The following is a 1,153,433-nucleotide window of genomic DNA, read 5'->3' on the forward strand; positions in this document are numbered from 1 at the left end:
TTTTCATGCTTACCATCCATGTTAAGTGCTATCTGTTGTTTCTCCTGATTTGAACTTTGGGCAAAAATGAATATGCTCAAGAGTTACAGGTGCAGTTGAACAACTTCTGGTGGGATGTTTCTCTAGTTGTGGCATCTGTATAGAATTAGGGAGTGTTCAGCATGAGAAGGTAAAACTCACCAACTTTCCAGAAGTTAAAAAAATTAAAAATTAAATTAAAATATTGTAATAACATTTGACAAACAGAAAAATATTGAATTTCTGAAATTATAGTTATAATCTCAGTGAGATTGTATTGCTTTACCTTTCCCCAGAATAAAAACACCTGGTTCCATCTATAGTTTGAGTTACTGGTCAAGTTTTGGTTTCTTTCACTTTTGTTGTTGTTTGTCACCAAGTTGTGTCCGACTCCTTGTGATCCCATGGACTGTAGCCCCGCCAGGTTCCTCTCCATGGGCTTCTCCAGGCAGGAACACTGGAGTGGGTTGTCGGGCCCTCCTCCAGGGGACCCTCCCAGCCCGGGGATTGAGCCTGCATCTCTTTCATCTCCTGCATTGGCAGGTGGGCTCTTTACCACTAGCTTCACCTAGGAAGTGTATTACTTACTATTGAAAAAAATCTACTTGTACATCGGCCAGTGAAAGTCAAACCTGTATCATTTAGTATATACCTGTCAACCATTTGGTTTGTGATAGAAATGTTCTCTTTGACATAACCAAATTCCTCATTTGAAATGTGACCCCTTCATTCTCATAGTGTACACTTCATGTGGACAAGTATCTCCTTTCTTCGCTGACCATTTCTTTATATGTATGCTGAGTCACTTGAGTCGTATCTGACTGTGACCCCATGGATTATAGCCCACCAGCCTCCTTTGTCCATGGAATTCTCCAGGCAAGCATACAGCAGTGGGCTACCATGCCCTCCTCCAGGGATCTTCCTGACTCAGGGATCAAACCTGTGTCTCTTATGGCTCCTGTATTGGCAGGTGGGTTCTTTACCAGTAGCACTATCTGGGAAGCCCCATTCTTTATGTAGCTGAAAATCAGCTTCTCAGAGACTCTGAGTATTAGACATAGCCTATCCTTTGTCTGCCAGTTATAATATGGTGGGGCTCTTATCAAGGGCCTTTTCTTTTGCTATTCAAGGTGAGATATTTGAATCCTGTGTAGAGAAAATAGTAAAGTTAAACAGTTGGTCTCCAGTGCTGCACCAGTGCCAGCTTCCGCCAGCCTGGCTCTGATAAACCACCATTGCTGGGCTTCCCAATTCTTAGCCTCTGGAGCTGATTTCAGCCTTGCCCATTCCCAAGCCTATTGCTCTGGCCTGCTATTTCTCAATTCTTTGAGCTCCTGTTACCATTCTAATAAGCTTATTTTTATTTAAATTGGCCAGAAATTGGTTTGGTTGACTGTAACAAAGATATTAAGAAGAGGTGGCAAGAATACACAGAAGAACTGTACAAAAAAGATCTTAACGACGAAGATAATCACAATGGCGTGATTACTCACCTGGAACCAGACATCTTGGAATGTGAAGTCAAGTGGGCCTTAAGAGAGCATCACCACGAACAAAGCTAGTGGAGGTGATGGAATTCCAGTTGAGCTATTTCAAATCCTGAAAGATGATGCTGTGAAAGTGCTGCACTCAATATGCCATCAAATTTGGAAAACTCAGCAGTGGCCACAGGACTGGAAAAAGTCAGTCTTCATTCCAATCCCAAAGAAAGGCAATGCCAAAGAATGCTTAAACTACCGCACAGTTGCACTCATCTCACACGCTAGTAAAGTCATGCCCAAAATTCTCCAAGCCACGCTTCAGCAATATGTGAACCGTGAACTTCCAGATGTTCAAGCTGGTTTTAGAAAAGGCAGAGGCACCAGAGATCAGATTGCCAACATCCGCTGGATCATGGAGAAAGCAAGAGAGTTCCAGAAAGACATCTATTTCTGCTTCAGTGACTATGCCAATGCCTTTGACTGTGTGGATCACAATAAACTGTGGAAAATCTGAAAGAGATGAGAATACCAGACCACCTGACCTGGCTCTTGAAAAACCTGTATGCAGGTCAGGAAGCAACAGTCAGAACTGGACATGGAACAATGGACTGGTTCCAAATAGGAAAAGGAGTACGTCAAGGCTGTATATTGTCACCTTGCTTATTTAACTTATATGCAGAGTACATCATGAGGAATGCTGGGCTGGAAGAATCACAAGCTGGAATCAAGATTGCTGGGAGAAATATCAATAATCTCAGATATGCAGATGACACCACCCTTATGGTAGAAAGTGAAGAGGAACACAAAGGCCTCTTGATGAAAGTGAAAGAGGAGAGTGAAAAGTTTGGCTTGAAGCTCAACATTCAGAAAACAAAGATCATGGCATCTGGTCCCATCACTTCATGGGAAATAGATGGGGAAACAGTGGAAACAGTGTCAGACTTTATTTTGGGGGGCTCCAAAATCACTGCAGATGCTGATTGCAGCCATGAAATTAAAAGACGCTTACTCCTTGGAAGGAAAGTTATGACCAACCTAGATAGCATATTAAAACGCAGAGACATTACTTTGCCAACCAAGGTCCGTCTAGTCAAGGCTATGGATTTTCCAGTGGTCATGTATGGATGTGAAGAAAGCTGAGCACCGAAGAATTGATGCTTTTGAACTGTGGTGCTGGAGAAGACTCTTGAGAGTCCCTTGGACTGCAAGCAGATCCAACCAGTCCATTCTAAAGGAGATCAACCCTGGGTATTCATTGGAAGGACTGATGCTAAAGCTGAAACTACAATACTTTGGCCACATCATGCGACGAGTTGGCTCACTGGAAGAGTCTGATGCTGGGAGGGATTGGGGGTGGGAGGAGACGGGGACGACAGAGAATGAGATATCTGGATGGCATCACCAACTCGATGGACATGAGTTTGAGTGAACTCCGGGAGTTGGTGATGGACAGGGAGGCCTGGCGTGCTGTGATTCATGGGGTCACAAAGAGTCAGACACGACTGAGCGACTGAACTGAACTGAACTGAACTGAAGAAAAGAAACTTGACCTGATTATATTAAAAAATTATTGCCATTTCCTGCAACATCGAATGAATTCCAGATTATTCATTTTTTATATTGATGAAGCAACATGTTTGATATTTTAGTGCAGAAACTTAACCTAATAACTCTTTCTGGCTGCACAGATAGTCAGTGCTACTAAACTATGTCATCTAATACACTACTTCTAGTTACATCATGTCTCAAAAACTTGGAGCTAAAATTTTTTAAAAGGTCTTTTCTCCTGTAATATGAAATTTTAGCGCTAAATGTTACAGGAAATCACCATTTTCCCTTCACGTCTTTGCCATCAGTTCTCTCCCAGGCCATAAGCCGGGCAGCTAAGGCAGCCAGAGCTCGGCCCCTGATGAGCCTTGAGAGCCTGAGCTTTGACCTGGAGGCACCACAAGTTCAGGAGAGCTACTGACAGCAGCTCCAGGCTGCTTTACAAAAGCAACTCCAGTGCTTCCCTAATGCCCACAGGGCCTGTGCTGATGATCCCTAGCTCTTTGCTCTATGGCCCTCCATCACCAGGGAACATTTCCCTCTTCTTCCTTCACAGTATTTAAGAAATAAAAAGTCAGATTTTCCTGGCTAAAAAAACAAACAAACCAATTTACACTGTACATCAGTGCTTTCTTCCAAACACAAGGTGAAATATGTGGTAGGATACATATATATTTGTAATTCTACATTTTGTGCTATTAATATTTGGTGACTTACAACAAGTTCACTGGGTTAAAGGAATTTGGCTAGTGGCATTATTATGGGCTGCATATTTGTGTCACCCCTGATTCACATGTTGAAATCTTAATGCCCAGTGTCATAATATTAGGATGCAGGGCTTTTGGGAGGTGGTTAGACTTAGATGAGGTCATCGGGTGGGATGGAGCCCCCATGATAGGTGTAGTGTCTTCATAAGAAGAGTAAGGAACCCAGTGCTCTCTCTGTTGTATGAAGATACAAGAAGATAGCTGTCACTTTTAGACCAGAAAGATGGCCTTCACCAAAAACCTGACCATGCTGGTACTCTGACCTTTACTCCAGACTTCAGAACTGTGAGAGGTAAATGTTGTTGAAGCCGTACAGTCTCTGGTTACTCAGTTACAGCAGTCTGAATTGATCAAAATAGATGTGTTCTGTTTTCTTTTTAGCCCAATGCTTTTCACTAGCTTCAGAGACTTCTCTCCAGCAACATGATTTCTATGTTTTTGCAAGAAAGTGTGCAATAATGTATATTGCTTCTATATTTTTGTCTCCTCTCCTTATGAGTACTGGAGTGGGGTGCCATTTCCTTCTCCAGGGGATCTTCCCGACCCAGGGATCGAACCCGGGTCTCGCGCATTACAGGCAGACGCTTTACCATCTTAACCACCAAGGAAGCCCTATTTAGTAATAGCGTTCACTAAATATTTTCCTCAGGAACATTATTTTGTAATTTTTCTGAAACCACCACCAACAACAACCCACAATTGGTTTACAAAAGAGGCTGTTGTGCTTTGTTTGGATATGAAGCAGAAGCCTTGACAATGTTTTATAATTCAAACTGCCATGGAGACCAGAAGGGATTGAAACACAGGTCCAATAAAATTCAATATCAAGGCCTATGTAAAATAACCATTACCAAAGCCTATTTTGTGTTTGCTCTGCAGTCATATTCATTATGTATGTTTATGATATTTTCTACAACATTTTGATTAATATTTTCTTTAGTACTATTATGCTTCAATAAACTAACTCTCAACCATATTATCTGCTCTTGGGGCTTAGCAACCTCACATTAGTTGCAAGAGAAATGCAACTAAAACGCAACAGAAACAATAAAAATTCAGTAATGACAAATGTAAGTAGTAAGCCCACAGCTGATGTGGAAACGTGTTCATTGAGATGAACTGAGGTCTATTAACTGGATGTTAGTTCTGTTGACTAATCAGCATAGTCTGTAGTGGATGTGTACTCTTAATGCTATAATAATTGGTAAGAACTTTAGAGACTTCTTGTTAGCAAGTAAGAACTTGAATGCTCTTGAAATTCATAGATAAAATTATATCTAATCTTTGTGAAATGGTTGCAAAGAAACGTAATTTTTCCTTGGAAATCACCCACAGATCACTTGGTTATTCATAGAGGCATTTTGAAGAACATACTTTGAGAGAGTTTGGATTAGAACAGTGCTTTCCATGCTCGTTCAATCATACACCTTTTCCAGTAAAATCTTGACTATAAATGTTTGTCTATTAGTGATAATTATATATGTTTACTTCTCTTGCAAAATTTTATGTACATTTAAAACCAACACAAAATTATAAAATAAAAACAAAGTAAATTATGTTTTAAAAATACTTCATATTACTGACACAAAAATGTGCTTTCAAATATTTATCTTTAGGTATAGTATTTTACTAAGCTCTGTCTTGTTAAATATACTTTATTAATTTTGGAAACTATGCTCAACACTTTGTGAAATAAGGGCTAAAAGGCTTGGTTTTAATTTCAGTTTATTTTGATATTTGGTTTTAATGGATTGTTCTAACTGTGTAGAAATGTTTTCTCACAAAGATATACAGATCCCAAAGGAGGAAGTATAACTTGGGCCATATTTAAAATTTTTGATAAAATTTTTTACGCCTACTGGGCAATTTCACAAATGTTGTATTAAAAAACTGCTTTTTTCATGTTTATTTGTGCTTTCTGTAATGGTATTACTGTTAATCTATGGCTTCTTTGCAGGAGTCTTTTCAAGACACTTCATTTTTATGAAAATGAGCTTGTCAGAATTATATAGTCTGTGAATTCACTTAGCTAGCCACTCATGAATGGTGATGCATAGTGATGCATCCAGATACATGAAAAGTATGAGTGAGGGAACCATGGGCATTCACACAGTGCTTATCTCAAGAAGTCATGTGATTCAGAATTAGTGTCAGGCCACATGGTAATTCGGAGAAGGCAATGGCAAGCCACTCCAGTGCTCTTGCCTGGAAAATCCCATGGACGGAGGAGCCTGGTAGGCTGCAGTCCATGGGGTCACACAGAGTCGGACACGACTGAAATGACTTAGCAGCAGCACATGGTAATTGTCAGTAAGACTTAGTTTCTTCCCGTTTTCTTTTTAAAATAAAGCAATGATTCTGAGATTTTCTTCCCACACTATTATGTATCATTTTGCACACTTCTTGGAATGTCTGCACACTCATTTTGGAAACTACTTCCTCCATCTGTATCTACTGCTGCATCTTGGGATCCATTTAGGCCTGGGAAGTAGATGTTCTTTACAGCCAATTCAAAAGCAAATAGTTGTAAAGGTTATTATCAACTGCTTATCTTCATTATTTTCATTAATAGAACCTAGCATGACTTTTCACTCGGCATATGGTTCACCCAGCTAGAAACTGCCTTTTCCACCCATCTTGCAACTGGCCACTGGTGTGTGAGTGGAAGTCATGTGTGCAACATCCAGGTCATGGACTTAAAAAGACCTCTTTGCACTCCACTTCTGCTTTCCCCTTCCCACTCAACTATAAATCGTGACACTGGAGCATCCAATCTGGAGTCAGTGATGGGAATTATTTGCTGAAGAGAGTAGAGACATCCTGTCATGTTAAAGAGAAATAAACTTCTGTTTTATTTGAGCTATTGTATTTTGTGTTTTCTTATTCAAGAAGCCTGGCATGTTTATCCTAATATAGCCCAACATTTGGATGGAAGAAGAATTTTCAAGGGACAACATTTGCCCGTAGCTTTCTCACTAGTGCCTAGAACCAAATGCAAGTGAATTTTGGCTCATGTGTTCTATCTTGACTGCAGATGATAGAATCAGAACAAAAGGGTTGACTGTCTTTGTGGTGCTGGTGTAGTCTCTAAGTCATGTCCAATTCTTGAGACCAGGCTCCTCTGTCCATGGGATTCTCCAGGCAAAAATACTAGGGTGGGTTGCCATTTCCTTCTGCAAGGGATCTTCCTGACCCAGGAATCGAACCTGGGTGTCCTGCATTACAGGAAGATTCTTTACTGACTGAGCTACGAGGGAAGCCTAAGCTTCCTAACTAGCGTTCAGTTCAGAGCCTCTTGATGAATGTGAAAGAGGAGAGTAAAAAAGTTGGCTTAAAGCTCAACATTCAGAAAACTAAGATCATGGCATCTGGTCCCATCACTTCATGGGAAATAGATGGGGAAACAGTGGAAGCAATGGCTAAATTTATTTTTCTGGGCTCCAAAATCACTGCAGATGGTGACTACAGCCATGAAATTAAAAGACGCTTACTCCTTGGAAGGAAAGTTATGACCAACCTAGATAATATATTAAAAAGCAGAGAAATTATTTTGTCAACAAAGGTCTGTCTAGTCAAGGCTATGATTTTTCCAGTAGTCATGTATGGATGTGAGAGTTGGACATAAAGCTGAGCGCCAAAGAATTGATGCTTTTGAACTGTGGTGCTGGAGAAGACTCTTGAGAGTCCCTTGGACTGCAAGGAAATCCAACCAGTCCATTCTAAAGGAAATCAGTCCTGGGTGTTCATTGGAAGGACTGATGTTTGAAGCTGAAACTCCAATACTTTGGCCACCTAATGTGAAGAGGTGACTCATTGGAAAAGACCCTGATTCTGGGAAAGACTGAGGGCAGGAAGAGAAGGGGACGACAGAGGATGAGATGTTTGGATGGCATGACCGACTCAGTGGACATGAGTTTGGGTAAACTCCAGGAGTTGGTGATAGACAGGGAGGCCTGGCGTGCTGCGGTTCATGGGGTCACAAAGAATCGGACATGACTGAGCGACTGAACCGAACTGAATGCTAGTTAGGAAGCTTAGGAATTTTCAAAATACTCTCTTATTTTTAATCCGCAAACAACTTTAAGAATTTGGAATATTTATCCCTATTTTACAGATAAAATATGTTTGTCCAGAGAATTTGAAGGCTATACAGTTACTAAGGAAGAAGATCCAAAAATCCAAAGTCCTTGATATCTTTTCATTCTGACTGCCTTCCTAGATCTATTTTTTTAATTAAGTATAGTTGATTTACAATGTTGTGTTAACTCCAGGTATAAAGCACAGTGACTGTTATACAAATATATAGATATTATATTTCATCATGGTTTACTATAGGATATTGAATATAGTTCCCTATGTTATACAGTACCTTGTTGTTTATCTATGTTTTATATAATAGTTTGTGTCTGCTAATCCTGACCGCCTCGTTTGTCCCTCCCCCACCCCTCTCCTTCCTGACAACCACAAATCTGTTCTCCATGTCTGTGAGTCTATTTCTATTTTGAGATAATTTCATTTATGTCATATTTTAGATTCCACATATAAATGATATCACATAGTGTTGTCTTTCTCTGACTTACTGCACTTAATATGCTAATCTCTAGGTCCATCCATGTTGCTGCCAATGGCACTATTTCATTCTTTTTTATGGCTGAGTAGTTATATCTGTTTTAAAAATAAAAAGTGTAACTTGATGGGTGAGAGGCCAAAGACTTGTCATTTCTTTTTAACAAAGGAAATTTCTGACTTTTTAAAAGGTACCGAAGCTCTCTCTCATTATGAATCTACCCGACAAAGAAACAGAAAGGCAGTTTAGTTTGACATATCCAAGCCATTTACTCCATCAAGATGAATCATGTTTGACCTGAAAACTTGATCAACATGATCTGCTGCTGAGGTCACCGTCACAAATAAATACGTCAAGAGAAGTAACACAAAAATCCTTTGATTTACGTCAAGTGCATTAATTTTCAGAGTTGGATGGATAATTTAAAGGGCCTACAAGATTCTCCATGGTCTATTCACTTAAGCTTAAATAAAGGTGAAGACTATGATACAGCAAGAGGGAAAATGCACTAATATCAGACATGCGTAATACTTTCCAGTCAGCTCTCAGGTTCCTCTCTTAGTCCTAAAATACAAGTTCCCTTAATCTCAAGGAAATCAGAGTTTCAAATGAGGAGATGTTTTTTATGCCTCTCTGGCCATGTAGCTTAAACCAGCTTTATGACAAGGCTCAGTAACAGAAACCAAGAGAACACATAGAAACCAAGTGCAAACTGTTTTTGTTTATTATAAACTTACTGATAAAATGGCACAGGATGCCATTAGTCTGTCTTGGACCCTAGCTCAGGACTATATTCATCACTTGTTGGTACATTTCATTCAAGTTTGACCATGACTTGAAGGGTCTCTGCAGATCATAAGATTGCCACAGATCAGCTGAGAGTAACTCTGTTCTTACAAATCCAACCCCCCACCCCCTGCCCCAGCCTTTGATCGAACTCTCTTGATTACAAATTGGTCATCATTATCCCTTCTTCTGCCTTTTATGATATTTAAAGAACAGAAAAAGCAGAAAGATCAACACCAAACTACTAGTAATTTTCACTTGTAACATTCAATGAGGTGTAGGCATTGTGTCAGCTTTTCAAATATTCCAGCAAAAAATTGTTCATTATTACATACAAACACGGCAACTCTTTTTCTTGGTCCCTCCACTACCAAAAAAATATCATGAGAAGAATATGGTGATTGGAGAAGCAGAGAAGGTCTGGGTTAGGCATACACAGGAAAAATCATATATGTGAGTATCCTAGATGTGTGGAGCATGGTGTTAATGAAATCTGAAAGAAGCAATAGGAAAGAAATCAAAATTTGTTTGGCACAAGGGTGATGAGGAACCACTCGTATGAAGAGCTCAACCATGGGACCATATTTCAGGAGCAGTTCACTTATTCCTAGAACCACTGCAGAACAAGGCAAGACCTCAGAAACATCAGGCGATACATCAAGATTCACTGAATTGAATTCAGTTACAAGAAGGATGTGGTTTTAGAGCTCAGCTAGGACACCAGCTGCTGCTGCTAAGTCACTTCAGTCGTGTCCAACTCTGTGCGACCCCATAGATGGCAGCCCACCAGGTTCTCCTGCCCCTGGGATTCTCCAGGCAAGAACACTAGAGTGGGTTGCCATTCCCTTCTCCAGTGCATGAAAGTGAAAAGTGAAAGTGAAGTCACTCAGTCATGTCCGACTCTTAGCGACCCCATGGACTCCCCCGTCCATGGGATTCTCCAGGCAAGAGCACTGGAGTGGGGTGCCAGTGCCTTCTCCTCAGCTAGGACACCAGAGAATCCACTAATTCATACATTGACTCATTCTTTCATTTCAGTCTTTCAGTCTTATTCATAGAGTACCAACCTACGTGGTAAAAACTAGGGCAGAATACACACAAGGTTAAGCAAGACAGAAGAAAATCACTGTTCTTAAAATTTATATGCTGATGAATGACTAAGGAAGGGTTACTTTGATTTTGCTAAGTCACATCTGATTCTTCGCAGTTCCATGGACTGTAGCCAGCTAGGCTCCTCTGCCCATGGGGTTTCCAGGCAAGAATACTGGAGTGGGTTGCCATTTCCTACTCTGGGGAATCTTCCCAACCCAGAGATTGAATCCACATCTCTTCTGTCTCCTGCATTGGCAGGTGGGCTCTTGACTACTAGGGAAGCCCATAGGGATGCTTTCAGTTCAGTTCAGTCGCTCAGTCGTGTCCGACTCTTTGCGACCCCATGAGTCACAGCACTCCAGGCCTCCCTGTCCATCACCAACTCCCAGAGTTCACTCAAACTCATGTCTATTGAGTCGGTGATGCCATCCAGCCATCTCATTCTCTGTCGTCCCCTTCTCCTCCTGCCCCCAATCCCTCCCAGCATCAGAGTCTTTTCCAGTGAGTCAACTCGTCGCATGAGGTGGCCAAAGTATTGGAGTTTCAGCTTTAGAATCAGTCCTTCCAATGAACAGCCAGGACTGATCTCCTTTAGAATGGACTGGTTGGATCTCCTTGCAGTCCAAGGGACTCTCAAGAGTCTTCTCCAGCACCACAGTTCAAAAGCACCAATTCTTCAGCGATCAGCTTTCTTCACAGTCCAACTCTCACTGGTTCGAGTAGGAAGATACTGAAAGGAAAGGGCTTCAGCATCCTTAGATTTGAGCTTTGGAGAGATACGCCAGCAGAAACTCTGGCAGATTCTTTCACTGCCTACATCTTCAGAATGGAAGGTTAAGAAATTACATAGTTTGTGTTGAAAAATCTAAATCCAGGTAGAAAATTCAGTCTCCCAAGTCTTCTTATTGTCATGATAGAATTGTGTCTTGATGTTCAACATTCCCCTTGACTTTGTTATTATAGATCTAGACTTAAATGAAGCACAGACGGAAAATGTATACTATTTTGCTCCACTGGTGGTTTTTAGAAGTTGTTGTTCAACAAAGACTCTGCTCAAGCATGGCAGATCTGTTATGACAGTCAAACCTTAATGTGGTCCTTCTGACTCATCACTTATTATGGTAAGTTCTTACTATATTCAAGCTCCATGGGTTGAGAGATTCAAACTTAAAGACAAATATCTTATATCGGCTATTGAAATATAGCTTTCATATTATCTCAATTCCTGTAGCTTTGATAAGCTGACTTATTTATTCCACTTAACCTTATTTTTAATACCAAAATAGTGAGCACCCGTTCAGGCAGTTTCACTTGATAACAGTAAAATCAGAAACTTCACTAGCCAATCAAACATCTTGTTGCTTAATGGTGAGGGAAAGGGCCTTTATTTCCATTTCATTAAAACGTTGACTGCTACTTTCCTTTCTTAAAGAAATAAATTCTCATGGAATTAGCTGGCAGTTTTAAAGACTCTTATGCAAATTGGTTGCAGAGCTTCAGCAGTTATAAAAGAAGCTGATAACTATGGAAAGTATGAAGAACAGGAGTGCTTTGACTTATATATACATTTGTGGCTGCATTTAAATGTTGAATATGAACCAATAGCTTTGTTAGGAAAAAAAAAAGAGGTTTCTGAAGTATATGCAGTGAGCAGAATGAAACCAGTATATTTGCAAAGAAAATATAAGGGGAAGGAAGACAAAATAAATATAGTGGGGTCATGGAAAAAATACTGCAACAATAATATATCTTCAAGGGTTAAAAAAGGAAGGCACTGGGCGAGAAATAACGTACCCATGACAACTTGGGTAGTTTCTATTTTCCTTTGTTAGAAACAATGGATCATACCACGATGCTCAAATCTGTAATAATAGCTTTTTATCACAAGAAAGTCATTCTGGATTTGTATTTCGGTTTATACATTTACGTGCTGTTTGTCTGTCTTTTGATGAATGACCTATCCATACTTTGGAAATGTGGATCTTATTTTCAAAAACTATTCTTAGGGAAAAGAATGGTATATTTTGAGGGAAAAAAAGAGCACAGACAAAAAAGCACAGCTTTGCTGACTCTGGCATTCTTAGCTCATTTTTCATTTGTTTCAATTATAGAATCTAATTAAACAATAACCCTTTCACATTTCGTTGTAAGAAAGATTATGTAGCAGATGCCAAGGTTAATTATTGGACAGTTGACTCTACCAATGAATGGAGGATGTTGTATTTGGATTTGTATGAAGAAAAAAGTATAAACTTACACTTTTTGCCTGTGTGAAGTCATATCAGAAATGTATATGGCTACAAATAAACAATGAGGAATAGAATTCCCTGCCTCCAGGATCTTTAGCTGGGCTTGGCATGCACCAGTTGTTTCTTAGGGGGAAAGCTTAGTTAGCTTGTCTCAGTGCTAGATTGAGTCTACATTTAGGTGTGGACTCTCATTCCTAGGAGATTAGAATCCAGACAATGAACAAGAGCCTACAATACAAAGCACAACTTTACTATAGAGATTACAAAGAAGTCAGGATTTGGAGTCAAATGAAGCTGGCTTACTTGTGTGGCTTTAGATATACTGTACACATCTTCTGGACCCTAGTCTCTTTAAAATGGAAAAGTTGGATTCAATGGTCTTTAAAATTTTCCCTAACTCTAAATTCTGCAACTTGTTATTGTTATTATTTTTTTTTACCATTTTGTAATAGAGTGTAATTGCAACAATCAAAGATGGAAGATGAACAAATATAAATATTAAGAAGTAAATGATGTGAAAACACATTCAAGAAAGTAGCTGTACTCTGTTAACTAAAAGTTAACTGAGATGAACTGATCAGTTTTGTTCAGCCCAGACCTCGGAGCACCTGTGAAGTGATGTTAAATCATGGTTCTGTAGAATCCAAATCTTACATTTCCAAATCATTGCTCAAAAATCACAGTTCTGTGGCATTCATATGTTTCATTTCACCAAAATACATTTTTGCCTATGATTATTATATGTTCTGTTATATTTATCTCCATAATAACTGAATCGCCTACTGGGTCTTTAATAAACCACCTGCTTTAGTTGCTAAGTCGTATCCAACTCTTGCGACCACATGGGCTGTAACCCACCAGGCTCCTCTGTCCTTGGGATTTTCCAGGCAAGAATACTGGAGTGGGTTGCCATTTCCTTCTCCAGGGGAATCTTTCTGACCCAGGGATCAAACCCAGGTCTCCTATGTTGCAGGCAGATTCTTTACCAACTGAGCGGATGTCCACAAACCACATTTTGAGGATTTTTACTCCAAGGAACTTATACAATTTTCCCTTTGAGGCTATGGAATCTAGATCCAGGTAGTTAGCCGAGTTTCCACCTTGAGGTCACGCAGCTAGTTAATTACAGCTGGCAAGGGCTTCAACCTCCTCATCCACCTACCTCACTATGGCACTGGCCTCTCACTGCATCATATACCTACAGCCCCTGCATAGATTACTGGCAGTCTGCCTGGATGGCCAGCAGCTCTCAAACGCTGGGGAGTATCAGAGGAAACTAGAAGGCTTGTGAAAACACAGGTTACTGGGCCCTACCCTAGAGTTTCTGATCCAGTACTTCTGGGGAAGGGCTAAGAATTTGCATTCCTAACAAGCTCCTAGATCAGGGGTCCCCAACCTCTGGGATCTAATGCCTGATGATCTGAGGTGGAGCCGATACAATAATAATAGGATAAGTGAAGTGAAGTGAAGTGGCTCAGTCGTGTCCGACTCTTTGTGACCCCATGGACTTTAACCTTCCAGGCTCCTCCGTCCATGGGGTTCTCCAGGCAAGAATACTGGAGTGGATTGCCATTTCCTTTTCCAGGGGATCTTCCCGACCCAGGGATCAAACCTGGGTCTCCTGCATTGCAGGCAGACGCTTTAACCTCTGAGCCACCAGGGAAGCCCAATAATAGGATAAAGTGCACAGTAAATGTAATGTGCTTGAACCATCCTGAAACCATTCCCCAACCCCGCCCAGGTCCATGGAAAAACTGTCTTCCTCGAAACCAGTCCCTGGTGCCAAAAAGGTTGGGGACTTCTGTCCGAGATGGTGTTGCTGCTGGTAGAGACCTCTGGCCCTTGGAGAGGTGTCCCAGTTCTCTCTGATAGTTCTCTAAAAGAGTGCTTCCCAAATTTTAATAGGCCTGCAGATCACTTAGGGATCTTGTTAAAATGCAGTTCTGCCTTTTTGATGAATTCATAGATAATGCCATTGCTGCCTGGATCAGCTGCGCATTGAAGAAAACTCCAGATCATGCTCAGCTGCCAAGTAAACACCAGGAGGACAAACTAGAAACATGTTGGTTGGGCCAGAAACATAGAATCCTTCAACTGTAGCATCACTTCCATGCAACTTGTTTTAAAATTCTGCCTTTGAGACCCTTCCTGGTCAGTCCTGTATTTATTAGGAAAGTGAAATCAGGTGTAACTTTAGGCCACTGGCATTTCAGAAGTGTGAGTGAGATGGAGTTTGGGTGGCCATACTATTATAATCACACTGTTTAACTTTAGTAAGAGATTTGCTTCTGTTTCTACTCATAAAAATCCCATATCGGCTCAGTATTTAAAAACAATGCAGTCTACCACTGTGTAAATCATCTTCCTCATGCTATGAGCTTCTTGAATAATGAGACATTGTGAACAGCCTCATCTCAGGAGTGTTTCTTGAGGGATCACCATTCAATCATGATTTAAATAATGGTTATCTTAGGTAGCCAAAGAATCTGATTTTGAAAGTTATTGAGTGTATCTCTTTAGAAAACAAAAGAAGACAAAAACAGAACATGAAAAAAATCCATTGAAGGTACATATTTGATGGTCTAAGATAGCCAAGTTAAATCATTTCCACCATCAATTTCAATTAAGAAATGATTGTTGACTAGAGAAATGTCTAAGAAATATTCTTCCTGGCAAATGAAAGTTTCAAATACATTCTCAAGAACATTTTAATAAATATATTCTTTTACTTGAGCTGTCACAGACAATACCGTATAAAGTTCTGAGAAGACAAGCCATATGATCATCTCCATAAATGTTGAAAGTCTTTAAACCCCATTCTAGATAAAAACAGAAAGCATAAAAAATAAGAATTGATGTATTATACTTACTTAATGTATGATTTATGTAAATTATAAATTAATCTGATATATAAATTATGTACATATATAATTTTATTTCTACCTATCTCTATATTTCTTAGCCCTAAAGCCAGAATTTTACCTAATGTTGAAACACTAGAAGCATTTCCATAATAATATGAAGAAAAGAATGTTCTTACTTAATACTGTACTGGATATATGAGCTAGTGGAAACATATAAGAGAGATCTATTAATGGCATAAAAATTAGAAAATAAGTAAAATTATTTTATTTCTATTTGCACAGAATATGGCAACATACCTGAAAATTCTACTAGAGTATCAATGATAAATTCATCTTTTATGACTGTCAATAACCAAAACAATAAAATAATTCACATATGCAGTAAGATGTAAAATTAGCATACAGAGATCAACAGTCTTCACATACATCAGTTAGAGCCAGGATAAGATATAGTGGTTGAGAAACCTCATTCAAAATAAAAGAAGATAAAAATAGTTAAGATAAACCTAACAAGATTATGTACAATTTATATGAAAAATACTCTAAAACTTTTGAAAGACACAAAATTTGACTTGGATAAATGAAAAGACATGTCTTGTTTTGGGACAGGATTACTTAGTATCGTAAAGATGTTATTTATTATTTTAGTGAAATTCCAATAATGACCTGAACAACCAGTTTTTTTTCTGAAACCAGACAAGTTAATACCAGAGTTCATGTGCAAACACGAACATAAGAGAATAGTTAAGAAAATACTAAAATAGAAAAGTTATGAGAATTTCACTGGTGGTCCAGTGGCTAAGGCTCCGTACTCCCAATGCAGGGGGACCCAGGTTTGACCCCTGGTCGGGGAACTAGATCCCACATGCCACAACTAAGCGTTCACATGCCACAACTATTAATCCTGAGAGCTGCAACTAAGACTCTGTGCAGCCAAATAAATATTTTTTTATAAAAGGTAAATTAAAAAAAAGAAAAGTTATGAAAGATGTGGGACTAGTCCTCTAGGCATTAAAATGTAAAAATAAAACTTCTGTAATTAAAACAGTAAATTATAAATAGACCAACAGAATCAAATAGAAAATTAAGATAGACCCAAATACACAAGAGATGATAAAGGTGTCATCTCAAATCTGGACTTGAGATGACAAAAGATAGACAAAGATGGACTTTTTAATAAATGCTGCTTGGACAACAGTATAGACATCTGCTGCTGCTGCTGTTAAGTCACTTCAGTCGTGTCCGACTCTGTGTGACCCCATAGATGGAAATCCACCAGGCTCCCCCATCCCTGGGATTCTCCAGGCAAGAACACTGGAGTGGGTTGCCATTTCCTTCTCCAATGTGTGAAAGTGAAAAGTGAAAGTGAAGTCGCTCAGTTGTGTCCGACCCTTAGCGACCCCACGGACTGCAGCCTACCAGGCTCCTCCATCCATGGGATTTTCTAGGCAAGAGTAATGGAGTGGCTAGGAAAAGATAAAGTTTGCTTTATGTGTCACACTGGGAACAACTCCAAATGGATGGGAGATTTAAGTGTGAAAAGTGAAAACATGTAAGTTCGAGTGGCTGACTTCCTCTGTAATCTGAGAATAGGTAAAGGCTTTCTGACTATGGCTCAAAATCTAGATGTGATAGAAAAGATAGATAAATTTGATTACCTAAAAGTAGATAACTTTGGTATTGTAAAAAAACACCATTCAGTTTTGAAAAAAATGATAAATAGGAAGATAATAGTAAGACATTTAGAAAAAGAACCAATATCTCTAATGCATAAAGAACTTTTAAACATACAGAGAAATATTTTACATTCACTAGGATGGTGATAATAAAATAAGACAGATAATAACAAGTGTTGGTGAGACTGTAGCAAAACCAAAATCCTACATTTCAGTGTGAATGCAAAATGACATAGAGCTTTGGAAAATAGTCTAGCAGTCCTTCAAAATGTTCAACATAGAGTTACCATGAAAGCAAAAGTGTTAGTCATTAAGTCATGTCCAACTCTTGCAAACCCAGGGACTATAGCCTGCCAGGCCTCTCTGTCATGGGATTTTCTAGGCAAGAGTACTGGAGTGGGTTGCCATTCCCTTCTCCAGGGGATCTTCCTGACTCAGGAATTGAACCTGGGTTTCCTGCATTGCAGGCAGATTCTTTACCGTCTGAGCCACCAGGAAAGCCCATATGACCTGGCAGTTCTACTCCTAGTTATGTATCCAAGAGACTTGAAAACATATGTCCACCTCAAAATTTGCACACTAATGTTCATTGCAGCATTATTCAAAGTAGCTAAAAAAAAAGTGGAAACAACCCACATGTTCATCATCTAACACATGAATAAACAAAATGTGATCTATTCAAACAATGGGCTTGCCTGGTGGCTCAGATGGTAAAGGGAGGGAGACCTGGGTTTGATCCCTGGGTTGGGAAGATCTCCTGGCGGAGGGCATGGCAACCCACTCCAGTATTCTTGCTTGAAGAATCCTCATGGACAGAGGAGCCTGGCGGGCTACAGTCAATGGGGCCTAAAAGAGTTGGACACGACTGAATGACTAACTAAGCACAGCACACAGCACATTCAAACAGTGCAATATTATTTGACAATAAAAAGGAATGAACTTCCAAGACATGCTACACCATTGGTATTGGTGGTGGTGGTGAAATGCTCTTTGCTGTTGCCTCTGCTGGCCATTTGGTCGTTCAGTCACTAAATCATGTCCGACTGTTTGCGACCCCATGGACTGTAGCACGCTAGGCTTCCCGGTCCTTGGCTATCTCCTGGAGTTTGCTCTGACTCATGTCTTGAGTCGGTGATGCCATACCAGCCATCTATACCGTGGCTTGTGCCTTTGCCCCTGAGTTACACAAAGACGCTTCAGGAAGAGAAATTCTTTGTGCCAGTAGCTCAGGGCAAGGGCCGAGAATCTGCCGGATGAATAGAGATCACTGGCTTCCTCAGGCCAGGATTTCTAGAACTCAGAGAGAAGCCTGAGTCCCCAGCTCTTCTGCATCAAGATTTGGCATTTGCTCTCCTTCAGCAGATCTGGGTCAGCAGCTACATTCCCGCCTCCTCCCGGCTTCACCCACACCTGCTTCCTGCAAAGGTGGCCTGTCTGTCAGGATCCTGGTTTAGTGGTGCCTCTCTGCCACTCTGGGCTGTTGGGTTGTGGGGTCAGAGATGCTCAGCTAGTCTTCTTATATTCCCAACTCCAAGCAAGGGACATTCGCTTGCTGCCTCTTGCTTTGCCACTTACTTTTGGAGAATTCCTCAGGATGCCTGAGATCTGCATGGAAGTACATTTCTTCTTAATGTCCTTTCTTGACTTGGTTTTAAATTTGGTGGCTGTTTTATATAGATTCTGAGTGAGGCTGTGGTGCTTTCTAGTATCAATATTTTTTTCCCTCTGTTTTCATTCTTTGTCATCTTCTCTAGGTATCAGTGAGTGGAATGGTGGGAGGAATTCACTTTATAATTCTGTTTTATCTCTCTCTTGCCACCTAACCCCCTTCCCACACACTCACCCTGCTATCATCAAGTTGATCTTGAGGGGGCTGACTCTCCATCTTATACAAAGATGAGGCCAGACTACTTTTCTTCTTCTTTTCTACCTTTTCTTCTTCTGGATTCATTTTTTCACGTTTCTTTCTGTCTGTCTCTTTCTGTTTTTAATACATACGCTCAGATATATATGCTCACTCCAGTGTTAGATCAGAATAGAAAATAAATTTCTTATTTAGTATAAGGTAAGTAGTACAAGCAGGTTTTAGAAAAGGCAGAGGAACCAGAGATCAAATTGCCAACATTCGCTGGATCATGGAGAAAGCAAGAGAGTTCCAGAAAAACATCTATTTCTGTTTCACTGACTATGCCAAAGCCTTTGACTGTGTGGATCACAATAAACTGTGGAAAATTCTGAAAGAGATGGGAATACCAGACCACCTGACCTGCCTCTTGAGAAACCTGTATGCAGGTCAGGAAGCAACAGTCAGAACTGTACATGGAACAACAGACTGGTTCCAAATAGGAAAAGGAGTACGTCAAGGTTGTATATTGTCACCCTGCTTATTTAACTTCTATGCAGAGTACATCATGAGGAATGCTGGGCTGGAAGAAGCACAAGCCGGAATCAAGATTGCCGGGAGAAATATCAATAACCTCAGATATGCAGATGACACCACCCTTATGGCAGAAAGTGAAGAGGAACTCAAAAGCCTCTTGATGAAAGTGAAAGAGGAGAGTGAAAAGGTTGGCTTAAAGCTCAACATTCAGAAAACAAAGATCATGGCATCTGGTCCCATCACTTCATGGGAAATAGATGGGGAAACAGTGGAAACAGTGTCAGACTTTATTTTTTTGGGCTCCAAAATCACTGCAGATGCTGATTGCAGCCATGAAATTAAAAGACGCTTACTCTTTGGCAGGAAAGTTATGACCAACCTAGATAGCATATTAAAAAGCAGAGACATTACTTTGCCAACCAAGGTCCGTCTGGTCAAGGCTATGGTTTTTCCCGTGGTCATGTATGGATGTGAGAGTTGGACTGTGAAGAAAGCTGATCGCCGAAGAATTGATGGTTTTGAACTGTGGTGCTGGAGAAGACTCTTGAGAGTCCCTTGGACTGCAAGGAGATCCAACCAGTCCATTCTAAAGGAGATCAATCCTGGGTGTTCATTGGAAGGACTGATGCTAAAGCTGAAACTCCAATACTTTGGCCACCTCATTCGACGAGTTGACTCACTGGAAGACTCTGATGCTGGGAGGGATTGGGGGTGGGAGGAGACGGGGACGACAGAGAATGAGATGGCTGGATGGCATCACCGACTTGATGGACATGAGTTTGAGTGAACTCCGGGAGTTGGTGATGGACAGGGAGGCCTGGTGTGCTGTGATTCATGGGGTCGCAAAGAGTCGGACACGACTGAGCGACTGAAGTGAACTGAACTGAAGTAGTAAATGGGCTTCCCTGGTGGCTCAGCAGTAAAGAATCTATCTGCAATGCAGGAGATGCAAGAGACACAGGTTCCATCCTTGGGTCAGAAGATCCCCTGGAGGAGGAAATGGCAACCCACTCCAATATTCTTGCCTGGAGAATCCCATGGACAGAGGAGGCTGGTGGGCTATAGTCCATAGGGTTGCAAAGAGTTGGACATGACTGAAGCGACTGAGCACCCATGCACAAGCTGTAAATACTTGTAGGTTAGCAATGAAAAACTCTAAGATTTGATGGTGAAACAGAATTAGAGGAAATAAGTAGCATGAAAATTTTTGCTGAGACTGACTTAAGTATTGCTTTTTGAACTCTATCAGCTGAAGTGGGCTTTTCCCCTTTCTTTAAATCTCAGTTCCAGCTGATTACTTTGCAGCTCTGATGTTGCCTAAATAAGGAAGAGATTTGGAGAGCCTATGTAAATGGACTCACAATATCCTTTGAAGGACAGTGAACATGAATGAAGGACAATGACAATGATTTTTTAAAGATATTTCTAAAAAGTATAGATCCTTTTCCATTCAATTGCTCTGTCATTCAGAAAATATAGATGAAAAGAAGATATCATGTATCTTTGCTGAATAGTTGTGTCTTTTGGTTTTCATTTTTTTCATGTGAGATGAATGTTAGAAAAGTACTTTAAATACTAAAGTCATAGAATACTTTTCTGATAGACCGTATTTCATCCTAATCATTTGCACGGTTACGGGCCATTGGAAGGGCTTTAGTGTTTCATCTGTGTGAAATAAGGAATAACTGTAGGGTTTTGAGGAGTGACATGATCTGACCTAACAAAATCACTATGGTTGATGTATATAGAGAATAGATATATTCTATGAATGAATATAAAATTGGAAGATCAATTGGATGCTACTGAAGTAATTCAGGTATGAAATGATGCTGACTTGGACCAGGGTGGTAAGAGGTAGTACAATTAGGAATATATTTTAAAGTAAGATTTGCTAGTAGACAAGATGAAAACTCCCTTCTGGACAGATTTCACTGAGATGTTTAGTAGGCATCCAAGTAGAGAAGTTGAAAAGCCAGTGGGACAGAGGGATCTAGATTTCAGTGGAGATTTTGAACTGAAAATATATTTTGGGTGCCTCTGGCTTAGAGATGGCATTTAAAGCCATGAATGAGATTGCAACTAGGGAGTGTATGTGGAAGGAAACTGAAGAAATCCTTGGGCACATCCAGTTTCAGAGTTTGAGAGGTACACAGGGACCATTTAATGAGAGGGATCAAGGCCAAAGAAAAACTAAGGGAATGTGAAATCCTGCTGTAAGAAGGAAAGGATGATCAACTGTGTTAAATCCTACTGATGAGTCATGTAAGACCAACAATGGGTATTGAGCCTTAGAGTTAGCAATGTAGAGGTCCTTGGGGATCTTGAAAAGAGCTATTTATCATGACAGGTGTAGAACTTCTCTGGTGATCCAGTGTTTAAGACTGTGCTTCCAATTCAGAGGGCTTGGGTTCGATGCCTAGTCTAGGAACTAAGATCCCACGTGCTGTGTGGTGTGGCCAAAAATAAGTAAAAAAAAATAAATAAAATTAAAAAGTAATAAGTGTATGTTTTCATTTAATCAGCGTCTTCTCTTCCATTAGTAGCCAAGTATCATTAAAACGAGCTTCCCTGATAGCTCAGCTGGTAAAGAAAGAATCCACATGCAATGCAGGAGACCCTGGTTTGATTCCTGGATCAAGAAGATCCCCTGGGGAAGGGATAGGCTATCCATTCCCGTATTCTTGGGCTTCCCTGGTGGCTCAGATGGTAAAGAGTCCTCCTGCAATGTGGGAGACCTGGGTTCGATCTCTGGGTTGGGAAGATCCCCTGAAGAGAATGGCATCCCACTCCAGTATTCCTGCCTGGAGAATCTCCTTGGAGAGAGGGGCCTGGTGGGTTACAGTCCATGGGGTCAGAAAGAGTTGGACACTACTGAGTGACTAAGCACACACATCATCAAAACACTGTATCTTCTTTGGTCACCAGAATATCCATTATTTAGCTTAATAAGCGCTTGTAAATGTTTGTTGAATGAGTGTTTTCATTAAAGATGGAACAAATTTTAACTTCTATTTGAGACCCACTTCTGAGCTCTTATGTCATTCATAAAACATTCAAAACATTCAGGGAAAATTCTTTCCCGGATTTACCATAAATTTACTGTAGATTTATGTGAATATGGACCAACCTCTGAGCTTGGCCTTGGAATTGCAAAAATAAATCAGATGGGGTCAGTCTCCCAAAGAAGTTAGTCATAGCTGGGGAGGCAGACAGACGAATGGACAATTAAAATGCCCTTGGGTTCATGTAGTGATAACAGGGAAGGGACTCTGTGAGGGGGTAGAAGGTGTGCCAGGTGGGCTGGGGGATGAGGGCAGTGGGAGCGTGGGGAGGTGATGATATCTCAGAGCCACATCTTTGAGCCTAGTTAGTGGACATTGCCCAGGTGAAGGCTTAGAGGAAAGGCAGACCTCAGAGTAGCCCATGCTGCATGTCTGGGTGTGAGGAGCCACACCCTGTACATAAACGCATATTCCTTTCTTTGATTTGAGCCCATCTTCCCACTCCCATATCTCCCATTCCCTCCAGCTCTAGCCTAGGTTTTTAATTCCTGGTTTGTTTTGCTTCCTTTCTTCCCTTTTCTCTGTTCTGCCTCCTCATTTATGGCTGACCTCTCTTCCCAGCACAGTGCTTTCTTCGATTTCCTCTACAGAAACTCATTTATTTTATTTAAACTTGAGTTGAATCTAATTAACTTCTTCCATATGCAGCCCTGATGAGCATTGCCCAGACTTTCATGCTTCTCCTCCTTTCAGAGGGGCCCCAGACCTGTACTATTCCTCTTTCCTTCTCTGCAACTTCATCCTAGCTTTATTCTTCAGCAACATCCGACTTCCTGAAGTTTCCTAAATGTGCCATCTTGTTTAAATCTTCTCAGCGCCTCCTATGCCCAAATTGAGCTTCCTTCCCAACCACCCTCCCTTTCTCTGGTGAGTTGAACTCACTCTTATTTTGCAAGATAATTTATACATCACCTCAACTACAGTGTATTATGAAGATAGACAAAGTTAGGTTAAAGTAACAAACGTCATCAAAATCTGTGTAAGTTAACATAGCAAAAGTTTATTTCTTGGGTCTGTATAGGTCTGGGAGATGATCTTGTGATGATGTGTTTTTCGTGGTGGTTCAGCATCCCTCAGGATCTTTCCATCTTGTAGCCAATCCACATCAACAAGTGCTTGCATGACCACTGGGAAAGGTCAAGACTGGATGGAGAATTGTGAACTGGCTCTTAAATGCTCCTGCCTGGAAGTGACACCTGTCATTTCTGAACACATTTCAATGGCAGGTGTCCATGCATATGTTCAAAGAGAAAAGTGCCCTGAAGGAAAAGAGAACCAGAAATCTTAGTGATTGTTAGTAACTTTTATCTTAGGGGATATATTGGTAAATGGTATTTGTGGGGACCCTGGTACTGGAGAAGACTCTTGAGAGTCCCTTGGACTGCAAGGAGATCCAACCAGTCCATTCTAAAGGAGATCAATCCTGGGTGTTCATTGGAAGGACTGATGCTAAAGCTGAAACTCCAATACTTTGGCCACCTCATGTGACGAGTTGACTCACTGGAAAAGAGTCTGATTCTAGGAAGGATTGGGTGTGGGAGGAGACGGGGACGACAGAGAATGAGATGGCTGGATGGCATCACCGACCTGATGGACATGAGTTTGAGTGAACTCCGGGAGTTGGTGATGAGCAGGGAGGCCTGGCTTGCTGTGATTCATGGGGTTGCAAAGAGTCAGACACGACTGAGTGACTGAACTGAACTGAACTGAGAGGAAATTTTGCTATTGTCACTATCATCAGTAACTTATTTACTGGGAACATTACATAATTTCCCTCTGCCTTGTTTCCTCAGCTATTAGGGTCATGATGAGAGTAAAAGTGCTTAGAACTTAGCACAAGTTGAGTTATCAAAAAAGTCATTATTGATTTGTACTATGAAGCCTTCCTTGAGCTGTCCGCCTCATCCCTTCTTGCAGAGTGATGTATTTTCTCTTTAACGTTTTCACTCTTCCTTGTGTAAAGCCAAAGATGGTTGCCTTTGTCTCATAATGTATTATTTTTAGATGAGAGTGTGCATTCCTTAAAACTAGGGTTCTGTCTGTTCAACATTGTATTCTGGAATCTAACACAGTGCCTGCCATAGAGGAGGTGCTCAATATACTTCACATACATGAATGAGTAAGTGAATAAGAAATGAATCAGTGAATGACAGCTCTCTGTGCTGGGGATCAACAATGTTTGGCCTTACAAATACCTCCTACCCATTTTTTCCCCCCTAGAGTTCTACTCTTTGGTGATATTATCACTCCTAATCTGCTTGTGTGTGATCTATGGACAGAATGGAAGCATTCTTGAACTGGATATTGTCATCTTTACAGGTATGTTTTCTCCCCTAAAGAACTCAAACTACTTTTTCCCTTGGTGTGGTCCACAGACTAATGGCTTTGGTATCACCTGGGATGCCTGTTAGGTATAGAATTTCAGACCCCACCCCAGAATTGCTCAATCAGAATTTGCATTTTAACAAGATTCTGGCTGATTTGTATGCACGTTAGCATTTGAGAAGCACTGTTTTACAGTTCTAACTCAAGGTATCAGAATGAGCTTCTATGTCCCCTATGCACGTGGGTGAGAGTTAGGGACTGAGAGGATGCGGTTATCCTAAGGTTGTGTGGGGTTGATACTGTTAACTCTATCTGTTACTGAGGAAAAGAACTTGCTTCTAATTGATCTACTATTAGCAGACTATGTTTAGTGTGGGGGGAATGATGGATTTAGAAATGCCTTGCTCAGGAAGTTGAGGGGTTTGCCAGCTGATTATTATTTAATGCCAACTGGTTTGTCATTTCTTCATCACTGGACATACAAAGCATACCTGAGAGATTTCCAGATTTGGGAAAGTTATGGAAGTAACAGATGGCTTTTACCAGATGGTTTCATGATATGTAAAGTTGAGCTGTTTCTTCGTAAATTAGTTGACCTTAACATTATAGAAATCTTTATATAGGTTCTGTGCAATTTGAGAAAGAGATCAGGCAGCTGGGCTTCCTATATATCCATAAACTGGGCTTGTTATCCTATGTAAAGACCTTGAAAACAGTTTTCAAATTTACTCACCAAGTGTATTCCCTGCTGTAAGCATCTTTCATGTGAGTGGTTGGGAGTGATGTGTAATATCTACCTTGGTTCAAGGCAGACCAGGGGCATACCACAGTGGATTCACATGTAAGTGAAGAACAAAAAGGAAGCCAATAGTCTAGTCAAAGAATGATTGGTGCTGCTTAAAATTTGTTATTTCAGGAACCATCCAATGACAAATTTTACAAGAAAGTCCTATTTTCTGATCTGTCTTGAAGCTCCATGTAGAAGGAAATCTCCCATCATCCCTCACAATGCGTAACATCATTCAGTACAGTCAACATTAGCACATTATATGGGGAAATTTTCCTTTCTATATGAAAAATAGCCAGAAAATTTCCCGTAGCTTCAGGATGCATTTGGTTAAAGGAACCAACGCAGGATTCCGATGTGATTATGTATAAGTGTGGTCCATGGCTTTTTAATAGCAGACTCTGCTGACGAATAATCAGGCTAGATTTGAGTCTAAAAATTGCTCCCTTGTTCTTAGTAGCTGTGTATTTCTGGCCTGCTGAGATTGCTGTGCTCATTTTGTTTCTCTCACAGATAAAAAAGTCATTAAAGATTTATGGGATAATATATTCATAAATAAGTGGTAAACATTCAATATTATCTATCAAATAAAGAAGCACATGACAATTTTTATCACATTTTTTTTTGCCTCCTTAGCATGCTGTGCTGTGCTTAGTCGCTCAGTTGTGTCTGACTGTTTGCAACCCCATGGACTGTACCCTGCCAGGTTCCTCAGTTCATGAGGATTCTCCAGGCAAGTATACTGGAGTGGGTAGCCTATCCCTTCTCCAAGGAGTCTTCCTGACCCAGGGATTAAACCGGGGTCTTCTGCATTGCAGGCGATTCTTTCCCAGCTAAGCCACCAGGGAAGCCCTTATTCCCACTAGAATAGCTATAATTAAAAAGATAAATGCTGTCAAGGATGTGGGGAGTCAGAAAACCTATATTCCTGTGAAAATGTAAAATTATACGGCCAATTTGAAAACAGTTCGGCAGCTTTCACAAAGTTAAACATAAATTTACCATACATTTCAGCAATTTCATGCCTAGAGATCTATCCTGGGTCAGTGAAGACATATACCCATGCTAAAAAAATTGCATACAGGTGCTCATAGCATCATTATTCCTAATAGCCACAAAGTGGAAATAGTGCAAATGTAAGAAAATGTGGTATGTTCATACAATGGAATATGGTTTAGCAGTGAAAAGAAACGAAGTACTGATATGTGACAACATGGATGAACCTCAAGAGTATTATGCTAAGTGAAATAATATTATGCTAAATGTGTGTTTACATAAAAAAATCCATCACAAATGTATAATAAAGATGCAAAGTGGATAACTAGCTGCTTGGGACATGAGATATGGGGTGAAGACATGGATTAAGAGCTAATGGGCATGAGGGATGTTACTGGTGTGATGAAAATGTTCTAAAATTAGATTGTAATAATAGTTGAACAACTCAGTGAATTTACTAAAAAATTGTTGCACACTTAAAATGGGTGAATTACGTAAGTATGTAAATCATACCTCCATAATTTTTTTTGAAAATCATGTGAATGATTAAAACAAGTAAAATCTAGGTCTTGTATGTCATCTTGATATCCACTTGGGTTATTATTGTTGGAACTTCCTTGTAGTCTTAATATTCCTACAGGTCCCAAATGATCCCCAGCCTCCATCAGAACGTCTCTCTCCTCATCAACATTTGCAGGATGCAGCTGTAAACCCAGGCAGATTATGCCCTTTGCAGCTAGAAGATGTATAGAAACTTTCTAAAAAATAGTTATCATGCTCCAACTGCTGATGGGCCTGAAATTCACTCTTCTCCTTCTTTCATCCTATTCATATTTCAGATCTCAACTCAAAGCATACATCCTCAAGGAGTTCTACCTTCTTCATTATGCACCCTTGCCTGCCTTCACATTCATAAACTAATCCTTTTGTTGCACTGACCATCTGTTGTTTAGATTTTTACTTTGTTCCAGCCAGGGATGCCATTTGTTACATTACTTTTAGCACAGTAATTCTCTGATACAGTGTCATTAAAATTTATTAAATACTAATTACCTAGGACTTTGTTACACATGTAGATTTCTATGTCTTACCTATATATATATATATTTCTATGTCTTACCTATATATATACATAGTGGGTGACTTACAAATGACTCATTTTGATGAGCTCAATTATGCTTGTGTGTATGTAATATGTAGTCCATGTACTGGTTTTGAAACGTAGAGATACATCGCTGAGGATGGAATCCATTAGGAAATTTTTTTCAGTGTAAGTTTATTGAGGTATATTTTACACACCCTATCATTCACCTATTTAAAGCACAATCTTATGATTTTTTAAAGTGAAATATAGTTGATATGCAACATTGTGTTAGCTTTAGGTGTACAGCAAAGGGATTCAGATTTATATTTCTGTATAGGTATATGTGTATATTAGTGTGTGTGTGTATATATGCGTGTGTGCAAGCTGAGTTGCTTCAGTCGTGTCCGACTCTTTGAGACCCCATGGACTGTAGCCACCAGGCTTCTCTGTCCATGAGATTCTCCAGGTAAGAATACTGGAGTGGGTTGTCATGCCCTCCTCCAGGGGCTCTTCCCAAGCCAGTAATCAAGCCCAAGTCTGTATGTCTACCTGCATTGGCAGGTGGGCTTTTACCACTAGAACCACCTGGGAAGCCCGTGAAAGTGAAAAGTGGAAGTGTTCACTCAGTTGTGTCTGACTCTTTGTGACCCCATGGACTGTAGCCCACTAGGCTCCCCTGTCCGTGGAATTCTCCAGGCAAGAATATTGGAGTAGAGTAGCCATTCCCTTTTCCAGTAAATCTTCCCGACCCAGGGACTTAACCTGGGTCTCCTGCATTGCAGGCAGATTCTTTACCATCTGAGCCAGGAAAGAATATACATATATATTCATATTCATATAAACATATGTATATAAATATTCTTTTTCAGATTCTTTTACATTATAGGTTATGACAACATATTGAGCAGAGTTCCCTGTGCTATACAGTAGGTTCTTATTGTATATCTATTTTATATAAAGTAGTGTGAATCTGCAGAGAAGACAATGGCAACCCACTCCAGTACTCTTGCCTGGAAAATCCCCTGGATGGAGAAACCTTGTAGGCTGCAGTCCATGGGGTCGCTAGGAGTTGGACACGACTGAGCGACTTCACTTTCACTTTTCACTTTCATGCATTGGAGAAGGAAATGGCAACCCACTCCAGTGTTCTTGCCTGGAGAGTCCCAGGGACGGGGGAGCCTGGTGGGCTGCTTTCTATAGGGTCGCACAGAGTTGGACACAACTGAGGCGACTTAGCAGCAGCAGCAGCAGCAGTTTGAATCTGTTAGTCCCTAAATCCTTGATTTTTTAAATTAAACTTACCAAGTTGTACAGCATCACCATGAGTTATTTTAGAACAGTTCTATCACCCTGATCATCTTTCTTATGTCCCTTACTTCTACCCTCTCCATCTGCATCTCACTACCCTGCTCTTGGCAACCACTACTCTACTTTCTTTTTCTATAGATTTGCCTTTTCTGAATATTAAAAAAAACTGGAATTATACAATATATGGTTTCTTCTACCTGGCTCCTTTCCCTGAGTATAATGTTTGACAGCTGGTTGTTTTAGAACTGGAATGTCAATAATAAGTGAATGAAAAGGCCCAGGACAGACATCATGACGTGTATCAGTGGCTTCTTCCTTGTTGTTGCTAAATAGTATTCTGTTGTATGAGTATACTACATTTCGTGTATCCATTTGTTAATTGAGGGACACAGATTGCTTCCCGTTTTTGGCTATTATGACTAATACTGATATGAATATTCATGTGCAAATTTTTGTGTAGGTAAATATTTTCTTTTTTCTTGGGTAGATACCTAAGAATGGAATTGCTGGGCCTCATAGTAATTTATTTTAAACATTATAGGAAATTATCAAACAGTTTTCCAGTTGGCTGTATAATATTTAACATTCCACTCACAGTGTGGGAGGCTTCCTGATTCTCCACATTCTAGCCAACACCGGTCATTATCTGTATTTTTATCATAATGGTATCTCATTGTGGTTTTAATTTACCCTACTGATTAACGGCATTGAGAATCCTTTCATGTTCATTCATTTATTGTTTTTGGTGAAATCTCTATTCAGATCTTTGGGCCGTATTTTGATTGGCTTGTTTTGTGGTTCAGTTGAAAGGGTTCTTTACAATGATGCATTCTAGTACATGTTCTTTATCAGATGTGTGTTTTGTGAATACTTTTTCTGTTTATGGCTTGTCTTTTCATTTTGCTAATGGTATATTTTGAAATGCAAGAGTTTTGAATTTTGAGGAAGTTTATTAAAAATCAATTTATTGAAAAATTTTATGGACCATGATTTTAGTGTTATATTAAGAAATCTTTACCTAACCTAAGTTCTGAAATATTTTCTCTTATATTACCTTCTAAATGTTTATTGATTTAGGTCTTTAATCTATGATCCATTTTGCGTTCATTTTTGTGTATGATATGAGATAAGATCTAAGTTCATCTGTTTTGCATGTAGATATCCAGTTGCCCCAAAATCATTTGTTCTAAAGGAAAATGAGTTTTATATGTAAAAAAATGATATGTCTATTTTATGCCAACACCACACTGTCCTGATAACTGTAGTTTTAGATTGAGGGTGGCTCAGAGGTTAAAGCGTCCGCCTACAGTGCGGGAGACCTGAGTTCGATCTCTGGGTCTGGAAGAACACCTGGAGAAGGGAATGGCAACCCACTCCAGTATTCTTGCCTGGAGAATCCCACGGATGGAGGAGCCAGGCGGGCTACAGTCCACGGGGTCGCAAAGAGTCGGATGTGACTGAGTGGCTTTACTTTCAATTTCTTTTCACTTTCTTTGAAATCAAGAAGTCAAAGTCTTCTTACTCTGTTCTTCTTTTTAAAACTTTTGGCTATTCTAGGTCTTTTGTGGTTTTGTATACCTTTTAGGATCATCTCATCAGTTTCTGGCAAAAAAAGACCTAGTGGAATTTAAATAGATATTGTCTTGAATTTATAGGCCAACTTGGGAACAACTGTCATCTTATGATTAGTGAGTATTTAATTTAATGTAGATGGACTGTCTGTCCAACCATTTAGAAATTTCCTCAGCAATATTTATAATTTTTAGTGTACAAGTCTTCCACCACTTTTGTTAAATTTATTTCTATGTATTATGTAATTTTTAAAATCTCACTGGAGTATTTGGGATCTATCATGATCAGATATGGTTTTAGACCTATATACTTAGATATGATCAGTGGTTATGTCTGATAATGTAATAACAAGTAGCATAGTTTAAAATTTTATTCATATTTTCCAAATTTTCCAGAAGTTTCCTGAATTCTTTTTCTAAAGTTAGTGATGCCCCCAAACATAATAAATCATCAATATATAAAAGGAAACATGTAAAAGGGAAAACCTTGATAGTAATTAAAGCAATTATATACTATACTCTTACTATATACCAAGAATCTTTCCTAAGTTCTTTACATATATTACTTCATTTAATCGTCTCAATGACTTCATGAATTATCTCTATTATAATCCCCATTTTGTTGATATGGAAACTGAGTCACAAAGCAGTTAAGGTACCAGCCCAAAGTCTCAAGGCTTGTAGTAATCTGGACTGGCTCTAGATTCCATGCTCTTAGCCACTGAATATTGGAATAAAATCTACCAAAATATTACTACTAAATATGTCTGAATAGGTTACAATAGATAATTTAATTTAAACCACCTTTTGGAATTTTCTAAATAAGTGTGAATACTTTTGCAGATAGAAAAAAAAATTGAAAGTATCATAAAATAATTCAGTGGTGGACTCCATCATTTGGAATACTTTTCCTTACCTGTTCTATTATCCTGAAATTCAGTCACCTGTGGTGACCCAATGAGTTTAAAAACATTTTGTCTTTCTTTCTCTGTGAAATACCTAATCTATTACTGTAATCAAAATTTCACATTTAAATCTTGTATTACTTTACCCACACCAAAGGCCATCCCAGTAGCAATTTCTGTAGTGTAATAAAAGGAAGTGCATGTTAACATATTCAGACAAACAAAACAAATAAGGAAAGCAAAGAAAATTCAGGTATTAAATTTTGTTTTGAAAAAGACATACAACTCATTTTCTTTCATTCATACACTGTTAAATGAACTCCTATGTAACATTTAAACTGACATTTTCACTCATGTTTCTTCTGTTTTTGTATCTTGTTAGTGAACTGGCATTTTAATGTCCCAAAGTCATAAGGTCACTAGAAAAGCCTTGTAGACTATAATTAAAAATCGCTATTCCTTTAGCTGTTTTGCGCAGCAAAGGCATAGGGCACAATCTTTTAGAGACATTGTTCCTGAGATGAGAATAAAAGATTTTGACCTTTTATTGCAGCATTCATGAGTCGGAAGAACTTCATTTATTTTAGGTAAAGAGCAAATGGAGCATTGGCTATTTTCAGTAATTCAAGAGCAGCTGAAGTCACCTATGGCTTGCCAGTCAATAGTCTTTTGTAATGTTTTCCATTTAGAAAACTATTGTACTTGTCTTTAAAAACATTAGTGGCTCTTAGCTAGCAATTTGAACACACACACACACACACCCACCCCTATGTGACAGCAGTCCAGGCACTGGTGAGCTATCGGTATAAAGAACACTACCCTAATGTGTGAAAAATTTCCTCTTTCTCCCCCAGAAAAGACATACTCTTCAAAGCTAAGAAATCATTCAAAACTTGACTTTAAATGTAACTAACTAGAGCCTCGAGACTCCATCTAGTTCAGTGTTTTAATGTGGGGGAAAAAAGGCCTAAGGTCTATTTGATATTAAATGAACTCTATAAACACAATAACATTGTGCTTGCTCATATATAAAATTAAGGGCATGGCTAATCTCGGCATTGATAGTCATTGAAAAGTGGTAAGCAAGGATTTCCTCAGTTCCATCTTAGTCAATAAGTCACATATTAAAGCTATATGTAAGTGGGAAGAAAGCTAAGCTCACTCTCTGATTTGTTTAAACCACATGCAATCACAGACACCTAAAAAATATGGAAGTTCACAAGGTGTTTTAGTATCTTGAACTCTACAGCCTAAGAAGAAGAAAATCTTAGTATAGGAAGTTCAGTTACTAGGATTCACCACTGCTGCTCTAAACGGTCGATATAAATTGCTGCATAATTAGCCCAGCTGCAATAATCCATTGATCTAGGAGACAAGCTGCAGAGAACCGAAGCCATGGTTCAATGCAGCCTGTTCTGGAACACCTCGGTAAACATGTGCCTGGCAGACCTGAGCGGAAATACTCGGGGATGTAGCTTTGTCATGTGGTTTGTTTGTGCCTTGGAAGAGAGTGCAGCGATCATTAAAAAGAGAATTCAGAACAAATAGAAATGTCTGTTTCTAAAGGTTTGAAAGTATGTGAGGGTGGGCTTGGGAGTTTATTACTCCTGGTCAGAAAGAAAAAGTCAATGCCTCCCTTAAAAGAAAAAAGAAAGACTTAGGGGCGATGGAGATAGTGGGGGTGGGGGAGACAATGTGTTGAATTCTATAACAGCATGGAAAGAGAAATTCCAAGTGATATTAATAATGTGTGAAAATTATGTAATTTCTGAAGGCTACCCTTGGAGCAATCCACAATTTGTTTTTAGAATCAGACGTGTCAGACACATTTACACAAAACCAACTTCCTAACTCATCAAAGATAGAAACCTTGGAACTACATGCTGGATATGTCATCTCCAAGAAATATACAATGATTGTTTTAGAACCAAATTTCTATCTTATTGGTGGCACATGTAATAATTCAACAAAAATCTCAAATAGAAATAAAACAGAGCTCCTTTATCATAGTATATTAAATGTGATATAAACTATGTACAAGATCAAGAATAAAATTAGGAAGATTCAACACAGTTGGGCAAAGCTACCATATTCAATGGGCTCCTTTTAAATTCTGCTGTGACTAGTACAGAAATGTCATGGAGTAGTGAGGGTAAGAGTGATCTTTGTGTGATCACTGACAGAAAAAACCTTTATGAAATCTAATTATGTGCAGAAAGAAGCTGCATAATTTATTTTGCACTAGATTCTTCAGAAAAATCTTAAATTCAAACATAAAGCCTCCAGAGTCAATGTGTTTGGAAGAAATGAGATGAGCTCGTTAGGGTAAATCTGGTTACCAGTGGATGACTGACCAACATAATAAATGCTCTTTTGGGAATAGAGGAAATATTTGAATCAGAAAAAGTATAGTCTTGTGTATGTACCTGATTTAAAAGGAAGATGTAAGATATTATTTAGTTTCTATATATGAAGTTGATAGATATTGTTATGTTCCTAAGAAATGACATGGACCTCTTTGAGAATTTGGCATAATGATCCAAAGCAATGTCATTAAAAAGTCTTTATCAGTATATCATGAGATTGGCTGCAACATGTCCAAATTGCCTGCATTGGGATTGGGTATGTTGATAGAGTCTTTATGGTGGATGGAATAAAGAAGGCAGCAATCAGTAAGGGAAGGAAAAGGCCAACCTAATAAGCAAAAAACTGCGTGGAAAGACTAAAATAAGGAGAAGCAGGTAATAGTAGTCTAGGAAAGGAGTTCATATCAAGGGGCAGTTTTAATATCAAAGAGTTAGGAGGAGGATATTTGTCTAACAGACAGAAAGGAACTATCCTGATGGCACTAGTGGTAGATAATTCACCTGCCAATGCGAGAGATGCAAGACAGGCAGGTTCGATCCCTGGGTCAAGAAGATCCCCTGAAGTAGGAAATGGCAACCCACTCCAGTACTCTGGCCTGGAAAATTCCATGGACAGAGGAGCCTGGCGGGCTACTGTCCCTGGGGTCACAAAGAGTCAGACACGACAGCACACATGGAGGCAGAGGAGACAGTCTCAGTTGAGTGCTCAGTCGTGTCCAACTCTCTGCGAGTCAACTGCATGGACTGCAGCATGCCAGGCTTTCCTGTCCATCACCAACTCCTGGAGCTTCATCAAACTCATGTCCATTGAGTTGGTGATGCCATCCGACCATCTCGTCCTCTGTCGTCCCCTTCTCCTCCCTCCTTCAATCTTTCCCATCATCAGGGTCTTTTCTAAGTAGTCAGTTCTTCATATCAGGTGGCCAAAGTATTGGAGTTTCAGCTTCAGGCATCAATCCTTCCAATGAATATTCAGTCCTTTAGGATGGACTGATTGGATCTCCTTGCAGTCCAAGGGACTCTCAAGAGTCTGCTCCAACACCACAGTTCAAAAACATCAAATCTTCGGTGCTCAAATTTCTTTATAGTCCAACTCTTACATCCATACATGACCACTGTAAAAACCACCGCTTTGACTAGATGGACCTTACTTGGCAAAGTAATGACTCTGCTTTTTAATATGCTGTCTAGGTTGGTCATAGCTTTTCTTCCAAGGAACAAAAGTGTTTTAATTTCATGGCTACAGTCACCATCTGCAGTGATTTTGGAGCCCCCCCAAAATAAATAAAGTCTGTCACTATTTCCATTGTTTTCCCATCTATTTGCCGTGAAGTGATGGGACTGGATGCCATGATCTTAGTTTTCTGAATGTTGAGTTTTAAGATAACTCTTTCATGTTCCTCTTTCACTTTCATCAAGAGTCTCTTTAGTTCTTCTTCGCTTTCTACCATAAGGGTTGTGTCATCTGCATATCTGAGGTTATTGATATTTCTCCTGGTAATCTTGATTCCAGCTTGTGCTTCATCCAGCCCAGCATTTCTCATGATGTACTCTGCATAGAAGTTCAATAAGCAGGGTGACAATATATAGCCTCGACGTACTTCTTTCCCGATTTGGAACCAGTCTGTTCTTCCATGTCTGGTTCAAACTGTTGCTTCTTGACCTGCATACAGATTTCTCAGGAGGCAGGTGAGGTGATCTGTTATTCCCATCTCTTGAAGAATTTTCCACAGTTTGTTGTGATCCACACAGTCAAAGGCTTTAGCATCATCAATAAAGCAGAAGTAGACGTTTTTCTGGAACTCTCTTGCTTTTTTGATGATCCAATGGATATTGGCAATTTGTTCTCTGGTTTTTCTGCCTTTTCTAAATCCAGCTTGATCATCTGGAAGTTCACAGCTCATGCACTGTTGAAGCCTGGCTTGGAGAATTTTGATCAATAGTTTGCTAACGTGTGAGATGAGTGCAATTGTGCAGTAGTTTGAACATTCTTTGACATTGCCTTTCTTTGCGATTGAAGTGAAAACTGACCTTTTCCAGTCCTATGGCCACTGCTGAGTTTTCCAAATTTGATGGCCTATTGAGTGCAGCACTTTCACAGCATCATCTTTTAGGATTTGAAATAGCTCAACTGGAATTCCATCACCTCCACTAGTTTTGTTTGTAGTGAAGCTTTCTAAGGCCCACTTGACTTCACATTCCAGGATGTCTGGCTCTAGATGTGTGATCACACCATCGTGACTATCTTGGTCATGAAGGTCTTTTTTGTACAGTTCTTCTATGTATTCTTGCCACTTCTTCTTAATATCTTCTGCTTCTGTTTTTACATTTCTGTCCTTAATTGTGCCCATCTTTTCATAAAATGTTCCCTTGGGATCTCTAATTTTCTTGAAGAGATCTTTAGTCTTTCCCATTCTATTGTTTTCCTCTATTTCTTTGTATTGATCACTGAGGGAGGAGACAGTATAAGTGCAGTCAATATACAGAATATGGAAAGACAGACAAGTTGACATTAGGAGGCCCCATCGGCAGGTAGCAGAGTTCCAATCACAGGACCCCACCCCCGACCCCTGAAAAAGCACTGGAATGGGTATTGCAGACTGGCTTTTACAGAACCAGTTCCCACCTCTTTCTAGTGTGGCTTCCTATATTTTGGAGGCTGGTGAGCTAAAATCTACATATCCCACATTTCTGGATGTGATTTATTCTCTGACAGCCAAATGCCTTTACAGAAGACTAAAACCCAGAACTGAAATAAGAGTGGAGGGAATGAGATGTGAGGCTCCTATTTTTGCTGGCGCAGACTGAAGTGGAAGTGATTTGATCTTGAGCTAGCAGCTGTCATCATGACTTCTTGCTTCATCAAGCAGCTTCCTGATTATGGCCAGGCCAACAGAAGTTCTGCATTATGACTTAAGAGTTTTTATCTGAACGATCAGACCAAATTCCCTTCTGTTTATAAACAATTTTATAAGCCATTTAATACCGTGTAAAACAAATGCCTTTCTGCTAATACAATCTGGCATAGGTTTTGTTCTCTATAATTGAACCTTCACAGGGTAATTACTGGCTATTGTGATCATAAGCAACAGACTCTCAAAGAAATGAGATTCTTAGGTTGGTTAGCTTACCAGTTTGAAATTAAGGCAGCTAAGATTCTACTAGTATCGTGAGATAGACACTGGTGCATACTGGTAATGTATTAACTTCAATCATCACCTGGGGTTTTGTAGAATAAGAGACCTATCAATGTCAGGGTTTTGGTGGCTTAAGTGATGCTAGTCATTATGGGAGAAAAAGGGATGTAAGGAATGTCGCGGGGTACGTGTAGTGGAGTCTTCTATGGGTTCCATAGAATGTAAAGTTGTTGTTCTGTCACTAAGTAGTGTCTGACTCTTTGTGGCCCCATGGACTGTAGCAAGCCAGGCTTCCCTATCCTTCACTGTCTCCCAGAGTTTGCTCAAACTCATGTCCATTGAGTTGATGATGCCATCCAGCCGTCTCATCCTCTGTTGCCCACTTCTCCTGCCTTCAATCTTTTCTAGCATCAGAGTCTTTTCCAGTGAGTCAGCTCTTTGCATCAGGTTGCAAAAGTATTGGAACTTCAGCTTCAGCATCAGTCCTTCCAATGAATATTCAGGGTTGATTTCCTTTAGGATTGACTGGTTTGATCTCCTTGCAGGAACTCTCAAGAGTCTTCTCCAGTGCCACAATTCAAAAGCATCAATTCTCCAGTACTCAGACTTCTTTATGGTCCAACTCTTACATCCATATATGACTACCTGAAAAATCATAGCTTTGACTACGGAACTTTGTTGGCAAAGTGATGCCTCTGCTTTTTAATACACTGTCTAGGTTCATCATTACTTTTCTTCTAAGGAGCAAGCATCTTAATTTCATGGCTGCAGTCACCATCTGCAGTGATTTTGGAGCCCAAGAAAAGAAAATCTGCCAGTTTCCATTATTTCCCCATCTACTTACCCTGAAGGAAATTATAAAATAAGATTTAAAGTGTTCTCCTTAAGGTATGGTCAGAGTATCAGAGAACTTCCATGGCTACCTGCAGGAATCTCCTTTGTTTTGTAACTATTGAACTGCCCAAAAGTTAGGGCCAGAAGTTGGAAACAGCCATATATGTGCAGGGTGGATTCACAGACTTCATGTCTCATGAGAACAAGGCATTTGGGGAAAAGAATGGGACCAATAAAACTGAAATAGAGAATTCTGTAGATCTTATGACTCTGAATACCTGAAAAGCCCACATCCTACCAAGTATTCCTGGAAAGCAGAAGCAAACCTGTTTCCCATTTCACTGAAGCTGCCTCTTTCTTGCCAGAAGTCTCTGTGATGTCTTCACGCAATGAGTTCAATCGGTAGGAATGCCAGCCCTCCCTGAGCCCTACACCCCAGCACTGCCTTCAGAGCCTTAGCTAGAATCCAACCCCAGCCTGCTGGTGTGGTGGCAGATACAGTCAAAGCTGGAGAGAAAGGTTTATACAACAGAAAGAATCACAGGATTTTGCTCATTTGTGATGGCGAAAACCTGCAATCTGTGTGGAAGTGATTTCTGAGGATGTCAGACCAAGAAGAGAGAAGCTTAATTTTAGATCAGGTTGATTATTTTGCATTGGGTGCACTTGCCAGAGATTCTGAGTTCAATATGCTCACTTGAGCAGCTCAGAATATTTGATAGAAATGTGGGAATGGTAGCCAATAGCTATCATACTCGTAGCCATACCCACAGCCCTAGCCAATGCTTAAGTTATGATGCCAGAAATTTCTCGGGATGATGTAGAGAAATGAATGTAAAGATAAGGAAATATTGGGGTATCTTTACAATGTGTGAATCACTCATCTGCATCTAGTCATGTCCCCCAGGGGAGACTAAAGTACCATTCCTTCAGTGAGGCACTACCTTCATCAAGAAATATATATCTATATATCTGCTAATCCCAAACTCCCATTCCATCCCTTCCCTACCCACCTCCCCCTTGGCAACCACAAGTCTGTTCCCTAGGTCTGTGAGTATGCTTTTGTTTGTAGATATGTTGATTTGGATTGTATTTTAGACTCCACACATAAGTGATATCATATGATGTTTGTCTTTCTGATGTGCTTCACTTGGTAAGATAATTTCTAGGTCCATCCATGTTGCTGCAGATGATGGATAAACAAGGTCCTACTGTATAACACAGGGAACTATAGTCAATATCCTGTGACAAACCATAATGGAAAAGAATATGAAAAATAATATATATATGTGTGTATGTGTATATATATATAGTTTGTGTGTGTGTATATAATTGAGTCATTTTGCAGTACAGAAGAAATGAACACAATGTCATAAAACAGCTATAGTTCAATAAAATTTTTTAAAAAGAAATACCTTGAAAAGTCCCAGAGTGACCATCATCCGAGGGTAGGAGCTACTGCTAAGGAAAATGGCTCCCTGATTTCTCTGGGGGTGACGGGGTCCCAGGTGGCAAAGTGCAAAGACGGAACATGGACAGGACCAAAGACCACGGCAAAATGGCTGTGGTTACCATAATAGGCAGCAGAGCTGGAACGATGATCATGGGTTTTGAATGTCACTGATGTTTGGCAGTGGGAAATGGTATAAGATGTACCTAAGACCGAAATAAATGTGTAGACCTATTATAATCCTTCTTGATCTGGGTAAACTGACCCCAAAACAAAAGCAAAATTCTAGGTGACCTGAGTAATTCTAACCCTTTACTAGTTTATAGACCCACAGCCCATAACGAAGGCACTCTATGATGGTGCCACGAGCACTGTTCGTCTTCTTTCTGTTCCCCTAAAAAGGACAGTCTGACATATTCTTGCAGTCACCTGTCAGGAAAATGGTTGTCCCCGGAGAAAGGAACCACCCAGATCTCTGTGGGATTTGACATGAGCTGTGGCTAATGAGAATTCCTCGGGACCCAGAAATACCAGTGTGGTCCCCTACTCAGAGGAGACTTGCTGAGGTTATGGAGTCTCCATGGAGACTTGGTTTGGGTTTACCTCAGCAGTGGGTCAGCATGGACCTCCTGGTGATTCATCCTCTGATTAATGTCCTAGTTCCCATATGTATAGTTGGAATAGATGTCCTCATCAACAACTACACGCTGGCTTCTGGACTTGTGGGATGAAGGCTCTAGATGAGCAAGGGGAAGCTTCTGTTCTCAGATGGCATCACATTCGTTAACTTAAAGCAATACCACACATCCCTGGAGGAATTGTAGAGATGAGTGTTAATATCAAACCCTTGAGTAAGGCGGGGATTATAATTCCTATTACATTCCCCAACACCCCCTCCCGCATCCTCATGAAGCTCTCCTGTTTGACCAGTGAGAAGACCGATGGGTCTTGAGAACAATATCAATAGATTATCAGAAGCTTAATGAGAGGGTGATTCCAATGAAAGCTGCTTTTCCATATGGGGTTGATTTTCTGAAGCCAGTGCACACAGACCCTGATGCTTGATGTGGAATTGTCAAGTTGGCAAATGCTTTCCTGAAATTAAATACCCCAAGAGACCAAGGGCTTGCCTGGTGGTAAAGAATCTGCCTGCCAATGCAGGAGACATGGGTTTGATCCCTAGGTCAGGAATATTCCCTAGAGAAGGAAATGGCAACCCACTCCAGTATTCCTGCCTGGGAAATCCCATGGACAGAGGAGCCTGGCAGGCTTCAGCCCACAGGGTCTCAAAAGTGTCAGATACAATTTAGCTACTAAACAAGAGACCATAGATGCAGTTTGCTTTTAACTAGCAGAGGGAAGCAATGGACAACCAGCTGCATCAACTCTCTGGCTCTGTGGGGTCATTTAGTTCAGAGATTGGCTAACTTTTCCTGTAAAGGGCCAAACAGTAAATATTTTAGGCTTTGTGGACCACGCAAAGTTTCTGCTGCATGTTCTTCTTCCTCTTTTTATTTTTTTACTCAACTCGACAAAATGAAAACTACTCATAGCTTGCAAGCTTTACAGAAGCAGGCTGCAGGGCGGATTTGCCCTTCAGGCCATTATTTGCTGGCCCCTGATTTGGTTCCTGGGCTGCTTAGCCATCTCTCTAGTCCACAGGATACCACTCTGCTCTATGACGTTGATTGAACTGTAGTTAAGAACCTAGGAGAGAGCAAGTAGCCCTGGATATCTCGGTAAGACATATTGATGTCAAAAAATGGAAGAGAAGTCCTTGAAAAGTTCCATGGCCTGTTTCCAAATCAGAGAGCTGATTTTCAAAAAGTCGTTTTTCATTCTAGGTTTTGGAACCTGGGAAAACCCTTCAGGAGCCCCGGACACAAGCTCTGAGAAGGATGAACAGTAAGTGTGTCTTGAAGCTGGCCTCTCCCATGTGGTGTGGCTGTCTTTGACTCCTTCTCACCGAAGGCCTCTGGAAGAGAAATGGCCGAGTCCACACAGAGGTGTCAAGTGGCTCCAGCTGCAAGGAGAGAAGAAATACAGTGGCTGGGAACCAGGCACTTGATGAAATAGGTCCCTGCAGTATTGATTTTGAACCTCTTTCACCAGTTAGCCATTTTGATTGAGGGTATTGTCTGACACTGGGATAGAAAGAAGTCAAAACTTGCCTTGAATTTTATTTCTCAGATTCCCAGGGAGGGGGAAACATACTTACACATAGATAATATAAAAATAGCTATGTTCCAAGGGAATTTGAAAGAAACATTCAGAGATTGCTGAAAACCATATAATTTTGTAGCTGTACAGGCAGAGATGACTTTTCTTCTTTATTCATTTTAAGAACAGTTTAAATTGGTTTGTGCATAATAAAAATTTAGCCTTTCATCAATAGTTGGATAAATAAATGGCAGCCTCCCTGGAATATAGATTATCAAGGGACCATCATACTGTGCTTTGCTATTTCATGTAGTATACTTTCTCTTTCGAAACTAATAAAAGCTACAACTGCATGCTTTATTATGAAAAACAGAACAAAAACTGGCCAGTGTTTTTCTTATTTCAGAAAGACAAAGCTCAACAATGAACAGCATAATAGGAATTTGACCTGAACAGTAAGAGATTTGACTTTCTTGTTGCCAGGTTGACTTAACCCCATCTGTAAGCGTGATCAGTAGTGATGACAGGTACTTGAACCACTTTCCTTGATTTCATGACCTTTAACAGAAACATATTTCACTGTATGTGTGTATGTTTTCACCAAAGCCATTTTCTTATATATTTGAATGTGCATTTGTTCCATTGAGGATCTTTACTAGCCTGGTGCCCAATATCCCTAGTCTATAGTTCCCTGCTTTTGGAAATGATGCTAGGTTGCCCTTTGTATGCTCCAGAGAAGCATGGATACCTGATCAAAGACTAGTTTAACCATACATTAGCAATATACCAAGTAGTCTGCTGGTCTGTCTTCTTAATAGCAGAGAGATTAATTCTCTTAGTTGATCTGATGCTATCCTTTGCAATTCAGACTGAGAATGCAGAAAATCAATTCAATTAGTGGTAGGAGGGCAAAGAGGAACCTCCAAATAGAAGCATAGACAATGAAAGTTGCTGAGAAGTATTAATGCTCAAAGAGAAGGATTCAGATAAGAGAGCAAAATTGTGATTCTGAATGGTGGAATCCCCCAAGTTTTCTCCACCCCTCCACTCCTAGTTGTCTAGTATAAACTGACCAGGATCCAAGGAACAGAGATCCTAGTGGCTTTCCTTTTAGAGAAAAATGAGAGGTACAGAGAGGGGACCCATCAAACAGGCCAACACTATGGATTCCTAGTATTTCACATCTGCCCCATGTACCTCTGTTTATTTTAAATATCACCCAAATGCGTGTGGCTTCTCCAGCTTCTAGGATCATACTTCTTTGCAATTAAGATGTGTGGGATTTAAAAAGTACAGCAGACAAGTGAATATAACACAAAGAAGCAGACTCACAGACTTAGAGAACACACTGGTAGTTATCAGTGGGGAGAGAAAGAGGAGGAGCGGTTTTATAGGGGTAGGGGATTAAGAGGTACCAATTATTAGGTATAAAATAAGCTACAAACATACACTGTACAACACCCGGAATATAGCCAATATTTTATAATAGTGATAAAGGGTGTATAACCTTTAAAAATTATGAATGATTATATTGTGTGCCTGTTCAGTTCAGTCGCTCAGTCGTGTCCGACTCTTTGCGACCCCATGAACCGCAGCGTGCCTGTAACATACAATATTGCACATCAACTCTATATGTCAATGAAAAGAGTTTAAAAAGGAATAGCTGGAGCTGGTATCCCACTTGATATTTCAAAGTCTAGTATTGTTTTGATCCAAAGAATGCCTATCTGTTCTACCGATTTGTTCTCGTTTAGGGAATCCTGTCGACCAATCATCTTCTGGGTCTCTTCACGGTAACTTAAGTTCTTTCTCCATATCTTCTGGCTTCTCCACACTGTTGCTGCCTTTGGATCCACCCAGAGACAGGACAGAGTCACCCAGGCTCAGCTAAGATCCTGCTGTTGTGTTTAACTACACTTCACGACACATGATGGACGCAGAAAGAATGACAACGGATGAAAAACAAGCAAAGAACAGGAGACTTCTTAGGACTTCTTCTAAAGTGTGAAGACCACATCCTTCTATGGGGGTAGCTGGAATGTGGGCATAGGGACATAATCGGGTGGACAAGGGAGGTGACATGGTAGACCAACATGGTGCAGAGAGCACTCGGCATCCTTGAACGAAAGTCCTTTGATCTGAGCTTCCTGCCTGGAGTTCAGTCGCCCCAAAGTCTTCTGAGTCCAACAAGAGACAGATCTAGTTTCTCTCATCTACCACTCCTCACCTCCAGTTCAAAGCTAGCCTCCAGGAAACATAATCCTCTTCAGAGATGTAGTAGGGCTTGGGATGAAGATGACCTTTTTCATCGTTATGTAGAGCTGTTTGCTTCCTCACTATTTTGAATGTGCATTGTAGAATAATATTCTTTTAGGCTTTATCATTACCACCAGTGGATTACCACCACTTTATCAAAATCCACCAGAGTACCTTGTTCCCCCCAAATCAAAAGCAATCTGACATGTGGTTCAAGTTAAGCTTCCATTTGGAGAACTTGATAAAATGTTCACAGTTCTAAAATAGTGGTGTTTCTTGGCTCTCTACTCCCAATCACCTCTGAGTACCCTATTAAGGTTTTTTTTGTTTGTTTGTTTTTGTGTTTAAATAAAACATGCAAGTCTACTCTCAGCTGAAGCTTTCCATTACAAAACCAGAAAAGGCTAACTCAGGGAGGTTTTCATTTTTATGTTATAGAAAGCATAAAATGAGTCAATCATTTGTTTTCATTATAACTTTCAGGAAAATGAAATTCAGCCTTATAAAATGTTACTTCATTTTAGACCAAATAAAATGGTTGTCTTTTCACACTGATGAATTTCCTCAACCTTTTCCTAAGGTTTCAAACGATCCTATTTGCCCACAAGTGCTGTGTTTCAAAGGAAGAGCACTTTTGAGTTATCTATAATGATTTCTCGGCTTTTACCTTAGAGAATATTGCAATGCGTTCTGCGTGAGAAGCTTATATTCTATTTACAAAGAAAAAATATCTGTAACTTTATGCTTTGCTGGAATATGTTTTAGAAACCAATACTCGAGTGTACATGAAAAAGTTACTCTGGAATTTCTAAAGTCTTCAAAAAGTTAGGGATCACACACACACACACACACACACACACACGCTTGAGCATATACACATTCATTCATCAATTTGTGTCACATGGGATGAGGTTTTGGAAATAACCCGTATGAATTTACTCTTCATGGTAACTCACATTCTTTTTCTGTATCTTCCCTGGCATTATTGTTACAAGAAAGGGAAATACAAGTGCTACCAGAAAAAGAGGAGGCTATGAGGTAGGAGCCTTGATGAACAGGGTAGCAAAGCACAAAACCAGAAGGGGAGAAAGGGCAGGAGATGAGAAAAGGGAAGGAGACGAGAAAAGGGCAGGGATAGCCCTGTGACTGTCCTGCTTCTCCCTTAGAGGTTAATCTTCAAGGGAGGGAGTACATACACTTTCTGAAGAACCCCTAACATGGCCCCTCTCAGAGAAGTTCCACACTAGGGGAATGTGTTAGAAAGCCTTGACACAGGAAGTTTCTGGATGGATGGGCCATGGTTTCTCATGACCTTCATGTGTTACGTGCGGGTCTAAAGTTCCTGATGACCTTGTGAGGAACACAGAAGTGCTGAGAGAACCGTGGGTCAGAGATGTCTCAGGACTAAGTAAACCCCCTTCTAAGCGGAAGGTCCCAGAGAGGTGAAGCGGACCCTAAAAACTGATAGATTTTTCAGCAAGTGTAATGAGAGGCTCCAGTTGGATAGAAATTGATTTAAAATTAAATAAGTGTGGGCTTCCCTGGTGACTCAGTGCTGGGGAGTCTGCCTGCCAGTGCAGGAGACATGGGGTCAATCCCTGGTCCTGGAGGATCCCACATGCCACAGAGCAACTAAGCCTGGCATGCCACAACTGTTGACCCTGTTCTGTAGAACCCGGGAGCTGCAACTACTGAAGCCCACGTGCCTAAGGCCCGTGTTCTGCAATGAGAAGCCACTGCAATGACAAGTTTGTGCATCTCAGCTGGAGAGTAGTCCCCACTTGCTGCAACTTGCGCAAAAGCCCAAGCAGCAATGAAGACCCAGCATAGCCAAAAATAAGTAGATAGATATAAAACACTCTAGATTCCCAGTTCCCAGAGTTTTCTGGAACTTTTGTATCTATTGTATGAAGCTGTCTAAAACATGGTTTCTCCTCTTAGGAGGAGCTTGCCACCCAGTGAGGGAGACACATGGGTAAACAAACCCAAGGCAGTAAGTGGTACCACTGAGGCCGGCTCATGGTGCTGGGGAGGCGTGGTCGCCTCAGAGAGCTGGAGAAGACTCTTGAGAGTCCCTGCAAGGAGATCCAACCAGCCCATCCTAAAGGAAACCAATCCTGAATATTCACTGGAGGGACTGATGCTGAGGCTGAAACTCCAGTACTTTGGCCACCTGATGCAAAGAACTGACTCATTGGTAAAGACCTTGATGCTGAGAAAGATTGAAGGCGGGAGGAGAAGGGGATGACAGAGGATGAGATGGTTGGATGACATCACTGATTGATGGACATGAGTGTGAGCAAACTCCGGGAGATGGTGAAGGACAGGGAAACCTGGCGTGCTGCAGTCCATGTTGTCGCAAAGAGCCGGGCACGACTGAGCGACTGAACAACTCCTGGGAGTGGGTGAGGAGAACTGCTCTGGTGGGTGAGGTTTTCTCCACGCACCACGTACTGAAGGTCCTCCCTGTGGAATCTGTGCCAACCTCATTTCCTGAAATCTCTCACATATCAAACAGCACCTCCTTCGTGAAGATTTTTCTGATCCTTCCAACGAGATTTGATTTCTCGTCTCTTGATTTTCATGGCACATCAGCTTAATCTCTCTACTTGCTTTATGCCTGTTTGAAGCCTTACCCTGTCCTTTCAACTAAGTTTTATGCTCATCCCTGTGTTGCCCCTGCACCCGCTGTGGACAAGACAATAAATGTAATGTTCAAGTGAATTGAGTAGTAAAGAAATAAATGGAGAGGCTAGGTTTAGAAAAGTCAAGTCTAAACCTAGTAAATGATGTGCTCTCTGAAGACAAATTTTAATCCTCCTTCACCTCTTTATTCCCAGAATTTAGCACAATTCCTGGCGAACAGTAGGTGCTCTGGGAATGCTTGTTACAAATGAATAGGGAAGGGAGTTGTAAAGATAAACTGGGAGTTAGAAGTGGCTCTGCAGAAGGTTTATATTTCAAGCTTTTTGGAAAATTCTCCTCTCAGATGCCAAGACTTTAGGCAGATTCTTCAGAACCATGTGACTCTTTACAGGTGCCAATCAATATCTCTGTGACAGATGTCAGGTTGTAGGTAATAGTGAAAATCAGTTCAGTTCAGTCACTCAGTCGTGTCTGACTCTTTGCGACCCCATGAATCACAGCACGCCAGGCCTCCCTGTCCATCACCAACTCCTGGAGTTCACTCAAACTCATGTCCATCAAGTCGGTGATGCCATCCAGCCATCTCATTCTCTGTCGTCCCCTTCTCCTCCCACCCCCAGTCCCTCCCAGCATCAGAGTCTTTTCCAGTGAGTCAACTCTTTGCATGAGGTGGCCAAAGTATTGGAGTTTCAGCTTTAGCACCAGTCCTTCCAATGAACACCCAGGACTGATCTCCTTTAGGATGGACTGGTTGGATCTCCTTGCAGTCCAAGGGATTCTCAAGAGTCTTCTCCAGCACCACAGTTCAAAAGCATCAATTCTTCGGCACTCAGCTTTCTTCACAGTCCAACTCTCACATCCATACATGACCACTGGAAAAACCATAGCCTTGACTAGATGGACCTTTGTTGGCAAAATAATATCTCTGCTTTTGAATATGCTATCTAGGTTGGTCATAACTTTCCTTCTAAGGAGTAAACGTCTTTTAATTTCATGACTGCAATCAGCATCCGCAGTGATTTTGGAGCCCCCCAAAATAAAGTCTGACACTGTTTCCACTGTTTCCCCATCTATTTCCCATGAAGTGATGGGACCAGATGCCATGATCTTTGTTTTCTGAATGTTGAGCTTCAAGCCAACCTTTTCACTCTCCTCTTTCACTTTCATCAAGAGGCTTTTGAGTTCCTCTTCACTTTCTGCCATAAGGGTGGTGTCATCTGCATATATGAGGTTATTGGTATTTCTCCCGGCAATCTTGATTCCAGCTTGTGCTTCATCCAGCCCAGCGTTCCTCATGATGTACTCTGCATATAAGTTAAATAAGCAGGGTGACAATATACAGCCTTGATGTACTCCTTTTCCTATTTGGAACCAGTCTGTTGTTCCATGTCCCGTTCTAACTGTTGCTTCCTGACCTGCATACAGGTTTTTCAAGAGGCAGGTCACGTGGTCTGGTATTCCCATCTCTTTCAGATTTTTCCACAGTTTCTTGTGATCCAACAGTCAAAGGCTTTGGCATAGTCAATGAAGCAGAAATAGATGTTTTTCTGGAACTCTCTTGCTTTTTCTGACAGAATGAGGTCCACTGGAGAAGGGAATGGCAAACCACTTCTGTATACTTGCCTTGAGTAACCCATGAACAGTATGAAAAGGCAAAAAGATAGGATACTGAATGATTAATTCCCCAGGTCGGTAGGTGCCCAGTATGCTACTGGAGATCAGTGGAGAAATAAATCCAGAAAGAATGAAGGGATGGAGCCAAAGCAAAAACAATACCCAGTTGTGGCTGTGACCGGTGATAGAAGCAAGGTCCGGTGCTGTAAAGAGCAAATATTGCATAGGAACCTGGAATGTTAGGTCCATGAATCAAGGCAAATTGGAAGTGGTCAAACAGGAGATGGCAAGAATAGTGAAAATAGCAAGTTGCAAACATATACATCAGAAGGTTTCACATTGAAACTCTCATTGTGCCCCTTCCCTGACTGTGTTCTTCAGTCTTGGCAAGAGGGTATTGGTAGCCGCATGGGCAACATGGGTGTCAGCTCATTTTGTGTCCTTGTAATGTCATGGGGGTCTATGAGGTAGGTACTACTTTCCCCATTTTTCAGATAAAGTGACCCCAAAATTTGAAGGCACTCATCAAAGTTCACACAACCAGTGAATGGGAACATCATGATTGAGCCCTAATTTGATTTCAAAGTACAAATCTTGTCTTGATGAACAAAAACAAATTGTCTTTTTTCCCCCCTACACTGAGCAGCTTGAGGGATCTTAGTTCCCTGACCAGGGATCAAATCCAGTGCCCCCTGCATGGGGAGTGGGAGCACAAAGTCTTAACCACTGGACCACCAGGGAAGTCCCACAAATTAAGTCTTGATGGAGAGGGGTCTCTGGAGATGGAGATACAAGTTTACTTGGGAGATACAGTTTGGTCCAATTCTGCCTTACTCTGGTGATCAAAATTGGTCTGTTCCAGCCTAAGTCAGTTCACGAAGAGATGACAGAACTTGATTATACCAAGGAAGAAGGGAGCTGGGATAGGAAATTGACAGGCATATTGGATGTAGGGAAGTTTTTGAAAATAGGGTGAAAAGAATCTGTTTGTATGTTTAAGAGTGGAATGCGAGAGAGATACACTGATGAACAAGATAAAAGAAAATATTCAGAAATATCACTGCAATTAATGGCCCTGATCACCACAAGCCTTCCCTACAAATATATCTGACATGTAAGCATCTCCTTCATTTTATGACACTAGTGACATAATTAGGTAATAAAAAGGTGTTTGCTTGAAAATGGGGAAGAAGAAAAACAATTAACTCAGATCCTTTCATTTTGAAACTTCTGTTAAAATAAAATGCTTTTTATTTCTCAAAGTAAAGCAGCATAATACTGTCACCTCTATGTGAATGTAGCTATCTTTACCTAGTGATTGTCTATAATTTCTCTATTTGTGATTCTGTTCTTCCTCTGGCATTTACTAAACACAAGCACATGAGCTATTGTGCTGTAACTTATAGACACTACTCTTTCAGAAAATAGAATTTCAAATAATACGTTAGTGGAAAATTATATATATTAACAGGTATTTTTTCAGTTAAAAAAGATTCTTCATAAAACCAGATCCCCTAGGGTATATATTCTCGGTCTGAGTTCATAGATGGTACATGCATGCCTGGGTGCTCAGTTGCTCAGTCATGCCTGACTTTTTGTGACCACGTGGACTGTAGCTTGGTAGGTTCCTCTGTCCATGGTATTTTCCAAGCAAGAATACTGGAGTGGGTTGCCATTTCTTTCTCCAGGGGATCTTCCCGATCCAGGGATCAAACTCATGTCTCTTGCATCTCCTACACTGGCAGGCGGATTCTTTACCATCGAGCCACCTGGGAAGCCCTCATGGTGCTATTCCAAGAGATTTACAGACTTCTTGACAGTGTGTTAAAAATGTGAAGTGTAAAGGATCTATTCTTAAAAGTCAATAGTCCCTAAATCTCAGGTACAAAAAGTGAAACAGTTTTCTACAGTAAAATTAACTTAGAGGCACTCATTTTTACTCAGAAACAGAAAACTTCATTTAGTTTTCTTAGTTTTCTCCAGTCATCTAAAGCAAACCTTTCCTGGTTTAAAACTTACCAGTTTTAGGTACTTTTGTTCCCTCTCTCTCACCACTGGGGTAGCTTGTTGGTCCTGGGGAGACTTTTGGAGCATCATGACATTGGGGGACACGTCTGGGTGTTGATGATCTCTCTCATCTTCTGCAGAGATGACTTGGCCTCTGTTCTCCAGGTGTGAGTGACACACGACATTGCTCTCCGGCACAGCCACTGACTATTCTGAAGTCCCTGCTTTGGCCCCAAGCCTGCTCTGTGCCATGCCATGGAATGGTCGCCACATCTCTGCATACCGGTCACCAGACCACTCTGTTGCTTGTCCTGTGTCTGTTTGCCCTCCTGGTGGCCTTTTCCATGTCTTGATGGCACTCTTTCCCCACTAACTTCCAAGCCTCCTGCAACTTTCAGGCACCACTTCATCACCACTTAGGCACTATGAGAAAGCCCAGGGGCTGGCAAGGCTGTGTGATGCTAGTGGTGAAGAACCTGCCTGCCAATGCATGAGACGTAAGAGACGTGGGTTCAATCCCTGGGTTGGGAAGATCCCCCGGAGGAGGGCATGGCAACACACTGTAGTATTATTGCCTGGAGAATCCTTTGGACAAGGGAGCTTGGTGGATTACAGTCCATAGGGTCTCAAAGAGTTGGGCACGACTGAAGTGACTTAAGTGACACGCATGCAAGACCTGGTGACATTTATATTCCTACTTTATACCATTGTGTTCTGGGTTTTTCTCAAGATTGAGATTTTCCAAAATATTCCAATGGAAAAACTGGACGCAAATTTCATTACTCTTGGGCTGTCAATATGAAGGGGCGATCTCTATTTCAGCCCCATTCTCAGACTGTTTCTGGAGTTTGATTCATGTCAATTACGGCTGAATTGTGCCCCTGCCCAGTTCATATATCGAAGCCCTAACCCCTCAGAATGTGGCTGTCTATTTGGAGAGAGGGTCTTTACAGAGGTGATCAGACTAAAAATGAATCTGTTAGGATGGCCTCTAACCCGATCCGAAGTGGCCCTTCTAAGAAGAGGAAACGATACAAAAAGAGACAGCAGTGCTGGCACACACGTGCCACGTGAGGACACAGAGGTAAGTGGTCATCACCAGGCTAAGGAGAGAGGCTTCAGAAGAAACCAGCTCTGCCAGCATCTTGATCTTGGATTTCCAAACTCCAGAACTGTGAGAAATTTATTTCTGTTGTTTGTGCCAGCTAGTTTGTAGTGTTTTGTTGTGAGAGTCCCAGCAACGGGCTTCCTAGGTGGCACAGTGGTAAAGATTCTGACTGCTAAGCAGGAGACACGGGTTTGATCTCTAGGTTGGGAAGATACCCCGAAGAAGGGAATGGCAACCCACTCTAGTATTCTTGCCTGGAGAATCCCATGGACAGAGGAGCTGGACAGGCTGCAGTCTTTGGGGTCACAAGAAAAAGTCCAACACGACTTAGTGACTAAACAGCAGCAACAGCAATCCTAGCTTCTCCCCATTGTTAGTTTCTCCTGTCCTTCTGAGAACTCTGTCTTCTTGCCTTACCTCCACTCATTTGGATTCTTCAGGGCAGGAGTTGTGGGTGAGGACTCTTTCCTCAAGTTCACATATGCTCCAGCACTCCCCACCCCCAGCTTTTTTTTTTTTTTGGCTGCATCACATGGCATATGCAGGATCTTAGTTCCCCCACCAGGTATCAAATCCGTGCCCCCTGCATTGGGAGCTCGGAATTTTAACCACTGGACCACTAGGAAAGTCCTCCTGACCAATTTTTTGACTTACTGGGCATTTTGAATCTTTTGTTGAAGAATCTGGAGTCCTTGTTTCATTTATTCAGATGTGATTGATTGGAGGAAGTCAAAGGAAACATGACGTGTGAAGTTACAGATGTCAAATAAACGTTATCTATCGTCCTACTATAAATGTGTGTTCATCCAAACTAGTATATATACAATGGATAAACAACCAGGTCCTACTGTGTAGAAAAGGGAACTATATTCAATACCCTGTAATAAACCATAATGGAAAAGAATATGAAAAAGAACATATGTATAACTGAGTCACTTTGCTGTACAGCTGAAATTAACACAATATTGTAAATCAACTATACTTCAATAAAATAAAAAAAAAATGTGTGCATCTGCTTATATTATTTTCTAGGGAAAGTCCACAGCCCTCTTCAAATTCTCAAAGTGGTTTCTGACCAGAAAAAATGTTACGATTCACCATCCAATTATATTTGATATATGATTTGATTTCAAATATGATTTATATACATTTTAGAAATAACTCTTATGTAAATGAGAATGCAGAATGTTTATCTTTGATAAATGTAAATGATGTCACACTCATTTCCTTCAGTTAAAAAAATAATCTCTTATTCAATTTGCCATGAAAAGAGGCGCTAAAGTAAACTCTCTGTGAAATGCTTGATGCTGTCCTCATGCTCATCTAGTTCCACGTCGAGAGGTCATAAAATCATTGTTACTTTTGGTGGGACCAGCATCTCAGGGTACCCCCATGAGCAGGAGGCATTATCTGTCACTCAGGATTTAAACATGCACATGCATTCTCCTCCCCGCCTCCTTCTGCCTTTGTGCCATTATTCAGAGAACAGCAAATGTTCAGAGATGCCAGTGGTCAGGGGAGGGGGTCAGGAACCCCTCCCCATGTTGTGGGACTCTTTCCCTTCCCTTCCTGCCTCAGCCCACCACTATTATCCACCTGATTGCTACAGTAGTTGCTATGGGAATGCAACTTGAGCATGCCCTCCAGCCATGATTGTCTGGATTGGAGTTTGGCGGTCAATCATGGTTCTTCCTGGAGAGTTTGGAACTGGCCCGTGGGTCATGAGGTTCAAGATCTGCGAGTAATCATGTAATTTAGTGCACACCAGAGAAGCAGAGAAACTGTTTAGGAGGAGAGAGAGCAAAGGGAGAGAGAATGGAGCAGGTAGGGTAGGGGGAGAAAAGGAAAGGGAAACTCGTTAATGCATGTCTCTATTTCCAAGTTGTCACTGACGCCCAGTTGCATTCTTATCCTTGGGCTCCATGGATAGCTAAGTGTCTTTACATTAGTTCCACCCCTTTTACTGAAGTTGGGTCAAATTTCTATTTCTAATAACATCTCCCATGGATTTAATTACACATACACCTATGCACACACAAGAGATGATCTTATCGCTGGAATATCAAAACAACTCTCCTGATGGTTTTTAAAAATTGGGATGAAAACTGACTTGATCTACAAAGTTACCATTAGTATAAATAAACTGATATGGTAAACAAAAAACCACTATGCCATACTCAGTGCTATATTTCAGAGGAGACTTTTCATGGTGAAGGCTCACAAAAGTGGAGAGTTGTCCTTGTACCATAGCTATCTCATAGGAAATAAAGTCTCCAGGAACAATGAATCTATACAAAGAAAAGGCATGAGCTACTTCCCTGAACAAGGAGGGTGTGATGCCAGCCCTGCAGATTCTGTGGTGATTTTATTGCTTTAGACCGCAAGGTAACTACTGGGAATCACCTTTGACCTGTGTCCCTATAAAGATATATCAAAAGGAAATGAAAAATATTTTGTCCTTCATTGGCAAATGGAGTTATGTTTTGAGGGCACAAGTGGCTAAAAGTCCAAGCTTTGTAAAAGTGGACGCTGAATGAGTTTAATAAGCCACAGAAGAATCTGAATCTGCCAGGCTTATTCAAGGGAAACACTGCCAAGTAACTAAAAAAGGTAAATACCAGGCTGATGGATGGATTTTTAAAATGTCATGTGGTACATGTATTTGCTTCATCCTCTCTGCCTAGAATTTAAACTTCCTAGATGATATGCATAGGTATGTTGCCTTTTCCCCAGCAGCCCTGTGAATGGTCTGAAAAAGGTCTCGGTCAGCATGAAGAATGTCTGGGTTTTAATTACAAGAGCGTTTTCTGGGTATCTCACTTTAAGTGTTCATTTCCACAAAGACAGCTGCTGCATCTGTTTTACAGCTCTGTCTTTTAGAAGGAAAGGTTTAATACTTCTGGCACTGTGGCAGTCTTCATGGACACACCTCCCAGCCCCACACCCCCACACCCATCCCCCCAAATCTCCATTTAAAGTTAGAAGACAGCTATGCCAAACATCTTTCCAATTTAGTGGCAAAACTCTGGCACCCTGATGTTCTGATATTCTTTCACTATTTCTGTATTTTATTAATAAAAAAAGGCTGAAACTCTTGCCCAGTGAGAAAATTGCCTCATCTTGCCAGTAGATCTCTACAAACAGGATTTATCATTGCATCGAGTCCCAAGGATGACAGAGGTTTTTTTCTTTTCTTGAGAGGAGTGTGTTCTGTACTAGCCCATGGAGGGGAAATTTCACTCTGTAATGGGCTCCGCAGGTGTGATCCATACCCTCGCAGGGCCTGCATGGACTGCTTGCCTATTTTGTTTCCGCTTCTCTCCATCCACCTAACCTATGATGGTAGCTCAGTATAGCAGAAAGAGCTTGAGGAAAAAGAAGGGGAAGGGCTGCAAGGTGAGAACGGGCCAAGCACAGTTTCTGGTCCATAATGTTTATTAATTCATTCCGTAAACATATATGGAAGCGACAGCATGTTAAGCGTTGTTCCAAGTTCTGAGGAAGACCGATGGGGGGAAAAAAAAGACAAAACCAAACACCCAAGTCTCTGCTCTCATCGGCAGAGCTTCGACTCTAGAGGCAGTTCAGTGCCTGCACAGTGAAGGGACGCCTAGACTCAGGCAGTGACAGCAGCGGGGACAGCTGGGGGCAGCTCCAGCTTCGGGCTTTGTATAACTGTTGAGTCCTGACTTAACCCAAATCGACTTCTCCATCCCAACTTGGGGAGTCCGGTCTCTGCGGAACAAACTGTAAGCCATACGAGCATTCTCACTTCTTTTTTAAAATGTAAATTTAAAGTGCTGGTTGGGAGGGGAAAAGCCTGAGGGTGCCTGTCTGGACTGTCGCTCGCCTTCCCGACACCCCCATTACCTCTGAGCCGCTGAGTGGCAACCTCTCCAAGAGAACCGCCAGGTGGCACCTGTAAGGCGCAGATGGGAGAGCTGTTTGCCCCGCACCCCACAGCCCGGAATAGCCCGGCTGCTGGCCTTAGCCTGCGGGCTTGCAGGCTAGGCGGTGGAGGAGAGTTAGCCTCCGTGCAGCCTGCGCGATTACGTACCCTGTTTTCCCGACACCCCAAACAACGCTGAGTGTAGATCTGTCCCCAAGCGCCCGGGCTGCTCGAGGCATGTCACATGCTTGTCGGGAGCGGCTCGGCCTCAGTCACCGAGCCGCGACGTGGGGGCTGTTGGTGGGTACCCAGGTCTCCTTCCTTAGACTTCATCCCGGGCCGCGGCGGAGGAGTGGCGAGAGACAGGGGTCCCGGGGCGGTGGCAGGCAGAAGTCCCGGGGACAGGGGGCACCTCCTCCCACTCTCCCCCGACCCCATCTGGGTCTGAGCCAGGATCCGGGGCGCCTCCTCCCGCGGCTTAAAAACCCTGCGGTTTCGGTGGCCCCAGGAGCAGCGTGCCGGCCTCGGATCACCCCCCCCATAAAGCGCTCCGCAGCGGCGAACCCAGCAGCCCAGCCCGGGCACCGTCCCGGCTCGCAGAGGGGCGCAGCAGAGGGCCGGGGAGCAGCGGGGAGGCTGCCCGCGGAGCCCGCGTGTCGGGGTCGTGGTGGATTGGGTGGCCGGGCCAACGAGTCCACTCATCGGTGGCGGGCAGCGAGCTGCGCCAGTTTGGCGGCTGTGGCTGCCGTCGCTGCCTCTATTCGGCCGCCGGTGACATTGGGAGGAGACCGCGGGGAAAGGGCCGAGAAGGAGGAGCAGGGCGGTGGGCAGAAAGTAGCGGTTGTGCCAGGGGGCGTGTGAGCCGCCGGAGAGGCGGCCGCGCCGGCGAGAACTTCTCCCGGGCGCGCGCGGCCGGCGAGGGGGCTGTGTGCGCGGCGGGACCCGGGAGCCCGAGGGAGGCGCGGGAGCCTCGGGAGCCGCCGCCGCGCCCTGCGCCCTGCGCCGCCGCGCCCGCGGCTCGCTTCCTCCGGGTGCCCAGCCCCGGGTGCTGAGGCTCCGCTCTATAAATAGCAGGTCACTGCTCCGGCTCGGCGCTCACAGGCTCGCCCGCGAACGCCGGAAAGTCAGCCTAAAAGTGTCTGCTGCTGCCGCCGCCCCCCACTCCGCCTCCGGGAGAGGTAATTACCCGCCGGGGCCCCGAGGACGCGGAGGGGGCTTTGGCGGGGTGGGCTGCGTGATGGTGGGGATCCGGGGTGGCGGGGACGTTGGAGCGGGTCTGAGAGCGCGGGAGCACGACCTGGCTGGGGTGAGGGGTGCGGGGGGCAGAGCTTGAGTCTGGCATCAAGTTTCCAGCCTGGCGGCCCCGATAGCCCCATCCAGAGACTCGATCCTGAGGGGCGTGGTGTGGTGTGCTGCCTGGCCTGGGTTGCCGGGGTGCCCCTGACACCCTCGGACCTTCTGGCCTGGAGCCCCTTGGCCGGGGCCGCGCGCCGGTCCAGGCTCACCGTCGCCCGCACCCTCGCTCGCTGGGCCCGGCGTGAACTCCGGGCGCTCAGGGCTCATTGACCTTCCAAGGCTGCGCCCACCCTCGCGGTCCTTTTGACCAGGCTGCGGGCGCCCGGGGGGCGCGCTCTCAGCCCCATCCCGGCGGCTAAGCTGCCGCCGCCGCCCGCCTGGGGAGGAGTCGCCTTCAAGGCAAGGACAGGGGCTGGGAGGTGGCAGTAAAGATGATTGCTACTGGGGTCTCGGTTGCCCCAAGTTTTGTTTTTTGCCTAAAGAGCCCCTCTCCATGACCACCCCCATCCCACTCCAAGAAACTCAATTTTGGCAAAGAAAGCCGGGGTACGTCTCTTATTGGCCACCAAGCATCTCTTGAGAGGGGTCTCAAGTAAAGGGTTAGAAAGCGAGGGCAGTGGCTGGAGGGCGGGGGGTCGTGGTCGTGGGGGGGAGTTTGGGGGCGGCGGCGGGGAAGCATGGTTGTTCGGCGTCTGAAAACTGCGCTGCAGAGTCCGCGGGCGCGCTGGCACCTCTGGCAGAGAGGGCCAGGCCGGGGATGTTAGGAGCCAGGGGCTGGTCCCTGAACGGACTTTCTGGCTTGCAGCTGGGACTAAGATCAGAAAGCTGGAGCTCCAGGTACCTGCTTTTGCCTCTCCCGATGCCTCTGAAATCTCCCTTTTAGGGGGTGGTTTCTGCCCTTACGCTGTGGAGAGGCACTGCCAGTTACTGTCTGGGGACAAGAGGTTTATAAGGGAGAGGATGTGCATATTGATTAGATTGTTGCTGCTGCCCCAAACTTACTGGAAAAACCTGGGAGGTTTTTCTATTACTCTTGTCTTAATAATGCAGATTCACTTTGCCTGTCTCCCCCTAACCCCCGCAGCCGGAGCTAGGTTTCCTCCCTCTTTCTGAGGTGTGTTCTGTGAGGTCATTACATTACATTAGGACTTCTCTCCAGGTGTTAAAACATCTTTTCCTCTCGTGATAGAACTTGTTTGTAAAGGTGTGGGTCTATAAACTAAGTGAAAACCTGGCAGACAGGGGAGTAGATTGTCCTCTTCACCTCAAGAAGGGAACTAGGTAGCTTGTTTGTAAGGGTCGAATTACATTTCAAAGACCCTGCTTGTAATAGGGATTTTCTTAATGGATCCTGGAACAGCAATAGTAGTAATCTGTCTGCGCTAAAGCGGGCATATAAGGCGCAAGGAACCACCAAGAGGGCAGCTGGCTAGTGCAAGAAGTTAAGTAAAAACAGGACTTGGTAAGTGGGCATTGCCTTACTTAATAGACAAAGAAACGCATTACCTTGTGTTCCTTTGTGGTATACTCTGGTAAGGTAAAGCATTGATGTATAAAATTAGAGTAACTGACCAATGGCTTCCTGATACTTGCTTGAGCACTAAAAACTGAACCTCTCGGATCTGTAGTAATATACAATACCACTGCAATGGAATGCTTTTTCAGGGTCTTTCTTTAGAATGTGATTTAGAACATTGTCCTTGAAAGGTTATGAAATGTGCATGGGAAGACAGTCTAGATCCTTAATGTTGTTCGGAATACTATGTGCTGATTGAAATACTGCTCTTATTTTTGAAGACTGTCTCTGTGATTAGGAAAATCAATACTTATTTGTGATAAATTAATGACCGGTTAAGATGTACTTATTTATAACTGTGTTTTGCTTTTGATCCTTTGATAAAGTATAAGAAAAACCAGAGAGACCAAGTTTAGTCTAGTTCTTCAAGCTATTTAAGGAAACACATGGTCAAAGTTATAGGCAGAAAGTACTTTCTAAATGTTGGGTTTGAGCTTCACTTTGGGGATGCAAATTGACTGAATGACTTCATATCTCCTAAGAGTTTTGTCAAAATACTCATAACACAGACTCATCAGTTAAATTTGATTATAAAATAATGCTATTATATTTGAGTTGTGTCAAATGGAAAAATCATTACGCTTAGAGAAAAGCCAGATATTTGTTCTAAATTGTGCAAATGGAAAGTAATTCACTTCCTTTCTGAGACCTGGGAGTTTCTTCTAGTACAAGTAATATTAATCCCCACATGGTGACAGAAGAAACTTTCACTACTTTAAGATAAAACCCAAGAGGGCGATTCTCCTAAAGACAGAGAAAAAAGTGCAGACTGATCTTGTATCTCTTAGCAACCGAATAGATGTCAGTTAACATCTGAGAATACAAAGTTAAAAAAATTATGAGATAATTAGTGAGTGAAATCCTTACTGAATATCTATTATATTTTCTTATTTCATAGTGCAAAATCCCCAGCCAGTCCTAATATTATGTATACAAATATCATAATTTTTGTAATCTGTGTGGAGTAAATTCTTGCCTTTCATAACCATGGGAATTTTAATAACCAGAAATGTGCCATTTTAAGTAATCTCAAGTTTAATATTAATGTTCCATTTATTTGAAAGCTGTACTTGTCTCTTCTGTGTTCTATACCTTAATTTTTCAGCGTATCCTATTTATCTTTCTGAAGCCCAGGGAATCTGTTTTACAGCCATTTTGTTACTACTTTTTTAATATTGAGTTAGGAATCTTTGATTATAGAGCTCTTTAGGACACATAAATATACACAGTTTCATATTCAGGCTAATAAATGAGGTTCTCAGACAAATAATTTTAGTTTAAACATTTATTTTCAGATAAATCCAAATGATGATGCTATGATTGCATTTTTGAATGCAAGATGCACATAGCTTTTGTTTTCCAAAACTTTAAATGCTGTATGTATGTACCTAAAAACACATTAAGATATGGGAGAAAATTTTAAGGAATCTCAGAGTCTCGGGTATAATTGTCATTTGAATTAAGACTTGTTAGTTCATTTACTTTATATGTTTCCATGACCTTGTAGACCCAACAGGAACATTTTAAAATACCTGTGAAGTTTCATTATTTAACTATCTCATTTGCGTACCTGCATCTGCTGTGGAATTTTCCTTACGTAAGGCACAATTGTAACTGCTGTCTTGCCTCCTAGAAGTAGCTTGTCGTACATGGTATACCATAAGGCCCAGGATCATCCAGCAGTTGCAACTTCAGACTTTGTTTTTTCCAACTGACTTTGTAATTTTACTGAACACTGACAGATATAACCCCAACATAGTAGGAAGAGTTGAATTTCAGTGTAAAATGAGTTCTTGAATCATGTTTTCCAAACTGAGTTTCTTAAACTGCAGTATTTGGAGTAAATTCTGTCTCCTGCATTGGCAGCCATGCCGGCTAGGTGTCCTTACTGTGGGGTAGAGGCCTCAAAATAGACCCCAAAATAGACCTCAAAATGACTAAGTGGAACAGACTTGGCAGCATTTATTTGGTTAAGCTGATTAAAGGAAGTCGTGAGAAGTTGTCTAGATCATGTGGCTTTGATCAGACATTCCTTTGGGGATTATCTAAATTAATGATTTCAAGAGGTTGGAGGCAAGGAGAACTTCTCCCTCTGTTCCCTCTCCCCTGGCTCCCTCCCTCTGCCTCTCTCTATGTGCTCTATTTTCAACGTTTCCAAGAATGGAGAAGTTCCTGGGATATACAGGCAAGCCCTAATACTCACTCTGATTTTGAATTATCAGAGTAACAACAACAATGAGAAAAGCTTCCCCAGATAAACATAAAATATAGTTCTTTAAAACTTCCATACAGGAGTTATTTTAATACAGCCATTTATTTATAGATGATAAGTACTTTAAAAGGAGAACCTGAGATTATTCTGGGTCTCAAGAGAGAGTGTGATTTTTTTTTTTTTTTTAAGTAAAGCAGCAATGATTTAAAGGGAATCCTCTGAGCAGTTTTTGCTACAATGAACAAGTGACAGAAATATGAGTCTTTTACCTTTCACCTAAGTTCTTAAGATAAATAGTTACAGTGCATTAAGTAGAACAAACTGGGGACTACCATTGTAAAGCAAATAAAACGTACTCCCTTAACCATAGCCAGGTTCTCGATAGCAGCCCTTTCTTTAATACAGTCTTTCATGTGTTTCTCATTTCATTTTCTTGGGTCTTTACTCTTCTAGCCAAAAGATCAGAGACAGGCTCGAGCAATCAGCACAACTGAACCACAAAAATTATTCACTGCAGTGAAAATAAAGTATAACTAAAAACCAACGACATCTTAAATGATAACCCGTTGAGGAGGGGGTCTATGACCTTAAGAAAGCTTGAAAGTTTCATTTGTGATTATTTAACATCCTATGAAGCCCTTTTGAATATTTTCACATGCTGCAAACTTGCTAGATAACCACATATTCCACTTTGAGTACTGGCGTATATCACATTCATAATAGAATGTTACATACTTGATGCATAGTATTTAAAAATAACCTTTTAAAAATTTCATGTCTTCATTAACAAAATCCATAACTTTTTATATTTACTAATCAAATATTTTTTACCTAAATTTATGAGACAGTGATGATTTTATGGTATGTGTAATTTCATTTCTCCCTAATAGCCTTCTTCTTTTCAGAAGTTATGAATGAATATGTTCTAGAGCTGTCTTTTTGGATAAGTTTGCTTATCCAAATAGAGCATTTCTGCTTTCCAGAAGGCGTCCATTTGGAGAGGACACAGTTACCACTAGGTGGCAGTATGCAATGCTTAGTAGCCACGGGTCCCTCTATTAATAATTGCAATATATTTATTATTAAAGCTTTTCTTTTAAACAGAATTTATTTATATCATGAGCAAGTTAATGAAATTAAAATCAACAGGCAGCTGAATCTTTAGCAGTAGCAGTATATTTAGAAGATCTATTGTTTGTAATACTTTAAAGATTTGATTGTAATATTTAACACACTCTGCTTTTATGTGAGGTCTGCTTATGTGAGGCATGGCTAGGAGTTAATTGACCTAAACGTGCCAGAATTCTACTTATGACCAGCTGAAAGAAAGAGAAAAAGAAAATTAAGTGAACACAATAGAAACCCACCCCTGGCAAATGGTCATTCTAAAACAGACATTGTATTAACCGTTTGCATTAATCTTAATCCTCTCATTAAATGAGCTGAGCAGAATTTTTTTCTAGGTTTTGAAAGCTGTAATTGTTCATTTTCTCTGTCTTACTGCCTTTGGGACAATGCAGAAAAGAAAAAAAAAAGGTGCAGATTGTCTCACTGACACTTTGGCAGTTCCCTAATGTCCTCTATAATAGTGATGGCCTGGCCACCACAGTGACCAAATTGGATTAGCCATGTAGCAGTGTAATTTACTTTATTGTGACAGCTGAAATTTATCCAACCTACTTCTTGGTTAATCTGGATGTCGGCATCCCTTTCTTTGGCTGAATGATTAAGTCATGGACCAGGACAGAATTAAAATTTATTCCATCATCTGTGCAGCGGAAGGGAACCTATGCATTGGATAACCACCTGATTCAAACCTCTTCATGATCAATATGGTAGGTATTTCAGCCATGTTTATTGGATGCAGCAGTTGTGGGAATGGAAACCAAGGGACAAATTGATCCATGTAAAGTGACGTAATTAAGAAATAATACTTCTTTGAAAGCATTTTACTATGTAAAATTTTAAACATAATAAAGAGAGTACCATGAGCTCTTACATTCCCATCAGCCAGCTTCAACAATTGTCAAATCATGGCCATTCGTGTTTCATCTACAATCTCACTCACTTTTCCCCTCCCGCAGTTTTTGGAAGCAAATCCTAGAAGTTTTATTAAAGAAAATATACTTGTGAAGCAGTTATTTACTGCTTCATAGGTATCATATGAAGGGTGATTTTAAAAAATTACTGAAGTAAGAACACTGCATATTTCACCTAAAAAATTTAGGAATCTTGGCATGAGATAAATGATGCACAAATTATAAATTTGTTTCAGGAAAATATGGCAGACTGAATAATTAAGGAATAGATTTCAACTTAGGTTCTTGGTCATATTTTTTTAATCAACAATGGTGTGCAATAGGGATGGCCCTGGTGGTCCAGTGGTTAAAAATCTGCCTGCCAGTCCAGGGGACACAGATTCGATCCCTGGTCTTGGAAGATTTCACATGCCATGGGACAAGTAAGCAAGTGTTCCACAACTGCTGAGCCTGCATCCAGCAACGAAGACCTAGTGCAGCCAAAATGAATACATAAATATATATTTCTTAAAAAGCGTGCAGTAATGTTCCTTGAACATGGTAGGTAGTTCAGTTCAGTTCAGTTCAGTCACTCAGTCGTGTCTGACTCTCCGCGACCCCATGAATCACAGCACGCCAGGCCTCCCTGTCCATCACCAACTCCCGGAGTTCACTCAAACTCATGTCCACAGAGTCGGTGATGCCATCCAGCCATCTCATTCTCGGTCGTCCCCTTCTCCTCCCGCCCCCAAACTTTCCAAGCATCAGACTCTTTTCCAGTGAGTCAACTCGTCACATGAGGTGGCCAAAGTATTGGAGCTTCAGCTTTAGCATCAGTCCTTCCAATGAACACCCAGGATTGATCTCCTTTAGAATGGACTGGTTAGATCTCCTTGCAGTACAAGGGACTCTCAAGAGTCTTCTCCAACACCACAGTTCAAAAGCATCTGTTCTTTGGCGATCAGCTTTCTTCACAGTCCAACTCTCACATCCATACATGACCACGGGAAAAAACATAGCCTTGACTAGACAGACCTTGGTTGGCAAAGTAATGTGTCTGCTTTTTAATATACTATCAAGGTTGGTCATAACTTTTCTTCCAAGGAGTAAGCGTTTTTTAATTTCATGGCTGCAATCAGCATCTGCAGTGATTTTGGAGCCCAAGAAATAAAGTCTGACACTGTTTCCACTGTTTTTCCATCTATTTCCCATGAAGTGATGGGACCAGATGCCATGATCTTTGTTTTCTGAATGTTGAGCTTCAAACCAACCTTTTCACTCTCCTCTTTCACTTTCATCAAGAGGCTTTTGAGTTCCTCTTCACTTTCTGCCATAAGGGTGGTGTCATCTGCATATCTGAGGTTATTGATATTTCTCCTGGCAATCTTGATTCCAGGTTGTGCTTCTTCCAGCCCAGCGTTCCTCATGATGTGCTCTGCATATAAGTTAAATAAGCAAGGTGACAATATACAGCCTTGACGTACTCCTTTTCCTATTTGGAACCAGTCTGTAGTTCCATGTACAGTTCTGACTGTTGCTTCCTGACCTGCATACAGGTTTCTCAAGAGGCAGGTCAGGTGGTCTGGTATTCCCATCTCTTTCAGAATGTTCCACAGTGTCTTGTGATCCACACAGTCAAAGGCTTTGGCATAGTCAATGAAGCAGAAATAGATGTTTTTCTGGAACTCTCTTGCTTTCTCCATGATCTAGCAGATGTCGGCAATTTGATCTCTGGTGCCTCTGCCTTTTCTAAAACCTGCTTGAACATCTGAGAGTTCACGGTTCACATATTGCTGAAGCCTGGCTTGGAGAATTTTGAGCATGACTTTACTAGCGTGTGAGATGAGTGCAATTGTGCGGTAGTTTGAGCATTCTTTGGCATTGCCTTTCTTTGGGATTGGAATGAAGACTGACCTTTTCCAGTCCTGTGGGCACTGCTGAGTTTTCCAAATTTGCTGGCATATTGAGTGCGGCACTTTCACAGCATCATCTTTCAAGATTTGAAATAGCTCAACTGGAATTCTGTCATCTCCACTAGCTTTGTTTGTAGTGATGCTTTCAAAGGCCCACTTGGCTTCACATTCCAAGATGTCTGGCTCTAGGTCAGTGATCACGTTATCGTGACTATCTTGCTCGTGAAGATCTTTTTTGTACAGTTCTTCTGTGTATTCTTGCCACCTCTTCTTAATATCTTCTGCTTCTGTTAGGTCCATACCATTTCTGTCCTTTATTGAGCTGATCTTTGCATGAAATGTTCCCTTGGAATCTCTAAGTTTCTTGAAGAGATCTCTTGTTTTTCCTATTCTGTTGTTTTCCTCTATTTCTTTGCGTTAATCGCTGAGGAAGGCTTTCTTATCTCTCCTTGCTATTCTTTGGAACTCTGCATTCAGATGCTTATATCTTTCCTTTTCTCCTTTGCTTTTCGCCTCTCTTCTTTTCACAGCTATTTGTAAGGCCTCCTCAGACAGCCATTTTGCTTTTTGCATTTCTTTTCCATGGGGATGGTCTTGGTCCCTGTCTCCTGTACAATGTCACGAACCTCCGTCCAGAGTTCATCAGGCACTCTATCTATCAGATCTAGTCCCTTAAATCTATTTCTCACTTCCACTGTATAATCATAAGGGATTTGATTTAGGTCATATCTGAATGGTCTAGTGGTTTTCCCTACTTTCTTCAATTTCAGTCTGAATTTGGCAATAAGGATTTCATGATCTGAGCCACAGTCACTCCCAGTCTTGCTTTTGCTGACTGTATAGAGCTTCTCCATCTTTGGCTGCAAAGAATATAATCAATCTGATTTCGGTGTTGACCATCTGGTGATGTCCATGTGTAGAGTCTTCTCTTGTGTTGTTGGAAGAGGGTGTTTGCTATGACCAGTGCGTTCTCTTGACAAAACTCTATTAGACTTTGCCCTGCTTCATTCCGTGCTCCAAGGCCAAATTTGCCTGTTACTCCAGGTGTTTCTTGACTTCCTACTTTTGCATTCCAGTCCCCTAGAATGAAAAGGACATCTTTTTTGGGTGTTAGTTCTAAAAGATCTTGTAGGTCTTCATAGAACCGTTCAACTTCGGCTTCTTCAGCGTTACTGGTTGGGGCATAGACTTGGATTACTGTAATATTGAATGGTTTGCCTTGGAAACAAACAGAAATCATTCTGTTGTTTTTAAGATTGCATCCAAGTACTGCATTTCGGACTCTTTTGTTGACCATGATGGCTACTCCATTTTTTCTAAGGGATTCCTGCCCACAGTAGTAGATATAATGGTCATCTGAGTTAAATTCACCCATTCCAGTCCATTTTAGTTCACTGATTCCTAGAATGTCTATGTTCACTCTTGCCATCTCCTGTGTGACCACTTCCAATTTGCCTTGATTCATGGACCTAACATTCCAGGTTCCTATGCAATATTGCTCTTTACAGCACCGGACCTTGCTTCTATCACCAGTCACATCCACAACTGGGTATCGGTTTTGCTTTTGCTCCGTCCCTTTATTCCTTCTAGAGTTATTTCTCCACTGAGCTCCAGTAGCATACTGGGCACCTACCGACCTGGGGAATTCCTCATTCAGTAGCCTATCATTTTGCCCTTTGATACTGTTCATGGGGTTCTCAAGGCAAGTATACTGAAGTGTTAGGTAGCGATTAGTACGTGCTTGATAAACCAAAGACTGCGTTAGGCTTCTTATATTAAAACCAATATCAACTGTCTGCATACCTTGTCATCACAGTTTTCTTATGTAACATTTTACTTCTAAAAAGGCAGAGAGTGTAGATACAGCAGACCCTTGGCATGTAAGAGTTTAGCTTGAGTCCATTCTAAAGGAGATCAATCCTGGGTGTTCATTGGAAGGACTGATGCTAAAGCTGAAACTCCAATACTTTGGCCACCTCATGCGACGAGTTGACTCACTGGAAAAGACTCTGATGCTGGGAAGGATTGGGGACGGGAGGAGAAGGGGACGACAGAGAATGAGATGGCTGGATGGCATCACCGACTCGATGGACATGACTTTGAGTGAACTCTGGGAGTTGGTGATAGACAGGGAGGTCTGGCGTGCTGTGATTCATGGGGTCGCAAAGAGTCGGTCACGACTGAGCAACTGGACTGAACTGAGTCAAGATTTTACCATCTGTCTGAAATTACTGAAATTACTTACACGTAGTAATCTATAGTTTTGCTGAAGTGTGAATTTAAATCACACAGTCCTGGAAACTGATCTTTCAGTGAATCTAGCCAGTGGCCCAGCAGTCATACCTCCAGGTTACTTTATGGTCCAGGTGACATGGCAGATCACTTTCTAGAACTAATTACCCCTGGTGAGTGTGTTTAAGGATTTGGCAATCTGAGAAATTGTTTGGTCCCTCCCCTTTGAAAATATCACGAATCTCCTAAAATATACCTGTTGAATATTGTGTTGAGTTGAAATTTTAAATGAATAGGATTTCTTCAGATTTCAAAAAAATTGACAGTAACCATTATGTATAAATCTTTGTGATATTATATAAGAGAAAATATAATTCCATGGTAGAGAAAGCAAGTAGTTTGTATCTAAACAGTTTGTGCCATGCCATATTTTTCATATGTATAAATTATATAGGCAAAAAGCCCCTGTATAATTTTCTTAATACTAGACACACAATTTTTTTGGCTGTTTTGAAATTTACTATAATGTTTTCTTTCCTGGGCTGTGTTTGAAAGACTGCCTCCCAATTTATTCATGCTATTCATATTCCGATTTCCCATTTTATGTTTTGGGTGGGAGTGAAGAATGGTACATACTCAGAATAGTGTAACAAGAAATAATTGAGCCAGTTGGCTTCCAGTTGATTTCTTTCTTTCTTTTTTTTCTACCCTTTTATGCCCCCAGATTATAAATGTAATAGGTCTCTATTGGGGAAAAATAGATGGCAAGTAGAGAAAATGCTTAAGAGGCAGAAAAAAAAATCAGTGGAGGACATACTGTTAGCATTTTATCGTATTTGTTCCTAGAATCCTGTGATTCTAGAATTTTGTCATTCTACAAAAGTTGAGATTATAGTATGTGTGTGTGTGTGTGAGAATGTCTTCTGACTTGTTCCACTTAGAATTCTGTTGTTCAATTGAGTGTCGAATTTGATTGAGTACCTCCTGTGTTCTGGGCTTCCCAGGTGGCGCTAATGATAAAGAACCTGCTTGCCGGTGCAGGAGACAAAAGAGATGTGGGTTCGATCCCTGGGTCAGGAAGATGCCCTGGAAGAGGGCATGGCAACCCCCTCCAGTGTTCTTGCCTGGAGAATCCTGTGGACAGAGGAGCCTGGTGGGGCTACAGTTGTAGCAAAGAGTTGGGACACGACTGAAGCAACTTAGCATGCATGCACTGCTATGTGCTAGGTACTATGCTAAGCTCTATTCTGGTTTACAGCAATGAATGAAAAAGAAAATCACTTTGCCCGTGCCTGTAAACACGTCTCTAACCTCTTTTTTAGTTAAAATTTTTGTTATTATTTAGTTGCTATTTAGTGGTTAGGCATACAAATCACACTCATTACTTTAGCTATTTCTGCAACTTTGACTTTTACACTATTGGCATTTTTTCCCGTTAACACACTGTGATAAATCTTTTCTGTATGACCTCATTTTCTAATATCCCTTGTCTATCATTTTACTGTTTTCTTAGGAATGATTCCTAGAAATAATATACTGGATAAAAGTATGAACCTTTCAAGAATTCCTCATACATATTGCAAACTGCATTTTTTAAAAGACTGCACCCATTTCATTCTCCCTGGAAGTACAATAGTCACAGCTCCATCCTCACCGGCATTGAGGGATATGATTATTTTTTATTAAGTTTGTTATTTGGAGTGAGGAAGACAGTTGTAACAATATCAAACAGAACAAAAACACTTATTGTGCACCTTGTATAGGCCATTCATCACACAAGAACTTTATCTGTATTAGCTCATTTAATCTTTGCAACCGCTATTTAGAGGAGAACACTATTACCATCCCATTTTAAAAGTTAGGAACTTACTTTTTTGAGAGGTTAAGTGACCTCTCAGAGATCCAACCAGTCCATTCTAAAGGAGATCAATCCTGGGTGTTCATTGGAAGGACTGATGCTAAAGCTGAAACTCCAATACTTTGGCCACCTCATGCGACGAGTTGACTCACTGGAAAAGACTCTGATGCTGGGAAAGGTTGGGGGCAGGAGGAGACGGGGATGACAGAGAATGAGATGGCTGGGTGGCATCACCGACTTGATGGACATGAGTTTGAGTGAACTCCGGGAGTTGGTGATGGACAGGGAGGCCTGGCGTGCTGTGATTCATGGGGTCGCAAAGAGTCGGACACGACTGAGCAACTGAACTGAACTGAAGTGACTTCTCCAAAGTCACATAACTAGTATGTGGTTGAATTGGATCTTGGACCAAGATTGATTTTACTGTAAAGTCCAGGCTTTAAAGTACTGCATTCTTCCACTATTGTTTTTTTTTAAGTGAGGCTGAACATAATTTTGTTTCAAAAATCCAGCTTTTAAAATTTAATTTGATTTATTTTACGTGTAGTTGATTTACAATGTGTTAGTTTCAGGTATACAGCAAGGCGATTCATATATGTATATATATAAATGCACATGTGTATCCTTTTTCATATTCTTTTCTATTACAGGCTATTACAAAGTATTGAATATAGTTCCTTGTGCTATATGCACTAGGTCCTTATTGTTTGAGGTTGAACATTTTTGAAATGTTTATTTTCATTTGTATGTTAAATATATTTTTTCCTGTTTGCATATTGGGACCTTGATTTTCTTTTAATCAATTTTAGTATTTTTTTATACTGTATTTTTGTCATTTGTTATCTGTATTGCTTTTCTTTCTTATATTTTTAAACATATGAAAGTTGAAAATGTGTGGCTTGAATGGCATATTTCTTCCATTGATTTTTTTTTTTTACTTAGACAATACTTTCTCATTTATAAAATGGATTAACATTTACCTAAATTATTCTTCCCTTAATTTGGAAGTGGATTGCCATTTCCTCCTGCAGGGGATCTTCCCAACCCAGGGATAGAACCCACATCTCTTGTGTCTCTTGCATTGGCAGGTGGATTCTTTACCACTGTGCCACCTGGGAAGCCCTAAGAGCCGTACTAGACAACAGTCATTTTGTACAAGTATTTTCCTGTTTCAAGACTTCTTCTTCAAAATGACCAGGGAGTTAGGCAATATGTACTGTGTTCCATTGACCCACTTGAGCTTTGCTCATTCATGTTAAGTGTTTGGCTTAATGGCATCTCATTGTCCAGGAAAGGGAGGCACACATGAGGCTTGAAAGCTTCCCTTCCCCATGACTGTGCTGTAATCTTTCTCTAAACATGATTTTATTTTAAATTAGTTTCTTAAATTACTCTAAGAAAATACATTCAGTGTAAATTTTTAAAACATCAAAATGCAGTAGTTCTACTTCTTCAACAGCTCACCAAGGAGTTATCATAAAATTGTTCAAATATAATGTATATGTAATGTCTTGTATATAAAAAAATACAATCCAGCAACATTGCTCCGTTTGATATTTGGTTTCCAGTTGTCAAAGCTGGTTAAAGTACCTCCAAGATCATCAGTTTTGGCACATTATAATGCATTGACAGGGTTGGGTAACTAGCCTGAGTTGTAGCTTATTTGTTTAGGTCTGTACTCCAGTGATATATATATATATATATATATATAGATAGATAGATATATATTAAAGTGAATGTCCAGAAAGATTTTCATATATGCAATTAGTTTCTGTCTTTTTAAAATGCTACAGAGCTATATACTCCAGCTCTCTTCCACTGACCCTGGCATATAAAACAATTTGCTTATTGGGATCATGCAGAAGAGGAAGCCTTGCTTTTATGAACATGAGTCCTCCAGGTTTTCTTGACGCCAAGACTTGTTTATCTCAGGCTAAGGACAGGAGGTGCAGGATACGTGGGTTCAGTCCCTGTGTTGGAAGAACCCCTAGAAGAGAAAATGGCAACCCACTCCAGTATTCCTACCAGGAAAGTTCCATGGACGGAGGAGCCTGGTGGGCCACAATCCAAGGGGTTGCAAAGAGCACTTGAGCATGCGCAATGAACCCCACAGCTGCTGGTGCTCTGTCTCAGGGAGCTGCAGATGGACAAGGAGGAGAAGTATTGTGTGGGTGGGTGTCTTTAGCTCTGCTCATCCGTACCTCTGATTCCAGTTATATTATTTTCAGTTATTCTGCACAGTGACCTGTACATGTCGGTTACATTCAAGTTACAGACACTGGGTTGTGGTAAGAACTATGTTCATCTCTGTGTTTAGAACTATAAGGACTTCGCTATGGATGGGTCACTAAGTCAGATTCTAGTAACATTCATTTTCCATTTCGTAGACTAGATCATTGAGCTCAACAACAAATGAAAACAAGTGAAACAGTTTCTCATAATTTGTTTCTGTTAAGACTTTCTGATTTCCATGCTTAGGTTTCTATATTTCTCTTCAGTTGAATGCTTGAAGCAATGGTGCACTAGCAGTGATGAAAATCCTTTCAAAGCCTCAGGGAAGTCTTTCTCCCACTGGTTTAAATTTCCCTGTCAAAATTTCTCAGGTAATATGATACTGAGGAAAAGTGTGTGTGTGAGAGAGAAAAAGATTGACCAATGTAGAAAGGGCAGAGCAAACACACTACAGTGGGGATCATAAATCACAGGACACTTGACTTGGGATTCCAACCCTTACAGACCTATATCTCCATAGTGTTTTCTGCATCCAGCATAGAAACATTAATTATAATTTAAAAATGACTTAAAAAATCACTGAAAAATACTCTCAGTGCAAGAAGTTACCTCTAGTGTAACTATTTCCATGCCCCATTTTAGATGACCAAGGTTTTATTTATTTATTTAAAGTATAAAGTGTTGTGTTAATTTCTGCTATGGTGCACGGTGATTCAGTTATACATACATATGTTGTTGTTTAGTCTCTAGGTCATGTCCAACTCTCTGTGATTCCATGGACTAGCCTTCCAGGCTCCTCTCTCCATGGGATTACTGGAATGGCTTGCCATTTCCTTCTCCAGAGGATCTTCCTGACCCAGGGATTGAACCCGAGTCTCCTGCATTGAAAGGCAGATTCTTTACCACTGAGCCACCAGGGAAGCCCCATACATATATTTATATATATTCGTTTTAAAAATAGTTTTTCTGTTATGGTTTATCAATGGGATATTGAATGTAGTTCCCTGTCCTGTACAGTAGGACCTTGTTATTTATCCATTCTCCAAGGAGATCAAACCAGTCTATCAGTCCTGAATATTCATCGGAAGGACTGATGCTGAAGCTGAAACTCCAATACTTTGGCCACCTGATGTGTAGAACTGACTCATTGAAAAAGACCCTGGTGCTGGGAAAGACTGAAGGCAGGAGGAGAATGGGACAACAGAGGATGAGGTGTTTGGATGACATCACTGACTCGATGGACATGATTTTGAGCAAGCTCTGGGAATTGGTGATGGACAGGGAAGCCTGGTGTGCTGCAATCCATGGGGCTGCAAAGAGTTGGACATAACTGAGCAACTGAACTATTTAATAGCTTACATCTGGCAACCCCAACCTCCCACTTATCCCTCCCACAACCTCCTCCCCCTTGTCAACCACAAGTCTGTATTCTATGAGGGTGACTAATGTTTTGATTTGCTTAGACCAATGTGTGTTTCAGTGCGGGAATCTGAAGAGACCTGGGCAAGTGGGCTGATTGTTTACCTTATTGTCACAAATGTTTAAAAAGTATAGACAGATTAATAGGTAGACGTTTTCATATTATCTATTGTACTCAGTAGAAAGGAGAGAGAGTTTTTGGTATCTAAAAGTTTTACTTGAACATTCTATGAATAATAATCACTCCAGAGAAGGTACAAAATCTAGACTCAGGTTGTTCTTTTCTGGCAGAAACTGAGTTTTTGTGTGTGTGTTTTTAAAATTTATCTACTTATTTATTCATAATTTATTCCCATAATACTTCCAAAAATGATTTGAGATGGTTTACAGTAAAACCATGTATAAAAATACCGAGTTTTTACAGTTCAGTTCAGTTCAGTTCAGTCTCTCAGTCGTGTCCGACTCTCTGCGACCCCATGAATCACAGCATGCCAGGCCTCCCTGTCCATCACCAACTCCCGGAGTTCACTCAAACTCATGTCCACAGAGTTGGTGATGCCATCCAGCCATCTCATTCTCCGTCGTCCCCTTCTCCTCCCGCCCCCAACCTTTCCCAGCATCAGAGTCTTTTCCAGTGAGTCAACTCGTCGCATGAGGTGGCCAAAGTATTGCAGTTTCAGCTTTAGCATCAGTCCCTCCAATGAACATCCAGGATTGATCTCCCTTAGAATGGACTGGTTGGATCTCCTTGCAGTATAAGGGACTCCCGAGTCTTCTCCAACACCACAGTTCAAAAGCATCGATTCTTCGGCGATCAGCCTTCTTCACAGTCCAACTCTCACATCCATACATGACCACGGGAAAAACCATTGCCTTGACTAGACAGACCTTGGTTGGCAAAGTAATGTCTCTGCTTTTTAATATGCTGTCTAGGTTGGTCATAACTTTCCTTCCAAGGAGCAAGCGTCTTTTAATTTCATGGCTGCAATCAGCATCTGCAGTGATTTTGGAGCCCAAAAAAATAAAGTCTGACACTGTTTCCACTGTTTTTCCATCTATTTCCCATGAAGTGATGGGACCAGATGCCATGATCTTTGTTTTCTGAATGTTGAGCTTCAAGCCAACCTTTTCACTCTCCTCTTTCACTTTCATCAAGAGGCTTTTGAGTTCCTCTTCACTTTCTGCCATAAGGGTGGTGTCATCTGCATATATGAGGTTATTGGTATTTCTCCCGGCAATCTTGATTCCAGCTTGTGCTTCTTCCAGCCCAGTGTTCCTCATGATGTACTCTGCATATAAGTTAAATAAGCAAGGTGACAATATACAACCTTGATGTACACCTTTTCCTATTTGGAACCAGTCTGTTTTTCCATGTCCAGTTCTAACTGTTGCTTCCTGACCTGCATACAGGTTTCTCAAGAGGCAGGTCAAGTGGTCTGGGATTCCCATCTCTTTCAGAATGTTCCACAGTTTCTTGTGATCGACACAGTCAAAGGCTTTGGCATAGTCAATGAAGCAGAAATAGATGTTTTTCTGGAACTCTCTTGCTTTCTCCATGATCCAGCGGATGTTGGCAATTTGATCTCTGGTGCCTCTGCCTTTTCTAAAACCTGCTTGAACATCTGGGAGTTCACGGTTTACATAATGCTGAAGCCTGGCTTGGAGAATTTTGAGCATGACTTTACTAGCGTGTGAGATGAGTGCAATTGTGCAGTAGTTTGAGCATTCTTTGGCATTGCCTTTCTTTGGGATTGGAATGAAGACTGACCTCTTCCAGTCCTGTGGCCACTGCTGAGTTTTCCAAATCTGCTGGCATATTGAGTGCAGCACTTTCACAGCATCATCTTTCAAGACTTGAAATAGCTCAACTGGAATTCCATCACTTCCACTAGCTTTGTTCGTAGTGATGGTTTCCAAGGCCCACTTGGCTTCACATTCCAAGATGTCTGGCTCTAGGTCAGTGATCACGTTATCGTCACTATCTTGGTCGTGAAGATCTTTTTTGTACAGTTCTTCTGTGTATTCTTGCCACTTCTTCTTAATATCTTCTGCTTCTGTTAGGTCCATACCATTTCTGTCCTTTATCGAGCCCATCTTTGCATGAAATGTTCCCTTGGAATCTCTAATTTTCTTGAAGAGGTCTCTTGTTTTTCCTATTCTGTTGTTTTTCTCCATTTCTTTGCATTGATCGCTGAGGAAGGCTTTCTTATCTCTCCTTGCTCTTCTTTGGAACTCTGCATTCAGATGCTTATATCTTTCCTTTTCTCCTTTGCTTTTTGCCTCTCTTCTTTTCACAGCTATTTGTAAGGCCTCCTTAGACAGCCATTTCACTCTTTTGCATTTCTTTTCCACGGGGATGGTCTTGGAGCTGTGTCCTGTACAATGTCACGAACCTCCGTCCAGAGTTCATCAGGCACTCTGTCAATCAGATCTAGTCCCTTAAATCTATTTCTCACTTCCACTGTATAATCATAAGGGATTTGATTGAGGTCATATCTGAATGGTCTAGTGGTTTTCCCTACTTTCTTCAATTTAAGTCTGAATTTCACAATAAGGAGTTCATGATCTGAGCCACAGTCAGCTCCTGGTCTTGTTTTTGCTAACTGTATACAGCTTCTCCATCTTTGGTTGCAAAGAATATAATCAATCTGATTTCGGTGTTGACCATCTGGTGATGTCCATATGTAGAGTCTTCTCTTGTGTTGTTGGAAGAGGGTGTTTGCTATGACCAGTGCATTCTCTTGACAAAACTCTATTAGCCTTTGCTCTGCTTCATTCCGTGCTCCAAGGCCAAATTTGCCTGTTACTCCAGGTGTTTCTTGACTTCCTACTTTTGCATTCCAGTCCCCTAGAATGAAAAGGACATCTTTTCTGGGTGTTAGTTCTAAAAGGTCTTGTAGGTCTTCATAGAACCGATTAACTTCGGCTTCTTCAGCATTACTGGTTGGGGCATAGGCCTGTAGTTCAATACTAATGTAAAAGACATGTTTTGGAACTTGGCTTAAAGTACTATGCCTTAAAAATTAAATTTGAGGATATGAATACTAACCAGTACAAGATCTGAGGTGCTATAGGCAGAAACACATATTGGAATATTTAAAATCACTACCAAGTCTCATGATTTTGGATACAAATGTAACAATTACTTGAGGTGATAGGGTTTCCATCAGACTGTCTGGGTGAACTATCATGTGTAGGACCCAATAGACAAGAATTCTGGGCCCATCCAAATGAGGCTGGTGGCTTTCTTTCACAGTTGTGTTTTTGTTTCTGTTTCCACACATTCTAGTGTTAGATACATTTGTGTTGCTTTGAAAACACTGTTCAGTTCAGTCGCTCAGTCGTGTCCGACTCTGCGACTCCATGGATTGCATCACGCCAGACCTCCCTGTCCATCACCAACTCCTGGAGTCTACCCAAACCCATGTCCATTGTGTCGGATATGCCATCCAACCATCTCATCCTCTGTCGTCCCCTTCTCCTCTTGCCCTCGATCTTTCCCAGCATCAGGGTCTTTTCAAATGAGTCAGTTCCTTGCATCAGGTGGCCAAAGTATTGGAGTTTCAGCTTCAACATCAGTCCTTCCAGTGAATACCCAGGACTGAGCTCCTTTAGGATGGACTGGTTGGATCTCCTTGCTGTCCAAGGGACTCTCAAGAGTCTTCTCCAGCACCACAGTTCAAAAGCATCAATTCTTCAGCTAAAGTATTTTAAAATGCTGTTAAATAAAGCCTTTACTGTAAGCCTTTGTTCCTCCAAAAATAGACTACAGTGATTTTGATAAAGTCATTGTAACCTTTCTGAGCCTTTCATCTGTTAAGTATAGATAGTAATAATTGTCTCACAGATTTTTAAATTAAGTAGGACTGTATGCAAAAACTATAAATTATAATTTATAAAATACACATAAAAACATGGTATTAAGTGTATTGACAACCACTAATGTAATTCCTATTACTCAGAATGATCATTTGGGACTCAGAATGACCATTTGCGACAACCACTAATGTAATTCCTATTACTCAGAATGATCATTTGGGACTCAATTACAGCTTAACATGTAACCAAGAAAACTATGTAGCTTCACAGTCCACTCAGATGAATTTTAATCCATAGCTTCCTTATCTATAAACTGATTCATTAACACCCGCCTTATAAAGATGTTTGGAGAAGGAAATGGCAACCCACTCCAGTATTCTCATCTGGAGAATTCCATGGATAGAGGAGCCTGGTGGGTTATAATCCATGGGATCGCAAAGAGTCGGACACAACTGAGCGACTGATATACACACACACACACACACACACACACACATAAAGATGTTATGAGGATTAAATATAGTAAGAATAAAATCACACAGTGTCAGGCCATAGTGAGTCTTCAATGAGTAGCAAATCTTCAAATTATTTTATTACTATAATAAATACCTTTTATATGAATGAATGAGGAATGGATATATTATAGCTATCTAACATTTTATTTTCCAAAGTTTTTGTAGTTAAATTTTAAATGAAATCCTAGTGTATAAAGTAGATATAAAAATAATATTTTATTAGTATAGATGTATTTTGTGAGGTCACATTCTAAAAATATGCTTATGGACAAGATCAATCAATGAAAACAAGAAAGTTCCTTTGTGGACTGCAAATTGCTTAAATCTAGATAATAGTTGCACAATTATACTGACTCCATCTTGAAATTTATACTTTACCTGTTTTCTTTTTATATTTTGGTGTCTTTGATTTTGGTTTATTTGGTGTTTTTCTTCTGTTTTTGGTTTTTATAGAGTTTCTTCCTCTAGGTTATAAATTTATCAAGAATGGGGAGTATTTTAAGTTTATCTTTTGGACCCAGTACCCAGTAGAATGTATCACACATGGTAGGTCTCAAAAACACTTTGTGGATGAATGAATAATTAGCATAGTTGGGCTTATTTTAGCTGAAAAAGGCCTTGTGTTTTTAAAGGTGTTAGGGTATGAAAAGGAAAGGAAAGGAAATAATAAAATGACTAAAAATAATGCCTTCTTTTTTTAAAAGAATAATTCCTTCTTGATGAAGGTCTCAAAGAACTTTATAAGTAAAGTTCTTGCTATACTAGGGAAGACTCTGGCCTTTGAAAGCTGTGTGTGTGTGTATGCATGCATGTGTGTCCTCCTTCATGCATGTGGGTTTGTAACAGTGATGAGGGAGAGAGTGGAGAAAACGAAGGGAGAAGGCATTTGTGCAGAACCCACCATGAGCCAGACACTCGCCAAGCACACCGCCTTGAATATTATCTGTTCTCAGGGATTTTTGGTGCATCAGAACCTGCTAAAGTACACCCGGGAAATGTTGATCATACTTTGACAGGTAGACTGTGGGAAACAATTACAAACTATTTGTTGAACTGTGGGGTCAACTGTGTTCTGTCTTTTTCAGGTAAAGTAATTTGTTGAGTTCTTTATCACCCTTGTCTTATCCATGAGAACCAGCAAGAAAAGGTTGAACTAAATTGGAAAAAAAAATAAATCCTCATGGGAACTCACAGATTTCCTCTATCCTGATAAAAATAATAATCACTGGCCTTTATTGAATACTGTGAGTGTTTTACTTACATTAACTCTTTCACATCCCACAACTGTCTGAGCTAGGCACTGGTATTACCCCCATTTTACAGGTGAGAATGCTGAGGCCAGAGAGGAAATGGATCAAACATGCTTGCAGTCATTCATTGAGGAAATGGTAGACCCAGAATTCTGAGCAAATTCCTTAAGCATCCACCCCTCAGGACCCTACTCTTGCAGTCTGATTCTTTGAATATCAGCTGCAGAAGTAACAGGAAGTCTGATGTTCTTGCCAGTTCCATGTCTGGGTTCTTCACTTCAGCTTCAATTGATAGGAGAGGAAAATGCACCCTTGAGCTGTGGTGCCAGGAGCGGGGCACACTCTCCTTATTGTGGTCAGGAATGGAAGAGGGAGGCTGGCTAAAAACAATGTAGGTATCTTCATTGGAGATATGAAGGATCCTTCTCTTTGCCATTTGTTTCTTCAAGTTGGGGAAAATAGTGATTATGCCAGGCTCCTCTGTCCATGGGGTTCTCCAGGCAAGAATACTGGAGTGAGTTGCCATTCTCTTTTCCAGGGGAACTTCCCAACCGAGGCATTGAACCTGGGTATCCTGCATTGCAGGCAGATTCTTTACTGTCTGAGCCACTCGGGGAGCCCAATTTAGTTCTAGTTGGATCCATTTGTTGAGCATGTGTTGTGCTGTGCTATTCTGTGTGACCTTGTGGACCTAGCCCCCCTGGCTCCTTTGTCCACGGGATTTTCCAGGCAAGAATACTAGAGTGGGTTTCCATGCCCTCCTCCAGGGGATCCTCCGAACCCAGGGGTTGAACCTGTGTCTCTTACGTCTCCTGCATTGGCAGGTGGGTTCTTTACGACTAAAGTTACCTGGGAAGTCCTTGTTGTGTATACACACACACACACACACACACACTCATACACATACTGCCTGCTGCTGCTGCTAAGTCACGTCAGTCGTGTCCGACTCTGTGTGACCCCATAGACGGCAGCCCACCAGGCTCTCCCGTCCCTGGGATTCTCCAGGCAAGAACACTGGAGTGGGTTGCCATTTCCTTCTCCAATGCATGAAGTGAAAAGTGAAAGTGAAGTCGCTCACTTGTGTCCGACTCTTAGCGACCCCATGGACTGCAGCCTTCCAGGCTCCTCCGTGCATGGGAGTTTCCAGGCAAGAGTACTGGAGTGGATCGCCAGTGCCTTCTCTGACACATACTGCCTAGAGATGCTATAATGATTATGAGCATAAAATTGCCCAGTGATTGGAAACCCCTAATCATATACTTTGAATATTCTAGTCAACATTTTCGTGGCCTAAAAAACATCCTAGGTGGAAGGGGACATTTGCTGTATTTTTCATGAGAGTTGTGGCATCCAGCCTGCTTCATTTACACGGTCACTTTATGTGCTCTGAGCACACTTAAGAATTTTACCGGTCACTGAATTTTCTACAAGAACATCTCCCATATGTAGAAATCAGTGTTCACCTCTGTAAAATCTACTGGTGAAAGCCCACAGTAGAAATTGTCAGCTTAAGGTAGAAAAACCACTGCACGGGCTGGATTGCTTTTCCCTCCTGCTGTCTTAGAAGATATATCTTGAGCACGAAATGTATTTTATTTTTAGGAAGGATTTGTTTATACCGTATGGTGCCAATGCTGCCAGGGTTTATTTGTGCCACGGCTGTTTATAGTACAGATACTGGGGGACTTTATCTGCACTGTAAAAACAATTTATTGGAAGAAAATGAGCACACCTTGGGTGACAGCTCTTCATTAAGATAAACGTGCATTAAATCTCAGTCTGTGAAGAATCTTGTGTTTCTTAATGGAAGGTGGTGTTGTAAGCCAGCGTTGCATGACCATTGCAGATTTATTTGCTGGTCTCCATGGGGTGGCTCATTCGCTGATCACCCAACATACAGGCTTAATCTTGGGAAGAGGAAAAATACGTGTTTGGTGAAATTGGTGTTTTCAGCCTGATCATAATTCATTGAAAGCATGAGGGGATCTGCATGAACCATGTTCTTGAAATTAATGGGGAGCAAGAAGTCTTTCTTCACTCTTGTGAATCCTTGTAGAAGACATTTACAGAGAAATTACTGGAGCTGCGCCCCCGTGGGGAGATTAATATTTTAATATGCAAAAGCAGACAACTCTCAATTCCTTTACGCCATGGCACTTGGAGCTGCGTGGTCTTACTGCTTTATTTTTCCCTGAAAACTCATCTGCCTAAACACTTTCATAGACTCACATAGAGCCACTAATGCCAAGTCATATCCTTGGTCTAGACCTGAGGATTCTGCTCCATGGCACCACCAAGCTATTTGTGACCTCGCTGTGGTGGAATAAATGGCCAGGTTGAAGATACTGAGATTTTCCTGCTCATCCATTTGAGTTTAGCAAGGAGATCCAACCAGTCCATTCTAAAGGAGATCAATCCTGGATGTTCATTGGAGGGACTGATGCTAAAGCTGAAACTCCAATACTTTGGCCACCTCATGAGACGAGTTGACTCACTGGAAAAGACTCTGATGCTGGGAAAGGTTGGGGGCGGGAGGAGAAGGGGACGACGGAGAATGAGATGGCTGGATGGCATCACCGACTCTGTGGACATGAGTTTGAGTGTACTCCGGGAGTTGGTGATGGACAGGGAGGCCTGGCGTGCTGTGATTCATGGGGTCGCGGAGAGTCGGACACGACTGAGCGACTGAACTGAACTGAACTGAACTGAACTCGATTTACCAGCATCAGAGTTAGGCACTGGAAAATGATGTTAGGGAAGGGTGTGTTTTTAGGCTCTTTTACCACTAATTTCCAGTAAAAGGAAAAGCCGACGAAAGCATGGCCTTTAAAAACGCACCATCGATCTACTGTACCCTTGCATCTTGCTACCCTTCTTTCCTTTTTCCTGCCTGACTAAACTAAACACCATACCTCTGCACCCAATCCTGTCTCTTTCTGAAATCTCAGGGTTCTCTACCTGGTCATCATTTCTCATCTCCTGTATTTTTGCTTCGCAGACTCCTTCCGATTAGCAGTGAACACACACAGGATTTTCACATGTTAGAAAGAATAGAACATTGCCATTTGCAGAGACATGGGTAGACCTAGAGACTGTCATGCAGTGTAAAGTAAGTCAGAGAAAAACAAATATATAATATCGTTTATATGTTGAATCTAGAAAAATGGTGTAGATGAATTGGCAAGCCACAATCCCATGGATGGCTGAGCCTGGTGGGCTGCAGTCCATGGGGTCGCTACGAGTCGGACATGACCGAGCAACTTCACTTTCACTTTTCACTTTCACACATTGGAGAAGGAAATGGCAGCCCACTCCAGTGTTCTTGCCTGGAGAATCCCAGGGACGGGGGAGCCTGGTGGGCTGCCGTTTATGGGGTCACACAGAGTCGGACACGACTGAAGTGACTTAGCAGCAACAGCAGCAGACATAGAGACACAGATGTAGAGAACGCATGAATGGATACCAAGGTGGGTAAGGAGGAGGGGTTGGAGGAATTGGAAGATTGGGATTAACACGAACACTACTGATACTCTGTATAAAATAGATAATGAGAAAGGTATTGGGTAGCACAGGGAACCCTCCTCATTGCTCTGTGTTGACCTAACTGGGAAGGATATCCTAAAAGAGGGGATATGTGTGTACACAGAGCTGACTCACGTTGCCCTACAACAGAAACTAACACAGTGAAGCAGCTATGCTCCGTAAAAATTCAAAAATAAGATAGAACGCCCTTCTCTACTGTGCACTCTGCCCCAGCTGTGCTCATTTCTCTTCCATGAGAGAGCCAAGCATCTTAGAGGAGATATTTAACATTTCCTATGCTTTCCTATTTCATTGTAGTCTGGGCTTCTATTCCCACAGCTCCAGAGAAAACTGTTTTGGCCAAGGTCACTTAGAGACTCTGGGTTATATTTCACGAGTGGTTCTCTTGTCTTTGACCACTTGGCAGTATCACATCTATTAACTATTCCTTTAAAAAAATTCTTTCTGATTTTCTTGATACCGAATATATATGTACATAAATATATGTATGTATGTATGTATTTGATTATATGTGGGCTTCCTAGGTGGCTCAGTGGTAAAGAGTCTGCCTGTCAGTGCAGGAGACATGGGTTTAACCCCTGGGTCTAGAAGATCTCCTTTAGGAGGATGTGGCAACCCACTCCAGTATTCTTGCCTGGAGAATCCCACGGACAGAGGAGCCTGGCGGGGCTACAGTCCAGGGAGTTGAAAAGAGCTGGACACGACTAAGTGACTGAGCACACATTCAGTTCAGTTCAGTTCAGTCGCTCAGTCGTGTCCGACTCTTTGTGACCCCATGAACCACAGCACGCCAGGCCTCCCTGTCCATCACCAACTCCCGGAGTTCACTCAAACTCATGTCCATCGAGTTGGTGATGCCATCCAGCCATCTCACCCTCTGTCGTCCCCTTCTCCTCCCGCCCCCAATCCCTCCCAGCATCAGAGTCTTTTCCAGGGAGTCAACTCTTCGCATGAGGTGGCCAAAGTATTGGAGTTTCAGCTTTGGCATCAGTCCTTCCAATGAACACCCAGGATTGATCTCCTTTAGTTTAGATCTCCTTGCAGTCCAAGACACTCTCAAGAGTCTTCTCCAGCGCCACAGTTCAAAAGCATCAATTCTTCGGCGATCAGCTTTCTTCATAGTCCAACTCTCACATCCATACATGACCACTGGAAAAACTATAGCCTTGACTAGATGGACCTTTGTTGGCAAAGTAATGTCTCTGCTTTTTATTTATTTATTTATTTATTTTTTCAAAAACAATTTTAGGGATCTTTACTTAAAAACAACCTTATCTTAAAATGGAGTAACTTTGGTTTTACGTGTCTCTGCTTTTTAATATACTATCTAGGTTGGTCATAACTTTCCTTCCAAGGAGTAAGCGTCTTTTAATTTCATGGCTGCAATCATCATCCGCATGCAAATGTATAAAAAGTGTATTTTTTGGGGGGATTCTGCTGGGTCTTCATTGCAGCAAAGGCTTTCTCTAGTTGCAGTGAGCAGGGCCTTCTCTAGCTGTGGCACATGGGATTCTCTTGTTAGAGCTCATGGGGTCTGGAGTTGCAGCGTGTGAGAATAGTTGTCCCCACTGCATGTGGGGTCTTAGTTCTCGATTAGGGATCCAACCTGCATCCTCTGCATTGGAAGGCAGATTCTTAACCACTGGACCACCAGGGAAGTCCCCCAAATGTCTGTGTATTATAAGAAAGAAATAATCAGCATGCTTGTACCCCTCTCTCCCAATTCTGTCACTCTCTTTGACTGGAACCGCAATCAGATCCAAGTTGATTCATTTAGATCAGCTTGGGTAGATTTGACCTCTTATAATATTGATTATAACCTTTGTACACATGAACACAATGTATCTCTCTCTTCTTAAGAGAATTTTAATACAGTTTAAACATTTTCTCCATAAATGCTGCCTACATCCTGTGTTAGTTTTATTTTGGGGTATCTCATTTTTATTGTAGTTGTTCAAAATGGTATCTCTTTTGAAATAACATTTTCAAACTATTTGTTAATGGTGTATAGAAATATTATTGATTTTAATGTATTGATCTTATAATCAGCCACTTTGCCAAAGTCTTTTATTCTGACATTTTATTTTCTGTAGCTATGCTATTTTCTAAGAATATTTATTGCAATAAGAGACCATTGCTGGTAAACGCTCCCGGTTGCTGTTTACCTTAAAGTGCCTTTATTTGGGGCTTGCTATTGAATAATAGCGCTGTACAATTCCAAGCCGATAGTTTTCCTCTCAGCACTCTGATATTGTTCCACAGTATTCTGGCTTCTGTTGTAACTAGTGAGAATTTTGCTGTCAGTATAATTGCCATTTCTTTGTAGTGATCTAGCTTTTCTTTCTGGTTAGGATAAAAAGAAACCACAAGGAAGAAGGCAGACACTCAGGAATACCGGCAACGGGGCTCTCAGAGAGGAAGGTGCTGCTGGGAACTGGAAGAAAGGAGGGTTGTGTAACACAAGAGCCCGAACCCTCGGTTAAAAGGCATCGCCAGTCCCCGGGGCTTCCCAGGAAAAGAGCCAAGACCCCAAACACCTGTATTCACTCCCCTTCCTGCCAAACCCCTGCCTGTGCTCCACACTAACTAAACCCAAGCAGAAGCCAAGGGTAATAATATAATTAACGTTGATGATGAATACACATCAGGTCCGTGTAGGGGGCAGAGAGCTTGGTGGTAAAGGGCGGCCAGTGCGGATCTGGAGGATTCAGCGTAGGTGTTTAGTCCATTGTATTTAGTTTTCTCTTCACATCTGTCTAGTCATTTTAGTCACTTTTGTTCCTTTCTCAAATTTCAATCCTATCTTTTATTTCTTTAGGCATCTCATGCATAGTTGTTTATATTAAATCTGTTAGGTCTGATATCTTAAGCCTTGAGGTTCTACCGCTTTTGATGTTTCTGCTAACTCTTGTCATGATGGCTTTTTTTCCCTTAAGTTTATATTCATTTAAAAAAAATTATTTATATTTATTTTTAACATGAGCACATTTTGGCTAAAATCTGTGGGGTTATTTACGTTTTTAAATTTTATTATTTATTTTTGGCTGTGCTGAGTCTTCTCTGCTGTGTGCTAACTTGCAGTGAGCAGGGGCTAATCTAGGTGCGGTGTGCGGGCTTCTATTGCAGTGGTTTCTCTTGCTGGAGCATGGGCTCTGGAACACAGGCTCAGTAGTTGGGTGCACGGGCTTAGTTGCCCCACAGCATGTGGGATCTTCCCGGACTAAGGATCGAATCTGTGTTCCTCCTGCATTGGCAGGTGGATTCTTAACCTCTGGACCACCAGGGAAGTCCCAGTGTGATTCTTATGGGACCTGAGTGGAGGATCTTTTCTCCAAAGAGGAATTGCATTTATTTCTGTTACATACCATGGACCTCCACAGCCTTCTCTGTATGAGCATGTCATTTAAACCTCAGAGTCTTATGAAAGAATAATTATAAATACAAATACAGTTTTTCTCTTTGTTGATGTGTGGAAGTTTTCCAGCCCGTGTTTTACAAATAGTACTTCATTTTTGAGAATTGCAGTTCTGTATGGGGCTTAGAGTCCTCTTCCACCCAGGACACAGGTCCCAGTACTTAACACCTATTTCCTAAAGCTGGACCTTGGATTTTGCAAGGTCTAGTTCCCTGCTATTAATGTTCGTCATACTGTTTATTTTAATTTGCCATTGATGGATTTTCTTTAATGTCTTGTGGATTCAGCATTGTAAATATCATTGCAGTTTATCTAACATCTAAGATTTTGATGTAGAAAGAGATTTCCAGTTCTCCTTTTTATTTTTTTAAAAACTTCTTGTCTTGCCCTGTCATCCTTCCAAAAGTCATTTCTTTGCCTCTCCTTCAGACTCAAGATACTTCAGAGTTATGTCCAATTCTCTCTTCCTGCATCATCTTACGTATATAAATCAATTATTACTTTAATTCACAAGCTTTGAAATCTCTCTGTAGATACGGATTTTGTTGATATTTTTTCACCAGTATCTTCCCAGTGTTCAGCATCATGTGTAGCACAATAGTAAGTGTCTGGTTCGTACTTGTGAATGAATGCGTGAACGGAAGAACCATTAGTGTGGTCTCCATAGAGATGATTCGATTCTTACTCTGTCCGTGAGAGGGTTGGAACAGTTATGGTACTATGATGGATACATACCTTCATTTTACTTAACTTTCTTGAAGTTTACACTTCTCTTGAGGAAATATTTACCTTTGGGTTTGTCTCTACCTTCATGCTGCAGGCAATGAACTCAGCTTCATATTGAGCATTTTTACCTCTCTCTTAAATATATGTTTGTCCATAATAAACATGGACATGTAGAATTCTTAACAGCTTTAGTTGGTAGTGGGATTTTTCTGTCTGCTGAGGGCAATGTATTATATTTGGTATATTGTAACAAGTTAATTGTAACTCGGTTGGCCTTTTTTCCTATTAGTATGAAGACCTTCTAGTTTGCATGTGACCCCAGATATCCCTAATGGTAAAGAATCCACCTGCCAATGCAGGAGACACAAGAGACATGGGTTTGACCCCTGGTTTGGGAAGATCCCCTGGAGTAGGGAATGGCAAACCACTCCAGGATCCTTGCCTGGAAATTCTATGGACAGAGAAGCCTGGCAGGCTACAGTCCATGGGGTCGCAAAGAGCTGGATACGACTGAGAGCACATTTTAATTTTTGTAAATTTAATGCATTTGATGGTTGGGCTTGAGGACAGCTTCAAGTAGAGCAGATAAAATAAAATTAACTTCTGCTCATATTCAGAGCAGACAACACCTGAATATACAGAAAAGGACTTTAAATGCAGAGAGGTAGCAGGCTAAGGTGAAATCTGTCTTGATCAATGTTGCTTTCTGTGATAATAACACAGGACTGGGTTGTATCTATGAGATCAGTCCCACAAAGAAAAGGATGGAGAACAAGCTCCTGCAGAGACAAACCAAAGACTTACCCTCAACATGAAGAACTTCTGGTTTTCCCAAGCAAGTGCTGACTGACCTTGAAAGTGAGTAACTATTAGAAGCAATGACACAGGATCTGATTTGTATTTTACAAGAGCCTTGAAAACAATGGTGGGGATGTTGACTTCGGGAGTCACGGGTCCAGGAGAAAGGTACCAATAAGTCCATGGACAAAGAGATGCTGCTATCATTTTCAGGAGCTGCACAAGTAAAGCTATTTCAACAACAGCGACAAGATTCCAGGAGCTTTTAAAGATGAAAATCATCATTGTGCTTTACCTTGGCTATGTTGAAGAGTTTGCTGGGTTATTCATTTTCTCTGTATGTCAGAATCTGGTAGGTTGAGTTTGTGAAGACCATAATGGAGACAGCTCTGGTCAAAGTGAATAGAAACACAGGCTGAGCTTGCTGAAAGTTTCTCTAGAGAAACAGCATTTGAAAGTAACTGTATTAAAGATGAAGACGCTATAACCAAAATATCAGAGAGCTCGAGCCTGTTCAGGAGAGCAGATGCTGTGAAATTTTAAGGGATGAGAGTGGGAAAGTTTTCCATTCATTTTGTTTGTGTTTGAGCTTAAGAAAACAGTTTAGCATTAGGAGAATGGAAATGGGGTGTAGGGCTCAGCAAGGACTAGGACAGAGGGTTTTGGGAACAGCTGGCAGAATCTCCAGGAGCAAACCTGAAGGACACTAACCTCTCAGGTAAAATGACTGAACTCACATTATTCATTTTTTGGTGGCATTGTCCTGATGTATATGTGAGCACGTGCCAAGTCACTTCATCATGTCTGACTCTTTGAGACCCTGTGGACTGTAGCCCACCAGGCTACTTGGTCCAAGAGATTCCCCAGGCAAGAATATTGGCATGGGTTGCCATGCCCTCCACCAGGGGACTGAACCCACATTTCTTATGTCTCTTGCATTGGCAGGCAGGTCCTTACCGCTCGCACCATTGGGGAAGCCCTTCCTGATGTATAAAGATATTCAAAATGAAGAATTCATTTAATGAAATTGAAGAGTATATAAGCCTCATTCCCCTGTGCAGCCAAATACATTTAATCAACTAAAGTTTGGGGAAAGGATTTACCGTCCTGAAATTTTGGCTGTGAGACCTGGAAAAAGAAAAAAGAAAGTGCGGCAATTATTTCTCATACATATGTATATTTCACAGATGAATTTGTTAACTTTCATTCCAGCTACTTGCATTGAAGTGCTATTTGAGCCTGTTCATGGAAAATAGGCCACATAATCAAATAAAAAAGGAAGCTTGGTGTCTAGGGCAGGGTGTGTAAACAAAGAAACATGTGAAAAGAGGCTGTTATTTTGCACATCTGTAAAATCAAGAGCTTGAACAAGGGGTCACTGAGCTCCCTACCAGTCTGAGCATTATATAGCTCTGAGAGTCTCCAGTTTGCATTTTATTTCCTGTTTCTCCTTTGCTGTGCCCCACACCACAGGTACACAAGGTTACTTAATATTTCCCAAACATAACCCTTGCTCATTCATCCTTCTCACAGAGTGTTCTTCCTTCCCAACTCTGTCTCTCGAAATTCTACTCATTCTTTAAGGTGCAACCCAGGGCATCTGTCGTTGTTCTACAAAGCTCTCCCCTGGTTTTCCAGCTGACAGTGACCTCTGAAAAATCTGTGCCCCAAAGGACTTGTGGTTCTGCTGTCATGCTTTTCTCATGCTTGTTTTTTGGTTATTTGTTTACATTCCCATTGTCTAGATAATACACTTTTTGAGGTCAGAGATTCCATTGTTAGATTCTTAATAATATAATATAGCATTGTAGACTTGAAAAAATATTCATACCCTAAAAGTTGAGAGTTATGTTTTATTCAGTGGAAATTTTTAGCACTTCAAGCCTAGGAGACAGCATCTTAAGTAACCCTGAGAGAACTGCTCTGAGGAGGTGAGGGGAGAAACCAGATTATATAGAAGTTTTGCAACCAAGGGCAGGGAGACTGAGCATCAAAAGGTTATTGTAAATTAAATCCAGACATCTCAAGGAATTCAGTGTTTTCCTATGTATGCAAAAGTTCACTGAAATCATTCCTTTGGTATGCACCTCACCTACAGGCGGCCAGTATCCTGTATTTTCACATCCTGAGTCTCCCCAGGTCTCCCTAAAGGCAGTGGCTGCAGTGTGATGGATACTAGATCGCAAGATATTCTTTCCTTCCTGAGTTTCCTCAGGGCTCACCAGTTCACATTCCATGGTGGCCACAATTGCTGATGACTGTGAAAATCCTTTGTTTACTGATATGGCAGGAAATATTTCAGTTCTCAGAATCATGTTTTGTACATCATAGGCCTTTTCTCTTTACACAGTGAATTGAAAAGTTGAATAAAGAAAGTGATTTGCTGGTAGATTAAAACCAACTAGATAAAATTATAGCAAAATCTTAAATTTATGTAATATATTTAGTGAAAATAATAAAATTTTGTACTCTAGACTCTAAAACAAGTAAATGGGATTTATTTTGGCATTTCCAGATGATGAGAAGTTGGATTATCAGTACTCACATTAAAGTAATTCTAATCAGCGTATCACCTCTTGAAAAAGTATTAAGGCTTCTAGGAGTCAAATGAAAGAAAATAAGATATCACATTCACAAAATGCAAATAACTTGCCCTTTAAAATATGTCAAAAGGAACATGGTTCCTGGAAAAATCTGAGATGAACTTTAGCCCATCAAAAGATATGAGCACACAAATCTAAGGTTGTGGTTCTGTTACACAAAATTGCCTTGTTTTTCCACTCTGGTATATTTCCCGGCTTTAAATTCTTTGACATGAAACAGGAATGGCTTAAGAAAGTCCTCAACACTATGTCAAGAAATGTATCTCCAAACCCAAACAGAAAAATTTCCATTTTGAGCTATTTCCAATTTATATAATTAAAATTAAGGTTTATATATATATTTTTAGTTCTGAATTTTTCTTTAAACAAAGAAAAGCTTCTATTTTTTAAAAAAGAATTGTTTCCATTATCAACTGAAAAAAGTTACACATTGTGAGAATTATGAGTCATGTATTATTTGAGGCTGAATGAAGACTCTAGCCTGGGAGACAGATGAGCCTCGCAGAGGGAGCCGCTCCGTGGAGGTAGTGGGGAGGTCAATATACATGTGATTTTGATGAAGAGCGGTATGTGCAGTCAGACACGTTTTGGCAGAAGCTTACTGCTGGTCACAAGAAGGTTGCTACTAGTCATGAAGAGCAGATTCACCGTTTAATTATTCACCGATTAATGATTTTAGCTCTTTTCTAGAGATGAGAAGATGCAAGAAATTTGGCTTGTAAAACCTTGTCCTGAAAACAGCTGGGGGTCTGTTCTGCCAGTTTTTCCCAGGGCATAGAGTCCCTCATTTCTAATCTCCACCCGGAACTCCTTTTAGGTTGTGTTGAAGGTCAGCAACTGCAATGGCCAGTGACTTCATTCTTACAGAACCAAATGGTGAGTGACACTTTTTAGTGGGCAGTACAAAGCAGAATAATGTTGGGTTTATCAAGATATCTTTTTGAGAGACAGGCGTTGAACTTCCGTATCTGAAAAGGGACTGGGGAAAATGAATTAGCATGAGATCGCCAAGACACCTCATAACCAAAGAAATTCACTCTTCTGATATTGTGGAGAAATAGCTTTTGGATTGTGCCTTTGGAGGGGATGACTCATACCAGATAAGCAATAGCTCTTGGAGCTGCAGTTAGGGTTAATTCTGAATGCCAAAATAGTCACTTATTTAATTGAGTAGGTTGAAGATGACACTTAACAACCAACTGCTTTAACGTGTTCTGGAGTGTTTTAAAGCGAAGAGGATTTAGAATAAGGAAAACATGGCTTAGGATAAGAGCCCAGAGGGCTAACTGCTCCTGCCTGGTGCAGACTTTGCTTTTTTTTTTCTTTCTTAAACTTTTTATTTCATATTGGAGTATAGCTGATAACAATGTTGTAATAGTTTTAGGGGAACAACAAGGGGATTCAGCCATACATATATATGTGTCCATTCTCACAGGAGACTGTCAGAGCAGGGGAACAGCTTTTATCCTGAAACACTGTAAGTGCAGATGAAACAATCCAAAGTCTGTTTTGTCCTCAAGGCACAATAGATGTTAGCAAATTAGTGTTGAAGGTCATTTGGAAGAGAAACTATTTAGTGATTTAGATAAGCTGTAAACAACAATAAAGCATGTTAATGAAAAGTTATCTTCATTTAAAATGATCAAGATTGATAGAAGTTTTGTCAAAGCATTTCAAACCCTACGTCCTAAAGTAGTGTCATTAGCTCTACTCCAGTGGATTGTTTCAGCAGTAGGTAGGCCCTATCATGTTCTCATAGTGTTTTATATCTTAATTGTGTGTGTAAGTCAGAAGAAACCCTACACTTTCAGAAGAGGTATGAATACTGTGAAAGAAAAAAAAAGGCACATCATGATACTGTGCTGCCACGGAAAATTTCCTCTCTCATGAATTATCTGGAGAAAACGTTTTGAGAAACTGTAAGGTGTCAGCTTTAAAAATTCATTTTTAATTTTTAAAATTTTTACTGAAGTATAGTTGATTATCAATACTGTGTTTCAGATGCACAGCAAAGTGATTCTGTTACACATATATGGGTATATATCTACTGCTTGCTTACTTGCTAAGTTGCTTCAGTCATGTTCGACTCTTTGTGACCCTATGGACTGTAGCCCACCAGGCTCCTCTGTCCATGGGATTCTCCAGGCAAGAGTACTGGAGTGGGTTGCCATGCCCTCCTCCAGGGGATTGTCCCTACCCAGGGATCAAACCCAAGTCTCTTACTTCTCTTGCACTGGGAGGCAGGTTCTTTACCTGAGAAGTCTGCATATATCTATATTCTTTTAAAAGTTTGTTTTCATTATAGTTTATTACAGGATACTGAATGTAGTTCCCTATGTGTACAGTAGAACTTTATCAGTTTTATATATAGTGTGTAGATACACACACACACACACACACACACACACAGAGTTATATATATAGTCTGGATCTGTTAATCCCATACTCCCAGTTTATCCCTCCTCCTTCTCCTTTGGTAACTGTAAGTCATCAACTTTTGAATGAGAGAATATTTGAAAACATTGTAGTGAATATATATAATCATTAGTACCCTTCACCAAATACCCCTGGTTCCCTGTTAAGCTAGCACAGGGTTACACTTTCTAGTCCTTTGTGTTTAGGTAACCAAGTGACGAGTCTGACCGGTGACTTATGAGTAAAAATGGTTCTTGTGTCACTTCTTTCCCTGAGTACTTGGTTGGCAGTGTGGCCCACTTCAGAACTTTCTTTCTCGCCTTGCTCTAGCCACAAACATATTTTGAGATGGTAGCTACTCCATCAACCCAGATCCAGTATTAGGAGGTGTGAAGCAGGCAGTTGCCCAGACCAGCCCATGATGAGTGTGTACAGTGAATGAGAAAGAAACTTGTAAGAAGATGAGAATATTTAGCATTGTTTGTTTGTAGAGTGTGACTTCCCTGGTGGCTCAGACGGTAAAGCATCTGCCTACAATGCGGGAAACCTGGGTTCAATCCCTGGATTGGGAAGATTTCCTGGAGAAGGAAATGGCAACCCACTCCAGTACTCTTGCCTGGAAAATCCCATGGACGGAGAAGCCTGGTAGGCTACAGTCCATGTAGAACTTTGCATATTTGTATGCAGAAGGAATTCTAAACTGTAGGACCAGGTTAGGAGACTATCTTAAAAAAAAAAAAAGATGATGGGATGTCCAACTTCACTGGTATAATTGAGAGAACCTGAGTCAGGTTTACTGTGTCCAGGAGGCAATATAACCTCAAGAATAAGGGCTGCCAGGTCCTCTAAGAGGGTGAGCCACTATTTGCCCAGCTATGAAATGAGTACCATCTTAGTACTCACCTCCTGAAGTCTTGATGATTAAATAACATAATTCACTGGAAGGGCTGCATACAGTGCCACATGATAAACTGCAGGAAGCTTTTGCTTTTATTATTTTTTTATTGTTACAGGTGTAAGGACCTTGAGTTCTTCTGGTCATTTGAGGAATCACTTTGATTACATCTCCGGTAGCTGTCCTGCTTTTCCTTGAAGTCTGTGGCAACAGGGAACTTGCTGCTTTCTGAGGGAGGCAGAAACTTCTCCTGGAAAGGGTCGCTTCCCGTAGCTTCTGCCTATTGGTCCTCATCTTGGCCCTATGGGACACTCAGGGCAAATCTAATCTTCCTTCCACAGAATGGTGCCAGTTCCTTTAATCACCCTTTCTTTGTTAAATAAATTTAAAAAAATTAGTTTTTATTGGAATATAATTGCTCTCCAACGTATCAGCTTGTTGTTGCTGCTGTTGTTCAGTCACTAAGTCATATCCAGTGCTTTGTGACCCCATGCACAGCAGCACGCCAGGCTTCCCAGTCCTTCACTATCTCCCGGAGTTGCTCAAACTCAGGTCCATTGATTCAGTGATGCCATCCAACCATCTCATCCTCTGTCGCCTGCAGTTCAGTTCAGTCACTCAGTCGTGTCTGACTCTTTGCAACTCCATGGACTGCAGCATGCCAAGCTTCCCTGTCCATCACCAATGCCTGGAGCTTACTCAAACTCATATCCACTGAGTCAGTGATGCCATCCAACCATCTCATCCTCTGTCATCCCCTTCTCCTCCTGCCTTCAATCTTTCCCAGCATCAGGGTCTTTCCAAATGAGTCAGTTCTTTGCATCAGGTGGCCAAAGTATTGGAGTTTCAACTTCAGCATCAGTCCTTTCAATGAATATTCAGGGTTGATCTCCTTTAGGATGGACTGGTTGGATCTCCTTGCAGTCCAAGGGACTCTCGAGAGTCTTCTCCAACACCACAGTTCAAAAGCATCAATTCTTCAGTGCTCAGCTTTCTTAATGGTCCAACTCTTACATCCATACATGACCACTGGAAAAACCATAGCTTTGACAGAATGGACCTTTGTTGGCAAAGTAATGTCTCTGCTTTTTAATATGCTGTCTAGGTTGGTCATAACTTTTCTTCCAAGGAGCGAACGTCTTTAAATTTCATGGCTGCAATCACCATCTGCAGTGATTTTGGAGCCCAAGAAAATAAAAGGCTCTCACTGTTTCCATTATTTCCCCATCTATTTGCATGAAGTGATGGGACCAGATGCCATGATCTTAGTATTTTGAATGTTGAGTTTTAAGCCAGCATGTTTACTCTTCTCTTTCACTTTCATTAAGGGGCTCTTTAGTGCCTCTTCATTTCTGCCATAAGGGTGGTGTCATCTGCATATCTGAGGTTATTGATATATTTCCCAGCAATCTTGATTCCAGCTTGTGCTTCATCCAGCCTGGCATTTTGCATGATGTACTCTGGATAGAAGTTAAATAAGCAGGGTGACAATATACAGACTTGACGTACTCCTTTCCCAATTTGGAACCAGTCTGTTGTTCCATGTTCAGTTCTAACTGTTGCTTCTTGACCTGAGTACAGATTTCCCATGAGGCAGGTAGGGTGGTCTGGTATTCCCATCTTTTGAAGAATTTTCCACAGTTTGTTGTGATCCACACAGTCAAAGGCTTTGGTGTAGTCAATGAAGCAGAAGTAGATGTTTTTCTGGAATTCTCTTGCTTTTTCTATGATCCAATGGATGTTGCCATTTTGATGTCTGGTTCTTCTGCCTTTTCTAAGTCCAGCTTGAACATCTGGAATTTCTCAGTTCATATACTGTTGAAGCCTGACTTGGAGAATTTTGAGCATTACTTTGCTAGCATGTGAGATGAGTGCAACTGTGTGGTAGTTTGAACATTCTTTGGCATTGCCTTTCTTTGGGACTGGAATGAAAACTGACCTTTTTCAGTCCTGTGGCCACTGCTGAGTTTTCCAAATGTGCAGGCATATTAAGTGCATCACTTTCACAGCATCAGCTTTTAGGATTTGAAATAGCTCAACTATTCCTGTTGCCTTATTGTACAACAAAGTGAATTAGCTATATGTATACATATATCCAGGCTTCCCAGGTGGCTCTGTGGTAAAGAACCCACCTGCCAAGTAGGAGACCTGGAATTCAATACCTGGACCAGGAAGATCCCCTGGAGAAGGAAATGGCAACCCGTTCCAGTATTCTTTCCTGGGAAATCACATGACAGAGGAACTTGGCCAGCTACAGTCCATGGGGTCACAATAAGAGTTGACATGACTTAGCAACTAAACAACAGTGATACATATATCCTCTCTTTTTTGGGTTTCCTTCTTGTTTAGTCACCACAAAGCAGTGGAGTTCCCTGTGCTATACAGTGGTAGTAGTAGCTCAGTAGCAAAGTCATGTCCAACTCTTGTGACCGCATGGACTGTAGCCTGTCAGGCTCCTCTGTCCAAGGGATTTCCCAGGCAAGAATACTGGAGTGGGTTGCCATTTCCTTCTCCAGAGGCTCTTCCCTACCTAGGGATTGAACTTGGGTCCCCAGCATTGCAGTTGGATTCTTTACCATCTGAGCCACCAGGGAAGTCCAGGGAAAAATTACTACACAGTAATTTTTCATTAGTCAGTGTTTAAGTGATGAACCTTCCAGATGCCTTTACTTCTTCAGATGCACTTTGATGACCTACACACAAGACATCTGAACAAGTGACAGCCCTATCTGTTAGTAGCCAAGTTAGCATTTAGGGAGTGCTTGCTACCTGCCAGGCTGTGTCCTCCCCACAATTCTGTGAGGTCATTTTTATGATTATCTCTCTTTTGTATTTAAGAAACTGAGAAAAAGTAAAAGTACATCATTTTACCTGAGAAAAAGTAAAAGTACGTCATTTTACCTATTCACAAGGCTATTGACTACGTATGAAACACTTTGTATCTATAGTTATAACTGGCAACTCACAGAAGAAACTGTAAAAATAAAAAATATGTTAAATAAGACTACCTAGTTGATGGCAATTTGCGAAAGAAAAGATGAAAATAATGATATATTAGTTAATCAGATAAGCCAGTAATATAAGAAATGTGTATTATTATCAGGCAGATTGGTAACTTCTTGGATTATTCTCAGCAGCAAAGAAAGAACATTCTCCACCAAAAAGAATATAGCCACCTTGTGATGTCATTTTAATTAAGGCAGTGTGTATTTCTAACATAATGTGTGAAAATAGAAAACTGACTGAAATATAAACCTAACTTTCCATGAGCAAGTGGTGTATAAATCAAATAAATAAATTCACTGAAGAGAATTTAAGCTCAAGAGAATGTAATAAATGCTATATCTTCATTGAAGCTTTTTATGTTGTTACTAAAAAATGTGAACTAAATATAAAAAAAGAAATTGACCAAGTTGTCAAGAGGCATTATAATTCCTATGGGAAATAACTGACCAGACAGAAGCAGGCTTGCATATTGTGAAGATAATTCACATGGTTTGCTAATAAAATGCAGGAGACAGATTAAATTCTTAACTGACTATAGCCAATATAAAGTTATAATAGAAACCATGAAATAGGGTCCTCTTAAAATCCATCAAATACCCAAGGCCAACTTCATAAAACAAGCAAAAAAAAAAAAATGTTAGAATCAGGGGACTCTGATTTGGCTAAGTTATTTGAGAGTCAATTTTTCTACATTAAAGAATTAAAAACAAATGCACACTACTATCGGAGAAGGCAATGGCAAGCCACTCCAGTACTCTTGCCTAAAAAATCCCATGAATGGAGGAGCCTGGTGGGCTGCAGTCCGTGGGGTCGCTATGGGTCGGACACGACTGAGCGACTTCACTTTCACTTTTCACTTTCACGCATTGGAGAAGGAAATGGCAACCCACTCCAGTGTTCTTGCCTGGAGAATCCCAGGGACGGGGGAGCCTGGTGGGCTTCCGTCTATGGGGTCACACAGAGTCGGACATGACTGAAGCGACTTCAGTTGGACTGAAGTCGTGTCCAACTCCACTGTAGAGTATAGGGAACTCTATACTCAGTAAAGAATCAAAAAAAGAGTGGATATATGTATATGAGTAACTGATTTACTTTACTGGACAGCAGAAACTAAGATAACATTGTAAATCAACTCTACTCCAATACAAATTTTAAAAATTAAAAAAAAGGATGTTAAAAAATAATGTACCTGTCAAAAGCCATAATGAAAAAGAATGTGAAAAATATATATATATACATACACACAACTGAATCAATTGGCTTCACACCAGAAAAGAAAGAAAGTGTAAATCAACTACACTTGAATTAAAAAAAAAAATTAAATGCAAAAAAAAGTAAAACAAATGCACAAGGAAAAGTCAGCCAACCAACTATATGTGCAGAAAAGGAGCAAAAAGAAATTGTGTTATAGTACATTGCAGGCATTCACTGGAATTGAGCATGCCCAGTTCCCTCCCCAATACTGTTACAGCATAAATGGGAAGTGAACTTGTCCACTGAAACAGGAAGTTCCTCCTTTGCATACAGTATCATCAGAGATGATGATATCATTACTCAGAACCTGATCAATTCAAGTGACCTTAAAATGAGGTAGGATTTATTCCAGTTTAATGTAATTTAAACTGTTCTAATTTGGGGTTTGAAGTCAATAGCTGACCTGGACATGGACTGTTTTATGTTGGACTTTCAAAAGCAGAGCCTGGGACGTGGACTCAGGTGCCATGATTTGTTGATGGGATGCTTTTCTGGAAGAAACCCTAAGGGAGGAGGTGAGGGAAGGGAGAAGACCTGAGCAAAGAGGGAGTTTCAGGTAAATTTTAGTCTTGGCTAAATGTGGGGTAACTTCTAGCCTGGCTAGGTGTTGACTCACAGTGAGAATGAAAAGAGACATTGTGTGGGTATAAACCACGACACAGATCCCGCCACATCTTGAGTGGTCATCCAAGGATGCCAGTCACCGACTGTGGAGTGTGTGTGTGTGTGTGTAGTTGTGTGTATGCGTATGTCCCTTTAGGGTATTGGGGGAAGGGCATGCGAGAACTTCCTTAGTGAGGTGGCTCCTATCTACCCTGATCCAGTAAGGATAGACAGGGCATCTGCATAGCCTTTGCCACAGATACATTTTAAAATAATACATGTATTTATCTGACTGCCCTGGGTCTTAGTAGCACTCAGGATCTTCATTGCGCCATGTGGGACCTTTTATTGTGGTGCATGGACTCTCTAGTTGTGGCTCTGGAGGGGCTCAGTAGTTGCTGCATGTAGGTTTAGTTGCTCTGTGGCATGGGGGATCTTAGTTCCCTCACCAGGGATTGAACTCATGTTCCCTGCATTGCAAGGTGGATTCTCAACCATTGGGCCACCAGGGAAATCCCCGCGTATACATTTGTATTTTAGTTTTACCAACTTGCGACGGTCTGCAGAAATACCTTTCCCATGTATCTTGCTTGAGGGAGAAGGAAAACAGCTAGAATTTTCAGCCTAAAAGTGATACTGGTGTCTCATTTACATTGGTAGAGAGCTGTGGATTTGGATGCCATGGGAAAAGTCTTCATTTAGATTTCTGGTTTGATAATTCCCTGCGACTCACTTTGAGTTTTCTATTGCCATTTAAAGACCTCCCACTTTGTATGGCTCATTTCTTTCCCTGTTGCTTGGTGAGGGACTCAGATGCTAACCAGAGCCTCCGTTCAGCCTCTATGGGGTGTAATTCTTTAGAAGTTGATTTGAAAGAAATGAATCAAACATCTCAGTACCTGTTCCCCAGGCCATGTGATAAGAGTTGCTGAGCCCTGGTTGCAGCTCCTTAGGCCTCATGTGAAACTATTTATTCAGACTTCAGAATCTATTTACTGTCATCAGCGTATACTGAAACTGAAAGGAGCTCAGTCGTGTCCGACTCTTTGCGACCCCAGGGACTACATGATCCATGGAGTTCTCCAGGCCAGAATACTGGAGTGGGTAGCCTTTCCCCTCTCCAGGGGACCTTCCCAACCCAGGGATCGAACCCAGGTCTCCCGCGTTGCAGGCGGATTCTTTACCAGCAGAGCTACAAGGGCAGCCTGTCATCAGTGTCTCGTCCCTCCTCAATTCCTGATTTTGCTTCTCCTGCAAAGTGCTTAAGTCCAGGATGGCAGGGACCATGTATGTCTGAGTCCCTCTTGCTTCTAGAGTAAATACCAGCTTAATCCCAGCACAGAGGGCAGAGCTGAGAGGCAGTTTCCTTAAGAAAGATTCATTCTGAGGCCGTGAGAACCAGGGGCTGTGCGTGCGTGTGTGCTCAGTTGCTTCAGGTGCTGAGTGTGCAGCCAAGTCCCTGTCTCCATGACATTCACACGCTAGTGGACCAGAAACTCAACGTATATCAGGGGGAGAGATACAGTGCGACGAAAACAAAACAGATGGAAAAGTTAAGGAATGTTGGGTGGTTGCAATTTTAGATAGACTAGTGGAATGATTGAGGGGTGACTGACAGCCACAGGGCCTTGGGGAATTGGAGAAAAGAGAGTTCTAAGCACTGGGCACAGCACACGCAAGTAGGAAGAGACACCTTACTGGGAGAGAAACTGGTCTGCCACCGTGCAATGGGACTGGGGCAAAGCCCAAGAGTTTACCCAGCATCAAGTCCTTTTCTCTTGCTAAAGTTAGATTGACTTTTATTGTAATATTGTCCTGCCATTTTTACAACTAAAATTTGAGGTATACAATTAACCTTAAATTTTGGTTCCTATAGCAATTGTAATTCTACTGAAACATAGATTTAGTTGGTAATGCATGTCTACACATGTGAAAGCTTCCCAGGTGGCCCTAGTGATAAAGAACCCACCTGCTAATGCAGGAGACATAAGAGATGCAGGTTCGATCCCTGGGTTGAGAAGATCCCCTGGAGGAGGGGAACCCATTGCAGTATTCTTGCCTGGAGAATCCTGTGGACAGAGGATCCTGGCCGGCTACAGTCCATGGGGTTGCAAAGAGTCAGACACGAATGAAGCGACGTGGCATGCATGCAGGCACGAATCCACACATGTATATTTAAATTGCTTTTCTTGCTTTGTAGAAAAACCAGGGCCTTGAAGAGCCTCTGATAAGAAAAAGCTATGGAAATTTTACTTTGGTAGAAATGCAAATAATGGAGTCAAAAGCTGGCCTCATGCTGTTTCTGGCAAAGCAGGCCTTGCACAGTGAAGGAATGATGGCCTTTGAAATTTGGGTGATGTCAGAGGGGAAATGAAATGCTGGCAAGGGAAGCGGGTTAGAGCAGACCCCAGGGCTACACAGAGTTCTAGATGTTTCTCTCCCACTTTCACATGTAGTGCCAGGAGGAGCTGCTTTCATATTGGCTTTTCATTATTTAACAGCACTGAAGTTTCCTTTTTTGGAGGCAATTTTTGACTATGAGTTTTTTCCGTACCTTGTTGCTGTCTTAATATTTGTGTTTTTTCTCCCTTCCCCCCACCTCTTTCTCTCTCCCTTTCCCTCCTCTTTATGGAAAGTTGGCTGTTCATTTATTTATTTTTTAATTCTAGTCAAAATAAACCCCCAAATCCCCTGGGATAAGTTTATCTAAGACGTTCCAGTTTCCTGGGGTCTTTTGTTGTTATTTTGGTTTCCTTTTTATATCAATATATAGCAGTCATAAAAGAGGTTTGGATGTTTTAATTTTTTTTTTTTTTTTTAGTTCAGACACATCCGGAATATAAAGTGGCACAAGTATGATGATGGAAGAGACCTGGGAATGTTAATGTTGTTTAAAACGGATTTAGATCTACTTGAAAGCTGACTTCCTGGGTGTTGTGCTGCCGAGAGTCTTAATCCCTGGCTCCCTGGTTTCTGTGGGTTGGCATGCTAAGCGTTTAATCACTTAGTCATCATTCTACAGAAGGGCTTGTTGTGCTCCAAGTGTTATTATAGTCAGGCTGTCACCTCCCTGGATGTACTCCTTGGAACGGGGATGAATTGGACACATGAAAGGTATTTAACAACTGGGGAATGTCTCAAGCAGCTGCATATTCAAAGATAAAAGTACTTCCTATGCAGTCTGACTTAGAAAAGATTGGATGTTCCAAGATTGTTGTTTGTGCTTTATAATTTTACATCAAAGACAAATATTTTGATATGAAAAGCCTAGTGAGTATCAGCATTTTAAAAAGTACTACTTAAGCTGAATCTAAAAGACCCTGATGCTGGGAAAGATTGAAGGCAGGAGGAGAAGGGGACGACCGAGGATGAGATGGTTGGATGGCATCACTGATTTAATGAACATGAGTTTGAGCAAGCTCTGGGAGTTGGTGATGGACAGGGAAGCCTGGTGGGCTGCAGTCCATGGGATTGCAAAGAGTTGGACCTGACTGAGCGACTGAACTGATGCAAACTGGTATATGTAGGATGGGTAAATAACAAGGTCCAATAGTATAGCACAGGAAACTATATTCAATATTCTGCAATAAACCATAATGGGAAAGAATATGAAAAAGATTGTATACATGGAAAAGAAAATGAAAAAGAATATATAACAGAATGTGAGCTTATGCTCAGTTGCTAAGTCGTGTCCAACTCTTTGCAACCCCATGGACTGTAGCCCACCAGGCTCCTCTGTCCATGGGATTTCCCAAGCAAGAACACTGGATTGGGTTGCCATTTCCTTCTCTAGGGGGTCTTCCCATCCCTGGGATCAAACCTATGTCTCCTGTGTTGCCTGCCTTGGCAGATGCATTCTTTACCGCTGAGTCAATAACTAAATCACTTTGCTATACAGTAGAAATTAATACAACATTGTAAATCATTTATACTTCAGTAAACTATATGGAAAAAAACTACCCAAACTGAATCCATCCTTATAGAAATTCTTGTCTATGTGTATACTTATCTGGCCCACTGTATTAGTTTCTAGGACTTCTGTAACAAAGTATCACAAATTTGATGACTGAGAACAATAAAAATGTATTCTCTCACGGTTCTGGAGTTAGAAGTCTGAAATCAAGGCAGAGCTGTTCTCTTCCTGAAGGCTCATAGAAGGGTCTTTCCTGGCCTTCCTCACTTCTGGTGGTTGTTGGCGGGCCTTGGTTTGTAGACGCATCACTCTGGTCTCTGGCCCTATTATCAGTCTCATGGCGTTCTCCCTGTGTGTGTCCCTCTGTGCGTTTTCTCCTCTTTACAAGGACAGCAGTCATGGGGTAGGGGCCCGCCCTGATCTAGTATGACTTCATCTTAATTTAACCAATTAAATCTGCAAAGATCCTATTTTCATATAAGGATGAATATTTTCAAATTCATCGTGAGATTCAGGTAGACATGAATTTTGGGGGACTCTATTCAACCCAGTAACCACCACCCTCATTCCACTAGATTATATGCCTTTTTGAAAGACAGGCCTATACCTTAATTTTTTAAGTATATCTACAGTGGCACCTGAAACTCAGTAGATGCTGCATAAATGGTGGTTAAATGAAATAACACATTTACTTTGAACATTCAAATGTACCATGAAGAAAAAATAACCAGAGATTCAAATGGTACCCAAGAACATTTCTCTATATGTAATACACACAAAAATATATACATAGATTATATATTAATATTTTTATACATGATTTTTTGAAGAAGTTAGGCATTATGGAATATTGTTACTATTTTTACTATTTTTCTTTTTACGATGGAAAACAGTTCAAGCTTGAAGGAAATGACTAAGTGGATCCTTTTCCTTTCTTACACTAAATTTTAACTTTTCCTATAACAACATATTTAGCATACTGGTATGGAAAGTATGAACACATACTTGATTAAATATTTATAGAGTATCATCATCATGCTCTTGATGAAGTCATCTCGTATGAAATGGAAATTGGCTACTTTGGAGTTTAACCTGCTTTATTCTGTTCTGAGAATGACCTCCTTAAGTTACTATCCTAGGAATGTGTGTTCACGGATGCTCAATTGCTCAGTTGTCTCCAACTCTTTGCGACCCCATGAACTGTAACCCACCAGATTTCTGGGATTTCCCAGGCAAGAATACAGGAGTGGGTTGCCATTTCCTTCTCCAGGGGATCTTTCCAACCCAGGGATCTTTTGTCTTCTGCATTGGCGGGTGGATTCTTTACCATTAGCACCACCCGGGAAGCCTGGAGAGTGGCAAAACATTCCTCCAATAAGATATCTGTGCCTAAAGACTCTATCACAGTACAAAGGTGGCAACAGTATTTCCCCAAGAGGGCCCACCCAAAAGAGAAGCAGAAGATGCATTTCTGTTCTGATCACTTTTATGACATGTCTGTTGCCATGGATATAATCATGGTGACACAAATTTAGCATTATGACTTCCCAACAGAAAGTAGAACTTCCCTTTCTTTACACAGTAGATCTACTGTGATCTACAAGATCTACTGTAGCGGGGCTGGGGGAGGTATCTGCTTTGAGTACAAAGTCAACAATTTAGAAAAGTGGAGAGAAAACAAATGGGGAAAAATGAGTCTTCCTGTAGTTGATTTTTGTCTATCTTTTAAAGCCAGATATCTTAATTTTTGAATTATGTCTATAAAATATACACCTGACTTGCAATAAACAAAAGGACAAAGATAATGAAGCTAATACATATAAAGACGTATGTGGAATTAAGCCAACATTCTGTCAAGCTTACCTAATTTGTCTTTGTAAGCTTAAATATCTAACGACAACTAGATAGAAAGACAGTTCGATTGGGATACCAGGTTTGTTTTTCTAATCACAGCTTATGTTTAATAGAATCAAAAACATGAAAGGTAATTGCTTCATTCAACTGAAATGTGAGGGGCATGATCGATTTGTATTTGTATGGCTTTCATTAAAATAAACTATTTTAGAACAATTTTCGATTTATGGAAAAATTACGAGGTAATACAGAATTCCCAGGGACCGCATACTGTTTTTCCTATTAATAACATCTTACATTATTATAGTATGTTTACTCAAGTTAATGAACCAGCACTGATTCATTATTATTAACCAAAGTCCATACTTTATGCAGATTTCCTTAGTTTTTATCTAATGTTCTCTTTCTGTTCCAAGATTCCATTCAAGATATCACACTACGTTTTAGTTGTAATGTCTCCTGAGGTTTCACTTGGCTGTGACATTCTCCTCAGACTTTACTTCTGTTTGATGACCTTGACGATTTTGAGGAGTGTTAGTGGGGCATGTTGTAAGATGTCCCTATGATGGAATTTGACATTTTCTCATGATTGCACTGTGTATATGGGTTCTTGGGAGGAAGGCCGTAGCAGTGAAATGCCATTCTCATCATATTATACTATCTACATCTCAGCACTGTGGAGTTAATGTTGATCGTTTGTTGAGGTGGTGTTTGTCAGTTTTCTCCACTGTAGATTTATCCCCATCCCCATTTCCATATTGTATTCTTTGGAAGGGAGTTGCTATGTATAGCTCACACTTAAGGAGTCCTGTGGGGCAGCAGGGCTGGCCCATCTTTAGGGGCTGCTCCATCTTCTTGGGGATGGAGTATCTATTTAGGTTACCTCCTTCACAGGAGAACTGTCTCTTCTCCTTTATATATTGATTTATTCAATAATTTATTTATATCAGTATAGACTAGTGGATTGGAGAAGGCAATGGCAACACACTCCAGTGTTCTTGCCTGGAAAATCCCATGGACAGAGGAGCCTGGTGGGCTGCAGTCCATGGGGTTGCTAAGAGTCGGGCACGACTGAGAGACTTCACTTTCTCTTTTCACTCTCATGCATTGGAGAAGGAAACAGCAACCCACTCCAGTGTTCTTGCCTGGAGAATCCCAGGGACAGGGGAGCCTGGTGGCCTGCCGTCTATGGGGTCGCACAGAGTCAGACACGACTGAAGCGACTTAGCAGGAGCAGCAGCAGACTAGTGGATGGGCTTCCCTGGTGACTCAGCAGTAAAGAGTAGCCTGCAATGCAGGAGACCTGGGTTCAATCCCAGGGTCAGGAAGATCCTCTGGAGAAGGGCATGGCAATATACTCTAGTATTCTTGCCTGGAGAATCCCCATGGACAGAGGAGCCTGGCAGGCTACAGTCCATAAGGTCGCAAAGAGTTGGACAGGACTGAAATGACTGAGCACCCCCACACAGGGACTAGTGGATATTTATTTTATACTTTGGATTATAATCCCATACTACTTTATACATGTATTTCCTCAAATTGTTTCAGCTTAGGCTACTGAGAACTCTTTCACTGGGTTCCTGTGTCCTGTTTGGAGTTGTAGAAGACCAAGTTGAGTTTTAATAGTCTATGACATTTCCTTCTCTCTTCATAAAATAGCTATATAAAATAATTTTGTTCAAGAGGACAGATTAATTTCACCATGGTGTTAGTGAGTAACTTAACCAGATAGTAATGTCTATTTTTTATTTTTGTTTTTATTTTTATCATAGCATTTGCTGATTTATACCATCTCTCAAGAAAAATACATAAAATTTTGCAATTTATGTTAATGTATGTTCGTCAATTAAGTCACACTGTAGGCAGTTTTTTTTTTAATGTCTTGGATGTTGGGGAAAAGACTGGGGGTGTTGATAGTGAAGGACCCTCATCTTTACCACAGTTGAATTTTACCACTAGAGGGAGTTCAGTTCAGTCCCTCAGTTGTGTCTGACTCTTTGTGACACCATGTACTGTAGCACGTCAGGCCTCCCTATCCATCACCAACTCCAGGAGTTTATTCAAACTCATGTCCATTGAGTCGGTGATGCCATCCAACCATCTCATCCTCTGTCGTCCCCTTCTCCTCTTGCCCTCAATCTTTCCCAGCATCAGGGTCTTTTCAAATGAGTCATTTCTTCGCATCAGGTGGCCATAGTACTGGAGTTTCAGCTTCAGCATCAGTCCTTCCAATGAATATTCAGGACTGATCTCCTTTAGGATGGACTGGTTGGGTCTCCTTGCAGTCCAAGGGACTCTCAAGAGTCTTCTCCAACACCACAGTTCAAAAGCATCAATTCTTCAGCACTCAAGTTTCTTTATAGACCAACTCACATCTGTACATGACCACTGGGAAAACCATAGCCTTGACTAGATGGACCTTTGTTGGCAAAGTAGTGTCTCTACTTTTTAATAAGCTGTCTAGAGGGAACTTCACCACAATTCCCTCTGGTCTTCCATCGACATTGTGTTTTTTCTTGAGGATCTTGTAGTTAAAATATGATCTCTTCCATAGAAACAGAAAATGTGTGGTCCTCCTCTCTCCCCTCACCTGCTTTCTTAGCGTTCTTTCCCCCTTTTTTCCTTTTTGCACGATGAAGAGGAAACACCTCATTAGAGCAGAGACTTTGTCCTATATTCCAGCCACTGCCCATTTGCAGCCCCACCTCAGCCTGCAGCTGAAAGCACTGGCAATGTGATCCCACCTGGGGGAAAGGTCTCCACCTCTTTGGTGGGTGACTTTTTCCTTCTCTCAGGGGAAAGGCCAAATTGGGAACAAACCGGTGGTTTGGAGCGGAGTGTTTTTAGGGTTTATAGAGAAATTGCTATCCTGATTTTAAAGTAGTTACTGCCATGCTTTATGTGATATTAGAATTTCAGTTCAGAATATAAATGCTGCCCAAAGACACAAAGTACAGCATAATAAAAGGAAGTGACGGATCAGAGATGGAGTCCTTCCCTTGTTACTTTATTGTTTTTCGGTGTATAGGGCACTGACATATTGTAAATCATTGATTTAGTATTCATTTATTTTGTTGTTGGCACTATGATCTCTGAAAATGAAACTTTTTATTAGCTTAGATCTATAATGTGTGTCACAGGAAAGCACTTCCAACTTCTTTTATGTGTTACTGTTTATTTCTTGATCCTTTTATTGTCAGTGACAAGGCATAGAGCAAAGCTCAACTGAATAGCACAAAAGACCGATACCTCACTTAGTAACATAAGGGTGATGGAAAGGCATGGATAAATTGAAATTAGAGAAACACTGTGATATACTTACTTCATTAACAAGTCCGGGCTCTGTCTATCCTGAGATTTTTAGCTCCATGTGATGACTTGTCAGGAGAGGTTTTCCCTAAAAGACCCATTAACATTTCTTTACCTTTTATCAAATGAATGGTGAGCAATGATGGAGCAGGTTGCTATAAAATGTTCAGAAAATTATGTTAATTTCCATTTCGAAATGACATACTGTTTATGAAAACTTTAAAGGTTGCATGATACTATTATTTTTACTTATTATTGGCTTGGGAAATGAATAGAGCATGTATAAGTCTCCTTGATGGGTTCAAAGAGAAGGTCTTGGGAAACTCCCTGTACAGTGAGACTGGTTTGAAATTTCGCTTTGAACATTTTTAGGAGTGAGATCACAAGCACACAAGGAGAAGCTGAGGGAGGGCATATGGCATTAAATACCTGGATGTACCTTATCTTATGGGTATGAATTTGCTGTTGATCATAGGAAAGCCTTTCATTTCTTGGCCTCTAAATGATAGATGAAAAATCCTCCATCTGTGACTGGAGAGATGTTCCAGAAGGGTGCTCTTCTGATAATTATGAAGGGCTGTCATGCTTTTACATATATACAATCTGTCAAATTCATATAGCTGAAGACGTTGGGAATGGTCTATGGATTTTAGAAGTCTTTACTGCTCAAAAATGCTTTAGTAAAATCAGGTGTACTGATGTCTTTTTCCCTTATTTGTTATGAATATGTATAAATAAGACAGCAATGAGGTAACATAATTGTTTGTTTTCCTTTCGTGGTAGGCTAGCTGTTGATTAAACCTTTTAAGCCTCCCTGCTGTTTGTTTCTCAAAATGAACAGGCTATGATGTGTCTGTTACCACACTTTAGGCAAGAAGACCAATGTGTGTGCAAGAATGGGATCAAACAGAATATGGTGGCATTAATGAAACGTCTGTATTTATTACAAATCCATAATACTATTTTCTAACTTTAAAGGAGGAAAAACAAAGCAAATCCAAGAAACCTGGTGATGAAGCAACCCTCATGGCTTAGTGAGTCAGAAAATGCAATGTCTTCTCGAACCACAGCCGAGGGGGGCAGTGCTTTGGGGCAGTGTAGGGCTTTCAGGCACAATCCTGAAATGCTGAAGATTTATCCACTGTCAGGGCTAAAATACCACAGGTGTGTGGCCACATGCATCTTGTTAGGTATATCAGATTTTGAAGAGCCCATTGTTATTAGAACGGAGGGTTCAACAGAGAAGTGCTATAAATATTGGGATTTTAATTTTTATCAAGAAATTCTCTTATTAGATTTTAAGTTTGTTTGAAAGCAGAGACCAGGTAATTCTTCACTTTTGTACCCTCCACAAAATTCCCAGAGTGCCTTACACTTAGTAGATTCTCAGTAATTTCTATGTGTGCATGTGAAATGGAATTGTTGACTTTGATTTTAGAGGGCTTGGGAAATTATATGAGGGATTCCCTGTTGGCTCAGATGGTAAAGAATCTGCCTGCAATGCAGGAGACCTGGGTTTGATTCTGGTTCTCTAGGAAGATCCCCTAGAGAAGGGAATGGCTACCTACTCCAGTATTCTTGCCCTGAGAATTCATGGACAGAGGGGCCTGATGGGCTACAGTCCATGGGGTCACAAAGAGTTGGACATGACTGAGCAACTAATAGTTTCACTCGAAAATTTTAACTACTGGTTGAGTATATATTTATTCAATTATTTCGTCATATATTGTATAATATTTTGAGTCCTTTCATGTGCCAGCACCATGCTTTTCTTTGGGGATATGCTGGTAAGCAAATGTTGATATAAGTGGGGAGTTGAGAGTTAAATGAAAAAGTTAATATTAAAATAATATTTTGAATAATATCTTAAATAATACCCCCAAATTAATACTTATACTAATCAGATGGTCAGATGAATTAATCTATAAACCAATCCACAAGAAAAAAATTTATATATAATTATTTTATTTTCTAATTTAACTGACATGTATCAAAATATAGCTTGTCTAGTGATGCAAGTTATAATTTAAATTCATTTAAATTTAACAAATCACTCTTGCTGCTGCTGCTGCTGCAACAGTGAATCACATAAAACTTTTCCAATGACCTCCTCATTCAGTTGGTTCAGTTCAGTTGCCCAGTCATGTCTGCCTCTGCGACCCCATGGACTGCAGTACGCCAGGCCTCCCTGTCCATCCCCAACTTCTGGAGCTTATCAAAGTCATGTCCATTGAGTCGGTGATGTCATCCAACCATCACAGCCTCTGTCGTTCCCTTCTCTTCCTGCCTTCAATCTTTCCCAGCATCAGTGTCTTTTCCAATGAGTTACTTCTTCGCATCAGGTGGCCAAAGTATTGGAGTTTCAGCTTCAGCATCAGTCCTTCCAAAGAATATTCAGGAATGATTTCCTTTCGGAGGGATTGGTTGGATCTCCTTGCTGTCCAAGGGATTCTCAAGAGTCTTCTCCAACACCACAGTTCAAAAGCATCAATTCTTCAGTGCTCAGGTTTCTTTATAGTCCAACTTTCACATCCATACATGACTACTGGAAAAACCATAGCTTTGACTATTTGTTGGCAAAGTAATGTCTTTGCTTTTTAATATGCTGTCTAGGTTTGTCATTGCTTCTCTTCCAAGGAGCAAGCATCCTGTAATTTCATGGCTGCAGTCACCATCTGCAGTGATTTTGGAGCCCCCCAAAATAAAATCTGTCACTGTTTTCATTGTTTCCCCATCTATTTGCTGTGAAGTGATGGGACTGGATCTCATGATCTTCATTTTCTGAATGTTGAGTTTTAAGTCAACTTTTTCACTCTCCTCTTTCACTTTCATCAAAAGGCTCTTTAGTTCCTCTTCCCTTTCTGCCATAAGGGTGATGTCATCTGCGTAAATGAGGTTATTGGTATTTCTTGCGGAAATCTTGATTCCAGTTTGTGCTTCATCCAGCCCGGCGTTTCACATGATGTACTCTGAATATAAGTTAAATAAGCTGGGTGACAATATACAGCCTTGACATAGTCCTTTCCCAATTTGGAACCAGTCTGTTGTTCCATGTCCACTTCTAACTGTTGCTTCCTGACCTGCATGCAGGTTTCTCAGGAGGCAGGTCAGGTGGTCTGGTATTCCTGTCTCTTTAAGACCTCATCATTAAGTCTCCCCTAGTCAGCACATCTATGCAGTTGGAGTGCAGCTGGCCTTATGGCCTTTGGTCAAAGCAGGATACACACCTGGATATCAAACCATTTCTTTTTGACCCAGACTTGGGGAGATGCTGACTTGGCTCTGGTAACAACATGTCTACTAATGCTGCCTGTCCCAGCATCCACACCCCACTCTGCCTGCATTGTGCTACTTGGAGGCGGTGACAGCCACAGCCCATAACTTCCTGCCAAGGTCACCCCTCGGTGCACTAGGCAGGTATGTGGGTGGATGTAGGGTCCACGGATTCACCAACACTACACCTGGTCCCATTCCCAGCCTCTCCTGGAACTGCCCGTGAGAGTATCCTTAGGGAAGTCCTAGTTTAGCATTATGGAGAACTCAACAATGGAGTCACAGTAGATTAATATTTTAACAACCAGTGTTAAAAAAAAAGCTAGCATTATATGCTGGTACCTATCTACATGTGTGGCTACTAAGTCGCTTCAGTTGTGTCTGACTCTTTGAGACTCTATAGACTGTAGCTCATCAGGCCCTTCTGTCCATGGAATTCTCCAGGCATGAATAGTGGAGTGGGTTGCCATTTCCTCCTCCAGGGGATGTTCCTGACCCAGCGATCGAACCTATGTCTTGTATGTCTCCTGCATTGGCAGGTGGGTTCTTCAGCACTAGTGCCACCTGGGCAGCCCAGTACCTATATAATATCTTTAATTTTAAAATTGCTAGAAAAGAGCTTATTTTTGGTCTGGACATGTATAATCAGTAAAATCAGAAAGAAATACTGTTAAACTAATGTATCTTTGTTGAATGACAGTTTGTATTCAAGGCAATTTTTGGGAGGGAAGATAAGAGAATTAGGGGTTTGGTATAAGTATAGGATACATATGACAACAACAAGATTTGGTCTTAGAAAATTTCCATAGTGATGTTGGGATCATAGCATGGGGTTAATAGCAGCTTTACATACAAATATACTTACAGTATGAGTGTAAAGCTTTCAAGTTATTCAGCCATATATTGACGTGACAATAAAAGTGTTTGAGAGAGTCTTTTGTGTTCTCTAGGAATTCAGTAGATGTTGGTTGAGCTGATTTTATGAAGCCACTGGTACAGCACTGAAAATATGACTGTATATATTAGCTGTGGTCCCATAACTGAAATGTTAATCTCAGTAGATTGCTGTTCATATTTATGGCAGTAAAATATTTATATCCTAAATCAATGAATAAATAATGCTGATGGAACAAGATTGTAGTTCAGGGTTATGAGTAAAAGAAGCTAATACAATAGGAACAAAACTTTATGTGTGGATACATAGTGTCCGACTGAACTGAACTGAACATAGTGGGAAAATGTGAACTAATTTATAATTAAATGACAACATTATTAATAAGTGTTTGGATGATAAATTCTTTTTTGTATTTTGTGGTAATGTATACAGAACATAAAATTCACCATTTTAACCACTTTTAAGTCTATAGTTCTGTGGCATTACCTTCATTTATATTGTTATGCAATTTGGTGGTAAATTCTTATTAAGACCAACGTCATATTATATACTGGAGAAGGCACTGGCACCCCACTCCAGTACTCTCGCCTGGAGAATCCCATGGACGGAGGAGCCTGGTGGGCTGCAGTCCATGGGGTCGCTACCAGTCGGACACGACTGAGCGACTTCACTTTCACTTTTCACTCTCACACATTGGAGAAGGAAATGGCAACCCACTCCAGCGTTCTTACCTGGAGAATCCCAGGGACGGGGGAGCCTGGTGGGCTGCCGTCTATGGGGTCACACAGAGTCGGACACGACTGAAGTGACTTAGCAGCAGCAGCAGCAGCAGCATATTATATACTGTAGGTGTTTTTTTGCTTTTGTTTTTAATATGGGAAAACTAAGTATTTTAGAGTCACCGACTACAGCTCGACTGAATCTTGTTGATCCAGGAACATCAGTCACGAGGAGGATACCTGGGAAGAATACAGATAACTTGGTGCAAACTTCAGCACTTTGAAATGAATTCTAGTGTATATTCTGGGATGTTAGTGGAGTTTTTTACTTTGCATTTGAGCCGGTAGTTTCTTCAGGTGATGACAGATTACTATTAATAGTTTGTGGGTGGAAATTCAGTCTATGAATCCATCCTCAGTACATATATGTCAAATGGCCAGCGCCTGATACATGTTACTGTATCGGGAAATACATGGAAATGGGTAGGAAGTCTGTTAAAGGAATAAACGTTTGTCCTGAATATAATGTTGTAGGTATTAAAGACTAATGAAGTTCTGGAGTGTTTCTTAGAGCAGCTGGATATTTAGAAGACGTGTTTTTCAGAGTGAAATGAACATTAATTGTAGGTATTAAGGTAATATACAAAGTTGTGATTAAAGTTTGACACTCTTAATTAGTCTTATTACATATCTTTTCTTATACTACATAGATGGAAATTAAATGAGAAGGAATGTGATTTTGTTTTAGAATCTTAAAGTTTTTATGTGTTTTTCTTAAAATGAAAACATTGGCCATTTTCCTTTTTATTACATTAGAATTCTTTCAATATGCACTGGATTTCAGATCACATTTCATTGATAAAAATCTATTTACTGGGAAGATTAAAGTTTCTTTCTTTAGTAATAAGATTTTCATCCAGAATGACTGGTAAAGTCACTTCTTATGTAAATATTTTTAAAAATTAAAAAAAATTAAAATTCCTTCTGTCCTTTTTGCTAACCATTCTGAATGCTCAAGTCTTATTTTTTGAAAACTGTGCTATATTTATAAATCCACAGATATTTAGGATAAAAAGGTTAGCTGCTTAGGCATTGTGGTCTCATAGTAAATGATATGGACAATTTTCATTCTGGACTTCTTTGGATCTTCAAAATCTTCATTATTTTCAGTCGTGAATTATATAAATAGCTATTCTAACAGCATTAAAAAAGAATGCATTCCAAAAAGATTTCTTATATGGCAAGTCCTATAGTGTCATGATAACAAATTAGTTGGAAAGAATGATAGGAGTTTACGTTTATATTGTCAAATTAAAAAGAAAAAACTCTAAATTTTAGTTCCTTCAGCATCACTATCACCTAATGTACTCAGTTTATATTTTTATTAATTATGTGTGCATATTAGTCATCTAAAGTGTCTTGTTGCACTGAAAAAAAGATAAGTATAGTTGAGATTAGGTTCTATTTCTCATTAAAAGTTGTATAATTTTTTCCTCCTGATTATTGGATGATTCTTTGAATCTTAAAACAGGTATATTATAAATCTTCTGAGAGACTTTTGTCATTTTCTTATGTATCTTCATCCGATTTTCAATTTGAGAAGTCTTGAGATTTCTCTGCATTTTTACTTTCCACTTAGAAACTTTCAAGCAAGAATCCTAGGAAGTTTTACCTGTTATGAAACCCTATTTGGTGATTCTTTCAGCATTTGTTATTTGGTAGAATAAAAGAACAGAAAGAGAAACTACTCCCCCTGAAGAAAGAATCTAGTTAGTAGGTGGATGGTTTGTTTTCTGGGAGTGTGTATGTGACTGTGTGTGTGTATGTATGAGATCATGAACGTGAGCGACAAGACTCCTTGGGGAAATGCATAAGTCTTATATTTTAGGTGGTGGTGAGAGATGATGGAACTTGTCAACTTAAGTATTTATAACAAAGTTGAAAAATCAAAATACCATCTCTGGTATCTACAGAGCATGTGTGCTAAGTCTCTTCAGTCGCATCTGACACTGTGACCCCATGGACTGTAGCCTGCCAGGCTCCTGTGTCCATGGGATTCTCCAGGCAAGAGTACTGGAGTGGGTTGCCATTTCCTTCTCCAGGATATCTTCCTGACCCAGGGATCAAACCCATGTCTCGTACCTCTCCTGCATTGGGAGGTGAGTTCTTTACCACTAGTGCCACCTGGGAATCTACAGAAGCCAGAGTCAAGCGAATTTTGAATAACATATAGATAAATCTTGGCTTTCATGTAATTCTAGTATAAATGTTGACCTATTTAGATAAAATGTTGTTCCAAAATGCTAGAGCTGTAGGTGTATTGATTCCTACACTATTTTATTTTTCAAGTTGTGGTATTATCAGGGAAAAGTTAGATGCTGCTGCACTCATTGGCTATTGGGTGGCACTATAGGAAATTAACTGTGCACATCATTGAGTAGGAAACCAAGATGAGTCTGAAGGAAATATCATTCTCATTATGCATCAGTAGACAATTGCATTTTTCATTTTTGTTCCTTCTAAATTTTGCCCATTGCTTGGCTGGTGGGCACATGAATCTGGTCCTAATTTTCTCCCTGCTGAAAGCTTTTCTGGCTTTGCATCTATCTTCCAAGGATGGGGGTATAAGCTGTTAAGGTGTTTGATAATTTGCTCTTTGCTCTCTCTCCTACTTGTTTTCTTAAGATTTTATACCAACATATGTTTTAGAGACAGATGTTTCTTTCCTTAAGAATTTATTTAAATTTTTGAATAAATAATGCTTACATAGAATCCAGTGTCCGCAAATATAAAATATTCTATCAAAAGTCTCAACTGTCTTTTCCGTTTGTCCAGATCCATCAGCCCTAAGAGATAAAAATCATCCAGAAAAATTTTGTGTTTGTATGAACTAATGCACGCATATATTTGTATGCTATTTTCCCCCTGTATTTTATTCAGCTTTAATTTTTATAGTGATGTATAGGTGATTTACAGTGTTGTGTACAGCCAAGTGATTCAGTTATACACATATAGACACACATTCTTTTAAAATATTCTTTTCCATTATGGCTTATCATGGGATGTTGAGTATGGTTCTCTGTGCCATACAGCAGCACCTTGTTGTTTACCCATTCTGCGTATAAAAGCTTCCATCTGCTAGCCCCACCCCCCACTCTATCCCCTGCTCTCCTTTGGCAACCACCAGTCTGTTCTCTGTGTCAGTGTTTCTGTTTCATAGATGGTTTCATTTGGGTCATATTTTCGATTCCACATGTAAGCAACTTCATACAGTATTTGTCTTTCTCTTTCTAACTTATTTCAGTTGGATGGATAATCTGTAGCTGCATCCATGTGGCTTCAAATGGCATTATTTTGTCCTTCTTAGGCTGAATAGTATTTCATCGTACCGCATCATTTTTTTTTTTTTTTACTTTTGATTTTGTATTGGGTTATAGCTTATTACGGAGAAGGCAATGGCAACCCACTCCAGTACTCTTGCCTGAAAATCCCATGGACAGAGGAGCCTGGTAGGCTGTAGTCCATGGGGTCGCAAAGAGTCGGACATGACTGAGTGACTTTACTTTCACTTTCCTGCATTGGAGAAGGAAATGGCAACCCACTCCAGTGTTCTTGCCTGGAGAATCCAAGGGACGGAGGAACCTGGTGGGTCTATGGGGTCGCACAGAGTCGGACACGACTGAAGCGACTTAGCAGCAGCAACAACAGCAGCAACAGCATTGCTAATTAACAAAACATGTTGTGATAGCTTCAGATGAACAGCAAAGGGACTCAGCCGTATATATACATGTATCCATTCTCCCCCAAACTTCCCTCCCATCCAGGTTGCCACATAACATCAAGCAGAGTTTCATGTGCTATACAGTAGGTCCTTGGTGGTTATCCATTTTAAATAGGGCAGTGTATACATGTCCATCCCAAACTCTTTAACGATTCCTTCCCCTCTATTCTTACCCTCTAGCAACCATAAGTTTGTTCTCTGTGAGTCTGTTTCTGCTTTGTGAGTTCATTTGTATCATTTCTTTTTCGATTCCACACATAAGGGATGTCATGCGATATTTCTCTTTCTCTCTTTGACTTACCTCACCCAGTATGACACTTTCTAGGTCCGTTCATGTTGCTGCTGCTGCTGCTGCTGCTGCTGCTAAGTCACTTCAGTCGTGTCCGACTCTGTGTGACCCCATAGACGGAAGCCCACCAGGCTCCCCCGTCCCTGGGATTCTCCAGGCAAGAACACTGGAGTGGGTTGCCATTTCCTTCTCCAATGTGTGAAAGTAAAAAGTGAAAGTGAAGTCGCTCAGTCGTGTCCGACCCTTAGCGACCCCATGGACTACAGCCTACCAGGCTCCTCCATCCATGGGATTTTCTAGGCAATAGTACTGGAGTGGCTTGCCATTGCCTTCTCCGCATGTTGCTGCAGATGGCATTATTTCATTCTTTTTAAATGGCTGGGTAATATTCCACTGTATATATGTACCACGTCTTCTTTGTCCATTTCTCTGTCAATGGACCTTTAGGTTGCTTCCATGTCTTGACTATTGTAAACAGTGCTGCAGTGAACACTGGGGTGCATGTATCTTTTTGGATCATGTTTTTCTTGGGATATATGCCTAGGAGTGGAGAAGGCAATGGCAAGCCACTCCAGTACTCTTGCCTAGAAAATCCCATGGACAGAGGAGCCTGGTGGGCTACAGTCCATGGGGTCGCTAAGGGTCGGACAAGACTGAGCAACTTCACTTTCACTTTTCACTTTCACACACTGGAGAAGGAAATGGCAACCCACTCCAGTGTTCTTGCCTGGAGAATCCCAGGGACGGGGGAGCCTGGTGGGCTTCTGTCTATGGGGTCACACAGAGTCGGACACGACTGAAGTGACTTAGCAGCAGCATGCCTAGGAGTGGGATTGCAGGGTCATATGGTAGGTAACACCATTTTTAGATTTTTAAAGAACCTCCATACTGTTCTCCATAGTGACTGTACCAATTTACATTCCCACCAACAGTGTAGGAGGGTTCCCTTCTCTCCATACCCTCTCCGGCATTTATTGTTTGTGGAGTTTTTGACGATAGCCTGGTATGAGGTGATTTCTCATTGTCGCTTTGATTTGCATTTCTCTGCTAATTAGTGATGAACCTCTTTTCATGTGCCTACTGGCCATCTGTATATGTCTTCTTTGGGGGAATGTCTATTTAGGTTTTGACCCGTTATTTGGGTGTACCATATCTTCTTTATCCATTCATTTGTTGATGGACATTTAGGTTGTTTCCATGTCTTGGTGATTGTGAACAGTGCTGCTACAAACATTTCCTTTTAAAGCAGAATGTAACATACTATCCACACTCTTCTGTACCTTGCTTTTTTACTTGACAATATATCTTGGACAGTTTTCTGCATGAGTGCTTTGGCCAGAATAGGTTATTATGTTGATCCTAAAATCTCTGTGCCTTAAAATAACATAATTTATATTTCACTCACATTGCATGTCTATTGTGAGTCATCTGTAACCTTGGTCAAGGTCACTGTCTCTTGAGAATTCCGGCTGATTGAGCAACATTTATCTGGAACATTGGCGAGTTAAAGATGGGGGGAGGGTGGGGGTGGGGGTGGGATAGCTTAAAAAAATCATGTCTTTGCTCTTAAATCTTCTGACTGAAAATGACACATGATGTATATGCCTACATTTCATTGACAAAGTAAGTCATACCTTTCCCCAGGTTCAACGAGCATGGGGATATTTAATTCTCCTGTAGGGAGAAGTATCACAGTAGGGAGTTTTGACTAACTGGTGAATGGTAACCCAGTCTGCCCCAATCAGTATTAAAGACCTCAGTATCATTTTTACAGCTGCACCACATTCCACTAAATGGATGCAATATAATTTAACTACTTTCTTGTTAATAGACATTAGCTTTCTTTTAATCTTATTACAATAGTCCTGAAAGGCATTGTTTCAGGAGCATGAGCACCTCGCTGGGGTAAATTCTGAGCAGTAGAATTACTGAATCATTGATATATATATTTGTAATGTTTGTAATATTGTTAATTTGCCCTCCAATTTATACCAGCGGCACATGAGACTGTATTTTCTTTTTATGCTTACCAATAATACAATGTGTTATCAAAACTTCTGGAACTTAACAGATCTGTGAGGTATAAATGGTATCCTGGTATAGTTTTTTTTTAAACTATTTATTTATTTATTTGGCTGTGCCAGGGTCTTAGCTGTGGCAAGTGGGAACTTTGATTTTCATTGGGGGCATCCTTGGGCTGGGAGGATTCCCTGGAGAAGGGAATGGCAACCCACTCCAGTATTCTTGCCTAGAGAATTCCATGGACAGAGGAGCCTGGAGGGTTGGAGTCCATGGGATTGCAAAGAGTGGAACTAACACTTTTCTTTCATGCAGCGTCTCTGGTTGTGGCATGTGAACTCTTAGCTGTGGAGTATGACTTCTGGGTCCCTGCCCAGGGACCAACCATGGTCCCTTGCATTGGGAACACAGTTTGAGTCACCGGACTATCAGGGGAGTCCCTATCCTGGTATAGTTTTAATTGAATTTTTCATAATTGAGATTAACATATTTAAAGACAGTTTGTATTTCTTTTTCTGAACTCCTTGGACTTCTATTTTGCTCCTTTGATTGGTTGAATCATGTGGCAATACTATATTGTTTAGATTATTGAGGTTTTATAATATGTTTTAAAATCTGAACAGTCTTGTCTCACTGCTCTTAGTTTAGAAAGCTTTCTTCTTATACTTGTTTTTTTTCCTATTAACTATAGAATCACCTTATTTATTTTCAGAAAAAAATCTCTGCTTGTATTTTATTGGTATAATTTTGAATGTATACATTAATCTAGGGAGAATTGACATTTTTACAACATGCATTCTTTTTTTGTTCCAGCTGCCATTTCTACTCACGTTTAAGTTTTGCACATTTATTTGAAAAAGAATTCCTAAGTACTTCATCTTTTGTTTTGTGTAATTGTTTCTCTTGTAAATTGGACCTTCTATTCCATTATATCTTTTAACTTTTTGTACATATGAAGATTATTGCTTTCTCTGTGTTACTTTATATACTGATACCTCTCTAAATCTTACGTTAATTTTGGTAGTTTTTCATTTGACTTTTTAACTCCAGTTTCATAATCCTCTCGAAAAGTGAAAGTGTTAGTTGCCCAGTTGTGTCTGACTCTTTGCGAACCATGGACTGTAGCCCACCAAGCTCCTCTGTCCATTGAATTTTCCAGCCAAGAACACTGGAGTGGGTTGCCATTCCCTTCTTCAGGGTTTTTTTCCCGATTCAGGGATCAAACCTGTGTCAGGCAGATTGCAGGCAGATTCTTTACCCACTGAGGCTTCGAGGTAGTCCATAATGCTCTTATCTCTGGAAAATTATAGTTTATTCTACTCATTCCTTTTGTGTTAATAATTTCTAGTTTAACTGAATCCACTAATATATCCCTTGTAATGTTAAGTGTTAGTGGTAATAGTGAGCACCCTTTTATCTGATGGTAGTGGAATGCATCAGTGTTTCCCCACTAAGAATGTTCTGGAGGTAAATCTTAAGAATTTAGCCATTACTTTCTAATTTGTTGAGTATTTAACAAGAATATATATTTATTTGTCAGTGGCTTTTCGGTTTTGATAAAGAATTCCATGTGACTTTTCTTCAGATATACTAAGCAATCATTTTATCATTTTTTAAAAAATCAATTGAATGCTAACTATGTTTCAGGTACTCTTGTTGGCGTGCAGGATACAGTGGTGAACAAAGCAGAAGCCTGCTCTTTTAGAGTTTCTATTGTGACAGGAGAAAGAGACAATAAATAAAAATTGTGATGTATCAGTACATTGAATCAGTTGTAGAAGGAGATACAGAAGTGTTGTAGAAAAAAAAGAATCAGAAACATCAGGGGTGGGGGTTGAAGAGTTGCAAATTTAGGCAGAGTGGGCAGCCTAAGCCTATGAGGAGGGTGTCAAGGAGGTGAGGGATTAAGCCCCATAGATAACTTGTGTACAGTGTTCCAGGCAAAGGGGATATAGCAGTGCAAGTCCTTTAAGGCAGGAACATCCCTGGACGGTTTGAGAAACAGCAGTGTCCAGTGTGGCTGGAGCTGTGTGACTTGAGTAGAGAGGGTAAGAGACAGAGAATAACCGTTTAATAGATCGCAAGGTTATATAAACCAGTGGCCCCCAATCTCTTTGGCACCAGGGGCCAGTTTCGTGGAAGACTTTTTATTCCCCTACAGACTGGAGAGTAGAGAGAATGGTTTCAGAATGGTTCAAGTGCATCACATTTATTGTGCACTTTATTTCTATTACTGTTATAACAGCACCATCTCAGATCGGCAGGTATTAGATCCTGGAGGCCGAGGGCCCTTTAGGTTATGTAAGAATTTATGCGTTTTACTCTAAGTAAAATGGAAAGTCTTTGGAGGTTTTGGAGCCGAGAAGTGACACGATCTGACTTAAATACTAAAGTGATGTGGTCAGTATAAGCAGTATTAGTGCATTTTCTCAGATTCCATGGTCTCAGAATAAGCCATATTTGATTGTGATGTATTAATTTTCTTTTTGAAGAAGTATTGATGGATTTTGTTTGCTAATATTTTCTTTAGACTTTTACATTGAGGTTGGTCTTTGGAGTTTCTGTGTGTGTGTGTGTTTTGAGTAGTAAATGTATCCTCAATATTAATTTCAGAATTTTGTTTACTTCATAAAAAGAATTGAAAGATTTTGTTTTTCTGTGTATTGCAGTGCTTACAGAGAATTGACATTATTCTTTTAAAAAAAGGTTTCCTGGCATTCCCCTGGGAAACCAGAGACAGATTTCTTATCTCTATTCCTGTCTTAGACCACAGAAGGGTTCTATGTCACAAATTCAAAAGTAAAGAGTGAGGATAGGTAGGTTTAAAACTTTTTTTAAATGAAAAACTACAAAGAAAATCCATGAGTTTTTCCTTATACAGCAAGGAAACTGAAAATGATTTTGCTGATAATTTTTCAGTGATTCTCATGTCAGATGCAATCAATAGAAAGTCTTTGAACATCTGTGTGATTATTAAAGTAATATGAGCTGAAATTATATTATACCTGTGGCCAATTTATGAGTACTGCAAAAACCCATTTTAAAACTTGTATATTATATAAGGTGCTTTAAAGAAACGGTTCTTGATATTTCCTACCTTCCGTTAGTCAGTTCAGTCGCTCAGTCGTGTCCGACTCTTTGCGACCCCATGAATCACGGCACACCAGGCCTCCCTATCACCAGCTCCCAGAGTTCACTCAAACTCATATCCATCGAGTCGGTGATGCCATCCAGCCATCTCATTCTCTGTCGTCCCCTTCTCCTCCGGCCCCCAATCCCTACCTTCAGTTCAGTTCAGTCACTTAGTCGTGTCCGACTCTTTGTGACCCCATGAACCACAGCACACCAGGCCTCCCTGTCCATCACCATCCTACCAATTCCTTCATTCAGTTTTATTATTTTTGCACAGAGAGGATGGTCAGTACTATCTTTTAAATTATTGTTATTTTCTGATTAGAAACTGAAAGAAGAGAAGGGAACCCTCAGATTAAAAGCTGGAGGCTCATAGCTTTAGTAGGCTGAGCAAGCTGACATCTTGGCTCACATTTCAAGATACTATCCATAAAATGAAATCATTATCTTGGAAAGATATCTGCACCCTCACATTCCATGCAGCATTATTCACAATGGCTAAGGCATGGAAACAACAAAAGAAATGTTTATCAGCCATAAAAAAAGGAGATCCTGCCTTTTGTGGCGGCATGGATGAACCTGGAGGACACTGTGCTGAGAAATAAGCCAGACACAGGATGACAAATACAGTATGATCTCACTAACACGTGGAATCTTAAAAAGCTGAGCTCATAAACGAAGAGAACAGATGACTGACGGTGGGAGGAATGGGGAGGTTGTAGTCAAAGGGTATCCAGTTTTAAGACAAATAAGTTCTTGGAATCTAATGTACAGCATGGTGACTTTAGTTCACAATACTCTTTTGTCTACTTGGACATTATTAAGAGAGAGCTTAAATGTTATAATCAAAAAATGGTATAATTATGACATGATGGAGATGTTAACTAACTTTGTTTGTAACATATAGGTACATTAAGTCATCACATTGTATACCTTAAACTTACCAATGTGATTTGTCAGTTCAGTTCAGTTCAGTCAATCGGTCATGTCCGACTCTTTGCGACCCCATGAATCACAGCACGCCAGGCCTCCCTGTCCATCAACCAACTCCCGGAGTTCACTCAAACTCATGTCCATCAAGTCGGTGATGCCATCCAGCTATCTCATTCTCCGTCGTCCCCTTCTCCTCCCTCCCCCAATCCCTCCCAGCATCACATCTGAATAAAACTGGGGAAAAAATACTTTCCATATCAGTAGGTGAACTGTTTCAGGAAAATTTTGGTACCTACTGGAATGCTTTCAGTTTCACAAATAGGATTCTCGACCAAAGTGGAATAAACAATGTGGGATTATTTTCCTCCAGTGACAACTGACGAGATAGGTGACTCCAGGATTGGGTTCAGCAGCTCCACAAGTCCAGACCTCTGGGGAGGCTTCTCTTCAATTCTCTTAACTTTCCCTCATTCTCACAATGTGGCTGCCATAGTACCAAGCATGAACATCTTTTCAGCAGTATTCAAGAAGAAAGAGGTGAGCATTTCTTTACACATTTCTTTCCTCTTTTTATCAAGAAGAAAATCTTTTCAGATACATTTCCTTGGAAATGAGTAGGTCAAATGCCTACTAAACATTCTCTAGCAAAAGAAACTATGATTTCCATATATCAATCATGATTTATTCTCTGGGGCTTGATTTCTGGCCCAAACCTGAACCAAAGTAGGCTCCTATTTAAGGGATCCCACAAAGAGAAATGTCTTCTGAGTGGGCATTCAAGTGTCGGCCTCAGTACTAAGAGCCAAAGCCTTAGTGACCTTTGCGAGGGGAAGATGGAATTCTCTGTTTCATTTCTGTATCCTCATTTCCACAGGTCACCCAATTCAAGAAATCATTCTATTGCTTCCCAGCAGGGTCTTCATTAATCTATTATATAACCTGATGGACATGACCTCATTTCTCCAGTCAAGCTATCTCTCCTGAGTTCCAGATCCATGTATTTATCTAGTTATCTAATTCAAAATTAGGCTTTATAAGGATGGATCATGATTACAAAAACTCTAAAACTACTGGATTTATTCATTTTTACTCCATTCTGCTCCTCCTCCTGGAGTTCCTACTGCAGAAAATGACTCTACTGTCTGGGGTCACTTGACTCCTGTCTCTCCACTAAAACTCGTATCTAGCCACTGAGTTTTGTGATTCAGAACTTCTAAATCTCTCTCAGGTCCAATCACCTATGGCCATCTGTATTAGTTTGCTAGGATTGATATAATAAAATACTGTGGACTGAGTAGCTTAAAAGCAGATTTCTTTTCTCACAATTCTGGAGACCTGAAACCCAGTATGAAGGTGTATCAGAGTCGAGGCCTCTCTCCTTGCCTTGCAGATGGCTGTCTCCTTGCTGTCTTCATATGATCTTTTCTCTGTGCACACATATCCTTGGTGGCTCTCTGTGTGTCCGCATTTCCTCTCCTTATAAGACTCCCCGTAGGGTTGAATTAAGACCTACACTAACAGCTTCATTGAATCTGTTCACCACTTTATAGGTTCTGTCTCTAAATGCATCATGTTCTGAGGTACGAGGATTTAGTGCATTAGCATCTGACTTTTGGGGAACACAATTTAGCCCATAGCACCTTTCCAGTTCTACTGTCTTAAATTTGGTCATCATTATCTCTCGTCTTGATTATTGACTGAAACCACCTCTTTTCTTCCATTTATTTGTAAAATTCTTCAGCTACAATGTCCTTTAAAATGACACCCTGTGTTTAAACATTTTCAATGTTTTTTTTTTAATGGAAAGATATCCCATGTTTATGGATTGGGAAAATCAATATTGTTAGAATGTTTAAACTACTCAACTGGATCCACAGAGTCAAGGCACTCCTCTTCAAAATACCATTGACATTCTTTATTTTAAATAGAGCTAGAAAAAATAATCCTAAAATACTTTCTTTCTATGGAAAGAAAGTGAAAGTGTTAGTTGCTCAGTTGTGTCTGTCTCCTTGTGACCCCATGGATTGTAGTCTGCCAGGCTCATCTGTCCATGGGATTTCCCAGGCAAGAATACTGGAGTGGGTTGCTATTCCCTTCTCCAGGGGATCTTCCTGACCAAGGGATTGAACCCAGGTCTCCTGCATTGCAGGCAGATTCTTTACCATCTGAGCCACCAGGAAAGCCCTTAAAATACATGTGGAGCCACCAAAGAACCCAATTACAAAAATCATTCTTGAGAATAGCAAAACTGGAGGCATTGTAAGTTCTGATTTCAAACTATTTTGCAAAGCTACAGTCATCAAAATAGCATGATATGTTGCCTTTCACATTCATGATTTTTTTTACTACTTTAACCTGGTATACAAAGCCCTTTGTGAACCTCTCCATCTTTATCTCTGAACAATTTTTCTTCACCAAATCCATTTTCCTGCCATGTGGGTCTACTTTTAGATCCTGTAAGTGATGTACTTTGCAGACTCTGGGTCCCTAAACATCCTCTTTGTAACATACTCCCAATGTAGAGTAATGTCCTATTTTTTACTCATTCCATCATTTTGAGTTATCACTACTATCCAAATACTTTTAATCACTTAATGGGAATTTCAGAATTGCCAAGCATAGTACCAGGGCAGAAATGCTAAAAGAGACTCCTAACATAGAACCCCTCAGTAATTAGCAGAAATCCCTGAAACAGATGTTAACATCATACTGCTAACATCCCATGGTGTTTTCAAGGTTATAAGCTAAATAATATGACATCAGTTAGTGTTTTTCCTTTAGAACTTAAAACACTAAGAGTTCATTGAATATCTTTCTTTCCTTTCAGAAATCTGCATATAAACCTCAATTCTTTAATACCTCTTGAAAAAATGACTCTGTAATACATCTGGTGATACGGTTTCCATTTGGTTAGTTATATACACCATTACCTTGGCATAAGGAGGACCATGATTTGTTAAAGGAACCCTTTTAACAGCTTTGTAAATAAGCACTGGTGCTTTACCATTGACTCTGAATCTTTACTTGCTGAACTGCTTTCATAGAGATACAAAGTGAAAGTCGCTCAGTCCTGTCCGACTCTTTGTGATGCCATGGACTATACAGACCATGGAATTCTCCAGGCCAGAATACTGGAGTGGATAGCCTTTCCCTTCTCTAGGGGATCTTCCCAACCCAGGGATTGAACCCAGGTCTCCCGCTTTGTAGGCGGATTCTTTACCACTTGAGCCACAAGGGAAGCCCACTATAACTTTAATATGTTTAAATACTAATTGATTTACCAACCTTAGGCATTACTTCTACTTCTCACTGTGAAATATAGTTGTTTACCTCATTTATACAACTTCCTTGCCTTTTCAATTTAAAATACGTATTTTAGAAAGGTTCTTCAATTGTGTATCTGTATAATTTTGATAATGCATTTAATTTCTACTTTTCTCCTCTAGTCTTTAGATAAGGTCTCTTTATTCCTCATGATGAGTAGGGAGGATATTAATACCTTCCCTCTCCTGTATACTTCTTTCCAGTTCCATCTGCCAACCTGTTGGCTCTAAGTTTCCTTGTATATTATCCGGGTAGATAGCATTTACATTCTGTTCTGAAACCACAATCAGTTCCTTCATACTTTAAGAATCTAAGTAGATTCTAAAGATGATGAGTTAAATTACTTTTCCTTCTACCCAGTTACCCATCCCTCATGCCTCTTGAATCAGCCTAACATTAAGTCTAATGAATTCTGTTGTGATCTCAAATTCCACTATCTGCTAAAAGTCACAGCACATTTTGCTTTGCTTTTATATGAAAAATAGCTTTCTTGTAGAGTTTTCTATCTTTTCTGATGTTTCTATTCCTCCCTCTCCTTTCCTCCCTTTGGTAATTGTAAGCAACCTTTTCACTATATCATTAATCTCTTTTGACTAAATTTTATAGTGATTGGAATCTACCTCACTTTTCTTCTTTGAGATTTTCTACTGGTGGCCGTGGGCTTTCCCAGTGGCTCAGCAGTAAAGAATACGCCTGCCAGTGCAGAAGATGTGGGTTAGATCTCTGGATTGGGGAGATCCCCTCGGGAAGGAAATGGTAATCCACTTCAGTATTATTGCCTGGCGAATCACATGGACAGAGGAACCTGGTGGTCTATAGTCTGTGGGTCTCAAAGAGTCTGATACGACTTAGCAACTAAACAGCAACGCCTGGTGGCCCTGTGTCTGCTTGTCCTGAGACGAGCTGCTTTCTAGCCTTGCTGCATGGCTATTTTTCCTTTCACTGTGCTTGGCTTTTCTGTTGTTGTTGCTATTTCTTACACCTTTCTCTTTCTCGATTTCCATTCTTGTTTTGGTGAAGCATCTTCAATGATTTCCTCTGAAAGGTGGATGTGAGATAAATGTCCTGAATTTATGATCATCTGAACATATATTTCTTTACCTTCTAATATTTGAAAAGAGATAATCTACATGCCAAATTTTTTTCCTTAAACTCTGAATCAAACATTGCTCTAAATTTATTCCCTAGCATTTAATGATGTCAATGGCAGAATGACTGTCAGGCTTTTTTTTTTCCCCCTTGGTGAACTTTTATTATTTTTTTCACTTTGGAAATATTGAGGATATTCTCTTTTTGTTGTGAAGTATAAAATGCCATAAAATTATGTCTCTCTATATATATTTTCTATTGTTATTTCTTGACCTGGAAAGTTTGGTGACCACTGCTCCTGTGAAAATGCATATCTTGTCTTCATCCTCTCGAACTTTAGTCACTTAAATATAGACTTCCCCTCTCCCCACCCCCACCCCAACCCTTTGCTGTAGATCTTTTGTTTTCTCTTTGCTCTGGGAAAGTTCCTTGACTTTGTCTTCTGGTTTTTCTCCTGGTAACATTTGTGGAAACTTTTTTCCCCACTCAGCATTGGTCTCTCCTAAAGAAAGGGTCTTATTGTAAACACTCTGTACAGGAATGGGTCTTATAAATGGACAGTCTCTGTTCAAGGGTGAATGAAAAGATAGCGTCCTCTTAAGCACTCATGAATGCCGGGGTGCTTAAGTGCCTGCTTCAACACCAGTAGTCTAGTTTCTGCAGCACTTATTCAGATCTTCAGAAAGAACTCTTAGTTTCTTTTTTCTTTTTTTTTTCCTGGCTGTAAATGTTATGCCGCTGGAAGCTCTGCCTCTCTGCCTTGGCAGGAGGTGGAGGTCTCCTTAGTCAGACTTTCACTTAACTTCCATGTTCAGCAATTTTTCTCCTACATTTCTTCCCCCTACCATCCATCCCTGCTGATTTCTAGCCCAGAGCATGTTCAGGACTCACTCCCTGGCTGTGGATTTTTCCATTCTGTTTCATTCAAAGCACATTTCTCAGCTGCTTTCCAGCTCTCAGAATTTTGGTGAAATCTTTTGACTGCTGAACCTCTGATTCCTTCTAAAGATTTAGTCCCTTTCATGTTGGTTTTTGTCACATTAATGGCACTGTTGTCTTGGAACAATATGACAGAGCCAAACATATCTGTCTGTGTACCCCTTAGTTCAATCATTTTAAAATCTGTCATTCATTCTTCAAACATTTTTTGAGCACATATAAATGCTCTTGTCACACGGAGCAAAAAGATTGGGTATAGAACATTGATCAAACTAAGATCATGGCATCTGGTCCCATCGCTTCATGGCAAATAGATGGGGAAACAGTGACAGACTTTATTTTTTTGGGCTCCAAAATCACTGCAGATAGTGACTGCAGCCAGGAAATTAAAAGACCCTTGCTTCTTGGAAGAAAGGTTATGACCAACCTAAACAGAATATTAAAAAGCAGAGACATTACTTTGCTAACGGTCTGTCTAGTCAAAGGTATGATTTTTCCAAAAGTCATGTATGGATTTAAGAGTTGGACCATAAAGAAAGCTGAGCACCGAAGAACTGATGCTTTTGAACTGTGGTGCTGGAGAAGACTCTTGAGAGTCCCTTGGACTGCAAGGAGATCCAACCAGTCCATCCTAAAGGAAATCAGTCCTGAATATTCATTGGAAGGACTGATGCTGAAGCTGTAACTCCAATATTTTGGCCACCTGATGCGAAGAACTGACTCACTGGAAAAGACCTTGATGCTGGGAAAGATTGAAGGTGGGAGGAGAAGGTGACAACAGAGGATGAGATGGTTGGAGGGCATCACTGACTTGATGGACATGAGTTTGAGTAAACTCCAGGAGTTGGTGATGGACAGGGAAGTCTGGCATGCTTCAGTCTATGGGGTCACAAAGAGTCAGACACAACTGAGCGACTGAACTGATAGAACATTGACAATATGTGACCCTTACCCTCAAGATGCTCACATTCATGGTACATGAATATTAAAATACATTTCAAAGATGAGGGGCCTTTTTTGGGAGGAATGGATATAAAAATGGAACGAACGTGGAGCATTGTATATTTCCTTCATCTTAGAAAGTATCCTTAAAAACAATGGCCTGAATTAGGTGAAAGTATATGAGGCATATTGAATAGAGGCTGTAACTGTGGAAAGTTTATAAAGAGGGTTTGTAGTGACACCAGTAGGATATATGAGATTTAAAAAGTAGCTGAATAAAGTCATAATTCATCAACTGATTTCATTATTAAAAGTTATTTTACTTTGGCTGCGAGGATGTGGGTTCTTAGTTTCCCAACCAGGGATTGAACCCATGCCCCCTGCATTGGAAGCTCAGAGTCTTAACCACTGGACAACCAGGGAAGTTCCACGTTTTGTTGGTGGTACTGTAGAAAGGATTAAAGCATTGGGTAGTCAGAAAAGCCATAGATTGTTTTGGTCACACTGGAAAAGACTCTGATGCTAGGAAAGGTTGGGGGCGGGAGGAGAAGGGGACGACAGAGAATGAGATGGCTGGATGGCATCACCGACTCAATGGACATGAGTTTGAGTGAACTCCGGGAGTTGGTGATGGACAGGGAAGCCTGGCGTGCTGTGATTCATGGGGTCGCGGAGAGTCAGACATGACTGAGCGACTGAACTGACTGAACTGAATAGGAGATATGATGATATTGATGATGATAATGTGCTATGTCCCTTTAGTCATGTCCAACTCTATGCGACCCTGTGGACTATAGCCCCCCAGGCTCCTCTGTCCATGGGATTTCCCAGGCAAGAATACTGGAGTGGATTGCCATTCCCTTCTCCAGGGGATCTTCCAATCCAGGGATTGAACTGGCATCTCTTATACCTAAGCTGCATTGGCTAGCATGTTCTTTACCATTGATGATAATAATAAATTAACAATCATTAAGCACCTACTATGTATCAGATATTATTCTAAGATCTGCTCTGTTTCCACACAACCTTGTGAGGTAGATGTTATTAAAACTTTTTCTCCGAACCATGGAAGCAGAATTTAAAAGGGCAAGTTATCACTGCAAGGACATTAAGGGGACCTTAGATAGCATTCTCTTTTATATTTTGTTACCTGTCACACAAAACTAAAACTATAAAGTATGCATACTGTTGTAGAGAGTAAAAATACAGCAATGTCTTGCATATCTACCACTCGAGTAAGAGGACCATTGCTTTTGAGGCTCCTTGGATGCATGTTCCATTGTCATCACCATCTATGCTTCCTAAGAGATAAATACGTATTTCCATGGATTTTTGTCATAAAATTCTCTTGCTTTTTCATCACAGTTTTACCATATATATTTCTATCCCTAAACCTATATTGTTCAGCTTTTCGTGTGTTTGGAGTTATAAATGAAATCTGCGTTGTCTTCTATAACTTTTTTTTCCCACTGGCCTTCTGTTCCTGAGATGCATTCATGGTGTTACATGCACTTGTAGTTTGTTCATTTTTGATGCTATACAGTGTTCCACAGAATGAATATACCACACATTTATTTATTTAACCCATTTTACTCTTGGATTATATTTTGCCCCTGAAAAGAATGTTAAATGAATACTCTTGTGAAGTGTTCTTTAAGGTGTGTGTGTAAGTATTTCCATATCTATCTAGCTAAGCTAAGGATTCAACTCCTGGTTTCATATATACTTATATCCTTGTGTGTATATATAAAGCCAGGAGTTGAATTTTAGCTTATAGTATATGCACACACTTAATCCTACTATCTAATGCCAAATTATTTTTCAAATTACAATCTCCACATTTTTAGGTTATTTTTTGTTGCCTCTTTTGCCAAATGCTGCCAGTTTTCTTATTGTCTTTTTGATTAATTTGCATTTGTGCTTTGTATATTTTTATCCTCACATTTAAAAATATTATACGTTACCTCCCAGTATGTGACTTGAATTTTCATTTCCTTTTTATATCTTTCAATGAACAGAATTTCTTAATTTTAAAATAATCTAGCACATCAATATTTTCCTTTATGATTTGGGTTTTATATGTTTAAGAAATCATTCCCTGCCCTACAGTATATATTCTATCTTCTTAAAATTTTACTCTTTGGTCTTTTATATTCAGTTCTTATATACACAGAAATTTTTGTGTATAGTATCAGGTCAGATTTAATGTTATATATATATTTTCTCCTTTTGCTCAGCCCTTTTTATGGAAAAGTTCATTCTTTTTTTTTTTTTAACTGATCTTCAGTTGAGGTCTGTAATAAATCAAGCTTCCATATCTTTGATTCTAGGTGCTTTATCCTATTTGTGTATCTGCAATCCACGCCATATTCAACTACACCTTGATAAACTTAATACTTCATGTATAGCTTAAATATACTTAGTTCTTTGCATCTGGTGAGACACATTCTTCTACGCTGCTTTTATGTTTCTTTCACTATTCTTGCCTTTTGCTCTTCGGAGATCAATCCTGGGTGTTCATTGGAAGGACTGATGCTAAAGCTGAAACTCCAATACTTTGGCCACCTCATGCGACGAGCTGACTCACTGGAAAAGACTCTGATGCTGGGAGGGATTGGGGGCAGGAGGAGACGGGGACGACAGAGAATGAGATGACTGGATGGCATCACTGACTTGATGGACATGAGTTTGAGTGAATTCTGGGAGTTGGTGATGGACAGGGAGGCCTGGCGTGCTGTGATTCATGGGGTTGCAAAGAGTCGAACACGACTGACTGACTGAACTGAACTGAACTGAGATACATTTTAGAGTGCACCTTAATTACCTAAGACCAGTATCCTGTTTTTTCCCCCTCAGTTCCCCTCGGGGTGCACCATTGGGGTTATGGCTTGAAGACTCAGTAGCGGACGACATTCATTGCTAACCAAAGTGGCAGGCAACACATTTGTTTTTCGTCCATCTAAGAAAGTTTTAAAGTTTTGTCTCTGTAGGTTTTGTGTAATTTGTCTTGTTAATTTTTTAGTGCTTTTAATTTATTCACTATAATGATTGATATCTTATTCTTAAATGAAATTTTATAGCTGATTGTTAGTGGTTTGGAAACATTTCTGGATTTTTGTAAGTTAATCTGTATTTCAAAACCTTGCTAAGCTCTATATTAATTCAGGGTTTCCTATTGATTCTAATGATTTTTCATGTAGATGATCATCTCCATTACATGTAAGATTTTATGCTAGCTAAGTCACTTCAGTCATGTCCGACTCTGACCTCAACAACTGTAGCCTGCTAGACTTCTCTGTCCAGGGGATTTCCAGTAAAGAACACTGGAGTGGGTTTTGCTTCTTTCTTTCCAATCCTTTTATCTCACTTTTATATTAAATGATAATAGTTATCTTTATCTTGCTTCTGAAATTAAAGACTGAATCAAAAAAATTCTCTTAAAAAGTGTGATATTTACTGTAGTATTTAGAAATTAAGCATATTATCAATTTTGTTGTTGTTTAGTCACTAAGTAATGTCCAATTCTTTGGAACCCCATGAACTGCCAGGTTCCTCTGTTCATGGGGTTTTCCAGGCAAGAATACTGGAGTGGGTTGCCATTTCCTTTTCCAGGAGATCTTCTGGACCCAGGAATCAAATCCACGTCTCCTGTATTGGCAGGCAGATTCTTTACCACTAGGTCACTAGGGAAGCCCACTATCAAGTTTATGAAATGTTTTATTATTTTCTTTTTTTTTTTCATGTATAGGTTGTTGAATTTGAGAAATACCTTTTTTTTAACCTGTTGAGATAGTTCTTTTTCATTTAGTTTTCTTTAATTTTTGAATAAAGCTTTAATATTTTTCATAACAGTTTTGCATATATTTCATTAGATTTATTACTAAGTACTTTGTGTTTTTTATGCAACCTTCATTACATTTTCTAATTCCTTGTTGCTGGTGTTTAGAAATGCAATTGATTTTTGTATATTGATTTTGTTTTCAGCAACCTTGCTAAAATGTTTTGTTAATCTTAGTAACAAATACAATCTACTAAGCACTGCACCTCATTTATTTATTTTGCCTTTTCTGTTTGACTTTTGGGATCATAGTTTTCTATGCACAGTGGATTAGAATGCTTAGGATTGCTGTCATTCTAGGACTTCCAAGCGTCTGAGGAAATTCTTACAGATAACATTTTGTTACTTGCAAGGTCTTAACTTTAACAGCTGCAACAAATACATCATTTGCTTTGTTTTGTCCTTAATGCTTGTTAAAATATGTGCCCTGTTATGTTAGTGATGTTAGTTACCAACATAGTTAGTAGTTACCTTAAAAGAAGTGGCCTGTGAGCAGTTCTGCTTCCCTGTTCAGATTAACCTTTACTGAGTTTCTGTTCTGCTGATCCAGGTGATGGGCTGAGTGCTGAGGATATGAGAACGGTGAAATCTATTCCTGTCTTCCCAGTAATTTGTGGGCTGGTGGGCTTTTGGGGAAATATCTTCCTGATTAATTCTTCTATGTTGCAAAGGGCAATTTAGTTTCTTCAGGGAGCTTTGTTTCTGACAAGCAGTTACTGGAAGCAAAACGCTCTGTGTGGGTGTTTCATGCTTTTTTAAATTTCGTGTTTAAACAAATAAATGTGTGTGGTGTTGGCCAATGTCGGGTTCTGTAGCATGTTTGCCTTTCACTTTTTTATTTCATATGGCATCTTGGGACACTTGAAAAAGTTAGATCAGTATTTTTCCAGAAGAGAAGTTGGATCTTTCCGCTCCTGGGTTTGGTCACAGACTTTGTCTGGTGTGAAGACTGGGTGTGCAGAAAGCTTTGCAGGACCCAATCCATTTTGAGATCACGTTTGGAGATTTTAAATCTTGTATTTCTAAAAATATCTCAGGCACTTCATTTTAAGTATTGGACTTCAGAGCAATGGTTGAATTGAGTTTGGTATTGTTGTCACGTCCACACTTTACCAGAGTATGCTCTGTGGTTTGGAAAGGCTGTTACACTCAGGTATGGACTGATTTTTCCATCTGGCATGTCTCTCAAGATATCAACCACTCTAATGTCAATGACAATATGCCAAAAAAAAATCTGTTACCTTCTCTGAGCCCATGAAGTAATGCTTTTCATTTCTTAGACAGTGATTCTGTGTAACCTCATCTGAAAACAGTTTTCTTAAACTAAAAGGAAAAAGACCTTGGGGACATGATGGACTCAATAATCATACTTCCATTTAATGCAAAATCATGTGGCATCTAAAAACATTTTCAAGAAATTTTTAATTCCAAGTGAAAATGTTTATGATAAAGTACTAAGTGAGAAATAAATGAGTCTTAGTATTTTTCTGTTGCCCCTCAAACAAAGTTCTCTAATTTGGATGTGTTGTTTTGACAATTGGGGGGAAATTTTCTAACAAAATTAATAAAATATATTTTTAAAAACCCATCTCACAGACACAAGTATAACCAGTGAGATTATATGTGAGACATTATGGGGTTAATTACTGTAGAACTTAAAAAAAAATCTGAAATTCACTTTAAACAAGTTTCTCTTGGTCACTGCTATTTGAAGTTTATTTTATAGTTTCTATTAACCATACTTGGGTACTAGGGTCATTGGAGGTAGGCTAATGAATGCCAGAAGGCAGTGTGAGCCAATACAAGGGCATCTGGATGTGGAATCTGTGTTTAGGAGGATCATATTGATGGTAGCTGGTTTAGGAAATAGTCAATGGGTGGGTAAGTAGCAGAGCCCAAGTCTCAGGATCCAGGCTCTACTGTGGGGCTGTGGATCTGGAAATGATTCTAGCTGAGAAGGAAGACAAAACCAGGCCACGCCTTTTTTTTTTTTTAATTGGGATATAGGTGCTTTACGATATTGTGTTAGTTTCTGTTGTACAGTGAAGTAAATCAGCTGTATTATACATATATCCCCTCCCTCCTGGTCCTTCCTCCCACCCCTCTAGGTCATCACAGAGCACCAAGCTGAGCTCCTGTGTTATAAAGCAAGTTCCCACTAGCTTTCTGTTTTATACATATCAATCTCCCGATTCGTCACCCCATTCCCCCTGTCCATTCTCTATGTCTCTGTCTCTGTTCTTGCCTTGCAAATAGGTTCATCTATGCCATTTCTTTTAGATTCCACAACAAGCTAATAAAAAAATGGGTGGAAGACCTAAACAGACATTTCTCCAAAGAAGACATACATGTGGCCAAGAGGCACATGAAAAGATGCTCGACGTCACTAATTATTAGAGCAATGCAGATCAAAACTACAAACTATCACCTCACCCTGATCAGAATGGCCATTATCAAAAAAGTCTACAAATGAAAAATGTGAGAGGATGTGGAAAAAAGCGAGCCCTTTTACACTGTTGGTGGGAATGTAAACTGATAGAGCTACTATGGAAAACAGTGCAGAGATTCCCTAAATCTAGGAATAAAACTACCATATGACTCAGCAGTCCCAATACTTGGCATTTACCCTGAGAAAACCATTAATTCAAAAAGAAGGCCATTCTTAATCTCTTGGGATGTAGTATAGGGAGCCAAGGTATAGAGAGTACTAGAGGGTTCTTCTGTAGAAAGACGTGGGCAAGATATTGAACCGATCACTGTGTTAGAGCTTAGTCATCAAGAAGAGATGGCTATTCTGCTGACAAGAGCATGGAATAAGCCTACTGGATGGAGGTCTTGGCCCTCAGCTACACATCACAGACGTCTTCAATCTAACTCCTCCCCAACTGATCTCTGCCTTGCAGGCCACCCTGTACATATACCCGTGGTAAAGCCCATCCTGGAATCTGTGTGGGCAGTGTGCTTAATGCTGTAGGTGGAATCCCAGTTTAATTTCTGCTGTTATAATCTGACTTTCTAGTGTGACACTATTTCCTTTTCCTGGTTAATTGCCCCAAGCACAGGGTATTTGCTGAATTGCTGAAATGAAGCACAAGCCCTTCTAGAGCAATAATATTTAAAAGTCCCACTCCATACAGCAGTACTTTTCTGAGATAAAGTCTTTGATTATATGAAATTAAGCTTTGGTGATAAAAACTAGTAACTCCTGCCATTTCTTTGGCTTCTGATCTTGAGCATATTATGTCATTGTTTCAAGTTTCTCTTTTCCTTTCCATAAAAGCATGATATGTTTTACCCTGGCTGTGAAGTCTAATGTCAAAGATAGTAATGTGTGTGAAAACATATGGTAACATTTACATAAATTTCAAGTATTGTTATTTAATGTAGAGCATTCTGAAATGTGGGCGTGTTTCTAAGAATGTGTAATGGAGTTAGTGATTGGCATTGGGGACGTAGGATTGAGGTAAAGTGTTAAAGTGTGGTGTTTTCTTATTAAGTACTGTGCCCACTTGGGTTTTGTACTTCTCCCTTTCAAGCTTTTAAAGGAGAAAGGAAAACAGGGCAGTCCCCAAAGGATCTCAATCAAAAACAACATTCTCTTTTGCACCATCCAGAAATAGACATTTGTATAAATGTTAATAAATAAGGTGGTTTAATAGTCACTCAAAATATCAGTTTTCTGTCCCAGTTTGTGTTTCTTTTCCCCATACAGGCCCACTGGCTGTGAAAATGTATTTATTAGAAGTTTTGCAGGTCTTCTAACCTTTTAAAGAACATTCAAAGGTTACCTACTAAAAGATGCAGCAGAACCAAGAGACAATCCCTCTTGTATAAGACTCTGGGAACTCAAATGTTAGTCTTGGGTCTATCTTAGAGTCTGTTTTCTTAATACTGGCCTTTTGGAGCTCCTTCTTTTACTAATTCCAAGAATGGTGAAAGGTTAAGTAACATTATATTTGAAAAACATCTTGAGCTTTGTGGATTAAAGATACATGATTAAAGTTATTAACATTGGCTTTGAATTTATGAAGTGTTTATTGGCTGGGGTACCATAATTGTTATGCTTCCAGCCCCATGGGTCAGCATTCTTGGGGACATTGCAAGTGGGGGTAATGTTCAGATTTCTTATGCTGACTTTAAGACTTTGTATACTTACAAGAGCTTCAGTAGCTCCTATGTGAGTTTCAGGATTTTTCTCTGTGCCATCTGAATTTCTCTACATCTCTGCCCTCTCTCTCTTCAATTCTGTGAATCTTGTACTGATTTCTCTATGACACATTTTCTATTTTTTTATTAATTAATTTTTATTGCAGTGTAGTTGCTTCACAATGTTAAGCTTCTATGGCACATTTTCTGATTGTTCAAATCTACACCAGTCTTTCTGAACTTACACAGCGCTTATATTTACTTGATTTTTACTGTATTTTTACTATTATTCTTGTGTATGATTATGTCCCTTCCTCTTCCCCTCAACTTGACAGTAGGTTCTGTTTGTTTGTTTGTTTTAGGCCAGTCACTATCTCCTATAGGATTTTTCACCCTTTAAACACCAATATAAGATTTTTCTCAAAGTAGGATTTAGAGAAAGCTTTGTCATTGACTACTCTAATCCCCAACTACTGTTGTGTAAACGGAGGCACAACTGATCGCTCAAGGTCAAAAACTAGGCTGGGAACATGGGTAGGAATGGAACCCGGAATATAAGACTTCTAGTCACCCTCAACCTGACATTTAAAAAAAAAATAAATTTATTTATTTTGGCTCTGCTGGGTCTTCGATGCTGCACAAGGGCTCTCTCTAACTGCAGTGAGTGGGGGCTACACTCTAGTTGTGGTGCTCTGACTTCTCCCTGCAGTGGCTTCTCTTGCTATGGAGCACGGGCTCTAGGGCCCACAGGCTTCAGTGGCTGCAGTTCCCAGGTTCCAGAGCACAGGCTCAATAGTTGTGGCACATGGGCTTAGATGCTTCGCAGCATGTGGGATCTTCCCCGACTAGGGATTGAACCCATGTCTCCTGCATTGACAGACTAATTCTTTACCATTGCGCTACTACAGAAGCCCCTGACATTTGTTTTAATAGGACTTTCAGTTTTAGGTCTGTTTTAGATTTACTTCAGTACTGAGAAGGTAGTATAGAGAGTTGCTATATACTCCTACATATAACTTACCCTGTTATTAATATCTTAGAGTAATGTGGCATGTTTGATATAATTATTGAACCAGTATTGATACATTATTATTTTTTTAAATTTTATTTATTTTTTATTGGAGGCTAATTATTTTACAATATTATATTGGTTGGTTTTGCCATTCATTGACATGAATCTGCCCCGGGTGTACATGAGTTCCCCTTCCTGAACCCCCCTCCCACCTCCTTCCTCACCTTATTCTGGGCCAGTTCAGGATCGATGCATGATACAGGATGCTTGGGGCTGGTATCTGGGGATGATACATTATTATTAACTGAAGCTCATATTTTACTTACATCTGTATGGTACATGGGTTTTGAAAAATGCATTCTGTCATAAAGCCACCATTATAGTATCACACAGAACACTGTGGTTAGTGGTAGTTTAGTTGCTAAGTCATGTCTGACTCTTTTCGACCCTGAGGACTATAGCCTACCAGATCCTTTTTTCATGGGATTTCCCAGGCAAGAATACTGCAGTGGGTTGCCATTCCCTTCTCCCAGAGATTTTCCTGACTCAGGGATAGGATCTGGGTTTCCTGCATTGCAGGCAGATTCTTTACCAACTGAGCCACCAGGGAAGCCCTGCAGAATAATCACCCTAAAAATCCTCTGCACTTCACCTGTTCATCCCTTCTTGTCCCCTTCTGAACTCCTGGCAACCACCAATTTTTTTCCCCCAATATCTTTGTATTTTGCCTTTTTTCAGAATATCATGTAATTGGAGTCGTACAGTATATTATCTTCTCAGGCTATTTTCTTTCACTTAGCACTGTACACTTAAGGTATTTCTAGCAGTTTCTGGCTCCAGCAACTTTTGTTCTAGGTAAGCTAGTTTGGGGCTGTGATTCTCTGTCTTTGCTTGTCTCTACAGATTTTGGGGTGGTGGCTTGTGACCTTGGTTCTCTGATTGGCCTAAGAATAGTTGGTAACTTTTAGTTCCCTACCCCTCCCAGCTTGTTTTCTTTCTAGAAGCATGGAACCCGTGACTTCTAAGCTCTTTACATGCAGAAACCAAAAGTCTCTGGCATTTCTCTTAGGCTTAAAAATCCTATAGCCTCTTCTTCGAAATCTATTTATCTCTTATTCTTTTTCAGTGATACATCTTTACACACTACCATTCCTTCTCCTCCATTCTTTAGTTAATTAATTAATTTGCCCTTGCTGTGTCTTAGTGGCGGCATGCGAGATCTTCGGCTGTAGCATGGAAACCCTTAGTTACAGCAAACGGGATCTAGTTCGCTGACCAGGGTTTGAACCAGGACCCCCTGCATTGGGGATGCAGAGTCTTAGCCACTGGATGACAAGGGAAGTCCCTTCCTTGCCACTCTACCCTGACGATTTGCCCCTCCAGACTTAGCGCTTTATGATGCTGAGCCCACTTGAGAAATTGGCAACAAAGAGGTGGGGAGGTTTGGGAGAAAGCATATACCATACTACATGAAGCGTTATTAAACTCTCTGGTCTTTCTGAATACATATTTTTTTTCGTCATTTCAACCTGTTGCAGAGTACACAGAGCAGTCTAAATTTCTGTTTATCGTAATCCCAGGGTAGCAAAATGTGGTGTTTAAAAAATAATCTGCCACAAGGGATGCATAAAAATAAAACTGGAAACTAAGAACTGAGATGAGGGGAAAGAAAGCCAGGTCAGTAAGAATTGTCTCTGTGTGGTTCTCTAGTCCTTCCTTTAACATAAATATTTCTAATATAGAAGATACCAAACTTCATTTAAAATAAGTTTGTGGACTTCCCTGGTGTTCCAGTGGTTAAGATTTCGTGCTTCCAATGCAGGGGACGTGGGCTTGATCCCTGGTCAGGGGACTAAGATCTCACATGCCGAGCAGTATGGCACCCGCCCCCCACAACAAATAAGCAAAACAAACGAACAACAGCAAAATAAAATAATGTTGCTTTTGAAAAGGTTAGCAAAACAAAAAAAGAGGAAGTCAGTCAGTACAGCTGAACCACTGACTGGCAAGTAAGCAATGGCCTTTCTGTAGTAATTCTTTAAAGGATAGTAATTAAATGCTTATTGTAAGTGCTTGTTTTCTAATGTTAAGTCCATATTCGTGAGGTTATCTTTTATTTCACTGTTATATCCTACATGCTTAATGTTGTAATGCCAGTAGTAACACCTCATATATATTTTATTGAAGTTTAGTTGATTCACAAAATTGTGATAGTTGATTTACAATATTGTGTTAGTTTCAAGTGGATAGCATAGTGACTCAGTATTTTGACAGATTATACTCCATCATAGGTTATTACAAGATAGTGTATATAACTCTCAGTGCTATATAGTACATTCTTCTTGCTTATCTAATTTATATCTGTTAATCTCATACCCTTAATTTGTCCCTCTCTTTTTTCCTCTCCCCGTTTAGTAATCACAAGCTTGTTTTCTCTATCTGGAATTCTGTTTTGCATATACATTCATTTGTGTTAAATTTTAGATTCCATATGTAAATATCACATAGCTTTTTCTTTCTGACTTATTTCAGTAAGCATGATATTCTCGAGGTCCATCAATGTTGTTGCAAATGGTGTTATTTCATTCTTTTTTATGCCTGAGTTATATTCCCTTGTATATATAAGCCATGTCTTCTTAATCCAATCATCTCTGGATGGGTACTTGGGTTGCTTCCATATTTTGGCTATTGTAAATATTGCTGCTGTGGACATTAGGATGCATGTATCTTTTCAAATTAGTGTTTTCATTTTCCAGATATATACCCAAGAGTGGAATTTTTGGATTGCATGGTAGTTATTTTTTCCTGGGAACCCTCTGTACTGTTTTCCAAAGTGGCTGCACCAATTTACATTTCCAGCCAATAGTAAACAGCTTAGATGAAGACTCACATCCTAATTGATAAAGATACTGTCTCATGGAATCTCACTGATTCTTTTTTCCTTGCTAAGTCGTCCATCCAATCTGATTTTTTGTCTTTGATTAAAAAAAAAATTCTCAAGTTTCATTAAATCATAGATGGGAAATATTTACCTAATCCAACCACAATCAAACATTTCCTATTTGCCTCTTATATGTGCCAGTGAACCCACTCCAGTACTCTTGCCTGGAGAATCCCAGGGACAGGGGAGCCTGGTGGCCTTACGTCTATGGGGTCACACAGAGTCGGACACGACTGAAGTGACTTAGCAGCAGCAGCAACAGCATGTGCCAGTGAAGGGTCTGAGGGTTTCTGGTGACAGGAAAATCGCCTCCTTATAAGACAACCCACTCCATATTAAATATCACCTCCTTATAAGATAACCCAGTCTAGACTGAACATCACCTTCTTTTAAGAAGACCCATTCCCTATGGAGTTTCCTTCATAAAGTGACTGAAAGTGGTCGCCTCCTGTTTCTTTCTGCACAGGATGCATGTTCACAGCAGGATAGCCAGTGGGGCGGGAAGAGGTGAGCCTTGCCAATCGGACTAGATGAGCAATAGGAAGATGACTCATCATCAGAGGAGAACTTGGGGGGGATGGGCAGAGTGCATGTTTTTATTGTCGCTGGTTTGGTTTTTTGTGTGAGTGGGAGAGGGGAAGTGCCCACCTAGCCATCTCTACAGGATATATCTCTAAATGAACAACCTCAACCCAAGCCTGCTTTCCTAACAGCCATTCTTATGCCAGCATTCAATCCTACCATGGTCTTGTGGAAAATCTGCCGAGTTTTAAGACTCTCTCACACACATGTAAAGAACCACAGCAATAACACCATGCTTTGTTACATTTTTTTTTTTTTTAGCTCACAAATTCAGTGAGTTTTATGAGATTGATTTCTCCAAAGCCTCTAAGGTCTTGAGATAAATGAGCTCATAGACTCTGTCTCTAGTCTCATTAATTTCATATTCGCAACTGAAAAAGAAACAATCACACAGCTTCTGACACCTTTATGAGAAGTACATTAAGACCAAATTCAGTCTAGACAGAATTGAATTTTGGTTTAAACTGAAAATCATGTTACTGGAATTTATTAATGCTTTAATTCCTTAGTGCTAAATGGATGTGTCCTCAGCGTGTATCAAATCAAATATAATTTTGCTTATCTGTCCTACATTCCTCACCATTTTTTATTTTGAACAAGTCCTGTTGATTATAGACCTGAAAATTTATTTAAATCCAGCTCCTTCTCTCAGTTCTCCCTGATATTCAGCCTTAGTTGAGATTCTCATTACCACACTTTTGGAATTTTGTTGAAGGTCAGAAATGAGAAGCCCTACTTGATTGTATCAGCTGTAAAGATTCAGCTACTTAACATTATGAAATTGACATTAATAAACTGTGAAAATCATGTTCACTTTCAAGAAAAAATGTAATTCTCTCTAAATGCTCCTGAACTTGTTTGAGCTGTCATCAAGTTGCCAGAAGTTGCCCTATTCTTTCTTTCTTTGTGTGAAAATAAAAATAGTGGTATTTATTTAATAAATACAAGCTCATTTCTCTTGAAGGCACTGCAGGCTATGGACATTTCTCAGAGCTGCCTTAGTTTCTTAGTTTCTGGCCTAACTTTCCCCAGGTCTAATCTTTCCTGCTTTATTGTCCCTTTTCTGCTCTCTGCCACTGTGACCCTAACATGGCCACATGATTTTAAACAATCCTCTAGCTTTGTTTTTAAATCTTTCCTGTTTTCTGGCTTTCATTTTTTTCCCCTTTGTTCATTTTTCTCTTCTTGTAATCTACTTTTCTGTTCTTTAAAAGAAGGGGTGACGAATGGACCTGGTGGTAATGACTTTGCATTATATGCATATATAAAATTATAATGATGTAACCTGACTTGTACATCAGTATACTTTTGATATAATATAATATACTATTATAAACAAGGTTTACCTAAAAAAGCCAAATACAGCTTCCGGATCTCTTAGAACGTGAAATTTTAGAGCATGGACCAGTCTCTCATGGTTTCAGCCACTACCTTTTATTCAATGAACATGGAACATAGGAAAGGAGGGGAAAAATGTCACACTGTATTGATCTCAGTGTACAGTGTTGGTACAAAGTAATTATAGTAAGTCCCCTGCATACAAACAATTTCCATTCTGAAAACATGTTTGTAAGTCCAACAAAATTAACCTAGGCACCCAACTAACACAATTGGCTATATAGTACTATACTGTAATAGGTTTATACTACTTTTCACACAAATAGTACATAAAAAAACACAAAAAATAAAACCTTTTTAATCTTACAGTACAGTATCTTGATATGCAGATGACACCACCCTTTTGGTAGAAAGAGAACTAAAGAGCCTCTTGATGAAAGTGAAAGAGGAGAGTGAAAAAATGGACTTAAAACTCAACATTAAGAAAATTAAGATCATGTCATCCGGTCCCATCACTTCATGGCAAATAGATGGGGAAACAGTGGAAACAGTGGCTGACTTTATTTTGGGGGGCTCCAAAATCACTCCAGATGGTGACTGCAGCCACGAAATTAAAAGACGCTTACTCCTTGGCAGGAAAATTATGACCAACCTAGACAGCATATTAAAAATCAGAGACGTTACTTTGCCGACAAATGTCCAACTAGTCAAGGCTATGGTTTTACCAGCAGTCATGTATGGATGTGAGAGTTGGACTATAAAGAAGGTTGAGTGCCGAAAAATTGATGCTTTTGAACTGTGGTGTTGGAGAAGACTCTTGAGAGTCCCTTGGACTGCAAGGAGATCAAACCTGTCCATCCTGAAGGAGATCAGTCCTGAGTGTTCATTGGAATGACTGATGCTGAAGCTGAAACTCCAATACTTTGGCCACCTGATGTGAAGAGATGACTCATTTGAAAAGACCCTGATGTTGGGAAAGATTGAAGGTGGGAGGACAAGAGGACGACAGAGGATGAGATGGCTTTATGGCATCACCAACTTGATGGACATGAGTGTGAGTGAACTCCGGGAGTTGGTGATGGACAGGGAGGCCTGGCGTGCTGCAGTCCATGGCGTCACAAAGAATCGGACATGACTGAGTAACTAAACTGAACAGTACCTTGAAAAGTACAGTAGTACAGAACAACAGCTGGCATACAGGGGCTGGCATCAAGTGAACAGGCAAGAAGAGTTACTGACTGGAGGAGGGGAAAGAGGTGGGGGATGGTAGAGCTGAGGGTCACTAGCAGGGGGGCACGGGAGATGGAGGGCAAGCTGCATGTGACAATGTATGCTGGACACGTGAACTAGCTTACATGATTGGACACGTGAGCACATTTTGCATCTTTAAACTTCACAATTTGGAAGTTCATATGTAGGGAACTTACTGTAGTAGTCATAAAGCTGGTAGTCATAGATTTGTAGAAAGAATAGAAAGAAAAATTTTCTTCTAGGATAGTAAACATATATCACTAATGCATCATTGTCTTTTTTTTTTAAATAATCTTTGGTCTGTACTACTGATTGTTGTTGTTTAGTTGCTAAGTCACATCTGACTTTTTATGTGACCCCTTATGGACTGTAGCCCATAAGGCTCCTCTGTTCATGGGATTTTCCAGACAAGAATACTGGAGTGGGTTGCCATTTCCTCCTCCAGGAGATTTTCTCAACCCAAGAACCAAACCCACATCTCCTGCATTAGTAGGTGGATTCTTCACCACTGATCTACCCTGAGAGCCCAGTAGATTATGTGGACCCCAGATTATGTGAAGTTTGTATTCAGAGTTTTTTCATAAATGACTTACTTGGGAATTTATATAATTAAAACATTGTTACAATATTTAGGATCCTAGATCAGCCTGCAAAACTCCATTTAACTGATTATAATGAATTTAAGCTATAATTTTAATAATTCCCATGTTTGTTACTGGCATTTATAAAGTCATCTTAGAAAATAAATTTTGTCTTAGGATGCCAGGGACATTTGGCTGTCACTAAGTGACTGGGTTGGAATGGCTTATGGCAGTGGGTTACAGAAAAATCAAGGGCACATTAATTTTACTTATGCACATAGAAAATTACTTTTTCTGTTTACATGAAAGAAAATAAGTTGGTAAATCAGGTTACTTGCCAAAAGCTACATTGGTTCTTTCACTTATGGGGTTGGGCAGTGTAAATGCTCCGAATTTAGATGCTCAGCCATCTTTTTCAGTATGAAACCCTCTCTCACTCAACCTTAAAAGTCATGTGTTCTCTGTGCAGAAACTTACATGCTGCAGAGGTCAAGAGTAGCAGTTTATAAAATCCTGTAGACTCAAGAAAAAATGATATGCAAAACAAACATAACTTTGTACACCCCTGGAAAGCAAACTGTATGGAGATCTTTCTAAAATAATGATTATTAATGAATAGTGGTGAGTTGTATGCTTGCTGTGTCAGAATCACCAGGCAGAATCTTCTTCAGTCTACCCACCTGCCGCCTTTCTCACAGCTCTGCCTTCCAACCCCCTCACTTACCCAGTCAAAAATCTCTGTTGTGGTGTCATTGATACAGATGAAAGCGTGTCACATTGTTTGGGAGTAGTGGGTGGAAGAGAACTCTCTAACTACCAGTTTATGCAAGGAAGGTCATAAGATGACATAGATCTATGTTGGAAAACCTTGAGATATTCCTGAATCTGTGCTGTGAATCTTTATGTAAAGTACCAGTTTGTTTAAACTAATAAAGCAGGATGAAGATTCTGAAGACAAGCCTCAAAAGAAATCATCACCTTTTGGCTTTACCTGTCACCAGTGTGTCTTGAGACAACTGAAGTTATTCCAGTATCTGTGTTTGGAGGGAAAAAACAAAAAGAATAAGAAAGCATGTGTGTGTTTTGAGGCTGGTAGTTCAATAACAGTCAAACAGAAAGGAAGATGTAAAAAGCAAATGTTTATTGAATACTTCTGCTAGGCCAGGAACTTCCACAGACACACACTTCACAGTATTATGTGCTGCCAGTTGCTGCATGCCTGCATTTTTTGCAGAGTTCATGGAGGCTTGGTTTGAATAATTTGTTCAAGGCACACCTAATACAGTAGTAAGATCCAGCTTCATGACCAGTTGCGTAGGCCCTGTCCTTAGATGGGCTGCATGCTTGGTTTAATGCTCTGCTGTCACCATCCTGAAATTTCTTAAAAAATTTTAACATGAGGCCCAATATTTTTGCTTTGCACTGGGCCTGACAAACTACACAGCCAGTCTTTCTGCCTGCCTGTGTTGAGGTCTGCCGTGGAGGTCCCTAAAGATGCACGCTGAAAACGCCTCAGCCCTGCTGTTGTTCAGTCGCTCAGTCACGTCCGGCTCTTTGTGACCCCATGCTCTTCAGCACGCCAGGCTTCTCTGTCCATCACTGTCTCCCTGAGTTTGCTCAAACTCATTTCCATTTGAGTCAGTGATGCCATCCAACCGTCTCATCATCTGTTGCCCCCTTCTCCTCCTGCCTTCAATCTTTCCCAGCATGAGGGTCTTTTCAAATGAATCAGTTCTTCACATCAGGTGGCCAAAGTATTGGAGTTTCAGCTTCAGCATCAGTCCTTCCAATGAATACTCAGGACTGCTTTCCTTTAGAGTTAACTGGTTTGATCTCCTTGCAGTCCAAGGGACTCTCAAGAGTCTTCTCCAGCACCACAGTTCAAAAGTGTCAGTTCTTCGATGCTCAGGCTTCTTTATGGTACAGCTCTCACATCTGTACATGACTGCTGGAAAAACCATAACTTTGACTATATGGACCTTTGTTGGCAAAGTGATATCTCTGCTTTATAATACATTGTCTAGGTTTGTCATAGCTGTTCTTCCAAGGAGCAAGCATCTTTTAATTTTGTGGGTGCACTCACCATCCATATTGATCTTGGAGCCCAAGAAATGAAATATGACACCATTTCCATATTTTCCCCACCTATTTGCCATGGACTGGATGCCATGATATTAGTTTTTTGAATGCTGAGTTTTAAGCCAGCCTTTTCACTCTCCTCTTTCACCTTCACCATTTCTGTGAGTTAGGAATCTGGGCACAGCTTAGCTGGGTCCTCTGCTCAGTGTTACCAGCCTGCAATCAAGGTGTTGGGCAGGCTGTGTTTCTTTTTGGAGCTCAGGGTCTTGGTTTTTAGAATGTTGAGTTTTAAGCCAGCTTTTTTCAGTCTCCTCTTTCACTTTCATCAAGAGGCTCTTTAGTTCCTCTTCACTTTCTGCCATAAGGGTGGTGTCATCTGCATATCTGAGGTTACTGATATTTCTCCCAGCAATCTTGATTCCAGTTTAGGTTTCATCCAGTCCAGCATTTTGCATGATGTATTTTGCATATAAGTTGAATAAGGTAGATGACAATATTCAGCCGTAACAGACTCCTTTCCCAATTTGGAACCAGTCCATTACTGGCACCAGGACCCAGGGACCCCCTGGGAGACTGAGCCAGACCTGCCTTTGAGTTTTTGAGTGTCTCCGGTAGAGGCACAAGTCAGCAGTGGCCTGCTTCAGGGACAGGGGTTCTGGCTGTAGCAGACCTGGGAGGTGTGGTGTGTGAGCCCCACCACAGAGCCACCGAGCAGACCACCCACAAACGGGAGAACGGTTATACCAAAGAAGTTCTCGCACTGTTGGAAAAGTTCTAGGGTCCACAACAGATTAGCCAACCTGGGGATCTGGCAAAGGGACTGAGAAACCCCAGGGAATTTGACTTTGAAAGCCAGTGGAATTTGATTACAGAACTTCCACAGGACTGGAAAACAGACTCTTGGAGGGCACAAACAAATCTTTGTGAGCACCAGGACCCAGGAGAAAGAAGCAGTGACCCTACAAGAGACTGAGCAGACTTGCCTGAGAGTGTCTGGGAGTCTTCGTCGGAGGCATGGGTTGACAGTGAACTGCTGAGGGGTCAGAGACACTGAAAACATTAGTCCTGGCATAAGTACCCCTACCATAATTTGGCCTCAGGGAAGGAACATAGCCCCACCCATCAACAGAAAATTGGATTAAAGATTTATTGAACATGGCCTCACCCATCAGAGCGAGACCCAGATTCCCCCACAGCCAGTCCCTTCCATTAGGAAGCTTCCACTAGTCTCTTATCCTTATCCATTGAAGGGCAGACAGAATGGAAACTTTGTTAGCTTTCCAGGAAATATGCCTTGGTTTCTCACTCTATCCTCACTATTCAACAAGTGATTCATGGACCAGCAGCGTTGCCACCCCTGGAAGCTTGTTAAAATGCAGAGTCTCAGGCCTCGTGCACACCTGCTAAAGGAAATCTTGCATTTAGTAAGATCCTGGGTAATTTATAGCATGTTAGTGTTTTGAGAAGCACCATGATACGTCACATATTGAGCAGCATTACTTCCTCTGTGGGCTGCACCCAGCTTGTTTTTTCTTGGCCGAGCAAGTGGGTAATAGACTTTAACCCACAGCTGGTAACAATCTTGAGAAGAAATAGTAAGAGCATGTCAAGCTGCTTTAAATTAATACATGTTTCCAGGGTCAGACAAATTACATCCTTTGGATACAGAAAAAAATTTATAGCTGTGATTAGAGAAACACCATCAGTAATCTCTGAAGAATCACAGGGAACCATAGAGGTTCCATTTTTTTTTCCAAAGAAAGAAAAAGATAAATTCTGAAAATCACTGGGTAATGAATCTGACAGCAATTTCCTACAATATTCTGGAAGGAATTATTAAACAGGTAACTTGTCAGATCTTAGAAATAGAAGTGGTGATTACCAGGAATTATGCTAAATTAACTTCATTTGTTTTTCTTATAATGTATTTCTAAGAGTGGGAGGCTCACATAGGCATGGTTTTAGATAGGTATTTACAAATCTTCTAATAATATCTTTATAGATCATGTGCAGAAATGTACAGATAATATCACAGCCAAATTCATGGTTTGTTGAATGATTATTGTTAGTCACTAAGCCACGTACGACTCTGTGACACCATGAACTATAGCCCCGCCAGGCTCCTCTATTAATGGGATTTCCCAGGCAAGAATGGAGTGGGTTGCTATGCCCTTCTCCAGAGGATCTTCCCAACCCAGGGATCAAACCCACATCTCCTGCACTGGCAGACGGGTTCTTTACCACTGAGCCACCAGGGAGGCCCGAATGATTATCTACTGTAAGTTAAATGGCAAATATGAGGGAAGGTGTTGATAGTAGGTCTGTATGTCAATCATGTTTCAGTTATAGAAGAACTCCTAGGAATGATATGAAATAAGGAACTGGTTATAGGCACTGATTATTATACATTGATCTTACACAATTCTGGGAACCGGTTGAAGTGTTTATGTACTTTCCCTGGATCTGAAGTCAGCATGGCAAGAAGTCAGGAAGAAAATATTGATGAGAAGTTGGTGAGAGCACGGACAAACAGGAACATGTAGGAGGACGAACTGAATCCTGCTTCATTCTCTAGGTTTCCAGTTTCTGTGATGCAGATATCTGGCAGGAGAAGCAAAGGTCCAAATGAGCACCTGGCCTGGAAGTAGGAGAAACTGAAGGAGTTGTGGCTCTGGCAGGCGCTGCATCCAACGAACTCAGCCAACTGATTCATAACCCATCTGACAGTTCAGTTCAGTCGCTCAGTTGTGTCTGACTCTTTGCGACCCCATGAATCACAGCACGCCATGCCTCCCTGTCCATCACCAACTCCCGGAGTTCACTCAAACTCATGTCCATCGAGTCAGTGATGCCATCCAGCCATCTCATTCTCTGTTGTCACCTTCTCCTCCCGCCCCCAATCCCTCCCAGCATCAGAGTTTTTTCCAGTGAATCAGCTCAGTCCTTCCAATGAACACCCAGGACTGATCTCCTTTAGAATGGACTGGTTGGATCTCCTTGCAGTCCAAGGGACTCTCAAGAGTCTTCTCCAGCACCACAGTTCAAAAGCATCAATTCTTCAGCGATCAGCCTTCTTCACAGTCCAACTCTCACAACCATGCTGCTACTGCTGCTGCTGCTAAGTCACCTCAGTCGTGTCCGACTCTGTGTGACCCCATAGACGGAAGCCCACCAGGCTCCCCCGTCCCTGGGATTCTCCAGGCAAGAACACTGGAGTGGGTTGCCATTTCCTTCTCCCTCACAACCATACATGACCACTGGAAAAACCATCGCCTTGACTAGACGGACCTTGGTTGGCAAAGTAATGTCTCTGCTTTTGAATATGCTATCTAGGTTGGTCATAACTTTCCTTCCAAGGAGTAAGTGTCTTTTAATTTCATGGCTGCAATCAGCACAAAAGCATCTGACCCAACCCCAGGCTTCCATGCTCAAATAAGGCTGCTGTGTCACTTTTGCCTTCTGATGTCACCTAAACCCCTCCTGTGGCCAGTCAGCTCAGAACCACGAGGGAAAGGAATTCTGGGAAATGTAGTTTCTACTTAGCCAACTTGACAGTTCAAAGCTAATACCAGTTGCAAGCTTTGTTCTTAGCCTTACTGATTATTTTCAATAATACAAAGTTGTGAATGATAACACATGCTGGATGGTAGGATTCAAAGGAAAATCTCAATAAACTGATATCTCATCTTTCAGTTCAGTTGCTCAGTCGTGTCTGACTCTTTGTGACCCCATGAACTGCAGCACGCCAGACCTCCCTGTCTGTCACCAACTCCTGGAGTCCACACAAACCCATGTCCATTGAGTCAGTGATGCCATCCAGCCATCTCATCCTCTGTCATCCCCTTCTCCTCCTGACCTCAATCTTTCCCAGCATCAGGGTCTTTTCAAATGAGTCAGCTCTTCACATCAGGTGGCCAAAGTATTGGAGTTTCAGCTTCAACATTAGTCCTTCCAGTGAACACCCAGGACTGATATCCTTTAGGATGGACTGGTTGGATCTCCTTGCAGTCCAAAGGACTCTCAAGAGTCTTCTCCAACACCACAGTTCAAAAGCATCAATTTTTCGGCACTCAGCTTTCTTTATAGTCCAACTCTCACATCCATACATGACCACTGGAAAAACCATAGCCTTGACTAGATGGACCTTTGTTGATAAAGTAATATCTCTGCTTCTTAATATTCTGACTAGGTTGGTCATAACTTTCCTTCCAAGGAGTAAGTGTCTTTTAATTTCATGGCTGCAATCACCATCTGCAGTGATTTTGGAGCTCAGAAAAATAAAGTCAGCCACTGTTTCCACTGTGTCCCCATCTATTTGCCATGAAGTGATGGGACTGGATGCCATGATCTTTGTTTTCTGAATGTTGAGCTTTAAGCCAACTTTTTCACTCTCCTCTTTCACTTTCATCAAGAGGCTCTTTAGTTCACATTAAATGTAAGAGGCCCCTCTTAACCACACTCAGAGAACTAGCATCTCAGCCTTCAGAATCATCCTGTGTTCTCAGATCTTGTCTTATTTTTCCCTATTTTTCTTATCAGTATCCATTGTATGTAGTTATCGGTTTATTTATGTTTTTTCACCTCCACCAGAATGCAAGTTTCACAAGAGGGCCTTGCCTATTTTGCTCAATGCTCAGTCTTCCGCACCTAGAATAAAAAGGCACAAAGAACGCACTCAGTAAATATTTGTTGCATAAATCTATAATGAAATTTAAGAGTATACATAACTTCATATATTGAGAAATGAAAAGCCACCTCTATAAGTAAAGAATAATTCATGAGAGAAAGTAAACTTGAGGCTTTTGTTGATAGCAAGTACAAATTTCTAATCAAATTAGAAAATTAACAGTGTTATATTTATATTAGAAACCCAGAGTAAAGTTCACATTGTGCTCTATATGGAAGGAGAAGAGATGCCCTATTTTTAAAAGATAAAGAGCTGCCATATCAATGGGCTAAAGAAAAAAAAGGTATGTGATCGTATCTATCAATGCAGAAAAAGCAGTTGACAAAATCTGATACCCATTTATGATAAAAAAAAAAAACTCATCAAACTATGAATAGAGAGGAACTTTCTCAACTTGATAAATAGCATCTTCAAAAAATCTACAGTCATCATTTTACTTAATGGTGAAATGCTGGGTACTTTCCTCCTAAGATCTGAAACAAGACAAGGATGTTCACTATTACCAGTCCTAATCAACCTTATACTGGAAGTTAATACAGTAAGACAATAAGAGATAATCAAAGGTATAGAGATTGGGAAGGACTTGTTTGCAGATGGCATGGTTGTCTATGTAGAATTCCAAAGAATTGACCAAAAAAAAAAGAAAGCCCAGAAGACATAATCAAGCATAGCAAGTTAGCAGGATACAAAGTGGATAAACAACATCAATTGTTTTCTAATTGCCAGAAATTACACTACACTTTATTGACAATAGCATCAAAAATGAAATGCATAAATGTATAAATTTAAGAAAAATAGATACAGGTTCTACAAATGGAAAACCATAAGACTCTGATGAAATAAATAAAAACATCTAAAAGAGATAATCTGTGTTGATAGATTAGAAGACTCAATATTGTCAAGATATCAATTCTTCTGTTTGAACCATGCATTCAATGTAATCTCAATCTATATCCTAGAAATCTATTTTCAAGTTTATATGGAAAGATGGGACACCTTGGATAACCATGTAACACTGAGAACAAAATTGATGAATTTATACCAACAGATTTCAAGACTTACTATATAGCAACAATAATCAAACAAGCATGGAGTTAGTGAAAAAACAGACACATAGATTAATGAAATAGAATATTCATTTATCTCACCCAGAGATAAGCTAATATAAATTGGTCCTTGACAAAGAAAAAAAGGCAACTCAATGGATAATAGATAGTCTCCAACAAATTGGTGCAGGAGCAATTGGGCATCCATGTACAAGAAGACCAATCTAAACACAGACCTCAGACCTTACAAGTTTTACAAAAATTAAAGCAGAATAGATCAAAGAGCTAATTTCGAATTGTAAAAGTACAGAATATAATGTAAAATGTGAAACTACAGAGCTTTTAGAAACTAACATTGGAGGGAATTCCTTGACTGTCTAGGGCTTAGGACACAGTGCTTTCACTGCCATGGCCTGGGGTTCAATCTCTGGTCAGGGGAACTAAGGTTCCACAAGCCATTCAGTATGGCCAAAAAATAAAACAATGCAGGAGAATATCTAGGTGACCACGGGTTTGGTGGTGACTTTTGAGATACAGTGTCAAAAGCATGATCCATAGATTAAAAAGAAAAAAAGCATTATCAGTTGGACTTCTTAAAAATTAAAAACTTATGCTCTGCAAAAGACACTTGTTAAGAGAATAAAAAGACAAGTCATAGATAAGCAGAAAATATTTTTAAAACACATATTTAATAAAAGTATTTTATCTAAAATATATAGAGAATTTTGAAATTCAAAAATCTGATTTTTAAGGGCAAAGGATCCAGACCGATACCTCACTAAGGGAAACATACAGATAGTAAATAAGGGTATGAAAAGAAACCCAACATCACTTGACACTAGGAAATTGCAAGTGAGAACAGAAATGAGATAGCATTAAGGCATGTAGGTTGAATTAGCAAAGTGTTGGAGATACTTTAAACAATTTTGAATTAAATTATAAGGGTGGATACCTGACACTGTGCACTTGTCAAAATCCAAAGAACTTTCCAGCACAAATGAACCTTAATATATGCAAATTAAAAAAAATTGTTAGTATGTTGGGAATATTTTCAGCGTAGAATGCAGATTTTAACAAAACACATAACTGTATTATAGAAGTATGAAACAGCTTCCCTGAACAGGGTAATGGGAAAAGGTACTGATTAAGCAACTTTGCAAATGAGCTGAATTCATAAAACTAAAGTTAAAAAATATCATGCATAAGCACTGAATAAAGTTGTTTCTCAGCTGGGGACAGGTTACAATTTGGGTGTTGCTTTACAAGTATGCAAAGAAATAGAGGAAAACAACAGAATAGAAAAGACTAGAGATCTCTTCAAGAAAATTAGAGATACCAAGGGAACATTTCATGCAAAGATGGGCTCGATAAAGGACAGAAATGGTACGGACCTAACAGAAGCAGAAGACATTAAGAAGAGGTGGCAAGAATACACAGAAGAACTGTACAAAAAAGATCTTCATGACCAAGATAATCATGATGGTGTGATCACTCACCTAGAGCCAGACATCCTGGAATGTGAAGTCAAGTGGGCCTTGGAAAGCATCACTATGAACAAAGCTAGTGGAGATGATGGAATTCCAGTTGAGCTATTTCAAATCCTGAAAGATGATGCTGTGAAAGTGCTGCACTCAATATACCAGCAAATATGGAAAACTCAGCAGTGGCCACAGGACTGAAAAAGGTCAGTTTTCATTCCAATCCCAAAGAAAGGCAATGCCAAAGAATGCTCAAACTACCGCACAGTTGCACTCATCTCACATGCTAGTAAAGTCATGCTCAGAATTCTCTAAGCCAGGCTTCAGCAATACGTTAACCTTGAACATCTAGATGTTCAAGCTGGTTTTAGAAAAGGCAGAGGAACCAGAGATCAAATTGCCAACATCCGCTGGATCATGGAAAAAGCAAGAGCGTTCCAGAAAACATCTATTTCTGCTTCATTGACTATGCCAAAGCCTTTGACTGTGTGGATCACAATAAACTGTGGGAAATTCTGAAAGAGATGGGAATACCAGACCACCTGACCTGCCTCTTGAGAAATCTGTATGCAGGTTAGGAAGCAACAGTTAGAACTGGACATGGAGCAACAGACTGGTTCCAAATAGGAAAAGGAGTATGTCAAGTCTGTATATTGTCACCCTGCTTATTTAAGTTATATGCAGACTACATCATGAGAAACGCTGGGCTGGAGGAAGCACAAGCTGGAATCAAGATTGCCGGGAGAAATATCAATCACCTCAGATATGCAGATGACACCACCCTTATGGCAGAAAGTGAAGAGGAACTCCAAAGCCTCTTGATGAAAGTGAAAGAGGAGAGTGAAGCAGTTGGCTTAAAGCTCAACATTCAGAAAACAAAGATCATGGCATCCAGTCCCATCACTTCATGGGAAATAGATGGGTAAACAGTGGAAACAGTGTCAGACTTTATTTTTTGGGGATCCAAAATCACTGCAGATGCTGATTGCAGCCAGGAAATTAAAAGACGCTTACTCCTTGGAAGGAAAGTTATGACCAACCTAGATAGCATATTCAAAAGCAGAGACATTACTTTGCCAACCAAGGTCCATCTAGTCAAGGCTATGGTTTTTCCCGTGGTCATGTATGGATGTGAGAGCTGGACTGGGAAGAAAGCTGATCGCCGAAGAATTGATGCTTTTGAATTATGGTGCTGGAGAAGACTCTTGAGAGTCCCTTGGACTGCAAGGAGATCTAACCAGTCCATTCTAAAGGAGATCAGTCCTGCGTGTTCATTGGAAAGACTGATGCTAAAGCTGAAACTCCAATACTTTGGCCTCCTCATGCGAAGAGTTGACTCCTTGGAAAAGACCTTGATGCTGGGAGGGATTGGGGATGGGAGGAGAAGGGGACGACAGAGGATGAGATGCCTGGATGGCATCACCGACTCTATGGACATGAGTTTGAGTGTACTCCGGGAGTTGGTGATGGACAGGGAGGCCTGGCGTGCTGCGATTCATGTGGTCGCAAAGTGTTGGACATGACTGAGTGACTGAACTGAACTGAACTTACAAGTATACTGAAATTGAACAGTTAGGTAAGTGGGGGAAGAATGATGGGAGCCAGATTTCTCAAAGTTGGAGTGGAAATTTACAGATAAGCAAGGAAGGAAGCTAGAATGATTCATGTAATGGATTAGAATTGGAATCATCAGTATGAACTCCTGTTGAGCTTAATATAGGTACAGATAGTTACATAGAGAAGTATTTTTAGTTATGCATATAACATGAGTTAAGTATACACATGTATTTTTTGTTCTGTGAGCTGAAAGGACTTAGAAGCAACTTCACCCCAATAGCAGCAAGCATATCTTAGTTCTTTTTTTTTTAAATTATTTATTTACTTCTCTGTGCTGTTTCATCATTGTTGCATGGGCTACTCTCTAGTTGGGATGTTTGGACTTTTCACTGTAGTGCCTTCTCTTGGAGCGGAGCTTGCACAGACTCTAGGGTCCTCGGGCCTCAGTAGTTGAGACTCCCAGGCTCTAAAGCACAGCCTCAAAAGTCGTGGTGCACAGACTTAGTTCTCCCACGGCACTTGGGATCTTCCCTGAACAAGGATCGAACCTATGTCTCTTGCAGTAGCAGGTGGATTCTTCATCACTGAGCCATCAGGGGAGACCTAACTCTTAGTTCTTGTTTTCTAATACTATTCTTTAATAAATAAACAGACAAATACATAAAATATGGCATCTAGGGGAAATGGTTGATTTTAGATTTCAGGTATGAAATATATTAATACAGATTGAGTCCAGAGAATGTTATAATGCCTGAAAATAAGGAAGTACTTAAATAAAATCAGACAAAAGCCCCCAGTGATGAGGGTATTTCAAAGAAATAAAACTGCCAAATAAAAGCGCTCCCAGTAACCAAAGCTGGAACAATTCTAGGAACCAGATAAAGAAAACAGTACTAAATTATAACCCAAAGTATAAAATAAATATCTGTAAGTCTGTAAAGATGTAAATAAATGATGTAATAAATAAGTAAATGAGGGTCCAAGACAAACATCCCCTGCAAATGAATTGCAAATAATGTATATTGACATTCCATCCTGAAAGAAATGAGGCTTAACCCCCCAGTCTTTAAATATGGGCACTGCACTGTGATGTTCTTCCAAAGAACACAATATGTAGAGGCGGATGAAGGGAGAGTAACTTTGTGGAGGAGAAACGTGATAAACACTACCTCTCTAGGTGATCAAGGTGAGCTTCAACACTGATGTCATGTTCATAGTATGTACTTTTGACTTCCTGTGTTGAAAGTGTCACTTTACCGCCCTTGTTTTTATCCCTGAGTCCATAATCCCAGTGTAACCATGAGAAAATTTTCAGACAATCCTGACTGAAGGATAGGACATTCTACAATATATTTGACCTGTATTCCTCAGAAGTATCCAGGTCATTAAAAACAAGGAAACTATCATAGTCATGAGGAACCTAATGTAATGTTATGTCTAGATGGGATCCTGGACATGGGTAAAAACTAAGGAAATCTGGACTTTAGTAAATAATCATGCATCACTGTAGGTCCACGAATTGTGACAAATGTCGCATATTAATATATATGAGATACGAATAATAGGAGAAACTGGGTATGCATGGTATACAGAAAATCTCTCCTCTACCACTGCAATTTTTTCCTGAAAATCTAAACTACATTTAAGAGAAAAGTTTCATTTTAAAAAAGACAAAGTGCAGAAGATAAAATCAATGAGTGACTCTTGTAGCAAGGTTAGAGATGGAATGGCTGATTTAAAAATATAGAGAATATGTATGAGGTACTGATAATTGAATATTTGCTTAGGCAGTAATTGTAATTGAAGTACTGATCATTTTTGCCTTCAAATATTTCAGATGTTGACCGTAAAGGCATCATGTGTAGTTTCCAATGGCTTAAAAAGAATAAATTGATTAAAATTACATGAAAGCAGATTTCAACTCAGATTGAAAGAAGACTTTTTGGATGATCCGAGCTGTCCAAACATGACTAATCTGCCTTTGGAGGGAGGCAGAGCACTTCCTCCTTCTGATCTTCAAGCTGAGGCTAAAGACTTGTCATGGTGAAGAACAGTTGGAGGAGAATGTGGCCGAAGGTGTCTTCATCACAGATGCAGTGAGTTCATGTGTGTTACCCAACACCAGTGCAATCGCATTGGTTCACGTGGCCACAGGCAGGCCTCCGAAACAACTTATTTTCTTAGGATGTCCAGATGGCAAGTTTGTCTCTCATCGTCTTGGAATTACACCCTCTAGATAGGAAGGGAGAAATGATTGTGGAGCACTGTGAGAAATGAGTTTAAGGAAAGCCTCTGAGATTACATTTATGGACCTGCAGTCTTCTCTTAAAAATAACACTAACAAAAAGGGAAAGAAAACAAAATGGGCCAAGTGACACTAGTAAGGAATCCACCTGCCAATGCAGGAGACTTAAAAGACATGGGTTCGAGCCCTGGGTTGGAAAGATCCCCTGGAGGAGGAAATGGTAACCCACTTCCATATTCTTGCCTGGAAATCCCGTGGACAGAGGAGCCTGGTGGGCTACAGTCTATGGGGTCACAAAGAGCTGGACACGACTGAGTGACTAATGCTTTGTTTTTCACTCTTCTTTTAAAAAGAACACAAAATATGAAAGAAAACAGAATGGACACATAAAACAAACTACCCACAGTAGTTTTATACTGGGTATTATCATCCCGGTTTTCAAGATTACTGGCAATAATGATGCTTGAAGCCATCTCCCTTGATGAGGGATAACATTTGAAAGGTGTGTGTGCTTGGTAAGTCGTCACTTCAGTCATGTCTGACTCTTTGCGACCTGTGGACTGAAGCCCGTCAGGCTCCTCTGTCCATGGAATTCTTCAGGCAAGAATACTGGAGTGGGTTGCTATTCTCTCCTCCAGGGTATCTTCCAGACCCAGGGATCGAACCCATGGCTCCTGCAGCTCCTGCATTACAGGCAGATTCTTTACTGCTGAGCTATGGAGGGGAAACCTTTTGAAGGGCAGGCATTCACTACTCTTTTACATAGGACCAGACGGCACTTAGCCTTTGGAAATTCAGGTCAGTTTCATTCTCTTTTGAAATGAATAGCACCAGCAGAAATTTTGGTTACTGCCCTTCTGCTGTGCTGTGCTGTGCTGTGTTAGTTGCTCAGTTGTGTCAGACACTTTGTGACCCCATAAACTGTAGCCCGGCAGGCTCCTCTATCCATGGGATTTCCCAGGCAAGAAAACTGCAGTAGGCTTCCATTTCCTTCTCCAGGGGATCTTCTCCACCCAGGGGTTGAATCCGGGTCTCCTGCATTGTAGGCAAATTCTTTACTGACTGAGCCACCAGAGAAGTTCTCCATTGTGTCTGCTCTCTAACAAATGTATACGTTGAATATGAGGCGAACTGTAGGCCTTCATATAAGAAATAATTTAGCCATTAGATCTCAGATCAAGCAGTATGTCAGGGGACGTCCCTGGCGGTCCAGTGGTGAAGACGTGCTTCCACCGCAGGTCGTGCAGGTTCAGTCCCTGATAGGGGAACTAAGATCCCACAGGCTGCATGGTGTGGCTAAACAGTTCAAAAAGAGAAATATCTCAGTGTATTTGCTATAGAGTGAGTAAGATTTGCATATGTAAATGGGTGTGTGTACATATAGCCTGTGAGATTTTTAATAACAAAAACATCTATTCAGAGAGTTGTACCACATTGAAATGTAAGTACATAAGTACACAGTAAATAGTCTGTCATTTGTAGACTCTGTATCTTTTGGCCGTGGTTTGCATGCCAAGAGTAAATGTAAATAAGGTAATTTTTTAGTAGAAGATCCTGACCTTTGGATTTTATGTCTACTTTCATTCTATACTAGTGTTCTAATTTCTTTGCTGATATTAATTATAGTCAAATTAATGTTATGGTATATGACAAAGGGCAAAAGACAGTCCAGGCCTGTTTTTTATTGAGAATTTGCAGGCATAGCAGCCTGGCCTCTCTAACCCATCTCTGTCTTATCTCTAGTCTAAGAGGGTTTTTAAAATTTTTTATTTTTATCTCCAGCATCAGTTTCTAAGAGTATCCATTTCCTAGATTCAGACCCCAGGGGCAATGGTACTCCTAGCACAGGTCTTCAAAGCATCAGCTCCCATGGTATCAACAGGCTTTCATACTTCATCCACATTCTTCCCTGACCTCTTTGGAGTGTCACTTTCATTATTTGTGTCCTTGTAGTTCTCATTACATAGACTTTAAACTCCTTTACCACTGGGGACAGTGTTGTGTGTATTTGTTCATTCCTTCCAGCTCCATGATGGTGTTTTGTATTTGTTTTTGTACCTCCCTGCTATTGCCCAGCCTGGCCCTTCAACCCTTTCCCTCTTCATCAACCTATTATTATCCACATATTATTTAAGGGTCGTTTGAAATGTCATAGCCTCTGAGAAACAGCTTGTTCAGTTGGAATTAATCACATCTTTCACTGTATTCCCACTCCACTTTGCTTTGGTCTCTTTTACAGCTTTTCCCTTCTGCTGTGTATTTTACTTATTTGTGTCTCGCACCCACCCCAGAAACACACACATGCACACACTCTGTTGGCAACTTCTTGTAGACAGCCATCCTATTTATCCCAGTACAAGGACTGGTATCTGCTTTACACATTGCTGCTGCTGCTAAGTCACTTTAGTCGTGTCCAACTCTGTGTGACCCCAGAGATGGCAGTCCACCAGGCTCCCCCGTCCCTGGGATTCTCCAGGCAAGAACACTGGAGTGGGTTGCCATTTCCTTCTCCAATGCATGAAAGTGAAAAGTGAAAGTAAAGTCGCTCAGTCATGTCCGACTCTTTGTGACCCCATGGACTGCAGCCCACCAGGCTCCTCCGTCCCTGGGATTGTCCAGGCAAGAGAACTGGAGTGGGGTGCCATTACACATTGCAGATGCCTCATAAATGTTAATTGGATGACACAACTCAACATCTAGTTAATAACTATTCCCTCATTGAAAGGACTGATGCTAAAGCTGAAACTCCAATATTTTGGCCACCTCATGCGACGAGTTGACTCACTGGAAAAGACTCTGATGCTGGGAAGGATTGGGGGCAGGAGGAGAAGGGGACGGCAGAGAATGAGATGGCTGGATGGCATCACTGACTCGATGGACATGAGTTTGAGTGAACTCCGGGAGTTGGTGATGGACAGGGAGGCCTGGCGTGCTGTGATTCATGGGGTCGCGGAGAGTCGGACACGACTGAGCGACTGAACTGAACTGAATGGCTCAAAAAATTCTATCCCTGGCTTGGACCTCCCCTTTACCTATCTTGTACTCATTCTTCAATTATCTGCTTATCTTCAGTTGGCTTTCTAATTAGAATCTCCAACTCGCTATGACCAGGAAACTTCTGCTGTTTTTCCTTATTCTCTGTGTGTGCACGCTCAGTCATTCAATAGTGCCCGACACTTTGTGACCCCATGGACTATAGTCTGCCAGGCTCCTCTGTCCATGGGATTCTCCAGGCAAGAATACTGGAGTAGGTAGCTATGCCCTTTTCTAGGACATCTTTCTGACCCAGGAATTGAAGCCAGGTCTCCTGCATTGCAGGCAGATTCTTTATTTTCTGGGCCACCAGGGAAGCCCCCTTTTTATTACTGAGTCTTCCTTATCTCAGTATAAGTGAGCACCACCTGTAGTGCTGTTCAGGCCAGACCTGACAGTAAGCCTTGATTTGCCCTTTCCTCATATTGTGTATCAAATTCATTAGTATGTCATGTCAGTTCATTACCCAAATATATCTTGAATCTTATACATTTTCACCATCTCCCTCTCCATAGTCCTTGTCCAGGCCACTGTGGTCTTGCCCCTGTGTTGGCACCATTATCATTTTACCTCAGCTACACAAGGTCCTGGAGAAGGCAATGGCAAGCCGCTCCAGTACTATTGCCTAGAAAATCCCATGGATGGAGGAGCCTGGTAGGCTGCAGTCCGTGAGGTTGCTAAGGGTCAGACACGACTGAGCGACTTTACTTTCACTGTTCACTTTCACACATTGGAGAAGGAAATGCCAACCCACTCCAGTGTTCTTGCCTGGAGAATCCCAGGGACGGGGGAGCCTGGTGGGCTTCCGTCTATGGGGTCACACAGAGTCGGACACGACTGAAGTGACTTAGCAGCAGCACACAAGGTCCTAATCAGTGCCCTGGCCTCCATTATTGTTCCCCCCGAAATAGGTTCTCCACACAGTAGCCAGAGAAAGCTCTCTATGGCGTACATCAGACCATGGCATTCCCATTTGAAAGCTCCCTAATGGCTTCTACTTAGAATGAAATGAAGACTTTTACTTCCATTACCTAAAAGCCCTCATAATCTGTCCCTGAATACCTCTGACTTTCCTTCTTTCTCTGCCCTCTGTTCACTGTGCTCCAATGACATACTTCCTTCCTGTCCTCCAGACATGGCCAGGTAGTTTGTTCCTGCCTGGGAATATTGTTTTTGCTGTGGTTTCAGTTCAGAGCCTCGTACGACCATGTCCTGACCATAAGGCCCCTCAATCATCCTCTTCCATGATCTCATGTCTTTCTAGCACTTACTAGGTGCAGTACGCTCCCCTACTAGGCTGTGATCACTAGTATCTAAAATAGCACCTGCCTTAATTTGTATTACTGGTTGACTGATAGGCTGATGCAATCTTGTTGGAGTACTGTTGCTTTACAATATTGTGTTAGTTTCTGCTGTGCAGCAAAGTGAATCAGTCATACATATATTCCCTCTTCCTTGAATTTCCTACCCGTTTAGGTCGCCACAGAGCCTTGAGTAGAGTTGCCTGTGCTATACAGTAGGTTCTCATCAATTATTTATTTTATACCTGGTAGAACATGTATTGGAGAAGGCAATGGCAAGCCACTCCAGTACTCTTGCCTAGAAAATCCCATGGACGGAGGAGCCTGGTAGGCTGCAGAACATGGGGTCGCGAAGAGTCAGACATGACTGAGCGATTTCACTTTCACACACTGGAGAAGGAAATGGCAACCCACTCCAGTGTTCTTGCCTGGAGAATCCCAGGGACGGGGGAGCCTGGTGGGCTGCCGTCTATGGGGTCACACAGAGTTGGCCATGACTGAAGTGACTTAGCAGCAGCAGCAGCAGCAGAACATGTATGGGCTTCCCTGGTGACTCAGCTGGTACAGAATCCACCTGCAATGTGGGAGACCTATGTTCAATCCCTGAGTCGGGAAGATCCCCTGGAGAAGAGAATGACAACCCACTCTAGTATTCTTGCCTGGAGAATCCCCATGGACAGAGGAGCCTGGCGGGCTGCAGTCCGTGGAGTCGCAAAGAGTTGTACACGACTGAGCAACTGAGCACAGCAGCAGACTGCCAATCCCAGTCTCCCAGTCCAGTATGTTTGTTCTCTACATCTGCATATCTATTTCTGCATTGCAGATAAGTTCATCTATTGGCAGCCCATCTTGCATCTCTAGATAGTTGGTTCCCTTTTCATGGTTAAGGGTTTTTGCCCTGTCTTGTGGTGACTTGTGCACCTCACAGCTGTTTCCTGTGACCATGAACCCCTCAGAGGTAGACACCATGCTTGTCTCACTACTGCTGGTCAGAGAACTTGACTCAGAGTTGTACCGAAACAGATGAGCAGGTTATGTTTTCCCTTTAATCCCATAATCACTTTTTTCTCCCTCATTCTTTTTCTAATGGAATTGCTTGTTAGTTATAGGAAACTTAAATTCCTATTAGAGCCTTTTAAAACTGAGATTGGAGAATTGATGAGGCCTATCATTGGTAAAAGAAACTCTGACCTGAGGTGCTTGCCTAATGAAAGAATGTACTAGGAGGACAGTGGGAATAGTTTTACTTAATGGAGAAGATGAAGATTTGATGCCCAGGGTAGCAGTTTATTAGGCAGGAAAACCAGTGCTATCAGTTCATTGAAAAAATGATCTGTCATAAGAGTTCATCTGCTCTACAAGCTGAGAGACCAGCTTAGGTAGTTTCACAAATTATGGCCCTTTTACTTATATGAGTGTGATTAAATTAAGATTTATCTTTATTGTAAAATTTTATAACGTATCACTTGATATTTTAAATTGAACGATGACATGGACCTTCATCAGTGTATTTACTCCTAACCAAGGGGATGAGTTCAGGTTTCTAGGCAAACTCTCATGACCAAGAAGCAATCTGATCTTGTTAATAAAAAAACAACAAACAGACTATTAGCAATTTTCTGCAAGCATAACCCAGTTTGTTTTTAGTGTTTTCAAGTTAGTTTTCTCACATCACACACTGTACTAGATTTTGAAAGTTGACCCCAAAGAGCTTTATTTTTCATTTCTTTTGAACCTCACCCAAGTACACATTCACTCCAGACAGGTTCTGGGCCTTGTGATAATGACTTCTGATCCTGAATAAAAATTAGAAACTCTTTCCAAGCTGTCCTTCCTTTGTGCTTCAGACAACCTCATTCCTCCACTCCCATGTCAAAGCTCCTGTTTCCTTAGTGTCTTTCTTCCAACTAGATGAATGAAAATAAAAATAGATTTGTCGATGAGTAATGATACCTTCATGTGTGGATCCACAGGTATTTGCACTTTTAAAATAAAAATTCCTAGAGGGAACAATATTTTAAGAGTAATAAATTATCTATGGGGTCACACAGAGTCGGACACGACTGAAGTGACGCAGCAGCAGCAGCAGCAAATTATCAGTGGTGGAATTTTAGACACCGCATTAATCCATATCATATTTCAAAACGCCCATTATGCACCTAATATCTAATGAGGATAGGGTAAATTAGTGGAGATTTAAAAAATAGTTGCATGTAGTTTACCTTATTAAAACATCACAGGTTTCCTTATTAAGGTCCAGTTTCAATTCGATGCCCGGAAAAGTACTTGAAAGTGTCCTCCAATGCATCATGGGAACCTCTGTGCCCTTCTCCCGTCAGCATGGCCCTTCTCAAGTTAAGTGTGGAAACAAGCACAGCAGCTATGGGCTACATGAGCTTGGTAGAGCCCTCAAGATTGACATATGCAAGATGAACTCATTGTTATTTTCCTTCCTTTCTCTGAGACATATGTTAGTTGCTGAGACATAAGTTAGTCTCTCAGTCGTGTCTAACTATCTGCAACCCCATGGACTGTAGCCTACCGGGTTCCTCTGTCCATGGGATTCTCCAGGCAAAATGCTGGAGTGGGTAGCCAATTCCTTCTCCAGGGGCGGGGGTGGGGGGGTTTTTCCCAACCAGGGAACCCAACCCAAGTCTCCTGCATTGCAGGCAGATTCTTTACCATCTAAGCCACCAGGGAAGCCACATCTGAGACATAGTCTCTTCTTCATTTCCTGTCTTTGTTGAAAACGTCAGCAAACAATCATCTACTTAAGCCAGAAACCTGGAGGTGATCTTAAGAAAAATGATTCTTTCTCAATTTCCAGATATATCTATTCACCAAAACTTATAAATTCTACCTCTTATCCTCACTGCTGCTCATGTAGATTAGTGTTGACCTTCCTTACATTGACCTTGGGCTACTGAAGTAACCTTTCATTGCCTGCAGAATTAACACAAAACTGAAGCAAAAACTCTTATTGATCCTTCATGATCTTGCTTTGCCTCTCGTGGCACAGCTTTGTTACCTGACATTCATCCATGGAAGTGTATAATCCAGGTGTTTTGGTTTTGCCTGAAATGTTACTGACTTTTAATCTGTCTTTTTCCAGATGTAAGCAAAGCTGTCCCCTAAGTATAGCTATGACACAGAAAGTTAAAATTAATAGATAGTATGGGTACTGGAACTTCCAGAAACCTAAGTACAATTACAAATTAGATAACAACAGGGCTAAGGGTCTTATTAGGTTCAAATAATTGTAGGTAAAAAAGGAAAGAGAATTGTGCTATTTACTAAAGAAAATTCCCTTCCCAAGGGTGATCCATTCCATAACCACCCCTTGAGCCCTTACTGTTCTTTAAAAGTTCCATGTTCCTTCTTGCCTGGTGACACTTTTATATATGACATTCTCACTACGTGAAATTCTTCTCCTCCTGAGCCCATTCTTACTTATCTGTCAAGATTCTGTGCAGACACATCTTCTGTGAAACCTGACTGTTCTGATATTTGGACAGAGTGGGTTTCTCCCTATATTGTGTAGCCGTTAGACTCAATGTATTCCTTTATCAAAAAATGCATTGCTTTGGGTGACAAATGCCTGATTCTTTGCTGCCTCTAGTAGACATTGATGAGATTGAAAGTCTAACTGAACAGGACACTCTGGGGCCTTCCTGGGGCAGACCCCTTCCCCCATGTCCTCTGCCTGCCTCTTGTTTGTAGAAAAACTGTAATCTCCCAGGCTTCCCCTGAGCCAGAAAATAGTTGGCTAAAAAATTAATGAATAAAAGGATGTGAACATGTACTGACAAAAGTAGCAGTTGGGCCAGTAGAACTGATAAGAATTTAAACTGTAAATCAGCCATATAGCAGTCCAGAATCTTTAGTTCCTCCCTGAAGTACATAGATTACAGTACCGGATACACATTCCTGAGTTGTTTTACAGATACTAAAACCCCCCATCAAATGAAAGAAGTTTGCTTCCTTCTTCTTCATGCTCTTCTCATGAGTATGGCCATGCTTACGGTCATTAAGCATTAGCTTGCATGACCATGAGCATGCAGCCCCCAGACCACTGGAACCTGAGAACTGATCATTTGAACCCCGGTGATACGACCTTCTTACCTCATCTTCAAAAATCAGAGAATTTTGCATGAGCTCATCACACACCCTTCATTCAACTTGCCCTTAAAAATTCTTCCCTGAAACCCATTGGAGAGTTTGTGCGTTTTGAACATCCACTGCTTGCACTCCTTGTTTGGCACCTATGATCAATGCTGCACTTCCCTTCACCACAACCCGATGTCAGTGGCTTTACTGTGTCTGGATGAGTGAATCCAAAGTTGGCTCAGTAACAAGAGCAGAGTCTGTGATATTTATTTATTTATTATTTTTGTATAACTTGGTACACCATACCTGGCATCTGGTAGGTGCTTCACAAATATTAAAAGACTAATCATCACAACTCACATGAGTTGATGTCTTCTTATGTGATTCTAACCGTTTCAACATGAATGACTTATTAAATCCCTACCACAGCGCTTGGAGGTGAATAATATAGCCGGTGCTTTCAGTGCCGTGTCAGTGTTTTTTTGACTTAACTCTGATCTCAATCATTGCTTTGTCAGATAGTTTTGTGAGAGCTCAGACTCGTGCTGAGGGTCTCACCTCAAGCGCTATGTGTGCCCATCTGCTTTCTGTCTCAGGCCTTATCCACAGCTGCAGGAAGCCACCAGATCTGTTTGTGAGCCTAGCACCAAAGTGAAGGGGATTTAACATCGTCAGGGCAAGCCTCGGCGGAAGCTGCCTAAGAGCTGGTGGGTAAATACTGCAGCTTCCCCACCAGTTCTAAGAGGCGTTTTGTGTGCTCTCTGAGGTCTCAGCTGAACCAAGCCTCCATTGCTTATGGAAGCAGCTTTGATAATGTGCTCTTGCATAGCGCTCTCACGCTTGTTATTTCTTACTCCTTCCAGAGGCATCGTTCAAGCAAACAACTTACATAAGATCTCATCAGGCTCTATTTTGGGGGAATCCAGATTAAGACAGGTACTACTGTTATCCTCATTGTATTGGAAACAGAGGCACAAGAAGGCTAAATATCTTGCCTGAGGTCTTACATCTGGAAAGTGAGAGAGACAGGGTTTGAACTCAAATGGTTTCTCTGCAGAGCTCATTTCCTTGAGCTCTCTTGCATCCTGAGAAAGGATTCTAACAGATGCTAGGGCTTTCAGATTGAATGATATCAGTCACCTACACTAGTTGTGTTTACAACTTGTTGTTGATAGATTATAGTTTATATTCTTCCCTTAGGTTTAGAGTACAAAAGTATATTGCTTCTTTGAACTTTTTTCCCTTTCCAAGTAAATTCCCAATATTAAGTTCCAGAGTGTTTGTTCCAGGGGAAAAAGAGTTCAGAAGAGTGACAGTGTGTGTTAATCACTCAGTCGTGTCCGACTCTTTGTGACCCCATGGACTGTAGCCCACCAGGATCCTCTGTCCATGGGATTCTCCAGGCAAGAATACTGGAGTGGATTGCTATTTCCTTCTTCAGGGGATCTTCTTGACCCAGGGATCCAACCCAGGTCTCCTGCATTGCAGGTAGATTCTTTATCATCTGAGCTATTCCAGAGGAAAAAGAGTACAGAAGAGTGACAGAGGAGACATTAAAGTATTAATACTTACAATTCTTAAAAACTCCATTTTTTCCTTGTGTCTTTGAAATTTCTCTCTCCTGATTATACTATTAACAATTACAAGTGTGTTCTTGAGAGGAACAAAAAATATAAAGGAACAAAGAAATATTTGGTATGTATGCAGTTACACCCGGACATAGCTATTATTTTGTCACATTCTCTCTCAATAATACCATAGGTAATCCCACTGAAATGAGCATACATGGGTTTATAGATGCATATATTGTGTGTCTGAAATTTCTGGAAAATATAAGTAAATTACTATTTATACTGCTCATTAATTTTGGGCTCTTTCATATTATTATTTTCACTTTCTCTTGATTCCTTTCTTCCTTTTGGGCAGTGTTGTTAACCATTAACCCTGACATTAGAATCAGCAGGAGAGTTAAAACTCCATTTTAAAGATTTCATGGTGGAGGCCTCTGAATAGTGGTAGGGAAAGAAGAGTAGGCATTTAGATCACCATCTGAGAAGCCAGCATCTGAAGCACTGAATAGTTCCATGTCCTTGGGTGACTCTTCTATTCCCCAATCTGGGTCTCCATATCCTAAGGTGCAGAAGAAGAATAAAGAGTTTATTCTACATGTGTAGGTCATAGAGACTAAATCTCATGGGCAGAATAAAGTGGCTGCTCTTACATTCTTTTGGAGCCATTGGACTCACTTAAGAATCTGCTGCAATCTCTGTATATTGTCCCCACTGATCCTTCCCTGACTCCAAATGCATGTAAGCAAGTGCAGGAATGATTCCCCCATGTAATTTGAGGAGCTGGTGTCATCTGTAGACTTTCTGGGTTTAAGAGCCCATGACCATGACTTCTAAGTTCCACTTCAACTCTAGCTTTCTATGGTCTTAGGTAAGGAAGCACTCTGAATTCACCCTGTTTAAGATTTTTCTCTAGGAAAAGAATTTATGCCTTTTGCTAACTACCCGACTCACCATGAACAACTTATTAATAAAAGTCCAGGTGATTTCTAAATAGACATTAGCAAGAAGAAGCAAACATTTGTATATTACTTATATCTTATTCTTTTATTTTTCTATGTTTGGATATCTTTTAAAACCGTGGCAGTGGAATATGTAAATGACTGACAGATGGGCTATGCCATATAAATAATATTTGCTGTACAATATAAATGAATTAAAAAATATGAAGATTGTGAATGAATAAAAAGGTATTCTCATTTATTTCCATCCAGTGTCTAAATTTAGAATATTCATGGAAATTTTGGTCTGCTCTGTACTTTTCTATAGGAGGCTATATTGATTCAATATCTCTATTTTCTTTAGGGAGAAAAATCTCATTAAGTGAGAATCTAATGGTCTGGAAAAAAACAACAGACCAACCTCGATGAAGTAATGTATTTATTGAAAAAAACAGAGCACCTCATTAGCTGGAAATGAATGGTAGTTTTGATTTACATTGTATTCACCCTGTGTTTTCATGAAACTGGTAGCTTTTGCTGACAGTTTCCTATACACTTTTTGTGAGCTGAAATCTTAGCTTATAAAAGAGAGATAATGATGATCAGTAAAACAATGCTCAATTTTAATTCAGTTGACATAAATAAAAGAAAGATGGCATAATATGCTATTGTACTGGTTTAGTTATTGTTTCTCTTCAGAATGATAGAAATTGTGATGGTGTTGGCTTAGGTGGTGCAGTGGTAAAGAATCTGCCTGCCGATGCAGAAACCGCAGGTTCGGTCCCTCGGTTGGGAAGATCCCCTGGAGGAGGGTATGGCAACCCATTCCAGTATTCTTGCCAGGGAAATCCCATGGACAGAGGAGCCTGGCAGGCTATAGTCCATGGGGTCGCAAACGGTCAGACACAACTGAGTAGTGAGCACATACATAGCAATGAAAATCTTGTGTACTTTTTCTGAATCTAACCAAAACGAATTCTATTTTCTTAGATTTGGTGTACACCACACTGGATCTCAGGTCGATTGGAGCAGGATGAGGAGATCCATCTATTCCAACCACAGGGATCACCTTCCACCATTCTACTGATGCTCCATTACCGCTCTTCCTGCAAATACCAGTCTGATTTTCTGTGTTGTGTTTGGGAAGATTGTTTGCATGTAATCCACCACTCAGTGTGGCTTAGGACTCAGGACAGACTTAGGTGACCATGATTCTGGTATCATTTTTCACGGTATTTCAGATCCCAGTCCTTCAGCCTCCAATATCATTTCGGCTCGTAAAGCACCTTATAGATTTCACCTGCCCTGTTTGTCCCTCAGGACCTAGGATTAGTCATTTCTGCCTTTCTGTTGCCTGGCTAGTCTCTAATGTTGGATCACCGCATTATTTGCTCTCTCCACTGCCAGGTAACCAGGCTTTGTCGCAGAAGGCCATGGCAGTTTGTGGACTGGAGTCTCTGTATTATCATGCTCTCTCCTCTCGGCTGTGTGCTCGGTGTGTCTGTTATTTATTCACTGTCTGTGCTGGGTCTTTGTTGCTGAGTGGCTTTTCTCTGGTTGCAGCGAGCGGGGGCTCCTCTCCAGTTGCAGCGTGCAGGCTTCTCCTTGTGGTGGCTGCTCTCGTTGTGAAGCACGGCTTCCAGGGGACACGGCCTTCAGTAGCTGCAGCTCCCAGGCCCTAGAGCACTGGCTCAGTAGTTGTGGCACAGGTGCTTATTTGCTCCGTGACAGGTGTGAGATCTCCCCAGATCAGGGAGCGAACCCGCGTCTCCTGCATCGGCAGGCAGATGCTTTACCACTGTGTCACCAGGGAAGCCCCTCAGTGTGTTTTAATCTCCTGTTTATCTCTCACAGCCTTTCTAGAATATTTCCATGAACAGTTGCACCAAATAATTTTCCCTATTTTTCAAACACTTAATTCCTTATTGCTCCCAGCACAGATGATGTACTCCACTTTGAGATTGAGTGTGTCCCCTGTTTTTATTCTTAATTTTTTTAGTGGAATGTAATTGCTTTACAATGTTGTTGGTTTCTGCTGTACAGTGAAGTCAATCAGCTGTATGTATACATATATCCCCTGTTTTAAATTTCCTTCTCATTTAGGTCACCAGAGTTCATTGAGTAGAGTTCCCCGAGCTATACAGTGGGTTCTCATTAGTTATGTATTTTATCCCTAGTTTCAATAGTGTATATATGTAATCCCAATCTCCTGATTCATTCCACCCCCACCCATTTCCTCCCTTTGTTCTCTACATCTGTGTCTCTATTCCTGTTTTACCAAGAAGCTCATCTATACCATTTTTCTAGATTCCACACCTATGCATTAAATAGGACATTTGTTTTTCTCTTTCTGACTCACTTCACTCTGCATAACAGTCTCTAGGTCCATCCACAGTTCTACAAATGACCCAGTTTTGTTCCTTTTTATGGCCGAGTAATGTTCCATTTTGTATCTATCACATCTTCTTAAGCATTTCTTAGGTTGCTTCCATGGCTGTTGTAGGTAGCGCTGCAATAAACAGTGGGAGTGCATGTGTCTTTTGGAATTATGGTTTTATCCAGTTATATGCCCAGGAGTGGGATTGTATGTTCCCTGTTTTAATGAGTTAGCAGTCCTTCACTGCCCTTCTCACCGAGTCCAACTTCTTTACCGCATATTCAAGGCCGTTCACGATCTGGACCCAACATCCATGCTCTTGTGTCTGTATTTCAGGGTCTCCAATTTCTTAAGTTTCCTGAAGGATCTCAGGATAGGTTCTGATCATCACTGATAGGGGAGGTGAAAGGGTGGGAATAGAGACATGCATAATAGAGAAACCCTTGGCGATCAAGAGCATCTCCAGAGGACAGTGGCTCTCTGAATTCTTATATGCTCTGGGGAGAACAGCTGGTTCCTCTTTGCTCTTGGCAAAATAAGATGGTTATATTCACAGGGTGGGATACCAGTATAATCAGAGCCCCAACTAAGTTATTATTTTTGTTTGAATGTAACTATAATATCAACAGCTTCTTTGATGTCAGCACAGTATGGTGCTGTGCTAGCTATTTTTTGACAGTTGCCTTGAATTTTTCATGACTGTATAAAGTAAGAAATGACCTTTGAGGGTTTCAGTATCTGTTTGATGTATGTGTTCATTCATATCCTTTTTCAACCACCATTTTAAAAGGGTCAAGAAATGAGCACAACAATTTTAGTCAGAAAAAGAGCCCTTACTGTTTTCTTGAGTTTATTTGTACTTTTTTACTTACAAAGTACAGGATTAGTTCAGTCTATGTTTTGGATGTGAATTCTTTATTTTTGATTGTGTACACATGTGCACATGTATAATTTTGTCTGACACATGGAAAAGGGAGATAGGAAATATCTTGAGAAGGTAATAAGGCTTTTTCTAGGGAAGAACAATTTATGCTCTCATAAATTAAGTAATAAAATTAGCCTTTTGTCATAACTTTTTGAGTTTGAAATAAAGCATCTTAAAACTGAATAAGCTCAAAGAATTTTAAACAGTAGGAAAGAACTTTCAGAAAGCTGTCAGTGAATATGTTTAACCATTAATTTCCTAAGGAACTTTCTTTTTGTTTCTTTTCTGTAAAGTTGGAATAATTTCATCTCTCTTGACAATTCATTTGTTAAATGTTTTTGTTGATTTTTTTCATTTAAAATTCCCTTTTCCTAAGCAAAACTTGTATTATTTTACTTGGAAAATGTCCTAGCTGAGGAGAGATGTAAGCATAACAATTGAAACTTAGTTAAAATTAGTTTTGGCATAATTCTAATTCCGGTGACGTAGTTAGTACGTTGATTTGTCATAAAGAGTTTCTGACTTAAAGAATAAATATTCTTTATTTCTCCTTTAGTAGAGCAGCAAGTCCAAGTTGAATATGTTTATGGTCTGAGAGTTCTTCCTTAAGATATGATGTTATATTATAATTCTCAAGGTCAGTTTCCCTTCTTAATCATGTATCAGTTTCTCTGGCAAAACTTGAATTCTGCATCTGCAAGGGTAACATCTGGGCTGTCTACCGTGTGTTACATTGTTTATTCTTTTGGTCTTACACCTTATTGCTGCTGCTGCTGCTGCTAAGTTGCTTCAGTTGTGTCCGACTCTGAGAGACCCCATAGACGGCAGCCCACCAGGCTCCCCCGTCCCTGGGATTCTCCAGGCAAGACCACTGGAGTGGGTTGCCATTTCCTTCTCCAATGCGTGAAAGTGAAAAGTGAAAGTGAAGTCGCTCAGTCATGTCCGACTTGTAGCAACCCCATGGACTGCAGCCTACCAGGCTCCTCCATCCATGGGATTTTCTAGGCAAGAGTACTGGAGTGGGGTGTCATTGCCTTCTCCATTACACCTTATTCAGTTCAGTTCAGTTCAGTTGCTCAGTCGTGTCTGACTCTCCGCGACCCCATGAATCACAGCACGCCAGGCCTCCCTATCCATCACCAACTCTCTGAGTTCACTCAAACTCATGTCCACAGAGTCGGTGATACCATCCAGCCATCTCATTCTCGGTCGTCCCCTAAATCCAAACAATAAATTAATATAATAAAAGAAATAGTATTTCTTTTAATACTGTCTGTTTTATAAGTAAAATATGTTGATGAGTTTAACAAAATTATGAAAGTCTGCCATTTGTGCTGACAAGTTAGTATACTTGGGTAAAGACCTTGAGTATATTTAATGATGAATTTTCAACCAGTATTCACAGTATTTATTCAGGGTGCAAGTAAGAGTGTAGTTGCAAACAGGTAAAAACATGCTTAGAGAATTTAAATGACTTCTCCAAGATGACACAGCAGGAAGCTAAGATTTCATTCTTGCTTTGATAGTCTTTTCTCCAAAGTACACAATCTCTTGAAATGTATGGTATCTTCCGTCACCCACCCATATAAACTGCATTCTACTGCAATGATTATAGATAACATAGTTGTTATCCCTCTCTCATGGAACTGTTTGCAGCAGTGGATTAGATCTACTCTATCCAGGCAGGGAAATTCATGGAAAAATTTGGGTGGCTGGCTGCAAAGAGTTTCTGAAGAATTGCTTCACTTCTGACAAGGTGCCATCAGGCAGCTTTAACCAGAGGAGAGTTAGCTCAGGGCAGCTGTTTTTAACTCTTGAATAAATTCACCTTGGGCCTTCCTGGTGGCTCAGATGGTAAAGAATCTGTCTGCAACGCAGGAGACCCCGATTCAGTCCCTGGGTTGGGAAGATCCCCTGGAGAAGGGAATAGCAACCCACTCCAGTATTCTTTCCTGAAGAATTCTGTGGACAGAGGAGCCTGGCGGGCTACACTTCATGGGAAGAGTCAGACAGGACTGAGCAACTGACACACACATGTACTCACCTCATTACGGAGACTCCCAGAGTTACACTGAGAATCTAAATCACCAGGATGATCTACCTTCCCAGGGTTCTTCTTCTAAACTTTAACAAACCCTGTGCATCTGTGTTTGAGCCTGGGCATTTGGGGAATGCAGTTGGAGAACGGATGTGAGTGTGGTCATGGATTTCTCTCTGATTTGTTATCGGCCAGAGTGTTGCCCGAAGCCCCACGGCCTCTCACATGCTTCCAGAATGCCAGCAGGATGCAGGCTGAGAGCCAGGGCACCCGTCTCAGAAAGGCAGGGTGCATAACTGAACCGATGAAAAGCGTGGGCATGCCTGTGTGCGCCTGACGTTTGGTACGGTGAACTCTCTCTGCCCGAGACAGCCAAGGGCACTGACCCCCTAAGCCGTGGTCTCAAGTTATGTAATGCATTTTTGTTTTAAACTAAATTGGATCAGGGTTTCTTGTTCAAAATAGATCAGAAATGATCATTTTTGGTGAGCATGCTGCACCTGGCTAGCTGCCACGTCTATGCAGCTGGCTTTGTGTTCTGAAAGATTTTGAAATGGTTTATGTTCCACCATTAGCTAATACTGTGTTTTCATGTCTTTACCTATGTGTGATTGATTAATATTTGAATGGATACAAAGTCAGAGCTAACCCAGCTTTCTATTTTAACAGGACATTCATAATACAATTCACTTAATATAACACCTGACAAAAGGACTGTGTAAACTGTCTACCTATGTCAGTGTGTGAAAAATAGAAACAAACTTTCAAATGAATTTTCCTCATATAGAATGAGCTTTAAAAATCACTCAGAGCAATGACAATGAGAACCACTGTGAACATTTTTTTAAATACAAAATTAATTGAAAATATAAGACCTAGTCATGTGAAATTCTGTTATGAATGCTAAAATGGAGATACATTTCTCTATATTGGCCACATGCCATTGTGATGTATTTGTGTAAAAAGACATTCATGGTAATGATTTAAAATAAATCATATGTTATACATCTTCTCTGTTTTCAAAATGGGAAATCAATATGAAAAAATATCCATAGAGATCTGTGCACAAAACTTCATCTAGCTTTTCAACTTGTCCAAAGAACTGAGGTCTCCTGCTGTCATGGCCCTGAGATGAAATGGAGAATATTGCAGGATACAGTTAAAACTGTTGCAGATGTGTATTTTTTTTTTAATGACAATGAAAAAGATGTTAGGTTTATACTGTGTTTTGGAAAACATACTAGATGCTATGTCCTGGCTTTGAAGGCTCTTATAGTTTACGTATGCGTGTGTCTGTCTGTCTGTCTGTGTGTGTACAAGATGGGGGCAGTACGAATAAATAAGAGATGGAAGGACATTTGCTCTGTGCTATGTTAGGGTCAGCACAGAGTGCTAGGGCTAATAATCATATTGGAGAGGGCGTACAGCCTGGTTTTGGGGAGGATGTTCAGGGAAGACTCTCAGACTTGTCATATGAAACTTAAAGAGTGAGTGCAATTTAAAATAGCCAGGAAATGGAAGCAACCTAGGTATCCATCCACAGATGAATGGATAAAGAAGTTGTGGTACATATACATAATGAAATATTACTCAACCATGAAAAGGAATGCGTTTGACTCAGTTCTAACGAGGTGGATGAACCCAGAGCGTGTTACATGAGTGCGATAGGTCAGAAAGAGAAAGACAAATGCCGTATACTAAAACACATATATTGAGTCTAGAAAGACAGTACTGATGAACCTGCAGGGCAGCCATGGAGATGCAAACACAGAGAACGGACTCATGGACAAGGAGGTGGGGGTGACACGAATTCGGAGAGTCGCGTTGAAACATATACATTCAGTTCAGTTCAGTTTAGTCGCTCAGTCGTGTCCGACTCTCCGCGACCCCATGAATCACAGCACACCAGGCCTCCCTATCCATCACCAACTCCTGGAGTTCACTCAAACTCATGTCCACAGAGTCGGTGATTACCCTATGTAAAATTAGCTAGCCAGAGGAAATTTGCTGTATGATGCAGGGAGCCCAAATCTGGTACTCTGTGACAACCTAGAGGGGTGGGATGGAGTGCAAGGTGAGAGGGTGGTTCAAGAGGGAGGGGACATATGTATACCTGGGTTTGACTCATGTGATATATGGCAGACCAGCACAATATTATAAAGCAATTATCCTGCAATTAAAAATAAATAAATTTTTAAAAATGCACAGGTGCAAAAAAAAAAAAAAAGAGTAAGTGCAATTCAAGCAGAGCAGCGGAAGTGGGAGTGGAGAGTGGTAATTGACAATAAAATGCTTCTTGCTGTAGTAACACCATTACTGGGCCAAAGGCAAGAAAAGAGAGCACAGTTTGTTCAGGAAACACTTTTCTTCAAAAAACGTATTTTCAGTGGTTTTACATCAAATTTATTGTAAGAACAGTTGGAATAATTAAAATACAAACTTCACTTTTATTTTTTGCAACTGACTATCTTTATATATTGTACTTCTTTATACCATGACTATTTCATTTTTTTCAGTCAATTGTTGAATGTATTTTCAGCATAATTTATTGCTTCTTAAGAGTATTTTGGCTCTTCAGCATAATTGATTTCCTCTCTGGAACTGGCTGTGAAGGCTTTTATAAATGTTGACACTAACTTCAAGTATATGGCTGGTCATTCATGTAAATTGCCAATTTATTTAAAGCAATAACCTTTCACAATAATTTGCATATTTTGCTATGTTTCTCTACCAAGTTCTCTGATTTTACATTCTTTTCTATGTATCTCTTTTGTGGGTTGAAAGACTTTTTTTTTTTTTTTTAGTCTTTTTCACATGTGACATGCAGAGAAGCTGTTAAAATGATTTATTGCTGGTTCTTAATATGATGGCATATGAACAGCATTTTCCAGATTTATTTGTTTAGGGACTGTGTTCTCAACTCTACGATACTATCTACTTAATTAGAAATGTAAGTTTCTGGATATTTGCAAATTTTGGCAGTTGAATATTTAGTGACTGCACTGACAGATCTGTGCTTGGCTTTCATTATTTAAGTATTATTCAAAAATATGAAAGCAAACATTTTCTGGTTTTCTTTTTTTAGAGAAGAAAACAGAGAGCTATTCTTAAAAATATTTTCCTGAATGTTTTTCCTACCCCTTGGAGAGCTGGCTCAAGAGTGCACATGTTCTTTTCTTGTTTCTAGTTAACTAATTTCATAGCAGAATTGCTTCATGGTACAATTAAGTTGGGGACTGGAATGCAAAAGTAGGAAGTCAAGAAACACCTGGAGTAACTGGCAAATTTGGCCTTGGAGCACGGAATGAAGCAGGGCAAAGGCTAATAGAGTTTTGTCAAGAGAATGCACTGGTCATAGCAAACACCCTCTTCCAACAACACAAGAGAAGACTCTACACATGGACATCACCAGATGGTCAACACCGAAATCAGATTGATTATATTCTTTGCAACCAAAGATGGAGAAGCTGTATACAGTTAGCGAAAACAAGACCAGGAGCTGACTGTGGCTCAGATCATGAACTCCTTATTGCGAAGTTCAGACTTAAATTGAAGAAAGTAGGGAAAACCACTAGACCATTCAGATATGACCTCAATCAAATCCCTTATGATTATGCAGTGGAAGTAAGAAATAGATTTAAAGGACTAGATCTGATTGATAGAGTGCCTGATGAACTCTGGACGGAGGTTCGTGACATTGTACAGGAGACAGGGACCAAGACCATCCCCATGGAAAAGAAATGCAAAAGAGCGAAATGGCTGTCTGAGGAGGCCTTACAAATAGCTGTAAAAAGAAGAGAGGCGAAAAGCAAAGGAGAAAAGGAAAGATATAAGCATCTGAATGCAGAGTTCCAAAGAATAGCAAGGAGAGATAAGAAAGCCTTCCTCAGTGATCAATGCAAAGAAATAGAGGAAAACAACAGAATAGGAAAAACAAGAGACCTCTTCAAGAAAATTAGAGATTCCAAGGGAACTTTTCATGCAAAGATGGGCTCGATAAAGGACAGAAATGGTATGGACCTAACAGAAGCAGAAGATATTAAGAAGAGGTGGCAGGAATACACAGAACAACTGTACAAAAAAGATCTTCACGACCAAGATAGTCATGATAATGTGATCACTGACCTAGAGCCAGACATCTTGGAATGTGAAGTCAAGTGGGCCTTAGAAAGCATCACTGCGAACAAAGCTAGTGGTGGTGATGGAATTCCAGTTGAGTTATTTCAAGTCTTGAAAGATGATGCTGTGAAAGTGCTGCACTCAATATGCCAGCAGATTTGGAAAACTCAGCAGTGGCCACAGGACTGGAAGAGGTCAGTCTTCATTCCAATCCCAAAGAAAGGCAATGCCAAAGAATGCTCAAACTACCGCACAATTGCACTCATCTCACACGCTAGTAAAGTCATGCTCAAAATTCTCCAAGCCAGGCTTCAGCAGTATGTAAACCGTGAACTCCCAGATGTTCAAGCAGGTTTTAGAAAAGGCAGAGGCACCAGAGATCAAATTGCCAACATCCGCTGGATCATGGAGAAAGCAAGAGAGTTTCAGAAAAACATCTATTTCTGCTTCATTGACTATGCCAAAGCCTTTGACTGTGTGGATCACAATAAACTGTGGAACATTCTGAAAGAGATGGGAATCCCAGACCACCTGACCTGCCTCTTGAGAAACCTGTATGCAGGTCAGGAAGCAACAGTTAGAACCGGTCATGGAACAACAGACTGGTTCCAAATAGGAAAAGGAGTGCGTCAAGGTTGTATATTGTCACCTTGCTTATTTAACTTATATGCAGAGTACATCATGAGGAACGCTGGACTGGAAGAAGCACAAGCTGGAATCAAGATTGCTGGGAGAAATATCAATAACCTCAGATATGCAGATGACACTACCCTTATGGCAGAAAGTGAAGAGGAACTCAAAAGCCTCTTGATGAAAGTGAAAGAGGAGAGTGAAAAGGTTGGCTTGAAGCTCAACATTCAGAAAACAAAGATCATGGCATCTGGTCCCATCACTTCATGGGAAATAGATGGAAAAACAGTGGAAACAGTGTCAGACTTTGTTTTTTTGGGCTCCAAAATCACTGCAGATGCTGATTGCAGCCCTGAAATTAAAAGACGCTTGCTCCTTGGAAGGAAAGTTATGACCAACCTTGATAGTATATTAAAAAGCAGAGACATTACTTTGCCGACCAAGGTCCGTCTAGTCAAGGCAATGGTTTTTCCCGTGGTCATGTATGGATGTGAGAGTTGGACTGTGAAGAAAGCTGATCGCCGAAGAATCGATGCTTTTGAACTGTGGTGTTGGAGAAGACTCTTGAGAGTCCCTTATACTGCAAGGAGATCCAACCAGTCCATTCTAAAGGAGATCAATCCTGGATGTTCATTGGAGGGACTGATGCTAAAGCTGAAACTCCAATACTTTGGCCACCTCATGAGACGAGTTGACTCACTGGAAAAGACTCTGATGCTGGGAAAGGTTGGGGGCGGGAGGAGAAGGGGACGACGGAGAATGAGATGGCTGGATGGCATCACCGACTCTGTGGACATGAGTTTGAGTGAACTCCGGGAGTTGGTGATGGACAGGGAGGCCTGGCGTGCTGTGATTCATGGGGTCGCGGAGAGTCGGACACGACTGAGCGACTGAACTGAACTGAGTAATAAATTAATAAATAATGCTTAAATAAAATTATAAGAAACTCTAGAGAATATGTTGGCTCAGGTTTGGTAGAAATTACTTTTGGGATCTTGGGCAAGTGACTTAAATTCTTTGTAGCTCAAATTTTTCATTTCATTCATTTATTTAATCAAAAAGTATTGACTATTCACCATGTGTATGGTGGGACATTTGATTTTGCGAGAATTTAGTGGGGGAATGTTAGAAATTAGTAGAAAAAATATGCATATGAAAGTTGTTATATGCATGTATATGTTATATGCACATGTACACACACATGCTTAGTAAATACAAAGCAGAAAGTGTTAATATTGCCAAAAGAGATAGCATAGAATGCAGTGGCTCTTCTAGGGATGGAAAACTTGACTTCAAATTGATAAGGAAAGAGACTCAAAGAGGAAGTATTTGCACTGGTCCTTGAGTTTGAATTTAGAGATATGGAAAATAGAAGAAATCATGTCAGAAATAGTTTTAGAGATGGAGGAGCAGATTTAATATAAGGTTTAGAGTCACGATAACTTGTGCCTAGAAGGAAATAAATAGTTCAATTTAATTTGATTATAAAGTGAATTAAAGGTAATGAGGAAAAATATAGGTTGAAAATATAGGTTGGTAAAGAGCATGCTGCTTCTGCTGCTGCGTCGCTTCAGTCGTGTCCAACTCTGTGCGACCCCATGGACGGCAGCTCATCAGGCTCCCCCATCCCTGGGATTCTCCAGGCAAGAACACTGGAGTGGGTTGCCATTTCCTTCTCCAATGCATGAGGGTGAAAAGTGGAAGTAAAGTCACTCAGTCGTGTCTGACTCTTTGAGACCCTATGGACTGAAGCCTACCAGGCTCCTCCGTCCATGGGATTTTCCAGGCAAGAGTACTGGAGTGGGTTGCCATTGCCTTCTCCGGGTAAAGAGCATAGCATAGCAATTCTTAAATACAAAACAAGGAATTTCGTATCCATTTTATGGATCTTAAGAAATCATTGAGGGTTGTTAAAAAAAAGAGACTTTGTCAAGACAACATTTTGTTTCTTATACTTAAAATTTAAATATTTAAGTTAGATATTTAATTTCTCAAAAAGTTGGTTTCCTCATCTATAAAGTAAGACTAACAAGATGATCTTTCTGATTTGTCATAAGAATGGAGATAATGTGTATATAGTAGCTGTCAGCAACTGTTATCCATAGGACGAAAGACTTTTAACATGTGAATTCCAGTTTGCTTTCTGTGCTGGGTTTCTGTGATCTTTCTGTTGTGTATTTGCTCTAAGTGTCTTAGACTCGCAGAGTCAAAGGTAAGCTCAGAGGTGTTCTAGTCCACTTCCTGTTGAGGGCAGGTATCTCCTCTGTAGCCTTCCTAATTGTGTTCCACAATGTCAGTCATTTGACCTCTTGAGCAAACTTACAATTATGAGAAAATTGCTATTTTTCAAAGCAGTCTTTTCCATTGTTGACCATTTAAATGGTTTGAAAATTTTTCTTTATATTGATCTGAAATCTGTCATTTTCTAACTTCCTGTATTAGTCTCTAATCCATTATTTCAGAGCTATCAAGCAGTAAACCTCTTTCACAGTTCAAATCTGAAATATCCAATGTGTGTGTGTAGCTTCCTTTCATGAATTCCTTCTGAGTGCTTCCACTTCTACATCAAATATCCTTGGGTCTTTCATCTGCTCATCATATGACATAATTTCAAGACTCCTTACTCTCTTGGTTGGCTTTCTCTGTGTGCATTTCAACTTTTAAATATCTCTTTGAAGTTGTGGGTCCCAGAAGTATATAAAGTTCCACTGATGAGACCTATATAGAGATCAGTTCAGCCGATCTTGCTTGATCTGGAGTCTAGACCAGTTCATTGACTGTATTCATGGAATTTTACAAAATGCACAAAGCCAGAGAGCCAACTCCAAAATATCCCAATTCACTGGGCCTGGAGTTAGGCCCATACATTTACATTTTTTTTAAAAGACAGAGATAATTTTGATATCCCGCTTGGCTTAAAGCCATCAGTCCAGAAACCATGTTCAGTAGTGTCTAGAAGGTGGATTGCATGATGTTTACGGTGGTCACAGAAGCATTATCTCTGTGTCCCGAGGTCAGGAGCAACTACTTTTTATGCCTTTCCTAAATTTGTGCACTGCCTTTTCTAGGACCTAGATCTAAGGCTTTTACATTTATTTCTACTGCACCTCATCTTGGGCCTTTCCCGCCATCATTCTGTCGATCCATAGTGTGTTTAACCTCACATGCTGTATACAGATAACTTTTAGGATTCGTTTGTTCTGGGTCGACACTGCAGAATGATAGACGTGACAAAAGTTACAGATTTGGGCCTGTCCTTATCTATCAGTACTCTTCTCTGGTGAGTGGTATGTATTGCTCTCACTCTTTCATTTTTTGGCATATTTATCATTTGCCCTAATGCTTTGAGTTACCTTTCCTAAGTTATGATAACATATGCTAATAGAGTTGAAAGCTGATGGAGGATAGGTCTTGGAATGATGTAAAGTGAGGACAGAATACCCCAGCCTGGCACGAAAATTACCAATCATCTTTTAGCCCTTCACGTGCATCTCATAAAATGAAACTTCTGTAGCTCTATTAGGCTATAACAATTTGGCTGCAAGCCTCAGGAACCCCAACTTAAAGTGTCTTAAATAATGAGTATATTCATTATCTTACATAGCAAGAACTCCAGGGGCAGGGCAGTCCCAAGGTTAGTTAACTCAGCAGTTTTCTAATGTCACCAAAATTCGACTTGACTTTCCTCTTTGCACTCTGCCATCCTCAGCATTTTCTTGCAGACTAACTTTTTTTTCATGGTCCCAAGATGGGAGCTGCAGTTAGAACAATATGGAGACGTGACAGTATGAAAGAGCAAAAAGGAGCCCTTTCTCCTCCATTGTCTCTTTAGAATCCTCTCATTGGGTGTCCTCTTCTGTCTCACTCTCTGCTGCCTGAACCAGTGTAAAGCAGACACTGGGAAAGGGAACTGGATGAACTGTGGCTTACCCCCAGGTCTAGAGATGGAGCTGGATCTAAAAAGGAGGCCACTTCCCCGTGAAGCTGATGGAGGGTTTGAGAGTTGGTCATTATTGAGATTTAATAAACATGACATGCAGAAAATTGGGATTCTGTGAGTGATGAAGAAAGTTGGTGTGGGAAATGATTTCTGGGTAAGCAAGTACTAGTGTCAACAGCATTTTCTGTCTTTATAGAGTAGGTGTTGTTATTGTATCACTGAAAACCAGAATAGTGAGATGCTAAGAGTGTTGGCTTGTTGCTGAAGATCAGATGACCATTTTATAGGGCAAAGGGAACAGAACAAATCATTCTACTGACCACGTGGTAACATTTTCTTTTTCTCCAAAGCCAATTGATTAAAACCTAATTAAAAAATAATTTGTGTGTGACTCTAGATTAATTGTCTATTTGTGATTGTCAGTCGTATGTACACATGCTCCATCCTTGCTGAGAAGGGACGACCTTCAGCTCTTAGAAGCAACAACTCCTCCATTTTTAATTTTTTCCTTCAATCTGACAGCCTTAGAACAACTCTTTTAAAAGGAGTTAAAACTATAGCTTTACAATTGGGAAGTAATGGGGAAAAAAGGACTACTTGAGATCCCTGACAGAGGAAGAGAATCTGGAAGAGAAAATATAATTCTTCAAAGAGCTGGATAATTAAATGCAAATTAAAAATTTATTTCAAAAGTTATAAAAAGTAAATGGAATATTATTTCCAATTGATCCCAGTGAAATCTAGAGTCTGGAGACTGAAAAGTTGCAGTAGACTTACAGTCTGAGGAATTCATGAACTATAAACTACTCAATGCCATTTGGAAAGAAAACCCTAGGTGAGTATAAGTCTGGGGCTATTACTTGCTTTCGGTGCTAACTTGGGGAAAAGACTCACAGATTTATGAGAACAGATAGAATAGAAATGTGTGTTATGCACAGAAGAAAATGAAATAAGTAACAGGAACAAGAGTTTCCATTTACTGTAACCTTCGTATGTGTCAGAAACTTACTTGCATTGTTTCATTGAATCTTCACAACCCTTTGAGACAGGTGCAATATGTATGAGACAGGTATAATTATGAAGAATTATGTAATTTTAAATTGTAATGTGCCATACAAATGCAAGATATTTTTAACCCAGTATTTTCTGCACCCCCTGTCAGTCTATTGTTGGGCGTGCTGACTCTCCCCCATTCTAAGGTGAGTGCACAAAAGCCCATGCATAGGTCAGAAGTTAGCTATATGAGAATCACTACACAATTTTACCTGATACATAGCCTCAAAACCTCATTGTATTGAATAAATCCAGTTCAGCAGAAATGACTTACAAAATGAAATTCACAGCCATATCACACCTTGAGACTGAATCCTTTCATACTGCAGATAGACATAAATTTTTAAATTGGCAACTAGTATATGAATCCCTTTAATGCTTCAGTATTTTTGAAGTATTAAGATTTTTTTTTTTTTTTGTTTTGGAAAGGAATACATTTTGCTAATTAGCATAGAACAGCATTTAAAATCCTGCCCCAGGAGTATTCAAGCGTAGATGTGGCATAACTGTGGAGAAAAGATACATACAGCTGATGGTAAATATTGGTGTGGATGAGGGGAGAGGTGGATAAAGAAGGAGCAAAACAGTAGGCATACGTTTCAAAGTGCACTCGGGTAGTTCAAATACAAACGTGGTATCTGGGTTCCAAGCAGTTACTTTCACTTCTTTTCGGCACTCAGGGTCACCATTTCTTCAGCCCAAATAAAGAAGCTCATTAGTAAAAGATGTCCCAGAGAACAGCGCGACTCATTTACTTGAGAAATCACATGCAAAAGAAACCCCTAGCTAATAATATTTTGGAGTTATTTTTGAGAAAAGAAGATACAGGGGAATGGTTAGAGTTATAAAAGGAAATTCCAAATGAAAAATTCACACTCTTCATTCCAGATCAGCTAGTTTGGAAAGAAGCACTATTTCCACACAGGCCATTAAATATGACCTTACTTGGACTTGTACCCTTGCTATTCTTCTTAATTTTTAATTGCTAAAGGTGGAAAATCACTCACTAACGTGGTGCCTTCTAGGGTTTTCTGAGGAATTAGTAAGACCTGGCCTGGGCAGTTTTTCAGGAACATTACACAAAAAAGCATTTTAGATTTTTTTGTACCAATTTACACAAAGAGAAAATGATACGGATACAGTTCTTGAGTATTTTCTTTGTCATACATATACTGATATCAAGTTCATCTCTCTTTTTTTTTCCATGGGGGAAACAATTCATTGAAAAACATTTCATTGTTTCCCTGAGAAGCATATTCTACCCTAGAAGAACTTACAACAGTAAAATTTATCTAGAAAAGAAATTTGTGAAAGATTTGACATTTTCTCTCTTTGAAAAGATGTGCATTTACAACTGTCCCTAGATCCTAGCAAGCCTCAAATGGAGCCAGAAAGGGATAGGAGAGAGAACCGATGTGTACATTTGTTGTGAGAGGCTCTCCTGGGCTGACCCGGACTTCATCATGTCAGCTGGACTGCTGATATCAAGATAGTCAACAAGTTGACAACAAACCAGTTTTGGTTTCACTTTTATAAAGTGAAACCTAACAAATAATCTAAGAGCCTCAAGGTGGCTACCAAGTGCTGGATATACTGAATTGTTTTGACAAGGATGACCAAAAACACACTACATCATCACTGCTGACTCCCATGTGCTGTTAAAAGTTGACCCTTAAAAAAAGTAAAGATTTGACGGAAAATTTACATTATTTTATTCGAGTGAAGAATGACTGGTTGATGTTAGACCAACTCTGATTGTCGTAAGCATGACCAAATAAAACTAGTGCTATGAGTATCTTGAAACTGTTACATCTTAGTAAAGTGTTTATTCTGACTAATGAATTCCTGATTTAGACATTTATAGGTCTGCCAGAATGAAAGCTTTATCGTATGCCCTGAGACTTAAAGCTCTTGTCTGCGCAGAACTGTTTATACCTGGGCAGGGGGTGGCAGGAATAATTGACAATATTCTACACTGGATCTCTAAATCCTAACTCTGTGCCTGGCCCAAAGGAGATTCTTAGGAAATGACTCCAGGATCACTGAATTCTAGGACTGCAATGTTACTACCTGCTGTTCCTTACATTTTTCATAGGAAAAAAATAAAGAGAAAATTTGCTGTTCTTCAAAGGCTCAGAATATGGAGGAGAATGTGGCCGACAAGGTAGACACACCTGGCCCTTCTTTGTTGGGAAATTTACAGGAGGTAAAACCTCAGCTGTCTAGTCATCGGGAAGTGATCGTGTTGAGTACATTATCAGAAGAGTTACAGTGGATCCTTAAGATTCCTCTACAACTCTTGAAAGCTGAAAGCTGCATTCTGTGGCTCTTCCAAGGACAGAAGAAGGGCTCATTAAATTCAGTATTTCCCCAGCTAGTTGCTTAAAATCAGAGAGTAAAACAGAAAGGATGAAGCTTCCTTCTCTTCCAGCAACCAGCAGGGAGTTTCACTTCTGACACATTAAAAGATGCAGAGTTCCAAGCCTCAGGGATGGGGACTTGGGTAGAGATTCAGGCTGTGATGCTTGAATCTAGACAAGCTGCAGCTGAAAAAGATCTATAGACAGGGAAACTGAGGACACGCCTAACCCCTGGACTGTCTCTACTTAGGAGATTTAATGCTGATCTTCAGGAGAAGATTATCAGCACAGCCTGCTCCTGGATCAGAATTTTTTTCCCCAGACCTGCATCCCTCTGACTACAAGGCAACTTGAACCTCCTAAATCTCGGCGCTCCGCATGGAACAATTTAATTTTCTTTCTCAGCCTCATGTGATGCAAGTCACTGATCTTTATACCTTACTTGGCTAGCTTCCATTCTACAGCTCTGAAAAACGTCCATATTCTTAAGCAGGTCTTAAACCTCCACTTGGATGTCTAAAGGCTTGTGGTGTTTGTGTTTTAGACTTCTGCATTACAAGGCAGGCCCCCTGGTAGAAATGCATCCATGCTAAGTCGCTTCAGCCGTGTCCAACTCTGCGACACTATGGTCTGTAGCCCACCAATCTCTTCTGTCCATGGGATTCTCCAGGCAAGAATACTGGAGTGGGTTGCCATGCCCTCCTCCAGGGGATCTTCCTGACCCAGGGATCGAACCATGTCTCTCGAGTCTCCTGCATTGGCAAGTGGGTTCTTTACCACTAGCACTACCCTAAAAATGTGAAGTTGTTTAGAAGAGAAATTTTCTTATTAAAAATATATTTCAGATGCATCTTAGGTGGGTTTATTATAACAAAGACTAGGTGGTTTATAAACAACAGAAATTTATGTCTCACAGTTCTGGAGGCTGGAAGTCTGAAATCAGGGTACCAGCATGGTTGGGTTCTGGGTTTCAGGTCGCCGGTTGCTGACCTTTCATTATATCTTCATGTGGCAGGAGAGTGAGCTGGCTCTTTGGCCTCTTCTTATAAGGGCACTAATCCCATTCATGACAGCTTTGTCATCATGACATAGAAGAAGTGAAGTTGCTCAGTCATGTCCAACTCTTTGCGACCCCGTGGATTGTAGCCTACCAGGCTTCTCAGTCCATGGGATTCTCCAGGCAAGAATACTGGAGTGGGTTACCATTTCCTTGGCCCTACCTCCCCAATACCATCACATTAGGGATTCGATTTCAACATGGAAGTTTGAAAGTTAGCAAAGAGCCCATAAAAGGATGTATGTTGTTGTTTAGTTGCTAAGTTGTATCTGACTCTTTGTGATCCAGGAAGGGGTGGCAGAGGATGAGCTGATTAGATAATATCACTACCTCAATAGACATGAATTTGAGCAAACCCCAGGAGATAGTGGAGTACAGAGGAGCCTGGCCTGCTGCAGTCCATGGGGTCACAAGGAGTCTAACAGGACTTAGCTGCTGAACAACAACTACTACAGATTTATTGCAGAGATCAGCTAATCAGTGTATTTCTCCCAAGCTCTCTCTATATACTTGGAGGTCATTGTCATTATTGGGCTTATATTTTGACTGTTAGCCCCATTACTTTATTTTTTAATTTTTTCATAGCAGGACATGGTCTTTTTTTTTTATTATTATTTTACAATATTATATTGGTTGGTTTTGCCATACATTGACATGAATCCGCCCCGGGTGTTACAATAGCAACATCAAAACTTCTATTTTTACCCTGTAATTTATACTGTTCCTAATTCTCACTTTTAACACTTGACAGGGGAAGGTACCCCACAAAGTTCTGATTATGAAGCCCACCCTGGCCCCGCTTTTATTATCATCTTCCTTTGTGATATTTCTTAACATCACGTCATTTTTACAGTTGTACTCCAAATATATTCTGTGTCTATAGACTACATCTAGGATCTTTCTACAGTGTTGGTACTTTACATCGTTTGTATGTGTGTTAGTCACTCAGTTGTGTCCGACTCCTTGCAACCCCATGGACTGTAGCTCGCCAGGCTCCTCTGTCCTTGGGATTCTTCAGGTAAGAATACTGGAGTAGGTAGCCATTCCCTTCTCCAGGGGATCTTCCAGACCCAGGGAGATTGAACCCAGGTCTCTCTCATTGCAGGCAGATTCTTTGCAGAGTCTAAGACACCAGGGAACTCTATTAATTCCCGACTCTTCTATTTTTTAAACTCTTTTCCTCATTAAGTTCTCTCATCTGATATTTTGCATATTATCTCCCTGTTTCTAGACTCTCCTATGGGTTTCACAAATTAAATGATCTACAAGATAGGAGCAGAGGTCATAACCCTTCCCTCTTTATGTACTTCCAAAGCTCCCTACTACCTATGAGAATAATGTTGAAATTCCTCATGGCATCCATGCTCATCATCTGACTTCACAGACTCCTGTTTCACTAGTTTCCCTAAGGACCAAACAGTCTGATCAGACTCATCTGCCCAGGGCCCCTCAGAAACGATCCTTCAGCCTGCCTCCTGTGTCTATGCCGCCGTCACCACCTGCTCTCAGACCCTTTCCATTGATTCTTGGTGATCTGAAGCCCATGCTGACTTTGTCCCAGCCTATTTCCCCTGACTCCCCTCAGGGGCTTCATCCCATCCTGTCACCTTGGGTAGGAGACTTCTGCTCCCCCCACAACACCCCCCCCACAGAACTCCAACCCCTCCACCTGCATCTGCCCTGCAGAGCCATAGCCATTTGGTGGAACGTGTCTGACTCTTTGCGGCTCCATGGACTATAGCCTGCCAAGCTCCTCTGTCCATGGAATTCTCCAGGCAAGAATACTGGAACTATTTGGTAAGTATCATAAAATGGTACAGAGCAAGATTTTTGCCTTTTCTCCACCATTTTCTTACTGAAATACATTCTTTTTAAAAAAATAGAACTCTTGTTCTGTCAAGGTCATTTTAAAATGTTTCATTTTTCCTGAGTGGTGCAATTGAGTGGTGCAACTAATTTTCTTCTCTGTATACTTTTGTATTTTCCAAGTAGTCTTTGCTAAAAAAAAATGATGCAGTTAGTATTTATAGCAATAACAACGAACCCTGACTATGTGACCAGCAACCATATAGAATAAGTATTTCTATGCCCATTTTGCATGTCATGTAATTTATTTGAATATTTGAAACTTACCCTTCTGTCTGACTTCACACTGAAGCTTTTTACCTGTTATACTCTTTTCAATAATCATGGAAAAAGAGAAGGTTTAAGCACTTTTTCTTTTACATTTTTGAGAGCATTAGTAATGTCTCATAATTTAATATCAACTGTAAGGACATATATTTGCCATTCCTTTGTTCTGGTTCATGATATTTTGACCACAGCAACATATAGATATCTCACTCCACATTTTTTATTTTTTCCCTCATTTGACTAGCATGCCTCCTATTGAAGATGACATCTGTTACTTTCCCTTGATCCTGTGAGTAGGGGCTTATGACTCTTCCAACTAATAGAGTGATGAAAGCATAATTCTGTGTCTTCTGAAGCCGGGTCACAAAAGCATATGGCTTCTACCTGGTTCTCTATGTCTCAGCACTGTCACAGTGCTGTGGGTGGATAAATGCTAACAATAAAGAGGGTAAGGATTCATTCTGGGAATTAGAGCAGAGCAGACAAGATTTTAAGAAAGAAGTATTGTTTAATTTCATATAAAAAAAGACATGTATTTTGAGGAAACAAAGGGAAAGAAATGTCTAAAAAGTAAATATGAGAAAAAACTGAAGCAAGAAAAGAGATCGAGGGCACTCTTTAAGACATGTTTATTTAGGCAGCACACCAAAATACTTTGTAACGTTGTTGACCAATGAGAGTGAAAGTTAATGACGGGTGTAAGTGCTAACAAGACAGATGCATTGTTCCTGACACTTGTCATTTTTAAAAGCAATATAGTAGAGGGGCTTCCCTTATGGCCCTAGTGGTAAAGAACCCGCCCGCCAATGCAGGAGATGCAAGAGACACAGGTTCGATCCTTGGATTAGGAAGATCTCCTGGAGAAGGGCATGGCAACCCACTCCAATATGCTTGCCTAGAGAATCCCACGGACAGAGGAGCCTGGTGGGCTTGTTTGGATGTCTTTGTGGTTAATCTCTACTTTTATTGTGATCAGAGTTAAGAGTCTAAAAAGAACTTAGTATTTAGTCACTTTGGGTAAATATTCCATGTATATTTGAGGAAAACATATTATCTCTTTTATATTTATAGGGCTTTATTATAATATTTATATCATTTGCATGTTATTAAATAAATATATATTATATATTTCTATCATTTGTGTTCAAATATTTGGCATATTTATTCATTTTTATTTCTTTGTTATACTAAAGTACTCAAAGACATTTTAAAATACGTTGTGTGATAAAATCTCCCATTATGATAGTGTGATGGTACTATTTCATTTTGTCCTTGAAATTCTATTAAGTTTTATTTTATAAAGCAAGGTGAATGCAATTTTGGATTTATTCATTGTCATATTTTCAGATGACTTGGATACTTTTTTCATTAAGTAGAGATCTCACTGTTTCTAATACTGTTCTTTGGCTTAAAATGTATTTTGTCTGACATCAGGTAGTAATATGGCTACACCTCTTGCTTCAGTCTTTTCATTCATTTAGTATATTTTTATGCATTATTGTTTCCTAATATATTTGAAATCCCTTCTGCTATTATTTTGTCCTTCGTATTTGCCTTTGTTTTTCTTATGCTTCTGTTTATTTCCCCCTCTTTTTATTATGTCATATTTTTGTGGGAAAGTTTCTGAGAATGAATTCAAATTATTTAATAGAAGGAGGAATATCATTCAATTTCTATTTCTTCTTGATTCAGTTTTGGTAAGTTGAGGTGTTTAGAGAATGTGTGTATTTTCTCTAAGTTGTTTATTTACTTGACATAAAGTTGTTCATATTTCCCTTTTCCTTTAAAATCTGTAGAAGTTCTAGCAATATCTATTATTTCATTACTAATTTTCTTCATTTGTTCCTCTCTGTTATTCCCATTAGTTTGCTAGGGGTTTATCAGTTTTACTAAACTTTTAAAGAACCAGCTTGTGTTTTTAGAATTTTTTCTCTATTTGTCTAGTGTTTCTTTGGTTTCTCTATTGTTTGTCTACTTAATGTTTCATTTTTTTCTTGGTTTCTTTGGTTCTTTAGTTTTGCCTGTTTAATATCCTCTATTGCTTGTCTATTTAATGTTGCTTTGGTTTAATGTTTGATTTTTAATATTTCTTTCTTCTCTTTATTTTGAATTTAATTCTTCCTTTTTCAGATTCTTAAGTCAGAAATTTAGATCTTATTTTATCATATGGGCACTTAAAGCTATAAATATCTTTCTAATGAATGCTTTAGTTATATACCATAAATATTGCTATTTATGTTTTCATACAGCTTGTACATTTTGTAGTTTTCTTTACCATTTTTTTCTTTGGCCCATGGGTTATTTTGAAGTGGGTTATTTCATTATTTATTTTTCTATATTAGATAACAGTTATATATTTTAAATTTAATTTCAATTTGAGAAGAGAACATAGTCTGAGATTTCTTGTTTTTTTAAAATATATTGAGGTTTATTTTCTAACTGGCATAGATCATGGAAAATATTCCATATGTTCTTGAAAAGAATGTACTGAGCTTGTTGGATATAGAATTCTATAATTATCAACTAGGTCAAGATGGTTATGTTGTGCTGCTAAGTTTATCTTTTTATTGACTTGTCTATCTTTTTATATATCAATTATTGATAGAGGGGTATTAAAAATCAATAATGATTATGAGTTTGCTTATTTCTCTCTCTAGTTCTATCATTTTTGCTTCATGAGCTTTGAACCTGTATTATTAGGTGGATACATATTTAAGATTCTCTATCTTCTTGATTATCTATCTTCTGTTACCCAAGTGGCACTAGTGGTAAAGAACCCACTTGCCAGTGTAGGAGATGTAAGAGACAATGGTTCGATCTCTGGGTTAGGAAGATCTCCTGGAAGAGGGCATGGCAGCCCACTCCAGTATTCTTGCCTGGAGGATCCCATGGACAGAAGAGCCTGGTGGGCTACAGTCCATAGGGTCCCAAAGCGTTGGAATACACACATGAAGCAACTTAGCACACATGCATCTTCTTGATGGATTGACCATCATAACACTGTGAAATATCCATCTTAATGTATTTTTGTCTTGAATATAATTTTGTCTTGAGATCTGCTTTGTCTCACACTAATATAATGACAACAGCTTTCTCATGTTTCCTGTTTATATTGTAGATATTTCCCTGTTCTTTCTTTTCGACTTATTTATCTTCTTTAAATTTAAATTGAATTCTTTTGTTGGCAGCATGTAGTTGGATCTGATTTTTTAATTCAGTCTTGTAAAATCTGCTATATAATTGGAGTATTTAGTCCAAGGGTTGGCAAACACTTTCTGTTAAGGGCCAGACAATAAACATTTTAGACTTTGCAAGTCATATGGTCTCTGTTGCAACTACTGAACCCTGCCAGTGTAGCACAAAAGCAACCACTGATAATATACAAATGGATAGACAAGGCTATTTTTCAAAAAATATTTACCAAATAAGTGTGCAAGATTTGGCCTGCAGGTCATAGCCTGTAGGGCATGCCTGGCTTGCTTCATCTGTTTAGTCTGTTTCATTTTGTTTCCTTTCTATTTGTGTTTCATATAATTATTTATATTAGTGTCTTTATATTTATCTTCATATTTTAAAAATATATATTATTTTTTGGCTGTGCTGTTCTGCATTGCTGTGAGTGGGCTTTTTCTAATTACAGGGAGAGGGGGCTACTCTTTGTTTCAATGTGCAGGCTTCCTAGTGCCATGACCTCTCGGTGTGGAGCTGAGGCTCTAGAGTGTGGTTCAATAGTTGTGGCACTTGGGTTTAGTTGCTCCAAGGCATGCAGAATCTTCGTGAACCAGAGATCACACCCATGTCCCCTGCATTGGCAGGCAGATTCTTAACCACTGGGCCACCAGGGAAGTCTTTATCTTCAAATTTTTTCCATTTTTCCCTTACAGTTTTAGGTTTGTCCTTTGTTGCTTCTTTCCTGACTACTTTGGTGTAATTGAGTATAATACTCAATTACATATTTATGTCCTTTCTTGCTTCTTCTTTCTTTTGTTTTAAAAATTTATGTAGTATTCACTCCAGGATTAACAGTATTCTAATCCTTATAACTTCTGTTTAACTACTCTTGGATTCTATTTAGACTCAATATTATTCAGTTTAGCACCCAATTCTTCACAATTCCACTTTATTATCTCATATTTGATGCTTCTTAATTTCCAGCTCCTATTTCCATTTTCAAGATATTAAACTCATTCAGGGGCTTCCCTGGGTCCAGTGGTTAAGAATCTATGCTTCCACTGAAGGGGGTACGGGTTTTAGTCCAAGTTGGGGAACTAAGGTCCTGCATGCTGTGTGGTACAGCCAAAAAGATAAAAATAAACAATTCTCTGAGCTTGTAACATACCCTTCCTTTCTGTATTCCTTCAGCTGTCTGTGGGTAGCCTCTAAACCAACAAATGAATGAACAACAATATTATACCCATTCAACAGTAGAGTTCCATTAACTTGTCCCTTATCTATTTTGCTATTCTTTGCCTATTTTTTTTCATATGTTATAAACTCTGCCTTACAGTTTTATTGCAGTTACCTTTTAAAGAAATAAGGAGAATAATATAATTTCTTATATAACTCCCTATTTACTTTTTTCCAGTATTCATCTTTCTTTCCTGGAGATCCCCTTTTCATATGGCACAATTTCTCTTCTTTCTTTAAAATTTCTTGTAGTTTATGTTTGCTGCAAATATGTTTTCACTTTTTTAAATAAGATGCCTTTATTTTGCCTTATTTTTGAAGTATTTTTTTTATTAGATATAAAATCTTCAAATAATTTTTTTTCCCCCCAGAATGTTAAAGTTGCTCTTCCATTGTTGTCTGGGCAACCTTGTTCAAATGAGTAGTCAGCAGTTGTTTTTATCACTTTTCTTGTAGCAATGCGTCTTTTTCTTTGACTGCTTTATCTTTTTTATTTTTTTTCCAGCAGTTTCACGACACTGTTCTTTGGTACAATTTTCTTCTATTTTATCATTGTTGGGGTTTCCTCAAATTCTTGACTCTGGAAATTTAATTTTTTTTCCCATCAAATTGAGCTTATTTTTAGCCATTATTTCTTTAAATACCTATATGTCCTATTGTTCTTTCTGTCTGAGGCTTCTAGTGTACATGTTTGGTTATCTGAATTTGCACTCTAGGTCTCTGGAATCCTGTTCATTTTTTAAAAATGTTTTGCTTCTGTTTTCCTTGCTTGCATAATTTATGTGGATTTCTCTTCAACTTCACTGACTTTCCTGCCATCTCCAACTTGCTGTTAATCCCATTCAGTTACTTTTGTAGTTCATTTATTATTCTCCTTATTGCCAGAATTTCTATTTGACTTTTTAAGTAGCTTTCATTTCTCTTCTGAGATTTACTATCTGTTCTCTCATTAAGTTGGTATTTTCCTTTAATTCCCTAATTAAAGGGAATTTCTTGAATATCTACTGTTTGTTTCTTTGAATATCTATTTAATATTTACTTTAAAGTCAGTATCTGTCATATACAAGAACTCTGTCACCTCTGGGTTAGTTGAGTTTGATGTATTCACTGTATGTCATATTTTCCTCTTTTCCTTTTGTAAACCTAGTAATAAGTGTATACTGACATTATTAAATGGTTATAGTAAAAGGAGGTATTACTGAACTAACTGCACTCTGGGTGGCGTGGGTGCCAATATCCACGGTCGCTGCTTGAGCTCAATGTCTGTTTCATTCTCAACTAGCAGCAGTGACTCCCTAAAAAGTCTCACGTATTCTCGTCCTGCACTTGTATAGCCCAGTCCTTGCCTGAGAAGTTAGAGGCAGTGATACTCAACATCTGAGACCTCACTTCTCCACAGCTTCTTCCTTTCTGATTCTTTGCCTTTCATATTACATCTGCTTCAGCTTCCTTGAACTCTAATTACTGCTTTCTAAGTGTAGTAGGGTCATGTGCTTTGCTTGGATCTCAGCTTGTTTTACTGAGGCTGGAAAATCATTACTAAGGAGAGTATTGGGGAAATGGTAGAGCTTTTCCTTAATTCATGAAGTGCAGTTTTGTGCTACTTGTATATTGTCCAGAGAGATTTACCTTATATATTTTGTCCAATTTTATGGTTGTTTATAGTGAGTGGACTATTGCAGGAATGGTTACTCTATTGTTGCCAGAAGTAAAAGTTTCTCAGGCTTCCTTTCTGAGTGAGGTTTTCTGTTCTTTTATTCCCTCTTTGCTGATTTGAACTTAATATACCTGAGTTCTGTTTTTTAGAGATTGACCTTAAAATCTTTGCATGTAGTTTAACTTAAAGTCTAAAGTTAATTAATCTCTGTTGACTACATCTCAGCAATGCAAGATATTACAACTTAAATTTTATTATCCCTCTTCTTTTTTTTTTGTAAAATATTTAGTTCCATTTTATTTTGTCATTCACTGAATTAAGCCTTATTATTAATATTATTTTAAAAACAGACATTGTTGGTTAAGTTTAACCACATGTTCACTAATTGCTTTCCCCCTTTTTTTTTAAGTTCCTTTTGGGTCTCAGACTTCCCAACTGCTATTTTTCTTTCTGCCCCAAATCTTTTCTTTACATTTTTTTTCTTTTTCGTTATGGGTCTGTTGGCAGTAAACTGTTTTGATACCTTTGAATGTTAATTTCACCTCTGCTTCAAATTATAGTTTGAGAATAGAAGTCTTAACTGACAGTTTTTTCACTGTTAGAATGTATTGTTTTCTAGTCTTCTGGCATTCCATTGTTTTGAAAATCTGCTGTTGATCCATTTATCATTTGTTTGTAATTTGTTTCCAAGAGTCAAACCCATGATGGGGAATCTTGCTTTTTGTCGAAATAAGAAAAAGAGAATTAGGAAAGCCATATGGGACAGGAAAAGCAGTTAGTCAAAGACATGCATTTAGTGAAAGATCAACCTGATTTCAGGCTTCCATTGTAGCTCAGCTGGTAAAGAATCCACCTGCAATGCAGGAGACCCCAGTTCAATTCCTGGTTGGGAAGTTCCCCTGGAGAAGGGATAGGCTACCCATTCCAATATTCTTGGGCTTCCCTGGTGGCTCAGATGGAAAAGAATCTGCCTGCAATGCAGGAGACCTGGGTTTGATTCCTGGGTTGGGAAGATCCTCTGGAGGAGGGCATGGCAGCCCACTCCTGTATCTTTGCCTGGATAACCCCCAACGACAGAGGCAGTCCATGGGGTTGCAAGAGTCAGATACAACTAAGCACAGTACAGAACAACCTGATTCCAGAGGAAGCTCTGAATTCTAAGGGTACCAGACAAATGTCTCACGTTTGGACCTTTAGTGTCCCTTGATTAGTCATTCTTTGAAAGTGGGCTGTTCCAAGAAGGAGTATGGAAGCTGAGATATTTCCAGTAAGCTGAAAGTAATTATCAAAAGAAGGGTACATGTGAGTTCACTGGTTGAGAAACAGGATATGGGCAGGGAACCAACAGCGTCTGCTAAAGTAGTCAGTCTTTTATTTCTGGCTGTTTTTAAGTCTTCTTTGTCTTTGCTGGTATTCAACAGTTTCACTATTGTTTATAGGAATTTCTTTGTTTCCTGGATACCAGTGTCAATTCTGAAAAACTTTTAGCCAGTTGTCTTTCTTGGTACTGTCCCCTCCAGGTGGCAAAATTTAGGAAGAGTATTGGTGTTTTTCTTTCTGGCTTACTTCACTCTGTATAATAGGCTACAGTTTCATCCACCTCATTAGAACTGATTTCAAATGTATTATTTTTAATGGCTGAGTAATATTCCAATGTGTATATGTACCGCAGCTTTCTTATCCATTCATCTGCTGATGGACAATACAGTATACTAACACGTATATATGGAACTTAGAAAGATGGTAACGATAACCCTGTATACGAGAGAGCAAAAGAGACACAGATGTTTAGAACAGTCTTTTGGACTCTGTGGGAGAGGGCAAGGGCAGGATGATATGGGAGAATGGCATTGAAACATGTAAATTATCACATGTGAAACGAATTACCAGTCCAGGTTCGATGCATGATACAGGGTGCTCGGGGCTAGTGCACTGGGATGACCCAGAGGGATGGGATGGGGAGGGAGGTAGAGGAGGGTTCAAGATGGGGAACACAGGTACACCCATGACAGATTCATGTCAATGTATGGCAAAACCAATACAATATTGTAAAGTAAAAAAATAATTAAAAAAAAAATAACAAAAAACTGTCTAAACAACTCTGTAAATAAACTGCTCCAAATGCCTCAGTTTGATGAATGAATTAAAGAATTATAGTTCTTAATCCAAAAAAAAATTCTAGGAAGAGTAGATTTTAGAGTATGTCGATTCAGTCATGTCTGACTATGTGCGACCCTGTGGATTATAGCCCACTAGGATCCTCTGTCCATGGGATTTTCCAGGCAAGAATACTGGAGTGGGTTGCCGTGTCCTTCTCCAGGGGATCTTCTGGACCCAGGGATCGAACCCACGTGGCTTATGTCTCCTGCACTAGCAGGCATGTTCTTTACCACTAGCACCACCTGGAAAGAGTAAATGCCTCCGTAGTGTTTTTGCCCTAGCAGCCTCGCTTGACTCACCCTAGGTCTGGCCTTGGTTTCTCCTCAATTCTCTCTCATGTTTCTTTCAGTTTATTAACTCTCTCTTCATTGTATCTATTGATATTGTGATTTTATTTTTTCATGAATTTACTTTTTAAAAAATTACAGTTGGTTTTTATACTTTATTTTCCTTTGTCATGGTTTTCCCTGTTTTATATATTCAGAGATTTTTAGATCATTCATTTTATGTGGTATATCTGGAAATTACAGAATCTGAAGTCCTTGGCAGTCTAATTCTACTTTTTAATGCTTCTTTGGATTCTCCTTTTTGAAGGCCCATTTTCTCATCAGTTGTGTAATTTTGGATTATGAACTCATTTTTTTTTTTTTTTTTTGGTTTTTAAAAAAATCTCTGGGAATCCTAAGAGGTCTGAAATGAGGTTACAGTACTTTGGAGGAGATTTAATTTGCTTATTTAATTTCTCTGCTTGAAATTTTTCAGAATTTGTAATCAGTGTAATCCAAGCCCAAAACCCATGGATGAAGAACTATGATTTATGCATTTTTTAGAAGATTTATTTTCTTCTTTTCTACTTCAAGCTAGGGATTTCACAGATCACTTCCCCTTGTCACTTTCCTTTGGGAGAAGGCATTTAAAATTTTTATACCCTTTTGGACTTTTTGACCTTCTTAATTCAACTCCCTTATTTTCAAACCTAAAGTCTTTTCTACTATTTCCTGTCAAGCTATTAAAATCCAACACTTCAAGATGCTAGTATTAGTAAACATCAGCAGTGTCCTAACGATTTTTGCATTTGGATGCTACTGTTGTTTCAGCTCTGTTTTCATTTTGGCACTGTAAGATCATTCTTATTTCTTGTGAACTCAACAATGCATTTTAAAATATGTTTGTTGTATTCTAGTACACATTCTCGATGTTTTGAGACAGTGGGCTTTTTAAAATTGTTAGTGTCCATATTACCAGAAGCAGAGATATCCTGATTGAGCACCATATAGTTTTTATCTTTGTCCCCCTTTTTATTCTGTAAAACTTTGGTAGTAGAATATGGAGAAACTCAACTGTAATTTTCTTTTTTTATAGATTGTTTCCTTTTCTTACATTTAGATATTGTTCAGGTTTTCTTTCCACAAATACTTCCAGCATCATAAAATTTTCTTCTGCTGTGAGTTTTGTTGTCTTTATGCTCCACCAAAATCATTTATTCCTAGAATGAGAGTGGAAAGTAAGAGTTAATTTAGGTAAAAAAATTTTTAATGTTAATTTCCAAATTTTTGAACAAAGTTTTACACTTGGTTTAATAAATTGAGGCATAGAAACCATGTACAAATGTGGCTATCTGACTAATCAGATTATCTTTCCTTATCCTAGGGAGCTGAAGTAGGTATAAGATAAAATAGAAAGCCTGTAAAGGGATATAAAACTTCTCTCCTTGGGCCAAGTCGAAAATATGAAAATGGCCAAGTGCTCTTTATAGCTCTCCTAAATTGTTAAAGATTATGAGTAATAATATATAGGAAAAAGTTATCATAGTAATTAACTTGAGCAAGACACCAATAAAAGTGTTCATAGCAGTTTTCAAAGATAATATGTTCAGAGATACTATCAACATTTTAAAATTATTTTTTCTTTCATCACTTTTAATCCAATGGACTAATAATGGAATATTTAAGTCTCCTGCACAGCTGACACAATTAAAATTAATTCTTTTTTTTTTTACTGTCTAATAATCAGATCATACTCAAACATTCTTTATTTTGCTGTTTATTGGCAGGATATTAAAGAATAATTTTCCTTGATGTTATGTACTCAAATAAATTAATCTTGCTTCAGCTAGCTCATATGTTGGAAATTCATTCAAGAACCAATGCAAAGAGATAAAGTCATAAATAATTGATAATTTTTTAAAAGACATGGGTACTGGTGGGTACATTAAAATAGTAAAAAGTATTTTGTTGTTGTTGTTGTTTAGTTGCTAAAGTCACGTCCAACTCTTTTGTGACCCCATGGACTATAGCCCACCATGCTCCTCTGTCAATGAAATTGCCCAGGCAGGAATACTGGAGTGCATTTCCATTTCCTTCTCCGGGGGATCTGCCTGGACCAGGGATCAAATCTGTGTCTCCTGCATTTCAGGTGGCTTTTTGTCTCACTGAGCCACCAGGGAATTTTGTACTACAAAATTTTTCTTATTTTAGGATTGATTTTTTTTTTTTGGCTTTAATTTACTGTTTTTAAGCTTATTTTGATGGTTTTCCATATGGATATTTTTCTTTGAGGGTTTCATTAATTATTGTGTTTGATTTCATTTGTTGTTGATGGTGGTTGTTTCACCAAGAAGAATATCTGTATTACTACTAAGATATCTTTCTGGAACCTTTTCAGGTCAATTTATATAAAAAGCCAGGAAACCCTAGGGCACCTTATATGTGAATACCTGAAAACTAAAAAAATCTGAGAAGAATTTACAAAGGAATTGAGATCAATGTTGCACTATAATATAGCATAAAATCTACCAGGATTTAGAGCAAACAGGAGCTATTCCGCTATTGATCTTTTAATTTAAGAGCCCTCTTAGACATTTACAAGGCTACACACCAGAGGTAAAGCATGTCAGCTCTGCCTGTCTGTTTCCTATTGATGGCATTTGTAGTCACTTGTAGGGGATATAACACCTTACAAACAGATAGTTTTACAGACAGCCCTAGAAAGGAACCTTCTGTTTTAAGCCCTCAAGAGTTAATTTAGTAAAATTCAGTAACGGCAGGTGATAAAGCTGATAGAGATAGTGAAGCCTTCAATAATAATTTTAACAGACCAGAACACTTAGTAGTAAAATTGGTGAGTATCTTTCACAAAACCTACAGAAATAAATTAGCTGAAGCAAGGATTAAGAAGGGCTTTCCAATTGGCACAGTGGTAAAGAATCTGCCTGCCAATGCAGGAGACCCAAGAGAGGTGGGTTTAATCCCTAGGTTGGGAAGATCCCCTGGAGAAGGAAATGCAACCCACTCAAGTATTTTTGCCTGGAAAATTCCATGGACAGAGGAGCCTGCTGGGCTACAGTTCATAGGATTGCAGAGAGTAGGACATGACTGAGCACACAAACACACTCACAGTCACACACACAGACACAGACACACATGGATTAAGGACCCCTTCAGTTTAGAATATCTTACCTAAAGCAAGTTTCTTAAACTTTAATATTCCTGGAAATCACTTGAGGTTTTTGTTGGTTTTCCACTGGACTAGGGTGGTGTCTGACATTCTGTATTTCTAACAAACTCTTGGAACATGGAGAGTCTGCTGGTTTATGAACCACCCTTTGATAATAAAGGGCCTGGAGTCTGAGAATTTGACTTTGGTAACAACGTGAGATAAAAGATGGGAAAATATACAATAAAATATATAAAACTCAATTCAGAGACAAGTGCTGAATGTTTATCTGTGTTTAAATGTAAGTGGCAAGATACATGCAAATAGCTTTAAACTCGTAGGAGATAGTGCTTTAAATTCAAAGTATAATTTGTTTACAATTCTAATGAAGACATGAAAAATGCAGAAAATGGCAAAGATATCTTTAAAACACATAAAAAGATAACATAAAAACAGAAAGTTTTTATACAACATATGTATAGAATACAATGAGAAGCTTTGTAGTAATAGTTAATATATTTAAATATTAAGACCTTAAGGATAGAATATTTGTTTAGTAATGGGAACTCACTGGAAATATTCAATATCAGAGATACATTATCTGTGGAACAGTCAAGGGAATGGGATTGGTGACAGCTACCAGCCTTCAAATCCTGCTTTTGCTGACTAGCTCTGTGGCTCAGGTAACTTCCAATAACCAAGCTGTCTTCAGTTTCCTCATCTATCAAATGGGATGATAGTGTACTTAGCTGTTAAAATTGTTGTGTGTGTTAAATGTGTAAGACTGCAACTCAGAACAATGCCTGATTTATATTTGATGACACTAAATGTTTAATTTTGTTTGCATTCTCAATAATGAATACTTCTAATTCGAAACCTGAATTTTAAAAATAATGTTCAAAAAGTCTATTTTCTTGCTCAATTGCCTATGGGAAAATATTTTGATCATTTATTTGAATAAACAATAGTTAAGTGAAAATTTAAAATTAAGTAAATTATCAGTGAAATTAAAGTATATTAATTAGAAAAGACGGTTTTCATCAACTGAGAAAAAGTTTAAATATTAAAAAACAAAAGGGTCGAATTTAATTATTCCCAGTATTCAGTCTTTTGTATATTTTAAACATGGCATGTAGCTTTTTTGTTACCGTTTTAGTTCTGCCTTTCCTCTGGCATAGATTAAGCATATCTTTCAAATGCCCGGGCCTGATTATTATTACCTTTGTGGTTTTCATTATTGATACTTAACTATGTATAATTATAATTCAGAGTTGAAAAAGACTTTTCTATCTTTTGCTTGCAGATACATATAAATGTATTGTGTTTCTTCTTTTATATTTTCTTTCCAACATTTAAATGCAGATAACTTCTAAAATCCTACAATTCTAAACCTTTGTTTTGTTTGTGTTTTTCTTGTCTGAAATAATTGTTTCATAAACTAGTAAGCAAGAGGAAATTAGAAAGGGTTCCAGTTGGTAGCAATTTTAGTATTTGCAAAAGAAAATGTCAAAGGTCAGACTTAACATTTAAAATCAGCTCCAGGTGTTTCCTGGCTGACAGAGCCCAAATTAAACTTTTTTTCTCAAACACAGGTACTGTTAGATATGCAAATATGTTTTAAAATGGAATATGCATGCATTTTATGCATGATTCCCTTGTATTAAACGAAGTCAACAATGAATAAGCAATTTGAGAAGGAATGTTATATGTTAAAAATAAGGGAAATGGCTTGTGTTCCAGGGAAAACACCAATGTTCTATCTCCATCTGCTGTTCTTTGGATGTCTGTACCTTTTGACTACATTCAGTCCCTCCTGGGAAGGCTGCACCTCTGGTAGCCACAAATCTGATCTTTTTCTATGAATTTGTTTCTTTGTTTTTAATTATTATTGACCTGCAGCACTATGTTAGTTTCTGGTACATAATATAGTTATTTGATATTTCTATACACAAGTTCTTAATTTTAATGTAGTCAGACTTACAGTGTTTTCCATTTATGGTTACCACTTCCATGCTTTTTAAGAACCATTGTCTACCCCAAAGGGAATGCTATTCTCTTCTAAAACCTTTATTGTTTTATCATCTACATTTAGATATAAAACCTTCTGAAACAGATTTTTGTATGTTGGAAATAAGATTCACTTTTCATCACCAATGGATTATAATTCAATCAGTATGATTTAGTAGAGAGGTTGCCTTCTTATCACAGCTCCACATTGTCAAACTTGCCATAATTTACTTGTATAATTAGTTTTCATGATTTGTGTAGGTTTATTTCTGGACTTTCTTTCATTCCATATATCTGTTTGCTTTTGTACCAATTACACACTTTTAATTGCAAAAGTTTCAGAAGAAGTTTGATAGCTCCAGTTTTTTTTTCTTTAATATTGCCTTGGCTAATCTTGGCCCTTTACATTTCTGTATAAATTTGGTTCATAAAATTTAAAATAAAAAAAGGATTTTGATTATGATTGCAGAGACATTACTTTGCCAACAAAGGTCCGTCTAGTCAAGGCTATGGTTTCTACAGTGGTCATGTATGGATGTGAGAGTTGGACTGTGAAGAAAGCTGATCGCCGAAGAATTGATGCTTTTGAACTGGGGTGTTGGAGAAAACTCTTGAGAGTCCCTTGGACTGCAAGGAGATCCAACCAGTCCATTCTAAAGGAGATCAATCCTGGGTGTTCACTGGAAGGACTGATGCTAAAGCTGAAACTCTAATACTTTGGCCACCTCATGCGACGAGTTGACTCACTGGAAGAGAATCGGATGCCGGGAAGGATTGGGGGTGGGAGGAGAAGGGGACGACAGAGAATGAGAAGGCTGGATGGCATCACCGACTCGATGGACATGAGTTTGAGTGAACTCCGGGAGTTGGTGATGGACAGGGAGGCCTGGTGTGCTGTGATTCATGGGGTTGCGGAGAGTCGGACAGGACTGAGCGACTGAACTGAACTGAAACATGTAATTGAAATTTTTATTTTAAAATATTAACTGAATAGCAGCATTAATTGATACGTATAATAAAAAGAAAAACTGGACTCCAGGTGAGAATGTAGGAAGATGTGGTGGCATTTCAGAAGGTGTTATTAAAATGGCAATTATTGCCTCTGCTCAGTCCTCACATGAGTCATACTCTTGAGTAAATATCTGCCACTCTGTCTTTAGTTTTCTCATCTGAAAAATGATGTCATTGTACCTGATACCTTTTGGTTTTTTTTTTGGGGGGGGGGTAAGGTAGATGAGCCAGACAACCTTTGGGTCAATGGTCAGTGCTTTCAGACTTTTTTTCTTTTCTTCTTTTTTTCCCCTATGGCATTGTGACTGTGGGCTGCAATGGGCCTCTTATGATCTCATTTTGGGTGAGCGTTGTATGGGGGCCATGCCCACCTTGGACTCCTGTGTCCCCTGCTCAGCGTCCTTGGGAACTTTGGTCTCCCTGGGACACCATATACTGGTTGTGGGATAATGGGATTCTGTCTCAGGTTCATGTCTTTTTTTTTTTTTTCCCCTTATTTTATTTATTATGCTCAAGACTTTTGGGGCTTCTTGAATCTAAAGTTTTATAACTCATGAGTTTTGAGGAAATCTGATCCTTTTACCTCTTTAAACGCTGTCTCCCATTCTCTGTTATCTCTCTGCACCCCTGTTAGATGAATACTGGAGCTTTTTCTTGTTTTATTTTTGTAAATTTTTTTTTTTTGGGCACTCCATGCAGCACATGGGATCTTAGTCCCTTGACCAGGAATCAAACTGGCACCCTCTGCAGTGGAAGTGAAGAGTCTTAACCACTGGTCCACCAGGGAAGTCCCTGGTTCATGTCTTTAGACTTTTCTCTCCCTCCTCTGCTGCTGCTGCTGTTAAGTCGCTTTAGTCGACTCTATGCGACCCCATAGATGGCAGCCCACCAGGCTCCTCCTCTAAAGCCCCCTAATTGCTTCTATGTTGTGTTAATGCAGAATGCTTTTTTCTCAGAGTTCTCTCCAATCTGTGCCCTGAAAAGTAGTCTGTTAGTCCCAAAGCTCCTGTGACCATGTTCGTGTGGGGTTTAAACTTAGACAAGGAAAATAATGACACAGTGTTTGACCTCCTCCTCTTCTGTCTTCTACTCCATGCAGCTCTTGAGCCTGGATAGTGTTCCTTATCATTTGCATTATACCCTACATTTACTCTGCTCTTAGTATTGCAGAACTCTGTCGTCTGTTTCTCTAGGTGTGCCTTCTAATGCATTGGTGGCTCAGAGGTTAATGCGTCTGCCTCCAATGCGGGAGACCCGGGTTCAATCCCTGGGTCGGGAAGATCCCCTGGAGAAGGAAATGGTAACCCACTCCAGTATTCTTGCCTGGAGAATCCATGGATGGAGAAGCCTGGTAGGCTACAGTCCACAGGGTTGCAAAGAGTCGGACACGACTGAGCGACTGAACAGAACAGAACGTGTTTTTAAAGATCCTGTTTTCTCTAAGGAAAACTTGATATACAGTACTGTTTTCTTGCTTTGGACCCAGAATTCTTTTTGGATGTTAAACTCTAAACATCTTTGTTTGTTTTATCTTGTATGCATTCACGCAAGATGCTTTAGTCATGACCCTATGGCCTGTAGCCTGCCAGGCTCCTCTGTCCATGGAATTCTCCAGGCAAGAATACTGAAGTGGGAAGCGATTCCCGTTTCCAGGAGATCTTCCTGACCCAGGGATCGAACCCACATCTCTTTTGTCTCCTGCATTGGCAGGCAGGTTCTTTACCACTAACACCACCTGGGTAACCCTTTTATTTATCTTATGACATTCCTAATCCTTAGGTAGAGAAAATGCTACCCATGGAGTCAGACATAGAAAAATGAAAAATCTTAAATGTAGATCTATTTCAAAGTAATAGCATCCTTGTTATATAATGGCCTATTATCTCTCTCGTATATTACGTCCCTCTGCCTCTTTCCTATCTGACATTTCTGTTCAAATGTTCTTTACATTTTATGCAACAATAAGGATGTTATGCAATTTCTATCAAAGAACATGGTGAGATATTTATGCTATAGAAGTTACTTCTTTTTATATTTATAAATAGATATTTAATACATACAAGTGGCTGTGTACTATTAGGACTCTCTTCACATGTGCTGAATATTGAATTAAGCACTAAAGGGAATAGACAAGAAGTGCAAGTTCCTAACAATCTTTTAGGAACTTAAAATATAGTTGGGGAGACGTGATAATGCAAGACAACCCAAGAAAGCAATATAAATTATAGGCATTTATTATAATTGCTGCTACTGCTGCTAAGTCACTTCAGTCGTGTCCGACTCTGTGTGACCCCGTAGACAGCAGCCCACCAGGCTCCTGTCCCTGGGATTCTCCAGGCAAGAACACTGGAGTGGGTTGCCATTTCCTTCTCCAATGTGTGAAAGTGCAAAGTGAAAGTGCAGTCGCTCAGTCGTGTCATTATAATTGCTATACAGGGTCAAATAATGAAGAAATCAGCAGAGTTCAAAGGACCTGGGGATCACTTTCTGGAGAAATTGGCATTAAATCTTTGGTAGGGTGGTAACTTTGGAAGATGCTGAAAAGAAGGAATTGAACCATCAGCAGAAGGAATAGACATGGAGAAAGGAAATGGGACAGAAGAACATGGGAGCCATGAGACACTTTGCCTGACTGAATAGGAGACGTTGTATTTAAGAACAATGTAAAATTCACAGAATGTTCAGGAAACTAAAAAAATCCAGTAGACGTTTTTTAAATTAATTTTTTATTGGATCATAGTTGCTTTACAATGTTGTGTTATTTTCTGCTGTATAGCAAAATGAATCAGTCATATGTATACATATATCCACTCTTTTTTAGATTTCCTTCCCATTTAGGTCACCACAGAACTTTGAGTAGCATTCCCTGTAAACATATTTTGCAATTTGTAGCTGCTTCCCCTATGGGTCTTCTAAAGCTCAAATTGCGAAAACTAATATCACAGGAAATAAAATTGGAAAATTTTGAACTCTTAAGGCAATAGCTATCAGACATTAAAGTGATATATGAGACACATTACCTTGTATAAATTCCCTCAAGCTGGTTAGATGACCCCTGCATTCCTAATACAAAAGGGGTGGAGAACCTGGAAATTAAAGGCAGATTCCTTTGGTATGAGCTGAGGCTCCAGGAGACATGTCCACAAGGAGGCAGGTTGAATAGCATTTCCACATTTCTCCTCTTAGTGCTAGAAAGATATGCATCAAGGAGATTCGGTGAGAGTTTAACGTGTACCCCTTGAAGTTTTGGAGGTGGCAGTAGAGACAGTGCTGATTTCTGGTGACTCTAAAGGCCAAGAGATGAGCTTGTGAATAGCTCATGGTAGAGCAAACGAGAGATGCTGCAGGGGGGTTAGCCATTTTCCTGGGGTTCGTTGGAGAGTTCCCTGTGGAGCAGATGTGCGCCTTGAATGTGAGAGAGCCACCCTGAGGCTGTCTGGGTCCTGTCCCCAAAGACTGTCTGAAGGCTGAACTGGTCTCAGCAGATAGAAGCTAAAGGTGTTTTGCAGTTGTGGATGTCATAAGTGATAAAGTGAGATGTTTGACTCCTGTCAAGGGTTGTACAGATGAAAGAAAGGTCCCAGTGATTGGAGAAGTGATTCCAGTCACTGAACCTGGAAAAGCATCCATTGGTTAGGAATCAGTTCTAAGTAGATACCAGCCTTCTTAGGTCAGGGACCAGAAAGTTAACTTTCCTTCTCCAGTGACTACTTCTTTCCCCAGCTGCCCTCTTTGGCTCCACTCCCATATTCCAGAGGCCTTGGAACCAAGGTGACTAGCTGGGGACGAAGGACCTGGGGAAACAGCAGAGGACCTTCTTCTCTGGCTTTTGGTTTCTACTGTAGCAACCTATGGAAGTTAGACAGTTTAGAGAAAGACAGCAATCATATGATATTGCTTGTATGCGGGATCTTCAAAAAGGGTAAACATGAACTTATCTACAAAGCAGAAATAGGTACAGTTGTAGAAAATAAACTTGGAGCTACCGGGGGTAGGGGGGAGTATTGGAAGATTGGGATTGACATATCACACTACTGTACATAAAATTGATAACTAATAAGGACCAACTGTATAGCACAACTGAGTAGCCATTTTAGCACAGGGAACGCTACTCAGTACTCTGTAATGGCATATGTGGAAAAAGAATTCAAGAAAGAGTGGGTATATGTATATGTGTCACTTATTTACTTTGCTGCCCATCCGAAACTAACGCAAGATTGTACATCAACTATACTCCCATAGAAATGATAATTTTATGTATTTGGTTTTGGCTGTGCTTGGTCTTAATTCCTGTGTGGGTTTTTCTCTAGTTGTGGTGAGCAGGTGCTACCCTCTTGTTGTGATATGTGGGCTTCTCATTGCAGTGGCTTCTCTTGTTGCAGAGCAGAGGCTCTAGATCCTGGGGGCTTCAGTAGTTGTGGCTCTCAGGCTCTAGAACACAGACTCAATTGTTGTGGCACACGGGTTTAGTTACTCTGCAGAATGGGGATCTTCCCAGACCAGGGATTGAATCCATGTCTTCTGTATTGTTGGCACTGAATCACCAGGGAAGCCCTACTCCCTTAAAAATTAAATGAAAAAAGAAAAGATAAAAAAATAAAGTTTAAGTTACCTTTCTATATGTAGCTGGGTATTCTGATTTCTAATTTAAGATTATGTTTGGTGAATCAATATAAGTTTTTTTTTGTTTGTTTTTTTAGAAGTCTCAAGTGATCAGGGTATGGATAAAGGCCTAAGTCTTATTGGCTCAAAAGATGCTGCATTCATTTCCTGGGGCTGCTGTGACAAACTCCCACAATCTGGGTGGCTTGGAGCAGGAAAGGTTTATTCTCTCACAGTTCTGGAAGGTAGAAGTCCAAAGTCAATAGGACTTGGTCAGTAGGGCAATGTTGTATCTAAAAGCGCTAGAGGGTCGTTTGTTCCATGGCGTTCTCAGCTTCTGTTGTTGCGGACGATCCTTGCATTCCCTGGCTTGTAGTTACATCTCTGCCTTCCTAGATACATGGCCATCTCTTTCCGTGCCTCTGTCTTCATGTGGTATTCCCCCGTCTGTGTGTATGTTTTTGTATCTCATCTTATAAGGACACCAGTCACGTTAGATTGGTGTCTACTCTGTATAATGTCATCTTAACTTACAACTGTCCCCATCTGCCTGCCAGACTCAGTCTTTCCAAGTCTTCTCTCTTGTAAAAATTTTGTGGACCAAACAAGACTGATGGTCAGTCAGTGTACATCAGTTCAGTTATTCTGACTGATTTTTTAAAGATTGTTTATTATTTTTTCTCAAGTTTTTATTTCATATTGGAATTTACTTGGTTTACAATGTTGTATTAGTTTCCAGTATACAGCAAAGTGATTTAGTTATGAATATACATATATCTATTCTTTTTTAGATTCCTTTCCCATATAGGTTATTACAGAATATTGCATAGAGTTCTCTGTGCTATACAGTAAGTCCTTGTTTATCTATTTTATATAGAACAGTATATATATGTTAATCTCAAACTCCTACTTTATCCCCCCATACCTTCCCCTTTGATAACCATAAATTTGTTTCCTCTGTCAAACTGTTTTTGTTTTGTAAATAAGTCCATTTGCATCATTTTTTTAGATTTCACATATAAGTGATATCATATGATTTTATGATTGTTTTTTAAATGACCCTTTCCTGACTGCATAATATCCTTTCAATTCTTTCTGTTGCTTCAGCACATTTTGTATTGTTTAATGATGGTATTTGCATGAATTTCTTGAAATAATTGTCTACAAATGTTTCCTCCACTTGACAGTGTTTTTCTTGAGTCCTTTTTGTTTATAATGGTTTCTTTAAAATCTGTTGACTGCAGTAGGGCCTCACAAGATGTTGTTTGAATTGAATTGAGTATTCACAAGAGTAGACAAGGGTCAGCTGCTTTAAGTGAATCTTGAAGTATCCCAATTTCTTGGAGGACATCTTTAAATTAAAATCCTCAGTAAAGTCAAGGGAAGCCACTGCAGGGGAGTTAAAGCTTACTCATCCTCCTGAAATGCAATTTAATCTTTTTCCCTTACCTGCCCAAAGTCCTAAAACAACTCTGTATTTCCTTTGCCCTCATTGACTGATTAATGAATCACCAAATGAAGAACTATCCAGTATGGTGTGGTTTTAATCATTCCACCATGTGGCTCACTAGGGCAGTGATTTTCAAAAGGGTTGCAAGATTTTTTTAAAAGGAGAACAATGATAGTAATAGTAATAATGATGTTCATAATTATACTGACTAACATTCAGTAGGTCTGTGTCTTTTCTATGTACTTGTCTTGTTTATTTATCTTATCAATTCTACAAAGTAGGAAGAATTACCTTTCTGATATTACAGATGAGAAAGTAGGTTTATACAGTTTCATTCCCTTCCCTAAGTTCACACAGCTAGTAAGATATTGCGGTGATTGCAATTATATGATTGTTCTTCTAATGACTGTTCAGTTCAGTTCAGTTCAGTTCAGTCGCTCAGTCGTGTCCGACTCTCCGCGACCCCATGAATCACAGCACGCCAGGCCTCCCTGTCCATCACCAACTCCCGGAGTACAGTCAAACTCATGTCCACAGAGTCGGTGATGCCATCCAGCCATCTCATTCTCCGTCGTCCCCTTCTCCTCCCGCCCCCAACCTTTCCCAGCATCAGAGTCTTTTCCAGTGAGTCAACTCGTCGCATGAGGTGGCCAAAGTATTGCAGTTTCAGCTTCAGCATCAGTCCCTCCAATGAACATCCAGGATTGATCTCCTTTAGAATGGACTGGTTGGATCTCCTTGCAGTATAAGGGACTCTCAAGAGTCTTCTCCAACACCACAGTTCAAAAGCATCGATTCTTCGGAGTTAATCAACATTGCTTTTAACTGTTAATATTTCTTCAAATAACTTTCTTAAGAGGAGATTTTAAAATTCTTACCTATCTATGTGACAGTTCTTTTTGGAGAACTCTTGCTCAGACTTGAATTTCTTATCCTGCAATCTGAACATTCAGATAATGATGCAATAAAATCTTTTATGGGACACTCCTCAAGATGGTTATATGCTAAGGGAGGGAATAAGATATATTTTCATAACTTTTGACTCCTATCAAGTACTTTCCTTCTCGGAGCAGCATAGAAAAACCCTGAAATTGCAGCTCATAAGGAGGGCAATCTGCAATTATTTACTGAGTCATCCCAACAATATCTCATTTTATCATTTTTGTGGAAAGGCATAATAGGAAAACACCCAAACTTGTGTGAACATTTTAAAAGCCCTCCTCACTAGGGGAGGGAGGAAACTGAGTTTAGATAATTGCAAATTCCATTTCAGTCTGTTATATTCCAAGTAAATGTTCTGTCTCAATATGGATTACATCTTATCTTTTGAAATGATTGAAGCTATTGCTTTTCCTTGCTGGAGTGCTGGTCTTGTTCCCATGTGAGAAGAGAGAGAGAGGCAAAGAAAACGGGGCTGAGGATCTGTGGCAGTCACCCATGCTCTCAGCTGCAGGGGAGAAGGGACCTTTGGGGAAATTATTTGGCATTTAAAGCAAGTGGTTCCCAAGGCAGCTGCTGAATGGAGCTGAATATTTTGTTAAATGATTTTCTTCTCTGACCTTTATTACTAATAAATCTTCTTTAAGCATTTATAGAGTGAAAAGAAAGGTTGTTTTTATTAATCTCTTTTCTCTTTGCCCACAGAACCCAAAGAAATGGTGTTGCCTGGCAAGAGATTTGCTATACTTCATGAAAAATCAGACCAAGGTAATGCTTATTTTGAATTGATATATATTTTTTCAGTCTGTTTAACTCCAATGCATTCAACTAGTTGGTTTTTTCTTGATTCCTAGTTTTAGCTATTGGATAATCAATCAGAAAAGTAAATCATTATCTGAAAAGTAGAAGGCATGATTTTTGATGATCATCATACTGAGGAAGTAGACAGTAAATTTTAAAATATATATTAGCTTAAAGCATTGTGGATAATGATTAATTTTCTGACACTACGCTTGTATTTGTTTAAATGGGTGGATAGGATCTTGACTAGAAGATTGTACTCCAGGGGTCCCCAAACCCTGGGCCATGGACAGATACTGGTCTGTGGCCTGTTCAGAACCAGCTGCACAGCAGGAGGTAAGTGGTGGGCAAATTAACAAAGTCGCTCCCCATCAGTCCCATTACTGCCTGAGCTCCACTTCCTGTCAGATGAGCGGCAGCATTAGATTCTCATAAGTGAAGTCGCTCAGTCGTATCCGACTCTTTGCGACCCCATGGACTGTAGCCTATCAGGCTCCTCCGTCCATGGGATTTTCCAGGCAAGAATACTGGAGTAGGTTGCCATTTATTATTCTCATAGGAGCACAATAAATATAATGCACTTGAATCATCCCAAAACCACTTCCCCACCCATGGGAAAAATTGTCTTCCACAAAATCTTTGGTCCCTGGTGCCAAAGAGGTTGGGGACTGCTGTTGTACTCTGTTTGGAAATAACTCCAATTAGTGTGTCATGTTTACAAATAATAGACAATGAGAGAATTAGTAAATTTTTTATAAGATTTTCTTTTTATTTAAGCATTAGTCAGATGGTTTTATATATTGTTTCTTGAATAGGCAAAAAAGTTTTAGTACAAATTCCTGGAAAAACTTCATTGAGTTTGATGGAGACACTCTTAGGCAAAGCATATATTTTCTTTGGAAAGACTGAATTATATCATGCAGTTGTTGAATAGCATGCCTGATTATACTCAACAGATTGCATGTTCAGTTGCTAAATTTTCCAACTGAGTGTGATTTATTTATATATGTGGGCCCTCGAATGTGAACACTCATGCAAATATTCTAATGACATATATGCATAAACAAAGCAGAGCATAGATGCAGATATAAAATGTATGTTTCATGAATAAAGAGTTTGCTGTCTCAAAAGAGTTTTTACTAGAAAGTTTTTACTAGTTTTTTTACTAGTTTTTACTAGAAAGTTTCTAGAAGGTTAGACTTATGATGGGGAACTAAAACCATCTATCGATATTATCTACTTATATAACTGTGAAGAATTGATGTCACTTTACATATATGAACATACATAGTGGATTTGTTGAAATGTAGAATAGGCTGCATACTAATTGGAGCCAATTGGGTTCTGTTTTTGAGAAATTGATGAATTCCTAAAAAAAAAAAAAAAAGTGCTGAAACAAAGGAAGCCTTTGAATTAAATGGACATCAGTAGAAAACTAGGCTCTGAACTTTAATTTGCAGGGGAGCAAAAATAAATTGCAGGTTTGAATTACAAACTGGGGTGTTTCTATTTATTTCCGGCTTTAGTTAATGCTTCAAGGGAAGCATAAACTCTTTAAGGAAGTAACTTCTCTCCTCTAATGGGGATTTTTGATTGTAGGCACTCTATACTAAAATGTTTAATCAAACTGTAAGGTATTTTTTAATGGCTAATGAAATCAGTTGAAGGTTTGCTTTATCAAAAATATTAACTGTGACTCCTCAAGAAGAGCATTATAATAAAAATCGATATCTAGACAGTATATAGAAGTGGTTGAAGCTGAGCACTGTGATACAGGCACAGGGCTATGGATGGTAGAAAGCTGCTGATTGAGAGGGCATTAATGGAAGATGACACAGTAAAGACAGAGAAGGAAACACACTGAGGTGGAGATAATGAACAGGGTCAAGGGTCCACGCCCTTCACAATGAAAATAAGGATGAAGAGAGGATGCACCGACTACCCAGGATGTATTCATGTGAAATGTTTCTTTTCTCCAGAGGTATGTATATACTAATACATTCAATCTTATTAGACTTTTATTTCATTTATTTAAGATAGGGATAAACTTACTCCAAACTGAATGTAATAAAGAAAGAGGTGAGGCAAAGGAGGGAAATTCCCATTAATGTGGCAGAATGTCCAGCATTGTGTACCTGGAGTAACAAAATTTGCTTCTTCCCAATGTGCAAATAAAACTGGACCAGTTTTGTATGTTGGCAGTCCAAATGATTTGCTCCGATAATGCTCCCAAAGAGATTATGCTATAGCATACTGGTGTCTGTGGGGAGGTTGGGAGTGGGGTGTGAAGGAAAAACTGGGGTAGGAGAAATGGTGTTCATGTCATTGCCCCTCTAGGTTGGTCCTTTGGACCCATTGAAATAGGGGTGTTGGCAACTTTATAAAAAATTCCTGTTAATAAGGCAAAGAGTGGTAATATTCTGATGCTCTGTCTCTATTATCCTAAATGGTATATATGCATTTCAGTTTCAATGTTTAAATAGTAGAAGTTCAAGGCATAAAAGTAAAGCTGCTATTTTTGGACAAATGGGACCATTCAGCTTTTCTCAGTTCCGCGTGATGACTAACACACTCACTTTGAGTACCATTAACTCTGGCAATGGGGCTTGGAGAGCAATCTATTGGGCTAGCAGGCACTTTCGTGTGTGCAGATACCTGCCAGTTCTACATTTGACTTTTTAAAAAAAGGTTTAAAAATAACTTTTCACATAGTGTTTTATTATGTAAAGTCTCCAATGTCTGTTGATTACAATGTTCTTAATTTCCAAATAGAGGCAACTTTGCCTAATCAGGTTAAAATACCCTTCTCTGTACCTAGTAAGATTATGCACAGAAATAAAGACTGTTATTCTGTTCCATTTTAAACAGGTTTATATGTCCTCAAAATAGATTGAGTTTCAGTTAGGAAAATCCGATGCCTATAATTTATTTATATTAAATGTTAGCCTCATATACATTTAACTTCCCTATGGGAAAGTGAAATGGGATATTAAGGACTCAGCAATTTTTTGATGTACTCTATTGTCTATAAATGGGAGAAGGCAATGGCGAGCCACTCCAGTACTCTTGCCTAGAAAATCCCATGGATGGAGGAGCCTTGTTGGCTGCAGTCCGTGGGGTCGCTAGGGGTCGGACACGACTGAGCGACTTCACTTTCTCTTTTCACTTTCACACATTGGAGAAGGAAATGGCAACCCACTCCAGTGTTCTTGCCTGGAGAATCCCGGGGACGGGGGACCCTAGTGGGCTTCTGTCTATGGGGTCACACAGAGTCGGACACGACTGAAGTGACGCAGCAGCAGCAGCAGCAGCAGCAGCAGCAGCAGCAGCAGCAGCAGCAGCAGCAGCAGCAGCAGCAGCAGCAGCAGCAGCATTGTCTATAAATAGGTTGAAATCTTGGCTTAATATAAATGCATTGTTTGAGAATCAAAAATTAACTATCATAAGACTGAGTGTACAGCATTATTTATGCTCTAGAGCACTAAGAAATAAGTGATAAATATATTGCTTAGAGATTAGTTTCATTGTGGTCTATTATTATTGGCTATAGAACATTCTGTGATATAATATATATTGACATTTTTTAAAGGATAAAATTCTTTTGATATTTTAAGAGCTTATTGTAATTATATTTTATATTAATTATTGCAAACTACTGTTAAGTAACAATGGCAAGTAAACCATCAGATTTGCAGGTTGGTCAATCAGTTAAAGGCCATGAATCACAATGAGAGTTCGAAATACCTCTGCATGTGTGATGAAAGTGGTGCTGTAATTGTCGTGGTGCTTTGACTAATGCATGGACAACAGACACAGTGCTTTACAGAAATAGAACTATAACATCAGACAGTCATCTCCCAAAGAGAACTTAAACTGAAAGTCAAAGAATAAATCATTGAACACCTTCATGGAGAAGTGATTAAAAAGTAATTCTGAAAGGTGAATTTACATAAGGAAGAGATGATAATTTCCATGAATTTGCCTTTTCTTAAAAATGAGTTTTGTTATTTGCTAAAGTTCTTGGTACTCTTTACTCTTCTGAGAATTAGATTCAGGAGATACTCTGTCTTTTTTAAACTAAAGAAAACTCCCATGTATTGTGTTAATGGAATAGTCATACAGAAGCCATTTGTTGTTATTGTTTAGTTGCTAAGTCATGTCTGACTCTTTGCTCACCAGGCTCCTCTGTCCATGGGACAAGAATGCTGGAGTGGGTTGCCATTTCCTTCTCTGAGGGATCTTCCCAACTCAGGGATCAAAGCCATGCCTCCTGCATTGGCAGGTGGATACTTTACTGCAGAGCCACCAGGGAAGCCCTATGGAAGCCACAGAGCTGTCTTCTACTAATGTTCACATTCTTGCATTGTTTCCCCACCTGTTTCTCACCGTGATTGTTTCTCTCTTCCTCCACTATATACCCTAAACATTCCTGTCTTTCCTTATGCTGGAAACTCCATTTGAAATGCCCAGTCTTCTTTCTTCCTATTTCAAAGCCTGCATAGCCTTAAAACTGCTCTTTATGGAGCCTTCTGAATTTCTCATCATTGCTACAAATGTTTCTCTTCATTAACCCATATTTACTCTGTCAAGTAACCTAGATACACTATCTGTCACACTGTCACTGATTTATGAATATTGCTATATAATAGCTCCCTTGTGTGCATGTATTTATGCATGTATGTATATGTACATTATACACTGTTTTATTTTGTGTAAAGGTACACACTGACATGGGACCTTCTTTTCCTTTGGTGTGATTGTGAAAGAAGGTTCTTCTGTTACTCTCTTCTACTCCCACTTGTGAGTGAAGTAGACAGGCTTTGAATGAGTGAGATCCTTGCATCTCTAAGATACCCATCGAAGGAATATTTAAAAGGAGGTTTGAGAGGGAGGGGTATATGCATAGCTGATTCATGTTATTGTACAGCAGAAACTAACATAACATTGTAAAGCAATTATCCTCCCATTTAAAAAAAAAGGCTAAAAGATTCCTTTGTCCTAGGAGGATTATAATTTATCAATGTTTTATATTAATTAGGACTAATTTAAGAACTTTCTCTCCCTTTATGATATCTTTTCAATGTGACTGATACATAAAATCAAATATTCTAATTTATAAAGCAAATAATTTCAACTATTGAAATACATTTCCTTCATCAAAGGGAGGTTGCCTATTTCAGAGGCTGTCCAATTCAGTTACCCGTTGGCTCTGTGCCATTTTGCACGTGCCATTGGAGAAAACTCAAACCCAAGCTACTCAATGAAGGCAGTTTTGCCTAAGAGCAAAACACTGATCTATAAGGACACTACCTATTGCATATCTTACATCAAAATCAACTGGGGAAAAAGTGATATTATAATTTGCCACCTCAATCAACTTAATATTTATCTACTGTGTTCACTGATTTGATGACTGAATCGGAAATCCACTCCAGTATTCTTGCCTGGAGAATTCCATGGGCAGAGGAGTCTGGTGGGCTGCAGTCCATGGGATCACAAAGAGTCAGAAATGACTGAGCAACTAACATTTTCTCTCTCTTTTTTTTTTTCATGTATGAGTATGTTTATCCTTTTCTTTCTCTGGATGTATGTTTTTAAAGCATTTAAAAATTATGCCACTAGATGTCAGCAGCAACCTCCTAGGGTTCCTGTGGCCTTAAATTGTACCAAAATTGGTACCTGATTAGAACATCTTATCTGAGAATAGTAAATATTCATTTTGCAAGTTTAAAAAATATTTTTAGATATGAGGAAGATAAAACATTATATAATATTTAGACATTATTTTTCAACTGGTTTTTGTTCACGTGACAGGTTACTTTTTTTTCTTTAATGTATTTTTAATTGGAAGATAATTGCTTTGCAATGTTATATTGGTTTCTGCTGTGCAACAACATGAATCAGATACACACACACACACACACACCCTCCCATTGAGCCCCCTTCTCCCTCTCATCCCAGCCCTCTAGGTCATCAGAAAGCACCAGGCTGAGTTCCCTGTGCTATACAGCAGCTTCCCACTACTTATCTATTTTACACATGACATATGTCAGTGCTATTCTCGCAATTCGTCCCACCCTTACCTTTACCCCACTGTGTCCAGGAGTTCATTCTCTGCATCTCCGTCTCTATTCCTGCCCTGCAAATAGGTTCATCAATACCATTTTTCTAGATTACACCTATATGCATCAACATATGATACTTGGACGGGTTACTTTTGCTTCCAGTATTCTCTCAACCAACAAGATGGCATGAAGAAACATGTGTGAGGCTGAGGAATCTGTCAGAAATTGGACCTGATGCCAGAGCTTGAAATTCCTGGTTTAAGGCCTTGTGATTCATTTATGCTGTGATGGCATGGGCGTTTGTGCTCTGGCATGTTTCATTCTATTTCTGTATTAGCATTTTTGGAGCTGTAACCTATCAGAAGATGTGTGCTATTAATTTTTCAGCATCCACATCTGTGCACAGTTTCCTTAGTAATGTCTAAACGTTCCTGGATCTGTGCTCTTTTATTGCAAGATACTCAGAACATTTTGATAGATGCCAAACACCCATGATACTCTTTCAGTTCAGTTCAGTTTAATCGCAAAGAGTCAGACACGACTGAGCGACTGAACTGAAAAAGTATTATGGGTGTTTGCTCACCAGTTGACAAAGAAGACAATCTAGAAATATGAAAAGAATGCTATAAACTATTTTTCATGAATTATAATACATGTGATTGTTGAATCCTTAAGATAGCAGTTTACAGTATCACAAATATTCTTTTTTCCAGCCATTAATTATAAATTATAGTACGGGCCAGTGTTCAATAGATACTATTACATATTCATTATTTTAAATAATGCAGTTATTATTTGGTGAAATGAGATTCATATTACTGGGAAGATTCAGACTAATCTGTTGAATTTTATTTATCAGTTGAAATTCAGTCTTAGGTGATTGGCTATGAGTTGACCAAGCATGAAGCAGATTTTTAAATGATTATGAAAAAAGTAGAGTTGTTCCAAATGGGAACAACTCTTTTGGAAAAATTCTGCTTTCAGAGTATTTTAAAAAAAAAACACCTTAGCAAAAATTGGAAAAGAGAACTGTGAAAACATTTCCTTTCCTGAAGCCAGTTTTACCAAAGAAAATACTAATGTAGATGGTACACCCTTATCACTTCTAAGATTTAAAAAATTGCTTTAGTTGGTTCAGTGAGGGGGCTAACTCAACTAGTCCATAGGCTAAGGAAATAATTCCTTTCATATTGAAGTTGCTATATTTGAGAATTATTGGTTTAAGAGATTATCAGCAAGTTTCTTGTTTTTTGCATTCCTGTTTTAGAACTACCAGTGAAAAAGACTTAACCAAGATTTTCCCCCAAGCATGTGGTTGTTAGTCTTTAGTTATGCTTGTAGGCAATGGGGCAAGCATATGAAATCATGTAATTTGACCCATGTAATTTCTTCACATGGAGTAGGTGCAGTGAGTGCTGCTGATACGCGGAAGGTATGTTATTAGCCAGATGTTCAGTTAAAGCACACTCAACATTGAACTGGTGCGGAAGCACACGGCTTGCTCCACCATTGCGGTACAGTCTGCACTTGGAGTACTTACCTCTCCATCAGGGAGTCAGGGCTGGCGTGTGACTGGGGCGTCTGCCTTCAGTCTGTCCCTTTCTTCACCTTTGGGAATAGTTCCGTGACTCAGATGTAGTCTTTTGAGGTTAGAGATGCTGACAGTTTCAGGCAGACTGTTACAGCTCCAGATTAAGAAACTGACACCCACCCACTCCCCCCATCCCCGCCACCCGCCTTCCAGCGCTGCTGGTGCATTTCTCCTCAGCGTGTTCATTTGCCTGCGCGTTGTCACAGATCAAGTTAAAGCAGACAGAAGGTCGGTTTCCCTTTGGGTGGTTCCACAAACCCAAACAACTCTGTCTAACATTCAAAGACCACTTCAGGACTTCACTGGCAGTCTAGCGGTTAAGGCTCCATGCTCCCAATGCCAGGAGTATGGGTTCAATCTTTGGTTGAGGAACTAAAGGTCTTGCATGCCACCACTTTGTGAAGCCAATAAATAAATGCATAGAATAAAGTTGTTTAAAAACAAAAGAAGGACCACTTCGCGGCTGGTGCATCCCAGATTCTTCCAACCTCCTTTCCATCCGATTCCTCTTCCAGGTGTGGTCTCCGAGCCCATGCAACCTGCTTGAATCCAGGCCTGTGTATGACTGACTTATTTCTACCTAGGTGACTTTGCATTTGCTCTTACATTTTTCTCCCCTCCCAATTTGTTATTAATTTCAGAGAGAAGAATGTAGTAGGGACACTTCCCAGGAGCCAGTTGGTCTGGTTTGCATTCAAATCCCAGATAGGTGATTTATTAGCTTGTTGCTGCCTGACCTAATGCAGGCTGTTTAACCCATGGGAGATCTTATATTTGTTTCTTCTAGAAAACTATGAAAAAATACTTAAATAATTTGAGTTAATGTTAATATTAACTTAGCATATTAATGTTAACTTATAATAACTACTGACACATAGTAAGTGCTAATATATATTAGCTACTATATATCAAATCTATCCAGTCAGTCTGAAAATTTGCTTCCATAAAACTTAGTCTGAATGCTTATCATTCTTCATACAATGATTATTAATCTCATTGGCATATATTTGCAGTTTTACCTGCCCACCTGTCAGTATTTTTATATTTGATGATCTGTACAATTTGGTATATTATTTTCCTCATCAAAAAATAAGATAATAATACTTGCCATAGCCAGACCAAGGGTTATTGTGAAGACAAAGTTGGAGGGACTTCCCTGGCCATCCAGTGGTTAGGACTCTGCACTTCTCATGCCGGGGTATGGGTTTGAACCCTGGTCAGGGAACTAGGATCCCATATGTCATGTAGCATGGCCAAAAAAAAAAACAAGGGGATAGCAGAACATCCAAGTGCAAAAATCAATTAGAAACTGAAATGTGTTGAGTTCAGAAGAGAAGTTACAACCTGAGATGGAGTTTTGCTTGATGCTGTTTAAATGAATAAATGACTTATCTGAAAGAGAAAGTGCAGACAGAGAAGAATAGCCATGAAAGAAACCCCCCACCGCCCACCCACACACCATTCATACGCACACACCAATCAGAGGGGTGAACCTCACAGTCATGTATTTCTACAGCTTTTGTAAAAAAAAAAACCAAAACAGGTGTGTAATAATGTTTTCTTGGAGCTAATGCATTTATTATTTTAAAATCCACAGTTGAAAGTAGCATCAGACATAGAAGTATTATGTCCGAAAATACTAGGACAGATAACATTTCTCATCCTAACTTTTGACCTGATGTAAATGTCATAACATCAACAATTAATCATGCAACAAAATTATTACTGCCCATTTTCCATGGAAGAAGTTTGATGTTTGATCTGATTGGTGATATGCTAGCTCAGCATACGTCAGATATATCAGTACAGGATGTGTGAAGGGCTTTAGACGATCATGGATTATCCTTTTACTGTGATGGAAATAAATAACTTTCCATTACTATAATATACTTAACTTTTGACACTTTTCTTTCTAATTTATTAAAATGGCTAAAAATTTGATAGGTCAGCATTCTCTGTAGCTCTCACAAAACTTATGGTAGACATCTCATTTTCTTTGGGCTGCTGGGAAACCCTTTCTGGGAATGCAGGCAAATTATGGATAATAATAATAGCAAATATTTATTGACTGCTTATTTGATGTCAGGCACTGTTCTAAACACAATATGAAGCATTAGGGTGTACTGTTACCTCTGTCAGTTTTGTCATTATTGCTGTGGAACACTTAATGAGCAAAACTTGTTGGCACGGGTATGCAGATTATATGGGTGGTTTACCATGGTCTCAGCTGGGATTCAGAGAAGGCAATGGCACCCCACTTCAGTACTCTTGCCTGGAAAATCCCATGGACAGAGGAGCCTGGTAGGCTGCAGTCCATGGGGTCGCGAAGAGTCGGACATGACTGAGTGACTTCACTTTCACTTTTCACTTTCATGTATTGGAGAAGGAAATGGCAACCCACTCCAGTGTTCTTGCCTGGAGAATCCCAGGGACGGGGGAGCCTGGTGGGCTGCCGTCTCTGGGGTTGCACAGAGTCAGACCTGACTGAAGCAACTTAGCAGCAGCAGCAGGGATTGCTCATGTTCTCTGCTGGAAAGTCAGCTGTGGGTTTTTGCTGATCTTGGCTGAGTTCTCTCATGTTTCTGGCTAACATACTGAATGGTCTTCCATTGTCTTACTGTGTTCTTTTGAATGGTGTTGCTCTAATTGGTCAGACATGAGAACTTCTGCTCTAGTTAACAGGGCTGTGTTTCATTTACATTCACAGAAAAAGTCTGCCTTTTGTAGCCTGAACTGCATTCTTTTCTAGGCCCTGGACATGTGGATAATGGTTTATTTTCTTGGCTACATTAGTGTTCTTTCTTTAGTCCTGCCTGACTTTCAGAACAATTCAATTCACAGAAGTTATCCTTGTAACAAAAGATACCGCTCTGAAAATACTTGAGGGCTATGTTCTCCCAGCAGAGAGTCCTCATTGAGCACACAGGGCTTCTGTTGACTTGAAAGTGAACTCTGGTTGTGGAGTGGGTATTACTGCCTTAGAAAAGAAAAAGAATAACTTCCAGGCAAAAGGGCCTTTCTTCTCCCTAGGTGTAATTTTTCTTGAAAGCTTGTTTATTGATTTTCCTGGTAACAACTGAGCTTGCAAGCTATAAAAGAAAAAAAAAATAGAAGCAGGAAAATAATACCAACAATCAACAAGTTTATTCATCAGCTCTATCTCATGTAGCCAGTCACACGGGACTATGAAATGAAATGTACCATATGCCCTAATCCTAGTTTTATTACCGAGTTCATAGAATTTAGTTCATGAGAAGGGAAAGCAAATGCTTCAACTTTCAAGCGAGGTTCTGTTCCCATTAAAAGGGGACTGTGACTGAATTAATGTCATCGTGTGAGCAGAGTGCTGAAACTGGAGTGGACTGAAGTAAATATGGCTGCTTAATGGGATGGTACCTGGTACAATTAAAATGGTGTTGATTTTGATCTCTGATCAGTCTGTCACATTGCCTGAAATAACCTCCACTAGCAGTCCATGGGGTTGCTAAGAGTCAGACACGACTGAGCGACTTTCACTTTCCCTTTTCACTTTCATGCATTGGAGAAGGAAATGGCAACCCACTCCAGTGTTCTTGCCTGGAGAATCCCAGGGATGGGGGAGCCTGGTGGGCTGCCGTCTATGGGGTTGCACAGAGTCGGACACGACTGAAGCGACTTAGCAGCAGCAGCAGCCGCATTGATCCTATGGGAAAACATCTTCTGAAATTTCTGATCCATGTGATAACACTTAAAAAAAGTTCTATGATTAGGTAATTTTGGAAAATGCTGAATTTTATATCTCCCTCCTGTAGTTTTATGACACACGTTAGAATATTAGTCTCTGAAAATCCTACTGTAAACAAACCTGTTTGACTTTGTTTAATGCATCATTTCCTCGAGTTCATGGACCATGGAACCTTTTCTACTTTAGTGCAGTTTTGTGTAATACTCATTCCACCCAGAGGCTAGGTTTCAAGGAAGCTCAGTTCAGTTCAGTTCAGTTCAGTCACTCAGTTGTGTCCAACTCTTTACGACCCCATGAATCACAGCACGCCATTGCTTTAGAAGAAACCATGAAATCCTAAGAGGGCTTGCTTTAGAACACAAAAGTTAGTGGGTATGAGTAACACTGTCACCATTGGCATCCATCCGTACTGACTGTGTGTGTGTGCATGCGCACACATGTGCTCAGTTGTGTCTGACTCTTTGTGACTCCATGGAGTAGCCCACCAGGCTTCTCTGTCTATAGGATTTCCCAGGTAAGAAATACTGGAGTGAATTTCCTCCTCCAAAGGATCTTCCGGAGCCAGGGATCAAACCCGAGTCTCTTGTGTCTCTGGCATTGGCAGGAGTATTCTTTATCACTAGTACCACCTGGGAAGCACGAAGTGGAGGCTTCCTGGGGAGTCAGATGATGGTCAGCCACCTCCTGCAAGGTCTTTTCTGGGCCGTGAGGCTTTCAGAGCTATGTTTCCAGGAAGGTCAATTTTAGAAGGCATCAAAAGATAGATGGTTTGCTGAAGAAAATTTTACTAGCCCCTTCCAGATAGTGTTCAGTCACTTCCTTCCCCTTTGCAAATAACCGTTTCTCAGAATAGTAGATCCTATCACTCTTTTTGCTTTCTCACTAACCATTCCCTCTTTCATCTGGAATAAGCTTTCATTCAATCTCTCATTCCAGTAAAACTCCTCTTTCTCAGATAGCTACTTTTTTTTCTTTCTTCTTCTCTTTACCAAATGTAGTGACTTATTCCTGGGTGAACTGATTACCCTCTAGAATTTTGGTTTCTACAACTTTCAAGTTCCACATTTGTATCTCCAGCCCAGGGCACTCATTTTAGGCTTCAAAATACATTCCTACACTCAAACTTATATAAAAAATTGATCTTACAAACTTGTACTCTAAACCTCTTCCTCCTGTAGACCATTGGAAGAACCACTATTTACCTAGTTGCCCAACCCCAAAGCCTAGGAATAGGAATGGTTCTTAACTTCCCCTTAGTCACATTTCTCAAGATATTATCTCCTCTATCTGATAATCTACATCTCCTTCCTTGCCTTAGGTTCTAGAGTCAAATCACAATGCTTCTGCCTGATATCTGAGTGATCTTTAGCAAGGTTTCTTATCTGTTGTGCCGCAAAACCTCATTTGTTCACTGGGGATAATAGTAATGTCTAAGTGAATTATTGTGAGCTTGTAAAAATTAAATTGGAAAAAGTAGAAGAGTAGAGAGAATATTAAGTTGATTAAATTGACATTTTTGTTTCCCTAATGGAAGGAAGATATAGTTATTTATTAATAGGTAGAAATTCTTAATGGGTTAGTTAGTGTTTTTACAGGGGCAGATGTATTTTGAAATGCTATAATAATAAATTCAACAATAACGAGAAAAACTAAAGTTGTGGTTTGGTTTTAATTCAATGGAAATTTTTATTAATATTTTTTCTTCTTTCATTATGCACTTAAGGGCTATTATTGGGAAATAAAGGAAGGGACATGAACTATCTTTACCATCCTTTAGGCTAAAAGAATTGATTTTATGTCTGATGAAGCAAATAAAAAAGAAGGACCCCAAAATAGCATTTCTAGGACATTTTAATTATCTGTTCAATCAGGCCAGTGTGAAGCTATCTGTATCTTATAGGGTTAACCAGCAGGAACATTGTAAATACAGGATGAAACCCTGGTAGTCAATTTCAGACAGTTTCCTATATATGTCTCTTATTTTTTACTTGATGGTGAAAAGCCCTCTTAAAAATTGTATTATACATAGGATAGTGCATAGAATAGTGTCGGAGAGCTACGGAGCCACATGTACTGAGGCCTGCTGCTGCTGCTGCTGCTAAGTCACTTCAGTCGTGTCCAACTCTGTGTGACCCCATAGATGGAAGCCCACTAGGCTCCCCCGTCCCTGGGATTCTCCAGGCAAGAACACTGGAGTGGGTTGCCATTTCCTTCTCCAATGTGTGAAAGTGAAAGTGAAGTCGCTCAGTCGTGTCCGACCCTTAGCAACCCCGCGGACTGCAGCCTACCAGGGTGCTCCATCCATGGGATTTTCTAGGCAAGAATACTGGAGTGGCTTGCCATTGCCTTCTCTAGTACTGAGGCCTACCCACCCTCAAAAGAAGAATACTTGACTGATGATCATCATTCCTTCTTTCAGTAAATTTTAATGGCTTCCTAGTTGTTGTTGTTCAGTTGCTCAGTCATGTCCGACTCTTTGCAACCCCATGTACTACAGCATGCCAGGCTTCCCTGTCCTTCATCATCTCCCAGAGCTTGCTCAAACTCATGTCCATTGAGTCGGTGATGCCATCCAACTGTCTCATCCTCTGTCATCCCCTTCTCCTCCTGCCCTCAATCTTTCCCAGCATCAGGGTCTTTTACAATGAGTCAGTTCTTCGCATCAGGTGGCCAAAGTATTGGAGCTTCAGCTTCAACATCAGTCCTTCCAATGAATATTCAGGACTGATTTCCTTTAGGATGGACTGGTTGGATCTTCTTGCAGTCCGAGGGACTCTCAAGAGTCTTCTGCAACACCACAGTTCAAAAGCATCAGTTCTTTGGCCTTGACTAGACAGACCTTGGTTGGCAAAGTAATGTCTCTGATTCTTAATATGCTGTCTAGGTTGGTCATAACTTTTCTTCCAAGGAGCAAGCATCTTTTAATTTCATGGTTGCAGTCACCATCTGCAGTGATTTTGGAGCCCCCCCCCAAAAATAAAGTCTGTCACAGTTTCCACTGTTTCCCCATCTATTTGCCGTGAAGTGAAGGGACTGGATGCCATGATATTCAGTTTTGGAATGTTGAGTTTTAAGTCAGCTTTTTCACTCTCCTTTTTCACTTTCATCAAGAAGCTCTTTAGTTCCTCTTTGCTTTCTGCCATAAGGGTGGTGTCATCTGCATATCTCAGGTTATTGATATTTCTCCTGGCAATCTTGATTCCAGCTCGTGCTTCATCCAGCCCAGCATTTCGCATGATCTACTCTGCATATAAATTAAATAAGCAGGGTGATAATATGTAGCCTTTACGTATTCCTTTCCCAATTTGGAACCAGTCTGTTGTTCCATGTCTGGTTCTAAATGTTGCTTCTTTTTTAAAATAATTTTTTTAATTGGAGGCTAATTACTTTAAATATTATAGTGTTTTTTACATGAATTAGCCATGGGTGTACATGTGTACCCCATCCCGAACCTGTCTCCCACTTCCCTCTTCATCCCATCCCTCAGGGTCATACAGGTTTCTCAGGAGGCAGGTAAGGTGATCTGGTATTACCATCTCTTGAAGAATTTTCCACAGTTTGTTGTGATCCACACAGTCAAAGACTTTGGAGTAGTCAATAAAGCAGAAGTAGATGTTTTCCTGGAACTCTCTTGCTTTTTTGATGATCCAATGGATGTTGGCAATTTGATCTCTGGTTCCTTTGCCTTTTCTAAATCCAGTTTGAACATCTGGAAGTTCTCAGTTCGCATACTGTTGAAGCCTACTGTTCACGTGCTGTTGACGGCCTCATGGTATGGACACTAATTCCTGATGAGTGGGATATGAATTCCTTGTCCTACTGGATCTTATATTCCAGTAAGAAGAGACAGACAGTAAACAAAGTAAAGAATGGAACTGTATTTAGACAAGGACTGTGGAGATGAGTACAGCAGGAAAGAGGGACGAGGTGTCTTGTACAGCATATTTAAAGAGAGAGGCTTGGAAATTCTCACTAGGAGGATGCTGTTTGAACAAAGACCTGAAGGAGATCATGGGGCCCGTGAGTGGTTCTGATCAAAAGAATGAGTCGATCTGACTTTCCTTTTACCAGGATTGCTCTGGCTACCCTTTGAGAATAGATACAAGGGGAGATCAGTCATTAGTGAAGTGAAGTCACTTAATCGTGTCCAGCTCTTTGCAACCCCATGGACTGTAGCCTACCAAGCTCCTCGGTCCATGGGATTTTCCAGGCAAGAATACTGCAGTGGGTTGCCATTTCCTTCTCCAGGGGATCTTTCTGACCCAGGGATCGAACCTGGGTCTCCCGCATTGTAGGCAGACGCTTTACCATCTGAGCTATTAGATTACTGCAATAATCCAGGCGAGAGATGGTAGTGGATGGGGCCAGGGAGGTATTGTAGTATTGGAGGTGGTAAGTGGCAGGGACAAAGTTCGGTCTTAGTATGCATGGCATCTCAGAGGCCTGTGTTCTGATCTGCAGAAATGCCAGGATTACCAAGGAAGCCTGAGAGACGGAACAAAATCTAGAGAGAGACACCAGGGAACTAGCAGGAGAATCATTAGAAAGTGATGTCACAGAAGCCAAAGGCAACCCAAGTAAGAAGGAGGTATGGAAAATATTCAGCATGGCAGAGAATTCAACTATGGGTCTGAAGGGGGTCCCTCAAATCTGACAAGTAGAAGGCTGTGGGTGACATTATCAAGAACAATTTTATCTGATTCACTAGAGCAGAAACAACCAATTGAGACTGGGAATTAAAGGTGTAGACAGAGAATATAGGTTACTCATTCACAACTAAAGGTTTTATATATATATATATCTCCCAATCCACAGTTCAGTTCAGTTCAGTCGCTCAGTTGTGTCTGACTCTTTGCTACCCCATGAATCACAGCACGCCAGGCCTCCCTGTCCATCACCAACTCCCGGAGTTCACTCAAACTCATGTCCACCGAGTTGGTGATGCCATCCAGCCATCTCATTCTCTGTCATCCCCTTCTCCTCCTGCCCCCAATCCCTCCCAGCATCAGACTCTTTTCCAGTGAGTCAGCTCGTCGCATTAGGTGGCCAAAGTATTGGAGTTTCAGCTTTAGCATCAGTCCTTCCAGTGAACACCCAGGATTGATCTCCTTTATAATGGACTATTCTGTGGTTCATTGTACATGTTCAGTTCAGTTCAGTCGCTCAGTCGTGTCCGACTCTCCGCGACCCCATGAATCACAGCACGCCAGGCCTCCCTGTCCATCACCAACTCCCGGAGTTCACTCAAACTCATTTCCACAGAGTCGGTGATGCCATCCAGCCATCTCATTCTCCGTCGTCCCCTTCTTCTCCCGCCCCCAACCTTTCCCAGCATCAGAGTCTTTTCCAGTGAGTCAACTTGTCACATGAGGTGGCCAAAGTATTGCAGTTTCAGCCCCAGCACCAGTCCCTCCAATGAACACCCAGGATTGATCTCCTTTATAAAATGGCCTGGTTGGATCTCCTTGCAGTCCAAGGGACTCTCAAAAGTCTTCTCCAACACCACAGTTCAAAAGCATCATTCTTCGGCGATCAGCTTTCTTCACAGTCCAACTCTCACATCCATATATGACCACGGGAAAAACCATTGCCTTGACTAGACGGACCTTGGTTGGCAAAGTAATGTCTCTGCTTTTTAATATACTATCAAGGTTGGTCATAACTTTCCTTCCAAGGAGCAAGCGTCTTTTAATTTCATGGCTGCAATCAGCATCTGCAGTGATTTTGGAGCCCCCAAAAATAAAGTCTGACACTGTTTCCACTGTTTTTCCATCTATTTCCCATGAAGTGATGGGACCAGATGCCATGATCTTTGTTTTCTGAATGTTGAGCTTTAAGCCAACTTTTTCACTCTCTTCTTTCACTTTCATCAAGAGGCTTTTGAGTTCCTCTTCACTTTCTGCCATAAGGGTAGTGTCATCTGCATATCTGAGGTTATTGATATTTCTCCCAGCAATCTTGATTCCAGCTTGTGCTTCTTCCAGCCCAGCGTTCCTCATAATGTACTCTGCATATAAGTCAAATAAGCAAGGTGACAATATACAACCTTGACGTACACCTTTTCCTATTTGGAACCAGTCTGTTGTTCCATGTCCAGTTCTAACTGTTGCTTCCTGACCTGCATACAGGTTTCTCAAGAGGCAGGTCAGGTGGTCTGGGATTCCCATCTCTTTCAGAATGTTCCACAGTTTATTGTGATTGACACAGTCAAAGGCTTTGGCATAGTCAATGAAGCAGAAATAGATGTTTTTCTGGAACTCTCTTGCTTTCTCCATGATCCAGCGGATGTTGGCAATTTGATCTCTGGTGCCTCTGCCTTTTCTAAAACCTGCTTGAACATCTGGGAGTTCACGGTTTACATACTGCTGAAGCCTGGCTTGGAAAATTTTGAGCATGACTTTACTAGCATGTGAGATGAGTGCAATTGTGCGGTAGTTTGAACATTCTTTGGCATTGCCTTTCTTTGGGATTGGAATGAAGACTGACCTTTTCCAGTCCTGTGGCCACTGCTGAGTTTTCCAAATCTGCTGGCATATTGAGTGCAGCACTTTCATAGCATCATCTTTCAAGACTTGAAATAGCTCAACTGGAATTCCATCACCTCCACTAGCTTTGTTTGTAGTGATGCTTTCTAAGGCCCACTTGACTTCACATTCCAAGATGTCCGGCTCTAGGTCAGTGATCACGATATCATCACTATCTTGGTCGTGAAGATCTTTTTTGTACAGTTCTTCTGTGTATTCCTGCCACCTCTTCTTAATATCTTCTGCTTCTGTTAGGTCCATACCATTTCTGTCCTTTATCGAGCCCATCTTTACATGAAATGTTCCCTTGGAATCTCTGATTTTCTTGAAGAGGTCTCTTGTTTTTCCTATTCTGTTGTTTTTCTCTATATCTTTGCACTGATCACTGAGGAAGTCTTTCTTATCTCTCCTTGCTATTCTTTGGAACTCTGCATTCAGATGCTTATATCTTTCCTTTTCTCCTTTGCTTTTCGCCTCTCTTCTTTTCACAGCTATTTGTAAGGCCTCCTCAGACAGCCATTTCGCTCTTTTGCATTTCTTTTCCATGGGGATGGTCTTGGTCCCTGTCTCCTGTACAATGTCACGAACTTCCGTCCAGAGTTCATCAGGCACTCTGTCAATCAGATCTAGTCCCTTAAATCTATTTCTCACTTCCACTGTATAATCATAAGGGATTTGATTGAGGTCATATCTGAATGGTCTAGTGGTTTTCCCTACTTTCTTCAACTTAAGTCTGAATTTGGCAATAAGGAGTTCATGATCTGAGCCACAGTCAGCTCCTGGTCTTGTTTTCGCTAACTGTATACAGCTTCTCCATCTTTGGTTGCAAAGAATATAATCAATCTAATTTCGGTGTTGACCATCTGGTGATGTCCATGTGTAGAGTCTTCTCTTGTGTTGTTGGAAGAGGGTGTTTGCTATGACCAGTGCATTCTCTTGACAAAACTCTATTAGCCTTTGCCCTGCTTCATTCCGTGCTCCAAGGCCAAATTTGCCTGTTACTCCAGGTGTTTCTTGACTTCCTACTTTTGCATTCCAGTCCCCTATAATGAAAAGGACATCTTTTTTGGGTGTTAGTTCTAAAAAGTCTTGTAGGTCTTCATAGAACCGATTAACTTCGGCTTCTTCAGCATTACTGGTTGGGGCATAGGCTTGGATTACTGTAATATTGAATGGTTTGCCTTGGAAACGAACAGAAATCCTTCTGTCGTTTTTAAGACTGCATCCAAGTACTGCATTTCGGACTCTTTTGTTGACCATGATGGCTACTCCATTTCTTCTAAGGGATTCCTGCCCACAGTAGTAGATATAATGGTCATCGGAGTTAAATTCACCCATTCCAGTCCATTTTAATTCACTGATTCCTAGAATGTCTATGTTCACTCTTGTCATCTCCTGTTTGACCACTTCCAATTTGCCCTGATTCATGGACCTAACATTCCAGGTTCCTATGCAATATTGCTCTTTACTGCACCGGACCTTGCTTCTATCACTAGTCACATCCACAACTGGGTATTGGTTTTGCTTTCGCTCCATCCCTTTATTCCTTCTAGAGTTAGTTCTCCACTGAGCTCCAGTAGCATACTGGGCACCTACTGACCTGGGGAATTCCTCATTCAGTATCCTATCATTTTGCCCTTTGTTACTGTTCATGGGGTTCTCAAGGCAAGTATACTGAAGTGGTTTGCCATTCCCTTCTCCAGTGGACCACATTCGGCTGTGGTCCATGTGATCAGATCGGCTAGTTTCCTGTGATTATGATTTCACTAATTTACTTAGTTTCTCATGACATAATTATTCCTTTTAAATGTGCCATGTCCTCTATTTTCTGTTCTCTTCTATGTAATTTCTTTTAAAAAATGCTAGCAGTAATCTACTAGATTGATTTTATAGCCCACTCTTGGGTCTTGACTCATGATTTGAAAACACGGTCATGATCAAGTTAAAAGATAGCCCATTATAACCATTGCCCACATTCCCTTCATGACTGTCAGTCTCATATTTTCTCCTTTGTGTTGAAACTTTCAGAAACACAATTTCTTTTACACATACAGAGTTTTTATTCTTCCATCTGTAGTCACAATCAACAGAATAACTTGTTCAAACTTATTTGACTATTGCTAAGACTTCGTGGCTGTGCTCATAGATAAGTTTTGTTTTCCTGCCAATTAAATCATTTGTACTTGTTTCCCTATTTTATTCTGTCTCTATGACATGTAAGCAGGAGATCCATTACCCATGGCAGGGTGAGTCAACTGTGTTGAGAAGCTTTAACCTCAGTTGGGATTTGGAACAGACCATTTGTGAGCAGTGTTTGATATTTAACTAGGAGAATAAATGTTTATCAAATAAACGGATGACATTAAGTAATATTTTGGGGGACATCAGAGGACTTAGTGTAGATCAGTAAAAATAATGATTGCTCCCTGTTCTATAAATCTATGCTAATAGTAAAGCTTATAGAACAGTATGAAAAATATGCTTTACTTTAAAGGAAATCAGAGGTGGGGATAGTAGGCAGTCAAAGGAGGTTTGTCCCCCTCAAAGGTGAAATTGTTGCTAAGTTGAGCATAAGGATGATGTTGAAGATTTTTGAGAGAAGGAGATAATTAATAGAGTTGATATATTAGGGGCAATGGTGGAAGAATTCCACTGAAGGATGGGAAGGATCACCTCTCCTTTGAGGCTGGATGGTTCCAACGTTAGTTAAGTTTGTAGGTGGAGAATGGGAAGATGAGATGATTGTTTACTAATGTTGGTGGTTTTCTTTATAAATTAGTAATCAAGATCTTCTGTTGAGAGTGAGAAAGGTATTTGTTAGGAGAGTGCTTGAGAATAACATTGAATTTAGAGTTGTCATTTAGTAGGAGGAGCTGATCCAAGTTCAGGGTATTGATGGATGTGACGGGTTGGTACAGACCTGTCTGCATTCTCAAATTCTCTCTTCTTTGCAATTGGTTTAAAGCCAAGATCATGAATTGATAATTCACAGAAGCTGGATAGGGTCCATAAATTTGTTTTGTTTGTTCTCTATTATATTAAGTCAGATTTTAAAATTAGTAGCTTTACTTGCAAATTTAGCTTTCCAGATTAAAAAAAAAATCCAGAAGATCTGGGAATATTTCACTGGAACTTAATAATGTCTGTTTCCTTTAGTAAAGGCCTGAATTGTCCATTCACTCAGTAATTCTCCCCTCTCCCCAGTTCCTGCCAATTACACAATGTGAATTTACCCATGCCATTCACTTAGGATGCTTGTCTGGACCCTGTAGGCATATGAGTGTAAATTCCCTGCTTTAAACCTATGAGATTTGTCTTTGAAAAAAAGTAGTAAAGGCAGGCTTACTTATTTAGCCTCAGCCTAGTCAGCCTAAGGTGGTTGCAGCTCGGTGGATTAGATGGTTTTTAAGGTCTAGTTACCAACCCTGAAGACTGAGCTCTAGGGATTGATTCATGTCAATCAAACACTTGAGAGATTTCCCATTAAACATGTACTCCTGAGTAGGTGGATGATGAACAGGGTACCCCTTTCTGGGTGTAAGGCTATTCAGCAGTCTAAATCATTTATTCATGTATTGATACACTCTCCCCAAATTGTTATTAAGTATCTACCGTGAGTCAAGAAGCATGCAAGTTTGTGGATTTACAAAGATAAATGAGAAATAGATAGGTATCTCTAGATAGATAGATGAATATGCTTCCATCCCTCACAGAACTTCAAACTCAGAGCAGGAGACAAACAATTTAGTAATCACAACAGAACAATGCTCTAGGCATTCCAAGATGCTGTGGGTATTCATAGTCAAGGCTGTATGTATGAATGCCAGAACCTGACTGTACTGATATTAACCAAAGAGGAGTGGGAAAAGATGTTCAAATGAAGGGAATTGCATTTGCTAAATTTGGAGATATGAGACCAAGAGAGAACTGACAGAAATTACCCATGACTATAACATAGAGGTCAGTAATAAAAACTGAGAAATAAGGCTGAGAAGGTGAGAGAGACCAGGTCTCGGACATTCTGGTAAACCTCTTACTGGACTTGAATTTTATATCACGTGCAACAGGCGCCACCAAATGGTTTATATTTGAGTAGTGACTTTACTAGATTTCTGTTTCTGAAAATCGCTCATTTTACATTGTGGAAAATATATACCAAGGAGAAGGCTGTCAACTTGAACATACTATCTAATATATACTGTGGAGAAGGAAACGGTAACCCACTCCAGTATTCTTGCCTGGAGAATCCCATAGACGGAGAAGCCTGGTAGGCTCCAGTCCACAGGGCCGCAAAGAGTTGGACATGACTGAGCGACGGAACGGAATATATACTGAGTATTTAATGCTTTCCCAACACTATGACAAGGTTTCTTGCATTATATCACTTAATCTTATAATAGTCCTGTGAGACTGGGCTTTATAAGTGTTCCAGTTGTAAATGGGAAGAAATGAAAGTGTCGAAAGATGAAGCAAATTGTTTCAAGTAGCATAACATATAAGTGGCAGAATTAGGATTCAATCTCTGCTTGGAAACCTTATGCCCTTAACCATTAGGCTGCATCTCCTCCATTCACAGCTATCAATGTGATAAATGGTCCATAGAAGGGCTGACGAGAGAGGTAAAGAGCTTTTTGGAAGTGAGAATATATGATTGACTTGTTTTTTTGTGTGTGGGGGGTGGGTAAGGGGGCTTGATGAGGGTTAAAAGGAGAGAAGGATAATATCTATACTTTTAACTGTATCCATTAACTTGGTGATGAGCCAGTTTGTGGGAGATGATAAATTCATTTGAATTTGTTAGACTTAAGATGCTGAGGAAGTTACAGGAGCTACAGGACAGAAGTGTGATCTGGATTAGCAATAGAGAACTGACCGTCCTAGACACCTACATGTTCACCAAATCCAGGGGCATGTAGGACACTGCTCAGGAGATGTATTTAGATCGGGAATAAAAGATGACCTAGCAAAAGAAGCAATTCAGGAATAGTCACAGGAAAAAAGAGCCCATAAAGGACACTGAGGATAATAGTTGTTGGAAACCCAGAAGAGTATAGTGAGTTTCAAGAAAATAATGGTCAATGATTGCAAATGCTTCTGAAATGCTCAGTAAGAGAAGAACTGAGAAATTCACTGGATGTAGTGATAGTCAAGTGACATAGTAACAATGAGGAGCACTTTAGGGGAAAGGCAGGGGCCTGGAGTGCTGCAGTTTGTGGGGTTGCAAGAGTCAGACAGTAGTTAGTGGCTGAACGACAGCAATAGCAAGGGGCAGAAGACAGATCACCGTGGATTGAAGAATGGGAGTAAAAACTACATAGTAAACGTTTATTTGTTTGTTGACATTTATTTAAGACATTAGTAAATGGAAGGAATGAGGGTGGTGGCATAGAGGAATAGGGATTTTAGAGACAGCATTCTTGTCATTCCTATAAGCAAAAAGGAATCTTCAGCATGTTTACCTGTTGATAGAAAAGAGTGAATAGAAAAGGAGAAGGTAAAAGATTCAGGGAAGAAGGATATGCAAATAACTGGACTTTCTGAACAAGTGAGAGATGGTAACATTCAGAGCATTGGTGGCAAATTAATTTTAAGTTTCCCAGGATAATTGTATAGTCATCCTGGACTACCATAACAAAATTATAGTAGACTGCATGGCTTCAACAACAACATTCATTTCTCATGTTCTGGAAGCTGAGAAGTACTAGATCATGAAGTGAATGATTTAGTTCCTGATGGCGGCCTCTTCCTGACTTACAGATAGTGGCCTTCTAGCTGTGTGCTTAGATGGTGAGGCCAGGGGCAAGCTTTCTGGTGTCTCTTCTTATAAGGGCACTAATCCTATTGTGAGGGTTCCAGCCTATGACCTATTATCTCTCAAATGCCCCACTTCCTAATACCATCACACTGGGGATTAGGATGTCAGCATATGACTTTGGGTGGGGAAACAAATTCTGAGGAATGTTGGTAATTGCAACATTCTTTTAGGGACAATGGGATATGATGCAGGTGATTCAACTACCTCAGAGAATATAAGCTGCATATTTACTCTATGCATAAGCAGTAAACTCTGTGCTGGTTTGTTTAGACTTATTGCCAAATTTAGGAGCTCATTTTACTTTTGTTCTGAAGTTTTTGTTCTCCCTAGGCTTCTTAATAATCCTTTTAGTGCTAATCCTGCCATCTTTGCCCCTCATGATATCTCCTTAACAGTAATTCTGGCCATAATAGTTTTGTGGTCTAGCCATTGTTTCCAACTAACTTCAAAACATTATTATTGTAAAATATATACTCATCTCTTTAAAAAGTGAAAATGTTTTATTAATTAAAAATCCAGGGACTTCCCTGGTGGTTCAGTGATTAAGAATCTGCCTTTAATGCAAGGGACACAGGTTCGATCCCTGGTCCGGGAACTAAGATCTCACTTGCTGTGGGGCAGCTAAGCCCCCATGGGCCACAACTGCTGACCCCAGGCATTCCAGAGCCCATGAGGCACATCTGGAGAGAAGTCCACGTGCTGCAACTAGAGGAGCCTGCTTGCCCCAGCAAAGAGCCCATGTGTCACGGCAATGACCCAACGCAGCCCACCCCCTCCACCCTGCAATATCCCATATTTCAGATGCAGATTTGTGGCTTTGTTCAGAAGAGCCAAAACCACGGGCAGCCTCTTCATAAAACTTCTTGAACTTAAAGTCTTGATTTCAGGTGGGGGAGTTGATGCAGACACTTTTGTCCCTACCAGTTGGCAGTTGAGGACAGTAGAGTGTCCCATGTATGTTAACTAAAGAATGAGTATGCCTTCGAGAGGCTCACAGAGAGAGGAGAGAAAGTAATAGGCACTGTACCCAAGCTTTTTGTTCTTTTTACAAGTTCTCCCTTTTAATCATTGCATATCATTATTTCCCTTTTGCAGATAAGGGAATCAGTGCTAAAAAGGGTTAACTAACTTGTCCACGGTAGCAAAACTAAGAAGTTTCTTAATCAGGCTTCAACTTTCATCTTTTGTCATTCCAAAATAAGTGCACTAGATATACTAGTCTTCAATAAGTATAGATATGTGCCTAGTCACTCAGTCATGTCCAACTCTTTGTGACCCCATGGACTATAGCCCATCAGGCTCCTCTGTCCACGGGATTCTCCAGGCAAGAATACTGGAGTGAGTTGCCATGCCCTCCTCCAGGGGATCTTCCCAACCCAGGGATCAAACCCAGGTCTCCCACATTGCAGGAAGTTTCTTTACCATCTAAACCACCAGGGAAGTCAAATAATACTGGAATGGGTAACCTGTCCCTACTCCAGGGGATCTTCCTGACCCAGGAATAGAGCCAGAGTCTCCTGCATTGCAGGTGGATTCTTTACCAACCGAGTTACCAGGGAAGCCAATTATAGATATAAACATTGCTTTAAAAAAGACCTTTTTTCAGTGTCAGCTGACTTTATATGGAGCCCATGACAAGATTAGTAATTCTGTGGAACCAAATTAGGAAAAAATTATTTGCAAAATATCCATCTTTATCCAAAAAAAGTTATATTTTGTCAATCCAAAGTAAATCCAAATACCATGTTTTTAAACACTCATCTATTGAAGAAACAGTCTCTTTTTATATATTTTGTAATAAATAAATAAGACAAAGACTGGTAAAAAGAAGAGATTATTTGTTTCTTCCAATTTTATTGAGGTATTGTGGACATACTGGGCTTCCCTGGTAGCTCAGTGGTAAAGAATCTGCCAGCAATGCAGGAGGCGCTGGGTTTGTGGGTTTGATCCCTGGGTGAGGGAGATCCCCTGGAGCAGGAAATGGCAACCCAGTCCAGTATTCTTGCCTGGAGAATTCCATGGATAAAGGAACCTGGTGGGCTACAGTCCATAGGGTTGCAAAGAGTCGGACATGACTGAAGCGACTGAGCATGCGCACAGGGAGGCCTGGCGATGTTTCAGGCGTACAGCATAATGAGTTGACTTACATACACTATGAAATGATGGCCACAATAAATCTAGTGAACATCCATCATCTCACACAGATACAACATCAACAAAATAGAAAAAAGATTTTTTTCCCTCATTCTGAGACCTTGTAAGATTTACTCTCCTTACAGGAGAGTAGATCACTTTAGAGTAGCAGAGTGGAGTAGATCCTTTTAAAGCTGGCCCCATCAGTAAGAGCTATATGAACTACACACATGAGTTGTCTAACGGTAAGAGACACTTTGAACTTAAAAGGATAATTTAATAAGGAACTAAAGCTTACAGAGACTGGGGCTCCAAAAGCCCAGAAAAGATGACAAGTGACATGTGTGGTGTTAAAAGGCAGGGAAATCTTCAATGAGTAGGGCTGTTAACAGCTCTCAAATGCCTGACTTAGGCTCGACTTAGGTGAGCTTTTAGTGTTAGTGGGAGCCTCCTTCCCAATAAGCTGATTGGATGTAGTTCCTTTTATGTTGTGTAGTCATAATATTCTAGATAGTCCTTATATTTACTCATGTTTGAGAAATCGAGGTAGTTTGCTGTCTACCTACAGCAAACTTACGATAGAAGTTCAGAAGGGCTAACCCCCCACAGTCTCAGATTTTCAGTCTCTCCATCGTTGACTCTGTTCTCTGCATATCAGTGAAGGTACCAGCCTCTTATTTTTGAAAGCTTTGAAAGCAAGCAATGGCTTATGAAGGCATCTGGCTGGAGAAATGGTCAATTTCCACTTTGTTAAAAGTAGATGCGCTATTTCATATATTTCAGTATAGAGTCAGTAAACAAGAAAGCAAAGCTCTTTTCCTTTCTTTGTAATATTGCCTTTTTTTTTTTTTCTGGCTACTCTGTGCTTCTTATCTTTTTTTTTTTTTAATTCCTGGGTATTTCTGGGTATCATTTCAGCCTAACTCCCCCTGGTGCGGTGTCGGTGCCCTTGGTTTGATGGAGTCTATGAGGCATTCTTTCGACGATGGCCTGGAGTTGGCCTTTGTGACTTCGTTGGCTGTACCACATCTTATTAGGGACTCCTACTGTGCAGACACTGGATAGGAGGGAGCGTGGTAGTGGGATGGATGTCTTTTCCTCTCTCTTGCCTTACCACAGTCAGGAAATAATAATGACAGAACTCGAGGGTCATCTGCATTTTCCTGACACATTCAGGCAGAGGCTGTGTTAGCAGTGGCATGCAGACCAGACTGTTCTTGTTCTGTGACTTTTTCTGTGATTCTTGCTGTCTCCTTGGGGTCCCCTTGTTCCCATTAGTTTTTTAAGACTGGTTTTCTAGCCTCTCATCAGCCCTGCATCTCCCCAATAAATTTCCTTACAGCTCAAGATAGCAGAGCCAATTTTCAGTCTGTAACTGTGGTATGCCACCTTAACATTTTCTGAGATAACAAATGTTTAAATCATCTGAGTTTTCAACATTTTGCAATATTTTAGGTATCATATTGATTAAATATTCTTGGCCCAGATAGTTTTTGTATTGAAAATTGTCACAAAAGTATACATTCAAGACATTTCACTGATGCTAAAACACAAAACCACACATCATTTCACAGAAAGGTTATGTGACCAGATTCTAAGAAAAGATTATAATCTGAGGTAGAACAAAGCACTTGATGCAAAAATTAAAGATTTTAGTTTCATGAGAGTGACCCAGGAGAAAATCACAGGATTCATAAATTGGGCAAATATGCCATGGCTTGCTATTTTCTTAAAAATAAGAATACTCTTTTTTTTTTTTTGGTAAAGTAATAATGAAGGGGATTAATAGAATTTGAAATTGATATCTGAAACAATAGACATTCTCTCTCCTACAATGGGAAGAAGAACAGAAATATACAGGTCTATAGAAATCTGATTGGTCCCATCTTTGAAGATATAATTCCCTAAGGATTGAGTTGAAAGAATACCAGATACCTTACAGAGAAGAATTATTAAAACCATATTTAATTCAGTATTGTACACTTATGAAAGAGAAATCATACAGTCTATCTAGTGCATTTTTAAGTTAAAATGGCAGCTTATAATTTGATGAGTTCACTTTAAATAATAAAAGGCTTGCATAAATACTCCTATTCTGAAGCCAGATTATTCATTTTTGCCTGTCTAACTACCCCACATTTTGTGGCTTTGGAAGTTACAACTTGACATCACCATGCATGTGTGCTTAGCCACTCAGTCATGTCCAACTCTTTGTGACCCTTTGGATGGTAGCCTGTCAGGCTCCTCTCTCCTTGGGATTATCCCGGCAAAAATAGTAGAATGGGTTGCTGTTTCCTGTCCCAGGGAATCTTCCCAACACAGGGATCGAACCCAAGCCTCCTGCTATTCCTGCATTGGCAGGTGGATTCTTTACCACTAAGCCACCAGGGAAGCAAGAGCCTGTAGAGTTGACCCATAATAATGGAACAGATGAAGGATGTACAGGTACAGATGAAGTTAAGGGGTTGAACATGATGTGGGCACTTGCATGTCTTCTGATTGCTCATATTTTCTCATTGAATGAGGAAGGGAGGTCATTAGAGAAACAGAAGTATAGAGGAGAAAGCTTCAGATATTTAATAGGAAACAGAGGTATTGGATAGTCCTCAAGACATATGGAAGTGTGAATGGACCAATGCTTTATAGTATGATTGCCTGGCTATCTTAGGAACCTACTAAGATGGACATCGTGGGTCAAAAGTGGCACCAGTCAGCATAGTTATAAGATTTTCTTCAAACAGACTCTACTGCACAGAGAGGAGTACAGATGGGGACTTGGTTTTCCCAAGTGTGTGGTTTTCCCAAGTGAGACAGCGTGCAAGAGTCAAGGTAGTTTGGGGTGTAAATAGGAGGTGGTATTTACTAACTGCTTTTCAGCTGGGTGAGAGAAGAAGCGAGGCAATGAGGAGGGAAGGAGAGCTGAGAAGGTGATAGTACAGTTAACTGTAGGTACTAGGTGCCAGACTGAGAGCTGAGCAGGACTATCAGGTATCAGACCGCTGCTGCTGAGGACAATGTGCTGTGCTTAGTTGCTCAAATGTGTCCGACTCTTTGGAACCCCATGGTCTGTAGCTCGCCAGGCTCCTCTGTCCATGGGATTCTCCAGGCAAGAATACTGGAGTGGGTTGCCATGCCCTCCTCCAGGGTATCTTCCTAACCCAGGGATCAAACCCAGATCTCCTGCGTTACAGGCAGATCCTTTACTGTCTGAGCCTCCAGGGAAGCCCAAGAATACTGGAGTGGGTAGTCTATCCCTTTTCGCAGGGAACTTCCCCACCTAGGAATCTAACTGGGGTCTCTGCATTGCAGGCAGATTCTTTACTAGCTGAGCTACCCAGGAAGCCCGAATAAGACAATAAACTAAAGTAAAAATTAGCTGCCAAGGCTTTAATCACTTATTAGGAGAGTGTAAGTAAAAGGCTAACCCATGAGGAAGCAAGGACACCCTTTTTCCATTTCTTCCAGGGCTGGCTGAGGATCCTGTGGATCAACACAGATGTGGGGGGAATCACTTTACTGCCAAGGGAGCCGTGAACAGCAGGTTTCTCAATTTTATGGATTCGGGGAAAGGGCCCAAAGGGAGGGCTAGGAGTGAAAAAGCATGGAGTCAGAGTGGATACAAGTACCTTCAAGGTTCCCCTTTAACAGAACATTGTAAATCAGTTGTACTTCAATTTAAAAAATGAAGAAATTTAAAAAAAAAAGGTTTCCCTCCTTCCAGTAAGAAGGTCCAGAGGTTCCTGAGGAAAGTCTTAGCTAAAGATCCTAGTAAAGAGGCCTCTGGGGGCCTCCCCAGTGGTCCAGTGGCAAAGACTCCAGGCTTCCAATGCAGGGGGCCCGGGTTCGATCCCTGGTTGGAGAACTAGATCGCACATCCCTCAACTAAGACCCAGCGCAGCCAGATAAGTAAATGTTCAAGAAAAAAAGAGCCCTCTGAATGAGGGTGCAGAGCTAAGAGGACAGCATGCCAAAGAGCCTGTGGCCAGCCTTGGGGACCTGAGCCCTGGACTGCACCTCCTCTCTGGGCCTGTGAGGCATCAGCTGTGCATCCCGTCTGAAGTGTGGAGGGCAGCCTTCTCCCGAGCCCTGGCAGGGTAAAGTCTTTGAAACGGCCAAGGGTCAGGCCTGAAAGATCACACGTAGAATTTTTGCCAGGAGCTGAACTGCTCAGTAGATCCTGATTGCAGTCTACAGAGAGTGAGTGTAGAAAATAAGGAAATGAGATGCTTGAAATTGAAGTTTGGAGGGTCGGGATTTTGGTAATGATGAGATCCAGAGTCTGGCGATGGAAATGAGAGGTCTAAAGAAGGTGAGAGAAAAATCAGGAGAGTGAGAAGACAGAGTCACCTCTGTGGAAATTGAAATCTGGGAAAGTTGTGACAGGAAAAATGCTGGAATTGAAAAAAAAAAATGATGACCTCTCTTTTCAGTGCTAAGATGTGTCAAAATTTATCTCCTCTGTGTGTGTGTGTGTGTGTATGTGTGTGTTTTCCTGTGAAAAATATTTTATGAATAATTTGTTGATTTGAAATCACGATAACATTTTATTATGATTTTTTTTTCAGGATGTGAGATCTGTGACTTCCTTGTTTTCTTTAGCGACAGGGTGTGTTCCTGCTAGCAGTTGGCCTTATGAGATGCCTGTGGTTGCTTATCTTGATTTAAACCAAGGTTCAGTTTATCCTGAGTGGTTTACTTTTTTCTTTTTTTGTTCCACCTTTATTGAGGAATAGTTGACGCATATTTGAGACAGTGTATGTTTAAAGTGTACAGTGTGGTGTTTTGATATACATATACATTATGGAATAATTACCAACATCAAGGTAATTAACATATCTATCACCTTACTTAGTTAACTCTTTTCTGTGTGGGTGGGTGTGGAAGAATGCTTAAAATCTGCTCTATGCAACTTCCTTTTTAAAAAATATTTGATCATTTTTCAAGTCTTTATGGAATTTGTTACCATACTGTTTCTGGTTTATGTTTTGACTTTTTGGCCGTGAGGCATGTGGGATCTTAACCCCCCAACCAGGCATTGAGCCTATGCCCTCTGCTTAGAAAGGTGAAATCATAACTACTGGAACACCAAGGAAGTCACTCTTGGCAACTTTGAATTAACAGTATTGTTAACTGTGGTCACCATCCTTCATGTTAGATCCTCGGAACTTATTCTTCTTATATCTGGAAGTTTATCCCTTTGACCTGTGTCTCCCATTTTCATCTCCTCTCATCCCCTGGCAACCAGCATGTCTGTTTATATGAAATCATTTTTGTTTTGTTTTAGATTCCACATATAGTTGATATCACACATATTTGACTTTGTCTGGATTATTTTAATTTATTGTAATACACTCCAGATTTATCCATATTGTCCCCAATAGTAGGATTTACTTCTTTTTTGTGACTGAATAAGATTTCATTGCCTGTATTTACATACAACATTTTTTTATCCAGTCATCCATCGAAAAAATGTTTAGGTTGTCTTCTTTTCTTGGTTATCATGAATAATGCTGCAATGAAGATGGAAGTACAGATTTATCTTAGAGATATTCATTTCATTTCCCTTGTAGAAATGAAATGAGTGAAACCTGGATGGAGGATTCCTAGATCATATGTTAGTTCCATTTTTAATCTTTTGAGGAACCATCAAACTATTTCCATAATGGCTGTACCAATTTGCATTCCCACCACCCGTGTATAAGTATTCCTTTTTCTCCACATCCTGGTCAATATATGTTATAGGCCGTCTTTTTGATCATGGCTGTCCTAATGGGTACCACGTATTAGCTCATTGTGGTTTTGGTTTACTTTTCCCTAATGATTAGTCAGGCTGCATGCATCCTAAGTTGCTTCGGTCATGTCCATCTCTTTGCGACCCCATGGACTATAGACTGCCAGGCTCCTCTGTCCATGGAATTCTCCAGGCATGAATACTGGAGTGGGTTGCCATTTCCTATTGCAATGATTAATGATACAGAGTCCCATTTCATCTACCTCTCGGCAATTTGTATGTCTTCTCTGAGAAAATGTCTATTCAAGTCCTTTGCCTGTTTTAAAAACTGGATTATTTGCTTTTTTGCTATTGAGTTGTATAAATTATTTATCTGATTGGGATATTAGCCTATTATCAGAAAAATGATTTGCAAATATTTTCTCCCAATCTGTGGGTTAGACCAGGTGTTTTTTAAACAGATCAGAATTTTAATAGCCGATTCTCGTGCATTACTCTTTGTAAATTCAAGCATGTGTCACATTCTGAGATCTGGTCTTAACATATATAGCCTTTTATTTTCTGGGAATTTGAAATTCCCAAATAAAAGCTTTAAAATTCTGTTTATCTGATAAGGATAAGGATGTAGTTATTAGTAGTAATAGTAGTAGTTGTGATATATGAACAGAAAAGAACAAGGCAGGGTTGAATTAAGTCACTGCCTAGAGAGTGATTTGTAATGTCTTATATCTAGTGGCTCAGATGGTAAAGAGTCTGCCTGCAATGCAGGAGACCTGGATTCAGTCCCTGGGTAAGGAAGATGCCCTGGAGAAGGAAATGGCAACCCACTCTAGTATTCTCGCCTGGAGAATCCTATGGAAAGAGGAGCCTGGCGGGCTGGAGTCCATGGCGTCACAAAGATTTGGACATGACTGAGCGACTAACACACACACACACACACCTCTATATAAGAAGTTTTAGGGACTTCCCTGGTGGTCCTGTTTTTAAGACTTCACCTTCCAGTGCAGGGGGTACAGGTTGGATCCTTGATTGGGGAACTAAGATCCCACATGTCTTGTGGCCAAAAAATCAAGACATAAAACAGAAGCAGTGTTGTAGCAAATACAATAAAGACTTCTTAATTTTTTTTTTTTTAACCCACTGCCTAGTGATCTGGATTTACACTTAGTCTCCAGTTTGGATATCTACGTATGTTTAACTCATGACACTAGGAAATGTGGCTGCTGTATTCCGTCTATACTTCACACATCTCTGATCCTTGTCTCCTGGATTTCTTGTGGGTTCCTAGTATAAACTGACCACATAAATTAATGAAAAGTCATGAGTTTTGGTTATGTATCATAGGATATATGTGTACATCCTATAGAAAAATCCACTAAGAATATGTTGTCTAAACCTTTTTCAGTTGAGATTGATTGATAATTTTATCTAATTGGATGGGATTTTTAGAAGATGAACAGGAAATTATCATGTGATCAACACCTACTGCCGGAAACAGTAAACTTGGCTTACCTATTTTGTTAGAATATTATTTTGATTTAAATGCTAATATATATCATTCACTTTCAGAGTTGCAACCAGACTCTTTTTTATTCCTGGTGACTCCATACATTTAGGCAGTTTTTCTGGAAGTGAGGTTGCTGTCGGTGGTGTGGGTTGAGGAAAACTTAGCCGTATCTGAGGGGAAGGGAGATTGGAGTTGTTTGCCCTGTGCTTTGTCACAAATATTTTTTCATTAGAAGTCTATCATGTACATGCCTCTTTTTCCTGGAAATTATGAAGTATTGTATAACAGATAGTTTAATAACAAGCATAACTTGTTACGCTGCTTATCACTGACAACAGCATTAGACGTTTAAGATGTGATTCTAAGAAGTTTGTTGTTTTTTCTAGTTTATCATTGGGATAATAAACTCTAACTGATATACTTTGAAACTAAGAGAAAGTGAAAGCTTGCCAACTTCCCTATTGTACTTTATTCTCTCAGACTCACCATTTTCAGAATAAATGCATACAAGGGAGTATGCTGGGCTGCACACTGAGATTTTATCTGCTTCCTTGCTGGAGGAAAGTGCTTTTATAAAAACAAGTAAAGTCTGTAAAGGGAGGTAATAGAATAAGTAATTTTACAATAAAAGGATGGAACTATAAATCTACTTTTGCTTGGATATCCTTTGTGTTACCCAATTTGGCCCATCACTAGGACCCTCAGTGGGCTACATGACAAAAGCCTTGGTGAATTGAGAGGCACAAAAATGGATGACTGTCTATCGCCTAAATTTGAGATGTTAAGTGAACTTCGTAAGTAGTAGCTGATGGTGAGAAAGAGGGAGGCAGGGGTTGAGTGGGCCCTGCAGACACCAGGATAGGATAGCCTCAGTGGGTGTAAGCAGAGAAGTAAGTGATGAAGTTGGGTAGACCCTGATGGTGTGTTTGTTTAAGAGGCAGATCTTGGGGCTAGGTGAGTGTTTGTGTCACAGAGTTAGGCACTGGGTCAATTAATGCCTTGCACAGATGTGGATGTATATTTTATCCCCTCAACTAGGTATTATTCTCTTTGAGGGTGATAGCCTTGTTTTACAGTTCTCTCCTGGAGCTGCTAGGCAGTTACGAAATGAGATTGGTTATTGTATGAGAATCTCTTGTGAAGTTCTTCTGTGGATTTTTGACCTCTTAAGGACTATAGTCAGTGCTAGTAAGTCTAGGAACACCCTCTATCTTAGAAGGCATGGAACAGGGCAGAGAGGAAATGACCTGTTTTAGGATCAGAATGCAGTTTGATTCACTCATTAGACTGATGTCATTATCTGCTTTCCTTGACCCCAAACACTGTCTTTCTAGATTCCTAGTATCTTCCTAATCTTTTCATCTTCCAAGCACTCCTCTGACACTCAACATTTTCCTGCTTGATCCAGGGCACCTGTCTCGCTCTTACAGTCCCTGCTTGTTCTCCTACAACTTGACCTCTGACTTGAGTGACAGTGTCCAGGTTTTGGTTCTTCCTGGCCCATCCCATCAGATAGTAAAGAATCTGCCTGCAATACAGGAGACCCAGGTTCAGTCCATGGGTTGGGAAGATCCCCTGGAGAAGGGAATGGCTACCCACTCCAGTATTCTTGCCTGGAGAATCCCATGGACAGAGGGACCTGGCAGGCTACTGTCCATGGGGTCACAAAGAGTTGGACACAACTGAGTGACTAACACTTTCACTTCACTTTCAAGTTAACATCCTAATAAATATTGCTTTCATTTGTGTGAATGGCATGCATATAGCCATTGAGACCTCTGTTGAACAGTTAAGGTTTGGTTGCAGTTGGCCCTATGGATGGATAATTTAGTACTTTGCTGAACAGAGCACTGAAGCTGTCTTAATGAGCATTATGTAACTGATTTAACACACAGTTCATGAAATCATATGTGTTGGATAGTTTCCCACCTTTGAGATGTGCTACTAAGCACATGATGCAGTGTCTTATTTTTCCTTCAACTAGTTATTTCCAATCATAGACTTGAGCGTAGTATTTTAAAAATGAACTGCTCAGAGAATAGTATTGAAACATACACATTACCGTATATAACATAGATGGCAAGTGGGAATTTGCTGTATGATGCATGGAGCTCAAAGTCTGGGCTCTGTGACATCCAGAGGGGTGGGATTGGGAGGGAGGTTTGAGATGAAGGAATACGTGTGTGTCTGTGGCTGACTCATGTTGATGGAAGGCAGAAACACTCACAGTGCTGTAATTATCCTCCCATTAAAATAAAATACAATTTAAATTAAAACATAAAAACAGGCTCCCAATTTATAGATAATTGCATGAGGAATGTGACAATCACATACTTGATCCTTTGCTTAACAATATGTTAAGGACTCAGACATTCAGATCTTTTACATAGAAAAGAATGTTTTCAGCATTAATAAGACTTCTCTCAATGTATTAATTTTTTAAGTTTACTTATATGGAAACAAAAGAGCTGTTTAGTTTTGGCAGAATCATTTGTTTTGAACTTTCTGCCTAACAGAATGCATGCTTCATCTTTGGCAGGGCTGTTTGAGAATTAGCTCCATATTTGGGACTCTTCAGTTTCCTGGCTCACTGGACCTTGATTTCAGAACTTTGTGGAATCCTGAAATAGTGATTTTGATGTCTTCATAAAGGGGATTATTTTGCAAGTAATAATTTATAGATTATTTAAATAATTTATAGATTATTTTATAAATTTTACTGCACAGAAATAAGTTTTTTAATAGTAAAAAAATAAATTCAAGTAGATGGATAAGAAGATGTTCTAGGTAACACAGAATTAGTCACACATGTCCCTTCCATAGGACCTTATTTTCTTACTGGGTCAATAGTAAAATATAGTGCGTTTTTAAATAAGAGAGTGGCTGTTTCTTAAGACTTTGCTCCTACAAGAGAAAAAAGATTTTCCTGAGGAACTTCAGCTTACATCCTTGTGCATATAGTAAAAGCAAATATATTAATTAAGAATATTAAGTAATTTAATCAGAGAACATTTTGTTAAATTAAGTCCAAGAACATTTTTAGGTTCACTGTAAATCTGCTGGCAAAGAGAAGGGAATGAATTACAAAATGATGGGAAGGATACTTCCTATTAATATTCTATATTATTTTTGTCTTCAATATTTATTTCTCTTCTAGTATTGTTCATTTATCTGTTTCTAGTAATCTATTTGGAGAAGGAAATGGCAACCCACTCCAGTGTTCTTGCCTGGAGAATCCCAGGGATGGGGGAGCCTGGTGGGCTTCCGTCTATAGGGTCACACAGAGTCGGACACGACTGAAGTGACTTAGCAGTAGCAGCGTAGCAGCAGTAATCTATTTAAACCGTAAGTCATGTGGGAACCCGGCCTGATTTATCCAATTTGTGGCTTCTGAATGAGGTTTGTAGTGAGGTAGAGAAATCATTTCTTGTGGCCCATAAGTTTTCTGTTCTGTGTGAAGAGCCAGTATTAGCTTGTTTTGAGAACACTGGACAATTCATCAACTTTAAGTTGAAAGGGGTTCTTAGATTATCAGATCCATCGCTTCCATTCCAGAGGAGGCAGTGGGGCCCAGGAAAGTGATGGGCCCGCCGGGCTGGTGAGTGACAGTCAGACGTGGAACTCAAGCCTTCTGATTCCCCCTAAGTTTATGCATGTGGAGCGCCACTCAGTGTCTCAAAGGAAACGCACAAACAAAGGGGTCTTTGTAACCCAATGTCAGTAGTTTGGGATTTTGTAGTCGGTATGTATCCACCCCGCATTCTCTGTTTCCTGAGTTGGCCTGAAGAAGTTTAGAGAAGAGAGATGGCAAGCAGAGTACTACGTAGTCAGAGGATAAATCGAGGCTCTCTGAGTCAGGTAACTAGGATGCGGAGACTGCGTTTCTCCATCTGGATTGTTGATGGATAGGTAGGTGCAATCTCATTAGTGATTTTGAGACGTAGGGTACCTGCTCTGACATTTCCTTCGGTGCTTTCCCACCTCTTGGTGATTCTCATAGATGTGTATCACTGTGAGACCTTATTAAGTGCACAGCCTGAGTATTACAGGATTAATCAGGAGACATTTTTCTGGTAGCATCTGTTTTCTAAACATGGACTTTGTGGCATCTGTTGTAGTATGCTGTAGATCCTGAATACTAAATCCCACAACAGCAAAAAGCCTGCTCTTGTAGGCATTTTGGACTCACTGCTTTTTTTCTCTTTCAAAATGCTTCAAAACCACATGGAAGTCTTGATGTCAAAAGGGCTATCATTTCCCCTCTGAGTTTTTTCGCTGGACTTTTAAGAGTTTGCTGGAAAATGTGGTGACAGTTATAGCTGAAGATCATGTCAAGATGAGAAGGAAATGAGACGCATTCGGGGATTGAGAAGCGCTTAGAGCTTCATCATCTCATGGTGATAGATTTTAACAGATGGTTCCTGCTGAGTTCTTCATTTTATCAAGTCCTGCAGGTCAGCTGGTCATCATGGACTGAATCGTAGGCTTTGTGATAACTGAGAATTGTATTCAGAACTTGAAACAGCGGTGGAAAAAAGAGACCAGTTGTTGGCCGTAAACACCTTCTGAGTATGAATCTCTAAAAACAGCTGCTAGGGAAAGGTCTGGGACCTGTGATTCCAGGTCTCTGGAGGTGGGTGAGTGGGCAGGTGCTGGAGGCCCTTCAGACTAATTTCCATCCCCTGCTGTCCTTTACAACACAGTCAATTTCACTATTCACTGAGATATAAAAGTCAGTATTGGGAGCCATTTAAAAAGTCTAATTTTTTTTTTTTTTTTAATGAAGTTGATGGCACCAGGGAGACGGTTGGAGAGATGGGAGGTGACCATTTACAATGCCTTCTCTGGTCCTTTTTGCCAATTTTCAAGCAGTTCCCTGCAGGGGAGCCAAGTTTCTTTCAAGATTGTTTCAATGTTAAATTGACACTAAATCAAGAGCGCAGTAAGCCCCAACCTAGTCTTTTTAAGGGAAGAAAATTTTGAAGGCAGCCAGGTCCCTTGTGGGGAGCTGATGCAGAAGAGCGGAGACAGCAGATGAAATCACTGTTGAAATTGGGGAGTGGGAAGTCAAAATTAGAAGACTTTTGCCTTATTTCAAAATACATCTTTCTCTCCTTGTATGTCTTCCTCGCTGCACTCTTGTACTCTTTGTTTTATATGGTGAATATTTTCTCTAGTCTAAAAAGAACAAAACTGACCTTTGAAACATTTTTCTCTGTGTTGTATTTAGGCCAAAACCCTCTAGATCATGTTACCCTACGTGCCGGCACTTTGTTGGCTCAAGTTCTTAGGCAGTGATTGCGTGCTTTGTAGCACACCTGAGTCATATATTAATGGATCGATAAAAGATGCCCTATTGTGTCTTAAAAGGATATTAAGAACTGGATGCTGACCTGGAAAGGCATGGTGCTGATGGTGACCAGATCTCTTAGCAGCAAAATACAGCTCAGCGTGTCACTCACTTTCTTAATAATACCCAAAAGCAGTACAAAAGACAAAACATCATGGAAAGGATTATTAAATATATAAATGTCACTTCACTTTATCTTGCAGATGGTAGTTCATATCTATCTCTCTTTCTTTTTTTTCTTTTTTTATTTCTCTTTCTTTTCTTCCTCTCCTTTCTCTGTCCCTTCCTTCCTTCCTTCCAGTTTTGCATGATAAAGAAAGTTTGACTTTTAAAATTGCATGAAACCAAACTTAGTACTGGTGAACATAGCTCTATAGGAAAGGAGGCAGATAAATACTGTTTTCTAAAGAATTCCTCCACCATATATGAACATATGCATTTATGTGAAGCTGAATTTTTTTTACTCAAAATGTTTATCTCTAACAACTGTGATACTTTTTAATGCTCTAATGTGAACCATATTGTGTCCCATACAAACTATATTATCAGTTAGGGCTACTTCTTTAAGAAGTTTAGTATCACAGATCTTGAGACTTGATACTATTAAATAGAATAATATCATTAGTTCTTCAAATATTAATAATTCATAGCCCTTTTGTTCCAAAATGATCCTGAAACAGAGCCTGCTGAAGGAATCATAATTTCCTGGTTTAAATGTAAGCAAGTAGATTATCATGGGTAGCTTGGCACTATCTATTGAAAGCACTTCTAACATATTTTTTGTGTAAGATACTGTAATTTGAGAAAATTTCACTTATTACACAAAAATTTATTGTCTGCTAGTGTACTGGGACCTCCACTTGAAGTACTAGTCCTTCTCAGTAGAGTATACCAAACAAATATATTAATTAATTTCTGTGAGAGATATTTTTTCCTATTAGTGTCTATACAAGGTGCAGTTGTCACACAAAAGAGAACCATTGGTTTCCTGAGATGGCTCAGGACGTGTACCACAAAAGAGGAGACTCTTGGAAGAGTAATACTGGCCAGATAAAAATGCTATCCCATTTTTCCCAGAGAAAAGAAAATAACATGTACAGATACTGGAGTCAAGAAACATCGTAGTGTATTTGTGTGTGTGTGCTCAGTTGCTTCAGTCATGTCTGACTCTTTGTGACCCCATGGACTGCAGCCCACCAGGCTCCTCTGTCCATGGGATTCTCCAGGCAAAAATATTGGAATGGGTTGCCATGCCCTCCTCCAGGGGATCTTCCCTGGAATCAAACCCATGTCTCTTACGTCTTCGGCATTGGCCGCTGAGTTCTTTACCACTAGCGCCACCTTAGGGGCATGTGTGTGGTCCTGAAGTGTTTCCTGTTAGAATCTTGCTCTTATTTCAATATTCATAAAGAAAACAAATGATATTGCCTGCAGCAGATGTGAGATAGCTGATAAGGAAATAGCCTTCAGTTATTTACTAAAGACGATCACTTAGTAATGATTACATAGCTCATTCTCATAAAATGACTGAGGAAAACGTCCTGAGGATAAAATTATCTGAAATATAATACTGTAAGATGAGAAAAGATGATGAGCTAGAAATGACAGGTGTCTGTAGGAGAAGGCTGAGTGCAGCCTTGCTATCCATCCATGGACTGTGGGTCATGGGAGGGTGAATAGGTCACCTATGCTGTCAGCTTAGGGTTGTGTTTCTGTGAGGCAAAGAGCCACAGAATAGTTAGTCCTGTCACAGTGGGACAGGTGTTCTATAGGATGAGATGGAAGGGACTGCCTGGAGAGGGAAGTAAAGAATGGGGGCGGGCAGGGCAGAGATTAGTATGGGGACAAGGATAATGTCTTCCTGGGAGGACAGGTGGTAGCTGAGCCTGACAGGGATGAAAAGTGTGGTGCCGGGGTATGTATATGGAGAATCCCACAATATCCCGCACTGCTGGGAACATCTTAGCAAATACCATCCTTATCATTCATCATTCATAGTCACCAGGACTTGTCTTCTGTTCCTAGCAATTTAGATACAGCAACCAAGAGGCCCTCCACGCCTCCCACTTTCTTGCTATTTCTGGTTGTCATCTCCCTGTCTGGCTTTGCCCTGCAGAACCCTCACACATTATGTTACCTGGACTAGCCCTAGGTTTTTGTTTTCCTTCGAGCGTTTCCCTGAGCAAGGACAATCCACTAAGAGAAAGAATTAGAAACTTCACTCTCTCCACATCCCTTTTTGCTTTGGATCCAGGAAAAAATAAAGCTGAATTTGTTTCTCAGCTCAAGCAATTCTAGAAAATGTTATGCTCTGTGTGTCCAAACTCCAATCAGAGCTTTATAGAATTTTCGGTGGTTAATTTCTGTCTTTCTCATTTTTTTTTTCATTGATTTAGTTTGTACTTTGGTATTGTAGCTATTTTAGGAAGTCCTTTGAAGCCTTTTTGAAATGAATTGAAAATTACTAAGTAAAAGTAATCAAATGCTCTTTCTAGTCTTATGAGTCCTTTGGCATAATCCTCTCAGCTCCTTTCTGCCTTAGAGCCAGTTTTTTGTCAGTGGGTCAATTTCACATCTTCTTCTATCTGATGTTCTTTTTTAGTAACTCTCAACACTGTTATCTTTCAATTAAAAAAACTCCCCCATCTTACTAGTTGCAAAACTTTTTGTTTCTCCTCACTTTTCTCAAGAATCCTGATTTTTTTTTTCTTCTGAAATCATCACTGTTTCCATTGATCAGGAAACAAAACCTTTCCTTACAAAAGTTTTTCGTCTTCAAATCTGTTTTATTCTTAATAACAAGTCTTAGTCAACATCCTATAACTCCTACATAATGAATAATTTCTGCTGTCCAGTTTTTCTTGGGTCAGATGGCCTGCTTTCTAATTTCTAGAGGGAAAGGACATAAGGGGACATATAATCTTCTCTTTGTTGGAGTTATTCTTTATTTAAGAAAGATTTATTTTTCCAAATTTTAGATTGCATATTGAGCCCAGGATAAAGTAAAGATAATCATTTATAATTGAAGTTGTTTGGGGGTACATGTTATGCAACCAGGGAAGCTCCCACAGAGGGCCAACTGGACTCAGACTGGTTCTCAACTCAGACTTCTTTTCTTGGCTTTGATGCGTGATACAACTATATATTGCTTTTCAAGTTGGCAACCAAGGTTATCAGAATCAGTGTTTCCCTTCTCAGTGTTCTTAACTTAACAGTTGGTGACTTTTTCATTCCTCCCTAAGCTTGTCTTGACTTCCACTTTCCATTAATTGAGAACTAGAATATTCGCTTAAGCATTTAAATACTCTAGAGAATTTAATAAACCCTTATGGGCTATCTAGGGAACAGACGATAAAGTCTTGAAAGTCTTGATATTTCCTGTCTCAATTCCAATTCTTAGGTTTGGAAAATCAGATCAGCATCTTAGGGGTTCAGTTGCATCCAGTGTTGAAAATAAGCTTTCTAAGATACAGACACGGATAAGGCAATGGCAACCCACTCCAGTATTCTTGCCTGGAAGGTCCCATGGATGGAGGAGCCTGGTAGGCTGCAGTCCATGGGATCTCTGTGAGTCGGATATGACTGAGCGACTTCACTTTCACTTTTCACTTTCACGCATTGGAGGGGGAAATGGCAACCCACTCCAGTGTTCTTGCCTGGAGAATCCCAGGGACGGGGGAGCCTGGTGGGCTGCCATCTGTGGGGTCGCACAGAGTCGGACACGACTGAAGTGACTTAGCAGCAGCAGCAAGATACAGACATGTGCCTTGTAGTTTGTTTTACTAACTTCAATAATCTATTTTTGAATCTATGGAGCATTTATTCTATAAAATTAATCTCTTGTTACTATACAACAGTAGATGATTTTCATCGGCTTACCTATTTAAGTTGGTTGTCTTGATAAGTATTTTTTAAATACTATGGATACATTTACAAATACATAGAAACCTATTGGAACCTAGAGAAACTGTAATTGATGTGGAAATTTACAAATGAGTTTAGCTTGGTAGGAGACTCTTGACCGTTTGTATTTTTAGAAGTGACTGCAGATAGTGGAATGGAAGAACCCCATATAAAAAACCCATACTTTGAAATTTTCACCATGGAGTCACTAAAATATTTATTGTTTATAAAACATTTTTTCACCCTTGAACAGTCTTTGAAATATTACTCACTAAAAACGTCTCCCCAATGAAGGATTGTTCTAAAGTGCAATTGGCTTTTCTCCTCTTCTCTGCAGTCAAGGAGGATCTATAAAATGGTAAATATTCAAATGTTCTTGTAAAGTACTATATATTTTCCTGTCTCAGGCAAGTAGAGGACTGTGTTGGCAGAAGTCAGCTTCTGCGTATTAAGTAATATTGCCATGGCTTGTAAAAGGGAAGCAGCATATCTAAAGCCGTAGTGTACCTTTGATATATCACTCAGCGTTGCTCCTTTCAGAATTATAGAAGACATATTTAAGTCTGAATCAGGGAATAATGTCAGAGAAAATAAATATCCACTTTTTGGGGGCAGCAGTTTAAAATATATTAAAATTTAGAAATGTTCATAGTCACACATGCATTCTTTGATTTACTCCCTTCTATTAATATATAAACAACATGTGGTGCTCAAACTGACCTTTTGAGGTTTGGATTATCACTCTGGCTAATTTTTTTGTAGTCTTATGTTAATTTAGTCTAGTTATAATTTTGCCAAATAATTAGTATCAGAGAAGTATCTTTTTTCTCTTGTAGGAATAACGCAACCAAGATATATTTTAGTTCAGTTCAGTTCAGTCGCTCAGTCATGTCGACTCTTTGCGACCCCATGGACTGCAGCACGCCAGGCCTCCCAGTCCATCACCCACTCCTGGAGTTTACCCAAACTCATGTCCATTGAGTCAGTGATGTCATCCAACCATCTCATCCTCTGTCATCCCCTTCTCCTCCTGCTTTCAATCTTTCCCAGCATCACGGTCTTTTCAAATGAGTCAGTTCTTCGCATCAGGTGGCCAAAATATTGGAGTTTCAGCTTCAACATCAGTCACTCAGGACTGGTCTCCTTTAGGAAGGACTGGTTGGATCTCCTTGCAGTCCAAGGGACTCTCAAGAGTCTCCCCAACACCACAGTTCAAAAGCATCAATTCTTCAGTGCTCAGCTTTCTTTACAGTCCAACTCTCACATCCATACATGACTACTGGAAAACCATAGCTTTGACTAGACGGACCTTTGTCAGCGAAGTAATGTCTCTGCTTTTTAATATGCTGCCTAGGCTGGCCATAACTTTCCTTCCAAGGAGTAAGTGTCTTTTAATTTCATGGCTGCAGTCACCATCTGCAGTGATTTTGGAGCCCCCCAAAATAAAGTCTGCCACTTTTTCCAGAGGAACAAGAGATCAAATTGCCAACATCTGCTGGATCATCAGAAAAGCAAGAGAGTTCCAGAAAAACATCTATTTCTGCTTTATTGACTATACCAAAGCCTTTCGCTGTGTGTATCACAACAAACTATTTGCCATGAAATGATGCGACCGGATGCCATGATCTTAAGTTTTCTGAATGTTGAGCTTTAAGCCAACTTTTCACTCTCCTCTTTCACTTTCAAGAGGCTTTTTAGTTCCTCTTCACTTTCTGCCATAACGGTGGTATTAACTGCATATCTGAGGTTATTGATATTTCTCCCAGCAATCTTGATTCCAGCTTGTGCTTCATCCAGCCCAGCGTTTCTTTCTCATGATGTACTCTGCATATAAGTTAAATAAACAGGGTGACAGCCATGATGTATTCCTTTTCCTATTTGGAACCAGTCTGTTTTTCCTTGTCCAGTTCTAACTGTTGCTTCTTGACCTGCATACAGATTTCTCAGGAGGCAGGTCAGGTGGTCTGGTATTCCCATCTCTTGAAGAATTTTCCACAGTTTGTTGTGATACACACAGCGAAAGGCTTTAGTATAGTCAATAAAGCAGAAATAGATGTTTTTCTGGAACTCTCTTGCTTTTCTGATGATCCAGCAGATGTTGGCAATTTGATCTCTTGTTCCTCTGGCTTTTCTAAATCCAGCTTGAACATCTGGAAGTTCATGATTCACATATTGCTGAAGCCTGGCTTGGAGAATTTTGAGCATTACTTTGCTAGTGTGTAAGATGAGTGAGATAGTTTGAGCATTCTTTGGCATTGTCTTTCTTTGGGATTGGAATCAAATCTGACCTTTTCCAGTCCTGTGAACACTGCTGAGCTTTCCAAATTTGCTGGCATGTTGAGTGCAGCACTTTCCCAGCATCATCTTTTAGGATTTGAAATAGCTCAACTGGAATTCCATCACCTCCACTAGCTTTGTTCGTACTGGTACTTCCTAAGGCCCACTTGACTTCACATTCCACGATGTCTGGCTCTAGGTGAGTGATCACACCATCGTGATTATCTGGGTCATGAAGATCTTTTTTTACAGTTCTGTGTATTCTTGTCATCTCTTCTTATCTTTTGCTTCTGTTAGGTCCATAGCATTTCTGTCCTTTATTGTGCCCGTCTTTGCATGAAATGTTCCCTTGGTATCTCTAATTTTCTTGACAAGATCTCTAGTCTTTTCCATTCTGTTATTTTCCTCTGTTTCTTTGCACTGATCACTGAGGAAGGCTTTCTTATTTCTCCTTGCTGTTCTTTGGAACTTTGCATTCAAATGGGTATATCTTTCCTTTTCTCCTTTGCTTTTCGCTTCTCTTCTTTTCACAGCTATCTGTAAGGCCTCCTCAGAAAGCCATTTTGCTTTTTTGCCTTTCTTTTTCTTGGGGATGGTCTTGATCTCTGTCTCCTGTACAGTGTCACAAACCTCTGTCCATAGTTCATCAGGTACTCTATCAGATCTAGTCTTAAATCTATCTCTCACTTTCACTGTAAAATCATAAGGGATTTGATTTAGGTCATACCTGAATGGTCTAGTGGTTTTCCCTACTTTCCTCAATTTAAGTCTGAATTTGACAATAAGAAGTTCATGATCTGAACCACAGTCAACTCCCAGTCTTGTTTTGCTGATGGTACAGAGCTTCTCCATCTTTGACTGCAAAGAATATAATCAGTTTGATTTCAGTATTGACCATCTGGTGATGTCCATGCATAGAGTCTTGTGTTGTTGGAAGAGGGTGTTTGCTATGACCAGTGCGTTCTCTTGGCAAAACTCTATTAGCCTTTGCCCTGCTTCATTCTGTACTGCAAGGCCAAATTTGCCTGTTACTCCAGGTGTTTCTTGACTTCCTACTTTTGCATTCCAGTCCCCTATAATGAAAAGGACATCCTTTTTGGTTGTTAGTTGTAAAAGGTCTTATTTAATTAAACACATTTTGGCTCTTCATTGCAAGCTGAAGTGATTGTGGCCGAGTATTAAGGATGCCTTTTCAAAACTCATGTCCCTGAACACTTGGGGAAATGCAGTGAAATATTAATGAAAGATATAAAATCATAATTAAATCATGATTTTTATTTTTAGATTACCAAGCTACCATTCTGCCACTTTTCTAAATTCTCAGGCCTTTGTAAATTCTGTGCCTGTTGAGATATTTGGAAATTACTAGTAGGGGAGGTCTTTTGCCTAAGTAGGAGTGGAGAGATGGAGGAAGGAATTTTTGTAGTAACTTAGACTGAACTCCTGTCTGAAAATGGTTAACTTAGATTGAACTCCTGTCTGACAATATTGTTATACATGTAGCCCTGTAAATAACTAATTGTATGCTCTTGGACAATTTATATGAAACCTTTTTGGTATTAATATATCGAGTCCCCACAATGGGATCATGTCTGTGTAATCCTTTCTTGTAGAGCAATTCATGAAGGTGTGTATGTGCATGTGTGCTAAGTAGCTTCGTTGTGTCTGACTCTGTATGACCCTATGGACTGTAGCCTGCCAGGCTCCTCAGTCCTTGGATTCTCCAGGCAAGAATATTGGAGTGGGTTGCCATGCCCTCTTCCAGGGGATCTTCCCAACCCGGGGATCGAACCTGTGTCTTTTATATCTCCTGCATTGGCAGGCAGGTTCTTTACCGCTAGTGCCACCTGAGAAGCCCTCACGAAGGACCAGATTGCCTTTTAACAATGTCCGGTTGTGTGTGTTTTCCTAAAATCCAACTAAATCTTGGCAAACGTATCCACGGGGCAATCTTGTTAGTAGCAGCTCCCTCCACTTGTCACTTGTAAGCATGCTAACTGCAAAAATTCCAGAGAAAGTTTTATGATGCATACTAATTGAAGGAGCTTTGCAATGGACAAACCCAAGTTATACCTTTCCAGATTTATTGTCTCTTCATCTTCTTGTATACCCTATGCTTTAGTCTACTCAAATAATGGCCATTCCAGGAACACACCATGCTCTCTTTTGCCTCTGTATGTTTGCCTGGAATGCCCATGAAGCCTACTGCTGCCTGGCAAATGTATAGTCACATTTCCTGACTCAATTCAAGCACCAGTTCCTCTGTGAAGGTTTCCCAAATTTCCCTCTCTCTTCTCAACAAGCTTTGGCTCTGGAACTCCCTTGTTTAGGTCACTCTATACTAACAGGGCTTCTCTGGGGCATTAGACAATAAAGAATCTGCCTGCAATGCAGGAGACTTTGGGTTCGATCCCTGGATTGGGAAGATCCCCTCAGTAAGGGAATGGCAACCCACTCCAGTGTTCTTGCCTGGAGAATTTCACGAACAGAGGATCCTGGTGAGTTACAGTCCATGGAGTCCATGGGGTGGCAAGAGTCGGACACTGCTGAACAACTAAGCCACCATAGTAACACTTGTTTTAATAGTTAATAGATTGTATTCAGATCTGCTGGTTTGTTTACATATGTGATTCCCCTATCCCCAGGTCTTCCAGCCTAGAGAATAAAGCGTAGGGTCACAGTAACTTGACAGAAAGGCATTTGTCTCACCTCTTTCCCAACTGTTGGTAGGCATGGGGTTGTCTCCTATAAGCCTGTTAAGTAGTCCTTTTATCTTCCAAGTTGTAGACAGTATTTCTCTCTTCTATAGCCTGTTCACCAATGCCCCTTGGAAACCACCAAAGACCAGTACCCTTTGCTTTTCCTCTTCTCTTCCACATGGAGGCTGGTCTGGTGTTCTGTGTAAATCACCACGCTTTGTCTGTGCACCAGTGCCCTTCAAAAGGCTCCCTGATGGTGAAAGTTATTTCCATCCCTCCGATCTTGTGGTCTATCCCACTGTCATTAATGGTCCTGATTTGTGCTGTCAGTGCCTGAGCAAAGTTATTATAAAATAACTCTTCTAGTCCCCCTCCTCTTCCACAGATGCACAAACAAAATACACTGAGAAAATATTTTCTCTTCTTCCAAGGCTACACATTTAAGTGAAGGAGTCTGTGTGTGTAACATGCATGTACTCTATTCAATTGACTCAGGAAGTTCTAGGGCCATATTGCTAGGCAACCAAAAAATAATAAGAAAATTTTTGGCTCAGTTAGCCTTCATTTACCTACAATAGTCATCTAACTCAAAACCCATGAATTAAATTCTTCTGAGAGGATTTCCATTTATCATGTATGTGTGTGTACATATACTCATAATATATAATCATTGTGATGCTTTTATTGTAATACTTTCTTCCCTGCCACCCCAAAATATTAAAATATTCTTGTTTTTGGCTTCTTTCCAACCCTAGTGATTGATATCTTATAGGTACCAAAATTATTTTCTATTAATATTGAGCTTTCAAAACAGAACACTTCCTTTGATGATGAAATACCAGATATCAATTCCTTGTCTGTTTCTCAGAATCCCATGTTCAGAGTCCCTGGGAGGAGGAGATTTTCAACTTCACACACCAATACTCTACAGGAATATTTTCTACTCCTTGTAATAGTGAGAGTACTTTCTTTTAGTTTTTCAAAGAATTATACACTTGGTTCAGAAATTGGTTGTTATAGTCATTAAATAACCAAATTAAGACTTTTGAAACTTGGTAAGATATGGATACAAAAGGAAAGAGACTTGGTCTTTTTATAAATTAAATTAATTTAAATTCATTTTCATCTTTGAAAGAGTTCACAAAAGCTGCCAAAGTTGGTATGGAAAGACAACTTTAAGAGATCTGGAAAAGTTTACAAATTTATATTTATTTTATATCAAATGTTTTTTTTTTACAAATTTATGTTTATTTTATATCAAGTGTTTTATAAGTATTTTTATATTCTCACTTCAGTATTGGGGGTCCCCAGGAATACCCCTTATACGCAGACTACATCATGCGAAATGCTGGGCTGGATGAAGCACAAGCTGGAATCAGTATTACCAGGAGAAATATCAATAACCTCAGATACACAGATGACACCACCCTTATGGCAGAAAGCGAAGAGGAACTAAAGAGCCTCTTGATGAAAGTGAAAGAGGAGAGTGAAAAAGTTGACTTAAAGCTCAACATTCAGAAAACCAAGATCATGGCATCTGGTCCCACTTCATGGCAAATAGATGGAGAAACAGTGGAAACAGTGAGAGACTTTATTTTGGTGGGCTCCAAAATCACTGCAGATGGTGACTGCAGCCATGAAATTAAAAGATGCATGCTCCTTGGGAGAAAAGCTATGACCAGCCTAGACAGCATATGAAAAAGCAGAGACATTACTTTGCCGACAAAGATCCATCTAGTCAATGCTATGGTTTTCCAGTAGTCATATCCAGTAGGGGTATGAAAGTTGGACTTTAAAGAAAGCTAAATACCAAAGAATTGATGCTTTTGAACTATGGTGTTGGGGAAGACTCTTGAGAGTCCCTTGGATTCAAAGATATCAAACCAGTCCATCCTAAAGGAAATCAGTCCTGACTACTCATCAGAAAGACTGATTTTGAAGCTGAAACTCCAATACTTTGGCCACCTGATGCGAAGAACTGACTTATTTGAAAGGACCCTGATGCTGGGAAAGATTGAAGGCAGGAGGAGAAGGGGACGACAGAGGATGAGATGGTTGGATGGCATCACTGATTCAATGGACATGAGTTTGAGTAAGTTCTGGGAGTTGGTGATGGACAGGGAAGCCTGGCATGCTGCAGTCCATGGGGTTGCAAAGAGTCAGACATGACTGAGCAACTGAACTGAATGAGGTTAAAATAATCTTAAATTTCTCATATCCACGAAAGGGCTCACAACATAAGGATGCAATGAAGATTTTAAAAATGAAGGAACTAAGTTGTTCTCAGCAGTCACAAATGTGAATGGAAATACTGCGAGAGTCATCGTCACACAGCATGTTTCCATACATGGCAGCCCTTGGTCCTCTGATTGGTCCACATCTCACTGTTGCTCAAAAGAAGCCAAAGGAAATGACAGATAAGCGGACAGATCATGTTTTAAAGCGGGGACGTGGAGAGTCTGCTTTTCGTCCGTGTGCTCCACAGCACGATGCTGTGAAACCAATCTGTCCCCAGCCCACCCCCACTCTGTCCCCCATCCCGTGGAGGATTTGGTGCATACAGGAGTCAGTGGGATAAGCTCTTCTGCTCGATTAATGCACATGTTTCGTTTTCCACAGCAGCATGTCACTTCTCTCTTAAAGAAGCCATAAGGAAGAATGAAATAATGCCATTTGCAACAACATGGATGCTAGAGATTAGCATACTAAATGAAGTAAGTCAGACAGAGAAAGACAAATACCATAGAATATTACTGTTCTATGGAATCGAAAGAATTATATAAATGAAAACGTGAAAGTGTTAGTCTCTCAGTCATGTCCAACTCTTTGCGATCCCACGGCCTGTATCCCGCCAGTTGCCTCTGTTCCTGGAATTCTCTAGGCAAGAATACTGGAATGGGCTGCCATTCCCTTCTCCAGGGGATCTTCCCAACCCAGGGATCGAACCTGTAGGCAGATTCTTTACCATCTGAGCCACCAGCCAGAGAAACAGACTCATAGACATGGAAAACAAATTTATGGTTGCCAAAGGGGAAGCAGGGGCAAGTTAGGAATTTGGGATTGACATATAATTTTATTACATATAAAATAGATAAGCAATAAAAACCTACTGTATTGCACAGGAAACTATAGTCAGTATCTTGTAATAATCTATAATGGAAAAGAATCTGAAAAAGAACACGCACACACACTCACATATAACTAAATCACTTCTCTGTATACCTGAAACACTGTAAATCAACTGTAAACTTTAGTTAAAAAAAAAAAAGAATCTGTCTCTTCTGTACATGGGCAGAGGCATTGCCAGCTTTCTTAAAACTGGAGAGAAACTCTAAAGATGTTCAACTGTGGAGTCAGTTAGAACAGCGGTACCAGTTTCACTTTGGGTATGCGGCCAGTGTCTTGATATAAGTCAGATTGTCAGTGAGTGAGTCATTGCTATTTTTATATTTTATCTATGTTTTACTATTAAATCAGATATAGAGCAGTGCTGATAAATTAGTAAGAACTTATTCATTTGGACTCTGCTGAACTTTAAGTTCTCCTTACCTCCAAATGCTTGGGACTTAATTTTATAGAAAAATTATTCGTTTGCATAACTGATAAATTCATTGTTCATTGTTTGGTGCTTTCATTAGAAACCTTTGCAAATAATAATAATAATAAAATCTTTAATAATAATTGTAAAAGTAGAAAATTAACATTTTTGTCTTAAATCAGCTTTAATATCATTTTAACAAAAATTGTGCAGATAAGCAGGAAAAATATTAGTAATCACACTGCTTTTTATCCCTGAGACGGGTGGACACATTGAGTAAAGAATTATTGATTCAGTGTTGATGAACCTGAGTTTATCCTGAAATTTCTGCCTTAATTTGGGAATAGCTAGAGTTTAACCTCTCTTTACTCATTACAAACCTTGGTGGGATTTGAGCAGCCATAGGAAATACAGGTTATTGACCTTTTCCTAACAAAGTTATCTCTGCATACAATTTAATTAATCCAACAACTCTGTTTCACCATTTCTGTGCATGGCAAATAATAGGTGCTACTGGAAGGAAAAATCAATAGTGTTTTGGATAAATATACACAAAATATTCGTGTTCATCAGGGTAGACTCTAAAGATGTCCAGCTTCATATAGAAGCAAGACAATACATTTTATTTCCAAACAAATATTATGTATTTTAAATGTAAGCAAAATTCTGAGGCTATCTTTTGTGTTGTCAGTCTGATTATTTCCTCTCCAACTGAAAAATATGAAACTATGATTAACTTGTGCTTCCTCATATTTCATGCCTGGCATGAAAACAGTATTTTAGTATGCAGTGGTATAATACTTCTAAACATTAAGGACTCATTTCATCTCTCAAATCTTGTTGTTTTTCTACATAATCAAAATAGTTACACCATGATAAGGCAAGTTGGATGTCTGAATAGGTTTGTGACAGAGTAAATGCAAATAATTTTTTAACGGTTATTCATTAAGATAATTAGAAATACTGAGTCTGTCATTCTGATATGACCTTGTATAATGTAAAATTAGTGTTCATTTTGATAATTAAACTGTAATATTTATCTCTCTTAATATAACATTTTATCTTAGTAAAATAAGTTGTTTATTTTGTCTTGCAAATTATTGTTAAGTTTGATTTTCATCCAATGTTGAATCCTGGTCAGTTAAATAAGAGAGTTATTCTATAACAGAGAGGCACATGAAAATGTCAGGGTGGTAATCCAGTTATCAAACTGCCTGAGTTCTTCCTGTGAAACTTGCTCTGCAAATTGTCTCATTCATTTGTTTATATTAGAGTGACACTTTGTTTTAGTTAAAGATTATGATGGGGAAATGGTGATAACATTTTAATGAAAAAATAATATTGTAATTATATTATCATTGGCATAATTTAATGACTTTTAAAGGATCATTATTGTATTTGCTACCTGTTGTAGAAATAGGACTTGTTTTCCAGTGTTTATGTTTTTATTGACATTAGTGACAAAGTCTTCCAAAAAGAATGTGATAAACACTTTTAGATTGGGTTGTTTGTTTTTCTGGTATTGAGTTGTATGAGCTGCTTGTATATTTTGGAAATTAATCCTTTGTCAGTTGTCTCATTTGCTATTATTTTCTCCCATTCTGAGGGTTGTCTTTTCACCTTGCCTATAGTTTCCTTCTCCAAAGAATACATACAGATGTCTAACAAGCACATGAAAAGATGCTCAACATTGCTCATTATTAGAGAAATGCAAATCAAAACTACAATGAGATATTACCTCATACCAGTCAGAATGGCCATCATCAAAAAATATACAAACAGTAAATTCTGGAAAGGGTGTAGAGAAAAGGGAATGCTCTTGCACTGTTTGTGGGAATGTAAAGTGATACAGTGACTATGGAAGATGGTTTGGAGATTTCTTAAAAACTAGGAATAAAACCACCATATGACCCAGCAATCCCACTCCTAGGCATATACCCTGAGGAAACCAAAATTGAAAAAGACACATGTATCCCATTGTTCATTGCAATACTATTTACAATAGCTCGAACATGAAAATAACCTAGATGTCCATCAACAGATGAATGGATAATGAAGTTGTAGTACATATACACAATGGAATATTACTCAGCCATAAGTAGGAAAGCATTTGAGTCAGTTCTAATGAGGTGGGTGAACCTAGAACCTATCATACAGAGTGAAGTAAGTCAGAAACAGAAAGATAATATATTCTAATGCGTATATACGGAATCTATAAAAATGGTACTGAAGAATCTATTTACAGGGCAGCAGTGGAGAAACAGACATGGAGAATAGACTTATGGACATGGGGAGAGGGAGGGGAGGGCAGGATGTATGGAGAGAGTGACATGGAAGCTTACATTAGCGTGTGTAAAATAGATGGCCAACAGGAATTTGCTGTATGGCTCAGAAAACTCAAACAGGGGCTCTGTATCAACCTACAGGGGTGGGATGGGGAGGGAGTTGGGAGGGAGGTTCAAAAGGGAGGGGACCTATGGCTGATTCATGTTGAGGTTTGACAGAAAACAAAAAAATTCCATAAAGCAATTATTCTTCAACTAAAAAATAATTTTAAAAAGTGTGATAAACCTTTCATATTTTTAAGATGTCATTGTTATTTTACATTCCCTGCACAAGGTTAAATTGGGGAGGTATTGTTTTAATACTCAACGGGATAGAGAGAGAGGAGGTGAGAGAGAGACGCTGTCTTGCCAAGTATTTACATTGAATATTCTCTCCGGGGAAAAAGTGTCAAAAAACTAGAGAATTCGTGGAAATGGAAAGAATAAATTAACTTCTTGTAAAATCATTTTCCACATCATTAGAATATTTGTTTTCAAATGTCAGAAGCAGATGAAATAATTTTACTACAGATATTGCTTCGAGGATGAGGCTGAAACTCACAGAGCCGTGCACCAGTGCGAGGTACAGGACTTCCCCAAGGTGTACAGCAAGGTGGGGTTGCTCACCGAGCAGAAAGAATGGCATGCCTTATGACTGAACTTTTGAGTTGTTTCTGCTTGGATGCAAGGCAGATTAAAAAATGACATTAGAACAAATCAACAGTCTTTGCCTTCTGCTATAAAGCTTCTCATTTTTGTTTTCTCTTTTCCTCTCATAATTAACAACTTTCATTTCTTTGGCATTTGCAGATATCCACCTCCTTGAAAAGTCTTTCAATTGTTTTTTCCCTTCTTTTCTCTCCTCTCTTTCTTTTTTGGCCATCTATTATCCAGATGTTTGCTTTAATGCCAAAATTAATGACTCTTTAAAATTTACTCTTTAATTTTAAGCTTTAGACACCTGACCTTTCCTGCCTTTTTAATCTCTTGCTCTCTATTTTTTTAATCTTTACCCAGTTGTCAAGAGCAGCTAATTAATTAGCATCCACCATGAGAAGGAGGAAGAGTTTCAGTTGCTTGAAATGCCTTTTATCTTGCTGTTGAATTGTATTTAGAATTTTGTAAAGTCTAATTTGGCTCAGTGGGCTCTTCCATGTTTGTTAAATGAAGGACATGTTCCTAGCTTCCTTGGGTTAAGTGGAAGCAGTTGCTCTGAATAGGACGGTTCTCTTCTTTACGGGATAATAGTGGTATAATGCCTGTGCTAGGAAAGGGTATTGACTTCAGATCTATGGTTCATTAAAAGACCATACGGACTAGAAAAAATGATGTTAGTATAAAAGTGTGTTTTAGACTGTTTAAAGGGCTGTGCAATTACTGTCAATAGGAGTATATACTGATTAAAACTATGGAAAAGTGGGATTTTCTGCTTGTAACCTGATATTAATATGTGTTAATAATAACATACATTGTATATAGATTTGAGTAAAAACTCAGTCAGCCCAGCAGTCTTTCCCTATGAATGTATAGTCTTGGGGCTGGATAGGATTATTCCCCTTGACTCCTGGAAAGGGGTTTGCTCAAGAGAATTTACTAAGGAGTAAATGATACTTGGATTTTCTGACTGTTGTGAATGTCTGGGAAGAGTGTCTGATTTTCCTGTGGATTGTGGGTTCATGTCTAAGTACGCCGAGTTGCCTGACAGCTGTGGAGTAGACCATGAGGAAGGAAGGAAGGCCATTTCAGTCCTCTTTACTTTATCCAGGTAGTGTGAAAGCCTCTCCAAAGTCCTAAGCCTAAAACTCAAATGAGGTGCCCGGGGATTGGAAATAGGAAGATAATTGAAAAGACATTTCTAGGATTAGCAGCGTAGTTCTAGGACTATGTTTGGTGATTTAGCACATCTCTAGTAAAAACAATTACTTCCCCAGATACCTTTTTTAAAATGACTTCAGTTCTCAAATTGCCGGCAAGTAACTTGTTAAAAAGAAAAAAAGAAAAAAAAAAGAGGCTTAAATTATGTACTTACTGGAAATCATTTAATATCAAGCAAGAGTCTTTGGTTCTATAATTTTCCATCTTTTTTTCATTTTTCATGGTTATTTAAAGATGAATAACCAGTTATAAATAAAGATTCAGGTTGTTTGGCAATAGTTCCTTTACAGGAGGAACTAAATGCCTTTTTAATTTGGAAGCAAACTGGAAACAAATGATCATGTTAGTTGAAGTGCTTCCCTTGGGGGATGTGATGGGTAAGAATGGGCAATAGGATTTGGCATGAGGTAGGTAATTTTGAAATGCGGTCTAGCTAAGAAATATTTTGATTTGCTTTCCTGTTGATTTCTTGGCCAGGGTTCCTGGCACAAAGTGAGGAAATCAAATTAATAGAATTTGTGAAGTTTTAATATTTTATGTTAAAATGTCATTTTAAAATTAGTCTAAAAATAATCAAGCCTAGTTTGAATTCACCAACGAAGACCTATAATTAGATTTATGCATTGTGAGGTTATGGCTCCAAATCAGAACTCAAAGTAGACAAAGAGTAAAGCTAGCTGAAACCAGCCAGCCAGTCCATTGCTGAAAAGAAAATAGGCCAATGAGAGAAGCCATGTCTTCAGGAAGAGTTGCCATCCATTTCTAAATTTAGTTGTTCAAGTCTCCATGTCTAGATAAGACCATGCATTCGTACATGCTAAGTCACTTCAGTCTTGTTCTACTCTGAGACCCAATGGACTATAGCCTGCCAGGCTCCTCTGTCCATAGGATTCTCCAGGCAAGAATACTGGAGTGGGTTGCCATGCCCTCCTCCAGGGGATCTTCCTGACCAAGGAATCTACCCTGCTTCTCATGTCTCCTGTATTGGCAGGCAGGTTCTCTACCACTAGCATCACCTGGGAAGCCCAGATAAAACCATAGTATATTCCATTTTTTTTCACTGTGCGGAAGTTTGGTTTATTTATTTTTTAAGAGATGATATATTGTTGTTTGTTGGAAATTTTATTTATTTGCCACATCAGGTGGCATGCAGGATCCTAGTTCCCTGACCAGGGATAGGTTTATTTTTGTAATTAATTGAAGAATTGTATTTTTGTGTTGAATAATCATAAAAGTTTATACAATCATATAGAAAATACTTACCTTTTTCTAAAATAATTCAGTTTTTTTCTTATTCCAGTTATCCCCCAAACTTAATGCTACCTACATCTCATAATTTTAATTCTCATTTGTATCTCCAAAATAAGACAAGACAGTTACTGTATGCTATGTTTTCATAGCACTGGTAAAACTTTGGCCTTGCTTTGAGTCAGTTTTCACATTTACTGTGAAATTCAGGTATTGATTCAGGTATTGATTCAGGTATTGATCAGACTTCCATAAGCATAGATAATTCAGAATTGAGTAATTAAGGTAAATGCTTTCAAAATGTTCATATAGCACTTTAGAAATAGGTCACAGATCATCATTACAACCTTAAAATCATAGTGTATCTATTTAAAAAAAATGTATTGACATAGGGAATACAATTGAAAGATGTACAGTTCTTATTTCCTACTTGGCTGACTTAAGGTTATCTTGGTATAATGAGTGTGATCATTAGTGTTTTCTGTGCAAAGATTGAATCTGATAGAGATACCCTGAAGGGTTATTCTTTGGAATAGTGTTTTCTTGCTAGATGAGGATGAGAACTCAAACCTCTGTATGGATTGATTGCTAATGGTACCAGGGAAGAGATTGCCTGTTCTTAAATACACGCCAACTAACATTACCCCTCTAATGGCATTTATTTTAATTAGTACATGAAACCTCTCTATAACAACTATTTTGGAATACCTGCTTTAAAACCCTGAAATAAAATTCAAAAATAATGCAACCTATGTTCATAATTTAAAAAATCAATCTGATGTCATACATGGGTGGATGAGATATCCAACTTGCTTAATGCTGCTCTAACTCCTGGTCAGTTACTCATGTTTATAGTAAAGCCTTTTGAGGACCAGCTGTCTAACATTCATTCCAGTATAAAATATGTTTTTAAAGTTTATCTCATGAATGAATATGTGACAAATACGACTTTCCTTTCACTAACCATTCTTACATTGAGCTTTCAATCTCTTTTATACTCAGTCTTCTTTTTTGGAGAATCACATCATAGAATCAACTGTGTAAAGAAATGGCAACCCACTCCAGTATTCTTGCCTGGAGAATCCCATTAACAGAGGAGCCTGGCGGTCTACAGTCCATGGGGTCACAAAGAGTCGGACACAACTGAGAGATTGAGTCCATCATGGATTCAACATCTTTTTGAGTCAGATAAACCTAAGGAATACTCATCTCACCATGAACATTTTGAAAATGAAATGAAACCTAGTGATGTAAACTGATTTGCCCAAATTCACACACAAAGTCAGTTGTCTAATGAGAATACATGCTGACCCTAGAGTCTATACCATCTAAAAACATTGCTTACCAAGAGGAACTTAAGTCTTTATAATTAGTTTGATCAGTATCAGATACTTAGAATTAAATGTTTCTTCGAACAAAATAAGATTGGTTTTATTAACTAGCAGGAACCAGAAGTGTTGCAGGACTACAGGACTGTCATCACCTCTCTGGGTGACTCACTTCTTCTTCCTAATGGCCAGTCAGCAGGCCTTTTAGGTTTAATTCAGCACACCGTCAACATAGTCTTCTAATAAATAATGTCATGATGATCTGCCTTCATATTGATATTGCCTCTGGAAAAAGCAAATTTATGTTGTCACCACCATTGATCTCAACATGACAAAATTCTTTCTTCATGTACTTTACAACTTTGACAGGTGTATATTAATATTTTTTCTTAAAAATTTATTATCAGAATTGGGGCAAAACATTGCCAAACTCAATACATTAGGTCATTGGTACCCAATCAGGAGTGCACATCGTAAACACCCAAGGAAGCTTTAAGACCACATAGGGCTAGACTGCACCTCAGATATATCAAAAGAGCAACATTAGAGATGCTGTGCATGCAGGTGTGTCTTAGGACACATTGCCTAGGTTCCAGATTCTGAGTAGGTTTATATTTGGGGATTTACTGCAAAGTACTCTTGGAAACAATTTCTGCAAGAAACTGGAAGGATCAGGGTGGGCAGGGGGAAAGGTTGAACAGAAATGTAGTTACATTAGAGGGAGGCCCCAGACAATACTCTGGTGGCTCAGACCGTAAAGAATCTGCCTGTAATGCAGGAGACCTGGATTTGATCCCTGGGTTAGTAAGATCCCCTGGAGAAGGAAATGGCTACTTACAGTATTCTTGCCTGGGAAATCCCATGGACAGAGGAGCCTGGCAGGCTACAGTCCATGGGGTTGCAAAGGGTCTACCCCTTTGCTCAGCAACTAACACTTTCACGTACTTTGAGGCAGTTCTGTAGGGAGCTTTGGAATAATTCCAGATTCGGCAAGGATGTAGGACTCAGTCATTGGAAGCAGACTTTCCTGGGTGGAAATGTGACAGGGATGAGACAGCTCCCATCTGCCTTCTGGGTCACGGGCTGTTAACAGCCAACACTCCTGGCAGCGAGGGAGGTGAGTGCCTGGGCCTGACAGGTTATCTTGGTCCTGCTTCATCCAGATTCACTTGCTTTAAGTAGTAACTCACCTCATCTAGGAATGGGCTCCTCCTGGATCATCATTGGCTTTTTTGTTTTCCTGGAGAAATTTTAAAAAAAGAAATTCAGTCTGGTCAATGTCAGTCCTGCCCTTGCAGTAGGATGTGTGGCTATGACTGATACTCATGGTCTCCATCAGCTTGGACTCATTCTAGATTACATCCACCCTTGTCTGAAACATCTGCCAGTCTAGCTGGCTTCTAGATGGCTTACCTGGTGAGCTGATCTATATACCTGAAGGGTCGGAGACCCTGATTCCCATGCCCTGCACAGGCCAGTGTACACCATGGATTTGCCAGTTCACCATCAACGTTGGGTAGGAGAGGACAAAGAAATGCCCATCATTATCAGGTTGCAAATTTATTATTCTCTTCCCCCACTGAGTAACAGTATCCCTACCTTGTCAAGACAAACAGAGTCAGTATGTGACTCTTTTCCTGTCTACTGGTGTTTTGACATGAAGAGCCCAGAGTGACCATCAGCATTTATAGGTTAATATTCAACAGGACTCTTTCCAATGATATCAGTGTGGGGAATTCCATGGTGGCAGTCCAGTGGTTAGGACTCATAGCTTTCACTGTCGAGGGCCCAGGATCAATCCCTAATCAGTGAACTAAGATTCCGCAAGCTGTGCAGTGTGGCCACAAAAAAAAATAAATAAAAGAAAGAAATTATATCAGTGCCGCTTTATAAATTATATACATTTTATAGGGTCTTTCTGGGTGACTCAGACAGGAAAGAATCTTCCTGCATTGCAGGAGATGCAGGTTTGATCCCTGGGATGAGTAGATCCCTTGGAGAAGGAAATGGCTACCCACTCCAGTATTCTCACCTGGAGAATTCCATGGACAGAGGAGCCTGGTGGACTATAGTCCATGAGGTCTCACAGAATCAGACACGAGTGAGTGACTGTCTCTCATATATTTTATAAGTCACACTGATGTCTTTACCTTAAGAACTAGCACAGGAGGGTAAAATCTAATCACAGAATCTAGGTGGTGGGTATTTGTCTGTTCACTAAAATTCTTTCAACTTGTCTGTGTAAGTTTTAGTCGCTTAGTCATGTCCAACTCTTTGCAGTCCCATGGACTGTAGCCCATTATGTTCCTCTGTCCAAGGGATTCTCCAGGCAAGAATACTGGAGGAGGTAGCCATTCCCTTCTCCAGGGGATCTTCCCAACCCAGGGATTGAACCCAGGTCTCCCTCATTGCAGGCAGATTCTTTAGCATCTGCTGCTGCTGCTAAGTCACTTCAGTCGTGTCCGACTCTGTGTGACCCCATAGAGGGAAGCCCACCAGGCTCCCCTGTCCCTGGGATTCTCCAGGCAAGACCACCGGAGTGGGTTGCCATTTCCTTCTCCAATGTGTGAAAGTGAAAAGTGAAAGTGAAGTCGCTCAGTTGTGTCTGACCCCTAGCGACCCCACGGACTGCAGCCTACCAGGCTGCTCCATCCATGGGATTTACCATCTGAGCCACCTTTAATTTTTTAACTAAAAGAATCTGATGCTAGGAGGGATTGGGGGTGGGAGGAGATAGGGACGACAGAGAATGAGATGGCTGGATGGCGTCACTGACTCGATGGACATGAGTTTGAGTGAACTCCGGGAGTTGGTGATGGACAGGGAGGCCTGGCGTGCTGTGATTCATGGGGTCGCAAAGAGTCGGACATGACTGAGCGACTGAACTGAACTGAACTGAACAATTTTATAATAAAATTTTGCAGAAAATATCATAAGGCTACTATATTGAAAACAGAAAAAAAATCCACAATGGAAAAATAGTAAATTCTGGAGCTATTTATAAACATTTAAAATACTGGAAAGCAGGTTGTTAATATGAAGAAAAATAAAATTAATCCTATATAGGAAAAAATTGATGTGATCTCAATCAATATAAAAATATTTTTATACAAATCAGATTGTTGATTTCAAAAGTTGATAAGGCAAAGGAACTAAAAGACCTGAAATGATTTTTTTTAAAGGTAGACAAAAGACTCACTATTTAATTTCAAGACTTAGTATAGTAATAAGTAATACAGAGAGTGTGGTACTAGAAAAAAGGTAGACATACGGATGAATGAAAAAGATTGGGAACTTCAGAAATAGGCTTTCACATACATAGACAAATGACTCTGACAAAAAGTCACACTCAATTCACTGGAGAAAGGTAGTCATTTCAAAAAATGATACTGGAAAAACTGAATATCCATATGCCAAAAAATGAACTTCAACTTGTACCACATACAATACACAAAAGTTAACTTTGTATGAATCATGGACTGAAATGTAAAACCTAGACTATAAAACTTGTAGAAAAATAATAGGAGAAAGGATTTGTGACCTTTGGTTATGAAAATATTCCAAAACCATGATTTATAAAAAAATTGAAAATAGACTATCAAAATTAGAATCTTCTGCTCTTCAAAATACACTCTTAGGAAAATGAAGACAAGCCAGGCCATGGATGGGGAGAAATTATTTGCAAAACATGTATCTAGTATGGGTTTTGTATTTAGAACATATAAAAGATTGTCAAAACTCAGTAAGAAAACAAAATAGCCCAATAGAAAGCAAAATAACTAAAGAGACGCTTTGCTAAAAGATATATACAGATATAAAATAAGTACTTGAAAAAGTGTTCAATATCATTAGAAATTAGGGAAAAGCAAATTAAAAATCATGAGATACTACTGTATATCCATTAGAATGTCTAATTTTTTTATTAAAAGGAATATAAAGGACCATACTTATACCAAGGACTGGCAAGGACCCAGACTATCTGGAACTTTCAAACATTGCTGGTAGGCAAACAGAATGGCCACTTTCAAAAGAAATTTGCAAGTTTCTTGGAAAGGTAGATGCACTCTTATCCTCTGCACCTGGCAGCCACTCTCTGAGGTTTGGCTCTAGAGAAATGAAAACTTAGATTCACACATAAATACAATAAAACTTGTATGTGAATGTTTATAACAACTTTATTCCAATGGAAAGCATTCAAATGTCTTGCAGCTGGTTACTGAATAGACTATGGTACTTCCATACAGTGGAATACTACTGTATCAGTAATAAAAGAGAATCAACTATTGATACCTGCAATAAAGTATATTACACTAAGTGAGAGAAGCCAGGCTCAAAAGATTATATACTGTATGATTCTACTCTGGAAAAGGTAGATCTGTAAGGATAGAAACCATTGAGACATGAGGCATTGAGCACCATCTGGATTTAATTATTAAGCAGCATGAGGGTATGTTTTGGAGTGATATAATTATTCTAGATCTTGATTTGATGATGGTACTTCAATTATATGCACTTAACAAAACTCAGAATCATACACTAAAAAGGGTAAATTATGTAAATTATACCTTCAGTTCAGTTCAGTTCAGTCGATCAGTCGTGTCCGACTCTCCGCGACCCCATGAATCACAGCACGCCAGGCCTCCCTGTCCATCACCAACTCCCGAAGCTCACTCAAACTCATGTCCATCGAGTTGGTGATGCCATCCAGCCATCTCATTCTCTGTCGTCCTCATCTCCTCCCACCCCCAATCCCTCCTAGCATCAGACTCTTTCCCAGTGAGTCAACTCATTGCATGAGGTGGCCAAAGTATTGGAGTTTCAGCTTTAGCATCAGTCCTTCCAATGAATACCCAGGATTGACCTCCTTTAGAATGGACTGGTTGGATCTCCTTGCAGTCCAAGGGACTCTCAATAAAAATTTTAATTGGTTCAATGTGACTTTTATTGTATTCCCTGGTGAAAACGTTATTTTCTGTGAACTAAGATTTCTGTGCCCTCGGAGCCTAAAGTTATGAGGATGATAAGCAGCAGTTATTTCCCAAGTGTCACTGGCAATGATGGTAAATAGGACTGCAGCTACTTTTATCCCTTTTTTTCCTGCCCATATTTTCCACCCAATTGAAGTTGCAATATCATGCAGTGAGATTGCATTTGACATAGGTCTTGAAAAATGACTAGAGTTGCAACGGATTTACAAAATTGGACGAATTTCCAGGAAGAAGAAATTGTAAGAGCCAAACCATGAATGCAGGAAATGCATTAGTTGTTTCATTGGAGCACTAAGTGTAGGTAGGAACATATTGGGATAAAGAACGCAAAGGAAAGTTGGGCCATATGATGATGTCATGCAGAAGAGAGGATATGTAATTCTATAATCCATTCAAGGCCTCTGAAAGATGAATTGGCTGATGGTCTTTGCACACTTTAGCAAGACTGGTGGGTCAGCTCTAAAGCATTAGTGTTTTTACCTATATCTACATTTTCATCCCCATCTACTGTTCTGGAACTAATTATCTTTCTTGTTGTATGAAATTCAAGGTTTATCATAGCTTTTTGGGTTTCCCTGGCAGCTCAGCTGGTAAAGAACTCACCTGTAATGCAGGAGACCCCTGGGTCAGGAAGATCCCCTGGAGAAGGGATAGGCTACCGACTCCAGAATTCTTGGGCTTCCCTGGTGGCTTAGATGGTAAAGAATCCAGCCGCAATGCAGGAGACCTGGGTTTGATCCCTGGGTTGGGAAGATCCTCTGGAGGAGGACATGGCAACCCACTCCAGTATTCTTGCCTGAAGAATCCCCATGGACAGGGGAGCTTGGCAGGCTACAGTACATGGGGTTGCAAAGAGTCAGACACGACTGAGCGACTAAGCATGCAGCACATAGCTTTTCAGATGAATTTATATTAGGATAGTCTTGCTTTTTTTCCTGGCACTAATATATGCAGAGTACATCATGAGAAACGCTGGGCTGGAAGAAGCAGAAGCTGGAAACAAGATTGCCGGGAGAAATATCAATAACCTCAGATATGCAGATGACACCACCCTTATGGCAGAAAGTGAAGAACTAAAGAGCCTCTTGATGAAGGTTAAAGAGAAGAGTGAAAAAGTTGGCTTAAAGCTCAACATTCAGAAAACTAAGATCATGGCATCCAGTCCAATCACTTCATGGCAAATAGATGGGGAAACAGTGGAAACAGTGGCTTATTTTATTTTTCTGGGCTCCAAAATCACTGCAGATGCTGATTGCAGCCATGAAATTAAAAGACGCTTGCTCCTTGGAAGGAAAGTTATGACCAACCAAGACAGCATATTAAAAAGCAGAGACATTACTTTGCCAACAAAGGTCCGTCTAGTCAAGGCTATGGTTTTTCCAGTAGTCATGTATGGATGTGAGAACTGGACTATAAAGAAAGCTGATCACTGAAGAATTGATGCTTTTGAACTGTGGTGTTGGAGAAGACTCTTGAGAGTCCCTTGGACTGCAAGGAGATCCAACCAGTCCATCCTAAAGGAGATCAGTCCTGGGTGTTCATTGGAGGGACTGATGTTGAAGCTGAAACTCCAATACTTTGGCCACCTGATGTGAAGAGCTGACTCATTTGAAAAGACGCTGATGCTGGGAAAGATTGAGGGCAGGAGGAGAAGGGGACAGCAGAGGATGACATGGTTGGATGGCATCGCTGACACAATGGACATTGTGGGTGGACTCCAAGAGTTGGTGATGGACAGGGAGGCCTGGCGTGCTGCAGTTCATGGGGTTGCAGAGTCAGACATGACTGAGAGACTGAACTGACTGAATCATATCTAGATATCTAGACTTTCCTAGGACAAAGATTTAACCTTGAATTGTAATCCCAGCAGTTTGTTCCTGAACTGTACTCCTAAACCCAGTTATCTCTACCCAATCATCTCTAAAGGCTTTTCTGGTTGCTCAGATGGTAAAGAATCTACCTGCAGTATAGGAAACCAGGGTTTGATCCCTGGGTTAGGAAGATACCCTGGAGAAGGGAATGGCTACCCACTCCAGTATGCTTGCCTGGTGCATTCCATGGACAGAGGAGCCTGGCAGGCTACAGTCCATGGGGTTGCAAAGAGTCAGACATGACAGTAACTAACACAGAACTGGAACCCAGCAGTCTGACCTTAGAACCTGCACACCTGACCTCTTTAATGTCCAGGTAGAGGTCATATTCAAACTGGTCAGTTTCGGCACAGTATGGTTATCGGGCTTGGTTGTTGGGACTTTGTGGAACAAGATTCTCTCAGTATCATGATAGGAACCTGATGGTGAAAGTAGCTTCCAGTATGTGGAACAGTCCTGAGAAAGTGAGTCTGGACTCTGGGGAAAGACACTGGAGGACAGATGGGGAAATGAGGAAAACGTGAAACACAAAGATTGGACAAGCATAGCGGGAATGGAGAAATAGGGCTACAGTTAGGCACAGTTAGCACTCCTTCCAGTTATGCCATCTAGGCAACAAGTCTTACTGATGATCCTCATCTGGTTCTTGAGCCTATTTGGATGTCAGGAAGGTCAGCATTGTTGCCAGAATACTGGCTCTAAGTGTCTGACCGCAAAGACTGACCCTGGCTCAGGAAGATTGCTGTTGAGAAATACATCATGTTCAGTGACATCCTTTATTTGTAAAGTCCATGCTTAACTATAGGGGTGGGCATTTGCTGTGTGTTTTTATAGCAGCTGCACTCCAGCAGCCATTAAAATCTGACAGAACAGCAGGAAAATAGCCTCAGGCTGAGTTGACCTTCCATTCAAATCAAATGGCTTGTTTATCAAGCAAATGAATATTAAGGGTTATTAGTTCTCATTAAGGGATTTTAGCAAATTAAAAGGTTGATTGATAGCCCTTATCTGTACCCTTTTGTTCCCCATGCCAGTGCTGGTGATGTCACTGGATGTTAATGAATTACAGGAAAGAAAGCACCTGCAAACACACAGAATAGCAATTGCATATTAAAATTTTTTCTTTCCAAGGGCTGAATCTTAGAACAGCCTCAAAAATGTTACAAGAAGGAAATTCATTTGATTGATTTTTGCTGCTGCTGTTAAAAATACCATTCTCTGTTAAGTCTAGATTCTGAGCTATGATCCTAATTAATTTATTTAGGAAAAAAAAACAGAAAAAAGGCTTAATTTTTGTTATTTTTCATTTATTTACCTCGTCAAATCTCATCTTTTATATCAATGAAATGACTGATTTTAATAACTGATACCTATTTTATATTTTAAAGGTTTTCTCTGATTATAAAATAATATATTTATTTAGAAATATGAAAATATGCTATGAACATTGAAAAAATCACATGAATCACTATGAATGTTTTACTTTATTTCTTCCAGTCTGTTTCTATAATGTATATGTCATAATATGTGTTGTATATAATATAGATGTATTAAACTTTCTTATATGTGCATTTAATATATTAGTTTAATGTAATATGTCATATCTATTATATATTTTATTAGTTGGGCTTGTAATATACACATAGTTTGGTTTTTGTTTTTTTATTTACTTTGCTGTACCACAAGACAATCATTAATAAACTTGAGTGAGCCATGATTTTAATGGCTGTATAATGTCATTCAATTTTCTTTGAATTCATTTAATTTTTTTGTTGCCAGTGGTGGCTTTATTTTCCATTACTTTTTAGCTTCACTTACTTTTAAGCTCTTGCTCATCTTTTTGTTTTTAAACTCTTCTGTTATTTTCTCTTGATGTCTCATAAATAGATTTAAAAAAAAATTAATTTATTTGAATTGGAGGCTAATTACTTTACAATATTGTGGTGAGTTTTGCCATACACTGACATGAATCAGCCATGGGTGTACCTGTGTCCCCCATCCTGAACCCCCTCCCACCTCCCTCCCCATCCCACCCCTCAGGGTTGTCCCAGTGCACTGGCTTTGAGTGCCCTGCTTCATGCATCGAATTTGGACTGGCGATCTGTTTCACATATGGTAATACACATGTTTCAATGCTATTCTCCCAAATCATCCCACCCTCGCCCTCTCCCACAGAGTCCAAAAGTCTGTTCTTTGCATCTGTGTATCTTTTGCTGTCTTGCATATAGGGTCATTGTTACCATCTTCCTAAATTCCATGTATATGCGTTAATATACTGTATTGGTGTTTTTCTTTCTGACTTATTCACTCTGTATAATAGGCTCCAGTTTCATCCACCTCATTAGAACTGATTCAAATGTGTTGTTTTTACTAGCTGAGTAATATTCCATTGTGTATATGTACCACAGCTTTCTTATCCATTCATCTCCTGATGGACATCTAGGTTGCTTCCATGTCCTAGCTATTGTAAGCAGCACTGTGATGAACATTGGGGTACACGTGTCTCTTTCAATTCTGATTTCCTTGGTGTGTATGCCCAGCACTGGGATTGCTGGCTCATATCGCAGTTCTATTTCCAGTTTTTTATGGAATCTCTACACTGTTCTCCATAGTGGCTGTACTAGTTTGCATTCCCACCAACAGTGTAAGATGGCTCCTTTTTCTCTGCACCATCTCCAGCATTTATTGTTTGTAGACTTTTTGATAGCAGCCATTCTGACCAGCTTGAGATGGTACCTCATTGTGGTTTTGATTTGCATTTCTCTGATAATGAGTGATGTTGAGAATCTTTTCATGTGTTTGTTAGCCATCTATATGTCTTCTTTGAAGAAATGTTTGTTTAATTTTTTGGCCCATTTTTTGATTGGGTCGTTTATTTTTTTGGAATCGAGCTGCATGAGCCGCTTGTATATTTTTGAGATTAACTCTTTTTCAGTTGCTTTGTTTGCTACTATCTTCTCCCATTCTGAAGGCTGTCTTTTCACCTTGCTTATAGTTTCCTTCATTGTTCAAAAGCTTTAAAGTTTAATTAGGTCCCATTTGTTCATTTTTGCTTTTCTTTCCATTATTCTGGGAGGTGGGTCATAGAGGATCCTGCTGTGATTTATAGATTTTTAAATTTTTCTTTAGCCTAATCTGAGATTATATATATATATATTTATTCTTTTATTACAGATGTAAAAGTGTGTTTCTTGCAGAATAATTAGAAATCATAGATCAGAAATTATACATTATAATCTCCTCCCCCCAACTGTTAGTGTTTTGATGTATACTTTTAAATTTTTATATATATATTTAACACATATATACTTTTTTAGCAAGCAAAATATTTTAACTATGAGATCCTATTGTTTTTAGTGCTATTTTTTTACTTAATATTCTGAAATTTTTTATCACTTCATATAGTTAATGGAAATATTTTAATGATATTGTATGATTTAATGAGATTGTATCTCACTATATCATAATTTTTTTTCTATAAAAAATAAATTTTGTTAAAATGAGCTCACATTATAAAAGCAAAATGAACCTTTGCTAATTTCTTGGCATCATCTTTCTTACTGCATATGGCACTGTAGACAATAAAACAAAATCAGAGACTAGTTGCTCTGCCTGAGGCCTGTGAAACTGACAAACGGGCCACAAGTCGGCATCTTTCATGTTCCTCCCACCACTGACCGGGTGCAAAGCTGCTGATACTCTCACTGCTCCTCAGCCTGTTGCTTTACCTGCCTGGCTACCCAGGCCTGGGGAAGTATATCATAATTTTTAAATAGATTCCTTTGACTGTTTACATTATTTTCATTTTTGCAATGGTAAACAAAACTGCAGTGAATAACTTTGTAGCTGCCTTAGATACATGAATCATTATTTCTTTAGAATGCAATCTTAGAAGTGAACTTTTTGAGAAAAAGGTGTATGAAATACAGAATTTGGGTTAAAAAATGTGAGTTAATTTCTTACTACAGTTGTCTTGTTTATATTTTCTGTTTACCATGCTTTCTTATAATTTTGTTTTCTCTTAGGTCTCTAAATTTTTTATTTTCTCTTCATGAATTAAAATATTTACATCCTATCAGTATTTGCCTTTAAATTAAATGAATGCTTAAAGCTTTATTTTTATATTTATAAACACTAAGTATAAAACTTACTATTATTTTCTTTTGTTGTCTGTTTCATGGTTGTGAATAAAAGGGAATTAATTTGATTTAAACAAATTTCTGTTATTCTCAAGTGTTAGAATCTGTCTGACAAACCATGATGGACCCTCATATTCCCCAGTCTGTATATGTTATAGGATCAGATTTTGGGCAGCAACAACCTCATCCAGGTGAGACTTTTGTGGAATATTAGACAGAAAGCTGACAAGGGACATAGCTTACATGGATGCAGTAGGAAGCAGAGATGGCAAAGAGATTCAGGGTCCAGCAAGCAGGCAAATAGTTTTCAGTGGAAGTGAGCAGACCTGGCTCAGATACAGAACACGATGTGCCTCAAGAACAGTAGAACCAGGTAGATGAGTCACAAGTCAGGTTCTAAGAGCCTTGATGAAAATATTTTTATGGGGCATGGCTTAGTCCTCTACCATCAAAGTCCTGACATGAATGGCATAGATGGTGGTGTGTAGGAAAAATCAACAAGGTGCTCAGTTAATGTCTTTCAAGGCAAGGGCCTCGCATGCTTTCCTCTGCAGCCCAGAACTGAAGCTGTTGTGAGCCTGGTGGATCCCTCAGGTGGAGAATTGGAATTCTCAGGCCTGAGAGTTAGGTTCTTGACATTCCCCAAGTAAAATGAAGTTATACTAATTACCTCAAAGAACACTTAAACCTGAACCATTTCTCTGATACATTTTAGTTCTTTGTCATCTTTTTGGACTATCTGGAAATACTTTCCCAAGATAAATAGCTGACATAAGCAAGCATTAAAAAAATGCATCTCTTTTTTTATGTTCTCATATTCCATACTCTTTAATTTTATCAGAGAAAAAAATTCACTGATTGAAAGGCTTCTAATTTTTTAATAGCTTTATCTGAAAAATCTAAAAACTATGGTGACAGTTGCTATAGAAAGTTTCAGAAACAGATCAAAACAATTAAAATAGTCTTTCAACTCATAAATGAATACAAATCTCAAATTTATTAGTTTTTATTTATGAAATAATATGTGGTCTATTTAAAACTTTGAAATATAATTATTCAGCAAATTCAAATAGACTTTTTAAAAATATACAATTAAATGGCTGTCTTAAAACAACTTGCTTCCTGTATTGAAAAAAAAAAAATCTAGTTGTTCAAATAGTCTTATTCTCTAAAAGAAGATACATTCTTTGCATTGAAATGTTAACTCAGCCCATTCTTAAATATATCACCCATTTACTTCTCAGTCTCGTTTTAATTCTAGACTACTATGTTAATGTATAATTGCAGATTTCCTTGAACTTCTCAATTTAATCAGAAAAAAATGAAATTAATATAATTTTGTCATCCTTCTATCTAACAAACCTGTTCTGATTATCTTAATTTATTGGCATAGATGGTCTTCCCAGGTGGCTCAGTGGTAAAGAGTGTGTCTGCCAATGCAGGAGACATGGGTTCAATTCCTGGGTGGGGAAGAACCCCTGGAGGAGGAAATGGCAGCCCACTCCAGTATTTTGCCTGGAGAATGCCATGGACAGAGGAGCCTGGTGGGCTATAGTCCATGGGGTCACAAAAGAGTCAGACAGAACTTAGTGCTTAAACAATAACAACAAAATTAGCAAAGATATTCTTTACATTTCTGAGTACTTGACAGTTATCAAGTGTGTCACATCTTTAATTTGACTTAATATTTTAGGAGATACTGAAGAAAGATATTAACCATGTCAAGGAGGATCAATTTGAGATGGGATAACTTGTTTGAGTATTTCTGGACGAGCAAAACATTAATGACCTTTGTTGCTCTCTCACACTCTTATCCTCAACCACATTTTTAACCTCTTCAGTCTCTTAGTTACCAACAAGGAAAGCTATCTCAACAAGGGATTCCCAACCTGTTCCAATAATTTTTTAATCATTAATGAAAACAATCACCACTGCCATTTTTAAATGTTTGTAATTATGAAATGCCTTTCAGTTGTTTTAATTTTTCAATGTTAAGACCAACCCATCTATTTTAGGATTGTAACCATTTATCTGACCTTTTGCTAGCCAGGAGTTAAAATAAATATGAAGTCAGACAGAAAAAGATAAATATCATATGATATTACTTATATGTGGAATCTTTAAAAAAAGATACAAATGAACTTATTTACAAAACAGAAACAGACTCACACATGCATACAGAACAAATTTATGGTTGCCAAAAGGGAAAGGTTGGGGGAGGAATAAATTAGGACTTCAGGATTAACATATTCACATTACTATATAAAAAATAGATAACCAACAAGGACCTACTATAAAACACAGGGAACTTTACTCAATATTTCGTGATAATGTAAATTAGAAAAGAATCTGAAAAATAATGGATTATATATATATATACCTGAATCATTTATTTATCTATACACCTGAAACTAGCACAATATTGTAAATCAACTATACTCCAGTATAAAATAAGAATTTTTTAAAAAGAGAAAAAAACTAGGTATTTTTTCTTACTTCGTTCTAGTTGTAGGATTCCCAGGTAGCTCACTGGTAAAGAATCTACCTGCCAGTCAGGAGATGCCTGTTTGATCCCTGGGTTGGGAAGATTCCCCTGGAGATGGAAATGGCAACTCACTTCAGTATTCCTTCCTGGGGAATCCCATGGACAGGGGAGCCTGGTGGGCTACAGTCCACGGGGTCACAAAGAATCGGACATGACTGAGCGACTGAGCACATATGCAGTTGTAGGGTTATTCTAGATAGTCCAATTAATGAACACCAAATTTTCTTTGCTTCTCACTTCTGTAAGAGTCCTATGTGGGTATTCCTGATTAGCAGACAGTTTTTCTCCGAGAGGTTACTCAGGGAACTCTATCTTTCTGCCTTTTGATTCTACCATCTTCCAGCACCTCTCGGGTTGCTACCTCCAGATCTATCTCCAGCTTCTTTAAAGCTTTAGGATGGAGATAATATAGTCTTTCTCATCTTCCCTTGTTGAGAACTAGTTACATGGACAAACCTAAACTGCATCTCTGACTGAGCAAGTACATCCTGGAATCAACACCAGGCTATGAAATAGAGAGGGCAAACTTTGGAGGGGGGGGTGGGCAGTTAGTCATCAATGCCATCAGAGATTAAATTATGAGAGGGCTTCCCTGGTAGCTCAGACAGTAAAGTGTCTGCCTACAATGCGGGAGATCTGGGTTCGATCCCTGGGTCGGGAAGATCCCCTGGAAAAGGAAATGGCAACCCACTCTAGTACTCTTGCCTGGAAAATCCCATGGACTGAGGAGCCTGGTAGGCTACAGTCCATAGGGTCTCAAAGAGTTGGACATGACTGAGTGACTTCACTTCACTTCACTTCAACAAGATAGGTTCAAGATTTTGCAGGGAAGTTTTTAAGAGCATGACTACATGTATGCAAAGGGTCAAACTGTGTTCAAAGTCTCCCAATCTTTTGATTGATTGTGTTTTGGAGTCCTGTCTGCCTCTCTCCTTATCTGATCAGCTAGAAGACTTGAGCTCAAGGGACTTCATGAGCCCCATTTCCTAACACCTTCTCCCCAACTGAGCACCTACTGATAGCTTCAGTTGGACTGTCTCCTGCTTTGTTATAAAGACTTCAGCATCTGTTACTTCAGATGGAAGTGGCAGCGTTACTACTTCTTAGTCAGCAGCTGTTGCACTACAGGTTAAGGAGAGCTGAAAGATTTTTACTTTAAATAAGAATCCTTAAGATCTGACAGAGCATGAGAGAAAGACCTGTTCATGCTTTTAAAGGATTTTTCAATGGTGAGAGAATTGCTAAATTAAGCCCCCATCAGTTCAGTTCAGTTCAGTCGCTCAGTCGTGTCCGACTCTTTGCGACCCCATGAATCACAGCACGCCAGGCCTCCCTGTCCATCACCAACTCCCAGAGGTCACTCAAACTCATGTCCATCGAGTGGGTGATGCCATCCAGCCATCTCATTCTCTGTCGTCCCCTTCTCCTCCCACCCCCAATCCTTCCCAGCATCAGAGTCTTTTCCAGTGAGTCAACTCATCGCATGAGGTGGCCAAAGTATTGGAGTTTCAGTTTTAGCATCAGTCCTTCCAATGAACACCCAGGATTGATCTCCTTTAGAATGGACTGGTTGGATCTCCTTGCAGTCCAAGGGACTCTCAAGAGTCTTCTCCAGCACCACAGTTCAAAAGCATTAATTCTTCGGCGATCAGCTTTCTTCACAGTCCAACTCTCACATCCGTACATGACCACTGGAAAAACCATAGCCTTGACTAGACGGACCTTTGTTGGCAAAGTAATGTCTCTGCTTTTTAATATGCTATCTAGGTTGGTCATAATTTTCCTTCCAAAATATGATATTGCAAGTGGAAAAACTCTCAAACATTACCTAATACAGAGATTGTAGCCTGTTTTCCAACTGTACCTCATCTTGTTGAAAATTAATTTAAAGACTGAATGTCAGGAATCTGACTGAAATGTTTTCTGAGGAAATTAAGCTCATTTTCTCTTGTGTTATTCTTCCATAGAATTAAGACAATTGCTGGTTATGATATTTAGCCCATTGAAGTTTATTATGCCATTGCACATGTTCTTAGTCTCTTGTATAGCCTAGTTTTATTTATTAAATTTTTTCTTTTTTATAATTTTTTATAGGATATTGGATATAGTTCTCTGTGCTATATAGTGGGACTTTGTTGTTTATCCATTCTGTATATAATAGTTTGTATCTGCTAGTCCCAAACTTCCGAAACAATCCTCCCTTGCCCCCAACCTCCTTGGCAATTACAAGTCTGTTCTCTATATCTGTATGTTTCTGTTTCATGGGTAAATTCATTTGTGTCATATTTTATAAATGAATAATATAAATATCATATAAATGATATCATATGGTATTTGTCTTTCTGACTTACTTCCCTTAGTATGATAATCTCTAGGTCCATCCATGTCACTGAAAATGAAATTATTTCATTCTTTTTAAGGCTGAGTAGTATTCCATTGTGTCTATGAACCATATCTTCTTTATCCATTCATCTGTCGATGGGCATCTAGGTTGTTTCCATGTTTTGGCAATCGTAAATAGTGCTGCTCTAAACACAGAATGCATGTATATTTTTAAATTATAGTTTTGTCTGGATATATGCCCAGGAGTGGGACTGCTGGATCATATAATAATTCTACTTTTAGTTTCTTGAGGAATCTCCATACTGTTCTCCATAGTGGCTGTACAAATTTGCATTCCCATCAATAGTGTAGGAGGGTTCCCTTTGGATGAGATAATTTTAAAATCTTCTCCAGGAGTATAATTTAATTTTGCTCTCAGTCTTTAGCGTTGAAGTGTCAATTTTACCTACAGCTTGCCTTTCAGAATTAATCCAACAAATATTCTCATATTATATCACTGTCAATATTTAAGAATAATATTAGCTTTCTAAATGATATTAAGTCTTGCTTTTGAAAACCAACAAAAATATACAGGAAGCCAATAAAAGTACAAGTGAAAATAGCAGAGAGAGTAGTTGGAAGCTCCCCATGCCCTTCATGTGGACTTTCAATGGAATAATGCATGTAAATGATAAAAATCAAGTTACATTAAATTTATAATCCACAGTATATTGCCACAGATTCCAATTTTTATACTTATATAATTAACTGTGCCTCTCATTAACTTTACAGAATCCTTTTAAGTCTTATTACTTAACCATAGCTTCATGAAGTTAATTATGGAAAATGTAAGGCAAAGGTATTTTTTTAAAAGAATTATAACTCATTCAGGTGCCTTAAAACACTTAACATTCAGGGTACACAAAATTAGCTGCACTTGTCAGATAATTTTTCAAGTCAGATATTAAAAATGAGCATGCAGAGGATTCTTTCACTTAGATTTGGGCAATTTTGAAAGAGTATGTGGTTCATCGGAACCATGGTGTGCTCCATAGCAGAATGAGAATTCACCAAGGACAGAAAATGTTCATCTACTGTTGCCTGTAAATGAAAAGTTTAGAAAATAAAATGACAAGAACTGTCCAACTGTGGAGATAATGGAGCTTACCTACTGAGCTGGACCACTAGGTGAGATGATTTTCATAAGTATCATTTCAACCAGGAAAATTGATGCTGTACAGTAATGATAAAAGGATTCACAGGAGGGTTTTTATTTACTGTTGTTGTAGTCGTTACTGGTTTTTAAGAAGTCTGAAACCATGCTGAAATGCTATGGATCTGAAGACAAAAAACCTGAATTCTAGACCAAACTGGTAACTTCTCATCCTACGTGTAGTTGCTATCAGAACTGAGTAAGATATATCTGAAAGTGAATTGTGCAGGTACTAGGTTCAGGAACCCTTTCAATTACATGTTCTCTCTTTCTTTATTTTTCCCTTGGAAGCTATGAAGGATTGTATTCCCTTATGGTGGTGCTGGGATTGATCTGTTGTGAAATTTTTTAAAAGATTTTTTTTTGATGTGGACAATTTTAAAGTCTTTATCAAATGTGTTACAATATTGCTTCTGTTTTTATGTTTTGGTTTTTAGACCATGAGGCATGTGGGATCTTAGTTCCCTGACCAGGGATCAAACCAGCAACCCTTGCATTGGAAGGCAAAGTCTTAACCACTGGGCCACCTGGGAAGTCCAGATCTGTTGTGAATTGTGCTTCTTTGGATATTTGTGTCATTTCACACTTCAGAACATTATTTTGAGGACAGGGTCTTCTCCTTACTCACTATTTTATCTGCCTCATTGCTAACCACAGTTCTTCCAAAGTGTCCTTAAAAATATTTGTTGTTTTTATTGTTCAGTCACTCAGTCATGTCTGACTCTTTGGAGTGCTACAGTCCATGGGGTCGCAGACTTCCATGTCCTTCACTATCTCCTGGAGCTTGCTCAAACTCATGTCCATCAAGTCAGTGATGCCATCCAACCATCTCATCCTCTTCTCCTCCTGCCCTCAATCTTTCCTAGCATCAGGATCTTTTCCAATGAGTCAGCTTTTCACATTAGGTGGCCAAAGTATTTGAGCTTCAGCTTCAGTATCAGTTCATCCAATGAATATTCATGGTTGATTCCTTTAGGATTAAATGGTTTGATCTCCTTGCAGTCCAAGGGACTCTTAAGAGTCCTCCAGCACCACAATATAAAAGCATCAGTTCTTCGGCACTCAGCCTTCTTAATGGTCCAACTCTCACACCCATACATGACTATTGGAAAAGCCATAGCTTGACCTTAATTGAATAATTGAGTTTCAAGTGAAAAAGAAATTGTAGCCTGGACTTGGTTTTCTCCTTCGTAGTATTAGGTAGGAGAGGCTATAAAGGCTTCCCAAGAAGGGAAAGAGGGAAGTTTGGCTTTGAGAATAAGAACTAGAAAATCCAAAAGGATGTGGAGTGGGAAATAAACAAAAAAAATTGATCAAGCAAGCCCTTGACAGTTCCTTGAAATGATACAATTCTACCCGCGTTCTGAGTGTGTGAATTTCCTTAAGATTTATTTATTATTGTTCTATTTGCAAGGAACTGTGTAGAGCAGAGGTAAGAGAACATTGCACTTTATGGTCTCAATTTACTAACTCATTTTATGTATTTTGCTGCTAATTTAAGGTGATTTCATTTCATAGCCTTGAGTAAAGGTATATTTTGCAATTTAGTATAGTAGTCAAACTACTATAGAAGGGGATGATGCTGAGAAGTAATGAGTTCCTTTATAAGAAATTTCTCTTACCTCGTTTCAAATCGTGAGGCATTTGGAAGTCTATAGTAGAACCTAACTGAGATGAGCACGAGCGAGGGCCAGAGGGAGGAGGCAGGAGGGAGGGAGAATGCATGAGCATGCCTACAGTCATTAAACATTTATTTAGGACTTAAGCAGTAAATAAATCATTTCCTGCAAATGGTGGAAAAGAAAATAATGAAGGACTAGAAAGAACTACTTATCAGCATCTGCTCTGAGCAAGGTCCTTCGTGCAGTATTCTGCAGTCTATCTTACTTGATTCTCAAACCTATCCAGGGTAGAAAGTACTGTTACCTCCACATTATTTACAAGGAAATTGGGCTTTGGTGAAGTAACTTGCTTAAGGTAACTGTGGTGATAAGGGCAAGAGAGAGGATTAGAACTCAGATCTGTTCCCCTTGATGTCCAAGCTCCTTCAGCTGCTCTGAGCTCCTGCCATAGCTACGAAGAAGCATTTGAAGGTTCACTGAAATCAGGCAGGGCTATCGGCAGGACTTCACTTGAACTGTATGCTCCAGAGACCACAAAACAGATAAACCATCTCTGATGTCGGCTCTTATTTCTCCACACACAGCTGGGCAGGATTTAGGCAAAACTGTGATGTAGACGAATATTGTTTCTTATCCCAACTTGTCATTATTGACCTTTCTATTTTTTTTTTCTCGGCATCTCTTTCTTCAGGTCCTGTCTTCTTTGTACCAATAAAAGCAAGAAGGAGTTGGCATCAGGCATTATATGTATAGTCCCTATGCTAACCACATTTTGTTTTTAAACTGTTTTTATTTAAAAAAATGATATATGTACACAGTTAAAGTGTGCTCAAAAATACAACTAAATAAATAAACAAAACAACTCAGCAGGTCACTGCTCCACCCCTCCTGGCTCTTGAATCTCACTTTCTTGAGGTAAACAGATACCTTCAACTATTTTAGGTATTTCTTTTGGTAGTTCTTCCCTTCGCTGCTAACAGCAGGCCTAAACAGTTACATCTTTAATTATGCATTTAAATCTAAATGGTATCTACTCATTTATCTCCGTGAAAGTTGGGGATTTAGTTCTCAAATCTTCCCCTTCTTCCTATCTACTAGTAAAGTTATAATCACAATCTTTGGTAAAATCTTGTTTAGTTTTACATGCTATTCACAGCTGAACCACCTCATGTATTATAATTTCATTTCTTTTCTGCTGAAGTTCTTGTTTTTCTTGGTTTATGGTTTGCACTGTCCATTAGGATGGGTACAACTGCTGAGAAAAAGAGCAAAGTGGTAGTGGCTTGAGAAATGGGATTTATTTCTGTCCTATGCAATAGTCTGAGGAAGAAGTCCGGAGTTGATATGATGCTTCCGGTGACAAAGACCCAGGCTCCTTTCATTGTATTGTTTCATCAGCCTCAACACCTGGTTTCCACTTCTTGCTCTAAAAATGCTTCATTCTATCTTGGCCAGCCTGTCTAATTTTCTAGAAGTGGAAAATGAATAGGGTGTGCTCCTGTGAATTTGCAAACATCACATGCCATTCATTGACCACCATTCAGACTCATGGCCACAGATACATATTTCAAAGAGGATAAGAGATTTGTCTTACTAGCACAGCTACCTATTTCAGTTCAGTTCAGTCTCTCAGTCGTGACCGACTCTTTGAGACCCCATGAATCACAGCACGCCAGGCCTCCCTGTCCATCACCAACTCCCGGAGTTCACTCAAACTCATGTCCATAGAGTCAGTGATGCCATCCAGCCATCTCATTCTCTGTCGTCCCCGTCTCCTCCCACCCCCAATCCTTCCCAGCATCAGAGTCTTTTCCAGTGAGTCAACTCATTGCATGAGGTGGCCAAAGTATTGGAGTTTCAGCTTTAGCATCAGACCTTCCAATGAACACCCAGGATTGATATCCTCTAAAATGGACTGGTTGGATCTCCTTGCAGTCCAAGGGACTCTTAAATTGGGGGTTTTATACTAAAGGGAAAAGGGAGAAAGAATATTTGGAACATACAACTGTCTCCACTGCCTTGTTGCCCACTCAACATTTTTAAATTTTATTTATTTATTTATTTTTCCTTTATTTTAATTTATTTATTTCTTAAAATTTATTTTATTGGAGGCAAACTACCTTACATTAATGTATTGGTTGGTTTTGCCATACACTGACATGAATCCGCCCCGGGTGTACATGTGTTCCCTTTCTTGAACCCCCCTCCCACCTCCCTCTTCCCCATATCCTTCTTCCATGTCATCCCCGTGCACCAGCCCCAAGCATCCTGTATCATGCGTCGAACCTGGACTGGTCACTTATGATAAAATACATGCTACAATGCCGTTCTCCCCAATCATCCCACCTTCACCCTCTCCCGCAGAGTCCCAAAGACTGTTCTATATGCCTGTGTCTCTTTTGCAGTCTCGTATACAGGGTTCAGGTTACCATCTTTCTAAATTCCATATATATGCGTTAGTATACTGTATTGATGTTTTTCTTTCTGGCTTACTTCACTCTGTATAATTGGCTCCAATTTCATCCACCTCATTAAAACTGATTCAAATGCATTCTTTTTGATGGCTGAAAAATACTCCATTGTGTATATGTACCAAAGCTTTCTTATCCATTCATCTGCAGATGGACATCTAGGTTGCTTCCATGTCCTGGCTATTATAAACAGTGCTGCAATGATCATTGGAGTACATGTGTCTCTTTCAATTCTGGTTTCCTTGGTGTGTATGCCCAGGAGTGCGATTGCTGGATCATATGGCAGTTCTATTTCCAGTTTTTTGAGGAATCTCCACACTGTTCTCCATAGTGGCTGTACTAGTTTGCATTCCCACCAACAGTGTAAGAGGGTTCCCTTCTCTCCACACCCTCTCCAGCATTTATTGCTTGTAGACTTTTGGATAGCAGCCATTCTGACTGGTGTGAAATGGTATCTCATTGTGGTTTTGATTTGCATTTCTCTGATTATGAGGGATGTTGAGCATTTTTTCATGTGTTTGTTAGCCATCTTTATGTCTTCTTTGGAGAAATGCCTGTTTAGTTCTTTGGCCCATTTTTTGATTGGGTCACTTAGTTTTCTGGAATTGAGCTGCAGGAGCTGCTTGTATATTTTGGAGATTAATCCTTTATCAGTTGCTTCATTTGCTATTATTTTCTCCCATTCTGAAGGCTGTCTTTTCGCCTTGCTTATAGTTTCCTTTGCTGTGCAGAAGCTTTTGATTTTAATTATGTCCCATTTGTTTATTTTTGCTTTTATTTCCAATATTCTGGGAGGTGGGTCTTGGAGGATCCTGCTGTGATTTATGTCAGAGAGTGTTTTGCCTACGTTCTCCTCTAGGAGTTTTATAGTATCTGGTCTTACATTTAGCTCTCTAATCCATTTTGAGTTAACATTTTTTAAAACTGCCTCTGCTATGGCATAGAGCTACCCATTTAATATCACCTTTACATCCTAATTACCAAATCCTGTGACCTCTTTTTGGTCAGTAGGAAATTTCTTTCACTGAAATTTTGTCCAATTCCATTGACTAAATTTTCTGAAACTCCCCTACTAGAGTTAACAAGTGTCCTTCCCTTGTTTATATTGCTATAATTGTGAGAGGCAAATTTTAAAATTACTGAATGGATTTATTGTCTAATATCTCCTATATACTTTTATTTGTTGACGACTAACAGCTTGCAATGTCAACACAGTTTTAACTATTATTAATACATCTTGACTTTCAGTAATTATATAATCATTTATAACAGATTTTGCATATACTTTTTTTTCTCAATAGAATAAATTAATACTATAAAGCTAAGGTTCTGTTTATTCTTTAAATGTAGTCACAAAATAAATGAAAATTTTTCATGGAGTTGAATTATCTGTCATTTTATGTTGGTGTGTGCCTGCGTGCTCAGTCGCTCAGTCATGTCTGACTCCCAAGGGCTGTAGCCCACCAGTTTTCTCTGTGGGTTCCCATTTCCTCCTCCAGGGGCTCTTCCCGCCCCAGTGATAGAACTTGTGTCTCCTGTGTCTCCTGCATTGGCAGGCGATTTGTTGTTGAAGTTAATTAAAACTAGTTGACAATAATATTCTTTTAAGCACCAAAGTTTGGCAAGAAATCTTGACTTAAATTTAAGTTTTAGTAATCTAAGCACAATGCATAATCCTGTGATGTTATTTCAGATCTAATTGGTTCATAATTTTAAACACTTTGAAGAGAAAGAAGAAAGAATATCATTTGCTGAATCTTTGAAACTCTGGTTAGAAAATATTCTTGTAGTATATTTTATATACTACAGGAGTATATATATACTCCTTTATATATACTTTATATATTATATATATTTATATATATAATATTTATTTATATATATCATATATTTATATACTTTATATATTTTTATATTATATATTTTATATATACAGAAGTATATATAGTATACTCCTACACATAGTTGATGTAGAATCCTGCTGTTATCTTGGTTTTCTTGATTATGTTCTGTCCACTTGTGACTCAATGAAAAAAGTCACTCAGCATTACACTTACTGTTTAGTAACTTGTTGCTCTCTATCTTAGCTTGACATTTTATGAAATCTTCACCCAAACCTCCACCCTGCTGTCTGTTAAGTATTTTCATGGTAAGCCTTGAGAATAGATCAGGCAAATAAACCTAAGTTTAATGTATTCCAAATAATGAGGTGAGATGAGGATTGAATGAATTGTTGTTATGGTAGATCTTACCTTTTAAAATTTTTTTGAAATATAGAAAAAGTACAGAAAATTGCACATACATAAACACACACACACATAAAACAAAGTCCTTAATGACTGATCAAAGTGACTACTCTTGTAACTAGCCAGCCTCTTTGTACTCCCATTCCCTTAAATACAATTGCTAGAGTTACGTTGATTTAGTCACTTGTTTTTCTTTGTCGTTTTACCTCTGATGTATCCTTACTAATCATTTTGTATAACCTCTCCTGTCTTTGAACTTTATTATGTAAATTCTGTGAAGCAAACACTATTCTATCCCCTTTTGCTTGTTTATGACATTCATCATGTTATTGTGAGTAGCCGCAGCTTTTAAAATTTTTGGTGCATTTTATTGCATGATTCAGGTCAGAAAAATCCTCTGGAGTAGGAAATGGCAACCTATTCCAGTATTCTTGTCTGATAAAATCCATGGATAGAGGAGCCTGGCAGGCTATTGTCCATGGGGTCACAAAAGAGTTGGACACGGCTGAGCACACAAGCACGCAGGCATGCAAGATGCCACATTTTAGCTATTTAGTCTGCTTTTGGGAAAATTGCAGATGATGCTGCTTTAAAGATATTCTCTGCATGTCTCCTGGGGGCATGTGTGCACATATCCTGATGAAAATATACCAAGGAATGCAGCTATGCCATCCTAGGTTACAACTGTCTGCAACATTAGTAGATATTGTCCAAATGTCTTGGACAACATTAGTAGACATTAGTATTGTCCAAATATCTTGGACAATATTAGTTGACGTTAGTAGATATTGTCCAAATGTTTTCCAAAGTGGTAGTGATTTATATTCCCATTAGCAGTGAGAGTTCCCACTGCTTTACATCCTCACCAATACTGGTGATAGGAATCTTTTCAAGTTTAGCCAATTTTAGTTCTTGCATGAACACATCTAGACTGGGTGTATAGTGATATCTTGTGGTTTTAATTAGCATTTCCCTGAAGACTAATAAGCATGGGTGCTTTTTCATATGGTTATTGACAATTTGGCTATCTTCCTTTTGGAAATGCTATTTAAAGGCCCTTAACCCTTTTTCTATTGTGTCAGTTGTCTTCTGTTTATTTTTTTTAATTGCTGGGAATGCTTGATTGTGTTTCAAAAATCTTCTCCAGCTTTCTGGCTAGCCTCTTTACCCTTTTAATGTAAATTTTAATGAAGAGAAGCTTTTAATGTTGATGCAGTCCAATCTATCCCTCATTCATTTTATGTTTAGTGCTGTTTAAATTCTTTTAAGAAATGTTTTCCTTTGCTGAGTTGTTGATGTTATATTACCATATACTATCTTTTAAAAGCTTTGCTGTTTTAGCTTCCATATTTAAACCATTTAAAAATATAGATATGTAATTATTCTACTACAAGATATTGAAAAAATTAAAAAGTTGTCTTTATCCCACAGCTCTACAGCATCCACTGTTGCAGAATTCAACTATACGAATCTTAATAATTCTTGTCTGGGCTCTCTGTTTCATTCTGTTTCTCTATGCTTGTGTCAATCCTTGTGTCAATACCACATCATCTATTCTTAAAATAATTTAATTAATTTATTTATTTTTGGCCATGCTGGGTCTTTGTTGCTGCATGGGCTTTTCTGTAGTTATAGCAACCTGGGGCTTCTCTCTAGTTCTGGTGCATGGGTCTTCTCATTTCCATGGCTTCTCTTGTTGTGAAGTATGGACTCTAGGGCTTGCAGGCTTTAGTAGCAGGACGTGGGCTCAGCAATTATGGTTCCCAGTCTCTAGAGCACAGGATCAATAGTTGTGGCTCATGGGCTTAGTTGCTCTGAGGCATGTGGGATCTTTCCGGACAAGGGATCAAACCCATGGCTCCTGCATTGGCAGGCAGATTTTTACCACTGAGTCACCAGGAAAGCCCCTGTATAATCTTAATTACTGTAGCTTTATAATAAGGTTTGATTATCAACAGAAAATCCCTCCCATCTTGTCATTCTTCTAAAAGAGTATCTTAGTTCTTCCTTTGAGATTTTCATATATATTTTAAAATTAGTTTGTTAAGTACTACTAATACTAGTAAGTAAGTAAGTGTTAGTCGCTCAGTCGTGCCTGACTCTTTGTGACCCCATAGACTGCAGCCCACCAGGCTCCTCTGTCCATGAGGTTTTCTGGGCAAGGATACTGGAGTGGGTTGCCATTTCCTTCTCCAGGGCATCTTCCCAACCCAGGGATCGAACCCGGGTTTCCTGCACTGCAGGAAGATTCTTTACCGACTGAACTATGAGGGAAGCCTAGTAACTACCTGTTGACATTTTATTAGAATTACACTAAATTTATAGAATTGCAAAGTATGTTGTTAACTGGTTTGCCTACAACACCTCTAGTGTACATCTCTACTCCTGGTATCCCATGTAGTTTAGTATTTGTCTGAAGTTTTGCATCTTTTAATTATTATTATTATTAAATTACAATAAGCAGGAAAGTTTCCCAAGACTTCTATTTTTTAATTTAGTTCTTGCATGAACACATCTAGAACTGGATAAGGCACATGTACAGTGATAAGAATTCCCACTTTTACTTGTGGTTATATCTGGAAATAAATGATCCACTTCTCTTTTCTCAGCTAATTCCGGTTACAGTGTTATTAATATCTCCCATTCAAAGACAGGAAGCAGGGTAGTCACTGATAAAATGAGGTGAACTCAAGCATGAAGAGCTAGAAACAGCTAATGCACTCTGATCCAGGATGGTGGTGGGAAACTAGTATTTGACTTTTTGGTCTTTGGCAGGCACCTTCTGTGCCTATGGTATACTTGACAGATTATACCTTACAGAAATATTTGTCAAGAACAGTGCTTTGAAAAGAGGCAGAGTTAATACCTGTGAAAGTATTCAGGAGGGCGTATTTTAACATGAACAACTCCATGCCCACAAACTTTATAACCTAGATGAAATGGACCAATTCCTTGAAAGACATAATTTGACAAAGTTTACTCAAGGAAAAATACAAAATATAAATAGGCCTATATTTATTAAAGGAATTGAATCAATAATTCAGTTCAGTCGCTCAGTCGTGTCCGACTCTTTGCGACCCCATGAATCACAGCGTACCAGTCCTCTCTGTCCATCACCGAATCCCGGGGTTCGCTCAAACTCACCTCCATCAAGTCAGTGATGCCATCCAGCCATCTCATTCTCTGTCGTCCCCTTCTCCTCCTGCCCCCAATCCCTCCCAGCAACAGAGTCTTTTCCAGTGAGTCAGCTCATTGCATGAGGTGGCCAAAGTATTGGAGCTTCAGCATCAGTCCTTCCAATGAACACCCAGGACTGATCTCCTTTAGAATGGACTGGTTGGATCTCCTTGCAGTCCAAGGGACTCTCAAGAGTCTTCTCCAACCCCACAGTTCAAAAGCATCAATTCTTCGGCGATCAACTTTCTTCACAGTCCAACTCTCACGTCCATACAATTAATACCCTACAAAAACAGAAAGCACCAAGCTCAAATGGGTTTTTGGGTGAATTCTACCAAACGTTTAAGGAATTAATTGCACTGTTCTCTACAGTCTCTTCCAGAAGGTAGAAGCAGAGGGAAAATACCCTCACTCATTCTATGAGGTCAATATTCTTCTAATGCAAAACAAACAAAGACATTACGACAAAAAAAAAGAAAACTACAGACCATCATGAATATGGATGCAAAATTCCTCAACAAAATATTATTAAATCTAATAATATGTAAAATAATTATGCATCATAACCAAGCAGATTTATCCCAGATATGCAAGCCTGGTTCAACATTCAAAAGTCAATTAATGTCATCCATCACATCAAATTATGAAAAGTTTTATGATCCTATCATAAGAGATATAGAGATCACAAGAGATATAGAGAAGTAATTTGACAAAACGTAACTTCCCTCATGATAGAAACTCTTAGCAAACCAGCAATAGAGGGGAATTGCCTCAAAGCATCTATAAAAACAAAGCAAAAACCCTGCAACTAACATCATACTTAATGACGAGAGACTGGAAGCTTTATGACTGGTAGCATAGCAAGGTTGTTCCTTCTCACTTATACTTTTCAGCATTGTACTGGAGATCCTAGCTAGTGCAGTTAGACAAAAAGGTGAAATAAAAGGTAGACAGACAGGGAGGGAAGAAATAAACCTATCTTTCTTCTCTGATTATGTGATCTTCTATGTGGAAAATCCTAAAAATCAGAAAAAACACTCCTAGAACTCATAAGCAATTATAGCAAGGTGGAAGGGTACAAGGTTAATATAAAAAGTCAGTTGCTCTCCTACAAATCAGCAATGAACAAGTGTAGTTTGAAATTAAAAGCACATGGTGGCGTGCTGTGATTCATGGGGTCACAAAGAGTCGGTCACGACTGAACGACTGAACTGAACTGAACCACTGTATTAGCAATCAAAACAAACATTTGCTATAAATCTCACAAAACATATATAGGATTTTTATGTAGAAAAACTGCAAAACTCTGATAAACTGATCAAAGTAAAACTAAATACATGGAGAGATATGCCATTAATTAAATAGAAAAACTCAATAAGAAATTGAGTTAAGAAGTCAGTTTCTCCCAATTTGATCTATAGTTTCAAGGTAATTCCAATCAAAATCCCAGCAAGTTACTGATTCTAAAATTTATATGGGAATGCAGAAGACCCAGAATTGCCCACTCAATATTGAAGGAGGAAGAACCGAGTAGAGAGATGACATTACCTTACTTAAAGACTTACTGTAAAGCTACAGTAATCAAGATGGTGTAATATTGGTGAAAGAAATAGATCAATGAAAGAGAAGCTAGATTGGAAATACACTCCCATAAATGTAGTGAACTGATCTTACATGAAGGAACAAAGGCATACAGTAATACAAAGATGATCTCTTCAACAAATTGTACTGGAACAATTGGAGATTCATGCACACAAAAAAATGAATCTAGATACAAATCTTAGAGGTGTTTCAAAAATTAACTCAAAATAGTTCAGATACTTAAATGTAAACAAGCAGTGAAACAATCTAAATTTGGAGTTTTTATTGTGGATCTTAGTTTTCTAATAGTGATGTGATTATATGCGTCATTTTTTTTCTTTTTTAAGTAATTTGCATTTCTCTGGAGTAATTAAATTTATTTACATAAAAATATTTCTAATACCCTTTTTTTCTTTTCATGTCCTCAAGCTCTTTAGTGATGCTTCTTCTTCAGTTAATCTGTTTTATTTATCTTATCATTCCCTCTAGCTTTTTATTAATTGGGTATGTGTTAGTCCCTCAGTGTCCGACTCTTTGCAAACCCATGGACTGTAGCCTGTCAGGTTCCTCTGTCCATGGAATTTTCAAGGCAAGAATACTGGAGTGAGTTGCCGTTTCCTGGAGTGCATAGCTGTTCCCTTCCCCAGGGGATCTTCCCAACCCAGGGTTTGAACCCAGGTCTCCCACATTGCAGGCAGATTCTTTACCAGCTGAGCCACAACGGAAGCCCAAACCTACTGGAGTTGGTATCCTATCCTTTCTCCAAGGGATCTTCCTGACCCAGAAATTGAACCAGTGTTTCCTGCATTGCAGGCGTATTCTTTACCAGCTGGGCTATCAGGGAAGCCCTTCTTCATATATATTAAAGCTATTAAAAAGCAGAGACATTACTTTGCAACCAAGGTCCGTCTAGTCAAGGCTTTGGTTTTTCCAGTGGTCATGTATGGATGTGAGAGTTGGACTGTGAAGAAAGCTGATTGCCGAAGAATTGATGCTTTTGAACTGTGATGCTGGAGAAGACTCTTGAGAGTCCCTTGGACTGCAAGGAGATCCAACCAGTCCATTCTAAAGGAGATCAATCCTGGGTGTTCATTGGAAGGACTGATGCTAAAGCTGAAACTGCAATACTTTGGCCGCCTCATGCGACGAGTTGACTCACTAGAAAAGACTCTGATGCTGGGAGGGATTGGGGGCAGGAGGAGACAGGGACGACAGAGAATGAGATGGCTGGATGGCACCCCTGACTCGATGGACATGTGTTTGAGTGAACTCTGGGAGTTGGTGATGGACAGGGAGGCCTGGCATGCTGTGATTCATGGGGTCACAAAGAGTCGGACATGGCTGAGCAACTGAACTGAACTGAATAAAGATATTATTTTTATAACATAGCATCAATATTTCGCTATATTCACATATATCTTATTTTCATTTCTTTTTATTTCTTCCTCTATTTCTAAACTTACATTTTCATTGATCTGTATTAGTGTTTCCTTTTTATGGGTCTGCTACTTATGAATTGTTTTTTAGTTTTTATTTGCCTGATATATCTCTATTTCACCTTCATTTTTGAAGGATATATTGATTTGGTAGAGAACTCTGGCATGTATTTTAAAGAACATTAAATATCATTTTATTTTTTCCAACTTCCTTTTTTATTCTGTTGAAAAGTTAACTGTTAAAATAATTGTTGCTGATTTGAAGTTAATCCTTTCTTTTCTACCTCTTAAGGTATTTTTCTTCATCTTTAATTCTTTGTTAGTTTACTGTTTAGCTATCGGCGACATTCTATTTTTTGTAGTTTAAGTTGCTATAGTCTTTTGAATTTGTAGCTTACTTGGTATTCTTTCATATAATATAGTTACCCTTTTCTTCTCTTTTTATTTTGCTCCTATTTTCCAAATTATAGATCTTCACCCTCTGTATTTCTAGTTACTTACTCTCCTTTTTGATATTTTTCTACTTTTTTTCTCTTTATGCTTCATTAAACATAGCTTCTTCCAACTCATTTTCAAGTTTACTGAGTATTTTTGTAGCTGTTGCTATTTTGCTTTTAAAATCACCCATTGAGTTTTTTATTTTAGTTTTCATACTTACTGTTTCTAGAATTTTTATGTTATTATTCTCTAGACTTCTACTTGTCTGCCAGAATGTATGAGCTCTCTTTCTTATCTCTCTGATGATATAAGCCTAGTCACTTGAAAGTCTACTGTGATATTTTGAGGTCACATTAATCCGTTTCAATTGTATCTGGAGAGTTTTATCCCTACTGACTTGTTGCCTTATATCCTCATTTTGGTTTATACAGTGAAACATTATTTTTAAATTGGAAAAATAGAGTCCTGGCATGATATTATTTTCCTCCTGAGAGGATTTATATTATCTACTTCCAGGCACCTAATGGCTTTGATGAGACAGGAGTGCCTTGAATCCATTCCAGTCGTTTGTGGAGCCAAGCTTCAGATCCTGTGAGGGGGTTTCACTTGTGGTTCATTGTTACCTCAAACATTAAGCCTTTTCGCGTCTGAACCTAAAGAGGCAGATTCATTTATCTCCCCCTCTTAGTAAGACCTGGACTTCACTCTCGTTCTTCCATATGCTGATGAACTATATAGATTGATTCTTAAATGACCCTTCAGATTCCTTGAAAAAGTGGCCCTTACGTCAGACTTATCTTCCTGAACCTCTGTCTTCCCCTGTATCTTGGCCTTGTAAATTTTTTACTCTTTTGTTTGCATGTGTGTGTGCTAAGTTGCTTCAGTCATGTCTGGTTCTTTGCGACCCCATGAACTGTAGCCTGTCAGGCTCGTCTGTCCATGGGGTTGTCCAGGCAAGAATACTGGAATGGATTGCCATGCCCTCCTCCAGGGTATCTTTCTGACCCAGCTCCTGCTTTACAGGCAGACTGTTTACCATTGAGCCACCAGAGAAGCCTCCTTGTTAGCTCTACAAAGTTTTAAAATACGTTCTTTTTTTTATGACACTTTATTCAGCTTTTCTAGTTGCTATCAGTGATAGTATTAATTTGTATTAATCAGTTCATGATAAACAGAAGTAGAAGCCTTGGTCAAGTTCATTTAATTTACTTGTTAAAAAACTAAATACTGCGCCCCCAAAGCATAAAATGCCACTGATGTTTTTAAAAATTTAAAATAAAGTACCTGCAATTTTTTAAAGCATTTTATTTGGCCAAAAATAAAACATTCAAAATAAAACACAGAATTATTGGTTTAATTCTAATAGAAATATGATTTTAATTAGCTTGGATATAAAAGTATTGGCTTATCTGGCGAATTATTGAAAAGGGCTATAAAAAGCTTACTCTTAGTAATGATTACATTTAAAAAGCCAAAATACTATTGGAATGACACTTTCCCTTGATTCTGTGCCTTGTATGCTTTTTAGATGTTGACTTGGCGCTATGGCAGATAAGCTTTGTCACCATGGCTGGGAACACAACTTGCAATAGTGTTAAGTTTATATCCTTAAATCTTGCCACCAGAAGAGGGAAAGAGACTTTTCCTGGACACCATTCCTCCCTGCCACCAATATCCAATAAGAAGACTCTGAGGAAATGGCTAGCTTAGGTTCTATGCCGATCTTTGAATCGTCACTGTTGTCCATTTCTCCAGTTTGGCTAAGATCCTATGTTCATCACAGATCCATCACTGTGGTCAGTTTCTTTAGAAGGGCTTATTCTTACTGGCTACAGCAGGTGTCAGCCATGTGGTTAGGGTCTCTGTGAAGAATGAGGAAGAAGGTCAGTTAGTTATAGGAAAACAATGACTGCTTTTTTCTGCCACATAAAACCTTTTACAAGTAAGTCCCATTTTGCTTCCAACATCACATTTTACTCTTGCTTCTTTTATACATTTTTCCTTATCACAGTAAACTTGTCAGCCTTTTCTTCAAATCTGCTTTGCCTTTTTATGAATTTATGTTGTTTTCTTGCCTAAAAATACCTTCTGTTACACAACCTGTCATTGTCTACCCATTTTTAAAGACACGGTTCAAGGATTACCTCTACATGCATTCTCTTTCCCCCTTCAGTCAAACACACACACACACAGATGCATATGCTCACCCACTCTAGAGTTTCCTTCAACCCCTCAGGAAATGTTCTCTCCTTGCTGAAGCAGCCCTTCTATATCCATCTTGTTGACATCGATCCTGTTATGTGTAGTCTATTACATCAAACTCTGATCATCTCCAGTTAGTTGCCATTTCTTATATACTTTGCCACTGTAAAAACAGGCTGTAAACATTTGTTGAATGAGTAAATGAAACTCAACATCCTCCAAAGTTTAGAATTCAGCTCATTATGGTAAAGAATCTCCCTGCAGTGCAGGAAACCTGGCTTGGATCACTGGGTTGGGAAGATACCTCGGAGAAGCGAATGGCTACCCACTCCAGTATTCTTGCCGGAGAATCCCATGGACAGAGGAACCTGGTGGGCTATAGTCCATGGATTCACAAAGAGTTGGACATGAGTGGACGACTAACACTTTCACTTCCTTTCTTTCATTAACAGTCAACACTGAATGACTTTCTGTTTCCCTGGGAAGCAGTTCTGCTGCTGCTGCTGCTGCTAAGTCGCATCAGTCGTGTCCAACTCTGTGCCCACCAGGCCCCTCCGTCCATGGGATTTTCCAGGCAAGAGTACTGGAGTGGGGTGCCATTGGGAAGCAGTTCTAATATATGCCTAAGAACCTCCTCATTTTCTCATCAGTCTAGGGTCAAGAGAGGAACTGCTGAGCATGCTCTTTAGCCATTGATTACTTTTATTTATTTCGTTAGCCCTGTAAGAGAACACCATGCTGTCATCTATGTAGTAGTTTATATTGTTTGTTGGGTTATTAATTGTAAGAAAGTTGGTTAAATCCTGCTTTTATAAAAGAAAATGGGTGAAAAGAGAATAATAAATGAAATTGGAGAGGGGTTTTTTATTTGCCTCTTATTGATATATTTTGACTGAATCGTAATAGATTATTGCTCAAGAAGGACATATTTTGTGTTATCCCTTTTATATTTTGTTGGTGCTGCTACATCCCCACCCCCGCCTCACCCGGCCCACAGGATGCCTTTGCTGTTGTGTTTGGGGACCTCCTTGGAAAGAATCAATGTGTCACAGAGAATGAATACACTCTCTCTGCAAAGATACAAAGCATTAGGAATTCCACAATACAATGCAGTCATATTCCCAGGTGGGGCTTGTGGTAAAGAACCCATCCGACAATGCAGGTCGAAGAGGCACTGATTCGATCCCTGCATCAGGAAGATCCCCTGGGGAGGAAATGGCAGCCCATTCCAGTATTCCTGACTGAAGAATCCCATGGACAGAGGAGCCTGGTGGGCTGCAGTCCATAGGCTTGTACAGAGTCAGACAAGACTGAAGCAACTTAGCACAATCTTATGAAATGCTAAGATGAATCAAAGAAAAACATAAACAGCCTGAACACCCAGAGAATAATCACAGCAAGAGAAATGGTGCTCTAGAAACTGACACATGTTTTGAGAGTAGTAAGTTTGCTGAAGTGCACGGATATTCCACAAAGGTGCAAAGATGGAAGAGTGTCATTCAGATCATGCTCTAGTGTCATGGTGGAGGGCTCTTCTACAAGGGAGCTGCGTACTGAAAGATTCAGTGATAGCAGACATGGCCCACTTGCACACGTGTCTCAAGCAGAGTCCTTTAATCATACCTTAGTTACTTGAGGCTTTCATTTGGATGAGCGATGCATGGATAAAACATAACTTTATGGATGCTATTGGATGAAGAAATATAATGCAGAATGGAATAAATATTCATCCTAGAGCATTAAGTAATATTTATTTATTTGAAGATATTTCACCAAATGTTAAGGACAATTAGTTTTTTTTCTGCCCCTTGGGGGAGATAAGATTTTTAAAGTGCCACCTTTATAGTTCTGGTTTCTCATTTCTTAATTAGTAAATTCAGCGTGCAGGTTCTATTCCAGGCTAATTTATACACTTCCGGAAGGAACGGCCTCTTAAATCCACAGAGTGTTGAGGTGGGGAGCCCCCAACCACGTCAGATTCGTTTCACATATGATAATATACATGTTTCAATCCATTCTCCCAAATTATCAAACCCTCGCCCTCTCCCACAGAGTCCGAAAGATAGCTCCACACATCCGAGTCTCTGCTGTTGTCTCGTATACAGGGTTATCGTTATCCTCTTGCTATATTCCATATATATGTGTTAATATACTGTATTGGTGTTTTTCTTTCTGGCTTACTTCACTCTTTATAATAGGCTCCAGTTTCGTCCACCTCATTAGAACTAACTCAAATGTATTCTTTTTAATTGCTGAGTAGTACTCCAGTACTCTTGCCTAGAAAATCCCATGGATGGAGGAGCCTGGTAGGCTGCAGTCTGTGGGGTCGCTAAGGGTCGGACACGACTGAGCGACTTCACTTTCACTTTTCACTTTCACACATTGGAGAAGGAAATGGCAACCCACTCCAGTGTTCTTGCCTGGAGAATCCCAGGGATGGGGGAGCCTGGTGGGCTTCCATCTATGGGGTCACACAGAGTCGGACACGACTGAAGTGACTTAGCAGCAGCAGCAGCAGCAGCAGCAGTACTCCATTGTGTAAATGTACCACAGCTTTCTTATCCATTTGTCTGCAGATGGACATCTAGGTTGCTTCTATGTCCTGGCTATTATAAACAATGCTATGATGAACATTGGGGTACATGTGTCTCTTTCAATTCTGGTTTCCTCGGTGTGTATGCCCAGGAGTGCGATTGCTGGGTCGTATGGCAGTTCTATTTCCAGTTTTTTAAGGACTCTCCACACAGTTCTCCATAGTGGTTGTACTCGTTTGCATTCCCACCAACAGTGTAAGAGGGTTCCCTTTTCTCCACACCCTCTCCAGCATTTATTGCTTGTAGACTTTTGGATAGCAGCCATTCTGACTGGTGTGAAATGGTATCTCATTGTGGTTTTGATTTGCATTTCTCTGATTATGAGCGATGTTGAGCATCTTTTCATGTGTTTGTTAGCCATCTGTATGTCTTTTTTTGAGAAATGTCTATTTAGTTCTTTGGCCCATTTTTTGATTGGGTCATTTATTTTTCTGGAATTGAGCTGCAGGAGCTGCTTGTATATTTTGGAGATTAATCCTTTATCAGTTGCTTCATTTGCTGTTATTTTCTCCCATTCTGAAGGCTGTCTTTTCACCTTGCTTATAGTTTCCTTTGCTGTGCAGAAGCTTTTAATTTTAATTAGGTCCCATTTGTTTATTTTTGCTTTTATTTCCAATATTCTGGGAGGTGGGTCTTAGAGGATCCTGCTGTGATTTATGTTGGAGAATGTTTTGCCTATGTTCTCCTCTAGGAGTTTTATAGTTTCTGGTCTTACGTTTAGATCTTTAATCCATTTTGAGTTAATTTTTGTTTATGGTGTTAGGAAGTGTTCTAGTTTCATTCTTTTACAAGTGGCTGACCAGTTTTCCCAGCACCACTTGTTAAAGAGATTGTCTTTTCTCCATTGAATATTCTTGCCTCCCTTGTCAAAGATAAGGTGTCCATAGGTGCATGGATTTATCTCTGGGCTTTCTATTTTGTTCCATTGATCTATATTTCTGTCTTTATGCCAGTACCATACTGTCTTGATGACTGTGGCTTTGTAGTAGAGCCTGAAGTCCAGCAGGTTCATTCCCCCAGTTCCATTATTCTTTCTCAAGATTGCTTTGGCTATGCGAGGTTTTTTGTATTTCCATACAAATTTTGAAATTATTTGTTCTAGCTCTGTGAAAAACACCGTTGGTAGCTTGATAGGGATTGCATTGAACTTATAAGTTACTTTGGGTAATATATTCATTTTCACAATATATATTCTTCCAATCCCTGAACATGGTATATTTCTCCATCTATTAGTGTCCTCTCTGATTTCTTTCACCAATGTTTTATAGTTTTCTATACATAGGTCTTTTGTTTCTTTAGGTAGATATATTCCTAAGTATTTTATTCTTTTCGTTGCAACGGTGAATGGAATTGTTTCCTTAATTTCTCTTTCTATTTTCTCATTATTAGTGTATAGGAATGCAAGGGATTTCTGTGTATTGATTTTATATCCTGCAACTTTACTATTTCATTGATTAGCATAGAAATACAAGAACCTATTCTTAGGTAATCTTTAAAAACTTTGAACAGAGTTACAGATTTTACCATTTGTTATAAACTGATATATATATACTTTAACCAGAACCATAAGAAAATTAGTATTGTGTGAATTCTGAAGCACTTTCAACACATTGTAGGAATAATGTGGACTTTCTTGAGGTTTACACATTCATAAGTGAATGGTCTGTATCTCGTGCCTTTGTTGGTTTTCTGTGAGCTGTAGTTTCTGGGAAGTGAGCAGCTCTCATTCCTGTAACTCTTGTAATCCAGTCATTCGTGTGCCTCCTTCATGAGGATCCAGTGTGGCTGTGGTGCTGTTATCCCTCTGATAGGAACTCTGACTCAGTGTAAAGCCCCAAAGCTCTGTTACTTATTTTTATTTTATATTGTACTACATTTTATTTACAGTGTTGTGTTTGTTTCAGCTGTATAGCAAAGTGATACAGTCATATATATATATATATATATGAATTAACAAAAGCAGTTCCCATCTTTTGATGGGATGCTCATGGTTTATAACATAAATGGCATTATTTTGAGAGAGGGATAACTTAGGTATGGCATTGGGGTTTTTTTTCTTTTTGCTGCTTGAGGCAGTTGTAAAATAACTTAATGTAGCTTTTTACAACTGTGTATTCTATAGTATTTTTTTCATTTGGTGAAATTTTAACTGTTAATGTTTTTGGCATTGTGCTTTGTACCATTAAAAAAATTTAAAAAAAAAGATTTTTAAAATGGGAAACAATCGGGTAGATGTATTAGTATTTTTAAATTATTGTGTAAAAATTCCTACCAACTCAATGTCTTAAAACAATATCCATCACTTGTTCATGGTTCTTTGGGACAGCCGTCTGGACGTGATATAACCAGGTTCTTTGCTCAGGGTGTCATGAGTGTGAAATCAAGGTGTAAGATGGGCTGAAATCCTACTAGGAGCTCAGGGTCCTATTTGGAGCTCATGTTCTTGTTGGTGGAATCTGGTTATTTGTAGCTATAAAACTGAAGTCCCTGAGTTCTTGCTGACTGTTGGTTGGGAGTTGATCTCAGCTTCTAGAGGTTGCTCTCGAGTCCTTGCCAGATGGCTCTCTCTGTCTTAATAGCCTGAATAGGAGAATCTCCCTCATGTCAAATCTCTCTGACCTTGGGAAAGGCCATGTCCCTTTAAAGGGTTTACCTAGTTAGATCTCTCCCTTTTGCAAATATCAGAGCCAACTGATTGTTAGCGTAATCATGTGGATGATAGTCCATCCTATGCACAGTTTATCCACATTCAAAAGGAGGGAAATCTACAGGGCATGTGCATTAGGAATGGGACTGTTGGAAGCCATCTTAGGATTGTGTTACACAGGATCTCTGTTTCAGGAAGGTGGTTCTGCTGAAGTATGACTGATAGACAAGACAGGTAAGAAGACAAAACCCATAGGTGTCATCTTGTGTGCCAATTCCAGTCACATGATGGGGGCTTCCTGGAGCATGGTGCTGATTCACCAAGACAAGAATGAACCTTGTAATTAAGCAAGGGAGTGGGCAGCAGCAGCAGATGCTCTGTACATTTAACCCCCTTGACTTTTAGAGGACATGCAGGTAGTCCTGGATATGGAAAATATCACCTGGAATCAGAGCAGGAACAATAGGAAAGAAGATGGATGAGATACACACACTGTGAGGCTGTGACAGACCTTGGGCAAGGAAAGCAGAGGGAGCAGTGAAGCACAGTGTGAGGCAGTTCCCATAGACTGCCCCCAGCAGTCAGAGTATGCAAGCGTCTGGGACAAGAGGACACTTAGGAACCTACAGAGGAGTCTCACAGTCCAAAGCATCCTTCCTGGTAAAAGCCAATTCTTAGCACAGATTTTTTAAATTAAAAAAGCGAGTCTGAGTGTCCAAATCCTATGGCACCTTATGTTTTCTATAGGGGCCATAATCGGCTGTGACAATCTTTTTTTTTTGTTCTTACTGCATAGCATGTGGCAATTTAGTTCCCTGACCAGGGATCAAACCTGCCCCTGCTACATTGGAAGGTGGAGTCTTAACCACTGGACTTCCAGGGAAGTTCCCTAATCTTTTTTCTTTTCTTGGATCATCATTGACCTTCACTGATGTTTCTTTTCTAAGTAACATTGCTTTTCCAGGGAGATTTCCTGATGAGTTCCTTTCTCCTTCTTCACCTAGGCAATCTCTTGGGCTCTTTTCTCAAAATAAGGCAATTTATTTACTAGGATTGAACTACAAAAATTTCCATTTTTTATTTTGTTTTATGTTCCATCTCTTTATCTTCCACAACCCCCTATAGTTTTAACCATTGTAAAAAGGTATACCATGCTCATGGAGATGTTTAGAAGCAGCTGGGTACTTGGGTTCAGAGCTTGGGAGAAAGAGATTAAGGGCTGGGAGCTTTCTAAAAAAAAAAAAATGTAAACTTTCAGCATATCAAAAAGTTTAACTTCAGCATTAAAAAGAAATCTCTGACTTAACTGCATTAGTGATAGGAAATTGGAATGAAAAGTCACAGTGTTAGCAAAGTGGTTTTATTTATATTCTCATTTGTAGCCCTATCTCATTTTGAGATTCCAGGAGCCCAGAGAGATAAGCTTACCATAAAAATAAAAAACTACAGCAGCAACCAATATTTGGGCATCTACTCTGTGCCAAGTCATTTATACGTGAGGCAATAATGAAGGCATTGTTGTTTAAGCAAGTGGACCCTGGAACCAGATTGTTGAATCCAAACCTCAGTTTCCAGCATAATTATATGATATGCAGATGATACCACTCTGATTGCAGAACATGAAGAGGAACTAAAGAACCTCTTGATGAGGGTGAAAGATGAGAGTGAAAAAGCTGGCTTAAAACTCAACATTCAAAAAACTAAGAATGTAGCATTCAGTCCCATCACTTTATGGAAAATAGAAAGTGAAATAGTGGAAGCAGTGACAGCTTTTATTTTAGGGGGCTCCCAAATCACTGTGGATGGTGACAACAGCCACAAAATTAAAAGTCGCTTGCTCCTTGGAAGGAAAGCTATGACAAATCTACACAGCATATTAAAAAGCAGAGACATCACTTTGCCAACAAAGGTCCACATAGTCAAAACTGAAACTGTGATCCTTTGGCCACCTGTGAAGAACCAACTCATTGGAAGAGACCCTCATGCTAGGAAAGATCTAAGGGAAAAGGAGAAGGGGATGACAGAGGATGAGGTTAGGTTAGACAGCATCACTGACTGAATGGACGTGAATTTGCGCAAACTCTGAGAGATAGTGGAGCACAGAGGAGCCCGGCATGCTGCTCTGACACGAACAGCAGAGGGGTTGCAGAGTCAGACACGAACTGGTGACTGAACACCAACAACCATAAAGTTACTTACTTCACCTTCTGTGTCTTTGTTATCTGTATGATTAGAGCAATAACAACAATTGTCTCTGGACTTTTCCTGCAGACATATAAATTATACTATTTACAGCACTTAGAAGTGTCTTATATGTAGCGGACACTAAATAAATGTTAATTGTTATTTTTAATGCATCATAATATTTCATCTACATAATTATTTATTGAGGAAGAGAGGAGTTTTCTGTTTATGAGTGAGAAAACTAAGATCCAAAGATGTTGGAGTTGCAATTTGAGTTTCACTGTGAGACTCCTTATCATGTCCTTTTCACTATGCTGTGATCTTCTGAATTTATCCCTTGTATTTGTGTTAAATACAGATGATTGACATTAAAAATATATTTGTTTTCCTCCTGAATGACTTTTTTTGGACTAAATATAATTGACCCCATCATGAACTATTTATAATTGACCTAAATAGATATAATTTTCTAAATTTTTAGTAGAAACAAATAACTTACCTCTCTACTGGTTGCATTCTCATATACATAAAAATCCCTTCCTCCCCGCCCCCTTGCCTCTGTCTCTCTGGCAGATTTGGTCCATGACAGGAAGAAAGATTTATGCTTTATTCTTATTTCCTTATTTTACATTGATATTTGATGATGGAGAAATTGCATACAATAAAATAGTAGGATACCAAATACAACAGAATCAGTGAATAGTGGACAAAGGGATTAAAATGTCCTCATTTTGTTTTTGGTTTTCTCCTGAAAATAAATGATAAATTGTAGTATGAGAAATTTATATACACTAGATAAAACACCAGCTTCTTCAACAACATTGAAAGTTATTTTTTAGATGTTTTCAATTTACTTCTTGTGGTGTGCAGTTCTAATGAGTTTAAGCATATATATATAGGCTTCTGTAAATACTAGTACAATCAGGATACAGAGTCATTCCATCATCCCAAAAAAGCTCCCTTAAAGGTTATGCTTTAAGTGAGTCTTTGGAAAATAATAAATAAAAAGGTTAATCTCAGATATACAAACAAGAATGTGAAAATAATGAAAAAATAAGATTTCAAAACCTGAATACAGTTTAAGTTCTTCTCCTTCTCCTGACTCTGTGGCTAATTATCTGTATGATTCTGTAAACATCCTCTACTTTTTAAAGCCCCAGTTTCTTCATCTTTAAAATAAGGAAGTGAGGCTAACTGAAACCCTATTACTTTTACTTGGTTTCAAATTCAGGAATTAAGATTCTGTGTTAAATCACATGAACCCAAACATTTCAGAAAGAATCCTTACTTTAATTGCTAAATAAATAAATTTTTCCATCCCTTTTTTATGATCTGCTTCTGAAATGTAGTCTTTAATCTCATGTTGATATTTATTTCATCTACCCATTGGAAAAATGACTGCAAGGCATAAAGTGTATAGCATCACATTTTCCTTAATTCCCTCTAGAATGTGTGATTTGAATTACGCTGTCAACATTGTGATGACACTTTGCTATATTGTTACTTCAGTGTGATATTTTGATTGCTAAATTGTAATAATTTTTAGTAGCCAGTCCAGCGAGAGAAGATGAATCCTGAGAAATGACAAGTGACATGAGAAACTCCAGCTGTTGTGTTGTTCTCTCTATTGCATTTCCAGGAAGTTGTGCCCATGGGATCCACCTTGGCAAGGTAGGTAAAGGAAAATGTGTTTGTGCTCTACCCAGGGTTTTCTATAGGATTTCTGCTGTGGCTGACAGATTTAACAGTTGATTTAGTCAGTGCACTTTCTGCCTTTCATCTGTGCCCTTTCTTCTGAATTCCAAGAGATACTGCTTGGAAACAAGATACTTGGTACCTAGAATAACAACAGGTTTTTGTTTATTGCTTCAAAGCCTCAATTTTATGAGATTAGTGGGAGTGTTCCCTCATTAAGTCAGGAAATTTCATCTCCCCTGGTGGTCATTGATCTCCCTCTCTGGGTGTGAAGATCTGGCCTGAAGGTGGCTCCCTGTGGTGAACTTCCCATTGATGTTGGGCAGTCTTGCAGTGGGGAGGTTGGAGGAGGGTGGGGGGCACAGGGCAGTGAGTGATGGTGGTCCCTGTCTTAGGGTGTTGCTCCTCCCAGCTGCCTCACTGAGAGGATATGACTCAGAGGGAAGGTGAGACAGGGCAGCTATGAATCTGTGCAAGTTGGAGTGAGTGTATGTCAGTTACGTTCGCGTCTTTGCAACCAGGGATGGGGGCAGTCTACTTGTTTTAGTGTCAATTTGTCCTAATTGACAGTGGCTGTAGGCACAGAGCCTTCTGGTAGGCTAATAACTCCTGGTACTCAAAGAAAGCCAAAGAGTGGAAGGGATGATGATAACAAACTAGGAGTAGAAGGGCTCTTGAACTGAACACATTTTGGTCAGTTGAGGGGTTATTTTGACCACTGAGTTTAAGTAGGAGTTTCTATTATCAAACAATCTTTCTAGAGCTTGGAGGGTTGCAGAAGAAACTGTCTATTTAGTACAGCAAACCCGTGTTAACTGTGGAATCAACCTTGGAGGACTCAATCATTTGCAAGCAACTCTAAGTGTCATGACATAATTTTTTAACTGCAATTTAAGGTATGGATGTGAGTAATATGCATTGTGAGACTGCTGTGTGGGACTAAGCCGTTAACTGGTGGGTGAATCTAGCCTACTGCCAGCATCTAAATATTGATACTTCTTCCATTCTTCATTTATTACTATATAGCTTTTTGTGTAATGATTTAAACATTTTTCTTTGTGATGTGTGACAGACAGATATATTCAGAGACCATGAGTTTCTGGACAGAAATTTTGTGAAAAGTTAGTGTTGGTCACTCAGTCACGTCTGACTCTTTTGCGACCCCATGGACTGTAGCCCACCAGGCTCCTCTGTCCATGGATTTCTCCAGGCAAGAATACTGGAGTGGGTTGCCATTTCCTTCTCCAGAGGAACTTCCCGATTCAGGGATGGGACCCAGGTCTCCTGCGCTGCAGCAGGATTCTTTACCTTCTGAGCCCCTAGGGATCTATATGTTGTGAACTTTAGATTTCCCAAGGATCTATAGCTATAGCACTTCCAGATATTAAGAGTCTGCTGCAGTGAATTTAGTGTCTGAACTATGGTAACCCATCTGTGATTATGTGAAAGTCGCTCAGTTGTGTCCAACTTTTTGAGACCCCGTGGACTATGCAGTCCATGGAATTCTCCAGGCCAGAGTACTGGAGTGGGTAGCCGTTCCCTTCTCCCAGAGATCTTCCCAACCCAGGGATCAAACCCAGGTCTCCCACATTGCAGGTGGATTCTTTACCAGCTGAGCCACCAGGGAAGCCCATGGTTTAACCCACTAAACACTATTAATTCAAAGTAGAGATGACTTTGGTAGTTGCATGTAACAGTCCTTGAGCCTTGTAATCTTTTTTTTTTTTTTTAAGCCTTGTAATCTTGATCCTTTTTTATTGTACATCCTATCAGAGAAAAAAGTCCTTCATATATTATGTATATTAATTTGCATAGTATAAAAATGCCATATTAACTAATCTATATATGTCAGTTAAGCTTAGATTCAGTTATATACGAAAGAAAAATTACTTTTTTTTAAAAAAAGAGGGTCTTAAACTAGATGACATTTTATTTTTCTTTCATGTGAAATCTGTAGGTTGACAGTTGAAGAATATTTGGTAGCTCCAAAAGGTCATTGGGTGAAAAAAACCTTCTTCCAGAACTTTTTCCTAATGTGGGTTTTCTTCATGGTATAAGGTTGCTGCTGGATCTCTAGCCATTATAGTCACATTTTAAGCAGCAGTATTGTGATTACATCACAGTGCCCAAAACTTAGCTGCCAGGAAGACCAGAAAATGACAACATTTATTCTAAGTGACACATTGAACTAAAAGTTGGGGGTTTGTGACTAAGTGAGAAAGGATGGATATTGCTGTAGGTAATTAGAAATCTCTACCCAATGTATGTTAAATGTTGTGGAGCGTAATTTTTCTCTTAGTTTCTTTATATAAACACTAAATATACTTTTACTTTGCCAACAAAGATGCGTCTAGTCAAAGCTATGGTTTCTCCAGTAGTCACGTATGGATATGAGAGTTGGACTATAAAGAAAGCTGAGCGCCAAAGAATTGCTGCTTTTGAACTATGGTATTGGGGAAGACTCTTGAGAGTCCCTTGGACTGCAAGGAGATCCAACCAGTATATCTTAAAGGAAATCAGTCCTGAATATTCATTGGAAGGACTGATTCTGAAGCTGAAAATCCAACATTTTGACCACCTGACTTAAAGAACTGACTCACTAGAAAAGACCGTGATGCTGGGAAAGATTGGGAGGAGAAGGGGACAACAGAGGATGAGATGGTTGGGTGGCATCACTGACTCAATGGACGTGAGTTTGAGTAAGCTCTGGGGGTTGGTGATGGCCAGAGAAGCTTGGTGTGCTGCAGTCCATGGGTCACAAAGAATCAGGCAGGACTGAGCAACTGAACTGAACTGATCTGAAATACAAAAAGGTTTCATATTTTCTTTCTGTGTACAAATGTATCCTCTTAAGCATTTCCCTGGTGGCTCAGACAGTATAGAATTCACCTGCAATGCAGGAGACCAGGATTCAATCCCAGTGTCAGGAAGATTCCCCTGGAGAAGGAAATGGCTACCCACTCCAGTATTCTTGCCTGGAGAATCCCATGGACTGAGGAGCCTGGAGGGCTGCAGTCCGTGGGGTTGCAAAGAGTGGGACTCTATTAAATGACTAATCATGTGGGCCCTCACACTGAAAGCAGAAACAACATGGATGGTGACCTGCTTTTCTATACATGGGCCATTTTCAAGAGAGCCACTGGAAGACAGTACCTGAATGTGGCTAGTTGAGTGGGGCTGTTGATGGCACACCTGTATTTGTAACGAGTGTGTGCAGTCCTGCATGCACTGTAGAGTGGGCTGCCAAACCCAGTCCTTCAATAGGGAACATCCAGAGGAGAACTGAAGCATTTGATAAGTTTGGTAAGGTTTTGCACATAAATGAAGAAATAAAATATACTTATTTTATAAATACTCAGGCAAGATAAAGTGTTTAATTCCTAGTTATTGTGTGTTCTATGCTTGTCATTACTTGCTTTTCCTTGGAGCAAACAAAACAAGATCTGAAATATTCTAGATTCTTATTTGTGTATCCCATCATATATTCTGTCGTGGTCCTGAAAAACTTAGGAACAAGGGAATCAGCATCAAGATCCTAGTAAATCTGAGAATTAGTGATCCTGAGTCATATTTTTCTTTAAGTAGTCTTGCTTTGGTGTGTCACTTTCCAATTTGCAAAGTGTTCAAACGTATTTTTTTTTTCTCAATTGAGACTCAAAAATATCCTTAGGGTAGTTTGAACAGTATGAGACTAATATAGAATCAAATAACTTCAAAGTAGGTGATCACATGTTCTAAATTTTTAAGTACGCAAGACATGAAGCAATTTTCCCAGTGCCACACAACTACTAGGAACATACCTGAAAACACACATCTTCTGACACCTGGGAAATATTCTTTCCAAGAGTTTATTTTTATTTCAGTTCAGTCGCTCAGTCAGGTCCGACTCTGTGACCCCATGCATTGCAGCATACCAGGATTCCCTGTCCTTCACCATCTCCCTGAGCTTGCTCAAACTCATGTCCATCGAGTTGGTGATGCCATCCAACAATTTTACCCTCTGTCGTCCCCTTATCCTCCTGCCTTCAATCTTTCCCAGCATCAGGGTCTTTTCCAATGAGTCAGTTCTTTACATCAGATGGCCAAAGTATCAAAGTTTCAGCTTCGACATCAGTCCTTCCAATGAATATTCAGGACTGATTTCCTTTAGGATGGACTGGTTTGATCTCCTTGCAGTCCAAGGGATTCTCAAGAGTCTTCTCCAACACCACAGTATAGAAGCCTCAATTCTTTGGCGCTCAGCATTTTTTAAAAAATGGATTTATTTTAATTGGAGGCTAATTAATTTACAATATTGTAGTGGTTTTTGCCATACATTGACATGAATCAGCCATGGGTGTACATGCTCTCACATCCATACATGACTACATGGCTTTGATTAGATGGACCTTTGTTGGCAAAGTAATGTCTCTGCTTTTTAATATGCTGCCTAGGTTGGTAATAGCTTTTCTTCCAAGAGGCAAGCGTCTTTTAATCTCATGGCTACAGTCACCATCTTCAGTGATTTTGGAGCTCAAAAGAATAAAATCTGTCTCTGTTTCCATTGCTTTCCCATCTATTTGCCATGAAGTGATGGGACTGGATGCCATGATGATAGTTTTTTAAATGTTGAGTTTTAAGCCAGCTTTTTCACTCTCCTCTTTCACTTTCATCAAGAGGCTCTTTAGTTCTTCTTCCCTTTCAGCCATAAGGGTGGGTCATCTGAATATCTGAGGTTATTGATATTTCTCCGAGCAATCTTGATTCCAGCTTGTGCTTCATCCAGCCCGGCATTTCACATGATGTACTCTGCATATAAGTTAAATAAGCAGAATCAGACTATACAACCCTACATACTCCTTTCCCAGTTTGGAACCAGTCTGTTGTTCTATGTCCGGTTCTAACTGTTACTTCCTGACCTGCATATAGATTTCTCAGGAGGCAGGTAAGGTGGTCTGGTATTCCCATCTCTTGAAGAATTTTCCACAGTTTATTGTGATCCATACAGTCAAAGGCTTTGGCATAGTCAATAAAGCAGAAATAGATGATTTTCTGGAACTCTCTTGCTTTTTCCACGATCCAACAGATGTTGGCAATTTGATCTCTGGTTCCTCTGCCTTTTCTAAATCTGGCCTGAACATCTGGAAGTTCTCAGTTCACGTACTTTGAAGCCTGGTTTGGAGAATTTTGAGCATGACTTTACTAGTGTATGAGATGAGTGCATATGTGAGGTAGTTTGAGCATTCGTTGGCATTGCCTTTCTTTGGGATTGGAATGAAAACTGACATTTTCCAGTCCTGTGGCCACTGCTGAGTTTTCCACATTTGCTGGCATATTGAGTGCAGCACTTTCACAGCATCGTCTTTCAGGATTTGAAATAGCTCAACTGGAATTCCATCACCTCCATTAGCCTTGTTCATAGTGATGCTTTCTAAGGTCCACTTGACTTCGCATTGCAGGACGTCTGGCTCTAGGTGAGTGATCACACTATCATGGTTATCTGGATCATGAAGATCTTTTTTGTATAGTTCTGTGTATTCTTGACATCTCTTCTTAATATCTTCTGCTTCTGTTAGTTCCATACCATTTCTATTTTTATTTACCCAGAGATATAAACTTCAAGTATGAGAGGCATTTACTGTTAAAATGTTTCACTTTATCCTGAATGTTATTTATTTATCCTTTGTAATTTCAGTAAGTGCATAATCTTAACAGTGTTGACTCTATTAGAATTACAGCATCTAGAATGGCGGTCACTAGCTACTTGGACTGTTTCAGTTGACTAAAATGAAAGCTCCACTTGTTCAATCCCACAGGCCACACTTCGGTGCTCAGTAATCAGGTTTGGCTAATGACTTCTGCCTCCAACAGTGCAAATTATATAGCATTTCCATCTCATAGAAAGTTCTATTGGACAGTGCTATGTTAGCTGTTGCTGCTGCTAAGTTGCTTCAGTCGTGTCTGACTCTGTATGACTCCATAGACGGCAGTCCAACAGGCTCCTCTGTCCCTGGGATTCTCCAGGCAAGAACACTGGAATGGGTTGCATTTTCCTTCTCCAACGCATGCATGCATGCTAAGTCGCTGCAGTCGTGTCTGACTCTGTGCGACTTTATGGACAGCAGCCCTCCAGGCTCCTCTGTGCACAGGATTCTCCAAGCAAGAATACTGGAGTGGGTTGCCATTAAGGCTATCATATCCTTTACTCTAGGTGAAAGTATGAATAAATTCTTGTTTCAGCTGGTGGATTGGGGTGGCAGGAACAGTGAACAAACTAACAGTATCTAATGGTTTAGAAAATAGTTGACTCTTCAAGAAATATTTTTCCTATTCAAGAGAAAATGAGTATGTATAAAATTAGGATAATAAGTGCAACTAAGCAGATAAAATTTTTTTTTCAGGAAACCATCAGCACAATGGATATTTATAGATGGTACCCTAGATAAGCTTTTTGTTTTGGATCATATTTTTTAGCACTGATAAAGTATTTTGAGAACAGTGTTCATTTCAGGTCCCTTTCAGTGAAGTTTTAAACACTTTGAGTTAATATGCCACCCAACAATGTGAAGTTGAGCAGGTTAATCTCTTAGAAAAGGGGAAAAGAGACATAAATACCTAGAGAAGAACAGGAGAGAAAGCTGAGTTCTGTCTTTTAGGATAAAAACTTACATTTATATATATATATACATGTAACCATATGCTTATAGGCCTTCATTTTGATTGAGCTGAAACCTTCAGATTCATTTCTGTGACTTTTACATGGCAATATTGGGTCTCTGACCCAATATTAGGATGCTGAATTGAATTAGCCTTGCACCAGTTATTAGGCAGCTTCTGTGATCTCAGGCTTCTACACAGCCTCACAGCCTTAAGGTGAATTACATTAAGACATCGGAAAATTGTTGGAAGCATTAAGGAGGGAATCTAGTTGAGAGGCAAGCCACAGGAAAAAACAGACAGGAATGAAGTAGTAAGTAAGCATGAATTCAGAGTAAGAAAACCTCAACATAGCATGAGAAAAGACCTTTCACAAAGCAAGATTTGAACTTCCCTTGAAGCATAGGGGATTTTAAGAGAGAGAAGGAAAGGTAGGCTCTTCTGGATCAGTTATGAGGAGTCACGGAGATGTATGTGAATGTGCTTGTATTTTGGCAAGGGTGGAGGTTAGGAATAGACCTTGGCAAGGCCTGATGGGATCTCAAAATGTGAGCTTAATTGGTGATGATAGCATTGACTAGAGAGGCAGGATATAGCATGGATAGAGCAGAGCTTGAGAGTAAGTGGGTTGGCTGTGGATGCTGCTATCAAAAGCAGCTTTTGCTGATTTTTTTTTAATGCTCTCCAGTTTTATTTTTTTATAATTGGAGTATAATTGCTTTACAGTCTTATGTTGGTTTCTGCTGTATAACAATGCAAATCAGTCATAATTATATATATATATATACACACACATATATATATATCTCCCCTCCCTCCCTGTGTTATAGAGCAATTTCCCACTAGTTGTCTTATTTCACACATGGTCGTGGGCTTCCCCAGCAGCTCAGCAGTAAAGAATCTTCCTGCAATGCAGGAGTTGCAGGAGACGCAGATTCGATCCCTGGGTCAGGAAGATCCCCTGGAGGAGGGCATGGCAACGCACTCCAATATTCTTGCCTGGAGAATCCCATGGACAGAGGAGCCTGGCAGGCTATAGTCCCTGGGGTCACAAAGAGATAAGACTGAAGCGACTCAGCACACAGTGTGCATAAGTGCATATATATGGCTATGCACATTGAGGATTATCAGTGTCACCCCCTGAGCTTGTCCTACCCTCATCATACCCCGCTGTGTCCACAAGTCCGTTCTCGACGTCTGTGTCTCCACTCCTTCCCTAAAGGCTGATTCGTGATTGGAGAGGGACGTGACCAAACTGGTCTTTCAGGATAGTGAGTTTTGAAGGGTGCTGTTCCAGGTGGATCAGGTGGGGAGCAATGATGGAGACCAGAGGTTACTACCGTATCGTAGGAAGTCTCTAAATATTTTCTGAGCACCTAGTATCTTTCAGGCATTGTTATAGACACAATAGAGACAAACCAGAGACTGATTCTGAGAGAAATGGGTGGAAGAGTTCAAGGTAGTAAGAAAGGAAAGGGCTTCCCAGGTAGCTCAGTGGGTAAATAATCTGCCTGCAATGCAGGAGATGAGGGTTCGATCCCCAGATCCAGAAGACCCCCTAGAGGAGGACATGACAACCCACTCCACTATTCTTGCCTGGAGAATCCCCTGGACAGAGGGGCCTGGCGGGCTACAGTCCATAGGGTCGCAAAGAGCCAGACAAGACTGAGCGACTGAGCACACAGGCAAGAAAGCAAAGAACAGTTCCAAGGTTTATAAATCCTTCCTATGTTGGCAACACAAAAAAATGATTTTGTTTTTTGACCATTTATTTCATGTTTGTTTGTCATCCCTTGTTTTCTCCAAACTCATTATAATGTTGAAGGTATGATATTTCTGTGGCAGTGAGTAAAATAGCTGTTCTTTTATTGGCTTTCACCTAATGCAAGATGCCCAATGAAGGGAAGAAGTCTTGGTAATTCTCGCAGCAAACTCCAAAAGGAAATCTCTACCTTTATTTTAGGAAATCTAATGGGAGGGCCCGAAGTTACTACTGCTGCTGCTACTGCTGCTAAGTCGCATCAGTCATGTCCGACTCTGTGTGACCCCATAGATGGCAGCCCACCAGGCTTCCCCGTCTCTGGGATTCTCCAGGCAAGAACACTGGAGTGGGTTGCCTTTGCCTTCTCCAATGCATGAAAGTGAAAAGTCAAAGTGAAGTCTCTCAGTCGTGTCCGACTCTTCGCGACCCCATGGACTGTAGCCTACCAGGCTCCTCCATCCATGGGATTTTCCAGGCAAGAGTACTGGAGCGGGTTGCTGTTAATAATTAGAAAGCATCAGGCACTAGGTGATTCATTCATTCATCCTCAAACAAACCAAAACACCCCACAAAGCCTCTTAAATGCTTCCCTATGCCCTGAAGCTGTGGCAGTAAATAGGTAATGGGAAATTGTTGGGGAGATTCCCTGGGGTACATAGAACCCTGTTCCATGCGGATGCCTGGCCATGCTTCATAGTGTCCTTGTCCATAGAGGGGGCTGTGACCAGTTGCACCTTAGAAATATAACCACCCATACTGAAAGATTATCAAATATTTAATAACTGAGGACGATAATAGAAGGTTCTTTCCTTCCCTTCATCCCAAGCAGGATATATGACTTGAAACCTCCTAATGGCAAAAGCTAATGTATTTTCTTAAAAAAATGTATCAGTTCAGTTTAGTTGCTCAGTCGTGTCTGACTCTTTGCGACCCTAAATTTGTCTTCTCTATATTTATTCTGTGGAACAAAGCTGATATCATGTGCCAAAAATAGCAAGTTGTGCACAGAGGTTTCGCGTATTACTAGTTTTTAATTAGTTTTGTACATAGACATCTGAAAAAACAACTTCAGCATTCTCTAGTTTTTATTTTGCATCACAGTCAGACCAGAATCCAGTGTACACTCTCTAGAGACCAAGAAATTCCAGTACCAGACCAGTGTTAGTGTCAAGCTTTGCATCCACCAGGATTGAAATACTTGGAACATGTGAAGCTACATCACATGCATAAACACACATGACAATTTATAAAAGCTTCATATTAATTTATCCAAGTAGAGCGCGCTCAGAGAACTACCACGATAGCCTTTACTGTAGTTTTTTTATGTTCACATATACTCAATTTTGTGGCTAATTTTATGTTTAAATAAAATGCTTGTCTGCATTCTATATATTTCCATAATATTCAACAAAAAAGGGAATGATTAAATAAATTGTTGGATATCTATAAGACGGAATTTACACAGTATTAAAGTTTGTATTTTTATCTTTTGTTGTTTTTTTTATTCTTTATTTTTATTTAAGGGCATAAGGGATATACTCATGCCAAAACATTGAGTAAAAAATGTGAAAGTATAATATTATATTTTCATTGTAATACCGTGTGTGTAAGAAGAAAAAAGAATATTGCAAAATATAAGGAGTTAATAATCTTGTTAAAATGTTCTATATATTTTATTTTTTATATTTATTCATTTGTTTATAGTTTTAGACTTACCAATTCTACATCGAGTGTACAATCTTTTCGAATAAGGAGATAAAAGCGAAATTATAATTTGAAAACATTTTTAGTTCTTTTTCCCCCCTCTTTTAAAGAATTTACCTCTGATTTTCACTTAAAGGTCTTACCCATGTGCCACAGATAGTCGACATTGTCATTGCAGTACTTCTCATTTTATAATTTGATCTGAGTCCAGAGTTAACAGATTTCAGTATTCTTTCTCTAATGAAATGCTCATTTTGCCAGCAGCTTCCTCGTGGAATTTTATCACTTTCAAGGCCAGAATATTACATGTGAAAAGACTGAAAAATTCCTTTAGGTAAACAATCTTGAGATCCAAAATATCTGACAATATGTATTTGAGCAACTAGCTGTGTTGTAATCTGATATTTTAAAATTGTTTAGTTCTTCTTGATTCAGAAAGTTTGTCTCATCTCTCTCTCTTTGTATTAGAATAGTACTCATTTCCAGAACAAATTTACTGTGGAGTTAGGGGCATTTTGTTTGTTTGTTTTCAAACTATATTCTGTTAAAGGGAGTAAACTCCTAGCTTGGTGATACTTTACTCACTGTTGCCTGTTACAGCACTAGGTGTTCCAGAAAAAGGCATGGTAGGTGTAAAGATAAATAGTAGCCTTAAAGGTAGATGGTGGATATTTTACCCCAGTGAATACAAATTGTAGTGAGTTACCACTGCTTCGTAAATGACACTTACCATGCTATTCATTGAGTCTCCCCAAAGGGAAGATGCTTTCAGATAAAAGGGTTTACTGTGGCACAACTCTGCTTTTGAAACCTGCTGACAGTCACCTTCCAGAATTGAATCCTGTGTCAGAGGGGATTATTTAGTTTTTAGGATAAAGGGGAGGTCTGAGTGGCTCGAGGAGTCAGTCAAGTAAAAAATTACCTAGGTCTTTGTTATATAAAGGGCTTCCCAGGTGGCGCTAGGGATAAAAAAACCCACCTGCCAATCCTGGAGATATAAGAGATGCAGGTTTGATCCCTGGGTCAGGAAGATCCCAAGAAGAGCATGGCAACCCATTCCAGTATTCTTGCCTGGAGAATTACATGGCAGAGGAGCCTGGCGGGTTACAGTCCATAGGGTCACAAAGAGTCAGACAGGCTGAAGCAACTTAGCATGCACATGTGTCATCTAAATTTGCACATTTACCTCAACTATTTTTTCTTTGGTTATTATCTGAAAAGCCTATAGAAGTTATTGTGAAATGTTTAAGAGCTGATATTAGCCTTGTCTGAGCCCTGAATCCAGTAAATGTTGGCACCATTGTCTTACATAATTCTCTACCCGTGGAATCATGGAATCTGCAGGGTATATTAAAACCCTCTTAGTTTGGGAATTAAAGTATATATAAATAAGCAGAAAACTCCACAAGTTCTGGTCTAAGACAGTCCTTGAATTGGAGTCCTGATCTATTTGGGAAAAGTAGGGCAAGAAATTTATTCTTCCTGGTGTCCTGTACATGTTGATGTTATAAGAGTCGGATGACATGATGTAATTCTTCCAGCTCAGTACTCAGGTTCATCATAATAGAAGCTTTTAATGAAAGAAGAGTGACTCTGGAGCCCAGGCAGTAAAAGGTGTTGTTTGTTTGAGGGTAACTGAGTTGACATTAATTTTGAAGGGCAGAACAGAAAAGCGGAAAATCATGCCCTTTTAATCTGTGCAGTGTGAAACCTGTAGGGATATGAGAGTGGATCTTGATGGTACAAAGTCCCCATTTTATGCCAAACAGCTGACAGGGGCAAGCTTGCTGCTTTAGCTGGTAACAGAGAGGCCATTTGCTCAAGATTGTGGTGGTTTTAAAACCTGCAGAGTCTTTAAAACTTGGTGCCTTGGATAAATCCCAATTGGCTTTATTGTAGTTACTAGACTACAAGTATGTAAAGAACTGTGGAGAGAAAAAATAATTTAAGTTTTTGTTACAATTTTCCTTCCTTGTGTAAGAAACCAAACTTATTGGCTTAAAGCAAAACATGGTTCATTTTCATGGTTGTAATTCTGTGGGTTGCCTAGGTAGTATTTCTGTTGGTCTTTCCTGGGATCAGTCATTTAGGGTTGGAGGTTTGCGGGGTGGCGCTGGCCTCTGCTTGGGGGGATTGATCTTGCTGCTGAAGCTTTCATTCTCAGCTTTTTTACGTAAATGTGGTCTCAGTGCATGGTTCTAAAAGGACAAAGGATTGACATATATACACTATCATGTGTAAAATAGCTAGTGGGAAGCTGCTGTATAGCACAGGGAACCCAGCCTGGCACTCTGTTACGACCCAGAGGGCTGGAATGGGTTGGGGGAGGGGGCTCGAAAGAGAGGTGATGATGTGGTGTGACTATGGTTGATTCGTGTTGTTGTACAGCAGAAGCCAACACAATGCTGCAAAGCAATTTCCCCCAATTGAAAAATGTTAAAAAAATAAATTAAAAAAAAGAGTGAATTGCTTATCCTCTAAAAGAATAAAACATAGAAGTAGAAAGGAAAAAGCTGCTGTTACTGAATTTAGGTTTGGCTGCTTGCCACTCGAAAAGTCAATACTCCAAGACAAGCGTTGGTAGAAACGGAAAGGTTGCTTTGTTCAGGAAGTGGCAACCTGGGGAGAAGGCGGACTCATGTCCAAGAACCAGCTCCAGAGATTCTGCTCAGCCATCACAGTTTTTAAAGCTGTAACAGGGATGAAATCTCAGTTAATCACTGAGAGTCATCACCACCCCCTACTGTGTGCAGGCTTGTTTGCTGACTTGTCCACTTCTTGTGATCTTTCTTTAGATTTTGTCTTGTTCACCCAGCTGGTTTGGGAGATTACTGAAGGGAGAAGATCTGGCCATTGTTAGTTACTTATGCTTCATTTCTACTTCTTTGATCTAAAGAAATAATCTACAGGCTATGCAAGGTATTGTATGATCAAAAATTAGAAAGGTATGCTTGGACTGGAGATGAGTAGAGCATGGGGGATCCTGGTTTAAAAGTGAGGTACAGTATAGCTTTGGTGAATTGACAAGACCCAGGGATTTCCTGTAGAGAGATGCTGCCTGCAGTGAACTGCCTGAAAAAAGCTGCTTACACTGCCAAGTCTCTAGGTATCACCAAACATCCCTTCCTCCACATAATATTGTTGGTCAAGGTAAATCACAAAACCAGTTCAAGTTTGAGGGGAGGGAAAATAAACTCTACCTCAGAATAAGTGACAGAATCACATGGCCAATGGTCATTGTTGGAAATGGCCATCTTTGGGGGAAAAAAATCTTTTTCAGCATTTCATAAGGAGAAAGGGTGGATTTATGACAAGGAAAGTGATGCTATATGACCAGTAGGTGGGAACCTGCTAATGTGAAGCGTGAAAGGAATGAGGACCCTGGAATGACTGTCCGATGGCTTGCACACTGCTGGGTTGATTCTTTACGATGGCTAGGATGGCTATATGTCCAGATTTATTTAAGACAGTGAAAACAAAACAAGAGTTCTCCTTTATGTTTCAAAATATCCAACTTTGGTTAATGCATTTAACATTCTCATTAAGTATAGTTCAACGGTATACATGTTGTACCTTGAGATTCCATCATGCCATAATAAAAAGCATTTTGACTAACCTCTGACATTTCTGCCCCACAGTGGACACTTTGTTGCAAGAATGTATCTGAAGAAGGGAGGTTAGAAAAATGTTCACCATCTCAGGGACTTCTGTCCCTGATTTATTAGTTTGTAGCTATGGAAACTGTTAGCAAGAGGATGCTATTGAGTGAGACTTGTTTGCTGGAGCTGCCCAGGGGCTAACTTCATCCAAGAGAGAATCAGAAAGAAATAGGTGGAGGGCAGAGGTATCACTAAGATGGGAAAGACTCAATATCTGTCTCCCTGTCACTGAAAATCAGGGGATATGTGAAGCCTCACATACTCTTAAAGTGCAAGTTCCACTTGTGATTGCAAAGATATATCTAAATGGGCACTTTACTTAAAGGAAAACACATATAAAACAAAATAATGACACCAGCGGCAAAGTCATTATACCTAAGGGTCAAAGAAATCAAAGTGAAGCAACCTTAAGACAGTGTTTTGTGTTATTATATATGTCCTTTTTCTGCTTGCCAGAATACGAATATCTAAGCATTTGATATGTCATATGTAATTAGTCAAGCTTCCCCAGTGGCTCAATGGTAAAGAGTCTGCCTGCCAATGCAGGAGATGGGGGTTCAATCTCTGGGTCAGGAAGTTCCCCTGGAAAAGGAAATGGCAACCCCCTCTAGTATTCTTGCCTGAAAATCCCATGGACAGAGAAGCCTGGTGCACTGTAGTCCATGAAGTGGCAAAAGAGTTTAGACGACCTAGCTCCTAAACAACAAAATGTAATCAGTCAACGTAAAGTAGTAATGAAGTGCCCCAGGTTCTGAAGTCAAAGGGACTGGGTTTTGTTTCTGACGGATGAACCAGAGGAATGAGAAGGGAAAGGAGGTGGGAGGGGGGTTCAAGATGGGGAACGTATGTACACCCGGGGCAGATTCATGTCAGTGTATGGCAAAACCAATACAATAATGTAAAGTAATTAGCCTCCAATTAAAATAAATACATAAAAAATTTAAAACAAAAGATCTTTCTTTCTAATATCAGTCTTCAATAAAATGAACCAAGGCTCTTTGGAAAAATGGTTGAGTCTAACGCATACATAAAATGGACCTAGAATATCTTGTTCTTACAAAAATCAAGAAAGACCCAGCAGTAACAACACAGAACAGTAACAACTCCCCACCCCATACACAAACTCATAATGCTGAGAATCTATCAAAGGGGTCACCAGAAAGAACTTTCAATGGCTGAAGCTGGAATAATTTGAACGACAAAATAAAATAGTGTTGGATTATAACTCAAACAATAAAATAAGCACTTATGAATCCATACAGATAGGAAGAAATAATTGAGTAAATACATAGGGAGAATAGATAAATCTTTCTTGTAGTAGAAGTGCAAATGGTTTGTGTAGATACTCTGAAATCTTTCTTGTAGTAGAATTGCAAATGGTTTGTGTAGATACTCTGCCTTCAAAAAGGTGACATGGATCTCTCACTTCTTCAGTGTGGTCGGAAAACCGTGACTTTCTTCCAAAAAATCACTGCATGGAAGGGAGGAAAGAGGAGAAACTTTACAGTCTAGAAACCTGACAAGAAGGTGCCCTATCCAGGGATCAAGGTCGATATCAACAGTCGTGTTATGTTGATAACATGTATCCTTGATGTGCTGTGGTGAAAATGGCTTTTCACCTTTGTGGACTTCTCTCAGTCCCAGTGTAATCATGTGAAAAACAGTTGGGACAAATTCTAGTTGATAAACACTCTGCAAAGCAGCTGGCCAATCTTCCCTGAAAGAGATCACCGAAAACTGGGAAAGTCTGAGACAGTGTCTTAGGCAAGAGGATCCTAAGGGGACAGGATGCCTAAATGGAATAAAAATGTCCTGGATGAGATTCTGGTTAAGAATTAAGGAAGACATTAGGGAAAATCTAAGGAAGTCTGAATGAAATATACACTTCTGATAATATTGGGTTGGCAAAAAAGATCATTCCAGTTTTTCCAATAAGTGCAAACAAACAAACCCAAACAAACGTTTTGGCCAACCCAGTATCACTCAATCAATATTGGTTCATTAATATTACAGACACATATGCCGTCTGAATGTAATATGTTAATGAGAGTGGAAATCGGGGTGGGGATCCATGGGAACTCTCTTAATTATCTTGGTAATTTGTCTATATATATGTGAAAGTATTAAAAAATAAATAATTTATCTTTAAAAAGCTTTTTAGAAACAAAACAAGATTTATTTTCTTTTTGTTCATTCTCTATACCTGTCAGAATAGGAGAGTATATGTGTAAGTTGTTTCCATCGTGTCCTACTCTTTGTGACCCCATGGACTGTAGCCCACTGGGTTCTTCTGTCCATGGGAGTCTCCAGACAAGAATACTGGACTGGGTTGCCCTGCCCTCTTCCAGGGGAGCTTCCCGACCCAGGGACTGAACCAGCATCTCCTTCAACTCCTGAACTGCACGCTGATTTTTTTTTTTTTTGCCACTGAGCCACTGGGGTAGGAGAGTACAGAGAATATCAGACAAGGAGGGAGAAGGACAGAGTATATATCAGGTTTCTAAGGCAGAAGACTCTTGAGAGTCCCTTGGACTGCAAGGAGATCCAACCAGTCCATTCTAAAGGAGGTCAATCCTGGGTGTTCATTGGAAGGACTGATGCTAAAGCTGAAACTGCAATACTTTGGCCACCTCACGCGACGAGTTGACTCACTGAAAAAGACTCTGATGCTGGGAGGGATTGGGGGTGGGAAGAGAAGGGGAGGACAGAGAATGAGATGGCTGGATGGCATCACCGACTCTGTGGACATGAGTTTGAGTGAACTCCAGGAGTTGGTGATGGACAGGGAGGCCTGGCGTGCTGTGATTCATGGGGTCGCAAAGAGTCGGTCACTACTGAGCGACTGAACTGAACTGAACTGAACTGAAGGCAGAGACAACAGGCAGGGGATGGAGAGAATCTGTGAATTGACCGAGAAATTGAAGTTTTCATTTTGATTGAAACAGAATTTTTTAATACCTAATGATGCAATTGTCAATACCTGAACCCAATCAGAAAAGACTATGGGGTGTTTCAGAGGTGTTATTCGGGGAAGAAAGGATAATCCAAAAGAGTGAATTTTAAAGCTATCTTATGAAACAGATACTATTGTTTTTTGATACAAATCCCCAGCTATTTCAATAAACTGGTTCCATGAATATTTGGAATATTATTGGAATAATATTGGATGAATGCATACATCCACACACATACAGGTATTTCAGTTAACTGTGCTGAGTCTTTCATGCTGTTTTTATATCCAGCCTATCTTGCAATTATCACTAGTATGTGTTTGCATTCACTTATTTGCTGGGGGCTTTGTCTGGAAACTGGAAGGTGACTCAGATGGTAAAGAATCTGCCAGCAATGCAGGAGAGGCAGGTTCGATCCCTGGGTTGAGAAGATCCCCTGGAGAAGGGAATGGCTACCCACTCCAGTATTCTTGCCTGGAGAATTCCATGGACAGAGGAGCCTGGCGGGCTACAGTCCATGGGGTCGCAAAGAGTATGTATGAAGATCACATTTCACTTGTATGGACACTGTAAAGACTTTATGGAGGTTTTGTTTGAGGTGAGGGATGGAAGAAGACAGATGGTAGGATGGGATGACAAAGGATCGCTTCTCTGTGGAGTTCTGTGGACTGTGATCTCATTTGGAAGCAGAGGGAAGGCTTGCTGCTGCTGCTAAGTCACTTCAGTCATGTCCGACTCTGTGTGACCCCATAGACGGAAGCCTACCGGGCTCCCCCTTCCCTGGGATTTTCCAGGCAAGAACACTGGAGTGGGTTGCCATTTCCTTCTCCAATGTGTGAAAGTGAAAAGTGAAAGTGAAGTCGCTCAGTCTTGTCCGACCCTTAGCGACCCCTCGGACTGCAGCCTACCAGGCTCCTCCATCCATGGGATTTTCCAGGCAAGAGTACTGGAGTGGCTTGCCATTGCCTTCTCCGAGGGAAGGCTTAGGAGACTGAGATTCTAGGGAGAGGTGGTCCTCCAGCTGGTGCGGCTGACCATGGCCCGAGTATAAAGTGTATCACAGAGCTGGGAAGAAGACTGTGTTACCCAGCTCCACAGGGAATCGGGGAGTTTAGCAAGTTGAAGATGTAGCAGCTTCACAAGCATCAGTTGGCAGCTGCCGTGGCTCACGACCAAAGTGTTCTCACAACGGCTTCGTTCTGAGAGGTGGTGGTAAGGCTCCCTTTTTCTAGTAGGATTCGGACTGGAAGTGGGAGTGGAAGCTGAAGAGGAGAGGGAGAATGACTGCAGTTGGCAAAGTCCCTTTTCTAGAGTCTCAAAAGTCATTGATGGCATCTCTGAGAGGGACTGACTTCTTGCTTAGGCAGGTGGGGTCTTGGAATCAGGGTAGTTTTGGTCTAAAAATAAATATGACCTCATTCAGAGCAAAAAAAGTAGCAAGGCTAGCTGGAGATACACATATATTTAATTCGATCCTTGGAGGTAAGAGGCACATTATTATTGTTATATCTATTTTTCAGATAAAGAAAATGAGGTTTAGATAGTTCAGATGAAGGTCACACAGCTCATAAAGTAGTAAAAGAGAGCCTCCATCCTAGTGGCTTATTCTCTGTATTATAGATGTATAACCCAATATAAATGGTAATTAATCTCTGGTTAGGAGAAATTGTACATTAAACACCGATAGCAAAATGTACAGTAAACTGCCAAGCTCATCATGTGTTATGACACGATCATGTGGACTGTTATTCATTTTGGTTTTATAGGGATCTATGGGGGTAGTTGATGTTTTTTTCTGATTTTTCCTCAGCTGTCACAGATGAGCAAGTGTGAAACATGCCAGATAGGGGATGTGCACCATGCTTCCCATAAGGGCCTTGGCCCATGCCCATTTGATGAAGAGATGTACTTTATACTCACTATTCTGTTGAAAAGGTTTTTTTCAAAAGAACTTTTCTCTTTGGTTAGATCATCTTCTTTATAGACTGATTCTGCTACTATTAATAACTAGCGCTATCCCCTGTATGAGTCATTGATGTTCTCTTTGGAACCTCTCTAGTTCCAGGTGACATAAATTTTAATTTGCATGCTCTCTGCCCAGCTTCTCCTACACACATGGCAAAATATTGTTTGAGCAATCTACTTAAAGTTTCACAGACCTCTGGTTCCCTGAGTTTCTTTCCACCCACTTGAACTGATTTAGGTAAAGCAAACATAAGGGCATATGCTTTTTTCTCGTGCATATTTTTGTGGTTTCACTTGACAGCTTTGTTAAATATAGGGTACAGATTCTCGGTCCATCTTCAGTCTTTAAAAACGAATTTATAATTTTGTAACATCTTCTTTTTCCCAACCGGTAGCCATCCATGAGCAGATGTATTTTCTTAACCATTTGATGATTGTGTTTTTTAGCCAATTAGGGAAGTGAGTGGAGAAGGTGTTTAAGAACACTAGGGCTTCTACAGTAAAAACAAATTGGCAGCAGCAGGTGTCAGGTGTTTGGGAAGAGAAGCAGTGTGTACAACACATGCTTGCCAAATTGCTGGCTCCCACAATGCACAGCAGTGGTGTATCTCTTAATGGTTTTTTAAAGTAGGCTGTTCCTTCATTTGATTAATATTCTTTTATTTTAACACAATTACTGAATATGGTTAGCCTCACTCATGCCAGCCATTACCTCTTATAATTTTTTAAATTGATTAATTTTTAAAATTGAAGTACAGTTACTGATTTACAATATTGTGTTAGCTTCTGTTGTATAGCAAAGTGATTCAGTTATACATATGTATGCATTCTTTTTTATGTTCTTTTCCATTATAGTATATCACAGGATATTAAATATACTGCCATGTGCCTTACAGGTCCTTTTTCTTTATCTATTTTGTTTATAGTAGTGTGTATATATTAATCTCAAACTCCTAATTTATCCCTTCCTTGTGCCTCTAGTAATTTTTAAGTTGCATCTACTGTCCCATCCTCAATTTGTGTAGATTCAGCACCAGCTGGTTACAGAAGTCATATCCTTGCAATATTCTGGGACCATCTCACGCAAAGAACAATGTGCCTGCACTGATGCCCAGTTTAGAATAATTGTAATGGTCCATTTTCCAGGTAATCTGAACGAAGATAAATTATTGGAAGTAATGATTAAGGGAGGAACAGAATTCCTCTCTATTTCTTTGTAGCACACATTTTCTGGAGAATTAATTGTTGCCTGCTGACCTTAAGATGATTTGTAGGATAGCGTATCAATCAATAGCCTGTGAATCTGACAGTAACTTAGGTACTTTGTTTGCTTGCCCTTCGTTGACTTCCAATAGGACTTGGGAGCTAGATCTGAGAGATAACGGCTCTGGGGAAATACCTGAGTGCTTTTCTTTGTGCAGTACAAAACTTGGAGAAAAAGTTCCTAAAACTCTTTAAGGAATATAGAATGTGTCCTTATTTTTGTCCTTCCAGATTTCATATCCTTTCTTCAAAGAGCCAACAAAAGTATATTTTTCTGAAACTGATGGATTTTTCTCAGCTCTCTTTTCTTCAGTCCTGTTCTTTACACCCCAAATAATAACAAGATACGCTACTCTCTGCCCTGTCTAGCCCCTATTCTACACTTATTTCAGACATAGTTCTTCCTGAAAACTCACAGTGATGAAGTGAGAGGAGAGATAGTCCAGAATTACTCTTTGATCTAAAGATGAATCCTGTATATAATGTGCAATTAAGACATGTCCTGAACCTGGACTGGATGTTATATAATAACATAAAATTCCATGTAACAGTGAGTGAATTTGGGCTTGCTGAATTGTGAAACTTCTAATCTGCCCCAGAAGTTGAAATTGTGTTAGAGGTGGATTGAATGATTGTGACCTTATTTGTTTAATATCTCTCTCTCTGATTTAACTTTATCCCATAAAAAGGAACAGATTCTGCCTTCTCTGAGCCTGCCAAAATGTTTCAGGCATTTGAGGGACAGGAGAGGGGAAAAAAAAAAAAAAAGAGAGAAAACCAGATATTTAGCATGTTTTTTATCTTCTTCTAATCTTTGAATATAAAAACAGATCATATAAATATATTCTTTGTAACCTGCACTGGGATATTTTTTCTTGGCAAAAACTAACACCTGAATTTTAACCACAGCTGTCATGTGAAGTCTTAAAGTCCAGAGAAGGCAATGGCACCCCACTCCAGTACTCTTGCCTGGAAAATCCCATGGACAGAGGAGCCTGGTAGGCTTCAGTCCATGGGGTCAGCTGTTCCCCAAATTAACTATATCTCTTAATTAGAGATCATTAATTTAAAAAAAGTTTCTAACTATTAAAATTATATACAGATGTAAGTTTAATACAAGAAGCAGCACAAAGAGAGGAAACTGTATATTGGGCTTATTTCATGTTAAGATAGCTAATATTTGCAGAATGCAGATGATGTGCCAAACTCTAAGTGCTTTACATTGTTTTAACTCATGTCACTTTTGCAGTGACCTGCAAATGCAACAACTCCTTGATGCTTTTGAAACTGGAAAGTTGAATCTAGGTCAGCACAGCTAATAAGTAGCCGAGATGGGATTAGAACTCAAGCATGTCATCCCTACCCAGGCCCTTCACGCCTGAGCCTACTTTCTTGATCACAGCGCTATACTGGTTAATGCTTGTACAGGTCAGCTGCTAGACGGCATAAGCAAAAGCTGGATTCTTCATTCTATGACCCGTTGCTTTCTGCATTCTGTCCTCAGGTCCCCAAACACACCAGTGTCTGTCTTGCCTTGAGGGTCTTTGTACTTGCAGTGCCTGGTTTGAAATCACTCTTTTTCCTTGCTCTTTATATGGTTGTGATCGGGTCTTTCCCATCCTTATGACCTCGGGTGAGATGTCTCCAACTCTGGGAGAACATCCTTCACCACCCAGCATCAAGTAGGTTTCTTTCTCCCCCAACCCACTGGTGTCCACCTTTCACTGGCATTCCCATTCACAGCCTCTTCCTGACATTTGTACATTTCCATAACTCACATTATGAATGTGATGTGTGCTTGTCTACTTGCCTGTTTACTATCTACTTCCCCACTAGTCCAGTGTTCCCTTCTTAGATGGCTCCATGAGTGGAGAGACCATGTAGATTTGTTCCAGGGAATCGATAAATTGTGTTAGATGAACTAAGGCAGATGTTCAATACAATGTTTAACACACTGAGTTTAGCAAAATTGTAGCTATTGCTTGTATGTGTGTATATATTGGTAGGGATAGATTACAAAACTAAGGCATGTTTACAGTTCAGTTGTGAGTCCACAGTCATGAGTTCCCTGGAAACTTAAGAGGGACATAATTTCTCTGAGAGTTAAATTTTGCAAGAAAATGGAATGGGTCACAGTCAAGATGGGTAAATCACTTTAAAGAGTGCAGACAAAGGAGACCCGATAGTAAGTTGATTGATGTTGCAACATTTATAAAAGCTAGAATTGACTATTGAGTGATTTATGCTCCCTAAAATTCCTGTGTCAAAAGCCAGTACCTTGGAATGTGACTGTATTTGGAGATGGGACCTTTGAAGAGGTGAATGAGTTAAAGGTAGGCCCTAATCTGATCTGACTGTTGTAAGAAGAGGAGATTTAAACACACAAAGAAACACCAGGAATGCGTGTGTACAGAGGAAAGACCATGTGAGGTGGCCATCGCAAGCCAAGGAGAGAGGCCACTGCAGGAGAAACCAAACCTACCAGTGCGTTGCTATTGGACTTCTGGCCCCCAGAACTATGAGAATTGGGGTATTTTCAGTGATTTATAATTTAAGCTTGTTTCAATATCGGTGGTCAATATAAAAATCACATGACATAACTCTTGTCTTACAAGAGTTTTTCTATCTACTACAAGAAACGGAAATGGGGGGATCATGAGTTAAGATGGAGCTGATGGTGTTGAGAAAGACAGTTGGTTAAGCATATGGAAGGCAGCAGTAAGCTGTCAGAGGGTAAGCGACAGCTCCGTCAGCTGCCAGTCATGAAAACTTGAGCACATTAGTGTGGTCTTCAGTTCTGACTTTCCTTATCTGTAAAATGGGCATCATGTCTGTCCCCGTTTCTAGAACCAAGTTTGCTTCCATGTGTAGTGTAGGGTAGCGCCTTGAACTTAATAGGCATTGACCTTTTCCGCCATTTCTCTCTCTCCATATCACCATTTCTATCTTTTTACATAAAATGTTTACAAAGAGTATGAGCCTTACAACAGAAAGGAGAGCACATTCTGCCAAAGATCAGATGGTTCTTTCTGTTCTCTTGGAATTGTTCCAAGACAGCATTTTGTTCTCTTGTATTTAAAAATTCTGGATTTGGATTTGATATTTCTATTCCAGCAGGTGTGTGTGGGGTTGGGGCTGATAGGTAGCAGCGTGGATAGGTAACCAGAGGTGCTACTTCCAATTTTAAAAGTTTCAGACACCAGAGTGAGGGAGGAAGGTGGGAATGGTGGAGACAGGGAGATTGGGCCTAAAAAGTGACTTTGGTCCCTTTCTTTCCCCTGGAGGCAGGATTTGTGCATTCCTTTTAAAGCTTTGCTGTTTCTGCTTTAAGTTATCTATAATTACTGTCCTTATTGCCAGTAGGCTTTTATTTTTCTTTTGATAGATTATTCTCATTTGGTCTCCTTTGTGCAAAAAAGGAAGTTAAAGGTGTATCAGGAAAAACAATAGGTGGTAACATAGAAAGTCGTATCCCCAATCTTACCATTGTATAACGCCATGGTAAAAGACAACTTTTTATGAAAAAATCCCTTTATTTCTGGAATTGAGCTGCAGGAGCTGCTTGTATATTTTGGAGATTAATCCTTTATCAGTTGTTTCATTTGCTATTATTTTCTCCCATTCTGAAGGCTGTCTTTTCACCTTGCTTATAGTTTCCTTTGCTGTGCAGAAGCTTTTGATTTTAATTAGGTCCCATTTGTTTATTTTTGATTTTATTTCCAATATTCTGGGAGGTAGATCTTGGAGGATCCTGCTGTGGTTTATGTTGGAGAGTGTTTTGCCTACGTTCCAATCAAAAAATTGGCCAAAGAACTAAACAGTCATTTCTCCAAAGAAGACATAAAGATGGCTAACAAACACATGAAAAAATGCTCAACATCCCTCATAATCAGAGAAATGCAAATCAAAACCACAATGAGATACCATTTCACACCAGTCAGAATGGCTGCTATCCAAAAGTCAACAAGCAATAAATGCTGGAGAGGGTGTGGAGAGAAGGGAACCCTCTTACACTGTTGGTGGGAATGCAAACTAGTACAGCCACTATGGAGAACAGTGTGGAGATCCCTCAAAAAACTGGAAATAGAACTGCCATATGATCCAGTAATCACACTCCTGGGCATACACACCAAGGAAACCAGAATTGAAAGAGACACATGTACTCCAATGTTCATTGCAGCACTGTTTATAATAGCCAGGACATGGAAGCAACCTAGATGTCCATCTGCAGATGAATGGATAAGAAAGCTTTGGTACATATACACAATGGAGTATTTTTCAGCCATCAAAAAGAATGCATTTGAATCAGTTCTAATGATGTGGATGAAATTGGAGCCAATTATACAGAGTGAAGAAAGCCAGAAAGAAAAACATCAATACGGTATACTAACGCATATATATGGAATTTAGAAAGATGGTAACCTGAACCCTGTATACGAGACTGCAAAAGAGACATAGGCGTATAGAACAGTCTCTGGGACTCTGCGGGAGAGGGTGAAGGTGGGATGATTGGGGAGAACGGCATTGTAGCATGTATATTATCATATGTGAAATGAATCACCAGCCCAGGTTCGACGCATGATACAGGATGCTTGGGGCTGGTGCACGGGGATGACCTGGAGGGAGGATATGGGGAAGAGGGAGGTGGGAGGCGGGTTCAAGAAAGGGAACACATGTACACCCGGGGCAGATTCATGTCAATGTATGGCAAAACCAACCAATATATTAATGTAAGGTAATTTGCCTCCAATAAAATAAATTTAAAAAAATCCCTTTATTTCAAATGTAAAGACAGCTTATGTTTGGGCTGATGAGATGGCATTTCCAAAGATTAAGCATTTTTATTTCTGCTCTTTACTATTCTGGATCATGCTCCACTAGAATGGAGATCTCATAGGTCTGGGATTTTCATCTTCTTTGTTCACTGCTACATTCCCAGCCCAAGTACATTCCTGGTGAGCATTAGAAGCTCGATAAATATTTGTTAAACAAATGAATTAGCTGGATGCTGAGTGGAACTGTAGCTGTGTTACCTGTGCGATATTAGGAGACCACCGATGATATCCAGGCTACTTTAAAAGCTAGGAGCCCCTGCCCTTTACCACAGTGGGCGTGTAACACCTACGGAAGGGCACAGGCTAGGACTCAGTCTCACAAATGCAACTGAGCACACACTGAATGTAATTTTCATAAAGCACCTTGAATTATCTGAGCAACCGGGTGGGTGATATACACAGGAGCCAAAGAGGTCAAGGGTGTAATGGTCGAGCATAGTGTCATTACGTCTTTTTCCCCTGGTGACACAGTCGGTAAAGAATCCACCTGCAATGCAGGACAGCTGGGCTTGATCCCTGAGCCGGGAAGATCCCCTGGAGAAGGAAATGGCAACCCACTCCAGCCTTCTTGCCTGAGAAATGCCATGGATAGAGGGACTTGGCGGGGCACAGTCCATAGGGTCGCAAGAGTTGGACATGACTTAGCGGCTAAACCATCACCATCAAATAGCTCATGCTTGTACTTCTATTTTCATGCCAGCTTTTCCAGGACGATCTTTACTCAGACAGGCATGCGTTTGAGGCAGATGATAGTTACCAATAATAGTAATATTTATTGAATGTTTTCAATATGCCTTCTGTGTCCTAAACACTTTATAGTCTTTTATTTAATACTGATAAAGCCTCTGTGAATTCCTCTCATAGCTGTTCTGATCACTTCACCTTATTGATGAGGAAATAGGACTCAGGGGTATATACATTATCATTTTATTACTATTATTAATAGCATTTATGTTATTTTTTACCTGTAGGACTTTTAAATTTATAATATAGCATCAAAAGAAATAGAAAGACAGGGAGGTACAGTGGAGAAAGCAGATGGCTGGTAGGAAACCTTGCTGCTGCTGCTAAGTCACTTCAGTCGTGTCCGACTCTGTGTGACCCCATAGACAGAAGCCCACCAGGGTCCCCCGTCCCTGGGATTCTCCAGGCAAGAACACTGGAGTGGGTTGCCGTTTCCTTCTCCAGTGTGTGAAAGTGAAAGTGAAGTCGCTCAGTCGTGTCCGACCCTTAGCAACCCCACGGACTGCAGCCTACCAGGCTCCTCCATCCATGGGATTTTCTAGGCAAGAGTACTGCAGTGGCTTGCCATTGCCTTCTCCAATATAGTCAAGGAAACCTTGATTCAGTTAATTAATCTTGGTTACCTCACAGCCCACCATAGTCACATCTGTTAAATCTGAGTAGGTCTTCAAAATACGCAGTTTTTTGTTTTTTTTTTTTAAGGAAGATGGTAACAGTGACCCTATATGCAAGATAGCAAAAGAGACACAGATATAAAGAACAGACTTTTAGACTCTGGAAGAAGGCGAGGGTGGGATGATTTGAGAGAGTAGCATTGAAACATGTATATTACCATATGTGAAACAGATTGCCAGTCCAAGTTCGATGCATGAAGCAGGGCACTCAAAGCCAGTGCACTGGGACAACCCTGAGGGGTGGGATGGGGAGGGAGGAGGGAGGGGGGTCAGGATGGGGGACACATGCACACCCATGGCTGGTTCATGTCAATGTATGGCCAAAACCACTACAATATTGTAAAGTAATTAGCCTCCAATTAAAAGAATTAATTAAAAAAAGAAATGCGCAGTTGTTTTTTTTAAAGTGGCTTTAGCTCTTGTTTTGGTTTTCTCCTTGAGTGACTCTGCCTACTGCTTCTGTCCAGTGGCAACTCTGCTTGTTTTATCTTTTCTCCTTTCTATTTTTTTCCTTTTGTTTGGCTTCTCATTGTGATTCTGCTGCACGATGAGCGGACTGGGATTTGAGGCTGAACTTAGAGCCAAAAATAACGTGGCTAAAACTTCCTGAGGGAAACCATATTCCACAGTAAATTTCTCTTCTTTTGACCCTTATCAGAGCTGAGAGTTATTTCAGCCAAATTAAGGATTAACAAGGCTTTCGTTGGATAGCCTGAGGCTTTCGGTGCTAGCTAAACGTCATTTAGGGAGACCATTCTGGCTTCCATGAAATCTGCATTTTCATTTGTTCGTTCAGGCATTCACCTGGCCCCATAACATTGAATGAAGTCTGTCTGGAGCCAGGCCACAGTGGCTCACAGTGGTTGTCACTCTCCGTGTGTCCAGGGAGCTATGGAAGTGAAGGCAGGAGACGTCTTTATAAAGAAACAAAATACCTAATAGTTTGCTGTAGTAAGTGCCCTATAAGAAGCCAGCACTAGTTAATATGAGGATAGGAGAATGCTTGCTAAGTTCTAACTAAAGAGACAGAGAAGGCACTATGGAGAAGAGGATATTTGAGTTGAGTCCTGACAATTTTGAAAAGTACCCTGTTGATAAATTGGTGCATTTTCTGTCTCCAGTGACAGCTGAACAGAAGGTGACATGAGTACATGGTGTCTCAGGGGAGCCTCTCATTCCCTAATCTCTGTGTCACTTTCTCCAGCCAAGGGAAGGCTGAGAGTTACTGCAGAAACAACATTTAACGACAGGAGGGCCTCCTCATGATGTCCACGTGACGGGTAGAAAATAACTGCATGGGATTGTGAAGGAAGAAATGGTGCTCAGCTGTGGTGCTGTGGGAAAGCTTGGAGGAACAGTGGATTTGAACTGGACCATATGCAGATGAGGGCTTCCCAGGTAGCGCTAGTCATAAAGAACCCACCTGCCAATGCAGGAGGCATAAGAGACGTGGGTTCAATCCCTGGGTTGGGAAGATCCTCTGGAAGAGGGCATGGCAACCCACTCTAGTATTCTTGCCTGGAGAATCCCATGGACAGAGGAGCCTGGTGGGCTACAGCCCATAGAATTGCAAAGAGTTGGGCAGGACTGGAAGCAATTTAGCATGCACACACGCGTATGCAGATAAAAGGCTATTGAAGATTCTAGATCAGGAGACACAGTGAATAAGAAGGCTTAAGAATATTCCAGTTGAGAGGTAGAAAGTGCAAGGGAAGGAGGCATTCCTCCAGACAAAGATGGAGGAGAGTTGAAAGACTGACTTTGCTGGAGTAGAAAGGTTAGCTGTAAGCAGCTGGGTATACTATTGGGTATAGAGGAACTCAGATTTTATAGTATCGTAAGTATCATATTAAGGCATTTGGCATTGATGACAGTCCTGGTTAGAATTTTGACTTTGGCAGTTTTTAGCTGTGTGGCCTCAATTATGTTTCCTAATTTCTCTGAACTTTACACCTGTAAGATGGGGATAATACCATTTTTCCTATCAGCATGTTTAAAGTAATTGACTAAAAGAATATACACACTGGAGAAAGGAGGAATAGTGTGTGCTTTGTGTGCGTGCTCAGTCATTTCAGTCATGTCCGACTCTTTGAGATGCCATGGACTGTGGCCTGCCAGGCTCCCCTGTCCATGTGATTCTACAGGCAAGAATACGGGTGTAGGTTGCCATTTCCTCCACCATGGACTCTTCCCGACCCAGGGATTGCATCAGCATCTCTTCCATCTTCTTCATTGGCAGGTGGATTCTTTGCCACTGTGCCACCAACTTTATATGTGTGTGTATGTATGTATGTATGTGTGTGTAAGCATTTCTGTAAATTGTAGAATTCTATGCAAATAAATAAACATGTATAGCAAAGAAGTTATAAGCAGAGAGACACGAGACAATGGAGAATGTAATTGTCAGTGGAATTCTAGATGGGTTTAATGAGGAGGAGATTAAAGTCAAGACCATAGATAGCAATGGCAGTGATCCAGTAAGAGGGCCTCTCAGAAATCATTTGTGGCCTTCTCAAGTTAAACTCGGTCAGCCTATGGTTTAGTGCAAGGAGTCAATAATGGTATGCTAAACCCTGCTCCCTCCACACACATCTTTTTCACCAAACTAATATAGCTCAAGCCAGATTTAATAGCTGGAGGTTTAAAAAAAAACAGACCTTGAGAGTCAGATGGTGACTGATACTTCCCCCCCTCCCCCAGTGTGGTTTAGAAACAGGCTGGGGGAGATAACCCCTCTCTAATCAGGTAGTCAGGTGTATGGTTGATTTCTAAAATGTCTGCCCTCAGGCCAGAACCATGATAGCCTGCCTCAGGAACAAAATTCTCTGCTTCCTGCAATGTTATTTTAGGAGCAAAGAATCACCACTCACCTGTGCCAGAAGCAAGCCGTAAATGGATGTGGGGCCCTGGGCATGGAAGAAAGGGAAAGGTTTGTTTAAATAACAAAGGGACTGGGTAGCACAAGATGCACAGTACAAAGTACAAGAGGGATGCTTTCTATTGAAGAACACGTCTGTGTCCTGAGGACCCAGGCCACACTGAACTACTCAGAAAGACAGGCCAGATCGATGGAAGAAGCCACTTCTGAACCCTCTCCCCTTGGGGGTTCTCTGTGGGTTGGCATATAACACATTACTCTGATATTCTTAAGGCTTCCAAATATGTGCTTGGCTGGCCATCCCGTGCGGTCCTTTCCCCACTGCTAGTCACTGGCACATAAATATGTAGTTCTCCACTGCAGAAAGCAGGAGAGCACAGAGAGCAGTAAAAAGGGTAGATGAAACCAATGGCAGAAGAATGGTTTGGTTTTGTTTGGCTTTACCAACCCTTTTTTATATGATAAAGATCTTGGTACTGGGATTGGGCACAGTACCTCCCCTGCATATAAACGTTCAAGTTGTGAACTTTTAAACGTGCTTTCCATCAATGTCAGGCATGAATGAAATTGCCGCTTGTCCTTCAACAGAGGATGAGACGGCCGGATGGCATCACCAACTCAATGGACAAGAGTTTGGGGAAACTCCAGGAGATAGTGAAGGACAGGGAAGCCTGGCGTGCTGCAGTCCGTGGAGTTGCAAAGTGTTGGACTTGACTTACTGACTGTACAGCAATGACTCTGTCTCCTGCTGTTGATGCTCCTTCAGCTCTGCCGACTCCCACATCCTCTCCCTCCTGTAGTCCGTCTTCTTGCCTGTTTGCTTGATGCCAGCCCCTGTATGCCAGCTGTTGTACCATACTACTGTACTTTTCAAGGTCCTGTACTGTAAGATTTAAAATATTTTCCTTACTTTTTGTTTATTTTTGTTATTACTTACGTGAAAAGTATTATAAATCTGTTGCAGAACAGTACTATATAGAGTGCATGCGTGCTTAGTCGTGTCTGACTCTCTTTGCAACTCCATGGACTGTAGCCCATCAGCCTCCTCTGTCCATGGGATTTCCCAGGCAAGAATACTGGAGTGGGTTGCCATTTTCTCCACTAGGGGATCTTCTTGACTGAGGGATCAAACCACAGTACTATAGCTGATTGTGTTAACTGGTACTTAGTCTAGCTTTATTGGACTTACAATGTGCTCTTGGAATGGAACTTGTGCATATGCAGAGAACTTAACTATGCGGCCATTTCCTTTCCTCCTGCAGGAACAGGGAGTTTTGGAGGTAAGGATCGCATCAGCTAGAGACAGTTGTGTGTGGGGGGACAGTCACATCTTGTGTAGCCCACCCAAACCAGCCAATCTGCCCTCCCTGCCACTGTAATTCTTTGAATGTACATAGCAAATATATATATATATGTATAATATATAATCAGTTCAGTCGCTCAGTCATGTCTGACTCTTTGCGACCCCATGAATCACAGCACGCCAGGCCTCCCTGTCCATCACCAACTCCCAGAGTTCACTCAAACTCATGTCCATCGAGTCAGTGATGCCATCCAGCCATCTCATCCTCTGTCGTCCCCTTCTCCTCCTGCCCCCAATCTGTCCCAGCATCAGGGTCTTCTCCAGTGAGTCAACTCTTTGCATGAGGTGGCTAAAGTGTTGGAGTTTCAGCCTCAACATCAGTCCTTCCAACGAACACCCAGGACTGATCTCCTTTAGGATGGACTGGAATATATAGATATAAATATATATCACATGTAATATTAATATATTTTATCATAATATATAATATGCAATGTTTATTATATTCTATATGTAATATATAATTATACAATAAATAGTATATAATTATACAATAAATAGACAGTATATAATTATACAATAAATAGACAGTATATAATTATACAATAAATAGACAGTATATAATTATATGATATATAAATATATATATATATATATATACACACACACACATATATAGGGCTTCCCTAGTGGCTCAGCCATCAAGAATCTGCCTGCAATGCTGAGAGATACAGGTGATGCAGTTTCAATATTTGGGTTGGGAAGATCCCCCAGACAAGAAAATGGCAACCCACTCAGTATTCTTGCCTGGAGAATCCCACGAACAGAGGAGCCTGGCGGGCTACAGTCCATAGGGTTGCAAAGACTCAGACATGACAGAGCGACTGAGCGCTATATACATATATTTATTGAGTGCCTGTTTAATGCTTGTCAGCCATTCACTGACAGTTTATGTAGTGCCAACCATGAGACTCAAATGTGGAAGGTACATGAATATTGTCCTTTCCATTTTACAGTAGAGCAAAGAAAGGTACTGGAAGCATAACAATCTAGCCTAAGGCCAGAGAGTTAATGAGGGGAAGCTGGAACATTCTCACCCAGATAAACAATTCTGTACAAAAAAACCTCTCAAATCACTAAATCCTTGCTTATTTATCTCTGTCTGTACTAGTCCCACAAGCAGAGGAGCAGGGAGAGTCCTTCGCCTTAAACAATAATTACAGGCAGATTTCTCACCGCCTTGTGCTTTTTCCAGAGTGCAGTGTTGTGGTTGTGAGAAGCCATGTTGTAGGTCGATGTCTTTCGACTTCCCACCAGCTCCTCGGTATTGCCAAGAGGTTGAGTCTCCTTTGCTGCACCAACATCACTGTCACGCCTCACCTACTCCTGGAGGAGACTTCAGGAGCGGAGATACCCCAGAGCTTGTCTGCACAGGTATACTTCACTCTAGGCCTCCGTGTACCAGTGCCCAGCTCCTCTCAGAAAGCTGATGATTTTAATTTTCACAATGCATTGAACATTTTCAGTGGATAAAGGAACTAGTGTAATGAGGGCTCTAAGTTAATTTTCAAATGAGTGCTCAGGGATTAAAAAAAAAGAGAGAGAAAGAGAAAAGTCTGGGGCTCCTGGGATGTGGTTGTTTAGCAAGAGAACATATTATTAATATCATTAAAAATTGGTCCATTATTTGGTATGAAATGAAATACCTATAGAAGCAAATATGGTTTCTTTCTGTTCTTTAACAGTCACTGAAAAATGATGTGACTTCTTTAGTATATATTTTAGTTCTCGTAGGGAGACGATAATTAATTTTTCCTTAGTTTTATTTACTCATTACTTTTTGCTACCTTCTGTTTTGGATAGAAGGGTCTTATTGATTCTTACACATAGCTATTCACTACAAACAATAAATCGTATTTTGGAGGAGGAGGGAGGGAAAATAATGTTGATTTTATTTTCTTACCTATACATTTCCTGTATAGAGGATATTTTTGAATGAGAGGTGGCATTCATTTTATATACAATATGCATATATTTGTATATATCAGTCCAGCACATGCAGTGGGCCTAATCACTGTCTTCATCACTGGTGGCAGGAAAGCGTCTTTCATCTTTTATGTTGACCTGTGTTTTATATGAAAGCTTTTCAGGAAAGACGTGCATATTCCGTAAATTACAGCATACTAGAATGTGAATTTGGATGTTAATGCTCGCTCTGAAATTCATCTCAGAATATAATCCTCAGCTTTTAAGAATAACCTACATTGTAGAGAAATTTTTATGATTTATATAGGAAAGAAAGGAAGCGATCACATAGTATAGTGGTTAGAGTAAAGATACTCTTATAAACTGTTTCAGTCCTGACTGTTTTGCTCACTTTTTCCATCTGTAAAATGGGCATGATAACAGTGCTTAATGCATAATGTTGTTATGCAAATAGAGTTACTTCATAGCTATAAAGTACTTGGATTGGGCACATAGCACTATGTGGTTGTAAGCAAACAAAAATAAGTAAATTACTCCTTGAGAGGTTGGGAATATATTGAAGCACACATAGGAACATGATAAAGCAATACAAATCCATTATTATTTGCAGTGGGAGGTATTTTTACATGTTAATTTGCTGTTTATTTTTGTGTTTCCTTCCCTAGTAATGTGGTCTTTTGTAGTTCTTAGATGCTGAAATTTGTTTCTTTTTTCTTTTCTTTTTTAAGTTTGCTACATACTGTAAAACCTGAACATGGCAGATGGTTTACAATGCCACATAAGAAGACTTTTTTCCAATTATGTTTTCATCAGGCTAGTGGCCCTGCTGTGATGGCAGTAAATGGTTATGGCACTGCTATGAAATTGATATTGTCTGTTCCAGAACTGAACAAACACTGGCCAGAATTATCCTTCACTTTTTCCAAATGTAAGGTCAGAATTGAGATAAATAAAGGAAGACTGTGTAGTTTTCCCTTTTTTCTTGCCATCCAGGGGCCATTTAGAATTTGTCAGACAGCAGGACAGAATGTGGGTGTGTTCCCAGTAAAACAAAAATATTCTTTGTTTTTTTATTAGTTTATTTATTTTAATTGCAGGATAATTGCTTTGCAATACTGTGATAGTTTTTGCCATACATCAGTATGAATCAGCCACAGGTATACATGTGGTCACACCCATATACAAAGTAAAAATATAGGTACGTGTGTGCCAAATCACTTCAGTCTTATTCAGCTCTTTGTGATCCTGTGGACTGTAGCCCACCAGGCTCCTCTGACTATGGGATTCTCCAGGCAAGGATACTGGAGTGGGTTGCCATGCCATCCTCCAGAGGATCTTCTTGATCAAGGGATCCAGCCTGCGTTTCTTATGTCTCCTGAATTGTCAGGCAGGTTCTTTACCACTAGCGCCACCTGGGAGCCCATCAAAAATGTAGATGGTATTTTTAAATAATTCATTACCTTGCTCTCATTCACGTAAAAAAAAAAAAAAAAAAAGGTAAACATTGCAACCATCTCGTTTATTTTTAAGTTCTAGTTGCAGAGGACCGGTTAGCTTTGAAAAGGTCAAGACTACTGACCTATAAGTATTCATAATCCTTTTGCAATTACCATAGTAATTTGTTCCATATGCCTATGAATTGTTTCTCAGAGTTACTGGATTATCACCTACTGAGAAGTTAAAAAATATTTATTTGGTATTTTTTTATTCAGCTGAGAATCAATTCTGCCTCAATCCTGAGAAGCACTGAATTACACATTAAGGTATGTCTGATCAAATAATAGCATCTTCAGTGGCTAAGTGCGATTATCTAACAAGATTGTTGATGCATTTCTTCTGCTCTTAATATATCAGTGATGGGAAAACGATGAATGGTTTTTATGAGTTGTCAATTTTGTGTGTTTTCGGAAAAATCCATTAAGTGTCCAATTTTCAGTAACTTGTTTGGGTTGCTTAGAAATGTGCGTGGTATTATTGAGAGAGAGAAAGGACATGTTGATTGGTAGCAGTGAAATCCAACGTCCAGGCCCTTTATTTCTTCACTTGGTTGGTTTTTTTTTTTTTTTTTTGCTTAAATATTTTTTAGTGTTTTATTGCTTAAACATTTCTAAAGCTCATTTTTATATGAGGCAAAACAGAGTTCCTGCGAGCAAGCTGGTTCCTGGGTAATTCAAGTATTCAGGTAACACTGTGGGGCAGACTTTGGACTTTGGTGACTCACCAGAAATGAAGCTTTAGATTGCACAAAGGCGGGGCAGGGAACCAACTTGAGAATAAAAGAAACAACTTCCTTGGTAAGATCAGACTGCTTTTTCTCCCTATAATTTATAATTCTACCCAAAGGCAAAAAGAAAGCAAGAAAGGAAAAGGGAAAAGAATAATCAAAACCAAACTAAAGTCAGAAACAATGAATGCAGAGCAGAAATGTTCAGTCCCAAGCTTCCAGCCTCTCGCATTTTAAATCTGGGACTGTAATCCTTTAATTGAAGCTTTGCTCTGCTCCTGAGCGTTCAGCTGTTACTAACAAATTTCATGGAGTGACTATTTTGAAAACAGGGTTGTTTTAGGCAAGCAGTGTCTTAAGTAAATTTGTGTTTTAATTGCAAGAAGGTAGAGTATGATTTGAGAGTACCCGAATTAGAAATGGTTTTTATTCCTTTTCAGGTGCATAAATAAATAAACGACAAGAATGAAACACCTTTCCTAGAGTATGTAATGAACTGTGGTTGGAGAAGCATTTAAGAATGTGATTACTTTGGCTGTGGCAATTTAAGAGGAGAGTTGTGTTTATGCAGGGATATGCCTTTTTATGTGTACTTTTCTCAATATGCATATATTTGTTTCATTGTTAGTTACAGGTATCAGAAATAAGGAAAACATATTTAATGAGAGTAAACTTACTGATTTCAGCACTATAAATTCTTTAAATATAAATATAAATTCTTTTAAAGAACTATGATGAGAGATTTTTCTTATTCCTACTACCCTTTCTGAGGAATGGATGGGGGGGCACTCTGATCCCTCTGGTCTCGTCGCCCGCCTTTAACAGAAGGATGATGGGTGAAAGTGGGGTGGAATGTGCGGGGAGTGGGATGGGAACAGCACCTGTCCCCAGTGGGAGGGAACTGCTGTTATCGTCGTAGTTCGTGATCAGCAACTTCTGCTGGGGTCCTCATTCCTGTCAAAGCTCAGTGATGCCCTCAAACCCAACAGGTTGAGTGATAGGTCTCCTGTCCACCCTCAGAGCTGACCTCAATTATGTTGCTTTTTGTGGATTCAAATATATTCAGAGAATGAACTCCTGTTCAATGTAAATATTCAGGATTCAACACTTCTGCCAGCTAATACAGAGCATTGAAATTTAAAACTCTAGCTCTGGGGATTACAGGGGATTCTGTATTAACCTATAAGGGGAAAAGAATCTAAAAAAGGAGTGGACATATGTATATGTATAACTGATCCACTCTGCTGTGCTCATGAAACTAACAGAACACTGTAAATCAACCGTGAAGTTGTGTGTCTGTGTGTGAGAGAGAGAGCATGCACTTAGTCATATCTGGCTCTGCAACCCCATGGACTGTAGCCTGCCAGGCTCCTCCATCCATGGGATTCTCCAGGCAAGAATACTGGATCGGGGAGCCATTTCCTTTTCTAGTGGATCTTCCCAACCCAGGGATCAAACTTGTATCTCTTGCATCTATTGCATTGGCACATGGGTTCTTTACCAACTGAGTGATCTGGGAAGCCCAGAATCAACTAGACTTCAATAAAAATTAAAACAATAACAACAAATTGGAAGACCTGATAGAAATTCAACTACTTATACCCAGGCTTTTCCATCTAGCCTATGTATAAATATTTGAATGTGCAGGACTAGATACATGATCTGTAAAATTAGAGTACTTGAGTGAGTAATATCTGAGGTTGACTAGGCGCTGCCAGTCAAGTAACAGTTGAAAGTCTTAGGAGGTTCTGAAATATGGCCTTTACTTTCATTTAAAGCCCAACGGGACTCATAGACAAAAATGGAACTTACCTTACTCTTTTACATTGTTTTGAAAAGAATGGCTCATAATTTTGTAAAAAGCCTGATTGTTTGTGGATTTAGAAATGGATAAATGCTGATGTTTGCAATTTTAAAAAAATCTTTTGCATGCCTGCTGAGTCTCCTCAGTCATGTCCGGCTCTGTGACACCCTATGGACTGTAGCCTGCCTGACTCCTACTGAAGTAGGTTGCCATGCCCTCCTCTAGGGGATCTTCCTGACCCAGGGATCAAACCCATGTCTCTTATGTGTTCTGCACTGGCAGGCAGGTTCTTTCCCACTGCCTGGGAAGCTCTTTAATCCTTTGGAGAGTCTCAATTTATGCAGCACTTCCTCTAGGTAATGGAAACTTCTGAATTGGGAAGTTCAGTTCAGTTCAGTCACTCAGTCATGTCCGACTCTTTGTGACCCCATGAATCACAGCACCCCAGGCCTCCCTGTCCATTACCAACTCCCGAGTTCACCCAAACTCATATGCATCAAGTTGGTGATGCCATCCAGCCATCTCATTCTCTGTTGTCCCCTTCTCCTCCTGCCCCCAATCCCTCCCAGCATCAGAGTCTTTTCCAGTGAGTCAACTCTTCGCATGAGGTAGCCGAAGTATTGGAGTTTCAGCTTTAGCATCAGTCCTTCCAATGAACACCCAGGACTGATCTCTAGAATGGACTGGTTGGATCTCCTTGCAGTCCAAGGGATTCTCAAGAGTCTTCTCCAACACCACCGTTCAAAAGCATCAATTCTTCGGCGATCAGCTTTCTTCATAGTCCAACTCTCACATCCATACCTGACGACTGGTAAAACCATAGCCTTGACTAGACGGACCTTTGTTGGCAAAGTAATGTCTCTGCTTTTTAATATGCTATCTAGGTTGGTCATAACTTTCCTTCCAAGGAGTAAGCGTCTTTTAATTTCATGGCTACAATCAGCATCCGCAGTGATTTTAGAGCCCAAAAAAATAAAGTCTGACACTGTTTCCATTGTTTCCCCATCTATTTCCCATGACGTGATGGGACCAGCTGCCATGATCTTAGTTTTCTGAATATTGAGCTTTAAGAGGCAGAGGAACCAGAGATCAAATTGCCAACATTTGCTGGATCATCAAAAAAGCAAGAGAGTTCCAGAAAAACATCTATTTCTGTTTCATTGACTATGCCAAAGCCTTTGACTCTTGGATCATAATAAACTGTAGAAAATTCTGAAAGAGATGGGAATACCAGACCACCTGACCCTTAAGAAACCTATATGCAGGTCAGGAAGCAACAGTTAGAATTGGACATGGAACAACAGACTAGTTCCAAATAGGAAAAGGAGTATGTCAAGGCTATATATTGTCACCCTGCTTATTTAACTTCTATGCAGAGTACATCATGAGGAACACTGGGCTGAAAGAAGCACAAACTGGAATCAAGATTGCCGGAGAAATATCAATAACCTGAAATATGCAGATGACACCACCCTTATGGCAGAAAGTGAAGAGGAACTAAAAAGCCTCTTGATGAAAGTGAAAGAGGAGAGTGAAAAACTTGGCTTAAAGCTCAACATTCAGAACTGGGAAGAGCTGGGTTTAAATACCAGTTCTGCCCCTTACTGGCATTGTGACACTGGCCAAGGTATATGTGTTCTTCAAACTCAGTTTCTTAGTGGAAGATGCACCCATTCCTACAGGCTACATCTCTTCCCACTGACAGCAGGCTGATCTTGCCTGCTCCCTGATAGATATTTAATTTAGAATGTTCTGAAGACATCTCAGATATCTGTACAGAACAGAATTCCTTGACCTTCTCCTTCCTTGATCCACCTGCTACCTAAACACCCAGGCGCTCAGTCTAGTAACACACACCTCCTTTTTCCTTCTTTTCCAGCCCCTTCACATTCAGTGAGTGCAAAATTAATTTCTATTTTTCTTCCCATTATTTCTTGGCTTGCTCTCCTCTCCTCCATTTCAAATGCCATTGACCTAGTAGAGATTATTATGACCATGTGCCTGAAATAATGTTACAGATCCCTATCAAGCATCGGTGCCTTCTCCAGCTTTCATTTCCACCCTCTTCATTTTGTATTTTACCCTCTGCTGCCAACTTAATCTCATTGAGACACAGCTGTCATCCTGTCATTTTCTTCTGAAAAGTCTTTCAGTGGATCTCTGTGAACTGAATCAAGGCCAAACTGAAAGTACATCTAACACGTGAGTGTACCCTAGTATGTCTACTACTAGGTCAACGAGGCTCTGGCAGTCGATACATTTTCTCTGACACGTCCTCCTGTTTAAGTTCAGGTTTTACATTTTTGGCAAAGACACCAAAAAGTGAGGTTGTGACCTTCTCCAAACATCAAGTCAGAAGGGATATAATGTCAATTTGTTCCATTACTGAAAATGGTGACTTTGATCCCTTGGTGAGGGTGATGTCTGTCACTTTTCTCCACTGCAAAGTTACTGTATTTCATTGTATTTAACAAGAATCTCCTGGAGAAGGAATTGAAGGTATCTATGTAGCTTTTATTTATCACCCTTTACCACTAATTTTGGACAGGGAAGCCTGACATGCTGCAGTCAATGGGGTCACAAAGAGTGGGAGAGGAATGAGTGGCTGAATAACACCAACCACTGATTTTAGCATCTGTTGGTGATTCTGCTGCTGCTGCTGAGTCACTTCAGTCGTGTCTGACTCTGTGTGACCCCATAGACGGAAGCCCACCAGGCTCCTCCATCCCTGGGATTCTCCAGGCAAGAACACTGGAGTGGGTTGCCATTTCCTTCTCCAATGTGTGAAAGTGAAAAGCGAAAGTGAAGTCGCTCAGTCGTGTCCGACCCTTAGTGACCCCACGGACTGCAGCCTACCAGGCTCCTCCATCCATGGGATTTTCTAGGCAAGAGTACTGGAGTGGCTTGCCATTGCCTTCTCCGAGTTGGTGATTCTAGCCTAAAACAATTATGTCTGTAGTGTTTCCCAGTTGGAAATTTATCGTAAGGAAAAGTTTTCTCATTTACTCATCCATTCTTCTATTCACACATTGTTTATACTAGTATGGACAAATGAATTTGTTTTATTCCACAGGTTTTAGCCTATCATAATCATGATTTTGTTGACCCCTATATCTTTTTAGATTATACCTATCTGTCTCTCTCTTTTTTTCCAGCATTTTGATTTTGTCTGGCACCGCAAGGTATTTTAGGCCTTTCTTGTACTTTTCCTGTACCAGTTTTGCAATTAGAAAAATGACTTAAAAGACTAATAGTTTTATTTCATTGGAGCATGGTGTTTAGAAACCAAGATTTGAGCAGTAGATGGGCTCCTTTAGTACTGAGATATCACACTACCTGAACAACACTCTTGAAAATTGTTCAGTTCGGTTAAGTTCAGTCGCTCAGTCGTGTCCGATTCTCCGCGACCCCATGAATCACAGCATGCCAGGCTTCCCTGTCCATCACCAACTCCCGGAGTTCACTCAAACTCATGTCCACAGAGTTGGTGATGCCATCCAGCCATCTCATTCTCTGTCATCGCCTTCTCCTCCCGCCCCCAACCTTTCCTAGCATCAGAGTCTTTTCCAATGAGTCAACTCATCGCATGAAGTGGCCAAAGTATTGCAGTTTCAGCTTTAGCATCAGTCCTTCCAATGAACACCCAGGATTGATCTCCTTTAGAATGGACTGGTTGGATCTCCTTGTAGTCCAAGGGATTCTCAAGAGTCTTCTCCAGCACCACAGTTCAAAAGCATCAGTTCTTCAGCACTCAGCTTTCTTCACAGTCCAACTCTCACATCCATACATGACCACGGGAAAAACCATAGCCTTGACTAGACAGACCTTTGTTGGCAAAGTAATATCTCTGCTTTTTAATATACTATCAAGGTTGGTCATAACTTTCCTTCCAAGGAGTAAGTGTCTTTTAATTTCATGGCTGCAATCAGCATCCACAGTGATTTTGGAACCCCAAAAAATAAAGTCTGACACTGTTTCCACTGTTTTTCCATCTATTTGCTATGAAGTGATGGGACCAGATGCCATGATCTTTGTTTTCTGAATGTTGAGCTTCAACCAACCTTTTCACTCTCCTCTTTCACTTTCATCAAGAGGCTTTTTAGTTCTTCTTTACTTTCTGCCATAAGGGTGGTGTCATCTGCATATCTGAGGTTATTGATATTTCTCCCAGCAATCTTGATTCCAGGTTGTGCTTCTTCCTGCCCAGCGTTCCTCATGATGTACTCTGCATAGAAGTTAAATAAGCAAGGTGACAATATACAGCCTTGACGTACTTCTTTTCCTATTTGGAACCAGTCTGTTGTTCCATGTACAGTTCTGACTGTTGCTTCCTGACCTGCATACAGGTTTCTCAAGAGGCAGGTCAGGTGGTTTGGTATTCCCATCTCTTCCAGAATATTCCAGTTTATTGTGATCCACACAGTCAAAGGCTTTGGCATAGTCAATGAAGCAGAAATAGATGTTTTTTCTGGAACTCTCTTGCTTTCTCCATGATCCAGCGGATGTTGGCCATTTGATCTCTGGTGCCTCTGCCTTTTCTAAAACCTGATTGAACATCTGGAAGTTCACGGTTCACATATTGCTGAAGCCTGGCTTGGAGAATTTTGAGCATGACTTTACTAGCGTGTGAGATGAGTGCAATTGTGCGGTAGTTTGAGCATTCTTTGGCATTGCCTTTCTTTGGGATTGGAATGAAGACTGACCTTTTCCAGTCCTGTGGCCACTGCTAAGTTTTCCAAATTTGCTGGCATATTGAGTGCGGCACTTTCACAGCATCACCTTTCAAGATTTGAAATAGCTCAACTGGAATTCCATCATCTCCACTAGCTTTGTTCGTAGTGATGATTTCTAAGGCCCACTTGACTTCACATTCCAAGATGTCTGGCTCTAGGTCAGTGATCACGTTATCATGACTATCTTGGTCGTGAAGCTCTTTTCTGTACAGTTCTGTGTATTCTTGCCACCTCTTCTTAATATCTTCTGCTTCTGTTAGGTCCATACCATTTCTGTCCTTTACCGAGCCCATCTTTGCATGAAAAGTTCCCTTTGAATCTCTAGTTTTCTTGAAGAAATCTCTTGTTTTTCCTATTCTGTTGTTTTCCTCTATTTCTTTGCATTGATCACTGAGGAAGGCTTTCTTATCTCTCCTTGCTATTCTTTGGAACTCTGCATTCAGATGCTTATATCTTTCCTTTTCTCCTTTGCTTTTCGCTTCTCTTCTTTTCACAGCTATTTGTAAGGCCTCCTCAGACAGCCATTTCGCTCTTCTGCATTTCTTTTCCATGGGGATGGTCTTGGTCCCTGTCTCCTGTACAATGTCACGAACCTCCGTCCAGAGTTCATCAGGCACTCTATCTATCAGATCTAGTCCCTTAAATCTATTTCTCACTTCCACTGTATAATCATAAGGGATTTGATTTAGGTCATATCTGAATGGTCTAGTGGTTTTCCCTACTTTCTTCAATTTAAGTCTGAATTTGGAAAAGGTTGTGAAAAACAAAGACAGAGGACATATTTCAAAGTTAAAGAGACTCAGAAAACATGACAGCTAAAAACAAAGTGTGATTTTTGGATTGGATCCTGAACCAAAAGAACTTTGATGGGGTAAGTGGAGAAATGTAAGTTCTGTAAGTTGTATAATACTGTATATTATATAGAACCTTCCTGTCAGTGCAGAAGCTGGAAGACTCAGGTTAGATCCCTGGGTTGGGAAGATCCCCTGGACGACGAAATGGCAATCCACTCTAGTATTCTTGCCTGGAATATTCCATGGACAGAGGAGCCTGACAGGCTATAGTCAATGGGGTCAGAAAGAGTTGGACAAGATTGTACACAGACATATTGTATTATAATATTATACATGTTTATCTTCCTGTAATAGTCAAATCAAAATAACATGACCATTCATATTATTATTTATTTAAGAAGTAATTCAGATCTCTGCAATTGAAAAAACTGATCTAAATTAAAGGCAGGATAATTCAGAAGAGAAATAAAATTATACTTGATGTTCTAAATATACCACTTAGGATTTTTGAAAGAAATTATCATGTATACCCCAAATTATCTAATTAATCTCCTTTTGATGAACATTTACATTGTTTCAAATTTTTCCTGCTGATGTTATACATTAGTGGTATTAACATATTTCTACATACATTTCCAAACATTTGAAAATCTCCTTGGGATATGTTTCTTGAAGGTTGGTTAAATAATTTATAGTACAGCCATAAGCAATATGAAGTCATTAAAATTATGATATAGATCAGCATTTGGCAAACTACAGCCTGTGGGCCAGATCATCCTTGCTCATTTATTTACATGTTGTCTAAGGCTGCTTTCACGCTATTGAACAAGGGCAGAGTTGAGTAGCTGCTGCTGCTGCTAAGTCACTTCAGTCGTGTCCGACTCTGTGTGACCCCATAGACGGAAGCCCACCAGGCTCCCCCATCCCTGGGGTTCTCCAGGCAAGAACACTGGGGTGGGCTGCCATTTCCTTCTCCAGGGACCATATGGCTCACAAAGCCTGAAATATTTACTACTGGCCCTTTACAGCAAGCATTTCCCAGCTCAGATATAGATTATTACATGTGGGACGACAGTATTCTCTGAAAAGGACACATTTTTGTTATGTTTGTTACTATAGTCATATATATATATATATATATTCAAGTTTTAAAAATAAGTGAAGTAGAGTTGATTTACAGTATTATATTAGTTTCAGGTGTACAACATAGTGATTTAGTATTTTTACAGATTATACTCCGTTTAAAGTTATTACAAAGCAATGACTATACTGTACGTCATATCCTTGTTGCTTGTTTAGTTTATGCACAGTAGTTTGTATTTCTTAATCCCATATTCCTATCTTGCCCTTCCCTCTCTCCACTTGTATACACTAGCTTTCTGTAAGTATGTTTCTATTTTGCTATGTACATTCTTTTTAAAAAATATTTAGATTTCACTTATAAGTTATAACAAAGTATTTGTCTAACTTATTTCACTGAGCATAATACTGTGTAGGCCCATCAACTTTCTTGAAAATAGCATAATTTGATTCTTTTTTATAGCAGAGTAATATTCTATTATACATACATGCATGCACACACATATATGTATATGTATACACACACACACACATCTTTATCCATTTGTCTGTTGATGGACAAATGAGTTGCTTCTGCATCCTGGCTGTTGTAAATAATGCTGCTATGAACATTGCGGTACATGTATCTTTCTTAGTTAGTGGTTTCATTTTCTTTGAATATATACCCAGAAATGGAATTGCTGGATCATATGGTAGTTCTGCTTTTAGTTTTGTGAGGAGCCTCCATACTATTTACCTAGTGGCTACATCAAATTACCGTCTCACCAACAGTGGACAAGGGTTCCCTTTTTTCCAAATCTTCTCTAATATTTGTTATTTGTAGAATTTTTTATGATGGCCATCCTGATAAGTGTGAACTTGTATCTTATTATTTTGATTTGCATTTCTCTAATAATTAGTGTCTGACTCTTTGAGACCCCCGTGAACTATACAGTTCATGGGGTTCTCCAGGCCAGAATACTGGAGTGGGTAGCCTTTCCCTTCTCCAGGGGATCTTCCCAACCCAGGGATCAAACCCAGGTCTCCCACATTGCAGTCGGATTCTTTACTAGCTGAGCCATAAGGGAAGCCCAGTGAGCATCTTTTCAAGTTTCTGCTAGTATATGTCTTCTTTGGAAAAAATATACTCAGGTCTTCTGTCTGTTTTTAAGTGGGTCGTTTGATTTTTTTGAGTCGTATGAACTGTTTATTTACAACTCAATTGTATGAGCTATTTATGTATTTTGGATAGTAACCTTTTGAAAGTCATATGATCTGCAAATATTCTCTCCCATTCATTAGGTTGTTTTTTGTTTTGTTGATGCTTTTCTTTACTGTGCAAAAGCTTTTAATTAGTTTCCAGTTTTCTTTATTTTTGCTTTCATTTATTTTGCCTAGGTGTCAGACCCAAATAAATATTGCTGTGATTTATGTCAAAGAGTGTTCTATGTATATTCTCTTATTGGACTTTTATGGTTTCAAGTCTTACATTTAGGTATTTAATCCATTTTGTGTTCATTTTTGTACATGATGTGAGGAAATGTCCTAATCTCATTCCTTTCCGTGGAGATGTCCAGTTTTCCCAGCACACTTATGGAGGAGATTATCTTTTCTCCATTCTATATTCTTGCTTCTTTTGTTGTAGATTAATTGACCATGGGTATATTGGCTTATTTCTGAGTTTTCTAATCCATTGATCTATGTGTCTGTTTTTGTTCAGTACCATGCTGTTTTGATTATTATGGCTTTGTCATATAGTCTAAAATCAAGGAGCATAATACCTATAGCTGTTTTATATTTTTCAAAATATTTTATATTTTTCAAAATATGTTTCATATTTTTCTTTGTCAATTCAGGGTCTTTTGTGGTGTCATATGCATTTTAGGATTATTCTAGTTATGTGAAAAATATCCTGGGTATTTTGATACAGACTACTTTAAATCTATAGATTGCTTTGTTACACATATTACCTATGAACATTTTAACAGTATGTATTCTTCCAATCCAAGAATATTGGATATCTTTCCATTTCTTTATATCAATTACAATTTCCTTCACCAATATTTTGTAGTTTCAGACTATAGGTCTTTCACCTCTATTGTTAAGTTTATTCTTAGAAAATACCAGTAATTTATTCTTTCTGATGTGATTTTAAATGGGATTCTTTTTTTCCCACTCTTGCCCTCCTACCTGACTCCACATATATCTTTCTTACAGCCTTGGTTGTACAGGAGTCTTTCTGCCAGTTTCCAGTTAGTTTTCAGTAAGAATTGTTCTACATATAGAGGTACTTTTAATATATTCATGAGAAGATGAGTTTTGTATCCTTCTACTCTGGTCATCTTGATTTGATCTCCTCTGTGTGTGTGTGTGTGTTTTATATATATGATGTTGTTCAGTCACTAAGTTGTGTCCAACTCTTTGTGACTCCATGGACTGTAACCCATCAAGCTCCTCTGTCCATGGGATTTTTCCAGGCAACAATGTTAGAATGGATTGCCATTTTCTTCGCCAGAGGATCTTCCTGACTGAGGGATCGAACCCTTGTCCCCTGCATTAGCAGGCAGATTATCTTTGAGCCACCAGAGAAACCCCATATGTATGTATGTAATATGTACAATTTAAATCAAAGATCCGTGTAATTTAAAATTATTTATGGATAGAGAGACTCTGCAAGGTTGTTTACCAAAGTTCCTAAGTAGGTCTTTTTTTTGCATATTTGTTTATAATTTTCTGTATACTTTACACTTTCTTAAAAGGGTTAGATGAATTCTGTTTTCACATTTTTGTTTCAAGGTCAACACTGAAACCACACTCTTCAGTCTTCTGCACCCAAAATTCTAGTGAAATGAGACTGGCAGTGATCACAAGAGACTTTGAATGACACATTCTAATTTTGACCAAACATTTTAGTTTGCCTGGATTTGTGCCGATTTATGGGTCCTGGGAATATAATTTCACTGTCGCCATTTTTTTCTCTTCACTCTGTAGTATTTTCTCCCAGCTTCTTAACCTGCTATTCATCTTTCGTGTGTCCTTCAAGTGTTTCTGTACTTTTGGGTTCTGCCATTGGCTTTATCCCTTCTTCTCTATTCACTCTCCTGGGAACTCCTCAGAACTCTCCCCAGCTCCCATAGTTTGGTTTATACCTGTACACTGATGACGCCTAAATACGTACCTGTAACTTCCAAACTAGTGCTTTCTGAACGTTTCAGAGCTATTTTAAATCTAATTTAATCTAGGTGCCATCCTTGATACATCCCTTCCCCTCCACCTCCATTTCTTCAGTCAACCCAAATCCCTGGCATTTAGCCTCCTAAATATTTCACACTGGTCTCCAGTTTTTACTTCCACTGCCCTCATTCAGATTTTCTTGTCCTTGTCTCTTTCTCTGAGTACCTACCAAACTCAGCCAGAAAAATCAGTCTTAAATACCAACCTGAGAATAATACAGGGAGTGCTGAGTCACTCTCTTTTTGAAATCATTTCAGGAGACCTCTCATCTCTGAGTGATTTCTTTTTTAAGTGTGGCCCATATACAACTACATCAGACCCTCCTGGGTTATATATTAAAAACAGAAATTCAAACAAAATTTGAAGCCCAAAGTCTAGACTCCATCACCAAGTTATTGGATCAAAATTTATGGGTGAAAGAACCCTAGAAATTTCTATTCTTAACACCACCAGATGATTTTCATGTGCTTTCATGTCTGAGAATTACTGTCCTAGGCCGATATCAAGACTCTTCCATCCAAGGTGTTTATGAGCCCACCAAAAGCTTTCATGGTCTGGTTCCTATTAACTTCTCTATTCTCATATCTTGCCATTTCCAAACTAAAAACTTATATTCTACTAATGGAAATGCCTGCATCTTCCTTCTTGTGTGTGTGCTTAGTCAGTAACGTCCGACTCTTTGTAACCCTGTGGACAGTAGCCCGCCAGTCTCCTCTGTCCATGGGGATTCTCCAGGCAAGAATACTGGAGTGGGTTGCCATGCCCTCCAGGGGATCTTCCCAACCCAGGGATCAAACCCAGGTCTCCCGCACTGCAGGCAGATTCTTTACCGACTGAGCCATCAGGGAAGCCCATCTTCATTCTTACACCTTGCTATTTAACTTCTGTAGGCATTTACCACGGAGAAGGCAATGGCAAGCCACTCCAGTACTCTTGCCTAGAAAATCCCATGGATGGAGGAGCCTGGTAGGCTGCAGTCCGTGGGGTCGCTAAGGGTCGGACACGACTGAGCGACTTCACTTTCACTTTCACACATTGGAGAAGGAAATGGCACCCCACTCCAGTGTTCTTGCCTGGAGAATCCCAGGGACGGGGGAGTTGGTGGGCTTCTATCTATGGGGTCACACAGAGTCGGACACGACTGAAGTGACTTAGCAGCAGCAGCAGCAGGCATTTACCATTCCTTGTAACTGAAGTAACTCTCCCCCCTTACTTCGCCTGGCCCACTCATTAGTAAATTTCAAGTCCTCACTCAGGTATATATGCTGCAAGTCTTCCTGACATCTCCAGGGTGGACTGTGCTCCGGAGAATTCTGTCTCCTCAATGCACTATTAGTGGACTTTGTCATTTTGCCTGGTGAATAGTTCATACTCAACAGTGCTTTGGCAAATTAAGTTAATAATACATTTCTATGAGGCTTCTTAGAATATATGGATTCTGTCATCTATCTTTTGTTGTGTAACAGATCACCACAAAACTTTGTGGCTTAAAATCACCACTGCTTATGTAAGCTCATTATTCTGAGGGTTGGCAGTTTGGTCTCTGATCACCTGGGTAGTTAACTGGAGTTACTTCGGCATCTGTGGTCAGCTTCTGGTCAGTTAGGTGGCTCTGCTTCTAGGCTTGGCTTTTTGCTGGCTGGAGGAATTGCAGTTGTTGTGCAATGGTTCCCTCAGTGTTTTGAAAGCTAGACCAACCAGACTTGGGATTTGTTCAAAATGGAGGTGGTAGGTTCTAAAAGAAAGACAGAGAGAGGTTTAGATTCAGAACTGATAAAATATTTCTGCCATTTGCTATTAGCCAGAGAAGGTTATAACACCAGCTCAAATTTAAGGATGAGCAAATAAACTGCACTTATTGATTGGAGGCACTACAAAGTATTATGGCCTCTTTTGCAATCTATTCCATGGATCTATGTATATGAATTGATGATTATCATTTACAATGATAATAATATAATTATAATTAACATAATATATTATATTAATTATATTAATATAATCACAATTTATAGTTATAGTTATTATCTCCATAATGGATGGACAGTCTACCCTGGAGATTATATAATTATAATATAAGATGGATTATAATTTTTCATCATTGTCACTGCTCTTGCCTTATAAATACCCTTATTTCTTTAATCCTCAAACCATTTTATTGCCAAATGTTGATTTTCTTTTTCCAGCACTATCATCTAATTCTTCTTCAATTATCCTATTCTGGAGTACTGTTTGCATCAATTCATGAGCAATATAAATAAGCATGTACCATTTAGTTAATTACTTGGATTTGATTTAAGTCTTAAATGAAGCCAGCATTCCGAGGCGCAGCAAATGACAGACTCTTAAGTATGAGAGTGGACATGCTGCCAAAAAGAAAACATATCATTCCTGTATCCTTGAATTTTACCTTTCATTTTCAGCTTTACTGCCTTAAGAAATTGACAATATCTAGCTTTCATTCTGCCATATCAGTTGACCTATTTTCTGTTTTGAAAGTGATATTCATCTTTTTGCCTACTGGAGGATCTCTTCACTGCTCAAAAGACCTTTCTCTAAAGGGCAAAGCTGTCTAAGGTCAAGTCCGTTGGCCTCTGTCCTGGTAAGGTAAGTTATGCTTTGAATTAGAGCTCTCGCTCTGAACCCTAGCGTTCATCATTAGAGTCTGCACCTTTCTGTCCTGATTTCCGTGATTCGTCTGGGAACTTTAACCCCCTTGGCATTTTATTCTCTCCCCAAACCTTAGAAGGATGTAACAATATTGAACATTTCCAAATCACATAAGAGAGAATGGCATGGAAATTATTAGGCAGGCTTTTCAGTTTTCTTTCTTTGGGATTTATTTATTCATTTATTGGCCTTAATGCATCTTTTATTTTCCTTCCCATGGATTTTAAATTAAACTTTCAACAATACTTGATTTTTTTTTTTCTTTAGCACAAAAACTGTTTTTATATACGCGCTTGGGAGCTGGAAAATTCCGTTTCCAAAACGCATAAGAATTTCTTTCTTGTTTTCAAGGGCGTTTTAGTCACCAGTGTTTCCCTGCTCCTGGTCTCATGGAAGCTTAGCATCCAAGCCTGTCATTCACTGAGGGGAAAAGGTCCTAGAATTTGCTTTGTGACCTGGGAGATATGGGATATAAGTGTGTGTTACAAAACTTAATGCATAAAGCTGCTACTTTTGATACAGTCTGGCTCATGGAGAGATGAGATTTAGCTGTTTGTAATGAGAATTTGATGTGACTGGAAATTGAACAGACGCATCTTTTTATTGAAGGTGTTGAGCCTTATAACAATCATTCAGTGGCAGAAGTTATTATTTTTCACATTACTTTTCAGCTATAAAACCTTTCAGGGCCTCATAAGAAAATCCCTCTCCTTGTTCAAGCAACAAAAATTTGGTCCCTTTTTCTTTATATCCACATAAAGCAAAACAATGTAGTAACATATCCCACGCATCTCTTTAAAGATCTGTCTCTGTTTTTCTCTGTGTTAAAGATCTTCTTTTTCTCTTTCTAGGTCAGAACTATCCTCTCATGCAATCTCATTTTCTGTCTTTTTTCCCCTGTGAGAATCTCAAGGAGAAAAAAGAAAAAGCAAGAAAAGAGAAGAAAGAAATCTAGGCAGGATGCTGGAGACTTGAAATGCACATAGAAATTTTTTTGAAAAAACATTTTTTTTATACTTTAGTTAGAATATTTCTTAACAGTGTGTGTGCGCGCGCAGACACACACACACAAACACTTCAGTCTTTACAGATCTTTAGAGAATCAGTACCAAAAAAACCCCCAAAAACCTCAAATTAGATATTTGAACTAAAGTTAGGAGAAAAGCATTATCTTTCCCGCTCCATTTACAAATCAACTTTAGAAACTTGAACACGTCATATAGTTTTTCTCTTCCAGTTTTTTTTGTTTATAAAATGGGTATCTATTCAAGTGAAATAATTTTCTGAATTGATTTCTGTTTCAGAAATATATTTTCATCTCAAGTCTCTTTTTTTGTTTGTTTTTTAGCAGTACTCTATGTTGGGCTTCCCTGGTGACTCAGTGGTAAAGAATCTGCCTGCAATGCAGGAAATTCAGGTTCGATTCCAGGGCTGGGAAGATCCCCTGGAGAAGGAAATGGCTTCCAGATCCAGTATTCTTGCCTAGAGAATACTGTGGACAGAAGAGCTTAGCAGACTTCAGTCCATGGGGTCACAAGAAGTAGGGCATGACTGAGCGACTAACACTTCCTTTCACTTTCTTTTCTACTCTTTGCATTCTTTCCCACCAGAAAATAGATTTAGAAAAATTAGTGAGTAGAGAATTTTTTCTAATTTTTAATTTTTTGGCCTTCTGTTAGCTCTGATAAAAAATATTTTAAGTTCTAATATTCTGTGTATTTGTGAGTTACATCATTAGTGAGTTTGGCTTTAACATGTATATTCTGTAAATTTAAGTGTGGTCTTATTGAATATTGTTCTCTGGAATTTATATTGCTGGTTTGGCAACTACTCCCTGGAGAACAACAGGTGATATTACAAAGGTCACTTCAGTTTTCACCAAAATGATAGTAAGGATTTTATGAAACTGGGTGAGAATGATTTTGAAAATCAATACTAGTGTTTATGAGCTTTTGGGATTAAGAAGTATCTTAAATCCCACAGACAGGCTGGCTGCTTGCCCTATGCTCATGGAGCCTTAGAGCTATAGAAGGGAGGACTCAGAGTTGTGATCCTTGTGGGGCACTGGGTGTGCTTGGAAGAGACACATGGCTGGGGCAGAGGAGGCTTTTGAAAGATGTCTCTCAAATGACAGTCTTCAGCTGTTGAGAATTAGATCTCACTAAAACATTTCACTTTTGTGGTGATCTCAGTAGAGAAAATATTGCTTGATAAACCCCATTTGGGAAATTAGAGAACAGCTGTTTGATTACTTGGCTTCCCTGGTGGCTCAGTGGTAAAGAATCTGCCTGCCAATGCAGGAGACTAGGGTTCGATCCCCAGGTCAGGAAGGTCCCCTGGAGGAAGCCATGGCAACCGACTCCAGTAGTCTTGCCTGGAGAGTCCCATGGATGGAGGAGCCCAGTGGGCTACAGTCCACGGGGTCTCAGAAGAGTTGGACATGACTTAGCAACTAAAAAATACTTGATTACTTGTATTCCTTGCTGCTTTTCTGATGTGAGGTGCTACAGAGACCATACCCAGCACCCTGCTCAGATGTCTCCAGGAAAATTTAATGGACAGAACTACAGCCATCCTAATCTTATTGTAGGCTTTTCAAGTGTATAAAAGCCTTATCTGTGAGTTAAATGTAAATAAATAACTCAAAGCTTTTTCAACATGTAATAAGAGGAAGAAGAGCAAGCAATAATAAAGGGTAATTCAATAGCTTTCTTTCCTCATTATTTTAAATGTCCTCTTGGCAAGATGTTCATTTTATGCACTAAGAGTTTAAAGGATCCTAATGCCAGGTCTGGCTCAGTGGTAAAGAATCTGCCTGCTGAAGCAGGAGACTCAGGAGACGAGGGTTCAATCCCTGGGTTGGGAAGATCGCCTGGAGTAGGCAATTGCAACCCACTCCAGTATTCTTGTCTGGAAAATTCCATGGACAAAGGAGCCTGGTGGGATATAGTCCATGGACACAACTGAGCATGCATGCATCCTAATGCCAGGTCTAGAAAACTAGTGCTTAATTCATATATGTATTGAATTGTCAAGGATTTACCTGTAGAGGGCTATGATTACAAGATTAAATATGTGTAGAAGTGCAGGTTTAAATCACAATATTGATAAGACAGATGCGTATAATTTTCTGTTTGCAATTCTACTGCTGTATTGAAGCATTAAAAGTTGGTATTAAGAAAATATTGTAGGTATTTTATGCTTTTGAATGTTATATGCGATTATCCATAAAGATGAGAGGCAGATCCTCCACTTTTAATCTTGGTTCATTAAATACAAAATAGACATTACAAACTAATATTAAAAAAGTATTCTCCTCAAACCACCAAAATGAAACAAAAATAGAAGTGTGAAATAAAATTGAGTTAGAACAAACTCTGGGGGCTAGTAAAGGACAGGGAAGCCTGGCGTGCTGTAGTCTATGGGGGTGCAAAGAGGTGGACGTGACTGAGCCACGGAACAACCACCGCCACGCTCAGATGCCTCAGGTTCACAGTTTTTAACACGTGCACTGTCATTTCATCATTCCACCAGTGCATATTCATTCATTTTTTATCACACTTATTGCAGACGGCTTTGCTTATTGTCAACTAAAAATGAGAAGCATTGTCACAACTGCAGGTGCATTAGCCCTTCGGCTCATGCAGCAACTGGGAGAATTCCAGAGCTGTGTCACCTAGAATCACTGTGGCCCAGATGTCACTAGCATTACCAGCCTCCAGGTCTCCTGCCCTTTGAACCACGTGGAAAAACTAGGATTCTCACTTCCTTGCAGATGGGCGGAACCTTCTGTGCACCTCTAGCTAATGAGTTGTAAGAAATGATAGAGTCAGTTCCAAACTGAGGCTGTGAAAACCCTCTGTGAGCCTCTGGTTCCTCCTCACCTGCCAGGAAATCAAGAAGGAGACTCGGTCCTGAGAAAACTTTAAGAAGCTGAGGATTCCTTTAGCCTAATTCCTACCTGAAACAGTTCTTTCCCACATCCTAACACCCACTGAGGTCATCCCAGGTGGCTCAGCAGGTGAAGAATCTGCTGCTTGCAATGCAGGAGACACAAGAGATGTAGGTGTGATCCCTGGGTCGGAGTGATACTCTGGAGGAGGGAATGGCAACCCACACCAGTATTCTTGCCTGAAAAATCCCATGGACAACAGTCCATGGGGTTACAAAGAGTCAGACATGACTGAAGCAACTGAGCATGCACGTGTGAAACACCCATTGAATACTTAAGAGGGGAGGAAATAAACCTTTCTTATGTTGAGCCACTGAGATTCCCTGGGAAATTTGATAACAGAAGCACAACCTAATCTACCATAAACACTAGGTTGGTCAAAATGTTCATTTGGGTTTTTCCATATGATTGTATAGAAAAGCCAAAATGAAATTTTTGGCCCATCCAACAATTCCAATGGATTGAATAATTTCCTTACCTTTAGGCTTCATATTTTGGTAATAACTGTTTCTAAAAGAAACATATTTCCTCCTTAACTTGCAGTTTTCATCTTTCTTCTTTCCTGCTGCCAAAATCAAATTGTGGTCAGTGTCTTATTTGGGTCAGGATGATGAAATCTGGAAGACGCTAGTGTGGAAAGGACAGGGGGCAGGACAAATAAATACTGTGGATCCAGAGGAGCAAGCAGAGCTGGTCTAAATGTCAAGCTACAGCAGGCTTCATGGGCAACGAGGGGCCTCAGTGCACAGACGGGGCTCAGAACTTGGGGGTCAAAGTGGGAAGAAGGCTCAGACAGAGGAACGTGGCCTTGCTGTGGGGTCATCCACAGTTTTGAGATGGCAGAGAAGGTGGAGAATTCCGAAGGAAAGACTGTGGACAGTGCTTCAGGGTGGAAAAAAGCAAGTGTGGCTGTCTTGGTTGGTACCAGGGATATGAATCAAGGGCCTGACAAGGAAGCAGAGCCTCTGATGGACAAAAACTGAGCAGTGAAGTCACACCCAGACCAGAGCAATTGTGCCTCACTGAAAGCAGAGGGACTTTTTGTCTCTGAATCACTTGTTTGGAGTTCCTGGTATGTCTGGGGGCAAGGCCAGAACCTAGAAGGGGAAGGATAGCTGATCCCACAGATGACCAGAGACTCTGCAAGAACAGACATTAGAGACTACCCTACCCTTTCTGATGGACCTATTTTGGGGATCTCAATTCCATTTTTCATTTTATATGGAATTTATCTCAGTTTCATCTTATATTTCATCATGCATGTGTGCTAAGTCATTTCAATTGTGTCTGACTCTTTGGCACCCTATGGACTATAGCCTGCCAGGCTCCTCTGTCCATGGGATTCTCCAGGCAAGAATACTGGAGTGGGTCACCATGGCCTCCTCCAGGGGAACTTCCCAAACCAGGGATCAAATCCATGTCTCTTACTTCCTTCTCCTGCATTGGCAGGTGGGTTCTTTACCAGGGGCGCCACTTGGGAAGCCCTATGTTTCATCCTGGATAGTTCCCATTCCCAGTTCTGTAGTTTGTTTTACTGTTTATCAGATGCCTATGGTGACTGGCCACAATTAGGGGCTTCTAACCTATCACAATGTTGTCTGGACTGCTAAGAAGGTACCTTGGAGCATGTGTGTGTCATCGGGAGTTTGTGTAGTTTATTTGGCCTCTGACAGCTGCCTGGGTGACAGCAGTGTGTCCTGTGACCTCCCTGACTGTTCCTTCCCCTGTGGAGGCCTTGGGTCTATTTGTGGGAGGTAGTGGCGGTGGGTGGATTCGATGAACTGCAAGGCCTCTGACTTTGGTGAGTCTGACTTTCACAGAAGTTCCATTTCTGGGAACTCAAGGCACTCGATACGTTCTCCTCTTTGCCTCTTTTCTGGGTGGTTGTTAACATCCAGTCCGGCTCTGACTTCTATCCCTTCTTGATTTTTCTCCCCGCCACAACCGTTTCTCTGGGTTTCCTGTCAGCAGCCCTCCGCTGGCAAGCCGCCAGCTCCCTCCAGCTGTGTCAGCCCTCTGAGTGCTTGAGAAGATGCTCCGCCTGCGGGAGGAACCTCTCCAGGCAGCTGCTTTGAACGCCTCTCTTGGGCTGAGCAGCTGCGTCAAAACCTGGCTCGGGCCGTGATGCGGGAGGCGGCTGCTGCCCCCGGTGGTCAGCTTTGTGTGGTTTTGATACATCACAAAAAGAGAAGAAAGAGCCCCTTCCAGCCCTCTGTCTTCCTGCTCCTCCTGCCTGAATATATGGGGAGGGAGTGCAGGTTTCCCAGGCGTTAGCTTAGATAATCCAAAGGCAATCAATATTTTCCCCTGCAATTTGTTCACCTCCTCAGGCCTTTCCCTTGTCGTTCTAACCACTCAGCTCGTCTTTCTGACTCAGAGTGAAAATAAAACTGCCTTAGGTGACATAAAACTTGCTTTCCTCAGATAACACATCAGCAGGAAATCTCCAGTGCATATCCTGCCCTCCTGTCAAATTTAATTTATCCCAGGCAGAGCTAATGGTCTTTCTCTCTGTGACCCTGGAAGCTTTTTCTTCCCCTGTGACCCCATTTTGGTCAGTGGTATCAGCTTTCTTTCCAGTCTCCAAGTTTTGGGTTCTCTCTCTCTTTTTTTTAATACTTCTTTCCTCTTCATCCCTCGCACCTAGTCAGACATTAAGTTATTTCACCTTTTTCCCAGATTGTCTCTAACATTTGCCCTTTTTTCTGTTTCAGTTCCCATAACCCTCATCAATATCCTCACTTAAAAAGCAGCAACTCTTTTTCTCCAGTCACACTCATGCTGGATTCATGGACCTCAGCAGTGATCTGTCTCAATGAGCAGGAGGTGATACATGGGGCCCCGCTCTGGGTCAGTGGCAAGGGGCACAGAACCTGTGGGGCCAGGGAAGTAAAGAGGAGACTCTTGTGGGTTGTGTTCAGGAACTGCATTTTGATGCCATGAGGTTTCGTGGACAGAGCCCTCCCTGACTCGCAAAGGCCCTGGGTTCTGATTGCAGCTGCAGCACTTCGCTTATAAGAAAAGGAAACTGAGCATCAGTTTCTTTACCTTCCACTCAGAGGATTAAAATCATGTCCATCTCTATAATCCTGCCTCCATGTCCCCACAGGTCACCCACAGCTAAGAACTCTCTTCTTTCCTCATCAAATAGGAAAAAAATAAATAGATGCACTTTCTGACAATAGGCGGACACATAGGAATGTTTTTTCCAATTAACCTCAAGGTCTTCACCCTATTAAAGTTGGGCCTGGAAACTATAAAAGTCAACTGCAAAATGCCCGTTTACAACTCGTTGTGCGTGCTCAGTTACTCAGTCACATCTGACTCTTCGTGATCCCTTGGACTGCAGCCCAAGGAGCAAGACAGCTCCTCTGTCCATGGGATTCTCCAGGTCAGAGTACTGGTGTGGGTTGCCATTTCCTCCTTCACGGGATCTTCCCAACCCAGGGATCAAACCCAGGTCTTCTTTATCTCATGCATTACAGGCGGATTCTTGACAACTGAGCTGCTGTGGAAGCCCTTAGCACTAGCTAGCATCTAATAAAAGCATGAGGTGGACTGCGTTGTAACCACGCTTGGCAGAGCGTCCCTGCTTAGAGTCTTTCTGGTTGCCCTTGCTCTCCACCTGGCAGTTGCTATCTTTACAAATGTGCTTACGGGTTCTCACCTGGGCTGCTGAACTAGCTTTCTAAATACGGCGTCTTTGCCCTGTTTTGTCAGCCTCCAGGGTGTCCTTCACGGTGCGCGTGAGTGTCCTGGGAGCAATTGGCTTTGCCCTGACGGCTGAAGGAGCTTGTGCTGGTTCTGCCTCCCGCTTTCTCTCCCAGCCCCTCTTTGTCTTGATCCTTGGGTCGCCCTCCTGCAGCCAAACAGTTGGATTCTTTACAGCTTCTCCTTTTAGCCTTCCTCACTTGTGATTATGACAGTGGACAGATGCTGACAGCCCCACTGGGTCCTTCAGATCCCGACCTGGGTGCCATGGATCCCAGGAGGGTACACAGGGCTTCCTAGGTGTAGGGGTCGAGGCAAAGCTTCCCAGGTAGAGGAAATACCATCTGCTGAGGCTTGGAGGCAAGAGGGGACGTAGTGTACAGGAGGCATCATTCTTCTTTGCTCTGTGATATTTGGTTATAAATAGGTTTTTTATCATGAAGTGCTCCTGTATCATTGAAAAAAAAAAGTCTGACAAATCACACTCTGATGTGTTTTTCTTCTCCCATTTCATTAAAATGCTGATCTTGACCAACTAAATTATTTTCACACCTCAATAAAATCCATCAGCGAGGTTGAAAATTAAAAAAAAAAAAAAGTCAGTTTAAAGTACAGACTGGGTGGAGCCCGGAGTGTGAGGGGTCCTATGGTGAAGAGAGGGCAGAAAAGGAAAACAAAATCAAATCCTGAAGTGCCTTGGCCCCTGGTTGAGTGTGTCTGTTGTTAGCTTACAAGCCGCAGAAATCCATTGAAGGATTTAGGTAGTGGGTACTTGGAATGTGATGTAATAGTCTTGCTGCAAACCAGGGAAGCCCTCAAATTTTTTTTTTAAGTTTTTTATTTTTAAGCAAGTGCAGGAATCCAGTTAGAGGATTTTTATAATATATATATTTATAAGAGCTGTGTTATACTATCCTAGGGAGGAGGAAATGGCAACCCAGTATTCTCGCCTGGAAAATCCCATGGACAGAGGAGCCTGGCAGGCTACAGTCCATGGGATCTCAGAGTCGGACAAGATTGAAGTGCCATAGCACATGTTATCCTAAATGAGGAGAGAGAAAGTTAGAGTAGGAGGTGGTAGCCCCACTCCAGCACTCTTGCCTGGAAAATCCCAGGGACGGAGGAGCCTGGTGGGCTACAGTTCATGGGGTCGCGAAGAGTCGGACACGACTGAGCGACTTCACTTTCACTTTTCACTTTCATGCATTGGAGAAGGAAATGGCAACCCACTCCAGTGTTCTTGCCTGGAGAATCCCAGGGACGGGGGAGCCTGGTAGGCTGCTGTCTCTGGGGTCGCACAGAGTCGGACACGACTGCAGCGACTTAGCAGCAGCAGCAGGAGGTGGTAGAGGAGACGGGAAAGTTGACTCTGAAGCTCGTGAATGGACAGAATTGGTGGGACTGACTGATGGTGGGCCTGGAGTGCAAAGGAGCAGGAGAGGGCAAGTTAGGGGGCGTGCCCGTGTGGACTGTGGAGCAGGACTGCCTGTGTTTAAACACCAGTCCTGCTAAATGTTAGCTGTGTGATCTTGGGCAGTTAAGTCACTCTGAGTCTCAGCTTCCTTATATCTAAAATAGAGGTAACTCTTGTTCCTACACTACAGAGTTACTGTGATATTAAGAATTAAGTGATAAAACACTTTAAACAGTGCCTGACAGATGGTAACCATTAAACAAATGGTAGCAATTGTCAGTTTTATTCTTTATTTCCCTAAGAATCCACATTGTTTCCTTCTGTAAATTCTCCGTAGTTCTTGGTATTGTAGTTTCCACAATCCCTAACTTTTGGTAATATGTGAGGCTTACCAAAGACTCCAAAGTCTATATGTGGGAATCCAGTTTCTCTGACACTGAGCCCTGATAGTGCAGGGTTCCAGTAAGTACGTTCCTTTTCCTTCCATAATGACTTTGAGGTTCAGGGAATACTATATATGTTGAGGTTAATTTGTTTGAAGCAGGTAGGGACCTCTGTTGTTTGTTATTTCGTGAGGGAATCTAGCCTCGCTGCTCCGAGTATGGACCCCAGACCATCAGCCTTAGCACTGTCTGGGAGCTGCTTAGAAATTCAGAATCTCAAGTTCTCCCGCAGACCTACTAATCAGACTGCATTTTCACACCGTTTCTTGGTGGTTCTTGTGCACATCAAAAGTTAAGCGCAAGCACTTCCCAGGTGGGCCAGTGGCTAAGACTTTGCCTTCCAGTACAGGGGCTTCCCTGGTGGCTCAGAGGTTAAAGCGTCTGACTCCAATGCGGGAGACCTAGGTTCGATCCCTGGGTTGGGAATATCCCCTGGAGAAGGAAATGATAACCCACTCCAGTATTCTTGCCTGGAAAATCCCATGGACGGAGAAGCCTGGCAGGCTACAGTCCACGGGGTCACAAAGAGTCGGACACGACTGAGCAACTTCACTTTCACAGGGGTATGGCTTTGCTCCCTGGTCAGTGAGCTAAGATCCGGCATGCCTTGCTGACAAAAAAACAAAGCATAAAGCAGAAGCAATACTGTAACAAGTTAAATAAAGACTTTAAAAATGGCCCACATCAAAAAATTCTTAAGTAAAAAAAAAAAAAGAAAGGAGTTAGGAACATATCTTGGGAGCCCATAGAACATTGTATGTGCTTGGTTTTCTGCCACAAGCATGCGGTGTCAAATAGCTTCCTCACCCAGATTCTGTCGGCGAGATTTTAGAGTTCTTTGCACATTTTTTCTGTGGTTATAGTAGAAAATCCCATGACTTAATTAATTGGTTGATGCTGAGTTATTCCTTCTCCTCTGAAATAGGCACCCCACAGTTTGGCCATCATATGCTCCCAGGACAAAACCAGGGCAGGGATTTCAACTGGGAACTCAAACAGTCTGTTGCATCAGGGCTCAGATGAATCTGAATAGGATTGAAACTGAAACCCCAGCCTCAGCTCTAGTATCCCTTCCCTCAAAAGTAGATGAAATGGGCTCAGATCACTCCTCTATGTCCTAGCTTACGCCTTCTTGCCATCCAGATTTTTGAATTTTGCTCCATGCAATTGGGGCTTCCCAGGTGGCTCGGTGGGGAAAACCCTCTTGCCAATGCAGAAGATGCAAGAGACTCAGGTTCGATCCGTGGGTCGAGAAGATCCCCTGGAGGAGGAGATGGCAACCCACTCCAGTATTCTTGCTTGAAAAATTTCATGGACAGAGGATCCTGGTGGGCTACAGTCCACAGGGTCACAAAGAGTCAGACACGACTGAGCAACTAACACACACATACACACACCCTCCCATGTAACTGACACTCTCTTGGCCATCTGCCATGCCCAGCTTCTGTGTTAGCTGGGTTGGTTTAGTTTGCGGATCAGTGTGCCCATCCTTGCGTGCTATCCTCCTACTCTGTGTCAACACAGATTAAAAACAAACAAACAGAAACACTCACACAGGACCTTCTGTGTGTAAGACGAATAACAACAGGTTTGGGGAAATGGAAAGGACTTACATCACAAACACAAACAGTTTAATGGTAGAATATTAGCCAATCCTTGCCTTAAGTACCCCTTGGACATTTTTTACCATTCAGATCCAGCTTCCTGCCTCATCTTTTTGCCCTTCCCTCTCCCCCCACTTACTTCTGTGCAATCTCAGAAAGGAAATTGGCGGAAGAAAAATGCCCCATTCTTTCCATTTTTAGTGCAATATAGTCCAGTATTTAGGCTGCCTTTGTAACCCAGACTCTGCTGAACCTTTGAAAAGACTGCCTGTGATGCCAAGCAGTCAGAAATGGTGTGAACTCCTTCAGAAACACATGGGCTGGGTATGGGAGATGGGGGGCTTGTCCAAGGAAATTGGATGTTGTTGCCAAAGAAAGGATGTGTGCCTGCTGGGCAGCCACAAAGCAATAAATGTGCACTGTGGGAAGAGTAGCCTTCTCTTCCCTCTGTTTCTGACTCATTATCATCTTTCCTTGGGTAGAATATTTATTCACTTGTGTTGTCACTTACTGGTGGTTATTAAGTACCTAACAGGTACGAAACCACCATTCAGGGATTTATATACTTTGACTTTAAAAATATGATGGCATTAGCAAGATAAGTACTATCATTGTCACTTTACACTTGAAGACCCCGGGTTTGTGCAATTTATGTGGTTTAGCCACAGCGGCACAGCTAATTAAGTAAGTGCCTATGTCAATTATTTACATCTGTCTTTCCTAGACTATGAGCTTTTAAGAAAGCAAAATCCATGTCGTCTTCATATGTGGCTTTGAAGTGCTTGGTCCTATGGTCCGTTATAGCAGCTCAATCATTGTTTGGTTTAAGCAAGTACTTTAAAGCACAAGAGATGAGAGGAAAACCTAGCTTCTTGGCTGTGGAATTAAAAATTCACACATGCACATATATATTTCATGATAGAGATGAGAGAGGTAGGGGAGGAAAAATCTTGAAAAGAGTTCTGTTCAGGTAAGCTCCCTCATCTCAGAGCAGTTTAACTCTCCCACCTCCAAGGGATTCAGATAAAGAATGAGGTATGGCTGCTTCCGTGAGCCACTTTCCTACCAAGATTACTAACATCCTGGCTTGCTCATTTTGAGTTCACAGACCTTAATTATGTAGCACACAGCATGAATCATCCTGTCTGTTCCTACAGAGAATACCAATTTGTCTTGCAGACAGTGCAGCAAAGCTACCACAGGCAAACGTGAGGGAGAAAGTACCACAGACCCTCCCCTGCCCACCAGGCGGGGAGCATTTCCTCTCTGAGGTGATAATAACCTGTCCTGTGACCCCCGCTGGGAGTGCAGAGCTCTGACACTTGATGGCTTTTGTTCTGTTTTTTTTTTCTTAATTTTTTTTTTTTGCCTTGTGTGGCATGTGGGATCTTAGTTCCCTGATCAGGGATCGAACCTACGCCCCCTGCATTGGAAAACACAGGGTCCCAACTGCAGGACTATCAGGGAAGCCCCTAACACCTGATGGTTTTAATTACAGGCAATGGCCTTGCCATTGTATCAACCTGGACAAGTCATTTGCCCCCCGAGGCCCCCAGGCATCTCATTTTAGACAAAAGGGTGATTTTTTTTAAAGTGGGAATTCGTTGTTCCGTTGGAACAGGCTCCAATGCAGCTGGCTTCTAAAATGCCATTTCCCCCGCTACTTACTACACTGGGCTGTTGCCTTATCTGTTTATTGACATGGGAACCAAAGCAGAAGGGAACACTTCACCCACCTGGAATTTAGTAGCTCTGAAACCTCAGAGGCTCAGGGACAAAGCCAGGAAAAGCTATTCTCAGGAAGTGAACAAGTAAGACTCATGAACTGTCACAGCCCCCGGCCTTATACCCAAAACCTGTTCTCCTCGGTTAAGACAGACCAGCAGGTTACTCACCCAGATCTCTGTGATATCCGTCTCACCATCTAAAGCATGAGTTCTCTAAGTCAGGTTCAAACTTGGATTGATTGAGGAGCTATAAAAGGAAGCAGGCATCCTCTGTCCCTGCAACTGTATTTACTTTCAAAGTACAGTAAGTCCCCTACATAGGAATGAATTCCATTCTGAGAGCACATTTGTAAGTCCAGTTTGTTCAGAAATCCAACAAAGTTAGCCTAGGTACCTAACTAACACAATCAGCTACATAGTACTGTACTGTGATAGGTTTATAATACTTTTTCACATAAGTAATACATAAAAATCAAACACAAAAAGTAAAACATTTTTAATCTAATCATACAGAACCTTGAAGAGTATAGTAGTGCGGTATAGCAGCCGGCATACAGGGGCTGGCATCAAGTGAAGAGGCAAGAAGAGTTACTTACTGGAGGAAAGAGAGAAGAGCTCGAAGACTGTCTTCAAGAGATGAGGGCAAGCTGCAATTTCATTCACACCAGACATTTATGAAACGCATATTAGCATCTTTGAAAGTTCACAACTTGAAGGTTCGTATGTAGAGAACTTACTGTATAGTCATGCTGGACAGGAGATAACAGACGGCACAGTATCCCTGCCGTTCACATTCCTCTTATTTGCCTCCCATGGCTCTCTGCTTCCTGGGCTATCCTCCTCCTTGGCATCTTTTTGGTTCTTGCTTCTCCTCTGCACTTTGGTTCTGCACCTTAGGCTCCAACATTTGGTTAGATGCCCCCCCCCGCCCCGATTGAGATTCAGTTAGTTTACCCTCTACCTTTCAGTCACTCTCCTAAATTTTCCCTGAGTGCTCCCCAGATCCTGACTTCTACCCCTCACCATATGACCATGGGCTTCCTATGCCCTCCCTCTATGCCAGAACGGCACTGGTCATCACCAGAGGGCACTGTCATGGGCTGGAGGAAATTGAATAACTAGCCACAGTGAGGAGGGTGAGCATAGAACCTAACAAGAGGGATAGAGAAAAACTATTAACAAAAAGAGGAATAATGAAACGCCCAGGCTGTGGTGTACAGTGTGGGGTTTTTGAAATGTTACTGAGTCTAAGCTGGTACGTTTGCACGGGACAGGCCAATGATCAAGAGACAAGCTGTTAGGACGAGAACAGTGATTTTATCCAAAAAGTGAGCAAACCACAAAGACGGTGAACTCGCATCCCAAAGAAACATCTTGTGTGAGTTAGAGTTCAGGCTCCTTTTATACTAAAAGGGGAGAGAATAAAGTCAAACATTTCCATCAGCCTCCAAAGGCGATGTGTTAATTTCATCCTCCTTTTGGTCATTCACAGGTGGGCCTGGTCAGATGTTTCCTGTAAGCTAAACAAAGGTATTTTAATGCTTATTACCTGGGAGGCAGTATTCACAGAGATGGGCCATTACATACAATAGAATTTAAGCTTACAGGCAACACCCCTTTAGTGATTTACTTGTAGTATAAGACAAAGGTTCGTACAGAAAGGACCCTGAAGAAGTTGGGAGACCTGAGGCGGGTCACTGTTACATATTACATCATATTGCTCCTGTCTCGTCATTAGCCTCATCTTTAACTGAAAAGTCTAGTCATGCTCTCAAGTCCTCTTTAATGCTGACATTCAGTCATTCTAGCGCCCATAGAAAGAATACATTTCTGAGGGTCCCACAGACATGATTTAATTGCAGCCCAGTGTGATAATTAATATTCACCATAATAACTCTGGGTCATCAAGGAAAATGACATTATGCCCAATGTACTTTTAAGAAAGACCTCATAAAGTTTAATACATTTTAGAATGATTTTCTGTCAGCATGTTAAATGGAAAAAGCATATATTCTATTTGCTCCCATCCTGTTATGCTGAAAATATGCAGTCTAGAATGATGACACTTTTTAGGATTCTGTAGAGTGCAGCATAATATATCTATATAGCACTTGATCAAGATAACTGCTTCATACTAAAGTGTTTACCAATAACAGAAAGATTTTCCAAGTTAAACAATTGAGATGGATTGCCATGGAGGCAATCAGGTTTGCTTTACTATTAACACTTATTTCACTTTTCACTTTCACACATTGGAGAAGGAAATGGCAACCCACTCCAGTGTTCCTGCCTAGAGAATCCCAGGGATGGGGGAGCCTGGTGGGCTTCCGTCTGTGGGGTCACAGAGTCGGACATGACTGAAGTGACTTTGTAGCAGCAGCAGCAACACATATTTGAAATTTCAACACATTAATTTCATGTCATATTGTCTTTCTTCTACAAGATAGACCCATCTGGGTTGACCTTTTCTCTGACTAATTTATGTATTGATTTTATCACTTACTTCAGGAAGGAGATTTTTCCTTTGATGACTTAATTTTTTTTTTTCCTATCCATTTACACATTCTTCTCCCATTCAAGTCCTTACAGAATACTGAGCAGAGTTCCCTGTGCTATACAGCAGGTCCTTGTTGGTTATCTGTTTGAAACAGAGCAGTGTTCTGTTTGGATGTTGATATTCTTTGAAGTGTTTTGACTGTTGTTGCATTACTGACAGAAAAGCTTAAAATGCTCAGATCACAGCTTAGAATTTTCACCCATTTGCCATCAAGTCATTAGTCTCTCAGTGCTGAGTGCTGGAAATATTGCTTTGTAGTGACTGGGGTGAATGACTTGGTTCTTCCAATTTTTAATATTTCAGGGAGAGAGCCCTGCAGTCACAAGAGAGGAGTTTGAGACAGTTTTTACCTTTCAAAGTTGTTCTCTGGGCTTCTCTGCCAACTTACCCCTGACCAGAGTCACAACCTGCTCCCTCTTCAACTGTGACCTGTGTTAATAACAATCCTTAGCTTTTACATCTCTTTGCAAAAAACACTGATGGATGTTTTAGCTTTTTTTCTCAATCTTTAAGAATGCAGTCTCTCAAATAAAATATGGTGCTGATCAATGCCTGAAGTTGGGTTGTGGCTACGTGAATATTACAGAACCAGTGATTTTCTATGGGCTCCCATAATATTTAAGGGCTCCCCTGGTGGTTCAGTGGTAAAGAATCCACCTGCCAATACAGGAGTTGCAGGTTTAGTCCCTGGGTCGGGAAGATCCCCTGGAGAAGGAAACGGCAACCTACTCCAGTACTCTTGCCTCCGAAATGCTATGGATAGAGGAGCCTGTAGGACCCCAGTCCACAGGGTCACAAAAGAGTCAGACATGACTTAGCTACTAAACTACGACAACAAAATTTTAGTGTCAAGAGACCAAATATATGAGATTCTAAATTGGTCTCCAGATTTGTTCTCCACAGAGAGGAAGCATGATACAGTAGAAGCAAGAAGATATTCTTTTAGTATAAATAATCGGTGCTGGTATTTTCCTTCCAGAAAAAGTAAAAGCAGAATCTTCCTACCAGCAAGAATATGCCCCTCTCTTAGCACTGTGTCCCTTCAGCCAAGTCACTTACCCTTCATGGTCTTTAATTTTCCTGAGATGTAAAGTGAGGTATAAACTCGGTGACCTCTGATGGCCCATTTGGCTCTATCACTCTGAATCGCTGGTGAACCACAAGATGAAGGTCGCTCTTCTTTTGCCAAATGTTGCTAATTGGGTTGCAGGGGATCAGTGCAGACTGATGGGGGTACCCTTAGGTAGTTACGGTAGTTAATGTTAAACTGTTGCCTGGACAATTCTGCAAGGTCTTGAGGGTCCAGAAGCTGAAAGGTCCTTCAATCCATCTGAAAGAGCCCCAGGAGCTCAGTGGGAGGGTTGGAGTATATGCAGTATTTAGTCAGAAGGTTTATTTTTAAAAGGGTCTGCCTAGTATTCTCAAAGGCTTCTGAGACTCCAGAAATATATTTGCATATACATTATTGATTTGAGTGTAAATTCTCTCTTTGATTTTGTAAGAAGTAACTGTTCAGCTTTTTGAGGGCTTATTTGCTGTCCTATTTGCCTTGGTAAAAAGGTACAAAAAGTATTAAAAAAAAAAGCAATGGAATCAGGAAAAGAGGAACAAATAACATATGTATTGCTATACGGTAGGAAATGTACAGACAAAAGTATGATTTGAAAGAACATAGTCCAAACTACTCCAGACGAGATAATATCATGGGATCTTAATTTTGAACAAGAGCATAAGATGTTAATAATGTTTGCATCAGATGGTAAAATTAGAGGTGATTTCTATATTCTTTATTTTCATATTATTCAAAAAGCATGTATAATTTTTATAGACTGGAAACTTGTATGGGGAATAGAACATTCCCTTAGGTTTTTTCTATGTACTTAAGAGGGTGTATTTTGTCCAAGTTGCATCACTGTTGAGTCATGTGACCATTTTTTATTTTAGGATGAATAAAAAGCATTTTAAAACTTACTTCAAAACATTGAGGATTCTATTCTGACTTAACAATAGTAGATTACAAATATATTACTGAACAACTTTTAAGCACTTCCACTTTCACTGTTCATGTTGACTGTTTTTAACATCTTCATGGCAGCATGACATTAGAATCCCTCCAACTGGTAAGTGGCTTATTAGCAAGGGGAGCCTTCACTGTGCCCCTTCAGTCTCCTGGATTTCTCATTTTGGGACATTTACTGTGGTCAGATTCTATCAGTTGTATTTTACTGTATCCAATAAACAATTCTAGTTTCAATGAAACAAATTGACTCTGAGAAATGAATATCTCAGTCATTTCTTCTGAAGTTTACCGCCCCAATTACTTTAACTAGAAGCCATTTTTGCATCTGCACTAGATCTAACATCTATTGTTGCTTTCACGGGCAAGATTGGATAGTATGTGACAGAGGATGTAACTGAAGGTAAGGGAAGCTTTCTGAGAACTAGAGCTTGGAGCTCTCCTGACAGCTGGGGCTGGAGTTCTGCAAGCATGAGTGTTTCTTCTTTGCCTCCGTTCCTCCGTGACTGACACTGAGATGAGCGTTTTATCTCTACATCCATCTCTCAGTGACGTTGAGTGAGTTACTCCGCCACCTCCTTTGTGCCTTGGTTACCTTCTCTTTAGAGAAGAGTAACGGCGACAGTATATTACCTACCTCTTAGGGTTGATGAGAGCATTTATGCACATTGCCACTATAAAGCCTTCAGGACATGGCATTTCTTTGGCACCAAAGAAGTCCTCAGCTATTAGCTATTACCATTATTATTGTCATAATAAGGTTGAGCTGTAAATACATCAAATCTTCACCTTATAGGTGCTGCCTCCTTGATATATTGCATAATTTTTTAAAGGTTTTTATTAAATTTGTTGCAACATTGCTTCTGTTTTATGCCTTGGTTTTTTGGCCGTGAGGCACGTGGCATCTTAGTTCCTTGACCAGGGGTTGAACCACTACCCCTGCATTGGAAGGTGAAGTCTTAACCCCTGGATCACCAGGGAGGCCCCAATGTGTTGCATTCTAATCCTGAAAGCCCATGACTCTTTGGGTATTAACATAGATACATTTATATAGACCAATTTTTCCTACACACCTGTAATCAGGGGCTCTCAGATTCATATTAAAGAATTCCGTAAATAGTAAAGTACAACCGCCAGAATGTAACTGTAAAACCCATTGGACTTTGTTTTCCACCGTCCATGTAAAATATATTCAGTAGGAGAAGTGTTTCCTCCATTACTGGATGAAACTTTCAACAAGTTTATTACTCTTGGATAATAAGTACTAGGATCACTTTATACAAAAAATACAGTCTCGATTCAGAAAGTAGGCTGTCTAGTCTAATATATTAGTCCACACTCAATCTTTATTTGGTCCCTCCTCCAGCTGCGGCACAGTTTTGGAGGGTCGCCTGCCTGCAGGAATTGATCAGTCCCTTCCATCTTCACGTCAGCCCCTTCTTCCCTCCTTCCCTCTCTGATGGTTGCTTCCAACCCTCCCAGAGTCAAAATAGGAAGAAGCGGGGAGGGAGCATCAGGGCATGGAGACCATTCTTTCTTTCTTTTTAAAAAGTAATTAATTGAACTTTAAATTGAAGGGTGATTGCTTTACAATGTTGTGTTAGTTTCTGCTGTACAGCAATATGAATCAACTGTAAGTATATATATATATATATATATACCCCCTTCCTCTTGACCTTCCGTTCCCCGACTCATCACACCCCTGTAAGTCATCGCAGAGCTCTGGGATGGGCTCCCTGTGTTACACAGCAGCTTCCCACGAGCCATGTGTTTTACACGTGGTAACATATGTATGTCAGTACTGCTCTCTCAATCCATCCCACCCTCACCTTCCCCCTCGTGTCCACAAGTCCATTCTTTATGTGTGCATCTCTATTCCTGCACTGCAGATAGGTTCATCAGAATCATCTTTCCAGTGTGTGTGTGTGTGTGTATGTATGTTAATATATTTGTTTTTCTCTTTCCGACTTTCTTCACTCAGTATGACAGACCTTAGGTTTATCCACATCACTACAGATGACCCAATTTTTCTCCCTTTTATGGCTTAATAGTATTCCATTGTATATATGTACCACGTCTTCTTTATCCATTCCCTGTCCACGGACATCTAGGTCGCTTCCATGTCCTGGCTGTTGTAAGTTGTACCGTGATGAACACAGGGGTACATGTGTCTTTTTGAATTATGCTTTTCTAAGAGTATATGCCCAGTAGTGGGGTTGCTGGGTCATATGATAGTTGTATTTTTAGTTTTTTAAAGAAGCTCCAGACTGTTCTCCATAGTGGCTGTATCAATTTACTTTCCCATCAGCAGTGAAAGAGGGTTCCCTTTTCTCATCATCTTCCCATGGAGACCATTCTTTTTCAAGTGACAGCATCATAGCTTACTTTATTTTTTGTCCTCGCAGGAAGGGTTACAAAATTTTTCCTTCCATGGATGCTTCTGTAGGTTCTTTAGAAGGTTCCCTCTGATGGCAATGTCCCTGACTTGGAGAAAGGGTTCCATCCATCCAGCTGGTGAAACCACTCTGCCTGTGGTAACTCTGCTGCATGGCCTCTTTCTAGTCTCTTTCCCCTGTCTTTTTGTTAATGAGGTAATAGTCCTTCTTGGCCAGCTCTTCATGATTCACAGAGAACACCCACAGATTTGTTCTGACGAGCTCAGAGAACCAGGGTGATTCCAACCCATCAGTAACACGGTGATTATGCCGCCAGAGCAGTTACTCATTCCATCTCTCTCTCCTTGGACTTTCCAGGAAGAAGTCAGACCATGCTCCATGCTCCCCCGACACCCAGCACAGATAACCTGCAGTAGTCACACTTCACAGGCTTCCCAGGTGTCCGAGGAGCCTGGCAGACTGAAGTCCATGGGGTGGCAAAGAGACACAACTGAAGTGACTCAGCGCGCACGCACACACAGTCACACGCTACTCTTTCGAGGAACCCCCTTGAAGAGCCTCTCCCTAGGTTTCAGTTACAGGGTGCAATTTTCTCCAAAGAAAACTTCCACACAGACTTTTCTTCACTTTTCTTCTTCTTCCCCATATTAGACCTTTGTGTAGAATGGGGGCATCCATAACCTTGTGGCTGGCTCTTGGGGGTCTTTTATGAGGCTCCCCCTGGTGGACATATCTGCAGTTACATTGATGCCTTTTATCTTGAGCATCTGTTGTCTCAGTGAGGGAGACCCGGGTTCGATCCCTGGGTCGGGAAGATCCCTTGGATAAGGAAATGGCAACCCACTCCAGTACTCTTGCCTGGAAAATCCCATGGACGGAGGAGCCGGGCAGGCTACAGTCCATGGGGTCGCAAAGAGTCGGACACAACTAAGCATCTTCACTTTCTTTCTGGAACAGATAAGACTTTTTCGTATAGTTTTAAAATAGTTCAGAAATGTTTCGATAATTTTATCCAACATGAAATTATTGAAACATTTGCTAAGGCCACAGAAAAACCTATGCATTTTAAAGTTTGGGTAATGTTTGATGATCTAAAGAGGAAAAAGTGCTCAGCAATGAAGAACAGCAAACATTACTGAGCATCATTGGGAACTTTTTTTTTCCTTTTAATGCTGACTCTACACTTGAATTCTAAAATTAAGAAAAAAGAACACATATTACAATGAAGTAAAGTGACCTTTTTAGCTACACAGCTTGAAGTTTCACTAATGGGTTTAGCTCCATCAGAAAAGTTCCATTTCATTTTCTGCTTATCATACACAAATGTAATAGATTATAATGCTAAAGGGGAATTAATCGTGTGACAGTGGAAATAGTTTGCATAAAATTCATTTACTTGAAAATTACTCATATTTACCAGATTTGCAGTTCGCTAAAGAAGTGGTATGATACCAGCAGAGTTAAACCATAGAACACAGCGCACCACTAAACTTAATTAGAAGCAGCATTTATGCAGTGATTGAAATAGAAAGATGGGAAATGTGGACAACTCTAATGTTTTCTGTTGGGATTAAGGCATTTAAATGTAAGAATATTATGCTTTAATTTGTAAGTGTAAACAGGATGCACTTTAAATCATGAAAAAACACTGATACTTTAGAAATGGGCTTCCAGTTCCAATGAATGTAATTTTTTAGACCCAAGAAGTATGATATTTCCAGAGGGATTCTTTCACTCTCGATAGTGAGAAAGACACTGGTTTTGAGCATGTAAATATGCATTTCTTTCCTCTCTCTGAACATCTGCTACCTTTATTTTATTATACAATCAAACCAATTGATGCTCATTTTGAACAAGGAAAATTTACAGTGTTTATACGGTGTAAAAGACTTATTCATTCAGTGAGTTTTCATTGGGATACACAGCATCTTATTTTGTCTTACTGAGTTATGCGTGTTACAAGAATACAATCTAGTTATTATTGATCTGGCAAAATGACTTCATTGGTTTACAATATTCCCAACTCAAAAAGGAAATGAGCTTCATATGCAATTTGTTATTTATAAAAAGTATCCAAGAGCTGTGGATCTGGAAGTCAAGATTCATTTGAATCCTAAGAAGAGAACAGTATTTCATAAAATTAGCTCTTTAATATTTGACTCTATGGTCCCGATTTATGTTTCAGATGCCATCCTAAAAAATGCTTCATATGTATTGAGGGCAAGGAAGATTAAAGATGGGCAGAAATTTAAATTTTATGTCAGAGATGAGGTTAAAATAATCTGCTAGTTTTTCTTATAGTTTTCATATATGAAAATGAGATGATTTATTCATTTTGATAAATAGGACTGTGCATTGTCTCATGGAGGAGGAAGGTTTTCATTATTCTTTCAGTCAAGATCTAATCAGGAGATGGAAACCACACATTAATTTGAACAGAAAAAGTTTAATGGAAGGAATGATCAACTATAAGGGAGGATTGGAACTAATAATATGAGAATAGTGAGGACTTCCCTGGTGAGCCAATGGCTAAGACTCTAAATCCAAACTCGGGGACCTGGGATCGATCCCTCAATCAGGGAACTAGATCCTGTATGCCAGCAACTAGGATTTCACATGCTGCAACAGATGAACATCCTGCCTGCTGTAACTAAAATCCTGTGTAGCCAAAATGAATTAAAAATGTTTTTTAAAAAAGAATAGTGGACAGAAGGAATAGTCACTTTCTCTAGGGCTGAGACAGAGCCCTCAGGAAGACTTTCCTCCTTTCTGCCTTCAAACCTGAGATTCAGACCTCCATGGAGAGGGCAAAACCAGATCTTTACAGGACAGTAGAGAAATTACTGAGGTTCCTTGCTGGCAGAACTGCCCAGACATGTGCCCTCTGGAACTTGTGGGAAATCTACCTTCTCAATCGGAAGGTGGATCCCCAGAGGCACTCTGCTACAGAACAGCCTGAGAGTTCTGCCAGGTTAAGCTGCTGGGGTGAGTGGTGCTGGCCATCCTGATCTTCAGGAGCTGGATGCAGTTGTCATGGCAACACCTCCCCAGACAAGAGATGTCTCTAAGCCAACCTATTAAATATATTATAATCCCTATATCCCTCTCATTCTTAACTCTTCTTCTTGATGACAAATTCTAGTTTTTCAGCATTCATCTAAAATCTGACCCACTGAAGCAAGCAAAGTACTCCACATAGTAATCTTGTTATTTAACCTCAATTTTCTCCCCTAAATTTGTACGTATATATGTATTTATCTTAATGAAGTTATATATACATTATATATACATATATGTGACCCCATGGACTGTAGCCTCAGTCCATGGAATTTTCCAGGCAAGAATACTGGAGTGGGTTGACATTTCCTTCCCCACGGGATCTTCCCGACCCAGGGATCGAACCCAGGTCTCCTGCATTTGCAGGCAGATGCTTTACTGTCTGAGCCACCAGAGAAGGTCATATATATATGAACAACTTACATAAATTTGTATATTTTATGCGTCTGTGCTCAGTCACTCTGTCGTGTCCAACTCTGTGGGAACCATTAGACTATAGCCCGCAAAGTTGCTCTGTTCACGGGATTTCCCAAGCAAGACTACTGGAGTGGGATACCATTTCCTTCTCTAGGGGATATTACTCACCCAGGGGTAGAGCCCACATTTCCTGTGTCTTCCGCGTTGCAGGCAGATTCTTTACCTGCTGAACCATATGTAGTTACTTTATATGTGTGTATAAATATATACATATATATTTTCTAAGGAGAGAAAATCGAGGTGTTCTGGCCACAAAGCCAATATATATGACAGTGTGTGTTCCCTCTTTACACACACACATACACAGATATATAATACACACGAGTGTGTAAAGAAGAAACACACACTTTTATACACATATCCACACCTGTATACAAGGACATACACATACATGTTGTTCAGTTGCTAAGTCGTGTCTGACTCTTTGCAGCCCTATGGACTGCAGCTTTCGTGGCTTCCCTGTCCTTTAACATCTCCTGGAGTTTGCTCAGACAGGTCTATTGAGTTGATGATGCCATCCAACCATCTCATCCTCTGTTGTCCCCTTCTCCTCCTGCCTTCAATCTTTCCCAGCATCAGGGTCTTTTCCAATGAATTGACTCTTCATATTAGGTAGCCAAAGTATTGGAACTTTAGCATCAGTCCTTACGATGAATATTTCCTTTAGGATTAACTAGTTTGATCTCCTTGCTGCCCAAGGGACTCTCAAGTCTTTTCCAACATCATAATTTGAAAGCATCAACTCTTCGGCACTCAGCCTTGTTTATGGTCCAACTCTCACATTCATACTTGACTACTGGAAAAACCATAGCTTTGTCTATATGGACCTTTGGCAGCAAAGTGATGTCTCTGCTTTTTAATATGCTGTCTAAGTTGGTCATAGCTTCTCTTCCAAGGATCAAGTGTCTTTTAATTCCATGACTGCATTCACCATTCACAGTAATTTTGGAGCCCAAGAAAATAAAGTCTGTCACTGTTTCCCTGTCTATTTGCCATGAAGTGATGGGACTGGATGCCATGATCTTAAGTTTTTTGAATGTTGAGTTATAAGCCAGCCTTTCACTCTCCTCTTTCACCTTCATGAAAAGTCTTATTTCCTCTTCACTTTTTGCCATTAGGGTGGTATCATCTGCATATCTGAGTTGTTAACACATATCTTATGGTGCATTAAATAGAATGATGCACATAAAGCACTAAATATCACCTCTAGCAAACAAAGATACTCAACACATGTCTGTTACTTTCTTTGTTGTTTAATCAAGGAGAACTTCCTGTAGACACAGATTGCCTCAGACTTCACCTAGATGACAGGAGTATATCTACGCCCAGATTGCGGCTGAACGCTACAATAGTTGCAGAAAGCAGACAAAGGAGCGGGAGCTCAAGCTTGGACATTAGAAACTCTAGTAGCAGGATTGCTGGGTTTTTCAACTCAGGTTCAGAGTCTGCACACCTGTGAGGCTCTAGCCATGAGAGGTTTACTCAGGGCCACCCTATCCAGTCTCCATATGAAGGTATCTTTGAGTCACACAAACTTGACCCCACTATTTGGAAATGAAATAGGCTAGGCTCAAGAAATAAAAGGCAAATATCTTTAGGGGGGTGGGTTTTTATTTTTTAGGATCTCCGCTTCCATTTCTGCCCAAGACATTCAGGACAAAAGGTGATGTGATCACACAGTGTCTTTTCTGATTCTGAATTGATTAAATAGTCGTGGACAGTTTTTATTCCATCCTATCCAACTGGATGAGCTTTGATCCCAGGATTATCCAGAAATCCCTTCTTGGCTACTCGATGGATGTAATTACAATGGACCTTTTAAAAGGCTTCCCTGGTGGCTCAGAAGTTAGAGTCCACTTGCAGTGCAGGAGATCTGGGTTCGATCCCTGGGTAGGGAAGATCCCCTGGAGAAGGAAATGACAGCCCACTCTAGTATTCTTACCTGGAAAATTCCATGGACAGAGGACCCTGGCAGTCTACAGTCCATGGGAATGCAGAATCAGACATGACTGAGTGACTAACTACACATGCATACTCAATGGATATAAGTACAAGAGACCAGTTGAAAGAAGAGGGCAAGTCTCTCCTTGCTGTCAGTTGCAGGATCTAAATTCTACTGGTCACAAAATTTAGAGATGTAAAAATGTAATGTTATTTTTTTATGCTTATCAGTTTGGAACCTCTCTTCTGCCTCATGGCAGCAAACATGCTCATTGTCATGCCAAGTCGCCTCATTCGTGTCTGACTCTTTGCGACCCTATGGACTGTAGCCCAGCAGCTCCTCTGTTCATGGGATTCTCCAGGAAAGCACACTGGAGTGGGTTGCCACTTCCTTCTGCAGGGAACCTTCTCAACCCGGGGATGAACCTGATGCTGTTATGTCTCCTGTGCTGGCAGGTGGGTTCTTCACCTCTAGCGCCACTTTCACTGATCATTCCATATAAACTCTATTTTAGTTTGAACTCAATCAGTTCCTAGTCATTCTCCACCCTTTTTCCCCTCCACTGTATGCAGTACTTATGTCCTAGAGGACTTTTATCACATTCTGGGACAAAAGCTGGGGGCCATGGGGACCTGTGTCTCATTGAGCCTCTGACCTGACCATGCAAACAGTTATCTGATCCTCAGTGGCAAGCTTCATTATGGCATCTCCTGATATTTTGCAGCCTGACGAGAACAGTGTGACCCAATATCATTTTCTGCTGCAATATCCACGGTCCTGATCCTAAAGCCCTTTATAGATTCATCAACACACTCTTTTTCTCTCTTTCCTTTCCCTTCCTCCCTCTTAAGACATGTGTTATTCTTGGGACACAAAATATTTGGCTGTTCTTCTATACCATTCTCTTTTGTGTCGAGACATTCCCATACGACTTTGTTCCTGAATATTCCTAAGAATCTCCTCCACCCTCTGAAGCCTACGCCAGTACAGTGGGGTATCTTCATGCCCTGATACACCCAAGGATTTCAAATAAGATACTGGACACAGATTCCCTCTGTATTCAATTTCCCCAACATATCTGGAGCAAAAAAAAAAAAAAAAAGGACAAAGTCAAGGGCTTTTATTTATTTCCCTAAAGCATATCTTTTATGTTTTCCAAAGTCTTTGGTTTTTTTGGTCAGATAAGTAATTAAATATATATATATATATATATATAAATTCAAACATTTTATACTGTTTGGTTTGTTTTGTCATAAAAATTCCTCCCTAGGCAAGATAAATCTGTAAGCCAATCTATTAAATATATTATAACCCCTATGTCATGGCATCTGGTCCCATCATTTCATGGGAAATAGATGGGGAAACAGTGGAAACAGTGTCAAACTTTATTTTTTTGGACTCCAAAATCACTGCAGATGCTGATTGAAGCCAGGAAATTAAAAGACGCTTACTCCTTGGAAGGAAAATTATGACCAACCTAGATAGTATATTAAAAAGCAGAGACATTACTTTGCCAACCAAGGTCCGTCTAGTCAAGGCTATGGTTTTTGCAGTGGTCATGTATGGATGTGAGAGTTGGACTGTGAAGAAAGCTGATCGCCGAAGAATTGATGCTTTTGAACTGTAGTGCTGGAGAAGACTTTTGAGAGTCCCTTGGACTGCAAGGAGATCCAACCAGTCCATTCTAAAGGAGATCAGTCCTGGGTGTTCATTGGAAGGACTGATGCTAAAGCTGAAACTGCAATACTTTGGCCACCTCATGCGAAGAGTTGACTCACTGGAAAAGACTCTGATGCTGGGAGGGATTGGGGGTGGGAGGAGAAGGGGACGACAGAGAATGAGATGGCTGGATGGCATTACCGACTCGATGGACATGAGTTTGACTGAACTCCAGGAGTTGGTGATGGACAGGGAGGCCTGGCATGCTGTGATTCATGGGGTCGCGGAGAGTTGGACATGATGGAGCGACTGAACTGAACTGAACTGAACTGAACCCCTATGTCCCTCTTACTCTTAATTCTTCTCTTGATCATCCATTTTAATTTTTCAGCATTCCTCTAAAATCTGTCCCTCTGAACCAAACCAAATGGTCCAGATATAGTTGGGAAGAATTAAATGAGACTAACAGCCCATGAATTGAAGAGTGCACGTTTATTAATATAGCCTAATACTGCATTAATGTCAGCAGCTGCCTCAAATATTGGCTCATTAAAGTCTTGGAGAACTAACACCTGTACATTTTTTTTCCATATAAATTGCTTTCTTGTTCTTACATATGCTATTGAATATCAGAAACAAAGCTTAGATAGAATATTAATTGTCTACCGTGGTAGCTGTTACAATCTTTGGAAAACATGACTCAAGTCTTTTAGTAGGTTTTCTGATTCATATGACTTCGTGTTACCTGTAAATGTGTATGTGTGTGTGTTAGTTGCTCACTCATGTCTGGCTCTCTGTGACCCCCATGGGCTATAGCCCGCCAGGCTCCTCTGTCCATGGAATTCTCCAGGCAAGAATATTGGAGTGGGTTGCCAATCCCTTCTCCAGGGAATCTTCCTGACCCAGGCATTGAATCTGGGTCTCCCGCGTTGCAGACAGATTCTTTACAATCTGAGTCACCAGGGAAACCCCTTATCCTCTGTATTTGTATTCAAATCACTGATGAAACAGGACCAACCCAGGTGTTGCTGCTGCTGCTGCTGCTAAGTCACTTCAGTCGTGTCCGACTCGGTGTGACCCCATAGATGGAAGCCCACCAGGCTCCCCCATCCCTGGGATTCTCCAGGCAAGAACACTGGAGTGGGTTGCTATTTCCTTCTCCAATGTGTGAAAGTGAAAAGTGAAAGTGAAGTTGCTCAGTCGTGTCCGACCCTTAGCGACCCCACGCACTTCAGCCTACCAGGCTCCTCCATCCATGGGATTTTCTAGGCAAGAGTACTGGAGTGGCTTGCCATTGCCTTCTCCGACCCAGGTGTTACATAGATGCTAAAAGCTCATTATTTCCCAAGTGACATTCTAATTCAGAAGATACTGTTTGGTGCTCTGAGCAGCAAGAACGTCACAGTCATTTGCTTTATTGTAGATTCACATAACACATTAGATTTTAAAAATTGAGGCATCTACCAGTATACAGTAAATATTTAAAATTTTCTCTATTAAGAAATCAAATGTATTTTGATGAGGAATGGTATTTTCCTCAGCACATCTACATATTCAGTAGTCTTTCTCCATAGCTTTTTGGCAACATTATTTTTTTTAGCGTTGATGCAGCCAATTTATTCAAGTCTAGAAGTACACACTTATGTTAATTTGATACTGAAGTTAAAAGTTGTGCTTAAAACAGTTATGATGAGGCTAACAGCTTTAGCAAATAACCTCCCAAATCCTTGTGTCTTAATACAGTAAAAGTGTATTGCTTGCTTATGTCACTGCTAATGGATGGTGAGGACTCTGTTCCACGTAGTCATCCAGGGATACTGTCACCTGCAATCTGAATGCCCCTATCCTCACCACATGGCCTTACAGGTCATTTCAGAAGGAGACAAGATTACGGAGAAGGTCCACTGGCTACATAGCCGCCTTAGTCCAAAGACTGCTCATCTTACATCCTCCTGGCCAAAACTTGCCATGATGCTGACCTAAACAAAAGAGGACCCGGAAGTGTCACCCCCACCCGGGCACTGCTTCCCATCCACAGCTCTGTACTATGAAAGGAAAGAATACCTTTTGGATCATCAGCTGGTCATTTATGCTCTAATAAAGAAGAGCTTGTTTTTGTTTTTTTTCTGTTGTTATTTTTGCAACAGAACTCTGGCTAGGAAGAGAATTGCACTTAGAAGGAAAATTTGGATAGCTCTTTAAGGCAAAGAGTAGAATGTCAGGCTTTTGCTAGCAAAACCCAAAAAACCCCGCCAGAATTGTAAAGATATTCTTTTGTTTTGCTGATTATTGAGACAGAATTTGCTTTCTTAGCTTGGGGCTGGGAGCTGGGACAGCTGAATTATCTTGATTGATAGAGAAAAAGAGAGAAGACGGACATTCCAAGAGGAACTTTAGGTATTAGAGGGATAAGGAGGTCTGATAAAGACTGAAGGTAGGACAGGGAAGATTAACACCAGGGGAGGGCAAGAAGGCAGGACGCTTTTGAAAATTAGAAAAGTCTTGGACTGATGGAGTGGTAGTGGGAATGGGGGTGGAGAGAACGAGAGCAAGATTTTTGGAGAATTTGAAATAATGCTTAGATACGTGTTTGGCACAAGAGAAAAATAATACAGGACAGAAAGAGGCATTTGTATAAACCTTACACTCTGTAAACGGAATTTCAATGTCATTAAACATGCTTACAGAGTACACATTATTTTTTCCTACATAATGGCATTTTATCATTAGAGTTCACTGCAAGAAACAGAAAACAACTCTGGGTACTTTAGGCAAAATGGATTGGACACAAAGATCAGTGCTTAGAAAATCTTTAACAGGCTGCAGGCATGAAAGTCAGGCAACCACCTGGTGCCTTTGGCATCAAACTTTTACACCACCCCAGCTCGAGAGGTCAGGAGATGCTGCTGCCATAACCACACTGCTGCCAAGCCTCCCTACGCCCACCAGGCCAGGGAGGAACATGCAGCTGAGTGGCTGCTGACACCCACGCGTGTAGGAGCCCATCTGCCCCTTGCAGTGGCACCGTCTCCCTCACCTTCTCCACATCTCAGGATGAGACATCTCCTTGGCAGAAGTGAAATTGCATCCCAGAACATCAGAGCCAAGGGAGCAGAGAAAGTTAGATTTTTGCCTTCTTTGTTCAGCAATTCTGACAAGAAGCATAACATAGGCAGGTGATGAAAGGGGATCCGGAGTCGAGCACAGATGTTTTATTTCCCTAGTCAATGCTTTTCCCCCTCTGGAATCAGTCATTTCATTAAAAGTTCAGTAATGTATTTTCCTTTTATATGTTATTTTACTGTTTCTAAAAGCTATCTAAAATGTCCTCACTTGATTTATCTGAAACATGTGCCCCCTTCTCCCGGGTGTTGTTTAGTCACTAAGTCATGTCCAACTCTTGTGACCCCAGGTACTATAGCCCTCCTAGGCTCCTCTGTCCATGGGATTTCTCAGGCAAGAATACTGAAGTGGGTTACCATTTCCTCCTCCAAGGAGTCTTCTCAACCCAGGGACTGAACCCACGTTTCCTGCATTGGCAGGAGGATTGCCTGGCAATCCGATGCTGCATTGGATTCTTTACCGCTGAGCCACCAGGGAAGCCCTGTTAGTCCCCACTTTTCCTGAGAAACTCTTTAATCAAATATGCCAAACAGGAGCACAAAACACACACCAGATTCAGAGGAGCAGTGTTAACGCTGGAGCTGGGGATGATGTGGGAGTTTATTCAGTTTGGTCAATGTTTTCCTCACTGGGCTCTCACAGGAAACTTCACTGTGGGAACCAGGGGAGAAACTTTGAGATTCACTGGTCTCTATAAAATAATCTAGGTTTTGTTCTCACATCGGCCAGACACAGTGTGATAATGACTGGAGGAGGCCAGGGCAAGGAGGCCACGGTAATCTGTGTTCTTGACTCCTGACCAAATCTTTTGATTTTATTGGTCGGTTCAATCCGTCAATGCAGCTGTCCTCAGCTACTGTGACCTCCATCATGTATCAGCTATGGCAACTTACCCCGTTGATGGACTGGTTGACAATACAGATAAATCTTTAAAAGCAGAATTATTCTGCCTGATAATATTCTTCATTTGAATATGCTTTGAATCATGTTCTGCTTCAGTAGGAAATAGTTTTGTGGTGCTGTTGTATTGTCCTGTGGATACGCAAGGTAAATGCCATCTGGCTGTTTATAACTTCTCCAGGCACACAGGTATCTGGGTGACAAGCTTGGCAAACAGCTAACTGGTGTGGTGAGCAGCCTGACGCTGGTCTTGTATTCTCAACCTGGAGATCATCCAAACTTCTTGCTCGGAGAATGAAGGAACATTTCTGGTCTACATACTATCATTGAGCTGTTATCACAAGTGACTGTCTCCTCAGCATGATATTTGTGTGTGTGGTTTTGGAGGGGGGTATGTATTGATACCTTATTTTTTCTTATTCAGAAAAGAGGCCTGAACAGAGCTAGGATCAAGTTCATAGCATTTCATCTAATTTCTAACCTCAGTGTGTGTCTCTGTCTCAATCTCTTTTTTTTTTTAACTGATTCTTTTTCTGTTTATTGGAAAAGAATGTGTGGTTTGTAACTATGAAGGTTCTTCTGTCATATCTAAGTGGAAGGAAGTGTTATTTCAATTTGTTTTTTAGTCGCTAAGTTGTCTGACTCTTTTGTGATGCCACGGACTATAGCCCACCAGGCTCCTCTGTCAATGGAATTTCCCAGGCAAGAATACTGGAGTGGGTTGCCATTCCAGGAGATCTTCCTGACCCAGGGATCAAAACTGTGTCTCCTACATTGCAGGTAGATTCTTTACTGCTGAGCCACCAGTGAAGCAGGGAAATCATTTTGTTAAAATAAATCTGGGGGAAGTGTTTTTACCTTCCTTGACCTTCATGCCCATGCTTACAATATGGATATGTGAATGGATATTATTTATCTTGAAAATAGTTTAGAATTTCAAATTGGTTCATTCACCAAGGAACAATTTATATGCTTCTCAGTATTTATAATAAGAGAACTCTTCAAATTCTTTAAGGTTATACTTAGATTGAGTCATATTTTATTAAACTGGAATATTCATTCAAGGGATTCTTTTGTGATATCACAAAGAATTATGGTACCTAGTGTTACAGATATTTAGGCAAAAATAATGTGTTTGCTTAAAAGATTATAGCTTGCTCTCATATACATATATATTTGTGTGTGTGTATATATATATATATATGATCCTGAGGAATTTACTAGATCACAGTTAGAATGTCAACATTATTTTTTACAAATTTCTACTCTGTTGCAAGACATTATTTTTAAAGTATTACCATTTTTAACACACTCTAGACTGTTGGTTGCCCTTTTTGTCATGTGGATTGAACCAGTTTAGCAGTCAGTGCTGAACATGTTCATGTTTGAAAAATAATGCTTACAGAGAAAAGGAGTATAGAAAGCCACTTACACAAGGACTTAGGGGCATGGTGAACAGTCACAAGCAAGCTGTAGTTTTGGGTGCCTCTCCTGTAAAGGTCATTAGTGATGATCATTTCTCAGAATCCTCAAGTTTAGGTGAGGGTTTTGTTGTTGTTGTTTAAGGTACAAAATGTTTTCAAGAAAGGACTGGGAAGAATACATTTTTCTGAAATAAGAATTTATACATCTTGAACTCTAGCTTACTTTGAAACTAAGATTTGAACAATTACAGGTAAATCTTGGAATAATTATTAAATATTTCTAGAGTTCACATGTTAAGATATTTTTCATCTCTCCTGTGTGTGTGTGTGTGTGTGTGTAACTTCTGCTCTCTGAGACTATTGCCTTCCATTTGTTTCTTTTAGGCAACATCATATATGTCCTCAGCTTCCATCTAAGCTATATTCTTTGGCTTCTCTTTTAAGAATCTCACCTGCCCGTGTTTCCACTGAGGCACTATTTCTCCCATTCCCCACATGCACCTCTAGAAATCTACATCTACTGATCATCCAGGACTCAGCAGCTGTCAGTTCAAATGTATACCACTGTGTTTACTTTGAGAATTTTCCTTTGCTGTCTATGAATTAATTTGTCTTTTTAAATTAAGCACTATTAAATCCCTTATTTCCTGGAATCTATGCCTAGTAAACTCTTTGAAAATTGTTTGGGATGGCTGGAGTGGTGTTGGATGGAGAATGGCAAGTAGGAGTGGAAAGTCACATTAAAAGAGGATCAAGTTTCGACCATTACACTCATCCAAGGTCAGCCCCATTCAAGCCTCAGCTGGAGGTGCTGGGAACTGACTACATATGCTGAAGTTCTAGATGACTGCAGCATGTCTAAGAGACACGGGCTATTTCATTTCCTCTCTGTCTTCTCTCTGGAGTTCAGTGTAATAACCAAGTTCAAGGGGCCAAAGAAGAATTCCAAAGGAGTGGTTTGTTTGTTTGTTTGTTTTTGGTGCTGTGTGGCCTGCAGGATTTTAGGTTCCCAGTCAGGGACTGAATGCGTGTCCCTGCAGTGGTAGTTTGTGCGTGATCAGTCATTCAGTCATGTCTGACTCTTCACCACTCTATGGACTGTAGCTCACCAGGCTCCTCTGTCCATGGGAGCTGAGTCTTAATCATTGGACTGCCAGGGAAGTCCCAAGGAAAATTTCTTTTCAGTGTTGAGGAAGTGGCTTGTGACCTCTGCCTTTAACATTAAAACAGTATATTTGAGTTCAATAAAAACTTATCTTTAGGTGGACTATGATGGTTGTTGACATTTACAACACAATAGTGTTCATCAAGCCAAAATAATACTTCCAGAGTTAATCCCTAAAAAAATCACCCTATATTGTCTAGACTGTGAATCCTTTTCAAATACCTCTAACTTGATCTGTAAAATTTATCTTATAGATGGTAATTATTGACTAGTATGATCTGTAAGAGTGCTCACTATAAACAATAGATTAAATTCTAAGAATTACATTTGGGTACCATAGTTTAGTTTTTAATCCTTAGAAGATTTGAAAGAAGATGCAAGGTTTTTTGTAAAACATCAAATTTGGCTAGACCTTATACTGGTTGTGCCAGCGCAGAAAACACACTAGGTAAAAATCTTCAGCTCATTTCAGGTACATTAGACAGAAATAATGCTTGACTGTCTACATTTTGTGACAACACCACAGTTTTAAGATCATAATGACAGGAGCACAAGTGAGACAAAAAGTTAACCTTTAAAAATTTCATGAAATAGCAATGAAATGTCAAACAACGAGAAAAAAACAGAGGTTTAAAAAAATGTTTCACTGAGTAATTTTATATTATTTATTAAATTGCATCAAGTTCTATCTTTACGTCCAACACTATCTTAGGTCTGGGAATACTGAGATTCTTACAGTCTAGCAGGAGACACAGGCATATAAACAGTTACCAAAACAGTACATTTTTTTTCATTAATTTAATTCTTAATCTTTCCTGGGAGTGATCAAGGTTGACTCTTAGGAGGAAGTGAATGGCATCTTCAAGTAGGTATAGGGGTTTTCTTGCCAAATGGGCAATTCTAAGAAAAAAAAAACAAGGAATATTTGGAAAATTATAGATGAGAAAGAATATGAGGAATCTTGAAAACTGTACCCTTATGAGCTGAAATGTAGACTTTTGCAAATGATAATTGGTGATCATCAGTTCATGGTATATCGTGTGTATCTACTTCCTTGACTAGACCTTATCCTATAACCACAGAATCAATGGTATTGTTGATTTCATGTACTCATTCAACTGATTTTACTTGCTCTTTTTGTTTTGTCTTTCTTCATCATGTTTTCCAAAATCAACTGATCTTATGAATGATAATACACATGCAAAGAAGAAGCATGTTGAACCACTTACTCCTAAAAATGTGATTTGTAGTGTGCTTAAATTTCACACAAATTAATAGGTCACATATATAGAAGCATAATTTTAGGTACCAGAGGGCAGTGCATTTAAGAGATGAGGAAAGTGAGGTGGGAAAAAATTTCAGCGACCTGTCCAATTGACCTAGTAGATCCTTGCCAGAGGCAGAAAAGAAAATCAATATCGTTTCCTCCAATCTGGGTTATTTTCCTTGCTTAGAATCAGTTCATTGATAATAGAGGGATGGAGTCATCGGGGACATGGTAGCCTTCCAGGTGCTGAGGCAACCCCTTCCCATCATGCATAGCACTGCCCAAACTTCCTAAGTTCTGAGAGAGGCTCGTTGGTGAATTGCAGGAAGAGGCAACTTCAGCTCTAGAAATGTCAGGGCACACTCATCTACATGCAGCTGCCACTTCTTTGGATTTGAAAAAATAATCATTTTTCTACTTAGAGGGAAGTAAAATCCTAAATTGTAGAATGGCAGAAAATGATGGTAATATTGTCTTTTGTTAATTTTCAGGTGATTAATTATCAGTTGAATTAATGGACATTTATCTTTTCCCTGCTTAGAAGTTGTTCAGTCCCAGTTTTTAGAAGTTAAAATCAGAAATGCTTTCTGGAATGGAAAATGGAGAAAAGGAGGGCAGTTAATTACCAACGCATACACAGAAAACAGATTTAGCAAATCAACTAGCATTGTTTATAGAAATTGAATTTAAGACTTTGTTAGATTTCATGAATCAAGGATTGAATGCTTACTTTAATCCTTATACAGATAATTGGGAAATTTAGTTCTATATTATTAATCTGCCAATAATTTTACTTGCCCTTAAAGAAAACAGTGATGAGACCTCTCTGTTCTGATGAGTCCATCTTGTACCCTGGAGAGGAATGCTGTCAGAGTAGACCAATCCACATCAGACTTTAAGACAGGGCCATCCTCACCCATATCAAAAGTCAGTACCAGATTGGGGATATGATGGATGCTGTGGACATAAAGAATTTGAGAAAATAGTGGGTTGTCCACTCAGTGTTTCAGAAGGAACTGCAAATATAAATCTGGAAATCAGGGGAGGGTTAAATATGTAAACTTACAAATCTTCCTTTTGGGTTAATAGTAGAAGCCTGGAGATTAGATGAGATTTCCATTGAAAAAGAGTATGGAGTAGAAAGAAAGAGGATGTTTGTAAATTAAACTTGGGAAATGTCTCAGTTCAGTTCAGTTCAGTTTAGTCGCTCAGTCATGTCTGACTCTTTGCGACCCCATGAACCACAGCACACCAGGCCTCCCTGTCCATCACCAACTCCCGGAGAAATGTCTATACGCCAATAATTTATGAGCTCAGACAATATTTTATTATAGCAGTTACAGATTATGGAGCCCCTACTATGTTCCAGGTATTTTGTGTGGAATAGCTCATTTAATCCTCACAACCCTAAATTAAGTGGTATTATTAGCCTCGTATTAGAAATAAGGGAATTGTTACGGCTTAGTTTATTTTCTTGCATTTCTTCTTCATGAATCAAGAATAGCAGCCATGGGAAAGCAAGCTGCTTACTCTTGTTGCACTGCCATACATCTTGCTCTCATTTATGTCCAGATTCTTCTAAGGAGAGTTAAGAGACTTGCGTGGGCAAGGAAATAGTGCTTTGCCTGAAATATAGGAAGTCCCTGCTCAGAGTTTTATTTTTACTTAAATACCATGAAAATTGTTGACATTTCTCTGGAAGAAAGAAAAACAAATTTACCCTGTTCTGTGTAGGTGGATACACTAAACTCTCCCTCAGCTTTGCTTGGTCTCTGAGTTGTTACTTAATTCAAGGGACATCAACAGACAGAGGACAAAAGATGCGATTCTAGGTGCTCAGGGACTTCTGTTGAATCATCAACTGACTCAGGATGTTTCCAATGTTTGGCATTGCTCAGCAAATTGTGCATAAATTTAGTCATTTCTACCATCTCTCAAGATGGTACAAATGTACTCCTTTAGATAATATAATAAAAGATGTACTCCTTTTAGATAATACATGAAATGGATGTTCTTTCAGATATTTTAATATGAACATATGACTGGAAAACACTAGAGAATGAACTCTGACTTCCATAGGGGATGCATTTGAAGAGGAAATGGTATTGTTTTCAGTAACCAGGAAATTGCTCTGTACCTGTGAAAGACTACTTACTCCAGTGATTATAGAAATGCATACAGGTTTTCTCTCTCAGGTTAAAAAGCCTAAAAGGAAATTTAAGAGAGCTTCAGAGTAAGGAATTATAATGAATTAAAATCTGATAACTTTCTACAATTTGTGTATCCTTTGCTCTCATTTATTCTATGAGCCCATGTTGTTCTTTAATCACTAAGTCATGTCCAACTCTTTTGTGACTCCATGGGCTGTAGCCTGCCATGCTCCTCTGTCCATGGAATTTCCTAGGCAAGGATATTGGAGTGGGTTGTCATTTCCTCCTCCAGGGGATCTTCACAATCCAGGGACTGAACCCTAATCTCCTGCATTGCAGGCAGATTCTTTACTACTGAGCTACCTGGGAAAACCCATGATACCCATATATAAATATAAATAAATCATTATATGTATATGTCTATAGTCACGGTATAGAATTCAAAATAATTTCTGATGACTTGAGTTTACAGATGTTTATCACTCGGGGTTGGCTAGGTTATATTAGATAAATGAACACGTTCAACTTGGGAAGACTTGGAAGAGCAAAGGCGTACTTCTCACTCATGATGCAGGTCCACAGTGGGTTAGCTGGGGCTCCAATCCATGTCTTTATGATTAGAGATCCAAAACGATGGCCTTTCTACCATCTACAGAATGCCAGTGCAGCATTGTTGGAAAGGAATATTGCCAACTATGCATGAGCTGTTCAGTCAGTTCAGTTCAGTTCAGTTGCTCAGTCGTGTCCGACTCTTTGCGACCCCATGAATCACAGCACTCCAGGCCCTCCGGTCCATCACCAACTCCCGGAGTTCACTCAAACTCATGGCCATCGAGTCGATGATGCCATCCAGCCATCTCATTCTCTGCCGTCCCTGTCTCCTCCTGCCCCTAATCCCTCCCAGCATCAGAGTCTTTTCCAGTGAGTCAACTCTTCGCATGAGGTGGCCAAAGTATTGGAGTTTCAGCTTTACCTTCAGTCCTTCCAGTTAGTGACACCCATAACTTCTGATATTTTGTTAGCCAACGCAAGCTCATGGCCGTGTCATCTTAATAAATGCAGTCCTACTGTGTGCACAGAGAAGGAATTTGGTGACTGTCACTGATGACTACCACACTAGCTCTGGCTCTAACAGTGTGTTCAAAGAGGCACGTGTCGGATCCAGGCGTTCATGAATTGTCATCACAGTTTTTAAAGGTGGATTGTATTCCTGCTGCTTCTATGAACACATTATTTCACTTCTTTTAGCATTTTGCTAATGAGGTCAAAGTGAAATTTTTAGTTTTAGCTTCACCCCGCTTTGTTCCTGAAAATCAAACTAATTTTCAAAGTCTAGTTTTTTGAAAAGGGTAATATGGGAATTTTTGAAAGTATAATATGGGGAGGGTGATTGAGAATGGATTTCCTCCTTCTTAAAAATGTCAGAAACAATTCTTGCTATGTTAATGGGGAACTGTTGGGTCAGCCTGAACTGAAGCTCGACATTATTTATTTTGCTGTGTCACATCTTAGTTGTGGCATGCAGGGTTTTTCATTGCAGTACACAGACTTTTCAGGTGTGGTGCGTGGGATTGGTTGCTCCAAGGCATGGGGAATCTTAATTCATCGACCAAGGATGGAACCCACATCCCCTGCATTGCAAAGTGGAGTCTTAACCACAGGACCATGAGGGAAGTCCCTTGACATTGTTTTTATTGCTTGATTTTTTTTTCAGAAGTATTTTTGTCTATTTTAGAATCCAGGGAAAACGTGGTTTCTGTTTGTTAATAATCAAGACAAAAGGTTGAAACCTTATTGTTTGAGTCTTTAGTGCAGATAAAGATCAGACAAAGAGTCCATGTCCAGTCCCTCTAGAAAGATGTGTCAACTTGTCCTGCATTGATTTGAGAGCAGACAGTCTTTTGAGCAGAGCCTTATGACTTCTCCAGAGCAGCAAGAACCTTTGTCTTGTGTGTGTATATATATATATATATATATTCAGACAACCGAAATTGAGCTCATTCAGACTGTGAGACTGATGATGTATTTATATGTGTTGAACATTGACCTCCAAAGATAAAAGGGTGAATAGCACAATCACTTTTTACACTTGTCATTTTGGACACTGTAGCACTGAAATGATTTTCTGATTCACTTATTCCTTGAGGCTTTATTTTTTGACATATGGTTCATTTGCTTTCAAAGCTCATTAGTTAGTGACATCTGAATCTCTTAGCACTACTATAAAAATATACTAATACTTATCATTAGAGTTTACAGCTGCTAATGTACAGCAAAACAAAATTATAAGATTTTCTGGAAACCCATGAGGCATTGGTGGTAGTTTAGTCACCAAGCCATGTCTGACCCTTGGGACCCCATGGACTGTAGCCTGCCAGGCTCCTCTGTTCACCCAGGAATCGAACCCAGCTCTCCTGCATTGCAGGCAGATTCTTTACCGACTGAGCTACAAGGGAAGCTCATGAGGCATTAGGTCAGCAGATAAATGGCCTTTGAGTAGAGTTAAAAGATCTGAATTTACCAAGCTTCTTTTCCTCCACATATCCATTTTATAATCACAGTTGATTATTTAAATATATAGATGTCGAATTAAAGAAGAGCTAAGAGAGGATGGTAATAAAGAGTGTCCTGGAAGTGGGGCAACCTGTGCAAAGATCTTGGATGACTGGGAGCAGAACTAGTCTGGGAAATGACTAGAGCAGTGACAAGAGCCAAGAGCAGTGAGAAACGAGGGGTCTCCAGCTGAAAGGGTGGAGAGGCTACTTGCAGGCGTCTACCGGTCCCCAGTGGTTTTTCGTTACCCTGTGAACTTTTGGAAGCCTTTATTTTTTTAAAAATCTTCATTTATTTGGCTGTGCTGACTCTTAGTTGTGGCATGTGGGATACAGTTCCCTGACCAGAGCTCCCTGCACTGGGAATGCAAAATCTTAGTCACTGGACCACCAGGAAAGTCCTGCCTTTATGAGTGTTTAAGCAGAGGGAAAATATTATGTGGCTTGAGTTTAGGGGAGGAAGATTCTGACTGCTCTGCAGAGAAGGATCAGAGCTGGCAAGACATGCTGAAATCGGGTGAGTAGAGATTGTACCTCCCAGGCTACAGATGGATCTAACTTGGGTCAGGATGGTGGTGGTGGCAAGGGATATAAGTGGATGTGTCTAATGATAATCAGAAAATAAAATTAACATGGTGATAAATTGAAAATAGAGATTGGCTATCTATAACACAATTTTCTAATTCAGTGTGGCTTGACTCAGAATTTAATATTTGGCTGTTGAAACAAAAGTAAATTAAAACAAAAAATATTATTTATTTAAAGTGTTCTCATGCATTAAAAAGCACATACATAATATATGTTCTCAGTAGTTCTATTCAGCTTAATCAAGGCTTTAATATCAATATTTTGGAAAGAAACCAAAGAACGGAAGTTTCGAGATGGCACTAGCAAATGCTGGCTCCTTTGTGGAGAAACAGCCCTCTTCTTACCAGTATCATGGTTCATTTTGTAGAATCTTTACCTTTAGCCTGAGACTGTGGAGTTGACAGCAAATATGACCTTCACAAGGGCTTGTTAAATATCTACTCAAGAAATTTTATTCCGTTCAGAGAAGGACAGGGCCATTTTACTCGTGTGGATTAGATAATAATAAATCATATTATAATAACATTGAAAGCGACATCATCAGCTTGGACTCTTAAAAGGGAAATTGCTTCTTGAAGACTGCACAGATGTACAGAAGCAGCTACTTGTGCCAGACTTGCCTATTGCCCTTCATGTTTTTGGTGCTAAGTAAGCATGTTTTGCTTATGTGAGGTTCATCTTTCTTCTAATTAATAGCCAAGGGCTTCCCTGAGTCCCAGAGTTAATTTTCCAAGAAGACCTGTTCTTTCTGGTACAAACATCTTAGAACTGAAAAGTTGGTTGGAGTCTTCCCGCCTTCTCTCCCTCCCTTCCTCCATCTCTCCCTATCCTTTGAAGAGCGGTCACTTTTTTCGGTAAGGATCCTTTCCCACCCAAATCATCTAATCCATCAGTATTGATGGATCCATCAGTATTGACTTAATTTTCTTTTTTCCTAATTTTATCTAGAATCCAGACAGTTCTCATTACTTCCACCACTGCAGTTCTAATGCAAATCAATATCATCTCCTTTCTATGTTATTTCAGACTTCCTGATTACTCTTCAGGGTTTTAACCTTGCCCGGAGGGCTTCCCCGGTGGCTCAGCCATGAAGAATCTGCCTGCAGTGCAGGAGATGCAGGAGACTCGGGTTCGGGTGTGATCTGTGGGTGGGAAGATCCGCTGAAGGAGGAAATGGCAACCCACGCCAGTATTCTTGCCTAGAAAACTGCATGGACAGAGGAGCCTGGTGAGCTACAATCCATAGGGTCCCAAGAGTCGGACACAACTGAGCACACACACCCACCACCATCTGGGGTCATGTTCTCCCCACAGTAGTCAGTGATCCCTTAAAAACATAACTGACATTGCAACATAATTAACTGGCACTGTGGCTGCCCATCTCAGAGCAAGGGCGATGTCTTTCTCACGGCCCTTGGCAGTCTACCTTGGGTACACTTAGCTCTCTCTCTCTGACCTCGTCTCCTCCCCTCCTCCTCCTCAGCCACACACTGGCCCACCTGTTGCCTCTCAGATATTCCAAGCATCCTCCCATGTGAAGGACTCTTCAGTTGCTATTTTCAATGCCAGCAAGTTCTTCCTCCAGACCTCATAATTTCTTCCTCTTATTCAACTCAATCCTTGCCTGATCAGACAGGCCTTTCTCTAAAGCAGCACCTCTCACATCACGCTCAGTAACTTCCTCCTGCCTTTTCTCTCTTCTCTCCCTTTACATGTTCGTTCTATTCCTCCTTCAACTGGAAGGTAAGTACTCCGAGTTGGGACGGTGCCTTTTGTTCTGATCAGTATCTCCAGCATTTACAATAGCTCCTCATAGCTAGCAGATGGACAATTATACTTGTTTGAAGGAACAAATATTGTTCTAATCCATATTTTGTACAAACTGGAAACTGATTAGCCCCTCGAGATTTCCAACACTCAGAATTTAAGACTTCTGATTTCTAGAGCTCTCATAAAATACATTTGCATTGAACTGAGAAACTAAATTTGTGGTATTTGTTTTAATAGCATTGTGAAATTAGCCTCATGAGCTTAGAAGCCACCTCATAATCCTTTCAACTCAGTGTTCCTAATGTCTATGGAGGGGAGTTGGCATATCTAGTGGTCATTTGTATTGTTCACTGCTTATTTATGGATTTCCTTTTCATTTAGGAAAAACTAAGTCCCTGTTGGCTTGAATGAGGTGTGGCCATGTAGCTTTCTTAGGAAGATGACTAGTAAGTAAGAGTTGCATATGTAACTTCCAGGTAAACTTTATAAGCCTTTGCAGATTTTTCCATACCCCTGTTTTTCTCATTCTTGTGAGGGTAGAAGCTTGATGAGATAGTCTCTGTGAGCCTGGTTTCCTGAGGAAACAGTGAGCACATCCCCTCAGCTTCCACCAGTGAACTTGTAGTGTGCCTAATAAATAAATCATCTTGTTCAAACTGCTCAGCTTCTGGGATGATTGTTAAAACAGCAAAATCTAGCTCGGTGGTTCGCAAATGTTTTTTTCTTAGGATCCGTAGCACTCTTAAAATGTATTGAGGAACTCAAAGAACTTTTGTTTATGTGGATTATATCTAGCAATATATATAATTCTGGGAATTAAAAGGACATTCATTTTTTAAAAAATTATTTTTAATTGGAGAATAATTGCCTTACAATGTTGTGTTGGTTTATTCCATACAGCAGCGTGAATCAGCTCGAAGTATACATATGTCCCTTCCCTCTTGGGTCTCCCTCCTACCTCCCCTCCAATCTCACCCCTCTTGGTTGTCACAGAGCACCAGGCTGAGCTCCCTGTGTTATACAGCAACTTCCCACTAGCTATCTTAAATAATTCATCTAAAAGTAACAATATAAATATGTTTAATGTAAGCACTCTATTTTTCAAATAAAAATAATTTCATGAGATATGCCTTTAATATAGTTGTAAATATTTTCAATGTTTGGCTTAATAGATATTGGCTAGATGATCATATCTGCTTCCCCTGTGGTAAGACTGTTGCCAATTATTGTTGTGGTTGAAGTACATGGGAAAGATCCAGCCTCAGTTACACAGTTGAAAATGAAGTATTTTAATACCCTTTTCAGATATTAGTAGATATTCTGCTTTTACACCACACTAGCACTCTGTGTTTTTAGATGGTATCCATGACTCAGTGGACATGGATTTGAGCAAACTCCAGGAGATAGTGAAGGACAGGGAAGACTTGCGTGCTGCAGTCCACAGGGTTGCAGAGGGAGACAAGACTTAGAGACTGAACAATAACAGAGCTCTGTATGTAGTACTTTATTAAAGACTGATTGCAAGATGTAATTGAAACCATATTAATGAACTTTTCATACTGTTCCAAGAGTTCCTTTGGTCTGCATTGCATTTTAAATGAATACACCCATGATTCTGTAAAAAGCATCCATTGGTCATTTGAAAAACATTGGCTTTCAGAGCACTTTCGAATATTAACACATTTCATTATATAATATCAAACTCAACATTTTTTTAATTGCTGCAAAAACTTTTAGCAAAGGTTTGATGTATTGAGAAACTCGTAAGACTGTTACCGGTTACAAGTTTTCCAAACTTCTAGCATTTGTTTAAATATTTAAGTTCTATAGTGTGTTGAGTGTTGTTGTTCAGTGGCTCAGTCACGTCTGGTTCCTTACAATGCCATGGACTGCAGCACCCCAGGCTTCCCTGTCCATCACCATCTCCCAGAGTTTGCTCAAACTCATGTCCATTGAGTCGGTGATGCCATCCAACCATCTTATCCTGTGTCGCCCCCTTCTCCTGCTGACCTCAGTCTTTCCCAGCATCAGGGTCTTTTCCAATGAATCGGTGTATTGGGTATCAACATTGTTTTCCTTGATTGACAAAACTGACTTTGTTCATTTTCAGTAAATATTCAGTTCTGCAAATACATAAAAAATGCCCAAACCTGAATTATTAAAGTTTGTTGGTTAATGAATCTTTCAACTGAAAATGGCTTGTAATGAAGAGAGAAGTTAGTTCTTTTTGTAACACAAAAGTCACACAACTGCTTTTTCCAGAGATGACCATTGTAGATGGCAGTTTCTGACTTGACTCTTGATGATCCCAAGCCCCTAGGGATTCATGCTCTTGTGTAATTCTCTTCCCTCAAGTATGAGGTGGAATTAGCAATTTGTTTATAACAAATAGAACATGGCAAATACATAAATGATAAAGCAAAAGGAAGAACACATAAAGAAACATAGGGATTATCTTATATTTAAGAATAATAAGTGTGACATGTTCCAAGTTCCTAAAGATTGATTTTAGTTTACTAAACATGGATTCCCAGATGTTACAAGGCAGCCAGCACTAGTTTAAAATGAAGGTGGTTTTCCCTTGTGCGTGCTGCTCCCAACAATGCCACAGCAGATTCACTTATCTCACAGGTCTACACAATTGATCTTTGTTATCATGGTTGAGCTGATCCTTTGCAGTTGAAACTGACATATTTTATGGCCGAAATTAGTATACTGGCCAGGTCCCTGATAGGCTATTGTAATGAAATCTCTTATTATTTATTACTTCTGTCTCAAAGAATCAATAGGACTCTAAAAAACACTATGGAGAAATCTGAAAATTGGTAACTGTTTTCTGTGGCTGGCTACTGCTCACCTCTTTTGTTTTTTTAACACTTAAACCTATTGGATTCGGGATGAAATTTGTTTTTTAAATAAAAGTACTCTTAAACAGTACAGATCCAGCATATTCTTTTCAGGTCTTTTGGGGGGCAGAGAAAGGTCACTAGGTATGCATATATTGATCACTGTTTTATATTTAATGACCAGGGATTCCTGCTATTAAAGCTGTGTTCTAAGCTATTACTATCCTCATTTATTATATATAAAGCTCTGTAAATGTACATGGTACTTAATGTGAGATGAAATGGTGCCAGACAAATTGCCTTCCCTGAGGAACCTCCAAGCTGAAAGCAGGAGAAGAACAATGTGGGAGGGAGATTGGGGGAAGGATGGAGATTAATTAAGGCTTGCAGACTTGACATGGCTTTGCTGAGGAGATGGACTGCAAGGAGAACCTGAAAGCTGAGAAATGATTCTGAGATTGGGAAGCCATTCAGTAAAGCAAACCAATAACTGGGAGCAAGCAAAGACATCAGGAAGGGAGACTTTCAGACTTTCATGTAAGAAATCTACGTATTCAGCGCTGACGTTTCATGCACTCCGTGTTTATCTGGTTTCTCAGCATCACCTCTTATCATCACATTCTAAGCCCCTGCGTCTCACACTTGAGAGAACTTCAGAATCACCTGGGGGTGGGGAGCATTGTTGAAATCCTGGGCCAAGTGTCAGCGTCACTGAATCAGGAGGACTGGGGTCTTGAATTTGCATTTGTATTGAATTCTCAGAAATTACTGCTGCTGGAACCACACTAAGAGAACATCTGTGTCTTCGGCCCCTCTTACCTTTCCCTGCAAGCCTCAGCTTAGCATCATCTTCAGCTCTCACCTTGATAGTCAGAATACCCCAGATGTATCATTTCTCTTTCTCAATTAAATGTCTGTATGACACAATACAAATAAATAGCCCTTGGAATACAATCTTCAGTGAGAAAGATAAAACTGAAAATTTTGGAAGAAAACATAAGACATCAAAGTACAAGCTTTAGAAAATTGTAAATCACAAAATCTCATCAAAATACAACAAAAGAAATAAACAAAATGAAAATTAAACCATAAACCAGGGAAATTATTCATGGCCTATTTGAACAATGAAGGATTAGTTTAGGAAATATAGAATCAACTCTGTTAAATCTTCCCACTTCACAAAAAAGGAAGGTCAGATGGCCAAGGTGGTTATGAAGATATGTTCAGATTTCAGAACTAAAAAGGGATATTAGCATTGTATATCAGCACATTATAAGTTCATACACATCAGATTCATATAAAGTTATATCTAAGTATCTACACATGTGAGTCCCTGAGAATTCCTGCAGTGTGTTGGCTGGTGTATAACTTAATTACTTTGGAGAGAAGTTTGAAATACTGACTAAAGATAATAACATAGATTGTTGTTCAGTTGCTAAGTCGTGTCTGACTCTTTGCCACCCCATGGACTGTAACCTGCCACGCTCCTCTGTCCATGGGATTTCCCAGGCAAGAATACTGGAGTGGGTTGCTATTTCCTTCTCCAGTGCATCTTCTCTACCCAGGGATGGAACCCGAGTCTCCTGTGCCTCTTGCATTGGCAGGCAGATTCTTTACCACTGAGCTGCCAGGAAGCCCCTCATGATGCTGGGATCCATGACCTAATTCTATTTCTAGGTATATACTCTAGAACATCTCTTCAACAGACACAAAAGGATGTATGTGCAAGAATGTTCACAATGATGTTGGTTATAAAAGGAAAACATTGGGAATAAGCCATGTGTACTTAATAGGTTGGATAATTTTTGTGGTCAAAGAACATAATTCCTCTAATAAAATAGATGTTGTTGTTCGTCACTTAGTCATGTCCGACTCTTTGTGACCCCATGGACTGTAGCCTTGCAGGTTCCTCTGTCCATGGGATTCTTCAGGCAAGAATACTAGAGTGGGTTGCCATTTCCTTCTCCAAATAAAATAGATGAACTTAACCTATATGCATTATTATGAATCTGTCTCATAAACATAATATTGAATAAAATTAATACATTACAGTATGTACAAAAGTGATATTAATTTATAAACTTAAAACACAGAGAAATCCTATATATCTAAGTCAAAGTAAATATATGGACAAGAACATACATCAATTTTAGGGTGATGGTAACCAATGGGGAAAGAAGGAGGAAAATGGGATGGAGGGAAAGCCTTAATGGCATAAGTCCTCTTTTATTATTATTTTAATAAAAAAAAATCTGAACCAAATATACTACATTAATGTGACAAATACTTGTGCTATCTTTCCTCTTATGAAATTTTCATCATCAAAAAGAGACCATTTTAACAAAGGCTTCTATGATTGAAAACTTTTTGAATATTCTAGTTTAATCAAAGTAAAATCATTTAATTTGCTACAAAACTTTTGTCATTAATATGCTAATAGCCTTTGTGAATTGCCAACATTGTAATGTTTTATGAAATATTTCCCAAACTTATTTGACCATGGAAGCCTTTTTTTTTTTTTTTAATAAAACATTTGTTAACATCTCATGGACCTTTGGGGAAATGCTGTTACACATCATAGCACTTAATCTTTCCTAATCATTTCATGTAATTTAACTTGATTTCTCTGGTTCTATTTCCATCTCCTTGATGTCAGTGCCTAAGTCTCCTTCCTTTTAGCTAGGCATAAAATGGACATTCAGGGAATTCTTTGATGGCATGATTTTTCTGAAAAGTTATTGTGCAGATCATTATATTCAGTGTAGGTTTTGATGGAGTAGAGATAGTAAAAGTAGTTCTTGCATACAATTTTATATGGAAAGAAAAAATAAAACTCAAGAACGCAAAGAGCAACATAAAGGTTGATTTTTAATTTTCAAACAAATGGAATGCATTGATCCCAAAACATTGCCAGAACTGATTGCTGAAAACTTTTATTTTTAAATTTTTTATCTCATTCAACAGATATTATAAAAGAGAAATGACTGCTTTGAATATATAAGTAGATACAATCCAATACACAAGGGTTTTCAGATTAAATCATCAGTGATTTCTCAGGGTAAAATAACTCAATCCTTCTGAAGTGATATTAAGCATAAATCCACTCACAATTTTATTAAATATGTAATTCATTTAAAGATTTGTAAATACTAAGTATGTCTTAAATTCCTTGGTTCACAGATATAATTTTGACACGATGTTGTTTAGTCACTAAGTCATGTCTGACTCTTTGTGACCCCATGGACTATAGCCTTCCAGACTCCTCTGTCCATGGGATTTCCCAGACAAGATTACTGGAGTGGGTTGCCATTTCCTTCTCCAGGGGTCTTACCAACCCAAGGATCGAACCTGGGTCTCCTGTGCAGGCAGGTTTTTTACAGTCTGAGCCACCAGGGAACAATAAATTGATTAAGCACAAATTTTTTGACTAATGCTTTAGGTGGCGCTAGTGTTAAAGAACTGGCCTGCCAGTCCTGTTTTATGCAGGAGACATAAAAGACATGGGTTTGATCCCTGGGTCTGGAAGATACCCTGGAGGAGGAAATGGCAACCCACTTCAGTATTCTTGCCTGGAGAATCCCATGGACAAAGGAGCCTGTCAGGCTACTGTCTATAAGGTTCCAAAGAGTCGGACACGACTAAAGCAATTTAGCATGCATTAGTCAGTAGTATGTTCTCCCAAGGTGTTGTATTTAAACTGAGATGTTAGTTTTAGTGAGACAGGTCATTCTAATTTTATTATTATTTGATATTGATAAAATGAATTAATTTAATAATTATATTTGGTTCCACAGGACCTGCATTTAAACTAGGTCAATGCTGGTCTAGTAGAACCTGTATTAAAACTAGAACAATTAGTATTATTCTAATTTGAATATTTAATAATATTAGAATATTTAAGAATATATGCATATTGATATTCTTAATATGTGAGAATATTCAGATTTGCATAGTACTTCATTGCATTCTCTGGCATGTTTATTTGAAAGTGTCACTCTCACAACCCACTCTTTGGTCTTCTTTTACAGTGAGAGTGTTAGTGTCTCAGTTGTCTCTGACTCTGTGTGACTCCATAGACTGTAGCCCACCAGGCTTCTCCACCCATGGGATTTTCCAGGCAAGAAGACTGGAGTGGGTTGCCATTTCCTTCTCCAGGTGATCTTCCTGACCCAGCGATTGAACCGGAGTCTCCTGCATTGTGGGCAGACTCTTCACTGTCTGAGCCACCAGGGAAGCCCCTTCCTTTAAGAGGTTTCTTTAAATATAACTTGGTAGCATACTATTTCTGGAGAAGGCAATAGCACCCCACTCCAGTACTCTTGCCTGGAAAATCCCATGGACAGAGGAGCCTGGTGGGCTAAGAGTCGGACACGACTTCACTTTCACTTTTCACTTTCACACATTGGAGAAGGAAATGGCAACCCACTCCAGTGTTCTTGCCTGGAGAATCCCAGGGACGGCGGAGCCTGGTAGGCTTCCGTCTATGGGGTCACACAGAGTCGGACACGACTGAAGTGACTTAGCAGCAGCAGCAGCAGCCCCAAAGAGAGGAAGCCCATCTTTTGAAGCTTTGAAGTTAGACATTGACTTTTCCTCTCTAGTTATGAAAATCCTAGATGGCTTCCCCCCCGCCCCACAGTAGAAGGCTTTTTGTCAACATTGAAATTTTGTTATTTCCTGTAGCCACCTTCATTAATTATTTTAGCTACATCTTCTGGATAACCTGCTGCAGCTTCTACAGAACTTGCTTCACTTTTATATTATGGAGTAGCTTCTGATACCTTGTGAACCAACTTCTGCTGGCTTTAGACATTTTTTCTGCAGCTTCTTCACCTCTCCCAGTCTTCAAAGTATTGAAGAGAGTTAGGTCCTTGCTCCAGATTAGTATCTGGCTTAAGGGACTGTTGTTACTGGTTTAATTTTCTGTCCAGGCCACTAAAACTTTCTCGCGTCAGTAAAAAAAAGCTTTTTACATTCTTATCACTTGTGTGTAGCATTGGAATAGCACATTGAATGCCTTCAAGACTTTTCCTTTGCATTTACAATTTTGCAAATTACAATTTGGTGCAAGAGGCTTACCTTTCAGCCTATCTTGGCTTTCATTATGCCTTCCTCACTAAACTGAATCATTTCTAGCTTTTGATTTAAAGTGAAAGGTGTGTGACTCTTCCTTTCTCTTGAACACTTAAAAGCCATTGTGTGATTATTAATTGACTGGATTTGAATATTTTTGTGTCTCAACAATATTTTTATTGTTTGTAATTGCCCCCAAACAATTATAATTGTAACATCCAAGATCACTGATCACTGTAACAATTATCAGTTATATATAATGGAAAAGTTTGAAATATTACAGGAATTACCAAAATGTGACACAGAGACATGAAGTGAACAAATGCAGTTATAAAAATGGTGCTGATGTATTTGCTCAGTACAAGGTGAAAGTCACTCAGTCCTGTCTGACTCTTTGTAACCCTGTGGACTATAAGTCCATGGAATTCTCCAGGCCAGAATACTGGAGTGGGTAGCCAGCCGTTTCCTTCTCCAGGGGATCTTCCCAACCCAGGGATCGAACCGAGGTCTACTGCATTGCAGGCAGATTCCTTATTCCCAGCTGAGCCACTAGGACAAGTTTGCCACAAACCTGCAGTTTTTAAAAAATGCAATAAAGCACAGTAAAATGAAGTATGCCCATAGGTGTGTAAGATCTAGTTCAAAGAGTTAAGGAGTTAAAACTCATCAGAGTGTTTCAGAAAAGCATTTTGTAATTGTTGTTTTATAATCATTATCCTTTATACCATTTTCTATTTGGTAAAATTCTGCTGCTATTTTTTGAAGATAAAATAATTAATCTCATTCTTTTAGAATTTTCATTTTGGTATAATTCTTACAGCTTTAAAAATTATTTTATGGGCTTGTATAAAAGAGAATTTCTGACCTTTGCATAAACTAAATTTGTATACAGTAAAACCTCATTTGAAATACAATTTGATATTATTATTTTGATTTAGAATTCTGATTTAAGAGAAATTCACATCAATACTATCAAAGTAATCTGTGTTTTCAGGTGTTTTACTGTATTGGAATCTAATACTGAAAACAGTTTTCAAGTGGTTTTGCTAAAAAATTCTACACATACTCAAAAGTTTTTAGAGATGTGATTTTTCATGTTATTTCAGGCTTGGAAATATAGTGATAAAAACAATAAATGTATATTTTCTCTAACTTTATTACTTTTCAATGTTGATCTGAAATGTTAAAGGCAAGTGGGGAACAATGATTTATTTTCTGCTTTGGGTGCTTCTGGTAATATTAGTTCTTTAGCTCTCTTTGTATAATGTATTAATAATCACAGTTGATCACAAAGTTACAGTGAATAATTGAAATTTATCTGCTACTGAAGAAACTGATACTTAGGTTACGTGTACTGCTAGACAGTCACAGTATTTCAGCAAGATGTTCCTCTTAATCAGGCAGCTTATTTGTTTCACTATCAGTTGAGATAATGTGACTCAGTTCCTGAAGGTAACAGGATTTAAGGGCAGGCCATTAACTCACTGCTTATAACTGTCTGGGTAGTAAAATGATATCAACCAGTATTCCACTTATGCTGCTGTAAGACAATGAAATAAGCTCCTGTGTTATAGATACATTAGAGTTCTATGCATTATGAAGATCAAATACGTGCTGTTTATTTCTGGAAACACTTTCTTGGCTGAGGACATTCTTTTGGACAGACCTTCATTATTTGTACAGGTCTAACCATGGACATGTATATCTTGGAGTATCAGTTCTTTAAAATTGTGTCATTATCAAAGTGTGCACACCCTCCTGTTGCTCCTAGACATTTTGCCATACCCTTGGACACAGGGCTTGCTTGAAAATGTGTGTGTGTAAGAAGGTTGGGAGAAAGAATATGTATACAATCAAGGTAAATTTTGTATAGAGTAGAAAATCAGAATAAATAGTATCTTAGTTCTATATAACAAATTACCCCTCACCCCCAAAAATCTTTGTGACATACACCAGCAAACATTTATTATCTCAAACAATTTTTATGGGCTCGGAATTTAGGAGTAGCCTAGCGGAGTGATTCTGGCTTGAGATTTCATGAGGTTATAGTCAAGATGTTAATTTGGAGTTGCATTCATCTGAAAGCTTGATGGGGGAGTAAAGATCTGCTTCTAAGATGACTTAATCACATGACTGGCAGTTGATGCTGGCTCTGGTAAGACATTTCAATACCTCATCATATGGGCTAATCTACTGAGCTACTTGAATGTCCCCTAAACGTTGCAATTACTTTCTCCCAGAGCGAGTGATATAAGAACAAGCAGGAGTCAAATGGCTTTTGTGAACTAACCTTGGAAACCACACACTATCATTTTAGAATATCTTATTGGTTACACAGATCAAACCTGACCAGTAAGGGAGAGATCTGTGTGTGTGAAGACCAGAAGGTGATGATCACTGGAGATTACCTTAGGGGCTAGCTGCCTAATATAGGTGGGAGGGGAAAGAAATAGCATCAGTAATTGGAAAGAGACACTATATCTTGACTTTGTTTTAGGACAGTGTGGCTCTCAATCACTTAAAATAATTTTTGACTGTTTCTTCAAGGCAAAGTAGCACAGAGTTTTTTTTCTTTTCTTTTATATATTTCTTTATGCATATCAATCACTTTTGTTAATGCCAATCACTCTGCCAATCAGGTTATACAGATAATTATCATTTTATAGTGTAGGAGTTCTGGCACATCAAGAAGGTGGCAGAGTTATAATTAGAGGAGTAAGATCTACAGTTCCTGTCTTTTAAGCTTTGGTCATGATTATGGTTTCCTGTCAGGCCTGAAGTACCCTGAGACATTCCCCAAATGCTTATTGCTGAAATCTGTCAGTGTATTACCCGTTCATCTCCAGCCATTTTTCTAAGAAACTGTAATTCAGAGATTTCAGTTCATTTTATCCATCCCACTAGTAATTGTATATGCTCACAGATTTTTACGACCTTTGTGAAATCTTCTGATGAACTAAAGACAGTGAGTAATATACCTCCGCAAACATTTAGCTTTGTAAACATCAAATAATGGTAAAATGAAATGCATCCTTCTAACCAAGACAGAAGAACTGTAGTTATAAAGTTAGACTTTCAACATGAAAACCAGGGTAGAACAGTGAAGAGTTAACATCCCTATTAAAGTGGGTTAGGGAAGAGGAGTTGGAGAAGGTGATGGCACCCCACTCCAGTACTCCTGCCTGGGAAATCCCATGGACGGAGGAGCCTGGTAGGGTGCAGTCTATGGGGTCACGAAGAGTTGGACACGACTAAGCAACTTCATTTTCATTTTTCACTTTCATGCCTTGGAGAAGGAAATGGCAACCCACTCCAGTGTTCTTGCTTGGAGAATCCCAGGGATGGGGGAGCCTGGTGGGCTGCCGTCTCTGGGGTCACACAGAGTCAGACACGACTGAAGCGACTTAGCAGCAGGGAAGAGGAGTAGGTAGGGAAACATACTTTTTTTGAATTATGGCCCAGGGTATTCTTGCATCCTTTTCAGTGGAAATAGCCTCTATTGTCACCACAGAGTGAGCTGTTAAAGTAAATGACAAGATCAGCTTGAGACGTTTTGGAGAAGAGATGTTAAAGTCAGTTCAGATGCTCACACTCTTTGTTTGAAGTCGAGGCATTTTCATAAACATGCATTGTTGCTGATGAATGGCTAATTAAATTGAGAGAAAAACAAGGATGCACCTGGTGTCTTTCTGCACCGTGGAATCACATTTCCTGGAAGTATTACTACCTGGTTCCAAGAAGTCAACTGTGTAGTGTTATCAGCTTCATAGATCAGATATATTGCATTTAACTAGACTAAGTGTGTCTGCTTTATGACACTTGAGTCAAAAGGTAAGTAAGGTCATTCAACTCAAAGAGACCAACACCCATCATGAATAGTCTGTTACTGCCTGCTGCCTGACATTCAGGATGCTTTAATAGACCCAAGGACTGTCATTAGAGCAAAAATACTGTTCTGCAGGATGTAACATTGTTTTGCATGTTTAAATTTTTTATATATATTCATGCATGTGTGCTAAGTCACTTCTGTCATATCTGACTCTTTGCCACACCAAACACCCACCAGGCTTTTCAGTACATGGGATTCTCCAGGCAAAAATACTGGAATGAGTTACCATACCTTTCCAGGGAATCTTCCCATCTCAGGGATCGAACCTGGGTCTCTTATGTCTCCTGCATTGGCAGGCAGGTTCTTTACCACTAGCATCTCCTGGGAAGCCCAGATATATTCATACTATTGTATTTTTTCTTAACTAGTTTTATTCATTTCAATATTAGATCTTTGAGATTTACACATCTTTAATCTGGCACTTCTAGTTCTTTCATTTTAACTACTGTACCAAATACAAATGACAAGGCTTATTGCTGAAATCAATGTAGACACAATAGAAATAAAATTATAAACTTCCTAAGTATCAATAAACTTGAAAATCTAAAAAAATAAATAATAATGCTTTTCTGTTTGTCGATCTCAATTTCTGTCCTCTAACAAAAACCAAGAAAACTGAAAAATAATTTTCACATTGACTTTTCGTAGGGGGAATGGAGCTCTTTTTGGACAGCTGCAGCATTTATTTCCTGGACCTGAGGTGCAGAAAGTGGAAAGTTGGGATAGTGAGGGTTATGCTGTCTTTTGTTTTTTGGGTCCAGTCGTATGTAAACTGTTGGGTTGACCAAAAAGTTCATTTGGTTTTTTCTATAAGATATTTGGGCAAATCCAAATGAATATTTTGGCCAACTCAGTAGATGGAGAACGGAATTCTTTGTTCAGATTCCTGGAATAGTGGCTTGAGGAAAGTTTAATAAAAGACCGTTTACAATGATGTGGTCAGGGTTTGGGGAAAATAACAGTTATGGTTCTGTGCTATGGCAGTTGTAACAGTAGAGAACTATTGCTATCTCTAAATCTTTAGGGGCAGAGGAAGGAAGAGGAAGGAAGTCCAGAGTGAAGTGAGTCATTTGGCAGGAATCGCGGCATCAACAGAGGGAGACAGCTGACCACTAGTGACCTGACTGAGAGACCTGTGGAAATAAATATCCTGACTTTACCCTCCCATTGACCTCTGATCTCTAACTGATTCCAGATGTGGCTGGAAGCCCACTGATGCTAGGCACAGAGCAAGGTCGAGAGGTGTGGTGGGTAGTACCAGAGGGACCAAAGGAAGGTATCAAGTACAAGGGCATACTTATAATTGGCAGAAATCAGAACAAAATGTAATCTGTTCTCTTTTTCCTGACTTCACTGAAACTAAAAAGCTAAGTCATTGTGTGGTCATTTCTAGAGCTTGAGATGACCTGGATTTGAATTCTAGCTCTAATAATGACTTTCTGGGCTTCATCTGTCATCAAGCTAATAATGGTTCTGAACCCCTCAGGTTGCCGTGGAGAATAAATAAACTAATGTAAGCAATGTGCTTTGGCCAGTGCCTGACACATAGTTTGACATGTCTTTGCTACTATTATGTACATGAATCCCTTGTAGTATCCTGTAGCTAGGCTGGAGTCCTGTTGTTATTTTTCAGTATTCCTTTTGTGTCTGGCTATAACCTGGGGTTAAACATACAAGCTGCAGTAATTGAATTTAGATCCTTAGGAATTTCATGTCCAACCAAAGGAGGCAGGGAACATGTCCCTGAATATCTTCACAAGAACCAGAAGGTGTGACCAGTTTCTTTTCTTTCTTTCCTTTTGGCCATACCATGAGGCATGCAGGATCTTAGTTCCCTCACCAGGGATCAAACCTGTACCCCCTGCAGTGGACACTCAATCTTAACCAGTGGACAGCCAGGGAAGTCCCCAGTGGCAAATTTCTTTTCTACAGAAGGTGACTGAGTTGACCCCATGGGAATTAAATTTGTGTTGGAAAAGAATTTAGTCAACTGTTCCTGTTTCCCCCAATAAATGAATCCCGTTAGGATTTTCAGTGTGCTTATTGCACAGAATGCTAGAGATGAAAATGAATCTTTGACTTGGAACTGTGCCTTTTCTTGGAATTTATTGTCTAATTAAGCAATTTTCCAATAAAGCAGACATTTAAATTTTCACAGGAAACAAGAAACAGCAATGATAATATTAAGAACTAGCATTTGTAAATCACAGTACAGTTTACAGTTTACATTTCATGGATTAGTGGTTTTCTAGTTTTGTTTTAGCCATGGAATCCTTTATACATCATGTAATCTCAAGCACAAGAAAATGGAGCTTTCTGGTCCACCCTCTTTCAACTGCTCTGAGGTAATGTCAGTGGAGGAGGCTAGTGTAAAACCTGCGTTTTTGTCTGCTTCTGGATTCCTTCCCTTCCTTGGGTACAGAGTTCAGTCATCCCCCTGAATTTTTTAGTTCTATTCCAGATGAAGAGTTCTGGGTCTCAAGACAGGCTTCTCCGAGAGTATTTGTGTTAGTGAGAAGGAAGTGGTCAATAGCTTAATGGGGGCTTTGGGAACAGAAGGAAACATGGAAGAGAATTGAAAGGACCCTTAGCGTCTTTTTTTAAATGCCCCATTGTGATTGTGTTTGAAACTTGACGTGACATCTCTGGCCAAGGGTTAGTGGAGTTTGGGATTTCCAGTTCCCCCAGTCCCACCTTGTATAATTCGTCCAAGTGAAAATGGATGCTCTTCTTAGCAGGCCACATGCAGTGTCCTAAGCTGTAAAGTTTCAACATGCTAAAGTGTAATACGGCATAACTAGACTGTCTTAACTGCCATGTAGTAATATCTTCATCCATACAATATTTAAAATAATCTCATTGGGTGTGTGTGTGTGTGTTTGTGTGTGTGAATTTATGCTGTTCCTCTCTTCCTCTTTCTTTACCTACCCACTTATTTTTTTAAGTGTACAGATTAGAAGCCAATGACTCCCTAAAGTATTGTTTTTATCTTCTTATCTTTTGGCCATGCCACGTGACATGTGGGATGTCACATTCCCCAACTATGGATTGAAACTTTGCCCCCTGTATTGGGAATGCAGAGTCTTAACTACTGGACTGCCGAGGAGGTCTCCTACCCTACCTGTTAATTAAAGGTTTGTGTGACAGCCTCTAAGCTGAGTTCTCTGTGCCAAACTCATATAATTTTGACTGTGATAAGGAAATTGTGTCTGATCTAAGTAGCTTAGATCAGGTCTTACTGTTAGAATCTGTCCATAGCTCATACTCTTAACTGCAATACTAAACCACTTGTACAAGCTTGACACAAGTCAGCTCCAAAATTGATAAGAGCAATGATAACAGCAACATAAAGTTGAACTGCAAAGATTCATGGTAAATTTATGGTAAAAAGAAAGTCCAGCACATATTTTGATCAGATTATATTATAAATTCTAATTATGTCTTTGGTTACAATCTTTAGGAAGGAATTTGGTCATATCCAGTAGATCCAAGAACTTTCCAGTGGTATAGAATATACCTCTCAATGCAGGTGACGCTGGGTTGATCCCTGGGTCTGGAAGATCCCCTAGAGAGGGAAATGGCAACCCAGTCCAGTCTTCTTGCCTGAGAAATCCCAGGGACAGAGGAGCCTGGTGGGCTCCAGTCCATGGGGTTGCAAAAGAGTTGGACACAACTGAGCAACTAAACACTATTTGGTCATATCAATTCTCTTGTGATTGGTGAGCAATGTGATGAAGGAATTGGCCTCTAAGTGCCTGTGAGGGAAAGGATGAAGGAAGATTGAGATCTGGCTCAGGAGAAATCATGTGAGGACTGGTAAGATAGAGACATTTTCAAAGTTTGCTTACTTTTTGCCTGTACCTTCAGGAGGATCTATTCCTGGTAATGAGGAATTTCCAGGTCAGTATCATGAGTCCATTTCTCTTACATTTTCATGCACTTGAGCGTTTCACATGGCTGATTCTTGCTTTGTAATTCAAATCTAAGCTCAAACACTGTCTACTTGGAGAATGGATATCTCCCTCAGAACCTCCAGGATTTCCAGAGTCAGAATCCCATGAGTGTTAAAGCAACTCATGACCTCAAATTATCTTTTTGATTTAATTTTTTTTTATTGTCTGTTTCTCCCCACTAGATATCAACTCCACAGAGCAGGAATCTCATTTTTGTCCCCTTCCATGTCTTCAGAATCTAGTACCTGGCACATAGAAGGCAGTGTATAAATATTTGCTCATTAAATCAATACTCTGAAGCTCTTGAAGTGCTCTGTAATATTAAGAATTTCAGCCATATACCAATTCAAATCAGGTTTATAGAGTTAATGCAAATTTTAAATTCTTAAAATATAGTATGAATAAAATGAAAGAGCTGCATACAGAATTTTGAATTCAGTGTGACTAACTAAAAGCTTGACAGAGAAAAGCTTGTAAAGATGTTAGATATTACATATGGTTGCTACAGTGTTGTGTTATGAGTAATTTTCTCCTTTAATATGTAACAGTATACTGAGTACAAATATTTTATAAGGAAACATAGAATAATTAAGAACTGAAAACATCCAAAGTGGATCAACAATAATGTTACAATGCCATGGATTTGCTTTCAGACGTATTTTTCAGTTAAATATTAGACTACTTAGATAGTCAGGATAATTACAATGATGATGAGAAACGGTAGGAAAGAAAGAATCAAATAGAAAATTTGGGGGCAGTGGAGATTTGAGAATCATTTACCATATTTTGTTTTTGCATAAATCTGCACAAGCTCAAATAGTAATGTTCACATTATCAGTCTTTTTTTGATCTTTTAGAAGCTGGGGTATAGAGAAAGGCACAGAGTGTCAACCAAGATGACTTGAAAATGTGTTATATGGACAAATGGCAAATTGTGACAATATATCAGTAAAGTTTAATAATACTTTGTTTCCAGTGTGTTTACATATGGGGTCAAATTTTTTGGCCTGACTTACAAGTCCGCCAGCTGAACTGTATGTCAGTGAGGGAGGAGACGTGTCTTTTCAGGCACCTTTTTATCCCCAGGATCTATGGTGGGTATATGGTGCCTAAAAGATCCTCAACTAAGTTAATATACTAATTATGGTATTTTAAAAATAATATTAAATATATTGGAGCTAAACATTATTTCTTCTGTTATATTAAGATATTCTTATGCCAAATTTAATATCACTGTTTTGATTTTAGTGAAAAAGTTGCATAACCCGTGACTGAACCTTCTATTTGACCTGGAGTCGATTGCATGGGTTAGCAATATTTAGCTTCCTATCTTAGAAATGTATAAATGACTATGGTAAATCAAATTATATCAACTTAAATGTACACACATGGAAATGATATCAAAGTCCTGCTTGAGTATTATTTTAAAAAGTATAAAAATTAAAAAAGCTATTTCAGAAGTGGCTTTAAACCTCCTTCTAAATGTTATATGTGGGAAATGGAAAGGTGGTTCTTCTGCTCCAACCAATTCTGTTTCCAATTATGAAAATACATCCAAATCTGTTGTAGTGGCAAATGTCATGGAAAAAAATCTTTCCATTTTTTCTATAAGACATTGATTCTTAGCTTGAGCTGCGTGTTAACATTACCCAAGGAAACATTAAAAAATTACTGATGTCTAGTTCCCAGCCTACATTTTCGTGCTCTGGGGGCAGAATGGGCATTTGAGTATTTAAAAGCCTCAAAGGTGGAACTTCCTTTGCAGTCCAGTGTTTAGGACTCTGCGCTTCTGCTGGAAGGGGCGCAAGTTCAATTCCTGGTTGAGGAGCTAAGATCTTGCATGCAGTGCAGCACAGCCAAAAAATTAGGGGGTGGGGAGTTTCAAAGGTGTTTCTAATGTACAACCAAGGCTGAGATTCACAGAGTAGATTGTTAGACTTAGACTACTTAGACTATGGTATTGTTTTCCAAACAAGTAAACATCCTACTTAGACTATGGTATTGTTTTCCAAACAAGTAAACATCCTAACTTTGGTTAGCCCAGAAGCTATAACTGGTACTAAGTGTCCCATAGAAAAGTTCCTTCCAGCCTATGTCTATAGATGATTTCTGGATGATAAAAAGTTTGCCCTTTTAAATGGACTGTCCAACCGATCATTTGCCTTCATGTTAATGTTATTGTAAAGTGTGATGATATGGACTTTTCTGCTCCTAATGTTTATTTTTTAAAAATTCTTCTTAGCAGTTTGTCCTGATCTGTGCCTCACTGAGGTTACCCTTAATGTTCCCGTTTGGAGAAGTACATTAGTGAGAACTGGCACTTTGAAGATTTTATTCTTCTACTCAATTTTTAGAATAAAATTGAAAAATGAACTTATGAGTTAAAGTAGGAATAGCATATTGAGCTAACCAAAGTGTACCCTCTGGAGCTCATAAAGAGGGAAGAAATTTGAAAATTTAATTCTACTCTGATAGGAATAGAAAACTAAGCAAGATCTCTCTCATTTCCCAGGATCTCAGAAACCCAAGTCATGTTCAATTTGGAACTGACAAGTCTATCTGAAGGAAAAAATAGTTTAGAAAATTTGGAAGGAAGTTATCCATTGTTTTGGTGGTTTAAAAAACATTCTTCATATACTGATTTAGTAGTGAATTGTTGAGTAGCAACTTAAGGGATTTCACACTTTTATTGCTCATAGACTAATACATTTTAAAATATAGCTCTTGAGAAAACTCAAATAATCTTTTAACATATTGCCAAGAAAGCACAAAACACACATAAATAATAGAACCTCTAAGTGTAGGACAAATAAAAATAAGGCATAATTTCTTAGGTCTATTGCTCAATGTGGAGTTGATGAGAAATCACTAGAGGCATTCATTAAATAAATGAGCTAAACTCATTTACATCTGAACTACATAGAATCACTTGAAGACAGTTTGTCCAGATACAGATTCTCTAGCTGTGTGAAAAAGGGAAAGAGGGTAGGTGTTTAATGTTTTTTATTGTGTGCTTGCCAAATAAAATGAGATCAGTGTGTCACAAGTGAATTAAATGCACATTTGTTCTTTATCATTGCTATAATAACTGCTCATACAATAATTACTCATAACTTTGAGTAAATGAAATAGAAATCAGGTAACCCATTTAAGTTAACCTGCCAGCTACTATGAAAGCATTTGTAGACTTAGTAATTTCTTTTAAGGGGGCCATGGGCTAACTTTTGTCAGTAAGGTATTGATAGGTGGTGGCAATCTGTATTGGATTAATCATAATTCTTATTGTGTACCCAAATTTATTGAGCTAGTCCTCTAAAGGAGATAATGGCAGAGTGGCAGTTCATTAGCCCCTATAGGCTAATTAAACATCTAATTAGTTTCTAACTAGGAAATATCTTCATGTGATTATGAGTACAGAGTGATTCCAGGAGCCCACAAATTGAATTATCTGAATCTTAATTTCTCATAAAAATAATGGTGTTTGAAGAGATAATGTGGTCTCAAAATCTTAAATGATAAACTTTGGACTTAATTCAGTTCAGTTCAGTTCAGTCGCTCAGTCGTGTCCGACTCTCCGCGACCCCATGAATCACAGCACGCCAGGCCTCCCTGTCCATCACCAACTCCCGGAGTTCACTCAAACTCATGTCCACAGAATCGGTGATGCCATCCAGCCATCTCATTCTCCGTCGTCCCCTTCTCCTCCCGCCCCCAACCTTTCCCAGCATCAGAGTCTTTTCCAGTGAGTCAACTCGTCTCATGAGGTGGCCAAAGTATTGGAGTTTCAGCTTTAGCATCAGTCCCTCCAATGAACATCCAGGATTGATTTCCTTTAGAATGGACTGGTTGGATCTCCTAGCAGTATAAGGGACTCTCAAGAGTCTTCTCCAACACCACAGTTCAAAAGCATCGATTCTTCGGCGATCAGCTTTCTTCACAGTCCAACTCTCACATCCATACATGACCACGGGAAAAACCATTGCCTTGACTAGACGGACCTTGGTCGGCAAAGTAATGTCTCTGCTTTTTAATATACTATCAAGGTTGGTCATAACTTTCCTTCCAAGGAGCAAGCGTCTTTTAATTTCATGGCTGCAATCAGCATCTGCAGTGATTTTGGAGCCCAAAAAAACAAAGTCTGACACTGTTTCCACTGTTTTTCCATCTATTTCCCATGAAGTGATGGGACCAGATGCCATGATCTTTGTTTTCTGAATGTTGAGCTTCAAGCCAACCTTTTCACTCTCCTCTTTCACTTTCACCAAGAGGCTTTTGAGTTCCTCTTCACTTTCTGCCATAAGGGTAGTGTCATCTGCATATCTGAGGTTATTGATATTTCTCCCAGCAATCTTGATTCCAGCTTGTGCTTCTTCCAGCCCAGCGCTCCTCATGATGTACTCTGCATATAAGTTAAATAAGCAAGGTGACAATATACAACCTTGACGTACACCTTTTCCTATTTGGAACCAGTCTGTTGTTCCATGACTGGTTCTAACTGTTGCTTCCTGACCTGCATACAGGTTTCTCAAGAGGCAGGTCAGGTGGTCTGGGATTCCCATCTCTTTCAGAATGTTCCACAGTTTATTGTGATCCACACAGTCAAAGGCTTTGGCATAGTCAATGAAGCAGAAATAGATGTTTTTCTGGAACTCTCTTGCTTTCTCCATGATCCAGCGGATGTTGGCAATTTGATCTCTGGTGCCTCTGCCTTTTCTAAAACCTGCTTGAACATCTGGGAGTTCACGGTTTACATACTGCTGAAGCCTGGCTTGGAGAATTTTGAGCATGACTTTACTAGCGTGTGAGATGAGTGCAATTGTGCGGTAGTTTGAGCATTCTTTGGCATTCCCTTTCTTTGGGATTGGAATGAAGACTGACCTCTTCCAGTCCTGTGGCCACTGCTGAGTTTTCCAAATCTGCTGGCATATTGAGTGCAGCACTTTCACAGCATCATCTTTCAAGACTTGAAATAGCTCAACTGGAATTCCATCACCTCCACTAGCTTTGTTCCTAGTGATGCTTTCTAAGGCCCACTTGATGTCATTTATTTCTCACTCATTTATTAAGTAGTCAGTGCTGAGGTCCCTACTTTCCTTTCTTATTGCAGCTTTTAAGTCATCATCATATACAGGGAGTTCAATATAAGTCAGACTGTGCATCATCTAGTCAAGTCTTTGCAGTGACATGGAGAGGCAGGCATTATTTTTCCTCTTTTATACCCATGAGAAACCTAGCCCTGAGAATTAAATAACCAGTCCACTCTGCCATAGTAAGGAAGTAATAGAACCTGCACAGCATCAGCTGTAGACACATCCTCCGCCAGTGCAAAATATGGATTCACTTGGTATTAAGGTAATTCAATATTAAATTTTATTGGTTCTACTCCTGTTTCTCAGTGATATTCTTTTCCAGAGTTATAGCTGTCTGTGGGTTCTGCATCTTGTAGAGCAGACTGTACTCTGTAGTTTTATATCAGGAACTTGAGAACCCACAGATTCTGGAATCCCTGGAACCAATCCCCTGAGGATACCATGGGATGACTGCATAGTTATTTTTCAGTTGCCAGCTTGTGTTGTTTTTAGGACCAATAACCTAACTTATTCTGACACAAGCCTTTGTGCACAACCTAATTTTTTTGACAAGGCTGAGACTTAAGGAAGAGTGCTTTTAAAATCCTGATTATTTTTTATCAGAGTTCCTCAATTATGCATTTTTCACATTTGCCCCAAATTGTTATTTGTTCCGAGGGGCTTCCTTGTACACTGTACAACAATAAGCAGCATCCCTGACCTCTACCCATTTCGTGCCAGAAGCAAACCTCCTCCATCTCTCCTCCTCAATCGTGACAACCAGGGATGCCTCTAGACTTTACCAAGTGTCCCCTATTGGGCAAAATTGCTCTTGGTTGAGAACCGCTGGTTGACAGGGTCAAGAAATTTTATTAAAGATTTTACTAATCACAACTATGGCCATCAGTATGCTATGGCTGAAATACTTTACAGTGTTCATCAAAGAATGTTTGCCCTGGGTGAGGTTGAGCAGGCAAGGATGGCTCTAATAAAGACTAATGCAACTGTGAAGAGAAATCACGCTTAACTCCAGTGAAACAAAAGGCTGGAGAGCTTTTCAGCGCTAGTGGAAAGGTACTGGAGGACACTAGGCAGCAGGTTGGTCTATGCACAAATGATGAAGGCATTTGTGTTTACTAATTGATGCCTGTGGAAATTAAAGTCTGAGCACCAAAGAATTGAGGCTTCCAAACTGTGGTGCTAGAAAAGAGACCCTTGAGAGTCCCTTGGACAGCCAGGAGATCAAGCCAGTCAATACTAAAGGAAATCAACCCTGAATATTCATTGGAAGGACTGATGCTGAAACTAAAGCTCCAGTACTTTGGCCACCTGATGTGAAGAACTGACTCATTGGGAAAGACCCTGATGCTGGGAAAGATTGAGGGCAGGAGGAGAAGGGGATGACAGAGGATGAGATGGTTGGATGGCATCACCGACTCTATGGACATGAGTTTGAGGAAACTCCAGGAGTTGGTGATGAACAGGGAATCCTGGCGTGCTGCAGTCCATGGAGTTGTCGGGAGTTGGACATGACTGAGCGACTGAACAGCAACAGTGAAAGTTAGGTCTCCACCTACCCACAGAGACTGGTTGATAAGGGAACTAGTTTTCCTGATTGCATTTCAAAAGGATGGTTCAGAGGTCCTTGAAAAAGACCTTCCTGGGATGTAAAACTGGCAAGAGGCTGGGAGAAGATTTACACATCAAAGAGGTAGAGAAAGAATGACAAGTTTTCTAAAGCAAATAAGGAAAAAGAGGTCAGGGGCCTATCCTCAGAAAACATCTGAAGTTTAGTCAAGCTGAGGAAAATATTAAGGCCTTCTTCTTCAGGATTTTGATAAGCTTATGGACTTAGCATGAATCTAGGACATGCCATTATTAAGTCAGGGGTTGGGTTGGGGTTTTCGCATCTGTCACACACTCCAGTAAAGGATGTCTGTGGAAGGGTTGGGTCTGATGTTGGTGCCAGGGCCTGATCATGGCCCTCAACCTATGCCTGCCTCAGTTTCCATATATTCATCTTATAGGGGTGACCATGGCACAGCCAGGGTTCCATCAACTCTGGGTTTCAGCTTCCACTGCCCTCAGCAAATGATGACCATTCCTTTTCTAACCTGAGATCCGTTTTGAACAGCTCGAAAGACAGGTTTAAATAACAGAGCAGGTGGCATCTTCATTATCTTTCATTCCCAAGGCTGGACACACAAACAGCAAATGGCTGATAGTAGTTTGCTTTGTGTACTGATGACATCTGGGCTTCTATTCTCTCTCTGTCTCTTAAGATTTTTGGCCACACCCAAGGGCACATGGGATGTTAGTTCTCTGATCAAGGATCGAACTTGGATCCCCTGCATTGAAAGGTGGAGTCTTAACCATTGAACTGTCAGGAAAGTCCTGGGTCTCTATTTTCCTGAATGGCCATCTGTATCAGAGTTATCTTGACTCTCACCTGGGAAGTGCACAGGAAAGCAGACAGTGTCCTGCTTCCTGAGGGATGATTTCTGAATTTATCCTCGAGAAATATTGGGGCACAGCAGATGTGGCATGGTCCTGGATTCTGTGACTGATTTCAATGAGCAGTTCATTCCACAGCAATTTAATCAACTAGTATTTAGCATTTATCATAAGTAATATGCTGTGATTTTGTTTAGTTGCTAAGTAGTGTTCCAGTCTTAGCGACCCCATGGACTGTAGCCCTCCAGGCTCCTCTGTCCATGGGATTCTCCAGGCAAGAATACTGGAGTGAGTTGTCATGCCCTCTCTTAGGGGATCTTCCCAACCCAGGGACCGAACCTGCGTCTCTTGCTTGGCAGGAGGGTTCTTTACCACTGAACCACCTTGGAAGCTAAAGCTAGGAAGAAAAAAATAAGACTCTATGCCTGTTTTGAAGGAACTCACTGTTTCAGAGAAGTCTGACTATATTCATGGCTACAACTGTATAATTGATTGGGTGTTAAGTCTATGGGAATGCAGTAAAAAAAAAAAAAAGATTAATACAGACACATTATGAAAGAAATTATGGAAACAGGGTCATGGAAGGTGACATTAGAACGATGGGAAATTTTTGAGAGAGCAACAAATATGAACAATGTCAACCAAAGCAGAAGGGAAGAAGTAATGGTTTCTTATGTCACCAGTTAGTAAGACACGATCAAGAAATGGCCTTATTTCTTCTCACCATTGCCTTCCAACAGATTTTGTTGGATGTCCTTCTCTGCCACTGGTGACTCTCCCAGAAAAATCCCATATCTTTCCAGAAATAATATTAGAACAATCATTTGATATTAGAACTGTCATTTTATGATAGAACTATGGAACAATCACATAACTTTCACCTCTAATCCAATTTAAGTCATCTTTTTCCAGCTGAATCCTGACACAAGAATTCCCTAGACCAACTGTGGGGAAGGAAGGATGGACGAATTATCTATTTTTGTTGTTCTTCCTCCATTTTGTTCTGACACTCTCTTTTTCCCCAGAGCTGAAGTCTGTGAGTCCTCCAGGGTTGGGATGGGAGGAAGAAACAGAAGGAAAGGAACAAGTTATTTCCTACCTGGGGCTCTAGTAATCTGGCACACTGCCCTTTGTTTCAGATGCCCAGTCACCAGCTCCTTCTGTAATGGGATGCTTCTTGAGTGTAATCTGAAAGTGGGGAGGTGAGAAGCTCAACATGTTCCTCAGCTAACAAGCTCCTTAAAAGCTCCATTATTTTAATCCACTTTATTTAGACTGGTGATAGACAAAGAAGGTAAAGACATGTTTAGATTTATCTCCGCACGTCCGGGTGGGAGTGTCTGGCACCTCTATTTAGAATGTGTGAACATTTATCACCTGCTGTCCTCAATTTTAGGACCTCAGCCAAGACTCTTAAGACAACTGAAACCTCCTGTTAAATATCCTGCTCCTTTTACATTTTCAGAATGTTTCCTCTTTATAGCGCATGTACGCATCGATGGCAACAGGCTGCACTAGACAAGCCAGGGATCTGGAACCAGACACAGCTGACATCAAAACAAACTTTAACATTGGTTTAAACTATGGGAATATTAGTTCCTTTATCTACAAGATGAGGGAGATACAGCATACTTTTCAACATTACCTTGTATAGCATCATGCCTGGCAGGTACTAGATTATCAAAAAATGTGAGTCACCATCTTCCATATTGGATCCTAATAGCACCTCTGAGTAGGCATGGCAAGAATTGTTTGAGAAACAGAATGTCTGGGAACAGGAGAATTATTGCGCTTGAGTGAAAGACAAATTTTGAGGATCTTTAAGATCATATAAAAAGGTTTTAACTTTCTCTGCTACCCAGTCAAAACCTAGGAAGGAGAATTTAAAATATAGAAGCATGGTTCCAAGTCATGCGTGAACTTCAAAATCATCTTGCTGTCCGCCTTTGCTCATTTTGTCTAACAAGGACCCACAACTGGTCCGTTTGCAGTACCTATAATAAGAATGATGATATTCATAGCCAATATTTATTAACCACTTCATATGTATCAGGTATTGTGCTAAGCAGTTTAATTACATTGTTGCATTATGTTTTCACAGCCTTATTTCACAACTGTGAAAATTTTGAGTTTGGAAAAGTGAACAATGCAGTGCAGTGGAAGTCTCACCTCCAGTCCATGGTGGGGATGGGTCATGAACTCTGCTGCTGCTGCTGCTAAGTCACTTCAGTCGTGTCCAACTCTGTGCGACCCCATAGACGGCAGCCCACTAGGCTCCCCCGTCCCTGGGATTCTCCAGGCAGGAGCAGTGCAGTCAGTGCCAAAAGCTGTGGGCCCACTGCCTCCCAGTCATTTCCTGAACTTATCCACAGAAGCTTTCCTAATCACCGAGGAAAGAGCTTTAATGACAACGGAGTGATCCATTCATCCATCCTAAGTCACTTCAGTCGTATCTGACTGCGACATTTTAAATTTTTTAAAATTATATTCATATATGTAATTTTGCATATTGTTTCCATTTTTAGTAGTCTTTTATTCTTTTTTGGAGGGGCCTGATTTTATTTTATTTTTTTTTTACTGTTCTCCTCCATCTTCAACACAAATCATCGTATTCAGTTCAGTTCAGTTCAGTTCAGTCGCTCAGTTGTGTCCGACTCTCTGCGACCCCATGAATCATAGCACGCCAGGCCTCCCTGTCCATCACCAACTCCTGGAGTTCACCCAAACTCATGTCCATCGAGTCAGTGATGCTATCCAGCCATCTCATTCTCTGTCATCCCCTTCTCCTCCCACCCCAATCCTTCCCAGCATCAGAGTCTTTTCCAGTGAGTCAACTCGTCGCATGAGGTGGCCAAAGTATTGGAGTTTCGGCTTTAGTATCAGTCCTTCCAATGAACACCCAGGATTGATCTCCTCTAGAATGGACTGGTTGGATCTCCTTGCAGTCCAAGGGACTCTCAAGAGTCTTCTCCAGCACCACAGTTCAAAAGCATCAATTCTTCGGCGATCAGCTTTCTTCACCTTCCAACTCTCACATCCATACCCACCTACAAAAGCATGGTAATTCTTGGTGGCGTCCTAATAGTGATCCTTCCAAGTTTCCATTTTAGATGCTACTAGAATAATATAAATATATGTGATTTGTAATCATTTATATGTATATTTGTAATCACTTCTGTTGCAAATAATTGTGTTTTGCATATTTTTATGTCCCTTTGTCTCCCAGTTCAACAATACAGTATGGTGTAGGGAGGAAGAAACCTTTTACTCCACCCATCTCGGGTTCATTGCCTGTGTGTGAATGCTCAGTCACTGAGTAGTGTCTGACTCTTTGAGACCCCATGGACTCGAAGGGTTCCGTAGCCTGCCAGGCTCCTCTATCCATGGGATTTTACAGGCAAGAATCCTGGAGTGGGTTTCTTTAAATTAGACCGACAAAACAACATACTAAGAACAGAAAAACAGTGTATTAACACATTCCATTCACTTTATATGGGAGAAATCTTAGTGATAAGTAACTCAAAGGGATTGCCAGAATTTGGACTTAGATGGCATCCTATCAAAGCAAAATAATTTTGTGGAGAAGGGAGAAGACAAAGGAAAAGGACTTTGAACTTCTAGGGGTGGCAAATTGAAGGAAGACAAATTTATGGGGAAGCGCATGATAGATAAGTCTAGTTAGTAAGATGTGTTCGTGTAGACTCTTCAGTGTGATCTTATCTCCAGTGATAAAATTAGTATTCCCTTCCTGGTGTGAGAAGAAGGGAGAGGACATCTTCACTGGAGGAGTGCATATTCTGCTTTCAGGTGGGTAAAGGGAAAACAGAGAACTTCTCTTCTTCAGCTCAACATAATCTGTATGCAAAGTGGCATTTTACAGGGTGGCATGTTCTGCTGCTCTTCAGTGGAAGTGCTTCTAGGTCAATTGGTAAACCTCTAATTCACTCTCTTTAATAGCTGACTAATATCCCGTTGTCTGATATGTCATCATCCACTCAGCCATTTCCCTATATATGGGTGCTCATTTAACAAGGCTTCTGTTGTTTGTTTCTGTGTTTATTTTTGGTCAGAGTGAACAAAAGAGCAATAATCATCCCATTGTGGTGGTGGTTTAGTCGCTAAGTTGTGTCCGACTCTTTGGGACTGTAGCCCGCCAGGCTCTTCTATCCATGGCATTTTCCAGGCAAGAATACTGGAGTGGGATGCCATTTCCCTTCTCCAGGGGATCTTCCCAACCCAGAAATTGAACCTGTGTCTCCTGCTTTGCAGGCAGATTCTTCACCACTGGGCCACCAGAGAAGCCCTAATCATCAGGTACATAAGTGTTAATGAACTGGGATTTTTATTCTATGGAGCATATTCCCAGGAGTGGGAACCATAAATGCATTTATAATTCTAATAGATGTTGCTGTATTGCTTTCAAAAAAGCCTGCAACACTTTGAACTTCCAGGAACAGGGTAGAGGGCCTTTTCCTCCCACATCCCTAGCTTTTTTTCTTTTAATCTTCAGAAGTCTGTTAGGTGTAAAGTGATATTTCATTGTGCTTTATTTGCATTTCCCCAGGGATAGGCAGATATAAGCATCTTTTTTCCTTGTTAATTGCCCTTTCATAGTGTTTTGCTCTTATTTTATTCAGCAGCTTGTATTTTTCCCATTAATTTTAATACTTTTAATACATTTGTAGATTATAGATAATTAATCCTTTGGTCTACCATTTGCTTGGCATTTGTCTACTGACTTGTTTGCCTGATTATAGTTTTCATATAATCAGATATACATACTTTGTGGGATTCCAATATTGAACTTTTTCATAGTTAAGTTTATAAGTAATCAGGAATTTAGTTTTTTATATGATATAAAATCTTCCCTGGGTTGGGAAGATCCCCTGGGCTTCCCTTGTGACTCAAATGGTAAATAATCTGCCTGCAATGAAGGAGACCTGGGTTCAATCCCTGGGTTGGGAAGATCCCCTGGAAAAAAGCATAGCAACCCACTCTAGTATTCTTGCCTGGAGAATCCCCATGGACAGAGGAGCCTGGGGGGCTACAATCCATGGGGTCGCAAAGAGTCAGACACAACTGAGCAACTAAGCACAGCACATGATATAAAACAGAGATTAGTTTAGTTCAGTTCAGTCACTCAATCGTGTCTAACTCTTTGTGACTCCATGAACTGCAGTAGGCCAGGCCTCCCTGTCCATCACCAAGTCCCAGAGTCCGCCCAAACCCATGTCCATTGAGTCAGTGATGCCATCCAACCATCTCATCCTCTGTCGTCCCCTTTTCCTCCTGCCCTCAATGTTTCCCAGCATCAGGGTCTTTTCAAATGAGTCAGCTCTTCTCATCAGGTGGCCAAAGTATTAGTCATATTTTTAGGTAACTAATTATGCCCGCATTTATTTAATAATCTACTCTTTCTCTAATAATCCATATAGTAAGATCCATCTCTATGCTCTCATTCCATTGATCTAGTTTTGTTCTTTACCAGGTCATGGTAGTAATACACTGGTTTTATCATAAGTTCTTAAGTACCCCATCACTGTTCTTCTGTTACATGATTTCATTAGGTGTTGTTGGACATCTATTTCTCTTATAATTCACAAATTATTTTATTGAATTCTATTTAAATTCCTGTTGAGATTCGGTTTGTAATTCCATTAAATGTGTGTGCTAACTTGGGAGGGAAATGGTCATTTTCATGATATTATGTCTTCTCACCCAAAGACCTTCCTATTTGGTTCAGATTTTGTTTACTATCTTGTAATACAATAGTCTGGTGGCTCAGATGGTAAAGAATCTGCCTGGAATACGGGAGACCCAGGTTCAATCCCTGGGTCGGGAAGATGCCCTGGAGAAGGGAATAGCAACACACTCTAGTATTCTTGCCTGGGAAATCCCATGACAGAGGAGCCTGGTGGGCAAAGGAGTTCATGGAATCAAAAGAGTTGGACGCACTGAATGACACTTTCACTTTCAATGCAATTGTATGTTTTTCTTCATATATCATGTCTTATGCCATTTTATTACTTTTCTCTGTACTTTGTAATGTTTATATATAATAAATGGTATAATTTTCCATTTTTTAAGTTTATCATCGCTAGAGAAAATAAAGGCTAAAGGCTGTTTTTTATATATTGCTTCAAAATACCCGGTGCTCCTGTATTAACATTAACAATGACCTTCACTTTCTCAGAACCCATAATCAGAGCATGAGACAGAGCTATTTCAGCCTACTCTGTATTCTTTGTTCAACTTACCTTCCCTCATCTTAAATGCCAATCCAGTTATTTGGTTACAGTATTTTTCTAAGCATTTTCTTCATATATAGTGTATGGGTAGTTACTGTCATTTCTCAAATACTGCTTTTTACCCTAATGGGTGATGGATATTGTGGTTGGTGAAAGGATTCTAGTGTTGCCAGGCTTGCCTTTCAGTTAGTTCTGAGTTTTATTCTTCTGTCCATGAGATTCCTATGAGAAATCTCATACTGTTCTGGTTTTCTTTTATGTTAGCTAGCTTGTTCCTTGTTGTTTTAAGCTCATACATTATTTTTTGTTTTCAGAGTTCTGAATTTTTAATTGCATAGGCCTAGGAATATATATTTTCTTAGCAATAAAGTCTGGAACTTGGTAAGGCATTTGAAATGTCCATTTAAAGTATTCTTCACCTCAGAAAAATTATCTTCTACTATGGTTCAGTTATCATTTTGCCTTCATCTGTTCTTTTTCTGATATTCCTGTTATTTGAATATTAGGTTGTATCTCTTCTCCAAATCTCGTATCTGTTATTTTTTCCCTCATATTTTCCATCTCAATGTTTGTTTGCTTGTTTTGCTCTGAATTTTGTAATTTAACTCTTGATCTTCCAAGCTACAGTTGGTAGCCACAGTTGTAGTTCCAGATGATGATACTTCACTCTTTCATTCTATTTAATGAAATCTTTAGTTTGGAAATCAACTTTGTTAACTCTGTGTGTGTGTGTGTGTATGTGTGTATACACACCCACATGCATCCACAAACTTTCCTGAGCTTAACTAAATTTTATTCAGATATCCATTTATCTTTTCCAGAAGTTCTAATTTTCCGTTTACTCTGATTTTCTCTTGTCTCTGGTTTCCTATTTCCTAAAGTGGAGTGTAAGTTTCCTTCATTATATCATTGTGACTCACGTTTTCTTATCAGGATATTCTGTGGAAGGTGACAGGCATTGCAGTTTCTACATCTTTGGATATGCGACATAGGTGTCAACAGCTATCAGTTCCTAGATGGACTACTGGAATTTAGCAGGCAGATTGGTTAATATGATTAAGCCCTTTGTAATTACTAATTGGTGCTTTTCTAAGTCACCCCTTACAGATATTGGGAGATAGAAACACTATATATATTTTATTGTCGGTGAAAAAAAACTCTAAAAAAGCCTAAGTGAGATCATGAAATCTACTTCTTAGTAGAATTTTAAATGCACAGTACAGTGACTGTAAGTCAAATACTGTACAATAATCTCTATAACATTTTTCTTTTGCATAACTGAAGGTTCAGTTCAGTTCAGTTCAGTTCAGTCGCTCAGTCATGTCCAACTCTTAGCGACCCCATGAACCACAGCACGCCAGGCCTCCCTGTACCTATTAAACAGTAACTCCCCAGTTTTTCCTCCCTTTGGCCTCTGGCAGCCATGATTCTGTTTACTGCTTTTGTGAGTTTGTTTAAGATACGTCATACACATGGAACCTTGCAGTATCTGTTCTTCTATGGCTGATTTATTTCACTTAACATAGTGTTCTCAAGGTTCATCTGTGTTGTTGCTTATGACATTATTTTCTTCTTTTTAAGAATCTTAAAGAATTGTTGGCACACTAATGTTCGTTGCAGCATCCATCCATGGATGAATGGAGTAAAGAATATGTGGTATATACAGATAATGGAATGTGTCGTGCCTGGTAGTCACTCCATCCTGTCCTACTCTTTGAGACCCTTTGGACTGTAGCCTACCGGGCTCCTCTGTCCATGGGATTTTCATGCAAGAGTCCTGGAGTTGGTTGTCACTTTCCTTCTCTGGGGCATCTTCCTGACCCAGGGATTAAACCCGTGTCTTCTGGGTTGCAGGTGGATTCTTTGTCTGCTGATTCACTGGGGAAGTCTGACAATGGAATACTATTCCGGTTTTAAAAAAGAAAGCACTATATTCCTTTTTTAAAAAGACTTCATTTTTAAGAGCAGTTTTAGGTTCATAACATAATTGAGAAGAAGGTACAGAGATTTCCCATATATCCTCCACCTTCTCACACACATGGCTTCCCCCATTGCCAGTGTCATTCACCATCATGGTACATTTGTTTCCAAGGGGGAGCCAACATTAACACATCATAATCACCCCAATCCCATAGCTTACCTTTGAGTGCACTCTTGATATTGTACATTTTATGAGTTTGGACAAACGTATTATGAGTTATGCTCATCATAGTAGTATTATACAGAATAGTTTCACTGTCCTAAAAACCTTCTGAGCTCTGCCTATTCACCTCTTGTTGCCTCTGCCTCCTGTGACAACCACTGATGTTTTTATTATCTGTATTGTTTGCCCTTTACAGAAAGTGGTATAGTTAGAATCCTCCAGCATGTGGGCATTTCTAAATTGGGTTCATTCACGGAAAAACATGTATTTAAGCATTGCTTCATGGCTTGATAACTCATTTTATTTAGCATTGAATAATATTCCACTGTATGAATATACCACAGTTTATCCACTCATCTGTAGAAGGACACATTGGTTGCTTCCAAGTTTTGGCAGTTATGAATAGAGCTTCTATAATGTTTGTGTACCAGTTTTTGTGTGGATAGAAGTTTTTAGTTCCTTTGGGTAAAAAACAAGGAGTATTTGGATCAAACGGTAAGAATATGTTTAATTTTGATAAGAAAATTCCAAACTGTTTTCCCAAGTGGTATACCATTTTGCATTCCTTCTAGCAATGTATGAGAGATTTCCTTTTGCCCCACATTTCTTGCCAGCATTTGGTGTTGTCTGTATTCTAGATTTTGACCATTCTAATAGGTATGTAGTGATATCTTATTGCCACTTTATTTTGCATTTCTGAAGTGACAGAAAATGTGTGCCATCTTTTATGTGATTATTTGCCAGCTGTATATCTTCTGTGGTGAGGTGTCTGTTCAGATCTTTTACCCATATTTTAATTAAGTTGACTTCTTATTATTGTTTCAAGAGTTCTTTATGTATTTTGGGTAATAGTCCTTTGTCAGATATGAGCTTTGAAAATATGTTCTGGTGGCGTGTCTTCTAATTCTTGATATTATCTTTCGCAGAGCAAAAGTTTTAAGCCTTGAGAAAGTCCAGTTTATCGGTTTTTTCCTTCATCTGTGTGTGTCTAGTATATCTAAAAAGCCATGGGCTAGGGGCATCTATGTTTTCTCCTATGTTGTCTTCTAGGGGTTTTGTAGTTTTGAGTTTTACATTTATGTCCACATACATTTTGAATTAATATTTGTGAAAAGAGAAAGGTCTATATCTAGAATAATATTTATTGATTAAGTATATCCAGTTTTTCCAGGACCATTTTTTGAAGAGTGTATTTTTTCTCCATTGCACTGCCTTTGCTCTTTCACTGAAGATCAGTCAACTGTGTTTATGAGGGTCTATTTCTGGGTTCTCTGTTCTAGTCTATTATTTTATTTTCTGTTATTTTGCCAATACTACAATATCTTGATTGCTATAGTATTACAGTAAGTCTTGAAGTTGAATAGTGTCAATCCTCAAACGTCATTCTTTCCCTTCAGTATTGTGTTAGCTATACTGAGCCTTTTGCTTCTTCATATAGTGATTATAATCAGTTTGTCAATATCCATTAAAAAAACTTGCTGAGATTTTTTTATTGGAATTGCATTGAATCTATATGTCAAGTTGGGAAGAATTGACATTTTGTCAATATTGAGTCTTCTGTTCATAGAGAGGGAATATCACTCCCTTTATTTAGTACTTCTTTGAGTTTGTTCATCAGAGTTTAAAGTTTCCCATATATAGATCATGCACATATTTTATTAGATTTATGCCTAAGTATTTTATTTTTGTGGGATACTAATGTAAATAGTTTTGTGGTTTTAATCTCAAATTCCACTTGTATGTTATTGGTGTATAGGAAAGCATTTGGCTTTTGTGTATTAACCTCATACCCTGCAACCTTGCTGTAATTGTTTATTAGTTCCAAGAGTTTTTTGGTCAGTTTTTCTTTTTATTTCAGATTTTATACATAAATGATCATATTATCTGTGTACAAAGACTATTTGCCTTTCTTTTCCTGTATTCATACCCTTTCTTTGTTGTTGTCTTATTCTATTAGCAAGGGCTTCCAATGCCATGTTGGAAAGGAATGATGAGAAGGGACATCCTTGCGATCCACCCATCTGGGAAGGTTTCTTATTTCTTACAATTAGGTATAGTGTTAGCTGTAGGCTTTTTGTGTCTATTCTTTATCAAGTTGAGAAGGTCTTCCTCTTTTATAATATTCTGAAAGTTTATGTCATGAATGAAAGTTGAATTTTGTCCAGTGTTTTTTCTGTATCAATCAATATGATGATGTAATTTTTGTTCTTTAGCCTGTTGATGTGATAGATTACATTAGTTGATTTTTGAATGTTGAACAAGTCTTGTATATCTGGGATAAATCACAGTTGGTTATCATGTGTAATTCTTTTTATGCTTTTTTGATAAATTTGCTAATATTATGATGAGGATTTTTGCATCTGTTTTCATGAGAGAGATTGGTCTAGTTTTCTTTGTTTTTGTTTTTTTGTAATGTCTTTGTCTATTGTTGGTATTAGAATTATGCTGGCTTCATAGTAAGAGTCAGATAGTATTCCTTCTGTTTCTGTCCTTTAAAAGAGATTGTAGGAAACTAGTATAATTTCTTCCTCAAATGTTTGGTAGGAAGGTTCATCACTGAACTCTTATTATTTCTTGCTTTCTCTTTTGGAAAATTTTAATTATAGATTCAGTCTCTTTACTAGACACTGGCTTATGCAAATGGTCTACCTTTTCTTGGCACTTTATTTCTTAATGCTTACATTTCAAAGAGAAGACTCCTTGATACTTGAGAAAGACAATTTTTTTGGTTGTAAAATTGGCCAGAGGCTGAGAGAGGATTTATATATCAAAGAAGTAGAGAAAGAATTTACAATTATTATTGCTCCTTGAAAAACCAAGTTCTCAAGTCTCTCTGTAATCTTCTGGCCTCAGGGTCTCAATCTGCCTAATGTATTTTCTCCATCCCAAAATACAGGGGACACCAAAGTTTATTGAAGTCAACCTTCTCAGAAGTATGGATGTTTTAACCACGTAGTTTGTCTCCAAAAACACAGTTTTTGGTCCTACTCTTGGCCTTCAGTGAAGTTCTTAGAATTTCACTAAGCTTTATCCTTTATGGAGGAAAATTCATACATGTTCTCCCATGCATGGCCTTCCTAGCTTCTGGGAGTTCTAGTTATTGGTTTGACTCAGAATTGGCAAAAACCTTAGAGCTTGATGTGAATAGAGAGGAGCTCCTGAGTTTCTTTCCTAAGACTCAAGCAAAGCATTCTTGGGGAAGCCTAGGTCCAGGCAAGGGACTTGGCCTTTTGACTCTCATTAGTCATGATGGGCCTTTGGTCAGATTCCAGGCTTAGGGTAGTGAAAAAGAAGTAAAGATATTTAGGTAGGGGTGGGGTGTGTGTGTGTGTATACGAGTATGCTAGGTCACTTGAGTAGTGTCTGACTCTGTGATCCTCGGACTGTAGCCTGTCATGCTCCTCTGACCATGGGATTCTCCAGGGAGCAATACTGAAGTGGGTTGCCATGCTCTCACCCAGGGGATCTTCCTGACCCAGAGACTGAACCCATGTTTCTTATGTCTCCTGCATTGGCAGGCAGGTTCTTTACCACTCTTTCAGGGCTTAAAGGGATTTAAATACTTTCTTAACAGCCTATGGGTTTGATCTTTTTTTAATTGGTTAAAGTGAGGAATACTTGGAGAATTGTTGAATTGGTAACTCATGACCTCTGAGCGGTGATAAATAACAACGTTCTCAGAAGAGCTGTTTCCATGGGCTGTCTGAACAGTTACACATTCAGTTTCCTGCTGAAAGCAATTCCTATTCCTATGCAGTAAATCTCAGAAAAAGCAAAACAAAAAAAATAGCATGTAAATAAAATCATTAAAAAACCCACAAAGTTATTGTATAACTTGAGTAAAATAACTCATTCTTAGTTGGTTTCAGTGAGTCTGTTCAATAAAGAAGACCATAGGGATTGATAGCCACCTGGCTCTCTGTTGGTAGAGCATGAGACTCTTAATCTCAGGGTTTTGGGTTCAAGCCCTATGATGGGTGAGGTTTTGGGCTTTCTTGGTGGCTCAGTCAGTAAGGACTCTGCCTGCAATGCGGGAGACCCAGGTTCTATCCCTGGATGGGGAAGATCCCCTGGAGAAGGGAATGGCAACCCACTCCAGTATTCTTGCGTGGAGAATCCCTATGGACAGAGCAGCCTGGCAGGCTACAGTCCATGAGATCACAAATAGTCAGACACGATTGAATGACTAACACACACACATAGGTATGGATACATCTGTGTGTGTATATGTATGCTCAGTCATGTCCTTCTCTTTGCAATCCTGGGGACTATAGCCCGTCAGGCACCTCTGTCAATGGAATTTTCCAGGTAAGATTACCAGAGCGGGTTGCCATTTTCTACTCCAGGGGGATTTTCCCAACCCAGGGATCAAACCCATGTCTCTTGTGTCTCCTGTATTGCAGGTGGGTTCCTTACCACTAGTACTACCTGGGAAGCCCCATAGATACAACACAATTAAGCTATTTTGTTTTATTTTGTATTACTTTAAACCATTGTTTCCTGATTAAACCTCCTTTTAATCAAGCGTCATGTGCTAACAATGTCTCCTTGTTCTCAGGTTATTGGTTATTGTTATTTTGCATGGTTGGGGCCTTTATTAAATATTATTTTTCTTCTCTCTCTCAGTGCTGGATTGTTGGCTTCTTCATAAGTCAAGTAAACAACCCGAACTTTTCTCAGTGGGATTAAACCTCAGTTCTAGCTCCCTAGATAGGTTGAATGGTTTTTACAGAATAGACATTTTTTTTATCCTCAAAGATCCAAGGCAGATCACAGGAATAAAGGAACAGCTTCTACATTATGCAACTTCAAAGATGCTGATAACTAGTCCTTACAGGGAGAAAAGCCTGTCTGAATAACTTTTCAAAATGCTATGTACATTTTGTAAAATTGTTTCTTCTCTTAAAACCGGAGCCTAGATATTTACAAAGACACACAGGTTTGCCTTTAGTTTGCTCTTTATATATTTGACAATTCTAACTCATAATTTTGTCTTCTAATAATACATTGTGAAGATTATTTTTAATATAAACCAGAGCATTTAAAATGAATTGTAGATTGTTAATGACAGTAGCTGGAGAAGGCAATGGCGAGCCACTCCAGTACTCTTGCCTGGAAAATCCCATGGATGGAGGAGCCTGGTGGGCTGCAGTCTGTGGGGTCGCTGAGGGTCGGACATGACTGAGCGGCTTCACTTTCACTTTTCACTTTCACACATTGGAGAAGGATATGGCAATCCACTCCAGTGTTCTTGCCTGGAGAATCCCGGGGACGGGGGACCCTGGTGGGCTTCTGTCTATGGGGTCACACAGAGTCGGACACGACTGAAGTGACGCAGCAGCAGCAGCAGCAGCAATGACAGTAGCAAGGAGAGATAAGAAAGCCTTCCTCAGCGATCAATGCAAAGAAATACAGGAAAACAACGGAATAGGAAAAACAAGAGATCTCTTCAAGAAAATTAGAGATTCCAAGGGAACTTTTCATGCAAAGATGGGCTCGGTAAAGGACAGAAACGGTATGGACCTAACAGAAGCAGAAGATATTAAGAAGAGGTGGCAAGAATACACAGAAGAACTGTACAAAAAAGATCTTCATGACCAAGATAATCACAATAACGTGATCACTGACCTAGAGCCAGACATCTTGGAATGTGAAGTCAAGTGGGCCTTAGAAAGCATCACTATGAACAAAGCTAGTGGAGGTGATGGAATTCCAGTTGAGCTATTTCAAATCTTGAAAGGTGATGCTGTGAAAGTGCCACACTCAATATGCCAGCAAATTTGGAAAACTCAGCAGTGGCCACAGGACTGGAAAAGGTCTGTCTTCATTCCAATCCCAAAGAAAGGCAATGCGAAAGAATGCTCAAACTACCACACAATTGCACTCTTCTCACATGCTAGTAAAGTCATGCTCAAAATTCTCCAAGCCAGGCTTCAGCAATATGTGAACCATGAACTCCCAGAAGTTCAAGCAGGTTTTAGAAAAGGCAGAGGCACTAGAGATCAAATCGCCAACATCTGCTGGATCATGGAGAAAGCAAGAGAGTTCCAGAAAACCATCTATTTCTGCTTCATTGACTATGCCAAGGCCTTTGACTGTGTGGATCACAATAAACTGTGGAACATTCTGAAAGAGATGAGAATACCAGACCACCTGACCTGCCTCTTGAGAAACCTGTATGCAGGTCAGGAAGCAACAGTCAGAACTGGACATGGAACAACAGACTGGTTCCAAATAGGAAAAGGAGTACGTCAAGGTTGTATATTGTCACCCTGCTTATTTAACTTCTATGCAGAGTATATCATGAGGAACGCTGGGCCTGAAGAAGCACAAGCTGGAATCAAGATTGCCGGGAGAAATATCAATAACCTCACATATGCAGATGACACCACCCTTATGGCAGAAAGTGAAGAGGAACTCAAAAGCTTCTTGATGAAAGTGAAAGAGGAGAGTGAAAAGGTTGGCTTGAAGCTCAACATTCAGAAAACAAAGATCATGGCATCTGGTCCCATCACTTCATGGGAAATAGATGGGGTAACAGTGGAAATAGTGTCAGACTTTATTTTTTTGGGCTCCAAAATCACTGTGGATGCTGATTGCAGCCATGAAATTAAAAGACGCTTACTCCTTGGAAGGAAAGTTATGACCAACCTAGATAGTATATTAAAAAGCAGAGACATTACTTTGCCAACGAAGGTCCGTCTAGTCAAGGCTATGGTTTTTCCAGTGGTCATGTATGGATGTGAGAGTTGGACTGTGAAGAAAGCTGATTGCCGAAGAATTGATGCTTTTGAACTGTGGTGCTGGAGAAGACTCTTGAGAGTCCCTTGGACTGCAAGGAGATCCAACCAGTCCATTCTAAAGGAGATCAATCCTGGGTGTTCATTGGAAGGACTGATGCTAAAGCTGAAATTCCAATACTTTGGCCACCTCATGCGACGAGTTGACTCATTGGAAAAGACTGTGATGCTGGGAAGGATTGGGGGTGGGAGGAGAAGGGGACAACAGAGAATGAGATGGCTGGATGGCATCACCAACTCTATGGACATGAGTTTGAGTGAACTCCGGGAATTGGTGATGGATAGGGAGGCCTGGCGTGCTGTGATTCGTGGGGTCGCAAAGAGTCAGACACAACTGCACGACTGAACTGAACTGAACTGAACTGAACTGAATGACAGTTGACTTTCTCACAGTCATAGCCATCTTCAACTTTTAAGGCAGCTATAATTCTCTCAGTTAATTTCTGTGTCACATTGCTTTGTGGGAAGTGACCTACCCATTAGAAGAATGATGTGATTGGTAAAGCCTGGTAGATATGATTTCTGGTCATATATAGCTTGGATTGGCATTTTTGTATACTGACTTATTCCCCTGATGAAATCACCCAAGAAAAGTTAATATAAAGATAAAATTGCAGTATAGTAATAAAAGTTATATCATGATTTTAAGTCCCTTTAAAGCTCATAAACATAACTCATATATATATATATAAATCCTTTTACTACAGTTTTGTCTTTTCATTTGTAAATACCTTTAGCATTTTCTGTGCCAGTAAATCTGATCTGTGCCTTACTTGGCCATAACTGAAAGTAGTCTATTTCAGCTCATTTTGAAATATTTTTTCATTTTCTCTACATGCTTCTGATGGGTAGTGATTGGGCATGTATTAGTAGAAATAAGCCTTTGCATCCTTCTGTCCAGCACAAAGTATACTGTAGGCTTTTAGTGCAGTGACTGAAGCCAGTGATAATGTACTGGTAGGAGAAGAAGTCTGTTGTTGGAAGATATTGTTGTTTCAAGATAATGTTTCAGAAGTCAATGAAATAAAAGGAAATCAAGAATTTAGACATGGTTTTCCTTCTGTAAGTGCAACTTTGTTTGCGGGTATAATTATTTATAACTGACTCTTTGGTTTATTTATCCTGTGTCTAATCAATAAGGCATTTGGTTAAAATATACTCTAAGTAAAAAAAAATAATAATAAATAAATAAAATATACTTTATGTGAGGCAGAGATTAGAACAGTATGACACATTTTGTGGATTTAAAGCCAGTTTAAAACTGTTGGGGCTTGTTAGTCTCTTCCATATCAATTTGAGATTTTTATCATTAACAAATGTAGCCTTAACTCTCTGTTGCACTTTAAAAAAATGTGAACTCTCCAGAAGACAGTGTTATAAACACATGTTAGACTGAAAATTGGTTTTATTGACTATCAAGATAATTTGGGCATATTGCATCACTTGTTATTTTGGCTTTCTGTGATGCTAATAGTTATAGTTAGAACTGGAGAGTTGAAGCTCAACATTGTTTATTTATCACCTGGCATTACTCATACCTGGGGTAATAGAATGTGACATGGCTAATAAAGTGTCAGTGAAAAAAACCTCTTTAGGATGGGCATGCTGAAGAAATGTGGCAGCCACAAACATTCGTATGTGGTATTTTGTGGAAAGCCCACACAAGGCAGAAACAAAACAAAAAATAGCTTCACCTCATTAATTACAGACCAGTCTTACTCTGATTATATAGCTGTAAGCATTCTAAAATACAAACATCCCTTTTTCATTCTGCTTTGTTGTTTTTGTTGTTTATAGTATTTACCACCTTTTAATTCTATCTCCAAAGAATAATAGTGAATCTAGGTTTTTCCTAATTTGTTTTATAAATATCAGCCACAAAGTGATATTTCACATCATTATATTGAATACTGACAGGTAAACCTATTGATAAGGAATTTATTGTTGTGATAAAGTTAAGGTTTAATTATCTACTCTAATGAACTGAAGAAGATATACGAATACCTCAAAGTATGAGTAATCTAAAGGAATTTGCATGCTATATTTGGCATGTGTGTGTTCTCAGTCGTTTCAGTCATGTCCTACTCTTTGAGACCCTATAGACAGACTGTAGCTCACCAGGCTCCTCTGTCCACGGAATTCTCCAGGCAAAAATACTGGAGTGGATTGCCATTTCCTACTCCATGATATTTGGTATAGTTGAAAATAAAGCAGAAAGAACATAATATATGGGAATGTATGTAAAATATATTTAGATAAAAAATTTATCTAAACAATAGGAAAAGCAATACCGTAATAAAAATGTGGCAAAAGTCTTAGAAAACATATCAGTTCAGTTCAGTTCAGTTCAGTCTCTCAGTCGTGTCCGACTCTCCGCGACCCCATGAATCACAGCACGCCAGGCCTCCCTGTCCATCACCAACTCCCGGAGTTCACTCAAACTCATGTCCACAGAGTCGGTGATGCCATCCAGCCATCTCATTCTCGGTCGTCCCCTTCTCCTCCCGCCCCCAACCTTTCCTAGCATCAGAGTCTTTTCCAGTGAGTCAACTTGTCACATGAGGTGGCCAAAGTATTGCAGTTTCAGCTTTAGCATCAGTCCTTCCAATGAACACCCAGGATCGATCTCCTTTAGGATGGACTGGTTGGATCTCCTTGCAGTATAAGGGACTCTCAAGAGTCTTCTCCAACACCACAGTTCAAAAGCATCGATTCTTCGGTGATCAGCTTTCTTCACAGTCCAACTCTCACATCCATACATGACCATGGGAAAAACCATAGCCTTGACTAGACGGACCTTTGTTGGTAAAGTAATGTCTTTGCTTTTTAATATATTATCAAGGTTGATCATAACTTAGCCAATTAAAAATATATAAGTGGAAATTTTCCTACACTGTGGATGGAAATGTAAATATTGATAGGAATGGTCACTTTGAAATCTGTTTGACTATAGCTACTAAAAATGAACACATATGTACCCATGATCCAGCAATTCTATTAATATATACTTACTAAACATGTATTTATCTATTCACAGACATTTACAAGAATTTTCAAAGCAACACTGTTCATAGTAGCCAGAAAGTAGAAATTTCTCAAATACACATTAATGATAGAAGGAATAAATAAATTTTGGTATAGTCATGCAATGGAATACTCAACAACAATAAGAATCAGTTCAGTTCAGTTCAGTCACTCAGTCGTATTGACTCTTTGCAACCCCAACCACTGCAGCATGCCAGGCCTCCCTGTCCATCACCAACTCCCAGAGTTTACTCAAACTCATGTCCATTGAGTTGGTGATGCCATCCAGCCATCTCATCCTCTGTCCTCTCCTTCTCCTCCTGCCTTCAATCCTTCCAAGCATCAGGGTCTTTTCAAATGAGTCAGTTCTTCACATCAGGTGACCAAAGTTTTGGAGTTTCAGCTTCAACATCAGTCCTTCCAGTGAATATTCAGGACTGATTTCCTTTAGGATGGACTGGTTGGATCTCCTTGCAGTCCAAGGGACTCTCAAGAGTCTTCTCCAACACCACAGTTCAAAAGTATCAATCCTTCAGTGCTCATCTTTCTTTCTAGTCCAACTCTTACATCCATACATGAGAATAATGAGAACAATGAGAATAATGCTGAGCAAAATTAGCCAGACGAAAATAAATAATATATATTATATAATTCCACTTATATCAAGTTTAAAACTGGGCTTCTTCTTCAAAGAAGAATGTGGCAAGCCACATGAGGCCAAGGATACTGATGACAGAACTAGAAAAGACTTTTGGACTTTGTGGGAGCAGGCGAGGGTGGGATGATTTGAAAGAATAGCATTGAAACATGTATATTATCATATGTGAAATAGATCACCAGTCCAGGTTTGATTCATGAGACAGGGCGCTCAGGGCTGGTGCACTGGGACGACTCTGAGGGACGGGATGGAGAGGGAGGTGGGAGAGGTGTTCAGGATGGTGGACACTTGTATACCCATGGCTGATTCATGTTGATGTTTGGCAAAAGCCACTACAATATCGTAAAGTTATTAGCCTACAATTAAAATAAATAAATTAATTAAAAAAATAAAAATGAATAAAAAGAACTCGAAAAGATAGATAAATTACAAAATCACATTTTCAAAGATATCTGAAAGCTATAGAATCAGTGAGTGCTTTTGCGCTGGAAGTCCAGAGAAAGGAAAACATTCCCAACTTGAGCTGAAGATAGCAGCTGTTTCCATGTGGCTTTTCCCTACAGGGCCTGGAAGCAAATTTGGAAAACTCAGGAGTTGCCACAGGATTGGAAAAGGACAGTTTTCATTCCAATCCCAAAGAAGGGCAATGCCAAAGAATGTTGAAACTACTGCACAATTGCACTCATCTCATATGCTAGCAAAGTAATGCTCAAAATTCTCCAAGCCAGGTTTCAACAGTATGTGAACCATGAACTTCCAGATGTTCAAGCTGGATTTAGAAAAGGCAGAGAACCAGAGATCAAATTGCGAACATCTGTTGGATCATAGGGTAAAAAAAAGAGTTCCAGAAAAAAATCTACTTTTGTTTTATTGATTACACCAAAGCCTTTGACTGTATGGATCACAACAAACTGGAAAATTCTTCAAGAGATGGGAATACCAGACCATCTTACCTGCCTCCTAAGAAATCTGTATTCAGGTCAGGAAGCAATAGTTAGAACTGGACATGGAACATCAGACTGGTTCCGAATTGGGAAAGGAGGACATCAAGGCTGTATATTATCACCCTGCTTATTTAACTTATATGCAGAGTACATCATGAGAAATGCCAGGCTGGATGAAGCACAAGCTGGAGTCAAGATTGCTAGGAGAAATATCAAAACCTCAGATATGCAGATGACACCACCCTTATGGCAGAAAGCAAAGAAGAACTAAAGAACCTCTTGATGAAAGTGAGAGAGGAGAGTGAAAATGTTGGCTTAAAGTTCAACATTCAGAAAACTAAGATCATGGCATCTGATCCCATCACTTCATGGCAAATAGATGGGGAAACAGTGGAAACAGTAGGTGACTTTATTTTTGGGGGGCTCAAAAATCACTGCAGATGCTGATTGCAGCCATGAAATTAAAAGACGCTTACTTCTTGGAAGGAAAGTTATGACCAACCTAGACAGCATGTTAAAAAGTGGAGACATTACTTTGTCAACAAAGATCTTTCTAGTCAAGGCTATGGCTTTTCCAGTAATCATGTATGGATGTGAAAGTTGGACTATAGAGAGAGCTGAGCGCCGAAGAATTGATGCTTTTGAATTGTGGTGTTGGAGAAAACTCTTGAGAGTCCCTTGGGCTGCAAGGAGATTCAACCAGTCCATCCAAAAGGAGATCAGTCCTGGGTGTTCTTTGGAAGGACTGATGCTGAAGCTGAAACTCCAATACTTTTGCCACCTGATTTGAAGATCTGACTTATTGGAAAAGACCCTGATGCTGGGAAACATTGAGGGCAGGAGGAGAAGGGCATAACAGAGAATGAGATGATGGGATGGCATCACCGACTTGGTGGACTTGAGCTTGAGCAAACTCTGGGAGTTGGTGATGGAAAGGGAAGCCTGGCGTGTTGCAGTCCAGGGGGTCACAAAGAGTCAGACATGACTGAGCAACTGAACTGAACTGGAAGCTATGGAGCAAGGATTGACTGAAGAAAAGTACTATTCCCGCAAAGTCATATTAGTCACTCAGCATCAAAGCAATGAAATTAGAGAGATTAGGGCTTCCTTGGTGGTCCAGGGGTTAGGGATCCGCCTTGCCATGCCTGGGACATCAATTAGATCCCCAGTCCTAGAAGATCCCACATGCCTTAGAGCAAGTAAGTCCACACCCAACTACTGAGCCCATGCTCTGGAGCCCAGTGTGCTGCAACTACTGAATCCCTGGTCCCTAGAGGCCATGCTCCGCAGGAGAAGCCACTGCAATGAGTAGCCCACACACCGGAACTGGAGAGTAGCCCCCATTCTCTGAAACTGGAGAAAGGCTGTGCACAGTAATGAAAACCCACCACAGCCAAATAAAAATAAATCTTTTTTTTTTAATTATTAAATTAGGTACATATTGTCATACATTTTATTTTATTTTATTTTTTGTGCGTGTTTTTTTTTGTGTGTGTGTGTGTGTTTTGCGTGTGTATGTGTTTGTCATACATTTTAAAACTTTCATGAAACTAAAGCAATGATGCCAAAAGCCTTGGAAAGGCAGAGTGAAGTTACTTTCATTTCAAACTCATCATTTAATAAAAGAGTTGAAAATCCTAGTGGTCAAATGATAGTGGCTACTTGACAGTGAAGAGCTGCTAGAACCTTTTTTCATGTTGAGGGGCACACCTAAGGGTTCTGGGGTAAGTGAAGGCTGAGAACCCAGGATGAGTACCCAGGATGGCTGCAGGCAGGGGAAACTAGTGGAAGACAGAGAAACCTGTGGAAACTTTTGCCTATTTTTGGTCAGGTTTGGCAGAACTTGGTATTCTGCCTTTTCAAAGATTAATATGGAATTTATATTATTCCTAATTTGCATCATTATAAAACAAAATATTTAGTATGGACAAATATATGTAGAACCTGGTGTTCTAATGCATTACTAATGGTGCTCTGCTGCTGCTGCTAAGTCACTTCAGTCGTGTCTGACTCTGTGTGACCCCACTGACGGCAGCCCACCAGGCTCCCCCATCCCTGGGATTCTCCAGGCAAGAACACTGGAGTGGGTTGCCATTTCCTTCTCCAATGTGTGAAAGTGAAGTCACTCAGTCGTATCCGACCCTTAGCGACCCCACGGACTGCAGCCTCTACCAGGCTCCTCCACCCATGGGATTTTCTAGGCAAGAGTACTGGAGTGGCTTGCCATTTGATACAATTATTATGGAAATAACTATATATATATATATACATATATATACACACACATATATGTACATATATATATATACACATGCTTATTATAATTATAAATATATATATATATATATATATATGTATGGCTTTTACAATTTTACCCTCTTTTTGGTCTCAAAGCAGAATTGAGGATTTTCAAGAACCAGAAATATTTTCCTTCCCCTTGATCATTCAATTTTTGGGAATCAGTGTCAAGGAAGCATTACTAAAGTTTTTAAGAGATACATTTATAACTTTATGTATAATATTTAACTAACATTTATTGGTTGATACAACATTTTTAATTTAAAGTACAATATTGGAACTTTGTAGAATATTAGTGATTCAGATGCTTTTTATACAAGACTTCTTACATACATAGCAAATTAATTGGATTTTTACTTACCCTCCTGGTGTAAACAACTGTCAACCTGGACAAAATATAGTAAGCAACTGTCTACAGTCATTGGCAATAGTCCAAGAATTTGGTCCTTACTGAAGGGAAAAGAATGTCAGTTGAGCCTCACACTCTTTTGAAATTTATGACTTGAAGTAGGGGAATGATCCTGAGAAGAGAGTGAAGATTTAATACAGAGGAAAAGACAGATTGAATGTAGAGCTACAGTATCTGATTCAAAGACAGAAATGTGCTGAGGGCCTACTAGTAGACTGGAGGTGCCAGAAATTGTGCAGTGTTAGAGGAGACGACAGTCCGCTTGTCCAAAGTAGAATAATGCTGATGAATACCTGAACCAGTTGAAATCCCAGAAAAGTCATGCTTTGCAAGTAAGGCCCATACCATAAAGGGAGGACCACATCATAGGTCTGAAGATAAAATAAAGTAAATCCTGTCTAACAAAGAATAAAAAACAAGTTTGATGAGATTAAGAAGAATAAACTCATTATTTAAAGAAAAGCGCCTTGCTCAAGATTGCATTAATTGTAAGATATACAATATCTATCATAAAGTAAAATAAAATGTGCATTATTAGTCATGTGAAGAAGGAAGAAAATGTGTCCCAGAGCAGAAAAAAAAAAAATTTTGTCAACAGACACGGAAAACTAAATGACTGAGATGTTGAAAATAAAACACTAAAATTAGGTGTTATAGCAGTCTTTTTATAATAACCATTTAAAGTAACTATCATAAATATGTTCAAGGGTTTAAAGCAGTAATAGAAAAAAATCAGTAAACACACAGGGATTCTCAACAGCAAATTTGAAGCTAAAAATATCCTACTGAAATTCTAGAATTTAAAAGTACAAAATTTAAACTTTAAATACCTTACTGGATGGGGTAAACAGTGTATGGAAACTGCAGAAGAAAGGATAAGGAAGACCAATAGAAATAAACCAATTTGAAGAACAAAGAGACATTTTTCTAAATTTTAATAAACACAGTCTCAGTTACATGTGAAGTGATGTCAAAAGGTCTAGTATCTAAAAATAGACTCCCAGAATAAGAGGAGAAAGGGTGATAAATGTCTGAATAAAGAATGGCCCCAAAACTCCCCAAATTTTCTGAAAATAACACAATTAACCTATAAAAATCAAGAACCCCAGAAAAGCCACAAGTGGGATGAATGAAAAAGAAATCATGCTTAGTCATATGATAATTAGACTGCTGAAAATAAAGGAAGAAAACTGAGAGCAACCAACAAAAGCGTGCACATTTCACTTAGGAGAACTGTAATACGAATTAGCATCAGTCCTTCCAATAAACACCCAGGATTGATCTCCTTTAGAATGGACTGGTTGGATCTCCTTGCAGTACAAGGGACTCTCAAGAGTCTTCTCCAACACCACAGTTCAAAAGCATCAATTCTTCGGCGATCAGTTTTCTTCACAGTCCAACTCTCACATCCATACATGACCACGGGAAAAAACCATAGCCTTGACTAGACGGACCTTTGTTGGCAAAGTAATGTCTCTGAAACTGCAATACTTTGGCCACCTCATGCAACGAGTTGACTCACTGGAAAAGACTCTGATGCTGGAAAAGGTTGGGGGCGGGAGGAGAAGAGGACGACGGAGAATGAGATGGCTGGATGGCATCACCGACTCTGTGGACATGAGTTTGAGTGAACTCCGGGAGTTGGTGATGGACAGGGAGGCCTGGTGTGCTGTGATTCATGGGGTCGTGGAGAGTCAGACACGACTGAGCGACTGAACTGAACTGAACTAAATACGAATTATGAATGGTTTTTGAAAATCAGAAACAATGACATATAGAAAGAAATGGATTAATATCTTTGAAGTTCTACAGAGAAAACAAAACTCAAATCTGATAAGTATATATGTGCAGTCCATGGGGTTGCAAAGTGTTGGACACGACTGAGCATGAGAGATCAACTCTTATTATACAGACATCTACATATGTTATGGTAATAGATGGGAAAGTATGTAATATGGGAACAGTAACCTATAATGAGAAAGCTGATGCAGCTATATTTAGATTAGACAAAGTAAACATCAAGAGGATTGTTACTTGAAAAAGAGAACTATTTCATAATGATATGAGGGTCAATAGGTCAGGTGAGATAACTATACTACATATGTATGCATCAACATATGTGAATGCATGCTCAGTCCCTCAGTCATGTCAGTCTCTGTCACCCCATGGACTGTAGCCCACCAAGCTCTTCCATCCATAGAATTCTCCAGGCAAGAATGCTGGAGTGGGTGGCCATTCCCTTTTCCAGGGGTATGCACCCATAACAAAGTTTAAGATACATGAAGTATAAATTGACAGAATTAAAGAGACAATATACAGATGCTCAATCATAGTAAGCATTTTTAACAGGCCTCCCCCCCAACAATTGAAAGACCTTCCCTCCACAAAGCAATTCTTCTCCTGGTGGCTCAGATGGTAAAGAATCTGCCTATAGTACAGGAGACCCAGGTTTGATCCCTGGGTCAGGAAGATCCCCTGGAGAAGGGAATGGGAACCCATTCCCGTATTCTTGCCTAGAGAATTCCGTAGACGGAGAAGCCTGGCAGCTACAGTCTGTGGGATTGCGAAAAGTTGGACACGACTGAGCAACCATCACTTCACATTACAAATTTGAAAACACCATCTATCAAATTGATCTGATTTATATTTGTAGAATGCCCTTCTCAACATCTGCAGAACACACACTTCTCCAGTACTTATGGAGTACTTGCCAAAATAGACCATATGCTGAACCGTAAAAGAAGTTTCAATACCTTCCAAAATTCCCTTTTACAGAGTAGTTTCTCTGACCCACAATATGTGCAGTAGAATTAAATTAGGGGGAAAAAAAAAGTTATCTGGAAACTGACCAAATATTTGAGATTTAAGTAGCATATGACTTAAGTTTCTCATGGGTCAAAGAAGGATTTCCAAGGGGAAATTAGAAAATGCTTTAATTTAAGTAGAAATAAAAACAAAACACATTAAATTTGTGAAATGCAGCCAGAGCAGTGTTTGGGAACAAATGAACACTTTTAAATGCTTATATTAGTAAAGAAGGAGTACTTAAAATCAGTGACCTAAGTTTTCACATTAAGAAACTAGAAAAGAGAGAGAAAAGTAAAACCAAAGTAAGCTGAAGGAAGGAAATGATAAACACAAGACAGAAAAGCAATAAATGAAAAAAGACAAAAAAGTTAAAAGGCTAGAAGTTTTCTTTTCTCAAAATCAAGTTGCTATATCCTTAGCAAGACTGACCAAGAAAAGAGCAAGTACAAATTATTAGTACTGGATTTGAAAGAGAGGGTAATAGTACATGTCCTAAAGATATTAAAAGAAATATAAGGAGATATGAAAAATGAACTACTTCAGGCCAATAAATTCTACAGTTTGGTTGAAATGAATATTTTCCTTAAAAATCAAAACTTATTGAAACTGACATAAGAAAAAATAAAAGATATGTCAGTCTTGTATCTGATAAACTATAATTCAAAACTGACATAAGAAAAAATAAAAGATATGTCAGTCTTGTATCTGATAAACTATAATTCAAAACTATAATTCCCATAGAGAAAACTTCAGGCCATTGAGACTTCACTAATGAAATCTATACATATTTAATGAGGAAAAATGTCCAATGTCATACAAACTTTCATAAAATATAAGGAATGAGCACTTCACAACCTACTTTTTGACACATGATTCTAAACCTAGAGGCATTAGAAGAAAAAACATTCTATTATCCCTCATGAACAGAGACGAGAAATCCTCAACCCAATATTGGCAAAGCAATTCCATTATACATAAAAAGGATAATTTGTTATGAGCATTTGGAGTTTATCCCAGGAATGCAAGATTAGTTTAACATTCAAGACTTAATCTTATATTGTACCACATTTGCAGAAGAAAGGAAAAAATTATATGAACAACAGAATAGATACAGAATAAGCGTTTGAAAAACTCAATACCCATTCATGGGAAAAACTCTGAAGCAAACATCAGTTTTAGTTAATGATGAGATTGTAAATGCTTTCCAGCTAAGATCAAGAATAAGCAAAGTATGTGATTCTATTCTACATTGTACTGGAGGTCCTCGTCAATATGAATAGATAAGAAAAAGATATAAAAGTAGTAATAATTCAAAGGAATAATTAAAACTGCCTTTATTCTTAGAAGATACATGTATGAAGGAAATTTTGACAGATCTGAAGTTAAACTATTATAAACAATAAGTTAATATAAAAAGGTTATAGGGGACAAGGCCAATTTTACACAAATCTATTTCTATACATGGGGCTTCCCAGGTGGCTCAAGTGGTAAAGAATGCTCCTGCAGTACACGAGACTCAGGTTCAGTCCCTGAGTCGGGAAGATCCCCTGAAGAAAGATGTGGCAACCTGCTCCAGTATTCTTGCCTGGAGAATCCTATGGACAGAGGAATGGGGAAAAGATAGGAATAGTGTCACATGAATGGGTGACAAAAATGATACACATATGGAAAATGCTTAAAATGACAAATTGTCAGGAAAATGTAAATTAAAGCCAGAGTTATTGCTATCTGTAGGCTCACAGACTAACACCGCCGCATTTTGTTGACTGTGAAGCAAATGAAATTCTCACATTTTGCTGGTGGGCATAAGAACTGGTGCAACCCCTTTAAAAACTCCACGATCTTAGTAGCTTATTGAAATAGAAGTTTCTTTCTTGTTCATATAAATTTCAATTTGGCCATTCGTGGTATGTATTGTAGAAAATCACATCATGATATAGGGATCTAGGATCTTCCTCTTGTGGATCTGTACTTCTTGATGTCTTCCTCATTCTGCCAGGAGAGCGGGAGGGAGAACACAGTGGATTGGGGAAGAGGATTTTATGGCTCAGGTCTGGGGTAAGTGTCCAGACAGACCTTCTGTCTACACTCCTTTAGTCAGGTCTCAGACATGTGGCAACACCCAGCTGCACAGAAGGGTTAGAGGTATAGTCTAGGTGTGTGCTTATGAAAAAAGGAAAAGGGTTTGGTGAATGTGGAGCCACTGTCAGTCTTACACACACTTCTGTTCAGTTGTGGACAGATATGGGAGGCCACTTGCCTAGTGAGGAAACACTTTTTTGGGAGTTTAAATGTTAGTTCTAGTAGTAAATGCATGCTCCCTTGGACAAGAAATTTAAAATATAGTGGGTTAAGGGTATGGGATTAGAATCAGACAGATTCATTGAAAAGTCAATTTCTTAACCTAGTTGAATCCCTGATTAAATCAGTTCACGTGGTGGATATTATAAAGTAAGTGACTATTTGATACACTCACTAGTTTTTTAAGACTGAGTTTTACATTGTAAAAAAGTAACTCATGATACCTGTTCCTATTCATTTTAGGAATGTCCTGATGATCAAATGAACTATTTGAACTATGTTATGAGAAATAAATTATTTTCCTTCTTAGCTGACAAAGGAGTATTAATCTATATAATGTTCACATAAACTCAGGTTTTGGAAAAGAGCCCTTTTTACATGAGTATCATTATTTACTGATATTTGAGGCTCAGAAATACAGACTTTCAGTCTAAAAGTTAAATACCTAAGGGTTTTTAAATTTTATTTGTTTTCTCTTAATGAGAAAATTTCCACTCCAATGAGATGTTTCTGAAAACATTTAAATGAAGGTTGAGACTGTGCCTGGTTTCTGATTGCTTTGTTCTCTTCTGTCAGCTTTCTGGCCTAAGATCAAATTGTTCTCTATCAAAGTAACTTTATATCTCCCCTTGTGTCAAGTGAAAAAAAAATGTATCTACGCATGCTTTCTCTGAAAGCTATTTACATCCTCTGGAAAAGAGCAGACTCATTTGCTAAAAGCCCACACAGAACCAGGATTCTCTGATGAGTAGTCAGGGATCTCTGTTTTAGTCCCTACATGACAAGTTAACATTCTGATAAAAACTATAGCCCCCCTCCCTCCTTGACTGGGTAGATATTTTAAACATAGAAATCATTATTAATCAAAAACTTAATATAGGACCCCTAATTGTAATTCTTTTTGTAATATCTGAACAAAGAAAATTTCTTCTAAGCAATTCCTTAATGTTCAGATGTTTTCTTTTAGAAAATTACATATCAGCTATTGCTTAAATTGCTTTTTTCAAAATATTCTGGAACTTAATTGGTTGTATACTCAGGCCCTTCTTATTGTAGTATTTGGATGCCTTAAGTTATAGTTATTAGAAGTTGTGGCTTTAAAACATAAAGACAGGCTATATCCAAGGTTTCCCTTAATAACTGTCTACGTTTTTCATATGTTATCAGATAAATTATCAGATATGTGAATATTCCAGATATATGTCTATTGGTGTTATTAAAATACTGATAATTTTATTTCCTCAAAGCATATTTGTCTGTCCTAATATGGAGTTTTTAAGCAAATGTATATTAAATTTGTAAGTTATATTGACTTCTAAGATGCTTATTTTTTATGTTGGTATTATTCCTCAGCTTCTGTTTCCAAGTTAGCAAAGTGTCAAATTTTAATCTAACTCTATAGGGAAGCCCTCACACTTCATTTACCTTCTGGCTTTAGATGCTGTTTTCCGGATCTGCTTAAGTTTTGAATATTCTTAAAAACAGTAATAAGCACTGTACATAGTGTTCTAAGGACTATTTTTCTGAAATTCTTTATAATAGACCTCTTATAATGTACAACATCTCTAGTTCTTATCAGCTATTCTATCACTAACATTCACAATTCATATTCTCAAGAAGGAGTCTAAAGATTTCCAGACCCCCATGTCAGCCTTTTCTAGTTAATTTTGAGTCCTAGATTTCAGGGGTTTGCCATCTCTGCAGTATCACATTTTTCTTAAATGTCCAAAAGTAATAATCTTGAGTCCTCATCTATACAGTAGCAAGAATTTCTGAGGATCTCTAGAGAATGTTCTTGAATTCCACAGAACTGTTCTGGTTGCTGTTTATTTCTTTAAACCATCCCACTGCTTTTAATCATATCGTTGTATTAATCTTGTCTTAATTCCTTGCTTTCTAGTTTGATCAAAAAATAAACATAGGCTCTACCTAAGTTCATAAAACACGGGATTTCAAGTTTACAAATTTGACTAAGATTTTAGGGGAACTATGATGCAAAACATGGAAACTTTAAGGATGAATAACAGGTATAACTGCTTCTTAAGTCCATTAATAATATCTACTCACAGAGAGTTCTTACTTGCCTTTGCTCTATGAACCAAAAAATGCCAGAGGAGGTATTTTGGGAAAGTGGTTATTTTAAAAAAAAACAAAACAAACTTTTCCAATCTTGACTCTTTTATATTTTCTAGTGTGCTTTGAACATAATGCCATTCACCAAGTGGAGGCTGGTTTTCCTGCCTGAGCACCATTATTATGTAGTCTGAATTATTTAACTAACCTGTTGTCAGACCCTTGGCATTGACCTGTGAAATAGAAGCAAAAACAGCATGAATCCAGTCACTATCCTTTGACCACTATTAGTTTTGTGTTCCTAGAGATTATTATGCTCCTCCAAACTAGAGTTCTCCTTTTATGGGACCCTTATTTCTGGGGCCGATGCATAAAATAAACCAAAAATTAAACTGGCATCATAATCTCTGCTCATACTGATGATAACCTTTTATGCAGTTAAATGAAATATTGAATTATTTATTTAGGGAGCGAATCATCTATGGGCTGGTCATTATTCGAAATGCTAGAAATAAAATGATGATTAAAAGATACACAAAGTCTTCTTCCTTATGAAGCTTACAGAGTTTACACCCTAATGGGAATTGTAAGCTGTTCCCTAATGAATAGCACAAATTAGGATATGATGTGTCACAAAGGAGAAATACTAGGTGCTATGAAAGCAAATAATCAGAATTGGACTAGCTCAAGAAGGTCAGGAAAGACCTTAATCTCAGTACAAAGCACTTTCATATGATTTACTTCTCTGACACATGGCTGCCTTAATATAAGCCAATACATACATAAGTCCAACAGCATCATTCAAGTAGTTTCAGAATAAAGAGAGTCCACCAGAAAGACACATTTTACATTTTACTTTTGAAGCCATTAAATGTCAGCTATGTTGAGTGTTGCCATTCTGAGGGGAGGAGGAGAGGTGATCGATAAATTATTTTTCTTTTCCTTCATGTTTTGGAAGGAACTTATTAGTAGGCACAAATCAGACAAATGGAGCTTTAAATAACAGCTTTATTACTAATAAAAGCTTGAGTAGATGATGTGACATACTTGATGCCAGATGGAGCTTCTAATACTTCACTCTGAAATTAAACTTAGCCTCTTAAGCAGACAGAGCTGGACAAATGCAGATGGACCGTGCCTGGCTTGGGGCAGATCCCACTCTTAGAGGCTTAGTACAAGGTCGGAAGCAGAAAGCATGCACAGTTTCTAATGATTTGAAACAGAGTTAGAAGTCCAGGAGGGAGGAGAAGGGCAAGAGTATTAACCTAGTGCAATTCCATCCCAAATAGAGTCCTCCAGGGTGGAAGCCATCCCACAATGAGGCTCTTTCTGTTCCTTTAATGCATGTGGCTTGATGATTGGCTCCACGTCTCACCGGAGTGAAATCTGGCCCCTATGCAAGAGGATGTTGTTGGTTCCCAGGAAGTTCTGTTCTTATAAAGTTGAGAATGATGTTGCTCCTTTGTGTATCTGGTGGACAATTTTGTTTTTGCTTTTAAAGCTGCATTGCAAAATATACAGCAGCCACTAGCCACATATGGCTCTAAGTTCAAACTAACTGAAATCAGATTTTAAAAATTTAGTTCCTCAGTAACGCCAGGCACATTTCAAGTGCTCAATAGTCAGATGTAGTAGTGGGTACACTCCAGAACAGAATGGGTTAGAACATATTTGCACCATTAAAGAACCATCTGTTGGACAATACTCTGCTGAATAGGGTAGGGTAGTGCATTAGTGAATTCAAGGATTTTGCTGGATCCTGATGCTAAAGCTGAAACTCCAATACTTTGGCCACCTCATGTGACGAGTTGACTCCCTGGAAAATACTCTGATGCTGGGAGCTATTGGGGGTAGGAGGAGACGGGGACGACAGAGAATGAGGTGGCTGGATGGCATCACCGACTCGATGGACATGAGTTTGAGTGAACTCCAGGAGTTGGTGATGGACAGGGAGGCCTTTCGTGTTGTGGTTCATGGGGTCGCTAAGAGTCGGACACAACTGAGCAACTGAACTGAACTGAAGGCAAAAATACACTCATTTTTGGGGGGACTATTTTATTTATTGATTGAGGTATAGTTTCTATACAACATTATTTAAGTTATAGGTGTACAGTAAAGTGGTTATATTTAAAGGTTATACTCTGTACATGGGCTTCCCTGGTGGCTCAGACAGTAAAGAATCTGCCTGCAATGTGGGATACACAGGATTTGATCACTAGGTCTAGAAGAACCCCTTTAGAATGGAATGTCTACCCACTCCAGTATTCTTGTCTGGATAATCCCTTACAGAGTACTCTGGTACGTTATATTTCATAGGCTCGCAAGGAGTCAGACATGACTGGGTGCCTAACACTTTTGCTGTCTATTTATAGTTATTATAAGATATTGGTTTATATTCCCCATGTTGTACAACAGATACTCATGGCTTATCCTATACCCAATAGCTTAAGCTCCCATTCACCCGCCACTCTAGTGTGCCTCTGTTCTTAGCTCTCCCCACCGTAGCCACTGCTTTGTTCTCTGTATCCATGAGTCTGCTTTGTTTGTTGTATAGTCCCTAGTTTGTTGTCTTTTTCAGATGCACATATAAGTTATATCATACAGTATTTGCGTTTCTCTGTCTGATTTATCTGCTTAGCATAATCCCATGACAAGATTTTGTTCTTTTTAGGGCTGACTCTGATGCTGGGAAAAGTTGGGGGCGGGAGGAGAAGGGGATGACAGAGAATGAGATGGCTGGATGGCATCACCTACTTGATGGACATGAGTTTGAGTGAACTCTGGGAGTTGGTGATGGACAGGGAGGCCTGGCGTGCTGTGATTCATGGGGTCGCAAAGAGTCGGACACAACTGAGCGAATGAACTGAACTGAACTGAATATCTCATTGTATATATAATCTTTTTTATCCATTCATTAAGTTGGATTAGTGAGGGTTTTTTTGTGTTTTTTTTTCCATGTAGAAAATACCCAGAAGTGAAATTGCTAGATCATGTGGTAGATCTATTTTTATTTATTTATTTAGAGGAATCTCCAAAATATGTTCTATAATTTCTGCCGTGCCTGTGTGAATTTATATTGGCACACAGTGCACTAGAGTTACTTCTGCTCCACATCCTCAGCAACACTTGATATAGTTCATTGTCTTTTTGACCATTGCCATTCTGATAGTTGCAAGATGCTATCTCATTCTGATTTTTGATTTGCGTTCCCCTCAATATTAGTGATTTTAAGCATCTTTTCCATGTGACTGTTGGCCATCTGTATATCTTCATAGAGAAAGTATCTATTCAGGTCCTCTGCCTGTTTTTTAATTCAACTGGCTTTTTTTTTTTTGATGTTGGGTTGTATGAGTTATTTATGTATTTTTGATATTAACCCCTTATCAGAAATGTCATTTGCAAAGATCTTCTCCCATTCATTAGATTTCCTTTTCATTTTGCTGATTAGTTTCCATTACTGTGCAAAAGATTTTTAGTTTAATGTAATCCCATTTGTTTATTTTTGTTTGTTTGTTTCCCTTGACTGAGGAGATGTATTAAAAAAAAATTACTACTAAGACCAGTGTCAAAAGAGCATACTTTCTATGTTTTTTTCTAGGAGATTTTTAATTTCAGGGTTCACATTTAAGTTTTTAATCCCCTTTGAGTTTATTTTTTATGTGATGTAAGAAAATAGTCTAGTTTCATTCTTTTTCATGTAGCCTTCCAGTTTTCCCAAAACCATTAACTGAAGAGGATGTCTTTTCTCCATTGTATAGTCTTGGCTCTATTTCATAGAGCCATATGAGTGTGGGTTTATTTCTAGACTATTCTGTTCCATTGATCTGTTTTTGTTGTATTAACATATTGTTATTATTACTATATTTTTGTTACACAGTTTAAAATCAACTATATAACAAAATTATAGTGTGATACCTCCAGCTTTGTTCTTTTTGAAGAGTGTTTGGCTATTTAGGGATTTGGGGGTTCTATACAAGTTTTGAGATTATTTGTTCTGATTCTTTGAAAAATGCCTGTGGTGTTTTGATATGCATTGCATTGAATTTGTATTTTAAAAATATTCTTCCAATTCATGAGCATTGTGTATCTTTCCCTTTCCTTGTGTCTTCAATTTCTTTTTTCAGTTTCTTACAGTTTTCAGATCTGCTTCTTATGTTGGACCCTTTTGTTCTATACTTCTTGTACACAGCACAGATGGGTTCGCTGGATCTAAGTGTCATTTTTCTTTCTGACTTTTGTCCATGCTTTTGCTTCTCTGTCATACACCTTGGAATTTTTAATTCAGGGGCTTCTTTTGTGAGAGAGATAAACCCATCCTATTATAGATATACCAAAAGCATCTAATATTCACATTAATTTTGTTTATCTTCATCTCCCTGAATGGCATAACATTATTTCAGAAGCATTTTGTCATCTAATTAAACAACATCTATATAGACCCAGATGAGCTCTTTCATTATCACCCTTGTATTTTCTTTAGTATGTCTCCTCTAAATTGTTTCTTCTTTTGGAGTCATTGTTCATAAGTGTCTTGAACTTGTCCCTTTAGAGCAGAGATATGCTGTTAAACTGGTTCTCTAAAGAACGAAACTAACAAAAAGTTCTGGTTTTTAGTATTTGCCCATTTTGTAAATAAATACTCCCATGGCTTATTTCAAGCTATTAACGTGGTACTACTAAGTGCAGATTTGGGGAGATGTGACTCACATGGGCTTGAGCCGCAGCTCTGACACAGCACTGCTTTAGGGAAACACAATGGCAGCCTTCCATCTACAATTATGGAACCACGTTGAAATCAACCCAGTAACATTCTGAGTTTTGACACTGAGCTTTGTGCCTTTGCTATTCAAACATAACCTCAGTTTCTGAAATCTCTTTCTAGAGCTGTTGGGGTTTTCAAGGTGTGCTTTTCTTATTGCTCTTGTTATGAACTCTGCAATAGCATGCATCTCAATAGCTTTCTGGATCCCACCTTCCATAGGATAATTCTATTCTTGGTCCTTGATCCTATTATTTTGGCCTCACTACTTTGGATCTCAACCAGTCCTTCTTATATGGAAACAACTAAAACAAGGATGATAATGATATATTATTTTTAGGCATCAGCCTTGAAAATAATGAATCCTCAAAAATGCTTATCTGCTGTGATAAGAGTTTTATATAGTTATTTCATTCTGCACCTCTAATCTAACATTTTTAGCGACCAATACATGGTATCTCTTAACGTCCTTCCTTTCAAAGAAAGCATCCTATCAGATTTAGTCTGTTTCTTTTATTTTTTTTTTTAAGACTCTAAGTCCTAAGTTATCTTTGACAGACTGTAATCATGGGTTCACTGAATCTCTAGCTGGCTCCTTGCTTTTGATATATTGAAAAAAAGTGTTTTTATTTGCTTTGACATTCCTTGAAAGGTAATCTTCAAAGTTGTTTTTGAGGGAAAACATTTTATTCCTAGATAATACTCCATCTGTAGGCTATTTTCAGGGCTTTCCTGTCATCTTCACTCTGTTCGTCTGACCACGTTTTGAAAGATGATCTTTTACAGGGATGGTTTATGGCATTTGACTTGTAGTATTTACTGCTTGTGTGTGAAGCTGCTCAAAAGAGCAAAATTTCAAAGCTGTGTTATATCCAAATTGACAGAGCTGGTTGAACTTTAAACAAATAAAAGTATGTACCATTTCTCCTACAATAATATCATCATTTCCCTTTATTAGCCATGCCTATAGTTTTGAATCACAGCATGCATTTTTCCCGGGTTTATAGTAAGGAATCTGGTATGCAGTCACTAGGATTCTTGTAGACTATTGACTTTCTCTATTTTAATTTAAAATGATTTTGCAACTAATACCCACGTATTGCTGCCATGTTTTTATCTGCAATATTTAACGGTTTCTCTTGTTTCCTCACTCTCATGAGGGTGCTAAAGGTAATGTTACTTGATGATTATTACTTTGAGGCTCACTCACCATTAATCAGTTTTTACTACTTCCCACACACTGCTGCTGCTGCTGCTAAGTTGCTTCAGTCGTGTCCGACTCTGTGCGACCCCAGAGACGGCAGCCCACAGAGCTTCCCCGTCCCTGGGATTCTCCAGGCAAGAACACTGGAGTGGGTTGCCATTTCCTTCTCCATGCATGAAAGTGGAAAGTGGAAGTGAAGCCGCTAGACCGCACAAATAGAACAAATGTCCTTTCCTAAAAGGTTTTCACTACATCTTCTAAGAAGTAGATTCCAATAATCTCTCAACTTGCTGGTGCTAAACCATAGGCCTATCAATTTATGTTTGGGTAATTACAACCACATTGCATTTTAGTCTGAAATGTGATTTAAAAGTTTTACCTTAGATTCAGTGGAATCAGTCATCAACTTTTTCCCAAAGCTGATGAAATCAAATCATCTGGGAGCTTTTTCAAAATGCAAAATACCCCAAATATTCTGACTGAGGCTCTTGAATCCCCAAGTAATTCTGGTATGCTGCTGCTGCTGCTGCTGCTAAGTCACTTCAGTCGTGTCCGACTCTGTGTGACCCCATAGACGGAAGCCCACCAGGCTCCCCCTTCCCTGGGATTCTCCAGGCAAGAACACTAGAGTGGGTTGCCATTTGGTATGCAACATGTTTAAATACCCCTTGTTTAATGTATAGATCTGTTGACCTTTTCAGTCATATGCTCAATAACCATTTAATTTCTTAACATGTATGAAGAGATGTGATAGTGACAAGAGTCAGAAAAAGTAGATCCGTCATAAAAATGAAAGATATAACATTTATAGCAGCATGGATGAATAGAGAGATTGTCACACTAAGTGAAGTCAGCCAGACAGAGAAAAATAAATATCATATGATATTGCCTTTTTGTAGAATCTTAAAAGAAAACCCCCGAAAGACACAAATAAAGTTATTTCCAAAACAGAAAGAAACACAGAGACAGCAAACAAACAAGTTTGTGACTAGCAAAGGGAAAAGGGAAGTGGAGAGAGGGATAAATTAATAAGTTGGGATTAACATATACACACTACTTACATTAAAAACATAACCAACAAGGACCTACTGTATAGTGTAGGGAACTCTACTTAATATTTTGTAATAACCTATAAGGGAAGAGAAGTGTGTGTGTGTGTGTGTGTGTGTGTGTGTGTATTTGAGAAAAAAATCAAAATTTTATTGGACTTTGTTACACTTACTGTATAGTTTAGTATTGCTTTTATTTCAAATGATATAAGGTGGGGGCAGGGAAATTCTAGAGAAGGGAAAGGCTACCCACTCCAGTATTCTGTCCCTGAGAATTCCCTGGACTGTATAAATCCATGGGGTTGCAAAGAGTCTCACAGGACTGAGCGAATTTGACTGAGTGACTTTCACTTTCACTTCAAGGTAGGAGATGGTACATGGTAATGTTTTTAAAGTTAAGGACTTTTGGCAAAACCAACCAATATAATATTGTAAAATAATTTGCCTCCAATAAAAAATAAATTAATTACAAAAAAAAAAAGAAAATAAGACAGCATGTAGCAAGCATGTGAACACGAAAAAAAAAATAATAATAAAGGTTTTAATCTGGCTGGCCCTGCTTTAAGAAAGATGGACTTTACACTGTCAAAATGAGGAACTGTACCTCCCCTGTCTTTCCTCCAATCCCTGACAACTTGATCTCTGTACTATGGCATAGAAGTACTGGTCTAAAAGACGACAGTTCAGTTATAGGATTGAAAATAACAATCCTACTAAATCTCTTTTCTTATATGACTTCTATGTTATATTCAGTTTCAGTTCAGTTCAGTCACTTAGCTGTGTCCGACTCTTTGCAACCCCATTAATCGCAGCACGCCAGGCCTCCCTGTCCATCACCAACTCCCGGAGTTCACCCAAACTCATGTGCATCGAGTCAGTGATGCCATCCAACCATCTCATCCTCTGTCATCCCCTCCTCCTGCCCCCAATCTCTCCCAGCATCAGAGTCTTTTCCAATGAGTCAACTCTTCACATGAGGTGGCCAAAGTATTGGAGTTTCAGCTTCAACATCAGTCCTTCCAATGAACACCCAGGACTGATCTCCTTTAGGATGGACTGGTTGGATCTCCTTGCAGTCCAAGGGATTCTCAAGAGTTTCTCCAACACCACAGTTCAGCTTTCTTCACAGTCCAACTCTCACATCCATACATGACCAATGGAAAAACCATAGCCTTGACTAGATGGACCTTTGTTGGCAAAGTAATGTCTCTGCTTTTTAATATGCTATCTAGATTGATCATAACTTTCCTTCCAAGGAGTAAGCATCTTTTAATTTCATGGCTGCAATTACCATCTGCAGTGATTTTGGAGCCCCCTCCCAAATAAAGTCAGCCACTGTTTCCACTGTTTCCTCATCTATTTCCCATGAAGTGATGGGACCAGATGCCATGTGAATGTTGAGCTTTAAGCCAACTTTTTCACTCTCCTCTTTCACTTTCATCAAGAATGAGAATATGTCATAAAATGCCAGAGACATTTCTGACATTTCTCATCCAGAACTGCTTTGGTCCTGGAACTCTGTTGTCTATTCTTTGTGAAGGGCTTGCAGATAATAATCACCACATTCTGATTATCCTCGTCTTCACCTGTTTGTGATACCAATTTTACCAAAGCCCTCAATACCAAATCATTCATTTTCTCCACTTCATTATTTAGTCTCTGGCATCGGTATAGACAAATCTTTGTCAACTGCCTTGGTCTAATTGAAACCCACAGAATCTTTATACTGGGCTGTCATGGAGATGGCCGGTTGTGCATCAGAGATCCTGATTCCTTAGAAAGGAGTAGTGTTATGGCTGCTCAAGCCATCTTGCCCTCAGGCACATAATGTGAGAATACAGACCTGGCTCGTATAGGGCTTTCTGGTGATCCTTATTCTCTCTTTTCCCTAGTCTCCCTGCTGGAATTCCATATTCAGGGTGACTAAGGCACTTGCTTGAAAGATGGTGAGGTCTTCACCAGGTCTTCAGATATGTCTTCACATCTTCTGAATGCAATTATCTGTTGATGATGTCAGTTTCCAAGAATACACACACACAAAAATGCATACCTGCTGGTGATCAGATGGATAACTAATGGTGATGTGCATTTGATTTCAATCCCATTTAATATTTCTCTTTATTGGTTAAAAGGAAATCTTAAATACAAATACAATGACACTGCTCAGTAGTTTTATTTTAAATTTACTTAATCTGGTAATGACTTAGAGATCTAATTCTTTATTAGAAATCCAGTCATTAGATGTTAAGAAACTAAATTATTCCTTAAGGGATGGAAGGACCTGAATTTTATCGATGATACAGGATTTGTTAGCAGAACCAGGACTTAGAATCTGTATTGCCAGATTCCTAGTCTTGAATGGTTTTTACTATTTCATTTTGCCTAGCTTCTTCAAGAAAAAACAAAGAAGTAGAAATATTTTCTTTTTCAAAGCAGTAATGTGAATTTTGTATTGGGTTCCAAATTTCTTTTAAAACAATGGCCCAGTACAAGTTCGTTTTCCTCTGATGGAAGTCAAAGAAATGATGAGTTTGTGATCTGAAGAGAGAGAAGAGACAGTTTCTATGATCTAGCAATTCACATCTCTGCTTTGGAGCAGAGGGGAATGACAGACTGATACTGAATCAAAGTATCAAGTGTGTGCAGTAGATATAAAAGTCTTTTGAGTTAGGTTTCTATACAGTGATTCTAAGGCATTGATATTGCATATCCAAGATGGGAGTATAAGGAATTCTCAGATGTTGGAGATGTACTCAGAGAAAATTTTGTAAATAAATATATTTTGTTTCAGTTTTAAAGAAGAACTTTCTAATGGTCAAAGATAACAAGAGACAGAATTTCTGACATTTTCTTCCTGAGACAGGGAACTACTAAACTCAGTATCAGTGATTGTGGTAGCTTGGTCAGGGAGGAGGGGTAGAGGTGTTTCAGCTGACAGATGGGTGGCAAGACGACATGACAGTTTTTCCACAGTGATCTTTGCAGTCCCTTTCTAGCTTGAGATTCTGAGATATGCATGTGAAGTTTGTCATTTAAGGCTGTTAACTGCTGAAGATATGTTAATTGGTCAGAGTTTCTTCTTTTTCTTAACACGTCATCTTTTCTTTAATGAGTAATACATGCTTTTCCAAAAAATTTGAGGACTCCTACAAAGTTGAAAGAAGGAAAATTTCGCTGTAGTTTTGTCATCTGTCTAACCAGTTATGTCTGTTGTCATAGCTGCAAACACAGAAAAGAGTCTAGCTAGTTTAAGAGAAAAGGAATTCACCTGAAAACATTAGGTAGGACTGACTTTTCTATCAGGGACCCAGTAGGCCTGCTGACAATGACCTACAGTGATTTTATGGGCCCATGAAAATATCTTAATTTCTTTTAAAATCTGAAGGAGAAATAATTTTTAGGTTGGAAGAATTTTTATTATATGGTAATATATCTGTCTTTATAACAACACAGTTATAAAGTATGAATATATACATATATACAGATGTGTCTGTGTGTCTGTGTGTGTGATGGAGGAGAAGGCTGATGTAGACAGAAGTGCACAGGATCCATTATAGTCTTAAAGAACATTGACTCAGGCTCTGACGCTGCCCACTCAAGAACTCTAAGCCCAAAGGATACACATGAGCACTGACTGCTCCTGGACAAACCCCTAGTTCCTGCCCCTGGCACAGGATCCACCGCCTTCACCTGAGTCTGATGGTGGATCTTTGACCTCCACTACCTCTGATGGCAGGCAGGGATCTCAGCTCTTAGAATGGATTGCCAGATAGATTCTGTGAAGCATATGCTTCTAAACTGAAAATTTTCATGTGCGTGAGGTATAGTGTATAATTCTAATTCAAAAAGATACATTCACCGCAAAGGTCCGACTAGTCAAGGCTATGGTTTTTCCAGTGGTCATGTATGGATGTGAGAGTTGGACTATAAAGAAAGCTGAGTGCCGAAGAATTGATGCTTTTGAACTATGGTGTTGGAGAAGACTCTTGAGAGTCCCTTGGACTAAAGGAGATCCAACCAGTCCTTCCTAAAGGAGATCAGAGATCAGTCCTGGGTGTTCATTGGTAGGACTGATGTTGAAGCTGAAACTCCAATATTTTGGACACCTGATGCAAAGAGCTGACTCATTTGAAAAGACCCTGATGCTGGGAAAGATTGAGGGCAGGAGGAGAACGGGACAACAGAGGATGAGATGGTTGGATGGCATCACCGACTCGATGGACATGGGTTTGGGTGGACTCTGGGAGTTGGTGATGGACAGGGAGGCCTGCCGTGCTGCGGTTCATGGGGTCGCAAAGAGTCAAACACGACTGAGAAACTGAACTGAACTGAACTGAACATGCACCCCAGTGTTCCTTGCAGCACTATTTAATAGCCAAGACATAGATGCAACCTAAGTGCCCATCGATGGACAAATGGATAAAAAAGATGTGGTGTATGTGTATAACAGAATATTACTCAGCCATTAAAAGAAAAAAAATAATGCCATTTACAGCAGCATGGGTGAACTTAGAGATTATTATACTAAGTAAAGTAAGCCTGATAGAGAAAGATAAATATCACATGATATCACTTAATGTGTGGCATCTATAATATCATACAAATGAACTTATCTATGAGACAGAAACAGATTCACAGACTTAAAGAATAGGCTTGTGGTTGCCAAGGGGAGACGGAGTGGGCAAGGGATTGACTGGGAGTTTGGGACTAACAGATGCACACTATGATATATAAAATAGACTTAAAAGGACCTACTATATAGCACAGGGAATTACGTTCACTATCTTGTACTAAACTAAGATAGAAAAGACTGTGAAAAAGAATATATAACTGAATGGTTTTGCTGTATACCAGAAACGAACACAACATTGTAAATTATACTTTAAAAATAAATTTAAAAAGTGGAAGCCTTGTACAAGTGTGTGTTATCAGAAAAGCCTTCATAACAGGCCTTTACCCTAGCATTCTCACCACGTATCTATCCATTCATGGATAACTTAGTCTCTTAACATGTAAAGAAGACTGCAAAGTGGATTTTGGGCATCCATCATTGTGATGTGTAAACATGTAATGTAAACATTTACCAAATGTAGGAGAGATGTTCCAAAGGTAGTGAACAGCCAAATCCATCACACAGTAATTGCTGCCAATGTATTGATGTATTAGCATATGGACTTTCTGGTGTGCATATGTTTTGGTTTTGTTTAATACTTCAAATAAAAGCTATATCTGTGATTACTGAATATGTGTTATATAATATTTGATATTAACACTGTTTGAATTATCTAATTTGACTTTAATTAAAAATAAAAGTCTTTTAAATAGACAATATTGTTACTACTGTTCCATTTTATAAATAAGGAAACTGAGACTTGAAGAGGTTAAGTTGTTCATGGAGATACCGTTAATGAAGATAGGATTTTATGCTGAGTCTTACCTACTACAGTCTACCTGTACAGGGGTTCCCAGTCTCCAGGATCTAATGCCTGATAAGCTGATGTGGGGTTGATGTAATAATACTGGAAATAAAGTGCACAATAAATGTAAGGCACTTAAATCATCCCAAACCATCCCCCACCCCCTGTTGCTGTTCAGTTGCCCAATCGTGTCTGACTCTTCATGACCCCATGGACTGCAGCATGACAGGCCTCCCTGTCTCTCACCATCTCCTGGAGTTTTCCTAAGTTCATATCCATTGAGTCAGTTATGCCATCTAGCCATCTCATCCTCTGACATCCTCTTCTCCATTTGTCCTCAATCTTTCCAGGCATTAGGGTTTTTTCCAATGAATTGGCTGTTTACATCAGCTGGCCAAAGTATTGGAGCTTCAGCTTCAGTCCCCCACCCCCTAGTTCATGGAAAAATTGTCTTCCATGATACCAGCCCCTGGTGCCAAGAAGTTTGGGTACCACTGATATACAAGATATACACCTTTAAAACTTGCATTTCACTTTTAATAGTTTGCATAAGTCTTTCTAAACCTGAATTCTAAACTCTTCTTTTTAATGGTGACATACTATTCCACGAAATTAAAATAACAATATTTTCAAAGATTCCTCTATACTTGAATATTTAGGCAATTTCTAAGTTTTATCTACTGTGGAATTCTTTATGTATACACCTTTTCTCCCCCTCTATTTAGGATTACTTCCTTAGATAGAAGCTCAGAATTAGAATTACTAGATCAAAGACCTTGAGTAACAGGTAAATTTGGCCTTGGAGCACGGAATGAAGCAGGGCAAAGGCTAGTAGAGTTTTGCCAAGAGAACACACTGGTCATAGCAAACACCCTCTTCCAACAACACAAAAGAAGCCTCTACACATGGACATCAACAGATGGTCAATACTGAAATCAGATTGACTATATTCTTTTCAGCCAAAGATGGAGAAGCTCTATACAGTCAGCAAAAGAAGACCAGGAGCTGACTCATGATCTGTGACTCAGATCATGAACTCCTTATTGCCAAATTCAGACCTAAATTGAAGAAAGTAGGGAAAACCACTAGACCATCCAGGTATGACCTAAATCAAATCCCTTACGATTGAACAGTGGAAGTGAGAAACAGATTCAAGGGATTAGATCTGATAGGCAGAGTGCCTGAAGAACTGTGGTTAGAGGTTCATGACATTGTACAGGAGACAGGGATCAAGACCATCCCCAAGAAAAAAAAAGGCAGAAAATCAAAATGTCTGTCTGAGGAGGCCTTGCAAATAGCTGTGAAAAGAAGAGAAGCAAAAATCAAAGGAGAAAAGGAAAGATATACCCATTTGAGTGCAGAGTTATGAAGAATAGCGAGGAGAGATAAGAAAGCCTTCCTCAGTGATCAGTGCGAAGAAGTAGAGGAAAAAATAGAATGGGAAAGACTAGAGATCTCTTCAAGAAAATTAGAGGTACCAAAGGAACATTTCATGCAAAGATGGGCACAATAAAGGACAGAAATGGTATGGATAACAGAATCAGAAGATATTAAGAAGAGGTGGCAAGAAAACACAGAAGAACTATACAAAAAAGATCTTCATGACCCAGACAATCACGATGGTGTGATCACTCACCTGGAGCCAGACATCCTGGAATGAGAAGTCAAGTGGGCCTCAGGAAGCATCACTACAAATAAAGCTAGTGAAGCTGATGGAATTCCAGTTGAGCTCTTTCAAATCTGAAAAGATGATGCTGTGAAAGTGCTGCACTCAATATGCCAGCAAATTTGGAAAATTCTGCAGTGGCCACAGGACTGGAAAAACTCAGTTTTCATTCCAATCCCAAAGAAGTGCGATGACAAAGAATGCTCAAACTACCGCATAATTGCACACATCTCACATACTAGTAATGCTCAAAATTCTCCAAGCCAGGCTTCAACAGTACGTGTACCATGAACTTCCAGATATTCAAGCTGTATTTAGAAAAAACAGAGGAACCAGAGATCAAATTGCCAACATCTGTTGGATCATCAAAAAAGCAAGCGAGTTCCAGAAAAATATCTATTTCTGATTTTTTGACTATGCCAAAGTCTTTGACTGTGTGGATCACAGGAAACTGTGGAAAATTTTTTAAGAGATGGGGATAGCAGATCACCTGACCTGCCTCCTGAGAAACCTGTATGCAGGTCAGGAAGCAACAGTTAGAACTGGACATGGAACAACAGACTGGTGCCAAATTGGGAAAGGAGTACATCAAGGTTGTATATTGTCACCCTGCTTATTTAACTTCTATGCAGAGTACATAATGAGAAATGCTGGACTGGATGAAGCACAAACTGGAATCGAGATTGCCGGGAGAAATATCAATAACCTCAGATATGCAAATGACACCACCCTTATGGCAGAAAGTGAAGAACTAAAGAGCCTCTTGATGAAAGTGAAAGAGGAGAGTGAAAAATTTGGCTTAAAACTCAACATTCAGAAAACTAAGGCCATGGTATCTGGTCCCATCACTTCATGGGAAATAGATGGGGAAGCAGTGGAAGCAGTGTCAGACTTTGTTTTTTTGGGTTCCAAAATCACTGCAGATGGTGACTGCAGCCATGAAATTAAAAGGCATTTGCTCCTTGGAAGAAAAGTTATGACCAACCTAGACAGCATATTAAAATGCAGAGACATTACTTTGCCAACAAAGGTCCATCTAGTCAAAGCTATGGTTTTTCCAGTGGTCATGTATGGATGTGAGAGTTGGACTGTGAAGAAAGCTGAGCGCCAAAGAATTGATGCTTTCGAACTGTGGTGCTGGAGAAGACTCTTGAGAGTCCCTTGGACTGCAAGGAGATCCAACCAGTCCATCCTAAAGGAGATCAATCCTGGGTGTTCACTGGAAGGACTGATGCTAAAGCTGAAACTCCAATACTTTGGTCACCTGTTGGGAAGAACTGACTCTCTTGAAAAGACCCTGATGCTGGGAAAGATTGAAGGTGGGAGGAGAAGGGGATGACAGAGGATGAGATGGTTGGATGGCATCACTGACTCAATGGATATAAGTTTGAGTAAATTCTGGGAGTTGGTGATGGACAGGGAGTCCTGGTGTGCTGTAGTCCATGGGGTCACAAAGAGTCAGACACGACTGAGCAACTGAACTGAACTGAGATCAAGACTATGAAAACATTTTTTGAGAAGTCACAGCCCCACTTTTATTTATTTTAATGATGAAGAAATAAGCCCATTAATTTATCTATTCAATATTCGAGACATTTCTTGCATGTCTCCTCTGAACTGGGTATTGTACCTGTAATGAATATTTGACCAGCAGTTATCTAAGGGGTGCTTTGGAATAGTGGGTATTCAAATAGTTTGCCTGAAAGCATCTTGTATGAATTTTATATAGTGAGAATTCTTTCAAGATTATCTGCAACAGGATAGGAATGCTTTTAGAGCTCTTAAAGGTTTTAGAAAAGTGGCATTCAAAACAATTTCAAAATGGCACCAGGAATGAACATTTTCTCTTCATTGCCAATTTGTTAGATGAAATATTGTTGATCATTGTTTTAATGGTTATTTCCTCAGTACTAATGAAGTTGAACATTTTTCCATATGTTCATTAATGAGCTCTTTCTTCATTTTGATTTTGGTATTTAGTATTTATATAAAATAGATTTTGGTGTATTGCATTTGCTCCAAATAATTTCACATCTGCTTTGCTTTTTAATTTTTTCTTTTTATCGTTTTTACCTAGGGGAGTTTTTTTACATAGTCCAATCAACCTGTCTTATTCTTTCTAATTTCTTTTAGCACTTATATACTTCAGAAGTAGACTTGTCCTCTCCAAAGAGACATATAAATAATCAATTCCATTTTAATTTATTTTTTATGTTGCATTTCATTTGTATTTAGTTCCATAATATGTTTGTAATTTATATCTATATCTAATGGGATATATTAGTTTTTTGTTGCAAAAGATAGGCAATTATCTCAACATTACTTATTAAACAATTTCTTTTTCATTAATTAGTAGTGTCCATTTTATGATACCCTGAATTTAGATTTCTTTTCTGTATGCATTCATAAAGTCCTATGCCCATTTGTATCAATTTCTATCAAAATGAAATAGTTTTTCCCCCTTCAAATTTTCTGAGGGCAGGAATTGTGTTTTCCCTTCAATATCTAGCATAGTGCTTGGTATATGATGGGCATTAAATATATGTTGAATAAATGCATAAAATAGGATATTTCTGGGATATCTTATATGTCAATTTCTAAGCCAGTTCTGTACTATGTTAAATGTTGTGTCACAACAATGTGTTTTATCATTAGCTAGAACAAAACATCTCATTAATATTTATATTCAAAATTTTCTTCATGATCCATGAGTCTTTCTTCAAGTATACTTGAGAAAGTTTTGACAGACTCTAAAATTACCAATACTAGAATTTTGATTGGAATTACGCTAAAAATATAAATTAATTTCAGGAGTAGTGATATTTTTGTTGTAAGTACTTTCCTACTCGTGCATGTGTTATAGTTCCTTATTTCCTTTATAGCTTTTAATAATTTTTTTTACAGAGTTATTCATAAGTACTTTGTTGGTTTTGTTGTTACTGCTGTAGTGAGTCAGGATGGTTGATGCCACTGGGAGCTGCATTTATTTATTTAAAAAATTTTACTTGCTACCCTTATGGCAGAAAGTGAAGAGGAACTCAAAAGTCTCTTGATGAAAGTGAAAGAGGAGAGTGAAAAGGTTGGCTTGAAGCTCAACATTCAGAAAACAAAGATCATGGCATCTGGTCCCATCACTTCATGCGAAATAGATGGGGAAACAGTGGAAACAGTGTCAGAGTTTATTTTTCTGAGCTCCAAAATCACTGCAGATGCTGATTTCAGCCATGAAATTAAAAGATGCTTACTCCTTGGAAGGAAAGTTATGAGTAACCTAGATAGTATATTAAAAAGCAGAGACATTACTTTGCCAACCAAGGTCCATTTAGTCAAGGCTATGGTTTTTCCAGTGGTCATGTATGGATATGAGAGTTGACCTGTGAAGAAGGCTGATCGTCGAAGAATTGATGCTTTTGAACTGTGGTGTTGGAGAAGACTCTTGAGAGTCCCTTGGACTGCAAGGAGATCTAACCAGTCCATTCTAAAGGAGATCAGTCCTGGGTGTTCATTGGAAAGACTGATGCTAAAGCTGAAACTCCAATACTTTGGCCACCTCATGCGACGAGTTGACTCACTGGAAAAGACTCTGATGCTGGGAAGGATTGGGGGCAGGAGGAGAAGGGGATGACAGAGAATGAACTGGCTGGATGGCATCACCGACTCAATGGACATGAGTCTGAGTGAACTCCGGGAGTTGGTGATGGACAGGGAGGCCTGGCGTGCTGTGATTCATGGGGTCGCAAAGAGTCAGACACGACTGAGCGACTGAACTGAACTGAACTGAACTGATTGCTGTTATATAGAAGTTATTATTGCAAATTTATCTTGTATCCTGAGACTTTTCTTGAGTCATTTTCTAAATTCTTATAGAAAATTTTTTTTAGTTTTTTAGTTGATGTGAAGATTGTCAGCACTTGAGCATAATCTCATTTTTAGCTATTGTAAATTCTATTTTGTTTTTACAGTAAGGGGTAGAAATTGAAGACCAAAAGTAAGATTTTAAAAGTCTGCTTTTAGATATATAGCCAGTGGGAATTTGCTGTATGATGCACAGAGCTCAAATCCAGTGCTCTGTGACAACCCATAGGGGTGGGAGTTGGGAGGAAGGTTCAAGAGGGAGGCACAATATTGTAAAGTAACTATCCTCTAATTAAAATTTAATTTTTAAAAAGTCTACTTTGAGATAGGGTTTTATTGAATAAATAAATTTATTTATTGAATAAATAAATTTTCACATCTATTTCAGAGACAGACAGATTCTAGTAATTTTACTATGTGTGCATATATGTGTGTGTATGTTATATATAATATCTGTGAAACAGGTTTTAACCCGGGATCTTTTAGGGGACAAATACTTGAGTTTTTCAGAAGTAGAGAGGATCTCCATACTGTACAACATCCTGAAATATATGTCATTTCTTCCTAGTCCTTTCTAAACCCCACCCCACTTAGCTCTTGCCTTTGGCATAGTATCCCCAAACCTCTCACTGATGGGAATCTTGGCCTGGAGTCACCAGGCTGTCTGAGATCAACAACAAGGCGTCTCAAGCCCAGCATGCTTTCATGGGGCAATGTGGAAGAGGCAGTTATCCAGCTCTGACTTTGGCTATATCCCCAACACACCAGAACTCCTGAGTAGAGGGAAAATGTGAATCATGAGAGCCTGCCATATTTAGGGCCACAGGGGATGGATATAGGAACACAGGAAGCATAAGATGGAGGCCAGTAGAGGCTACTCCATTTTTAAAATATTGCCTAATTTATTGCTAGTCAATAATATTCAATTTAGTTGAAGTTGTCTAAGATAGAATTTTCTATTTTCTAAAGAAAACTTTATGTCCTAATTAAGGCCAATATTCCACTTGATCATTTATTGTGAAGGCAATGATAAGTGTTAAATAGGGGTTTTGTTTGCATTCACTCTGTGGGATATTTATTTAAGACAACCCAGCACTTTGGTGGGTTTAGGTAAATTAGTTCTTGTTTAGTTTTGGGAGCTGGGAAGTAATAAATAACAAGATAAAAGGGACAAAACAAGTATGAAAGACTCAGGCTCACATAACACCATTGATTCTTCTGCATCATAAACTTTTATTCTTTGCACTTTCACATTATCCAGTTTACATTCCATGTATTTCATCCTCACTATGTGAGGGATTGCCATTTCCCTGCATTTTTTACTTGTACTTTTGGAAGTTGTTTTAAGGACTGTTTAGACGCTCTGAGACTACACTGGCCTCTGAACATCCACACTGCAAGGTAGACTCCTGACTTTTGCGATTGTCATGACACTTAAGAATATCAAGAGATGTACAGTCTGAATGATAAGAACAAGATACAGGAATCCATATGTGTATAACACTGTCCAATGCTTAGTTTAGGGTGAATTTAAAAAGATAAGATAATGAATTATGGTTTATTTCCAGTGTTAGAATAAGTGGAATGAATAAAGCTACTTCACACACCTAATGAAAATTATTAACTAGACCAAAGTGTTTTTTGCAGAGTCTACCTGAAAAAAGCTTAATATAGTGAACTCATGACTTTTGTACATAACTGGCATATTATTTTAATCCATTGTGTTTAGAAATCAGTAGATGGTTTACATTTTCTCTAATAGCAACTGATTAGTCTCATGCTTTCTCCTGTTATGAAACTATTTTTTCTAACACTTCAAGGCAATTCTGGATCTCTTAGACTCAAAATATTATAAATCTTTGGAAAAACCGTGATAAAGTGTTCTTTTTCCTCAAATTAAATAAAACCTGGTGTTTGATTTAAAGCTAACTCTGTAGTTTTCATCCCTCTGTATTAAAAACCATATAGAAAGAAATGTATGAGGATGTGAGTGAGAAAATCGTAACATCACATCTGCATTGTTGACATGACTGGGAGGAAGTTTGTTTAGAATAAAATACAGCAGAAAGTACAACTTTAACTCAATAAAAGTTATTGCTCTTCTGTTGACAGACAAAATGAAATTTGGTAATTGATGGTACATTTACAATTTGAAAATTATCATCCTTGATAACAAAATAAGAAAAAGAACCAGGTGGCATTTTTTGATACACATACTGAACAGCAGATAATAAATATTTTGATAAACCACATATCATAGTGGTGACAAAATGCCTAAACCAGATCATTGGGTTCAAATTTAAATACTGACACTTAAACTAGCTGTGGAATTCTGGGTTACCTCAGAATTCATTCTCCAGTTCCTTTCTTTGCCAATTCCTTCCCTGGTAGCTCAGTCGGTAAAGAATCTGGCTGCAGTGCAGAAGTCCCAGGTTCAGTCCCTGGGAAGATCCCCTGGAGAAGGATGGCTAACCACTCCAGTGTTCTTCCCTGGAGAATTCCATGCACAGAGGAGCCTGGTGGACTATATAGTCCATGGGATCGCAAAGAGTCAGACATGACTGAGCGACTTTCACTTCACTTCACTGTCTATATTGTACAGGTAATAGTATCTCACAGGGTGGTTTTTTGGGGATCCCAAAGGCCACTGTTAGTCTCAATTACTTGTTAGAAGGGTTCCCAAGATTCAGAAAAGTTGTTATACTCACAGTCATAGACTGGTATTGGCATATATACACTACTGATGCCATGTATGTAATGGATAACTAATGAGAGCCTATGGTATAGCACAAGGAACTCTAATCAATGCTCTGTGGTCACCTTAATGGGAAGGAAATCCAGAAATGAAGGGATATGTGTGTATGTGTAGCTGATTCACTTTGGCCATTTTGGCTTAGTTCTTCTGTGTATTCTTGCCACCTCTTAATCTCTTCTTCTGAGAGAGAAGAAGAGATTGTTACTGTTTCTGTCCTTTATGTGCCCATCCTTGCACGATGTTCCCTTGATATCTCCAGTTTTACTGAATAGGTTTCTAGTCTTTCCCATTTTGTTTCACTTCTCTGTTTCTTTGCATTGTTCATTTCAAAAGGCCTTCTTACTGCTCCTTGCTATTCTCTGTAACTCTACATTCAACTGGGTATATCTTTCCCTTTCTCCCTTGCTTTGTGCTTCTCTTCTTTCCTCAGCTATATGTAAAGCCTCCTCAGACAACCACTGGCCTTCTTGCATTTCTTTTTCTTTGGAATGGTTTCTCTGCCTCCTGTACAATGTTACCAACCTCTATCCATAGTTCTTCAGGCACTCTGTCTACAACATCTAGTTCCTTGAATCTATTCATCACCTCCACCATCTAATCATAAGGGATTTGATTTATATCATACCTGGAGAAGACTCTTGAGAGTCCCTTGGACTGCAAGGAGATCCAACCAGTCCATTCTAAAGGAGATCGATCCTGGGTGTTCATTGGAAGGACTGATGCTAAAGCTGAAACTCCAATACTTTGGCCGCCTCATGCGAAGAGTTGACTCACTGGAAAAGACTCTGATGCTGGGAGGGATTGGGGGTGGGAGGAGACGGGGACGACAGAGAATGAGATGGCTGGATGGCATCACCGACTCGATGGACATGAGTCTGCGTGAACTCTGGGAGTTGGTGATGGACAGGGAGGCCTGGCGTGCTGTGATTCATGGGGTTGCAAAGAGTCGGACACGACTGAGCGACTGAACTGAACTGAACTGAATGGCCTAGTAGTTTTCCCTACTTTCTTCAATATAAGCCTGAATTTTGCAATAAGGAGCCGATGATATGAACTGCAATAAGTTCCAGGTCTTGTTTTACTGACTGTAGAGAACTTCTCCATCTTTGGCTGTAAAGAACATAATCTGACATTGGTATTGACCATCTGGGCAACTGTCCTTGTGTCCTTGTGTAGAGCCGTCTCTTGTGTTGTTGAAAGGTGTTCGCTATGACGAGCATGTTCTCTTGACAAAACTTTGTTAGCCTTTGCCCTTCTTCATTTTGTATTCCAAGGCCAAACTTGCCTTGTTATTCTGAGTATCTGTTGACTTCCTGCTCCTGCATTCCAATCCCCTATGACGAAAATGACGTCTTTTTTTGGTGTTAGTTCTAGGAGGTGTTGTATGTCTTAAGGGCACTTGCGTATGTGCATGCTCAGTTGTGTCTGACTCTTTGCAATCCCCTGGTCTGTAGACCACCAGGCTTCCCTGTCCGTGTGATTCTCCAGTCAAGAATACTGGAGTGGGTCACTATGTCCTACTCCAGAGGCTATTCCTGATCGAACCCATGTCTCCTTTGTCTCCTGCACTGGCAAGCAGATTCTTTACCAGTGAGTCACCTGGGAAGCCCCTAAGGGCACATGGGGATGCCCTTAATTCTCTCAGCCACCATGTGTGACCACATGTGTGAAGTGGTCACATGTGGTCAGCCAGGGAAGCTCAGCTGACCTCTGGTGTCTAGAGTTTTATTAGAGGTCAGTCACAGAAATTTGCAGCAGTAGATGACTGACTTCACTATTTGGACTTCAGTCGCACCTCTTCAAGCAAAAACAGGTGTTCACCATAAATGTATCTGGCCCACCTGGAGTAGCAGAAACACGTATGGAGACTCTCTTATCAGTCAGCCTATTCTGAGAGCTCAGAGGTCATCTTCCAGGAGATGGACTAAGGCCAGTTCTGAAGGAGGACCTTTCTTTAGAAAGGGTAGCATTTCAGGGACTCAAGCCTGCTGAGTTAACGCTTGCCTGCCCAGTAGTTATGAGGAATAAATGAGTTGATCCAATAACTTAGAACAGTGCTTGGTGCATGTAAGCAAATAAATGAGTCAGCTGGAGTCCTTTCCTGTATACCTCTGTGAGCTGAACAAAGCAGATTAAGTTGAATACAAAGAAGAAATAGCTGTATTCCATGGATCTTGTGATCGTAAGTCCTCAAGTTTGGAATAATGGGCATTACAAGCAAATTAAATATTTTACCTAGGAAAGAGGCATTCCTATAGATGAAGCTATTTGCAAAGCAGAAATAGAGACACAGATGAAGAAAACAAACATGTGGACACCAAAGGGGGAAGAAGGGGATGGGATGAATTGAGAGATTGAGATTGACATATACGCATTATTGATACTATGTATAAAATAAATAATGAATGAGAACCTACTGTATAGCACAGGAAATATACTCAGTGCTCTGTGGTGACCAAAATGGGGAAGGAAATCCAAAAAAGGAGGGGCTCTGTGTATATGTACGGCTGATTCACTTTGCTGTATAGCAGACATTAACACAACATTGTGAAGCAACTATATGCCAATAATTTTTATTTTTTAAAAAAAGAGAAGTTCCTGGTGAAACACCAAATCCTAACACTTGTCTTTTTGTTCTTTGCAGAGTTCTGAAATCAGCAAGGCCGTAATAAAAGAGTAGAAGTATTTGAAGAATACAAGAAAGCAGGTACGAGAGTGGTTCTCAATAATCAACCCATAATATTGATTTAGATTGATGATTTATTCAAACCTACAGCCCCCATTATAAAAATATTTTACAAAATTGCATCTTTGATGTTTTAGAATGTGTGTGACTACATATACTAGATAGATGATTATATCTTAAAGAGGAACTTATTTCTATGTATACATTAAATCAATTTTGAGGATTTCAATTAGGCCAGGAAAAGAGAGACATGGACTTCCCTTGTGGCTCAGCTGGTAAAGAATCTGCCTGCAATGCGGGAGACCTGGGTTCGATCCCTGGGTTGGGAAGATCCCCTAGAGAAGGGAAAGGATACCCACTCCAGTATTCTGGCCTGGAGAATTCCATGGGGTAGCAAAGAGTTGGACACGACTGAGCGACTTTCACTCAGGGAGATATGTGAAGGAATTAACTATTAATTATTATTTATTATTAAATTGACACATATTTATAAAAGGCCTGCTCTATGGCAAACACTAACCTATGAGGTATTTGGTGATCATAAATTTGGACAAAACAGGCATAGTCTATCCCTGCTTTCATGGTGCTTATAGTCCTGTGAACATGACTTGAAATAAGTAGACAGGTATCGATATGTAAATAAAAACTGTGATAAATGCTATGAAGAGAAATTCTGTAGGGAAAATACTGGGAAAGAAGAGAGGAATCTGTTATAGATGGACTAAACAGAGGGTGTTTCTATGGAAGATGGTGTTAAGCTAAGAGCTGAAGTGTAAAGAAGAGAGTCCCAGGTAGACAGAACAGCAGTGAATAAAGAACATAACTGAGAAAGATTAAGGAAGATCACAGAGAGAAGCAGAAGATGAAGCTGTGTTGAAAAATGAGATGGAGATTTCCCTGATGACCCAGTGGTTATGGCTCTATGCTTCCAGTGCAGGGGATACAGGTTCGATCCCTGCTCAGGGAACTGAGATTCCACATTCCCTATGGTGCAGCCAAAGAGAAAGGAAATGAATGAACATGAATATGGCAATCAGCCTAGTCCCATAGGGTCTTAGTGGTTATGGTAGAAGTGTCTTCAAACCAGCTTTGCTTGGCCACTTCTTGCCCTTGGCATTTCTGTCCTATATCATTTGGTCTTTCTTCTGGTCCCCCGGGTGTCGATGGGATTTTCCAGGCAAACATACTGGAGTGGGTTGCCATTTCCTTCTTTAGGAGATCTTCCTGACCCAGGGATTGAACCCAGGTCTCCGGTATTGTAGGCAGACGCTTTACCATCTGAGCCACAAGGGAAGTCCGGGTATATTAATAGAAGCTTTCAAATCTACCACCCAACCCCACCCTCCTACATCTCCTGCCAATGTACAGCATAAAAAGCTTATGACTGTGCAGTGAGGTTCTCAGTGAGTCTGAATACTAGTTCCATGATCTGTTCTATAGAAAATGGTTCGGGATCAAAAAGGTTTGGAAATTTCTGAATACTGTACCACTCTTAGGAGCTTTAAACACACATCAACATAGGTTCTGGGAAGTTCTGTAGTATATACGTGTATGAATGTGTTTGTGTATGTGTGTGCACCTTTAGTGAGCTTGCTATTACTTAACCATTATTTCCAGGTTTACATTAGGAACTGTTTTAGAAGTTTCTGTCTTAGAAATATGTATTTTAAGGGGTTCCTTATCCTCCTGAGGCTGGCCTGCTTTTAGGTAACTTGACCTGTTTTATGGCTTTGCATATTAAATTGTGTTTAATAATTTTCCAAAATCTGGATAATTCGAGCCAGAAAAGAAAAAAGGTTTGATTCAATGGTTTAGCTTTTCAGGCAGAAGATTTTTCTTGACCTGAATTATATGGTTAATTGCTTCAAATCCTGATTATACTTTGCATGTGAAAATAATACCTGAAAGTACCAATAAGGAGTACTGAAGTAAAAGCTTACTAAGTAGTTTTCAGTGTTAATGTTAGTAATATTTGTTCTATTAAATCAAAGGAAAACCACACACAAAAAAATAGTATCTGCATCTTAGCTGCTCTGAATCTTATTCCTCTCCACTGAAAGTGCTTATTCTCCTTTATTTGTAAAAGTCACATAATTTTAAAAGTGAGGAAGATATCCTGGGTTAGTGCCTACTTTAGAATCTAAAGAAATGATTTAGTTTTGCATAAAATGTGGAGATTCTGTATTTGCAGCAATAAAAGTTTTAAGGACTCATAGTGTTAGAGTTCGGAGAAGGCAATGGCAAGCCACTCCAGTACTATTGCCTAGAAAATCCCATAGATGAAGGAGCCTGGTAGGCTGAAGTCCCTGGGGTCGCTAAGGGTTGGACACGACTGAGCGACTTCACTTTCACTTTTCACTTTCACACATTGGAGAAGGAAATGGCAACCCACTCCAGTGTTCTTGCCTGGAGAATCCCAGGGACGGGGGAGCCTGGTGGGCTTCCATCTATGGGGTCACACAGAGTCGGACACGACTGAAGTGACTTAGCAGCAGCAGTGTTAGAGTTAACCTAAGGTTATCCCAGAAGAAAGGTTCTCAGCATGTGTCAGAAAGAACGCTGACTTTTTTAGATCAATTCAGTATCTTTCAATTCAGTTAAATACTCAGTTAACTATTTCTTAAAAAAAATCTTGAAAACTTCCCTAGTATTTATAACTTAGAAACAAAAAAGCCTTGTTTCATCCTCAGAAAGATGAGACAGCTGTCCCTTAATTACTACCCTTGTCGTTTGCTTTCTACTAGAGATGTGTTTCAAATTTGAAAACTAATTAGAAATCTTAATTGAATATGGCTTAAAAAAAGAAAAGAAAGTAAAATGATTAACATGAAAACATAAAACAGGGAAGAAAACAGAGAAGGTAATATTATAGCCAGATTGAATAATCACCTATTTTAGAATGAGTTGGTGCCTGGGGAACATGCTTTCTGGCATGAAATTGAACTTTACTGTTTCCTTTTTCAGAAGGAATTTTCACAACTAAATGACAATTCTTTTAATTTCTTAAAATTGTTTTCAGGGACTGTATTTTGCTCAGTATAAAAACAATGGATTTTTAAAGTGTTCAAGCTGGAGTTAAATCCCTTCTCCCTAACTCATTCTCTGTCTGACCCCGGACAAATTTTCAAATTGTTCTCAATCTCAGTTTACTGATTAATAAAATGGGTATTTTAAGATGTCCTTTAAAAATATCCATTCTACAATATGGTTTCTTTTGCATTTGTCTCTTGACGTACACACTGACTAGATATGTTCACTTCTAGAAAGAAGGGAAAAAAGAGAAAAAGTGAAAAGGAAACAAAACTAAATTTGAGAATGTACATTTAATATCTAGCACAGAATATTGCCAATACCATAGATTCAGAAATTGCTTATTGATTCTGTGCCTTGGTGGCAAAGACTAGAAGGCAGATTCACTAATCCTTTTACCTGAGCTATTTGCGTTATTTTTTTTTTTTATTGTGAGTAGTTTGGATTCTGCTGTCCAGATTGTAAATCCCAGTTAAAGGTCTAGTGACATATTGCTTCTGAATTACTCACAGTACTTTGCCTGTTGCTCATTTATTATTTGTTTAACAATAGGCATAATTGTTGCTCAGTTATTATTTGTTTACTTAGAGTGAGGCAGTGAACTAACAGGGCAGCAAGTAGGTAACGCTGATTACCCTATCTTCTGCTTTACAAACACCGTGTCTAACATTGGAAACAAGTGGTTATGCCTCCCTGTGGATGATTTCATTCAAAGATAGTGTACCCACTTCCTGTTGCTGCTCCAGGCACTCTGCTCCCATCAGATGAGCTAATTTCCTGTTATTTGTGCATATTCTACATTTGTAGCTTTAGGTCTTTTTTCGCACTGCCTCCACTTTCGGTATTTTTCTTCCTTATTTTCTCTCATTTTCCCTCCCTCTTCCCTGCCTTCCCCTCCCCTTTCCTTTTATCTGTACCCACCTTTCTGGTGTATAAATCTCTTAGTGAAGTCGCTTAGTCCTGTCCGACTCTTTGCAACCACGTGGACTGTAGCCAACCAGGCTCCTCCATCCATGGGATTCTCCAGGCAAGAATACTGGAGTGGGTTGCCATTTCCTTCTCCAGGGGGTCTTCCAGACCCAGGGATCGAACCCAGGTTTCCCGCATTGCGGGCGGACGCTTTAACCTCTGAGCCACGCAGCTCCTCCACAAAGCAGTCACAGGTTATCTGTTGAGATTATTATATTACGCACTTTGCTTTCTGTTTTGTTGTGTATTGTGTTCAGGCACTGTTCCTTGTTGCCCATTCATTAGTATATAAGGTGACGCTGAACACAGAGCCAATGAGAGCCCAGCCACACTGTATATTGATGGCTCTTTGCTTTTACCCTATACTCTATTTTTGTTACCCTTTAGCAAAGAGCTCAACAAGGGACTGGACCTCTGACAGTGTTTGCTGCTTAACTAAACACTGGTTACTGAATTACTGGTAGTATGAATTTAGGCCATTGAGCGCCAGGTTGCAGTCACAGCAGTTGTGAATCCAGTTGCCTTTCTAAATGTTTTCTTAGTTGGGACAGCTATGGACCTTGCAGTCAGGAGCCTAGCTCTGCCCCTAGTGGTCAGTTTGCAAAAAACTGACATCTTTACAATAATGAGACTTTCAATCCATGAACACACACACGCACACACATATATATCTTCATTTGATTTTGTCTTATTTCTTTTATCAGTGTTCTGTAGATTATAACATAAAGATTCTGTACATATTTTGTTTGATTTTGTTTCTAACTTTTTGCTTTTAGTCCTATAATAAATGGTACTTTAAAAAAGTTTATTTTTCCATTTTCATAGCTATTTTGTAGACAATCAATTTTTGTATATTGACTTTATATTGCACAACTTCGATAAAATTTTTTATAGCTTTTTTGGTAGATATTTTTGGCTATTTTCTACACAGGCAATCATGTTGTCTGCAAATAGATACAATGTTAGTTGTTTCTTTCCAATCTGTATGTCTTTTGTTTTTTCCTTGCCTGATTGCTTTAGTTATGACTTCTACTGTGAAATTGAAGAGGAAAGGTGGCAGTGGAAATTCTTACCTTATTCCTGATGTTAGTATCAAAGTACTGAGTCTTTTGTTTTCTAGTTATGATGGTAACTGTAACACTTTTGTAGAGTTCCATAATCAAAGTTCTTCTCTTTCATTCTTAAGTTGCTGAGAGTTTTTTGTTTGTTTATTAAACAATTTTCTGAATGAGAGTTTCTTTTTTCTGGATGTTGAATTTTTGTCAATTACTTTTTTTGCATCTTTGAGATGATTATATGTGTTCGATTTTTGAATGTTGCATTCCTGGATAAACCCCTCCGTATACCAGTTCATTCTAGAATGAACTATTTTATATACCGTTGAATTAGATCTGTTATAGCTAAGCTTTGGTTGATATTTTTTTATGAGTCAAATTTCATGAGCATATTTTTCTGTATTTTTCTTTTCTTATAGCATCCTTGATTTTGCACTGGGATAATGCTGGCCTCATAAAAGAAATTGGAAATTATTCCCCATTTTTGGTTTTCTCAAAGAGTTGTATAGATTTTTATTATTTGCTCTTCAGATTTTTAGTACCAGTCATCAGGAAAGTCATCTAGCCTAGAGTTTTGTTTGTAGCTTTTAAATATGAATCCACGTTTTGTAATAGGTACAGGACTATTCAGCTTATACATTTCGTCTTGAGTAAGATTCGGCAGTTTTTGTTCAAGCAATTTGTTCAATTTATACTTTTAAAAAATTGAAGTATAGTTGATTTTAAATGTTGTGTTACTTTCTGGTGTATAGCAGAGTGATTCAGTTATACATACACATGTATATTCTTTTTCAGATTCTTTTCCATTGTGGTTTATTACAATATACTGAGTACAGTTCGCTCTGCTATATAGTAAGGCCTTGTTTAATTATTACATTTATTTTCATATTATTCCGAATATCTATTTATTATTTAAGTTCTGGTTTGTAGTTATGTCTCCTCCTCCATTCCTGATATTGATAATGTATAGCTTCTCTCTTTTCTCTTGGTCAGTCTGGATAAGTTTATCAATTTTATTTATCCTTGCAAAGAAATAGCTTTTGGATTTATTGAATATTTTTCAGTTGTTTTAATTTTCAATCATACTGTTTTCTGCTTTAACTTGTATTATTCCCTCCCTTATGGGAGAATGTAGTCTTTCTAGTTTTACTAGAAAACTAGTTTAACTAGAATGTACTCTTTCTAGTTTCCTAGGTAATTTGGATCATAGATTTGAAACTTTTCTATTATTAATATAATAAATTGTTATAAGTACTTCTATCATTGGTACATTCCACAAATTTTGTTATTATTCTTTACTTTCATAATTCAAATTATTTTCTAATTACTTTTATGATGTCCTCTTTGGCCCAGTGGTTATAGAAGAGTGTGTTACCTATTTTCCTAATATTTGTATTTTTTAGATACTTTTCTGTTATTGAATTCTAGTTTAATTATATTATATTCTGAAAATATACATATATGAATTAAATTCTTTTAAACTTGCCACAATTTTTTGGCTCATGTCAAAAAATAAGAACTTCCTTCAGGTCTGAACTGAAAGAAAACAGAGGAAAATGAAAAATCCCCCACATGTGGTTTACCTCTTTACATTTTAGTTCCCTCTCACAATTTTCCTGCTTTTGTTTATTTTTCAAAATGCTCAAGTAGCTTGCTTTTTGGATCTACTTGTAATCAGTGAGGCATATAATATTCAGTTTCCTTGGTCCATTTCTGCTAGAAATGCAATACCTAAAATTTTGCATATATTTATTTAATCCTCTCCACAATTCGTTGAACAGGTATTACCATTTTCCCAACTTATGATGAAGAAACTAAGGAATGGTTTGATTTAGTTAATTGCCCTAGATCCCAAAGGGGCAGAACCTCGGCAGTATGGGTCTGGAATAGCTCTCTTCACCACTTTGCTATGTCACTCATGCTAAATTACTGGAACAATAAGTGCCATTCCTTCCCAGGTGGCTCAGCAGCAAAGAATCCTCCTGCCAACGCAGGAGACGCAGGAGACATGGGTTCAGTCCCTGGGTGGAGAAGATCCCTGGAGAAGGAAATGGCAACCCACTCCAGTATTCTTGCCTGGAGAGTCCCATGGACAGAGGAGCCTAGCCAGCTACAGTCCGTAGGGTCACAGAGTCAGACACAACTGAGCAGCTAAACATACAAGCATGAGAGGGATTCAGATATGCATACTAGACTAACATAGAGTTAAATTATAAAAGACCGTAGAACAATAGCAAGAAATAGTCAAGTCAAACAGAGACACACTTAAGAACTTGCCAGACAAAGGGAAAACAATTGATGAAGAAATTCCCAGAGTAGTTGACTAATGGGAAAGGAACCAGGCAGTATTAAGTGCTAAAATGTTTATGGGAGGGAGAGAGGGGTGTGGGGAGTAGGGAGTTGGAGAGAGGAGGGAGAGGAGGGTGAAGAGGTGGATGTTATATTGCTTATGCTATTTAAGGGTTGAAAATTAGTACTTTGGACAGAATATAAAAAGAAGCTTTTCCATTTAAACAGGTTATTCTATATAGCAGATTCTCAATAAATACCTGTCACATGAATTAATGATTCCAATATTTTCTTTCCTTACTACTCTTTACATGAGAAGTGAAAACAGCCCTAAAGGTTGGAGAGCCTTAGCTTGAGACTGTAAAGATGGGACAGGAAAAAGATTTATTCAGTATTCAGGCATAAATCAATGACTTCAGTTCAGTTCAGTTCAGTCGCTCAGTCGTGTCCGACTCTGCGACCCCATGAATCACAGCACGCCAGGCCTCCCTGCCCATCACCAACTCCCGGAGTTCACTCAAACTCATGTCCACAGAGTCGGTGATGCCATCCAGCCATCTCATTCTCTGTCGTCCCCATCTCCTCCCACCCCCAATCCTTCCCAGCATCAGAGTCTTTTCCAGTGAGTCAGCTCTTCGCATGAGGTGATCAATGACTTACTTTCACACAAAACCGTACTTAAATTCCATACTGTCTCAGTAATAACCCTTCATATATTCTAGCTGAAAGAAGCTTCTCTGGTGGCTCAGTGGTAAAGAATTTGCCTGCAATGCAGGAGCTGCAGGAGACATGAGTTCGATCCCTAGGTTGGGAAAATCCCCTGGAGGAGGGCTCGGCAACCCACTCCAGTATTCTTGCCTGGAGGATCCCATGGACAGAGAAGCCTGGCGGGCTACAGTCCATAGGATTACAAAGAATCAGACATGACTGTGGTGATTCAGCATGCATCCATGCTCTAGCTGATCCTAGATTAGCTTATATTTTAAAGGGAATTCACTCAGGTAATCCATGATTTCTTTAGTTGCATGAGAAGCACCAGAGAAACTAAATGAATTTGCAGGTGGAACAACAGCTTGGAACTTCACTACTCAGCCTTGTTCTTTTTGTTGATATTCTTCCCAATTCAGATTTAACAATTAAATTTTATTTTTTGAGTACCTATTGTTTGCTCTTATTGTAGTGCAGGTTTATTGAGTAAATATTTTAAGGTAGAATGTGTGATTGTGTACACATTTGAGTGTAAAGAAACTGCTTTCAGTGAGAGATTTCAGACTTATCATCTGTATGCAGTAAGCAGTATGATGGAGAAATCTTAGTTAGGTCACACTATATTCTTTGTAGATAACCTCAGGCACTCTATGAACATCTCTGGAGAGTTAGAGCAAAATTGTAATGATCACAAATATGCATTTATTCTTGCCTGTCATAATAAAAAGCAGAAGATAAAATTTTAATTAAATTCATTATCTTACTTTGAAATTTCAGATTTCAAAAGAAAATGAGGAATTAATCATCAGAAACCACAGCTAATTCAGTCAATACTAATTTGAACCTGAAATGTAGTCTCAAAAGGAATTCAGTTGGTTCTTTGAATGAATAACTTCTGATGTCTATATTAGAAATGGCCTGAGGATATAGCCAAAGCTTCAGTTTTAGTTTTTCTCAAACACATAGTATTTAACTGGCCTTGAGTGGTTGTGTGGGACATTAAGGACTTTGCAGTATTTGACGTTGCTGAGACAGCACTTCCTCAAAGCCCTCTTTAGTACGTGTGAAGGAAGAATCAACCTCCATCCAAATTAAACTTCTCTCTGCACGCCTCTGCTTCTTGAGATAGGCTTGAGATGGACTGCTTGGAGCCATTACATTTGGAATATGCAGCTGCCGAATAATAGTATCAGGAGAAAAGCTCTGTCATCTTAAGTATAGACAGTAGGCTCCTGTCATTTAGATAATTTTCAGATGTCAGAGAAGGCCATTTTAAAATACCCAAGCATCTAGTGGATTTCTATAAAACTGTCTTGTACCATTTTTTTTTAACCTCTGCTGTATGATAGCAATTTTAAAAAACAAACAATGTATTTAGGGCTGGTGACCAGTTTTACAAGCTTTTGTTAAATAAGCCAAATGTCATGTGTCACATGAAGTATTTATAGAGAAAAATTTCCTTGAAATTTCAACCTTTTCTGGAACATTCGATGAAAATTCCTATCCTTTGGATGATGTGTGAGAAGCAACCGGAAGTGTCATACTGTGAAAAGAGAAAAGTCAAAAAGAGAAGAGCGAATATTGTATATTAACCCATATCTGTGGAATCTAGAAAAATGGTATAGATGATCCCATTTGCAAAGCAGAAATAGAGACGCAGAGGTAGAGAACAAACGTATGGATGCCAAGGAGGGAGTGGGGTGAAGGAGGAGATTGGGATTGACACATGAACACTATTGATACCACTGTTTAAAATAGGTTACTAATGAGAACATACTGTATAGCAGAGGGAACTCTGCTGAGTGCACTGTGGTGACCGGAATGGGAAGAAAATCCACACAGGAGGGGATTTATGTATTCTTGTGCCTGATTCATTTTGGTGCTCAATAAAAACTGACATAGCATTGTAAAGTAACTATGCTCCAATAAAAAATAATTTAAAAAAAGAGAAGGTTAAAAGCCCACCTTAGAACAAAATAACATCTAACCAAACCCAGAGTGGCTGCTAAGCCTGTGGAGCTTTTCTGTCCCACCTCTGGGTCTCAATGTTCTCATCTCTTAAATGGAATGACCCCTAGTTGCCTTAAGTCTCAATTCTGTACCGTGTTAGAACATTTTATCTCAGTGTTTGAAAGAGTGGTTATAGTAGACATATGTAGCCAACCTCTTGCAAAGAGTTGACTGAGATTAAAACAAGCATATTTTCACATATTTACGTTGTAATTCTTCAGATTGCTTTCCTTTTTATGAGGACACAGAACACAGTATAATAAGTCAGGTGGCAGACTCACTATATTCCCAAAGTTGTTCCAAGTGCTTCCTGTTAGGACCTTTGATTATTGTTAGATATTTTAAATTCTGGGCTTCCCTGGTAGTTCAGACAGTAAAGAATCTGCCTGCAGTGCAGGAGACCTGGGTTTGGTCCCTGGGTTGGGAAGATCCCCTGGAAAAGAGAATGGCACCCACTCCAGTATTCTTGTCTGGAGAATCCCATGGACAGAGGAGCCCGGCGGGCTACAGTCCCTGGGTTGCAGAGTCAGACATGACTAAGCGACTAAGATTTTAAAGTCTGGTGCAAATCTGTTGTGGTGCTGAAGTGTTCTGAGTTCTCAGGGTTAAGGATGCCTTATCACCGGCATTGACAGAGCCTCCCTTTCTTATTTCATATACAGTGGAGATCCGTGTCATTCTTATCCTAAACTGAAACAAATGAGCAGCAGGCAGACTGACCTCTGAAAGTGAGCCAAAGGCATAAATCTTTACTATGCTTGTTCTAGGGAGTTCTCTGTATTGCTTCTTTGTGTTCTGTCCTTCTGAACATCAAGAATTTGCTAGTTTCAGTGACTTCAGTGATTTAGAATTATTTCTTACCTTATTATTTGCTTAAAGTGGTGCTTCTCAAGCTTGAATATGCATTAGAATCATCTGTGCTATGGTGTGAATTCTAATTTAGTAGATCTAGGGTCTGGCTTAAGGTTCTGCGTTTCTCACAAGCTTCTGGGTGATGCAGATACTGCAGATCCAGGAATCACATTTTGAGTGGAAAAGCCTTCAAATAATGTTGCTTTGTGGTTATGTTCGATCCATCTGTCTTCTATTTCATGTCTGTGATGCTTCCTCCTGTTAAAGGAATCGTAGCTAACTAATTCAATACTGAGCCCCCGAAGCCGGACTTCTGATCAAAGTGGAGCCCTGACACCTCGCATCTTTATTCCTCTCATGACAAAGCATCACCTCACCAAATTTAATATTAGTGGTAAAACCATACTGATGGCCTGGGGAATTCAATTGTCCTCTGACGCAATTGGTTAATTGGTTTTCCTGGGCAGAATCATTGCTCTGATAGGCCTTATCCTCTGTCTGTTGAGGACCCTCATGAGAAGACAGGATTTTGACCTTAAATATATGCTTGATTTTGTTTTTTAGGTAAAATATTTGCCAAATTATGCCATTTTTTCCCAAAGAAAAATTTTTCCCTGAAATCATATTTTTAATTCTGCAATTACTTTTGAAAGATGAAACATAAGCATAAATCCCTGTTACTGAGAATATGGTCCTGGTTGAACAAATGTGAATGTAATTCTCTTGCAGTAATGGTAGCCTTCAAAGTACTTGACATTTCCCATGAGGGGAAAGGAGGTGAGAAGGCAGAGATAAATTCCATCTGGTTCGTATTCCTTCTTTCACCTCTTCTTGTCCCCAGATAGCATTTGGCTGATCCTTGGAAGTTCAGCCGATCCATGTACACATTGCAAATTGTGGATGTTTAGAAGGTTTTAAAGTGATTTAGCATCCTGAACTATATCTGCTTTATCAGAATGAAGTCCTGGCTCCAGAAGGGTTTGCAACACTAACATGAAGTGAGCAGTTTAGAAGCTTGGTTACTGAAAGGCTATTTGTTGTTGTTCAGTCACTAAGTCGTGTCTGACTCTTTGCCACCCCATGGACTGTAGCCCGCCATGGGATTTCCCAGGCAAGAATACTGGAGTGGGTTGCCATTTCCTTCTCCAGGGAGACTTCCAGAGTCGAGGATCGAACCCACATCTACTTCGCTGGCAGATTCTTTACCACTGAGCCACTTGGGAAGCCCATGAATGATTATACCGTCAAAATAATACGTGCATGTCAGTCACTCAGTTGTGTCCAACTCTTTGCGACCCCATGGACTCTAGCCTGCCAGGATCCTCTGTCCATCAGATTCTCCAGGCAGGAATACTGGAGTGGGTAACCATTTCCTTCTCCAGGACGGAACCCATGTCTCCTGCATTGCAAACATGTTCTTTACCACTAGCACCACCTAGACTGCGCTCCATCAACAGAACAGAAATTTGCTGTTCTAGTTTTCTTTTTTTTTTTTGAGATGGATGGAAAATAATAATTCATTTGACACATCACATCAAAGCACTGTTTGTAAACCTAAATGAAAGTTGCAGGTATATAGTGTCATCAAGCCTCCAAATACTCTCCTTCTGGACTTCAGCCTGAACAGGCCAAGAAGCATCTTTAACCAGAGGTTCACTTAGAGACAAAGAACAGCCCATAGGATGACGTCTCACACCCCTGTCATCCTGGATACATCCTAAACCACAAGAGCCTCTTGTCAAGTATCCTGACCCGTTATTTCATTCCCATTTTGCCATGAGCTTAGTTGGCTATGACTCAATCTTCCTCGGATCCTCTCACTTTTGAAAATTACATAAGGTCTTTGGAGAATTTTTTTTTTCTATGAAAAATAGTCCCACTTGCTTTCTACCTTTTGAGAAAATATTTTCTCTTTGTCGTCATGGGGACCTGCTTTTCTGCAGTTTTCTGCTACCTTGCTGCCTGTTGTAATGGAGACCGGCCACATACACAGAGCCTGGAGGCAGGGCTACTGTTCTCCAGGTGTCATGAGAGGCCTCCTAAGCTGTTATGCCTGGCTCTGCCACACCTCCACCCCCGTTGATCCTGCTCATTGGCCAAACTGTGGTTCTCTTTACACTTTTCTACCAGACACAGGTCTTCTCTTGGCCCACGCGTTCTCTTGGGCCATTGCAATGACCATGGGAATAACCCCACCTAGCATCCTTCCTGGCACCGTTTCGTTGTCTTATGGACTCTAGTGACCACGAATACCACCCTGTTTTGTCTACCCATTTATCCCATAAAAGTTCCCTGGACTTATCACTTAGGACTAAATTCTTCTCTCAGCTTCCAATATGTCCCATCTTTCCCCTTAATGACTTCCCAGTCCAGCCTAGAAACCTGTCAGCCACGTTAGTATTACATCCTTGGCTTCACCCTTCTCTCACTGCCTCTGTAGATGGAACCCCAGCACTATGTCAACTGAACTGTCCTTCTTCGCCAGGCTGATAAGCCCTGCTGGAGAAAGTCACACCTAGTTAGACGGAGGTCTCCATAAACCTGTGTCTCCAGGCTCAGATGGACCCATACAACTGTCCCACCGGCTTGTTCCTCGCTTGGAAAGACTAGCACAAGATCATCACTCTTCTCAAAGCTCTGCGTTCCTCCTATTTCCTCTCAACACATTAACATAATTTAGTTAAATCCATGAATATTTATGACATACCAAAGTCACAAAGAAAAATATAGTAGATGTTTTATACCTGTTACCCAGTTTTGTTTTTTACATGAGAGCTTTCTTTTTTTTTTTTTAAATTTTCTTGGCTGTGCCACATGCCATGCAGGATCTTAGTTCCTTGACCAGGGATCGAACCTGTGCCCCCTACATTGTAAACCTGGTCTTAACCACTGGCCCACCAGGCAAGTCCTTACCCAGTTTAGTAAATCAAGCTTTCTCAGTAGAGTTGAAGACCCCTTCGATCCCCCTCCTGATCACATCTCACACACCCTTCCTCCCAAATATCGTAACAATTCTGCTTTTAGTGTTTACTGTGCATTTCTCCATGATTATACTTATGATGTGTATGGACCCCTGTGCAATACAGAACTGGAATATTGTATGTTTAAAATTTTTCTATAAGTGCCATTGTCTTTCTTTCTCCCTCTCTGTCTGTCTTAGGGTCCTCTTCATGCTTTCTCTTTTCTCCATGCTTTGTGAAGTTAATCAGTGTTGATACTTGAAATGAAAATTCATCCTATATAGGAGGAATCGACCACATTATAGTTTTCTAGTTTCTTATTGACGGGCCTATTTCAATATTTGTTATTAGAAGTTGATTCATTGTAAACATCCTTTGAATTGTCTTCTGGTATGCATTTGTTTAAATTTTTCTCAAATGTATGCTTCGAAGTAGCATTGCTTTTCACCTTTACTAGTGTTACCAAATTATCTTCCGTTATGATTGGGCATCTTCAGTACATGAAAGTTTCTGTTGCTCCAAATCCTCATTGATATTTGAGGTTTTGAGACTTTGAAATTGTTACTTCTTGATGGTTATGGAATTTTAGTCTGCCTTACCATGATAACTAGTAAAGTTCAAAATCAATATGTTTCTTGGAAATTTGTGTTTAATATTTTTGAGTCACTTATTTACATGTTTTGCTAGTTTTTTCTGTTGGGTTTGTTTTTCTGACATTCTTAAACTCTTCTGGAAACTAAATCTTTATTGGTTATCTTAATTGCACACATAATTTCCTTTTTCTACTTGTTTTAGGCTTTATTTCCTCCTTTTCTATTTGTAAGGGAAAATTAAGATCTCTGATTTGATATCTACTTTTTTATAAGCATTTAATACTCTAAATTTCCCTTCAAACATATTTTGATATGTACTGTAGTTATTTCATTCTGATTCTAATGAGTGTGAGTGTGTATTATATACACACACTTGTTTTTATTGCAATTCTCTTCAATTTGTTAAGGTTTGTTTTATGATCTAGGATATAATATTAGTGAATATTCCATGTATACTTTGAAATAAATACATATATTCTGTCGCTGTTGAATTCATTGTATTATAAATGTTAATTAGGTCAAGTTGTTGGCAGTGTTATTAATCCTATATCCTCACTGATTTATGTTTACTTTTTCTATCTGTTACTGAGAGAGGGATGTTGACATCTCCAAGCATATCGTTGTAGATTTGTCTGTTTCTCCTTTAGTTAACTTTTTGCTTCATGTATTATGAAGCTGTTAGGCACATGTGTGCAATGTCCCTTTTGATATTCCTTGATGTGAAATCTATTTTAATTATAATAATATAGTCACTCCAGTTTTCTTTTGATAAATATTTGCATGGTTTACATTTTTTGATCCTTTTACTTTAACCTGTGTATGTCATTCTATTTAAAATAACTCTGAAGCATATATTTCATGTTTCAGTTCAGTTGCTCAGTCGTGTCTGACTCTTTGTGACCCCATGGACTGCAGCACGCCAAGCCTCCCTATCCATCACCAACTCCCAGCGCTTACTCAAACTCATGTTCATTGAGCTGGTGATGCCATCCAACCATCTCATCCTCTGTTGTCCCCTTCTCCTCCCACCCTCAATCCTTCCCAGCATCAGGGTCTTTTCAAATGAGTCAGCTCTTCTCATCAGGTGGCCAAAGTATTGGAGTTTCAGCTTCAGCATCTGTCCTTCCAATGAGTATTCAGGACTGATTTCCTTTAGGATGGACTGGTTGGATCTCCTTGCAGTCCAAGGGACTCTTAGGAGTCTTCTACAACACCACAGTTCAAAAGCATCAGTTCTTTAGCGCTCAACTTTCTTTATAGTCCCAACTCTCACATCCATACATGAATACTAGAAAAGTATATAAATTTCATATTTATATGAAGCATAAATATAACTATGAAGGGCTTCCCGAGTAGCTCAGCTTGTAAAGAATCTGACTGCAATGCAGGAGACCCAGGTTTGATCCGTGGGTTGGGAAGATCCCCTGGAGGAAGGCATGCAACCAACTCCAGCATACTTGTCTGGAGAATCCCCACAGACAGAGGAGCCTGCTGTGTTACAGTCCGTGGGGTCATAAAGAGTCGGACACAGCTGAGCAACTAAGCATAAAACAGCATGAAGCATATAGTCAGGACTTCCTTTTTTATCAAACCTGATAGTCTCACTCTTTTTTTTTTTTTTTTAGTCTCACTCTTTTAATTGAAGTATCTGTGTCTGTGTGTGTGGATTGTTTGCATTTAATGTAATTATTGGTGTGGTTGGATTAAGAGCAAACATTCTACTTTTATATATTTTAGTGATATAATTGTATACTATCATTTTAGCATGAAAATGAAAGTGAAAGTCACTCGGTCGTGTCCACCTCTTTGCAACCCCATGGACTGTAGCCCACCAGGCTTCTCGGTCCATGGGGATTCTCCCGGCAAGAATACTGGAGTAGGTAGCCATCCCCTTCTCCAGGGGATCTTCCCAACCCAGGGATCGAATGCTGGTCTCCTCCATTGCAGGCAGATTCTTTACCATCTGAGTGATCAAAGAAGCCTATAATTTTAGTGTAAAAGCAATAATGACTCCCGTATCTTCACTCTCATCATCTTGCTACTGATGTTATTTTTTACATATGCTAGAAGCATATAGTACATTGCTACTCATTGTGCTTGAGACCAGTGTTTGGTAGATACTAGTCTGCAGGCCAAACAAATTCTGAATTCCAATTATTTTTGCAAATAAAATATTAGTGTCACATGGCCAGGCCTACCTGTTCATGTATTTTCAGTATTTGCTTTCACACTGTAGCATCAGAGTTGAGGAAGATTATGACAACCTCTGCTTTGGGAAATTATCTTTTATAATTACTCAAAGTAAGAAAAGATGAAATGAACATTTATTTTCCTTTATACCATTTATAGTGCTCTTCATTTCTTTTGCAGATCCAGATATTTCTCTGTTATGTCATGCTTGAATAACTTCCTTTAGTATTTCTTGCTGTGCGGGTCTGCTTGTAATGAATTTGTCACTTTTTATTTGTCTGGGCAAAAGTCTTTGTCTCTGTGAATTTGTACAGGTTATTTTTACTTTGTATAGAATTTTGGTCTGATAGTTTTTCTTCTTTCAGAACTTTAAATATGTCACTTACATAGTTCCTAAGCAGCCTCAAGTACTTTTGATAGGATTGTAAATTGGTAGCTACTATGGCAAACTATCGGAGAAGGCAATGGCAACCCACTGCAGTACTCTTGCCTGGAAAATCCCATGGACGGAGGAGCCTGGTAGGCTGCAGTCCATGGGGTCGCTAGGAATTGGACACAACTGAACAACTTCACTTTCACTTTTCACTTTCATGCATTGGAGAAGGAAATGGCAACCCACTCCAGTATTCTTGCCTGGAGAATCCCAGCGATGGGGGAGCCTGGTGGGCTGCCGTCTATGGGGTTGCACAGAGTCGGACACGACTGAAGCAACTTAGCAGTAGTAGCAGCAAGCAGTCCAAAATGTTTTCTTTTTTCTGTCATTCTATATGTACTTTGCATTTTTTGCTCTGGTTACCTTAAAATTTTTTTCCTTAACTTTGGTTTTTAGTAGTTTGAACATGATACATATACAAGTTTTTTTTTTTTTTATTTGCTTGTTTGATTATTGGGGTGTGTGTGTATGTGACTATTCTACTTGGTGCTTTCTGCACTTCCTAGATCAGGGTTCTGATGTCTTTAAATATTTTTGTCTTTTACATTCCTAGCATTTCCATTTGATTCTTTCCAATACTTTCTGCTAAAAATATCCATCTGGTCATGCAGGTTGTCTACCTTTTCCATTACAGTTTTTAGTGTATTCTCTTTCTGCTAACTCCAACTTCCTCATCATATGAGTCTGGTTTTCTTGATCGCTTATTTGCTTTTCTCCTGACTGTGTTTTTATTGTTGTTGTCTTGAGCTCTTGGGTCTTATGGATAGGGCTTTCTCAGCGATTCTGTCCATCTCTTAGAAATAGAGGATCTGTAATGAAACAATCCCAGGAAATTTTCCTCCCCCATCTCTTGTTTCCATCCCCTAATCGCAATGAGTTTTCACCTGTGCCCTGATGGCAACAGTGTTGGCCATTTTTGTTCTGGAGAGAGGCAGGTCCAAGTGATGTGCTATGTTTTTACTGCTATTCGCCTCCCACAGTCCTGCATTACCAAGGATGCTTTCTTCATATCCTATTCTGCTTCCAGTCTTTCTCATGAGCATCTGGTGAGGTTCATGAAGAAAAAAGTCTGTTGGTGGATACAAACTGCCTTTGAGTTTGTGGCTCTCAGAAGCTGTATATGCTCATGGTAACCTACCCTGACCTTTAGTAAGTCATTAAATATTTTGATTGAATTTCCATTTAAAACTTGTTTGGAGCCTGACATCCCTTCCTCTAGTGAAAGACAGCTCTGCTCTCTGGAGGAATTTATCTTTGCTAAGAGCTCAGGATGGTTGGTTGCTCTGAGACCTCAGCTTTCTGCTTACTTAAGGAAAAGTTAGGATTTTATATACTATTCAGCTTTTTCTTGAGTTTCTGGTAGGAGTAATAATCTTTCCATTCTTGTAAACAGAAACTGAAAACTTCTGTGTTCCAAACGTATTTTCCCAGTATATAAATTATCTCACACTTTATATGGTATCATTTGCTTACAGAATATATTTCTTCTAATGTAGTCAAATTTATTAACATTTTTCTTTATGAACTGTGCTTTTGAGGTGAAGTTGAGACAACTTTACTTACCCAGAGTTCACAAATATGTCCTTTTCTTGAAAGAAAAAAAAAAAAGCTGAAGCCATGGAGTGACTATCCTTAAGTTTCTCTCCCTTACGTGTCAGATCATAGCTAATTTTCTATTTACCCCTCCTTTCATTACAGCACATAATAGCGTCCAGAGTTTCCTTGCCCCATCAATCATTTCCTTTCTCCTTAATATTTAATTCCTCTTTATTCTTTTGGTTATGTCCTCTCAGTATTTAAGTATGCACACGTGTCCCCATTCTTTAAAAACAGTGAAGTTATCTTTTAACCAAGTGGCGTTGTTTATCTGAGAAACAATGATGTTGTTACCCTTAGTCACTCCTCTCTGCTCTCCCCACCACTGCTGGTCCCTTTCCCGGGTGACATCTCTTCTTGCTCTCTGAAATAGTTTTGTGCCTTAAGGTTGAATCCTCTGTCATTCTTCTTCTCACTGCATGTCCTTGCTTTCTGTAACTTCATGCATCCCTTTGACTTCAACCATTCGTCAGCAATAATTGACCAAAAATATATTTTAAGAGCCTTAATACCTCTCCCATGATCTAGACCCATATGTTCAATTGCTTTCTGAATATCCTAAGGCATCTCAGAAGCAACATGTTTAAAATCAAACTCATCATCTTTGACTGCAATTCCTTCTTCAAGTTCCCCACAAATGAACGAGTTCCTTTCTAAGAGCATGTTTGTAAGTCCAACAAAGTTAGCCTAGGTACCCAACTAATACAATCAGCTGTAACACAATCGGCTATATAGTGCTATACTGTGATAGGTTTATAATACTTTTCACACATAATACATAGAAAACAAACACACACGAAAAAGAAAACATTTTCAATCTTACAGTACGTTTCCTTGAAAAGTACACTGGTATCGCACAACGGCTGGCATACTGCAGCTGACATGGAGTGAACAGGCACAAAGAGTCACTGCGTGGAGGAGGGAGAGGAGGTGGGAGATGGGTGACCTGAAGGGTCATCAACAATGGGAAATAGAGGACAAGCTGCAGTTTCATTCCCATCTGATGCTGATGGAATGCACGTGTGCATCTTTGCCATTTCGCAACTTGAAGGTTCACATGTAGGGGACTTACTGTATTCTGCTGCTGCTGCTAAGTCATTTCAGTCATGTCCGACTCTGTGTGACCCCATAGATGGAAGCCCACCAGGCTCCCCTGTCCCTGGGATTTTCCAGGCAAGAACACTGGAGTGGGTTGCCATTTCCTTCTCCAATGTGTGAAAGTGAAAAGTGAAAGTGAAATTGCTCAGTCGCCGACTCTTTGCGACCCCATGTACTGCAGCCTACCAGGCTCCTCTGTCATGGGATTTTCTAGGCAAGAGTACTGGAGTGGGGAGACATTGCCTTCTCCATACTGTATTCTACAGATAGCTTAATAGTCCAGACTATAATGGGTCCCATGTGAAATTTCTGTCTTCCTTTATCTCGACTCTGATATCACATCTAATTCCATCACCAAGTCTAGGTAATTCTATTTAGTAATTGACTTGAATCCAGATTCTAATTGGTTTGGATCCAATTTTCTTTTCTAGTTATCTACGTCTATGTTGGCATGAGTTCTTTTTATTATTTTATTTTTCTAGAATATTAGAATTGCCTTCAAACAGGTTGATCTCCTTACTGAGTTGTCACATTCTAGTATATTTTCCACTTTGACTTTCAATAAACTTTTTAAAGGGGCTTCCATTGTGGCTCAGTGGTAAAGAACCCACCTACCAATGCTGGAGGTGCAGATTTGATCCTTGGGTTGGGAAGATGCCCGAGAGAAGGAAATGGCAACTCACTCCACTATTCTTGCCTGGGAAATCCCATGGACAGAGAAGCCTGGCAGGCTACAGTCTATAAGGTCGCAAAAGAGTGGGACAGGACTTAGCTACTAAAAAACAGCAACAAAAGCTTTCTAAAAATCAAATATAACTGTGTTATTCTGCTTAAGGTATATTTAATGTGATTTATTTCTGCTTTAAGAATTGTTTAGTCTCTGGCTGTTTTAAACTTTTGTGTGGTATGTAAAAACCTCAGTCTATTTTTATGCATGATCTCCAAACCAAAAAGTTTCCAAACAGACACAGAAAAGGAACTACTGTACCTAACCATAACCCTAGGTAAAGGCTATATTTATCAGCTGGAAATGCTTGGTTTTTACTTTGCTAGTACTGTAGCTGATTCCTTCTGAGGTCTGTGCCTTGCTAAAAACTATCAATCCTGAAATTTGTCCTCAAATGCAGCAAAAATAGAAAGAAAATGAGTAGAATCATAAGAAGTTGTCAAATAATCTTTGTTTCAGAGGTCTGGCTCCATTCTCTCTAACATTGAGTTCATTTTTCAGTTTTGAATGGGCATGCTTAAAATGGGACTGTGTTAGTGGGTCTTTGGCCACCTCATGCGACGAGTTGATTCATTGGAAAAGACTCTGATGCTGGGAAAGGTTGGGGAGGGGAGGAGAAGGGGACGACAGAGAATGAGATGGCTGGATGGCATCACCAACTCTGTGGACATGAGTTTGAGTGAACTCCAGGAGTTGGTGATAGACAGGGAGGCCTGGCGTGCTGTGATTCATGGGGTCGCCGAGAGTCGGACACAACTGAGCGACTGAACTGAACTGAACTGAACTGTGGGCATCTTAGTTTAGTCGTCTCTGCTCACCCTCAAATTATACAAGTGCACGCAACCCAAACATAGAATTGACATTTGTTAATTATTTACATTTGGTGTACTGGGTTGTTATTTTGCTAGGATTCATCCATATTGCCTTATTTAGATCTCCTTTACAATTTTTAAAATGACTGATCAGGATTAGGGATTGAGTCTTTGATCAAAGTGTGTAGTAAAGTTAACAAAATCCATGTATCTGAGTCCCACATACTTCGCGCTCTTCCACAGATGTTAATGCTAATGCATTCCACTAATGCTAATGCATTTGTCATAGGTTCTTGAAAGAATGTGTACAATAAATATGTGCCTTTCCTTATTAAGAAGATATCTAAATTTAAATAATCCAACAAGAAAATATTACCTTAATTTAAAATATAATTTTCTACCCATATGTTACCCCTCCCCCAATTCCCTCTCACACTGGAAACTACTAATTTGTTTTCTGTATCTGTGCGTTTGCTTCTTTTTCTTTTTAATTATTATATTCACTAGTTGGTTTTATTTTTTAGACTTCAATTCAGTTCAGTTCAGTCGCTCAGTCCTGTCTGACTCTTTACGACCCCATGAATCACAAGCATGCCAGGCCTCCCTGTCCATCACCAACTCCCAGAGTTCACTCAAACTCTTAACATTCAAGTAATGTCATACAGTATTTGTTTTCTTCTGTCTGACGTTTCACTTCGCATAGTGTCCTCCAAGGTCATCCATGTTGTTTCAAACGGCAAAATTATATATATGTGTGTGTGTATATATATATATATTTCCACAGTGGCTGCACCAATTTACATTCCTACAAACAGTGTATGAGGGTTCCCTTTTCTCCACATCCTCTCCAACGTTTGTTTGTGTTCTTTTTGATGGCAGCCATTCTGACTGGCATGAGGTGACAGGTCACTGTGGTTTTGATTTGCATTTCCTTAATGATCAGTGGCGCTTGGCATAGTTTCATGTGCCTATTGGCACATCTGCATCTCCTCTTTGGAAAAGGTGTTTATTCAGATCTCTGTCCATTTTTTAATTGGATTGTTTGTTTCTTGATGTTGAGTTGTACGAGCTGTTTATATATTTTGGATACTAACCCCTTATCCGTCATATTGTTTGCAAATGTTTTCTCACATTCAGTAGGCTGTCTTTTCATCCTGTTGATGGTTTCCTTTAAGTTCAATTAGGTTCCATTTACTTTTGCTTTTGTTTCCAATATCGGGGTAGGGGATTAAGGGATACAAGCTATTATATATAAAATAACCTACAAGGATATATAGTACCTCACAGGGAATATAATAGCCAATATTTTATAGTAACTATAGATGCATATAACCTTAAACATTGTGAATCACTATGTCGTATGCCTGTAATTTATGTAATATTGTACACCAACTATAACTCAATTAAAAAAATAAATTATCAAATTAATGGATTTGGTCTTATTGATAATACTATAGCCTTTTATCCCAGCAAGTATTCTTAGTTATATCCTTAAAAGCCAATGTGTATTTATCTACAACCTTATTGTGATATGTTCTAAAGATTCAAGATGCTCTCTGGATTTAATTTTTGCCAGATGACATTTAAACACTAGAGCTGAATTATAAATGAAGTTGCTTTGTTAAAAATAACAAAGAGTGAGTTTGTGAACTTGTGAAGTTGGAAACTAAATCAGTATTCTAAACCAAACTATTGCTGCTATCTCATTAAATAGCTTTGGGTAGACGTTTAAAGATTTTTATACATTTTAATTCAGGTGGTAACTTGAATTAAAACAACATTGATTTTTTTCCCCCTAATTCATTCTTGGTCATGTATAACATACTAAAAATCAAAATGAATTTAATACTATTTGAATCTGTCTGTGTAACAGGGTATTAAATATTTGGAAGCTTTCTTTCCCCATGCTAATTTTCATCGTTTTGCTGTTCCTTTCATTTACCCTGGAACTTTAGCTTTTTAGAATTATTATTCATTCTTTTCACCATATATCCCAATCATTAAACAATTAAACTTTGATCAGGCAGAGAAGCAAGAAACTATATATAATGATGAAGTTGGAACTTCCCTGAACAACCCGTTAGCTCATCTTGGAAGAAGAGTATTGTGCCAAATGATCTTAATGTGCTCATGAATAGTGTTGTAACAAAAGTGGGTGGAGAGATAAGCATGAAGGGCAGTTCTAATGGAAGGAATGATAGTAAGATATACCTTGGCTGAACATGCTAATGTTTTGTCAAGATGCTATCTGCTCTTGCTGCTAAATTATGTACATATTAAGTTAGCAGCTCCTATAGCTATGTGCTATTTTACAAAATGAATTACAAGAGAAAGAGTGTGCCTCTCAGGATTTAGAAGTATCTCATATGACAGTAAAATGATTACACAGAGAATACCCACTTAACCCGGGGTTTATGATACATTAACTGTGTGGATAGATTCTGAAAATAAAAGTGGGAGAGGCGGGAAGGAAGTTCATGTGAAGGTAGCTGTAGGCTCTACCTACCTTGAGTTTTTAGCTTTATACTGAACTCGGAAGTAACTGAGGCTTTTGCTGTTGCTGTTTCCTAAATGCAGAATTTCAGAGTGGGAATATCAGGACTTTAGCTGAAAATACGCCTATATTAAACCAGGAATCTTTGGCCGTGGCTTTTGGGCACAAACATTGGGAAGATTTAAGGAACTGTGAAGATTGATCATGGAAATCAAAGAGGAAGGAGCATCAGAAGAAGGCCAGAACTTTCTGCCTACCTCCCAGGCAAATGACACCGGGGACTTTCAGTTCACAAGTGAGTATAAATGCACCCCCAAATTAAATAACTTTGTTCCTTTGCACTATTATTTCAGTGTTCTAAGTCCCTGATATGTCTCTCCTCTTTTATCCTGGGTGAGGTAGATGATAGTCTATGAAATGGTTCAATATCAAATAGAACCATTGTTCTTGAATGTGTATTAACAGTATATAGTTTCTTTTTCTGTTAAAGATTTTGATCTTTATTTGAAGGTCATTGGAAAACAAAGGCAGTACTTGAATTTTGAAAAAATCACTCTGGATGTTGATGGAGTCCTGATTGTGGATGCACAGAGAGGGTCCGAGACACCATTTAGGAGGCTATTGTTGCACACTTTCTGCTGAACATATTTGTATTCTCATGTGGAATTATTTTTTGAAACCTAGAAATTTTCCCTTTGAAACCAAAGACATTTCAGTTGAAAACTTTAGGGCACAATGATTACACTAGCTGCTTAGCGGTTGCTGCCATACCTAAGTCACATCAATAGAGCAAGCAAGCTTGGCTAATTGGCCAGGATTAGCATTTGAACCATGAGCGTTGGTTTTTGTGCTGCTCAAGTAATGAAAATCATTGGAAGAAGTATGTTTTCTCTCATGTTTAACATTCTAGAGTTTGGGTTAGATTGTTTACCATAAATTTTTTTATAATTTATTTATTTTAATTGGAGGCTAATTACTTTACAATATTGTAGTGGTTTTGCCATACATTGACATGAATCAGCCATGTGTTTTATTTTATTCAAAAAATTCTTATCCAGTTATTTAGCCCTGGCAAACATATGCCTAACCTCTCATTTCATTTACATTATAAAAATAATCTTGAGAAAATGATACTGGGTTGGATGAGTTTATTTGAGTAATTTGATTGTCAGAGCTTACAGCAGAATTGTTAATAGCCTTTAAAAAAAAAACTACGGTATTTGAAATTAATAAAAACCTACCTAATAATTGTCTATCTAACCCCTCTTAGAAAGTCTAAAATTGTTAAATGTCAGTAGGAAATAAAAGTAAACATAAATGCAAAAAATATGAGCTCTGTACTTAAAAAACAGATGGTTTTTATACAAAGAGATGGTTCTAATAGTTGTCCACTGAAAAAATAATGCACAACATAAGAGTTATGAGTTATATTTTATTGGGGCAAAATGAAAACTATAGCCCGGGAGACAGCATTTCAGATAGCTCTTAGAAACTTCTCCAAAGTAGGGGGAAAGGTCAGTGTACATGTGGTTTTGGTGAAAGAGGAGTACATGCAATCAAGCACATATTTCTGCAGAAGGTTTTTGCTATTCTCGTGAAGGTCACTGCTAGTTATGAGGAGCAGATGTCACCATGAAGGGTTTTATCTTTTCTAGATATGAGGAGATGCAAGAATTGGGCTTATAAAATTGTTTCCTGAAAATATCTATCTGAAAACCTCTTCTGCCATTTTTTGTTTGTTTGTTTTCCCCAAATCACAGAGTGCCTCATTTATGATCTCTACCCTAAATTCCTTTCAGGGAATACTGAAGGTCAGCAGCTGCAGCAGCTCATGATTTAATCCTCGCAGAGGTGGATAGCAAGTGCCAATCTGTAGTGGACACAGTATATTCATGACTAAATGCTAATAAATAAAAGTTTTATCTGATGAGTGCACCAATAAACAAGGAGAAGATTTTTATAATACTCTTTGTTTCTTGGTCGCCCATGAGTGGTGACAAATGACATCCCAGTCCTCAGTCACTCTTTATTTTTTGGTGTTGTTGTGCTTACTTTTTGTAGTTTTATTTGGTTTTATATTTTTTATGATCTCTCTTTTTTTCTTGAAGTACAGTTGACTTACAATATTATACTAGGTGAAGGTGTACAACATAGTGATGCATTAGTTTTATAGATTATATTTCATTTGATGATACTAAAAAAAAAAAAAAAGGCTATATCCCCAGTCAGCCACTCTTGTTTCGGAAGCTCTGAAACAGATTGTGGTCTTAACGAATCCATCTACCATTTTATTACTTGCCACAGCCTTACCTTTCTATCTTCTAACCATTAGATGTTCCCATTTCCTTACCTTTGTTCTCAAACTTACTTTCCCTCCCACTTCATCTTAAATCATTTAGCCATGTTAATAGATTTTTTTTAACTGCCAAAAAAGGAAAGAACATTTAGCAGAATACTGATTTGAGCTATCAATAAATTGGCAGAATAACTGCCATCAGCATGTCCTGAGTAACCTAACTAGAAATAGCTCTTTAATTATTTACTATTAGCACAAGATTGAAATGGTGTGAAAGCGAAATCTGTTTCAGAGAAGACTTGGATGAGCTCATCCTTTGTGAAGTTTCCATCTCTGTCGACATATATACAAAAGAAACAGAAACAGTTGAAAAATATGTTTTGCATTTTTCATACCTTACAGAAACAATATTTCTGTTTTATGACCATGGAACTAAATAGAGCAATCAAATCTTTAGCCATACCTAGTTTTGCTATAAATATTGCATCCTGCCCTGAGAATTGACTTGTTATATATGTCTGGATGATTAACTGAGTTTATTTGTTCTGCCAAATAATGTGTTTAGACATTGTGGGCAGGGAGAAAGTTATATATGTTCACATAATTTTGATGAGTTAAATATATTCAATCTGAATTTGTGCCTATTATTCATAGGTATTCAGAAGACTCCAAATGAACCACAGTTGGAATTCATCCTTGGTAAGAAATTCTTATTTATTTATAGCTATAAATGTAATAAGCCTTTTGTACATATAGTTTACAACTTTAGGTATATTACTGATATCATTGTTACTTATATTTTCTAATATTTCGTGAATATTGTTCTGTAAAAAAAAATCATTCTATAAGGTAAGGGTTATTTCCCCCAGTTTATAAGTGAAGAATCTGAGCTATGGGGCAGATCAGCTTATGACCCAAGGATTGAGGACTTCAGAGGTGATGGGTTTGTGTCTGTCAATCAGATCTGCTGACCACAAGTCCTTTGCCCAACACTCATTCTAATACAGGGACTGAAGTTTGTTGCAAATCGTTTCTCAAAATCCACGTGTCTAATTACTCACTCCTTGGGCTGTTGACTGGGCTCATGTAGAGTTATCCTCTGTCCTTCTTTATGACATTTACAAGGTCTGTGCTCCCCTTTGGGTCTCACTCACTCAAAAATATTCCCTTGCTCTTCCATCTTGATATTGTGGAGAGATCCTTGACTTTGAGAATTTAATTTTAATTCAAAGCTTTAACTTGCTTAAGCAACTCTAAGAATCTGTCACATGTAGAAATTTGTGAATTTTTCAAAGGATGAATTAAAAATGTGCACCCCTACAGCACTGTAAATCAACTACACTTCAATAAAAACAATTCTTGCTTACATAGCAGTGGTTTAAAAAAAAATGCATACCCTGAGTCTGGTCCACCACTTAGCTAGTGAGTAGGGATTTGAATTGGGTATGACTGCAAAGTACTATTAGGGAATTAGTTGCAAAATGGCATTTAAAGGGGGTAAAAATATGGTTCCTATGAACTATTTAGAGAGACTTTTCTTCTTCTTTCATTGTTCTGAAGTACTTGGAAAGGTCTCTAATATTTTTGCATTTATTTGTATGAAATTTCACCAGATATATTTTAATATCCAAATCATTGAATATAAATACATACATATTTTATGAACTTATGCGCAAGTTGAAACAGATGTTTCCACTATCTGTAGCAGTTTGTAGTGATTTGAAGTTCCAATTATTTTAGGAATATATATTTTTATTATATAATGAAATGTTTCAAATTTACATCCTTCACTCAAAATATTACATTTTGAAGCATAATTTATTGAGAAGACAATCATAATTTTTTTTGGTTTTGTTTTCTTTCTCTTTCTAATAGGTTTTATTTTTTGAACAGTTTGCAGCTCACAGTAAATTTGGACAGAAGATAGAGTGGTTTCCTAGGTACTCCCATGCCCCTACACATGTATGCTGCTGCTGCTGCTAAGTCGCTTCAGTCGTGTCTGACTCTGTGCGACCCCACAGATGGCAGCCCACGAGGCTCTGCCATCCCTGGGATTCTCCAGGCAAGAACACTGGAGTGGGTTGCCATTTCCTTCTCCAATGTGTGAAAGTGAAAAGTGAAAGTGAAGTCGCTCAGTCGTGTCCGACTAGTAGCGACCCCATGGACTGCAGCCTACCAGGCACCTCTGTCCATGGGATTTTCTAGGCAAGAGTACTGGAGTGGCTTGCCATTGAGCCTCCCTGATTATCAACATCCTCCAGCCAGAATGGTACATTTGTTACAGTTGATGAACTTACAGTGAGAGATTATTGTCATCCTAAGTCAATAATTTGGGGCTTCCTGGGTGACTCAGTGGTAAAGAACTGGCCTGCCAATGCAAGAGACACAGGAGACCCAGGTTCAGTCCCTGGGTCAGGCAGATTCCCTGGAAAAGGAAATGGTAACTCACTCCAGTATTCTTGCCTGGAGAATCCCATGGACACAGGAGCCTCGTGGGCTATAGTCCATGGGGTCACAAAGAGTCATACACGACTGAGCGACTGAGCAAGTCCATAATTTACATTAGGGTTCATCCCTGCAGTTACATATTATCTATGGGTTTGGACAATGTATAAACATGTGTTCATCATTATAGTATCATAGTTAGCATCTTCACTGCCCTCTAAGTTCTCTGAGCTCTGCCTAGTCATCCCTGTCTGTCCGGTAATGCTTGGAAACCACTGATAAAGATATACTTTATTTATTTATTTATTTGTCTAGAAAATTCTCAGATGTTGTCAAAGAAAAAATCCATTTTTCAGAAAGGGAGCCAAGTATCAAAAAAGACCTTGGCACCTCTTGACTCTCTAACTATAACTTTTGTTACTTGAGACTTCGCTTACTTATCTTTTATTTTTAAGATAATATATTCTTTTTTTACCTTTCAGCAAGACTTCTGAAAAATGAAGATTTGTTAGAATCATTAAGAGTATTTCAAAACCCAAAGAAAGCTTTCTTACTTGAATCCTGGAGAATACGGGAAATCTGAATTAGGCAGAAGTAATTGGAATAGAGGCTGTTAGTCAAGCATGGAGACAGAATGCATGGACCAAATACCTATCTTCTATTTCAATTAAAGTTACCTGTCTTTTTCAAAGACCTAACTATACTACTTGTTTTGAAAGTGCAGTCAAGTTTGGGAACAACGCTGTCATCACTTACATTTCTGGCTTGAATCATAAATTTAAGAGATGAGCAGCTCTTGAGAATTTATTCTTAATAGTATTTCTTCCATTTAAAAAAACAAACTTTAATTTTCATTTTTCATATCTATTCAAAAAATACACTAGAATTCTTAACAACAGGTAATTTTATTTTGTCATATGGCAGGAAATCATTGATGAGTAAACAAAAGAAAGTTATCTAGAATCTTCAGGGAATTGTGTTATTGATCCTGGAATATGTATTTACTAAACTGTTTGTTATGCTTCTTAGCACTTTAAAAGATCCTAACTATACCATTTCTTCAAGAATTTTTTAAAACTATTCTTTCAAAGACATCACAGCCAAACCCATGTAGGTTTTAGTGTATATTTTTGTCAACATTTTTTTAAGTTTTTTTAAAATTTCACAAATTATTCAAGACTTCATCTATCATATAGTTAGCTTCATTGCATAATTAATAAGTGAAAGAGTAATATTTTCTTAAATATTTTTTCATTGTTTAAGAATGTGCATATTCAATTAATGAGAAAGAAAGCAAAGCATCTTACTACAAAAACTCTAGAAAGAAAATGGAATAAAGGATGTAAGAGACTTTTTTCCAACTAATTTTCCAACTAAAATTTTCTTGGGGGTAGATTTTCTTTTATTGAAGTATAGTTGATTTACAATGTCATGTTAGTTTCCAACGTACAGAAAAGTGGTTCAGTTATATATACGTGTATATACATATATATATATATATATATATATATATACATTTTAATATATTCTTCTCCATTATAATTTATCTCAGGGTATTGAATATATCTCCCTGTGCTATACAGTAGGACTGTGTTGTTTATCCATCCAGATAATTTTTTTTTTTACATTTGATTCTTGATTCTGTACTAAGGTATTCAAATAAATTGAGAGCTTCAGGGCCTTGCTTTTTAAATTGGGAACAGCCACACTCATTTTGTAGGTGTCATATTATTTTGTATGAGTTAGTTTCCATCAAGGATTTATTTCTGTCTAGTCTATATTTTTATAAAATCATTACATCTTGCTGAAGTGCCTCAGCTACATCTTTATTCAGTTAATCAGGTGGGAGATGTCTAGTCAATTGAGCAAGCTGATTGGTTAAAAATATCTTGATAGTAAAAGATAAGCATGTACTGATAAGATGAGAATCTCATCAGTTCAGTTCAGTTCAGTCGCTCAGTCGTGTCCGACTCTTTGCGACCCCATGAATCACAGCACGCCAGGCCTCCCTGTCCATCACCAACTCCCAGAGTTCACTCAAACTCATGTCCATCGAGTCGGTGATGCCATCCAGTCATCTCATTCTCTGTCGTCCCCTTCTCCTCCCACCCCCAATCCCTCCCAGCATCAGACTCTTTTCCAGTGAGTCAACTCATCTCATGAGGTGGCCAAAGTATTGCAGTTTCAGCTTTAGCATGAGTCCTTCTAATGAACACCCAGGATTGATCTCCTCTAGAATGGACTGGTTGGATCTCCTTGCCATCCAAGGGACTCTCAAGAGTCTTCACCAGCACCACAGTTCAAAAGCATCAATTCTTCAGCGATCAGCTTTCATCTCAGTCCAACTCTCACATCCATACATGACCACTGGATAAACCATAGCCTTGACTAGACGGACCTTTGTTGGCAAAGTAATGTCTCTGCTTTTTAATATGCTATCTAGGTTGGTCATACAGTGGAAGTGAGAAATAGATTTAAGGGACTAGATCAGGTAGAGTGCATGATGAACTCTGGACGGAGGTTCGTGACATTGTACAGGAGACAGGGACCAAGACCATCCCCATGGAAAAGAAATGCAAAAAAGCAAAATGGCTGTCTGAGGAGGCCTTACAAATAGCTGTGAAAAGAAGAGAAGCGAAAAGCAAAGGAGAAAAGGAAAGATATAAGCATCTGAATGCAGAGTTCCAAAGAATAGCAAGGACAGATAAGAAAGCCTTCCTCAGGGAGCAGTGCAAAGAAATAGAGGAAAACAACAGAATAGGAAAAACAAGAGATCTCTTCAAGAATATTAGAGATTCCAAGAGAATATTTCATGCAAAGATGGGCTCGATAAAGGACAGAAATGGTATGGACCTAACAGAAGCAGAAGATATTAAGAAGAGGTGGCAAAAATACACAGAAGAACTGTACAGAAAAGATCTTCACAACCAAGACAGCCATGATAACATGATCACTGACCTAGAGCCAGACATCTTGGAATGTGAAGTCAAGTGGGCCTTAGAAAGCATCACTACAAACAAAGCAGGGGAGGTGATGGAATTCCAATTGAGCTATTTCAAATCCTGAAAGATGATGCTGTGAAAGTGCTGCACTCAATATGCCAGCAAATTTGGAAAACTCAGCAGTGGCCACAGGACTGGAAAAGGTCAGTCTTCATTCCAATCCCAAAGAAAGGCAATGCCAAAGAATGTTCAAACTACCGCACAATTGCACTCATCTCACATGCTAGTAAAGTCATGCTCAAAATTCTCCAAGCATGTGAACCGTGAACTTCCAGATGTTCAAGCAGGTTTTAGAAAAGGCAGAGGCACCAGAGATCAAATTGCCAACATCTGCTGGATCATGGAGAAAGCAAGGGAGTTCCAGAAAATCATCTGTTTCTGCTTCATTGACTATGCCAAAGCCTTTGTCTGTGTGGATCACAATAAACTGTGGAAAATTCTGAAAGAGATGGGAATCTCAGACCACCTGACCTGCCTCTTGAGAAACCTGTATGCATGTCAGGAAGCAACAGTCAGAACTGTACATGGAACAACAGACTGGTTTCAAATAGGAAAAGGAGTATGTCAAGGCTGTATATTGTCACCTTGCTTATTTAACTTATATGCAGAGTATATCATGAGGAACACTGGGCTGGAAGAAGCACAAGCTGGAATCAAGATTGCTGGGAGAAATATCAATAACCTCAGATAGGCAGATGACACTACCCTTATGGCAGAAAGTGAAGAGGAAATAAAAAGTCTCTTGAAGAAAGTGAAAGAGGAGAGTGAAAAGGTTGGCTTGAAGCTCAACATTCAGAAAACAAAGATCATGGCAACTGGTCCCATCACTTCATGGGAAGTAGAAGGAAAAACAGTGGAAACAGTGTCAGACTTTATTTTTTGGAACTCCAAAATCACTGCAGATGCTGATTGCAGCCATGAAAATAAAAGACGCTTACTCCTTGGAAGGAAAGTTATGACCAACCTAGATAGTATATTAAAACGCAGAGACATTACTTTGCCAACAAAGGTCCATCTAGTCAAGGCTATGGTTTTTCCCGTGATCATGTATGGATGTGAGAGTTGGACTGTGAAGAAAGCTGATCGCTGAAGAATTGATGCTTTTAAACTGTGGTGTTGGAGAAAACTCTTGAGAGTCCCTTGTACTGCAAGGAGATCCAACCAGTCTATTCTAAAGGAGATCAATCCTGGGTGTTCATTGGAAGGACTGATGCTAAAGCTGAAACTGCAAATACTTTGGCCACCTCATGCGACGAGTTGACTCACTGGAAAAGAGTCTGATGCTGGGAAAGGTTGGGGGTGGGAGGAGAAGGGGACGACAGAGAATGAGATGGCTGGCTGGCATCACCGACTCTGTGGACATGAGTTTGAGTGAACTCTGCGAGTTGGTGACGGACAGGGAGGCCTGGCGTGCTGTGATTCACGGGGTCGCGGAGAGTCGGACACGACTGAGCGACTGAACTGAACTGAACTGAGGTTGGTCATAACTTTCCTTCCAAGGAGTAAGCGTCTTTTAATTTCATGGCTGCAATCAGCATCCACAGTGATTTTGGAGCCCCCAAAAATAAAGTCTGACACTGTTTCTACTGTTTCCCCATCTATTTCCCATGAAGTGATGGGACCAGATGCCATGATCTTCGTTTTCTGAATGTTGAGCTTCAAGACAACCTTTTCACTCTCCTCTTGCATTTTCATCAAGAAGCTTTTTAGTTCCTTTCACTTTCTGCCATAAGGGTGGTGTCATCTGCATATCTGAGGTTATTGATATTTCTCCCAGCAATCTTGATTCCAGCTTGTGCTTCTTCCAGCCCAGCGTTCCTCATGATGTACTCTGCATAGAAGTTAAATAAGCAGGGTGACAATATACAACCTTGACGTACTCCTTTTCCTATTTGGTACTAGTCTGTTGTTCCATGTACAGTTCTGACTGTTGCTTCCTGACCTGCATACAGGTTTCTCAAGAGGCAGGTCAGGTGGTCTGGTATTCCCATCTCTTTCAGAATTTTCCAGTTTATTGTGATCCACACAGTCAAAGGCTTTGGCATAGTCAATGAAGCAGAAATAGATGTTTTTCTGAAACTCTCTTGCTTTCTCCATGATCCAGCGGATGTTGGCAATTTGATCTCTGGTTCCTCTGCTTTTTCTAAAACCTGCTTGAACATCTGGAAGTTCATGGTTCACATATTGCTGAAGCCTGGCTTGGAGAATTTTGATCATGACTTGACTAGTGTGTGAGATGATTGCAATTGTATGGTAGTTTGAGCATTCTTTGGCATTGCCTTTCTTTGGGATTGGAATGAAGGTTGACCTTTTCCAGTCCTGTGGCCACTGCTGAGTTTTCCAAATTTGCTGACATGTTGAGTGCAGCACTTTCACAGCATCATCTTTCAGGATTTGAAATAGATCAACTGGAATTCCATCACCTCCACTAGCTTTATTCATAGTGATGCTTTCTAAGGCCCACTTGACTTCACATTCCAAGATGTCTGGCTCTAGGTCAGTGATCACACCATCGTGTTTATCTTGGTCGTGAAGATCTTTTTTTTTCAGTTCTTCTGTGTATTCTTGCCACCTCTTCTTAATATCTTCTGCTTCTGTTAGGTCCACACCATTTCTGTCCTTTATCGAGCCCATCGTCAATAGTATTTCTAGTGGCTGACTGCATTTAAATTGTGTAATTCACCTGTACACTTATAGCTCTGCTTCCACGTGTCTTTTCATTGTTTAACTTGAGTATATAGGTACCTTTTTTATTTTCGCAAAGAGAAAAATAAGTAAAAATCCAAGAGGACACAGATTTTGTTTACAGTTTAATAAAATTGTTTTATTTCAACAAACCTGGCATTTAAGAAGAGGGATCATTTCTCACAATCAGAACATTTCCTTCTTGAAACCATTGTTGGAAATTATATATAGAATTGAGTCATTTGACAAAGATATGAAAGAAAAGAAATTCCTTTGAACTGTTTTTTAAGTTTAGCTCCCTGATAATGCTTATAACATTTATTGTCATGCCTCCATTTACTACCTCCAAAGTCAATAGAATACTTAAAAGAATGTTTTCCTATTTTTATATGGACACCACATGTATCATGAATCCAAGGCAATAGTCACTAATGCATGTTAATATGTAGCAGAGAATGGCATGTGTGTAGGTGCATATGATTCTTGTGTTTTTCATTCAACAGCATGAGGTCACGTTCTTGAAATAACTTGCATGCTGATGACTGATACCTAATGAAAGCCAAGTGAGCAGTCGCAGGGTACATTGAAGCACACGTTTTATACATGTCAACAGCCTTGGTGTCAGTTATGATAGGAATGTGGCGACATGGTGGTGGGAGTGAATTCCCTAACAAATTAAAGTAATTCCTTCATCTAAATTTTACTGGGGGCATGGAAAACTTAGAAAGTACTCTCAGAAAGTATTAAGTATGTGTCGACAGAAACAGGGCAACTCTATAGACTGTGCCTGGGGGGGAGGGAGTTGGTTTGGAGAACAGAGGGCCTATTTGGGGCCTACTTTGGACATAGCGATTCGAGGAAGGCCTCTGTGTGTCCAGAGAGACTTGTGCAGGGTGTGCAGGCTGACTTGGAAAGTGTCCATACTGAACATAAGACCCAAGTGCCTTTCCCAGCCTGAGGGGGCAGACTATAGTAGATACTCACGCAGCGGGTAATAGGGTTGGAAGAATGAGAATACTGGGGCTCGAGGGTAGTAACTCAGGTTGTTGGTTTGGTCAGGCATGAAACCAAATTATGAGTTGAATTGGTCTTGAAGTGAAAGTGGAAATTGCAAATAGTGAAGGACTGTTTACTGGGCTACTAGAATGTCAGAGTCAGAATAGGACAATGATAAGCGAGAAGAGGGGCTGAGCCAGTGAGTTCCTGCTCCCAGGCTGCTTTAGTCTCCCTCACCTTCACCTGTACTGAACCTCTGGACAATAGGATCAATCCTGGTGCCTGGGTGTTGCTGAGACTCTAGTGAGTAAGGGTTAGAGACAGGTCGGATGCAACAGCAAATGATTGTTTGATTCCTCACCTTTTTTGATGCTGTTTTCTCTTTTAAGAATGATAAGATGATTTTTATTTTCCCAGAGACTTCTTCCTCTTGAATTGAAAAATGCATCAGTTCCTTTCTACAGATTTTATTAGCACAGAAAATAAGACTAATTTGAGGTTCAAATTATTTAATAGATCCTTGCTTTATATCTGTTTCCTCTAAAGTCAATAAACCCATATTGATTCTATAATTTTATTAGTAATATAGTGAGAACTATATCAGATGAAAATCAATAATAGGCAATGCAGAGTTACCACTGCAATGTAGTCATATGTCATCATACATTTTCAGATAGCTAATCCTCTTTTTAAACAATATTTATTTATTTATTTGGCTGCACCAGATCTTAAAATAGTTGCAGCATTTGGGATCTAGCTCCCTGACCAGGGTTTGAACCCAGGACCCTTGCATTGGGAGCATGGAGCCTTAGCCACTGAACCACAAGGGAAGTTCCCTGACAGCCTTCTTGATTTCTGTTTCCTCATCTCATTTCTTGACTTTTCTTCTAATACTGCAAATATAGAACCAATAAAGGAAAGTTTGAGCCACTCTACTTTATCCCCAACTCAGAGTCAATCAGCATGTGTTGTTTATTTTTTATAGTGAAACATATATATTTTGAAGATGGAAAACTATATAGTCATTAAAAACCATCTGTCAAAAGGATATTTTATTCAACAAGGAGATGTAAGAGTTGTCAAAGCAGGCTAACAAATTGCATGCACAACAAAACCCTTATTTAACTGTGTCTGTGGCAGAAAGTAATAAGATTGGAAGGAACAGGCACGATAGACTTTAATCATAGTTCTCACAGCTTGGTAAAATTTCTGTTTCCTTTGTTATGCTTTACCAGAGGAAAGTATAAGGGTATTTTATTAAATATTCCAAAGTTTCTGCAACATTCTCATATAACTGTCTTAACTGTTCGTTTATTTAAATAAACACCTAAATAAGCTGAACAAGAAAAGGGGGAATATTTGAAGGGGTAAAGTTCTGCTCTTTGCCTTCAATTAACTCTTGAGATCCAACCAGTCCATTCTAAAGGAGATCAATCCTGGATGTTCATTGGAGGGACTGATGCTAAAGCTGAAACTGCAATACTTTGGCCACCTCATGCGACGAGTTGACTCACTGGAAAAGACTCTGATGCTGGGAAAGGTTGGGGGCGGGAGGAGAAGGGGACGACCGAGAATGAGATGGCTGGATGGCATCACCGACTCTGTGGACATGAGTTTGAGTGAACTCCGGGAGTTGGTGATGGACAGGGAGGCCTGGCGTGCTGTGATTCATGGGGTCGCGGAGAGTCGGACACGACTGTGTGACTGATCTGATCTGATAGCTAAAGAGGTCAAACTAGTTTTAGTTTAGGTCAGCCTAAGACTCCTGAAGTCATTAAAAACATCCTTAAAAGCTAAGCTATTTTTCAGGGTCTCTAAGAATTGGAAGGACTGATGCTAAAGCTGAAACTCCAATACTTTGGCCAACTCATGCGACGAGTTGACTCACTGGAAAAGAGTCTGATGCTAGGAGGGATTGAGGGTGGGAGGAGATGGGGACGACAGAGAATGAGATGGCTGGATGGCATCACCGACTCGATGGACATGAGTTTGAGTGAACTCCGGGAGTTGGTGATGGACAGGGAGGCCTGGCGTGCTGTGATTCATGGGGTCGCAAAGAGTCGGACATGACTGAGCGACTGAACTGAACTGAACTGAAGAATATAAAAAGATCAAACTAATATGAAAAAAAGTAGTCAAAGGCTTTTCAAGGAAGATGTGTTGTGCTTAGTCGCTCAGTTTTGTCCGACTCTGCGACCCCATGGCCTGTAGCCCGCCAGGCTCCTCTGTCCATGGGGATTCTCCAGGCAAGAAGACTGGAGTGCCTTGCCATGCCCTCCTCCAGGTGATTTTCCCAATCCAGGGATCCTGCACTGCAGGCAGATTCCTACTGTTTGAGCCAGCCAGGTCTCCCTTCCAAGGAAGATTTAACTAAAGCCAGTTTGTGAAGGAAGAAAACAGTACTCGAACTGGGAGGAAAGGAGGAATCACATTCTAGACCAGGAGAGCAGTAGATGTTTGGTTCAGAACAAGATGAAGACTCTGAATTTAGAATACACACTTACACCATGTTCATACAATACGTATTATTATACCAATTTATGTACAAAAAGCCAGCCATCTTGTCTTCCTAGAAGAGAAAATAAAATCTGTATTCTCAAATAGATTTCTTGATTCATCTGCCTCCTGGGTCTTTGAAATCATGGTATGTACTGAAAAATCAGTGATTTCAAGTACTTCATAGAAAATTATTTCACATTTACTCTGTAAGCCACATCAGTTCTGCCATATATAATGTGACTAAATAAACAAACTGAAGTATACCCTTGTAGAAACTCTGTTTTCTCTATGGAAATAGAGATTTTTTTTAAAAAAAAGTTTTGTGGACAGGCAACCCACTATATACCTGGTTAGGTACATGATGTGTCCCAGCCTAGAATTCAGTGATTAAAATTCATTTCCCTCACAGCATTATGTCATGGTACAAAGGCAAGATGTCCTTGGGTTAGTAACTTCAAATATTGAATGCCACTATAGCATTCAATAAGGACAAGGAGAATGCTGATTCTAAAAACTTTGTTCTTCTGTTGGATCATATATGTGATCTACATACTGATCTTAGATTTTCTATAAACAGCTACCATATATCTCACATCCCAACTAGGAAAAAAAAAAAGTCATGTAAATCATGTGATCAGTTTTCTGTGTTCAGAATTTGAAAATGTGTATAAAATATGCCCAAATTGACAAGCAGCACAAAAATTGTCTCATCTCTTTATAGAGGCGGCTTTTATAGCTTGCTAAGGCTTTCGTTAACCTGCATGTCAGATCCATTCATAGTTTATGAATAGCTATAAATCAGTCATTGTTTTATATGTTTCTCAGAAAGAAAAAAAAAATTGAGGAAGGCAAACTTGCCAGTTTTCTCCTGTGTTCACACTTCTCTCCTGCTGATCTGTGTTTTATAAATGATCATAAAGCTCTGACTTTTTTAAAGCTCCAATGGGAGAATGGAAGATTTTACTATATCTTTAGTATTTTTACTTTCTATGTGGCTTTATGGGTAAGCTAAAGGGAATACTAAGCATAGAGGTATATTTTTGTATTTAATCTATTGATAAAAATATTAATAAAAATATTACCTCTTCATATAAGCTGCAGGATGATTTTGCAAGCAAGAGAAGCAACTCTTAAGAATGCACTTGCTCTGTTTTGTTGCCTCATTATAAGTTCATCCCATTTTCTTTATTCCTATAGTGTGATACTTCCCTTATTAAGCATTGCATTCCATTGAGCAGTAATTTTGAGGAGCACCTTCTAAGCATAAGGCATTATGGGCACAGTAAAAGCTACTGGTTTTTGAGTACCTGTCATGTGCTTCCCTCTTTGCAAACAAGATGCTATGTTTTTCCTACCACAGTTCTACAGGATAATAACATGAAAAATAGCATACAGAGGGAGGTAAGTCAGAAAGAGAAAAACAAGTATCATGTATTAACATATATATTAATATATGGAGTTCAGAAAAACATTACAGATGAACCTATTTTCCAGGAAGGAATAGAGACACAGAGAACATGTATGTGGATATGATGGGGGAGGGGCAGGGATGAAGCTAGTGGGAAGTTGCTGTAAAACACAAGCTCAGCTCAGTGATCTGTGATGATCCAGAGGGTTGGGTGGGAGGGAGACTCAAGAGGAAGGGGATATATGTATACATATGGCTGATTCACTTTGTTGAACAGCGAAAAATAACACAACATTGTAAGGCAATTATACTCCAGTTAAAAAAATGTGTTGTTGTTCAGTTGTTAAGTCATGTCAGACTCTTTTCGACCCTATGGACTATAGCACACCAGGCTCCCCTGTCTTCCACTATCTCTCAGAGTTTGCTCAAATTCATGTCCATTGAGTCGGTGATGCCATCCAACCACCTCATCCTCTGTTGCCCGTTTCTCCTCCTGCCCTCAATCTTTCCCAGTATCAGGATCTTTTCCAATGAGTCAGCTCTTCACATCTGGTGGCCAAAATATTGGAACTTCAGCTTCAGCATCAGTCCTTTCATTGAATATTCAGGGTTGATTTCATGTAGGATTGATTGGTTTGGTCTCCTTGCAGTCCAAGAGTATTCTTTAGCACCACAATTCAAAAGCATCAATTCTTCAGCATTCAGCCTTCTTTATGGTTCAGCTCTCACATCCATACATGACTACTGGAAAAACCACAACTTTGACTATATCAACCTTTGTTGGCAAAGTGATGTCTCTGCTTTTTAATATGCTGACTAGGTTTGTCTTAGCTTTCCTTCAAAGGAGCAAGTGTCTTTTAATTTCATGGCTGCAGTCACCATCTACAGTGATTTTGGAGCCCAAGAAAGGAAAATGTTTCACTGATTCTGCTTTTTTTCCCTTCTACTTGCCATGGAGTGATAGCAAGTAGATCTTAGATGCCATGATCTTAGTTTTTTGAATGTTGAGTTTTAAACCAGCTTTTTTGACTCTCCTCTTTCATCCTCATCAAGAGGCTCTTATAATAGTTTCTCTTCATTTTCTGCCATTAAAGTGGTATTATATGCATATCTGAGATTATTGATATTTTTTCCCAACAATCATGGTTCCAGTTTGTGACTCATCCAGGATGGCATTTCACATAATATACTCTGTGAGGAGTTAAATAAGCAAGGTTTCAATATACAGCCTTGTCATACTCCTTTCCCAATTTTGAACTAGTACGTTGTTCTATGTCTGGTTCTAATATTGCTTCTTGACATGCATACAGGTTTCTCAGGGGACAGATAAGGTGGCCTGGTACTCCCATTTCTTTAAGGATTTTCTTAAAAACTCTGTTAGCCATTGTCCTGCTTCATTTTGTACTCCAAGGTCAAACTTGTCTGTTGATTCCAGGTATCTCTTGACTTCCTTCTTTTGCATTCCAATCCCTTATGATGAAAAGGACATCATTTTTGGTTTTAGTTCTAGAAGATGTTGTAGGTCTTCATAGACCCAGTCAACTTCTGCTTCTTTGGCATCAGTGTGTGGGGCATAGGCAGCTTACTTCAGTGTTGAATGGTTTGCCTTGAAATGTTGAATGGAAACAAACTGAGACCATTCTGTCGTTTTTGAGATTGCACCCAAGCATTGTACTTCAGATTCTTTTATTGACTCTGAGGGCTACTCCATTTCTTCTAAGGGATTCTTGCCCACGGTAGTAGCTATAATGGTCATCTGAGTTAAATTTGCCTATTTCTGCCCACTTTAATTCACTGAGTCCTAAGATGTTGATCAATGTTCACCTTGCCATCTTCTGATTGACTACGTCCAATTTATCTTGATTCGTAGACCTAACATTCCAGGTTCCTATGCAATATTGTTCTTTACAGTATTGGACTTTCACTACCAAACCCATCTAAAACTGAACGTCATTTCCACTTTGGCCCAGCTGCTTCATTCTTTCTGGAGCTATTAGTAATTGCCCTCTACTCTTCCCCAGTAGCATACTGGACACCTTCAGATCTGGGGAGCTCATCTTCTGGTGTCATATCTTTTTGTCTTTTCATACTGTTCATGGGATTCTGACAAGAATACTGGAGTAGGTTGCCATTTCCCCCTCCAGTGGACCACTTTTTGTCAGAATTCTCCACAATGATGATGATCCCCCCATCTTGGGTCACCGTGCATTGCATGGCTCATAGCTTCATTGAGTTACACAAGCCCCTTTGCCACAACAAGGCTGTGATCCATGAAAGGGAATTAAAAAAAAAAATAGCTAACATTTATTGGCTGCTTGTTCATTCAATGTACATTGTTCTAAATAATTTACATATAATATTTAATTCTCACAATTCCATTAGTAAGATAAATGCTCTATTATCATCTTTGTTTTATAGGAAAAGATACTTAGACATAAACAAATAAATTAATTTGAACCCAGGGGTCTCTCATATTATCTTCAATGGAAAGATGAAAAATCTAAGATTCCCAGCGATCAACTTTCCAAATATCTTATGGAAGATGAGTGACAGAGTCAGGATCCATGTTGAGTTTTGTGTGATCTGAAGCTCCTGATTTTAACCATCAGGCTGTAAGAGGAGCAGGATTTCTGCTGGTTTAGAAGAAATACAAGAGACAATTCAGGAGAAGGTGGTAGCTAACTACACGAAAAAAAAAACCAAAAACCTACAGCTCGTTTCCCAGGGTGATGGGTTTAATGCTCATTTACATTTTCCTCTTTATTACTTATAATCCCACTCTGAAAATAAATTAAGGCTCTAGAAATCCTCTTGCAATATTTTACAATTGTCACACATACATAGAAGCTTGTTTTAAAATTCTAAATGAATACAAGTCTTTAAACATTATTGGAACACTTGCAAATTTTCTCTGGGTATCAGGAAGAACTGAGTCTTACTGGCTTTGGAACTAAGCTAGAGTGAAACTCAGGGAAGGTTCAGGCCATGCTGAGCTGGACACAACAGGCTCTGTGTCATGCTGTGCCCCTGACAATTGCCTACCTACGCAGAGCTTACAGACACAAGAATTTGCCTGACTTGTCTTTCTTGGTGCTATCTCAATTTTGACAGAATTGAGTAACTGGCAGTACTTTTGAAGAGATATTTTTTCAGAACAACAGTGAATCAGCACAACAACCAGAATAGCAGACAATGATTTTGCATTCCGGGTTCAAATTTCAGACTGTGATCTGAATGGGGAGGTAATGGGAGTGGGAAGACTGCTCTTGCCTTTTAGCAATGTGTTTGTTACCAGCTGGCCATGCAGCCTTAGAGAAATGACACAATGTCTCTGATTCTCTATTTTCTTTTCTGTAGAATAGGAACTGGTGTCAGTAACTACCTGCTATAGTTCTTGTTAGGATTAAATGAATTATTACATAGAAGCACCTGAAATGATATCTGTCCCAATATACTTGATGATCGGTTAACCTTTGCTACTTTGGATATAACCTTGGTAAATCTACTAAGCGAGTACTTTTTTGAACAGGGGTCTTGAGACTGCATTTTTGGGCATGGCAGTTTGCTATCACACATTGAACTCCTAAGTGCCTGGTGTTGAGTCTTACTGGCTTTGAGGCTACACTAAATGAAACTCAGAGAAGTCTCAAGCCGTGCTGAGCAGAACCTGTAGCCGTGCTATGCCCTTGACAGTTGTCTACCTATGCAGAGCTTACAGACACAGGAATCTCCTCAATGTGTCTTTTCGCATTTTATCTCTGATCTTACAACAGACCTGCCAGGCACTGCTTACTATTCCCCTTTCACAGGTGAAGTCAATCATTTGCCTAAGGGCACAGGGCTTGGAGTGGAGGAATATCAGTTCAGTTCAGTTGCTCAGTCGTAACCGACTCTTTGAATCACAGCACGCCAGCCCTCCCTGTCCATCACCAACTCCCAGAGTTCACTCAAACTCATGTCCATTGAGTCGATGATGCCATCCAGCCATCTCATTCTCTGTTGTCCCCTTCTCCTCCCGCCCCCAACCTTTCCTAGCATCAGAGTCTTTTCCAGTGAGTCAACTTGTCGCATGAGGTGGCCAAAGTACTGCAGTTTCAGCTTTAGCATCAGTCCTTCCAATGAACACCCAGGATTGATCTCCTCTAGAATGGACTGGTTGGATCTCCTTGCAGTCCAAGGGACTCTCAAGAGTCTTCTCCAGCACCACAGTTCAAAAGCATCAATTCTTTGGCGATCAGCCTTCTTCACAGTCCAACTCTCACATCCATACATGACCACTGGAAAAACCAAAGCCTTGACTAGACGGACCTTGGTTGGTAATGTCTCTGCTTTTTAATATACTATCTAGGTTGGTCATAACTTTCCTTCCAAGGAGTAAGCGTCTTTTAATTTCATGGCTACTATCAGCATCTGCAGTGATTTTGGAGCCCAAAAAAATAAAGTCTGACACTGTTTCCACTGTTTTTCCATCTATTTCCCATGAAGTGATGGGACCAGATACCATGATCTTTGTTTTCTGAATGTTAAGCTTCAAGACAACGTTTTCACTCTCCTCTTTCATTTTCATCAAGTGGCTTTTTAGTTCCTCTTCGCTTTCTGCCATAAGGGTGGTGTCATCTGCATATCTGAGATTATTGATATTTCTCCCAGCAATCTTGATTCCAGCTTGTGCTTCTTCCAGCCCAGTGTTCCTCATGATATACTCTGCATATAAGTTAAATAAGCAGGGTGACAATATACAACCTTGATGTACTCCTTTTCCTATTTGGAACCAGTCTGTTGTTCCATGTACAGTTCTGACTGTTGCTTCCTGACCTGCATACAGGTTTCTCAAGAGGCAGATCAGGTGGTCTGGTATTCCCATCTCTTTCAGAATTTTCCGCAGTTTATTGTGATCCACACAGTCAAAGGTTTTAGCATAGTCAATGAAGCAGAAATAGATGGTTTTCTGGAACTCTTGCTTTCTCCATGATCCAGCGGATGTTGGCAATTTGAATATAGATTCTTAATTCCAAAAGTCATGTTCTTTGTGGCCAATTACTAAAAGTTCAGAATGGGAGAAGGGAAGACCAGAAAAGGTTATCTAAGACCAGCGTCATGTTTTTGTTCTGCTGAAATAATGAGAGATTTAATTGAAGGACGAGAAAATGAACCAATTAGAGCTTCTATTTAAAAAAATAATGTTTATGTATTTGACTGCTCTGGGTCTTTGTTTTGGTATGTGGGGTCTAGCTCCCTAATCAGGGATTGAACCCAGGCCCCTGCATTGGGAACTTGGAGTCTTAGCCACTGGACCACCAGGGAAGTCCCTTAATTAGAGCTTCTTAACAGGACTGTCATGTGAGTAGTGGTTTCTGGTGACTCAAGATTTAATGCATGCTGCCTCTGAAACACACCTGTTGTTATCGCCACTGGTCATAATCCTAGCTTGGTATCCCTTAGGAGGTTGAGATTCGTGGCATCAGTTAATAAACGAAAAGTATGTAAGAGAACAAATGTCTTCTTTGGCCTCACTTCCTATTTGCCAGAAGTGTACCATTTAACTGAATTTTGTTGCTGTGAATTATATAAAATATACCTGTTCTTCTGTTCCCATCTCTTTCTAAATAATATACCACAGGAACATTTAGTTAAGGAAGGTTGGAATTGATTATTCTACATGGCTGTAGCAAATCATTTGTTAAATTAGAGGGGTTTTTAACACGTTCACATTCTACCTTCTTTATCTGTCTCTCGTGCATGATCAACATGGTCCATCCCATGAATTTATCTTTGTGTGTGATTTACCTAATTACTGTCTTCATTCCATTGTCTAATCACTGAAAATGCTGGAACAGGTCTACCTTACAGCATCTGCTGCTGCTGCTGCTAAGTTGCTTCTGTTGTGTCCAACTCTTGTGTGACCCCATAGACAGCAGCCCACCAGGCTCCCCCGTCCCTGGGATTCTCCAGGCAAGAACACTGGAGTGGGTTGCCATTTCCTTCTCCGATGCATGAAAGTGAAAAGTGAAAGTGAAGTCACTCAGTTGTGTCCAACTCTTAGCGACCCCATGGACTGCAGCCCACCAGGCTCCTCCATCCGTGGGATTTTCCAGGCAAGAGCACTGGAGTGGGGTGCCATCGCCTTCTCCACATCTGTTGCTACTTATGGGTAATTGAGGGATCAGGACTGCCTTGCAGCTTGGTTCATTAGGAAGTTGCTGAGGTTATGAGGGAGCAAGGTCCCATGATGCTGTCGTGTGTGTGGCTGAAATTTGTCAGTGCAGCTTCTTGCCGAGCAGATGGCATCCAAATATCCTAGGCTACCTGGGAACCAAACCTGGAAAAATACCTGGTAGAGATGAAAGAATAGTCCCTCTCCATGTTCCCCGTTGGGCTTCCCGGCTGGCTCAGTGGTAATGAATCCATCTGCAATGAGGGAGATGCAGGTTCAATCCCTGGGTCAGGAAGATCACCTGGAGGAGGAAACATTCTTGCCTGGAGAATCCCATGCTACAGCCCATAGGGTCAAAAAGCGCTGGACACGACTGAGCGACTGAGCAGGCATGTCCACTGTACCGAAACAGTCTTCTCCGAAATGCTTCTTACTTGAGCTTTGACTTTCTGCAGTTGGCACTGGTGGTGCTCTTCCGGTTTTACAACAGCAGAAATTGACTCTCAGAGGGGTTGAGTGACTTACCTGAGCTCCTGTATCTGGTACAGGAAAGCCCACAGTTTTTCTAGTGCTCAGCCCCTTACTCTTCCATTGCCTCTACTTGACCATGACAGAGACTTTGCTCTTGGCTGTCAGGGGGTAGGTGGCAGAAGTCAGCTTGAACAGGCAAGTTATTCCCACATCAAAACTTGTTCAAATTCGGAGTATCAGTTTTACCCTAATATTCACAAAACTTGAAACACCTTCTTGCTCTAAACAGTTTCAAAGTCCATGACTTTAAACAATACTTATAGGTCTTTAGCTCCAAAATTTGTAATTCTTGCCTTCACTTCTCTTTTTTCTTTCTTTTTTAATTGAAATGTACTTGATTTACAATGTTGTGTTACGTTCAAGTGTACAGCAAAATGATTCATTTATACATATATATATATGTTATTCTTTCAGATTCTTTTCCTTTATATGTTATTGCAAGATACTGAGTATACTTCTCTGTGCTATATAGTAGGTCCTTGTTGGTTACCTATTTTATATATATTGGTGTGTATCTGTTGATTCCAAACTCCTAACTTATCTCTTCCCCACTCCTTTCTGCTTTGGTAACCATAAATTCATTTTCTGTGCCTGTGAGTCTGTTTTTGTTTTGTAAATAAGTTCATTTGTATCATTTTTTTAGATTCCACATTTAAGTTATATCATGATCTCTGTCTGACTTGCCACTTAATATGATAATCTTCCTTCTCCCTTTTTCAACTGGCCAGTAAATATCCCCACTTGCTCATCTAGAAGGTCTTATTTTTTAAGGATATCAAATATTTATTGAATATTTATTACATTCCAGTACTTCACCAATTTTATCTCATGTATTCCTCATAATAAGTCTGATTAGGCACCATTCAGTTCAGATGCTCAGTCGTGTCTGACTCTTTGCAACCCCATGGACTGCAGCATGCCAGGCTTCCCTGTCCATCACCATCACAAATGTTGAGTTTAGTTTTTAGGCACCATTATCGTCTACGTTTTGGAACTGAATTATGGAGAACCTGAGGAGTTGAGATTTGAATCCAGGCAGGCTCGCTCTAGAGCCCATTCGCTTTGTCACTGTGGATTCTGCGACCTTCGAGGAATTAAAGAAGGAAAATGTACTTTTGGCTATTTCAGACACCAAGAGTCATTTTGTTGTTAAGGGGAAGAAATGCCCTGGACTTAAATGAATCAAGGAAGATGCATGAGAAGGGAACACACCTTTAAGACAAAGGTTTCGAACCAGAACTCTCCCTCATTTTTCTATTTCTCATTGTATCTTTAATTCTGTGTCTGAGAGGTAAACCATCAGATCTTAGGATCTGGTCCCTGGAGCACTTGGAGAAGGAAATGGCAATCCACCCAATATTCTTTTTTTTTTTTTCCCACCCCAGTATTCTTGCCTGGAGAATCCCATGGACAGAGGAGCCTGGTGGGCTACAGTCCATGTGGTCACAGAGTCGGACACGATTGAGTAACTAAAACCCCTCTGGAGCACTTCCTTCCTCTAATTTTGATCCTTGCTCTGCATGTCACAGTATCATTTGCTCAAGACACTTGACTTCCTAAGAGGTATTTTAAACTCAAGATAGTTAAAACATTGTTTCCCATTTCTGTCCGTCAAACATTTCATTTCCCTAAAGATACCCATCTCCTTAAAATATGTCACCATCCATTCAGTTCAGTTCAGTTGCTCAGTCATGTCTGACTCTTTGCAACCCCATGAATCGCAGCACGCCAGGCCTCCCTGTCCATCACCAACTCCCGGTGTTCACTCAAACTCATGTCCATCGAGTTGGTGATGCCATCCAGCCATCTCATTCTCTGTCGTCCCCTTCTCCTCCTGCCCCCAATCCCTCCCCGAATCAGAGTCTTTTCCAGAGAGTCAACTCTTCGCATGAGGTGGCCAAAGTATTGCAGTTTCAGCTTTAGCATCAGTCCTTCCAACGAACTCACAGGACTGATCTCCTTTAGAATGGACTGGTTGGATCTCCTTGCAGTCCAAGGGACTCTCAAGAGTCTTCTCCAACACCACAGTTCAAAAGCATCGATTCTTCGGCGATCAGCTTTCTTAACAGTCCAAGTCTCACATCCATACATGACCGCTGGAAAAAACATAGCCTTGACTAGATGGACCTTGGTTGGCAAAGTAATGTCTCTGCTTTTTAATATGCTGTCTAGGTTCGTCATAACTTTCCTTCCAAGGAGTAAGCGTCTTTTAATTTCCTGGCTGCAATCAGCATCTGCAGTGATTTTGGAGCCCAAAAAAATAAAGTCTGACACTGTTTCCACTGTTTCCCCATCTATTTAGGTTATGCAAATCCTCAAAGTCTCTCTGTTGATTTTTCTTTTTCCCTAACCTCATGTCAAATCCATCATCAAGTCCTACATTTTCTGTGTTGAAAATATATTTGGAATTTGACCACCTCTATCCGTTGCCACTGACAGCATTCAACTCTTAGCAGCTGTCAGCTCTCACCTGGGCTGGTTACCAAGTCCTCCTGGGTCTACTTGCATCTGCTCTTGCCCCTTCACACTCTCTTCCTAGTGAACGAGCCAGAATAAATAATTTAAAAACAGAATTGTGATTTCTTTACTTCCATAGTTAAAACCCTTCAGGGGCTTCTAAGTGAAATCACTTAGAATAAAACCGACAGTAAGACAAATATCACATGATATCACTTATACTTGGAATCCATTAAAAAATAATATAATTGAACTTATTTACAAAACAGAAACAGACACACAGGTTTTGGTAACAAACTTACGGTTACCAAAGAGGGAAAGCAGGAGAGGACTAAATTAGGAACTTGGAATTAACATACACACACAAATATATATAAAATAAGTAATCAATAAGAACCTACTGTATAGCACAGGACATTCTAGTCAACAGTCTGAAAAACCTATATGGGAAAAGAATATGAAAAATAATGAAATATATATATATATATATAACTAAACGACTATGCTATACACCTGGAACTAACACAACATTGTAAGTCAGCTGTATTCCAATAATTTTTTTTTAAAGAAAGAATAAAATTGAAATATCTTACCACACTCTAGATGGGTCTTGGGAAGCAGGCCTTTCCCTGCACTGATCTTCCAGCTCACTCTGCAGCCTCACTCTCATCCTTGTGCATTTTCTTTTTGCTTCTCAAATAGGCCAGACCGTTGAGTCTTGACATTTGTTCTCCCCCCATCAGCTGGTCCTCGGTATGTTTTAGATCACAACTCAGATTTCACCTCATCAGAGAAGCTTTTCCTGATCCATGCTGCCCCCAACATTCTCAGTTTAATCACCCTGTTTAAAATTCTCACTAAATTATTATTTTTTTAACTTTATGTCTTGCTAGACTCTAAGCTCCATGTAACAAGGAACTTGCTTTCCTGTTCACTGCTATGAGGCTGCCACATAGAATCATGCAGGGCACATTGAGACATTCAGTAAATATCCATGAACTGAACGTAGGCATGAAAGCCTTTGCTTCTTGACTCACATTGCTTCGGAAAATAAATTTCTAGATTTAGAAATGATCTTGAAATGTTTTATAGTTGTTGCTAACACAATTGTTTGTAAAAAGCAATTCATTTTAGTATTCTCAGTGAAGACAATTATTTAACTGTTGATATTTTGTTGTTAGCAAGTTATATTAAGAAGGGCAGAACCTGACTGCCCTTGGGGTTCATCTAGGGAAAACCGACAGTAAGAATCAGTCTCGGGCTGAGTTGATCAAGTAGGTTCTGTAATTAGACTGGATAGTTGACAGTTGCTTTCTGTGTGGATTTTATGCCCAAAATTCTTCACAAAATGACTTCAAGATTCCTGTATTATGATAGCATCAAGAAGTATACCATTCCCTGTGAAAGTATTAGTCGCAGTCGTGTTCAACTCTTTACGACCCCCTGGACTGTATGTAGCCTGCCAGGCTCCTCTATCTATGGAATTCTCCAGGCCAGAATACTAGAGTGGGTAGCCATTCCCTTCTTCAGGGAATCTTCCTGACCCAGGGATTGAAGTCTGGTCTGCTATACTGCAGGCAGATTCTTTACCATCTGAGCCACCAAGGAAGCTCCCTCATCTTCCTAGAGAGATGCTCTTAAGAACACACACACACACACAAACAAATAACAAGAAGCATAACAGACAACTAAATAGCAGAAATGGACTGAGGTCCAGAGATTTGAGCCTCAATTGAGCCTACCATGTGTGAACTTAAACAGAGGCAGTCAAGGACAGCATTTGAGAACATGGGCTGGGCTGCCTTTCTGAGCACATTTGAATCCTGATTCTGCTACTGGCTTCCTGTGCAGTTCTGAAAAATTCATCTTTCCTGAGCTATTTTGTGAATTAAATGAGGTAGTGTACTTACAGCACGAAGAATGCTGCCGGGGTATAAATCACTGCTTAAGTGATATCTTAAAATTTCTATTCTGGTTAATCCCTTACCTTCTCTGAAAATGTGAGTCCTTATCTATAAGTAAGTTGTATATAGTCATTCTTATTTCACAGAGTATTTGAGCTATGAAACATGAAAGGAAGAAGCACATTATTAATACATCATTAGGAAATTAATGTATCTTTTTGCCCTACATATTTAATTAGATCTTCACAAGCACCCAGTGAGAATAGCTATAATTTATTGTCCTTATTTCCTGATGAGGATACTGAGATTCTATAACAAATCCAAAGTCATTTGGTCCTGACCCTGATCATGTACTGCACAGAGCAAGAAAGAACTGCCAAGGATACCTGGTGGGTCAGATGGTAGGGACCACCTGCAGTGCAGGAGACCCTGTGATCCCTGGGTCAGGAAGATCCCCTGCAGAAGGGACTGGTTACCCACTCCAGTATTCTTTCCTGGAGAATTCCATGGACAGAGAGAGGAGCCTGTTGGGCTACAGTCCATGGGGTCACAAAGTTGAACACAGCTGAGCGACTAACACTTTCGCTTTCACCCAGAGCAAGAAAGAACTGCCAAGGAGACCTGTTTTGAAATTGCTGAGAAGGTGGTTATTCTCTAGCTTAGCTGGGGTAAGGTAAACAACGGGGCCTTTGTTCTGAAACTTCCTGTACAGCTAGGGCTTTGAAGCCTTCTACATGCAACTCACAGGCACTCTGCTGAGCTGGAGGCTCTCCTTGAAGGTCCCAAATATTATGAAAAGTGTGTTCTTCATTTCCTTCAAATTCTGATTCTCTCAGAACCACTCTGTCCCACTCTCAAGCTGTCTGATCTGGGCTATTTCCACATAGTGTTGAACTTGTGGATTTTGCTCCAAATAACTAGACACTTTCTGCCCTCAAGCTAGCCCACATTTGATTTCTCACCCGCAGATTCACTGTCTTCTCCTCTTTGTATCATGTCTCCTGGTTCACTAGTCATTTCTAGCTGTAGCTTATCTGTACTAAGCTTGTGCTATTTCCTGTAAGTCAACCATCTTATGATGGGAGAATGGACCCTCTTAAATCTCCATATTCAACATGAATATTTAGCTTCTCTTTTCTCTACAAAAGAATCACACCTATGCTTGATGCAAGGAACCCAAGAAAGACGAGGACTGATAACTTGCACCTCCACAAAGGATGCTCTAGATAGACAATACAATGAGAGGTTCATTAACCATCTATTCCCATCACTCCTCCCTTCCCTTTCTTGTTTCCTGATCTAGCCTTGTCTCGCTTTGATTTAATACTTTAAATCTACTTGTCAAATATTTGGCATTACAGGGAGTTCCATAAGCTATTAATCCCACATATAACTACTAAGTCCAATATATTTGTGAGAAAAATATACTCACAATTTAAAAATTACCTTAATTTAAATTCCACCTTCTAAAACTTAAGCCTTTGAGACTTCCCCGGTGGTTCAGTGACTCGGATTCTGTGCCCCCGATGCCAAGGGCCCTGGTTCCATCTCTGGTCAGTTTATTAGATCCCACAGCTAACGATTCTGAGTGCTGCAATTTAAGACCCAGGGCAGCCAAATAAATAAATCAATGACGTCCTTTTTAAAAAATAAAATAAACCTCAAGCCCTTGGGTACAGTATACACAATGTATTTTCTGTAGCATTTTGGTTCAGGAAAGCGTGGCTAGAAATTGCCTCATGCAGGATTTAGTGAAACCCAGATAGTGAGTCAGTGTTTTGTGCGTGAAATCATCCAGGTTCAACAGCTGCTTCCCGCTGTGCTTGCTACTTCCCACCCAAACAAATGAACCTCAGATTTTCTCAGGGGACTGTCAACCCCCGAAGGCAACATCCCAGATTCCAGTTTATTTTTTCCTTCTTCAGACTTTCAGATTCCTTCTGGACATATTTCTGTGTCCTCAGTTAGAATTTAGGAGCTTTGGGCACAAAAGTTCTCTTAGACATCCACGTTTGGCAACTCAGGCTCTGGCTTTTCTGCCATTCCTCCCGTAACTACCTGTCTCCACTAACCACTCTGGCTTCATGTTTTGGTTCACAGGTAAATCAAGGAAGCCGCCCCTCTCCACTCACCACATGTGCTGCTGGATCCATGGGTGGGCTCAATGCTTTTCCTGAACCGGAACCCTAGTTCTGGAAAAATACTGTCATCTTGGTCCCTGGATGAGTTAAAGATTTAAGGTTGTTCCCTGTGTTTCTTCCCCTTCTGCAACCCTAGTTGTAACACTACAGATTTCCATGAACTGACTCACAATATTTCTTTTAGTATTCAGGGGGACCTGCCTCTATTCTCAGAATAACATCTTCATCCCTTCTTAAGCAGCACATATGTTCCTGCTGAAAAGAGCAGCAGAAAGCTGCAGGCCCTTATATCTGACGTGGAACAGGAATTTGGAGCCTAAGTACTACGAGCCAAGTCTGAGCAAACTATTAGGCAATGACGCCAGGCCAGTTTGGGGTTGACATCATATAGCATGGGAGATCAAAATCAGAAGAGATACAAGCACAGACTTGTTTTTAATTCAATCGCTTGAGGACAGAGTCTCAGCCATCTAGGTGCTATTCACGAAAACAGGGAAATACATGAGAGAAGCCGGGGGAGCTGGGGACAGACTGGAGAGTGAGAGTCTTTTGATACTGACAACAGTGAGTTGAACCAGATTCGCTCTTTTCATGTGCAAATACACTGTCTTCTGTACAGCTGGCACCTTCCTTGCTCCAGAGCACAATCAAAGCGCATTTCTCAAGAGCACCATTGTTCCCGGCAGAGGTTACTCTTTTCTTTCTCAATAGGTTCTTCAGTGATACTTAAATTAGGAACTAGAATTGAGTGGGTTAGTTTATTTTAGTATAATATTCCCAACTGTAGAAGTGAATTTCATCTTCTTGGCCATTTTTTAGTTCAAGCTAGTATGTTTTTATTTAATGCACATATACACATAATACATAGTGATGTATTTTGATGTTGTTCTCTTACAGGGGAAAAGTAACAAATTTGATTTCAGGATCTATTTCTCAACAATCTGAATCTGGCTTTTGTTTAATATATAAGTAAGTCAGTTGTAACATAATTTAGAAGCTACACTCAAATCTCAGTGTGGCAAGAATTCTGAGGCAAAATTTCTATAACAAGATCTCTTCAATTCCCTCATGCAAATTATTACCTGTATTCCTCAGTAACTCTGTCATCTGCTTCTCTATGGCATTAGCCTCATTGTTTCCTCAAGTTTTATTTGGATTCTACTGTCAGAGTGCTGGTCATCTTAAAATTCTTGTTGCAAAGCTAACTCACCAGCGAACAGAGGACCGGACAGAGCAGAGTGATGTCAGTAACAAACAATTAACTCAGGCTCCTGAGCTGTGGGTAAAAAATAACTAACTAACTAACTAATGAGTCCTCATGATCTACAGATCTGACTGATTAGCCAAAAATGTGCATACGGAACTAATGGAATCATGCAGTGTCAATAGGCATGTTATTGTCCTGGACTCCAGCTAACACGAGCAAAGTTTAAGTCCAATCCACCTGCTCCGTAATAAGTATACAATAAATTGTGTTTTCTGCTTCCCACCCTCATCTTCTCTACATGCTTCCCCTATTGTCTTAATTAAGAAAAACCTTAAAATTTGTATTATATTAGCATTTTTTTTTCTTTTATGGTTGCACTGCTTGGTTAGTGGGATCTTAGTTCCTGACTAGGGTTCAAACCATGCCCCCTGCGGTAGGAATTCCCTATATTAGCATTTTATTGATGTAGTATGGGGCAAAAATTCTGGGATTATTTCAGTATGTCTAAGGAATCCTTTCATGAGGATGCCTTTATGTATTAGTTTATTTATTTATTTAGTTTGTGTGTGTATTGATTCCTTGGACTGATTTCTTATCTTTCAACCTTATACACTGAGGTGCTTTTTTGCCCTCTAACTTTTTAGAAACCTAATATTAATACTGTTAGTTTAAATTACATGGCTATAATTATCCTCCCTGAAAGTGAGATCCTAATTTTCAATTAGGAATATTAATATTTTGAACTCAGTATCTTTTTTTTTCTTTTTTTTAGATAGTTGACATTTCTTTCTTTTTTTTTGTAATTTATTTTTTATTGGAGGCAAATTATTTTACAATATTATATTGGTTGGTTTTGCCATACATTGACGTGAATTCGCCCCGGGTTTACATAAGTTCCCCCTCCTGAACCCCCCTCCCACCTCCCTCCTCCCTTTATCCTCCCTCTGGGTCATCCCCGCATGCCAGCCCCGAGCATCCTATAACATGCATCAACTCTGAACTAGTGATTCGTTTCACATATGACAACATACGTGTTTCAATGCCATTCTCCCAAATCATCCCACCCTCACCCTCTCCCACAGAGTCCCAAAGACTGTTCTATACATCTGTGTCTCTTTTGCTGTCTCGTATACAGGGTTATCATTTGCATCTTTCTAAATTCCATATATATGCGTTAGTATACTGTATTGGTGTTTTTCTTTCTGGCTTACTTCACTCTGTATAATAGTAAGACAAAGGAAAAGAAAACTATGGGGGGTGGGAGAAAGAAAAATAAGCCCAAATTTTCTAATCTAATAGTCCGATTTTTACACAGTCCTTTAATTTTCTCAACCAATATTTCTTATGTAGGTAGACATGCGTAGCTCACATACTCTTTAGAGAAGTGTGTGTAAATTAAAATCTCCCACACTGCAGTTAAGGGGAAAGGTGCACATTTTTGTTTTACCTCTATGAAGACTTAAAAAAGTACTTTCTTAACTGAAGGGAGATGCTGTAGTTTGTTAAGAGAGATGTATTCGTGACCCCAGTAGTCCCAAGTCTAATAAATATACAAGTGATGGTTTTGATAACCTCATCTTTCAGAGTGATGAGAGAAACATAGGTTAGCAAAGACATCATCTGAAATAGAAGAGAACACACAGCAGACATTTGAGAAAGCAGAAGAGTACACAAATAAGAAAAACAATGCCAAATGAGAAAAGTTTCAAAGTAGTCTCTATCAGTTGAAAATAAACTAAAATGAACAGCGAGGGCAAGATGTGGTGCTATACTTAATGAATTAGAGACTTTTCAAGATTCTACAGGAAATAACAGAATAAACACAGAAGAATATTATTAATGAGCATAAATCAGCTTAGCATGATATAGAGCCATGTTTTTCTAGGAGTAGCCTTAAAAATATATTCATAAGTGAAGAGTATGTTCCCAACACATGTTCCTGGTATGGATATTAGTATGAGTTGGCCTTCTGTGATGGCTCAGCAGTGAAGAATCCACCTGCAATGCAGGAGAGACAAGAGATGCGGGTTCAATCCCTGGGTCTGGAAGATCCTCTGGAGGAGGAAATGGCAACCCACTCCAATATTCTTGCCTGGCAACTCCCAGGAACAGAGGAGCCTGGCAAGCTACAGTCCATGAGGTCACAAAGAATTGGACACAACTGAGCGACACACACACACACACACACACACACACACACACACGCACACTCAGCACTGTACTTTCTGCCCTCTTACAGCAGACAATTGATTATCATGGAATGCAGTGACCTGGAAACAAAGCAGTGTTGTCTTCTGAATCCACTCAGGAGATCTGAACTACAGAGGTTGACATCCTAGTCTTCAGAAAATTGTTGTCTTAAAATTCCTGACAGGAAGGAAAAATAAAGAATGGAAATGGAGAAGAAACTAAGAACAGGAAAGCATATAGTACTGGCTAAGTAATTAGAGGGGCTATTAAACTTTTGAAATGTTACAGATATCTCAATGTATGATGCAAATTGATTTAATCTGGATGGACCCACTGGCATGCAATGGTAACTGTGAAACCGTGGAAAGAAGTCCAGTGATTTATTGGACTGGAAACATATCCCAAAGTGGTGTATCAGGTGATAGATAAATGGCATTTTCTGGACTACAAGGAACAAGGATATATATATGTGACATTTTTGAGAAAGCTGACCAAACTCTAAGAATTTGAGAAGTAAATAGAACACTGCCTTCTCGGCAGCAAGAGGCTTACTCACAGCCTTAGGGAAATGACCGATTCTCTTCAGGATGGGAAAATACAAATAGTGCTATTGGTGGAGCCTGGAGCTAGATGGCTATTTCCCTAGATCCCTGTTTGGATAAGGCCACTTTTCTCTTCAAGATGCCCCCTATCCTCTGTACCCTGGTTTTGTTTGGTTTTTTTTTGGTCCCTTGAGGGACAAGGGACAAAACAAAGGGTCTCTTCCTTTTTCCCTATAAAGAGTCAGGGGAGGGAGGCAGTGTATAAGAAATGAGAGAAGAAGATTTGTTTCCATCAGGCTATACTGGGTTTGAGCTGTAACATTTATTTTAATTGCAAGAAAAAGAAGCTTTATAGGCATTCAGTCTTCCTTTCTTGATGAAGGAATACACAGAACAGAGGAGCAAGTCTTCCCATGACCCCTTGGGACATCTCAGTTATTAATACAATGTCTCCTTATGGACCAGTTGTTTTTAAATAAAGGGACACTAACCTCCCAGACAAATCCATGCTTAGAGAATGAGTTTACCATTTACATGTAATACCTTTGAGGGCAGACAGAAAATAAATAAAACTTTTCTGCTTTTTTTGGCTTCTCATTTGGAAGTGCCTCATCAGAGAGGAAATGAACAAGTATAAATGCACATCTGGTTTCACAGAAGGCATATTCATGCTAACTATGGTTTCTGAAAATAACAGATGATCCAGTAAGGAGTATACATTTTATTTTGTGTTTATCTATGTGGAAACAAGAAGGTACCAAAATATCACAGATATATAAAATAAACATATTAACAAAAGAATAAGATTATATCAAATCAGAACCAACTTGGAATATCTTGAGAATTTAATTACTATAAGAATACTAAATAGATACAATCCATTTTTGTGTCAGCATATAACTATATTCATATTAATCTTGGTAGCTTGGCTGGTAAAGTATCCATCTGCAATGCAGGAGACCCTGGTTCGATTCCTGGGTCAGGAAGATCTGCTGAAGAAGGGATAGTTTATCCACTCCAGTATTCTTAAGCTTCCCTGGTGGTTCAGCTGGTAAACAATCCACCTACAATGTGGGAGACCTGGGTTCGACCCCTGGGTTGGGAAGATCCCCTGGGGAAGGGAACGGCTACCTACTCCAGTATTCTGGCCTGGAAATTCTATGGGCTGTACAATCCATGGGGTCACAAAGAGTCTATATTCATATTAATCTTAATTAAAAAGGACCTATTATGTGCCTAGCATTCTACATATATTACATCATATAATCTTTACAACAACTCTTTGAAATCTGTCCTTTGACTTCTGTTTTACAGTTTAGACAATAGAAGCTGAAAGAGAGTAATTTATCCAAAGTCACATAATTCCTTAGGCCAGATCCTAGTTCAAATGCAATTTTATCGCGAGTTAAAAACAAACAAAAAACATGTCTTTATTCTCTATTTGCTCTCCTGTGTGGTTTCTCCTCGAAGCCTAAGCTTCCTTTGGCTAATTTAAGAACAGAATTGTAGAGCTGTGCGCTCTTGTCAAAGTCCACTCCTCTGCTTGTGGCTGTTGCTTTTTTCTAGAGGGCAGAGGATAAACTCTGCTTGATGCTTAACATTGCTTAACATCTGCTTAACACTGAATGGCAAGAAGAGAGATGAAATGGAATGGGGCAAGAAAAATGACCTGACTTAACAGAAGAAAGTTCTTAAGGGGAAAGAGACCATTGCTTGGAGTTGACCTTGAACTGGCACTGCCCCAGTGGCTCAGGCCGCTGCTGTTGTGAAAGGCTGTGGCAGGCATCTCTGATTACCCAGTGCAAGTCTGAGGACAGCTAGGATTTGGCCAGTGCTGCTGAATTCAAAGGCACCTGAACTGACAATTGTGTTCTACTTCAAACGGATAATTTCTAGGACTGAGTTCTCTGAGACAAGGGTCAGGAGACATTTTTCAGCTTCCATCCCGTGTTGGCTAGAATGTAGAATGGATACAGTGACTCAACAGACTTGACGTGATTTAAAAATGATGACTGAATGAAACAAAGTGGATATTTTATAAAGACACACACACACAAACAAACAGTATTTTGGGGTGGACAGACTATTAATCCAACAAGAACCCAGAAACCCTTGCCCTTTAGCTTCAAGGTTTTTGGATAGTAGAGAAATCATAGGAGCAATAGATGATCTGAACTTTCTCCCTAAGAACCTAAGCAGTAGCTTAAGCATGTCGACTGGGGTTGGCAACTTCTGGTCCTTAGGCCAAATTTAGTCACAGATCTATGGATTTAACTTACACAGTGACTGGAATTTCAAGCTTTGGACAAATCCTCAAATGAAGCCACAGTGGGCATTTATTTCTTCAGGCAATAGATTTGGATGGCAGGCCCGTCTTTTGACACAGCTTAGATTTCCTGTTGCTCGCTGCCTATCCCTCTCCAGAGATACTGAAGTGCCCTTTGTTTTTTATCACTAAACCTCTACTGAGGATTCCCTTCTAGCAGAGTGAGCGCTATCTGGGCCCTGTACAAATCTGAGCTGGAGACGCCTGTGAACATCTCTCATCAGCGTTGACAGTGGGAAGTACAGCCTCAGGTTGCCAGTAACTATAGCCAAGTTAACAGGAAAAATAGTCACTCGTAGTTCTTTTATTTATTTTATTTCTAAAGAAAAGTTTAAAAGTGTAAGTTTTTTTTAAAAAAAATCATTGCTTTCATATTATGATTTTTCCTCCCTTTACTTTAAAAAATAAACAATTCAGTGGACCCAGCACATTTGAATCCCAAACTATCAACATCTTGTATATTTTAAACATTTTGGACTCTGAGGATGCTTTTAAATAGTCTGGACCAAAACAAAGCCAGTAAAAAGGTAGAAATAAAAGTAAAAATCTAATAATGAATGAATGATGGCAGAGAGGCATTTACTTGTTGCTACCCTTTGATTCAAGAATTCTTATGTAAAACCAAATGATTGAAGTAAAACTCCAGAGTGTTCTTTGAGTCCTGTGAATTGAGGAAGGCCATTTATGCAGGTCACTCCCTCCTAGAGTAGAGTTTTGTGTGGGTAATGGGTAGTGTGCTAAGTGTGGCTAGAAAATTAATATGACATTTTTTGATTTCTAAAACCAGATTTTGCAGGCTTCTTTAGTGGATACTGAAAAGTTACTTGGCAGATTATTCTTTACAGTGATCCAGTGAGTAACACCTCTGTGAAGCAATTCAAATGCTCATCATTTATCACCCTACCAGTGGGACAGTTTCAGTATGTATAGATCCATAGCATGTATGGGTTTCACTTTGTGAAATGCAATGACTCATGTACTGGTTTGGTACTTACAAAGAAATACTGGACCTAGTGAGAGCTTTTAAGGAGTGGTCTGAATGTAGCTGAGTCAACAAAAACCATTTTACAGAAGAAAAAAATACTAAGTATTGGTAAATATTGATATTTATATTTGTAAATGTTAGTATAATGATATTAGTAAACTTCATTTCATATAGAAAAGTCCATTCATAAAAGGGTCCTAATTTATTCCTTACCTCCACCCCAAGAAATAGATGAAGAAACTGAGCCTCTAAGATTTTGTGACTTAATGGCATGTAAGTAGAAAATGAGGAATTTGGGAATATAGCTCAGGAATTCTAACTGATCTCATATCTTGCCTTATAAGATTAGGGAACAGTAAAATCTCTGGTCTGTTGGGAAGGAAAAGATATGAGCACTCAAGATGTGACTTTTAGTTGTTTTCTAGACCATATTTTAGATTTAAAATATAAAGAAATACAAAGTGCCATTAAGATTATTTTCATTTCATCAAAATTGGGGGTCTGACAATTGGGTTTGATGATTCTGTCAAATTGGGTTTTGACAGAACATTTAGGTTTAATGGAGATAGTCTTTGTTTTTCTTTAAAAGTCAGTCTGAGAGGTTCTCTGATAAAATTGAGAACAGTCTGTCACTTCTGAGAACTAACCACATCCCACAATCAAGTATGATAAAAAAAATCAGAAAAGAAGTAACTTATTTTGAGCAAATGTGGTAAGTCCATAAGGTAGAGATGAAGCTACCAGCAGGACGTGAACAAAATGCGTGTGTTTGGAGCAAACTGGCTCCAGCTTCAAAGTCTATGGACAGATATACGTCAGTATCAGTAAATGAAGAGAGAGCTGTCCACGGTGAGCAGAAAGCCAAGAGAATGAGTGATAAACATTCATTAGGCAAGTAGAGGAAATGATCAAAATAACCACCAAAGAACAGTAAAGTCTAAATCTATCTTCTTTTTCTTTTTCCTTCCGGTGATATGTTGACATTATTGAAACCTTGCATCAGTATTTTCTAAAACTAGATCTCCTGTGTTAGACAATAAAGAATTATGGCAGTAGCTCTCCCAAAGAGAGGTCCCATTGTGCGAGAAAGGGATTTAGTATGCCAAGAAATGAAATGGAACTGTTGGGGTATGATGTAAGAAAACTATGAGAGAGTTCTAGTGTTGAAAATGTGAGTGCTTAATGTTTCTAAGCCTCTAATTCATAATATGTAAAACTTAAATAATAATTCAAGGCACCATTTTGAGAAATAAAGAGACAATTGGCAAAAAGACTCAAAACTAGTGATGGCTAAATAAACTGTGGCTACTATGTTTCCACACATGCTTTCCTAAGCTTTCTTGTATGGTTAGAGGCATATAGTTTAAATAAGGAAAAGAAAATATAACAAAAATACCGTGCAGGATTTAAAGGATCTCAAAGTTTATCAATAAGTTAAGAAGTTACATAATTTACCCAGCATTGCTTAGCTAGTAGAACCAGCTGAAAACCAGCTCTGTTTCATTCCAAAACTCCTGCTTTTTCCCTCTGTTCCAGTCTGCTTCTGTAAATGAGCTAATTTGTAAGCAAAGAAAAGGTGATAATTACATTTATAATTTCCTTTGCTTTCAAGTTTAAGCCCTAGAACCTCTGGCCTAGTGGATGAAGGTCTTGTGTACTGCTGAAGAGTAATAATGTATTTTAAATACTTGTGTCCTTCCCTCTTTTTTTCTTGCAAGGGTCAGAGGTGTGAGGTGTGGCTAGTATAGAGCTCAGCACACGCTCCCCATGAATCCAGGACTGGGGGTTACTTCTCAGTCCCAACCCCAGTGTCAGCCTGCCCCCAGCCACCAGCTCAGTCTAATTTGAACCTTCTCCTCTAGTGAAGGGGTGGTTCAGATGGTAAAGAATCTGCCTGCAATGTGGGAGAGCCAGGGTTGGATCCCTAGGTGGGGAAGATCCCCTAGAGAAGGGAATGGCTACCCACCCCAGTGTTCTCACCTGGAGAATTCCTTGGACAGAGTAGCCTGGCAGGCTAAGGTCTGTGAGCTGGCAAAAGTCTGACAGGACTGAGTGACTAACTTTCTCTCGAGGGGACACTGCATGATACTTCACTATCCAAATACAGGTAGTAAAATTACTGTTTCAAAGCCAGAAAGGGAAACACCTGAGGAGATAATGGATTTGCTGAAAAGGAATATGTTTTGGATTTTTCTTCCCCAAATTGTGGGAATGATATGTGGGTGGAGAAAATATTCAAGTAAATATGGTATGGTGAGGAGCCTCTGTAATATGAGCCTGGTATCTCAAGGGAAAGGTCCTACTGGGTCTGTGGCCCCCAGGCAAGAATTAACCCATCCTTTTTCCACATTTCTGCCTCCCAGGCTTGGCTAGAATCTGGACAGAGGAGCTTTTAACCCCTCCTCTTCCTCCTCTGCCCTTTGCCTCAGGCTTGTGTGCAGCTGAAAGGCAACCACCCAGCCCTGAATCTGTAGGACTGCAAGAGTGAACGGATAGTGACTAGATAGGTAAATACCAAGTGTGCCTTCTGACAAGTGAACTAATCCAGCCAGTGTCAATAAGGAGCAGCGTAAAGTTTCCCGGATGTGGCCCCGGGAATTTACTTAGTCTAGGGGTGTGAGTTAAAGTCGGGGTTTAATGACTAATTAAAGTCACTCAAAGGCCCTGAGACGTGTGTGCAGTCATACAGGAGAGTGAGGATCCCGGGGCAGTGGAGACTCGCAAGAGCTGCGAGTGTGGCCAGTGGAAATGCATTCTCAGTTCAGCTCCGCAGCACGTGACTTCCTATTTCTGTAAGGTACTTCCAAGGGACTTCCTCTAAAATCTGCCCAGAACTCCCAGAAGATTTCATTCAGCGCGCCGACGCTTCTTCCAACCCGGGACAGAAGTTTTCCCTGAGACACGGTGTTAGTTTCTTTTCTCTTTCTGCTTTGCCATCGGCAGCATGCAAGGATCTCGTGGCTCCTGTCCGTGATCGGAAGCTGAATACACTGGTCCAGATCTCAGTAATCCACCCCGCGGAGCAGGGTCTGACAAGATACTCCAGCACCGAAATTGTTGAGGTGAGCGTGCTGTGTGCTTGCAAAGCACACTCTCACTATCTCTAGGTTGCTGTCTGGATTTGAGCAAACAGCTCAATTACCTTAGATCCTGGCTGACAGCTGTGCTGAGTTACTGTCCTCTGTCATTTAGCAAGGCATACCTGAGCTTTAAGCATGCATTTGTAACTGACCAGGATAAACAAATGGGGAAAGAACTTGCCCTTTTAAAAAATTTTTATAAAAGACCTTATTTTTCTTTAGTAAGTAAAAGGAAAATCCCCACTTTGAATCTTTGGATAGAGTACTAAGTAGAGAAAAAACTATATATAAAATTTTAATTAAATGAAGTATCTTCGCAGGGAAAAAAGAAAGTTGTAAATTACCTAGAGATGTTTAAAACTGTTTTTGCCCTTCTCATTTTTTTCTGTTTCCTTCAGACTGTCTGTGGAAACTTCATATTCTCTGCCTTTCGTGTGTGTCTTTATTTAAAGTATGGTGTTTTTCAAAGAAAGGTAGATGATTAATTGGAGACACTGTAATGTTTCTAGGCAAAAGGTGTAAATATTACTCATCCGATGAGAGATTTCCTATTTACATTTATTGTTGCTTATATAACGTTCAAAATGTGTTGGGAGGAAACTTGTTATTGTGTTGGATCAGATTCAAAAGAGGAAGTGTTTCCCTTTTGATTATTTTGTTCTCATCACACATATTTCACTGCCTTACTGAATGAGGGCTACTTAGTCTCTGGCATTAAAGAAAGTGTCCTCTGAACGCCAAGATTCACTTTTCTTAGGCTTGGGAGCCCTGTCTGTTTTGAAGGTGGAGTTTCTCTGCAGGAGTTTAAGTCGCCTACTCCAGACTAGGCTTGCTAACTGCCGTTGGTGGAATAGATGATTCAGACAAAACTCCACACATTTTACCAATGGGAGTGACCCAGATCTTACACATAGCCCTGAATCTGTCCTTGGGAAACTTTAGGTTCCAGTGCTGGTATCATTTCTAGTTGTAACATTTGTAGTTAAAGTTGTGGTTGAATAAGCAAAAATAATCTTATTCATTCGAAGACAACCAAAATTGGAAAATTGTTCATTTATATGAAAACTATTTTCAAGCATTATCCCAACTTGATTATTTTAAAAATATTGTCAAGATTTAAAATCAATTATGTATTTTGACACATTGATTTGAATATATATAGCTGTTGTTGATTGCTTCATTCACTGTGTGTTTTGCACAGCATCTAACATGGTGCCAAGCAAAAAGCAGTATTAGTTAAATAAAAGGAAGAAAGAATGAATGACTTCAGTTTCCAGAAGCTTCCATAAACAACTGACTTACAGAACTCTAGCAAACATCTCCATGATATTCAACACTGTGCATACTTAAATATAGATGCAAAATTTAATGTTGGATGTCAGCTCTCTAAAAATGAATTCTGAGGCATGGAAATACTCTGTGCACTGCATCCTGAGATAGTAATTTCATAGCCCCAAATCCATCATATTTAGTTTCTTTCATTAGTTTTCAAATCAGTCAGAAAAAAAAATACAGCTGAACATCTAAAAACAAATGAATGCTATCAGAGTGTGGCTTTCAGTTGAATCATTACAGAAAGGAAATAAATGGACAGCATAAGATTAGCAAGTGGTTGAGAAAAGAGCTTCATTTTTAATTTGATCAGTCAACATCTCAGGTTATTTGCATAAGTCACAGGTTATATCCATTAAATGTACGCTAAATGTAATGACAGCTGACCCTAAATGCTTCTGCATGTAATGAAAATAAATTATTTTTCAAGATTCTTAGCAGCTCTGACAAGGATGCAAGGCTTGCTACTATCTACAGCTCTATCAGTACTTTGGGGCCCTGGGCCATGTTATTGCCCATGGGCATTCTTTGGCAATTCAGATCTCTCTTCTAATAGAATCATTTCCTAGAAAAACAAACAGACCCAGACACTCTCTGCATTCTCATGTGTCACCACAGGCTGCCAAGTGCAGTTGCTGCCTTATTGAATCAAAGTTGTCTGCTTATGCTGTTACAGGGAACAAGAGACCCACTGTTCTTGACTGGTGTCACATTCCCATCTGAGTATCCCATCTATGAGGAGACCAAAATAAAGCTAACAGTCTATGATGTCAAGGATAAGTCTCATGACACCGTAAGTACTTGAACTTAATTTCTTTCTTTGGGAAAAGAAATAGGCTTTTCCAAACTGTCGGATTTGTGATGTAACTGGCATTTTTCAAAGAGGTGCTTTGTGCTGTGTTTATGCTTGTCTTATGTTTATGGTTTGCTGGGATTTTTGGCTTCCTGCCACACTGGCAATTGGTTAGGAGCAAAAGCTTTCAGAACAGTTTTTTCTTCTTTTTCAGGGAGGCTGGCTTCATGTGTTAGTTTATATTTTGCTGTTGCTGCTTTAAGTGTTGTTGAAGACATAACATTGTGGGCAAAAAGCAAATGGAAGAGATTAAATAATACATCAGAACTTTCTAATATTGTCATTATTCTAAAATGAGATTGATAGTGTTCTGCTTTCACAATTTATTCTTTTACGTATAACCCTAACTCCCTCTATTCTTCTCATGTTCGTGGCACCAAAGCAAACAGATGAGGAAGTAACTGTCAGCACTAGGCAGAATTGGCCTCGTTATAGGAAGGTCATGTCAGGTCCTGATGGTCTTTTGTTCTAGGTTCTTTAGTTTTCCTACAGGGTCTGAATTTTCCTCCTCCTGAATCAGTGGGTTCAAGTGAGACCATTAGGTATCCAGGCACTGTCACCCGAGGTCACTCTGAAAATTTCAGGACAGGAGAGAATGCTATCGGTAAGTATTAGGAAGGGGATGGTTTAACGGGAGCCCTCTTCTTTAAATCTTTCCCATGAGAATGATTGTCTGTTTTCAATGCTTGGAAGTAGGGAGCTGTGGGGTATTGATGATCCACAATGAAATGTAAGTCAGGAAACACTTTGAAGGCAGGTAGACCAGTAGGTTCTGGGAGAATTCTGCTTGAAGCTGCTGGGCTTGGAGAGTCACTCATAACTGCATGAGGGGAAGTGCAGCTTTCATTTCTGCCCTCCCGAAGCATTTTTGTCTTGCTCGTGAGTCTTTCTTTCCTTTTCATTCTTTACCACAAGATATATAGCATAGGTAGATGGTGGGGATATGTAATAGAGAAAAAAATTCTGTCTTGAAGGCATTTCTACTCATCTTAGACCCAGAAAAGTTCATGTCTTTAAATATGCAGAAGAAATGCCCAATGAAATGCACAGCACATGCATGGTAAAGAAACAGTGATGGCGGTCAGGTAGAGTTGTCAAGGCAGCCTGTCTGGTTCCCGTTCTGCTCACTAGCTTTGTGACTCTGGGAGAGTTGAACCTCATATCTGTTTACCTGGGGGAGAAGTGTTGTAGAGATTAAATAAGTTAATATATGTAAAATATGTAGAAGAACAGCAGCTACAGAGCAGTAATTGCAAGCTTGATTGCTGTAGTTATTGTTTTGGCTGCTGTCTCATGTCTCTCATAAATAGTAAAGATCAAATAAAAGAATATTAACCAAAGTTTTATCCCATTTACTACTGTGTTTTTCTAAGTAATCCTACATTTATTATGTATGATCAAAAGGGAAAGATAAAAATATGTTAAGAGATGAACATTGGGGTTAAAGCTGGCAATTAAAAAGGTTTTGCTTTGAAGTTTTGTTCTTTTCTTTTCCCTTTCTATGCCCTTTCCTTGATTTTTGAAGGGACATGGAAAAGGAGTAGACTGTGATTGGGAGAGCTGGGCCAAAGATTACACACAAAGCCTACAGCATGAAATTCTTTTTTTGTCTTCTGCCAAGGAGAGAGGGAAATGGAACAAAAGCATAAAATTGGGGAAAAGGGAGATACGGTTCAAATGAAAAGTAGGAGGAGGTGGCACAATTGTGCAGAGAAGTAATAAGCAGGGAAGTGATCAGGGTGACGGGGAAAGTAAAGCAGAAACTCTGGGATTTTATGTTTTTTTCCGAGCACATGATCAAATTTAGTGCTCCCAAAGTCCCAAGGTGTAGACAGGATGAAGAATATGGAAGGGTCAGAGGTATGGAAACACTATGCTACAGAGATGAAAATATTGAGCTCTTGGGTTGGTTAAGTCCTCAGAACAGCAGAGTTAGAAATGTTAAATACCAAAGGTGTTTCTCTCCCGTTCAATCTGCCTCCTTTAAAATGTTATGTATGTCAATGCTCTAGGGATAGATAATTAGGTTACTCATTAAGTATGCTTTTTTTTGGCTTTTATTCTGGAAACCTATTAATTAGGGTCTTTTAAAGATTTTCTTCCTTCATCTAGAGGTGTTATCACATAAAAGTATTGAATGAACTGGAATCCCTGCTGTTAAATAAGACTTGTGAAATTTGAACATACTTAAGAAATGCAACCAGCTTTCATTTATGAAATGCTGTTAATTAAAGCATAACTTCTTCCTTAAAATAACTAACAATTAGTTCTAGTGATGGAAGTGTAAATAGAAACATGGTTCATTAATATGCTAATATTCTCCATGTATGTGTAGTCTTTATCCTGGCACCTTTCTTCCTTTTTTTTTTAAATTGGAGTATAGTGGTAAAACCCACCTGCCAATGTAGAAGACATAAGAGATGCTGGTTTGATACCTGGGAGATCTCCTGAAGGAGGGCATGGCAACCCACTCCAGTATTCTTGCCTGGAAAATCGCGTGGATTGAGGACCCTGGCAGGCTACCATCCATAGGGTTGCAAAGAGTTGGACATGATCCAAGTGACTTAGCATGCACGCATAGTTGATACAAAATGTTAGTTTCTACTATACAACAAAGTGAATCTGTTATATATACCTCCACTCTTTTAGTTTGTTTTCTTTCCCTGTATAGGCCGTTATAGAGAATTGAGTAGAGTTCTTGTGTTGTACTGCTGCTGCTGGTAAGTCACTTCAGTCGTGTCCGACTCTGTGTGACCCCATAGATGGAAGCCCACCAGGCTCCCCCATCCCTGGGATTCTCCAGGCAAGAACACTGGAGTGGGTTGCCATTTCCTTCTCCAATGTGTGAAAGTGAAAAGTGAAAGTGAAGTCACTCAGTCGTGTCTGACCCTTAGCGACCCCACAGAGTACAGCCAACCAGGCTCCTCCATCCATGGGATTTTCTAGGCAATAGTACTGGAGTGGCTTGCCATTGCCTTCTCCGCTTGTGTTGTACAGTGGGTCTTTATTATCTGTTTTATACATAGTAGTGTATATATGTCAATCTCAATCTCCCAACTTATCCCTCCACCCTTCTCCTCCATAACTTAAGTTTATTTTCCATATCTGTGTCTCTATTTCTGTTTTGTAAAAAGAAAAGTTCATTTGTACTTTTTTTTTTTAGATTCCGCATTTAAATGATATCATATGATATTTGTCTTTCTCTGTCTGAATTCACTCAGTATGATAGCATCTAGGTCCATCCATGTTGCTGCAGATGACATTATTTCATCTTTTTAATAGCTGGGGCCCTTTTTCTTATTTAAGTTTCTGTTGCTGTTCTTTTATTTTTTTATGGAAGTAAATACAGAATTGGAAAAGGGAGCAAGTGAATTTAAAGTACGGTTTAGATTAGGGGCACTTACAACCCTAAATATTTTAAGATCATATTACTTTTAAGGTTATGAAATGAGATTATGAACATTTATGTATTTTGGAAAATCAACAAATAATGTGCAGGTATTAAAAAGTTGGTTTAAATTTTTGATCCCAGTAAACCATTCATCATATTAGGACAGGACAATGAGATATTCTTTACTTGCTGAATATCAATTAATTGAGTCAGCTGACTAAATTTCTTGTCTTTTTCTATTGAATTCATTATTGCTTGGAATTAACCAGTCAAATAGATTTGTTACTTTGCAATCTCATGTTTGTTTACATACATATTACTATTAGAAGTTTTTAAAGAGATAATGATATTTTATCTGTGCCCTTGATGTGGCTATTATCCTAACGAGACCAAGTAGTTATAATTAACAACTACTTGGTCTTGTTAGGTTCTTTGAACATAAGATTGTCTTTCACAGTAGCTTCAGCAGAAATGCAATCAGTCATTGTAAAGAATGAGAAAAGTCTGTTAATTCATAATGACTCTTGTTTTCTTCTACCATATTCTTCATCCTTCCCATTCATAGCAATCAGTCTCCCTCTGCAGCAGATGGATGGATAATGCTTGGCAGGTAGGGGGGCAGGGAAGGGGGGACATGGGTTCATTATTAGGATTAGAGTCACCTTTTTGATATTTGCCCTACCATAAGGAAAGTATCCAGGGCTTCCTTGGTGGCTTAGCAGTAAAAAAAAAAAAAAAAAAAATCTGCCTGTCAGTGCAGCAGACGTGGGTTTAATCCCTGGGTTGGGAAGATCCCCTGGAGAAGAAAATGACAACCCACTCCAGGAGTCTTGCCTGGGAGATCCTGTAGACAGAGGAGCCTGGCGGGCTACAGTCCATGGGGTCCCAAAAGAATCAGACACGATTTAGCCACTAACACTCTTAAAGATTGAAAATGAAGCCCATGGCTAAAGTATGAGAGCCTAAATTGTAACAGTGAAGTTGATGTCTTCTGGATATATACTGGTTGTATGCTCTATTTTAGCAGTCTGCAAACTGAAACAAGACAGACAAAAGTGTTTTTAGCACATCATTTACAGTGTTCAGCCCTAGGGAATCAAGCTGGGAATCTGGGTCTTTCATATGTTACAGCAAAACTCAGAGGAAGAAGAAATTTATGAATGAAAAGGATATCACCATTAAACTTTTCTCTCTTTCCCCTTTCTCCCAAGCAACACAGTGTTTTGGAAAGTACTGAACAAGGTTCTTTTAATACCCAGCTGAGGACCTCCATCTATCTATAAACACCTGATTAGGTCACAAAACTGTTTTTGTCTATGCTAGAAATTTAAACTGCTAATGTATTTTGCAGGAGGGTCCATTGACTTCACTCCTTTTGCTCTAGAGTTACTAAATGTTTGCTGTCTCTCCAGATTGCTAGATGTTTAGCTTGTAGGACAGAGTCCCATGTTCAGTAGACACTGAACACGTCTCAGGTGAGGACCTGTGTCCTAAGACATTTTTTATTGCCTCTCACTGAAAACTCCCTATTTGTACCTTTCAAATTGTACCTTTCAAAAAAATTGACCATATCTAGATTGGGTATTGATTTATTGTATTTTGTGTGTTATGTGTACAAATAAGTTTAGTTCTAGTACACTTCCCTAGGCAGAATTATCCAGTTCAGTTTTTGTGTTTTTCAATGGAAAATAAAACCATTTTCTATTTAATATACTTTGACTTGGCTTGATTTTCTTCATTGGCTTCTTGAAAGTTTTGTGTCTAATTGTACTTATTGAGATAAAGTTTGTGGCTGTCCTTCTCTACCTGGAAGATTTGGCACACTGGATAAGAAAGAAGAAATTAAGATTATTGTACACGAAGTACATACCAAGTGCTATGATGCTAAAGCTGAAACTGCAATATTTTGGCCACCTCATGCGACGAGTTGACTCACTGGAAAAGACTCTGATGCTGGGAAAGGTTGGGGGTGGGAGGAGAAGGGGACGACCGAGAATGAGATGGCTGGATGGCATCACCGACTCTGTGGACATGAGTTTGAGTGAACTCCGGGAGTTGGTGATGGACAGGGAGGCCTGGCATGCTGTGATTCATGGGGTCACGGAGAGTCGGACATGACTGAGCGACTGAACTGAACTGAACTGAACTGATGTGTAATTTTTAGCTTCTTTCTTAAGCTCCATAAAACTTCTTTGAGGGAAGTATCGTTATGTCCATTTTAGAAGTGAAGAGATTGGGATTCTGAAAATATAAGTAGGTCAAGTCAAAGATGTAGATGATTCCATGCCATACTATGGAACATACATACATCGTTGATAGGATTTCTCCCATTTTTCACTCCCACAGTATGATATTTTTTTCTTCAACTGATAACTTTAGAAGCATCCTTCATTTTGGAGCCTAAAATTTGATTGAGAAAAAAGTCAGTATTCAAATACAGGATTAAAAGCTTATATCCAAACATTTTAAGCACTTTAAGTATGTATAACTAGCTGCAGATGTCTGGAAAACTTTTAATGGAGTGACAAGTTACTGTTCATGAAAAAAAAGAAATAGCTGCATTGCTTGTTTTGAAATGCCTAGATCTGTGTCCCAACTTTTGCTTTTGTCACCCTGGCCTTGTTTTCTCCTTCTCTTTTATGAATGCTATGTGGTCTTCTCAACCTCTCCATTCACTCAGCGTTGGCCTTTCGGAATACTCACCTTTATGTTTTGCTTTTTTTTAGTGATTTAAAATAATTATTAATTAATTTACTTTTGGCTATGTTGGGTCTTGTTTGTGGCACCCAGGCTCAGTAGTTGCAGCACAGACTCAATTGCCCCGTGGCATGTGGGATCTTCACTCCCCGACCAGAGATTGAACCTGCACCCCCTCTTTGGAAGGCAGATTCTCTTTAAGTTTGGCAGAGTTCACAAGAGGAGTTATGTATTCCTTATGAAAGGAAGCGTTCCAACATGTTGCCATCATTAATAAATACTTTTTCTTCCTTTCTACCTGTTGATAAGTGGTTTATATTTACAAAGAGCATATTTATATTTCACTGAAGTGTAATTTACACATAATGAAGTGGACAGACCTTAAGCATTCAGTTCGCTGAGTTTGACAATGCACGTGACCATGTGGCCTTTACTCAAGATGTAAAACTCATTCCACAGGCTTCCCTTGTGTCCTGCAGTTAGTTACCACCACCTCCCTGATCCTGAGGCAATCACTTTTCCATATCTACCAACCTAGATTTGTTTTGCGTGTTAAAATGTTTGTGAATGAAATCACATAGTGTGTGATCTCTTGTATCTGGTGTTTTTTGTTCGGCGTGTTTTTGAGATTCATTCATGTTCCTCGGTGACTTGATAACTGAATGATATTCTATTGTAGTGATATGCCACAATTTATTCAGTCTCATATTGATAAACATTTATTTGCTTCCAGCTTTCTAATAACAGTGATGATGAACATTTGGGTGCAACTATTTGCATGAAATTGGGCTTTTATATTTAGAGGTAAATACTGAGGAGCATAATAGTTATCTTGTGGGTCAGGTACATGTTTAACTTCTCTAGAAACTACTTTTCAGAATTATTTGCAACTTCATTCTCCTACTCTTAGTAATGCTTGAGAGTTCTAGTTACTCTACCAACAATGGTGCTGTCAATCTTTTTCTTTTAACTTTATAGTGGAATGAAGTGGTGGCTCATTGTGGCCTTAATTTTCATTTTCCTGATGACTAATTATGCTGAGCACCTTTTCCTGTGCTCATTGGACACTCTTCTTTTTTTTAAAAAGCACGAAGTTTCTGTTCAAGTCTTTTGCCTATGTAAAAAAAAAAAAATTGGTTTTCTTTTTATTGTTGATTTTTAAAATTCTTCATATTTGGTGGATACGGTGTTTTTGTTGAATATGTGTTACAGTTTTTTTGTTAGTCTTTGTCCGGCCTAAATAATTTCCTTGATGTATTTTTTCATCAGAAATTTAAAGTCCCGATTAAGTCTGCTTTTTCAATATTTTTACTTATAGTAAGTGTCCTGCCCTCAGAAATCTCCCTAACCTCAGGCCAGGAGACTATTCTCCAGTGTTTTCCTCCAAAATATTTTATAGTTCTAGCCTTTACATTTATAATAGGTTTAAGCTTCATCTCAAATTATTTTTTGCAATAAATAGGAATAAGGTAAGGATTAGATATTTTCTCCTGTGTAGATATCTAGTTATTTCAGCATCATTTATTAAAGATGCTTTTTTCTCCACTGAATTTAGTTGGTGCCTTGACTGGAAAGGCAGTGTCTACTAATATATGTGGTTCTGTTTCTGGATGCTCTGTTCTGTTCCATTGATCTGTTTGTCTAGCTGTGTGCCAATGACATGATTATTGTTGCTTCATAGTAAGGCCTGCCTGAAATCTGGTAATTTAAATTCTTTATCATTACCAGCTTGTTTTTATTGAGGTTGTTGTTTTTGTCAATTCGAAAACCTTTTATCTTTCCATGTAAATTTTATTACAGCTTGTCAGTTATATTAAAACACCTTTTGAGATTTTGATTTGAATTGTATTGAATATGTAGATCAATTTGGAGAAATGGAAAAATATTAGTCACTCAGTCATGTTCGACTCTTTGTGACCCCATGGACTGTGGCCTGCCAGGCTTCTCTGTCCATAGGATTCTCCTGGCAAATATATTGGAGTGGGTTGCCATTTCCTTCTCCGGGGATCTTCCCAACCCAGGGATTGAACCCAGGTCTCCTGCATTACAGGCAAATTCTTTACAGTCTGAGCCAACAGGGAAGCAGGGGAGAAATGGACATCTTAAAAATATTGAGTCTATTGATCTATAACTATGGTATAGATATCATTCCATCTATTTAGGACTTTAAACTTGTATCAGCAATATATTTGTGCTCAGTATACAAGACATAATATTTTTAGACTTATTTCTAGGTTTATGACTTTTTATGATTAACTGTCATTTGCTAATAGGTGGAGATATAATCATTCCTATATATTGACTTTGTATCCAAGGCTGCAGCCTTGTGAAATTCACATATTCTAAAGGATTTTTTTCATGGATTCTGTAGAGTTTTGTAAAGCACACAGTCATGTTATCTGTGAATAATGAAAGACTGATGTTTCCCTTTCCAGTCATTGTACATTTTATCTTTCTCTGTTGCGCTAACTAGTTAAGACACGGTGGTAACAGTGGAAATCCTGGTTTTGTTCCCGAACTTAAGGGGAAAGTGTTTAATAAATCACCATTAAGTATGATATTGTCTTAAACTGTTAGTCGCTCAGTTGCGTCTGACTCTTTGCCACCCCATGGGCTGTCGCACTCCAGCCTCCCCTGTCCAATGAATTCTCCAGGCAAGAAAGTGTTTAATAAATCACCATTAACTGTGATCTTAACTGTAGTTTATTCACAGATGCCTTTTTGTCAGATTGTGGAATTTCTCTTCTATCTATAATTTTCTGTGTGTTTTTATCATGAATGTATTGGATTGAGTCAATTATTTTTTTCTTTTGGTGTGTGTGTTGAGATGCTGAAATGTTTTTCTTATTCTGTTAGTGTAGTGAAATACTTAACTTTTGTATGTTAAACCAATCTTAGATTCCTGGAGCAATTTTTTTTTCTTTAATTCACTGTTCTACTTCTTTTCCAAGCTTCATTCTAGTACGTGGGGGAACCCACCCTTGCCTTGGAGAAAGTTCTGTGCACTCTAGCAGTGAATCTCTCTCTTTTATCTTTTTAAAGATTTTTTGATGTGGACCATCTTTAAAATCTTTATTGAATTTGTTACAGTATTCCTTCTGTCTTATGTTTTGGCTCTTTGGCTGCGAGACATGTTGGATCGTAGCCCCCTGACCAGGAATTGAACCTGCATCCCCTGCGCTGGGATGCAAAGTCTTAATCACTGGGCCGCCAGGGAAGTCCCTCTCTCTGCGCTCTTTCCTCGGTCCTTCATCGGAACGCCCTCCTCCATTATACGTCCCATGGGGAAAGTAGGTGGATGGGTGAGACGCAGGCTGTGGCTAGGGCTCTTAGGAATTCCGATTTCTCACACCAGGTCACGTGGGCTCATTAAAAGTTCATGACAAGTTCAGCTGGTTTCTATGAAAGATCTTCTTTTTCCTGCCACTCAGCTAACGGTGCCACCAGACCTGGACGTGACTTTCTCTATGAAAGGTCCCTCGTCATCTGGATTTCATTTCATTTTGGTTTATTTATATCCTCGGTTTTCTGTTGCATTTAATAAAAGCTCTGATTTAGTGACTTATCTGACTTCTTCTCAGTGTAACAATGGGAGTGACGATCTTGCAACTTTTTGCATCTTAACCAGAAGCAGAAGTGCTGCTTGTTTAACTTCTTCCCATCTGCGTTTAGGCTGCTCTCTGAATATCTGCATTTCTACCTCTGTCTTTAGTGCCCTCTTTGTAGTTTACATGCCAGGTGCATTCCATTCTGTGCTCCTCTTTACAGGTTTTTCCTTTTCTCTAATATTCCAGTTCTTTCTTGGTGCCACTATCCTCTGCATGGGCATGGTACTTGTTCTGTATCATCTGTTCAGCGATTTGGGGTGTTTTTTTTTTTTAATTCTGACAATAGAAAAAAAGATATTCATCAATACCTCTTCACTTTCCAGTAGAAAATGTTGTTTGCATGGAGAAACCTGACCCTTTGACAATAAAATAAGAAAATGAGTTTACTCATGAATCAAAACGAGCTTCTTACAACGGTTTGGGGTCCATAGAAGGGTGAAATAGCCACATCCAGACCAGCAAAACTGTCATTTCAGTATTTTCACCATTGGCTGTCTTCAGATGTGTGAGTTATGGAAACGTTGTTGAACTCAGCCTGAAAAAGAAAATAAAAACCCAAACTGGGATTAATTTGCTTTTTTTCCAGTTGAAGTCAAAATGGTTAGTTAAGGCTTTTTCCCATTCTCTTCCCCAAGTCGGGCAACTATATTCATGTTGATCACAAAGGATAATCCACCCTGTGTTCCCTAATGGAATGCTGAGATTAGTGGAGTAGTAATCCTTGTGAGATTTAGAGAGTTCTTCCAAGTTTAGAAGTAGGGTCAAAAATTTGAGCCAAGTTATTTGAAGAGGTGGCCCTTAGAAAAATAAATCCACATGACCACGAAACAGAAAAAAGTATTCTGTTGTCCTGTACACAAAATCAAAGGAGCAGTGTGATCATCAGTCTTTGCTTATAAACTGACAAAAATTTTAAAGACCATTGCTGGAAGGGTGTGGGAACAGTGCCCTTTCTACAGTGTTAATTGAATGCAAAATTTTACAGCCTAAAAATAATCTGCCAGCATCTATGCAAATGAAAGGTTAATGTCCACTTTGATTTAGCAATTTTGCTCTTAGCTCTCACCCTTAGAGATACAAAACTTCCAGTGCTTAAGGATATATGAAGAATGTTTGAACATTGCTGACAATAGTGAAAAATAAGAGAGAAAGTGTGAATAAATTCTGCTGTGTCCAAACTAGGGATATTATGAAGCCTTAGGGAAAAAAATGATTAGTTTCTTAGATCTCTAAAAGCAGACTAGGAAGGAGATCCATGAGGCATTGCATACTTGGGAAAAGCAAGATGCAGAAAATGGTGTGTAATAGAATTCCATTTTTTGAAAATGAATAATAGAAAATGCCTTTATATATGTATATATATTGTGTTTATAGTTAAGCAATATATAACTGTAAATGAATGTCATGAGTATATAGAAAAATATAAGAGGATAAGAGTATGTAGAAAAATATAAGAGGATAAATCCAGTGGGTGGAATATGGGAGACAATTAGATAATGAGAGAAAAAGAAAAGAAACAGGAGAGTGTGAAATAAAATAATAGTATAATCAAACAGCACCGCTAATGGATTTTCTGAAAGACTTCCTTATTTTAATGAAACAGAATGAATGTAGTTTTAAAAGGTAAGTGTCATGTGTATTACTTCCATGCAGAATACATTGTTCTCAGAGAAATGTCACTTTTGCATCCTGAAATTTCAAAACAGGAGGGCTGCCAGTAGCCTGCATGGGAGGAAACTGCCAGGAACAAGTGGCCACCTAGAGGAATGCTGGCGGGTGCTGGGGGAGATAGAGGACCGGAGGGACCTGTTGTCAGGGGGACCATCTGTAGGGAATGAAGGCAGCAGCTGAAAACCTCATCAGGCCAATCAGAGCAGAAGAGGAAGAAGAGGACCATCATTTGCATTACTTGATGAGGTTCTGGGAACTCCCTGAAATAACTAGGGGAACTTGTAGGGCACTCAAGGACCTGAGATGGCAAGTGGGAGCTCCATCTTCTTATGCCCTTGTAGTCAGCAACCTGGAAAGTGAAATCATGCTTCCAAGCAGATCTAGGAACACTTCTTTATTTGTCTGTCCGTCCATCCATCTATTTATTTACTTATTTATTTATTTTACCTGCTAATGCCCGTCAAATGATCTAATAACTGGCCACTGGGATTTGTGAGCCTAATTTGCACCCTAAACTGAGAGAGAGTTTATTTCTGCTTGCCTTTATTTCCCTCTGAGATACTGATCTCATTCTGATCGTTTTCAGGCAGTTGTGTGTTGTTACCATTTGTCCAGTGACTTATGCTGTGAGCGCCTGGCTGGCCAGCTTTGTATTGTTCATGCAGCAGCCTTCTTGGCACAGCTGAGGGGCAGGTGGAAGCTTAGGGAACATTCTCTCTGATGGGGCTGATCCCTGAACAGCCCAACATGGGCCCTGAGGACACATGTCTTGCACCGGCTTCCCATTCCTGCTTGCTTTTGCAAACCTGAAATGTGATATGTTGCCAAAACATTTCTCCTTGTTAGAAAGGAGCAGAATCTGGTGTTTTAAACGGTTAGTCTGCTTCAGCTCAGAATAGCTTTTAATTACCTTAAGTTTATATACGCGGCACAGCGGGAACAAAGGGAAATTCTAAAGAAACTTAGGCTTTCTTTGGAGTTATTTGAATGGAATGATCATTACAACTAGTTTCCAGCCGGTATTTAAATTCAGGTGAAAAGTATTTTTAAACATATGGAGAAAAATTATGAGTATATACCAAAGCAGAAGGTGAGGCCCCATTCTGAAAAAAGTTAAAGGACAGCTGGTTCTGCATCACATAGATTTTCTTCTGAAATTGCCATTAGATGAGTGACTCAGGTTTCATGGCAATAAGTCAGTCCATCTTCTAAGATGTAATTTCTTGAGCTTAACACCGAGAGGGCAGCTGTCCTAAGAAATTCAGTGTGAGTTCAGAGACACTGGTATTTCGCATAAACTTGGATATAGTTTTTTTTTTTTTTAATGTGGACCATGTTAAAAGTCTTTATCAAAAATCAAATTTGTTACATTATTGATTCTGTCTCATTTGTGTGTGTGTGTGTTTGTGGGTTTTTTTTTGACCACGAGGCATGTGGAATCTTAAGTTTCCTGACCAGGGATCGAACCTGCACCCTCTGCATTGGTTTAATCCTAAGGATATTTAAACTTTTAAATGATATACTGATTTTATTTTTAAACTGCCATTTTAATTTTTTTTGAAAAGGTCACTGATGGTCATCTTAGCATGTTGGAATATGGGAAAGCAGTTTCTCAAGAAAATCTTTATCGGATAGGATTTAAATGTAAACAAGAGCTCATCCACCTCACCCTGCCTTCTCCCACTCAAGGAGTTTGGAGCATGTGTTATGGCTACAATGTTTGCTTTTCATTCCTGAGTTTCAATTGAGGCATATTGAAGGTGCATAGTGGCTTTCTCTGGCCTCTGAGTAACAGAGAAACTGAGGGCTCATTTTAGAAACTCTGGTTGTGTGCTTGTGTATTCAAATCTATACATATGTTTTAAACATGAGTATGTACATAAAGTAATAGACACAGATTTGTATGTATGTGTACATTAGGTTAAGACTTCAAACTTTAAATTCCAGAATCAAATTCACTTGGTCCCAAGCAAGGCCAAAAAATATGCTTAAGGTAGTGTTAATATTCAGATAATTTTCTTCTATCTGTAAAGAGAACTTTTCAGTTAGTGTAGGCTCAAAGGCAGAAGCATGTCTTTCAAATTCTGCTTATTGGCTTCTCCATTCTGCTTTCCCAGCACACACATGTAGTAGTTGCTTACCCTTGGTATTAGCATCTTCGACTTTGAACTTGTAACCTAAACAAGTATCTGAGAAAAGACGATACCAAACTGGAGATGAATTATTATGAGACTGTAAAAGCCATTTGAAAAGCACACCAACAATGCAAGAACATGGTTTCTGGGAAAAACCAGGTTCACATAGTATCAGAAACAAATGTAGCAAGGACATTTTCAAACTTGGGGTCAAGGATACAACTCCCTGTCTCTTCAGGTATCCCTACCCAATCATGATACTGCATTGAGAACAGAGAACCTCAATTTAGAATCAGATGCTCTAATCTCAGATCATCTATTTAGTTGTGTGGCTTTGGGCAGATTATCTTCTTGGAATCTCAGTTTCTCCAGCTCTGAAGTAGAGACTGTAATACATGGACTATAGCCCATCAGGCTCTTCTGTCCAAGGAATTCTCCAGGGCAAGAATACTGGACTGGGTAACCATTCCCTTCTCTTGGGGGTCTTTGCCATTCAGGGATCAAACCCAGGTCTCCCACATTGAAGGGAGGTTCTTTACCATCTGAACCACCAGGGAAGCCCCAGACCCTGTTCTATCTACTGCTGGAAGGAAAAAAGGCTGACGCATGTAAATGTGCTTTCAGTTCAGTTCAGTCGCTCAGTCGTGTCCGACTCTCCGCGACCCCATGAATCACAGCACGCCAGGCCTCCCTGTCCATCACCAACTCCCGGAGTTCACTCAAACTCATGTCCACAGAGTCGGTGATGCCATCCAGCCATCTCATTCTCGGTCGTCCCCTTCTTCTCCCGCCCCCAACCTTTCCCAGCATCAGAGTCTTTTCCAGTGAGTCAACTCGTCGCATGAGGTGGCCAAAGTATTGCAGTTTCAGCTTCAGCATCAGTCCCTCCAATGAACACCCAGGATCGATCTCCCTTAGAATGGACTGGTTGGATCTCCTTGCGGTACAAGGGACTCTCAAGAGTCTTCTCCAACACCACAGTTCAAAAGCATCAATTCTTCGGCGATCAGCCTTCTTCACAGTCCAACTCTCACATCCATACATGACCACGGGAAAAACCATTGCCTTACTAGACGGACCTTGGTTGGCAAAGTAATGTCTCTGCTTTTTAATGTATTATCAAGGTTGGTCATAACTTTCCTTCCAAGGAGTAAGCATCTTTTAATTTCATGGCTGCAATCAGCATCTGCAGTGATTTTGGAGCCCAAAAAAATAAAGTCTGACACTGTTTCCACTGTTTTTCCATCTATTTCCCATGAAGTGATGGGACCAGATGCCATGATCTTTGTTTTCTGAATGTTGAGCTTCAAGCCAACCTTTTCACTCTCCTCTTTCATTTTCAACAAGAGGCCTTTGAGTTCCTCTTCACTTTCTGCCATAAGGGTAGTGTCATCTGCATATCTGAGATTATTGATATTTCTTCCAGCAATCTTGATTCCAGCTTGTTCTTCTTCCAGCCCAGCGTTCCTCATGATGTACTCTGCATAGAAGTTAAATAAGCAAGGTGACAATATACAGCCTTGACGCACTCCTTTTCCTATTTGGAACCAGTCTGTTGTTCCATGTACAGTTCTGACTGTTGCTTCCTGACCTGCATACAGGTTTCTCAAGAGGCAGGTCAGGTGGTCTGGTATTCCCATCTCTTTCAGAATGTTCCACAGTTTATTGTGAGCCACATAGTCAAAGGCTTTGGCATAGTCAATGAAGCAGAAATAGATGCTCTTCTGGAACTCTCTTGCTTTCTCCATGATCCAGAGGATGTTGGCAATTTGATCTCTGGTTCCTCTGCCTATTCTAAAACCTGCTTGAACATCTGGAAGTTCACGGTTCACATATTGCTGAAGCCTGGCTTGGAGAATTTTGAGCATGACTTTACTAGCGTGTGAGATGAGTGCAATTGTGTTTAGAAACTAAAAATGTAATAGAAATGAAGGTGTCTTCATTGTTTATGACAGATATTATTCTTGCACTCAGGGCATTCTTTCCCAAGTGACAGCAGTATATTTTCCAGAGAAGGGTTACTGCTTTTCTGGTGTCAGACTACTCGAGATTGACCCCGTTTCCATAAATTGATCAGTCTGGGTATCTCCTCCGTGTTCTCTTGAGATGATGTGTGGCTAGGTGCTGGGCCTGTGCTGTTACACCAGAGCTGTTTCAGTTTGAAACAAGAACAGCAATGAATAAGAACCAGTTTTCTCTGTTCTTATTTGAGTATGTTATTAACCCAGTACTCTATATTCTGATATTCCAATATTCACTTCCTGAGTATTTCTTTCCAAAAATGGAGAAAAACAGCAAAACACAATGTAGGAACATGCCCACGTTTTTCATTATGAGACTCATTTTGATACTTGACTCTCATCTTCTGTCTTGGGTTTCAAAGGACCTTGCATCTATGGGTCTGTCTTCTAAAACCACACTTGAGAAAGAATGAGAAAAAAACCCCAAACTCTTCTTCTTATAAGATTCACTTTTCAAATCACACTTATGCCAGATGGGCTGACCAATGAATCACCTTGTACCTCTTTTTCAGTCGTACAACTCTGAGTCATCATCCAGTTTGATTTTTAAGACATCATTCGAACTGCCCCAAATGAAAGGCTTTTATAGGATTCTTGACCTTGGATATAGCAGAAAGTTAAAGTGGAGAAGAGAGTTATTTTCTACTTTCCTTACAATTTGCTTTCTGTCTCAAAACATTTGTTAAGCAGAAGAAGCAGGATGTTTCTTCTCTAGTCTGACCTCATGAAATTCATGAATGCTTAACTAGATGAGATTGTCTGAAGGAACTTCTGAGACCATAGCCACCTAAAAGTTATGAAAAGAAACTAATTTTTTTGTGTGTGTTTTCTTCTGCAAGGAAAATAGCTTAACCATTTAGACTCCCAGAAACACCAAAGGTAAAACAGAAGAAAAGACTTACGTGTGATTAATTAATTAAATATCAAACCAGAGTACAAATGTTTTTGGATGGCAGATGAAAGGACAGGGTTATCTTACCCTATAGCCATACAAATTATTTCACCTTTTACAGCAGTGCTGATTGTAACTGGGGCATCACAGAACATAAAGAACAAATAAATGCTATAAAATTTAATAATTACAAAGAATTTGTACATGTAGTATTACAGTTGAACATTTGAGAGACCTGGTTGTGTCTGAGAACTGGAAAGTAATTTTAAACAATTTGCTCAAGGTCATATTGAGATGTCAGCCAAAATTTCAGTCTTCTGATATTGAATCTGTTGGACTGTGGGAGATTTTGCAGGAACAGTAAGTTTCCTAACTCTATGAATAATTTGAAGTTGATGATGACTTTCAATCAATCTGCTGCTGAAGGTAACCACCCTTGTAAATGTGGTTAAGAACTTCCTCTTTACATTGACCTCCAGGAAAGGGAAGAAGGAGAATTTACATTTTGAAGGATCTGTCAGTATCTAGACTATCTTAGCTAATGCATTTTTCTCTAGGGTCAGTGAAACTGACTCCTGGTGCTAAAAGCAGTGATGACCTTTCTGCTGTTCATTTCAGTTTGGATAAGCCTACCTTAGGTTGCCCGGTAGTAGCTGTAACTGTGTTAGTGTTATTCGGTACCTGTCTCAAGTTAGCTGAGTGATAGCATGTGAGGCTTCAGTGTCAATGAACAGGCATCCAAGAGGAGCTAAGCCAGGTTGCCAAGTGAGCATGAGAGCTTATTCCACGCTGCTGACAATGTAATGATAAAAATAGTCAAATGAAGAAAATTGTGTATCTTAATGCTGTTTCCTCCAATTTCAAGTTCCTAGAGATTATTTGCTCTGCACTGTTTAGTCATATCAGTATTTATTAATTCACATAAATGCAGTTAGTCTGTAAAATGTTGGCTATATCAAAAAAGCATAAAAATATAACAAATGCACAGGATTCTTTATATGATTTTTGTTATAAGTTTCACATGCAAATGAGATATCCATGTAGAAATATTTAAGTAATCATTTGGAAATAGGTGCACAGAATTAGTGGAAGGTGACAAGATTCGTATTGTTTAGAAACACCTAACCGTCTCTTAAAAAATTATTTTCTATTTTTCTCACATAGCAAAATAGAAAGGGAGAAAGGGAGTATTATTCTAATCTCTCTCCTCAGAAAAGGAAATTTGTCCTTTTTTCTTGTGTCTCATTGGTAGAACTGTGACCCATAGTCACCCAGTAGTAGCAACGGTAGTTGATAAAACAAGTATCTGTTCTTTTAAACTTTCTTTATTTGAATGTACAAAAAAGAAGCAGGTTGGAAATGACTTTTGCATTAGGAAGTAACCACAGTACTTGGAACAAAGGTTTGGAAGACACCTTTACAGAAGTGATTTTTGAAAATGAAAGACTCAAGAAAAAGAGAAATAGGAGAAAATAATCAAAGTCCAACAGTTGGAAACCATGACTTCCGGTGAATAAGAGATGACTAGCTTTTAGTGAAGATAAGGAACAACCTCACATCCATTAAGATGGCTACTGTCCAAAACACCGGAAAATAACAAGCTAGGATATAGAGGGGCTGGAACCTTCATGCACTGTCAGTAGAAATGCAAAGTGGTGCAAATGCTACTGGAAACAGAATAGAGGTCCTTCAAAAAATTAAAAATAGAATTACCATGTAATCCAGCAGTCCCACTTCTGAGTATATGCCTAAAACATTAGGCATATTAGGTATATTAAATTTAGGTATATTAGGTATATTCCAAAACATTGAAACCAGGAACTCAGAGATATCTGCATGCCCATGTTCAAAGCAACACTATTCACAAAACCAAGAGGTAAAAGCAACCCAAATTTCTGTCCGTTGTTGAATGGATAAAATATATACACATATACAGTCAATAGAATATGATGCAGTCTTGAAAAAAGGAAATCCTGTCACATGTCACAACCAGATGTGCCTTGTTGACTGTGCTAAATGAAATAAGCCACTCGCAAAAAGACAAATACTGTATGACATCATGTATATGAGATATCTAAAGTAGTTAAATTTGTGGAAACAAAGTAGGATGGTGCTTATCAGGGGCTGGGGAGAGGGGAAAAGGGAAGTTGTCATTTAATGAGTATAGAGTTTCAGTTTTGTGAGACAAAAAATGTTTGGAGATCTGTTTTACAACAATGTAAATATAATTAACACTATTGAATTGTCTACTTACAAATAGTTATGATATCAGTTCAGTTCAGTCGCTCAGTCATGTCTGACTCTTTGCGACCCCATGAATCACAGCACTCCAGGCCTCCCTGTCCATCACCAACTCCTGGAGTTCACTCAAACTCATGTCCATCGAGTCGGTGATGCCATCCAGCCATCTCATTCTCTGTCGTCCCCATCTCGTCCCACCCCCAATCCTTCCTAGCATCAGAGTCTTTTTTAGTGAGTCAACTTGTCGCATGAGGTGGCCAAAGTATTGGAGTTTCAGCTTTAGCATCAGTCCTTCCAACACCGAGGATTGATCTCCTTTAGAATGGACTGGTTGGATCTCCTTGCAGTCCAAGGGACTCTCAAGAGTTATGATATAGCTTGTGTTTTTTCCTCACATTATTATCATTTTTTTAAAATCAGTACCTTAGATTTTCTGCTATGGTAGGTTTGGGCTGGGAACCAAAAAGTTGAATTTCTTACATGTTTCCAGGTACTGCTGATACTGGTGGTGCACTGGTCATACTTTGGGAATCACTGCTGTGATGTAAGACTTATCACTTAACCCCATAATCCTCTGTGTAAAGTCTAGCTCTCCTTTAGACTGTGAACTCTTAGAAGGGATACCATCTGGGTTATCTTTGCATCCTCAGGTTCTAACCCACTCTTTGTGGTGAATAAAAAAGATAGGAAAAACAAACAAACAAACAAAAATGAAGGGAACCAGATAGTGTAGTGCCCTGAAAATCAAATTAGGGGAAAGTTTTAATATAAAGATGAAGGTCAGTGTTGCCCAGTTCTCAGACATACCAAGAAAGGTGAGAAAAGACCACTGGATTTTGTGATTGGGAAGTTACTAACCTTTCAGAAAATAGTTGGAATCCAAGGGATCATGAATAAGTGAGGTGCTAAGGTTGTAAAGACTGGATATCAAAAAGAAGAGGAGAGAAATGTGAATGAACACACAAAAAGGTTTTAGTTTGGGGTAAGTTTGAACACATTTGTAAAGAAGATCTGGGCCACCTAAGTAATTTATAGGTATGCCCAGGAATTCTGGGGTTGTGGGAAATAGGAGTCCAAGACAGTGAGCTAGAAATTTCTTGCTTTTACTAGAAATTCCTGGTTTGTTATTATTGTTATTTAATTATAAAGTTTCTTCTGCAGCAATATTTATGTTACAATCTTTTTCTTGGATCAGTTTACCAAATGAGAAATAATGAAATACTTGGCTTGAACCTATCTCATTTGGGTAACAAGAGGAAATGACGATTATTTTTATGATGTGTTTGGAGATTCTGGTGGGAAGGAAATTGTGTTATGTGAAATTCACCAGTTATAGAACTTCCTTAAAGAAAATATGATGAGTGTTGCCTAATCATTTCTCAATGAAAATGCATTTAACTAGTTTGGCAAGTTCCAGGATTACAAAATATTTATGATAAAAGAAAATCATATATGATTAGAAAGAATATATATGAAATTACATTCAGTGATGGCTTATATGCTCTTTTCCCAGAGTATCTCAAAAATAGTGCAAGACAGAACACCCTCCTCTCTTTTGAGGGATATTCTTCTTTATTCTACATCTTCCAAAATGTTTACCAAAATGATTTTACAAAGAAATCCAGATCATTGGGAAAAAAAGTTACAAGGAAAATGTTAGCTTGAAAAATGTATTTTTGTTTGGAATGTTAGTCTCCAAGATGATGGCTTAGATGGTGAACTGTGCCCCTCTGAACCAGGGTTTATTTCCGGGTTTTGACATTTACTGAATGTGTGAGCAGGGGCCAGTAACTTAATCTTTCTTGGCCTCAGTTCATTTGGCAATGAAATGATTATAGGAGTAAATATTACACTGAGTGGTTGTAAGGACGAAATGTGATGACTGGTGTAGATTTTCTGGTGTAGCACCTGGCATGTAGAAGCTGCTCAGTGCAGGCTAGCTTCTACTGCTGGGGTTCTCAGTGTGATGGAGACGGTGATGGTGGTGGGGGTGATGGTGGTGGTGGTGTTGGTGTTGGTGATGAGGGTGGTGGTGGTGGTATTGGTATTGGTGATGATGGTGGTTTTGGTGTTGGTGTTGATGATGGTGGTGGTGGTGGTGGTGACGATGATGGTGGTGGCAGTGTTGGTGATGATGATGGTATTGGTGTTGGTGAAGATGATGGTGATGGTGGTGGTGGTGGTGATGGTGGTGGTATTGGTGTTGGTGAAGATGATGGTGATGGTGGTGGTGGTGGTGATGATGGTGGTGGTGATGATGGTGGTATTGGTGTTGGTGAAGATGATGGTGATGGTGGTGGTGGTGGTGATGGTGGTATTGGTGTTGGTGTTGGTGAAGTTGATGGTGATGGTGTTGGTGTTGGTGATGATGATAATGGTGGTGAAAATGATGGTGGTGGTGGTGGTGGTGGTGGTGGTGGTGGTGATGATGGTGGTATTGGTGTTGGTGAAGATGATGGTGATGGTGGTGGTGGTGGTGGTGGTGGAAGTGTTGGTGATGATGATGATGGTGGTGGTGGTGATGGTGGTGTTGGTGTTGGTGAAGATGATGGTGATGGTGTTGGTGTTGGTGATGATGATAATGGTGGTGAAGATGATGATGATGGTGATGGTGGTGGTGGTGGTGATGGTGGTGGTGGAAGTGTTGGTGATGATGATGATGGTGGTGATGGTGGTGGTGATGATGGTGGTGTTGGTGTTGGTGAAGATGATGGTGGTGGTGGTGGTGGTGATGGTGGTGGTGGAAGTGTTGGTGATGATGATGATGGTGATGGTGGTGGTGGTGGTGATGGTGGTATTGGTGTTGGTGTTGGTGAAGATGATGGTGATGGTGTTGGTGTTGGTGATGATGATAATGGTGGTGATGATGATGGTGGTGGTGATGATGGTGGTATTGGTGTTGGTGAAGATGATGGTGGTGGTGGTGGTGATGGTGGTGGTGGTGGTGATGATGGTGGTGGTGGTGGTGGTGATGGTGGTGGTGATGGTGGTATTGGTGTTGGTGTTGGTGAAGATGATGGTGATGGTGTTGGTGTTGGTGATGATGATAATGGTGGTGATGATGATGATGGTGGTGATGATGGTGGTATTGGTGTTGGTGAAGATGATGGTGGTGGTGGTGGTGATGGTGGTGGTGGTGGTGATGATGGTGGTGATGATGGTGGTGGTGGTGGTGGTGATGGTGGTATTGGTTTGGTGAAGATGATGGTGATGGTGGTGGTGGTGATGGTGGCAGTGTTGGTGACGATGATGGTGGTGGTGTGTTAGTGATGGTGATGGTGGTTATCATGATGGTGCTGGTGATAGTGCTGGTGGTGATAATACTTTTTTGTATTTCACCTCTACAATTAACTTTGAAAAAAGTTGTTTTTTGTTAGTTTGCTTTAATAACTGCAGAAAGAGTCTCATCTGGGTATGTGATAAAACCTAGTATTTCTTACATGACTCTACATTTTTCTCTTTAAAGACATGTGAGTGAACATGCAGGAATATTTTATTTCTGTTTTGTATGTGCAGTCATCATCATCCTTACCATAATAACAATACCTTAACAAGTACCACTCTGTATAATGCTCTGTTCTCTAGGCTTCCCCTATTTACTCATTTAAGCTTTACCAAATACTGAAAGATAGATACTGAGTATGAGCATCATTTTCCAGAAGAAAAAAAATAAGACACAGAGGGGTATAAAGCTCTTAAGTAGAACTGTCCAGATATAAACCAGGGCATTTAGTTCCAGAGTCTGTGGTCTACTTAATCACTATGTTTTAAATGACCAGAAATAGCATGGTAAATAATACTTATTGTCTAGATACCTATTATATTTTACCACAGAAGTATTTTTCCTTGTATAGTTTAGGTCTCAAAGGGAGAAATTCTAGCAATTTCACTAAAATAGATTTTTCACTAAGTGTTCGAGATTTATGGTCTTAGGGTTTCAGCACCTTAAAAGGTCAAACGTTGTTACTCTATTCATCTTCTCAAACACTTTCTGCTTTATAAAAGGGCACCCATCTATTCAATATAGATGCAAGAGTAGAATTTATGACACGTACAGGTCTTGGCTCTTCAATCATCGTTCTTTCCACTATACTGCATTGTGTAGAGTCAGAGTTTCAAAATAGCAATTGTGAGAGCCTGCAGCTATTTGCCTGTTCTGGCAAAGAAAAGAAATGATTCCATTTAAACTGCTCTATATTTCAAGGAGAGAAGTGCCCTGCATGCCCTTGTATTTATTTATTTACTTGTAGGTGGATCCAGAGGGTAAGTCCTTGGTATCAGGGCTGAGATCAAGGTATTAGTAAAATTGACTTAAGCCATCTTGTGAGATACTGTTTATGGTGATAGCAAGTAAAGATGTTCAGGTATTCACTTCCAATATGGGAAGGTGGAGCTAAAGTGCCTTCCGGGAGAGGAAACACTTTTGCTGATGGTAGGGATGAACAGGATGTCATCAGCCTACTTATTTGTTCTTTAGAATGTGTCTGGCAGCCTAGTCAGAGATACACATCCCTACCAATTGTCAGAAGACTGACTGAAAACAAAACAAGGATTTGGGAAGGGAAAACTGCCTGTCATTGAAACCCTGACAAGCCTCTCTGCCCTTTTCCATTGCAGAACCAATTCCAAGTGATATTCGCTGCCTGTTTTGCTGTTGTTTTTAAATCTCGACTTTAAAACTTGACTTTATTCAGTGTACAGTATTGTATTCTGTAAACATAAGGCTTGGGTATCTAGTCAAACTCTGAACTACTTTTATCAAGGTGATATATTTTTTAGGAAAATTCAAAAGACATTTAGAACTCTGCAGTAACTCTGTGGGGACTCATTGTGCAGAGGTTGATGTATTTCATGAGAGTAGGTGATTTTTCAGTGCAACATTGTCCCAGGCTGATAATTGACTACTATGAAGGCATTTATTTATATCTGGAGCATGGAGATTGGGGATAAACAGATTTGGATGTGAGTACTGAATGTCTGTGAAGACCTTGAACAGTTAACGCCGGGTGTCAAGTTTTTCTCATTTGGGGAGGCATGAATAAGAAAATGGATATAAGCTGCAATATTGTCTACAAAAGCTAATATTGTCTATGTAATCAAAGTATTTATTTGTATTGGCATATGAGTATGACCTGTCAAAAGTTTCGTAGCCATGTGGCCTAAGCCAGGCCTAGGAAACATTAACTGATCTATCAGGAATTTGTTTGTCCTGGAAATACTGGAGGTGAAAGCCCTATTTTTAGGACATAAGATGAAGTTCTCATAAATTTTGTTGTTTCTTGGGAAAAATCTGTTTGCTAACAAGAGGGGAAATCAGAACCCCAAGAGTCCAGACAATACTTAGTACCAGGAGCTAGGTATCCTTGAACAAGAATCACCCCTGGATACTTCAGAGGAGCTGACAGATTCCAGCGTTCCCTATCTTTCTCCCTTTTTCCTTTCTTTCCTCCCTCCCTCCCTTCCTGTTGGCCCTTCCTCCTCCTCCTCTCTATGAGAAACCTGTGAGAAGCATCCAGACTCTTTAACCTGGCACACACGTTTCTGCTGGAAGTGACCAGGTGTATTATCTCAGCGAGTGTTTTCCTTTATTCTTCTGCACATCCTGGGAGTCCTGTATTGAATAAGATAGTTTGAACTATCAAATAAAATGTAAGAATAGTAAGTCCAAAGACTTATTATTCTTGGATTACTGGGCATCCCATCACCTCTGTTCCTGTATAGACACATTTTCACCAATTCTCCTCTTACACTCATCTGCCTCGTATTTCCTGGGCAGCTTCTTTGGGAAGCACTGCTTGATGCCTTTTTTCATTTATTTATGTCATTATTTTCTCTGATACCATAAGAGTTGGTACAAACTTATATTTGAGCAATCACTTGAGTACTTTGAGCATTTTGTTTCTTTGCATGCCTAGATCATATGCCTTTTGACTTACAGGTAGTATTTTTCACCATTTCTTAGCCTCACTGTCTCTCAGATTATGTGCTTTTTGAATAAACAATAAGTATACACTTTTTTTCATAAGTAGTTGCATGCTATATGCGTGTGTGCTTAGTCAGTTCAGTCATGTCAGACTCTTTGTGACCGTATAGACTGTAGCCCGCCAGCCTCCTCTGTCCATGGGGATTCTCCAGGCAAGAATACTGGAGTGTGTTGCCATGCCTTCCTTTAGGGGATCCTCCCAACGCAGGGATCAAACCTGTGTCTCTTAGGTCTCCTGTATTGGGAGGCAGATTCTTCACCACTAGTGCCACCTGGGAAGCCCTCCATGCTATACAGCCATTCAGTTCAGTTCAGTTGCTCAGTCGTGTCTGACTCTTTGCGATCCCGTGAATCACAGCACGCCAGGCCTTCCTGTCCATCACCAGCTCCCGCAGTTCACTCAAACTCATGTCCATCGAGTTGGTGATGCCATCCAGCCATCTCATTCTCTGTCGTCCCCTTCTCCTCCTGCCCCCAATCGCTCCCAGCATCAGAGTCTTTTCCAGTGAGTCAACTCTTCGCGTGAGGTGGCCAGAGTATTGCAGTTTCAGCTTTAGCATCAGTCCTTCCAATGAACACCCAGGACTGATCTCCTTTAGAATGGACTGGTTGGACCTCCTTGCAGTCCAAGGGACTCTCAAGAGTCTTCTCCAGCACCACAGTTCGAAAGCATCAATTCTTTGGCAATCAGCTTTCTTCACAGTCCAACTCTCAGATCCATACATGACCACTGGAAAAACCATAGCCTTGACTAGATGGACCTTGGTTGGCAAAGTAATGTCACTGCTTTTTACTATGCTATCTAGGTTGGTCCTAACTTTCCTTCCAAGGAGTAAGCGTCTTTTAATTTCATGGCTGCAATCAGCATCCACAGTGATTTTGGAGCCCAAAAATATAAAGTCTGACACTGTTTCCACTGTTTCGCCATCTATTTCCCATGAAGTGATGGGACCAGATGCCATGATCTTAGTTTTCTGAATGTTGAGCTTCAAGCCAACTTTTTAACTCTCACTCTTTCACTTTCATACAGGCATTAGTTATTATAAAACATCAAGGAAAAATACATTAATTACTAATATTACATGATTGAAGAAATAGGGGTGTCATTGTCCGAAAGTTTGAATACTAGAAGGAAATTATTATTTGGTTTTGGAGACACTGAATTTTACTTGATATTGGTACTAATGAAAACACTAGAATTTAATTCAATGTGTGGAATAAGATACAGAGAAGAATCATCACTTGACGCTAAACTGTGTGTGACTGTAATGTTACAGTGTTACTTGTAAGATATATTTGAAAAAATAACTGTTTTAATTCCAGAATCAAGGACAATGACCTTTGTTTTAATGGATGATTTTGTATTTGTAATTTGCAAGAAATTGTGTGCTAGAGAAAATCTACTCCTCCATCCCTTAATCTACTCAAATCAAGATAAGAAAAATCATGCAGTTATTAACCAGACAGGAATTATTGAGCTCTCATTTCTGGGTGGAGATGGAAATAATTAGGTGGAAAACGTGATATAAAGGCATCAAATATGACCTCCCTTCATGACTACATATACGTATGAACAAACTAAGGGAGAGGGAAAGTGTAAGTGAAAGTCGTTCAGTCGTGTCCAACTCTTTGTGACCCCATGGCCTATTTAGTCCATGAAATTCTCCAGTCCAGAATACTGGATTTGGGAGCCATTTCCTTCTCCAGCTGATCTTTCCAACCCAGGGATTGAATTCAGGTCTGCCACATTGCAGGCGGATTCTTTACCAACGGAGGCACCAGGGAAGCCCAAGGATACTGGAGTGGATAATCTATTCCTTGTCCAGCAGATCTTCCGACTCAGGAATTGAACGGGGGTCTCCTGTCTTGCAGGCAGATTCTTTACTAGATGAGCTCCCAGGGGAGGGAGGAGGAGGGAGAGAGAAATTAGACAGTGCAGCCCTCGTTTCTGTTCCTTAACCCTTGCTGGGGTTCGAGAATTGTCTGCTCCCCGCTCCTTCCACCATTCCTGTCTGGTCCTGCAGAACCACTCCTGGCTCCGTCTTTCAGCAGTCCCCTGAAAATCTGATCACTCCCTTCAGCTTTCCCACCACTGGTGTTGAGGACCAGTAGCTGTGGCTGCATTCCCCGGTGCTCCCCTGGCCCTTCTTTAGGTTCCTAACCCTCCTGTGACTCTATAACAATCCTTTTTTTAATCCTCTTCAGTTAAACCATTTTGAGTGTGCCATCTGTTTCTCCCTAGGCCCCGATTGATGCAGCGAATATGACTTGCTTTAGACAGGAAATGTCTTGTTTATTACATAGCCTTTCGCTGATGACGAAATCTTCAAAGTTTAGGACATTTACATCGATTCGCTCTTTCCTCCATACTGACTATGCCCTATTTATCTTTGCCCTTCTAAGTTTGGATCAACTCTCAGCACATTGCATTCTTCATAGGATGCTTTAAGGATATCTTTGATCAGTTGAACTGATGTAAATTCACACTGAATTCTTACTTTCATTTCATCGGACATCATGAGTAATAATGCTGAACAGCACATAGATTGTTCAGTGATAGTTTGCCTACCTAACCCTAAAATTGTTATTTGTATAATCACATTGCCCTTTGTTTTTCCTTTTTCATATATGATTTACCTTAGTTATTCTCATTCAGAAACTAAATTAATGAGTCTTTTAAATTAGAAATTGCTGCCTCTAGTATTTTATTAGAGCCATTTATTCTTTAATATTTTATGCAAAATTATGGTTGTCAGTTTATAATATGGGAAGACACTTTTTAAAATTACTATTGAATTAAAGAAAGATAGGGTCAGTTTATGTAATCAGGATGCGAGGTCAAGTGGTCAGTAAGGAAAGTATTTGATTATTTGGACCATTAGTCATTTGGAGAAGGAAACCACTGTAAAAATGTAATGTTTTTTAAAAATAGTGATATACAATCTTTAATGATGTTTTGTGGTTTTATGCCTCACTGAATCTTGGCTGCTTTAGCAAGGCGCATGCATTATAATGAGCTTCTGTGTGAAATGACTAATGTTGTGAATACACATTGCATTTAATTGATGTAGCCACATGTCTGAAATAAATGCTCCTTGTAGTGTTAAGTACAAACCTCTCCAGATTCCTCAATGTGCACTGTCCCCATCTGAGTGTAAAAGTAGGAATCTGAAAACTGCAGGTTCTGCTGAAAGAGAGGCCTACTGATGTTCACTTCTTTTTATTTCTTCTTCTGCCTTTTACTTATGGGTTGCTTGTATTCCAGTAAATCATCTCTGTGCATGCGTGTGTGCTCAGTCATGTCTAACTCTTTGCAACCCCATGGACTGCAACCCACCAGGCTCCTCTGTCCATGAGATTTCCCAGGCAAGAATACTGGAGTGGGTTACAAATCTTCTCAGCAGAGAAGCATACATATTAATATTATTAATAGTCTCCTTTCCCTGCTAAAACCTTCATGGTGTCTGTTGATTTTGCTTCTGTGTCTGTCTAGTTTACGGAGAAGGCCCAACTCAGTGGGGAACACGCATGAACTGGTTTTATTTTTCACCAGTTTTGCTCCCCTATTGTGTTATGTCAAATTACTCTTCCCAGCTGGGTAGCAGATTCCTTAATGACATCCTAGGCGGATGTCTGAACTCTGAAGTCACTTCCCATTACTCAAATTCTGTGCACTGGAAAATTCCAATCTCGTTTCTTTGAGAAAACTTTCCCTTCCAACATCATGGATGAGACTCCAGCCCCTTGACACATGGGGAGTGGCCTGGCTTGCTTGTCCACTCCCCCTACCCCTTCTTCACCTGCCAGCCCAGGGCAGGATTGGTTGGCCAGCCTTTGGACCCTTTCTTCCTCTCATTATCCCTGTGTGCTTAGGTGGGAGCAGAGGGAACTCTGCTCAATGCTCTGCGGTGACCTCAATGAAAAGGAAATCCAAAAAGGAGGGGATCTGTGTTTTGGGTCAGCCAAAATTATTTGGTTTTTCTATAAGACCTTATGGAAAAATTCAAATGTACTCTTTGGCCAACTCACTGCATGTATAGCTGAATCACTTTGCTGTATAGCAAAAACTAACGTGATATTTTAAATCAACTATACTCCAGTAAAAATAAATAAAATCAAAGAAAAAAGGAAAAAGAAAAGTTGTCCCTTACTAATGAGAACTGTTGTATTTCCTCTTGGTCCATTACTGCTGCTCCCCAGGCTGTGGCTATCTTCCTATGGCTATTACTGGGTAGCTACTTCTCTCCTGAGTAGGGGTGGGAGAGTGCATGGGTTTGTTGAAGGTCTCTGTGGGGCATCAGGGCGACATCCCTTCTGCATGGGTTCCTGAACTTATCCTATTCAGGTACCCCATAGCCTCTGGCAGCTTGGGACTGTCACCTGGCTTGCAGTTCTTCTCTGTGGGTTGCCAGCAAGATGGTTTCAGTGGTCTTCCAAGATGCCCATTTGACCATTGGAATCAAGTACTGCAAGTACAAGCTACGACACCCAAATCACCTCCTTCCACCTTGGTATTTTGTCAGTTTCCTTTTCCTTCCTGTAGGAAGATCCAGGGAAGATCAAGATACCTTGTAGTAAGGGAAACCAGTGAGGTACTAGAATCCCAACCTCTAGTACAGATTCTCTCTGATCCATCATATTTAGCTTGTTTAATGGGGGCAGATTTTAATTTCCCGTTAGCTCAGGAATCTATGACTCTTGAAAACCTCTTCCTTCTCTCTTTCCCCATCTTTTTTAGTAGACAGGTAGGTGAAATCAGGAGGGTAAAGTGAGGTTTGGTGGTGGTAAAATCACTGCAGATGCTGATTGCAGCCATGAAATTAAAAGACGCTTACTCCTTGGAAGGAAAGTTATGATCAACCTTGATAATATATTAAAAAGCAGAGACATTACTTTGCCAACAAAGGTCCGTCTGGTCAAGGCTGTGGTTTTTCCCGTGGTCATGTATGGATGTGAGAGTTGGACTGTGAAGAAAGCTGATTGCCGAAGAATTGATGCTTTTGAACTGTGGTGCTGGAGAAGACTCTTGAGAGTCCCTTGTACCGCAAGGAGATCCAACCAGTCCATTCTAAGGGAGATTGATCCTGGGTGTTCATTGGAAGGACTGATGCTAAAGCTGAAACTCCAATACTTTGGTCACCTCATGCGACGAGTTGACTCACTGGAAAAGACTCTGATGCTGGGAAAGGTTGGGGGCGGGAGGAGAAGGGGACGACAGAGAGTGAGATGGCTGGATGGCATCACCGACTCTGTGGACATGAGTTTGAGTGAACTCCAGGAGTTGGTGATGGACAGGGAGGCCTGGCGTGCTGTGATTCATGGGGTCGCAAAGAGTCAGACACAACTGAGCAACTGAACTGAACTGAAGACTCCTTTTACTGTCTTACAAGGGCTTCCCCGGTGGCTCAGCGGTAAAGAATCCACCAGCAATGCAGGAGCTGCAGGAGACCTGGGTTCAATATGTGGGTTGGGAAGATCCCCTGGAAAAGGAAATGGCAATTGCCAGTATTCTTGCCTGGAGAATCCCACAGCCAGAGGAGCCTGGTGGCTAAGGTCCATAGGGTCTCAAACAGTGGGACATGACTGAAGCAACTTAGCATGCACACACTGTTTTAGAAAGCTCCCAAGATAAGAAACCCTTATTATTTGTAATTCTCTTTAGAATATGAGCTACTTATATTCTTTCCATTCTTAAAATTAAACATTAATCACCAGTTTGACGCAACAGGAAGAGTCCCATTTAAGATCTTGTTTCCAGGTCTCATATTCCTGTGGGCAGAGGCACCAGAGAGATGCCAGGAAGAACCATATTCCTCTTCTGGAACCTCTTGTCTCACTTCCCATCCCCCACCACATCTCCCCAGGAGATTCTGTTACCCAGATCAGTAGAAGGAGCCCTGGGAAGGAAACAGGGACCTGGAGTCTAGTCTGACCTCTGCAGTAGCTCACTGGGACTACACCCTTCCTCACCTTGGATAACCCATCTTGGAGAATGCAGGTGGAGCTGCTGCTCTTGCTTATCTTTCAAGGTCGTTGGAAATGAATGAGATAACATCTGGAAACCCTTTGGAAGAAATGTGATGCATAAACCTAAGTGGGATTTATATGAAGCAACGCCCTAATGTTTCTTCCATCTGATGTGATGTCTTCAGGCTCTTCTAAATGTAATAGAAAGATCCCCAGACTCAACGAGATTTGACATTGTGGTTCCTGTTGACTTTGAACACTGATTATTTCTTTAGGCAAGTTATGTCATCTCTTGACGTTTACTTCGGTATTTAAAAAAAAAAATGTGTAGCAGAATAATGGGTTTATTTTCCCCTCAGTTCAGTTCAGTTCAGTCGCTCACTTGTGTCCGACTCTTCGCGACCCCATGAATCACAGCACGCCAGGCCTCCCTGTCCATCACCAACTCCTGGAGTTCATTCAGACTCATGTCCATCGAGTCGGTGATGCCATCCAGCCATCTCATTCTCTGTCGTCCCTTTCTCCTCCCACCCCCAATCCCTCCCAGCATCAGACTCTTTTCCAGTGAGTCAACTCGTCGCATGAGGTGGCCAAAGTATTGGAGTTTCAGCTTTAGCATCAGTCCTTTCAATGAACACCCAGGATTGATCTCCTTTAGAATGGACTGGTTGGATCTCCTTGCAGTACAAGGGACTCTCAAGAGTCTTCTCCAGCACCACAGTACAAAAGCATCAATTCTTTGGCGATCAGCTTTCTTCACAGTCCAACTCTCACATCCATACATGACCATGCGAAAAAACATAAACATAGCCTTGACTAAACGGACCTTTGTTGGCAAAGTAATGTCTCTGCTTTTTAATATACTGTCTAGGTTGGTCATAACTTTCCTTCCAAGGAGTAAGCGTCTTTTAATTTCATGGCTGCAATCAGCATCCGCAGTGATTTTGGAGCCTCCCAAAATAAAGTCTGACACTGTTTCCACTGTTTCCCCATCTATTTCCCATGAAGTGATGGGAAAAGATTCCATGATATTCGTTTTCTGAATGTTGAGCTTCAAGTCGACCTTTTCACTCTCCTCTTTCACGTTCATCAAGAGGCCTTTGAGTTCCTCTTCACTTTTTGCCATAAGGGTGGTGGCATCTGCATATCTGAGGTTATTGATATTTCTCCCAGCAATCTTGATTCCAGCTTGTGCTTCTTCCAGCCCAGCATTCCTCATGATGTACTCTGCATATAAGTTAAATAAGCAGGGTGACAATATACAACCTTGACATACTCCTTTTCCTATTTGGAACCAATCTGTTGTTCCATGTCCAGTTCTAACTGTAGCTTCCTGACCTGCATACAGGTTTCACAAGAGGCAGGTCAGGTGGTCTGGTATTCCTATCTCTTTCAGAATGTTCCACAGTTTATTGTGATCCACACAGTCAAAGGCTTTGGCATAGTCAATGAAGCAGAAATAGATGTTTTTCTGGAGCTCTCTTGCTTTCTCCACGATCCAGCGGATGTTGGCAATTTGATCTCTGGTGCCTCTGCCTTTTCTAAAACCTGCTTGAACATCTGGGAGTTCACGGTTCACATATTGCTGAAGCCTGGCTTGGAGAATTTTGAGCATGACTTTACTAGCGTGTGAGATGAGTGCAATTGTGCAGTAGTTTGAGCATTCTTTGGCATTGCCTTTCTTTGGGATTGGAATGAAGACTGACCTTTTCCAGTCCTGTGGCCACTGCTGAGTTTTCCAAATTTGCTGGCATATTGAGTGCAGCACTTTCACAGTATCATCTTTCAGTATCTGAAATAGCTCAATTGGAATTCCATCACCTCCACTAGCTTTGTTCGTAGTGATTCTCTCTAAGGACCACTTGACTTCATATTCCAAGATGTCTGGTTCCAGGTGAGTGATCACGCCATCATTATTATCTTCGTCGTGAAGATCTTTTTTGTACAGTTTTTCTGTGTATTCTTGCCACCTCTTCTTAATATCTTCTGCTTCTGTTAGGTCCATACCATTTCTGTCCTTTATCGACCCCATCTTTGCATGAAATATTCCCTTGATATCTCTAATTTTCTTGAAAAGATCTCTTGTTTTTCCTATTCTGTTGTTTTCCTCTATTTCTTTGCATTGATCACTGAGGAAGGCTTTCTTCTCTCTCCTAGCTATTCTTTGGAACTCTGCATTCAGATGCTTATATCTTTCCTTGTCTCCTTTGCTTTTCACTTCTCTTCTTTTCACAGCTATTTGTAAGGCCTCCTCAGTCAGCCATTTTGCTTTTTTGCATTTCTTTTCCATGGGGATGGTCTTGGTCCCTGTCTCCTGTACAGTGTCACGAACCTCCGTCCAGAGTTCATCAGGCACTCTATCTATCAGATCTAGTCCCTTAAATCTATTTCTTACTTCCACTGTATAATCATAAGGGATTTGATTTAAGTCATATCTGAATGGTCTAGTGGTTTTCCCTGCTTTCTTCAATTTCAGTCTGAATTTGGCAATAAGGAGTTCATGATCTGAGCCACAGTCAGCTCCCAGTCTTGCTTTTGCTGACTGTATAGGGCTTCTCCATCTTTGGCTGCAAAGAATATAATCAGTCTGATTTCGGTGTTGACCATCTGGTGATGTCCATGTGTAGAGTCTTCTCTTGTGTTGTTGGAAGAGGGTGTTTGCTATGACCAGCGTTCTCTTGGCAAAACTCTATTAACCTTTGCCCTGCTTCATTCCGTGCTCCAAGGCCAAATTGGCCTGTTACTCCAGGTGTTTCTTGACTTCCTACTTTTGCATTCCAGTCCCCGATAATGAAAAGGACATCTTTTTTGGGTGTTAGTTCTAAAAGGTCTGTAGGTCTTCATAGAACCGTTCAACTTCGGCTTCCTCAGCGTTCCTGGTTGGGGCATAGACTTGGATTACTGTAATATTGAATGGTTTGCCTTGGAAACGAACAGAAATCATTCTGTCGTTTTTAAGATTGCATCCAAGTACTGCATTTCGGACTCTTTTGTTGACCATGATGGCTACTCCATTTCTTCTAAGGGATTCCTGCCCACAGTAGTAGATATAATGGTCATCTGAGTTAAATTCACCCATTCCAGTCCATTTTAGTTCACTGATTCCTAGAATGTCGACATTCACTCTTGTCATCTCCTGTTTGACCACTTCCAATTTGCCTTGATTCATGGACCTAACATTCCGGGTTCCTATGCAAACATTGCTCTTTACAGCATCGGACCTTGCTTCTATCACTAGTCACATCCACAAGTGGGCATTTGTTTCGCTTTGGCTCCATCCCGTCATTCTTTCTGGAGTTATTTCTCCACTGATCTCCAGCAGCATACTGGGCACCTACCGACCTGGGGAATTCCTCATTCAGTATCCTATCATTTTGCCTTTTGATACTGTTCATGGGGTTCTCAGGCACTCAAAGTGTCAAATATATAGGAAATAAGAGTAGTCTGTAAGACACACAGTGTATTTTGAAATATATCTAAGTGCCTCTGTATGAATATATATTGATATAATATAGCTCTATATGGGCTTCCCTGGTAGCTCAGCTGGTAAAGAATCTGCCTGCAATGCAGGAGACCCCAGTTCAATTCCTGGGTCAGGAAGATACCCTAGAGAAGGGATAGGCTACCCACTTCAATATTAATGGGCTTCCCTGGTGACTCAGTTGGTGAAGAATTTGCCTGCTATGTGGGAGACCTGGGTTTGATCCCTGAGTTGGGAAGATCCCCTGGAGGAGGGCATGGCAACGCACTCCAGTATTCTTGCCTGGAGAATTCCATGGACAGTGGAGCCCAGCAGGTTAGAGTCCATGGGGTTGCAGAGTCGGACGTGACTGGGCACTCAGCACTTTTATTCATGGTTAACTTTGACCTTCTCCCAGGGTACCTTCTTCAAACTCTTAACACTCATTGGGAATTTCCCTTTCTCCAAATTCCCATAGCATCTATGCTGTGTTTATGTCACCTGTTGCCCTTTATGGTTATTGGTATACATGTTTTTTCTTTTGCATTAAGTCTGTGTCTTTTGGTGGGGGGCAGGAGACTTTATTTTTAAATTTTTTGGCCATGCCATGTGGCATGCAGGATATTAGTTCCCCAACCAGGGATTGAACCTTGCCCCTTGCGGTGGAAGTACAGAGTCCCAACCACTGTGCCGCCAGGGAAACCCCTGTGACTTTCTTACGAGCATGTTCTGTTTCCTTTTACATTTCCTACACCACCAATCATAATACCTTAACCAAAAGAAATAGAAGACAAATGTCTGTTGACATAATGGCTTTATAATATAGTTCATAACATTGATGCTCATGAAAGTAATTATTTTATTCATTCTCTTGTCCACGGATATTTATCTCCTACTGTGAGAGTTGACAATATACAGCTGTAAATCAGGTGTAAGTGTTCATTACTGTCATGGAACTTGCAGAGGACTCAGAGAGACACAAACAAATCAACAGATACATAATATAATAACAAATTGTAATCAATGCTAAAGAAGACGTAGGATTTTGAGAGATTAAAAGGAGGGAGTTTAATTCTACCAGGGATTGTTAGAGAAAGCATCTTTGAGTAGGTGATATACAGTTGGAAACTTGGAGGAAATCCCTTAGCATACATACCTACTTTCATCTCATGGACTGAAATTTGATGCCAATTCTTAACTACTAGGAACTGGCAGTTTTCTCAGCTTTCCAACAAAATTGGGGTTCGGGCAATCAGAAAGAAGTGCCAAATTAATACGAGGTGGGCCAAATAGGTAGGTGCCTGTCCCATCTACCTGAACTAGTTATAGCCTTTATTAGAGATTAGGCTAAGGATGGAGTAGGGTCAGGGCTTCCCAGGTGATGCTAATGATAATGAACCTGCCTGCCAATGCAGGAAAAGTAAGAGATGTGGGTTTGATTCCTACGTGGGGAAGATCCCCTGGAAGAGGGCATGGCAACCTACTCCAGTATTCTTACCTGGAGAATCCCATGGACAGAGGAGCCTGGTGGACTCCGTCCATGGCGTCACAAAGAGTCGGATACAACTGAAGCGGCTTAGCACGCACACACAGGTATAGGGTCAGCCCATGGTCAGTCTTAAAGGTATTTTCATTTAATTTTATCTGATTTAGGTAATCACTGATTGGCTTTAAGTAGACATGAGACATAATTCTATTTGTGTTTTTAAACGGTTACATTAGCTGCTATGTGGAATATGGACTGAAAGGGGATAAGAGTAAACAGAGCAGATGTGGTGGCTGGACCAGCACACTGGCAGTGAAATGAAGAGTTGTGGTTGTGTTTTAGACACACTTAGGGGACAAAAGCAGCTAGACTTAGGATAAAGTAGTTGAGATAAAAAGTAGGCATCAAAGATGACTCCCAAATGATGTACACAAAATATGGCAGACACGCAACACTACATAAAATGACAGCTGCGTTTCTATAAACATTTCCTATGGGTGCCTACTCAGCTACTACAAGGATTTTGAGATTTTTAAGTCACTAATAGAGATTTTGAGTCACTTGGGTAGATTTTTCAAACTATTTACATGGCTATTGGAATTTATTTTTTCTCAGTGTTTTATAAATGGTAATCATTTTTGTGTGTGTGTGAGCTAACATAATTAAAAGCATTCCATCTTTGTAGTTACCACAATCATCATCTTCAACCATTATCTAAAATTTTATTTTCCTTTCCCTAGAGCGTGTAGATCTCTGACCTGGATTCCAGGGGATTTGCAGAATTAAGAGAGACATTATCCCATCCCTGAAATGACCTAAATTTTTCTTAGCCTACAGAGGGATTTTAGCATTAATTATTTTCAGTGTGTCAGTAACTACACTTGGCTTTGTCATGTGAAGTAGTCCTTGAAAGTAAAGGTGTCTGAGATGTATTTTCAGGGTACTTTACAGTGAATTTCCCTGGTTCCAAATGTGTATACTTCTGTGGTGATGACTGTCTTACACCTTGACTGTTGACATCTTTCCATCCATCACAAGAGTGGATGGTTTAGGTGACTAGGTGCTTCACAGGGACAAGACAAAGTACTGAATATTGTTAAAAAGTGTAAGTGAACAGATTTTGTAATTTGACCTCATTTTTATGTCTGCTGGTTTACTGTCATTTGCCCTCCTATAAGTGGCCTTTGGGATTATTCATCTTAATTACTGGCAGGTGTATAATATGCTTATATTAAACATGCATAATATGTTTATATTATATTAACTTGTATTAACATATATTTATAATGTGATTCATGGGGTCGTGGAGAGTCGGACACGACTGAGCGATTGAACTGAACTGAACTGATAATGTGTTTATATTATAGTCAGAATTCATATACAAGCTACCAAAGTCTTGATCTTAGGGTATATGATGGGGTCCATTTTATGGTTAAAATTACCTCAAATAACATTTCCTTTGATATTTCTTTAAAATTCCTTTTTCTATATGAAATTGAACTCAAAAAGAAATATATTGTGACATCCTAGTATAATTTTAAAGATGGGAAGTTTCTTTTTATAATAAATACTAAGTAATGATAGTTATCGGGCTTCCCTGGTGGCTCAGAGGTTAAAGCATCTGCCTCCAATGCGGGAGACCCGGGTTCGATCCCTGGGTCGGGAAGATCCCCTGGAGAAGGAAGCGGTAACCCACTCCAGTATTCTTGCCTGGAGAATCCCATGGACGGAGAAGCCTGGTAGGCTACAGTCCATGGGGTCGCAAAGAATCGGACACGACTGAGCGACGGGACGGAACGGAACGGAATGATAGTTATCACAAGTCCTATTTTATAAAATGGGCAAAAAAGCCAAAACTAAAGAAAATGGGATTAAAGTTCAGCATGACCGAATAAACTTTGACATAAAAAAGAATTTCCTGCCAAAGGGTTATTTTAACTGTACAAGTTATTAAAGTGGGTTAGGGATTCTAAGACCCAGAGATCTTTGAAAAAATTGAATCAGAATAACACAAAGCATTACTCAAGTAGATACAACCAAGGTTTTATTTTTTTAATCCTTGTCTCAGCATAATTTACTAATGATGGTGGCAAAAGGAGAGAATGATATTTAATATGTTTTGGAAAACATGCAGAATTTTATTTGATAAAAGGTTTCATCATTATAGTATTTTTACTACTTTGTTTTTCCTTTGCTACAATCAATAGGAAAAAAGGAATGTGCTGTGGGTGGTGAAAATTGGAAGAATGCTAGATGATAAAAATGCAAGAATACCTGTATAAAAGGAGAACTGAAAAATGTAAACCGGTGAGAGCAATAATAATAAAACTTTTATTAGGCACTTAAGTTCCAGGAATTTATATTTTTTTAATTAAAGTAGAGTTGAATTACAAAGCTGTGTTAATTTCTGCAGTACAGCAAAGTGACTCAGTTTTATATAGCTATATATAAATGCACATATATGTAAATGTATATAAATACATATATATGTGTATACACACACACACACACATATATATATACACATATATATATATATGCATTTATAGTGTTATTTTCCACTGTGGTTTTTCAACAGATATTGAAGATAGTTCCCTGCGTTACATAGTAGGATTTTGTTGTTTATCCATGCTATATATTATAGATTGCATCTGCTAACCTCAAACTTCCAATCCATCCCTCTCTCATATAATTATCTTTTTTTTTTAAATTTTTATTTAATAAATGGTACACAGCACAATGCCAAAAACATTAACAGTTAAAATTTCACCAAATGAAAAAATACTATAGAATACACAGTTGCAAAAAGCTACATTAAGTTATTTTAAAACTGCCTCAAGTTGCAAAAAGAAACAAAACCCAATGCCATACCTAAGTTATCTTATTTATTTATCTTATTTCTTTAGTCTTCACAATAACAACGTGAAGGTAGCTACTATTACCACGACTGTGTTTACAGATAAGGGACGTAAGGGTGGGTAGGTTGAGTGTGTAGCCCACATTTGCACAGTTGGTTGCTAGTGGAGCGGGGACTTACCTAAGCAGTCTGGTTCCACAGCCTGTTCTTTTCCAGTATTCCTTACCACCTCGTCAACAAAGGTAAGAAATAGTCCTTTGGCTGGATTCTGAAAGACTATTTCCTGGTCTCGTGGACAATATGACATTCGCATGTGCAGTGGTTGACAGTGTCAACTGCAGCTACTATGTGAAGCCCCTCAGAAAGCTAATGACATCCAACCAGGATATTTTCCTGAGGGACTTAGTTTTTTCAATTCTAATCGGACCAACCATTGCCGTCCATAAGTCAGAGGGACCACTTAAATACAGATGCTATCTAGAAAGGGAAGATTGCTTGCTTGGAATGATTGCTCCAACAAATACAGGCTCTCAAGTGACTCTAAAGTGGCCTTCTCTATCTAAGTGAGAGCCCGGAAAAACTGAAAATTTGGCTGGATTGAACAGTCCATAGGGGAGAGGAACAGTGTGAGTTGGCGCTGGAGTGGTGGGTAAATGGTGAACCATATCGTTACTTGAAGGTTAAGATGAGGATTGAGGACCTGATCTAATACAATAGAAGCTCTTAAAGGAGCTTTTGGTTTTGATGAATAAATCATGTTCCAAATTTTCCAAGTTTATTCTGACTGCAGACTGAAGAATTGTTGGAGGGGGTCCTAGTGGACGGAGAATGATAACTCAGGGTACCTGGAAGAAATGGGTTATGTCATTTATTGGTCATATAAAAGGAGGAAAGATAATAGAGATTTCATATGTTTTGGAAACATTTTCAAAGTTGGTTAAATGTTGCCTTGATGAAAGATGTTTCAAGAATGGCCTCAGGTTTCTGCAGTGTAGGATGTTAGAAGACTCTCACAATAAAAATCTTGTGAGTGGCAAAACAAAAAGAAAGTGGTCTTCTCATGACTGCTTGGTTGAGACACAGGAATTCTGTTTCTAGGTGGATACTTGAGATGGTTTTAAGCATTCAATTCCCCAGGCAGGCCATTAAAGAGTTTGGTGCCTGGAGATATATATTGGTAACAAATGTTTTAGGTGACTCTCATAATCAAGGCATCACCTGAGAGGTTTAAAAAATAATTGAATTCTTGATCCTACTAATTCTAATTTAATTGGTCTGGAGTGCAGACAGGGCATGAGCAGATTTTTTTCAAGTTCCCTAGCAGATTCTAATGTGCAGCCAGATTTGAAAATCTTTGCTTTAGAATGGGGCTGCTTAGCCAGTGTTACCTTCACATCATTGCAGGGAAATTGGAAACAATCTTCAATCTATGGAGATTTGATTCCTTTAGCCCTTGGGGTATTTGTGTGTGTTTGGTGAGGTAGAAATGATTGGTCTACTTTAAATTTCTAGGAGTAACATTTTTCCTTTACTGCAATTCACTCTATAAATATTATCACTTTTTAGGTCTGTCATGATGTAAAACAGAATAGTATGCATAGCCACAGAATAGGGCATCTGGCTTTAAAAAGGAAAGAAAACAAAACTCTCCAGGTAATTATCATGTTCAGACAGGGCTGCCATCCAGTCTCCTAACATTTCTTTGCAATGTGGTTTTTGTATTACTATAAAATTGTAAGAGATCTAAATGTCCATTCACATAAATGAGCAATTTGTATATTCACACTATTAAAGCAGTTAAAAATGAATGAACTCTTTATGTATATTGTAAAAAAAACCAGATTTTTAAAATAAAAATTACTCTCCAAGTGACTATCAATAGAAAATTGGCTTAGAAGATGTGATGTATGCACATGATGGAATATTATTCAGTCATAATAAAGAGGGGAATATTGTCATTGTCAGCAACATGAATGAATCTAGAAAACATTGAGCTTAGTGAAATGTCAGACAGAGAAAGAAAAATGCTATATCGACTATTTGTGGAATCTTAAAAAACACAAATGAATGTATATACAAAACAAATAGAGATAGACAGCAAATTTACAGTTTCCAGTTGGAACAGGGAACAGAAGGGACAAATTAGGAGCACGAGATTAACAGGAGCTACTATACATAAAATAGATAAGCAACAAATATTTATTGTATAATAGAGGAAATTATACCTAATATCTTGATATAACCTATAATGAAATATAATTTGCAAAAAAGTTAAAAATAAAAAGTCATGGACGCACCCACACACAGGAATATTAATAACTAAATTCAGGACAGATATTATTTTTGGAATTGGAGAACAATAATTGAGATCAAGAAAAGACATATATTATGCTTAATGTGTTTATCTACTTACTCCTTTAAAAGTAGAAGTAAAGTGAATATGGCAAGTGGCTTGATTCAATTAATTATAGATACAGGAATATTTTTACATTGTGTTTTATTATCCCTGTCGTCCTCTGTGTGTTTGATATTAATTACAAATTAGTTTACAGGTCAGTGGGTGAGAATGACTATAGACCAAAGCACTGTATCATAAAAGCATGCCAGAAAGGACCACAAAATCACCGTAGTCATGACTCATATTATATTCATGAGTATAAGGGCTTTCCTAGAGGAAGGTGAAGTCTTGTCTCCATTGTCCACGGGTTACATTGCTTTTGAGGTTTGTCTAAGGAGGATAAGGAGGCTAGAGTGCCTGGGTGTGCCCCCATCCCCTGCCCACACCATAGAGGTGATAGACTGCATGAATCTCTGGTGACTTGATAGCCTGCTTTGTCTTCCCGGCTTCTCATCGCTCTTACAGAGCCAGGGCTTTGCCTTCTTCTGACTTCTGGATCCTTCCACAGCACTTCCGCCCCACTCTCTTTGTCAGTGTGCCTATCTCATTCTGCCTTCCCCCGACTCCTTACTCAGCCAAGACCATAGAATGTGTTTTCAAAAACGTCCTCAACAGAGAACATAGGGTAACCCTCGAGTCTCTCACCATCTTCACTTGACTCATCCTGATTTCCAGCTTGGATGATTCCCATTGTTCAATTCGTTTCCACTCCCTAGACTGTGAGCAGGGCTGGAGAAATTTACAAAATCGAGCTGAGTAGATTCTCCTACAGAGGCATGCGTCTGCTCTTCACTGCTCCTTCACCACTGTCCGCCTGGCTTCTCCTGCCTTCTAACTTCCCCAGTGATGATGGTGAAGTTTCCAGACTGATTAAGTACCCTGACAAAGCACAGCGTCCTTCTCTAGAAACTAGAATCTAGATAACGGATATACTAAGGCTATCCATGTTTTGCTCAGATTTTCTCCTCTTCATTTCCCACATTTATATAAGATTTATATTCCTGACTTGACCTCTGTCTGTAAGAAAAGTAGACCAACCATCTCCTTAAGAGATGTAAACTGTGCATTGGTGCTCTTGGTATTTTCCGCTCATGGTCCTTGACTTTAGTGTTCTTGTGTAGTTTATCTCAGTAGGTACCTGACCTCTTTTCCTATCTGCTCATTTCCTCTGTAATCAGCTCCATTCATTGCTGCCAGAATAGTCTTCCTAATTAATAAGATACTAGCACTTTATTTCAGTTCCCTTCTGCTGCTGCTGCTGCTAAGTCGCTTCAGTTGTGTCCGACTCTATGTGACCCCATAGACGGCAGCCCATCAGGCTCCCCCGTCCCTGGGATTCTCCAGGCAAGAACACTGGAGTGGGTTGCCATTTCCTTCTCCAATGCATGAAAGTGAAAAGTGAAAGTGAAGCCACTCAGTCGTGTCCGACTCTTAGCAACACCATGGACTGTAGCCTACCAGGCTCCTCCATCCATGGGATTCTCCAGGCAAGAGTACCTTCTAAAACAAGGTAAATTCTTTGTAATGTGGCTCTGAGGTGTATTTATACTCTTGTCCCATGAATTTTCTCTTTTAAGACCCTACCTTCTTACAAAGGTATATCGTTCACTTTTGTTTAATTAATACTCTCCTCTCTCTTTTATCTAGAATGCCTTGCTCCATGAGTCTATAAAAATGCAGTGCAAGCATCATTATATTTTTACATTTTTTTAGATTCCCCCAATGTAATATCTTCCTCTTTTGAATTTGGATTGTAATTTGTGCTTCTATCTTTATCATTTTGAACATTGTAAACTAATTGCTTGAATAGTCCTTTTTGTTTGGTAACAGTCTTAAAAATTCTGGATGAATAAAGCAACATAGTTCTTATTTTTGCAGACCTGTAGCATCTACCAGAATATGTGGCAAATAAACAAAATGTGAATTGTATTAGATCATGCTTTCAATTTCTCTTGAGGTTAGGAAAGAATTCTGTAGGAAGAAGAGTGATCAGACTGTTAAGTTGAAAAAGGTTTCTCTTCACGAAGTTAATTGGCCTATTTGAGGATCAAAGCCTTGACTTCATTAGCCCTATATTCTGATGTACTGAACTTCACAAAGTTTGCGTGATACACTCTGCCTGCCTTGGATGCCTTAGTCTTGCCAGAAACTGGTAACTTGTGAATCTCCTTTGTGTTGTTATATAAAGAATCTCTGTGCAAAAACATAATTGCTTTCCTCAGCTGAAAAGGTCATGCCTTTACATAGTAGATAAGAATATGTGCTTCGAAAATAAACTGACAAAATCTATTTTAGTCCCTCCTTCTGTCCCCATTATTATGACTGGGGATTTAGTGGATGCCAATTAGAATGTAGACATTGAATAAAAGCCTAGCAATGGCATAGTTTCTGTTTATTAGAATTCAAAATAATGGGTGATCTGAAAGCATAAGTCAGTGACCTGTAGTGTCACCTTTGTCCCTAAGGAGATATTCTGTTGAAAACAAAGGAAATGACATCTGCATCTTATTTAACCTCCTAACTTCTTTTGTCTATCTGGGAGTGGTAGATTGCACACACACACATATACATAACACGTCTTTGCAACTCCTCCAAAATGAGGTGGGGTCTAAATATTTTCCCACCCTTTGAGTCCGGTCTGTCTTTGCAGTTTACTTTGACCTGCACAATGCAGCAGAAATGACAAAACAGGACTTCGGAACCTCTATTTCTGTCGGCCTTATGACTTCTACTTTTGCCCTCTTAGTCCATACTTAGTTGTTCAGGCGTGTCCGACTTTTTGAGACCCTTTGGACTGTAGCCCACTTCTGTCTGTGGAATTTTTCAGGCAAAAATACTGGAGTGAGTTTTTCTCCTCCAGGGGATCTTCCCCACCCAGAGATCGAACTTGCATCTCCTGTGTTTCCTACATTACAGGTGGATTCTTGACTCTCTGAACCATTAGGAATGCCCATGTCCTGCCAGCATCATGTAAAAAGCCCAAATGAAAGATTTCATAGAGAGTCCTGGGTATTACAGCTTTTCCACCCATTCTAGCTGAGCCCTCAGGCTATAAAGTCATTTAAAGCATCCATCCCCAGCCAAGCCACTGATTGACTGAGTCACCCACCTTGAGTGGGTCCAGATGAGGTGAACAAAGCTGCCTGATTCACTAACACAATGCATGGAATGATGCATCACTTAAGTAAAGTCATTAAGTATCATGATGGTTGCTATGCAGAAATAGGTAACAGTTACAATAGACTTGCATGAGTTAGGTGTATTGAGCTTGATTCTCTTAACTCTGGAGAGTGGGCACAAGCAAAATTTCCTATTTACCTCGTAGCATCTAAGGTAAACCCCAAATCAAGATCATCCCAATGAAGGACTGGACCTCTCTGATTTGCAGTTTCCTGATTTGTAAATTGAGAGCCTTGCATTAAATGCATTTAAGATCATTTTTGGTCTATATTCCAAAATATCAACTCATTTTGATAGCTGGATTCTCTGAAAGAATTGGAATTCATGTTTCTAATGTTCTTCTTTGTCCTTTTCCTGAATTGTTCTGGCCAGTTTATTCCTTGATCATATGTAATAGATGAAAGTTACAAAATAGAAATTGTAAGAGTTCCAACTATATTGAGGGGCAGGAGTGCTTTTTACTCTGCCTTTCTTTGAAAATCTTGTTCCTTCTTCATATCGATAAGCTGTATTCATCCCAAACTCTTCTGAATTGCCACATAGTTACAGGGTGGGGGGAAGCTACAGGCACAGGCAGGCAGATGGTTTATGAAAGATGTCTGTGCATTCCACTGAATTTTTAGTTGTGAGAGTCAGTGTGCACATTTGCTGAGCCCATGACCCAAAGCTCTAAGAAAATTTCGTCACACACAATATGCAGTATGCTCCACTAAAGGCAGATTGTGAGTATGCTTCTGGGGTTTGTCTGTTTAGGTTGGTTTGGGCTGGGCAGCTGTGTCCCAGGTCTCTTCAGCCCACTGGTCATATATATTTGATGTGAGTTCTATATGCTCGCTGGATGTTTGGGGTTTTGCTCCGTGACCCTGAGTGGCATTACATCAATGAAATCACCCAGTGGAGAAAAATGACTTAGACTGCCAGTAGTTGTTGAACATAATTGCTCTTAGGACTGGAAAGAAATTGATGAAGATGCAGTGCATAGAATCCTGGAGCCAGAAGGCACCGAAGGAACTATTTAGTGAGAAAAGTGGAACTCTTAGAGCAAAAGGATATGCCCAGAGTCACCACACTAGCTAACGGTATTCAGTGCAGTTTAAAAATAAGCGCACCATACTATTGCTGCATACTATTAGAAATCAGAGGAAGATCTCAGGTGATGTGATATGATGACATTCATCAGGAGTGATGTATATTCCTTTGCACAGTATTTTTCCCTCACAACATGGACATGGATGGCTGAGCAAAGATGGTAAATCAGATATGTGTATACGTGTGTGTGTGTGTGTGTGTGTGTATCTGTATGTACACAAAAGAGATGGAAAGGAATTTTCTAGGGCAGTGATTCATCCTGTTTGCCATGTGGAAAAAATAAATAGCATGAAGAGAAAAATAATCCCTTTGACAACTTTTGACCCTCCAAGAGCTCCAGTCCTATAAAACTTGGGCCAGTCGATGTTCTGGAGTCCAGCTAGCCAGATGATTCTCTCATAGTGCAATGGAGATTTCTCCTTTTAACTTAGGCTTTAGGAAAATTAAGGTGAAGAGCCTTGAGTTCCCCCTAGAGGCTAATACTTATACATGCAAGTTGAAGAGCACTTCTCTCTAGGGAGCCCTGTGGTTCCAGTCTAGACAGTTTTCTAACTAACGTATCAGCGTGCTCTGTATTCATTACTTTTATAGATGTTAACAGAATGAAGGTAGAATATCCACAGTTGTACCTCATGACGTAAAGGTTGGAGTCATAGACATTGTTTCTTTGACGATGGACATTAAAAAATAACTTTAGATGACTTCTAACATTTTAACATGTTCTAGGTGGTAGAACATTTGGTTTCTCTGATATGAAGTATTGGGTCAAAGTCAAACTGAGTTTGGTGTAGTTATCTGAGTAGTGAAGGGCTTCCCTGGTGGCTTAGACTGTAAAGAATTTGCATATAATGCAGGTGATCTGGGTTTGACTCCTGAGTCGGGAAGATCCCCTGGAGAAGGGAATGGCAACCCACTCCAGTATTCTTGCCTGGAGAATTCCACGGACAGAGAAGCCTGGTGGGCCACAGTCCATGGGGTCACACAGAGTCAGACATGATTGAGGGAATAACACCTGAGTAGTGAGCTGGGACTAGTAAAGTCATGCTCAAAATTCTCCAAGCCAGGCTTCAGCAATATGTGAACTGTGAACTCCCAGATGTTCAAGCAGGTTTTAGAAAAGGCAGAGGCACCAGAGATCAAATTGCCAACATCCGCTGGATCATGGAGAAAGCAAGAGAGTTCCAGAAAAACATCTATTTCTGCTTCATTGACTATGCCAAAGCCTTTGACTGTGTGGATCACAGTAAACTGTGGAACATTCTGAAAGAGATGGGAATACCAGACCACCTGACCTGCCTCTTGAGAAACCTGTATGCAGGTCAGGAAGCAACTGTTAGAACTGGACATGGAACAACAGACTGGTTCTAAATAGGAAAAGGAGTGCGTCAAGGCTGTATATTGTCACCTTGCTTATTTAACTTCTATGCAGAGTACATCATGAGGAACGCTGGGGTGGAAGAAGCACAGGCTGGAATCAAGATTACTGGGAGAAATATCAATAACCTCAGGTATGCAGATGACACTACCCTTATGGCAGAAAGTGAAGAGGAACTCAAAAGCCTCTTGATGAAAGTAAAAGAGGAGAGTGAAAAGGTTGGCTTGAAGCTCAACATTCAGAAAACAAAGATCATGGCATCTGGTCCCATCACTTCATGGGAAATAGATGGGGAAACAGTGGAAACTCTGTCAGACTTTGTTTTTTTGGGCTCCAAAATCACTGCAGATGGCAATTGCAGCCATGAAATTAAAAGACGCTTACTCCTTGGAAGGAAAGTTGTGATCAACCTTGATAATATATTAAAAAGCAGAGACATTACTTTGCCAACCAAGGTCCGTCTAATCAAGGCTATGGTTTTTCCCGTGGTCATGTATGGATGTGAGAGTTGGACTGTGAAGAAAGCTGATTGCCGAAGAATTGATGCTTTTGAACTGTGGTGTTGGAGAAGACTCTTGAGAGTCCCTTGTACCGCAAGGAGATCCAACCAGTTCATTCTAAGGGAGATTGATCCTGGGTGTTCATTGGAAGGACTGATGCTAAAGCTGAAACTGCAATACTTTGGCCACCTCATGCGATGAGTTGACTCACTGGAAAAGACTCTGATGCTGGGAAAGGTTGGGGGTGGGAGGAGAAGGGGACGACAGAGAATGAGATGGCTGGATGGCATCACCGACTCTGTGGACATGAGTTTGAGTGAACTCCAGGAGTTGGTGATGGACAGGGAGGCCTGGCGTGCTGTGATTCATGGGGTCGCGGAGAGTCAGACACGACTGAGCGACTGAACTGAACTGAACTGAGTGAGCTGGGAAACGCCACCCTCTGTAGGCCACTTGTCATCAGCTGAAGTCCCTAGGGATCATTTGGCACCTCACGGTGATAGGATGCCGTCTCTCATGCAGTAGTCTATACCAGAAACAATCAGATGCTGTCATTCAACATTAGAGTCTTGGTGGTAAATCATGGTCACATTGAGGCTATAAAAATGGAGGGGAGGCTGCTTTATCATAGGTGTTTATTAATAGGCATTTCTTATTTGTTCTCCATGAGTGAGGTGTCATTAGCCATCAAATGGGTCCTATCCTATTAAATTAGCAGGTAAGTTTGTTAAATTCTTGGTGAGACAGAGGGACATATGACTTGAGAATATTTTCCAGTGTTGAAAAATAGTATCTGCCGTCATTTATCTCTCTATTTGAACTTTAAGAGTAAAAATGTAGTTTTCATATTATATAGAATATAGGCTTTAACATATAGTATAGGAACTGCAGATTTGGTTGTGCTTTTAACCTATTTCTTCCCTGTGTTTCAGCCCTGAGGTTCTAATAAGGGAGGACGAGTATAAGTTGGTATATTTGCTTTTGAACCTTCTGTTTTCACTTTTTTGTTGTTGTCTTAATGCTGCCATTGTGGAAGAAGGCCATTTGGAAAGCATGTCTGGTTCTTTTTTCCGCTTAATCAGTCTTTGCTGGTAGCCCCTCCAGCTGTATGGTAAAGGAATTCCTGTAATTTACAGGAACACAAAGCAACCTTTGGAAACACATCCACTGAGCAGACAGGAGGAGTAAAACACACTATTTGGCCAAAAAAAGTAAGGAAGTCCATGTCTAGAAAAGCTTGCTGAACATCCCACCAGGAAATATTCATTACTTTCATTTTAGAAGCAGCTTCCGAGATCTGTTTTCATATTTATAGAATACCTGGCAGCAAGCAAATGTAATCCTGAAAGCTACGTTTTATTTCGTAGTTTTGCTTTTTCATCCACTTTTAAAACTGTATAGGAAAGAATGGGCTCACAAGCCTGGTTCTGACATTCTTCAATGGGCTCTAATGGCATGGATCATGACTGTTTATTACACTACAGGAAGGAGAATACTTCTTAACCCAAATTCTCAAAACTATCAAAATGGATTGATATTGAAGAACTTTGACCTAAAAATTAACTTGGGGCTTTGTCCAAAGATCTGACTTTTAAATACCTCTGCTCATCTGAGACACCATAGGTATTTTTACCTATGTTTGTTTTAATTGCACATGTGGGGTACCTAGGAGAAGTACTTCATTCAGTTTACACATAGAAGCAGTTTCTAAGAAAATAGTGCCAAGACTGAAGTTCAAATCCCAGGTGATCCTTTCCCAGGGTTAAAATGTTACTCTGTGAATGTTTGTGAAATGCTAACAGTAAGGCTTTCTGTAACTGCCCCTGTGGAATTATTGATCAGGGCTCAGTCAGGAGACAGAAACCACACCAGTTATTTGAACACAGATATTGAATATAAGTAATTAAGTAGGCATAGTGTTTATATCTTTATTTTTTATTGGAGGATAGCTGCTTTATAACGTTGTATTAGTTTCTGCTGTACAACGAAATGACTCAGCTATATGTATACGTACACATGTGGTATTTTTAACAAGGTTAAATTACCACAAAGATGGCAGCTACAAGAGGTGGCTTTTGTCTCTAGAGGTATCAGAACAGCTCCAGCTGTTCAGTCAAGAGTTTGAAATGATTGAAGCTTAGAACTGTGGAGGAAAGGACCAGTGAGCTAAAATTTGTTGATGACCTAGTGATGTTGATGAGCTTAGGCAAAAAATTCTGTAGCCTGAGCGTCACTCTGCAGAGGGCAGGCTAGCCTGGGCATCCCTGAGAGGGCTGCCTTCAGGCCGCAGATTTTGGAGTATTGCAAACTGGTTTTAGCTTGTGCTACAGCAAGAAACAGCTGGTCCTGGGGTGCAGAAGTGTAACGGGGTCCATGCTCTTGAAAGTGTTAGTCACTCAGTCATGAACAACTCTCTGTGACCCCGTGGACTGTAGCCCACCAGGCTCCTCTGTCCATGGGATTCTCCAGGCAAGAATACTGGAGTAGGTTGCCATGCTCTTCTCCAAGGGATTTTCTGACCAGGGATCAAACCCGGATCTGCATTTCAGGCAGATTCTTTACCGTGTGTGTTCTTAGGAGCAGCAAGAAGGCTACCAGCTCACAGAAAGGAATATGTTTCTTCCTCCTCCAGGCTTCTTAGACTCCATCTACTACTCCCTGGTAGAAAAGGCTAACAGAGCCAGTTGGGAAAGCAGAAGCAGGGTTGTGAGAGTTTCAGCCTCAGCATCACATGGCAGGGTGCAGACAATGGATTTGAAGTCAAGAGGTGGAATCGTGGCACAGTTATATGTAAAACAGATTTAAAAATACTGCTTTGAAAATTAAGGTACAGATGTGGATTATAATTTTAAAAGGTAGAGATGGAATTTTGTAATCATTTATATTTTAGCTCTTTTAGATCTTGAAAAATATATTTCCTGAGATATTAAATGACTTCTGTGTTGTTCACAAATCATACCAACAGCAGGGTACTTCATATTTACACCATTGTGGCCCTCTTATGATTGAGGCTCAACAGCTTATTAATAGTATGCTTATTTGGCTACAATAAAGTATGGTGACTGCAGCCATGAAATTAAAAGACACTTGCTCTTTGGAAGAAAAGCTGTGACAAACCTAGACAGTGTATTAAAAAGCAGAAACATCATTTTGTGACAATGGTCTATTTAGTCTAAGCTATGGTTTTTCCAGTAGTCAAGTATGAATGTGAGGATTGGACCATAAAGAAAGCTGAGCACCAAAAAATTGATACTTTCAAACTATGGTGCTGGGGATGACTCTTGAGAGTCCCTTGAACAGCAAGGAGATCAAGCCAGTCAATCCTAAAGGAAATCAACCCTGAATATTCATTGGAAGGACTGGTGTTGAAGCCGAAGCTCCGGTACTTTGGCCACCTGATGTGAAGAGCTGAGTCACTGGAAAAGACCCTGATGGTGGAAAAGATTGAAGGCAGGAGAAGGGGGTGACAGAGGTTGAGATGGTTGGATGGCATTGTCGATTCAATGGACATGAGTTTGAGCAAGCTATGGGAGATGGTGATGGACAGGAAGACTGGTGTGCTGCTGTCCATGGGGTTGCCAAGTGTCAGACATGACTGAGCAACAGAATTGAACTGAAACACTCAGAGAAAGGCTAAGAGAGTAGGCTGGTTTTTTTTTTTTTTAATTTTTAAATTGTGTAGTTGATTTAAATGTTGTGTCAGTTTTTGGTGTACAACAAAATGTTTAGTTATACATATATATGTATTATTCTTCATATTTTTTCCATTGTGTGTTTTTTTAATAGGATATAGAGTATATTTTCCTGTGCTATACAGTGGGACCTTATTGTTTTTTTTTTTTATATAGTAGTTTGTATCTGCTAATCCCAAACTCCCAACTTACGCCTTCTCCATCCATTTTCTCCTTTGCTGATCATGTTTGTTTTTTATGTCTATGAATCTGTTTCTGTTTTGTAAATACATTTGCTTGTACCTATAAGAGATATCCTATAATATTTGTCTGTGTCTAACTTACTTCACTTGGTATGATAATCTCTAGGTCCGTCCGTGTTTCAGCAAATGGCATTGTTTCATTTCTTTATTATTGAGTAGTATTCTACTGCATATGTTTACCACATCCTCTCTATCCATCCATCTGTTGATGGACATTTGGGTTGCTTCCCTGTCTTGGCTATAGTAAACAGTGCTGCTATGAGCATTCAGTTCAGTTCAGTCACTCAGTCGTGTCCGACTCTGCGACTGTATAGACTGCAGCACGCCAGGCCTCCCTGTCCATCACCAACTCCCAGAATTTACTCAAACTCATGTCTATTGAGTCAGTGGTGCCATCCAACCATCTCATCCTCTGTCGTCCCCTTCTCCTCCCGTCTTCAATCTTTCCCAGTATCAGAGTCTTTTCAAATGAATCAGTTCTTTGCATCAGGTGGCCTGAGTATTGGAGTTTCAGCTTCAGCATCAGTTCTTCCAGTGAACATTCAGGACTGATTTCCTTTAGGATGGACTGGCTAGATCTCCTTGCAGTCGAACGGACTCTCAGGAGTCTTCTCCAAGACCACAGTTCAAAAGCATCAATTCTTTGGTGCTCAGGTTTCTTTATAGTCCAACTCTAACATCCATACATGACTACTGAAAAAACCATAGCCTTGACTAGATAGACCTTTGTGGGCAAAGTAATGTCTCTGCTTTTTAATATGCTGTCTAGGTTGGTCATAAATTTTCTTCCAAGGAGTAATTGAACATTGGGGTGCGTGTATCTTTTCAAATTAAAGTTTTCTCTGGATATATGCCGAGGAATGGGATTGCAGTATCATATGGTAACTATTTTTAGTTTTTTAAGGAACCTTCATACTGTTTTCCATAGTGGCTGTACCAATTTGCATTGTCACCAACAGTGTAGGAGGATTCCCTTTTCTCCACACAGAGAGTAGGCTGTTCAACAGTGGAAAACAAACTACCACCCAAGTTCCTCAGTTTTGCATCTCACAATAATTTTCTTTCTATGGCTTATCGTATCTAAGAGCATAGGAAATAACTCTGATTATGGTGATAATAGTCTGTCCTACAACAGATTAGTTTCATTTTTAGAGTGTATTGTGTATCTTAAAAGAAGAATAACTTTTATTTCTGTCTTACATTTAAGAGAATAAACATATTATGGTTAGATAGTAGTGATCATGGCTTGATTTTTTTGTACAACTTTTTTTAACAATATTGAGTTCAGGAATATTTGAAATTATTCAAGCATAAAATTCTTAGTTTGTCTATTTTTAAACCATAGCTGAAAATAAAGAAGTGATGTGTGATTCCACGGTGGTGAGGTAAGGGGATCAAAAATGTGAGGTTTATACATGACAATTCTTGATATTATATTCAGATAGAGTGATTACTGTTTTTCCTTTTTTCTCACAAAATTTTCCACTTCAAAGAGTGTTTTGTGGCTGTATAATAAATCTTTATAAAATATTTTCATGCATTATTAATACTGAAAAATGGCCTATGTTTTATATTTTCAGTGAAATATAATATTCCTATGCCTTTGCCAGAAGATGGAAAAGCTGATCCAGAAGATTCTCCTTGTGTCTAAATTACTCTTTCATTTTAAGTTATTTGCTATGACAGTAGTATGACTTTCCTCTCTTAGAGGACCATTTAGTGCTAAGCTACTATAACAAAGTAGATCTTTCTTCCTAACGACCTAACTTACAAAGACAGTTCAACAGGCAACATGAAAAATAGCATCCCTTTTATATCATCTTTCTTTTTTCTCCTCCTTTGGAAAGTGATTCACGAATGTTTCTTTTATCACTATATATGAGATGCTGTTATTCTCTGAGGAGAAAATGGGGGAAAAAAGGCATGTTGAGAAAGGGCTCTCTTCTGTGATGTCAAAGTTTCTGTCGAAATTAGTGTCTCATGCTGGCAATGGACCCAAGTTAGTTTATTTCAACTCATTATAAATAAAGGGCTATTGCTGTAACAATCTTGATGACCAGACAGCGTATGTAGCAGAAACTGATAAAGAGCCAAATGTGGTGGAAATTTGGAAAAGAAGTAAGAAATCCAGAGGAGTGTAAAAAGCCCAGGAAAATAACATCTGCTCTGTGTTCCTCATTGGTGCTGGCAAGGCTGAGCTGTAAACATTAGCTTCCCCAAAGCAGTAGCCTCCAGCTCCCTGCACTGAGCTGGCTGTGAAGTGCATGAATTCACTCTTTCTTCCCACAGAACAGCCCTTGGGAGGAGGTGCTCACTGAATTTGACAGGGGGAATTCTTAAGACAGAGAAGGCTTTGCTCTGCTAACCATCTGTGGCTATAGAACGGAGGACTCTTGCTTCAAATTGTTCACTGGGGATATTTTAAACAATCATCGCCCACTTCTGGTTGGCCACCCTGGAGCTATGTTACTTGAAATTAATGTGTTGTCAAACTCATATTAAGAATGACATTCCTACATTTCCTTATATCCCAGACTTGCACTTGTCCATTGTAATGGTGAAAAAAAGAGAATAGACAAAAGGCTTTCTACATCCTGATTTTGAGTGTTTCCATGATCATCTGTGTCGAAATGGAATTAGAAGGCAGGGCAGGTGACTGGTACTGGGGCTCCAGACTTAACTGGATTTGGGTCCACAAATGATTGGTGAATGATTATTCCTCAAAATATTCCAGAAGAAAAAGATTCTGCTTAAACAATGTGAAAATAGAAGTGACTGAAAGGAAGATGCCTTCAGTTCAGTTGATCACTTGTGTCTGACTCTTTGCGACCACATGGACTGCAACATACCAGGCTTCCCTGTACATCACGAACTCCCTGAGCTTGCTCAAATTTATGTCCATCGAGTCAGTGATGCCATCCAACCATCTCATCCTCTGTCGTCCCCTTCTCCTCCTGCCATCAATCTTTCCCAGCATCAGGGTCTTTTCAAATGAGTCAGCTCTTCGCATCAGGTGGCCAGAGTGTTGGAGTTTCAGCTTGAGCATCATTTCTTCCAATGAATATTCAGGACTGATTTCCTTTAGGGTTGACTGATTGGATCTCCGTGCAGTTCAAGGAACTCTCAAGAGTCTTCTCCAACACCACAGTTCAAAAGCATCAATTCTTCAGTGCTCAGCTTTCTTTATAGTCCAACTCTCACATCCATGCATGACTACTGGAAAAACAATGGCTTTGACTAGACAGACCTTTGTTGGCAAAGTAATGTTTCTGCTTTTTAATATGCTGTCTAGGTTGGTCATAACATTTCTTCCAAGGAGCAAGCATTGTTTAATTTCGTGGCTGCAGTCACCATCTGTGGTAATTTTGGAGCCCCCAAAAATAAAGTCTGATACTGTTTCCCCATCTATTTGCCATGAAGTGATGGGACCAGATGTCACGATCTTAGTTTTCTGAATGTTGAGTTTTAAGCCAACTTTTTCACTGTCCTCTTTCACTTTCATCAAGAGGCTCTTTAGTTCCTCTTCACTTTCTGCCATAAAGATGATGTCATCTACATATCTGAGATTATTGATATTTCTCCTGGCAATCTTGATTCCAGGTTATGCATCATCCAGCCCAGTGTTTCTCACGATGTACTCACATATAAGTTAAATAAGCAGGGTGACAATATACAGCCTTGACGTACTCCTTTTTCCTATTTGGGACCAGTCTGTTCCATGTCTGGTTCTAACTGTTGCTTCCTGACCTGAATACAGATTTCTCAAGAGGCAGGTCAGATGGTCTGGTATTCTCAACTCTTGAAGAATTTTCCACAGTTTGTTGTGATCCAAGCATAGTCAATAAAGCAGAAGTAGATGTTTTTCAGGAACTCTCTTGCTTTTTCTATGATCCAGTGGATCAGGCAATTTGATCTCTGGTCCCTCTGCCTTTTCTAAATCCAACTTGAATATCTGGAGGTTCACAGTTCATGCACTGTTGAAGCCTGACTTGGAGATTCTTTAGCATTAATTTGCTGACCTGTGAGATGAGGGCAGTTGTGTGGTAGTTTGAACATTCTTTGGCATTGCCTTTCTTTGGGATTGGGATGAAAACTGACCTTTTCCAGTCCTGTGGCCACTGCTGAGTTTTCTAAATTTGCTGGCATACTGAGGGCAGCACTTTCACAGCATCATCTTTTAGGATTTGAAATAGCTCAACTGTAATTCCATCACCTCCACTAGCCTTGTTCATAGTGATGCTTCCTAAGGCCCACTTGTCTCCACATTCCAGGATGTCTGGCTCTAGGTGAGTGATCACACCATCGTGGTTATCTGGGTCATGAAGATCTTTTTTTGTATAGTTCTTCTGTATTCTTGCCACCTCTTCTTAATATCTTCTGCTTCTGTTAGGTCATACCATTTCTGTCCTTTATTGTGCCCGCCTTTGCATGAAATATTCCTTGGTATCTTGAATTTTCTTGAAGATATCTCTAGTCTTTCCCATTCTGTTGTTTTACTCTGTTTCTTTGCATTAATCACTGTGGAAGGCTTTCTTATCTCTCCTTGCTATTCTTTGAAACTCTACATTCAGATGGGTATATCTTTCCTTTTCTCCTTTGCCTTTTGCTTCTCTTCTTTTCCCTGGTGGGCTTCCCTGGTGGCTCAGATGGTAAAGAGTCTGCCTGCAATGCGGGAAACCCAGGTTTGATCTCTGGGTTGGGGAGATCCCCTGGAGAAGGAAATGGCAACCCACACCAGTACTCTTGCCTGGAAAATCCCATGGACAGAGGACCCTGGTAGACTATAGTCCATGGGGTTGCAAGGAGTCAGACATGACTGAATGACTTCACTTTATTTTTCTTTCTTTTTTTCCTCTCTTCTTTTCTCAGCTATTTGTAAGGCCTCCTGAGACAACCATTTTGCCTTTTTGCATTTCTTTTTCTTGGGGATGGTCATGATTACTGCCTCCTCTACAATGTCAGGAACCTCTGTCCATAGTTTTTCAGGCACTCCTTCAGATCTAATCCCTTGCATCTATTTGTCACTTCCACTGTGTAATCGTTAAGGATTTGATTTAGGTCATACCTGAATGGTCTAGTGGTTTTCCCTACTTTCTTTAAGTCTGAATTTGGCAATAAGGAGTTTATGATCTGAACCACAGTCAGCTCCTGGTCTTATTTTCGTTAACTGTATAGAGCTTCTCCATCTTTGGCTGCAAAAAATATAATTTATCTGATTTCTGTATTGACTGTCTGGTGATGTCCATGTGTAGAGTTCTCTTGTGTTGTTGGAAGAGGGTGCTTGTTATGACCAGTGCGTTCTCTTGGCAAAACTCTGTTAGCCTTTACCCTGCTTCATTTTGTACTCCAAGGCCACATTTACCTGTTACTCCAGGTATCTCTTGACTTCCTACTTTTGCATTCCAGTCCCCTGTGATGAAAAGGACATCTTTTTGGGGTGTTAGTTTTAGAAGGTCTTATAGGTCTTCATAGAACGGTTCAACTTTAGCTTCCTCAGCATTACTGGTCTGGGCATAGACTTGGATTACTGTGATATTGAATGGTTTGCCTTGGAAGTGGACAGAGATCATTGTTTTTGAGATTGCACCTAAGTACTGCATTTTGGACTCTTTTGTTGACTCAGGGCTACTCCATTTCTTCTAAGGGATTCTTGCCCACAGTAGTAGATATAATGGTCACTTGAATTAATTTCGCCCATTCCAGTCTATTTTAGTTCACTGATTCCTAAAATGTCAACGTTCACTCTTGCCATCTCCTGTTTGACCACTTCCAATTTAACTTGATACATGGACCTAACATTCCAGGTTCCTATGCAATATTGTTCTTTACAGCATAGGACTTTATTTCCATCACCAGTCACATCCACAACTGGACATTGTTTTCAGTTTGGTTCTGTCTCTTCATTCTTTCTCGAGTTATTTCTCCACTCTTCTGCAGTAGCATACTGGGTACCTATCGACCTGGGGAGTCCATCTTTCAGTGTCATGTCTTTTTGCCTTTCGTACTGTTCATGGGGTTCTCAAGGCAAGAATACTGAAGTGGTTTGCCATTCCCTTCTCCAGTGGACTGCATTTTGTCAGAACTCTCCACCTTGACCCGTCTGTCTTGGGTGGCCCTGCGAGGCATGGCTCATAGTTTCATTGCGTTAGACCAGGCTGTGGTCCATGTGATTAGATTGGTTAGTTTTCTGTGATTGTGGTTTTCATTCTCTCTGCCCTCTGATGGAGAAGGATAAGAGGTATATGGAAACTTCCTGATGGAAGAAACTTGGTGGGGGACTGAAGATGCCTTGCTGCTGCTGCTGCTGAGTCACTTCAGTCGTGTCCGACTCTATGTGACCCCATAGACGGAAGCCCACCAATGCCTTAGCTTCATTTAAATGGCAAAGGTCAACCCATCTCTTATTCCCTCTTGAGGTAATGGTGGAACAATTGACTCAGAGGCTAATGGGAACAAAGGGTCCTCCTTGGTGACCTTTTTGCAAGTGCAGTGTTGGGATGGGAATCTTTGCAGTGCCCCCTCCTCACATCTAAAACCCTTGCCCCATCCCACCCCATTCATAAGAAGGTCTTCGGGATGAAAGAATATTGTTCACGAGATGGACCACATAGTTTACCTTATGGAGGTACACTTTGTCCAGATGTGTGGACATGTGTGTATATGCCCAGTCACTCAGTTGTGTCCTACTCCCTGTGACCTTATGGACTGTAGCCCACCGTGCTACTCCCTCCGTGGGATTTTTCAGGCAAGAATACTGGAGCAGGTTGCCATTTTCTCCTCCAGGGGATCTTCCCCACCCAGGAATTGAACCCGCATCTCCTCCACTGGCAGATGGATTCTTTACCACTGAGTCACATGGGTACATATGCAGCCACATAGTGAAGCTGTGATTCTGTTTTATAATCATACAATAGAGTTTATGGATGGTCTGGTTGAGATGTGCTGTCATGTTTTGGACAATTGTAGTTTCCTGATTCTTCCTTCCTTTCTCCTCACAGTTCAGGAAATTGCTGTGATTTAGGATGGGAATATTTAACTTCTGGGTGCAAGTATGGTGACCCTTGCTACCCTTGAGAGGAGATTGTCCCCTTTTTCTGAACCACTTCTGCTCTTAGACATGTACCTAGATCTAGAAAAAAAATATTCTCCTAGTGCACTCTCCCCATCTCATAAATGCCTTCCTACTTCATTTTTAGTCTCTTATATTCTGATATCAAAGAGGTCTCAGGAGAAATGTCACATGGAAATGATTTGTTCAGATATTTTAATTAATGACTTACTTTTAATAATGTTTTTTATTGAATTTGAATTTTTTCATTGTGATTTTTCCACTTGGAAAATTAAGCAAAAATATTAGCATCATTGCTAATTTAGTTGGGAGTGAATAAATTAATTTCACTGTGAATTTTTTTGACCCCTGAGACTGGTGCTCAAACCAGTATTGACTTGGCATGCTCCAACCTGCCTTTTGTGTTTCAGCCTTGATGCAGTACTGCTAGTGCTTTGTAATGATAAGGACTCCACTTTCCCCTCTGACCACTGGTCAGTAGTAGTCAGGTAATTAGAGTGTATATAGCACTTTCCTCTGAAAAACTAATACACACTAGTCCTGAATCTCTAAGACTCCCTGTGTTACCCCTATTAAGCTGCTAGGTAAAGCATATTTGTCCTGGTGGCTGACACAAGATAAATATTCAATAGATATTTGTTGAATATCTTTGGAAAGTTGAAATTAAAGTGACATCAATTATTTCATTCAAACTTAAGCGCCCATTTACTTAATTTGAAAAATGTATTTTTTACCATATGAACTCACAATGGAATGGCATTAAACATAATGAAATCAAAAGTCATTACTCATTTTTTCCCTCCTATTTTAAAGATCTAGGCATTTCTAGACCACACATTGGATTACAGAGAGGTTGCTTCAACATTCTTAGAAGGGGCCGTAGCTCCACCAAGAGAAATGAGTAGTTAAAGCAGCTACAGATAGCTCTTAAGCTTGCTGCGTGTGTGTGCTCAGTTGCTCCAGTCGTGTCTGACTCTTTTCGACCCAATGGACTATAGCCTGCCAGATTGCTCTGTCCACTGGACTCTCAAGGCAAGAATACTGGAGTGGGTTGCCATGCCCTTCTCCAGGCACCACCTTTTATGTCATTTCAAGTGGGGAGGAACTTGGCGGAACTTGCTTTGCCTCTCAGAATGTCATTATTCAGCACTTTTACACTAATGCTACTACTCAGCATTACAGCTTTAATGTTAAAAAGTATTTAGTCCAGCTTAAAACATATATTTCAATAATGTAGATAGTGTTGGCTTGAATTATTTAATATTTGTCTTAATTTGGTATTTTTTTGCTGAGTTTCTAGAACCATAATTCCATTTTGGGAAATTTATTTTGCTAGAAAGCTCCCAAGCTCTCTGTTTTACTTGTTAATATTATTTACTAGCTTTTTTTTTTTTTTTAATACTATTGAGTTGTTTTCTGTTCTTGACCTTTTTTACACTGTTTTGTTATCATTTTTCATCCAAATATCTCTTACTTCCTTTGTTTATTTGATTGGGAGTTTGGTTTATGAAAAAGACTTTTATCATTTTCCACTTCATCAATATGTCACTTTTCTTTCTAGTCTCATTTTGGCTTCTTGTCTCATGCTATTTAATGTTTGAGGATATTTGCCTTTTGGATTCCTTCTGTAAGCCTTCTCACTTCCAGAGTCTCTTTAAATTATGGAATAATAGAGGGCAAGAGTCTAAAAGAAAACAAGTGAAATGAAATAAAGCGAATGACCAATTTATCTTGGAGTTCTAATGCTTAGATTTACTTGGGAAGCCCACAGGGCAGATCCATCTTCTCTTCTTGGAAAGGAACAAGCGTGTGTTATTTATGTGTTAGTTCATAAATTCCTAAGCTGCAGAGACAGTGTCTATTTAAATTACATCCGCAGCTCAGCACTACAGAAGGTGATGATAACGTTGTCCGATAAATTAGAGCTACTGCTGTTAGTGCCTTTCTACAAGCCCATTTCCTCTTCGCTGTGACTGTATCTGCATGACTCAACTGCAACTGGGTGTTTACATTAGCAAACTGAGATGGGCAGCTGAGATGAAAACCACTTAGCCCAAACTGCCCATAGTCACATAACAGAAAATGAAAGATCTAGAAGCCATTTTCCCAAAGGTTCCCTGCCTAAGCTGCTTCCCAGGCGGCTCCATGATAAAGAATCCACCTACCAATATAGAAGACGCAGAAGTGGGCTCAATCCCTGGGTCAGGAAGATCCCCTGGAGGAGAAAATGGTAGCCCACTTCAGTATTCTTGCCTGGAGAATTCCATGGACAGAGGAGTCTGGTGGGTTACAGTCCATGCGGTCGCAAAAAGCTGACATGACTGAGTGACTGGAATATGCACACATCCCTTTCTAAGCTAGGTATACACTAAGAAGATGAAATATTACCAACAGTAGGGAAAATGGACAACTGTAAGCTCTAAATCTATGGCAACATAAGCCCTCTGTTTCCTTTAATTATTCTGGTTCTTTTGGTCATTGTTAAATCAAACATATATTACTGTGACTCTGTTTTCTTTTGAAGACCACCAGAAGTTATGGGACCTGGACAATTGAAGCTTGACTTGAATTAAATGAATGATATGCCTCTGCTCAGATTCTACATTTTTTGAACTAATATGGCTCTGGTTCATGTGTCAGTGTACCACCAAGTACTCACATGTAGTGTTCCCAGCCCAAAATGCCATGCACGAGGAGTGGTGTAACCACATGCCCTTATTCACTCTTGGCATTTGATAGGCTCCTGTCACAGCTCTATGACTGTATGGTGTATGTGTTTCTCTACATTTTTTCCTTGTCATTATTTTGTAAATGCTTTATTTTTCAACAATATTTCCCCCCGACTCTGGCTTTTTTTAAAAGTCAGGGAATAATTCTATAACAGTGAATTTTGATCCTCCTTATCAAAAAATGCCTTCTTTTTCTAGAGGTCTGTCACCTGTCGTGTGCCTTGTAATAGAATCTAATTAGTTATGAGTGCATCTGCTACTCTGTAAATGTTTCTGCCTCTACTCCCAAATAATATTATGACTCTGCAATGCATATATGCCGCCATAAAAATTGTTTTATTGTGCACATTTCCCCAAATATAAGTGAGTTAGGTGCACTTAAACGTTATTAACTTGTGAATTTAAGACTTCATAGAAATAAGCAGAACCAAGCAGTTAGCTTGGCTAAGAAGAGCTTATAAAGCACTTCTGTATGAATCAAATGAGAGAAGGAAATGACAGACACCAAGAGAACGTTTAATTTCAAACACTCCACCTAGAGTAACTGTTGTTCTGTACTAACCAAGTGACACAAAATGGCAGGAAAAAAAAATTGAAATTGAACTTTGGCCACCTCATGCGACGAGTTGACTCACTGGAAAAGAGTCTGATGCTAGGAGGGTTAGGAGTGGGAGAAGATGGGGACGACAGAGAATGAGATGGCTGGATGGCATCACTGACTCGATGGACATGAGTTTGGGTGAACTCCGGGAGTTGGTGATGGACAGGGAGGCCTGGCCTGCTGTGATTCATGGGGTTGCGGAGAGTCGGACATGACTGAGCGACTGAACTGAACTGAACTGAACTTACATCTTTATATTTTAAAGAAAAGCAATCAACATCTTAAGTAATACGAACATTTATCATATTGTCAAACAAAGCTCTGCCCTTGTTTCTTGAGTGTGTTGCTGGAAATGGAGATGAAGTTCTTGATCTGTCTGATATATATATTTTTCCATTGATGTAAATTTGCACCTTGCAGAAGCTGTATGCTCATACAAAGTTACTTGGGAACAGATATGATGGAAATAGGAAAACTTGATACATCTACATTTCCTATTCTGATGCCACCCTTCCAGTGGCTAAACCTTGTAACTTGGGTAAAGGACCTATACAACTCTTTATATAAAATATACATTATATAAAGGTTTGTATGTTTGCATACACACATACACATATACACACAAATTTTCATAAACACACACACATTTATTTTTTCCCTCCCTCTTAGCTTACCTGTTTTGCAGCCTGGGTCTGGCTAGAGTATATTACTATTAAAGAGAGTAACGTTCTCTCCATCTGCAAAGTTTTTTTTCCTTATTTCTGTGATTATTTCTCTTTAAATGACTGCTACTGCTGCTGCTGCTGCTGTCACTGCAGTCGTGTCCTACTGTGCAAACCCGTGGATGGCAGCCCACCAGGCTCCCCCGTCCCTGGGATTCTCTAGGCAAGAGCACTGGAGTGGGTTGCCATCTCCTTCTTCAGCACATGAAAGTGAAAAGTGAAAGTGAAGCCGCTCAGTCGTGTCCGACTCTTAGCGATCCCATGGACTGCAGTCCACCAGGCTGCTATTCTTTACAAATCAGTGGCTATTTTAGAGAATGTGAGTGGACTAAAACTAAATGATAAGCATTATAAGAAAGGTAAGCAGATACACTCAATATTAAGAATGGCTAAATGCAGACATCTTGGAAGCATTGGAAATCTCACTGTTAATAATTAAGTTGCAGCTTATTACTTAGCAAAACTGATACTCAATGAGCTATCTAGGACCAGAAACGCAATAATAATACTTATAATTTTATGTTAAATGTGTATACTGCCTTGCTGTTTCCAGTGTGTTTTCACTTGTTTTATTGCTTCTGAGCCCTAATCAAAGGAAAAAGGAAATGTTTTTACTCTCTTTCTCAGGTGGCACTAGTGGCAAGCAACCCGTCTGCCAATGCAGGAGACAAAAGAGACCCGGGTTCAATCCCTGGGTTGGGAAGATGCCCTGGAGAAGGAAATGGCAGCCCACTCCAGTACTCTTGCCTGGAGAATCCAATGGACAGAGGAGCCTGGCAGGCCACAGTCCCAGGGGTCACAAAGAGTGGGACAGACTGAAGCAAGTAGCACTTAGCACTGGAGATAAATGGTCAGAGAGATTAAGTAGTTTGACTGTATTTGCAGTTAATTTGTGGCTAAGCTATCAGTAATAACTAAGGAACTTAACATTCCAATTGATAAGGAGACAAGTAGATCAGAATATAGGATAAATAAAAGTAAGCATAAAGGCCTTTGGGGTGGTTTGGAGCTATTAGTCATTTTTCTATCCAATCAGCTGGGAACTCTGATTATGAAATTCATATTTTAAAAAACAGGCAAAATTCCAATTCCCTAGTTTAGTTAAAAACCAATTTATGTTAGTTTGATTTATTACAAGCTTTCAGATATCTAAGCCTTCACAGGGGTAGGGATTTACGTAAACTCAGAAGCAAAGATTGCTCTTCAGTTCAGTTCAGTTCAGTTCAGTCGCTCAGTCGTGTCCGACTCTCCGCGACCCCATGAATCACAGCACGCCAGGCCTCCCTGTCCATCACCAACTCCCGGAGTTCACTCAAACTCATGTCCACAGAGTCGGTGATGGCATCCAGCCATCTCATTCTCCATCGTTCCCTTCTCCTCCCGCCCCCAACCTTTCCTAGCATCAGACTCTTTTCCAGTGAGTCAACTCGTCTCATGAAGTGGCCAGAGTATTGCAGTTTCAGCTTTAGCATCAGTCCTTTCAATGAACACCCAGGATTGATCTCCTTCAGAATGGACTGGTTGGATCTCCTTGCAGTCCAAGGGACTCTCAAGCGTCTTCTCCAGCACCACAGTTCAAAAGCATCAATTCTTCGGCGATCAGCTTTCTTTACAGTCCAACTCTCACATCCATACTTGGCCACTGGAAAAACCATAAGATTACTCTTAGAATCCATTAAATAAATGTCCTATTTCTATCTTTCCCTTCATCTCTAGAACATCACGATCTTTGTCATGACAATAAGAAATGCATCCCTTAGAATGGGCTCTGCAGTCTACTCAGTTCTTGAGATCCCTGGTTAATTTACTAGTTAGGATATCAATTTTGGTGTCACCTGTTTGGTGATATTGGAAAGCATCCTCTTATTCAACAGGTGTAAAATTGTTTTACATCAGCTTCTATGCTTTTTACATTCAAATTTCTTCTAATTCAGAATTATGAGCTGACAGGATTGGAATGAACTCTGTCATCTTACTGATGATTTTTCTTCTAATGAAATCGAGGGATGGATGCAATTTTGCACTTTTAAGTTAATGACGTTTGTTTGTACTTGACACACTTAAAGTACTAGTCACTCTTAGCTTCACATTTCTCTACTAATTACAGGGTTTCTATCAAAATTTTTATGACAGTATTCCCTTATAAAAATGGTATATAGAACCTTTGGAGTGAGATGACTATTCCAGTTTTAAAAGCATCCACAAAATTAATAATCCATTCAGTGGTGGTACTTGCTTTTTATTGATAATTAAAATGATCTGAAATGAAAATGAGAGTAATAAATAAAGCTCAGTGTCAGAGATCAAGGTAGTAAGCAACATAGTTCAGACTGCCATTAAAAAACATGAATGCTTTTTCGGCACAATTTCTCTATACAAAGTGCAGTCTGTTTTGAAATTATTCTGTATTATGAAAATATTCATAGTCCTATAAAAATTTCCTTGTAATTTTATTTCAACCCCTTTTGCAAATGTATGACAATTCTTGTATTTTGGCAGAAGAGGCAGCTGTGTTTTTCATGCACCTTAAGCTGTTATAAACATCCCTACCCTTAGAATGGATTCCTTGATCCTCTGCGTACATAGCTACCAAGAGAAATCAAGTACCTAAGAGTTGAAAGAGGTAGGGAGGGCTTGCAGGAATAAAGGGAGGTGCTCAAGACCAATCTCTGCTGTTTCTCAGTTTTCTTTACTGCTGTTCTAGAAATCAGGTGTAATAAAATTAAATCTGTCAGATTTTTGGTTAATCAGTACTCTCACCTCTTCCTAAGGCCTCTTCTGGTATTCACTCTTCTGAGATTTAACTTTCTAGGATACTGGTAGTAATAATGGTACTACAGATTTTTGAGAGCTTTCCATGAATGAGTTCAAGTGTGTGTTGCAAACAGAATTGCATTTAACGATCACAGCTACTCTGGAAGGTTCTGTCATTTGTATTTTACATGTAAGGGATCTGAGGATTAGAAAAGTGTGTGACAAATCATCACGAATTTGGCACCTTCAAATGATACATGTTTATCTTTATTGTTCAGTCACTCAATCGTGTCTGATTCTGCAACCCCATGAACTGCAGCACACCAGGCTCCCCTGCCCACCATCTCCCGGAGCTCGCTCAAACTCATGTCCATTGAGTTGGTGATGCCATCCAACCATCCCCTTTTGTTCCCTTCTCCTCTTGCCTTTAATCTTTCCCAGCATCACGGTCTTTTCCAGTGAGTTGACTCTTCGCATAAGGTGGCCAAAGTATTGTAGCTTCAGCATCTGTTCTAATTAATATTCAGGATTGATTTTCTTTAGGATTGACTGGTTGGATATCCTTGATGTCCAAGGAACTCTCAAGAGTCTTATCCAACACCACAGTTCAAAAGCAGAAATTCTTCAGCACTCAGCCTTCTTTATACTCCAACTCTCACATCTATGCATGGCTATTGGAAAAACCACAACTTTGACTACATGAACCTTTGTCGGCAGATAGAGTCTGCTAAAAAAGTATGCTATGTAACGTACTGTAGTCATAGGATGACATCTTAATTGCCTCTGTCATGTAATATAACAATCTTAAGAGTGACATTCTGGCACCTTTGCTATATTCTAGATTAGAAGCAAGTCACAGGTCTTGTCTACTCTCAAGGCAAGGGGATTATAAAAGAGACGAACACCAGGGATCAGAGATCATGAGGGGCGCATTGAGGTCTGTCTACCACATTAAGTAGATTAACCAGGTCACACAGCTGCTAGGATTCAGAACTAGATGTTATTGATTTTAATGTCCATGCATTAACTACCATATTTTCCCATCTACATAAGATCCAAAGGAATTAAAGCACAACTGTATATCATTATGGTCTGCATGTACTTGATGAATACTGTCATTAATTAATTATTGATATATTGTTAATTAATATCAATATTGTCTGTGCATGATTAGTTTTTAAAAGAATTACTTAAGTGATCTATTTTCCACATTTGGAGACATTTGCAATACTGTCTATCCCTTAACATTAATCTATCCCTTAAAATTAAATATGTGTATGATTTAGCATACCTATTTAGAACAATAAATATAGTGTTGAATAAATACCAAATAGCATCAACATAAAGACAGCAATTATTGCTTTCAAAAATTAATGAGTGGGGTCAAGGGAGATTTTCTAATGAAATAAGTGTATTTATATATTCACTAGTAAGCACAGTGGAACCTGTGTAGTATCTTTCTATATAAAAGGTGTAACTTAGTTTTTATTAAACTCTTTCTGTAAAGTGGTGAATGCATTATGAATTGTGCTTTTAGCTCCTAAAGTATGATGTTGTAACTGTGAAGTTTTCGCTGTCTAGGTATTTTTTAGGACTAGAAATGAATAAGAAAAAGAGCTGCAGTTCTTTTTTTCTCCAGATGATATTTAAAGACCTGTTAGAAAAAAATTCCTTCAGGATTTGATGCCAGCTTTAGGGGACCTTCCGATTACTTCCTGTTTAGTTGCATTGATAGCTAAGAGAGGAGAAAGATAGAGCCCGAGGTCCCTCTACACTGGCTTCTGGAGAGAAGGACCCTATATGGGTTTGTGCTTTTATAAGGAAGGGGAAGATCCTTCCTTTTTAAGTAGTGGCTGCCTCTCTTATCCTGGAGAAGACAATGGCAACCCACTCCAGTACTCTTGCCTGGAAAATCCCATGGACAGAGGAGCCTGGTAGGCTGCAGTCCATGGGGTCTCTATGAGTTGGACATGACTGAGCGAGTTCACTTTCACTTTTCACTTTCATCCATCAGAGAAGGAAATGGCAACCCACTCCAGCGTTCTTGCCTGGAGAATCCCAGGGACGGTGGAGCCTGGTGGGCTGCCGTCTATGGGGTCGCACAGAGTCGGACACGACTAAAGCAACTTAGCAGCAGCAGCAGCAGCAGCCTCTCTTATCCAGTGTTTTCTCTGTTACCTGTTACAGCATCCAGTAACTTGGGAAATAAGAGACCTTTAGACTAAGCCTCCCTGTCTTGTTTCTATGGAATTTAGACTGCCTTCACTGTGTGAGAACCGGAGGGAAAAGGCCCTGCTCTACTCCCATCTCTACCAGATACTGCTGTTGCTGCTGCTAAGTCACTTCAGTCGTGTTCGACTCTGTGTGAGCCCATAGACGGAAGCCCACCAGGCTCCCCTGTCCCTGGGATTCTCCAGGCAAGAACACTGAAGTGGGTTGCCATTTCCTTCTCCAATGTGTGAAAGTGAAAAGTGAAAGTGAAGTCGCTCAGTCGTGTCCGACCCTTAGCGACCCCATGGACCTACCAGATACTGCAGCTTACAAATTTCCAGTTAGTAATTTCAGTTAAGAAAATCTCTCTTCTCTCTGATGTGCTTTTTGTGCTATTAAATATATTCTGGTTTAAGAAACTTTATTTTTTTTCCAAATTTTTATTGGAGTAGAGTTGATTCACAATGTTGTAGTTTCTGCTGTACAGCAAAGTGAATTAGTCACACATCCATCCACTCTTTTTTAGATTATTTTCCCATACAGGTCATTACAGAGTAGAGTTTCCTGTGCTATACAGTAAGTTCTTATTAGTTATCTATTTTATATATAGCAGTGTATATATAAAAAGACTCTCATGTCTAAAGTACATAAATAATAAGGCTTTTCCTTCAGAGGACAGCTTTGTAGCTGCAAAATAAAAATATTTTTTGTAGCATCCTGAGGTATTTCTTCATGTCGCTAATTATGATTTGTTCCCTTTTTACAGTTAAATAGTTGCTTTTTTTCATTTGCCTGAACAACGACTAACAGGAACAAAAGTCTTTGTTATTTAATATGATATCAAAGCATGAGAAAATAAGAAACCTGTGCAGTGGGGAGTAGATAAGCATCAATAAAGGTGCCTTTTTTCTTTAGGGAAAAGTGAAAAAAAGAGAAAAGAGGAAAAAAAAAAACTGAATGAAGTTCAGGGAAAGGGATTTAAAAAATACAAAACCGTAAGAAAAAAGTACTCTGAATGAAACCAGGAAGCATGGAGGTCACTTGAAACATAATTCACTTTCCTGCACTAAAATAATGTCCCCTTTCAGTTTCCAAGTGTGGAGGTGAGAATGAATGAGGTAAGCATGAGGCTTCAAGAATTGTTGTGTGAGGGAAGTGCTTTTCACCAGACCTGTGAATGCTGTTCAGCTGGCAGGTAATGATTGGAGTCTACCACCTAGTCCTGGTTAAAACAACCCATCGTCCAAGGGGAAGAGTAATTCTGTTCGTTGTTATTTATTACATTCCCAGGGCCCAACATAATTTTTATGTTCCTTGACTCTTCCGTTAGCTCCATAGAAAACAGTACTCATGCCTGTACTCATGCGTAAGCTCGTCCTTTAGATGGGAACCCAGGAAAGCATCATTTTCAGGACTCCACCTCAATACTTCGTTTTGTTTCTCTTTTGTGCACATAAGCATGGCTATTAAGTCTGTATCAGTCCCAGTCCCAGTAGAAAACAGATGGCACTCGCAATTTAGGATAATTCCAGTAGGGTTTATTTACAGAGAGACTGTTTGCGAAGTGGAACCTGAAAAGAGTCGTGTGGTAACATGGTTGAATAATGGTAGAGCTGTTATCATTGCTGGGCCTGAAAGAAAGGAGGAGGGAACAGTTTCCAGAAAACAGTAAGAGAGACTTGGGTAGAGAGGGCCATGTCGAGCAGAAAATATAGCATAATCTAAAAGTTGAGGATTATGTTTTAGTCAGTGGACATTCTGAGGACTTCAAGTCCAGGACTCAACATCTCATATAACTCTGAGAGTCTGTTCTAAAGAGGCAAGGGGAAGCCAGGATATATATAAGAATTTTGCAACAAAGACCAGAGGTGCTAAGTCACTTCAGTCATGTCCGACTCTTTGTGACCCCATGGACTGTAGCCCACCAGGCCATGGGATTCTCCAGACAAGAATATTGGAATTGGTTGCCATGCCCTCCTCCAGGGGATCTTCCTGACCCAGGGATCATATCCACATCTCTTAGGGGGTCTGCCTGCATTGGCAGGCAGGTTCTTTACCATTAGCGCCATCTGGAAAGTACTAAAGACCAGATATAAGTGAATACAAGTGAAGTCGCTCATTCATGTCTGACTCTTTGCAACCCCTAGCCTACCAGGCTCCTCCGTCCATGGAATTTTCCAGGCAAGATTATTGGAGTGGGTTGCCATTTCCTTCTCCAGAGTATCTTCCCAACCAGGGATTGAACCTGGGTCTTCTGCATTGCAGGCAGATGTTTAACCATCTGAGCTACCAGGGAAGCCCAAAGACCAGATAGTTGAAATCAAAAGATTATTGTTAATTAAAGAAAACCTTATATCTCAAGTTAAGGAATTTAGCCTTTGTTTGTTTGTTTGTTTAGTATGATTTATTAAGCTGTGCCTTAGTACAGATGCTGTGGCTTGCCCATGGTGCTGTTAATGTACAAGGCCCTGACATTCTGCCAATTTTTCTTGAGCAATGACACCAGGAAGTTGACAGCTAAGTGGATGTTGTACACAAGCTCATCATCTGTCATCTTCACGTGGCCAACAGCCACTGCCAGACACAGCGCCTTCTTCATCTGGAACTTGATCGTGGACTTCATCAACTTTGGCCACCATGTTCTCATTGTGGGTCAGCAAGAAAGGGAACTTGCCAGCCTTGTTCAGGCCTGGGCCCAGGATTCGGGGGATCTGCTTGATCAGAGACTCTGAAGCCAAAAAGGCATCATATTTCTTGGCCAGCTTCTTGACCAGTTTCTTATTCTTGTTGAGTTTCTTTAGCACCTTGATGTCCATGTGGGGGATATCCACAGCCTTGGCCTCATCACATTGCTGCTGGTCCCGCAAGACACACACCGAGAACTTGGGGCAGGGAGTGGACTTAAGCCTGACTGTGCCTGAGGCTTCTGAGGGTCATAGTTCTTCAGGCTGATCTGAAGCTCCCACCATCTCCAAAAACTTTCTGCACTTGCGCTGGTTCCCCTGCAGGACTTCCCGCACCCCCTCGTAGAGGGTGTCGTGGGAGACTTTGCTGCTCATGGTTCCCTACACCGCGATAACCGGAAAAGAGCAGCCTTTTTTAATAGAAGGAAATGGCAACCCACTCCAGTATTCTTGCCTGGAAAATCCCATGGACGGAGGAGCCTGGTGGGCTACAGTCCATGGGGTGGCAAAGAGTCGGACACAACTAAGCGACTTCACTCTTTTCACTCATGTATGGAAAGATACACGTGAGTCTGGACTCGCTGGAATCATTCTTTCCTTATGGACCTCTCACCTGGGGCCAGTGTCCTGCTTTTCTCTGCCCTGAGCCCCTCAGGGCTCACCCTTTGGGCAGCTGTAATGCGTTCTGTGTTTACTGATAATGTTCTCCTGATTAGAAAGAATTCAGAGACAGATGTGTGTGGGGGGACAAATGTATACCTATGCATGATCCGTGTTCATGTATGGCAGAAATCAACACAATATTGTAAAGCAATTATCCTCCAATTAAAAATAAATAAATTAGAAAAAAGACACAGAAGGTGGTTACAAAGGAAAAAAAAAAGAAAGTAAAGTGAGAATTTATTTAAACAAGAATATGATCTCAGAGCAAGAATAGGCAGGCAGGTGAGGAGCTCTGCCCTGTGTTTCTTTGGCAAGCCAAGCCAGTTATGAGGGGCATAATGACGGGTGGAACATTCACTGGAGAAGGAGGAGTTTGGGGGTCCTTTTCCCTGATTTTCATCCCAGCTCCATTTTCCCAAGAGGAGGAGGGATTTTTGTCTATATTTAGCTTAGATCAGCAGTGTCATAGCTTAGGTGCTCAACAGATACTTCTCATCTTCAAGGTTAATTTTATTGTAATGAGAGCATAATAAGCAACAGGTTACATTCAAATACAGGAAACTCTAGTCTTTTCCCACCTTTCTTTGTTTGCTTCCAGGACACTTATGACCCAGAAGGTGTGATTTCTTGTCAGTCAGGAGGTTCCTGCTCTTGTCTGCCCTTGCACCCCTGCTGTTTACAAGATGCATGAGTTCTTACCACTTGGCCCCTGCCCCCAGTTCTTTGCTCACACCTAGCTACCTACTTGCTGTAACATAAATAAATGCCTGTAATTGGCAGGCAGTATTTTTCATTTGCAGCCAGTTTGGTCAAGGAACATGGCCACCAAAAGTTACCTTGCAGAAAGAAAAGGTTTAGTTGCTCAGTCATGTCTGACTGTTTTCAGCTCCATGGACTATAGCCCACGAGGCTCCTCTGTCCATGGAACTCTTCAGGCAAAAATACTGGAGTGGGTTGCCATTTGCTTCTTCAGGGGATCTTCCCAACCCAGGGATCGAACCTGGTCTCCTGCATCGCAGGTGGATTCTTTACTGTCTGAGCCACCAGGGAAGCCCTTGAAATAGCAGGCTTTCTTTAATTAACAGTGATCTTTTGATTTCAACTATCTGGTCTTTAGGGCTTTCCAGGTGGCACTAGTGGTAAAGAACCTGCCTGCCAATGCAGGCAGACATAAAAGATTGCAAGTATGATCCCTGGGTCCTGAAGATCCCCTGTAGGAGGGCACGGCAATCCACTCCAGTATTCTTGTCTGGAGAATCCCATGGACAGAGGAGCCTGCCAGGCTAAGGTCCGTGGAGTCTCAAAGAGTTGACACGACTGAAGTGACTTAGCATGTCTGGTCTTTGTACTGTCTGAGCCACCAGGGAAGCCGCTTTCCTTGGAAAGGAAACTAAGGGTAAGTAATCCTCGCCTCCTTTTCCCCTCTGGGCCCTCCAGTCTGCTTCCAGGGCCCCCCACCATGAGAATCCAGCTGGAGGACAAAGAAGCCCCTAGATGTGTTCCAGAGCTCAGCCCCCAGGGGCAGGTGGGAAAGGTTGGAAGAATAAACAGGACCTGGCGCATTTGGTACAAATTCCAGCATATGGAAATTAGGAAATGATAACAGTATAAATTAATAGCAAATAGTTAGTACTTTTGAGGCTTTGAAAGCCTTACTTTATGAAAGCCTTACTTTTCTGATTTTGAAAGGTGGGAAAAATAACTCACTCATTAGTAGGGCCTATATCAAGGCAAAGAAGCAAATTTCTATATGCAGGCAGGTTATTTATTTTTCAAAGTTGTCCTTGTTATAAACTCCTCACACAGCTGGATGGTAATCTGTCATGTGTCACTTAATCAACTGGATTTTTTAAACGTAAGTGATTGTTAGATATAGGTCAGTATCGACATATCAGGTTCTGTGACAGGGAAGGTTTCCGACACGTATGGAGAGTCTTGAAAATATCTGCAAAGCGGCTGACACAGGCAATTTTAGGATGAGATAGTTGAAAACAGGTAAGTAAGTGCTGACAGATCATTTCCAGAATACAAAATTGGAGATAATGATATTGGATACGTTCTGGAGATGCCTTTTAAAGTTGTATGGTTATATACATCTTTTTCCTCTTCTTGTCATAGTGCTTTCAAATATGAACATTTAAGAGAGTCAGGTGGAACAGCTGCCATAAAAAGGGTGAAAGATAAGTTATAGAGGAGAGAAAACATAAATATATATTACAAAGGATTAAAAACCAATATATATATATGTATGTATGTATGTATGTCGGAGAAGGCAATGGCAAGCCACTCCGGTACTATTGCCTAGAAAATCCCATGGATGGAGGAGCCTGGTAGGCTGCAGTCCGTGGGGTCGCTAAGGGTCGGACACGACTGAGCGACTTCACTTTCACTTTTCACTTTCACACATTGGAGAAGGAAATGGCAACCCACTCCAGTGTTTTTGCCTGGAGAATCCCAGGGACGGGGGAGCCTGGTGGGCTTCCGTCTATGGGGTCACACAGAGTCGGACACGACTGAAGTGACTTAGCAGCAGTAGCAGTAGCAGCATGTATGTATGTATATAAAGGACATCTAGTTTAGTCCAGTTCAGTCACTCATCGTGTCTAACAATTTGCGACCCCATGGACTGCAGCACACCAGTCCTCCCTGTCCATCACCAGCTCCTGGAATTCACTCAAACTCATGTCCATTGAGTCAGTGATGCCATCCAACCGTCTCATCCTCTGTCGTCCCTTTTTCTTCCTACCGTCAACCTTTCCCAGCATCAGGGTCTTTTCAAATCAGTCAGTTCTTCGCATCAGGTGGCCAGAGTGTTGGAGTTTCAGCTTCAGCATCAGTCCTTCCAATGAATATTCACCACTGATTTCCTTTAGGATGGACTGGTTGGATCTTCTTGCAGTCCAAGGGACTCTCAAGAGTCTTCTCCAAGAACACAATTCAAAAGCATCACTTCTTCAGCGCTCAGCTTTCTTTATAGTCCAACTTTCACATCTATACATGACTACTGGGAAAATCATAGCTTTGACTAGACAGACCTTTGTTGGCAAAGTAGTGTCTCTGCTTTTTAATATGCTGTCTAGGTTGGTCATAACTTTCCTTCCAAGGAGCAAGGGTCTTAAAATTTCATGGCTGCAGTCACCATCTGCAGTGATTTTGGAGCCCAAAAAATAAAGTCTGTCACTGTTTCCACTGTTTCTCCATCTATTTCCCATGAAGTGATGTGACCAGATGCCATGATCTTAGTTTTCTGAATGTTGAGTTTTAAGCCAACTTTTTCACTGTCCTCTTTCACTTTCATTAAGAGGCTCTTTAGTTCCTCTTCACTTTCTGCCATAAGGGTGGTGTCATCTGCATATCTGAGGTTATTGATATTTCTCCCGGCAATTTTGATTCCAGGTTATGTATCATCCAGCCCAGTGTTTCTCATGATGTACTCTGCATAGAAGTTAAATAAGCAGAGTGACAATATCAGGCCTTGATGTACTCCTTTCCTGATTTGGAACCAGTCTGTTGTTGCATGTCCGGTTCTAACTGTTGTTTCTTGACCTGCATACAGATTTTTCGAGAGGCAGGTCAGGTGGTCTGGTATTCCCATCTCTTGAAGAATTTTCCACAGTTTGTTGTGATTTACACAGTCAAAGGCTTTGGCATAGTCAATAAAGCCGAAGTAAATGTTTTTCAGGAACTCTCTTGCTTTTTTGATGATCCAACGGATGTTGGGAATTTGATCTCTGGTTCCTCTGCCTTTACTAAATCCAGCTTGAACATCTGGAAGTTCACGGTTCATGTATTTTTAAGGCCTGGTTTGGAGAATTTTCACATTACTAGCGTGTGAAATGAGTGCAAATGTGCAGTAGTCTGAACATTCTTTGGCATTGCCTTTCTTTGGGATTGGGATGAAAACTGACCTTTTCCAGTCCTTTGGCCACTGCCGAGTTTTCCAGATTTGCTGGCATATTGAGTGCAGCACTTTCACAGCATCATCTTTTAGGATTTGAAGTAGCTAAACTGGAATTCTGTCACCTCCACTAGCCTTGTTCATAATGATGCTTCCTAAGGCCCACTTGACTTTGCATTCCAGGATGTCTGGCTCTAGGTGAGTGATTATACCATGTAATTATCTTGTTGTGAAGATCTTTTTTGTATAGTTCTGTATATTCTTGCCACCGCTTCTTAATATCTTAACAAGTCAATAAAAATAAGACAAATAATTGTAGGAAAAAAGACAAAAGATTTGGACCAGCACTTCACCAAAGAGAAAATTCAGGTGACCAGCAAACGTTTGGGAATCAGCCTCATTAAACTGAGAAATGTCAATTAAAATTATGATGAAGTATAATTACACATCCACTGATGGCAAAAAAATTAAAAATCTCATTATTTCACATATCTATCAATAAAGGTGTGAGGCTTTCATGCAGTTGGAGGTAAATGATATAACCATTTTGAAAATCAATTTAGCATTCTAGTTTAGTGAAAGATGTGATATCTAAAGATCTAGCAATTCTCCTGGGTAATTATCCTAAAAAGTGATTTTGCACATGTACTCCGGAATATGGGTAAAGAATTTTACAATAGCAGGTTCATTCCAGCCAGTACATGGAAATAATCCAAATATTCATCTAGAGTAATAAGGGTAAATAAATTGTGGTATAGTCATATAATAAATTACTATCTGGCAATGAAAATAAATGAACCTTAGTTATATGTAGCAACTTGGATAAATTGCAAAAAAAAAAAAAACCCAATGAGTAAGCAAAGCAAGTCACAGTGATATATATATATATATATATATAGCATTTGTGTATTTTATAATAGGTAAAAATATAGGGAAAAAGAAAGTCCATGTGTTCTTGTTTAGTGACAATGCTGTTAAGAAAGGAAAAGGACAGCAGTTATCTTTCATGGACAAGGTAGGTGGTACTGGTTACACTGTTGTTAATTTGTACATATTAAACTATACACATGTGGTTATACAGTTATGCAGTCTCCTTTCTCCAAAAATAGATTAACAACTTTTGAAAAGTCAGTTGACTCTCCATTCTGTGTGTTCTACAGTTTGATGATTGATTCTGCCTGTCTCCCAAGGGTGTTTAAAGGCACGATTTTTAAATTTTGGATTTATATTTTAGTGGCTTAAAAATAAATAAGACTGACATAACAAAAAATGTGAATAAATATTAAATGTCAACTAGATTTGTATATTTATTCACTTCTGATATATGAAAACAAAGCCATCCTTAAAGGTATACGTGAGAAACTTGATCTCATGAGACAGAAAAACAAGGCTGCTATTAACAGCTAAATTCTAAGGGGTAAGATGAGGTGAGGAATTAACACAAGATCGTTGTTGTTTAGTCTCAGTAGTGTCTGACGCTTTATGACCCTATGTCCTATAGCCTGCCAGGCTGCTCTGTCCGTGGGATTTCCTCTCAAGCAAGAATACTGGAGTGGGTTGCCATTTCCTTCTCCAGGGCATCTTCCCGACCCGGGAACAAATCCATGTCTCTTGTGTTGGCAGGTGGATTCTTTACCACTGAGCCACCTGAGAAGCCCTTAACACAAGATAGTTTGGAATAAAAAAAATAACAGGACCAGAGGTGAACTGGGGAAGAGAAGCATCCTGTACTACAAGCAAACATTAGGAACCAGCTCACTAGCATTTTTTTGGTTGTGTGTTGAAAAATTTAATCTGAGTTACTATAAATAAAGAAAATGGGAGAAGTGAAGAAGCTCCCATGGAAATGGTCAGATGCCTTTCCTTTTATAACTCCTCCAGCTGCTTTGGGAATTCTTGGATCCTTAGCGAGACTTTTTTTTCCCGCATTTTTTCCCAGAAAGTCGCAGACAGAACATTAATCAGACCAAGTTATAGACATCCTCCTTGGGAGGTCTTAGAAGGCCAAACTTCTAATGGGATTTCAGGGGAGCAGTTGCCATGGGTATGGTTGCTCCCTAGAGAATTTGCTTCTCCATCCTTTATTTAAATGAAGCTCACCAACTACCCAAATGCAGTATGCATTATAAAACAAAGCAAAACCAAACAAAAACAAGTGAGTTTTGTACCTGTAATCACAATAAGATCATGTAGTTTTGCTGTTGAATTTTAGAGTACTTACGTACAAGTCCTTTTCTTAAATATGGGAACCTCATTGTAATGTAACATCATAAAATACATCTTTATATATTTTAACTAAGTGTACTATTGTTTTCCAGTCTTCCTGACTGCTACAAAAAAGAATTTGAAAAATAAAGGCTAGAAAGGAAAGGTTTGGTCATTTAGCAAACTCTCCTCCATTTTGAAAGAATGAATCCTTTGCATCTTAGCTTCTGAAAGCTTCATGTACTTAGGGATCACCTGAGAACCTTGTGAAACAAAGAGTCTAAGTTACAGTCTGGGGCTGAACGTGAGATTCTGCATTTCTAGCAAGTTCCTAAAGGATTCCAATGCTTCAGATCCAACAACCTGGCTTTGAGGAGCAGGGACACGGAGAGTGAAGGCCTCTGATGCAGTCAGACCAGATGCTCAAGAGGCACCTGAGGCGGCTGCTTCCCCAGGATCTGTTTCCATCCTTCAAAGTTTTTCTTGTGGCTACTTGTCTGCCATTTTATAAGTTTTTAAAATAAAAACATGGAGCCTGGACCTAATTTTGTTCTAAGCTAAATTGCGAGATGAGGGAGATATTGATCAAAGGGTGAAACTGAAAGTTGCTCAGTCTGTCTGACTCTTTGCGACCCCATGGGCTATACAGTTCATGGAATTCTCCAGGCCAGAATACTGGAGTGGGTAGCCTTTCCCTTCTCCAAGGGATCTTCCCAACCCAGGGATTGAACCCAGGTCTCCCTCATTGCAGGCAGATTCTTTACCAGATGAGCCATGAGGGAAGCCCAAGAATACTAGAGTGGGTAGCCTATCCCTTCTCCAGTGGATCTTCCTGACCCATGAATCAAACCAGGGTCTGCTGCATTGCAACAGATTCTTTACCAACTGAGCTGAACCTGGACCTAATTTTGTTCTGCACTAAATTGTAAGATGAGGGAGATGTTGATTAAAGGGTATCCACTTCCAGTTCTAGGATGAAGTTCCAGGGGATGTGATGCACAGCATGGTGACTGTAATTAACACTACTGTATTGCATACTTGAAAGTTGCTAAGAGATGATCTTCTATCACTTTCAGAAAAGGTAACCAAGGGGAGGTGATGGATGTGTGAATTAGCCTGATTACAGTAATCATTTCACAATGTATATCAAATCTTTACATTGTATACTTCAAATGTGTATAATTTTTCTCAGTTATACCCTAGTAAAGCTGGAAGAAATGGAATTTTTTTTTCATTTTGCAATACTTTTTCAAGTTGCTGGATTAAATTATTTCTAATGTCTTTTCTAGCCCCAAGGCACCTTAGCTCATAAATGATAGAACACTCTGATGGGGGTTTTCATGATGATAAATGTGATCCTGTCTTTTTTTCCTATTTCTTAACTTTCCTCACTATAAGTGTTTTTCTCCTTCTTTAATAAGGTTCCCTATTCATTTCTCAAGGACATCGAGAAATATTTCTCTTTTGCTTTAAGAATAGCATTTAATGCTCTTCTGTTCCATTTCTCTTTTTTATGAATATTAATGTGCTTAGGAAGGCTTGTTATTGTTTAGTCACCAAGTCATGTCCAACTCTTGGGATCCCCATGGACCGTAGCCTGCCAAGACTTCTCTGTCCATGAGATTTCCCAGGTCAGAACACTGGAGTGGGTTGCCATTTCCTTCTCCAAGGGATCTTGGATTGAACCCACATCTCCTGCTTGGCAGGTGGATTCTTTACCATTGAGCCACAAGGGAAACCCTGTAGGAAGTCTGCTAATCTATTATTACAAAACCTGTACTAAATGTCTAGCCATATTTACCCCTTCCCCTTTTTTTATTTCAAAGAAAGGGAAAAAAGTAAAAAAGCCTCATAGAGCTGTCAGTTTCTTTTTTTTTATAGTATAAAATTGTCTGAAGTCCCTGAAACGTGATAATACAAGCCCAAACTGTCATATTGTGTAGCTTGGTTTGGAATAAGCTGTGAAATAAAACTTGTACAAAACAGCTGTTCTAAAAGTTAGCTTTACTTAAGGCGACAGAATTATTGGCATGTCAATTCCCTTAAAGAAATGTCTGTTTGCTTAATTGAAACAACTATTAAAAATTCCTTAATGGAAGATTTTCTTAAGAGTTTAAACTCTAAAAATATTTTATTTGAATAAGTCCATTTATGGGTTAGGACATATACTCACAACCTTAGGTTTTTTCCCCCAACTTTGTGGTACGTTTAGTGACAACACTTTTCTAAACACTGATACATAACATGGTCTGTGTCCTGTAACCTTTACAATCAAGAGATTCTAAAGTTAGAGAACATTTTGCAGCATCCCAATACTAGCTACCAGGGCACTTAGAAACTAACCCTAAAGCCCTGATATGTCATGAGACCAGTTCTGATTAGCCAGATTCTTCGTGTGCTTCTCTGTCTTTCCCATGGCCAAAGTTTCCATTCATTTTTAAAGAATTTCTCAGAAGCTACTGGGAATCTGATTGAATAGATAGTACTGCTCACCTCTTAGCCAGATATTTGAGGTCCCTGAGTTTTAAACTTGATTAAAACCATTGATTTCTCAGACATAGAATACAAATTTATGGTTACCAATGGGAAAAAGAGGAGGAGGGATAAATGAGGAGGTTGGGATTAACATATACACTGTATATAGAATATTGGAGAAGGAAATGACAACCTACTCCACTCTTCTTGCCTGGAGAATCCCAGGGACGGAGGAGCCTGGTGGGCTGCAGTCCATGGGGTCGCACAGAGTCGGACACGACTGAAGTGACTTAGCAACAGTATATAGAATATGTAAAAAACAAGGACCCTACTGCATCACACAGGGAATGATACACAAAATGTTGTAATAACTCATAAGAGAAAATAATCTGAAAAGAATACATATATATATAAAACCAAGCCACTGTGCTGTACAACTGAAACTAACATGTCACTGTAAATCAATTATGCATGTGTGCGTGCTCAGTCACTTCAGCCTTGTCTGACTCTTTGCTAACCTGTGGACTGTAGCCCACCAGGCTCCTCTGTCCATGGGATTCTCTAGGCAAGAATACTAGAGTGGGTTGCCATGCCCTCCTCCAGGGGATCTGCCCAACGCAGGGATTGAACCCACATCTCCCTGAATTGCAGGTGGATTCTTTACTGCTGAGCCACCAGGGAAGCCTAAATCAACTCTACTTAAAAAAAATCATTGATTTCTGAGATCCAGTCTTATTCCCTCTGATATGAGACTAAGGATAATTTTACTTTCAATTATTAATGTTAATAGAGTGGTATTGTACTTAGTTTTTCCTGGAATAGATGCCCAAGCCGACTGCAGGCAGGCTCACAGTATACTGAGATCTCAGTTGACCTGGGTCGCAGGTTCCTCTGCTGTGTAGACTTCTCTACCATGATCCCATAGTTGGTGCTGGAACCTGCTTCCACCAGCCCTGGAGAGCTGATCATCCACACCTCTTCCCAGCTCCACAATCCCAAGTGGTAGCTTGTAATGGGCCAGGGTGAGTATTTTCACCATGGAAATTGGCACGTTCTAGAAGTCATAGCTTCTCCTCCCATCTCCAACCTCTGAGAATCAGTTGTTAAATCTTTACCTGGAAACAGCTCCTCTTAAAGGCAGAATTCTGTCTAGGATGATCTGGTGCCAATAATGAGCGCCCTTATCAGAGAATATTGCAGGTTTCTTACTGATAACATCAAAGGGAAATTCACTTTCAGAAGTGGGAAAAGTGAAAGCACAACTTTTGATAAAAAGAACTCATGAAATTGTCACTTGGTTCTCTTGTCCCTGTGAGTGGACTATGCATGGCACTCTTAGTTTTAAGCAGTTCACTCTCAAGTGCCCAATCTCATTAGCTCCAAAAAGCCTGCCTCTCTGGACACCGAGGCAGCCAGTATACCAACTGTAAACTCATTTTAAGCACAAACGTGCATTAAAAATGATGGAGACACTCCCAACTGCTAAGAGTTTTAAGTGTTAAAGATTCTAGGTTGTAAATGTCTCCTTGAGGCAGTAAATTCCTTTGACATCCAAGAAGATATATATTAAAAGCTTTGAATGATCTGAAGAAATAGGAGTATTTTGGCATTTGTTGAATAGTTCCTTTTTAAATTGAATTGCTTTACTGAATATGAGTGTGCGTCCTATGGATGTGTGTGTCTTTGGTTAAAATACACAGAAAAGCTTTAATTAGAAAATGAAAAGTGCATCTCAAAGGCAGCTTCAGTGCAGATGAACAATGTTCTACAGCTTTAACTTCAAAAAATCTAGAGTTGGATTTCCAAGATATATTTTTTAAATTTTTATTTTTATATTGGAATATAGTTGATATACAATGTTGTTAGTTTCAGGTATACAGCAAAGTGATTCAGTTATACAAATATATATATATATATATGTATATGTATTCTTTTCCAGAACTTTTTCCTCATCTAGCTTATTACAGAGTATTGAGTAGAGTTCCCTATACTATACAGTAGGTCTTTGTTGATTATCTATTATACATATATAGTATATATATACAATATATATTATATAGATAATATATATATTATCTATTTTATATATATATAGTAGTGTGTGTATCTTAATTCCAAACTCCTCCAAGATGTGTTTTAAGTCAGGCCCTATGAGGTACAAAATCTTGCTTACATGAAAAGAAGCTTTTCAGAAGTCCCATTTACAAGTGTCTAGTGCTGAAAATGACCTGCCTCTTGAGAAACCTGTATGCAGGTCAGGAAGCAACAGTCAAAACTGTCCATGGAACAACAGACTGGTTCCAAATAGGAAAAGGAGTATGTCAAGGCTGTATATTGTCACCCTGCTTATTTAACTTATACGCAGAGTACATCATGAGGAACACTGGGCTGGAAGAAGCACAAGCTGGGATCAAGATTGCCGGGAGAAATATCAATAACCTCAGATATGCAGATGACACCACCCTTATGGCAGAAAGTGAAGAGGAACTCAAAATCCTCTTGAAAGTGAAAGAGGAGAGTGAAAAGTTTGGCTTGAAGCTCAACATTCAGAAAACAAAGATCATGGCATCTGGTCCCATCACTTCATGGGAAATAGATGGGAAAACAGTGTCAGACTTTATTTTTTTGGGCTCCAAAATCACTGCGGATGCTGATTGCAGTCATGAAATTAAAAGACGCTTACTCCTTGGAAGGAAAGTTAGGACCAACCGAGATAGTATATTAAAAAGCAGAGACATTATTTTGCCAACAAAGGTCTGTCTAGTCAAGGCTATGGTTTTTCCAGTGGTCATGTATGGATGTGAGAGTTGAACTGTGAAGAAAGCTGAGTGCCGAAGAATTGATGCTTTTGAACTGTGGTGCTGGAGAAGACTCTTGAGAGTCCCTTGGACTGCAAGGAGATCCAACCAGTCCATTCTAAAGGAGATCAATCCTGGGTGTTCATTGGAGGGACTGATGCTAAAGCTGAAACTCCAATACTTTGGCCACCTCATGCGATGAGTTGACTCACTAGAAAAGACTCTGATGCTGGGAAGGATTGGGGGCGGGAGGAGAAGGGGACAACAGAGAATGAGATGGCTGGATGGCATCACTGACTCAATGGACATGAGTTTGAGTGAACTCCGGGAGTTGGTGATGGACAGGGAGGCCTGGTGTGCTGTGATTCATGGGTTCGCAAAGAGTCGGACACGACTGAGCGACTGAACTGAACTGAACTGAACTGAGTGCTGAAAAGAAGGGGTTTGGTTTCAAAATTAAAGATGCTGTTCTTTCTTTTTATGATCTTCCATCCATCCATCATTATTTGCCATTCATGGATCTTTGAATCCTTGCTTGCTGATATGGTTTAAATGCAAAGATGAAACAATGAAAATATTCTCTGAATTGTACTGCCATGGGTACCTGCCAGAAATGCTGAATCCATCCATAAAAAATCCTACTCGTAGGGATTTCTTCAGTAATTATAATTCTGTTACCACTCAGTTTGCTGATAATTTCTTTTCAGAGAATTGAGTCCCTTCATGCTTTAAGGTAGATGCTTCTTCTGAAGATTCTTCTGTTTCAAGAGCTGTGCTATTCTTTAATATTTGTAATGTAAATAGTACATTTATTATTTATCACTAAATGTATTTAAATATTCATCCACAGATATTCTTATGATGGTTGAGCATTATTATCCTTAGAGATTAATGTAATTACACATGCAGGAAATTTAAAAACTACTTTTCTCTCAGTATCAAAGTACTTTCTATCAATATTCAGAAACAAATTAAATGACTCAAGGTTACCTAAACAATTATCCTTCTAAAACCTAAATATGTAACTTGATCTTGTCTCTAAAAAAGTAAGGCAGTCATAATAAAACTCTAATTTGCAAATAACTCCTAACTGTTCATCGTTTCCACTCTTGACTTTCTGTAGTCTGCTGTCCATATACAATCAGAATATTTCTAAAGTGTGAGAAAGATCACATCTCTTCTTCGCTCAAAACCCTGCTATAGTTTCCTATTGGAATTAGAATGTAGACTTGACTCTACCAAAGCCTCCCTTCCTTTTAATCTATCTTCTTCTTCTACCTCCTCCTTCAACTACTCTTGTTTCAGCCACTCTGGCCTCAGGGCCTTTGCACTTGATGTTGTTTTTGACTGGAACACCATCCCACCTTATTTTTCTCTGGACTGGCTTCTCTTCTTTAGTAGGTCTTAAAGTCACCTGCTCAGAGAAATTCACCCTCACCACTGGACATAAAATTCTCCTACCCATTTAACTCTTCATTCCATTGCCCTATTTTACTTCTATACACACTTACTAATTTACCCATTTTGATGTTTCCGTCTCTTCCTGTTGCTAGAATGTAGGCCTATAAGTTGATTATTCCCTTTTCACACTCATGTCCCTCACACTTAGAATGACAGATCATTGTGGGCAAAGGAATGCAGGGAGATGGAGAAAGACAAGTTCAAGGAATCCATAGGGATTCAGAGCGACTAGATGAGTGAGTTCATGTAGTAAACATCATATCCATCTCTGAAAGAGATTCTATGGCAGAAATCTTCTTTAAAATACTAAGACTGAAATATTCTCCAGAATCGCAAGGGGTTTTTGTTTATGAGGATTTTAATAACTGTGGCTATTAACCACATTAAAAATTAAAACTTAGAGAATTAAAAAAATATGTATTAATTCACTTAAAATAGCTAATAATAAATCTATTATATGTTAGCATATATATTACATGTTTTTTTTTAATTAATTGTTTTGAAAAACTGAAAAGAATATTGGGAGAATGCCATTGGTTTACATTGGTTTAAGTAAGTCTCTTAATGTCTAATTAATACGAGAGACCTATGTTGTCATCTTTCAGTCTGTAGGCAAACCACATTTTTTGTTGCATCTAGGAAATTCTACTCTGTACTGTACATTTATGAAAGTAGAAAGGATTAGAATTATTATGAAAATGGTGTTGACCTTGCAGATCCCGTGATTGGACCTTATTAGCATACTGCTGATCTGGAGTTTGAATAAGATGTAAACTGGAAACTTCTCAGGTGGTCCAGTGGCTAAGACTCTGTGCTCCCAATGCAGGGGGCCCAGGTTCTATCCCCCTTCAGGGAACTAGATCCCACATGACACAGCTGAGAAGAAAAAAAAAAATCCCACGTGCAGCAATGAAGATCCAAGACCCCGAGTGCCACGACTAGGACCTGGCACAGCCAAATAAATAAATAATAAAAAATAAAAGATGTTCAATGCAGGCATTTTGTGTCCCCACAGTTGTGTCACAGGATTCAATGGGCATCTGGTTTGTTACGGTAAGAGATGTCCTCCACTAATGAGATTGTGTTCCCAAGTTTGGAAGCCAATCCTTAAATAAATCTTTTACAGAAACATAGTTTTTCATCATTATTCTCTTCTTATGAAGATTTTACAGCATTCAATTGAACACTCTGCTGTTTTAAGACAACCCTGAGTGCATCCCGCAGGAGACCTACAGTTCAGTTCAGTCACTCAGTCGTGTCTGACTCTGCGACCCCATGGACTGCAAGACACCAGGATTCCCAGTACAACACTAACTCCCGGAACCTACTCAAACTCATGTCCATCATGTCGGTGATGCCATCCAACCATCTCATTCTCTGTTGTCCCCTTCTCCTCCCGCCTTCAATCTTTTCCAGTACCAGGGTCTTTTCCATTGAGTCAGTTCTTTGCATCAGGTAGCCAAAGTATTGGAGTTTCAGCTTCAGCATCAGTCCTTCCAAAGAATATTAAGGACTGATTTCCCTTGGGATGGACTTGTTGGATCTGCTTGCAGTCCAAGGGACTCTCAAAAGTCTTCTCCAACACCGTGGTTTAGAAGCATCAGTTCTTCAGTGCTCAGATTTCTTTGTAGTCCAACTCACATCCATACATGACTACTGGAAAAACTGTAGCTTTGACTAGATGGACCTTTGTTGGTAAACTGTCTCTGCTTTTTAATATGTTGTCTAGGTTGGTCATAACTTTTCTTCCAAGGAGCAAGCGGGGTCTGCTGTCACCATCTGCAGTGATTTTGGAGCCCCCCAAAATAAAATCTGTCATAGTTTCCCCATCTATTTGCCATGAAGTGATGGGACTGGATACCTTGATCTCAGTTTTCTGAATGTTGGATTTTAAGCCAACTTTTTCACTCTCTTCTTTCATTTTCATTAAGAGGTTCTGTAGTTCTTTGCTTTCTGCTGTAAGGATGGTGTCATCTGAGTATCTGAGGTTATTGATATTTCTCCCAGCAATCTTGGTTCCAGGTTGTGCTTCATCCAGTCCAGCATTTCTCATGATGTTCTCTGCATATAAGTTAAATAAGCAAGGTAACAATATACAGCCTTGACGTACACCTTTCCTGATTTGGACCAACTCTGTTGTTCCATGTCCAGTTCTAACTGTTGCTTCTTGACCTGCATACAGATTTCTCAAGAGGCAGGTCAGGTGGTCTGGTATTTCCATCTCTTGAAGAATTTTCCACAATTTGTTGTGATCCACACAGTCAAAGGCTTTAGCACAGTCAATAAAGCAAAAGTAGATGTTTTTCTGGAACTCTCTTGCTTTTTCGATGATCCAGTGGATATTGGCAATTTGATCTCTTGTTCCTCTGCCTTTTCTAAATCCAGCTTGAACATCTGGAACTTCATGGTTCACGTACTGCTAAAGCCTAGCTTGGAGAATTTTGAGCATTACTTCACTAGCGTGTGAGATGAGTGCAATTGTGCAGTAGTCTGAACATTCTTTGGCATTGCCTTTCTTTGGGATTGGGATGAAAACTGACCTTTTCCAGTCCTGTGGCCACGGCTGAGTTTTCCAGATTTGCTCGCATATTGAGTGCAGCACTTTCGCAGCATCATTTTTTAGGATTTGAAATAGCTCAACTGGAATTCCATCACCTCCACTAGACTTGTTCGTAGTGATGCTTCCTGAGGCCTACTTGACTTCGCATTCCAGGATGTCTGGCTCCAGGTGAGTGGTCACACTGTCATGGTTATCTGGATCATGAAGATTTCTTTGTACAGTTCTTCTGTGTATTCTTGCCACCTCTTCTTAATATTTTCTGTTTCTGTTAGGTCCCTACCATTTCTGCCATTTGTTGTGCTCATCTTTGCATGAAATATTCCCTTGGTATCTCTAATTTTCTTGAAGAAGTCTCTAGTCTTTCCCATTCTATTGTTTCCCTCTATTTCTTTCATAATAGTGTATCTTTTGAGAAGTATCTTCCCTCATCCCAATTTGAGATGCCACAGTCACATTTCCCTCTGCTGCTGAGAAACTGCAAAGTTTTGTTTCAATTTCTCTACATTGTCTTTGGTCCACCGTAGTGAATGTGAACTCTTGTTTTAGCCTAAGCTGCAAATGACAGAGCATTGGAGGGGTTGAGAGCATTGGTTTCAGAACACAGATTTGTGTTGAAATGCTTGCCCTTTTATGGATCAGCCACGTAACCTGGGGAGAAAGTTAACTTGTTTTGGAGTTTTGTTTTCAGGCAGGTTGAAGGGAACTTCAGGTGTTAGCCTCAGCTGTCTCATAAGGTGGTTTGTGGAGTGAATGAGAAGGGAAAGCAATGAAAAACAATTCTGAGTGATTAGAAACCATTAATAAAAGGAATGGAAAGACTTTTTTACATTACGCTTTTTTTTTTTACATATTACGCCTACTCCTTGGAAGGAAAGTTATGACCAACCTAGATAGCATATTAAAAAGCAGAGACATTACTTTGCCAACCAAGGTCCGTCTAGTCAAGGCTATGGTCTTTCCCGTGGTCACGTATGGATGTGAGAGTTGAACTGTGAAGAAAGCGGAGCGCCAAAGAATTGATGCTTTTGAACTGTGGTGCTGGAGATAACTCTTGAGAGTCCCTTGGACTGCAAGGAGATCCAACCAATCCATTCTAGAGGAGATCAATCCTGGGTGTTCACTGGAAGGACTGATGCTAAAGCTGAAACTCCAATACTTTGGCCACCTCATGCAACGAGTTGACTCACTGGAAAAGACTCTGATGCTGGGAAGGATTTGGGGTGGGAGGAGAAGGGGACGACAGAGAATGAGATGGCTGGATGGCATCACCAACTCTATGGACATGAGTTTGAGTGAACTCCGGGAGTTGGTGATGGACAGGGAGGCCTGGCGTGCTGTGATTCATGGGGTTGCAAAGAGTCAGACAGGACTGAGCGACTGCACTGAACTGAACTGAAAGAATTTTTTAAAGCATTTTCAAAGCTTCACCAGGTGATTCTCAAGTGCAGCCAATGCTTAGACCTAATGACTGAATAAATTATTAGATGTCGGGTTGGCCAAAAAATTTGTTTGTTCAGATTTTTCTATAACCTCATGCAGACAAACCTGAATGAACTTTTTGGCCATCCAATAGTTTGGTGGAATTCCATAGAGAAAGAAAGTGATGTGATAATAGAATAGGATAGACGACCACAACACTTCATTGGATAGATACGATAAAAGCCTCTTCCCTCTGTGTCTGTGTACTCCGCTTTTTTCCAATTTGTTGAAAAAAATGTACTTTGTGAATTGATCTTATCAATCAATTGCTCTTTACTCTGGGCTTGGTGATCTTCTTTTGATTGGGGTTATGAAAAACTGAGTTATAAATGAACTCTTAAAATACTAAGCGATATCACAATAATTTCGTTTTAAAGCTACCTAGAAATTATTTAGCCTTTACAGTGCTGGGACTAATTCACTGAGCAACATATTAATAGACGTGTGCTTGTGTTGATATTACTGTACTCTGTCTAATGGCTCATTCATTAACTCATGACTCTGGTCTTAATTGGGGGCTGTTAATATATTAAGGATGGTGTTTTTGAGTCTGGTAATGTGATGAATTGTGTCTGTTTCTATTCCCTGAGGCTAATAGATTTTTGGTTTTGGAAACTCATTAAACAGCCCTAGGGAAGACTATTAAAGTCACCATCAGTCTGGGCTCAGAAAAGGCACACTGTTGTGGAAGGGGTGCAGATGCTTTAAGCAGAGCATTTCAAATCTGATCTGTAACTTGCTACTGAAGTGGGCAAATCACTCCAGGTTTCTGAATCTGAGTTCTCTCATCTGTAAAATGGGCCAGAGAAAGTAATATAACCCTGAACTAAGGAATTAAGTGAGATAATACAAGTAAAAAAAAATTGATACATGTACCTCTAAAATATTTAATGCTTAGGGGAAAGAAATAATTACTTCCATTGATTCCATTATCCTCTTTATCAATTATAGATTTGTATTATTTCTTTCTAGGGTAGAAAGTTTCTAGGGTAGCACATATTCAACCCAGGTCAACCATGTCTAGTGCTGGGGTCAAGAGATCAGCTCCTATTGACTTTCTTTTCCTTTTTCAGAATGATGGTACAATTATTTTTGTATGTTGGAGAAGTGAAGAAATAGAGGAAGGGAAATGAAAACAGTGATGGAGGTTTGACCTTACCAAAAAGCTATTATTATGGATATATTATACTTGAATTGAGTGTTCTATGTCCTGAAATGTTAATATTCTCATATCGGGCTTTGGAAGTCAGCAGGAGTTGAATTCTCAACTATAATGAGCAGTTGTTTAGCAAATTATTAGTTCATATCTTTGGTGCCTGTAAACACATTTTTATATTCTGTTTTTGTGGTATAAAGAGTCTTTTATTCTTTATTTCTGTTTTAAAAATAGCTAAATATCTATTTTTTAGTTTATTTTTTATTGGAATAGAGTTGCTTTACAATGTTGCATTAGTGTCTGCTGTACACCAAAGGGAATCAGCCAGACATATATCCCCTCTTCCTTGGATTTCCATCCCATTTAGGACGTCACAGAGCATTGAGTAGGGTTCCCTGTGCTATACAGTAGGTTCTTATTAGTTATCTATTTTATACAGAGTAATGTATATTTGCCAATATCACCCTCTCAAAAAAAAAAAACAAAAAACTACAACTTTGGCCTTAGGTTGTACAGCTCTTAGAATTTTGTCCTGTTTGTTTTAGGTGAGTGCCCAGGGCAAGACTTGACTCTGAGCTGCAGTGCAGGACATCCCATGGGGTCTGACCATTGCTGCCTTTCCTAGCCTGGTGACCCTTTTAGGAGGAGCCAGGAGTAGAGAGTCTGAAAGGCAGAAGGATTTACTCACAGAACAGCAATAGAGAGACCTTCTTTTGATTTCATGAAAACTAGACCTCAGTTTTAGCATCTCTTATTTTCAGCAGAGCTTATATTTTTCAGTGACTCTCCAACAAAGGAAGAGAACATCCAAAGATATTTTGGCTATTCAGTACTTTTTTTTTTTTACCAGCTTATAATAGATCTCTGTAAGAGCTGGAAAGGGAAATGGTATAAAGTGTGGATAATGGCAGGGATAGCCAGAGTTATATGACTCCGGAGCCACATTTTCAGTCACCATTAATGTAAAGAACCACATGACTCCTATATAACTGGTAGAATTTAGTATAATGTCACATTCATTTGGTGAAATTAACAGTCTTAAGGAGCCACCAATTAAGCATAAAGGGATTCATGTTACCAGAAGTCAGTGATGTGAACATCACTGCTCTAGAGACATGGGAATCCTCTAAGATACTTTTGAACTTCTTTTTTTGTATGGGGGTATAGCAAATTAACAAACACTGTTGTAATAGTTTCAGGCAAGCAGCAAAGGGTCTCAGCCAAACATATACATGTATACATTCTCCTCCAAACTCCCCTCCCATTCAGCCTGCCAAATAACACTGAGCAGAGTTCTGTATGCTATACAGTAGGTCCTTGCTGGTTATCCATTTTAAATATAGCCGTGTGTACACAGCGACCCCAAACTCCCTAACTATCCCTTCCCCATGCTCCCATCCTTCCCCACAGCAATCATAAGCTCGTAAGTCTGTGAGTCTCTTTCTGGTAGACCTCTAAGATTAGATGCATCCAAACTAAGAGTGTTTACATTTTTCTCACTGTGATCTCTTTTTGCTTGGAAATCTCTAGAATGTTCTCATGTACATCATTTACATGATATGCTTTGACACGTGGAAGATGATCATATTTGCCTAGCAAAGGCCAAGATTGCAAGTCACACTCATTGGATCCTTTTTGGATAGTGTTCAGGCTTCAGGATTAACTGCTTTTACTAAGAGAACTACCTGCAGTTATCCATTTGTAGCTGGTTTACTGAAGACTTCACTCAGTAGACAGGGCTTCCCTGATGGCTCAGACTGTAAAGAATCTAGCTGCAATTCAGGAGGCACAGGAGATGTGGGTTTGATCCCTGGGTCAGGAAGATCTCTTGTAGAAGGGCATGGCTACCCACCCCAGTATTCTTGCCTGGAGAATTCCATGGACAGAGGAGGCTGGAGGGCTACAGTCCATAGGGTCACACAGACTTGGACACGACTGAGTGACTAACAGTTTTACTTTCACTTTACTCAATAGACCAACATATAATGGCATCCTTTTCCTCCTCCAATCATATTTAACTACTATGCTCTGTTGATCTTTTTTTTTTTTTTTTCATTTTGTAATTGTGTGTTTGGAAGATTCCTTAGCTTTTGAGGTAGCTTTCAGATATTAAAAAATTTAGTTGGGTTAGGATGAGGTTGTTGGGATAAGCAGCTGTCTCTGACACCACATGAGTCAGATGTTACAAAAGTCATATTTGAAAACATCATCAAGCCATGATAGTAGTAAAAACTAACATGTTTGTGCTCAGTCATGTCTGCCTCTTTGCTACCTCATGGATGGTAGCCTGCCTGTCTCCTCTGTCCATGGGATTCTTCAGGTAAGAATATTGAAGTAGGCTGTCATTTCCTCTGCTAGGCGATCTCCCCAATGCAGGGGTTGAACTTGCATCTCCTGAATTGCAGGCAGATTCAAGAGAAGAAACTAAAATTCCAGATAAAGGAGGACCTTTCAGAGTTGAGCTACCAGGAGCATGTGTATTTTCCTTCCCAGGCCTTTGGTGATTCTGAGAGTGGGCTAAAGAACAGGACTTTACCTGGACAGAGGGCTGCTGCTCAGAGAAAGAGAAATTCGCCAAGCTTTCAACAGTTGTATTGGATGGCGTGAGAAACTGAGACTTGAGGGTCCTCAAATTAATGGTCATTATTTTCTCAGAAGAGACTCACTGAATCTTGACCCTGGCAGGAGCCAAAGAACCAGCCCAAAGGTTTATAAAAAAGCAGATGGAAACCTTCCACCATTTCACAGTGTTTAGGAAACAAAGGGACCAAAACCAAGCAAGAGCCCCAGTCCTAGAGGGAGTGATAAATTGATGCTGAGGAACTAAAAAGCCATTTCTCACCTTGGAGCAATGAACAGATTTTCTCTATGTAGCTGGAAGCCTGAGTATCTGTCTTTAGTAAACACAAGGTGGCAGCTGGCCGGCTCAGAACCCAGTGGAGATTTGAGTTTTCATGTGTAGCTGAACAAACTTAGAGACCAAAAGCCATCAAATACATGGCTGTTCTGTCTCTAAAGACAGATGTTGAAGCTGAGGTCCAGTACAAAGTGGTTCACTGAGACATCTGAGAATCTCTAGCATCCTTTCAAGGCTTGAGGAGCAAAGACGAATAAGGCTCTCCACTGAAGGCCATACCCCACAACACAGATAGACTGAGTGTCTTAGTTTGCTAAGGCTGCCATGGCAAAGTGCCACAGACTGAGTGGCTTAAATAGCAGAAATTTATTTTCTCACATTTCTAGCCTCTGGAAGTCCAAGATCAAGGTGTCAGCAGGGATGAGGTTTTCTAAGACCTCTCTCCTTGACTTGCAATTGACCACCCTCCTTGCGGATTGTTTTTTTTTCTTTGATTTGGACCATTTTTAAAGTCATCATTGAATTTGTTTCAATATTGCTTCTGTTTTATGTTTTTGGTTTTTTGGCCTCGAGGCATGTGGCATCTTAGCTCCCTGACCAGGGATCACACCTGCACCTGCCTCTGTTGGAAAGTGAAGTCTTAACCGCTGGCCCACCAGGGAAGTCCTCTGCTATTCTTCCCTCGATCATCCCTTTGTCTTTGCACCTCTGATGTGTCTTCCTCTTCTCATCAGGGCATTGGTCCTATTGCCTTAGGACCCCATCCTAGTGGCCTGTTTTAAACCTAATTACCCTGTCTCCAATTGTAGTCATTTCCAAGGTGCTGTGAGTCGGGCTCCAGAATATGAAACTGAAACTGGGCTGGGGAGTGAAGGGTTAGGAGTTAGGGTTAGAGAGTAGGGATTCAGCCTGAAACACTGAATCTTTCCAGCCATCTCTGTCCCAAATCAATCCCCAACTTGATGACCAGAGCAGCCTCTCCTCCATAGCATGATACAGCAAAGCATAACAAAGGAAAGGATATTTCTGAAAGCAAATAGTATCTGGAGCTTTTATAGATGCTTGACATTTAAGAAAATTACTAAGTGCCTTCATAACCACAAGACAAATTCCCTTCCTTATTAGGCATTTTTAGGTGCAAATGAGCATCTCCCATTGTCATCTGTGGCTATTTCATTCATAAGCATTCGTGTGTGTGTGTTCAGTGCTAAGTCATATCTGGCTCTTTGCAACCCCATGGACTGCAGCACACCAGGCTTCCCTGCCCTTCACTATCTCCCAGAGTTTGCTCAAATTCATGTTTATTGAGTCAGTGATGCTGTCTAACCATGTCTTTCTCTGCCGTCCTGCTTCTCCTTTTGCCCTTAAACTTTCCCAGCATCAGGGTCTTTTCCAGTGAGTGGGCACTTCACATCAGGTAGCCAAAGTATTGGAGCTTAAACTTCAGCATCAGTCCTTCCAAAGAATATTCAGGGTTGCCTCCTTTAGAATTGACTTGCTGTCCAAGGGACTCTCAAGAGTCTTCTCCAACACCACAATTGGAAAGCATCAGTTCTTCAGTGCTCAGCCTTCTTTGTGGTCCAACTCTCCATAAATGACTACTGGAAAAACCATAGCTTTGACTGGATGGGCTAGACCTCAAACTTTAGCAGGCATATGAATTACCTGGGGATCTTAATGAAATGATTCGGGATGGCTTCCCTGGTGGCTCAGACTGTAAAGAAACTGCCTGCAATGTAGGAGACCCTGGTTTGATCCCTAGATTGTGAAGATCCTTTGGAGAAGGGAATGGCTACCCATTCCAGTATTCTTTTCTAGAGAATCCCATGGACAGAGGAGCCTGGCAGGCTATAGTCCATTGGGTCACAAAGAGTCGGACACAACTAAGGGACTAATACTTCGCTTTCAATATGTCTGGAAGGGGCCTGAGATTCTGCATTTCTGTAACAAGCTTTACGGGATGGCTCTCAGACCATCCTCCTAACCAGCTGCAAATCAGTGAGTGATGACTGTGTATGCTAGAGTTTAAGAAACATTGCCCAGTAAATAATGCCTAAGATTGCTTCCAGCTCTGAGATTCTGTTAGCTTTTTTTAAAAAAAAAAACATTATTTTTAAAAGGTAGTCATATTCTATCTCTTTGATTATAAAACTGCTTTTTTGTGAACTTGTATGGAGGGGAGCCAGACATTTCTGTTGTGGTCAGATTTCCATCCGTTTGTTATAGTAAGGTTATTCTTTATCTCATTCCAAGTGGAACAAGTAAATCTGATGATTTTATATATTTTAATTTGGGATACAGAGAATTATAGTAACATTTTTGTTAGAAAAAAGGGCATGTTTCAATGACACATCCGTTACAAGAGACCTCCCTGGATGTGACAATAGTCTGCAGAAAGGATCTGGGTTTTCCGCTTGTTCCAAGTATGTTTCTCCACAACTTCCCCTCTTCCTTCCAGCCGAGGCCCTGCTGGGAAAGAGTGCTTCTTCCTCACCTACCAGTGAAGTCCAGGCTTGGAAACCTTGGTGCGTGGCCTGTTCTTCCCTGGATCTGGATACCTAACAATAGCCTAGCACCATTCACATATGAAAAAAATACAGCAGTCACCCTCCTCCTACACTTAGGGAGCAGTGCCTAGACTCTTTGTGACAAGGGTGACTGATTTAAGAGCAGCTTCTTACATCAACTTGTGGAGTGCTTTATTCAGCCACAACAGGGGTAGCCCAAGTGGTCTCTCAATTGAACAATTAGCTCATGAACGAGTCAAAAAGGATTTGATGAAAGGGTGGCACTCACTATATGCTACCTGATTTTCCTTTGTTTCTTTTTTTCAGGGTAAATTTAGTATGTAGAAGGTTGAGCTTATAAAGTTGATAGAGAAGGAAATGAATTTGTTTTACAGAAATCTTAAGAAATATTCAAGATGGAATATATAATTTTCTACATGACCACTCCTAGGAATTGATCTTTCTTGCTTTATTTGTTGATATCATAAAAGTCCAGACAAAAGGAAGTTGTAAGAACTTTAAATATGTAGCCAGGCAGACATTCTTATGTCCCTGGAGGGGATGGGGGAGGGGTATGGTGAAGCAAAACAGGGAGAAGAAATGCTAATAAGACCAAAAAAGGAAAAAAGAATTTATAAAGAAGACCAGAAAATCTCAGGAGGCATGACATTGCTGATGAACTGGAATATTCCAGATGCTATAGAGACAGTCATTGCTTCATCCCTTTCTCACCAAGAGGTCTCTGCTGAATCTGTCCAAGGTTTATTTATGGTTTTTGTTGGTTTTTTTTTCAGTGACATATTCCTCTCTCAGTCCTGTCCCCGTCTCTCTGTTCTCTGCTTGCTCTCATCTTTTCTCTGTCATCTCTTCCTTCTCTCTCTCTTTTTCTCGCCCCCCGCAATTTTCTCTCTTCTTCCTTCCCTTTTTCTCTCTTGCTTTTTCCTCCTTTTCTCTCTGTGTCACATGCTGCTCTAAGTGCTGGAAAGATGCCTCACTCACAACCACCTATGGAGTCTCTTATTAACCCCATGTTAGAGATAGCTGCGGAGAAGGCAATGGCAAGCCACTCCAGTACTCTTGCCTAGAAAATCCCATGGATGGAGGAGCCTGTTAGGCTGCAGTCCATGGGGTCGCTAAGGGTCGGACACGACTGAACGACTTCACTTTCACTTTTCACTTTCCACTTTCACACATTGGAGGAGGAAATGGCAACCCACTCCAGTGATCTTGCCTGGAGAATCCCAGGGAAGGGGGAGCCTGGTGGGCTTCCGTCTATGGGGTCACACAGAGTCGGACACGACTGAAGTGACTTAGCAGCAGCAGCAGCAGAGATAGCTGACGTAAAGGGAAAAGACAACTGGCATGAGGAGGTTAAATAATCTCCCAGCTTGACTCTGGGCAGAGTTTGAATGGTCCAGGAGGGGACTTCCTTAATGGTACAGCGGCTGAGACTCTGTGCTCCCAATGCAGGGGGCCTGGGTTTGATCCCTGGTTGGGGAACTAGATCCCGCATGCCACAGCAGAGGATCCCGCATGCCACAGTGAAGATCAAAGATCCCACGTGCCACAACTTAGCCCTGGCACAGCCAAATAAATAAATACATACTTTTAAAAAAAATTTCCTGTTGTCTAGAAATTGTATACAACTCCAGTACCATAACATGATAGATTGATCTCTCTCCCAAAACAGAGTTGACTCTTGTGTCCTTAGAAGCCCCATGTTAGAGTGTCTTCTGAATACTCACTCTTTTCCAAACACAGATGGGCTTTTATGACTCCATGCCTGCTACATAACACCTTCTTTGCTTGGCTGCCTTCTCCTTTGCCTCAAACTCCTCCTCACTGTTCAAAACCCAGACCTCCTCTGTTGCGAAGCCTTTCTTGATGCTTACAGGCAACATCAGTTACCCTTCACTCTGCATTAAGACAAGAATGTACCCACATTTTCATTTTCGAACTTACTACATTGTCCTGGATTATTCATATATTTATACTGCCCACTAGACTCTAAAGTCCCCAAGAGAAGGAATGGGACCTTATTCACTGACAAGCCCAGTGTTTTCACTGTGAGGAGAGATGTATATTATGTAAGAAAAGCATGATTGATTTGTAACCTATATACTGTCACATCAGTGGTATTGATCTTAAATATATAAATTAAAACTCTACATATAAACTAATTTAAACAAACATTTCCTATACAAATTTGACTTTATAAAATTCAAAATTGGTTTATTATTTTGTCTTTCAGTTCCTCTAAATTAGGAGTTCCGCTTGTGATTTAAATGTGCCACGGCACAGGAAAATATGAAGTACAAATACTTTAAAAAAATACTTTTATTATGTAAAGTGAAGTTCACTCTGTCTTTCCTCCCCTTTGCACATTTGCGCACAGACAGGCAGACACACACACACACTGAATATGGTCAGTGAATAGCTTTAGACATTTTCCTAGTTTGCAACCTTGGGTTAAGAATCTTTTTTTCTCTATGCAGTTTATTTATATTAATAAGGTATAAGTGTTCTACTGATAAAACCAGTATAAATTTAGGAGTTTAACGACTATGATGCAACAATTGTCAGTATTTTTATGTCTTTGTCCAGTATTATATTGCATAGTGTATATATATTTATACACGCGCTCGCTTTATGCAGCCCTATGCATGTTTGCTCTCACCATTTTTGTTTGACTTCTTTTGCTTTCTTTCTACGTTCAACCATATCTCCTTGGTTAATGCTTTTTGGATGTCAAATGTTTTCCTAAAATGATGATACATATACACATATGTGTGTGTGTGTATGTATGGGTTGCATATATGTGAATATTCACTATATGTATTTCTGTTATATATATACATATATAGTGTGTGTGTATATATACTCAGTATATAGTCTGTATATACATACACACACACTGTATTTAGTCTTCATGTACATACACGCACACACATTATATTGCAACTTTCCATGTATTAATATATAGCTTCTGAGTTTCCTTATCCTTTGAGGCCAGCTAATGATTTCCAGATAATGAGACTGAAGGTGTATCTGAACATTCTGGACCAAAGAATGTTATGCAGCTACCAGCCTGGAAATGCCCTTAACTAGTGAGCACTCTGTCATGAAATCCTGAGTTGAGTGTGTTCTGTAAATTATGTTGTTTACTCTGTTGGGATCTCTCCTGTCATTATTTGGTGCTCTGGTGAACGATTTTGAGTTGTGATGACTGACAAATTGTACAAGTGATAAGGCTGGATCTGTCATAAAGAAGCAAGGACTATGATTGCCATTGCTGCACCTCCAAAGGGATTTTGTTTAAATGACCCCCTAAAATGCTGATCCATTATACGTTCCTGGGTTCTTCTCTCCCATCTGTCTCACCAGCCCTCTGCTCTCCAGTTAAGCACAATGTTCTTGTATATTGCTCTGTATTCATTTAACTTGTTTATCACATCTTTGCTATAAATTTAGATATAGTACATTTAGGAGTTATGTTTTCTTCCTGCTTTTACTAGCTTTTTCTTAAGTGAGAAAGATAATTGTGATTTCTTTTTATCTGAAAAAAATATTTTAGTAGAGAATCATAGACTCAGTTGCAATACATCAGAGTCAATATCCTGGGCCAGGAAAGAACCCAAGATAGTTTGAAAGGGCCTCAGGTAATTGTAATGTACAACCAGGGTTGAGGATCACTCCTCAGTAGAAGAAATATATCTACTTATTATGTAAAGGGTTGATTTTTTTCACCTGGAATGCTTTTAAAACATAAGAAAATCTTCCCCAGCTGACTATTTTGTACTTTTTTCCTCTTTGGGGCTTCCCTGGTGGCTGAGTGGTAAAGAATCTGCTTGCAATGCAGGAGACCGCCTACCCTGCAGAAGACAGAGGCTTGATCTCTTGGTTGGGGAGATCGCCTGGAGTAGGAAATGGCAACCCACTCCAGTATTCTTGCCTGGGAAATCTCTTGGACAGAGGAGCCCAGTGGGCTATAGGCCATGGGGTCACAAAAGAGTCGAACATAACTTAGCAACTAAACCACTACCATCATTTTTTCTCTTCCACAATTAAGAATTAGTTTTCAGATGAATCTGAATGCGATTATCTCAAAATTTGGCTGAGACTTCTTAAGTGAGAGGGGTATCCTAAAAGGACGGTGCATCTTGGTATATATATGTATAAGCATGCATGGAACAACATTCTCTAAGTCACTCTGTTCTTTCCCTGGAATGCTGAATGAAGGTTGCTTTTCCAGGATATTAAAAGTGATTCACCTAAAGCCCTGATATTTCTGTATTTGACAAGGAGTGTTGAGCTGAGGATTCAGGCAGCTCTGTCTACTTAGGGACATCAGGAATTTCAGGAACTATGAAAGGACAGCTTTGTAGCTGCCCATGGTGGAAGCTCTACACAAGTACCTTCACTAATGATTAACCACAGAGTCTGAATTGATGCCAGATAAAGGAAAATGAAAAGGACACCTATGTGATGCTTCTGCACTGGTTTCTACCCTGAAAGTGGTTCTTCACTGGTTTCTACTTCTGAAAGTGATTCAGAAAATGTTTGTTTTTCTCCTTAGGTTCGAACCAGTGTCGTACCTGAACACAAGGATCCCCCACCAGAGGTTGGGGTAAGTGTTTCTTATGTTTCCAAAAGGCATACACATTGCTTCTAAGCTAATCATTTGGATTTTTCTCTGGCCCGCTGCGTGGTAGCTGACAAGGAAAAGTGAGTTAAATTAACTGGGTGTTACTATGCAAGAAGACATCGTCACATATTTGCTGAATTGCATGGACTTCATTCCTTTTCTCCTGAAAATCATCATGATGTGAATTCATCTTTAGTTCAGGTGGCTAGAGAAAAGTCTAGAAATTGCCCTGCAGGAAACTGAGATGCCATTTTAACCAACATTCCTGGACTAACAGGAGGCTGGGAAATTGAAGATGTGAGCTCTCCCTCTCCAGCAAGGAGACAGAGAACTAACTGACCATGGGACTATGACTTTTCTGTTCCTTGCGGCTTCAGCACTGTTGAGTTTAGTCGTTTAGTCATGTCCAACTCTTTGCAACCCCATGGACTGCAGCACTCCAGGCTTCCCTGTCCTTCACTATCTTCCAGAGTTTGCTCAAACTCACGCTCATTGAGTCGGTGATGCCATCCAACCATCTCATCCTCTGTTGATCCCTTCTCCTCCTGCCCTCGGTCTTTCCCAGCATCAGGGTCTTTTCCAGTGAGTCAGTTCTTCACATCAGGTGGCCAAAGTATTGGAATTTCAGCTTCAGCATCAGCCCTTCCAATGAATAGTCAGGGTGGATTTTCTTTAGGATTGATTGGTTTGATCTCCTTGAGCGTGGGTGAAAGAGAAACTGCCACCAAAGTATGGCCCAGTGTTGGGAGATCCAGCTAAGGTTTTCCTGCTGCATCAGAACCATCACCTCTCCAGGTTTTAGAATTTGGGAGAACAAGAGGTTAATAGGTGATTTTACTTAGACAAGGTGGGGGAAGCTCTTGAAAAGATAGCCCAGAAGGCTTGTCCCTGGGATCTAGAATTCAGAAAGGAAGAAAAAGTCCAGAAATAAGTTGAGTCTAAGAGACCCTGTGGCTGAGCCAACTAAAAGGCGTATTTGAAATTCCCTGAAGTCCTACATGCAATTAGCAGCCTTCTTCTGGTGGGTGTGGGGAACCCTGTACTAGGTAGCGTTCACTTCCTCATTGGCCACAGCTGCCATTCCAACTGGCTAAAGGGAGCCATCCAGAAAGCATGAACTGGCTGAGAAGTGAGTCAGCCGCCTTTGCATCTGTTAGCTAAAGCGAAGAAAAATGATGCTTCCTGCTCGTTCACACTGAACACTGACTTCAAGTTTCTTCCTAGGGCAGGTTGAATAACTCCGATTCAAGTGAATTTTCATGCTTTGTTTCCTGCCTGTCCTTTTAGCTTCTTTTGCTCTTCTTACTTCACCACCAATGTCACTGCCAAGACTACAGGGGCTTCTATACTTTTCCCCAAGGGACCAGCAAGTCCTTCCAGCCTCAGACTTCCCTCCCAGCAGGCCCCAAGCAGTCTCCCTGCCCAGCTGCTGCTCCCTACTGATGCTATCTCCCATTCCAAGATTTTGGTTTGCCAACTGTCTGGTATTTGTTTCAGTTCAGTTCAGTTCAGTCGCTCAGTCGTGTCCGACTCTCCGCGACCCCATGAATCACAGCACGCCAGGCCTCCCTGTCCATCACCAACTCCCGGAGTTCACTCAAACTCATGTCCATCGAGTCGGTGATGCCATCCAGCCATCTCATTCTCCGTCGTCCCCTTCTCCTCCCGCCCCCAACCTTTCCCAGCATCAGAGTCTTTTCCAGTGAGTCAACTCGTCGCATGAGGTGGCCAAAGTATTGCAGTTTCAGCTTTAGCATCAGTCCCTCCAATGAACATCCAGGATTGATCTCCTCTAGAATGGACTGGTTGGATCTCCTTGCAGTATAAGGGACTCTCAAGAGTCTTCTCCAACACCACAGTTCAAAAGCATCGATTCTTCGGCGATCAGCCTTCTTCACAGTCCAACTCTCACATCCATACATGACCACGGGAAAAACCATTGCCTTGACTAGACGGACCTTGGTTGGCAAAGTAATGTCTCTGCTTTTTAATATACTATCAAGGTTGGTCATAACTTTCCTTCCAAGGAGCAAGCGTCTTTTAATTTCATGGCTGCAATCAGCATCTGCAGTGATTTTGGAGCCCAAAAAAACGAAGTCTGACACTGTTTCCACTGTTTTTCCATCTATTTCCCATGAAGTGACGGGACCAGATGCCATGATCTTTGTTTTCTGAATGTTGAGCTTCAAGCCAACCTTTTCACTCTCCTCTTTCACTTTCATCAAGAGGCTTTTGAGTTCCTCTTCACTTTCTGCCATAAGGGTAGTGTCATCTGCATATCTGAGGTTATTGATATTTCTCCCGGCAATCTTGATTCCAGCTTGTGCTTCTTCCAGCCCAGCGTTCCTCATGATGTACTCTGCATATAAGTTAAATAAGCAAGGTGACAATATACAACCTTGACGTACACCTTTTCCTATTTGGAACCAGTCTGTTGTTCCATGTCCAGTTCTAACAGTTGCTTCCTGACCTGCATACAGGTTTCTCAAGAGGCAGGTCAGGTGGTCTGGGATTCCCATCTCTTTCAGAATGTTCCACAGTTTATTGTGATCCACACAGTCAAAGGCTTTGGCATAGTCAATGAAGCAGAAATAGATGTTTTTCTGAAACTCTCTTGCTTTCTCCATGATCCAGCGGATGTTGGCAATTTGATCTCTGGTGCCTCTGCCTTTTCTAAAACCTGCTTGAACATCTGGGAGTTCACGGTTTATATACTGCTGAAGCCTGGCTTGGAGAATTTTGAGCATGACTTTACTAGCGTGTGAGATGAGTGCAATTGTGCGGTAGTTTGAGCATTCTTTGGCATTGCCTTTCTTTGGGATTGGAATGAAGACTGACCTCTTCCAGTCCTGTGGCCACTGCTGAGTTTTCCAAATCTGCTGGCATATTGAGTGCAGCACTTTCACAGCATCATCTTTCAAGACTTGAAATAGCTCAACTGGAATTCCATCACCTCCACTAGCTTTGTTCGTAGTGATGCTTTCTAAGGCCCACTTGACTTCACATTCCAAGATGTCTGGCTCTAGGTCAGTGATCACGTTATCGTGACTATCTTGGTCGTGAAGATCTTTTTTGTACAGTTCTTCTGTGTATTCCTGCCACCTCTTTTTAATATCTTCTGCTTCTGTTAGGTCCATACCATTTCTGTCCTTTATCGAGCCCATCTTTGCATGAAATGTTCCCTTGGAATCTCTAATTTTCTTGAAGAGCTCTCTTGTTTTTCCTATTCTGTTGTTTGCCTCTATTTCTTTGCATTGATCACTGAGGAAGGCTTTCTTATCTCTCCTTGCTATTCTTTGGAACTCTGCATTTAGATGCTTGTATCTTTCCTTTTCTCCTTTGCTTTTCGCCTCTCTTCTTTTCACAGCTATTTGTAAGGCCTCCTCAGACAGCCATTTCGCTCTTTTGCATTTCTTTTCCATGGGGATGGTCTTGGTCCCTGTCTCCTGTACAATGTCACGAACCTCCGTCCAGAGTTCATCAGGCACTCTATCAATCAGATCTAGTCCCTTAAATCTATTTCTCACTTCCACTGTATAATCATAAGGGATTTGATTGAGGTCATATCTGAATGGTCTAGTGGTTTTCCCTACTTTCTTCAATTTAAGTCTGAACTTCGCAATAAGGAGTTCGTGATCTGAGCCACAGTCAGCTCCTGGTCTTGTTTTCGCTAACTGTATACAGCTTCTCCATCTTTGGCTGCAAAGAATATAATCAATCTGATTTCGGTGTTGACCATCTGGTGATGTCCATGTGTAGAGTCTTCTCTTGTGTTGTTGGAAGAGGGTGTTTGCTATGACCAGTGCGTTCTCTTGACAAAACTCTATTAGCCTTTGCCCTGCTTCATTCCGTGCTCCAAGGCCAAATTTGCCTGTTACTCCAGATGTTTCTTGACTTCCTACTTTTGCATTCCAGTCCCCTATAATGAAAACGACATCTTTTTTGGGTGTTAGTTCTAAAAGGTCTTGTAGGTCTTCATAGAACCGATTAACTTTGGCTTCTTCAGCACTACTCGTTGGGGCATAGGCCTGGATTACAGTAATATTGAATGGTTTGCCTTGGAAACGAACAGAAATCATCCTGTCATTTTTAAGATTGCATCCAAGTACTGCATTTCGGACTCTTTTGTTGACCATGATGGCTACTCCATTTCTTCTAAGGGATTCCTGCCCACAATAGTAGATATAATGGTCGTCTGAGTTAAATTCACCCATTCCAGTCCATTTTAATTCACTGATTCCTAGAATGTCAACGTTCACTCTTGCCATCTCCTGTTGGACCACTTCCAATTTGCCTTGATTCATGGACCTAACATTCCAGGTTCCTATGCAATACTGCTCTTTACAGCACCGGACCTTGCTTCTATCACTGGTCACATCCACAACTGGGTACTGGTTTTGCTTTTGCTCCATCCCTTTATTCCTTCTATAGTTATTTCTCCACTGAGCTCCAGTAGCATACTGGGCACCTACTGACCTGGGGAATTCCTCATTCAGTATCCTATCATTTTGCCCTTTGTTACTGTTCATGGGGTTCTCAAGGCAAGTATACTGAAGTGGTTTGCCATTCCCTTCTCCAGTGGACCACATTCGGCTGTGGTCCATGTGATCAGACTGGCTAGTTTCCTGTGATTATGATTTCAGTCTGTCCGCCCTCTGGTGCCCCCTAGCAATACCTACCGTCTTATTTGGGTTTCTCTTACCTTGGTCGTGGAAAATCTCTTCACAGCCGCTCCAGCAAAGTGCAGCCGCTGTACCTTACCTTGGACGAGGGGTATCTCCTCGAGGCCGCCCCTCCTGACCTTGAACGCGGAGTAGCTCCTCTCGGCCCTCCTGCGCCCGCGCAGCCACCGCCTGTTGGACGTGGGGTAGCTCCTCTCGGCCGCCGGCCCTGGCCTCAGGCATGGGGTAGCTCCTCTCGGCCGCACCTCTTTGCGTGGTTCGTTGCGCCAGGGCCGGCGTCTCTCGCGTCGCGTCTGCGCCGCCGGGGCCGGCGTCTCTCGCGTCGCGTCTGCGCCGCCGGGGCCGGCGTCTCTCGCGTCGCGTCTGCGCCGCCGGGGCCGGCGTCTCTCGCGTCGCGTCTGCGCCGCCGGGGCCGGCGTCTCTCGCGTCGCGTCTGCGCCGCCGGGGCCGGCGTCTCTCGCGTCGCGTCTGCGCCGCCGGGGCCGGCGTCTCTCGCGTCGCGTCTGCGCCGCCGGGGCCGGCGTCTCTCGCGTCGCGTCTGCGCCGCCGGGGCCGGCGTCTCTCGCGTCGCGTCTGCGCCGCCGGGGCCGGCGTCTCTCGCGTCGCGTCTGCGCCGCCGGGGCCGGCGTCTCTCGCGTCGCGTCTGCGCCGCCGGGGCCGGCGTCTCTCGCGTCGCGTCTGCGCCGCCGGGGCCGGCGTCTCTCGCGTCGCGTCTGCGCCATCTAGTACACATCAGATATCAGTGAAATGGCAGTTATATTGCTGAACTATATCTCAAGCATGATAAGCATGAACCTAAAGAAAAATAAGTCAGCATGCCTTGGGGGCTTCCTTGGTAGCTTAGATGGTAAAGAATCTGCTTGCAATTCAGGAGACTCAGGTTCAATTCCTGCATCAAGAAGATTCCTTGGAGGAGGGAATTACAAGCCACTCCTCCAGTACTGTTGCCTAGAAAATCCCATGGATGGAGGAGCCTGGTAGGTTGCAGTCCGTGGGGTCGCTAAGGGTCGGACATGACTGAGCGACTTCACTTTCACTTTTCACTTTCACACATTGGAGAAGGAAATGGCAACCCGCTGCAGTGTTCTTGCCTGGAGAATCCCAGGGACGGGGGAGCCTGGTGGGCTTCCGTCTATGGGGTCACACAGAGTCGGACACGACTGAAGTGACTCAGCAGCAGCAGCAGCAGCAGCCAGTATTATTGCCTGGAGAATTCCATGGTCAGAGGAGCCTGGTGGGCTACAGTCCATGGGGTTGCAAAGAGTCAGACATGGCTGAGCAGCTAACACTTTAAAGCACCTTGATAGTATATTAAAAAGCAGAGACATTACTTTGCCAACCAAGGTCCGTCTAGTCAAGGCAATGGTTTTTCCCGTGGTCATGTATGGATGTGAGAGTTGGACTGTGAAGAAAGCTGATCGCCGAAGAATCGATGCTTTTGAACTGTGGTGTTGGAGAAGACTCTTGAGAGTCCCTTATACTGCAAGGAGATCCAACCAGTCCATTCTAAAGGAGATCAATCCTGGATGTTCATTGGAGGGACTGATGCTAAAGCTGAAACTCCAATACTTTGGCCACCTCATGCGACGAGTTGACTCACTGGAAAAGACTCTGATGTTGGGAAAGGTTGGGGGCGGGAGGAGAAGGGGACGGCAGAGAATGAGATGGCTGGATGGCATCACCGACTCTGTGGACATGAGTTTGAGTGTACTCCGGGAGTTGGTGATGGACAGGGAGGCCTGGCGTGCTGTGATTCATGGGGTCGCGGAGAGTCGGACACGACTGAGCGACTGAACTGAACTGAACTGGCTTTCTAACATTCTCAAAATACATGGTATTCTGATAGGGAAGAATTGCCATGCCTTGAGAAGCTTTGAAGGACCACTGGTTAATATACATCTCATCACTCCTCAGAACATTTTTTGGATACTGAGAAAATTCTTGAGGGTTTAAGTTCTTGGTCAATGTGTCAAGCACTCTAGCCACTAAGTACTCCTATTTTAAAAATGAGCTAAACATTTTATTATAAGTCTTTCAAATATGTTCCACATGTTTCTTTGCATTCTTCAGCAGCATCTATTAGATGCACCCACACCTTTGTTGATGACTTAGTCAAGCGGATACCAATTTGTGCTGTGAAAACTGTTCAGGTATATTCATAATAAAGATGTAATTTTATAATATATATGACTTCACCCTAAAGTGCTTTTTAATGTTTTTTTATAGACTCTTCATCACATTGTAATAGATTTCCTCTTTTTTTTCTTTCTGATGTATTTTTTCAGCCCAAATATTTCATGTATGCTGTGTCCCTCCCTGTGGGGTGGGAGACTGTGCAACAGTGTCTGTTAGGGTTGAGAGTGAAGAAAAAATACTTGTACAAAGGTACGAAAAAAGCCCTGTCCTATAAGTTATTTGTAGGAGATGTTATATATCAGCCTCACGATATCAACTTCCAAGTTTTCAAAGACCTTTTACAAGTTACACCACAGTTACTCTATATAGTTTTATGAGAATAGGACCGAGTATAATGGACATATCCATTTAACCTCAAAACCAGCACTGTCTAATAGAAATACAATGTGTGCTACGTATAAAATTTAAAATTTTCTAGTAGCCCAAACTTTTAAAAGTGTAAAAAGATACAGGTGAAATTAATTATAATATTTTATTTAACCCCATCTATCCAAAAATATTAGCATTTCAAAATGTGATCAATGTAAAAATCATTAATGATATATGTCACACTCTTTTCATATGGCATCTTATAACTCTGATGTGTATTTACATGTAGAACACATCTCAATTCACAATAGCCACAAACTAGTGCCCAAGCTGGATAATGCAGCTCTGGACAGCACTTGAAAAAATTTGGGAGGTTCATGCAAGTTGAAGTATAAAGAAAACCTATCACTTGGCATAAAGGCTTTGTGAGATGAACATAGGTGTTGGAGGTATGCATATAGGGGCAGTACTTCCACCGGGTTCTGGTGTAGTACCAGGGCACCAGACTGCTGAGGACCTGCTTCAGGGAAGTATGCAACCGTGCTGAGCACCTTGGATGTCTGTGACTCGAAGAGTTCTTGCTGGGACTGGTGGGATGGACTGTTTATCTGTAAACTCCCCATAGAGCAGGGCTAGGGATTGACACATATGTCTTGCTTTCTTCACCCTGCTTGATATCACTCTCCAGCCAGGTGGATGATTGAAATCGTGCATCTAGCAACATAATAATCATCTACTTTGGGTGCTTGCATCAGAATGATAATTGTAAGTGTTGCATCATCATGAGCAGGCAAGAAAGGTCAGAGCCACACAGAGTGGGGGCAGGGAGCCTGTCAGAAGGAAAGGGGATTGCCACTTGTCCTGGAAATGAGGCCCGCAGCATGAGGCAGGGTGAAAGAATTCTGGACTGAGGAGTAAGAAACCTGGATTCTAACTTGGCCTCTGCATATTAACTAGTTTTGTGATGGGGTGTGAGCCAGTTAACTCCTATGGGTCCCTGATTTTTTTCTACAGGCGGGCCATGTCTCCACAAGTATTAACTTTCTTTGATTTCATCCAGACATTTCTTGGGCTCTGATAAACATTCCACATGATCTAATAAAAATTTGAGTTAGAAGAAATCATAGCTATCGTGTACTCAGCACTATGAACTGCAAGGGACCACATAATATTCATCTCTCTCTTTCACTAGGGTGTTGTTCAGTTGCTAAGTTGTATCCACCTCTTTGCAACCCCATGGACTGCTGCATGCCAGGCTTCTCTGTCCTTCACTCTCTCCTGGAGTTTGCTGGAACTCATGTCCATTGAGTCATAATGCCATCCAGCCATCTCATCCTCTGTCGATCCCTTCTCCTCCTGCTCTCAGTCTTTCCAAGCATCAGGGTCTCTTCCAGTGAGTCAGCTCTTCACATCAGGTGGCCAAAGTATTGGAGCTTCAACTGCAGCATCAGTCCTTCCAATGAATATTTAGGGTTGATTTCCTTTAGGATTAACTGGTTGATCTCCTTGCAGTCCAAGTGACTCTCAAGGGTCTTTTCTAGCACCATAATTTGAAAGCATCAGTTCTTCAGTACTCAGCCTTCTTTATGGTCCAACTCTCACATCTATACACGACTACTAGAAAAACCGTAGCTTTGACTACAGACCTTTGTCGGTAAAGTGGTGATTCTGCTTTTTAACACACTGTCTAGGTTTGTCATGGCTTTTCTTTCATGGAGCAAGTGTCTTTTAATTGGCTGCAGTCACCGTCTGCAGTAATTTTGGAGCCCAAGAAAATAAAATCTGCCACTCTTTCGATTCTTTCCCTATTTATTTGCCATGAAGTGATGGGACCAGATGCCATGATCTTAGTTTTTTGAATGTTGAGTTTTAAGCTCGCTTTTTCACTGTCTTCTTTAACCTTCATCAAGAAGTTCTATAGTTCCTCTTCACTTTCTCCCATTTGGCAGAAACACTTATTTTTCACTAGAGTTTATTTCAAGTTATGTTTTGCCTGAATCTGACTTTTATTTTTAAACATGTGTTTTCCTTTTTTATAACTGGAATTTCTCTCAGACGTTTTTTAATACTCTGCCTTTTCCAAAAATACTTAAAGTGGACTTATGTTTAAGTCATCTGACTTCTGGGCATATTTTCCTTAAGCACTATATAATCTAATATTTATGAAATGGTTTCTATTTTCCCAGTAATGTACTAAGTGCTTTGCCTAGATTACTTTAATTCTTATAACAGTAACTATGAAAAAGAACTATTATCATATGCAACTGTTTCATACAGAAACTAAGGCCTAATGTGGTGGAATAAATTGTACAATTCCTAGGTTTGTGAGAGAGAAGACAGACCTACAGAGCTCTTCAATGCCTGTCAGTGGACAACTAGCCTGGGGGCTTGGAGAAATGATTTATTTGCCCAGATTTTAATTTTTGGATATAATCCTGAATTTAGAATAGCACTTCAGACCTCCAATTCTAGTGTCACTATTATTTTTTTAAAATTTTCCCCCTAATATTGGAGCTTCTACTTTAAAACCTTTAGGCTGAGAATTTTAGAAACAACATTGAAGGAGAAATAAAAATGTTCCCTAAATTACACGTGGAATATAGGAAAGGTTGGGGGTGGGAGGAGAAGGGGACGACCAAGAATGAGATGGCTGGATGGCATCACTGACTCTGTGGACATGAGTTTGAGTGAACTCCGGGAGTTGGTGATGGACAGGGAGGCCTGGCGTGCTGTGATTCATGGGGTCACGGAGAGTCAGACACGACTGAGTGACTGAACTGAACTGAACTGAACTGAAAATAATTTTATTAAATTATATGATTATGATTAAAATGGCGTAAGATAAACTAACTCTGTTCAGTTTTTCTTTTGCATTAGCACTGTATGCTATTTCCCCTCCATGGGAATTCAAGTTTCAGAAATAGAAAAGACTACTTTCTCCAATTATTCTTTTACCAAGAGTCCAGCGAATATTCATGTAAATGAATGATATGTTTTCCACCTTCTGAGGTGTGTAAGGTCATAATCTTATTAATATTTTTATTGAAGTGAAGCAAACACATAAAAACCTGCTAGAAAGTAAATGTATGGGCAAGTCCCTTGTTCAGTGTTGCAATGTGAAATTATGCACTGTCTGTAAATTGGGGGATTTTATTAATGCCTTTTATTTTAATTTTTATTTTTAATTGAAGGAGAATCACTTTACGATGTTGTGTTGGCTTCTGCCATACGGAAACATGAATCAGTCATAAGTATACATGCATCCCTTCACCGTGAGCTTCCTTCTCACTGTCCTGCATCCCACCCCTCAAGGTAGTCACAGTGCATTTTCTGCGACATGAAGTCCTAATGTATAGTTATTTTTAGAATAAAATTAAAACATTTTAGAATATATAACACTTCTTCTGGTTTGACATGGTTTCATAATACCATTGGGCTTCCCAGGTGGCTCATTGGTAAAGAATTCGCCTGTCAAGGCAGGAGACGCGGATTTGACCCCTGGGTTGGGAAGATTCCCCGAAGGAAATGGCAACTCCACTCCAGTATTCTTGCCTGGGAAATTCCATGGACAGAGGAACCTGGTAGGCTGCAAAGAGTTGGACATGACTTACCGACTGAGCACGCATAATGCCTAAGGTGATTTGTAATGGCTTGTATGATTTCTGTAAGCTCTCTCTCAAAGGATAATATCCTTTGATGTTAATCATGGCACTGCCAGTTGTGATGGAAAGGACTGACTGGCGAGCATCCTTTTTTGGCACACTGCAAGCTCTCACAGTGCAGCAATGGGTGTAGCATACAATCCCTATGTTCTGAACGATGGACTGAGAAGATGCATGAGCTAGGGGCCTGCTTCCTCAGTAGCTCCGGGTCTGTGGGCAGGAGAGACATCAGTGACTTGTGGTCACAGACTACTTGCAGCTGTGTCTCTTCGTGTGTCTGTGGAGCATTTCTGAAAATAGCCCCTCCACCTGTTCCTTCCTACATTCCCGTCTGGGACATCTGCCACATTTTTGCTGAAAAGACCACAATAACATGCATGGCATGTGCAGTTTGTTTTCTTAATTCTAAAATCATCTATACCTTCAAAATCTCAAAAGGCAAAGGGAGGAAATAACTTGAATTTTGGGGACACTGCCATTTCCACTGAGTTAAGCATTTTCTTCAAGTGAGGATAATGAGTGAGGGGTGGAATTTAAATTAAAACCCCTAACTACCAGTGAACAAGTAAGTGAGACATGTCTTCAAAGTACTTAAATGCTAAAGTGAAATTCACTAACGTAGTGCACAATCTGCAAACTAAAAAAATTGTTTTGATTTCCCACAGTTCAGTGAACTGTGTGCTCAGTTGCCCAGTTACGTCCGACTCTTTGTGGCCACATGGACTGTAAGTCCACCAGGCTCCTCTGTCCATGGGATTTTTCCCGGCAAGAACACTGGAGTGGGTTGCCATTTCCTTCTCCAGGGTGTCTTCCCAACTCAGGGATAGAACCTGTATCTCTCGCATCTCCTGCGTTGGTCGGCAGATTCTTTACCACTGAATAGTTTGTAAATACCTGCAGGAGGATTTCTTCTATGTATCACAGAATAACTTACTTGAAAGGTAGTGTGGATGCCATCCGTTCATTCATCTGTCGTCACTCACTATCGCACACCTAATGTTAAGCAGTGTTTGATCAGAAAGCAAAACTCATCAGGGAACTTCAAATCTCAATTTTTGTTTTGAGGGAAGGGCAAAACAGGCAATTAAATACATAATATTTAAGTGACAATAGAAACAATACATCAGGATAAGGGATGGAGACTAGCAGCGTTGGGGAGGGAGCCCTTTTACACAGAGACAGCCTAGTAGGCCTCTGCTGAGGTGGTGTAAATGCTTTTGTTCAGCTGGGAATCTCCTCTACCAGCTTGGCCCCTTACTGAAAAGTCACCCTAAATTTCCTGAAGCTTTGTTCATACAGCTCATGGACTTCTTTTCTGCCTTGATTCACCCTCATCGCTCATGTCATCAGAGCTTGCTTCCACAAATCTTCTGTTCTCACATAACATTCTTCATCTGATAATTTAGTCTTCTGTGATTCTGGATTTGGGACTTGTCTAAACCACGTCTTTCAGTTTCATGTGAATCGATTGGGCTTATCATCACTAACACACCAATATCTCCAACTTGACAACCAAGTTGTATCTCAAATTTTTGCCTTTATGACTTTTGAACCAGTTCTTGTAAGTTAAAGCTTTGAAAAGAGAAGAAAAATTTTGACCTGAAGCTTTTCTTCCCCATGGCCAGCGATCCCTTTGTGTAGGTGCAGCCTTTTATGTATGGAATAATTGCACACTTCCCTCTGAAAGGACCCAGTTGACTTAAACCTGGCATCTCATTTTAGGGCAGGCTGGCAACAGACTTATGAAGAGAGAATGTTCTGGAAGATGTAGTGTGGACTTCTTGTAAAGTACTGCATTGTGTTAGGCAGCAGTGGTATGGGTAATCATATGGGTTTGCTATTTTTATGTTTACATCTTGACCTTGAAAGGAGAATGAAAAATCCTATTTATGGTATACCGTAATATTCTGACTTTTAAATCACACGCAGCTAGGAATATTAAAAAGAGATGAAAGGTTTTTATCCTGGAAAAGAAAAACCAATTTAGCATTTTATTCTTCATATTATGAGTCAGAGAAAGTAGAAGGTAGATATATTCATAGATAGCCAATACCTGGTATGATAGATTTAAAAAACAATTTTAGAAAATGTAACTAAATAAGTACCCTTCTTTTTTGCATGTTGGAATGAAATTGTCCCATGACAGTGTAGAAATAACAAAGGAAACAAATACTTTTAAACATTGCTGTGATGGGGGAGAAATATAGCATTTCTATTTATAGCTTGTACAGAGTCCCACATAAAAATAGCTTCAACTAACAGATTTGCTCATATCTGGAATACAAAGTTAGTACTGCCCATGCCTTGAGGAATTCTAATAAGAACAAGCACGGCATTGGTAAACATTGAATGTTTGTCATCTTTTCTTTTATACGAGTTTTCTTATGTGGAGTTTGTTTGTGGAAAAGTCCTGGCTTCTCTGTTGGCTCTTTTGTTATTTTCCAGGCTCTTCATCTCTGTTTTTAGTGAGAAGGATGAATTCACACCCCTTCAATCTCACCCCGTGAAGTAGATTTATGTTATTGACAGATGTACTTTAGTCAGTGGAATATTTGTCGGGCTGATAGAGTTAACATTTCATTCTTCTAAAAACTAATTTTGTGTGATTGTCGTGATACAAAATATTAAGGATCTCAAAAGTTAATAGAAACATTCTTTCTTATTTGCAGCGAAGTTTCCTGGGCTATGCCAGTTTTAAAGTCGGGGAGCTACTGAAATCCAAGGAGCAAGTGCTGGCTCTGAGCCTGAGGTAGGTCTCAATGCTGTTAAAGTTAACAGTCCATCATATTTATGGAATGCTGGTTGGGTTTGAGAAGTTGCAGTTCTTACAGATGTTTAGGTGTCAGCTCTCAAATGGCTTATGTTCTCTACTGCAGTGAGTTACCAGGAAACAGCAATTATTCAAGTTTACATTCAGGTTTGTGTTTCACACTGTCAAAGGTTATCAGTTCTTATAGGGGGAAAAATGATATTATTAACAAACTAGTGGTGGCTGGAGGGGAAGGGGTGGTGGGGGGGATGAAAGAATTGAAGAAGATTAAGCAGTACAAACTACCAGTTATATACTATATAAGCCATATTCTTTACCAGCTAAGCCACAAGGGAAGCCCATATAAGCCATAGGGGTATAATATTACAGTATGTGGAGACAGTCAGTATTATAATAGCTTTGTATGGTGCTTAATCTATAAAAATATGAAATCACTATGTTGTACCCTTGAAGCCAATATAATATTGTAAGCAGACCTTCTTCAGTATAAGATTAAAAAATAGAGTGATGAAACTTTAAATGAAACTTCAAAAAATGATGAAACGTCAAAAAAATAAGGGGAGGAAACTCTTTGAAAGTAAGAAAGTAAATAGAAATGATGGGCATGTTATTAAATACTATTTCAAAATTATGTTTTAAATCAGGTGGTCTCTTGGTTTGAAATATATTTGTTAGAGGCAACTGGCAGATTTATGATAATAAAGGGTAAGCTGATTATTCTTTTTTGAGCTTATTTTGTTGCTGTACAATTAAATATAAAACGTAAGTTAAAGCAGATTCATATAGAGACACAGAACAGATTTAGATATGATTTGGGGGATGATTACAATGGTGGTTTGGATGGTAAATGGTGACTCAGACGGTAGAAAGCCCAGATGGCAATGCAGGAGACCTGGGTTCCATCCCTGGGTTGGGAAAATCCCTTGGAGGAGGGCATGGCAACCCACTCCAGTATTCTTGCCTGGAGAATCCCCAAGGACAGAGGAGCCTGGAGGGCTACAGTCCATGGGTTGCAGAGTTGGACATGACTGAGTGACTAAGCACAACACGGCACAATTTCAGAAGACGATACAACAACCTTTAGGAAGTTGCACAGTATTTTAATACGGAGAAGAGTATTAAATAATCATTTTTCTTAACTTCCTTATAAGTTAGAAAAAAAATAGTATGCTGTTTTCCAGTTATATAATAACTTTAAAATTATGTATGCTTGGAGAATACTACCTTACAATATTTATACAGTATATATAAAGATAAAAATTATACAGAGCACTGTTTGTAAATCTTGGATGATTTACATAAGGGAACAGGCAATGTGTCTTAAGTGTGTTTGCCCTCTGCCCAGCCCCTGAGGATTCATTATAACCAATTTATTTCAGTGTAGATGCCACGGTTTATGGTGGAATATGTACTGCTGGCTCTCTGCTTTCTGATTTTTCCTGATCCTTATAGATTTGCATTTTGACTTAGATGATTTAAAATAATTTAAAGCAATTCACAGTCTTATGGAAAAATAAGTTTTGGTGGCTCCTACAGAGGCTGGTGTATTCTCTTTGGCTTCTTGTTGGCTGTTATTTTTGTTGTATTTTATTGAGGAAGGCATTTAAAAATCTTTGTAGTTTTGTGATGTTATTCCTGATAGAATTTTGCTGTGGTTATTTTCCATAGGAAGTGTGTAAGTGCCAGCTAAAATATCTATCCATCCTTGTCACTGATATTCTAGACGATATCTATTATCCATCTAGCATGGCAGTTAGATTTGACCTGAGTGCCCCAGATTCATGATATGAGATGTCAGACATTGAGATTGTTGAGAACCACTAGCAGGTCACAGGTTTTCTACGTATGCTACATGACATATTATTACGTATTCCTCTCCTTGCTGAGCACTCCGTAGTGTTGATTGTATCGTAACTGTTGTTAACATCAGCAGCCCACCGCACAATGTTTAGATACTGGCTTTGGGAAGGATATCAGGAGCCAAGAAATCTTTAGTGGAAGGAAAATACCTAAACATACTCTTCTTCTTAGAGGAAGAGTAGGAACAGGTAGATCTAGTTTAAGGTATTGTGAAGTGAAGTCGCTCAGTCATGTCCGACTCTTAGCGACCTCATGGACTGTAGCCTACCAGGTTCCTCCATCCATGGGATTTTCCAGGCAAGAGTACTGGAGTGGGGTGCCATTTACACTTAGGGTAAAAAAAAGTAACATAATTCTAGATTTACAGGAAATCAAGACACTTTTGATTTTAAACTCCTGATTCTTATTTATTTGATTTTGATTGTATAAAAGGAAACCAAATTAAGCAACAAAACACTGCATTTTCTGGAAACAATAAATTTTGATATGGCTAGGTTACTGTTTTTTTATCCCCCCATTTTGCGTTTTGCCAAATTTGTGAATTTCCTTGCCTGTGAACAATACACATTATACACTTACTATAACCTGTAGATTTCTGGTGCTTTGTGTTTTTACGTCTATTGTAATTGGTCTTTTTTCCACTGACTTGGCAACCTCTGAGGTACTGAGTCAGAAGAGTGTTAGATCAGGGATACACACGTGCTTACGTGCTAAGTCGCTTATCATGTTCCACTCTGCGATCCTGTGGACTGTAGCTGGCCAGTCTAGGGGATTCTTCAGGCAAGAATACTGGAGTGGATTGCCATGCCTTCCTCTAGGGGATCTTGCTGATCCAGGGATCGGATCCATGTCTCTTACATCTCCTGCAGTGGCAGGCAGGTTCTTTACCACCAGTGCCACTTGATCAAGGATAAGAAGCACTGTGTTTTTTTTTTTTTGATTATTGGTTTTGTGTTTACTATGCTTTTACACAAATATCTCACTTTTATTCCTTCTATTCTCCAGTCGTTTTTAAAGCAATAGAATTCTCAGATTTCTGTTAAAAAAAAAAAAACTTCACAGAAATAAGGGTATACTTGTTGGCACCATTGTTGGATGGCAAATATCCCTAGAATCTGTCTAGTTTTTTTGTGATCACTGTCCCTTTGGGTTGCTTCATTTCAGATAATTCAGACTAAAGCTCCCAAAGTCATTTCATGGAGTTTAATAGTTTAATGTGGCCACTGTATCCTATGTGGTGTGAACTGGGATTTTTGAGTTTGAGGTGAAATTTTTTTTCCACAGAAAACTTAAAGGGCAAAAAGTGTGTGCCTTATTTATAGACTTAAATCAGATTTCATGAAATATGACAGTGCATTTTTGAAATTGTAGACTAAAACCTGTTTGCTTATATTGGGGAGAATGAACCATTATGTGTTTTATGCTCTAATGAGTATATTAGAGATGTTGTTTCATTGAACCTTATCAAATTAGCCTATGATATTATGATTTTTGTCATTTTATATACTAGGAAACTGAGGTATAGAAAAAGTTAAGTAATTTGCACAAAGTTACAATGCTGTTACATTGCAAAGCCAATGCGTGAAGCCACATATTTCTGTCTGCAAAGCCTGTGCTCTTTTTTTAAAAAAAAAAAAAAAGTTTTTTTGGAATTTTTCTTTCTTTCTTTTTTTTTTTTGATGTGGACTATTTGTTACAATATTGCTTCTGCTGTAATGTTTTGGTTTTTTTGGCCTCCAGACAGGTGGGATCCTAGCTCCCCACCGCTGACTTAACCCACATCCCTTGCATTGGAAGGTGAAGTCTTAACCACTAGATTGCCAGGGAAGCCCAACCTGTGCTCTTGGCGACCCACTTTTTGTCTCCTTTGACAGAAGAGAAAACTGCTCTAGTTAAAACATGTCACACATTACATGACTTAGTAATGGCAGAACAAAGCAAGGACACAGGTCAAGGACCACTTGTTCAAAGTGTCTTCCACATTGATTTCACCACTCATTTTTTAGCAAATGAAGACCTGATGAGTCCCAGTGGCCGTGGAGAACTCAGGAATGTTAGCCATAATGGAGTAAGCGAGAATCAGCCTGCTAAGTTAAGGACAAGTGGAGACTGAGGGCAACCCGGGCAATCTCTTCTCACCCCAGAACCATGACCCTGTACCTGGTTTACTGACCCAGCACTTAACAGTTACTTGCTCTGCTAACCTAACCTGAGTCTCTTGGAATTGTAACAAACCAAAATTTAGAACAATGACTGAACAGCAGAATGGAGAAGCAGATCTTTCTCTGGCACTGGCGCTAGAGGTCAGAGGAAAAATTACATTGCTCATAAAGTGGTCAGACAATCACAAAGGCAGAAAAAGTAGGGGAGGGTAAAAATTCTTTTCTAGGAAATCCTGCTCAGAAGAACTGAGACAGATAAGAAGTACTGGCTTAGCCAAAAAGTTCATTCGGGTTCCCGTAAGTTGTCACCAAAAACCCGAACGAACTTTTTGCCCAACCCAATAATTTGACCTTGTCTGACCTTTGCTGCCCACCTCCATGGAGTTTGGATTTCATTCAGTTCTTGCTCATTGAGCGAGCATTTATCATGAATTTTTCATATGCCAGCTATAGTGATAGGTTCTTTACAGATTTTTAAAAATAGCAACAGAGTTCATATTTTGCAGTTGATACTACTAATAAGAATGATGACAAAAAAATCCCATTATTCATTGAGCATCTGCTAGCATGCGAGGGATGTGTTGGGTGCTTCTCCTACACTTTTTAATGTAGTTTCTGCAGTTTTATCATCCTAGTTTTATAGAAGCTTGTCTGATTCCACAGCTGCTGATGGTAGGATTAGAATTCAGTTGCGTCTGACTCCAGAGCTTCCTCTGCTTTGGTTTTCCTGCCTGATAGGAAACAAATGATCCCATAGAATCTTTACCCTGTTCTCTACTTTATATTCTATCTTCTGGAAAATTTTAGGGACCTCAATTATTTTTTCTTAGTACTTTAATCTTAAAATTCAGTTTTAAGTGCCTGTGACATAGTAGAGGTTCAAACATATTTTGCTGGGATTTTGATTCATGATGATGACTTTCTTATATTTTTATGGATGCTAAATGTGAATCTGGTGCCATTTATTTCCGAGTTGGAGACACCTAAATTAGTGAACATTATGCAACCTAAGTATTAGAGTATATCTGAGACATGTAACTTCCAGAGTAACAGTGAGTGATGGATTGTAATTTGCTTGAAAAGCTGAAAGCCTTACTTGGAATTCACATTTATTTCAGTGTAGGTCACATTGTCTTGTCATGGGATATTTTCAGCTCATTTTAACAACTGTTCTGTTATTCCTTTTGTAATCTTCTACATATAGTCCCCCCAAATTAAGCAAACATTTATGTAATTTTATCATAGTGGATGTGAGAAAATATTCTTGAATACAGAAGTATAAGTGTTTACCCATAAAAAGAGAATTTATATTTCCTTTTCATTTATTACTTCTTCCACATATACAGTAGCACTGTTATGTAACATACAACATAAAACTTCAATGATCCTGCATAGACATATGGTGTTATGTTTTATAATGTACAGATGTAGGGTAGGGGCTATGGAAGAAACAAATAATAAACTTCTACTGTATTTAAATTTTTCCTATTTTATGTAACATTTTTATGTATATATTCATGCAAATACTTCATAGATTATATGGATAGATATGTTTTTATTATTGCAGGACTTTTACTTTCTCACAAACCTTTACTATTTATTTTACATTAGTGTCAAATGCATGTGTTTAGAGGTGGTAAGATACAAATTTTGGAGTCTTTAAAGTTTTTATTTTTTGGCGTTTTGCTTAATTTAGCCTCCTCACACACACACAGCACATACACATATTTCAGTTTTGTTTCTAAAAATGGAACAACAGCAGATAAAAGCCCACATATTTTAAACTGAATCTCCCAAAGGCATGCTCTTAATTTAAGAGCAGGAAGCAATATAAGGAGAGGTTCCTTAGGCTGTAACATAACAGTTTTCCACACAAGCATATGCAGAGTGATTAAAAAAAAAAAAGAGTAATTGTTACTGGCCTCTTGCATGCTGGGAGCCAGGGCCTGTTCTGTAGGCTGTAGGGCAGCGGGTCAGAATCAGTCTGTAACTATGACGCATGAATGCATCTGAACTCCCACAGTAGCCTGAGACCAACCTTGGCCATATATTGACAATAGAGTTTTAACTGATCAATTTATTTTTCGTTTGAGATAAAATTAAACTTTCTTTATGGGTTTCCTACTACTACTCTTTTCTTACATGCAAATAATGCTTACTTTAAGCACCAGATGCAGTCTTTAAAATTGTATGTGTGATGAATACATTCATAACAACATCTTTTCTTATCAGCATTTCCTTGGACTTCAGAGATGATTTATAAGATCACATACCAGCAAGCATCTTAACAGTCACGTGTATTTTGAAAATGTTTTATTCACTTTTAAAAGTAGCTTTTCTAGCTACTAGAAAGTAGAATTACAGTAAAAAATTCTTCTGGTTTCACCACACTAACTTTTATGCATGTCTAAAACATTCTCTATATTAAATAAGGGCAATGGACATTGATTGGTGCCCAAAAAGCCTGCTTTGAGAGGCAATAGCATATCAGTGATTATTTTACTAAAGAGATTATTTACTAAAATTATGAAAGGCTCCGATGGAAAAGTTTGAGGATTAGAATAGCATGAAAAAGTTAACTTAATTGATGTGCTTGCCTCGAATTTTCTAAAAATGCCCATCCTAACCCCTGAAAGCAATGCATAAGAACACTGCATTTTTTTCCTTTGGGAGTGAGCAAGCAAGAAAACATGCACATTAGTATCAAATGCACGCTCATGTTGGATTCAGATGCACCTTTATGTGGAACGCCTCAAATCATCGGAATGTTTTATTCACCATGCTTTTGACATGATTCAGAATGAAGACCTGAAGCTCCTCCAAGAGGCTGACTGAAACCTCATAGATCCTTGTGTGATTTGCTCAGTCGCTTCAGTCATGTCTAACTCTGTGAGACCCCATAGACTGTAGCCTGCCAGGCTCCTCTGTCCATGGGATTCTCCAGGCAAGAATACTGGAGTGGGTTGCCATTTCCTCCTCCAGGAGATCTTCCCAACCCAGGGATCAAACCTGTGTTTCTAGAATCTCCTGCATTGCAGGTGGATTCTTGACTACTAGCGCCACCTGGGAATAGGAAGATATAACTAGCACTATTTGAAATTTATGATGGATTAAGCATTTCAAATGTCTCACCGTATTGAATCTTCTGATAACCTTGCCTGAAAGGTGATATTATTCCTGTTTTACAAGCAAACGGAGTAACAGCAGTATGACTTCTTAAGGTGACACAGCTCGGGCAGCATGGTAATTAGAAGAGGGGTTCTTGATATCAAGGATTTCCTAGAGAGGATATATTTTGTTTAGAATTTTAGAATGAAATGTGTTTAGAGACGAGAAGAGAGGTTGACACCTCAGCTTCTTCTTGGGCCCCTTTAGTGACCTGAGACTCAAACTCAGGAGGTCATACATCTCTCCCATTTTCCAACAGATCATTGTTAGAAAAGTGTTCCTATTTGTCCTAGATTTTATCTTCTTGCTTATTCCTAGCTTTCCTTCATGGTGTTAAGTAGGAGAAGTCTCACAATAGACATATGGTGTTGTGTTTTGTAATATACAGATGTGTGGGAAGGGCTCTGAAAGAAATTAACAGTGAACTTATACATTCCCCCCCCTCCTATTTTATGTAACTTTTTTCAGTGTGCATATTCATGCAAATACCTCTTAGACTGTATGGATAGACATGTTTATACATTTATATTATTTTCAGGCTCTTTTGCTTTCTCACAGATCTTGACTATTCACCATTGTTTTCTCTATGATCACATTGAAAGCAGCTTTTTTTGCCCAGTTGTAAATCTCCTATCCTTTTTTTTTTTTCCTTGTGAAGTAACGTAATATATTAACAGTAGAAAGAGCACCTGACTTTCCCACCAGCCTTGGGTTCCAGTCCCAGCTGTGTCACCAGCTGTGTCACCCCAGGCATGTCGTCTATCCTCTAACATCTGTTAATGGGAGTAGTAACAACCTCCCTCCCGCTGTGACTCTGGGTAATTAATAAAGGCAGTGAAGTTCCACGCATTGCCACGTGTTAGAGAAAAACACTCTATAAAGATTGTTTACCGTTCTTCTTGTATTAAACTTACTAATTCCTTCACCCATAGCGTAACATTTTCTTTAGTTTGCTTATTTAGTTTGTTGAAGGTCTTTCTTAAAATGTGACATCTACAAATCTCTAAATTGGGCAGTGGCAAAGAGATTGATCTGAACATTATCTTATTTTTATTATCTGAAGAATGGGTGCTTCCTTGAAATCCAAATTCTGGCTTTAATTACACTAATTCCAGATTTGGCTTCTTATCAGATACCAGATACCAGCAAGAGATCTAGGGAAAGTATTTGGTTGGTTGAAACAGGCAGCATTCTGATAAGAGTAATGAAAAGTCCAAAAAATTTTGACTTGAAATTTTAGCAATATAGCATTGAAATCAGGGTAGAAATTTGTAAAAGTGACACAGAGTGTCAGTTGCTTTTAGAGCTGACTGATGCATTTTATTGCTGAATCTGTGATAAAATGTCTACAGAAATAAATTCAAGTGATGTTTCTCGGGACTGGAGTGTGAAAAGGACGGGAGACATTGAAAACAGAAGTAGGGCTATTTGCTTCTGAAGCTGACTCTGTTCTTATATGTAACTGTATTAATGCCATTTAGGAACAAGACCACCTAAAATTATCAGAAGGCTGTAACATGAGCCACTTTGCAATCAAGTGACAACATGACATTACTTTATTATAAAATCAGGGAATGCAAAGCATACAAATATTGTGGACTTAGGATAGTAGAGTAGAAAGAGTCTGGGGTTTAGAGACATGCTTGAGCCCCAGTCTGGGCTTTTTTATTGCCTAGCAGCATGACTGAGTACTCTGAGACCCAGTGTTCTTGTCTGTGAAATGGGGATGACAGAGGTGCCATGTGACAGCCTCGGTTCCCGTGAATTACTAACGTGAAACGTTCCTGACATAGTAAGTGCTCAATAAATGTTAGTTGTGGATTTTATTTGTTTTTCTTTTATTGATCAGCTTCTCTGGCCTTAGGGTTTTTGATGTTGTTTGCGTTATTCCCACCCAGACGAGAACTAGATAAATGGTACTCGACCTATCTGAAATAGTACCTGATGCAAAGCAGGTGTTCATCATGCCCGTCACCTATTACTAAAATTATCACCATCATCAGTATTATTATTTCCCTCTTCATCCATGTAGCCTGTCTTTCATTTATAATTTAAATGGCTCTGCAGTGCTATAGTCTGCATTTTTCTTTATGTTCCTAATCCATTTTCATGAGGCCAGAGATATGACCATGGAAACCAATTAGCACTTCCTTAGTTTGCATTATTCAAAAGATGTCGTATTTGTCAGATTGCAAATTAGAGTTTTTAGTCACTGAAGATACAACACGTACTTAGAGTACACTTCAATAGCTCCTCAATTTGTAGAGAAAAGCCTGCACTCTTCCGTCTTTTAAAATGCAAATCACATAAAGTTAATATCTGTACACAAAAACCTACCTGCTTAAGAAGTTTGAGAGCTCATTTATCTTTGAAGATAATATACAGGAGTGATTAGGCCTGTAAGGTATTATATTTGACCTGAAAATTTTATATTGGATTTGCCTGTATTTACCAAAGTCACTTTCATCATTATCACCCTGTATTTCTGCTGCTCTAGATGCATTTATATCATCTTTTTCCAAAGAATGTTCTTTAGAACACCGATATCCCTTCAGTTATTAGTATGTGTTCTTTGAGTGAAGAAGTTTTATGTCTAGTAAGTTTGAAATGTTATATTTTAAAAAATGAAGTAGGTGACCTGATTGTAGGACTTCTCAGAGTCTTCATTATCCTCATGTCCTGCAGGGGCTCTCAGAGACAGTGTTGTCTGTAGCTTTTCTTTAATCTGAACACAAGAAGCTTTCCTCATGCAACCCCTTATCAGATGCTTATCAGACACTGTGGGTTCCCAGGTGGCGCAAGAGGTAAAAAAAGGTACCTGACAATGCAGGAGACAAAAGAGACACGGGTTCGATCCCTGGGTTGGGAAGAGCCACTGGAGAAGGAACTGGCAACCTACTCCAGTATTCTTGCCTGGAGAATGCCGTGGACAGAGGAGCCTGGCAGGCTACAGTCCATGGGTCATGAAAGAGTTAGACATGACTTAGCACGCATGCATGCAATTTACAAATAGACACTGTGTTCCAAGAAAAACAGCTGCATAGTTCAGAAAATGCTGCTTTGGAACAATATAAACAACCAAGCCTTTCCCAGAGAAATCTTTGAGAGACTTGTATATGCATTCATCCACTTTTCCCCCGCTATGAATGTTTCCTCTAATCCATGCCTCTATAGACAGGTCTTCTCCAAATGACCCCTCACTGCTATACACATGCCGTGCACCTCCATACTTTCTGCTCCACCCACATGCAGTTTCCACCCCTGTTTCTGCCATCCCCCACCCCAGTCAGTATGCATGTTAACCCCGTGTCTTTTTACGCCCATGTCATGGCTTATATAGACACACGTTTGTGAAATTCATCCACATGAATATGTGGACAGAGAAAAGAAGTGACTTTACATACTCTCTCTTTTACAGTCATTGACAGATTCTTTTTAAGGTTGCTAAATGCACACACACTTATTTTCACAACCACCTAATATTACAGCTGACCCAAACTGAATTTATGCCATTTTCTGAAAGTTCTGCCTTTAAGCGCTTGTCCTTTCTTGGTTCAACTCAGGACCATTGTGTGCTGTGTGATCAGTCACTTCAGTCATGTTTGACTCTTTGCGACTCCATGGACTATAACCTGCCAGGCTTCTCTGTCCATGGGATTCTCCAGGCAAGAATCCTGGAGTGGGTCACCATGCCCTCCTCCAGGGAATCTTCCCCACCCAGGGGTCGAACCTGGATCTCCTATGTCTCCTGCATTGGCAGGTGGGTTCTTTACCACAGGTGCCACCTGGGAAGCCCAGAACCACGAGGTACCTTAACTATAGCCGCAACTAGAAATCCCAGCATCCATTTTCAATTCATCTTTTTCTACAATTTTTGTAAGATTATGCTCTTTTTCTGCCTTAAAATTTATTTCTTACGTTCCCCTCCCCGACATGAACATGAGCAGAAGTGTGCAAAAACTTCAGCCAGAAGATACAAGATAGTCAGTGCTTTTTCAGCTTCATCTGCAGCCACACAGGTTACCCTTGACACTGATCACCACCTCCTTTGTTGCTTATAGTGGCTTATGTGCCCATGACACTTTATAAAGGCAGAGTCAGAGTCCCCATATTTCTTTGGAAACCCCTTTTCTCAGGGTTTCGAGCTTGGTTTCAAAACTTCAGCTCACAGAGGAGCACGGCACTGTCTGCATGTGTAGATGGGGCTCCCAAGGTTCTTCCACACACTGATGTCCTGTTATTTTCCCTCCCTCTTTTTGTATCCCTTACCTGGGGTGGTTTTACCCATCGAAGTCCCTAGTGTTCTCCATATTCATTAGTGAACTAATGAGAGGTAGAAGTCTCCAGGAGGGTCAGTGGAAAGGCCTGGTCTTCTTCCCACGTTCCTCAATGTTCTAAGAGCAAATTGGCCGTTTTCCTATCATTAGGCTTTTGAAGAAGCAGGTCAGAACTCATGGTTCCTGCTGCAGTTAACAGGCTTAATGATCACAGAAGGTCACTGTTCTTAACTGTGTTCCTAGTGAGATTTGACTTTGCTTTTCCATTTACACACTGTCAGTTTTACTTGCAGTACCTGATTGAGCTGTGCTGGAGGTAGCATCCTTGCAGAACTATAGACAGTTACCCCAATAGTGTGCTCCAGACTGGGAGTCTCTACCCTAATCCATCAAGTGAGATTCACTAATGTCTGTTGTTCTGTGGTAAAGCATGGTGCCTCAGAGTAACAGTGTGGTTGAATGAAAGTGTTTGCAGCAAGATTTCAGGTAGGTGAAGAACTTTGTCAGGGAAAGGAAGACAAGCATGAATACAGTTTTATAATGGAAGATAGGAAAGCTAGAAAATATTCAAAGTCATATGATAAAAGATTTTAAGAAGGCAGAAGAGAAGCATGAGATCACAGATAAGAAGATGTAGAGTGAGGGAAGAAAAATGGGCCCGCTGATTTTGCTTCACTTAATTACTTTTAATACCAGCATAAGCACATGCTTTTTCTCAAGGCTGTATTACAATAGGAGTTGGTGGCTTCTAGCAATGGGCCCTGGAGAAGGAAATGGCAACCCACTCCAGTGTTCTTGCCTGGAGAATCCCAGGGACGGGGGAGCCTGGTGGGCTTCCGTCTATGGGGTCACACAGAGTCGGACACGACTGAAGTGACTTAGCAGCAGCAGCAATGGGCCCAGCCTGTCAGTGACCTATTAGGTCCCTTTACCTAGGTCCTTAAGCTTATTAGAATTTGATAGAAAATGTTAGGTAATTAAAGATTCTTTTTACACTTCGTCTGGCACTGATGAGTTTATTACATTATGGAACAGTTTACTGTCTTGAATATAAATAGGTTTATAAATCAATTGAAATCATTGACCCAGGTTTAATTAGACCTGATCTAAGTGCTGCTTAGCATGTGTTACAATGTGATAAGCAAATAGAATGACCAGTTTGACTTGTAGATACATGGTGTATGCTACTTCTTTCTGATGTTCACACATGCAAATTGCACAATGAACACATTCCTTTAGAACTCAATATAGAATTGACTGCTAAAACCAAATTTAGGGTGCTGTAATAAACTTGGTCTAATCCTCATCCATCCACTGAAGACCAGACCAGATAACTAGAATTTTATTTTCTTTTAATCTCCCTCAACGTCGATGCAGACTCTCTAATTCAAAGTAGGTTTAAAAGTTTCAATCCTAAACTCAGAAATGGTGTACAGTGGGAATTATTTTTCTCTTATCTAGAATCGAATTGAAGATGTTTCAGGGATTTACACAGTAAGGAAGAGACTATCTCTTAACAGTTTTGGGGTTTGCTTCTTTGTTGGGAAGACTGCCAACCAACACTAAATTTCTGGGCTATGGAGATTTGCTTCTAGTACCAGTAAAAATGAATTGCTTCTATGACCTAGTGATATGGCCTTTAAAGTACTTTAAGGATTGGCCTGTGATTGTAACACTGGGAAGTTAGAATGCCATTACTGTCACCAGAAGGTAATTACTTTGCTTACATTTCTTCATCTGTCTACTAATGGTAATAATGACTCTGAGATGAGCTTAGATTATGGATTTTTAGGAGGGACTTTAAGAAAAGAATCCCTTTATAGTTTAATAGGAATAAAAATGTGTTTTCTCCTTCTTTTTGTTTTTTCATTCCATCTCTTCTTCCCTTGAACCCCCACTAGTCCTTGAAACAAATACTTTTCAAATGATGTTTTCTTTCCTGTTAAGTTCATTTGAAAAATATATTGTGATAATAAAGGCTATGTGAAATCTTTTTATGGAGAGGAAATGGTAAAATAATAATAATAATAGTTGTTTTTATTGTATTTGTTATGGCATTTTCTCATTTTCTCAGAGATTATTTTTATAAATTCTTTGACTTTGAAGATGCTTCTCATTGTTCAGTCACTCAGTTATGTCCGACTCTGTGCAACCCCATGGACTGCAGCACGCCAGGCTTCCCTGTCCTTCACCATCTCCCAGTAGTTTGCTTAAACTCATGTCCATCGAGTCGGTGATGCCATCCAACCATCTCATCCTCTGTCGCCCTCTTCTCCTCCTGCCTTCAGTCTTTCTAAGCATCAGGGTCTTTTCCTGTGAGTCAGTTCTTTGCATCAGGTGACCAAAGTATTGGAGCTTTGAGTTTCAAGGCTCAGGTAAATTTAAAAAATGTAAGTGTATATTTTTTGGAGAGTGGATTCCCTTCTTTACATCCTACAGGTACATTCCTCAATGAAACTTTTACAGACTTTCAACCTGCTGCCTTCCATGCAGAGATGGAATCAGAAGGGAATACTAATGAATTTCTAAGAGATGAGGAGGGTTTCCTTCTGGAACTAATTTTAAGAATGGAATCTTAGGCAATTCTGAAGCTACAGGAGAGGCTGAGAACGTGCAGCAAGCAGCATTTCATAATAGCACATGAGCCACTGGGGAAGCCCCCAAATAAATACAGTACACTCAAATATGGGGTGATAGTTCATGTTACAGAGAGCTCATTTGTTGGCTTTCTTATCCCTGTGTTGAAGAGACTGTGATCGCCTGTGCAACTTATACTCAGGAGCTTCCAAAGTATAGTGTGAAGATATTTTGTACTGAGTTCAGTTCACCTGGGAACTACCACTGGAAAGAAATTTTGGGGGGGCCTCTGAAGAGAGCGGTGGAAATGGTTGAGAAAATGAGGAATTCAAAGCAGAAGTATCTGGGAAGCACGCCATGTATCAAAACATTGCAGATTCTATATGGAAGGAGGGTGGTGATGCTTATCAGAAACAATTCACTCAGTACACAAAGAAGGTACCTCCAAACACAGAGATCTGTGAGAAAGATTATGCTGCTGAAGGAGAGGCTCCAAGCTATGAGAAGACACCTCAGAAAAAAGTTTAAAATAAGAGGTGGTGGGACTTCCCTGGCAGTCCAGTGGTTAAGACTTCACACTTCCACTGCAGTGGGCACAGGTTCAATCACTGGTCGGGGAACTAAGATCCCACATGCCGTGAGGCATGACCAAAGAAAAAGATGTGGAACTATCTCAAAATATCTATTGCTCTGAAGATCAGGTAATTTAGAAAGCAAGTTTCCTCCAGGCTTTGGAGTGGCCTAGTGAGAGTTCAACCAAAATTTCACATTATGAAGGATTTTCCAGATAAGGGCAATCAACTTACTGACCAAGAAGCTGAAAATAAATCCATTTGAAATTTACCACAATTTCCTTTTTTGGTTTTCAGAAATAATTTTTTTTTTAAAGTTAGGGCCCCCAAAAAAAAAAAAAATAGGGTCTTTCTGGTAGTCAAATGGTTAAGACTCCAGGCTCTCAGTACAGGGGGCCCAGGTTTGATTCCTGGTCAGGGAACTAGATGCTGCATGCAGAAACATGCAACCCAGAAGCCCATATCTGGTGCCCATATCTGGTATTTCAGATATGGGCTTCTGGGTTCTACTGTTCTTTGGCAGCTCTCAGCACTGCTGATGACTCGTGAGGAGGCTGTGAGCCTTTCACTTGGCCTCTCTTGGCTTCAGTGTCTACAGAGTGAATTGGGTGATTCTTAAGCTTACTTTCTGTTCTAAGCATTCTCTGATTTTATGCAATCCTGATACTAAGTTCTGAGGAGTTAGAATAAAAGAGAAAATAGCTGCATCCAAGGCTGTTGAAAGCTAGTGAAACTTATTTGGAACACAAACTTCAATTCAGTTCTCAGATATGTACACAAGGATATAGAACAGTCACTCGAATTGAAAATCTTAATTCCATGACTTAATTTTTATCGTCTTTCTACTTTCTGTTAGCATGTCAGTCTGCCAAATACCAAAGTCCATTTGTTTTCTTATATGGATTGTTTTTAATGATGTGATAAAGACATTTTAATTACTAATAGATATGCTTTCCTGTAATCAGAAATTTTAAAATAATGTTTTAACAGGGAGACATCTGAAGAACAAGTAATTGCTTTCTCCTGTACTTTATGTTGAAACACTGATACAGAACATTTGATTTATTCCTGCTGATCTGTAGAATCTATTTAGCATGAATAAAAGCAGTATAGTGTTTCCATGGGGCTTCCCAAGTGGCTCGGTGGTAAAGAATTCGCCTGCTGATGCAGAAGATGCAGATTCAATTCCTGGGTCTGGGAGATCCCCTGGAGAAGGAAATGACAATGCAATCTAGTATTCTTACTTGGGAAATCCCTTGGACAGAGGAGCCTGGCAGGCTACAGTCCATGGGGTCCCAACGAGTCAGACATGACTGAGCACACACACAGTGAACAGTGAACTGTTTCCATATAGCAGCGTGTCTTGAATTTTGCTTTAATTGCTTTTCTTCCTTTTAACAAGAAAAGTTCTGTAGAAATCTTTAGACTCCTTTAACTATAGGTTAGTCACATTTTGACCTCGAAAATAATTACCTGATGATTTAGTAAACCATTATAAAGATTGTAAGCAGAACAAGTTAAAATCAGAAAATGAGAAATTTCAGGTCTGTAGAGTAATTTTAATCACTGCTGCACTATCTGCCAATATATATTTGCCTAGCTAAACTGAGTTTCCTTATTGTAGCTGACCTGTACTGTAAGATGACCTGGATTCCTACGTCATCTTTTTTTATTTTTTTTTAATTTATTTTATTGGAGGCAAATTCAGTTCAGGTCAGTTCAGTTCAGTCGCTCAGTCCTGTCTGACTCTCCACGACCCCATGAATCACAGCACACCAGGCCTCCCTGTCCATCACCAACTCCCGGAGTTCACTCAATTACCTTACATTAATATATTGGTTGGTTTTGCCATACATTGACATGAATCTGCCCCGGGTGTACATGTGTTCCCTTTCTTGAACCCCCCTCCCACCTCCCTCTTCCCCATATCCTCCCTCCAGGTCATCCCTGTGCACCAGCCCCAAGCATCCTGTATCATGCGTCGAACCTGGACTGGTCACATATGATAATATACATGCTACAATGCCGTTCTCCCCAATCATCCCACCTTCGCCCTTTCCCACAGAGTCCCAAAGACTGTTCTATATACCTATGTCTCTTTTGCAGTCTCGTATACAAGGTTAAGGTTACCATCTTTCTAAATTCCATATATATGCGTTAGTATACTGTATTGATGTGTTTCTTTCTTAATTTGAAGGATAATTGCTTTACAACATTGTGTTCGTTTTTGCTATACAACTACATGAATCAGCTGTGTGTGTGCACTCAGTCATGTCCGACTCTTTGCAACCCCATGGACTGTAGCCTACTAGGTTTCACTGTCCATAGAATGTTCCATGAAAGAGCAGTAGAGTGGGTTGCCTTTTCCTACTCCAAGGGATCTTCCCAACTCAGAGATTGGGCCCAAGTCTTTTGCATCTCCTGCATTGGCAGTCAGATTCTTTACCGCCGCGCCACCTGGGAAGCCTGTGTATACATATATCCCCTGCCTCTTGAGTCTCCCTCCCATCCCCACCTTGCCCATTCCACCCCTCTAGGTCATCACGGAGCACCGAGCTGAGCTCCCTGTATTATACAGAAGCTTCATACTAGCTGTTGATTTTACACCTGGTGGTGTATATAGGTCAGTGCCACTTTCCCAATCCATCCCACCCTCTGCTTCCCCCACTGTGTCCACCACTCCATTTTCCACATCTTTCATCCACATAGCTGCCCATCATGTTGCCTGTGTGTCCACTCCCTGGCGCTGGTGCCCTCTGCCCCCCAACTCTATTCTGATCCTTGAGCTTCTTCCTCAGCCCCATTCCCTAGCCCCAGTCATTTCACTTTAACTGGAAGCTGACTGTCTCCCCTGCAGCCCTGCCAAGTGGTTGTCCTTCATACCTTTTGTGGGATGAACAAGAAAATGGGACCATCGTCATACAGCCACAAGGAAATAAATTCCCCTAATAACCAGAATGACCCAGGAAGTGGGTTCTTCCGAAGTCTCCATGTGTGAGTGTGGCTCTGCCTACATCTTGGCTTCAGTCCTATGAGACCCTGAGTAGAAGACCTGGTTTGGCTTCTCATCTGTAGAGACTGTGAGATGGTAAATGGGTGTTGTTGTAAGTTACTGGGTTTGTGGTATGCAGGTCAAGAAGCAACAGTTAGAACTGGACATGGAACAACAGACTGGTTCCAAATTGGGAACAGAGTACCTCAAGGCTGTATATTGTCACCCTGCTTATTTAACTTCTATGCAGAGTACATCATGCAAAATGCCAGACTGGATGAAGCACAAGCTGGAATCAAGATTGCTGGGAGAAATATCAATAACCTCAGATACGCAGATGATACCGCCCTTATGGCAGAAAGCGAAGAACTAAAGAGCCTTTTGATGAAACTGAAAGAGGAGAATGAAAAAAGTTGGCCTAAAACTGAGCAGTCAAAAAACAAAGATCATGGCATCCGGTTCCATCACTTGTGGCAAATAGATGGGGAAACAATAGAAACAGTGACAGACTTTATTTTGGGGGGCTTCAAAAATCACTGCAGATGGTGAAATTAAAAGACACTTGCTCCTTGAAAGAAAAACTATGACCAACCTAGACAGCATATTAAAAAGTAGAGACATTACTGACAAAGGCTTGTCTGGTCAAAGCTATTGTTTTTCTAGTAGTCATGTATGGATGTGAGAGTTGGACTATAAAGAAATCTGAGCACTGAAGAATTGATGCTTTTGAACTGCGGTGTTGGAGAAGACTCTTGAGAGTCTCTTGGACTGCAAGGAGATCAAACCAGTCAATCCTAAAAGAAACTAGTCCTGAATATTTATTGGAAGGACTGATGCTGAAGCTGAAACTAACACTTTGGCCACCTGATGCAAAGAGCTGACTCATTGGAAAAGACCCTGATGCTGGGAAAGATTGAAGGAAGAAGGAGAAGGGGACAAGAGAAAATGAGATGGTCAGATGGCATCACCAACTCGATGGCCATGAGTTTAAGCAAGCTCCAGGAGCTGGTGACGGACAGGGAAGCCTGGTGACCTGCAGTCCATGGGATCAGAAAGAGTCGGACATGACTGAGCAACTGAACTGAACTGATGCAGCAATGTAAAATTCATGCATGGCTCTCTGACTTAGTCTTCTAGTCCTGTCTCTCTACCTACCCAGCTTTAGCCTCAATATGGTTTGCTCTTGGTTGAATATGGATACTGTGTTCCACTGTGTTCCTTTAGACCATCTGCTTCTTCTATCTTTAAGATCTTCTCCTAAGAAAGATATATGGCTCACTTCCTTATATGTTTGTTTAGTATTCGTTCAAATGGCATTGTTTTAGAGGTGCCTTTCATACATATCTAGACGTTATATATATTGTATGTATGGGCTTCCCAGGTAACTCAGTGGTAAAGACTCCACCTACCAATGCAGGAGGTAAAGGAATTTTAATGCATTTTTAATCCCTGGGTCAGGAAGATCTCCTGCAGAAAGAAATGGCATCTCACTCCAGTATTCTTGCCTGGGAAATCCCATGGACAGAGGAACCTGGCTAGAGCCCATAGGGTTGCAAAGAGTTGGACACAACTGATCGACTGAGCACACATGCATGCACGTGTGTGTGTGTGTGTGTGTGTGTGTAATCTCAGTGGCGCTAGTGGTACAGAACCCGACTGCCAATGTAGGAGACAGACACAGGTTTGATCCCTGGATAGGGAAGATCCCGTGGAGAAGGAAATGGCAACTCACTCCAGTATTCTTGCCTGGAGAATCCCTCAGACAGAGGAGCCTGGCGGGCTGCACTGTAGTCCATGGAGTCCCAAGAGTCAGACACAACTTAGTGACTAAACCACCACCACCACAACAAAAAATCCAATACAATATATATAATTCAAAATTTGAATAGTAAATATTGACCCATCACTAGCATTTAATACTAATTATTTAATTATCAAATCCTCTAATCTTCCATGCCTGTTATCTTTGCAATTTTTTCAGAGTGGCTTAGAATATTTTGATTTTTTTGTAGAGAGTTTTTGCTGCAGAAGCATGTCCATGTTTAGTAAAAAAAAATATATATATATATATATATATATATATCTTGCTTAACTGTCTTCCAAGGTTGTTTATACTTGGTCTTTGAAATATTTGTATATTTTGCTTTTAAAAATGTCAGCATTAAGTCGGACTTCCACAGTAATCTACATATAACGTCCTATAATTCCTTTCTTGCTACTATTCTCTTCCTCTTCCAATGGTCTCTGCTTAATTTTGTAGTGCTCTTTTCCTTTCAACATTTTTCTTCCCCTTAAAGTTTAAACAAATAAATATAATAACATAAACTAACAGAAAACCTTAGCAATAATTTCTCTTTGTGGGTCTAAACATGAATAAATTCAGACATGAGTGGCCAGTTGGTTTACCCCATGAATAAGAGTCATTGACTTGGAAATTTCATTGCACCTCCTGCAAGAGCATTTTACTCTGCAATCTCTGATGAAGTACCACCCCACATTGTTCAGGTAGAACATTTTTCTCTAGCACATGGCATTTCTATGTCAGCAGATATTTTAGAAGCACGACATGGGATAAATTGACACTTTGACTCTGTCATTTTAAATAAATGTTGCCACAAATTAGAATATTTTGTTCACATGGAAGGGAATAACCTTTAGTAATTTGGTTTTGTATTCCCAGATTAAATGGCTATTAATTTGTTATTCATTCATTACCGTAGAAAACAGCTATGTCTTTTCTCATTTATTCTACTTAGTAAATGAACATTCAGTAAAATTGACGTTTTATTGTTGTACAGTTCTGTGAATTTTGACACATATAAAGATTCTTGTAACCATCACCCCAATCAGGATGCAGAACTGCTCCATCAGCGCAGAGAAACTGCCTTCTGCTGCGCTGATGATGCACGCCTCCACCCACAGCAGTCTCACAACCACAACGTGTGTTCTCCATCACCATAGAGAAATGCTTTCTGAGACAGTCAGTGAATCATGGATTACAGATCCCTCCTAGACTGGCTTCATTTATTCAGTCTAATGTCTGAAATTCATCAAGGTGTGGTGCATATCAGTAATTTTTTTAAATTGCTGAGTAGTACTCTAAGATATGGTTGTACAACTGTTTGTTGAACCATTCATATGAAAGTGTATTTTGGCTGTTTCCTGTGTTGAGTGATTATGAATAGAGCTGCTAAAAGATTCATGTGTAGGTATTTCTGTGACCTTAAGTTTTCATTCCTCTAGAGTAAATACCTAGGACTGGAATTTCTGAGTCAGATGTTCAGTGTGTGTTGAACTCTGTTAGAAACTGCTGTGCTGTTTCCCCCACCAGCAGTGTTTGAGTGTTTCAGCGGTTCTGCATCCTCACCAGACATTCTAAGCTATAGCATGATGTCTCATAGTGCTTTTAATGTTCATTTCCTTAACGGCCAGCGATGTTGAACAATTTTCCGTGGGCTATTTGTTATCTATATACCCTCTCCTGAGACACTTCTGTTCAACTTTGGCCATTTGTTATTTATGTTGTTCATTTGCTTACTGTTGACTTTTGAAGGCTCTAGTGTTTTTTCGAAGCAAGTTTTTTTTTTTTGTTAGAAACTTGATTTGTAAATATTTTTCTTGCAGTCAGCAGCTTGTCGTTTTATTCATGTAAAAGCGTATTTTACAAAAGTTGTCAGTTCTAGTGAAGTTTATCATTTTCTTCTTCTTTAGATCAGGCTTTTGGTGTCATATTGAAGAAAAAATTGACAAAGCTCAGTTCATGAAGACTTTTCTTCTTTGTCTTCCTTTTAAAGTTTTATATTTTTTGTTTTGCATTGAGATCAGTAACCATTGTTTTGTTACTTTTGTTTCAGTTGTGAAGTTTTAAGTAGTATTTCATTTTTTCTCCCAAGTGAATGTTTGTTCTAATATGATATGTTGAAAGGACTATGTTTTTTCCATTGTACTGATTAACTTTGTCAAAAAGAGTTGGCTATATTGCCTCTGTATTCTGCCTCATTTATCAGTATATCTGTCCTGTTGTCAGTACCACACAATTTTGGTTACTATAGATTTCCAGTAAATCTTAAAAATCAGTTGATTTAATTTCTCCATTGTTGTTGTTCTTCCTGTAAATTATATGAGCCATTCTATTTACTTTGCCTTTCTTTATAATTTTTTGAATGAACTTGTCAATATATATAAAAAATCCTTGCTGGGATTTTAATTGATATTGCCTTAAAGCTGTAGATCAATTTAGGAAGAATTGACATCTAAATAAATTTGTTCCAATATGTGAACACAGTATGTCTCACCATTTATTTAGAACTTTTAAAATTTCTTGCATCAACATCTGTCATTTTCAGCATATAGATCTTGTATATTTTTGTTAGATCGATACCTAAGGATAGATTTGTTTTGGACTTACTATAAATGATTAATATATTTTTTAAAAATTTCAGTTCCTAATTGTTAATTGCTGTTACTTGTATGCTGACCTTATGTCTTGTGAAACTTCACAGTTTCAATATCACTTCTGTTTTCAAAACTTTCATAGTGTTATTCATACCTGTCCTTCAAGTTTGTCACCCAGGTGACAGTCTGGGACCTGGGGGTAGTGTAATCCATAGATTACTTCTCAAAGTGTCTCATACATGATTTAGATCCGTGCATGCACAGCTTGAGGTGACCCCAGCAGTCCATGAAAAATATTAAGGTGTTCCTTCCTAAGCTCCCTCCTCTCTACACTCTCTCTGGCACACCCCCATTTCCTGTCGCTTCCCTGAAAGGGAAGGATCAAAAGATTCTTTATCCAGAAAGCTGGGGTTTGATTTTCACTTCTCTGCCATGCAACTACACCCTCTTCTGAGGCCAAGACCTAGGGGGCATCAGAGAGAGATGGAAAGTAAAGGACATTCACCCCATCCCCTTGGGATCCCAGCTCCAGTCAGAGAGGAAACCTTCCTTTCCTCATCCTTTTAGGCTCCTGCACTTCCTCCTAGCTGTCATTTTTGTTGCTGCCACCACTGGATTGTTTGGGGGCTAAGATCCAAGAGAGTAGAGATAAGAAAAGTAATTTCATCACTGTTCTGAATTTTAGGAGACCTCTTCTCTATTCTTTGAGCCAGACTAGAGAGCTTCTCCTGGAGCTTTCTTTGTGTACACCATGACCATCTCTGTGCTTGGGGCTGTGTTAAGTCTAGATCATGAAATATGATAGGGAAAAAAATGGTAAATTAACTTCTGGGTCAGTGGTATTTAAAATTCTGATCTTCTTCCCCAGTGTGCCTGGCACTGTTTACTTTGAGTCCTCAAATAGCTGCTCTGTTCAGTCTGTCCAAGTTTTATAGCTTCATCCATTGGGTACAAGAGTATGGTGTGTGCTTCTTCTGTCTGACTTGCAACATCTTACCTACCAAAGAGCAGATGATGGTGACCTGTCAACTTGAATGTAGCTTTAGTTGCCTGGGAATCCTGACAAGGACATATGTGAGATGCCAAGGTGTTGTCTCACCTTGCTGATGAGGTATTTATTGCATTTAAAGAGATGGCTGTTTCTAAAATTTAAAGGAATACTTTATGCTTTACATCTAGCATTGAATCACGTTTCCAAATACAGCTCACTCTATGTTGATATATATGTATATATTTTAATAGAGTCATGAGGAGAGAACTATTTCTTTAGCTTGTTTGTACTGAGGCAGTTATTCATATTTGGATAGTACTGTTTTCAGCAGTAAAGAGGAATTTACAAGCCAAATAGTCTGAAAAACTGATAGTCAATATATCTATGATGTGCTCTTGGAACTTTGTGGCCCAGATAAGTATATCAGTTGTACTCATTACCATACATGAAAACAATTTTGGGGGCCATGCTGTGTGGTTTGTAGGACCCTAGTTCCCTGACCAGAGACAGAACCAGTTCCGACAATGATAACGTCAAGTCCTAATCCCTGGACTACCAGGGAATTCCCACAAAAGCATTTTTATATTTAAACTTAAGATCTTTTACACTGGGACACATAAATCTTGTGAGATAAGTAGGATGGTTTACTACGTTCATATTTTATAGCCCATAAATCTTAATAGAGGCTGAATTGCCCACTCATGATCACATAGTTGTTTAAAGAGCCAACATTGTAACCAAGGACTCTGTCACTCAGATCACTGTGCTTTTCACTAATATCATACTCAATCATTTACTGGTGTGTGATGACATGGATCAGTTTAAACCAAAAATACTGAGCTGTCCATAACCCTGGATAAGTTTTGAAAGACGGTCTACACTTCAAACTCTCTGGGTAGACGTTGGTCAATATCTAAGGAATTGTGGCAGAGAAAATAAAGCAGTGATAACTGGTCTTTAAGAAGAAAGCCTGACATGAACACGAGGGAAGAGAAAGATTCTGGAAGATGGGAAGTAGGTCCTTCAAGTGCAATGAAAGAAATTTGGTGAAACTCATTAAGATGTTGCCACTGGAAGGGACCAAAAAAAGGGGGGTGTTCTAGGGGAAGAATCAGTAGGGTATAGTGACTTATTGGATGGGAGAGACAAAGCACTGGTAGAAATGGAATATTCTTTGGTTTGGGCCTTTGAAGAATGATACACTACTGATGTTAGTTGGGGTTTGGGAAGAGGATGAGTTAGACTGCAAGCTTATAGAATGGAAACTTCTATCAGGACAAAAGGAATGTGGAGTTCTAGAACAGGAAACCAAGTAAGAACAGGACCTATAGAATTGTGGTAGAGCCTCACAGATAGGAAAATTGCATCCCATAACATTGGAGAAGGAAATGGCAACCCACTCCAGTGTTCTTACCTGGAGAATCCCAGGGACAGAGAAGCCTGGTGGGCTGCCATCTATGGGGTCGCACAGAGTCGGACACGACTGAAGCGACTTAGCAGCAGCAGCAGCAACAATGGATGAAATTTCTGGAGATAAGCTTATAATGAGAAAAGAGAAGAAAACAAAAGACTGAACCTTAAAGTATGTAAGCTATGATATTAAGAATTACTGAAAAGTTTTGAGTATTAGCTTGTATTATATGGCCTCTGAAATGTGTGAAGTTCAGCCAGAAGAGAGGTGTGTTTAGTCTTACATACTTAAGTAGAATTCTCACTGCTCTGAGGCCCAATGCATTCTCTAGAAAGATAGTCTGAGTCCACTCACTCACTAACTCCATTTGTTTACTTACAGCCTTTGCTTGTTTTTCTGTCCAGGTGAGATTTTCATTGCCCAGTTGTACGTCCAGCTGGATTAAATGTAGGCATGTCTCCCAGATGATGATTCCTGTGCTTAGTCCCACGACTACTTTATATTCACAGAGATTGACAGTGCTAATGATGGTTTTCCCCTGGATGTTTACAGAGTCATTTGTATCTCTGTGGCATTTCCAAAATAGAGGAGTTATTTGCATGTTGCTGTTTAATATTTCCATAGTATTATTTTTTTTTCTTTTTGCTCTAATAAGGATGGTACAATAGGTGATAAAGAAGTTTAGAGGAAAAATGTCATTACATTGTCTTTTGTTAGAAAACTTTCACACTCCTTTTCCTTCAGTCTTCTAAAATGTTTATATGCTTCAGCATGTGAGGTTGAATATTTCATTAGGAAGCATTAGGGGAGTTATTTTAAATGTTAATCACTAATGCATTAAGCATGAAAACCTAAGTGATAAGGAAGTATAGATTTGCTTTGCTGAAAATTTCCCCTTCTCGGTCTTCCGTCTTGTTGGCATGGTTAAATATTTAAGTGTATATGCTGAGGAAAATAGGAACTTGATGTTGTGATTGAAATAATGTAGGTGCCATTTACTACTCATCTTTTACTTCTCTTATAGCTCTCTGCATTAAGCAGTGCTAATGACCTGACAAGAGGCTGAAATGACATAGTTTTTTTTTTTTCTTCATATAGATTGAGATGTTTATTAATGTGTCTTGTTCTTGCTGCTACTGCTAAGTCGCTTCAGTCGTGTCCAACTCTGTGCGACCCCATAGACGGCAGCCACCAGGCTCCACCGTCCCTGGGATTCTCTAGGCAAGAACACTGGAGTGGGTTGCCGTTTCCTTCTCCAATGCATGAAAGTGAAAAGTGAAAGTGAAGTCGCTCAGTCGTGTCCGACTCTTAGCGACCCCATGGACTACAGCCTACCAGGCTTCTCCATCCATGGGATTTTCCAGGCAAGAGTACTGGAGTGGGGTGCCATTGCCTTCTCCCGTCTTGTTCTTATGACCATATAAATTGCTAGGAAAGTGTATGAAGATTACTTTTGTTTCTTAGTTCAGTGAAATATGTATCTTTGTGAAAATGCCAAGATGCAGTGTCATAATGGCAGTAAAATATATGAGGATACATTGAATATTGGCTTCCATGGTGGCTCAGACTGTAAAGAAAATGCTTGCAATGCAGGAGACCCGGGTTTGATCCCTGGGTCAGGAAGATACCCTGGGTAAGGAAATGGCTGCCCACTCCAATATTCTAGGAAATCTCATAGACAAAGGAGCCTTGTGGGCTACAGTCCATAGAGTTGCAAAAAGACTCGGACATGGCTGAATGACTAACACGCAGTATAAGAAAAACTCATCCTTGTATTTGGCTAGAAGTATTAAGTTACTTTCGAGGTTTGGTATGCATTTTGTTTGCTTCATTTGTTTGGAGGAAATGTTGGAAGGGAAGGTGGAGAGTGAAGAGGAAGGAGAGACTAGGATTTGCCTGAGATTTTCCCCAAGGCTGTTATCAGCCCATGATAGCCTATAATGGGATCATATGATGGAATTCCAGCCACTTCAGGGCAAGACACTCCAGTGCTGATGTAATAGCTCTCAACGGACAATTATTATTATTATTATTATTTTGTAGTAACGGAAACTGAAATTCAGAGAGCTAAGTGATAATGTTGTATGTCACATAGCTAATGAGCAACTGAGCTGGAAAGAGGTTTTTGGTTTCTTGACTTCACTTTGACTTTTCACTTTCACACATTGGAGAAGGAAATGGCAACCCACTCCAGTGTTCTTGCCTGGAGAATCCCAGGGATGGGGGAGCCTGGTGGGCTTCCGTCTATGGGGTCACACAGAGTCGGACACAACTGAAGTGACTTAGCAGCAGCAGCGGCAGCAGCAGCCTAGAATATATACGTTCTTCAATGTATCTCCCATGCAGATAGGATAAATTTCCATTAGATAAAATTCAGTAGAATTTTCATGCTGAATAATGGTTAAGTAGTTATTAGAGGGGCTTCCCAGGTGGCTCAGATTGTAAAGAATCCTCCTGCAGTGCAGGAGACCTGGGTTCAATCCCTGGGTCGGGAAGATCCCCTGGAGGAGGGCATGGCAACCCACTCCAGTATTCTTGCCTGAAAAATCCCACGGACAGAGGAGCCTGGCAGGCATGGTCCATAGGGGAGCAAGGAGTTGGACGCAACTGAAGCGACTTAGCACACACACGTGCCCACAATTATTAGTAGCCTTCTAAACCTAATGAGTGATAAATTGAAAGCATCATTAATCACTTAAGAATGAATATTTTCTAATTTTTTTTAAATCGCTTTTGAAACAGCCTTTGGAAACATGAGATAGGTATTTCGATTGTGATTTGCCTGATTGAGGTGAAGTGTTGAATATCCATGCTCTGTGGGTAGTAAAGTGTTATAGGATAAATGGAAAACTGCCTCTACTTTTCACATTGAAGATCACTGACAGGATGACCCTTGCTTTTGGGTCTCTTGACATCAGCTCTTCAGTTTATAACCTAGATTCACCACTCTGTCTCCCATAAATCTCGGATGAAGAAGCATGCTTTAGGGTACTCAGAGATTCGTATACAAAATGAAAAAGGAATTTTAGAATCCCTCAAGAATTCCTTAATCTAAAATGACACAGAAACACAGCAAGCAAATGCTATGGGGAAAAATGGCACCAACGGACTAGCTCAACATAGGGTTGCCATGAACATTCAGTTTGTAAAAAGCTAACACAATAACTGTGATGCTCCAAAAAGAGCAATAAAACAAAGCATGGTAAAACAAGATATGCCTGTATTTAAAAAGTAAACAGATAGTTTTTTAAAGGGACTACCTCACCGACACAATGGACATGGGTTTGGGTGGACTCCGGGAGTTGGTGATGGACAGGGAGGCCTGGCGTGCTGTGGTTCATGGTGTCACAGAGTCGGACACGACTGAGCGACTGAACTGAACTGAACTGAAATATAGCTACAGTTGGGGAGCTTATTCCCATAATACCATAGTGTGGTGCTTCTTCATCTAACTGTAGCACTTTGAAAGGTTCAGTTGCATTGTAATTGATATGAACTTGTATTCTTTTGCACTACTAGGAATGTAAACTTTATCATGTCATCTGTCATTACAAAGTCTTTGTATCTCTAATGAGCACTTCGACATTCTTGAGATGCATGTGGCAAGCAATCCTATAATCTTTTAATACAGTCTTTGATGCCCATTTTAATACAATTCTGAACTGAATTCAGTTCTTTTCAGAAATTTTACTAAAATAGGCATTGAAAACTAAAAGATTATAGTATTTCTTGCTACAGGCATGGAGAAGGAAATGGCAACCCATTCCAGTATTCTTGCCTGGGAAATCCTGTGGACAGGAAATCCTGTGGCAGGCTACAGTCTGTGGCGTCACAAAAGAGTTGGACAGGACTTAGTGACCAAACAACAACAAAGACATTAATGACAATAGCAATTTTGTTGATACTTCTACTACTGCTGCTGGGATGACGAGACAGGGAAAAGGAAGAAGCACTTGTCTTGTGTAAGTCATCATGCTGAGAACCTTGCATAAATCATTGTCATCTCCAGTTTACAAAGTTTCACATGGTTAAGTTCCTGTCCAATGTCATAAAGCTGGCAGATAACTCAAACTCCTGAATTCAGACTTTCACCGATTATTGCAAATATTGGTTTGTTACTCAGTGCTGGGAATGAGGCTATGAGAAGTCTGGCCTCTTTTTCAAATCACTGTGACATTATTTAGTTTAGTTCAGTGAAAACATTCAGAAAGTTATACACAAGCTTTGTATACCTAGAAATTAAGCAGTTTGCTTAAGCAAAATTTTTAAACAATGCCTATGGGAAGAAAAAGGTGTCTTTAATTGTTATTGACTATCAAATTGTGGGGAGGAGGAGTCTGCAGATTTCCAGAAAAAACTATGAATAGTACCAGGGCTTTTATTAATTTCTTTATTTAACTATCAGATACTGAATAATTGGACAGAGATACGTCACATTCATGATTTATGTTATTATATAATTTTCAAGTTGGAAAACGGTATAATTAATTGTTAAAATTATTTCAGAATTGGAGTTTAAATAGTTTTTTTTTTGCAATATCATAGATAATACTGTCATCTGCATACACATCTTCTCTATAATAAATACTTAAAATTTTCTATATTAATTAAAATAATTGAGTTAATATTATGATTTACACTGATTTAAAAATCACCAAGAAGCATTTTATTTTACATTTAATAAGAACCTTAATACACTATTTAAGTAAATCACTTTTAGTTTTCTATGTATATAACCTTTATTTTATTACATTATTGCATTCCCTATGTATAGGTCTCTAGAATTTTTCTAATTTGGTTTTCTTAGAAGCATAATTCAAAAGGTGTGTTTAAATTTGTACTCTATATATTTTGAGAAAAACTTTTCATGATCTGGTAAAAATTGGATTTCTTTTTCATCTAACTTATTCATTATTTTAATGAGTGTTTTAGTAAACTATTTGTACTGATCTTCCTATTCCTCTTCTGATACCTCTAATAATAAAATAGTGACATTTTGAAGGAATTGGTTGAAATATACCATTTATATTCAGATTAAAATGTAAAATAAAAATATAAAATGACTATAGTCAGTTAGGCTTAGAGAGAAGCCACAGCCACACCCCACGAATGGATGACTTAACTGGCTATCTTCCAAATAAGTTTAAAGGGAAGCGTATCATTGTGTCTTACAGTGTTCCCATGACATGATGCCATCATTTATTCTGTATATTTTATTGCCCAGAAAATAAATTTGAGACTCTTAAAGGATTGCTATTAACTTTATTTTTGTTTTCATTATTGATGTTAACCATAAAATTTGTGTAACAGTGATTATGATGAAAATCTTAATATAAAATTATCATTTTCATTAAGTAGAGAAGACTACTTTAAGTCAACAGATTTAAAGAGGATACAAACCTTGGTTTCTGGTTTTGCCACTTTGTTTCCATGAATGAGTCTATCTTCTTGAGTCTCAGTTTCTTTATCCTCTGAGAAAGAAAAATGATATTAGGAAAAAGGCATAAAATCAGAGTTTATAGCCAATGGCTGGGTCATGGAGGAATATAAGGTTATTTTTACTCTTTTCTGTCTTATTCAGAGATAGTGTCTGTGACAGATGTGGACAATATCCCATGAGACTGGTACAGAGGAGACATGACTGATGCTGCTGTAGGGACATGGGGTTATCAAATGGAGCATGAATCCATAGTCTTGGCTACTCCTGAAAGCCTTGAGGTGATTTACCTTCATGAGGTGGCTTTTGACAGTCCATGCACTTACCATGCTTAATTTTCTTTGGAAATTAAAAACAACACCAACATGATATACAAGTTTTGATGTATAAAAAGCAGATTTGTTCATTACAACCGATGCAGGTAAAAAGCAGTTCTAGTGGTTTTCAGAAACAAACATGTTTGGATATACTTTCTGGAAAGAGAAGAGTCTTACCTTTCATTCATTTCATTTATTTTTGGTTGCAGAACCTCAGATGGTGGCAAAGTTGTTGGCACCATAGAAGTCAGTGTCGTGAAGATGGGGGAGATTGAGGATGGGGAAGCCGACAACATCACGACAGATGTGCAGGGACAAAAGGTAGGGTCCCAGTCAGCTCACTGCACAAATTAAATTAGAAACGATCAGCTTTGCCAGCTGCCTGGATCACCATCACCTCTGTGGGGTATGAAATCTCATTATTCAAAAGCTAAATGAGAAATCAGCTTTGGAATGGGAGTACCTTAAGTGTGTCTCATCCTCACAATCCAGACGGCCTGTTTGCATGAAACTATGCAAAGCCACGCACCATTCAAAGCACCTTTCTCTTCGCAGCTGGCTCTCTGTGTTGGCATAGCCTCTTCTCAGTTAGAACAAAAGTATTGATCGCTGTTATATTCTGCAGTAATTAGCCCTATGTGAGATGCACAGAACATTCTGGGAGGCCTATTGCCAAAAGTAACCACTTCTCTGCTCTCAAAATTCTCTTTGGAAAGCGATATAGTTTGAGTTTGGGTTTTGTTTTCATGTGAAGGAGGACAGATTGAACAACTCTGTGCCTTAGGAAATTATGGAGAAAGAAGCAGGAAGTGGTAAATGGGCTGGGGAATGCTGGGGGAGGACTCTGGAGGAGGAGGGGCAGTGCCAGCTTCCTTGAAGTCCAGAGTAAAAGCCCCAATATTGTCATGATCCAGGATTTTTATTTCCTTTCTACTTTCTTTTCTTTAAATAGAGATACCAAAATATTAGTCTAAATTCCTGATTTAGGAAGGGAGATGCCTATCTCACTGAGGGACAGGGGATCAAGTTATCAACTAATAGTTATTTCCCCCCTCAGTTCAGTTCAGTTGCTCAGTCGTGTCCAACTCTTTGCGACCCCATGAATCTCAGCACGCCAGGCATCTCAGGGAAATGAATTTGTTTATATATTAGAATGCCTGCCTTTTCATAAATGAGCATTTTTTAATAACATGATCCATTGTGACTTATTTTCTGGCTTAGTGTCCCCTATCTGGGAGCATATTTTAATTTTTGGTACAGAGGAAACATCTAAACATCTCTCTAGTACAAGAGAGACAGTACTTATCTAGCACTTAACAAATTATTAACATTACCAAAAAAAAATAATCTAAACTGACTTTCAAAAAACATGCTGTTCTTGGTCTGCATAGGCTAGGGTCTTACCACTTCCCCAAGCCTTATTCTTCTTTGTTCTCTACTCTCCCTCAGAATGTATTCCAGGTCATGAACATATTTCAGTGAGGTCCAATGTTTGAATCAGGTTGCTGGCAAATGGCAGAGCCATGTTGAAGTTGTGCAACAAACTGTCTTAAGATTCCTGTCTTAGGGCTGGGTTCTGTCATTCAACCCTTATTAACTCTGGACTTCTATGTAAGACTCCTATTAGTCACCACCACGCAGATGCTTGTGTGTATCAAGATTAGAGAGGAAGGATTTGTAGGTTAAGAAGGTGGGGAGGGTGTGGGGGGAACAGAATGAACTAAAGGCAGAAATAGGCAGATAATTGTGCCTGAACCCATGGAGACCAGGAGCTAAAACACTTCCCATTTCAAAGTAAGCCTGCTTTCCATTTTCCTAACCTATTACCAGCCACCTCTATTTTTTTCCCAAAGCTGGCTCACCCCTTGACTCCTTTACAACGTTGCTATTATGAGATAGTACAAATTGAGTCATGTTCTTTTCATAAATGGAGAACTTGATACTCAGGAATATGCCACACTAAAGTTGTACATAATGTTTCTGATTTAGTAATAAGAACTTAAAAAAAAAAGTTAACTGAGCTGTTCTAGAAATAGGTGGCAGTGTCAGCACGTACCATGTAGCTGTCATAAGTGGGCTAAAATGCTAACCACATCAAGCATGGTTGGTTTTAGCTTTATCCTGTCTGCATTCTTGACCTTTTGCAAAGTTTTTTTATAAAGTTACTATAAACCCTGTTGGCAGTCCCTAGGGACAGTCATGAAGAGCACATCATAAGGTCCACTCTGCACAATATTTAGAAGAGTTATGTGGAAAGAACTTCATCTCAGTGTTCTTCACAGTGTGGTCAGAATCATCACAGTGTTTGTTAGAAATTCAAATATGAGGACCCTTTTGCAGACTTGCTAAATCAAAATCTCTATGAAATGTATTAACATGGTCTGTTACTAATAGTGATTTAAACCTTGAAGTTAGTCAGTGGCTGAAATATATGAAAAGACAAAGTAACTGAGATTGAGGTTATCCTAAAACCACATCCCTCTCCCTGGTTTGCACAAATGTGGGAGAAGAAATGAAACAACTCTTTGCACCATCAGATCAGATCAGTCGCTCAGTCGTGTCCGACTCTCCGCGACCCCATGAATCACATCACGCCAGGCCTCCCTGTCCATCACCAACTCCCGGAGTACACTCAAACTCATGTCCACAGAGTCGGTGATGCCATCCAGCCATCTCATTCTCCGTCGTCCCCTTCTCCTCCTGCCCCCAACCTTTCCCAGCATCAGAGTCTTTTCCAGTGAGTCAACTCGATCACATGAGGTGGCCAAAGTATTGCAGCTTCAGCTTTAGCATCAGTCCCTCCAATGAACATCCAGTTGTGTGCTAAGTGGCATGTGTTATCTCTTATATGTATTGAGCAGATAAAAAATTAGTACCTATATGAACCTGCTTGGGCTGCCATAATGAAATGCCATAGACTAAATGATTTAAACAATGGAAATGTATTTCTCACAGTTCTGAAATGCTGCTGAGTCCTGATCACAGTGCCAGATGATTCAGTTTCTGGTGAATCCTCTCCTCCTGGCTTGCAGATTTCTTGCTGTGTCCTCACAAGGCTATTCCATGACACAGATGCATAGAGGGAAAGAGAGAATTCTAGTGCCTCCTCCTCCTCTCGTTAAGGACATGAGCTGTAGAATTAAGGTCCTCCTCTTGTGACCTCATTTAACCAATCCCACAAAGTTCTTTTCTGCAAATACAGTGACATGAAACACTGGGACTTCAACATATGAAGTCCGAGGAATGTGATTCAGTCCATAATAGTACCTCAGATGTAAAATGCTGCATTTTAATCTTGAGTCTTACCCAACAACCAAAGCATGGACTAAAATTATAAATGAAAAGCCAATCTCTTTCCTCTCACATACAGTTACTTGTTTCCTGAAACTATATTATTATGTTTTTTTCTTTCTTTAAATCAAAGAAAGACTGTGCAGTGGGTCCTTCACCATATTATACTGGTTCAAACTTCTATTTGATACATACAAACACAGAAATAGAACACAAAGTGTTAAAATGACAGAACAGCAGAAAGAAAAATTCACAAAAGAAGGACTAACATTGTCCTTTTACAAAGCTAACATGTAAGGTGAAAAACATTAAGTTTATAAAAATTTATTTTTTAAATTTTGGGTTATGTTTCAATCCTTTGTTCCTCTCATAATCAATATGGCAGTAAATCCTGTTCATTTTGACTTCTAAATAAGTTCAGAATCTGACAATTTGTGACCCCTTAAGGCACTGTGACCTACATTGTCTGTCACCTAGATTTTTGCAGTAGAGTAAGTCCTTCCCGTGGTCATGTATGGATGTGAGAGTTGGACTGTGAAGAAAGCTGATCGCCGAAGAATCGATGCTTTTGAACTGTGGTGTTGGAGAAGACTCTTGAGAGTCCCTTATACTGTAAGGAGATCCAACCAGTCCATTCTAAAGGAGATCAATCCTGGATGTTCATTGGAGGGACTGATGCTAAAGCTGAAACTGCAATACTTTGGCCACCTCATGCAGCGAGTTGACTCACTGGAAAAGACTCTGATGCTGGGAAAGGTTGGGGGCGGGAGGAGAAGGGGACGACTGAGAATGAGATGGCTGGATGGCATCACCGACTCTGTGGACATGAGTTTGAGTGAACTCCGGGAGTTGGTGATGGGCAGGGAGGCCTGGCGTGCTGTGATTCACGGGGTCGCGGAGAGTCAGACACGACTGAGCGACTGAACTGAACTGAACTGAAAGTCCTCTACATATGAACAAGCTTCATTCTGAGAGCACATTCATATGTCCAATTTTTCGTACATCCAACAAAGTTAGCCTAGGTACCCAACTAACAGAATCAGCTACGTAGTAATGTAATCAGTTTATAATACTTTCTACACAAATAATACATAGAAAACAAACACGAACATAAAATAAGGAAACCATTTTTAATCTTATAGTACAGTACCTTGGAAAATGCAGTAGTACTGTACAATGGCTGGCATAGGAGGGCTGGCATCGAGTGAACAGGCAAGAAGAGTTAATGACTGGAGGAGCAAGAGGAGGTGGGAGACGGTAGAGCTGAAGGGCCTTCAGCAGTAGGAGACGGAGGGTGAGCTGCAGTGTCACTCCTGCTTATGTTGATGGAACGCGTGTTTGCATCTTTGAAAGGTCACAACTTGAAGGTTCATGGTTGGGGAACTTACTGCAGTCTCTTGCACGTCTCCCTGACTCCCACCAGCCTCCTTCCCTGCGACACCACTGTCATAGTCTGTTCTCAGCAGAGCACTTCCTAAAACGTAATACAGAATGTGTCATTCCTCAGATGGCCTCTCATCTCCCGGAAGACCGACTGAGCTACACGGGAAGCCCCGATACATCCAAATCCTCATTTAAAGTCCTGCAAGTGTTGGCCCCCTTCACATCCTTCACCTCCGTTTCCGCTCCTCAGTTTTGTCCATTTTGATCCAGCCACATTCTCTTCTTTGCTGATCCTTGAACATTCCAGATATATTTCCAACTTGGGTCCGTGAACTTTGTTATCCCATCTCTGCATGTAGCATTTTCCCCAGTACCTGTGCTCCACTCCTTGACTTCCTCTGGTCTTTATACAAAATCACTTTCTCACCGAAGCCTTCTCTGCCACCATATCTAAAACTGCAGTGCCTGCCGGAAACACCCTCTCTTCTCTGAGTTGTTTTGTCTTTAGTACTTATTGCTGTCCAACCTTATGTGTGTTTTTTTATTTATCTCATGTATTATTTCCTTCACTTGAATTAAACTTCCTGAGAGAAAGTTGTTTTGTTCTTTCTATCCTCAGTGCCCAGAACTGAGCCTGACAGAAGGAAACTGAATCAATGAATAAATGAAGTCAGTATTACTTTGAAGAAATTAAATCCAAAATTGTCTCCTAGATGGGAAAATATTTGGCTACATATCGCACTGTACAAGGGCTTCCCTGGTGGCTCAACCATAAAGAATCTGCCTGTCGTGCAGGAGCCACAGGAGATGCAGGCTCATCCCTGGGTTGGGAAGATCCCCTGCAGGAGAGCATGTCAACCCACTCCAGTATTCTTGCCTGGAGAATCCCATGGACAGAGGAGCCTGGTCGGTTACAGTCCATGGAGTCGCAAAGAGTCGGGCACACTAAGTGACTGAGCACACACACACGCTCATCAATAAACCAAGTAGGCACAGATGCCACCTTGTGAAGTAACAGTAAAAAATAAGCAATATATTATTGATCAGATGGTGCTATTTGTTATAATGAAAAAAGGACTAGAGAGTCCTAAGCTGTGGCCATTTTAAACTGGATGGTCAAGGATAGATTCACTAGTAGTATATTTGATCTGAAATGTGCAGGAAATAAGGAATAAGAACTTTGGATTTCCAAAAGGAGAAAGAATTATAGGTAGAGTGAGCAGCAAGAGCAGAGGTCCTGAGATGTCCGGATGCTCCTTGTGTTGAAGGAACAGCAAGAAGGTCAGTGTGACTAGAATTGAGGGGTCAAGGAGAGAGTGAAAGGAGTTGAGAACAGAGAGTCATGAAGCAGGGAAGATGGACTGTATACTTCCTTGAAGCCCATTAGACTCTGGGCTCCGTGTAAAGATAGTTGAGACAAGTGTACAGGTGTGAAGTCTGATTCATATTTTAAGAGGACCTTCTGGCGGCTGTATTGAGGCAAGGACAGCAGAATGAAACCAAATTATTATGAAGATTCAGGGTAGAAATGCAGGTGAGCTGAATCAGGGTGATGCTGATGGAGAAAATGAATTGTGGCCATACTCCAAGAGAAAAGGATAGCTAAAACATAGAATTACCGTTTTTTCAAAAGCACAGAGAGAAGCAGGTGGAGGAAGATGGGAGCTTCTGAGATGCTGTAGTTGACATTCCTCTTAGATATTTAAGTGTATTTGTATCTAAACAGCTAGAGGTTCAAGTCTGGAATTCAGGTGGGCTGTCCAAACTGGAGTTATGTATTTGTGAGTCACCAGATATTTGGATGGTGTTTAAGACATGAGACTGAATGAGATCACAAAAGCATAGCTATTCTGTTTTACACTTTTGAAATTTATATTCATGTGGATTTCATCTACTGACATTTACTGAATTTGTAACTATACTACATATAATTCACTTATTTGAATTATATCTGTAGACATTTATCATATTAGAAAGTCAAACAGGAAATGTTTAAAACAGAAGAGTATATAAGTACACATACCATTAGCTATCATGTGACTGGGTGATACAGTCTAGAAAATTCTACCGTATGCTTATAAGAGAAAGAGAAGGAAACAGACAAATAATATTTTAGTATTAATTTGAAAATAAAGTTGTCTTTACCCTGTGCTAGATGCTACAAAGGATACAAAGACAAAAGTTATCAGGGGGACTTCTCTGGTGGTCCAGTGGCTAACACTCTGAATTTCCAATGCAGAGGCCATGAGTTCGATCCCTGGCCAAGGAACTAAGATCCCACATACTGTGTGGCCCAGCCAAAAAGTAAAATAAATTAAATGAATGTATCTTTAAAAAAAGTCATCAGGAATTTCCAGGAGACTCCAGAATAACTTTGAGAACCGTGATTGATGGAATAAACTAACAGATGTGAAAGCACTTAGCCATGAAGTGTTGGTCTTGATGGATTCATACAGAGCTTTATGATTATTGTTCATGCAATATTGCTAATTTTCTAGATCAATGCGTAGCAAATTGATATGTTAGCTGAGAGTCAAAATCATTTAGCTCCAAGGATTTTACATATCTAATGTTTTTTCTGCTTGGCCACACTTACTATCAAAAGATACTTTTTAAAATTATTAATCACAATCAATAGGGTTATGGTGCTACATCTGGTACAAAAAGCATGTGGTGTTTTGCTGTTCCTGCTCAGAATCACAAATGTAGAGTCATTACATTGCGAGGGCACGCCATGCAAATGTGTAATGCTGCAAATATCCATCATTATCATAGCAATGAACAGTATAAATGGCTGAACCTTCTTAAGCACAATTTCCACCTCATTTCCATCTTTGCATTCTCTGTAGCAACTAGCACAGTGTAACAGTGACTCTAAGGTCAAGTTAAAAAAAATTTTTTTTAATATAACTTAAGGAAATAAGGTTCTTGGCCTGGAGAACTTTCAATCTAAATAGTGACACAGAGTATACACTTCAAGAAACAACTGAAGAAAGCAATAGCCAGAGTCCAAATATGAAAGTATTAATTTGTTAAGTGTTTATTAGATACTTTCTGTTTATGTTCAATGGACTTAAATCTTGAGAGCACTCTGAATAGTAGAACTTTAAAATACAGTAACATTGCAAAATAAGAATATTAGTTTAAAATGTCCTCAATATTGGTTTTCCAGTGTGGATGGAAGATATGAATATATAAAAGTCATATGTCTGTATTCATTTGGTGAAATGAAGCAGGCCTTTAGTTTGGAAACAGAAAGTTATCTTTGATTTCAAAGAGGCAGGACTGCCTCCATGAAAAGAAGCAGTTTCTCAGGATAATAGCCTGGTTTCTGGGAAATATGGACCTCTTCACTAAAAAAGTTTAATCTCAACCATCCCTACAAGTTATATTGTAGATGATGATATTCTTTTGGAAAGGAAGATGATTAGAGCTGTGTACCTAGTTATTATGTGGAAGGATGTCAAGGGCAAAGCCTGCAAGCATTTGAGGACCAGTCTGAGAACACTGAATATGATTGGACAGGAAATAGCCATTATATATGAATATAATATTTACCAAAAATTACTTTAACAGCCCTATGTAGGCTGAAAGAAGTAGAGAAAATATTGTAAATAGGAGAAATAAAGAATTTTAAATGTGTCTAAGGATCCTTGTACATTGCTGTGGTGATTTGGAAAGTGCATGTACAAAATACCTGTGGATTAATAAAAGGAATCACCTCTGACTTCTGATTGGTTGCGAAAATGATCTAGAGAACACTAAATTTTAAGAATTATTTGCAGTTATTCATTCTTTTAGTGGGATCTCAATATAAGCACTAAAAATTTTAGGAAAGCACGTTTTTCTCCATCTAGAAATTTCCTGAGTTATGTGATGAATGTTATGACAGAAGAATGAGTAGTAGACTTTAAGAATAAAGAAAGTAAAATTTAAATCAATGTTTTAAGTTTTTTGTGTCCCTTCTCAAAATACTTGAGAGACATACACTTTGCTATCATGAACAATGACCTCTGTGGCTGCGAATCTCAAAGCAGGGCCAGTCCCTGGAGGAGAAAGGGAGGTGGGTTTCTGTGTCTCTCTGTGTCTCTCGTCTCTCCTGTCCAGAGCAGTGTCTGTTCTATAAAGGATCATGAGCTGAATCTATTTATCATGTGTTAATAGATCATCTATTATCTCTAGATTAGCTTGTTTATAAATTACTTATTCATAAAGTGGACATCAGCTTATTTATTAAGTACCCTCATCCTTTATGAGCAAGTGTTTGTATCTTTTGCCAGAGACAAAAATTCTCCTTTTGCATTGTAAAATTAGATGCTACAATATATTTTCTCCTTTATTCACAGTTACCTTTACTTAAAAGCTAGAAAATAATTTGCTTTTTATTGATCCAAAATCGACCCACCCAGGTGACAGAAATACAAAGCCATTCACCTTCTCATAGGTGATTTGCTGTAATGGGGAACCTATTTCTAGCATGTTAGGGAGAGTTCTTTTTCACAAAGAAAGTAAAAATTTTTGAGAGTCACTTGGACTGCAAGGAGATCCAACCAGTCCATTCTAAAGGAGATCAGTCCTGGGTGTTCATTGGAAGGACTGATGCTAAAGCTGAAACTCCAATACTTTGGCCACCTCATGCGAAGAGTTGACTCACTGGAAAAAACTCTGATGCTGGGAGGGATTGAGCGCAGGAGGAGAAGGGGATGACAGAGAATGAGATGGCTGGATGGCATCACTGACTCAATGGACATGAGTTTGAGTGAACTCCGGGAGTTGGTGATAGACAGGGAGGCCTGGTGTGCTGTGATTCATGGGGTCACAAAGAGTCGGACACGACTGAGCGGCTGAACTGAACTGAACTGAAGAAGTCTTTAACTCAAACTGAAATGTAGTCTATAATTGCATAATAAAGTCATATTATATGTAAGTAAATAATCCCAAGTTAAACTAGGTTCATCGTAAAGATACAGCTCAAAATAGTTTTTCAAAAATGTCTTGTTCAAAACTTTGTGAAACTGTGTGCACGGCCTCACGTTTTGCAAGTAAGAGAACCTCACTCCTTATTTGATCGTGTTCAAATACGTTTCCTTTCTTCATTTTCCTCCCTAGTGTGCACTGGTTTGTGAATGTTCAGCCCCAGAAAGTGTGAGCAGAAAAGATAACCTACCTTTTTTGAATGCAGGTATGTACCTCAGTTTTGGAAACTTTAAGTTCATTTCATGGGAACATACATTTTAATTTTCTAAGAAGTTGATACTGAACCTGGAGACCATTCTCAGAGAACCGCTGTAAACATTTATTAAATATTGGTAATAATGGGAGTTAGCAGTGTAGGGGTAAACTTGACAATTCCATAAAAAAATATATTTGTATATCTTGGCTAAATGGCAAAACAAATTCTTTTATCGATTGGATTTTGTTTTATCTGAAAGAGATGTCATTTCAGATGATGGAGGAAGTATTAGAAATGTGAAGCTCGTAACTAGTTTGACTTTCTAATTCTAGAATTTAAAGTTGTTAAAATAGTATGTATATGGATTCAGTAGGAAAAGTTCATGCATTTGTACATTCCAGTGTGTGTGTGAATATATATATATATGTATATATGCATATACATGTGGTGTTAATAATGCTAATATATTTGAATTTCAAGAAGGCACTGAACAGTGTGGTAAATGATGACTTTGACATCTGATACAGTTACCAAATATGTGATATTATATATATATATGTACCTCATGGAACTAATTTTTGAATGATAACATACGTTGTGTTACCAGTAGTGATAATATTAGCAAATAATGATTAGTACAATGGCAGGCAAGATGCTAAATGCCTCGTATGCCTTGCCTTCCCTTGTTTTCTGATATGTGATATGAAGGTACTATTATTATCTCCATTTTATAGATGAGGAAATTGCTCAAGATTACTACTTAGCCATAGCAGGTCCAACATTTAATCCGGTTTTAATCCCAAGGCCTTTGCTCTTAATTACTAGATCATGCTGGTACTAAAAAAGCCATTAATTAACAAGCTGGTATAACAGTAAAATAAACCTTAACATTTCCCTAGACTTACTATGTTGTGCATTTCAACAGTGACATGGATAGCATGAAAATCAGATTGAGTGATAGCAAACTTCAAAGTTACTAAGACAGAACCCCTAAAGAATGAGCAGTTTTCCCCTGCAGAAACCCAGTAATAATAAGAGATGGAGAAAGACATGCAGCATTTTAAATCAAAGAACTCAAAATAAAGTATAGCAACCAAAAGCCCATGAATTGTACTTAATAGAATGGAGGATTAAACCAAAGAAGAGTAGCTACTTGTCAACCTAGGACCAAATGGCATGTTTTAAAAAATGTTTATTAAGGATATAATGTCAGGGAAGGGGCTAGCTGCACAGCTACACCAGCCAGATTCCATAAAAATAATTGATAAGGTATCTATGTGGCTAAAATAGCTAATGTATCCTCAAAGGGTTTTCCTTATATATGTTTTTTTCTTTTAAAAGCTGACCAAGCCTCTAAACCTTGATTTCATTATATCTAGATAATCTATTTAATTCTCCAAATGTCAATTTTGAGAAGTAAAATTGAATGTGAGAGATATTGCACTCATGTTAAATACAGTTTAAATGAATCAAATTATCATCAAAATCATCTACACTGTAATTATAAGACACTTTTTAAGTGGTTCACTCATGTGAACCTTGTAATTTTTTTATGCACACAAAGGGAAATGCCATTTTAAAATACTGATTGGTTTAATATAAATTTCAAAGAGAAAGATAAAAGTGGCTCTCGGAGTGGAAAGAAATATATCACCTAAGGAAGATGAGACAAAGGGAACATGAGAAAAATAAATCTGCGCCTTCTGATCCTTGTGCCATAAAATCTGCAAGGCATGAGTTTTGGAAGCCTATTAACTCTTCCAAGTATCTAGGGTATGATTCCTAACCTTTGATTTGTGATATGACAGAGACAAGAGACATGGACATCTTGGGAGCAGCTACATTCTACAATTTAAATATACTCAATAATGGAGTTAAAGAGGATTGATTACCGCTTTCCCTTTTCCTGGAGCTGACGGTTTTGGTGGTGATTCTACACTTTATTCCGATGATTTTTTTCTGTGTCCTTGGTCCAGGCAATCTGAAAGTGCCTAGAACATTTGCCAAAAATATTTTCTCTCTATGAAATTATTGTTTTTAATGCAGTCTTATTTATTTGGCTGCACTGGATCTTAGTTGCAGCACGTGGAATCCCCATTGCATCTTGTGAGAATCTTCGTTCCCTGATCAGGGATCGAACCTGGCTCACCTGAACTGCCGGGCAGATTCTTAACCACTGGATCACCAGAGAAGTCCCACAGATATTTCCTATGAGCCTTCTTATATTAGGGAAAGTGAAGTCGCTCAGTCGTGTCCAGCTCTTTGCAACCCCACGGACTACAGCCTGCCAGGCTCCTCTGTTGATGGGGTTTTCCAGGCAAGAATACTGGAGTGGGTTGCCATTTCCTTCTCCAGGGTATATTAGGGAAAGAGAAGACAAAATGACTGTCAAATGTTCTAAAAGATTGATTTAAAAAAGCTATTTTAAAATACAACTAAGTGCTATATGTAAAATGCTTCTGTTCATAATCTTAAAGTGTATCACACATGTATAGAATATGTAAGTTGAATATGTACCCGTGACTTTGGTCTGTGTGTACCTTGGTCTTTTGTTCTATTTATTTATCCGTCTAAACTCAGCAACTTTGGAATTAATCTATTACATTCCCATGAGGCCCTTTTTCACAATCTGTAGGCGGAGAGAGCTATTGACATTCTTCCCAAGCCTTTATATTCATGTATTATATGGAACTTGCCAGTCTCAAGTGAGTTATGAAGTTCTCACTGATTGAGCGCAAGAGGATGTCATAGCTCATAGCTGCTCTTCACTATTCTATTTATATCTCTAGAGGTTTAATGAATAACTCGGAAAATTCACTTATCTATTGTGAGACTCCAGAGAAAAAGCTCTTCCCTCCTGGGTCTCACCGTTTTCATGCCATGTTTGCCTCTCAAGTTGCACGTATGTGTTGGGAGCCGGGAGAGGTGAGGGCAGGGGGAGAAAAAAAGATGAGGAGCAGGAGAGGGGGCAGAATTTACAACTCCATAAAAAAGATACATAAGTACTTTAGCTATATAGGAGAAAATAAATTCCTTTCAGCTGTTGGACTTTATGTTCTCTGAAAAAGGAAATGAATTAGAAGATGTAGTATTAAGAATTGTGAGGGTCTCACAATTTATCAAAGTTGTTGAAAAGTTACCTGTTTAATTATCGGTGCATTCATTTAACCAAAATGGCAGTGAGAACACTTAAAACTATGTGTTGTTGGGGTGTTGGATCAGGGATGAGGGTAGGGAAAGTTAATTTTGAACACAGGGAAGTATAAACAGCCAAGTCTCTTACCTGGTCACAGAGTTGGGTGTCCATTAACTGAAGCGCCTTTGTCTTCAGCGAAACAAGAACACGTGGGCTCTGGTGGTATTAATACCAGTGCACTGAACAGTCTCTGTGAAGAACTGGTGTCACAGCTTAGATTTGCTAACAGCAGTGTGACCCTGACGGACTGGTCAGTCTCTTTGGGCATCGATACTTTTGGGATGACCAAACTGACCTTGACAGTTTTTGATTTCCTTTTTGGCCCTCCATGTCTGAAATCTAAAGAGCATAGTTTAGCTTTTGCTATGTTTTCCTTCCTTTTAGAAATATTTCATGAAAGTTTTCACTTTCATCAGTTTTACATGGAGTCCTATATCCAATTCTTTGTCACTTACAGTTGTCTTTCTCAGGAGTTATTTATATTTAATAAGCCTGGCCACAAGTAAACTCTAAAAAATTTTGTTAAGATCAATAATTCTCTCTAGATTTCCTAAATCTACCCATTTTCTTTGTTAAAGTATCATGCTACACAATACTTCAGCCCATGGACTTTGGTATTATCATGATCAATCTGAGAAGCTAATGGACCCTGTCATCATTTCCTATTATCTTCACATTTTGTGTGAGTTTCCCTCTGTCAGCAAGCTTTCGATCTGATCCATCATCTTTCCTGGTTGAATTCTACACTTCTTGAGTCATGAAATTATCTATGATATTTTTGAAGACCAGTTTCATGCTCTATATTAATGTGTATGCTGTCCATCCTCTTCACAGAGGGTGTATCTGACAGAGATGAATTCCATAACTGTAAAAAATCTAAATCTCAATGTGAGGACTACCCTGTTTTCAGTCCTAAATACAGGTACTTTCCCCCCTATTTGGAGAGTTTATTGGTGTTTATCTTTTTGCCTCACAGATGAATCTGAAAATAGTTAACTGTATCTTTTATTCTTTTCCCCCAAATAGGCTTAAGCCATCTACTTTCCCAGGTGGCACTAGTGGCAAGTAGCCTGCCTGCCAATGCAGGAGATGTAAGAGAAGTGGGTTCGATCCCTGGGTTGGGAAAATCCCTTGAAGGAGAGCATGGCAAGCCACTCCAGTACCTTGCCTGGAGAATGCTATGGACAGAGGAGCCTGGTGGCTACAGTCCATGGGGTCACAAAGAGTTGGACAAGATTGAACTGACTTAGCACGCATGCCCTCTTGCTTTACTGAAGTTGCCTAATTATGAGCTGTTTAAGAAGAAGAAACATTGCTTATTTATTTCTGTGTCTCCAGGGACAGAAAGCAATGGGAACTCAGCAGATATTTGTCAAAAGACTGATAATGGATGTATCATACCACGTGAATTTATGCTTCAAGCACAGAAAACTGCACTGTTATTCTTCTGTCCCTGAGAAAGATGTTCAAACTGAATTATTTCTGTATAAAATGATTTATTACTTTCCCTAAAAATTACTGTTAAATTCTCATTTTTAATTTTTTTTCTGCTTCATTTGGCACCATGTATTTTAATTGCCTTTCACAATACCACATAACTGAACTAAGAACAGGCAACATTCTCCTCAATACACCCCATCTAAAGCAACTGGTGACTGAATATTTTAAGAAATATTCTGAGAGACTTTGAAAAATATTTCTATGTTCATTTTGAGTCCTAAGGAATTCTGGCCAAAAAAGCAAATCCCTTTGTTTTTTCTATTTTTTTCCCCTTTTCATTCATGAGGTACTAAATTAACTACCTTGTCAAATTTTAGATCATATCAGTTTATAATAACAAAGGTATCTCTGTGGTATGTTCTTTGTGCTTAATTGTATCCGACTATTTGCAACCCCATGGACTGTAGCCCACCAGGCTCCTCTGTCCATGGGATTTTCCAGGCAAGAGTACTAGAACAGGTTGTCATTTCCTTCTCCAGGGAATCTTCCTGACCCAGGGATTGAATCTGCATCTCTTGTGTCTCCTGCGTTTGCAGGGGGCGTCTTGACTAATGTGCCACCTGGGAAGCCTCGTATGTTCTTCATACTAGTTAAATAGATTTGCCCTTGTATTTATAACTCTGTGATATATAAAATATAGGACCATCTTGGCTTATAACATTGGCCTTTTATCCCTATACTCACTCACCAGATTTCTTTGCACTTTGTTGTTTTAATAAACCCAGTGGAGCCCATTGCCAACGCAAAGAAAAAAACCGTAAAGATGAGAGTTATGTTTTATTAGGCAGACTTTCACAGGACTTTGAGCCTGGGCGACAGAAGTCTCAGATCACTCAGAGGGACTGCTTTGAAGAGCCAGGATGTGTGGGCGTTTTTGCGACAAAGGGCAGGGAGCCAGAACATTAAAAGATTATTGATAATTAAGGAAAACCAGACATCTCAAGTTAATGAAATCAGCCCTTTTCTGTGTATGAAAGTGATAGTGAAGTCGTTCAGTCGTGTCCGACTCTTTGCGACCCCATGGACTGTAGCCTGCCAGGCTCCTCTGTCCATGGGATTTTCCAGGCAAGAGTACTGGAGTGGGTTGCCATTTCCTTCTCCAGGGGATCTTCCCAACCCAGCGATTGAACCTGGGTCTCCTGTATTGCAGGCAGACGCTTTACCATCTGAGCCACCAGGGAAGATGCAAAGTCTGGGCTCATGGTAGTCATTCCTTTAAGATGCACCTCAGCTATCTGGGGCCAGTATCCTGTGTTCCCTTGTCCTGAATTTTCTCAGAGTACGGAGTCTGGCATGACTGCTGCGGTTGACAGCTAGATGGCAGGCAATTTTTGTTCTCATTCGGAGTTTCCTCAGGACTCTCCCTCGAGATGGCTGTCATGTGATGGCTTGATGTCTGTAACATCTTTTGTTTACTGATATGGTTGGTGGCATTAGTAATTCATACCATTAACCTTGCTCTTTTGGAATTTTCATGTTTTCTTTACTGTGTATTAACATAGAGTGTTAAGTAGCTTGAATGGAAGAGCAAATTTCATTATCTATTAATAGAAATCAATGAAATCATCAGACACCTTTAATACTTCAGCTTTCTTCCTGTTTTAAGTTTATCACCCTGTCTATTGCCCACCTTATGTAAACTAGAAGGAAAATAAAGGCAAGAAGATTATATAGCCAAAAAGGTAATATTTTGTGGACAAATAAGAGAAGGACTTTCAGCTCTGGTGTTCCTTCCTTCATTCTGATGCCTGTGCTCTTCATTGAACGGAGGTTTTTAGTTATGTCCTTCCCTCTTGCATTTTCTCCTCTCAATTTACATAGTCAGGGCCATTCTGTTTTCCTACTAGGGAAAGTAATGATTGGCTTCCCAGGTGGCTCAGTGGTAAAGAATCCATCTGCCAGTACAGGAGATGCAAGAGACGCGAGTTCAAGCCTTGGGTCGGGAAATCCCCTAGAGAAAGGAGTGGCTACACACTCCAGTATTCTTGCCTGGGAAATCAGGAGATAAAATGAAGGTTAAGAAAACAGCACAGTCATGGCCTCCACAAAGTTTACCCTTTAATGTGGGGGCACAGAGCAGTAAACAGACAATTCTAGCACAACTCATAAGAACCATGATAGAGAGGGCGATGTGGAGTACCAAGGAGAGACACCTGTATGGAGGGAGCAGGTGGAAGTCAAGGAGGACCTCCTGGAGGAGGTACTAGTTAAGCTGAGTTTAGGGGATAATTACCTGTAGCTAGAAAAAGGAGCATTCATTTGAGATTCAGAGAATGCCTTAAACAGAGGCAAAATGCCAAGAAACAACTTGAGTTCCATGAACTGCAGGTCATTCCAGGTGTTCATCATAAAAGATGAACCAGAAAGGGACACTTTTCTAGATTTTTCCTTTCCTTTAATGACTGGATTAGAATTATTGTTGTTGTTGTTCTGTCACTCAGTTGTGTTCAACTCTTTGCAACCCCAGGGACTGCAGAACGCCAGGCTTCCCTGTCCTTCACCATCCCCAGAGCTCGCTCAGCTCACACTCATGTCTATTGAGTCAATGATGCCATCCAACCATCTTGCCCTCTGTCATTCCCTTCTCCTCCTGCCTTCCATCTTTCCCAGGATCACGGTCTTTTCTAATGAGTCGGCTCTAAACATCAGGTGGCCAGAGTATTGGAGTTTCACCTTCAGCATCAGTCCTTCCAATGAATATTCAGGACTGATTTCCTTTATGATTTACTGGTTTGATCTTCTTGCTGTCCAAGAGACTCTCAAGAGTCTTCTCCAATACCACAGTTCAAAAGCATCAGTTCTTTGGTGCTCAGCCTTCTTTATGGTCCAACTCTTACATCCATACATGACTACTGGAAAAAACATAGCTTTGACTCCATGGACTTGCCAGCAAAGTATAATTTCTCTGCTTTTTAGTATGTTGTCTAGTGTTTGTCATAGCTTTTCTTCCAAGGAGCAAATGTCTTTTAATTTCATGGCTGATCATCTGCAGTGATTTTGGAGCCCAAGAAAATAAAGCCTGTCACTGTTTCCATTGTTTCCCCATGTATTTGCCATGAAGTGATGGGACCGGATGATTAAACAGAACAAATCACTGAAACTAGAATGAATGAAACAAATCACTTCTCTGACCAACCAAAGTTGAAAATACAAATTATTCACTCTGAACTCACCAATTATCACCAGTTGGAGACTGCTGCTGCTGCTAAGTCACTTCAGTCGTGTCCGACTCTGTGCAACCCCATAGACGGCAGCCCACCAGGCTCCCCCGTCCCTGGGATTCCCACAAATATCACCTTTAGTTTTATTCTGACATCTGTAATACTTTTTCTTGTTTATGGCCTTGAATTGAAGATGGAGTGCTAGGGGCTTGTGGGCTTGGCTACACAAGGGGAGCAACACTTTTCCAACTCAGCTTATATCCTATTTCTGTTCTTATGTTTTTGATGCTTTAAAGCAATAACATAGTATAGACTGTATGACACACCTAAAGAAAAGTAATTTTAAAATTTGGGGGAATTCATTTTTTAACAGTTTATTTCATCTTCATTATTTTAAAAAGGGGTCTCTTTTTGCTGATTTTCAGAGCTCCTGTCATGTTTTCTTATGTTCTCTTTCCTATAATCATGCTTAGGACAGTATTTTCATGATTTCTATTTAGGTTTTTTTTTTAGATCTCATTTAATCTTAAAAATAGCAAATCTACATTTAAGATGTATGTATATAAATCTAAGATATTTTCAACTACAAATGAGAGAGTGTCATTATCTAATTGGATTACCCAGACTTATCTTCTCTAAGTATTATCCAGCATTTGGAGAAGAGGCAATGCATGTACATTCAGCTGAATAGTGAAACTATTAAACAACTGCATAATTAAAAGCTACCAAACGAACAGATTCTCTACAGGAATCTACAGGACATTAAAATAGTGATTTTGTAAAGATTGAAACTAATAAAGTCAGATTTCATTTATATATGTGATTTCTACCACCTTCTGAAAGCAAGAAATTGCATGAAGATAATCACAGATGAGGGCTTTCCTGGTGGCTCAGACGGGAAAGAATCCTCCTGCAATGCGGGAGATCTGGGTTCAGTCCCTGGGTTGGGAAAATCCCCTGGAGAAGGGCATGGCAACCCACTCCAGTATTCTCGCCTGGAGAATTCCCATGGACAGAGGAGCCTGGCAGGCAACAGTCCATGGGGTTGCAAAGAGTTGAACACTACTAAGTGACTAAGCACAATCACAGATAAGCATTGTCTGGAGAACTAAAGATAACCTGATGAGTTAACTGTTTCACATTTTGATGATCCCTTCAACCCTGAATCCATATTCCCAACAGTAAAGTGAAAGTGTTAGTTGCTCAGTCATGTCTGATTCCTTGCAACCCCATATAGCCCACCAGGCTCCTCTGTCCATGGAATTATCCAGGCAAGAATACTGGAGTGGGTAGCCATTTCCATCTCCAGGGAATTTTCCTGACCCAGGGATCGTACCCGGGTCTCCTGTATTTCCAGAATTCCTTATCTAATCCTCTGATGTCCCAACACATAGAGACGAATCAACCCTACGATACCTCTCTGGTTTATCTTTTTCTGCCCCAGGTTGCTTGAACAGCCATCTTTTTTTATGTGCCACCTATGTGTTGGCTTTGTTGAAGATATCCTTGGCATCTTTACCTTGATAATTTAGAACTGGAGCACTTTGCTTCCACAAATGCTGAAAGCCGTAGAAAAGCAGGTGGTGTGCTGCCTTATTTAAAAGGCCCTTTACAGTGTCTGGAATAAACAATCTAGACATTTGAGTTGTGCTGTAATTTTAGGAGAAACAAATCTGTCATTTGCTTTCTGTCCCTGTGTTCACCTTAGGGGGTAGATCTCAGAAGGAATGTATTCAGATCTGGACTAGCTTAGATCTTTATTCTTTTTATATATATATTTATTCATTTTAATTGGAGGCTAATTACAATATTGTAGTTAAGTCATTATTGGAACCATGGTGGGATCTAAAATCTCTTTACTACTATTCTCTTGGTAGAATCTACCACATGATATTTTTAGCAGTTATTCTGGCAAATGCAATGGAAAAAAGGAAGATAATATATGCAGGGCTCTCTAAAAATAACTTATAATAGATGTTAGGTAGCAATGGCAAGCCACTCCAGTACTCTTGCCTAGAAAATCCCATGGACGGAGGAGCCTGGTAGGCTGCAGTCCATGGGGTCGCTACAAGTCAGACATGACTGAGCGACTTCACTTTCACTTTTCATTTTCACTCATTGGAGAAGGAAATGGCAACCCACTCCAGTGTTCTTGCCTGGAGAATCCCAGGGACGGGGGAGCCTGGTGGGCTGCCGTCTATGGGGTCGCACAGAGTCAGACACGACTGAAGTGACTTAGCAGCAGCAGCAGCAGCAGTTATTGTTAGTGTGTTCAGTCACATCTGACTCTTGGGACCTCATGGACTGTAGCCCACCAAGCTCCTCTATCCATGGAATTTTCCAGGCAAGAGTACTGGAGTGAGTTGGCACAACCTGCTCCAGGGCATCTTCCTGACCCAGGAATCAAACCCACGTCTCCTGCACTGGCAGGTGAATTCATTACCACCAAGCCACATGGGAAGTGAGTTGAGCTTATTATATGGTCAGCAACGCACCTTTTATATGCAGAAACATTTGGCATTGGTGGAAAGCCAGAGTTGAAAGTGGTGGGCTCATTTCCACAGCTGGAGTATGTGTGCAGAATTGTTGAACTGTGTCTCTGCTATAGGGCAGAAGCATTTCTAAAATGACAAGAGCATTCATTATCAATGCTTGATACTTCTTTTATGTGAGGATGGCAAAAATCTCCCCACTATGAACCCAGCAAAACGTGGAGCTGACATCTTCTCTGATCTGTTTGTAAGCAGTGGAACAAATTTCATGGTAATTAAAAGTCAGACCATATATTGAATTTTTAAAATTTATTTATTTTTAATTGAAGGGTAATTGCTTTATAGTATTGTGTCGGTTTCTGCTGTACATCAGTATGAATCAGCCATAGGGATACATATGTCCACGCCTTCTTGAACCTTCCTCCCACCTCCCATCCCATCCCCTCCTCTAGGTTGTCGCACAGCACCAGTTTGAATTCCCTGAGGCATACAGTAAATTCCCATGGGCTATCTGTTTTATATATGATAGTGCATATGTTTCCATGCTACTGTCTATGTTCATCCCACCCTCTTCCCCCCCCAGCATTGTTCGTAAGCCCATTCTTTATGTCTGCATCTCCACTGCTGCCCTGTGAATATGGTCATCCATGCCATCTTTCTAGATTCCATATGTATGTGTTAATATACTTGGTATTTTTCTCTTTCTGACTTGCTTCACTCTATACAAGAGGCTCTAGGTTCATCCACCTTATTGTAACTGACTCAAATACGTTCCTTTTTCTGACTTAGTAATACACTGTATATGTGTACCGCAGCTTTCTTATCCATTCCTCTGTCGATGGGCATCTAGGTTGCTTCCATGTCCGAGCTATTGTAAATAGCGCTGCAGTGAACAAGGGGATGCATGTGTCTTTTTCAATTATGATTTTCTCAAGGAATATATCCAAAAGTGGGATTGTTGGGTCACACAGTAGTTTTATTCCTGATTTTGTAAGGAATCATCATAGAGTTTTCCTCAGTGGTTGTATCAATTTACATTACCACCAGTAGTGCAAGAGGGCTCTCTTTTCTCCATATCTTGTCCAGAATTTATTGTTCATATGTTTTTTGATGATGGCCATTCTGACCGGTGTGAGGTAATATCTGACTGTACTTTTGATTTGCATTTCTTTAATAATGAGCAGTGTTGAGCATCTTTTCATGTATTTGTGAGCCATCTATATGTCTTCTTTGGAGAAATATCTGCTTATATCTTTTGCCCACTTTTTGATTGGGTTGTTTGTTTTTCTGGTATTGAGTCGCTTGAGCTACTTGTATATTTTGGGAATTAATCCTTTGTCAGTTGTTTCATTTGCTATTATCTTCTCCCATTCTTAGGGTTGCCTTTTCACCTAGTTTATAGTTTCCTTTGCTCTACAAAAGTTTTTAGGTTTAATTGTGTCCCACCTGTTTATTCTTGTTTTTATTTCCATTACTGTAGGTGGTGGGCCATAGAGGATCTTGCTGTGATTTATGTCACAGAGTGTTCTGCCTATTTTCCTCTACGAGTTTTATAGTTTCTGCAGACCATATACTGATTTTTATTTCTAAGTCTTACTCTGTTATATGACATTTTAGGATACAGAGTAGATGGTCTTGCTTTTAGTAGGTTTTCAATAAGCAATACTGCTGCATCAAACTGGGGTGAAAGTGGATTCCACTATGTCTGCATTGAGACCCTTGTAACTATATAAAATTTAGTATCGATGTTTAGAGATTTATGAGTTTCAAAAGCTTAGAATGTATATCATGAAGGTTAGATTGGAGACATTATTGGGAATTTTGGGAGGTAAATCAAGTGGCCTGATTTTTTGTTTATTATTTGCCTCAAGTGTTTTCCTTAAAAACTAGCAACATTTTCACTGGGTGTTGGACCTTGTGTCTGGGGTGGTCACAGGAGAATTCTGGAGCGCATTAATCATACTGTCCTTAATTTCTACTTATGTTATTTCAACAAAGGTTTATATTTAGAATACATTGAAGAGCATTAAAATGAAAACAGTAGAATCAAAAGTTGAAGGACTGGTTTTGAGATAAATAAAGAATATTATATTTTGCAACCTAATTAATATCCAACCAGTCCATTCTAAAGGAGCTCAATCCTAGGTGTTCATTGGAAGGACTGATGCTAAAGCTGAAACTCCAATACTTTGGCCACCTCATGCGACGAGTTGACTCACTGGAAAAGAGTCTGATGGTAGGAGGGATTGAGGGTGGGAGGAGACGGGGACGACAGAGAATGAGATGGCTGGATGGCATCACCGACTCGATGGACATGAGTTTGTGTGAACTCCGGGAATTGGTGATGGACAGACAGGCCTGGCGTGCTGTGATTCAAAGGGTCGCAAAGAGTCAGACATGACTGAGCAACTGAACTGAACTTCTAAAAATAATTATTATTTTATTAAAGGTAAGAAAAACCCAAGGATTTTTAACCATGGTTTGGAAGATACAAAGATTCTGTGTAATCTTGAAAACAACAGAGGTTAATAAGCAGTTCAGTTCAGTTCAGTCACTCAGTCGTGTCCGACTCTTTGCGACCCTTTGAATCACAGCATGCCAGGCCTGTCTGTCCATCACCCACTCCTGGAGTTCACTCAAACTCACCTCCATCGAGTCAGTGATGCCATCCAGCCATCTTATTCTCTGTCGTCCCCTTCTCCTCCTGCCCCCAATCCCCCCCACCACCAGAGTCTTTTCCAGGGAGTCAACTCTTCACATGAGGTGGCCAAAGTATTGGAGCTTCAGTTTTAGCATCAGTCCTTCCAATAAGCAGTACATGTACTAAATACAGATAACCCAAGTAATTGAATATTTACTTAGATTACAAAGGGAAAATTTGGACAGAGGCTGAGTGTTTATCTTACTATAAAATGATTTCGTTTATATTCCTGACCATGTTAGTTATATTAGAATTCCTAATGACCTATACATGATTTAACCTGACTTACAATATATTGAATTGCCTACATATATTATTTTCTTTCTTTTCCAAGTCTATGGCAGTAGAAGTTTTAGTAAAATTCTTACATCTTTGAAGTATTGTCACCTTAAAGATGAATTAAATACCATAGTTTCTTTCATGGATTGTAGTTTTATGTATTTCATATAAAAGGAACTATATCTGATAAGGGCAAATATCCATAATATGTAAAGAATTCGTACAACTCAATAACAACAATAAAAAATTCTGATTAAAAATGGGCAGAGGATTTGAATAGATGTTTTACCAAAGAAGACATAAAGGTGGCCAGCAAGTACATGAAAAGTTACTTAACATAACCAATCATGAGGGGAATGCAAATCAAAACCATAGTGAGATATCATCTCACATCTGTTAGAAAGGGTATCAAAAATACAAGATATAGCAAGTGTTACTGGCAAGGATGAGGAGAATAGGAAACTTTTGTGCACTGTTGATTGCAGTGTTAACTGGTACTGCCACTGTGGAAAACAATATGGAGACTTCCTAAAAAGCTAAAATAAGAACTACTGTTGCCTCTTCTGCGTATTTATCCAAAAGAAATGATAATATTAATTCAAAAAGATACATGCATCCCAGTGTTCATTGCAGCATTATTTTCAGTGGACAAGGCATGGAAACAACCTCAGTGTCCACAGATGAATGGATAAAAAAATATGTGATACGCAGATCATACACACACTGAGTAGAATATTATTCAGCCATAAAAAAGAATGAAATCTTGCCATTTATGACCACATGGATAGACCTTGAGGGCATTATGCTAAGTGAAATATCAGACAGAGAAAGACAGCTACTGTATGATTTCACCTGTATGTTGCATCTGAAAAGAAACCAAAGCATAACAAATTAAAAAAAAAAAAAAGAGAGAACTCATAGATACAAAGACAGATTGGTGGTTTCCAGAGGTGAGGGACAGGGGATGGGAGTGAAGATACCAAAACAAGCAGGTTTTTCGTTATAAAATAGTTGTGAGGACATAATATGCAGCATAATAATAATTATAGTTAATAATGCTGTATTGCATGTTTGAAAGTTCCTGAGAGAGATTTCTAAAGTTCTCATTGCAAGAAAAATTTTGTGATTATGTATGGTGACAGATGTTAACAAGACTCATTGTGGTAATCATTTAACAGTATATACAAACACTGAGTCATTACATTGTATACCTGCAACTAGTATAATATTATGTCAATTATAATTCACCAAAATGAGAAAGTGTAATTAGCCTTAAATATGGTCTTTCTTATAATCTGTTTCATAAGACTTAAAGGTCATGTTTATGGCAAAAATATAATCCTTTTGGACATACAATACTGGATTTAAAATATTGTCTCTCAACATACTGGAAATATACTACTGTTTTCTGGCTTCTGTTGGTGTTTTTGTCTTCCTTCATAGCTCAGTGGGTAAAGAATCTGCCTGAAATGGAAGGAGACCCAGTTTGATTCCTGGGTCAGAAGATCCTCTGAAGTAGAAAATGGCAACCCACTCCAGTATCCTTGCCTGGAGAATCTTGTGGACAGAGGAGTCTGGCAGGCTACAGTCCACATGGGGTTGCAAGAATCAGACACTACTTCGTGACTAAACCATATTGGTGTTTTAAAACAGCGCACATTCTAGATAATACTTATAGGAAATAGAGAAATGTACTGGGAGCTTTGAATCTGGTTATTGAAGAATGAGATATTTGCTATCAAGGTTTCTGATGTACTTTTTAAAAAAATTTAATTGAAAAAGCACAAATGCAAAGAAATGAACAGAGGAAAATTTATGCGTCGAACCTGGACTGGTCACTTATGATAATATACATGTTACAATTCCATTCTCCCCAATCATTCCACCTTCACCCTCTCCCACAGAGTCCCAAAGACTGTTCTATATGCCTATGTCTCTTTTGCAGTCTCTTATACAGGGTTCAGGTTACCATCTTTCTAAATTCCATATATATGCGTTAATATAAATACTTTAAAAAAAATAAAATAAAATAATGCTTGGCAAAAAATAAATAAATAAATATTTTAAACTATAAAAAAAATAAAATAAAAAATAAAAAAAATTTAATTGGAGGCTAATTAATTTACAGTATTGTAGAGTTTTTTGCCATACACTGACATGAATCAGCCATGGGTATACATGTGCTCCCTATCCTGAGACCCCCTCCCACCTCCCTCCCCATCCCATCCCTCAGGGTAATCCCAGTGCACCAGCCGTGAGCACCCTGTCTCACGCATCGAACCTGGACTGGCGATCTCTTTCACATATGATAATATACATGTTTCAATGCTATTCTCCCAAATCATCCCACCCACGCCTTCTCCCACAGAGTGCAAAAGACTGTTCTGTATATCTGTGTCTCTTTTGCTGTCTCGCATATAGGGTCATCGTTACCATCTTTCTAAATTCCATATATACACATTAGTATACAGTGTTGGTGTTTTTCTTTCTGACTTATTTCACTCTGTATAATAGGCTCCAGTTTCATCCACCTCATTAGAACTGATTCAAATGTATTCTTTTTAATGGCTGAGTAATATTCCATTCTGTATTTGTATCACAACCTTCTTATCCATTCGTTTGCTGATGGACATCTAGGTTGCTTCCATGTCCTGGCTATTGTAAACAGTGCTGCGATGAACACTGGGGTACATGTGTCTCTTTCAATTCTGATTTCCTCGATGTGTATGCCCAGCAGTGGGATTTCTATTTCCAGTTTTTTAAGGAATCTTCACACTGTTCTCCATAGTGGCTGTACTAGTTTCCATTCCCACCAATCGTATAAGAGGGCTCCCTTTTCTCCACACCCTCTCCAGCATTTATTGTTTGTAGACTTTTGGATGGCAGCCATTCTGACTTGTGTGAGATGGTACCTCTTTAACAATGATAATGTCCAGACTGAACCACTGAGAATGGTGGTTGCAGAATGGATGAATAGTTCCTCATTTTAATGCTCAGAAATATATATGTATGTGTGCATATATGTGTATGTATATATGTTTATCCAAGTAATAAATGTGGTACAGGCTTTTTGGCTTCCCAGATGGTGCTAGTGGTAAAGAACCTGCCTGCCAATGCAGGAGACACAGATTTTATCCCTGGGTCAGGAAGATCCCCTGGAGGAGGGCATGGCAAGTCACCCCAGTATTCTTGCCTGGAGAACCTCATGGACAGAGGTACCTGGCAGGCTACAGTCCACAGGGTTTCAAATGGTCAGACACTGAAGTGAGTTAGCACACATGCATTCACAGGCTTTTGGAACTCTGAAAGGTGTTTTACTCTATACATTGAAGAGACTTGGGCCACATTCCAGGCTGGGCATTATTAAAGTCTTACATCCACTTCAATATCAAATTCTGTTTTTAGTTAGCTTTATTGGTAAACTGGAGCCAAATAATCATAGATACTTGACTAGTGATTGATGTGATATTTTGTTGTTCACTAAACTTTGATGTATTTCTCTTACGTTCATTGTCCAACAGCAGTGGAGATAAAACCTTGCCCTGAAATATAGGGCTTGGTAGTGCAGCAGGAATGCTGGCCTCATAAAAGGTGTCTCAAGTATTATCTTAATATCTAGTCTTACACTTTTTCTTTTAATCTTTTAAAATCCTTAATGACATGACCATGTTACTTTCCCCCTAATCACTGCCCATCCACCCTAAATATTCACTTTGTTCCATAGTCTCCCTGTTCTGCTTCTAATAATGTATGGTTTCAGGAAAGTGTGTTATTGACTTAGTGGCACTGAACTATGAATAATATTTGAATTTTAATAGATCTTAAACCAGGAATAAACCTTTTAACATTTAAGAAATAAGTCATTTTTGGTAGTAGGGTCATTTAGAACCTTTAATAAAACATATCAGTTGTCACCTACTATGTAAGTGGGTAAAGTTGACTAAGAGTGATTGGAAGAAATTCAGAAATATATTTTTTCAAAGTATGTATGATATATAAGTCCATATATTTTCATCTATAGTTATAAATACATATACTATAAGAAAATCTTTAGACAGGAAAAGAATTATTGGGCAGTATATCAGAGAACCACAGTGGCCACTTTATGAATTAGAATTTGATGTATCACTTTTTAATTTAATAAAGACTGATGTCCCAGAATCTACTGAAAAAAATAAGGTGTATGGAGAAAATTCTTAGGAACTCAAATACACTATGGATTATAATAAATTTTTTCATCAAATAAATAATTAGAATAGTAGCCTGATTAATGATTTTGTTAATTGATCTTTATCTAATGGACATATCTTTATAATCTGACTATTAACCTTGATTTTTGTCTCCTTTTCCAGTGTTAAAGAACCCAGTGTGTAAATTATACAGATTTCCCACTTCTGACAATAAGTGGATGCAAATCCGGGAGCAGATGTCAGAAAGCATACTTTCTTTTCATATTCCTAAGGAATTGATCTCTCTTCAAATCAAAGAAGATTTGTGTAGGTAAGAGAAAATGGTTTATGATTATCTCTTACATTAATTACCTTTTCTATAAAACACTTTCTCTTATTTTAGTCTTCTTTTAAATTTTTATTTTATATTAGACTGTCATTGATTTACAAGATTGTGTTAGTTTCTGGTGTACAGCTAAGTGATTCAGTTATACATATGTGCATGCATGCTAAGTGGCTTCATCTGTGTCTGACTCTTTGCAACCCTGTGGACTGTAGCCTGCCAGGCTTCTTTGTCCACGGGACTTTCCCAGCAAGAATACTACAGTGGGTTGCTATGCCCTCCTCCAGGGAATCTTCCTGATTCGGGAATCAAACCCATGTCTCCTGCAGCTCCTGCATTACTGCTGAGTCACTGGGGAAGCTCATATATACACATATAACCATTCTTTTTCAGATTCTTTTCCCATATAGGTTGTTACAGAATATTGAGTAGAATTCCCTGAGCTCTACAGTAGGACCCTACTGCTTATCCATTTTATACACCCAAATGTATTATCTGTTAATCCCAAACTCCCAATTTATCGCACATTTCACCTTTTCCCTTTGGTAACCATAGTTTGTTTTCTAAGTTTGTGAGTTTTTCTATTTTATAAGTAAGTCAATTTGTTACTTTTCTAAGATTCTGAATATAAGCAGTATAATATATTTGTCTTTCTCTGTCTGACTTATTCCACGTCGTAAACTATGATACTAACATAAAAATCAAGACTGGCGTTGTCCAGTATGTTTGGCTGCTAGAACTGTTAATCACTTGCAATATGAATAGTTCAATTTGAGATGTTACATATGTGTAAAATACAAACCAGTTTTCAAATTCTTCACACACAAATGAAAAAGACCAATTTCATAATGAAATGTTAAATAATATTTTGGCTATGTTGATGTAAAATACAGTATACTATTAATTTTATATGCATCTCTTTTTGCTCTTTAAGTATGACTACTGAGCAATTTTTCATCATGTATGTGGTCCTCATTTATAGCTTACAGTACACCTTTTTTTAATTTATTTTTTTTATTGAAGGATAATTGCTTTACAGAATTTTGTTGTTTTCTAGCAAACCTCAACCCGAATCAACCATAGATATGCATACATCCCCTCCCTTCTGAAGCTCCCTCCCATCTCCCTCCCCATCCCACCCCTCTAGGCTGATCCAGAGCCCCTGTTTGAGTATATTAGCCATACATCTAATTCCTGTTGGCCATCTATTTTACTTATGGGGATGTAAGTTTCCATGTCACTCTCTCCATACATCTCACCCTCTCCTCCCCTCTCCCCGGGTCCATAAGTCTGTCTCTATGTCTGTTTCTCCACTGCTGCCCTGTAAGTAAATTCTTCAGTACCATTTTCCAAGAGTCCGTATATTTGCGTGAAAATACAATATTTATCTTTCTCTTTGTGACTCATTTCACTCTGTATAATAGGTTCTAGGTTCATCCATCTCATTAGAACTGACTCAAAGATGTTCCTTTTTATAGCTGAGTAATATTCTCTTGTGTATATGTACCACAACTTCTTCATCCATTCATCTGTTGGTGGACATCTAGGTTATTTTCATGTTCTAGCTATTGTAAATAGTGCTGCAATGAAAAATGGGATACGTGTGTCTTTTTCAATTTTGGTTTCCTCAGGGTACATGCCTAGGAGTGGGATTGCTGGGTCATATGGTGGTTTTATTCCTAGTTTTTAAGGAATCTCCACATGTCTTCCATAGTCACTATATCAATTTACATTCCCACAAACAGTGCAAGAGCATTCCCTTTTCTCCACACCCTCTCCAGCATTTATTATTTGTAGACTTTTTGATGATGGCCATTCTGAACAGTGTGAGGTGATATCACATTGTTTTTATTTCCTTTTCTCTAATAATGAGCGCTGTTGATCATCTTATCATGTGTTTGTTAGCCATATGTATGTCTTCTTTGGAGAAATGTCTGTTTAGGTCTTTTGCCCATGTTTTGATTGGGTTGTTTGTTTTTCTGGTATTGAGTTATATGAACTGCTTCTATGTTTTGGAAATTAATCCTTTGTCAGTTGTTTCATTTGCTATTATTTTCTCCCATTCTGAAGGTTGTCTTTTCACCTTGCTTATAGTTTCCTTTGCTGTGCAGAAGCTTTTAAGTTTAATCAGGTCCCACTTGTTTACTTTTGTTTTTATTTCCATTACTCTAGGAGGTAGGTCATAGAAGATCTTGCTTTGATTTATGTCATTGGGTGTTCTGCCTATGTTTTCCTGTAAGAGATTTATAGTTTCTGGTCTTACATTTAGGTCTTTAATCCATGTTGAGTTTATCTTTGTGTATGGTGTTAGGAAGTTGTCTAATTTCCTTCTTTTGCATGTAGCTATCCAGTTTTCCCAGCACCATTTATTGAAGAGGCTGCCTTTGCCCCATTATATATCCTTGCCCCCTTTGTCAGATATAAGGTACCTATAGGTGCATGGGTTCATTTCTGGGCTTTCTATCTTGTTCCATTGGCCTGTATTTCTGTGTTTTTTGTACCATTACCATACTGTCTTGAAGACTGTGGCTTTGTAGTATAATCTGAAGTCAGGAAGGTTGATTCCTTCAGCTCCATTCTTCTTCCTCAGGACTGCTTTGGCTATTTGGTGTCTTTCGTGTTTCCGTATGAATTGTGAAATTTTTTGTTCTAGTTCTCTGAAAAATGTCTCTGGTAATTTGATTGGTATCATATTGAATCCGTAGATTGCGTTTGGTAATATAGTCATTTTTACAATATTGATTCTTCCTACCCAGGAACGTGGGATATCTCTCCATCTGTTTGTGTCATTTTTTATTTCTTTCATCAGTGTCTTATAATTTTCTACGTACAGTTCTTTTGTCTCCTTAGGTAAGTTTATTCCTAGATATTTATTTACTTTTGTTGCAATGGTGAATGGGATTGATTCCTTAATTTCTCTTTCTGATTTTTCATTGTTAATATATAGAAATACAAGTGATTTCTGTGTATTGATTTTGTATCCTGCAACTTTACTAAATTCACTGATTAGCTCTAGTAATTTTTTGATACTATCTTTAGGGTTTTTTTATGTACAGTATCATGTCATCTGCAAACAGTGAGAGCTTTGCTTCTTCTTTTCTGATCTGTATTCCTTTTATTTCTTTTTCTTCTCTGATTACTGTAGCTAGGACTTCCAGAACTACTTTGAATAATAGTGGGGAAATGGGCACCCTTTTCTTTTTTCTGATCTTAGGGGGAATGCTTTCAGTTTTTCACCATTGAGAATGTTTGCTGTAGGCTTATCAGGTATGGCCTTTACTATGTTGAGGTAGGTTCCTTCTGTTCCCATTTTTTGAAGAGTTTTTAATCGTAAATGGGTGCTGAATTTTCAAAGGTTTTTTATGCATCTATTCAGATTATCATACGTTTTTTACCTTTCAGTTTGTTACTATGGGGTACCACATTGATTGATTTACGTATATTGAAGAATCCTTGCATCCCTGGAATGCTGCTGCTGCTGCTGCTAAGTCACTTCAGTCGTGTCCGACTCTGTGTGACCCCATAGACGGAAGCCCACCAGGCTCTCCCGCCCCTGGGATTCTCCAGGCAAGAACACTGGAGTGGGTTGCCATTTCCTTCTCCAATGTGTGAAAGTGAAAAGTGAAAGTGAAGTCGCTCAGTCGTGTCCGACCCTTAGTGACCCCACGGACTGCAGCCTACCAGGCTCCTCCATCCATGGGATTTTCTAGGCAAGAGTACTGGAGTGGCTTGCCATTGCCTTCTTCGCATCCCTGGAATAAACCCAACTTAATCATGGTGTATGAGCTTTTTGATGTCTTGCTGTATTTTGTTTGCTAAAATTTTGTTGAGGCTTTTTGCATCTATTTTCATCAGTGATATTGGCCTGTAGTTTTCTTTCTTTGGTTTTGGTGTCAGGGTCATGGTGGCCTCGTAGAATGAGTTTGGAAGTGTTCTTTCCTCTGCAGTTTTTTGAAAGAGTTTTAGAAGGACAGATGTTAGCTCTTCTCTAAATGTTTGATAGAATTCTCCTGTGAAGCCATCTGGTCCTGTGCTTTTGTTTTTTAGGAGATTTTTGATCACAGCTTCAATTTCAGTGCTTGTAATTGGGTTGTTCGTAATTTCTATTTCCTCCAGGTGCAGTCTTAGAAGTTTAAACTTTTCTAATAATCTGTCCATTTCTTCCAGGTTATCCATTTTCAGTTCAGTTCAGTTCAGTCACTCATTCGTGTCCGACTCTTCGCGACCCCATGAATCACAGCACGCCAGGCCTCCCTGTCCATCACCAACTCCCGGACTTCACTCAAACTCATGTCCACAGAGTCGGTGATGCCATCCAGCCATCTCATTCTCTGTCATCCCTGTCTCCTCCCGCTCCCAACCTTTCTTAGCATCAGAGTCTTTTCCAATGAGTCAACTCGTCACATGAGGTAGCCAAAGTATTGGAGTTTCAGCTTTAGCATCAGTCCTACCAATGAACACCCAGGATTGAGCTCCTTTAGAATGGACTGGTTGGATCTCTTTGCAGTATAAGGGACTCTCAAGAGTCTTCTCCAACACCACAGTTCAAAAATATCAATTCTTCGGCAATCAGCTTTCTTTTTAATAGTCTCTTTTAATCCTTTGTATTTCTACATTGTCTGTTGTAACCTGTCCTTTTTCATTTCTGATTTTTTAAATTTGATTCTTCTTTCTTTTTCTTGATGAATCTGGCCAAAGGTTTGTCAATTTTTTTTTTATCTTCTCAAAGAATGAGCTTTTAGTTTTATTAATCTTTACTGTTGTTTCTTTCATTTCTTTTTCATTTATTTCTGCTCAGATCTTTATGATTTCCTTCCTTCTACTAATTTTGGAGATTTTTGGTTGTTCTTCTTTTTCCAGTTCTTTTAGGTATAAAGTTAGGTTGTCTATTCAATGTTTTTCTTGTTTCTTGAGGTAGGATTGTATTGCTATAAACTTCCCTGTTAGAGCTGCTTCTGCTGCATCCCATACATTTTGAGTTGTCACGTTTTCATTGTCATTTGTTTCTAAAAATTTTTTTATTTCCCTTTTGATTTCTTCAGTAACCTTTTTGTTTAATATCCATGTGTTTGTGTTTCTTAAAATTTTTTTCTTGTAATTGATATCTAGTCTCATAATGTGTGGTCAGAGAAGATGCTCGATACAATTTCAACTTTCTTAAATTTACTAAGGTTTGATTTGTGACCCAGGATGTGGTCTAGCCTGGAGAATGTTCTTTGTACATATATAATACACCTGAGAAGGTGTACTCTTCTGCATTTGGGTGGAATTTCCTGAAGATATCTGTGAGATCTATCTCATCTAACGTATCATTTAAGACTTGTGTTTCCTTATTAATTTTGTTTCGATGATCTACTCATTGGCATGAGTGGGGTGTTAAAGTCTCCTACTATTATTGTGTTACTGTCAGTTTCTCCTTTTATGTCTGTCAGTGTTTGTCTTAGGTATTGAGGTGCTCCTATGTTGGGTGCATAGATATTAACAATCGTTATGTCTGCCTCTTGGATTGATCCCTTGATCATTATGTAGTGTCCTTCCTTATCTCTTGTAATATTCTTTATTTTAAGGTCTATTTTGTCTGATATGAGGATTTCTACTCCAGCTTTCTTTTGCTTCCCATGTGCATGGAATATATTTTTCCATCTGCTCACTTTCAGTCTATGTGTCTTTAGGTCTGAAGTGGGTTTCTTTTAGACAGCATATATATGAGTCTTGTTTTTGTATCCATTCAGCCAGTCTGTCTCTTTTGGTTGGAACATTTAATCCATTTACATTTAAAGTAATTATCGATATATATGTTCCTATTGCCATTTTCTTAATTGTTTGGGTTTATTTTGTAGATCTTTTTTCTTCTCTCATATTTCTTCATGATGTAAGTCCCTTTAACATTTGTTGTAAAACTGGTTTGGTGGTACTGAATTCTCTTAACTTTTGTTTGTCTGGAAAGCTTTTTAATTTCTCCATGAATTTTGAATGAGATCCTTGCCAGGTATAGTAATCTTGGTTGTAGATTTTTTCATTTCGGTACTTTAAATATACCCTGCCATTCCCTTCTGGCCTGCAGAGTTTCTGCTGAAAGATGAACTGTTAAGCGTATGGGGTTTCCCTTGTATGTTACTTCTCCCTTACTGCTTTTAATATTCTTTCTTTGTGTTTAGTCTTTGTTAGTTTGATTAGTATGTGTCTTGGTGTGTTTCTCCTTGGGTTAATCCCGTATGGGACTCTTTGTGCCTCTTGGACTTGATTGACTATTTTCTTTTTCATGTTGGGGAAATTCTCAACTATAATCTCTCAAAAATTTTCTCATACCCTTTCTTTTTCTCTTCTCCTGGGACCCCTATAATTATAATGTTGGTGCATTTGATATTGTCCCAGAGGTCTCTGCGGAGAAGGCAATGACAACCCACTCCAGTACTCTTGACTGGAAAATCCCATGGACGGAGGAGTCTGGTAGCCTGCAGTCCATGGGGTCGCTAAGAGTTGGACACAACTGAGCGACTTCACTTTGACTTTTCACTTACATGCATTGGAGAAGGAAATGGCAATCCACTGTTCTTGCCTGGAGAATCCCAGGGTTGGAGCCTGGTAGGCTGCCGTCTGTGGGGTGGCACAGAGTCAGACACGACTGAAGTGACTTAGCAGCAGCAGTGGCAGCAGAGGTCTCTGAGACTATCCTCAGTTCTTTTCATTCTTTTTACTTTATTTTGCTATTCAGAAGTTACTTCCACCATTCTATCATCCAGCTCACTGATTCATTCTTCTGCTTCAGATATTCTGCTATTGATTCCTTCTAGAATATATTTAATTTCAATAATTGTGTTGTCTCTGCATGTTTATTCTTTAATTCTTCTAGGTCTTTGTTAACTGATTTTGGCATTTTATCCGTTTTGTTTTCAAGGTTTTTTTTTTTTAAATCTTCTTTACTGTCATTTTTCTGAATTCTTTTTCGGGTAGTTTGCCTATTTCTTCATCATTTATTTGGACTTCTGTGTTTCTCATTTGTTCCATCATTTGTGTGGTGTTTCTTTGGCTTCTCATTTTAAATATATATATATATATATATTTTTTTTTTTTTTAACTTATTGTGTTTGAGGTATCCTTTTCCCTGACTTCAAGGCTGAATTCTTTCTTCCTTTTGGATTCTGCCCTCATAAGGAAGGTCCGGTGGTTTGTGTAAGCTTCTTATAGGGTGAGATTTGTGCTGAGTTTGTTTGTTTATTTGCTTGGTTTTCCTCTGAAGGGCAAGACTGAGTGAGGTGGTAATCCTGTCTGATGATGATTGGGTTTGTATTTTTTTGTTTGTTTGTTGTTTAGATGAAGTGTCCTGCACAGGGTGCTACTGGTGTTGCGATGATGCTGGGTCTTGTGTTCACGTGGTTTCATTTGTGTGAGTTCTCACTATCTGATATTCCCCAGGGTTAGCTCTGTGGTAGTCCAGGGTCTTGGAGTCAGTGCTCCCGCTCCAAAGGCTCAGAGCTTGATCTCTGGTCAGGAATGAAAATTCCACAAGTGGTTTTTTATGGCATTAAGTGAGATTAAAGCAAATACCCAAAAATGAGAAACCAAAGATGAACCCCAAACATATGGCAGTTACAAAATCAGGCAAATGATAATTAAAGTAATGGAATGTACACATATGCATATATACCCATAAGCAAAGTCAAAACAGTCCAACTAAAATAAAGTACAGTAGATTGACCTGGCAAACAAAGGAAATCAAAAATTATATTTACCAGTTAAGAACAAAACTAACTAAAGCACAAACTGGAAAACAAAACTAAAGCAAAGTGCCAATTGGGAAATAAAACAATGAAAACAAAACTAACAAACATGTTGAGAGGAAAGGAAAGAAAGAAAGAAATATATATGCAAAGTTAAATAGAGGTGGATAAAGAAGATTTATATACATTAAAGATTAACTGCGAGGGGAAAAGAACAGTATGAAAAGCAAAGGGATAAAAGTAGAAAAAATAATAGGTTTTTTAAAAAATTAAAAATTAAAATAATTAAAAATAGGAAAGAAAAGAAAGAAGAAAAGAAAAGGAAAACTCCATAGAACTGCAAGAGCCCATGTAAACACAGAGGTTTATAACAACAGTAAAAAGTGTAATTAAATATACATATATAATATACACCCATAAGCAAAGTCAAAACAGTCCAACAAAAATAAAGTACAATAGATTGACCCAGTGAACAAAGGAAACCAAAAGTTATACTACCAGTTAAGAATAAAACTAACTAAAGCACAAACTGGAAAACAAAACTAAGTAAGGTGCCAGTTGGGTAATAAAATAATGAAAATAACACTTAACAAATGTGTTGAGAGGAAAGGAAAGAAAGGAAGAAAGAAAGAATAGATATCCAAAGTTAAATAGAGGAAGATAAAAAAGATTTATATACATTAAAGATTAATTGAAAGGGGAAAGTTCAGTTCAGTTCAGTTCAGTCGCTCAGTCGTGTCCGACTCTCCGCGACCCCATGAATCACAGCACACCAGGCCTCCCTGTCCATCACCAACTCCCGGAGTTCACTCAAACTCACGTGCACAGAGTCGGTGATGCCATCCAGCCATCTCATTCTCGGTCGTCCCCTTCTCCTCCTGCCCCCAACCCTTCCCAGCATCAGAGTCTTTTCCAGTGAGTCAACTCGTCGCATCAGGTGGCCAAAGTATTGCAGTTTCAGCTTTAGCATCAGTCCCTCCAATGAACACCCAGAATCGACCTCCCTTAGAATGGACTGGTTGGATCTCCTTGCGGTACAAGGGACTCTCAAGAGTCTTCTCCAACACCACAGTTCAAAAGCATCAATTCTTCGGCGATCAGCTTTCTTCACAGTCCAACTCTCACATCCATACATGACCACAGGAAAAACCATAGCCTTGACCAGATGGACCTTTGTTGGCAAAGTAATGTCTCTGCTTTTTAATATATTATCAAGGTTGATCATAACTTTCCTTCCAAGGAGTAAGCGTCTTTTAATTTCATGGCTGCAATCAGCATCTGCAGTGATTTTCGAGCCCCAAAAAATAAAGTCTGACACTGTTTCCACTGTTTTTACATCTATTTCCCATGAAGTGACGGGACCAGATGCCATGATCTTTGTTTTCTGAATGTTGAGCTTCAAGCCAACCTTTTCACTCTCCTCTTTTACTTTCATCAAGAGGCTTTTGAGTTCCTCTTCACTTTCTGCCATAAGGGTAGTGTCATCTGCATATCTGAGATTATTGATATTTCTCCCAGCAATCTTGATTCCAGCTTCTGCTTCTTTTAGCCCAGCGTTCCTCATGATGTACTCTGCATATAAGTTAAATAAAAGAACATAGGAAAAGCAAACAAAGGAATAAATGTAGAAAAATAATAATAGGTTTAAAAATTTTTTTAAAGAGAAAATTTAAAAAAAAAACGGAAACCTCTACAGAACTGCAAATGCCCAACGTAGAGGCAGAGGTTTATAACAACAATAAAATATGTGACTGAAGAAAAAAATAAAGCTCAAAAGATTAATTAGATTTCATAGTGCAAATAAAATCAACAACTACAACATAGGTGGGGGGAAATAAAAAGAAAAAGAAAGAAAAAAAATCCAAAGGAATCCACAGAGCAAGTCAAAACCTAAGAATAATAAATGTTTTTCTTGAGTCACTGCTGTCAGAGTCCTTTCCCTCGCTGGGAGTCACAGTCCATCTCACCTCCCTAGGATGCCCTCCAACACTGTGCTGGTCTCTGGACCTGCTGTGGGGGCAACTCAGATTCTAATCTGGTCCTACTCCTGTGTGTTCTTGCCTCAGATGTCCACAGCTATCAGAACTAGTGCATTTTCTTTTGTGGGAGCTTTCAATGTCCTTTTATATATTCCATAGACGGAGTCTGCCTAGTTGATCATTTGGATTTAATCTGCAGCTTGTACAGCTGGTGGGAAGGTTTGGGGTGTTCTTCCTTAGCCACACTGCCCCTGGGTTTCAATTGTGGTTTTATTTCCATGTCTACCTTTGGGTTGTCCACTGCGGTTTTCTCCTGAGGCTGCCCTGGAGGACTTGGGTTTCCCCCTGTGAGGGCCAGGTCTGGAGGTGGTGCATCTGCTTCGGTTGCAGGTGTTCTGGCAGCATCAGGTACTCAGGGCAGTTGGTGGCTAGGGCAGCAGGAAATATAGTGCTCTAGAAGGGTATGGCAACCAGTTTTGGCCAATACACGCCATTATTCTTGCCTGGAGAACCCCCCTGACAGAGAAGCCTGGCAGGTCCCAGTCTACAAGGTTGCAAAGAGTTGGACACAACCAAAGTGACCCTGCACGCATAGGCATAAGTGGGTTTTTTTGTTTGTTTTTGCCTGTGGCAGCTCTGCCCCCATGAGAGTTGAGTGTGAAGGTGGTGTGGCTGCTTGGCTTGTGGGGACCCTGGCAGAGCAGAAGTTATGGCCCTATCAGAGTCTTTTTTCAAGCCTCTTGTAGCTGGCTGTAAGAAGGCTCCTTTAGCCAGTCTTTCTCTGTAGCTCCGCTCATTCAGGCACTTAGAGGGAGGGCTCCTTTTCCTGGGGTCCTTCTCTGTTGTTCGGCATGTCAGGCACAGAGAGGGGCTCCCCTGGCTGGGGTCCTACTCTATAGATTGGTGCATCAGGCACTTAAAGGGGCACCCTGGGTGGGGTCCTACTCTGTAGATGGGCCTGTCAGGCACTTAAAGGGGCACCCTGGTGGGGTCCTACATTAATTCAGTACATCAGGCGTTTGATGTGCCAGCCTCTCTATTGTTCAGCTGACAATGCTGGTGTGTGGGGAGAGAGAGGCTGTGGTGATGGCTCCAGCCCCTAAGTGTGACAGCAGTATCGCCTTGCTTCCATGGCTGCCTGGCTTTCCACCACAGAAATATTCCACCACAATCTCCTCCCTCACATCCCCTCGATCCATCCCTCCGCAGTCAACAGCAGCCTTCACCCTGGGATTGCTCCACAATCCCTAAACTCCAGTTCCCAGCCACTGTGCCTTCCAGGGGACCTGCATCCCTGTCCAGGGCATGCATGGCTGCAGCAAGGACTGTCTGATTCTCATTCCATTTAGGCTGCCACAGATCAGCTGTTTCACTCTCAGCCTTAAGTGTTTCTCCTCTGACTCAGACAATTGCCCCGATGTGGGGATCACACCCCTGCTTCAGTTCCCCCTCCCACTGAGGGCAGGTCCAGTCCTACTAACACTCCTCTTTCTCCCCCTAGTTCCTTGTCCTACCAAGTTTTGTGTGGTTCTGTATATTTACCGCTGCTCAGGTACTCCTGTCTGCTCTCAGCTTATGTTCTGCACGCGCTATTGCGTCTGAAGGTGTATTCCTAATGTATCTGTGGAGAGAGATGTACTCCACATCCACCTACTCTTCTGCCATCTTTTTCTCCCTGCATTGCACCTTTTTTGTGTAAATCTATTATTAAAATGTGTTGGAAAAAATTCAATGATGAATCTTTAATATTTTCTAAAGAAATGTAGAGAAAAAGTCATACTGAAGATTCAAAAGAGAAATAGGGAAACACTGTAAGAAATCTGGCTAGTGATCTCAGTAGAATGTAAGGAGGTATGCCTATTATGAAAAAGGAATCAGAAAGATCTAAATTAAGGGCCATCATGTTTGGAACTTCCCTGGTGGTCCAGTGGTTAAGACTCTAGGACTCTGTGTTCTAAATACAGGAGGCCTGGGTTCAATCTCTGGCCAGGGAACAAAGATCCTGCATGTTTCACAGCATGATCAAAAAGAAAAAAAAAAAGACACCTTTGGGGAAAGTGCTAGTTCAGTTCAGTTCAGTTCAGTCGCTCAGTCGTGTCCGACTCTTTGCGACCCCATGAATCACAGCACGCCAGGCCTCTCTGTCCATCACCAACTCCCAAGTTCATTCAAATTCATCTCCATCAAGTTGGTGATGCCATCCAGCCATCTCATTCTCTGTCGTCTCCTTCTCCTCCTGCCCCTAATCCCTCCCAGCATGAGAATCTTTTCCAGTGAGTCAACACTTAGCATGAGGTGGCCAAAGTATTGGAGCTTCAGCTTTAGCATCAGTCCTTCCAGTGAACACCCAGGACTGATCTCCTTTAGAATGGACTGGTTGGATCTCCTTGCAGTCCAAGGGACTCTCAAGAGTCTTCTCCAGCACCACAGTTCAAAAGCATCAATGCTTCGGCGATCAGCTTTCTTCACAGTCCAACTCTCACATCCATACATGACCACTGGAAAAACTATAGCCTTGACTAGACGGACCTTGGTTGGCAAAGTAATGTCTCTGCTTTTTACTATGCTATCTAGGTTGGTCATAACTTTCCTTCCAAGGAGTAAGCATCTTTTAATTTCATGGCTGCACTCAGCATCCACAGTGATTTTGGAGCCCTAAAAAATAAAGTCTGACACTATTTCCACTGTTTCCCCATCTATTTCCCATGAAGTGATGGGACCAGATGCCATGATCTTAGTTTTCTGACTGTTGAGCTTCAAGCCAACTTTTTCATTCTCCTCTTTCACTTTCATCAAGAGGCTTTTTAGTTCCTCTTCACTTTCTACCATAAAGGTGGTGTCATCTGCATATCTGAGGTTATTGATATTTCTCCCGGCAATCTTGATTCCAGCTTGTGCTTCTTCCAGCCCAGCGTTCCTCATGATGTACTCTGCATAGAAGTTAAATAAGCAGGGTGACAATTTACAACCTTGACATACTCCTTTTCCTATTTGGAACCAGTCTGTTGTTCCATGACCAGTTCTAACTGTTGCTTCCTGACCTGCATACAGGTTTCTCAAGAGGCAGGTCAGGTGGTTTGGTATTCCCATCTCTTTCAGAATGTTCCACAGTTTATTGTGATCCACACAGTCAAAGACTTTTGCATAGTCAATGAAGCAGAAATACATGTTTTTCTGGAACTCTCTTGCTTTCTCCATGATCCAGCGGATGTTGGCAATTTGATCTCTGGTGCCTCTGCCTTTTCTAAAACCTGCTTGAACATCTGGAAGTTCATGGTTCACATATTGCTGAAGCCTGGCTTGGAGAATTTTGAGCATGACTTTACTAGCGTGTGAGATGAGTACAATTGTGCGGTAGTTTGAGCATTCTTTGGCATTGCCTTTCTTTGGGATTGGAATGAAGACTGACCTTTTCCAGTCCTGTGGCCACTGCTGAGTTTTCCAAATTTGCTGGCATATTGAGTGCAGCACTTTCACAGCATCATCTTTCAGGATTTGAAATAGCTCAACTGGAATTCCATCACCTCCACTAGCTTTGTTTGTAGTGATGCTTTCTAAGGCCCACTTGACTTCACATTCCATGATGTCTGGCTCTAGGTGAGTGATCACAAAATGCTAAGAAGAAAGAAATAATGGAAAGAATAATGAAAATTTAAAATGCAGCAGGCAAAAAAAGTCCAGAATCAGAACAGATTTGAAACTGAGAAATCACATGAGTTGTGGAACATAAACAGTTCTCAAATACTAAACAAAGGTGGGAAAACGTTCAAAATGATGAGTGGGAAGATGTTAGATGTTTAGGGCAAAAAGCTGGAAACTACCAGAAAATTTTTGCATTCTTGTGAAAGAACAATTCATGCAAAATCATGAAAGAAAATGTATGCAGTTTTTATTTCTTTATATGCTGTTGAGAAAATCAGGCTAACCTTAATATTTCTCTGCAGAAGTCTATGGAGTAATATCTACTGATTATTGAGAGAAAAAGGCTATCTCTCCACTTTATTATATAGGGTCTGGTTATAATATCTTTTATGAATGAAGACAGTGGAAATGGCATACTTAAAAGCACAGAAAATATCATCCAGCAAACTTTCTTAGAAAGTCTGCCCTTGAAGATTTATGCCATCCAACTGATAAAATATTTTAAATTATTTTATTTATAATATAAAATACTATACTGTAATCATTAAATTATACTATAAAATTAATATGCATAATATAACAAATTAAGAATGTAAGAATAGGACATTATCCTGCAAAAGAATCTGAGACTTTTTTCTTGGTTGGGTGGAATCTCCAACGTAAAAAGAACTTTACTCTGAAGTTCTTTTCTTGGCCTCTTTTTTTTTTCTCTTTTTAATTTTTAGTTGAGTATTGATAGAGTTTCCCTGGTGGACCAGACAGGAATCTGCCTGCAATGCAGGAGACATGGGTTCGATCCCTGGGTTGGGAGGTTCCCCAGGAAAAGGGAATGTCAACCCACTTCAGTATTTGTGTCTGGAGAATTCCATGGACAGAGCAACCTGGCAGGCTACAGTTGATGGAGTTGCAAATAGTCTGCAAGACTGAGCTACTAACACATTCACTTTCATAGTTGATTTCCAATGTTGTGTTTCTGCTGTACAGCAAAGGGAATCAGTTTTACATACACATATATCCACTCTTTTCTTAGATTTTTATCCCGTATAGTTCATTACAGAGTACTGAGTAGAGGCCCCTGTGCTATATACAGTATGTTGTTATTGATTTCTTTTTAATGCATAGCAGTGTCTGTACATCAGTCTCAACCTCCCAATTTATCCCTCTTCCCTTTCCCCCTGGTAATCAGAAGTTTTGGGGCCCCCTGCTTTTTTATATCTGTGACTCTATTTTGTTTTTATAAATAAGTTCATCTGTACTATTTTTCTCGATTCCACATATAAGTGGTATCATATGATATCTGTTTTTCTGACGTACGTCTGTCTGTATGACAATCTCTAGGTCTATCCATGTTACTGCAGATGGCTTCTTTTAATCCTAGTCTCACTCACATCCTAGAAAGGTTTGCTTGCCTCAACTTTCCTACCAACAGCACAACTTTAATGGGTTTTCTTACCTTGTTTGACGAAGACTGTGGGTGCCATTGTGCCCTTATCTTTCAGCACTTGCAAAGGGTGCAAAATGCTTCATTTTTAGCTTGGAAATCTCTAATGAAAGAGTCATTTTTAAAAAAACTTGGAGTCTTTTCTTCAACAGAGAAAAATAAGTTGCTAGGGCAACTTTATATTATGGTCATTTTCATTGCTAAGAAACAGAAACAATTATTTTCTGAATCTTTAAAATAACCATTAACCAAATTATGTCATTTTAGTTGGTGAAGAGCAGTAAGTAAATGAGCGGCAGATAAAAGCTGCCATTAAGTCCCTTTTTATATTTTCTTCTGCACAGGCTCTGTGGATGCATAGAGATAGTTACAGATGGGTAGGCAGACACATAGACATAGATATGCAATCTTTTTTTCCTCTCCTTTTCTTCATTTCTCCCTCTTTTATTTAAGGAAAGTTAGTAAATACAGTATGAATTTAGCTGTATAACAGGGGTCACAAAAAAATCTCCTTAAAGGACCAAAATAAACATTTTGCAAAGGTGAGCTGTTCCCTCTCAGTTACCAAGATGATCAGTTTATAAACATTGTCAGCCCTCGACTTCTGTGAAAGTCTGGATTTTGAAAATCTTATACTTTCTTTCATAATCCATTGACTCTTGCAATCTCTCTTTTCATACTAGATGTAAACTTCTCTACAACTTCAAGTTGGTGTGTTTTTGACATCTCCCTCTAGGAGTGTTTGGGTTTCCCAGGTGGTGCTAATGGTAAAGAACCTGCCTGCCAATGCAGGAGACATAAGAGAAGCATGGGTTGGATTCCTAGGTCGGGAAGGTCCCCTGGAGGAGGGCATGGCAACTAACTCCCGTATTCTTACCTGAGGAATCCCATGGACAGAAGAGCCTGGTGGACTATAGTCCGGGGGGTCCCAAAGGGTTGGACACAACTGAAGTGCCTTAGCACATACACACACATAGGAGTGTTTAGGGTATTGTTTGAATATTTTGTGACATGACTTCCCTTCATTTACCAAGGGGGTAAAAAAGGGAAAATTGAAAAGATTACTCTGATTGACATCAGCTTCATAAACTCTCAGGTAGAGATTTCCTGAGTTTGAGTTTGGATTTAATTATAAAAGAAAATAGCAAGTAAAGTAGGAAATTAAAGGAGTATTAAGTATATGTCTAGTCACAACAGTCTTAAAAACAAGGAATTATTAGTAGTTCATAAATTATTTAGCTCAATAAGAATGATATCCCACTCATACATTTAAGCGTATTATTCTTTTTATTATTTTGACGTTGGTATACACTTAACAGGCTAAGTGTGACTCTGTTTGCAGGGACCATGTGTGTGCATGGTTCACCTCTCTGCATAATGTGTACTATAATTATAAAGAGGAAAATGTTACTTATCCCACCCATCGTGACATGGAGTGTAAATGTCATCAGGGACATAATGGTGCAACAGCTACTCCATCACCCAAACACAATGTCTGTCATTGCATTCAGCAGCCTTCTAAAACCTCTCTTGCTATTAGTCTCTTAGTACACGTTGATCTCAAAGTGAATCACTTATTAAATTTGAGATTGTACGTACACAGAGTCTGAGGGCAGTGATCGAGTTTAAATTCTTTGGGTCCTCCCTCTAATTTGCCTAAAGCATTAATGCCTTCTGAGTTCAAGTTCAGCTGCCTAACAGCATTTGCATTGGCTGTGAAGTGTTTCCACAACACTACACATTGAGTTTGATATTACAGTTTAGGTCGAAAATATTCACAAGCAAGAAATTATAGATATCAAGTTATGTTTACTGCTATGAAGAAAGGCTTGTGTGCTTAGCAATTTTCTGCTTCTTTGCTCTTGAAGCAATATTTTACAGATATGTAAAATATATGGTACTTTTTTTCTATAAAATATGTTCACTATAGACAACAGTGAGAATATAGAAAATATAAAAAGGAAAAAGTAAATCACTCTCAACCCACTACCCAGATGAAATACTGTGTCTTTATTTTCTACATCTGTCACATTTTCATCAGCCTCACTATGGAAAGCAGATTTTTGGTCCCCACAACTATCATGCCCCCATACCATGTTTAATTTTCCTTCCGCATCTGAGTTGTATTATGAATAACCTGTGAATCTACTATATAATGCTAAAAATGCAGGCTATTAATTATTCAAAATTATTACATCTTAATTTTGATTGATACATAAACTAGAAGGAAAACAGACTAGAATTATACTAAACTATTAGTAATATGCACACTAACATAAACAAAGATTATTTCTGGATGGTGTATTTAGAATGTAATTTGTTACACAGCAGTAGAAAACAAATGTGATAAACTCTGAGAGAGAGTTAGTTGCTCAGCTGTGTCCGACTCTTTGTGACCTCATGGACTGTAGCCTTCAGGCGCCTCTGTCCGTGGAATTCTCCAGGCTAGAGTACTGGAGTGGATAGCCATTCCGTTTTCCAGGGCATCTTCCTGACCCAGGGATCGAACCCAGGTCTCCTACGTTTAAGACAGATTCTTTACCATTTGATAATAATTTGTACAAATAATAGACTACTTAGACTGCCAGTTAACTTTATCTTGGTTTCTTCTTGTTTAGAGTTTACTTTCTGTCTGAACATCAAAGTCTATTTTAAATTTATCTCTCCTTCAAATAAAAAAAAAATTTTGAATGACTGTTTTTTAGGAAAATTGCCAGCTATTTAGAATTTTGAGTTTTCTTCCTTCTCTTCTTCAAGAAAATGTATAGTAAATGAGGATGGGCTTACTGTGTTCTCATGACAGCATCCATAAGAGAGATTCTTGATTCTTTGCAATGTCTTTCCCTTTAAATTATTCTCCCTCAATTAATTCCTTAGTAAATAACATTCATTCTTCAAACAGTTCAATGCAGAAATGTAAAATATAAATATTTTTATATTGTCTCACTACATCTATCCATATTCAAGTTTAAGTGTCAGTGTCTCATCATTCTAATTTCACAGTTGCTCTTCAATTCATTTATTTTTTACATTTCACGCCTTCCATTCAAATCCCAACCACAATCATTTCTCCCCTGTGATGGTATAACAATCTCTTAGAGCTTTTCTGCTGGTGACCTTGCTTCCTCAAAATCGATGGTTCACTTTTTTATGGATAAATGATACAAATGAACTTATTCAGTTCAGTTCAGTTCAGTCGCTCAGTCGTGTCCGACTCTCCGCGACCCCATGAATCACAGCACGCCAGGCCTCCCTGTCCATCACCAACTCCCGGAGTACACTCAAACTCATGTCCACAGAGTCGGTGATGCCATCCAGCCATCTCATTCTCCGTCGTCCCCTTCTCCTCCCGCCCCCAACCTTTCCCAGCATCAGAGTCTTTTCCAGTGAGTCAACTCGTCGCATGAGGTGGCCAAAGTATTGCAGTTTCAGCTTTATTACAAAACATAAATAGACTCACAGACACAGGAAACAAATTTACGGTTACCAAGGGGTATATTATGGTGGGTTGATTAGGAGTTTGGGATTACCATATCAGTTCAGTTCAGTTCACTTCAGTCGCTCAGTTGTGTCCAACTCTTTGCGACCCCATGAATCACAGCACGCCAGGCCTCCCTGTCCATCACCAACTCCCGGAGTTCACTCAAACTCATGTCCATCGAGTCGGAGATGCCATCCAGCCATCTCATTCTCTGTCCTCCCCGTCTCCTCCCATATACTCACTACTATATATAAAATAGGTAAACCATAAGGACCTACTCGGAGAAGGCAATGGCAAGCCACTCCAGTACTCTTGCCTAGAAAATCCCATAGATGGAGGAGCCTGGTGGGCTACAGTCCATGGGGTCGCTACTAGTCGGACAAGACTGAGCAACTTCACTTTCACGTTTCGCTTTCACACATTGGAGAAGGAAATGGCAACCCACTCCAGTGTTCTTGCCTGGAGAATCCCAGGGACGGGGGAGCCTGGTGGGCTGCCGTCTATGGGGTCGCACAGAGTCGGACACGACTGAAGCGACTTAGCACCTGCAGCAGCAAGGACCTACTGCATAACACAGGAAACTATAGTCAATATCTTGTAATAGCCTATAATGGAAAAATATCTAAAATAACTATATGTATGTGTGTGTATATATATATATAAAACTGTATCACTTTGCTGTACACCTGAAAGTAGCACAGGACTTACCTTGTGGTCCAGTGGTTAAAACTCCATGCTTGCATCTCAGGAGGCATGGGTTCAATTGCTGGTTGCAGAACTAAGATCCAGCATGCTGCATGGTGTGGCTGAAAAATAATAAAAATTAAACTATAAAGGAAATTAACACCACATTAAAAATTAACTATGTGCTGTGCTTAGTCACTCTGTCATGTCCAACTCTTTGTGACACCATGCGCTGTAGCCCACCAGGTCCTCTGTCCATGTGAGTTTCCAAGCAAGAATACTGGAATGGGTAGCCTTTCCACTCTCCAGGGGTTCGTCCCAACGCAGGGATCAAACCCAGGTGTCCCACATTGCAGGTGGATTCTTTACTACCCGAGCCACCAGGGAAGCCCAAGAATACTGGAGTGGGTAACCTAATCCTTCTCCAGAGGATCTTCCCAACCCAGGAATCAAACTAGTCTCCTGCATTGCAGGCAGATTCTTGACCAGCTGAGCAATTAAAAAAATAAATAAGAAAAATTCACGGTTCCCGTTACAGACTCACATAATCAGTTTGAAAATGTTGTAATAATGCAGATTTCCAGCAGGAGTATCAAGGAGACACAGCCTTCATGTGTAACCTCTTGAGAGCTAGACTGAAATTATGTGTTGGGAAGGAAAGAGGGGGAGGTTCTTATTACCAAGTTATCAGAATAACACTGTGCTTCTAAGAAGTTTACTACATGACTCCATAATCATGATATATGAGGGATGTGGCAGTATAAAGCAGCCCAGGTCTTTGACCTAGCCTCCTTGATGGATGTGGGGCGGGGGGAAGACAACTGGTTTACCATGGGGTTATTGTAATGGAAAGAAAAGGAGAGAGTGACCTCTCGAAGGCAGCGCAGAGATCCTAAACGCATGGAAGGTGCATGTGCCTCTGTGTGCGTCTTTACGTGCCCCTTTGCCTGTGTTTATAGTACCTCAAGTTTTACAGTCCCTCATCGTGGGTTGCATGCAGCAAGTTATGTAGGTCTTGCCAAACTACCACCTATAAAATTTTTATAGCTTGTTTTAGTGTTGCCGTGTATTTTATGTTGAGTATTATCTTTGGATTTTGTACTACTTCAAAAGTTTGCTGTGCTTAGTCTATGTTGAAATATCTAGTTACTAGAGGTCATCATGGAACTTGTGGCACTGAAGCTCTGTGACAGCTACACGTACCATATTAAATGATGACGTGCACACGTGTATGTTTAGATGGGAGGCTTGGGTGGTCATCGAGTGTTTGTTTTGTCAAAAATGTACACTTTTCTACATTATAGTATGATCAAAAACTTATTATGGCACAGCAGTTTTAAGAAATGAAGTATTTCATGAAGATGAACCTCATGGTCCATAAAATTCCCTAGGGAAAAATTAGTTTGATTTATATCATGTGTTTTTCTCCTTTTCTCCTGCTTCATTTCTTCTCTTTGTATTTTTTTTTTCCCATTGGTCCCAGGGGTAAGGAAGGAGAGAAACTTCCTTGTGTATAATTTTGAGAGTCTGAAAGAAAGGATAGGAATAATTTATAGCAATTAACTTTAAGACTTTCTTAGGTTTTATTTAAGACATAAACCTTTGTGTGTACTAGACAGAGGAACAATCCTGTAAATAAACTATAAAACATCTGGACCAAATGTTTTAGTAGGAAAAATGAGATAGAATTGGGGACATAACATCTTTAAATAAAAGTTTTCCTAGCACTTCTTTGAGTTGGACACGACTGAGAGACTTCACTTTCACTTTTCACTTTCATGCATTGGAGAAAGAAATGGCAACCCACTCCAGTGTTCTTGCCTGGAGAATCCCAGGGACGGCGGAGTCTGGTGGGCTGCCGTCTATGGGGTCGCACAGAGTCGGACACGACTGAAGCGACTTAGCAGCAGCAGCACTTCTTTGAGAGAATGTGAATGCTTTCTCTTAGGTATTAGTGTTTGTAAATATTGTACATATACTACATTCATGATAATAAAAAATTTTTTTCAATGAAGATAAACACCTTTTTGTTTAATACTATATATTTCAAATATTCTATACGCTTCACTTTCTGAGCCATATTACTGACCTATGACAAGTATAACTATCTATTGAAAATCTAATCTTAAATCTATTGCTTGAATACAGGATATTCTTATATACGCAAATAATAGTAAGATACTTTGAAATCCCAGGTTTAAGCCTGTTTGCTGCACAAAGTTACATTTTAGAGACATGTTCTGTTAATACATGCTCACTTAAATATTACCATATACCTTTAAATGGGTTTTCTAAGCATTAAATATAATTTGAAAGAAATGCTGAAGATTTTTAATTTTCTGATCTTGCACCTTATCTTAAAATATTTTGTGACTATTGCATTAAAAAAGGGTTATATTATTTCAAACTGATAATGCTACAGGCTGTCATTTAAGAAATGTTGAAAGCATTCGCTAGGAATTGTGAGCTAGAACTAAAATCCATTCAGATAAATTCTACTTCAGAAATATCCTCATTGTACAAAAAGTTTTACAGTAGAATTTTACCACATAGTGAGCCACCCTGTTCACTGGACGTGGTTGTGCGTGTATTAGCATCCCAGTCGTGTTCAACTCTTTGCAACCCGCAGGCCATAGTCCCCCAGGCTACTCTGTCCATGGGATTAAATCATCTCAAGTATAACTTATGTACTGTCTTTCAAAATTTTTCACCACACAAGGTTTCTCCTTTACCCAGCCTGTAAGGCAAGTTAGGGCTCCTCACCCTCTTCCCACATCTCCAGTTTCACCTATGCTTTGTTTATTTTGGCCTGGCTGAAGCACATAACTTTTGAGAGTCTATTGACATTTGCATACTCAGATAAAATAAAGGCACACTGAAAATCCTTACTGACCTGAAAGAAACAGTGATTAATGGGAAAAGCAATAGGAGCAGCTATACTGTTTAGGTTTCATAGATAACAAATAAACCTCGAGCTGATGAATCTCATAGATGTTTTATCTCTTCTGCTTTATCTTTGTTTCTTCCTGTCTCTCTTGCTTGCTTTCTCTGAGAGAAATCTGAAGTCCTAAAGATCTAACAATGATGTGTAAAAATATCCCGTCAGGACTCCACTATTGACTGCTACCTGATTAGTGTTATTTCTTCTGTTCAGTTTTCTTCATGCAGTGCTGATGCACAGTTGGAATACCATGTGGTATATTATTTATCATAGAAAGCACATTTGTTCTACCAACTCCTAGTTTTGAGGACAGATGCTGTGTGCCATTAAGTTCATCATTATGAATTCTTGGTATCATTTAATGAGAGGTCCTGGAGAGTGCTTAGTATCACCAAGCTGGCGATAGAAATATGTGTTTTATTTTGCTGTTTGCTATTGTAATAATAGCCCTTCTGGGACAAATAAGGCAAAACTCATTCAGAAGCATGTTTGCCCATTGTACCAGGATTCTTTCCTTCACATGGATTGAGTAGGGGAGAGTGTGGGTTGTGATGATAAAACTAAAGAATTGGAATAATAATAAGTCCAAAATCTCTGTATCTACCATTTGATACACAGTTATAATTTTAGAAAATTATTTAATCTCTCGATTTTCAGTCTTTTTCACTTTTTAGATAACATTGTTATCATTTGTCTAGCACTTAGTGACTACAGTATTTGGTGTGTGTGTGTGTGTCTGTAAGTGCAACTCCGGGTGTGTGTGTCTGTGTGTGTGTGTGTGTGTGTAAGTGCAACTCCGGGTTTGAAACCTGATGCTCCCAAATCCACAATTTATGTAAGTGTCCTAATATTCAGTTTCCTCAGCTGTAAATGGTTAAATAATAAAAACACAAAGTTATTGTGAGGTTTAAAATGAGCTGTCGATGAAAAATGACTGGTATATGTGTATATGCATGCATGCACGCTCCGTTGCTCAGTCATGTCAGATTCTCTGTGACCCCATGGATGGTAGCCCACCAGGCTCCTCTATCCATGGATTTTCCAGGTTAAGAATACTGGAGTGGGTTGCCATGCCCTCTTTCAAGGGAGCTTCCCTGCCCAAATATCAAACCCGAGTCTCTTGTATCTCTGGCATTGGCAGGCAGATTCTTTATCCACTGTGCCACCTGGGAAGCTCGCATATGTACATAGGCCTTTAATATGCAGAAACCACTCCTGTGTGTGCATACTCAGTCGCTAAGACCTGTCTGACTCTCTGAGACCCAGTGGACTGTAGTCTACCAGGTTCCTCTGTCCATGGGATTTCCCTGGCAAGAATACTGGACTGGGTTGCAGTTTCTTCTCCAGGGAATCTTCCCAACCCAGGGGTCGAACTCACATCTCCTCAATTGGCAGGAGGATTCTTTACCATTGAGTCACCAGGGAAGCCCCATATACACAGGAGACATGCAATATATCAAAACTATTATCACTGTTTTTATCTTGCCTGAATGTGACAGTGTTTCAGATAGAAAACTGGGTCTAGAATATATTTGTCATCTCCTTTAGTTTACTAACTTAGCATACCTCATAGATATGTTTACTGTATGGCATTACAAATTCCAAGTGGTCAGAAAAATGGACTGGGCATGTCTTCTAGAAAACTGGTGTGTTTAGAGTTGGGAGTGATTTTGGAATGATAGTCAGGCTTCAGATTAGTTAGGGCCTCCTGGGACACAGAAAAGGAAGAACTTGTCAATTTTCTTCTTGAACTATTCTTGGAACCTAGCATAATACCTGGCATATAATAAGCACTCAGGAATGTAATCTTATCCCAAGAACAACTGAAATTGTTACAAGAGATGACATGATTACATTTAGAAAAAGGCGGAGACGTGTGTAGAGGTAAAACAATTTAGGGCATATTGTGGTTGTCTAGGCTTATCATGATGGTGGCTAAGACCTCAGTGGTTGGGGGAAATGGTGAAATGTACAAACATTTGAGTTTTCTTTTTTTTTTTTTTAATGACTGAACTCAGCAGAGTTTAGTGATGGATTATATCTGGAAGTAAGGTATGTAGAATAATTGAAATATTCTGATCTTCATGACTGAATAGATAAGTATAATTCATTCACGCAGGACATAGTGGTCAGGCACAAGGTTTAGAAGATAAAATGGAGCCCTCTGTGACTCTTAATTGAACCAGTGGCTATTTAAACTTAAGTTAAAATTTGTTGAAATGAAATTAAACGTTTAGTTTTTCCATCACCTGAGTCACATTTTAAGTGCTCAGTACTCACATGTGGATAGTAACCATCACAATTAAATAGCACAACTTTGGAACAGTCCCGTCACAGAGAGAGTTCTGTTGGACCGCACTCATCGAGTATAACCAGCAGTAGGATCTTTAACGAAGAACACTAGAAACATAAAATCCTCCTTTCTTCCTGCTCACTGGAATTTAATGTAAAGAATAAGAGGACTGATATCAAGCTGTATCCTTGTCACCAAAAGGCAGGTTTTCTTGTGTTTTTTTTTTCCCCAAGTTGAAGGTATACAGATATATGTCCTTCTGTGATATCTAGTGAGAGTGAGATTGTGCCGTTTCTAGTGGAGGGTCTTTCTAACAGCGTTGAAAACATGGACATCCTCCCTAAACACTGGGCTTCATCCCAACTTGGCTCCTTACTATCTGAATGACTTTGAGTAGGTTACTTATCTTCTTTGAGTCTCAATTTCCTCATTTGTAAAATAAGTATAGTAATAATAATAATAATAGCTACTTCCCTGGACTGTTATGCATGTAGAATGAGTGAACATTTGTAAAGTTCTTATTATCGTACTTGGTATGAATAAGCGTAATAAGCACTACATAAATATTTGTTAAAAAATAGAAAATATATAAGAATTTTGTTTAGTTGTTTGAGATACCAACATTTCTGGTAGCCAAGGCTGTCTGGTAAGTGCACACTTGAGCAAAATATTTGCACCAGCTTTGTTGACCTGGGTGAAAGTGACATTCAGATGAGTCCCTCACATGGGAGATTCCCGTGTTGTCCTCCTATGGAAGGATAACTTTCTTAAGAGAAATCATGCCTGCCTGCTCATTCGCTTCAGTTGTGTCCGACTCTTTGCGACCCCATGGACCACAGTCAGTTATACTCCTCTGTCCGTGGGATTTTCCCAGCAAGAACACTGGAATGAGTTGCCATTTCCTCCTCCAGGGGATCTTCTCAACCCAGGGATCGATTCTGCATCTCCTGCATTGCAGGCAGATTCTTTACCTTTTAGCTGCTGAGGAAATCATATTCACTGGGGATTAAAAAGAGAACAAGATTTGCATTCGCAAGACCCTTGGGTACAAGTCTTGATTCTGCCATTTCCTTACCATATGGCATCAGACAAGTCACTACACTGCTCACTTATATTCTCCTTTGTCTAGAGCAGTGTTGTTTACTATAACTTCCATGATGGTGGAAATGTTTTATACTGCACTGCCTACTCTGATAACCATGTCACTGTTGAGCTCTTGAAATATGCCTAGTGGGACTGAACTTTTTATTTTGTTTAGTCTGAACTTTGAAACAATTTTATCTGAGGATTGTTTTAAGAAAATGTAAAGAGACATTCTATACCAAAGTATAGAATGATGACCTGGAAAACCTCATGGTGTCCCTCAGAGACCTCTATTGCTGAGAACTTTGTGGAACCTCTTGGATTACCATATACCTCTGAAACTGAACTGGGGACACCTACATTCCAGATCCAGGGGTGAGAATTCACAGGGGTAATACCCACAAATGTTTACACTTTCTAAAAGAATGGGCAGAAGTAATGGAAAAATAATGATACTGTGAGCACAAGTTCTTGCTTAATAACCTTTCAGTTAGTACAGTTAGTAATTTTCCTGGCTACCCAAAATGAAAAGACATGTATTAGTATATGTGGATTTAGGATAAATTTCAGATAATATGCCACCACTTTAAGTATAAGTGGAACACTGAGCTTTAAGAAATTAAAAAGAAAATAATAATAGATGACCATGTTTGACAAACTTTGGAGGGTAAGTGGAATGTTATCTAGAGGTAGATAAATACCAAACCACCTTTGTCAGTAACAGAAAATAGACTCTCAGGATGGAATAGAACATTCTCATAATTCCTCATGCTTTTTCTAATGAAGTTACCTAAAATTAAATTATAGAACTGGGCTGGTTATCAGATACAAACAGATTCTATGATTACAACTAATTCCTGTAATTAGCTTCAGTGTGCAATACCACAGCCACTTATTTTAATGGCAAGCAAAAACCAGAGTAAATGCTCACTCAGAATGTCCAGTCATTTTTTCCAAACTTTGATCAGTTTTATGGTATCACCTGACCACTTTATGAAATGAAGCCACCCACCAGTCATTTATGGAGTCTGTTCTTCATTGACTATTTTGTATTTAATTTTTTTCCTAATGGGTAAATTTTTATGCCTCCTTTGGGTTTGATTTGAGGTGTAATTTTACTTAATGAATGAAAGCCATTTGGCTATTAAACTTGCACCCATGTACACCCACATGTAGTTTTAGAGTGTGATAACTACCAAAAGCTCTATTTAAATTGTGAAGTTATTTTTAGTTTACAAAATGGTATTATACAGCTCATTGTGGGAAAATATTTTTATTTGCTTAGATAATAACAATTTCAGATAATAAGTTAATGTTTTTCTTACTGGGCTGTATCCTTTGGTAGATAAACTTTTATCAGGCTATTTGGTCTTACTACATTCTTGTAAATGAATTAACTATTCTTCGGCACTCAAGATTTTTGAGTTTACATAACCAGATTTTTTAATTGGGGGGCTTTACACATAAAATGGATGCTCATGTGTGGAGTTTGACCCCAGGACTAGAGCAGTGTTTTGTGTATGTCCCTTAGACAAGCTGAGTGTCTCTGTGGTTATTTTTCTTTTGAAGAAGTCAGCAGAGTATTTGTAAAAAAAAAAGTCTTGAAAGAGCCTAAACTATATTCTAGACATTTATATCTCATCACTACCCCCTGACCTCTTTTACATAAGCAGAGAGAAAGATTTGTGATAAAATCTCTACATAGTGTGTTACTCAAGATTGTGTAGAGAAACAGAACCAGTAGGAGGTGTGTGTATGTGTGTCTGTGTGTACTCATCCAAAAAACTTCAGAGTGCGTCAGCAAGCTGGAGACCCAGGAGAGACTGTGATGTAGTTTTAGTCCAAAGGCCAGCAGACTTGAGACCCAGGAGAAGTCAATGTCCTAGTTCAAAATCAGTCTGGCGAGAGGAGTTCTCCTCTGTTCAGCCCTTTTGTGTTCTATGTGAGCCTTCAAGTAATTGGATGAGAGCCACCCAATATAGGGAAGACAATCTGCTTTACTCAGTCTATAGATTTAAATGTTAATATCATTTAAAACACACTCCTAGACACATCTGCAAATACATTTGACCAAACATCTGATGCCTTGTGGTTCATCCAAACTGACACACAAAATAAGCCATTGCAGTAAGAAAAGAAATATGAAGATATATTTAAACCTTTCTTGTCCCTGAGGAAGAAGGAAAGAAGCCAGGGTTACAGACCTAGACCATATAAGGTCAGAGGACTCAACAGTGACACGTTTATATATTACGGGTATCCACTGTATTTGGAGTAGATCTTAGCATTCTGCTTTAGGGTGAGTTTATATTCTGTTGTTCAGTCCCCCAGCTGTGTCCGCCTCTTTGCGACCCCATGGACTGCAGCACTCCAGGCCTCCCTGTCCCTAACCGTCTCCCAGAGTTTGCCCAAGTTCATGTTCATTGCATCGGTGACGCTGCCCAGCCATTTCATCCTCTGGCACCCTCTACTCCTTCTGTCCTCCATCTTTTGCAGCGTCAGGGACTCTTCCAATGAGTCAGCTGTTCACATGAGATGACCAAAATACTGCAGCTTCAGCTTCAGCATCAAGCCTTCCAATGAGTATTCATAGTTGACTTCCCTTAAGATTGACTGGTTTGATCTCCTTGCTGTCCAAGGCACTTCCAGGAGCCTTCTCCAGCACCACAGTTTGAAGGCATCAGTTCTTTGGTGTCCTGCCTTCTTTATGGTTCAGCTCTCCCAACTGTATGTGACCACTCGGAAGACCATAGCCTTGACTATAGGGTCCTTGACTATACGGAGTCAGTTTATATTCTGACTGTCTCTCGAATATCAGAAAAATCTAATAACTACAGTCTGCAAGCAGTCCTTTCATTCATTCAGTCAACAGGCCTATGTTACACACTTTCCATGGACTAAGGACTGTGGTCAAACAAAATGATAACGAAGACAAGTCTCAGAGACTCAAAGACTCAGAGCAAGTTTACCTGTGTTGGAATTCCCCCTCTTAAATACATTATCAGCAGGCTTTAAAACTATCTTTAAAACAGAAGCTTTAAGTAGATGATAAACTTTCTCCTGTTTTAACTGTTGTTCTATTTTGGTAGTCTTAAACCTAGTTTTACTTTTTACAAGCAGAAATTTTTTTATAGCTCTGTATAATTAGAGAGATTCAGTTAGAGCAGATGGGTGGCTGGAGTAAGGAAAGGGGTCTGATGTTAGTTTGCTTACTTGGCTTCTCTATTGCCCAACACCCTCCCTGCTCTTTTAGCCATGACACCCAGGGGTGTAAGTAAGGAAGTTTACAGAACTTTTTTCTGTTTAATTATCTTTCCAATGTTTCATGCATCATATGTGAACGTTGTAAGGTAGGTTTGGTTATTTCCCTTTTAGTTTATGTGACTCATTTCGTGTTCAGTTATTCCTCTTTATTCTTCTAGGAGTCCTTTGGGTTTTTTTTTTTGGGGGGGGGTGGTCTCATTTTCTCTTTATGTTGTTTAATAGCCTGCATTTCAAGCTTGTTATATACTTAATTTTGTGTTTCACATTTTGGAAAATTCAGCAGGTCATAAGAACTTCCAGGAACTACTTGAAATTTTCCTGCAGAGGCAAAGCATGTATTTTTGAAATATTTAAACAGGGCAAGATGAAATAAACCATATAGACAAAAAGTGCCCCATCAGGTTATTTCTAGAGTGCTGTATGAATATTTCATCAACTATCAAGAATGTCAGACTTTACAGTTGAAATGTCAAGAACCATAGAGCGTTAGATATTTCTCAAGTAGGCTTTAGCAATCACCTGTCTCCTTTGGAGACTTATTTTATATAATTTGCCTTTTATTTTTTTAGGTAGCAAAGTGAAAGTGGATGGATGGCAGTAAGTGCCAAAAGAACTTTAACATGTAACCGGCCTAAGCTTATTAATATTAGAATATTCAGTCTTTTCAACTTTCCATGCCTCGCTATTAATGTCTTGGAGAATCAGAAGGAGTTAGAGACAAGCTAGAAGATTTGTTTTAAAAATAGAACTTTAGTAAGAGAAGAGTAGGGAATTCATAAGAAACTGTATGTTTTCTAGAAGGACAGGAGATTTTCCAGAAAGAAATTTTTATTTTTATTGTCGTAGGGTAACAATTGAAAGAGACAGTTTTTGAAAGCAGAAGCTGTTGTTACTGTGAGTAAAATGATAAAGTTTATAGATGGGCAAGGAGTGTTTTAAATAATATTTTTCTATGAATTGAAAATGGATTTACAGAGCTCATCACCTTTATCATTCATACCAAAGACTTAGTAAAGATGGGTAACTATGTAATTATAATGTGGCTGCCAGATTTCTATTAGGTAAAAGTGGCAACTTGCAGGCTGGACCACAGCGGCCTTATCTATGGGTCTCAGAATACTGGACATCACTGTAAACTTGAACACATTTTAGAGATTATTACTGTGTACCTAGTGTCCATGCCATTCTAACTGAAGATTAAGAAGTAAAAATTCCCAATTATAGCTTATCCTGAGTTCAGGTTTAATATTAAGAGTACATGAAAGATTATAAATGTACTTCTGAAAGTCAGCAGGTCCAGGTTGTAAATGGAACTCACTGAACATACATTCTTTGAGTACCTTCAACAAACAAGCCACTGTTTATTGTTTGTTATTTTGTTAATTTTTTATGTGTTTCTTTGCCTTGATAGTGCAGAATTTTATGGGATGAGGAAAGTGTGTACATGGGGATTACAGTCTACAAGTCTTATAGTATTCTAGTGACTTCGAGACTAACAAGCAGTTCTGTTTAGATGTCTCCTTCTGTGAAGCAACAGGTTTCAAATTGTTTCCTAAATTTCCTTCCAGCTGTGACATTGTGTGAGTTTGTAGTTGTTGTTTTCTTATAGTCTATATCAAAAGGATATCTTAATTCTGGTATCCTATAATTTGGATTATCTAATGGGATATTTTACAAATGAAGGGGGTGCTAATAACTGCAGTGGAGTAACAGGGTTGCTTCATCTCTAACATAAGTTGGTTCAATGACAAATAATGGGGAAAATCAGGAACACAACACATACATATACATACACAAAAAGACCTTTTTCATCTGTGCACATAAGTGACTGTTGTGCTTTTGAGCTGTATTTCTGATACACATGTCATTAACATACATAAAAGTCATATACATAAAAATGTATATAATCACTATATATCATATATATATTTGATGTATATGATATAGTGGTTTTATATTATATAAATGTATTTATATAAATGTATTATATAATATGTATTTATATTATATAAATACATATACTTATATATATGTATTCATATAATATATATAAAAATTATTACACATATATAAATTATTACATATATATATAAATAAATGTATATATAATATGTATTTATATTATATAAATACATATACTTATATATATATGTATTTATATAATATATATAAAAATTATTACATATATAAAAATTATTACATATATATATATATATAAATCATTAATGGAGAAGCAGAATGTGTCAAATAGAGCCCAAGTAACAAGAACATTTCAAAAGATCCTATGTTGCAAGCCCTTGGGTGCATGAACATGGAGGTTCAGCCTTGGGCCTGAAAGTGTCTGTGGTGAGAAATAGTTTTAGCCTGTGGAAGCTTCAGCAAATCCAGATAAGACTGTTTCAGTGCAGATCTTTAGGGTTTTGAAATGTGTTGGTGCCTCCTGCATCATCCCAGTCTAATACTGGACCCTAGTTAAGAGACAAAACTTCTGTTGATGGGACTCATTTCTGGCCTGGAGCTGCCCATTATGAGGTAGGTACTAACGTGATCCCATTGTGTGATACAGGAGTAAGGTATTGTGAGATGGGAGTGATACGTTTGGAATTGAGCTTAAGCAAATCTGGGAGGTATGAACATATTTCATAAAGAGCTGCCCCAGAGTCTCATGTCACTGTCCTCATGTCAGTACCTCTATTTCATAATGTTTCTCTCTCATTCATACTTACAGATCCATGGGAGATCTCATATATTGACTCATGGAGGAGGAAAGAATTCAAACTCTTAAAAAGATGGGTCAGCCTGATGTGTTAGGTAGATAATGAAGATTAGTAATGACAAAACCATCCCGTGGATAGATCTGAAGAACTTAGTGTAATTGTGATTCATTTAGAGAGAGAGATGGCTTCAGGCATGGATATATATTGAGTATTAGCAAAGTGAATGATCTGGAAGAAATCAGACTAGAAGATTGGATTCAAGGAGTCTGGACAGGGGTATGTGGATGGGCTTATAAAGAGTTAGCACATATACCTTTATGCCTGAGAGCCATGCTCATCAGAAAACAAATACTGCATAGAAGGCCCTTTACAACCAGATGGACATTATTATCATCTGCCCATGGATATTAACCAGACACCCCAGAGTTTGTGAAATAGACCCATGAATAGAATGGCCTTGGTGATAGACACTGGGGTTATACTTGAAGCTAAAGGCATGACCTCCCTCTCCAAGACTGATGTAGCTACTGTTACTGCTAAATTAACATTGCTTTAACATTGGCAATGGACTCAAATATTGTGCCATTCTGTAGGGGAGACTGAGCAGCTATTTAGTGTCAGGTCAATTAAGTTGGATCCCTATGACCTTGGAGAAGGCAACAGTTAATACTGGAACGTGAAACGTAGTTTGAATTTGTGTTCGCTTTTTCTGCTCACAATACCTCTGCCAGCTCCCACATTTGATGGCTCACAGAATGCCTGATCCAATGATATGCTGTCCCACATAACATTGCTCCAACCAAAGGACACTTGCTACATCAAATGAGCTGCAATACGAGTTTGTAATCACTGCACTCCGTTCCACCTCACCGCCCCCCACCCCCAACCAAAAGCCATTGACCTGATAGAACAGTGGAATTATATTCATCTTGAAAGACTCAGCTAAGGTACCAACTTGGGCAAAAAAACTCCAGGATGAACTAAATCAACAGCTCATATCAGATGTTGTGCCTGTCATAGCCAGAATAACCACCTCTAGAAGAAAGGGTGGGCCCTTGTATCCAATCACAGTGCCCTACTTGGAGATCTGTGCTTCCCTTCCCTCTAACCTTAGACTTTGCCAGTTAGAATACTGATTCTTAGAGCAGGGACAGAGGCAGTTCTGTCAGAGGACCCAGTAAGAGTCCCAATTATCTGGGACTTGTGATTGATTTTACATGTGATGTGACTACCATACATTTCTAACTAAATGGACCAGGAGAGATAGTAAAAGGTACTATGCTCAATACCATGAGGAAACAGGGCTACTGTTCACAATGTGAGCAAAGAAAAATATAACTAGAACTCAGAGGTGTTCCATGCCCAAATGAATGGGACCCTGCAACAACTAAAATTCCATGAAAGAAAAGTGAAGTCGCTCAGTCATGTCTGACTCTTTGCGACCCCATGGACTGTAGCCTACCAGATTTCTCTGTCCATGGGATTTTCCAGGCTAGAGTACTGGAGTGTGTTGCCATTTCCTTATCCAGGGGATCTTCCCGACCCAGAGATCGAACCTGGGTCTCCTGCATTATAGGCAGACACTTTACCCTCTGAGCCACCAGGGAAGCCCAAGAGCCTAATCTCTTGGGATTAAGGTCTAGCAGTCCATTCTAAAGGAGATCAGTCCTGGGTGTTCATTGGAAGGACTGATGCTAAAGCTGAAACTCCAATACTTTGGCCACCTCATGCATCGAGTTGACTCACTGGAAAAGAGTCTGATGCTGGGAAGGATTGGGGGTGGGAGGAGACAGGGACGACAGAGAATGAGATGGCTGGATGTCATCACCAACTCAATGGACATGAGTTTGAGTGAGCTCCGGGAGTTGGTGATACAGGGAGGCCTGGCGTGCTGCAATTCATGGGGTCGCAAAGAGCTGGACACGACTGAGCGACTGAACTGAACTGAATGTCACAAGGCAGCAACCCAGACCAGCTGAAGTGCCAGTAGAGTCTGAGGCAAATCTGGAATGAGTGGTAGAAAAGATTGGTAATCAACATCAGTTAAGGCCCCCAAATCAGCGTGAGTATCAACTGTTGTGCTTGGTGCACTGCTTCTCGTTAAATCTTTGGGGAGTTGCAACTGGCCATCACTTTGAAGGATTGTACCTGAACTTCCTTCTTGGGGAAGATGAAGGATGTTCTATATGGTATCTGGATTTTGTAAAATGATGCAAGTGAACCTGAATTTTGCAAGAGGTTTGCCTGTCCTGGGCCCAGTTTATGTGCTTTTCTATGCCTACTCACCCCCAACACGTCTTCAGCTTTTGATCACTTGCTCAATCGAGAGCCACAGCTACTGCCATCACTGTCTCCTTATCTCCTAATCCCATCAGTTATCAGCCTCCCTTAAGGTGAAGACCAGCCATTGTCATGACCCCAGTGATGTCTGCCATGGAATATCCAGAGTGATTCTGTATGGCTTTCCAGACCAGACCCAGGAAAGTTCTGTCTCCACTGAGATATTACTCCCTACTGGCTGCCCAGAGGCAGTGGCTGCCCACAGATTATACTGCCAGAGGTATGAAGGGGTTAATGCCCCCATGGAGGTCTTTACCAGTGAACTAAAGAAGATGGTAAGGAACTGGCATAAATAAGTGACTTTTCCTCCACCTAGAAAATCTTTCCAAAGAGGAGAAATTCCATTATGACTTCTCTGGAGTTGTTCCATGTGGTCAAGTAGCCAGCTTTGTTTTCTTGTGAAGTTCTTCCCAGCTCATTAAACAGACCACTTTATGTCTGCTTTTGCTTTTTCGTTTCAGCCCTTCTCTTTTTTCCTCCCTCTGGCTGACCTGGAATTGTTTGATCTCAGACGGTGCCTTCCAGAGAACCTAGGAGGAGATACAAAGCAAGGCTCTTAAACTCAAAAGTTTTTGCTTATCAATTCAAAATTAAACTATGGTACAAACAACCCTAGCCTTCATGATTGAAAAGTTGGCTGATTTTGGTGCACCCAGTTGTCTTCACTATTTTAATGTATTAATGTAATTTTTTTTTTCTGGTAGTACTAGTGATAAAGAGCCCACTTGCCAATTCAGGAGATGTAAGAGATATGGGTTCAGTCCCTGTGTCAGAAAGATCCCCTGAAGGAGGGCATGGCAACCCACTCAAGTATTCTTGCCTGGAGAATCCCATGGACAGAGGAGCCTGGTGGGCTACAGTCCATAAGGTCGCAAAGAGTCAGACACAACTAAAGTGACTTTGCAAGCATGCGATGTAATTTTTTTCTTTTTTAAAAATCTTACAGTGACTTTCTTCCTCTGCCCCATTTTGTTTTACGCATTTTCATTGCTCTAGTTTTATTACATCTTTATTCTATAGTTCTCCTACCTTTGAACTTTTATTTTTTAATGCAGAGAAACCTTACGTTGGTTGGTTGTCCCTTTCAGGATGTATATCTATTGAATGTTATCTTAGGAGAAACATGCAGTGAATGCCAGGTTTCATCTACGTATTCTTGTATATACGTTTTGACATATTGGCGGAATATAATACATTTTTTTTTAAGTTTTTCTTTTTTTTCTTTTTTTTCTTTTTTTTTAAAATTTATTTTATTGGAGGCAAATTACCTTACATTAATATATTGGTTGGTTTTGCCATACATTGACATGAATCCGCCCCGGGTGTACATGTGTTCTCTTTCTTGAACCCCCCTCCCACCTCCCTCTTCCCCATATCCTCCCTCCAGGTCATCCCCGTGCACCAGCCCCAAGCATCCTGTATCATGCGTCGAACCTGGACTGGTCACTTATGATAATATACATGCTACAATGCCGTTCTCCCCAATCATCCCACCTTCACCCTCTCCCACAGAGTCCCAAAGACTGTTCTATATGCCTATGTCTCTTTTGCAGTCTCGTATACAGGGTTCAGGTTACCATCTTTCTAAATTCCATATATATGCATTAGTATACTGTATTGATGTTTTTCTTTCTGGCTTACTTCACTCTGTATAATTGGCTCCAATTTCATCCACCTCATTAAAACTGATTCAAATACATTCTTTTTGATGGCTGAAAAATACTCCATTGTGTATATGTACCAAAGCTTTCTTATCCATTCATCTGCAGATGGACATCTAGGTTGCTTCCATGTCCTGGCTATTATAAACAGTCCTGCGATGAACATTGGAGTACATGTGTCTCTTTCAATTCTGGTTTCCTCGGTGTGTATGCCCAGGAGTGCGATTGCTGGATCATATGGCAGTTCTATTTCCAGTTTTTTGAGGAATCTCCACACTGTTCTCCATAGTGGCTGTACTAGTTTGCATTCCCACCAACAGTGTAAGAGGGTTCCCTTTTCTCCACACCCTCTCCAGCATTTATTGCATGTAGACTTTTGGATAGCAGCCATTCTGACTGGTGTGAAATGGTATCTCATTGTGGTTTTGATTTGCATTTCTCTGATTATGAGGGGTGTTGAGCATTTTTTCATGTGTTTTTTAGCCATGTTTATGTCTTCTTTGGAAAAATGTCTGTTTAGTTCTTTGGCCCATTTTTTGATTGGGTCACTTAGTTTTCTGGAATTGAGCTGAAGGAGCTGCTTGTATATTTTGGAGATTAATCCTTTATCAGTTGCTTCATTAGCTATTATTTTCTCCCATTCTGAAGGCTGTCTTTTCACCTTGCTTAGAGTTTCATTTGCTGTGCAGAAGCTTTTGATTTTAATTAGGTCCCATTTGTTTATTTTTGCTTTTATTTCCAATATTCTGGGAGGTGGGTCTTGGAGGATCCTGCTGTGATTTATGTCAGAGAGTGTTTTGCCTATGTTCTCCTCTAGGAGTTTTATAGAATCTGGTCTTACATTTAGCTCTGTAATCCATTTTGAGTTTATTTTTGTATATGGTGTTAGGAAGTGTTCTAGTTTCATTCTTTTACAAGTGGCTGACCAGTTTTCCCAGCACCACTTGTTAAAGAGACTGTCTTTTCTCCATTTTATATTCTTGCCTCCTTTGTCGAAGATAAGGTGTCCATAGGTGCGTGGATTTATCTCTGGGCTTTCTATTTTGTTCCATTGATCTATATTTCTGTCTTTATGCCAGTACCATACTGTCTTGATGACTGTGGCTTTGTAGTAGAGCCTGAAGTCTGGCAGGTTAATTCCTCCAGTTCCATTTTTCTTCTTCAAGATTGCTTTGGCTATTCGAGGTTTTTTGTATTTCCACACAAATTGTGAGATTATTTGTTCTAGTTCTGTGAAAAATATCTTTGGTAGCTTGATAGGGATTGCATTGAATGTATAAATTACTTTGGGTAGTATACTCATTTTCACAATATTTATTCTTCCAATCCACGAACATGGTATATTTCTCCATCTATTAGTGTCCTCTTTGGGCTTCCCTGGTGGCTCAGAGGTTAAAAGCGTCTGCCTCCAATGCAGGAGACCCGGGTTCGATCCCTGGGTAGGGAAGATACCCTGGAGAAGGAAATGGTAACCCACTCCAGTATTCTTGCCTGGAGAATCCCATAGACGGAGAAGCCTGGTAGGCTACCGTCCACGGGGTTGCAAAGAGTCGGACACGACTGAGTGACTTTACTTTACTTACTTACTTCATTACTTTCACTAGTGTTTTATAGTTTTCTATGTACAAGTCTTTTGTTTCCTTAGGTAGATATATTCCTAAGTATTTAATTCTTTTCGTTGCAACAGTGAATGGAATAGTTTCCTTAATTTCTCTTTCTATTTTCTCATTATTAGTGTATAGGAATGCAAGGGATTTCTGTGTGTTGATTTTATATCCTGCAACTTTACTGTATTCATTGATTAGCTCTAGTAGTTTTCTGGTAGAGTCTTTAGGGTTTTCTGTGTAGAGGATCATGTCATCAGCGAACAGTGAAAGTTTTACTTCTTTTCCAATTTGGATTCCTTTTATGTCTTTTTCTGCTCTGATTGCTGTAGCCAAAACTTCCAGAACTATGTTGAATAGTAGTGGTGAGAGTGGGCACCCTTGTCTTGTTCCTGACTTTAGGGGAAATGCTTTCAGTTTTTCACCGTTGAGGATAATGTTTGCTGTGGGTTTGTCGTATATAGCTTTTATTATGTTGAGATATGTCCCTTCTATTCCCACTCTCTGGAGAGTTTTTATCATAAATGGATGATGTATTTTGTCAAAGGCTTTCTCTGCATCTATTGAGATAATCATATGATTTTTATTTTTCAGTTTGTTAATGTGGTGTATTACATTGATTGATTTGCGGATATTGAAGAATCCTTGCATTCCTGGGATAAAGCCCACTTGGTCATTATGTATGATCTTCCTAATGGTTGTTGGATTCTGATTGCTAGAATTTTGTTAAGGATTTTTGCATCTATGTTCATCAGTGATATTGGCCTGTAGTTTTCTTTTTTTGTGGGGTCTTTACCAGGTTTTGGGATTAGGGTGATAGTGGCCTCATAGAATGAGTTTGGAAGTTTTCCTTCCTCAGCAATTTTCTGGAAGACTTTGAGTAGAATAGGTGTTAGCTCTTCACTAAATTTTTGGTAGAATTCAGCTGTGAAGCCGTCTTGACCTGGGCTTTTGTTTGCTGGAAGCTTTCCGATTACTTCCTCTATTTCCGTGCTTGTGATGGGTCTGTTCAGATTTTCTATTTCTTCCTGGTTCAGTTTTGGAAAGGTGTACTTTTCTAGGAATTTGTCCATTTCTTCCAAGTTATTCATTTTATTGCCATATAATTGCTGATAGTATTCTCTAATAATCCTTTGTATTTCTGTGTTGTCAGTTGTGATCTCTCCATTTTCATTTCTAATTTTATTGATTTGGTTCTTCTCCCTTTGTTTCTTGATGAGTCTGGCTAGTGGTTTGTCAATTTTATTTACCTTCTCAAAGAACCAGCTTTTGGCTTTGTTGATTTTTGCTATGGTCTCTTTTGTTTCTTTTGCATTTATCTCTGCCCTAATTTTTACTATTTCTTTCCTTCTGCTAACCCTGGGGTTCTTCATTTCTTCCTTTTCTAGTTTCTTTAGATGTAGAGTTAGGTTATTTAGTTGACTTTTTTCTTGTTTCTTGAGGTGTGCCTGTATTGCTATGAACTTCCTCCTTAGCACTGCTTTTACAGTGTCCCAGAGGTTTTGGGTTGTTGTGTTTTCATTTTCATTCATTTCTATGCATATTTTGATTTCTCTTTTGATTTCTTCTATGATTTGTTCATTATTCAGCAGCGTGTTGTTCAGCCTCCATATGTTGGCATTTTTAATAGGTTTTCTTCCGTAATTGAGAGCTAATCTTACTGCATTGTGGTCGGAAACGATGCTTGGAATGATTTCAATTTTTTTGAATTTACCAAGGCTAGATTTATGGCCCAGGATGTAATCTATCCTGGAAAAGGTTCTGTGTGCGCTTGAGAAAAAGGTGAAATTCATTGTTTTGGGGTGAAATGTCCTATAGATATCTGTTAGGTCTAACTGGTCTATTGTATCATTTAAAGTTTGTGTTTCCTTGTTAATTTTCTATTTAGTTGATCTATCCATAGATGTAAGTGGGGTATTAAAATCTCCCACTATTATTGCATTATTGTTAATTTCCCCTTTCATACTTGTTAGTAATTGTCTTACATATTGCGGTGCTCATATGTTGGGTGCATAAATATTTATAATTGGTATATCTTCTTCTTGGATTGATCCTTTGATCATTATGTAGTTTCCTCCTTTGTCTCTTTTCACAGCCTTTGTTTTAAAATCTATTTCATCTGATATGAGTATTGCTACTCCTGCTTTCTTTTGATCTCTATTTGCGTGGAATATCTTTTTCCAGCCCTTCACTTTCAGTCTGTATGTGTCCCTCGATTTGAGGTGGGTCTCTTGTAGACAACATATATGGGGGTCTTGTTTTTGTATCCATTCAGCCAGCCTTTGTCTTTTGGTTGGGGCATTCAACCCATTTACGTTTAAGGTGATTATTGATAAGTATGATCCCGTTGCCATTTTCTTTATTGTTTTGGGTTCGAGTTTATATACCCTTTCTGTGTTTCCAGTCTAGAGAAGATCCTTTAGTATTTGTTGGAGAGCTGGTTTGGTGATGCTGAATTCTCTCAGCTTTTGCTTGTCTGTAAAGCTTTTGATTTCTCCTTCATATTTGAATGAGATCCTTGCTGGGTGTAGTAATCTGGGCTGTAGGTTATTTTCTTTCATCACTTTAAGTATGTCTTGCCATTCCCTCCTGGCCTGAGGAGTTTCTGCTGAAAGATCAGCTGTTATCCTTATGGGGATTCCCTTGTGTGTTATTTGTTGTTTTTCCCTTGCTGCTTTTAATGTTTTTTCTTTGTGTTTGATCTTTGTTAATTTGATTAATATGTGCCTTGGGGTATTTCGCCTTGGGTTTATCCTGTTAGGGACTCTCTGTGTTTCTTGGACTTGGGTGATTATTTCCTTCCCCATTTTAGGGAAATTTTCAACTATTATCTCCTCAAGTATTCTCTCATGGTCTTTCTTTTTGTCTTCTTCTTCTGGGACTCCTATGATTTGAATGTTGGGGCGTTTAATATTGTCCCATATGTCTCTAATATTGTCCTCATTTTTTTAAATTCTTTTTTTCTTTTTCCGTCTCTGTTTCATTTATTTCTACAATTCTATCTTCTAACTCATTTATCCTGTCTTCTGCCTCTGTTATTCTACTGTTTGTGCCCTCGAGAGTGTTTCTGATCTCATCTATTGTATTATTCGTTATATATTGACTCTTTTTTATTTCCTCTAATTCCTTATTGAACATTTCTTCCATCTTCTCAATCCTTTTCTCCAGTTTATTTATCTGTAACTCCATTTTGCTTTCCAGATTTTGAATCATTTTCACAATTAAAATTCGAAATTCTTTATCAGGTAGGTTCCCTATATCTTCCTCTTTTGTTTGTGTTGGTGGGCATTTATCCTGTTCCTTTACTTGTTGGGTATTTCTCTGCCTCTTCATCTTGCTTATATTGCTGTGTTCGGGGTGGCCTTTCCGTCTTCTGACAGTTTGTGGAGTTCTCTTTATTATGTAGTTACCTCGTTGTGTGTGGGGTTGGATGGGTGACTTGTCAAGGTTCCCTGGTTAGGGAAGCCTGAGTAGATGTTCTGGTGGGTGGAGCTGGATTTCTTCTCTCTGGAGTGCAATGAAGTGTCCAGTAATGAGTTTGAGATGTCAGTGGGTTTGGGGTGGCTTTGGGCAGCCTGTATATTGAAGCTCAGTGCTATTCTCCTCTGTTGCTGGATAGCTTGCGTAGTATGTCTTTCACTGAAACTTGTTTCAGTGTATGTATGGAGGCATTTGATGAGTACCTATCAATTAATGTTCTCTGGAACAGAAGATCTCTGATGTTCTCAGGATTTGGCCTTAAGCCTCTGCCTCTGGTTTTCAGTCTTATTCTTGCAGGAGGCTCAAGGCTTCTCCCTCTGTTACTTCCAATGCAGTTCCTTCTGTTGAAAAAGCTCTTCTGTTTTCTGGTCTCCTCAGTGTCTAATTCCCGTCCTGACACCAGGATGCGGTGGTGGACACTTTTTTTTTTCCCCCGCCCCGGTTCTCCTATTCAGTCCTGCTATGGGGAGGGAGGAAGAGCTAACAAATATCCCTGGCGTCTGTGGGGAGTGCTCGCGGTGTCTCGGCTACCCTGGGAATGCCCCAGCTTGAGGCGTGTGTGCTTTCCCTGTTTATGCTGCTTAGGCTTTAGTTTGCTCTGCTGCCAGCTGTCCGCGGCTGGCGCTGGGTTGCATGCACTTCCCAGGTCTGAGCGGCTCAGGTTCAGGTCCTCGGGTACTCGCCAAAGGCGCAGACTTGGCTGGGCCTGCGTTTTGTGCCTTCCCCGGTCGTAGCAGCTCAGGGGACCAGGCGTTTGGCGAGCACGGTCGCTGCGACTTATCGCCTTCCCAGTCCCTGCCGCTCGGTTTTCTGGGTGTACAACCGGCGCAGTTTCTCAGGTGGATATCGACCGGCCCGAACCCAAGAAGTCCTTGCCAGCAAGGAAGGCTGCCTGCAGCTTGGCACGGGAACCCTCTCTGGGGCCGCGGCTGCCCCCGCCCAGGCGCGGGCTGCCCTCCCCGCCCGCGTCGGTGGCGGCTGGGGGCTGGGCCGCCCGCTGCAGGCTTGCTCCGCTCAGCGCAGGGTTCTGTGGGCGGCGCTGGCGGAGTCCTGCTTGCCCCAGCCCTGGCTTGAGGCTTTTTGCCGGCTTTTTCCAGCCCTCTTGCCCTTCAGCTGCAACCTCTCCTCTGGTATCTTAAGTTCGAGCCCTCAGTTTGCCCTGGGGCGTTCAAGCCCGGTTCTCCCTCTAAGCGCCACTGCGGGTTCTCCCTCTAAGCGCCGCTGCCAGCTCTTCCCTGCCCAGCCCCCGCCTGCTAGTGAGGGGTGCGGGTGTCTGCGCTGCTTCTCCGCTGAGAGTTTCCTCTGGACACTTAGTCTGTGAGTTTTAGTTATTTATGTCCTTTGTCTCCCAGTTATGCGGCCCTCTGAGGTTCCACTCGCCAGTGTTTCCAGGTGTTTGGAAACGTCTCTCTCTCTTTTTTTTTTTTAAGCCTCCCTTCCCGGGATGGAGCTCCGTCCCTTCCTCTTTTGTCTCTCTTTTTATCTTTTTATCTATTTCCTACCTCCTTTCGTCGACTATGGGCTGCTTTTCTGAGTGCCTGATGTCCTCTGCCGGTATTCAGAAGTTTTTTTGTGGGATTTACTCAGCGTTCAAATGTTCTTTTGTTGATTTTGTGGGGGAGAAAGTGGCCGCCCCGTCCTATTCCTCCTCCATCTTCCCGTGCTGCCAATACATTTTAAATATCAGTTTATAGATTTCCTCCCTGCATCCCTAAATCACTCCCTATAGAACACTAAGCTTTTCAGACCACACTTTGTCAGATTTGTTTTAGGCAGGGAGGTATATTCCACCCTAGTATTCCACACCATAGTAGGAACTTTATAATCACCCCTTCCCTTTCTCACCACTTCCCCTTATAATTATTATTTCTGATAGAGATTCAGGGACATACATTGTAAACCCTTGGTTCATTTATTAATATTAAACAGGAATACTAAGTTAATATTTCTATTATAACCATATATTGAACATAAAGCTCAAAATCTTACCTAGTAAGCTGATGTATCACATTTGCTATGAACCTCAGATTTGACCTCAGATTTGATTTAATCACCCAAGTTCGTCTAGACTTGGATATCTTCAGCTTTTTAAATGATGTATTTGTTTTGGTTGTGGCTACTTTGTCCTGAATTTGAACACCCTGTCATCTGAGTTCACACAGAGAACTTGACTCTCTAATTCTTCAACTTTCCCTCCTAATCCCCCTTCTGTCATGAACTTTCTTTACTCTAATTGTCCATTGATTAATTACTTCTGTGAATGTTGTGTGATGAAAGCTAATCTATGGAAAAGTTGAGACTGAGATTAATAATCACAGAAATTATAAAGACCTCAGGTGGAAGATGCAGCAATACTATATTGCATTCCTGCTGAAACAAAGCAAAAGCAGCTACAAGCATTTGAAAGCAAGTCACATTTTTGCACACCATCCATTATTCTTGCATTTAACAGGATGTTAAAGATTCTACATCTTCTGAATTTATTAGCTTGGTATTTAGCATGTTTCACAGCCAAAATAGCAAAGACGGTTCATTATTGCTGGTTAAATTAGCCTCATGAAAATGTTGTTGGTAAAAGGTTACAGAAATGAATGAGAGATCTAACCAAGCAGCATATTAAATCATTTATCATTATAATTTAAAAAGGCATTCAGATGATTTAAATTAACTTGGCTAAAGGGTAGAGAATTAGATAAAAGTTAATAATTAGAACCTAGATGACTTGATTAGGTCTTTTGATAAAGATGGGACAAAATATAGGCATATAGTATTTACTTAAATTGTCCTTGGCAGAAATTAAGACCAATAAAATCATGCTTGATCATACTCTTTATGGGCCTTAAAAGAATTACAGCTATATTATACATAAACTAGATTATCTGAATAACTTCAGACATGGTTAGATAACTCATTCCAGATTATTTTATTTTGAATAGTCAAACCCTAAAATTTAGTTATTTTTCTATGGAGGTTTAGTATGATTTAAAAAAAAAAAAAAGCTGAATGGTCTCTCTCTATATTAAGGGTAGTAAGTCTTTTGTCATCTTTGTGAAATTTTTATCAATAAATTAGAATGTTTTGTTTCTTGATATATAGAACTGTGGGCTTCCCTGATGACTCAGTGGTAAAGAACCCACCTGCAGCACAGGAGACACGGGTTCAATCCCCGGGTCGGGAAGATCCCCTGTAGGAGGGCATGACAACCCACTCCAGTATCACTTCAGTTCAGTTCAATTGCTCAGTCGTGTCCGACTCTTTGAAACCCCATGAATCGCAGCACGCCAGGCCTCCCTGTCCATCACCAACTCCCGGAGTTCACCCAAACTCATGTCCATCGAGTTGGTGATGCCATCCAGCCATCTCATCCTCTGTTGTCCCCTTCTCCTCCTGCCCCCAATCCCTCCCAGCATCAGGGTCTTTTCCAATGATTCAAGTCTTCACATGAGGCAGCCAAAGTATTGGAGTTTCAGCTTTAGCATCAGTCCTTCCAATGAACACCCAGGACTGATCTCCTTTAGGATGGACTGGTTGGATCTCCTTACAGTCCAAGGGGCCCTCAAGTGTCTTCTCCAACACCACAGTTCAAAAGCATCAGTGCTTCTTGCCTGGAAAATCAAATGGACAGAGGAGCCTGGTGGGCTATGGTCCATAGGGTCGCAAAGAGTCAGACATGACTGAGTGACGGGGCATCAGTTCAGTTCAGTTCAGTTCACTCGCTCAGTCGTGTCCGACTCTCCGCGACCCCATGAATCACAGCACGCCAGGCCTCCCTGTCCATCACCAACTCCCGGAGTACATTCAAACTCATGTCCACAGAGTCGGTGATGCCATCCAGCCATCTCATTCTCCGTCGTCCCCTTCTCCTCCCGCCCCCAACCTTTCCCAGCATCAGAGTCTTTTCCAGTGAGTCAACTCGTCTCATGAGGTGGCCAAAGTATTGGAGTTTCAGCTTTAGCATCAGTCCCTCCAATGAACATCCAGGATTGATCTCCTTTAGAATGGACTGGTTGGATCTCCTTGCAGTATAAGGGACTCTCAAGAGTCTTCTCCAACACCACAGTTCAAAAGCATCGATTCTTCGGCGATCAGCCTTCTTCACAGTCCAACTCTCACATCCATACATGACCACGGGAAAAACCATTGCCTTGACTAGACGGACCTTGGTCGGCAAAGTAATGTCTCTGCTTTTTAATATACTATCAAAGTTGGTCATAACTTTCCTTCCAAGGAGCAAGCGTCTTTTAATTTCATGGCTGCAATCAGCATCTGCAGTGATTTTGGAGCCCAAAAAAACAAAGTCTGACACTGTTTCCACTGTTTTTCCATCTATTTCCCATGAAGTGATGGGACCAGATGCCATGATCTTTGTTTTCTGAATGTTGAGCTTCAAGCCAACCTTTTCACTCTCCTCTTTCACTTTCATCAAGAGGCTTTTGAGTTCCTCTTCACTTTCTGCCATAAGGGTCGTGTCATCTGCATATCTGAGGTTATTGATATTTCTCCCAGCAATCTTGATTCCAGCTTGTGCTTCTTCCAGCCCAGCGTTCCTCATGATGTACTCTGCATATAAGTTAAATAAGCAAGGTGACAATATACAACCTTGACGCACTCCTTTTCCTATTTGGAACCAGTCTGTTGTTCCATGACCGGTTCTAACTGTTGCTTCCTGACCTGCATACAGGTTTCTCAAGAGGCAGGTCAGGTGGTCTGGGATTCCCATCTCTTTCAGAATGTTCCACAGTTTATTGTGATCCACACAGTCAAAGGCTTTGGCATAGTCAATGAAGCAGAAATAGATGTTTTTCTGAAACTCTCTTGCTTTCTCCATGAACCTTTAATTTTTGTGTGGGCTAAATGATTCATATCTTCCATTGTGTTAAAATGATGTTTTTCCTAATAAGCACAAAGTTTTCCTGAAATGGATGGTCAGTCAATTAGTTTGGCAACCCTGATAAAGCATTTTTTATGGATGGATTTAAGATAAAAATCAACATTTTCTCTTCTTTTCCGTACTTAACAGAAACCAGGAGCTAAAAGAACTTGGTGAGCTTTCTCCACACTGGGACAATCTACGAAAAAACGTCCTTACTCACTGTGATCAAATGGTGAACATCTACCAAGACATTCTGACAGAACTCAGCAAGGAAACAGGTGTGAAATCAATGACTTCACATATTCAAAGTGAAATGAATTTCATGTATGTTATGTGAAAGTAATCGTAAGTCTTATTATGAATGTAGAAATGCCAAATTATTTTTTATTTTCAGCTCTACCATCTTGGCATGAATAGCAAAGAAGAAAAAATTACACTATTTTCCCTCATGGCATCATTTTAGGGGTAACATAATTTTTTTTAATTAAATTTCTGAGGAGAAAAGAGCAGCTCATGCAGGAAATATTTTTCCTCTGAACTTTTACATCAGATGGACTTTTCAATACCTGTTTGTGCACACACACACACATGCACATACTTATTTACTAATGATGTTCAATTTTTTTCACCTAGGGTCCTCTTTCAAATCAAGCAGCAGCAAAGGAGAAAAAACTTTAGAATTTGTTCCAATAAATCTACATCTGCAAAGAATGCACGTACACAGCCCTCACTTGAAAGGTAGGGATATAGTTTTATTTTTCAAATGGATAAATCATGGTGCTATGTACTTCTTTAAATGGCTTGACTACTGGAAGAATTTAAAATTCTAGCAGTTATACAAAGATGAAGATGAAACAGCTGAAGCTGATAATGACCTTAAACACTGCAAAAGAAACCATTATATTTTCATTGCTGTGTTTGTAAATATGGTGTCTGAACTGAGTTGCCAGTAACTATACAAAATAAGTATTAGCTTCCTTAAGTATTTTCAGCGATTCCTAATAGCTACCCATTGTGCTACTATTTGAATTAGAAAAAAAGGTAAAACAAGACTGGTTCATTTTATATCTACCCTGAGAAACCAAAGTCCAAAAGTGGACTGACGGACTGTTTCTCTGACTTAGTGGTGACTATCAACAGGATCACTCCCTTCTCTAGGAGAAGTGGATTTATTAGAAAGTGGTAGAGTATTTTGATGTACTCAGTTTTGAGATACATTTTTCAAGAAAATACATATAAATTTTTATAACATACTTAAATGGCTCTAGAGTGAATGATAAGATGTTGCTGCTACATAATTCCTTGCCATTTCTTAGTATAAAACATATTTTAAGTTTTCTTCTCATTTCCCTTTTTCTTTAACTTATTGCTGTATCATTTTTTGTGAATATTTGGGGGAGCCATCTGTCACTATTTATCAGCAAAAGGACCATATTATGATGTTTGTCCAGCAGCTTTGTTAATGATGCCATCCACATCCATTACCTCTCAAAGCTCTCTCAGTGTGAATAATAAATTCTATGGTCATCCTACTCACCTTCCCAGATAGCCAAAAGTTCCTTTAGATTGTCAATCTTTCATGCTGAGTCTGTCAACATAGGCATACAAACATGCACATAGTCATTCACAGATGCATCTAAAGAAACATTCTAACACACAATTTTGCAGCCATTGTCACAACAGAGAGGTTCATTCAGTTTAGTAGCTCAGTCATGTCTGACTCTTTGTTACCCCATGGACTGTGGCATGCCAGGCTTCCCTGTCCATTACCAGCTCCCAGAGTGTCCTCAAACTCATGTCCATCGAGTCGGTGATGCCATCCAGCCATATCTTCCTCTGTCATTCCCTTCTCCTCCTGCCTTCAATCTTTCCCAGTATCAGGGTCTTTTCAAATGAGTCAGTTTTTCACATCAGGTGACCAAAGTATTGGAGTTTCAGCTTCAGCATCAGTCCTTCCAATGCATATTCAGGACTGATTTCCTTTGAGATAGACTGGTTGGATCTCTTGCAGTCCAAGAGACTCCAACAAGAGTCTTCTCCAACACTGCAGTTCAAAATAGGTTAGGCTTTTTTAAAAGTTAAAATGAAATCTGTCTGCTTTAAAATTACCTGAAGTTTTGTAATCAAAAAAATTTGTATAAGTTTGTGCATACTGATTGTCTATACACAACCAGCTAACATACAAGTTCAAATGTAATTAAAACCATTTTGACATATGACTGTATTATTGATGTGAGTGAAAGTTGTTCAGTCATGTCCAGCTCTTTGTGACCCCCTGGACTATACAGTCCATGGAATTCTCCAGGCCAGGTTACTGGAGTGGGTAACTGTTCCCTTCTCCAGGGGATCTTCCCAACCCAGGGATTGAACCCAGGTCTCCCTCATTGCAGGCGGATTCTTTACCAACTGAGTCACCAGGGAAGCCCATTATTGTATTATAAATATATTATAATTATATTGACTATTTATATTTAATTATAATTGCATTATCATATACCTTATCTAGTATCTGAAATTTTAACATGCATCCTGTTCACCAAAAATTATGTCAAATGAAAGCACTGAATTAAAAGCAAGATAGATTGGCCCTAAGGCATTTAGAATCTCTTCCTTGATTACTTGTGTCTATTAATAATTTGAGCATAACAACATCTAATGGTTTTTAAAAATCATCAAAAGCAAAGTGATAAAGAAGCTGGGACATTCAAAATCTATCTGACAATCAACATTTTATTTTCTAATAGCCAATATTAAGAGACTTTTATGATATAGTAGCAAGCTTATATATTTTGGAGTAGAACAGAATTTCGCCTTTACCACTTTATGTTTGACCTTAAGTCTGATATTTAATCTTTCTAAGCAGTGTTTTTCCTGTCCTGATTAAGTGAGCTAGAGCATATAAAACATATAGAATCAACAATAATAGTTTTTGATACATGCAATAGTTGCCATCACTGGAACAAAGCAGATTTTCAGTTTTTTCATGACAGTTAAAATTGGAGGAAAGTGATCAGTTTAGAGCCTATTACGACACATTGAAATCTTCAACCAAAAAAGTAGCCAGATTTAGAGAAACGATGATTTAGAGAGGCATTTTGGAGAAATCGTCACTTGCAAGTTCCATGACAGATGGAATAAAAAGAAGAGAGAAAATGATAACTCGAGTTACAGCTATGGATGGATAGGAGTATCATTAAACCAGATAGTCTGCTGGAGACAGATTGATATGAATTTATACTTATATATCCGTTCAAATATTTGGTGATGATCCTTAAAATACTTCCAGTATACAAAAAGAAATTATTAGCCAAGTGGCCTTTTACATTCTACTTATTCCTAAAAACAAAAGAATCATTTCCATTATGCTGTTTTTTCCCAGGTTAATATCTGAAAGTAGACTAGAGTGAACTTGTATGATACAAGGCATTTAATTATTTAATTGTTGTTTCTGCAATGTAAAAGGAACTGGCAACTAACATAAAGACATTTGAAAAAGCAAACTAAATTTCTTCTGATTAGTTTAGTGACATATGTATCAGTTTCCTACAGCTGCCATAACAAGTGCCACCAAGCGGGAGTCATAAGCAACAGAAAGGTAATGACTCACAGTCTGGAGGCCGGGAGTCAAAAATCAAGGTGTTGGCAGAGCCATGATTCCTCTGAAACTTAATCTTAGCTTAATCTTTAGCTTGCTTTGGTTTTCTTTGTTGATAGATCACCTGATCCTCGGTCTCCGCATGTGCTCCTTTCTGTCTTTATAGTATCTTCAGTGTCTGCTTCACTGTTCAAATGTCCCCTTTAAGGACGTACTGGATTAGGTCATGTTGGATTAGGACCTGCTCTAATGACCTTATTTCAACTTGATTGCATCTGTGAAAACCTTATTTCCAGTTAAGGTCATATGCTAAAATACCTTTCTGAGGGGAGGGTAGGCACAATTCAACCCATAAAAAGATATATAAAAGAATTTCTTATGTATGATGACAAATACCAAAGAGTAGAGAGTAAAGCTAGATTTTGAAGTTACAGAACTAGGGTGTGCGTGCTCAGTCACTAACTCATGTCCAACTCTTTGCGACCCTATGGAGTGTAGCCAACCAGGCTCCTCTGCCCATGGAATTTTCCAGGCAGGAATACTGGAGTGGGTTACCATTTCCTCCTTCAGGGGATCCTCCTGACTCAGGGATTGGATTCACATCTCCTATGTCTCTTGCATTGGCAGGTGAGAGAACTCAGGTACAACTCACCAACTAGAGAGTTTTTCACATGTTTTCAGAGACTGATTTCTTTCTTTGAACACCTAAGGAAAAAAATGTGCAAAAGGACTAGAGATCTAACACCCAAAAATTAATTTGAAAGTACTGAATTCTGTTACATATAAATTTTCCTCCAAGGCTACTCACGTGTGAGTAGCACAATGTGCATGTCCTACATATAACATTAAATATAAAATTTGTATGTGCTAAAATATTTATGTTGTTGTAATTTTAAACATTATTTTAAATTGAAATTCAGTTAAAGTAGGTGCTTTATAGACTAGATCACCAACTCTATATTATCATAGAAATTAAAAACTTGACTGACTTTTGGAGGCACTACCCCTTACTTTTCCTAGTTTGACCAAATTCATAACCTTTCTGAGCTTTGACTTTCTTTATTTACAAAGTATAATGTTTAAAAGTTATAAATGGTAGTCAATCAAATTTTCTACTTATGTAGCATATTTTTAATAGCAGATTAAATGAATCATAGTTAAATGTATTTAAGATCTATAGTTACTGATTTGAATGTTTAGCTGAATTACAGACATTTTGCAAGGTAATGATGCAAGTAAGATTAGCCAAGCCTTGGTATTTCACTGGTGAATTATTTGGATGTAGTCTACATCTATTTTCATTCTTACCATTAGTAAATTGCATCTATCCACATTTGATTAATCTATCTGCTATATTTGGAGAGGTAGTTTTGCAAACAGTAGCAGGCAGATTCACGAAACACAAGGCTAATGTCTAGCTCTTGAAACAAGTAACTGAGCAGAACTAATGTTGTCATGTCTCATACTGACAAATGAAATAACCTTCATTTAACTTCAGGTGCCCCCAGACCCATTAAGTTAATTTTTCATCCTTATCCATTGCTTAAATGCAGCAAATAGAATAGCCACCACTATAGGGATCTTAGCAGCTTTGACTGCTGCTGCTGCTGCTGCTGCTGCTGAGGCACTTCAGTCGTGTCCGGTTCTGTGTGACCCCTTAGACGGAAGCCCACCAGGCTCCCCCGTCCCTGGGATTCTCCAGGCAAGAACACTGGAGTGGGTTGCCATTTCCTTCTCCAATGTGTGAAAGTGAAAAGTGAAAGTGAAGTCGCTCAGTCGTGTCCGACCGTTAGCGACCCCACGGACTGCAGCCTACCAGGCTCCTCCGTCCATGGGATTTTCTAGGCAACAGCTTTGACTACAATAGCACAAATCCCTGAAATGAAGAAGACAGTTTCCCTCTTCAGTATATTTTCCTTTCATAGAAAAATAGTTGTGAATATTATGCATTATGGATTGTTGTGATATTCTTTGTTTAAGTTATTTTATATGTTATACATATGTAATAGTATATAGTACATAGAAAAGAAAGGAAGGAAGGAAGAAAAGAAAGAAAGGAGGGAAGACATGAAGGGAAAAGAGAAAGAAAAGAAAAAAGAAAGAAACTACTATATTATACTGTAAAGCTGTAGTTGGAATCAGGTGCAAGATCGGCCTGGATTTACTGTTTAATATGGATGAGTTAGCTGACTTTTCTGCCCCTTACTCTTCTAATCTCTACACAGGAGGAGCTATTAAGAGCTCCCTGGTTTCTGTATCTCAAGAGCCTGGGTATATCACCTTATCAATGAAGCACAATTATCTTGTAGATATATTTAATGGTGATGCCAACATGCTCAGACTATTTTGAAACAGATTTCCCTTAAAATTCCCTATTGTCTTGTGATTCATATCCAGTTCATTTTGTGGGCCATTTTAAAGTCAGGGTTTATGTTTAAATTGTTCCTTGAAATGAGATCAGCAGGTCTATATATATATATTTTTTCATCAGCACTATTTTTATAGTTGTAGGAATTTGAAAGAGATCTTCTGGGAAAAAATGGACTTATTAATTTCATTTTTTTAATAAGTGGCTTTTAAAAGGCTATAAGGCAGCCCCTACTAATAGATTTCAAGCAACCTAGTATCTTTAGCTTAAGGAGACTCAACAGATTGAACTCCACTTTCCTCATAAGGTGCATGAAATGCCATTTTCCTAAAGCCAAGGAATTTTTGAAATATAAAATATCAAAGAAAATATGCATATTATTTTTTAAAAAAGAGAATAAGATTTTATAACATTTATATATCTTTCCTATAAAAGTTTAACTTTTTTCATATAAAATGGAAACTTTTTTCCTATAAAATAAAATGCCTTTTTTTTATAACTGTCTCAGTACCAAAAACCTGAAAGTTAAGGGCTATTCATATCACAAAAGATAATATAAGGAGGATAAAATAAGGAACATCTTAAAATGAGACAAATATCACTGATCAGATTATCTTAGAATTTTAATGTTTTGATTGATTCTTTTTTTGTATATGTAATTTCTCCTAGAGAAAACCGATCAGTTGCAGTTAATTCTAACTAAATTTAAAGGAATAAAACTGCTCCTAGGATATATTTAAAATATGTTGTTGAATAGAATGAATAGCCAACTTCAGTGAGCATTTTAGCATATATAACATTTTTCAATTTTATTTTTAAATTAAAATTTATTGGAGTATAGTTGCTTTACAATGTTGTGTTAGTTTCTATGATGAAGTGCATCCTTTTATATATACATGTCTACCTCCTCTTCTTTGGATTTCCTTCCTGTTTAGGTCACCACAGAGCAATGAGTAGAGTTCCCTGAGCCATACAGTAGGTTCTCATTAGTCATCCATACTGTAGCATCTATACATACTATCAATATTGTGTATATCAATCCCAATCTCAAAATTCATCCCATCCCTCCCCTTTCCCCTGTGTCTGTACACTTGTCTTCTATGTCTGTGTCTCTATCTGGTTTGCAAATAAAATCATCTGTACCGTTTATCTCAATTCCACATAGATGCATTAATATGCAGTATTTGTGTTTCTCTTTCTGACTTACTTCACTCTGTATGACACTCTCTAGGTCCTTCCGTGTCACTTCAAATGACCCAATTTTGTTCCTTTTATGGCTGCGTAATATTTCTTTGTATGTGTGTACCAGATTTTCTTTATCCATTCCTCCATTGAGGTTGCTTCCCTCTCATAGCTGTTGCAAGCAGTGCTGCAGTGAACACTGGGGTGCATGTATCTTCTGAAATTATGGTTTTCTCTGGGTATATGCCCAGTAGTGGGATTGCAGGATCACAGAGTAGTTCTATTTTTAGTTTTGAAAGGCATCTCCCTACTGTTCTCCATAGTGGCTGTATCAGTTTATCACTAATATGTTTTGTAATAATTTAGCTTTATAAAATCTGAATATGTAAAATACATATTTTCTAAGAGTTGGTTTTTGTTTTTTTTTTTTAAGCCAGAACAAGTTAAGCTTAATAGCTGGCTGACACTGAGAGATGTTCATAAGACAAGTTAGGAACTGGATAATTTAGTGTAGAAGAAGTCAGATCTAGCCAGAGATGGAGATTTTATAGGCTTCTGTAAAATATAGTGTTAAAACCCTAAAAGAGATGAGTTCATAAATACAAAATAGAATAGAAAAAGGTAAAAGTCGGAGTTTTGGATATGAAAAAGCTTGTTCATAACTTTGAAGGTTCTTAACTATAGATGAATTTTAAAGAATGCTAGTTTCTTCATTTAGATTTAAAGATAAATAATTGGCTCTTTTTTGAGTGGAGAGTATTTGAGACACTTGGTTCTCTTCCTTTATCTACTCTTTCAAAGTATCTTAGTTCCTGTATAGATGACTAGGATTCCCGACATTTTAGTGAGATGGATGAATAAAGAGACAGTTTCTGTTCCTAGAAAGTAGCTTCAGAGGATGTCTGAAACTATGGATAAATTGAAGGGACAGATTCTCCATGAAGCTAACAAAGCTTAGGTTCAAGTCTTTTCATCTGCATGGGCTTCTTTAAAAGACCCTAAAAGGGGCCTTAGCAACGTGTTTGCGGTCACAAATAGTTTTGCAAATTTTGCAAAAGTAATACAGTTTTGTTGTTGTTGTTCAGTTGCTCACTTGTGTCTGACACTTTGTGACCCTACAGACTGCAGCACACCAGGGTTCCCTGTCCTTCACAGAGCTTGCTCAGAGTCATGTCCATTGAGTCAGTGATGCCATCCAACCACCTAATCCCCTGTCATCCCCTTCTCCTGCCTTCAAATCTTTCCCAGCATCAGGGTATTTTCTAATGGGGCAGCTGTTCATGTCAGGTGGCCGAAGTATTGGAGCTTCAGCTTCAGCATCAGTCCTTCCAATGAATATTCAGGACTGATCTCCTTTAGGATGGACTGGTTGGATCTCCTTGCAGTCCATGGGACTCTCAAAAGAATTCTCCAGCACCACAGTTCAGAAGCATCAATTCTTTGATTCTCAGCCTTCTTTATGATCCACCTCTCACATCTGTACATGACTATTGGAAAAGCCATATCTTTTACTAGACATAGCTTTTACTTTTACTTTCCTGGTGGCTCAGATGGTAAGGTGTCTGCCTACAATGTAGGAGATCCAGGTTCAATCCCTAGGTCAGGAAGATCTCCTGGAAAAGGAAATGGCAACCCACTCCAGTATTCTTGCTTGGAAAATCCCATAGATGGAGGAGCCTGGTAGGCTACAGTCCATGGGGTTACAAAGAGTTGGACACAACTGAGCGACTTCACTTTCACTTTATTAGACAGACCTTTGTCAGCAAAATAATGTCTCTGATTTTTAATATGCTGTCTAGGCTTGTCATAACTTTTCTTCCAAGGAGCAAGTGCCTTTTAATTTCATGGCTGCAGTCACAATCTACAGTGATTTTGAAACTCAAGAAAATAAAGTCTGTCACTGTTTCCATTGTTTCCCCATCTGTTTGCCATGAAGTGATGTGAAACTCCAATACTTTGGCCATCTCGTGTGAAGAGTTGACTCACTGGAAAAGACTCTGATGCTGGGAGGGATTGGGGGCAGGAGGAGAAAGGGACAACAGAGAATGAGATGGCTGGATGGCATCACTGACTCGATGGATGTGAGTTTGAGTGAACTCCAGGAGTTGGTGATGGACAGGGAGGCCTGGCATGCTGTGATTCATAGGGTCGCAAAGAGTCGGACACGACTGAGCGACTGAACTGAACTGAACTGAACTGATGGGACCAGATGCCATGATTTAATTTTTTTGAATGTTGAGTTTAAGTCAGCTTTTTCACTCTCTTTCACCTTCATCAAGAGTCTCTTTAGTTCTCTTCGCTTTCTGCCATAAGGATGGTATCATTTGCATATCTGAGGTTACTGACATTTCTCCCTGTAATCTTGATTCCAGCTTGTGTTTCATCCAGCCCAGTATTTTGCATAATATACTCTGCATATAAGTTAAAAAATCTGGGTGACAATATACAGCCTTGATGTACTCCTTTCCCAATTTGGAAACAGTCTGTTGTTCCATGTCTGGTTCTAACTGTTGCTTCTTGCAGGAGGCAGGTCAGGGGTTCCTGTATTCCCATCTCTTTAAGAATTTTCCACAGGTTAATCTCCATCAATTAAAACTTCTCTGTTAAAAAACAAAAAACAAAACAAAAACTTCTCTGTTCCCTCAGATAATTGACTTTCCTCATCCTTCCTCTTCTTGTTGGGTGGTGGTGGTGGTGGTGAAGAAGCCACAAGTTTTATTGGATCTAATAAAAATCATAGACGTCTCTTTTGGAAAGTTGAGTTTGGAATGTGTTTAGTTTGTGCTTGATCGGACGTGTGGAGTTAACCACATGTTTTTAACCACTTTGGTATATTGCTGCTATTGCTGATCACCCAGCTTTTAGCAGAAATTTAGTGTAATTCATTGCAGCATCGTGCCCCGCCCTTGCCACACATGGGTAGTTTAAATTGATGCACAAACATCTTATTCAGATGACTGGGCCTCACTATCACTTTCCTTTCAGACTAAAATATTTATTTTTTTTAGAGAAATAGCAAAAGTTAAATATCAGCCTTCTATGCTTAATTGATAGGATTTCTTTCTATAGGGAAAATAATCATAGGTAGTACTTACTGAATGCTAACTTCTTGTAAGTACTTCCCACTCCGTTTTCTAGCAGAAGAACCATGACATAGACAGATTGTGTACTTTTCCCAATGTTGCACAATCTGTACCTAGCAGAGCTGTTATATGGAGCCACAGACTTAGAGTCCAGTCAGTAACTTAAACTCCTCACTCTCCATTCCTGGGTTAGAAGTCAGAAGTCCCTGGGTATAAGGTCTTTAAGACTTTAGATGAAGCAGACAACCACTCAAGGTCCTCAAGTTTCTCATCAGATAAGTGAAAGTGGACTAGAATTTAGTGTTGGCGGTTTCGAGTTGATCCCGTGATCACTTGAGAAAGCTGTGATACCCCATTCCATGAAGGGGAACAGAGTGACTAAGACAGTTAACGTCTGTTCGTGGACACCTTTTCTTAGATCTTAGGTTAAAATCCTCTGGACTAAGAAATCTTAAATTTCACACAAATCTAATATGTTGCTAGTTTAAGAAAAGATGGCTTCCCAGGTGTGGTGCTCGTGGTGAAGAACTCACCTGCCAATGCAGGAGACGAAAGAGATGTGGGTTTGATCCCTGAAGGAGGGCACGGCAACCCACTCCAGTATTCTTGCCATGAGCATCCCATGGACAGAGGAGCTTGGTGGGCTGCAGTACATAGTCTCACAGAGTTGGACACGACTGAAGCGACTTAGCAGGACTTTTTAGTTCATTCAGTTCAGTCGCTCAGTCGTGTCCGACTCTCTGTGACCCCATGAATCACAGCACGCCAGGCCTCCCTGTCCGTCACCAACTCCTGGAGTTCACTCAAATTCATGTCCATTGAGTCGGTGATGCCATCCAGCCATCTCATTCTCTGTCGTCCTCTTCTCCTCCCGCCCCCAACCTTTCCCAGCATCAGAGTCTTTTCCAGTGAGTCAACTCGTCACATGAGGTGGCCAAAGTATTGGAGTTTCAGCTTTAGCATCAGTCCTTCCAATGAACACCCAGGATTGATCTCCTTTAGAATGGACTGGTTGGATCTCCTTGCAGACCAAGGGACTTTCAAGAGTCTTCTCCAGCACCACAGTTCAAAAGCATCAATTCTTCAGCGATCAGCTTTCTTCACAGTCCAACTCTCACATCCATACATGACCACGGGAAAAACCAGCACTTCAGCAGTCCATTAAGTGACTGTTCAGTACCTGCCTTAATGGCTGTTTAGTTTGGGTTGTACTTCTGGGTTTTTTTTTGTGACCTTGAGTTCTCTGAATGCAGCTGAAGTCTTTTCACTTCAGGACCTATTTTATTTTAAAGAATTACTGTTTCAGGTGTATTTGGCTTGAACCACTATGAAAGAGTCATGGTATTTACCCGAAGCTAATAAAATAATTTATGTTTTCCCTGTAAATGAGATTGGGAAAACAACCAAGGTGTCAATATCAAAATCAATTTGAAAAGGATCTACTATGAAATTAGATTTCTCAAATAAAATGTGGTTTAACAAGAGGGCATTCACTTCGTCTTTCTTCTTATAGGGATACTTTTCGTAAGATGATGGCATGTTTTGAAGTGGTAAACTTAATATGTATCAAACTTGATGGCTTTCAAGATCAAAGGATTGAGTTTCAATTTAAATGTATGGGTTTTTTATTATTAAAAAAACAAAGTATCTCACTGGAAAATAGATCAAGACATTTTGTGTATTCTTTCTATGCCACCTAAGGAAATTGCGAAATTCAATTGCATGCATTCAAAATTGTGTGATGTAGTATACATAGGCAAAAAACTGTGGTGTATAGATTTTTTTAAAGGCAATAGTACTGCTTCGTCCTTGAGTCATAGTACCGTAATATTTTGGCTCTTTTTGGTTGAAAGATTGTTCATTATTGTTGAATTTCAATATGATTGCAAATTAAATGATGCAAAACACAGTGAAGTAAAATACACAAAAGACCAATTAATGTGTTATCTCAGTAAGTATATAGAAGAATGAGAGAACATACTGTTCTACACAGTAGTATATAATTAAGATGTAGTCATAAATCAAGCAGATATTATAACTTGTTTAGGTGCACAGGTGGCTTTTAGAAAGATTGATTAGCTCGTCTTGCCCCCTTGAGATGTGAGTTCATTGTTATTCCTGAAAAATTAAACAGAATAATTCCTCACACTTCCCACAGTGTGAATGCTTCAATGCAAACAGCATGCTGGAGATAAATGTTTGCAAAGTGTTCATCTCCGTGTCCATTCTTGTTACAGATGCTCTCTACGACGTCATCACCGTGGGAGCCCCAGCTGCCCATTTTCAGGGATTTAAGAATGGTGGTCTTCGGAAACTCCTGCATAGATTTGAAGCGGAAAGAAGAAAGTAAGTGACAACAGAATGCATTCATGATATTATCTTCCCTTTGGGGAAGGCTTTTTGTATACCAAGTTAGGATAAATAAGCTTGATCCATCACAATGAATAGTTCTTGACATCTCCAACCATGCCATTCAGGAACTTAGAGTTGTTGAATTTCAAAAACAAAAAACTTGAACAGAAATTAGAATAAATGAAATGACTGAGATGACTAAGCATATTACTAATAGAGTAGAACTATGCAAGCAGAAAATTTTTCTGGAAGCCATCCTACTAATAAATAGTATTCTAGTATCAATTATTGTAGCTCAGTGGAATGATGTTCAGACAGATATTTAGCTGAAAGCGTATTCTAATTTTCTGTGAAGGCAAAGACACTTAATGGAGAGCATGAGTCCTAATTTATGACTCTGACCCTACTAGTGATTTCCACTGTGGCCTGAGGCAAGGCATTTAACTGCCCTATTATTTAATTATTCCATTAAAAAAAGAGCCATCCATACAGAACTCTATTACTTAAGTGACGAAGTTAAAAGAGAAAACTTTCTATCCCTTACGGAAAAGAAGACACAAAAACCAAAGTATTGTCACTGTTATTTATAATTTTAATTTACTTTCTCAACCTTCTGTTTTGTTCTTAGCTACTTTAAAATATTACATTAGTACTGTAGTTTATCCCCACATGTACCAACCAAGTTTACCCTGTTATAGACTCTGGTTATGACCATACTCATGTAAGTTTTAAAGAGTGTTATCCAAGTGTGAAGGGGAACTTTCTTTTCCCTTTCAAGTAATTACTCTTCTTGAATTAAGAGCTCATGTTTTGGGAATTCCTGGTGGTCGAGTGGTTAGGACTCTGAGCTTCCACCATGGCGGCGCACATGTTCAATCCTTGGCCATGAAACAAAGATGCCACAAGGTGCACAGCCAGCCAAAAAAAAAAAAAGCTCCAATTTTGAAAGTTTGGGGGAAATAGTTATTCTTTAGTCACAGTTGGTTTAGTAATAGTATTAAATAATCTCAGTGGCAAAACTAAAACCATTTTTAAAAAGCTTTATCACATAACGTATTTGTTATTCACTGTCCAGATGTTCAGGAAGAAAGCATTTAAAATAAGTTAGAATTGTATAATCGGTGTACTGTTATATAAATGTACAAGCTAGCAATGTGTATATATATATTTGTCTGTGCATACATATTAATATGTCTTTCTCTTTCTACTGGTACAATACTATTAAATCAGCTAGTGTTCTTATTAAGATTTTTCCAGTTTTTGTTTTTGATTTTGGTTTTGGTTTTTCGGTGGGTAGGGAATATAGTTCTTTGAGGTTGCATCACAGATGTAAATTGGACTAACCATCACCATAGTCATCATAAATAACTGTCCCATTATCACATAGTAACTTCCTAGTGTTATCCCCTAATAGTCACACTCTTCCCCCAAACCCTTCTGCTGCAGCAATTGGTTCCGTTGCATTACTGTTGGAACAGGGAGTGGACATCAGAGTTCCAGCTAGGGGCTCTGAGAGGAGGGTCACCTCTTATCTAATTCATGGAGGTTGGATGCCAGTTAAGTGACAGACTCCATGGGGAAGGGGATGCCATCCCTTTACTGAAATGAGAAGAGTGGAATACAGGTTTATGCCTGAGGGCTTTACTGGGCAGGGATATTTCCCACTATCCCCTTGCTGCACCATCCTTTGAGTGGAGCGGTATATTATGTTTGTGATATTCACCCTCAGGCATTTATGGTTAAAAGCTTACTGTTCTGTTGGGCTACCCTTTTATTAGTCCTTTGACTTTTCTTGGGTGCTATTTATTTGACCTTTTGCTTCACTGAGGGCTTCCCTTGTACCCAAATGTTTAGGTGAAATGTTTAGGAGGCAAAGAAGGACAAAAAAGCAAGCAAACTTGGAAATCATTATGATGTCATTCCTTAAGTCCTGAGACTCCTAGCCAATCTGTTTTCTTTTCTCCACCTCTTGGTGTCTTCTGATAAATGAGTTATATATTTTGTTTTGTTTTTGGTGATTAGAGGGAAAAATAAAATAGATTGTGTTTATTCCATCTTGTCTGGAACTAGAAGCATCTATCTTGAGAATTCACTGTTTTTTGCAATCAAATTTTAAAGTGCATAATACAGTTAGAAGATTGAAAATGTCCACAGAGTACATAGAATTTACTTGAGCATATAAAGTACGTGTATGTGAAACATGGAATCTAACCATATAATTTCATAAAATATCACTATATGCTACGGGCAAAGACAAATGTTAAGTTGTATATTTAAACTCTGATATTTTGAGCTTTAAATATCTGCATGAGTATCTGAATTCTCCAGTGTTATTCACTTCTTGTTGGGATGTTTATGTATATATAAACACACACACACATTCACAAACAGACATACACAAACACATGGAGCTCTAAGATCAAATTTAAAGCAAAAAAGTGAGTCCAATGCTTGTAAATGTTGATTTGCTTTAGGTTTTTCATATGTGCTATTTATCCCATTGCTTTATTGATACAATTAAAACAATAGCTTAGCCTAGATCTTAAAAATACTCTCTATAGCATAGTGGTATGGGACAAATGTAGCTTGTTGAGGCAATACCCAGATGAGTATAGTATCAGCCTCTTCATCAAATTGAGCTATGACCTGAGCAAACATGTCAAGCCTAAAGTGTTATCACAGTAATTAAATAATTTTCTGCAGGCCTTTTCAGCAACAAATATTGCATTTTTCAGCCACAAACAGTGATATAGAAATACATATGACTATATGATATGAGACCTTATTTAGATTTGGCAGAACAGAAGATAACATTAAGTGAAAGAACTTTTCTTCACCTTTTCTTTCTTTTGATAACCCTTTCCCCGCCCCCCAAAAAGATAGCTGCGACTTTTAGATGTTTTTAGGAGACCCACCACAGCTATTGTTCTGACTTCCCCTTCATTTATTTTTCTCAGCTAAGCCAATGAAATACTATCATCTAGGAACAGAAGTAATTTATGTGTCTGTTCCTTCATGATCTATTTTTTGATGAATACATTGACCACATAATGAAAAGCATTTTAACATAAGAAAGCCTTGCTTATCGTACTCATATAATGTAATTCAGATCACATAAAAAGTATTTTCAAGACTACAAGATTATTAATTAGGAAGATTGATTTTTTTTTTTTTTAAAGCACAAATGTCCCAGTACATTAGTCCCTGTTCAGAAACCATCAAGGAATCCAAGCTCATTCATTGAGCAAACAAAACCTCCATGATTTCACCCCACTGACTTTCTACACTCATTTCCTCCTTCTCTTGAAGTTGTTTCTTTATGGGACAGAAACTATTTTCTTAATGGATTTCACTTTAAAATTACTGTTTTTATCTCCCCGCTATTTTTCATTTCTCTGTATGAGAATCATATACATAATCCTATTCGAAATTCTACACATGGTCCATCCTGACTCCCCTATCTCCATCATGTCTTCCTGATTTCTCAAGTTGATCTGACTCTATCCTAATGTTTTATTTTTACTTCCCATATAGTTTCGTAGGTCACAGTTATGGTGTGCTAGGTTTGTTTAGTCCAGTACTTTTATAACAGTTTGTGATTTCCTTAACTGAGAGATGACATCTTCTTGAATTTTAGATCTTCTGGCGTGTTCCACAGAGTAGATTCCATAGATCAAACTCAACAGGCATTGGAATTTACATGAGTCCGATTTAAAGTGCCAAAAACTGCAGTGGGAGATAAAATTTCACAAATAATCATAATGCAATAAGGTCAGTATTATATAGAGCAAGGGGGTGCTCAACCTTGGCTGCAGATTAGAATCACCTTTGGAGCTTTAAAATATTCTATCTATGCTGGGATATTAACCTAGTCATATTAAGTCAGTCCTGGGAATGGAGCCCAGGCATTGTTAAGTTTTAAAAGCTTCCTGGGTGAGACTGATATGTGTCTAGGGTTGAGAACCATTGATACAGATGTAAGTGAATAGTGCTGGGAGAAGACAGTGGTGTGGAGGCTAGAAACAGGAATAGTGGCACAGGTGAGTTAAACCTGAAAAATGTATAGAACCTCAATTAGTCTCTATCAGGAGGAAAGAAAATCTATGCAAAGAAATATTTGTTGCAATACAGAAAAAAAGCAATACATCTTGTTACATGGAAATTTTTCTTTAAAGAATCCCTCACTCATTAAATTGTTACAAAATGGAACCAAAGATGGGGATAAAGCAGTAAGAATTCTGATCTGGGAAAGCTTGGGCCTGAATAACGTGAATGAATAAAACCAAACATATAGAGCTTTTCATGCTTTAGAGATGAGACTTTTTAAGAACCAAAATGCTAATTACTCATCTATTGGTTTTTGGTGGGTTTGTTTGTTTTTTAAGGTTTTTGTTGTAATAAAATATTGGTAACATACAAAATTTACCATTAACCATTAAAAAATCTTATTAAAATATAGTGTACTTACAATGTTGTATTAGCTTCAGGTGTACAACAAAGTTATCTACATACAGGTGTGTATAAATTTATATTCTTTTTACAAAAATCTTAATTTTGGTCTTTTTAGTAATGTATGTATACACATATATACACACATGTATATGTAGATAATATATGTATATGCAGATAATATATGTATATGCATGTGTGTGTGTATATATCTATTACCTTAAAAGACCAAAATCGCAATGTTTGTAATCCATGTATTCATTTGTTCATCAAACACTTACATGTTCTTGGATTCAGTGATTTACCTAGACTCTATTTAGAAGCTTATAGATTCCTCTCTCAAAATATGAATCAATTCTTTAGTTCCAGTATTACTTAAAAGAAAGGGAAAATTACCATGACAACAGATATTCTTCCTGCTTTGATCATTTCCAAATTCAGCTGGAACCTCAGATTCAGCCAGAACTTTCACTGAGTAGGATCATGATCTAAAGGCATAGCCCTTTCATTAAGATAAAAAGGCACCTCATGAAAACCAAGAGCCTTTGTAAAGAAGAAGAAAAGCCAATGACAGGCAGTGTTCACTTCTCAAGAATATTAATTCCCTGCGATCTACCTGTTCGTTAAGGACAAACTCGCAGCTAACTCCCTGCAAGAGATCTTAGCATCAAATGCCTGCCCTGAGTATCTACCATGTCTTTCCCTCCACTACCCTTAGCCCCTCAATGCGCTCCCTCAATCTGTTGATAATGTTGATTATCAGCACTGACAGCCCCATAATTTCTAATAGAAGAGAGAAAGAAATTATTTGGGAAAGTCAAAAGCAAAGTACAGTAAAATTTTACCGATAGAAATGTTCTAGCCTGTTTTTGAGTCTATAACACTTGAGTCTATACTAGAATTTGGAGAAATTTTCTGAAGGAAAGTAAAACAATATGAGGTTAAACAAACCAGCCTTACCTTTTATGAGATAAATTTTCCTTATTATTGGAAGAGAAATCAGTAGAATTTCCTAGTTCTCTATTATAAAATGGAGGTTTCTTGGGTTAAAAGGAGAAATATCACATTAAGGAAAGAAGTTCTTTGTAGCCTAGATTGTAACATCCAGTAAACCAGAAATGGGAGAATTGAATTCAAAATCATACCACTAGCTTTGAAATGTATTCTTCAGGATAGAATTGCTAACCACTACTTAATAGGAGTTAAAACATAAATTAACATTTTTCATTAGTGGTATAAAGCTGAGATGTCTAAGCAAAGGAGTCAGGGTTTTTCAGCTCTTCTTTTTATGTACTTTCTCCAGTAACATACAAACAGACTAGGCAGCAGTTACAAAGATACTTATTTTCAAAATCTTTACTTTCATGCTTGAAACAATATTCTTATTTCTTTTTATGAAAGGGAATGACTGATTCAAATGTATTCATTGAAAGCAGTAAGACTGCATCCATGTTTAATTTTGAGAGCCAATTTCCTCCCTACTTGGAGCTTTCTCTATCTCTACCTTCAGTTCAGTTCAGTCGCTCAGTCATGTCTGACTCTCTGCGACCCCATGAATCACAGCACATCAGGCCTCCCTGTCCATCACCAACTCCTGGAGTTCACTCAAACTCATGTCCACAGAGTCGGTGATGCCATCCAGCCATCTCATTCTCTGTCGTCCCGTCTCCTCCCTCCCCCAACCTTTCCCAGCATCAGAGTCTTTTCCAGTGAGTCAACTCGTCGCATGAGGTGGCCAAAGTATTGCAGTTTCAGCTTTAGCCTCAGTCCCTCCAATGAACACCCAGGATTGATCTCCTTTAGAATGGACTGATTGGATCTCCTTGCAGTCCAAGGGAGTCTTCTCCAACACCACAGTTCAAAAGCATCAATTCTTTGGCTATCAGTTTTCTTCACAGTCCAACTCTCACGTCCATACATGACCATGGGAAAAACCATAGCCTTGACTAGACGGACCTTGGTCTACCTTAGTCTCTGGATTTCTTTCAGAAGTTCATCTTGTTACTCACTGGCAAAGTAGTTTAAAGACTCACATCATAACTCTGTATAAATCCATATATCATGTCATATATCTTTTAAATAGAAATATTTTGATATTTTACTGATACATATTTTTAATATATTGCTTGCTATTGACAATTTTCCAATTTTTTAAATATGTTTATTGGCAAATGTAGAAAAGTCAAAAGAAGGAAGTTAAAATCACCCATAATCTTTGTCCTCAACAGGATAGTTATTGGGAGCATATTGGTACAGTCTCATCCAATTTATTTTTCTATGTGTAATCTATATCTTTGTGTCTTTTCTATTATAAATTGAGAAGTTCAAACTGGCTTAAAATGACCAATTCTTCAAAGTATATTAATTGAGTCTTCTTAATTTAATAATCCTTATGTGTTTTTGGATTTTGGAAGTCATGCCCAGTACAACAAACGTATTCCATTTAGTAAGATCAGTCTTACAGGTTACAGCTAAAATTCATCTCCTGTTCACTTTTAAATACATTTTTCCCTTTTGGAAAAAACAATTTATAACATCAAAAAAATAAATACAATTTTAAAATATAATAAAATCATACAGCCCCTATAGAAATAAGAAGTGTGAATAAAAGCCTTATCCATCCTTTTTTTCTTTTGAACTCTGGTAGTTGACACAACATCATCTTCAAGGAGATAGGAATTTAATTTTTATGTTGATTATAACTTGATTCCTTGGAGGTTTATTTACTTCTTCCAGTGAATCAGTTTCTCCTTGACCACTCTCAGCTTTCAAGGTTGTTTATATTTGACAAATACAACACTAGATCTGGCAAAACTGTGTACTCGGCTTTTCTCAATCAGTGTATGCTTTTCTATATGCAACCCCCTGTACACAACAAATCTTCAAATATACGTGGGTTCTAGGTCTTGCACATCTGTAGGGTGAAGTCAGGAAAGAATAAAACAATTAAATAGCCCTGCTGAGGCTTGGCCATATACTAGAAACTAAATGATGACGTTTGCAAAGCACTGAACTAAATGTAATACAAGGGAACAAAGGGATTTTTGCTATGGTGGCTCAGATGGTAAAGAATCAGCCTGCAATGTGGGAGACCTCGGTTCAATGCCCAGGTCGGGAACATCCCCTGGAACAGGGCATGGCAACTAACTCCACTGTTCTTGCCTGGAGAATCCCCATGGACAGAGAAACCTGACAGGCCACAGTCCATGAGGCTGCAAAGAGTCAGACACGACTGAGCGATTCAGCACAGCATATATGATCTGAAATGAATTTGGAATGCACTTTTTCTCCTGCTTCATTCTCTTTTTAATTATACAAAAATAATATTTGCTTGTCGCACACAAATTCAGAGAATGAAGAAGGTTTTAAAAAGTTTGCCTTTTCCATTTTCCTTCCCCCGAGTAAACCAATTTGAACAGCTTAATGTATTTTTCCCTGTGCATTTTATTCTAGGTAAAAATATCAGAGTTTTCAGTGATCATGATTCTTGATCTACTAACTCAGGTCATGAGAATGTAATGTTCTTGACTTTCCTATAACTCAGGTTAATTTTTCTGGTTTTCATTCTGGGGCAGGGCGGAAGCTTTCATCTCAGATAATTCATAGACTCTGCTCCATGTGTGGATTTGAATCCTGGCTTGGGCACTTACTGGCATTGTGACATTTGTCAAATTACCTCACCACTCTGTACCATAGTTTCCTCATTTGTAATATAGAAATAGTACTGCATACCTCATCAGTTCAGTTCAGTTCATTCGTTAAGTTGTATCCAACTCTTTGCGACCCCATGAATCACAGCACGCCAGGCCTCCCTGTCCATCATCATAGGGTTGTTCTAAAGATGTGGTGACTTCATAAACACCAAACATTTATAATGATACCTGACACATAATGAGGGCTTAATAGATATTAATTATTATTTGTATAATACATGTAAACAAGTATTTCTTTCACTCAAAAATGTCCTGACAACCTTTCATTTCAATACACGTATATCTCATTATTTTTTTAAAAAGCTAAGTAGGGTTTTATTGATTAAATGTAGCATAATTATCTGACCAATATGATATTGGTGTTCATTTAGATTGTTCTATTTTTTGTTATAATGCTTTATCTTTTCAAGGTTCACCCTTATTCTTATGTTTCTGAAAGTTTGTTTCTTTTTTATAATATTCCTAGAAGTGAAATTTCTTAGTTGAAGCGGTTATGTGTTAGAGATGCTACATGATGCCCTTCAGAAAATGTTATATCACTGTGCATATGATGCTAATTGCCCACATGTTCTTATAAATTACTTACTACAGTTGATTTATAGTGTTTTGAATGTATAACAAAGTGATGCAGTTATATAAATATATGTGTGTAGACATATATCCCCAAGAGCTCAGTTGGTAAGGAAGATCCCCTGGAGAAGGGCTAGACTACCCACGCCAGTATTCTTGGGCTTCCCTTGTGGCTCAGCTGGTAAAGAATCTGCCTCCAATGTGGGAGACCTGGGTCCTATCGTTGGGTTGGGAAGATCCCCTGGAGACAGGAAAGGCTACCCACTCCAGTATTCTAGCCTGGAGAATTCCATGAACTGTATAGTCTTTGGGGTCACAAAGAGTTGGACGCTACTTTCACTTCACTTCATTTTACTTCACTTCATACAGACACACACGCACATCCTTTTTCAGATTCTTTTCTATTAAAGAGTATTACAAGATATTGAATTAGTTCCCTGTGCTATACAGAAGGTCCCTGAGCCCACGTATTCTTAGGCATTGGGCTTCATATTCCATCTCTGTGCTAAGCCCAGGCATGGCTCTTCAGATTCAGACTTGTGTTCATAACCATTTAGCAGATAGCTCCATGTTAATAGTGTCATCCACACACCTCAAAGTCAATGTATGCAGCCATCTCTCATCTTCTTATCCACAAACTTTTCTTAGGGACTGTTTCTTAAGACACCACCAGATGTTCAACTTCAAAATGCAAAAAACCTTGATGACTTTTCTTCCCTTGCTTCCACTTCCAAAAAAATCAGTTCTGTCACTTCTTATTTCTCAGGAAGTCTTTAATTTCCATTGTCACTTGTGGTGTAGGATAGTCCTAATCCATAGAACCAACATCTTTTAAATGTTCTACTGCCACATCTCTTAATCACTCTCCATCTTCCAGATTGGCTCTCATATCACTTGTTATTTTCACCTTGCTTGAAATAATATTTCTAAACAGCAAATATGATCTTGTGACTTCATTATTTTAAATATTTCATAGCTGCCTCTTGCTTGGAGATGAAAGCCCAAGGTGCATAATATTATCATGTGGAATCTGACCCTGGGGCTTCCCTTGTATCTCATTGGAAACAAATCCGATTGTCAATGCAGGGGATGTAAGTTCTATCCCTGGGTTGGAAAGATCCCCTAGAGAAGGAAATGGCAACCCACTCCAGTATTCTTGCCTGGAGAATTCCATGGAAAGAGGAGACTGGCGGGCTACAGTCCATGGGGTCACAAAAGAGTCAGACATGACTTAATGACTAAACAGCAACAATCTGACCCTGGCTTCTTTTCCAGCTTCGTCTTTCACCACTCACACCATCATCTCCTCCACTCACACCACCGTCTCCGCCACTCACACCACCGTCTCCTCCACTCGCACCACCGTCTCCTCCACTCACACCATCATCTCCACTCACACCACTGTCTCCTCCACTCACACCACCGTCTCCTCCACTCACACCACCGTCTCCTCCACACACACCATCGTCTCCTCCATTCACACCATCATCTCCACTCACACCATCATCTCCACTCACACCACCGTCTCCTCCACTCGCACCACCGTCTCCTCCACTCACACCACCGTCTCCTCCACTCACACCATCATCTCCACTCACACCACCGTCTCCTCCACTCACACCACCGTCTCCTCCACTCGCACCACCGTCTCCTCCACTCGCACCACCGTCTCCTCCACTCACACCATCATCTCCACTCACACCACTGTCTCCGCCACTCGCACCACCGTCTCCTCCACTCGCACCACTCCATGGTGAACCAGATCAAAGTCCTTCTGTTTCAATTTTGCCTTGAAGTCTCCACTTACCTCTTGCAAAGCCACATCTGTTTTTAACCTCCAGAGTTCCTAATTGCCTCTCTTCCATTTGATGCTGTGTGTGTGCCAGGGCATTGACTATGTCTGCACCCCAAGGAACTGATTTGATAAGTGTTCCTTGAAGCGGTAAGTATATGAGGGTGTAACTGAAAGAAGTGAAAGCTTTGTCTGTCGTTGGAGTAAAAGGAAGAACAAATTACTCTGCTTGAAGAGACCACTGTGTCTGAATTAAGTGACAGAAACCTAGGGGCACTTGTGGCAAGTGACTTGTAGACTTTGAGACAGCCATTTGTCAGCAATTACAATGGTTGTGTTTCCTCATGCCTGACTAGGAAGAGGAAATATACTTTTATAAGTTCTGAAAGAAGGAGCTTTTTTATTTTATAAAAGGCATTTTTATTTTTATAAAAATAGCCAACTTAAAATCTGGTTCAGTATTGGTCATGCAGTAGTGACTTTAACATTTAAAATTTGGCAACTTTCTTCCAGTCACCTACCCAGAAGCTTGTGAAGCCAGGTATGATCTGAAGCAAGAAGCACTCTGTCAAGTGTGACAGTTCACGCTTCTTAAAAATTAAATCTTTCCTTTAAAGAAAATGACTTTAATTGTAAATGCAAACAGTTTTCCTAAATGATAATAGAATTTTGAGTGATAATAAATTGAATAAAGAGAACAGAGTCTGAAAATGCTGAAACACATAATTTTAATGGTGTGATCTCAGAAAATCACTGAGAAATTGCCGTATAGTTTCTTATATACACTGCAGTTGTGGCTTATTTCTGTTGAAATCATTAGGTTGTTAGAAACAGTGGTCACATCCTTGAGATTTTTGAGGAAAGATAAATATATCATCACTCTTAGGGAGATAATTTGACTTCACAATTAAATATTTTCATTTCACAGTTATTAAGATATGACTTTTGATTTTATCTCAGAAGAAAAAGTTAATGGGTAGGAATATTAGAACTTAAATGTGAAATATACAGCAAGCTACAGAAGCATTGTTTTCTGGTTACTTAAAAAACTAAATATAAGAGGAAAATATGGTTTGATGACTTATTTTCTATAAATCAGGAGTTGGCATTTCTTCTTCAGTATAAACTAAAAAAATGTTTAAAATAATGATATAGTTGTATTATTTTAACCAGTATGCATTTAATCTAAGGAAAACGACGGAGACTCAGATTAAATCCTGAGCAATTTCCAACATGTTCTTTAAAGCTCTCTGTCACTGTGTGTTAGTCGTTCAGTTGTGTCTGACTCTCTGCGACCTCGTCGACTGTAGCCTGCCAGGCTTCTCTGTCCATAGGATTCTCTAGGCAAGAATACTGGAGTGGATTGTCAATTCCTTCTCTAGGGAATCTTCCTGATCCAGGGATTGAACCCAGGTATCCCACACTGCAGGCAGATTCTTTACCATCCGAGCCACCAGGGAAGCCCTAAAAGCTCTCTCTTAGCTTAGATATTTATATCCATAATCCCAAAGTCAGAAAACAGAAAAGAAAGTCAGCTACAAATTGTTGCTGTTCAAGCACTAAGTTGTGTCTGATTCTTTGCAACTGCATGAATTGCAACACAGCAGGCTCCCCTGTCCTTCACTATTTACCTGAGTTTGCTCAAACTCATGTCCATTGAGTCAGTGATGCCATCCAGCCATCTCATCCTCTGCCACCCCCTTCTCCTCTGCACTTTCCCAGTGTCAGGGTCTTTTCCAAGCAGTCAGTTCTTCACATCAGTGGCCAAAGTGTTGGAGTTTTAGCTTCAGCACCAGTCCTTCTAATGAATATTCGGGTTGATTTCCTTTGGAATTGACTGGTTTGAACTCTTTGCTGTCCCAGTGACTATCAAGAGTCACCTCCAGCACCACAGTTGGAAAGTATCAATTCTTCAGCATTCAGACTTCTTTATGGTCCAACTCTCACATCCATACATGACTACTGGAAAAACCATAGCTTTGAACTAGACAGACCTTTGTCAGCAAAGTGATGTCTCTGGTTTTTAATACTCTGTCTAGGTTTGTCATAACTTTTCCTCCAAGGAGCAAGAGTCTTTTAATTTTGTGGCTGCCATCATAAATCAGCAGAAAACTTAAAAATACTCTATTTTCTGGAAACTTAGAAACTAATTCTAGAGCACCTTGTTCTTTGCAAGTACGGTCATTAGTGAAAGTATTGACTTTAGAAAGGGCTTCCCTGGTGGCTCAGTAGTAAAGAACCCACCTGCCAATGCATGAGACGTAAGAGACATGAAGTTGGTCTCTGGGTGGGGAAGATTTCCTGGTGGAGGTCATGGCAATCCATTCCAGTATTCTTGCTGGAGAATCCCATGGACAGAGAAGCCTGACAGGCTACAGTCCATGAGGTCACAAAGAGTTGGACACGACAGCATACACACACTAACTTTAAAAAATGTACACATGGGATCTATGTCATGGAAAAATCACACAGTTGGCTTGTTTGAATAGAAAAATAGTGTCACTGCATAATCTTTATTAGATGAGACCTTGCCTGAACTATTCCAGTCTTCTTCCCTATCAGGAGGCTTGTGTAAGTGAGTAGTTACTGCAGTGTTTCTGTTGGAGAAAGATGGCTTGGTTAGGGTGGTTTAAGCACAGGTGGAGAGAAGGGGATCAGTTGCAGAGATACTTTAAAAGACTCGGCAACTGTTTGGACTTTATTTATCTGTTTGGATTGGGAGGTAAAAATCCAAAGGTGTCAAGGAACATTCCCAGGCTTCTGTCAGTGCACCTGGACAGGTTGGTGCCATTCACTGCACTTTGGCTTAGGAACTCCAGTAAGATAGAGCAGCTGAAAGAAAGACAGAGAAGAGCAGAGAGACAGAAGGGACAAAGGATGAGAGTCAAATGCAAGAACACTCGTTTACTGTGTCAGGCCATGACAGCTCATCACACAGGCGAAGAGGATGGCAAGTTTGGTCTGAAGAGGAACTTGATCAGATGTGCATTTTGAGTTACTTTGTGGAGAGAACTAACAGGAGCAAACAGGCTGTTATGGTAGTACTGATGGGAGGAAATGGGTGAGTACAGAGTTGTAGATTTAAGGACGTTTTTATAGGACTTAAATCCAAGTGATGAGGAATTGTGGTAACTCGGCAGGGTTGAAGGGCTCTTCGGTTTCTAGTTCATTTCACTGGGTGAATGGCCAGGTCTCTCGGAAAGGGAATCTAGAAATTTCACCCTTTGTTTCCAGTGCTTGCTTAATAAGATCATCTGTATTCAATACGAAAGGAAGATGGGGGAAATAAAATTACTGAGTCTGCCTTTTTTGCAATAAAGAATCTTTTAGGACTTAGACTTACAAGGAATCTCGGAGATTACAAATTCCCCTATTTATTTTATCAGTGAGAATAATGAGTTTCAAAGACTGAATTGCTCATGCAGGTAATGATGTAGCTGGAAAATCAGACTTCTGTGGCCACTCTCAGGTTCTGTATGCATTTATCCTCATGCTATCGGTAGATTTTCAGCATGAAATGTATATGCTTTTAATAAATGAATAATGTTAGTTTACAGATGACTTTTATAGGAATTGAATCGAAATTTTTAAAACTTTGATCTATTCAACTCTTTCTGGGCTGTTATGAGAACAATATAACTTTCAAAGTAAATTACATTATCTATACTATAAAAAAGGATGCTTGACTTGATACAGTAGTTTTGCATGCAGATCAGTTCCTATTTTAATCTGCTCCTGTATAGTAGGCAGGAAAAATATTTCTAAGACTCTGTCTTCACTGAGGGGTTTCCCAGGTGGTGCTACTGGTAAAGAATCTGCCTGCCAATGCAGAAGACACAACATAGGCACATTGGATCCCTGAGTTGGGAAGATCCCCTGGGGAAGGAAATGGCAACCCTCTCCAGTATTCTTGCCTGGAAAATTCCACGGGCAGAGGAGCCTGGTGGACTACAATCCATGGGTCTGCAAAGAGCTCCTCAGACATGACTGAGAGCATGCACACACACACATTCACGCATACACACACACACACACACGACCTCACCGGTCCTCTGTCTGCAACCTTCCAAAATGCACCTCAGGAAAACCACTTATTTAGGAATATACATATAATAAAAATAATTTTTAAAAAGGCAAATATTTCAGGTGTTCATAGAGTCTAGTCATAATAGTAAAATATTAGAAACATCTTAATACATTTTTGCAAGCTATTCTGCATCACTAAAGTGGAACACTGTATAGTCATTTCAATTAGTATGTGGATTATTAGGTATCTAGAGATGTATATAAAATGTATTTGCAAGAAAACATGAAATCGTGTATACACAGAGGAGATGCATCAGTGAATGCTTTGGAAAGGATAACAAATTTACTTAGAGTGGTAGAGGTTGATAGAGTCCTATTTCCTTTAGGACTTTCCTCTTTGTTTTCCATCTTTTCTTTTCTTTCTTTTTTTTAAATTTAGTTATAGAATAAGAGAAATGTGTTTCTAAAACCCTTTGGCCCTAACACTTTCAGCAAATATGGAAAAACTAGGTATCATGAAAAAAAATCTCCAAAAACAAAATAACTAGAAAATTTGCAATGTGACATTCTTTTACTTTGCTCTTTTTTAAATTTATTTTTTAATTTGAGTATAATTGCTTTACAATGTTGTGTTAGTTTCTGCTGTTCAAGAATGAATCAGTTATAAGTATAGATATATCCCCTCCCTCTCTTTGTTCTTAAACAAAGTTCTGACCTCTTAGAAATGTAAAGAGCTATAGTAATGAGTAGTCAGTAAACAAACCCTGAAACTGTGGTTACCTGGGCAATTTTTGCACACATTTAGAATGCAGAGCCTTAGATTTTCAAGGATTTATGGGAAGCAACTATTTATCCCCCTTTTTTTTCTCTGCTACCAGCCCTTTCTGTAGCATTTAGGGGACAGGCATCTTCACACTCATCCAATGATTATCTTGTTGAACAACTCTAACCTTTTGCTTTTCTCTGCGTGTTGACTGAGTAGCAGTCATTAAATATTTGTCGAAAACAATTTGTGGTGAAATGATTTTTGAATTCTTTCTTATGTCTAACTTGTTATAACATAGAATTATACACCTTTTTTAATGAGATTTGTTTTAATTAGAAGGTGAGAACTTTCCAATTATATTTTATTTCAATATTTATATGCCGTACCTACCGATATGTTTCTAAGAGATATTTTCTGTGTTGGCTAAGGGATTGTAATTTTTTCAAATTTAAAATGGATCAGTACCATGTTCATGAAAACAACTCTCTGAAGAACAAATATTATTCCATTATATAGATTTAGGAATTGAAACCTCAGTAGGTTAAGTAACTTAGTCTAGAACGTGCAACTATTATGTAGCTGGTAGAACCAGGATTCAAATGCAGGTCATTATTATTATACAGTTTGAACTCTTAATGATGTTTTATGAACATTTGCTACCTTATGAATATGGTATTGGAGAAGGGTGGTAAACATTAACAGTTCAAACTGTGTTTGAACCCTGTGTTCAAACCTGCATTTGAATCCTGGCTCTAACATATATAGTAGTTGTATGTTCTAGACCAAGTTACTTAACCTACTGAGCCTTCAATTCCTAAATCTATATAATGGAATGATATTTGTTTTTCAGGAAGTTGTTGTCATGACTAAATAAAATAATCCCTGAAAGGAAATTAGCATAATTCTAGCCCTATATTATAGACCTAATAATTATTAGCTATTAAAATGAGAGAGAGAGACTTGGATTTTTAGTATCAATTCTACAGTATAAATTATTGGCTTTTTTAGAGCTCCTCCATAAAAATATCAGACTTGACAGGAAAAAAAAATGAAATGGATCCTAAATATACCTTCTGTTTTCCTGTACTTTTATCCCAGAATCATAATTACCAGCATTATAACATCATATTCTGGGAACATTTGAGTTTTTCCCCTAGCTTAGTTGAGGTATAATTGACAAATACAAATTTTATATATTCAAGGTTTATAACTTGATGTTTTGATATATGTATATATTGTGAAATAATCACTGCAATCAAGCTAATTAGCCTATCCATCATTCCACATAGTTAGCATTTTCTTTTCTTTCTTGTTTTTTTTTTTGGTGAGAACACTTAAAATTTACCCTCTTTGCAAGTTTCAAGAACACAGTGCAGCATCGTTAACTAATCACTAGGCTGTAACTTAGGGCTTTGGAACTTAAACATCTTTCATAAATAAAACTCCATACCCCTTGACCAGTATCCCCCCATTTCCTTCCTCAGCCCCTAGGAACTAGCACTCTACTCTCTATTCCTGTAGTATAATTTGCATACCATGCAATTGGCCTATTTTAAGTATATAGTTCAGTGACTTTTAGTAAATCTGTACAACTGTGTGATCCTTATCACAATCCAATCTTAGGGCATTTATAATGCCTAAAAATACCCCTCAGGCCCATTTGCAGTCAGGGGAACATTTATCTCTAAATATATTTGGGAATGGTTTCTATTCTTTAATTAATTTATTTTAATTAATTTATTTTAATTGGAAGCTAATTACTTTACAATTTTGTAGTGGTTTGTGCCATACATTGACATGAATCAGCCATGGCTGTACATGTGTTCCCCATCCTGAACCCCCTTCCCACCTCCCTTCCCATCCTATCCCTCAGGATCATCCCAGTGCACCAGCTTTGAGTGCCCTGTTTTATGCATCGAACTTGGATGGGTGATCTATTTCACATATGGTAATATACATATTTCAATGCTATTCTCTCAAATCACCCCACCCTCACCTTCTTCCAGAGTCTAAAAGTCTGTTCTTTATATCTGTGTCTCTTTTGCTGTCATCATTACCATCTTTCTATATTCCATATATATGCGTTACTATACTGTATTGGTGTTTTTCTTTCTGGCTTACTTCACTCTGTATAATAGGCTCCAGTTTCATCCACCTCATTAGAAACTGATTCAAATGTGTTGTTTTTACTAGCTGAGTAATATTCCATTGTGTATATGTACCACAGCTTTCTTATCCATTCATCTGCAGATGGACATCTAGGTTGCTTCCATGTCCTGGCTAATATAAACAGTGCTGCAATGAACATTGGAGTACATGTGTCTCTTTCAATTCTGGTTTCCTTGGTGTTTATGCCCAGCAGTGGGATTGCTGGGTCGTATGGCCGTTCTGTTTCCAATTTTTTAAAGAATCTCCACACTGTTCTCCATTGTGGCTGTACTAGTTTGCATTCCCACCAACAGTGTAAGAGGGTTCCTTGTTCTCCTCACCTTCTCCAGTATTTATTGTTTGTAGACTTTTTGATAGCAGCCATTCTGACCGGCATGAGATGGTACCTCATTGTGGTTTTGGTTTGCATCTCTCTGATAATGAGTGACGTTGAGCATCTTTTCATGTGTTTGTTAACCATCTGTATGTCTTCTTTGGAGAAATGTCTGTTTAGTTCTTTGGCCCATTTTTTGATTGGGTCGTTTATTTTTCTGCAATTGAGCTGAAGGAGTTGCTTGTATATTTTTGAGATTAATTCTTTGTGAGTTGCTTCATTTGCTGTTATTTTCTCTCATTCTGAAGGCTGTCGTTTCACCTTGCTTATAGTTTCCTTCATTGTGCAAAAGCTTTTGATTTTAATAGGTCCCATTTGTTTATTTTTGCTTTTATTTCTATTACTCTGGGAGGTGGGTCATAGATGATCCTGCTATGATTTATGTCAGAGAGTGTTTTGCCTATGTTTTCCTCTACGAGTTTTATAGTTTCTGGTCTTACAATTAGATCTTTAATCCATTTTGAGTTTATTTTTGTGTATGGTGTTAGAAAGTGTTCTAGCTTCATTCTTTTACAGGTGGTTGACCAGTTTTCCCAGCACCATTTGTTAAAGAGATTGTCCTTTCTCCATTGTATATTCTTGATCCTTTGTCAAAGATAAGGTGTCCATAGGTACATGGATTTATCTCTGGGCTTTCTATTTTGTTCCTTTGATCTATATTTCTGTCTTTGTGCCAATACCATTCTGTCTTGATGACTGTAGCTTTGTAGTATAGCCTGAAGTCAGGCAGGTTGATTCCCCCAGTTCCATTTTTCTTTCTCAAGATTGCTTTGACTATACGAGATTTTTTTTGTATTTCCATACAAATTATTTGAAATTATTTGTTCTAGTTCTGTGAATTGTAGGGATTGCATTGAATCTATATGTTGCTTTGGATAGTATACTCATTTTCACTGTATTGATTCTTCTGATCCATGATTATGGTCTATTTCTCCATCTATTTGTGTCATCTTTGATTTCTTTCACCAGTGTTTTATAGTTTTCTATATATAGGTCTTTTGTTTCTTTAGGTAGATTTATTCCTAAGTATTTTATTCTTTTCATTGCAATGGTGAATGCAATTGTTTCCTTGATTTCTCTGTTTTCTCACTGTTAGTGTATAGGAATGCAAAGGATTTCTGTGTGTTAATTTTATATCCTGCAACTTTACTGTATTCACTGATTAGCTCTAGTAGTTTTATGGTGGTGTCTTTAGGGTTTTCTATGTAGACGATCATGTCATCTGCAAACAGTGAGAATTTTACTTCTTCTTTTCCAATCTGGATTCCTTTTATTTCTTTTTCTTCTCTGATTGCTATAGCTAAAACTTCCAAAACTATGTTGAATAGTAGTGGTGAGAGTGGGCACCCTTGTCTTGTTCCTTACTTTAGGGGAAATGCTTTCAACTTTTCACCATTGAGGATAATGTTTGCTGTCGGTTTGTCATATATGGCTTTTATTATGTTGAGGTATGTTCCTTCTGTGCCTGCTTTCTGGAGGGTTTTTATCATAAATGGATGTTGAATTTTGTCAAAGTCTTTCTCTGCATCTGTTGAGATAATCATATGGTTTTTATCTTTTAATTTGTTAATGTGGTGTATCACACTGATTGATTTGTGAATATTGAAGAATTCTTGCATCTCTGGGATAAAGCCCACTTGAATGATGTATGACCTTTTTAATATGTTGTTGGATTCTGTTTGCTAGAAATTTGGGGTTGAGAATTTTTGCATCTATGTTCATCAGTGATATTGCCCAGTAGTTTTGTGTGTGTGTGTGTGTGTGGCATCTTTGGTTTTGGTATTAGGGTGATGGTGGCCTCATAGAATGAGTTTGGCAGTTTACATTCCTCTGCAATTTTCTGTAAGAGTTTGAGTAGGATAGGTGTTAGCACTTCTCTAAATTTTTGGTAGAAATCACCTTTGAAGTCATCTGGTCCTGGGCTTTTGTTTTGGAAGATGGTTTCTATTCTTATACCTTATCTTATAGGCTTTCCAGGTGGCTCAATGGTAAAGAATTTGCCTACCAAGCAGGAGATGAGAGTTCAATCGATCCCTGGGTCAGGAGGATTCCCTGGAGAAGGAAATGGCAACCCTCTCCAGTATCCTTGCCTGGAAAATCTCATGGACAGTGGAGCCAGGCAGGCTATAGTCCATGAGGTCACAAAGAGCTAGAAATGACTGAGAGACTCAACAACAACCTTCTCTGTATTTTAATGAGGTATATGAAAAATAATGCCCAGGATGGAGTTCAGAATGTTTTTGGATGGAAGGGAATCAGGGGACCTGTTTTGGGTGTTACTCCATTGCATGTTCACAGATGAGTGAGCATGAAAATACCAGAAGCCAAACTAGGCAGAAATAAATCAACCAAACTCTTAGAAGTTGGCAGAAGAAATCAGGGCAAGTGAAACCATGGATAAATGGGAATAGGCCATAGAAGGAAGTGAAAACTCATTGAACTTTGTCAGATAATAGTGTCTGGGTGTCTTTTATTAGAGCAAGAATAGGACTAAGGAAAGAACATGTGTATATAAGTATGTAGTATATATAATAAATATACACACAGACACATATGGTCCAAACGGTCAAAAAATGGCAGATAAAAGGATTCAAACTGAAAAGTAGGATTATAGGAACCAGTGTGATCAGAGTCAATAGTTACATTTTCTTCGAGAGCAAGTTGAGCTAAAATGAAATGAATTTTAGGTGTTTTTGTTTGTTTTCCCCTTGATTAACATTACTTGTCACAGAGCTAATAAACAGCAACATCAAGGTTGTTCAAAAACCGATTCTAAAATTTCCAAGAAACCAGTATTTTAAATAAGTATTTTCAGAGGCAAACATCAATTTAAGTTTAGATTTTGTAACTCATTTAATCATGCAAGTGAAATCCATAGGAGGTAAACAAAAGCAGATATTGTTTTCCTTCAGGTTTTTTTTTTTTTTTGGTAAGCTACATTCTTGAGAGTCCCTTGGACTGCAAGGAGATCCAACCAGTCCATTCTAAAGGAGATCAATCCTGGGTGTTCATTGGAAGGACTGATGCTAAAGCTGAAACTCCAATACTTTGGCCACCTCATGCGACGAGTTGACTCACTGGAAAAGACTCTGATGCTGGGAAGGATTGGGGGCGGGAGGAGATGGGGACGACAGAGAATGAGATGGCTGGATGGCATCACCGACTCGATGGACATGAGTTTGAGTGAACTCCGGGAGTTGGTGATGGACAGGGAGGCTGGTGTGCTGTGATTCTTGGGGTCGCAAAGAGTCAGACACAACTGAGCGACTGATCTGAACTGAATTGAACACTTCTAGCATAAAGAAAATAATGGAAAAAAGAATGGAAAGGATGAATGGGCTAAAGCATAGCCATATGATTTCATATGATTTTGTGTATTTGTTTTTTTCTTAACCTTCTATAATTTCCTGAAGCACATTGTTAAACCCTGTGAAGCCAGAAAGGTATATTCAGGTGCACTAAGGTGTACATTTTCATTTATTATCCACATGGTTTTCTTCTCAGAACTGAAAGCATGTCTGTCCCTCTCTCTGGATTCAGGAAATCTTTTTTCTTTTTTTTTAAAGCAGTGCTTGAGTAGGGGGAAAAAAGAAGCAGAAATAGTCCTTCGATTTTTCCCAGGAGATGTAGTTCTGCAGCAGGAGTGGAAACACAGCACTCCATAGCAGTTTTTCTTAAGTTCATCCACCCTAATCCAGCCATGCCACACCTCCTTCTGTTTTCTTCCTGTTTCCCTCCTTGTCACCTCATCCTGTCTCATCTGTATTTTTCCATGACTCCAGTTGCCAAAATAGTAGCCTACTTGAGTGAATGGGTTAAGGAATGGAGATAGTAGTGGCCTGGAGGAAGGAAGGCACAGATAAACAGCAGAGCAAGTCCCCAAATTTGGGTTATGGGCAACGGGCTAAGAAAGAATTGTTTTGTTTCTCTCTTCTTGCGTGCTTCCTGCCTTCATCCAACCTATGTGACTTAGTGACTAAACAACAACGTAACCTAAACATGAGGCAAAGATTTCAAAGTGTCAGTGTTAGGACAGAGGAGGGAAGATCAGTTTGTAGGCTATTGTGATAATCCTGGTGGAAGATGGTGGTGGCCTGCAAAAGCATGGTTGTGGTGAGTGTGGAAATGAGCAATTAGGTTCTGCATATGTTTGGAAGAAGAAGGCAGAATTTTCTGGAAAATTTGGCACAAGTTAGGAGAGGAAAAGATATTGGCCACGTCAGATGAGCTTGGTGTGAGTTACAGTGGGGAAGCTGTTATAGAGAATGGGGAACAGATCAGGAGTTTGGTTTGGGATATGATAAGTTGGGACTGTCAAGAGAAAAGTTTTTGCTTTTAATGGAGTTTAAGGAACAGTCTAGATGGGGAATGAATGAATTTGAAAATCATTAATACAACTGAGGTTTATAAACCACAAGTCTAAATGAGATTCCTTAGAAAGGACATGTTGATTAAAAACAAGGAAGTTTTCCAAGGACTGAGCCTTGGAACATATAACACTAGTGTGTGTGTGTGCTAAATCGCATCAGTTGTGTCCGACTGTTTGCAACCTTATGGACTGTAGCCCACCAGGCTCCTCTGTCCTTGGGATTTTCCAAGCAAGAATATTGGAGAGGGTTGCCATGCCCTCCTCCAGGGGATCTTCCTGACCCAGGAATCGAACCCTTGTGTTTTCTGTCTCCTGCATTGGCAGGTAGATTCTTAACCACTGGCACCATCTGGGAATCCCAAGTAATACTAGAGGATGGGAAAGTAAGGAGAACCAACCAGAAGTGACTGAGCTGGGATATACACACAAAACATACATCATTGTTTCAATCATATTTCAGTTATCAATTCACATTTATAAATACGAATATGATTTTACTATGTGCTTTATTTTTCTTTATACCTCAAAAATTATACCTACCTCTAATAGCAATATGCTCATGAACATATGAGCATGTGTATGTACATATGCTAATTAATACGATATTAAATAATTTACATATTAAATCAAAGTGTATATTGTATATACACCCATCTGTATACTTTAATTCGCTATTTCACCAATATAAAACTATTATGACACTACTTTCAAATATTTACCCATGATTTGCTGTATTATTTATATCCTATTAAATATTTTTTGTCCAAGCAAATATTTTGTCTTTGTCTGATTGTTAGTTGATTCAAGTGTATGGATTCAGTTTAAATTTCAGACCACTATAAAATAGAATTTAGCTATATTCTTTTTATCTTGATAATTAAATTATACTCATAACTTTCTATTTAAAAAGCTATAACTGTTAAATAACATGTTTAAAGAGTAAGGCAATGAATAGGTAGATGAAATTTATGCACACTTAAATTTATTTTGTGGGTTGTGATTTTTTTTTTATACCATACTATTTCATATTGGACACCAACATTGACTTTTATTGTGGAAAATGAGTCTTTAAGCCTCCCTAGGTAAGATGCTCATCATTAAAAGGTTTAACCAGGAGAACCAATGCCTACTACACAACTCTGTTCAAATAGAAACTGACTCAGGAACATGGGGCAGGAGCTACGGTTATGCCGCATGATGGGATGGTGATTGAAGAACGCATTAGGGACGGGGAGGGGGAAGGTGAGAATATATCGGGAAGGAGAAAAGATGAAAGGGTGATGGAAAAGTTTGGTGACCAACACTCATAATGAGAAGTGAACCAAAGCAGTTTGTGCTGAATATAGAGTGCAACAGAAACAGACTGTCAGACCTGGAAAACAGGTCTTAACCACTGTTAACTGGTAACCACTTATGGTTCCAAGGAGGTGGAGGTGACAGGTTGAATGGGAGTTTGGAGTTAACAGATGCAAACCAGTATATATAGAATGGGTAAACCACAGGGTCTTACTATAGCACAGGGAACTATATTCAATCCTGTGATAAATCATAGCGGAGAAGAATATGGAAAAGTGTATGCCTATATATAACTGAATCACTTTGCTGTGGAGCAGAAATTAACCTAACATTGTAAATCAACTCTACTTCAATTTTTAAAACAACAAGCGAAAATAAGACTGATATTGAACAAAACTGTGGACATAAAGTTGGTGTATAGAAGCTGCCTTAGAGAAGGAACTTTGATCGGGGTCACTGTGCAGTGTGATCAGAGGTGCAGAGAGCCACTTACAGTCTGAACAGTGGCAGCACATGTCCCTAAAATGTGCTTCACCATTCACCTGCATCAGGATTTCCCAAGGTGCTTGTTAGGAAAGCTGCAACCACTGCAGCAGAATCTCTTGGTGTTGCCAGGGCACCTGCATTCTTTATTAAAAATACCTGGGCCCTGACATCATCCCCAAGTGAATCTTACGCTTGTTAAAATTTGAACCCCACTGAACTAGGGTATAAGGAAAGAATATGCAAGAAGTAAATCTTGACAATGTATTCTCTCCAGTGGAGAGGAGACTCTCAGGGAATTTGCCAAGTAAGAAATGTGTAGATAGGACAATGAAAATGGAAAACATTCAGAAATAAAGTAACAGTGAACTGCCAGGGAAGTATGATATGGGTCAAGGAGGAAGGTCATGGTGACAGAGGTCAAAAGGCGGCATGGACTGGGACTTCCCTGGTGGTCCAGTGGGTAAGACTCCTTGCTCCCAGTGCAGGGGGCCTGGGTTCCATCCCGGGTCAGTTCAGTTGCTCAGTCGTGTCCGACTCTCCGTGACCCCATGAATCACAGCACGCCAGGCCTCCCTGTCCATCACCAACTCCCGGAGTTCACTCAAACTCATGTCCACAGAGTCGGTGATGCCATCCAGCCATCTCATTCTCTGTCGTCCCCTTCTCCTCCCGCCCCCAACCTTTCCCAGCATCAGAGTCTTTTCCAGTGAGTCAACTCGTCGCATGAGGTGGCCAAAGTATTGCAGTTTCAGCTTTAGCATCAGTCCTTCCAATGAACACCCAGGATTGATCTCCTTTAGAATGGACTGGTTGGATCTCCTTGCAGTATAAGGGACTCTTAAGAGTCTTCTCCAACACCACAGTTCAAAAGCGTCAATTCTTCGGCGATCAGCCTTCTTCACAGTCCAACGGTCACATCCATACATGACCACGGGAAAAACCATTGCCTTGACTAGACGGACCTTGGTTGGCAAAGTAATGTCTCTGCTTTTTAATATACTATCAAGGTTGGTCATAACTTTCCTTCCAAGGAGCAAGTGTCTTTTCATTTCATGGCTACAATCAGCATCTGGGGAAGAAACTGTTATAGATTCCACAAGCCACAGTGAAGATCAAAGATCCTGAGTGCCACAACTGAGGCAAATAAATAAGCAAATACAAATAAAAAATTAAATAATGATAATAAAAGAGTCCATGAGAGGCCAGGAATCACAACCCAGAAAGAGGACAGATCTGTGAAGATAAGGTGGGAAGACCACACTGGCTTTCCTGAGCTAAGCCATGGGAGGCCTGGCCATCCCCACAAGATGAAACCAGAAAACAGTTATAGCGATAGAAGAGCAGATCAGTTAAAAGGGACCATGGAGCAGCCCCACAGGCCGCTTTCTCTGTATGGTCCTTAATAAGTCATATTCTCGGCTGTCAAAAGTGTTGAGTATTAAACGTCATCCCCACCCTGGTGACACATCAATAACTTTATGTATTTTTTTCATTGAAGTATAGTTAATTTACCGTGTTATGTTACTTTAATCACTGTACAGCAAAGTGCTTCATTTACACACACACACATATTCTTTTTCAGATTTTTTTCCTTATAGTTTATTAGAAAATATTAAGAATAGTTCCCTGTGTTATACAGTAGGTCCCTGTTGGTTATCTATTTTATATTTAGTAGTGGGTATGTCAATATCTTTAGATAATAACTATTTTTGCAGTAATAACACAGGGTTGTTTGATTTACTAAAGACTCTGGTGAATTTGATTTTGTATCCAGTCTGAGTACAGGTGAGTAGGAGGACATTCCTGTTCAGGATTTTTGTTAAAGGCCTCAGCACAGCCTCCCAGGAGATCAGAAGAACCAGAAAGAGAATTGTCAGGGACTATTATTTTTGTTCTCTTCCTTATCGTTGTTACTTGTCATCTGCATTAAAATAAGTGGTGTGCTTTATTTTTAAACTCCTGCTTTTGAAATTAAAAAAAAAAAATCTTTGAGTACAAAATTCAGAGCGAATTCTCATGTCTCTTAGCCTTTATAAACCTCTGTCCTTCATTCAGCTTCTCGTCCTGTCTCCCAAATAGTCCAGGCATCCAAGGACATTTTAAATGTAGTTGTGAAAAAAATAAATAAAATAATAGATTTATTGTATTGTCTCCCTAAAGAAACGGATACTTTGTTCTGTAAATCATTAGTGTAAAGGGAAGGGAGAGTTCTTCCGAGATGCTAATTTTTCTTATTGGATGCTAATATTTTAAAATAAGAAATGGAAAGAATTATGAGGACCTACTGTATAGCACAGGAACTCTGCTAATGTTATGTGGCAGCCTAGATAGGAGGGGGATTTGGGGGAAAGTGGGTACGTATAAATGTAAAGCTGAGTTGCTTTGCTGTGTATCTGATACTGTCACAACATTGTTAATCAACTATATTCCAACATACCTATGGCTGATTCATGTTGATGTTTGGTAGACACCAATGCAATGCTATAAAACAGTTATCTTTCAATTACAAAAATAAATCATTTTTTTTAAATGGAAAAAAGAATAGAAGAAAAATGGAATTATGGGAATGTTAATAATTGAGCTGGTAAATGTAAAGAGAATATTCAATATACTCAACAGGGGTTGCAAGGTAAAATCCAGCAAAGGGTTTATATGCCCATGGGTCATAAAGCCAAATTCAACTCTGATAACAAAGTAAGGATTTATTGCAGAACACCAAGAAGGAAGTGGCAGACAAGCCTCAGGGCCACTCCATCTTGGTCTTTAGAGTTGGGGACTTTTTGTTTTTTTTAAAGGGGAAGAAGAAAGGGCCAGGATAATCATAGTTTTGGGAGTCCTGGGTGTCTCTGGTTTATGATTCTTGGGCCAGGTGGTCCATAACTTGAGCCTGTTAGTTCATCATGCTCTGGAGAAACAACCTGAGTTTATAAGTTAATGATGATATCTACAATAACAATTATAGTATATTGACAGTGGTACAGACAACAGCAATTTTAACCAACTGATTGGTTGATGAGCATAAGATTGAGGTCAAAGAGGACAAGAATGGGTATCCAACTTTGAATAGATCTAGGAATCATAAACTCTGTAAGGGGATTTTGTTTTAGGAAGACTTAGTTTCAATGGTATAATGAAGAAAAACCCTGATGGTTGGATATAAAGGGATGTAACCAAGTGTTGCACCCACCATGTCAATGTACCAACCATGGCCACTCTTCTTTTTCTTTGAAGTTTTGCTGGAATGTCTCCTTCATCTTTCTTAATGCAACTGGACAAAGACTTCATCATTTGATGGAATTCTTACCCTCATAATGTGCTTAACCAATTCTTAAATGATGATTATAAAAGTCAGTAATTCTTTCATTTGTAGTCAGTTTTAGATATTTTTGCAAGTCAAATGAGAAAACTGCAAGGCGAACCAAAAGGGTGGTGAAAAATATAGCATAATGGAATTTTCATGTCATCAATGTCCCTTTTCTAGCCAACAAAATTCTCCTTATGCTCACTTGTCCTTAATTTATATTCTTCCCTTTCTCAGCTATTAGAATTTATGCCCTCTGCCCTAACTATCATGCGGAAGATATACATAGTAATTATTAAATTCTTGCTCTGTGTTGTGCACTATTTTAACCATTTCACATGAATGATGGCTGATCTTACCCACCTCTGAGAACTGTTTGGTTAATTATTCCCACTTTCCTGATGAAGAAACTAAGATTACCCTAAGATCACCCGGCCTACTAAGTGGCAGAGCCAGAATCTATGTTCGTAATGGCCTAAATATAAAGGTTCATACTCCTCTCTGTACTGTGTGACTTCAGGTTCATTAGTAATTAAATTTGTTTTGAATGCTAATTCTTGACATACGTAATCATGAAAAATCTTAGTGCTTAAGCAAGGACTAGAATCATTTCACCTAGTCTTTCAAAGTATCTTGGTCATTCGACTTGAGAAAACTCAGAATATCACAAAAATCTCTTAGAGTAATTCTTATCTGTTCAATAGGAAGTAGTGCTATTAGGAGTTCTGTTTATCACTTAGCATCTGGTACTAAGTGCTGACAGTTCTTTCTGCTTGTTGTGTAATTCGCCTTTATCTTTGTTGTTGCAGTACTGGATACCAGTTTATTTACTATTCACCTGAAAACACAGCCAAAGCAAAAGAAGTTCTCAGCAACATCAATCAGCTACAACCTCTGATAGCAACCCATGCAGATCTACTGCTTAATTCTGCCAGCCAGCATTCTCCAGACAGCTTGAAGAATTCTTTAAAGATGCTTTCAGAAAAAGTAAGATCCAAATCGTCACTGCAGTGGGGAAAACGAAATGCCCAAACCCCCAGCGGTGTTGCTTTCTGCATACATTACCTTTCACAGCATCTGGAAATGTAAAATAGACCAGGTTAGAAAGTAAGCTTCAAAGTATTGCCACAGGATCAAAATGAATTGGCCTCATTCTCTTTTCAAATTTTACTGAACATTTTTTTTTCCTAGTAGGAAATGAAACCTATTATTGGTTGAAGTATATTTTCTCTTTTCCTTGACATCTTTCATTTTCTTTGCTTCATGGTTGTATTAAATGAATTAAATTAGATTTTGAAAAGTATTTTCCTCTGGCGAGCACCTAATTTTTATGCATATGAAGCTAGCCTTTTGAGTAGGAGTGTCACTTCATTTGAGAGCAGAACTTTCATGTGGATTCTCATCAGTAGCATGGGGTGATCCTGGTGCCTCAGTTTGCTTTCTACAACATTGTCTCCTGGGAGAAGGTTCTAAAAATTTCCAAAATTATTAGTTAATGTTTGAAATGTACTGGGAGCTAGGTCTGCATTCTTCCAAAGGTGACTCGCATTTGTATATGTAAAGAGTAAAGCTAGTCTGGCTTGGGATAGATACTCAAACATCAATTTCCGTAATGAATTAGGGCATCTGAATGATATGGAGAACCAAGATAGAAAAAATCAAATTGCTGCTTGATTAGAAATGCAAAGTCAAGTGTCTTGGAGTCCAGTTCTGGTACACTCATTCATAACCTCTGCATCCTGAGGACATCTTGCAATTTATTATGAGATATTTCTAATAAATATGCCCTTGAAGAAACTGACCAAAGAAAATTCTCATGATAACATTTTAGAATAAAATAGTGTAGTTCACTGCATCCCTGAAGAACAGATTCCTAGAAACCTGAACACTATATCTGTATATATATTTTTGACTCAGGTATGTTAATTTGTACCACTTTGCCCTTACTTAACATTTTAAAGTCTATATTATCATATATTTTTCTCATAGGATGTAATCAACATCTATTTTCAGAAGAAAAATAGCTAAGATGTCTTCAGAAAAGTCAAGTGAATTGTCTAATAAACCAAGGAGTTAAAAATTAAAACCCAAGACTTCTAGTTCAAAATGCAGTCTTCCTTCCATTCTAGAATATGTGCCTCCACTATGAAAAGAGAGGAAAAAATTGACCCAAACTTTACAACTAATTACATTGTCCAATATCATGCTAGTGATTTTAGTGGCTTAGGTTATTTCACTGAACCTTCAAACTGTGTGTCCATATCATCTCCATTTTACAAAGGAAAAGATGGAAGCTCAAACAAATGTAAAGCATGTACAAAATCAGGCAGGTAGAGTCAAACCCAGGATTCAAACAAAACTAGCGGTCAGACTCAGGGTCTAGTTGACTCTGGAATGGAAACCCTTTATGGTATTTTCCATGTAATATATGTTTTGATATTTCCTTTGTTAAAAAATAAAAAATTATTAAACAAATTCCTCAGCAATACTTCAGTATTCTAATAGTCAATGAATATTTTATAGCTAAGAAAAAGGAAGGAGGAGGGTGTTGCATAGAGTAAAATAATAGAATTGTTTTCAGTTCATTTCTTTTTTGGATTTGTAGATGAGGTGAGGTCTTCCTGGGTTCAGCTATGCAGAAAATTCTAGCAAATAGTGCCTCACAGTGGCGATTTCAGAGCACTATTTATATTCCTCCTGTGCATTGGACAGGGCTTTGTCATTTCATACATCATCTACAACTTGCTGCAGTGATTTGGGGGAGGGGGAAGGGCATGTATAAATTTTCACCTCCTTTAATTCAGCATTGGTCCAACTTTCATCCTTTTTTTTTTTTTTTTTTTTTACTGAGTAGACAAGTTTTGTCTACTAATAAATCTGTCAGCGCTTAAAATCAGAAGGATTTTTTTTTTAAGTTTGCAAGCCATGCATTTCTTTAAGAATTCATGCCCAGAATTTCAAAGAAGTACTTAAGTTAACAGAGTTTTGCATAGTGTATGAAGATAGTTACTAGCTTGTGGTTTACAATAAAGTATTGTCCATGAGGGCTTCCTTGGTAGTTCAGAGGGTAAAGAATCTGCCTGCAATAAATCTAGCATAAAAGGTAAATCACATAAATAGTACTTTAAGTTTTAGTGTAGCTTAATATTAGCAAGAATCGATGCTTTTGAACTGTGGTGTTGGAGAAGACTCTTGAGAGTCCCTTATACTGCAAGGAGATCCAACCAGTCCATTCTAAAGGAGATCAATCCTGGATGTTCATTGGAGGGACTGATGCTAAAGCTGAAACTCCAATACTTTGGCCACCTCATGAGACGAGTTGACTCACTGGAAAAGACTCTGATGCTGGGAAAGGTTGGGGGCGGGAGGAGAAGGGGACGACGGAGAATGAGATGGCTGGATGGCATCACCAACTCTGTGGACATGAGTTTGAGTGTACTCCGGGAGTTGGTGATGGACAGGGAGGCCTGGCGTGCTGTGATTCATGGGGTCGCGGAGAGTCGGACACGACTGAGCGACTGAACTGAACTGAACTGAACTGAACAGCATATTTTGCTTTTAAGCTCGGGGACTTGCACACTATGGATTAGAAAATAAATGTTTTCTTTATTGAAAGCCCCCTTTTTTCTTTTATTGAATCTGAACTGGCATATTTGGAAAACAGATTCTTGAATTATTTTCTTAGAAAATCATCCTTATAGATATTCCATACATAATAGGGTACTGAAATTCAGTTAGGTACTGAATTTCCACAGTAAAATTTTTTATAAATTTTTCATGTTCTAATATGGACAAACCCAATTAAGTGTTTCTAATTTTTTAATTCTTAGTATATCTTCTGATGAATAACTGGATTTTGTTTGCTACGTATTAGTTTATGGAAATATTAAAGAAATTATTTAATGTTATGATGTAGGATTATAGCAAAAGACAAATTCTGACTATATGTGGATAATCCAAACAGAGAAGACAAAGCATAAACCAAAGTTTTAACGTAAGATATGAAAGGTTAGTAATAGAGTGGGGTATAAGACACATTTTACTTTTCCCTAGGCTGAAATTACACTGCACTAAGACCAAAAAAAGACCAAAAGAGGAGGGAGAGAGAGGAAAGCAATGTAAATAAATTCAAAATGAAAAAAAAATAAAGACCTAAATGTAAATGTATATATCATAAATGTATGTCTGACATTAGCTTCAAATACACATGATAGTCTCCATTTCATAGAGTTGGATAGACCTTTTTTTAAGAAACCCATTATTATTCTGGGGCTTCCCTGGTGACTCAGAGGTAAAGAATCAGCCTACAATGCAGGAGATGTGGGTTTGACCCTTGGGTCAGGACCTGAAGGAGGAAATGGCAGTGTACTCCAGTATTCTTGCCTGGGAAATCTCGTGGATAGAAGATCCCGGCAGGCTACAGTCTGTGGGATCGCAAGAGTCTGACACAACTTGGCGACTAAACCAATAATATTATTATTCTGCTCATCACAAAGCAGTTTCTGTCACTAATTTGTGTCCTACTCCTTGTAACCCCATGGACTGCAGCATGCCAGTCTTTTCTTTCCCTCACTATCTCCTAAAGTTTGCTCAAATTCCTGTCCATTGAGTTGGTAATTAAACCATCTAATTCTCTGCTGCCCCCTTTTCTTTTTGCCTTCAATCTTTCCTAGCATCAGTCTTTTCCAGTGAGTCAGCTCTTGACATCAGGTGGCCAAAGCATTGGAGCATCAGCTTCAGCATCAATCATTCCATTGAATATTCAGGTTGATTTCCTTTAGGATTGACTAATTTGATCTCATTGCTGTTCAAGGGACTCTCAAGAGTCCACACAATTCAAAAGCATTAATTCTTTGGCACTCAGCCTTCTTTATGGTCCAACTCTCACATCCGTCTGTGACTACTGGAAAAATCATACCTTTGACTATATACACTTTTGTTGGCAAAGTGATGAGTCTGCTTTTTAATATGCTGCCTGTGTTTATCATAGCTTTTCTTCCAAGGAGGAAGCGTGGAAGAAAATTTCATGGTTGTGGTCACCATCTGCAGTGATTTTGGAGCCCAAGAAAATAAATCTGTTACTGCTTCCACTTTTTCCCCTTCTATTTGCCATGAAGTGATGGAGCTAATTGCCATGATCTTAGTTTTTTGAATATTGGGTTTTAAGCCAGTGTTTTTACTTTGCTCTTCCACCCTCATTAAGAGGCTCTTTAGTTCCCCTTCACTTTCTGCCATTAGGGTATTATCTTCTGCATGTCTGAGGTTGTTGATTTCTCCCAACAATCTTGATTCCAGCTGTGCTTCATCCATCCTGGCATTTTGCATAATGTACTCAACATATCAGTTAAATAAACAGGGTGGTGATATACGGCCTTGTCGTACTACTTTCCCAATTTTAAACCAGTTGTTCCATGTAAGGTTCTAACTGTTGCTTCTTTACCTGCACACAGGTTTCTCAGGAGACAGGTAAGATGGTATTCCCATCTCTTTAAGAATTTTCCACAGTTTGTTGTGATCCATACAGTCAAAGGCCTTATCATAGTCAATGAAGCAGATGTTTTTCTGGAAATCCCTTGCTTTATCTGTGATCATATAGATGTTGGCAATTTGACTTCTGGTTCCTCTGCATTTTCTAAACCCAGCTTGTACATCTGGAAGTACCCGGTTCACGTGCTTCTGAAGCCTGTCTTGAAGGATTTCAAGCATAACCTTGCTAGTATATGAGTTCAGTGCAACCGGACAGTAGTTTGAACATTTTTTGGCATTGCCGTTTTTTCAGATTGGAATGAAAACTGACCTTTTCCAGTCCTGTGGCCACTGCTGAATTTTTCAAACTTGCTGACATATTGAGTGCAGCACTTTTAATAGTATCATCTTTTAGGTTTAGAAATTTTAGCAGGAATTCCATCACCTTCACTAGCTTTGTTTGTGGTAATGCTTCCTAACCCACACTTGACTTCACACCCCAGGATGTCTGACTCTAGGTGAAGGACCATGCCATTGTGGTTATGCAGGTCAGGGCTTCCCTGGTGACTCAGATGGTAAAGTGTCTGTCTGCCTGCAAGGTGGGAGACCCAGGTTCAATCCCTGGGTCAGGAAGATCGCTTGGAGAAGGAAATGGCAACCCACTCTAGTACTCTTGCCTGGAAAATCCCATGGACTGAGGAGCCTGGTAGGCTATACAGTCCATGGTGTCGCAAAGAGTCAGACTCAACTGATATACTTCATTTTCACTTTCAAGACCTTTTTTTACAGTTCTTCGGTGTATTCTTGCCAACTCTTCTTAATCTCTTCTGCCTCTGTTAGGTCCTTATGTTTTTGTCCTTTATGGTGCCTGTCATTGCATGATATGAACATTGGTGTCTCTAATTTTTTTGAAGAGATCTCTCAGTTCAGTTCAGTTTAGTCACTCAGTTGTGTCCGACTCTTTGTGACCCCATGAATCACAGCATGCCAGGCCTCCCTGTCCATCACCAACTCCCGGAGTTCCTCAAACTCATGTCCATCGAGTCGGTGATGCCATCCAGCCATCTCATTCTCTGTCGTCCCCATCTCCCCCCACCCCCAATCCCTCCTAGCATCAGACTCTTTTCCAGTGAGTCAACTCGTTGCATGAGGTGGCCAAAGTATTAGAGTTTCAGCTTTAGCATCAGTCCTTCCAATGAACACCCAGGGTTGATCTCCTTTAGAATGGACTGGTTGGATCTCCTTGCAGCCCAAGAAACTCTCAAGAGTCTTCTCCAGCACCACAGTTCAAAAGCATCAATTCTTCGGCGATCAGCTGTCTTCCCAGTCCAACTCTCAAATCCATACATGACCACGGAAAAAACCGTAGCCTTAACTAGACGGACCTTGGTTGGCAAAGTAATGTCTCTGATTTTTAATAGGCTATCTAGGTTGGTCATAACTTTCCTTCCAAGGACTAAGCATCTTTTATTTTCCTGGCTGCAATCAGCATCTGCAGTGATATTGGAGCCCAAAAAAATAAAGTCTGATACTGTTTCCACTCTTTCCCCATCTATTTCCCATGAAGTGATGGGACTGGATGCCATGATCTTCGTTTTCTGAATGTTGAGCTTCAAGCCAAACTTTTCACTCTCCTCTTTCACTTTCATCAAGAGGCTTTTTAGTTCCTCTTCACTTTCTGCCATAAGGGTGGTGTCATCTGCATATCTGAGGTTCTTGATATTTCTCCCTGCAATCTTGATTCCAGCTTGTGCTTCTTCCAGCCCAGCATTCCTCATGATGTACTCTGCATATAAGTTAAATAAGCAGGGTGACAATATACAACTCTAGTCCTTGCTATTCTGTTATTGTCCTCTATTTCTTTGCATTGTTAATTGAAGAAGGCCTTGCTATCTCTCCTTGCCATTCTCTGCAACTCTGCATTCAGTTGAGTATATCTGTCTCTTTCTTCTCACCTTTTGCTTCTCTTCTTTTCTCAGCTGTTTGTAAAGCTTTCTCAGACTACCACTTTGTCTTCTTGAATTTCTTTTTCTTTGAAATGGTTTTGGTCACTGTCTCCTGTACAGTGTTACAAACCTCTGTCCATAGTTCTTCAGGCACTCTGATTACCAGACCTTGAATCTATTCATCACCTCCACTGTATCATCATATGGGATTTGATTTAGGTCGTACCTGAATGGACTAGTGGTTTTTCCTACTTTGTTTAATTTGATCCTGAATTTTGCATTAAGGAGCTGATAATCTCAGCCACTGTCAACTCGAGATCTTGCTTTTGCTGACTGTATAAAGCTTCTCCATCTTCAGCTGCAAATAATATAATCATTCTGACTTCAGTATTGATCATCTGGTGATGTCTCTGGTGGCTAGTAAAGTAATGCTCAAAATTCTCCAAGCCAGGCTTCAGCAATACATGAACTGTGTCCAGATGTTCAAGCTTGTTTTAGAAAAGGCTGAGGAACCAGAGAACAAATTGCCAACATCCGCTGGATCATCGAAAAAGCAAGAGAGATCCAGAAAAATATCAATTTCTGCTTTACTGACTATGCCAAAGCCTTTGACTATGTGGGTCAAAATAAACAGTGGAAAATTCTGAAAGAGATGGGAATACCAGACCACCTGACCTGCTTCTTGAGAAACCTATATGCTGGTCAGGAAGCAACAGTTAGAACCGGACATAGAACAGCAGACTGGTTCCAAATAGGAAAAGGAGTACGTCAAGGCTGTATATTGTCACCCTGCTTATTTAACTTCTATGCAGAGTACATCATGAGGAACGCTGGGCTGGAAGAAGCACAAGCTGGAATCAAGATTTCCGGGAGAAATATCAGTCACCTCAGATATGCAGATGACACCACCCTTATGGCAGAAAGTGAAGAGGAACTAAAAAATCTCTTGACGAAAGTGAAAGAGGAGAGTGAAAAAGTTGGCTTAAAGCTTAACATTCAGAAAACTAAGATCATGGCATCCATCTGGTCCCATCACTTCATGGGAAATAGATGGGGAAACAGTGGAAACAGTGTCAGACTTTATTTTTCTGGGCCCCAAAATCACTGCAGATGCTGATAACAGTCAGGAAAATAAAAGACGCTTAGTCCTTGGAAGGAAAGTTTTGACCAACCTAGATAGCACATTAAAAAGCAGAGATATTAACTCTGCCAACAAAGATCCATCTCGTCAGGGCTATGTTTTATCCAGTGGTCATGTATGGATGTGAGAGTTGGACTATGAAGAAAGCTGAGCACCAAAGAATTGATGCTTTTGAACTGTGGTTTCGGAGAAGACTCTTGAGAGTCCCTTGGACTGCAAGGAGGTCCAAGCAGTCCATCCTAAAGGAGATCAATCCTGGGTGTTCTTTGGAAGGAGTGATGCTAAAGCTGAAACTCCATTACTTTGGCCACCTCATGCAACGAGCTGACTCATTGGAAAAGACCCTGATGGTAGGAGGGATTGGGGGCAGGAGGAGAAGGGGACGACAGAGGATGAGATGGCTGGATGGCATTACCGACTCGATGGACATGAGTTTGGGTGAACTCCGGGAGTTGGTGATGGACAGGGAGGCCTGGCGTGCTGTGATTCATGGGGTCGCAAAGAGTCGGACACGACTGAGCGACTGAACTCAACTGAACTGGTGGCTCAGATGGTGAAGAATTGCCTGCAATGCAGGAGACCCAGGTTTGATCCCTGAGTTGGGATGATCCCCTAAGGAAGGGATAGGCTACCTACTCTAGTATCCCTGGGCTTCCCTAGTGGCTCAGATGGTAAAGAATCCTCCTGCAGTGTCGGAGACCTGGGTTCAATCCCTGGGTTGGGAAGATCCTCTGGAAGAGAGCATGGCAACCCACTCTAGTATTCTTGCCTGGAGAATTCCTATGGTCCGAGGACCTGGCGGGCTACACTCCATGAGATCACAAAGAGTCAGACATGAGTGAGTGACTAAGTACAGCACAGGTGTTTAAATAAATTTATATAAAAATGCAATGGAAATTCACTGGGGAAAGGATATCTTTTTAACATATAGTACAGGAACAGTTGGATATCTATGTGCAGAGTAAACCTTTCCTTATCTACCCCTGACACATATATAAAAATTAATTAAAAATGGATCATAGACCTTATATACAAGCTAAAAGAAAAAAAGCAAGGACTTCCCTGGTGATCCAGTGGTTGAGAATCCACCTTCTAATGCAGGGGATGCCAGTTCAATCACTAGTGGGAGAATTAAGATTCCACATGCCATGGGACAGCTAAGCCTGCAAGCTGCAACAACCGTGTCCACATACTCTACAGCCCATGCTTCACAACACAAGAAGCCCCTGTGCCTGTGCCACAACTGGAGAAATCTTGCACACCACACCAAAGAGCCCCCCTGCTGCAAAAACAACCGAGCACAGCCAACAAAATAAAAATGAAAAAAGCAAATACATACGTAAGCAGATATACAATAGAAGATTATTTTTTCATCTTGGATTAAGCAAATATTTCTTAGAACACAGAAAACATGAACTAATAAAAAAGAACATAAATGATCCATAAGACTTTTTCAAAATTAAAAACTGTCAAAGTTTTTGAAAGACACTATTAAGAAAAGGAAAAGGCAAGTCTAGACTAGGAGAAGGTATTTGTAAAATAGATATCTGACAAAGGACTTGTAGCCAAGTGTATATTCTTACAACTTAATAATAAAACCATTACAAATGAGCAAAAGAATTGTAAAGACATTTTACCAAAAATGATGGGTGACAAATAAGCACATGAAAAGATACTCATCATCATTTGTTACTAGGGAAATGCAAAATTAAACTAAAATGAGGTACCACTTACTACCCACTGGGTTTCCCTGGTGGCTCAAATGATAAAGAATCCACCTGCAATGCGGGAGATCTGGATTCAGTCTCTGAGTTGGGAAGATCCCCTGGAGGAGGGTATGGCAACCCACTCCAGTATTCTTGCCTGGAGAATCCGCATGGACAAAGGAGCCTGGTGGGCTACAGTCCATGGGGTCTCAGAGAGTCGGACACAACTGAGCGACTAAGCACAGAAAACCACCCACTGGAGGAGTTAAAATCAATAGGGCTGAGCATAGGAAGAGTTGGGAAGGATAGGAAATAACTGGAACATTCATCCATCATTGATGGGAACACGTTTGCAGCTTGAAAATCAGTTCAGCAGTGTCTCATAAATTTAAAAAAGATATATGATCTAGCCGTCTTAATCTGCTTTACCTGGGACAAGGTCTATTCTGTAGGTACTGAGAGGTTGTTGAGATTGGAAACCTGGTGACTTGATTTGTGAAGATCATCCTTTGAGCAACAACAAAGCTGAGAGAACAGAGAGATTTAAATATTGAGCATCACGAAATGTCAGTAGTGCTTCTGGGGAGCTTTTGCTAAAATACAAATTCTGATTCAGGAGTTCTGAGCTGGAACTCAGAGTCAATATTTTATTTGGATAACATCCTGAAAAAAAAGAAGGGTTAAAGAAAACAGAATCAACCATTAAGAAGACTAAGGTAATATCAACATGGAACACAGAAAGGTTATTAACTAGGATTTGCTGTACGAATATAATACAAGAGTCAATCTTGGAAATTATTGAAAAGGTCTAACCAGTAGAAATTGATCACTAACCCAGAAGATAATATTCCTGAAAATGCTCCAGATGTTTGGACTCAGATTTGCTGAACAGTAATGATACCCCTCAGATGGAAACACAGGGAAGAACACATTTATTTTAAAAACTTGAGATCAGGCTGGGGTTGTAAATTCAGAAGACTTGCAGATGGAAACGCTTTACTATGCTGATTCAGGAGGTAGGCAGAAATGGATTGTGAAGACCTTGGCATAACAAAAAATGACCCTTGAAGTGATAGAATAACATCACCAGTAGAAAAAATGCTTTTAAGAAAATGGTTTAGGAACATTCCTGGCAGTCCAGTGGTTAAGACTCTGTGTTTACAACGCAGGGAGCACAAGTTCAATCCCTGGTTGGGTAACTAAGATCACATGCCACGTCATGTGGCCACAAAATTAAAAAAAAATAAATTAGAAAAAGAAAGTGGTTTACAGTCCCTTGCTGCTGCTGCTAAGTCACTTCAATCATGTCCAACTCTGTGCGACCCCATAGATGGCAGACCACCAGGCTCCCCCGTCCCTGGGATTCTCCAGGCAAGAACACTGGAGTGGGTTGCCATTTCCTTCTCCAACGTGTGAAAGTGAACAGTGAAAGTGAAGTCGCTCAGTCATGTCCGACTCTTAGCGACCCCATGGACTGCAGCCTACCAGGCTCCTCCATCCATGGGATTTTCCAGGCAATAGTACTGGAGTGGCTTGCCATTGCCTTCTCCTTACCGTCCCTTAGGGTCCACTTCACTACATTCTGAGTGAGCAGGGGATTATGAGTCAGCAACAGAAACTGAAAAGGTGGGTCAAGATAAAGAAGAGTGAATAGAAGTGTACTGTTTACAGTGAACTTCCATAAGGGTTTCACAGATAGGCACTGTGATTTTGTACATCCTGGGAAAAAGTGGTTATGTGATTTTAGTCAAGTGGATATTTTATATAAGCTGCCCAGATGTCAGGTATCTTTCCTGGCTGAAAGCTCAATTTTCTTCGCTTTAGGGAATGCTAACCACTATCAAGGGAGAAGGCAATGGCACACAAACCAGTATACTAATGTCAAGTAAACACTGTTGCCCTATGAAATCATGGGATGAAACCCATGGCTCTGATGTCTCCTGCATTGGCAGGTGGGTTCTTCACCATTAGTGCCACCTGGGAAGCCCATGAAATAATTAAGGCATACTAATTTAAAAATTAATCAGATACAACTGAGCAACTGAACACCAAAATTTAAAAATAAGTAGGATTCTTTTTATGTCATATACATGACTGCTGCTGCTGCTGCTGCGAAGTCGCTTCAGTCGTGTCTGACTCTGTGTGACCCCGTAGATGGAAGCCCACCAGGCACCCCCGTCCCTGGGATTCTCCAGGCAAGAACACTGGAGTGGGTTGCCATTTCCTTCTCCAATGCATGAAAGTGAAAAGTGAAAGTGAGGTCGCTCAGTCATGTCTGACTCGTAGCAACCCCACGGACTGCAGCCTACCAGGCTCTTCCATCCTTGGGATTTTCTAGGCAAGAGTACTGGAGTGGCTTGCCATTGCCATCTCCGATACATGACTACTAAAATGATAATTACTTGTTTATGGTATTTCGTATTGCCAATGAGATTAGGCATGGCCTTGGATTTTTTCAGTGAATATAAGGAGATTCTAAAAAGAATGGGACTTTGCTTAATTTGTTGAATTCTCTAGTTTAAAAGAGAGGGTTTAAATGAACATATTCTAAGTATTCATCCTGCATTAATATTCAGGAAGCTAGCAAATGTATCCCCAAGAGAAGTAATTTTTAGTAGTTTTGTACTTGCAGATAATCCTGTGTGTTACTTTGAAGGATACTTATATGAGCATATGAATGGGCAAAATGGCAGAAAGGCAAGAAAACATTTTCTTTTCTTTCTCTCTTGTTTTTTAAAATATAGAACAAATGAAATAGATCTGCCTTGGGCTCAGAGTTTATGCTTTTTTACTGTATTCTTATGCTAATATTTAAAATGAATTATTTTGCCTACCCTTACAATAATATTTAGACAGCCTTTCTTCTTTCATTTATTGCAGTGGGAGCTAAGTAAGAAAAGGAAAATGGCTTTCAGAAGTCTGAGTCAATAGGCAGCTCAGAGAGACATGATTGCTTCCTTCCTTGATGTTTGACTTCACTGGTATTATCTCAAGGACAACAACTGAGATAGTGCAGTACAGATATGATAGGACTGAGTGACTCCATTAATCTCTTCAAACTAATTTATTTTGATGGTAAAACATCTGGGTCTGTATTGGTCCACATAAAAGTAACACTGGTCAAGAAAATTAAGATTTTTCCAGGTCACATGGAAATTGCAGTACAATATTTTTGCTATTGTGTAACAAAATTTGATTCCATGCTCAGGATCTGGGTGATCTAGAGAGTCTTCAAGTGAGTCAGATACATGTTTCAATATAGACACAAAGTAGAAGATCAGTTTTTATTGTGTTTAAGATTTTAAACATTATATTCAGCTACCCCCGCCCTCCTCAAAAAAATTCTAGGTTTTTAAAACTGCAAGAATCTGTATATTATCTCCCATGTCATTGGTGGTAAATCAACCCAAATGAGATTTGAATAAATTGAGAAACTCTGTGTGTGCTACCATGGGAAGAAATAGTCGTGATTACAAGAACCATAGGAAACTTCATTGGGTGTGAATAGTATGCAGCTACATAGTAATTAGTGACCGTTATGGAAACTAGAGCTATAGTAGCAGAAATCAAAGAAGTCAAGCTGTTTTGCTCTAAAAATAAATCAAAAGAATTTATTGAAACTATCAGGAGAGAAATAGTTAAGCTGAGTGGAAGTACATTCATGTTTTTAATATTTAAATTCACATTGACAGAGACACCCATGCTCTCTGGAAAATTATGTAAACAGCATGGTTCCCATTTTGCTACAACTATACTGATTGGTACCTGTGTAGACAACTTTTTCATCAGTTCTTTTTAGTACAAAAAAAAAAAAAAACCTGCCTTTTTATTTTTAAAAATAAGAAAACTTATTTGTTATAATAAAATATCTTCCATCTGCTTATTCTTAAAATATTATCCTTTTTAATCATATTTCTTGTTTACTTACAAAGTACCTCCAACATGACTAATAGATTAAACGAGTGTTGAAAACCATCTACTAAAATTTCTCAGGAAAGAGAGTTACATCCTCAGTTGTGGACACAACTAACGGTGGGAGCTGGTGGATGTTTGGAACCCTTGGCGAGCTGGGGTCAGAGAAGAGGAAAACGGACAGAAGCATCTAGGCTGATCGTCGTGGTGGGTGGTGTGGAGTAAGGGGAAAGATACCTGAATTTGTTAGAAAACCTTGGCTCTGTTTCATTTGCGCTTCCAATCAGTAGTCGGCCCTAGGACAAGTCACCCTGCTTTTTTCTTAGTTTTTTATCTTGTTAGTGAAGAGGTCCACTCAAGGTCCCTTCTAGCTCTAGAATTTCACAATCCGTTGCAAAGATGTAGCTATACAGATATGACTTAGTTTTATTAGATGCACGTGGTTTAACTGGTTTTCTGTAATTGCTGATACAACAGGGAAATTTAGAGACAGTTTAGTAACAATAATTGGGCATGGCACCGTAGACCCCCTATTGAGTTGTTGTTGTTTTTATTTAGCCACTCAGTCGAGGCCAGCTCTTTGTGACCCCATGGACTGCGGCACACTAGGCTTCCCTATCCTTCCCCATCTTCCAGAGTTTGCTCAGATTCACGTCCATAGAGTCTATGATGCCATCCAACCATCTCATTCTCTGTCTCCTGCTGCCATTTTCAACCTTTCTCAGCATCAGGGTCTTTTCCAGTGAGTCAATTCTTTGCATCAGGTGGCCAGACTATTGGAGGTTCAGCTTCAGCATAAGTCCTTCCAATGAATATTCAGGGTTGATTTACATTAGGATTGATTTAGAGAGCACAAATAAATGATTACCTTGAGTTATAGCATTGGTTAAGACAACATTTTAGCCAAGATCATCTCAGTCAATGTGTGTTCTTCAAAATAATGCTATGGGTTAAAGGGCCCCTTCCCAACAGGTTAGAGAGTATAAATATGTTAACCGTGTGAGTCAGTGCTTGTGTTATTTCTCTACTCTGAACAGATTGTTAGGCCACTTGCATGTTAAGTGTACTATAATACAGAAAATCAATGACTACACCCTCCAGTATATAACAGGGTGAAGCCATTAAACATTTCATCAGGAAAATGCAAAGTACAGCTGTAAAGTTCTTTATTGTTGGAAAGGCGTCATTACAGTAGTACTTACTAGATATTTACCACCAGCTTGTAAAATCTACCATGGCAAATTTCACGGTAACCTCGTTAACATTGAACATTACTGAAACCATTTGGTGGAGGAGACAGTTTAGAGGGTAATAATAGGAAATAAAAGCCAAATGTTTTCATGAGGATGACTGCCTGTGTCATCTCTACTTTCGAAATCTGTCCATGATGCTAAAAAGAATCAAGGTCTCCTGCCTCTATTTTTTCTTTTTTTTTTTTTTGCAAAGATATGTCACTCTTCAGCCTTTAACTCTGTTTAAAATACAAAATAAACATAGTCTGATAACATTTTCTTTAAAGGCCTATTTGGAAATTACCTGAAAGACACAGCAGGTAGATGGTGTTCAAATGATAATCCCCAGAGAAATAACGTCTCTAATGACAGGATTTGGAAAAAAAAGAGAGGAGGGCTAAGGAGACAGATGGTGTTTATAGTACATATAGGACCTCAGCATTAACTTTAGAACTCAAGGCCTTGTCAGCAGCCCGAAAACAAAATATTTTCCATTGATTGGTATGAATCATTTTCTCTCTCCATTGCCTGCACATTTTCCACCATCCACACCGCTTAAGTGTCAACAAATCTGCCATTGACCTTTCCATCGCCCTCTGCTGAGGTGCCTACCATGGCGTTTCTAATCCTTGTCAATTTCTTTCCAGACAGAGCTTTTTGTACATGCCTTCAAGGATCAGCTGGTCAGAAGTGCCCTTTTAGCACTGTACACTGCCAGGCCGGGAGGAGTCCTGAAGAAACCACCCTCTCCTAAGAGTGGCACAGAGGAGAGCAGTCCCCAGGACCCACCGCTGCTGGTGAGACGGCAGGACTCCATTCCACATCATTCAGACTATGATGAGGAGGAGTGGGTAAGTCTTTTCTTTTTAACTTAGCTTGCCTCCCCAATGCTATAACTCAAAGCACCAACGCGTTAACATTTAGTCCTGTAAAACAGAGCAGAAGGGTCAAGAAATCTCTCCTTTTCATCAAAACATGTTGGAAAGCAGTCATAATATGGACTGTTGGTAAATAGGTCATGTTCTTTTCCTTGGGGGCAAATTATAAATGAAAGTTTTAACCCAACCACATTTATTTGATGTGAAAATTTATATATTACATATGTTGCTGTGATTGTTGTTATTTAGTTGCTAAATTGTGTCCAACTCTTTGTGACCCCATTTACTGTAGCACACCAGGTTCCTCTGTCCAAGTGATTTCCCAGGCAACAATACTGGAGTGGGTTGCCATTTCCTTCTCCAGGAGATCTTCCCAACCAAGGAATTGAACTCACATCTTCTGCATTGGCAAGCAGATTCTTTACCACTGAACTGCTACATTATATATGTTAATGTACATATAATGTAGTCAAATAATTATCTCCAATAAATGTCTTCAAAGTGATATCTTACAGAGAACCATGGATTCGTGATCTCCAAAGAAGAAGATTTAGCTTCAGGACCAGGGACCAGGCTTGATCACTCAAGAACTTTTGTGTAGCAGAGTTTTAATAAAGTGAGAAAAGCGACAGTGAAAGCTTCTGACATAGACATCAGACATCAGAAGGGGGGCAGAGAATGGCCCCCTAGCTAGTCTTATCAAGGTCTTATATACTTTTTTCAGACTCACTCCCACAATATATATAATTCAATAATCTTGAATTAGCAAGATTAGAATGAACAATAGAAAGATCTTACCAGACCCACTCCCATGTTATACATTTTAAGATGATAGGATTAGTCAGAAGGTTCTTGTAAAGAAGAAATATGTCCTTGAGAGCAAGATACAATGTTATATTGACTAAGACAAAGCAATGTAGAAAAGAACGTTTGTCCTTTTCTCCTTGAGAGTCCCAGACCCCTTTCTCCTTCTTGAGGGCTCCGGACCCCTTTCTCCTCCTCAAGAAGCCTTTACTTCTGATCAACCTACCTAGGAATTGACTCTCTCCAAAGCAAGGATGCCACAATTGCAAGACTGTAATATTTTCCTTATTTATTAAGGAGATATAAACCATTACAATTCTTTTTAGAAAAAGAATCAGCAATCATCAATAATCTACAACTTGGATGCAACAAGTATTTTCATTGGTGAAGTCCAGTGTGTTAGTTTTGGGCACACTGAAAAAGCATAAACACTTAAATGGCAGTGCATATAGACATCTGTTAAGTTCTTTTGTTTATTGGGTTTTCTTTTTAAAAGATGTTGCTCCAGGTGGCTCTAAAATTGACAAAAGAAGGGCCACACAAAAGCATCTGAAAAAATAACTAATAAAGGCAAATAAAGGTTTCCCAAGTGGCTCTAGTGGTAAAGAAACTGCCGGCCAATGCAGGAGTCATAAAAGACGTGGGTTTGATCCCTGAGTCGTGAAGATCCTCTGGAGGAAGGTGTGGCAACCCACACCTTCTTCTTGCCTGGAGAATCCCATGGACAGTGGAGTCTGCTGGGCTATGGTTCATAGGGTCACAAAGAGTCAGACACAACTGAAGCAACTTAGCATGCAAGCCCACACAAAGGCAAATAAACCAAATAAGTCAACATGGTGATGGGAACCCTAGGTGGGCAGAATAAAATAGGAGAAAACCAAGGTTTCTCTCTCTGGGTGAGAGGGAAAAGTGTGTTTCTCCTGAATCAATATATATTCCATTATCTAAGAACTTTTTGAAGTGTATGCACACCACACACACACACAGAAAGAAACTCCTTTTACTATATCACATGCTTAACCAAGAAAATGCTATTGTATGCTAACTGTATTAGATGTTAAACAGTTAATGATTATTTTTTCTGCCACTCTAAATTTATAAGTGTTCAGGGAGTAAATTATTTGAAAGGCTCAGGTCACTCAAAAAATTGCTGTCTGCAGGGCTATGAAGTGATACCTGCTCTTTCTTTTGATGAAATTACTATCGCAGGAAAGACAGAGCTGGTCTCCAAGAGGTAAATGCTGAATAAGTATCTGTTGTCACTGATTAAGATTGCATTTCTCCCACTGAATCATTTTCAAAAGGGAAAATCTAATATTTCTTCTTTTTACCTTCACCTTCTACATCAATTTACTTACTGCTCTGAGACATACATACTTTGTGACCTCTCTGAAGTTCAATTTTCTCCACTGTAAAGTGAAAATAACAGTACCTGTTCTGCATAGCTCTTTGTGTGGTCCAGAGATAGATGATTAGTCTGTGTGATAATGCCCCATGTCCTGCAAAGGCCCAGGCACATGAATTGTAGTACTTTACTATTATTGCTGAATGTTATCTGTTTTTAGATGTGTAAGTTATATATGATCCTCAGCATGAGGATCAATAATAGTCCTCAAGATAAGTGAGGAAATGGGATAGATCATAAATTTGGATTGTGGGACTTCTCTGGTGGTCCAGTGGTTAAGACTGTTTGCTTTCATGGAGGGGACATGGATTCAGTCCCTGGTCAGGGAACTGAGATCCCACATGCCACACAGCATAGCCAATAAATAAGTTTGGATTGGGACTTTGAAAGAGTTTGAGTAGATATAGAAGAGAACTTGTATTTCATGAAGTAAACTTATTGTTAACTCCAGACCTTCTGGAATATGAAGTCAAGTGGGCCTTAGAAAGAATCACTACAAACAAAGCTACTGGAGGTGATGGAATTCCAGTTGAGCTATTTCAAATCCTAAAAGATGATGCTGTGAAAGTGCTGCACTCAATATGCCAGGAAATTTGGAAAACTCAGCAGTGGCCACAGGACTGGAAAAGGTCAGTCTTCATTCCAATACCAAAGAATGTTCAAACTAACACACAATTGCACTCATCTCACATGCTAGAAAAGTAATGTTCAAAATTCTGCAAGCTAGACTTCAATAGTCTGTGAACCGGGAACTTCCCAATGTTCAAGCTGGATTTAGAATGGGCAAAGGAACCAGAGATCAAATTGCCAACATCCTCTGGATCATAGAAAAAGTAAGAGAATTCCAGAAAAACATCTGTTTCTGCTTTATTAACTATGCCAAGGCCTATGGCTGTGTGGGTCACAATAAACTGTGGAAAATTCTTCAAGAGATGGGAATACCAGACCACCCGACCTGCCTCCTGAGAAATATGTATGTAGGCCAAGAAGCAACAGGTAGAACTGGACATGGAACAATGGACTGGTTCCAAATTGGGAAAGGAGTCCTCAAAGCTGATATTGTTACCCTGCTTATTTAACTTCTATACAGAGTATATCATGCAAAACGCTGGATTGGATGAAGCACAATTTGGAATCAAGATTGCCAGGAGAAGTATCAATAATCTCCAATATGCAGATGATGCCACCCTAAAGGCAGAAAGCGAAAAGGAACTAAAGAGCCTCTTGATGAAAGTGAAAGAGGAGAGTGAAAAGGCTGGCTTAAATCAACATTCAAAAAACTAAGATCATGGCATCCAGTCCTAACACTTCATGGCAAATAGATGGAGAAACAATGGAAACAGTGACAGACTTTATGACTTCAGATGGTGACTACAACCATGAAATTGTGACTACAACCATGAAATTGTGACTTCAGATGGTGACTACAACCATGAAAGATGGTGACACTTTCTCCTTGGAAGAAAAGCTATGACCAACCTAGACAGCATATTAAAAATCAGAGACATTACTTTATTAACAAAGGTCCCTATAGTCAAAGCTATGGTTTTTCCAATAGTCATGTATGGATATGAGAGTTGGACTATAAAGAAAGCTGAGCGCCAAAGAATTGATGCTTTTGAACTGCGGTGTTGGAGAAGACTTGAGAGGCCCTTGGACTGCAAGGAGATCCAACCAGTCCGTCCTAAAGGAAACCAGTACTGAATATTCATTGGAAGGACTGATGCTGAAGCTGAAGCACCAATGCTTTAGGGACCTGATGCAAAGCACTGACTCATTGGAAAAGACCCTGATGCTGGGGAAGATTGAAGGCAGGAGGAGAAGTGGAAGACAGAGGATGAGATGGTTGAATGGTATCGCCGACTCGATGGACATGAGTTTGAGCAAGCTCCGGGAGCTGGTCATGGACAGGGAAGCCTGGCGTGCTGCAGTCCATGGGGTCTCAAAACGTGGAACTGAGCGACTTAACTGTTAACTTTTTGACAAATAATACCACTTTTATATTAAATTAAGGGAGATTGTTGGAACTGTGTATGTTTTGTTTTCATAATTTTCACCTTATTGTGTTATGCAAAGTCCCTCCCACACCTCTCCCTCCTCCTTCTGCTCAAGTCATCCTCACATGCCCCCCTGCCTTATTCCCTTTTCTTTAGATACATTTGAGACCTTCTATATCACAGATACTCCAAATGGCAAGATAAATCATACTAGATTGTTAGATCCTAGAACTCAGATTCTAGTGGTAGATAAAAATATGTTAATTAAATAGTCACAAAATGTTGTGACAAGGATGTAGAAAGACAGGTGGAAGAAGTTAGGCTTTGCTAAAGAGATTTCAGCTCAGTATTTTAAATAAGCTTATGATGGGGAAAAAGGAAGACAGCGGGAAAAAATGGTGACTTGAGGTCAGTGGTGAGGTGTTCGGTACGGTGGGTGTTACAAAGCACTTGTTCTGCTTGGGTTACTGTGCCAGGTGCTGGGGACACAGAGGTGACCTGCCTACAGATGCAAGGGTTCCACAGCCTATTCAGGGCTCTAGAGATACCAGTGATGGTGATTGTGCAATTTAGGATTATACAAAGGGTGAAGTGAGAAGCTGGTGGTCACAGTGGGATTTCCAGAAGTATTTCCTGAGAATTAAATATGAGTAGGAGATAACAGTATGAAAAGGAGGATGAGGTGACCTTTCAGACGGGAGCACATTAGCTGACAATGGCAGTTGGGATGTGTGTCTGTGTTTGTTAGTTTTTTACTTGTATTGTTTTAAAGGTGGTACAATTGACTATGTTTATTGCTCCAAAAAGCATTTAAGGCTGAGAGGCAGTGACTGATAGAACAAGGCCCTTACAAAGAAGAGAAGAGAATCAATTCCAGGAGGCGTGTAGGGGACAAGTCCTGGGCAGAAGTGTACTGATGGGCTGAGAATCCAGGGAGGGTATAAAAATGGATTCTACTTTTGCGAGGGTGGGTGGGACTGGATGGCTTCTTTGTTCTTTATTTGAAATCATTTTCTCCAGGTTTATTGAGCCATAACTGATATATGGCACTGTATTAGTGTAAGGTATACAGCAAAATGATTTTTTACATATATATAATCACAAGGTTAATGTCTATCACTTTACAGGACTACAGTTTTATTTTCTTAGGATGAAAATTTTGAGACCCATTCTCTTAGCAACTTTCAAACATACAGTTCTGTTTTGTTAACTAGAGTCACCATATTGTCCATTACATCCCCAGGACTTAACTTTTCACATAACTGGAAGTTTGTTCCTTTTAATCACCTTCACCCATTTTGTCTCCCCCTCCTCACTTCTGGCTCTGCTTCCATGAATCTGTTTTTGTTTTGTTTTTTTTAGATTCTCAATATAAATGAGTTATACAATATTTGTATTCCCTTTATGTGATTGATTTCACTTCGCATCTATGTTGATGCAAATGGCAGAATTTCCTTCTTTTTTTAAAAAAAATTAGTAAATCCTTTATTTTGGTGAATATCAAAGGCATTCATCACTACCATGGATCTATTATAGCTCAGAGGAGATTTGCTATCTAGTGAACTCCATTGTTATTGGATACTAAAGATAGGAAGAGACTGGCGGGCATTGAGAATGGGATAAGAAGAGGACAAAAGCTCAGGGGACAGCATGAGACCCTACCCATCCTCACTGCTAGGAAATGAGTAGACAGAGCATCTCTAACCTAAATGCCAGCCTCGCCACAAAAGGTTTTCAGAAGAGGTCCCGTAACAGTCACTCACTGGACAAAAAGAGGTCAAGGTTTCTAGAAGAGATATCAGGATATGAAAAACCAACTTGGGACTATACACAACACCGCAGCAGAGCTGGATCATGGCAGCCTGGCTACAGTTATGACTGCTGTGGACCCAGCAGTCTCTGGGGCAGCGCTCACTTAAACAGTTGCACTGCTGTCCTATTGCATGAAGATGTGGTACATGGTTTTCACATACATGTCATCTGGCAGAGGCTGCTTCTCACCGCCAGGTTCAAGGAATTTATTAATTGCAGCAATATTGCTTATTTTCACTGTGTACTCCTGGAGGTGAGGGAAGGCAGCCAGAATATTAAGATGTTTTTTCTTCTAGAGCCAAAATGATCTGGAGTAGAATTATGTCTGCAAGACTCAGCTGATTGCCAACAAGAAACCTTTTTCCATGACTCCATAAAACCTTTTCAAACCCAGAAAAGTATCTTCTGGGCTATGTTAACCACTTCCTTTTGCTGATCATCTGGTTTGAGGTAAGGATACACTTGATAAGCAGTTCCAGAAAATGCAGGGTCCCCCTCTACATACATGTCAACCAAGGTTCTCTCCTTGAGGTCTTTGCCAAAGAGACGGTGCTTATCTGCTGTATAGTGGAGGATGCTCCGGGTCTACACCAGCTGCTGCTAAGTCACTTCAGTCGTGTGCGACTCTGTGCGACCCCATAGATGGCAGCCCACCAGTCTCCCCCGTCCCTGGGATTCTCCAGGCAAGAACACTGGAGTGGGTTGCCATTTCCTTCTCCAATGTGTGAAAGTGAAAAGTGAAAGTGAAGTCGCTCAGTCATGTCCGACCCTTAGCGACCCCACGGACTGCAGCCTACCAGGCTCCTCCATCCATGGGATTTTCTAGGCAATAGTACTGGAGTGGCTTGCCATTGCCTTCTCCGCTACACCAGCTTCATCCCATTGGTACTTGTTAGGACAGCAGATGGTTACCATCTTGCAACTTCTGCAGCTGTTGTTTTGTTTCTAAAAATTCTTCATCAAACTTGACTCCATCAGCAATTTAAACCCAGGTTCCATCTGGCCTTGTCTGTTTGGATAGTAGAGCTTGGGCTTCATTGCCATCATGGCCTTTCAGGTTTTCTGGCTCCATTCAGAGTGAACAGAACTGCACAAAAGCACCCAGTGAGCAGTCTTCCTACTTCCTTTTTTGTGGCTGAAGTGTGTGTGTGTGTGTGGGGGGGGTGTGTATGTGTGTGTATGCTTGTATATATGTATGTATATCACATTTTCTTTATTCATGCATTTGTTGATGGACACTTAGGGTGTTTCCATATCTTAACTATTATAAATAATACTGCAGTGGACATGGTGGTGCAGATATCTCTTTGCAATAGAGATTTTGTTTCCTTTGAATATAGATCCAGAAGTGGAACCATCATATGGTGGTTCTATTTTTAATTTTTGGAGGAGCCTCCATACTGATTTCCATAGTAGCTGCACCAATTTACATCCCTACCAACAGTGCATACAGGTTCCCTTCTATGCATCCTCTCTACCGCTTGTTATTGATTTTCTTTTTGCTGATACCCATTCTAGAATGTGTGGGGTGTCTTTCATTGTCGCTTAGATTTCCTTTTCCCTGATGATTAGTGATGTTAAGCACCTTTTCATGTCTTCCTTGGAAAAATATGTTTAGTTCATCTGCTCGTTTTTTAATTATTTGCTTTGCTCTTTTCTGTTGAGTTGTATGAGTTATTTTTATATTTCAGACATTAACTTGGATGTCTTCTTTTATCATTAAAGCAGAATCATATGCAGAGGAGGGCAGAGAGGACAGGCTGAGCAGAGTGGTGGAAGTTTCAAATAGACACCAAAGACAGTGGCTGAAGTTGGTTACTAGCAACATTTGAGAAAAATTAGAAATTCCTGACCTTGTGAGGGCCAGCCAAGAAACTTCATTAAAATGTTATATAACAATCAAATTTGTTATTGATGTTCCTTGGAGACCACTTCCTATTAGAAAGATCCCTTTGTCTAAATGGGAAAAGAATTTTAAAAAGAATAGGTGCATATATATGTAAAAGAAAAATAGAAATAAGATATGGGAATCTTTTATTTTAAAAAAAATTCACTGAAGTTATAACCACTTAACATTATTTTCAGATCTTTATCTAACTTTGAAAAGTTGAGTAAATCCAATGAAAATGTAGCTAATTGGAAATGCCTTTAGAGACTGTACTATTAAATGAATTGGAAACATAATTTTGTGTACCACTTTTCTTGGTTAATTAGGTGTTAGAAAAGTTTCGGCACTGATTACAAGTCTACTCAACTTCCTGAAATAATTTAACATTTTAAACAATTAATTTAATTGGGTTTCTGTGATAGCATACAAAAACATTCTGATCGTGTAGGTTAATTTAGGCTTGTACATAAGATTATAATAGCTCTATTTTTAAAAAGTCTGATTTATTTAATTTCTGACAGCGACTGTAGTTTACACAATTACCTAACTTGAACAACTGCGTTTAGTTTTTCATAATAAATATTTGGAAAGTAAGTTCATGTTAGTAAATTACTCGAGTTCTAGTGAGCTAATGCATGTAAAAAACCTTTCTTTTGGAGATCAGGAGAGACAGTCTCTATTAATCAATGTGAGAATGTTCTTTCTCTGTTCAATTTGTTTGTGGAAAAATTAATGACATATGAATCTAGATAATAATTGTCTAGTCAATAAGGAAGAGATTGAAACTAAAATGATCACTGGCCCAAAAAAGTCTATTATTTGCTGAATTTTACTTATTAAATAATTGAGAGCTTTAAAGGTTTATTTTCTTGAAAAGTTAGTAAACAATTAAACCCTGAAGGAATATGGGGATTTTTGTGACAATCTGTGCAAAGAAATAGACTAATCTAGCATTCTCCATGTTTTAGCTGGTAAAGATGACATATTGCTTTCTTTTCTTTACATCTCTACAGCAGATGCTGCCAACAGCTGGGATTCCAAGATTAGTTTGTCCAAAATATTAAAGCATGTCATCCTACCAAAGTATTAAATTGACCCAGTTTTTGTGGCTTCCAGTAATTATACTGTTCTCTAGCAAATTGTGATTTAACACTGATGGGTTTGGGGCTAAATCTGCCTACTCTCATTCAATAATTGTTAAAGAATAAAGATAAACTTCTGATCTTTTAGATTCTGATCCATTCCAGCAAAATGTGAGACTAAGAAAACTTTATTATTTAGCCTTATCCCTAACTCATTTTTTTAGTTGAACTACTTTTCTATATCAGGAAACATTTCAGCATCCAGATTAGCCAATTAATTTCCCTTCTTTGTGTCATAAATGTAAGTCAAATTTAATATTAGTTTCCATTCTTAAGCTAGGAGAATATTTACTATGCTTTATTATGGCAAAATGCATTTATGTCACATAAGCATAATAGATGGTTCACATTAGTCCATATTAAGTGTCTGGTAATTTCATAGCGTATAGTAACAATAGCACAAATTCACAGTAATACTTGTTTCAGGCCTTTTTGGAATAAAGTCTCTATACAAACTGAAAAAAATGTGATTTCTCTGCAACTCAAAATTCCCAAGGCTTGAATTTTGGAGTAAGATTTACATTTTTCTGATATGTTCTTTACCAAATTATCACAGTTTATTTTGTATTTCACCTTTCTCTAATAGTGTATAGAACAAATGTGAAGGTTTCAGTTTGACAGATGATTGATACAGCTGTGTATATTGTCATTATTGCTGGCAGTGAGCACCAGGGTGGTGTCATCTGCATATCTGAGGTTATTGGTATTTCTCCCGGCAATCTTGATTCCAGCTTGTGCTTCTTCCAGCCCAGCGTTCCTCATGATGTACTCTGCATATAAGTTAAATAAACAGGGTGACAATGTACAGCCTTGACGTACTCCTTTTCCTATTTGGAACCATTCTGTTGTTCCATGTCCAGTTCTAACTGTTGCTTCCTGAACTGCATACAGACGTCTCAAGAGGCAGGTCAGGTGGTCTGGTATTCCCATCTCTTTCAGAATTTTCCACAGTTTATTGTGATCCACATAGTCAAAAGCTTTGGCATAGTCAATAAAACAGAAATAGATGTTTTTCTGGAATTCTCTTGCTTTTTCCATGATCATACATGGTTAAAAATACTGTTGATGACAAAACTTATCTAGCCAGATTCTTCATCTATGAACAATCTTCAGTGACCTGTAGTCTCAACTTCTTTTGCCGGTTTCTGTTCATCTTAGACCTTACCTCTAGGAAAAATAGTTGAGGTCATGCATAATGTCCCTATGCAAATTGATATTACAAAGCATTTCTGTTCAATTCTCTGACTGGCTAGAATTATGCTATGTGAAACCATTGACCTGATCTTAATAAGAAGGAAATTAATCATTCTTATTTTTTAGAAGTAACGACATCCTATAGGCAGCTAGATATTAATCTGATTTATCTTTTTCTAAAGCAATACCTTATGCCTTAGTTACCTAAAGTCAGTAAGAATCTACTAAACTATGGCCATTTACTTCCAAATTTTGTATTATACATGCATTCAACTCCAAAGTATTTTGTATCAGTATTTTGTATAATGAAGCATTATTCTTGCATCCCATGATCACACAGTCTCGTAAGCACTGAATTGTAGTCAGTTGTTTATATGTCTATTTCTTCCATACATTCAACTTTATAAGCTCCTTAAGGGCAAAGACAATGCCATGCTCACTTTTGTGTGCCCCTAGTTAGCAGAGCACTTGCTCATAAAAGGTACCCAGTACTCTTTTGTAGAATACATTAATGACTTTGAAATTTCCTCTCCAATTGCTATTCTTGTCTTCCTTCATATTTAGAAACACGGAATAATTAAATTTAACTTAACTCAGTACCATGTCAAGGTACCTTTTCCTCCATTGGAACGCAGGCTTTTTTTTTTTTTTTTGAGGATTTTGTTTCTCTCTTCCAATTAAAAGTACCCAGTTAAATGCCTGTCTCCTTAGTGCATGTTTCCCAGAGTCATAATCAACTGTTAAGTAACTATTCAAGTCATTTTCACAATTATCTCCAAGCATAGAAGTAGTAAAATTCAGGATGGACATAGAACATCAGAGATGACCAAAGTTAATAAAATGATGAGTGAAGGTCTCCAATAGCTTCCAGAAACCCAGTGGTGGTAATTTGCATTTTATTTGATTATTTATGTGCTGATTGCAAAGATTCTGGTTACACAGAAATAATTTCAGATATTTCCCAGCAAATATGAATTGAAATCAGCTATTTTACCCTTGTGTCAGCTTTTACTTTTTCCTTCCTAAGTCATGCTAATAGGGTTGTCTGGTTTTGTTCATCTTATTACAAGGAGGGGACATTGAAAGCATCCATTCTTCCCATCAGAAAAGACAGGGAGAATTAGGCCAATTGTTCCTTGCAAGGCAATGGAAAGTGTTCCATCATCTGTTTTCTTGATGGATGGGAAACCTTCCTGAACTTCTGCAGTCCATTTCACCCAAGAGAGATGTGCTCTGAATTCTTATCTGATATTAATGTCCACAAAAGGTGATTAAGCAAAGTTCATGACTATCCATTAAAATGCACAAATGTTCTATTAAAGAAAAGAAACCCCAAATGAGATCTTTATGGGCATGCATATTCATGAAATCCTACCAATTTTGAGTTTTCCACAGACAGTTAATACATTCACCTTCAGCCCCCTGTTTTATAGCACCTCGTACAGTGTTTGATACAGACCAGTTCAATGTATTTTTCAGAATTAATGGAAGAATAAGTGAATGGATGGATTTGCTGACTCAGCAGTTCATCTTCCAGTCAAGTCACTGTTTTTGATAGAGACATTTTATTTTTATTCGTGTAAGACTGATTTTCCTGTGGTTTTGTATTGGATACCATCATCTCCCTTGGATACTTTCCTGACTGTTACAATGCCTGGCTTGATGGTGTGCAGCTGAAACCCAATTACCAATTTAAAATTGAAAGCTTTAGTAAACCAGTCATTTTTAATTTATTATTAAACAAGAGCTTTATTTCATATTTCCATGGATTGGAATCCATAGCTTGATGTGATACATGTTAAGGGAAACTCAGCAATTCAGAATATGAGCTTAATTCTAACTTCAATTTGAAGATATTGTGATAATAGTTCTTACAGTTGTATCTTAATTTATTTTTACTCCTAAATAGCAGGCTATTAAGTTAATCAACAAATGTTAATTAAGTATCAATAATGTGCAGCAATGTTATGGGTACTTGGGGGAAAACAAATGCAGTCAAAAAAAGAAAAATGGATTCTGACCTCAACAGCCATATCGTCTAATTCAAGTAAATAGCCAGCACTCGTAAATAGCCAGCACTCATAAAACAAGCAGAGATATTGAAAGATATTCTCAGAACAAAAGTAGTTACGTGACACATTAAAAATGTCAAATGAATTCTGAGGAAAGTTATATGAAGGTTGAAGAGGATGAAAAAATCATTTCTTCCTTGTTTCATTCATTAATTTATTTATTCTTTTATTTATCTATAACCTGGTGAATACTAGGGGTTTCCCAAGTGGTGCTAGTGGTATAAGAACCCACCTGCCAATATAAGAGATTGTGGGTTCGATCCCTGGGTTGTGAAGATCCCCTGGAGGAGGGCATGGCAACCCTCTCCAGTATTCTAGCCTTGAGAATGCCATGGACAGAGAAGCCTGGCCGGCTGCAGTCCATGGGGTCACAAAGAATCAGACACAACTGAAGCAACTTAGCATGCAAGCATGATGAGTGCTAGGACCTGAGAAGACCTGTTTTATGTAGTAATTTTATAGTTTATTTTAATTATTTCAGTTGTAAAATATTGTTATACTGTTAATTAGTTCTGATTGTTCATATTAAACTATTGTAATGCAAAAAATAAATAAATAAAATTAAAACAAGAAAAAAAAAAAAAAGAATTAATAAATAATAGTCATTTCCCTTATAGAGCCCACTGTGTATTAAAAAGAAAAGATGCATTAAGCAGAGAGAGACTAGCAGAAACAGTTCTTAGATACGTGGAATCTGAGAGGGTGAGAATTTGGATTGATGGAAGGTAAAGGAGAAGGCCCTCGAAGCATAAAAAGCAGCATGTGTCAAGTTAGAAACACGAGTTCCTCCAAGGTTTCCTTCATATCTTTGATGTTCAGCACTCAGCAGGCAGGTAGCCTATGCCCAGAAAATATATGTTGAGCTAATTAGAAGCATGTTTCCAGGGCAGCAAGGAGACTGACCTGAATGAAGTTTTCATTTTGAAAACTAAAGAGACATGTGTAGAGTTAGTATCTTGGTTGACCCAACTACAGAGGTGCCTCTAAGCTGAGAGAAGAGAAAATACTTGCTGCAGGACTCAGCCTGCTTTTGATCAGAGGAGTGATGGCACAAGTGTGGTTATCAGTGAAGATAAATGTGGCTCACATGTGTAGGCTTGATCATGTGAGAACTATCGATGGGTCTGGGCAAGATCCAAACCAGGGACTTTGGAGAGGTCACCTACTGGAGAAACAGTGACTGACCATCTGAATCACTTGTGTAACTAGGCACTGAATTTCAGGGTAAGGCCAGCAGTGTGTTCGTTGGGAAACTGAGCTCAGGGATTATTGCATGAGTAGGTGGATTAAGTTAAGCAGGAGGATGAATAAGAAGCAAAGGTTGGGGGCATCTCAATTCTGATGGATGTCACATATCTGGCTGACTTTAGTGGACATAATGTGTATGTCGTGGGCATGGTATTTATATACATGTGTGTATTGTGTAGCTTGGGCCATTAATGTGCCACCTTGTACCATTGTATGTGCAACTCCAGGATTCAGAAAGGAGAGTTATCAAGCTATGGAATGAACACAGATTTGCAGTGTGGAGGAACCAAGCTTGCAGAGTGCAGATAACTCTCAGTCAACTCAAGGATGGACTGAAGCTTCTTTTTAAAGATGAGATTGGTCTTGTTAATTTTCTAACTGGTTCTAATCAAAGTGCAAGGAAATTCATAGTGACCAGTGGCAAATTATGCATGGAGATAAACACATGACAGGGTCCCCATATCAACTCTAGTTTAGCCTTTACATTCTTGCTGATCAAAAATAATCACTCAGTTCAGTTCAGTTCAGTGGCTCAGTCGTGTCCAACTCTTTGCGACCCCATGAATCACAGCACGCCAGGCCTCCCTGTCCATCACCAACTCCCAGAGTTCATTCAAACTAATGTCCATTGAGTTGGTGATGCGATCCAGCCATCTCATTCTCTGTCGTCCCCTTCTCCTCCTGCCCCCAATCCCTCCCAGTATCAGAGTCTTTTCCAATGAGTCAACTCTTCGCATGAGGTGGCCAAAGTATTGGAGCTTCAGCTTTAGCATCAGTCCTTCCAGTGCACACCCAGGACTGATCTCCTTTAGGATGGACTGCTTGGACCTCCTTGCAGTCCAAGGGACTCTCAAGAGTCTTCTCCAACACCACAGTTCAAAAGCATCAATTCTTCGGCGATCAGCTTTCTTCACAGTCCAACTCTCACATCCATACATAACTACTGGAAAAACCTTAGCCCTGACTAGATGGACCTTGGTTTGCAAAGTAATGTCTCTGCTTTTTAATATGCTATCTAGGTTGGTCATAACTTTCCTTCCAAGGAGTAAGCGTCTTTTAATTTCATGGCTGCAATCAGCATCCACAGTGATTTTCAAGCCCCCAAAAATAAAGTCTGACACTGTTTCCACTGTTTCTCTATTTCCCATGGAGTGATGGGACCAGAGGCCATGATCTTAGTTTTCTGAACGTTGAGCTTTAAGCCAACTTTTTCACTTTGCTCTTTCATTTTCATCAAGAGGCTTTTGAGTTCCTCTTCATTTTCTGCCATAAGGGTGGTATCATCTGCATATCTGAGGTTATTGATATTTTCCCGGCAATCTTGATTCTAGCTTGTGCTTCTTCCAGCCCAGCGTTCCTCATGATGTACTCTGCATAGAAGTTAAATAAGCAGGGTGACAATATACAACCTTGACATACTCCTTTTCCTATTTGGAACCAGTCTGTTGTTCCCTGTCCAGTTCTAACTGTTGCTTCCTGACCCGCATATAGGTTTCTCAAGAAGCAGGTCAGGTGGTCTGGTATTCCCATCTCTTTCAGAATTTTCCACAGTTTATTGTGATCCACACAGTCAAAGGCTTTGGCATAGTCAATAAAACAGAAATATATGTTTTTCTGGAACTCTTGCTATTTTCATGATCCAGGGGATGTTGGCAATTTGGTCTCTGGTTCCTCTGCCTTTTCTAAAACCAGCTTGAACATCTGAAAGTTCACGGTTCACGTATTGCTGAAGCCCGGCTTGGAGAATTTTAAGCATTACTTTACTATTGTGTGAGATGAGTGCAATGGTGCAGTAGTATGAGCATTCTTTGGCATTGCCTTTCTTTGGGATTGGAATGAAAATTCTGCCTTTCCAGTCCTGTGGCCACTGCTGAGTTTTCCAAATTTGCTGGCAATTTGAAGGCAGCATTTTCATAGCATCATCTTTCAGGATTTGAAATAGCTCAACTGGAATTCCATCACCTCCACTAGCTTTGTTTGTAATGATGCTTCCTAAGGTCCACTTGACTTCACATTCCAAGATGTCTGGCTGTAGGTGAGTGATCACACCATCGTGATTATCTTGGTCATGAAGATCTTTTTTGTACAGTTCTTCTGTGTATTCTTGCCACATCTTCTTAATATCTTCCGCTTCTGTAGGTCCATACCATTTCTGTCCTTTATCGAGCCCATCTTTGTATGAAATGTTCCCTTGGTATCTCTAATTTTCTTGAAGAGATCTCTAGTCTTTCCTATTCTGTTGTTTTCCTCTATTTCTTTTCATTGATTGCTGAGGAAGGCTTTCTTATCTCTCCTTGCTATTCTTTGGAACTCTGCATTCAGATGCTTATATCTTTCCTTTTCTCCTTTGCTTTTTGCTTCTCTTCTTTTCACAGCTATTTGTAAGGTCTGACAGAATGTGGTCCACTGGAGAAGGGAATGGCAAACCACTTCAGTATTCTTGCCTTGAGAACCCCATGAACAGTAACAAAGGGCAAAATGATAGGATACTGAATGAGGAATTCCCCAGGTCGGTAGCTGCCCAATGTGCTACTGGAGATCAGTGGAGAAGTAACTCCAGAAAGAATGAAGGGATGGAGCCAAAGCAAAAACAATACCTAGTTGTGGAGGTGACTGGTGATAGAAGCAAGGTCAATGCTGTAAAGAGCAATATTGCATAGGAACCTGGAATGTTAGGTCCATGAAACAAGGCAAATTGGAAGTGGTCAAACAGGAGATGGCAAGAGTGAACGTCGACATTCTAGGAATCAGTGAACTAAAATGGACTGGAATGGGTGAATTTAACTCAGATGACCATTATACCTACTACTGTGGGCAGGAATCCCTTAGAAGAAATGGAGTAGCCATCATGGTCAACAAGAGAGTCTGAAATGCAGTACTTGGATGCAATCTCAAAAATGACAGAATGATCCCTGTTCATTTCCAAGGCAAACCATTCAATATTACAGTAATCCAAGCCTATGCCCCAACCAGTAAGGCTGAAGAAGCCGAAGTTGAATGGTTCTATGAAGACCTATAAGACCTTTTAGAACTAACACCCAAAAAAGATGTCCTTTTCATTATAGGGGACTGGAATGCAAAAGTAGGAAGTCAAGAAACATCTGGAGTAACAGGCAAATTTTTCCTTGGAGCACGGAATGAAGCAGGGCAAAGGCTAACAGAGTTTTGCCAAGAGAATGCACTGGTCATAGCAAACACCCTCTGCCAACAACACAAGAGAAGACTCTACACATGGACATCACCAGATGGTCAACACCGAAATCAGATTGATTATATTCTTTGCAGCCAAAGATGGAGAAGCTCTATACAGTTAACAAAAACAAGACCAGGAGCTCACTATAGCTCAGATCATGAACTCCTTTTTGCCAAATTCAGACTGAAATTGAAGAAAGTAGGGAAAACCACTAGACCATTCAGATATGACCTAAATCAAATCCCTTATACAGTAGAAGTGAGAAATAGATTTAAGGGACTAGATCTGATAGATAGAGTGCCTGATGAACTATGGACGGATGTTTGTGACATTGTACAGGAGACAGGGACCAAGACCATCCCCATGGAAAAGAAATGCAAAGTCATCCCTAGAAAAGTTAATCAGCTAAGGATTGTTGAAGGAGTTTTTTTTGTTTGTTTGTTTGTTTTTTTAAGTTAACTGCTGATCCAAAGCAATCAGGATTTCTCTTGAGCTCATAAATGGGTGACATGCTGAGTAAGCACCACATTCCCTTCCCTCATGATTCACTCTGCCAGGTGTAATAGCCCCCTGGCTACTCATGTCTACATCCTTCAAATGTGTGCATCCATTGCCACTGGCTTTGACCTGCATGTTAGCTTAGGTCCTAACCCAGAAATAAATAAGAACCAAGATCAGAACCTGACTCAGAATGGGATAAATAGTATTGCTTGTTCCCCACTGACTTTTTCCCTCATTGCTGAGCAAAAGTTGATAGCCACTTCACCTTCTAGAAGCTGGGTTTTCTAAAGGTGTCAAAGACACCATTAAGCTCCATTTAATAAAGGTTAGACTTTAACCCACCAGTGTTCAGTTACTCTCTTCAGTATCAGGCTAATGACTGCTTTTGGAGGGGGAGAAGAAGGAAGGCCCAGCCACCTACTTTTCTGATAGGCTGTCATTGTGTGTGTGTGTGTGTGTGTGTGTGTGTGTGTGTGTGTGTTTCTAAACCTGTCGTGTGACTGAGGGGATAAACAAAATCTGGAGTCTGATCATATTTCTCTTGCCTGAAAAGGGAGGGGGAAGGCTGGAAACATGAACTCCAGCCAGTCTTCATGCTTCCACTGTCTTCTCCCTGCTAAGCAGGCGATCCTCTTCATGATTTTAGTGGGGAAGAAAGTGAAATAGGTCCCAGCCATACCAGCAATCTAAACAAAAAGAATCCCCCACAGGGACTGGCCTCGTAAATAAAAAGTCACCAAAATGGGAATGGATTTTTGCTCGTTATTTTCCTCTGTGCATGTGCTTTCTCAGAGACATGATGGAAAATGGCTTGTTTAGAAGAGAAATCAGATACTCGAGGTACATCTTCAAAAAACGCTTCCTACTCATCGTTAGCATCCTAGCTCCAAAGTAATTATCTTGCTGGTAATTAATAATATTTCTTAATTATCTTCTAAGAAGTGAATTATCACCTTCCCTCCCTGTAGTCCACTCCCTGTTTCATATCCTGGGCCCACGAATGGGTTTGGGGCCTTGTCGCTAACGTTGTCCTCTGTTAATATTTGCCACTTATGTCCTTTGACCCAGACTGATTGGTCCTTTAATCAAGCGATTGCTGCACCCCTAATTACATGGTACTGTTGATTTCAGACTTAAGGGTACATGGGACCAGCCTGCCCTTTTTGCAGAATAGTCTCTTAGTTCAGAATTTGCCATTGGGCTCATTTTAAAGCCTTAGATAACTGAAACCTAATCTTAGTCTAGTGAGGTGACATGCATGTATACCTGACCCTTCCTGAGCTCCCGTTCTCCGAAGCTGATCCCCAAAGTTCTGGGGATTTCATGAAGAGGAATTCCTACTGGGTACCAGAATTCTGTGGGAAATCATAAAGAATGAATCAAGTCTTTGGAATCAAACGGAATTTCTAGTCTACCTCTACCATTTTAATATTGAATGTTACTCAGTATCTCTTACCAGAAGTTCCTTCATCTCTAAAATCTGAGTCAATAATATTGATATTATGTGGTGGTTTGTGAAGGTTGAGTCAGCTAATGTAAACAGCAGTCCTCAATCTGCCTCTGGGTTGGAGTCCCCTCTCTCCCTCCCCCATTTGTTCCCTCTCTGCCTTTCTTCCAGACCTTCTACAATATACTGAGGACACATGTGTGCTTAGTCTCTCAGTCGTGTCCAGCTCTTTGCAACCCTTTGGAATATAGCCCATCAGGCTCCTCCATCCATGGGATTTTTCAGGCAAGAATACTGGAGTGGGTTGCCATCTCCTTCTCCTCTCAGATAACTCACAATCTAGTATGAGAGACAGCAATGTAAATCAGTGACTTTAATCCACTTTGTCCATGCCTTAAAAGAGAAGGAAGCAGTGTCCGGCAAAGCTCAGGGTTCTCTCACCACTGGCCTGGCAGGTCGGCTCTCCAAAAGATAAAGAACAGAATGAGTCTGCTCAGAGTCTGCTGCTGAATGTGCCTTCAGCAGAGTATCTGATTGTGCGTGAATCATGTATTCGTGTTACATAAGCAACTGCTCTATTTCTTACCCCACAAACATCCTCCCAGCTTGTGTGTCCTCCACCCATTTAAGTGTTTTAAGACTTTGCCACACACAACACAACCGTTTACTATATGATTGCTGATCTTAATCAATGAGCACACTTCAGTTTGTTCTTCGTGCCAGTGAAGATCTCTGTACTGCCTGCAAAGGTGACTTTTTTCTCACAGCAGAATTGTATAACCTGAGGTATCTATAAAGGAAGAAGAACAATGGCTAGGGGTAGAATATAAAAATCATCCTCTTACATACCCTTCTGTTTGTGCTCTTCAAAGATGTGATTAACAGCAGTTGATACATCCTTTATATGCCTTTACATAAGAAAGACAGCATGCACTACTACTCATTTTTGATCAAAATATAAAGTTTCTCTCATCATAAGTAACAGAAAGAGAGTTGAAAGCCTATGTCCTCTACAGAGCTAATCTAAAAATTAAGAGAAATTCTTTCCTCCTTTTTTCCTCAGTAACAGAGTTTATCCACAGTTATTAGCTGGAGAATTGCTTCATTTTTCAAATTATAGTCTGAAAAATAAGGTTGATGGTGGTGATTAAGGCATATTCAGAATAGGGAACATTTTGTTTGGTTATGGGTTTCCCTGGTAGCTGATAAAGCTACCTGGTAAAATTCTCTGGTAAAAGCAAGTATGATTTATTTAGGAAAGCCAGCAGGAGACCCGGTTCAATTCCTGGGTCAGGAATATCCTCTGGAGAAGGGATAGGTTACCCACTCCAGTATTGGGTTTCCCTGGTGGCTCAGATGATAAAAAGCATGCAATGTGGGTGACCTGGGTTCTATCCCTGGGTTGGGAAGATCCCCTGGAGGAGGGCATGGCTTCCCACTCCAGTATGCTTACCTGGAGAATCCCATGGACAAAGGACCCTGGCGAGCTACAGTCCATGAGGTCACAAAGAGTTGGGAACGACTGAGCAACTAAGCATAGCAGAGCACAGTTTGGTTATATGATCTGGAATATAAACTCACCAAATCTCAATGAGTGATGTCACAAACTCAGCTTGCTTACATTTCTCCAGCATTGCCTCCTAGAAGTGATGAGCTTTTTAGGTCTCAAGATTTCCACTCCATTTTTTCAGATACTAGGCAGAAGATGATATAATTTATGGATTTATCAGCTTCCATTAAAAGCAAAAGAAATGTGCTTTTAATTCTTGGGAGGAATGATCTGTGTTTAGAGAAAAAATTGCTATGATTACTTGTGATTAACAGCATATTTTGTACTCACCATAGAGGGTTATGAAAAGCAAGTATGATTTATTTAGGAAAGCCAGCAAGGATAGGATGTGATTTTGCCAAATTGTAATAAATTTACCAAGGACTTTTGTAGAAACCATGTTATTGAGTCATTGGACTCCCACTGGAAAATCACCTCATTTCTGAGCACCTAAAGAACTTATTGAAATTTCAACTTAGTGTTCCCAATGGTTCTTTTTTTTTAATTTAATTTTTATTTTATATTGGGATAGAGTTGGTTTACAGTGTTGTGTTAGTTCCAGTTATACAGCAGAATGATTCAGTTATACATATATTCATTCTTTTCAGATTTTTTTTCCCCATGTAGGCTGTTACAGAATACTGAGTAGAGTTCCCTGTGCTATACAGTTGGTCCTTGTTGATAATTTGTTTTATACATAGCGTGTATCTGTTCATCTGAAACTGTTCTGATTGACTTGGTGATGCCCATGGATATGCATTTTAATTCTCTAGGTCATTCTGTTAGGATGATCTGGAGACCATACTTTAAGAACTTATAAGTCTTAGAGTCATCAAATTCATAGCAACAAAAAGTACAATGGTGGTTGCCAGGGGTGGGTGAAAGGACGAATGGACAATTCGTGTTGGAAGGTACAGATTTTCAGCTTAGGAAGATGAAAAATTGCAGGAGCCAGATGGTGATGATGGCTGCACACCAGTGTGAATGTATCAATACTGAATGCCACTGAACGGTATGCTTAAAAATGGTTAAAATGGTCAGCTTTACGTTATGTCTATATTATCACGATAAAAAGAAAAATAAGAAATTTGAATGCAATATTATTTTAAAATATTGGTGAATCTCTGCTTTCATACTAATTATTGATAAATAAAATAGATATCTCCAGTGTGAAATGTAACTTGTGCTCAGTTATGGATCCACGTTGTATGATAGTTCCTCATTGCTTTATGACAGGGCAAAAACAATGACCTAAATAGCAAAATCATAACACTTGATTTATGCTTTATTAAGAGAAAATAGATTTCTTGTCTATGCATAATTTGGCCAAACGAATGGGGGTATTAGAGTCAGTCAGTCTGAATGATTGTTCCTCTTCCTGCTGTTCTCAAGTGGATTCATCTGGTTTTGCCTCATCTTGGTTTTGCAATAAAGATCCATGGTGATACTCATGCTCTTTTCAGGACAGGGTGTGGGCCAGTGTGGGGAAGAGCCTGAACTGCATTATCGCTATGGTGGATAAACTGATTGAAAGAGATAGCGGTGGCGAGGGAAGCAGTGACAGCAGCAAAGATGTAGAAAAGGACTCTTCTCCAGTGGACTCCATCGTAACTCATCCAAAGGGTAAGGAATCATTTTTTTTTTCCAATCATTGACTGAGTAAACAAAATGAGAAAGCCAAGATAAAATGAGATAGAAAAAAGAGGAGTCAATAGTGCTTTTGATGAAAGTGCTGATAGTGTGCTTTTCCACTGCTCTGGCTGGGGTGATGGAAGGCTATTTATCAAATTGCATCTCGGTTGTGTTTTCAGAACTGCTTGCAATGCTCATTTTTTTTTTGTTTAACTACATAAAAACCCTCTTGAAAGGAGAGCAGTGTTTTCTTTTAAAGAGTCTGATACAGTTTAATCTACTTTTATACACATTCCTCCAAAATTTTATTAGGAAGAAAAACAAGTATCTGAAAACGCTTAGAAACTTTGACGACTATCAGGATGCAGCATCTTAAAAGGTTTCTGAAAAGAAGGTGATATGGTAAAATGCTGTTCACCTTATTCTGAGGGAGTGAATTTGTGAATTATTTCAAAAACATGAAGAAGTCATAATTCATAAGGAGAATGTGTTTGTGTGTTATTCCAAAGGCATATTTTCATGAAGCTTAAATTTTCATAGGTACATGTATAGGCACACACACTGATGCGTACATATGCATACACATATGGGTGTCTGTGTCACTGCAGACGCACACACACGCACACACATGCATGTATAGAGACAGAGATAGATACTTTCAAAGGTGTCTTATTACAAGGTTGACTAGCAAATATGGCTTCTTTTGTTAAAACTTGTTTGTTAATTTGATTAATTTTGACAACGAAAACTAAGACACATATCTGCACTTCTCTATTATAGAAAGACTTGCTCCTAGAGCCATTCCAGCCAGATTCTTGAGTGTTTGGAGATAAAAAACGTTGCCCTACCTTCTTCTTCTAAAATCTGCTTTCCCTTTTCCTTAAAAAAAAAAAAAGAGTATAAGAAAATATGGCTGCATATCAAATTAAATTGTTTTCTCAATTTGTTTTCCTGATTTTTTATTACTCACATTTTCATCAGGAGTTTAATTACAGGAAACATCAATCTTTCATCACCTGATTAACAGTAGAACCATTTCTAAATCACATTCATCAACAGTGGCTTTCTAAAGTTCTCTTCTTGTAGATGGTTCTCATCCTCCATATTACTTTCACTTTAGGTGGAAAGTTTATACTGATTTTTTTTTTAATGTTCTACTTGATTTAGCTGTATATGGGGATTTTCTTTTTTAATAATATCAATTTTATGAATGAAGCTGGTCCAGATTCATAACTTGACATGAAACAAAATGAAAGCCTGTCATAATTTATGTCAAAAAGAAATAGTATACTTCAGTTTTCTTTAATTGAATATTTATTGACCATCAGCGATGGGCCAGGTACTGTGCTGTGCTCTGCAAAATGAGGTAAAGAAGCAGAATCCATATTAGTGATTTGTTCTGTCCATTAAGTGTTCAAGGCACTTGGAGCAGAGTAAGATTAAGAGGTTAAGGGATACTGAATTTTGCCACATTTTTTGATAATCCAGAAAACTGCTTATTGATGAGAACAGAGTTCCAAAGTATTGGAAATTATGCATTTATTCATATCTTGTATTTTATCAGAAGATCGTATCTGTGCAATCAGTTTCCATTTAAAAAGTAAAAATATTTGGGAGGTAAGTCATCTGTAAAATTAGATAAATCACCTTCATTTGAATGTAAAATATTCTTTTTATATAGCCTAAAAACCAAGTAGAATTTGCTCCTAAAATGAATTCATAACTAGATCAGTTTTGTGAATGGTTGGAGTTAAATTATAACAGTGTCCTATAATTTATTTCATTATTTTTATTAATTTTTATTAATATATTATTTCCATGTTTATTTCATTCATTCTTTTTTGAGTTAAAATGTTTTTTAGGAGATAAGACACTGTTTAAATTTATAAAATGAAATACATACTTTGGTCTGAAAATTATTTAGTATTGGATAATGTATTACTTAGTATTAGATAATGTAGTATTATCAAATAATTCTAAAGTTAAAGCTGTTAACATTTTATGTGTTGGATGATTGTGTATAGAATGCACAGTAGAATGTTTTGGTAAAGATATTGGTTCATAAAAGGGATGATTAACAAATATAAATGTGATGTATTGCAAATGAATGTGTGCTCAAGTATACTAAAAATATATTAAATATGTGATGGATGTTATTGCATATTTAGGTGGGATTGTTATTCAGTAATTAAGTAAAATTTATTTTCATTAAATAATAAGAATAATAATCATCATTAATTTATTTAATCTTCCTCTAAATTTAGGAAATATGCTCTTTTAGTTTCTACCCTGAACTTTGTCACATTAAACAATGAAGCAGAGAAATCAATAATGGCTTTCTGAACTATAAAGCAAACAAAATAAAGTTGCAGTTTACATACACTACCCCCTTAACTATTTCAGAAAAAAGATATTTGAGATCAGTTCAGTCACTCGGTCGTGTCTGGCTCTTTGCCACCCCATGAACTGCAGCACACCAGGCCTCCCTGTCCATCACCAACTCCTGGAGTTCACCCAAACTCATGTCCATTGAGTTAGTGATGCCATCCAATCATCTCATCCTCTGTTGTCCCCTTCTCCTCCTGCCCTCAATCTTTCCCAGCATCAGGATCATTTCAAATGAGTCAGCTCTTCGTATCAGGTGGCCAAAGTATTGGAGTTTCAGCTTCAGCATCAGTCCTTCCATTGAACACCCAGGACTTTAGGATGGACTGGTTGGACCTCCTTGCAGTCCAAGGGACTCTCAAGAGTCTTATCTAGCACCACAGTTCAAAAGCATCAATTCGTCAGTGCTCAGCTTTCTTTATAGTCCAATTCTCACATCCATACATGACCACTGGAAAAACCATAGCCTTGACTAAATGGATCTTTGTTGGCAAAGTAATGTCTCTGCTTTTTAGTATGCTGACTAGTTGGTCATAACTTTCCTTCCAAGGAGTAAACATCTTTTAATTTCATGGCTGCAATCACCATCTGCAGTGATTTTGGAGCCCAAAAAATGAAGTCAGCCACTGTTTCCACTGTTTCCCCATCTATTTGCATGAAGTGATGGGACTGGATGCCATGATCTTAGTTTTCTGAATGTTGAGCTTTAAGCCAACTTTTTCATTCTCCTCTTTCACTTCCATCAAGAAGCCTTTAGTTCTTCACTTTCTGCCATAAGGGTAGTGTCATCTGCATATCTGAGGTTATTGATATTTCTCCCAGCAATCTTGATTCCAGCCTGTGCTTCTTCCAGCCCAGCGTTCCGCATGATGTACTCTGCATAGAAGTTATATAAGCAGGGTGTCAATATACAGCCTTGACGTACTCCTTTTCCTATTTGGAACCAGTCTGTTGTTCCATGTCCAGTTCTAACTGTTGCTTCCTGATCTGCATACAGGTTTCTCAAGAGGCAGATCAGGTTGTCTGGTATTCTCATCTCTTTCAGAATTTTTCACCATTTCTTGTGATCCGCACAGTCAAAGGCTTGGCATAGTCAATAAAACAGAAATAGATGTTTTTCTGGAACTCTCTTGCTTTTTTGATGATCCAGAGGATGTTAGCAATTTGATTTCTGGTTCCTCTGCCTTTTCTAAAGCCATCTTGAGATATACATTCAGTAATGACATGTTCTCAATTTAACTGCATTTCAAAATTTTATTAGAAAAAAATAATTGTAAAAATTTGAGAAGAAAAATAAATAGGATTATGCACAATTTTCACTTTATTTCTGTTAGACACACATTTTGAATATATGTTTACACACACAAATACACTGTAACCAAACTGCTGTACACAGTATAAATATAGATGTATTTCTTGATATATTGCATATCATTATATTATGAGTATTTCCTCATAAACATTCTCTGGAAATAATGAGATGATAATGATGATAAACTATTTCATCAAAAGAGAAACCACTCTTTTAGATATTTAATTAATATTATAATGCTGCATTTAACATGTAAGCATCTTTGAACATGAAAATCTTTAACTACATCTCAGAAATTGTCCTGTAAGTCAGATTGCTACAAGTGGAATTATTTTATAAGGAAGAGTTACTCCTTCTCTCCCATGTATTTATTTATACAATGACTTGTTGATATAAGTGTGGCCTCATGAATACTTATTTTATTCTTGGTTTTATATGCCTCTTATGTTATTATTTATTTGGGGCTCACATTGTTCAAGGGCTAGCTATTAGGAGCTCCTGGTGGCCTTTTGGGAACTTCTCTTGCCATAAACTATGTATTTAGTTTCTTACTTTCTTACTTTTACATTTTATTCACTCTCTTATTCTCTGGTTTCATTAAAAACTTGCTCAAGGTTCAGCTATTTTCCAAGGAACCCTGGTTTCTTTTTTGGAAAATAGCATTTAGAAACCAACATTTAGTTGGGTGGGGATGTTTTAATGGTTCTTTGCAACAATAGGTACTCTGAATAGCAGTACCTACAAGCACTCTTTTATCTTACCAGCCTTAGATATTTTCAGTGATTTCATGCCATTTTGGATGAAAATTATCATATTGTAGTTTCTAATTATGTGTGTCTTGATATTGTGGTGCAGCGGAAAAGAATCCGCCTGCTAGTGCAGGAGACTCAAGAGATGCGGGTTTGATCTCTGCGTCAGGAAGATTCCCCTGGAGTAGGAAATGGCAACCCACTCCAGTGTTCTTGTCTGGAAAATTTCACTGACAGAGGAGCCTAGTGGGCTACAGTCCACGGGGTTGAAAAGAGCCAGACATGACTGAACATGCATGCATATGCACATTATGTAACTTAATACTGTATTTCAAAATAATATTTTTTATAATGAAATCCATTTCTTCAATAACACCACATTTATCCTCAGTCCATAGCTGTGTTGGAAAAATCATTACATTATTTTCATTTTACAGTTAATTAACACATTGATTTAGTGAGTGATTTGAGTCATCTGGAGTTTATTGTTATGTGTGATGTGCTAAATACTGATAGTCATTTCTTGCTACATCACCTATGAGTGATTGTTTTCCTAACATTAGAGTAGTTTTTTCCGTATAATTCAGTTCTGCAAATATTTTAATCAATAAAATAATTGTGGTCAATTTCTGATCAGCTAATCAATCAATTTAATCAAATTTTGTTCATGTGCTTTTGACTGTTGTGTTTTATATTGGGATATGTTTTGAAATCTCATAATTAACCTTATGATAGTTGGTTTTTCTTTCTTTACCATCATCTTGTATTTTTACGTTATAATCATAATTCATGTTTCTTTGTTGGTTAAGCAGATGGTCTTCTGAATTGTTGCTACATTTATTCATTTTTTAATGTTCCTCTATAGCTGCAGATATTTCTCTTTTCAACTTGTAGATTTTTCTCTTTACAGTGTATCAGTTTAATAATGTTTTAAACCTGTCGTTTTGGAGGTTTTTTATTTTAGATCTAGAATTTTGCACTATATCTTACTTCATAAATTTCTTTTCAGGATTACTGTAGATAGTGCTGAGAGAAGAAAATCTTTCTGTAAATTCTGAGAATGAGTAATAGAATAACTTTTCCCATGCTGATGTATATTCATATTTTTTCTTAACAAACAAGATTGTCCTCTTATTTTTGTACATTTAAACGTACTTATAAGCAGGTGGCTCAGTTGGTAATGATTCTGCCTGCAATGCAGGAGACCTGGGTTTGATCCCTGGGTTTGGAAGATCCCTTGTAGAAGGAAATGGCAACGCTTTTCATTATTCTTGCCTGGAGAATTCCATAGACAGAGGAGCCTGGTGGTCTACAGTCCATGGGGTCACAAAGAGTCAGAGATAATTGAGTAATTAACACTTTCACTTTTCACTTTTCAAAGGTATAGCATCAAGTACAGTGTAACACAGGACTGCCTCCCTACTTTTACATACTATTCTATTAATGATATTTAAGTGTTTATTAACTATTCCCTTGCAGCTCAGCTGGTAAAGAATCCACCTACAATGCAGGAGGCCTAGGTTCGATCCCTGGGTTGAGAAGTTTCCCTGGAGAAGGGGAAGGCTACCCACTCCAGTATTCTGGCCTAGAGAATTCTCTGGACTGCACAGTCCATGGGGTCGCAAAGAGTTGGACATGATTGAGCAGCTTTCACTTTCACTAATAACTCCATTAAAATCCATAAACCTTGTTTAATTGGACCTATCCCTCAGGCTTCTCAAAATTCAAGTAATATTTAAGCATCACTCTGCACTGGACATTTTGAAATATTAGGGGCACAAGAAGATTAAGACCCGGTCTGTCTCAATTCTACCAAAGAGATTGATATCTAAACCCATGACTGTAATATAATACACTTTTGAGTACACGCTGAAAAATACCTGTTTCTTTCATCCATCATGCCTACTGCCCTACTAAGGTTTATTTTATTCACATGTGGTAAACATTTCCTATCTACTCACAGAAAGAACAGATTAAAATGATGAGAAAACAGAGATAAATGTAGATCCTTGAGGCACATTACAAAATGAATTGCATGCACTGAATTACACTAGTTAATCACTACTCTGGGAACATGTGTTCATCCAGCTATATGTTGACCCATTCATGTTATTGGATGGCCTTCATTTCTCTGTCTTTCACAGGGGTATCATGAAGTGCCCTGTGAAAGGCCAAATACCCTATGCCATTGAATACTTTTTTTCCTCATCTACCAGCTGTAAGTTCTGCCAAAAAGAAGATGAAGTTCCTGTGACATAGTTTTTCTTAATGAGCCCAGGTTGCCTTCAAGGCATCACTTTTTCTTCATAAAAAGGTGGTAAACATCAGGCACATCACAGACTTAGTTCACTTACTAATGGTTAGTTTCATGTCCTTTTCCAATTCATAATTTTCCTTTAACTTTCTGACACACTCCTTATGGGACCTGAGAATTCACTTTTCCTCCCACATCTTTTACTATATTTCTGGCTGCCTCCAGTTAACAAAATTGTCTGATAACTACCAAGAACTTATTTTATTTCAGTAATTTATTACCATTTATTATCCATAGCTTGCTAATGCCAAAGATAAAGTCATCTGAAAAAGGCACTCCTTCCTCCAAATAGAGACAAATCCAAGGCTTTTTGTTTGTTTGTTTTAAGCAAATCTCCCATCTTTTATCTTATATCTTTGGTTGTCCACAGTAACTATCTTCCTAATACAATGGAAATAATTAATGACTAGAACAATTTATCAGTTGACACTACTATATCTAAAATAGTTCATGGCATTAAGCCTTATGGAAGAGACACACCAAATACATGTTAGTAGAAAGACAAGAAAATCCCTTCATTCATTCAATAGATATTATTTGAACATCTGTCCTGTACCAGGCACTGTATCTAGAAACACATTCAGTCACTGCCCTGTTCTTGAAGTCTGGTGGATAAACAGTTGTATTTGAAAGAAGACACAGAGAATTTCCGAAGTCAGCTTCTGCAAGATAAAGAACATAGAAGAGGAAGTATACATTTGGGAGTCATCAGCAGATAGATAGATGAAATTGGAGAAAATAAAAAGAGAAAGAATAGGAAAAGATGAGAAAAATCTATCTTGCTGAGCCTTGAGGCATGGAAACTGCCTTCAACTGAGGCGTTGGAAGCACCAAGGGATGAAGAACAAATGCAACTCAGATACTAATCAAAGGTATCCAAAGAGAGGAAATAATCACTTTAGTAGTTAAGACTGACTGCACTCACATTTATATGACACATACTTTGCTAAACTTTCCATCCATCCAACAAACTTACAGGGGATATTGTTTTTATTTCCATTTTATAGATGAGAAAGTTGAGCACGGCTTCTAAGATCACAGAGCTGGTAGATATCTGAGCAAGAATTCACATCCAGGCAGAGTGATTCCTGATTGAATTTGTTGGAAAGACTTGGGTGTGCAGAATAACTGGTGAAAAGGAATGCTTAATTTTTTACCTTTAATAATTTTTTTTTAATTGGAGGATGATTACTTTACAATGCTGTGTTGGTTTCTGCCATACAACATGAATCAACCATAAGTATAAAATTTTAAGAGCAGTTTGGCATGTGAGTTTACTTTCTTTTATGTTTGCCATTAATATTTGATTAATGGTTTTCCAGGTGGTCAGAGCTAATGCTTCACTTGTTGCTTATGTTTCTCCCTGTCTTACAAAGGCCCTAAAGTCCCAGACTCCCACCTTCTTTTCATGGTGCTCGGCCACCTTCTTCATCTCATCCTGCTTCATCCTTTCTTATTCAGTCACCCTGGACTCTTTTGAGATCTCCTCTTATGCTTTTCAGTGTTGGACTTTCAAAGGATTGCCCATCTCTAAAATCCACAGGCTCAAACTTTTTATCTTCCGAGGCATCTTTTCTGATCTTTCAGACCACAGGTGGCATTACAAGCATGGGAGCACTGCAAGTACACAGATTCCTCTCTCAGCAGGGTCCTGTGCCATGGGTTTACTGCTCTGTGGTCATCACGCCATTTTAATAATGTTAGCTGTGTTGTTGTGAATAAAGTCCAGTAGTGTGGAGAAGGCTGTGTCTGGGACATGGAGACTTAGTTCATCTCCAGTTCTGCCCCCCTGGTTCTCCAATTCCTTCCCAGCTTCCCCATTCTTATCCCAGTCCAGTGACCATCTCCCATTCCCACCAATACCTACCAAGGGGCCTGGGTGCAAGTGCTGGAGAGGCAGACTCAGGCTAGGTACCTTTGAAGATCTGCACACAGGCCATCACCATGCCCAAAGAACTATGACACAAAAGAGTAAATGGAAATCACCATGACAGGTCAAAGAGATACTACTGCTGCTGCTAAGTCAATTCAGTCGTGTCCGACTCTGTGCGACCCCATAGACGGCAGCCCACCAGGCTCCCCCATCCCTGGGATTCTCCAGGCAAGAATACTGGAGTGGATTGTCATTTCCTTCTCCAATGTGTGAAAGTGAAAAGTGAAAGTGAAGTCGCTCAGTCATGTCTGACTTGTAGCGACCCCATGGACTGCAGCCTACCAGGCTCCTCCGTCCTTGGGATTTTCTAGGCAAGAGTACTGGAGTGGCTTGCCATTGCCTTCTCCGAGATACTACTGGGGAAGAAAGAAAAAAGCTTGTTTACTGCTTTTTAAGCAGAAGTCTCACACTTTTATGTTTTCACTGAATTTTGCAAATTATAGAATCATGCTTTCTACAAGGATTGCAAGTACAAAGTCCCACAGACATCATGCATGATAATGATCAAGTTCACCTGAATGAGCCAGCTGAAACTGATGGACACTGGAACAAACTAGGAAGAATATATCCCTTCAAAAGAGGGCCACCACTCCAGCTCCAGCCAATCATTCCCATATAGGAACCTGGACCTAAAGTTACCATATCTTCTGATTTTTCAACTGAATCTGAATTTTTGTATAAAATATTGCAATTTTTAAAAGTTGATAATAAGTTTTTTTAAATCATTATAATGGGAGGAAGGCCAAATAAAATACATTTGAGGGTCAAATGAATCTGTTCCTAGGCCACTGGTTTGCAGCCTCTGTATTTCTGATTTATTGGAAACACTATTTTAAATGTTATCTCCCCTACTAGACTTGGCTCTACGAGAGAATATGCCAAGTATTTTTTTATTTTCATTGAAACTCCAGAGCCTAACATAATTCAGAGGCCAACACTGGAGTAAAGGCTGAATCACCCTGATCTGCTCTGCTGCTAGACAAGAAATGCTTGCTGCTGCTAAGTCACTTCAGTCGTGTCCGACTCTGTGTGACCCCATAGACGGAAGCCCACCAGGCTCCCCCGTCCCTGGGATTCTCCAGGCAAGAACACTGGAGTGGGTTGCCATTTCCTTCTCCAATGTGTGAAAGTGAAAAGTGAAAGGGAAGTCGCTCAGTCGTGTCCGACCCTTAGTGACCCCACGGACTGCAGCCTACCAGGCTCCTCCATCCATGGGATTCTCTAGGCAAGAGTACTGGAGTGGCTTGCCATTGCCTTCTCCGAAGAAATGCTTAGTTTTCTCAATATTTCTAAGTGACTATCTTCAATGTATGTGCATATTTATGCATGCTGCTGCTGTGCTGTGCTCAGTCGTGTCTGACTCTTTGCAACCACATGGATTGTAGCCTGCCAGGCTCCTCTGTCCATGAGATTTCCCAGGCAAGAATACTACAGTGGGTTGCCGTTTCCTACTATAGTATTTATGCATACATTGCTGAAAATCATCATATCCTCAGAGCTTGCACTTAACATGAGAATTATTTCAGTGGTTTTATAATGTGTAACAAGTCTGTTTTACTTTGTAAAGTATAACTATGCAAGTGCAGAGCATCATTTTCATCAACAGGTTTATATATTAATGCTCCTGGATTCAATGAATTTCTGTACATGAATATTTAGAATTTCATTCGGAAGAAAAAAATCAATGAATGAGGGGCTTTAAAACCTCAGGCCAGCAAGTAAAACAACTTGTAAAGTACACTTACAAATTTTAAAAATATTTGGTAAAAATAAAAAAGATAACATATTGTAAACTTAGAATTTCAATTATAATGGTACATTTTGACATTTTGAACACTCAATTTTCTCAGAAAACTAATGTTATTTCCCTTAAAAATTATGCAGTGACTTATGATGTAATGAAATAACACTTGACTCAGAATCAAGATATTATACTTGCCAAGTCCACAATTTATTTATTTGGCTACATGACCTTTGGCAGGTCACTTAAATTCTCTGGACCTTACTTTGTTGGTAAAATAAAGATCATATGCAATTTTTTAAGATCTCTTCCGGGTTCTGAAGTTCTATGATAATAAGATGTCACATTATTTGTGAATTTTTTTTCTTTCTTTTCAATCATTCAGCATATTTTAGTTGAGCATCTACTCCATGTCAGGCACTATTCTAGACGCCAGAATATAGTAATGAACAAAATGGACAAAACACCAGACCTCCTGAATTTTATATTATTTTCATGTCTCTCAACATAAAAAATAAGAAAGAAATACATTGCCTAATTGTCATTGTTAAAAGTGACATTCTGTGGAAAAATACAGAGCAAAGTAAAGGGTTTCAGAATATTGTTGACATTTAATAGAGCAAGCTTCATTGAAAAGTTGATGTTTGAACTAAGACACAAGGAGGTAAGGGACTGAGCCAGATGGATAGCTAGGGTAAGGATATATTGAGTATTGAAAACAGCTAATGCAAAAGCCTTGAGTCATACCTGTGCTTTCCACAATCAGGAGCGAAAAAGCTCATTTGGTGAAGGGGAGAGAGTAGAAGATGAGTTTAAATAATTTAAAGCCTTTGTATTGACTTTGACTATTACTCTGAGAAACTCAAGAAGCAATTGGAGGGTTTTGAGCAGAGGACTAACCTGATTTGACAGATTTTAACACTCAGGCTGTTACGTTCAGACTAGACTGTAGGTAAGGATAGGACCAGGTATAGACCAGTTAGAAAGCTAACATAATTCTCTAATTGAGACCTGATGGTTGTAGCCTGGACTAAGAAAAGTAGCTTGGAGATGATGAAAAGTAGCTGGGTTCTGTACTTACTTTGAAAGTGATGCCGACAGAGTTTTCTGATGGTTTGGCTGGGAAAATGAGAGAAGGGAGAAGTCAGAAATGAACTGAAGGATGGGGTGGCTGTGAACTAGCAGGCAAGGACTCTGGAAAGAACAAGTTTTGTAGTCAGGAATAGGGACATGTTCTCTTCGAATATCTTAAGTTTATCATGGAAATATCAAGTATGAAGTTAGATATAAAAACCTAAAATTCAGGAGAGAGGGTTAGAAAAATGGTCTAAAATTGGGAATTGCTAGCAGATAATTTAAAGCCATGAAACTGAATAATGTCAGCAAAAAAAAGAAATTGTGTTTTCAGAGAAAAGAGAAATGACCTACAGATCACAAATGGGGACAACCTGATGTTAACAAGCAGAGGAGCCGACATCAAAGTTGGATAAAGAGTGACCAGTGACTTAGGAGGTTAACAAGTATGACATCCTGAAATCTAGGGTTAGAAGGTATTCAACAAAGGAGGGATCCATCTGCCCAGTGCTGCTGGTAGGTAAGGGAAATGGTGACTGAGAAGCAACTTTGGATTTAGCAGTGTGGAAGAAATTGATGATGCTGATGAGAGTAGCTGTACTAGAATACACAGGGATTAAAGCCTCAGTAGAGAAGGTTAAGACGAAAAGAAGAAAAGGAACTGGAAACAGCATGTATGAACAACCCTCTGAGGACTTTCAGCATGAAAGGAAGCAGAGAAATAGGGTGGAAGCTATAGAGGGAAGCAGGGTCAAGAGAGGATTATTTTTTAAAGATGGGATGATAACCATGTATCCTAATGGGAACAATCCAGTAACAAAGAAATATTGATGATGTCAGAGGCAAGGGAGGGAACTGCTTGAGTGATACCCTCCATTAGTGAGAGGAGGGATGATCTGGTGTGTACAGATAGAGGAGCTGGTCTTAGCTAGAGAACAAATAGTTCATCCTCAGAAATAGGAGAGAAGACAGGCATAGAGAACAAACATATGGACACCAAGGAGGAAAGGCGGGGGTGGGATGAATTGGGACTGACACACACACACATATATATATTATACATTAAGTTCAGTTCAGTCGCTCAGTCGTGTCCGACTCTTTGTGACCCCATGAACTGCAGCACGCCAGGCCTCCCTGTCCATCACCAACTCCCAGAGTCCACCCAAACCCATGTCCATCGAGTCGGTGATGCCATCCAGCCATCTTATCCTCTGTCGTCCCCTTCTCCTCCCGCCCTCAATCTTTCCCAGCATCAGGGTCTTTTCCAATGAGTCAGCTCTTCTCATGAGGTGACCAAAGTATTGGAGTTTCAGCTTCAACGTCAGTCCTTCCAATGAACACCCAGGACTGATCTCCTTTAGGATGGACATGTTGGATCTCCTTGATGTCCAGGGGATTCTCAAGAGTCTTCTCCAATACTACAGTTCAAAAGCATCAATTCTCCAGCGCTCAGCTTTCTTTGTAGTCCAACTCTCACATCCATACATGACCACTGGAAAAACCATAGCCTTGACTAGATGGACCTTTGTTGGCAAAGTAGTGTCTCTGCTTTTTAATATGCTGTCTAGGTTGGTCATAACTTTCCTTCCAAGGAGTAAGCATCTTTTAATTTAATGGCTGCAGTCACCATCTGCAGTGATTTTGGAGCCCAGAAAAATAAAGTCAGCCACTGTTTCCCCATCTATTTCCCATGAAGTGATGGGACCGGATGCCATGATCTTAGTTTTCTGAATGTTGAGCTTTAAGCCAACTTTTTCACTCTCCTCTTTCACTTTCATCAAGAGGCTCTTTAGTTCTTCTTCACTTTCTGCCATAAAGGTGGTGTCATCTGTATATCTGAGGTTATTGATATTTCTCCCAGCAATCTTGATTCCAGCTTGTGCTTCTTTCAGCCCAGCATTTCTCATGATGTTCTCTGCATATAAGTTAAATAAGCAGGGTGACAATATACAGCCTTGACATATTCCTTTTCCTATTTGGAACCAGTCTGTTGTTCCATGTCCAGTTCTAACTGTTGCTTCCTGACCTGCATACAGACTTCTCAAGAGGCAGGTCAGGTGGTCTGGTATTCCCATCTCTTTCAGAATTTTCCACAGTTTATTGTGATCCACACAGTCAAAGGCTTTGGCATAGTCAATAAAGCAGAAATAGATGTTTTTCTGGAACTCTCTTGCTTTTTTGATGATGCAGTGGATGTTGGTAATTTGATCTCTGGTTCCTTTGCCTTTTCTAAAACCAGCTTGAACATCTGGAGGTTCACAGTTGACATACTGCTGAAGCCTGGCTTGGAGAATTATATATATATTATTGACACTGTGTACAAAGCATATAACTGTAGCTCAGAGAACTCTTACTCAGTGCTCTGTGGTGACCTCAATGGGAAGGAAATCCAAAAAAGAGGGGATATATACAAACAACACTTCGCTTTGCTGTTCAGCAGAAACTAATGTTACGTTGTAAAGCAACTATACCCTCAATAAAAAATAATTTAAGAAAAAAGAGAAAAGGAAGAGCGTAAGAAATGTGGGTGAGTGGACAGATATCAGGTCACATGTCAATATGACTTAATGCTTGTTCCCATCTTTTCAAAAATAGTAGCCACCAGTTTGGGGTTGCTTTGTATGTGCCAAAATTATTCTGAAGATGCTGCCTTTATCATTTCACCCTTGCAACTCTCATAGGAGTAGTTCTACCCATTTAATGGATAGTGAGGTAGACAGTTGGTGTTACATGTACTTTCATGCCAAGTCCAGTGGCCGGGCCTGGATTCAGACCCTGGTGGTCCAATTTGAGTACCTTGTCCCTTCAATGACGATTCTGCACTGCTTCTATTCTTTCCAGGAGAAAGCATCGCTAATCTTACATCTGTACATATACATTTTTTGCAATCACCCTTTGCACAAATGTTAAGTTTTATCAGATACGAATTAGCAATATTATGAGATAACTTCTTGAAAATCAATCCCTTCGGTACCTCTTAAACATTTACTATGGAATTGTACCTTATGCAGAAAGAGTTGCCACATATTCATTATCACAATTGAAAAAGTATTTCGCATTCTCATATATCTGATGATACTCATACTCACAGAGAATCTGGGATAGACCAAAAGAAAAAAAAAAAGGATTGATATCTCCCTTGTGGGAAATGTGAGGCATATAAATATAGAATAGGATGGGAAATAGTATTGTTTTTTATTATGGTTGGTTACTTGCCTACCTTAGTCGCTCAGTCATGTCTGAGTCTTTGTGATCCTTTGGACTGTAGCCCACCAGGCTCCTCTGTCTGTGGAATTCTCCAGGCAAGGATACTGAAATGGGTTGCCATTTCCTTCTGCAGGAGATGTTCCTGACCCAGGAATTGAACCCATGTCTCCCGTGTCTCCTGCATTGCAGGACGATTCTTTACCTCCTGCGCCACTGGGGAAGCAAACCCCTCTTGCCTACTTACTTAGCACTTACAAGTTGAATCTATTTACTTTAGACTTTGTTGGATTTGTTAGAAATAATTTTCTAAGGGTGCACTGTATTCCACTGGCCTTGAACTTAACTAGGAGTGCACTTCAGGATAGAAATGCGTTTCATTTTCTGTCCTCTCCGTATTCTAATCAAGCTTTTATGAACTCACTCTCCACCACCCCTCTCTTCTCAATCATAGATAGTGGACAAAATTTAAATGACAAGAGCTCTCTGTTGTAGATGTATCGGTGATTTGGGGTTGCTTGTTGACTCATAATCTATGAACTTACTCTTCAGTTTCAGCATGTTTGTAGATCAGAGTCCTGAGATTATAGTTTTGAGGGGTCAAAAGGCAAAATAAGCCCAAGGAATGTGAACACTTGACTCTTCCTCTTCCAGCATAAGCCCTGATTCAAATTTTTTTTTTGCTTCCGCCTATACAGAGCTTGTTTGATTAATGGATTTAGTTCCTGGAAACTGTCTTAGCAGAATTTACTTCAAGCTTTCAACTTTGTGCTATGAAGTGAGAAGTTTAACCAGTGTAGCAGTTGATGCATTTCCTTTGCTGTTTGGCTAAGAGCAAGACTGGAAACTTTTATGACATTGTTCTCAGACTGGCAGGATTTAAACAAACAAGGTTTCCTTGACGTGAGAAAAGCTTGCTTTGTTCTTCCCCTGGCAGTTTGTCTGGAGTCAGGCAGTCCACTCATTTCTCATACATCTGGAAGGTACCAAGATCAGTCACTTACTTTGGGTCATAGCTCACTGGATGCTACGATGATTACATCTGAAGATGCATCTTTGCCCTTTGTGTGAATACCCTTGGTGCCTTTAAGACTGCTGCTACTAGAGACAAAGGAAGACACAGCATTTATATGGGATCTTCCTCCCAGGGTTACCATTAACCTTGCCCTACCTGATACCCAGGCGCTTCCGAGGTGGAGCTAGTGGCAAAGAACCCACCTGCCAATGCAGGACACATAAGACACACAGGTTTGCTCTCTGAGTCAGGAAGATCTGCCGGAGAAGGGAATAGCTACCCACTCTGGTATTTTTGCCTGGAGAATGCTATGGACAGAGGAGCCTGGTGGACTATGGTCCATAGAGTCGCAAAGAGTCAGACTCGACTGAAGCAACTTAACATGCATGCATGCATCTGATACCCATTATTTCTAGATTTGGCCTTGTTTCTTAGCTTTTGTCTCTCCGCTCACCTGAAATCTGCATCTTCCTGTTTCTCCCTCACTTCTACTTACTCCATTCCCTATGCCTACCATGGTGACTGTCCACTTGATTTTCCAATGTTTTTTATCATGGCTTCAGGCTCAACTCACGTGTGTATATGCTTAGTCATTCAGTCATGTCCAGCTCTTTGTAACCCCATGGACTGTAGCCCACCAGGCTCCTCTGTCCATGGGATTCTCCAGGCAAAAATGTTGGCGTGGGTTGTCATTCAATACTTACTTCCGCTTTATTCCTGCCTTTTCCAAGTCTTTTCATCATCTTAGCCCCATCCCCAATGCCCTCCAGTCCCACTTCTGACCTCCTCCAAGTTAGTTCATGGCTTCTGTTTACAGCACTCGGAGTCATCAAACCAGACATCCCTCCCGGACTGTTTCTACAAAGACTCACTATTTTGGCATTCACTCCCTACATACCGAGCAGCTTCCCTGACCTCCCTCTGCGTAGCTTTCCCTTCACATGTTCAGGAAGTAACAGGACCATGTCTGAACATGATCTTCTCACCAGAGATGCATTCTCTTGTCTCTAAACCCTTAACCCCTCTAGATGTGTTTTGTCCCAACTTTCTTAGCACTTATCATACCCTCCTTATGTTGAAGGCATTACTTTACACCTCTTGAGACTTTCTCTTCTGCATTTTAAGCTCCTTGAGGGTAGCGGTCATGAGTTTTAATATTAGTGTCACCCCAGGACTTCAATGGCAAGCCACTCCAGTACTATTGCCTAGAAAATCCCATGGATGGAGGAGCCTGGTAGGCTGCAGTCCATGGGGTCGCTAAGGGTAGGACGCGACTGAGCGACTTCACTTTCACTTTTCAGTTTCACACATTGGAGAAGGAAATGGCAACCCACTCCAGTGTTCTTGCCTGGAGAATCCCAGGGATGGGGGAGCCTGGTGGGCTTCCGTCTATGGAGTCACAAAGAGTCGTACACGACTGAAGTGACTTAGCAGCAGCAGCAGCAGCAGCAGGACTTCATACTGAAGAGGTTCTATTTGTCTAACAAATGAGTGTATAGTTGTCCCTCTGTGTCTGCAGGTTCTGCATCTGTGGTTGGTTAAATCACCAGATGTGGAACCTGTGGGTATGGAGGGATGATAGTACTACACCATTTTTTAGAAGGACATGAGCATCCTTGGGGGTGAATATCAAGGGGTCCCAGTAGTCAGTCCTCCACAGATGCAGTATTTCTCATGATGGGCAATGAAAAAAAGGGGAAACTGATACAGGGAAGACAGCTTAGCATTTGTTAAAGACAGATAAATATAGATTTTATTTATTTTTTATTCCTGGACCAAAGCCAGGAGATGATTCATAAAGATGGAAATGGAGTGAGGGAGACTTGGAGGAGGGCATTCTTAGTGGCCAGGGACGTCATTCGAGGCAGCTCAGCCTCAGGTGCTTCTCTTTCCCTGATTACTCATCTGTTGTCTGGATTAGCTTCGTTTCTGTGTTCCGTAGCCCGGGATTCAGCTGATATTCGGAGCCCTCTGATGGCCGGGGGTCTAGGGTCTATGACCGAAGTTGCATGTGTTTATTATACAAAGGAGTCCTGCTGTAAGGTATCTGGAGAGAAAACCTTATCATTAGTTGATAGCACATTGTAAAACTGTGCCTAAAACACAGACGGTCACACAGGTAGCCATCTCTGAGTCGATGTAGAACAATCGTGTTCTCAGTTCTCAGCTGTGTTCTCAGTTGCATTCTAGCTCCTGTGTCCCCATGGACTGTAGCCCACCAGACCCCCCTGTCCATGGAATTTTTCAGGCAAGAACACTTGAGTGGGTTGGCATTTCCTATACTCCAGAGGATCTTCCTGAACCAGGGATTAAACTCATGTCACTTGCATCTCCTGCATTGACAGGTGGATTCTTTACCATTGTGCCAACTGGGAAGCCCTGATGTAGAACAGAGGCCCTTCAAAACCATCGATGACTCTATGGGCAGAGATATACCCACTCCCAGCCCCCAACCTTGAAACCACTGCCAGTTCTATGACACCTGAGGTTTGGACATCCTGTTAAAAACCCCGTCAGCTGTGGAATGGGTCTCTATTCCTCTCAGAACCTTGGGAATTTTATCACCCTCCTTAAAGGCCATTCTAATTGTTCTGCTCCACAGTTCATCATCTTCTGAAGTTAGGTAAATCCTATGAGCCAGGTTCATATATTTCTCTCATCCCTTTGCATAAAGTTTAATGGGCAGGCAAGCTTTGAGCTTTTCGTTTTTTCCCAATGTCTGAAAAGTTGTGATAACAAAAATAATACTGGCTACAAGCTTCTGTGAAGTTAATTATTTTAAATGAACGAAGGAGACTGAACACCTGAGAAGAAAATGGCTCAGAAATTGGAAAGAAAACATTATATTCTGCTACTGTTGGTTGGAATTTGACTGTTTTATTTTCCTCCTGAGCAACGTGAGAGCCACTGAGCTCAGAGGACGTGAACAGGAAATAGTTGGTGTGTGGAGGAGGTGAGCGGGGCACCCAGCCGTCATCCTTTGAACCCTTCAGTGAATTCACTTGAATCCTGTTAGAGAAGCAAGTCAAGGGCTGGAAAACAGGCTCTGCTTGGATGACTTCCAGCACACTTCACAAAGCTCAGGAAAAGCTCCACTGAGCCACACACATTTTATGCTTTCCTGAGGAAAGACTCTGCTTGTTGGTCTCAGGGTTAAGGAGTTTCAGCAAGTTTTTATAGAGATACTAAAACATCCTCTTCATATTTTCCTCTGTCACTAAAAGGAGCCCAGGGGATAGAATCAATGATGTGGGCACTTAAGTGCCTGCTGGGCCAGTTAGCTTCTGTGAGACGTGTAGGCACAGTGACTACATGTTGGCAAGCCCTTAGCTACCTGGCGTCTCTGGGTTTATCGTACGAGTGTATATGTATATGCGTGTGTGTAAAAATCTCAGCTGAAACATGAGGAAGCTAAACTCAGAAGAGTGGATGTGTGCATTTCAAGATTCTTTTTTTTTTAAAGCCTTTTATTGAGCTATAACACAGATACTGAAAAGTATATACATCTTAAGTGAACAGCTTAATGAATTTTTGCATATAATATACACCCATGTAAGACCACTCACATGAAGACATAAATAATTTAGAGTGCCTCAGAAGGTTCCCTCATACATAAAAGGCACTGCCTTTAGTTGTTTAAAGATAAGTCTGAATCTCATTTCAAGATTTCTTACTTGAATCTAGAAAATGCAGAATGAACACCTTCTTCATCCATCCCAGAAAAGTACTTTCTCGTCAGGACAAAATAAACCCCGTGTAAATTGTGAAGTATGGAGAGACGGGAAGCCATGAGGGATGATGTCACAGTGGTCCCAGGATTGTCAGGAGCTACTGCTTTTTTAGTTGTACCCCAAAAATATTTTTCAGGAAAAAAACTTAAGCATTTGGTGTGCCTTTCTCAGAGTGATTTGGAACGCTCATTGAAGCAAAAAGGCCCTTTATGAACTGACTACTTCAGCCTGTCTCTGCCCTGTCACACACCATTGTGTTTATTTCAGAACCTGAGTGAATATTAACAGGGAACAAAACCTGAAGTCATTGCAATTTGCATTTTCCAGTGAGGTTTACCTTTATCTGCTAAACTTAAATTGCTTCTGTTCTAGGAGGAGAAAAAAGTACTTTTAGCTTTCTCATGTATACTTCTTTATAGGAAGCTTACTGCTATCTTTAAACTTGTAATTTTCTTATTTGTCATGGTTTTCTTATATTGTCCTTTTCCTTAAATTTTAGTCGTAAGAAGTATATATAACTGTAGTAAGCAAAGACACTGTACAGTGGTTAGTGTCAGACACGTAAGAGCACGTCCAGACTTGGAATTTCAGTGTGTTTGTTTATTTTTCCAGGTCCTCAGTTTTATTCTAGTAGGACTAAGTCAGGGGATCTCTTTCTTTTTTAATCTCATTGCATTTCTGATTAGGAATCAAATGGTTAAATTAGAGTGAAGATAGGTTCAGAAGTGACTAAAAAAAATATGCTGATGAAGAAATCTGTGAAGATTCTTCTTTTAAAGATCTTTAAGAAAAACCATCAGCTCTGTTTAATTTGAGCTGTCACTTAGTATCTTCTTCTTCTGCTGCTGCTGCTGCTGCTAAGTCACTTCAGTCGTGTCCGACTCTGTGTGACCCCACAGACGGAAGCCCACCAGGCTCCCCCGTCCCTGGGATTCTCCAGGCAAGAACACTGGAGTGGGTTGCCATTTCCTTCTCCAATGTGTGAAAAGTGAAAGTGAAGTCGCTCAGTCGAGTCCGACCCTTAGCAACCCCACGGACTGCAGCCTACCAGGCTCCTCCGTCCATGGGATTTTCTAGGCAAGAGTACTGGAGTGGCTTGCCATTGCCTTCTCCGTAGTATCTTCTAAGGGCGGGGGGCGGGGGGGATAAGTTAATTTTCCACTTTCTGATAGAAAGAGCTTATCACACTTTTGGTGAGGTTATTGATCACTTGACACAGAATAGAATGCTAGGTGCCCAGACAACACATACCTGCTGTTTGGAAATTTTGCAAATGCATCCGTTCCGTTCCGTCGCTCAGTCGTGTCCGACTCTTTGCGACCCCGTGAACTGTAGCCTACCAGGCTTCTCTGTCCATGGGATTCTCCAGGCAAGAATACTGGAGTGTGTTACCGTTTCCTTCTCCAGGGGATCTTCCATAGAAGAGTATAAATCAGTTACCGGAATGGAGTAAGTGACCAAGTAGTTTTACTTCAGCCTGATAAAGCAGCGCCATCTGCTGCACACAGGCTTTATTTTATGTTGGAGAATTCTTCAGTAGAAATTCATTTTTGAAGACCTAAACGCAAAGCAAAATTGGTTTTCAGCCTGTTATCTTTTAGGATATACATCTGGGTAGATTTATTGAGATATTTGTTTTCCACGTGTATGCGTCTGTATATTCATATTGAGAATAGTAATCAGAGAGTGAAAGGTAAAACGATGTAAATATGAAAACAATATGAATATCAAGTATTCCTTCTTGATGTCTCTTTTATTCTGAAAATAAGTCTAATGTACCTCCATTTGCCCTTTTATGTATACTAATGACATAAAAATCAATCGCTACCCGATACCTATTTCAACTGAATCACTGTTCATATTTTATCCTAAGCTGCCCACAAATGAGTCCTTTATTAAATGATTACAGATTTAATAGGCCTTCTTTGAATTCTCTTTTCTCTAGTGTTTTTTATTTCTGTCATAACACTTAATTCTACAATATTTTAAAATAATAACTCCTAATGTTCCTAATGCATTTTGCATTACAACTTCACATGAGCATTTACATAGAGTATTAACAAGAGCACCTCTTTTTATTAAGTTGGGACCATTAATTATCCTTTCAACCATTTTGGTTTATTTCATCTAATCTATTATAGAACATAAAATAAGTAAGTGACAGTAGATGCGGTGCAATAATGATTATGATTCTTTTCATCACTACCTATAACTCTTTCAAGGTCTTAACTGATTATTGACCGCTCACATTACTCACTCTGTAAACTGAGATCATATCACTTCAGATCTTGATTCATAGTTAAGTTTTCAGCATGCACTCATTTCTTTTCAATCGTATTTGTATTTGTCTCACCACTGGCAATTTATATATTAATGGAATGGAACACAGTCTGGAATCTATAATATTTGACATTTGTCAGGATTTGATTTTCAAATAGACTGAAATAGAATATAACTTGTTTCTATATCACATGCCAAAGTCATAATTATGTAACTGAAACATGTTAAATTTCTAGGCATACAGAAAGCACAGATGGTTTCAGTTTTGTATCCTGATTTGAAGAAAAGCTATTCAGATTCCAAATACTGTCAAAAACTTGATTTTCTCATTCATGCCTATATGTTAAAAGATTTTTGTTCTATTTATTCCAACTTTACCCATTTAATTAAAAACTGAATATTTGATATGCTGCGATCTGGAGATCCAGTGATTAAAACAGAAATTTTTTGCCCTCAGTGAGTTCACTTTCTTGCAGAAGAGTATGGACAAGGAGCTGTGAACACAAAGGAAAGTGAACCTGACCACATTTTAGTAACTGAGGAGAGGATTTAGGGGGGAAATCAAGAAGACATCCTGGAAGAGAGAAACCCTGAACTGAGTCTGCAGAGAAGATAGAGTATTTGTCAGGAAGATAAGCAAGGGAAGAACGCTCCAGGATTGCAGATAGGATTTGCAGAGACACTGAGATGAGAGAGTGGTACAGATGTGGGGAAATGTGTCTGTTCAGCTCTCCTGGGACTCACGGCTACAAATGAAAACGTTCTGAGAGATGAGACTGGACACAGAGGCAGAGATCAGATAATGCAGGGTCTGTCATGCTTTGGGACTTTGTTCTGAACGCTTTGGTGTCTTTAAAATAGTAAGGAAATTAAAGAGTGAGTGATGGAATTCAAATTGATTAGAAAGATCCCTGTAGCAACTCTGTTGAGAAACGATTGTAGAAGGATATGCCTGGAGGAAGAGGAGTCACTTACGGAGCAGGATAGAAAGTAGTCCATGGGAAACGAAGAGCTGAGGATGGGAGAGGGCAAAAGGAAGATGAGTGTTTGAGGGGTCTTTGAAACCCCTAGACTGTAGTTCATCAGGCTCCTCTGTCCATGGAATGCTCCAGGCAGGGATACTGGAGGGGCTAGCCATTCCCTTCTCTGGGGGATCTTCCTGACCCAGAGACGGAACCTGGGTCTCCCGCGTTGAAGGCAGATTCTTTACCATCTGAGCCACAGGGAAGCCCTATTATGGTGGTAGAACTAATTTCATGACCCACTAAATGTGAAGACTATAGGAGGAGGGAGTCCAGGGGAAGAGTTAGGTGGCGCCATCCACCGAGCACCAGGCAATGCACAGATTAGAGATGAGCAGAGAGGCGAGGAGTTCTATAGATGAGTGAGATACTTCCAATGGGTGGCTGGTTACAGACATCAGGAGTTCAGAGGAGAGTTCAGATCTTTGTAACTTCTAAGTGTTGTGTAGAACATCACTGAAAATAATGGTTCTATCCTCCAACACCTTCTTTAATCTATCTATCCCACTGTTCTTATGCTCTGTCCACCCCGCAGAGGACTGGTATGAGCAGTTGTATCCCCTCATCCTTACCCTGAAGGACTGCATGGGAGAAGTGGTGAATCGAGCCAAGCAGTCCCTGACGTTCGTGCTCCTCCAGGAGCTCGCCTACAGCCTGCCCCAGTGTTTGATGCTGACGTTGAGAAGAGACATCGTCTTCAGCCAAGCAGTAGGTGTCTCTTGTTTTCGTGAGCCCAGCACACTGATGGGCTGTCAAATAGTATCCTCAGTGAGGAAAGAGATCTTCTTATGATAGTCTGCTTTTCATTTTATTTTTTTGGCCATACCGCCTGGCCTGTGGGATCCTGGTTCCCTGACCAGGGATCGAACCCATGCCCCCTGCACTGGAAGCTTGGAGTCTTAATCATTGGACTGCTAGGAAAGTTCAGTAGTTTTCTTTTTAAGGGGATCCTTTTCTTAAGGTATTGATACCCAGCTTTTCTTATTCATAATAGATACCTAGCTGAATAGAAGCAGTGCATGAGACCTTAAATGTTTGTTTCTGTGAAAAAGTGGCCACATCTCTGAAATGTCCATTGTTTCATAGGGCATGTCTTTGATGGAAAGAATCCCTTGTCCTGTCCTCATATTATTCCTGGGGTCTCTGCACCATGCACTGTGCAGATAGTAGCCAGGATGGCAAAAGGGATCTGTTTGCAACCCCTTATTTCTACAGCTCCCTCATGAATTCCTAGACAGCACCTTATAATAGTCTGTTTTGTTGTTGTTGTTGGTTTTTGTCGTTTATATAGAAGTTTGCCAGGCCACAGTCTTGGATGAAAGTTGGGCAGTATCAACTCCGTTGCCTCCACCCAACCCTAGCCCATGGCAACAAGGTTGGCCTCCGTCACAATGGCTGTGCTCCCACTCCCCTCCTGCCTGCTCCACCATGATTGAGTTTTACAGACACACACCTGGAGGGAAAGAGACAGAAGTCTGTCTTTGTAAACCATCCAGATAAAGGGAATAATTTAACCAAAATATCCCTTGTCCCCTACGATTTCATGGATGACCCAGTAATAAATGGAGCGAAGTGTCAGGCACTTTGCTCTGCCTTGTACAAATCTCTCCACTATGTTCTTTCAATGACTCTGTGGAATGAGAACTATTATCTCTATTCTTCATGTGCAAAAATATTCGAGAAAGCTTTGGAAGTGTTAAGTGACTTTCTATGATTTTACTGCCTGGTCTTTCCCCTTTCACAGTGCTGCCTTTCCCAAACCATCCTACAGCATGGATTAGACATCCATGGTTTCAAAATGGATATATAAATAGTTACAATTTTGTTACACATACTTGGAAATTTCTAATTAAGTCTGTGATGTCTCAAAAGTCTTAAATATTTTTAAATTAAAGCTCACTGACCCCAGGAATTTCTTCAGTGTTTTTCTTTTCTTTTTTTTTCTTGTTTTAGCTTGCTGGATTGGTTTGTGGTTTTATCATCAAACTGCACACAAGTCTGTATGACCCTGGCTTCCTTGAACAGCTTCACACGGTGGGATTGATAGTACAATATGAAGGACTGCTAAGTACATATAGTGAGTATTGCTTTAGTTCATGTTAAAATAATATCCCTACTCATAAAGCCATGCAATCCATAGATGCTTCAGTTAAACATAAAAATAAGAGGTCAACCTTTCTTGAATCAAGCGTTAGAGAAAGAATATAACTTTCAGTTCTTTATATTCATTCTCCTGTCACTGTGCTTTTACCCTCATTATGTTTTGAAAATGGAATTATAGATTACTTCACAGTGGATTCCTGAGCAGCCATCTGGCTTTTTAAATATAAAAAGCCTTTGCCAACCTAGTTTCAATGACTGGATTTTTAAAGTCCCAAGTCTCTAATGTCTAGAACTGACCTGTTCAATACATAGGTTGGTGTGGCAATTGAGCCCTTGAAACATATCTAGGCCAGATCAATACGTCCTCGACATGCCCACCAGATTTCAAAGACTAGTAGAAAACAGTTTTATATTAATAATTAATGAATAATTAATCATTGTATATTGGTTTACAGCTGAAATGCTGTTTGGGATATGTTGGGCTAAAGGAAAACAGTATTAAAGGTAATTTCACCTTTAAAATTTTACTCTAAAAATCTGACTTCTAGGATATTTAAAATTATGTATGTTGCTCACATTATATTTCTTTTGCACAGGACTGATTCTTATTTAATTACCTCCTCGTTAGGCTTTATTTTTTTTTAAGGTATTAAATATAAAGCTAGTGTGAGCTTAGGTCAGTGATCTTCAATGCAACCATCTCTATTTTCTAGAAATCAAATGTCAGTCCTGCCAAGGGAGAAAGATTTGCACAATACTTTGTGTCATCAAAGAATTAAAGCTTCTCTCTAGCCTTCCAGCAAAGGGATACCTCCTTCCTTCCTTCAGAGGGCATATGGACAGCTGGAGTCTATTGAAATGGTTCTGATTTCACTGATGAAAACCTTCAGACTCAGGCAAATGTCCTTAGAATGGATTCACTGCGTTCAGGAACTCATTCACTAAATTGTTAGAACACATTCTAGCAGGGAGGCGGAGTACAAAGTGACATTCTTTTCAAATAGTATGTTTGTAACTAGGTTCCTTTGCCCTTGCTTAGGTGAGGAAATTGGAATGCTGGAGGACATGGCCGTTGGTATTTCGGATTTGAAAAAAGTTGCATTTAAAATAATTGAAGCCACATCCAATGATGTCTTGCCAGTTATAACAGGAAGGCGGTAAGTGGTGCCCATTTCCTAAAGACTAAGCTTTGTTAGATGTTTTTTATTAACCCCTGACAACAGAGCTTAAAACAGGAAGGTCGTAAATGGTACCCATTTCCTAAAGACCAAGCTTTGTTAGATATGTTTTACTAACCCCTGACAACAGAGCCGAGGAGAATTATGATTTGGCTTGGAAATGTTTCTTTTGTTCTCTTTTCCTTTTTTGAATGAGAAATAAGTGTAGGTGACATGACAGAGGAAGATACTGAAAAACTCTTAGAAGTCTCATGGATGTTTATAAATTGCACTATAGTGAAATAAATAGGATAATGCTCCCCCGTGAAATGTGAGGAATTCAAAGTAATAGCAAGCATGAGAAAAACATTTTTCTTTTTATTACTATCTAGTCTAAAGCTCTGGATGTTTTTACTTTTGCTGGAATCATTTAGTTAATAGTGTCATAATTCTTGAAATGACTTGATATTAAATTCTGTTAAAAGCACCAACATTTTAGAAAAGATGCATTTCTATGTCAGGGGCATATGCCACCATTTTTCTTAATTATTTTTGACAATTCACTGTTAGACTGAGATTTCCAAGAACGGTTTTAAATAAATAGCTTTGAAGGTCATTGTATGATGGGCAAAATATCAAATAATTAAGAAAAATGATGGTGTGTAGAATAGACCTCCAATAGAAGAATTACACCCTACGGATAAATTATTTCAGTCAGAAGTCCTCGAAATTTTAACCATTCTGGCATTAGCACTTTTAAATGCTTCATGAAGATATTTGAAATTTGAAGCTTTCTCAGATCAGAGTGAAAAAAAAATGAATTTTCTCAAGAGAGCCCTTTTCGTGCCAGAGAGAGATGAAGAGACTTAGGTATGAAATATAAAAATTCAAAGTAAGCTTGTTTTCTTTCTATAATAAACATATAATTATTTAAAATTTTATGTAAAGAATGCCCAGAAATCCATGGTTGATTGAAAGGTAACTATTTCTTGTATATAAAGAAAAAATACATCCCTTTAAAATTAAATATCTCAACTGCAGCCTAATGCTTAATTTGCCATTCATTGGAAGAAAAAGGAATAAAATTGCTCATATACATGCCTAGAAAACAGTGCCACCTTGTATCACTATGAAGATTATTAGCAAAAGTGGGAAACTGATACTTTTATCACAATGTATAACGGAAGCTTACCAGGCCATTTGCTATAGGCAGAGTGCAGATGTTTTTTTCTGAGGGAGTTCTTTAGACTGTATCTAAATTCGAAAGCTATCATATGGATGGGAATGAAGCTGGAATGGCAAAGTGAGCAGCTTGGCAATTTTTTTCTCCAGAAAGCGACATTATAATTGGACAGAATTTTCTAAAGCAACCATCTTACGACTAAGAACTAAATTTGTGCACAAATTTAGAAGTACTTATTCGTGAAAAACTGGTATACATTGGATAAGTTAATAGGAGTTTGTGGTGTTTTTGCCGAGTTGCTCCCATCATTCCCAGCTCTGTCAGCACAGTTTTGTGAGGGCAAAGCAGGCCATAAAATCCGGCATTCTCCTGCCAGAGAGGGCTGACTTGGTTTGGACCAGAGAAGAAAAAGAATAAAGCACACTCTTGAAAAGTTGTTAGAAATAGTGGTGACTAGATAACCATTCACTATAGCATCAAATAGAATAACTACATCACATTAAATTTAATAAAGCACTCTAAGAAAGGGCAACCCACTCCAGTCTTCTTGACTGGAAAATCCCATGGACAGGGGAGCCTGGTGGGTTGCGGTCCATGGGATATCGGGGAGTCGGACACGACTAAGCATGTACACCACAGTTGGTAACTGAGTTGGAGCTCAGTTGGTAAAGAATCCGCCTGCAATGGAGGAGACCCTGGTTCGATTCCTGGGTCGGGAAGATCCACTGGAGGAGGGATAGGCTACCCACTCCCAGTATTCTTAGGCTTCCCTTGTGGCTCAGCTAGTAAAAAATCTGCCTGTAATGCAGGAGACCTGGGTTCAATCTCTGGGTTGGGAAGATCCCCTGAAGAAGGGAAAGGCTACTCATTCCAGTATTCTAGCCTGGAGAATTGCACTGACTGTATGGTCCATGGGGTTGCAAAGCAGTGGACATGACTGAGCAACTTTCATGAAGAATTGGAAACAGAACACACAAAATAATGCTTGGAGAAATTAATACGATCCAATAAATGAAAGGAGATCCAACCAGTCCATTCTAAAGGAGATCAATCCTGGGTATTCATTGGAAGGACTGATGCTAAAGCTGAAACTCCAATACTTTGGCCACCTCATGCGAAGAGTTGACTCACTGGGAAAGACTCTGATGCTGGGAAGGATTGAGGGCGGGAGGAGAAGGGGACGACAGAGAATGAGATGGCTGGATGGCATCACCGACTCTGTGGACATGAGTTTGAGTGTACTCCGGGAGTTGGTGATGGACAGGGAGGCCTGGCGTGCTGTGATTCATGGGGTCACAAAGAGTCGGACACGACTGAGTGACTGAACTGAACTGAATAAATGAAAAGACAGTCCATGTTCATGGACCTGGAATCCTTATTCATTATTGGTGGTACTGTCACTTTGGAAACAATTTGGCAGTTGCTTAAAAAGTTAACCTAAAATTGCTACATGACTCATCAGTATATACCCAAGAGGAAATGTCCACATAAAACTAGTAGCATTTTTCAGAACACAGGTAGCCAAAATCATGAAGTAATCAAGTGTTCATCAATTTGAATGCACAGACAAAATGTGGTCTACCTAAACAAAGAAACACTATTCAGCATGCCACTAACACATGCTGTGACACACGTGACTTAAAAAGGATGCTAAATGAGAAAAGCCAGACACAAAGGGCTATATGTTGTAGGATTCTTTTTATATGAAACATGCAGAAGAGTAAAATATGTAGAGACATAGAAATAGATCAGTTGTTTCCTGGGGCTGACTATGGGTTTGGGGTTTGAATGCAAACAGTCAAAGGAGATTTTTTTAAGGCAGTGGAAATGTTCTGAAAGTGAATTATGGTCGTGATTGCACAACTCTATAAATTTGCTAAAACTCTGAATTATATACTTAAAACAATGAGCTTATGTCAATTATATTTTAATGGAGTGACAAAACACAGGCAGAACACTCCGACATAAATTGCAGCAACATTTTTCTGGATCCATCTCTGAGTGCAAAGGAAATAAAGCAAAAATAAACAAATGGGACCTAATTAAACTCAAAAGCCTTTACTCAGCAAAGGAAACCATAAACAAAACAAAAGGACTACCAATGGGATGGGAGAAAATGATGCAACTGACAGGGGATTAATTTCCAAAATATACAAACAGCTTATACAACTCAATATAAAACACTCGCAAACAACCTGATAAAAAAAAATGCACAATAGACCTAAATAGACATTTCTCCAAAGAAGACATACATTTGGCCAACAGGCACATGAAAAGGTGTTCAACATTGCTAATTATTTTGTTGTTCAGTCACTCAGTTGTATCCAGCTCTTTGCGACCCCATGGACTGAAGCATGCCAGGCTTCCCTGTCCTTCACCATAATTGCTAATTATTAGAGAAATGCAAATCAAAACTGCCAAGAGGTATCACTTCACACCAGTCAGAATGGCCATCATCAAAAACTAAAAATAGTAAACACTGGAGAGGTGTGTGTGGGAATCCTCCTACAATGTTGGTGGGAACGTTAATTGGAAAATAGTGTGAAGGTTTCTTAAAACCTAAAAATAAAGTTAACATATGATCCAACAATCCCACTCCTGGGAAAAACCAAAGCTGTAATTCAAAAAGATTCATACACCCTGATGTTCATTGCAGCACTATTTACAATAACCAAGACATGGAAGCAATGTACATGCCCCCGACAGATAAATGGATAAAGAAATTGAGGTGTGTGTGTATACATATATACACACATATGTACAAAACGGAATACGACTCAGCCATCAAAGAGAATGAAATAATGCCATTGGCAGCAGCATAGATGGACCTAGAGATTATCATACTACGTGAAACAAGTCACACAAAGACAAGTATCGTGTGATATCACTATATGCAGAATCAAAACAATAATACAAATGTACTTATTTAAAAAGCATAAATAGAAAACAAACATGGTTGCTAAAGGGGAAAGTGAAAGTGTTAGTAGCTCAGTTGTGCTCGATTCTTTGTGACCCCATGGACTGTAGCCCACCAGGCTCCTCTGTCCATGGAGTTCTCTAGGCAAGGATACTGGAGTGGGTAGCCATGACCTTCTCTAGGCGATCTTCCCAACACAGGAATTGAACCCATGTCTCCTGCGTTTCAGGCAGATTCTTTACCATCTGAGCCACAAGGGCAAGTGGCTTCCCACTCCAGTATTCTTGGGGTTTCCCTGGTGGCTCAGATGATAAAGAATCTGCCTGAAATGCAGGAGACCCAGGTTCGATCACTGGGTTGGGAAGATACCTTGGAGAAGGGAATGGCTACCACACCAAAGGAGAATGGGGGGATAAATTAGGAGTATGAGATTAGCAGTTACACACTACTATGTTTAAAATAAAGAAGGGCCTACTTAATAGTACAGTGAACTATATCCAATATTTTATAAGAACCTATCATGGAAAAGAATCTGAAAAGATGTGCGTGCGTGTAACTGTATCACTTTGCTATACATCTTAAACTAACACAACATTGTAAATCAACTATACCTCAGTTTTTTAAAAAGCTATCATAAAATGCATAATGTTTCACCTTCAGAGCAATCTTTAAATGCAGAGCAGACTTGACCCATTGAATCTTCTCATATTCCAGAAAATTTTGAAATGAGTAAATATCAACCATCTATTAGTCTATTGTAAAGGACACTGAAAGCAATTTTAAAAAGAAAAATAAAGTGTCCATCCATCTGAGGGTAGTGCTAACATCCCTGCTTACTGGATGGATGGCATTTCCCACTTCTCTTGTTCAAAGCTGAGGTGAAAAACTCTGGCAGCCAAGGATTCAGAGTAAGCATCAGTATTATTATACTAGAGAAACTGAAAAGATTTTCATAGAGACCCACTAATTCTCCTGTTCTTCCTTACACCATATATGTGTCATAACACTAGCGCCCTGTGTGGTTCAGGAAACACGCGGACTTTCCTTAATTCCAGGTGAAACTTGACATTTCTTTGCTCAGTTCACACTGGATCAAAAGATACTACATTTCGGAATATGCAAGCAGCTATTCTTCTTGACCTTATTTTGTGAATCCTAATTTAAATCTTCAACACTAATCATTAGGGGTCATTTTTAATGGAAATTTCCAGTGAAAAAATGCTCCCATGATAATGCTGAGAAATGATCAGGAATCACCAAATGTTACACCTTGAGGAACAAAACTATTGCATTTCCATCAGGCTATCACAAACAGGGGGGTTCATCAATAATAACAATTAGGCTATGCTAAAAATGTTATAAATGATTTCGTTCATTAGTTTCACTCTATCGAAAATCCATCATTTAATTGCTTTTCTTATCATGGAGACTTGGTTTTAAAATAATTAAATCAAGAAAACAAATACTGAAGCTCTTATGCACATGGTATATGAACATGCACTAAATAGTTCTTCCTTTCCTAAGACGACTCAGAGTAATCAAAGTAAACAATTCTTTATGCCAAGTAACTTAATAGTGAAGTGAATGAAATGATTATCAAATGAATTAATAGTAGAAAATAAGCAAACAGCAGCCCAAAACCTGAATCAGTGCGATATTCCAGCTGTTTTGTTGTTTCTTTTCAATGAATCTAAAGTAATAACATTGAATGAAATGAAGCAGTGCTGCATCTCTCTGTCCGCCTCCTTCTCCAGTGAACACTATGTGGTGGAGGTGAAGGTTCCAGCAAGAATGTTTGAGTCACTGCCTCTGCAGATTAAAGAAGGACAGTTGCTCCATGTGTATCCAGTACTTTTTAATGTTGGAATCAATGAACAGCAAACTCTTGCTGAGAGGTAAGTTTCAGATATAAGATCAGTGTTTTTTTTTTAATTGTTATGAATATGCTGAGTAATTTCACATGTTCCTGTACATAGACACTGGATTCATGGGTGACACTTTCCTTTCATCCATACTAAGTTACTTGATATAGCAGACAGAATTATTCATGTTTTAAGAGATTCCTGGCTCATATCAAATTTAAATGTTGCAAAAAAATAAGGAAAATATTGGTGTCAATACCAAAATATTCACATGGGTTAGCTTTCTTCATGTTTCCAAATACCTATGTGTTTGTATCAAATTTTAGAATTGTTTTATGCTCACAGGTATTTTACCATTGTAAACTCTACTAATTGTGTCAAAATTTTCTGGACCTAAAACATATTATCCTTTCCTTTGTTTTATTTACTAAAATAATTGTTATTGGAGGATGACAACACATCCTTTCATAATAGTTTACTCAGTTAAATGATAGATGATTTTATGTGATGTCATAAGTAATTGTAACAAACCATTTTTTAGCAGATAAAAGAATTAACTTTAGCATCTCATATGGTTCACGTGTAGAGATTATCCAAAACAGATAAGAGTTAAGGTCCACAGAATACATTTTTAAAAGATTCTCTAAAACTTCTTACAGAAAGAAGTTACTGTCTTGCTGTAAAGCCTGGCTGAAAAAGCTCCCCAAATCTAAACTTTTAGAGAGTATTTAAAATGCTTCCTTATCTATAATTTAGTCTCTGTGTATCTCCTGATGCTGCTGATAAGTCGCTTCAGTAGTGTCCGACTCTGTGCGACCCCATAAACAGAAGCCCACCAGGCTTCTCCATCCCTGGGCTTCTCCAGGCAAGCATACTGGAGTGGGTTGCCATTGCCTTCTCCATATATCTCCTACCCCCATAGTTAGCTAGTGTGTTCTTTGCCATGATTGGTACGAATGTTTTAATCCTTTACTGTTGTTTTTTTAACTAAACTAAAAAACCACTACATTTATAGTCCTCTTGAGAAGGTAGCAGAAGAGCACCAGTGCAGAGGCTGGCATCCTTCATTGTGTGGACAGAAAAAAATAGTTCACAGAAGTGAGCTAGTCCCTGGGAGAGTGGAGGGCCCTACGTGTGCCTGCAGCAGTGTGCTTAAGGCTATATGCAGTTCAGTATCTGGTCCTGGCCTTCTGGACCTCTCCTCAAGAGAGGAAGATTGGTGAAGAGGAAGATTGGAGGGATAGAAAGAGAGGGAAGAGTTTTTGTGTCTTTAGAGATACAGCCCTGCAGAGATGGAGAAACTAACTTGGACAGAGTGTCAGTTATGCAGAGGCATGGGGTTAGTGTTTTAGATTTATTTCATTCAGGTTCACATATGATGATTATAAGAATACTTTGGTATGTCAAAAATGATTGGTGGAATCAGGGCCAGTGGAAACTGGAATATGTTAGAGATCACCATTATGCAATTTTGTTTCAAAAAACAGATTCCTCCCTTACAAAACTGTTACCATCTATTTAAAAAAGAAAGATAAAAAAATTACTTTGGGGTCCTGTTTTATAAACCATAATTATTCTCTTTTATCTGTATTTAGGTTTGGAGATGTCTCTTTGCAAGAAAGTATTAATCAGGAAAATTTTGAACTCCTTAAAGAGTATTACACAGTATTTATGGAAAAGATGCCTCCTGATTGTAAGTATGCAAGTTACCAAAAAAAAAAAAAAGCCCACAACAATAATTTCTTGATTAATAATTCTTTGGGAGAGGACAGACATAAAGGGCAATGGAAGAAAAAAGCACAGGGTAAGAATGTGAGAGTGATTTTGAAATTGTTTGCGCCAAAGAGACTGATTGCCAAGGTGGCCTCGCAGACACCTGCCTCGTTGTTCTGATTGCATTCAAGTGTGTCCTGCTGCTCATATTAGGACATTCATGTCAGTGCCCTGGGAAAGTGCCCGAACTTAAAAATAAGGAATTCATAATTAGAAATCTCAATTGAATCCAACAGAAATTTTGTAGAATTCTTAACTACGTAAAAGACTTTAATACAGATTTAGGTTTCTGACTTATAGTCTACATCGGATATGTCTCTAGCATATATACGTGTGCGTGGTGTTCTTCAGTCGCTCAGTCATGTCTGACTCTTGGTGACCCCATGGACTGCAGCATGCCAGGCTTCCCCGTCCTTCACCATCTCCTGGAGCTTGCTCAAACTCATGTCCATTGAGTCGGTGATGCCATCCAACCATCTCAGCCTCTGTTGTCCCCTTCTCCTCCTGCCTTCAATCTTTCCCAGCATCAGAATCTGTGTGTGTATGTTTATATATATATTCCTATATATATAAATCAGAACATAAATTTTACAAGTAATTAAAAGTGATATAAATTAAGGCACAAATTATTGAACATACTTATTGCAATATTTATATGAACATATTGGGATATAAGCCTATAGAAATACGTTTTACATTTTGTTTTCTGTTTTGTTTTGGGCCATGGTTCAGTACCGCCATCTTTGTTTTTTCCCCACAAAATTAAGCATGTATTTGAGCAATATAAAATCACAGATTCAAGAATGTATTTGGAACTCTTCCATAAGTACTATACATAAATAAGTTGAGATACTTAGATAGTCACAATAAGAAACTAGATTTTAATAAAGTAGGAAATATCATTACCAAAGCTGTAATTAAAGTCTGCCTGTCATCTATCTGCTGGCAATTTGTTCACTGATCTATACTCTGATGCTGCTTCTGCTGCTGCTAAGTCACTTCAGTCGTGTCCAACTCTGTGTGACCCCATAGACGGCAGCTCACCAGGCTCCCCCATCCCTGGGATTCTCCAGGCAAGAACACTGGAGTGGGTTGCCATTTCCTTCTCCAATGTGTGAAAGTGAAAAGTGAAAGTGAAGTCGCTCAGTCGTGTCCGACCCATAGCGACCCCACGGACTGCAGCCTACCAGGCTCCTCCATCCATGGGATTTTCTAAGCAAGAGTACTGGAGTGGCTTGCCATTGCTGATACTCAGTTTGAAATAGCTTAGGTAGCAGAGTATTTGGAGAAGGCAACGGCAAGCCACTCCAGTACTCTTGCCTGGAGAATCCCAGGGACAGGGGAGCCTGGTGGGCTGCCGTCTATGGGGTCGCACAGAGTCGGACACGACTGAAGTGACTTAGCAGCAGCAGAAGCAGCAGCAGAGTATTTAGGTCTCTTTATAACACAGTGATTTTACTTCAGAATATTATAGTGGCATAAGCATATCCATGTATGTATCATTAGAAAATTTTACTGCTGTTTTTCTGTTTTATTTCACATAAAATATTTTTAATGCCAAAGTGAAATTAAGTACAGAGGGATTCTTTGGCAGTCAGCATACTTATGAATTTCAGATTTGTAAATTACTTGGAAGGTTAATAATATAAATAAAACTATCTTACCTTAGTAATTAATGGGGAAAGTTTATTATAAGTCGGATGTTGCTGGATAATTCTCTCACAATTACTTGTAGTTTGGAAGTAATTCCCAGAATTTTTATAAACAACTTGATTTCTATTTATGTCCTTGCAAAGTGAGATCTCTGTACCTGCAGCATCAGTATCACCTGGAAATTTGTTATTAATGCAAATACTCAGGTCCCTTTGCAGATCTATTGCACTTGCCCTGCAATCTGTTTTAATAAGGCTTCCAGATGATTTCTGATGCATACTAATGTTTGAGAACCAATGCTATACCATCTCTACTCTAAACACACATTATATTAAAAAGTAGGTTGTTGATAAAGTCTTTGAAAGATTTCAATACTATATACATAAACAATTATGCACTCCAAAAAAGAAATATGTATAAATAATTGTTGAAATGTTTCTCAGATAGGAGATACAAAGTAAGCCCTACATTCAAGTCATTTAAACTCTTCATGGGAGTGTAAGTTTTAAAAATTTGAAGAACATGAGATATCATATAATGTATTGCTAATTAAAATAACAGTTTTAGAAACATATAAATATATCTCATCCTTGAAAACAGGCTGGACTTTTGCATCAAATCAGTTTTATTTCATTAGTTGAAATAAATTTTCTTAACATACTGAATTTTTCTGATATTTTGTTTCCTGTTATGTCAAAACATTTTTGAGACAGCACTACATAGATTTGATGCAGAATGAAGGTGTGACGTGACTGTGGTTATTTTTCATAACAAAAGTCTGAACCATATCTATGAAATTATACTGACATATATAGGATTATTCCTTATGCAGAAATATTGTAACCCAAAGCGTCACTGGATTGCACTCCATTCAAGGAAGAACCAAAAAGTTTTATTAAAAGTGGGAATAAAGGTTAGGCTATTTGTTAAGGAGAAAAAAAAATTTCCATGTGGGATCATGTACCTAATCCATATAATCTACTATTTTTCTTTCATAGTGAAATCAAGGGATAATTTGTAGTAGTGGTAAAAGGATAAGTTAACCTCTAACCATATTACTTTCACTTATTCATCCATTTTGGATATCTTATCCATCAATTTACTTATCCTGTTTTTTTATTATTTATGAACTAGTTAAATTCTATTAGTAAATAAAAACTTTCCTTTTTATCCCAAAAGACGTTGTTTTTTTTTTTTTTTAATTTAGGGATGTCCCCTAGTTTTGCATTATCAGGAGTTAATGAATAAGTCATTTTAGTGTATGTTTTCACTTTCAATCAAGCAGGTACCATCCTTTTACTTTTCTTATACTTAAGTTTTGTGGTCTAAAACATTGATTCTTCCCCAGATATTCTCCAAGTCTGTTAAATATGTAGTAGGTTCAATTGATAGTCTCAATTCAGCCATCTACACATGCAGAATCCTTTTGTCCTAATAGTCCTCTCAGCTGTACTGATGTGACACACACCCCTTAGGAGTTATTAGGGGAGTAAAATTAAAGTTGCCAGACAACAGAACTCCATTTCCTTTCAGTGTGTTTGGTGTAGTTTGGTGATTTATAGACTAATCTATTTGAAAATCTCAAATTCATTTGGAAGAAATAATCAAATTCAAGAATTACTATCCTCCAACTCCATCTTCCTTGTATCTGCAGAAGGATCGTTAGTGAAAGGCTTGGTACTTTGGAACAGCCTCTCTCTCTATTCTGTCTGTCTGTCTCTCTCAGCAGATTCATGGGATCTAGAACTGTACATATACGTGTCTGTATAGATGGACAGGGAGGCCTGGCGTGCTGTGATTCATGGGGTCGCGGAGAGTCGGACACAACTGAGCGACTGATCTGATCTGATCTGATCTGATAGATGTACATTTAGACGTATATGTATGTTTTCACATATATATGTATATTTCTTGCTCCAACAGACGTTTCAGCAAAAATTTACAGGAAAGGAATCACCCATTCTTGGCTGCCTCCTCTGTAACAGGCACTTCCCAGCTCTAGATCCCATGAATCTGCTGAGAGAGAGGCCATTCCAACCTACCAAGTATTCCACTAATGGAATATATATATTTGTATATGTGTATAGACATTTGTGTACATATATATGTATATAGATATATGTATAAATGTGTGTGCGTATATATATATATTTATCTTTCGTTGGTGTCAGACAGAGGTGTTGATGGCTGAGAGGTCTGTGCTCTGTCTGGGTACCTTGTGTTGTGGATTTCTCCCTTCCCATTTCCCTGGCTTAGTGATGCAGCTTTCAGACAGTTGTTCTTGCCGCCTAGACTCTAAGGCACAGTAAATCATCAGGAGCTACTTCCCCTCAGGCCCTGCCTGTGATATTCACTGGCCCCTTTGATCAACTAGGGAAACTCCCATGGGGTAGGTATGAGTGTTTCTCTCTCTCTAGCTCTGATCTTCCAGATGGGTTTGATGAGCTCAGAAACCTTTCAAGGCCCCTTTCATACCCTACCAAAAGCATTAAGACACTTAAGTGGTGGGTTAGCAAAATAAAATAAAGTACTGCTGTAAATCGCTGGCACAATCTGCTCAATGATTTAGAGTAACCATCTCATCTCACATGATTTGAGGCCCCTGAGTTTCACGGAAGGAGCAGATGAAATGCTTTCTTTTCCCTTTAAATGAGGACTGACCAAGTGTCAATTTGTAATCTCCAATCTCTCATTTCTCTCTCTGATAATAATGCCCTTCTCTTGTCTTTTTTCCAAAGCAAAGGAGAAGGATATTTTCATGCAGTTCTATTGGAGTGCTGCCATTTATTGGTCCCTGTGTGAGTGCTTTAAGGGTAGGCTGTTCTAGCTTGTGAGCTTAGAAGGGGGATCAGGCAGGGCCTTTAGTGAGCTGATGTCAGCTACCTCCACAGTATTTGATATCCCTGTCTTACATATAATATTTCATCAACTGGAGCGTAACAATTGCACAAAATATTTTTTAGAAAAAACCCTTAGATTGGTGATGAGGGTAAGTAAAATGTTGTTGTTATATTTCATCCTGTATTTTTTTGGCTGTGGTTGCTGTAAGCCTCCCATTCAATTTAGCAGACATTGATAGAGACCATATCTTGTGTAAGACTCTGTGCCTGTTGCTATGGATGGTGAAAAATGAAAGGCTCTGCCCCTAGTAGCTTACACTTTCAAGACTCGACATGATCAAGGAATCATGTACCTTAACTCTAAATCTCTTTGTTAGTTTTGTCTGAATCTTTGCTACCCCGTGGACTGTAGCCCACCAGGGTCCTCTGTCCATGGGATTCTCCAGGCAAGAATACTGGAGTGGGCTACCATGCTCTCCTCCAGGGGATCTTCCCAACCCAGGGATCGAACCCAGGCCTCCCTCACACTGCAGGCAGATTCTTTACCGTCTGAGCTACCAGGGAAGCCCTCTTCCCAGAATACTGCTGCTACTGCTGCTGCTAAGTCACTTCAGTCGTGTCCGACTCTGTGTGACCCCATAGACGGCAGCCCATCAGGCTCCCCCGTCCCTGGGATTCTCCAGGCAAGAACACTGGAGTGGGCTGCCATTTCCTTCTCCAATGTGTGAAAGTGAAAAGTGAAAGTGAAGTCACTCAGTCGTGTCTGACCCTTAGCGACCCCACGGACTGCAGCCTACCAGGCTACTCCATCCATGGGATTTTCTAGGCAAGAGTACTGGAGTGGCTTGCCATTGCCTTCTCCATCCAAGAATACTAGTTGCTCTTTTTTAGTATTGATCCTTTCTGTGAATAACTTACTTTTGTTTTTGTTGCTTTTGTTGTCCAAAAGGCGTTAGTTTCTCTTTGATCTTTTCTGGCATGCATGGTGTGGTTGTGAATTGCCACAGATTTTACTTCTGCATGGGGAAAAAGAAAAGTGCTTTTCATTCTTTCCATCTTCAGAAATAAGAGAATAGGATTGTTATTGTTCAGTCCTTAAGTTGTGCCCAACTCCTTGTGACCCCACGGACTATAGTACTAATATTTTATGGATAGTTAATTTTAGAGGAATTGTTTAAATAACTTTCTACGTATTCCATGTCGGAAATGCGAAAACATACATGATAGGAGAAGATTCTCTGTAATATAGGGAAAGGTGGACTTAGGACCCCACAACAAAATGGAGAAATGTTTAGATTCAGGGTCATCGAGTGTCACTGTAGCAAAATGAAAAGAATATCAACTAGGAGAAGGTGAGCAAGAATAACAATTGTGGGGACTTCCCTGGTGGCCCAGTGGTTAAGACATCTGCCTTGCAGTGCAAGGGACACAGGTTCCATCCCTGGTCGAGGAACTAAGATCCCTCAGTAGCGACAGTTACTGAGCCCATGCATCACAGCTAGAGAGAAGCCCATGTGCTACAACAACAGATCGCATATACTGAAACTAAGACCCTGTGTAGCCAAATAAGTGAATAAATAAATAACTTCAAAAATAGAATAAGAATGTGTTGTTGAATGAAGAAGAATGAGGATTAAGGAGTAGCTTTTGGATTTGGTGGTTAAGAGTATTTGATGATATTTGATGGAATTGTTTTAATAAAAGCATGGGTTGAAACCACATCACAAACATTCAGGCAGAGAACTCATGATGTACAAGTAAAGAAACAGAATAAAAGCCACCCTTAGGAAACTTAAAATGAATGCAAAGTAGAGAAATGAAAAAGTAAGAAAAGTGAGAATTGAGTGAGGTTTCTCTTTCTTTTTTTTCTCTTTGATTTAGTTTCCTAAGAGAAACAGAAATTATAAAGGACAGATAGAATTGCCGAGGGTAAGTAGGTAAACACATGCTCTTGACCACCCTACCTGGAGGTCTATAGAGGGGTACATTGCTGAGGCCTCCTCTGGAACTGACCAGAATGCCTGCAAAGGGCCCTGAGAGAGAGCAGAGGACAGGCCTCCCATAGCATGCAAAGTCAGAGCCCTCATTGAAAGGGAAAGAGTAGTATTCTGGTTTTTAGAAAAAGAAACTGCCCTGCCTGGCTGAAGCCTTTTACCACCTGAAGAATTCTAACCAAAGGTCACAGATAATTCTTTAAGTTTGATGTTCTGAGTATAAATGGTTTGAAAGGAGTCCAAAGAGCAGTTCTGGTTTGGTCTTTATACCCCTTCTGGTCCACCAACGTCATCAGGTCTGCCATGGTCCTTTGATGGCGTCAGAGAAAAAAGGATTTTGTTTACATCCACCATACTGCTGCTACTGCTAAGTCACTTCAATCGTGTCCGACTCTGTGCGACCCCATAGATGGCAGCCCATCAGGCTCCCCTGTCCCTGGGATTCTCCAAGCAAGAATCCTGGAGTGGGTTGCCATTTCCTTCTCCAATGCATGCATGCATGCTAAGTCGCTTCAGTTGTGTTCGACTCTGTGCGATCCTATGGACAGCAGCCCACCAGGCTTGTCTGTATATGGGATTGTATAGGCAAGAATACTGGAGTGGGTTGCCATTTCCTTCTCCACACATCCACCATACTAACTTTCAAAATCAGATCAATCATGGTTTTCCTTGTTATCTTGTCGAGCTCTTTTAAATAATCTATAGTTAATTATTTAACTATAATTCATAAAAGCTGTGCATGAACGCCACACATTCCAATGCTCACTTTTGCTGAGCTAAGATTTAGTTAACAAGGTGCAGTTTACTGATTTTTGTTCCTTTGAATTTATATTTTCAGTTAACATTTTTTTGTTTTTAGTTTTTCAATTTATCTTACCTCTCACTTAAAGGAGCAAAGCTGTTCAGTTAAGGATAAAATTAGAAAGAAAATTATTATAGATATTAAAACTCAAAATAATGTGACATATTAAAAGAAAAAAAGTAATAGGACTCCACTGGGACAAGAAAAACTTTCAAATGAGAGGATTTCCCAGAAATAAATGAAAAAGAAAAACTTGACTGTGAATACAGTGTTAAATATCTATAAGTGGCTTTTGTTAGATCAGAAAATGAATCAGCTCACCCCTTAACATCTCATACTTTGTCTTTTTAAAGTACTGCCATTGAGGGACTTCTGTGGCAGTCCAGTGGTTAAGACAGCCTTCAAAGCAGAGAGTGCGGGTTCGATCCCTAGTTGGGGAGTTAAGATCCCACATGCCTTGGGGTCAAAAAATCAAAACGTAACAAAGAAGCAATATTGTAACAAATTCAATACAGACTTTAAAAATGGTCCACATCAAGAAAAATATCTTTAAAAATAGAAAATACTGTCGTTGAAAATTTAACCAGTTTTTCAAACTTCACACATCTCTTTAGTAAATCAAGATAATTTTTCTAGAACAAATATGTGGTAATCATTTCCTGAATGATAATATTGGATTTTGTTTCTAGAAGAAATGAAAAGACTGGAACCACTAAGATATCATTCGTAATTGTACTTTGTGTGAAATGAGTTTACAAATGGATACACTTCAGATTATTGCTGAAAAAGAACTAACTACAACGTTTACAGCACATATTGTGCCCTGGAAGAAATCAGCCCTAGGTCTTGGCAGATGTCTTTAGCCTGTCACCCTGTTGGAGTCTCCACACTGTTGGAAGCCAGGGAGTGTGGTGAGAAGTCCCTGTCATCAGGCTAACAGGGTATCTTGTGTTACAAATGGATAAAGTCAAGGAGCCACATATAAGTCAGTTCTTGGAATACTGAACATGTATCGGAGAGAAGAGTTGTACCACATTTGCTCTGTTTATCAGTGAAAATTAAGGCTGCTTAAATGGCTGTTTTCTTCAGTTAGTGGTTATTTTATGAGCTCTGTTGCAGACCAGAAAGTGTGTGATGAAATCAATGCTGACAGCATCAGCTCTGTGTGCTGGGTTGACGGGCAGTGCTCCATAAACAAAGAAAGCTGTCTCTGAATATTCATCCACTTACTGCTTACAATTGGAACCCACGTATATTGATGCATACAACATGCCTTGCTGTCACTATGAGTTGGAACACGTTGCCTTCGCTTCGTAGAATAAGCGATGGTGGGTGTTTCTTGTCCCTGCTCTTCAGAGCTCTCTGCCCTTAGACTACCACCTAAATTGAGCCTGGCCTCCAGTCCTTGGGCTTCCCCAATGGCTCCTTGGTAAAGAATCTGCCTACAATTCAGGAGGCATGGGAGATGCGGGTTTGATCCCTGGGTTGGGAAGATGCCCTGGAGAAAGAAATGGCAACCCACTCATTTTCTTGCCTGAAAAACCTCATGAACAGAGGAGCCTGGCAGGTTATAGTCACAGGGTCGCAAAAAGTCAGACCCAACTGAGCACAGTACTCCAGTCCTTCGCAGCCTTTGCAAGTGACTTGAATTTATAAAGTAAGGAAATGAAGTAAAGCAAATATCTCAGAAGGGGTTAACAAACACATGCAACAATTGCACACACACACCCACACACACACCCACACACACACCCACACACCCACACCCCTAACTAAAAGTCAACAATCTTGATTGTTTTTACTGAGTGAAAGAACTTTCTGATACAGGTTAACTATTTTGCAGCTTTCAAAGTAAATTTCTAAATTATTACCTTTCTTCCCACACCTGGTAATACTAGACTTGCTCTGAAAGGTTCACATTTATGTAGAGAGACGCTTTCTGAACACAAGGATAGACTCATAGCATTCCCAGAACAGTGACATCAGAGGCTGCTGTTTAGTTCTGTCAACTAAGTTTCGGCTGTGGGTGACAGCAGGCACTGTCAGACCCTCACCCCATCACCTTTCTCTCTTTTCTGAGTGTCTCTTTCATCTTGGCTTCCTTCCCATTGTCTGTAGACTTTGAGGGTGAGATCAGGGTATGACTAACCTGCGGATGGTTAGACCGGTGTCTGAATTTGATAGGATATGCTAGCCCAGGCTGTCCTGTGGTAACCTGAAAAATAATGCAAAATTCTTAGTAGCCATATTAGTCAGAGCCCAGTCATGCAAATGAGCATTTTAGGAATTTACTGTGGAAGATTGGAGATAAACATGAAGAAACTGAGGAGAAATGAACCAGGGTGATGTAGCCACCCAGCATTTAGCAATAGCAGGAATCTAGCAGTCACTAACCCAGGTCCTGAAGAGACCTCGGTCGGCTGGCCCCAGAGCAGAAAAATTGCCTTTCCCCACCTCCATCTAGGTTCTTGGTGGGGACTGTCCAGTAGAAGGTGGGACCGTGGACAGAGAAGGTGCTGTGTGAGAGCTGGAGTCATGGAGCAGCCACGACCAGTCCCAGAGGCAGCAAGAGAAACAGGTGGAGAGAGAAATACACTAGTTTCTGGCTCCTTTCTCCTACCTAATCTCCCTCCAGTCCTCATTACCCTAACTTGATTATGAATCAAAGGACAGGAAGTAGCCTGGGAAATGAGGCTACCTGCTGTTAACAGCCGAATGGAAATCAGTGCGGACCAGCACAGTCTACCCTTTGCCGCTCAGCGCCTCTCCTCACTTCATCCATGAAAGAATCATTGCAAACAAATCCGTATGGGGTTGTGGGGTCAGCATTTTGTGTTTTAACAAGCCCCCTCTGTATTGAACAATGAGATTTGAGTGTGTGTATGTGTGTGTTAATCATTCAGTCATGTCTGGTTCTTTGCAACCCCATGGACTCTAGCCCACCAGGCTCCTCTGTCCATGGGATTCTCCAGGCAAGAATACTGGAGTGGGTTGCCATGCCCTCCTCCAGGGGATCTTCTCAATCCAGGGATCAAACCCAAGTCTCTTGCATTGCAGGCAGATTCTTTACCACCTTAGCCACCAGGGAAGCCCAAGATTTGAGACCCACTAGCTTAGATTTGTTGGAGAAGGAAATGGCAACCCACTGCAGTGTTCTTGCCTGGAGAATCCCAGGGACGGGGGAGCCTGGTGAGCTGCCGTCTATGGGGTCACACAGAGTCGGACACGACTGAAGTGACTTAGCAGCAGTAGCAGCAGCTTAGATTTGTAAGATGTTACACGTTTATCAAAGTGTAAATCTGTGTTTTGCATTTCATTAATACTCTTGCCATGAATGTAGTTGGAAGTGAACATTTTCAGAATAGTAAAACTGTAGTATCTTTTATTTATTTGTGTTTAACAAACACTTTTTGACCTAAGTGAAATGTGTACATAAAACAACTCAGCTGTAATCATGATTCTGTTCAGTGTGAGATGATCTTGATTTATTGTGTCAAGTTGAATTAATGTGTCTCAGTTTCCTAAGCACAACGAATAATCTGAATACTACAGGCTGTTTTCGCATTTCTAATAACTTAAGGATATAAAATGGCAGAAGATTCAAGAATTTTCTTAACACATGATAATCCTTCCAATAGGAACTATAAATTACTATTATGTAATTTATTTAGTAATAATTTCTGTTTTTCAGACATCTCAACTTTGATACTATGTAGACATCCAGATATATCTAGTTAGTCATCCAAATATTTTGCCTTTTATTTCGAACTTATGTGTATTTGGAAACATTCAGATGGCTGAGGAATTTTTCACATATTATCCATATGTTTGGCATTGCATAGACATATAAAAAGATGAGGAAAAGGGTTTGGCAGTACATGGGAAAATTGTGTTATAATGAAGGGCTTCCTGAATGTTGAAAATGTTCCCCCAAGCAGGCAAAAATGCAATTCAAAGATTGCTGTCTCAATTTTTCTCCTCTCACGGTTCTGCTAAAACAACTCTAGTCAGTCTTTGGTCCACATCACTTCACTGGAACTGGTCTTGTCAGTATGTCTGTCTCTTAAAGCCAGCACTCTGCTCTGTCCTCATCCTCCGTGATCTAGTAATAGGTTTGACATGACTGTTTTTTCCCTCTTTCCTCACTGGTCTTCCGGGCCAGCCCCCTACTTTTCTGTGATTACTCTTGTCCCCTGGCTGCTGTGTATCACCCTCCATTATTGATTCCACTTACCTTTCTGACCTCTAAATGCTGAGGGTACCAGCATTCAGTCCACAGATGTCCACTCTGTTCCCTCGTTGAACAGCCTCATTGCTTTAAATACCATCCTTTCTTTATCCACCTCCATATGCTCCATCTGCAGTGAAGGAGACCTGAGTTCAGTCCCTGGGTTGGGAAGATCCCCTGGAGAAGGAAATGGCAACCCACTCCAGTATTCTTGCCTGGAGCCTGGCGGGCTACAGTTCCTGGGGTCACTTAAAGTTGGACATGACTAAGCAACTAATGGACACACATACCTGCATCCCCAGCCCATTTATCTTCCCTGAGATCATACATCCTGTTCAACACCTTAAACTTTGTTCCTTATGTGCCCTTAAAAATTTATTCCTGTCTTCCCCATTTCAGTTTTTATCATTTCTAACTTTTTGTTGTTTTGGAAAATAATGAGAGTCACCCTTGACTCCTCTTTTATTCACACCACGTTTTCAGCCCCTCAGAAAATGTCATTGGCTCTATTTTCAACATGTGTGACCAGCTCGCTCCACCTGTTTTGCTATGCCTATGTGCGAATCCGTGTTCTTCTTGCTTCCAGATGATGGCAAAAGCCTTCTCAGGTTCTTTGTTTCCTCTCTCCACCTCATTCCGTAGTCTTTTTTTAATCACAGCAGCCACAGTGACCTTTTAAAGATGAAACTCTGATCGTCTCTCTCTTTAAAGCAATCCAGCAGCCCCTGTTTTTTATTGCAAAGTAACAATCTAAATTCTTACAGTGTCTCTAAATTCTTACAAAGCTCCCCATAATCTGGCAAAGCCTCTGATCTTATGATTCTACTCTCCTATCTCTCTCTCTCCTTCCCTCTCTTTGTCTTTCCCTCCCTCCATCACTTGCTTCAATCTGCCACACACAGACCTCTAGCTGTTTCTTAGGAATTTTTCCCTTGGCTGTTTCCTCTGCCTTCTATGTTTCCCACCGTATAAAACACTTACCTCCTTTAAGTCTTTCTCCAAATGTCACTTTCTCAGTAAGGCCTTTCTTGACCACCCTCTTGACAATCGCGATCTCTAATGCCCTGGTCCCCTTCTTGCTCTATTTTTCTGTCTATGTTCTAACATCTGTCACTATCTAGTATACAATATGTCAAGTATCTTGCTTGGCTATAGCTCGTCATTAGAACATAAGCTTCGTGAGGACAAGGCTCCTTGTCTATTTGTTGACTTTATTTCCCAATAACCAAAAATATTGTCTGGCACATAGCTTATACTCTAAAAATATTTGTTGAATGATGAATGAGTGAGTGGGATAGGTTGGGTCATTTGTTTAGTTGGATGTTTTAAAGATGGTAAGGGACAAGAAGGCCTGGTGTGCTGCTGCAGTCCATGGGGTCACAAAGAGTCAGGCATAATTTGGCAAGTGACCAACAACAAATGTTTTGAAGAATCAGGGAATAATTGAATCTTGGAAGTAATCTAAAGTATTCCAGAGAATACTCTTTCTACTAATAATTGTTGGGCAAGGAAAGAATTGTATGGTCAAATGATTTTGAACTTCAGTTGATCACACCAAAAATTTTAGGATCTGTTGCCCAGCAAGCATTCATTTTATGTAAAGGATCAGGAGATAAATAATTCAGATTTTTCAGGCCATGTGATCTGTCACAACTCCTGGACTCTGCCATTGAAGTGCAAAATAAGCCATTAACAATATGTAAATTAGTGAACTTGGCTGAATTCTAATGAAACTGTATTTATGGAAACACAGAATTGGCTGGGTGTAGCCTGCAAGCCATTGGAGAAGGCAGTGGCAACCCACTCCAGTACTCTTGTGTGGAGAAATCCATGGATGGAGGAGCCTAGTAAGCTGCAGTCCATGGGGTCACAAAGAGTCGGACATGACTGAGCGACTTCACTTTCACTTTTCACTTTGATGCATTGGAGAAGGAAATAGCAACCCACTCCAGTGTTCTTGCCTGGAGAATCCCAGGGACAGGGGAGCCTGGTGGGCTGCCATCTATAGGGTCGCACAGAGTCGGACATGACTGAAGTAACTTAGCAGCAGCAGCCTGCAAGCCATAGTTTGCCAACCCTAATCTAAGTGTGTGCATGCACGCATGTATGGTCAGTCGTGTCCAACTCTGAGGCCCCATGGACTGTAGGCCACCAGGCTCCTCTGTCCATGGGATTCTCCAGTCAAGAATACTGGAGTGGGTTGCCATTTTCTTCTCCAGGGGATCTTCCCAACCCAGAAATCAAACCTGGGTCTCCTGCACTGCAGGCAGATTCTTTACCAACTGAGCTACAAAGGAAGTCCACATCCTGTAAAGTGCCCAACAAATAAAGATTAGTAAAAATTAGTTCCAACTTTCAATTAAACATCAGAGGAGACAGCAACTTATTTTACTTTTGAAATGCTTTTTTCCACATGTGTAAATCACTCATCTATTGAGAAATCACTCTCCCAAACTTTCACTATCTACGTACCATTTCACCTCTCCAAGAACCAGGAGTGCAGGGGCCTTTGTTGCATTCCAGTTCACCTTCCTGACTACCTTTCTTTCTTCATGCTTCCAGTTTTTCAGAATACAACTCTAGATAAAGCACAACTCTTCTTTGAAGCCAGGTAGGGGTTACGAATCAAAGACTCAAAGATAAAATTATCTTTATCAGGCACATCAGAAAAGGGAACTATGGCAACATGCATAGATTAATATTTTGTTACTGTCAATAAATTATAAATACATGAGAATCCTAGATTGTCAAACTAGAGGTCACTTCAAGCCAAAAAGGAGCTATATGAAAGGAAAAAAAGGAAGGCCTTATACTCTTATTACCTTTTTTCATTTTAGAGCCTTGCAAAGCAGCCTCATTTCCAAAATTGTCTTCTTCTGTTTTACCTCATTTATGACTTTTTAAAAACCTCAGGAGTTATTTATTTTATTTTTTTTCTATATAGTATGAAACAGTCAAGGTTCATACTTTTTAAAATTTTTATTTTCTATTGAAGCATAGTTGATTAGCAACGTTGTGTTAGTTTCAGGTATCAGCAAAGTGATTCAGTTATACATATACACATGCCTATTCTTTTTCAAATTATTTCCCTATTTAGTTTACTACAGAATACTGAGCAGTGTCCCCTGTGCTATACAGTAGTTCCTTGTTGGTTATCTACTTTAAATATACTAGTGTGATATGTCAATACCGAACTCCCAGTCTGTCCCTCCCCTCCCTGCTTCCTGCTCTGGTAACACTGAGTTCTTTCTCTAAGTCAGTGAGTCTGTTTCAATATCTCATTCTTACTTGCCTCTAGGAACCTAAAGAGACAATTCAGAGACCATTGGAGAAAAGCACATTCTTCTCAGCTACCTTCTCTTTTCTTTTTCCTCTGTTCTGACGGTTTTGGAGTCAGTTCCTTCTTCATTATCAGAAAAAGAAGGGCCATGGAAGAGGTGAACCCTTCTTTTGTGGAGAAGGCCATGTTATGTGTCTGCCTCTCTGGGCTCCCATTTGGCCTTGGTATATTTAAGAGGGCGTGGCCTGACTCCTACATGGGCAGAGAGCTGGGGTGCTGAAATTACCCCCAAAGCTGCTTCCCTCTCAGTCCTAAGCTTTGAGACATCTATTCTTGCTTTGGTCTTCAGATGTTTGTGTGTCGTGTGTGCTCTCAACAGGCTTTTTCTTACTGTTGCTCTGAAATGTGGGGAACTGGGAAATTGAGTTGGAAGGAAAAAAGGTGACCATCCAATGCTTCTCAGTGCTAAAGACCCAGGCCACTTGAAAGTAGGCAAAAAATAATCCAAGCAGTGCAACTAGTCTTCTCAGGAAGACTGACCTGAGGATTTATTCACATAAAGACCCTTTTCGTACTCACATTTTCTGATTTTCATTAATAAAAATATCTCTGTGTCTAGAGGAAAGCAGAACTTAAATTTTTGAATATCACCTGCCTACAGTCTGTCTCCCAGCCTTCAACATGACTCTAGATTGCTCAGAGATTCTGAAATTAAATCATGAATGATTTCTTTGGAAAAAAGAAAATAGGAAAATGTGAATGTGTTATAATATTCTCCCTACACACCAAGTCCCATGACCTTCAATGTGCAATAGTGAGTGTGGAAATTCTAAAAGAATTGTTAACACATTTACTTTTAATATATTTTAACAATTAGTTTTGAAGTGTGTCTTTTTCTTTGCTGTGGGTGATGCAACCTTGAAATTCACTTAAGATGAAACAATGAAAGTATGTAGGCCAAAAATATTTTTCAGTTCTGATCATGTTGGGGATTTGATATTTGATTTCTAATATTGTTTTTTTAATAAATTGTAAATTAAAAATGCAATTCAAGGAAAGATGGTTTCAGTGGGGCTTTTTCTTCATAATTTTCAGGATTTTATAGCCCCCCAAAACATAATTTCCAATTTTAAGACATCTCATTGGCTTTTGGCTAATTGCATTTGTTTTCTTGCTAGTATAGTTAACTGTAATTATTTCAGAATAAATTATAGAAAAGATATAATGTTACAGAATGTAGTACTAACCAGAGTGGCCTATAAAAGCATTGTTTTTCATGTGTTCATTTTATCATACTTAGAAATGCAGTCCCTTCCAAGTTTTTCTTTCCCTTACTATAGTTGATTTGGTAATTTATTACTAGGTAATCATTCCATGTTTACTGATGGATATGGTAATCATTTTATTTGTGCTCACAGTTTCTGTAGGTTAGGTATTCAGACAGGGCAGGTGGGGGTGTTTGTCCCCGCTCCAAGATATCTGGAATGTCATTTGGAAAGCAGAATGGCTGCTGTCCCTTAAATAACTGGGAAATACAGGCTTCTGCACTCATTCTAACACCTGGGCTAGGATGGCTCAAAAGCTGGGCTCTGCTGAAGCTGTTAACTAGAGAACCTAAATAAGACCCTCCACGTGACTTGGGCCTCTGCAAGCATAGTACAGCGGTTACCATAGGCGATACCCTCAAAGAGGGAATATAGACAGCAAAGCTCCAGGAGAATTAGGCAGCAGCTTCATAGTTATTTATGACCTCGACGTCACAGAGCATCACATCTGCCATACTCTATTTGTCAACACAGTCACAAGCCCACCCAGCTTCCAGATGAAGGTGCAAAGTCCAAGAATGTAAAACAAAGATGTTTTAAAACCATCACTGTGGAAGTGATGGATGGGATGCTTTCCATTAGTCCTCCTACTTACCTGTCATTCCTCACCTCTGATGCAACGTTACACATTTGCAATGTGGCTAGTCAGTGTTAAAAAAAACCTGTATAACCAGATATGAACCTTAGAATGCTTTTGGTTGAAAGTGACAGAAACCCTACCTCAACCTGGCATCACTGAAAAAAAAAAAAAAATGAAAATGTCATTGGTAAGGTAGGCAGCCCTTTAGGAGAGGGTTGGTTCAGTGGCTTAGAAGCACTAAAAAGACACTTTTCTCCTCTATTTCATCAGCCTTAGTGTTCACTTTATCCTGCTTCTAATCCCCATGCTCAACTGTGCATGCTTGCTCAATCTCTTCAGTCACATCTGACTCTTTGCAACCCTATGTAGTGTAGCCCACCAGGCTACTTTGTCCATGGGATTCTCCAGGAAAGAATACTGGAATGGATTGCCATCCCCTCCTCCAGGGGAATCTTCCTGACCCAGGGATCAAACCTGGGTCTCCTGCCTTGCATATGGATTCTTTATCCCTGAGCCACCAGGGAAGCCCATGTCAATTGTATGTTAAAGAGATTAAAAGAGCTTTCTTCCTCTTCTGCTTCATAGAGGCCTGACCTTACTTATCTGGAATAATTTAGGTCACTTACATAACCCTGAAACAGTTTCCAAGGTCAAAGTCGAGTTCCAATTGGCTGAAATTTAGATGCTCATTCATGAAGTAGCCCTGATTTCAACAGGGATGAGATTATACCACTTGACTCCAGAATGGGGGTGTGAAGGATCCTTGTTAATGTTGTGCCTGCTCCCCACTGAGAAATGGGTGGAAGGTGATGGGAAGGCAGCTGTAAATTCCATTTCATCTTGGAACCTTCTCGGGCAACATAAAATCATTTGACCGTGAGGTGATGTAGCTATTGCCTTGGCCTCATTAGCATCACAGTTCAGTGAGCTGAGGGTTCATGGCCTCATTCCTCTCACTTGTCAGCACCCTGCCTTTGAATCAGGTCAATGTCATGTTCAGAACTGTTGTTGCTCAAGAAATCCCATTGGACGAAACAAGGCAAAAATAGCGACTGCAAAGTGACTCTGAACTTAGCTGCCCTGCCCCGTCAGGGAGTGGTGGGAGAACAGTCACTGGTTTGGGGGATATGTTTGGAATCGTGACCACGTGTGCGCCTGTGTCTGTGTCACAGCATATTTCTTACTTTGGATAAATGCTGACTTTTGCCTGAGAAAGTAGCTTTCTATCAGGCTATGAGCTCGTTCTTAAGAACTACAAATATCCTCCTCTGTTTTTCAGAGTTGACACAGAATTTAATAATGTTGCCTCTTCTGCCAAGACTTTCATTCATTGTTTTCCACCTCAAGCTGATGAAGCATGATGGAGTTATTCTCCTCACTCTGCAGTTCAGGAAGCAGGGACAGAGGGTTAACCCACTTGTCTGTGACAACATGTCAAAGCAGGGATGGAGTTGGCATTAGAAATCATTTCCTAGAATCTTGGCTCAGTGCTTTCTTTAAAAAGAATTATCAAAGTTCCAAGTAACAACAAAAAAGCACAAATCATAAAATACCAACATGTTGGAACCCATCAGTCAGTCTCAGAAATTTTGTAGGAAACATGTATTTCTAGACAGACTGGAAATCTCCTTTGTGCCCTGTTTGATTTGCATCCCTTTTTCCTTCCCTGAGAAAATCAATATCCTGAACTTGGTATTTTATATTCTCAGATTTTTCTCTATATGTATGTATCCATAAAAATATGGTACAGTTTTGCACATTTGGCTTTATGTTATTGCTCTTATCTTGTCTGAATCTTTTTTTCTCAATATATTTTTTATTATACCTTCATGTTAATACGTACAGCATGTTTTGTATGTGTGTTAGTCACTTAGTTGTGTATTGACTTTTGCAATCCCATGGACTGTAGCCTTTCAGGCTCCCCTGTCCATGGAATTCTCCAGGCAAGAATACTGGAGTTTAAAAAAAAAAAAAATACTGGAGTGGTTTGCCGTTCCCTCCTCCAGGGTACCTTCCCGACCTGGGGATTGAACCCAGGTCTCCTGCACTGCAGACAGGTTCTTTACTGTGTGAGGTACAAGGAATTAGATTCCATGTCATTATATAGATATATAAATATATGACAGATTACCTCTCTTTCATCATTTAGATTTTTGCTGCTATTTAATATAAGCAATAATACAGTGCAAATTCTTGTACCTTTCACCTTCTGATTACTTTCTTAAACCCTGCTTGAAATAAAGAATACTCTTATGGAGATAAGTATAGAGATTCAGTTGCTCTGTCTAAATTCAGTCCTAGATTAATGCAGGAGTGAGTATCAAAGGCAACATTTATCAGCTATATTTGCTTTGGAGGAAACTCATTCTAAGTCTAAAACTGTAACTGAGCAGGACACTCTATGAGGCCTTCATGGGACACACCCCTCCCCTAGACACTCTGCTGTAGTTCCTCTCCAAAGTACCCAGATAACAGTATCTGATGCACATTTCTGAGTTGTATTACAAATACTAAAACCCCCTCCAAATGGAAGAAATCAATTACTGACTACCATGAGCATGTAACTCCCAGACCTATTGGCACCTAAGGTATGATGTTAACCCCTGTGACACTTCCCTGTTATGTCACCATCAACCAATCAGAGAATTGGCACAAGGTGATCACATACCCTGGGATGCCACTCCCTCTTTTGCCTTTAAAAATGCTTTGCTGAGGTCAGTTGGGGAGTTCAGGCTTTTTGAGCACTCGCCGTCCAGGACTTCTTAGCTTGGTGCCCCACAGTAAACACAGCACTTACCTTCATCTCAACTCAGAGTCAGTAGATTAGCTTCCCTTCGAGTGGATGAGCAGACCCCAGTTGGTTCAGTAACAAAACCAATCCACATTCCATGTACAGTGGGATTTTCAGTTGTTATTTCAGGATCTATCAGTATATCTTGAAATCTCACCTATTTAGTCATTACTAATTCTGCATGTTTCTAGAACCAGACTGGAATTCTTGGGCCTGCAGGATTTGTGTCAGGTTAAAAAAAATTGGCAGCAATCAAAGTGATGGACTGATAGGGATGTGCTCTGAATAAACCAAGTTTTATCATTCCAGAAATAGAAACAGTGGCTTGGAAAATTTAAGATCATCAAATGTCTTTCTTCTGAAAAGCATGCCATAAGGAGAAGGGGTGAAATTTCTGTGGAACGTCATTTCTATGTATCTGAAAGCACTGTCTTTATGTGGTAGAAATGAGCAAAGGATGGCCATTTGTTTGACTTATTTTAGGAACCTTGTAGTCTGTTTAAAATGGCTGATTTAAAAATCTTCACATCAACTGTGAAACTAAATCATTTTGAAAAGTTATTATGCTTTGTTCTGGATTCTCAGAGTTCTGAAGAAGCTGGTCTATTGTTTTAATACTGGAATTGCTTTTTTATACCTCCAGCTAACTGTGAAGACACTAACACAGTTTGGAGGAAAATTACTGGCACAGTACTGGGGATACCGGGTTTTTGGCTTGTCTCCTCTGACTATGAACTTTATGAAACAGTCACCTAAACATCTTGAATATGGAATTGCCTTAAAACCATGCTTTGCTAGTTTTTTTGTTTTTTTTTATGTTGACCCTGTAGATGTTAAATCAATTTGGTGGGTTGGGACCAACAATCAAAAGAAAGCTACATGGAATGTGAATGGGACAGTGGTGGTCGCTCAGTTCGGTCCGACTCTTTGCTACCCGTGCACTGTAGCCCGCCAGGCTCCTCTGTCCATGGGACTTCCCAGGCAAGAATATTGGAGTGGGTAGCCATTCCCTCCTCCAGGGGAATCTTCCCAACCTAGGGATCAAGCTTGGATCTCCTGCATTGCAGGCAGATTCTTTACCATCTGTCACCAGTGAAGCCCAAGAGTAAATAGATTTCATAAATTGTGTGTTACAAAGGCATAAACGTGTGCCTAACTGGAGAATTATATGAAGTAAAATTCTTTTGTATTGCTTTCAAAAATGTTTGAAAGTCATTTATACCAGTTTGTTTTGGAAAGTGTCTCAGGGACCTCTCACATATGATTATATCCATATTTAAAATTCATCAGGTGCTCCCATTTTTAAGGAGGAACCTCAGATATCTCAGAATAGTGGCAAAACTTCATAATTCTTGCCTCTGAGATCATGCTCTCCAAGGACATGGTGAACTCCCACTTTTCCTGTTTCCACGGTACCGCCTCATAGGTCCATGCCTTTGCTGACATTTTTCTCTCAGCATAAAATGCTCTCTGTAGACACCAAGCGTTACCTTTGCTAGAAACCCTTCCAAATCCAACTATTCATTGCATTGGCCACTCCTTTTCTTAGACCCCAATATTATTTTTACTGTCTTTTGTCATAGCCCATGACCGCATACACTTGACTGCAGTTAATAATGGTTTAACAATCTATCCCACCCTGCTGACCTTGGAGACTTGGAGCTCAGGTCTTTGTATTATGAGAATTCGGGGTTTTTTTTCCCTTTTCTTATACATGTGTACTCTGTTCTCCCTTGCTCTTAAAATAACTTCTATTTTAAAACAATGCATATTTATTGTAAGTATCTCAAATGACATAAAAAAGCAGTTGAGTGAGGGATACATTGGGAGTTTGGGAGGGAGGATAAGGGGAGGAGGGAGGTGGGAGGGGGGTTCGTGAGGGGGAACTCATGTACACCCAGGGTGGATTCATGTCACTGTATGGCAAAACCAACCAATATAATACTGTAAAATAATTAGCCTCCAATTAAAAAAAAAGAAAGAAAAAAGGAAATAAAATAGATTACCAACGAGAATCTACTGTTTAGCACAGGGAACTCCGCTCAATATTCTGTAATAGCCTAAACTGGAAAAGAATTTGAGAAGGAATAGGTGCATGTATAGGGATAACTAAATCACTTTGCTTTATACCTGAAACTAACACATTGTTAATCAATTATATTTCAATATAATATATATTTTTATATTTATTAATATGACCAATATTTCCTTTCAACTGTGTCAAGGGCACTTTCTAAGTCAATAATACACACTTTTCATCATTTAAAATTGCTGACTATTATTCTGAGTCATTGATTGTTGGGGTTTTATTTTGCCTGCCATTTATCAACATGAAGAACAGTGGTGGCAGACCTGACTTACCCCTCCTGCGCTGTAAGCATCAATTAGAAGGCACCATTATCGTCCTTAGGGTCTTCCAGTAGCTGTTGGGTCCTGAGCTGACTCAGCAGTTCTCTTCAAGGCCTTCTGCATTACACCTCCTCCCCTTTATCCTTAGGCTGTGTCCTGTGCAAGTCTCGTGTATCAGAGTCTCCTACCTAACAATGTAAGCTCTTTAGGGAAAGTTTCTCTTTCTTAACAGAATCATTGGGACTTCCCTGGTCAACCAGTGATTAAGGCTCCCTGCTTCCCATGCAGGTGTGTGGGTTCTATCCCTGGTTGGGGAACTAAGATCCTGTATACACATTGTGGCCAAAAAATTAGAAAAGAAAAAAAAAAGAAAGAAAAAGAATCGTCTATAGTTACACAGTAAAAAATTGACTTTTGACAGTTTTCCCATTTAGGAACTAATAAAGTGGAATCATGCATATATTTATTTAAAAATTTGCATCTCGCCTCTCTAAAACAGGATATGACTCTGGATTGTCCTGACCTTCTTCTATTTTGTGGACATGAAATTCAAGATGATATATAATTGTTTTCAATGCTTAGTTCCATTTCACCAACCACTTCCACTCGGTAGATATAAATTGCAAATACATTTTATTAGGAAATATTTCCTCTACTCTGGAGCTGAAGTCAAGAACTACTTCAGATATATTATTTTAATAAAAGGAAATATCTAGTACAATTTTGGAAAGTGCAAAGCTTCATTATAATTAAAGCTTATTTGTGTCATTTTTAATGTGGTCAGATTCAGGAACATATCTATCTCTTCAATGTAACAAGATAGCCTGGGTATAGTTCATATTGTTCTTATGTATTTTCTTCTGCTTTTAGCCTCAGTTATAGCTCTCAGGAGTTCGTCATCCCTCAATTTGTGGATTCCATGGTAGAGTGTAGTATGGTACTAAGCCAACCATTCTCTTAGGCTTTTTGTGTCCATCTCTGTATTCTAATGGAGAAGGCGATGGAACCCCACCCCAGTACTCTTGCCTAGAAAATCCGATAGGCGAAGGAGCCTGGTAGGCTACAGTCTATGGGGTCGCAAAGAGTTGGACACGACTGAGCGACTTTACTTTCACTTTTCACTTTCATGCGTTGGAGAAGGAAGTGGCAACCCACTGTAGTATTCTTGCCTGGAGAATCCCAGGGATGGTGGAGCCAATCCCATGGGCTGCCGTCTATGGGGTCGCAGAGAGTCGGACACGACTGAAGCGACTTAGCAGCAGCAGCAGCTGTATTCTAAACTTGAATTCCATCTCACTGAGACTCAGGGACACTGTGTCATAATGTATATTTCCTTAGGTTTAAATATGAACCATATGCCATTGGTTACCCGTGCTCTAGTTGTGAGTATGTAGAGATCTGAGCCATCAGTCACTTCCTCCTTCTTTCCTCAATTATCGCATATAATTAACTATTGCCTCTCACGTTGTTCATCTTTCCATCCATACCTCTGCTCCTTAACAGCACATGTTCTTAACCAGGATAGACTCTACAAGGCACATTTGGAAATGCCTGAAGATAATTTTGATTATCACAATGCAAGGGTACTAATGAATTCTAAATAATAGAGGTCAGAATGCAATTTAACATCCCACAGCACAGAATATAGGCTCACTCTCCACAAGATGTTAGCCAGTCCAAAATGTCAGTGTCACCTAGGTTAAAGAATCTTGCTGTGTAGAAACTGATTTTGTGTGTTTTGGTTGAACTTCAAATTTCACCTCTGAGATGTTCAGTTTGATATAATCTGGTGACTCAGACTAGCTGTGCGGTCACCAAAAATGGAAGATTGTGTCTCACACCTCATCCACATCGTATGCTTTTGTTGAAGTGAGGCAGCCCCCTTCATTAAAACTTTTCCTTTCTTGGTGAGTGTTATATGACTGGTTACTCCTTGGAAGGAGAGTTATGACAAACCTAGGTAGTATATTAAAAAGCAGAGACATTACTTTGCCAACAAAGGTCCGTCTAGTCAAGGCTATGGTTTTTCCAGTGGTCATGTATGGATGTGAGAGTTGGACTGTGAAGAAAGCTGATCGCTGAAGAATTGATGCTTTTGAACTGTGGTGCTGGAGAAGACTCTTGAGAGTCCCTTGGACTGCAAGGAGATCCAACCAGTCCATTCTAAGGGAGATCAATCCTGGGTGTTCATTGGAAGGACTGATGCTAAAGCTGAAACTCCAATACTTTGGCCACCTCATGCGGCGAGTTGACTCACTGGAAAAGACTCTGATGCTGGGAAGGATTGGGGGCAGGAGGAGAAGGGGACGACAGAGAATGAGATGGTTGGAAATGGCATCACCGACTCAATGGAGATGAGTTTGAGTGAACTCCGGGAGTTGGTGATGGACAGGGAGGCCTGGCGTGCTGTGATTCATGGGGTCGCAAAGAGTCGAACACGACTGAGCAACTGAAGTGAACTGAACTGAATACACCATAGGGAATGAGGGAAACTGAGGCATATTTCTAAGTAAAGAATAAAACCAGAAATATGAGTAAGGAAGGAAGTATGCTGCTGCTGCTGCTAAGTCACTTCAGTCGTGTCCGACTCTGTGTGACCCCATAGACAGAAGCCCACCAGGCTCCCCCATCCCTGGGATTCTCCAGGCAAGAACATTGGAGTGGGTTGCCATTTCCTTCTCCAATGTGTGAAAGTGAAACGTGAAAGTGAAGTTGCTCAGTCGTGTCCAACCCTTAGCGACCCCACGGACTGCAACCTACCAGGCTGCTCCATCCATGGGATTTTCTAGGCAAGAGTACTGGAGTGGCTTGCCATTGCCTTCTCCGGGAAGGAAGTATGACTGTCCTCAAATACCCTCTGCTCCGAAGTGGCATTTGTTGTTTTGGAAGTTGCATTTACAAATATGTTTTAAAAAACCCTCTGGGCAGCTTAATTCTAACACAAATTTCCTTTTTATACCTCTTTTCTTGTTTTTCAGACATTTCACATTTTCAAGAACAAAATGATTTAAAAGGATTACTAGAAAATCTCCATCAAAATATCCAAGCCAAAAAGAGAAAGAATGTAGAAATCATGTGGCTGGCTGCAACGGTAGGCACTCTCCTGTCAAATATTATTCCTTGTCACCATGATGATCAATCAGCAAGCATATTGGGTATCTGCTCTGTAGGGTCCAACTTCTGCACTTTGGGTTACCAGATGTCACTATCCATTTTATCCAAGAAATTTGGCATCTAGCTTATCAGTAGACTAGAATATAAGATAGAAGATGTATTCAACAAGAAAAAATCCTATTCATTGGCTTTTCTTATAAATTCAGGTTGCTTGATACTTTAAGGTTAAAATCAAGTGTCTGTGATTTTCTTGATATTGTGTGTTGCAATGTCAATTGCCCATCTCAATAAGGTTTTGAAGTGATGCCCTAGAGAAGTATGGTTTCAACCGAATGTGATTATCAGATCTCTGACTCACAACCTCGGTAGGGCTCCTGGACATAGTGTTTTGTTAATGAGCTTGTAAATGCTCTTGTTCATCTAGATATTGGCATAGAATTTATTACCGATGGATGGCTCTTGGGGTAATGAGCTATATTTCGTATGGTCTTTTCTCATTTAATGGCACCCTCAAGGTAAAAGATATACTTGCTTTCCCACCCCAGGTTTCTACAAGATCGAGGGAGAAAACTGTGCCTATATTTTTAAGCTCTTATCTGGCAACCATTCAGGCATAGCTCACCTGAATGTATGAATTTTGTTAAACATTCAGGCCCAGAGATCCTTTCACCAGGAAAGGATGTTTTCATCAGGAAAGACACGCTTTGGAGATCTTTCTGATGCGTGCCATATTTGTACTTACTGCACATACAGGGCTGCTTATGTAGTTTGGAGTTCAGTGTAACAGATCTTCTCGTGTGTGCTATTCATTTTCTATCAATAGCATTTAAAACAAAGGCTTTCCCCTACTGCAGATGGTTCAATTATAGTCCAATATTACTTTCTCTCTTCCGGGAAAAAGGAATGGATAATTTACCATGCGTATATATAAAATAATTTACCAAGAACAAGGCATAGGGAAAGCTGCTTTGGTTTCCCTTCATGCCCTCTTGGAGCCCCAGGGAAGAACATCAAAGGTAACAGTATGAAAGATTGCTTTTGAGCAGCTCATTTACACTGGTCCCATTTAGCATCATCCTGCATTATGTGAAGGTTGTTTTTAATAGTTCTTTCTCCCATGTCTGCTCTTTACATCTTCAAAGACTGCTATGGTTGCTAATTCTCAGAAAAATTTCACAAAGCCAGGTCATAAGTTATTTTCGCAACATTACTAATGACATGATAGCACAAAAGGAGTTTGATCATTTCCCAAGGCTATCTGACAACTTAGGAACATATACATATGTCATTATATACATATTGTGCAATCATGTAAATTGGTAAATTAAGGATGTACAGAACCACAAAAGTATGTTTTTTCTAGTACATGTAGTTTTCTTATTTGAGTATATAAAGAAATTTCCCATAAATCCTACATGTTTCTGAAAGTGCTTTTGAAATGTATATACCAGTCAAATATGGCTTACTCACAACTTCCCACTGAATGAATGAATGGATGTTTGCCTGTCTTGTTAGATGTACAACACCCATAGTGTGCAAATTTGGCATTCTGTATTAATATTGGCTTCACTATAAATAGCATGTCTGTAGAGGGATGCATGAGTTTCAGTATCCTCTTTGTAAACCAGGGACCTTGGTATTACTCTTCAAGAAATATAGAAATTCCCTTCAACGTCTTCCACAAAATTTTTATTTTTGTCTCTATTTCTTCTTTTTTTATTTATTTAATTTTTTTATTAATTGTATTAGAAAGCTGAAATTTACAATGTGTTTATATCACTCACTGAGTACATGGCATTTAAAAACAACATCATTACAGAAAGATAACAAAAATACAAAGTCTTAAAACCTACAGGATATGGAAAACATTATCCACTGAGGCCTTAAATGTAGTAGACTTTACATATAAAGGAAAAGCAATGAGTCTACAAGTATACAGCCAGTATTTCTTCTTTAAAACAATGAAATACTGCTTTTATTTTTTTACTGTTTTACATTCTAATTAAAAATGTAAAGCTATTTGATTTTATCTTAATGAATTTTTATAACTGAAAATGAGAACTTAAAAATACCAAACACTAAATTAAGCTAATGTTAAATTAAATGTTGAATTAAGCTCATTTGGCTCTAAAGAGTTGTGAAATACAGAAATGAAGACCCAACCAGTCTGCTTTGAAGGAATTGCCCAAGCTTCCTCTTCGTTTTAAATTTGACACATGAAATATCCTTAATAGGATAGCTGCATATAATTGTGACAGTGCATTTTAAAGAATATTCACTCTTTTTAAAGATCATCTCTCATAAGTGACCATTGAGGTCTATATACTGTTATTATAAATTTAGTAAAGCTTTTGTTATTTTATATGAAAAATTTTGAAATACTGTTTATTTAAAAACATTAGAGTTTTCTAGATTAGAAAAAAGATTACATGTTGAAATCATGCTCTCACATTTCTGTAGTCACATTAAAGATGGTGAGAAAGTATTTAGCTAAGGTCTATTAAGGAGTTGTAAATCCTAAGCTAAGTGGTGGGGTCATATTTAAATCATGGTAAAAACCCTTGATAAACTGTATTATTATACCCTCTTTTCAAAGTAGGCAACTGTTAAGGCTTCGTTGATGGCAGATACTAAAACAGACCTGTATTTCATCACATTGAATGTATCTAAAGTGCATGTTGATTAACATTGTTGATGCTACACTGATGATTGGTGTCTCATATCAGAGCATTACCAGGGCCAGGAAAGAAAAAAGAATGGAGTGATTCACCTGTTACCTAGAAGACAGTGAGCCCATAAATTATTGCTACTCAGAGATTCTTCTTCTGGCTTATATCAGAATAACAAGAAAAAAAGAATTACAGACAGAAGCAGAATAGGACAGAAGTGAAAGACTTGGCCCTTGTTAGATAGAGTTATATTAGTGCCCTGGCTCTGCTCTATTGTGCATAAGCCATCTTACCCATCTAAACTTCAGTTTTCTCATCTGTAAAATAAGATGAATACGTTTTCCTCCAGGGTTCATGTGCAGTTAAATTAGAAGAGCAGATCTATGGGAAATTTATTAGCATTGTTCCAGGTGCCCAGTAGATATGCAATTAACATTGGCCATTTGTGGTGTCCTAGTTCTTGTTAGTTGCATTGATGAGTGGTTTCCTTATCTGCTGCACTTGGCACCATGTGGATGTTTAAAGTCTCATAATATCCCACAGAGATTAGCAAAGGTTACTTCAAACATATGTGAGAAGGTATTAGCTCTTTAAGATTCAAATCAAGTGGCTTATCCAGGAAATACAGATTTTTTCCCCCCGTCACTAATAAGATGTTACTTCTGAGCTGTGATTATTATCATTAGCCCCTGCAGCTTAGATACCCTCTCAGAGCATCGCTGCCTCTGAGGAATATTTACCATCTTACATGCCTTCAACAGCCCCACACCTCATGTACAAAGAGCTAAATAAATTAAATCTTTTCCATCAGCTTTTGAAATGAAAAGGTATTATTTTTCCATTCCACAGGGCATATTGAAATAGTTGACTGTCATAAATTAGCATAAATTTGGTAATTTAGACTAGGAGTGTTTAGAGGTCTCTGACGCTTGAGGCTAATCTACAAATAAACAAGCAACCATTTCTACATCTGTTACAGATTTGTCGCAAACTGAATGGCATTCGTTTCACCTGTTGTAAAAGTGCCAAAGACAGGACGTCGATGTCCGTGACGCTTGAACAGTGCTCCATCCTGAGAGATGAGCACCAGTTACACAAGGACTTCTTTATCCGAGCACTGGATTGTATGAGAAGGTAGCCCACATGTTTTCAACTTCTTTCTTTTTTAAAAATTTTTATTGAAGTGCAGTTGATTTACAATATTGTGTTAATTTCTGCTATACAGCAAAATTATTTAGTTATACATATGTATATATATTCATTTTCATATTCTTTTCCGTTATGGTTTATCACAGGATATTGAATATAGTTCCCAGTGCTGTACAGTAAGACCTTATTTTTTCTTTTATGGTTATTTTAAGGTTTTTTTCTTTTTCCTGATACATATTTTACTGGAGGACCAAACATTTAGTAACTTTACTGCATATCCTTGACTTTGAGCTCATGACATGAAAGATAAAATAATTTTAATTATTCCCTCTATTCATTTTAGGCAATAAAAAATGTGACCAGATTTTGATCTTGTGAATGGAGAGTATACTTCATTAACACATTTAAACCCAAGTTGAAGGGTTCAGGTTCTTTCTTAAAAAACACTTGAAGAGTACTGTTCCTTTATGTACAAGTCCTTATGTGTACACATAAAATAAAACTAAGTCTTTATCCAAACAAATGAACTGTCCAAAAAATGGCAACAAACAGGTCATCCTACCATAGCCTTGCAGGGTCTTCCCATCTTTAATCTCTTTCCTAAAATTATTTTCACATCACTCATTGTAAAGATGGGATAATGGATCCTTTAAAATGGAGAATTAATATGATCACTCTGCCGACATTTAAAATGTTCTGCCTGAAGTCATGTTTCCTGATTCATTTCTACAGTAATTAAATCTAAAATATAAGCCATAATGGGAAGGAAGAAGTGCCTCTTTCCCAGGGTCTATCAGCAAGGACATACGTTAATTAGAAACTTTAGGGAACTTATCTCTTTCCTACAAAGACTGATTCAAAAGCACAACAGGAAACATGGGACAGGCTCCCAGACTGCAAAAAGGAATGTCATATGATGCGCTGAAAAGGCTGCTTCTTATCTGGCATGTCATTAGCTTCACTTTTCTTTTACTGCTGTGGTCTTTCCATGGTGAGGTGATGCTTGCCTGTGCTCTTTCTGTGCTGTATGTTTTCCCCGCTAATGAGAGGTTTCTGAAGCCCTCTCGTTTACCCTGTTTCATATCTCTTGCCATTTTCTTTGTTCAGTGGAGTTCTCCCATAATTTTTGGATAAGTGTATGAGGATGTCTTTGAGGCCTGACATGAGCATCTCAGCCATACAAACACGTTTGGTTGTTAGAAAAGACTTTTTTCAAAAATTATCTCTCAGCACTCACAGGAAAGATTCAGGATCTGAGCATGAAACCTTCTATTGTGCATTTAAGAAGTACAGATATCACTATGGATGGAACAAAGATGCCAGGTGTGGAGGGCATGGCATATACTATTCCAGGTCAGAGACCTCAGAGGACTGGAATGAGTCAACCAACATAAAGTAATTTGGAAGTTGAATTTGTTATTTGTTTATTTAAGATAGAGGTAAGAGAGGACCCTTAAATTAGAAAGGTATTTTTTCCAACTGGTAAATAAAGGGTGTATCTGTCATATACATGTTGAAATATAAAACTAAATATTTTAGTAAAGCATAAAGACTGGAGGAACTAACATTATATGTCAGTATGTTTGCTAATGACATAACATTTCTGGGGTTCAGTTTTGGATTTTGACCTATGGTAAGGCACTAGAAATTTAATCCAAAAATATTGAAGACCATGACAGCCATATCCCCACTACTTTGGTGACACACACACACACACACACACACACACATACATACATGTAAATTTCCCATCTGACAAATTTAGCCTTTGGTTTTTTGTACATGTGAGTACTGTGTGAGACTGTGAGGACTTGGCTGTGTGTGTGTGTGTGTGTGTTTAAGGGGAATAAGATATATTATTATCTTAAATAACTTCCATACTTTCCCTTTTTGGGTACCATCTTACAAGCCCATAGCTTTCTAAGTTCTGGCCACAGGGCAGAGTAGATGGGAAGAAGGGACTTGGGAGCCAGTTGTCCTGAGTTTGAACCCAGGTCACATTAATCTCATCCTGCCTTACTACCTGAGGCAAGTTGGTACCTCATTCTCCTGCTTATGTAAAACAAATATACTAATGATAATAGCCCTTCTTAGGAAGGTCTCAAGGATTAAATGAACTGGTATGTGTTACATGATTAGAACAATGCTTGAGAATAATCACTGGATGGTGTTTGTTAGAAAAATAAATATCAAGGGTCTTGATCTTCCTGAGACAATCAAGTCTAGGCAATTATGAGCCTTGTATATATTTGTGAATATATTATGACATACAGTTTGACTCCAATAGCATATATTAATATTAAAGTCTTGTAAATAAGGTTTCACATGCAATGTTTTATCTATTTAAGAAAATAAGCTATTTAAGTACCACCTTGAAAATGTACATGTGCTTACAAATGCTAATTATGAGTGGATTGCATTCATTAAAGTTAGTCTAGATAGGTTTCTTATAAATATTTTATGTTAATGTATATTGTTGTATGCCCTTACAAATAATCATAGAATTTGAGATTAAGGCATCACCTTAGAAATTTAGTCAAATCTACTTCACCGTAAGAATAAAAAAACGGAACTCTGTAGAGTGTTTTGGCAAAGACTACTCAGAAAGTACTAGAGCTGGCACTAAAACACAGATGCATTAGTTATATTTTTTTACTGTGCTGTTCAGTAGGACCTTGTTTGCTTTAGTTATATTTAATGTTATTTTCTTTATACCAAGTAAAACAAAATGCTGTCACGTAAAATTATTTGGTTATGTATCTGACTACTTCACATCTGTTAGTCAAAATATTACTTAAATCATATGTCATAAAAATTACATTCTTTTAGAAATTTGAGACTGTGTACCAGACTAGAGTATTCTGACCAAATTCTGAGATTTGAAGAGAAAACTCTAATTCTAGAATGCAAACTTTTCGCTTTCAGCCTTACCTATCATGTTCACTATTGTATTAATATCTGGGCATTGAGCACAGTGTGTGTGTGTGCGTGTGTGTGTGTGTGTGTGCGCGCTCAGTCGTGTCTGACACTTTGCAACCCATGGATTGTAGTCTGCCAGGCTCTGCTGGCCATGGAATTCTTCAGGCAAGACTACTGGAGCGAGTTGCTATTTCCTTCTCCAGGGGATCTTCCCAACCAGGAATTGAATTGACATCTCTTGAGTCTCCTGTATTGGCAGGTGGATTCTTTACCACTGGTGCCACCTGAGAAGTCTGGTCCAGATTGAAATAAATATACACAGTGGCTGAATAAATGAAGAACAATATAAATATTAATATGAATACCTTCTGTTGCCTTCTGTTTTTCAGAACTGTGTAGCAACTTTTCCATCTCTTTTTAAAATTATGTTTTCAATTACGTTTTGAAACTATAGTTCAGTTTTTTTATGTCTAAGCCTTATTTCCTGGGGTTGCATTTGACTCTCTGTAATTTAGTGTCAGTCATTGATTAGACAGAAGTCGTGTTCAAACAGTTCTATCCAGTTAGAGGCTTTGTTGATGTATCTGTGTGTTAATTTGGAAACATATTCCAGTTCAAGAATTTTTGTATCCATCCTACCTTTTCTTCCCACCAAGCCCTTTTAGGTCCTAATACTCAACCCAAGATGTGTGGAAATTGATCAAAGCCCTCCGTGGCCCTCTTGCTGCCCAGGGTTTCCTTTCCCCATTGCATTCATGACTAGTCCACTTGCTCTGGGGAGTGGCCCAAATGAAAGTGCAGCCTCAGGTCAGCTGTGAGGATGGCTGAAAGCATTTGTTTGCATGGCAGCCCACTCTGGTACTCTTGCCTGGAGAATCCCATGGACAGAGGAGCCTGGCGGGCCACATGGGGTTGCAAAGAGTCAGACATGACGAAAGCAACCTTAGCACAAGCACGAGGTTACTAATGCTTCTGACAGTGCTGGAGTGTGTGTGATTTTCCACTCCTCTTCAAATGCACTCAGAGCCCTGGGGCAACAAAGTTGTTGGTTTCCATGGCAACCCCACTCTGGGAAAGGAACAAGGAGTGGGAGTAGCCCCAGATTGGAGAACCACAGACTGGCTCTATTCTTCCCTGCTGCTGCTGCTGCTAAGTCACTTCAGTCGTGTCCGACGTGTGACCCCATAGACGGCAGCCCACCAGGCTCCCCCGTCCCTGGGATTCTCCAGGCAAGAACACTGGAGTCGGTTGACATTTCCTTCTCCAATGTGTGAAAGTGAAAAGTGAAAGTGAAGTCGCTCAGTCGTGTCCGACCCTTAGCGACCCCACGGACTGCAGCCTACCAGGCTCCTCTCTTCTTCCCTACCAGTCAGCAATTTTCCAAATAGAAACTCTTTTCTACTCATTGCTTGACTTTGGCTGATTATTCGGGTCCTTAAATGATTGGTTTGGACAGTATTTTTCAGTGTCATAGTTTTGGGAGGAGGATGAAGATTTGCAGAGCTCTTCGTTCTGCCACCTGATCGGAAGTCCTACCCTTCAAACAGTAGGCTTTTAGATGCACATTGGAACTGCTTCAGAGGCATTTAAAAACTATATATATTTGGACTGTGAACAGTTTATCATTGAGACAGAGACAGAATTTTTAAGAACTTTATAAATATTCTAGGACACAATCCTGGATTAAAAAAATAGCATTTTAATGGAGTTTGATTATATTTTAAAAGTATTAAATTGTTTGTTTTATTTCATATCAGTTGTGATTTATTTTATGTTTGAATTATTCTAACCACCTTTCAGCTACTTACTCTGGATATTTTTAAAAGTTCATCAGGGTTATAATACCATTACTGTTTTGCTCATTTTATTTTTTCCCATATCTATATTTTACTTTTTTATAGTGCTTATTTCTATAAGTTTCAAATTACTTATGGGTGAGAGAAGTGTTATTGATAAATAAAGCTTCATCTCCCTGCTTGTTCAGAAGCCCTTTCACCAGAATAAACTCTATGCGAGTATGGATTTTTTTTCTTGTTCACCTCTATATTTCCAGTACTAGAATAAAGTCTAGTTACGGTAGGTTCTCAATAAATATTCAATGAATGAGTGAATGAATAACATAGGTTTCTAAAATTTTCAGTTCCTGTTAGGAAGTTTTGTACATACATAGGCAGTTGGAAATAAGCAAGGGAAATGGTATATCACTCAGTTGTGATATATTTATACGCAAAAGTTTCACAAGATGAAAGTGAAAGTTTTAAAGAGGTTTGGATACAAATTCGAAAACAAACAGGCCACAAACAATCTACCATCACAGGCTGAATCTGTTATTTTAGAAACAGACATGATTGAAATAAAAAGGTGTTTATTTAGGGCTGCAACCCAGGAGACGCAAATTCAACAAACAATTGTATTGTGCTTTATTGTTGTTTTTATTCATTGAGTCGTGTCAGACATTTTTGTGAACCCATGGACGCCAGGGTCCTCTCTCCATGGGATTTCCCGGGCAAGAGTACTGGAGTGGGTTGCTGTTTCCTTCTCCATGAGAACTTCCCAACCGAGGAATCGAACCTGCGTCTCCTGCTTGGCAGGCTGATTCTTTACCTCTGAGCTGATTCTTTACCTCACAAGCCCTGAATTGTGTCCTACCAGACTACAAAATAGAGGAGTTTTTTAAAGGCAAAAACCCACAAGGTTACAGTTAGTCCCATGAGTTGTTTATCGAGAATTATAGTGGGAACTGGCAAAACAAAAGAGACAGGTTTGTGTCAGGAAGATCCCCTGGAGAAGGAAATGGCAACCCACTTCAGTCTTGTTATCTGAAAATTCCCATGGACAGAAGAGCCTGACAGGACACAGTCCGTGGGGTTGCAAAGAGTCAGACATGATTGAACACTACTGTATGTGGCAAGAATAAGTGTGCTTGTTAAGCGAGGATTGGTTGGCATCCAAAATGGTCGCACAGTTACAGGAGAGACCCTGAGACCATAAGGTTGCAGCTGACAGGTATTGTTCTGAGTACGACTGGTGGTGTTCTTGGGTCTGGTATAGCTCAAAGAAAGTTCAAGTTCCCAGTGGTGCAGAGACTTGTCTGACATTAGATTCTCAATGGTCATGTGATTCAGTTTTTGTTTGCCTGTACCATGATTATTCCATGACAGTTTCAACTTGTCATTGTAGCCTTTGTCCTCTTTTCAAATTTTTCAGACTCTCTCTTTTCCTACATATCCCTTATTACTTAACAGCCTCATGCTCCCAACATGTGCCACTATTTACAGTCTGTTTGACTGAAGTGGCACAAAATCCTCTTCCTATTAGGAAGCTGATGAGGAGTTGGGGTAGATATGACTCTGTAAGGCACTCTTAGCAATTGCCTACATTATAAAACCAAAGCAGAGATTGTCAGAGTCCCACCACAGACTAAGATCTGGGATAGAGCTGGGATTGAAAGCCACTTGACTGAAGTCTGCCTCATGTAAACCAACTACCCTTCAGTAACTGACTATAATGACTTTGTGATATGACTATAAACCTGCTGTATCTATCCTTTCTTTGAAGTGTATGTGTATTGCCAAATTCTTCCTTGATATCTGTAGCAGAAATTTATAAAATGATGGCTGAATAATCAGCAGCATTTTTATTTTTAAATAGAAATAAGGAATGAATGCGGTCGGAGAAGGCAATGGCAAGCCACTCCAGTACTCTTGCCTAGAAAATCCCATGGACGGAGGAGCCTGGTAGGCTGCAGTCCGTGGGGTCGCTAAGGGTCGGACATGACTGAGCGACTTCACTTTCACTTTTCACTTTCACACATTGGAGAAGGAAATGGCAACCCACTCCAGTGTTCTTGCCTGGAGAATCCCAGGGATGGGAGAGCCTGGTGGGCTTCCGTCTGTGGGGTCACAGAGAGTCGGACATGACTGAAGTGACTTAGCAGCAGCAGCAGCAGTGCCTGCACTCACTTGTTTGATACTGAAGTCACCGTTGAATGCTAAGAGCTTTCTTGTCCCAATGCTTTTGCAAAAAGCATATTTAGTAGGACCTTTCAAACATATTTGATTAAAAGACGGTTAGGATTGCATTTAAAAATACATAATTTGACTAGATTATTAAATGTCACATTTTATCCAAAAATAGTTGTGTTGGGAAATTTGTCACTTAAAAGTAAAGTGAAAATGCCTGTTCTCTGTTACTTTCCTTTAAGAGGAACTATAGGATTATGTGTGTATGCAGAGTAACAGTGTGATTCCATATTGTTTAGTTGTCAGTCTGTAACTTTTATTTTCCTTATTCTGTATTGCTCTGCAATCTGTCATTCTATAATGACTCTAAAGATAGTTGATATGCCTTTAGTAAGATTAATCAGGGTATATTTCAGCATCCAACCTATTTATCCCTCTTAAGATACAGGGCTTTAATCATTCTATTTTAGTAAATATTTAATTCACAAGAGAGAGATTAAAAGGCCCATCAGCCTTATTGAGTTTTATCATCCCGTTGAATGTCATATTCTCAACACGAAATTTATGTGTCAGGGAGCGTAACTTATGAAATGTTCTGCTTTATAAATAAATGACCTCAATCTACTGATGTCAGTACAGGTTTTATTTCTCATGACTTACTCTCTTGTGGGGTTCACTTTCAAGTCATGGAGATCATTTGTGTTTAGATAGAAACATGTCTTCCTTCCTTAGTCTTCTTTCCAGTTTGCCTTTTTTTTTTTTTTTTTTTTAGCTTTTGTTTGATTGTACTAGTCAGAGAAGAGCTTCCATTATTCCATATTATCCCCTAATTCAAATATTGAAGTGAATAAGAAGCATTGCAGACATGGGTAATTGTAGCTTTCAGTTATCTCTTGACTATTGGAAAGGGACATGTTTGTGTAGAACAGTACAAGTGGGAACAGTTTCTTCATTATCACTTGGAGTTATCTCTTCCCTTGAGAGTTTCAGTGGTGTGTCTGCCGCATTATTTCAGCCTGTATCTGTGACAAATCACAGTAATAAGCGCAGATGAAGTCACCATCTTCTTAGGCTTGCTAATAATAGTGTGAAAACTTACACCACTTAGGATGTCATTGTTTCAGCCGCTGCTAAAGCAAAAGATGCTGCAGAGTACACTTCTATAAAAATCATGTTGGAGCAAATATCTCCTAATAAGATATCCACAGATGACCCACCAATAAAGAACTGCTCTTACTGCAGAAATCAAAGAATGAGCTACCAAAAACATTCAATTTCCTAAACAAAATGTATGTGCTAATTTTAGGCTATCTTCTTCATATATTTATATGTGTTAGGTTGTTTTGCTACTAAAAGTAGTCATTTTCAGATTTCTTTCTTTTCCCTAATGTGTTTTGGTATTGATATTTAATTTTGTTTTCAAGTACTAGTCACTTGAGGCCCTGTGGGTATGGAGTTTAACATTCAGAGCAATTACCAGTTTTAGACACACCTTTCCAAATAAGTCATTTCTCTCAGTTTCTCAATTATTAACTAAGGACTTAGATAAATAAGTCTATAGAATGTGTTTATTTAATTTAATGACATGAAATATAAATGAATCTAATTTAAATAAGTTTAACTTCTGCCACAAACATGGATTTTTAAAATCAAGAAGGCCTGTGATTAAATCCTTATTCTGGAAATTATTTTCTGCGCAGCTTTTAAGTTAATTAATCTCCAGGCCTCAGTTTGCTTACCTGTAAACCAGGGATAATTTCTCTCTCTCTCTCTCTCCTGGAGGCATCGTGTTAAATGAGAGCAACTATTTGAATTCTCTATGCCTGGCAGATATTAGATGCTCCACTTACTAAGTGTTCATGCTTTCTGCATTTTTTTTAAGCTACCCTGTGTAACCTTTCTTGTCCCATGTTTCTCTAAAATTGTGCCTGCTCTGAGGTTCCTGAAATTGAGGAATTCCCCAGGTGTTCAAGATCTTAGAAGAAAACTCCCAGGATTCCTACTTGTTCTAAAAGGCTTAAACTCCCTCAGTGACTTTGACTGACAGAGTTCAGCTAATAACATCAGAACAATCTAGGAGCATCTGAGTGCAAAAACAGGAGTTTAGTGTTCATCGGTGATCCCCACAGAGCAGTACCTCCGCATCAGCCAGTGAAACTTGGGAACATCCAGCTCCCAAATGCCCACAGACTTGACTCAGTATCCAGTAACGACTGAGCCAGGCCCCCACCTCAGGAGATGACCTGGGAAAATATTGTCATCAGCAGAAATATGTCTCCATCATAGTCACAGTCAAATGTAAACATTTATTGAATACTGTGGCAGAGTCCCGGGATAACCAAAGGGAGACAGAAGCTTATAATAATAACAACTAAAGAGTCAGTGAGTTCTTGCTGCACACTGAGAATTACATGAAACATGCTCTATGAGGAACCTTTGCTAGTCACCACAATGAGAATATGAGATAGATGAGGTCACATACTTAAAACTATTATTATTGGAGTGGATCAAAGGGGAAAAGGAATCACTGTGGGTTGGAGTGGTCCAGAGGAAGGTAGAATTTGTATTGTGTCTTGAGGATTAGTACAATTTAGGTAAGTAGCGAAGAAAAGTTAAGAGTTCTTGACTAGGGAGATCTAAGTGGTCCAGGCTAAGACTATTATTTATTAATTCCTCACATTTATTAGAGGGTTTTGTTTACAAAACTGTTCTCATGGTGTGTGTCACATTCAGCAACTCTGTCCTCAGCTGATATCATGTTTTTTGAGATCTGTGTTCACGTATAAGGTCTGCTGTTTCCTTTTCATAGCTGTATAGTATTCCTTTGTGTGTAGAGATCAAAATTCATCTATTCTTCTATTGAATTTTAGATTGTTTCTGATATTTTGTAGTATATAGTACAAAACAGTGCAAGAGATATATTCACCTGTAAAATTATGAATATGTATAGGGTACATAAACCTATAAGTGAAATGGATGGTATTCATATTTTCAATATTACTAGGTGCTACCCAATTGCCTATACTAATTTATATTCTATTAGGCGAGTGCATGCTTCCATTTTTCTACATGAACCTGTATTTGTACTATGAGTTTTGTTTTTGATTTTTTTTTTTGTCTACCAATCCAATGGGTAATAAATGATATCTTGGCTTAATTAGTATTTCCCAATAATATATTGAACATCTTTCTAAATATTTCCTGGCCATCCTGGTTTTCACGCTTGATAGCTGATCTTTATTATTTCATATAGTGGGGGTTTGCATATAACTGGGACTTTCCAAAAAGGTCCCAACATTTATAAAGCACTGGTTTATTGTATTTAAGTCAAGTTCTAGAAAAGAGGGTTTCAGAAGTGGTAGTTTTATAAAAAACATTTTTATTTGTTTTGTTTATTTTCTTTAAAAATGAAAGCACAGTGAAATAGGACAGAAAAATCTCTTGGGTTTGGAAAGTGAAATGCACAGTGTTTTGACAGGAGCCTGTGAAGTGATCTGAGACTTTTTAGAGCTCCCTTTTAGACAAAGGAAGGAAACTTCCAGCTGAGACACAGCAAAAACCTATTGGCGATTAGGGAGATGATTGATGCTTTTGCTCTTGGAAAATGAGGTGTAGCAGAAACTAGTCCTAGAAATGGCTTGTTCTTAATAGAGAAGCTAGAGATACAGGCAGCCCAGGTCTGAATGATGTGTGGACCATGGCTATGCTGAAATCCAGCAAGTTCATCTATGCTCCCAGGAAGTTGAAACACAAGACTCAAGGAAGCTAATGGTGTAGCCTCATATTGTTGAACTTGAATGCTGTGTTAGAAGAGAAAATCAAAGATATGTATGGACGTGAAACAAATATTGTAGTTCTGTCTCAAATCCTATTTGCTTTAAAGTTTACAAGTTTATTGCTGCTGTTGTTCAGTCGCTCAGCCGTATCCAACTCTGTGACCCCGTGAACTGCAGCATGCCAGGCTTCCCTGTCCACCATCTCCCAGAGTTCGCTCAAAGTCACACGCACTGACTTGGTGATGCCATCCAACCATCTCATCCTCTATCATCTCTTTTTCCTCCTGCCCTCAGTCTTTCATCCCTCAAGCATCAGGGTCTTCTCATGAGTCTTTTCCAAGTTTGTTATGGCATTCCATCCCATACAATAATGCTACCCAAATCTCAGTTATTCATTTAACTACCGAATGATTTTTCTGCAGCTGTCACCTGAATAGACATTTGTTGTAGTCTTGACCAGGGCAAGGATGTCCATGAATTCATGCACTTGTTATGTTTGACCTAAAGCACATGAGAATAAATTCGAAATTATTAAAATCATGACCCAGAGGGAGGATAAGGGGAGGAGGGAGGTGGGAAGGGGGTTCAGGAAGGGGAACTCATGTACACCCGGGGCAGATTCATGTCAATGTATGGCAAAACCAACCAATATAATATTGTAAAATAATTAGCCTCCAATAAAAATAAATAAAAAATAAAATAATTTCTGATAAAAAAATAAAATCAATGTATTGTCAGTGTACTGCATAAAAATTCCCGACTTTGTCGAATTCCTGACTTACTATATTCAAGAAACACTTTCGTTAAAAGAGTTTCAACTCTCCTTCTAACCTGAATTTTGATTGTAGAGCCCCAGTCACTAGCCCAGGGAAACAAACTGAATGTCTTCACAGGCTATCTAATGAAAACTGGACTGGGAGGTAATAGAGTTTATGAAAAGAGCAGTCAAAATATTGCAAACTTTTCTCCTGATCAGTAGATCACAGATGACCGAGTTCAAATGCCCTGTGTAATACATTTGTATCTGAGGATAATGATCTCAAGTCCTGTGGGCAAAAATATAATATGCACAATTACACCACATTCTCTTCCATTCACTGAGCCCATCAGAATTTATGGGATTGTGAGTGACATCTTTATAGGGATCAAGGGTGTAATTTATAAAACATATCGTTTACAAAATTGGTAGTTGATTAGTAAGAAGTCGCATGTGATACTTTTCAAGTATCACAGAATTGTTTTGGGAATTTCACTGCCCCAAATCGTCTAAAATCTAACCATCAAGCCAGCATAGTAGAGAGCAGGATGTCACGTTAAGTAAAAACATTCTTTGTTTCACTTTTAATACAATATTTAATAACTTACATGAGATATTCAAGACTGTATCATAAAATAAGCTTTTTGTTAGATGATTTGTATGCCACTGTAGGTTAATATAGGTGTTCTGAGTATGCTGAATGTAGTCTAGGCTAAGCTATAACGATCTGCAGGTTAGATGCATTAAATGCAGTTTTGACTTATGACATTTTCAGCTTAAAATGAGTAATGTAAGTGTTCTGGGCACTTCAGATGTATAGCATTCTTTTATAAGCTTTCTATTTGTAATATAGTGGCTTCATTTCTGGTTCAGTTTTATGACACAACCCTTGCCCTGTATAGCTCTTTCTCACAACCCATTCTTGATAACTTACTACATTTTATGTATCCATTTAGATTGCCTTAAATTCTTTTTAAAGCAAGATGGGATGTAAATACTTAAGAATAAAATCACATAAAGCATTCCTTATCTACTAGGCTCAAGACTTTTCCTAGATCTGCTCTTAGCACTCATCAGATCAAGTTGAATAATATCGATCTAGAGGTTTTTTTTTTTAACTACAAAAAAACACCAAAACTAGTCTCTTACACACAAGTATCTGAATTTATGTCTTTTCAAAGTGATGTCTCTCCTCTCAACTATTTGAGAAAATAATATTTTTGTATGCCTCAGAGTTTGCAAATCACCTTGACTGTTCTGTTGCTCTAGAAAATAGAAATACAATAGATTCATCGGCCGTTCAGTTTCTGTTCCCCAGTTTAATTTTATAACAAACTCAGAGGTGGAATTTTATAACAGTTTTATTTGATTTTGTGATAAAGATTTTTTTCTTTTGGAAAGACTAGAACAAATGAGAAAAAGGCTTCTTAGAGCTGTCAAGAGATATTACTTTTGCTAGAAAAAGATGGGGAAAATGCCTTCCCTTTACAAGAATGAATTGATTTTATAGTCGCTGCTCTTGAAATAGATACATTTATTGAAAATTCCTTTCTACTGCTTTCCAGTTCAGTTCAGTTCAGTCGCTCAGTCATGTCCGACTCTTCGCGACCCCATGAATCACAGCACGCCAGGCCTCCCTGTCCATCACCAACTCCTGGAGTTCACTCAAACTCATGTCCATCGAGTCGGTGATGCCATCCAGCCATCTCATTCTCTGTCGTCCCCTTCTCCTCCTGCCCCCAATCCCTCCCAGCATCAGAGTCTTTTCCAGTGAGTCAACTCGTCGCATGAGGTAGCCAAAGTATTGGAGTTTCAACTTTAGCATCAGTCCTTCCAATGAACACCCAGGACTGATCTACTGCTTTCCAGTCCCTATTAAAAAAAAAAAAAAGGAAAATCACTTTTCCTATAAAAAAGAAAAACTCCCATGAATATATGTAGGGTATGTATATGTGTGTGTGTGTTAATCACTCAGTCATGTCTGACTCTTTACAATCCCATGGACTGTAGCCCACCAGACTTCTGAGCCACCAGGGAAGCATATATACAGGGTCCATGTGATCAAATATTACATGGTCATAAAGTAGAAGGGCAACTTAGGAAGCTATATAGACCTGCCGTGGGTTCAGCCTGATCACATAAGAAATGTGTGGAAAGCCCAGACTACAACAAGCATTTGCTGACTTTAATCTTTTTCCTCTGTGGTTGGATTACATAAATATGATTGATTTCACTGTTTATGTTAATAACTTTAAAGTTGCTAATAGAGTGTGTGGTTCCTGAGCAGATAATAGATATCCCAGATAATGGGAAATTAATTCTAAATCATGAAACTTTATTTGGAGGTTAAATAAATCTATTTTTAGAAAGTAATGCTGTTTGATATTCATGTAGTCAGTTATAAATTTAAAATACAGTCTTTGAAGTTCTTCTATAGATTGCAATCTTATGTTACTAAGGTTATAGTTTCAGATCATAATGGAAGATGGAAACTATTTTGTTTCTATTTATGGCAAGATAAAAGAAAACCATTTTTTTTTGCAATCTGCTTTACATAGTTTTATGATAAATGTGTGTATGTTTATTTTGCTACCTTTGCTAACATTGCTTGAATAAGAAAAGAAGGAAACACTAACAATCTTAGTACAGACACTGGAATGAAAGGAAGAGAAATATACCATACTTTAAAAAGGGGTGAGGATCTGGGGGTGTTGATTTAGTAGTGCTAATAAAAAATGAATTTATGTGTATACTTTTTTTAAGTTAAATTTCAAAGTTATTCCCTTTGAATATCCATCTCTCCACCTAAATGTTAAAATAATATTAGCACATTTTGCCAATATGTTGCTGAACTCTGCCAATTTCCTCCTGAAGTTTTATTAGTAAAGAAACAAAACTTTGATTGAATTCATTTTATCACAATCAAGAAAAAATGAAACAAAAATATCTTGAACAAATCTGGACCTATGTGTGTGCAAGATGCAGGGGAAAAATAAGTTTTCTGATTTATGTAGATAAGAAAGAAAGAAAGAAAGATACCAGCTCACTTATATCCTAACGTTTGTGACCCTATGGACTGTAGCCCACCAGGCTCCTCTGTCCATGGAATTCTCCAGGCAAGAACAGTGAAGTGGGCAGCCATTCCCTTCTCCAGGGGATCTTCCCAACTCAGAGACTGAACCCAGGTGTCCTGCATTGCAGGTAGATTTTTCACCATCTGAGCCACTAGGAAAGGTTCTGTACTTGTATCTAATGTGATGGTGAGAACAAACATGCTGGAGTAAAACAGGACATTCCTGCTTGATTCTGAACTGATTCGACTGTGAGAAGATATACTTCTCTGAGCAACAGTGAGAATGTATACTGGAGCAAGGTTAAATCTCTGTGTTTGAGGGAACAGTCTAAATCCACTTCAGAGAACAGACTAAAGTCACTTTTTTTTGGTCAAAATGAGTTTGTCATCCTTACAAAACTTATGATCCAAATAAAATAAAATAACTGAAATGAAAAAGTAAATGGCAATGAACTTTTTTAAATATTACTCTTTGACTTACTTTCAAGGCCAAAAATATAGATATTAAACAATATATATATATGCTTATATATACATATACATATATAAATTATTTAATATTTGCTTTGCTTGGACCTAATTTGATTTTGTTTGTAAATTGCATCTTGATTCAGATGACCTGGGCTTCCCTTATGGCTCAGCTGGTAAAGAATCCGTCTGCAATATGGGAAACCTGGGTTCAATCCCTGGGTTGGGAAGAGCCCCTGGAGAAGGGAAAGGCTACCCACTCCAGTATTCTGACCTGAAGAATTCCATGGACAGTCCATGGAGTCGCAAAGAGTCGGACACGACTGAACGACTTTCACTTCAGGTGAACCAGTCACTGTGACTTGTGAGAGATATACCCATTCTTACACTAGTGTTTCAATTGCTAAGTTTAATATTAAGTAAAAAAAAACATTCATCATGTTATGTCTCAAAATGAGACAAATTGATAAATGAAAATCATATCTTGACACATCAGCTTCCCCTAAATATTTACATGGGTTGGTGAAGGACTGCAAGCTTTTGGTACAAAATAGAATGTTTTTCAAACCTTGATTATTATTCTCCTAATAATTTTCAAACCACTTCCAATTCTGTGCACTTGTAACTTTTCGTACTAATGGTATTTTAAGACTCAGCATTTGGAAAGGACCTTAGAGATTACCTAGTGACCCTGCCAACCAAGGCAGGAATTCTTTATACAACATCCCTGACAGATTGTCAGCTAACCTTTACTTGTACATGTCCAATAGTGGGGAGGTCCTTACTTTGTGTATCAACCCATGCCATAATTGGACAGCTATACGTTTTATAAAATTTGCCTTCATATTTAGCTGAAATCTGTCACCCTAGAATTCCCGGTCATTAATCCACTCATCTGGCTAGATCAACACAGAGTCAGTATTTACTGTCTTCTGTCAGCCTGCAAGTATTTGAAGATTGTTGCTGTGTTCTGCTTAATTGTTTGAACCCCCTTAAGATGTAAAACTAGATGTTACTCCTTCTGCCCTTCCTCAACTATATTGCCACTATCTCTCAATGCATTCTTTTTTTTAATTGTGATATAATTGTTTTGCAATGTTGTGTTAGTTTCTGCTGTACAATTAAATGAATCAGCTGCATGTATACATTCATCTCTTCCCTCTTGAGCCTCCCTTCCACCCTCATACCCATCCCGCCCCTCTAGGTCTCTTCAGAGCACTAAGCTGAACTCTGTGCAGCTTGCCACTGTCTGACTGTTTTACACGCAAGTAGTGTGTATATGTCAATCCTGATGTCCCAATTCTTCCCGTCCTCCCCTTTCTCCCCCGACCCTCGCCGTGTCCACATGTCCATTCTCTGCAGTTCTCTACATCTGCATCTCTGTTTGTGCCCTTCAAGTAGGTGCATCTGTACCATTTTCCAAGATTCCACATAATGCCCTATGTAAATGGTTACAAGCAGAATTCAACACCATGTTCTAAATGTAATATGGAGAACACAGAATAAGATAGGACAAAGTCTGCATTTTCTTCCCTTCATCGCTCCCTTTCTTCCTTTCTTTATATAATGCTGACAATCTACCAGGCACTTTTCCAAGCACTTCACGAATATTAACTTCCCAGAACTTTACTTTATAGCCTAAGGATTCAGTCTTAAAATGAGAAAACCTCCCCGGAGGGGCTGAATGACTTGCTCAGTGGCTCACAGCTAAGGAACATGTGTGAGGCCATCTGACTCCAGGTGCATGCTTCTAAGAGCCTAGGATGTCTCTCCCGATCTGTATTTACTTCTTTGTTCTTGGATCCATAAATTTCATGACCTTTATAAAATAATTTTTTCTCATTGTGTAATAAATTGAAACATGTAGTCCTTTTTCATATATACTGCTCTCTAGCAAGCTTTCTCTTGAGCTCTACTGGGATAATTGATATTTTGCAGTGAAATTTAAATATATATATTTTTATTCTTGTCAGCCTTACCTCTGAGATAAGTATAATGGCCCAAATAAGTATGGTGGCCATATAGCTTTCAGAAATGGGGCTGAGATTTATAATAGAATATACTTCTAAACAATGATATCTAATTAATAGGTACTTTATGGACTTTAAAATTTTATATAAATAAGAAAATGAATATTTTAAAAAGATATTCATGGAAGCAATCTTTTGGATACAGTGAAATACCTACATTGAAAAATCACACAAGGTGTAAAACCAAAACTTACTCATGTGTAATAGCATGTAATGACTCTGAAACCAATTTGTGGTTGATTGTTGGCCTAACCAGACCACAAAGTCTTAACCAAGTTTGCAACGTGGTGACTTATGCAGTTTGGATTTGGTTCAAGTTCATTTCAGTTCCCCACTGAACAAGCAGGGTAATGATGTCAAAAAGAACAGGGTGTCAGTGAGGAGCTGAAGTTACATGGGACGTGTATAGTTACTTTTTCCCATAAAAGCCCCAGAGTACCAGGCAGGTAGTGAAGTGGATAGTCAGACATCTGAGCGAGCTCAATTTTGTGCCATTGTTGGGCTACAGCCAAGTCTCCCTCAAGGTCTACTTATCACAAAGGCAAACTTAGAGCCTGGTGATGACCTACTTCTTCCTTCTGTTTCTTTCGGCAACATAGGGCCTATATAAGCTATTCTTGTTTGACCAGAACCCTATTAATTCTTCCTACAAAAGTATTTCATTTTATTCTGGGTTGTTATGCCACTATGGTGGAAGCCATTAACCATAAGAAATGGGTGGTTCTGAGTTCTCTCTTATAGAAGAAAGAAGTTTTTGAGTGCATGTTATTTGCTGAACATCATGCTTCACATTAAATATAGGTAGATAAATAGACAGATAGGTATTGGATTGGCCAAAAAGTTCATTCGTGTTTTTCCATAAGTCAGCCAAAACACCAGAATGAACATTTTGGCCAACCCAATATCTGTGACGATGATGTGTCCTTTGTCCTTGAAAAGCTTCATAGCCTTGTGAGAGAGAAACACAAGCAAATAAATAATGGTGGATTAAGTTTTTATGATATTATGTGTAAACTGCTTTGGAAACAAAGATAAGAGAGCAGCTGACTCCCAGAGAGGTGGTAGCGGGGAGCATGGAATATTGTTGGTGCTTCAGAGAGAAGGTGACCCGCTATTATTATGAGATGGGTAAATTAAGAATGAACATATTCCACCCACAAGAGACATTAATGTTCTGGGGGGTTTTTTTAAGCTATTGTTTATTCTCTAATTTTCAGTATGTTTTGCTAGAAGCCCAAGATTGCCACATATTGGAAGTAAATATTCAAAGTAGATTACTTTTTCAAGTTAAGATTTCTGAAAAGGTAATGACCTTAAAAAAAAGGCTAGAAATATGACTTTCATAGGTATCCAGGTCCAGGAGCCCTTATCCCTCTCCAAATACATTGGTTTTTCTTGTGATTTTTAACCTGTCTATACCTTCCCCCTTTATAACTGGCATCATTAGCCTGATGAGGCAACCACGGCAGTAAGTACAATCTGTGATGCCTAACATCTGAGATGCCAAACTGAACATCTCCCATTAGTTTCCGTTTGAGTTGACCTCCTCTCAGTTGTTGTCAACATCATAACTATTCAACCCAAATTCACCTACATCCTTTATTCCAAGAATGAAGAGAAGTTTGTTAGGGCCAGACACCTTGCAACAGATAATCATGAATGAATTTTTGTGTAAGAACTCTCCCCATTTGTTGTAAAACTAGATTAAATTTTTTATTTTTTAAAAAATATTACTGCTGCAACATAGAATTTTACTTTAATTTTTCTATTCAATTTCTTTAAATCTCAAACCCTTCTTGTTCTTGAGTATCTGATTCATAATTGTTAGGGGAGATTAGTATATGAATTCTTCAGTGCTTTAAACATAATATTGAACTGGAGAGCTAACCTCTTATACTATCGAATGCTGTTGGAATAGAGAGCAAATTAGACCTAAAATAGCTTCCTCAAAAATGCTCTAAGAAAAGAAGTTTAAACCATCTGAAAAATAATAGCCTCATAATAGAATAATGTTTATTTTAAAACTATTTGTGAATGGGACACAAATAGTTATATTAAATGTCTCCTTTCTGCTGCTGACTTGTATCAAGAATTTAATAGGCATTATATTATCAACCTTAAAGTATACGTGAGCGTTAGAGAAAATGACTTTGCTATTTGTTGTATTTACCATGGCCTTTTCCATATGAAAACTCCAGAGTCCGTTTGTACCTCAAGAGTCGTGTGTATCATTTAAAGTGGCAAAAAAGAATGCAATGTTTCAATCTTTTTTTAGATGCCTCTTAGAAATCAGTGATTGTCAGTATTGATAGTAGTTTATTTAACCATCAATCCAACTTTACTGCACTGTGCTATTGAAAATGGATAGATAATAGTTAGCTCCATGGTTCCTGTGACTTTGGAATTACAGATGCCACATGAGTGAGTCCACAAGAAATAGTCGTTGAAATTTTGAGGCTAATAAAGAATCTAAAAGCTTCAAACTAGTCATCAGGATCTTATACACACATGTATGTACTTGGTGGTACATACCACAAAATGCTTAGTAAGCAATCTTCAACTAATGATTGTGGTTAAAATTAGATGACTGTGAAGCATCCATACAAATTCAGTAGAACAGATTATTCTGAATAAGACAACTCATGTAAAGACCTTCATCCATTCCTCTTTTATAAATAGTATGTAGTAAAGATTATCACTTATGTATATTGTTATCTCCATTTCCTAAACATTTAATGCTCAGCAATGTCATTATATGTCTGTGAATATATTTAAACATGATTTAGGAATCTTTTGTGACTAGGCAGCCTCCTATAATCACAGCACTAGTTTTAGTAATAGATTGGAAAAATATTAAAATCAATGTTGCAAATCCTTAATCTGGGCAAGCAGACACTCACAATTAAGTTAGTTCTCAATAAAAGAAAGAAAAAAAGGACTCTATGGACTATTGGTGAAATGATCTGATTTTTATATTATTGTGTGTGTGTATGTAGTGAGCCATCTCAAATTCTATGTGTTTTCAGACCCAAGAGGCAATCACTCGCTCTATCATTATGAGCCATCTTCCTCTAAGTAGCTCAATAGGGATAACAAAACCCATTTCAGTCTCAATTTTAGTTTAATTCCCAGCTGGAACTTGAAATGAGGCTGTAATGAACTTGAACTTGCAGCAGTGATTATCTCATATGTGCATATCAAAGTGTTCAGATACAGTAGCAGTGTTTCCATATACTATTCAGAAAGCCTTCAGTTCCCCAGACACAAATGAAAGACAGAGTTGTTATGGCTCCCCAAATTATTGCTGAGCACAGGACAACCAGTCAGGTTTTGTTGGATTTTAATTTCTGTATAACAGGATGACAGAACAGCATTATAGCGTGATCTGAGGATTTTTTAAAATGACCTATAGAACTGCATCCCCATCAGAAGTTTCTCAATTAATGCATCAAATGTCAGCAGTGTTATCCAAAGAAAATACATGATGGCAAAGGTTGGTCATGTATAATATATCACTAAGTACATTTAGTGATAGGTTGATTAGAATCATAAAATATTTCTTTAAAAAACAGAACAGATCACCCCACTGTCCAAATAGTTCCCTAAAACCATTTAGGCTTTTAGGAGACACATTCATTCCTTTGACTGTCATAGGCATCACTCAGTATTTTATTACTAAAGTACTAAATTACATTTTGTGGGCATGGATGAATGACTGTGCTGACTTAGATATTTAATCGGCCAGAATTCAAGTAGGAGTAAGTTAAGCCTCCAATGGATGAGGTTGCTGGAGTTTATGGTCAACACGTAAAAATCGACACAAGAAAGATCTGAATCAGGGTTCTTACTGCATCATTTTTACTGTCTGGTAGAGAGCTTGGTAATTCGTAAGTCACTATCCCCCCACAGTTTTCTACATGTCAGTTATCTTCTCTCCATAGTTTCTTGGAGATTGGAAGATGCAGGTAAATTCTGAGTTAAACATTCAAACATATCTAAAGTAGTTTTTGAGAAGCAGGCACATGACTACAGGTACAATTTTAACTTTTCTTTATGTGAGACTGTGGTGGCCCAACACTGGGGCAAAGAATATGAGTCAGAGTCTCTCATGTTTCTTAATAAGATACCAGTGGCCCCACTATCACCAGTGACTAGAATCATGCAGATTTCCTTTCTGTTAGCAACACAGAGGGTTGGCATCTGATTAGTATCTGCATCCAATCAGGCAGTACCATTTCTCCCCAGATTCCCTCCCCAGAATGTCTTCTGGAAGCCAATCCTTGGTGTACTGGCTCATATTTATGTTGAAACACGCATCTGATCAGTTAGTTCCCTGCATGCTTAAGAACATGTAAGTAGCCTGTCACATTGTCACTCATTTCCTGGCCTTTTCCTTCTATACAACTCCTGCAGCTTCTGCATTGGCAGGCAGGTTCTTTACCACTGCACCACCTGGGAGCCCATAATATATGTTCAGTTCAGTTGCTCAGTCGTGTCTGACTCCTTGTGGGTATGCTAAATATAATACATAGGTGTGTGTGTTTGTTTAAGTATGTGAATATTTTTAACTTTCATATTAACCTATATGAAAGAGGACAGTATTTTTATCATCTTCATTTTAATGATGACAAAATGAAAGTTCAGCAGACTTAGGCAGCTTGTCCAAGTAACACAGGTAGCAAGAGGCAAAGTCAGATTCAAATCTAGGTTTGTATTACTAGTATGGGGCTTCCATGGTGGCTAGGAGGTTAAAGCGTCTGCCTCCAATGCGGGAGACCCGGGTTCGATCCCTGGGTCGGGAAGATCCCCTGGAGAAGGAAATGGTAACCCACTCCAGTATTCTTGCCTGGAGAATCCCATGGACGGAGAACCTGGTAGGCTACAGTCCATATGAGCACCATGCTATAAAGAAATGCAGAATCATTATATAATATATACTGTGCTATCTACTGGGAACTTCTTAGAAAACCTAATAATTTGTAGAAATAAGAATTGATAGGCTAATAATCTGTACTCTGGTTTTCAATCAGCTGTTTACTTTTTATTAATCTTCCTCTAGTGGGAAGTATTTTAAGGTAATGAGACAGCTAATTCCTGTTTCACTAAAATGGAATACATTAGGATATAATTCTGTAAAACCAAAGAATAAGCCTCCTAATAAATGTTAGTTTCATGTTTCTGTATGAAAATCTTAGATCATACATAGATTAATTTTGGAATTTTATTTATGCAAAGTCAGGTTTTCATAATCCGCTAACCAGTTTCTTGGAAACTGGCTTTCAATGAACTATTTTCATTTATATAGTGGAAGAAATTAAAAGAATGAATGTCAGTATTTCAGCCGTGTGGTTCTAGAGCTCAACAACTTGACTATAAGTCATAAAGTCAGCTCCTAAATCAATGGCACGTGGGTATGATCCATGGACCTCTTGTTAACTGATTTGTGGTTTGAGGTAATTACATATGGCACCTGGATTGTCTTCCATATTTCTTAAGCCTTTGCCTTTTAATGAATCTTACAAATTGTCATTTATTAATTTGGCCATAAAATCCCTGCCTATTGATATATTCACCTTTCTGGAAAGAAATATATTTAATGTTCACCACATAACCACAAAACTCATATTTTAGCCAAGTGCAGCATTGTACTGTCTTGAGTATCAATCATAGCTTATATGGTTGGTTTTACTGCTTATATTCCTTTAGTTTATGGTTTTCTTTCAGAATTTGTCATATACAATATACACTTCTTATGGTGGTCCCAACTGCTGCTGTTACTTTTTAATCCCATATTTTCTTCCTAGCCCATTATCATTTGACTCCCATTCATCAGTCCACTTAGATGTTCAGTTGAACATCACTGATAACTACTCTTTTGTCAAAGACAGTGATATAAATAACAACCTTATTTATATAACATATTGAGTCTCAAAATTGAGTCGTGTGCTGACCTCTTTAGAAGAAGAGAATTATTGCATAATTCCTTTCTGGCATAAGTTATTCTTAGTATAGTGTTACTTACTTACATACACCCAGACATAAAACCAGGTATGAACTCCCCCATGCCTTTAGCACTGATACAACTATAAAGCCAAAGTCAATACACAAATTACACAAAACAAAACCAACAAAATCTGAGTTAGCACAGTTCCTTTCCTGTGACTTGATACTGTTTTGCTGAATTTAAATTGCATGTGACAGTGGTTCAGTTTGCATATACATCGTGTGCTTTATAACACATTTCTCCCATCACTTATTTTTGAAAATGAATATAAAACCTATGGGTAGCAGTACCATTCTTTCAGTTTGCTTCTCTTAGTCCCAAAGTGTCATGAGTACACTAGGCAATCCTGCATCGTTCTCTCACTGCTCATGAAGACAGTGTCTAAAAGTTAGGACCAGTGTCATCCTAAACAGCAATGCAAGTCTTAGTTACTTGTCTGCCGACTGAAATTCTGTCAATTCTTCCCCTGAACATTTCTCTGACTTTGACAGGTTCTCTCCCCCACCCTGGTCCTTTCTTATTTGCCACACACCTTGATTATTTCAGTGTTCTTTTTCCTGCTTTTTCTGCTTCCAGTCTCTCTGCTTCAATCTACCCTGTATATTATTTTCAAATGAATTTTTCTAAAATCCAAATATAGTGTTTTGAACCATACAATCCTGTAGTGTCATTTTATCTTCTCCTCATCTCTGTCAGATCGTGCCCGCTCTGTTTTTCTCATTCATCTTTTCACCAAGTTTTGACATAAATATGTGCCACTACACACTCATTCAGCAAACATGTAACAAGCGTTAACAAAAACCACAAATCTTTGCCTCTATCTTTTTTTTTTTCTTTTCTTTTTTAAATACCTAAATGTTCTCTCCTTTCGCCTAACTTCTGCTGAGCCAGTCAGTGTAGACTGGGGCTCTAGCAGGCACACTGGGATCTGTGGTCACCCTAAGTCTAAGCCCACACTGATAACTCTTTCGATTCAAACCTTTATTTCATTTTATATTGAAATATGGTTGCTTAACAATGTTGGTATTAGTTTTAGGTGTGCAGCAAAGTGATTCAGTTATACATATACATGTGTCTATGCTTTTTCAAAATCTACATACAATAAAGTAAAAATTAAGAAAAGTCCTTTGAGAACACAGGCATTTCTGCTAATGAGATAGCTGAGTCTGGACCCCTAAGTAGCATCAAGATGATGTCGGTCACCAGAATGACCAAGAGACGAGAGGATTGCAGGAGGATGGGCTGGAAATTAAGCTCTTGAGCAAAGAGATCTGATGAACGTCCAGGTTGGTGAGAACATCTGAATGCTTGGAGGGTTACACACCCCGGTTCCATGAGGGACAAAATCGGTGCTGGGGACCTCATCCTCTGTACTTCTTCATCTGATTATTATCTTGATTATCATACATTTTATTCACATTTTAGCACGTGAACTATACTATATTTCTACATATACTATATAGTAAATATTACTATATTAAGTTATTTTATTACCCTTGAAGCTACCCAGCAATGCAAGAGACACAAGAAAAGTAGATTCAATCCCTAAGTCAGGAAGATCCCCTGGAGGAGGGCATGGCAACCCACTCTAGTATTCTTCCCTGGAAAATCCCATGGATGGGGAGCCTGACAGGCTACAGTCTATAAGGTTGAAAAGCAATGGACACAACTGAAGCGACTAAGTGCACAAACATAAAAAAACTTTATTTCTTGTATGGCAGTACTGCATCAGTTCAGTTCAGTTCAGTCACTCAGTCGTGTCCGACTCTTCGCGACCCCATGAATCACAGCACGCCAGGCCTCCCTGTCCATCACCAACTCCCGGAGTTCACTCAAACTCATATCCACAGAGTCGGTGATGCCATCCAGCCATCTCATTCTCTGTCGTCCCCTTCTCCTCCCGCCCCCAACCTTTCCCAGAATCAGAGTCTTTTCCAGTGAGTCAGCTCATCGCATGAGGTGGCCAAAGTATTGGAATTTCAGTTTTAGCATCAGTCCTTCCAATGAACACCCAGGATTGATCTCCTTTAGAATGGACTGGTTGGATCTCCTTGCAGTCCAAGGGACTCTCAAGAGTCTTCTCCAACACCACAGTTCAAAAGCATCAGTTCTTCGGCGACCAGCTTTCTTCACAGTCCAACTCTCACATCCATGCATGACCACGGGAAAAACCATAGCTTTGACTAGGCGGACCTTTGTTGGCAAAGTAATGTCTCTGCTTTTTAATATACTATCAAGGTTGGTCATAACTTTCCTTCCAAGGAATAAGCATCTTTTAATTTCCTGGCTGCAATCAGCAACTGCAGTGATTTTGGAGCCCCAAAAAATAAAGTCTGACACTGTTTCCACTGTTTCCCCATCTATTTCCCATGAAGTGATGGGACCAGATGCCATGATCTTTGTTTTCTGAATGTTGAGCTTCAAGCCAACCTTTTCACTCTCCTCTTTCACTTTCATCAAGAGGCTTTTGAGTTCCTCTTCACTTTCTGCCATAAGGGTAGTGTCATCTGCATATCTGAGGTTATTGATATTTCTCCCAGCAATCTTGATTCCAGCTTGTGCTTCTTCCAGCCCAGCGTTCCTCATGATGTACTCTGCATATAAGTTAAATAAGCAAGGTGACAATATACAGCCTAAACGTACTCCTTTTCCTATTTGGAACCAGTCTGTTGTTCCATGTACAGTTCTAACTGTTGCTTCCTGACCTGCATACAGGTTTCTCAAGAGGCAGGTCAGGTGGTCTGGGATTCCATCTCTTTCAGAATGTTCCACAGTTTATTGTGATGCACACAGTCAAAGGCTTTGGCATAGTCAATGAAGCAGAAATAGATGTTTTTCTGGAACTCTCTTGCTTTCTCCATGATCCAGCGGATGTTGGCAATTTGATATCTGGTGCCTCTGCCTTTTCTAAAACCTGCTTGAACATCTGGACGTTCACGGTTCACATATTGCTGAAGCCTGGCTTGGAGAATTTTGAGCATGACTTTACTAGCGTGTGAGATGAGTGCAATTGTGCGGTAGTTTGAGCATTCTTTGGCATTGCCTTTCTTTGGGATTGGAATGAAGACTGACCTCTTCCAGTCCTGTGGCCACTGCTGAGTTTTCCAAATCTGCTGGCATATTGAGTGCAGCACTTTCACAGCATCATCTTTCAAGATTTGAAATAGCTCAACTGGAATTTCGTCACCTCCACTAGCTTTGTTCGTCGTGATGCTTTCTAATACCCACTTGACTTCACATTCCAAGATGTCTGGCAATACTACATATTTTTCACTAATTCTTGGTATGTTGGGCTGCTCTGGTTAGACTGTAAGGCCATGTACACAGGTACTGTTACCTGTATAGTTTCTGGCACAATGCATAATGTAGAAAAGGGAAGTGTATGACAATAATTAAGAGCACAGACAGGAGTTAGGAACCAGATTCTAATTCTAGCTCTACCTCTATTACCAGTGTCAGCTTGGATATTCTACCTAGTATCTGCGTGTTCCCCTTTGCACAATAAATCTGTGTACCTACCTCACAGTAGTGATGTAAAGATTAAAGGAGATCATTGGGTGAAGTGATTGGTATTTGTGAAACAGTCGATACTCAATAAGTGGTAACCTTTATTATTAACTTTCTATGAGCTTAGTTGATGCTTTATGCATGAGTGTTATAGGAACCATCCATTAGTTTTCTTCCTTCCTGAATTTCTCAGTGTTTAATAAGTCAAAACAGCAGCAGCCACAGTGGCAGGTTCAGAAAGGACAATTTTACACCATAATTATGTAGAAAAATGAGCCAAAGCACCATAGGAATTACTGAGAAACAGTGAGATCACAGTGAGTCATATATGGAGGTTCTCCAGCTCCGGTTCCTCCCAAGCCTGAGTGCATTTCTGTACAACAATGTGCCAGACAACTTGTCCTCACAATGTATAAAACCCAAGGAGTAAGAAAAGGGCTCCTTGTTAGGGATGGAGCATGAGAGGAGATTCTGTTTCATTGTGTGTAAACTGAAGAATATATAGTTAACCTAATTGTTCTGTGCACAATCTCTGCTCTGTAACTTGTGGACTGCTAATGAGCTCCTGGTCTTCCTCTTTAGCCTCTGCTTCCTCTTCCAAACAATGAAGGGGTTTGATGATGTAATCTCTAAGGTTGCCTTCTAGCAGTAACAATCTGAGTTGTATAAAAATTTTAAGCAACTCAGAGGGAGCCTGAACAAGAGAAGGCTTCCTCTGGTAGCTCAGACAGTAAAGAATCTGCCTGCAATGCAGGAGATGCGGGTTTGATCCCTGGGTTGGAAAGATCCCCTGGAGAAAGGGAATGACATTCTTGCCTGGAGAATCCCATGGACAGAGGGGCCTGGCGGGTTACAATCCATTGGATCACAAAGAGTCAGACACGACTGAGCAAGTGGCATACACAAATGAGAAAAGAAGGGGAAAAGACCCTTTTTCTAAGCTCTGTGTCTTACTCAGTTGAACAGAAGAGAGTTGATAGAGAATGTGATTTCTAACAGATGTGGAACAAAACACAAGCCAAGTGGGTAGAAAAAGAAATTATGGGACTCTTAGGATCCTCTTGCTTCTACTGGAATGAAACTACTGATACATTTTTTATTTTAATTAAAAAAAATAGTACTGATGAACCTATTTGCCAGGCAGGAATAGAGACCCAGACATAGAGAAAAGACTTCGGACACAATAGGAAGGAGAGGGTGGGACTACCGTATTTAAAGCAGAGAGCTGATAGCAAGTTGCCGTGTAGCACAGGGAGCTCAACCTGGTGCTCTGTGGCAACTTAGATGGGACATGGTGAGGGTAGTGGGGAGGATCAAGAGGGAGGGGACATGTGTATACCGATGGCTGATTCATGTTGTTGTATGGCAGAAGCCAACACAATATTGTACAGCAATTATCTTCCAATTAAAAATAAATAATAATAAAAGCACCAAAAAAGAAATATCATATTGATGAGTCAAAAAAAAAAGTTAACTCAAAGCAATTACTGCAATTGGCTCCCAGTGATATTTTGTACTCTCACTGATAGCCATCTGTTTGGCAAACAGCACAGCCATTTCAAGAATTATTGCAGGAAATGGATGCAAGTGTCAGAAATAATGGCTCTGTTAGACTCAGTTTGATTATCTGCATCAGTGTAGTTACAAAAGCAGACAGAAGGAAAAAAAAAGAATCTGAGACAAACGTATCTGAGACAGAATACTCTCTCCTGGGTCTTGCCATTTGTAGTTGCTGCCTCTGTCTAGCATGCTTATAGGGCAGGTTCAGGGTGTTGGGCCCCACTCAGCTATCACATACATAGTCTCTCATTAATTTCTACCTACTTCGCTTTACTCCAGACCTTTATAACTTTTGACCTGGACCACTGCAATGCTCTCTTAATTATTCTTTCTTCTAGTCCCTCACCTTCTTAACACCTTCCTCCCAAAGAGATTTTCCTGAAGTTCAACTCCAGTCATATGCCTCCCGCTACAAAGAGAGTAGTATTAAAATTCTTTAGCCTGGAATTCAGAGGCTTCTCTTACTTCAAGATCAGTCAACTCATTCTATATGACAACCCCTTCCTCTTTCTTTTTATTCTTAGGTTGTAGTCAGTTCAAACTATTTAAGGCACAAAGTTGGCACTCAAAAAATATTCCTTGGATAACTATGTAAATAAAAAGCCCTGCTTGAGTTTTTAACTCAGTTATTTTCCCAACTTATTTCGTCAGAGATATCTTAGGGAATAGTGTTTTCACGGCATTGTATTCTGTACTTCTTAGAGGGCTTGAGAGGTATAGGTCAAAAAGGAAAATTAATCTAGCATGCGTGTGTGCTAAGTCGCTCCAGTCATGTCCAACTCTGACCCTATGGACTGTCACCACCAGGCTCCTTGTGCATGGGATTCTCCAGGGGGATATATGTATACCTATGGCCGATTCATGTTGAGGTTTGACAGAAAACAACAAAATCGTGTAAAACAATTATCCTTCAATTAAAAAATAAGTTAAAAAAAAAAAAAGAATACAGGAGTGGGTTTGCATTTCCTTCTCCAGGCGGTCTTCCCAACCCAGGGATCGAATTCACATATCTTACCTCTCCTGCATTAGCAAGCAGGTTCTTTATCACTAGTGCCACCTGGGAAGCCCAAATTAATCAAGATTCATGGCCAACTACCTGTAACTTATAGTGATACCAAAACAATTTTAAAAAGGAAAAGAAATACTCAGCATTGAACAGGAACGCAAGAGGAAGCACCTGTCAGTATCAGTAGAAGATAGGTGGATATCTTTTAAGATCATTTGTTAGCTCCAGGTACAGAAGTTCTGGGAAGCCAATTGTAAGGCTTTCCCAGTGGCTATAATCAGAAATAGCATGTTGGATACAATATCAGGTGCCAGATAACTACAGGTCACTAGCAATATTAGAAATTAAAAGGGAAGCAGAACAATACCTTCTAGTGTAGTCAATTTGATTGTCATTTGTGTTGATAAAATGCTCTAATAATTAGTTGTGTTTTTGTGTATATGATCACGGGAAGACTTCAGTCCAAAGAGCCATATGAAAAGGCAACAGTTCAGGAGCAACATAAACTGAAACTTGTATGTGAATGTAAAATATAAATGCTTGGGACTTACAGACATTGAGCTTCAAAACTGTACAAAGATGCTACTCCAACCACAGGACCAGCAGCATAGATGTTCTGAATATTTGTGGCATGAATGCTTAGGTGATCAAAAATTCAACCTTGGCTTTATTTGTTTACTAAAACACTGATAATGTGAAAAGTTCTGATTGTGTCACAAAGAGGAAAGAAATGAAGCTTCTAATTAGGTTATGGTTACCTTTGGTTCCACGTCCAGATGAGCCAGGGAGTGTTTTGGTTAGTGGATTTCTTGGGTGGCTCAGTCGGTAAAGAATCTGCTTCCAATGCAGGAGACCCAGATTCGATTCCTGGGTCAGGAATATCCCCTGGAGAAGGGAATGGCAACACAATCCATATTCTTGTCTGGAGAATTCCATGGACAGAGGAGACTGGCAGGCTACAGTCCATGGGATCACAAAGAATCAGACATGACTGAACAACTAACACACTTAGTAAGGACTTCTTGATAAGCAATGAAAGCTCCTTATTTTGTAGCTAGTCCTCAACCCATAAACACCTACTTTTTTTTCTGAAAACAAAAAGATGACCAACTCTCACATTTTCTTGAATCTTCCCCATATTCTCTTTCCTCTGTGCTTCCAGGCATACTTATCTCACAGATCCCAAAACACTTGGTCGATTCCATTGGCTCTTGGAGGCTCTGTGCTGTCTTTCTTCTTCTTTTCACCGTCAAGGCTCTGAACATAGTAGTTAAAATAATGTTCTGCCTCCCATTCTTCATTGTTCATTTATCATTGTTTATGTACTAATTTCTGTTTCAAAAATTCTACTGAAAGTCAAATGCTACAAGTCACAAAGTTACGGAGTCCAGTAACCTTTATTTACTCTGCAACCTCCTCGCTCCAGTTGACACAGAGGTTAATTCTCTTTCTTTGAATCTGTGACTGTTTTCTCGAGCCACTGTGTGCCCTCTGTCTCCTTCCTCATTGGCCTTACAAATGCAAGCATTCCCAGAGCTTTACCCTCAGCCCTCATCTCTGCTTATCTTATACTCTACATGGGTGACTTCCTCCAATTAACTCACTCCTTGAAGGTAACTTCCAAATGTTTGGTATAGATCCTGTCTAGACCTACCTTAGTTAAGAATATCTAAAGTCTTGTATCAAGCACAGCATATTTAAACAGCATTATTTAGAGTTGCCAAGGTATGGAAGCAACCTAAATGCCCATCAACAGACCGATGGATAAAGAAGATGTGGTGCATGGTGTGTGTGTGTGTGTGTGTGTACAATGGAATATTAGTCAAGTAAAAAAATAAAATTCTGCCATTTGCAATAATGTGGATAGACTTGGAGGGCATTGTGCTTTGTGAAATGTCAGACAGAAAAAGATAAAAACTGTGGTATTGTTTATATGTGGAATCTAAAAAATATGACCAACTAATGCATAAAACAAAATACAAACAGATTCACTGGTATAAAGAACAATTTCATGGTTACCAGTCAGGACAGGGAAGGAGGGAGGGATAGTATATTGATAGAGGAATAAAGTATTATTATGAGATAATGTCGGAGAAGGCAATGGCAAGCCACTCCAGTACTCTTGCCTAGAAAATCCCATGGATGGAGGAGCCTGGTGGACTGCAGTCCGTGGGGTCACTAAGGGTCGGACATGACTGAGTGACTTCACTTTCACTTTTCACTTTCACACATTGGAGAAGGAAATGGCAACCCACTCCAGTGTTCTTGCCTGGAGAATCCCAGGGACGGGGGAGCCTGGTGGGCTTCCGTCTATGGGGTCGCACAGAGTCGGACACGACTGAAGTAACTTAGCAGCAGCAGCATAGAACTTAAAGAATCTTTCATTCAGTGGTGGTTTTGTTGCTAAGTTGTGTCCGACTCTTGCAACCCCATGGACTGTAGCCTTCCAGGCTCCTTTGTCCATGGGATCCTCCAGGCAGGAACACTGGAGTGAATTGCCATTCCCTTCTCCAGAGGATCTTCCCAGCCCAGGAACTGAACCTGCATCTCCTGCATTGCAGGCAGATTCTTTACCAACTGAGCTATGAGGGAAGCCATGAAATCATAAAAAATAAAAATAAAATTTAAAAGAATCCTCATGCATTGTGAACCCAGGAGACCTGGGTTTGATCCCTAGGTTGGGAAGATCCCCTGGAGAAGAGCATGGCAAGCCAACTAGTATTCTTGCCTGGAGAATCCCATGGACAGAGGAGCCTGGTATGCTATAGTCCATAGGGTTGCAAAGAGTTGGACACAGCTGAGCGACTAGCACAGCAGCATATTTGAATAGAATGCATTTCCTCCTAAAACCTGAACGTATTTTTATAACTTCCTCTCCCTAGTCTTCCCCTACCTAAACTCTTTTCTTTTTTTTTTTTTTTTTTATTGACTGAGCTGGATCTTTATCGCCTTTGTGTGGGCTCTCTCTCTAGGTGCAGCACGCATGTGTTCATGCTGAGTTGCTTCAGTTGTGTCCAACTCTGCAACCCCATGGACTGTAACCTCCAGGCTCCTCTGTCCATGGGATTCTCCAGGCAAGAATACTGGAATGGGTTGCCATGCCCTCCTCCAGGGGATCTTCCCAAGCCAGAGATCAAACCCAAGTCTCACATTGGCAGGCGGGTTTCACCACTAGGGCCAACTGGGAAGCCCCTAGTTGAAGCCAGTTGGGGCTGTTCTTCATTACGGTGTGCGGACTTCTCACTGCAGTGTCTTCCCTTGTTGTAGGGCACAGACTTTAGGGCATAGGGCCTTCAGTAGTTGAGGCACACAGGCTCAGTAGTTGTGCTGGGACATAGTTGCTCCACAGCATGTGGAATCTTCCCAAACCAAGGATGGAACCCTGTTCCTGCATTGGCAGGCAGATTCCTACCACCAGGGAAGTCCCACCTACCTACACTCTGAACATATTGTCTACTTTTCAAATTGCTTCTGTTTTAGAATCTGTAACTTTTTTACCCTTCCCCCACACTCCAAGTTCAAACTCTGTCATCTCTGGCTTTGACTGTTAGAATAGCCCCCTAACTGGTCTCCAGGACTTCCCTGGTGGCTCAGATGTTAAAGATTCTGCCCGAAATGAAGGAGACACAGATTCAGTCTCTGGGTTGGGAAGATTCCCTGGAGAAGGGAATGACTACCCACTCAAATATTATTGCCTAGGAAATTCCATGGATAGAGGAGCCTGGTGGGTTTCTGTCCATGGGGTCACAAAGAATTGGACATTACTGAGCAATTAACACTTTCAACTGGTCTCCTTTGTGTGTGTGTGTGTGTGTGTGTGTGTTAGTCACTGAGTTGTGTACAACTCTTTGCAACCTCATGGACTATATAGCCCAGCAGTCCAGTTGAATTTCAATAAACATTTGAAAATTCTATCCATGGAATTCCCCAAGCAAGAATACTGGAGTGGATTGACATTCCCTTTTCCTGGGGATCTTCTCGACCCAGGGATCAAACCCAGGTCTCCTGCATTGGAGGCAGATTCTTTACTGTCTGAGCCACCGGGGAAGTCCTGATTGGTCTCCATGTCTCTGGTTTATTCCAGCCCTTCTGCAGGCCTGTCTCGAGCCATCTTGGCAACTGCAGCTAGGTAATGTGTGTAGCTCATCACACCATTCCACTGCTTATTGGTCCTCAGTGTTTGTCCATCCATCATTTCAAAAATAAAGTCTAAGTTTTTATCATCAATGCAAACATTTGCAATGTAGCCACATCTTATTTTAAAACAATGTAGTTGAATTTCTTGTCACAAAAGAGGTGTTTATTTTAGAAAAAGTCTAAAACAGATAACCAACAAGAAAGAAAATACTAATTTAATTTTTTCTGTCTTCATTTCCTTGCTGCCCCATTATTTCAGCCAAAGTGAACTGTGGGTCATTCCTAAGTGCATCTGACATTTTCCTTTCTCCATGGCTTTCTGTGCTATTTACATCCCCCCAAACCCCACCCAATTTCTCACCACTGAAAATCTGTTCAGCCTTCACTGTCCATCACAAAAGTTAATTTCTCTAAGATGATTTCATTCCCTGATCTTTAAATCTCCATAGCCTAGATCAGTGTCAATACATGTAAAGCCCTTTGAGTCACAGCTTGGAGTTCTTCATCCTTGGTGGAGTTTGTATTTTATCTTCTGTCATTGTCATAATTGTGTAGCTGTTGTTTTTAACCACGCGCTTGTATCCAAAGACCCACTCTATGGTTATTGAATGTATTTATTCTCTTTCACTGGGATTTTTGTAAGACTTCAGTTTCAGAAGCTGTTAATATAAATTGTAGCTTTGTGCTGTTTGCTTGGTATGGTGGGAATACTGGAGTGGGTTTCCATGCCCTCCTCCAGGAGAAAGAGAAATGGCAAAAAGTTGAAAGCAGGAGAAAGAAACCCTATCCTAGAGAAGAAAATGACAATTCCAGGGGCAAGAACTCTAAGTTTCTGGACCATCTAATTCCAAGATGGAGTAGAAATGAATGTTTAATAGTATCAGTACTGTGGTGGTGATGTCTGATGTTGAACTGGTCCATACTCGGCTTCATCCATTCCAGATGCAGCAAAGAAAACCCAAAGTCCATCACTTTCAAAGGCTGGCAAGATTTATCTCACTGACTGAATCTCATAGAAATGGCAAGAGTGGGAAGGGATTGAAAAAACCTGAAAAACCCAAGAGATTGTAGCAAAGAAGATACAGTTGAACTTCTTCCTTGAGATTCAGGAGCCTTGGTCTCAGTGCTGAGCAGTTGAAAATATTTGCATCTCCTTGCATATGGATACGGAGAAGGCAATGGCAAGCCACTCCAGTACTCTTGCCTAGAAAATCGCATGGATGGAGGAGCCTGGTGGGCTGCAGTCCATGGGGTCGCTACTAGTTGGACACGACTGAGCAACTTCACTTTCACTTTTCACTTTCACACATTGGAGAAGGAAATGGCAGCCCACTCCAGTGTTCTTGCCTGGAGAATCCCAGGGACGGGGAAGCCTGGTGGGCTGCCGTCTATGGGGTTGCACAGAGTCGGACACGACTGAAGCAATTTAGCAGCAGCTGCAGCAGTAGCAGCAGCAGCATATGGATAAGCACCGCTGGTATTTTGACAAGCCTGGCTCCCTATGGGAGCCTGGTATGCAGATGGATTTTCAGTCCATAAAAACTCCTGGGGACATGGTTTTAAGGTGTGACCAGAAGAGTGTGTTGGTTGCTTTGCCATTTACTAAAACTTAATAGAGGAGCAAGAGTGGAGAAGACAGGAAACCAGCTTCCATTAGTATAAGCCCACAATGATGGAGGGTTATAGGCAGGTTGCAGCAGAGGAGATGATCCCAAGTGGTCCGACTGATTGATGGATGGAGGGATGCAAGGTAAATAGTGCAGAAGAATCAGGGATAGTTGAGGTGCTCAACATGAATGTCTGAGAGTGTCATTTCTTGTGATAAGAAGGAAAGGAGGAACTGGTGTATAATGGTGGCAGAGAACATGGACTCAAGTTAAGACATGACCTTGAAACTAGATGGGAGGTAAAACTTTTCCTCTGCAATCCTAGGGTCTCTGGCTTGGCCTGAGCATGAAACTGCCATAAGACAGATTAACAGGAGAAAAGCAAACACACTACACATACATGGAAATTCTCAAAAGAAAATGAAGATCCAAAGAAATGTCAGAACTGAAATGCGTTTATACCAGGTTGAACGAAGAAAAACAATTGTGGAAAAATAACTGAAATATATGGGGCATGCGGGGGAGGGGCTAGAAGGAGATAAGAGTTCTCTCATCTAGGCCTGCTGTTTAGCATTCTCTCAGTGTTGACTCCCCGTCTCTGGTGATAAGAATGTTTCTTTCCCCCTCGTAGTGGCAGGGCATCTGTCATGCGGCAGTTTTATCTCTTGCTTTCAGGAAGAAAAGGGGAGGTCAGAGTGCTCTTCCTGCACCTGCTGTTTTTCAAGTGCCTTTAGCTCGAAATAATCCTTATGCCAGTGTGGCATATTTGGGGGTGGCATATTCTTCCATGCTTCATTACCTTGAAATGCCTGTAAGGTAAGCATCCAAGAAGTGAAGATGCAATATATGTGTCTGTAATTTAGAGAAGAAGTGGAAAGTAGGGAGAGAGAAATTTGAGACTCATCATCAGATCATTATCATTATGTCAGGAGACTGGCTGAAATCACCTGGAGGCAGTCTCTGTAGTATAGGAGGGTGCTGTCCTGAATCCTGGGGCATCTCACCATTACAGAGAATGAGAGGACGAAGAGCCGGAGTTAAGTGGCTGCACATCTTGGTCAAGGTACTCCTTGTCTGAAAACTGAGATTTCGCAAAAGGAGGGATTTGTTGTTGTTTTGTTGTTCAGTCGTGTCTGACTCTTCACGACCCCCTGGACTGTAGCCCCCCGGCTCCTCTGTCCATGGAATTTCCCAGGCAAGAATACTGGAGTGGGTTGCCATTTCTTTCTCTAAGCGATCTTCCTGACCCAGGGACCAAACCCACATCTCTCGAGACTCCTGCATTGGCAGGTGGATTCTTCACCACTGAGCTACCTGGGAAACCCAAAAAGAGGGATAGGGAGATAACTTTTTATTTTCCTATTTACTTATTTTTATGCCTTTACATAATCTCTCAGTATTGTTATTGGATAATCTTAACATTCCCCCTTTAAAAGGGAAGATTGAAACTTAACCAAATGGGTGTTGGGAAGCTGGGCTGACGTTCTTTTCTGTTGTTATTATTGTTCAGTTGCTAAGTCACATGTCCGACTTTTAGTGACCCCATGGACTGAAGCATGCCAGGCTTGCCTGTCCTTCACTATCTCCTGGAATTTGCTCAAACTCATGGCCATTGACTTGACGATGACATTCAACCATCTCATCCTCTGTCATCCCCTTCTCCTCCTGCCTTCAATCTTTCCCAGCATCAGGGTCTTTTCCAAGGAGTCAGTTCTTCCCATGAGTTGGCCAAAGTATCAGAGCTTCCACTTCAGCATCAGCCCTTCCAATGAATATTCAAGATTGATTTCCTTTAGGATGGACTGGTTGGATCACCTGGCTATCCAAGGGACTCTCAAGAGTCTTCTGCAGCACCACAGTATGAAAGCATCAGTTCTTCGGTGCTCAGTCTTCTTTATGGCCCAACTCTCATATCTATGCATGACTACTAGAAAAAACCATACCTTTGATATACAGACCTTTGCCAGCAAGGTAATGTCTTTGCTTATTTTTTTTTAATTTTTATTGGAGGCTAATTATTTCACAATATTATATTGGTTGGTTTTGCCATACATTGACATGAATCCGTCCCGGGTGTACATGAGTTCCCCCTCCCAAACCCCCCTCCCACCTCCCTCCTCCCCAAATCCTTATGCTTAGTCTTAGTTGCAGAACAAAGATCCTCCACCTTCCTTGAGGCATGCAAACTCTTAGTTGCAGCATATGGGATCTATTCCCCTGACCAGGAACTGAACCCAGGCCCTTTTGAAGCACAAAGTCTCAGCCACTGGACCACCAGGGAAGCCGTTCTTTCCCATTTGGTGTGTCCAAATGTGTATCTATTGTTCAGTTCAGTCGCTAAGTCGTGTCTGATCTTTGCAACCCCATGAATCGCAGCACGCCAGGCCTCGCTGTCCATCACCAACTCCCAGAGTTCACCCAAACTAATGTCCATCGAGTCGGTGATGCCATCCAGGCATCTCATCCTCTGTCGTCCCCTTCTCCTCCCACCACCAATCCTTCCCAGCATCAGAGTCTTTTCCAGTGAGTCAACTCATTGCATGAGGTGACCAAAGTATTGGAGTTTCAGCTTTAGCATCAGACCTTCCAAAAAACACCCACGATTGATCTCCTCTAGAATGGACTGGTTGGAACTCCTTGCAGTCCAAGGGACTCTCAAGAGTCTTCTCCAGCACCACAGTTCAAAAGCATCAATTCTTCGGTGATCAGGTTTCTTCACAGTCCAACTCTAACATCCATACATGACCACGGGAAAAACCATAGCCTTGACTAGACAGACCTTGGTTGGCAAAGTAATGTCTCTGCTTTTTAATATGCTATCTAGGTTGGTCATAACTTTCCTTCCAAGGAATAAGCGTCCTTTAATTTCATGGCTGCAATCAGCATCTTCAGTGATTTTGGAGCCCCAAAAAATAAAGTCTGACACTGTTTCCACTGTTTCCCCATCTATTTCCCATGAAGTGATGGGACCAGATGCCATGATCTTTGTTTTCTGAATGTTGAGCTTCAAGCCAACCTTTTCACTCTCCTCTTTCACTTTCATCAAGAGGCTTTTGAGTTCCTCTTCACTTTCTGCCATAAGGGTGGTGTCATCTGCATATCTGAGGTTATTGATATTTCTCCCAGCAATCTTGATTCCAGCTTGTGCTTCTTCAAGCCCAGCTCTCCTCATGATGTACTCTGCATATAAGTTAAATAAGCAGGATGACTATATACAACCTTGACATACTCCTTTTCCTGTTTGGAACCAGTCTGTTGTTCCATGTCCAGTTCTAACTGTTGCTTCCTGACCTGCATACAGGTTTCTCAAGAGGCAGGTCAGGTGGTCTGGGATTCCCATCTCTTTCAGAATTTTCCACAGTTTATTGTGATGCACACAGTCAAAGGCTTTGGCATAGTCAATGAAGCAGAAATAGATGTTTTTCTGGAACTCTCTTGCTTTCTCCATGATCCAGCGGATGTTGGCAATTTGATTTCTGGTGCCTCTGCCTTTTCTAAAACCTGCTTGAACATCTGGAAGTTCATGGTTCACATATTGCTGAAGCCTGGCTTGGAGAATTTTGAGCATGACTTTACTAGCGTGTGAGATGAGTGCAATTGTGCGGTAGTTTGAGCATTCTTTGGCATTGCCTTTCTTTGGAATTGGAATGAAGACTGACCATTTCCAGTCCTGTGGCCACTGCTGAGTGTTCCAAATATCCTGGCATATTGAGTACAACACTTTCACAGCATCATCTTTCAGGATTTGAAATAGCTCAATTGGAATTCTATCACCACCACTAGCTTTGTTCGTAGTGATGCTCTTTAAGGCCCACTTGACTTCACATTCCAATATGTGTGGCTCCAGGTGAGTGATCATGCCATCGTGATTATTTTGGTCATGAAGATCTTTTTTATACAGTTCTTCTGTGTATTCTTGCCACCTCTTCTTAATATCTTCTGCTTCTGTTAGGTCCATACCATTTCTATCTTTTATCGAGCCCATCTTTGCATGAAATGTTCCCTTTATATCTCTAATTTTCTTGAAGAGATCTCTTGCTTTTCCTATTCTGTTGTTTTCCTCTATTTCTTTGCATTGATCGCTGAGGAAGACTTTCTTCTCTCTCCTTGCTATTCTTTGGAACTCTGCATTCAGATGCTTATATCTTTCCTTTTCTCCTTTTCACTTCTCTTCTTTTCACAGCTATTTGTAAGGCCTCCTCAGGCAGCCATTTTGCTTTTTTGCATTTCTTTTCCATGGGGATGGTCTTGGTCCCTGTCTCTTGTACAATGTCACGAACCTCCATCCATAATTCATCAGGCACTCTATCAGATCTAGTCCCTTAAATCTATTTCTCACTTCCACTGTATAATCATAAGGGATTTGATTTAGGTCATATCTGAATGGTCTAGTGGCCTTCCCAACTTTCTTCAATTTAAGTCTGAATTTGGCAATAAGGAGTTCATGATCTGAGCCACAGTCAGCTCCTGGTCTTTTTTTTTTGCATATGTATAGAGCTTCTACATCTTTGACTGCAAAGAATATAATCAATCTGATTTCGGTGTTGACCATCTGGTGATGTCCATGTGTAGAGTCTTTTCTTGTGTTGTTGGAAGTGGGTGTTTGCTATGACCAGTGCGTTCTCCTGGAAAAATGCTATTAGCCTTTGCCCTGCTTCATTCTGTGCTCCAAGGCCGAATTTGCCTGTTACTCCAGGTGTTTCTTGACTTCCTACTTTTGCATTCCAGTCCCCTAGAATGAAAAGGACATCTTTTTTGGGTGTTAGTTCTAAAAGGTCTTGTAGGTCTTCATAGAACCGTTCAGCTTCAGCTTCTTCAGCATTACTGGTTGGGGCATAGGCTTGGATTACTGTAATATTTACATACAGTCAAATGTAGCAGTCGCATGACATACTAACCTTCATTTTTATCCAAACAAAATTAACCTTAAACACTTCCTCAGAAGCTTTTTTTTCTTCAGCCCTTTAATCATTTATCGTATTTCTTCTGGACCCCACCCAAATATTCTCCTTGCTAAAATTCAAAGATCAAAACTGGTATCAATTCTCTGAAAATGGTCTGATGGAAGCAATTATACTTTGAAATCGTTCATTCTGTCCCTTTTCCTTTTTAAACTTTTTAATAGAACATTTGTAGCTATCTTGAGTTGTTTTTCTGGGCGTCTGCAAAATTCAAAGCAATGTTAAACACTATCTGAAAGTGTCACTACTTGAAGCCTTGCTTCTTTTTAAATAAGTATTTATGTGTATTTATGCATTTGGCTGTGCAGGGTCTTTGTTGCAGCATGAGGACTCGTAGTTGTGGCATGCAGGCTCTAGTTTCTGACCAGGGATCGAACCAGGGTCCTTTTGCATTGGGAGTGCAGAGTTTTAGCCACTGGACCACCAGGGAAGTCAATTCCCAAGAGCCTTCCTTATTCTGACAAGAAGATACTCTTATTGTCTTGTTACTTTGTGAAACTAAAATAATGAAATTGGAAGAAGATAGCAAAAAGAGATGTGGGGGAGAAATTAAGCATTAAATATGTCAGAATTTTTTTTTAAATTCTGAAACCAGGTAAGAATGAGCAAGAGACTTTAGAGACTAAATACAATGTCAACATTCTTTGCATTCTTTGATTTTTGCCCCATACCCCAACTATTTCTTATTGAACTGTCAACTGTTTCTTTAGTAGAAAAATATGCATCTCTAGAGTGTGCCTTTATGTCTTAATAAAATCAAAGAATCATAGGAAGGTAGAGGTGAAAGTAATTTAGAGGTTACTTAATCTGATCTAGCAACTAGCAAGAAATCACACCTGCCAGTTTCTGAAAGGTAGGGGGAAATCTGTGCTGAAAGGAACCCAATCATAAGGTGAAAGGAATATGGTTTTTCTATTAATAAGATGAAGATAAAAGTTCCCTATCTGTTGCCTGAGCAAGTTTTATAATCCTTTTTAGCCTGTAGGGATAATAATACTAACCCATTGGACTGTCTGTAAGAAATGAATAAGATACAGTAAGTCCCCTACATACAAGCCTTTAAGTTGCAAACTTGCGAAGATGCGAACACCCTTCTGGTTCCAGCAAGCAATCAGAACCTGTGCCATCAGTGTTAGGCATGAGTGAGATTGCAGCTTGCCCTCTGTCTCCTATTGCTAACAGTCCTTCAGCTCTGCCATCTCCCACCTCCTCTCCCTCCTCTAGTCAGTAACTCTTCTTGCCTGTTCACCCAGTGGCAGCTCCTGTATGCCAGCTGTTGTACTACTGTACTTTTAAAGGTGCTATGCTTCTGCTGCTGCTGCTAAGTCGCTTCAGTCGTGTCCGACTCTGTGTGACCCCATAGACGGCAGCCCACCAGGCTCCTCCGTCCCTGGGATTCTCCAGGCAAGAACACTGGAGTGGGTTGCCATTTCCTTCTCCAATGCATGAAAGTGAAAAGTGAAAGTGAAGTCGCTCAGTCGTGTCCAACTCTTCACAACCCCATGGACCGCAACCTACCAGGCTCCTCCGTCCGTGGGATTTTCCAGGCAAGAGTACTGGAGTGGGGTGCCATTGCCTTCTCCATAAAGGTGCTGTACCATAAGATTAAAAATGTTTTCTTTATTTATTGTGTGTCTCTTTGCTTTTTATGTGTACTTGTATGAAATATAAACCTATTACAGTACAGTAGTAATACTATATAGTCGATTGTGTTAGTTGGGTACGTAGGCTAACTTAGTTGGACTTACCAACAAATTGAACTTAACGAACATGCTCTCAGAATGGAGCTCACTGGTTATGTTGGAGACTTACTATAATATCTATACAGTAGCTGTCACATGATTGGATATGATACATGGAGATCTCTTTCCTTACTTCAGACACTTCCATTGCTTTTCAGTTTGCCCAGACTTTAAACAATTGAATCTTTGACTATCTGAAATCAACAACCACTTAACCACAAATGTCCCTCTTCTCTAAGCCAAAGGAATCCTTTCCCATTGCCCCCAGTCTTTTCTGCTTTGCCAGGTTTCCGAGCCCACTATCATGTTCCAGGTTCCCAGGCCTACTATCATTTTCCTGGTTACCTTGCTCTGGCATCGTCAAGTTCACAGTAGCCTGTCATATCCAGAAATGCATGCAGTGTCCTATGCCAAGGACTCTTGCTACCTCTGACTGTGATTTCACTTAACACTGCACTCTCTTTTATAGCAAACTTGTCTATGATTATTGAAAACATTCTATGATCTGGTCACTCCAAATAGTGACACAGTCTTATGTCTTCTGAGGAATTTCCTAATTTAGGGGTTTTGCCTGTGGGTGACATATGTATTTTGTATTAGATTCTGAAATCCAAATGAAGAAAGCATTTTAAATGTTTCTGAGGGTTCAGTGGCCACAAAAGCTAATCCTGCTTCTGCATGCATGCTAAGTCACGTCAGTTGTGTCTGACTCTTTGCAGCCTCGTAGACCTTAACCCACCAGGTTCCTCTGTCCATGGGATTCTCCAGGCAAGAATACTGGAGTGGGTTACCATGCCCTCCTGCAGGGGATCTTCCCAACCCAGGAATTAAATCCATGTCTCTTACTTCTCCTGCATTTGCAGGCAGGTTCTTTAACACTAGTGCCATGTGGGAAGCCCAGTCTTGCTTCTAAGCCAGTGGAAATTATCACAATCTGGATATTCTTTTATTAAAACAACCCCCCATATTTAAACAGTTGCACAGTTTTTTTAAAAAGAAGTCCTGGAAATATACTTTTAATATTCTAATTATAAGCTAAATTTTTGGAAAGTTTTGGTAATTTGACATCTAAGTGTATTTTGAGTCATTGTATTTAAAACTGGACCTAAATCTAAACTGCAAGCAAAAAATCCTTCTCCCCTTGTTTTACCAGACTATCATATAAGCAAACTGTGAGCTAGGCAAACTACATTCTCAGGATCCTTTTTCTTACAACTTATGTTGTAGAAGCCTAGGCAAAGCCTTTAAATTTATTTTCTCATCTGTAAAATGTGTAATTCAACTTGAAGACTTCTTAAAGTCACTTAGCATCTGAGAATCTCCTGTTCTATGATGTAGATACCACTCTCAAATCTTTTATTGATAAAGACCTACATTATATTCATCTCTACACAGGTCTGCCAGTTTAAAATCTGACACAATCCAACATTTTAGAGCCTGAAACATGGTGCTCTATTAAGATTGACTTATCAGATGAATGTGGACTCAAATAAAGCCCAGTGAGATATTGGCTGTAAAGTCTTGGCTCATCATTTCAAGATGCTATGCCTATAACTCCAAACTTGAATGTAATTAAACATGAAATGGTCTCATTTTAGCATGGGAGGAAATCAGCTTTCTGGTCAGAAGGAAAGATTTTTCAATTCAGTTTTAATTGCTAATTTTCCTTTGGGGGAGCTTGAAGAGATAGAGTGGTTAAAGGAATAAAATATCAAATAGCAACATTATTCACGAATAATTACCCAGCAGGGGGATATAGGAAGACTCTAACTTGTATTTTCAGAGGTCTGAGTGATTTGAGAGAATACTGATAGTGGGGGACTTGTCAGCCTTGTGATCTAGGATACAGCAGTAGTCAGTGATAGAAAAAAGGGGGAAATAACCAAATATCATCAAGTCACGCACGTTGGGTTTTATTTAAGGAAATGTCTCCTCGTGTAGGCAATGATGTGTTTAAAAGTGAGACGCATTTTTACTTGTTTCTATTTTAAGTGATTGTTTTGACAGGTCTTTGAAGAAAAAAAAATCATTTTTTATCCTGCAGATTCAGTAACTGCCCTTAAATGTCTCATCATGTCACATTTTCAGTGGAGACAACATTGTGATTTGCTTCCATGGTGATCTACCCGTTACTGATGGCTAAAGCTAATGACATTGGGTTGTCAGGATACCATGCCAGGCAGCCACTAATTAATTATTTGTCATAATCTCCCAGGGAGGAAATTACTAATATTATTACTTAGCACATCCTTTGCATTTACACTTGCAGAGTGCTGAAAAATTCATTTGTGGCCCTGAAGAAATAAACATTTGTGCTGTTCTTAGAAGGAAGCAGGAAAGCAGCCCCAAGAGCATCTGCACCCACTGGGTAACATAGTCACGGCCTCAAGCTCTACATGGTGTGGCAGCATCGTAGGTTATGTTGCTTTCGGCTGAAGAATAGAATGACTATGTCAAAGGCATTTTTAATATATTATTCTAATCTCCCGAGACTAAAATTAGTAAGCAACCAATTAATTCAATTATAAAACTGCCCCTCAAAAGAACCCAATCTTTTAGCGTACTACTTTGACTTGGAAGACATATTTAACAAGAAGACTTAGAAAATAACAAATGTGCCCTGGCAACTGTACAAAAAAAGCCATCTGGTATGAATGAGTCCCTTGTATTTGAAGTAAGGACTGTTACAAGATTGTTTCAACTTACTTGTCGACCAGTTGACTGTGCCTCAGCTGGAGCCTGCCAATGGGTGCCCTATTGGGAAAGAGAAACTGTTTCTATAATATGATTGATAGATTGAAGTTAATATTTAACCTTAATTTGCAATCAGCATGTAATATTCATATTATGATAGATAGATAATAGTGGATAATAGATAAATGATACATGAGACTCTGTACTTCTCTCTTAACAAGGATCATTGGAAAGGAACCAAGGTTTTAACAAAGTTAATTTGCTATAGATAACCTTCATCTTAATAGTGGAAAGGAATAAGTGTTAGTAAAGGTGATATTAGAGAAATAATATTGGACAAGGAAGCTTTTGTTAGTCATATTCAAAGATATCCATATCTTATTATTTAAAGTTAAACAAATTTAATTGAAAAATAATTGCTTTACAATATTGGTTTGATTTCTGTCATACATCAGCATGAATTAGCCATAAGTGTGCAATATGCCCCCTCCCTCTTGAACCTCCCTCCCACCTCCCACAAAATGTCTATTTCAATTAAAATTTTTTGAAGCATAGTTGCTTTACAATGTCAGGTTAGCTTCTGTTGTCCAGTGAAGTGAATCAGCTGCACATATACATATATCCTCTCTTTTTTGGATTTCCTTCCCACTTAGTTCACCACAGAGCACTGAGTGGACGTCCCTAGAATATACAGGATTTTCTCATTTGTTATCTATTTGATACATAGTATCAGGAGTGAATATATGTCAATCCCAATCTCCCATTCCCACATATGGATACCAAGGGGTGAAGGTGGGAGAGTACAACTACATATTTCCTGCCACCTCATGTAACTAGTTGACTCACTGGAAAAGACTCTGATGCTGGGAAGGATTGGGGGCGGGAGGAGAAGGGGACGACAGAGAATGAGATGGCTGGATGGCATCACCGACTCGATGGACATGAGTTTGAGTGAACTCCGGGAGTTGGTGATGGACAGGGAGGCCTAGCGTGCTGTGATTCATGGGGTCGCGGAGAGTCGGACACAACTGAGCGACTGAACTGAACTGAAGCAGCAGAAAGTTGAACAAGTAACCAAGTGCAATTGACAGTAGGAACTAAATAGTGCTCCATTTCACACAATAAACTATTCATTTTCCAGATAAGAGTAGTTCACTTTGTCACTGGCTACAAAACCCTTAGGTCTTCGCCCAACAACAAGGGAACACTAGAACCCAGTCCAGCACGACTGATTGAAATGGAGTCAGATCACTGTTTAAAATCATTAAGACTGCTGTTTGTCCACATGTGGCCACTGATTGTAGTGGACACCAGGTCAAAAATCTCTGTGTAGGAGGTTTTCAGAGGCTGCCACTGGTTGAAAATGGGTCATGGTTGCTAAGGGGCTTGTTTAGAAGGTACCTTTGCATACCTAGCACTGTTCATAGACTGAGCAACCTCTGTTTTCCTGCTTTAAAACCTGGAGGAGCTGATAGAGATAAAAAATGCCTTGACAACTGAGTGACTGAAATTCTGAATACTCTGAATACTGATGAACTATACCATAGAAAAAATTTTGTGTTTTCACCTCACATCAGTATGGCATTTTTCAAATATGGCATAATTGGAACTGCTTTTCAGCCCAATTACAAATGCTCGTTTTTCACTTACACAGAAAATACACAACCTGGAAATTTAGAATCTTTTCTTTTTTGACATGTCACTCTGCAAATATGAATCTCCTTTAAGCTCAGGAGTCTATAGGAGATATATTTGGCCTCATTTTAGGAAGATAAGCGGGAGACAACATAATTTATGAGCTGAACCAATGGAAGGGTGCTGAGTCAGGTTTTGTTAAACTAATCTTATGGCTGGCAAGGATGACATGTCAGGTGTTTAATTCATTTAAAATACCAGGCCATTTCCATAAATCATTTTTATAACTTTAAATACATTATATAGGTACAGAAACAATAGATGGTGTGTTTGAATGTGCCAAACACATCTGTTTCCTTCACTACATACTGTGTTTCTCATTTCATCTTCCAAAGATGTATTGATTTATCAGATTATTTTTTATGGGCTGATCCATACTTTAGTTTTATCCATGTCATGTTCTCTGTTGTTGCTGTTATGCTTCTGGAATTTTTCCTCGTGCATATATATTCACCCCATGTGAATATCATCGTAGCATCTCTCTCTTCCTTTTTGCACAAAAAGCAAGAAGAATCTTCGTTTGTTTAACATATTCGTCACTGTAGTCCAGGTAGAAAAAGTACACAGGATGCTTTTGGGTCTATTTAGCATAAAAATTTCATCTGAAACTTCTGTATGGTATAAGATAATGTGTTGTATTTCAGAATGTCTAAGGCTGAGTTTCTTTACTATGTGAATGCTATACTATTTTCTTTTCTCCCCTAACTCCTTGCCCCCCTCCCTGTTTAACAGCAGACAAACCCAGGGAGCGCTGAATGAATCTGACGATCCTGAAACAGGCTGTCTAACTGATAACAAGCCAACTTCTCGACACTTCTATCCTGTCGCCTTGCTGCTTGTCAGCTCACACCTGCTAGTTGTGTGGCTTATTTTAAGTCTTGCATTACTTTTAGCCAAATACCAATAAGTTTTATGTTGCATTCCTTTCTTTTCTACAACCGACAATGGACTTTAAATTAAGGGGACAATGCTGTAATTTCTACATTTTCAGATTCACAGAATTTAAAAAAAAAGAACAAGCAAATGTTTGAATTGTGCTTTATTTGTTTTTCCTAAAAGCTAAAAGAAAAGAAGTACTATGCATTAAGTGAATTATTTCGCTCTTTTGTTCATGGAAAAGCATTTCCCAACTGTTAACTAGCTCAAGAAGAATTTTTAAATTCCTGTCTTTGGAATAAGACAAAGAACAGAATCCTGAAAGCTTGAAGTTCTGCGCCTCCTGTTCCTCTTCCCATTTCCATTTATTTAAAGAAACTAAGACTGAATTTGCACAACACCCCAGAACCCTGAGACAAGACCTACAGATGTGGGAGGTTCCTTCCATCCAGACTCAATTTCCACTGTGCTGATCTCATTGTCGCCGTCAGCTGATAGAACCCTCTGTTCGATTTCTTAACCTGTTAGTTCTGTGATTTCTTTGCTGCAATTAACCTTTTTTCTGTCAAGTGACTTTCTGGAGAGAATGACTGTTTCTGTTTTGTAATTAAATGAATCCGTTTGTAACTGTGGTTTGGGTTGATTTGGCTCCCAGTGTACTTTTCTCTTCTTTTTAACCAAGTCTTATTTATGTCTAGATGCCCCATTTTCAGCACCTGTGACTTTTGTACTACCTGTACACAAGCACTCCTCTTGATAAAGCTGAGACTTGGACCAGGCTGTTTGGAAAGCCATTTTCCTCCTCGTTGCACAGCTAAAATAATGCAGTCAAATAGAGAGATGAAACTTTCCTTTAAAAAATCTATAGGGCCAGACTTAATTAAATGCCTTATTCCTAGAACCTACATCCTTAGGGCTGCGTGTAGATGTTCATGTGTTTTAAAGAGACTGAGAAATTCATTTGTGGAAAAGTTATAAAAAGGCAGATATATTTATGAAATGAAAATGAAGCTGTATTGTGGATCAAATTATATTTAAAGAGTTTATTAAACCTTAAATATATGTTAAGAGCAAAGGGACTCTACTCATCTTTTTTCTGAGGGCAATAATGGTATTGGGCCTGGCCTAGGATTTAATTTTGTAAGATGTATCATCATTTGTGAAAAAAAAAAAATGTAGAGTTGAATCTTTGTTATTTTTACTTGGACTGTTGCTGCAACTCTGCATTGAACAAATAAAGCATATTTATTTATTCTGTGTTTCATGAAGTTGTGCTTTTTCCCCTTTCACCAGAGAAGGATGCCGCATAGAAAATGTACTGAAGAATATCAAATGCAGGAAGTATGCTTTCAACATGCTACAGCTGATGGCTTTCCCCAAGTACTACAGACCTCCAGAGGGGACTTATGGAAAAGCTGACACCTAAGTTTACCAACATGTAAATAAACAGGAACACAAATACGCTTCCGTTGGAAAATCGCCACCATTTTTCTGTTTTCATTGTCATGAATTTGTGGAGGGAGGTGATCAGGAATGTTCACCCAAAATCTAGGGGTTGCTTTGAATTAGTTATCAGCATATGACTCTGAAAGAAATCCATTAAACAAATCTTAAATCATATTGTGTTTCTAGTTCCAAGCTTCTATGTATTTATTCTCACTGGTTGAGATCAGTTCAACAAGTGTACATTTCATTCATGGGATTTTTAATGAAAGACATTCTGAGAAAACCTAAGTTGCTTCAGGGGCTCTGGAGGTGATTCAGAGAGTGGCATTCTCCACTCCAAAGTGATGATAGGAGAGTGTCAAGGGGAGAGAGGCTTTGAGATATTTCACATCCTTTCTCGTATACAACCTGAGAGCCCATTTGTGGGCTTTAAAAATATTTTTCTAGTGAATGGAAATTAGGGAGTGTTAACTTGTGAACCTGACTACAGAAGCAGTTCCTATGTGCTTGTAAAGACTCTGTCATCCTGGGAAGATGTGACTGGTCCTCCTAAAAATGTTGATGGACAGTGTTAATAAAGCAATAAAGATACTTTTTGAAAACATGGTATCTTTTCAAAACTCTGACTTGGACTGATTTGCCCCATCAGCCTAAACATGTAGTCAAGTTCATGAAAGACTGTAAAATATCTTTGAAGTGTTTTCTAGCATTTATCTTAATATGTATCAATCAATGATGTAAGTATTCATTGCCTGGCATAGATTAGTATATGAGGATGAAACTTTTAAAGCTTATATTACAATAATTAATGATAAACCAAAACAAGTATTTCTCCTAAACTGAATTTCAAATTTGCCCTTACTTAGTAAAATAATACCATAAGTTTCCTAAAACTACAAATCAGAAATTGCCTAAGAGATCATTATGTATAACATGATACATATTATAAATGGCTAAAGTACAAGGAAGATATGTCCCCAATTACTCAGCTAGATGATTTTAGAACCCTGGTTACAATCCCTTCTTACCTTGTAACTTGTGGATTATCTGATCTGTAAATTGCCACCCTAAATATATACATGAACATTTGGGAAGGATACTATATATAAATAGACCTTGGCATTTATTGCTGTAATTGAAACTTAGAGTACAAAGATCTAAACAAGTGACATTTATTTTCTCCCTATTTTAAGAATTTATATGCTTTCCTTTCTCATCAGAGGAGCATGAGATCCAGAGCATCAATCTCCCTTGGAAATGCCAAAGACCTGTTACATAGACACCTCTTACTGATGACCACATTCAACAAATCATCAGTAGCTTTCCTAGCTGATATGATAGCTCCTCAACCAAGATGCCTATTGAAATAAAGATTCCAAACAGATCTCCAGGCTCATGTTGGGCTTTTCAAATTGCTGCAATTTTCAGATGACTCTCTGGGGCTTTTAATGCTAGAATTGTCAATCTGTTATTTTAGTTAAGGACTTGTGGGCATTATACTTGAGGCAGTTGTCAAAATGTTTATAGGCTTTTTCATGAAAAGATGCTGTGTGCTGTGGATCTGTCTGTGGACAGGTTAATCTTGTTCTCCTTTATATCTCATTCTCAATTTCACTGAGTAAATATAATCTTTGAATTGTTCAATTTCATTTAAAAATGGTAGGATTTGTGGTTATTTTCATCATCCCATTGGATTTCAGGTAAAGCTGTTGGTATGACCGTGATTCCCTTGAGTAACCATGAAGCCGCATTCAGTATATCAGATGGCAGTCTTGAGTTCCAAGTTACCTTAAGTGATTTATCACCTTGTAAATATTCTTATGAACAATAGTTTTTGTTCGTATTATTAAAAATGAAACCTCTTGATTCAAATATGGAAAGAATATTTATTAACCAGAAAACCAACTGTAGAGTTTTCTATTTGTGGGAGACATTTCAAAGTTTTCTTTTTTCTTTTTTATGAAGTACTATTATAGAAGTTCTCAGAGTAGAACTTACTGTAATACAAATGAAGGTAATGTATTTTCTCATTTATTATTAACATATATTTGTTCATATTCTAAAAGTAGATTTCATCAAGCAAATGTTTTTTCATAACGACAATAATGTCACCCCTTTCCTGAGAGATAATTTCAAGTATCCTTGGAAAACTACTTCATTATTTCTTAAATTACTAAACCTTTCTAAATCAGAGAGAAAATGTTGTACAAAAAGTTTTAAAAGCTCTTTTGTACAAACACAGGCTCAGTCATGCTTTTCTGCTTCCATTTTCATTTAAAAGATGCACCAGTCATTCTATTTTAAGAGATCACATTGAGCCAGACACTGAACCAAGAAAACATTTTCAAACAAGATAATGTTTTTTGCTCAAACACATATTTGCCCTCTGATGTCATCAAAAGTAGATAACACTTCAGTATTAGCTATTAACAAAGTCCTATAGAAAACATACTTAAAAACAAGGGAAAGTGCAATCCTAGTTATGTCTGACCCAGTGACCAAAGATCCAGAACCTGAAAAATGTTCTGCAGAATAGTAGAAATATTTTATTGAAAAAGTTTGAAATATTTTATTGAAGCAGTCCCATATTTTAGATGTACCCTTGCTTTTATTTCTTGTGCGGTTGTTACTTTCTTGTCAATATTACCTTGGGTTTTGTCAACACTGCCCAAACAATCCTTTGATGTAAATAGTTGGGTCAATCCAGTAATCCCATGAGTCAGAGCAGCTATCTGATCCTGCTGACAGATTGTACTGAAATGACCAGCTGCCCAGTGAGGGCAAGGCGCCAGGTAACTAAGCTCCAGTCTTTACTTTATAAGACTTTGACCTCTTGTTCTGAGGATGTGAGGTCTTAAAAGCAAGCATCCAGGTGGGAGATACTTCCCTTTTTTTTTCTCTCAACTAAGTATGGTATTTTGCCTAGAATAATACAGTAGGAGAGAAGAAGATTCATGCTTTTCTTCCCAAGCAAACCTAAGCCCCTCCTATGTAAAGTTTGCTAGGTGCTGAGAGGAAGATAATAGTGGTGTGCTAAAAACTGGCTGGTGCTGACTCACAATAGTTGACCATTAAATTCTATAAGCCAGTTTTCAAAACACAACCATCATTAAATATTAAATTACAGAATGCAATTGAATACATCTTATTAAAAATGATCAAAGCTTAACGCAGGTTAATTATTTTACTATAGTATACTATTTATATCTGCTGCTGAGGGTATTTATGCCAATTGTATCTGTCCAGTGGAAACATGATGTTTATAATGTGCTAACTGGGCCTCACTTCCTGACTCTGCATGCAGTAACATCACATAGGTAGCTTGAAATTGACCATGGTGGGTGTTACACCCCAGAAACTACCAAATGCTACCAACCCATACTTTGAATTCCTGGAAAACCATTTGTTAAACATTGACCAGCACAAAACTGGATGCCACCATCACTTTTTCTCCAGAAAATAATCAATACTTGGAAGCAGTATTAAATTATTAAAATGATACTAAGTGCAGTCACCTTCAGATGGCTACAGTTTTGTCTTGATTTATGCCCTCTTTAAAGATTCTGTTAAACTATAAGTAATATTTGCTGTTTATGTTTATTCATATTTAAAACAGTCATAACAATTCATTTAAAAATGTATCTCTTGGGGACTCTCCTGTTGCTCCCAGTTGCTCCACTCCACTGGACTCAATGCTTTCAATTCGCAGAGCACAAATTGGATCCCTGGTCAAGGAACTAATGCCTCGCTGTATGGCCAAAAAGTGAAATTTTTAAAAATAAATAGATAAAAATGTATCTCTCTATGATGTTCTGCAAGGGAAATCTGAGCAATGCAACTTCCATGTAAGCAATAACAACTTCAGGCAAAATTCGGGGAAATGTTAGCCTAATTAGAAAATCACTAAAAATGCACTTCAGTATCAGTTTTTAAGTTTATAATTTTAGCATTTGCTAAAAGCTGGAAAAGCAGTAACATACTACCAGGCCCAGATTCTAATAAATATAGCTCAATTGGAAACCAAACTGTTGGATTAAACGAATTAAACTCTGGCAGTATGCTAAATCACACAAATGTTTAGTGTTTGATTTCCAAACAGGATGGTCTATCAGTGGTTTAGTTCAACATACAGGCCACCTTTTATAATCTTTTGAGAAATAAATCAACTTTCATCACAGGTTTAAGAAACTGGTCTGAGAAAAACTGTGATCAGCAGTTGCAGAGTGAAGCAAATATATAGAACACAAGGCATCTCTAATAGCTGGAGGCTTTACAGATTATGTGCTACTGAAGAGAATAATTTGCTGAGTTGTATAGTGTATTGACAATTTTAGGTAAATTCACAGAATCCACATTCATTTAGCCCAGCTGCAATCTGCAAGAGTTTTGCTTTTTTCCCTCCATATTTATGTTTCATTACTTTATAGAGAAAGTACCAATGTATTAGATCTTTTGTTTCTTTGGAAGAAATTTAAGTTACAACTTTCCAAACAGATGTTATCTCCAGCAAAAACTTCAAGAACAGAAAAATGCAGTTAATGTTTTAGATAAAATAGGGCAGGCCAATTAGATATAAAGCTAAGGTATGGAAATTTGGTTTTTTTCTTTCTGAGTTATAGTGCAGATTAAACACTCTTAATTTTATTTCTAAGCATGTAAGAGGAAATATAAAGCTTTTCTGATGTCAAAGAAACAAATCCTATCTGGATATTAGTATCAAGGAGGTAGGAAAACATTGTAAGGTAGTATTAACTTAAAATATGTACATGCCATCGGCTCTGCTGAGCATGAACTTTTATAGATTGCATGAATAGTCAGAATTTTAAATTTAAAAAGGAAAGCATGACTCACAGTTAAGTATAGTGCCCAGAGAGACTGGACATTAAAGGGGAGAAGGCCTGCCACAAGTGTCGTTACCTGATAAACCAGGTGTTGCTTACCTTTCATGCTGTGCTCGTTTGCTCAGTCGTGTCCAACTCTTTGTAATCCCGCAGGCTGTAACCCGCCAGGTTTCTCTGTCCATGGGATTTCCCAGGTAAGAATACTTGAGTCAGTTGCCATTTCCTCCTCCAGGGGATCTTCCTGACCTAGGGATGTCTCCTGCAACTCCAGCATTGGCAGGTGGATTTGTTACCACTAAGCCATGTTGCACTTTCACACTCATGGTATGAAACATTCACAATCTTCCTAAATTATCAGAATGCTCTAAGGTCATACAAGGGCGCAGCTCAACAGTACATCTTTAATGATGACTTGGTGCAATTTTATTGACTGGCAGGCAGTATTGATTCAAATATTAGCAAGATTGCTATATTATCTATATATTAGTAGCTCTTATGATGCTTTTAAATCACTATAAATATTAAAAGCCAATTCATGCCAGAGAGCTTTCAAATTTTAAAAGGCACATGCCACATTTCTGTAACTGTATAGACACTCCCATTTCACCTCTCATGTGCAATCCTTTGTACACATACACTCTTGTGGATATTTTATTATTTTATTTAACCTAATATGTGATTTTCAGATTCTTGTGGTACTTAGCTGAACCATTTGCATTTGTTTTCTTTTAATGTTAAATATATATTCCAGATCAACCAATAATGTGTAGTCTAGGAAATGAGGCACAAATAGGTTAGATCACTTTATATTGTCATTTGAAGAAATATCATTTTGTTTTATTGTTCTGTGTAAACCATATTCATTGTACATTGTGTGTATATTTTTTTAATAAATGTGATTTTTATTTTTTATGTTTCTGTCTTTTTCATTTCAAATATCAAATTATACATTTTTTCATTTTTGTCAATGTAGAACTCTCTAAGACTTTATTAAAATAGCAGAAGCATAGCCTAAATTGTATTTCAAAGAAAATAGACTAATTTTCTGATGAAGTGTAATTGCAGTATAAATTTTACATTGATATTATGTTCAGTTCAGTTCAGTCACTCAGTCGTGTCCGACTCTTTGCAACCCCATGAATCACAGCACACCAGGCCTCCCTGTCCATCACCAACTCCCGGAGCTCACTCAAATTCATGTCCATCAAGTCGGCGATGCCATCCAGCCATCTCATTCACTGTCGTCCCCGTCTCCTCCCACCCCCAATAACTATTAATTGCAGAATGCATCTTTCAGGGTTGCTATTCTATGGGACTAAAATCAATTATAATTTTAAAAGATGCAAGAACCAGATGTTTCATCTTTGTAATCCTGATTATATTAGTCATTTGAGCACATAAGATAACTTTTCTTTATTGGCTCTTTGGAGCTGATCAATTATAATTCATTATAGCAGTTGATAGTAGAAGGTAAATCCCAAAGAGTTTTAATTCCATGTTATAGCAAAAAAAATAAAAAATAAAAATTAAACAATGAGACTGTTGACTCCATGTAAAGAAAGAAAGGAGTTTTACCATCTGGAGAATTCAAGAGCATATCTGATCCTGTAGCAAGAAACTATTAGTAATGTCATTATCATCAGTACATGTTCATACTAATGTGTCTTTCTACATCTGATCAGGAACAATACTAGAGGTAGCTCCATGGTGAAACGATTCACATCAAATTATAGCAAAATGCTACCTGCCATAAAACCAGTAGGGTAGCGTGAGTGAAGTAAGAATACTCTTCTCTCTTAAACACCCATGCAAAGTTTCCTTGAGTGTTGTAAATGACATACACACAAGAAGTCAGAGTACAAGGGACTCAGAAATATGTTCCAGCGCTATTGAGAGGGAAGTTGGGAGGGTAGATGGATATAGTTGGAGCATGTTCAGCCAGCACCCATAAAATCCAAAGTAGCCACATGGTCATGCTTCTGTGGCTCCCTATAACAACAAAAACTGAGTTCTCTGTTCTCTCAACATTCCTGATGAGTGAGGGTGACCCAAGAACAGATTTTTAAATAAATTTTAACTGAGAAGTTAAAATGACAGAGGAAAGCACACTGGGATAGGATACCAAGAATATGACACTGAGCTTGCAAAAGCTCCCTTCTCTCCTAAGCCATGAGTTTATTGCTATAGCCCTTCATTTCAGAATTAAACAGTAGCAGTTAGGCTGATGATCTGCTTCTTGCCTAGAGTGATAACGTCTCAGTTTTCAAACAGATCATAAGCCACTACATTCTTGGTGATAATTCACCTTTGAATGTAAGTGATCTGTTTCCTCAGCTTGCTTCCTACGTTGAAGGATTGCCCAAAGGTCTGAACTCAGTATTGTTCTTTTCTCATTCAAAATGTTCTTGTTTGAGGTCTTCAATTATTATTTCTAAAGAGAAAATTCTAAGGAATGTGGGCTTTTGAGTCTGAATGCCTGGATGCAAATCTGATTCCCCTACTTTGTTAAATGCAGAGGTATAAAGCAGACATTTGTCAAGTTACTTAACATTTCCCTGTCTTCACATCCTTATCTGTAAAATGAGGGTTATAGTGTTAACTGACCAGGGTTCTTGGCCTCCTTAATCAATATATTGATCAAAGGCCAGACAAATTCTGGCAAGGCTTTACTGGGGCCCCTGCTGCAATAAGGGGGAGCTGGAGCAAACAACATGATCTCCTGCTTGCTTGTTCCTCAGGGGCTTTGAACTTGTTTCTTATATAGTGTGAGGATAGGGGTGTATCCAGGGGGCTGGCTGGAGGGGTGGCTTAGGTGTTTTGCCCACCGCTCTGGTGGCATTGAGTACAGGGGGCATGCGCAGTACACTGCTTTGGCTCCAGGCTCTTGAAAATGGTAGTAGGGTATTTTGGAATCTTTGTATCTTTGTCCAGAATTTGTCCTAACTGTACATGCACAGTTATTTTTAGTCCCATACAGTTTTTTTGTGTTTTGTTGCTCATGGAGAGTTGTGTCCAGCTCCAAGCATTGCGCCACTGCAGCCAAAGAAAGGTCCCAGATCCCAGACATATCTCAACAGTATGACTTAACTCAGTGTTTCTCAATTAAAAGTGAGTGAGAACACGTATGTTTATCCCTATGCCCCATGCTTGCTGTGCTGAGTCTTCTCCATTGGCCCTCAGCCTCCATTTCCACTGTGGTTTAGGCCCCTGAAATCCCACTTCCTGGAACATAAGGACCAGAAGACTAAAAACTACATTTCCTCAGCTCCCTTCCCACGAGACCAGGGTATCCTACAGGCTCTGCCAATGACACCCACCAATGTCATATCAGGAAAGTGGAAGGAAGACGGCAAGGGATGGGAAGTGTTGATCTCTGGTGAACCTAAGTGGGCACACAGACACATCCAAGTGGAGAGTAAGCGCCATTGGACTCCCACATCTGTTGTCAATTCTGCAGCTTGCCAATGGCAACGACTGTAACTTCAGCATGGTGACCGCCATAGCAACAGCATTTTCAACTTGTGGGCTGGTGTGGTTCCTGAAGGCTGCATCAAAGGGGCTTGATGTCAGGAACCTGATAAGAATCCACTTCTGACATGAAGTTCCTCTAACATTTCCAATGATAACATAAATGTCAAATTCCCCATATTGCATATATTGTATTATTTTCTGCTAAAGATGACAGGATTCCATTTCAAGCACTGAACTCTGGTTGATGCACTCAGCCTATAGAACTTTTTCAATACATTTTTATTTGTAGTAGCTGTTGCTCATTAACTTATGTATCTTTGATTTTTCAGGTGGAATTCAGCCCCACCTTTTCCAAGTAGCTGCTGCCTATTTCTGTATGTATATGTTTTACGATATATTTAATATCATCGCCATCTTCCCAGTTTACACACAGCCCTCCCTGGATTCCTGTCTCTGCTAACGGAATCTGTATCCTTGTCACACAGGTTGACAAGCTTGAATCAGCTTTCAGTCTCCTATCTCTGTTGACATATAATATTCCGTTTGTCACTAAGGTCTGTCTGTATTACTGCCATATCTCTCAGATCTTCTACTTCCCCCTTTCACAGCCACAGCTATTTTCATCACGTGCATTCTTCATCCACCTTCATGACTGTAGTTCTGTTCAAACTAAATGAGGTTTGGTATTCAGTAAAATCCACAATTTGGAATATCTTTCTTCTCTTCTCTTCCAAGGCTTATTTTCTATCTCCTGCAGTTTATCCTCCATACATATATACACTAGGAGTTTGTGTGTCTTACACACACACACACACAGACACCCAGATTTTCTCCCAAGTTTTCTCTGAGGCTATTTCCTTTCTTCTCACCATTTCCAAAGCTATTGCTCAAAGTGGAATTTCCTATGTCTCTTATTCTAAAGCAATTTTCTCATATAACTCTAAATGGAATTAGTCTCCACCATTCAAATTCTTCTGTAATATACCCTATGCCATCCATTCTCATTTGTATATTAATTTTTTCCATCTTTCATTCATTCAAAAGATCCTTTGCAGGGAGTTCCCTGGTAGTCCAGTGGTTAGGAGTTCACATTCCAGTGTAGGGAGTGCAGATCTGATCCCTGGTGAGGGATCTAAGATCCCACATACCTCATAGCCAAAAACCCAAAACATAAAACAGAAGCAATATTATAACAAATTCAATACAAGACTTTTTTTTAAAATGGCCCACATCAAAGACTCTGCAAAGAAACAACCAAAAGATACTTTGAGTGTCTGTGTAGCTGGCAGACAAGGTGGATACCAGGCGTTAGGGGTAGAGAAGAGACCTGTGTCTAAAATTCATGAAGTTCACAGTCCAGGCTAGCGATGTAGGTGAACAAAATAAAGCCAAACAATGACAAGAAGTGATTATGAGTGATCTGTATGATATGAAGTAAATGATCTAGGAGTTTTGACAGAGAATAACGGTGTAGGTGATTTATGAAAGGTGGTCAAGCTGTAAAGGAGGAGAATTATCCAATCAAAGGAAGATAGGGACAAACAGTGGGGTAAAATCAGTGCCAGAACCACAGAGTATGGGACATGAAGAATGCAAGAGTAAAGCTATGGAAAAAGGATTTAAGTTCTATTTTATGTGCAATTAGAAGAAATTACAAGGTTCCAAGCAGGAGATCAAAGTGACTTAAGTTTATGTTTCTAAAGGCTGACTCCAGGTGCTTGTAGGAGGCTGGATTATAGGAAATCAAAACTGAAAGTGTAAGGTCGCTGGAAGGATATTACAATACAATGAGTGATGGTGTTGGACTGGGATGAGAAATTAAAAATTAAAAGTAGAGAGAGTAACTCATGTAATGTTTAGGAAGTAAGAATGGCTAGTCTTATTGATGGCCTGGCAGTGGGGGAGACCAAGTAATTAAGGTGAGTTTAATTTCTGACTTGAGCCACTGGAAAGTGGTGGTAACATACTGAGATGAAAAAAAAAAAAAAAGGAGAACAAGAGTAGGTTTGAGGGGAAGCCAGTTGTTTGGCTTTGAACATGGCAAGTTCAGCTGCCTAACTCCTCCAATCCAAGCCGAAATTCAACTATGGAATTCATGGAAGTGGATCCAGGGCGAGTGTAAAGTGGGACGAGAAGAGCAGTGTAAGCTGTCATCGTGAGCAAATGAATAGAGACGCTGAGAATAGTCATCAGCACTTGGCTGAAAGTGACAAAAAAGTTTCGCTAGCTTAAATGAAAAGGCAATTTCTTGACTCAAACTGAACAAGAACAGGGGTTGAGTTATAGGCACATCTGCTGGAGGATGTTTAAATCTTTAAATGGTGATTTGCATTATCTCAGCCTCTCTCTCACTCTCTCTAGCCCCTCCCATCATGGATTTTTTTTTCATTTTTGCTATTCTTTCCTATGTCTCAGTGCAATTTTCCAGGAAGTCTCTACAGTATATTCAGCATACGTCTCACAAGAAGAAAGAAATCCTTTCTCTCTCAACAATTCCATCAGTCCCCAAAAGGACTGTGTTCAGTCAGTGTGTCCTGGGTGGAGACTCCGAGGGACCCCGTTGTGCCCCTCTCCACTGCCGTGGCAGGTGAAATGGACACAGCTCCATCCCTTTTATGGTATTTGTTGTTATTGTTTAATCGCTAAGTCGTGTCTGACTCTTTGATACCCCATGAACTGTAACCTGCCATGCTCCTCTGTCTGTGGGATTTCCCAAGTGAGAATACTGGAGTACAGTGCCATTTCCTTCTCCAAGGGATCTTCCCAACCCAGGGATTGAACATGACTCTCCTGCATTGCAGGTGGATTCTTTACCATCTGAGTCACCTGAGCAGCCCTCACATGGCACTGGAAAAGATCAATTCCCAAGAGAAAAAGCCAGAGGGAAAATGGACCTCCATTTCAACTGAGGAGTAAGTGTAGTAAGATAAAAAGCCTAAGACCAAGCCTTCAGAAACTTTAAAAGTTTGGGTTATAGTAAAAGCAGCCTGCTTTTGATAAGAATTACTTTACTGTAAAATTGCATTTTATCTTGGTGATCGATTCTAAAGTCACTAGTAAGATAAAAATGAAAAGCAATTTCACTGAAATAAATATAACTGAAGAAACAACTCTAACAGCACAGTGAGAGGCAAGAGGTCTAATGAGGTCTGGATTTGCCATTAACCCCGAGTGAGTCAGTTCATTGTTATTTTATATTTCCCCCGTGTTAACTGAAGATAGCATAACTCTGTGTCTTTCTCTTGTTAGCTTCATGAACGAGGAGAGAATCCACCCGAAAGGAAGGTGAATGCATCGCCTCTGGAATATTTTTTATTTCAGAGGTCCCTGACTTATGTCTAAAGAAAAGTACTCGGACTTGAATTGATTTGCCTTTAAAGAGAAAGAAAATGGAGGGCTAAACATCCTTTCAGTTTTGTTTCATGTTTTCCAGTGAGCAATATCCTCTAGGAGAATATCTGTGGTCTCTCATTACACATTCTACAAACTGTTATTCACACACTGAGGATAAACATACACATACAATTCATACACTGTTTCGATTGGTGTGGGAATATCCACAGGTTAGCCTCTCTCTTCTTTTCTGATATTCACGTACCTACAGGTATGACATTTTCTTTCAGAAACTGGAATAGGAAGAAGTATTCCCTAACTCCTTTCATGAGGCCAGTATTATCCTGATATCAAAACCAGACAACAACATGACAAAATTAACTGCGGACCAGCATCTTCCATAAAGTGATGGAAAGTTTCTAAACACAATTTTAGCAAATCAAGTGCAACAAGTGGGATTTATCACAGAAATAACCTAGTTTGACATTTGAAAATGAATCAGTATAATTCATCATATTAACAAAGTTAAAGAAGAAAAGCTATATGATCATCTCATTTATCATTTGACAGAATGCAAAATTCATTCCTAAAAAACAAAACTATCGGAAAACGAGCAGTACAAGGGAAAACTCTTCAACTGATAGACAGCATCTATACACAATCTACAGTGAATACTTTACTTGATTGTCAAAGGCTGCATTCTTTCCCTCTGAGGTCAGGAGTAAGACAAGCATGTTTGCTCTCACTACTTCTGAACATTTTTCTAAAGTTTTGAGCAGATCAACAAGGCAAGGAAAATAAACAAAAGGCACCCAGTTGCGAAAGAAGATGTTAAACCATCTTTATTTGCAAGCAACGTGATCAATTATATAGAAAATCCAGTGGAATCTACACTGAAAACTAGAAGTAAAAGTGAATTTAACACAGTTACAGAACACAAAGTCAATGTACAAGAGTTAACTGTATTCCTAATGATCAATATAAATGCAATAAAAGTACCATTTACAAAGACATAAAGTTAAGTCAATAAGTTTTTTTTCAATAAATGGTGTTGGAACAATTGGATGTTCATACAAAAAGACTTTCATGAATACCTTAAACTTTATACAACAATTCACTCAAAATGTAAATGTTAATATTATATAACTTCTAGATAAAATGTAGGGGAAAATATTTTTGACTTTAGGTTAGGCAAAGAATTCTTATATAAGAACAAATCATAAAAAAGAATTGAAAAATTGAATTTTATTGATTAGAAATTTCTCTGCATTTTACATTGTTAAGAGAAGGAAAAGTCTAGTCACAGACTTGGAGAAAATATATGTACATCATATATCAAACAAAGAATGTGCTCTTAAAAAGTTATTTAGTAACTTAATACTCAACAATAGGTGGAAAAAACTACTCAATTTAAAAAATTATGAACAAAATGTTTGAATAAACACCTTACCAAAGAAGATACATGATGGCTAAAATGACATAGAAAGATGCTTAACATTATTAATCACTAGGGAAATGCAAATTAAAACCACTATAAGATGCTCAAATATGTGGAACAACTGGAATTCTCTCATGTGGCTGCTGCTGGGAATACACAATGAGTTAGCCTCTTTGGAAAACAGTTTGACAGTTTCCTATACGGTTAACATAGTATGAAAGTGAAAGTTGCTCAGTTGTGTCTGACTCTTTGCAACCCCATAGACTGTAGCCACCAGGCTCCTCTATCCATGGAACTCTCCAGGCAAGAACACTGGAGTGGGTAGTCATTCCGTCCTCCAGGGGATCTTCCCAACCCAGGGATCAAACCCAGGTCTCCTGCCTTGCAGGCAGATTCTTTACTATCTGAACCACCAGGGAAGGTTAACACAACTTTACTATATAATTGAGCCATCTCATTCTTAGGCATTTACTCGAGAGAAATAAAAGTGCATGTTCATAGAAACCTGTGCACATTTATGGGAAATCTATTATGGCCAAAACCTGAAAACAAATCAAATGTCCTTCAACCACTGAATAGATAGAAAAAAACTGGTACATTTACACATTATAATGCTACTCAACAGCATAGAAGAACATCCTACTTCCCTGTACAGTAATACTGATAAATCTTAAATTCATTGTGGTAATTTAAAAAATTTCAGATCTAAAAGACCACATACTGTATGCTTCAAGGCATTTTGGTGAGAAGAGGTTAGTGATTGCCAAGAACTGTATGTGAGAAGAGGATCTGACTGCAAAAAGATAGCATGAGGAAATTTTTGGAGGTGATTGAACTATACTACAACTTGATTGTGGTAATATATAGAGCACTCTACACATTTGTCAAAATACATAATCTGTATTAAATGAAGAAAACATAATTTTTTAATAATTTATAACATTAAAGAGAAATGAACTATCAAGAAAATACTTGGAATAATGTGTCTTACGAAGTGAAAGAAGCCAATCTGTAAAGGGTATAGGAGGAAGATGAGCGCACAGAAGGTTTGGGGGCAATGAAACTATTCTGAATAATACGGTAATGGTGGACACAGGCCACTGTACATTTGTCACGATCCAAAAAACTGTACAACACCAAGGGTGAACTCTAACATAAAGCGTGATCTTGGGTGATAACATGTGTCAATGCAGGTTCATCAGGTGGATCACTGTGAAGAAGGATGTCTATAACGGGAGAGGGTGTGCATGAGGGGGTCCAGGAGGTATCTGGGAAATCTCTATATCTGCCCCTCAATGTTGCTGGGAACCGAAAACTGCTCTGAAATATAAAGTCTATTGAAAAGTAAAAAGAATTGTAAAACTAGAGCAACGTCTCAAACACCATTCTCTGAGAGAGGAGAAAGGATACAGCAGTAAATTTTTGCACAGATGTAGTAATTTTATATTCAGATGTGGTTAACTACTTTTTAAAAGAAGAAATCTTCTAATTGAGTTTAACTTCATAGATCATGAACTCCAGATGGGCATGCTGATTAGACCAAAATCTAGATTTTCACCATCTATCTTTCCGTCTTTAAATGCCATTTGAGTTTCTGTATGGACAACAGTGAGTACTAAACGCTGACTTAGGGGCGGGGAGAAACTTGCTTTTCAGTCAAGTGCAGCTCACTGGCAACTGTGTATGTATCCACTGTTAACGCTGGATGCCTTAAAATTGAGACTCTGAGAGATTTGGCATTAAACTAAAGCAACTCAGGCTATGAAAGAAATATTCCCTGCCAAAACTGCTTAGATTATAGCTGCTGAAGAAACTGCAACTTTGCCCAGATGCAAAAATGCCTTAGGCTAAAACTGAGCATATAATGAACTGGTGAAGTCCTAAATTCTCCTGGATTTGTAACTCATAAGGACAAGATGATTTGAATTTTCCCTTTAAAATTCTTTAGATTTTGACATCTTAGTATTGTAAGTTACAAGAGGATTTCATTTGTAGATTTTTAATCTCCCCGGGAATTTAGTAATGGAAATAAATGTGTGCATCTTTATTTGTTGTCATTTTATATTGGCTCACTTTTACATTGTTATTGATTCTTATTAAATAATCTTACGGAATTTTGTGCAGTATGGATGGATATAACTTGGGAAGCAAAATTGAGAGTGAAATATAGAGAGCTTGGAGTTATTTAATATTCCATGCTGGCTCATTTAAAAACCCTCTGGTGGCAATAAAGTCATCCCACAAGTATTTGCAAAACTGTGGTTGAACAAATAAATAAATTGTAGATGATGAAAGCTAGGTTTCTCCCTGAGAAGATAGTTACAAATAAGGAAAGTGGAAGGATACAATAAACTCTGTGGTAGTGGACTGGAATCAGAACCATCAGTATAAATTTATGTTTAATGTATATATCTTTTAAGCATATATACATACACATAACCCCTGGTGGCTCAGTGATAAGAAGAAAATGCCTGAAATGCAGGAAGATTCCCTGGAGAAGGAAATGGTAATCCACTCCACTATTCTTGCCTGGGAAATCCCATGGATAGAGGAACCTGGCAGGCTACAGTCTGTGGGGTTACAAGAGTCAGACATGACTTAGTGACTAAACCACCATCACCACCACCACAGATACACGTACACATAAGCATACATGCATGTACATACACACACAGATAGGTGGATGTAGAAATACAGATTTGTGTATGTGCCTGCAAAAGTATGCATATACACATTTCTTTACTCTATGCACTAAGATGACCTAGAAGTCACACACCAGTAGCAACGAACACACCTAGATATTGGTTTCTAAATTTTGTTTTCTAATAAAAGGAAGCAAGATTACTTGAATAAATGGTTTATTCCAGGGTGGGGGCAGAGAAAGCGCAGATGAATCTGGACCACCTTGAGGTGCCAGAAAGGAAAGACAAACACAAATTAAAACAAAGATCAAAACAAAAATCAAAACAAAAGAACAAAAATCAAAACAAAACAGTGGGAAGATATCAGGAGAACACAAAAGTCAACCTGAACAAGTCTGCCCACAGTTGGAAAAATTAGAAATACATAGTAAATAATGATAGTATTAAATTATGAGCCTCAGAATAAAAGAAGAATGAGATAAAGATAAATGATTGCATCAATAAATAAATGAAGGAAAAGAAGCAACTTAGCCTAACAAAAAATGGCAATTGATGGATATAGGAGAAAAGACTGCAGAAAGTCACCATTAGCAATTGCTCTTATGGTGGAGGTGGTGGTGGTTTAGTCGCTAAGTTGTCTCTGACTCTTGCGACCCCTGGGACTGTAGCCCTCCAGGCTCCTCTGTCTATGGGATTTCCCAGACAGGAATACTGAGGTAGGTTGCCATTTCCTTCAGAGGATCTTCCCAATTCAGGGATCAAACCCAAGTCTCCTGCATTGCAGGTGGATTCTTTACCAACTGAGCCACCAGGGAAGCCCAATTACTCTCATGGTCATTAGCAATAAAATATATCAATATCATTTACAAACTGTTGTATGGGTATGTCACCGCTCTGGTACTCCTTAAATCCATAAACTCAGTCCAATATAGAAAAACTATCAGACAATCACCAAATACCTAAGCAGTACTTTTCAGATTGCCAAGTTCATGAGTTACAAAGAAACACAGAGAGCTATGATGGAAGAGGTGACTAGACATGACACTGAATGCAGTGTGGGATCCTGGGTTGGATCCTGGAACACAAACTGGGAAATATCAATAAAGTCTCTGCTTTAGTGAATGGTGTTGTACCAATGTTTGTGTAAGATGTTAGCATTAGGAAGGGTCAGGTGGACGCTGTATGGGAACTGTGTACGACCTTAACAACGCTTCTGTGAGTCTAAAATTACCTCAGGATGTAGAAAAAATTCAGTACTTCTATCTCTGACACCTGACTCACTGTCTACCTCCTAATTTGTTCAGAACATGGATAGGAAATGGAGGTACATATTAATTCCCTAAAATCTCCCTTAAAAATAACTTGTTTGAATTCTTAGTTTAAATGTCATAACAGATAATAAATGAAGTGATTTTTTTTCTAGTACAAACTTTATCACTCATCTTTTTTAAAACTGTCAGACCATCTAAGATTTGTATGAGAATTTTATTTGAATTATTTTTCTGTTTGTAAATCTTTTTAGTAAATATATTTTCTAAATATTTTAGGAATAGGCTGATTCAAGAGATCTGATATAAATACCTGAGAGAAAATTAATAGTTTAAATATGATTTTAAAATTCTTAATGGAAAATATGCCTTATGAGAAAAACTTACCTTTCTCATAAAAATAATAAAATATTTTTGAGGTATTTCTTGAAATTATTTTTCCTAGAATATTCTTCTGAGGGAGAAAGCTGCAAGGATATTAAATGTTTTGTTCTCCACCTGAGGGATGACAGTAGAAATTAGATTTTAACTTTGTGTGTTTAAGAAAAATATACATTTGGTTTTTTGTCTTTACATTGATTCTACACCAATATCCTTTTTAGCACGTATTTTTTTTTCCATTTAAAGAATATGAGCACTCAACATTTACAAATGAGAGAACTGTAAAAAGCTTTTCTGTATAAGTTAATTCAAATTTCACCCATGTTGCATATATAATAGTTGAAAATCTTTAGATCAGCTTAGACCAAATGCTAAAAATGTTCTGGACAAGGGGGGAAAAGCACTTAGACAAAGCATGTGAACATATTATCTGACTCTTAATACCTTGGAACCTAAAACCAATAAGAGACTACCAAAAAACTTTTGTAATATATTAAGATGTATAATGAATTCTCAAAAAGAGAAAAGAAGAAACCTGCCTGGAATATGCAATTGATTTTGCTCACAGATGCTGCACTAGAAAATAGATTTGAAGACGATGGAGTAAATCATCAAGAAAGCTAAAAAGCACCTGCTGCTCTTGCATTAAATCCAGTCATTAAGATTAGCAAAGAGAAGTTACTCACTTATATAATACAATTGTAACTACCTAGAAAGCTCAACATAGACTTCAATGCAAATTTTAATATATTGTAGGCATTCAATAACTTCTTAATGAGTTGAATTGACCTTTGATCAGAAAAGGCTGCATTGGTGCTAAGGTACCAAGTAAAATATATTTTTTCTTAAACAAGTTAAAGGCAACAAAAATATATTAAAAAAAAATTCAATTGAGTCAATTTTAAAGATCTTATTAGCTTTGTCCCATGATACTTGAATAGGGCAGCATCCAACCCAATAGATAGAAGATTTGAGGAGCTGTACAAAATGAAAGACACAAATGAGATCAAGGAAGTTACTCTAGGCAAAAAGTAGATTGGTCATTGGGAGGTTATTTTCTCTTAAAAGGTAGCAGGAGTCTATCAGGCAAATGACCTCACTAGAGCTGATCATACAATTCCTGATTGATTGATTGATGTAAGATTTCATTTCTGGGGGAATCAAAGCTATGATTAAGTTAAATCTCGGTCTTAACGATGTGGAGCTTAGCATAAGTGACTTCATTGGGAACGGTTGTATTGTTTTTTTTAACACTGCTACACCTTTTCCTGCTGAGGACTGCTTATTGTACTAAATCTCTCTGTAAAATTATTTTCAGTATCAGTTCAGTTCAGTTCAGTCGCTCAGTCGTGTCCGACTCTCCGCGACCCCATGAATCACAGCACGCCAGGCCTCCCTGTCCATCACCAACTCCCGGAGTACACTCAAACTCATGTCCACAGAGTCGGTGATGCCATCCAGCCATCTCATTCTCCGTCGTCCCCTTCTCCTCCCGCCCCCAACCTTTCCCAGCATCAGAGTCTTTTCCAGTGAGTCAACTCGTCTCATGAGGTGGCCAAAGTATTGGAGTTTCAGCTTTAGCATCAGTATAGGGATTGACAAAATATTTTTTCCTAGTTTTCAGGAGTTTTTTGTCTGTTTGTTTTGTCTTGGACAGAGAGTCATCTGGCCTAACATGATGTATGTATTATTTTATCTGAAAAGAATCGTATCAAAAATGAAACTAACTCTTGCTCTAACTCCTGTTCATTCTGAGTGTAATTTTGAAATAAACAAATTAGCAAAGTGACTCCTATATATGAAAGTAGTAAAACTATGAACTATGTTAATTCTCCTATTGGTTTACTAGTGTTACTGTGTCAGAAATGGTTCTGTCTCTTTTGCTTAGTTTCCTCCATTTTTAAATGGGGTTAGTACAGTTGATCCAAAACACACAGAAAGGAATGACTTGTTTTCTTGAAATAATATGGCATTTTAAAAGATCTGGAGTCCTTGAATATTGGGTATCATTTATGAATAGGATATTTTTAGTTGCTTTTGTGAATTCTTTTTGCATACTATTTTAAACATACTTTCTTTTCTTTAAAGTCTTTATAGAATTTGTTACAATACTGCTTCTGTTTTATGTTTTGATTTTTTGGCCTTGAGGCATGTGAAATCTTATCTCCCCAACCAGGGATCAAACCTGAGCTCCCTGCATTGGAAAGTGAAATCTTAACCACTGGATCCTCAGGGCAGTCCCTGCATGGTATTTTTGATAGATGTGATCTATGTCAATTTGAGCAACTAAAATTGTTTATTTGTTTAGTCTTCTAATAAAGAATAAAAAAATAGATCCTCTGATTTTAGTTCTGTAAGATAACTACAAATGTCCATAAGATGTCTGTTTCCCAAAGGAAAGAAATCTATTGTATATTGAACTTGTACTAACTAGGAATTGTATTTTTATATCTGATAGCATCCTTCTTCCCTCTTAACCACCTTTTGTGCATTACCAAATCATAGGTCTAAAGTAATCTGTTATTTCTACCTTTGTTTTACAGATTTATCATTTTGATAAGTGGGACCAGCAGGTAAGTAAAAGACACTCTCAGAGAAGATGAACTATAATCAATTTAGAAATCATCTTTTATTTGTCTGACTGGGCAAGACACTTGTCCCTTCTGTGAGGAAAGGAGGTGTAATTATTATTTTTATTTTGCAAAGCAGAAAACCAAAAACTCTGAGAGGAACTTTTCACATACCTATAGAACTCACATCCCTGAACTCAGCCCACTGGGAATTGCATGTTACAACTTTCATGAGTTGAGTAGATGTTTCACTGTTGCAGATATCAGAGTGAGAAGATGGAAACACACCACTTTCTTAATGTCAACGCTTCCTTCAGGATGTTGTACATGAAACATGCTTCTTGGACTAGTGGAAACCTGGCAATCACCTTAGAATAAGCTTAGTTACACAAAATAGCCCGTGAATTGATTCAGTTGAGTTCAATAAGTATTAAGCATTTCCTCTGTGCTAGGCATTGTGGCAGGGGATTGGACTGGAAAATAAGCAAGGTTGCACGGAAAAGACGGACAAAAAGCTACAATTTGTAAATTACAAGAAGTGATTTAAGAGTACAAGGAAAGGGCATTTTGCTGGTCCTGAGTAGGAAGAAAAAATAAAGGAAAACTTGCTGGAGGATACACAACCTGAATCCTGAAATATACACAGGGTTAGCTAGGAGAACAGACTAAAACATTTTATACCAAATCATACAGCAAAGCTTTGGAGTGAAAAACTGGTTTGATTACTAGAAACTCCATGTTATAAATCTAGCAGTGGCTACAACAAAATGATATACAGGGACAGTAAGCAACAAACAATTTTAACCTAGAAGATGAGATAAGAGATACTGTACTTCTTTAACCAAGAAGAATATGGCAGCCATGACCTGTCTTTGGGCATGCCCCAATCTACCATGTTCTTTGAAGTCTGTCTCTTCATATGCTCATTTACGCTTAGTTTTGAATTTCACATAAAAAGCTGATTTTTAAAAATGAAAACAACTTATTTATATTTATTTATTCATGAGAATTCTAAGTGGATAGATGCAAGATGGACTCATACAGTCAAAAATGTGTGTGTGTGTGTGCATGTGTGTATTCACAAACAATACAATTCCATTTGCATTAAACTTATTAAGTCAAATCAATTTTACAGACATATAGGCTGGAGCTTTTGTACTTAATTCCTCTTGATCTTCCACCTGGTAAATTTCATTTCCCACTGTGCTTCCCTGCAATTTATTTTTAACAATGTGTTTGTTTGGATATCATTAACAAAGAAAATAGCATCCTCAGAGCCATAAGGTACAGAAGAGCATTTCAGACATTTCAGTGAGAAAACAATCAAATTCACATATTCAGGTCTTAGCCATGAAATTAAAAGACGCTTGCTCCTTGGAAGGAAAGTTATGACCAACCTTGATAATATATTAAACAGCAGAGACATTACTTTGCCAACAAAGGTCCGACTAGTCAAGGCTATGGTTTTTCCCGTGGTCATGTATGGATGTGATAGTTGGACTGTGAAGAAAGCTGATCGCCGAAGAATTGATGCTTTTGAACTGTGGTGTTGGAGAAGACTCTTGAGAGTCCCTTGTACCGCAAGGAGATCCAACCAGTCCATTCTAAGGGAGATTGATCCTGGGTGTTCATTGGAAGGACTGATGCTAAAGCTGAAACTGCAATACTTTGGCCACCTCATGCGAAGAGTTGACTCACTGGAAAAGACTCTGATGCTGGGAAAGGTTGGGGGTGGGAGGAGAAGGGGATGACAGAGAATGAGATGGCTGGATGGCATCACTTACTCGATGGACATGAGTTTGAGTGAACTCCGGGAGTTGGTGATGGACAGGGAGGCCTGGTGTGCTGTGATTCATGGGGTCGCGGAGAGTCAGACATGACTGAGCAACTGAACTGAACTGAACTGAACTGTCACACTGTGAAATAAAGTTGGAAATACATTTTACTCATGAAGTCTGGGAATATTTAATTATTAAGAAGATATCAGGGATGTGCCAATCCATGGGCTATACACGGATAAGGAGAAATCCATATCCTGTATCTTACTCCCCCAAAATATAAACCTTAGATGGTGAAAATCAATTCTTATTTGTTGAGCATCTGTTGCATGCTGGCTTAGTCATAGGCAGTTTGGTATACTTGACCTCATTTAATTTTCAGAACCAACGCTGTAAGGAGAACAAGTGAAGCTTAGAAAAGTGAAGAAGTGAGTTGTCAGTCACAGGGTTAGAATGCAAACCAGGATTTCTGACTACAAGCCAATTCACTTTGCATTCTATCTGCCTCTCTGAGGCTTTCAGCAAAATCACACACTATGGAGGGTTAGTGACCATGATGTGATTTAGCAGTGCCCACATGAAGAAAAATTTGTGAAAATCCAAATTTATGATAGAAAAATTAGGAGATATTTGTTTTTAAAGGAATTCAAATAGGGAATCTGGATATTTGTTTATTGTAAACACATATATGTCACCTACTACATGCCAGGCATTATGCTACTTACTTGCTTTATGGTGATGAACTCATTCAATCCTCACAACAATCGTATGAGGTAGATATTATTACTATACTAGTGAGAGAAAAATATGTAAGTTGCCCCCAAGTCTGAGTTCAGAACTTGTTTTGTTCCCAACTATTGCAGCTTTCTCCCAAACTTCTTACATATTGGTAGTCACAAAGTCATGAACAACGTTGTGAGTGAGGTTGCCCTTTACAGACAATGCATGTGAGTGAAAAACCAACACACTACAGATATTTTCCATTTAACTTCTCTGCTGCTGCTGCTGCTGCTAAGTCACTTCAGTCGTGTCCGACTCTGTGTGACCCCATAGACGGAAGCCCACCAGGCTCCCCTGTCCCTGGGATTCTCCAGGCAAGAACACTGGAGTGGGTTGCCATTTCCTTCTCCAATGCATGAAAGTGAAAAGTGAAAGTGAAGTCGCTTAGTTGTGTCCGACCATTAGCGACCCTACGGACTGCAGCCTACCAGGCTCCTCCATCCATGGGATTTTCTAGGCAAGACCTCTCTGCCCATCAATTGAGATTCATTACTAAAAGCTGCTTAACTCACTATGACCTGATACATTTTCCTGGCCCCTGTACAACCAAGAAAATATCCACCTTTAGGAGGGAAGTCATTTGAATTTAGAGCTTTGAAAATAAAAATAATAAAAATGTATATTATTCCAAATGACTAATGGGTCCTAAATTAGTTCTTTTGCCAAATGTTACCCAGATCAGAAATTATAGTTAGGAATCCCACTTGTAAGACAGTGTTTTAAGTACACACTGGCTAAATTATTGGAGAAGGAAATGGCAACCCACTCCAGTGTTCTTGCCTGGAGAATCCCAGGGACGGGGGAGCCTGGTGGGCTGCCGTCTATGGGGTCACACAGAGTCGGACATGACTGAAGTGACTTAGCAGCTAAATATTATTTTCTTTAAAGTGAGATTTCATCTGCTTTAGGCCTTGTGACAGTAAAGCTGCTCACATTGTTTCTTTCCATGGAGCTCAGAATATGCATCTCAATACCAGGTCTATCTATCAATCTAAATTTCCTGTCACAAAAGTCTATGGTGCTTTTCTTCATTTCTCCACTACCATGAGTTAAGAAATGAAGAGGGTAATTTTTCTAGATTTAATGACCACATACTGTCTTAGAAAGCCATGTTCAAGGATTGTTGAGAGAGAACATACCTGCCAATTTTTATGAGATATTGCCACCAAACTTGAACACTTTGAATGAGTAGCTCCTAAATCTAGGATATTTATTCACATTTATATGTATTTTGGCCTTTGGTTCTGGATTGAGTCCTTGCTTTAAGGGAATAAGAGCTTGTTGGACCATTTGGAGGCCTGGTTCTATAAGTTATATAGATGGAAGTGTCTTCAAGAAGCCTATTAAACTTTCAATCTTTCCAGAGACCAAGTGCATCCAAAAACAAGTTTAGAAATGATATAAGAGCACCCTATCTGACCTCTAGCTTTACATTTTGCTGGTAGAAAGGTGCTAATGGTGAAGGAAAAAAAAATGAATCCAGGCCGTGGGAGAGCTGATGCTCAGATACTACACAGAGATGAACAATATTTGTCTTGAAGCCCTTGATAAATATTAGTAATTTCTAATAGTTAGAGGTAGGAGAGAAAATACATCTTTCTTTTCCCTGCATCTATAAGATGAAAGCGAGTCTCAGACTGACTTTTGTCGCACATAGAGTTGCTGGCAGGTATGAAATAAGGGCACGAGCCCTTCTGTAAGCTTAAAGAGTCCCTTGTGTGTCCTGACAAAACTTGTCATGGAAAGTTTTGTTGTTGTTTAGTCTCTAAGTCATGTCCAACCCTTTGTGATCCCATAGATTATAACCCGCCAGGCTCCTCTTTCCATGGGATTTCCCAGGCAAGAATACTGGAGTGGGTTGCCATTTCCTTCTCCAGGGGGTCTTTCCAACCCATGGATTGAATTGCATCTCCTGCACTGGCATGTGGATTCTTTACCACTGAGCTACCAGGGAAAGTTAATCTCAAGGCAAATCTGACCCCATTCCAGCTAACCATGTTAATCTGTGTCACAAGGCCAAAAATCTGTTAGCTAAACACAGGACCATTAAGGAGTGAGATCATGATAGTCAATGCTGTGGGTCAGGGATGAAGGACTAGATTCTTGTACCTTCGCCACGTACCTTTCTCTGCAGTGGTTCAGCATATCCACAAATCTTCAAAACCATTCATCTCACCAAAGAAACATAATCTCTAACATCTGTTCCACAAATTAAGAAGACTGTGATATCGAACATTCATAAATAGAGCTGAACATTTGTGTTGGCCACATCTGGAATACACCCTTTTGATGAAATACTAGCAAATTTTTCCTACAGTGAGTACTGGTTAGAGCACTTGACTGTACCTAGGGTATAGATTTAAGCTAATATTACTATGATGCGAAAATATATTTTAGAGTATAATTCAATGTCAAAGATCTGGGGAGTTTTTTCTTTAAAATTCCATATGACCTATTTATAAGCTCTTTCTCATTGTATTTCAAATATGGTCTTAGGTATTAATGTATTTAATGCTAATAACTTAGGGTTTCCCAGGTGACACTAGTAGTAAAGAACCTGCCTGCCAATGCCGAAGACTCAAGAGATGCAGGTTCAATCCTTGGGTCAGGAAGATCCTCTGGAGATGGGCATGGCAACCCACTTCAATATTCTTGTCTGGAGAATTCCAGAGACAGAGGAGCCTGGCAGGCTATAGTCCATGGAGTCGCAAAGAGTCAAGACATGACTGAAGCGACTTAGCATGCACAATAACGTAAAATTCGAAGTAAACAATATTGACACTTTTAAGGGTTAAAATAGAATAGAATCTAGCCTGTTTGTTCACTGTAAGTTCATCTAATTGCTTAAGGAAATAAGACTGTAGTATAGAGAAAATAACATGACTTTGGATCAGACAGATGGATCAAATCCCAGTTTTCTACTTTCCCACTACGTGAATCTTGCCAAAGCAAGGTCTCAGATTCTCATCTGTTAAACAGTGATAATTTCTATATCATGGAGGAGTAGTGAGGATTAAATGGAATAAGAAACAACATGTTCTTGAACATAAGGGATAGATATTAAATAGGAATTATTATATATATGATCAGGATGACTTTGAAAATAAAAACAAAATGAGTTGCCAGTAATCTCACTTTAAATAAGTGGCAAATTTACAATTCAAAAGGCTTAACACCCACCACCATTCTTCAAGTGTAGGGCATTAATGTACTGTGTTTGTAAAGGGCAGCAGTGTAGAAAAGCTTTTTAATCTCTTACTGTAAACTAACCATGGTTTTGGCTTTCTTTTTTCCTGCCCTGGTTGCCCATGTTAGAAAAATGTTATTGTTTAATAGCATTTCACCTACAGGAACTGTATTCATAGTTATAGTACAGCATAAAATGAGAGATTATAGTTAATATTGAAAATAAATTCTTGTCGTGGTTGTGGTCTGTGGTTTTATTTAGCCTATTCTGTTCCATTTTGCTGGGTGCAGAAAATGAAATGTAGGCCTATACCCAAAGTTCCATTCCTTCTCTTAATAAACAGATCGATACCACACTCATCTGCTCCATGAGCATAAGAACCACCTCTCTGAGAATCCTTTCTTGAAGACAGATCTTCAATACACTTGGAGTGAAAGACAGAGAATAAAACTGTTGGGCCATTGATTTTCCAGCATCGTTTAAAGACCATGTCTAACAACAGTTTGCTTTAAAAGGCAATAATAATCTCATGAGGAAACTCAGGACCTAATCTGTTAAAACCATTTCTAACATTTTAAAACTACACATGGCACATCTTTGCTCTGATTCTCATTAGCCTGAGGAGGAATATGTTGACTTGGGGCCTTAGTTTTAACTCCATTTGGGAGTGAGAGCTACCCAGAATGCTTTAGTACAAAGCTGTTATGAAGGTCATTGCAGAAGCAAATACATTGATTTCTAATACCCACTTTGCAAGTTTCCAGAACAGTCTTTCACCTGAGCAGGATGAGTAGCGGCTGGGTTTAGACTGATTGCAAATATTTTGAATGTGATATTTTTTTTCTTTATAGAAAAGTACAGCTGAAGTAATTACATAATTGAATTTGACAGCAGAATAGCATTATTCTGTGTGAATATTATTAGAAAATAATGAAAAATAAGCAGCAGTAATGCTTTCTGTATCCATTCCCGGACACTACCCTTAAGGCATAAAGTGAAGAGGAACTCAAAAGCCTCTTGATGAAAGTGAAAGAGGAGAGTGAAAAGGCTGGCTTGAAGCTCAACATTCAGAAAACAAAGATCATGGCATCTGGTCCCATCACTTCATGGGAAATAGATGGAAAAACAGTGGAAACAGTGTCAGACTTTGTTTTTTTGGGCTCCAAAATCACTGCAGATGCTGATTGCAGCCATGAAATTAAAAGACGCTTGCTCCTTGGAAGGAAAGTTATGACCAACCTTGATAGTATATTAAAAAGCAGAGACATTACTTTGCCAACCAAGGTCCGTCTAGTCAAGGCAATGGTTTTTCCCGTGGTCATGTATGGATGTGAGAGTTGGACTGTGAAGAAGGCTGACCGCCGAAGAATCGATGCTTTTGAACTGTGGTGTTGGAGAAGACTCTTGAGAGTCCCTTATACTGCAAGGAGATCCAACCAGTCCATTCTAGAGGAGATCAGTCCTGGATGTTCATTGGAGGGACTAATGCTAAAGCTGAAACTGCAATACTTTGGCCACCTCATGCGACGAGTTGACTCACTGGAAAAGACTCTGATGCTGGGAAAGGTTGGGGGCGGGAGGTGAAGGGGACGACGGAGAATGAGATGGCTGGATGGCATCACCGACTCTGTGGACATGAGTCTGAGTGAACTTCGGGAGTTGGTGATGGACAGGGAGGCCTGGCGTGCTGTGATTCATGGGGTCGCGGAGAGTCGGACATGACTGAGCGACTGAACTGAACTGAACTGAACTGAAAAGAAGTTCATCATTTTATGAAATGGTCCAAGGTAGTCAGGTATTTTTAAAAATTACTCCTTGTGCAAAAATTACTCCTAAGGATAAAAGAACACATGGGGGGTAAGATTCCTAAATTAATCCTCTAAACTCTGATAGATCCAGCTGTGAATTGCTCATAAAGATATGCACTCTCAGAGAAGACCTTAAAGATGTTCTTCTAATACAGACATAAGTTTGCTGCTTAATTTTCTCTGTAGCATTGTTTGCAAATATTTCTCCAGCCTTCTCTGCAGCATCTGTAGTCACTGGGACCATGGTGCTTGATAAGGTACCAACACACCCCGGAAGAATTACATGAGGTCTTGCAAAGAGCACTAGGCCTAGGATCTGGGGCATTACTAATGTTGGCTGGTTCTTACTAGCTTTGGTGACCTTTGAACTTCGCTTTTCTTATCTGTAAAACTGAGGAGCTAAGTTAAGATAGATACTGAAGAAACTCTTTACTTCAGCTTAAATGGTTCTGCAATGTCAATATATCCAAAACCTCACTGGTCTAAATTTTCCAAAAGCAAAAATGAAAGCACTGCCATATCCTGCCCAGACTTTGACAATGAGAGTTTTCCAAATTCTCTCATTGTCTAGCTTCTGTCTCCATCCCCTGTAATTCCCACGAACCAAAAATTAGAATTACTTGGAGGTAAGTATACATAATAAGTGGAGACGGAAATGGCAACCCACTCCAGTGTTCTTGCCTGGAGAATCCCAGGGACGGCGGAGCCTGGTGGGCTGCCGTCTATGGGGTCTCTCAGAGTCGGACACGACTGAAGTGACTTAGCAGCAGCAGCAGCAGCAGCAGCATACATAATAAGTAATGCTGAATACCACATTGCATTGCAACAGAAAACTTATTTTCTGGTTGACCAGCCATGAATGTTGCTAAGATTAAACATTAGGCTGAGGGACGGACAAATTGGTGTGTGTGTGGTTGTTGTTGTTGTTGTTGTTGTTTTTTTTTTAAATAATTTTCCCTTTTTGTAAGCCAGAGATATTCACAAAGAGGTTATGTGTGTTAGTCACTCAGTCATGTCCAACTCTTTGCAATCCCATGGACTGTAGGCTGCCAGGCTCTTCTGTCCATGGGATTCTCCAGGCAAGAATACTGGAGTGGGTTGCCATTCCCTATTTGCAATTTTTTCATGTTCCCCATCAACCATGCACCTCATTGTTTTAGGTAATCATCCTTAGCTGGATCAGTAATGTCATTTGGGGCTGGAAAATAACAATTATGTAATCCTATTAATTTCTTCTACCTTATTAGCTGGGCTTCTGTGTTATTTCTTTCCCATGTCAAATACAAGCTATATCCCTTGACATCCAGCCTATTGCTTTGTTTGCTTTTAAAGTAGCACCATACAGCCTATAGGTATTGACTTTTGAACTATAGTGACTACCAGATTTCTTTGTTGTACATATACTTGGATAATCACACCAGGATGTTTTGAGTTGCATTGATTAACCTGCAGCCTAGTCTAACCAATGTGCATGTTACAACAGATGTCAATTCCATCTCATTGATCATTTTTATTAAGGAGCAATTATTGGGCTCATGTTATAGAGGACTTCATCCTTGTCCTCAGCACCTTAAGAGGGGTTGCTATTTAGTATGTGAGATAATTTATTTGCTAAAGTACATGCATGTGACTTATTTATAATAACAGCATCTTTAAAGACAGGAATGCCTCTCCCCTGATAACTCTCAGGATTTGTGGGTTGGACATTCTTTTTTGAGCCACAGACTTCTGGTTTTGTTTTTTAGCCAGGCAGCACCCATTTGAAAATGTAAGTTTCCTACTTAGATTTTTTTCTTTCAATAGAAATATTTTATACAGTAATGGACTTTGAAGACAGACTTCAGGGCATATGTTAATGTAGAATTTTAAAGTCAATTTATCATCTCTGTAATTCATTTGATTTGTCAATTAATCAAATAAAAAATAAGTTAAATAGTTTTACAATGCATAGCTGATTTTATTAATTTCCAGTCAAATTTGTATCGTGACAATGGCTTTCTTAGGCAGGCCTAATTATTTTCAATTATGTAAAAGGTTTAAAGCACCAAGGCATTCAGAGAACCTTCTGTGTAGAGTGACTCTCACTTTTCTTGGCTTCCTGTGAACATAGGTGGTTTTTATTTCCATTGAAGTAGTTAATAGGGTTAACTAGAGTTAATAGGAAATGTTTAAGCATGCCAAATGTTGACTTTTTGACAAATTGTCTCTCAATTTAAACTGCTCAAATTATATAATCATACAAAAGCAACCTTGACTTTTTCAATAATACAGATTCACTTCTTTTCTTTTCAAATTATGCTAAATCATTATCATGAAAATATTTTAACAAAAACCACCTCTTCTACTGATTTCCTCTAACATATTGTTTAGAGAGCAAAATTATAAACCGTAGAGACAAATTTAGGGTTGAAGACTGAATTCCTATACAGATTAAGAAACTATGTATTTCTCTTTGATAGAAAATACTCTCTTCCCTGAAGGCCACCATGGATTTAAATTGTAATTAGTGTTCCCATTTTTGTAGAATTTCTAAAACAAGATGGCACACTTTACCTAATAAACTGACTTCCTTATTGGAAACAATTTAAATTACCCACCTAAGTTAACAAACATTTAAATCAAAAGTGTTGAGAAGGCTGCTGCTGCTGCTAAGTCACTTCAGTCGTGTCCGACTCTGTGTGACCCCATAGACGGAAGCCCACCAGGCTCCCCCATCCCTGGGATTCTCCAGGCAAGAACACTGGAGTGGGTTGCCATTTCCTTCTCCAATGTGTGAAAGTGAAAAGGGAAAGTGAAGTTGCTCAGTCGTGTCCGACCCCTAGCGACCCCACGGACTGCAGCCCACCAGGCTCCTCCATCCATGAGATTTTCCAGGCAAGAGTACTGGAGTGGCTTGCCATTGCCTTCTCTGTTTGAGAAGGCAGCCTGTCACAATTTATGGACAATCAAAAGAAAAAGAGAGAGAGAAGGAAGGAGATGAATAAACAAATAATAATTTTGAAAATGCCTTCAGCATTGACATCGTTATAACTTATTTTAAAGACCAACAGAATTGACTTCAGTAGAAATGATATCATATGCAAGCATTTCCATATTTCTAATTTAATGAAAGTAACAAAATGATGGAAATATAGTCCATTCTTACCACAATTTAAATAGTCTTTTTTTTTCTCAGTGTTATGGTCATTCTCAGTTCCCACTGGCTAGAAGAAACAGATAATGTGCTGGGTTTCATAGTAAGTACCATGCAAGACTATAAGAGCTATCAAATACAACGACAGAGCAGGTTATACTCAGGAATTTTGAAATATTTGAGGTGAAAATACATTTCTTCAATAAACAACTGTTTTCATCTAAACTTCAATGATTGCAAATAACTAAGGGCAATTGTGATGAAGGTAAACTCACTGGCATTTGATAGAAAGTAGATGGCTTTGGTGGAGAAGGAAATGGCAGCCCACTCCAGTGTCCTTGCCTGGAGAATCCCAGGGACAGGGGAGCCTGGTGGGTTTCCGTCTCTGGGGTCGCACAGAGTCGGACACAACTGAAGTGACTTAGCAGCAGCAGCAGATGTCTTTGGAGTTAGCCAGATGTGGATTGAAATCCTAAAATACATGCTTACTATTTCAGGCAAGTTACTTATCTTTGTCTCAACTTGGTCAATAGCCATTATTCTACCCATCTCATCTGAAAACTAACTGAACTGATATTTATAGAAGAAATGAAGGAAGTAACTATGTATATGTTGGCATAAATAGTTCAATTAAGAGAATACCAAGACTTGAATGAATTTCTGGCTTTAGAATTAGAAAATGTGGTAAAATTCTAAGAATACTGAAAGGAAAAAAAGCAGAAAAATACATAGTTACCTTGATATAAAACAAAAGGTGACTAGTTCGCAGCTTTTTTTTTTTTCTGCAATGAATGAGAGATGGAATTTTCCATTTCTGCCTTCTTTGTGCCCGTGCTAAAGTATGAAAGTGTTAGTCACTCAGTTGTGTCTGACTCTACAACCACATGGATTGTAGCACATCAGGCTCCTCTGTCCACATAATTCTCCAGGCAAGAATACTGGAGTGGGTAGCCATTCCCTCCTCCAGAGGAGCTTTCTGACCCAGGGTTAGAACCTGGGTCTCTTGCATTGCAGGCAGATTCTTTACCATCTGAGCCACCAGGAAATTGCCTCCGAACTCCTGAGTAAATATGATTTGTCTTTGCAAGAAAGGGCTGAGATGTGGCAGATATAGACTCTTCTTGGATCAATCTTACCGAAAGATACCTGTACTCTGCCACATTTGCAAACATCTCCCAACATTCCATCTGAAGAATACTGATGTTTGTTTTGTACAACAAAATAAACCAAAAAATATCTACTATTACATTTTCTTATAAAACTTGCTTGCATCCAATGTTTTTTTTCTTTGAATCATAATAAATGAGACTAAAGTTTTCTTCATTTTATGCTCTAAGAGTATTACTGAAATATACTTTGTAAAAATTGTCAGTGCTATATATGACGTTTATATATGAATACCTTTGGGATCAAAGTCAGGAAAGAAAAAGTTGGACTTTCTAATCTTTATCTTATGAAGATTTTAAAAGGTATTTTGGCAAGTAACCAATGATTTCAATATATAAAAACTTTGTCTTTAAACATTTCATAATGTAAAAATCCTAATCTAATTTTTCTACTTCAGAAAAGAATCTTATTAGAGAAAATTTATGTTCATGTCTTTATGTTTTATATGGTAAAGATAGTATTCTCATGATTCACAAATTAATTTTATTCTCCCTTAAGATATTTAATTCCCTTAGGACCATTACTTTATATATCCACAATTTTGTTTCTTTGTCATATTATGGATTAATTAGAGATGTATTGACAATAAATTCCTTTGAATCTCTTTCTCTATGTTTATTTGGCCTCCCCCTAGAGTGGCCTTGGCAAGCCACTCCAGTACTCTTGCCTGGAGAATCCCATGGATGGAGGAGCCTGGTAGGCTGCAGTCCATGGGGTCGCTAGGGGTCGGACACGACTGAGCGACTTCACTTTCACTTTTCACTTTCACACATTGGAGAAGGAAATGGCAACCACTCCAGTGTTCTTGCCTGGAGAATCCCAGGGACGGGGGAGCCTGATGGGCTTCCATCTATGGGGTCACACAGAGTCGGACACGACTGAAGTGACTTAGCAGCAGCAGCAGCAGAGTGGCCTATTGGCTTGCCCATTTGATAAAGTGCTTTCTGCTGTCTTGCTTGGTGACGGTCAACAATTACCAAGTAACACTGCTGCTGCTGCTAAGTCACTTCAGTCGTGTCCAACTCTGTGTGACTCCATAGACGGAAACCCACCAGGCTCCCCTGTCCCTGGGATTCTCCAGGCAAGAATACTGGAGTGGCTTGCCATTACCTTCTCCGCCAAGTAACACTAGGAACACCAAATTTTTTCTTCTCTATTATCTCTAATTAATGTTCCCCACAATCTGCAAAACAGTAGATATCTTGTTTAATAATGAGTTCTCAGTTCAGTTCAGTTCAGTTCAGTCGCTCAGTCGTGTCCGACTCTCCGCGACCCCATGAATCACAGCACGCCAGGCCTCCCTGTCCATCACCAACTCCCGGAGTACACTCAAACTCATGTCCACAGAGTCGGTGATGGCATCCAGCCATCTCATTCTCTGTCGTCCCCTTCTCCTCCCGCCCCCAACCTTTCCCAGCATCAGAGTCTTTTCCAGTGAGTCAACTCGTCGCATGAGGTGGCCAAAGTATTGGAGTTTCAGCTTTAGCATCAGTCCCTCCAATGAACACCCAGGATTGAACTCCTCTAGAATGGACTGGTTGGATCTCCTTGCAGTATAAGGGACTCTCAAGAGTCTTCTCCAACACCACAGTTCAAAAGCGTCAATTCTTCGGCGATCAGCTTTCTTCACAGTCCAACTCTCACATCCATACATGACCACGGGAAAAATCATTGCCTTGACTAGACGGACCTTGGTTGGCAAAGTAATGTCTCTGCTTTTTAATATACTATCAAGGTTGGTCATAACTTTCCTTCCAAGGAGCAAGCGTCTTTTAATTTCATGGCTGCAATCAGCATCTGCAGTGATTTTGGAGCCAAAAAAATAAAGTCTGACACTGTTTCCACTGTTTTTCCATCTATTTCCCATGAAGTGATGGGACCAGATGCCATGATCTTTGTTTTCTGAATGTTGAGCTTCAAGCCAACCTTTTCACTCTCCTCTTTCACTTTCATCAAGAGGCTTTTGAGTTCCTCTTCACTTTCTGCCATAAGGGTAGTGTCATCTGCATGTCTGAGGTTATTGATATTTCTCCCAGCAATCTTGATTCCAGCTTGTGCTTCTTCCAGCCCAGCGTTCTTCATGATGTACTCTGCATATAAGTTAAATAAGCAAGGTGACAATATACAACCTTGACGTACAGCTTTTCCTACTTGGAACCAGTCTGTTGTTCCATGTCCAGTTCTAACTGTTGCTTCCTGACCTGCATACAGGTGTCTCAAGAGGCAGGTCAGGTGGTCTGGGATTCCCATCTCTTTCAGAATGTTCCACAGTTTATTGTGATCCACACAGTCAAAGGCTTTGGCACAGTCAATGAAGCAGAAATAGATGTTTTTCTGGAACTCTCTTGCTTTCTCCATGATCCAGCGGATGTTGGCAATTTGATCTCTGGTGCCTCTGCCTTTTCTAAAACCTGCTTGAACATCTGGGAGTTCACGGTTTACATACTGCTGAAGCCTGGCTTGGAGAATTTTGAGCATGACTTTACTAGCGTGTGAGATGAGTGCAATTGTGCGGTAGTTTGAGCATTCTTTGGCATTGCCTTTCTTTGGGATTGGAATGAAGACTGACCTCTTCCAGTCCTGTGGCCAGCGCTGAGTTTTCCAAATCTGCTGGCATATTGAGTGCAGCACTTTCACAGCATCATCTTTCAAGACTTGAAATAGCTCAACTGGAATTCCATCACCTCCACTAGCTTTGTTCGTAGTGATGCTTTCTAAGGCCCACTTGACTTCACATTCCAAGATGTCTGGCTCTAGGTCAGTGATCACGTTATCGTGACTATCTTGGTCGTGAAGATCTTTTTTGTACAGTTCTTCTGTGTATTCCTGCCACCTCTTCTTAATATCTTCTGCTTCTGTTAGGTCCATACCATTTCTGTCCTTTATCGAGCCCATCTTTGCATGAAATGTTCCCTTGGAATCTCTAATTTTCTTGAAGAGATCTCTTGTTTTTCCTATTCTGTTGTTTTCCTCTATTTCTTTGCATTGATCACTAAGGAAGACTTTCTTATCTCTCCTTGCTATTCTTTGGAACTCTGCATTCAGATGCTTATATCTTTCCTTTTCTCCTTTGCTTTTCACCTCTCTTCTTTTCACAGCCATTTGTAAGGCCTCCTCAGACAGCCATTTCGCTCTTTTGCATTTCTTTTCCATGGGGATGATCTTGGTCCCTGTCTCCTGTACAATGTCACGAACCTCCATCCAGAGTTCATCAGGCACTCTATCAATCAGATCTAGTCCCTTAAATCTATTTCTCACTTCCACTGTATAATCATAAGGGATTTGATTGAGGTCATATCTGAATGGTCTAGTGGTTTTCCCTACTTTCTTCAATTTAAGTCTGAATTTGGCAATAAGGAGTTCATGATCTGAGCCACAGTCAGCTCCTGGTCTTGTTTTCGCTAACTGTATACAGCTTCTCCATCTTTGGTTGCAAAGAATATAATCAATCTGATTTCAGTGTTGACCATCTGGTGATGTCCATGTGTAGAGTCTTCTCTTGTGTTGTCTATTATCTCTAATTAATGTTCCCCACAATCTGCAAAACAGTAGATATCTTGTTTAATAATGAGTTCTAGGGTCTCATTAATTGGTCTAGATTCCTATTGCTGGGCTTCCCTGATGGCTCAGATGGTAAAGAGGCTGCCTGTAATTTGGGAGACCTGGGTTCGATCCCTGGATTGGGAAAATCCCCTGGAGAAGGAAATGGCAACCCACTCCAGTACTCTTGCCTGGAAAATGCCATGGATGGAGGAGCCTGTTAGGCTACAGTCCATGAGGTCGCAGAGTCGGACACGACTGAGCAACTTCACTGGTTCCTATTGTTAATTCTTAATTATACCTTACATACTATTATTTTAATGTATTTTCTGTAGTAATTGACACTAGATAACCAAGCAAAAGGGGACGACAGAGAATGAGATGGCTGGATGGCATCACCGACTCTGTGGACATGAGTTTGAGTGAACTCTGGGAGTTGGTGACGGACAGGGAGGCCTGGCGTGCTGTGATTCATGGGGTCGCGGGGAGTCGGACTGAGTGACTGAACTGAACTGAACTGAACTGAACCAAGCAAAAGTGTATCCCTAGGAGTTTTGTTACACTGCTTTCAACAAAGATGAATTAAGCAACTGATTTGATACTGATATTAAAAGCACTATAAATGAGGCCTATGTTATGTCTCTAAAAAGTACCACCAAAATGTTCTTTATTTTAATGCTGTTTTGTAGGCTTAAAAGTTTGCTATCTTATGAGCCCAAGTCTACATTGCTTCTCATTATTTAGCAGGCATTGGGTCATGTGACATAGCTACTTATCTTTGGGTTATTATTTTGATGAATTCTGAATTTTCACAGATCCACCTTCCCTTCCTTCCTACGTTCTTTGCTTCTTCCCTTCCCAACTTCCACCTTTTCCCCCTTCCTTGATTTTCCATGTAGTTGCTCAGACTAAGCAAGTTTATCCGTACCTTCTTCAGAAAGCCCCAGACTGGGGCTATTTTCTGCCTTAGAACAAAAATGGCTAGATACAGAAATGTATCAGAAGACACAATATACTGACCAACTGAACTTTCGTCCAGACTATGCTGCAACTGTTACTGCAAATGTCTGGATTATTATCATTCTTGAATCAATTACATGGTTTTATAACTCTTCCTTTGCTATCAAGCTCCAAATCAGAATGTTTTCATTCAGCAGGGAAGATAATAATCATGTCTCTACTACTAGCAGATTATTAACATGATTCTTACTCAATGGTTTCAATAAAAGATCCCTGACTGGAGGAAACAGATTTGAGATAAATTCTAGTAGTTTCCCACAGATGCTGTAACACATTGCCACAAACTTGCTTAAAATAAGACACATTTATTATCTTACAGTATCAGAATTGGAGGTCAGATACTTCAGAATAAACATCACTGGGTTAAAATCAAGGTGTTCATGGAACTGCATTCCTTCTAGAGGCTCTAAGGCAATGTAGTAAGTTGAATGATGACCTCCAAAAAGAGATGTCCACATCCCAAAGCCTGTCTATCATCTGCGCTTGTATGTTAGCCACCAGTCACATGAACCTATTGAGCACTTGAATATGGCTAGTCCAACTTGAGGTACATCACTAGTGTGAAATACACATCGGATATCAAAGCTTTGGTATGGAAAAAAAAGAATGTATGCAATCTTATTAATAACCTTAGTATTAGTTACACATTGAAATGGTAATATTTTGAAAAGATGAAGTTAAGATATATTGTCAAAATTCATTTCACCTATTTCTCTCTACTTGTTCTAATGTGGCTACTAGAGCATTTAAAATTACACGTGCAGTTTGTATTTTATTTCTATTGGACAGTGCTGGTTTATATGCTTGGTATAGTTCTTAGAAGAGGAGGGACTAAGTCCATAGCAACAGCAAGGAACATTCACCTACTTCTGCTCTGATTTCCTGTACTGTTCCTAATTTTTCCAAATGAGTTAGATAATGGAGGTAAGACTGCTAGCATCGGGCATGACTTTCTCTTCAGAATCTCAGCATTACTGATTTGAAACTCAATAAAACACAATCAATAAATGAACAAATGAGTTGAATGGATGACCAGTTGAATGCATTTCTTGAATGACTATTGAGCAACACCTACATCACACATGTAAACAATTGTTTTTATTACTGATGATCAATTCTAGTATGTTTTGAGGATATATACATTCAACAATCTCGTGAATATAAAATTAGAGGAAAAAAATCATTTTATTCAGTGAAGACCCCACTCTAGCCTAGTGAAAAATGTTTCAACAGTACAAAATCAAAAATGACATATATCCTAAATTATACTCTCAGATTGAATTTGTCATTTACAACTTTTTTCTTACTAGTTTATAAGCAAGTCAACTGAAATAATACTATTTTTCAGCAACTTTGGATGAAAGCAAAATTCCCCACACCCTCTCACATTTGTGGACACATTTATCAAGTAATTGCATATATGAAAAAGGAAAGTCTGTATGACAAACAGGATAGCTTAATATTCATTGATTTAACAAATATTTATGAGTGTATTCCCTGTACCAACCACTATGCTAGTTCAGTTTTAGGCATAATTTTGTCCAGTTTAGAATATTCTAATAAATCTTAAAATTTTGTCTAATGTTCTAAAGAATATTCTAATAAAGCTTATCATCATTTCCACATTTTACTAATGAGAAAACTTGCAGAATTTAACGAACTTGTCCATAGTGGCATAGCTAGTGGGTATGATAGAAATTGTCAAAAGAAAACTTGGAGAGCATTAGTTGATATGAATATTTTATTGAATAAGAAACAAACTGTTTGCAAACAGGGAAACATCAAAACCAAAAGTGCCATACTCTCAGCAGTTACAGCTTGGTTTACAAAGCGTGAATGAGAAAGTGCGCTCTGTTTCCCGTTGTGATTGGTTGCTACAAACTTACATTCCTTTAACTGTAGTGGTGCTGTATACGATCATTTGTAGCTGATTGGATTGAAAGCCGCTTGGTAAAAGTTTGGGTTTTGTTAGAGAACAGAGTCAGCATTTCAGGGAAATCAGGGCAATTTACATTTGAGTTACATGGCTGTAGGGGTTGGCTGCTCAAACTATGTCTTCATTTTGGGTCTTCTTTAATACCACAATTCAGTCTTCATGCTAAGACCAAGTTCTACTACAAAAATTTTTTTGAAACATACATTTAATGCTTTCCATAATTTGAATATTTGTTTGATTACCATTTCCAAGAAAGCAAATTTATATTTAAATACCACATGTATACTCTGACCACTGCGTATCTTAGCAAATGGTTTCATCAGCAGCTGCAGAAGGTGCTGTCAGCAGTGACGAATGGCAGGAGGGGAGGTGAAAATCCACCCCTCTGAAAGATGTCTCTAATTTTTGCCATCTCAGTAGCCCTTCTCCACTTTTTGTTTGTTTGTTTTTATTACAGTCCCTAGAATTTCCTTTGGAAAGCATACACATGATGTTTGAACTTAAGATGTGTGAATTTCTGTTTCAAGTCACTGAGTTGTGACAGATGAGAAAAATATGTGACAGGAAAAGAACCCACCTAGAAAATGAGAATGATTCAGTCTAATCCAGACTCTGCCACTAACTGTACGATCTTGGGAAACTGACCTAATTATCTAGGTGTCTATGCCCATAAAATAAAGAGCTGGTTTCCACCTGACCTCTGGGAGAAATCCAGTTACTGCTTCTATGGCCTTGCCTATGAGAAGGTCTGAAAATTCAACCTTCAAGGAACTGTTGAGAGTTTATTTCTCTAAGACTCAAAATGATTGAGAATCCAAATGGAACCTGTACCTCATTTCTAATTTTTGTATTGAATAACAAATAATCAATATTTATTTGATTGCTAGCAATTTAAATTGATAGGACCTAGAAAAGAGAAGCTTACATGAGGTTGGTACAGAAGTAACTGTGGTTTTTCATTGTTGAAATTTACCATTTAATACTGGAATTCATTCTAAATAAATGTGGTTATGTAATACATCATTTTAATGTACATTTCTTTATGCTTTTTGCTAATGACTTATTACTTGTTCATTTTAAATTTATTTTAGACTATGGAAATGTTAGACAAAAATCAAATTCAAGCAATTTTCTTATTTGAGTTCAAAATGGGTCGTAAAGCAGAGGAGACAACTCGCAACATCACTAACACATTTGACTCAGGAACTGTTAACAAATGCACAGTGCAGTGGTGGTTCAAGAAGTTTTGCATCGGAGATGAGAGCCTTGAAGATGGGGAGTTTAATGACCAGCCATTGGAAGTTGATAACGACCAATTGAGAGCCATCATAAAAGCTGATCCTCTTATTACTACATGTCATTTGGCATTTGAAGCAAATTGGAAAAGTTAAAAAGTTAGATAAGTGGCTCCTCATGAGTGAAACTTAGTCACTCAGTAGAGTCTGACTCTTTGCAACCCCGTGGACTATAGCCTATCAGCCTTCTCTCTCCATGGGATTTTCCAGGCAAGAATACTGAAGTGGGTTGTCATGCCCTTCTCCAGGTGATCTTCCCGACCCAGGGATCGAACCCAGGTCTCCTGCATTGTGGGCAGATTCTTTACTGTCTGAGCCACCAGGGAAGCCCAGGCACCTCATGGGTTGATCACACAAAAAAATCTCCATTTTGACGTGTCATCTTCTCTTATTCTATGCACCACCACCAAACCATTTCTCAATCAGATTGTGATGTGTGACAAAAAGTGGATTTTATATGACAACCAGCTTGGTGTTTAGATGAAGAAGAAGCTCCAAAGCACTTCCCAAAGTCAAATTTGCAATAATAAAAGGTCATGGCCACTGTTTGGTGGTCTGCTGTTGGTCTGATCCACTACAGCTTTCTGAATCCCAGTGAAACCATTACATCTGAGAAGTATGCTCAGCAAATTGATGAGATGCACCGAAAACTGCAATGCCTGCAGCAGGCATTGGTAAACAGAAAGGGCCCAATTCTTCTCCACCACAAAGCCTAACTGCATGTTGCACAAACAATACTTTGAAAGTTGAATGAATTGGGCTACGAAGTTCTGCCTCGCCCACCATATTCACCTGACCTTTTGCCAACTGACATCACTTCTTCAAGGATCTCATCAACTTTTCACAGACCTAATGCTCCCACAACCAGTAGGTTGCAGAAAATGCTTTCCAAGAGTTCATCGAACCCGAAAGCATGGATTTTTATGCTACAGGAATAAACAAACTTATTTCTCATTGGCAAAAATGTGTTGGATTGTAGTGATTCCTATTTTTATTGGTAAAGACATGTTTAAGCCTAGTTATAAAGACCCTGATGCTGGGAAAGATTGAAGTCAGGAGGAGAAGGGGACGACAGAGGAAGAGATGGTTGGATGACATCACTGACTCAATGGATGTGAGTTTGAGCAAGCTCCGGGAGATGGTGAAGGACAGGAAAGGCTGGTGTGCTGAAGTCCACGGGGTTGCAAAGAGTTGGACATGACTGAGAGATGGAACAACAACTATAATGATTTAAAATTCACGGTCTGAAACTGTAATTATGTTTACATCAACCTAATAGAATATCAAAGAATCAATTCAAGTGAATTTGCCAGAGTTGAAGAACTTAAGTCTCCAGATTTAAACCACCTTCTGTATGCCAAACAAATGCATTAAGAAGTCCCTCTTCTAGACAAGTATTTGTCTGATTTTGGTACCAAAGTAATAAAGACAAGGTCCTAATAATTTCCAGAGAGAAAAAGATATGTCATCTACAGAGATCAAATTGGCACCAGCCTTCTTATCAACAACACTAGACAGTTGTGGAGCAAAGCTTTCAGAGATCTGAAAGAGGTGACGCAGAATGAAAATTCTGCTGCTGCTAAGTTGCTTTAGTCGTGCCTGACTCTGTGCGACCCCATAGATGGCAGCCCACCAGGCTCCACCATCCCTGGGATTCTCCAGGCAAGAACGGTGGAGTGGGTTGCCTATATCTAGACAAACTGCCAGTCAAATGTTTGGAATAAGCACATTTTTAGACACACAAGTTTTCAGAAATATCACTTCCACACACTCTTTGCTCTAGCAAAACAACTTGGTAATCCAAGAAAGGTAAAGATAAGTTCCAGAAAAAATCTCTTTCCCAAAAAGAAATCTCAGGATGACCACCTGGAAGCTCTCCTACAAAGTGACTTGTCTAGATGACAGGTGAGGGACAGAGTGTCCCACGGGACGGTCAGTAAAAACCAAGCAAACACTCCATAGAATGTGATAAGCTAAACAATTTACATACAGTATTTGCATAAAGAGAAATAGTGGGTGAAAAAGGAAATTAGAAACTCTTGATAAGTGAAAAAGTTGCTCAAGAATAAACTGTTTGGTTTTCAAGTAAACTACATTTACATAGCCTGTTGATTTAATTAAATATAATGATTTAACTATACTAGAAGTTTGGTGGATTGAGACAAAAGAGTACAAATATAATTTTCAAAACTGAATAGTTGAAAGATAGCTGCCCAAGACAGTATTCAGGGTATGGGGATAAAAAAAAAGAATCAATTAGAATCAAAAATTACAAACTTCAAGGTGTAAAATAAATAAGCCCTGCATATAGTGTATAACATGGTGACTATAGTTAATAATACTGCATTGTATATTTTAAAGCTGCTAGGAGAGTAGGATGGTTTGCCTTGGAAACGAACAGAAATCATTCTGTCGTTTTTAAGACTGCATCCAAGTACTGCATTTCGGACTCTTTTTTGACCATGATGGCTACTCCGTTTCTTCTAAGGGATTGCTGCCCACAGTAGTAGATATAATGGTCATCTGAGTTAAATTCACCCATTCCAGTCCATTTTAGTTCACTGATTCCTAGAATGTCTATGTTCACTCTTGCCATCTCCTGTTTGACCACTTCCAATTTGCCTTGATTCATGGACCTAACATTCCAGGTTCCTATGCAATATTGCTCTTTACAGCATCGGACCTTGCTTCTATCACCAGTCACATCCACAACTGGGTATTTGTTTCGCTTTGGCTCCATCCCGTCATTCTTTCTGGAGTTATTTCTCCACTGAGCTCCAGTAGCATACTGGGCACCTACCGACCCGGGGAATTCCTCACTCAGTATCCTATCATTTTGCCCTTTGTCACTGTTCATGGGGTTCTCAAGGCAAGTATACTGAAGTGGTTTGCCATTCCCTTCTCCAGTGGACCACATTTGGCTGTGGTCCATGTGATCAGATAGGCTAGTTTCCTGTGATTATGATTTCAGTGTGTCTGCACTCTGATGCCCCCTCGCAATACCTACTGTGTTATTTGGGTTTCTCTTACCTTGGGCGTGGGATATCTCTTCACAACTGCTCCAGCAAAGCGCAGCCGCTGCACCTTACCTTGGATGACATGTACCTCCTCAAGGCCGCCCCTCCCAACCTTGAACTGGAGCAGCTCCTCTCGGCCCTCCTGCGCTTGCGCAGCCACCGCCTATTGGACATGGGGTAGATCCTCTCGGCTGCCAGCCCTGGCCTCAGACGTGGGGTAGCTCCTCTCGGCTGCGCTTCTTTGTGTGGTCGGTTGTGCTGGGGCCGGCGTCTCCCGCGTCTGCGCCGCCGAAGTTGAACGGTTCTGTGAAGACCTAAAAGACCTTTTAGAACTAACACCCAGAAAAGATGTCCTTTTCATTATAGGGGACTGGAATGCAAAAGTAGGAAATCAAGAAACACCTGGAGTAACAGACAAATTTGGCCTTGGAGCATGGAATGAAGCAGGGCAAAGGCTAATAGAGTTTTGCCAAGAAAATGCACTGGTCATAGCAAACACCCTCTTCCAACAACAAGAGAAGACTCTACACATGGACATCACCAGATGGTCAACACCAAAATCAGATTGATTATATTCTTTGCAGCCAAAGATGGAGAAATTCTATACAGTTAGCAAAAACAAGAGCAGGAGCTGACTGTGGCTCAGATCATGAACTCTTTATTGCCAAATTCAGACTTAAATTGAAGAAAGTTGGGAAGGCCACTAGACCATTTAGATATGACCTAAATCAAATCCCTTATGATTACACAGTGGAAGTGAGAAATAGATTTAAGGGACTAGATCTGATAGAGTGCCTGATGAACTCTGGACGGAGGTTCATAACATTGCACAGGAGACAGGGATGAAGACCATCCCCATGGAAAAGAAATGCAAAAAAGCAAAATGGCTGTCTGAGGAGGCCTTACAAATAGCTGTGAAAAGAAGAGAAGCGAAAAGCAAAGGAGAAAGGGAAAGATATAAGCATCTGAATGCAGAGTTCCAAAGAATAGCAAGGACAGATAAGAAAGCCTTCCTCAGCGATCAATGCAAAGAAATAGAGGAAAACAACAGAATAGGAAAAACAAGAGATCTCGTCAAGAAAATTAGAGATTCCAAGGGAATATTTCATGCAAAGATGAGCTCGATAAAGGACAGAAATGGTATGGACCTAACAGAAGCAGAAGATATTAAGAAGAGATGGCAAGAATACACAGAAAACTGTACAAAAAGATCTTCACGACCAAGATAATCACGATAACGTGATCACTGACCTAGAGCCAGACATCTTGGAATGTGAAGTCAAGTGGGCCTTAGAAAGCATCACTACGAACAAGGCTAGTGGAGGTGATAGAATTCCAGTTGAGCTATTTCAAATCTTGAAAGATGATGCTGTGAAAGTGCTGCACTCAATATGCCAGCAAATTTGGAAAACTCAGCGCTGGCCACAGGACTGGAAAAGGTCAGTCTTCATTCCAATCCCAAAGAAAGGCAATGCCAAAGAATGCTCAAACTACCGCACAATTGCACTCATCTCACACGCTAATAAAGGCATGCTCAAAATTCTCCAAGCCAGGCTTCAGCAATACGTGAACCATGAACTCCCAGATGTTCAAGCAGGTTTTAGAAAAGGCAGAGGAACCAGAGATCAAATTGCCAATATCTGCTGGATCATGGAGAAAGCAAGAGAGTTCCAGAAAAACATCTATTTCTGTTTCATTGACTATGCCAAAGCCTTTGACTGTGTGCATCACAATAAACTGTGGAAAATTCTAAAAGAGATGGGAATACCAGACCACCTGACCTGTCTCTTGAGAAACCTGTATGCAGGTCAGGAAGCAACAGTCAGAACTGTACATGGAACAACAGACTGGTTCCAAATAGGAAAAGGAGTACGTTTAGGCTGTGTATTGTCACCTTGCTTATTTAACTTATATGCAGAGTACATCATGAGGAACACTGGGCTGGAATAAGCACAAGCTGGAATCAAGATTGCTGGGAGAAATATCAATAACCTCAGATATGTAGATGATACCACCCTTATGGCAGAAAGTGAAGAGGAATTCAAAAGCCTCTTGATGAAAGTGAAAGAGGAGAGTGAAAAGGTTGGCATGAAGCTCAACATTCAGAAAACAATGATCATGGCATCTGGTCCCATCACTTCATGGGAAATAGATGGGGAAACAGTGGAAACAGTGTCAGACTTTATTTTTGGGGGCTCCAAAATCTCTGCGGATGCTGGTTGCAGCCATGAAATTAAAAGATGCTTACTCCTTGGAAGGAAAGTTATGACCAACCTTGATAGTATATTAAAAAGCAGAGACATTACTTTGCCAACCAAGGTCCGCCTAGTCAAGGCTATGGTTTTTCCCGTGGTCATGTATGGATGTGAGAGTTGGACCGTGAAGAAAGCTGATTGCCGAAGAATTGATGCTTTTGAACTATGGTGCTGGAGAAGACTCTTGAGAGTCCCTTGGACTGCAAGGAGATCCAATCAGTCCATTCTAAAGGAGATCAATCCTGGGTGTTCATTGGAAGGACTGATGCTAAAGCTGAAACTCCAATACTTTGGCCACCTCATGCTACGAGTTGACTCACTGGAAAAGACTCTGATGCTGGGAGGGATTGGGGGTGAGAGGAGAAGGGGACGACGGAGAATGAGATGGCTGGATGGCATCACTGACTCTATGGACATGAGTTTGCATGTACCCCGGGAGTTGGTGATGGACAGGGAGGCCTGGTGTACTGTGATTCATGGGGTCGCAAAGAGTCGGACTCGACTGAGCAACTGAACTGAACTGAACTGAACTGAGGAGAGTAGATCTTTAAAGCTTTTTTCATAGGAAAGCAAAAAATTGTAACTATGTGAGGTAACAGATGTTAACTAGACTTACTGTGGTAATCATTTCACACAAATACAATGTTATATACCAATTATATCTCAATAAAAAATAAAAGGATTATCCAAAAGAATTAAATACAGTTTTCTGTCGATAGCCAAAGTGGAGATTGGGGAGGAGCCTGTATAAAGCTTTACTATATTATTTAGTGTTTTCACCAGGTTCATGGGGATACTTTGATTTAAAATATCTTAATTTTTCACTTTATAATTTATGATATTAGGAAATTTTTTAAAGAACTTTTAATGGATGAACACAGAATACATAATTCTCTCTATAGTATGAAATCAATTTTATAAAATGAATACCTGGCATATATGTATATGTCTTTTCTAATATATCAGATATTCATTTTATTTTTTAAAATATTAAGTTAAATATATGTGTATTAAAAGTATTTTTCTTTTTTCTTAGGGATGGTCTTGATCATTGCCTCCTGTACAATGCCATGAACCTCCGTCCATAGTTCTTCAGGCACTCTATCAGATATAATCGCTTGAATTTATTTGTCAGTCACACTGTATAATCAAAGGGATTTGAGTTAGGGCCATACCTGAATGGTTTAGTAGTTTTCCTTACTTTATTTAATTTAAGCCTGAATTTGGCAATAAGGAGTTCATGGTCTGAGCCACAATCAGCTCCCTGTCTTGTTTTTGCTGACTGTATATACTTTGGCCATCTGATGCGAAGAGCTGACTCATTAGAAAAACCCTGATGCTAGCAAACATTGAAGGCAGGAGGAGAGGGGACAACAGAGGATGAGAGGGTTGAATGACATCACTGACTCCATGGACATGAGTTTGAGCAAGCTTCCAGAGCTGGTGACTGACAGGGAAGCCTGGCGTGATGCAGTCCATGGGGTCACAAAGAGTCGGACACGACTGAACAACTGAACTGAACTGAAATGTATTTTAACTAAATTGAATATTACATGGGCTTCTCTGGTGACTCAGTCAGTAAAGAATTCCTCCAATGCAGGAGACTGCCTGCAACGTGGGATTCCCATGTTCGATCCCTGGATCGGGAAGATCCCCTGGAGGAGAAAATTGCAACCTGTTCCAGTATTCTTACCTGGAGAATCCCGAGGACAGAGGAGCCTGGTGACCTATAGTCAGCTTAATGAATTTCACTAAGTAAAACAAATACTAGACATAGAAAAACATATATATCAGGTGTTTATTCTATTTTACTAAATTAAGATCATACCATGAGAAATGTGTTCTGTGACATATATAAGTTTAAACCCAACATTTAGTGACTGAGACCATTGAGAAAAGAGATAAGAAGAATTTGTAAAGCAAATTTCCTATGAAATGAACTTCTGATGGGACCTTAGGGTTTAATGCCTAGGCAGGGAATTTTGACATTCCTGGTGGGGAGATTTTATACCAGGCCAGGTCAACTTTTTACCTTGCAAAGTCTGCTTTGCTGACAGAAGCTGAGAGTCCTGAAGCATTCGTCATTAGGGTATTTTGGGCTTTGCCAGGTGGCTGCAACTTGTTGTGGCTCTGACCCTAAAAGACTTTCTGTGGAGATAGGGCCAAAGGCACAGGCCTGCAGCCAGCACAGATGGCCTCAGAGTGCAGACTGCTGCAGCTTGACCTTAAACTTGTAGTGCAATGCGAGGACCTCAGCAAAGCTGTGCCTTTGGCAGGTGCTAAGGCCTCGGGCGGCAGGAGGCAATAGTTGATCACAATGCAGACACAGCCTGGCCTGCCATCACTGGCCAGGCCAACATAGATTGTTACCTGCGTGTAGGAGGCTGGGTAGCAAAGTTACACATGAGCCACAGAACACTAGGGAGCTTCTAGCTTGAAACTGTTGAAATGTCATGTGACTGAGGCTTAAATGGCAGGAGGTGGTGCTCCTTTCTGCCTTCACAGTACAGGCTGAGACTCTGGAGCACTTGACCTTCAATTGTGTGCCTGGTCCAAAACCTCGGTATAGAAAATGAAAATAGAAAACGATGTATGCTGCTGCTAAGTCGCTTCATTCGTGTTTGACTCTGTGCGACCTTATAGACGGCAGCCCACCAGGCTCCCCCGTCCCAGGGATTCTCTAGGCAAGAACACTGGAGTGGGTTGCCATTTCCTTCTCCAATGCGTGAAAGTGAAAAGTGAAAGTGAAGTCGCTCAGTCGTGTCCGACTCTTCACAACCCCATGGACAGCAGCCCACCAGGCTCCTCTGTCCACGGGATTTTCCAGGCAAGAGTACTGGAGTGGAGTGTCATTGCCTTCTCCAACGATGTCTGGATGAGTTTCAAAGCAATGATTGTCGCTGAGCTGGTAGGTATCACGGTAGTCAGGGGATTTATGGGATGGGAAAGAAGGAGATTGTCTGGACATTAGAAGAACACGTGGCTGGGGCGTCTGCCCCCAATGGGACCTCAGGGTCTCTGCCTCAAGCAGCTCGACGGCAGCTTCAGTTGAGAAATTCTAGGGTGTTTTGTCAGCTGAAACAACTCTGGCTCTCAGATGAAATCCTTTTCTAAGGGACAGGGTATTTTTTAGGCTAAATTTATTCTATTCCAAGAGGCAAAGGTTACTCAATAAATATTTGCTGAGTGAACAAATGATTCACATTTGTTACTAAAAGAGAGGCAAAGGAAATGTGCCGCTATACACAGGCACTAAACACTTCACAAAATAGCTAGGATTCAGTGCTAATGATAAAGTTCACCCTCAGGACTGACATGTATAAAGGGAAAAGGAAGTTAAGAGGGTTCGAATAGGTTGTGTGAGGAAAAAAGAAGGGATTCTCAAATAATACCTTGTCGGGAGGGCTGCTGCCACTGCAAACAAAGATGGCAGCAGCATCTCAAGACCACCCTCTTGAGGAGACATTCAGTTCAGTTCAGTTCAGTTCATTTCAGTTCATTTCAGTCGCTCAGTTGTGTCCGACTCTTTGCGACCCCATGAATCACAGCACGCCAGGCCTCCCTGTCCATGACCAACTCCCGGATTTCACTCAAATTCATGTCCATCGAGTCGGTGATGCCATCCAGCCATCTCATTCTCTGTCGTCCCCGTCTCCTCCCACCCCCAATCCCTCCCAGCATCAGAGTCTTTTCCAGTGAGTCAACTCGTCACATGAGGTGGCCAAAGTATTGGAGTTTCAGTGTTAACATCAGTCCTTCCAATGAACACCCAGGATTGATCTCCTTTAGAATGGACTGGTTGGATCTCCCTGCAGTCCAAGGGACTCTCAAGAGTCTTCTCCAGCACCACAGTTCAAAAGCATCAATTCTTCGGCGATCAGCTTTCTTCACAGTCCAACTCTCACATCCATACCTGACCACAGGAAAAACCATAGCCTTGACTAGATGGAGCTTTGTTGGCAAAGTAATTCTGGAATGTCCCCCATCCCACATATGGTACATTCAGAGTGACAGAATTAATCATTTGCTGGGAGGTTCCTACCAATTACATTCACAGGCTGAATTTCTAGAAAAGAAAACTGGCAAAGTAGCCAAGCTCAAACCAAGGTAGTCACCATCTACCATCTGTCTTTCTTCCTCAGATACCAGTGGGATGGTCTTTGACAACATACATACTGGGTTTAGAGAAGAGAATTATTACCATGGATCACTGCTCTAGGAGGGAGGGTTCTGCTTATATTCTAAATTTGGTGGATGTGAGATTAGAGTTACTTTTTGAGTATTTTAAAGAGTCCTATTAGAGTGCAAACTACCCCACAATTGCACTCATCTCACACACTAGCAAAGTAATGTTCAAAATTCTCCAAGCCAAGCTTCAAAAATACATGAACCAAGAATTTTCAGATGTTCAAGCTGGATTTAGAAAAGGCAGAGGAAGCCAGAGATCAAATTGCCAACATAGGTTGGATCATAGAAAAACAAGAGAATTCCAGAAAAACATCTATGTCTACTTCATTAACTATGCTAAAGCCTTTGACTGTGTGGATCACAACAAACTGTGGAAAATTCTTGAAGAGATGGGAATAACAGACCACATTACTTGCCTCCTGAGAAATCAGTATGCAGGTCAGGAAGCAACAGTTAGAACTGGCATGGAACTACAGACTGGTTGAAAACAGGCAAAGAAGTGCGTCAAGACTGTATATTGTCACCCTGCTTATTTAAATTATATGCAGAGTACATCATGCGAAATGCTGGGCTGGGTGAAGCACAACCTGGAATCAAGATTGCCAGGAAAAATATTAATAACATCAGATATGAAGATGACACCACTCTTCTGGCAGAAGTGAAGAGCAAGTACAGAGCCTCATGATGAATGTGACAGAGGAGATTGAAAAAAGCTGGCTTAAAGCTCAACATAAAAAAAAAAAAAAAAAGATCATGGCATCTGATCCCATCACTTCATGGCAAATAGATGGGGACACAATGGAAACAGTGACAGACTCTATTTTCTTGGGCTCCAAAATCACTGCAGATGGTGATTGCAGCCATGAAATTAAAAGACACTTGCTCCTTGGAAGAAAAGCTATGACCAATCTAGACAGTGTATTAAAAAGCAGAGAAGTTACTTTTCCAACAAAGGTCTGTCTAGTTAAAGCTATGGTTTTTCCAGTAGTCATATATGGATGTAAGAGCTGGACTATAAAGAAAGCTGAGCACTGAAGAATTGATACTTTTCAATTGTGGTGTTGGAGAAGACTCTTGAGAGTCCCTTGTGCTACAAGGAGATCAAACCAGTCCATCCTAAAAAAAGTCAGTCTTGAATAGGTCATTGGAAGGACTGATGCTGAAACTGAAGCTCCAATACTTTGACCACCTGATGCAAAGAACTGACTCATTACAAAAGACCCTGATGCTGGGAAGGATTGAAGGCAGGAGAAGAAGGGGACAACAGAGGATGAGATATTTTGATGGCATTACAGACTCGATGGACATGAGTTTGAGCAAGCTCCGGGAACTGGTGATTGACAGGGAGATCTGGCATGCTGTAGTCCTTGGGGACGCAAAGAGTCAGACAGGACTGAGCGACCGCACTGGACTGAACTGTACTGAACTGATTAGAGTGCAAGTTCCCAGCTGGTGCTAGTGGTAAGGAAGGAACCTGCCTGCCAATGCAAGAGACATAAGAGATGCAGGCTAGATCCCTGGGTCAGGAAGATCCCCTGGAGGAGGGCACGGTAACCCATTCCAATATTCTTGCCTGGAGAATCCCATGGACCTAGGAGCCTTTCAGACTACGGTCCATAGAATCGCACAGTGAGGCATGACAGAAGCTGCTTAGCATGCACACACATTAGAGTGAAAATGGTTTGTCTCAGCAGTGAACTAAACATTTCTGAGGCCTAAAGGATTCACATCCATCCCAGGCTGTAGCTGCTTAAAGAAAAACACTCAACTGTATGCATTTCTATCCATTTGTGGTGAACTTCTCTGACTTAACTGAGCAGAATTACAAATTGGGAAGGAGTACTTGGGACTTTATTTTTTAAGTCAAGGGGATTTGATTTTGAGCCTTATTTCCTCTGGATTTAACATGCAAGAGTATTTAATCTTTAAGCTTTAATTTCTTCATAGAAATTTAATATTCACAGAGGGCTTAGAGGTAAAATTAAAGCATCTTTATTGTTGAAATCTTATGAATAGGAGGTCTTTATGTATTTTGTGATTAGAGTATCATAATGCTGTCATATAATCTCATTGCAAAACTTCTGATAACCTGTGTAGGCCAATATAGGTAAACATAATTTGACTTGAGGATTAGATTAGTGAAAGTGAAAAGTGAAAGTCACTCAGTCATGTCTGACTCTTTCTGACCCCATGGACTGTGTAGTCCATGGAATTCTCCAGGCCAGAATACTGGAGTGGGTAGCCTTTCCCTTTTCCCAGGGTTCTTCCCAACCCAGGGATCAAACCCCAGTCTCCCACACTGCAGGCGGTTTCTTTACCATCTGAGCCACAAGGGAAGCCCAAGAATACAGCAGTGGTAGCCTGTCCCTTCTCCAGGGGATCTTTCCCACCCAGGAATCGAACCAGGGTCTCCGGCATTGCAGGCGGATTCTTTACAAACTGAGCTATGAGGAAATTAGATTAATAATGGTTAATTACTTGAGAATGTGTTTTGTACTAGATTGAATCACTGCATCACACATATTTATAATTACATTTATGTTACAGAATATATATATAGTCATTACTTTATATTCCATAGTAATTACATACATCTGTTCATTTCTAAAGACTAAATTTAGCTCATCCTTTTCTCCTTTTTGGGAGCAAGCCTTCTTACAAGAAATTTAAATTTTACTCTGCCCCCCAGGGCCAAGGCAACTACTAATGGAATGTGGTCTCCCCAGGTCCAGAACTGCCTGTGGTTGAGTGGCTAAGTGTATAATTTTGGAATACAATTAGCTGGCCCTTTGGTTTCTCGCACAACTATGTTCTCCAAATCAACAAAAGCGTCCAAGATACAGGTCTTTGGTGCTAACTCAAAAATGACCAAATGAACTCTGTTCGTTTCCAAGTCAAGCAATTCAATATCACAGTAATCCAAGTCTATGTCCCAACCAGTAATGGAAAAGAGGCTGAAGATGAATGGTTCTATGAACACATATTAGACCTTCTAGAACTAACACCCATTAAAAAAAGATGTCCCTTTCATCATAGGGGATTGGAATGCAAAAGTAGAAAGTCAAGAGATACCTGGAGTAACAGGCAAATTTGTCCTTGGAGTACAAAATAAAGCAGGTCAAAGGCTAAGAGAGTTTTGCCAAGAGAACACACTGGTCATAGCAAACATCCTTTTCTAAGAACACAAGAGAAGACTCTACACATGGACACCATCAGATGGTCAATAAAAATCAGATTGATTACATTCTTTGCAGCCAAAGATGGAGAAGCTCTATACAGTCAGCAAAAACAAGACCAGGAGCTGACTGTGGCGTAGATCATGAACTCCTTATGTGAATTCAGACTTAAATTGAAGAAAGTAGGGAAAACCACTAGACCATTCATGTATGACATAAATGAAATCCATTATGATTAGTGGAAGTGACACATAGATTCAAGGGATTTGATCTGATAGGCAGAATGCTTGAAGAATTATGGACTGAGGTTCATGACATTGTACAGGAGGCAGTGATCAAGACCATCATCAAGAAAAAGAAATGCAAAACGGTTGTCTGAGGACGCCTTACAAATAGCTGAGAAAAGAAGGGAAGTTAAGGCAAAGAAGAAAAAGAGAGATATACCCATTTGAATGCAGAGTTCCAAAGAATAGCAAGGAGAGATAAGAAAGCCTTCCTCAGTGATCAGTGCAAAGAAATAGGGGAAAACAATGGAATGGGAAAGACTAGAAATCTCTTCAAGAGTATTAGAGATACAAAGGGAACATTTCATGCAACAATGGGCACAATAAAGGACAGAAATGGTAGGGACCTCACAGAAGCACAAGATATTACAGAGGTGATGAGAATACACAGAACAACTATGAAAAAAGATTTTAATAACCAGATAACTACGATGGTGTGATCACTCACCTAGAGGCAGATATCCCGGATGCGAAGTCAAATGGGCCTTAGGAAGTACAACTACAAACAAAGCTGGTGGAGGTGATGGAATTCCAGTTGAGCTATTTCAATCCTAAAAGATGATGCTGAAAAAGTGCTGCACTCAATATGCCAGGAAATTTGGAAAACTCAGCAGTGGCCACAGGACTGGAAAATGTCAGTTTTCATTCCAGTCCCAAAGAAAGGCAATGCCAAAGAATATTTAAGTTCAGTTCAGTTCAGTCACTCAGTCATGTCCGAATCTTTGCAACCTCATGAACCACAGCACGTCAGGCCTCCCTGTCCATCACCAACTCCCAGAGTTGACCCAAACTCATGTCCATTGAGTCGGTGATGCCATCCAGCCATCTCATCCCCTGTTGTCCCCTTCTCCCTCTGTCCTCAATCTTTCCCAGCATCAGGGTCTTCTCAAATGAGTCAGCTCTTCACATCAGGTGGCCAAAGTATTGGAGTTTCAGCTTCAACATCAGTCCCTCCAATGAACACCCAGGACTGATCTCTTTAAGGATGGACGTGTTGGTTCTCCCTATAGGCCAAGGGACTTTCGAGCATCTTCTCCAACACCACAGTTCAAAAGCATCAATTTTTTGGCGCTCAGCTTTATTTATAGTCCAACTCTCACATCCATAGATGACCACTGGAAAAACCATAGCCTTGACTAGATGGACCTTTGTTGACAAAGTAATGTCTCTGTTTTTTAATATGCTGTCTAGGTTGGTCATAACTTTCCTTCCAAGGAGTAGGTGTCTTTTAATTTCATGGCTGAAATCACCATCTGCAGTGATTTTGGAGCCCAGAAAAATAAAGTCAGCCACTGGTTCCACTGTTTCCCCATCTATTTGCATGAAGTGATGGGACCAGATGCCATGATCTTTGTTTTCTGAATGTTGAGTTTTAAGCCAGCTATTTCACTCTCCTCTTTCACTTTTAGCAAGAGGCTCTTTACTTCTTCTTCACTTTCTGCCATAAGGGTGGTGTCATCTGCATATCTGAGGTTATTAATATTTCTCCAGGCAATCTTGATTCCAGCTTGTATTTCTTTCAGCCCAGCATTTCTCATGATGTACTCTGCATATAAGTTAAATAAGCAGGGTGACAATATACAGCCTTGACGTACTCCTTTTCCTATTTGGAACCAGTCTGGTGTTCCATGTTCAGTTCTAACTGTTTCTTTCTGACCTGCATACAGATTTTTCAAAAGGCAGGTCAGGAGGTTTGGTATTCCCATCTGTTTCAGAATTTTCCACATTCACTGTGATCCACATACTCAAATGCTTTGGCATAGTCAATAAAGCAGAAATAGATGTTTTTCTGGAACTCTCTTGCTTTTTCCATGATCCAGCAGATGTTTGCAATTTGATCTCTGGTTCCTCTGCCTTTTCTAAAACCAGCCTGAACTCTGGAATATTCAAACTACCACACAATTGCACTCATCTCACATGCTAGTAAAGTAATGCTCAAAATTCTCCAAGCCAGGCTTAAGCAGTGTGTGAATCATGAACTTCAAGATGTCTAACCTAGATTTAGAAAAAGCAGAGGAACCAGAGGTCAAATCGCCATCATCTGTTGGATCATAGAAAAAACAAGAGAACACCAGAAAAACATCTACCTCTGCTTTATTGATTATACCAAAGCCTTTGACTGTGTGGATCACAACGAACTGGAAAATTCTTCAAGAGATGGGAATACCAGACCACATAACCAGGGTCCTGAGAAATCCGTATGCAGTCAAGAAACAACAATTAGATCTGGACATGGAACAACAGACAGGTTCAAAACTGGGAAAGGAGTACATCAATGCTGTATATTGTCACCCTGCTTATTTAACTTTTGTGCAGAGTACATCATGTGAATTGCATGGCTGGATGAAGCACAAGCTGAAATCAAGATTGCTGGGAGAAATATCAATAACCTCAGATATGCAGATGACACCACCCTTATGGCAGAAAGCAAAGAAAAACTAAAGAGCCTCTTGAGAAAAGTGAAGGTGAAAAAACTGGCTTAAAACTCAACATTAAAAAAACAAAGATCATGGCATCCAGTCCCACCACTTCATGAAAAATAGATGGGGAAGCAATGGAAACAGTGACAGACTTTATTTTTTTGAGCTCCAAAATCACTGCAGATAGTAAATTCAGCCATGAAATTAAAAGATGCTTGCTCCTTGGAAGAAAATCTATGACCCACCTAGACAGCATATTAAAAAGCAGAGACATTACTTTGTCAACAAAGGTCCATCTAGTCAAGGCTATGGTTTTTTCAGTAGTCATGTATGGATGTGAGAGTTGGAGTATGAAGAAAGCTGAGCGCAGAAAAACTGATGCTTTTGAACCGTGGTGTTGGAGAAGCCTCTTGAGAGTCCCTTGCACTTCAAGGAGATCAAACCAATCATTCTTAAAGGAAATCAGGCCTGAATGTTCATTGGAAGGACAGATGCTGAGGTTGAAACTCCAACACTTTGGCCCCCTGATGCGAATAACTGACTCCTTGAAAAAGACCTTGATGCTGGGAAAGATTAATGGCAGGAGGAGAAGGGGACGACAGAGGATGAGATGATTGGATGGGATCACTGACTAGTTGGACATGAGTTTGAGCAAGTTCTGCCAGGTGGTGATGGACAGGGAAGCCTGGCATGCTGAAGTCTGCTGCTGCTGCTGCTAAGTCACTTCAGTCGTGTCCGACTCTGTGCGACCCCATGGACGGCAGCCCACTAGGCTCCGCCATCCCTGGGATTCTCCAGGCAAGAACACTGGAGTGGGTTGCCATTTCCTTCTCCAACGTGTGAAAGTGAAAAGTGAAAGTGAAGTTGCTCAGTCTTGTCCGACTAGTAGTGACCCCATGGACTGTAGCCCACCAGGCTCCTCTGTCCATGGGATTTGCTAGGCAAGAGTACTGGAGTGGCTTGCCATTGCCTTCTCCGATGCTGAAGTCTAGGCGGTCACAAAGAGTCAGACACAACTGAGCAACTGAACTGAACTGATGTTCTCCAACTTAATTTTTATCAGCAGTAGTATTATTGCAGACTTCCCCTTCTATTCTTTCTCAACTGATTAAGAACTGGGTCAGGAAAGAGGACTGCTATTATTCTGTTCCTCCAGATACCTCAGTAGTGTGTGTGAATATACAATGCATCAATATTTAATACAAATATAAATGAAAGAGTATATATATATACATAATACACAAAGAGGATGTGTTCAAATATACTATATATGCACACATATGTAAACATACATCATATACTCATGTATAATGTATATATACCTGACTATATGATTTGTAAACATGCATATAAAATGCATACTCACACACATATTATGTACACATATTCATACCTAAAAATAAAATAACCCTGCTTTGTCTGGATTGTGGGATTACTATTAATATTTTATTTCTCTTCCTTACAGCTTCTATATTTCTAGCTTTTTTCAGTGTATATTCATTAATCAGAAACAGTTACAATGTTTAAATGACTAAGCTCAGTTGTCACCATAACTTGTTTTAGTTCTTCCTCCTTTCCTCAGAAGTTACCCTGTTCTTTTACAATGTCTTTATAAAAAGAATAAGAACTTATTTCAATATATTTTATTGACTTACCCATTTTGCTCTTTGGCCATCTTGATTACAGTGGGACTTCCTTAAGAAGACGAGTCATATCGTCTTAATTCAACGCTTGTAACAGTATGCATTTTCTCCTGTGCATATAACAGTACGCCTTGCATACAATGCGTACTCATTAAATGCTTACTGAAATGATTCTACCACAATCTCCAGGCAATTGGATTGTACTCCAATGAAACAGTTGCTAAAAACTGGAGAAAAACAATGCTCCCAGACATATACAGAGAGAGAATTCCACACAGTGGGCATGCAATAGTTCAATGAGGTTGTTAGGGAAGGCTAAAAAATAAAACCATAGTCCACTTAGAAGCAGATTTAGATCAGGCTCTGAAGCCCCGTATCTGATCAAGGTAAAAGGGAGCATATCTGAAATTAAGCTCAGGGAGAGCGATTGTGGAAACGTAGTGAGATGTGCTTAATGTTGCCTGGGAGGCCATAACAAGCTCTCTTGCCAAATCAACAAATCCTGTTATCCTGTCTCTTGAGAGACTGGATGATTGAGTAACGGCTGCAGGTGTGAAATCTTTAAGTTGGCTTCTGTTTGAGGAAACAGTGTGATGAGCTGAGGCAACCTCCCTAGGACCCTCAGAGCCACCAACGCCAGCCCTGGGAGCACACTGAAGTCACTCAGAACCTGAAAATCTCTGACTCCTGGCTATCTGTCCCCTCTTCACCCCCCACCTCTGGCTTCCTCTATTATTGACCTCATGCGCAGCCTGAGTGTCCAGAATTTTAAAAACTCCCCAGGAGCTTCCAAGATGCAGCCAAGAGTGAGAATCAATACTTGAGGGCCTCTTGGAAATCATACTGCATTTTTTTTCTCTACCTACAAATTGTCCCAAATAGACACATCTCCTTCCTGCAGACTCCAGTGAAATCACATGGGTTGGTTCCTGGTTGGCTTGGAATTGCAAAGATAACTTTTTCACCTTAATGGCTTCATTTCCAGCTTAATGGTGCTGTCAAGATTCTTCCTCTCAAGAAAAATGTGCTTTTGTTGCAGAGTCTTAACCTGTTCTATGAATGTGAAAGAGTTAGGGATAAACAGTGTCAAAAGTTAGGAAGAAAAAAAAAATGTTAATACTTTTAAGTATGTTTTTCCTGCCCCACATGAGATGGTTTCCCAGGTTCTTATCTGTTGCAGCTGGGTTTTAGAATCCCTTGATTGAGAAAAAGCATATAGGTTGCGTCCATGGAAGCAACCTAGATGTCCATCCGCAGACGAATGGATAAGAAAGCTGTGGTACATTTATACAATGGAGTACTACTCAGCGATTAAAAAGAATACATTTGAATTAGTTCTAATGAGGTGGACGAAACTGGAGCCTATTATACAAAGCGAAGTAAGCCAGAAACAAAAACACCAATACAGTACTGGATGTGTGGAGCAGTCTTTTGGACGCTGTGGGAGAGGGCGAGGATGGGATAATTTGGGAGAATGGATTTAAAAAAAAAAAGAAAAAGCATATAAAAGGTAATGTGTGTGTGTGTGTGTGTATGTGTGTGTGCGCAGGTGCATGTGCGTGTGTGTGCATGTGCGTGTGTGAGATCAGTCACTCAGTTGTAGCGGCCCTTTGTGACCCCATGGATGGCAGCCCATCAGGCTCCAGTGTCCACGGGATTTCCCAGACAAGCATACTAGAGCGGGTTGCCATTTCCTATTCCATGGGATCTTTCTGACCCAGGGATTGAACCCATGTTTCTTGTATCTTCTGCATCAACAGGTGGGTTCTTTAGCACTGCACCAGCTAGGAAGCCCCCAAGTGGTATTATACATTTTGAAACTATAAACAGGTATAAACGTATTTTTTAACCAAGTCGGGAGCTACCTTGTGCATGCATATCTGATTCCAATTATTCAGTATGCATAAAATGTTTAGTATCTGTGAGAATTCATGGACTTTTTAGAAAAACTCTGTGTCTCCTCCAGGGTTTGTTGCCCAGACTAGGGTTACTGTTCAATGGTGTGTTCACATGGCAGATTTGGCCATTTCAACACTTCTAAGACATTTGTCACCACGTAATCTGGCCTGTGGTGGTACCAAGGTCTAGAAGGTCATTCACATCCCTGTTCCCAGATCACAGAGCTATTCAACCATCATGACCTAGTCTTTTCTAATACCACTGAAGAAGCTTTCACTGATCAGTTTTTATGCTTAGCCTGGGAGCAGTAAAAGTTACACTCAAGCTGTAAGTAGTTGGTCCTTAACTATTCGTTCTAACTTCAAATAGTGTCTGTAATGTTACATTTCCTGTTCGCTATAAGGGAATGTGAGAAATATCAGAGCAGTCATTTATGTGATGAAATATAGCTATATTGTTGAGTAAAATACAGCTATGGGAAGTCAAATAAACCTATGGCTTGAAAGAGGTGTGCTTGTTAATGTAAAGAGCCTATCAAATCAATGAGATGCATGAAAATTGAGGGCAAAATTGCCACATGAAAGGTTTGAAAGCAGAGATAACATCTTTCCTTTAAATGCATATTAATCATGGGCATATATAACATGGAAACGGTCCCCATTCAATCTTTAAGGCTACGGATATCCTTGCAAATCTCTTATCATCATCTTTCTTCCTCCATGAGGATGATGTTACTTTTTTTTAAATTGGAGTATAGTTGCTTTACAGCGTTGCGTTAGTTTCTGTTGTACAACAACATGAATCAGTTATATGTATACATATATCCCCTCCCTAGTGTTGGGTAATGTTTAATTTGTATTTGGATCAGTGGTCAAAGACACAAAATTTTAATTTTCACATTTTTGAAGCCTACAATCAAGGAAATAAATATACACCGAATCTCAATTTCTTAAATGATTCTGGTAAATCATCCCTACTCATACAGTTCTAGCAACCGCCTAGTTAAATTTTACATTCTCATTAGCCCAAGCAAAATCTAATTTTCCAAGCAAAATTTTTCTTCCTATCTTATCTTCAACTCACTTATGACCCCATTAGGGTATATTCTCTGTCTAGTCTAAACGGAACCTTGGATTCTTTTTATTTTCCCTGCTCACTAGGACTTTTTGAAGTTGTGTTTCTGATGCGGAGATTAAGTGCCTTAGAGTTATAAAGTTAATCAAACATGGTAAGAACTTTATATTATTCAGAAGCACCTGTAACTTATTTTCATTTATTATACCTTGTTTGCACTTGATGATGGGCAATGAAGAAAGAAAAATCATAAGCACCAGATCTTGGGTTTCATTGGATAAAATTATAAATAAAATCAGAGGCACAAGTTTCAAAGGTATTTAATCAGAAAATTTATTTTCACAAGCTATTTTGAGAGTGTAAAGCACTGAGATAGCTATTACTCTGTTTTAAAGGAAAATAGAGACGATGAGAAAATACTTACACACTTCATGTCATTTCAGTTATATATGTACTCATTTAACTCAGTTTTGGTTAAATCTGTTTACTGATAGAAGGAATCTTTTCCCTCCCTCCTAGTTTATCTTTCCATGTGGAGGGAAGAAATTGGTGCAACTCTTGGTCTTTTACTGACCTCACCCCAGATGACATAAGTGACTTATCTGACTGGTAATTTAGGGAAAACAAATGCCGTTTGTTCTTGGAAACAAACCTACCTACAAGTTAGTTTCTGTTTCTGTGCTGTGACTCTTACCCAGGAATTCCCTTCCAGGTGGGGATAGTTGCCTGGGTCCAGTTACCTGTAAAAGGGTAGATAATTCTATTTAGACTTGTGTTACTAGCTCAGTCGTGTCTAACTCTGTGACCCCATGGACTAACAGCCCACTAGGCTCCTCTGTCCATGGAATTTTCAAGGCAAGAATACTGGAGTGGGTTACCATTTCCATCTCCAAGGGATATTTCCAACCCAGGGATCGAACCCAGGTCTCCTGCACTGCAGGCAGATTCTTTACCATTTGAGCCACCAGGGAAGCCCTATTTAGCTCTCAGTGTCATGAAATTTGTTTGGCTCCTGCACAACCTCGATGTTAGCCTTTATGAATAATGAAGTTGATATCCTGACTTCCATTTACTGCTTTATTTTTCTTCCAGTTTATTTTGAACTCATGTAGAGGGAAGGAATAAAAGTACACTAGCATATATTGAAACGGGTAAAATAACTACATTATATTTGCAAGTTTGCATTTGCATTTTAAAATAACCATTGTCCTGTATTCTAGTTATTTACTTCTGTGTAACGTTCCCTTCCATTGCTCAGTCGTGTCCGACTCTTTGCGACCCTGTGGACTGTAGCCTACCAGGCTTCTCTGTCCATGGGATTCTCCAGGCAAGAATACTGGAGTGGGTTACCATTTCCTTCCCCAGGGGATCTTCCCGACCCAGGGATCGAACCCGGGTCTCCCGCATTGGAGGCAGACGCTTTAACCTCTGAGCCACCAGGGAAGCCCAAACCACCTCAAAACTCAGTGAATTAAAAGTTTGTATTGTTCGTCATGATTCTTTGCATTGACTGGGCTCAGTTAGGCAGGTCTAACCTTGCATTTCTCATATGGTTGCAGGAAGGTGGCAGGGACTGGATTCAGTTAAAGTGTCTCGGGCTCGATGTCCACAGTGACTTATAGGTCTGGTACTTCAGCTGTGATGAAAGATCATCTTTCTCCATGTGGCTCTCATACATGCCCAGATAGGACTTCTTCACATAAGAAAAGAGGGTCTTCTGGTAGGTAGATTTCTTACTTTGTGATTGGCCTCCCCCAGCACATTTCAAGGAAGATGCTGTAAGGATTCTTATGACTTAGACTTGGAAGCATCATTTCTGCAGCATTCTATAGTTTATGGGGTCAGTCTGCATTCAGTGGATATGGACTAGCAAGGACACTAGTTCCAGGGGCCATGGTACATGGACAGAGGGGCTTAGCTATGAACTGTAATATTGGAAACATAAACATTTGTTATAAGAAACTATTTATTAGGGTGTTTATTAGAGAGAATTGTGTTTGTTCACTTTAACTTTGTAATTGCTTGTTTTAGGAAGCTGGAAATCTCACTAATACTATGGTGATTAATGCTGATCACTTATCGTATCAGGTGGCTCAGATGGTAAAGAATCTGCCTGCAATGCAGGAGACACAGGTGATGCGGGTTTGATCCCCGGTTTGGGAAGATCCCCTAGAGAAGGGCACGGCAACCCACTCCAGTATTCTTGCCTGGAGAATCCCATGGACAGAGGAGCCTGGCAGGTTACAGTACATGGGGTAGAGTCAGACAACTGAGTGCAATTAATGCATCATTGCAATTAATGTATTATTAATTTCATTCAAGGTATCATAATTTATTCCATACATTTAAAGGATTTTAGGTTTTTTCCATTTTGAAAACTATATGAAAGATATGTATGTTTTTTTAGGTATAGTAAATTATTCTGCCAGCTCAATTTTATAATTTTTTAAAATTTATTTTTAGCTGTGCCAGATCTTTGTTGCTGAACTGACTTTTCTCTAGTTGGGGTGAGTGGGGGCTACTCTCTAGTTGTGGAGAGTGGGCTTCTTGTTCCTGTGCCTTCACTTGTTGTGGAGCACAGAGAGCAAATCAGTTTCCTGGAAGGACTGAGAAATAAGGTGGGGCCCCAAAGAGGTTTAGGGCCTGTAAACAGGGGCAAGGCAGGAACCATGCTATTAAGACCGGAATTTATTGCAGGAATATATATGTCAGTTTTCTATAAGGCAGTTATAGCCATTGTAATCTATAAAGCACTAAATATTAGTGGTTTTTCATTATGGGATTTCATTTTCCACTTAAGTTTTAAATGCATATTTCTGATTGATGAGTGTCTCTCCCTCAAGCAATGATTCAGAAATAGATACTCTTTCCATCCTAAGACCGTCAGTTTTATCATGAAGATTTCAAGGTTGTCATGCCTGTCTGCACACAGCAGTCAAGGGAGGAAGAACTGAATGTAAGGATTGTGAGTAAGAGATTTTCTTGGGCCAGGGATGAACGGTTTTGTTTTGTTTTGTTTTCAGGGGGCAGGGTGGGGAGGCATCCATGCCATGCACACTCAATCATGTCCGACTCTTTGTGACCCCATGGATTGTAGCCCATCAGCCTTCTCTTTCCACGGGATTTCCCAGGCAAGAATACTGGAGTGGATTTCCATTTCCTTCTCCAGGGGATCTTCCCAACCCAGGGGCTGAATGCATGTCTCTTATTGGATGGAAGCCCCAGGGATGGAAAGGACACACATAACTCCAATCACACTTAACTCAGAGGCATGAAAGCCATCTGGGAAGGGAACACCAGCCAGAGATAATGCAGAATGAGACCTACCTGTGTGGGTCCAGGAGGAAGAAAAAGGAGCTCTGCTGAGGGGTTAGTCAGTCTTTGCCACAATGAGGAACTAGAATTAGAGAAACAATAAGAGAGGCTTAGTACGGACCCTAAGGAGATTTTGCCATTAATATGCATATGTTTCCTCTTTCTCTGCAGTCAACAAGAGTCTCAGAATCTTGGGACGGACTAAATTAACACAGAGGCTTAGTGATCCACTTGGCTTCCCAGATGGTGCAGTGGTAAAGAACCTGTATGCCAATTAGGGAAACAAGAGACACTGGTTCCATCCCTGGGTCAAGAAGATCCCGGAACTGGAAATGGCAACCCACTCCAGTATTCTTGCCTGGAAAATCCCATGGACAGAGGAGCCTAGTGATCTGCAGTCCACGGGGTCACAAAGAGACACAACTGAGCATGCACACACTTGTAGCTTTAATAAGACAAAAGAATGACATAGAGAGATATTGCATTTACAAAATCTAATTTTGACCAACTCTAATTCTACTAATCAAGGGGATACCACACAATTGCACTCATCTCACACGCTAGTAAAGTCATGCTCAAAATTCTCCAAGCTAGACTTCAGCAATATGTGAACCATGAACTTCCAGATGTTCAAGCAGGTTTTAGAGGAGGCAGAGGAACCAGAGATCAAATTGCCAACATCCGCTGGATCATGGAGAAAGTAAGAGAGTTCCAGAAAAACATCTATTTCTGCTTCATTGACTATGCCAAAGCTTTTGACTGTGTGGATCACAATAAACTATGGAAAATTCTGAAAGAAATGGGAATACCAGACCACCTGACCTGCCTCTTGAGAAACCTGTATGCAGGTCAGGAAGCAACAGTTAGAACTGGACATGGAACAACAGACTGGTTCCAAATAGAAAAAGGAGTACATCAAGGTTGTATACTGTCACCCTGCTTATTTAACTTATATGCAGAGTACATCATGAGGAACGCTGGGCTGGAAGAAGCACAAGCTGGAATCAAGATTGCTGGGAGAAATATCAGTAACCTCAGATATGCAGATGACACCACCCTTATGGCAGAAAGTGAAGAGGAACTAAAAAGCCTCTTGATGAAAGTGAAAGAGGAGAGTGAAAATGTTGGCTTGAAGCTCAACATTCAGAAAACAAAGATCATGGCATCTGGTCCCATCACTTCATGGGAAATAGATGGGGAAACAGTGGAAACAGTGTCAGACTTTATTTTGGGGGGCTCCAAAATCACTGCGGATGCTGATTGCAGCCAGGAAATTAAAAGACGCTTACTCCTTGGAAGGAAAGTTATGACCAACCTAGATAGCATATGAAAAAGCAGAGACATTACTTTGCCAACCAAGGTCCGTCTAGTCAAGGCTATGGTTTTTCCCGTGGTCATGTATGGATGTGAGAGTTGGACTGTGAAGAAAGCTGATCGCTGAAGAACTGATGCTTTTGAACTGTGGTGCTGGAGAAGACTCTTGAGAGTCCCTTGGACTGCAAGGAGATCCAACCAGTCCATTCTAGAGGAGTTCAATCCTGGGTGTTCATTGGAAGGACTGATGCTAAAACTGAAAGTCCAATACTTTGGCCACCTCATGCGACGAATTGACTCACTGGGAAAGACTCTGATGCTGGGAGGGATTGGAGGTGGGAGGAGACAGGGACGACAGAGAATGAGATGGCTGGATGGCATCACCAAATTGATGGACATGAGTTTGAGTGAACTCCGGGAGTTGGTGATGGACAAGGAGGCCTGGCGTGCTGTTATTCATGGGGTCGCAAACAGTCGGACACGACTGAGCGACTGAACTGAACTGAATTCTACTAATCAAGGCGATATGATTGGCAGATGACCTAGAGAGCTCAGAGAGGGATCAAATAAGCATTGCTGAAGTATATAATAGAGTACATGGCTGAGAGATATTGTCAACAATAATGAAAGAAATAGCTACTCATAGAGACAATGCCATCACAAATGGAAACTGAAATTTGGTTAGTGCTCAAGGAAACTCTGCCCGTGGGATTTTCCTGGCAAGAATACTGGAGTAAGTTGCCATGCTCTCCTCCAAGGATCTTCCCCACCCAGGGATTGAACCTGCATCTGCTGTATCTCCTGCAATGCAGGAGACCTGGGTTTGATCTCTGGGTCAAGAGGATCCTCTGAGATCCCCTGGAGAAGGAAATGGCTACCCACTCCAGTATTATTGCCTAGAGAATTCTGTGGACAGAGGCGCCTGACAAGCTACAGTCCATGGGGTCATAAAGAGTCAGACATGACTGAATGTGACTAACACACAAGCATTTCTCTATCTAAAATTTTCCATTTTGTACTTTTTAGCATATACACGTTTTATGTCTTTTCTGTTTTTCTTAAATGTTTTAATTGAAGTATAGTTGATTTACAGTATCATGTTACTTTTGGGTGTACAACACAGTGATTCAGTTACATATGTATGAGCTTTTTCAGGTTCTTTTTCCTTATAGGTTACTACAAAATAAAGCATATATGCATTTTAATTTTTGTCTTAAACTTACTTCATTTCTTGGCTTTAAGACATTGAAATATTTCTACAGTCACTCACCATTTGCTTTGGAAAAATAAACTTCTCATAACTTGGAGTGACCCTGTATACATAAAGCACAGTGGGACCCCAGATAGAGGGACAACAAGGGCATCAAGGTTCCTACAGCCAGAGGGAATACTATCTTCATTTCAGAGCAAGGTGTGAACTGGTTCTATAATGCCTTCGCAAGCTAAGGCATACATCTGTGAATCTCAGAATGAAGTAACAATACACAGGAGGCCATGTTCCTTGTGAGACATCCAGAATGCCGGCTGGCTATTTTCTTAACTAGTATTCATCTAATCCATTTGCTAAGCACTGTGGCTTTGCAGCTACCCACGAGAGAGGAAATGGTTGTTTAATTGCCCAGAAGAATTTCCTAGAGATGCTTCAGTAGTAATAACTTGTCTTTCTCTATCCATGATCCATGAATAACAAAACAATTGAAAATGAAAGTCAGACTGGAAATATGACAACGGTATCTCTAATCAAAATAAAGGACAGCATTGAAATAATTATTTGAATAAATCACACCTCTCTCATTCCAAATACCCATAATTTCCGTAGCTCAGTTTGAAGCTTTCTAGTACTTGAGGATAAAGCTTAATTTAATTATTTCTTTACTTTATTATTTGTGAGCATATTCAGCCAAAGGGATAAAATCTCAAGAAACATTCCTCTTACTCTACTCAACTATCTCCCACCTCAGCTTATGTATCATTTTCCTCAGAGGTGCTGGGGAAGGGAAAATTTCTCCCTAGGCTTTTTTTTTTTTTTGGTTGATCTAATAGTTACATTGACATAAGAAGGGCATCCCTTATAGATCAGTTGGTAAAGAATCTACCTGCAATGCAGAAGACCCCAGTTCAATTCCTGGGTTGGAAAGGTCCCCTGGAGAAGGGAAAGGCTACCCACTCCAGTATTCTGGCCTGAAGAATTCCATGGGGTCACAAAGAGTCGGACATAACTGAGTAAATTTCACTTTCACTTGACATAAGAAAGGTTAACAGGAGAAAATAAAATTTAATTTTTTATGTAGTGGAGGTCTCATAGATATAGGACCTAAGCAGTGACCAAGGCAGGAAGCTTTTATACTTTTTAGATGAAGAAACAATAGATTTGTAAGGAACTGACAAGACAAGGAAACTTCAGCTTGGGTACTTAATTAGGTGACGAATCTAAGCAGAGTTTGTTTGTTCAAACTTCTTGGCCCTGAATTTGTGTCTCTAGCAATAAGGATGTCTCTGTATGTTCTGTGATGGGAGGGTATTTTTCATGTGGGAAATTTATGTCCTGCTTTCTGGGGACAAATTAGAGTCAGGGTGTTCTTCTTGCACTGACTGTTTCTTAAGTAACTTTCGTTCAAAATAATCAACATACGGGGCTTCCCCAGTGGTTCAGCAGTAAAGAATTTGCCTTCAGTGCAGGAGCCACAGGAGACACGGGTCAATCCCTAGGTCAGGAAGATCCCTGGAGTAGGGCATGGCAACCCACTCCAGTATTCTTGCCTGGAAAATCCCCGTGAACAGAGGAGCCTGGCAGGCTACAGTCCATGGGGTCGCTAAGAGTCAGACACGACTGAAGCGACTGAGCATGCGCACAATCAATATATGACTTTGGTGCATTTGCGATCAACCTATCCTGAGCTCTAACAGAAGTCCTAAATAGATTCAAATTGCTCAGGTTCACTCTCTCTATCCTTAGCTGTCACTTTGCTTATGGACCAGTCACTTCATTTTTCTGACTCTCACCTATTAATTGAATAAGATGGGACAGTTCAGACTTTCAGCTATAGCTATGACTCTATCACAGTTCTATCCCCTCCTAAGAGAAAACTCCTAAGTGTAAGCTTCAGTGCAGCATCCAGGATGTAATTCTCCATTTTAAAACCCAGGTTTTTGATGTTAAATTCCCATAGACGGAGTCTGACCAAGATCCACTTAAAAGTCTGTTTTCCTTTGAATTATTATTATATGGGAATGGTAGGATTTTCGAAAATGTGTTACCTGCTTTGGCATTCTCATAGAAAAAGCAAATACTTCCCTCTGTATAGAGCTAAGTTTCTGGGTAAGGACTTCCCTGGTGGCTCAGGTGGTAAAGAATTCACCTGCCAATGCAGGAGATACTGGAAACTCGGGTTTGATCCCTGGGTCAGGAAAATCTCCTGGAAAAGGAAATGGCAACCCACTCCAGTAATCTTGCCTGGGAAGTCCCATGGACAAAGGAGCCTGGCAGGCTACAGTCCATGGTGTTGTAAAGAGTCTGAGTAAAGCAAACAAAACAAATTGCATACAAATCAAACAAGCAAGTTTTACCATAATTCAGATAGTGTTGATTCCGATATATTTTTCATGATTAAGTGAAATTATTGGCATAAGAACACTTTGAAAAAGTGTTTAAAAAGTAGCTTTAAAAAGTAGCATAAAATATTCCCTTTCATTGACTGTCAGCACTCTATAATGTAGACCTAGGCAACTGGTATTCAAGTATGACTGAAAAGTGTGCTTTCTTTCGCCATCATTTTCAAGCAAAATCTTCAGCCTCTTTCTCGCCAATCTTTCCCACCATTTCTAGAAATGTCCATCCAGTTTTTTCTCCAAAGTAAATCACAATTGGTCTCTTTGAGAATATTCTTAAGAGTAACGGCCAGACGAATCATGCTTATCTAAATAGACTGAAGTCATTGAGGTATGGGAGATGTGAATTGAAACAAGAGGAAGTGAATTTTCAGAACATGTAGAAAAGTTTTAATGTATTCCAGAATGAAATATATTATTTTATGAAGGCATTGTGTGCCTTTCGATAAAGATAATAACCCACAGAATGAATGTATCTCCTGTCACTTTTCTTGTGATCTATAATGAAGAAGGTGAGCTCCTTCATGATAAATGCATATTTAACAGTAAGTGCCAACAGTATTGTCTCTTGTATTGTGTGCTAATGAGGTCACCTTGCAGATGGTCCACAGTCAGATAGTCTAGTCCATGTATCAATGCAAAATTGGCTTCTTGGTGGAGAAAGTTAAACTAAGAGTATTTTTTTCTGCAATATCGAAGGTGAAGAAGTGATGATGGTAATAGCAGCTGCATTTAATAGAAATTATGGTTCAAGCATTGAAACTTCAGCTTCTTCAGGAAGTAATAGCTCCTGAGTTCCCAGCACTGTAGATGTGTTATATATATTATTTCTAATCTTCACAAAAATATTCAAGCTATAAATTACTCCCCTTTTATAGTTTTTGGAGCTGGCACTTGGAATGTTTAAATTTCTTCAATGACTAATAGTTAGTAAATGATTGAACCAGGTTTTATATCCAGAGCTGTCAAACTCCAAAATCTTTCAGCCTCTTGATCTGTACTGCCCATGATGGTCACCACCAGCTGTTTGTGGCTTTTGAGTACTTGAAATGTGACATATCTGAAGGGAGATTTTGAAGACTTAAAACTAAAAAACGTAAAATATTTCATTAATAGTGCTATGGTCAGAATGTACCCCTCAACACTCATATGTTGCAGTCTTAAGGCCCAATGTGATGTTATTTGGTGGGTGGAATCCTCATGGATTAGTGCCCTTATTAAAGACTCTATGGAGCTTCCTTACACCTTCTGCCATGTGAGGATATAAAAACCTAGGAGAAAGCCCTCACTTAACCATGCTGCCAACCTGATACCCAACTTCAGCCTCCAGAATGGTGAGAAGTACATTTTTATTGTTTATAAGCCACCAGTATGTGGTATTTTGTTATAACTGCCTGGGCAGACAAAGAGGAAAGGTTTTTCTATTGATTACCTGTTGAAATAATAATATTTTAGGTATTTGGGTTAAATAAAAAATTTTATTAAAATTGATTTCATAAATTGTGTAATGGTTTCTGTAGCCCACATTCTAATATTTCCATGGGAAACACTGCTTTATACAACATTACCTTTTATAAAGATCCATAATACAGGTCATGTTTTCATCATTGCAGTCTCAAAAGTCTTGGCCAAAACCAAAATTAGTGCTTAGAAACCTTTATTAAAATTAGAAATTTCTCCCTAATAATATCTGTTAATAAGGTTTCTAATTAACTCAAGGAATTCAAATTAGTAAATCTAGTCATTACTTTTTAAATTATCTTAAGGCAAGGATCTAGAACTATTACTCATTAAAGTTAATTTCTAAATAATCTGATTCACATTGGTAAATTAAATGCTATTAAAAAATAAGATATCTCTGTTCCTCAAGGACTTCCTTTAAAGAAATATAAAGAAAAGAAAAGAAAAAACTGGTCTAGTGGATAGGAAAATTGTCCAAACTTCAAGTCAATGAACCTGTAGCAAATATATTGTTGATTTTGAGCCCAGTGTTATTCTTCTTGAAATAGTATCCATTAAAAATTTCAACCCCAAATATAAGATGAGTCATCTTGACTGGAGTAGGAATTATCTGAAAAATTTTCATAATTGAAGCAATGTCATAGAAATAGTCCCTGAAATTTCTTATCTTCCCACCTTCCCCTGACACTGTAAGAAACACTTCTCTCAAACTGTGTTTCTTAATCAGAATTCTTGGCCCTGAACAGTAAGTTCCATCCTCCCCACCCTGAGCTGCTGCCTGATCTGTGAACTTGGACTTCAAACCTCAGAGCTGTAGCCATGGTTTACATATGCATAGCTCCTCTGCTTACAGGTGTCTGGAATTCATTTGGCATTATATTTTGAGAGTCCACACTCTACCTGGGACTGTTGAAGGAGCTTGACATCTGTCAGTAAGATATAAAATAATCTTCCTATCCTCCTGAAATTTTAAGAGTTCTATTGTAAGAGTTTCCTGGTCTGGATTGTAAATACCATGGAAGATTCCAAAATCTCACGACCACTGGAAGAGGAATCAGATTTGTAAAATAAATGCAAATTCTTTTCAATCAGTTGGATTTGTATCTGTCCAATAAGCCAAATTCAGCCCTTCTATATGTAGTATGTGTATATGTACTAGGTCACTTTGGTTGTGTCTGACTCTTTGCACTCCATGGACTGTAGCCTGCCAGGTTCCTCTGTCCATGGGAATCTCCAGGCAAAAATACTGAAATGGGTTGCCATGCCCTCTTCCAGGGAATCATCCTGACCCAGGAATTGAACCCACCTCCTGCAGTGGAAGGTGCCACCTGGGAAACCCATATGTATTATAATAGGCGTTGAGTGATGTATGTTGAGAAAAAGTCACAGAAAGATTTGAGTTTATTTGATATGCGTTTTCCCTTTTCTTTTTCATTTGTGGAATTACATGACAAGCTTCTATAAGAGATAAAGTTGCAATCAGTATGAGATTTTTCAAGTAACAGGCATCATGACATCAGTGATCTTAGGAAAGAGAATGAAAACACCAGAGAGAAGTGTATGGCCTGGAACACTATCCATGCCCTTTAACCTTCCCTTCCTTAGACCCATCCTGAAGTTATGGGTAACATGCACATCATTGCCTGATGATGTGAAAAATGAAAAGGAAGACATTGTGCTTTCTGCAGAGTAAATATCCCTAGTTTAGTGATGCAACTGAATGAGTTACATTCACAATTTCTGGTCAGATCTTGCCTGCACATTGGCCAGCAGTATAACTTCCCTATAGTGGCTTGTGCCTCAGAGAGCCTCTGCGCTCTCACAGGAGAAATAAAGGTGGTGACGTGAAAAGGTGGTGACGTGATCTCCAGCATCCTGTGTACATACTATTTGTGTACAGTACATACTATTTATGTACATAAATAGTAAAGAAATATTTCTCAAGTTTGAGAAATATTTTATCAGTCTCACTCTCTTCTTCAGTAAAATTCTACACTAGAGAAGCAAAGAATTTAATGCTTTGTGGAAAAATATAGAACTGAAATTAAAAAAAATACTTCTTTATTTAAAGTAAAAGGAAGCCAGCTTTGGAACAAGAGTTCTCTTGGTCCTATTTTACACAGCAGTTAAATGTACATGTCTTTTTATAGGGCCCTTTTCATTAGTGTCACATAAGAGCCCAGGGAAAACATATTTTTGAATTTTAATTAATTTTAACTATTATATACATATATGATATATATATATATATGGAGAGAGAGAGACAGCATGCTCAAGTTTTATGGAAAAATGTTAAAGGTATGAAGATAGCACTTTTCTGACTCTATTCAGTCCTTCTGAATTCTTTCTTCTTTATTTGTGTGAGGATAACTTTGTACCAGTTCCCTGGTGAAAAAGGTATCTCGGAATTGAAGAAAGAAGGGAGGTCTGTTTGCTTTTCTGAGTTGTTAATGCAGTCCCTAGGAAGTCATCTGTCAGAGGAGACAGTGATTCACTTGAACATTTGTCACTTTAATCTGGGATTTTAATCTTCATTTTATAATTCCTCACGTCACTGCCATTGTTGGGTTCTTTTACAAAGTTGCTTCATGGACATTTATATGTGCCACACATTGCTGTACCTTTAAGGAAAAGGTCCTTTTGCTACCATTCATTTACTTGCTAACTTTAAATTTTCTTTGAAAAATAATTTTACTGTTCTTATTTTTAACTCATTGATTTGATTTGTTTTGTATTTGACTGCGACACATATATTTGAAATTAATTTACGTCTCATTTAGTTGAAGCATACAAATTAGAGCTACTTAAGAGTCCTAGCACAACACCCTGTCACTTCGGCAGGCTGTCATCAGTTACTGATATAAATGTCTGGTAGATGCAGATAAGGATGACATGAAATGCTAGCTGGAAGATTCACCAGCCCCACATAGGTAGCTATGGTAAACAGCAATTGATGCTAGGGAGAGTTACTTAGCTTTGTTTAAGAGCATATTTATTATATTTTCTAATGATGAAAAACACATGATCTAAGGAGATAATTTGGAGAATATGAAAACTTAGTGCTGAATTGTTTTGTGAAAATTATGAACAAATTATCATTGCCAACAGTATTACAATAAAAACACTCTCACAGGCTTTTCTTCAGCATTGGGAACTCTTTTCTTTTAATTGCAAATTTAATACAGTTTTATGCTTTTAAATGTGCACATTTTTGATTACTTGTGAGCTTAAATGTTATTTAATAGGTTTGCTTCTTCCTTTGAGAATTTCTAGCTCAGCCTTTTCTGATTTTGGAAGGGATTGTTATCAGTTGGCATGAGTTCTTTACTTCTATTTTTAATGGAGATAATATTTAAAAGTCAAATTATTTTCATTTTCAGAGATCCATTTTTTTTTTAATCATACCCCACAGCTCCCAGTTAAATATATCTGGAGGATGTAGAACCAAGTGTTTATTCCATGGACTTTGGAGAGAATTCCTACCTTTGTCCTTCGTATGAGAGCTAATCCAGGAGGCTTGTTGACATAGGATAGGAGACTATGACAAACAGAATGAAAGGATCTTCCCTCCTGGACAGAAATATGAGGAAAAGAAGGGGGAAAACAGTAAAGAAGCTAATTCAAAGAGGTCTACCCCTCACTCCAAACCCTCAGTGATTCACTTCCAGGAGAGAAATGATTTTGTCTTTAGAGATACTCAGATAGTCAGCACATGTGGTCAGGCCAGATACGTGTTCATATGATAGATACAGAAAGAGATCATAAGCCCCTTATCCCTACCTACAAGGACTCCAACCTTCACAAGTCATTTTCTCTTCTGTGTTCTTTCCCGACTCCACCTTCTATGGTCTCACAGCATCAGAAGCGATGGAGTCCTCGGACCGGCCCTGACTTCCAGCACCCTTCAGTCTCCACTGGAAAATGGTGGGGCTGTTTCTTTCTGGGATCAGTGCCTGCTGAGTGTAATTGGTCCCATTAGCAGTTTGAGCTTCATGCTCTGGCATCCTTCACAGGAGTCCTTGATTTTGGCCATGTGCCTCCAATTCCTGGCCTATTGCAGTTATAGCCCCCCTATTGGTATAGGCAAGCCTCTCCATGGAGTCTACTCCTTAACTTTTTGAATGTTTTAAAATTAACTCTCCGGTTTAGATGGTAAAGGATCTGCCTGCAATGAGGGAGTCCTGGGTTTGATCTCTGGGTTGGAAAGATCCTCTGGAGAAGGGAGTGGCAACCCACTCCAGTATTCTTGCCTAAAGAACTCCATGGACAGAGGAGCCTGGTGGGCTACAGTCTAAAGGGTCACAAAGAGTTGAACATGACTGAAGAGACAGCATGCATGCATGCTCTCCAAGAGGTAGACTCAAGAGGTTTGGGACCCCACCCTTATGGTCTCATTTAACCTTAATAACCTCTTAATATGCCCTTCTCCAAATACAGTGACACTGGGGGATTAGGGTGTAATATATGTTTTGGGGAGACAAAATTGAGTTCATAACACCCCATACTTCCTATAAATCAATTGTGATCTCTCTCTAGTAAATGCCGCTTTATTAAACAGCAACTGTTTTCCTTAATGGTGGAAAACAGGGATAAAACGTCAGTTAAAGAATAATTTTAATGTAAAATACTAAAGTTGTCCACTTTGGGGGAATGACCTGGTCATTTTTTTTTTTTTAAAGGCAAAGAGAGCAAAAGTTGATATATGCTATATATACATCAATAAATAAATAAAAATAATGAAGTAAAATGTTTAAAAATTGATGTTTGAATAAAAATTGCTGTTATCTAGTATTTTGTTTATTTTTGTAGTAAAATTAGATTGTCCTTTCAAAAATTCCTTTTAGTTTATTATGTTGAATTCTGCCTCTTGTTGAGTAATTTTCGAGATTGCCTTGGTTTTCATGTACTTGTTATTGAAGACTATAATTTAGACATTTGCAGATAGATTCTAAATTCTCTGTTGCCTTTTCCTTTTTATTTCTTTTCTTTTTAACTTTTTACTTTTTCTTGGAATATAGCTGATTAACAGTGTTGTGAGAGTTTCAGGTATTCAGCAAAATGACTCAACCTTACATATATGTGTACCCATTCGCCCCCAAACTACAAAGCCAAAGTCATCAAAGCAGTATGATACTGGCACAAAAACAGAAATATTGATCAATGGGACAGGGTAGAAAGCCCAGATATAAACCCACACACCTATGGTCAATTAATCGAAGACAAAAGAGGCAAGATTATTCAATGGTAGAAAGAAAGTTTCTTTCTTTCTTTTTTTAAATGTTATTTCCTTCTAGTCTTCTCCTTGTTGTAAAACCCAATTTTAGTTACATAAATACATGCATCTAATTTTCTTATAAAAACCCAAATAATTACAGATCAGACTAAAATTCTCATTGAATCCCTACACAGAGTTTGGTTCTGGCTTCCTTTCCCCAAAGAAATTCAGTGTTATATTTTCTGAGTATGTGTTGTTTACTGATTCATCTGAAGGAAGCAGTAGTTATGTTTCTTCCTCTGTTTATTGCCTATACTTATTTAACCATCATTTCCTGAGCACTGGCTCCTATACCTGGACACCTCACACAGTAAAATGAGCTACTCATTTGTAGATAGTGAGGGGTTTTATATTATGGATTCCAGATTCTAATCCCTAACTCCTAGCTTCAGACAGAAAAGAATGTTTAGTGTAAACAACCATCTTAAGAATTTTACCATTACCCTTGGTATTGAAACTGTAAATATTTTTCTCTTAGATACAATTCTGTTTAAAAAATAAATAGAAAAAGAGAGAGAGAGCAAGCAAGAAAGCCAAATTGTGATTACTGCATATTGGTTGCAAAACTCCAAAGGACAAACAGTTGTAAGAGCTCTTTGAATTATATAAGCAAGGAAATGGAAGCTGGTTAAACAAAGTCATTAAGGCAAATGCCCACTCAAAGCAGACACAGTGAGCCCTGTAATAACTCCACTAAATGTTATCTCTGAAGGAAGTTGAGTTCATTGTGTTTAATTTACCTCAATGCTTTTAAGAATAAATTCCCTTGTACTGAGTTTATGGAATGTGGAAAGTAAATAGACCTTGGAGAGCATATTGGAGGTTGTTATATGATACACATATCATCTTAAACTAAACCTTTAGCATCTGTTTCAGGCTTCAATACAAATTATGAAACTGACAATAATTTACACTTACTACATAAAAAGGAAAGGTGGTGATTAAGGACATTGTGTGATCTTTATTCAACACAGACTACATCTGCTGTGTTTTCCCTTCTACCTGGCTGTCCAGAAAACAGGTCACTATTTTTCCATAAAGGGGAAGGGGACTCTCGTGCCCTTTGAGATATCTAACTCAACTTCTATGCTTTCCCGATGCATCCTAAACCAGATCATTTTCTTTTTTCACCATAGACCATATACAATCTCTCACAGAAAGAGTTTGCCATTAATAAAGTTTGAAATGTAGCTCTCCCACACGTGAGAGATTTCTACCTTTTGAGGAAAGATGATCAAAGCCATTCTATATGTTTCTCAATGTGTCTGTTCACCCCCACCTTATGTTGTTCTCCAGATCCAGGGGTTTGCCATTTTTAGGTCAGTTTGAATAACAGTAGTGGCTGAAACCTTTTGCTGTACCTTGGAATCATCTGGGGAGTGAAAAAATAAGTGCCTACATTGCTGAAATTCTGATATAATTTTCTACGATGCAGTGGGAATACCAGGTCTTTTCAGAGTAGTTAAGCTTGAAAACCTCTGCATGTATAGCAACTCATATAGCAACTGACTTCATTCATGTTGCTCATTTGAGATAGTTCAAGATATGAATCATTCCACTAACATACCACAGTCTAATTTCAGCGCACTATTATCCTCCCCCTTCTTTGCACTCACTATTACCGTCTAAGTTCTGTCTGTGGCAACAGTTGCTTTAATTTACCTGCTGATTGCCTACACTAGACCTAGTCACCTCAGTAGCATACATTTAGCTGATTTATTGATGGTATAGCCTTTACTATTTACAAATGGTTTGGTAAAATTAAATTGTATTAAGATGTCAGTCTCAGCTTTAGCTAGAGTTTTGGTTTCAGTTCAGTTCAGTTCAGTTCAGTCGCTCAGTCGTGTCCATCTCTCTGCGACCCCATGAATCACAGCACGCCAGGCCTCCCTGTCCATCACCAACTCCCGGAGTACACTCAAACCCATGTCCACAGAGTCGGTGATGCCATCCAGCCATCTCATTCTCCGTCGTCCCCTTCTCCTCCCGCCCCCAACCTTTCCCAGCATCAGAGTCTTTTCCAGTGAGTCAACCTGTCGCATGAGGTGGCCAAAGTATTGCAGTTTCAGCTTTAGCATCAGTCCCTCCAATGAACATCCAGGATTGATCTCCTTTAGAATGGACTGGTTGGATGCTTTTGAACTGTGGTGTTGGAGAAGACTCTTGAGAGTTTTGGTTTACAAAACATGTAATACTACAGATCTTAGGTAAATCTAGTCAAAACTTTGATTAAGAAGAAAGCGCGTAAATTACTTTGCAAAGATCCCAATGGCTGAAAAGGAAGCCAAAGGAAGGAAAGAATGATGACTCACTGATAAGTTGGTTCAATGAACCAGCCTACGAGTTGGTTCATTAAGTCTTCTGAAAATGCCTTCAGTATGAATCATCGCCTTCTGCCTTGATAATGACGAAGAGACCAATGACACAGAATATATGCTCACATGTTATTTCTAAAATGTACCCATTAAACAGTTATTTATTGCTTGTCTTTTATATATAAGACCTATTTTTAGCTACTTGCTGTGCATGCACAAATCGGATATTTCCCATGTGCTCAAAATTTGTCAGGAAATATGTGTGCATGTGTGTAAGTCTAGCAGGCATTCTAAAGTTAAATCAAAGATCTAACATAATAAGTGTGTTGGGAATAATAATAGTTTGAAGAGGTTTCAAAAAGCATATGTAATATTATATCCCATTATATATGTAATTTTTAATAAATTAAATAAAATCTTTATGGTATTGATAGATTATAAGTATTAAAAGGCCAGGAAAGATTGTTGTAAGATAAGTCATAATTATTCATCCAATGGGGTTAAACACAAGGTAGAAATCAGAGTAGAAATAGAATGTATCATTTGGGTTACACACAGAAGGGTCAAGCCAAGACGATGTTACAAACTCACCTAATGAATTGTGCCCATCAGTGAAGTTTGATTCTTTGAGTAACTATGTAATAGCTCTTGGTTGATTAGGGTTAAGCAGAGCCTATAACTTTCCCCACCCTCTATTACACTACCAGATGGTATATTAGGATGAAAACAAATCTTAGACTACTGTTGACTATGGCATTTATTGACAAGTAAGGGACGACAGAGGATGAGATGGTTGGATGGCATCACCAATTCAATGGACATGAGTTGCACAAACTCCTGGAGATAAAGGACAGGGAAGCCTGGCATACTGCAGTTCATAGAGTTACAGAGAGTTGGACATGACTGAGCATCTGAACAACAACAGCAAAGCACCAAAGAGTAATACAGCTTATTCCTAGGACTTAAACATTGGATGAAAGTTCCACTCGGAAGGAAGAAACATATCTCTTCTGTTAGCAGGACTAGTCAGCCCCTGAAGGTAGATGGTCAAAAGACCAACTGGGCTCTAGAATTTAAACACTGCACAAATGTGCCAAATGTTTTATTTTATACTACTTTCATCCAAGTACAGTGTGGCCTTTAGAAATTGCCTTAATTCACCACCTATTTGAGATGCATTGACTTCATGGAAAAGAATTATGTTATCCTTTATGTGGCTTTTCTGGTGGCTCAGCAGTAAAAAATATGCCTGTCAATGCAGGAGCTGCAGGTTGGATCCCTGTGTCAGGAAGATCCCCTGGAGGAGAGCATGGCAATCCATTCCAGGATTCTTGCCTCACGAATCCCATGGACAGAGGCACCTGGCAGCTATGGGATCGCTAAAGAGTCAGACATGACTGAGTGACTAAACAGCAATGACCTTTCATGCTGATTTACAAACTCTCTGGTATAGACTCAAACAACAATACATGAAGTGCTAAATGTCTCCCTTTGTTGTGTCCATTATTTATTAGGACACTTTAAGATGCTAACTAACCACCCCTATGGTATAGATTAAAGACAAACATATATCTCTGTTAACCAAAATTTTAGAAACCAAGACCTGATCAAACTAAAAAAAGATGTTTATCTGGGGTTTGTTGAGACTGCAACTCAGGGAAACACAGACTCAAGAAACAGTTGAATTGTGTTCCACCACACTAGAAAGGGAAGAAGACCAAAACTACAAAGTTAGTTACATGAGTTAATTATCAAGAATTATACTTGGAGCTGGAAAGAAGTGAAGATGCTCATTAAGTGAAAAGTGGTGGAGGTCTGAATTGGTTGCATAGTTACAGGAGGAGACCTTGAGACCATCAGGTTGCATGCATCCAGCATGTGTTGTTTTGAATATGTGTGAGCATCCTTGGGCTTCCCAGGTGACACTAATGGTAAAGAATCTGCCTGCCAATGCAGGAGACATAAGAGATACAGGTTCTATCCATGGGTAGGGAAGATCCCCTAGAGAAGGGCATGGCAACCCACTCCAGTATCCCATGGACAGAGGAACCTGATGAGCTACAGTCATTGGGTTGCAAAGAGTCAGACAAAACTGAAGAGACTTAGCACAGAATAGCACACACATCTATGTACTGCATCTTGGAAAGAAACTGTGCCATTTTGTAGAGACATGGACGGACATAGAGACTGTCTTACAGAGTGAAGTCAGAAAAAGAAAAACAATTATCATATATTAACATATATATATGTGGAATATAGAAAAATGTTATAGATAAACTTATTTACAAAGCAGAAATAGAAACACAGACATAGAGAACAAATATATGGACACCAGTGGAAGGGGAAAAGTACTATGGGTTGGAAGATTGAGAATGACCTCATATACACTGGCTTCCCTGGTGTCTCAGATGGTAAAGAATCTGCCTGCAGTGCACAAGATCCGGGTTTGATCCCTGGGTCAGGAAGATCCCTTGGAGAAGGTAATGACTATGCATTCCAGTATTCTTGCCTGGAGAATTCCATGGACAGAGGAGTCTGGCGGGCTATAGTCCATGGAGTCACAAAGAGTCAGACACAACTGAGCGACTAGCACTTTCACTTTCACTTTATATACACTATTGATGCTATGTATAAAATATATAAGTAATGAACACAGGGAACTCTGCCCAATGCTCTGTGGTGACGTAAATGGGAAGGAAATCCAAAGAAGTGGATATATGTATACATAAAGCTGATTCACTTTGCTGTACAGTAGAAACTAGCATGACATTGTAAAGCAACTATGCTTCAACAAAAAAAAATTTTCTTAAATTTCCATGTTGTTAGACTACTAATTTTCACAACAGAATGTCAAGCCTATCCTGAAATTTGAGGGTTACTCCATTCTAAAGGAGATCAGTCCTGGGTGTTCACTGGAAGGACTGATGCTAAAGCTGAAACTCCAAAACTTTGGCCACCTCATGCGATGAGTTGACTCACTGGAAAAGACTCTGATGCTGGGAGGGATTGTGGGTGGAAGGAGAAGGGGACGACAGAGAATGAGATGGCTGGACGGCATCACCGACTCGGTTGACATGAGTTTGAGTGAACTCCGGGAGTTGGCGATGGACAGGGAGGCCTTGCCTGCTGTGATTCATGGGGTCACAAAGTCGGACATGACTGAACGACTGAACTGAACTGAAACAACACTAAGGGCTTCCCTGGTGGCTCAGTGGTAAAGAACCCACCCGCCAATGCAGGAGACTGGGGCTCAATCCTTGGGTTGGGAAGATCCCCGGAGAAAGATGGCAACCCACTCCAGCATTCTTGCTGGGAAATCACATGGTCAGAGGAACCTGGAGGACTATAGTCCATGTAGCCTCAAGGAGTCAGACATGACTGAGCAAATAAATAACAAAGAACACTCAACAACAACCCACAAGGATTGTACTTCAGGTATTTTTCTGAGTACAACCTGGAATTTTCAGCTGTTTCATACTTACCAAGGGGTTGCAAAGAGTCGGACACGACTGAGCGACTGAACTGAACTGAACTGAAGGTGACGGAATTCTAGTTCAGCTATTTCAAATCTTGAAAGATGATGCTGTGAAAGTGCTGCACTTAATATGCCAGCAAATTTGGAAAACTCAGCAGTGGCCACAGGACTGGAAAAGGTCAGTTTTCATTCCAGTCCCAAAGAAAGGCAATGCCAAAGAATGCTCAAACTACCGCACAATTGCACTCATCTCACATACTAGTAAAGTCATGCTCAAAATTCTCCAAGCCAGGCTTCAGCAACTGTGAACTTCCAGATGTTCAAGCTGGTTTTAGAAAAGGCAGAGGAACAAGAGATCAAATTGCCAACATCCGCAGGATCATGGAGAAAGCAGGAGAGTTCCAGAAAAACATCTATTTCTGCTTCATTGACTATGCCAAAGCCTTTGACTGTGTGGATCACAATAAACTGTGGAAAAATCTGAAAGAAATGGGAATACCAGACCATCTGACCTGCCTCTTGAGAATCCTGTATGCAGGTCAGGAAGCAACAGTCAGAACTGTACATGGAACAACAGACTGGTTCCAAATAGGAAAAGGAGTACGTCAAGGTTGTATATTGTCACCGTGCTTCAGTCAGTCAGTCGTTCAGTCGCTCAGTCGTGACCGACTCTTTGTGACCCCATGAATCACAGCACGCCAGGCCTCCCTGTCCATCACCAACTCCCAGAGTTCACTCAAACTCATGTCCATTGAGTCGGTGATGCCATCCAGCCATCTCATTCTCTGTCGTCCCTGTCTCCTCCCGCCTTCAATCCCTCCCAGCATCAGAGTCTTTTCCAGTGAGTCAACTCATCGCATGAGGTGGCCAAAATATTGGAGTTTCAGCTTTAGCATCAGTCCTTCCAATGAACACTCAGGATTGATCTCCTTTAGAATGGACTGGTTGTAATTCCTTGCAGTCCAAGGGACTCTCAAGAGTCTTCACCAACACCACAGTTCAAAAGCATCAATTCTTCGGCGATCAACTTTCTTCACAGTACAACTCTCACATCCATACATGACCACGGAAAAAACCATAGCCTTGACTATACGAACCTTGGTTGGCAAAGTAATATCTCTGCTTTTTAATATGCTATCTAGGTTGGTCATAACTTTCCTTCCAAGGAGTAAGCGTCTTTTAATTTCATGGCTGCAATCAGTATCCACAGTGATTTTGAAGCCCCCCAAAATAAAGTCTGACACTGTTTCCTCTGTTTCCCCATCTATTTCCCATGAAGTGATGGGACCAGATGCCATGATCTTTGTTTTCTGAATGTTGAGTTTCAAGCCAACCTTTTCACTCTCCTCTTTCACTTTCATCAAGAGGCTTTTTAGTTCCTCTTCACTTTCTGCCATACGGGTGGTTTCATCTGCATATCTGAGGTTATTGATATTTCTCCTGGCAATCTTGATGCCAGCTTGTGCTTTTACCAGCCCAGCGTTCCTCATGATGTACTCTGAATATAAGTTAAATAAGCAGGGTGACAATATACAACCTTGACGTACTCCTTTTCCTATTTGGAACCAGTCTGTTGTTCAATGTCCAGTTCTAACTGTTGCTTCCTGACCTGCATACAGGTTTCTCAAGAGGCAGGACAGGTGGTCTGTTATTCCCATCTCTTTCAGAATTTCCACAGTTTATTGTAATGCACACAGTCAAAGGCTTTGGCATAGTCAACAAAGCAGAAGTAGATGTTTTTCTGGAACTCTCTTGCTTTCTCCATAATCCAGCGGATGTTGGCAATTTGATCTCTGGTTCCTCTGCCTTTTCTAAAACCTGCTTGAACATCTGGAAGTTCATGGTCACATATTGCTGAAGCCTGGCTTGGAGAATTTTGAGCATGCCTTTACTAGCATGTGAGATGGGTGCAATTGTGCAGTAGTTTGAGCATTCTTTGGCATTGCCTTTCTTTGGGATTGGAATGAAGACTGACCTTTTCCAGTCCTGTGGCCACTGCTGAGTTTTCCAAATTTGCTTGCATATTGAGTTCAGAACTTTCACAGCATCATCTTTCAGGATTTGAAATAGCTCAATTGGAATTCCATCACCTCCACTAGCTTTGTTCTTAGTGATGCTCTCTAAGGCCCACTTGACTTCACATTCCAAGATGTCTGGCTCTAGGTGAGTGATCACACCATCGTGATTATCTTAGTCGTGAAGTTCTTTTTTGTACAGTTCTTCTGTGTATTCTTGCCACCTCTTCTTAATATATTCTGCTTCTTTAGGTCTACACCATCTGTCTTTTATAGAGCCCATCTTTGCATGAAGTGTTCCCTTGATATTTCTAATTTTCCCAAAGAGATCTCTTGTTTTTCCTATTCTATTGTTTTTCTCTATTTCTTTGCATTGATTCCTGAGGAAGGCTTTCTTATAGCTCTTTGCTATTCTTTGGAACTCTGCATTCAGATGCTTATATCTTTCCTTTTCTCCTTTGCTTTTCACTTCTCTTCTTTTCACGGCTATTTGTAAGGCCTCCTAGACAGCCATTTTGCTTTTTTGCATTTCTTTTCCATGGGGATGGTCTTGGTCCCTGTCTCCTGTACAACGTCACGTACCTCCATCCATAGTTCATCAGGTACTCTATCTATCAGATCTAGTCCTTTAAATCTATTTCTCACTTCCACTGTATAATCATAAGGGATTTGATTTAGGTCATATCTGAATGGTCTAATGGTTTTCCCTACTTTCTTAAATTTAAGTCTGAATTTGGCAATAAGGAGTTCATGATCTGAGCCACAGTCAGCTCCTGGTCTTGTTTTTGCTAACTGTATACAGCTTCTCCATCTTTGGCTGCAAAGAATATAATCAATCTGATTTTGGTGTTGACTATCTGGTGATGTCCGTGTGTAGAGTGCTCTCTTTTGTTGTTGGAAGATGGTGTTTGCTATGACCAGTGCATTCTCTTGACAAAACTCTATTAACCTTTTCCCTGCTTCATTCCTTGCTCCAAGGCCAAATTTGCCCATTATTCCTGGTGCTTCTTGACTTCCTACTTTTGCATTCCAGTCCACTATAATGAAAAGGACATCTTTTTTGGGTGTTAGTTCTAAAAGGTCTTGTAGGTCTTCATAGAACCGTTCAACTTCGGCTTACTGGTTGGGGCATAGGCTTGGATTACTGTAATATTGAATGGTTTGCCTTGGAAACGAACAGAGATCATTCTGTCGTTTTTTAGATTGCATCCAAGTATTGCATTTAGGACTCTTTTGTTGACCATGATGGCTACTCCATTTCTTCTAAGGGATTCCTGCCCACAGTAGTAGATATAATGGTCATCTGAGTTAAATTCACCCATTCCAGTCCATTTTAGTTCATTGATTCCTAGAATGTCTATGTTCACTCTTGTCATCTCATCTTTGACCATGTTCAATTTGCCTTGATTCATGGACCAAACATTCCAAGTTCCTATACAATATTGCTCTTTACATCATTGGACCTTGTAGAGTACATCATGAAGAAGGCGGGGCTGGAAGAAGCAAAAGCTGGAATCAAGATTGCTGGGAGAAATATCAATAACCTCAGATATGCAGATGACACCACCCTTATAGCAGAAAGTGAAGAGGAACCAAAAAGCCTCTTGATGAAAGTGAAGGAGGAGTGTGAAAAAGTTGGCTTAAAGCTCAACATTCAGAAAACTACGATCATGGCATCTGGTCCCATCACTTCATGGGAAATAGATGGGGAGACAGTGGAAACAGTGTCAGACTTTATTTTGGGGGGCTCCAAAATCACTGCGGATGCTGATTGCAGCCATGAAATTAAAAGAGGCTTACTCCTTGGAAAGAAAGTTATGACCAACCTAGGTAGCATATTAAAAAGCAGAGACATTACTTTGCCAACCAAGGTCCATCTAGTCAAGGCTATGGTTTTTCCCGTGGTCATGTATGGATGTGAGAGTTGGACTGTGAAGAAAGCTGAATACCGAAGAACTGATATTTTTGAACTGCGGTGTTGAAGACTCTTGAGAGTCCCTTGGACTGCAAGGAGATCCCACCAGTCCATTCTAAAGGAGATCAGTCCTAGGTGTTCATTGGAAGGAAGGATGCTAAAACTGAAACTCCAATACTTTGGCCATCTCATGCGAAGGATTGACTCACTGGAAAAGACTCTGATGCTGGGAGGGATGGGGGCAAGAGGAGAAGGGGACCACAGAGGATTAGATGGCTGGATGGCATCACCGACTCGATGGACATGCGTTCGAGTGAACTCCGGGAGTTGGTGATGGGCAGGGAGGCCTGGTGTGCTGTGATTCATGGGGTTGCAAAGAGTCAGACACGGCTGAGTGACTGAACTGAACTGAACTTAAGGGTCAGTGTAGGGTGATAATAGTCACAGCTGCTAGACTAGAATTTAATACATTTGTTAACTCCCGGTAAATTTTGTAGCACTTTCCTCTTGGAACTTTAAAATATAACCTTTGATTAACCAACGGGGCAAACACTGGATCCCTTCAAGGTGTTTATAGAACTGTGCTTCCTGTCAGGCGTTAATACCACTGATCAACACACAGGAACATAACAAACACCCCTAGGAAACCTATTGCTGTATTTATCTTAAGAATGTTTTTCATTGTTTTGCAAGGGAACTACTTGCTCAGCCCCCGTAAGAACAAATTCCCTCTGGTCTCGATATCAAGACGAATCGTAGTTCTTCTTATTAACTAGACATATTTTTCCTTCCAGAAAACTGTGAGTTACTTAGCCAGTAATGTGCATCTCTTTGCATTTGCTGCTGGACCATTTAGAACCAAATTTGGGGCCCACTCACGGCAAGTGTAGAGAGTTTCACTGGGCATATTTCATGTGGGTATTACTTTCACTCTTGGCTTTAGTGTATTTTTCCTGCTTACATGTCTCTCCATACTGATTCCACATCTGTCACTTCTTTGGTAGTAGTATATGTACTTTATGCATGCATGCTCAGCCGCTAAGTCAAGTCTGACTCTTTGCGACCCCAAGGACTGTAGCCCACCAGGGTCCTCTGTCCACTGGATTTCCCAGGGAAGAATACTGGAGTGAGTTGTCATTTCCTCCTCCAGGGTATCTTCCCGACCCAGAGGTCGAACCTGCATATCTCCTGTGTCTCTTGCATTGGCAGGTGGATTCTTTTACCACTGAGCGACCCGGGAAGCCCTATTTACTTTATAATTGGCTTTAAATACTTTCTGGAAAGATATCAGACAAATATATATATAAATATATGTACTGCTGCTGCTAAGTCACTTCAGTCATGTCCGACTCTGTGTGACCCCATAGACGGCAGCCTACCAGGCTCCCCCGTCCCTGGGATTCTCCAGGCAAGAACACTGGAGTGGGTTGCCATTTCCTTCTCCAATGTGTGAAAGTGAAAGTGAAGTCGCTCAGTCATGTCCAACTCATAGTGATCCCATGGACTGCAGCCTACCAGGCTCCTCCATGGAGGCAGTATCAACTATATTTTCGGTGGACGTTGATGTTCATGAGTTTGAGTGAACTCCGGGAGTTGGTGATGGACAGGGAGGCCTGGCGTGCTGTGATTCATGGGGTCGCGGAGAGTCGGACACGGCTGAGCGACTGAACTGAACTGAACTGAACTGAACTGAGGTTCTTAAGCTTGCACTATAGAATGAATGTTCTGGCACAAAGGAAGAATGAACAGAGAGAGGCGGAGTTAGTAATTTTATAAAATACATAGTTTGAGATCTTACATCAGCATTTCCTTGGTGTTGGCACTTTTGGGGGGATAGAATTCAGGATTGCTCTTGTAGTGACATTTTTCCCCATTTCAGTTTGAGAACCACTGGAAGAGTCTTATAGATTCATCAAGAGATCTTTTCACAATGCCATGCAAACAACAGATGATGGGAATCTGAATAAAGAAAGTAACTGTAAATTTGGGAAGACATAATTTTTGAGAGATGTTGAGTTCTAAACTAATCGCTTCCCCAAATCCCTAGCCAAGTCCCTTGTTGTTATTCAATCACTAAGTTGTATCTGACTCTTTGCAAAACCCCGTGGACTGCAGTACACCAGGCTTCCCAGGGTTTGCTCAAATTTATGTCATTGAATTGAGTCAGTGATGCTATCCAACCACCTCATCCTCTGCCACCCTTCTCTCCTCTTGCCTTCAATCTTTCCCAGCATCAGGGTCTTTTCCAACGAGTCATCTCCTTCCATCAGGTGGCCAAGATATTGGAGCTTCAGCTTCAGTATCAGTCCTTCCAATGAATATTCAGGGTTGATCTTTAGGATTGACAGGTTTGATCTCCTTGTTGTCCAAGGAACTCTCAAGAATCTTCTCCAGTACCACAAGAGGTAAATATTTAGGTCTACAGAGCTCAGTCACTCAGTTGTGTTCAACTCTCTGAGATTCCACAGACTGTAGCCCACCAGGCTCCTGCAGGGCAGCTTGAAATACTTTGGCAATTGTAATGGTGCATTTGAATAACAAACATGCTATCAGAAAGAAAATAATTCAACCCAAGAGTTACTCCTTTCCCTTTTGTTTCCATAGAATCCAGTCACTGCTGGGTTTGGTCCTGTCTCTTATCTGAAATCTGTCAGAAGCAGAGGGCTAAGGAAAATTGCTAAAATGAGAGAAATTAAACTCTCAGAACAAGCAGTGAAGCCCAGAAGGTTTCAGTTTCTACCAGAAACAATTCACTGTTATCAGAGTAGAACTCAACCAAGTTTTTGCCTTGAAGCTATAAAGGATGCCTAAGGCAGTGGGTGAGCAGACTGTGTTGAACAGTCTCAGATTTTTGGTGAGATAAAGGCTAGTCACAGATGGGGGAAAATACAGACAGGTTTCTGAAAGATCCTGCCCATTTTAATCCTAAAAGATTCTTTTGTAGGAATGACTGGTGATTGCTCTTCAAAACCAGTGAGAAAGTTAAGAAATCATTCTTACTTCTGCCCGGCCTGCAGGGAGGACCCTGCAGGATTTTCTTCCTAAGTAACAGGCTTTATTAGACATGACATATTCCTTCTTCCTTAGATGTTCTTTCACAATAAGAGATGGCCAAGTCTGAATTATAGACAAAGCAAGCTTCTGACACTCCTTCCCTTTTCCCCTCTTATTTTATATATATGCTGCCTACTCACCACATTTGTGATGAAATAAGCCTCATTCTTGCACTTCTGTAGATTGAACGAATGTTTGAATGGCATAAAGGATATACACTTTTCTTTACTGTAAAAATCTTTAAAGCTATGATGGGAGGAATTCCCTGGTAGTCTGATGGCTAAGACTCTCTGCTCCCAAAACAGGGGGCCTGGGTTCAATCCCTGGTCAGGGAACTAGATCCCACATGCCACAACTAAGACCCAGTGCAGCTAACAGTTAATAAATAAATAAATATTAATAAATAAATAAATATTTTTTTAAAATCTCATTGAAAAAACTGTCTGATGAAGAAGGAATCCCCTTTGAGAACAATGACTTCTTTCTTCAGATGCCAAAATTTTAAGCTTTTTCACTTGTAAAGGGGATCTCATAGATTAAAGGCTTTCCTCATAGATTAATGGCTTTCTCTGTGCATATATAACTGACCAAAAATATCTTTTAAGAATGTCATGTATAATAGTATCACGTCAATAGGAAACACAAATTCTCTGTCGCAAAGATGTATAAAACTGCATCTTACCTCCTGAGTAATGGAACCATTCTCAGAGCTTCTGGGACTGTTTCCCGGGTTGTAATTCTCAATTGACTCAAATAAAAATCTCTTTTCTTTCTTCAAAAAAACAAAAACAAACGAGAACCATGTCAGGGACTCTCAGAGAACTAAAATAGAGAGGGGATTGAGAGGGTGTTAGAAGAAGAATTGTTAAAACATAAGTACTATTTTCTTATGAAATAGAGGAAAAATTTGTATAACAAAGGTACTACTGTCTTATGAAGACTTGAAAAAACCTTAGGACTAGAACAACCATTTGTTCATCCATTTGTTTTTCTCTATACTTTCTTAAGGAAAAATATCCAGTTTGAAGATTACAAAAATTAAAAGCAGAGATGGAAAATAAGTGAAGTTTATATTTTGTATTTTCTGTTGGCTAAATCCAGTGTTGGAGACTGGAGGGGTATACATCCTCAAAACTGCTCAGTTCAGTTCAGTTCAGTCGCTCAGTCGTGTCCGACTCTTAGCGACTCCATGAACCACAGCACGCCAGGCCTCCCTGTCCATCACCAACTCCCGGAGTTCACTCAAACTCATGTCCATCGAGTCGGTGATGCCATCCAGCCACCTCATTCTCTGTCGTCCCCGTCTCCTCCTACCCCCAATTGCTCCCAGCATCAGAGTCTTTTCCAGTGAGTCAACTCGTCGCATGAGGTGGCCAAAGTATTGGAGTTTCAGCTTTAGCATAAGTCCTTCCAATGAACACCCAGGATCGATCTCCTCTAGAATGAACTAGTTGGATCTTCTTGCAGTCCAAGGGACTCTCAAGAGTCTTCTCCAGCACCACAGTTCAAAAGCATCAATTCTTCGGCGATCAGCTTTCTTTACAGTCCAACTCTCACATCCATACATGACCACGGGAAAAACCATAGCCTTGACTAGATGGACCTTGGTTGGCAAAGTAATGTCTCTGCTTTTTAATATGCTATCTAGGCTGGTCATAACTTTCCTTCCAAAACTGCTCAGGTGGAGCTAAATGACACCCTACAATCAATATCCAGTAAGTCAGGAAGGGCTGCATTCAAAGGACTAATTTCTGTGCCATCCACCCTGAATATTCATTGGAAGGACTGATGCTGAAGCTGAAGCTGAAGCTCAAGTACTTTGGCCACCTGATGCCAAGAGCTGACTCACTGGAAAAGACACTGATGCTGAGAAAGATTGAAGGCAAAAGGAGATGGGCAGCAGATGATGAGATGGCTAGATAACACCACTGAGTCAATGGACATGACTTTGTGCAAACTCTGGGGATAATGGAGGACAGAGAAGCCTGGCGTGCTACAGTCCTTGAGCTCACAAAGTGTCGGATACGACTTAGCAACCGAACAACAACATCTGGCTCAGGAGACTTGAAGGTTAAGGAGCCAAACCCCTAAGCAGCTGTTAGCGGGTAAGTCCCCAGTAGCACAGTGACAGAAAGCCATCTCCTGCTCATAGGCTGATTCTCTTCTAGTCCCTTCAGTAAATGACTGCACCACCTAACAGAGCACTGCATTTATATTTTCCAAGATATAAACCTAAAATTGCCTGCTAATTACCTTCAACCTTTTCAGAATAAACAACAATTTCCCAACTAGGATGGAACTATTCCTTTCACAAAGATAATTCTAATTGATTTTCCAAATGGATGACTTCCTAGGTGGAGAGGCCAGTCAACTTTAATTCCAGAATCTGGGAACACAGTTCTACTAGTGGCTAGAATTCTTAACTCAGACTCTGTTCTCGTCCTCACAGGGATCCCTGGATTCTTGCAGTCTGCATAAACTAATTTGTGAAATGGTTAACATTTTCTGTCTTGTTGGCTTGAGTTGGTAATTCCCAACCTGGGATGCGTAAAAGGAGACGTGGAGGATCTCTAAATGATTTTCAGTAACAAGGCTCCTAGCTAACATTTTTGGAGCACTTGCCATGCACCATACCATATGTTTGTTGCTTTGCATGCACTTTTCACTGATTGGAAAATGAACTGTGGAAATGTGATGGTTGGTCTCTAATCTAATCAAACTTTCAGGTACATCCTGATCACCTAGAGGGGTTTTGAAAACACAAACTTGGGAATTTCTAACTCAGTAGGTCTCCAGTGGAGTCTGAAAATATGCATTGCTAAAAAATTCCAAGTGAGGCTGCTGATTCTTGTCTGAGGACCACTCTTTGAGGATGACTGCACTTACACGCTGCTAAGTCACTTCAGTCGTGTCTGACTCTGTGCGACCCCATAGACGGAAGCCCACCAGGCTTCCCTGTCGCTGGGATTCTCCAGGCAAGACCACTGGAGTGGGTTGCCATTTCCTTCTCCAATACTTACATGGGGTTATCCAAATTACATGCCCAATACAAGCTCACATAGCCAGCAATGGGAGGAGATGATTCTAATACAAGGTTGCGCACTGAAGAGCTTTAAAAAAGTTTAAAAAACCTTTGTATTCATCTAAATTGAAGGACCTTCTGTGTGCATATACTAAGTTGCTTCAGTCATGTCTGATTCTTTGCAACCCTGTGGACTGTAGCCTGCCACGCTCCTCTGTCCATGGGATTCTCCAGGCAAGAATACTGGAGTGGGTTGCTATGCCCTTCTACAGAGGAATCTTCCCCACCCAGATATTGAACTCGAAATCTCTTTGGCAGGTGGGTTCATAAAGACCTTAAGGTTAACTAAAATATAGAGTCTCTTTCCTCTGTGTGGGAAATAAGAGACTATTTCCATCAATAACGTTAGGTGCAGCTAACCAAAGACTCTTTGATGAATTACATTTGAGAAATGCATGGGAGCTAAGTTGCTTCAGTTGTGTCTGATTCTTTGGGACACCAAGGACAATAACTCACCAGGCTCCTCAGGCAAGAATACTGGAATGGGTTGCCATTCCCTTCTCCAGGAGATCTTCCCAACCCAGTGATCGAACCCATGTCTCTTATGTTTCCTGCACTGGCAGGCAAGTTCTTTACCCCTAGAGCCACCTGGGGAGTCCCTTTGAGAAACGAGCTTTTATTTAATATATATGTCCAGAAAAAAAAAAATCCAAACCTGAGGTCCAAGAAAAAGGGGAAAAATATAGAGAAACTTAGGTTGTGATAATGTTAGAAATTTGTGCCTGGAGGCAGTTTGGGGCCTGTTGCCCTATAAGAGCACTTTTGAGCTGAAAACTTATATATTTCCCAAGCTGACATGTTAGGCAATAAATTATTTCGTAAAGAGGAGGTTAGCATTGCCTAGAGATATGGGATTCATTAAATTTTAATTTTAATTTTCTTCCTTTGGCTATCTTGTGTTTTGTTTTACTTTGGAGTTGACTAGAACTTGGGTTCAAATCTAAAACTCTGGTGACATAAATGTCTCTTATGAGAGAGGTGAGCCAAAAAGCATCTCCGTATCAAAGTCAAAAGAATATTTCTGCAAGACACAAACCTGCCAGTTCAAGGCACTTCAACTCTATATGTGTGTCAGGATAAAGACAGAGACTGCATACAAAACTGGAAAAAGACGTGCTTGGCTGGAGGGGAGAGGTGTTGTTTTTCAATTGCTGTTCTTCCCAGCAAGTGGGATGTGAGGTTTTAATTTCAAGTCGTCTGACTGTCTTAAGGCACAGTTCTGAGGAAGGGAAAGATGGACGTCCAGATGTCATTGGAGTGCCTCATAATACCCACTTCAGAGATGTGTGGTCTTCTATGCTTTCAGAGCCACCCTGTGAGGTGGTTATCATATTTCCTTTGCACAAATAGGAAACTGAAGCTCTGGAGGATGGTGACTGCCAGATAGCACCCTGTTGAATGTGGCAGAGGAGTAATTTGAGGATAAATCTAAATGACTATAGACCATGCTCCTGCTTTGATAGCCCATGGACAGTATCTATCAGAAACTCCATCCATTTCCCCTGGAGAGGAAGGGTTGAAATGTGCAAGAAGTGTGGTGCCTTTAGACAGCTACTGTAACCCACCCTACTATGCCTTTGCACATGTCCTAGCTTCTTGCTTTGGTCTACATGGGTTCTGTGAATTCTTCAGGAATCACAGGCTGTTGATCGAACTCTACTGACTTCTCTGGCTTTTGCCTTTGCAAAAATTCAATAAAATATTCTTGCTTAAATACCACCAAAACAAAATTAAACATATAAATGGTTTAAAAAGGAATTCTTAAGGTAGATGTGAGAAAGTGAAAGAGAATGTTTATAATGAGCAGGAACCTCAAAGTACAAAGCTGGCTTAGTAAAACAGTGAAATTGGGGTATACAGGGCCGAAGCAGAAAAGAAGCAAGGAGACAGACAGGAAGGAGAACGGGAAAGTTAAAGTATCCTGTGTGGAATTATCAGCTTGTCTTTTTATGTCACACTAGATAAATTTCTGTGAATATCAGACAAGACACAACATTTGATGGTATGGAAAGAATGAACAAGAAGGACAAAAGAGATAAGTAAATTGATGAAATCATTAGAAATAAGGGAAAAAGAAAATAATTAAAATGAAATAAATATATACAAGTAAAGTGAAATAAATAAAATCAAGTAAAGTACAGTTTCCTTTAAAGGGGCAGACTGTAATATTTATACTTTTTTAAAAAAATTACACTGAAACTATAAAACTCCTAGAGGAGAACGTAGGCAAAACACTCTCCGACATAAATCACAGCAGGATCCTCCATGACCCACCTCCCAGAATACTGGAAATACAAGCAAAAATAAAAAAGTGGGACCTAATTAAAATTAAAAGCTTCTGCACAGCAAAAGAAACTATAAGCAAGGTGAAAAGACAGCCTTCAGAATGGGAGAAAGTAATAGCAAATGAAGCAACTGATAAAGGATTAATCTCAAAAATATACAAGCAACTCCTGCAGCTCAATTCCAGAAAAATAAATGACCCAATCAAAAAATGGGCTAAAGAACTAAACAGACATTTCTCCAAAGAAGACATACAGATGGCTAACAAACACATGAAAAGATGCTCAACATCACTCATAATTAAAGAAATGTAAATTAAAACCACAATGAGGTATCATTTCATGCCAGTCAGAATGGCTGCTATCCAAAAGTCTACAAGCAATAAATGCTGGAGAGGGTGTGGAGAAAAGGGAACCCTCTTACACTGTTGATGGGAATGTAAACTAGTACAGCCACTATGGAGAACAGTGTGGAGATCCCTCAAAAAACTGGAAATAGAACTGCCATATGATCCAGCAATCCCACTCCTGGGCATATACACCAAGGAAACCAGAATTGAAAGAGACACATGTACCCCAATGTTCATCGCAGCACTGTTTATAATAGCCAGGACATGGAAGCAACCTAGATGTCCATCGGCAGACGAATGGATAAGAAAGCTTTGGTACATATACACAATGGAGTACTACTCAGTGATTTAAAAGAATACATTTGAATTAGTTCTAATGAGGAGGACGAAACTGGAGCCTATTATACAAATCAAAGTAAGCCAGAAACTAAAACACCAATACAGTATATTAACACATATATATGGAATATAGCAAGAGGATAATGATAACCCTGTATACGAGACAACTGTATATGGACTCTGTGGGAGAGGGCGAGGGTGGGATGATTTGGGAGAATGGATTGAAACATGTATATTATCATATGTAAAATGAATCTGACGTGGTTGGGGGCTCTCCACCTCAACACTCTGTGGATTTAAGAGCCCGTTTCTTCAGGAAGTGTATAAATTAGCCTGGGATAGAACCTGCATGCTGAATTTACTAATTAAGAAAAGAAATGAGAAACCAGAACTATAAAGGTGGCATAGACATACAGGAAATTATTCTTAAGTCATTTTTTTAAACTTTGAACAGAGTTTCAGATTTTGCCATTTGTTATAAACTGGTATATGTAATTTAACCAGAACCATGAGAAAGTTGGTATTGTGTGAATTCTGAGGCACTTTCGACATGTTGTAGGAGCGATGTGGACTTTTTTGCGTTTTGGCATCTGGTCCCATCACTTCATGGGAAATAGATGGAAAAACAGTGGAAACAGTGTCAGACTTTATTTTTTTGGGCTCCAAAATCACTGCAGATGCTGATTGCAGCCAGGAAATTAAAAGACGCTTACTCCTTGGAAGGAAAGTTATGACCAACCTAGATAGCATATTAAAAAGCAGAGACATTACTTTGCCAACCAAGGTCCATCTAGTCAAGGCTATGGTTTTTTCCATGGTCATGTATGGATGTGAGAGTTGGACTGTGAAGAAAGCTGATTGCAGAAGAATTGTTGCTTTTGAACTGTGGTGTTGGAGAAGACTCTTGAGAGTCCCTTGGACTGCAAGGAGATCCAACCAGTCCATTCTAAAGGAGATCAATCCTGGGTGTTCGTTGGAATGACTGATGCTAAAGCTGAAACTCCAATACTTTGGCCACCTCATGCGACGAGTTGACTCACTGGAAAAGACTCTGATGCTGGGAAAGGTTGGGGGTGGGAGGAGAAGGGGACGACAGAGAATGAGATGGCTGGATGGCATCACCGACTCTGTGGACATGAGTTTGAGTGAACTCCGGGAGTTGGTGATGGACAGGGAGGCCTGGCGTGCTGTGATTCATGGGGTCGCGGAGAGTCGGACACGACTGAGCGACTGAACTGAACTGAACTGAACACATTCATAAGTGAATGGTCTGTATCTCGTGCCTTTGTTGGCTTTCTGTGAGCTGTAGTTTCTGGGAAGTGAGCAGCTCTCATTCCTGTAACTCTTGTAACCCAGTCATTCGTGTGCCTCCTTCATGAGGATTCAGTGTGGCTGTGGTGCTGTTATCCCTCTGATAGGAACTCTAACTCAGTATAAAGCCCCAAAGATCTGCTACTTATTTTTATTTTATATTGTACTATATTTTATTTACAGTGTTGTGTTTGCTTCAGGTGTATAGCAAAGTGATACAGTCATATATATATGAATTAACAAAAGCAGTTCCCATCTTTTTATGGGAACTCGTGGTTTATAATATAAATGGCATTATTTTGAGAGAGGGATAACTTAGGTAAGGCATTGGGTTTTTTTTCTTTTTGCAGCTTGAGGCAGTTGTAAAATAACTTGATGTGGCTTTTTGCAACTGTGTATTCTATAGTATTTTTTTCATTTGGTGATATTTTAACTGTTAATGTTTATGGCATTGTGTTTTGTACCATTTATTAAATTTAGAGAAAAAAAATTACAGTTTATAGAAGACAAAGTGGTATATCTGAGTTGAAATTAGAAATGTTAAAAGAGATATTATTCAAATGTAGCTGCAACCACCAAAAAAATTCAGGAGTGGATGTATTCATATTATATAGGAAACAGTTCAAGGTTGCATTCACTTACCAGAATGTAAATGGCAAAAATGTTGGAAATTATGTAACTATGAAAAGCAATGTTTATTTTTAAAAAGTATAAATCTGATTTAATCCTACAGAAATATAAAATTAAAGCTGTTTTAAAAAACTAAGGGGACTTACTATAGGAGATGTTAATGTATTTGTTTTAAAATAGAGCAGATTTTATAAATAAATAACACTCATCTCTCAAATTTGCTAGCAATTTATTGAGCTTTAGCTTGAGTTAATAGTATTTTGTGTATGTTCACCGAATGTCTAAAGATCTTATTTACTAACTTAAAAAAAATAAACTTTAAATTTTAAAAAGTGTAAATCTTAGAAATCAATTTTCTAATCCTGAAGATATAAAGTTTAGGTCGGAACTCTTATTACATAAAATTAGAAAATTCACCTTGAGATAGTGGTTGAATCAAAGAAGCATTTAAACCTAAAAGAACAAATTATCAAAAAAATATAAAGGAAGAATTGTTATTACAAAAATCTGGTAGATATATGAAAAGCTCTTCTCAGAGAGAAATACATAACATTACATGTAAGTTGCATTCAGTTCAGTTCAGTTCAGTCGCTCAGTCGTGTCCGACTCCTTGCGACCCCATGAATCACAGCACGCCAGGCCTCCATTAAATATTAAAATAAAACTGTTACTTGTATCAGTCAAGATTTTAAGTGGGAATCATAAAAATTCACATAATCTACTCTAGAAAAGGGAAAATAAATCCATAAAATCATTATGATTGTTAATTTTTTAATAAGATTTTTGTTTATTTATTAGCTATACTGGGTCTTCATTGCTGCTTGGGCTTTTCTCTAATTGCAGCGAGCCAGGGCTACTGTCTCATTCAGGGCGCAGGCTTCTCATTGCCGTGGCTTCTCTTGTTGCAGAGCACAGCTCCAGGGCCCGGGGACTTCCGTAGTTGCGGCTCAAGGGCTCAGTAGCTGTGGTTCCTGGGCTGTAGAGCACAAGCTCAGTAGTTGTGGCCCAAGGGCTTAGTTGCTCCTCAGCATGTGGGATCTTCCCAGACCAGGGATCAAAGTTGTGTCTCCTGCATTGGCAAGTGGATTCTTTACCCCTGAGCCACCAGGGAAGCCCTATGATGGTTAGTTTTATGTGTCAGCTTCAGTGGGCTATGGGGTACCCAGATATTGGGTCAAACATTATTCTGGATATTTGGCTAAAGGTGTTCTTAGATGAGATTAACATTTAAATCAGTAGACTGACTCAAGCAGATTGCCCTTTCCAATGTGAGTGAGCCACATTCAATTGGCTGAAGGCCAGAATAGACCAAAAGGCTGACTTTCCAGAGTGAGAATTCTTTCTGCCTGATTGCCTTTGACCTGGAACACCGGTTTATTTGCCACGTTCAGACTCAAACTGATGCAGTAGCTCTTTCTGGGTCTTGAGCCTTCTTGAATTACATCATTGAGGCTGGAATTACTTCATTGACTCTTCTGGTTCTAGGAGCTTTGGACTCAGATTAGAACAAAAACACGGGCTCTCCTGGGTCTCCAGCTTTCTGACTCATCGTACAGATAATTGAAACTTGCCACCTTCTATAATCACATGAACTGATTCTTTATCATGAAACTCTTTGTATGTGGAGAACCCAGACTAATATCATTACCCAGACTAATACTATTCCTAGGATAGCTTTGAGAAACTCAAGGAGGTCCAGAGAATCAGGTTTGGAAGACGCAAAATCTCATCCTCAAATTACAGTACTGGGCTCTTCCAGCAAAACCCTATATCTTTCGTTGGGGGTAGTGATGGCCAAGTCACTAGGTCATGTCTGACTCTTGCAAACCCATGGACTATAGTGTGCCAACCTTCTCTGTCCTTAGTCCATGGGATTTCTCAGGCAAGAATACTGGAGTGGGTTGCCATTTCCTTATCCAGGGGATCTTCCTGACCCAGGGACTGAACTGGGGTTTCCTGCAGCTCCTGCATTGCAGGTGGATTCCCTACCAACTGAGCCACCAGAAACTAGAAACTCCCAAGTTTCAGCCCAAACTCTTCCACATCTGCCTATGTCACTGCTCTGTTGGAAGGCTGATGACTCTACTGTAATACTGCACAGGTGCTGTCTTGGCCCAGTATTGAAGTTGTGGTTAAAAACTCTCAGTTCCCCTTTGTGGGCAATTTATTAAGCCCCCAACTCCACCACTTCCCTTCTTGGGCTCCCACCCTTTGGGACCACTAGGCACAACTTACCAATTGCCCCTGGACCTGGTAGCATCACTTCTATGCCCCAGAGCCTGAGTATTATTCGCATTAGTTGATCCCCAGGAAGTCCAGGAAATCAGGCTATTCCCTTCCCATTCTGTAATAAGGCTGCTCCGACAGTTCCAGCATGCAGTTACTCTCCCCTGTGTGGCAGCCTTTTCCCATTTAGAACTGTGAATAGCAAAGTGTTCTGCTTTTCATCTCTCCCAGGGTCATTGTCTTTTATCCTGCCATCAAAAGGACCTTTAAATCTTATAAAACAACTGTTCAGGTCATCCTCACCAGGAAAGAGTCCATGACATGGCTGCTTTTAGCATCGGTATCTGCTAATCGAATTCTCATTTAGGAGAATTAGGAGAATTGGAGAAGGAAATGGCAACCCACTCCAGTGTTCTTGCCTGGAGAATCCCAGGGACAGGGGAGCCTGGTTGGCTGCCGTCTATGGGGTCACACAGAGTCGGACACGACTGAAGTGACACAGCAGCAGCAGCAGCAGGTAACGTCCAGCTCATCTGACTGCTCTCTTGCAACAAGAGAGGCTGGATATGTTACACTTTTAACTCTAATTTGTCTTCTAATTCAGAGACTTCTCAAATATGGCAATGGTGCTAGGCAGATACATAGGTGATAAATACCTATCTGGATATCAACCTGAAATGTTTTCATTAGGTAATAAGCAACACAGTAATGCAAAAAAGGAAGGAGGAAATGAAAATGATAAAACCTGAAATTACTAAGATAGCAGAAATGCGTACATGCTAAGTTGATTCAATCCTGTATGACTCTTGGCAACCCTATGAACCCACTAGGCTCCTCTGTCTATTGAATTTTCCAGGAAAGAATACTGGAGCAGATTGCCACTTCCTACTCCAGGGGATCTTTCCAACCCAGAGATCGAACCCATGTCTCTTCCATCCCCTGCATTGGAAAGAGGATTCTTTACCCCTACTATCACCTGAGAAGCCCCTTTATGTAACACATCTGCAGAAATTCTGTTGGCATGGACTTGGCATTTGGAAAGAGAAAAATACTGGGCTGACCAAAAAGTTCATTCAGATTTTTCCTTAGGAGCATATGGGAAAACTCAACCAAACATTTTGGCCAATCCGGTACTTTTCAGAACCAGCCTAACATGAAACAGCACTATAAAAACAGTGGAGAAGAAAACAGTTGCTTAACATTATTCTTTCCAGGTGTCTTATTTGCATAATTTTACTTATCTATCACAGCCATTTTATATACAGTAATACTATTGTCCTAATTTTACAGATCAGAAAACAGGCTGAAACTGGTCTAGTAACTTATCCAAAGTCATGTAGCCAATATAACAGAGTAAATATTCAAACTCAGTTCTGTGTGGCATCAAGCCACTTTACTGGAGCTGCTGGTTTTACCAAAGATTGAATTATTTTGACAAGAAGAGGCCGTCTTTTGGTTTCATCTATAATTATATTCAGATGTTTCCACTGTCAGGGTTTTTTACAGCCTGTTTGGAAAGTTTGCGTTGGAGCCCTAAAATTTCACTTCCTGGGACTTGGACTGTGTTTTATTTTAGGATGCTTCTACAATAAATGATTCAAGTGAAAAGCAGTTAAGAGGCCAAGTTGAGATACAGCCTTAATTCAAAACAAATTGCTGAGATCAGTGTAATCATATGAAAATGATTTTCTTCTTTTTGTTTGCACAGACAGCATGGATGGCTTGCCCTAAATCTTTCACTAAGTTTATGTACCTAAAGTAGGTTCCATATATCTGATGGTCTTAAGATACGTATTAGTTGGAATACTAGCAGGAATCCTGGCATAACAAATGAAGTGTTAAAAATATCCGGAGTTTTAGAAGTTTGACAAAGAATCTGAATAGATATTTCTCAAAAAAAAAAAAAAAACCCAACAGGGACAATGATGTCCATGAAAAAATGCTCAGCATTTCCATCAGGAAAATGTAAATCAAAACATTATTGCTTTCTAACATCCTATTCCACATATTCATTTATATCACTTATTGTTTAGTATTTTCTTTGGGGAAGGGAATTTAATTTGTTTACTGATATGACTCAAGTGCCTAGAAGAGTGCACAAACAGCAGACATTCTACATATATTTTTTTAACAAGTGAAGTTTACAAAGACTGTAATTTTGTGCTGTGCTCACTCGAGTCTTACTCTTTGAGACCCCTTGGACTATAGGCCGCCAGGCTCCTTTGCCTATGGAATTCTCCAGGCAAGAATATTGGTGCAGTTTGCCATTTTCTACTCCAGGGGATATTATCGACCCAGGGATTGAACTAGCATCTCTTGTGTCTCCTGCATTGGCAGGCGGATGTTTACCATAGCACCACTCGGGAAGTGCAAAGTTCAGTGAGTTCCTTCTCTCAGTCATGTATGACTCTTTGAGACCCCATGGACTGCAGCACGCCAGGCCTCCCTGTCCTTCACCAACTCCCGGAGCTTGCTCAAACTCATGTCCCTTGAGTCGGTGATGCCATCCAACCATTTCATCCTCTGTCGTCCCCTTCTCCTCCTGCCTTCGATCGTTCCCAGCATCAGGGTCTTTTCAAATGAGTCAGTTCTTCACATCAGGTGACCTAAGTATTGGAGTTTCAACTTCAGCACCAGTCCTTCCAGTGAATATTCAGGACTGATTTCCTTTAGGATTGACTGGTTGGATCTCCTTGCAGACCAAGGGACTCTCAAGAGTCTTGTCCAACACCACAGTTCAAGAGCATCAATTCTTCAGCGCTCAGCTTTCTTTATAGTCCAATTCTCACATCCATACATGCTGCTGCTGCTAAGTCACATCAGTCATGTCCGACTCTGTGCGACCCCATAGATGGCAGCCCACTAGGCTCCCGTCCCTGGGATTCTCCAGGCAAGAATACTAGAGTGGGTTGCCATTTCCTTCTCCAATGCATGAAAGTGGAAAGTGAAAGTGAAGTTGCTTAGTCGTGTTCGACTCTTCACGACCCCATGGACTGTAGCCTACCAGGCTCCTCTGTCCATGGGATTCCCCAGGTACGAGTACTGTAGTGGGTTGCCATTGCCTTCTCTGCATCCATACATGACTACTGGAGAAACCATATTTTTACTAAATGGACCTTTGTTAACAAAGTAATGTCTCTGCTTTTTAATATACTGTCTAGGTTGGTCATAGCTTTTCTTCTCAGGAGCAAGCATCTTTTAATTTCAGGGCTGCAGTGATTTTGGAGCCCCCTAAAATAAAGTCAGCCACTGTTTCCATTGTTTCCCCATCTATTTGCCATAAAGTGATGACCGGATGCCATAATCTTAGTTTTCTGAGTGTTGAGCTTTAAGCCAACTTTTTCACTCTCCTCTTTCACTTTCATCAAGAGGCTCTTTAGGTCTTCACTTTCAGTCATAAGGGTGGTGTCATTTGCATATCTCAGGTTATTGAAATTTCTCCCAGCAATCTTGATTCCAGCTTGTGCTCCATCCAGCCCAGCATTTCTCATGATGTACTCTGCAGATAAGTTAAATAAGCAGGGTGACAATATACAGCCTTGACGTACTCCTTTCCCAGTTTTGAACCAGTCTGTTGTTCCATGTTCAGTTCTAATTGTTGCTTCTTGACCTGTATGCAGATTTCTCAGGAGGCAGGGCAGGTGGTCTGGTATTCCCATCTCTTAAAGACTTTTCCACAGTTTGTCGTGATCCACACAGTCAAAGGCTTTGGAGTAGTCAATAAAGCAGAAGTAGATGTTTTTCTGGAACTCTCTTGCTTTTTCAGTGCTTCAGTGTTAGTCCAATGTTAGTCTCGCACATCCTTGTTTTGTAATTATATTTAGCTGCCTTTTATTCTTGCAAAACCATAGTTTCTGTTGTCAAGAGCAAGTATTCTGACTTTTTTTTTAACCTGCCTCTCTAACAAGCCTGTGCATACTAAGTCACTTCAATCATGTCCAACTCTTTGTGACCCCACAGACATTGTGACCCCAGGAGGCTATGGACTATAACCTGCCAGGTTCTTCTGTTCACAGAATTCTCCAGGCAAGAGTACTGGAGCAGGTTGCCTTGCCATTCAGGGATTGAACCTGTGTGGCTGAAGTCTCCTGCATCGGCATATGGGTTCTTTACCACTAGCCCCGTCTCTAATATGTTTTCTAACAATTGACATATAGTAGATGCATCAGTTATCCATGCTTGTGTAACAAGCTATCCCCAAACTTAGTACCTTAAAGCAATCCCCACTTATCACTCCTCATGAGTTCTTGGATCTTCTGGGTATTTCTGCTTCTCTTAATTAGGCCCACTTACTTGCCATTCTAAAGGAGATCAATCCTGGGTGTTCATTGGAAGGACTGATGCTAAAGCTGAAACTCCAATACTTTGGCCACCTCATGCGACGAGTTGACTCACTGGAAAAGAGTCTGATGCTTGGAGGGATTGGGGGTGGGAGGAGAAGGGGATGACAGAGAATGAGATGGCTGGATGGCATCACCGACTCGATGGACATGAGTTTGAGTGAACTCTGGGAGTTGGTGATGGACAGGGAGGCCTGGCTTGCTGTGATTCATGGGGTCGCAGAGAGTCGGACATGACTGAGCGACTGAACAGACTGACTGACTGACTTGCCTCCAAGTAGCTATAGGATGGGTAACACCATACTGATCTTGACTGGGCTCCATTCATCTCTGGGGCCAGGGCTTAGACACCTGGCTGGCTGACTGGTCCATGTCATCTCTCATCACCCATCAGGCTAGAATGGGCTCTTTCATAGAGTTCATGTTCACAAGACCTCTTGAAGCCCAGACTCAGACAACCAAACTTCTCTTCTGCAGCTGTGTTTTATTGGTAAGAAAGATTGACAACAGCATCCTGGATTCAAGAGTAGGGGAAACGGGTTCCATCTTCTGGCAGGAGTTGCTGCAAAACCAGGCTTAGTACAAGGGAGGAAAAAAATCACAACTTTTTTCTAAATAATCTATTACATTAGGCAAGCAAAAGAATGTCACTGGAAATAATAACAGTCATAGCTAACAGTGCAGGATTGCTCTCCTCTGAGTCTTACGCTACATGTTCTACAAGCATCGGTTTATTGCATTCTCCAAAAGTCTCTTGGAGGTAGATGTTATTGTTAATAATATCTCCACATTTCAGGTGAAGAAAACAGTTTAGAGAAGCCAAGAAATAAAGATATACTGAAAACCTGCCTGCCAAGATAGGAGACATAAGAGACATGGGTTCAATCCCTGGGTTAGGAAGATCCCCTGGAGAAGGCAATGGCAACCCACTCCAGTATTCTTGCCTGGAGAATCCCACAACAGAGGAGCCTTCTTGGTGACAGTCCATGGAGTTGCGAAGAGTCAGACACGACTGAAGAGACTTAGCGTGTATGCACAAATGAGTAACATCTTCTGTTGGGGTAATTCCCCAAAGACAGTATGTGCATGTGGTTTAAATATTTGTAGACCTCGGAACTAGGTAGAACAATGTTTCCCAAACTTGTTCAAACATAAAAGCACCCTGGGGGCACAAGTTCAAGATACAGAGCCTCGACTGTATTCCAGATGTCCTGATTGAGAAGTTCTAGGGAAACTCCAGGAGTCTCTACTTTTAACTAGAACTTGTAATTAGCAGGTTTGGGAACCACAGAGCCTGAACATTTTCTTAACTAAAGAATATTTCCTCTCTAATTTCTTAATGTACACAAAGAACAATTAACCCCTGGTGCTTTAGTCATCACTCTTCCTGGGTGATAGGACATCATTTTATTTATGTTTACACGCATATGGTAGTGGTGGTGATTCAGTTACTAAGTCGTGTCTGACTCTTATGATCTCATGGACTGCAGCCCTCCAGGCTCCTCTGTCCATGGAATTTTCCAGGAAAGAATGCTGGAGTGGGTTGCATTTCCTTCTCCAGGGGAGCTTTCTCACCTAGGAACTGAACTCTCATCTCATGCATTGACAAGAGGATTCTTCACTGCTGAGCCACGAGGGAAGCCCACATATACATATACACATGCCTAAATACATACATATATACAGCTGTATATGTACATATGAGTACATGTACACACATAAACACCCTCCCCGCAACGTGAGACTGTTTTGGACCCAACACAGAACAGGACACTTAAGAAAAGCAATAGGAGTTCACATTACCATAATCAGTGTGTCGGGGTGAAGTCAGAGTTGGTGAACCATGCAATGCATTAATGGAGTGGAAAATAAGGATGTCTGCCAGGGTTTAGACTTAACACAAATTAAAGGTATGGAAATCTAAGCTAAATATCTTTCTTCCATCCCCACAAAACAAGGTCTGCTCTTTGGCGAGTTTAAGACTCTTGCTCAGTGATGGGATGAGAGCGTGTTGCTGGCAGAGCCTGAAGTAGGACAGTACACCTCATGACCTCCTTTCCTAGATGGCTCAGCAGTAGTAGCCTTTGGAAGGCCTGTGTTTAATGGCTTCTGATTTCTCCAGATTTCATTTTTCTCTGCAAAAATGAGGTGGTGCATGGGCAAATTAAACCCTTAGAGGAGTGATTTCCACAGGAGTTCCACGGGTACCGTGTGGGAAGGTGCCTCTGACCTCCCACAGCTTCACTCTTTGTCACAGGGTGAAATGGCAGCAGATCCTGGAAGCAGAGGGTAGAGCTAACCTTGAGGAAAAGGGAGAAATGGAATCAATTCTCCTGAATAACAGAAAAGCTCTTTTCTTCTTTTTCGTCATTGTCTCCTTCTATACGACGTGTTTTCTTTATAATCACGTTCTAGGTAAAATAGCACCTCTGTTTTCATTAATCACAACTCTTCTTTTTATCATCCTTTTCTTTTTCCATTTTCTTTGACTGACTCTAGTATTCATTTTCTAAATTCTTAAAATACATCTTAGCACAATTGATTCAAAATATTTCTTCTTTTCTAATAAATAGTTAAGGCCATACATGCCTCTCAAAGGACCACTTTGACCACAACTCATAGGTTCTGCTTGGATAAGCTTCAATTTACCAGCCCTTGGAAAATTTGGAAAGGAACGTGTTGGAAAGTGACTATGTAAAAGTAGTTCTTTTTTTAAATCTGAAGCTCATGGCACAAGGTTTCTCATCTGTCATAAATTTACATTTGATGACAGCTCAGCTGGAGCTTTGAGTAGCAGCCGGTGCTGGGACGGGCACTGTTTGTCCCTAGGCAATTAGGCAATGTCAGGGGACAAACAAAAGCAGAACTCCAACAGTTCCTTTAAATTGTATCCTCCTACCATCCCACCTGCCTCTTTATTTCCCCAGGTAAAAACTGGGAAAACTGGTCAACCATTAGTAAAAGAACGAAACTAGAACACTTTCCAACACCATACACAAAAATAAACTCAAAATGGATTAAACATCTAAATGTAAGACCAGAAACTATAAAATTTCTAGAAGAGAACAGGCAAAACACTCTCTGACATAAATCATAACAGGATCCTCCATGAGCTACCTCCCAGAGTAATGGAAAGAAAAGCAAAAATAAACAAATGGGACCTAATTAAACTTGAAAGCTTTTCCACAATGAAGGAAACCATAAGCAAAGTGAAAAGACAGCCTTCAGAATAGGAGAAAATAATAGCAAATTAAGCAACTGACAATTAATCTCAAAAATATACAAGCAACTCCTGCAGCTCAATTGCAGAAAAATAAGCAACCCAATCAAAAAATGGGTCAAAGAACTAAACAGACATTTCTCCAAAGAAGACATACATATGGCTAACAAACACATAAAAAGATGCTCAACGTCACTCATTATCAGAGAAAAACAAATCAAAACCATAATGAGGTACCATCTCACGCCTGTCAGAATGGCTGTTATCAAAAAGTCTACAAACAATAAATGCTGGAGAAGGTGTGGAGAAAAAGGGAACCCTCTTACATCGTTGGTGGGAATGTAAACTGGTACAGCCACTATGGAGAACAGTGTGGAGATTCCTTAAAAAACTGGAGATAGAACTGCCATATGACCCAGCAATCCCACTGCTGGGCATACACATCGAGGAAACCAGAATTGAAAGAGACACATATACCCCAGTGTTCATCACAGTACTGTTTATAATAACCAGGACATGGAAGCAACCTAGATGTCCATTGGCAGATGAATGGATAAGAAAGCTGTGGTACATATACACAATGGAATATTTCTCAGCTATTAAAAAGAAGGCATTTGAATAGGATCTAATGAGGTGGATGCAACTGGAGCCTGTTATACAGAATGAAGTAAGTCAGAAAGAAAAACACCAATACAGTACACTAATGCATATATATGGAATTTAGAAAGATGGCAATGATGACCCTATATGTGAGACAGCAAAAGAGACACAGATGTAAAGAACAGACTTTTGGACTCTGTGGGAGAAGGCGAAGGTGGGATGATTAGGGAGAATAACACTGAAACTTGTATATTACCATATGTGAAACAGGTTCGATGCATGAGACAGGGTGCTCAGGGCTGGTGCACTGGGATGACCCTGAGGGGTGGGATGGGGAGGGAGGTGGGAGGGAGGGTCAGGATGGGGAACACGTGTACAACCATGGCTGATTCATGTGAATGTATGGCAAAAACCACCACAATACTGTAAAGTATTAGCCTCCAATTAAAATAAATTAAAAAAACCCACATCCCTCCACAAGGCTTCAAAACAATCCCTGTCACACCAGGAGGTTTTAAATTATTTTTTACATTTTTTTTCTTTGTCCCCCACCCCAACCCTGCCCTACATATTTGTTCAGGGATTGATCTTGACAGAGAAAGCAAGCAGTCTTGCTGGTTCAACATTTTAATAGGAACATGGGCTTTGGAAGAGATCTAAAAAATTGATTGTTGCACCATAGTTTTTAAATTAAGCTTTTAATTTTGATATGATTGTGTTTTCACCTGCAGTTGTTAAGAATACAGAGAGACCCCAAGGACCCTTTGTCTAGTTTCCCCTTATGCAAACATCTTGCAAACTACAGAGCAATATCACAACCAGGAAACTGACATTAATACAATTAAGATATACTAACGCATATAAATGGAATTTAGAAAGGTGGAAATGATAACCCTGTATACGAGACAGCAAAAGAGACACAGATGTATAGAACAGTCTTTGGGACTCTGTGGGAGAGGGTGAGGGTGGGATGATTTGGGAGAATGGCATTGGAACATGTATGTTGTCATATGTGAAACGAGTCGCCAGTTCAGGGTCGATGCATGATACAGGATGCTCGGGGCTGGTGTGCGGGGATGACCCAGAGGGAGGATATGGGAGGAGGGAGGTGGGAGGGGGGTTCAGGAAGGGGAACTCATGTACACCCGGGGTGGATTCATGTCAATGTATGGCAAAACCAACCAATATAATATTGTAAAATAATTAGCCTGCAATAAAAAATTAAAAAATAAAATAAAACATTAAAAAAATACAATTAAGATAATTACAGTAGAGACATTTGCATCCCCACAAATATCTCTCAAATTGCAAGTCTGTGATGAAATGAATCTTAATGACTTTTGTTCTGTTTTTAACTGAATTATTTGATTTTTCACTGTTGTATTATTGTTCTATTCTAGATATTAATGTCATAGTCTAGATACTAGCCTTTTGTTGGATATGTAATTTCCAAATATTTTCTACCGATCTGTGACTTGTCTTTTTATTTAAAAAAAAAAAAATCTTTGCATAATAGTCATTTACTAAAACGGCCACTAAAACTCAAGAACAACTCTTTTTCCCTTTTCATCAAAAAGACCTGAGCACCTATTTGTACAAAATATTCCACTGATTTTTAGAGATGGGTGTTCAAGATTAAAATTGGTGAAGCTGCAGAGGTTGCATATTAGGGGTCATAGATGATTTCAACACTTCAGTAATGAAATAAAAATTTACTCTTGGGAGGCCTTTTGTTTACATTGGAAGGGACCACACTGATAAAATATTTTCTTGGGAAAACTCTGTGCCGGCAAAATAACAAAAAAGACTGAGCATTTAAGATATTTAAAAGCTGTGAGCCAAAAAAAACAACACAAACATTATGCTTCAAACTGAGTTCTCGAATATCATAGGCCTGGGATGTATCAGAACTGATTACTGAGGTTAATTTTAATATTTTTATATCTTGGCCTAGGGCCAGATAAAGCTGTTTAGGGCTTTGGACTAAGAGCTATTCAAAAAAAGTCTTCATTGTTGTTGCTGTGATTTTCCTAGCTTTCAGTTGTGTGAGACATGACTTCCCTGATGGTTAGGAATCCGTCTGCCAATGCAGGGGCCACAGGTCTGATCCCTGGTCTGGTAGGATTCCACATGCCATGGGGCAGTTAAACCTGGGCCTGCAACTACTGAGCACACGTGCCCCAACTACTGCAGTCCTTACTCCTATGGCCCGTGTGTGTTCTGCAAGAATAGACACTGCAATGAGAAGCCTGTGTATTGCAACTAGAATAGCCCTCACTCGCTGGACCTAGAGAAAGCCTGTGCACAGCAACAAAGACCCAGCACAGCCAAAAAGAGATGAGTGAGACATGGAAACTATCCACAAGTTAAGGACTGAGAAAAAAGAAATACTCTAGAAACAAGTATCGGCATAAGATTACAGAAACATTACTACCTCATACTCAGTTTTAAACCTTCCGTGTAATCAGTTCATTACTATTATTATGCTCAGTTGCTCAGGCATGTCTGAGTCTTTGCCATCCTGTGGACTGTAGCCCACCAGGCCCCTCTGTCCGTGGGATTCTCTAGGCAAGAATACTGGAGTGGGTCACCGTTTCCATCTCCAGGGGATATTCCTGACCCAGAGATCACACTCCAGTCTCTTGCATCCCCTGCATTGTCATGCAGATTCTTTACCACTGAACTATTAAGCCTTTAATACAGTTTCATTAAATACTCCACTCCGGCTGACATGAGTGATGTTTGGGGGAAATTAGCATGAGAGTTACTCCCCCAGTGAAGTAAAACTTTGCAGAAAGAAAACGACTGCCCAGAGCTTAGGTCTGGCTTCCTCAGGGTGATCACCAGAGAAGCTTACAGAAAGAGCCAGAACCAGAGAACCATGTAAAGAAGTGTTTATGTTATCCATCTTGGCACACAGGTTGTCATTCTGTCCCTGGAATGGAGGGAGGGAAAGTCTCCTCAAAGAACAAGAAGGATTTTCAAGTTATACCTCCTTTTCTTTATAAGCTGATCTTAGCGTTTTAGCCACTTGGACCATATCTCACTTCTATTAAACAGTCATAGCAGCTCCCAGAATACTACAAGCCTTTTTCAAAGGTCACAGCATTGACATAACTGTTCTTTTCCTTATTGAATATTTAAAAGTGAAAAAAGAATTCTAATTGCAAATTACGAGTTCTTGTTAAAGAGTAAAACTTTTCAACTTTTGATTTAAAAAAAATACATTGTTTGTCCACGATTTTAGTTTTCTGCTCTACTCTTGACTTTGGGATTTCTGCCAAACATTTCCTTCTTGTTATCTTTCCATTAATCAGTACCTGGAATTGTGATTGTTTGTGCTCCTTTGAAAACATTCTGACTTGATGATATATATAAGAATTATGAGAAAAGTAGGCTCTAATCATTATAAACATAAGGGTTTCCTAAGAAATATTCAGTGCTCTTCTGTGAAATATGTAATGTGCTAGAGTAATATCAATCTGTTGTACTACTTCAATGTAACGTAATGAACCCATTTCAGAAGCACGATTCTCTATCGTCTGGTACAATGAATGACAAAGAGTTCTTTTTTTATTTAATTAGATTTCAGTTTGTTGAGATGTTATGAGATACTCAGGGTCCTAAATACTAGATGTGCGTTCATGCATGCTAAGTTGTTCAGTCAAGCCCGACACTTTACCACCTATGGACTGTGGTCTGCCAGGCTCTTCTGTCCATAGGATTCTCCAGGCAAGAATACTGGAAGGGATTGCTATGACCTCCTCCAAGGGATCTTCTTGACCCAGGGATAGAACTCGATTCTCCCTCATCTCCTGCTTTATAGGCAGATTCTTTACCACTGAGCCACCACGGAAGCCCAAATATTAGATAAGCCTATTAAATTTTATTAAGTTTTCTTCCACAATGCATTAGTACTTGGCCTTGCTTTTTGTCACACCTATTCATTAATCCTTCCTTTCTTCTGGGCCATCCAATTCGATCCTACCTAGCATGTACCCATTGAAAGTTAATTTCCTTTTTTAGGAATCAGATGGCAGCATGATATATGTATTGCAGATTACAGTATCCATTGTGAATAGTACATAATAACTATCTCCATTAATTCACAGAAAGAAAGTTTTATAAAGCTACAATTCTTGGCCTATGAAAGAACCCTCTTCCAAGATACTTCTTACCTCAAAGAAGCACTAGTGCCTTCCAATGGTTTAATTAAAATGAATACCATACAATATATTCCTTCTGAAAAATATATAGTAGGCATGTCCCGTCATGTCCAAGTCTGCATCCCCATGGACTGTAGCCTGTCAGGTTTGTCTGTTCATGGGATTTTCCTAGCAAGAATACTGGAGCGGGTTTCCTCCTTCAGGATTAAACCTGCATCTCCTGTGTCTCCTGAGTTGACAGGCTGATTCTTTACCACTGAGCCACCTGGGAAACCCAAAAGATATATTACCTGTTATTTTATTCTGATGTTACTACAGCATCTGTAGAGCACAATCTTTTCATAATTATAGTTAACTCAGTAGGATAAGTCAAATGATCTTTTGTTGTAAGTTCTCAATATTAGAATTAAGATTGCATAAATAAAGTTTATTTCTGATTCAAATATGTTTCCCAGTAATAACCATGTATCCCCTGCAGGACACTATATACAATTGTTTATTATAGAGTTGTTATCACTTTGATAAGTAAAACTAGCTAAAATTTCAAAATAGAGTGAAAGGATGGCTATGTTCATTTGCAGTGTCATGTCAGAGTGGTGCCTAACATATATCTAAGAATTGTATTGTTTTATAAGGATGCATCTTTGTTTGAGTCACTGATTAAGGCCCAGGTTTTGTAAAATTATACATTAATCTCTGTCTGGAAAAGATATAAATGATTTTTATCAATTAGAATAATTAACTATAAAGGTTTTGGTTCTATTACCCCATAGAAAGTGAAAGTGAAAGTCTCTCAGTCCTGTCCAACTCTTTGCAACCCCATGGACTATACAGTCCATGGAATTCTCCAGGCCAGAATACTGGAGTGGGTAGCTTTTCCCTTCTTCAGGGGATCTTCCCAACCCAGGGATCGAACCCAGGTCTCCCTCGTTGCAGGAGGATTCTTTACCAGCTGAGCCACAAGGGAAGCCCTTTACCCTCTAGGGCGTTAACCAATTTTGTTTTGCTCTTAGAACAAATATTTCAGCCTGGCTTTTTCTATGCATTATATGAACTGGCTCTTTAAGTGACCATTGAGGCAAATCTATTCATGTCTTAGTTTGCTAGTATTGAACATTTTTCTTTGAGAATGAGAAACTACAGAAAATCTGGTTTGTGGTCCTCCGTGTCTGTGTTTCCAGGGTCCCCCAATCACCCACATGTTCAGTGATTCGCTAAGACTCCAGGGACCGACCGTAAGAGTCGTAATTGTATCCGTGGCTCTGTTTTATTACAATGAAGTGACACAGGCAGAACCAGTGAGTGAAAAAATGCACTCCATGGGGTCTAGAGGGATCCCGGCACAACTTTCAAAGCTTCTGCTGGCCACAGAACAAGCTTCTAACTTCAGCTGTGAACTGAGGCAGCAGGCCTGAAGTCTTTCTGGTTAGAGAAGTCTGCATAATAGACAAAGCTGAGAGTTTTCATTGAAAGCTGGTAGTGCCTATCGTCTCTACCTGCAGTACCAGCCACAATTAACAAAACCCTAGACACCCAGGATTTTTACAAACAACCTAGGCAGACTTATACAGCAGAGCTCAGGCCCCAAGCATGCAAAACAACCTTGTGCTCAGTTGCTCAGTTGTGTCTGACTCCTTGTGAACCTGTGGACTACAGCCCACCAGGCTCCTCTGTCCATGGGATTTTTCAGGCAAGAATACTGGAGTGGGTTGCCATTTCCTCCAAGGGATCTTCTCAACCCAGGGATCAAAACGGCATCTTCTCTTTCTCCAGAATTACAAGCAAATTCTATACTCGCTGAGCCATTGAGGAAGCCCAATTAGGAGAGTTTTCTCTTGAGGAAAAAAATTTATATGTTGAAGCTCTAACTCCCACTGTAATTGTGTTTGGAAATAAAGCTTTGGGCGGTAATTAGAGTTAGATTAGGTGAGATCCTTATGATGGAATTAGTGTCTTTACAGGAAGAGACACTAGAGGGCTTGCTCTCCTCTGCCAGGTGGAGACGCAGGAAGAAGGTGGTCATTGGCAAGCTAGGAAGAGGGCTCCCATCAGAGCCCAACACTGCTGAAGCCCTGAACTTGGACTTCCACTCTCCAGAACTGTGGGAAATAAATGTCTTCTGTTTTAACCACCCAGCCTGTGGTTTTTGTTATAACAGCTTGAGCTAAGACATCATTCTGACAATAATCAAGAAAATCCTATCCCTTTTATTGTGTGTTTGAAATATTGTCTCATTTTCAAAGTGTATTAATAAGCAGGATATATGCTGTGCTGTGGGAAGTCGCTTCAACCGTGTCCGACTCTGCAACCCTATGAACTGTGGCCCACCAGGCTCCTTTCTGTCCATGGGGATTCTCCAGACAAGAATACTGGAGTGGGTTGCTATTTCCTCCTCCAAGGGATCTTTCCAACCCAGTGATCAAACCTGTGTCTCTTATGTCTGCTACATCATCAGGCTGGATCTTTACCACTAGCATCACCTGGAAAGCCCAAGCAGGATTATAAATGATATTAAAAATATCTGGTTCTGGTTGGATTATAGAAACAAAGTATAATATCGTTTGTTTTTATTTTTTAAATGCTATCTTATTTCAGTTTTGAGCCCTGGCTAGAAGCCAGTCAGTTCCCCCTCTTTGAGCAGCTGATTGTCTGTACAGTGACCACTTCCCTTATGGGGCTTTCAAACTCCAGGTCACTATACATCCCTCCTGATCACTCTGGGACCAAGTACCGGAAAACTAGGGACAACTTCTATGTACTAAAGGCTGCCAAAATTATTCACATTAGCCAACCCACAAGGAGTCTGTGAAACCTATGCAACCCCAGCAAACTTGCCATATTCTTCCCCATATGGCACCAGTCTGCTGTCACATGTCCCCAGGTACAACCTCCTGTGTGGCCCTGCCTGGCATTTCTCTTTTCTTTGGAATTATAAGTGACAAAGTACTCTATTTTTTATCTAAATGTCATTGTGTTGTGCTGTCAAAAGAAAACATAAAGTTTATATGAATATTTTAAAGTTCAAGAGTTCCCAGGAAAAAGTATATGCTCTTACTGGGTCCTTCCTCTCCACCAAGAGACTAAATCCTGATTCTCATAGGCATCCTTTGCATGTAATTTATTAACTTCTTTCTGATGCATTCTACAGTGGTAAAAGCTAAACACTGTCCTTGAGAGAACTGAGAAAACAGTTGCTCAAATAATCTTCTGTGTCCTGTGGTTCAATGAGGAATCCCAGGCTTTTAAAGGGAAAAATAAAACTTATCTCAGAAAAAAAAACTTTACTCAAATATTTTATATGAAACTTTAAGTTCATATGCTCAAAATGAACCCTTGGGAAAATGAGATTGATTGGATATTTGGGGGTTTAGAAACAGTTATATGTGTTTTTCTTGTATTTTGTCAGAGTAAAGTATAAGAAAAGAAAGTTTTTAGGTTTTGGTTTGTTTTCTCATGAAGAGACTGCTATTATGAATGTCCTAAAATTTATACTGGTTTATTGCCCTGATTAACTAATATTCTTCCATATTAATTTTAAAAATATAAAATTATAGTTCAATTAATTGAATTATAATTTTAGCCAACTTTTAACTATAAATAATGATTGTTTATTCAATACAAAGATATATTATACAACACAAAGAATATAGCCAACATTTCTAATAACTATAAATGGAATATAACCTCTAAAAATTGTGAATCACCATGTTGTACACCAGAAACCTATCAACTATAACTTACTTTTTAAAAAGGAAAAATAAATAAACACACAAAAAAACCAAATTATTGTCAGTTCTTTTTTTTTTCTTTTTGGTCAACATAAACAGAATTTCCAAGAGCTTAGTTAAATTTAAGACTTTGATTAATATCAGAATTAATTAATAGAACTTTTATTTGTAGGCATAGATTATAAGTAACAGAACACTAAAAAATTTGATCAAGGGTAAGTTTTATTTTTAAATATTGTAATGTCTGTAACTTTGAGATGTTTTAGTTGACATCTTTATTCTTGCCACCATAAAAATATAAAAGAATGTGATTTTAGAGGTTGTATATGTGTGTTCACAAACTTCTCTAGTCTGCCAAAATGCTTATATAAGACAGTTCCCAAAACATGATACTTTGGTTAAAAGTGGTAATTAACATGTATGGATGAGATTCTATGCAGAAAAATAACAGGAATAAATACAACTTGTGCATACAAGGCAATGGAACTAGAGAATAGTTTTATTTTAAAATAGTGTCAAGTCATATTAGAATGTAAAAGAAAATAGTGGATGACAAATTTCAAATGACTGTATCAAGTTAAGGAAAGTGAATTTTCTTTGACTTGGATCATAATACCCAAAAGGATGCATCTAAAAAGAAACAATGCAACGTGTCAATGCAGTTTCAATGGGTTTGTTCACAAGTGGGAAAGAAGGCTTGTGAGTTCTTTACTGTCAAAGATTATATTAATGCAATGTCAGAATCTGGATTTTCTCTCTGCTAAAACTGATCTCAAAGTATTCAGCTCCTCTTAATAAGAAATAATAAAAAGGTTACTCTTTATGTTCTGTGTAAATTTTTAGACAGCAGAGACCCTGTACGTTATCAGAATAATTTTTTGGTTTGTTCTGCTGTCTTTATATGCCCTTGATTATTGGGGAAAAAAATCCAAAGGACAAGAGTTACTTCTGAAAGAGGGAAGGGATCTTACAATTAGGTTACCTGTTGCTATATGTTTTAAAATATTTTTTGACATTTTATTTGCTAAGTAGTCAGGTTATAATCATTTTTTAGGCACTTCTATTCCTCTCTTAATTCAGTGTCTAATCTCCTCTGATTATTCTTTTGATTTTGCCTTTCTAAAATAAGTTCCTAGATTCATAAAAATTGTTTTCAGATATCTTTAATATGTAAATAATGTGTGGAGTTTTTCAGAGGTCCTGGGTATCTACAGATTCTTCTTTCGTCTTATTAAAGAAGGAATACCAGTAATAATTAGGTTGTTTGATGTTCTCAGCATTTCTTAATTAGCTAAACACTACTATAAGAGCTGCTTGAGAAATCTGGAGAAACTATACCTTTCCTAAGTTAGTTTTGTACAGGAAAATATTATTAATACAAATATGTGTCAAGGATTATCCACATTCCAGAGAGAACTGGAAGGCTCCAGGATTGAGGCAAAGCCCTTCTTGTTCACACTATGTCTGACCCACAGGGGAAAACTAGATTAAATCCATCCTTAATATATCACTTACCTATTATGACCCAACAGAGGCTGTTATTCCTATTGAATCTCAGAGGGTTCTAGTTTAATAAATTGGAGATTCCCTGGTGGCGCTGGTGGTAAAAAATCTGCCTGCCAATGCAAGAAACACGAGGCAGTTTGATCCCTGGGTGGATAAGATCTCCTGGAGTAGAAAATGGCAACCCACTCCAACATTCCTGCCTGGACAATCCCATGGACAAAGGCGCTCGACGGGCTACAGTCCATGGGATCACAAAGAGTCAGACACAACTGAGCAGGGGCACATGCATACACACACACACACCCCTAATAGATTAATCAATGTTATTTAGTCTTGTCATCAACAGATGGTTTATACTTTTCTCTCATGCTTGTCCAAAGTCTCATTATAAGCTACAGTCTAGAAATGTGGTCTTCAGAAAAGAAGCATGTTCTTAGTGCTTCAGAGAAAGACTGTACTAGTGACACTTCAAGGGAAAGGCTTTTGAGCAAAGGCTTCTAAGCCAACATCATTTAGACAGGGGACAGATTCATTCAAGATTTCAAGAGCTCTTTTTCATCAAGAAGCATACTTTACGGTAGCAGGCTGCTGATAAAGAGCCAATGGGGAAAGTTGATTAGGAATGAATGAACTGATGAGTAAAATTTAATTGTGGTTGTTCATTTTTAAAAATAGGTTATATATAAATAGTATTATATATATAATATTTTGTATATGTAATATTTTATATAATATTGTTCAATGTACTGTTTTGTCGTGGCTATATGAGCAACCATTTCTACTTAATGTTTTTGCAAATTGAAATGATGTTTTTTTTTAAATGTTCTCTTTTTCTCACTGACCTTTCAGTGGACAGGAACAGATACTGAATCTCCATTGTTCATGGCAATATAATTATTTACATAGATCTATTGAGGTTCAGTTCTCTTTTTTTTAACCAATATATAATTAAGCAAATCAGTTGTACAATCAAAGACATGACTAGAGTGTCATGTTTCAGACTAGATCTTATTTGTTCACACATTAAAAGTATGAATGACCATTAAAAGGAAGTAATGACACATTAAAAGTAAGTATGACCCACAGTTAAGTAAAAAGTATTATAGCTTATATGTGACCAATGTCTATACAGCCCTTCTGGGGACTAAAAAATAAGGTCTTTGCCTTACAGATATTAAGGAAGGTCATTTTCTGATAGTTCAGGAACCTCAGTACGTTTAATTGCAGTATAGTTGCTTTACAGGGTTGTGTTAATTTCTGCTGTACAACAATGTAAATCAGCTATATGTACACATATATACTCACACATCGCCTCCCTCCAACCTCACACCCCACCCTCCTAGGTCATCATAGAACACCAAGCCTTCAGCAGATTTTGAAAACCATAAGGAGAAAGGAATTAACCAACATTACATGTACTGCAAGCAAGATTTGGTGGAGATTAACCTTTTTTTTTTTTTTGAGTCATACACTGAAAAAGAAGGGTAAATAATGGAAGCTTTTAAAAGTTCATTCTTATATTTTTCATGAACTCTCCACACATTTGAATTGTGAGGTTAGTAGTTTTTGTATAACTGTATAACTCTAGATTAGAAGACCGTTTAGAAAGGATATGTACATATGTTACTTAAAGTCTCTAAATCTATATAGATGAAACACGAGACCAGACTTTCATGATAAACAATATAACTTCTGATGGTTATTTAAGATCATAAGGAAAGTTTGTTAAAAAAAAAAAAACAACTAACCTTATATTTGTAAATAACAGAAAAGCATGCCTTTTCAATATCACACTGGAAATTGTCTAATAGACTTACCCCAAAATTATTTCTCTATATGATATGCTTATGGAGAAGGAAATGGCAACCCACTCCAGTATTCTTGCCTGGAAAGTCCCATGAACAGAGGAGCCTGGCAGGCTACAGTCCACAGGGTTGCAAGAGTCAGACACGACTGAGCAACTAAGCCACCGCCACCATAGCATACTTAAGTTGATTCACTACTGAACTCAAGATCAGTCTTGTGCAATTACATGTTTAACAGGATTTTAGTCAGCAATTGTGTCTGTTTGTTGTCAGAGAGCTTCTGTTAGGGATGCAAATGACTGCTAACTGTTAGAAAAGTTTACTATTTTATTGTCCTGTAAGACATTAACCAGTTTTGCGTCATAACTTACATTTCAACATACTGTTCTTAGTTGATCATATAAATATTTTTTATGTTTTTGCCTTTTAATTGGGGTATAATTGTTTTACAATGTTGTTTTAGTTTCTGCGATACAATCAAGTGTATCAGCTATGTGTTTACATACATCCCCTCCCTCTAGGACCTGTCTCTGACAACCCCATTCTACCCCTCAAAGTCATCACAGAGCATGGTGGGTCAACCATAGTCCAAAAATAAATGGAAAATTCCAGAGATAAACAATTCATAAATTTTAAACTGTGCACCATTTCGATTATCAGCTGATGCTGCTAAGTCGCTTCAGTCATGTCTGACTCTGTGCGACCCCATAGACAGCAGCCCACCAGGCTCCCTCGTCCCTGGGATTCTCCAGACAAGAACACTGGAGTGGGTTGCCATTTCCTTCTCCAATGCATGAAAGTGAAAAGTGAAAGTGAAGTCGCTGAGTCCTGTTGGACTCTTGGAGACTGATTGCCAGATCAACTATCAAACATAGCCTGAACTTCCTGTGCTTTACAAGTTTTCACTTATACTTTTTGATGTAACTTCATTGTTCTAGGGGTTCCCTCATTAATAACTTAAGTATATATGATGTGCTCTTACTATATATTTAGGTGATTCATGATTTGAACTTTTTAAAAATTATACTTTGAGTAATTGCAAATGTAACAATGCAGACATACTTCAGTTCAGTTCAGTTCATTTACTACTTCATTTCAGTTCAGTTCAGTCGCTCAGTCGTGTCCAACTCTTTGCGACCCCATGAATCACAGCACGCCAGGCCTCCCTGTCCATCACCAACTCCCGGAGTTCACTCAAACTCATGTCCACAGAGTCGGTGATGCCATCCAGCCACCTCATTCTCTGTCATCCCCTTCTCCTCCCACCCCTAATCCCTCCCAGCATCAGAGTCTTTCCCAGTGAGTCAACTCGTCGCATGAGGTGGCCAAAGTATTGGAGTCTCAGCCTCAGCATCAGTCCTTCCAATGAACACCCAGGACTGATATCCTTTAGAATGGATTGGCTGGATCTCCTTGCAGTACAAGGGACTCTCAAGAGTCTTCTCCAGCACCACAGTTCAAAAGAATAAATTCTTCGGCGATCAGCTTTCTTCACAGTCCAACTCTCACATCCATACCTGACCACGGGAAAAACCATAGCCTTGACTAGACAGACCTTGGTTGGCAAAGTAATGTCTCTGCTTTTTAATATACTATCTAGGTTGGTCACAACTTTCCTTCCAAGGAGTAAGCGTCTTTTAATTTCATGACTGCAATCATACTTATTAGTGCCTAAATATATTTGTAATTTAAGTATGATGTCATCTAGTATACGGGAAACAGCCCTTGATTGTTTTAAGATTTTTTGTATCTGTGTAGATATCTTCATTGAAGTTGCCAAACATATCACTCACCAATATATTTGGAATCTGTACAATATTTTATTAAAGACAAATACTGCTAATTTAATGCTCTAAATATCTTCTCTCTGGTTTATTACTAACATCACCATCATAAAAAAGCTCTGCAACATTTATTTACTTTATTCTTCCAATGAAGAATTATTTTCTACAAGTTCTTTCTTTTGTGTAGAGTCCTGTAAAAAGACTTGGGGCTATTTTTGTCTCTGTTCTTTTTTACATTCTCTGGTTTACCTTTCTAGATGTTATCTGCTTTTCAAAACTCAGTTCAAAGCCCTGGGTCTATGAAACCAATCCTGAATCTTTTTAATAAAGTTACTTGCTATATAGCTCTAATCATATACTTCTTTATGATCGGTTAGCAGTTCTGTTGAAATTTTTTCTCTATGTGTTTTCCCTAGTTAATGTTGAGTATCAAGAGGGTAACTGTGTTTAATAACAGAGCAAAATTTGACCTATTTCACAAAGCTACTAAATTGAGTCAATCACTGCCTTTTCAAAGTATTCTGTTATAATGAAAGCCTCCTCAATTATATTATTAACCATATCCTACCTTATGATAGCTATTAGATTTTTCTCTTTCCCTAATTTTTAAACCACATAGAGTCATTTAGCTTCCCCCCTTTTTCTTTTCAAATAAACTTTAAGTTCACTAAAGGCCAAATATGGAACTTCCATTTGATTTTTATACTCCAAGATATAATCACATTGCTTTTCATAACAGCAGATTCTCAGTAAATGTTAGTTAATTTGATTTTGTCTTTTGAACACTGTTAATTTTGATTTTTGCCAAATTTAAGTAGAACATAACTTTATAAATTGATCATAAATATTTTTATAGGACATGTACACTGTTCTGAATATAAAGATGGTTTTCTCAGTGTTTTACGTTTATGTTTTCTAACTTTAGAACTTTTCATTTTGTATCGGGTTATAACCAGTTAACAATATTGTGGTGGTTTCAGGTGAACAATGAAGGAACTCGGCCATACATATACACGTATCCATTCTCCCCCAAACTCCCCTCCCAGTGTTGTTCTCTGTGACTGTTTTATCGCTTTTTAAAATTAATTTTCATTGGAGTATAGTTGACTTGCAATGTTATGTATGTTTCTGCTGTACGGAAAAGCGAATCAGTTATACAAACACATATATCCACTCTTTTTAATATCTTTTCCCATATAGGTTATCACAGGGTGTTGAGTAGCATTCTCTGTGCTATACAGTAGATTCCTATTAGTTATCTGTTTTATATATAATAGGGTTCTCAGTGTTTTCTAAAAGTATGCAAAGATGTCAATATAACTCTTTGCTGGCTATAATCTCAATTTTCAAACACAACTCAATCTGGGAAAAATTTAAAATGCTGCTTCAAGCCAATCTCAGTAGATTAATTTTCCTCCACACCCCATGCTAATGTTAGACCCTGCTTCATCCCAAAGAACATAAACAGAACTCTTTGACCAACATATGTCAACAGTGTGAATTCTAGCAGTTACAGTTTTGTCTTGTTTTCCCAGTCACCAGTTTCCTGTATACTTCATCTCTTTTCTCAGCATGTTCCTAGCTGGTGGATGACTATTAATTAATAGTTATCACTTACAGTGGTTGTTTATTTTCCCACTTACAATATTTTGTAGCCTACCTTCTGACACTTTTTAAATGATTTTGAGTTAATATATTGTAACTAGTCATGGAGTTTCATATTTAAAATCTCTTTAAAATAGTTTCTAATTGGTCTTTCATCCTTACTATTCTACCAAAGCTGTTTTAGCAAAGTCACCAATTTCCTATCATGTGTTAAATCCAATGATTAATTTGTCATCCTTGTCAAACTTGACCAAGGAGCAGCATTTGCTATAGGCAATCACTTCTCCTCTTCACTTTTGGCAAAGTTTAGCTTTCTGTCCTACCTCCCTGGCTCACACTTCTTTGTCATCTCTCTAATCTCTTAATGTATTAATGCCCCCAGGGAACTGGCTAGTTTCTACTTACCATTTAGGTAATTTCATCTCATTTAGTGTCACAGTTTTAAATGTCATCCATGGACCAAAAATTCTGCTCCTCTCCCTGAACCGCTTTCATCCATGTGTAGGTATCTTCAGTTTAAAATGTCCAAAACTACCCGTGAGATTTTTCTTCTAAGTGCATTCCCTTTACAATCTTTCCCATCTCCATTATCGGCAATGTTACACTTCCAGTTGCAATATTTTCTCTTTTCTGTGGTTTTATTTTATGTGATTTCAGTTGCCATGGTCAACCACAGTCCAAAAGTAAATGGAAAATTCCATAAATAATTCATAAATTTCTGAGTAGCATGATAAAACCTCCTGCCCTCCTACTCTGCCCCACCTGGAACATGAGTCATCCCATATTCACGGTATTAATCACTTAGTCATCATCTCAGCTTCCCTGCTGGCTCAGACAGTAAAGAATCTGCCTGCAACGTGGGAGACTTGGGTTCAATCCCCGGGTCAGGAAGATCCCCTAGAGAATGGAATGGCAACCCACTCCAGTATTTTGTGGAGAATTCCATGGACAGGGGAGCCTGGTGGGCTACAGTCCATGGGGTCATAGAGTCAGACGTGACTGTGCCACTAATACTTTCAGTTGCATTCTTGATTATCAGATCAACTGTCAAAGTGTTAGCGTCACAGTGCTTCTGTTCAGTTGACCCTCATTTTACTTAATAATGGGCCCACAGCACATGAGCGGTGATGCTGGCAATTTAGATAATCCCAAGAGAAGCTATGTGCTTCCTTAAGTGAAAAAAAAGAGAAAGTTCTCAATTGAACAAGGGAAGAAAAAAAAAAAAAAACTGTATGCTGAGGCTGCTGAGATCTACAATAAGAAGCCTTCTATCAGTGGAATTGTGAAGAAGGACAAAGAAATGTGTGCTAGCCTTGCTGTTGCCCCTCAAACTGCCAATATACAGTCACAGTGCTTAGAGTGTTAAGATAAAAAGGCATTACGCTTGTACAATGACATCTTGAGAGAGAGAAAGAACCATACTCACACAACTTTTCTTACCATATATTGTTCTATTTTGTTGTTTATTGCTATTCATCTCTTTACTGTGCTTAATCTGTAAATTAAGCTTTCTCGTAGGTATGTGCATCTAGGAAAAAACACATTGCATACATAGAGTTTGTTAGCCTCATCCCTTCACTAAACCGTAAGCTCCCTGAAGGTAAGGCTATTGAATTTTTTTTCAGTGCTCTATTTCCAGGATCAAGTACCCAGCATATAGAGTGGATCGAGATGTGTTTACAGGACTGTGTGCTCAATCACTCAGTCATGCCTGATTCTTTGCAACTCCACGGACTATAGCCTACCAGGCTCCTCTGTCCATGGAATTTTTCCAGGCAAGAATACTGGAGCGGGTTGCTATTTCTTACTCAAGGGACTCCTCCTGACCCAGGGATTTAACCTCTGCTGCTTGGATCTCCTGCATTGGCAAGTGGATTCTTTACTACTTTGCCACCTGGGAAGCCCTGTTTATGGATCAACTAGTTAATTAGTAAAAAAAAAAAAAAAAAAATCACATAGGACCAAATGACAGCAAGCTTTGATATAAATATATCTGTGTTTTTGATAGTGATATGGTGACATTTGGAAATAGTGAGAAATCATCAAAAATTACGGCCTATTTGTATATGACATTATGTTTAACCTAAACTGTATTTATCTTATTTCTATTATATATGCCTCAATTTGCAAAAGATTTGTAACAGTGGTTTCAATTTGGTAGTTGACAGGTATTTGAATAAATCTTAAATTGTGGAAAGAGCTATGAGTTCATCCTCTAAACTGTCATTTGGTCATGCAGGAAGCATACAATCAGCAGGACATCTATTTCAGTTTCAAATGATCTCTGTGGAAAATTATCTCTACAGTGGCACTCACTGTAATGTCATTATGTTTTCAGAAATTTATTTTTCAGATACTAAATTGAAATCTCCAATAGTTTGTTAATATTCTCATTTCCTCTTGCCCTGGACTCACTGAGGAACAACAACTGATCATCGTTCTCATTTTAAGAGAGTGAATGGCTATCGATAGATGTATTTTTGCTGTTGTTCCTCTTAAAGCTAATATATATGTATAATATACATACACACACACACACACATAGAATGGCTACCCATTCCAGTATTCCTGCCTGGAGAATTCCATGGATAGAGGAACCCGATGGGCTATAGTCCATGGGGTCACAAAGAATCAGACGTGACTGAGCAAGTAACACTTTCACTTACACACACATATACATTAATACATATATATCCAGTTGTACTTATATTTTGCACTTAAATCCTCAAAATAATCAACTGCTCTGCAAAAATCTTTCTCCTCCAAGCATCAACTATTGCTCTAACATTTAGAAAAGGCATTAAAACCAAAAGGAAATGTGCAGTGATTCCTCAGAATATTAGACCCCATCATTAATGGATGTAAAGATTTGTTTTCCTTTCAGATCTTTGAAAGATTTGCTCCTTGACTCTCCAGCATCAGTGTCACTGATAAGAAGTGAAGTGACGTGGAAGTCACTCAGTCGTGTCCGACTCTTTGTGACCCCATGGACTATACAGTCCATGGGTAGCCTATCCCTTCTCCGGTGGATCTTCTTGGCCCAGGAATCGAACCAGTGTCTCCTACATTGCAGGCAGATTCTTTACCAGCTGGCTGTTTTCCTAGTTGTGACAGTAATTACAATTGTCTGTAAAATGACCCCAATTAGAATCGCAGGAACATAAAACTTAATAGACTTTTTCTCAACAGTCCCTTTGTTGGCTGAAATCATAGAATCTTAGAATGAAGACACCTTAAAGTTACCTGATTCAATGTGTGAATGTTTGCATTGGATGGTTTAAGTGATTCTGTCAGTTTGTGCCAACCTGATACAAAGGAAAGTGACAACTGTAAAGAGATGTCACACAAATAGCTCGTCTTTGGAGAACAGCTATCATGCCCTGGATAAAAGATGTCCTTTTAAGCTTTGTCCCTGTCTGAGAGCAGAGAGAGAAAATTCAAGCAAAAATTCACATCGCCTTGTATTAATGTCAGAAGGGTACTTTTGTCCCTTCATGCTTTAACCCAACTTGAAGCTTATTTGAATTGTACTCCGTTTTCTACTTCCTCCTGGATATAACAGATCCCAAAGCAAAATCAAGGGGGAAAAAAAAAAACCAACGAACAAACCAAAAACAAAAAACCATAGTTGCAACTGCACAGAGGAACAAAGGAGATCCAACACTCCCAATACCCCCGTGTTTGCTCATGCCTTACAGGCTTATACACAGCTATTGGCAACCAAAGGCGCCTAACAAAAGCCCATTTAGGGACGCCATCTCACTTTAGACACCAGGGGATGTTACGCCTTTAACACTCACACGTTCACTTTCATTTTTCACAACAAATTTAATGATGGTAAAGAATTATCTCTGCCAAAGTTCTAAGTACTCTTCAATATTAACCCATTAGTCCTCCCAACACTCATAAGAGAGCAGCATTATTGTTAATTCCCATTTTTCAGATGAAGAAACTTAAGCAGGGGGAGATTTGAAATTTGATAATATCAGAAGATTCAGATGAACATTTACATAACTTTTTCTAACACGTGAGCAAACAGAATTCCTCTTCTTTGAACTTATAACCCAGAAATATTATTATTCATTTCATTCACTGGCTACTTATTTCTCTCTTTTAATTCTTTAAACATGTTTCGTAAATAGTGGGGTTGTTCTATGGACCAGAGTTTGTGACTGGAGTCTCTTCTGTATCTAGGCAGATAGATATTACCCTGAAGCTCTTTTTCTTTCTACAATAAACTTTTTTTAAAGAATTCTGTTCCACTGATCTATTTTTGTCTGCCAATAATATACTATTTTGATTACTTTGAAATCACAGAGTGTCATACTTCAAACTTTGTTCTTCTTTCTCAAGATTGCTTTGGCTATTTGGGGTCTTTTGTGTTTCTAGAAAAATTTTAGAATTACTTGTTCTAGTTCTGTGAAAAATACCATTAGTATTTTGATAAGGTTTGCACTGAATCTATACACTAGGTTGGGTAATTCATTTTAACAGTATTAATTCTTCAGTGCTTAATCACTATAAGTCTTTCCATTTGTTTGTGTCATCTTCAGTTTCTTTCATCAGTGACTTATAATTTTCAGAGTACAGGTCTTTTACTTCCTTGCTTAGATTTATTCCTAGGTATATGTTTTTCTTTTTAACGCATATGTAAAGAGGATTTTTTTCTTAATTTATATTTCTAATAGATCATTATTAATGTATGAAACAGCAGATTTCTGTATTCTGTGACTTTACTGAATTCCTGGATGAGAGCTAAAGCTATTTTGGTGGAGTCCACAGGGTTTCCTATATAAAGTATCAAACCTTCTGCAATCAGTGACAATTTTACTTCTTCATTCTCAATTTGAATTACTTTTACTTATTTATTTATTTTCATCTTTGTCTAGGACTTTCAGTACTATATTGAATAAAAGCGGTGAAAGTAGACATTTCTGTTTTATTCCTGATGTTGGGAGGGATTGGGGGTTAGGAGGAGAAGGGGACGACAGAGAATGAGATGGCTGGATGGCATCACTGACTCGATGGACATGAGTTTGAGTGAACTCTGGGAGTTGGTGACGGACAGGGAGGCCTGGCGTGCTGTGATTCATGGGGTCGCAAAGAGTCAGATACGACTGAGCGACTGAACTGAACTGAATATCAGAGGGAATGCTTTCAGCTTTTCACCATAGAGTATGGTGCTGGCTGTGAGTTGGTCATATATGCTTTTTATTATGCTAATATATGTTCTCTCTATACCTACTTTGTTAAGAGTTTTTATCATAAATGAATGTGGAATTTTATCAAATGTTTCTTTCTGTATCCATTGAGATAATCATATAATTTTTATTCCTTTCTATTCTTTATATTCATGTATATGGTGTATTAAATTGATAAATTTGCAGATACTGAACAATCCTTGCAGCCCTGGGGTCAACCCCATTTGATCATAGTGTATAGTCCTTTTATTGTTGAATCCAGTTCACTAGCATTTTGTTAAGGATTATTGCATCTAATCTCCTTGATGTTATTAGTCTAAAGCTTTCTTTTTTGTGTGATACAATTTGTCTGATTTGGTGTCAGGATGAGACTTTATGGATGCTGGCTTTATGGAATAACTTTGAATATTTTGGGAATAACTTGAGAAGGACAGGTGTTAAGTCTTCATGAAATGATTGGTAGAATTTTGAGAAGGATAGGTGTTAACTCTTCTTGATTTGGTAGAATTCATCTGTGAAGCTTTCTGGTATTGTATTTTAATTTATTGGGAATTTTTTATTACTTAAGTTGATTACTGGAAAACCATCTATTCATAGTTTCTGCTTCTTCCTGATTCAGTCTTGAAAAACTGTATATCTCTGTTTGTCCAATTTATTGATAACACGATTCAGTTCAGTTCAGTTCAGTTCAGTGGCTCAGTCGTGTCCGACTCTCCGCGACCCCATGAATCACAGCACGCCAGGCCTCCCTGTCCATCACCAACTCCCAGAGTTCACTCAGACTCATGTCCACAGAGTCGGTGATGCCATCCAGCCATCTCATTCTCCGTTGTCCCCTTCTCCTCCCGCCCCCAACCTTTCCTAGCATCAGTCTTTTCCAGTGAGTCAACTCGTCGCATGAGGTGGCCAAAGTATTGCAGTTTCAGCTTTAGCATCAGTCCTTCCGATGAACACCCAGGACTGATATCCTTTAGAATGGACTGGTTGGATCTCCTTGCAGTCCAAGGGACTCTCAAGAGTCTTCTCCAGCACCATAGTTCAAAAGCATCAATTCTTCGGCGATCAGCTTTCTTCACAGTCCCACTCTCACATCCATACATGACCACGGGAAAAACCATAGCCTTGACTAGACGGACCTTTGTTGGCAAAGTAATGTCTCTGTTTTTTAATATACTATCAAGGTTGGTCATAACTTTCCTTCCAAGGAGTAAGCATCTTTTAATTTCATGGCTGCAATCAGCATCTGCAGTGATCTTGGAGCCCCCAAAAATAAAGTCTGACACTGTTTCCACTGTTTCCCCATCTATTTCCCATGAAGTGATGGGACCAGATGCCATGATCTTTGTTTTCTGAATGTTGAGCTTCAAGCCAACCTTTTCACTCTCCTCTTTCACTTTCATCAAGAGGCTTTCTAGTTCCTCTTCACTTTCTGCCATAAGGATAGTGTCATCTGCATATCTGAGGTGATTGATATTTCTCCCAGCAATCTTGTGCTTCCTCCAGCCCAGCGTTCCTCATGATGTACTCTGCATATAAGTTAAATAAGCAAGGTTACAATATACAGCCTTGACGTACTCCTTTTCCTATTTGGAACCAGTCTGTTGTTCCATGTCCAGTTCTGACTGTTGCTTCCTGACCTGCATACAGGTTTCTCAAGAGGCAGGTCAGGTGGTCTGGTATTCCCATCTCTTTCAGAATGTTCCACAGTTTATTGTGATCCACACAGTCAAAGGCTCTGGTATAGTCAATGAAGCAGAAATAGATGTTTTTCTGGAACTCTCTTGCTTTCTCCATGATCCAGCGGATGTTGGCCATTTGATCTCTGGTGCCTCTGCCTTTTCTAAAACCTGCTTGAACATCTGCAGAAGTGAGAAATAGATTTAAAGGACTAGATCTGATAGACAGAGTGCCTGATGAACTCTGGACGGAGGTTTGTGACATTGTACAGGAGACAGGGACCAAGACCATCCCCACGGAAAAGAAATGATAACACGATTACTCATATTAATTTCTTATGATCCTTTGTATATCTGTGGTATCACATGTAACTTCTCTTCTTTCATTTCTCATTTGATTTATTTGAGCTCTCGCTCTCTGAATCTGGTTAAAGGTTTATCAGTTGTATTCTTTCAGTGAACCATCCCTTAGTTTCATGGATCGCTTCTATTGTTTTTTTTGGTCTCTATTTTATTTATTTCCACTCTGATTTTCTTTCCTCTACAAACTCGAGGCTTTGTTTTTCTCTTTCTGGTTTCATTAGCTGCATGTTTTTTCTTGTCTCCTAGCTCAGGCTTGTATCTCCATGGAATCCCTTCCTAGAGTTGCTTTTGCTGTGTCCCATAGCTTCTGGCTCCTTGTGTTTCTGTAGGTATTTTTGAGTTTCCTGTTTGGCTATTCAGTGACCCATTTGTTGTTTAGTATCCTGTTGTTTGGCCTCTATGTGTTTTTTGCTTTCTTCCCTTATAGTTGATTATGTGTGAAATAAAATCTTGAAATGATCTTTGATTCCTTTCTTATCCTCAATGTCTACATCCAGTTTGACAGATATTAGGTTCCTCGAGTAATTGTGTTTCCTGTCATGTAGTGGAATTATCTCCTTCCCAGCTTTACTTTCAAATACCAAGTTGAGACTTTCCTTAGGTTTACCTTGACTTTTACAGTTGACTTCTCACTCTTCAGTGATTCCAGTTTTAAATTAATCTCTCTAAATGCAACTCTGATCATTTTATTACCTGTAATTAATTTTCTCAAAAACCAGCCCCAAATCCCTGTTGGATACTAAAGTAAATGCGCCTTCCTCTGCTTTGAGCTTGGTGTTTTCAGTGAGGGGAAGCCCCTTTTCCCATATTTTTTTCATTCAGTTCTTGAATTCACATGGTTCATCCAAAATGAGCTGTTGTGAGTTCCACCTCATAGTTCCCAGCCTCTGTGCTCATTCTAGTCTATTTCTGAAAGTCTCTTTTGACTTTACAAATCTTTCTTTTCCCTCAGCTTCATCTCACAGTTTCCATTGACTATCCATTCCCTTTCCTCCATCTCCAAATTGATAACAATTTCTGTTTCTTTGAATTCCTATAAAATTAGTTACAACTCTAAAGCTATAATTTTCTCTCTTGCTTTAGATATAGGTTTCACCCTATGTTTCATTTTTGCGTTCCTCAGCCACTATCTGCAGGTACTTGAGAATAGAAGCTGGCTAATATTCATTGTTATATCACTTTAAGTTCTCAGCACACTTTCTGACACTAAATATTTATTTATGTGGGTGTATTTGAATTGAATGTATGCACATTTCACCTCTCTTTTCTAGTTAAGTTACATAGAATGTTCATCTGCAGTGGCAAATAGAGAGATAGTTTTAAATATAATATGATATCACTTATATAAGGAATCTTAAAAAAAAAAGATACAAATGAGTTTATTTACAAAACTGAAATAGACCCACAGACATAGAAGTCAAACTTATGGTTATTAAGCTTATGGCAAACTTACAGACAAAACTGGATGAAGCACAAACTGGAATCAAGACTGCTGGGAGAAATATCAACAACCTCAGATACACAGATGACACCACCCTTATGGCAGAAAGTGAAGAGGAACTGAAGAACTTGTTCATGAAAGTAGAAGAGGAGAGTGAAAAAGCTGGCTTAAAACTCAACACTCAGAAAACTAAGATCATGGCATCCAGCCCCATCAACTCATGGTAAATAGATGGGGAAACAATGGAAACGGTGACAGACTTTCTTTTCTTGGGCTCCAAAATCACTGCAGATGGTGACTGCAGCCATGAAACTAAAAGACACTTGCTCCTTCAAAGAAAACCTGTGACCAACTAGACAGCATGTTAAAAAGCAGAGACATTACTTTGCTGACAAAAGTCAGTCTAGTCAAAGGTATGGTTTCTCTAGTAGTCATTTATGGATGTGAGAGCTGGACTATAAAGAAAGCTGAGCACAGAATAATTGAAGCTTTTGAACTGAGAAAACTTTCTGAGAAGACTCTTGAGAGTCCCTTGGACTGCAAGGAGATCCAACCAGTCCATCCTAAAGGAAATCAGTCCTGAATAATCATTGGAAGGATTGATGCTGAAGCTGAAACTCTAATACTGTGGTCACCTGATGAAAAGAACGGACTCATTTGAAAAGACCCTTATGCTGGGAAAGATTGAAAGTGGGAGGAGAAGGGGATGACAGAGGATGAGATGGTTGGATGCCATCACTGACTCAATGGACATGAGTTTTAGCAAGCTCTGGGAGCTGGTGATGGACAGAAAAGCCTGGCGTGCTGCAGTCCACGGGATCACAAAGAGTCAGACACGACTGAGTGACTGAACTAACCGAACTGATGGTTATCAAAAAGGAAAGAGGAGGAGGGATAAACTAGGAGTTTGGGATTACCATATACACACTACTATATATAAAATAAAACCCATAAGGACTTACTGTATAGCACAGGGAATTGTAGTCAATATTTTGTGATAACCTATATGGGAAGGGAATCTGAAATATATATATCTGAATCAACTCACGCATTTTAAATCAACTATGTTTCAATTTCAAAAAGTCAAAGACAAAAATGAAAATTTATAAACAAGCAACACAATTCATATGTTTTATGCACATTTTAAAATGTTGTTTTGCTCAGAGGTTAAAGCGTCTTCCTCCAATGCGGGAGACCCGGGTTCGATCCCTGGGTCGGGAAGATCCCCTGGAGAAGGAAACGGTAACCCACTCCAGTATTCTTGCCTGGAGAATCCCATGGACGGAGAAGCCTGCCAGGCTACAGTCCACGGGGTCGCAAAGAGTCGGACACGACTGAGCGACGGAACGGAACGGACGGACCTCTATATCTAAATAAAAAAAGACAGTCTTTAAACTTTAAATATTTGTTCTAGTTTTAATTCAGAAAAAGAGTTTGACAGCTTCGTAATGAGTTAAACAACAAGTCTGATCTTGAGGACTCTCTAATAAGAGCAGGTAATGGCTGGATATTAAAATTTCCAAGGTCTCAGAGGCTAGCAAATCCATATGTTGGGGTAATCCCAATGGTAGGTCTTAATACTGTAGCTTCAAAATGGATAATTACATATAACGAGGCTGCTGAAATTGTTTGTTTGCTTCAAAATTAAATTCCAGCTCTGGCTCAGATTCATTAAGAAGCATTTTCTTTTGGGTGTTTCATTATGAGAAAGGGTCTTGGTGCCAATAAACTTCTCATGTGATTGATGCTGGAATGCAGGGCTCTGATGGCCTTGGGAACCGCTACTGCCAAGCCTACACTTTAATATCTTGGAAAATCACTGATGCCTGTAATGTAACTTCAAAGTGAAAAAACAAACAAGTGAAAGAGCAGTGTATTTCAAGGTAACACTCCGGGGGCTAATTGTGGCCTTGGGGAAAGAAAAGTGTCTTCTAACCTCTTGCCAAAATTTAGTGTATGTCTCCATCAGATATTTGGACTTTTCAACTGAAAGGTCTACGAACTATCTTCAGTTTGAAAGTTTTTGTTATTAAAAAAGTGTGAATGGGACTTCCTTGGCAGTCCAGTAGTTAAGATTTCATCTTTCAGTGCAGTGACTGGGAGCTAAGATCCTATATGCCATGCAGCCAAAAAAAACTCAAAATATAAAATAGAAGCAATATTGTAGCAAATTAAATAAAAGACTTTAAAAGTGGTCCATATTAAAAAATTTTTTGAAAATGTAAATATTTGTAAAATATTTGTAAATATTTATTTAAAAATTTGTAAATATAAATGCTAGGATTTTGGTTTTACTTTTCCTTAGTAATTTACATTCACAGTGATGCTCAGGCCCCTGGCTTGCAGTTTTTTTCTAAACACATTAGTGATATTAAAAAAAAAATCATATTTTGTTTTTTGAATTTTTTGTAATCATTCATCTTTGAACACTACTGTGAAAGGAGAAAATTCTTTGGCCCCATTAAATAAACTTTAAAAAAGAAGAAAAAAACACAGTTTTTCTATAATTTTATTAAATTTCTAATATCCCTTGCATTTCTTTTTTTTTTTTACCTCATTCCTTGTTTCCACCCTTTCTCATTGCATATATTCATGCCACTGGCCATTAATCAAAAAATATATTTTTGTGTCAGGCACATACAAAGATGAATTAGGTTCTCAGCCAATAAGGAGATTACAGTCTACAAGAAGGAAAGAGACACTTGAAGAAATAAATGCAGCAGTGTATTATGGGTTCTCTGATCCAAGTAAACATTTGCGTACAAAGGCAATCCAAAGGAATTATTGAACAGTTTGACCTGGATTAAGATGAAAAAGCCTTTAGAGAGAATGTAACACATGCGTTGAGTCTTCAGTGCTGAGCACTTGCTTCGTAAGTAGACACAGTTGAGAAAGCAATGTCAACAATAGCCTGGCAGTCCCAACGTGGTCCTTCAAGGCACCACACATCATTACATACAGTCAAAAAGACCGTAGCAAGGATAAGTCTGCATTACTTAGTGTCTGATCTCTTTTTGTTTAATATTTAATAAATGGTACAAAGCACAATGCCATAAACATTAACAGTTAAAATTTCACCAAATGAAAAAAATACTATAGAATACACAGTTGAAAAAAGCTACATTAAGTTATTTTACAACTGCCTCAAGCTGCAAAGAGAAAAACAACCCAATGCCATACCTAAGTTATCCCTCTCTCAAAATAATGCCATTTATATTATAAACCACGAGCTCCCCATCAAAAGATGGGAACTGCTTTTGTTAATTCATATATATATATATATATATGACTGTATCACTTTGCTATACACCTGAAACAAACACAACACTGTAAATAAAATATAGTACAATATAAAATAAAAATATGTAACAGATCTTTGGGGCTTTACACTGAGTTAGAGTTCCTATCAGAGGGATAACAGCACCACAGCCGCACTGGATCCTCATGAAGGAGGCACACGAATGACTGGATTACAAGAGTTACCGGAATGAGAGCTGCTCACGTCCCAGAAACTACAGCCCACAGAAAGCCAACAAAGGCACGAGATACAGACCATTCACTTATGAACGTGTAAAACTCAAGAAAGTCACATCACTCCTACAACATGTCGAAAGTGCCTCAGAATTCACACAATACCAACTTTCTCATGGTTCTGGTTAAATTACATATACCAGTTTATAACAAATGGCAAAATCTGTAACTCTGTTCAAAGTTTTAAAAGATTACTTAAGAATAGTTTCTTGTATTTCTATGCCACGTTTATAGTTCTGGTTTCTCATTTCCTAATTAGTAAATTCAGCGTGCAGTTTCTATCCCAGGCTAATTTATACACTTCTGGAAGGAACGGCCTCTTAAATCCACAGAGTGTTGAGGTGGGGAGCCCCCAACCACGTCAGATTCATTTCACATATGATAATATACATGTTTCAATCCATTTTCCCAAATCATCCCACCCTTGCCCTCTCCCACAGAGTCCAAAAGACTGCTCCACACATCCGTGTCTCTGCTGTTGTCTCGTATACAGGGTTATCGTTATCCTCTTGCTATATTCCATATATATGTGTGTTAATATACTGTATTGGTGTTTTTGTTTCTTGCTTACTTCACTTTGTATAATAGGCTCCAGTTTCGTCCACCTCATTAGAACTAATTCAAATATATTCTTTTTAATCGCTGAGTAGTACTCCATTGTGTATATGTACCAAAGCTTTCTTATCCATTCGTCTGCCGATGGACATCTAGGTTGCTTCCGTGTCCTGGCTATTATAAACAGTGCTGCGATGAACATTGGGGTATATATGTCTCCTTCAATTCTGGTTTCCTCGGTGTGTATGCCCAGGAGTGGGATTGCTGGATCATATGGCAGTTCTATTTCCAGTTTTTTAAGGAATCTCCACACTGTTCTCCATAGCGGCTGTACTAGTTTGCATTCCCATCAACAGTGTAAGAGGGTTCCCTTTTCTCCACACCCTCTCCAGCATTTATTGCTTGTAGACTTTTGGATAGCAGCCATTCTGACTGGCGTGAAATGATACCTCATTGTGGTTTTAATTTGCATTTCTCTAACTGTGAGTGATGTTGAACATCTTTTCATGTGTTTGTTAGCCATCTGTATGTCTTCTTTGGAGAAATGTCTGTTTAGTTCTTTAGCCCATTTTTTGATTAGGTTGTTTATTTTTCTGGAATTGAGCTGCAGCAGTTGCTTGTATATTTTTGAGATTAATCCTTTATCAGTTGCTTCATTTGCTATTATTTTCTCCCATTCTGAAGGCTGTCTTTTCACCTTGCTTATAGTTTCCTTTGCTGTGCAGAAGCTTTTAATTTTAATTAGGTCCCATTTGTTTATTTTTGCTTTTATTTCCAATATTCTGGGAGATGGGTCATGGAGGATCCTGCTGTGATTTATGTCGGAGAGTGTTTTGCCTATGTTCTCCTCTAGGAGTTTTATAGTTTCTGGTCTTACATTTAGAGCTTTAATCCATTTTGAGTTTATTTTTGTGTATGGTGTTAGGGAGTGTTCTAGTTTCATTCTTTTACAAGTGGCTGACCAGTTTTCCCAGCACCACTTGTTAAAGAGATTGTCTTTTCTCCATTGAATAGATCTCTCTTAAAAGCAAACTGGCATTTTCTCTTTGGTTTCAGGAACCTTCATCTCTTCTTTTTCACATTCCCATGATGGTGCTTGGAAAGGTATACTCTGGTGGTTTAGTTGCTAAGTCATGTCCAACTCTTGCAACCCATGGACTATAGCCTGCCAGGCTCCTCTGTCAATGGGATTCTCCAAGCAAGAATATTGGAGTGGGTTGCCATTCCCTTTTCCAGGGGCTCTTCCAGACCCAAGAACTGAACTCAGGTCTCCTGCATTGCAGACAGATTCTTTACTGACAGCTATGAGGGAACTCTGACCGTCAATAAACTTACCACATTATCCACAGCACTTTTCCCTTTACTATTTAACTCTTACTTGCTCTAGTTAAATTATCTGCAGCTTGCCCTCTTTTGAAAAGTTTCTATCCTCAAACATCTTTATGAGATGCATGAAATTTCAGAAGAAACTTTAAAATCCATACTCCAGACTACATTGTTCTGGGTGCCAATGACCCCAAGTATACAAACTATTGTCAGTATGTTAGAGACAGGTAGAAGAGCAAGCACCAGTGTCGATCACTGTTATCTCCAATGTAAATGACATGAAGTTTATACCTACCTGCTCATCTGTTACTACCTTCCCAAAAAATGGCTAGATGGGTTTTGACCAATTTGGCCTGACCTGAAATACAGAACACAAGTTGTCCTGACATCACTCATAGAGTAGAAGAATAATAAGGAAGTAGACTTTCCTTTTCTCCTGAAAACAAAGTTGAGTTGAGTAGTTATTAATCAAGAGAAAAATGCCATGCTGTTAAAATAAAACATTAAGGGGAAAGAAACAGTCTTCAAATCACAAGTGATGAGAGGAGATGAAACCTGAACCATGATTTTTCAACCAAATTATTTTTCACATGGGAAACTCTAATTAACTATTCTAGAGTGAGTTGAGTAGAAATGTATTTAGTTATTTATTTATGCTTTCTTGGCCATCTGTCTATCAAAAGCTATATCTCTCCCAAACAATGAGGGATAGGTCAGAATTTCTACCATTTATTTAAAGACAAATCACAATGTTTTAATCATAGAATGTACGTTCTGTACTTATATATTGGTTTCTCATTTGAGTATTCCTATAGCCTTGTGTATTTGGTAGTGTCATAAGCAATATGGCCTAAGTCACATCATATGGAGTGGGTTGTCATGCTCTCCTCCAAGGGATCTTCCCGACCCAGGGATCAAACCCACATCTCTTATAACTCCTGCACTGGCAGGTGGGTCCTTCACCACTAGTGCCACCTGGGAAGCCCAAGCAGATTTGGTATCTGGCTCCAAATTCCAAGTCTGTGACCACATTGATTCTGTTCAAAAGAGGGTTGAAGCATAATGTTGCTTACATGTAGCAGAGATAATCCACTCTGAATCTGGAGGAGTCAACCTTCTGGAAAAAAACTCTGATTCTGGCACTGAGTTAGCAAGACGTCCAGGATTTGCATTTATACACACAAGAGCCTTTGCTTCGATCCATTGATATTCTTGTCCTATGAAATCAAGATTCTTATGGGTGCAGTAAAAAAATTGTTTAGACTATTCTTAGGATAAATATCATTTTCTCACTTTTGCCCCTCATTTGCTATATAACTAACTTAATTTAAAATCCCCTCACTCATCCTATGAACTTAAATTTCACCAAAATTTTAAATGATATTGGTGGCCACCTGAAGAATTTATGAAGGATTTTGACACTGTCTGATACAACCACTTAAAGCTTATAATTCTTTATATCAGACAACACACACACACACACATACAATGTCCTGGGAGTGCTATATATAGCTTCTGGTATCTAATGTTTTCTCAGATAAAATGTTTCTATTTATATTTTTCAGAAAATTCAACTCGCTCTTCTCCAGAAAAATAGTTAAGTCAAAACCCCAAGTCATTTTGTGTAGCACTCCAGAAACACATGGGTTACTGAGAAAATAATTGTTTCATATGACAACTGTACAAATAAAAGCTGCCACAATATCTAATTTGAATAGAGTACAGTACACTATTATGGAATAACTAAATATAGAATCAATAATGATGCCTTATATCCGAGTTTACATTGGAAGAGCTAAAAAATCATAATATTTTATTTGAGTTGCTTTAGAGGTTATCTTGGAGAAGGAAATGGCAACCCACTCCAGTGTTCTTGCCTGGAGAATCCCAGGGACTGGGGACCCTGGTGGGCTTCTGTCAATGGGGTCACACAGAGTCGGACACGACTGAAATGACGCAGCAGCAGAGGTTATCTTAAGTGATAAACAAATGATAGCAAGGTACATCTGAAAACTTTAAAGTCTAGGTGAAAAGGGTAGTGACCATCCTTTTTTTAAAGATTTTTATCGGAGTATAGTTGCTTTAAAACGTTGTGTTAGTTTCTTCTGTACAGTAAAAATAAATCAGTCACACTTACACATGCATACATATATCCCCTCTTGTTTTGATTTCCCTCCCACCTATGTCACCATAGAGCAGTGAACAGAGTTCCCTGAGTAGATTCTCACTAGTTATCTGTTTTACACATATATGCTACTACATTCATAGTAGTGTGTATGTCAGTCCCTATCTCCCAGTTCATCTCCCCGCTCCACCTACACCTTGGTGTCCATAAGTTAGTTCTCTTTATCTCTGTCTCAATGTCTGCTTTGCCAATAGTTTGGTCTGTAGCATTTTTCTGGATCCCACATACACGCGTTAATATGCAATATCTGTTCTTCTCCTTCTGACTTCACTCTGCATGAGAGTTTCCTTTTAGTGACAGCTTGTGTGGTGAGGAATGCCCAAGATCACCCTCAGTTTTGATGATTCATCAGGAGGACTCACGGGTATCAGGATTCAGCAAATCGTTGAGCTCATGGTTGTGATTTAGATGTGTGAGTACTCAGTTGCTTCAGTCTTGTCTGACTCTTTGTGACCCTATGGACTGTAGCCCACCAGGCTCCTCTGTCCATGCTGTTCTCTGGTCAAGAATACTGGAATGGGTTGCCATGCCCTCCTCCAGGAGCTCTGGATCCCACTGGTCAAACCTGCATCTCTTCTGTCTCCTGCATTGACAGATGATGGATTCTTTACCACTAGGGCCACCTGGGAAGCCCCTGGGGTTACAATGAAAGGACACAAAGCAAAATCAGCAAAGGATAAGGTACATGGGACAATGTCTGGAGGAAAGCAGATGTAAGCTTCCAGAGGATCTCTCCTAGGAGACTCATATGATGCACTGAATTCCCCCAGCAGCATGTGTGAAATGTTGTCTAGCAATGAAGCTCATTAGAGACTCAGTGTCCAAGGCTTTCACTGGGGGTTGGTCACATGGCACCCTCTGTCTAGCACATGCCAAAATTTCAGACTCCCAGAAGCACAGAAGGTGTCCAGCATAATCCACATTATTTATACAAACACTTCTGGCACAGTTTGGGGAAGGGCAGGAAATCCTTCCAAAATCCAAAGTCTCAGATATCAGCCAAGGGTCAACCTTTCAAGTCTGTCCAACTTGCCATCCTGTCTAAGGACAGTAACAGTCTCGAACCTGCTGTGTTCACTGTTCCTGCACACCTTGCTTGCTTGAAAGCAACACCTCTTCGGGCCCCTGTGACTCATCCACTGGCCCAAGCAGAATCTAGACAGAGAAACTGAAATTAGTAGAGAAAGAAGGGAGGAGATAAGCACGCTCCTCAAAGGAACACCTGGAGGTGATCATTCCTGAGATGCTTCCGCAAGGAGAGGCTGGAGCCTCCAGTCAGCTACTGCCACCTCACAAGGCCTTTACATCTAGAGCGGAGGTAATGATAAGCCCTGAAAAGTGAGGGGTGCTGACCTGTCTCAAGTGCGTCTGAGCTTGAAAATAATAACTAATTATAAAAGATTCAGATCAGCGTGCTAATGTCATTTGGCATGAAATTACCCTTCTCTTGATCAGAACCTGAATGATAGTCATTTTTTCAGTTCTCAGGAGAAACACTAGGTACCTCTTGGTTCACTGTCTGGCTTCACTGTTCCTGGGCAGCTCAAGCTCTAAGATCAGCAAGGATAAATTCCAATTGGCCGACCTCAGACTCTCGGCTCAGAGATAATAGGAACTAATTTAGTTCTTCATGATGATATGATAATACTCCTTCTCTGGGGTATGAAATGGAAATCAGTTCCCGTGTGAAATACAGAGGGAGAAAACCATGGAACCGGAAAATAAGTTTGGCTCTTTGAGGCTAAATTTTCCTCTTTTTCTATAAACCCTAACACTGTATTTGCATGAGGCTGGGTTGAGAAGTCAGCAGGAAAAGGTAAAGGCAAAAGAATGCCGGCAATTACCACTGTGACAGATCTCCGTTTTTCCCTGGGGGCCAGTGCAGAAGAAGAGGAAAATGGATGACAATTTGCTAATTGTTCTGAAGTGTTTCAGACGGGTCTGATTTTATGCTAAAGAACACAATTAAATTCTTGGAAATCCTCTCTCCAGCACAGGAGCTTCTCCCTGGGGAGCCTAGGAATAAAGGAGAAAGGATTTAAGTGTGAGTTTCTGCAAATTGTTCTTATAATCTCCATGCCTACCTTATAGGCTTTGACAAAAAAGCAGAGGATAATTTGGGGGAAAATGAAAACATGCATCAGTAGATAGTTTGTCAAGTACTTTATGGAGACTTTAACCTTGCTCTTTTAAATAAGATTCTGATTTACAAGCAATGTCCCTTGCTTTCTTTGTCTTTCATCTCAAGCAATAAAAAATAAATAAACACAACATTTTGTAAAGATCTAACACAGTTTCAAAATTTTGTATGATCATCTGTTCATCCAATCTAAGACATTAAAGGAGTGTTTGTTCATTAAACTATGCTAGAGGAATTGTATGTTGACATTTTTCTTTTACAGATGGAATTTCCGCAAAGGATTGTTATCCATATAACTATGTAGGTGCTTCTCATTTCACGGCTGCAGCTATTTTTCTTCTGATCCTGATGCCATTGTCGATGCTTCCCTTAGACTTACTTTTATGGTGTCAATAACATCTCTCCTTCAAAAGAAATATTTCATAGCTGGTGTTGGCACTAGATACCCTTGATGTGTACCATCCTTCCACTGAAAACTCTAAGAAAGATATTTTCACCAGTCTTAGTTTTTACAAAGACATGACAAAACACTATTTTCAATTAGAATCAAGATTTATATTTATTCCCTTTATAACTGTTCTTGTCAATGGCAAAACCAAAGCCTGAAGTGAGGAGGAGCATGGATGCAGGTTATTTCAGGTTAAACTGTGGCATTGAAACTCGTGTATGAAACTAAGCAGTTTAGACAGCACTTGTTTTAGAACAGCTAAACAAAGAACATTGAAAAACCAACAGAGACAGCTGGGTGACAGTGCAAACTAAAGTATTATGTGCAGACTTTGACCAGACACAAACTAAGCCTGGTTCAGACTGTTATAGGAAGGGAGACCCTTCCAGAGGCCAAGAGTGGGCTCATGTCTAATATTTGGAGATGAGTTGTCTGATGAGACACATATGCTGACAAAGCAAGAGACTTTACTGGGAAGGGGCTGCTGGGTGGAAAGCAGCAGGACAGAGGAACCCAAAACAGCTCTGCCACCTGCTAGGAGGACAGGTTTCATGGTGATGGGGTTAGTATCCGCATTGTCTCTGGCCAATTATTCTGACTCAGGATCCTTCCTGGTGGTGATCAGCCAAGATGGATTTCAGCGAGGAGGATTCTGGGAGATTGGTAGGACATATGGACTGGCATCTTCTTTTGAGCTTTCCTGAATTCCTCCATTTGCTGATGGCTTGTTAGCACTCTCTTCCTCACTAGGATCTTCAGTCATAAAATTACTCATGCAAATGGTTACTATGGTACCTGGCCAGGGTGAGCGGTTTTAGTCAGTGTTTCCCCTAACAAGATTATAGCTATAACATCCAAATCTTCAGGTTCAAAATGTTTCTGAGGTGCCAGCTCTCTAAATATTCTTTTACCAGCCATGTATCCTACTGGGGATCTGAAGATTAGATTTCATTTCATACTTTGTCCAAATTTATGCCCAATCTAGGATTCTCAAACCTACTTTCTTACTCTGTATTGGCAGATTATTACATTTTTCTCCTTTTAGAAATGAAAGTCCAGAAGACAGTGACAGCTTTAGGCTCAGTATAAGGTAGAAAAAGTTCTTGGGTCAGCAAGGGTTCTTGAGAAAATTGAATTGTGTTCCTTAATTTAAAATGAAAAGTGGCTCCTCTTTTACTGATCAATGCAATCTAGCCTGAAAATTGTTATTAGTTTTAATTATGTCATTTTACTTATGAAAGATCAAGAATGTAATCCTATAGTAATTCAATCACTTCTTCCTCTGACCCCTGAGCAATTATCCCTTTTATGTCTGCGTTTTAGAAAGAAATAAGCCAGTGAGAGTCAATCTTTGATCCTAACCCACCATACAGTATTTCCACAGGTTGCTGCTGCTGCTGCTAAGTCGCTTCAGTTGTGTCCGACTCTGTGTGACCCCACAGACAGCAGCCCACCAGGCTCCCCCGTCCATTGCCTTCTCCCATTTCCACAGGAGGATCTCATTAAGTGAAGGCCTAATTTGAATAGATGGAAACTGGGGAAGGGCCTAGGGTAAGGGTTGCCCTCAAAACAACTGTGTAATTTATGGGACTGAGTGCAAAATGCAAACATAGAGCATTTTGCTCAAAATTGCTAAGAATTTTAAGTCAGTGATAGCAGAGCCCTAAGCCAAGTGTGGGTCTCTCCTGAGGGTGCATCTTTGTGCGTCTATATTGACTACACATCCCTGAAGATGGCCCTGTTTATACAGCATCTGGACACATATCTGAAACCAATCTTCCTACAGTTTAAGGTCTGCCTCAGGGTCTGGCTCTGTGTGTAAAATTCCCTTATCCTCTTAGGGAGATCTCTTTCTCCGGGTCTTCTAAGGCTCCTTCTGTAACCTGGTCAATGTTAAATTAAAAAGCCACTTAACCAAACGTTTGTCAGATACAAATTGGCACTTGCTAAAAGCATTTGCTGGTGACTGAACAAGGACATTTCCATCTGCCTCTGAGATTGAACCCTGTGCTGCTGCCCCTGCTGACCTTTGACATCCCTGAGGGAGATTCAGAGTGGAGAGCGGCACTCTATGCTCCAGGGAAATTGGTGGAACAGGTCTTTAGATAGCTGGATATTTTCAGGAACTGATTTCATGATTCCAATCCTTTCATCTCTTCATATCTAGAAAATCACTAAATCCCTTCATAGTGACATCAGCTCTTTGTGACTGGAAGAAATCCTTTGTAAAGTAAGCACTTGATTGCACTGAACTCCCCTTTCTCAAAATCTTATATATTGACCTTCCCCCACTGGTTCTTTGGAGCAGTCTCTCAGAGCTATCCAGATGCTGTCTCCCAGGATTCAGTCCTCTTTTTGCCCCCAAATAAAACTCAACACACAACTGTCACATTGTGCATCTTTTTAGCTGACACACTGAAAGTGCATTTGTATGTTTCAAGATTCAGTTCAGTTCAGTTCAGTCTCTCAGTCGTGTCCGAATCTTTGCGACCCAATGAATCACAGCACGCCAGGCTTCCCTGTCCATCACCAACTCCCGGAGTTCACTCAAACTCATGTCCATCGAGTCGGTGATGCCATCCAGCCATCTCATTCTCTGTCATCCCCTTCTCCTCCCGCCCCCAATCCCTCCCAGCATCAGAGTCTTTTCCAGATCTTCGTCCTTTTCCCCTTGTAGGAGCCTCTCCACTTTCTATGTAATTCACAGACGTGAGTGGACAAAAAGGGAAAGGGGCAGAGGACAGAGCAGGATGGTTGAAGATCTCCGACACTAACTTCTCCAGTAGGCAATCCCAGCCCCCACACTCCCCTGTGCTCCTAGACATATGCCACACAAGAAGCCTTGACACAAATTCGGCATCTCTACAGCAGACTTACTGGTGAGACACAGCAAGCCAATCAGTTTGGATGCAGTGACTAAGGCAAATGTTGCATTGATTCTGTCTTGTAGGTATCTTCAGGACAAAGAACTGTGTTTCCACTTAGCCTTTCCACTCCCTCCTGTCAAGGATATAAATCCTTTCCTACTCCCTCTTTTTACTTAATTATTCAGTCAAACCTTAATTTGTTAAGAATTATTCACATATTCACATGTAAATTTTAAGTGCCTCTAACTGTGGTGACCAGGAGCCAAATGCACTTCTCAGACAACCCAACTGAATTTGGTGTACAGCCCACATCCCTCAATCAGCTTGAACCTCAGCATGTTTCAGAATAATCCCACACTGAGTCATAAATGAGTATTTCAGTATTGCCAACTCCTCTTCCTTTCAAAAATCCAATCAAATCAGGGCACATAAATTCAACTTGACACACTGATATAGATTTTTGGGAAAAAGTATTGAGAAGGGCAGTGGGAGCTTTTCTCAGCTCAGGTTAAACCAGCTTCATCTCATAAGAATAGTGGCAATCAAATTTGTTCTCCCCTTTCTTAAAAATGTAATTAGAATGCAGAGCGAAGTATATGAAAAGGGATGGGGATTATTTATAAAAGTTTTAGAATAAATCTTTCTGGGTCAGGAGATTTGCCCAGTGGCAAGAATTTAATACATAAGCATAACTCCTTAGAGAGTTGCTGCTCCAGGGAATTTTTTTTTTCCCCAACCAGGGGGAACTTGAGGAAATGAAAAATTTCAAAGAAATGTTAGAAGTGGATGGGCGAAACCCAATTTGATCTCCACTGTAATGGTATTATTCCATTTTGCATTAAAGAATAATATCCATAATGTGAAGATTATGCCAAGTACTCTACAAAAGCCTGCAAACCTTGAGGCAGTCATCACAGACTTGCTTTCAATTGTGCTTGGAACGACACACACAGATAAGCTGAGAAGTGCAGTGTCAGCAGAACTTTGGGGCTGGCAGTTTGGAAAAGTAGGTAGCTGTGCCCCACCTCAAAAATAGAGAAACCACTTATGTATGTGAGAAGAAGTGTGGTTTAGAAGTTGAAGACCTTGTCTACCAAATGAGTGTGGGTATAAGGAAAGTATGAAATGATCATTAATTTAGCCTCCTTGATAGAAAAAAACTGTATATTTCATGTGTACATGTATATATATACATGTATATATTTTTCAGCATAGTATTTACAGAGAGAGTATGTATATATATAGAAAAAGAGAGAGAGAAGTCATATAGAGAGTTACTGAAAAAGTAAATAGACTCAGACATAGAAAACAAACTTAAGGTTACTAAAGGGGAGGGTGTGGGATAGATTAGCTCAGGACCTGCCTCTTGAGAAACCTGTATGCAGGTCAGGAAGCAACAGTTAGAACTGGACATGGAACAACAGACTGGTTCCAAATAGGAAAAGGAGTACGTCAAGGTTGTATATTGTCACCCTGCTTATTTAATTTATATGCAGAGTACATCATGAGGAACGCTGGGCTGGAGGAAGCACAAGCTGGAATCAAGATTGCCGGGAGAAATATCAATAACCTCAGATATTCAGATGACACTACCCTTATGGCAGAAAGTGAAGAGGTTCTCAAGAGCCTCTTGATGAAAGTGAAAGAGGAGAGTGAAAAGGTTGGCTTGAAGCTCAACATTCAGAAACCAAAGATCATGGCATCTGGTCCCATCACTTCATGGGAAATAGATGGGGAAACTGTGGAAACAGTGTCAGACTTTATTTTTTTGGGCTCCAAAATCACTGCAGATGCTGATTGCAGCCATGAAATTAAAAGACGCTTACTCCTTACTCCTTGAAAGTTATGACCAACCTAGATAGCATATTAAAAAGCAGAGACATTACTTTGCCAACCAAGGTCCGTCTAGTCAAGGCTATGGTTTTTCCCGTGGTCATGTATGGATGTGAGAGTTGGACTGTGAAGAAAGCTGGTCACCAAAGAATTGATGGTTTTGAACTGTGGTGCTGGAGAAGACTCTTGAGAGTCCCTTGGACTTCAAGGAGATCCAACCAGTCCATTCTAAAGGAGATCAGTCCCGGGTGTTCATTGGAAGGACTGATGCTAAAGCTGAAACTCCAATACTTTGGCCACCTCATGCGTCGAATTGACTCACTGGAAAAAACTCTGATCCTGGGAGGGATTGATGGCAGGAGGAGAAGGGGACGACAGAGAATGAGATGGCTGGATGGCATCACCGACTCGATGGACATGAGTTTGAGTGAACTCCGGGAGTTGGTGATGGACAGGGAGGCCTGGCATGCTGTGATTCATGGGGTCGCAAAGAGTTGGACTGAGCGACTGAACTGAGCTGAACTGAACTGAACATATGCATACTGTTGTATATAAGGTAAGTAACTAACAAGGACCTTCTATATAGTACAGAGAACTATTTTCAATATCTTGTAATAACCAATAATGGAAAAGAATCTGGAAAAGACTATATACTGTATGTGTATCTTTATACATACATGTATTAACATAATTGAATTGCTTTACTGTATACTGAAACAAATACATTATTGCAATTTAGCTATACTTTAGTAAAAAAAAAATTTTTTTTAAAGAGTTACTGAAAATGTGTCGACTTCCAGCAGAGCATTCATATATGAAACCCAGATTTGACTTTTGTATCATTTCAAGCTGTTTCTATCCTTATACCCTTGCTTCCATCCACAGAAAAAGGTCAGAGACCTAACCAGAAATAGCAGTTAGGTTTCATCTCACGGCACATCCAACCTTGTGTCTGTGGTATGAGATTAGTAGGAGTGATTACACTGACTGATTAGTGATGTCTATCGTGGCATACAGGGAAAGCTTTGCTATAAATTTTTCATCTTTCTTCTGGACTTAACCAAGTTTGGGAATATAGATAGAAAGGGGTGGATTTATAGTTTAATAGTGATCAGGGGTGATGAAAGTGGTGTGGTTGTTCTGGAGGTACATGATTTCCCTTCAAGAGTGACCCAGTGGTCACACACCTTTGGGATCCACTGAAGTGCTCACACACACTTAGGCCATGAGCTGTCTGGCTTCTCCCAGCTAATGAATGAGCACAGCTGGAGTGCTAAATGCAGATAGTTTGAACTTGACACAGCGCTCTTCTAGCAACCTCTGCCCTGGGGTTCCTCATCGCCCTTGTCTTGACTTTCTGCAAGATGCACTGCAGACTCTTCTTACCGAGTCCTTCTTCATTTCCTTGCTCCCTTGACAGCATCATACCTGAACACCATCCAAGGGCTCTCTCTGCCTTCTGTTCTCTCCCCCACCTCTCTCACAGTCATTTTCCTAGTCGACATCTTGTACTTCTAATACTGTCTATGGCATTCTATTCTCAGAAAACAAGAAATTACAATATTAGGATAAAAATTAACCCTACACTTGGCCAAGTTGCTCAATAAAGTACAATTTATTGCCTTCTTCCCTTCCCTGTTTCATTAGAACTTAAGTAATATTGCTATCAATTGATGTATAGTTTAACATAGAAGCCCCTCTATATCAAAGTTTCATGGAAACAAACAAAGATACATGTTCAAGAAATAGTGATCATCAGTGTTCACCACTAATAATCCAATGATGTGGAATAACTTTGGGCTTGAGGATCATGGATTTCTGGATGCTTTACCCAACCTGTTTGTGAGTGGTGAAACTTCTCCAATAATTAGTCCAGTAAAAGGAAATGGGATATATCCTTCACACCCAGTTGGTCCCTGGTATTAAACTTTGAATTTTACCTGCGTTTATTATGACAGAAATTGTTTTTGTATCTCTTATTGTTGGCTTAAAGGGCCTTAGTTTTGAATCTGATAAAGCATCTTATTTTTTTTAGCAGGATTTATATCTGAATATGGACTTCCCAGGTAGTTCAGCTGATAAAGAATCCACCTGCAATGCAGGAGACCCCGGGTTGATTCCTGGATTAGGAAGTTCCCCTGGAGAAGGGATAGGCTACCCACTCCAGTATTCTTGGGCTTTCCTGGTGTTTCAGACAGTAAAAATCCACCTGCAGTGTGGGAGACCTGAGTTTGATCCCTGGGTAGGGAAGATCCTCTGGAGGAGAGCTTGGCAACCCACACCAGTATTCTTGCCTGGAGAATCCCCATGGACAGAATAGCCTTGTGGGCTACCATGCCCACATGGGGTCTCAGAGTCAGACATGACTGAGCGACTAAGTACAGCATAGCACATCATATCTGAACATATATTATGTGCGTACAGACTCAGTCATGTCTGACTGTCTTCAACACCATGGACTGGAGCCCGCCAAGCTCCTCTGTGCATGGAATTTTCCAGGCAAGAATACTGGAGTGGGTTTCCACGCCCTCCTCCCAACACAGGTATTGAACCCTCGTCTCCTGCATCTCCTGCCCTGACAGGTGTATTCCTTACCAGCTCAGCTTCTGATGAACCCTGAATCTATATTATATAAATCTAGTTCTTGTAATGGCTAGATATCGAGACATAGGGCTGACAAGACTGATCAACTCCCAATAGACAATTTAGCAATAAATAACTCAGTGGACAGCACAGAGGCTGTGCTTTATTTTCCAAGCTCACCCTTCACCAGTCGTGGCCTTTTGGGGTTGGGCTCGGGTTTTTCCATAAGATGTTATAGCAAAATGCAAACAAACTTTTTGGCCAATCCAATATATTAGGCTGGCTAAAAATGAAAGAGAACTTCCCACTTAAATTATTAACATTTTCCCCCACTGTGATATGCCTTCTTGTGGTTGGCCTGTAGTCAGTTCGTCCCCACCCTTCCTTCAGGAACCTGCAGGCTTTGCCAGTCACTGCAACAGTATAACCTTACATGATCTGTTCTGATGACACCACCAGCTCTATTTCTGAATATATAAATGTAGCTGTGAAATGACAAAGTCAAACCCATTATGTTCAGTCAGTTCGGATAACTATGTGTTCAGGGTACTGGAAAAGCTCTTTTGCAGAACACATTGATTTTATAAAGGGACATTTGCCATGTATCCACTTTAAATAGCAAAGACTTTTCACTGTATCTGATATAGGCTATATATTGTAATTTAAATATTCATGAGTATTATGGATTCCTTTTCTTTACACTCTGTCCCTCAGTGTTTACAGTCATAAAAACCTCGAGCAAGGAAACTGAAGAAGAGGCATTCTGAGAAAAAAGGTAGCAAACAGTATCAAGAGAAAAAGCTTAGTCTCTTCTAAACTTGAACAGAGTATATCAGATCTGCTAAAGAAAAAAATATGTCTAACTTAGGCATATGTGTCGTAGACAACAGAATAACTCTACCATCCAGTGGGACACAGCTTAATGATCCATTTCTTAGGTAACAGCAGGATATTTTCCTGCTATGATTTTAAAGCCTGTTCTTTCTTTTTCTAGTGAATGATTTTTTTTTCATTCCTTCCCTATAATTTCATTTCACTGCAGATGCTTCTGAAATGCTTTGCATAGGACTGAATTTCAATCTGCTTCTGGTGAATCCATCTCAGAAATCATAAAAAAAAATGTAACACTATAAGCTTGGTTTCAGATCATATTTTTGGACTCATCATTAATGGTAAAAATACTGGTTAAAAATATACTGGTTAGCTATTCAAAGGATCCAAACAGATTCCTGGGTAAAAGTTGATTTTGTTTTGTAATTAAAGTACGGACAATAGTTTCTATAGGGGAAAAAAAAAAACTTGGGTAGTTCTGTTCTCTATGCACAATGCACTTCTGGAATTTTGATTTATCTTTCTATATTCATCTGATGAGATCTCCATTTAGGGGTAGATACATAATTTTTCAGGCCACATAATTTTTGAACATTTTTACTTAATTTGACTGTGGCAATTTAATTTTTAAGCTGGTTGGGTTCAATTGTGAAAATCTATAGTTATTATTTAGTTCAATTTATTAGCAGAAGTTTAATTTTACAGGGAACTACATACATCTCCGGGATATCTATAATTACAAAAGTGAAAGGGAAAGTCGCTCAGTTGTGTCCAACTCTTTGCAACCCTGTGGACTGTTTAGTCCTTGGAATTCTCCTAGCCAGAATACTGGAGTGGGTAGCTGTTCCCTTCTCCAAAGAGTCTCCCCAACTCAGGGACTGTACCCAGGTCTCCCACATTGCAGGCAGATTCTTTACCAGTTGAGCCATTAAAAAGTGAAAGTGAAGTCACTCAGTCATGTCTGAATCCAACTCTTTGCAACCCCATGGACTGTAGCATACCAGGCTCCTCCTTCCATGGGATTTTCCAGACGACAGTACTGGAGTGGGTTGCCATTTTCTTCTGGGTGGAATATAAATCTTTGAGTATCAGCATTTCAAATTGGTACCCTGGGATTAGTTTATTTTACACACATATCTTAAAAAATCTTCAACTGCTCAGCAACTCTACCCCTTCAGCTCCACCCAGTCTCTATCTCTTCCACCTCGTGATCTGCAATTATTAGCCCCAAGTAGCTAGTTTTTCCCCTTTGTTTTTACTTTTTAAAAAATTTATTTATTTTTATTGGAGGCTAATTAATTTACATTATTGTATTGGTTTTGCCATACATTGACATGAATCCACCCCGGGTGTACATGTGTTCCGCATCCTTAACCCCCCTCCCACCTCTCTCCCCATCCCATCCCTCTGGGTCATCCCCGTGCACCAGCCCTGAGCACCCTGTATCATGCATCGAACCTGGACTGGCGATTCATCTCACATATGATAATGTACATGTTTCAATGCCATTCTCCCAGATCATCCCGCCCTTGCCCTCTCCCACAGAGTCCAAACGACTGTTCTTTACATCTGTGTCTCTTTTGCTATCTTGCATACAGGGTTATCGTTATCATCCTTCTAAATTCCATATATATGCGTTAGTATACTGTATTGATGTTTTTCTTTCTGGCTGACTTCACTCTGTATAATAGGCTCCAGTTTCATCCACCTCATTAGAACTGATTCAAATGTATTCTTTTTAATGGCTGAGTAATACTCCATTGTGTATATGCTTTTACTTTTGATGAACTCATTCCTAACTATTAGCATTCCTTCTTTCCATGTAATGGTTTATCCCTTGATCTTTTAAGTATGCTTCATGGCCACTTACCCTCTACTCTCTGAAACCCCTATACTACCGGAAATCATTTATTTGGAAAATATTTAGGAAATGCTTTTCTCTTTAACATCTAATAATTTTTGAAATGAATATTTTCCCCACTCTCACATCTGATGTTTAAAAAATATTAAGGGAGATGACTGTTTTTCCCACCTGCTATTTCCAGTTGCTTATTCTGCTTCTTTTGACTCACAGTTTCTCTCTTCAACTTCAAAATACCCATATCACTATTAAGGATCTCCTCATGCAAAAGCCAGATCTAGGACAGTCAGTACTTCTCAATATTTTGTGTTTATTTCATTATTCTTCTTAGAATTTTTGGCAGCAAGCTTAAAAGTTAGTATGCAATCCAAAACAAATTTAAAAGAAAATATATGTATTACAAAGCAAAACCACCACAGTACCACAGCATTTCTAATCTTTATGAAAGCATTCACTGCTAATGGACCATTTATTGGATCGCTGTTCAGTTCAGTTCAGTAGCTCAGTCATGTCCAACTCTTTGCGACCCATGAACCACAGCACACCAGGCCACCCTGTCCATCACCAACTTCCAGAGTCTACCCAAACTCATGTCCACTGAGTCTGTGATGCCACCCAACCATCCAATCCTCTGTCATCCCCTTCTATTCCTGCCCTCAATTTTTCCCAGCATCAGGGTCTTTTCCATTGAGTCAGCTCTTCACATCAAGTGGCCAAAGTATTGGAGTTTTGGCTTCATCATCAGTCCTTCCAATGAACACCCAGGACTGATCTCATTTAGGATGGACTGTTTGGATGTCCTTGCAGTCCAAGGGACTCTCAAGAGTCTTCTCCAACACCACAGTTCAAAAGCATCAATTCTTCGATGCTCAGCTTTCTTCACAGTCCAACTCTCACATCCATACATGACCACGGGAAAAACCATAGTCTTGACTAGATGGACCTTGGTTGGCAAAGTAATGTCTCTGCTTTTTAATATGCTATCTTGGGTTGGTCATAACTTTCCTTCCAAGGAGCAAGCGTATTTTAATTTCGTGGCTGCAGTCACCATCTGCAGTGATTTTGGAGCTCAAAAAAATAAAGTCAGCCACTGTTTTCACTGTTTCCCCATCTATTTGCCGTGAAGTGATGGGAGTAGATGCCCATGACCTTAGTTTTCTGAATGTTGAGCTTCAAGCCAACCTTTTCACTCTCCTCTTTCACTTTCATCAAGAGGCTCTTTATTTCTTCTTCACTTTCTGCCATAAGAGTGGTGTCATCTGCATATCTGAGGTTATTGATATTTCTCCTGGCAATCTTGATTCCAGTTTGTGCTTCTTCCAGCCCAGCGTTTCTCATGATGTACTCTGCATATAAGTTAAATAAGCAGGGTGACAATATACAGCTTTGACGTACTCCTTTTCCTATTTGGAACCAGTTTGTTGTTCCATGTCCAGTTCTAACTGTTGCTTCCTGATCTGCATACAGGTTTCTCAAGAGGCAGGTCAGGTGGTCTGGCATTCCCATCTCTTTCAGAATTTTCCACATGTATTGTGATCCACACAGTCAAAGGCCTTGGCGTAGTCAATAAAGCAGAAATAGATGTTTTTCTGGAAATCTCCTGCTTTTTCGAGATGAGAGATGGAGAGGGGACAGAGAGTCAGGTGTCAGACATTTTCAGGTTCTGAGTGACTTCACTGTGCTCCCAGGGCTGGTGTTGGTGGCTCTGAGGGTCCTAGGGAGATCGCCTCGGCTCATCACACTACTTGGTGCCTGACAGACTCCTCAAACAGAAGCCAACTTAAAGATTTCACACCTGCAGCCTGTTACTCAATCATCCAGTCTCTCAAGAGACAGCATAACAGGATTTGTTGATTTGGCAAGAGAGCTTGTTATGGCCTCCCAGGCAACATTAAGCACTTCTCACTACGTTTCCACAATTGCTCTCCCTGAGCTTAATTTCAGATATGCTCCCTTTTACCTTGATCAGATACAGCGCTTCAGAGTCTGGTCTAAATCTGGTGCTAAGTGGACTATGGTTTTATTTTTTATCCTTCCCTAACAACCTCATTGAACTATTGCATGCCCACTGTGTGGAATTGTCTCTCTGTATATGTCTGGGAGCATTGTTTTTCTCCAGTTTTCAGTAACTGTTTCATTGGAGTACAATCCAATTGCCTGGAGACTGTGGTAGAATCAGATTTCAGTAAGCATTTAATGAGTATGCATTGTATGCAAGGCGTACTGTTATATGCACAGGAGAAAATGCATACTGTTACCTGCGTTGAATTAAGACGATATGACTCGTCATCTTAAGGCAGTCCCACTGTAAGCAAGATGGCCAAAGAGCAAAATGGGTAAGTAAAATAAAATATATTGAAATAAGTTCTTATTCTTTTTATAAAGACATTGTGAAAGAACAGGGTAACTTCTGAGGAAAGGAGGAAGAACCAACACAAGTTATGGGGACAACTGAACTTAGTCATTTAAACATTGTAACAGTTTCTGATTGATGAACATACAGTGAAAAAAGCTAGAAATATAGAAGCTGTAAGGAAGAGAAATAAAATATTAATAGTAATCCCACAATCCAGACAAAGCAGGGTTATTTTATTTTTAGGTATGAACATGTGTACATGTGTGAGTGTGCATTTCTATATGCATGCTAACAAATCATATAGTCAGGTATATATACATTATACATGAGTATATGATAAATGTTTCCATATGTGTGCATATAAAGTATATTTGAACATGTCATCTTTGTGTATTATGTATCCGTATATACTCTTTCATTTATATTTGTACTAAATATTGATGCATTGTATATTCATACACACTTCTGAGGTATCTGGAGGAACAGAATAATAGCAGCCCTCTTTCCTGATCGAGTTCTTAATCAGTTGAGAAATAAAGAATAGAAGGGGAAGTCTGCAATAATTATACTGCTGGTAAAAATTAAGTTGGAGAACATCAGTTCAGTTCAGTTGCTCAGTTATGTCTAACTCTTTGTGACCCCATGGACTGCAGCATGCCAGGCCTCCCTGTCCATCACCACCTGCCAGAGCTTGCTCAAACTCATGTCCATCGAGTCAGTGATGCCATCCAATCATCTCATCCTCTGTCGTCCCCTTCTCATCCTGCCTTCAGTCTTTCCCAGCATCAAGGTCTTTTTCAAGGAGTCAATTCTTTGCATCAGGGGGCCAAAGTGTTGGACTTTCAACTTCAGCATCAGTCCTTGCAATGAATATTCAGGACTGATTTCCTTTAGGATGGACTGGTTGGATCTTCTTGCAGTCCAAGGGACTCTCAAGAGTCTTCTCCAGCACCACAGTTCAAAAGCATCAATTCTTTGGCGATCAGCCTTCTTCACAGTCCAACTCTCACATCCATACATGACCACTGGAAAAACCATAGCCTTGACTAGACAGACCTTGGTTGGCAAAGTAATGTCTCTGCTTTTTAATATGCTGCCTAGATTGGTCATAGATTTTCTTCCAAGGAGCAAGCATCTTTTCATTTCATGGCTGCATTTACCATCTGCAGTGATTTTGGAGCTCAAAAAAATAAAGTCTGTCACTGTTTCCATTGTTCCCCATCTGTTTTTCATGAAGTGGTGGGACCGGATGCCATGATTTGTTTTTCGAATATTGAGTTTTAAGCACGCTTTTTCACTCTCTGCTTTCACTTTCCTCCTGAGGCTCTTTAGTTCTTCTTCACTTTCTGCCATAAGGGTGGTGTCATCTGAATATCAGAAGTTATTGATATTTCTCCCAGCAATCTTGATTTCAGCTTGTGCTTCATCCAGCTATGTACTTCACATGATGTACTCTGCATATTAGTTAAATAAACAGAATGACAATATACAGTCTTGATGTACTCCTTTCCCAGTTTTGAACCAGTCTGTTGTTCCATGTCCGGTGGTAACTATTGTTTCTTGACTGCATACAGATTTCTCGGGAGGCAGGACAGCTGGTCTGGAATTCCCTTCTCTTGAAGAACTTTCCAGTTTGTTGTGATCCACACAGTCAAAGGATTTGGTATAATCAATAAAGCAGAGATAAATGTTTTTCTGGTGTTCTCTTGTTTTCTCTATGATCCAATAGATGATGGCAATTTGATCTCTGGTTAATCTGCCTTTTCTAAATCTAGGTTAAACATCTGGAAGTTCACGGTTCATGCACTGTTGAAGACTGGCTTGGAGAATGCTCAGCATTGCTTTGCTAGCATGTGAGATGAGTGCAATTATGAGGTAGTTTGAATATTTCAGATGTTCAAGCTGGTTTTAGAAAAGGCAGAGGAACCAGAGATCAAATTGCCAACATCCACTGGATCATCGAAAAAGCAAAAGAGTTCCAGAAAAACATCTATTTCTGCTTTATTGACTATGCCAAAGCCTTTGACTGTGTGGATCACAATAAACTGTGGAAAATTCTGAAAGAGATGGGAATACCAGCCCACCAGACCTGCCTCTTGAGAAACCTGTATGCAGGTCAGGAAGAAACAGTTAGAAGTGGATATGGTACAACAGGCTGGTTCCAAATAGGAAAAGGAGTACATGAAGGCTGTATATTGTCACCCTACTTATTTAACTTATATACAGAGTACATCGTGGGGTGTGCTGGGTGGAATTAGCACAAGCTGGAATCAAGATTGCCAGGAGAAATATCAATAACCTCAGATATGTAGATGACACAACCCTTATGGCAGAAAGAGAAGAAGAACTAAAGAGTCTCTTGATGAAAGTGAAAGAGGAGAGTGAAAAAGTTGGCTTAAAGCTCAACATTCAGAAAACTATGATTATGGCATCCGGTCCCATCACTTCATAGCAAATAGATGGGGAAACAGTGGAAACAGTGGCTGACTTTATTTTTGGGGGCTCCAAAATCACTGCAGATGCTGATTGCAGCCATGAAATTAAAAGAAGCTTCCTCCTTGGAAGGAAAGTTATGACCAACCTAGATAGCATATTGAAAAGCAGAGACATTACTTTGTCAACAAAGGTCTGTTTAGTCAAGGCTATGGTTTTTCCAGTAGTCATGTATGGATGTGAGAGTTGGACTGTGAAGGAAGCTGAGTGCTGCAGAATTGATGCTTTTGAATTGTGGTGTTGGAGAAGACTCTTGAGAGTCCCTTGGACTGCAGGAGATCCAACCAGTCCATCCTAAATGAGATCAGTCCTGGGTGTTCATTGGAAGGACTGATGTTGAAGCTGAAACTCCAACATTTTGGCCACCTGATGCGAAGTGCTAACTCATTTGAAAAGACCCTCATGCTGGGATAGTTTGAGGGCAGGAGGAGAAGGGGATGACAGAGGATGAGATGGTTGGATGGCATCACTGATTCAATGGACATGAGTTTGGGGAAGCTCTGGGAGTTGGTGATGGACATGGAGGCCTGGTGTGCTGTGGTTCATGGGGTTACAAGTGTTGGACATGACTGAGCGACTGAAGTGAACTGAACTTCAACATTCTTCGGCATTGCATTTCTTTGGAATGAAAACTGACCTTGTCCAGTCCTGTGGCCACTGCTGAGTTTTCCAAATTTGCTGGCATATTGAATGCAATGCTTTCCCAGCATCATCTTTCAGGGTCTGAAATAGCTCAACTGGAATTCTATCACCTCCACTAGCTTTGTTAATAGTGATCCTTCCTAAGGCCCACTTTACTTCTCATTCTAGGATGTCTATCTCTAGGTGAGTGATCACACCATTGTGGTTATCTGGGTCATTAAAATCTTTTTTGTATAGTTGTTCTGTGTATTCCTGCCACCTCTTTTTAATATCTTCTGCTTCTGTGAGGTCCATACCATTTCTGTCCTTTATTGTGCCCATCTTTGCATGAAATGTTCCCTTGGTATCGCTAAGTTTCTTGAAGAGATCTCTAGTCTTTCCCATCCTTTGTTTTCCTCTATTTCTTTGCATTGATCGCTGAGTAAGGCTTTCTTATCGCTCCTTGCTATTCTTTGGAACTCTGCATTCAAATGGGTATATCTCTCTTTTTCTCCTTTGCCTTAACTTCTCTTCTTTGCTCAGCTATTTGTAAGGCCTCATCAGACAACATTTTGCATTTGTTTTTCTTGGGGATGGTCTTGATAACTGCCTCTTGTATAATGTCACAAACCTCCTTCAATAATTCTTCAAGCATTCTGCCTATCAGATCTAATCCCTTGAATCTATTTATCACTTCCACTAATCATAAGGGATTTGATTAAGGTCATACCTGAATGGCCTAGTGGTTTTCCCTACTTTCTTCAATTTAAGTCTGAATTTGCAATAAGGAGTTCATGATCTGAGCCACAGTCAGCTCTTGGTCTTGTTTTTGCTGACTGTATAGAGCTCCTCCATCTTTGGCTACAAAGAATATAATCAATCTGATTCTTATTGACCACCTGGTGGTGTCCATGTGTAAAGTCTTCTCTTGTGTTCTTAGAAAAGGACGTTTGCTATGACCAGTGTATTCTCTTGGCAAAACTCTCTTAGCCTTTGACCTGCTTCATTTTGTACTCCAAGGCCAAATTTGCCTGTTACTCCAGGTGTCTCTTGACTTCCTACTTTTGCATTCCAATCCCCTATGATGAAAGGGACATCTTTTTTTTATGGATGTTAGTTCTAGAAGGTCTTGTATGTGTTCATAGAACCATTCAGCTTCAGCCTCTTTTGTATTACCGGTTGGGACATAGACTTTGATTACTGTGATATTGAATTGCTTGACTTGGAAATGAACAGAGTTCATTTGGTCATTTTTGAGTTAGCACCAAAGAACTGTATCTTGGACTCTTTTGTTGATTTGGAGAACATAGTTGTGTGAGAAACCAAAGGGCTGGCTAATTGAAGTCTAAAATTATATGTTTACCCACTCAACCACAGGCAGTTCTGGACCTGGGGAGACCAAACTCCATTAGTAGTTGCCTTGGCCCTGGGGAGCAGAGTAAAAATTTTAATTTCTTATAAGTAGCCGTACTCCCAAAAAGGAGAAAAGGATGAGCTAAATTTAGTCTTTACAAATGTACAGATGTATGTAATTACTACGGAATATAATGACTATATATATTCTGTAACATAAATGTAATTACAAATATATGTGATGGAGTGATTCAATCTAGTACAAAACACATCCTCAAGTAATTAGCCGTTATTAATCTAATGCTCAAGCCAAATTATGTTTACCTATATTGGCCTACACATGTTATCAGAAGTTTTGCAATGAGACTGTATGGCAGCACGATGATACTCTAATCACAAAATACATAAAGACCTCCTATTCATAAGATTTCAACAATAAAGATGCCTTAATTTTACCTCTAAGTTCTCTGTGAATATTAAATTTCTATGAAGAAATTAAAGCTCAAAGATTAAATACTCTTGCATGTTAAATCCAGAGGAAATAAGGCTCAAAATCAAATCCCCTTGACTTAAAAAATAAAGTTCCAAAGTCCTCCTTTCTAATTTGTAATTCTGCTCAGTTAAGTCAGAGAAGTTCACCACAAATGGATAGAAATGCATACAGTTGAGTGTTTTTCTTTAAGCAGCTACAGCCTGGGATGGATGTGAATCCTTTAGGCCTCAGAAATGTTTAGTTCACTGCCGAGACAACCATTTCACTCTAATGTGTGTGCATGCTAAGCAGCTTCTGTCATGCCTCACTGTGTGATTCTATGGACTGTAGTCTGAAAGACTCCTAGGTCCATGGGATACTCCAGGCAAGAATATTGGAATGGGTTACCGTGCCCTCCTCCAGGGGATCTTCCTGACCCAGGGATCTAGCCTGCATCTCTTATGTCTCTTGCTTTGGCAGGCAGGTTCCTTCCTTACCACTAACACCAACTGGGAACTTGCACTCTAATCAGTTCAGTACAGTTCAGTCCAGTTTGGTCGCTCAGTCCTGTCTGACTCTTTGCATCCCCAAGGACTATAGCATGCCAGGTTTCCCTGTCAATTACCAATTCCCGGAGCTTGCTCAAGCTCATGTCCATCGAGTCTGTGATGCCATCGAAATATCTCATCCTCTGTTGTCCCCTTCACCTCCTGCCTTCAATCCTTCCCAGAATCAGGGTCTTTTCTAATGAGTCAGTTTTTTGCAACAGGTGGTCAAAGTATTGGAGCTTCAGTTTCAGCTTCAGTTCTTCCAATGAATACTCAGGACTGACTTCTTTTAGGATGGACTGGTTTGATCTCCTTGTAGCACAAGGGACTCTCAAGAGCCTTCTCCAACATCATAGTTCAAAAGCATCAATTCTTCAGGGTTCAGGTTTCTTTATAGTCCAACTCTTACAACCATATATGACTACTGAAAAAACCATAGCTTTGACTAGATGGACCTTTGTTGGTAAAGTAATGTCTCTGGTTTTTAATACATTGTCTAGATTGGTCATAGCTTTTCTTCCAAGGAACAAGTGTCTTTTAATTTCATGGCTGCAATCACCATCTGCAGTGATTTTGGAGCCCAAGAAAATAAAGTCTCTTACTGTTTCCATTGTTTCCCCATCTATTTGCCATGAAGTGATGGGATTAGATGCCGTGATCTTTGTTTTTTGAATGTTGAGCTTTAAGCCAGCTTTTTTCAATTTCCTCTGCCACGTTCATCATGAGGCTCTTTACTTCCTCTTCACTTTCTGCCATAAGAGTGGTGTCATCTGCATATCAGATGTTATTCATATTTCTCCTGGCAATCTTGATTCCAGGTTGTGCTTCATCCAGCCCAGCATTTCGCATGATGTACTCTGCATATAATTTAAAGAAGCAGCGTGACAATATACAGTCTTGACGCACTTATTTGACTGTTTTCAACCAGTCTGTTGTTCCATACCAGCTCTAACTTGCTTCTTGAGCTGCATATTGATTTCTCAGGAAGCAGGTAAGGCGGTCTGGTATTCCCATCTCTTTCAGAATTTTCCACAGTTTGTTGTGATCCACATAGTCAAAGGCTTTAGCATAGTTAATGAAGTAGATATAGATGTTTTTCTGGAACTCTCTTGCTTTTTCGATGATCCAGCAGATGTTGGCAATTTGATCTCTGGCTTCCTCTGCCTTTTCTAAATCCAGATTGAACCTCTGGAAGTTCATGTTTCACATATTGCTGAAGCCTGTCTTGGAGAATTTTGACTTTACTAGCATGTGAGACGAGTTCAATCGTGCATTTAGGTCACCACAGAGCATGGAGTGGAATTCCCTGTGCTATGCACTAGGTTCTCATTAGTATCTATTCTATACACAGTATCAATAGTGAATATATGTCAATCTTAATCTCCCAGTTCATCCCACCCCCTCCTGTTCGGTGTTCATATACAAGTTCTCTACTTCTGAAAATACAGTGTTTTGCAGCATCCTTTTTTCACTTAAAACTTTGCTTCAGAGATTATTTTATATAAGTATATATAGGTCTGAAACTGAAAATGTTATTTGCTCAGTCATGTTTGACTCTTTGCAACCCCATGGACTTGTAGCCAGGCTCCTCTGTCCTTGGAATTCTCCAGGCAAAATTACTGGAGTGGTTAGCCATTCCTTTCTCCAGGGGATCTTCCTGACCCAGGGTTAGAACCCACGTATTTTGCACTGGCAGGCAAATTCTTTACTGTCTGAGCCACCAGGGAAGCCCATATATAGGTCTACTTCAATTTTTGAAAAAGCAACAAAAAAAGGCCTCATTTTTTTTTTTAAACAACCAAGGTATGTCTACAACAGTGGTTATGAGACTAAACTCTTGAGTTCAAATCCCAGCTGTACCATTTACTAGCTGCATGCCCCTGGACAAGTTACTTAATTCTCTGTGTCCCAGTTCCCTTATCTATAAAAGGAGGATAATAGTCATCTTAGCTCTCAGTTTTACTGGGAGGAGATGAATCAACACAAATAAAACACTTAAAATAGTATCTGATACTTGGTAAGCTGTCAACATTTTTGTTTATTATTTATCCAGTTCCCTATAAAAAGACATTAGTTTATTTCCAATATTTTGATATTACAAAGAATCCTATAATAAATACCCTCATATAAACTCATTCTGCACTTTCACAAGAATATCTGCAGGAAAATTTCTGAAAGAATTCTCCAGGTCAAATGGAATATTCATTTTATATATTCCTGCCTATTGCCAAACCATCCTGCACTCAGACTAATTTACTCTCTGCTCCTAGAATGTGCGTTTTTCCTCTGTCCATTGCCAATGTGACAGTTAAAAAATGACATTGCAGCATAATTCTAACTTCAATTACCTTTTTATGTTAAGCATTTTTTCATATGTTTCAGAGCCTTTTTGTATTTCCGTTTCTCTTTTTTTAGGATCAATTCATTCATATAATTGTCCCATTTTTTATTCCTTTCCTTCATTTAACTATCACATTTTTCTAAAATGAAAGTGGCTAGCACAGATCTCTGACTCACTCCCCTTTCCAATGAAATTGCAACCTCTGCCTCTGCTTTGCTCTAAAGCCTCTGCCTGGAAGTCACCAATGACCTCCTAATTGCTCCATTTAATTGGGTCTTCTCAGTCAGAATTCTTTCTGCAGTTTCAAATGCACTTGTCAGTAACCCTTCCTGGGACATTCAGGAGATTTCTGAACCACACGCCTCTGCTGCTCCTCAGAGTTCTCCACCTGCTTCTTTGAGGGTGACCATATAGGGTCAGCTGCCAGTTAAGTTCGGAGAAGGCAATGGCAAGCCACTCCAGTACTCTTGCCTAGAAAATCCCATGGATGGAAGAGCCTGGTAGGCTGCAGTCCGTGGGGTAGCTAAGGGTCGGACACGACTGAGCGACTTCACTTTCACTTTTCACTTTCACACATTGGAGAAGGAAATGGCAACCCACTCCAGTGTTCTTGCCTGGAGAATCCCAGGGATGGGGGAGCCTGGTGGGCTTCCGTCTATGGGGTCACACAGAGTCGGACACGACTGAAGTGACTTAGCAGCAGCAGCCAGTTAAGTTAGGGGCCAACACATACTTTACCATCCAATCCAGGATACTTTTTAGACTAAAAGAGGTGCTTTTAATAATCATTCCAGGGCAACAATTAAAAACAGAAGAATCTGTTTATAACTGGGACATATGCTGACTCTACTCAAGCCTCTTAGAGCTTCCCAGGTGGCGCTAGTGGTAAAGAACCCACCTGCCAAGGCAGAAGACCTAAGAGATGTGGGTTCGATGAAGATCCCCAGGAGGAGGGCATGGCTACCATTCCAGTATTCTTGCCTGGAGAATCTCACAGAGAAGCCTGGCAGGCTACAGTCCATGGGGTGGTAAGAAGTCAAACACAACTGAAGCTACACGCAGGCACACACTCAAGCCTCTTAACCATCTTTCTGTCAATTTCTTCCTCTCAATTATCCAGAATTTCTTCCTTCTCAAGTATCCAGAGCTTTCCTTTAAAGCGTTGGTGACTGAGCTTTGCCAGGTATTTCTGGGAAGTGCATTCCTCTAAGATGAGGTGAGGAGTAGTTTAATTTATCACAGTATCCTGCTTTCCTGCTGTACCTCCAATCAAGCATTGAATCACCTGGGATTTTAAGAATGGTTCTACTAGGAATGTTGGGGTCTCAGAGAAGGTATATTATCAGTGAATGGAGAGCATGTCCATATCTGAAACAGGGACCCAGTAGCTAAGTGACAACTTCCGATGAAGCATGTGGGCAGGGAAGAAGAGCTGAGCTCTTAAAGGTGGATGCTCAAGGGCCCTCTAGAAGCTCAAAGTGGCCACATCTTTCCAACAAATGGTATCTTTCATTTTAAGCCATTGGAATTTTCTGATATTGTGATTGCTCATTTGTTAAATTTGCTGCAGTTGCTTTAAATTTGCTTGTCCCAATGCTCTGGAAGGGATTCCCTCCTTGCCCAGACAAAGAGACACTGCTGGAATGGGTGGCAGAAGGTGAACCTCTGATGGGCATGCAGCACCGTGGCATGAACTCCTCCTCCTGCTGGGGGGCAGCCCATCCATCCCCCACGCCCGTGAGCCATGCAGCTGCTTGGGAGGTTTCAGGCAGGCTGGACTGGAGCTGCGCCAGTCAGTCTCTGCCTCATCTCTTTCTACATCCATATATAAGTCTGGTTTATGGAGATAGCCTTGTACTCTTTGTGTAGCACATAAAAGGGAATTTTGTGGATAACAAGAAAGATGTGATACAAAGGCTATGTTTATGGACCAGGAATCCACAGGGTGGACAGAGACTCTCCCTTATAAATAAATCTTATGTGGGGGCAATGTAGGGCCTCTGGCTGCAAGCCAGTTTCCTCACCCTAATAAAATCCTTCATAGATACCTACCTAAGGGCAGGAGAAATCAGAAGAAATAAATGGAGACAGAGGAAATACACCTTCAAATGCAAAGTGGATTATCTCAAGATATAAGGCCATGTCCTTCTATCATTTGGTGTAAATAAAAATGCTCATTCACTTATATGTAATGAGACTATCCCCCACATCAGGCATGTGGATTTGTCAGCAGATAAAGAAAAAGGGGTCTGGAAAGAAGAACACGTGAAAGTGAAAGTCACTAAGTTGGGTCCAACTCTTTGCAACTGCATGGACTCTACCATCCATGGAATTCTCCAGGCCAGTATACTGGAGTGGGTAGCTTTTCCCTTCTCCAGGGATCTTCCCAAGCCAAGGATCAAACCCAGGTCTCGTGCACTGCAGGCAGATTCTTTACCAGCTAAGCCACAAGGGAAGCCCAAACCTGACCCCGTATTGGATATATTCCTTTAGCTCTAACCCTTGTGCTCTGTTGCCTGTGCTTAGTCCAGGCTGTGCTGAACTGCCTTATGTACCTTCCACCTTGGCTCATTTTATTCTGTATCTTTTCACTGTAATAAACCATAAGCATAACAACATCTGAGTTCTGTGAGTCTATCTAGCAAATCACTGAACCTGAGGATGGTCTGGGACCCCCAGTACAATATTTCTTAGTGGTTTATTTAGAATTAGGGAGAAACCCACGAGCACCCAGGTTACACAAAGTGTGGTAAAGGGACAAGCGAGATAATACAGTAATTAGCATTGTCAGTTCAGTCAGTTCAGTTGCTCAGTCATGTCCGACTCTTTGTGACCCCATGAATTGCAGCACGCCAGGCCTCCTTGTCCATCACCAACTCCTGGAGTTCAACCTCCGTCAAGTCGGTGATGCCATCCAGCCATCTCATTCTCTGTTGTCCCCTTCTCCTCCCACCCCCAATCCTTCCCAGCATCAGAGTCTTTCCCAGTGAGTCAACTCTGCACATGAGGTGGCCAAAGTATTGGAGTTTCAGCTTCAGCACCAGTCCTTCCAATGAACACCCAGGACTGATCTCCTTTAGAACGGACTGGTTGGATCTATTTGCAGTCCAAGGGACTCTCTAGAGTCTTCTCCAACACTACAGTTCAAAGGCATCAATTCTTTGGCGCTCAGCTTTCTTCAGAGTCCAACTCTCACATCCATCTGGAAAAACCTTAGCCTTGACTAGACGGACTTTTGTTGGCAAAGTAATGTCTCTGCTTTTTAATATGCTATCTAGGTTGGTCATAACTGACACTTGACACTTTATAGCAAGTTCTCTTTTAATCCTCGCAAAGCTCTGTGAAGTGTGTATTATGCTCAGGTTTTTTAGATAAAAGACTGTTGTTGTTGAGTTACTAAGTCATGTCCGACTCTTTTCAACCCAATAGACTGTAGCCTACCAGTCTTCTCTGTCCATGGAATTTTCTAGGCAAGAATATTGGAGTGGGTTGCCATTTCCTTCTCCAGGGGGTCTTTCTGACCCAGGGATCGAACCCACATCTCCTACGTCTCCTGCATTGGCAGGCTGCTGCTTTTCCACTAGCACCCCCTGGGAAGACCAACAGAAGTCTGGGCTCAGAAGGTAAAGAATCCACCTGCAATGCAGGAGTCCTGGGTTCAATCCTGGGTTGGGAAGATCCCCTGGAGGAGAGCATGGCAACCAACTCCAGTATTCTTGCCTGGAGAATCCCATGGACAGAGGAGTCTGGTGGGCTACAGTCCACGGGGTTGCAAAGGTTTGGACACAAGTGACTAAGCACACACAGTAGTAGTTACTGTACAGATAATTACCTAAAAACTTACTGGATTAAAGCAACAAACAAGTATCATCTCACATTTTCTGAGACTCTGGAATCCCACAGTGGCTTAGTTGGATATTTCTGACTCAGGATATTCGAGGGTTTGCACTATATTATAAAGCCTTGATTGGAATCCCAGGCTCTACTTCTGAGAAGACTCACCCTAATGGCTATTGGCTGGAACCCTCAGATCCTTGCTGGCTGTTGCCTGGAAGCCTGAAGTGTCTTACATGTAGGCTTCTCCATAGAGTTGCCTGAGCATCCTCAAGACAAGGAAGCAGGCTTCTCCAAAGACACATGCTGCCTATGGCAGAAGCCACCATCTTTATAACCTAATCTCCAAAGTGATCTAACATCATTACTGCCAAACATCATTGGTCACACAGGTGAAACCTGGTCCAGTGAGGGAGGGGATTACACAGGGCTCAGTGAGGGTCATCTTGGAGGCTGACTCCCACAGGAAATGAGAAGTTAGCATGTAAGTGGAAGATCACACTGTGACAGGCAAAGGAAGAACTGAACTCCTGTCTCTCGACTCTAAATCCTTAGAAGTTACCCCACAATTGACATATAAACAATCCCTTTGGTTATAAGGGAAGTAGATGAAAAACTACTTTAATCCTTACAGAAAGTGAAAGCAACTCAGTTGTGTCTGACTCTTTGCAATGCTGTGGGACTCTACAGTCTATGGAATTCTCCAGGCCAGAATTCTGGAGTGGGCAGCTGTTCCCTTCTCCGGGGGATCTCCCCAAATCAGGGATCAAACTCAAGTCTCCCACTTCAAAGGTGGATTCTTCACCAGCTGAACCACCAGGGAAGCACAAGAATACTGGAGTGGGTAGCCTATCCCGTCTCTAGGGGATCTTCCTGACTCAGGAATCGAACTGGGGTCTCCTGCGTTGCAGAGAGATTGTTCACCAACTGAGCTACCAGCATTTTATAGATCAGAATGTTGTTTTAGTGGCTAAATCATATCAGGCTCTTTCTGACCCCATGGACTTTAGCCCACCAGGCTCCTCTGTCCAAGGGATTCTTCAGGAAAGAATACTAGAGTGGATTGCAAATTCCTTCTCCAGGGTATCTTCCTTACCCAGGGATTGAACCCATGTTTCCTGCCTGGTAGGTAGATTCTTTACTTCTGATCCACTTGGGAAGCCCATAGATCAGAATAAAGGTTCAGAAAACTTACCTTTCCTTTTTCACACTCTATTATTCAAAATTGCCTCTGTATCATGCTACAGGAGCAAAATATAAAATAAACCATCCATTTTGTTCCTTCATTTTTCTCCTTGTTATTTTTCACCTAGTCTGAAATATCAATGATTGTATTACTGGAAAAGAAGAATGCTGCTGATAAAATTATGAGCAATGATTTAATGCATGTGCTGCATGATCCATGGATTAGTCACACTAGCCTCTCATTGCCTGAAATCTCTTCCATCGCTTCTGAGACACTTGTCAATTTCTTCTACTTTCAATTACATTGTTTAGAATCTAATGAAACAATCCTTTATTTTTTTCTTAATTTTAAAATTTTATACTAGAGTATAATTGATTTACAAGGTTATGTAATTTCAGGTGTACAGTAAAGTGACTCAGTTATCCGTGTACATAAATCTATTCTTTTTCAAACTCTTTTCCCATATAGGTTATTACAGAGTATTGAGCAGAGTCCTCTGTGCTATATAGTACCACCTTGTTGGTTATCTATTTTAAATATAGTAGTGTGGGTATGTCAGTCCCAAACCCCCAATTTATTTCCTCCCTCATCTTGCAATCCTTTTGCACATATCTCATTAGAAAAACATAATATAGCTTCATTACTTGTCAATATTTTATCTCTTAAGTCCTTGGTTTTTGCTCTGCTTAAAAAAGTGTAAAATTTTAGTTATCCCACCAGTAATGAATATTTGTGTCACTAAGAGCAAATTTACACCCTGCTGTGCTGTTTCTAAGTCTTTTTGCTTCCATACCAACTTTAAATTCAATACCAATTAAACTTCATCTGCAGTAGGGTACAGTGTACATGTCAGTAAATTAATGGAAGTGATGACAAAAAAGAACAGTTATCAGCAACTTGTCTACATCCACCTGGTGGAAATAATGCTAAGATACCCTTGACCCTATGATGACTGTTGATTTCTAATATGTTGACATACAAAAGCTGTCTTAGAATCAACAAAATTCTATTTTTCTCCATTTTACTCTAACAGCGATAGCTGGAACACAGCCGTTAATTTCAAGTTGCAATTCAATCTAACTGAAAGCAAATCAGGCTTCTTTTACCCCACTTATCATATCCTCAAGCAAAGCTTTATGTTATGTTTCACATCTCTCAAAAATAAGTGAGAAAATTCAACATACCACATCTGATGTTTAAAAGAGAATGGGAGAGTCAGCCATCAAAGTAGTTTATTTCAGCATGCAGTGGACCTCCACTGACAGAGCCTGACATGTATTATTTGGATAAAATGAAAAACAGAAACAATTGTCTTTGCAAAACAAGGGCTTGTGAAGCTCTTCTAACCAGTGATTTCGATAAATGAGAGAAGCGCTCAGGAAAAGGTCAGGAATGGTTTCTGAGAACTAATGGAGTGAGATGGATTGAGAGGCCAATGCCACGTGTAGTTACGCCGCCCTGACAGAGCCACAGCACTTAGCGGACAGCTTTCATTCATTCTACAAGCATTTGTTTGCAGTTCAGCTGTGTATATTTTAGATGCAAGTTGTGTTAGTTTTTTATTTTCTGCCATAACTGATTACCACAAAGTAACTGGCTTAAAATAGTACAAATTTCTATCTTAAAATTCTAGAGGTCAGAATTCTGACCTGGATGTCACTAGGTTCACACCAGGATGTCAGCAGGGCTGTGTTCCTTTCGGGGGGTGTCTGAGGAACAAATGGATCTCCTTGCCTCTTCCAGTTCCTTGAAGTCTCCCATATTCCCTGCTCACGGCTTCTTTTCTCCATCTTCAAAACCAGCAGTGTTACATCCGTTTGTGACTATGAGACATGACTCAGAGTCATGTCTGTCTCTGACTCCATTCATCTCCCTTTTCCACTATTAAGGACTCTTGTGACTACACTGGGTCCATCATAAAATCCAAGACTTATTTTAAGGTCCTATTTAAAGATAAGCTGATCAGCAACCTTAATTTCCCTTTTCAGTATAACCTGACATGCTCACAGGGCTTCCCCAGTGGCTTAGAGGTAAAGAAGCTGCCTGCCACGCAGGAGTTGCAAGATTCTTGGGTTTGATCCCTGGGTCAGGAAGATCCCCTGGATGAGGAAATGGCAACCCACTCCAATTTTCTTGAGGGGAAAATCCTATGGACATAGAAGCCTAGTGGTCTACAGTCCATGAGGTCACAAAGAGTTGGACTCGACTGAGCACACATAACATGTTCACTGGCTAGAGGTTCCACATGGATATCTCTGAGGGGCCATTATTCTGCCTAACATACTACTTTTGCTCTTAAGGTTGCCTATGCTTTAATTGACAAAATCATCTCAACATTTTCAAATTTATCTTAGCATGCTAGAGATTTTAGGCTCATTTATTTTGCAACATATATTTTTAGCACTCACTACCATTTTCTTGAAAGACCACCAGGCTGTCTTAAAATAGAGCAGTTTCTTTCCTGTTATTGACTTTCTGAAGAAATAAATCACTTCACTTTTCTGAATCATAGCTTCCTGTGCTTAACATGTGCATAGATGTACATTTCCTATTTATCTCATGGAATTGTGATGGGATGAGCAAATCTATGTAAAATTTGTATTGTCTATGTACAATCTATGTAAAAAAATGTATTGTCATTGTTATACAAATATAAGGCAGCCTATCTATTAGTAATAATGTTGGTTGTAATCATTTAAATTTTCTAATTGAACCACTAGCTTCTTATCACAGAAGCTTCAAGGTACTGCTGCTGCTGCTAAGTCGCTTCAGTCGTGTCCGACTCTGTGCGACACCATAGACGGCAGCCCACCAGGCTCCCCTATCCGTGGGATTCTCCAGGCAAGAATAGTACTACAGGGAGTTAAAGGCTCATGAGAAAACACCTCCTGTGCTTTCAAAGAAAGAACTATTGTATGAGCACAGCATTTCCTTTACGAGTTGAATGTTTTTAGGGAGCCGTAAAACTCCTGGGATCCCCAGGGTGCTTCATCTTGAGAGGCTCTGGTTTGAAATAGACTGTGTGACAGTTATGATTGGCTACAATCTTCTGCTTTCTGTACTTCCTTCCCCTCACCCCTTTCCATACCTACAATTGTGTCAAGAAAGGAGACCTGCTTGTTTAAGCAAGAAGATGCACAAAGGTGGGCCAGGGCCTACGGTCGTCAATTTGAGGGCACACTTTCATTTTCAATGCAATTAGCTATCTAATTGAGCATCCAAATTTAGCAGTGCATTTGCATGTGCAATTAATTATGACTTAAAAGCTCTCTGAGTTAATGGTTTCTTTTCCATTATCTACAAATGTAATTACTGAAGGGTGGATTGAGTTTGGAAATCATTTGGGAAACTGTTTTTGCACCACTGAAGCCCAGCGCTGTAAGTGGTAACAGTGAAAATCAGAATACCACACCCAGAGGCATAAGACTGAAAAGGGAGTTATTTGGTGGGTGTTGAGGGGGAGGAGGGCCGCAGGACAGGGCCAGACTGCTGATTTTGGTGTATGGTAATCTTTTTCTTGCTTACAGGAATCAGCTCAAATTAGAGTCACCATATGATTTCACTCAGAACAATGATAAAGACTGGCTTTGCAAAAGTAGATTTTTAGAGGGAAAAATACTCACATTAAAAACAAAGAAAAGCTGAATGGAGACGATATCTATGTAATTTTTCATAAACCACAAAATTAATTTCTAGTTCAGCATAGGAACATTGGTATAGTTTTCTTGATTAAAGGAAATATTGCCTTAAAAAAGAGGTAAATTTCAAATTAGGAGCCAATAAAAATTAATAAAGAACAGATTGAAAGCCTAGTCACTGGGGAGAGTATAAAAATTTTGAATAAGCAGATTGTGTACTTTCCACTGATTGAACAATTAAAAAACTCTACTCTTGTTTCCTGAAGAAACACACTGTTATCTAACCTGAGATTTCTGTAAATGTAACGATTGCAAGTTTCCAGTGAAAGAAGTTCAAGAATCATTACAGACTCTGAGCTCTTATATTTCCATCCCCAAGGAGCACAGAGGCCCTGAGGATGGAGTGACACTTGCTCGGGTTTGTCTCCACAGGACTATTTAAGAGGGAGATTAGGGTTTTCATTGTTTCAAATAAGTTGTTTCACATAAAAAAATTAGGTATAACTATCTTTGAAATTACTAAGAATTAAATTTTAAGATGATTGTTTAAAATAAATGCTTTAATTACTTAAATTGAGATATATATATTAATCAGTTCAGTTCAGTCGCTCAGTCGTGTCCCACTCTTTGCGACCCCATGAACCTCCAGTACACACATATAATGTATCTTTTTAAAAAAAGCAGAACAGTATAAACAATAAGTAAAAGTTTTCCTTCTCCCTCAGACTCCTGGTTCTCCTCCTCAGAGGCAATCACAGTTAACATTTTTCACGTATTACTCTAAAAAATAGATATACTATCACTTAAACATGTATACAATTTTTTGTTTCACACTATAATTTACATCTGTTTTGCTCCCTGCTTTTTTCATATTAAAAGTGCTTTGATTTCCTTGCATGTCAAGACATTCAAATCCATCTCATTTCTTCTTATGGCTACTTTAGAAAGCTAATGAACAGGAGTATGATGATAGATTTGACCATTCTCTTATGATGAATATCTGGGCAGCTCTAGCTTTGTCTTTTATATATAATAATAAAAAGAATGTTGATGTAATCATCTTGGCATACTTTGGTGTGAATATATAGAAAAAAATTTAGAAATGAAATTACTGTGTAATATGTGAGTTTTAAATTCTGAGAGATCTTGGCAAACACACTTTTAGAATAACAATATTCTGCACCACCAATAGTATCTGAGAATGCTAATTTTTTCAACACTATTCCAATCTATTATCAATATTTTAAAATCTTCCCAAAGCTAATGAAGAAAAGAATATTATGTTTCGATTTGTAATTTTTTCATAATTACTACTGATGAAGTACAAGCTGGAATCAAGATTGTAGGGAGAAATATCAATAACATCACATACATAGATGACACCACCTTTATGGCAGAAAGAGAAGAGGAACTAAAGAGCCTCTTGATGAAAGTGAAAGAGAAGAGTGAAAAAGTTGGCTTAAAACCCAACATTCAAAAAACTAAGATCATGGCACCCAGTCTTATCACTTAATGGCAAATAGATGGAAAACAGTGACAGACTTTGTTTTCTTGGGCTCCAAAATTACTGCAGATGGTGACTGCAGCCATGAAATTAAAAGATGCTTGCTCCTTGGAAAATAAGCTATGACTAACCTAGACACCAGAGACATTACTTTGCCGACAAGTGTCCATGTAGTTAAACCTGTGGTTTTTCCAGTAGTCATGTATGGATGTGAGAGGTGGACCATACTTTTGAACTGTGGTGTTGGAGAAGACTCTTGACAGTCCCTTGGACTGCAAGGAGATCCAACCAGTCCATCCTAAAGGAAATCAGTCCTGAATATTCATTGGAAGGACTGATGCTGAAGATGAAGCTCCAATACTTTGGCCACCCGAGGTGAAGAGCCGACTCATTTGAAAAGACCCTGATGCTGGGAAAGATGGAGGGCAGGAGGAGAGGGGGACGACAGAGGATGAGATGGTTGGATGGCATCACCGACTCGATGGACATGAGTTTGAGCAAGCCCCGGGAGATGGTTTTCCATTCAATTTTTGTCAGTTGATTCTTGCTCATAAAATCTTGTGTTCTGAAATGCTGAGATATCTCTAACTTTCTGCTGCTTGTTATTCTTAAAAATTATTTGGAGAAGTGATTTGAGGTCTAGGAAAAAAAAAAGCTGTGTCTGGAGAGGATGTACAAATGTTTTATAAGGTTTCCTAAAGGTTTTACTAGTCAGGACAGTTTGACACCAGTTTCAAGGCTTGCATTTCCCATTGTCACCAGACTATGACCATTTCTTACTTAAGAAGTCCATCTTGTTAATTACTGTGGAGGAAGTCTACACTAAAATATACATTATACTCCCCATCTTATGCATACCATGGATTTTGATGTCTATTTTGCCTCGTTAAATTTGATGGATCTAAACACAAATTTTAAATCTTTAGAAATGGTAACATTCATAAAGCAAAATAACTTCTGGCCTCCGCCTTTATTTCTGGAATCTTTGCTTTGCTTTCCCTTTTACTTTTTCTGATAATTTCTCACTAGGTGTCAATTATTTTATTCTTTTAAAGAAAATCCATAAAGTAATTTAGTCAACATTTTTAGCTATAAGCAGTATGAGGTTTTCTGAGTAATGATTTTCCAGTACCTTAACTGAAAGTCCTCTGCTTTTATCATTATCAATTCTGCCATTCAACTTGGAAGAGGACAGTGATTTTTCTGCTCCTTTTCTAGTGTTTTAAGAATAAAAATAATTGTACTTATCTCAAGGTTTTGTTTTGTTCTCTAGTGAATGCATTTAGGTGTATGATTCTTTCTCTGAGTGCTGCTTTGGCTGCATCCATATAAGAGACGTGGGTTTGATCCCTGGGTTGGGAAGATCCCCTGGAGGAGAGCACGGCAACCCACTCCAGTATTCTTATCTGGAAAATCCCATAGAGGAGCCTGGTGGGCTACAGTCCATAGGGTCTCAAAGAATCGGACATGACTGAAGCAATTTAGCATGCACTTACCAGTTTTGATATGTGGTTAATTTTAAATACTTCGTATGATATATAATGATGTATACATGTCATTATATGTTTGTCCAAACCCACAGAGTGTGCAATAAAAAGATTGATCCTGGGATAATTTGTGAATTCTTTTGTGACTATGAAGTATCAGTGTAGGTTCATCAGTTGTAACAAATGTACTACTCTGGTGGGATATATTAATAATAGAGAAGTTTATGCATTTCTGGAGAGAGAAGGTATATGAGAAATCTCCATAGTTTCCTCTCATTTTTTGCTGTGAACATATAACCTCTCTTAAAAAACAACCTTTTCTAAAGCGAACAAACAAATACTATCCAGGGTCCACAGAACTGAGAGGTGGATCAGATATTTGGAGTCATTTTGCCCCAAGGGCATTTGTTTTAGATAGTTATTTGAGTCTAGAGCAAGTATCTGCAAACTTTTTATGTAAAGGCCCGGGTAGTCAATATTTTAGACTTAGAGAGCAACGTACAGTCTGTGGTATATTCTGTTTTCCTTTTTTATAACCCTTTAAAAATATTAAAAATTTTTGGAAATAGTTCTAATGATTTCACAACACTGTGAATATAATCAATGCCAATGAAGTGCATGCTTAAATGGTTAGTTAAATGTGGAACAACTTTATAAAAGAGAAGACACCTTGCCTGCTCTTTCTCCTCCTGCCATCTTGAAGCATCTAGCAGGAAAATCTCAGAAGCCAAGTGCTAAGGATGGTAGAGTAGTAAAAGGGAAGATGCCTGACTGGGTTATCACTAGGAAGTGAGCTACCTGACAATCAGGATTATTTGTTATGGATTTGACAGGAGAAACAATTTTCTATCATTTAGGGGAAACTATAATTTTAATATGTGTACTATTATAACTACATGGTATAATTATAACTGCACATACTATAATTTCAATTATATATATGTGTATGTGTGTATATAAATATGTATATATGTGTGTGTGTGTGTGTAATGTATGTTCAGTTCAGTCCAGTTCATTTCAGTCGCTCAGTCGTGTCTGACTCTTTGCGACCCCATGAATCACAGCACGCCAGGCCTCCCTGTCCATCACCAACTCCCGGAGTTCACTCAAACTCGTGTCCATCGAGTCGGTGATGCCATCCAGCCATCTCATCCTCTGTCGTCCCCTTCTCCTCCTGCCCCCAATCCCTCCCAGCATCAGAGTCTTTTCCAATGAGTCCACTCTTTGCAAGAGTGGCCAAAGTATTGGAGTTTCACCTTCAGCATCAGTCCTTCCAATGAACACCCAGGATTGATCTCCCTTAGAATGGACTGGTTGGATCTGCTTGCAGTCCAAGGGACTCTCAAGAGTCTTCTCCAACACCACAGTTCAAAAGCATCAATTCTTCAGCGCTCAGCTTTCTTCACAGTCCAACTCTCATATCCATACATGACCACTGGAAAAACCATAGCCTTGACTAGACGGACCTTTGTTGACAAAGTAATGTCTCTGCTTTTTAATATGCTTTCTAGGTTGGTCATAGCTTTCCTTCTAAGGAGTAAGCGTCTTTTAATTTCATGGCTGCAGTCACCATCTGCAGTGATTTTGGAGCCCCCCAAAATAAAGTCTGACACTGTTTCTATTGTTTCCCCATCTATTTTCCATGAAATGATGGGACCAGATGCCATGATCTTAGTTTTCTGTATGTTGAGCTTCAAGCCAACCTTTTCACTCTCCTCTTTCACTTTCACCAAGAGGCTTTTGAGTTCCTCTTCACTTTCTGCCATAAGGGTGGTGTCATCTGCATATCTGAGGTTATTGTTATTTCTCCCTACAATCTTGATTCCAGCTTGTGCTTTTTCCAGCCCAGGGTTTCTCATGATGTACTCTGCATATAAGTTAAATAAGCGGGGTATGAGAGCTAAGGCTTCCCTGGTGGCTCAGATGGTAAAGAGTCTGCCTACAATGCAGTAGACCTGAGTTCAATCCCTGGGTTGGGAAGATCCCTTGGAGGAGTGTATGGCAACCCACTCCAGTATTCTTGCCTGGAGAATCCGATGGACAGAGAAGCCTGGTGGTCTATACTCCATGGGGTCGCACAGAGTCAGACACTACTGAGCAACTAACACACACACACACACGCAAACACAAAACAAATGGAAATCCATGGTCCACATTCCAAGAGACTTAGTCTTGTCCTTGTCAAGACAAGTCTTTCCCAGTGACTCAGTGGTAAAGAATTCTCCTTGCAATGCAGAAGATGCAAGAGAACAGGTTCACCTGAGTCAGGAAGACCCCCTGGAGGAGGGCATTACAGCCCACTCCTGTATTCTTGCCTGGAGAATTCCATGACAGAAGAGCCTGGTGGGCTATAGTCCATGGGTCACAGAGAGTCAGACACAACTGAAATGACTGAGCACATGAGCAATCTTGTCCTCGTCAAATGTGCCTAAACAGAAACTTTGTTTGCAATGTTGATTTTTACATCTTTGTTTCTGGGATGAGTTATTTAGCCTTTCTGGGCATCATGTTTTTAAGATTATAATGTCTACTTCTTAATGCTGTTTAAAGACCATAGAAAAATGCTTCGCACATGTTCAGTTCAGTTCATCACTCAGTCGTGCCCCACTCTGCGACCCCGTGGATGGCAGCACGCCAGGCCTCCCTGTCCATCACCAACACAGAAGTTCACCCAAACTCATGTCCATCGAGTCGGTGATGCCATCCAAACATCTCATCCTCTGTCATCCCCTTCTCCTCCTGCCTTCTATCTTTCCCAGCATCAGGGTCTTTTCAAATGAGTCAGTTCTTTGCATCAGGTGGCCAAAGTACTGGAGTTTCACCTTCATCATCAGTCCTTCCAATGAATATTCAGGACTGATCTCCTTTAGAGTGGACTGGTTGGATCTCCTTGCAGTCCAAGGGACTCTCCAGAGTCTTCTCCAGCACCACAGTTCAAAAGCATCAATTTTTCGGCGATCAGCTTTCTTAACAGTTCAACTCTCATACCCATACATGACCACTGGAAAAACCATAGCTTTGACTAGAGAGACCTTTGTTGGAAAAGTAGTGTCTCTGCTTTTTAGTATGCTGTCTAGGTTGGTCATAGCTTTTCTTCCAAGGAGAAAGCGTCTTTTAATTTCATGGCTGCAGTCACAATCTGAAGTGATTTTGGAGCCCCAAAAAATAAAGTCTCTCAATGTTTCCATTGTTTCCCCATCTATTTGCCATGAAGTGATGGGACCAGATGCCATGATCTTAGTTTTCTGAATGTTGAGTCCATGAAATTCTCCAGGCTATACAGTCCATGGAATTCTCCAGGTCAGAATACTGAAAAGGGTAACCTTTGCCTTCTCCAAGGGATCTTCCCAAGCAAGGGATTGAACCCAGGTCCCCTGCATTGCAGCGGAGCCACAAAAGAAGCCCAAGAATACTGGAGTGAGTAGCCTAACCCTTGCATTGCAGGTAGATTCTTTACCAACTGAGCTTCGAGGGATGCCCAAGAGCTTATTTTTGTTTTGTTTTCTATTTTTTTGGCTATGTGACATGTGGGATCTTAGTTCCCCAACCAGGGATTGAACCTGTGCCCCCTGCAGTGTCTTAACCACTGGACCACCAGGGAAGTCCCTCTTAAATTTTACCTGGCACAAAATAGTCCCTCAGTGGGTGTTCTGTCTCTTTTACAGCTTTACATTCTGCTATAATGTCACCCAAGACTAAAAATATTACAGTAAAATTAGGAGAGAAACATTTCTTCATTGATGATGTCCTGGTGTAGTTTAATATGGAATCAATACTTATCCAGAATTAGAGGTGAATCAAAAATCTGTTTGTTCATTGCAGTTTACCATCTCACCTAAATTAGGTTAAAACTTTAATTTTCTAAAACAAATGAAGTGTAAACCTACAATTGGAAAAAATATCCATACCTTAATAAAATACATTTCATTAGAATATTCTTTCATTTCCTACTTACTCTCCAGAGTCTCTTAGAATACAGCCAAATTGGAATCTTTAATTTTAAGTAGCCATTTGGAATTGCTTAATCAGTGCTGACTTGCAACAGAATGCATTGACAAATCTGATTCTCATAACTACATTCCAAATGAATGCCTAAGTATGTATATCACAGGGTATCACAGAATCTTCCCTTTTATTTCTCTAGATAGTATCAACTAAGCTGGTTAGAAACGGATCTAAGTGCCTCTAGTACACAGACACACTTTTTAATGTGGAGGGAGAATTAATTTCTAACACAATATTTACCCTAGAGGTTTCCAAGATCTTTAGAAACTCTTGTGAGCTTCATGAAACCCTGGAATGAGGACCGCAAGGGTTTAAATATGACAGACAATATTATGGTGCCATGAATCTAAAGAATTATACACAGTTTTAAAAAGCTTTAAATGGTTTTACACTGAAGAGATCTAAAGAATGGTCTTACTAAGCAACAGTGAAGAAAACTATCTTTTGATGATAGTTTCTATCTCTTGTTAGGTTTATTGGCTCTACATAGTGTTATCTGGCAGGTGTTGAGAGGTACTGTCTCCCATAAGGATGTTCACCTGAATGAAGAACTCTGTGATTTCCACTCACAAATAAAACCTTTTGTTTAATACTATTTTCAAGTAGGCCAGACATGATTGTTAGAGTCTGCTTATCCATAATTCAGGAGCTGAAGTGTTCAACTTCTATCCCTAGGCTTAAGAAAAACCACATAAATTAATAACTCTTTTAATTTATAATCAAAATCTTTTTAAGGCATAGGTATCTTACACATTTCCTTGATTCTTTACAGCAATCTTAATACTGATTTCCTTTCAGGTTGTCTTTTTACATTTTTTCATAGACTATTCTTTAGAAAACGAAAATATGGCTCAGGCCAAGATTAAAGGCTTTATTCAGATGATAAAGATCAAGGAAGACATGAAGATGGGTGAAAGCAAGTGGGAGTTTTAGAAGGTGAGGACAAGATCGGGACACGACGTGTCCCTGTGGTTTGGCTCTGGAGTCGGTTTTGTCTTAACTGCTGCAAAACTTGGAGGCTTTCTAGGTTTTGTGCTTCTGCTCAGGACTGTCAGTGGAATTCCATCCCTGTACCTAATGGTGCTTTCCCAGAACTGGTTTTTTTTTTTTTTTTTCCAGTTTTGTTGATTGAGCAAAATATGAGAGGGAATGTATGGGGGTAACGAGAAACAAGAAAGAAAAAAGAGAGAAAGGAAAAACTGAGAACTTTCCATTATGCCTGTTTTAATCCTTGCGTATAATACATGCCTCTTTCTCCATGTGTCTTTGTTCGTTCTTTCCCTTGTTTCTCTTATCTACAGACAGGAAAATATCTTTACCATATAACATGTCTACACTGTGAAAAATTAGATTAATTTTCCGGTTACATTATCACAATTTCCTATTTTTATCCTTCCTACAGATTAACCATCTTTTGTGTTGTTTCTGAAGTCTCTTTCCTATTTTCTACTTGGTGTTTTTGCCCTGGTTTTTATACCATGCTTAGGTTGACACATTAATTCTTCCCATAAGAACATCGCTAGCACTTTGAAACTTTCATAGTCTTCTTTTTGACCTAGAATCCTTCCTAAAATCCTTTTGAATTTAAAAATATCAGGATAAAAATATACAGTTTGACCTTAAAATGGACATTTGAAGAGATACGTGATTTTAAACAGAAACACTGCCTTTCTTATAGTAATACTCAAAGAATTTACATTGTTAGAGTATCAAAAAACTCTCTTGAAGCTTTCAACAATGATTGGGCTATCTATATTTAGAAGCTAAAAAAATTTTTTTTTTAGGGACTTCCCTGGTGGTCCCGTGGTCCAGTGCAGGGGGCACTGGTTCAACTCTGGTGAAGGAGCTGAGATTCCACATGCTATACAGTGAGACCCTCCCCTACCGCCCCAGTTTCTTTTTTAAACATAGCATATTTTTTATATAAATGAAGCATTCATGGGTTTGTAGGAGTTCAAATACAAAAGCTATCTTGGAGCTACTGATTAGCATCTTGTCCTTCTTTAGTTAGCCTCCTTTCTAGAAAAATATGACTTACACACATGGGCCCAAATGTGAATGAAAATCAAGAATTATGAGTATTATTAATTTCTTTGGGATTTATAATTTATTGAAATTTTCTGTACCTCTGAAAAATCTCTAAGAGATGATGCTTTGACAATTTTTAAGTTTCTTATATGAGCAGAGATGCACACATCAGCATTAAGGATTGGCTTGTGATTAATTTTCATTGTAAACATTAAAAGTACCTTATTATAACATTAGATATAAATCATTTTACTCTCCACTCTAGAGAACACATGTCTGACTTTCTAGCATTTAGCCAAAGTCCAACTGTTCAGTCAATCAGTTCCCTCTTGATGGTTAACCTGCCCAAGAAGGCTGTAAAATATTCATTTCACTCCCTTAAAGTCATTCACAAGAAACTGATGGTTTATATATCCTGTTTCAAGGGGGCGCCTTGGGATTTACCCACCTGTAGTAAAGAGAGAAGCAGACTTTTGGTAATTGGAATTTAAACCTCAGATGCATGAAAAAAAAAACTATTTGTTAGGCCACAATTTGTATTAGACACATGCCATGAAAACCCATTATCTGCAGAGTTCCGTTCTCTTCTTTCCGTTGTTTATAGCTTGAACATCTTGTGCTGCCATCCACTGAATTCTCATAAACAGAACTGAACCATGTTGGTATTGCCATCAAGACTGGCATGGATGACCAAGAAATTGCAGGTGGTTGATGAGTGGATAGAATAAGGAGTATATACTTTCAGGAAAATAAACCTATCTGCTATAAGTCAGTTCCTAAGGATTTGTGAGAGTTAAATAATATTTTGTGATAATCTCAACTTTAGCCAACATTTCCATACTCTAACTTAGAATTGCATGTTCTGACTAAATATGTTTCTGAGGTCCAATTGTTTGGAGTTCATTATTTTAAATTATGAATACTTAAGGAGGGAATAAATTTTTTCTGTTTCATTAGAGGGCACTGATTATGTGACTACTGACATGAAAATAAACTGCTTCTCAATACTTAGAATTAGAACACAGTAAATAATGCCATCGATGAGATTCACATCTAGAATTTCAAAGATAGGCAATATGGACTAGAGAAGCCCTAAACTTTATTTTGGTTTTAGTGACAAATGAAGGTTTTGGACCATTGGGTTGGAACTGACTTAAAGGTCTCAATGATGTGCCAATAGTATCAAGCAGCAGATGAATACCTTAGTCGTCCTTAATCACGAAGGAAGGAAGGATGGAAGGAAGAACAGACAAAAGGAGAAAGGGAAAGAAGGAGGGAGGGAGGGAGAAGAAGGGAAGCAGGGAAAGGGGAAAGGAAGGAAGGAAGAGAAGGAGGGAAGGAGAAAAGGAGGGAGGGAGAGAGGTCAACAAGCACAAATCAGCTCTATTCTCTAACCTAGGGGTGTAATATTGAGTCTGCATAGATTCACAGAGGATAAACTTCTGTACGTTTACATCTATGAGGGAAAACATATTCTTTCACTTCTCTGCACTTTCCTAAGTAGAAAGAGTGCAGTTCATCATGCACCTCCTCAAATTCAGTTCCATGAACATGATGCCACCCATTCAGTTGTCCTTAAGGCACACACAGAACCTCTGGAATTTAAGAATCATCCCAGTTACAAAGCACTTACTCTCTGTTCTTGCATTTCTGTCCCCGAATCCAAATACAATTTAGTTCAGAGATAGAATCAAATGGCCTCATTCACATCAGACTGACACTAAAAGATTCAAATGCGAAGGTGAAATCAAGTACATTCACTCTGGACTTTGTGTGTGTGTGTGTGTGTGTGTATGTGTGTGAAGATGGCTAAAATTTGGTAGTAAACTAGGCTTAGTCTTCAGAGAAATAGTGTACTGAACATGATTAATAAAATATTGTCTAAAGGAGCTTAATATTAAGCTGAGGAGATCATCATCAGAGGTCAATGAGGAATTGAGAATTTTAGAAATTTAGGGGGGAATGAATACTCCTGCTCTAAAATTCCATTTTGCTTGAAAGTTAACAACCTAAAACTGTTGCACATTTCAAGCAGCTTGCTGAGTCTGAAAGCCTTGTGATTCAGATTAATCCCATGGTAACAGCCTCCACCCCCCATTGTTTTCTTTATTAGGAAGCAAAGATTCCCATATGTTTCCGTGTAAGACAGAATGACTCAGGCATTCTATATTTAATGCACCCTTGGACGACTGCTTTAGATTTCATACGCTGGTACAAGAGCACAGCAATTGACTGTGACACCGTCTGTTGATGAAATGCACAGAAAGGCCCGGGAGACACAGTTTTATGTTCTAGTTGAAAATATGCAGAAAATCTGAATCTATTCAATGCTAGTGTTTGCCAATATCTCTCAAATGGACTCTTGATTCTGGCATTAAATCTAACCAAAGAGTAGCAGTGATGAGATTGATTTGCCAACAGAGGCATTTCTTTGCCAACAAAGGTCTGTCTAGTCAAAGCTATGGTGTTTCCAGTATCATGTATGGATGTGAGAGTTGGACTATAAAGAAAGTGGAATGCTGAAGAATTGATGCTTTTGAATTGTGGTGTTGGACAAGACTCCTGAGAGTCCCTTGGACTGCAAGGAGATCCAACCAGTCAGTCCTAAGGGAAATCAGCTCTGAATATTCATTGGAAGGACTTATGCTGAAGCTGAAACTCCAATACTTTGGCCACCTGATGTGAAGAACTGATTCATTGGAAAAGACCCTGATGTTGGAAAAGATTTAAGGCAGGAGGAGAAGGAGATGACATAGCATGAGATGGTTAGATGGCATCACCGACTCAATGGACATGAGTTTGAGTGAACTCCGGGAGTTGGTGATGGACAGGGAAGGCTGGTGTGCTGCAGTCCATGAGGTTGCAAAGAGCTGGACGTGACTGAGTGACTGAACCGGCCAGTGTAGAGGTCAAATGCAAGATGCTTATCCCCAGTATGCTTCAACAACCATAAACATACGAGAACTCATGGTTGGCACAGAAAGGAAGAACTATGTAAAAAACTTCCAGTTTCTTAAGATGAGGTCTGCCAAAGTTACCCATCACCATATTCGTTTCCTTATGGTTTGTGCCTCCAATATGTGTAGGGGTCCTTTGAGATATGTAGCCTCCTGACATCAACCCAGGGCGTTGAAGTGGACCAATGCAGTTACCCATCTCCATTTTCATACATGAATATTTTTTGAAATGTGCTTCATTAGTAAGTTTTAACACAGTTTGCTAGGTCAAATAGTTTGATTCTTGTCAAAAATTTGAGAATAATTCTCCATTTCATATCTTTAAGGACCCATGGTCACCAAGTCCTATGGACTCTGTCCTCTAAATATTTCTTACTTTGGTCTCTTCTTTGACTAATATCTTAATGAAGTCTTAGTAGCTCTGCCTGCTTTATGGACCTAAAAATGGAGCTCCTAAATGTTTTCAGTGGTATCAAATTACCATCTTTTGAGGATAATTTTTTTATAATTGAAATATAGTTGATTTACAAAGTTATGGTAGTTTCAGATATACAGTAAAGTGATATATATATACATACAAATAAATTCTTTTTCAGGTTCTTTTCTCATAGATTATTACAAATTATTCATATTCTTTTGAGAATAGAATTTTAAAAGATAATACTCAAGTATAATCTGGAACTATATTTGAATAAAGAATATGACTAAGTCAATTTTTAAGATCTGTAGTAAGTATTTTTCATGTGATTTTTACCATTGGCCTTCAAGGTTTTAATCAAAAAGCATATCATTTAAATGAGGATCTAGATCCAAGGACTTACAAGGACAACACTAAATTAGATAAATGAGATTGATATGTTTGTTAGCAAATTAGCCTCAGCACTATATTAGTATTTGCAAAGCAGCTCTGGGTAGGGCTATGTCCTCTGTGTCTCAGTAAATATATGTTGACTAAATATTTTAGATTAACCCATTGTTTAAGGCATCGCGGCAAAATAGCAAATAAGTCACCTGGTTTAGAAACTTTTAACACCTTTGAAACACTATAAAATCATGTTCTGTGTGACAATGAATCCATTAGTCAGGGTTCTTGTAATGCTCAGACACTTGCCCACTGTGTAGCTGCTTTACATCTGCTAGGGAATGATCTTCACACACTAAGTATGCTTAGTTCAATTTAAAGTTGGGCGCATATCTGTGAACATGAATTATTTAAATCCCTGAAGTCTTTGGGGGAAAAAGACTTTTTAAAACTTTTTAAAATAATAACTTAAATCCAGCCACATTAACTCCACAGAGGGGGAAGCGTATCAGGTCATGCCTCTTGGATAAAAAATATGACTGAAAAATTTTTTAAAATATATTTTTATTGAATATAATTTGTGTACAGGGAAATACCGAAATGTTAATTGTGTCTGTCAAGGTTTTGACAAATGCATACTAAAGCATGAAACGCACGGAACGCTTTCATCACCACAGAAATTTTCCTTTGTCCCTTCCCAGTTAAAACCCTGCCTGAAGAAACAGCATAATCTGTTTTGCCTTCTGAAGATCATTATATAAATAGAATCTTACAATAAGGACTTTGTTGGGTCTCTCTTCTTTCATTCAGCATAGTTTTGGTGAATTTTAGAGCAACAAATCTCAAGATTCACCCATGTTGTTGGACGTTTTGGCCATTTGTTCTTTTTTATTATTGCGTAGCATTTAACTGTATGACTGAACCACCTTTTGTTACTCTGCTTTTTTGTTGGTGTAATGCTCTATATCCGGTTTTGGGTTACTGCAAATAAAAGTTATTGTACCTAGGAGGGCAGTTGCTGACTTGAGAAGTATGATAAGTATATGCTTAACTTCATAAAAAATTACCAAACTGTTTTCCAGAAGTTTTATGGACAGGGAAGCCTGGCGTGCTGTGATTCATGGGGTCGCAGAGAGTCAGACATGACTGAGAGACTGAACTGAACTGAACTTATACTATTTAAAACACCCAACACTATACTATTTAACACAATGGATTCAGCCATAAAAAAGAATGAAATAATGCCATTTGCAGCAAGATGAATAGCTCTAGAGATGATAATAATGCTAAGTGAAGTAAGCCAGACAGAAAACGACAAATGTATGATATCACCTGCACGTGGAATCTTTAAAAATGATACAAATGAATTTATTGACAAAACAGATATAGACTCACAGGCATGGAAAACAACTTATGGTTATCGAAAGGGAAAAGGGAAGAGGGATAAATTAGGAATTTGAGATTAATAGATATACACTGCTGCTGCTGCTGCTGCTGCGTCGCTTCAGTCGTGTCCGACTCTGTGCGACCCCATGGACGGCAGCCGACCAGGCTCCGCTACTATGTATAAAATAAAAGCAAGGACATACTGTATGGCACAGGGAACTATATTCAATATATTGCAATAAACTATAATGTAAAAGAAACTGAAATATATATATATGTATATATATATATATAAAACTGAATTATTCTACTGTATATCTGAAACTAACACAAAGTTGTAAATCAACTATATTTCATTAAAAATTTAAAGAAAAAGTCCTTTTAAGATAACATTCCTTCTTGATCTTGTATGGGACCACAATAACCCACTACTTTGTACTTACAGATTTGGAGTGTGCAAATTGTCACTAACATGTCATTTAATGTACAGCCCTCTGTCTGAAAAAACCCATTTAACTGTGCTTTGAATTCTAATGGACAGAACTGTTTTCAGAGCTTCCTGAGAATCTGTTACCTGGTTATGATTCTCAATTTGGCTTGAATACAATTTTTCATTCCTTTCTTAGATCAACTGATTAATTTTTAATTGACTGTTTTTTATATATTCTGGTAGAAAAAAAAAATCTTTTTATAACCACATCCTGCATCTTGCACACTCAAGGCCCCTGAAGTAGAAGCAAAAATGAAACAAAATGATTAACTGAGAACCCCCAAGCTTTTGTAGAACAATAGGGAAACCACAGAAACAATTTGCTGACAACCCACCGAGCTTGTGCAGGCGTATTGAGGGACTCAGAATGGCCATAGTGAACTTTAGATGTCATAGGCTGAAAGCTCACAGCATGCAACACAACACAATAAAATATTTCTGAATCTGTACATGTGATCAATAAAAAGTACGATGGACAGTCTCACCTGCACAAAGAACTCCTGGAATTTGGAACTGCTTTCCACCGATCACTCCCAAGCCCCCTCTCCCTTCTACTCTCTGATTCCACAATTAATACTGCACTCAGAAAGATGATGGGGAGATATCTGAGCATTGCTGTCTGTCTCCTTGCTTGGCTGCAAAAGACTCTTGCCTCTGTATTTATTCTTTCTGTTGTGCAAAGACAAGGTGCCCACTTGCTGGGTTGCTCTTTGTCGTGTATTTTTGTTGAGAATACTTTCTGTTGCCCGAGTCTTGCGTGTTTATTTTCTTAATGGTGAACTTTTATGACCAGAAGATTTAGTTTAGTTTTATTTTTTAAGTCTTTATTGAATTTGTTACAATATTGTTTCTGCTTTTTATGTTTTGTTTCTTCGGCAGTGAGGCACGTGGGATCTTAACTCCCTGACCAGGGATCTCGAGCCCGAACCCACATTCCCTGCAGTAGAAGGCGAAGTCTTAACCACTGGAATGCCAGTAAAGTCCCAAGATTTAGTTTTGATGATGTGTGCTTTGTCAATATTTTTCTTGGAAGGTTAATGCTTTCTGAGTATTATCCCCACATTTAGGTATTGCTATATTGACGTGAAACTCCAATATTTTGGCCACCTGATGCGAAGAGCTGACTCATTTGAAAAGACCCTGGTGTTGGAAAAGACTGAAGGCAGGAGGAGAAGGGGTTGACCGATGATGAGATGGCTGGATGGCATCAGCGACTCGATGGACATGAGTTTGAGTGAACTCCGGGAGTTGGTGATGGACAGGGAGGCCTGGCGTGCTGCAGTCCATGGGGTCGAAAAGAGTCGGACACTACTGAGCGACTGAACTGAACTGATATTGGCGTGAGCGGAAGTGTGTGGTTGAATGGGGATAAGTGAAAGTACAAAATTTTCATTTACCAGAGTAAAGAGTCAAAAAGCAATCTAGGATTAAAAATTCTGTTCTATTTAGAAATAAAACATAATGTAGCATTTAGAAATATGAATAACACGAAAGTGTTAAAATTAATTGATAGTGAATGTCACCTTGGACTAGGACTCAGACACAAGCATATGTGGCTGCTTTTGTTTCAATCGTGAATCTTTGTATATTATTTGGCTTGTGAGAAATTATATACACAGATTATTTTTATTAAAAAGAGACAAACTTAATAGAATAGAACCCTCTTTTGTGTCGTTCTCATAGTAACTTTTCTCCTTGATAATTTTTATGCTGAAACATAATTTCACAATTTTGAATATTAGTGAGATTTTAATCCTTTTATTTTTAAGTAAGGAGAGGAAAACCATTTGTAGGGAAGAAAAATCACATGAATAGGTTGAACTGTGCTTTATTTGGTAATACCAGCTCTTAAGGTTAGATCATCATGACATCATTCTAAATAAATGGCCTCCTCTTTCTAATATCTTGTACAGGTAACAACATCATTAAGACAACAGCTAGAAAAGAAAAGAGGTCACAATGATAGCTGAAAAGGCACACTTATGAGCAGGAACCTCAATCCTTTTCACAAGACTTCATGAGGAAAGAAATTAAATGGGTTGGAAATAATGAGAAAATAAAGGAGAAGGTGGGATAGTATATGATCTAGTTAGAAACTTTTCAGTGTCTTCTGGTACTACTAACCTGCTACAAAGCACCATCCCTCACCTCAGGGTTTAAGACCAAAGAAACACCATATCTTTTTACCTTCTTGTTGTATAGTCACTAAGTCATGTCCAACTGCTTGCAACCCCATGGACTGTAGCCTGCCAGGCCCCTCTGTTCATGAGATTTTCCTGGCAAGAATACTGGAGTGGGTTGCCATCTCCTTCCCCAGGGGCTCTTCCCAACCCAGGGATTGACCCTGAGTCTCCTGCATTGCAGGCAGATTCTTTACCACTCAGCCACCAAGGAAGCCCTTATCCTCCTAACCAATCTTTAAAAATATTTCCACTTTTATTGGATCACAGAGAAAAGTGTTTGAGAGACAAGAGCTTTATGAGCCATCTCTTTGAACTAGATGGTCTCAAGAAGAAAAGAAACAGACGTGCAATGAAATGTCCCCTTTTCTCTCACCTCCTACCACCTGATGTGTCAAGAATTGCTTAGCGATTAGATCCATTTGTTTGTTTATCAGGATTTCAAAAGCAAATTAAATAGGATTCTCCTACTGACTGATGCCAACATTTCTTTCTTTGAGTAGTCTACAATTTTTTTTTTAGTCTCAAGGACCTCTTGGAATTGCAAGTGGCGTTGACCAAGGATAATTTTCTTGGAGTCTTTTTCTAAGAGGAGTGAATAAATTTTTAACTTGAATAGTCTTTATTGGGATAAAGAAGTAACATCTGTGAACTCTTATCTTACATTTTCTTTAAAATAATTTGGCATTATTAAAGGAGTGAGTCCCATAGACTTTATTCTCTTCCCATTTAATATACCTAAATGGTTTGGTTCAGTTGAGATGAATGTTGAATATCTGATTATTACATAAGTTCTGCTGGCTCTACTTAGAGCAAAACTTTTAGAGTTATTATATTGCTCCTGTAGGTGCAGACCCAAATCTCAGTGACACCAACATCAATGAGTTCACAAGAGGATGACTGTTTAAAATTTTAGAAGGAAACTTGTATCTACCATGGGACCAGACACATGCATCCTTAGGCCACCATCTTCTCTCTCTTTAGGCAAGATAGTAGGAAGCCAGCTTTTATTCAAAGATTTTCTCCTGGAGCAGCAAGTCAGAGCAAAGGGAGCAAATAAAATTTGTTGAAGTTCAGGATCTGAGAAGCAGGTACATGTGTCACAGAAAAAGGAATATAGCCATCTCTGGCAGTGAATAATTCAAACCTCAGTCAAGGAAGACTTTATGTAGGGAGCAAACACATGAGCCTCCCCAACATTTGTTTGCTTCTGGATTCTTCTTTATCTTTTCTCCATTTATGACCAAACCTTCTTATCATGAGCACGCTCCTTTCTCAGTTATGGTAGCTCTATCCATTCAGTTATATTCTATTCATTGCTTTTTTTTTTTAAGCCTTTGAAAAATTCTGAATTCACCATTCTCTGCAGGGTAAAACTTTTCCCTTATATTTTCTTCCAAAACTAAAGTTTAAAGTCATTTTCTACATATTGATTTGTTCATTTCACTAATACTAGCAGAATGTTCTTGATTTGCTCAAATAACAAAAATAACAGATAGATGAAGAATAAAGAAAAGACAGAGTCAGGAAACAGCTGTAAGTATATATGTGGAAGAATAATATTTAATAAAAAGCGATTGGTTAATTTGAGAGAGGATTATTAACAGAGACTCTATCCATCATACTTTGAATTATTTTAAAATTGTTTCAAAAAACTAGAATATAACCAGAAACCTACCTGTAGTAAAGTTACTTTACTTGAATTAGAGCTGAGGAAATCCTTTCCAAGCAAGACACAATGACTTGAACCACGTATAGAATATTTGCTCTATTGGACCACAACTATATTGACGTAAAAAAATGTCCTATCAAAAACATGACAAATGTATTTGATAATATGCTCAATATGCTCTGAGTTCCTTTCATGCTCACAGCCCTTTTGAAGAAAGTGGGCATAAATTTTTAAATTTCAGTACTCACCCACTCTCTACTCTAGGTTTCACTAATGAGAGAGGATGCATAAAAGAAATGATAAAAAAAAAAAAAAGTAGAGTTGTTGGTCTGGTTAATATTTTCCAGTGATTTATACCAACATGCCTTCATCCCCATCACATAAACACTGACACACTTGAACAAACTGACATCATGGCTTAGACAGGAGTATTAGGTATGACTTTTTATTTCTTAACCTCTAACCTTTGAACCAGAGTCTACTTACACACCAGTCACAAGAACCTGGAACCAAGACAAAGAATTGTGGTTTCAGCTCACCCACCTACTCAGTCACAATCAGAACAAGGAGAGCGAGAGTGTGACTGATTCAAAAAACATCTAGACAGATGGTCAGGCCCAGACTTAAATGCAAGGTGCTGGAAGAATGAGACAAGCCAGAATTTTTCATTTACAGATACAAGCTACTAGTGGAAAGAGCCTTCTGATTAATTAGCCATTCTTCCTCCTAAAATACAGTGGAGAATGAAGTGCAAAAAGGTCAGGTGTATTTCCTCCAACATTTCCCTAAATGAGGAAGCTGGGGCATACTTAGTCTTTCTTATGGAAATGGGCAGAACTGGGAAAGGAGGAGGCTCCCATTCAACAATACTGCCTCTTTAAACTCATGCATTTTTATTTAAAAAAATCTTAAAAGAATGATTAAATGTATGCACAAAGATCTGTCTCAAGGATACTCATTGAAGAGAATTTGTAGCAAAAAAAAGAAGATAACATTACCAATATCCAACAGTAAAATTTTTAAAAAACAGTAGAATAGTTTCAAAAGGGCTTTAAGCAAAAAAATATGCTACATTAATACAATAGATTGCTTTATGGCCATTAAAATAAGTTTACAACAAATTAGATAGCAATAATTCATAAAATATTATAGATATATAATTTTATTTTTGTATTTAAGAAGTATACATACACAAGAATGGAATCTTCTAAAATAGTTGTTCATAGTGATCATCTCTAAGTGGTACTACTACGTGTGATTTTAATTTTTCTTCATTAAAATCTGAATTGTCTAATCTTCCCATAACAACATAGAGAACTTACGCAATGTAAAAAAAAATTAATGAAAGAACAGGTGATTGGGTCAATTACAATGAAAGGTGCAATTATGTTCCTCAATTGAGGAACAAGGTAAACATTTGACTTATGCAGGAGCCACTTCCAAACAATTCAATAATCGATTCAAAAAGCTTGGTTTGGACCATCTATTAGGAATTGCTATGGGAATCTCACTTATGTGTGTCTTTTCTTAGATAAATATTGTCTGGTTTTACCTTTTCCTTTTTGACCTTACGTCATTCACTCTCACCTTCAAATGAACCCTACTGGAGATCTGCAGATTCATTCATCTGTACAAGTAGTCACACACATTTGCAAGTGGAATGAAAGCATAATTTGCTAGTGCCCTGGGGATGCAAAAAATAAAAAGACTTCTCCTGAGAGAAACTTGCTGTAAGCTTGATGCTTATTTTGGGAAACAAATCATACTTGCTTAGAATAACTTGATTACACTCCCAAGATAATATGATAATGTGGCACGATGCATAGGTTTTTACTGAGCACCATGAAGAGTGAGATAAATTTCGATGTCCTAGAGTATTATAGTAAAATATTCTTGGAGGAGAAGTGGCTTACCCTGAGCATGCAGAGTACATAGAATTTGGATTTGCAGAAAGGAGGGACTTAGTTATTCCATGATGTTGCAACTGAAGAAGTTAGGGGAGGGGAAAAGTTTAGGGAAATAGAAGGGAAAGTTTTTGGAAAATTAAAGTGGGATCAAAAGATGAAGAATTCAAATTGAGGAATTTCCATTTTATTGAAAAATTAAGAAAAAATTTTGAACTGGCCCCATCATTCAAGGTTCCATAATTGGCCCATAACTGTTCTATGGAACCCATTTTTAGGGACTCTAAGGCTGAAGCTCATACTTTGGCCACCTCATGCGAAGAGTTGACTCACTGGAAAAGACTCTGATGCTGGGAGGGATTGGGGGCAGGAGGAGAAGGGGATGACAGAGAATGAGATGGCTGGATGGCATCACCGACTCGATGGAGGTGGGTTTGAGTGAACTCCGGGAGTTGGTGATGGCCAGGGAGGCCTGGCGTGCTGTGATTCATGGGGTCGCAAAGAGTCGGACATGACTGAGTGACTGAACTGAACTGAAGGGGACTCAAGGCAACTGCTTTTCTATTTTACCACTTCTAGGTAATATCAATGCCAACCAATGAGACCACTATACAATATGAACCCTAAACAATCTCTAACCATACAGAAATACCCTATAAATCCAAGACATAGCAGGGTTGGACTCAAAGATGTATGTTCTAGACCACTGTGTTAAGGAGGATTTAAAGTTCTGAGTCATCAAGTATGTATTGTGTGTGTATGGCTGTGGGGTGGGAGGATGTCTTTTTGACTCTCCTTTTCTCTAGAGAGTCCCCTCTTCTTATGAAGCTAGTAATGTAAGCCTCCTTAACAATTACTTGGCCTGGATAACCAAGCTAACTCTCCTCTAACTAAGGATTAAGGAAATGGTCTATCCTTTATTTGATTTTTCTGATAGTTTATTTCACTCTCTCAGCCTTGGTAGTGAGCATTGAGATTCAGGGGATGGGCTTACAGTGTTGGGCTTACTATGTAAGTGAGACCATAGTTCCATCATCCAGCATAGCTCACAAAACTTCCATAGTGGGGCTTGGAGGTGGCAAACCCCAAGCCAGTGATAGCTGCTAATATAAGTTACTGTCTGCCTTCTTGTTTTGCACTTTCTTTCTCAGACACTTCTCTGAAAGGATTGGCACCAGCAGTCAGGATTTGTGCTCTGAGTCCAGGGTTTCTATGATGACCCTTCAGTATAAAATATGTGTCCAATGTATATAAACAGCTCACACAACTCAACATCAAAAAACCAAACAACTCAATCAAAAAGTGGGCAGAAAAATGTAATAGCTATTTTTCCAAAGAGGAAATGCAGATGTGCAATGGGCACATGAAAAAATGCTCAATATTGCTAATTAGCCAGAGAAATGCAAATTAAAACCACAATGAGATATCACTTCACATCTGTCAGAATGGCTGTCGTCAAAAAGAATACAAATAACAAATGTTGGCAAGGATGTGGAGAAAAAGGAACCCTCATACAACTGTTGGTAGAAATGTAAACTGGTACAGCCACCATGGAAAACAGTATTGAGGTTTTTCAAAAAACTAAAAATAGAATTACCGTATGACCCAGAAATTCCACTCCTTGGCATATATCCTAAAAAAAACCCCAAAACACTAAATTGAAAAGATATATGCACCCCAATGTTCACAGCAGCACAATTTACAGTAGTTAGGATGTGGAAGCAATCTAGGTGTCCATCAAGAGATGAATGAGTAGGAAGATGTGGTCCATATATACAATGGAATACTACTTAGCCATAAAAAAGAATGAAATGTTGCCATTTGCAGCCACATAGGTGGACTTGGCGGGTGATATGTTAAGTGAAATAAGTCAGAGAAAGACAAGTGCTATATGATCTCTCACATGGAATCTAAAAAAGTACAATGAACTAGTGAATTACAGCAAAAATGAATCAGACACAGATACAGAGAATAAACTACTGGTTCCTACTGGGGAGAAGGAGGGGGAGAGGCAATGGGAGAAAGGGGTTATTATAAGATTATATGAAATCATAAGTGTGAAACTTCTGAAAATTGTAAAACGTTATAGAATCAAAAGAATTTTCCATTAAATAAAAAAATCATTAAAATAAAAGTGTCATGACCTTTCAACAGTTGTACAATCAAATGGCTGCAGAGAGTAGGGAGTTATATAGATGTGAAAACCAGAAATGTGATGGGGTCTATGACTGCAGAGAGCCTATCCTATTGATGTTGGACTAAGTTGAATGTTTTATAGAACCACAAGTGGCCTCAAAAAGTCAACAGCATTTTTCGGAAATGTCTGAAATGTCAAGGACACAAAAGAATTTAAACTACTCTCAAAGACTACCAGAAAAGCCATAGGTCTTGCACTCTTGATCACTTTTCCCAGAATATAGCAGCTGGGTGCCGGAGAAGCCATCCAAATTCCCTAGCAGACTGTTTAGGATCAGCTTCTCTCTGGATCTTGCCTTCCTTTTCAAACACCAACTTCCTTTTCATCATTTGAGTTTGATTAATTTTCCTGTGTGTGATTGCTGGTTGTTAAAACCAAATCATCTGGAGTAACAGTTTTGTCCTTAAGTTATTTGGGGAACAGCTGTACAGAAAAGGGCAAATTATTCGTCCTTGGGGAAAACAATGGTGAGGAAAAAATGAAAAATAATTTTGTATTTGTTCTAACAGAGAACAATCTATGCAGCTCCTTTAAGGTCAAAAGATCAGAAAAATTTTACTCCAGTATGAGCTTAGAATGACAGATGTATACACCAAAAAGGATGCTTGCCTTTTTCCACTCTTCTATAAGAGTAAGGGAGCCTGAAACAATAATAGGAACAGAGGAAAAATACCCAAGAGAAAGTGATGAGGGCAGAGATGACAGATATAAAAATTCCTGAGGTCAGGGTAAAGGACATTTGAACGTCCTTCACCAAGTTTTTTGGTCAGTGTCTACTCATCCGTTACATTTTTGATGTTACCTTTTTCAAGAGACACATTACCCTCCATCAAGGTCTTTTTAAGACGCTTGAGTTCCTGGGACTTTCCTGGTGGTCCAAGGTTTAAGACTCTGTGCTTCCAGGGCAAGGGGTATGCGTTTGATCCCTTACCAGGGAACTAAGATTCCACATTCCATGGAATGTGCCCAAAATTCTTTAAAAATGAAAAAAAAAAAATAACCTTTTGAGTTCCTCTAACATTCCCAAGAATAAATCTTTCAGTACATTTCCAGTTAGGACTCTACTGAATTAGAGATAGGCGGAAGTAGGACTCTGCGTCCTTTATCCCCATCTTGTCCTTTTTGAAGTCTTTGGAGTTTTGAAAAGTGGAAAACAGAGTTATGACACTCAAAGTTCTGTAGTACACATGATAGAAACTAAGGGAAAATGCTGTTGTGATTTTGTATTTGCAAAGTATGTCTAATAGTTGGGTACCTATCAGATGGTAAATTTGCCGTGGGAATTTGTTGGCCATGAAATAAATTCTATTAGCCATTTTAGCAATGATTTCCATAAACTTCAATTATTTCTAGAATCAAAGAATATACTGCTGCCAATTTATGGCCAAGACCAATCATTGGGTTTGTTCTTGTTCTCAGAGGGCATAGTTGGCAATTTATATCCTTGCTTTATCAAAGTGATAATTGAATTAGTGAAAAAAATAATATGATACTTCTGTATGGGTTTTCATTTTTAGAGATTTGTTCCTCAAATTGTTCTACTCTGTTATATTTTCTTTTCTCTAATTACCAATAACCAACTACATACATGGCCATGTGTATTCTAAGTCACTTCAGGTGTGTCTGACTCTTTGCAACCCTGTGGACTGCAACCCACCAGGGTCCTCTGTCCATGAGATTTCCCAGACAAGAATACTGGAGTGGGTTGCCATGCCCTCCTCCAGGGGATCCTCCCAACCCAGGGATCTAACCCACATCTCTTAGGTTTCCTGCATTGGCAGGCAAGTTCTTCACCATTTACACCACCTTAGAAACCCATACATGGCTATATTCATATATATACACACACATATATAACCAGTGCAGTGTTAAAGAAGCTAGTACAGATTTCTTTAATTATATCTGGGTAGTCAGTTATTTTGAAAGTTCCTCCCATGGGGTCACACTACTCACTGAAGATAGCCAAAGTCCCTTGGGAACATCGAAACACCCCACCACAGAACTAACACCCAGGAACTGCATAATAAGTCATATCCTCTCTCTTCAGACGGAGACTCAAATTAAACAATAGTACTAGAAAGCACAGTTTTTTCCCAGATGAATACTCAGAACCTCCTTCAGAAAGGAGGAAGAGAACACACTGACTCATGTCACAGAAAAAAGACCTGACCTTTATGTATGGGGTGGGACCCATCAAGTTAATGGCTATGGCTTCTAGGGAGATCTCAGAGGCAACATGCATTGTCATTTATGTACTTGCTAGCTGAGGGGTCCCTGTGGAAAGGGCATTCATTTTGTAGCTAATGTAAATTACAGTGCTTGTCTTTGTATTTCAGTGATTTGAAGTGACATTCTATTAAAGGTGTTCTTGACATAAACAGGATTAGGTGTTAATGGAAGAATTAAACAAGAATTATGCTTGGCTGGTAACCTTGAGCCTAATAGTCTTCAAGAATAACACAACAGTCTTTCTCTCCATTTTTTTTAACCTGTGTATTTTTTTTTTCACAAGTGGAAACTTAGAAGAGTTGAAAAATTATGAATCAGGATATCTGTTTTCTACCCCATTTGTTTACTACTACCCTCTCAGAGACTTTATCAATGGTGAGAATTTGATAGTAAATTTCACATTAATCATAACTTTGTTACTTTGCTAATAAAAAAGTAGTGACCGAATTATCTTACTTTTGTAGCTTACAGATGAGAGCATGAAATCATTTATTAGCAAGGGCAGTGAACTAAATTACAAAAAAGAATAAACTTGACCAAAAGCATTTAAGGCCCAACTTCACCTGTCTCATGGGAGCTGTGATGCAATGCAACTTAGATGTATTTGATTATTGACGATCTGAGATAGACAAAAAAATCAGATGAGTAATCAAGGTTGTACATTAAATCAATAATTAATATAAATAGTATAAGCAATTACATTCAGCAGCAGTGAGACAGGTGAAATCTGACAAGTAGAATAGCCTGAAAATGAGTCGGGAGAAAATATAAGAATTTGAGAATGTTGCAGTATTTGTTGTAATAGGTGACAATTAACTAATATAACTGGTGCAAATAGCGTCAAAGTAAGAGAAGTGGTCACACTGGCTTAAAGGCAGCATTCCCCAGGCAACCAGTTGCTAAGCCAAAACCACACCAAATAAACAATTTGCTCTGGTATTTTACTGTTGAAATTTGACAGGCAGAAAAAAACTAGAATTCTAATTTTGCTTGAGACCAGGGGGTATTGAAATAGAATGCTTTCAAGAAAATTCTGGTCATATGTAATACTGTACTTATTTTCAACCTGAGGTTATCCTCAGATAGGTTGATTATGTAACTCCTAAGTAATCGCCTCACTAGACTAAAAGGCAACTACAAAGTACTCAGGGGAAGAAGGACGAAGAAAGTTATTTCCTATCTACTCTGTACCAAGAACTGGAGTCAGCATCTAATTTAATTAACAACCGTCCTTACAAGGAAAGAAACTCAAAGCAGCTAGGCAGCTGGCCAAAGCTCCAATGACTGAGGCCACACCTGGTTCCATGTCTGTCTAGGTGGTGTCCATTCAGTAATGGTGATGGCATTCTGGAAAAGCTCAGAGGCAAAAGCCCACTGATGTCAAACCCTTGTTTCTCAAAGGATGACCCATGAACTAACAGAATTGCATCTCCTGGGAGCTAATGAGTCAGAATTTGCATTTTAACAAGATCCTGAGATGTACATTAAAGTATGAAGGCAAGTTATACAAGATACAAAGCTGCCTGACCCTTTGACTTGATAAGGAGAAAAAGGGATTCTTAGAGGGCATCTTGAAAACTTTGATTCATGGAACACTCTATGAACCTGATGAACACTAAGGACCTACTCTTGAAAATAATATATTCATATGGATACACACTTAGATTTGGGCTTTTTTGGCAGTGAAGTGGTAAAGAATCTGTCTGCGATGCAGGAGACTTGGGTTCAATCCCTGGGTTGGGAAAATCCCCTGGAGAAAGAAATGGCAATGCACTTCAGTATTCTTGCCTGGGAAATACCATGGACAGAAGAGCCTGGCGGGCTATAGTCCCTGGGGTTGAAAAGAGTTGGACACGACTTAGCAACTAAACCACATTACCACACTTAGATTTATTTCCTGAGTGTTATAGACCTCTGAAAACATACTCATGGGCAACCCAGTTATCTGTAGACTCCAAGTTCAAGATGCCTTTGAGAGGCAATTAAGATAACGGAGAAATCAAAGCAATAATAAAGAGTGCAAAAAGTGAAAAACCAAGACAAAAGAAAAAGTCTACTCTTTTAATCATCAACACTATATACAAACTGAACCACTTACACCTTCCAAGAAATTGGCAGAATATTTTCTTTAACTTGTTTTAATGTGGACACAATGGATTTTCCTAGATATTTTGTCTCCACTTATTTCTCTCATTACTCACTTCTTCTCAATGGATTTTATCCACAGTTATTTGGAATTTCAGTCCCAGGGTCAAGATCTTTCAAATTGATAAACATTTTTTTCTACAGTGATGTTCAGATACCACATTCTTAGACTTTTTGGATATAATTTCTATTATGTTTTCAAAAATTAAATTTCAATTACCTTTTAACTATCTAGCTAGTTGTAAAGCTGGATATTTTGGCTATTGTCTTAATAAAGGAAGTCTGCAGCAAAAACAAATACTTTTCTTACTTTGAATATGCTGTCCAAGTGCTCAACCCCTTTCACCATTTAAAAAATATTTCTAAAGCCATAAAGTCGTCAGATGTTGACTCCTTCCTTTGCCCTTTTGCCTTTTCCTTAGACTTCAAAAAAAAGTTTGCTTTCATTCTGAAGAGATTCACTGCCCTCCTAACCAGAATAACTCTCAAGGCATTTGAAGCCAGTTCTGGATAGATAAAGATTTAAAAGTAGATTATTATCCATCCTCTCTTCTTTCATAAAGTTTTGATCTTGTCAGGTCTTTCCTAGTGCCTTTGTCTCGTCTTATGTGTCCTTTACTGGTGCCTTTCTCTTCCCTATAAGAAAATATTCTTGTTGGTTTTGAATTTTGCTAATGTTTCTTTCCTCTTCCTTACCATCAGTGCCCCTAGAAAAGGATTCACTGTCAATGTAATTTCATGTTGGTTATGGATCCCTCACATAAATTTCTTTACAAAACTCAGAATAACTATGAATCAGTTGCTACTTTCACAAAAAAATACTATAAGTAATTATAAGTACCTCGGAATGTCTGGAGAAAAAAATCTACAGCTATTAAGTTGATTTAAATCTACATAACTGTTTAGAATTTGATTCTTTATTAACAATCTCATAAAATCAGATTTTATATAAATATTGACCTTAAAATACAAAAGAGCCAGTTATTTTTCCAGCAAAATATGGGCTTATTTGGGAATGGTGGTGGTAGTGGTTTAGTCACTCATTTCTGACTCTTGTGATCTCATGGACTACAGCCTACCAGACTCTGTCCATGGCATTCTCCAGGCAAGAATACTGGAGTGGGTTGCCATTTCCATCTCCAGGGGATCTTCCCAACCCAGAAACTGAACCAGGGTCTCCTTCATTGCAGGCAGACTTTTTACCAACTAAACTATGAGAGAAGCCCTTATTTGGGAATAGAGTAATTGTGATTTGGGCCAAGCCAAGTATAGCGAACCATAGGTAAGACTAGGGAGCAGATGGAAAGTAGTTGCTTTTATAGGGGCAAAAGAGGAAGTTGGAAGAGGCTGTTTCAAACAGTTCATTGATTACCATTTCTCATTGGCTGAGTACGGCGTTTTCTCATTAGCAGGCCTTTTGATGGGCAAGGAGAAATTCTTTCTTCATCCTTCAGAGACTCATAAAGTAAGCTTCCTCCTATTTGGGATCTGAATGAGAGCCCCCTCATCAGGAATCCCTGACTCCATTTAATTTTTAATTTTTCAATTTTTTGGCTATGTAGTGAGGCACATGTGATCTTAGTTCCCCAACAAGGGATTGAATCCATATCACCTGCTGTGGAAGTGTAGCGTTAACCACTACCAGGGAAGTCCTTCCCTGACTCCATTAAAATGATATTTCCTTTATTTATTTTCACATAATTAACTAATACTAGTAATTAAATTTTAATAAAACAAATGTTTGCAAAAGATACAACTAATGAATCATACCACAGCTGGGTCATTTTCTTTGTTTTTTAAAACAATGATAAATGGAATAATTAACAACTCAAAAATAGGATATTTCAAAGTTAAAGATATCGGTCACATTTAGTAAACTATTTCATGAATGAATTTGGTGAACTATTACACTGCATGGCTTGTTCTCTTTTTCAGTTTTAAGTGTTAAACACAAATCAAAATTGAGGTAAAATTTTTCTTCTTAATCTTTGCAATCACTGTGTTAGCATTGTGTATTTCAAACTATTTAAAGAATTTGCAAGATCAGAGTAGTGAAAAGATTAACTGTATGAACAAGCCTGAACTCTTTGGAAATCATGGTCAACTGAATCCACTGGGGTTGAAGGCCAGCCATGTAACTGAGGTCTCCAAACTAAATTCCAAGTAAAATAGAAGGCTTATTAAAAGCTAAGAGGTAATTTGAAGCTAATTTTCAGGTTGTGTTGTTGTTGTTTAGTTGTTCGGTCATATCCAACTCTTTGAAAACTCATGGACTGTAGCCCATCAGGCTCCTCTGTCCATGGAATTCTCCAGGCAAGATTATTGGATTTGGTAGCCATTCCCTTCTCTAGGGGATCTTAATAACCCAGGGACCAAACCCAGGTCTCTTGCATTGCAGGTAAATTCTTTACCATCTGAGCCACCAGGAAAGCCCAATTTGCAGGTTTCATGTATATTATTACAATTATAACCTAAGCAATTCTTTGAGCTTCCCTGGTAGCTCAGATAGTAAAGAATCCACCTGCAATTCAGGAAACCCCAGGTTGATTCCTGGGTAGGGAAGATCCCCTGGAGAAGGGATAGGCTACCCTTTCCAGTATTCTTGGGCTTTCCTGGTGGCTCAGACAGTAAAGAATCCGCCTGCAATGTGGGAGACCTGGGTTCAATTCCTGAGTTGGGAAGATCCCCTGGATGAGGGCATGGCAACACACTCCAGTATTCTTGCCTGGAGAATCCCCATGGACTGAGGAGTCTAGCAGGCTATAATCCATGGGATTGCAGAGTTGGACAAGAGTGAGTGATTAAGCACAGCACAGCACAAACAATTCTTTAAGACTTCAGTTTAGTTCAGTCGCTCAGTCACGTCTGACTCTTTGTGACCCCATGGACTGCAACACTCCTGGACAGCCTCCCTGTCCATCACCAACTCCTGGAGTCCACCCAAACCCATGTCCATTGATTCGGTGATGCCATCCAACCATCTCATCCTCTGTCGTCCCCTTCTCCTCTTGCCCTCCATCTTTCCCAGCATCAGGGTCTTTTCCAATGAGTCAGCTCTTCTTATCAGGTGGCCAAAGTATTGGAGTTTCAGCTTCAACATCAGTCCCTCCAATGAACACCCAGGACTGACCTCCTTTAGGATGGATTGGTTGGATCTCCTTGAAGTCCAAGGCACTCTCAAGAGTCTTCTCCAACACCACAGTTCAAAAGCATCAATTCTTCAGCACTCAGCCTTCTTTGTAGTCCAACTCTTACATCCATACATGATCACTTGAAAAACCATAGCCTTGACTAGATGGATCTTTGTTGGCAAAGTAACGTCTCTGCTTTTTAATATGCTGCCTAGGTTGGTCATAACTTTCCTTCCAAGGAGCAAGCGTCTTTTAATTTCATGGCTGCAGTCACCATCTGCAGTGATTTTGGAGCCCAGAAAAATAAAGTCAGTCACGGTTTCCAATGTTTCCCCATCTATTTGCCATGAAGTGATGGGAATGGACGCCATGATCTTAGTTTTCTGAATGCTGAGCTTTAAGGCAACTTTTTCACTCTCCTCTTTCACTTTCATCAATAGGCTCTTTAGTTCTTCTTTACTTTCTGCCATAAAGGTGGTGTCATCTGCATATCTCAGGTTATTGATACTTCTCCCGGCGATCTTGATTCTAGCTTGTGCTTCCTCCAGCCCTGCGTTTCTCATGATGTACTCTACATATAAGTTAAATAATCAGGGCGATAATATACAGCCTTGACGTACTCCTTTAAGATTTAGATTTCCTCAATTATTTTTCAGGGAAGGGCATCACCTACTCTATGGACACAAATTTGAGCAAACTCTGAGAGAGTGAAGGACAGGGAAACCTGGAGTGCTGCAGTCCATGCAGTCACAAATAGTCAGACACAACTGAAAAACTGCAACAATTCTTCCAGTAGCATTCCTTAGAATCACTGGCACATCATGATACTAAAGGCAGACAGACTTTCAGTCAGTTTTATTATTATTTTTAGTTCTCTAAAGACAATGTACCCACTTGAAGCCTATACCTGGCCCTTGGCATAACACTGTTTGTAAATATTCATTCCCTTGAACAGTTTATGTTTGTTGTTGAAGATAAAATAAAGATGACTAAGAAATGAAATGAATCCTTAGACAAGTTGGCTTTATTGAGAAAAAGAAAAAACTGGTTTTATGGCCTCCTGGAAAGGCAAACTCCTTCAAACAGGAAAACTCCAAAGTCCAATCAGATGCCTTGGAGAGTTATGATCTCACTGTGGTGACAAAGTGCTACACTTTGTCTTATTTTTTCTGGCTCAGAGTTCAGAAGACATTTTGAGGGAGCAAAATTTTCTCTGCTTTGCAAAACTACACACTCTTAACTAAAGGAAAAACCCCTTCTACTATGGCCATATCAAATGCCATTCAACTGAAAAATTAAGAAATAGCATCATTGTGGTCATTTAGATGAAGTGTGTGGCTTCTGTTAGCTTTCTGTTTCCAGGGAGAGCAGCTTTAGCGATATCCACACTCATAACCTGAGAAACCCTGAAAAATTAGGGCCCAGCCACCAGCAAAGACAATAGCCATCTAAGAGCACTGCTTTATGCCTGCAATTTGAATTCAGTGCCTCTTCTATAGAAAACATGCTATTTTTCTTACTATGCTGTAATGTGGATAAGAGGTCTGTGGTTTTTCATTCTTTAATAAACTCTGGGACACCAAGAGCTTACATTATATTGAAGACTGGATTTCGTCTCAGATAAGATGTTTAAAGCAATGTTATTAATAATGCTGTGTATAACAGCTGCCTCTATTTATTCATAAATAGAGCATAAACATCTTACTTGTCAAAAGGAGAGGATTTTCTTTTACTATAAAAAGATAATTAATTCAGGCTGAATAAACTTAATGGTGCATTTGCCATCTGGGCAAAGCAAACAAAACACCAGAATAGAATTGTGTGAAGAAAAAATAATCAAAATATGGAATAAAAATACACGTTTAAACTCTGTTTTGATTTCCTTAACAACAAATAATTTTCCACCCCAAGTATTATGCTCATGCCTCTTTGAAAAGAAATATAAAAGACAATAAGGCATAGAAAAATACACAGCTGAATGTGGACAACAATTTCAGGTTGATTTCTTTCCTTCTTTTTGGTCTTTAATATATTACAGACATAAACAAAATCTTTCATAGGTTCTGCTTCTCTTCACCTATACGTATGAGGGTAAAAAATTCTTATCAAATAAGATAGTAAGATAAAAGTGCTTTGTGAAAGTTTAAGCACCATATATGGATGTGAGAGTTGGACTATAAAGAAAACTGAGCGCCAAAGTATTGATACTTTTGAATTGTGGTGTTGGAGAAGACTCTTGAGAGTCCCTTGGACTGCAAGGAGATCCAACCAGTCCATCCTAAAGGAGATCAGTCCTGGGTGTTCATTGGAAGGACTGATGCTGAAGCTGAAACTCCAATACTTTGGCCACCTGATGTGAAGAGCTGACTCATTGGAAAAGACTCTGATGCTGGGAAAGATTGAAGGTGGGAGGAGAATGGGGCGACAGAGGATGAGATGGTTGGATGGCATCACCGACTCAATGGACATGCGTTTGAGTAAACTCCAGGAGTTGGTGATGGACAGGGAGGCCTGGTGTGCTGCAGTCCATGGGGTCGCAAAGAGTCAGACACAACTGAGCAACTGAACTGAACTGAATTAAACTGAAAGTGCCACGAAAGTGTAAGAGGATCATATTATTTCCAGCAGCATCCGTGTGTCCTTAAGAGAACAGAATCCATAGACCACTGGGGTGAGGGGTCTTTGACTTTATTAAATCAACTCAGAAAACTGAACTTGGCTGATGACCATGATCTTTAAAACCTTTGAAAAGATATTGTCATGTGGATCGATCACTGTAGTGACATTCTTGGTTTGCTTTTAGGCTCTTAGCTGTCACTAAGATTCAGAAATGTTGCTTCTTTCATATCATCTCCTTTAAAAAAATCAGCTTTTGTCTCTTCCAAGACACTGTACAGCCTGATCCCACGAGTCCCTTATTGCGTTGCTGAAATTGTGTGTTCAAAGATTCCTCTCTCTCCACCTGGTCCTGCTGATCTTACTTCTTTCCACTTCTCATTTTAACTGTGCCCTATTGAGCTCTCTCTTTATATCCTGGTGCCTTCCTCTACCCTATTTTTCTTAATGAGAATGAATGGCCTCCATTCCCTCAAATAGTTTTCATTAGAAAATGATGTAGAAAGTCCTTCTTTTGAGAAGCCTTCCCAGTGTTCATATTTGGACCACACATCAATTCTGACTGTCCTGGGCTCCCAATGCTAGACTAGGTGCTAATCCTCATGACACTGGCCTCCCAAGGTCAGAGGTTCTGCAAGTAGCTTTGTTGTTTTTGGCAGTGAACAGTTACTTGCTAAAGTCGATTTCTATCAGGTGTTGCAAAGAATTCATTAAATGACTGCGATCATGAGGCCCATGTAAGATGATGGTATTAGAAATAATTTTATTATGCTGGAATTTAGTGGTAAGGCAATTTTGACTCTGACTCTTCTTTCAAAGGCAGAAACAATGCCTTGTATATTTTTCACATGTGTCAGAATAAGAATCTCCTATTTTGGAGTATAATGAGAAACTTTCTCAGAGCCTATGAGACCAGTTGATACTTATCAGTTTCTTTCAGTGCTTTCTCTGACCCTAAGCCATCTGGCCTTCCTTCTGCTCTTTGACCATGCCATCATCCTTCCTGAGTGAATGACTGTTTCTCTGATTGATTCTTTATAATTCATAGCAGAGCTCAGATATCACTGTCTCAAAGAACCTCTCTGACATCTTGAATACAACTGATTTTCTCTTCATATGCCCAACTGGTGCCCTTCCTAGAACTCAAAATAGCTGAATAAACACTTGAGTGATTAATTTGATCATATGACTTTCCTGTTGGAATGTGAACTCCATGAAAACAGAGATAATGGCTGTCTTATTCACAGCTGTAACTGCAGAACCCAGCATAAAGTCTACACACAGTAGGTTTTCAATAGATGGAGTTACAGCGTGATTGATGGGACAAACTCCTTAATGATAACGATGATGAGGACAAACCACCTGGAGACTGACCTTGGATTCTCTGATGATCACTTTCTGTGAATGTTGATACAATTTGTAAAAATTAAAGGGACAGTTTTCTGATCTGCTTCTGTGTAACAATTTCCTTTTTAATTTCTCCAGCAGTTAACTTACTTTGAAATCCAGGATTAAAGTAAAATATAGGACAAAATTGTGACTCCTTATTAATGATTCATTAATTTTTCTTCTATGTTGCATCAGAGAGATTATACAATTAGGGGAATTTTCAATAAAGCTAAAGTTTACCTTGCATAATAAATTCCTCAGTGAAGATGAAATTTAGTCATCAGATATTCAGAAGCACTGAACCACATCTCTATGGAAATGGGATTTCTTCTGGGCAAAATATTTATCCATGACATGCATATGTTAATCGTGACTCACATACAAATACAGAGAGCTTATACTAAGCCTGATATAATGCAGATGAAGGGGAAAATGCATTTTCAGTATATTTGTGTGGGTGGGAAGAGGCATCAATCACATTCCTTGATTTTTATATCATATGTCAGTTTGAGCTTAGGAGCCATTGACTTTGATGGACAGAAACAGTAACACATCAAAACATATAAGTCTTTCTCACAACATAACAATAGCAACAGCAGCAAAATAAAATAATCGCACAGATTCTCTGTTCTGAGATAAAGAATGAGAGCCTATAAAACTAAACTTGTGATTGGGCTTTAAAATCTCTGGGCTCACAAATTAATTATGTATTGGTTCTGTTTGCACTCCTTGTCCTCTGCCTTCTAGTCCTTTTTGCTTATTGCCAGGAAGAGTATACAAATAATATTCTCTCATGTATCTTTTTCTTTATCTGAAATTAAGAAAAGGCAAGAATGTAATTTATCAGTATGACTTTGGGCTGTAAAGCTGATTTTTATTAGACTTGCCTTTACTATTTGAGATCCTAGGTCTATGAATTTGGGCTTTCTTTATTATGTGTAACATAAGACAAATACCTTCAGCATTTAAGGCAGACGAGACATAAACATTGCATTCCAGTCTAGGCGAATAACACTGGGCTGGTTAATTAAGGAGAACGGCTCAAGAAAGGAAAGTTTTGAAACACAAATGAAAGACTAATTTGGTAAGAATACAAGCATGAAAAATAAAATTTAGATTGTTTTACGCAATTGCTTTCTTTCTTAAGTTAGCTAAGAAAGTTTCAAGAAGTTGCACATATATGCTTTGAGTTTCTTAAGATCAACTGAAGTGATCCATATTAAGTAACTAATGTGGGAGGAATTCTAATTTTGAGCGCTGGGAAATGCCAAATTTTAAACCCACTCTGTGCTTATATAACCAGAATAGATTACTGGTCACTGTAACTGCTATTGGTAATGTGACCACCATTATGGTTTTCCTTCCTCCATCCCAACAAGCAGTGAAGGGAGGCTAACCTTTGTGTAAGGACTGGACTGGAAACTTGCAGTTAAAAATGGCACATTTTTCTATTTTCCATCAATAAAAAGGCTAGGGAAAAAAATAAAACCTTAGAAAATGTTCATCTTATTGAGAGTAGACTGGAACAGGCCCTCCACTTTCATTCAGGCCAGGGAGCTGAGAAATAGCTATATCTCAGGTCTCCACCCACCGTGGAGAGTGTCCCCTGATCCTGCCTGACCAGAAGAGCTGGACACAACTGGTGGTGCAGACCAGTGGCACTTGAGCCAAGAGGCAGGTAGGTAGAGCTGACTTTCCGAATAAAGCCAGTGTCCCTAATCTCTAGAGAAACTTGGGGCTCTGGGTTATCTTGAGCTAAGACAAACAGAAAAGAGCTTTACTGACTTTAGTGTTGCTCCTCCCACTGCATCCTGGCAAAAATTCTAATTCACGGCTCTACTCATTGCTGAATACAGCCTTCAGCCTGTCCTACCAAGAAGCCTTACCTGGAGCACACAGGGAAGTACAGAGCCCATTCAACAGCCTGTGTACAGTGGCACTTGAGCAGAGAGCACAGCCATTGGCTTCCCCAATCTGCAGAGCAAAACTAGTGGCCTCACCTGACTAGGGAATTCAGTGCCACACTTTGGCTTGATTCCGGTCCTCAAACAATGAGCTGTGCAGGCCCTGGCTCCCATTCTGCTGCCAGGGTAGGGAAACTAATTTATAACCTCATGTACTACTAACAGTGGTATCCATTCTGGACCATCTAAAAGTCTGACCAGAGAATGTAGGCAACTGCAGAGCCCATTCTACAGCCTCAACTGGGTAGGAAACCAAGTGAGTGGTCCTGTCCAACTGTTCTCAGCCAGTGTCACATCCCATCAAGCCCCATACTCAAAGTTGCCTTGCTCCAAAATAGACCATAAAAGCAGCTCCTACCTGCTTAAGGACATTAGCAGCAGACACATCCAGAAACCCAATCCAAGTTGATTGTTGAAGAACTATCTCTGTCAAAGCAACCTGTGCGATCTGGAAATAGAGCCAGATTACTCAATGCACAGACACTAATTTAAAGAATCAAAGACCATAAAAATCAGGTAAATATGACACTTCCAAAGGAAACTAATAAAGCTTTAATAAACCCTAAAATTCCCCGTGGTCATGTATGGATGTGACAGTTGGACTGTGAAGAAAGCTGATCACTGAAGAATTGATGCTTTTGAACTGTGGTGTTGGAGAAGATCTTGAGAGTCCCTTGTACTGCGAGGAGATCCAACTAGTCCATTCTAAAGGAGATCAATCCTGGGTGTTCATTGGAAGGACTCATGCTGAAGCTGAAACTGCAATATTTTGGCCACCTCATGCGACGAGTTGACTCACTGGAAAAGACTCTGATGCTAGGAAAGGTTGGGGGCAGGAGGAGAAGGGGATGACAGAGAATGAGATGGCTGGATGGCATCACCGATTCGATGGACATAAGTTTGAGTGAACTCCGGGAGTTGGTGATGGACAGGGAGGCCTGGCGTGCTGTGAATCATGGGGTCGCAGAGAGTCGGACATGACTGAGCGACTGAACTGAACTGAACTGAAAGAAATGAAGATCTATGAATTATCAAACAATTCAGAATAATCCTTTTAAGGAAGTTCAGAGACAGGTAAACAAATGAAATTAGGAAAACAGTGCATGAATACAACATTTCTTGTTTAGTAAAGGAACTAGTAGCCTTCAAAACACAAACCAAAATCCTAAGTTGAAAAATGTAAAAACTAAACTGAAGCATTCAATTGAGTTTCAAAAGTAGACCTGACATGCAGATAAAAGAATCACAACCCAGAGGATAGGACATTTGCTGTTCCCCAGTCAGAGAAGCAAAAAGAGAAAAGAATGAGAAAGCATGAAGAAATCTTACAGAAATTTATGGGATACCATGAAAAGAAACAGTATTTGCATTACGGAAATTCCAGAATGAAATGAGAACGAGAAAAGAATAGAAAATATATTAAAGCAATGATGGCTGAACATTTCCTGAACCTGGGAAAAGAAATGGACATCCAAATAAATGAGGTAAAAAAGATCCTAAGTAGGTTGAACCTGATTAGGGCTGCACCAAGATAAACTATAATTAAATTGTCAAAAGTCAAAGACAAAAAAGAATTTCAATAGAAGCAGAAAAGAAGTTATATACAAGAGAACTCCCATAAGACTAGAAGATTTCTCAATAGAAACTTTTCAGACCAGGAGAGAATGGAATGACATATTCAAAATATTTAAAGTAAATAACTATCAACCAAGATTTCTATACCTGGCAAAACTGTCCTTCAGATACAAAGGAGGAATAACAAATTTCCCAAACAGACAAAAGCTGAGGGACCTGCCTTATAAGAAATACTAGAGTTTTTTGAGTGGAAGAAAATGAATGTTATTAATATCATAGAAATATAAAAAAAGTAGTACAGGTCTCACTGATGCCAGTAAAGACATAGTTATAGTGAAATTTTGTAATATAGTAATAGTGGTGCATAATTCATTTACAACTTTAGTTTAAACCTAACCATAATTACAATCATCTGTTATTAGATAATATAAAAACGAAACAAATTGTAACAGCAGTATCTAAAATACCCGAGGGAGAGGAAAATTGTAAAATTTATAAGTTATTGAAGTTAGGTTGTTATTGGTTTATAATAGAGTATTATAAGCTTAATATATTTTATGAAAGCCACATAGTAATAACAAGAAAAAGTCCTGTAGTAATTACAAAAAGAACAAGATAAAGAAGTCAAAATATTCTGATACCAAAACATACACATACACAGATAGATAAGAAACAAGGAAATATGAATCTACAATGCAATCAGTAAATGATGAACAAAATGGTAATAGCAAGTCCTTCAGTTCAGTTCAGTTCAGTCGCTCAGTCGTGACCAACTCTTTGTGACCCCATGAATCACAGCATGCCAGGCCTCCCTGTCCATCACCAACTCCCGGAGTTCACTCAAACTCATGTCCACAGAGTCGGTGATGCCATCCAGCCATCTCATTCTCTGTCGTCCCCTTCTCCTCCCGCCCCCAACCTTTCCTAGCATCAGAGTCTTTTCCAGTGAGTCAACTCGTCGCATGAGGTGGCCAAAGTATTGCAGTTTCAGCTTCAGCATTAGTCCTTCCAATGAACACCCAGGATTGATCTCCTTTAGAATGGACTGGTTGGATTTCCTTGCAGTCCAAGGGGCTCTCAAGAGTCTTCTCCAGCATCACAGTTCAAAAACATCAATTCTTTGGCACTCAGCTTTCTTCACAGTCCAACTCTCACATCCATACATGACCACTGGAAAAACCATTACCAATCAATAATTGCCTTAAACATAAACAGGTTAAATTTTCCAATTAAAGGACAAAGAATGACTGACAGTATTTTTTTTAAGATGCAAAAATATGCTGCTTACCAAAAACTCACTTTAAAGTTACATATAAATTGAGAGTGAAAGGATGGAAAAATATATTTCAAGCAAATAGTAGGAACAACAAAAAAGCAGGGCAGAAACCAGCACAATATTGTAAAACAATTATCTTCCAATTAAAGATAAATAATTTTTTTCTTGAAAAGCAGGCATAGTTATACTTGAAAGACAAAATGGACTTTAAAATCAAAAGTTTCTTAAGACAAAAAAGGGAGCACAACACACCAGAACTTGTGGGATGTGGTAAAAGCAGTTCTAAGAAGGAAGTCCAGAGCAATAAACATCTACACTAAGAAGCCAGAATGATTCCAAATAAAAACCTGACTCTATGTCTTAAGGACCTAGAAAAAGAAGCTAAGTCCAATGTTGACCATCTGGTGATATCCACGTGTAGAGTTTTGTCTTGTGTTGTTGGAAGACGGTGTTTGCTATGATCAGTGCGTTCTCTTGGCAAAACTCTATTAGCCTTTGCCCTGCTTCATTCTGTACTCCAACGCCAAATTTGCCTGTTAACCAAGATATCTCTTGACTTCCTACTTTTGCATTCCAGTCCCCTATAATGAAAAGGACATCTTTTTGGGGCTGTTAGTTCTAGAAGGTCTTGTTGATCTTCATAGAACCATTCAACTTCAGCTTCTTCAGCATTACTGGTCAGGACATAGACTTGGATTACTGTGATACTGAATGATTTGCCTTGGAAACAAACAGAGATTATTCTGTCGTTTTTGAGATTGGCGACGCGAGAGACGCCGGCCCCGGCGGCGCAGACGCGACGCGAGAGACGCCGGCCCCGGCGCAACGAACCACACAAAGAGGTGCGGCCGTGAGGAGCTACCCCACGCCTGAGGCCAGGGCCGGCGGCCGAGAGGAGCTACCCCACGTCCAACAGGCGGTGGCTGCGCGGGCGCAGGAGGGCCGAGAGGAGCTACTCCGCGTTCAAGGTCAGGAGGGGCGGCCTTGAGGAGATACCCCTTGTCCAAGGTAAGGTACAGCAACTGCACTTTGCTGGAGCGGCTGTGAAGAGATTTTCCACGACCAAGGTAAGAGAAACCCAAATAAGACGGTAGGTACTGCTAGGGGGCACCAGAGGGCAGACAAACTGAAATCATAATCACAGGAAACTAGCCGATCTGATCACATGGACCACAGCCGAATGTGGTCCACTGGAGAAGGGAATGGCAAACCACTTCAGTATACTTGCCTTGAGAACCCCATGAACAGTGACAAAGGGCAAAATGATAGGATACTGAATGAGGAATTCCCCAGGTCGGTAGGTGCCCAGTATGCTACTGGAGCTCAGTGGAGAAATAACTATAGAAGGAATAAAGGGATGGAGCAAAAGCAAAACCAATACCCAGTTGTGGATGTGACCAGTGATAGAAGCAAGGTCCGGTGCTGTAAAGAGCAATATTGCATAGGAACCTGGAATGTTAGGTCCATGAATCAAGGCAAATTGGAAGTGGTCAAACAGGAGATGGCAAGAGTGAACGTCGACATTCTAGGAATCAGTGAATTAAAATGGACTGGAATGGGTGAATTTAACTCAGATGACCATTATATCTACTACTGTGGGCAGGAATCCCTTAGAAGAAATGGAGTAGCCATCATGGTCAACAAAAGAGTCCGAAATGCAGTACTTGGATGCAATCTTAAAAATGACAGGATGATTTCTGTTTGTTTCCAAGGCAAATCATTCAATATTACAGTAATCCAGGCCTATGCCACAACCAGTAATGCTGAAGAAGCTGAAGTTAATCGGTTCTATGAAGACCTACAAGACCTTTTAGAACTAACACCCAAAAAAGATGTCCTTTTCATTATCGGGGACTGGAATGCAAAAGTAGGAAGTCAAGAAACACCTGGAGTAACAGGCAAATTTGGCCTTGGAGCACGGAATGAAGCAGGGC

General features: G+C 39.5%; 1 protein-coding gene, 1 non-coding gene and 2 pseudogenes across 6 annotated transcripts; 2 read left to right on the top strand and 2 right to left on the bottom strand.

Annotated features, from left to right (window-relative positions):
- The first annotated feature begins 56,048 nt into the window (after positions 1–56,048).
- INPP4B (inositol polyphosphate-4-phosphatase type II B) lies at positions 56,049–950,364 on the top strand. Of its 5 annotated transcripts, none has more exons than XM_088828009.1 (26): positions 56,049–56,111; positions 209,679–209,741; positions 475,890–475,952; positions 499,831–500,042; positions 502,698–502,742; positions 538,459–538,577; positions 540,604–540,720; positions 639,071–639,121; positions 652,658–652,737; positions 683,127–683,238; positions 692,701–692,773; positions 710,446–710,593; positions 755,957–756,087; positions 756,443–756,547; positions 768,275–768,383; positions 796,509–796,686; positions 811,750–811,953; positions 833,696–833,855; positions 857,160–857,332; positions 858,578–858,701; positions 859,767–859,884; positions 865,739–865,879; positions 867,442–867,539; positions 892,440–892,552; positions 896,224–896,378; positions 944,466–950,364. In XM_088828009.1, the coding sequence occupies exons 4-26, from the start codon at positions 499,952–499,954 to the stop codon at positions 944,584–944,586; spliced, it is 2,766 nt and encodes a 921-aa protein (XP_088684135.1). In that variant the 5' UTR covers positions 56,049–56,111; positions 209,679–209,741; positions 475,890–475,952; positions 499,831–499,951; the 3' UTR covers positions 944,587–950,364. The 5 variants fall into 5 exon arrangements, with proteins under 5 accessions (XP_088684135.1, XP_055260654.2, XP_055260658.2 ...); XM_055404679.2 differs by having other exon boundaries at positions 56,052–56,111; positions 944,461–950,364; XM_055404683.2 differs by lacking the exons at positions 56,049–56,111; positions 209,679–209,741 and adding an exon at positions 342,886–342,900 and having other exon boundaries at positions 944,461–950,364.
- LOC129542377 (large ribosomal subunit protein uL1 pseudogene) lies at positions 610,171–610,825 on the bottom strand (annotated as a pseudogene).
- TRNAW-CCA (transfer RNA tryptophan (anticodon CCA)) lies at positions 747,227–747,299 on the top strand. Its single transcript has one exon. It is a non-coding gene; the product is annotated as a tRNA-Trp (tRNA).
- LOC148774833 (glutathione S-transferase A4 pseudogene) lies at positions 818,123–831,232 on the bottom strand (annotated as a pseudogene).
- Positions 950,365–1,153,433: the final 203,069 nt, after the last annotated feature.

This window comes from Moschus berezovskii, chromosome 19 (assembly GCF_049115385.1).
Source record: "Moschus berezovskii isolate FMDL1 chromosome 19, NW_MosBer_1.0, whole genome shotgun sequence".
In the NCBI taxonomy this organism is placed as follows: Eukaryota; Metazoa; Chordata; class Mammalia; order Artiodactyla; family Moschidae; genus Moschus; species Moschus berezovskii.

Bases quoted from the DNA above. Each gene is read 5' to 3' on its own strand.
- INPP4B (XM_055404679.2), top strand. From the start codon at position 499,952: ATGGAAATCAAAGAGGAAGGAGCATCAGAAGAAGGCCAGAACTTTCTG. The intron at 538,578-540,603 runs GTGAGCGTGCTG...ATGCTGTTACAG, and splicing joins CCAGCACCGAAATTGTTGAG to GGAACAAGAGACCCACTGTT. The intron at 796,687-811,749 runs GTAAGATCCAAA...ATTTCTTTCCAG, and splicing joins TAAAGATGCTTTCAGAAAAA to ACAGAGCTTTTTGTACATGC.